Source organism: Pan troglodytes, chromosome 13 (assembly GCF_028858775.2).
Source record: "Pan troglodytes isolate AG18354 chromosome 13, NHGRI_mPanTro3-v2.0_pri, whole genome shotgun sequence".
In the NCBI taxonomy this organism is placed as follows: Eukaryota; Metazoa; Chordata; class Mammalia; order Primates; family Hominidae; genus Pan; species Pan troglodytes.
This window is the reverse complement of record NC_072411.2, coordinates 74,418,147-75,571,579: the sequence shown is the minus strand read 5'-3', so window position 1 is coordinate 75,571,579 and position 1,153,433 is coordinate 74,418,147. Positions and strand designations below refer to the sequence as shown.

At 40.8% G+C, this 1,153,433-nt stretch overlaps 6 protein-coding genes, 4 long non-coding RNA genes, 1 other non-coding gene and 4 pseudogenes across 77 annotated transcripts in view; 7 read left to right on the top strand and 8 right to left on the bottom strand.

The window, feature by feature from the left end:
* The first annotated feature begins 37,098 nt into the window (after positions 1 to 37,098).
* On the top strand, positions 37,099 to 37,617 carry LOC459748 (peptidyl-prolyl cis-trans isomerase A-like). Its single transcript, XM_054679951.2, has one exon. It carries the CDS (start codon positions 37,099 to 37,101, stop codon positions 37,594 to 37,596), a length of 498 nt encoding a protein of 165 aa, XP_054535926.1. The 3' UTR covers positions 37,597 to 37,617.
* Positions 37,618 to 45,028: 7,411 nt separating this feature from the next.
* LOC100614952 (protein chibby homolog 1-like) lies at positions 45,029 to 45,434 on the top strand (annotated as a pseudogene).
* A 45,926-nt stretch (positions 45,435 to 91,360) lies between these two features.
* Positions 91,361 to 92,029, top strand: LOC737915 (jupiter microtubule associated homolog 1-like; annotated as a pseudogene).
* A 60,984-nt stretch (positions 92,030 to 153,013) lies between these two features.
* Positions 153,014 to 167,111, bottom strand: CDCA7 (cell division cycle associated 7). Of its 2 annotated transcripts, XM_016950057.4 has the most exons (10): positions 166,937 to 167,111; positions 163,082 to 163,207; positions 162,428 to 162,664; positions 158,452 to 158,688; positions 158,019 to 158,096; positions 156,925 to 157,119; positions 156,320 to 156,460; positions 155,479 to 155,628; positions 154,628 to 154,764; positions 153,014 to 154,280 (listed from the first exon to the last, which is right to left on the bottom strand). In XM_016950057.4, the coding sequence occupies exons 1-10, from the start codon at positions 166,955 to 166,957 to the stop codon at positions 154,250 to 154,252; spliced, it is 1,353 nt and encodes a 450-aa protein (XP_016805546.1). In that variant the 5' UTR covers positions 166,958 to 167,111; the 3' UTR covers positions 153,014 to 154,249. The 2 variants fall into 2 exon arrangements, with proteins under 2 accessions (XP_016805546.1, XP_016805547.1); XM_016950058.3 differs by lacking the exon at positions 162,428 to 162,664 and having other exon boundaries at positions 166,937 to 167,103.
* A 16,212-nt stretch (positions 167,112 to 183,323) lies between these two features.
* LOC134807991 (cytochrome c oxidase subunit 7B, mitochondrial-like) lies at positions 183,324 to 183,743 on the top strand (annotated as a pseudogene).
* Positions 183,744 to 222,871: 39,128 nt separating this feature from the next.
* LOC737806 (small ribosomal subunit protein uS5-like) lies at positions 222,872 to 223,757 on the bottom strand (annotated as a pseudogene).
* A 14,973-nt stretch (positions 223,758 to 238,730) lies between these two features.
* Positions 238,731 to 323,498, top strand: LOC129143420 (uncharacterized). The gene is made up of 7 exons (XR_008546843.2): positions 238,731 to 239,102; positions 248,981 to 249,088; positions 304,669 to 304,791; positions 306,029 to 306,245; positions 307,730 to 307,847; positions 312,857 to 312,968; positions 321,750 to 323,498. It is a non-coding gene; the product is annotated as an uncharacterized LOC129143420 (long non-coding RNA).
* On the bottom strand, positions 253,071 to 444,892 carry MAP3K20 (mitogen-activated protein kinase kinase kinase 20). Of its 5 annotated transcripts, none has more exons than XM_003309428.7 (20): positions 444,576 to 444,892; positions 429,395 to 429,587; positions 350,705 to 350,792; positions 337,629 to 337,730; positions 332,958 to 333,023; positions 329,662 to 329,690; positions 329,408 to 329,545; positions 322,462 to 322,548; positions 316,662 to 316,736; positions 310,673 to 310,779; positions 303,261 to 303,396; positions 290,764 to 290,808; positions 288,274 to 288,304; positions 288,037 to 288,176; positions 282,075 to 282,137; positions 281,012 to 281,104; positions 261,778 to 261,894; positions 259,459 to 259,533; positions 256,704 to 256,854; positions 253,071 to 254,549 (listed from the first exon to the last, which is right to left on the bottom strand). In XM_003309428.7, exons 2-20 carry the CDS (start codon positions 429,551 to 429,553, stop codon positions 253,849 to 253,851), a joined length of 2,403 nt encoding a protein of 800 aa, XP_003309476.3. In that variant the 5' UTR covers positions 429,554 to 429,587; positions 444,576 to 444,892; the 3' UTR covers positions 253,071 to 253,848. The 5 variants fall into 5 exon arrangements, with proteins under 5 accessions (XP_003309476.3, XP_016805540.2, XP_016805541.2 ...); XM_016950051.4 differs by lacking the exon at positions 444,576 to 444,892 and adding an exon at positions 429,755 to 429,844; XM_016950052.4 differs by lacking the exons at positions 350,705 to 350,792; positions 429,395 to 429,587; positions 444,576 to 444,892 and adding an exon at positions 348,030 to 348,117.
* A 22,965-nt stretch (positions 444,893 to 467,857) lies between these two features.
* On the bottom strand, positions 467,858 to 788,011 carry RAPGEF4 (Rap guanine nucleotide exchange factor 4). Of its 8 annotated transcripts, none has more exons than XM_009443773.5 (31): positions 787,995 to 788,011; positions 728,146 to 728,288; positions 724,963 to 725,051; positions 708,162 to 708,308; positions 602,654 to 602,726; positions 598,164 to 598,183; positions 559,670 to 559,723; positions 559,255 to 559,361; positions 554,806 to 554,927; positions 553,044 to 553,227; positions 536,880 to 536,964; positions 534,968 to 535,028; positions 532,175 to 532,251; positions 531,609 to 531,755; positions 529,514 to 529,629; positions 523,895 to 523,983; positions 519,109 to 519,187; positions 505,805 to 505,955; positions 503,991 to 504,079; positions 503,224 to 503,254; positions 502,924 to 503,002; positions 501,630 to 501,776; positions 499,717 to 499,814; positions 494,057 to 494,182; positions 493,496 to 493,674; positions 490,507 to 490,597; positions 486,793 to 486,843; positions 484,531 to 484,618; positions 484,051 to 484,115; positions 472,097 to 472,151; positions 467,858 to 469,110 (listed from the first exon to the last, which is right to left on the bottom strand). In XM_009443773.5, the coding sequence occupies exons 5-31, from the start codon at positions 602,709 to 602,711 to the stop codon at positions 468,983 to 468,985; spliced, it is 2,577 nt and encodes an 858-aa protein (XP_009442048.3). In that variant the 5' UTR covers positions 602,712 to 602,726; positions 708,162 to 708,308; positions 724,963 to 725,051; positions 728,146 to 728,288; positions 787,995 to 788,011; the 3' UTR covers positions 467,858 to 468,982. The 8 variants fall into 8 exon arrangements, with proteins under 8 accessions (XP_009442048.3, XP_009442049.3, XP_016805535.2 ...); XM_009443774.4 differs by lacking the exon at positions 787,995 to 788,011 and adding an exon at positions 787,352 to 787,556; XM_016950046.4 differs by lacking the exons at positions 559,670 to 559,723; positions 787,995 to 788,011 and adding an exon at positions 787,352 to 787,555.
* Positions 788,012 to 788,019: 8 nt separating this feature from the next.
* On the top strand, positions 788,020 to 798,645 carry LOC107973830 (uncharacterized). Its single transcript, XR_001716319.4, has 3 exons — positions 788,020 to 788,105; positions 788,987 to 789,115; positions 795,981 to 798,645. It is a non-coding gene; the product is annotated as an uncharacterized LOC107973830 (long non-coding RNA).
* PDK1 (pyruvate dehydrogenase kinase 1) lies at positions 798,611 to 967,757 on the bottom strand. 50 transcript variants are annotated; one of them, XR_008546831.2, is made up of 18 exons: positions 967,030 to 967,749; positions 964,521 to 964,662; positions 961,077 to 961,148; positions 960,573 to 960,632; positions 958,684 to 958,868; positions 958,298 to 958,393; positions 956,439 to 956,516; positions 954,560 to 954,636; positions 952,553 to 952,651; positions 936,951 to 937,061; positions 930,199 to 930,312; positions 927,217 to 927,411; positions 899,319 to 899,435; positions 898,328 to 898,401; positions 897,246 to 897,290; positions 896,855 to 896,950; positions 896,183 to 896,539; positions 895,432 to 895,638 (listed from the first exon to the last, which is right to left on the bottom strand). XR_008546831.2 is itself a non-coding variant. In XM_009443766.5 (12 exons), the coding sequence occupies exons 1-12, from the start codon at positions 967,223 to 967,225 to the stop codon at positions 927,271 to 927,273; spliced, it is 1,386 nt and encodes a 461-aa protein (XP_009442041.1). In that variant the 5' UTR covers positions 967,226 to 967,749; the 3' UTR covers positions 924,410 to 927,270. The 50 variants fall into 50 exon arrangements, 3 of the variants coding, with proteins under 3 accessions (XP_009442041.1, XP_001147224.2, XP_515910.3); XR_010150149.1 differs by lacking the exons at positions 896,183 to 896,539; positions 896,855 to 896,950 and adding an exon at positions 917,393 to 917,434 and having other exon boundaries at positions 967,657 to 967,751; XR_008546823.2 differs by lacking the exons at positions 896,183 to 896,539; positions 896,855 to 896,950 and adding an exon at positions 917,393 to 917,434.
* On the bottom strand, positions 832,012 to 832,115 carry LOC112208508 (small nucleolar RNA U13). Its single transcript, XR_002942985.1, has one exon. It is a non-coding gene; the product is annotated as a small nucleolar RNA U13 (small nucleolar RNA).
* A 47,385-nt stretch (positions 967,758 to 1,015,142) lies between the features above and the next one.
* On the bottom strand, positions 1,015,143 to 1,095,319 carry ITGA6 (integrin subunit alpha 6). Of its 6 annotated transcripts, none has more exons than XM_003309416.6 (26): positions 1,094,703 to 1,095,087; positions 1,055,635 to 1,055,759; positions 1,053,733 to 1,053,812; positions 1,051,923 to 1,052,178; positions 1,050,184 to 1,050,315; positions 1,047,024 to 1,047,234; positions 1,046,171 to 1,046,364; positions 1,045,607 to 1,045,695; positions 1,044,782 to 1,044,900; positions 1,041,552 to 1,041,650; positions 1,041,240 to 1,041,301; positions 1,036,373 to 1,036,533; positions 1,036,051 to 1,036,194; positions 1,034,180 to 1,034,295; positions 1,033,865 to 1,034,054; positions 1,033,689 to 1,033,772; positions 1,033,512 to 1,033,591; positions 1,033,281 to 1,033,358; positions 1,033,091 to 1,033,193; positions 1,031,663 to 1,031,836; positions 1,030,197 to 1,030,295; positions 1,029,988 to 1,030,098; positions 1,029,796 to 1,029,894; positions 1,023,234 to 1,023,359; positions 1,019,438 to 1,019,567; positions 1,015,143 to 1,017,244 (listed from the first exon to the last, which is right to left on the bottom strand). In XM_003309416.6, exons 1-25 carry the CDS (start codon positions 1,094,882 to 1,094,884, stop codon positions 1,019,460 to 1,019,462), a joined length of 3,222 nt encoding a protein of 1,073 aa, XP_003309464.1. In that variant the 5' UTR covers positions 1,094,885 to 1,095,087; the 3' UTR covers positions 1,015,143 to 1,017,244; positions 1,019,438 to 1,019,459. The 6 variants fall into 6 exon arrangements, with proteins under 6 accessions (XP_003309464.1, XP_054535922.1, XP_016805530.1 ...); XM_054679947.2 differs by lacking the exon at positions 1,019,438 to 1,019,567 and adding an exon at positions 1,048,402 to 1,048,518 and having other exon boundaries at positions 1,094,703 to 1,094,987; XM_016950041.4 differs by lacking the exons at positions 1,019,438 to 1,019,567; positions 1,094,703 to 1,095,087 and adding an exon at positions 1,095,203 to 1,095,319.
* LOC104005263 (uncharacterized) lies at positions 1,017,367 to 1,030,247 on the top strand. Its single transcript, XR_002942835.3, has 4 exons — positions 1,017,367 to 1,017,495; positions 1,025,104 to 1,025,198; positions 1,025,813 to 1,025,954; positions 1,027,241 to 1,030,247. It is a non-coding gene; the product is annotated as an uncharacterized LOC104005263 (long non-coding RNA).
* Positions 1,095,320 to 1,152,326: 57,007 nt separating the features above from the next.
* LOC107973828 (uncharacterized) overlaps positions 1,152,327 to 1,153,433 on the bottom strand; it is a 257,209-nt gene continuing 256,102 nt past the window's right edge. Inside the window, exon 5 of the long non-coding RNA XR_001716302.3 lies at positions 1,152,327 to 1,152,424. This is a non-coding gene — a long non-coding RNA (uncharacterized LOC107973828). The remainder of the gene's footprint in view (positions 1,152,425 to 1,153,433) is intronic.

The window sequence follows — 1,153,433 nt, the reverse complement described above, 5'->3', positions numbered from 1 at the left end:
AGTAAACAGATGAAATCAAACAAACATAAGAGTAAAGGCAGGAAAATAAAATAAATATAGGGTAAGGTTAGTATATAAAATGGTTTTATAATATCCTATGCAGTTGCTATAGGTGGACAACAAATTTGTCTCTGACCTTCTAAATTAGCCAAAGCATGTCTCTGAAAGATTCACAAAGTTCAACGGACTTAAAAAAACAGCAAAAAAGGGGAGATCAAGACCATCCTGGCTAACACAGTGAAACCCCTGTCTCTACTAAAAACACAAAAAATTAGCTAAGCATGGTGGCAGGCGCCTGTAGTCCCAGCTACTCGGGAGGCTGAGGCAGGAGAATGGCTTGAACCCAGGAGCGGAGCTTGCAGTGAGCCGAGATCGCACCACTGCACTCCAGCCTGGGCGACAGAGTGAGACTCGTCTCAAAAAAATAGAAAAAAAAGGTAGAAAAGGAAAGAAACAAACAAAAATGGTTGCTTGGAAAGAACAGTTTTCCTGAGAAAATTTTTTCCTGTAGTGATTTATGAAGGGGAAACGGAGTGTTCCCAAGAGCAAATTTTGGGAACCATGTCAATGCAGCTGACAGTATAACCTCAGAGCACTTTTCAGCAAAAGCAGTTCCAGGGGAGGAATTGAAACTCTCCGAGCTCTTTAATTATCTGCCTTGGTCCAACCAGGCAATTTACAATGTCTATTTAGATGTCGGGACTGTATGTAACTTTAGGGAATCTTCTGCTGATATAGTTTGTACCACAGGGCTTTTAATAGAACAGAGTAATTGGAGATTTTATTCTCTAGCAATAATCTGAGGTGTAGATATTCACTGTGTCTGATTAAGGGCAAAGTCATACACATTGACAATTAGAGCAAGGCAAAGAGATGACATCATCTCATAAAGTTTAAAAAAAAAAAAAAAAGACCAATGCCTAACAGACACTGTCTAGTGTCTGCTCTGAAGAGACCGGAGAATCTCCACCCTAACATATAAACATAGGGGCAATCGAGGCCTCGCTGACATAAATAAAGCACGAGCATGGGCAGTACGTTTGCCAGAAGAGCTCCAATTCTAACAAGTACAGCTGTACTTATGGAGTGCCTGCTTTGGGTTCTATACAGAGAAGTATTAGGCATGACTCTTGACTTCACAGTTTAGAGGGACAATTCCATATTCATAAAATAATTCTAGAGGTCAACTGTTGTACAGACTAACAGAAAAGTATATAAAGACAATTTTTTTCAACAAGGTAAATCCTATCCATCTTCAAGCCTCATCTCAGAGACTCCCTCCTCCATAAAACATTTCTGCATCCAAGATAACCTTTCCTTCAGAAAGCCCCACAGTGCTCTGTGGCTCTCCCTACTCACCCTTTATCCTGCGGAGACACGGTGAGTACCATCTCCTTCACCTGCCCATCAGCTGTTCCTTCAGGGCATTACCCTACCTCAGTCCACAGTGACCTATTTAGTCATGTGGCTTTGGAAGGGCTAAGTGCCTCCCCACCCAGCCACGCACTCCAGGAGTGGAGTGGTCAGGTAAAGCTGGCCTCGCCAAACTGAGCACTTTATCCTGTCTCCCAAGCCAGACCAATCAGAGGGCTTCCTAAATTCCTACATTTATTCTTCTACTGGGACTGCAAGCTGTAAGGATGCTATCTGTCCATGGGCATCTTGTATTCATGGACCACCTATGAGGAAAGCAAACTTGAGAGATAGAGACACATGCAGATGGATTTGATTATCTGAACACCTGGACTATTCAGTTAGTTCCACGGGTTCTCTCTACCCTCCTATATTCCAACATTCCTGAGGAATGACACACTATTATCAAACAATCGTTAACTCCAGGAGGAAGGAGACATAGGGGAGCACATATATGGACATGTGAGAGGGTAGGGGCAATGTTGACTCTAATGCCCACAGCCCCCACCACATATTATGACCAAGTAGCAAAATGGCAACAGGATTTATATTTGTAGGTCTCTTCCCATCTCTGGCTGTCATGTGAAACTGTTTATATTTCTTTATCTAACATTTATTAAGTTCCATGTCAATTAAATAATCCTGTATTAGTTGATCCTACCTACGAACTAAATAGACATCATTTGAGTAACCAAGTGATGGAGAACAGATGATATGTTTGAATATGAGATAGTTTCCTTGTCTAAAGACTCTGTTCTTTGTAACTGCTATACCCCCCACAGCAGGACTGACTTGTTCCAGGTAATCTATATTTATCAATAGAGTACTAACATTGTAAAAATAAGGGAATTATACTCCAGTGACAGAGCTAAATATTGTGTCACTATATGAAGCAAATGGCATTGTTAGTCATTTCCTCAGATATGATTTGCTTTATAAAAGCTGCATTTCAAGGCATTGGAACTCAGCAGGGATTCTTTGTCAACAATCTGCCATTTCTAGCTAAATTAAGTAATCATCTGGCTACTATATTTAGAAAGCGTGTGCAGGCTACAGAATGTATAGAGAGCTCTAAATGGTGCGTTTATCTTCAGGGGACACCATTGCATAGGAGCAGAGTAGTATCTGCTTTTAAGAGAAAATGGGCTTTCTATTAGAACCACAGAACTATAGGAACACTTTAAAGAAGTTACTTACGCCTCCCAGAAGATCCAGGTGTGATCCGGTTGCCTCTGAAAATAATGTGGAATCATTTTCAGTTTTTCTTGAGAGCTCTGTTAATTTTAAATTCTCTCTCCTTTCTGCCCCTAACTTAAGCAAAAGTTTTTAAAGAGCCTCTCTTGAGACTGTTTTAGAACTCCTTCTATAGAAGGCACTCTATGCTCTCATTTATTTTTTGTTGTTTTACAATTTCTACTTTATTTTAGATTCAGGGGGTAGAGGAATTTTTATTATTTTAAACCATTACAGTGGCTTTGGAAATAGTGATGGCAGCTCCTGTTTATTGTGAACCTTCTATGTCCTCGGAATAATAGGCAATTTAAAAATATTACTTCCTTAAGTAAATAATATGAAATTATATGTGTGTATGTGTGTGGCCTATTTTGCACTGTTTCATAAATTAGGAAACCAATGCTCAGGATATAAGAAACTTGCCAAATATCTCATAGCAAGTAAGAAACACAGCTGGGCCTGGCTCCTTCTGAGGCTACACTACCACACCATGGCTGCCTCCTAAATAATTAAACTTTCCACTGCATTTGCCCTACCTACGTTACTCATGTCCTCAACCCCTGAATCTTCAAAGTCCTCTCACTTTTTATCTCCTGATGCCTACGGAAAAGGACTAAAATATAACAACTGCTTTCAGGAGATGTCCTGAGTCCTCTGAAAAAGATAAATGGCCCACGAAAATTTAATGAAAAGAATGGCAGATTATGTGAATACTAGCATTGTAAAAATAAGGCAATTATGCTCCAGTGACTGAGCTAAATTGCATGTTACTCTATGAAGCAAATGGCAGGTGCTTTGAGACCACTCGCCTGCCCACTGTCTAATTTCCAGTAGGTCTGCCCTGATTCACTGAGTCCTGTCACTCCTGAGGATGTGTTTAGTTTCAGGCCTGGGCTCTAGGCCGCTACTGTGGAAAAAAGACCACAGGACTTTGCTGTTTCTAAGAACTACTTGCAAGAAAGACTGAGAAGAGTGCCGGCAGCAAGGGCCGAGCCTGAGGACCACCGCATGTCAAGTTTACACAGACTTCCAGGCTTTCATTTATGCCTGAGATCTGCTCTATGGTCAGCAGGAGGAATGTGCCTCATGACACTCCCTTAGAGAGATGAGATGCTGGAAACTCCGCAGGGGTGGGGAAATTGAACTTGGTAGGCATAAGCTAGCAACTTCAAAAAGCTATTTGAAAGAAGTACTGATAATACACAACATATTTGTCTAGGAAATAAGTAGGACCTCTAAAGCCAATAAAATGTTTGTCCAGGGGAGTAAAACATTAGCCATATCTTCTAGATATCTGTCTGCCATTCATTCCTAATTCATTTATTTTTATTTATTTATTTTTTTGAGACAGAGTTTTGCTCTTCTTGCCCAGGCTGGAGTGCAATAGTACGATCTCGGCTCACTGCAACCACCACCTCCCAGGTTCAAGAGATTCTCCTGCCTCAGCCTCCCAAGTAGCTGGGATTACAGGCATGTGCCACCACACCCGGCTAATCTTTTTTTTTTTTTTTGTATTTTTATTAGAGACAAGGTTTTGCCACGTCGGCCAGGATGGTCTCGAACTCCTGACCTCAGGTGATCCACCCACCTTGGCCTCCCGAAGTGCTGGGATTACAGGTGTGAGCCATCTCGCCTGACTACACTCCTAATTTAATTCCCTTGTGGTCAGAGAACATACTCTTTATGACTTCAGTTCTTTTAAATGGATTGATGCTGGTTTTATGGTTCCAACACATTATATATCTTGGTGAATTTTCCATGTTCAGTTGAAAAGAGTGTATAGTCTGCTATTGTTGGATAGAATGCTCTATATGTCCATTTGATCAAATTGCTTTATAGTGTTGTTCTAGTGGTCTGTATCATTACTGATTTTCCATCTACCTTTCTGTCAATTACTGAGAAGGAACTGTTGAAATGTTCAACAATAACTGTGATTGTCTTTTTTCTTTTTTGTTCTGTCTGTTTCTGCTTCACGTATTTTTAAACTGTTACTGGGGACACATGCTTATAGAAGTTTATGTTTTCTTGATAGACTGTTTCCTTAATCATCATAAAGTACCCCTTTTTATCTCTAGAAATATTCTTTGTCCTGAAATCTACTTTGTCTAATGTTAAAATAGCCACCTGCCATTCTTGTGACTAACTTTTTAAGATTATGTCTTTTTCTATCATTTACCTTTTAACATATCTTTACAGTCAAAGTGGTTTTCTTATAGAAACCATATTGTTAATTTTTAAATTCAGCCTGACAATCTCTGGTTTTTAAGTGGAGTGTTCAAATCATTTAATTATTCATATCCTGTGAAGGAAACACAAAAAATAGAAAAATGTCCTTTATATTTACTCATATATTTACCCCTTCTAGTACTCTTTATCCCTTTATGTAATCCAAGTTTCCATCTGGTAAAGTTTTCCTTCTGCCTGAAGAATGTCCTTCAACATTCCTTATAGTAAATGTCCATTAGCAATAAATTCCCTCAGTTCTTGTGTGAAAGAGTTTTATTTTGCATTAAATGTTGAAGGATATTTTTGCTGGATATAAAATTCTAAGTTTATAGTTGTTGCTCTTGTTTTACCCAGCACCTTAGAGATGCCATTCTACCTTCTTCTGGCTTATATATTTTCTGGAAAGAAGTCCTTGGATAGTCTTAGTTTCTGTTCATTTTATGTAACATCTTTTATCTCTGTCTGCTTTTAAGATTTTCTCTTAATCACTCATTTTAAAGAATTTTATTATGATATGGTTTGTGGTGTGTGTGTATGTACATGTTTCTCCTGCTTGAAGTTCATTGAGTTTCTTTTATTTAAAGGTTCATGATTTTCACCAAATTTGGAATTTTCAGCCATTATTTCTTCATATATACTAGTGTTTCCTTCTTTTCTCTCCTCTTGTTTTGAGACTCAAATTACATGTATGATAAATCACTTAATATCTCACAAGTCACTGTTGTTCTGCTTGGGTTTTTTTTTTTTTTTTTTTTTTTTTTGAGATGGAGTCTCACTCTGTCACCCAGGCTGGAGTGCAGTGCTGTGATCTCAGCTCACTGCAAGCTCCGCCTCCCGGGTTCACACCATTCTCCTGCCTCAGCCTCCTGAGTAGCTGGGACTACAGGTGCCCGCCACCATGCCCAGCTAATTTTTTGTATTTTTTTAGTAGAGACGGGGTTTCATCGTGTTAGCCAGGATGGTCTCGATCTTCTGACCTCGTGATCTGCCCACCTCAGCTTCCCAAAGTGCTGGGATTACAGGTGTGAGCTGCCACACCCAGCCTGCTTTGGGTTTTTTCAGTGATTTTTCTCTCTGTACTTCATTTTGTATAAATTCTATTTTTATGTCTTCAAGTTCAATTATCTTTTCTTCTTCAGTGCCTGATCTTTTGTTAATTTCATCCAGTAAATTTTTCTTTTTTTTTTTCAAATATTGTATTTATGATCTCTAGAAATTCCATTTGGTTCTTTTTAGCTTCCATTTTTCTCATTATGTTCATGCTTTTCTTTAACTACATGGGCGTATTTATAACTGCTGTTTTAACATCCTTTACTGGTAGTTCTACCTATTGAACAAGCCTGTATCTATTGACTGATTTTTCTCCTGGTTGTGGGTTACATCTTCCCATTTTGTGGCATGTCTAGTGACTTTTTAACATTATATTCTAAACATTATGAATGTTGTGGATGTCTAGAAACTTTCAGCCTCCTCAATCTCCCTGAAAGCCTTCTCCTTAATTCATCAAGACCATTATACTCTGCTTGGGATTCTCTTTCCTGCACAGTTGTCTGGAAATTGCCTCCAAACAGAAACCAAGGTGACAGTGGGACTTACCTTATTTGTCTCCCTTCTCTCAGGAATCACAGCCCTGAGCTGCCTCTGTCTAATGTCTGGAAATGGTTGTTTCATAAACTTTGCCAGTTTGCTAGTTGTTTGTGGTAGAAAAGTAAATCTGATCCCTATGACACCATTCTGGAAGGAAACAGAAGGCAGTAAGGAATATTTTCAATTTGAAAGTTATCTCAACATTTCCCAAATATATTTGGCCATGAAGCACTTCTTACAGAATACCTATTAATATATTTAGCAATTATTATTCCTTGAAATACATCTTGGAAAACTTTGCTTTAGGAGCACGATCTTAAAAATAGATCAAGGAATATGTAAGCTATTAGAGAGAACAATTGTATGGGCTTAGCACATTTCTAATATAGTTGTTTTTCTACAAATGATTCATCTTGCCAATAAGTTTGGTTTAGTTTATTCTTTGGATTTATAATTTTAATTATTGATTTATGCTTAGTTTCTACTTATAGTTAAGTATCTTATATTGATTGAATAATTTAGTTATAAGGGGAAACGATGCTGCAAAATTTCTCCCAATATTTAGGCACCAAATTAATATAATTAGCAGATTTTTCATTCAATACTCTAAGCCTCCAGTTAATTGACTAGCAGGAATTTTGTAATTTTTATGTCTCCTCCATGATTATGTTAAAGAATAATCAGGGATGTTTGCATCGGTGACCAAATGGTTCCAGACCTCACCAGTTGGTAGGTCACATTATTTTTCCCTGGGAGGAATGTGAAACACGATGTTACATACAATCACAGCTACTACCTCTAACTCCAGGTGTCTGAAGTCTCCATGACACCCAGAGCTCAGTACTGGGCTACAGGCTAATTTCCTTTTCAGACCTCAGATCCTTCCCCACTGCCTTCCCTTTGTCACATTTTCAACATTGCATTAACAACATTTTTTAAGTTAAAAAAATACAATTCAAAAACAAAGAAAGAATTCTTTTGAGGTCAGGCAGAATCTCAGGATACAGATGAGGAGAGGCTGGGACATGATTTGCTAAAGCCATTGGAAACCTTTGGTCAATTTAATACATGTTAGGCATGTAGATGTACAATATAAAGTATTTTGGGGAAGTTTTCTTGATAGCTGATCTCCTCCAATTATGTGAGAACCAGCAGAATGCAATCAGGCCAGCACCTCAGGGGATACTTCTGCAATCCCTAGCCAGAAGCCCTTGATACCTTTTTTAAGAAAAATTTTTATATCTGAGATGTATTAATTGATACACTGCCTTATAGAAGTTTCGAAGGTTAGATCCATTCAAAATACCAAATATTAACTATGAATTAACTTCTCAAGCTAAAATTACTCCAGCTGCGATGTGACTTATAGAAGGGATGAAAAGGGAAACAGAGGACAGAGGAAAACAATTTCATAAACAAGGTTAGATCAATGAAATGAATCAAGAAACAATGACTTAAGGAGGGGTGTAAGACAGTGAAATCAGATTCAAGATGGATTTAAATATATGTGAGTAAGTACATGTGTATGCGAAAATACAGAGCTAACATAATCTGAGTATTTCCATGAGAAAAAAAAAACTAAACAAAATAAAAACACTTCCCCATTTAACTAATAACCTTATGTTTCCCAATTTTTTCTAAACTTGAAAAACTTCTGCAGTTGCAGGTAGAATGAGACACTGGCACACATAAATAGTTCCAAAAACATCTATAAACTCTTCATGAATCCATCATCTCTCCATGTGTATTTTTGTAAGCCTATTTTTATCAGATGTAGGTGCCTAGAGCCTAGTAAGTATTTCATGAATATCTGTTGAATGTATGAATGGATGTTCTGATGATAATAATACAGTGTACTGTGTAACTATAAATCAAAGCATGCTTTATTGGTTACATAGGTCTCAGGTGTCTTTGACCGTTAAAAACTCCTACTATGCAATATTGCCACTTTCCTTAGAAAATCTGAAAGAATAGATCACCTATGCTTCAAAATAAAAGTATGATATAATTTACCAGGGGTTAATCAGTGTGTATAACCTATTGCTTCTTATATTCAACCTTAATTCTGACAAAAGCATTGCTTTTTGCCCACCCAGGTGTATGTGATTTGAGACCAGTAATCTTTGACATGTGGGACACATGTAAAAACCAATCTTTGGTTTAGAACTGTAGCTGCTTTTAATAGAACCTATTATTTGTGGTTTTGCCTCATTGTATCGTGGGCTACATAATGCCTTTGTCCAATGTTTGTCATCTAATCTCCAGCTTCCATTTATTATGCTGCTTTTTACTTTTTCTTTTACCATTTTCCACAATTCAATATTTAATAGCTGAACTACCGAGCACAATCATGTGCCTCAGTGGGGTGCGTACAGAAAGCCTTCCCATCTGATACCAACTGCCTTGCTGAATCGTGACTGTGTATGCCTCTCCCTTGACACCTTCTTCCCATGTGTCCTCTGAGCAAAGGTGTGATGCCCACCATTCACAGAGCTCCCTGATGATCAGTCAGTATAAATGTTGCCTGTTTTATATGTGTTGATGAAACTACAACAGACACCAATTCCAAAAGGCACTACTAAGCTTATAGGATCCTTCCTGCACCTGTTGGATGAACTGATTCAGTGTTTCTGATAAAATATTGATCAATTATGGAGTTGTTTTGGATAACCAATGTCAATGATTCTACCACTGCTCAATAATCACAGAACTTGTAATAATGCAAATGTTGGGATCCTATTCCCAGAGATTCTAACAGGCTGTATATGTAGCCCAGAAATCTGAATTTTAATAACACTTTCAGGATACAGGTGATGCCTTGATTACATGTTGAGAAACACTGATCTATACAACCTCAGAAGATAATAAGTAAGGGGGCTATATTATCTGTAACCTTTGGGATATATTATCTGTAAATTCCATTTTTTAAAAGTCCACTTTGCATTTTACAAATGAGTAAACAAGATATTACACTAATTTTTGTCAACAGATATCAATAACTGAATAAAGCATCATTTCAACTTAGCTAGCTGACATTATGTCTAGTTCAACTTTGAGATACCAAAGAGAATCGCCAGCACATTTACGTGATGGTTTGACCTTGATAAAATACTATATAGCACTGACAGCGTGTCCCAGAATAAGACAACTTGTTCTAGCTAAGACAGGAGACACCTGAGCAGAGAAAGAAATTGATTTGTTTTCTTATCAACAAAATCTGGAATTTTGTCCCATTTTATTTGTACCTAAAACATAATCATCAAAACTTCACTGAATCTGTCAAATATTAGACAAAGATACACTTGACCTGGAGTGAAGTATCACGAATTTTTAAACATTTAACTCCTAGTGTGTATTAGTGTGAAACTAAGTTGAGCAGAACCCATTAATGTCACAGTGATCGGTTACCAATGGAAATAAATAATTCATGATGAAGGGAATTAGTCTAATTAGCAGGCAGTTTGAGTCCTTTGATAAAACCCAGCTCTAATTCCGTGAAGGGCAGGAAGTGCTGTCATCAGTCAGCCCTGAAAAGATTAGCATCTATTATGAATGAGGTTCGACACCCTAGCGAAGTCATGTGTGTCCTGGAGACAAACTTAATATGTTCCAGAATGGGACACAGTTTGTCTCACCAACACATCACGGTTCCTACCAAGCTGTTGTATGTAATAACAAGCAAAGATCAGCGCTCTGTCCTATCATTCGCTCCCCTGTCCATCATTCTGACAACTGTGCAAATACATTTTCCATGCAAAGCAGGGAATGTGCCCTGAATACTTGTAAAATTGCACAAGATGTCAAAGAAAATATGTGTTACTTTCTCACTCACCAAAACAAACACACAGAACCAAATGTCAGTCCTGAAACTGACGGTTTCAAACATGGTGGGCAATATAGTATGTCAGGCTTGGTGTATACACATTTCATTTTAAAAACTGTTGTCAGCTCTCCCAGGAAATTTGCTTTCCTACTTATCTTTCTCCAGATATTGAAGTTACAAGATCAATCATAGGCTTCCAGCTTCTGTAACTGCAGATACATGGCGATGAGGATCCTAAGCAAAGTAACTTCTGGAATTCCAAACTAATATATAAGGGAAATAAGAAAAAGTTGTTTTGTTTTTCTTTACAGCACATAAATGCCTTAGCTTATTGGGATGTCTCAGCTCTAGGAAGATTTATAGTTTCTGAATCATATCTGGCCTGGTGTATCTAAAAGATGTTGACTGTTCCACACTGTGCAAGCCCCACATTATTTTGCAGCCCACAAGCTGACGCAGCATCAGCTGTGTTTCCATTTTTACTTATGAGCCTTTTGAAATTACATGTTTCCATTTTGCAATTTGATGTAATAATGAAGAAACTCCAAATTTGTAAGTTATTGTATTGCTTGTTTTTATTGTGTAAAATTAATTGCTTCATTTATTTATGTCATTAAGAAGGGGGTACCATTTTGCACATTTTATCATTTGCTGTAATAATTAACATGCCAATAACACCACGGAAGCCTTGGAAACAGGATGGATCATGCCCGAATGTCTGAACAGCATATAACATGGCAACCCTGGTAGGTTAGAAGGGCTGCTTTTCAAAAGTGTAGTGAGGAATGTAACATCACCTCAGTATTGCTCAAGTCAAATAATGTATAGAAACAAATCTCTGAAATTAACATGTTTTACTTGGGAAGAAAGAATTGCAATTTGGAGCACACATGCAGACTGGGAAGTCTTTGGTAGGTCTGAAGAACAAAGAGAAGGTTAGAGGTTTAATAAAAAGGAGAAATATTATGTATGGGTCTTCAGGAAAGTTCATTGACACTAGCAAGATTTCGGGGAGCTGGCAAGCTCTTATTGGTGAACGGTAGTGGTCAGCAAAACTAGTCTTAGATTGCAGCAGGTAGTTTCAGTAGCCCTGAGATAAAACTGGTTTCAGGTTACAGCAAGCAGTTTCAGCAGTCAGACTTGCAGAGAAGTACATTGTTGGAGCAATAGTATGCGTCCTGAGTGCTTTCCTTCCTGGCCTTGCAACTCTGTTTTAGTTGGGTACAATAAGAATGAGTAGTACAGTTCTCAAAAGTTGTAATCCAGCTGTCCAAAAACAGTTGAACCAACCATTAATATTGTAGACTTACACGGACTGCACAAACTTGATGAATTTATTTAGATTTGAAAAGATATCATGGTAAATACAGTCAGCCCTCCATATCTATGGGTTTCACATCGATGGATTCAACCAACAACGATTGAAAGAAGTTGAAAAACAAATTGTGTCTGCACTGAACATTTACAGATTTTTTTCTTGTTATTATTTCCTAAATAATACAGTATTACAACTATTTACATAGCAATATGTAAATACTATTTACGTAGTATTACTACGTATATTTCAAGTAATCTAGAGATGATTTAAAGTACAATCATGCATGGCTTACTGAAAGGGATATGTTCTGAGAAATGAGTCCTTAGGCAATTTCCTCATTGTGCAAACATCATAGAGTGTATTTACACAAACCTAGATAGTATAGCCTACTACACACCTCGGCTGTACCTGTATGGTACAGCCTATTGCTTCTAGGTTATAAACCCATACAGCATGTTATTGTACTGAATACTGAAGGCAACTCTAACACAATGGTAAGTATTTGTGTATCTAAACATACCTAAACATAGAAAAGGTACAATAAAAATAGTATTACGATTTTATGGGATCACCATTGTATATGTAATTTGTCATTGACTGAAATGTCATTATGTCATGTGTGACTGTATACAGACAATATGCATAGGTTGTATGCAAATACTATGCCATTTTATATCAGGAAGTTGAAGGTCCTTGAATTTTGATATACAAAGGAGGTTCTGGAACCAATCCCTCACAGATGCTGAGGGATGACTGTATTTAGTACAGATTCTTTAAAACCAGCAGTTACTAATAGTTACTAATAGGGGTTCAATATTGGCTATCTCCTCTATCTCCTTTTTCCAACATATCTATAAACTAGAAAGCTGAATCAAAATCTCATAGGTTTTTATGTGTTCAGCATTAGACCAGGGTTTCTAGGGAGAATGGAAAATCTTTACACATCTGCAAAATATTTAGCGTTTAGTGTATACCAGTTATGCATGACCAGTTCCGTACATGTACATCACAGGGACTATGCATGCCCCTTAGCTGTCTGCACATCTTCTCATCCTCCTGCCAGGCTCAAGCAGACAGACGGCGACATAGCTGGTGTTGAATGAACACTGACTGAATGAATGAAACTACTAACCATAGTGGAGTCACCCAATTAAGTGCTTCTCTATATTCTTAGTCTGAGAAGATGGCAAAATAAACCACAGACTGACAAAAATACACACATATCTTAGAACATCCTGTTGCCCAAAGTCTTGTGATATTGTAGTGGTGAGTCCTTTTAGCTCCAAGAGCTGATGATCAGAAGCCTGTTTTTGAGTCCTGGATGCAGAGTCTTGTTCCAAAAGCTTTTTTCAGCTGAGCCTGACTCTCAAGATTCCTTTAGGGTCTAGCTGGGACCTTTGACTCCTCAGAGAAGAAAAACCTTTCAAACAAAACCCTAACCACTTTCAAATGTCCTTGCATGGAGACCCATAAAACACTGAAAGTATTTTGAGGGCAATTTTTTTCCAGAATCCAGAACATTAATCTAAGTCTAACATTTCCTTAGAATTCAGCTCTCTCTATCTGGGTGATATTTAAGACAATACTGTGTAATACCATACAGACCATACCATATCTTTGAACCATACCAGTTCAAAGATCATGGAGAAGTTGGCTACTTGAATCCAGTAAAAATCACTAATTTAGATTAATTGGAGAGATTCTGTCTGAAGTAAAAAATTGTGAAATGCAGAATATTTTTAAAATTCAGAGTTTTATTCCTTTCAGATAGTATATACTACTCTGAATGGGCTACAAGAATTCTGAGAGTACCTGCAATAAGAAGTGAAAAAGCCCACACAAATGAAACTTGGGCACAATTTCTTTAAAAAATATAAAGTATCCTTTAATTGTCTTCTTAGGTATATTTCTATTTTACTTAGGTAGTTATTCTTTATGAGAAAAAAGTTTATTTCAGTTCTAATACCAGAGAAACTACTACCAATTATGAACAACTGAAGCCCAAATTGATCTGTTTTTAATTTTATCTCCCACTTCTCTCTTTCTATATTCTATTTTGTCCCCATTAAGAAGTTTTGAATTTCCTTTATTTTACTAAAGGAGATTCCAAAGTACTGAATGCATATAATAGGTTTTCATCAGCAATGCAAGATGGAATGAGATTTTCAGAACTAATAATTTTCATTATGTTATATGATAACAGATTGAGATAACTGCCTCCTCACTATCAATTTCCCTCTTTTTTCTTGCCCACATAAATCCTATTTTGTTTGGTAGTTAAACAAACAAATAACAACAAAAAAAGCAATAAAACAACAACAAAAAACCAAAAAACTCCTTCTTGCTGCTTGCTTGCAGCCAGAGGCAGCTATCTGAAATCATGGCCAGCGGGAGTTTCTAGCCGGCAGCTCTGGAAAGGATATTTGCAAGAGCTCAGTGGTTTTTTTCTTTTCATCCTTTGCCCTTTGCCTAGGCTGCAAAGATGCTGCCTGGAGTTCTAGAGCCCATCTGGCAATGCTGAAGACAAAAGCCACAGATTAAAAAATGGCTGAGTGGAAATTCAGTTAGGGAGTGGGGCAATCAGGACAACAGCCCTGAACTGGATTTCTCTTTGGATTCCCTGCTACATGAGGAAAACAAAACCTCTATTTTGCAGAAGCAGTTGTTTGGCTGGGTTTTCTTCTATTTGTAACTAAACCTACATCCTAAACTGACATAACTACATTCATTCAACCAGCCATGATCAAGCTGGGTTCCAATGACTCCTAGAGCAGTGCTTCTCAAACTTTCAGGTGCATAAAAATCACCTGGGAATTTATGAAAATGCAGATTCTTATCCAGTAGAACTTGGGTGGGGCCTGAGAGCCTGCATTTCTAAAATCCCCAGTGAGGCCAATTCTGCTGGTCCATGGACCACTCTGAGTCTCAAGGTTCTAGAGGATATAAAAATTGAATGCAAATTTCATCCATATGTGTTTTGTTTTGTGTGTGTGTGTGTGTGTGTGTGTGTCTGTGTCTGTGTGTAGGAAAGGGCCCATTGTTTTCATCAGATTCTCACAGGGGCGTGCAAACAAAAAGATTTAAAACAGATATTGTATGGGATTAATTGACAAAAAAATAAAAGGGCCAAGATGACCACTGGAGTCAATTTCCCATCCCTGAGGGTCTTTGGGGGAAGAGAGCAGATAAGCAGTGAATCACCTATCCTCTGTTTGCCTCCACTCCCAACTCAGCTTCATTCTTCATCCTTCCTTACCCTTCTCTAGGCCCTGGACTGAGGGCCCATGAACTGTATCACTTGGACTTTCTTATCAGCTGGCTCTGGTTGGTTTTGACCAATGGAGGCACCAGCAGGGGATCAAAGGCCTGGGGAAGAAAGAGGTGGGGTTTTTCTCCCCGACTTCCTTCCTGCTTTGGGTCATGTCTGTGGTGCTAATTCTGTCCCTCCGTGACTACAGCTCCTCTGGGCAGCTCCTCACTTCACTCTGCTAATGATATCCTACTCTTGCCTCTTCAGCCCAAGGAGTAGTTCCTGCTGTGGCCAGTTTCTGAGAGCCTCCATATCCCTTGCCTGTCCACAGCTCTGAGGGAGTCCTTCATATAAGTCTCTTCACCTTGACTATCTGGCGCAGATTCGACCTCCTGTGGGCCCCTGACTGATGTGCACAGCAACTGTTTTCTGCCCCACCAGACCAGTGGCCACCTACCAGTACTCGGCTTGGAATTCTTTTCTAGAGCTCCTGTTTTGTCATCAGTGGGCCCTGTCTTTGGCTTGCTAGGATCCTAGTGGGTTGAGCTGGGAAGTGAGCAGCAGTGCCCACCTGCCACTGCTCAGGGACTCAGTCAGCCCGACCGCCTCCCTCCACCACAATCCTAACACCCATAAGTCTAAAAACAAATTACCCAGACTGCTTAGCAGAGTATCAAGGTTCCTTGCCAGACTCGTTTTCAACTTCCATCCATGTCCTGCCTCGATTTGCAATGGCTTGGGTGACATTCCCCTTATACGTCTTACTATTTCAAGCCTTTAAACCTTTTTACTTGCTGTTCCTTTTTCCCAGAAGAGACCTCTCACTCTTTAGTTACCCATAAAATTCTCACTTGTACTTTAAAATTCTGCCCAAATGTCACTCCCAAAGACAGGTAGTTTAGCCATCCTCTCCATCCTCTGTGCTTTGAGAACACTCTACACATGTTTCCTTCTGCCCGTTGTTCAGTGTATTGTAATGTTTGTTTCTAGGTCTCTCTTCTCCATTTGACTGAATATGCTGAGGACATGGACAACAGCTTATTCAACTCTGTCTCCCCAAGGTGTGCACATATCAGTGCCCTTTAAATATGGGAGGAGGGAAGGGGTACAGAGAGATAGGGGGACCTTGGAAAAGTTTGCAGGTATTTGATCAGCCTGTCTCCTCCCTGGGAAGCTACAGTGGCAGCACCCCACCCTCCATCTTCCAAGAGTCTTTCTAGTTACATTAAATTTCTATGTGCCTTAAAACAATAGAAAGGGCTAAGACTAAATCCAAAATAGTCACATAAACAAGACTGACTCTTAGGGCAACATGTTGCTCAGTGGTGAAAAATACAATACAAGGTATGATTAAATGCTCAAACATGTATAACATTTACCTGGAAATTCATCAAATGACCTATGGTGGTTCTTTGTTGTTTCCACAATAATTGTCTTTTAGCTTAGCATAATATTTATTCTTGGTGAGTTCCCTGACTTATAAAATACAAATAGATGAGAAGAGGAAAAACTATGGGTGTCTTATAGAAATTCATTTAGTATTCATAATGGTGCCCTAAAAAATAGCCAGAGAGGATGAAATAGCTTCAATAATTGCCATCTTCTCTCCCTCCCTGCCAATAACCCAGAGGCTTTATCCTTGCTTTGCATACTTCCATGATTGACCCATATGCACTGTCTTTATGAGCCAAACATGAAAACTCTAATATTCATCTGCCTCATTCTGTATCTCTTTTGTTTCTCCCCCTGCTTCATCTCCCCAGCAAAATCTCCAACAACAATAAAGCAATGTGTTGCCACAGCTAAGGACATGCCAAGCAATGTTCACAGCTAAAGCTGCATTACTTACAGCGGAAGCTTTTGTTCATCTTTATAAAGTGTGTGTAAGGGCCCCTAGTGATTCGGACCCCACTGGTTATTAATTATGTTGTTTTGTATCATTCTCCCTGTTGTGCACAGCAATGTAAGTGACATCTGTCTCAAAGCTAACTGTCAATATCTTCTTTAGAACCTCTGTGTTAATCCTGCTGCCTTTGCTGGTGGGCAAGTGTCAGAGTCCCCAAATTGCCACTCCCTAGAATGTCTTACCAGGATTGCTAACTTTTCTATAGAGCACAAACCATACTCAAACTTTAGAGTTTTGTGACTCAATAATGGTGTCTGTTGGCTTAAGTATGATCTTGGAGGAACACTAACTTCCATTTTTCTCCTTCTGAGAACAATTAAAAGAGGAAGAGGTAGCAGTTACTTTCCAATTCTCAAACACCCTCATTTACAGCCTCTTTTACCAATTCAGTTCCAAGAGCATCTTGTCCTGTCACCCAAGGAATTTTTAACTCTTACCATTTAGAAATAATCTTACTTTGATGTTATGATTATGCTAGAGGAGAAAACTTTTTCTGTCATTCTAAATACAGAATGGAATGAATTATGCAAAGAAATTTATTTGGACTCTGAAAGAGTCCTGTCATCCAGGCTTACATACTCATTAGGAGCTATTGAAAGAGAGGAATGAGAAAAAGGTGTGCTTTTGTTCTCTCTTTGGTTGTTTCTCACATGGTCTCATTATTTTGAATTGGACCGGGTATGGCAGTGGCTGCTAACTGTCCTCCAAAATCACTTTTACCTTTCTCTCTCAAAGATGTAGAACTTCTGGTTTTTGATGGGCTCATGGCCACTTAGAAAAAAAGACTACATTTCCCATCCTCTCTTACAGGTAAAGATGTACATGTGTGTAAGTAGGATATGAGTGGAATCAATTAACACGATTTATAGACTGTGCCCTTAAAAAGAAGGAGCATGTCCTTCCCTTCTACCTCCCATTGGCTGCATGTGGTAGACGCCATCTTAGGACATGCCCACAAGGGTAACACACTGTGAAAGGTGGAACAGTAATATATTAATAGAAGATGCCTGGGCCCCTGCCTTATCTGTAATACTCTTCAGGTGCCACAGTGCTTGGGATCTCTCTATTAGGGATCAAGGTTACACTTCCTAGCTTACCAACAATCACCCTCATTCCCAGCTGCCCTTCCTGCTAACTTCCTGGCTACTAATGGAAAAATAGGACCTTACATCAAAATTTTAAAATTTCTTTCTAATATTTTACGTTTTGAGAAACTTACATCAGGGTGAAGTTAGTTATGCCCATTTTATGGATAAGGAAACTAAGACAAAGTGAATTACTCTCAGAGTTGGTATTGCCATGAATTTGGGAGGTAGAAGGATCCAGAGGTCAAGGCCCTCAGGATCCAAGTAGCAAGACCCATAAGACACAGGATTTCAAGTAGTGAGGGGCCCCATAAATGCAATGTTTTTTCACAGTGGCATATGTCCTAAAGGCCCTTCAGTAGGCAGGAGATTTCTGGGGCCAGGTGTCAGAGGCGTGTGAACCAGAGCAGCTCCATCTTGAATAGGAGCTGGGCAAAATGAGGCTGACACCTACTGGGCTGCATTCCCAGATGGTTAAGGCATTCTAAGTCACAGGATGAGATGGGAAGTCAGCACAAGATACAGGTCATAAAGACCTTGCTGATAAAACAGCTTGCAGTAAAGAAGCCAGCTAAAACCCACAGAAACCAAAAATGGCCATGAGAGTGACTTCTGATTGAGGACACTCAACTGCTCTACTCACTGCTATCTCCCAGCAGTGCCATGACAGTTTACAAATGCCATGGTAACGTCAGTAATTTACCCTATATAGTCTACAAAGGGGAGACATGAATAATCCACCCTTGTTTAGCATATAATCAAGAAATAACCATACAAATCGGCAACAAGCAGCCCGCGAGACTGCTCTGCCTATGGAATAGCAATCTTTTTATTCCTTTACTTTCTTAATAAACTTGCTTTTGCTCTGCAGTGCAGACTCATCCTGAATTATTTCTTGCATGAGATCTAAGAACCCTCTCTTGGGGTCTGGATCGGGACCCCTTTCCTGTAACACTGGTACTGGCTATTTTCTCACTGACCACTGCTGAAGGTCCTAGAGATTGCCCCTCAGAATCCTCCATCACCTGCCTTCCTCTAGCAAGTGCTCAATGCCATCGCCCTGGCCTCAGTGCATCACATGCCTCTGAGTCACTGCTGTCGGGGAAGGCAGTAGCATCAGTCCAACGGCCACCATTCCCGATAAACAGTTGGCGGCAGCAGGACTGTTCTGCCTGCTTCTGACTGAATGTTCACTATACCTTCCATAGTTAAACTGAAGTCATTTTGCCTGTTTCCCATGCCAGATACCATTCGTGCCCTCCCTGAAATGAGGTGTCAGTGAGAACTTGGCCCATGATCTGCCTTTTTCAACTTAATGATCAAACAAGCAGAAAGCTGAATGCCCCCATGAGCCAAAAGGTGCTTGTGGTTAGGAGTTCATGCCTGCAGATTTCACCAATGAGAAACATCAAACACTTTTCTGTCCTTGAGGGAAGTTGTAAAGTTTGACTTTGGAGTCTCCCATAGCACATTTCCACCCTAGGGCCTCTTGTCTAGCCTTCCTTCTCCATTAGGTGGTCAACTGCCTTTTGATGCTCCTGAAGAGTAGAATAGTCTGACAAAGCATAGAGCCTTGCACAGAGCTAGTACTCAAGAAGCCTGGGTTACCTGGATAAACTAATTCAAATAAAGTGTTAGTGAATGCATACGTTAGCCTTGAAAACATTTGTAATCTTTTTAAAGTATCCAAACCCAAGAGTAATAACAGTAATAGTAAAAATTCAGGGCCTGTGGTAACTAAGTGGAGGGAATCTTTTTGGCTTAGCTGGAGGAGGGAAGGTAGGAAAGTAGCACATGTGAATCGCTTGTTCAAATGCAGATTTTCATTCAATGGGTCTAAGGATTTGGCCTAGATTCTGCATTTCTAACAAACTTTCAGGTGATGTCCATGCTGCCGGTCCACAGACCCTGCTTTGAGTAGCAAGGACCAGAGTGTTGTCATGACATACCATACTGGCAATGACCTATCTGTTGATCCACTTCTCAGGGCAACAGCAGAAACACAGATATGCTTCTGGCCAATATCTACGCTTAAATGAGTTCTCACATTTTGCTCCTCCTCTGGAAGCCAAAAGTGAGTAATAAATTATTATTATTATTAGGGTGTGGGGAGAATCTTCTTAGCAGATTAGACTTTTCAGTTGTTTCAGGAATCCTCCACTTGTTTGAGATGCTCCAAATTACTGTGTGTATGGCCTGAAAAACTGGCCATCTGTCTGGGTAGTTTGGCATTAAAAGTCTGAAGGGACTCAGGTCAGAAACATCAAGTTTAGATCAGAAACCCTGTGTTGCAGATTTCCCAGAAAACAGTCTCTGAGATGGAGATCAGCAAGCAGGATCTTTAATACAGAGTGCTCTTGGGACCAACCCCTGTGGTGGGAGGGGAAGAAGTAGGATTGGGCAGAAGGAGACACTGAGCTACGATGCAGGCATAGGGAAGTCCTTAGTGACCAGGAGCCCTGAAGACAAATGGCCCTTTAGAGTTGTTCCAAGTGTAGCCAGGGGATGAGACCTTTCTATCTTTGTGTTGATCAGTCATTGAATGCAGGCTGACCTTGGAAAGGACATGACCTTGAGCAAGGCAGCCTTCTTCTGCAGAGGACTGACAGTTGGGGCTGCCCAGTAGCTGGTAGAATAAGTTCTTTATTTCTAAAGAGGGGATCTGGGTATTGCATAACTTTGCCTACAACAAACTGCCCTCCAGGGGCTCCCAAGGATCTAAAGAAAGACTTTACCTGGTCTTCAGAGCTAGAAACCTATAACAGACAGTATCAATTTTTTTTAAGTGAAAGCAAGTTTATTAAGAAAGTATAGGAATAAAGAATGGCTACTCCATAGGCAGAGCAGCCCCAAGGGCTGCTGGTTGCCCATTTTTATGGTATTTCTTGATTGTATGCTAAACAAGGGGTGGATTATTCATGCCTTCCCTTTTTGAACCATATAGGGTTACTTCCTGACATTGACATGGCATTTGTAAACTGCCATGGTGCTGATGGGAGTATAGCACTGAGGACAACCAGAGGTTACTGTTTTCACCATCTTGGTTTTGGTGAGCTTTGGTGGCTTCTTTCCTGCAAGCTGTTTTATCAGCAAGGTATTTAAGAATTCTGTCTTGTGCCGACCTCCTGTCTTGTCTTGTGACTTAGAAGGCCTAACCATCTGGGAATGCAGCCCAGCAGGTCTCGGCCTCATTTTACCTAACCCCTATTCAAGGTGGAGTCACTTTTGTTCAAACGCTCTGACATTTCCCCCCTCCCTTTTATAAGAGAACCCTTAATCCTAAGGGTTGCAGAGGAATGAAGATCCATCTTCTGTAACTTTTTCATAATGAATAGGAGTGATGATATTCCTGCCTAACTATTAGGGTCTCTTGTAATTAGGACAGAGAGGAGTTCAGTCAGAAAGCATCAGTATGGTGAGTGCCATTCACAGTTCTTGAGTTCCAAAAGAAGGTGATATCTGGAAGATTAATAAGTGTTCAATTTAAGAGATCACTGAGGTGAGATCCTCCTGCATTGCTACACAAAGAATACCATAGCAATATACTCCACAACAGTAAAGCAAAATAAATAAAATTATTCCAAGTAATAAGAAGGCTTTCCCTGAATGGGTAATTGTTAGAAACCAAGCTGATATGGAGTTGCTAGCTGAGTCCAATATGTGCCCAGAATTAGAATATTGATCCAGATTTTTACATTACCCATCCCTCTTGTTTCTTCTGAGCTGCAGTCAGCGATCACTGATTGGTTTACATGAATAAGCAGTCAGTCTAAATTGTAGAAAAAAAACTTAAAAACAACTGATGAGTCTAAAATTTAGTAACGAGTGTACCATAGTTTTTGAAACATAATTTTTTCCTCCCTCCAGTTTCCCATTTTTACTAAAGACAAGTCATGGTAAGACTGTTTTGTTTGCAAAAGGAAGCCTTAGTCTTACACTTGGCTTGATTATTTGTATAAAGTGCAGCAAGAACAATTATTTTTCATATAAACTATTTTCAAACTGGCTTTGATGAAACTCTGTTCCTTAGAAGGAATTTCAGATAAGACTTTTTAAAGCTGAGCCCTGCTATGGGTTTGTACCCTCAAATACCTATGAGTTGAGTAAAATTCCTCTCCTCTTGAGATCCCAAGAAAACTTGGGTCTTCTGGGCCTGTCAGAAAGTGACATTCTTTACTACCATAGGTCAGGAACCCTGTACAGAGACTGTGTAGACAAGGTATGAGGCCAGTTTTCCAAAGGGGCTTTTATTGGCTTCAGAAGTCAAATTTGATCCTTTAAAGGAAAGCATACCATTCCAGTCAAAGCCTTGGTAAAATAACCAGTTTCTCCAATTGTGCAAAAGAAAACAGTCTTATTACACTTATGCAAATAACTATGTTGCCATAAGTTAAAAATACTCACAAACAGTTTCCAAATTCTGGAGAAATCAGGTAGAAAGAAACAAATATGCTCTAAATTTTGTTCACAGGAGTCTAATTTACTCAATTATTAAAGCTGTAAATAGCTCAAAAGAAAAGTTTTCTTGACTCTAAAAGAACAAAGCAAAGGATCAGCAACATTTTAAGTAAAGTTAAAAAGATTACTTTAGTCTTCTATTAGTTCAGTCCATGCAGTTTACTCCTGTTCTGTTTGATATTCATGAACATTCCAGCTCTCCATGAGAGTTCTGAAAGTTTTTTCCTTATTCTAACGTCACAATCTCCAAAGTCACCAAAAACCCGCATTTAAGAGCATCTGTCAAAGTCTTGTAGCTGATTATAAACCAAGTTTTGAAGAGGATTAAAACAAGACAACAATTGTCTGTAGATGATAAAAACTCTTAGGACAGTCACTATTAAAACCACAATTGATAACAAAATTTGGTTACTTCTGTGGCATACAAAATTTTGCATAAAAATTATAGTTAATAATAACATACACTATGTCATATCAGGATTATAGGAGATTTCCATAATTTTAGAACACATACCAATAACGTATTTATACAAATATAGCCCAAAGAAAGCCAAACACCATTTCACATTTGACAATGCTTCCTGTATGATTTTAATATCAAATAAGCCAAATTTCACCTTTACATTAGTATACTATTAATGTTAAATCTAATTTTAATAAAATCTTATAGACAAATCTGTTCAATTTAATCAGTATGACCATAAGATAAGATTTTCACAAACCTTCTACACTTTTACAATTTTTGTTAAAGAGCAGAGCAGTGCTCTTAGAAAATCCTGTTGTGTGTGTGTGTGTGTGTTTTTTTTTTGAGATGGAGTCTTGCTCTGTTGCCTAGGCTGGAGGGCAGTGGCACAATCTCAGCTTACTGCAAGCTCCGCCTCCTGGGTTCATGCCATTCTCCTGCCTCAGCCTCCTGAGTAGCTGGGACTACAGGCGCCCGCCACCACGCCAGGCTAATTTTTTATATTTTTATTAGAGACGGGGTTTCACCATGTTAGCCAGGATAGTCTCTAACTCCTGACCTCGATCCACCCACCTCGGCCTCCCAAAGTGCTGGGATTACAGGCATGAGCCACCGTGCACAGCCAAACTTGTTGTGCTTTTAATGTTCAGTTTACAGAAAAACTGAATAATACCCATTTACTTTTAGCCAATATGTTCACATAGAATTTTTTTTTACGAGATTAACCCTTCAAAAGCCCTTTCCAACTTACTCAAACTTTTAGCTTTTTCCTAACTTAAAACAATCCTTTAACCCTCTAAACTTAGGCAAGAAATCCACATTCCCATGACTTCTTATAATCTTTTACCAAAAACATATTTCACTGTCCTTATACAGCTTGCATGTAGAACAGTTTTTATTTCCCAAAGATTACTTAAGTCACATGAACTAAAAGGAATTACATCTTTTACTTTTCTGACAAAATATGGTCTTTGAGCACTTATTATTTTAAAACCAATTAAAGCTTTTTTATATCATACACACAACACATAAAAATACACAGAGAGACAGAAGATAAACGACTCATTCCCTAAGCCAGGAATTGAACCCTGAGCCCAGGCCACCAATGTCACGGCAGAGACCAAGAGAAAGTACTGCCACGTGGTTACATGGTCAAGCTTCCAAGGACATGACAACCAATTTGCTGGGCTGTCTTGAACGGTGGGCTCATGGGGTGCTAAGCCTATGTTCTATCTGAGTACATGGATCCTAAGCCCATGTACTTCTCTTTTGACAGAGCAATACAGAAAGACACACAAAGTACACCCAATTCACTGCAGTTTATGACTAGCCTCACAAATCCTTTTTCCATTAATCAAAACTTTACAGAGGAGATAGTGATTTTTACCATTCATTCAACTAGTTTGCACAGAGACATGAGAGAAAGAGAGAGAGAGAGAGAAACCAGAAGTCTTACTGGTAAGAAATTCTTACCCTTGGCCGGGTGCGATGGCTCATGCCTGTAATCTCAGCACTTTGGGAGGCCAAGGCGGGTGGATCACGAGATCCATCCTGACCAACATGGTGAAACCCTGCCTCTACTAAAAAATGATAATAATAATAATAATAATAATAATACAAAAATTAGCTGGGCATGGTGGCAAGCACCTGTAATCCCAGCTACTTGGGAGGCTGAGGCAGGAGAATCACTTGAACCCAGAGGCAGAAGTGGCAAGTGAGCCAAGATTGTGCCACTGCACTCCAGCCTGGGTGACAGAGCAAGACTCCATCTCAAAAAAAAAAAGAAAAGAAATGAAAAGAAAAGAAATTCTTACCCTTTTGCCAGCATGATGGGTTTCTGGGTTTCCTTTACCTGAACGGCCCTAGTGACCCAGCTGGCTGCACCACAGCTCTCGGGGCCAAGTCACAACACAAAGGAAAATTATCCCTTTCCATCCTGGCTGGAGCAAAATACATGTGACAAAACATAGACATTAGCTACTCTGCTTAGGACCCAATATCAAACTGGCAAGGCTCAAACTTGCCCCCGGTTCGGCCCTGTCTTTGTTAATCCAATCTCCCACCAGTTTCAACTTGTGGTCTCTGGGCAAGATGGTCACCCTGATTAACAGAAAAGGTAGGAAAGAGAAAGAGAGAGAGAAAAGCATTGCCTGCAGCAGGGTGGGGAAGGCAAGCAGCTCACGGAGACCAGAGAAAGGGCCAACCATCCCAGCGACACTGAAAAGCTCAGGCAGCCACTTGTCAGTCACAAAGGGATCTTTTTCAGTAGCCACATCAGCTCTCAAGTTTTCGTTTGGGGAGAAAAACTCTCCATGTCCCATGATCCTGTACATGCCTAATCCTGTCACCCATAGCCGTCAGCAAAGCGTGCAGGGCAGATTAATCCAAAGAGAATAGCAGTTTACATCCCATACTGCCAAACTTGTTCTTAGCCGATAAGGACTTTACTGAGAGGGGCATCTAATCCCCTCAATCTTAGGAAGGACTCTAACCTTCCTAAGTTGAGCCTTGAACCCAAGTTCCGTCAAGCATCCTAGACTTTTATTAAGTGGGGTCTTTAACCCACTCTGTCTTAGGAGTAGCTCAAACCTCCTTAAGTTGGGCCTCTAACCCAATCCCATCCTTTTCTTGGGTAAATGCACCCCACTTACCCAAAGTCAGCCAACTGGTGCATGCAGATGATTTTCCTTTGGGTTGGGGGTCTCCTCAGTATCGTCCCTTTGGGGTTCACCAGAAAGATGTTACCGGACTCCGCCACTTATCCAAAGTTAGCTTTTGGCTCGGGGATTTCCTCAGTATTGTCCCTTCCCTGGTCACGAGAAAGATGTTACTGGAAAGAAGTCCCAATCCAGACCCCAACGCAGGGTTCTTGAATCTCTCACAAGAAAGAATTCCAGGAGAATCCGTACAGTAAAGTGAAAGCAAGTTTATTAAGAAAGTAAAGGAATAAAGAATGGCTACTCCATAGGCAGAACAGCCAGACGTCATCAATTTTTGAACAGCAAATGACCACTCCTCTTCTTCCTTGTTTCCAAAATCTCCATTTTATCCACCTTTTGTCAAGCAGCCATGTACTTCAGGGAGTAGAGAGGGCAGGCTTTAGCCTGCCATTCATGGTGGTCTCATTCTCCTTATAGTGGTGGTTTGGACATGGTTAAAGGACACAATTCTGGCCATTGAGACTTGAGGGGAAGTCTGCTGTGAGTTTCTAAGAATGCGTTTCTACTCTTAAGAATATAAGAGAATGTTCCTTCTTCTGTCTCTTCCTTTGATCAGTGTTATTATGTCTACATGTGATGGCTGGAACTGCAGCAGCCATCCTGCAACCATGAAGTAATATGCCTAAAGACAAAAACCACAGAACATAAAGACAGAAAGAACCTGAATCTTTGATGATTTCACTGAGCCACTGAACCCTGGAACTGCTTTTTCTGAACATCTCATTAAGTGAAGTAATAAATATCCTTACTTTTTAACCACTCAATTTTTTTATTACATGAAACTGAAACATCTTAACACGTTCAATGCACAATCAGTCCTATTAAATGAATAACTGAACAAATTGATGCCAAAGAGCTCAACCACATCATGAGAGACAGAAAGGCACAGGCTTCTTCATTTTATAGTTTCATTTTATTCTATAGGGATTTGGAGCAAAGGGGTATAAGGGAAGAAAAAGAAACTGAAAGAGCACTGGAACTTAGGACAGAAGGAATCTGGTTATTTATAGTAGGGATGGATTTAGAAAGTCCTTACAAACACACATGAAAAAAGTATGCCCAAACTGCAGTCCAGGTGCTCTGGTGGGGGTGGGGGTGCTGATGGAAGATATGAATCACACCTCAAGAAAGCAGAGCAACAATAAAACCTCATCTGGTAATGATGCACACTTAATGTGGATTGTATCTTAGAAACTGCCCCCCATTTGACAGTTATAGCCCTCATGCCAGTTACTTTGTCTTTCATTCTTTAATTAAACAGGATTCCTTTTCTTGGGTTTGGAGCTTGCAAGAACTCCATCTTTTGACTAATTCACCTTCAAATGAGTGCCATGTCTTGATGTATTACTGTGATAGGCTGTACCACACATGTAATCCATCATAGTAGTTAGCTGTTGCTGGGCTTCCAGGATAGAGAAACTGAGCCAGATGTTGTTCTGACACATTGGAGTAATGCATCAACCAAGCCTAGGTCTCCGACGATCTATTACCCCAAGATGGCTCTGGCCAGAATAGAGACAATCCTAGGGCACATGGAGCATTGTGCAGGCTTGACAGAGACCTACTCAGGGCTGAGAAAGACTTTAACACTGAGTGGTTTGAAATATATATTGGTTTTCCAGACCCAGTTCAGCAGGTTTAATAAGGGGGTACAGAATCATGCACATGTATTGCTGTCATTGATCAAACTCAGGACATCAATTTCTTACTAATGTATTTCTGAAAAATCAAATCCATCCCCAACAGCATTTTATGTATCTTAATCTTTACTGTTGATGACTAGAATTGTCTTTACACAAATCTTTCAAGTCAGCAAATGATATAGGCCACAGTCCATCATCAGGGCCCCCAGTTGAGTATGTGTAAATAAGAACTGTTTAAATATTCACTGCTGAGAATTTGCTGAAACCATGTACTTCCAGTTTGCTTTTTGTTGCTCAAGTGAACACTTTCACTAGTGTCTACATTGCCTTGGCACAGAAGAGCATAAATGAAGTTACCTAAAGCACTGAAAAAAATACATAGGAAAGTATAACTATCCCTCATTCAGGTGCTCCCATTTATCCAGCCTTTCCAGGACTTACATGTCTGAAGAGGGAATTGACCCAGAAAATGAGAAGATTTGAAAATGAGATATGAAAAGAGTTCTTAATTCTCAGATACCTGTCTACCTCATTTATCAAGAGACCAAGTGTTTATAAGCAATTCCACAGTTTCTCCAGCATCTTTCAGAAGCCACAAGTCTAGTGAAAGCATTTCCCTGGCTGTGACTCCAATGGCACGAAATGGACCCTTTTGTACCTAAATCTCCCCATCGGCAACATGAGAAATTATTCACAACTGTAGTGAAAAAAAAGATAGGACTTCCTAGAATTGCATGGGTGGGGAGGCAGCACAGGCAATCAAATCTTTTTGGCGACATACCAATCCTGTATATCTTAACAACAAAATTTTAATTTTGCATAAATAGGAGAGTTAGCCAAATAGTAAAGAAAAGTTTGATTCAGGAATCCTTCATTCTTCGCTACACTCTATATAGCCAAAAAAAATCATGATTAATATTTCCATAAATAAAACATCCCCAAATAATATTGTTGGCACTTCAATGGAATTAAAATGGTTATCAGCAATTTCTTATTAGGTTCATTCTCCCTGTCCCTGCCAGTTGAATTAAGGTCTCCCTTTTTATGTAGGCACAGAATGATCACTGTTCTTACATCTCCATCATGAAATGAGCATGGGATTTCAGAGGCATTTATCTTTAGGAAAGCAATGAAGGCTTTATCTAGATATGGATATAGTAGGGAGGGTGACCAATTTGTCCCACTTTGCTTGAGAGTTTCCTAGTTTTAGCACTGCATTCTCTTGTCCTGGAAATCCCTCGGTCCTGGGCAAACTAGGACGTTCGGTCACCCTAGCAGTAGGTCCTTAGGAACTCACACTTGGGGGCAGTGTAACTAAGCCAAAAACCAGGCCATTCTGTCTAACCCCTAGACTTCTATTTCCTCCTGTGCAAATAGAAATAAAATGCAATGTGGTGAAAGATACAATCGGAACTAGGTTAAGCAATGGGTTTGTAATAGGTGCACCTTTTCACAAAGGGCCTTCACATAGATTCCAAGAGAGAAAAGAAAGGGATGTAACATTTATTAAGCAGCTATTTTAGTCACTTTACCTATCACATTCATATAATTCTTACCACCCCCAAAATAAGTGCTATTAATAATATGTTTTACAAAGCAGTTTACTGAGACTCAGAGAGGCCTGAGGTCATATAAGTAATGAGTGAGTGGAGAATTAGAGATTTCAGCAAAGGCCTTCCTATTCCTTAGCACAGCTTTGGAAGTAGACAGAAGCCAGGCCAAGTCACTCACACCTGTAATCTCAACAGTTTCAGAGCTAAGGCAGGAGGATCGCTTGAGACCAGGAGTTTGAGACCAGCCTGGGTAACATGGGGAGACCCCATCTCTACAAAAAATTAAAAATTAGCCAGGCATGGTGGCACACCCCTGTAGTCCCAGCTATTCAGGAGGCTGAGGCAGGAGAATCACTTGAGCCCAGGGGTGTTGAGGCTGCAGTGAGCTATGATTGGGCCACCGCACTCCAGCCTGGGCAACAGATGGAGACCCTGTCTTAAAACAAAAAACAAACTAACAAAAAAGAAGTAGACAGACATAGTATAATTACAGAAAGAGTCCTGCCCAAAATAGACTACTCGACTGCCTGTAATTCTCTCCTCATAAAATGTGTTTTCTTTCATCCAGAATATGTTAATAGGCTTCAGTTAAAAGGCAAAAGTTCCTTGTAGGAAACTTTTTCCTTGTAGGGAATTTGAAGGGGTTGAAAGTATTATAAGGTAACATTTTTCTTGTTGGCTAATCTTATAGATGTTAAATGACAGCCAGCTGAAAGCAGGATGCTGCAGAGGAGCCTCCTGTGGATGGAGTGTTGAAATGCAAGCAGAGGGCCTCAAAGATAGATGAAACCAATACTGAATGCTCTTCTTTTATATATAATCAAAGGCACAGACTAGGGTCTTGCAATAGAATTCTGGTTATATTAGGTTGGTGCGAAAGGTATTGCGGTTTTTGCCATTACTTTCAATGGCAGACACCGCCATTACTTTTGCACCAACCTTAGTTCTGCACCCAACCTCTGAGTGGCGTTGGCATCCTGGGTTCCTCAACCACAACCTGAGGGAGTTGGACCAAACAATGGTTCTGAACATTCCATTCCAGTCTAAAGCTGTAGACTTCTAGAGCAATGTGGTAGGTTTCTCAGAGTGCTTTCTCAGAGGCCAATATTCTATTTCTCACCTTGACCTTCAGGATACACACAGGATTTGCAGTCTCCTCATTAACCCCAGAAGCTGCAGAGTGACAGAGTGGAAAGAACATGGGGTTTGGAGTCAGATCTGGGTTGAGATCCTTGCTCTACCATTTGAAGCTGTAACTTTGGGCAAGTTTCCTGACCTCTTTTTTTAAATCATGTTACGCTCACCTAAAAAATAGCAATGAACCAACCAACTGGTAGTTGTGTTGGGAGCATTAAATGAAGAAGCACATGCATAACCCAAATGACAATGGCAAAAGGCCGTGCAGCCATTTCACTATGAACTGCCCCTCACATAGGACTTCCCATTTATTTCCAGCACCCCAGCGGCAGCCTCACCTAGGTGCAGAAACAAGCCCCAAGACGGCCCTTCACCTTGGCTTCCCTCTCTGGCCTCCACAGTGATGTCCCAGTTGCCCATCACTGTGCTGTCATGGTCAATGGCTGTCACCAATCCTTCTAATCCTTCCACTCTAACAACAGAGGAAGGGAAATTGTCCCTCGGCTGCACCTTCTGACCTTTCCTAGCTCTACCAATTTCCTTTCCACGGTTAGAACACAGTTCATGAGAACAGATGAACTTGTCTCCTGCATAAAAATACTGGAGATCCCATCTCATGTAAAAATTACCTTCAATTTAATACTAACCATTCCACTGGAGTCGTCAAATTCCTAGAAACAGAAAGTAGGATGGTGGTTGCCAGGGACTGTGGGGAGAGGAGAATGGGGAGTTGTTATATATAATAGGTACCAAGTTTTATTTTGGGAAAAAACTGGCCGGGCATGGTGGCTCATGCCTGTAATCCCAGCACTTTGGGAGGCCGAGGCAGGTGGATCACAAGGTCAGGAGATCGAGATCATCCTGGCTAACATGGTGAAACCCTGTCTCTACTAAAAATACAAAAAATTAGCCAGGCATGGTGGCGCATGCCTGTATTCTCAGCTACTTGGGAGGCTGGGGCAGAACCACAAAACATTTCGGAGGGGGTTGGTAGTGATGGCCACACGGTAATGTGAATGTATTTAATGCCATTGAACTGCATACTTAAATATGGTTAAAATGATAAATTTTATGTTTTGTATATTTTACCACCAAAAACAATGAAAAATTAACTTATCACAGAAAGACCATAGGTGTTTCCTGAGACTCACTCCCGGATTTCATTTCAATGAACAGCCAGGCCAACTCTGAACCCTAAGGGAGAAGCATAGAAGCAAGCAAAGAACAGTTCTGGCTCTGGAGGAGCCTAAAATCTGGTGCAGAGAGCTCACTTGCTTGTAAAATAGTGAAGAGAGTCCATGCAGGGAAAGCTGAGCCCACGCCCTGGGATTGTGTGGTGTTTCCAGTACTGCACTCAGACTTAGCAACCGTCTCGTGTAGGTTTCATGGGAAAATGGTTTCTCCATCACAGCACAAAGAGGCCCTTGGTGCTTCCTTATGATTCTGTTCAGAAAACGATACAGAAAATTAGTCAACTATTAATTAATCATGAGGTTAAGGCACTGGCATCAAACTGCCTAGGTTAAAATGCCAGCTGTGTGATCCGGAGCCATCAACTTGATCTCTCTGTGCCTCAGTCTTCCCATGTTTGAAATGGGAAAAATAAGTATAGTACCTACCTCTATGATCCTTGCATGAAGCAGGTGAAGTGACCAGGTCCCACTTAGCACCTGATGAGTACTCAATAAATATCACTGGGTATTATTCCTGGCTGTGCCACCATGCCCCATTCCAAGTTAAGATCAAATTAAACTTGAAGTTTAAGGTTATATGTCTGCCTTCTTAAGTTTCTTTTTTTTTCTTGGACTGTCAAACTTTCTCCCTGAACAGTGGTTTTTCCAGACTTACCAATCAAAAGACTTTACACTCTTCATGATTACTTTGAAAATTTCCTTAGAAAATCTCTTTTTATCCATCCAAAGAAATTTTGACATACAAAGAGTAACATTAATATGTAAATTAGCATACAGAAAAATTCATTTTGGTGCCTCCGAGGCAGTATTTTTATAAATACAGAAACATAATTATGCATCCTCTAGAGGACTAAAAATAATTATACAAATTTACAACAAAGCCCAAGGCTGTGTTTCCTTTTAACTGACTGTTTTTAATATCATTTAAATCTTGTTAGAACTTAATTACCAAATCTCTCTTGTAATAATTCAGGTGGAAGATATAAAGTCTAAACTTGCCATTCAGAAAACAGAACCTCATCAGACAAACAAAGACATTTAGGCACTGATTGCCCGAATAGGACAACGGAAGAAATTCTGTCAGGATGGAGCCATGTTGGGCACTGAGACAAAGAGGCCCTCTGAGAAAAAAACATTAATATTCATATATGAGCCATGTTAATTATTTTAATCTATAATTTCTTGGAAGCACATATTATTATCATTGTGGATTATAAACCAAATTAACCATTTCTCCCTCTTTTATTTGCCATATTTTCCTTGTCTTTTTCAAATTAAGGTCAATATAATTTCAGGGCAACATTCTTTTCATAACAATTTAATTACTCCTTCAAAAGTCTGTCTAGAATATGTGTGCGTGTGTGGGTGTGTGTTTCATATCTAAAGATCAGCTTATGTTAATGTGGAAAAGAACAACGAACAAAGTCAGGAGCTAGCGTCCAATGTATACTCCGTTTTAAAGACAATAATTTATTGGCACTTAGAAAAAATGGGCTCCTTATTATGAAATAAAAGGCACAAGAAACTTGAACATTTGACATTTGAACACATTTTCTTTTCTTTTCTGTTTTGTTTTGTTGTTGTTGTTGTTGTTGTTGTTGTAACAGCCTCTCACTCTGTTGCCCTGGCTGGAGTGCAGTGGTGCAATCACAGTTCACTGCAGCCCTGACCTCCTGGACCCAATCAATCCTCCTGCCTCAGCCTCCCCAGTAGCTGGAAACAAACACATTTCATTTACCACTAGTTAATAATATTATCTAAGACTTTTATAGCTCCCTGGAAAATTAATTAGTCAATGTATGCTATAAAGACTAATAATTTGTTCATATGCGGTATCTCTAACGTAGGTTGTTATCCATTATAGCAAAACCTGACCAATTAATTTTTCAAGGATCAGTTCCATATATGAAATGTCTATACAAAGTCACAATTCATTCTAGTCACTACAAAATATCAGTCAATTCAGTGAAAAAATTGTTATTCAAAATGATTGTTTGAGTTATTGAATCTCATTTTCAACATTTATTTTGGTTTTGTGTAAGCATATAAATGTACATACATTTGTGCTTATGATACATGGATTTTTTTTCCCATTTCAACGGCTTTAATCCCATGGAAAGATATATAATTCCACAATTATTTATATGTAATATACTTGATATGTGTGTGGGTAAAGGCCTTGCTCTTGCTTCTTGTCTTCAAGGACTTTTTAAAATACCTCCTTTGGGCTAGGCTCAGTGGCTCATGCCTGTAATCCCAGCACTTTGGGAGGCCAAGGTGGGCAGATCACCTGAGGTCAGGAGTTCAAGACCAGGCTGGCCAACATGGTGAAACCCCATCTCTACTAAAAATGCAAAAATTAGCCAGGCATGGTGGCAGGTGCCTGTAATTCCAGCTACTCAGGAGGCTGAGGCAAGAGAATCGCTTGAACCTTCAAGGCAGAGGTTGCAGCGAGTCGAGATCATGCCACTGCACTCCATCATGGGCAAGAGAGTGAAACCCTGTCTCAAAAAAATAAAATAAAATATCTCCTTTGAATGAATCCAAAGGAAGTATCACTTTGACAGAGAGACCCGGAATGAAGCCTCCAATGGAATGGGTAGATTTTTCTATTTTAACTCATCTTCTTTCACTGATGTGTGATTCTTTGAAAAGTCCTCCCTCTTATACCATATTCTCCTTTTAACATAAAATTACATCATTACCTCCATTCAAGCAATATTTAAGCCATTTATGATTTGGGAAATTCCAATCTTGCAGTGCTTAAATTTCCAAGTCATGCTCTTGGCTGCCATTTGTAACTGGTCCGACTGGGATCCAAAATAAGTAAATAGACCTGTACAGATTTCATATCTGGAGGAGGGTCTAATGAGCAATAAGGGGAAGCAAAAAGATTGGATCAGTCCCCATGGAAGCTCTAAGCATTGCATAGAAATAAGTGTGGGATGATAACTGAAGAGATTCAAGCACATGAGTTTCCTCTCATCTCTTTTTGTTAGTGATGGCAGAGTGTTACTCAAAATCAGAAGACTAAATATATTGCCTTGGCTGCTAAAAATGAAAATACCTAAAAACTCTTTCTGCAGATACTACACACAAGCCTTATAGCCTGTGACCATCTTTCGTCTTGGCCAGTATGAGAAATCATCCATGATATCTGCCCATTGTACATGTCTATTGCATTTGCCAGCTAATGTTTAGTAACTAGGGCTGTTTGTTCTTCTCAAAAATTTGAACTTTCTCCATTTGTGTTTACCTTCACATCCAAACTCGAACAACTCTGCTCTGAGTTAATTCCCCAATTTCATTATGGCCACACTGGGGAAGGGGAGAGGAATCTGTGTACAAACCACCAGACAGAAAACAATGGGAACAGGCAGCAATCCAAGAGCTTTGGCATGATTTGCAAGAGAAAACCAGCTCTGATTAATGCTATCAAAATGCTTGTCTTTCCTGTGATTGATATTCCATCCCCTTGTTACAATTATTGATGCTGGTGACCACTATTATGAGAGTCTTTTTATAGTTTGCTGTTTTGGAGGGAGGTTGCATGGACTTCACCAGAACATTTGCACACCTGCCTCAATTTAACCTAAAACCCATTATTTTGCAAACAAAGCATATAAACCCAACATAGCAGTCATTGTTTCCCATATTCTGCTATTAAAACACTCCTGCTCATGGTAAGGAGTAGATCTCCTGCTGGCCTACTATAGGAATAGTGTGTAAAAAGCAGCGTGGAGGGTAGGATGCACCATTTGAAGGTTCTTTGGCATATGAAACCTGGCAAACCAAAGACATCATTTGAAATGGTATTGTGTGCCCTGGGGTGGTGACATTACAGCAGGCTGAAATCAGCAGGTATTAAGTTTTATGAATTGCTGATCTTCAGGAGTAAGTGATAAAACAGTCACAAGTATCTAAAAATGCCCTTGCCCTGAAGAGCTTGCCCTGGATACCACAAATGTGCCTAGAAACACTATGCACCTCTGTGCATGGGGTTTGTTTGTTTGTTTGTTTGTTTGTTGTGAGACAGAGTCTCACTCTGTCACCCATGCTGGAGTGCAGTGGCGGGATCTCACTGCAATCTCTACCTCTCAGGTTCAAGTGATTCTCCCAATTCAGCTTCCCGAGTACATGGGGTTTTTTTTATAAATTTGATATGAAATGTAAACAGGTTCATTTTCACTCTCAGATTATCCCATTATTCTGGTTAAAATAATTACCAGCCTAACCTTTGTGTTCCTTCCCATTTAAACTTGACTGAACTAACAACTTTTCCTAGTTTCCTGCCTCTGATTCTTACAGGATTGGAAATTTTGGTCTTCCTGTCTCCCCAGGGCAATATTTTAAGTTATAGAAGCCAGAAAACCATAAAGAGAGAAATAAAGTACATTTTACAAGTGCTTTTCCAGTGAAACTCAAATCATTTTTCTTGTAATACATAGGTTTAGTAAGGACGTTTAAAGGAACTGTTATTTTAAAAGGAAGACATTTTTAAAAATAAATCTATATACCTTCCAAAAGACTTACTTTCTCTAAAGGGTATTTTTGTTAAATAGTAGTTAATACAAGTGCACAGGATTAAGCTCCCTGCTATATAGCCAGGACTTAGAATTGTGCCCAGTATATAGTAGACGTTCAACAGTACTTGAATGAATTAATGAATGGAACTGACAGAAATAAGCCTTTGTAGAGGAATGTTCTATAGAAGTTTTTGCCAGTTTGGATTGGTCACTATGGGCAGTCAAATCTTGATGAAAATAGATAAGTGAGGTGCACTTAGTCTAGATATCTATCTGTACCAATATCAGATGTGGTTTTCTCTTTCTACTTTTTAGTATGAGATTTTTTAACATATAAAAAGTTAGAAGAAGAATTATAGTTCAAAAGATGGCAATCATATTTGCTTTGTCTCTGTGTGTGTACAACTTCACAGTAATCTACAAACATCTGACACTTTGCCTCTAAATACTTCAGCATTTATCTCTTAAGTGCAAGAATACATGATGATAGTTCTTTAACGAAAATTTAAGAAAACAAAATTAAAGAATAGGATTGTTGGGGAATGACTGATACAATATATAAGAACTCTAAGTCACCAAATTTTGAGCCTAAGTGAATACAGCAAGGCTGAATGGTGGGATTCTGCTCACTGTTCCCAGTTTCCTACAAATGGAAATCCTAAGCTTCTGTGAAATAATCTTGTCTGATTCCCACCCAAGGCCTCTAACATATCTGTCATTTAGGCTCACGTGAAGTGCTCTTATGCACCCTTTACTGCTCTCAGCCCTCAAAGCTTCCTTGTACCATGGCCCTCATTAGGATTTGAAGGAAATTTTCAGTCTCTGACTGCAATAGCTTCAAGTCCTAGTAAAGGACAGTCTGCTTATCAACTGTATTTATAACATAAGATTTGCTCTAATGTTCTCTACCGTACATCGCTGCCAGTTACTTATAGCTAGGAAAGACTTTTTTCCCACTGTTACAGGCTTAGAGCTTTCCCCTCTCTCTCTAAGCATTCTCTCTGAATGTGTATGTTCTATATTTTGCACGGAAAAGGAGCTCCCAGAGTGAGATCTCAGCTGAAATGGATGCTCTATGATGCTGAATAGAAATATTATCTTTCACATAATGAGCACCTCCATGCCCAAACTCCCCATTCCCCATCTCATTAGGGCAGCCAAGAGCCTTAGACTTTAACCATTGTTCTCCCTATGTTATTTGAGCTGCATCATATATATGCGTGTTCTCAACAACATGGATGTCAGCACAACAAATATGGGCTATATTTAATTCGGATTACTCTGTGTAGACTGGAGCTACTGTTTGCATTTTGACTCAGATGTTGAATAGTTACATACCAATTCATTGAAGACCTGTGTCCAAGGTTATTTTCTACTACCAATGGATTTGGAGAAATGTATGTTTCTCCATAGCATACCTCCCTAACTTGTCTGGGAATTTATCTGGAAAATGAATGTGGGAAACAGTAGTAGCAAGGTTGAGGGAACAGGACTCCACTTTATTCCATAAACATTCACTGAGTGCTTTGCAGATGCTGCCGTCGGGAGCTCTGTATTACCAGCCATGGTCAACCCCACCGTGTTCTTCCACATCTCTGTCGACGGTGAGTCCTTGGGCCGCATCTCTTTTGAGCTGTTTGCAGACAAGTTTCCAAAGACAGCAGAAAACTTTTGTGCTCTGAATACTGGAGAGAAAGGATTTGGTTACAAGGGGTGCTGCTTTCACAGAATTATTCCAGGGTTTATGTGTCAGGGTGGTGACTTCACACACCATAATGGCACTGGTGGCAAGTCAATCTACAGGGAGAAAGTTGATGATGACAACTTCATCCTGAAGCATACAGGTCCTGGCATATTGTCCATGGCAAATGCTGGACCCAACACAAATGGTTCCCAGTTTTTCATCTGCACTGCCAAGTCTGAGTGGTTGGATAGCAAGCATGTGGTCTTTGGCAAGGTGAAAGAAGGCATGAATATTGTGGAGGCCATGGAGCACTTTGGGTCCAGGAATGGCAAGACCAGCAAGAAGGTCACCATTCCTGACTTTGGACAACTCGAATAAGTTTGACTTGTGTTTTATCTTAACCACTGGACCATTCCTTCTGCAGCTCAGGAGAGCAGCCCTCCACCCCATCTGCTCGCAGTATTCTAGAATCTTTGTGCTCTCGCTGCAGTTCCCTTTGGGTTCCATGTTTTCCTTGTTCCTTTCCATGCCTAGTTAGATGGCAGAGTTAAGTTTGTGATTATGAAATGAAAACTAAATAAGAAACAAACAAAAAAAACGATTCACTTCCAGGCACTACTGTAGGCACTGGAGAGAGAAAGATGAATCCTTGTCCCCAAAACTCCATAGTTAGTAGAAGACACTAATTTCTTAAGTTGGTTTACTCCAAGTCATTAAGCTATTTAGTCTACTTGAAGATGCAATAAATTATTAAATTAGTAAATTAATTACAATTTTACTATCTGGCAGCCCTTGGGTTAAATGTTTAGATGCATTATCGCCCTATCAGCATTCAAGTCCACAAAGATCTCAGACGCCAGAATCTAAACAGATACACTGTACTGTTTTCCACTTTCTTGCTTGATAAAAAAGAGACAATTTTGCCTGAAATAAACCCCGTGAATTTGAGGTCATGAAGCCCGTACTTATACCAATTGACTCTTTCAAGTTGGGAACTCTCTACAAGGCATATTTCTCTTTCCACAGGTGTCAGATGAAGGTTGGGCAGTTGGTAATTTGGCCACATGATAGTGTGGGTTTGTGTGTGGATACATGTGTGTCTATGTTTCAGTATGAATCACAGTGATTCTGGTTCTCTTAAAAAGCAAAAAGTAAGTGAATGACACAAGCACATTATTTATGTGGAATATTTATATCCACATATCCCATATAAGGGTAGATTTGGGTCAGACAAGGCTTTCTGTAGCTGTCCTGACTTTTTACTTCATGCTGTAACTTCCATGTTCCCACAGGCTATCAGTGAGAGGAACATGTGGAATACCACTCACCCACTGAGAAAAGACCACCTGAGATGCTCATTTTATTGCAGGACATGAATGTTCACTGAAGAACCCTTGTAGTTGGTCATGTCAGCTTCTAATTCTTATCATAAGGCTCCAAGACCAAGCCAAGAATCAAAATAATACAGCCGGTTTTAATTCATGGGACAACTAACGATTGGCTGAAATAAGATCCCATTTCCAGTGCCAAATGCTGCCAGGACCACACTAATTCCTAGCACAGTGCCTGCCACTTACTTAACATATAAATATGAGAAGGGGCTGGGGGTTGACTAGAAAGATCATCAACCTTGGGGCAGACAAATCAAAGTTCAAATCCTAACTTACTTCTTAGTAGTGTATGACCTTAAACAAGTTATCTCATTTTGGTGACCCCAGCTGTGAGGTACTACTATGTTATTCTACTTTATCTATATTCCCCCAACATAATCCTGTCCCTCAATAAATACACTTTGATGGAAAAAATAGATGCTTACTACTGATTGATTGGTTGCCAATTCAATCAACAATCAATGATATTATGCCAGTTAATGGTAACTGTAAGAATTTTGGAAGCATCTTTATCATTTCCATATTTGTCCCTACTAATAATCTTATTTATAGTATCAAAATCTCTCTTAAGAAGCCAAGAAAAGTGCAAATATCAACCTGTTTTATACAATTTTTAAATGGATTCAGAGAAGTGATGTCACTTAGTCAAGTTGCTATAAAGTGATTAACCCTAGAGTGAATAACGAGTTTCTTATTCTGAGTTAAAATCCTGTGCTCTCTCCTTAGTTTGTACCAAGACATTGCAGATTCTACTTTCACTTCCTGCTGACTCAAGTAACTTCAAGACATAGGATGTGAGAGGTGAAAAGGACCTCAGGTGAAATGACTGAGGTCTACAGAGGATGAGTGACCTGGCTCAGGTCACAAGTGAGGTAAGGAAAATAGTCAGAACTGGGTCCTACCTCCTAACTGCCAGGCCAGAGGCCCTTCTGAAAACCCACATGATGAAAACAGAGAAGGACCCCTTTGCCCTTCATGAGCAATAGAGTCCTATAGCCACAGTGAACGAGGCTTGAAAATGAAAGTAAATGGAAAGAAATGGAAAAGAAGCAACTCTTGGCCATCCCAACCTTTTGTTGTCAAATAAGCCTGTAGAATCTCCCTGCTCAGTAGACCCTTGATGGGGATAAGACAGACGCAGAAGCCCAGGGCAGCTCTACTTTACTGGCCAACAGTTACCATGAAAACTAAAGAGTGGTCTGGCCATTTCCGGAAGGTTGTAAAATGCGCACCTCTTTCTTTCTCCAGGTTTCCCTGAATATCTCTTCTTTTTATCAGCAAAAGTTTGGTTCATATTTGTCAACACTTATTAGGATAGTCAGTGGGTGGGGACAAAAAGCAATTCATCCGTCTTTGGCCTAGTTGCAGATAAACTTCTCTCAGTCTATGGCCTAGTTGCTGATAAATTTCCCTCAACCTTGATGACTATAGCAATATTATAATTAGCTATCATAGAGAGATTTACTCTACTCTCCACCACCCTACCCATGGGGTGTGACCAGCCTCAAGAGGGTCTTCAATCATCTTGTCTTCCTCCTGCCATGACGTCTCCAGCCTCAGGCTAGATCAGCTGCCTGGAGATCTTGCCCCTTACTGCTCTGGACTAATCTCAAATACCTCATACCAATACCAGCCATTTGTGGCTGCTTCCCGCTACCCACCCTCCCAACACACACTTTAGCCTGGGTCACCAGCAGATCATCCCTCAACAGACAGGTATTGTCTAATCTAACACAAACCCTCCTCTCTTCCCAAGCTTTTCCAGGGCACCCTTAGGAACTCACTGATCGGCAAACTTTCCTACACCTTTTTCCACTTCTAAATGTATCTTCCTATGAGATCCTGTCATTTACAACAACATGATGGAACTGGAGGACATTATGTTAAGCAAAATAAACCAGGCACAGAAAGACAAACTTCACATGTCCTTACTCATTCATGGGAGCTAAAACTTAAAACAATTGAACACAGGGAGACAGAATGATGGTTACAGAGGCTGGGAAGTATAGCGGAGCAGGGAAGTGGGGATGGTTAATGAGTACAAAAATGTTAGATAGAATGAATAAGGTCTAGGATTTGATAACTACAGTCAACAATAATTTATCGTACATTTTAAAATAGCTAAAAGAGTATAATTGGATTGTTTATAACACAGAGAAATGATAAATGCTTGAGGGATGGATACCCCATTTACTCTGATGTGATTATTATGCATTACATGCTTATATCAAAATATCTCATGTACCCCATAAATATATACACCTACTAAGTACCCATAAAATTTTAAAATAAAAAAATTTAAAATAAAAATAAATTTAAAAATAAATGTATCTTCCTGCCCAGGGAAGCCAGGCTGTCCTCTGAGGATTCTACTTCCAGCAGCCCTCTCAGCTAAAGACTGCCTCTCCTCTTCCCCATGCACCTGAAGGCTGGGAGAGGGGTAAATGCTCATCTGGTGCCCCCTTGTAACTTCTCAAATGTCTGATCTTCTCCTTCAAAAACCCCAGCTTTTTTGAAGCCAATCACCAAACTATGCAGCCTCACAAGCCTCTCATTGCTGTGTGCTGGCTGCCTCCTGGTTCATGGAGTCATGGGTGATGTCAGCTTATGACTTACTGCCATAAGCCCCATCATTGACTTTGGACTCAACCAACATCCTGAGACTCACCTCCTTGTCCTCCTTTGCTCCAATGACCTTTTCCTCCAGCCCACCTCAGCCATTCACTCACATGGTCGTTGGTCTAGGTCTAGCAAAATATCATCTTCAAAATAGTGTTCCACTATTTCGCTAGACCTAGACCATGTGAAACCTAGACCCTGCCCTTGCCAATAACTGCAGCCTTTGGCTCCCAGACACCATGTTCTCCTTGTTCATCTCCCTGACCTCCTCGCTCATCTCCCTGACCTCTGAACATTGGTATGCCTCTTGTATTGTTGGCCTTTTCTCTCCTCTATTCACACACATTCCTGTAAAGATCTCATGCAGTCTCATGGCTTAAGATGAGTTTCAAATTTTTTTATCTTCAGTATAAAATAGAACTGAACTAGAGCTCAGAACCCTGAATTCTAGTCTCATACAGCCAACTGCTTATTCCACACCTCTGCTTTTAAGTCTAAAAGGAATCTCAACCCTGACATGAACAAAACCAAAACCTGATTTGAAACCAAATCTAACTACCCCTCAGTTTTCTCTACCTGAGTAAATATTTATTCCAACCTTCCAGTTGCTTAGGACAAAGTTCTTAGACTCTCCCTTATCTCCTCTCTGCTTCATGTCCCACTTCCAGCCCATTGGCAAACACTTCTTCTTCTTCCTTCACAACACATCCAAATTCTGGCCAGATTCTCTTCTCCATCGCCAGCACTACTAGCCAGGTGTAGGTCACTATCTGCTTTCACCTGGATTATTGCAAGAGCTTCCCAGCTGGCCTCCCTCCCTCGATCTTGTCCCTTCTCTGTCTCCTCTCAACAGAGCAGGCATAGTGTTCCTTCTAAGAGTATGTCTCATCTCTGTTCCAAACCCTCCAGTGGCTTCCCATCTTACACAAGGTAAAAGCCAAATCTTTGCAATGACCTGCAAAGCCCTCCTCAAGCTGGCACATGCTCCATGCAATCTGATCCCTTCCCCCCATCATGTCTCTGACCTCCTCTCTTACTACTCTTCCCTTGCAGAGAGTATGAGCCCTCTGAGATACCCAGGGCACCTCGCTTTAGCCACAGACCTACCTTGCATCTGTTGTCATTCTGCCTGGACTGCACTTCCTGAGATATCTGTATGTCAATTCCAGTCCCTTCCTTCCAACCTTTGCTCAAATATCCAGCCCAGGCTGGAGTGCAATGGAGCGATCTCAGCTCACTGCAACCTCCACATCCCGGGTTCAAGCAATTCTCCTGCCTCAGCCTCCCGAGTAGCTGGGGTTACAGGTGCACGCTGCCATGCCTGGCTAACTTTTTTTGTATTTAGTAGAGATGGGTTTTCACCATGTTGCCTAGGCTGGTCTCAAACACCTGAGCTCAGGCAATCCGCCCACCTCGGCCTTCCAAACTGCTGTGATTACAGGCGTGAGCCACGGCATCCGGCCGTCTATTGTACATTTTATTCTATTTCCTGATTTATAAAGTCCATTTATCCAAATCTGCTTTCCAGAGCTTTATTTTTCTGAACCTTTATTTGAAGGTTTATTTATATTTTTACGCTTTAGCTTTTTACTTTTATTTTTTAATATGCATATCGAGAGTTAGAAATTTTCTCTCAGGTCTGCAACCAAATCTAATGTTATTTGATATTATACGGAACCTGTCTTTTTTTATTTTTTTATTGTGGTAAGAACACTTAACATGAAATCTACGCTATTAACAAATTTTAAATATACAATGTAATAATGCTAACCACAGGCACAATGTTGTACAGCAGATCTCTCAGTCTTGATCACCTTGCATAATGGCAGCTACACCCATTGAATAGAAACTCTCCATTTCTCCCTCTCCCCACTCCAAGTCTTCTTCAACTCAACTAATCGCTTACTGTACCCCCATACCCAAGCGGCTAAATGTTGCTGGAGAAAAATCACACAACCAAGGCTATCAGGACCCATTTCAAATTTATGACCAAAAATCTTCAGTGAGCACTCAACACTATCTGACAACTAAACTTCCCTAGTAAATTCATTAACCTACTCCCAAGATGACTATTACACACTTTCTCCTCAGTCCTCAAATCTCCAACATCTCCTCCCACTCAACTTCAGCCGAAGACTTTGTCGTATATTTCATGCAGAAATATAGATGCAATCATGTGAAAACCATTTCAGCTTCCCACCTTCATTCCACAAGCTTATTCATATCTGTAGTCACATGCTCTGGTAAACTTGTGCCCTATTTCCCAGCTTGCTCTCCTTCTCATGAGCTGGGCTCCTGAAACAGTTTCTTCTTTTCTGTATCATCTATTCCTTCCTAAACTAAATCTTTAAGCACTAGCTCCTCCAGCAATTTTTTTATAAGTCTCTTTTCTGGCTACACTTTTTTCTTTAGTGATTCCAAAAGCCCCCATGTCTTCAAATATCATCCAAATGTTGATGATGCCCAACTTCATTTTACTAGTCCAGATCTCTTTCCTGAGGTTTAGATTTGCATGTATAAATACATCTTTATTACATCTCTGTACGTTTAATAGGTGTCTTAAATTAATACAGCTGAAACTGAGCTATTGATCTTCTCTATCAAAAAAAATCATTCCTAAATTATTTTCCTATCCTAGTACCACCATACACCCAATTTCTCAGATCAAAACCAGAGTCATCTCCTTGGATTTCTTTCTCTCGACTCTGCATTCAACCCCACAGCAAGTCCTGTCAGCATGACCTTCAAAATTTATCCTGAATCCAGACTCTTCTCGTCATCTCCACTGCAAATTCTTCAGTCTACACCATCGTCTTCTCTCCCTTGGACCACCAGAAGAGCAACAAACAAGAAAAATGAGTTAAATATATAGTATGTTTCATAGTGATAAGAGCTAAGGAGAAAAAGTAAAGCAAGGAGTCGGGGTAGAAAGTGTTGGATTGAAGGGGTTGAAATTTGAGCCAGTGCAGCTATGGGAGTCTCAGGCTTTAAGATGGGAATATGCCTGCTCATTCAAGCACCAGTAGAAGACACGTGTGGCTGGAACAGTTAAAGGGTGGGAGAGGCAGGAGATGAGCTCAGAATGGTCATGAATGACAGGGGTGTGGGGCAGCCCTGTGGCCAGGACACACAGAGCCTGGTAGGTCACGGAAGGGACTTGGGCTTTCACTTTGAGTGAGGTGGGGAGCCATTGAAAAGTTTTGAACGGAGAAATGGCTTACTTTCAACGGGAGCATTCTGCCGTGGTGTTGAGAATAGATTACAGACAGCAAAGGTGCAAGTGGGGGGTGAGTTGAAAATAATTTATTACAGAAAGTAATCTAGTAATTGCAGTATTGCTATAATGTATTCTACAGTAATCCAGGTGAGAAACGTGGCTTTGACCAAGATGGTGGCAGTGGGGTAGGGTGTAGTGAAAAGTTTCAGAATTTTGGAGATATATATATTAGTTCTTATATATATAATAGCTCTTATCACTCTGATATATATATACACACATACATAAACATAATCTTCAGTTAGGGCTAGGAAGAGTTGCTGAGAGACCACAAGTGGGTGTGAGAGTAAGAGAAGAGTCAACAACAATGTCTCCAGCATTTCTGGAGACCTTTTGTCTTCACTTCGCTTATTCCCAATTAATAATTAGAATAATCCATGAGGAAGGCTGGCAGGCTATGGTCACAGTGGGTGATGGGGACCTGGATGGGGTCCTTGCAGGAAGTCTTGAGGTATGCTTGGACCCTGGCTTCTGGGATATGTCAGGAGAAGGGAGCATTGGCTTTTCCATCATCAAGCCAAAGATGCCCCTCTTTGGGGGTATCTTTAGTCCCAAGGAGATGCCTCCTTGGAAGTCTGCTTCTCTCTCCAACCTGCATTCCTTTGATCGGTCAACCCAGGAGGTGGAGCTGGGCCTGGACTATGGAATTCCCACTATGAACCTGGAAAATGTTCATAAAACAAAAACAAACATGAAGCCAGAAGTTTGAAAATGGCCGGTGGATAGCAGAGACAGGGATTAGTGGAGGTGTGGACCGGAGGGAGGCCCAGTGCCTTCACAGGCAGAACTAGCAACTGGAGGAAGAGAACAGTCTCTTGCAGCTGAAAGTGGACATTCTGCTGGACATGTTTTCAGAGACCACTGCTAAATCCCTTTTAATGGAGAAGGAAATGGATGCATGGAAGAGTGTCAGCCAGAGGAGAAAATGAAGACCCTAAAGACATGCGTTAGGAGAGCAGGGAGAAAGCCACTGATCAGGGGAGTAGATGTGGCTAAGCAGGGTTTTTTTATTTGTTTTGTTTTGGTTTTTTTTTTTTTTTTTTTTTGCTGGGGGGTAGGGGTTGTTTGTTTTTTAGCAGACAAGCGGATTAGGTCCTGGGAGACAGTATCTTATAATGTAGCCAATAGGCACTGATACCCTTGGCTTGGCAATAAGATGGTGAAATTTAATGGAGGAAACCAGGCCTCCAGGCCAGGGCAGTAACCAGAAAGTCACTCCAGATGCACTGCTAGGGATGCCAGCCTGTAAAGAAAACCTCAGGGAGATCTGGGGGTGATGATAAGCCTTGGGGTGCCCTCACACATGTAAGCATGCAAATGTCCATGTCCCAGAATCACCGTGTTGGACAGACACCATCAGGAGAAGCAGCTGGAGCTCATCATCTCATCCCCTTTAGTGTTTGGGGCACTACGCCAGTTCAAAAGAGCCCGTATTAGGGCTGCTTGGATGAGTGGCTCTCTTGGTTCTCTGCCCCTCTGACCACTCTCCCTGTCTTTACAGAGTACTTGTTCCCCACATCCACAACCTCCTCGGCTTCCGCTTCCCAACAGCATGCACCAACCTTCCACAGCAACACTGTATTTTGTGCTACTTCCTGTTCACACTACTTCTTTTTCATTAAATGATTGATGTTAAAATTATTTTTAAGTCCATGAAAATGAAGTCTCGTGTTTCTTTGAGTCAGTTTCAGAATTTCTCTAGAAATGTCTTTCTTAGGAATGTCACCAGTCAATCCTCCAGTAGTAAGAAGGACACCCTCTCTAAGGAAATAGCCATTAAAATCAGTGACTCTGGAGCATTTTGTTGAGCAATGCTGTTTCTCCAACATTTGAATTGCTTTCATCAATTCCCATCTGAGTTCTTTTTAGCTTACATCAGTGATCTTTTAGGCTTCCTTATGATCAAAGGAGAGGCTTCCCAACAAAATGCAAATCTTACTACCCAAGACACATGGCAAGGTGTGTGAGAAGAGAAGTATGGAGAACCTGTAGAAGCACTGGAAGCCACTTTGTCACCTCTGCTCAGATAAATATACCTACAGAAGTCACTTCAGCAATTGGACCCTAAGCAGCCTCCAGTAGAAGCACAAGCACTGCTCTGGAATTCAGTCACCTGGAGTCTCAGGAAAAGCACCCACCTGCCCCGTGACTATGGACAACCACTACGCTTTAGTGCTCCCATTCCTAAATCTCTTAAAGAAAATATTAGATGGTTCTTGAGGTTGCTTCCAACACTGATATTCTATATTGCAGATACAATCTAGCTAGATTTTATGAATGCAGTGGGGTAGAAAGTCAACACTATCAAGTTTTCTCTCCTCCCATCTTATCCAGAGATTTGTATTCTATGAGCAGAGCACTAAAGACAGTCACAAATAGATAGAATTCACCCAAACTCTTATGCCAAATCTTCTCTTACCCTACTGATGTCTTTCAGCAAAAAAGGCATGAATATTGTCGGGCCAAAACTTTAGACTTAAGGGACTGGTGCTGCTAAAAGTCTGACATGGCCTTATAAACTTCTCTTTCTCATTTTTCTTGTATTTTTTGACTAATCCATTCAGATTTCCTTAATATATCTTCAATGAGTATATAACACTTTTTTAAAGGCCATGTTTGACTTTATACCTGGCCCCTTTATTATTGTATTAGCTATTTGTTGCTGTGTAAGAAAATACCCCAAACTTAGTGGATTAAGAAAACAATTGCTTATAAGTTCACAGTTTCTCTGGGTCAGAAATTCATGAGGTCATGGTCAAGATGTTGGCCGAGGATGCAGTCTCATGTGAGGGTTTAACTGGGGTTCCTTCACATGGCTGTTGACAAGAGGCCTGGGTTCCCCACCAAAGGCACCTCTCATTAGGCAGCTTGAGTGTCCTCACAGCATGGCCAGCTTTCCCAGAACACAAGAAATCTAAGAAAAAGCAAAGAAGAATCAATAGTATTGCCTTTTATAACCTAGCTTTAAAGATCACATGCTGCCATTTATACCTTGTTCCATTCATTAGAAGCAAGTTGCTAAGCCCAGCTGCATTCAAGGGGAGGGAAATAAGGCTCTATCTTTTAAGGGAATGTCAAAGAACTTGTGAACGTGTTTTAAACCAACAGATTATAAATATTTTTTAAATACTCAGAGGAGTATTTTTAGAACTAGAAGTAGTTCTAGGTTCAACTAAAACCTCAGGCAGCCATGAGTAAACTTTAGAACTAGAAGAAAGCATTAGAGAGTGTACATTATGGCCCCATGGGAAAATGTAAAAGTAACCAAAGGCAGTATTGAGTCTAATGAAAACATAGTATCCTAGGAAGAGCTCACTTGTAGATGTGACAGCCCTAAGCTTCAAACTTGGCCTCCCATTTCTAATTGTGTGAGCACTTAATTTCACCATACCTCAGTTTCCTCATCTATAAAATGGGAGGATTAATACTTATTTTATAAGGTGTTGTAAAGATTAAATGCAATATTTTATAGAAAGTTACTAGCACAAAATCTGTCACATAGTAGGTGCCCAATAAATCTTAGTTTTCTTCCCAATTTACTTGCTCTGCTAACAGGTGGCAGAGCTAGAACCAAGGTGCTAATACCCAGATCTGTGCCCTTTCTAGTACATATTGTTGAGTTACTTGTCATTTTTCTTATTTGGATATTACCTGGATGTCTTTTATTAGCCCTCTTGTTAAATAACTTATATTGATCATTAAGATTTTCATTTCTCCACATGCTCTTAATATGTCCTTTAAAGAAGAATCTGCCAGTGTGATTTGTAAATTGGTGAAACAACGTAATAGGGAGAGTGGGGGCACTACCATATCAAGGAACTGGTATATACCCCCAACAAATCCAGTAGCCAGAGTCAAAGTAAACAGACCCATATGTCCATATGCCAAGCAAGAAGCTTCTACTGTGAACACCCAGCAGGACAAATTAAACCTCAGCCAGCCAGGAGTTACCCTCCATTGAGTTGGGAGCTGGACAGCTTGGTGAACAAGGTGTTCCTCTCCGGCTTCCTCTTGTGGAGATTTTAGCTTTAACTCTTTGTTAACCTCTCTGCTTACCTATATGAGTATGATGCCACTCTCCCAACACTCTGACCCATTTTACTAGGTTACTATTTGTAGTCCTTGGAAGAGCTCTGAAAGTTTCACTAAACCCTCTGCACTTCCTTTTCTGACTATATGATAGCCCTCGATGCCTTGTTAATCTTGATAAGGAACTAATCCCCACACCCTGAAAATCATTCTTAGGCAAAGGAAACCATCTGAAGAACCCAGAGACTATCCCAAAATTTTTGCACAAAACCACCCACAGCTGTTTTGAGATAAGTGACAGCATTTAATTTCATGAGGAAAGCAAAAGAATGTTCTGTTACAGACTTTGCAGATTGCCTTTGCAGGGGTAGTTGCGCTTTTCGCTACTAACCATCCATTCTCCTTTGAGGCCCTCACTCAGCCAACTAAACAGCTACTGCATGAGAATCACAGAAAGACCTTCCCTGACTACCCCAGCTAAAGCACTCTTTTTCCACACCCCACCTGATCCCCTGGCGTTTTACTCCATAACATCTATCACTCTCTGAAATGTTCTTGTGCATGGTGTATGTGGTTAGTTACTTGTTCACTGCCTCTCTCCCGACTAAACTCTAAATGATACAAATGTAGCCACCCTCTCTCTCTTATTATCCATAGCATGCAGAAAAATCCACCTAAAATATAATTTGATCAGTGGATGAATAAATGAACACATAATAGCTAAATATATTAACTGTTTTACAGTATTATCAGTGCTTTTTATTTAATCTTCAAAATAACTTGATAAGTACTATTATTATTCCCATTTTATAGAGGAGGAAAGTGAGCTCCAGAGAAGTTAAGTTACTTGCTCAAAGTCACCATTCCAACAAGAAAAGGAACTAGACTTTGAACCCAGACATCATGCTCAATCTATAAAGGGGTCCCTTCAATACTCACCCTCTTTTCAGCCTAGCTCTGAACAATTTGAGAAATAAAACAAAAGAACAATAATGGGGATGGAAATGTTATCTTTATAATTGATGGAGGCCAAGTTGGAAGACATTGAGTATTAGGCCTTTCAGGAAAGTAGACGTTAACATTTAACTCCAGATCTGGCAGTCCTGTGCTCTCAGCCCTGGGAAGCAGTACAGAGGGGTCCTGCCGGAGGGGCTTACATCAATGAGGGAGCAGAGCAACATGCCCGAAAGGAAAGAAGGAACCAAGCAAGCCCAGCTATTCTTCTCAAATTGGCCAATCAAATAAGCCATCCCACCTCTCTAGGGCAGAGTTGGTAAAAGGGCACAGGGAGGTCACAAGTTACATTCTCTGAGTTCCCTTCACAGGAAGAAAATGAAAGGATTGGGGAGATCACATCATTCTAAGAATGCCTCATGAGTATGGGGGGAAGAAGGGGTGCATGCACACCCACATGCATATGCAAAGGCATAACCAGCACTGCACATCCCACAGAGTGCCCTGTACACCATTTTTGCAGACTTCAGCTTTAAACCAAAGTCGGGACAATTGTCTCAACACTGACTGATATTACACAGCTAACTCTGCCATGGGTGATTTGTTGCCTCTGATGCCCAGACAAATACAATTGGAGCAGAATTTAAATACATGCCGTTTCTGTAGTCTCTGGAGCACTGATTTTAAATAAGGCTATAAAGGAACTCTGGGCTGGGGGAGGGGGCAGGAAGAAAAGGTAAAGTAAAAATTTTTAAATGTGAGTGTGAGACCATCTGAGATGCCTAACCCCAGTGGAACCACCCCACCTAGTAGCCCAAGGAGCAGGGATGAACTGTCTCTTCTGAGTCCTGCCCAAATTCCAGACCCACAGAGGCGAGAACCATAAAATGGTGGCTACTTTGAGCCAGTGATTTGGGGGTAGTTTGTTACACAGCAATAGATAACTGATACAGGGGCAAATAGATGCAGTATTCTGTGCATTTTATTTGATTATGAAATTTTTCTCCATAAGACTATTCTACCTAACAGATTCTTGGAAATGCTGATCTAAGTAGTTAACATGATGGACATGTCTAAATCACAGTGAGACAACTTCTTAATAAGTGATTGCTGTGGCCTCAGAAATTTCCTTTTTAAAAGGTCTGTTAGTCTTTCATTATCTGCCATTAGTTTCAAACACAATTTTTACAAGTTATTCATTCATTCAACAGATACTTGTTGAGTGCTAGAGCGGATCATGTTTTCCGAAGCTAGCGAGAGCAATACCTCCCATCCCACACAGCCTGTGTCCAGTGTGACCTTGACACTCCTCTGTCAAGTGGAGGGGTCTGTGTCCCTTTTCTGAGAATCAGAGAGAGTGTGACTTCCTGAACAAGAGAGTACTGTGAAACAAATGTTGTGTGACTTCTGAAGCTACATCATTAAAATGCCAAGCACTTTGTCTTGCTATCTTGAGACACTTGCTCTTGGAGCCCAGCTGCCGTGTCATGAGGAAGCCCAGCTGGCCCATGTGGAGAGATCATGTGGAAGGATCACAGGTAGGTATCTTGGCTGACAGTCCAACTGAGGCTCTGACCAATAGCCAACACCAATCAACAAACACATAGGTGGATGCCATCCAGTGGGCACCTCTGGGTATTCCAATAGCTAGTTAATGTGTGAATATTCTGGCTGACAGTCCAGCTAAAGCCTCAACCAACAGCCAGCATCACCCAGTCGTGTGAATGAAGACACCATTAGATGATTGCAGCCCTTAGACATCTGGTCACACCTGGCTTCTTCTCAAATATCATGGAGGCCCCAGATATCATGGAATGGAAACAAACCATTCCTGCTGTGTCAAATATCTAATTCATAGAATCCATAAATAAAATGGCTAGGTTTTGGAGGGGTTTGTTAATGCAACAATAGCAGCTGCGACTAGTAGGAATGTGCCCACTGTGTGTAAGGCACTGGGATCGATGAGGTGGAGAGTAGAAAGATATTTAAGACCTCAGAAATGTATTGTTTTAAGTCTATACTTTTTGTTTTTTGTTTTTTTTTTTTTTTGAGGCAGAGTCTCATTCTGTCATCAGGCTGAAGTGCAGTGGCGCACTGTCAGCTCACTGCAACCCCTCCTCCTCTCGGGTTCAAGTGATTCTCCTGCCTCACCCTCCTGAGTAGCTGGGACTACAGGCACATACCACCATGCCCAGCTAACTTTTTTTTTGTATTTTTGGTAGAGACAGCGTTTTACTATGTTGGCCAGGATGTCTCGATCTCCTGACCTTGTGATCTGCCCACCTCAGCCTCCCAAAGTGCTGGGATTACAGGCGTGAGCCACTGCACCCGTCCTAATTCTGTACTTTTACCTATCCAATTTCACCATCCTTCTTATGTCAACTTAAATGTTTCCTCCTCTAGAAAGTTTACCTCATATGCCATTCACTTTCAGACTTCTGAAGTTCTCCTACTGTGGCTTGTAACACCTAGGCCTACCACATCATAGCTTCAGCAAGTTTTTCCTTTGACTGACTCTCCTTGTCTATTTTCTTCTGATCCACAGTAGACTGCAGGCTTCTGGAGGATAGACATTGTCCCTACTGTCCCTTGTTTCCTATGATAATTCTCAGCAACTAGCTCAAATCTGATACATTTGCTGAAAATATTCCATGTATTTGTTGGGGAAAAAATGAAGGCACTATACAATAGGTAAATAAATCAGTCTGCTTTGTTTTTCCTCAACTGTCTTCCTATAGATACGCAGATGAATATTATTTTCTCTCAAAAACAAGAATATATATTTTTAAATGATATACTCTACACTTTATAGCTAGTCCTATCTCTCTCACTTCCAGCTTCATGCAGCCTATATGCCAATCATATCAAACTCTTTGCCCTCTATCCATGGCCTTGGCCTTGTGCCTTCTCTTCCATTACTAGGAATTCTCCTCTTTCCTCTATCTGAAGAACTCCTATCCTTTTTTCAAGGTGCAACTTATATTATCTCCTTTGTGAAAATGTCTACAAATGTTAAGAACAGGATTCATTGTTATCTTCTGTCCGCCTATAGCATGTTTTATTTACCTCTGTTACTGTAATATATTCATTGTAATTATTTGTGTAGATTTGATTTTTATATCCAATTTCCCACTCTGTCTGTTCCACACTCCCATGGACTCCGCCTGTAACCCCCAGTGGATGAAGGACTTCAGATGCACTCTGTTTTTAGGCTACACTGTTGAGCTCCTCTAGGTCAAGACATTTTAGGAGACTACTTTTAATGTTGGTCTTATTTTAGTCCCTTGAGCATAAGTCTCAGGAAGGAGGCAAAAAAGAAAAGCTGCATGATGAACTCCAATTTTTCCCTTTTAGAAAAGCTCTAGCCAGGTGCAGTGGCTCGTGTCTCTAATTCCAGCACTTTGGGAGGCCAAGGTAGGCAGATCGTTTGAGCCCAAGAATTCGAGACCAGCCTGGGCAACATGGTGAAACCCTGTCTCTACAAAAATTAGCATGGCATGGTGGTGCACACCTGTAATCCCAGCTACTCAGGAGTCTGAAGCAGGAGAATCACTTGAGCCTAGGAAGCTGAGGCAGCAGTGAGCCAAAATCATACCACTGCACTCCAGCCTGGGCTGCTTTCACAGAATGAGACCCTGTCTCAAAAAAAGAAAAAGAAAAAAAAAAAGTTCAATGACATTGGTCTGGGCAATGATGTTTTGGTTTTTTGTTTTGTTTTGTTTTTTAAAATAGAGCCTCACTCTGTTGCCTGGGCTGGAGTGCAGTGGTGTGATCTCGGCTCACTTCAACCTCTGCCTCTCAACTTCAAGTGATTCTCGTGCCTCAGCCACCAAGTAGCTGGGATTACAGGCGTGCGAGACCAGGCCCAGCTAATTTTTGTATTTTTAGTAGAGATGGAGTTTCACCGTGTTGGCCAGGCTGGTCTCAAACTGCTGGCTTCAAGTGATCCACCTGCCTCGGCCTCCCAAAGTGCTGGGATTACAAAAGTGAGCCACCGCACCCAGCCTATTTTTTTTTATATGACTTCAAAAGCATGGGTAACAAAAGTGAAAATAAATAAATGGGATTGTATCAAACTAAAATTCTTCTGCACAATCAAGAAAACAGTCAACAGAGTGAAAAGACAACCTATAGAATGGGGGAAAATATTTTCAAACTACGCATCTGATAAAAACTGATATGGTTTGTCTCTGTGTCCCTACCCAAACCTCATCTTGTAACTCCCATAATTCCCACATGTTGTGGGAGGGACCGAGTGGGAGATGATTGAATCATGGCAGTGGGTCTTTCCCATGCTGTTCTTGTGGTAACGAATGGGTCTCACAAGATCTGACGGTTTTAAAAATGGGAGTTTCTCTGCACAAGCTCTCTCTTTGCCTGCTGCCATCCACGTAAGATGTAACTTGCTCCTCCTTGCCTTCTGCCATGATTGTGAGGTCTCCCCAGCCACGTGGAACCGTAAGTCCAGTAAACCTCTTTCTTTTGTAAATTGCCCAGTCTTGCTGGCAATTGCTGATAAAGTATGTCTTTATCAGCAGCATGAAAATGGACTAATACAAAAACTTAATATCCAAAATATATAAGGAACTCAAACAAATAAATAGCAAGAAACTGAATAACTCAATTAAAAAATGGGTAAAGGAGAACAGACAATTCTCAAAAGACACATAAATTGATGAAGGTCTAAGAAAAAATGTTCGACGTGACTAATCATCAGCAAAATGCAAATTGAAGCCACAATAACATATCACCTCACACCTGTTAGAATGGCTATTATCAAAAAGATAAAAGATTTGGCAAGGATGTGAAGAAAAAAGAAACCTCACACACTGTTGATAGGAATGTAAGTTAATGCAGCCATTATGGGAAACAGTATGGAGGTTCCTCAAAAAATTCAAAATACAACTACTATGTGATCCAGTGATCGCACTACTGGGAATGTATTCAAAGGATATGAAATCAGTATCTCCAAGAGATACCTGCACCCTCATATTTATTGCAGCATTATTCACAATAGCCAAGATATGAAATTAACCTCAATGTTCAACAGTGGATGAATAAAGAAAATGTAGCATTTATGTACAATGAAATACTATTTGACCTTAAAAAAATAAGGAAGTTTCATGCCGTTTCAAGGGAGTAGTTAAAAAAATAAATAACAAAATAAAATAAGGAAGGCCTGACATTTGCATCAACACAGATGAACTGTGAGGACGTTTTTTTAGGTGAACTAGGCCATGAGCAGAAAGGCCAATACTGCATGATCTCACTTATACGTGGAATCTAAAAAACTCAAACTCAGGCCGGGCACATTTCCAGGCCCTGAGAGGACACAGAGGCCTGAAACCCTTTTCTGCATGGCCCGCAGCAGTTTAGACCTGTGTCAAGAGCTGGCAGAACTGGAATGTCTTGCAACTGGGATGTAGGGGAGAGGTGTTGGTCAGAGGATGCAAAATTTCAGTTAGATAGGAGGAATATGTTCAAGAGATCTATTGTGCAACATGGTAACTGTAGTTCATAACAATGTATTATATTCTTGAAAATGCAGAGAGTGCATTTTAAGTGTTCTCACCACAAAATGGTAAGTATGTGAGGTAACGCATGCTAATAGCTTGAGTTAACCATTCCACAATGTATACATATTTTAAAATATCATGTTGTACATAATCTATAAAATTTTTATTTGTCAATTAAAAATTTTTTAATTATCCTTTTTCCACAGAATATCCTTCTATCCTCTTGTAAGTGATTACCCTACCTCCAAGCAATTCCCTCCCTCCATGCTAGGATCCACACAGCTTAAGTCTGTGTTTGAGATCTTCAGCACACTTTTGGTACTTCTGTCCTCCACAGTGAGTCTATTTGCTCCTCGAGGGCCAAAACCTTGTCTTCCGTGTCCACATACCTATCTGAGCACTGCCATTGTACATGACCTAATAGGAGCTCAGTGGCTGAATAAATGATTGATGGTTTATAATACTTTTCAAAGGGCTTCTAGCTATTATTGTTATGCAATCAAATGGTTTTGACTCACAATTTTTAAATAAGAATAAAGACTAGAGTGATTTATACATGATCTTGGGATTGCTTGAAAATATCACATAGCATGCTTATTTTCTTCACCAGAAATGGATTTAGATTATACACATATGCTTATTATCCCCATTGTTGTGATATATGCATAATTGCTCTCCTCCAAGAATATTTAATCACAGTGGGTGCAACTTTAAATAATATTACTTAATATATTAGAAATCCAACATCCATCAAAATAATGTGGCACTGCCTTATTTATGAGGTACTGGTCTACAGCTATAGAAATGATATCAGATAGCAACAAAAAGGATAGATTTGACTTCTCATAGAACTCTCCCCAAAACAGAAGCCTGACCTTAGCTCAGTACACTTTATGTTTGGTATTAAACTGATAACATTTCATCGGCAGCACATACACAAGACACAATGCTATAGCTTGCATAACACAGGATTTGACGTCCCTTTATCTCATCAGAGTTAGATTGAATCTTTTTATTCACCTTAGTGAAGTTCATTGGAATGCAATAAGTAAATTCTTTTTTCTGTAGTGTTACACAATGTGGATAGTGTCTTAAATATATAATTTAAAATAAGTCTCTAATATTTTCTACACTCACTTGGATGTGATGTAGGAGAGAAGGAAAAATTTGCTCTTGGGTGTGGTATAGTTTCTATGATTAAATGCTTTATTCATACTCATATGTCAATCTATTAGTGTGCTGTTAATTCAAATGTTACTATGATGTATTTTATCCCCATTAGCACATTCATCACAGGTGGATGTGAAACTTAGACAAAGGTGTATGTTCTCATTAATGATGAGCAGCCTATTCATCTTACTGGAATGTAATTAATGTTAGTTACAATCCTTAATTTTTCACTGTTTGTCATGATGCGTATTTAGCATTTCTCTTGTCCTTTATCAACCAGCTCCTTCTTATCACACAGCTAATTCAAAAAGACATATATTTAACTAAATCTGGTGCTTCATTTTAAAAGTATTTTACTGTCTATGTTTCTCAATGTTTGTGGCAGTTTCCAAACAGTGGGACTTCATATTGGATGCAAAAGTGCAAAAACAATATTAAGGGGATGATTTGGTTCATCTTTCTTTTAATGTATGGGATTAACATAATTCATTTGCTGAATTAAATAAAAAGACTTTCCAAAGATGCATTTATATTCTGCAGTACAGCATCAACTGAATAGAATAGTCTTTTAGGTTACAGCAAAGAAAGAGCATGTTAAAAAAAGTACATGCATTGCCATGTATTACACAGATGCATAAATACATACATATATCTAGTGTTCTTTCTGTCTGTTGTTTTTATTAAAAGTGTTTTATATATGATAACTCATTTAATCTCATAATAATCCCTATGAGGTCATAGTCCTATGATTATTTCCATTTTACAACTGAGGTAACAGAAAGACAGAGAGGTTAAGTAACTTGCCCAAAACCGCATAGCTAGTGAGTGTGTGGATCCAGGCCCAGGGAGCCTGACTCCAGAGCTCGTGGACTTAATTCTGCCATGCTGCCTCTCGTATTTATAACTCCTAATGAACTTCATCATTTAATGGTAGTACATTAAATATGCATGAAGTCTAAGCTAGGATTCTGATTTTACTTACATTCAATGATCTTTTTATCATTTTGCTTTAATTTTACTCTAATGACATAAATGTGTTGAGCGAAATATCGATACGCTATTTGCAAAACAATAAACTTTAAGCCCTTTGAGGTCAAAGAAGACATTTTACGTGACTTTATCCTCCCTGTATCTACACGTGTATATAAATACAATACACATACGGTTGATTTCAAGCTACGTTACATCTCCAAGTTGCAAAGCCAGCGATAAAGCAAGCCAGAAAACCATACCTGTAGGTGAATATTTCTCACAGAGAGAGGCCACTCTGCCTCTGAGAGGGCTGTTGTCCTTCCCACTGGGAGTTTTGAAACCACTTAGGGACAGCAACCATTAATAGGCATTTTAACCAATAAATAAATTTTTTAAATTTAGGGTTCAAAGGAAAATGAGATAAATTCAGCCTCACACAGATTACAATTGTGAGGCTATGCTAATCATGTATCTTAAAGGTTTTCAAATGAAATTCAAGCATTTGGCTGTGTCTCTTCTACTCCAAATATCTGTTTAAAATTCAGTATTGAATTGGTGTTGAAATGGGTATGATATTTCTTAACATTTCTTACTCCACACTCAGGTTTTCAGAAACTGTAACTCTCTTTACTTTTCTGCAACTGAACTGAGTATCTGTCTCAATAGAAACTCAAGTCTCCCTTCTGTCCTCTAAAGGAAAATGTTTTTCAATTCATAGAAACATAGTCAGATCAGAGCTTGCCTAATGGATTCATGGTAAATTTGGTCAACGTAGAGTCTCCCCTTCACCCAGATGAGGCATGTCATCTATGCTCCCTCCCATTGGGGGAGGCCTCGGGTCCTCAGCCTCCATCTGTCCACCGGGCATCTTCAGAATTGTAGGGATCCTGCCTGATTCTTTGCTGTCCTCATCTCTTCTTGCTGGTACCCACCAGCATGGTGATGTTCCCATCTGGCCTCCAGCCATGGCACTCAGCCTGTACCTGTGACTGCCTTCCCCTACACCAGTTGTAAGACATCCCAGTTCTGACAGCTCTTGACACAGGTCTAAACTGCTGCAGGCCACGCAGGAAAAGGTTTCAGGCCTCTGTGTCCTCTCAGGGCCTGAAAATGCTCCGGGAGGTGGCCTCAGCCCCAGCTGCCCGCACGCAGCACAGGAGTAAGAGGCCGCCGTGGCTACACTCCCAGCTCCGCACTGCCTTGCAGGCCAGGCAAGTAGAGCTGCTAACTTACCTAAGGGTCTGTCACCTGCGTGTACGGGACACAGGCACAGCGTAGAACCCCTGTGGGAGAGACGGTCACTAACTTCTAACTATTTTGATCTTCTTTAACTCTTGGGGGAATACAGTTGGTAGCAGAGAGGCTGCTTCTACCCTATCGTGTATTCTACCAAATAGTTCCTGTCTCATACATGAACCCGAGTTTAGATCTTCATGAAACCTTCACCCCCACTCCATCACTTCCTAGGGCCAAAAAACCGCCTCCTACCTAACGGCATAAATGGGTGTGAGAAAACTGCAGGGGAAAACGCTGTTCTGTTATCCCTGTCACAGTGCCGCAGGGAAAGCAGCAACCGGATCTTTAATTGAGTGTGTCGCTGAGCTCTTCGAGTCTAGAAAACAGCCAGGAAGTGGATTCTTTGTGCTTTCTTGTGTTTATTAGCCGTCCCAGTGCACTGGCTTCTTCTCCTTAAAACAGCCTTCTGCCTTTACTTCTCTATTCAATTTGTTTTCCAGTTTCCCAATGCTGATGTTTGTTCAAACCTACAGAAAGAATATGAACTACTCCCCTACACCAGGTCATGCCCGGCCGAAGTGACAGAAAACCCTTTAGAAAGTACATCAAGAAACTGTAGTGATCTACTGTAATTTTCTTGAGTTTAAATGCAATTTGGGGGCTGGGCGCGGTGGCTCCCACCTGTAATCCCAGCACTTTGGGAGGCTGAGGTGGGCAGATCACCTGAGGTCAGGAGTTCGAGACTAGCCTGGCCAACATGGTGAAACCCTGTCTCTACTAAAAACACAAAAATTAGCCTGGCCTAGTGGTAGGCGCCTGCAATCCCAGCTATTCAGGAGGCTGAGGCAGGAGAATCTCTTGAAAACAGGAGGTAGAGGCTGCAGGGAGCCGAGATCCCACCACCGCACTCCAGCCTGGGCGACAGAGCAAGACAGTCTCAAAAAATAAATAAATAAATAAATGCAATTCGGGTGTAACCACTGCCATGCTGTGTACATTTTAAATGAAAAAGATATTTTAGTAAATATCTTTGTGGCCAAACATAAATTATTTCAAACCACACCCACATTTAACTGTTCTCTGTTCTCTCTCTCTAGCACCCTTGAATACTGTGAATCAGAGAGCACTAAGAATTGTCTCACTCATAAATAAAGATTGAGCACCTCTTGTCTTAAAATAACTGATTGTCTGCCCATAAAGCCATATAACCCCACACATATACCATCGCAGGTTACCATGAGTTCATGAGATGAATCAAAGACCACCAGAGAAAGTTGCTAGTTGTCCGTCTTACAGTGTCTGCTTTGTTATATGTGGACTTTGCTTTTTTCTTCTTTACTTAACGTTCAACGTAAACTTCTCATTCGCTGGAAAATTATTCACAGCACATCAATAAAGGCAATGAGAGTCTTAGTGTTTTTATTTTATAGGCATTATATAAGCCATCTGATGTACAGCCCAAGGGACTGAAAAGTGGAAATTATTTTTATCTCTATTTTAAGCAAAAACAAAAAGTGGGGTGGAGGGGCAGGCACCTATTGGTTGACTCTCCTTTCTGACCTCAGGTCAGGAGGCTGTCAGGCTAGAAACACAGATCTCCCTGCTACCAGTGTGTGCCTTTGAAGTTGTTCCCCTCCTGACTCACAGTGCAAAAGGGTGCGCCAGCCTGTGTACCAGCTCCAAGGTGTGATACTACCTGTTCTTGTTTAATTCACCCTCACCTGGAGGTTAACTAGCCTGATGGCGGCAGTGTGAGATCGTGAGAGCCACAGACCATGCCGTCCGGACAGCTGCTCCCTGAAAGGAAGTGGTGTCCCTCCTCTGGCTTCCTGCCATTCCCAGGGTGACCCATGTGCAGCAGTGGTGGTCTGCTGATGTTGCTGCCAGGCAGATTTAGGTGAATCAATCTCTCTGCATGGAGCTTTAAACCAGTGTGTATGTGCTACACACCGAGCCCTTTCTTCCCCTGTCCCAGAAGAGGCTTCTCTGTTGGAACGAGGCTCTAAGCTTTGTACAATCAAAAGCCTTTGATTAAATCGGACCCAGTCCTTCTACTTGCCATGGCATTGTGTGACCCGGGAAAGCAGCAGGGCTACAAAACAGCCCAATCTGTCACTAGGTGGGCTGACCAAAGCAGGGCTAAACACACGGTTGATTTCAAGCTATGTTACATCTCCAAGTTGCAAAGCCAGCGATAAAGCAAGCCAGAAAAGCATACCCGTAGGTGAATATTTCTCACAGACAGAGGCCACTCTGCCTCAGAGAGGCTGTTGTCCTTCCCACTGGGAGTTTTTAAGCCACTTAGGGACAGCAACCATTTGAACAGAAAATTGTTCCTGTTTCTAAATGATTTTTAGAAAGAAAGAAAGAAAGAAAGAAAGAAAGAAAGAAAGAAAGAAAGAAAAGAAAGAAAGAAAGGGAGAAAAGAATCTCTCAGGAAAGATACTGCTTTTCTGACATCTAATCCATAATATACACATATGGTGACACACAAAAAAAGGCCAGTTTATAAGAATTAACTTAAAGAGGTATCTGCTCACTCTGCTCTTCACTAGCCGCTGGTGTCACCCCGCACACTCTTTTTGTCCAACAGTAGTGTGTATCCGCTCCCCTGGCCTCTCAGCCCAGACAGAACTCAGGGGAGCTCCAGCTTACACCTCTCTTTGCCAGAACTCCACCTAACCCACCTCCTAAGAGCCAGAATGAGACATGTGGGTTTCCTGGGTCATGACTTGGGACCACTTTAAGTCAATATCCTTTAAAGAATCACTCAGCATTCATATAGTGAAAAAAAGAGAGAGCTGCATAGGAGAAGCGCATAAGAGGACACTGTGACAGTCCTTTGCATAACACCAAAGCCTTGAACTTAGCTGGCCTCCCCTTCTCGGGGGCACTTTGTTCACCACTTGTGGTTAACTCAAGCATGCTCTTCGCACCAGAGAGTTCTCCAAACCTTTCCCCCACCCTAAAGGGTACATCAACAGATTCCTTCCAGCAGGACACATTATTCTCCATGAAATGCATCCTAAATACAATTGACTCCATCCCTTCCATTTCTACTCTGTTTAAAAAGTCCTTAAAAGTGGATGTCTCCAGGACCACCTGCCCAGTTCAACCCTCATTCCAATTCTAATGTTCTATCTTACCTCAGCTCTGAATAGAGCTGAGATCTGACCTGGGGTGGATTCCATGGGGAAGAACTGAGGGATCCAAGCAGTAACAATTGAGGAGCAAGTAAGGAGAGGACACTAGTATCAGAAGCAAAGAGCATTAACAAGGTGAGGAGCCACCTACACCCTGCACCTCTCTTGGGGCTGGGATAAGGGTTACGGTCACTGGAGGGCTCTGAGGTAGTCTTGCCCCCTAAGACTCCCTGAATCACCTTTGCCACACAGACAGCCCCACTCCCTCCCCAGGATGAGAGTCACTCACCCACCCACATAAGTCTGGTCTTTGCAACAAATGAAAGGATGTATATTCACTTGAGCTCAAGTTTCATCATTTCTTGAACCCCTTGGTGTTAGAGTTCCATTTTTTTTTAATGTCGACATTTGAATATTAGTATGTATTATCGAGAGCTATAAAATCAGGAAGGATAATAGGACATCCTTATTGACACAGGGTGTGTCTGAGGGCATATTTGCAGTGAAGATTAATTTCTAACACATTTTCTTATAGGCGGCTGCTCAGTGTCACCAACCACTGGCTAATTCATTAATATTATTCAGCGAAAAACATTTCTTCCATTTCATTTGTTAATAAATTTATTTTCATTTTCATGGAAATCAGTCCCTTCCAAGTTCATTTAAGAGGAATATTTCATAACTTTCTAGTGTGGGAAGTATTTTTATTTAAATATTTGCAATAACTAAATGGAGGACTTAAACCTCTCATCTTTAAAGGTATTTTCCTTGTGGTTCGTGAATGCTTTGTGGTTATAAAAGATTGTGAAACTATTAAACATGACACAGAAAATTAAACAAAAAGGAAATTAATTTCAGTTACATTGGCTCCATTGGTATTATTTATTATAAATCAATTAAATAGTAGGAATTTATTTTTACATTTGAAAATGTATAAGCTTATCATCTGCCTCATACAGAAAGAAATAAATGTCTGGAATAATAACATCAGTATGGGAAATCGTGTTGCAAAATTTTTAATTATATGCAACTATTATTGAGTTTTTCTTAGTAAAAATAAATAAAAGGTCAAAAAAAAGGTGGATTTCGTAGTGTGAAATGTTTCTAAGAGAAGTATTTGATGGAGTGTTTCATGACATCTTACTGCCCTGATAATGCAGCATTTGGGAACCATGGGTACTATGGAATCATGCCATTTCTACTTTGTAGTTTTCATTCATTTTTATACCCAATAGAAGAAGCAACATTTGTGTATGCCTGAGACTTGAATGATCGGGTCTTTGTCTTATTTTTTAGAAAAGAAGTCTTTTCCCCTATCTATTTCTAATGTATTTTGTTTATTTATTTTAGAGACAAGGTCTTGCTCTGTCACTCAGGCTGGAATGCAGTGGTGCTATCTTGGTTCACTACAGACTTGACCTCCTGGGCTCCTGCCTCGGCCTCCCAAGTAGCTGGGACTATAGGTGCACATCATCACACCTGGCCAATTTTTTAAAAATTTTCTGTAGAGACGGCGGGGTCTCGCTATGTTGCCCAGGCTGGTTGGACTCCAGGCCTCAAGTGATCCTCCCACATCAGCCTCTCAAAGTTCTGAGATTACAGGCGCGAGCCACTGCACCCAGCCCTAATGTATTTTGGATGTAAATCATTTTGTTATTACATATGAATTCATTTTGTATGTACTCAAAGTACATGAGAGAGGAAAAAGAAGCAATGCCTTACAATCAGCGCGTCACCGCGCAGTGGCCACCTGCAGTGGTGAAGTAAAGGGGCGTGCAGGAAGCTGAATCCCAGGTCAAAACCAAGCCTTGGTCCAGCCTGAACAGAATCACTTTCAAAATATCTTGGCATTAGTCAACCTGTCTTCTAGAAATACTTGTATATAATAATGAGAAAATGTTCATCGTGATTATTTTCAGTAGCATAGTACAGCCAAGCCCTCAAAAAGAGGAAGTTTTCATTGGTAAGGCATTTCATTTAAACATTGAAATCTGGTGTAATGTGAAGTATGAAATAAGTTTTGAAAGGAAGCTGATGATTAAGAAGAAATGCAGTGGGCATTTAATAACTGGAGGAACCACGAGATAATTAACTGGCATGCATAAAGATTCATGCTTTATACCAAAATTTTAATTTTGCACATAAATGTGCCTGATGTAGGCAGCATTTAATCACCTAGCTGACAGGAGTAACTACTTTCATTTAACCTTGACTGAAGATCATGAATTCTAACAGGTTTAATTGGATACATCATTTAACAGAATGAACAGAGCAAATTTTTCTCAATTCATAGGTTCTGATTGACATGCACCAGCAATAAGGCGTTGCACAATTACAGCTGCTCTGCATTCCTGCCCTGGGCAGCAATTGCCATAGTGATGTGACACCACTGGATCACTGTGGCACGGGAACGATACTGAATCTCCCCTTGTTTTGAAAAGGGCAATGCTTTAAAAAAGAAAGAAAAAAAAGGAAAGAAAGAAGGAAGGAAAAAAAAGAGGGGGGGGGCTGGAAAAGAAAGGGGCTTAGACTCTTAATTTTTTTTCATATTAATCACATTGATGTGCACATCCTGTAAGGGAAGGGGTATGTCTTGTTATCAGCCACATGGAAAAATGGGGGAATAATGGCATTATCTTTCATCTGTTTAGCACAGTTTTTTTCAGAGTGTCAAAAAAGTCTATAGTTACACGAAACAGACTCAAAAAAGAGGGCCTAAAAGCAAATCATGCGAGCTTGAAATCTCCAATCCTTCTAAAGAAACTGCAGTGTGATGTGGGCTCACGGCGCTACTCTCTAGGCTGGGAAAGCTGCTGCTGCTGCCTTTACCGGGAGTGTGGGCATCTCTGCCACCAGAGTTCAACTCTCCCCGGGGGACACAGACCCTGGGCGTAAATGAGGGTAGAAGACAGGATTCAAAATGATCCTCTTTCTCTCTCTTCCTTTGCTTCACTTACAAAAACCCAAATGAATCGAGGAGGATGAAAAACAAGAGAAAGTGATTTTCCAAAATAAAATGATAAACCTTTCTGTAAAAGGTTTATAACCTATAAAATGAACAATATCCAACCTCAGGAAACTGCTCATGGGGCTAAATCCTATATTTCTTGGCCAATCTCAAATACCTCAAATATCTTTATAAATATTCTAGAAAGAATCAGAAAATTTAGATCTCAAGAAACACTCTGCAAGTTCTGTTAGTTTCAGATGTGGGAAAAAAATGTTAAAATACTTATTTTAAAAGACTTTCCTCTACAAATCAAACATGAATAGTTACTAGAATTCTGGCACTCTTAATTAAAATAAAATGTAAAAAACATTAACAGTTACTATTGTTTCTTCTTTTTTTATTTTTTGTGGAGATGGGGGTCTCAACACATTGCCTCCCCTCAGCCCCCTGAAGTGCTGAGATTTCAGGTATGAGCCACCGCGCCTGGCCCACTGTTGTTTCTTTTGTTGTTGTTGTTGTTGTTGAGACGGAGTCTCCGTCTGTCGCCCAGGCTGGAGTGCAGTGGCACAATCTCGGCTCACTGCAGGCTCCGCCTACCGGGTTCACGCCATTCTCCTGCCTCAGCCTCCTGAGTAGCTGGGACTACAGGCGCCCGCCACCACGCCCGGCTAATTTTTGTATTTTTAGTGGAGACAGGATTTCACCGTGTTAGCCAGGATGGTCTCGATCTCCTGCGCCTCGGCCTCCCAAAGTGCTGGGATTACAGGCGTGAGCCACCGCACCCAGCCCCACTGTTGTTTCTTTGCTTTCCACTCTTTACCCTTGGTCAACAAACCTGTTCAATTATCAAAATCCTCCACTCCTGCAGGCTTGGTGTTTGCACCCTCTGCCTCTCTCCCCATGTGACTGTCAGTAAACACTGATTTGCTCATATGTTGCCCTTTTACTCATCATCTCCTCCTCACGCCACCCCTGCAATACTACCCAGACTGGGGGCCCCTTGACCACGGACACTACATCCTACGTGTCCATATCCCCCCTTCCCAGAGGGGTGCCTCACGGCTAACCCTGAGGGCCACAGTTATTCAGTGAGTGGGAATGGGGGGAGGGCGGACGCTCAGAGTAGAGAATCAGAAGCTCCTGCTCTTCCTCACCTGTCTTTCCCTTCCCCTCACCTAGTCTTTCTGCCTTCCCTCTCCCTTTTTTCTTTCTTTCTGTCTCTCTTCTAAGCCTTGCAAATATTCATTCACTCAGCAGAGGTTTACTCTGCATCTGCTACGTGGCCAGGCCTGGTGCTGAGCACAGGGGCCTCCAAGATGCCTAAGACAAAGCTTCCCTCCCACAGGAGTCCCACGGGGAAGACGGGGGAGAAGCATGTCATGACAGCGTAATGCTGTTTGTACTGTACTGATGAGCAACAAGGCTGTACCACTCAGCAGAGGGTGGAGATGTGACGACCTCTGCCTGGGGTTCCGGGAAGCTTTTGCGAAGGAGGGGGCATACTCAAATGAGGAGCTACTTTGGAAGCCTGGAAAGTTAAATAGAGAAAACGGCATTTGCAAGATTCTCGGGTGTGAACTAGCATGACTTAGGTTCGGTATGGAAAGTAATTCTGCGAAGCAGGGGTAGAGGCAGGGTAGGAAAGAGGGGGAGTGAAGCTGGAGGGGTAGACAGGAGCCAGCCCGCAGAGGTCCCAGGGTGGCCAGCCAAGGCGTCCGCGCTCTCCCAGAGAGGCCAGGGAAGGTGGAAGAGGGCTGGCTGGAGGACTGGCCTGTGTTTTGGTAGTGTAATCCCGATCGCTGGTGTGAGGAACGGATTTGAATGAGAAAAGAATAGCGAGAGTCTAGAAAGGGATTTCAGATTTCAGCGGCTCCTGCACAAGCCCTCCCCCTCCCCTCTCTTCTGTGGCCATCCCACCCCCTTACATTCCTGAATTCCTGTGTTCTTTCTTTCCTTTCTCTTTTCCATTCCCACCTTTTCCCTTTCCCTCCAAAATAAACTCAAATAATCTTCCAAAGAATTTTTGAACAAAAATCTTTGAAATTTGGTAACAGTCAGTAAAGAGGTTCAAGTCTCCAGAGCATCCTGCAGTTCCAGCGAGTTCCCTGCTCTTCTCCGTTCCCACCGAGGAGAGGATAGGAGGGAATGGCCCAGCAGGAAGGACTTCGGTTAGAGACTAGGAAGACAGTTGAAGAAACATCTGGGCCGGGCCGGGTGCTGTGGCTCACGCCTGTAATCCCAGCTGTTTGGGAGGCCGTGGCAGGTGGATCATGAGGTCAAGAGATCGAGACTATCCTGGCCAACATGGTGAAACCCCATCTCTACTAAAAATACAAAAAATTAGCTGGGCGTGGTGGCACGCAGCTGTAGTCCCAACTACTCAGGAGGCTGAGGCAGGAGGATCGCTTGAACCTGGGAGGTGGAGGTTGCAGTGAGCCGAGATCACACCACTACACTCCAGCCTGGGCAACAGAGCAAGACTCCATCTCAAAAAAAAGAAAGAAAGAAAGAAAGAAACATCTGGGCCCAGTCTTCCCTAAGGGCTACGGAGCCATGGAGACTGCTGAGGAGACTCCTGTCCCCTGCCCCCAGCATGGGGTCCCCATGGGCTTCCAGGGCACCTGCGCTGAAGCCAGGACCCTCATCCACATAGTGCCTGCCCTTGGTGCTCTCCCTTCCTCCTGACCCCAAATATCAGGTGCCCTGCACACTGGCCCACCTTAGTTGCCGAACGAGGTGTCACCCTGGTAAGGTTTGGATCTGGGTCCCCACCCAAATCTCATGTTCGATTGTAATCCCCAGAGTTGGAAGTGAGGCCTCATGGGAGGAGACTGGATCACAGGGTGGATCCTTCATAATGGTTTAGCACCATCCCCCCTTGGTACTGCCTAGTGAGTGAGTTCTCATGAGATCCGGTTGTTAAAAAGTATATGGCACCTCTCTCCCCACACCTCTTCCTCTGGCTGCGTAAGATGTGCCTGCTTCTCCTTTGCCTTCTGCCATGATTGAAAGTTTCCCGTGGCCTCCCCAGAAACCATCATGCCTCCTGTACAGCCTGCAGAACCGTGAGCCACCTAAACCTCTTTTCTTTATAAATTACCCAGTCTCAGGTATTTCTTTACAGCAATGCAAGAACAGATGAATACACTGCTGACAGTGAGGCAGTAAGAATCGAAGCCCCGTTCTCTGGCAGGACACCCACTGCAACCAATTCCAAGAGGAATGGGGACCACTGTCCCTTCAGGTCCATTATTCCAGGGAGGATTGAAATAAAAGCCTGGCTCACTACACTCTCCTCCCCTCTTCCCAGGAACAAATTATCTGGGCTTCTCGGTCCCTCGGGTTCAGTACGGCCCCAGTGAGCCATGAATCCCTTGATACTGATATTCTTTTCCCTCATGTACACATCAACCCACCCCTTCACTGAATTGTGAGGGTGTGAGGTCAGGGGCCAACTTATCCATCTTTTTACCATCCTCCCCTTCAGGTTTATAGCACTGTGTCCAGCTCTTGGTAGCTGTTAGGGGTTGAATTATGTTCCCTCAAAATTCTGTGTTGAAGTCCTAACCTGTAGTACCTCAAAATGTAACAGTATTTGTAGATAGGGTTTATATAGACCTTTACATTTTAGCAGAAGTTAAAATGAGGTCCTTGGGATGAGCCCTGATCCGATATGACTGGTGTCCTTATGAAAAGGGGGAATTTTGAGACAGACACGCGCACTGTCTCTCTAAGGAGAACGCCTCGTGAAGACGAAGGCAGAGGTCAGGGTGATGCTTCTACAAGTCAAGCAACAGCAATGCTTGTCAGCAAACCCCCATCGGCTCGGAAGAGGCCTGGAGCAGATCCTCCCTCACGGGCCTCGAAAGGAACCAGCTCTGCCGACACCTTGATCTTGGACTTCAAACCTTCCAGAACCGTGAGACAATTAGGTCTCTGCTGTTGAAGCTGCCCAGTTTGTGGTACTTTGTTATGGCAGCCTTGCAGAGGAATACAGCAGCCTATTTGTCTAATAGATTGTTTAATCAGAAGGTTCTAGAAGGAGAAGGATGTTCTTCTTGATGAAAGATTGCCCACCTTGCCAGATGTGCTGCCATCAGTGCAGTTTGAAGACATATTAAATAGACTTTGCGGTATCTGGTCTTTCATCCTAATTTGTTTTAATGGTCTAGATCAGTTCTGCGGGGGCACAACTAAGAGCCAGCTGTTTGGGGAGAAGGGAGGGGTGTAGAAACTGCGGAGGGTTGGAGGGGGACTTGTTAACTGCTTGAGGAATTTTAAGTGGTGGCTAGATCAGGGCCAGCCTAAAAAATAATTCTACACGCCCAAGGAATACTGACTTAATTTCTTTCCTCAGTTCCGTAAGCAATTATTTCCCGTTTCCTATCAGGTACTTGGCCTCAGTTTCCCTAGATATAAAAGAGACTGATGGGGCCCAGGTGTGGTGCCTCACACCTGTAATCCCAGCACTTTGGGAGGCCAAGGCAGGAGGATCGCTTGAGCCCAGGAGTTTGAGACTAGCCTGGGTAACATAGGAAGGATTCATCTCTACAAGAAATGAAAAAATTAGCCAGGCATGGTGGCATGTGCCTGTAGTCTCAGCTACTCTGGAGGCTGAGGTGGGAGGATCGCTTGAGCCTGGGAGGTTGAGGCTGTGATGAGCTGAGATTGTGCCACTGTACTCCAGCCTGGGTGACCCAGTGAGACCCCATCTCAAAAAATAATGAATAAATAATAAAAAACAGTCTGTTTTATCTATTATGACAGCTCAGTAGTCCCCAAAGGGACTTTGAGATGCTCATATTAAGTTGCATATCTGGGGAGAGTTATCATCATTTTTACTATCATTTCCAGTGTTAAATGTTTTTCATTAAAATATCATGAGCAAAATTATACATAATGCTGTGTCTACAAATGCCTTCCCAATATGCTGTGTGAGCATAAACAGTTTTCTTTCTTCATAGAAGTTCTTTACAAATGTTAAATGAGCAGATGATTTGTTGAAAGAGAGCAGTAAGTTAGAAACAAGCACACAAGGAAAAAGAAATGTTCTTTTTTTATTTTTTATTTTTTTTGAGACAATGTTTAGCCCTGTCACCCAGGCTGGAGTGCAGTGATGTGATCACAGCTCACTGCAACCTCAAACTCCTGGGCTCCAAGCGATCCTCCACCTAGCTGAAACCTCAGGTGCCCACCACCACGCCCAGCTAATTTTTAAAATTTTTTTGTAGAGACAGGGTCTCCCTTTGTTGCCCAGGCTTGCTTTGAACTCCTGGCCTCAAGCAATCCTCCCACCTTGGCCTCCCAAAGAGCTGGGATTACAGGCATGAGCCACCGTGCCCAGCCAAAAAAAAAAAAAATTGTTCTTTTGCTATTTGAAAAATGATTCTTCCTAAACACGGCTTTTCTTTTCCAATTCTTCCTCTTCTCACCATCCCCCTCTACCAAAGAAACAGCCAACTCTCTTGAACACATGTACACTCACAACCTTCATTTCCCTACCCATTCTTTCCACTTATCCCTGGTGAGCTCCACCGCCACTGCAACTGGCTCAATTAGAGCCCCATCTCCTTGGCCCCCTTTCCCCATCACACCCCCAGCAGGAAGTTCTGCTGCCACACGCTGCCCCAGCTCCCCAGCCCTGGCTCCCTCCCTCTGAGCAGTCAATACACCAATACACCGCAGCTCTTCAAATCTCACCTTAAAAGCTTCCCCTACATTTCATCTTGGCGGCAGCTCTCAATGCAAAATGTTTTGGGACACTTTGTATTAAGTGTGTTATTGGCACTAATGGTACATAAAAATCAATTGTATTAAATCTTCATGACTTCAGGTAATTTGTCTGGGAAAATGACATTCTCCATTTCCCCCTAGGATTTTGAATTTGTCTGTATGTTCTTTTTCCCACCTCGGTGCTGTTTTGAACAAACAACAAAAATTACATAAACTGTCGAATATCCTTTTCTTCCATTTTCCCTACTGCACCTTCTCATTGTGTGAATTGGCACAGTCTCCTGAACGCAATTGTGTTTACTTCTGGGCATACTGTATAATTTAAGTTTCTGCAATATAAAATAAGTCTGTGGCGATATTTTTACTTGTTCCGACAATGTCCAAAGTTGTCTCTCACTGTTTTTATTTAAAGGAACTAGACACAAACCTGGCTGCTTTAACCACGGCCTCTGGGAGAGCTACAGCTGAGAAAATCCGCTGTCAGGAAGAAGTGAATAGAACTAACAAGACTATTGAGCGCGCCAACAGATTAGTGAAAGGTCTGGAGGTGAGGTCCTACAGGGCAGACTAATGAAGCAGGCTGCAGAAAGCACTCCTTTGTTATACACTACTGATCTGGCAATAACAGCAGCACTTAGCAAAGAGCCTGATGAGCTGAAAAAATTATGTCATTATCATTCATTTTTTTCATAATAGAAACATGTTTTTGACCTTTACATTTTCTTACATTTTACCATGCTGCGGCCTGTATTAACTGTAAGATTACCTAGTGACTAGCATATTCACGAAACCCTAAAGGAAAGGGAACAGCCGCTCTTTCCTGAGTATTGACAAATAAAGTTGATGCAATAAAAAAAAGCAAAGACTTTATTTGGAACAATTAGACAATGCTAATGACAGAGCCCTAGGTTGGTTTTCCACGAAGCGCAATGCAATTTGTCCGACTTAGTTAAGGAATATGATAATGCCCTAATTATCTGTCTAAGATGTGCCCTGGATATTACAGAGGAGACAAAGGATAAAGAGTGGCAAACCATGAATTATCCGAAATAATCCATATTGTTAAAGGTTGGCTCCTGAGAAAGTCTGGTCACTGGCAGCTTTCTCATTTGCCATTCATCTATTGTTAATTTCATCTTTTGTATATATTCAAATTTTTTCCCTGGGTTAACATGTGTTGGGAGAATGTCTCTTCTTGTTCCCTGCCATTGTAGGAGGCATGTTTTTTTGCAACCAGCAGCTTTCCATGCCTTTCTTTTATTTTGGTAACTGGACGTAGAGTGGGCCAAGAAAGCATCAACCCACTGCTAATTAAACAGATTTATACAACTGGATATTGTTAGGAGAATTTAAAATATAAATTGATGAGTGCTTGTTTGGTGCCATTTGAAGTAAAAACTGAAAGGATTTATGGGCTGAGAAGAAAAAGTCTCAGTGTCTCAGATGAAAGCCGGAAAATTTAATGAATTTAAATGTATCCCACCAGGGTGGCCATATTTCTTCTCACTGTGAGACACTGATCCCTCTCAAATTAATGGAAGCAAATTACTATCTTAATCTGACAAATCTATCACTGTTTTATCAAATCAGTTTGCTGGCTCTCAAATAGATTGGGGGAAATAGTAGAGGAGTATCAATGGACTTCTTTCAAAAGAGTCGTGGGCACCCAATACTCTAAAAGACCGTCCTGAGCTCTGCTGTCTTAGACTCACTTCCTCAGACAGAGGTCTTTATGCAAAAATACCTGTAGGAACAAACTCTAGGCAATACCACACTCGAAGCCTAGAGAGGGCTGGCCCTCTGCCAGCATTTTCTGTCTGTTGCTCTACCTTTTCCGACATAATGAATCTGTGGCCTCCAGAGAACATTTACGAGGACTGTGAACACAGGACGCCTGTGGGGAGACCTGGCTCTCCTGAGCAGCTTTCACTTTATATGCGGGCTCCTTTGCAAGCCAGACCCCATGCAGCCTGTTGAGAAACCACATTGCCATAACTAACCCGTCAAGTAAATTCTACCACCCCATGGTGGAAATGCTCAATGTGTCTACTCCAAACCTTCTTTGTGGAAATACTTGTGCCATTTATTTGGAGGCATCCTATAGCAAACCAAAGAGTTGGGGATTCTGTAGCCATGTGGAAATGCATGTGCTTCTGTACTTACTTCCATGATGACAGAAGCCAACCACATAAGTGTCACAGAAACACTGCCATCTCTGCTTCTCTGGCAAACTGGACAATTAAGGCTTATTTCCTACAAGTATGTCTTTCTTTCTTAAGTTGTGTGTTCTTAGTACTTAAAAATGTTTTGATAGTTAGCCCATTAAATATTGCCATTCTGGAGGTGGAATTTGCTTTAAAATGTTTCTTTTCCCTTTTTTTCTTTCTTTTTTTTTTTTTTTTTTTTTTGCTTCTGCTCTGTTCATATACTCTTTCATATTTTCTTTCCTTCTAGTTTTTCTTCTTTTCTTCAATACACTCTCCTTCCTGCCTCTTTTGGAAAAATCTTCCTGTCTTCTTGTCCTTCCTTCCTTCCCTCTTTTCCTTTCTCATTTCATTCTGTTTTTCTTTCTAGTATTTTTTCTACTGCATTTTTCTGAGTTAAGAGTAAATCTAATTACTACGATTTTTTTTAAAGATAACTATTTTAAAGCAAACTATTAATTGTTTCTGTAAAAAAAAATGGTCTGTTACAATAAGTTCTGTGTTTACAGTTTAAAATTTATTTTGGAATAATCAGTGTCTGCAATTGTAAGTTCTGTTCATTTCTCTCTCTTTGGTATTGTACTAATAGCCACTTCATTATCATTTTAAATAATTCTTTGGTATAATTCATTATTAAATGTTGTTATGAGAATTGTTTTCTCCAAGACTATTTTATTACCATCATGAAATTCATTTAATTAGTATGCTTGTAAAATTAGTACAAATTTTAAAAATAAAATGTAGAGATGTTACTAAGACTCGTTGCTTTAAAATACACTGCTGTCTTTTGGAGGGAAATCTCAGAACATGAATAAAAACATTAAGAGTATATATGTTCTTCAATCCAGGAATCCCATTGCTAGGACTTTATCCTAAGGAAATACAAATATGGCAAGCATTCACCACTAGAATATTTGTTACAGCACTGTTTATAATAGCTATAAAGTAGAAATAATCTCAATGGCCCAAAACTGAATACTGGCTAAAAAAGTTAGGGTCATCCATTATATAAATTATCATACACCTGTTAAAAATTATATTGTAGGCCGGGCACGGTGGCTCACGCCTGCAATCCCAGCACTTTGGGAGGCCGAGGTGGGCGGATCACGAGATCAGGAGATCGAGACCATCCTGGCTAACACGGTGAAACCCCGTCTCTACTAAAAAATACAAAAAAATTAGCCGGGCACGGTGGCAGACGCCTGTAGTCCCAGCTACTTGGGAGGCTGAGGCAGGAGAATGGCGTCAACCCGGCAGGCGGAGCTTGCAGTGAGCCGAGATCCCGCCACTGCACTCCAGCCTGGGTGACAGAGCGAGACTCCGTCTCAAAAAAAGAAAAAGAAAAAAAAAAAATATATATATATATATATATATATAGTAGAAGAATATTTTTCATCATATGAGAAAATGTTTTGAGGATATTTTGAAGTAAATAAAACAGGTTACAAAATAAGATACATGTTGTGATCTCAGTTTAGTAGTACATTGCCTCTCACCTCCAAATCTACTTTCATGACCTGTTTTGCTTTCATAGGCTGGACCCTTCAAGCATTTTTTCCTTTGCAGCGAGAATGAGGTTTAGCTTGTCGGTAGAGGGCGCAGGAGAGACATTGCAGGAGGAAGACGCTACCCCACTAGCCCCGCCCAAGGTTCCCGGACGTCCGTTGTTTTTCTACTTGCTCCTAGCGCACCACTGCCAGAAGCCTCTGCCCCTGCCACACACCCAGAGCATGCAGTTTCTCTGCAAGTTCTGAGAGAGCCCCAGCCGGTGACCCCCAACAGAGACACCACTCACCCCGGGCCTCTATCTGTCCTGCCAACAAGCTGACTCTTTGTGCCCTGGCTGTCTCTGAGGACCTGCCCTGCAGACATATGTTCCCCCCTTTCCCTGCAACCATGCACCAGTTCTGTCTCAGGCAGCCAGGAGAGCTCCACCATTCAATGGAGCTGAGACTCTCTTTTCCCTCACTGTCTGAATCCGTCGTGGGGAAAAGGACCTCCTTCAAAGTGGTTCCTCCCGATTTTCATCCTCAGCCCTAGGATATTGTTTAGAGCATTGTTTTCACCTTCCTAGTTAGGCCTACGTTATAGTTAACAGTTATTTATAATAAATTTTCCCTGTTCAAATTACTGTGTGGTTTCTGTCTCCTGATTGGCCTATGACTAATAAACATGTTTATGTAGAAGAGAGGAAAAAAAAGACTGAAACAAAAAGCCAAAACGTTAACAGTGGTTAACTCTGGGTAGTATAATTAGAGGTTGTTTTTATTCTGGCCTTTGTGATTTGCAATATTTTCCATAATATTTTGTAAAGAGCTTTTATTTCATTTATTTATTTTAGTTTCTATTTCTAAGACTATTGTGCTACATATTTACCTGTGTAGCAAACCTGCATATTCTGCACATGTGTCCCGGAACTTAAAGTAAAATAAAATAAGATTATTGTGCTAGCAAAAGTTGAGTCTTGATAGTATATGTTGTTGCTACAAAATTCAGATTCAAAACCAAAATGATCGTGTTAGTTTGTCTTTTCAGTGAGCAAATTGGGTGAAGCTTGCCTGACAGTGGGACCACACAGAGCCGTGTAATTCCTACTAAGAACTGGCCTCTATACAGGGATCACCCACTCTCAGCTCCCTGAACCTTGGGTTTTAATGTCTGAACTCTGGTTTTAAAGTCAGCCTTTTAAAAAAATTTTTTTCTTATTTAACTGAAATTGCTGATCTCTGTATCATTCCAATTTTTATATATGTGCTGCCAAAGTGAGCACTAAAGTCACCCTTTTAATGCAAAAGTATTAAGAACTGTTTTTGTAAATAGTATGGCGATTTTTTTATTTTTATTTTTATTTTTGAGACAAGGTCTCACTCTGTCACCCAGGCTAGAGTGCAGTGGCATGATCACAGTTCACGGCAGCATCAACCTCCCAGGCTCAGGTGATCCTCCCACCTCAGCCTTCCTAGTAGCTGGGACTAGAGCTACAGCCACAGCCACACGCCACCATGCCCAGCTAATTTTTTGTGTGTGTGCGGAGATGGAGTTTTGCCATATTGCCCAGGCTGATCTCAAACTCTTGGGCTCAACTGATCCACCTGCCTTGGCCTCTCAAAGTCCTAGGATTACAGTTGTTAGCCACAAAACCCAGACCAATGATTTTTAAGAGTACTATATTCATCTTGAAAAATACATCATGCAATGTTATTGCAGCCTTCTGCTTTTTAGAGAGATGTTTCTATACAAATAGCAAATTGGCTTGTTGCTGTTTCAGCAGAAGTACCACTAATGTAAGAAGGAAGCCATGGTAGGCAAAATTCAAAGATAGCTTTCCAGATACTCAGCCTGCAGTACACACTCCTTCTCCCAGTTATTCAGTCAAACACTGCCATGAAAGGATTTTTGCAAATGTAATTAAGGTCCCAAGCCAGTTGACCTTAAGATAGGAAGATTATCCCAGCGGGCCTGACATAATTATATGAGCCCTTTAAAAGTAGAGGATTTTCTCTGGCTAGTTGCAAAAAAGGATCAAGTCAGGTTGAGAGCACAAGGGGGGATTCAACTTCACCATGTGTGAATTTTGAAGATGCAGGAAGCCAAGTGGTGGGGAATGTGGGCAGTCTCCAGGAGGTGAAAGCAGCCCCAAGCTGACAGCCAGAAAGGGAACAGGGACCTCAGTCCTGCAGCCACAAGGAACAGAATTCTGCCAACAATCTGAAAGAGACTGGAAGCCCAGGCCTCCAGATTAGAATACAGTGACTAAAAAGCAAACATTGGATCTAGCTGGATGCCACTTATTTTCCAGTGTTCAGTGACACAGACTATAAGCCCCTTGAAGGTACAACATATTCCTTGGGATTATGACCCTTAATTCCCATACATCCATATGGTTGTCCTTGTTGAATAACCCTTCCCCACTACCAACACACACAGTGTTCTGGATTAGGGATTAATATTCTGGATTACAGAGTCTGTGGATTAGTGGTTGGCCGTACTAGATTGCTTTTCTTCCCTTGATGATATGTTTACAAAGAGTGACTTCATGGTAAGCAAAGACTTGAGAAATGACTAGTACTTCTTATATTTTGGTTATGGTTCTGAAATGGAATCATCTCTTATTCAGTAATAGGTCTCTGTTTTCTAACATTCTTTTACCTCTATTTCCTGCTCCCCTACCCCTTCCACCTTTCTCATAGTCCTTTTTGCCCTTATCTTCCTAATATAATCTCTCTAATCTGGTTACTTTTTGCTTTTATTATCATTATTTTTTTATGTGTGTAGCCATTTGTTCCACTTTCTTTTTTATTTTTGGTCAGTTGTGCAAGGGTATAAGGAAATAAGAGGTGTAAACAAGTTATTGGAAACTTTAAGTGATTTTTCTTATCAGCTTTCCAGTCCTCAATAACAGTTTGAAATCTGGTTTGAGATCACTTTAAATGATTTCTACAAGTAATGAGAGGAGAGCTAAGCTCTTAATAGAGGGTAAAGAATTTGGAAAGTCCTTAAGAGAAGTTTGTCACTTTGAATTTATATGATGTCACCAAAGTAAAAAGCAAAATTGCTCCCCTGGGACAGGAGTTGCCATGGGACCTCCCACCCACCAGCCGGGCTTTCTCTGCTCTCTGAGCGAGTTGCTTTTATGCCAGTTTCCTAATAGGTATTAATCCTGGTCCACTAATTCCGAATAACTCTACAAACAGTTATTTCTCTAGTTTCCTATAGCCATGTCAACAATAAGGCAAAATAACACTTTATTTCCCTTTGGATAGCTGACTGGGGATTGAATTACAGAAGACGTGAAATCAGTGAAACTCCTTGAGATGATCAAGTTGGAAGGGCAGTGATGCATGCTTTCTCTGTTGACAAGACTGACATTGTAAGTTTGAAAAGTCTTTATTGCTATTTCAATCTGTGCTCACCAAGAAGGAAAATGATTTGAAAATCGAGTTGAAAATTCAGCTAGGAGATGAGTTCTTCATCTGCCTTTCCTCTGTGCAAGGTAATTTCCTTGGGAGCACTTTCCCACTGGAGAAACTGGAAACAGCCCAGGGCAGTCATACAAGTCAGAATGAAGGTTAAACCCACAGGACATCTACTTGATGAGTGCTATGGGTTGAATTGTGTCCCCAAAAATGCGTACATTGAGGGAACTACCAGTACTTGAGAATGAGGTCGTATTTGGATCTAAGGTCATTGCTGATGGAATGAGTTAAGATGAGCTCACGTTGGAGGAAGGTGGGCCCCTAATCCAATATGACCAATAAGGTGTGCTTAGAAAAAGGGCAATTTTGGGCACAGAGACAGACACACTGGGAGAAGGCGATGTGAAGATTGAAGTCATGCTGCCAAGACAAGGGGCTACCAGAAGCTAGGACAGAGGACCGAACGATCCTTCCCAGGACCTTCACAGGAAGCAAGGCTCTGCCCACACCTTGAATCCAGACTTCTGCTGGTCTAACCCACCCAGTTTGTGGCACTTTGTTATGGCATCTTGTTTCCTCGGAAATGGATATGGTTATGATTCTCCCTTCCTTGCTGTTAACTGAGTGCTCTTGGCAAGCACTGCATCCCCATGACCCTTAGACCCATTGTGAAAATGACAGGGGGTTTGAAGCAGGGGCAATGAGCAGGGTCGCACAAGGCCTTCCGACCCAGGAGCAAACCAGAGATGTCTGCATGGTACTGCCCCAATTCACTCTGCAAAGTCCAGAAACGAGGTCCCTTGCCATACCCATTTCACCGTGGTAGCCAAACCAAAGAGCTGCTGCCCCCACAATTATGACCTAATGTTCCATTCTACTGAACATGGACAGGGACGCAAAGAGGCCATAACAGAATTTGTCTGGAGATGGTTAGTTGCTGTAAGTGTATTGTGTGCATATCTTTTTAAATGATGAAACTGCCCACTGAAAAGTGAGGATTTCACTCTTCTCCAGCATACAATATAAAAGAGCAAACACCTTAACCCTACTTTCCACACTATACATTTCTTGCAGTTGCCCAAATATAGCTTCTCGCATGCATTTTGGAGAAATCTGTTATTTTTAGCAACCCACCATTTTGAGTCACTAGTATGAAATTAGCCGGATTTTCTTTTTCTTTCTGCTCAAAGGTCTTTGTGGTGATATAATCAAATTAACTCATTTAAAAGTCGGCTGTGGGCCAGGCGCGGTGGCTCACACCTGTAACCCCAGCATTTCGGAAGGCAGAGGTGGACGGATCACCTGAGGTCAGGAGTTTGAGACCAGCCTGGTCAGCATGCTGAAACCCCGTCTCTACTAAAAGTACAAAAATTAGCCGGGCATGGTGGTGGGCACCTGTAATCCCAGCTACTCAGAAGGCTGAGGCAGGAGAATCTCTTGAACCCTGGAGGCAGAGGTTGCAGTAAGCTGAGATCATGCCACTGCACTTCAGCCGTGGTGACAGAGCTGGACTCTGTCTCAAAAAAAAAAAAAAAAAAGTCTACTGTGTACTTTATATATATTTTTCCTGATATTGAAGCTGGTGGGTATTGTAGTTGGCTATAGTATCAATTTGTTTAATTTTATTCTATAAACATGGAATTAAAGTCACTAAATCTTAGCATGCAGTTTTATGCAAATATATACAAAGTATATGCAAGTGATGCCCATTGTACCTGCAGGGATCCCATCCTTACATTTCAAGACACAGGCTCTGTATTTTAGAGGGAAGTATGCTCCTTGGGAGATATAGACGGAAGTATAGCTTGCCTCTTCACCATTAACATCAGATTTGAACATGGAAACAAATCAGCTTCTATTATTATTCTGCTCTTGGTTTTTCACAGAACATTCTCCATACTTCAGACTCCCAAAGGAAAGAGTGGGTGGAGCAGAGATGGAAGGGGTCGTGTGCTTATGTTGAGATTTCAGGTTTCTCCAACTCTTGTCCTCCCTGAATTCATTTCACCTCATCCTCCAGTTTCCAGTATGAAGGAGTAACAAATATATGAAGTAAAATCAGAGTACCTTTAGCAAAATGCAAAATGGACTCTTCATAGGAACAAAAGATAAAATTGCTAATAAAGGAGTAGTGTATGTTTAAGATGTATGATAATCCTAATACTTGCGTGAGAAAAGAAAAAAAATTTAAGCATGATTGTGGGCTGGGCACAGTGGCTCATGCCTGTAATCCCAACACTTTGAGAGGCCGAGGTGGGAGGATCACTTGAGCCCAGAAGTTCAAGACCAGCCTGGGAAACAAAGTGAGACCCTGTCTCTACAAAAAATCAAAAATTAGCCAGGCATGGTGGTGCACGCTTGTAGTCCCAGCCACTGGGAGGCTGAGGAGGAAGGATTACCTGAGCCCAGAGATCAAGGCTGCAGTGAGTTGATATTGCACCACTGCAATCCTGCCTGAGAGACAGAGCAAGACCCTGTTTCTAAAATACAAAAACAAAACCAAAAACATGTAAACGTGATTGTGCAGCTTCTTACCCATCCCAGTTTCTCCAGATTGTTCTTCCTTGAACATTCTGCTATTTCTCGAGGACCACCCAAATATCTGCCCCCAGGAACCTCTCCAAGGAGCCGCAGCCTTATTTTGTGTTCCCCAGTCTTCACTAGGGGCCTCCACAGGCCCAGAGACAATAGAAGAGAATGTGTGGATGAATTAGAGAAACTCCTTTTCCCACTGCAGCAAAAGCAATTCAAAGAGCATGCCCTTCTGGCAGTGGGGCACACACATCATCTTTCTAGACAACAGACAGCACGTTATGCTTTCAAAACCATCCCAGCTAGAATACCCGAGTCTGTTTTTAAAAAAAATGATCTGTGGGAAATGGAAGTACCTTTGCAAAATGTGAGCAGAGGGGCATCCTAGTTTGAATGCAAGATTATCTTCTTGACTCAAACCTTAGCTGGGAATATTTGATTGGGAAGGAGTTTTGTTTCCAGCTGGATGTGATTGATTGAAGATTTGTCTGGGACGTATTGGCTACTGTCACCTAGGCATGATTTCACCTTGTCATTTGGGGATTTCTGAATGCATAAAGTCCCCTAGAGACTCAAGCAGTGGGTCCTAATGTGTATGTAAAAATCCAGAAAAATACAGTGCTGTCTATTTCCTTGCTTTATGATTCATCAGGGCAGATTGAAATAGTTAATGCTCCCCTAAAACTGAGCAATATACTCTGGCCTCACAAGTAGAATCAAGGCCAATAAACTGTAACAAAGCATAATATTCAGGACATACATATAACTCCACTCAAGGATAATGTTCTACGCATAACTCATGCAGTTAGCTCCAATCAATCCTCCTCCAGTGAACATACAGTGCTAATAGGTCTACTGTGGCCTTTAAATTTCCACCCACATTTTGATGCATACATTCTTTAGAAAGCACAAATTATTAATCAGAGTAGCCTCTTTTGTGCTTCTGTTATTTGTACCCAGAATCATCTGGAATACAAAATAAGAGGAATAAAAGTCAGAGGTCAAATGATACCCAGTTTGCCATATAAAACTGAGAGTAAAGAGGGAAAGTTGTTTTTCGTTTTGTTTTGTTGTTTAAAGCAACATAAAACTTTTGTCCCTATTTCTAGCACTCTGTTCTGGTTTCTACCTTATGGCTGCCTGTTGCTGGCATATCACGTGAAATTAGCTATATCAGGCATTTGAAGGTGAAGAGCTGATTTTACAGCTCATTGAAGTTCTAAAGGATGCATTGCACTTAATTAAGATAGTTCTTTACATGGGGTTGAAAAATATTTACAATGTGTCCCAGGCTATCAACAGGTAAAGTTAACCAAGTAACTGGAAAAAGAACTCTTGCCTCCAGATAATAATGGAGCAGCCAAAATTTTACAGACTGTTTTACTCTAACACACACACACACACATACTACACATACAAATTCTTCTGCTTAAAAAAAAAAGTGATAGCGTGCAAAGAAACATAGACAAGGAAAAGTAGTATTTTTAAAGCACAGCAAGTGTCCAATTAAAGTTGATTTAAGATGCACCATCAAATGAATTTAATTGCAGGGAAGAGATTACCAACTAGGAACGGAGGCTGCATGCTCTAGAAGGTGGAATGTGGGTATGGGACGCAGGTGGCTTTTCGCATTATCTGGACACCTCTCTGCCATGGAATGGCCTCCTCAATACATGCTTCGGGCCCTAATTCACCCATCTGATCAACTAGAACAACGGTTCCCATACACCCTTTAGCTTTGACATTGAAGAATTTTGAGATGATTCTATAAGTGAAAACATGAATAAGAAATTTGCTGTGACTCTCTGAAAAGGAAGGAAAAATGTTAGTGGCTGTGGTTTTAGAAAGATTTGAGAAAAGTCCTACTTCATGGCAGGGAAATAATAATGATATCTAGAAATAAAGACCCACAGCCTCTTATCTGAATTCCTTTGCACCAGATGGGTTTCAGAATTCAGAAATGTCAGGAATTTAGAATTATAACCCAGTACATATGTCATATATTACATAATGTCCCCATTGTAGTCTGGGCAGCAATCCACAATCAAACATTCACATTTCTGCAGCTAAATATATAGATGTTTATATTAAATGGGATAAAGAAAAATGATCAGTGGCCTCATATTAGGTCATGCCATGTTTGGCTGCCAAGGGAGTTATGCAATAACTTCCAGTTTTTAGAATTTTTTTTTATTCCAGAATAGTGGCTAAGAGGTTGTACATCTGTTCTCCCCTTTTCAATGCAGCATCGCACACAAATTTCATGAGCATCTGTCAGTGATGCACTAAAACTAGTAAAAAGCAGGCGATAATGTCCCCATATGACAATGTGGGCCTAAGGGTTCAAAAGGTGAAATGATTTGCCCCAAGGTCTTACAGTTGGTTCTTGGTAAAGTGGGTACCAAGGGTGGGTTTAACAGAGATGGTCTAATAGTGAAAATGTGCAACAAAATATCACTCCAACACTGTCATCAAGGTCCAGCTTTGTAGGGAGAGGTAATAACCTCATCATCCCCATCCCCCGTTCATTGCCATTCCCATTAATACCTACCCTCACGAAGATCCAATTATCTGTCTTATAGTAAATTCCATGTATCTTCTTATATGTGCAGAAAAGATTTATTAAGTACTTCTTTTAAAAGGTACAAATTGTTTCAATTACCTTTTAGATAATCTTTCTCTTTTTTATAATTTCTAAATTGAAGAGCGTAGAAGGCAGATATCTCCCTTATTCTTGCACTGAATGCCAGGCTCCTACTTCAGCTAGACTGCTAAAAACTGAGAGGAAAGGAGACAGGATATAATGTGACAAGAATAAGACAAAACCTAGGAGAATAAATATCAAATATCTGTGGGACCCTCCTTCCCACAGAGTGCAGTATGTGAAGGGCAGGGTGTAGGGGGCCAGAGAGTCACTTTACAGTGTAGAAACCTGACCAAACACTTCCTCAGCCATGTGGCCAAGGTCAGCATTAACAGTGACGGATTCTGTTGATAGGATGTGCCCTAGAAATGATGCCATGAGAATGCACTTCACCTCTGCGGTGCCCACTCCCCCACCAAAAACCCACAACCCCAGGCTAATCATGAGGAAGATTTTTTTCTTTTTTTGAGGAGCATTCTGCAAAATACCTGACCAGTGCTCCTTATAACTATTCAGGTTATCAAGAAACAAGGAACATCTGAGAAACTGTCATCGTCTAGAGGAGCCTAAGGAGATATATGACTAGAGGTAATGTAGTATCTTGGATGAGATCCCAGAACAGAAAAGGGGCATTAAGTAAAAACTAAGGAAATCTGAAGAAAGTATGGACTTTAGTTAATAATAATGGACCTGGGCCAGGCGTGATGGCTCACGTGTATAATTCCAGCTCTTCGGGAGGCCAAGGTGGGAGAGTCACTTGAGCCCAGGAATTTGTGACCAGCCTGGGCAATGCAGGGAGATCCTGTCTCTAAAAAAAAAAATTTAATTAGCTGCGCATGGTGGTGTGCACCTGTGGTTCCAGCTACTCAAGAGGCTGAGGTGGGAGGATAGCTTGAGCCCAGGAGGTTGAGGTTGCAATGAGTTATGACTGCACCACTGCACTCCAGCTTGGGTGACAGAGTGAAACCCTACTTAAAAAGAAATAATAATAACAATAATGTATCTGTACTGGTTCATTCATTGTAACTAATGTACCATACTAATGTAAGAAGTTGTTAGTAGAGGAAAGTGGTGAGAGGTATAAGAGAGCTCTGTATTATTTTTGCAACTATTTTGCAAATCTAAAACTATTCTAAAATTTAAAACTTTATTTAAATAATCACTTTTCCTAATATGCCAAATGTATATAATTAAACAATAAAATGTAAAATGTTTCCATTTTAGGGCATGAAATAACTTACACAACTTACAACTTACACAAAATCAAAATTGTGTTGTTGTTGTTGTTGTTGCTGCTGCTGTTGCTGTTTTGAGACAGGGTCTTGCTTCATCACCCAGGCTGGAGTGCATTATCTCGGCTCACTGCAGCCTCAACCTCCTGGGCTCAGGTGCTCCTCCTGCCTCAGCCTCCTGAGTAGCTGGGACCACAGGCATGCACCGCCACCGCAGCTAATTTTTTAAATTATTTGCAGAGACAAAGTCTCACTATGTTGCCCAGGCTGATCTCAAACTCCTGGGCTCAAGTGATGGTCTCCCCTTAGGGATCCTCCCACCTCAGCCTTCCAAAGCACTGGGATTACAGGCATGAGCCACCATGCCCAGCCAAAAAGACTATTCTAGTAGAAAATATTCTTCATCATCTGTAATTTATCAATCTGAATTTCTAGAAATATTCATTCATTATTATTTTCCATTTTCCTATTTAAAATTTGGACAAATAAATCTGTAGAACTTAGAATGATACAGGATTTTGTTCATCTTCATGTATTCAGTTTGCAGATGTAATTCATGTAATAGCGGGAAGAGCTGGTGCCTCTGAATTCTCTGCCCAGCAGGTTGCCAGGCATCTGGAACCTCTGCTGCTGAGGACATTACTGGTGCACTTGGCATCCCTTCTTTTAGCTCAGACAGAGCATGTGTGGCCTTAGTTTCAGCATTATCCTGGCGGGCTACAACATCCAATATTTAATCCAATTCAAGACACACCTCCCCAAACCACATTTAATTTACTTTTTAAAGGGATCAAGAATATTTTTTAAGCTACAATATTTTTAAGTCAAAATAAAGCTTCCAGAGGTCATCTCTTCCTATCTCCCTAGACACATCCTAAGATAGTAGACCCCTCTCCCTCAATAGGGGATTGTGATTAGTCAGACCCAAAATAGAGTTGTATAGGGTTGGATTATGTCATCTGGTTTCTCTAAGGTCAGATGTCATAACCCCCTGCTTTCTAAAGGGATTGCTGGGTATTGGCTCATCGACTGATTCAGAAAGAACCCGGTGCTTCTGATGCAGAGTGTCCTCAGACATCTAATCACTGTGGATGGGAGGATTAGGTTTATAAAGAAGACCAACCCGGTCTTTTGTGGATTAGCAGCTGGGGGACCATGGATGTCTTCCTTGTCTGGCATGTTTGGACTTCTCTAAAATGCAGACAGACCCTGGGCCCCTCCTCCTCTGAAGCCCCCTCATGAATGTATTGGGGAACTTCAGGCTTTCCCTTTTTTGGGAGAAATGGAGCTTGCAGCTGGAAAGCTCTTTGCATGACCAGATGGCGCTCCTGTATGCCTTGTCATGCCATTAAAGTTGCTAAAGTGAGGGTGACATGTTAGAAACGTATCATGAACAATGAGGGGAATCGTGCCCCGTCCCCTCTGATGCTTTGAAAGGTTAGATCTTTCTGGACAAGACGGACAACGTTAACTCTCCTGTCTCTTAGTTTGGCAGGATTAGGGAAAGGATAAAGAGATTATAATTTTAATGGAAGACATTTTTGCCCAGACAGAAGTCTCCAAAGTAGAATCAGCCTTCCCCTGTACCCACTACTCTGCTTCACAGCCCTTGAATTAGTGGCATGGGAAGTCAACATACAGACAAGAGCAAATCACTGAATTCCACGGGGAAATAAATACTCCCAGCACCCTATGATAAATTGCAACTAGATCAGAGCCTCCTGAGTCCCTCACTGCCTCCCTTCTACCTTCAGCCCTTCTGTGCTCTGTGAAATCCCATTTCTCCCCAAGGGCCTGCTGTAATACCCTCTCTTCTATGCAGGCGTCATTTATCTTAATCTACCCCATATTCTCTGGTTGAGAAATTCATAAGTACTTCTGGGCTCTTCTCCATTCCCAATATCACCTTACTACATCTTATCACATTGCTTTACAATGATTTGTTTTCATTGGTTTCATTCTCCAGCAGTCTGGGAACTCCTGGTCATATGCATCTTTGTATTCTCAGTGCCTAACTTGTACCTGGCAGACAGCAGGTGTTCAATAACATCTGTTGAATAGATGAATGAATGAGCAGTAGGGGTAGCAATTGTGTGTAAAGTCCAGGATTATGACTGTCATATGGTTTAGGGAAGGGTAGCCCCTCCCCCAGCCTCAGAAAATGAGTTATGATTGTTCTAAGGCTTCAATCTTCCAATTACCTTTTACCCGTGATTGAATTAGAAGGAGGCAGGTATGCATTTCTTGTCTATGAAACATAAAGGAAGCCTCTAGAAGGTTCCAAAGAAGGCTTTTGCTTTCCTCATAAGAACAAAAACATATGATGTCCCCTTTTCTACATCTTGGCTGGAGCATCTTTCTATTCGCAGTGCCTAGTTTATTATCTGGCACATAGCAGGTGTTCAGAAAATATTTGATGAAAGAAAAAATGAATGAATAAGTACCAGGGACAACTGTAGGTAAAGCCCTGGCACTACCTTGAATGTGGATGTGATGGCTGGTGCTGCAGGAGCCATCTTGCCACCAAGAAGGAAAGGCTGAGACTCCTAGATATATATGGGGCTGCTGAAGCAACATCCAGACCCTGTCTATCTCCAGACTTCTTCTTATATAAGAAAAGCAAACACCTGTGGATTTAAATCACCATTTTAAATCACCCCTATTGATTTAGAAACCAATACAGAGGTCATATTCTTTTCATTATTGCCTCTTTACCACCTACTGTGTTCAGCCACACCTCTCCTATGGTATGTCTTCATAGTATTATAAGAGTTCACAGTCCCATAGGGAAGAAAACTGGAGATTTTCTAGGCCTATAAATTTCTGCATTAAGTCTTTTGGTGTGACCTGATTGTTCATAAATATATCTGAGGCTGGGCGCAATGGTTCACGCCTGTAATCCCAGAACTTTGGGAGGCCGAGGTGGGCAGATCACCTGAGGTCAGGAGTTCGAGGCCAGCCTGGCCAACATGGCGAAACTCTGTCTCTACTAAAAATATAAAAATTACCCAGGCATGGTGGCGTGTGCCTGTAATCCCAGCTACTCAGGAGGCTGAGACAGGAGAATCGCTTGAACCCAGGAGACAGAGGTTGCAATGAGCCAAGATTGTGCCATTGCACTCCAGTCTGGGCAACAAGAGCAAAACTCCATATCAAAAATAAATAAATAAATGTAACAGAGGAATGCAAGTAAAAAATTATAATGCAATGTGTTACGTGTTATATTGGAGATTTTGATAAGGTGCTCCAGGAGCACACACATAGAAAATAACTACTACCAATACTGAGCAATCTGAAGTGTGTTGCGTTCTCTCTTTTCAGCAACTGGGAAATTCCCACCCTCTAATCTTCCGCCACCTCCTGTTTCCTTCTGGCAATGGAGTCTAAACTCCCTTGTTCAGACTAGGTCTCTGTCACTGGCAAGTTTTAGAAATAAAACCACTAAGGAAATGACAAGTAACTACAATAAAGTCTTTGTTGTTCTCTTTCTTTACAGATTAGTTTTGTACATTCAAGACAAAAAACATTAATTCTTCTTCAAGTTGACTATATAATAGTAGATCAAAATGTTTGTGTGAACAATGAGTTTACTCTAGGGGAAATCTATTCACTGACTGTCCTACAACCTTTCTGTCTCTTTCTTCCCCACAACAGTTCTTCATCTTTAATCCCACCCCAAACAAGGCTGTAGATGGAACTCATCAACATCGTGACAGAGAAGGTCAATAATCTGATTGATGAGTTATCCATTTGACTCTCAGTCTTGTCCATTGTAGTCTCCTAAGATGAATATATCTCATTCAGCTTTTCTGGTAGGTGTCTTCTTTTCCCACATCTTAAAATAAAACACTTGTGTATGCATGTGTGTACATTTTGAGAGCACATGTATTAGAGTAAACTGGGACTCTACACCCTAACTTTTCAGTTAGCATAGATAGGTTCTCTTGCATTACTTCTGCATTCACATTTCTTGAAGATAAGTCATTCTACAGATCTCCAAAAGGTTAAAGAAAGGCATCGGCAGTTAGAAACAGCACTTTGGGTAGCATATGCCTTCTTGATATAGAATTAACTTGAGCTATACGGCAAAACAAGTACCTTTCACCAAGAAAGAAAGTTTATGGAAAAAATAGAAGATTCATCAACTAAGAATGATGGATGATTGCAGAAATACTGAAGCAGGTATTAAATATTAACATTTGTAACATGACAATGTCTGTATTTTTATATTTTGCATAAATGAATCATTGACTACTAATATATTACTCTGTGTAATTATTCCCAGAAACCAGACGTCACACTATTGCCTCACCAAAAAAAACTGAAATCTTCTCAAGTCTGAATAGTGACAGAGTTGTCCCTCAAAAAGCTTATGGAGAATCTATTTTTTAATGCAGTAAATGCAGAACACTTCCCACATTCCCCTTGTGGAAGTTGAGAACAGGCTGTAACTTTTGAGTGTTTGGAAGTAGCAGAAGTGGATTAAACCCCAGGGACTGGAACTGCAGGCAGGACTGCTCTCAGCATCTGAAGTAATAGGAAAGAGAGGGGAAAACTCCCTAACGGACATGTACAGAAATTAACGGATCTTGCCTGAACCTCTCAAGTTGAGAAAGAATGGAGCGAGCGAAAGAACAAGGAAGGAAAGCAGAGACCATAGAGGATGCAGTAGGCCATGCTGCATGGGCTCACAGGGCAAAACCATCTGGAATAGAACAGATTGTTTCAGGCTGCAAATGCTGCCAGGTCACAGAATTTCTGGGATTTCTCTCTATCCCCTTGGGCAGGCTAGAAATATAATTCTAAGCATACTCATAGTAATTATTTTTATCTTTGGGTTGTAAACTAAGTGTCCTTAACCAAGGAAGGCAAATGGGTCTTTATCCATCCAATCTTGACTAGAATTTTAGAAGAGTAATTCTCTGTGGAGGAGAGAGAGAGTTAAATGGTCAGAAAGTTTAAGAAACACATAATATCATCCCCTTCTCAGAGACATATAATGTACAGAGCCAAATAAAGTCCTTTAGGCCTATTTGAGTTGAAAAACATCTTGTTATCTCAGTAGTTTTCATATTAATTTGAGTCACAGAACCTTTTTTGGCTTGCATTTGGGAAATCATTGCTATAGTGTAGTGGGAGATAAGCCTCTTGTCTAGCCCTGCCGGTACCCACTTCCAGACCCATCACTCAGAGATGTGCAAATGTATAGCATGTTCTCCTCTTTCTGGGAAAGACCAGAATGCAAATGATTCTAACTGGGAAGTTAAGTGTCTTTTTCAGCAATGTCAGTTGGGTAAGGCTTTTAATGGGACCTATGCTTCTGCAAATTAGGTTTTCCTTAGGAAAAATGTTCCCTTACTAAATCTGGGTTTAGACAACACAGACTCCAGACAGGCCCTGTTGTCCTCTCTGGAAGTGCCCTCACACTGGAAGACTAGGATTGCCGAATCCCAACCTTGACCCTTTGACAAAAAATCCCAACCTGAGCAACTAACCCAAACTTTGGGAAATATATGACATCAAACCATTGAATTCTAGCATCTTTTAGATGACAAAGAGGAAAGTTCCAGGGATGGGGCTCTGCTAAAAGAAATAAATGTAACTCAAGTAACCATAATCTTGGGAAGAGAGCAATTCTTATGCAGGGAATGAGGAGGCAAATCTGGTTGAAGAATCTTTTCATTTCTCTTGATCTGTAAAAGATGGGGTCTGGACCCCAGGGCGGGAAACATAACCGTGCTACGTGTAAGGGGAAGAATGGCTGCTGACAGTCTAGAAAGAATGGTACTTAGGTGGGTATCCCTGTGATGATGGAGAGCCAGATGCTGAGAGCAGTCCTGCCTGCAGTTCCGGTCCCTGGGGTTTAATCCACTTCTGCTACTCCCAAACCCTCAAAAATTACAGCCTGTTATCAACTTCCACAGGGGGACTGTGGGAAGTGTCTGTGTCCACCACATTCAGGAGGAAGCAGGACAAAGAGGGACAGAGCCGGACACCGGCTGCGACAGGGGGAAGAGCAGGGTTGTGGTCCAGGACTGGACAACTGGATCAGGCAATAAACAAGCAGGAGACAGATGTGGAAATTACAAGGCTGGACGGACAACATGGGGTCTCAAATGAGTGTGATATGAACACCAGAGTGATGAATTGGGAACATTTGGGATATATCAACATTGCTCATCTATTTTTCTTTCCTTTTTTTTTTTTTGAGATGGAATTTTGCTCTAGTTGCCCATGCTGGAGTGCAACGGTACGACCTCGGCTCACTGCTGCCTCCGCCTCCCAGGTTCAAGTGATTCTCCTGCCTCAGCCTCCAGAGTAGCTGGGATTACAGGCGCCCGCCACCACACCTGGCTAATTTTTGTATTTTTAGTAGAGATGGGGTTTCACCATGTTGGCCAGATTGGTCTCAAACTCCTGACCTCAGGTAATCCACCTGCCTTGGCCTCCCAAAATGCTGAGATTATAGGAGTGAGCCACCATGCCCAGCCCCTCGTCTATTTTTCTGTTGAATAAGAAAATAGAAACGGCTCTAAGAAAATATCATCTTGACAGAAATGTCTATTAATAGTCTTCATGGCCAAGAATGACAATACAAATAGTAGTGATCAACGTATAAAGGACAGTCCTTTACCCCCACGTATACTTGGAGCCAACTGCCTTTATTATGTCAGTGTTGATAAGGAATCGTTGCCTTGTTTCTCAGAGCCGTTTTGAAGTAAGCATGCTGTACACTTTGTGATTGGTCCCCTCCACTTCAGTTGGCAGTCCTCTATGCCTTCTCAATCACAGGGGATTAAAGAAGCAAACATTTTAAAAAACCAGAATGAAAGATGTTCCCCAGTAGTTCCAGAGATTTATTTTCTCTTCTTTACAAAAGAAGATATTCTAGAAGATAAAGCCCAGAAGGTCCTCAGGTCTGGCAGAAAAGTGTTCTCCTGTTCAAATATAAACCTACTATAGATTCTCTGTCTTTTAAATTAACATTATAATTTAACTGTCTTATGTACAGAGCAGTAGTGAAATAGCCGACCAAACTGAACTTGATACTAGATATCATGACTCATTAAAGAAAAAATGCAAGTAACTCTGTAAAATTGTGTAAACACAATTTAAAACTAGCTGGGGCCAAGGGAAAGGCAACAAGGCAAAACCAAGCAGTGTTAACATTTAGGACACCGTGAATATTAACTCAGAGTCTGCTACTCACTGGGGAGATGTGTGGGCCAATTTGCTTAAATTCAGAGCTAAAAACACCTTTTTAAAATGTCAAACATGCATAGGATATAAAGAAAAAGAACAAGGTGGAGGCAATTAGCAAAAATAGAAAATTGGGGAAGTGAAATTTTGGCATTTGTATTTTGATCTCATGCAGAGATAAGTGGAGCTGTGAGTCAACTGGGCACAGGGACTTCGTGTCCAAGGCTTGCCTCACATGGTTGTGCTACAGAAGCTTCCATGCGGGGCATGTATGTGGTCAGCTTCTGATGGTATTGGCTGCCTGACTCACCAGCAAGGGACCTAACTGAATAGCCATGGTGTCCCATATTTAAAAAGCCGTACAGAAGAGATTATGTTTGAAGCCCACTAACCATGCCGTTTTTGACCTAGGATGAGTTATTTACATCTTAGGTAGTAATAAGTATCATTTCGAAATAGCATTTAAAGAGACATAATAAACATATTCCAAATAGCATTTGAAAAGCTAACGTGGGCAGGAGACTCCCCCAGCGGGGGCCAGTCTGTGGGGTATGGAGCCTCCCTGTGCCCCTCGGTCCGACCTTGTCAGCATTCTGCTTCCACGCCAGCCTAACTTGCTCCTCTGCGCCATGACCACCACCACCACCTTCAAGGGTGTCAACCCCAACAGCAGGAATATCTCCCGGGTTTTGCGGCTGCCGGGTGGTGGATCCAATTTTTCATTGGGTTTTGATGAACCAACAGAACAACCTGTGAGAAAGAACAAAATGTCCTCTAATATCTTTGGGACACCTGAAGAAAATCCACCTTCTTGGGCCACATTGGCAGGTGCCAAGTCTAGAGGTGGCGGAGAAGACTTGGAGTCATCTGGACTGCAGGGAAGGAACGCTTCTGAAGCAAACTCTGTAGATTCTTAGATCTGAAGGAAGAAGATGACATTCATGAAAATGTGGACACAGACTTGCAAGGCAGCCTGGGGCCGAGGGAAGAGAAGCCTGCGCCTGCTGCACCTGTGCTGAGCCCTGCGGCCCCGGCCCCAGCACCATCCATAGGAAATCCCCCTGGTGGCAAGTGCAGCCTCATCCTGGGTTAACTCTGCTCTGACCATCCTGAACTTGGTTGTTTTGTTTGTTTCTCCCATGCTTGTGAACTGCACTACTTGAGCCTGACTGTACATCTTTTGAATTTATTTCATTAAAAAGGAAGCACTTTTAAAAAATAAATAAAATAAATAAAAAGACAAAATGTCAACTACATGGTTTCTATGCTATCCCTGTGAAGACCTCTAAAGGTTTTTCTACTTTTCCTCGCTTTAAAAAGCTTTTCCTGTGTCTTTGTTTCTCAATGATTTCAAGATGGTCTTGAAACCACAAAATATGTAACTCGGAGGAAGGATCAGGGTAAAGGGCTGGAGGATTCCATTCGCTGAAGTCTGTCGATGTTACCTATTGATGGAATAATGGCTATGAGGAAAGCTATAAAAGCAGCCCAGATTGAAGGCTATGGGGAACAGTGTTTGTCAGGACATGTCAAAAGATTTTAAAATGTAGATTCCATTCTAAGAATTTATCCTAAGAAAGCAAAGATGGATTACACAAAGGTCTAGCAAGGAGGCTCGCAGCAGCACAGTTCATAATTATAAATGTTGGATGCACCCAGAAGCTCCAGCACTAGGGAATTGGGAAAATAAATGGCAGTACATTCAGACCAGAAAACAATCTGTCAGCATGAAAAATAAATTTGGAGAAACGTCCATATCAGCAAAAGAGAGCTGTTCACAATATATTCTTAAGAGAATCCCTATGTAGAAACCTATGTAGATAACCTGAATTAAAGCAATTAGAGAAACCTAAATGTGAGAACAGAGAGTTTATTCAAAAACATCTAACTCCGTTTCTTTCAGGCACTGTGCTGAGCACCCTAGGGGCTGCAAAGATGAAGAAAATATAGTAGTTGTCCTCAAAAAAGCACATAGTCTCCATGGAAAAGAATGACTAAAATGCCAGGTAGAAAGCAGCTAATGCCATAAATGGTGTGTGTGTGTGTGTGTGTGTGTGTGTGTCTGTGTGACAGAGAGAGAGAGACAGAGACAGAGACAGAGACAGAGAGACAGAGACAGAGAGACAAACAGATTAAGATCAAGGAAGCAGTTTGGGGAAACACTTATACCAGTAAGAACGACTGTGCTGAGAGAAAATGGCTAAGGAGAGGCAGTGTGGCTATGAATGACCCCAGGGAATGGAGCCCCAGTCCCTTCTGGGAAGTTTGGAGGGAAAAGTGAGAACTCAAGAGCAAATCAGGGAAAGCCCAGTCTTCCCTGCTATGTCTAACTTGCCATGGCAAGGTTGGGTGTCTCTGTGGATTGAGGTGCTTTGCCACCACATAATGCCCAAGTTTGGAGTTCCCCAAGCTGGCATCCTAAGCCTCAGAGGAAACACTACTCTTTTTTTTTTTTTGAGATGGAATCTCACTCTGTCACCCAGGCTGGAGTGTGCAGTGGCACAATCTCAGCTCACTGCAACCTCTACCTCCCAGCTCAAGAGATCCTCCTGCCTCAGCCTCCCAAATAGCTGGGATTATAGGCACACATCACCATGCCTGGCTAATTTTTGTATTTTGTAGTAGAGACGGGGTTTCACCATGTTGGCCAGGCTGGTCTCGAACTCCTGACGTCAGGTGATCCGCCCGCCTTGGCCTCCCAAAGTGCTGGGTTTACAGGCGTGAGCCACCACTCCAGGCTGAAACACTACTCTCATGCACCCTGAACAAATCAGAGAAAGCTGATAGTCACCAAGTGTCCTGTGCAGACTTGAACCAACTCTGCATCACCCTGTAGCGACTCCAGAGTAGTTCCAGGGGAATTCACTTTCCCCAGGCCTTTTCAGAACCCCTCCAAAGCCCCAGAATTGATTCAGTCCCCAGAGAGTCTCTGGGCTTTTGACATCTTTATTAAAGGATTGACATACAGAGGCACCCACTTAATGGTAATGATACTTTTCCATCCATCTATCAGTTTATCCTTTCATCCAACAAACACATACTAAGCATCTACATGCCCAACTTAGAGAATATGAATAAGAATAAGAACCAATTTCTACCTTTTTGGTGGGGACAAATGGTTAAACCAGCAAGTACACTAAGGATTACTAGTACCATGAGAGAAGCAGAACTGAAGTGTTATGTGGGAACGAAGGAAGGAAGGAGGAGGAGTCAGGTCGGTAGCTCATGCCTGTAAATTCTAGCACTTTGGGAAGCCAAGAAAGGCAGCTCACTTGAGCTCATGAGTTTGAGACCAGCCTGGCCAACACGGTGAAACCCCATCTCTACTAAAATACAAAAATTAGCCGGGGATGGTGGTGGGCGCCTGTAACCCCAGCTACTTGGGAGGCTGAGGCATGAGAATCACTTGAACCCAGGAGGAGAAGGTTGCAGCGAGCCGAGATCACACCACTGCACTCCAGCATGGATGACACAGAGAGACCCTGTATCAAACAAGAAAAAAAAAAGAAAACATTTCATGGAAGAAGTAATCTTCCAAAGATGGGCAGGTAGAAGACATGGGGATGCTCACTTGAACCCTCTGGGTCTTCCCAAATATAGTTGCCATGACTCAATGTTTAATAGTCATGACTGGAATCTGACCTGACCTACTTGACCTAGGTAAGGAAAAAATTGGAATGTACTGACCTAAGTCCCTGAAGAGCAGGAGCGTGACTGAGACACCTGGAGCCGGGGACTCGGACTCTCTCCGACTCTCTTGTCTCTGCCTCTCTCTGTGGATCGGCTTTCTTCTCCCCTAATCACGGCTTGGTTTTCTCACAGAAGTCAGACGTGGCTGCTACAGCTACAGGCTTATATCTGCCAGCTTTTCCTCAAGAGAAAAACGTTTTCTCCCCGCAGGTTTAGTTTTTGAAATCCCAGGGGAGTGATTGGTGTGTTCTGAGTCATGCATTAGACACATGTCACTGTGGCCAGAACAGGGGCTCCCATGATTAGCTCAGCTTGGCCAGGGGCCTAGCTTTGGATCAAACACTTTGTACAGACAAGTGGGGTCATGTAAAATACAAATTACCCATTTGGTTCACATTGGGTAGCAAGAACAGCTCCCCCAAATAAAGGGAGTGTTATTCCCAGAAAGTAGGAGGAGTACCAGAAACAGAAAACAATAAATATCTACCATATCAGGACACCGCCAAACCATTCCTAGTTTCCAGGTGTCAACAGAATCTTCTGGCCCAGGGTTCACATGACAGTAGCAAAGCTGAAACTACAAGCCTGGCTATGTGAGCCAGCTTCTAACCAGATTCAGGTGGTGCAAGTCCCTTCATGTCTGGTGGGGAGTCACAGCCAGCTGGATCAGCACTGAAGTAGGCCAAAGAACAAAACTGTGGGCAGAAAGGAATGCTGAACTCCTGCCAGGGCAGAGCACCTGGAATGTCCATATCTTCAAGGCTACAGTCAAGGTCATTAACTGTGACTGAGCCTACAGAGGGTGGGCTAGAGGGTTGCAGAGAGAGCTCAAGTTCACAAAAGCAATAAGGGTCTTGCGGGATTTGGATGTAGGGAGAGAGAAGTGTGTTACAAGTGTCAGCAGAAATGACAACTGAAATTGAAGCACAGTTTGAGTGGCAAATATTAACTCCCTATTCCCTATTCTACCCAAACAGATGGAGGCTTTTATTGTGTCCCTTTTTGATGCCATTCCTCATAATTCCTCATTTCCTCTTCCCCACTTTGGGGTTGTAATAGATCACTGATAGCTATCCATCCCCCAACATATTTTACTTGCTTTTCTCATTTACTCTCTGTGTTCCCCACTAGATTGTAACCTCCATGAGAGCAGGGATTTTGCCTGTTCTGTTCATTTCTGAATCCCCCAAAATAATGTCTATCATTGAATAGGCACTTAATAATATCTGTGAAATCAATTTGCTGAGGACTGAATTCCCAAGAAAGAGATACAATCTCCTAAGGGAATTGCTATCTGTGAGGGACAGAATGTCCCCCCACTCTTTATGCCGTCTTCCACAGGTAGGAAGCTGCCCAACAGAACACTCCTGGGCTCCTCTCCACTTCATTTCCCCCAAACTCCAGCCCCGCCATGGGAAGGTGCAGCAATGTACACAATGATGTGTTTAAGACAAAGAATCGGGCCTTCTTCGGTCACCCTCAGGCACAAGCTGCCCACAGGAAGCCACCTCCGCTCTGCTCCTGCCTTCCATGCTCTCCATGCTGAGGGCTATGGTCCGGCACTGCCATGGCTGGGGGCAGAGGAACTTCCATCAAATTCCTGCAGATATAGGTCCTATTCGCAGGATCAGCTGGCTCACTAGCAAAGGTGATATTTCAATCCTACACTTGCCTCTTTTTTGTTGTTGTTGTTTTGAGACAGAAACTCACTCTGTTGCCCAGGCCGGAGTATAGTGGTACAATCTTGGCTCACTCCAACCTCTGCCTCCTGGGTTCAAGTGATCCTCCCACCTCAGCCTCCCTAGTAGCTGGAACTACAGGCATATGCCACCACATTCAGCTAACTTTTGTATTTTTTATAGAGACATGGTTTCACCATGTTGCCCAGGCTGGTCTCGAACTCCTAACCTCAAGTGATCCACCCGCATTGGCCTCCCAAATTGCTGGGATTACAGGCGTGAGCCACCCCACTCAGCCTGAATCAAAACTATTTATCTGTTCCTGCTGAGTTCAAGCACCACCTACTCATGCCGTAATTAGTAAAAATGAGCTTGTTACAAAGTAGCATACAGCACTACCCAAATTACCTTCTGCTGCAGGTCACATTCCCTGGGAAACAGACCCTAAGATGATGAGATTTGCATGTGGAAGGTTTCTACCGGGAGTGGTTAGGAGGATCTTCTCAGAAGCAGGCACCTGTGAGGGAGCTGGGGCAGGACAGACAGGCAGGGAGAGGAGGCGCTGAACTATGATGTAGATGCAGTCTCAGCCAATTATACAGGGAGCTCTGAACTGCCTGGGGCTGCCTTTTATCCTTCTTCCTTCCAGGACCAGCCATTGATGGGGGCTGCCTCCGGAGAGGAGTGTGGCCTTGGCCAAGGGTAATTCCCCTTCCAGGTCCTGAAGGGGCATCTGTGAGGTCACCTCAGAGTGGATTCACACACCATCCTTCCGTTATATGATGCTGGGTATAACAACAACAAAAACATTTTGCCTGTGATATCACCTGTATAATAATAATTTGCCTGTATAATAACAACAAAAACCTTTTGCCTGTGTATTTTGCCTAGGGGAGAGGGGTTGGTAAGGGAATGTTTTGATGTTAGGCCTGTAAAGGGAGAAGTGACAGCAAAGACACCACCCAAGTGAAATCACGTGCACTGGAATTCAGGTTAGGCAAGCAGAATGCCCCTTCCCACTAAACTGGCTCAGTAGGTGCCAATCCCTTGAATCAGTTTCTAGATTCCCCCTCCCTCTCTTTGAAGAAAAGTGGAGAAGGATTAACTGGCTAGTGGGCATTCCTTGCCCCAGAGAAGATTTGGCTGTCTTCACACATAACATCAACTACAATGGCTTCTTTTCTCCAATGCATGTCATAAGAGTAATGATTTTCAGCCAGGCGCAGTGGCTCATGCCTGTAATCCCAGCTCTCTGGGAGGCCGAGGCTGGTGGATCATGAGGTCAAGAGATCAAGACCATCCTGGCCAACAGGGTGAAACCCCGTCTCTAATAAAAATACAAAAATTAACTGGACGTGGTGGCATGTGCCTGTAATCCCAGCTACTCAGGAGGCTGAGGCAGGAGAATCGTTTGAACCAGGGAGTCAGAGGTTGCAGGGAGCCGAGATCGCGCCACTGCACTCCAGCCTGGTGACAGAGCGAGACTCCGTCTCAAAAAAAAAAAAAAAAGAGTAATACTTTTCATTCTGATTTTCCCCTCTCTGTGCCAATGTAAGATGCTATTTTTCAGACCTAATGTGCTCAAAGAACAGGGACTCATGTCTAAGGAGAAAGCTGCTATATATCATGGTACATTTGGAAGAGCAGCACATTGGAGCCAGGCCCCACCGCTCATCTTCACAAATTCTAAAACCTCAAGCAAGTCTCTTAACTCAATGGAGCCTCGGTTACCTGACCTGCCCAGTGAGCTTTAACACACTACCTGCCTCCAAGCAGGAGCAGCTCAAGTTCTACCATTTTTATTGATCATTTCTTCAAGCAATAAATTAACTGCATCCTGCCAAAAATGACTTCCCAGTGGTGAGGATGCATGGATCTCGCTTTCTTTCTCACCCACAAAGTATTTGGCAGTCACCATCAGACCAGAAGTTTCTTTGCTTTCCTTGCAGGCTTTTGAAAGAAGGAAATAATTTCACCCCCAACAAAATGAGACCCTGTAGACAGGTCACTTAGAGACAACTATATACTGGCTGGCTGCCCTGACATTCTCTGGCACAAAATGCATAGTGAGCCTGTTATATATTTGCATCCTTGTGGCTTTTCTGGTGTGTGCATGCCTGGAGCACAATCTATGGCCTCAGTCAGTATATGGGATGTGTATGAGAGAGAGACATCTCAGCTTTTGGTTGGCTCTCTCATCCTTGCCCGGAGTGTGACTCTATGAATCTCTTTGTTTTTTTAGATAGAGTCTCACTCTGTTGCCCATGGTGGAGTGCAGTGCAGTGGCGCAGTCTCGGCTCACTGCAACCTCTGCTTCCCAGGTTCAAGTGATTCTCCTGCCTCAGCCTCCTGAGTAGCTGGGACTACAGGTGTGTGCCATCATGCTCTGCTGGTTTTTGTATTTTTCGTAGAGACAGGATTTCACCATGTTGGCCAGATTGGTCTTGAACTCCTGATGTCAGGTGATCTGCCTGCCTCGGCCCCCCAAAGTGCTGGGATTACAGGCATGAGCCACTGCGCCTGGCGACTGTATGACTCTCTTACCCACAGCTTCGTATCATCTTTGTACCTTTCTGGTTTAAGTTGTCAAAATCAAAGATAATGGGTACACAAGAAGAAAATGAAAAATGTGAATATGTAAAACATTAAAGGCAACATCAACAATATATTAATTTGATGATTTCTTGTGATTTAACCATGTGAAGATATTGGTATAAACAAATCGTGAGCCAAACTTTATTGTGGCTCTATTTTTTCTTCTGATAGTAAAGACTATTGATGTATAATAACCAGATTTACAATATTAAATTTTTAAAAAGACATTTGGATGATTTAGAGGGTTCTCTTAGAAGTGTATTTACAAAACAAAACAAAAGAAAAAAAAACTAAGCCAGAGTAAACCTATCAAAATGTACTATCTGGGAAAAGAAAGAAAAAAACTGAAATTAATTGAACTTATATTTTTTCTGACTTTACGCTTGATACTTTATATTTTATCTTATTTAATCCTTACGTAATCCAGTGTATGTAGGTATTATTATCCCCATAAGAAAGATGAAGCCTATATTAGAGCCTAAATAATTTGTTCATAATCTCCCTATTAAAAAAAGAAGAGCTGACCAGGCGCAGTGGCTCACGACTGTAATCCCAGCACTTTGGGAGGCCAAGGCAGGCAGATCACGAGAACAGGAGATAGAGACCACCCTGGCCAACATGAAGAAACCCTGTCTCTAATAAAAATACAAAAATTAGCTGAGCATGGTGGTGCGTGCCTGTAATCTCAGCTACTTGGGAGGCTGAGGCAGGAGAATCACTTGAACCAGTGAGTCGGAGGTTGCAGTGAGCCAAGATCGGACCACTGCACTCCAGGCTGGCAACAGACTGAGACTGTCTCAATAATACATAAATAAAAAATAAAATAAAATAAAATAAAAACAGAAGAACTGGAATTCAATGTCTTTAAGTTCAATATCCATCTCTTATTAGATTTTGAACAAATGGCCATATGATTATTGTAGTAAAAACAAAGATTATGATATTAACCTCGAAGAATTTGTGACCACAGGTAACCAAACAAATCATCAACTCAAGTAACACTCTAAGACAGTGTTTCCCAGAGTAGCTGATAGAACATCAGTCTTTGTGAATGCTCCATGTTTTAAAAAAATGTTTCTAAGGACAAATATGATTTGGGAAATGCTGCTTTTTATAGCCCCCTCTTGAAGATTCATGATGTTCACCACCTAATTAAAGGCTTGGAGAAAGAGCTCTCTTGCATCCAGTGGCACTAGCATTCCCAGGAGCAATACTTTAGGACACCCTGCTCTAAGGCACTGTCTGGTCAAGTCCAGCTGCAGAAATAAAACAGACAGCTCTGCTGGGGTTTAGAAGAGGGTTTGACAGCACTGTGAGCTCATGGGATGGGGAGAAGTTTTCTGTTGGAACTGAAAGTTTATCTAGGCCTGAGGGCCTAGAGAGGAAGAGGATACGTGAGGCGAAAGGTCTGCTCGTGGCACAGAAGGGTAGCAGCATGGCTGGAGCCAAGGATGATTTGTGGGAGACAGTTGGAGGAAATGAGGTGAGGTGATTGGAGTTGGAGCCTGGATGGCTTGCCATGCAGATCAGAGAAGATGGAATACACCCTATAATAGCTACCAACAATACTGGACAAGGACATGAGGCTCCACAGCTTTATCTCCTGTGCTATCTCACATTATCACAAAAATGGGCCAACCAGAGAGGAGGGAATTGAGGGATTCGAGCTTTGTACCTGGGCTCCCTCCTTCCTGTCTCCCTTGTGTGATGGCTCACACCCATAATTCCAGCACTTTAGGAGGCCAAGGTGGGTGGATCACCTGAGGTCAGGAGTTCAAGACCAGCCTGGCCAACATGATGAAACCCCATCTCTACTAAAAATACAAAAATTAGCCAGGTGTGGTGGTGCACTCCTGTAGTCCCAGCTACTCAGGAGGCTGAGGCATGAGAAACGCTTGAATGCTGGAGGTGGATGTTGCAGTGAGCTGAGATAGAGCCACTGCACTCCACCCTGGGCAACAGAGCGAGACTCCATCTCCAAAAAAAAAAAAAAGCATTTTGTAGGGAGATTAATGTGGTTGTCATGCCAAGGATGGAACCAAATGTGGAGACAGAAAGCAGGAAAAGTGATGAGAACCCTCTGACAGTTACACAGATAGGAAGTAATGAGAGCCCAGAAGCGGCTCTGGGGAAGGAAAGGAAAGAGCAGGTGCATGTGAGAGTTGCAAATAATGATCCACACAATTCAGCAAATGCCCAGAAATGGTGAAACAATCAATGATAATTCACATGCTTTGAAACTGGGAATTCAGACAATGACGTTCCCATGAATGTGAAGAAGTGCTGAAAGTATTATTGATCATTAACAGTTGCTGAGGTCTTACTATTGTCAGCACCGTTCTAACCACTTACATTAATCACTTATTTAAAATTCCCAAACCCATACATGAGAACTTTTATTACTTCCATTTTCTAGATGAAGAAACCAAGGCACAAAGGAATGGGTTACTTTCCCAGGGTTACAAATTTAACAAATACCAAAAGTGAGAAGGGATGGATCCAGTTCAGAGAGAAGGAAAAAAGAGACGATGGGTTTGATCTTCGACTCTTTGGCTTAATGCAATGACAGGTGATCCAAATGGCCACGTAGTGTAGAGAGAGACCTCACAAAACAGGTAGAAACTGAGGACTAGGCAGACAATGGTCTGGTTTGCTAGGGACTGTGGGTTTCAGTCCTGAGAGCCCTGCACTGGGAAATCCCGCAGTCCCAGGAAAATTGGGACAGTTGGTCATCCTAGGCAAGTGAGAACGTAGACTGTAAATCTTTTGCACAGAAACTAGAGCATCAGCCAGGGAGCACGTTGGTTCTTCCAAGATGGGTAGGAAGGAGGGTGGAAACTGTCCCTTGGGAAACTCCCACAACCAGGAAGCCGGCTGAGGAAAGCAGCACTCATGGCTGCAGAAAGAGTCTCCAGACCATGCAGTGCCTAAATCCAGGATAGAAAAGAGTCTCAGGAAGAACTGGTGTCAGCAAGATGTCAAATGCTGCAGAGGTCAGAGGAAAAAAACACAAAAAAGAAGCCATTTACCATTGGCCACGGCAAGAACATTCTAGGACTTCAAGAGTAAAAGATTGGTAAATAACACATTATCTAATAATCTCATTTAATTAGTATTTCATTATCTATTCACTATAGTGCTGTGGACATCAGCATTTTACAGACGAGGAAACTGGGATTCAGAGAGCTGAATGAGCGGGAGGCTCTCCTCCACTGTCTGTTGTGGCAGAGCTGGGAACCACGAGGATGAGGAGAGTGGACGCAGGCAGGGGAATGCCTGCTAAGGGTATGAAGTCAAGGGAAGGAAGCCAGAATAGAGAAAAAGAGGGAAAAGGCCAAGGGGAAGAGGCATTAGTTGAGACAGAAAGGGCTTCCAAGAGGTGCAGGAAGGCTGTGAGGTAGGAGGAAATTGGTTGGTTTGCCCTAATGAGACAAATGGGCAGCTCTTCATCTCAGACTGGACAAAAATGAAGGCTAATCAGAGGGAAAGAACACCCCTGAGGGAGGACAAGGTAAAGGTGGGAACTTATTCTGGTTGGCCTCAATCTAATTGTCAAAGGAGGAGGTGATATGGTTTGGCTGTGTTCCCACCCAAATCTTATCTTGAATTGTAGCTCCCATAATTTCCACATGTTGTGGGAGGGACCTGGTGGGAGACACATGAATCATGGGGGCGGTTTCCCCCATACTGTTCTCATGGTAGTGAATAAGTCTCACGAGATCTGATGGTTTTATAAGGGGAAACCTCTTTCACTTGGCTCTCATTCTTTCTTGCTGCCACCATGTAAGACGTGCCTTTCGCTTTCCACCATGATTGTGAGGCCTCCCTAACCACGTGGAACTGTGAGTCCATTAAACCTCTTTTTCTTTATAAATTACCCAGTCTCAGGTATGTCTTTATCAGCAGTGTGAAAATGGACTAATACAAGAGGTGAAATAGTCCCCTGGGATGTCAGCGAATAGGGCAGCAGGCGGCTCCAGAAGTCAGGAATACCTTCTGTGAGACACAGCAAGAGTAACACAGACATTGCCCCTCTGAAGATGAACAGCAGGAACTCCCCTCACTAGCAATGCTCCTCAGGCCAGCTTGGGTGGAATGAATGATGGAACCTGCTTTTCCAAACTTCCAGAAAAGGAAAAGAAGTCTGGGGATATATGAATCACCCCAAGAGGTGACCCTAGGCTCCTAAAGCACCCTGAGCCTGCCTGTACCGCTCACTTACACTCCGAATTGGTATCCCTGGCTAGCCTGATAACTAATCTGTGTCCCCACTATGTGATAAACTCCTGGAGGAAGGGACTTTGTCTTAGTTGACCTGGTAGCCATAATGTGTTGTGCTGTGTCTGCAACATGGTAATTACGCAATAAATGTCTGATATAGAGAAAAGGTTAAGATGGTGAGGTGAGCTGACCATGAAGTCAAGATTGGATAAAGAATCTGAGATGACCAGGAGGAGATTCATGAGCTGGATGAAAGGAGAGGGTTCATGGTGCTGAGGAAGTTAAAACTGTGCTGGAACCAGCTCACATCAGCTCACAAGAGTCAATTTTGCACATTTCTTCCTAACTCTATGTCAGTGAAATCACACTGGTAGCTTAAAATCAGCAATGGTGGGAATATTTACATCATGGGAATCGACAAATGCTACATATCAGAGCTTCTTTTTTCTGAAGAGGTGGTTGATAAGTTACCAACACACCATTGAATAACACCCAGATTTCATACAGGTAGGACAGCAGAAGTGATGATTCAGACGTTGTGTACAATGAAAGAGACTGTTGCATAAGACAATAGCTCCAGGTTTCCTCTGCAGAGGCCATACTTCCCAAAAAAGGCACCCAGAGCCAAAGCACATGCCTCCTTCATTTTTAAGAGCAAGGAGTTCCTGTTTTACTGTCAGAAGCATTCTGGTTTTACTGTCTTTTCCGCTTCTGTTTATTATTATGACAACTGGAATATATACAGATGAGGAATAAAAGCAGGCAATATAAAGATGAATTGGTTTAGGATCACCTTTAATTCTCTGAGAAATTGGTTTTGGCCTTAACTTTTGCAAGGGAAGAAAAACGAGAGAATAATGTTCTGCTCTAAAGAATGTGCATATCCACAGATCAGAGGAAAAAGAGACGACTGCTTATCTCCTGTTGTCCCAGTAGAGCATGAGATAAAGTATTAATACTTTAAGAGAAACATCTGATCCCTGTCTGTGTTTAAGTGCTGTAACCTGTTGGCAGGAACAGTTGAAGACTATCTACACTTCTTTCCCCAAAATGGACAATACTCCAAGGTTTTTGCCCCACAGCCCACCTCACTCAATATAACTCTATCTCAGTCATGCACACTAGCATGGACTCAGAATTCAAAAGAAATTAAAGCAGATCTAGAAAAAGTCAACATGTGGAAAATGCAGAGTTTAATGAAAATTCGCAACCTTTCCCAGGGACCACCTTCTGTCTGATAAATGAAGCCTATTCCTTTAGTGAGTGTAAGCTTTACATTGCCGAGGCCAACGGCATTTTGTGGGAAGTTATAGGAGTTTTATGCTTATAGATTTTTTGTGTTGGGATATCCAACAACAACAACAAAAAATGTTTGTGTTGGGATTTTTTGGTGTTGTGTTATACTCTGTGTTGGGACAGCAGCATACTGAGGAATGCAGGTCCAGGGGTTCAACCATGTGTTTGCGTCAGGCCTGGCTGTTGTGATTTTCCACTAAAGTTGTTCTGTACACATATTTCATATGCAGATAATTTTGGGTGAAAAAATAAAAGCTCCATTCAACAAAAGAATGTTTATGCTCAAGAGTGTAAAAGAGAAATTATTAATCAAGAAGTATACAATATCAAAACAAGGCAACTTGGTGCATTAATCAAAGAAAAAGTTTGAGTATGACAAATAGTTCAACTTCTAATATTTCTTAAAATCTACACAGCAATTTCAATTTAAAATGAACATTCTAATGCCATGTATGGTGGCTCACGCCTATAATCTCAGCACTTAGGGAGGCCAAGGCAAGAGGATTGCTTGAGCACGGGGGTTCAAGACCAACCAGGGCAACATAGTGAGACTATCTCTAGAAAAAATAAAAAATTAGCCAGGCATGGTGGTGCCCACCTGCAGTCCCAGCTAGTTGGAAGGCTGAGGTGGGAGGATGGCTTAAATCCAGGAGGTCAACCATGCAGTTAGCTGTGATCATACCACTGTACTCCAGTCTGGATGACACAGCAAGACCCTGTTTCAATAAAACATAAAATAAACAAAATAAAATAGACATTCTGAAATTTTTCCTTCCACTAATTTAATTCATTTTTAAACACACAGTAAAAATTTCCCAGGAGAATATGGAATGGGATAAAATAATTATATCAGATTTAAATTTAGCGCTTTAAAGAAAACCATTGTCTAGCATTAATCCATGACATTTGAAGTTTAAAATCTAACATTTCTTTACTGAACTTCTGTAATTTGATGCCTCAGCAATTTGCAGTATGCATAGAATGTATTATAATGCTAGAATAGTACAACCAAGTTTGAACTTAAAGTATCTAATTTAGTCATTCATATTCTCTACTAAGGTGTTTAAATGTTCAATGAGCCCTTAGAGAAAATAATGAATAAGTTTAACAGCAACTTATATTCCAAGATATTAAGGGTACTTCAGGTAAATAATATTAAATTTTCTGTCAGACAGGTGAAGACTGTAGTTAAGGGATGTGCCAAGGCTCTCCAATAAAGTTTGGATAAAAACATGTACATGCAATGACGATTAGTAGTCCCAACTTTTATATACCTATTCAAAACAGTAAACTTTTCTTAAATGGTGGTTTGAAGATGAAATTCAAAATGTCACTAACTTTATTTTTTAATTCCACTTTTCACAATGTAGTCTAAAAAAATTATTAAAATAGAAAAAGCTTCATGCTTAAAGATGTTGACCTCAGCGTTATTTATCATTGGAATGTTATACTAAAATGTCCAACAATAGCAGAATGAGAATGTAAAGTGTATCAGCTTCACACAATGCTATGTGGTCCTTTCTGCATTTCAGAGTCTTGTCACTGGAAGACACCACAGCCCAGTGTGAAGATCACAGTATCTGGATCATATCTTCCGGAAATTTTTTTTTTTTTTTTTTTTTTTTTTTTTTTTTTTTTTTTTTTTGAGATGGAGTTTCACTCTTTTCACCCAGGCTGGAGTGCAATTGCATGATCTCAGCTCACTGCAACCTCTGACTCCCAGGGTCAAGCGATTCTCCTGCCTCAGCCTCCCGAGTAGTTGGGATTACAGGCATGCGCCAACACGCCCTGCTAATTTTTGTATTTTTAGTAGAGACGGGGTTTCACCATGTTGCCCAGGCTGGTCTCGAACTCCTGACCTCAGGTGATCCACCCGCTTCGGCTTCCCAAAGTGCTGGGATTACAGGTGTGAGCCACCTGCCCTGCCAAGAATTTTTTTTTCTTCTTCTTTTTAAGATGGAGTCTAGTTCTGTCGCCAGGCTGGAGTGCGGTGGCGCAATGTCAGCTCACTGCAACCTCCGCCTCCTGGGGTCAAGCGATTCTCCTGCCTCAGCCTCCTGAGTAGCCGGGACTACAGGCGCCCGCCGCCACGCCCGGCTAATTTTTTGTATTTTAGTAGAGACGGGGTTTCACCGTGTTGCCCAGGCTGGTCTTGAACTCCTGAGCTCGGGCAGTCCACCCGCCTCGGCCTCCCAAAGTGGTAGGATTACAGGCGTGAGCCCCCGCACCCGGCCCAGAATATTTTTAAAAGCTGAAGACGGGATTTTCTTTTTTGAGACAGCAAAAGGTGACTTTTTGATGTCTACAACTGATCTCCTATGATTCATCCCCACCTTGTTAGTTTTGGAAGTATGATCAAATAAGTCTACATAGTTAAGAGAATGCCTGGAAATTTTGCCAAAATGTCACTATATTATAAAGTTGTCTGTATGGCTGACTAGAGAAAAGAGAATACGGCAAGAAATAGTAAATTTCCTGTTCTTGAATTGTTTATGCTCTCGTTAGGCTTGCACACTAGAAAAATTTTTGAAAACATAATTTAAGGGTACTTTAAAATACAGTATAAATGAAGTGCATAAACACTGAGAGGCTGGAGCACAAAGGATAATCGAAGTCAGGTGGCCCTAATCAAGGCCGGCGCACTGGCGCTGGCGACGGGTCCGGCCCCGTGTGCACGGGCCGCAGGGTTTCTGTAAAGTTTTAAGGGGGCGAACAAAATACAGTTGCTGATCCAGTCGGTGACATATTTGCTCACTTCATAATCTGCTTCCTACATAAGCTGTTGCTGAATGGAAAACAAATGCAAGCACATCAAGTCTGGGAACAGATGGTGCTTCTGTAAGATGAAGAAAACAGGAGGGCCGGCGGACAGCAAGTTTTAAAAAGCTCGCTTTCTTCCCCTTCCCCCTCGGCTGCCTGGCTTCCTCCGCAGCCCCCTCCTGTTAGCCCCATCTTTCTCTTCAGCTCCTCCCACCTTTGTTAGGATGAAAGATGCTGTAGGTTAGAGAGATAGAAGACGATCCTTAATCTCAAATCCCCTTTGTGCGTTTTAGTAGAGCTCTTGTCTCCCAAAGTAAAATAAAGAGGCCAAGGCCCCTGTAAAATGGCAGCGAGGCCGCGCACAAAGAGTGCGGGGCATATGGTGACCTTCCTTTCTCCGAGATGGGTTGAGCCTCAGTTGTCATGCTGGGGGGTTGTTCTTAAATATCATTTGGATGCTATTGTTTGTCTGAGGCCCGGAAAAAAATGTGACTGTCTTGCTGAGCTGGAGGGAAGAAGAATCTAAAAAGGATTTATGGAAATGTCTGGAAATTTTGCCAAAATGTCAGTGTGCTAATTGTCTGCTGAATTACATCCGAGGCAGCTCCATCTCTATGCATGGGTTTGGACGTGTACACGTACTCTCTTGTTATTCTTTGGTCCTTCTTGCCTTGTTTTGAATCAGGATTCTATGGCACCACAGTAAAACTGGTGTGGTGTGCGTTACAGGGAAAGTGGCAAGCTATGATGACAATAACCACGTAAATCAGATTTTCCCGGGCAGTTCCCATTTCAAACATTCTGCTTCTGTAGGTCTATTAGTGCACTCCTACTCATCAGACCATATGTCACCCAGGTTTTCAATTCTGAAAATAAATCACTTGTTTATGATGAAATACGTGCATAGTGGGCATGAATAAATGTTGGGAAAGAAAGAAAAAAAGGAAGGAAGGAGGGAAGAGAAAGAGACAAGGAGGGAAGAAGGGAGGAAGGAAGAAAGGAAAAACAAAGAAAGACATGAATGAATGAATGAATGAATGAATGTTTGTACTCTGCAGATGATGTAAGAAAGCTTAGGCTTTTGTTATAACTTTGCCATTTGCCATTAGTCATGTGGCAGCTGGCCAAAAAAAGTAACCTCTGGGTCTTTGGTTTCTTCATCTAGAAAGTGTTGAGACAAATCTAATTTCTTTCTGAGATCCATCCAGATCCAACAAATCTATATTCTAATGAAAGAGGGCTTTATCTGAGACTTAAGATTTTTTTCTTGGTTCCTGGTCTGATGGCTTAGTTGTGACTAATCAAATTTACCAGTCCTCTAAGCAAATATGGACAATGACATGTAAGTTTCTTTATCCCATGGTAGGGGGGGAAGCCCATGACTAGAAGTTACTGAAAGCACAATCTTCAAGGGGTATTAGGGAAGGGACTATATGCAGAAAGGCAGTTGCTTAGGTTTACTGCATTTCTCTTTTTTTTTTTTTTTTTTTTTTTTTTGAGACGGTGTCTCGTTCTGTCGCCCAGACTGGAGTGCAGTGGTGTGATCTCAGCTCACTGCAACCCCTACCTCCTGGGTTCAAGCAATTCTTCTGCCTCGGCCTCCCCAGTAGCTGGGATTACAGGCGTGTGCCACCACACCTGGCTAATTTTCGTAATTTTAGTAGAGACAGGGTTTCACCATATTGGCCAGGCTGGTCTCAAACTCCTACCCTGGTGCTCCACCCACCTCGGCCTCCCAAAGTGCTGGGATTACAGGTGTGACCCATCTCACCCAGCCTACTCCATTTCTTGAAGGCAAATAAGAGTATTCGCTTTAGGGTTGAGGGGATACCAAGGTGCAAAGGCAAAAATTAAAGACAACTTAGTTAAGAATTGGAAAAAGTGATTTGAGAATAATATGCTAAGTGAACCAAAAGATAAAAAGTGAAATATGAGCAATTTGGGGCTTGCACAGGGCTGTTTTCTAATAAAGACAAGACATCTGAACTCGTAGCCAAAGAAAGAATGCCTTATAGTTAACTGCATGCACTCAAAATGTGGTCCAAGTTGCAAGAGAAGACATGAGGAGTACTTTTGCAAATAATTTTTATTCTAATATTTAATTTTGCTGGAAAGTCTTGTAATCTAACACAATAGTTAAGTAAAAGCTGGTCGAAATAATGAAATGCATTTCTTCCTAGCGCATGGGTGCTGAGGAGCCCTCATGGCAGAGACAGGGGTGAGAAATCCCAGACAAAAGCTCCAGGTCAACGCGCCCCAGCCACGTCAGAGCCAGCAGCTCCTGCCCTCAGCATAAAATTGGTCCCCAGAGCAGGCTGTAGGAGAGTTCCCTGAGGTGGAAGGAGAAAAAGAAAAGGAGACTGGGGGAATGAGCTCTGTGTATGAGCATGTTCAGGGGATGGGAGCAAGAGAGGGGTTTACATCTCCTGGGAAGGCCCAGGGTACTAGGATACTGCAGCAAGACACCAACAATGGGCAAGTCATGTGTGCTATTCACTACGTTAACAACACAATTAACTTTTTAGTTGCATTTTCGTTAACTTATTCTATTTTTAGTCAATGCTTTTTATTGATCAGTTGGCAAACAAGTTTTTATAAGTGATTGTTTTTAAAAGCATTGATCATAAAGGAAAGAAAAAGAATGAGAAAGAAAAAGGAAGGAAGGACGGCTATGTGCTGCAACACTTCGGTACCCTTATGTTAAAAAAAAAAAAGGTCTTTTTATTTCCTAAGTCCAGGCTCAGAGGATGATCTCTTACTAAAATTCTAGCCTGTGGTCCTGGCCAAGAGAGTAAACTGCTAGTCACCAGGACATAATTCTGCACCTGTCTTTAGTATCTGTTGAAGTTCCTAGAGCAGCATCCAGGGATAAAAACAAATGACCAAGTTTTTGTATAGCACCGAAGCAAGGACACCAAATAGTCACTCTGATACCCTCTGCTCTCCAATCCCTGCGCCTCACGAGGCCCCTCCTTGCAAAGAACAGCTCAACGAAAGGAAATAGAATGCTTTTTAAAAATACAGGCTACCCACGTTAGACTTTGCACAGTTTTACTAGCTCTGCCGCTGACCTACAGATCTAACAACGGCAATAACATCTGTCACCTATTGAGCACTTCCAGATAGTGTTCTAAGCATTTACATACAGTTACACATTTAATCCTTACAGCAACTCTATTAGGAAGTTGCTAAATATTAGTCCCCACTTTGCAGATGAAATTGAGGAAAATGAGGTTAAGTGAGGTGCCCAGGCCACGTGACCAGGATCAGCCCACAGGCCTCTGCTTCCAGCATCTGCCTTCTCAATCTGTACACTGTGTGATGTTGAAAGCTTTTGCTGGAATTAAGCCTCCTTATTTTAGGTTATCTTCTTCCTGTTAAACCACATACAATACTTCTGCTTTTATTTATTCAATAAAATCTGGAATCAGAATCAGGTAAAAAACATATATACAGAGAGAAACAGTAGTTCAAAGAAATTCAAGTCTGAGAAAGCTTTGGAAACATTTTTCATGTTAAAGGATTTTCGGCAAAAATGTAAGTGTTTTTAACCTCTTCTCCCATATGTTTAAAACAGAAGGCTTTCATTAGAGCAAGTCATTGCACTAAGATGCAAACATTTAAAAAAAAAAAAAAGTGAAAATGACCCAGAGCCATTGCCTTGGAAAGAATAATAAGTAGGGGTCGGGCATGGTGGCTCATGCCTGTAACCCCAGCACTTTGGGAGGTGGAGGCAGACCGATCACAAGGTCAAGAGATCAAGACCATCCTGTCCAACACGGTGAAACCCAGTCTTTATTAAAAATACAAAAATTAGCTGGGTGTGGTGGCGGGCATCTGTAGTGCCAGCTACTTGGGAGGCTGAGGCAGAAGAATCGTTTGAACTCAGGAGGTGGAGGTTGCAGTGAGCCAAGATTGCACCACTGCACACTCCAGCCTGGTGACAGAGCGAGACTCCGTCTCAAAAAAAAAAAAAAGGATAATAAGTAGGACCACTAGGACCACTGATGTAAGCACACTTAAGAATCTCAAACAAGTTTTTGGATTTAGTTTGTATATTTTCTACATATACCTCTAATCAACAGGGATAGCCACTGTTAGCATTTTGAAGCATTTCTTCCAAAAAGTGTTACTATTTCTAACCACAAGCACAACAATATTGCTTACATAATTTAACTCTTAGGCTATGAGTGTTTGTTTTTTGGGGGTTTGGTTTTGAGGATTTTTGTGCCTTATAAATAGCCCTCATAGACTTGGGAGAAAGTGATGGCATTAATATGTAAAAAGAATAATATCTCTGGTTTAGATTTTACCATTTCTCATCCACAGAATGCACTTCTGCAGCACCAGAAGAACTTGTCAGGCAAATAGCTAGATTCGAGTTAGAAACAAACCAAAAATCCAATCAAATTAGTTTTGAGATCATGATTGAGGTCACGATAATGAACAAAAGAAATTAACCGTTGGCCAGGCATGGTGGCTTACGCCTGTAATCCCAGCACTTTAGCAGGCAGAGGCGGGCGGACAGCTTGAGCCCGGGAGTTCAAGACCAGTCTGGGCAACATAGTAAAACCCTGTCTCTACTAAAAATACAAAAAATTAGCCAGGAGTGGTGGTGTACTACCCAATTACTCAGGAGGCTGAGGTGAGAGGATCACTTAAGGAGTGAGACTCTCTAAAAAAAAAAGAAGAAAAAAAGAAAAGAAAGAAAGAAATTAACTATTGGAAATGTCTAAGTTTTAAGATTTTAACCCAATCTTTGACCCTGTAGATATACAGCTTAATTTGATTATTTCCTTTCCTGAGTTTATTTAATGGGCTTGGTATGATAGAAAGGATACCAAAGTTACAGTGGGTTTGTAACTTTGCAGGTGGTATGATATAATCATGGTTCTTAACCTGGCCGTCTGTTAGAATCCCTGGGTGAGTTTCTAAAAAAATACTAATGCCCTGTCCCCAGCCCAGAACAATGACTTCAGAGTCTCTGGCTGTGGAGCTGAGGCAATGATGTATTTTTAACTCCAGATGATACTATTGTGTAGTTTGAGATGCACCGGTACAAACAAACAGCTCAAGTTTCTGAGTCAGCCGGTGCTGGGTTCAGATAGTGGCCCTGCCCTTGATTAATTGTGCAAATTTGAGTGTTGTTTCCTCATCTGGAAATGGGAGATGGTAATACCTACTTCACAAGGTAATTGTAACTATTAAATGAAAAAAATGTTTGGAGAATGCTTGGGAAATAGTGGCCACTCGTTCATGCCAGGTCCTCCCCTTTATATCTTTCATGTTTTGTGTGCTCTAAAACAAATCTAGTTTTGCTAAATTATTTCAAGAAAGTCGCTCAGATATTCAATGTCTTTTCATTCTGCCCCAAGAAATTGAGTTTTCAAAAACTGTGGGATTGCTGGCTAGGCAGCTCACAGGTAGCATTGTGGAACAACAAGCAAAGTCTGAGCATCGCTTTAGGGAGCAATGCGTCCATCTTCAATAATACTGTCACATGCCACGCCATGAAAGGAATAGAAAGGTCTCGCTATTGTCTGTATCTGATCAGATTTAACGTTTAGATTCCACCCTCGATGCAGCCAAAGCATGCCTGAAAATGTTCCTCATTCGTGACTCACTAAATAATAAGGATGCTGATTTCCACTTGCAATAGTACCCTACAAAGTGGCATGTAATGGGAATCTGACACAGGAATTTTCTTTGAAATAAGATATATAATGTGATCTTAAGACCACAACAGATCTCATCTTAATGACGTTGAGAAACCCCATGAGCTTCATCAGGAGACGCAGAAGAAGTGAACATTTTGCAAGCTGGTATTGCTGGATTAATCTCAGAGGTGGTTGTTGCTGGCCTTGCAACAGCAGCCTATGCTCTTTCCTGCTAGCCTGGCCCAGTAGTGTGGGGAGTTAAGGACGGAGCCCCTCTTTAGATGTGCTCTTCTGCCATCTTTAATTCCAGTCTTAAGCCACAAGACTTCCTGGCCCATTCAGCATTCTGGAAACAAATTGTGTTGACTTCTATCTTCCCTCCAGGAAGAAAGAAAGAACTATTTTTACTTTTATTATCATATTTCAATGGCCTAAGCTAAATGCAGTACTATTCTCTCTTTCTTCCTTCAAGTTCATTATTTTGCCATGAAATGATATATATGCTTTGGGGTTTAAGTTTGGAAAAAGTCAGTAAAAGCATACAATGTATCTATCCTTGGGTCAAAGACAAGAAACTTTAGCACAAACAGCCATGGCAACTGCATCAAAAGAAATCCACTGGATTATACTTCAAATAAGTCCACATTTTTCGTTACATCTGTGGTGCATTGCAGGACTGAAATCTGTAGCTTTTCAACATAATATGTGTCTAGATCAAACAGTATTAAATAATCATTAAAATCTGCTTTGTCCTTCTTGAAGATCTGTTCATAGCTTCACATTGTGCTATGTGTATTAATGGAACATTGGATATTATATAAAATGTGAATTGCAACTGTCTTGTGTGGTAGACAGTTTACTAAAGTATTATCCAGAACACATGCTATCTGATTTACTAACTTATTATCCATTAAAAAATCCCTGGGTAAATAAATGTGTAACTAAAAGAATTGTTACTCTGTATAATCAGATGAATAGATACAAACAGGGAAGATTGCTGTCATTATGTTGTATATTGTGCTAAACAGATGCACATGATTTTTTTCAAATAGTGCACATATCAAACTGCTTCCTTCCGTCTGGGCTTTGCTTTTATCAATAAGATTTTCATATTCCAAATCAATTGTTGTTCTGAGAAGGCTATTCCTCTCCCCACTTCTCCTTCTCCCACCCTCTTGCCCTCCCACTGCCCCAAATCTTTCAGTCAAGGGGCTTGGCCCAGAAGAGAAATGACTAGAAACACCAGGCCTATTCCGTGTGACTGAGCACTAGGTCTGCCCTTACTCTAAAGAATATATCGTGTCCCAGGGCCCATTGGAAACTCAAGTCAAATCACAGTGAGTGGAAACTGAGTCCTTGGAAGGTTGCCAGCTGCCACAGATAAACTGTTCCCACAGCAGTGGGCCACACTGCATCAGTATCACTTGTGTTTTGGATTCTTCGATAGATGACAGGGTGGAACTGCACTAAGCCACCCATTCTTCATTCATTCTCCCATTGGCACACACACCTATTATGGAATTGGCAGGATTTCTAAGAGCAGGCAGCAGTCATGGGCAGAGATGATAATCAACCTTTCCTTCCATCCATCCCCTCATCCCATCCCACCCAGCCAGTCAGCCACAGCAGAAACCTTGTTAGGTACCTATGGTGTCAGGCAGCATGCCAGGATAGGGAGGGGAAGGGCTTCCAAATAGTTTAGAGTCCAGTAGCAGAGACTTGTCAGCAAGGCACCAATTATAATAGAGGATAATAAACGGTTCCAGGCTCGTGTGTCAGATGCTTTTGGAGCACAAAGTAGGGCATCTGACCCAACTACTTCACTAATATAATCAAGGGCCGGGAGCTGTGGCTCATGCTTGTAATCCCGGCACTTTGGGAGGCCAAGGAAGGAGGATCACTTGAGCCCAGGAGTTCAAGCCCTGGGCAACATAGCAAGACTCTCTCTCTCTATTTTAAAAATAAAAACAAAAATAAAATAAAATAAAATAATAAAAAAAACTAATAGCTGGAATCAAGGAAGGAGGTAACCACTGAACTGAAAAAGGAAGCGGGGGGTGTCAGATAAATTTCAGAGTTTTGGTTTGGCAAAATGGATTAAAAAGTGGTGGCATTTATGAAGATAAACAATTAGGGAGGATGCGGTATCTGCCATATCCTCGGTCCTTCCTAAGAAATTTGCTTCTACGAAACTCTTTTTTCTAAACAGCTTTATTGAGATATGATTCACTTACCATGCACTGCTTCTATGTTGGTGTACAAGTCAATGGCTTTTAGAATAGAGTTTTAGCACAGAGTCGTGCAACCTTCATCACAATCAATTTTAAAACATTTCATCACCCCAAAAGGAAATTCCATACCCATTAACTGTCATGCCCCAATCCCCCACCCCCACCCACAGCCCTAAGCAATCACTAATCTACTTTATATAGAGATGTGCCTTTATATATAGTTCTGGGCAGTTCATATCAATGGAATCACACAATATGTGGTCTTTTACGACTGGCTTATTTCACTTAGCATAGGGCAGTTGGGTGATTAAAACATTCTTGAAAAAGGCAGCCAAGTGTCCTACCTTTGGCCACAGTGACAGATTGGATCAGTGGGCCCTTGAGGGTAGCCAGCCCACAGGCTGGTCAAGAACCAATGAGGAGGTATGGCATGAAAATATGTGCCAGAAAATCATATTCTCTCCAATTTGAACCACAAAAATACTGAGAGAATGAGGCAGCATTCAGTAGGATCTAAAACTGGCATGGACATTCCATGAGCTAGAGTTGGCTTGTGAGGCGTCAAGGCATGCACGAGTTATGCAGAAGTGGAAATATGAGTAAGATGAGAACGAGGAAACAAGTTAGCAGAGTTGTCAGGTAAAGAAACAATGCACATCCCAGGCATGGACCAGCCACTCAGAAGCAAGTGTCAAGTGGGATAGCTGAGTTAGGTTAGCGACACATGCAAAAGCCACCCTGATTCCTGCTCTTAACATCCAAGAGTTGCTCTGGGCTCTCACTTTTCCTGACCCATTACAGTTTCTCTTCCCCTGGGGCCTGGTTTTGGTTTTTGCTTTTTCAGCTTTAACTAGGTTCTCCCACCTATGTATCCTTACAATAAAACCAACATTATTCGAAGTGATTCAAACGAGCTTAACATGAAAAGCAGCTAAGTGGGATGAGGGAATAATGAATTCAGTACAAGACGTGCTAAGTATGAGGTATGGGACTCCAGGCTGAGTAGGTGTTGGGATATATATGCACCTATAGCAGGGGAGTTGGTAATGCGAATGGCATTTGCAAGGCTTTGATGTAGACAGAACTCATAGATACAGTATCATGAAGGGGAAAGACAGAAAGATGCTTACAAAAGATGTTTCCTTTGTAAGAGGGGCAGCCAGAGTGGTGGCTGAAGAACCAGGAGGTAGTGGTTGGGGACCAAAGCCACAACCCTAGTCTCATTATGCACCAACCTAGATGCCAGCAACTCTTGCAATGGAACAGCTTGGTCTTCATTACTTCCCCTACCTGCTGAGGAGAGCAGACTAATTTCCTCATTCTCAGCTTTGATTTCCATTTAACTCAATGAACGTTCACCTAGGACTGACTTATGCAAAACACTATGCTATGAGGAATACCAAGGGGTGGGGTGGGGTGGTGATTACATCCCTAGACTCAAGGAAAAGGAGAGAAAGACCTACTGTTTCTTGTAAGCTTAACTTGCATCAATCTGGCACCATGTGAGACACATGGTTATCTTGCTTAAACCTCTCAACAACCAAGGCAGAAACTGAATAATCATGGGCTTGAAACAGACAAAACTTGGCTTCAATCTGAGCATCAGTTAGTGATGGTGAAACCTTGCTCTAAGCTCCATTGCAGAGGGTTGTTTGAGTATTAAATGAGATAATATGAGTACAATTCCTCATACATAGTAAGTGCTGGATACACTGGAGCTGTGATTTATTATAATTATTATTGGTAGTAGTATCCACTTGCTTATGAGGAATAGACCTGGCTTTAGTTTCAGGTGTTCGGACTGACTACTTTTCCACTACATCATATTACAGTCTATGAGAATAAAGGATGTCTACTCCAATAACCACAATTCAAGGCAAAACAGGGCAGGGACAAGTCAGAAGAACTGGTGGGTTCCAGCCCTGCCACCTCTTCTGCACTCACTGTGCAAGTCATCTGATCCCTGCCTCTCCACCACTCCCCTGACTTCACATGGTTGTTTTACAGCTCGACTGACACTGTGCATGAAAGCATTTTGTAGACTGTGAAAACGTGTGCAAAGGTTACAATTTGTTGGGGAAAACCAGCCAAGTTAGGCTTTATGAAACACTTTTGGGTATTCCAGATGAATTTTTCATATAAGTATGCTCTCGGGAGGTGGCCCACTGTAAACACTTACCAGCCCCAAGTTACTTAGGCAAGATGCTTGTGGCGGGGAATACCTAGATCAGACTCCAGGACAGGTGGAGGCAGAGCCTCAGTTGGGGGAGGATGCCAGTAGGAGAGGCGTAGGAAGGACAGAGACAAAGTCCACACCCACGTCGGTAATTTCCCTGCAGGCCTCTCTGAAAAAGCCCAGACACCACAGCTCCACAAATCCTCCCCTGGGCCACCTAGGGTGTTAGTGTCATCTGTGGCTACATCGACTGACTGAAGCCCTCGTAATTAGCCACAAACTAGTAAAACAGAAAGCCAGGAAAAAAGACCACATCAATGGAAGTTGCCTTTGGAGATGAATTCAGACCACCCAGAAAGCCACTCAGTTCTGCTGAGTTTACCAAATCTTAATGCACAACATTATCAATAACAAATAGTGAGAAGTAAACACCAAATCTGACCCTCTAATTCTGAAACAAACAGAAACCAACTAGAACAAAGACAGTAGACATTAGGGATAGTTGCCAGGGCACCTACAGCACGGCATACACTATTGGCTGAAAAACACATTGTATTACCTCGAGGTGCAGAGACATGTAGTCTGAAGGATTGTCCAGAGTCTGTTGTTTGTTGATCTGATTTGGTGAATTGTGTTTATAGAAGCACCAAGAGCAAGTAAAAGATTGTTAGGACGCAGCCCTTGCTCTCTTGAAGCTTACATCTTAGACATTCATTTGAAACCACAGCAACCAAGAAGTATATAATCACTGCTCAATTGTGTAACCCCAACTATAACAATTTAGAATTTGGCAGATATTAGTGAAGGCTGGAAATATCAGGGAAGCCTCCATAGAGGAGCCAGAACTTAGCTGCAGCTTGGAAAAGAGGACTTTCCACTTGATGGGAATAAATACCTGGCACATAGTAGGTGCTCAATCAATGTTTGTTGGATAAACATTGCTGAGAAAGTGCATGCAGCTGGGCATGAGCAAGGTGGTTGGGTGGCCGGTCATGCCATACTGCAAAGCCACACTGCCTTATCTTCCTTCTGATGCATCTGATCAGCACCCCCAAGGAAAGGCAGTTAAGGTGATTCTGTTTCCTTTTGCCATTTCTATTCCCAAGTGAAGGAGAGGTAGAGATCTGGGGGGAAAGAAGACACGCCCTTTTAGCACAGAGGACCTGATCACCCTCGCCACTGTCCTTTATAGCAATTTAGAAATAAACCTTCAGGTGTACACTTTACAACTTGGACCATGCCATTAATGTCAGTCTCAACTATAATACCACCGTCATGCACTCTGGCTCCTGCTATTCCTCAGAAAAGACTGTAAATCCTTGCAATCTGTAGAATCCCCATTAAAGCTCTGAATAAATGTCCTCAACAATTAAAATTCATTCATTACATGAATTTTTTTAAACTCGCAGTCTTGCATATAAATAGCAAAGGGAATGCTGTATGCAGCTAGTCCATAGATTAAGCAAAGCAGACAGATAAAGATATACAAGTAGCCACAGGACTGGTGTGAATTGTGATTTATAAGCCAAATAGGAAGAGAGGGGAATAGTGCCTCCTCTGGTCATAAGATTTTGTTCATTTTGTCTATTTGTAGACAAAAGTCTACAACCTACTTTCAACATAAATGTGTGATCCATTTCTGTCTCCAGGAGCACAAATTTTAGGTATATTCGGACATCCGTCCTTCCCCTTTCAGCCAGGAGCCATGCAGATGTGTAGGAATGGAGGAGTCATCATTTTACAGAAGAGGAAACTGAGGTTCAGAGAGGCTACGTGATGTCAAAAATCATAGCTGCAGGCCTGGCGCAGTGGCTCACGCCTGTAATCCAAGCACTTTGGGAGGCTGAGGGGGGCGGAACACCTGAGGTTAGGAGTTCGAGACCAGCCTGGCCAACATGGTGAAACCCCATCTCTACTAAAAATACAAAAATTAGCCAGGTGTGGTGGTGGGTTCTTATAATGCCAGCTACTAAGGAGGCTGAGGCAGGAGAATCGCTTGAACCTGGGAAGCGGACGTTGCAGTGAGCCGAGATTGCATTACTGCACTCTAGCCTGGGCAACAAGAGCGAAATTCCATCTTAAAAAAAAAATCATAGCAGACGTTAGGATCAGAACCGATCTACAGGAATGCAGAAGTTTCTTCACCCCTAGAACTTTGCTCTTTTATGCATACTCAGTATTTCTCAAGGTATGTTCCACAAGACACAAGTGCCTAGAACATAGGTGCTTTGTGGAAAGGAAAAGACAAAATGTCATGGTCGTCATGGTCAGATAAGTTTTGGAAGTGCTGGATCAGACAAATTTAAGTGGGCTTTTTCATTTGTTTGTTTGGACTGTAGAACTTATAGGACTTGTAACAAGATTTCTTTCCACAAAAGTTGGGGGAGTGGGGAATGCACAGATAATGCCTACAGCCTTTCTCAGACTCTGACATCAGAACACTTTTTACCCCATGAAATAAATACCTGGGAGCCCCTTAGGGTCCAGCAACCTTTCACACAACGTAGCTTAGAAAATGCTGTGCCGAGCCCCTCTTTCTCAGCTATTTCATGGGCTGGAATGGCATTTGTCCACATTTTGTGGGGCTTCCTTGTCTCTCTGCAGATGCTTCTGAGCCAAGTCCAGAAGACGTGGGAAGTGGGGTCTCTTGGCACTGATGTAGCTACAGCATAAAGGTATTGTGTTTCTCCTTCCTAGGCACCCAAAGTGAGAGCAGCAGGGCGCAGCAGTGCCCAGAGCTGACTGATGGCATCAGGAAATCTAGCTCATCCCAACCACAGGCAGTTTTTAAAATCGGGGTTGTGGCTCCCCCTGCTAAAGGTATCCTCACAGGATGTCATATCAGAGCTCAGCCCCCGAGTGAGAAACAGTTATGCCTAGGGGTATGGAAGGGAAAAAGAGGAGGAAACGGGGGCTTTAATTTCCATCCCTGACTTTTTCCCGGCTGCCTTTGTAAGACTTTGATCACCTGCTCCTAAAATGCCTCTTCAGCTGTGTTTCTACAGAGGTGTTAACTGCTTTCCTCACCGGGGACTGTGCAAAGGGAGACCTCTGTTTCTGGTTCAGCGACATTACCCACGGACCTTGTTACCAACCTTGGCGACCAGAGAACGCTGATCTCCAAAGGTCTAGACCCGGTGAAACAGCGTTTGGTGGCCACTGACCGGTTTCCAGAGTCAGAGCTCCCCCTGCTGGAATCCAAAGCACGTCGTAACCCTGTCTGGACGTATTTTATTCCACAAGACCGTGCAGCCCTGATTGAGTGAACTTTCCACCAGCCACTTTATCCTCATACACAGGCATTTTCCGAGGAGGACTTGAGCCGACATCAGTGTTTGGCCATTCGCGGTTCTCGCTTCCTCTTGGTTATTTCCCCTTCGCTGAAATATATTCTAGTTTTCCCAGCCCAGATCTAATTGGATTCCTCCGGGCTGGGAATTTAGGTTTGGGAGATTTCCCAAATTAAACCATGAAGTTTATCACTAATATAATTACATTTCTCAAATACCAGACCTTTTGCATTGCTCATCTAGATGGGGGAAAGGAAGAAAGGAAAAAGTGAGGGAGGGAGGGAGAGAGGGAGGGAGGGAGGGAGGGAAGGAAGGAAGGAGGGAAGGAGGGAAGGAGGAACAGTGAGTCCTGCTTTTCTATCATGGGATAATAACACGTCTAAAAAAAGTGTTTCCCTTAATTGGGACCCAGGGGACGGAGAGTAGAAAAATACCTCCAGAAAGTCCCCCTTCGGAGTGGGGTCTAGAGCACAGATGTTGGGAATCAGGTTTCACTCTGCTCCAACAGCTCAGCCTTTCCTTGCCATAAGGACCCTGCGCTGTCTGCCGAGGAAAACAATGAACAGTAAACCTTTGCTCATTTCTAGCTTCATCTTCAGAGACCAGATTCTCCAGGATTCCTGTGGCTGAGTAATTTCATGTCCCTTGATTTGGGGAATTCCTCCTAGGTAAAGCTTTAATAGACACCATTCTATTTGAAATCGCAAGTACTGTGCATCTTTTCATTTGCTAAAGGAGAAGAAGAAAGGAAAGAAGGAAGGAGTAGAACCCAGTCAGTGTGAAATGTGTATCTCTCCTGTGGGACAGCGGCAAGGTTTTCTGCTGGTTTTCTAGATCAAACGAGGACTGCTTATGAACTACTGGCACAGAATTTCGAGGCTCTTTATGACTTAGAATTAGGGAGCATGTTGGCTGTGTTTTCGTCCTCTAAAGGTGGAATGTGTGGCCATTTTGGGGCACCTTGAAAATAAAAAATGGAAAGATACCAAATGCAAAAGCCTAAATAAAGTCATACCTCCTTCAACTCAGTAAATAATTATTCAGATTTACAAAAATGAATAAATAAGGGAGCAAATCTTCATTTTACAGAAGTATGCATACACCATGAGATTCCTTTACATTCCAAGTTCCCCTGATGCATAAAACATATGACTAGATTTACAAAAACTTGATTTACACAATTTTTTAGGAAAACAACTTTGCAGAAAGATTAGGTATGATTAGATGCTAGAAGAGCTCTTCTCTCAAGGGAAAACAAATGAGCTTAGCTAACGGGAGATGGTGGAGTTAATAACCAAAAAATTCTTCATGCCATTTGAAAGAGTTGATTTCAATATTGTGAGGTTCTTAAAGATTTCTTAGGCAACTCCAAATGACTGCTTACAGGCATGGGAACAGAACTCCTGGAAGGGACTGCGGCAGGAAATGGGCAGTGTTCAACCCTTTCTGAACTCAAGGGTTCCAGAAGAGAGCCCGTGAGGCCAAATGTGTCAGCTAGGAAATGATAGGGTCTGCCCCCTGTAGGGCAAAGGGAACCTGTACGTTGTCCTTGAAGGACTGACATATTCCTCTCTCCTTCTAAACGCCAGTCCTTCCACTTCTATGAGGATAAATACTGGAGAAAGGAGAGAAGAGGAGGGGAGGGGAAGGAGAAAGGGAGGAGAGGGAAACCTGTGTGGCATTGAGGGCGTTTGGCTGAAGCTAAAAGAAGAAACCTAATTCTAAATGAATACATTTGTTCCAGAGAGGTCTAAGAAGACTCTCGGAGCCTTGCAGCCTGGAGCTGGATTTTCCTTTGAAGCCCTGCCATGCAAAGGGCAAACAAATGACCATGTAGATGATGCAGATGAGGGTTTCTCATGTATTTCTCCCTGAATGGTCGAAGACGCTTCACTTTAAAATTCAAACTCAGAATAATTAGCCATTCTAACCTTTAAAAAAAAAAAGAGTTCACATGCATACTCTTTTCTAATAAATAAATACTGCCCTGCACCATTTTGAAATGTCTAGGAATTTCCGTCATATTGTGGTCTAATCTCTGATTTGGTTTTAGCCTTCTGATCTGCAGGAGAATCGGAGCTATGCGAATCCACATCCAGGTTCCTTTCTCACCCTTTTATTCTCCCACGGCAGCATTTGGAGATGGCTGGAGAAGGAGGTGTTCTCTTTCTCTCCCCTCTCTCTCTCATAGACGCAAAGCCACAACAATGTTGAAAATCTGTGCAGACGTCCACTTCTGTTAGCTTCCATTTCTGTGCATGCTACAGTATTTGTTTATGATTTTGCACCCGTTCTGGTGATGCAGCACATTTACAGCTCATGAATATTTGATACTGAATTAAACAATTTGTCATTCTATTACATAAAGAGCACAATTTAGTTCAGAGCAAACCATTTGAAAGAGAACTCATTATTATGATACCACGATTTTATTTTATTTTATTGTAGTGTTTTGATTGTTAAATAGACAATACATGTCTTTCTCTCTCTCTTTTAATTTTTTTTTTGTCTAAAAGATGAAACCCTGCCTTTTACTTTGCAAACTACATTACTTATTTTCATTTAAATAAGGGAAAGTATTTTTCTAAAATATTAAATTGTTTAACATGGGCCCCTTTAGAAAAAAAAGGACCATGTTTGTATTTAATAACAATTCAGCTAAAAGACAGTTCAGAGACTCATCAGCAGCCCAGTTTGCTTGTTTGTCAATGAAGGATCTGTGATCGTGTTCTGTGCAAGTTGTTTTAATAATATGGATTCGTCTAAATGAATCTACGCAGGCACGGACACATTAGAAATGTTGGGTCTTTACCAACATAATCATTGGTTTGTGCATCTGATCAGGGCATCTACTGGGAGCAATGATGAAAATAACTAGGGTTTTGTTAGGAGAGCTAGACAGGCTACTGGTTCTTCTGCTCCCCACTCTGTTTTGTGGTGTTCTCTATCCCAGATTTCCAGAGCTGACCTCGGGGCAGGGATGAAATACTGCCTCAGGAGGGCCTGGCCCTGCGTGCCCTGTACCCTAAGGTACAGACTGAATTCCTGCCAAGGACAGGGGCAGCTTGTTCTCTACCCTGGGCCGCTTGTTCTATATCAGTGGCAAGAAGACATCACCACATGGCCAGCAGTAAATACACGGAGGTGCTCAGAGGGTTCGTAAGTGTGCAGAGATGGAAAATTGTTCACAAGTGACAAAGCACATATGTTATTCTGTATGGTCATCAACTTCACTCAACATCTCTATTTTCTTGTTTGATTTTTCTTTTCCCTTTAATTTGACCAAAGCAAAGCAGGAAATGGCTTTAGAGCTTTAAAATAAAAATAAAATTAGCCAAGAAAACAAGTCAAAATACTTAAGCCACCCCTTGTAAAGATTTTTTCCTTCATTTTTGATAATTTATAAGACTTAGCCATATAAGAAATTATGTTTAAGATAAAGAACCAGTTCTCAATGTATCATTATAAGGTGTAACTATCCCCAAATATTTTTATTTCTTCATTTTCTTCCCTACAAGAATGTTTGTTGTTACTTTCCAAAAGCCAAATTGCTTTATAAAGGTCCATTGTAATGTTCCTCACACCTAATATTTGCTGATTCACATTCTTTTTTTTCTTATTTATTATTATTATTTTTTTTTTTTTTGAGACAGAGCCTTGCTCTGTCGCCCAGGCTGGAGTGCAGGGGCACGATCTCAGCTCACTGGAGCCTCTGCCTCCCGGGTTCAAGCGATTCTCCTGCCTCAGTCTCCCGAGTAGCTGGGATTACAGGTGCATGCCACCATGCCTGGCTAATTTTTGAATTTTTAGCAGAGACGGGGTTTCACCACGTTGGCCAGGCTGGTCTCGAACTCCTGACCTCAGGTGATCCGCCTGCCTTGGCCTCCCAAAGTGCTGGGATTACAGGCATGAGCCACCGTGCCCAGCTGATTCACATTCTTATATTGAGGGTGGATTTTTTTATATATAATCCAAATGCTTCCTTTGATGTATAATTTAGATGAAACCATATTAAGATTTAACCAGGGAAAATAGACCCCTGCATTCTACTTTACCATATAAAACACTAAAAACATTTAGAATTCCTCTGCTGTCTCTTACTGCATGATATTCTTTAAAAACTGACAAAAACATATGTTCTGTATCTGATATTACTCCTAGAATGGCAAATGGTTTGCAGTAATTTTTGTTAACCATTTAAAAATATAGAAGAAAGGCAATACTAGTCAAATTATGCTTTCTCTTCAATAATCAGTTTAAGCCAAAAGGTACTACACATGTGTTTGTGATTATTTTCTCCATAATTAAGTTTATATCATAATATCCTTGTGCATCTGAATTGGTCAAATACAATGGTCACAATTTGTGTTTTAATATTCGTTGCCTGTTATTGACCAGAAGGCAACTAACTCTAAGATATATTTTATTTTTAAAGATTAAAAGTAACAAAAGCTAGAGTCACAGAGTTGGTTAAAATGAAGTGCTGTGTCTGCACGCTTGGACTGTATTTTTTGTTTGTTCGGTTGGTGGGTCAGTTTTGATAACTTGAGGACCTGGTGTCCTCAAATGTAAAGTAAAGGAGTTGGAATACATAATCTCCAGGTTTCTTTCCATTCTGTTTCCATTAAGGATGGGTTTATAAAACAAAGCTTGGCTTTTTAGGGTAAAATGATTTAAGGTAAGGCCTCTACGTGGTGTCATCAGCCACCTGGTGTCACTGTCAGATCACCTGGTGGATGCTGCTAACCTTGGAAATTTTGGGAAGGACTCTGTTCTCTGGGTTTTGTTTGTTTTGATGCTATTGTTTCAGGTTTTTGCTCAAGTAATATGATTTCTCTCCTTGGCCTTCTTATTGTTTGTTCTCACTCTCCCCACTCCCACCCTCGCCCCCCTCCACACACACACATACATTCTCCCTCTTCTTTCCTTCCAGTGTCCCTGATTCCTCTGTCTAGCTTGATTGCCTGCCACCCATTTTCTCTCCACTCCTTGCAAAACTTTTCTTCTTTGACTGCTCACTTTGCCATTCCCCTCAACTACTTGTTTCTAAATCACTTTAGATCTCACTTTCTGTTTACCAAGTCTGAAAATAATAAATAATAAATACAGGCCACTTTAGATCTAGGCTTTCTTAAACATTTTTTGGTTTGCCTCAATAATCCTAGGGGTTAGAGGGCCCCATAACCTGTAATGTAATCCAGACACTCTCTAGGGTAAAAAAAGGGTTGGATTTTATCCAAAAATCGTGGTTGTCTACAGGCATGAATTGAAAGAAGATCAATTGAGAGGAAACAGCATGACGTACGTTCTCTAGGGAATCCATGGATCCAAGAAGCCTTCAGAAGATAAATATTGGCCCCAGGGAGAAGGAGCCAGTTTCTCTCCTGGAGGTCACCTAAATGTGGAGGGAAACACCCCTATATCTGGCCTCCTCCATAGGCCAGGTGAGGGCTTCCCAATGTCTTGGAAAGCACCAAGTTGGTGAGTGGCATAACCTGATCATGTCATTCCCACTGATCAACAAAGACACACTAGTGGAATTTGTCTTCCTGTTTCTTGTAGCCCTCCCATCATCAATTGGGAGTGAGTGAAAGAGTCACCTCAGCCTCCCATCCAGTCGTCCTTAAGGGAACAGCTTTAAATGCAATGCAAATAGACCAGGCGCGGTGGCTCATGCCTGTAATCCCAGCACTTTGGGAGGCTGAGGCGAGCAGATCACCTGAGGTCAAGAGTTCAAGACCAACCTGGCCAACATGACAAAACCCCATCTCTACTAAAAATACAAAATTAGCCAGACATGGTGGTGTATACCTGTAATCGCAGCTACTCGGGAGGCTGAGGCAGGAGAATCGCTTGAACCCAAGAGGCGGAGGTTGCTGTGAGCTGAGATCACTCCATTGCACTCCAGCCTGGGCAACAAGAGCAAAACTCAAGAAAAGAAAAAAGAAAAGAAAAGAGAAAATGCAAACCACACAGGGATTAAAGGATAACCACTCCAAGATTCAAACTGCTTTAAGTCTCAGGAGAAAGTATGACATTGAAAAAATATAGAAAAATAGGTCATGAAAAGAATGTAATAGTAGAGGCCAGTATCCACAGAGTAGGAAGAAACACTGATAAATTAGAAAGGCTTCCCGGTGTTATTACTGGTTTTTTATATTGACCATGTTTTCTACCGACACCAACATGTGGACAGAATGTGATACCCGCCAACTAGTCAATGCTCTTATGGCTGACAGCACACAAAGCTCAGAAGAGTCTTTCTTTTCCATCCCTGCCAGTGCCTGGCTTTTCAGTACAACTCAGGCCAAAGGAGACGTCCCTGCCTGCTAGACAGGGTCTGGTTTGCCATGAGCCAGAGACTTCCCGGTAGCACTCGGGGGCTGGGAATGCTGTGAAAATGCAGGGTCAGGCAGGAAAAAAGTAGGTGCTCCCTGTTAAAGCAAACTAAATGTGGCCTGAGAAGGACTCCGTACTTCTATATTTGAGCCCTTGTGGATGAACTGCAACCTAACTTAATAGGTAGATGAGATTGAAAACCTAATTTAGGAGTCTGCACCAGTAACAATCGCTAAGTCTTAGCCAATCCCAGCAGACATACTTCAACCAGTCACACACCGCTGAGTGTTCAAACTGTGTTCAAATAAGGCAAACCCCAACCTGTAACCAGTCCAGCTGTCTCTGTAGCTCACCTCCGATTTCTGTATGTCACTTCCCGTTTTTTGTCTATAAATTTGTTCTGACCACGAGGCATCCCTGGAGTCTCTCTGAATCTCCTGTGATTCTGGGGGCTGCCTGATTCACAAATCGTTCGTTGCTCAATTAAACTTCGTAATTCGGCTGAAGTTTTTCTTTTAACATCCTTGAAGGTGCCAGTGAACTTTAGCAATCCGTCAAAGTACTTTTCATCTCCAAGTCCAACCTGTTCACCGCACATCGACTTCCACATATATTAGCTTGGGAAGCAAGCCTGCCAAGATGACCTGAAAACACTGGAAATTGGTGCCATCCCTGCAATTAATGAGGGGTGACAGTGGCTGCAGTTGTGGGTAAATCCTCTCTGGCGGACAATTTCCTATTTGGATACACTCAAGTTCACCCTGTTTGTTTCTGAATCATAATAAACTCCCTCTGTGAATTTCATATACAAACCCCTGTTCTTGGGGCTATGCCAGACCCAGAGCCCACTCTGGATTTCATGGAGGAGAAAGATGTACCTAAGGTTTGCTCCACATCACGGCGTGTCTTCTTTCGCATGCTCTCGGTGGTCGTGTTAAAGCAACTAGAGGAAAGGGTAGGACATGGAGTACTTAAGATTTCCCTTGAAGCTGTTGGCAACACTGGTTGGAGAACTTCTGCTGTTCTCCAACCAGTGCTTATGCTGCAGGCAATTTTGTTGTTCAGAAGCGCTCACCTTTTTAAAATAAACAAGCCTCATCAATTGTGGGAGCCGAGGTTTTCTTTGCACTTCACGATTTAGCTACCTTATGTGTTTTTATGGCAACCTCCCTCCCACCCCCACCCCACCATTTATCACATCATCTTATCACAGTCTCTTTGGGAGACGCAAATAGCACACTAATGTTTCCTTTTGTTAGGGTGAGTTGTCAATCTCCTCAGAAAGGGAACAACTACAGACAGCTCTTTCTTTTGATAATCTTCCTGACACTTGCCAGAGACTGGCTTATCCATCACACAGAACCTGGCTCCGTGGAGAGGCACATGCCAACAGTCAATCAGTATGGATGTCACTTTGTGTCCATCAAGAAAATATGTAATGTGAACTGTCGTGTATTTTGTTCCAGTAAATAGCCTTCCTTTCTCCCTAAATCTTCTCTGTTTTTTTGTGGGCTGACAGTACAAACACAACACACGCAGCTCTGCTCTTTGACTAAGCAAGTCTGAAAGCTGTCCTCTCTGCGCTGTTTTGAGTTTACTGACGTACTCTTGTTTTTGCTGACAAAGGAAGGGGAGAAAGCACGTAGAGCCTCAAATGCCCTAAGTTTGGATCAAGAGCACCTTGTTAGAATTAGGAATGCTGGATTTGGTGTGAACTTGGTGCTGAGTTACATCATCAGCCATAAGCTTCCAGCCACTGGAAATCTTCCCATAGACAACAGTCCTCACTTCCCAGATGCAGAGCAAGCCAGAGAACCTGTAGGAGAAAACCAGGAATATAGAGCCAGAAACATACAATGAACTCATTTCTCCAAACAAGTTTGGGTAAATCAGCCAAGTCCAGGCCCCCAAATTGTTCTTGGAACCTTTTCCTTTCCATCTGAAAGAAGAAGGAGATCCTGTAGGGAAAGAGGTTGGAAGAGGCTGGGGTGGAAAAAGGAAAGAGGTTTTATATGGACGTTTGTGTTCTGTTAGGCAGGCCATGCACTGGCTGTGGATTGCCGCCTTCCTTCTTTTCTGGGAATAGAAATGGGTAAAAGCCATCATCAACCAACAATTATGATTGTCTCCAAGATCTCTCTAAGTAAGATCTCTGGCTAGAATTATAACTGGATCTCAGACAAAATTAGATTCAATATCTAGGTTTTTAATGGAAAAATCTGTAGAAAGCCAGATATCTGATAGAAAATGGTTAATAAATTATAGAGAGCCAAACTATGGAATCCTTGGCTGCTACTCAAGAATGAGATGGATCTTTGTGTTCTGCCACAGAGAAGTGTCTACCAGGGAGTGAAAATGGCCTTTTGCATTACACTATGGACAACGCAACCCACCTTTTATTTCAAAAGCACGATACAAATGCCAATTATTAATCACTATCCCTGGGGTAATAAGACTGTGAGAGAGAAAATTTTATTTTCACTTTTTAGATTTGAATTTTTAAAAACAAGTGTTTATTTGCTTGGGTTTTTCTTTTAAGCCAATAGGAAAGATATACTTAGGTTCACTCACACATAATCTCCTGGCCAGGAAGGGTTTTAGGAGAAAAACTTTATGCACTTTCATTGCTTTAGAGAAGAGGGTGTATTTTCTTTTTCTGGGCATGTGTTAGGATGAAAAAAAAGAACAAAATCCACATTTAAAAAGCTCCCAAGCTGACTTCACTCTCCATGGCTGAGAAAATTAAGATTTTGGTGTGCTCTGCCAACGCAAGTGAATTGAATAGAATTTGTTTAAATGGAAGAGAAACTGGTGCTTCTAGGCCTCCCACAAAGATCTAGGGATCCCATGACAAAGAAATAATAATCCCTGGGGCTTCTAGATTAAAAAGAATTCTGTAGAGTCGATGTAAACAAACATCCTAATAAAAACCCGTTTCACTTTAAACACATATCTCTGAGAATTATTTTTACTTGTCTTTTTGACTGAAAATAAAAGATGTCTTTAAAAAATAAATTAAATAACTGACCAGGAAAATAAACCCCTGATTTGAAAATTCAGCAAACGTGCCAACCCACAGCACTGGAGTTTTGTGACAGAGAATCTAACTCCTGATAGAAAGCATGGCGTATCACACAAAAACCCTAGGGGCTGGGGCTGGGAAACAAGGGCAGTGATATTCATGGATTACAGTGGAAGGAAATTCGTGTGTGCATTCATGGGCGTGCTTTCCACTCAAGTGGAAGGGGTGACATTACAACAACTTCACTCAGAGGACTGGAGCCAGAGACATTTTTTCCCCCTATAAATTGAAAGAATTGAATGGTCTGTGGAAGAAATTCTCCAACAACTAGAAATGAAATCTGGTGAGAATTTCTTTAATGACTTTTAAAACTATATGACATGCTGTGTGGATGCTAACATACTTTACATCTCCTGCTCCAAGGCTGGGCTGGATTGGGACCACTAGAATAACAATAACAACATAGAATGTATGTACACAGGCATGCATGCATGCACACGTGTGCACAGGCACACACACATTCACACACTGTCCTTTAGCATGAGCCACAAGATGAATATATGCTAGGGAAAGAAATGGAACAAAAAGAGATGGACAATATAAAATGTAGAAGCATTAATACTCATAGTTAATAACAGTAAAATAGGATTACAAAGCCTTTGGAATAAATCCATTCATAGATGTCACCCTAATGGCAATTTAAAAACATAATCACAAAGTAACAATGCTAAAATGTTCATTAGCAGGAAAGTAGTTTACAAATTATGCCATACTCAACAATAGGATGCAGTCATTCAAAGTGATGGTTTCGTTTTATATTTATTGACAGAAAGATAATATATAAAGTGATAATTATATAATTTATATATTTATACATCACATAAATGTGACATTTTATTATATTATGTAGTAATACTGTACAAAATTTTATTTCATAAATATTATATAATAAAAATTTATTTAAAGTGAGAGGATCAGATTGTAATACCGTATGAGTAGTTTGATTCATTTTTGTTAAAATGTGTGATATACATAAAATAAAGTATAAAAGTTAAATATAGAGAGAACAATGTATGCAAATACTATATATAGCTATATATATATATATATATATATATGGCATGAAAACAGGGTCTGGAGGCAGGGAACATAAGGCTGATTCACCCTTCAGCTATGACAGCAAATATCCTCTCCACAATAAACAACTTTGTAACTTGACTTCATCCTCCTCATTTACATAGGGTGTACCCCAAGTAGCCAATGGAATCCTCTAGAGGGTATTTAAATTCCCCAACATTCTGTAACGGGGCCCTTGAGCCCCTATGCTTGGGTCCACTCCACACACTGTGGAGTGTACTTTCATTTTCAGTAAACCTCTTCATTCCTTCCTTGCTTTGTGTGTTTTGTTCAATTCTTTTTTCAAGACGCCAAGAACCCAGACACCCTCGACCGGTGACAAAAGGATAAGCCTGAAATCAGAACGTGATTCCCTCTAGGGGAGAGACTTCTTTTGTTGTTCTTGTTGTTTTTGCTTTTGTTTGTTTGCTTGTTTGTTTGTTTGAAACAGGGTCTCGCTGTGTTGCCCAGGCTGGAGTGCAGTGGCACAATTTCAGCTCACTGCAGCCTCGACCTCCCAGGCTCCAGCCATCCCTGCACCTCAGCCTCCTGAGTACCTGGGATGACAGGCATGTGCCACCACATCTGGCTAATTTTTGTATTTTTGGTAGAAACAACATTTCACCATGTTTCCCAGGCTGGTCTCGCACTCCTAAGCTCAAGTGATCCTCTCGCCTCAGCCTTCCAAAGTGCTAGGATTATGGGCATAAGCCACCATGGCCGGCCATGGGGGAGAGACTTCTGAGTGGATATTTCTAAGAACAGACACAACAGAGTTTGCTAGAGTACACGAAATGTTTTGATCTAGGGGGTGGTGACATGGGTATACATAATTTTTAGGATTTTTTAAATGTTGAGATGTTCACTTATGATTTATGCATCTTTCTTTATGTACATTTACCTCAATTTTTTTTTTTAAAAAGCACAGGACCAAGATGTTAAGAATGCTATCTTTGAAAGACATGATTGGTTTTTCTTTTTCTTAGTCTTTTATATTCTGAAAAAAAGAATAAAGCAATTGTTTAGAAAAAAAATAAAGCCATAAAGACCAGGATCGTGGTGACTTTTCCTAATCAACATAGAATTTCCCTCTGCCAGACTCTTTTCTTGGTTTATGGTAGATATATAATATCCATAACATGTTTTCCATACATTCTAAACATTTTCCCCAATGCCAACAAAATCAACAGTTTTCACTCTGTGGTTAAAAGGCATAAGGAACATGGAGACCTCATCCTCCTGCCTCATTAGGAAAATATCCAACCAAAAGAGGTCAGAAACCAGAGCAGTGCCCAGCCCGGGAGGGAAGTGAATGCGAGACGGGATGAAGGAAGCCCCGGCTCCGATTCCTGCAGCTCTGGCCTAGAAGTTGAAGGGCTCCGTTGAGGTGTGTTGCTGTGTACGTGCCAGGTTATGTTTATTTCATGTTCTGAATGATTCCTTTTTAACCTACCAAGTATTTATAGCCCATAGAAACTCAGAGATGAAAGTTTTTCCAATGTGCAAAAGCCACAAATGACAAAATCTTGTTAGAGTGGCCAAAGCCAGGAGGGCTCTCAAGCCCGTGTGTGTGTCCATCCGTCTGAAGCCCCGTTCATTACGACTGAGCTTTTCTGGGCTGGTCCTCAGAGGAGAATGGGTGACCCTAGGAAACCATTGCCACCACTGTGTTGTGAGCTGAAGGAGAGCCATTGAACACAAACAAAAAGAATGCTTCAAGGACACATTGCAACACAATCAGAACCATGCCACTGGCTCTGATGGCTAGAGGTGACAGCAGGAGTGACACAATTAGGGACAGGAGTGGTTCAATTTAGGGGGAAAAAACCCACAGAAGTATGCGGTCCGTGGGACAAAAAGGCTGAGTTCTAAAGTCCCCCCAGTAAGCAGCTTCCACAAAGAGCTGACCATGTGCATGGAGCAGGCTCTGCAGATGGCTCTTTCAGCCACACTCAGACCTGGCACTGTAAAAGGAGCTCGGGGGCAGCAGGCTTGAAGGCCAGGGAGAGTGGAGCTGCGTGAGAATGTGCATGTGCCCTCTCGTACCAGAGACAGTCCGGACCAGACAAAGCCCCACCTGGCAGGACTGGTGAGTCTCCACCCTGTGTCTGCTCTCTTCCTGCTTCTTCCCTCTTCTCCCCTCCCCAGCACTCCCTGGCTTATGCATTTTGAAGTGATAAGCCAGTTTAGAATTCCCACATCTCATTTGTTCAGCCATTTTGGTTACAAAGCTCAGTCAACCCACCGGTGAATGCTTTGCCTCCAGATGAAAATTCTCAGAAAATAAGAGCTTGTGATCTTCTGGAAGTATAGGTGGGAAAAAGCTGTGTCATACCTAGCAGGAATACCAATGATGTACCCTCCACTCCCAATGACAATGACTCACATCCAGAATAACTAGGGGAAGAGATAGATGAAGACAAGTGGAATAAAATATGTGTTTTCACTAAATCGTTTTCATGGAATACCAGGCCCAGGTTAATCCTTTATCAATATGTTCACAACCCACCCACGAAAAATGAATCTCAACCAGCCTTTGCTATGCTGCTGAGGTAGGAGAGATGAGGAAACTCCCAAACTGCATCTTACCATGCTGCTCTTGAGTGTGGAGAAATAGAGGTCACGGGTCACGCGGAGCTGACTCCACAGACTCTAAACACCTAAGTATTTGACTTCTGCGAGGGCTCTGAGTACAAATGTTTAAGTTGCTGTTCTTGCGGAAGACTTTCCTCCTTCAAATACGAGTGTAATTTGCAGTAACGTTAGTGAGAGGAATGTACTTGCATCTTTTGGAAAAGACAAAGCCTGTAAATCCTATCCATTTTAGGAAATAGACTTTCTGTAATAGTAGGCACAAGAGCAGTCTGCCTTGAAAAAAATACAGACTTCAAATTTACCACCTTGCAGGCACTCAAAAAAGAATTTGTATTGAATTCCCGGCTTCTGAGTATGGTTGTACAGTTTGTGAATGGAGCAAGCCCCAGAGGCACTTCTCTAACTGTCACGTGCAATCTAATCTACAGTATGAAGACACATTGCTTGATGCTGACAAAGTAAATGAATGTTTACAGTGGGATATTGTTATCCTGAGTCAATGTAAGTACTCGCTCTCCTGTTTTCTTCTGCATCCTAACTCAGGTAACATGACAGTGCCATGCCTTGACATACCTGTGCCTTCGCCTGCTGTATCCCCCCAAAGCCCACCTACCATAGAACAAGCACTTGGGTGTCTTCAAACTGCCACATGCAATAAGCTCCCCAGCCTGCCTCCCTGTAACCATGATGATTGTTTTCATGTATGGGATTTCTACTATGGGCCAGGGCCTGTGCTGAGGGCTTGACCAATGATATTATTTAGTCCCTGACAACTCAGAGAGGTAAACTGGCCCAAACTCAAACTCAGGTCTGTCTGACCCCAGCGGCCACATTCCCCACATAGTGACTGTGGTGCTCCTGCTTCCTTCCAGACCCTCTGACCTTCCTTCAGTTCACAGGGGCTCTAAGCCTCTGCTTCCATTGCTTCAAATGCTCTTTCCCATCCTAACTCCCTCTCACTCTTTGAGATTTCACTTCAGTATCACTCCCTCAAAATAAGTTAGCCTCCCCTCTTCTGCTTTCCTTCAGAGCACTTATGTCGTAGGGACTCACAGTATTGTTTCGTACATGTCCTTGTTCAGTGTCTGCAACGCTGCCTTTCCTGCCTTACAAAGGCAAGGCTGGGCCTGCTACATGGACATAGGGCCTGGCACAGTGCCTGGCACGTAGTAGGGCTTATTGACATCTAATAAATGCATGAATGAATTAATTAATTAATGGTCAATGAGGGCGTAAGCAAGGCAGACACTGCAGCTTCCACTGCATCCTCATCAAACAGCTTCTAGTTTAGCTGCATGTGATTCTAATTGTGAAGAAAACTCGCAATTGACATTTATGCCTTCCTTTAAAAACCATTTTCTATGCACCTATTAGGGTGCAAACACTTCAATCAGCCTCCCTGAGGAGCCCCCAGCCTCCCTTCTGCTCTGCTGTTCCCAACACAGCACTCAGCTGGCCACCTCCTAACCTCTCTGTCCAAAGAGGGCTTCCTGACCTCCCCGGGTGATGAAATTCTGGCCTGACACCCCACAGTGTAGAGTCATCCCTCCCAGATTCTCCTGGGTAAAATGCAAGGCTGCTCACCGTTTTTAATGTTAATGTGACTCCATCCCACCACTAAGTACAATATTATTCATTAGTTTCGTGTACAATGATCATATTATAGTGATATAATACACTGTGACAATCTTGATACTTTAGTCTGACAAGCCAACAAACCTGACAATCTCATTTTAAGGCATCTGCAATTTAAAGAAAAAAATGTACACTCTAATGTCATTGTGCCCTCCCCATGAGAGGAGGGGTTGGACCCACTTGGAGTACGACATTCTGAGATGCTGTCAGAATTCTTAAAATTAAACAAAAATCCTCTTGGTGTTACAAGTGTGAAGACAATAGCAGCCACTACCTGAATAGACAGCTGTCACTCCAGACGACAGCCTGCCCACTATTGAGAGACACTTTTCAGGGGAGGGCTATGCTGAGGCTTCAGAGGGTGTTTCGGCTGGTTCCCAGATTCCAGCTGCCCATGGGGTGGGAGGCTGTAACCTGGTTTAGCTAGTCCCTCATCAGCAGGCCATGGCTCTATGTCTAGGGAACAAAGGCTACCGGGGATGAATCGACATAGCCCTGCTATGTGGTAAGGCTGCTATTTACCGTCCATATTAATCCAGAAAACTGCACAACAATGCCGTATCCAGCCATACTTCCCTAAGATTTAATGTTTCCATTTAACTCTGCTAACTCTAAAAACTGTGCCTGCCCTCAGATCAGATTTTCTGGCTTTTTTATATATAGCTCCTCAATCAAAATTAATTACTTGCGTCCAAAAAAAAAAAAAAAAAAAACTTAGCTCCCTGCTGTAAATAAAAGAGCAAAATTCTAGCCAGTTCTGATCCTTCAGAGCAGGAGGTGAGAAACCCCCAGGAGCTTGTAAAAACCATCAACTGTGCTTGCATTAGAGCAGGCGCCAGGCTCTGCGGCTGGTTTTGAAAGAGCTGAGCAGAACCTGCACCTCGGCGGTCAGAGTCAAGGCCTCAGACTTGAAGGGCGGCGTGTGCCTGGAATCATTTCCCAGCCTTAATAAGAAGCCCTGTCCTTCCCAGGCGTCAGATGAGTGCTCCTCTGTGACCCCAGCACGCCAGCAACACCAAGTCGCTGAGACGATGCTCACCTTTGGGGAAAAGAATGCTGTAATCTTGATCCTGCTCCGACGGCTGCAGGAATCCCCCTGGTTGTGTGTCCTCAGTCTTTTTTTCTTGTTTGCTTTTGTGGTCTGGGTACACTGATCCTTCCCTGCTTGGGTGAGAGAGCAGCGCGGGCCGCAGGGCTCCCTCCCTCGCCTCCTCATCTGGGTAGCAGGCTTTTTCAACCCCCAGTCCTTCTTCACAGGTAGGAAGCACATCACAACTCATTAGTAATTTACTGCTACAGTAATTTTTATAATTACTGCCAGGAGGCCTCATTAAATTTGATCTAATGAATAAATATTGTATTTTTCAACGTGATTACCAGAACAGCTTAAGCTGAGTGCCATAAACAATTATTTTCCTCACTACTCAGGATGTCGGTGACTATTGATTTTTATTTCATAAAGAATTTACTGTAGTAATACCAATATAAATGACTTCGGGAATAGGCAACATCCCCCGTGGCAATTCGCAAGCAGCATCTAGCCCCAGAAACAGCCCATGGGGAGGGTTGGGAGTGGAAAGGAAAGAAAGATCTGAGCAGAATCAGGGTCTGCTGAGTGCGTGTGGCCAAGGATGAAGCTGGTTAAGGACGGGCTGGTGCTGCCCCGGCTTCCCATTCTGAGCCTGTGATTTCTGACCCCTGGGTGGCGAGTTCCCAGGCTGAACAATAAAGCTGACAGTTGATTTTTGCATTTTATAAAATCAAGTCCATAAGCTCAGTTGGAAATTTCTAAAGTAAAACACGAAAACCAGGCTATCACAGAGGAGACTCATATCAGCCCCTACTTATGCATCTGTTTCTTCACTTCCACTAGGTATCTTGTGCTTTCCTGCTTTTCCTTTTTTTGGTTTTGTTTCTTATTTTATGTAATAGAATTTCTCATTTTAACTGGTGGGATGGGTATTTCCCTACCTCTTCTGTTTTTATTTTTTATTTATTTATTTATTTATTTATTTTGAGATGGAGTCTCGCTGTCACCCAGGCTGGAGTGCAGTGGCACAATCTTGGCTCACTGCAACCTCTAACTCCCAGTTTCAAGCGATTCTCCTGCCTCAGCCTCCCAAGTCACTGGGATTACAGGCACGCGCCACCACATCTGGCTATTTTTGTATTTTTAGTAGAGACAGGGTTTCACCATGTTGGTCAAGTTGGTCTCAAACTCCTGACCTCAGGTGATCCGCCCTCCTCGACTTCCCAAAGTGCTGGGATTACAGGTGTGAGCCACCATGCCCGGCCTGTTTTTCATTCTTCGTAATGCCCCAACCTCTTCAGACTGTGAAGAGGCATGTGAGACGTTGTCAAGATGCTTCTGATTTTGGTTTCTCTCCCTCTAGCCACAGCAGCATTGTGCTTGCTACCACGGGGCACCGTCATTCCCTGGCTCGCCGCTCTTGTCACCTCTTTCACCCCTAGAGCTGTGGGCCTCAACCCTGGCTGCATGTTAGAATCATGAAGGAACTTTTAAAACCTGCTAATACCCAGGCCCTGCCTCAGAGATTCTGATTTAATTAATCTGGGGCAGGGCTGGGTTATAACTGTTCTTTTTGGAGCTCACCGGATGATTCTAATGTGGAGCCAAGGTCTAAAACCCCTGCTCTAGAAGGTAATGGATGAAGTCAGAGGCCAGCTAGATGGGATAGGAGGAGCCAGACCTCCAGCCCCTTCAGACCTCCAAAATGCCCTAGGCATAGCTGCTATGGACTCAGTTGTGTCCTCCCAAAACTCATACATTGATTTCTAATCCCTTGTACGTCAGAATGTATTTGGAGACAGGGCCTTTAGAGAGGCAATTAAGGTAAAATGAGACCATATGGGTGGGATCTAATCCAATAGGACAGATGTCCTTATACAAAAGATTAGGACACAGGTACTGAGAGACGACATGAAGGACACAAGACACCATCGACAAGCCAAGAAGGAAGGCCTCAGAAGAAACCCACCCTACCAACATCTTGATCTCAAACTTGTACACCCCAGACTGTGAGAAAATAAATTCCAGTTGTTTCTGCCACCTAATCTGTGGCACTTTGTTATAGCAGCCCTGGCAAACTAACACTGTGGTCTTCACAGACGGGATGAGAGAAGCCAGTGGCTACAGCCGAGATGCTGGAGATGGAGCTTCACATTCTGGGTCTGTGTGCACCTGTTATACTGGTTACCTATTGCTGCGTATCAAATTACCTCAAAACTTAGTGGCATAAAGCAACCCTTTTTCATTCTCGTGGATTCTATGGGTCAGGAATTTGGACAGGACGTAATAGGGACAATCTGTCTCCGTTCTACAACATCCGAGGCCTCAGCTGGAAGACTGGAAGGATGAAGGTGCCTCAACAGCTGAGTCTAAAATCTTCTGAAGGCATATTTTCTCACATGTCTGATGATCGATGCCAGGGGCTGGCTTGGGGCCCTAGTTGGAGCTATTAGCCAGAATACCTGCATGTGGCCTTTGTTCAGAGCCTGGGCTTCCTCACAACATGGCGGTCGGGTTCTTCACAGAAAGACATGTTCGGCCTTTTTAAATCCAGTCTTGCAAGTCACACCGTGACATTTCCACCATATTCTAGTCTTCGAGGAAGTCACAAAGGCTTGCCCAGGTTGAGTGAGAGGAAATGGATGCCATAGCAAGGGGAATGACGGCGTTCAGAAAAGCAAGCCCACAGCAAGGGGGAAAGCAGGTGGGACCAGTGATATTGTTGTGGCCATTTTTGGGAAAATGCAATCTGCCATACTCGGACATTTTTCTTTTTTTTTTTTTGAGATGGAGTCTCTCTCTGTCGCCCAGGCTGCAGTGCAGTGGTGCAATCTTGGCTCACTGCAACCTCCGCTTCCTGGGTTCAAATGATTCTCCTGCCTTGGCCTCCAGAGTAGCTGGGATTACAGGCACGTGCCACTACGCCCAGCTAATTTTTTATATTTTTAGTAGAGATGGGGTTTCACCCTGTTGGCTAGGCCGATCTCAAACTCCTGATCTCAGGTGATCTGCCCACCTTGGCCTCCCAAAGTGCTGGGATTACAGGCCTGAGACATCGCACCTGGCCCTATGTGGACATTTTTCTTAACCTCTTTGAACTTGCATATTCTCATCCTTAAAATGGAATAATGTAAACTTGGTTGTTGAAAGGATTAAAATGGCAAATCTAGAGCACAGTGCCTGGCACCTAGTAAGTGCTCAGAAAATTCTAGTTACTCTTCCTATCTGGCATAAGCATGCTTATTCTGGCCAGGCCTTGAGGGATGATCACAAGCCTCAGAGTACCCTGAAGCTGCTCCCACCTGCCTAGAATCCTAGCATCCACTTCCATCCCCTTCGTCTCTCATACTCACCCTCTTCAGACAGACCCAGTACAGTGCCCCCTTGCTTAAAACTTACCTCCACCACCTCCCGAGGGCTCCCTTTGCCTCAGTGCCTTCCCACCAGTCACCCAAGAATAAGAACCTGGTACTCCCCAGTCACCATTAACTAATTCAGTCGTTTGATGCTTCAGCATTCTCAGGAGTATCTTCTTGCATAAAAAAGAAGAAAAGATAATGTTCAGGGCAAAAAACTAATTTGAAAAAAGCAAGTTGCAAAACAGTGTCTCCAATATGCCCCCTTCCCTCACCTTTTTTTTTTTTTTTTTTTTTTTTTAGAAAGGTCTTGCTCTGTCATCCAGGTTGGAGTGCAATGGCAAACAGGTCACTGCAACCTTGAACTCCTGGGCTCAGGCAATCCTCCCACCTCAGCCTCCCAAGTAGCTAGGACTACAGGTGTGTGCCACCACATTTGGCTAGTATCTTTTATTTTTGTAGAGACAGGGTCTTGCTATGCTGCTCAGGTTGGTCTCAGACTCCTGGCCTCAAGTGATCATCTCGCCTTAGCCCTCGTCAGCCTCCCAAAGCGCTGGGATTACAGGCGTGAGCCACCACACTTGGCCCATTTTTGTTAAGCAAAAAAATGTATATATACCCAGACACAGAAAACAGAATATGTTAAAATGTTAAAAATGTTTATTATCTCAGGCGGCAAGATTAGAGTTACCTTTATTTTCTTCTTTATGCTTTCAAGCATTTCCCACATTTTCTACAATAAACACAGATTAACTTTGTAATCAGAAAAAAAAAACAAAGTAGTTTTTTTGAGACCCTGTATCAAAAAAAATAAAAATAAAAAAGAATGGAGAGATCCTGCCCAGGCATGGTAGGTCACGCCTGTAATCCCAGCACTTTGCAAGGCCGAGGCAGGTAGATCACCTGAGGTTAGGAGTTGGAGACCAGCCTGGCCAACATGGTGAAACCCCATCTCTCCTAAAAATACAAAAATTAGCTGGGGTGGTGGCATGCACTGTGGTGGTAATCCCAGCCACTCAGGAGGCTGAGGCACAAGAATTGCTTAAACCCTGGAGGCAGAGGTTGCAGTGAGCCAAGATCACATCACTGCACTCCAGCCTGGGTGATGGAGTGAGACTGTCTCAAAAAATAAAAAGAAAAATAGAGAGATCCCCAAAAGACTTTGAGAAAAATACAAGTCACTTGTTAAAAAAAAAAAAAAAAGATTATCACCAGCAAAGACCTCTGTGAGGGAACAAAACTACAAAAATCTGAAGAGAAATTTGACTTCGTATTCTCTTTCCAATCAAACTAATAACTAAGTTTGAACACAATAATTTTCAACGTGTGCAATGACTTACCTCTTAACCTGGCCGATTTAATTGCCTGAGGATGTACCCTGGTACAATTAGAATGGAAACTAAGGGAGGGAAAAATGTGGGTTGCAAGAAATGATGGAACTTGCTCTTCTTAGGAAGACAGCTTTGTAGCAAAACAGGGGAGTAATTTAGTGGCTTCAAGAGAAGAATGAAGAGGGATCCAAGCAATAAGTAGAATAAAAAAGAAGAAAGATTAAATATGTGATAAAGTGTGTATTTCATTTTCCTTTCAAGAATAAAGGCAATCTAAAAACCTAGGAGAAAATTTGACATGTCTATAAGAAAGTTAAGAAAATAAAATGTGGGATAATTTTAAATAATCACTGGAGTATAAGAACAGACAATCCAATTGATGGTGGCACTGAGAATATTCTCCTTTGAGAGGCTGGCCACAGGTTGTCATCAAGAACTGAAGGGAAGGCAATGTAATAATAATGTATCACACCAGGCACGGTGCCTCAGGCCCGTAATTCCAGCACTTTGGGAGGCCAAGGCAGGAGGATAACTTGAGGTCAGACGTTTGAGACAAGCCTGGCCAACATGGCAAAACCTCGTTTCTAACAAAAAATACAAAAATTAGTCAGGTGTTGTGGCATGCACCTGTAGTCCCAGCTACTTGGGAGGCAGAGGTGAGAGAATCACCTGAACCCGGGAGGCAGAGGTTGCAGTGAGGCAAGATCACACCACTGCACTCCAGCCTCGGCGACAGAGTGAGACCATCTCTAAAAAGAAAAAAAAACCCAAACATATCACTCACAACTGTAGTAAAGGATGCTATATCATCTTATTAATGTACACTGTTTATTTTTTCTCAACCTTTTGAACAATCCTATAGACAAGGTTCAGAAGACATTTTTAGATCAAAAGGTAAATATTATCAGCCTTGATTATGCAAAAATAAAAGGAGAGTTACCAGGGTTAGTAGCAGAAGTGAGGAAAAGAGGTCAGGAAGTCAGTGAGTAAATCAAAGTTTACACATCAAGAAATATCAGGAAAGAATTACTAGTTGAGATATGCAGGTTATTCCTCAAAAGTTATAAAAACTGAAGTTAAAAGTGGTTGCTCCCTGGAAAATAGGGCTGGGGTTCTGGAGAGGTGGAGAAAGGAGCTGTTGCTTTTTATTGTAAATCCTTCAGAGCTATTTGATTGTTTTAGCCAAATATTATGATTTAAATGTTTGTTCCCTCCAAAACTCATGTTGAAACTTAATCCCCAATGTGGCAGTGTTGAGAGTTTGGATCTTTAAATAGTGATGAGGTTATGAGGGTTCTGCCCTCGATAATGAATTAATCTATTCATTGATTAATGTGTAAGTGAAGTAACGGGTTAATGGTTTATCATGGGAGTGGGTCAGTGGCTTTACAAGGGGAGGAAGAGAGACCTGAGCTAGCAAGCTCAGCCTCCTCTCCACATGACACTCTGTGCCACCTTGGGACTCTGCGCAGAGTGCCCCCCAGCAAGAAGATCGTCACCAGATATGGGCCCTCAAACTTGGACTTCTCAGCCTCCATAACTATAAGAAATAAATTCCTTTTCTTTATAAATTACCCAGTTTCAGGTATTGTAAGCAACAGACAATGGACGAAGATACCAAGTCCATGTTATTACTTTAATTTTAAAAAAGAAAAATAATCCATGAAAGACATGCCACAAGTAGCTGTCCGAATAAATATAAAGAAATTACTATTACTTCTAATAATGCATTTAAACTAATGTTTCCTAAAAGTAAGTCATTATCACATAATTTAGATGTGAAACAAAGGGTGGAGGGATAAAAGTTATATGTAGCATATAATCTTTTTTTTTTCTTTGAGACAGAGTCTTGTTCTGTTGCCCAGGCTGGAGTGCAGTGGCGCTATCTCAACTCACCGCAGCCTCCGCCTCCCGGGTTCAAGCAATTCTCGTGCCTCAGCTTCCAAGTAGTTGGGATTACAGGCATGCCCCACCAAGCCTGGGTAATTTTTGTATATTTAGTAGAGACAGCGTTTTGCCGTGTTGGCCAGGCTGGTTTTGAACTCCTGACTTCAAGTGATCTGCCTGCCTCAGCCTCCCAAAGTGCTGGGATTAGAAGTGTGGGCCACTGTGCCCGGCCATATAATCTTAATAATACTCAGGTTCAGTACCCACGAATAACCCAATTCTTAACTGCAGTTACTTGTAAGTGGAAGGATTATGGGTGATTTTAATTATGACATTCCAATTTTCTATAATAAGTAATTAAAAGATAATTTTTGTTTTTGAGACAGAGTCTCACTCCGTCACCCAGGCTGGAGTGCAGTGGTGCCATCAACTCACTGTAACCTCAAATTCCTTGGCTCAAGGGATCCTGCCTCAGCCTCTTGAGTAGCTGAAATTATAAGGCATGCACCACCACACCTGGCTAATTTTTAAATTTTTTGTAGAGATGGGGTCTTGCTATGTTGCCCAGGCTGCTCCTGAACTCCTGGTCTCAAGCAATCCTCTTGCCTCAGCCTCCCAAAGTGCAAAATATACTTTTATAACCATCAAAAGATATTGAGCAAAATAATATTATTAATAATAATTTAAAATATAATAAACATAGGCTTATTTCCCATATCCCTCTTTATGTCTGCCTTGACATTTTAACATCTTCAAATGAAGTGCTATCTATGGTTAATTTAAAAGTGGGAACTGGCCGGGTGCAGTGGCTCACACCTGTATCCTGTAATCCCAGCACTTTGGGAGGCTGAGGCAGACGGATCACAAGGTCAGGAGATCGAGACTATCCTGGCTAACACGGTGAAACCCCATCTCTACTAAAAATACAAAAAATTAACCGGGCGTGGTGGCGGGCGCCTGTAGTCCCAGCTACTCAGGAGGCTGAGGCAGGAGAATGGCGTGAATCCTGGAGGCGGAGCTTGCAGTGAGCCGAGATCGTGCCATTGCACTCCAGCCTGGGTGACAGAGAGAGCCTCCATTTCAAAAAAAAAAAAAAAAGTGGGAACTTCTTGTTAATAAGGTAGTGTTGAATCCTCATATCAAGATGGGGTGAGACTAAGTAGGGTTGTAATATCCTTCAGCATTTAGAAAGACTGAGTGAGGATCAGAGAGTGACTGATAAACTCAGAGAATTAGCAAAAGTCCTCAAGAATGCACCGATGGGAAAGCAGTTCCCTTAAAAATAACAGTAACATCGATATACAAAAATGAGTTGTGTTTCTATTTACAAGCAATGAATGATCTGAGAATGAAATTAAGATAACAATTTGGCTGGACACAGTGGCTCACGTCTGTAATCCCAGCACTTTGGGAGGCCAAGACAAGTGGATGGCCTGAGGTCAGGAGTTCGAGACCAGCCTGGCCAACATGGTGAAAGCTCCTCTCTACCAAAAATACAAAAAAAATTAGTTGGGCATGGTGGTACGTGCCTGTAGTCCCAGCTACACGGGGAGGCTGAGGCAGGAGAATTGCTTGAACCCAGGATGTGGAGGTTGCTGTGAGCCAAGATCATGCTGCTGCACTCCAGCCTGGGCCGAGACTCCTTTCTCAGGAAAAAAAAAAAAAAAATTCCAGGCTGGGTGTGTAGTGGTTCTTGCCTTTAATCCCAGCACTTTGGGAGGCCAAAATAGGTGGACTGTTGGAGACCAAGAGATCGACAGCAGCCTGGGCAACATAGCGAGACCCTGCCTCTACACAACATTTATTTCTAAATAAAATTTTAAAAGAAAAAAGAAAACAATTTCAGCTACAATAGTATCAAAAAGAATAAAATACTTAGGAACAAATTTAACCAGGGATATGGACAAAGGAAACTAAAGCATTGTTGAAAGAAATTAAAGAAGCCCTAAATAAATGGAAAGACATCTCATGTTCACAGATTGGAAAATTTAATATTGTTAAAATGGCAATATTCCCCCAAGTTGAACTATGATTCAGTATAATCCCAATCAAAATTCCAACTTCCATGTTTGCAGAAATGGACAAGTGATACTTTAATTCACATCAAGTTGCAAAGGACCCCAAATAGCCAAAACAATATTGAAAAAGAACAAAGTTAGAGGGATCACATTTCCCAATTTCACAACTTACCTATAAAACTACAGTTTTGTGGCCAGGCGCGGTGGCTCACGCCTGTAATCCCAGCACTTCGGGAGGCCGAGGCAGGCAGATTACGAGGTCAAGAGATCAAGACCATCCTGGCCAACATGATGAAACCCTGTCTCTACTAAAAATACAAAATTAGCTGGGCATGGCGGCACGCACCTATAGTCCCAGCTACTTGGAAGGCTGAGGCAGGAGAATCGCTCGAACCCTGGAGGCAGGGGTTGCAGTAAGCCGAGATCGCGTCACTGCACTCCAGCCTGGCGACAGAGCAAGACTCTGTCTCAAACAAACAAAAAAACTAGTTTTGTAATCAACACAGTGTGGGACTGGCATAAGAACATAAAGATCAATGGAATAGAATTGGGAGTCCAGTGATACACTCATATATTGGTGGTCAACTGATTTTCAACAAGGGTGCCAAGAGCATTCAATGGGGGAAAGAATAGTCTTTTCAACAAATGGTGCTGGGATATTCAATATTCATATGCAAAAGAATGAAGGTAGATCCCTAGCTCACACTGCATACAAAAGTTAACTTGAAATGGATTGTAGACCTAAATGTAAGAGTTAAAACTATAAAACTCTTAGAAGAAAAGATAGGGGTAAATCTTCATGACATTGGATTTGGCAGTGGATTCTTAGATATAATACCAAAAGAACAAGCAGCAAAAAAAAAAAAAAAAAGATAAATTGGATTTCATTAAAATTTTTGTGCATCAGAGAACACAATCAAGCCAGTGAAAAGACAGTCTGGCAGTTCCTCAAACAATTAAAAACAGTTACCATATGACCCAGCAATTCTACTCCTGGATATATACTTAAGCGAAATGAAAATATATGTGCATACAGAAACTTGGACATGTTTATATCAGCATTATTCATAATCCCCAAAAAGTAGAAGCAACCCAAATGCTCATCAGTTGGGCAAATGACAATGTGATATTCCCACACAACGGAATATTATTTGGCCATAAAAAGAAATGAAGTACTCATACACGCTATAAGATGGATAACATTGAAAACACTATGCGCCACATGAAAGAGGTCAGCCACAAAAGTCCACATACTTTATGATTCTATTCATATGAAAGTCCGAAATAGGGGAAGCTATACAGACAGAAAGTATTAACAGGTCGGTGGTTGCTTAGACCTAGGGGAAGCAGGGATGAGAGGTAGGGATAATAGCTAAAAGATACAGGGTTTCTTCCTGAGGTGCTGAAAATGTTCTAAAGTTGACAGTAGTGATGGTTGTACATATCTGTGGATATGCTAAAAACCATTGATTGTATTCTTTAATGGAGCATTTCAAATGTTTGTATGGTATGTGAATTATATCTCTATAAAGCTGTTAAAAATAAAAGTGGAAAATCCACAGAAATGGGAGAAAATAATTGCAAATCACATATCTGCTAAAGATCTAATATCCAGAATATATTAAGAACTCTTAAACTCAAAACAAAAAGAAAAGAAACCAATTTAAAATGGGCAAAGGGTCTGAACACAGTAGCTCACGCCTGTAATCCCAGTGCTTTGGGAGGCCAAGTGGGAGGATCGCTTGAGCCCAAGAGTTTGAGGCTGCAGTCAGCTATGCTCATGCCACTGTACTCCAGCCTGGGTGACAGAGCAAGACCCTGTCTCTTAAATAAACAAATAAATAAAATGGGCAAAGGGCTGAAGTAGACTTTTTTCCAAAGATAATCTAATGGCCAACAAGTACATAAAAGTATGCTCTACATCATCTGTCATTAAGGAATGGAATCCAAAATCACAATGAGATACCATTTCATGCCTACTAGGATGTCTATAAAACAAACACACAAACCAGAAAATAACAAGTGTTGGCAAGGACGTGGAGAAACTGGAGCCCTCACACATTACTAGTGGAAATGTAAAATGGTGCAGCCACTAAGAAAAAGTTTGGTAGCTCCTCAGAAAGTTAAACATACAATTACCATATGATTCAGTGATTCCACTCCTAGGTATATACCAAAGAGTACTGAAATTAGGTGTTCAAACTAAAATGTGTAAGTGAAATGTTCATAGCCGCACTATTCACACTAGCCAAAAGGTGAAAACAACCAAAATGTCCACCAACTGATATATGGATAAATTGTGGTATATCCATACAATGGAATATTTGGGCATGAAGAGGAATAAAATGATGATACATACAACATGGATGAATCTTATCTATTAATTTTTTTTTTTAACACGGAGTCTCGCTCTTGTAACCCAGGCTGGAGTGCCATGGTGCAGTCTAGGCTCGCTAGAACCTCTGCCTCCTGAGTTCCAGCGATTCTCATGCCTCAGCCTCCCAAGTAGCTGGGATTACAGGCACCTGCCACCATGCCTGGTTAATTTTTATATTTTTAGTAGAGATGGGGTTTCACCATGTTGACCAGGCTGGTCTGAAACTCCTGACTCAATTGATCCACCTGCCTCGGCCTCCCAAAGTGCTGGGAGTACAGGCATGAGCCACTGCACCCGGCCTAACATGAATGAATTAGTAAGTGAAAGGACCCTGCTTGGTGTCGTAGCTCATGCTTGTAATTCCCAGCTACCTGGGAGGCTGAGGTGACATGATTGCTTAAGTCCAGGAGTTCCAGGATGCAGTGAGCTGTGATCACACACTGCTGCACTCAACCCTGAGTGACACAGTAAGACCCTGTCTGTTTAGAAAAACAAAAAAGCCAGATACAAAAAGCAACATACTGTATGTTTCCAAATGTCCAGCATATAAGCAAATCCAGAGACAGAAAGCAATAGGTTCTCATGGGTTGGAGAGAGGAAAAAAAGGAGTGACTTTTTAATGGGTACGAGGTTTCTTCTGGGAGTGATGAAAATGTTCTAGTGTTACATAGTGATGATGGTTGCACAACATTGTGAATGTACTGGAAGCCACCTAGTTGTATACTTTGAAAGGGTTAAAGTGGTAAATTTTATGTTATGTGAATTTTACTACAATTTTTTAAACGTTGGCGGAAAAAAAGCAACAAAAAGCTGAACAATAGGCAGAACCTAGCAAGCTTGATATTGAATTGTTTCCAAACCCAGTTCTCTGATCAAGCAAAGTTGCAATAGAACTTTTCCCTTACCAGGGGCAGCTCTCTAGCTGAGTCCCAAATCCTGCCTTGCTAAAATCAATTAATAGAGTTCTTGGTGTCTGCCCTAATCATCATGCACAGAAAAAATTTGGTTAATATCCTTTTCTCCCTCCCCAACACTGAAAAATAAGATAAATAGAATCTATCTCCATAATTTTACTTACTCATTTAGTTCAGTAGCATCTGTTTATCATGATTTACAAGAATTTGGCTGGCAATGAGAGTTGCAGAAAGCATTTGCATAAAGGAATTTTATTTACATATTTTTCCTCCTTAAGCACTAGGGTACTCGAAATGGTCACATCTTGGAAATTCAGGCAAGTGCCAGTGATTACCAGTTTAAAAAAAAAAAAAAAAAAACAGGCCATGCATGGTGGCTCACGGCTGTAATCCCAGCACTTTGGGAAGCTGAGGGCAGGTGGATCACCTGAGGTCAGGAGTTCAAGACCAGCCTGGCCAACATGGGGCGAAACCCTGTGTCTACTAAAAATACAAAAATTAGCCAGGTGTCGTGGCGGGCGCCTGTAATCCCAGCTACTCGGGAGGCTGAGGCAGGAGAATCACTTGAACCTGGGAGGCGGAGGTTGCAGTGAGCCGAGATTGTGCCACTGTACTCCAGCCTGGGACAAAGCGAGACTCCATCTCAAAAAAACACAGTGGATGGTCACTAAGCAGTGAAAAACATTTATAGCTATTCAATTTAGAAGACAAACTTAAGGATTAGTCTATTAAAGTATGGAAAACCAAATAAAAATAAAACTGAAATACTGGTTCCTGTTGATATGGCTTGCCTACTAAGTGTGTGAGGAGAGAAAATTTTACTTTTTTTTTTTTTTTTTTGAGACTGAGTCTGGCTGTTGCCCAGGCTGGAGAGCAGTGGCACAATCTCTGCTCATGGCAACTTCTGCCTCCCAGGTTCAAACGATTCTCCTGCTTCTCCTGCCTCAGCCTCCCGAGTAGCTGGGATTACAGGTACATACCACCACACCTGTCTAATTTTTGTATTTTTAGTAGAGACTGGGTTGGGTTTCACCATTTTGGCCAGGCTGGTCTCAAACTCCTGACCTCAAGTGATTCGCCCACCTTGGCCTCCCAAAGTTCTGGGATTACAGGTGTGAGCCACTGAGCCCGGCTGAAATTTGACTTTCCTAGCATAAGCCCACAGAATAGTCTGTCCTTGGGCATTTGAGTAGAACAGAAAACAATTATCTACAATATTTTTTTTCCTCTGAAACTCTAAAGCTTAATTCCATGTTCGTACTTATGAGTACTGATTATAACTTCAGAATTCTTTTTTTTTTCTTTTGAGTCAGAGTCTCGCTCTCTTGCTGAGGATGGAGTGCAATGGCACGATCTTGGCTCACTGCAGCCTCCACCTCCCAGGTTCAAGCAATCCTTGAGCCTCAGCCTCCCAAGTAGCTGAGATTACAGGTGTGCCACCAGGCCTGGCTAATTTTTGTATTTTTAGTAGAGATGGGGTTTCACCATGTTGGCCAGGCTGGTCTCAAACTCATGACCTCAGGTGATCCACCCCCCTCGGCCTCTCAAAGTGCTGGGATTACAGGCATGAGCCACTGCTCCTGGCCAGAATTCTTTGTATAATAAAATTATGTTTATCTCCCATATATATAGTTAAGTGAAAAAGGCAGGGTAAAAAGAGTATGTAGTAAGTAGTATGCTACCATTTATCTGAAAGGCAATAGGAGGCTAAAAATTATATATATATATAATGTTTACATTTTAAAAATCAAGGCCTAATTTTTTATTTTTTGTAGAGACAGGGTCTCACTATGTTGCCCAGGATGGTTTTGAACTCCTGGGCTCAAGCAATCCTCCCGCCTCAGCTTCCCAAAGTGCTGGGATTATAGGTATGAGCCAACCGCGCCCAGCCTAATTATACTGAAGCCATATTATGTGTACTATAATTCTGTGTTACTATATAATTATGTAATTATAATTTTATATTACATATTAATTTGATATTATATATTTTAACATATAACTATATTATATAATTTAAATATACAATTTTATATTCTATATTATATGTATTATACTATATACATATTATAATTCTGAAGCCATATGTATACATAGCCACATTATTTTTACATATAAATACCAATATGTATATGTATGCATGTGTATACATGTATATATACACAAATATACTAACAATTAATAGATATAAAAGAAATGTTTTGAAAACAAAGCACTTGGGAGAAATGGCTGACTCCAGGCTTAGGGTAGAGAATGTGTAAGAGTGAGCCTGTAACATTGGATCTTACCAGAAAACAAAAGAAGCCACCAAAAACCACACTGGGGCCAAATTTTAATGCTAATAGTTGCATATGTAGTGTAAGTGCTACCATACAAAACAAAATACAGATTAGAAAAAAACAAAATGCTCATGGCTTTCAGCTTTGAGTGGTATCTCTTTTGTTCCTTGCTCCTTCCCTCAAACGCTTACATCACCTGGATGTTATAACAGATAAAGGACTTTCTCTGGAATGTGCCAGTTCCTCTGCAACCAGGAGTCCATCCCTTACAGTCCCAGTCAGATTGCTGGCTCTTTATTTCCACCCCAAGCTCTAGTCCCTCTTCCGTTGTCTCACAGGAACGGCTCCTAGAAAGTTTTCTTGCCCCCTGCTTTTCCTCCTCCTTCCCCAACCTTGTAGTTATCTAAGGAGTCCTCTCCACCCACAGGATTCCCATGCCCTTCAGTTAAAACCTCGGGGGTTTCTAACATCCATGTAGGATCATCCAAAGCCCTGGTTTCCTACTGTCCCACTGCCTCATTCCTTCTGAACCTGCTCTCCACCCATCTTCGCCCCCAGTGCAACCCCCTGATCCACACAAACGCTCAGACCCCTTCCAGCCCTGCCAGCCTCCCTGTTCAGCAGGGTTTCTACAGTAAGCCACATCAGCCAGGCTGGACCCAGCACCCAAGATGCCCTTGTTCTCCCTGCCAGAACCTTATCAACAACCCGCTCTTCTTTGACTCCTAAGGCAAAGTCAGCTTAAAGAGGGAAAAAAAGAATAAAGTCCTCTCTCTGGTGTTTGGCCTAGCTTTGCCTCTTTGGAGCTGTGTGATACTGGGCATTTTTCTCAACTTATCTGGATTTACTTCCCCATTCTTTCAGACATCTAATGGATGTGAGGTTAGCATTAACATAAAACCTCCTATTCCCCTCAGGACTGAGTACCTAATACTGTCCCCATACTCCCATCTTCTCCTAAAGCACTGAGACCTCTAGTTCCATTCTCCCAGTGACCTCATTTCCTTCCTGGGGCAATCAGAAGTCCCCTCTCACTTTCTTCTAAAAGCAAAATGAAACAAAAACAAAACCTTCCAGCAAAACCCTCTAACTGCAGCCTTTGCCCTTCATTGTGAAAGCCTTTTTAGTTCGTATTTCATTTCTTAACTCCTAAGTAAGAATCAAAACGTAAATACCATCTCTACCTCAGAAAACTCTACCTCAGGTTGAAGAAACAAATATGAAAGCAGTTCCTGGGGCACAGCCACCCTAACACCATTTTTTGCAGCTAGCTGTGAAAACCGGAGTTCTCTCCACTCAGGATGGCCTGTGGAGCTCTGCAGTGGGCCCCGTGGGCTCCCACAGTCAAGGCTGAGGCTGAGCAACTGACCTAAGGCTCCTTATTATAAAATGGGATCATCACAAAACCCAGGAGCTCACCCATGTTTTAAAATGTCTGGTGATGGGAAAATGCCAATTCGTTTTTTTCCCTTCATTCCTGCGGAGAACATTATTTTTGGGTTTTCATCTTAGTTCCCCCATTAGATTGTAAATCCTTTAAGGATAAGGCATCCAAATCAACTGTTATAGTTAATTTTTAATGAAAACCACCATTAGTTCTACTTCCTATTAAAACATGGTATCACCTGAACTTTTCCAAATAAGCATCAATTTATATGAACCCTAAACATTTAAGCTTCCCAATTACATATCCAATAAGGTTGGATTATAATTTGGGTTAAGATCCAAAAAGTTTACAAAAACAAAGTTACTGATTTCTTTTGGATCTACACAGAATACCAGTTGTACAATTTCACTTAGCTTGTTCTTCTCCCCAGATGAGCATGGGGTAAACATGGCTTCTCAAATAACTCTAGAGCAGACACAATAAACTTTTTCTGTAAAGTGCCAGGTTGTAAATATCTTAGGTTTTGTGAACCATATTGTCTCTGCTTATTTAACAACCCTTTCCAAATGGAAAAAAAAATACTTAGTTCATATGCCATATGAATAAAGTCTGCAGCAGCATGTAGCCCACAGGCTGTAGTTTGCCAATCCCTGGTCTAAAGAATTGGACAGCCGGTGTGGTGGTGGCTCTTGCCTGTGACTTTGGGAGGCCAAGGCAGGAGGATCTCTTGAGCCCAGGAGTTTGAAACCAGCCTGAGCAACATAGCAAGACCTGTCTCTACAAAAAATAAAAAAAGAATTGGGCTATGAGAGCTTTTAGACCATGCCTTTTTTGTTGATTCTCACAGTCCTGGAACAAGCCTCAAGGCACAGCATGCATTTAATATATGTTTGAATGGTTGATAAAAGTAAGCCAGGTATTGCAAAGCACATCATAAAGGAAAAGAAAACACTACAAAACTTCATGGGCACATATTGTTTTCTATCAGGCACTGTGGTTGTCTCCGCCCGTTTTCTGATCACAGGTATTAGTCCTGTCACCTAGTGAGGTCCTTTCAAACAAGCTGACCTTAGAACTTCAGAAACTTCAGTCAAAAGGGAGACTTTTTTAGAAAAGGTGGAAATGGACTTTTATTTAAATATGAGGAAAAAATTAGAATTAAGTACAGTAAGATTATTTTTAAAAAAGCAGACAAGTTAGAACAAACATTTTATTATTAAAATAAACTTTTGTATAAAAGCATTACAGATCAAAAGCTGTATTTACACTTATCGATTCAAGGTCCAATTATGCATCAAACATTGAATGGCACAGCAATGGTTTACATATGCAAGTAAATTGGACATACAAACACTTAGATTCCACCTCTACCAAATACCTTGATTAATGCAAAGAGGAGGGGGAATACTGACACAGGAAACCTGCCCAGAAACTAGACTGGCAGAGATGTCAGGTTAACAAACTGCTAAAAGTTACATCTCCAAAAAGGCACTTATCATTGTTATAAAAGTGCTTAAAAGCTAAACTTGAACCTTGTGCCTGGTTTATAAATTTACAAGAAACTGCAAAGAACCACAGACTAGTTTTTAATATCAAGTTTCCATACAAAATTGTCCAAGAATTTATTTGCAATACCTTACGTGTGAACTGAAATAAACTTTGCAAACTACAATTATACTAAAGTTTTATACTGAAAATTCAAATCAGCTTACTCATAATCTCCAGATAGCTCTTCCATCATTATTTTAAGTATTACATTGCCCACCAACCTTTGAATTATGATTGTGTAAGCTGGACGCACCACTTACCCTTCGGGCAGAAGAAATTAGGAGAAATTAAGTCTCAACTGTGACAACAACTTGTAACATAAGCGCAATACATGGGGTTGAGAGACATCAATCTGCAATAATTACCTAATTTTTCCACATGGTTTTAAGACTTTTGTGCCTTGATTCTATTAAAAATTTCAACTAGTATGAATGCTAAATCATACTCGTTTTTGTGTAAACAAGTTAGAAGGCTCTTCTCTGAAATTCAATAGATCTAGTTAGTTAATACTATTATTGTGTTTCCAAGTGCTTAGGTTTTATGAGGGCTATTTCAACACCAAGTAAATAAAATATGCTTTCATAAAACTGTAATTTAAAAGAAATTCAGAAACTAAGCGGTTGGAGAGGAGCATTGGAAATAGAGGGGGATGCTATGAGATGGGGGTTGGGAGCAGAGAAGAAACTGCAGGAGGGCAAAGTGTAACTAGCAATATACCTTCTGTGATGCTCCAGAAACACATGTCTGCTAAGATTAACTTGATTGGAGTTTCTTATGAAACAGGATGATCATCAGGATTTTTAACTCAGGTTTCAGTGAAAAAATTGGAAACTTTTACAAGAAAGATTTGAGAAGTAGAAGGCAGGCAGCAAATTTTCCAGATATTATGCTTGCATTTCAAATTCCTGTTTCAGGCTGTGAAAAACAAAAGGAAATGTGTCAGGACATAGTTTTCAACCAAAGAATTCTCTTTTGAAAGCCTAATTCATTTTTAAAACCATTTTTATTGAGTTATAACATCACTATGGTCAAGTGTACGCATCTTCAAGTATATTACCTGACTTTTTCATACACACCCACCCACCCGGGTTACCACCACCTAAGTGAAGACAGAAAACGTTCCCATCCCTTCCAGTGTGCCCCGTTCCAGTCAGTCTCCACCCCGCCAGAGATAACCACTCTTCTGACATCTATCATCTTTTCATTAAGATATAAATGAATATAAAATTCAGATGTGGAAGAGAAAAAAAAACACCCACTACCTTTTCAAGTAGGCATGCACATTCCCAAAGCCATGATATTTGGCTAAATACACAAGGACCCCAGTCGCACACCGTCCATCTCGCTGCCGGCAGAAACTGCAGTTGCAGATTCCTCGACAAGGCGGGCAATGCCAGTTCTGAAGGAGGATTGTCAAACAGCACAATTAAGTTAAACCTTACCTCCCCCACCAACTTATCTACATTACATTTAACCCCTTCATGGTTAAAAATTTATATGATTAATATGCATTAGTCATGCCTAATGTTTCCTAATGCCTAATGCTTCCTTCCAGGAGTGGAAGTTACAAGCAGCTACCAGGGATAAATGGAGCAGCAACTTCCCAGGGACAGTTCAGACCCGAGTATCGTAGAAGCAGCTCATGCCTATGCAGCACCATCCCTCTAAATTCATTTGTGTTCTGAATTAAGAGCACCCTGGGCCGGGAGTGGTGGCTCACACCTGTAATCCCAGCACTTCAGGAGGCCGAGGCGGGTGGATCACGAGGTCAAGAGATCTTGTACCACCACACCATCCTGGCCAACGTGGTGAAACCCTGTCTCTACTAAAAATACAAAAATTAGCTAGGTGAGGTGGCACGTGCCTGTAGTCCCAGCTACTTGGGAGGCTGAGGCAGGAGAATCACTTGAACTCAGGAGGAGGAGGTTGCAGTGAGCTGAGATCGCGCCACTGCACTGCAACCTGGCGACAGAATGAGACTCCATCTTAAAAAAAAAGAAGAGCACCCCATAATAGAAAGGGCTCCACCCCTTCACCAATGCCTTTTTCTGGCCTCATCACAGTTTGTGGCTGACCTTCAAGCCCACAGGACCAACCCCTGGCAGGCACCTACCGGATCCAGCAGAGCATCCCTGACCTCTTCACCATAACGGTTTCGAAGGCAGGGGCCACAGAACTGGCCTCGAACGCCCCAGCAGTCTGGGTTTCTGCAGTTTGTTTTGGTATCAATAGTCTTCTGACGGCACTGATGACAAGTAGAGCCCTACAAATAAGCCATTAAGAAAAAAAACAAAAAAAAAACACTGTTTTTCAACAGAGGAAATGGCATATTTACAGAATGTCCCTCTTCGTAGTATAGGCTTACATTTTGTCTATGAATCTCTACATACACATGTATATGCCAGGGTATGAAAAATAACTCAACCAGGTGCAGTGGCTCACACCTGTAACCCCAGCATTCCGGGAGACTGAGGACAGTGGATCGCTTGAGCCAAGGAGTTCAAGACCAGCCTGGGCGATATGGCAAAACCCCATCTCCACTAAAAATATAAAAATTAGCCTGGTGTGGTAAAACCACTTTCCCTTTAAGAAAAGGTCTCATTAAAAAATAACCTACCCAAATCCACTTTTATCTTTGGTGTACCACCACACTCCAGCACCTAGCTATGTATACACACATAATAGATATGCAATAAATATATGTTGAATGAATTGATTTCTAAATTAGGAGAAAAGATTTACCATGACTACAGACTTACTAAGCAGATAATTCCACTGTGAAAGAGGGCTAAATCCCAGGGATACTGTAAAACTTTTCCTTCCTTGTGTGAAAAAAACATATAGGTACAGATTTCACATGCTAGGCCCTTTAGAACCTGGGCAACACTTAGGGACAGAAGCTCTCTTCCTCTCACAGATGTTTACATTCTCAGGTGTAATTTAGAGGCTCTCACCAGTGAACGGTTATATATCTTCTCTCGAGAATTGCTGCAGACGTTCTCCAACTCTTCCTCTGTAATTTCTTCCACTGGGCGAATTATATGCGGAAGGGTCACGGATGATCTGGAGCGACGGCTTCTGGGCAGGTCATCTTCCTGCATTACAAGGAATACAAAACACAGAACTTCAAAACTGAAAAACTGAAAGAGATTCAAAACTGAAAAAACAGAGATTCAAATATGAAACACAGAGATTCAAAACTGGCTCTCCCCAGCTTTGAATCTCAGACACTTGACTTGTAATTTCTTCACACAAACTTCAACCTGGAAATCTCTCCTAGAGCTTATGGTAGGGGAACAGGCCATACGCCTACTGTAGCCTAACTGGACATTTTGGAAGCGATGCCTACAATTAAGAAGAGATGAAGAAAACCCAATTCTCGCCTGCTAATGAAATTACCAGGTAAGCTTATGTGACGTTTACAATTCTGAATGGTTAGAGGAAAACATTTATTATGGATCGCCTGGTGTTAAGGATGTGTGTGTACCTGTGCTGTGTATGATGCCAGGCCTACCGAAGATGAGAATCAGAAGAGCAAGTACCAATGCGGAGAACTCACATTCATGTAGCCATCCATGGTCTTCCTCTTTCTCACCAACATGTACTTATCCTCTTCCTCCTCCTCCTCCATGGGTAGAGCATCAAGGGACCCGAGGATCCGGGACCTTGACCTGGTAAGAGGACGAGCTCTCCGTTCAGGGTTTCTCCTGGAAGCAACACCCGGGAATGTACGCCTTCGCGGTCTCCTTGATTGCTAAACAAAGCACGCATAAGGGAATCCATTTATTCCATAATAAAAAGAAGTAGTACTTTGGGGAATTCATAGCTTCTCCTTAAGGATGTTTTAAGTAAAGAGAGCTCTATTTTTTCTTTTTCTTTGTCCTTTGCATAATGCATGGCAAAATGAGCCTAAAACCTATATGGCCATCTTAATTTTGCTTTTGTAATACCAAGCCCAGTTTCTTTCAACTTGAGAGATGAGCTATTTATTCTTTTACTTAATGAAGATGTAAGAAATGATCTTCTGTTCTAAAAAAAAAAATTTTCTCTGATGTCTCTTGACCCTGTAGAAACACATTCAGTTTCTACACTGCAAAATAGAGGGATATCTGTATGGCTTCCCTCTTTCCATCTTTCCTTTCCTCAGGGAAAGCCAGGAAAAAGAAATCTTTTCTATCACAGCAGACACACCAAATCTCCCTAAATCGTACCAGCTTAATTCCTCAGAATGCAATTGTGTATGATACCAAGCTACAACTTGATAAGAAATTGTGATTTTCTTCTTTTATTTTCATTCTCCAATTTTAAAAACATCTATTGCACATCTACCATGTAGGAGGAATGTGCTCACACTGGAGAACAGAAAAAAGTTTTCAATCTTCATTACCTGCCCATGAGGGGCTTAGTCTAGCTGGGAAGGAAAGAAAGAACCAATCAAAAGGAGTTTAGTGCCACAGGAGCACAGCAAGGAGAGACCAAACTGCCCAGGATTCAAGGAGGATCATCCAGAGATCTGTCAGGGGGTTTCCTCTAGGTCCCCTTCGTTTGTCTAGAAGGCCACACAAATAAAGAAATTAGATTTTTAAATACAACACAGATCGACCTTAGGTGTGCCCAAAACACTACTGTATATAAACAAGAACTGGTACTTACTGAGTCGGAGCCTGGGAGGGGATGTCTTCCACGGAACGAGCCAGGGAAGCTTTCTAATTCAGACATGAGTTTTGCAAGCTAAAAAGGGAGGAAATTAAACTGATATCATTGGCTTAGAATAACTGTCGAAAATGAGCAACTAACTTCTGGAAAATACTCAAGTACATCTCATGGTTTTATATTTGATAGTAAGCTGACACATTCAAAGTTTCTGATTTCCCCCATACACTTAACCAGGCCTTTAACAGATTTTAAAAAAGTAGTTCAGGGAAAGAAACACATTTTGAGGCACACATTGAAGACTTCACAGGTAAACAAAAATAACTTTTTATTCATGTAACAGAAAAAAATAACTTTTGCGTGATGGAACAGATTTAAGTAATGAGTCGCTTAGAGAGGAAAAATTAATTCTAACACAAAGTCAGATACCTACCATTGCTTTGTTCTGCTTTATATTTAAAGCCCTTTTCTCCAAAAAATTCATTCCACTTTCATCTTCTGAATCGGAGTTGGAATCAGTCACAGAATTCTCTGAGGGCTGGGGGGACTCTGCTTTTTTGTTGGTTGCTCCCCTGGTACTTCGCGCTGGAAACTTCATCGCCACCCTGAGAGGTCCAGAGTGCCTGCACTGGCTGCGGGTCCTACAGCCTTCCCGAACTGACTGCAGCCTCTAATCACAACAATTGAGTCATTAGGACTTGATCAGCAGACAAGCTGCATCAGTATAACTACAAAGTCCCTTTTCAATGAGACACTTGCATGAAATGAATTTTAACTGAACATTGATACCTCTGGGTAACAAAATCAGGAACCACAAAGAGTACAACAATCAACAGAGTGCAGTTTAATTCCATGTAGCTATCTGGACCACACTGTTATAAGCTATTTTCATAGTCCCTAGGCCTGTGGTTCTGAGCCTTTTTTTTAAATGTTAAAATTCCTACCACCTGCTTTTCATTTCTTTAGAAACAGATCTTTATGTATTTTAAAAGAATTCTGACAAGAACAAATGTGTTCTCCTGGCTGGGTGCAGTGGCTCACATCTGTAATCCCAGCACTTTGGGAGGCTGAGGCGGGTGAATCACTTGAGCCTAGGAGTTCGAGACCAGCCTGGGCAACATGGTGAAACCCCGTCTCTGCAAAAAAAAAAATACAAAAATTAGCTGGGCATGGTGGCGCATGCCTGTGGTCCCAGCTACTTGGAAGGCTGAGGTGGGTGGATGGCTTGAGCCCAGGTGGCAGAGGCTCAGTGAGCCGTGTTCGTGCCACTGTATGCCAGGGCTGGGTTACGGAGCCAGACCCTGTCTTGAAAAAAAAAAAAGGGAAAAAAATGTGTTCCCCTATAAATATGGCTTCAATGTTTATGGCAATATTAAATTATATTAACAGATCTCAATTCTCTACTTTAAAAAATATATAATATAATATACATAAGATTTATCATTTTAACCATTTCTAAGTATACAAGTCAATGGCATTAAATACATGCACATTGTTGTGCAGCCATCACCACCATCCATCTCCAGAATGTTTTCATCTTCTCCAACTAAAACTCCATCCATACCCATTAAACAGTAATTCCTCATTCCCTCTTTCCCTCCGCCCCTGGCAACCATCATCCTATTTTCTGTCTATACATTTGACTTCTCTAGGTACTTCTCTAATCTACTTTTAGAAGTTCAAAATGAAAATATTTCCAGATTCCAAAAGTAATATAGGTTTTCATCATTAAAAATTTATCCAAATTAGCCATAGGGTAATGTAAATCAAAATCACAATGAGAGGCTGGGTGCGGTAGCTCATGCCTATAATTCCAGCACTTTGGAAGGCCGGGGCAGGCGGATCACCTGACGTCAGGAGTTTGACACCAGTCTGGCCAACGTGGTGAAATCCCGTTTCTACTAAAAATACAAAAATTAGCCAGGCACAGTGGCACATGCCTGTAATCCCAGCTACTTGGGAGGCTGAGGCAAGAGAATCGCTTGAACCCAGGAAGCGGAGGTTGCAGTGAGCAGAGATCACTGAGATCACACCACTGCACTCCAGCCTGGGCTACAGAGCAAGACTCCGTCTCCGAAAAATAAAAATAAAAATAAAACACAAAACATAGTGAGACACCACTTCATAGTAGAGCTAAAAAGCAAAAGAAGGCTGGGTATGGTGGCTCACATCTGTAATCCCAGCTCTTTGGGAGGTTGAGATGGGCAGATCACCTGAGGTCAGGAGTTCGAGACCAGTCTGGCCAAGATGGCAAAACCCTGTCTCTACTAAAAATATAAAAAATTAGCCAGGTGTGGTGGCACATGCCTGTAGTCCCAGCTACTCGGATGCTGAGACACAAGAATCGCTTGAACCCAGGAGGCGGAGGTTGTGGTGAGCCAAAATTATGCCACTGTACGCCAGCCTGGGTGACAGAGTGAGACTCTGTCTCAAAAAAAAAAAAAAGCAAAAGGAAAATAAAAAAAAGTATTAGCAAAAATTTGGAGAAACTGTAACCCTCACACACTGCTGGTAGGAATGTAAACTGGTGTAGCCACTTTGTCTATTTCTCAAAAGGTTAAACAGTTACTACATGACCCACAATTCTATTCCTATGTATATACCTAAGAGTATACACAAAAACTACACAAAAACTTGTACATGAATGTTCACAGTAGCATTATTCATAATAGCCAAAAAAGTGCAAACAACCCACTTATCCATCAACTGATGAATGGGTAAATCAAATGTGGTTGATTCACACAACAGAATATTCTGCAATAAAATGAAGAACTAACACATGCCACAACATAAATAAACCTTGACATCATTATCCTAAGTGAAAGAAGCCAGTCACAAAAGACCACATATCATGATTCAATTTTTATGAAATATCCACAACGGGCTAATCTATGACGACAGAAAGCAGACTGATGGTTGCCAGGAGCTGGGGGTGTTGGGAAAGAATAGGGAGTGACTGTTAATGGGTACAGAGTCAATTTTTGGGGTCATAAAGTTATTCCAAAATTGACTATGGTAATGGTTGCAGGTTAAAAAAAAAAAAGAGAGAGAAGAAAAAAATCACCCATAAATCCCAGAATTTCACCCATAAAGACTCAGTTTTAACATTAAAATATTTATCAAGGCCAGCAAGGTGGCTCTTGGCTGTAATCCCAGCACTTTTGGAGGCCGAGACAGGAGGATTGCTTGGGCCTAGGAGTTCGAGACCAGCCTGAGCAACAAAGTGAGCCCACATCTCTATAAAAAATTTTTAAAAGTTCCCAGGTATGGTGGTACACGCCTGTAGTCTCAGCTACTGGGTAGGCTGAGGGAGAATCGCTTAAGCCCAGGAGGTGGAGGCTGCAGTGAGCCATGATCACACCAGTGCACTCCAGCCTGGTTGACAGTGCAAGACCCTGTCTCAAAAAAGTCTTACATGCCCACAAACAGCTTTTTGTACTTTTAGTGTCCATGGATTGAGAGAGTCCAAAACAACAAAAACCTTTCATGAGTTCCTAACAATTATAATGAATTGGCATTTTATTAATCATGACAGTATCTTCAAAGAACTGAAACACTGCCCAGAAATTATTCAGGTTATTGACAATGTTTGTGTCACATCCAGATCTGCAGACTGGACCCCCTGCAACAAACTCCAGTATGCACTGATTTGGACCAAAACACTCCTTGGCCAGGCACTGCCACTTGTATCAATGTTACTCAAACCATGATCCTCAGGCAGTGGATCCATGTCAGACCAGTGAGTTGAAGAGCATGCACTTGATTATCAGTGAATGCACTGCTTCCTTTGTCAAGAAAGTCTTTGGAACAGGAAAATGTGTGCAGAATTAAGCAGTATGCTCAGAAGAGTGGGACCGAGGCACAGCACAACAGTGGCAGCGGCAGTTAAAGGAAGGTAGCGTGCATAGGAAAAGCCAACCAAGGAGCAAAAGTAGCAGCAGGAAGGGCCCTCAATGTCATTATCTGCAATGGAGCTCCTGCACATAAGTTATCACAGGTTTTCAAGATGCAGCCACAGATCTACTATGAGACCAACATTTATCAAAGGTCTGCTCTATGACAGGCACTAGGCTGGGCACTTGAACTTAAATGCAAATGTAGATAATATTTAGAACTAGTGTGCTTCCTGATTAGGCTGGATTTTTGTGGTAACGAAAATCTGGAGATTGGCCAATTTTATCTTACCAGTTTCCAAATTTTCAGAGCCTACAAAATGTTCATGATTTGTAAGTCCAACTACATTAGTAAACACTGCTTTAAGACATGAAGAAAATACTAAAAATTTTTAAAAGGTCAACAAAGTCTGCTGGCACGACTAAAATCAAAATCATAAGAAAAAATTTTAAAAAAATATGTCATGCCTCTAAATGTATCTTACTTCTTGAAACTGGTGAAATTCTCAAACTCACCATTCCATCTTGTATCTCACTCTCTGAGAAACCGCAAAATGATTCATCGTCAGAGTCGGCATGAAAAATACCGGCCAGTTCGTTAGTGACATCTGGCCTTGGTTTCTGTAAAAATCCACAATGGTCTAATACATCTTGCACCTCACTTTCTGAAAAGCCGCAGAAAGATTCATTATCAGAGTCCTCATAAAAAACATTTGCCAGTTCTTCACTGATATCTGACCTGAATTTAGGTTTCTGTAAAATAAATAAATAAATGTGGTTGTGCATTTTTTTTCTTTTTCAAGAACCAATTTTCCATAAACCGTGCAGAGAGCAAATCACATTTACAAGTGCACTACAAGAGAACAGCTTTTGTTACAAAGAAAAATGGTTCAGAGGTTTACAAATGATTTCTGAGTTGTTATGGCAAATCATCATGCATGTTAGGTTAGGCGACATTTCAAAAGGATAGAATAAGTAGCTAATCTACCTCCAACAATTACTACCTAGAACCACAGCAAAAAGTGAAATGAAATTATAGTGCATACTGTATTTTCATAACGGCTGTATAGAAATGTAGGCAAAAAGCAAGCAGTTTTAATCACGCACAAAGCATCTGGGGCATTTTGAGCACTGCAGACTCAATTCTGTTTATTCTCAGGCAGCACTTACCGTGTTTGCAAAATTATCAGAAGCAAAGCTGTCACAACTGTCATCAGAGGATGACGAGGTTTCCATGGAAATCAACTTCACATATCTGAATTTCTTTAAGTTCTTCTTTACTCTGAGATCTTTCTGCTGCAAATGGAAATAGCAATCCTATTAAGCGTGATGCTTACTTTATTTAACTAAAGACATCATTTTTTTTTAGTTTAGTAGGTTCAAACAGCACAGAGTAGATATGTCCATTTATCATACCCTACATAGAAAAGAAAGTTTGTTAACTGCTACAAAAATTTTTTTCTTTCTTTTTTTTGTAAGAAGCAGGATCTCGCTCTGTCTTCCAGGCTAAAGTGCAGTGCTGAGATCATAGCTTACTACAACCTGGAACTCCTGAGCTCAAGCAAGCCTCCTGCCTCAGCCTCCTGAGTAGACAGGACTACATGCATGTGCCACCATGCCCAGCTAACTTATTTTATTTCTTTTTAGAAATGGGGTCTTGCTATGTTGCCCAGGTTGGTCTCAAACTCCTGGGCTCAAGCGATCCTCCCACCGGAGCCTCCCAAAGGGCTTGGATTACAGGCATTAGCTACTGTATCTGGACCCAAAAATCTTTAAAACCAGGTCAAATTCTTTTTTTTTTTTTTTTTGAGACGGAGTCTCGCTGTGTCGCCCAGGCTGGAGTGCAGTGGCGCGATCTCGGCTCACTGCAAGCTCTGCCTCATGGATTCACGCCATTCTCCTGCCTCAGCCTCCAGAGTAGCTGGGATTACAGGCGCCCGCCACCACGCCCGGTTAATTTTTTGTATTTTTAGTAGAGACGGGGTTTCACCGTGTTAGCCAGAATGGTCTCAATCTCCTGACCTCGTGATCCGCCTGCCTCGGCCTCCCAAAGTGCTGGGATTACAGGCGTGAGCCACCGCGCCCGGCCAAAACCAGGTCAAATTCTAAGAAGGGATCCCTTTGCAGGAAAATTGTAAAGACATTTATCAATTTATTCAAACATCTGTAGAGCTACCTCTCAACCCACCTTTATGAGCCCCTAATCTTTAGCTCTTAGCATTATACTGAGCCCCACAGGAGATTTTAATGCTAAACTCCTAAAATCCAACCTGTTTTTTTAAAAAAATTAAACTGTACTTCTAAAAGGAAATTTCAAAAGTACAAAAGGGGAGAAAGATTTTTCTCCCTCAGCCAAAATCAAGCTAATGAGGTATTTTTATGTAAGCTTTGGGCTATGTACTGTGATGCTAATTTCACAAACTACAAAAACTGGGCAGGACCTCTACTTCAAGATGGCAGGCTTCCAAGCAGGCCCCTTTCCAATCAAGAGGGCTATCGTGATTTCCACAGAAGTCCTTACAAAGCAAATACATCAAACGCTTCAACAAATGGTACAAGGAGCCAAGTTAAAGATCAAATAGCACTCCAAATGCAGGTGGGATACCGGATTCCATTTTAGCACTCTATTACTTGAGGCTGTCATTCAGTTCTTGTTGCTGTCCCTTTGCTATACAAGACTTAAGTTTTTAAAAGTCCTTTTATAAAGTGCAAATTACTTATATAGAAATGCTTCATTCATTCATAAATACTGAACAGCCTGGCACTGCTCTCAGAAAATGCAATTGGCATCTATCTTGTATAAAAAAAGGATAGTGGTTTGTCATTTCTTAATATTTAACAAGATTTCTTAAGTGTTGCATTAGGTCCTGTGTTTTTATTCCTTAAATGGGGCCATGGAATAGCAGAAGTGATTCCTTATACTGAAAACTTTGAAAGGGCAAGCTCTGGTATAGATTCTACAAAATATGCTAAGATGTAAGATGTCAGGTGACCAGAACATTCTTGCCCTCCTTCTTGGCCTAACATTACGCATTTCAGTCTCTTGCAGATAAAGTTATTTTCATGATGATGGCACTCCCAACATCCCTATACCCCTAAGTAAACTCCGTTCAATCATCTTAGGAAGTTTTTGTCTTTTGCCCTCTTAACAAGGCAGGACAATGTGTAAAAGGTAGAGCTACTAAATATAAAGGTTAGGTGTATGCTTAGGGGGGTGGCTCACACCTGTAATCTCAGCGCTTTGGGAAGCCAAGGTGGGAGGATCACTTGAGCCCACGAGTTCGAGACCAGCGTGGGGAATATGGTGAAACCCCGTCTCTACTAAAAACACAAAAATCAGCCGGATGTGGCGGTGCGTACATGTAATCCCAGTTACTTGGGAGGCTGAGGTGGGAAGACTGCTTGAGCCCGGTAGGCTGCAGTGAGCCGTGACTGTGCCACTGCACTCCAGCCTGGGACACAATGAATGTTGGGAGCTGAAAAGGATCTCAGATCCCATTTTCCAGATGAGGATATTCAAGGCCCCAGGAAGGTGTAATAGACTGCAAGATCACAGGGGCAGGAAGGAGAACTCAAGTCTGCCATCTTCTTAAGCAGCAGTGTTCATCGCATTACTGCAGGAATTACCACCCTTTACTCATCAATCTACCTGCAAGCAGTCAGAGGCCCCAGACAGCCTCAAAGGCGGCATTCTATTGGAAGCTGTCCGAGAAATACACGCTGAGCTTTAACAAGTCAGCACAAGCCAAGAGTTATCTACCAGGCAAACGTATCTTTGGAGGAAAAGCCACAAAAAAGCAGCAAGGCAAATAGTCAAGACGGAGATGAACTTCTTTGGCAGGTAAGTAATAACTAATACCATTTATAGTAGGTGTTTTTCGTGCCAGGCACTATGTTAAGTACACTTTCACGTCAGGTTTAATTCATTGCAACAAAGGTGCTATCGTTATTCTCACTTAGCCAATGAGGAAACTGAGGCTCAGGAAGGCGAAATGGATTACTCAAGTCCCATGGTGGCTCAGATTTGAACCCAGGCATGTCAGGTTCCAAGACCAGCTACACATGGTTTTCTTCATCCGGAAAGCCAATGCCCAGCTCCACCGGGGCGGCGACTCAGCTCTGAAACCACGCCCCATCGCACCCACCCCCGCGAACCTGTCCTCCCCCGCGTGGGTCCCTAACCCCTGATATTTAAACATGTCATTGTCTTCCGTTTCACCAAACCCCCACTCTCCTACCCTCTCCAGGAGCCCGATCCTACGTTCTGGCTTCCGTTAGAGCAAAAAGTAACGTTCCACTCAGAGCAACGTCCTGCAGCTAAGAGTAAGGCTGGGGGGTTGGGGGTTGGGGTGGAGGAAGTAGGAAACGAGCAAATGGTCGGCGAACGGTTTGGCCCACCAAGCCCTTTAAATGCACTTAACCACCGCCCGGGACTACGGTCGCTTCACACTGCGTGCGCAACCCAAGTTCTAGGAGACCGATTCGCAAGACCTTAAACCTCAAACGCGCTGGCCCTCAGCGGTTAGAAGCGGACGCGTCTCTTGCCGGGCGGGGTGCGCGCCCAAGGGCCACCCACTGAGCGCGGGTATACACGCGGCGAGCCACGCACTGGCTCCGAGTTGTGTGCGGGAAAGGGCTGGGCCGCTGCGGGACAACCTCCCAGGGGGCAGGCAGGCTGGCTCTGCCTGGCAGGCACAATCGGGACCGGCCAGCGCTCCCGGCCGCTGTCCGGCCTTTGGCGGACGCACGTGCCTAGGGCTTTCCAGCGCTGCTAGCCATCCTGCAAACGACTCAAGTCTCCACGCCGCCCGCACTTCGGGTGCGCACGCCACGCAGGAACGTCCCCATGGCCCTCAGTTATCCCAGGTGCACAAAATCAGGGGCTTGCCCAAGCGGGCAACGCCCAGGCAGGCCACCAGTTGATAAGGCAGCGCTAGGCTGCGGAGTTGGAGAGGGTCGGCCCGCGCCCGCCTGCGTCCAGCACCCACCGCGCCCGCCCCTCGGGTTCGCCCGCCCAGCCCTCACCGGCACGCGGCGAGCGTCCATGCTGGTGGCGGGTGCCCAGATCGGCGCTTGGAGCGGGGAGAGCGGAGCAGCCGCGCGGTCAGCGGTCCCACAGCAGGAGGAGCAGCAGCAGCGCGGCCGGCAGGCTGGGCGCGCCGACCCGGGCCCGGAGGGGCGGGGCTCGGGCTGTCTTTCCCGCGTTGGGACACAGGTCCTGCAAGCTGTGGTAACGGCCAGACATGGCGCAAGACTAGATGGCCCCCTGGAAAAAACATGACCCCCCTATATATTCTGACCTCAAAGGATAGCCTTGGGCATTCCTAAAATCCGCTTTGAGAAAGGGGCGCTTTAGGGGCTACGGGGACCACTCTCCTTGTGCAGCTGCGCGGTCCTGAGCGAGTGGCGCGAAAATGGTTCGTATTGCCCCGGGGTTAGCTGGCTGATTTGCATGAATTTTCGTGGTGGCGGAGGAAAAGTGGAGTCTGGGGGGTAAAGGAGAGCAGCGTGAGGGTGGCGCGGGTCACGCACCATGGCGTTTAGCACTTTCATTGCTGCGTGCGGTTTACAAGATTTAAAAAATCATAGAATCCAGCACGAACTCCACCCTTCATAATCTAGTTCACCGCCCCTGGATGTAGCACCTCTTATCTGGGAACCACACCATTATCTGAAGCAATAAAATGAGTTAAATCCTGATCTTTCTTTCCAAAAAGCACAGGAAGCCGACTTGTTTTACATTCGACTTGTGGTTTTCAAAGTAGAAGAAAAGCCGCAGCAGCTTGATGAAGACGTCTATAGTATAGTTAACCTTTAACGATTATCTGTTGGGGATTGAAACTAAAGATTGAACAATTGTGGCTTGATGATCTTCTCTGTCTTCAGAATTGAGAACTACCCTGAGTCAGTGCGAACGAGAAAACTTTTCATTGCCCTTTTAACCAAACTTGGCATTACAACGAAAAAATGAAATAAAGCGAGGCTTTTTGTGTGCGTGAAGAGCAAAAAACTTGCTTCTAGAAGAAAAAGTAAATTTAGTTTCTTTAGAAGACACTAATTATACTCAACATTTAAAACAAGCGCTTGAAATGAAAACATTCGCATTTCCCCCTCATTTCAAAACTTTTCTCTGGGGAATAATTAATTCCTTTGCAGTAAGAGAGTGCATGGACATACAGTGTTCCTCTCTTGGTGTACTGAATACAAAAACTGTGAGCAAGTAAATAATGCCCGAGGACAATGGATTGGAAGGAGTCTTCCAGCCTTTCTTAAGTATACCTACCCAGTAATCACTCTGCCACTGTGCAAGGGACAAAGAGCTCAAGGTCTAGAAGGTGAGTGCCAGGGGGAGAGGCTATCGGTGGGTGGTGAAATTACGGAATTACAGGGCCCTCAGTAAGTATTTGTTGAATGAATAAACATTTGGGAATATAATTTTGTGCCACTAAAGCTAAATATATGAAAATTCGGAATTACTAGATCCATGAAGCAGGGGAAGATTAAGTCACTTTGCCTGTGAAAGGTTCTGATAGGGAAACTTTTAGTCTTCCTGGGAGCACAAGAAAATAATTTGGTGTATGTGTTTTTTAAGGATAAGATCTCTGGTCTATTCGTCTTTTTAGTAATCAGGAAAATGCAAATTAAAACAAGTGTCACTGGAAAGGGGTCCCGATCTAGACCCCAAGAGAGGGTTCTTGGATCTTGCACAAGAAAGAATTCAGGGCAAGTCCGTAAAGTGAAAAAGCAAGTTCATTAAGAAAGTAAAGGAATAAAAGAATGGCTACACCATAGACAGAGCAGCCCGAGGGCTGCTGGTTGCCCATTTTTATGGTTATTTCTTGATTGTATGCTAAACAAGGGGTGGATTATTCATGCCTCCCCTTTTTAGGCCATATAGGGTAGCTTCCTGATGTTGCCGTGGCATTTGTAAACTGTCATGGCGCTGGTGGGAGTGTAGCAGTGAAGACAACCAGAGGTCACTCTCCTCGCCATCTTGGTTTTGGCTGGCTTCTTTACTGCAGCCTGTTTTATCAGCAAGGTCTTTATGACCTGTGTTGTGTGCTGACCTCCTACCTCTTCCTGTAACATAGAATGCCCTAACCTCCTGGGAATGCAGCCCAGCAGGTCTCAAGGCTTATTTTGCCCAGCTCCTATTCAAGATGGAGTTGCTCTAGTTCAAATGCCTCTGACACAGGAGATACAATTTCACTCAGACTGGCAAAATTTAAAGCGCCTGATAAGACCAGATATTGTTAAGAATATGAGAAACTCCCACAATGATGTTAGTAGTGTAAATTTTTAACTTTGCAGAGCAATTTGGGAATAGAGGCGTACCTCATTTTATTGCACTATGCTTAAAATTAAAGGTTTGTGGCAACCCTAAGTATAGCAAGCCTATCAGTGCCATTTTTCCAAAAGCGCATGCTCATTTAGTGTCTCTGTGTAACGTTTTGGTAATTCTTGCAATATTTCACCTTTTTCATTATTTTTATATCCATAATGGTGATCTGCAATCAGTAATCTTTGCTATTACTGTTGCAATAATTTTGGAGAGTCACAAATTGTACCCATATAAGATGGCAGACTTCATCAATAAATGTTGTATGTGTTCTGATTGCTCCACTGACCAACCATCCTGTCTCTCTATCCTCATGCCCCCCTATTCACTGAGATAGAACAATATTGAAATTAGGCCAGTTAATAACTCCACAATGGTCTCTAAGTATCGAAATGAAAAGAAGAGTCACATATCTCTCACTTTAAATCAAAAGCTAGAAATGATTACACTTAGTGAGGAAGGCATGTTGAAAGCCGAGATAAGAAGAAAGCTAGACGTCTTGTGCCAAACAGCCAAGTTGTGAATGCAAAGGAAAAGTTCCTGAAGGAAATTAAAAGTGCTACTCCAAAGAACACACGAACGATAAGAAAGCAAAACAGCCTTATTGCTGATACGGAGAAAATTTAAGTGGTCTGGAGAGAAGATCAAACCAGCCACAACATTCCCTTAAGCTAAAACCTAATCTACAGTAAAGCCCTAACTCTCTTCAAACTCTGTGAAGGCTGAGAGAGATGAGGAAACTGCAGAAGAAAAGTTGAAAGCTAGCAGAGGTCAATTCACAAAGTTTAAGATTCACAAGGTTTAAGAGAAAAAGCCATCTCTATTACATGAAAGTACAAGGTGAAGTAGCAAATTATTCAGAAGACCTAGCTAAGATAATTGATGAAGGTGGCTACACTAAACAAAAGATATTCAAAGTAAACAAAACAGCTTTCTGTTGGAAGAAGATGCCATCCAGGACTTTCATAGCTAGAGAGAAGTCAATGTCTGGCTTTAAAGCTTCAAAGGACAGGCTGACTCTCTTGTTAGGGATGAATGCAGCTGGTAACCTTAAATTGAAGCCATTGATCATTTACCATTCCACATTCTTAATTCCTTAAGAATTATGCGACACCTATTCTGCCTGTGTTCTATAAACAGAACAACAAAGCCTGAATGAGAGCACATCTGTTTACAGCGTAGTTTGCTGAATATTTTAAGCCCACTCTTGAGACCAGCTCGGAAGAAAAGATTCTTTTCAAAATATTACTGCTCATTGACAGTGCCCCTATTCACCCAAGAGCTCTAATGGAGATTGATGAATGTTTTCATGCCTGGTAACACAGCATCCATTCTGCAGTCTGTGGACCAGGGAGTAATTTTGACTTTAAAGTCTTATTATTTAAGAAATACATTTCATGGCTGGGCACGGTGGCTCATGCCTGTAATCCCAACACTTTGGGAGGCTGAGATGGGCAGATCATGAGGTCAGGAGATGGAGCAAGTAAATAATGCCTGAGGACATGGGCATCCTGGCTAATATGGTGAAACCTTGTCTCCACTAAAAATACAAAAAATTAGCAGGGTGTGGTGGTAGGCGCCTGTAGTCCCAGCTACTCGGGAGGCTGAGGCAGGAGAATGGCGTGAACCCAGAAGGCAGAGCTCGCAGCAAGCCGAGATTGCACCACTGCACTGCAGCCTGGGCAACAGAGTGAGACTCTGTCTCAAAAAAAAAAAAAAAAAAGAAATACATTTCATAAGTCTATAGCTGCCATAGATAGTGATTCCTCTGATGGATCTGAACAGAGTCCATTGAAAACCTTCTGAAAAGGATTCATCATTCTACATACTATTAAGAAATTTGTGATTCCAGGAGTTTACATTCTAGTAGGAGAGCAGAAGTAAACAACAACAAAAAAAATAGTTTCAGGTGTGCTAACTTCCGTGAAGAAAAATAAAAGCAAGGTGAAAGCTAAAGACAGGACAAGGGGAGAGAAAATGAAAGAGGTACAAATTTAAATAAGAGAAACAGAAAAGGCTTCTCTGAGAAGGTGACACCTGAGGAGGAACATGAACAAAGTCAGGAAGGAAGCTACAGGAAGAAGAGGAAAGTGCTGGTTTCAGGCACAGTACACAGCTGGCCCAAAGGCTGTAAGGCAGTGCGCAGCAAGGCACACTACAGAAAGCCAGGCAAAGAGGGAGACAGCCCAGATCATGTGGGACCTTCTTGGCCATGGGAAGAACTTTGGATTTATTCCAGATATGATGGGAAGTCATTGAAGGATTCTGAGAAAAAGAAAGACCCAATCCGACCCCATGAACTGTGTGGGTCGTAAACTGAAGGAGAGCCAAGAGTGAAAGCCGGGAGACCTATGGGCTCCTGGAGAAGAAAATGATGGCTTGGACTGGGATAGTTGTGGGGTCAGATGAAGTCAGATTTAAGATATATGATTATTATAAAAGTTAGAGCTAACTGGACTTGAGGGATGGATGGTTCATTCATATTAGCATTATGTATCATAGTAAAATACTGCAGTCAACCTGCCCCTCAGAAGGGAAATGGATACATGAACAGTGGTGTATTTGTACAATGGAATCTGAACAGTAGTTCAAATTAATGGCATAGCTTACTGGCATCATTGTAGAGAAATCTTAACAGTGTTCAATGAAAAAGCAAATAGTAAAAGTGTCTGTAAAGTGTACCCTTTATGCAAATTTTAGAAACACAAAACATACCTAAGTTGGGAGAGTATAAAAACCTAGACAAGCAGAATAGCACAGAAGTTAACTTAAGGTGGAAAAGATGGAGGAAAGAGGCAAGGGTGGGTCCTTTGATTCTATTATTAATGCTTTCTTCTTTTCTTTTTCTTTTTTTTTTTTTTTTAAAAGGCTGGGTCTTGCTATGTTGCCCAGGCTGGAGTGCAGTGGTGTGATCATAGCACATTACAGCCTCCAACTCCTGGCCTCAAGTGATCCTCCCACTTCAGCCTCCCACATAGCTGGGACTATGGGTGTACACAACTGCACTCAGCTATCATTAATGCTGTTAAATTAAGTTTAGCCTAAAGCCGCCTCCTTACATATTTTAAGTTCAGCCTAAAGGCTTCTCCATACACAATGAACTGTAACCCAACTGGGTGTATAAACAGACTAACTTACTCTTGTACCAACCACCATGTTTTGGCCAGTCAAGGGTGACCAACTGTTCAAGCTGTGTTCAAATAAGGCAAACCCTGAGCTGTAACCAATCCAGCTGTTTGTGTAATTCACTTCTGTTTTCTGTACCTCACTTTTTCTGTCCATAAATCTTTTTCCACCATGCAGCTGCTCTGGAGCCTCTCTGAACCTACTCTGGTTCAGGGGATCCCCGATTTGCAAACATTCTTTGCTCCATTAAACTGCTAAATTTAATTTGTCTAAGGTCAGTGCTTTAACAGTGCTTTCTTGAAAAATAAAAACCATGGGAAGCAAATATGGCAAATTGTTAAATGTGACAAATGCCAGTGATTAGTACATGGGTGTCTTTTACATGTTTACTTTCTGTGCTTTTTTTTTCTTTTTTTTTTTTAATCTGAAACATTTAATAATTTTAAAATGTTTAAGTTTTGGAGAGTTTGTTCTGCCAATCAATATCAATATATTTATTGTGTTAAATATACAGTTCCTTTACAGGGTCCTATAAATAGGAATGCAAGTTTGTCGTGCAATTTTAGATGCCTCATAAAGGTTTTAAGTCACTGTATTAATCACACACTGGTAAATATTTTCATTTTAAATGAAAGACACAAAATGAATAAGCATGGAAAATCAGTGTCCAGGGAAAGATGATGGCACAGGCCACAGCAAAAGGTAAAAGGAAATGACATTTTATAAGTACATACTTACACAGACACTACTTGATATGAGGGCTGTTAATACAACAGGTACTCAGTAAATACTTATTATATTTATAAGTATTATTTGTATAATTTAATTTAATTATTTTTTAAGTTCCAGGGTAAATGTGCAGGATGTGATGTGCAGGTTTGTTACATAGGAAAATCTGTGCCATGGGTGGTTTGCTGCACCTAGCAACCCATCACCTAAGTATTAAGTCCTGCATGCATTAGCTATTTTTCCAGCTAAAGTGGTTGTAGGTGGAATTTTATTTTATTTTTACATTTTTTCTTTTTTGAGACAGGGTCTCACTCTCACTCAGGCTGGAGTGCAGTGCTCAAGCCATGGCTCACTGCAGCCTCAACTTCCTGGGCTCCAGCAATCCACCTACATCAGCCTCCCAAGTAGCTGGGGCCACAGATGTAGGCCACCACATCTGGCTAATTTTTCTATTTTTTGTAGAGATGGGGGTTTCGTCATGTTGCTCAGACTGGTCTCGAACTCCTGGGCTCAAGCAATCCGCCTGCCCTGGCCCCTCAAAGTGCTGGGATTACAAGCATGAGCCACCATCCCCAGCCCTGGAATTTTAAATCTTCAAAATATTCTAAAATATCAATCTCTTGTTAAAGAGCTTTGAATTCCCTGGGCTACTACAAACCTTAAGAATTCTGCGTTTCTCTATACCTTTTATTCACCTTGCACAAAGAATTCCATTTCCTATTATTAAGTTTGAAACTTGACTGTGAGGTTCAGAGCACTTACATAATGAGGTAAGTTAAACTTCAACTCAGAATGATTGGTTTTCGGACAAAGAATGCAACCGCTAATAGCATGTATCATTTTTAGATGAGATTTAGAAACAATGCTAATGTTTCATGTGCTGCTCTCGGTCCCATGCACCCATCTCTCAGGCGGTGTAACGTGAACCCAAGCGCCCCTGTAACCCAGAGACCTTCAATAGACCAGATACCCCTGGAGACAAAGGGCTGGAGCAATTTCACTGTGTTTGTGGATATAGACAGTTTGCAGTCTGTAAGGTCACAAATCTCTGTTTTAAATAACCCCTAATTACAGATTTACCTCTCCAGTGCCTGCTTTCAGGATGCATAAAGGCAATATAGCTAAAAGGCCTAACATTAGGCTTCAATTGTCAAAAGCTGCTCTGTTGGAGGGCCCAGCCCATTATCACCCTGGCTGTTTGGTTCACAAATGCTGGCTCTCCAAGCCATATTGGTATGTTTGTTTTTCATTGTATGTCAACACTGTTTTAAGTAGATCAGTTTGCTGACATCTGACACCTGATTAGGAAAAGGAATATGGAAAAATGAGTGCAAATCTGACCTTTTTTTGGCAAGAAGAAATATTTGTTTTTCCGTGGATGAACATTGTCTATTGTGAAATATATTAACTGCTAGTGTTAAAACATCATTAAACACTTTGCACAAGGGAAAGTCAAGCTTTGATTACTGAATCAGTCAGTTCCAACACTATGGAAGCTGAATTACAGCCAAAACCTAACTCAGCTTACTTCTTACCATCCACAGTTTCCCTGTCACTTGTTCACCTTTCCATAATTTCTTTTTTCCATTTGGCAAAGTTTTTGTCTGTTTTTATGTAAGAATTTTTCATTGTTTTTAATTTGATCATTTTTTTCTCTGGAAACACCCATAAAAGGTGTTAAATGTCTCTGTTCATCACATAGGCAACTTATTCTAAATTGTCCTAGTTGTGAATTATATAAATCATTTATGTCTTCTTCAGATCTGTTCCTTTCAAGCAACTCTTTGGAAAGAGAATTGCTGCAGAGAGAAGAACTTTATTAACTAAAAGGAGACTTAGGGCTCATTTGTAGGTGGTTTAATTTCTGAAGTAAACCAATGCAAGATATTGGTAGGGGGTCCCAGGGAAGAGGCTAATCTGCACATTGTCCTATCAACCTAGAATTCAAAATTAGTCCCCCAGCAGGCCTCAAAAGTTAAACACAGGGCCAGGCCCAGTGGCTCACGCCTGTAATCCCAACACTTTGGGAGGCTGAGGTGGGTGGATCACCTGAGGTCAAGAGTTCCAGACCATCCTGGCCAACATGGTGAAACCCCATCTCTACTAAAAATACAAAGAATTAGCTGGGCGTGGTGGCAGGCATCTGTAATCCAAGCTACTCAGGAGGCTGAGGCAAGAGAACCACTTAAACCCAGAAGGCAGAGGTTGCAATGAGCTGAGATAGCACCACTACACTCCAAGTCCAACCTTGGAGACAGAGCGAGACCCTGTCTAAAAAAAATAAAATAAAATAATAAAATAAAATTTTGATCCTTTGAACATGGATAAAACTTAAAAATATTATGCTGAGTGAAATAAGCCAAGCACAAAAGGATAAATATTGCCTTATTTCACTCATATGAGGTACTTGGAATAGGCAAATTCATAGAAACAGGCCAGGCACAGTGGCTCACGCCTGTAATCCTGGCACTCAGCCTGGGAGGCTGAGGTGGGTGGATTACTTGAGGTCAGTTGCCCCGAAGAAGAACCAGCACTGAGACAAAGGATTTCTCAGCAAGGCAAATTTACTTTGGCAGAAGGGTGCTGCCTGTGTCAGTCACGATCACAAGAGCACACAGAACAAAGTAGAGTAGGGATTTTTATTCCTAATGCAGATTCTACCTCTGTGTCTTTCCCCCATTGGCTGGGGTTGGACTGCACAGTCTAAACTAGTCCTGATTGGCGAAATATTCAAACTTTCTTAGATAAGGTAGGTGCGTAATAGAGGAGAGAGGGAGAGGAGGAAGCAGTCACTTCTGGGGGACTAAAAAGCTAACCTATTCCCACATAAGGAAAGGAATGTGGACTGGGGCTTATCATATCTAGGCATATTTAGACAGGTTAATGCCCAGCAAAAGCGGGGGTGGGGGGGTACTTGGAATTTAGAGAATAAAGAATGGGGGAACTTGGCAAACTGTTTGAAGAGGAACCTAGCTGTATCTAACATCAGGAGTTTGAGACCAGCCTGGCCAACATGGTGAAACTCTGTCTCTACTAAAAATATGAAAAAATTAGCTGGGCATGGTGGTGCATGCCTATAGTTCCAGCTGCTCCAGAGGCTGAGGCATGAGAACTGCTTGAACCCAGGAAGTGGAGATTGTAGTGAGCTGAGATCACACCACTGCACTCCAGCCCGGGCGACAGAGCAAGACAGTCTCAAAAAAAAAAAAAAAAAAAAAAAAAAAAATCATAGAAACAGAAAGTAGAATACCTGTTACCTGGGACTGGGTGGAAAGTGAATGGGAAATTATTGCTTAATGGATACAAAGTTTCTGTTTGAGATGCTGAAAAAGTTCTGGAAATGGTGATATGTTTGCACAGCACTGAATATACTTAATGTCACTGAATTGTACACTTTAATTTAATTTAATTTTTTTTTTCTCAAGATGGAGTCTTGCTCTCTCGCCCAGGCTGGAGTGCAGTGGCACAATCTCAGCTCACTGCAACCTCCACCTCCCAGGTTCAAGCAATTCTCCCGCTTCAGCCTCCCAAGTAGCTGGGATTACAGGTGCGCACCACCACACCTGACTAATTTTTGTATTTTTAATAGAGACAGGGTTTCACCATGTTGGTCAGGCTAGTCTCAAACTCCTGACCTGATCCACCCACCTCGGCCTCCCAAAGTGCTGGGATTACAGGTGTGAGCCACCATGCCTGGTCTGAATTGTATACTTTAGAATGGTTAACATCTACTATGTACCCATAAAAATTAAAAAATTAAAAAGTAAAAAGAAGTGTTTAATAAGAATGGTTAAAATGGTAAGTTATATGTTCTGTGAGGGGTTTTTATTGTTTTTTGTTTTTTGGGGTTTTTTTTTTGAGATGGAGTCTCACTCTGTTGCCCAGGCTGGAATGCAATGGTGGGATCTCTGCTCACTGCAACCTCCGCCTCCTGGGTTCAAGCGATTCTCCTGCCTCAACCTCCCGAGTAGCTGGGATTATAGGCTCGCATAACCACACCCTGCTAATTTTTGCTTTTTCAGTAGAGACGGGTTTCACTGCGTTGGTCAGGCTTGTCTCAAACTCCTAACCTCAAGTGATCCACCCCCCTCAGCCTCCAAAAGTGCTGGGATTACAGGCGTGAGCCACCATGCCCAGTCTGTTCTGTTTTGTATGTTTTATCACATTTTTTTTAAATAAAAGCCTACCAGAAATCTTGATTCCATGAGGTTTCTTTTTTTTTCTTTTTCTTTTTTTTTTTGAGACGGAGTTTTGCTCTTGTTGCCCAGGCTAGAGTGCAGTGGTGCAATCTCGGCTCTCTGCAACCTCCGCCTCCCAGGTTCAAGCGATTCTCCTGTCTCAGCCTTCCAAGTAGCTGGGATTACAGGCACCTGCCACCACGCCCAGCTAATTTTTTGTATTTTTAATAGAGACGGGGTTTCATCATGTTGGCCAGGCTTGTCTTGAACTCCTGACCTCAGGTGATCCACCCGTCTCAGCGTCCCAAAGTGCTAGGATTACAGGTGTGAGCCACCATGCCTGGCCTTTTTTTTTTTTTTTTTTTTCTCGAGACAGGTTCTAGCTCTGTCACCCAGGCTAGAGTGCACTGGTGCAATCTTGGCTCACTGCAACCTCCACCTCCTGGGTTGAAGTGATTCTCCTGCCTCAGCCTCGCGAGTAGGAAGGACTACAAGCATGTGCCTCCCGAGTAGCAAGGACTACAAGCATGTCATCCCAGGCATGAGCCACCACACCTTGCAGATTCCATGAGGTTTCATGGGGTCAGGTTAAAGGTGTTGAGAACAAAGAGGAGAACCACATTCTCATGCCAGCCACTCCCAGCTTTCCAGAGAGGAGAAGAGATTACTGTTGGAAATATGACAGAATTATTAATAAGGTATAAAGAAATCATAGTTCACATCTCCTTTTTGTTTTAATAGTGTGTAAAGATTGCAATTTTTTTTTTTTTTGAGACAGAGTCTTGCTCTGTCACCCAGACTGGAGTGCAGTGGCGCGATGTTGGCTCACTGCAACCTCTGCCTCCTGGGTTCAAGTTATTCTCCTGCCTCAGCCTCCTGAGTAGCTGATACTACAGGCATGTGCCACCACACCTAGCTAATTTTTTGTATTTTTAGTAGAGATGGGGTTTCACCGTGTTAGCCAGGATGGTCCCGATCTCTTGATCTCGTGATCTGCCCACCTCGGCCTCCCAAAGTGCTGGGGTTACAGGCGTGAGCCACTGCACCTGGCCAAGATTGCAATTTTTTAAAATAATGATAAAAATGTTTCACTATTATGACACATAATCTCTATACCCACAAAGATGTATTCACTTCTTGGGCCATCAGGAAGAAATGTGATGAAAACATTCAGAATTGTCAACTAGCCCACATGCACAGAGATCCGGCCCTGGGAGAACTAGCATCCCTGTCCCTTGGTGGGTGTCACCTAGCATGAGGGAAACAAGCTATAGGATACTCAGGCTGAGTTAGGTTCCTCCTGGAACACCTAGGAATATCTGGCCCAAAGAAAGAGGGTTTGTTTGTTTGTTTGTTTCATACGGAGTCCCACTCTGTCACCCAGGCTGGAGTGCAGTGGCGAGATCTCAGCTCACTGCAACCTCCGCCCCCCAGGTTCAAGCAATTCTCCTGCCTAGCCTCCCAAGTAGCTGGGATTACAGTGGCATGATCTCAGCTCACTGCAACCTCTGCCTCCTGGGTTCAAGCGTTTCTCCTGCCTCAGCCTCCCGAGTAGCTGTGATTACAGGTGCCTGCCACCACATCCGGCTAATTTTTTGTATTTTTAGTAGAAACAGGGCTTCGCCATGTTGGCCAGATTGGTCTCGAACTCCTGACCTCAGGTGATCCACCGGCCTTGGCCTCCCAAAGTGCTGGGATTACAGGCATGAGCCACCGCGCCTGGCCTGAAAGGTTTTGAAGTGGCACACAATGATCTACTCAAATGGTCTCCCAATGGGCTGGGTGGAACTTGTCCCTCCTGGGGTTGTAACTAAGAATGGACTGCTCCCTTGGGGATTAAATGAAACAATTGTAAAAATGGGGAGAAGGCTTTTTCTATCTCAGCAAGACTAGAAACTGCAATTACAAGTGTCATCAAACAGACTCTCATTGATGACGGAGGGCGTGATGAGGTGACATGAGTAATAACAGCAAGGCACTTTGCCCATGAGGACCACCAGGCAGTGGAGCAGAAAAGAGGCACTAACAGGTGTCACAGGGACAATCTAACGGCAAGCAAGGACATCACAGGCGCCTCTTGAGCTAGAATTTGAAAGGCTTAAGGAGTTTGGGTTTCATCCTGAAGGCAATAGGGTTATGAACAAAGAAACAATATAATACAATTTGCATTTTAGAAAAATAACTTTGGCAGCCAGGGAAGACTGTCCTGTAAGAAGGCAAGGCTGGATGCTGGGAAAACAGTTAGAAAGCGATTCCAACAATCTAGACAAGAAATGATGAGGGCCTAAATTAACATTCTTTGGATGGTATTAAAGGGAGGGGAGAGCATGAAACTGGTCATAAGAGATACTAAGAAAGTCAGAGGGAACAAGAATATAAGCAGTGGGAGAAAAGTACAAAATGGCACAATTAACAGAGATTTAGAGTGGTGTCATAAAAGAAAGAGAATCTCACTCATGTCCTCGAGAAACAAGCCAATGAACTACATTCCTAATGCCACATGAGTTTGGAGATATATTTTTAAAAATGTGTGAAAAATTGAAAACCATGTATGTGATTCCAATAATCAAATCAAAGTTAGAGGTAAAAGTACAACATTGGTCTTCAATTGGAATGATATAATTACTAGGGTGATAAAGTATAAGAAAGACCCCATGTTAGTGGATTTACTCTGTCTGTACTATTCACTCTGTGCCCAGTGCTTTGCTAACATAAAATCACTTAAGGCAGGAGAAAACAGGATCTAGTTTTCTAGGGGCAAGACTCATAGTGAGCTGAGCTCATCCCTACAATACTTTAATTCCTATAAATTTATTTATTTTTATTTTATTATTATTATTTTTTGAGATGGAGTTTCGCTCTCGTTGCTCAGGCTGGAGGGCAGTGCCCCAATCTCGGCTCACCACAACCTCGGCCTCCCAGGTTCAAGTGATTCTCCTGCCTCAGCCTCTGGAATAGCTGGGACTACAGGCGCCTGCCACCACGCCCGGCTAATTTTTTGTATTTTTAGTAGAGACGGGGTTTCACCATGTTAGCCAGGATGGTCTCAATTTCCTGACCTCGAGATCCACCCTTCTCGGCCTCCCAAAGTGCTGGGATTACAGACGTGAGCCACTGCGCCCAGCCTAGTAATTTATTTTTTAAATTTCCTCATTCATTGAATGGATATTTGATATACTTTACTCTTTTTTTTTTTTTGAGATGGAGTCTCAGTCTGTCTCCCACTCTGGAATGCAATGGCACAATCTCAGCTCACTGCAACCTCCACCTCCCGGGTTCAAGCAATTCTCCTGCCTCAGCCTCCCGAGTAGCTGGGATTACAGGCGTCCACCACCACGCCCAGCTAATTTTTGTATTTTTAGTAGAGACTGGGTTTCACCATGTTGGTCAGGCTGGTCTCGAACTCCTGACCTCAGGTGATCCACCTGCCTCAGCCTCCCAAAGTGCTGGGATTACAGGTGTCAGCCACCACACCCAACTACTTTACTCTTTAATTAATATACTTCAATACATATTTAAATAATAAATATTTAAATAATATATCAGCAATGTTGATATAAGTACCATTTAGTCCATAGCTTATATGGCAAGAAGGAATTGGAGCAGAACTTGAGATATAATGGACGTTGTGAAGAGGTTATGTACTCTGAGACTGAAAAGCATACTTTAATATTGCCCCATGATATCATCTCTAGATACAGTAGCTGGCTATGATTTTAGGAGACTTTTTTCTTTCTTTCTTTCTTTCTTTTTTTTTTTTTTTTTTTTGAGACACAGTTTCACTCTGTCGCCCAGGCTGGAGTGCAGTGGCATAATCTCGGCTCACAGCAACCTCTGCCTCCCAGGTTCAAGCGATTCTCCTGCCTCAGCTTCTCAAGTAGCTGGGACTACAGGCATGTGCCACCATGCCCGGTTAATTTTTGTATTTTTACTAGAGACTAAGTTTTGCCATGTTGCCCAGGCTGGTCTCGAACTCCCAACCTCAAGTGATCTGCCCACCTCAGCCTCCCAAAGTGCTGGGATTACAAGCATGAGTGACCACACCCAGCCTAGGAGCTTTTTTCTTTTGGAACAGGCATGTGAGCTTATAATTACAAAAGTATATTTGAATTATATTGGCCTAGGGCTACTTTGGAACTGTAGAATGAGAAAACATATGTGTTTATCAGACTTGATAATAATAGCTAAAATATATTGAGCACTGCATTCATTCCAGAGATGTACTCATTTTATCCTAATGCCAATTTGTGAGGTAGCCTTGGATTATTACTTAGGAATAAGTACACTGAGACACAGAGAGATTAATTTGCCGAAGTTCATAAAACGTGATAAGTGGCAGAGCTACTTTTCTAGCTCAGGTGAAGTCTACATTCTTTACCATTGTACTGAGCGGGACAGCATCTGAATACCCATCCCTGGCAGCTTAAGCACTGCGTTTGACACCATGTGATACTGCTCCCCTACTTCCAGTCACCAAAGATTGGACGCCTGATGACATAGGGACTGCTGATTCAGAAACACACATGCATGACGTGAACTAAGCCAGTCATTTTCCTTCTCTTGGCTTCATTAATCGCTTCTAATACTAAGAGATAATGCTGGTCAATGGTAAGATTAAAGGTAAAACCATGCCCTGGTTTTACCGCAGACCAAAGCCTGCTGTGAGCAGGCTTTATGAGGAAGCAGAAAAGACACAATGGCCAGCGAGGAGGCTGGGCTGCTTAGGGCAGCATTAAGAACTACTCAAGGCTGGGCGCGGTGGCTCACGCCTGTAATCCCAACACTTTGGGAGGTCGAGGCGGGCGGATCACGAGGTCAGGAGATCGAGACCATCCTGGCTAACACAGTGAAACCCCGTCTCCACTAAAAAAAAAAAATACAAAAAAATTAGCCCGGCACCTGTAGTCCCAGCTACCCCGGGGGGCTGAGGCAGGAGAATGGCGGGAACCCGGGAGGCGGAGTTTGCAGTGAGCCGAGATAGCGCCACAGCACTCCAGCCTGGGCGACAGAGCGAGACTCCGTCTCAAAAAAAAAAAAAAGAACTACTCAAAACTTGGAAAAATTAGGAACTGTAGAACCTGATTCCATCAGTCATGAATCCTAGTTGGAAATTGGTAAGGCCTAGCTATTCTAGTTGTCTTTCAGAGTGAGGGTTTGAAAGATCTCCTCTAGTTTGTCATCAGTGTTATGAGGGCATCTCTAGCATTCCCTGCCACGCTGTTTGTGTTTGGACCTCTCTTTTTCAGGTGAGAGACTGGAAGCCTGGCTGTGGTGTTATGTGAGTTTCCTAGGGCTGCCATAGCAAATTCCTGTCAACTTAGTGGCTTAAACAACAGCAATTTATTCTCTCAGAGTTCTGGAAAACAGAAATCTGAAGTCGAGGTGTTGGCAAGGCTGTGCTCCCTCCACAGGCTCTAGGAGAGATTCCACTTCCTTTTCCAGCTTCTGTGGCTGACCAAATGCCTTGAATGGTGGCTGCGTACTCCAGTTTCTGCCTCTGTATTCACAGGGCCTTCTCCTCTGTGTCTGTGTCTTCTCCTCCTGTGTCTCTTATAAGGACATCTGTCATTGGATTTGGGGCCCACCTTGGTAATACAGGATGATCTCATCTCAGGGTCCTTAATTTAATTAATCTGCAAAAACCCCTTCTCCAAATAAGGCCACATTCACAGCGGCTCGGCATTAAGACATGGACATATATTTTGAGGGGCTGCCATTCCACCTATTCCAGGTCCTGGGTGTGGTGTGGTGCCACTGTTTTTCTAAAAGCCTAAGGAAAGACAAAGGAGAGTAATACACTTTCAGTTTTCGGTCAGTGTTTCTTTTGTTTAATGAACTCTATGGGTTGGGCCCATGCAATTCCAGAAGGATTGCTAGAGAAAGTATCAGCCCACAATATTCTGCATGTTTTATGTCTGAAGCATGGGGAAAACCTTTACAAACAATTCGATTAACTCTTCCCACAGTTAACTTTGGGGACTCCCAGAAGATAAAATAATAAGAAAAAAAGCTGAAATCCTGCCATTTGACCAGTGAACGTTCCTGATCTAGTGGACTTAGAAACCTTCCCGAGGGACCTGATGCAAATTTGCACCAAAGCAGCAGCTGCATTTCCACAGTTCTAGCTTCACCTTCACAATGTTTACCTTGCTCAAAAAGGCACTAAGTCATCTCCAAGTTTGAAGCACCCAGCGAACAACAGCAAGGCAGAGCCACCAGAAGCATACACCTGATTTTCATGACAAACACGGTAACGCTGTATGAGCTAGTGAAACCACTTTCTGTATTGCTGTACGGATATGTATAGCAACACAAACTGGAATAGAATGGAACATGTCCCCTGTTGGCAGAGTCACCCCAAAGGAATGGAGAGATAAGTAGGCATCCCAGCTGGTATAATACTGAATTGTTCAGAAAACAACTCATAAATGATGCCAAGTGAAAGCACTGTGTACCCATTAAAACATTACATTATTGAAGAAGTAATGTTTTGAAGAGTGAACTCTTCAAAAAAAAAAAAATTCTTACCTAGGATCACAAACTGGTGTTGACTAGGAGACAGTTCAGGTTACAGATAAAACAGAGATCTACCCAAGATAACTCAAGTAAAAGATACATGGGGAACAACAAAGAGACTCATGCAAACCCAGAATCAAATATTAGGCTGTAACAGCTCTGGGCCATGTGGGGAATGGGGTTTGGATTTGTAGCATCTCCAGGATTTCATGGATCTTCACCTGCTTTTCCACCCATAACATGACTGGCCTATACACCACTGTGTGTTTCTGTCTCTTGATGTCAAATATAATTTTCAGAAATTTGGAAACATAATTCTTATAGTTTGCTAAGTTTTGTACACAACTGGTTAATGTCCCACAGGAACATGAAACCATCTTTTTCAGAATTATCTTCTCTATTAACAGAAAAGAAAGTTATCACATCTTATCCATTTTACACAATTATAGAATGTCTAGCTTCTAATCAATTCTGTAAACAAAGTCCATTTCCCTAGAGAGTTAGGTGACGCTTAAGTCAAAGCTTTGGCGTGACACTAAAAATTCACACAATCAAAAAAAATTTCATAGAATCATATCGTTGCTTTATTTCTAAGTTTTGCATAATTCTCCTAAACATTCCCCCTTTTGATCAAAAGTAATCTTTAAGCATCCTTATTGGATAGTCAGCAAATCTAGAGCCATGTGGTGTTGATCAGCTACTAAGACCAGAATATTAAATTTTGCCTAGAGATTAAAAAATCTATAGTTTCATCTTCAATAGCTTCCATGGATTCAGAGATGATTTCTGTGGCTATTTACTCATCCATTTCAAAGCTAGGAAACCAAAACCAGAGAATTCAGCTCTACGAAGTTTTACCTGCAGTACCTTGTAAATGTACAGACAGGATCACCTGGGACTTTTGTCTGAACTCTTCTTTATTCTAGGCCTTGTTGTCTGATGCCATTTTCATAAACGTTGATTATTTTTCTTTGCCACCATGTTTTTCCCTCCTTATAACCTGTCTTCTGACAGAGCCCCTTCAGTCTTTAAACTTATTTCTACCATCCTGCCCCTGGCTTCTATCTTGTAATGAATTCCCCTTTTCTGTTTAAGCCAGCTTGAGTGGGTTTCTATTGCTTATAATTGAGTCTGAACCAATTCAATCACCTAATCCTACAGCCTAGGGTAACCAAACGTCAACTCAGACTTTGGTGGGACCCACATTACCCTTGGAACTGAAAGATCTAAACTAAAATTAATGTTTGTCTGACATTTTGATTAGGAAGAAACTATCAAAGGTAAAATTTGAGTTAAGTCTTGAAAAATCAGGCAGTTATTTATTTTTTTAAAAAAGTACTTGTACAAAAAAAGTATTTGTGGGGACTTCCACTTCTGAGAAGATAGAACAGACATATTTTTTTCCCTATTTCTCCTACTAATTACGACTAAAAACCCTGGATACTATATATACCTGGATACAAACATAAGGAGACTCCAAAAGATAGAAAGAAGAAAGCAGACCAACAAGGTACAGTGGAACCTGAGAACCCACACACGGGGGATTTCCTTTGATTTCCTTTTTGCCCCACGATCCCAGACTTGAAGTGGAGGAAGCCAGCAACCCATATTGTCAGTGATTCCAGAACAAAAGAGCCCCAAAAAAAGTCTATTCTCTCCAGCCAAAAGACCAAGAAAGATGTAGCCAAATGAGACAAGAATTTTAGACGATACCCACTCTACTCCATCCAAACACCATAGAAAACAATTGTGGCCCCATCTCTACCCCCATTAGCAAAAGTCAAGAAGCCTAAACTTCCACTCAGCAGATAGCATAACAAGGTATCCCAACACACAATCCCAAAGGGCTGGTGTCAGAGAGGGACAAGCAGAGAGCTGAGAGCTTCATCTCTGCTGGCCAGTAACAGGGACCCTCCCCTCCCCATGGTGTCAGTGGAGACCATATGGGGAGCCTGGACTTCCAGCCCCTTCCAACACTAATGAGGCACCCTTTGCCATTCCTGCCAGGGTGGTATCAGAGGGTCTAGTGAAGAGTCAGAACTTTGACCACTGTCTAGCAGTAATTAGGTCACTCCCACCAAGGTGTCCGTGGAGACCACATAGGGAACTGAGGCAGAAGGAGCCTGCTCCCCTCAGGTCTCAATGGTGGCCAAGTAGAGAACATGGACTTGTACCTCAGCCAGTCATAAAGAGGCAGCATCATCACACATATCTCCCCTACCAGAGTAGTGTCAGAAAAAGCCAACTAAAACAAAAAGTTTAGATAAAATCCAGAGTCTCAGAACATAATACAAAATGTCTAGGTTCCAGTGGAAAAGTACTCATCATACCAAAAACTAGAAAGATCTCTGTCTTAGCTTAGGCTGCCATAACAAAATACCATAGACTGGGTAGGTTAAATAACAGGAATTTATTTCTCACAATTCTGGAGACTGGAAGTCCAAGATTAGGGTGCCAGCAGGTCAGTGTCTAGTGAGGATCTTCTCCTTGGATTGCTGTGTCCTCACATGGCCTTTCTTTGGTGCACAAGGGTGGAGAGAGGGAGAGAGGAAGCAAGCTGTCTAATGTCTCTTCTTTTACAAGTGCCAGTCCCATAATAAGAATTCCACACTTATGACACCCCAAAGTCCCCATCTCCCAAGCATTATCACACTGGGGCTTAGGACTTCAACATATAAATTTGTTGGGAACACAGTTTGGTCCATAGCAACCTCAAACCAGTGAAAAAAGACAATCAATATGTGCCAACACCAAAATGAGAGAGATATTAGCATTATTTCACAAAATTTTAAAGCAGCCATGATAAAAAATATTTCAGCCAGACATGGTGGCATGCACCTGAAGTCCCAGCTACTTGGGAGGCTGAGGTAGGAGATCTGCTTGAGCCCAGGAGTTCAAGACCAGCCTGGGCAACATAGTGAGAACCCCTCTCAAAAAACAAAACAGTTGGCCAGGTGCAGTGGCTCATGCCTGTAATCCCAGCACTGGTGCAGGCCAAGGTGGGAGGGCTGCTTGAGCCCAGGAGTTCAAGACCAGTTTTGGCAACATAGAAAGACCTTGTCTCTACAAACGATTAAAAAATTAGCTGGGTATAGTAGTGCATGCCTATGGTCCCAGCTATTGGGGAGGCTGAGGTGGGAGGACTGCTTCAGCCTGGACAGTTGAGGCTGTGGTGAGCTATCATGCCACTGCACTCCAGCCTAGACAAGAGAGAAAGACCTCATCTCGAAGAAGAGGAAGAAGAAGAAGAAGGAGAAGGAGAAGGAGGAGGAGGACGATGACCCAAACTGAAATCTTAAAGTTTAAAAATACAGTAACTGAAATTAACAGCAGAAAGGAGTGAACTTGAAGATAACGCAATAGAAATTAACCTGAATAGCAGAGAGAACAAAGCCTAAAAAGAAAGAAAGAAAGAAAGTCAAACAGGGACCTGTGGGTTATAATAAAGTATCTAATATTAGTATCATTAGAATCCTATAAGCAGAAGCAAAAGATAATTGAGAAAGTACTCAACAAAATAATGGCTAAAAACTTTCCAAATGTGTCAAGGGACATAAATTAATAGATTTAAGAAGCCGGGCATGGCTGGGCATCTTGGCCCATGCCTGTAATTCCAGTGCTTTGGGAGGCCAAGGCAGGAGGAGCACTTGAGGCCAGGAGTTCAAGACCAGCCTGGGCAACATAGTGAGGCCCAGTCTCAAAAAATCAAAAAACGGCATGATGGCACATGCTTGTAGTCCCAGTTACTTGGGAAACTGAGGCAGAAGGATCACTTAAGCCCAGGAGTTTGAGGCTATAGTGAACTATGATTGTACCATTGCATTCCAGCCTAGGCAAAATGTGAGACTCTGTCTCTAAAAAAATAAAATAAGGTAAGACAAGATTAAACTTAAAAAATTAAATATGTTTTTTAAAAAGCTTAACAAACCCCAAAAAGGATAAACTCAAAAAAACATACCAAGGATCAGGGATGGTGGCTCATGCTCATAATCCCAGCACTTTTGGAGACTGAGGCAGGAAAATCACTTGATCCCAGGAGTTTGAGACCAGCCTGGGCAACATAAAGAGACTCTGTCTGTAAAAAACAAACAAACAAACCATACCAAGATATATAATAATTAAACTAAAGACAAAGAAAAATCTTGAAAGCAGCCAGAGTAAAATAATACCTTATCAATAAGGGAAACAATTAAAATGATAGTGTACTTCTTATCAGAAAGCATGGAGATCAGAAGGAACTGGCACAATATTTTTTCAGTGCTAAAAAAGAAAACTATTGATATGGTTTGGGTGGGGACACAGCCAAACCATATCATCTTGAATTCCCACATGTTGTGGGAGGCACCTGATGGGAGGTAATTGAATCATGGGGGCAAATCTTTCCCGTGCTGTTCTCATGATAGTGAATAAGTCTCACAACACTAGATGGTTTTAAAAAGAGGAATTCCCCTGCACAAGCTTTCTCTCTTTGCCTGCTGCCATCCATGTTAAGACGTGACTTGCTCCTCCTTGCCTTCTGCCATGATTGTGAGGCTTCCTCAGCCACGTGGAACTGTAAGTCCAATTAAACCTCATTATTTTGTAAATTGTCCAGTGTCAGGTATATCTTTATCAGCAGTGTGAAAATGGACTAATACAACTGTCAACTCAGAACTTTATACCCAGCAGAACTATATCTTTCAGAAACAAAGAAGAAACCAAAACATTCTCTGATTAAAAAAAAAAAAAAAAACTAGAAAAATTTGTGGTTAACAGACCTATTCTCAAAGAATGGCTAAAAAAAGTTCTCTAAACAGAAGGGAAATGACAAAAGAGGAAAGTATGAGACATCAGGAAGGAAAAAATAACATATTAAGGAAAAGTATGGATAAATAATGCCTTTTCTTCTCTTAAGTTTTGTAAATTATGTTTGATGATTGAAGCAAAATTTACAATGGCTGATGTAGTTCCAAATGTATGCAAAGGATATACTTAAGACAATTATATTACAAGCAGGGGAGGGCAAAGGGATGTAAAGATTTAAGGTTTTATACTGTACTTGAACTACTAAAATGAAAACACTAGTAGACTGTGATAAGTTATGTATTCATAATGTAATATCTAAAGCAAACACTTAAAAAGCTACACAAAGAGATACATTCAAAAATACATTAGACAAATCAAAATGGAATTCTAAAAAATGTTCAAGCAACCCACAGGAAGGCACATAAATAGAGAAATGAACAAAAAGAAAAGAGAAAAACAGAAAATGAAATAATAAAATGGCAGACACATTTTTTTCTCAGCCGTTTGGCTAGATCAAGTGTTAAATGGAAGACCTAATCCATTATTTTTAATTAATTAATTAATTTTTTTGAGACAGCATCTCTCTCTCTGTGTTGCCCAGACTGGAGTGCAGTAGTGTGATCGCAGCTCACTGCAGCCTCAACTTCCTGGGCTCAAGCAATCCTTCCACCTCAGCCTCCAACATAGCTGGACCACAGGTGTGCACCTCCATATCCAGCTAATTTTTTATTTTTTGTAGAGATGGGGTCTCACTATGTTGCCTAGACTGGTCTGGAACTCCTAGGCTCAAGCAATCCTCCTGCCTCAGCCTCCCAAAGTGCTGGGATTACAGGTGTGAGCCACTGCACCTGGCCACACTAAATCTTTAGCATATTAAGAATTACATTAATATAAGTGGTCTAAATATACCAACTAAAGGACAGAGATTGCAGAGTGGATTTTAAAAAAATATGACCCAACTATATGCCATCTATAAGAAATGTATTTCATATATAATAATGTTGGATGAAAAAGATATTATACAAGCATTAATTTTAAAAAGTAAGAGTGCTATATCAGTATCAGATAAAGCAGAACTCAGAGTAAAGAAAATTAACAAAGACGGAGAGGGACATTTTATAATGGCAAATCAGTCACTCTACCAATAAAACACAGTAACCTTTTTTGTTTAGACAAGGTCTCACTCTGTCGCCCAGGCTAGAGTTCAGTGGCATGATCTCAACTCACTACAACATCCACCTTCCATGCTCAAGTGATCTTCCCACCTCAGCCTCCCAAGTAGCTGGGAGCACAGGCATGTGCCACCATGCCCAGCTAATTTTTGTATTTTGTGTAGAAACAGGGTTTTGCCATATTGCTCATGCTGGTCTTGAACCCCTGAGCTCGAGTGATTCACCTGCCTTGGCCTCCCAAATTGCTGAGATTACCCATGTGAGCCACCATGCCCGGCAAAATATGATAATCTTAAATATGTATATGGCTAAGAATAGAGCTGCAAAATGTGAGAAACAAAAACTGATAGAATTAAAGGAGAAATAAATACATCCGTAATTATAGCTGGAGACTTCAACACTCCTCTCAACAAGTCATAAAACAAGTAGACAGAAAACAAAGATATGGAAGAACTCAACATCACCAGCCAATAAGAGCTAAGTAACTTTTATAGAATACCTCACTGAATAACAACATTATACACTCTCTTTTCAAGTGCTCAGCAAACATAAGCAGATACATCATATCATAGGTCAGAGCAACAATCCCTAAGACATTTAAAAGAATGTACATCACACAGAATGTGTTCTCTTACCATGATGAAATCAAACTAAAAATGAATAACATAAAACTAAGAGGAAAATCTTCCAACACTTGGAAACTAAACAACACACCTCTAAATAATCCTTAAAAAGGAAGTACCAAGGGAAATTAGAAAATACACAATACTTAATGAAAATAAAAATACAACATATTAAAATGTGCCAGACACTCCCTGTTGATAGGGAAATTCATAACCTAAATGCATATATTAGGAAAGAGAATAACTATCAAATCAGTAATTAAAGCTGCCAACTCAAGAACTCTGAGAAATAAGGGCAAACAAAACCAAAAATATCCAGAAGAAAAGAACAATGATTCAAGTATAAATCAATGAAATTTAAAACAGGAAACCAATAAAGGAAATCAATGAAAGGAAGAGCTGGGTCTTCAAAAAGATCAATAAAATTGACAAATCTCTTTTTAGACTGACAAAGGAAAAAGAGAATACACAATTGCCAATATCATGAGTGAAGCAGGGGATATTACTACAGACTCTGCAGACAACACAAGGAAAATAAGGAAATACTATTAACAAACCTGACAGACAAAAATTTGGCAACTTAGATAAAGTGGACCAATTTATCAAAAAACACAAATTGCCACAGCTCACCAAACATGAAATCAATAGTTTGAATAGTTCTATAACTATTAATAAAATTGAAGACGTAATTTTAAAATTTTCCCCAAAAGTCATAACCAGGCCTGGATAGTTTAGAGAAATTCTACCAAAAAATTAAAGAAGAATTAACACCAATTCTATACAATCACTTCCAGAAAATAGAAAAGGAAGAGACACCTCCCAACTTATTTGATAAGTATTACTATAATGCCAAAAGCAGAAAAAGACAATACAAAACCCAGCAAACTACAGATCAATATTCAAAGAGGGAAACTTTCTAACTTGATAAAGACCATCTACAGAAAACCCACAGCTAGCACTTCACCTAATGGTAAAAGACTGAATCCTACTCTGTACAATTGGGAAAAGGCAAGGTTGTCCATTCTTCATTCTAATTACTTCTATTTAATACAGTACTGGAAGTCTAGCCAGTGCAATAAGGCAAGAAAAAGAAAGAAAAGCCATACAGGTCAAAAAGGAAGAAATAAAATTGTTTCTATTTGCAGATGACATGATTATTTATGTATAAAGTCTCAAGAAATCTACAAAAAAACCCCAAAACCTTTCTAGAATGAATATTTACAGCAAGATTGCAGGAAACAAGTTAATATAAAAAATCAATTGTATTTCTATATATTAACAATGAGCACATGGACATTGAAATGAAAAATACATTACTGGCCAGTGTGGTGGCTCATGCCTGTAATCCCAGCACATTGGGAGGCTGAGGTGGCAGGATCACCTGAGTTCAAGGCTGCAGTGAGCTATAATCACACCATCACTCTCCAGCTTGGGCGAAAGAATGAGACCCTGACTCCTAAAAATAAATAAATAAAAATACATTATCATTCACAATAGTACCAATAAAAAAGAAATAGGTGTAAATCTAACAAAACGTGTACAGGACTTACATGTTGAAAACTACACAATGTTGTTGAGAGAAATTGAAAAATATATAAACAAATGAAAAGAAATACTGTGTTATTGAGTTAGAGATCTGATACACTAAAGATATCAGTTCTCAAATTGATATACAGTTTAATACAATTCCTAGCCAAATACCAGCAAAGTTTTTGAAGGTATAGAAAATAAAAAGCAGGCCAGGTGCGGTTGCTTAAGCCGGTAATCCCAGCACTTTGGGAGGCCAAGTCAGGTAGATCACATGAGGTCAGGTGCCAAGACCAGCCTGGGCAACATAGTGAAACCCTGCCTCTACTGAAAATACAAAATTAGCCTGGCGTGCTGGCACACACCTGTAGTCCCAGCTACTCAGGAGACTGAGGCAGGAGAATCGCTTGAACCTGGGAGGCAGAGGTTGCAGTGAGCTGAGATCACAGCACTGCACTCCAGCCTGGGTGACAGAAGGAGACTCTGTATCAAAACAAAACAAAAAAAAAAAAAAAAGGAAGGAAGGTGGGAGGGAGGGAAGGAAGGAAGGGAGGGAAGAAAGGAAAGTAGAGTAGCTAAAACAATTTGTAAAAAGAATAAATGGGGCTGGGCCTGGTGGCTCAAGCCTATAAGCCCAGCACTTTGGGAAGCTGAGGCGAGTGGATCACTTGAGGACAGGAGTTCAAGACCAGCCTGGCCAAAATGGTAAAACCCCATCTCTACTAAAAATACAGAAAATTAGCCAGATGTGGTGGCACGTCTGTAATCCCAGCTTGTTTGGAGGCTGAGTCAGGTGAATCACTGGAACCTAGGAGGTAGAGGTTGCAGTAAACCGAGATCACAGCCACTGTACTCCAGCCTGAGAGAAACAGCAAGACTCTGTCTCAAAAACAAACAAACAAAAAGAATAAATGGAGAGAAATTGGTCTATCCAATTTTAAAACTTACCATATAGCTATAGTAATCAGAATCAGAGTGTGATATGGTGAAGGGATAGACACATACATCAATGGAATTTCTGTTGAGAACCCTAAAATAGACCACCACAAATATACCTAACTGATATTTGACAAAGCTGCAAAAGCAATTCAATAAAGGAAAGATAGCCTTTTCAACAAGCAGTGCTGGAGAATTGTGCATCCATAAGCAAAAAAAAAAAAAAAAAATGAACCTCAACCCACTTTTCATACCTTATACAAAAATGACCTCCAAATGGATTATGAATTTGACTGTAAAATGTAAAACTATAAAACTTTTAGAAATAAACATAGGAGAAAATCTTCAGGACCTAAGCTAGGTAGAGAGTTCTTAGACTTGACATTAAATCATAATTCATAAAAGAAAAATTGATAAATTTGACTTCATCAAAATTAAAATCATTACACACTGCTAAAGATCCTGTTATAAGTTTGAAAAGACAAGCTACAGTTTGCAAGAAAGTATTTGCAAATTGCATATCAGAGAAAGGGCTAGTATCTAGAAAGTATAAAGAGCTCTCAAAACTCAACAGTGACAAAGTAAACAATCCATCAGGGCATGGTGGCTCATGCCTATAATCTCAGCACTTTCAGAGGCCTAGAGAGGTAGCTCACTTGAGCTCAGGAGTTCGAGACCAGCCTGGGCAATATGGTGAAACCCCATCTCTACAAAAAATATAAAAATTATCCGGGTATGGTGGACTGTGCCTGTAGTCGCAGCTACTCAGGAGGCTGAGGTTGTTGCAGGAACCAAGGAACTGGAGAAACCAATGGGTGGAACAGGAGGATTCTATTTAGGTGCACTGGCCCAGCAGATTTGCATCCAAAAGGCTGAGCCCCAAACAAAGACTTGGCTTGACTTTTATACATGCATCAGTGGTGCAAAATGCAGTGGTGCGAAAGCAGGTTTATAGAAGCAGAATAAAGGCAGTTTATTAAACAGCAACAGGCTCATAACTCAGGCTTTCATGTGATTCTTGCTATGCGGGCCAGGTGGCTGTTATCTAGGCTTGCTGAAGATGCCCGCACAATCTTATCTTGTGTCCTTCCCTATGGCACCCAGATGGCTACAGTCTAAGCTTTCTCAAGCTTGCTCAAAACTTGCAGTGCAGGATACAATTGCATGGAGTGGGGAGGGATTCAAGGGGGAAACTGTTCATACCGCAGGAAAGGAAGAAAGTTTGTTTTTTTTCTTCTTGCATCTTCTGCTTCAAGGTAAGAGGATTGCTTGAGCCTGGGAGGCAGAGGTTGCAGTGAGCTGAGATCATGCCACTGTAGTCCAGGATGGGCAACAGAGTGAGATCTTGTCTCAAAAAAAAAACAACAAAAAAGTAAACAATCCAATCAGAACAAGTGCAACACATGAAGAGACACTCCACAAAAAACAAGATGTACAGATAGTAAGTAAGCACACGAAAAGATCTTTGGTATCATTAGCTATTAGGGAAATGTACATTAAAACCACAATGAGATATCACTACACACCTATCATAATGGTTAAAATTAAAAATAGCAACACTGCCAAATGCTGGTGAGGATGTAGAGAAACTGGATCACTTATACATTGCTGATAGGCATAGAAAATGAGACAGTTACTCTGGAAAACATTTTAACAGTTTCCTAAGAAACAAAGCACGACACTACCATATGACTTAGTCACAGAGATTTCCCTGCAATAAATCTCACCAGACCCATTAGAAGAGACTGGCTGCCCAAAAAACAGCAAACAGCAAAAGTATGCTTTCAAAGGGGAAGCCATTGCAAAAAAAAAAAAAAGAAAAGAAAATGGCCTTAAGAGAAAAACCAAGAGAAAAACAGGGAATTGCAAACTTGTGTTCACACAAAAACCTGTACATGAGTTTTCATAGCAGCTTTATTCCTAATAGTCAAAAATTGAAGGAAAAAATGCCCTCAAATATCTCTCAATAGATGAATGGTTAAACAAACCATGATACATCCATACCTTGGAATACTACTCAGAAATGAAAAGGAACAAACTACTGATACATACAATAATGCATTACGAGAATTATATTGAGTGAAAAAAAAAAACCAATTCCAAAAGGTTACGTGCTGTATCATTTCATTTATGTAACATTCTTTTTGCTGTTGTTATTTTAAGACAGGGTGTCATTCTATCGCCCAGGCTGGAGTGTGGTGGTGTGATCATGGTTCACTTCAGCCTTGACCTCCTGGGCTCAAGCAGTCTTCCTGCCTCAACCCCCAAGTAACTGAGACTACAGATGTGCACCACCATGCCTGGTTAATTTTATATTTTTTGTAGAGATAGGGTCTCACTATGTTGCCTGGGCTGGTCTTGAACTTCTGGTGTCAACAATCCTCCCACCTCAGACTCCCAAAGTGCTCGGATTACAGGTGTAGGCCACCATGCCTGACCCTATAATATTCTTGAAATGGAAATATTATAGAAATTGAGATGAGACTAGTGGTTGCCAGGAGTTAAGGAAGGCACAGAGGCAGCAGGAAAGTGGACATGGTTATAAAAAGGCAACATGACAGATCCTTGTGGTGATGGAAATATTCTGTGTCTTCACTGTATCAATGTCAATATCCTGGTTGTGAATAGTTTTGCAAAATGTTACCACTGGGGAAAACTGGGTAAAGGGTACATGGGACCTCTATTACTTGTTACAATTACACATAAATCTATAATTTCCTCAATATAAAAAGTTTAATTTAAAATTGAGGCTAAGCATAAAAACACTGAACAGTTGTCTATTAAAGCCTAAAGATTCTGCCTATAAAACAGCCCAATTTTATTTTTGCAAAGACAAATTAAATCAATATCATAAGAAGGAAAAAAACTTGTGAGATTCTGCTTCAGAAATGGTGTAGTAACTCCTGTGGGGCCACACTCCTGGACAAGATCTAAAAAACAATTACCTGAAGGCACTTGAAGGTGACTAAAAGCAGGTGGGAACTGCAGAGAAGGCTGTAGTTGGAAGAAGGGAATGGCTTTTCACTTGAAGGTAGTCCTTAGTCCATACCAGACAGATTGGCTAAAACTTCAATTGAAATTTGCAGTCTTGGCCAGGCATAGTGGCTCACGCCCGTAATCCCAGCACTTTGGGAGGCTGAGGCGGGCAGATCACCTGAGGTCAGGAGTTCGAGACCAGCCTGGCCATGGTGAAACCCCATCTCTACTAAAAATACAAAAACTTGCTGGGCGTGGTGGTGCGCGCCCATAATCCCAGCTACTTGGGAGGCTGAGGCAAGAGAGTCGCTTGAACACTGGAGGCAGAGGTTGCAGTGAGCCAAGATTGTGGCATTGCTCTCCAGCCTGGGCAACAAGAGCCAAACTCCGTCTCAAAAAAAAAAAAAAAAAAAAAAAAATTAGCCGGGGGTGGTGGCAGGCACCTGTAATCCCAGCTACTCGGGAGGCTGAGGCAGGAGAATTGCTTGAACCTGGGAGGCAGAGGTTGCAGTGAGCCAAGATCACACCATTGCACTGCAGCCTGGGAGACAAGAGCAAGACTTCATCTCAAAAAAAAAGAAAGAAAAGAAATTTCCAGTCATACTGGCTTGAAGAAACAGATTGACAGAGTTCAAAGTGGCCACTGCAACTGGAAACTGAGGGAAAAACCTCAGAAAGGAGACAGTGACAGAGGAGTGACCTCCAATTCTGCAAAAAACCCTGCATGTAAGAATTCTGCACATAACAGTGGCTCCCCTGGAGAGAGTGAGAAGCCCCAGGGGCATAGGGTGCCACCTTTTACATTTCAGCTGGACAGCAAGGTGAGTGGGCACAGTGGCTGCTCACCCCTCTGCCACAGTCACAGTATTACAGGCCAAGCAGGGAGACATCATGGCTCAAAGAATCTTGTCAAAGAATCTTGATGTTTTTACTCTAAATTTTAAAAAATGCAATATTTTTACTTAATACTTTAAGCATATGTGACACTTTGGTTTTATCCTCCCTTCATAATGCTTTTTCTCTTAAGGCCTTTTTTTTTTTTTTTTTTTTTTTTTTTTTCAATGCCTTCCCCTTTGAAAGCATACTTTTGCTGTTTGCTGTGTTTTGGGCAGCCAGTCTCTTCTGATGGGTCTGGTGTCTCTAGCTGCATGTATGGCCTCAGGAGAGTAAAGATCTGGGTCTGGGTTTAGGGTGTGTTGGAGCCAGAATCACAGATCACAGCTTTGTGAGGGTGGACAGAGCCCTGGCAGTTCTGGCTTACAGCCAAGGTGCTGGGCATACAGGCACCCATTAAAAAGTGGGTACATTTGGAAAAAAAGAAAGAAAAGAATTCTGCACATAAACTCTGCTCAAATCTCTGGCTGATCTCTAAGCCACATATACAGAACATATCCAAAGAGTTCAGCCATGGATAAAAGAGCTAAACAAAGATTTCAGCTGCTGCCAACTGCAAGGAAGTTTGAGTTTAGAGTCTGAGGCAGGACTAATTAACTTCCTGTTAAAACAATCAAGACTATTTGATAGAATAGAACAGAATCTGAAATCTCTACAATGTATAATTTACAATGTCATGAATAAAATCAAAAATTACTAGACTTAGGAAGAAAAAGAAATTGTAGCTCATAAGCAATCATTGCAGGCTGACCAGAAGATTTCACATATACTGAGTTAGCAAAGATTTTTAAGATGGCTATTAAAACTATGTTCAAGAGCATAAAGGACAATATCCTATAATTAATAAACAAATAGGACATATCAACACAGAAATCACAAGTATTTTAAAAAATCAAACAGAAATTCTAGAGCTGAGGCTGGGCATGGTGGCTCATGCCTATAATCCCAGCCCAGCACTTTGGGAGGTGAAGGAGGAAAGATCACTTCTATGAAAGAAGGAAAGGAAGGGGAAGGGGAAGGGGAAGGGGAAGGAGAAGGAAATTCTAGAGCTAAAAAATAAAGAACCAAAACAAAATATTTAATGGATGGTCTTAATAGAAGACTAGAGAGGTTATAAGAATAAGTGAACATAAAGACAGATCATTAGAAATTATCAAATTTCAAGAACAGAGAGAAAAAAGATTGGGAAGTGGGAAAAGAAAGACAATAGAAATGGGGCTTAGTGACCTAAGGGACAATATAAACATTTCTAACATATGACTAATTAGAGTCCTGGGAGGAAGGAATGGAATAGAAAAAACATTTGTGGGCTGGGCACGGTGGCTCACGCCTGTAATCCTAGCACTTTGGGAGGCCGAGGCAGGTGGATCACAAGGTCAGGAGATCGAGACCATCCTGGCTAACACAGTGAAACCGTGTCTCTACTAAAAATACAAAAAAGTAGCCGGGTGTGGTGGTGGGCGCCTGTAGTCCCAGCTACACGGGAGGCTGAGGCAGGAGAATGGCGTGAACCCAGGAGGTGGAGCTTGCAGTGAGCCGAGATCGAGCCACTGCACTCCAGCCTGGGCGACAGAGCAAGACTCTCCGTCTCAAAAAAAAAAAACAAAAAAAAAAAGAAAAAACATCTGTGGAAATAACAGCTGAAAAACTTTCAAGTTTGTAGATTCAAGAAGCTCAGTGAACCCCAAGCAGAACAAATACCAAGTAAACCACATCTATAGTGTCTTTGTAAATTTTCTAAAAAGCAAGGATGAGAGAAAAATCTTAAAAACAATTTTTAAAAATCAATACATTATAAACAGCAAATTACAATACAAATGACCACTGACTTCTCATCAAAAGTATTTGTTATTTAAGTGTTTCAAAGTCAGTGTCTTAGCTGTAATTCAACTTTAGTATACCACCAGCCAAAAAAAAAAAAATGCAGTTGGACATGTGTCCATGATGCCAAGCCCTTTACATAATTATTGGGAATTTATTATTTGGTCACATCCTTCAAAATAGATCAAAGAGCAAGTTACTCCATAGTAAACTGACAAAAACCTAGTTGCTTAAGAAAATAAAACTGTGCCTTCAATATATAAATAAGTATTAGCACCAGGTTGTCATATCAGCCCTTGAAAGGCCAGGGTAGAAAGGATTGGTAGCAGAGAGTTTGGAAAAAAGATAGCTGATTAAATTGGATTATCATCCTGATGTCCCCTTCTTCTAATCTTTAGCCAATGCTTTCTCCCTGGGGGTTTATTTTCTTTATATTCTTTGGATAACAGAAGTGTTAGTTTTCAGGTGATATTGACCTGATCCAGGACTAGAGTCAGATGACTTAAAAGAAAATTTTGTAAGTCTCTTCAGGATCAAGATCAATGATTAAAAAAAAAAAAAGAAAGGTAACAATAGAGATTTCTGAAATTGAAGAAGTTTTCATCAGAGACATTCAAACAAATGAACTTACAGAGCTATTTTAAAGCTATCTTCACAATGGTTAGAAATAGAAAGCAAAAAATCAAATATAAAACATAAATCAGAAGTGGAATTGAGCATGTTATAGTGAATCTTACAAAATTTAACAACCTATAAGGATAAAAACATCTCAGGGGACCAAAGATAGAACCTCTTAGAATGGCTGTATTCTCAACAACCTTTCACATTAAAGTTGTAAAACCTGATTCTAACAATGGCACTGGACTGAAGGTGTTAAGCTTTTGAATTCTCAAATCTGTATTTCTTATCCTGTCTTTTCTTCCTGACTCTAGATTGCCATTCACCACCGTCTCATGGTCAGAGGAGGTATGTTACTGAGCACTATTTTCCTAACTTCAGTCATTCCAGCACTGTTGTCTCATGTTTCGCCATAAGTGTACAATCCTTGTACTATTATTTATTAGTTTTCTTTAAGTTGACTCACATTTTTTACTTGTGTGTAATTGAAAATCATAGCTGCAATGAGAAAAGCAGTGCAATTAGCATCAATAAAATTATAGAGAAATAAATGTAATATAAAACATAATTAGGTTCTAATTAGATGTTGTTGTCTTCCAAAGTCTGACACCTGTTCTGTCTTAGATAAAACAAAAACTATCCAATGTTAAATAACATTAATATCAGACTGAGCCTTTCTCCTTGATACAATTGGAAAGATTTTTACAGGATTAAATGAAAACTGACAACATAAAAAAGAAGAGAGGGAGAAGAGAAAAGTGAGCAGATCCAAAGTTACACTCAAGTATCAACAGAAAAAAATTCTAATATACTATTAAAGAGAATGGAGGCATGACTAGAATTGGATAGTTAAAAAAAAAAAATCTATTCCTTGAGTTATGCTCCGTCTTCACCTCCATGTTCCCTTTGATTATTCTTTGAATAGAGAATATCATATTTGCAATGATAGGAAGTAAATTAAAATAATCAAAACAGTGGCACTTATAAAATTCTGCAAAATGCAATAAAAGGTGCTTATATTTGGTAGAAATTCTTCTGAATAAGTTTGATTTTTTTGTTTGTCTCACAATGTACAAAATCTAATTTTCTCTAAGTGGAATTAACTATATTTATTGTGCTTTCAGATAAGTTTAATATTTCCTTTTACATTTTGAATAAGGTATATAACCATTGCAGGCTAATAAGGTTAAACTAACAACTGCTGGCAAAATTTAAACAATCAATTGACTTTAGATTGATGTTTATTCTACATAAAAAATTTAAAAGTCATTTTATAAAGGTTATTCAACAAGAGAATTAAATGAAATATATCAAGATTTTATTTTATTTTATTTTATTTTATTTGAGATGGAGTCTCACTCTGTCATCCAGGCTGCAGTGCAGTGGCGCGATCTTGGCTCACTGCAAGCTCCACCTCCTGGGTTCATGCCATTCTTCTGCCTCAGCCTCCTGAGTATCTGGGACCACAGGTGCCTGCCACCAGGCCCAGCTAACTTTTTGTATTTTTAGCAGATGGTCTCGATCTCCTGACCTCGTGATCCACCTCCCTCGGCCTCCCAAAGTGCTGGGATTACAGGCCTGAGCCACCGTACCCGGCCTAAGATTTTATTTTATTAAATATAATCTACCGAGAGGGAGGGAGAGGGGGAGAGAGAGAGAGAGAGAGAGAACGAACATAAAACAAGTTCTTTCCAAAAGTTTACTGTAGCATATAGGGTGAAATGGAGAATTGTAATTGTTTTAAAATCTGAAACTATTATTGTATTGTTCTAGTATAATGCTATTTTAAGATGAAATCCCAATTAAAATATACTGTTATTGTCTCATTATAAAAAGAGAGAGAGAACTGAGGGTTCTGGTGTTGATAACATCAGAGTAGCTAGTACTACGATAACTCTCCCACAGAAAACAATGATAAATCCTGGACAAAATGTGACCAACTATTTTAAGGCACTGGAGAGGGACCAAAAGCAGGCAGAAATTAGAAGGGATTTCAAAGTTAAATGAGGGGAACCATACTAATTTGATTGGATCTACATTTATCCATATTTTCCTATATTTTTACAGCATGGGGCAGTTAGAACTCAAGTAGAAATATGCAGTCTTATTTGCTGGAGGTGTCAAAGACCGGGATTTCAGAGCTGCAAGAGTGGCTAGAAATCTAAAGTGAAATCTGAGAAAAAAGCCATGAAAGAGGGAGTCCCCAAATCTGCATATAAACTCCTATCAACTAGTTGGCTGACCCTCCAACCTGTGCATGTGCAGAGATTATTTCAAGGGGCCCACTGGAAAGCAATAGTTGAAAGGATGAGAGAACTGAGCAGATATGTCAGCTACTATCTACTGCAGGAGAGAAGGAGTTTGAGCGCTGCATAGTTAAGAGACTCAGTAAACACCTTGGTCTTTGAATAGGCTCACACTGAAAAATCATAAAATCAAGACTTCACAAGGTTAAGGTGATCTGCCAGGAACCTAATTGTCTGCAGAACAAATATCAACACTCTTCAGAGAAATCTAACAGAAATCAGAGTCTCTACAAAGTATCATCCAGGATGTCCATTATAAATATGAAATTACTAGACATGTGGAAAAACAGGAAAATTTGACACAGACTCAAGAAAAAAAATTGTGACATAAAAATATACCCTAAGATGACTCAGATGTAATTGGTAGACAAGGATTTTAAAGTAGCTATTATATGTAGTTTCAAGAACTTAAAAGATAGTCATAGTGAGTAGACAGATGGGGAGTATCAACAGAGAAATGAAAACTATAAGAAAAAATAAATTGGAAATTCTAAAATAAAAGGTACAATTGCTGTAATAAACAATGTACAGGGTGAGCTGACAAAGAGATTGCATATAGTCAAATGAGGACTAAACTCTGATTTTTATTTTGCCCAAATTCCTGTCTAAGGGGTCAGGAGAGTCATGCCCTACAAACCATAAATTCTCATCAGATGGGTTTTATTTAACCCTATAGATCATGATTTATTTTCCAACCTGACTCCGGCATAACATTACGAGACAAGGTGGCCAGGTGCAGTGGCTCACACCTGTAATCCCAGCACTTGGGGAGGCCGAAGCGGGTGGATCACCTGAGGTCAGGAGTTCGAGACCAGCCTGGCCAACATGGCGAAACCCCGTCTCTACTAAAAATACTAAAATTGCTGGGCCTGGTGGCACATGCCTGTAGTCCCAGCTACTTGGGAGGCTGAGGCAGGAGAATCATCTGAACCCAGGAGGCAGAGGTTGCACAGGGAGCCAAGATCGCACCACTGCACTCCAGCCTGGGCAACAGAGTAAGACTCCTTCTCAAAAAAATTAATAATAATTATGAGATGAGGAATAAAATCCAAATATTTTACCCCAAAACATGTTTCTTTGCCATATTTTGAAATGGCCCTGCGAAGCTGTTCTGCATGGGGGAAAATTTGCACCTGTAATGAATCTCTATTAACGTAGTTAGATCTTTTTCTTTCAGACCCTCCCAATCCTAAAGAGATTAACTAAGATCTGAATAGGAAACATTTGTCATCTATTGTCCCTAAAGGCAGCCACTATAAGACTTTAAAAGAACTTTCGTCTTTACAATCTTTATCTTAACCTGAACATTCCCTTTCTATCAATCCCAGGTCTTTAGACAAACACAACCAATTGTCAACCAGAAAACATTTAAATTCACCTGTAGCCTGGAAGACCCCCTGCTTTGAGTTGTCTCGCCTTTCTGGACCAAACCAATGTATTTCTTAAATGTATTTGATTGATGTCTCATGCCTCTCTAAAATGTATAAAACCAAACTGCACCCCGACCACTTTGGGAACATGTTCTCAGGACCTCCTGAGGGTGCTGTCACAGGCCATGGTCACTTGTATTTGGCTCAAAATAAATCTCTTCAAATATTTTACAGTTTGACTCTTTTCATCAACACAAAGAAGGAGTCAGAACTTTAAGACAGATCAGTATAAATTATCCAATCTGAGGAAAAGAGAAAAATCAATTTTAAAAATAAAACAAATACTCAGTGACATATGAGACAATATCAAACAGACTAAAATACATGTAATTGACATCCAAGGAGAAAAAACTCAGAGAACAAATGAGTCAGAAAAGAATTTGAATAAATAAAATAGTCTCCCTCCTTATCCTTGGAGGATATGTTCCAAGACCCCCAGTAGTACCTAAAACCATGAATAGTACCTGCTATGGTTTGAATATGTTTTCCAAAGTTCATATGTTAGAACCTTAATCCCCTGTGCAGCAGTCTTGAGAGGTGGGTCATTAAGGAAGTAATTAGGTTGTGAGAGCTCTGCTCTCATAAATAAATAGTGCAGGAGTGGGAGTGGGATCCTGATAGAAAGAAGAAGTTTGGCCTGATTTTCTCTCTCGCTTGCTCGCCATGTGATGCCTTCCACCTTGGAATGACTTTGTCAGATGCCAATGCCATGCTCTTGGACTTTCCAGCCTCCAGAACCATGAGCCAAATAAACTTCTGTTCCTTATAAATTACCCAGTCTGTGGTATTCTGTGATAGCAGCAGAAAATGAACTAAGACAGTACTTAATGCTACATATACACTCTTTTTCCTATACATAAATACCTATGATAAAGTTGAATGTATAAATTAAACACATTACTCTTGTACTTTAGGCTCATTATTAAGTCAAATAAGGACTACCTGAATATAAGCACTGCAATATCATGATAACAGATCTGATAACCAAGACAGCTAGTAGTAGGTAATATATATATTGTGGATATGCTTGACAAAAGGATGATTCATTTCTCAGGCAGAATGGAGTGAGATGGTGCAAAATTTCATCATGCCTCTGAGAATGGCATGCAATTTAAAACTTATACTGTTTATTTCTGAAATTTCCCATTTAATATTTCCAATCTTAGTTGACTGCAGGTAGCTGAAACTGTGGAAAGTGGAACTGCAGAGAAGAAGGGACAATGGTAATGGCTGAAATTTTGCCAAATTTAGTGAGAAATATCACTTTACAGATATACAAAGCTCAGCAAACCCAAGCAGAATAAACACAAAGAAAACCACACTTAATCACAGTATAGTCAAACTACTGAAATCAAAGAGAAAAAGAATGTCTTTCTTTCTTTTTTTTTGAGACGGAGTCTTGCTCTGTCACTCAGGCTGGAGTGCAGTGGCTCAATCTCAGCTCACTGCAACCTCCGCCTCCTGGAGTCAAGCAATTCTCCTGCCTCAGCCTCCCGAGTAGCTGGGATTACAGGTGCACGCCACCATGCCCAGCTAATTTTTGTATTTTTAGTAGTGACAGGGTTTCACCATGTTGGCCAGGCTAGTCTCAAACTCCTGATCTCAGGTGATCTGCCCACCTCGGCCTCCCAAAGTGCTGAGATTACAGGTGTGAGCCACTGCGTCCAGCTGAGAAAAAGAATTTCTTGAAAGCAGCCAGAGAGAAAGAAAAACATATTACATACAGGGGAACAACGTTAAGAAGGACTGCCAGCTTCTCATCTGAAGCAATGGAGGCCAGAAGGTGATGAAACAACATCTTTAAAAACACTAGGGGAAAAAATCTCTGCCAAAAACTCAATATGGAGTGAAGGTATCATAAAAAATGGGGCATAAGGTAAGACGTTTTGAAATATCAGGGTGATAAAACTCATAAACAGTAGACATATAGTACAAAAAAACAGTTTAGCTGAAAGAAATGACATTATATGAAATTTGGATCTACTGAGTGGAAGAAAGAGCATAAGAAATGATAAATGTGCAGATAAATAGAAAGGGCTAACTTTTTTCTTTCATTCTTTCTTTCTTTAGAGACAAAGTCTCACTCTGTCACCCAGGCTGGAGTACAGTGGTGCCATTATAGCTCACTGTAGCCTTGAACTTCTTAGATCAAGTGATTCTCCTGCCTCTGCCTCCCAAATAGCTGGGACTTCTGGCACATACCACCAGGCCTGGCTATTTTTTTTTTTTTATTTTGTAGAGACAGGGTCTGGCTGTGTTGCCCAGGCTGGTCTCAAACTACTGGCCTCAAGTGATCCTCTTTTCTCAGCCTACCAAAGGGCTGGGATTATAGGCATGAGCCACCATACCCTGACTTTTTTTCTTTCTTAATTTCTTTTAGAAAGCAGCTGATTGCTGAAAGCAAATAATATTGTATTATGGGATTTTAACATAATATAAAACCTATAAAAAGTATATATGACAACAATAACAAAAATAATGAGGAAAGTAAACAAAATTATACTATTACCAGGTTCTCAATTTTATGTGAAGTGGTACAATATTAACTCAGAATGTACTAATAAATTAAGAATCCATATTGTAATCCCTAAAGCAAGTATGAAAATAATACAAGAGGTATAGTTAAAAAGCCAATCGAGCAACTAAGATTGAGTACTAAAAATATTTGACTTACCAAAAATAAGGATGGGAAGGAGAAACAAAGAAACAAAAAATATTTGAGACAATTGGAAAACAAAGAACAAAACAGTAGAATTTAATTCAACATACTGATAATTATATCAGATGTAAATGTATTAAACACATCAATTAAAAGGCTGTGACTATAGACTGAATCAAAAAGGAAGACCCAGGCCAGGCACAGTGGCTCACGCCTGTAATCCCAGCACTTTCAGAGGCCAAGGCGGTGTGGATCACCTGAGGTCAGGAGTTTGAGACCAGCCTGGTCAACACGGTAAAACCCCGTCTCTACTAAAAATACAAAAATTAGCCAGATGTGGTGGTGTGTGCCTGTAGTCCCAGCTACTCAGGAGGCTGAGTCAGGAGAACTGCTTGAACCCGGGAGGTGGAGGTCACAGTGAGCTGAGATCGTACCACTCCGCTCCAGCCTGGGTGACAGAGTGAGACTCTATCTCAGAAAAAAAGGAAGACCCACTGTGTGCTGTCTAAAAGAGGCCCACTTTAAATGGAAAGGCATAGGTTGAAAATAAAAGGATAAGGAAAGATATACCAGATAGACAGTAAGTATAAAAAAGTAAGAGAGGCTATATTAATGCCAGACAAATTAAGCTTCAAAACCAGAAAGTATTATCAGAAACAAACAGACACATTTTATAATGATAAAAGGATTAAGTCACCAGGAAGATCTTTCAGTCCTAAATGGCAATATAGAGCCCTGTCTCTACAAAAAATTTTAAAATTAGCCAAGTGTAGTGGTGCACACCTATAGTTGAAGCTGCTTGGGAGGCTGAGGTAGGAGGATTATATGAACCCAGAATTCAAGGCTGCACTGAGCCATGATCACGCCACTGCACTCCAGCCTGGGCAAGAGAGTGAGACCCTGTCTCAAAAAAAAGTAAACAAACAAACAGAATTTGAAGAATTTGAAAATCACAATCAAGAAACTTTAATTACTCAATTGATATTTATAACACATTTCACCCAGTAACTATAGAATAGCAAAATATGCATTATTTTCAAGTGCAAATGGAACATTCATCTAGATATACCATACCATGTGTTAGGTCAGAAATAAATCTTAATAAATTTCAAAAGAAATTCTAATTGTGCATATTTCTTAACCACAGGGAATTAAGTTAGAAATCAATACCATTAAGATATCTAGAAAAGTCTCAAATATTTGGAAATTAAACAGCACACAATTAAATAATCCATGAGTCATAAATTATAAGGGGAAAAATATTTTGTACTGAATGATGATAAAAGTACATTAGAGCGCCTGGTGCGGTGGTTCACGCCTGTAATCCCAGCACTTTGGGAGGCTGAGGTGGGAGGATAACCTGAGGTCAGGAGTTTGAGACGAGCCTGGCCAACATGGTGAAACCCCATCTCTACTAAAAATACAAAAATTAGCCGGGTGTGGTGGTGGGTGCCTGTAAGTCAAGGAGAATCACTTGAACTGGGGAGGTGGAGGTTGCAGTGAGCCAAGATTGTGCCATTGCACTCCAGCCTGGGAGACACAGTGAGACTCCGTCTCAAAAAAAGAAAGAAAGAAAGAAAGAAAAACAGTACATTAGAAAAGGCAAAATGAAACAGTGGTGATAAAAATCAGAATAGTGATTGCCTACAGAATATGGGGATTAAGTGAAAGATGGCACGAGGGATGACGTTCTTGAATTAGCAAAGATGTGACTTTAACTGTTTTTGAGGATAGACTGTCTGAACCAAAGGCAGTGATGCCACTGTGTGCTATGAGTGCCATTACTATAATTATTATTATTATTATTTTTTTTTGAGACGAAGTCTCGCTCTTTTCTCCCAGGCTGGAGTGCAAAGGCAAATGGCATGATCTCGGCTCACTGCAACCTCCACCTCCCGGGTTCAAGCCATTCTCCTGCCTCAGCCTCCCAAGTAGCTGGGATTACAGGCGCCTGCCACCACATCTGGCTAATTTTTGTATTTTTAGTAGAGACGGGAGTTCACCATGTTGGCCAGGCTGGTCTCGAACTCCTGACTGCAGGTGATCTGCCCACCTCGGCCTCCCAAACTGCTGGGAGTACAGGCGTGAGCCACCGTGCCCAGCCTATTACTACCATTATATGTCTCCAGCCAAGACTTTTCCTCTGAATGCCAAATTCATATGTTTAATAAGCAACTTGATGTCACTTTGAATGTAACATATCAATAATGGGACTGTTGATTCCCTCCTTACATCTACTTGTCTCCAAATCTTTTCCACTGCAATAAATGGCATTATCATTTACCCAGTTGCTTAAGCCAAAAACCTAAGCATTATTCTTAATTTCTCTCTGCATTTTTTTTTTTTTTTGAGACCGAGTCTCACTCTGTCGCCCAGGCTGAAGTGCGGTGGCGCGATCTCGGATTACTGCAAGCTCCGCCTCCCAGGTTCACACCATTCTCCTGCCTCAGCCTCCCGAGTAGCTGGGACTACAGGCACCCACCACCACCCCTGGCTAATTTTTTGTATTTTTAGTAGAGACAGGGTTTCACCGTGTTAGCCAGGATGGTCTTGATTTCCTGACCTCGTGATCCACCTGCCTTGGCCTGCCAAAATGCTGAGATTACAGGTGTGAGCCACCGTGCTCGGCCAATTTCTCTCTGTTTCTTATGTTTCACATCTAATCTGTCACCAAATACTGTTGATTCTGCTTCTAAGGTACAGTAGTTCCTCCTTATCCTCAGTTTTGCTTTCCACAGTCTTAGTTACCCACAGTTAACCTCAATTTGAAAATATTAAATAGAAAATTCCAGAAAGAAACAATTTATACGTTTTTTTTTGGCCTGGCAATAAATATTTTAATTTTTGTTTCATTTTTATGATGACAAATAATTTTCAAGTTTATTTCCTTGCTTATTTGTTTAAATAGAAAGCTAAACTACAAACAGGTACAATCAAGACATTGTATCTCACATTTACACTCCCATCAGATCCTCTTCCAATTCACTGACCACTGACCAGGCTAGTGGGGGGTGGGGAGGAAGGCTTTTTTAGGTAGCCCCATCGTGAGGCCTGGGGTGGGGCTGGGGGGAATCAAAAAGGAGGACAGGCTCTCATACCTGTTTCCATTCACACTTACCTGGGACCAGGGTGGGCAGGAGACACCAGGTCATGGCTCCTGAGCCCTGGTCCCTTGGACTGAAGGGACAGTGAGTGAGAATCGTCTAAATTGTGTGCCATTCTGAGTAGCATAAGAAAGTCTTGTGCTGTCTCACTCCATCCCACCCAGCACATGAATCATCCTTGGATGCATATATATTTTGCTATGTATGCTACCCACCTGTGAGCCACTTAGTAGCCATCTCAGTTATCAGATCAATCATCAGGTCAACTGGATGTATTGTAGTACTTGTGTTCAAGTAACTCTTCTTTACTTGATAATGGCTCCAAAGTGCAAGAGTAGTGGTGCTGACATATTACTATAATAGTTCTATTTTATTGTTTGTTAATCTTGTTAATCACTTACTATGCCTAATTTATAATTAAACTTTATTATAGGCATGTCTTTAAAAAAAGCATATATAGAGTTTGATATTATCTGCATTTGCAGGTATCCACTGAGGAACTTGGAATGTATCCCCTGAGGATGAGGAAGTACTATGAATATGGCAAATCCATCTACTTCTTTTCTCTGCTACTATCATTCTAGTGTAAACCACCATTATCACTCTGAGTGCTCCACTGACTTCATAAGCCAGAGCAGATTTTTAGAAAAGTAACTTGGTTTGTGTCACGTTCCTGTTCAAAAAGTCCTTTATCAGGTTTCCATTGCCCCAGGTACTACGTGATCTGGCCTCTGCCCACCTCCCCCATCTCATACCAATGCACCACCTGATTAATGTGGTCGGCACAGGAACATCTCAAAACTACCTTGAGGCCTTTGTGCATGCTATTCTGTCTGCGTGAAATGATCTTTGTGCTCTGATTCTTTCTTAGCCTTAAGTCTTTCTAAGTTTAAATGTTACCTCCCTTAGGTCCTATATTATTTTCAGAGTGGTCTCCCCTAAATCCTATTATATTCTACCTCAGTGCTATGGTTTGAATGTGTTCTCCAAAGTTCATGTGTTGGAAACTTAATCCCCAATGCAGTAGTGTTGAGAGGTGGGACCTTTAAGAAGTGATTAGGTCATGAGAGCTCCACCCTCACACATGGATTAATGGTGATATTGCAGGAGTGGGTTATTTACTGTGGGAGTGGGCTCTGGATAAAAGGATGAGTTTGGTCTCCTTTTATCTCTTGCTCTCTCTTGCTCTCTCTTACTCTGTGATGCCTTTTACCGTGTTATGCAACAAGAATGCTCCCAGCGGATACGGCCCCTTAATCTTGGACTTCCCAGCTTCCAGGACTGTGAGCCAAATAAATTTATGTTCATTATAAATTACCCAGTCTCAGGTATTCTGTTATAACAAAACAAAGTGGGCCAGGTGTGGTGGCTCATGCCTTTAATCCCAGCCCTTTGGGAGGCCAAGCTGAGAGGATCACTTGAGCCCAGGAGTTCAAGACCGGCCTGGGCAATGTAGTGAGACCCTGTCTCTGAAAAAATCCAAACAAAACCAAAACGGACTGAGACACTCTGCGTTTCTATTTATTTTCACCACAGTTCCTTTCAGAATCTGAAATTTTTATAGTTATATGTTTATAACATTTCGCCTACAGTACCCAACACACACAGACACAGAGAGAGACACACACACACCCCTACCTAGAATGTAAACTCCAGAAAAGCAAAGACCCTGTCTGTCTAATTCATAGCTGTCATCTTTGTGTGGTGGCCTGTATATCCTAAATGTTTAATGAGTTCAGTTAAGGAACACCAGGGGATGCCAAGACAGCCAACTGAGAGTTTCCTGGTTGTACTATTTGTAACACTCTCCTTTTCGTTAAAACCTACTAAGTGCTCTTTTGATTTAGTAAAAAAAAAAAAAATGCTGGGTTTGTTACTCTCGTTTTTGACAGCTATAAAAAGGAGAAATTAATCCACACAATCTCACACATTCTGGGAGGAAAAATAAACTTCTGGACTAGGCCTCTCAAGGCTCTTAGAGACGGAGAGAGAAACAAAGATGGACAAAGAACAAAGGAGATGGACTAAGAAGCTAAATCATCTCCCTGCCTCTTGTCTCACTCCCACCACCACAACCCACCCACCCACCCAACCCAACCTCTCCCTGGCCTTGATTACACACATGTGACTGTATAGTTCCCCTGTTTGCAATTCCTCAATGACTTTCCATCAAATATTGAATACAAACTCATGATTTTCAGCCCAGGCCATTTATTAATCTTTATTTCTTTGTTCTTGCCAGTGACTCAGCCTGCTTTTCTTTTCTTCTTAAAATTCCACCATCCATAATCCTCTATTGCTTCAATTTCTTTTCTTGCTTTCCCAAGGCTGGCTATGGAATGGGTCACATTTCCCGAGCAACCCATGTAGGGTAGATGTAGGGGATCGAAAAATGCTACTCCAAAATGTGTCATTTTGACATAAAGATTGTTTTGAGCAGGAAACAAATGAGAATCAACCGATATGAAACCGCCATTGCAAAATTGTAGCTGAGGCAATGAAAGAGATCTGACCTAACCAACTCATCTGGCTTCTAACCTCCAAGCTGTCCTTGTTCATTCCTCGGTATAAGCTGAATCAATAATAAGAGAATAAATTAGTTTATGGTTTAAAACAAAGATGATAAAAGCCCTTTCCCAAAACAAACCTCTTTCTTGCCCGGGGACTAGACTGCCTTTGTAGGACTAACAAATTAGCTGCAAGAATAGAAATTATGGTTTAGGAGTCATGCAGCTGGAGGCTACAAGATTCCAATCCTCCCTAAACTGCTTTTAAGATCAGTCCTTGAGATATTTTGCAGACCCTGCACTTGATGGGTCAGCTGGGACCACCCAGATCGATGAACTGGCTCATCTGATCTTGTGGCCCCCACCCAGGAACTGACTCAGCACAAGAGGACAGCTTCAATTCCCTATGATTTTATCTCCTACCTACCTAATCAATCAGCACTCCTGGCTCACTGTCTGCTCCCCCCGCCAACCCCCCCCAACCCCAGCCCACACACACACACCCACCAAATTGTCCTTAAAACTCTGATCCCCAGCCGGGCGCAGTGGCTCATGACTGTAATCCCAACACTTTGGGAGGCTGAGGCGCGCAGATCACTTGAGGTCAGGAGTTCGACACCAGCCTGGCAAACATGGTGAAACCCCCTCTCTACTAAAAATATAAAAAAATCAGCTGGGAGTGGTGACACATGCCTGTAATCCCAGCTACTCAGGAGGCTGAGGCAGGAGAATTCTTTGAACCCAGGAGGTGAAGGTTGCAGTAAGCCAAGATTGTGCCACTGCACTCTAGCCTGGGTGACAGAGCAAGAGTCTGTCAAAAAAGAAAAAATAAAAAACTTCTGATCCCCAAATACTGGGGAGTCTGATTTGAGTAATAATAAAACTCTGGTCTCCTGAACAGCCAGCTCTGCATGAATTACTCTTTCTCTATCGCAATTCCCGTCTTGAGAAATCAGCTCTGTCTAGGCAGCAGGCAAGGTGAACCCACTGGGCGGTTATGAAATGGGAGAGTTCCCTTGTAGCAGGACGAGCCACAGACAAAACTCCTCAGACACCGAGTTAAAGAAGGAAGGGGTTTATTCGGCCGGGGGCATCGGCAAGACTCCTGTCTCAAGAACCGAGCTCCCCGAGTGAGCAATTCCTGCCCCTTTTAAGGGCTCACAACTCTAAGGGGGTGTGGGTGAGAGGGTCGTGATCGATTGAGCAAGCAGGGGGTACGTGACTGGGGGCTGCATGCACCGGTAAGTAGATCGGAACAAAACAGGATAGGGATTTTCACAGAGCTTTTCTATACAATGTCTGGAATACTATAGATAACATAACCGATTAGGTCAGGGGTCAATCTTAACTACCAGGCCCAGGGTGTGGCGCCGGGCTGTCTGCTTGTGGATTTCATTTCTGCCTTTTAGTTTTTACTTTTTCTTTCTTTGGAGGCAGAAATTGGGCATAAGACAATATGAGAGGTGGTATCCTCCCTTACCCTGATCCCCTCACAGGACTTGTGACAGGGGTGTGGCTTATTTGCTTGGCTGCCACACACACTCAAACCCCTTACGGGATGGGGGGCATGCAGACAGGCAGGTGCAGGAGCCAGGGCAAGCACTTTTGGGCTCCGGCCCCATGGTAGTGTCTAGAGCTATGTTACAATTAATGCTTTTTTAGCAGTTACTATCCACAGATGACTGTTAAACCAGCTCAATGGAGAGTCAGAGTGACAGCCTTTTACATCCTGCCACCTTGGTATCTGGGGCCTTGTCCAGTGTCCAGGAAAAATCAGGTCACTCGGACTTGAAGGATGGTGAATGCAAGGATTTTACTGAGTGATGGAGGTGGCTTTCAGTGGGATGGATGGGGATCTGGAAAGAGAATGGAGTGGGAAGATGATCTTCCCCTGGAGTTCAGCTGTCCCCCCACCAATCTCTTCTCCAACTGTCCCCAGCCAAACTCCTCTTGACATTCAGATGCTCTTTCTCTTCTCCTCTTCTCTGCTACGCTGCTCTGCCACTCTTCTGGTCTTCTGTACCTGCTCGTGGAGCTTGGGATTTATATAAGCACAGGATAGGGGCGTAGTGAGCCATAGTGGTCTTGGAAAAGGCAACATTTGAACTGAAAAGAGGAATGTCTGTTCCCATTTAGGGCCATGGGTTTCCAGGCTTGAGGGTGGGGCCTTTGCTGGGGAACTGCCCTCTTCTACCCAGTATTTCCCTGCCTCCTGTCCATATCAGTTACAGAGGCTGAAAGAAGCCTTTTGGACTTTTACTTATCTGACCAAAAGCAGACACTTCTGAAAATGAGGATTTCCATAAATCCCCTCTCCCAGGGAGGTTTTAAGACATTGTGTCACTCACAGACAATTGTTGTCTTGTTTAATATTATTCAGTTTTATGGCCATGAAGACCACAGAGAGTTGATGCTAAAATGGATCTGCAGAAACAAACCTTGCCCCATCAGTTTCCCCCATGTATTTGCCTTCTCGCAATTTGTCACCCCTGGAAACTCCAAGTCCTTTTCTTTTGTCTTGGTACTTCTGTAACCACCCAGTGGGTCCACCTTCCTGCTGCCTGGACACAGCCAATTTCTCAAGACATGGAAATTGCAATAGAGAAAGAGTAATTCATGCAGAGCTGGCTGTGTGGAAGATCACAGTGTTATTATTACCCAAATCAGTCTCCCCTCACAGGACTTGTGACAGGGGTGTGGCTTATTTGCTTGGCTGCCACACACTCAGCCCCTGGCTAACTCCTCTTCACACAAAGTAGGCTAGAAACAGCAGCCAAAGAGAAACAATAGGTACTTTTGTCTTGAGTGGGTGATTTGCATTTTGACAACTTCCTTCCAAGGAAATGCCTATCTCAAACAGCTTTTGCTTCAAAAAAGGAACGTGTTCTGAGACGGCTTTTTTTTTTTAATTGACAAATTGCAGCCTGGCCAACGTAGCGAAGCTCCATCTCTACTAAAAATAAAAAGTTAGCCGGGCGTGGTGGTGCACGCCTATAGTCCCAGCTCTCGGGAGGCTGACGCATGAGAATTGCTTGAACCCGGGAGGTAGAGGTTGCAGGGAGCCAAGATCGTGCCACTGCACTCCAGCCTGGGTGACAAGAGCCAGATCTTGTGTCAAAAAAAAAAAATTGTAATTGTACTTATTCATGGGGTAACATTTGATGTTTTGACACATATATCTGTTGTCTAATGATCAAATCAGGATATTTAGCTTATCTATCACCTCATGCATTCACATTTCTTTGTGGTGAGAGCACTCAAAAGCCTGAGCAGGCATTTTTAAATCACTCTTTTTAGACTTAGGGGATGCTTTCCCAAGCTCCCTTAAAGAGTGTTTTGTCTCCTAGACTGTTCTGGCTCCAGTCACTAAGACTCTTGAAAACAGGGACCGAGTATTCCGATGCCTAGCACAAGAATGATGGAGTGTTGATTCTGAGCACAAACTCTGACCTGGGGTGGCTGCATGGGGCACTGAGAGTGGTTGTGATTCTGGAAGGTGGAAGAGCACAGCAGCCACCTAGCAGCTTCTGCTTGATAGGAATTACTTATGGTCACAAATGTGCATTTGTCTTGTCCTGGTGAGCCTTCATCCTCACTGAGAACCATTTAGGTTTCTTATGTACCATAACAATTCTGCAGACTTTAGGCTTTCCTGCAAGAACTCTTGTTATCCTCCAGGCCTCTAGCAAAATGGCCTTCACTGCAGCTTTCATCACCTGTATCTTTGTAAGGCCCAGCCCCTAATTGAGATGGCCTGGGGAACTCCAGGGTCTCTAGGTGACACCCATCAGCTCCCCACACCTCACCCACCATGAATGAGAAGACAGGTCATGAATTCTCCTAGTGCTTTATGGCTCAGTTCAGTTCATCAGTCTCTCATTTTCAGGCAAAAGCCTTCTGAAGCTCCCACTGCCTCTGCCTTCAATTCCACATCCCTTTGCATTGATCTCATTCATCAACCAGCAGATTACCAGGGATTTGTCATTATCCTCAAGAATGTTACAGCCCGTGCAAATGACCCATCCAACAACTTGCCTTCAGACTTCCTTAATGTGATTCTAAAGATTCTAAAGATGGCCAAATTCCTGTCACACCTGAGAACAGCTCCATTTGCATAATGGTCAACTCTAATGACACCACTCAACGTCAATCTCCTGGCCCTCTGCCTCACTTCCTCGAGGGCTGCTTTACAGTTAAAGAAAACCTACCTCTCTCCAACTACTAGCCCTTTACTCTCTGTGCTGCTGTGCCATTCCCCCACAACCTCTACCCAGGCCTTCTCTGGCAGCTGAGAGCTGTTGGAAAAAAATTACATGACAATGAAGGCTAATATTACACTCAATTTATGATGTCTAATTTAGGCTGGATTCTCAATTCTTCTATTCAGCGCTTTATAGGATTTCAGATCAGTTCTGTCCAAAGACAAAATTACAGCAAGTTTAGTTAAAGATCTAATTGGCTTTTATTTGTGATTCATGAATCAAGGCAGGTTCCATTCTATAAAACAGAATGAGAGCTCCCACTGGGCAATGGCAGAACAGCCAGTTTTGTAAGGTGGGAACAAGGAAGGAAACAGAACAATTAAAAAAAAAAAGCTGATTGGTTAACTTCAGGTTACTTTTTTGTAAAGATTAAGGCAAAGAGGACCTCCTGAATATGCTGATTCAGTTAGGCTGGAATGTCCTGTTTCCAGGGTAAAAAACCGTTTTCGAATCTACCTGCTACCTTGGTTTCAGTTTGATTATGTGACATTTAGCATGAGTGACTCCATTTTGGTGTGGTCTGGTCTGTTGAGGCCTAGTGCAGAAGCCTAGTCCAAAACAATGGGTTCTCATAATTTTTGTGTACCAGTTCCTTACTTAAATCCTGCTGAGGCTTATCCAAACCATTCACTCCTTTCATCATGTATTTGCCCCCTCCTGCTTCTCTTTTGGCCAGGGATCCCACCTCCTACTCTGATAGGAAATAAAGGTACAATTTCCCACCTAGGTTCCACCTACAAACACCTCTGCAGTTTCATGTATTCTTAACTCCAACCTGTTCCCATGCCTGGATCCGGGAACAATAGCTTCAGCAAAGGTTTTGGAATTTGTTAATAATGTAAATTATCATTGGACTCACCCCAGACTTGCTCTGGGGATGGACCTGCAGACTGTTATAAGAGGCCCTCCAGGTGATGCTGGGGCAGCTGTTTGAGACTGGTGTAGGCCTCCTCCTCTGAGGACTTCCTTGTTCTTCTTTCATCTGTCTTCATTTTCTCTCCTGTTTCACATAATATTTCCCCTTCTGGAAAATTTATCCGAAAGAAATAACTGAAAGGAAAATAAATCTTGGGGCCCCAGAACCACTAAGGTAAAGGGAAAAAGTCAAGGTGGGAACTGCTTAGAGCAAACCGGCCTCCCATTCTATTCAAAGTCTTCCCTCTGCTCACTGAGATAGATGCATATCTGATTGCCTTCTTTGGAAAGGCTAATCAGAAACTCAAAAGAATGCAACCATTTTTCTCTCACCTACCTGTGACCTGGAAGCCTCCCTCCCTGCTTCAAGTTGTCCTACCTTTCTGGACAGAACCAATGTACTTCTTACACATATTGATTGATGTCTCGTGTCTCCCTAAAATGTATAAAACCAAGCTGTGGCCTGACCACAGTGGGCACATGTCATCAGTGTCAGGCCTCTGAGCCCAAGCTAAGCCTTCATATCCCCTGTAACCTGCACGTACACATCCAGATGGCTGGTTCCTGCCTTAACTGATGACATTCCACCACAAAAGAAGTGAAAATGGCCTGTTCCTGCCTTAACTGATGATATTGTCTTGTGAAATTCTTTTTCCTGGCTCATCCTGGCTCAAAAAGCTCCCCTACTGAGCACCTTGTGACCCCCACTCCTGCCCGCCAGAGAACAACCCCCCTTTTTCCTTTACCTACCCAAATCTTATAAAACGGCCCCACCCCTATCTCCCTTTGCTGACTCTTTTCGGACTCAGCCCGCCTGCAACCAGGTGAAATAAACAGCTTTATTGCTCACACAAAGCCTGGTGGTGGTCTCTTCACACGGACGCGCATGAAAATCAGGTCCTCCTGAGGCTGTGTCACAGGTGCACCTCCTCAACCGTGGCAAAATAAACTTTCTAAATTAACTGAGACCTGTCTCAGATATTCAGGGTTCACATAACCTAAAATGAGGACACAGTTTTCTACTTACACAAAGATGTTTATTACAGTATTATTTATAACTGGGAAAAACTAGAAAGAAGCCCAATGTCCATGAAATTATTAAGAAAGGACAATGATGGCTGGGCATGCACCTGTAGTCCCAGCTACTTGGGAGGCCAGGGCGGGAGGATGGCTTGAGCTCAGGAGTTTAAGGATGCAGTGAGCTATGATCATACCACTGTACTCTGCCTGGGCAACAAGCCAGACCCTGTTCCCCTTCAAAAGAAAAAAAAGGACAATGGACTATAAGTAGCAACTGAAATGATGTTATTAGTGTAAACCAAAAATAAAATTTGAAGGCCCCCCAACCATCTGAATGGACTTCCTCCTCAACCAGGGCTCTTGAAATGTAACCTGAGAGACTGTTTCAGGCTATGATGTGAAGTAGGGGATCAAACATGCCTCATTATACCTCTCCAGCATTAAACTCAACATAGACTTTAAGTCTGAAAAGAAACACTTTGCAACCTATTCTCTCTGAAGCTTGCTAGCTAAAAGCTTCATCTGCATGATAAAACTTTGGTCTCCACAACTGTTTTTTTTTTTTTTTTTTTTTTTTTGAGATGGAGTCTTGCTCTGTTGCCCAGGCTAGAGTGCAGTGGTGTGATCTTGGCTCACTGCCAGCTCCGCCTCCCGGGTTCACGCCATTCTCCTGCCTCTGCCTCCTGAGTAGCTGGGACTGCAGGCGCCCGCGACCACACCCAGCTAATTTTTTGTATTTTTAGTAGAGATGGGGTTTCACTGTGTTAGCCAGTATGGTCTCGATATCCTGACCTTGTGATCTGCCTGCCTCAGCCTCCCAAAGTGCTGGGATTACAGGCGTGAGCCACCACACCTGGCCTTTTTTTTTTTTTTCTTTTGAGACAGAGTTTCACTCTGTTGCCCAGGCTGGAGTGCAGTGGTGCAATCTCGGCTCACTGCAACCTCTGCCTCCTGGGTTCAAGCAATTCTCCTGCCTCAGCCTCCCAAGTAGCTGGGATTACAGGCATGCACCACCACGCCTGGCTAATTTTTGTACTTTTAGTAGAGACGGAGTTTCACCATGTTGGCCAGCCTGATCTCGAACTCCTGACCTTGGGTGATCTGCCTGCCTCGGCTTCCCAAAATGCTGGGATTACAGGCGTGAGCCACTGTGCCCAGCCTCCACATCTTATCACAACCCAGACATTCCTGTCTATTGATTCCAGGTCTTGAGACAAACTCAATTGTCAATCAGAAAATGTTTAAATTTACCTATAACCTGGAAGCCCTCCACCCTGCTTCGAATTGTCCCACCTTTCTGAACCAAACCAATGTATTTCTTAAATGTATTTGATTGACGCCTCATGCCTCCCTAAAATGTATAAAACCAAGCTGTACACTGACCTTAGGCACATGTTCTCAGGACCTCCTGGGGGCTGTGTTATGGGCCATGGTCACTCATATTTGGCTTAGAATAAATCTCTTCAAATATTTTACAGAGTTTGACTCTTTTGGTCAACATTACGTTTTTAATCACACAGGGAAATGATTATACTACAATACTAAATAAAAATTTTTTAAAGGAAATATAAAATTGTGCATAAAGGCTGCTTTAAGGCCGGGCACAGTGGCTCACACTTGTAATCCCAGAACTTTGGGAGGCCGAGGCAGGTGGATCACAAGGTCAAGAGATCAAGACTATCCTGGCCAACATGGTGAAACCTTGTCTCTACAAAAAATACAAAAATTAGCTGGGTGTGGTGGCGCATGCCTGTAGTCCCAGTTACTCAGGAGGCTGAGGCAGGAGAATCACTTGAACCTGGGAGACGGAGGTTGCAGTGAGCCGAGATTGCACCACTGCACTTCAGCCTGGTGACAGAATGAGACTCCATCTCAAAAAAAGAGGCTGGTTTAAAATGTTGGTTTTAATACCAGCAGTTAGCTATGTTCCATCTCAAACCCCTCTAAAACCACAGTAACAGGAGTTTCCCTTGTTATTTTTTAATTTCTTAATTTTTGATAGCCATAGGGGTGTTGCTATGTTTTACAGGCTGGTATCAAACTCCAGGCCTCAAGTGATCCTCCAGCCTCGGCCTCCCAGAGTACTGGGATTACAGGCAGGAACCACTGCATCCAGCCTATTTGTTTCTAAAGTAGAAAAGCACAAGAGCAATGAGGGTAGGAGAGGAGACAATAATGAGAGGTGAAGCCAGCTGGACTTTCTGGGATGAGTGGGGACTTGGAGAACTTTTCTGTCTAGCTAAAGGATTGTAAATGCACCAACCAGCACTCTGTAAAAATGCACCAATCAGCACTCTGTGTCCAGTTAAAGGATTGTAAATGCACCACTCAGCACTCTGTGTCTAGCTAAAGGATTGTAAACTCACCAATCAGCACCAATCACTCTGTAAAATGGACCAATCAGCACTCTGTAAAATGGACCAATCAGCAGGATGTGGGCGGGGCCAAATAAGGGAATAAAAGCTGGCCACTACAGCCAGCAGTGGCAACCCGCTCAGGTCCCCTTCCACGCTGTGGAAGCTTTGTTCTTTTGCTCTTCACAATAAATCTTGCTGCTGCTCACTCTTTGGGTCCACATTGCCTTTATGAGCTGTAACACTCACCGTGAGGGTCCGTGGCTTCATTCCTCAAGTCAGCGAGATCACAAACCCACCAGGAGGAACAAATAACTCCAGACACACCACCTTTAAGAGCTGTAACACTCACTGCGAAGGTCTGCAGCTTCACTCCTGAAGTCAGCAAGACCACGAACCTACTGGAAGGAAGAAACTCCGGACACATCCGAACATCTGAAGGAACAAATTACAGACAAACCATCTTTAAGAGCTGTAACACTCACCGTGAAGGTCCACGGCTTCATTCCTGAAGTCAGCAAGACCAAGAACCCACCAGAAGGAATAAATTCCGGACACAATAACACCAGCATTTTAGGAGCTGGAAGATGGTAGAATGGCAAGCAACTTCAGATGAATTCCCTAGCCAGCAGTGAGGAAATATTCACTAACAGAGCAGAATCCCCCCTGCAGGAATTCGCAACATTGTGTATCTTTCCGAGTAGTGGCACAGGTGAGTTACAAAGAGAAGGAATGTTTGAAATTAGGTTTGTTTTTTTGAGACAGGGTCATGCTCTGTCGCCCAGGCTGGAGTGCAGTGGTGCGATCTTGGCTCATTGCAGCCTCTGCCTCCGGGGCTCAAGCAATCCTCCCATCTCAGCCTCCTGAGATGCATGCCACCATATTTATGCATAAAATATTGTATATTTTATAGAGAGGGAACTTCACCACATTGTTCAGGCTAGTGAGAGAGTAGAAAGGAAGAAACTGGTCAGGCAGTTAGGGTGGGTCCTCGGTTGAATTCTTTAAACAAAAGAACAGCCTGCAGGTACAGATAAGGGAACTTGCATAGAGGGGCTTGCCTAAGACGTGCCCACAGCTGAACAGATAAGAAAGGCTACACAGGTGACTTTCCCAGTCATGCCTGCAATGGAAAATTCCATCCCCTGACTCATGCACAGTAAGGGGAACAAAGCAATATGGAATAGCAAGGTAAGAGCCCACATGCACACTAGGAGGACGGGGTGGAGCTAGCATAAATTTGCATCTTATGCAAATAAGACACCTAGTCCTCTTCAGTTTCTTATAAAAGCCTTTGCATTTAACTGTAAAAATGGCAACCCTCTTCCAGGCTCCCTCTCCACAGCAGAGAGCTTTCTTCTTTCACTTATTAAACTTTTGCTCCAACTTCACCGTTTGTGTCCAGGCTCCTTAATTTTCCTGGTTGTGAAACAAAGAAATGCAGGTGATACCCGGCAATGAGAAACTGCTACATTGCGGTGCATTGGCAAAACTGTAACATTTCAGTGCATTGGCAGGGAAAGGAAACATTGGAAAGTTGAGTAGGAGGGACCTCCGATTCTTCATTTTTGTTTGGGGGCTTCTTGCCCTCAGTTTTTTTAATTAAACAAAACACTGCGCCATTCAGCCAGTTAAAAGCTTCTAGAGTGGCTGCCATCCTTACAAGACTCAGGGGACAGGCTTGCTGGAGAGGACTTTCTCAATCCCCTATCGCCCTCACATGGTGGGAATGTTGGCTCTGTTCCAATCCAGTTTCCTTTGGAAGGAGGTCCTGGGGCAACTGAAGGCATCTGGCCAAGGCTATATAGGCCCCTGGACAACCTCTGGCCCCTGGACTACCTCTGGCCCCCAACAGCCCATCAGGGTGTCAGCATCAGGACTTCCAGACTTTTCTATTGAATTTCTTTCTTCTCTTTTCACAGCTATCATATCTCCTATCCCTTCTTTATGTACTACGTTGAGGGATTTTTTATAGCCTGGGAGATAATCTTGTTGGGTACAGTTAGCAGGTGCCTTGGTAACCAAGAATGTAAATTTTAAAAAATTGCTGCTTCTGTGATTTCCTTGAGATGGGGGGATTTCAAGATTTCAGTCTAAACTTTCACCTAGTAAGGGCCTTTTTGTCCCCCAGTGATAGGCGTTCCTGGCACTGTATGTGCGGATATTTCACCCCGAGTGAATACCCTCTGCTCCATTTTTTTTTTCCCCATGTAAGAGCTCAGCATTCCCCAGTGAATTTAAGCAGTTCCTCTATGACAAGTTAATTTTTTCCTGCTAGTAGGCATGTTGTGGGGACATCCTATTAAGCCCCAAACTTCTCTTTCTAACATCTGCTTGGAAAGAATTTGGAGTCAGAGTTTTTTCCTGACATTTTAAGCACTCCAGTGCTACCTAGTGGGGTGGGATTCTTCTCCATGGGGAGCCTTGTCAGTCCTTCCAGAACCTCTAGTTCCCTGATTCCTTTCCCTCTTACGTCCCTCTCTCAGTGATCAGGCCCCATGCCCTATTTGTAAGCAAAAAATCTCCCCTTTCAGCAGCTGGGAGGAAGCCATCCTGGCAAGACAGATTTTAGCCTCAGTGCTATCCCTATCAGAGGGAGGACAGCCATTCAATTCTTACATTATTTTGAGACATCTGTTCTGCATTCAGCTACATTGGCATCTAAGTGAGAAACGGATCTTATGTTTAGAAGTCAATTGGTCCCATTCTCTAGGAATTCATAACTTTGCCCAGGCAGTAGTAACAGAATGTATGGATAGAGTTAAGACACTCCCTCCATTAAAGGGTCTTGCCCAAATTCAACTATTGTGCAATCTCTCCTGGGCCCCTGGGGTACCCTGAGAGCCTTATGGGTCATGTGGGTCTGGGAAACCAGCAGGGTGGAGAGCTACGGCCTCATACAGGTAAACATGACTACTCTTGCCGACTGGCTCCTCTAGATCCATGGGCGAAGGTTATGCTTGCATCCATGGGTGGCATCTATGATGGTTGCTGGGACCCTGAGGAGATGGGATGAAAGAGGAGAAGTGGGGCACTCTTTCTATCTTTCTCTCCACTCTGGGTCACTCTGAAAGGAGGAGGAAGACTAATGGACACCTTCTCCTCCCCTCTTTTCTTTTTTTCTTTCAGGCTCAATTCACTTTATTTTTCTTGTATAAAAACCCTATGTTGTAGCCATAGCTGGAGCCTGGGTCCTCTGCATGGAGACTCTGGTGTGGGTCTTGATGGTGTGGTCAGTGAATTCCTGATAGGGAGACTTGGTTAATACAGTCTCCTTCCAGGGTCGGGGGTCAGGTAGCTGTAGGTCTTAGAGATGGCATCAAAGGTGGCCTTGGCAAAGTTGCCCAGGGTGGCAGTGCAGCCCCTGGCTGAGGTGTAGCAGTCATCGATACCAGTCATCATGAGTAGCTTCTTGGGCACAGGGGCCAAGACAATGCCAGTGCCCCTGGGCACAGAAATGAGGCACACCAGCACAGAGCCACAGCAGCCTGCCACCTTGCAAGGGATGGTGTGGGGCTTGCTGATTTTGTTCCCCCAGTAGCCTCTGCACGTAGGGACAATGGAGAGCTTGGCCAGGATGATAGCCCCACAGATGGCAGCAGCCACCTCCTTGGAGCACTTAATACCCAGACTGATGTGGCCATTGTAGTCCCCAGTGGCAACAAACGCCTTGAACCTGGTACACTGGCTGGTATGGGTCTGCTTCTGCACCAGCATAATTTTCAAAACCTCGTCCTTGAGAGAGGACGAGGTTTTGAAAAAGTCAAATGATCTCAGATTCCTTGATGGGCAGGGAGAAGAGATAGATCTCCTCCAGGGACTTGATCTTGATGTCCTTGACCAGGTGGCCCAGCTTGGTGATGGTCATCCACTCCTTATACTCGGCCTTGCCTCCACGAACTCCACGGCCTTGGCCCTGGCCCTGTCCACAGCCACAACCCTGGTGCCGGATGCCACTACCAAAGCCTCTGCGGAAGCCACCACGGTTCCCCATCCTAGGGCCCCCGGGGCCTCTGGCCCCCTACTCCTGCACCAGCATCATCTGCCATTTGGTGTTTTCTTGGAGAAGTTCCTTCTCTCTTTTCTAGATGGGCAACAACCCATCTTCAAGCCTGCACTCCCCTTGAGCATAGCCTATATGTAACCTGGTGTAACCTCAGATCCTGAAGTTCGCTTTGGGCACGCCCTAACTCATATATAGAGATCTTCCAACTATTTAACCCAACTATTTAAACTCTCCTGGAAGGACGTTATGTTACTCTTAAATCAAACTCTAACTGCTGCTGAGAAACACACAGCCCTACAGGTAGCAGAGAAATTTGGAGATGAATAACATATTTCCTCTAGCCATTCAAGAAAGAAAGCCAGTCAAAAGGGGAAACAGAGTGAGAAAGAGGCAAAATCCCCATTCTCAGTAGGAAGAGAGGCAGTGCCCCTTGAAACCTCTAATTGGAACACTAGTGATCCCATAGATGAGTGGAAAAGAAAACACTTTCAGATGTGTATATTAGAGGGCTTACAGAGGACCAGAGCCAAACCCCTCAACTACTCTAAGCTATCCATGATACATCAAAAGCTAGATGAAAATCCCTCAGCCTTTTTAGAAAGGCTGAGAGAAGCCTTGGTAAAACACACCTATCTCCTAATTCAATTGAGGGACAGCAAATCTTGAAAGACAGATTTACTCAGGTGGCCCCTGGTATCAGAAGGAAGCTGCAGAAACAGGCTACTGGATCACATAGCACCAAAGAAAACCTCCTAAGGGTACCCACCTTGGTCTTTTATAATAGGGACCAAGAGGAGGCCCAGGAAAAGGAGAGGAAACACAAGAAAAAGGCAGAGAGAGGGATACCTTGAAATGGAATGCAGGCCTGGGACTCCATAAGCCTGCTGTTCCAGCCAGCCTGGTAAGTTGGTCAGTAAAAAATTTTGCTGCAGGCCTCCATCTTGTTTTATATCCTTGGGACCGTGACCTTGTGACGTGGTGGTACTTTGTTTTGGCCTCTGCTGTTTTACAATGGTGGCCTGAGTTCAATCCTGACTTGAGGAATGAGCACTTTTGGGTTAATATCTGTGTGACTTTTGCCATTTCCTGATTCTCTTCTCCTCTATGAACAACATTTACCTTTTTTCTTAAATCTTCATTTCCCTGAGTTATCTTTAAAGGTTCTATATTTTGTAAGAACTGCTTACCCCACTTTGAAAACACCTCATACACTTGTGGTTAAATCATAATCTTAATTGAGGCTTGTTGTTTTCACCTGTGAGGTTACTTCTGGTAAAGCTCAAAAGCCAGAAATACTAACCACTTGGTGTGGCTAAAGTTGGATAACAAGGGATTTAAAAGGATTTTCTTAAAGAGTGCTCAGTTTAATTAAAAGTGGATATCTAAGTTATACGTATATTTAAAAGGCCTTTGTTTTTCTCTTCTTGGATCTTGTTTTTCTGGAAAAGGGTTTTTTTCAGTCACCTGAATTCTTTTTCTCCATTTTGTCTTGCCACTGTTTTTTTGTTTGTTTGTTTGTTTTTGTTTGTTTGTCTTTTGAGATACAATCTCACTCTGTCACCTAGGCTGCAGTGCAGTAGCATGATCTCAGCTCACTGCAACCTCCGCTTCCCTGGTTCAAGCAATTCTCCTGCCTCAGCCTCCTGAGTAGCTGGGATTACAGGCACTCACCACCACACCCAGCTGATTTTTGTATTTTTAGTAGAGGTGAGGTTTTACCATGTTGGCCAGGCTGGTCTTGAACTCCTGACCTCAGGTGATCTGCCCACCTCGGCCTCCCAAGGTGCTGGTATTACAGGCATGAGCCACTGCAACCAGCTTCTTACCACTCTTAATGCACACCTCAGAGGCCCCAAGATAACTTCTGGTGGCCTGGGACTCCTTGGGAAAAACAGAAAAGGTGCCATAGATTCCATTTTGGGAGAAACCTTTGTTTTCCTCCTGGAGCCGAGGAATTAGAGGCAAATAGATCCCTCTCAAAATCTGTTTCTGTCCTCCAGCTATGCCTGTTTATTAGGCCCTAAAAACTGCATGTTTTCCTAGCCCTGCTCTTAAAGGGGGCCACCCGGAGGCCAATAATCCAATTTAAAAATTGGCAAATGAATATCTTATAACTACTAGATCTGCTTGTGTTTTTTGGTGTAGTTATATGTGTGTTGCATGTGATGTCTACAAAAAGAGCTGTAATTAATTGGCTTAAAGAAAAATAAGTGTTTAGTTCAAATTTTTTTTTAAATAAAAAGTAAAAGCTGTAATGCTTCTTGGTTCACAGAACTTTAATCTTTGAGAAACAAAAACAGTCTTAAGGATTATTGGCAAAATACAAATGTGTTCAAAATGTAAATAGATGGTCTAAATTATGCAAGTCAGATACTAGGTTCAGATTCTATCTAGTACATCATTAAAATAATTTACCAGGTTTCACATTAAAATTTAAAATTGCTAAGAGTTACCATTATAACATGTAATTGAGACTACTGAAAATAGATTTACATGCAAGATGTGTAAAAATAGTAAAATGTGTTTTTTAGTAAAAGATTACAAGAAGGCATGGAAATATATATTTGCCTAGGGTTAAGGGATTGTTTTGAATCAGATAAGATAAAGCTGAAGGTTTAAACAAGTTGTGGAGATACTGTAGAAATTCTATGTGGACATCAGCTAAAGTTAAAAGGCTATTATTAAATTTTTCTGTAAATTAAGCATTGAAATAAAAGCCCAACAAGGTTTTCTTTTTTTCTTTTCTTTTTTCTTTTTTTTTTTTTTGAGACAGAGTCTCGCTTTGTCGCCCAGGCTGGAGTACAGTGGCGCAATCTTGGCTCACTGCAAGATCCGCCTCCTGGTTCACGCCATTCTCCTGCCTCAGCCTCCCAAGTAGCTGGGACTATAGGCGGCCCCCACCATGCCTGGCTAATTTTTTGTGTTTTTAGTAGAGACGGGGTTTCACCATGTTAGCCAGGATGGTCTCAATCTCCTGACCTCGTGATCCACCTGCCTCGGCCTCCCAAAGTGCTGGGATTACAGGTGTGAGCCACTGCGCCCAGGCTTCTTTTTTCTTTTTGAGATGGAGTCTCGCTCTTTTGCCCAGGCTGGAGTGCAGTGGCACAATCTTGGCTCACTGGAACCTCTGCCTCCCAGGTTCAAGCGATTCTCTTGCCTCAGCCTCCTGAGTAGCTAGGACTACAGGCGCCCGCCACCATGCTCAGCTATTTTTTTGTATTTTTAGTAGAGACAGGGTTTCACCATGTTGGCCAGGATGGTCTTGATCTCTTGACCTCATGATCCACCTGACTTGGCCTCCTAAAGTGCTGGGATTACAGGCCTGAGCCACCATGCCAGGCCAAGTTTTTTTAAGAAGCTAATCTGCTCTGGGCCGGGCATCTCAGAAAAAAAAAAGAAGATAATTTGCTCTTTAGCAAAGTTTGTAAAGGGTTATAAAAAGTTTATAAGAGTCTCACCTCATGGTTAAACTGATTAAGATTAGATGAAATTGTCTGTAAGTTTTCATTTAAAAAATGGGGTTAACATTAATAAACTAATGCAAGGGTGAAATTTGGCTTTGAACAGGATTTTCATGTAATAGTAAAGGCTAGTGAAACGTTTTTGCCTTTTAAAATTTTTGAGTCATTATTTTGGCAAATAAATAACTTATAGTAATCTGGAATTCTATTTCATAACATCAAGTGTTTTAAATCTCTAACCTATTTAAGAGGCTTCTCAAAATCAGTTTTGGGAATTTTGTCAATTTTGAATTTCAGTTTCAGAATTGTCTTTCCTGACCCCTAGCTTTTGGATGCTACAGAGGGCCTCTGAAGCATCCAGAAGAGAGGTAAACAGGGTTATCTAACATGTTTAGGTATGTGGGGTTTCCAAAATGATGTTTAATCTTCTTCAGGTTATATTTTAGTGAATAATATTAATATACATTCAAAAATTGTACAGGATTTCAAAAATTCTAATGTCTGAGTGTATACCATCAATCATAATTAAGGTTTTTATGTTAAGTTATTGTAAACCACAGAAATAACCAAATTTCTTTGTCAATTGTGTTCTTGACTGTAACTACCCAGGACATTTCATCATTCATAGATAATTGTTATCTTACTTTAATCCTCTTCAAAGATTGGTTCATAATCAGCTATAGGACTTTGACAGGTGCCCTCAAATGCAAGTTTCTAATCAGTTTGTAGATTATGACATTGAAATAAAGGAAAAGTGCTCAGGACCCATGAAGAGCTGAAATGTTCATGAATATCAAGCAAAACAATAGTTAAAAAAACGGGCTTTTTAAAGTTTTTGCTCAAAATGTTGCTGATCCTTGTTTTTTTTTTCAGAGTCAAGGAAACTTATCTTAAGCTATTTACAGCCTTTCGTAATTACATAAGGCATACTCCTGTAAACAAAATTTGGAGGATGCTTGCTTCTTTCTGCCTGGCTTCTCCAGAATTTGGAAACTGTGAGTATTCTTAACTTATGGCAGTATAGTTGTTTGCCTCAGTGCAATAACAATCTATTTTCTTTTACAACAGGACACAATTGCAGAAACTAGTTGTTTTACTAAGGCTTTGACTGGAAGGATATGCTTCCCTTTAAGAAATCAAGCTTGGCTTACAGAGCCAATAAAAGCCCCTTGGGGAAACTGGCTTCATACCTTGTCTATACAGTCCCTGTACAGGGTTCCTAACCTGTGGTGAGTAAAGAATGTCACTTTCTAACAGGCCCAGGAACCCCATATTCTTGGGACCTTAAGAAGAGAAGAATTCACCTAACTCATAGGTATTTGAGGGTAAAAACCCATGGCTGGGCTTGGTGTTAAAAAGTCCTATCTGAAATCCACAGGTCTCATCAAAGCCAATTTAAAAAGCCTGTGTAAAAATAATTATTCTTATTGCACCTTATGTAAATAATCAGACCAAGTATAAAACTAAAGTTTCTATCATGATTTGTTTTTAACAAAAATGAGGACTGGAAAGAGAAAAATTATGTTTCAAAACTTCTTACATGTTTGTCATTAAATTCTAATTTCATTAGTTGCTTTAAAGTTCTTGCCTACATTTTAGACTAAGCCTGCTTATTCATGTAAACCAACCAGCATCTCAGAAGAAACAAAAAGGGATGGTTAATGTAAAAATCTGGATCAATATTTTAGTTCTGGTTAATTATCGTGCAAATCCTGCATGGTGATGGGAGTAAATAAGGTGTCCATTACTCAGAGATTTCTTTGTTTGGGAAAATAAAACTAAGGAAGTTAACCAAAGCCGAGCCCCATTCACCTAAATCTTAGAAGCATAACTATAGCCACTACTTATCTGGGCGTGTTGGCAGCCTTGGGATTTTTAAGCTGTTGTTACCTTGCCCCCACCTTGTTTCATTTTAATAGATGTCCTGTGATAACCCAAATTGTTTCTTCTTACCTAAAGGCTATCAAGCTCCAAATGGTAATGCAAATGAAATCACACATGGACACGCCTTTCTTCCAAGGACTCTCAGACCAGCCCTAGGAGGAATCATAGCTGCTGTTCCCCACACAAAGCTACTCTGTAGCAGCAAGTAGCCGGAAGGCTCATCGCCCCATCTCCCTAACAGCACTTAGGGTCTCCACTCCTGAGGGGGTGGAAAATGAAAGAGTAGAAAGGAAGAAACTGATTAGGCAGGCAGTTAGGTGGGTCCTCAGTTGAATTATTTCAAACAGAAGAACAGCCTGCAAGCACAGATAAGGGAACCTGCATAGGAGGGCTTGCCTAAGATATGCCCACAGCCACACAGATAAGAAAGCCTACACAGGTGACTTGCCTGGACACGCCTGCAATGGAAAATTCTGTCCCCTGACACATGCACGGTAAGGGGAACAAAGCAATATGGAGTGACTCAAGCTAAGGACCTACATGCACACTAGGAGGATAGGGTGGAGCTAGCAGAATTTTGTGCCTTATGCAAATGAGATGCCAAGGCCTCATCAGTTTCTTATAAAAGCCTTTACATTCAACTGTTAAAATGGCTATCCTCTTCTGGACCCCCCTCCATGGCAGAGAGCTTTCTTTTTTTGCTTATTAAACGTTCACTCCAACCTCATCCTTTGTGACCACGCTTCTTAAATTTCTTGGTCATGAGAGAAAAAACTCGAGTGATACCTCACAACGAGAGACTACTACATTGTGGTGCATTGGTGAAACTGTAAAACTTGTCTTGAACTCCTGCACTCAAGTGATCTGCCTGCCTTGGCCTTCTAATGTGCTAGGGTTACAGGTGTGAACCACCATGTTTGGCCTGAAATTAGTTTTTTTTTTTTTTTTTTCTGAGATGGAGTCTCTCTCTGTCTCCCCGGCCGAAGTGCAGTGGCGCGATCTTGGCTCACTGCAAGCTCTGTCTCCTGGGTACACACCATTCTCCTGCCTCAGCCTCCCAAGTAGCTGGGACTACAGGCGCCAGCCACCACACCCGCCTAATTTTTTGTATTTTTAGTAGAGACGGGGTTTCACCATGTTAGTCAGGATGGTCTCGATCTTAGGACCTCGTGATCCTCCCGCCTCCCCTCCCAAAGTGCTGGGATTACAGGTGAGAGCCTCCGCGCCTGGCCCTGAAATTAGTTTTAAGGAGGAGGTGGAGCCCCAAGTCCCTCCTGCTCTGCAGCTGCTGAGTGGCTGCCCCTCAATCACAAGACTAGAGGTCTGTCATCTTTACAAGATAAGATAAGGGTCTCTGAAGTGAGGGACTTGACACTTGAAAAGAGGTGATTAATGACAGTTCACTTTTCAAATATCAAAGCTCCAGCTTCTACCCAGTTTGGCTTCCAGACTTCTAGCCACCAGGCAAGTATTTTCCAGACAGGAAAAAGGGAAAAGTATCTTTTGGGTACTTCTCTGATAATTCCAAGAGAGGGATCTGATCTGCGATTCCTCAGGAAAACAGGCCCTCTCTCTAGAGGTGACCACACATTACTGAGTCATGAAATAAATTTAGTATATTGTGTCCATACAGTAGAAAAAAAAGTATCAGATTATATCACAATAATAAAGGGAAGTATTGAAGTGTTGTGAAAAAAGTATGGTGAAGCTTTTCTAAGATGCACGCACACACATTCACATACCCAGGGTTATCATGTAAAATACATTTCTTACTGTTGACTTGATCAAAACGTTTTGAAAGCCACTGCTCTGTGGTGAGATAAAAATTGATAAGCCACATTCATATGTTATGAGCTTCCATCAGCTTCTCTTTCTCAGTCTAAAAGATGACATTGGAGGATTGCATGGAATATAAAAAACAAAAACAGAAAAAAAAACCACAAAAAAATGGAGAAAAAGCAACATGGAGAAAACAGAGACTCCGGGGCGGGGGGTGGGGGGGGGGGAAGGCAGGGCTCAATGGCTCACGCCTGTAATCCCAGCATTTTGGGAGGCTGAAGGGGGTGGATACCTGATGTCAGGAGTTGGAGACCAGCCTGGCCAACATGGTGAAACCCAGTCTCTACTAAAAATACAAAAATTAGCCAGGCATGGTGGTAGGCATCTGTAATCCCAGCTATTCAGGAGGCTGAGGCAGGAGAATCGCTTGAACCCAGGAGGCAGAGGTTGCAGTGAGCTGAGATGGCACCATTGCACTCCAGCCTGGGCAACAAGAGCAAAACTCAATCTCAAAAAAATATTCAAAAAAGAAAAGAGACTGCAGCTGGGCGTCGTGGCGTATGCCTGTAATTCCAGCACTTTAGGATACTGAGGCAGGAGGATTGCTTGAGCCCAGGAGCTCAAGACCAGCCTGGACCACATGGCAAGACCCCATCTGTATTTAAAAAAAAAAAAAAGGGCCAGGCGCAGTGGTTCATACCTATAATCCCAGCACTTTGGGAGGCCGAGGCGGGCAGATCACAAGGTCAGTAGATCGAGACCATCTGGCAAACATGGTGAAACCCCATCTCTACTAAAAATACAAAAATTAGCTGGGTTTGGTGGCTCACGCCTGTAGTCCCAGCTACTTGGGAGGCTGAGGCAGGAGAATCGCTTGAACTCGGGAGGCGGAGGTTGCAGTGATCTGCCACTGCACTCCAGATTGGCAACAGAGCAAGAACATGTCTCAAAAAAAAAAAAAAAAAAAAAAAAAAAAGACTGCCTCCATATGCTCAGAGATAAGATTATATTAAACAAGAATATTAAAGAAGGACTATTCAGAAAACAACAAAAGAAAAGCTTTTCAAAATAAAAAATAAAATTGTGGAAATGAAAACTGCAATAGAAGAGTTGGAAGACAGATGTAGGGAAATCTTGATCACTTCTGTATCCATTTCTAGCACCATACTCTTTACAAATGAAACCACAATGAAAGATTTGTTAAATGACTAAATAGACTAATAACTGTAACACAGAGAGGGTAAGTCATCTGCCCAAGGTCACACAGATAATTTTCAGAGCTAGGAATGGAAACCAGGTCACCTGGCTAAGAAATCTCTCTAACATCCTAGAATAATGCAATCAATGTATCAAAATGCTTAAATGTATTTTACATGATTAAGCACATGTTTTGTTTGCATTTTGATATGTGGTAGTGAGAAAAGAGTGGGCTGAACTGAGTGTGGCATTCATGGTTTTATCCTGAATCATCATCACTTCAGTCATGTCGATAGTGTCAGGGGCTCTGTGCCTGTCTTAGTCAGTGGCCTATAAACAACAGAAACTTATTTCTCGGAATCTGGGAGGCTGGAAGTCCAAGGTCAGGTGCCAGCATGGTTGGGTTCTGGTGAGTACCCTCTTCAGTATTATATCCTCTCATGGAAGAAACAGGGCAAGAGAGCCCTCTGGGGTTCCTTTTTTTTTTTTTTTTTGGAGATGGAGTCTCGCTCTGTTGCCCAGGCTGGAATGCAGTGGTATGATCTTGGCTCACTGCAACCTCCGCCTCCTGGGTTCAAGCAATTCTCCTGCCTCAGCCTCCCAAGTAGCTGGGATTACAGGCGCATGCCACCACACCCCGCTAATTTTTTGTATTTTAGTAGGGACGAGATTTCACCGTGTTGCCCAGGCTGGTCTCAAACTCCCGAGCTCAGGCAATCTGCTCGCCTTGGCCTCCCTAAGTGCTGGGATTACAGGCCTGGCACCAATCCCATTCATGAGGTAGCCACCCTTATGACCTAATTAGTTCCCAAAGGCCCCATCTCCTAACACCATCACATTGGAGGTTAGGATTTCAACATATGAGTTTTGGGGGTGCCACAAACATTGAGTCTGTTAGTACCTATGATTTTTGTGGCATTATTGGATATTCAAAGGATATTATCAATGACTCTGCTGAAGAGAGAGATACTGTGTAGTGAGAAAAGACCAATCTACAGAAGCCAACTATTTTAACGCTTGATTACGTATTCTGTATTAAAATAAAATGTTAGGATATAAACGTTGGACCATGAGTTTAACAGAATTTTTGAGAAAAAAAAAAAAAAAAACCAAACTCTTTGTGAGCCTGAATACTCAGAAAAGCCCGGAAAGTCATTCGGGTGGTGTTGCCTATGCTGGTAAACTCCTAAAGAAGAGGCAGATGGACATTTGGCTGTTCCTGCAGTTTTCAGTTAGAAGATTCTGGTCCTTTCCAGCTGGGTCTAACATCAGGCCTATTCTGTTTTTCCACACAAGATGTTTACACATAGTTAAATATAATCTCTGCAGACTGTTATTAACTTTAGACATATAAAACTCCTCCTACATAACCTCCAACCTGTCACAAGCAAGGGTGTGATTCTTGGAGCTCTAGAAGTTTATTATAATAAAAAATTAGAGCTCACGCCTGTAATCCCAGCACTTTGGGAGACTGAGGTGGGGAGATCACTTAAGGCTGGGAGCCTGAGACCAGCTTGGGCAACATAAGGAGACCCCATCCCTACAAAATTTAAAAATTAGCTGGGCATGGTGACGTATGCCTGTAGTCCCAGCTACTTGGGATGCTGAGTGGAGAGGATCACTTGAGCCCAGGAATTTGAGGTTGCAGTGAGCTGAGATCGCACCATTGCACTCCAGCCTGGGCAACAGAGCAAGACTCTGTCTCCAAAACAAACAAACAAAATGGATAAAAAATTAAAGAGAATTCTTCCACATTGTATGTTGCCCATTACAAAAGATTTCTGCTGATCTCTATCTTCTTCAGGGGAGCATGGCGATTTTCTTTCAATTTATTGCTATGACATGTCAGGAGGTCTTTCTAGCTCAGATTTTTTTCCCTCTCTATTACCAAATAAAGCAATTTGTCTTATTTTGGATCAGAATAATAATGGTAATTAGGTCATAAGGCATATTGCTGTGGAAGTAAAAATTCGGTGGAGTATCTTTGAAGCACATTACCAGGATACTTTGGAGTTGGGTTTGTGGAAAACATAAGCTTAAATTAAGGTAAAGTTTTGATCCTCAGCAGTACTGCTTGAACCTGATAACAAAACTGTCACTGAATGCCAGTGCACACAGAGGTCCTTGTTTTGAGTGACTGCACACAGGAGGAAGGGGAGGAACAATGATCTGAAAACTTTGTGGGGTTCAATCAGCTCAGCAAGTTTCTAGCTAATGGACAGGGAATCATTTTGATGTGTCCCCTGCAGAGTTGGCTTCTGTTGGTCTTCCTCAAGTACTTCCCTATACGTGGGGACATCTACTGGGGGTGGCTGGAATAAAGAAGAAGAAACCCAAGATTAAAAAATAATAAGGGACTCTGCATTCAAACACATCTGAGAGGACTGAAACTCGATTGGGTATGGAATCAACTAGTTATTACTCTAGTTTATGGGAAACCCCCAAACCAAGTTTCTCTATGAGACAGAATAATGTTCTGCCACTCAACTTCCAGTAACGACGGTCATGCAGAAATCACCTTAGAGATTGTCTATCTATGGCCTGTACTCTTGCCTATGACATTGGCATGCATACGTAGTGATTTTCTAACAATGGGTATCATGAAACAGAATCACTCATGTAGGCAGTCTGCCATTCTGATGGACTGATGGAGTTGCAAATGTTAAGTGGAGTGTATTTCACTTTTATAATAATAATAATAGCCACTTACTATATGATGAGCTTTCACTGGTCTAAGAAATTTACCTCATGAGATAGGATAGGTACTATTATTATCTTATACTGTTGAGGAAACCGAAACATAGTAGGGTTAAAGTGGTGAGTTGGAGCAGGCTGATTTGAGAGACCTTGGGCTCTAGCCCAAAGAGTTTTAGATATGGACTTAGAAGACAATTGTAAACAAAAAAAAAAAAAAAGAGAGAAAGAAGAAGAAAAGCAGGTGTCTTGAAGAGTCTCGAAATGAACACTGCCCAAGGAGTATTTTATTGACTTAATTATTTAGAGAGGGAAAAGGTCTTTAAGAATATGGGTGGTTTATAAATTAGAAGTGTAAGCAGGACAGAAGCTAAATTATTCAGGAATTAGCAGTAGTATTTATGATTTGGTAGTCATTTAATCAGCTGCTAAATGACTATAAGCAGCTGAACTAAATATAGGTTTTAGTTATTTAAAATTGAAAGGGTATTGTCTTAAGAGATACACATTTTTTTTTTTTTGAAACAGAGTTTTGTCTTGTTGCCCAGGCTGGAGTGCAATGGCGTGATCTTGGCTCACTGCAACCTCCACCTCCCAGGTTCAAGCGATTCTCCTGCCTCAGCCTACTGAACTGCCTTGGTCTCCTAAAGTGCTGGGATTACAGGCATGAGCCACCACGCTTGGCCAATACAGACATCTTAATCATTTCAACAGCAAATGAGTGCAGGCTGTTCCTTTTCTCGGGCAAGGCTGTGTGAAACGAAAGTCTGCCTTCCTGTGTTTTTTCTTTTTTTCTTTTTTGTTGGGACAAGGTCTCACTATGTTGCCCAGGCTGGTCTCAAACTCCTGGGCTCAAGGAATCCTCCCACCTCAACCTCCCAAAGTGTTGGGATTACAGGCATGAGCCACCATACCCGGCCCTTTTTTTGAGATGTTAACACTTAACGTCTCAGGTGGGGGAATGGGCAAGAACCTCTTGCTGTTTGACCCACAGAGAAGAATTATTAGAGTGGCTTCTGTGGGTTGAAAGCTCACACTTGCGAGACACTTTGTTCAGAGTTTTACACTCATTGTCCCTAACACTCATAACTCTCCTGTGAAGTAAATATCCTTGTCCCCATTTCACAGATTGGGAAAGTATGTCCTACTCCATACAGCTCCTAAGTGATGTGTTAAAATGTAGGGTTGCCTTAATCTCAAAGATGAAATTGTCAGCTCACATCTGATAGAACAAAAACTCAGAGGGTTTTTTTTACTAGCAGTGGTACAGATTTGTGCTAGGGCTTATTGGATACCCCCTTGAAAATGCCTGGCTAGAATTAGGGGTGCTGACAACAAAGACTCTCATGGATAACTGTTGTGATTCCTTCAGAGGGTAGGGAGATACCAAAAGAATCCACTGGGCCAAGGAGGTAGAAAGCTCTCTTTTGAAGGTTTATCTAAATATATTAGATTATAATATTAACAGAAATATAGTTAATTTTTTTATTTTTATTTTTTGTAGAGATAGGGTCTCATTACATTGCCTAGGCTGGTCTGGAATTCTTGGCCTAAAGCGATCCTCCTGTCTCAGCCTCCGAAAGTGTTGGGATTACAGGTGTGAGCCACCACATCCAGCCAGAAATACATTTTTTAACTGAAAAAAGACAAGCAATTCATGCTCATTTTTGACATATTAGACAAATAGGCAAAACAAGAAAAAATACACAGCTGCTCTCTCACCACCCAGAGATAAACAAAATTAATATTCTATTGTATATCCTTCCAGACTTTTGTTTTCACACTCACACACACACTTTTTTTTTTTTAACTTGACTAAAAAGTAATAATGTAATAATATCAGATTGGAATCTTGGGGATCCATTAAAAATTTACAGAATTTTATTCAATTTACTAAGTCACCATAGTGTTTAATGTTTACGAACATGTAAACTTGTACAACTAAGTCCCTGACATACAATCCTTTTACAGTAGCCAAAGCCTGAAGACAATAGGTATATTTATTTTGGGAGTAAGCTTACTAGATTATAATATTTTAAGGAATTTTAATATTGATCCACTACAAACACAGTTATTACCCATAAGGCAATTTTTTTTTTTTTTTGAGATGGAGTCCAGCTCTGTCACCTAGGGTGGAGTGCAGTGGCATGATCTCAGCTCACTGCAAGCTCCGCATAAGGCAATTTAAAAACAAAACAGAAAAGGGTTGGGGAGAATGGTTTAAACAAAGATGATTAACAAAAAGAGCAAAGCAAAAATGCTTGTTTTGCTAGTGAAAGCTGGTTTAGAGCCTTACTATTTCTGTCTCAGGCCTGACCATTTTATTTTGAATTTTAAGATATAATAATATGCTAGTAACAACAACATCAAATACCATAATAACAGCTACGTTATGATGACAAGAGCCAGGTGAATGGAGCACTTTACATAGATACACTTTATTCTTTTAAAGATACTTATCTTACTTTTATTTTGGAGCAAATCTAAAATAATTAGTGAATTATTAGTGAAACAATTAGTAAGCATAGTGAAATAATTACTGAGTATTCTTCTTTCTCAGGTAAGGAGAAGATAAAATATCACCAGAACAAACTTAAAAAAAAAAAAAAAAGCTTGGCATGGCGGCTTATGCCTGTAATCCCAGCATTTTGGCAGGCCAAAGCGGGCAGATTGCTTGAGTTCAGGAATTTGCGACAAGCCTGGGCAACATGGTGAAACCGTGTCTCTATAAAAAATACAAAAATTAACTGAGCGTAGTGGTGCCTGCCTGTAGCTCCAGCTACTTGGGAGGCTGAGGTGACAGGATTGCTTGAGCTCAGGAGGTTGAGGCTTGAGCCTGGGAGGCTGAGGCTTGAGCCCGGGAGGCTGAGGCTGCAGTGAGCTGTGAAGGCGAGAGGTGACAGTGTGCTGGCAGCCCTTGCACCCCTCGCTTGCGGTGCCTCCTGGGCCTCGGTGCCCACTCTGGCTGTGCTTGAGGGGCCCTTCAGCCCACCACTGCACTGTGGGAGCCCCTCTCTGGGCTGGCCAAGGCCGGAGCCGGCTCTCTGAGCTTGCGGGGAGGTGTGGAGGGAGAGGCGTGGGTGGGAACTGGGGCTGCATCCAGCACTTGCGGGCCAGCGTGAGTTCTGGGTGGGCGTGGGCTCAGTGGGCCCCGCACTCGGAGCAGTCGGCCGCGCTGCCGGCCCCGGGCAGTGAGGGGCTTAGCACCCGGGCCAGCAGCTGCGGAGGGTGTGCCAGGTCCCCCAGTAGTGCCAGCTCACCGGGGCTGCGCTGGAATTCTTGTCGGGCCTCAGCTGCCTCTGCATGGGGCAGGGCTCGGGACCTGCAGCCCACCATGCCTGAGCCTCCCTGCTGCCGTGGGCTCCTACGCAGCCCGAGCCTCCCAGACGAACACCGCCCCCTGCTCCACAGCCCCCGGTCCCATCGACTGCCCAAGGGCTGTGGAGTGCGGGTGCACGGTGCGGGACTGGTGGGCAGCTCCACCTGTGGCCCCTGTGCGAGATCCACTAGGTGAAGCCAGCTGGACTCCTGAGTCTAGTAGGGATTTGGAGAACCTTTATGTCTAGCTAAGGGATTGTGGATGCACCAATCAGCACTCTGTATCTAGCTCAAGGTTTGTGGATGCACCAATCAGCACTCTATATCTATCTAATCTGGTGGGGACTTGGACAATCTTTATATCTAGCTAAGGTATTTTAAATACACCAATCAGCACTCTGTGTCTAGCTCAATGTTTGTAAACACACCAATCAGCACCCTGTGTCTAGCTCAAGGTTTGTAAATGCACCAATCAGTGCTCTGTGTCTAGCTAATCTAGGGTGGACTTGGAGAACTTTTGTGTCTAGCTCAGGGACTGTAAAACGCACCAAGCAATACCCTGTCAAAACGGACCAATCAGCTTTCTGTAAAACAGACCAGTCAGCTCTCTGTAAAATGGACCAATCAGCAGGACGTGGGTGGGGCCAGATGAGGGAATAAAAGCAGGCTGCCCTCCCCCAGCCGTCAGTGGCAACTTGGTCGGGTCTGCTTCCACGCTGTGGAGGCTTTGTTTTTTACTCTTTGCAGTAAATCTTGCTGCTGCTCACTCTTTGGGTCCGCACTGCTTTTGTGAGCTGTAACACTCACGGAGAAGGTCTGCAGCTTCATTTCTGAGCCAGCGAGACCACCAGCCCGCCAGGAGGAAGAAACGCCAAACACAGCTGAACATCAGAAGGAACAAACTCCTAACACGCCGCCTTTAAGAACTGTAACACCTCGAGGGTCCGCGGCTTCATTCTTGAAGTCGCAGAGACCAAGAACCCACCAATTCCGGACACAAATGCATCATTGCACTCCAGCCTGGGTGACAGAGTGAAACCCTGTCTCAAAAATAAGTAAGTAAATAAAAATAAAAATAAAATAGTGCCCCCCACCCCTGCCAAAGACCCTAATTTTGTCAGAGAAGCTATTCACTATGGTAAAGGAGCCAGTACTTTTCAGTGGTGGGTCTGACAACCAGCTGAGCTAATGTTGGCTTCTCCTTACCTTCAACCCAGTTCTGACTCTGTTAAAGGTCAAACTCTGCAAGTGCAGAAAGGATTGGGATTATTTTCCTTTCCTTGTCTATTAATGGTAATGTTTTGGTTTCCACATGCTGCAGCAAACTCAGGAATAGCAATTTTAAGAAGAGTGTGTGTGCCAGTTATGATTGGTTTTCTTTGTTGTCTTTGTTCTTAATCATTTCTTTTAAAATTGGAATCAGGTTGGACGCGGTGGTTCACACCTGTAATCCCAGCACTTTGGAAGGCCAAGGTGGGTGGATCATTTGAGGTCAGGAGTTACAGACTAGCCTGGCCAACATGGCAAAACCCCGATTCTACTAAAAATACAAAAATCAGTCAGGCATGGTGGCAGGCCCCTGTAGTCCCAACTACTCGGAAGGCTGAGGGATGAGAATCGCTTGAACCAGGGAGGTGAAGGTTGCAGTGAGCTGAGATCACGCCACTGTACTCCAGCGTGGGCGACAGAGCGAGACTCGGTCTCAAAACCAAACCAAACAAAAAACTAGAATCAATGTTTAGTCAGTCACTCTTTCCAGCATTGATACAACACCAACTTTTTAGGGAGCTCAGAACGAGTGTATCTTTTACCTAGGCTTTATTTAGTAAAATAGCTTGTTAATAAAACTTGAGATATCCATCCCACTATAACAGAGTGATTGGTAGCAGGGCTGGGGGGAATAGCTATCTTTTGAGAAATTCTCTTTTAAGATATGTATTAGGGGAAATGTTCCTGTCTTTATAAAACACAAACTAATGGAGTTCGTGCTAATTTCCCACTCAGGGAAGCCAAGTGCTGTCTTTTTGTAGCAGCAGGACCTAGCACAGTCTGATTACGGCCCTGCAGGTTGAATAGAATGCTCATTTTTATCTTTCTATAGCTATAAATGGAATCAGTCTTGCAAGGATGATGTACACGGGACCACAGTGATCTGGATAAAAGACTAAACTTTGGTTCTTCTGCATTAAAATTTGGACAGCACTCTTAGATTTTTCTAATACCACCAGGGAAATCTTTTCACCTCTGTAGAACAGAGATAACGGTGTTCAACTAAGGTGGTAATGTTGCCTGTTATGGGGGCCAGCCTCTGTGCTCGGCTGTGAAGCGCTATATAAAGAAAAAGGTTTGTTACATTTGATGGTTTTCCTGTTTGCTTGAGAAACCTGTCACGGTAGAAATAATGGATTGAGGGGAGAACAGGAAGGGTGTTTTCTTTCAGGGAACTTGGCTGAGGAAAACAGAACTCATAGCAGAACACTACAAAACACAAAGGTTTCCACTCGCATGTAAACTGTCTTTTACTGAGAACCAAATTGTCACAGTCACAATAGCAAGCAAAATGAACTGTCTTTAAGGACAACAAAAAGCTCTCAAGATAACGACGGACAAGTATCATTAATTCGTGATCCCAATAATAGGCACAATGGCCTAATTCAGGTTGAAAGTGCACACCCTTCAGGAACACCGGCAGCCATTCAGCTTGAAAAGCCGCCTAGCTCGAGAAACTTCAAGACGAAGACATGGGAAAAACAAAATTGCAAAGAAAACAAAAATAAAGACAATCCAGGATTTGCGGAGTCTAATTAAACATCGCACAAGATCATGTTTTTAAAGCACTTGGCACAGAGTTAGCTATATAGTTAAATTTATTATTACTACTGAGAACTGAGGAAAGAAAAAAGGCAGGAAAAAGAAATGAGAAAGTGATGACAGTTAGGTAATCCGGGCAGGCAGGTGTTTAAAGGCTCTGGGAGTGGAGTTGAGAGAATACAGGTCTAAAACTCCAGTTCTGACTCTGTCTCCACCTTGCGTGGTCTTGGGCACTTGAGTTTACTACCACTTAACAGAGGATCTAACATTCTGGGCACTTGGGATGAAGAAGTTACAGTCCCTGTCTTAAGTATTAGTTCACAGGGTTGTTTACCGTGCCTATCTTGATCATCTTACTGGTCACTTTCTGATGTCTTTTTCCTGTTTTTTTCTTCTCTCCCATTTTCAGTAGTAGTAGTAATTGTAACTATGATTTAATTGTAGCTTATTTTAGGCCCTGTGGCTACCATCTAAAACTCAGTAGGGTTGACTTAAATCAGCATTTCTCAAACTTGAGTAATGTATGGCATCCTTTTAAAGGAAAAGAATTATGAGATTCTCCTAGGGTTACTCAATTACTTTGGTTATGATGTTACTTAAAAGAAAACCACCACTCCAAAAAGCAGAAACCTCTTTCCTGAGAGTTGTCATTCAACTATATACATCTCTCACAGACTTACAAACTGAATATAAACAAAATCAAACTTAATAGCATTAATTGGATATGAAATGGGATGTTTTTTAGAGCAAAATTGTTGTTCCCATCATGAATACGGTGTCTTCACCTACTCAATTCTGTCATCGTTTTTCTGTGTTCCAATTACTGGGAAACCAAACTACTACATGCAGTGAGCTTTGGCATAAATGCATTTCATGTGTGTTTAAAATTTCCCCTTGTATTTTTAGCCCACCAAGAGTAATATTAATACTATTTGGCATTAAGAAAAACCCAGACTCACTTAATAATTTGCATGGCAGTGTATAGTTTTGAGGTGGCCACATGGATGCTCCAGAATACATTCATACTAATTTTTTAGATTGTTCTGGAAATACGAACACAAAACTTTAAAACATTTCTTACAGAATGTGTGACCTTTAGAACACGTCTGATCTCAGTTTAAGGAACACTGAACTAAGTGATCCCTAAAATTCTACAAACTGTATTTCTTATTTTATTTTATTTTTTTTCCTTTGAGACAGAGTCTTGCTTTGTTATCCAGGCTGCAGTGCAGAGCATGATCCTGACTGACTGCAATCTCTGCCTCCTGGGTGCAAGCAATTCTCATACCTCAGCCTCCCAAGAAGCTGGTATTTCAGGCACGTGCCACCATGCATGGCTAATTTTGTATTTTTAGTAGAGATGCAGTTTTGCCACGTTGGCCAGGCTGGTCTCGAACTCCTGGCCTCAAGCAATCCACCCGCCTTGGCCTGCCAAAGTGCTGGGATTACAGGTATGAGCTACCGTCCCTGGCCTAATTCTTACTCTTAAAAAGAGTCTTAGCCAGGCATGGTGGCACACGCCTGTAATCCCGGCTACTTGGGAGGCTGAAGCAGGACAATTGCTGAAACCCGGGAGGTGGAGGCTGCAGTGAGTCAAGATTGTGCTGCAGCACTCCAGCCTGGATGACAGAGCAAGACTCCATCTCAAAAAAAAAAAATAATAATAATAATTCTGTTGGCCAGGCACGGTGGCTCATGCCTGTAATCCCAGCACTTTGGGAGGCCAAGGCAGGTGGATTACTTGAGCCCAGGAGTTCAAGACCAGCCTGGGCAACATGGCAAAACCCTGTCTCTACAAAAAAACACAAAAATTAGCCAGGTTTAGTGGTGAGTGCTTGTAGTCCTAACTACTGGGGAGACTGAGGTGGGAAGATAGCTTGAGTTTGGGAGGTTGAGGCTGCAGTGAGCCATTATGGCACCACTGCACTCCAGCCTGGGTGACAGAGTGAGATCCTGTATGGAAAAAAAAAAAAAGTCTGTCCTCAATGATAACTTACACATAGTAGGTACTCAGTTTAATACTGGTTTAAATTGATTACACTTTGGTATATAAAATTATCTGATCCGATCTTTCTTAAAAAGCAGAGATTTTTATCTGCATAATTTTCCTGGTACAGTTCTTATAAGTGCCACATAAAAATAGACATTAAATTCAGCAAATTTGTCGAAATATGCCCTTGTAGCAAACTGTGTAAATTAATCACTAGAGAATAACAATGTGCTGAAAAGGTTATGCCCTTACTCTGTTCTAAGAGAAATTATTGCACCTGCAGGCCCTTGTAGCCTAAATAGCCATGCTTTATATCATTTGCTATTCTCGTACTCTGCTCTTTATGGGCCACAGCTGACAAGACCAGGAATGGACACCTACCCAACATAGGGTCTGCTGAGCAACCCGCAACCTCTGTGGTCTGTTTAAAAAATATGAGCTGGGCCAAATAGACTCTCTTGGCACTTTGAAACAAGAAATATGGAAGGCTTGAAGGTTTTACTGGTTAAAGGTGGGAGCTGCAGCTAAAAGTTCAGGAACTAGCAGCAAGGATGGGAAGCCTGTGGCTGCAAGCTGAAGGAGGGAGAGCAGTGAAGATCAGATGGTGGTGGCATGGAAAGCAGCAGCTCTGTGGGGGTAGTGGAATCACATTAATGGCAGAGCACAAGGGCAAGGATCTGCCGCTAGAGCCACCTTACATTCTGAACCATCTCCAGCTCCAGTCTTTATGGGGTTCTACCCTATTACAGTTCCATTTCTTGGACTGCCTTGGGCAAATAGCTAATTTCTCTATGTCTCAGTTTCCTCAACTGTAAAATGGGGATGATAATAGACTCTACCTCATTGGGTTGGTGTGAAGATTAAATGAGGAAAGGTTTTAGAGCCAGGCTTGGCACATACATAATGAATACTCAATAAATGTTAACTCTAATCATAATCATTCTTTCCATGATATGTTTTATACTACGCTACAGAAAATTCAATTGTGTTTGAACTAGATAGAATGAGACTGTTTCTTACAGAGAAACCTCATTAAAACAAGCAGGTGAAGCTGGGTGTGGCAGCTCATGCCTGTAATTCCAGCACTTTGGGAGGCCAAGGTGGAAGGATCACTTGCATCCAGGAGTTTGAGACCCCAGCCTGGGCAACCTCTCATCTCTACAAAAAATAAAAAAAAAATTAGCCAGGTGTAGTGGTGTGTACCTGTAGTCTCAGCTCCACAGGAGGCTGAGGAAGGGGGATCGCTGGAATCTGGGAGGTCAAGGCTGTAATCAATTCTGATTGCACCACTGCACTCAGCCTGGGTGACAGACTGAAATCCTGTCTCGAAAAACCCAACATAACCAAGCAGATATTGTTGATTTCCTTTTGAGTTTCCTTGGAACTTCATCTGTATTGGTAAAGAAGAATGGGACTTCTGAAAATTGCCGAATGTCTTAGTCAGTTTGAGCTGTTTTAACAAATTACCATAGACTGGGTGTCTTGTCTCAACACAAATTTATTTCTCACAGTTCTGGAGGCTGGGAAGTCAGATCAGGCATGATTGGGTTCTGGTTAGGGCCCTCTTCTGGGTTGCAGGCTGCCATCTTCTTGCTGTATCCTCATGTAGGAGAGGAGAGGAGGGAAGGGGAGAGGAGAGTAAGGGAGAGGAGAGTAAGGGAGAGGAACGAAGCTCTCTCATCTCTCATGACTCTCCTTATGGGATACTAATTCCATCATGAGGGCGCCACCCTCGTAAGCTGATTACTCCAAAAGCCCCTGATATGGTTTGGCTCGGTGTCCCCACCCAAATCTCATCTCGAATTGTTATCCCCACATGTCAGGGGAGGGACTGGGTGAGAGGTGATTGGATCGTGGGGATGGTTTCTCCCATGCTGTTCTCATGATAGTGAGTGAGTTCTCAAGAGAGCTGATGGTTTTAAAGTGTGGCACTTCCTCATTCTTGCTTACATTCCCTCCTGCTGCTTTGTGAAGAAGGTGCCTGCTTCCCCGTTGCCTTCTGCCATGATTTTAAGTTTCCTGAGACTTCCTAGCCATGCTTCCTGTTAAGCCTGCAGAACTCTGAGCCAATTAAACCTCTTTCCTTTATAATTACCCAGTCTCAGGTAGTGCTTTATAGCAGTGTGAGAATGGACCAATACAGGCCCCATCTTCAAATACTGTCACATTGGAGATTAGGGTTTTAACATAGGAATTTGTGGGAGGACAAACATCCAGTTCATAACAACCATCTGGTGTTGGATTAATAGAGCTCTTATTTTTGGTAAACTTATTTTGAGCCTTTGATAAAATAAGATAGTGATTTGCTAAAATGGCTCAAATTTAAGGAAAGGTCATCATTGAGTATGTTATATTAAATGCAGGAGCTAGTGATTGTTAGACATTTTTAAGACAAAAACAAAGAATAATAGAGTAGGCTAAGTCCCGAGAACTTCAGGTTCAGAGCCTCAGGTCCCTCAGGCAAGGATGAAGTGCAAACAGGGGAAGGGGGAGTGGAGAGTGGAGAGGAATGCAGAAGGAACCAAAGAACGGCAAAGGAGTGGGGAACAAATTATTCCTGTTCCACAAAATAAATGCTTTTTCTTTTACCATTTTATGTTTCAATTTCTTTCTTTCCAAGTTTCCAGTTAGGTCAATAGGGAAATAATTCTCCTTACCTCTGAGACTTGTTCCTGAATTAACAATGGAAACCAGAGAGAATGCAAGGCTGATACCTAACACCCAGTGGGTGTCAGCTAATGTTTGCTTGACTGAATTGAGCATTAAAACTTATTTTAAAGACGACTTTGTTAGAAATATTTATTCCATAAAACACATAATCTCTCTATAGCACCATGAAATCCGGAGGAAACCAACACAGGCCTGGTGAAGGAAAGAAGAAATGTAATTGCCTTAATGTCTTGCTTTTAGAAGCATTTACTCATCTACTAATTCATGAAGACTCTTCCCGCTGTTTATGGAGACCCAAGAAAATTCAACTGTACCATAACAAAAGCATTAACTTACAGCTGATGGACCTCATGAACACTATTTTTACTGGAGATTAAACATTTCACAAGGCATAAGCTTCAATGAGAACAGAGAAGAGCCAGAGCTGGGTAGCCTTGAGCTCTGCCTTTGCCCATAGCTGGCTGAGTGATGGGGCAGGTGCTTCAGAACCCCACAGGCTTTGGTTTCTTTATCTGCAAAATGAGCACATTGAACTTCTGTAAATGGTCTTCAAGATGCCTTCCTGCTCTAACACTCAGTTGAACTATGCTCAGGTCCAGATTTTAGGTTGGGAAAACGTGAAACAAGCAGAAACAGCAAAGCTTAGAAAAGAAGACACCAAATTACAATGGGGAGGCCAGAGATTTAACTGGTGCCTGTGGTTGCAAGCCTATGAGATGACAGCCCCTGCCCTCAATAATTCTCACTTCCTGGTGTTTGTACCCTTGTGCAGTCCTCCCACATTGAGGTCCACGTGGGGAGGAGCTGATGCCTCCTAAGAACACCAGCACACTCTTGAGAGGACCATCTTGGAAGCAGATTCTCCAGCCCCAGTCAAGCCTTCAGATGAATGTGGCTCCAGTCAGTGTCTTGATTGACACTTAATTAGAAACCCAACCCAGAACCAGCCAGCTAAGCCACTCCTGAATTCCTGACCCACAAGAACTGTGAGATAGTAAATGCTTGTTCTTATTTTAAACCACTAAGTTCTGGGGTGATTTGTTACATAGTATTACATAGCTATTATGCTGTCTGTAAGAAAAATATAGTTGTTCTTGTTGAGTGTTTATATAACATGCATTGATTTTTTTTCACCTTCTTTTTATTTATTTATTTATTTATTTATTTTGTGATGGAGTTTTGCTCTTGTTGCCCAGGCTGAAGTGCAATGGTGCGATCTCGGCTCACTGCCACCTCTGCCTCCCTGGTTCAAGTGTTTTTCCTGCCTCAGCCTCCAGAGTAGTGGGGATTACAGGCACCCACCACCATGACTGACTAATTTTTGTATTTTTAGTAGAGACAGGGTTTTACCATGTTGGCCAGGCTGGTCTCAAACTTCTGATCTCAGGTGATCCACCTGCCTCAGCGTCCCAAAGTGCTGGGATTACAAGTGTGAGCCACCGCCCCGGCCTCACCTTCCTTCTTTAATTTAGTCATTCATCCGAAAATTTATTGAAAACTTACTCTGAGCCAAGTGATAGAAATTCAGTAATAAAGTTTCCTACCTTCAAGAAGCTTATAATCTGGGAAGCTGGGGGTTGAGTGGGTGGTAGTCAACTATAAATGCCTATAACAGATGCCCCTTGTATTCTTGCTTTAACATCGCATTTTCTGTTTCTGCCAGTGTTTTGAGTACATAAGCTTTGGCTGTGACTTCAGTGGTTGAAGAGAATGCTCATCAGTTACTGCTACATTATTGTTTTTACTTTTAATAAGAGTGATCAATACCATCAGCTCCCCCTTTAAATGCTAATGAATGCTTTAACACAGCAGATGCAGACATACAGTACACTGCAGATTAAAATTAGGCACAAAATTAAATTGCTTACACATAGCAAAGGAGCCAGTTTGGACATCTTGATAATCAGCCACTACCAGCTGACAAATCTTGAATTGTCCCCGCACCAACACAAAGCATCCTCCAGTCTCAGCCAGAAGAGGCATCATCTGGCAACTAATGAGGGTGCTGGTGTCTTTGGGTAAGAGAAAGGAAAGGAAAACTGCCAGGTCAGACTTTCAGTAAAGCTTTGTGTACTTTTAGAAGCAGTCACAGCAGGACTGTAGAGGGCACTAGGATCAGAAACAATTCATATTCATTAAAAAGAACTTTGGGCCTCTGAAAAGGAAAGCCAAATAGTGAGATTGTATGAATGTCCAAAAGGACATTCACACGACTGTGTGTGAATTTCACACATATCTATGTGCGAATTTCACACTAATCGGGAAATTAAATTGACATAATGACATTCATTCCATGAAATGCTTTCTTGACAAAAACATCTCTCAATATTTATATAATTCAGATCAAAATATTTTATCTATAAGTAGAGTCACACACGACTATTTGTGAACATACATAATATTTCTATTCTTTTTTATTCCTATGACAGGTGTTTATTGAGAACTTGCATTTATAGTGCTATGCTAGGTGTCAAAATTCAAAATGGAAAATGAGCACAGTTCACTATGATACAAGGGGCTTCTTAGGAAAAATAGACTGGCCCTTCCCTTGGGGTCTTTGGCTACCCAGAATCTGCTCTCAGTAATACACTCCAAATCTTAATCAATGTCTCAGAGTTGTACTTAGGGGCCAACTCACGTTAGCAAAGCTCACAGGAGAGTGATGTATAAAATTAGAATGGTAATTATTTCAACATTAGACCTAACTCCTAGCTGGATTGGAGACTTCTGTTAAGGTCACTTAATGAACAAGAAATTAGAACAAGAATTTAGATGATTTGATGTGTGTTAGCCTGATTAATAAGTTAATTAATCCATTCAGCAAATAGAGTATCAACTATGTATTGGAGAAAGATTATCAACTATGTATTGGAGATACACAGGGGATCAAGATAGGCACAATCCTGCTTTCATGAAGCCGATAGTCCAGTGAGGCATATAGAGGAGCAAATCTTGGGAGATTTATTACAATAGAGGGGGATAAATATGATTGAGTAACCAAAAGTTGCTATGTGAGTCACAAGGGCGGGCCTAACTCAGACACGGGGATCTGGAAAGGTTTCCCGGAGATGGTAATGTCTCAGCAGAGAGCTGAAAGGTGACTTAAGCAGACAATACAGGGGCAGCTGGATCGGGGGTAGGGGGAGAGAAGGAGTACAAAGTTTTGAAGACAAAGGAGGGTTTGGCAGCTAATTCAGTGTGGCTGCTGTGTGATGTGTGGTTGCTTCACTGTGGGGATGATGCAAAAGAGGTTCAGAGGAGCGGGGTTATAGCACCATCTCGACACCAGGTACATATTTCTCAGGCTGAATGGATTCTCACATCACTTTGGGAGGGATTATGCTGGACAATATTATCTAGTTTACAGGGCCACTACCTGAGATTGGGCAGGTCGTGCCCTGCATGAAAGTCTTGCTTGCCCAGTATGGCTAACCTTTTCCTTTGTGGATTGCGTTCTTCTAGGCTTCCATTGACGACCAGCTTTGGCTGTTCCAACTCACCACAGCCTCTGAAAGACCCATGCTCTCTTTGGATTGCTTGGTACCTGCAGCACGTTTCCATGCCTGGGAGGTATTGTAACCATTTCATCAATTAATTCTCAGAGCTTAGTCTTATTTCCCTTATTGTCAAGTTCTTGGGCAGCACTGCACTGTACTCACAGAGCACCTGCAAGGGAGTGGGTTTGTCAGGGTGAAGTAACGCTGCAAGAGAGTGTGTGATAAAGGGCCTTGGAGAGGAGCAGAATGGAGAAGTGGCTGGAGCTGTTGGGGAGGTCTCCAGGGAGGCAGGACTTCAGCAGGACCCTGAAAGCTGAGTAAGTTTCATCAGGGTGGTGGTAGGCAAGGAGTTTCTCTGGTAGATTTGAGTAATGGGACATTGGTTATAGAAACTGAATCTTGATTTTAGTGTTGAATGAACTATGAGGTTATAAATCTTCTTCATTCTGTAACTCTGTTGGTTCGGTCATGCATTATTTGGTCAGCTGGTACACTAAAGCCTTGACAGTTTTGACCCTCCATTTGGCACTTTTTCCACTTTAGCAATCTCATAAGCCAGTTCCAATAACAGCAAATAGTAAGAAGCTGAGTCCAGGTCTTTCGCTCTAATTTCCCCAGGGCACCCCAGCTTCACTGTAGTTTCTCAGATCCAATGATGGCAAGAGAGCTGATACACCTCCTAAGTGCAGTCTCTATAATTTAAAATTTCAGGGAGGTTACATCCTGAACAAGGTGGCACAGCTACATCATGACATCTTAAAATTGAGTAGTTTCTGAGAACCAGAGTTGTAGAAGCATAGCACATCTGTACCAACTTGTTGAAGTGAAAGGATAAATTGTAGAGAAGGTACTTAAAAAGCTTATCAAATATAAAATATTTTGGTACAACTGAATTGGAAAAGTTGCAGTTAAGTCAGAATGCCTTGAGGTGTATCCAGGATGTTTTGACCCTGCCATTTTGAACTATTGGAGATTCTGACCCTACTGTTTTGATCCTGGAGACATTTTGACTTTACTTATACATAAAACATTTTGATCGGAATTATATAAATATTGAGAAATGTTTTTGTCAAGAAAGCATTTCATGGAATGAATGTCATGTCAATTTAATTTCCTGATTGGTTTCCTATCCAACATAATGCTGTTTCCCATTTGTGTATTATTTTTTTGAGACAAGTTCCCACTCTGTCACCCAGGCTGGAGTGCAGTGGCATGATCTTGGCTCACTACAGCCTTAGCCTCCTGGGCTTAAGAGCTCCTCCCATCTCAGCCTTCCCAGTAGCTGGGACTGCAGACATGTGCCAGCACACCTCGAAAATTTTTGTATATTTTGTAGACACAGGGTCTTATTATGTTGCTCATGTTTCAAACTCCTGGGCTTATGGGATCCTCCTGCCTCAGCCTCCCAACGTGCTGGGATAACAGGTGTGAGCCACTGCACCTGGCCAAATTTTTTATTGTACTGATTTTTTCCCATGGAATCAATTATTTTCAATTTTAATTTTACAATGAAGATTTGCATATCAATTTTTTGTTGTTATTCATACTGCACATTACCAATTATAGCTTCTGCCACTGTGAGTTTTCGTTTATAGTTACTGTTTCTTACCTAATTTTCCCAGGTCAGATTTTACTGTTCTGAATTTTACTGTAAATAGTTTTAAATATTATACTTTTTATTTTTATGAGCTATATTCATTATAAATTGGCTGAAAACAATTGCTAATTGTATTTCTTTCAGAAGTAGTCCTTGATTAAAAAAAAAATCTCCAGTTCTCCTAGACAGATTTGGGATTATCCAGTTATTCAGCCTAGGTCCATGGTATTGCTAATGTGGTGACTGTGCAAGGAGCTAAACATCCTGCTTTGTCTGGGCCTTGCCTGGACTAAAGACTGCCTCGATGGTAGCAACCAGTGTAGACTTGGCACTTCCAAACTAGCTCTGAAGCCTATTTAGGGAAAATCTCCACATTTAGAGGTTCCCTGTCCAAGATATACTCTTTCGATTTGTTTCTACTATAATTTTTTTCTCCTAATCCTAGAATAATATCCCTTTCCTTTTTATTTTCTTCTTCTTTTTTTTTGTTCTTAACCACCTCACTCCTTGCAACTAATAGTTTCTCATTGTTGGCTACTAATTTATTTTTATGGGGAAAAAAAAGTCCTGTTAATCCCTGCTTTGCTCTTGACTTACATTGATCTTTCAACCTGGCAAGTGACTTTTGGTGAATAAGCATTATTAGGAAAAGAAAAAAATAGAGAGAACATCCAACTTATTATTTCTTTACAGTCAAGAAGCAGACTGCAGATGTTCTTACTCTGATTTTGACTGGGAGCATTGATGCTGACAAGTATTTTTCCATGAGATATTACAAAGTGGTCAGTTTTGTGGGCTGGTGGAATAACCTCTTTGCAGTCACTGACTGCACTAAATAGGGCTGAGATCATTGAGTTATTTTATTACCAGCTTGGATTCCCTACCCCATAACCGAAGAAAGCAAGATGGAAGAAAGTGGCATGAAACTAGCAACGATCTGCATAGTGCCTTTTAAACTAGACTCTTCAGCAATTCCCCAGAATGCAAATTTTGTTTCACAATTAAGGCCATACTTTGTGTTCCTTTCAGAGTGACTCGGTCAAGACTGTTCATCTATTTATCCAAAAATTCTGATCACAGAAAATATTTTATTGCTTATTTAGAAACAGCATGATATTAAGATAGCATATTTTGCATTAGTCTACTTTAAATTTAAATGAAGGACAAAAAGCAAAAATAATTGAAAACAGGCTGTGCTTGATAGCTTCATGAGAAAGAATCATGGTGGAGCTGAAAACCTTAGAAGTTGGTTACACATGATGGAAAAGAGGCCCTCACTAACTGATTACACCATTCCCATTGCTTTTGCTTGTAAATACATTTGGCACCCAATAAAACTTTATAAAATCAAGTTGTTGAATCAATGTTTAGGTGATGACAACTTCCCTTGTAAATGTCATTTCCTATAATTTTGACTTTAGTATTGATTGATTGATTGATTGAGACAGGGTCTTGGTCTGTTGCCCAGACTGCAGTGTAGTCACGTCTCACTACAGCCTTGACCTGCCAGGCTCAAGTGATCTTCCTGCCTCAGTCTCCTGAGTGGCTGGGACTACAAGCAAATGCCACCATGCTCAACTAATTTTTGTATTTTTTTGTAGAGATGGTGTCTCCCTATCTGACCCAGATAGGCTGGTGACCCAGGCTGGTCTTGAACTCCTGGGCTCAAGCAATCCTCCTGCCTCAGTCTCCCAAAGTGTTGGGATTACAGGCGTGAGCCACCATGCCCCACCCACCTTGACTTTAATGCTACCGAAATACAGTTTTCCCCACCAGGCCTCAAGTAATGTATCACACACAGCAGGGGAGCTACCCTGAGAACAAATGCATGTACTCTGATGACCAGCTTCTTTTAAAAAAGAATTCAAACCCACAGAATTAGAAGAGTGTCCTCTGGATTTCTACAGAGCACTGAGTCTATGTAGGGCTTAGTGAATGCTAAACAGGGTTAGTGAATGCTGAACAGAATCTCAGAATATTGAAAGTAACATTTATTGATTTGACATATAATAAGTTTGTTGCTACCTGACTTTTTGGTTTGTAAAACATGAAGCATTTCACAAGTTGGATCCCACCATTTCTGCCCTAAGCTGCAGACAGTCTCCTTGCACCCCCACCGGTTTACCTCTTTGCCCGCAGCTGCTCAGAGCTGTCTTGCTGCAAGGCTGATATTTACTGTCTTACTCCAACAAGGATGTTGGTAATTTTAAATTTCTCTGGCTTTTAGCTTGTGATGTTATTGTCTTGCTCTGTGTCTGTTTTCTTTTAGATTTTAGATTTCTGACATCCCAAGAGGCCTTTATGGAGTGATGTTTTATCCTCTTTGCTCCTTTGGTGAAATTTAGAAAATAGTATTTGAAAGCAGTCCCTGGGAACTTAGGAAGAGAAAGAACCACAAATCTAGGCAATTTAAATCTTTGGTTTCTGATAAATCATAATGAATGAGATATGCATCATATTCAACATTAAATTCAGTAACTTTTTTTATTACTGAAAAATGACAAGCCAGATCAGTTCAACTCTGACCATCATACAGACACAAATATCTTACTAAAATAAATACTAAATACTAACCAGCAGGGCTGAGCCAAGGATGAGATGAGTGAGGTACCTGCCTTGGGCACAAAATTTAAGGGGACATCCAAAAAAAAAGAGGGGGAAAGAAAAGAAAAAAGAAGCAACAAAAAACCTCAAACCAAAAAACTCGATAATCAAGCTAAATGATATTTTAATGCAATATTTAAAAAAATAAAACAAAAGCAAAAATTATGATGAACAAAATATCAAAATGTTAAAGACAAGATCAGTAACAGTGCCTTGCCAGGCCATATTGCAGCCTCAGCCAAAAGGAAAAATCAGTAACATTCATCTTATCTTTTCCTAAAAATTTGATTTTTTGGTTGACCTCATTTTCCTTCCCCTTGTCCTGGCCCTGCTAACCAGAATATCAGTGGTTAGGGTAAAAAGATGGCATAACCTTTCCTCTAAAAATGTTCACTCAAGGCAGAAAATATGTGTAGTGATTTTCAAGCCTAGTTATGATCACTGGGTGACCAATATCCATAATTTTGGCCCTGGTTTGGCTATAGTCTCAATTAGAAGGTATTTCCCAATCCAAAAACTGGAAGCGTTGTCTTTTCGTTAATTCAATCTGAAGGGATCATATTATCAAAAACCATTACATTTCTTTTTTTTTTTTTTTTAACCTGCTTAGAAAAGCTATGTAGTTCAATTCATCAAAAGTTTCTCCATCCACGGTGGTCCCCTCTGGCTCTCTCTTTATTGGTTTTGGCGGGAGATGGCCTGTGGGGCTTTTTCCGGTATTCCACTTTTGTCCAGCCCCCTTCGCTGACTTTGCTCTCCTCTTCACTGGCTCTTGAGTCAGTCTCAGGGTGCAAAGGCATCCCTGGTATGGTGTTGGGTTGGTGGAGGTCCCTGGGGCTTCTCTTGAAGTCAGGCGACTGGTGAAGATTGAGTGCTGACTGAGAAACCCTGTAGAACTTTCCAGGGTATCTTCCTCTTGAAGGAGTGGAATGCTGACTCTTTCCACTGTATCTTCCTCTAGGAGAAGAATTGAGTGATATACTACCACGTCCATATTTGTTCCTGCTTCTGTCTGAGTATCGACCCCTCTCTGAAGAGGTGTCAGTATTGCCACTGGAAAAGCCACTGTCCCTAGAGTTGAGATGTAGGGAAGAGAAGTTTTTGGTCAGTCCATACTGAGTAGGAGAAGAGCTTCTGGACTGGTTCACAGGTGTAATCTGTTGATACTTAATGGGCACCTGGGTCCGTCTCACAGCAGCAGCGTAGGAATCCTGGCCATCAAAGTGTGAGAAGAATGGTGACCCCAGAATAGGATTGCTCTGGGAACGCTGTAAAGAAGTGTTGGATGCAATCTGCCGCATCCTCAGAGTATCTAACCACTGGCAATCAGCACCTGCGGGAGAAATGGAAATGAGCATGTTTTAAGCCACACTAAAGCTGCGTGTCTAATTCATACGCCTGTCTTAGGATAATTCAGGGCTGTTTGGGATGCTCTAAGCTTTACCATTCATAGAAATTCTAGGCTACGTATAAGGACATTTCCTTTATTACAAATACTTTAAAAAATAAGGACATTTACACTTATTCAGTATATGCTATGTGCTTGGCATTGTTCCATGGGCTTTACTTACACTATCTCATTTAATCCTCTCAGTAATCTTCTTAGGTAAACACTAATAGTTTTATTCTATAAATGAGGAAGCTTGAGAGGTCAAATGACTTGCCCAAGATCACTCAGTCAATAATACCAAGTCCTTCTGCATCTAAATCCCATCTTCTTCCTACATAGTTGTGTTGTTACTTCTAGAAAGTATGTTCAGGTGGCAGGGGCATGTTTAGTAAACAAAAGGTTTGTTTTGCAACCTGCATTTTTAAAACCTCAAGGACCCTAAATGCAGATAAGAGAAATGAGGTTCCGAAGGTTGAGACAGCTAGAGATTGTTTGGAAGAAAGACCGTTCGTGTGTCCGCAGGAGAGATCCTGAGGCTCAGGAATAAGAAGTATTTTCAGCATAAAAAAATGAAGCTGCATTGGCAAATAGGAAGAAGTTAAGGTAAAAGAAAATGGTGAATTAACAAGAACCATTTAGTAAGCTGTATTTCAGTGAATAAGCAAGTTCCTCACACCTGAGATCTTTTCTGTTTTCCCCCGAGCCTGAACAACGTTACCCATGTTCTAGAGTTCCTGGGTGGTCCTTCCAGCCTCAGCTTCCTCAGCTACTCCACCCCCTGCTCATGCAGATAGCGCGCGTGGAGAGTATCAGAGCATGCACATGTCTCTGTCTCCTCACTGCCTGGGCACAGGTGACCCCGAGCTCTGAAGTGAGTGACTTGTCCAGACAATTCCAGAGACTCCTCCCAGGCTTCAGTCCATCACAATGCCTTCTTTTGTTGTTGTTATTGTGTGTATGTGTGTATTTTATTGTGGTAAAAACCACATTTTCCATCTTAGCCATTTTTAAGCCTCTAGTTCAGTAGTGTTAGTATATTCACATTGTTGCGCAGATCTCTGTAATTGTTTCATCTTGCAACACTGAAACTCTATACCCACTAATCTCTACCTTCCTCTTTCTCCATTTCCCCTCCCTTCTCCCCTGCCCCCTGACCGCCACTTGTTAACTGTCTTCTACTTCCTGTTTCTGTGACTTTGACTACTTCAGATACTTCACATGAGCAGTAGCATACAGAATCACAATGCCTTCTTTCCTCGCCTTGACTTGTCTGGAATTTTGGCTTCCAATAGAACCCTGATTTTGCTCCGTCTCCATCCCCCTCCATGTAGCCACGTGATCAGGAGAGTTGACTGCATTCTGGCTCCAGGGATCGACTTTAATTAGTTTAAGTCAGATGTGCTCATGCTACGTTTAGGAACGGACAGGTTGCTCCATTCTGGCCAAAGCAGAATTGCTGACGGGTAGTCTGTTGGGGGTTTCTAGAAAAGTTTTCCTTACTCCTATATATAAGAACAGGTAGGGACCTAACCCGTTATTTCCTCTGGGCATTGTGATATCTTTGTGTGATGACTGTAAACAGGAGAGGAGCCGAGGGCAAAGGCAGCCTATTGAGCATGGCAGTGCAGAAAGAAGGGAAGGTTCATTCCACTCTCTGAATATGGTTGAGCCAGCTTATCTTACTGCACCTGGAGCCTGCCCTACCTCTGGGCTTCTTGTTATGGAAGATAATACATTTTATTACAGTTTAAATCAGTGGCTTAAGGACTTTAGAGTTGTTCTTAATCACTGGGAAGGCTCCTTAAAATGCAGACTGCAGCTCCTATCCCCAGAGTTCTGATTCAGTAAGTCTGGGTTTGGGCCTGAGCATCTGGATTTCTAGCAAGTTCACAGGTGATCCCGATGCTCCTGGTCCTGGGGCCACACTTGGGGAATTATTGGAGTAAGCCAGTTGCAACTGGGTTTTCTGCTACTCGAAGCTCAAAGATAGATCTTAACTGATTGAGGTGGTATCCTCTGAGTCTTTAGATCATCTGGAAATGTCATAATTAAGTTTCTGGAATCTAGCACACATCTAATACGGGAACACTAACTTACTTGAGTCGGACCTGCTTCCAGGGTTGCCGTCTGAATTGGTGAATAATGTCTGAATGGCAAGTTGGACTGCTTTCACTTCATCCTGAGGTTTTGTTCTACTCCACTGAATCGAATGGACATGTTTAGTGCTTTTTGGAGTTCTAACATCACTCTGGTAAAACAAACAAAAAAGACAAAAAAAAGACAAATAGAAACATATGACCAAATAGACACACATACATAAAATGGGAAAGAAAGTCATCCAGGTTATTATATCACTTCAGTTTCACCTCTTAGAACACTATCATAATGCACTAGGAAAATATTCTGAACAGTTGGCCCAAATATGCTAATTCAATGAAAAGAAAAATTTTAACCACTTTATTTCTTAGTGGGTTATAGCACTTATTCCTTAATGGATTATAACATAAATTTCTTAGTAAACTATAGTAGCTAAAAAATATGGTTGTCTTTTCCCAGAATTTATTATATTTGACAAATCTCAACTTACCTCTTTGTTTAATAAGAAATAAAAAATTACATCTTGTATTTATAGTACTTGATGACAGCTATTTTGTTGAATAAATGAAAATCTGACCACCATGTTTGCCTAAGACTGAATTTGGATCATCAAGGAAACTGAGTGAAGGTGGTGGGGTGAATTACCTGCACGGAGGGGAAAGGGTCTCAGATGCAAAAGTGAGACAGGATCAAGAAGTAAGAAATGGGGACCAGGAAAAGGAGAGGACACTAGGTCAAGACACATTACTTTCTTGTTCTGAAATCTCCCTCCTCACTAGCTGTCACCAATCAGTGTCAATTAAAGAGTCTCCAGGATTCAATATGGTTAGGGAAATCTGTTTTAAAAAACTCTGAAGTGAAAAACCCAGACAAAAGTGGCATATCATCATGGGGTCTGAAAAAGGAGGAGGAGGGAGAGAGAAGAAGAAAAAGAGAACTGGGTGTGCTGTCTCCAAAACTGTCTAAGGCAGGCAGAGGTAGAATCTGGTTGTTCTAATTGTCCGATTACTAACAAGAGGGCTTTTCCTGGGTAGTGAGGACCAGTTAACAGGCTGTAGAGTAGTCTAGTTTCCAAGTTCCTCAAGACCAACCAGCCTCTTTTGTTTGGGTTTTGCACCTTGCAAGCAATGCTTTGACAAGTAATATAACTTCTCAGATGCCTCATCCCTGACAACCTGTGCACCCCAGCAGGTGAGGATAAATAACTGCTGTAAAACTTTTTGGCTTCCAGCCTGGATAAGTGGACTGGCCAGAGTTCGTATTGCTTTTCTTTTCTTTTTTTTTTCTTTTTTGAGACAGTTTTGCTCTTGTCTTCTGGGCTGGAGTGCAATGGCGCAATCTCAGCTCACCACAACTTCTGCATCCAGGGTTCAAGCGATTCTCCTGCCTCAGCCTCCTGAGTAGCTGGGATTACAGGCATGCACCACCATGCCCAGCTAATTTTTGTATTATTAGTAGAGATGACGTTTTACCATGTTGGCCAGGCTAGTCTCGAACTCCTGACCTCAGGTGATCCACCCGCCTTGGCCTCCCAAAGTGCTGGGATTACAGGCTTGAGCCACCGTGCCTGGCCCAGGGTTTGTATTTCTAATATTGAAAAGCCAAATCCTGGCAGCCCAGGAAACCATCAAAATGCCACACTCACAGAGTCCTCTTTGAGGTGGACTTCATCTTACTGCAGCCACTGGGAGCTAACAGGGTAGCCAGGGAAGCGCAGAAAGTGTTTTTTATAGTCAGAAAACATGGAATTGACTTCAACAATTCTGTCAGTGAGGACCTCACACCTCAAGACTTCCTTTCATCTCTCTCAGCCTATTTTTCCTATCTGCAAAATGAGGATAATAATATCTTTCAGTATTTTTTTTTTTTTTTCTGGAGACAGGGGTCTCACTGTCTCACCCAGGCTGGAGTGCAGTGGTGTGATCTCGGCTCACTGCAGCCTCAACCTCCTGGGCTCAAGCAATCCCCCGACCTCAACCTCCCGAGTAGCTGGGACCATAGTCATGTGCCACCACACCTGGCTACTTTTTGTATTTTTTGTAGAGATAGGGTTTCATAATGCTGCCCAGGCTGGTCTCAAACTCTTGGGCTCAAGTGATCTGCCCACCTCAGCCTCCCAAAGTACTGAGATTACAGGTGTGAGCCACTGCGTCTGGACGATATTTTTCAGTATTGATTTACATGAAGTTAGTGTGATCAAACTGGTGTAAGCACCTCTAATAGTGCCTGGTTCATGGTAGATCCTTAATAAATGTTTCTTGAATGAATGAATTGATGAATGAATGAAATGCATGTTCCTTTGGTGGTGGGTGCACACTAATATTTCCAGGTGTGCCAAGATTGTACTATAACTGGTGCCTTCCACCCACTCCCACCGGGTCTACGTACCTTGTAAGGTGTATGTCCTACCAGCCACGAAGATCTTGTTGATTTAAAAAAAATTAGTATTAACTATTAGTATCCCCAATACCAAACATCTTACATGGTATACAGAAGGTGTTCAATCCATAACTAATGAATGACTGAAGTACTACCTCAGTCTCTATCTGGGTAAGTTTATCCTGTTCTCTTTTCTTCCCAACACGTTGTGAGAGAAATTATATTGATCTTCCTATGTTCATGTTGGTTGGTTTACTCCCAATAAATTATATGCTCTGGGTATATCTCCCAATAAATTATATGCTCTGAGATAACAGATAAATTTATATTCATTAACTGATGGTGAGGCCACCAGCCTCTTGCCCCCAGAGCTTACCTCATATGTGACAGTGCACTCCACAGTCTGATTTTTTGCTATTCCTACAATCCACTTCTCCATTACAAATGGTGGCTGAAAAACAAAAGTTAGGATGGTGTAGTACCATAACACAGTCTGCTCTACTATAGTATGTTTCTTTGAGGCCGGTTGTGCCATACACAATTAGCAAATAGGAGCATAATATCAGATTATCACGAAAGCCTTGTTGGTTCTCATGTGATCACTCACAACATGCTAATGTTTGAAGTTTTGCTTTTCATAAGACATCCTTTCGTATATTTGTAAACAGCTAGTCATGGCCTCCCACAATCTTCTTTTCCGATATAACATTTGCTATCACTCAATCCTATCATTAGGGTATTAATTCTTGCTAAAGTTTGAAGCATCAGTTGGAAAACTTTCCAACAATTAAGAGAAATCCATAGCAATATGAGAAGACCCAGAAGTGCTTTCCTTGAGTAAAGCCGTGGCTGGTTTAGTGGCTTCAACAATCGCTCTGCTTTCCATGACATCACACTATCCAGCAAAGCTGCACATACACATGAAGAAACCATGGTTATGTTTTCCCACTATATTAAAACAAAGGATTAGTGAGGAAGCCTGTAGCTTTGATCCTATTTTAATTATGATAAAAACAGCCTCAGAAATAAGCTGTACTCTCCTGCCATCCCCCTTTCACTTCAGGTTTAAGGCTGCAAAGGAATGACTGGCTGTGAGCTGGGTTCAAAGAAAATGTGATAGAGATTTAGCTGGGCTAGGTTTTCTTTGAGACTGAGTCTCACTCTGTCGCCCAGGCTGGAGTGCAGTGGTGCGATCTTGGCTCACTGCAACCTCTTCCTCCTGGGTTCAAGTGATTCTCAAGGCTGAGCCTCTCAAGTAGCTGGGATTACAGGAGCACGCCACCATACCTGGCTCATTTTTTTGTATTTTTCGTAGAGATGGGGTTTCACCATGTTGTCTAGGCTGGTCTCCAACTCCTGGCCTCAAGTGATCTGCTCACCTCAGCCTCCCAAAGGGCAGGGATTACAGGTGTGAGCCACTGCACCCAGCCTGGGCTAGTTTTTTGTTGTTGCTGTCGTTTGTTGGTTTTAAATTAGGATTGTTATTGTTTCGGTTGATGTTTAAAAATTCTATAACTTTTGATTGGTCTGTCCCAGTTCTAGTTTTCCTATAAGCCTGTTAATGTTGCTGTGTGATTTTGTATGTATGGCATGATAGCAGAAACACTTATATTCAGTTTTACAACTCCGTGGCATGGGTGGGGAAGAAAGAAAATATCTTTCCAGTCTTCAAGACAACATACTGTGTCCTGACAAAATAAAAAGGTAAAACCAAGTGACAACCCTTACAGATAAATAATGCCATGGAAATAACTCCTGGATGCACAGTGGAATCCAATAATGAATATCAAATCAATCTGCTTGATGTCCACTTGCAAATTAAAAGGACTTGGTGGTTTAGCACTCTGATGTGCACTCTAATGCAGGTCTTTGAAGAACCATTTTAGTTCCCTATTTGTGTTTGTATCTGGGTCCTTTGCTACAAGCCCCACTTTCTTCACTGAAACCAAAGACCTGGTGAATAGTGTATTACAGTTAATGGATTATGTGAGGTTATGGTGACTGTCCTGTTGACTTCATGGTTATTTACCTGAAGTTGTTGACCTTCTACAATTGAAGTCTCATATGTATTGTTCTAGTATGACTGGGACAGAATTGAATTTTTTTCCATTTTGAGGAGCAAGCTAAGCATTTCCGCAAGTCTTTCTTGTTTTCATCAGCATGCTTCCATCAACATGCTTCCACCATTGACCCTGGAGTAGTAACATGTTCTCTGGCCACTCCAGGAATTCATAGGTGTGAACTTAAGGAAGCCATTAAGACTTCACTGTGTGCCTCATAATTAACCTCATCTCAGTCCTTCAGGAAATTGACCTCAACCAAGAAAGTCATTCTCCGTGAAAAGTTTTCCAAAGTTTAAATACTCAAAATTTGAAGTAAATATTTTCATCGTTCACATTTTCCTTCCTTTAATAAATGGCAGAGTAAGCATAAAGAAATAATAGACAAAAAAAATTAAAAAAATTAAACGATACCTTTTTGCAGTGCTTTTTAGTTCACACAGCATAAGTAGAATTTTAACAAAAACCTATTATGATCTCAGTCTGCTAAATAAAATGTGCCTTTCAACAGCCAGCTCGAGGCTGAGCTGATGTGAGCATGGACAAGCACAAAAGCACACTGCTGGGGTATTTTAATGTCTTTGTTTGATATCTGTGAATTCAAAAGAGCTTTTAAGCCGTAAATAGAACCCTACCTTTGTCATCTTTAAAATCTCCGCATCAGGTAGGTTACTGTTGAATGTCACATCTTTTATGTAGGTTATTGCAATTTCATCCCCATCCATCTCCATATACATTTTCCACTTACAATCCTGGAATTAAAAACAAAATTACAGAATTTGAGAAAGTGAAACAATTTTTTTTTTAGTCTCAATATTTCCTAACACGCAAAATATTCTAAATGAAGTATTATTGGAGTGGCTTTTTTTTTCCTTTTTCAATAAAAGGACATGAAATTAGATTCCTATGTATATCTAAATAAGCCCCAGTTAGTGCAGCCTTGAGACATAATGTATCAGTGTTAAGTGTTCTATTATAGGAGTTACAAACTCAAAATCCCGAAGGGACTAGGCAGATAATAAAAAGGAGTAAAGCCAGGCAGTTTCCTTATAAAGCTTTAAGTGGCAACCTTTTAAAATAGACCCATTTAATTTACATATTAAACATTGTAGGAACATTTTCTCATTGCCACAAAGAAATGTGGGTTTTCTACCTTTCTTGAAACATAAGGCCCTCTTGATCCACCTTTAATTTTCCTAGATTGATAATGATGTGGGTTCAAGAAACTCTCACTTTCCTCTTAATACGAAAGAAAACAACAGTGCAAATGTGATGATATATGATAACGGACAACTAGGGAGTTATGGGGTGGGTGAGGGACTCTGGGAAACCAAAGAACAGTTCCCCTAAAGGCACAGCTACTTCGTGGCTTCTGTTGATTGTTCCCATGTGGAAATATGAGCCCAGTTTTGCTAGGTCCTTTAATATTTCATGAACAGCTGAGAATTAGGATCCTTATGTAAAACTCTAGATTTTTAAACGATAGTATGTTAAATTTTTAATAAAATCACCATATAATGAAAAAGTGCTTTACATCATTCGTTACCAGGAAAATGCAAATTAAATCCACAATGAGGTACCACTATACACCCATCAGAATGGCTAAGACTGATAACATCAAATGTTGGCTAAGATTTAGAGTTACTGGAACTCTCATATTAATATTAATACATTGTTGGTGGGAATGTAAATGGTACAATTGCTTCAGAAAAATTTTGGTAATTTATTATAAAACCAAATATATGCCTATTCTATGACCCAGAAATTCTACTCCTAGGTATTTACCCAAGAGAAAAGAAAAAAGACTTGTCTAGATATGTTCTTAGCAGCTTTATCATGTTGACTGGGAAACTTGAAACAAGCCAAGTGTCCATCAAAATGAGAATGGATAAACTGTGATATATGCAAAGAATGGAATACTACTTAGCAATACAAAGGAAGACATTATTGATGCATGCAACAATTTGGATAAATCTCAAAAACATTATAGTGAGTGAAAGAACCACACAGAAAAAAAGAACAACCTAATGATTCCATTTATGTGATATTCTAGAACAGACAAAACTAATTAATGGTAGAAAAATTCAGAAGGGTGCTTGCTTCAGCAGATGGGGACTTACAAGGGGTATGAGGAAACTTTCTGGGGGTAGCAGTGCTCTATTGATAGAGGTTTGGGTTACATAGGTACATGCATTGGTCAAAACTTAGTGAATATATATTTTAAATCTGTGTATTTCTCTTTTTAATTAATTTTATAGTGATTACTAAAACAATTTTTTTGAGACAGGGTCTTGCTCTGTCACCCAGGCTGGAGTATGGTAGCATGATCTCTGCTCACTGCAGTCTTGACCTCCCAAGCTCAAGCGATTCTCCCACCTCAGTCTCCTAAGTAGCTGGGACCACAAGCACGTGCCATCATGCTCAGCTAATATTTTCTTATTTTTAATTTTTTGTAGAGCTAGGGTTTCACTGTGTTGTTGCTCAAGCTGGTCTCAAATTCCTGGGCTCAAGTGATCCTCCCACTTCAGCCTCCCAAAGTGCTGGGATTACAGGTGTAAGCCACTGCACCTGAACTGCATTTCTTATTCTAGCACACTGAAATATTTAGGAGGAAGTATACTGATGTCTGCAAATTAATTTGAAATGTATCAAAAAATAAAGATTGATGGATGGCTAGAGGGAGGGGTAGATGGATAAGCCAAGTATAGTAAAATGTTAATGGTTGAATGGGGGCTAGGAGGGTTCACTGTAAAATTCTTTCAACTTTGCTGTATAAATAATTTAATAATAATAACGTTTGGGGATAAACAAGGAAAATAAATTCATGTCTTTGTACCAAATTTGACCCCTGGACCATAAATGCACATTCTCTCTATCTGTCTGTCTGTCTATCTATCTATTTTTTAAATTTCTTTTTTAGAGATAGTGTCTCGCTATGTTGCCCAAGATGGTCTTGAACGCTTGGCCTCAAGCAGTCCTCCCACCTCAGCCTCCCAAGTAGCTGGGATAGAGGCATGAGCCACTGCTCCTGGCTGTGTGTTTTTTGAAGCATGAAGAATCCTGAGGATTAAGGCTAATGTACCAAGCACCTCACATGCTGAAAATGCCCTCATAAATAAGAGTGGACCTGGAATGTTTCCTAGAGCAAGCTCAGACATAATTCATATGGAAAGACATCCACAAAGAGGCTGTTGAAAGCCTGTTGGCTTCAACAGGAAGCTGGAGGTGCCTGATGTTTTAGGAAAGCCTCTAGATGAATCGCAAACCAAGCAGGGCCCATGTCTGACCCTCTTTGGCCAGCCACATTCACAAGATGGAAAGCCAATTAGTGAAGGAAAAGGTCTATTCAATAAAATGAAAACCTGGTTCTTGGCTAACATAAGTCAAATTAGTTTCTCCGAATTGACAAATCTCTCAGTATTTCTTTGTTTTGGAGCCACTGCTACCCAGGCAACGTGGGTCCTGAGGTAAGTGGGCAGGATAATGACTGTTTGGTGTCATGATTGCTCTTCTCTGAAATAGCAAGAACCTCCTCAAGGCAGCAGCTGGGATAAAAAGCCTTAGAAGAGATGAGTTTACTTAGTTCAGTTTCTTTTGCCCGTCAAGTTTGGGAATTAAGTTAGTCAAAAGCACAGTCAAAAGACCTTGAACTGTATGAAAACGCCTGAACTTCCCCTGCTTCACTCTCATCTCCTAACCAGGGAGCTCTCCCATGACTTCAAGCTAGAAATCAGACCCTCCTCTGCACACTGTCAGAACGGCTCTGTGTGAAGAAGCGGCTGACAGGAGGAGAACTCAAATTTGTGGAGTGCTTACTATGCTCTAGGCATGTTGCTGGGCACTTACACCATGCTGTTTTATTGGATATCCATCAGAACCCTGAAAGTCAGGACTATTTTCCCTTTAGACGAATGAGAAAAATGAGGCTCAGAAAGATTAAAGAACTTTCCTAGGGTTTCATGACCAATACGTGGTTGACATCAGCACAAGGCTGCGTGACTCCAAAGCTGGAGGAGATACTAATGGGGACAGACAAGCGGGAGAGGTGGCAGGTGAACCTGCTGGATGGTTTTGTTGAGCTCCATAAATGGGTCCAGCCATGGACAACAGGCAGGTGGAAGAAGGACCAGAGATTTCGTTGATACAACCAAGAAAGCTAGTGGCCATCATCCTCCCTGCAGCAACTGCTTCCCTGCTCCCCAAAGTCCAACTTTTGGAGAAACACTGATACAAATAATAGGGTTAGAGACCTTTTATTTTTAAATTCTCTTTTTCCCTTCTACTAAAGAAAGGCTTTTACCTGAACCATAAAAGAAGGTAGCTACAGAAGGAATAAAACTATAATCAAGGAAGTCATAAGACAAGGAGGGCATCATTCATTTCACTAAAAAGTAGGTTCTGCTTGTTACAAAGCTGGGTAAGAGAGAAAGAGAATATGCTGCAACATGCAGTGCCCATGTAAATCATTAAGTTAATCTGACAATGGCCTGACCTAACTCCAGGTATCTTCAGGGCATCTATGATGTCATCGTTGCCTAGTTAACAAAAGTAATCCACAAATAAAGTAATGGAATTCCTTATATTCTGCTCAGTTTCAAATTAGCCTAAGGTATCCTTAATGTTTTTGCCATCTTGTGAGTCATAAATTGTCAGTGAGGATTGTCCACAACTCTGGGATTCAAATGGTTATTGAATTGGACTGGACACACTGCAGACATTGAGATGCCATGTAACGAGTACTTAACTGATCAACCCCTGAAAAGGCTATCATTACAAATAAAATGAATTAAGTCATCAATAACATCACTAAAAATAACAATTCCACAAGTTTATGAGCCTAATATAGGATTTTACTTACATATCTGCAACCTTTTCAGTACCTTGGCTGTGGCAGGGACCAGGTAATGGGCACAGTGGACTCTGATTTTTTTTTTTTTTTTTTTGAGACGGTGTCTCACTCTGTTGCCCAGGCTGGAGTGCAGTGGCACAATCTTGGCTCACTGCAAGCTCCACCCCCTGGGTTCACACCATTCTCCTGCCTCAGCCTTCAGATTCAGAGTAGCTGGGACTACAGGCGCCCACCACCACGCCCAGCTAATTTTTTGTGTTTTTTTTTTTTGTATTTTTAGGAGAGACGGGGTTTCACCATGTTAGCCAGGATGGTCTCGATCTCCTAACCTCATGATCTGCCTGCCTCGGCCTCCCAAAGTGCTGGGATTACAGGCGTGAGCCACTTTGCCCGGCCTAGTGGACTCTGATTTTAAAACCATTCACTTTGACCAGGGTAAGATTTTTTTTTTTTTTTTTTTTTCTGACACAGGTTCTTACTCTGTCACCCAGGCTGGAGGGCAGTGGTGCAATCTCAGCTCACTGCAGCATCGATTTCCAGGGCTCAAGCGATCTTCCCACATCAGCCTCCCAGGTAGCTGGGACCACAGGCGTGTGTCACCATGCCCGGCTAATTTTGCCTTTATTCTTTGTAGAGATGAAGTCTCACTATGTTGTCCAGGCTGGTCTGGAACTCCTGGGCTCAAGTGGTCCTCCTGCCTCAGCCTCACAAATTGCTGGGATTATAGGCATGAGCAACTGCACCTGGCCCATGTAAACTACTGATTTTGGCTTGAGGTGAGTGATAGAAATGTGGGCACTGACTTTTGAATTAGAAATATTCAAGGGTCACTTTGAATGTCTGTGAACAACTCAAAAGCAAACATCTCTCTATTCTGAGGTCCTATGGGAACTGCAAAGTACTCCTTTTTCAAAACCATCTCACCCTGGTAGTCTGAAATGCTCCTGTTATTCACTCCTCTTATTAAGGTGTTGATGATTCCTATTAAAATGGAAACAGTATGGAAAAAAACTGTACATTAAGTCATTACTAGTGGGACATTGTGGGGCAAGGTGGGGCAAGATCACAAGTTTAAAGTTTGATTACCTGGGCCTGAATTCCAGTTTTGTCCCTTTTCCTCCCAACCATAGCCAACTTATGTAACCTTTCTGAACCTCAGCATTCTTTACTCAGAAGTGGATTGTTGTGTCATGTGAAGATTAAGATAATGTAAATGCAGTTCCCAGCATTGTGCCAGAACCGAATTAGGAGCTCAAAAAGGAATAATTATCATTATTACCAATATGGTCACCAACACAGCTCCAATTAGCTGGTTTGTCATCTAGCAGCCATAAAAGGGAATGGGACCGAGAACAAGGTAGCTTTGATGGGCAGGAAGGTGTAAAGAGTGGGCTAGAAGAGGGACCCTGCTGGAGTGGGCAGGCTGGGTCAGCGCGTCTCACTTGGGCAGGAGTCTGGGCGTGCAGGGGGCTGTGAATCATTTGGGTACCAGGGAGTGATCAGAGATGAAAAAGAGAAGATGCAGCCAAGCAGCAACATAACAATGGCCAGTTTCATGAAATGAATCAAAGAAGGAATAAATTCGTATCTTCTTACATAGATGGATCATATAACACCAATTCTGACCTTCCCTGCTTCCACATATCCTGATTCAGCACTACTAAGAAGCAGCACCAGATGTCTGGAGGTATTGTGTATGATTGACAGCCAGAGAGCATTATCTTGGATGAGGAAACCAAAGCACAGAGAGATGAGGTAATTTGACTGAGGTCACACAGGTAGCAAGTGGTGGGGCACAAGTGCTTGACGGGCATTTGCAGGGAGTGCTAATTACTCTTCAGCAGGAAAAGGGAACTAGCCCAGGAGCGGAGGTGGGCACTGGGAAGTGCTTTTGCTAGGATTTCGAGTAGCAAAAAGTAGTTACCCGGAACTTTCCACTAGCTAGAAAATCTGCCTCTCAATGCAAATCTACAGGAAACAAATGGAATTTTGTTGAGGCGAGGGGAATGTGTGTGTTTGACATGAATGAAAAATACAACAATTCTGGTGGGTGCCCAGAATATGCATGTTTATCTGCTGAAATACCTGGGTAATTTTAGGAGCACATGTGTGGCTAATGGAGGATGAGAAAGCATTCTATCTGAACTGCTTCAGGATCACCAAGTGAAAAACTTTTCTGAATTAAGACTACTGGCCAACTAAAACAGAAACTCTTACACTGTGAAGATAAAATCCTAAACAACACTCAGTTGATGCTAAATTAAGTATCTCTTTGTGAGAAATCACTATTACACTCTCTGCAAGCTGTTTAAATTTTTTTAGAGTTCCAAGCTAGTACAAGTGATGCCAAACATCACAGACAAGTGATCTCCCCCAAGGAAGAAAAAAGGGAATGAAGAAAATGGGGGAAGAGGTGAGGGAATAAAAAGAAATAAGACAGAGGTAAATTTTCCAAATAGGAAAAGAGATTAAAAGGTAGCACAAAAAACTAGAGTTTAAAGTTCTGGGCAATTCGCAGACAATAATCTCAATCTCTCTCTCTCTCTATTTTTCCCTATCAAAATTTAATTGCATGTATCAACATTATAGATAAAACCATTAAACAATCAAGACCAAGATCATTCAGGATATTTCAGAAAGAAACAGACTCCCAAAATTAGCCTTTCAGGCTTTTATAGATCACCTTTACCTGATGTTACAGACATTTAAACAATTTTAAGTGTATTTTCTTATTGAGGTATAATTTGCATATAATAAAATGCACAGATTTTTAATTGTACAGTTCAGTACATTTTGACAATAGTATATATCTGTGTAACCACCAGAATAAGCAAGGTATTTACGGTACCCCAGAACCTTCCCTCGTGCCTATTCCCAAACAAGCTGCCTGCGTAACCAGGACACTGTTCCAGCTTCTATCACCATAGATTAAATTTGACTGTTCTGGAATATCACAAAGTTAGAATTTTACAGCAGGTACTTGTATGTTGTTTTTGAGATTTATCTATGTTAATTAATCCTCGCAGCCTTACCCTGTTATAGAGAGCACTGCCCCCATTTTACAGATGAGGAGACTGAGGCTCAGAAAATGGGGAGATTTGTAGCCAGGTCATTTGGCTTTGTAGGATAGGAATTCAAGTCCACGCATGCCAAATCTAAGCTGAGAGGTTAATTTTCAAAATCCACCACCAGCCCCCAAAACCATGAATGGAGAAAAAGTAAAATCAACCAAGAATGCTCAGGGTTTCAGCAAAAAAGGCCTGTCTTGAGGAAGCAATTTAAAATATAAAATACAGAGGTCAGAATAAACTTTTTAAGATTCAAGGGAAGACTGGAAGAGCCACAAGAGTCACAACTGACTGTTGTGGCATCTATGAAGTAATGCAAGATGAAATAAGAATACGATAAAAATTTTGTTCATGCTGGTATTAAAAGTAGTAAGATGTTGACAATTTAGGCCTCTGAAGGCTCCTTTATATGCGTTGCTATTATCTAGCTCAGCTGCTGAAACCTGCAGTTTTAAAGGCAGGAGAGTGGAACATCCCGTGATAGCACCTGGGTTATTTATCATTAAGTATAACCCTGCTACACTATATTTTATTATGCTGCCTTTAAAAAAAGATAATACAAGTATGGTTAATTTGCTTCTCTTCTTTATCTATACAGTGTCATGACCCACCATGGCTTTGTCCCATGAGATTTGTTTTTTTTAACCAAAAAGAAATCCACAAGAAACTCTCCCTAAAAATTCCATTAATAACCTCTTTCAGCGCGTATAGGTTGCAGGGTCTGGAACTAAGAATGTTTTAATCTCTTCAGCAAAACAATGTCTCATAATGATGTACAGGACTATTGCTGTACTGATGAAGAATCATACATAATTCAGCACCTTTCACTTGGCACCACTGTGATATCCTCATTAGCCGTGGCTCACAGTGTCTGTCAGATGGTGTCCATGCGAACGCAGGCATTATATTGTCTTTGAGATGTGCAGCTGCTTCCATGACACTGCCAGTATATAAAAACATGACGCCAGTTTGTTTTATTTAGTGCTAAACCTTCCAGTTTGTAAAAACAAGGCTGACACAGAGCCTGACATGAGGCAGTGAAAATAATTAGCTCTCATTTTCTCAGCCTCCTATTTCCTTCTCCCTGCTGTGTTCTCTTTCCACTAAACCACCACATGTCAGTCGAAATGGGAGGCAATTAGTGGGCTCATTTCAGTCCCCACAACTGTGCTGAAAAGAAAGTATTTATGATGGCACAATGAACAGCTGAAAGATTAAATAACATTTGCCTTTTGAAAAGAAAATGACTTCTAGCTAAATGGGCAATTTTTGATTATTCTCAAACAAGCTTAGAGTAGTTGGTTTTTAAAATACAAGAAAGGAAAATGAGTCATTTTTAGGTGAAAGAATCAAATAAAACTTGACACAGTAATGCAAATAACTGATGTTTTATTGCAAAATATGTAAATGCGTTATACCCTTAACAATGGCTTGTGTCTAAGGTCAGGGCAGATTGGTGCCAAGTAGACACCGGTGGAGATAAGGTTGTTATATTGCCTTTTGGGGGGTTGTTATTTGAGTTATGTATGAAAAAGGGGCTTTAAGGATGATGTTAAAATAAAGTGAAACAAATCAAGTGAGACATACTTTCATATGATGCATTACACACTTGACTGTCTAAAATGGTTCAGATGTTAGTTGACATGTTTGGAAAGGGCTTTTTTCCCCTTAACTGTATTTGAAATTGGAAAGTACTAGGTCTTCATGATGGAAAAAAATAATAGTAAGTCTTGCTATTGATTTCTGAATAATTAATCTATTCTATGTCAGAGTGGGTTTCTTAACAAATATAGAAGTTGATCTCGCTTGCCTAAGCACTGCTTTAACATTTTTAAATACTGGGAAATCTACTGCAAATAAAGTTTTATCCAGGATCCTCAAAATATAAAAACAGCTGTTCTACCTCCTAAGTTCTTCTCCTCCCACCCCATGACTTTAGGGGTGACTCGAAGAAATATGATTTTCAAAGAAACACTAAGCTAGTTAGTAGGCATTGTTTATCAGTTGAGCTATTATCGATTCAAATCCTAATGTCCAGGATTGATATGGTTGTCCTACATCCTTGATTTTCCAACATAGTGCTTTTTAATTTTACTTCAAATAGTCTGTGTCTTTTATAGTTGATTATTCTCAACACCTAATTTTTGGTTTAGAAAACAGAAGCCACTGTGAGTACTGAGGTCTCTCGCTGCAGAACTTGCAGTGATCCTCAGAAGCTTTTGAAAACTTTCTTCTAAAAGCAAAGATCTCTCTCCTATAGACAACTGTGCCTGTCATCAAGGAGTCACAACTATGACTGTTTCCACGTTTTTTAAAGACAGTCACAAATTTACATTTTGTTTTTCTGTTTCCAAACTATATTCTTACTTTTTACAAAATTGAATCCCAATTTTTGATGTATGCATTATGGTCAGTATGAGACAATATGACAAAATGAGACAATGGTGATCCAGAGACCTGAGCCAACTGACAATGGATTCATTAGGAGACTGGAGCTCTCTTTGAGTTAAAGACACTTATTATTATAGTTGGTAACCAGCAATAATGTGCTTGTAATTTATTTGAGCCTATGTTTTATCATGTACATCACTATTTTAAAAGGAATTCGTAATCTTGATTAAGAAGACTAAGAGAGACCCAATAGTGTGCTGGAGCCAGCTCTCATGAGCTGATTGCTTACAGCCATTCCCAACTTCAAATCCAGTGATGCCAGATTGGTAACTTGAAATCGGCCATAGTGGGAATTTTTCACACCATGGAGATCTACACATGCTACAAACCAGGGCTTTCTCCCATTGTTAGACACTTCCTGGCATGCTAGCGTGTATGCAGGACTGTCAATCCATTCAGCAGGTATGCACTGAGCACCTCGCCTAGTTCTGCTCTAGCTCTCTAGCTCTATAGGTGGCTGTCCAACCCATTTGACAAAGTACATTGCCACACTCTGTAATTAGAAATCAGCAGTGACTTATGCAGTTGTAAAATTCTGAACTGCATTTGCTTCTTTGCTCAATTAAAACTTGTGTTTCTTTCTCATTTTTAAAAAACCACTTTATTGAGATATGACTGATATATGAAAAGCTCTACCTATTTAATGTATATAACCTGATGAGTTTGGAGATACATATATAAGACAGAGTAGGGACGGGGCTCAACCCTACCCTCCCAACTAGTATATTTTTTTCCATACATCCTCACTGACCGTGAGAACTTGTAAACTGTGTGACGAAACTGAGAAGCAGCATTCCACCATCAATCTCTAGGGAGTTAACCCTGTCACCCGCATGCACACAAAACCAAGAAAATGACCCATCCTAACCTCTTGCCTCATTATACTACTAAAATCCCCGCCCCAGGAGCTTATCTGCCATTTTTTGATCATGCGATGCATGTATTAACATGATTTCTCACTTCGCCTGCACACTCTGCTCTGTCCTGCACATGTAATGACTTTTGCTTACCTCATGCTTATTCATGTCACCCTTCTTAAAACACTGCAAGACCTGCCCTCAGAGAGCCAGTCAGAGAACTCTTGCTCCCATGCTGTCTCCCTTGGGCTTGAGCACAGGCCCCAGTAAAGCCTTGTCTGGGAAACTTTCTCACCCTCATGTTAATTTCTGTTGCATGAGAACTCAAGAACAGGTAGGTAACGTATGCACCTATGAGACCATCACCACAACCTATGCCATAAACATTTATCTATCACCTCCAAAAGTTTCCTCCTGCCCTCTTATTTATTGTTATTATTTTTATAAGAATGCTTAACATGAGATCAAATTTGCAAATTTTAAGTATATAACAACCTGCTGTTAATTGTAGATACTATGCTGTACAGTAGATCTCTAGAACTTATTCATCTTAGATACTTAGGCACACAAATTCATGTGTGCATACATGTATGTTTTTCTCTCAAAAAATAGTTGATCATGGAAATAAACTTCCTACACTTAATTTTTAATAAACGCAAGATATATCAAAGTAAAGTGCTGCTTTCTGCTCTTCTGAAATTTCCAAAAAGTGTTGGCTTTATACTTACAAAATCCTTTTCTTTGTGCCCTGTTATTTTATTCATGTTTATCTATCCATTTATAAAGATTGCACAATAGGGAAAAAAAAAAGCCCTATTTAACAGTTTTTGATATTTATAGTGCTCTGAGAAAGGGCCTGGAGATTCATCTAAGTTTATTAAAAGCAACATTTTATAAGCAATGTAATAAGGACTTAAAAGCACAATACAAGTGGGAAGCATTTGTAAAAAGCCGAATTTTTAACCTATAGATGACATGGCTGGAAAAGCAGAACTATTGATTGAATTTCTTCCACTGCGGAGTGGGAGAAGAGGCCAGGTGTTAACAATGGCAAGGGTGGAAGGCAGGAGAGGGAGTTGGCTGGGCAGGAAAGTCCTCTATTGATAAGCTTCCACTTTGTGGGCATCAGTAATTCTGCTTCTACCTCTTCCAAAGGTTCCTCTCATTTACTCTTCCTGCTTTTCTTGCCCCTTTGAAATAGGAAATTGGAAGTGATGGTCATCTGGGAAGCAGTGGCTCCAGTCTGGAAGCCTGGTCTTTATTTAAGGACCCACTCATAGGTAGCCGGCGTGTTCGGAGAGTTGGGAGGGGCAGCGTGCTGTTTCCGTTACTTTTCCCCTAACCTCAGTCTCTTATCTATGTCAGGTTATCAGTTTAGACCCATGGGAACCCAGCTTCAATCAGGTTTCCTTTGCCTTATTGGGGAGAGGAGGAAATAAGGACGCAAGGAACAAAGTCTGTGACGGTTGAGCATTTGTAAGGAATGGACGACTCCCCAAAGAGTTCCTTCCTAATTCTGCTTTTGAATTTTTATGACACACGAAGTCTCAAAAAGATCTTGGTGAGAAAACTGCTGGGTGATTTGATAGTTTATCTCTTGGCAATTTGAGAATCAGTATTCCTGCATGGTGAGCTGATAAGAGATATAATAATAAAATCTAGGCAGCCGAATATTTTAATAAAAAGGGGTGGTTGCCACCCTGGGGAGCGCATGAAGTCGCCTGAGATTCTGGAAGCCGCTTTCCTTTTGTGCCAAGTCAAAGGCCTTAGGTTGTAAAACACAGGGCACTTTGATTGCAAAAACAAAAATAGTGGTAATGTAGAATTAACTGACCCCCAAATGCCTTTTCATTACCAATATCCTTATTTTGGAGGACAATGGTATCTTCCAAAATGAGGCAGTGTGACACAGTAGTTAGACCCTTAGACTGAATTTGCCCCTTACTAGGTTGGAGCCTCTGGTGAGGAGTTTCACCTCTGTGCCTCAGTTTCCTCGTGAAGAGGATGATACAGAGATAATGTTCCCTGTCATGTGGAGTTGAAACAATTACACAAATACGCCCTTTGCAAAGTGCTCACCAGAAGTACGAAGGAATAATAATTATCCCTAGCATGGGAAACATTCAAGCAGAGAAAGACACAATTTCTGCCAGTTTGATTGTCGTAACTTCCAGGTTGTCTCCACATATGATGTCATCTAAATTAGTATTATTATTTGAGATGAGTCTTGCTCTGTTGCCCAGGCTGGAGTGCAGTGGTGCGATCCTGGCTCACTGCAACCTTGCCTCCTGGGTTTAAGCGATTCTTCTGCCCCAGCCTCCTAAGTAGCTGGGACTACAGGCGCAGGCCACCACACCCAGCTAATTTTTATACTTTTAGTAGAGATGGGGTTTCACCATGTTGGCCAGGCTGGCCTCGAACTCCTAACCTCAAGTGATCTGCCCGTCTTGGCCTCCCAAAGTGCTGGGATTACAGGCATGAGCCACTGTGTCTGGTCTATGTCATTTAAATTAATAATTAACTTTACTATTTAGGAGCAGGTCAAGTAAATGGGGGTAAAACCTGTTTCGCTTATTAATTTAAATTGCCAGTGAAGCCTTTGGTCTAATCATGATGTTTTCCCTGCTAGGTTGTTTCAGAAAAAGCACATTTCACTTGTGGGAGAATTCTTGTAAGCATCAGTGGGGCTGGAGCCTGGTCAGGTCCTGGCTCTTTGGAGGGATGTGGCTGTGAAGACTAAGCGCATGGGCAAGATGGCCCTGCAGCCACTCCTGATTATGATAGCAGGGCAGGCACTCAAACACAGATCACCTTCCAGGGTTCTGCAGATCAACCTCGCTTTGTGCCATCATCCATCTGCTTGTAAAATGAAGCTAAGAGAAATAACTTAATCTGAATTCTTAGGACAAAGGTGGACAGGGTTTTTCCTTTACCTATTTGTGTATAAGGTAATATTTTCCTGGCTTGCTCTTAGTAGGCTTCAAGTTGTGGAAATGACATAATTTTAAGGGGTAGTTAGTGGGTGGTCCTTCTCAAATGCAAAGGGAAAATGTAGCTACTATTTTCATGATAAAGTCACTGTCATACCTTATTCTCAATGGCTGCCATTACAACACATTTTTCATTTTACTTATAAAAGAAAAGGTGAAATCCAGCAAATGCCTCTGCTATGCTCCTAGGTTGGAGAGAACTTGCAAAGCTCCAATTTTCTCTTGGAAAGCTTATTCCGGTCATGGAGGTGGGGGTGGACTTAAAGGCTTCACCTTTCCCATGAAGAGGGGTTTCTGAGAACTTGGTTAATTGGGATGTGGAGGAAGCCTTTTTTTCTTGGGTTCTATCTTTAAGGCCCAAGGCAACAAGGTTTTCGTGTGGGGAACTGAAATTTCAATTCAAAGCACATTAATCAGAAAATATTTCATAATGCTGAGACATAGGCTGGCATAGCTGGTATAATTTAGAACAGGACAGTAATTTATTCTAGGACTGTTTTATATAGGTTTACAGATGGCTTAAATGCTGTGGGTCAGGTGTGAGATCTAGCACATATTTACTACAAAGACAATAATAAAGATGTAATTTCTGGTCTTAGCTCTGTCCTTGCCTCATCCCAGGCAAGTCATACACTTTCTCTTGTTATCTCTTTCTGAATCAGCAACGATGATACTATGAGTTATGCATCTCACCCAAATGCTAACGGGATAAAGGAGATGACATTTATTGAATACCTGAGCTCTTTAGAAATGTATTATCTAAGCAAAAGCTTTAAGCATTATATTCAGGAAATTATTCTGCAACTGCCCACCAACCTCTTCAAGCCCCAATAAAATACTCATGGTTCCAAAAAAGCTTTTCCTGGTGAACCTCACCCATTCCAGTCACTTCTTTATACTTTTAGCACCTTAGCATCATATTCACATTGTATATTTCACTTTTGATCCACCACTTTATAACATCATCTCTCTAGTTGCCCACACTAGAAACCTCAGCACCCTCCTGGGCCCTCCCTCCCACTTGCTGCGTCTCCAGCTAGTGACACAATCTAATTCCGTTTCAGTGTGTCCTGGGACCCATGGCACTGTCACAGGCTCAGCGCTTTGACATTTTTCACCTGGTTGTCTGCACTGCCCACTCACAGATCTTTCTCACTCTAGCCTGGCGGCCCCTTTCCAATTCATCCTTCTCTGTGCTTCTGAAAGATCTGTTAAAAACATAAATCTGGGCCGGGCGCAGTGGCTCACGCCTGTAATCCCAGCACTTTGGGAGGCCGAGGCGGGCGGATCACGAGGTCGGGAGATCGAGACCATCCTGGCTAACACGGTGAAACCCCGTCTCTACTAAAAATACAAAAGATTAGCCCGGCGTGGTGGCGGGAGGCTGTAGTTGTAGTCCCAGCTACTCGGGAGGCTGAGGCAGGAAAATGGCGTGAACCCGGGAGGCGGAGCTTGCAGTGAGCCGAGATAGCGCCACTGCACTCTGGCCTGGGCGACAGAGCGAGATTCCGTCTCAAAAAAACAAACAAAAAAACATAAATCTGATCCTATCTGCTCTCTTCTTAAAATCCTTAAAACTCCTTGGCTTAGCACATAAGACAGTGCTTTTTCTGGTCGCCAGCCCCCTTTCTGGGCACTCCCTTTGGCATCCCCCTGTTCCATGGTAAGTCTTTCTAGAGGGAGGATGCTTGAGTTGAGTCGTGAAGTCCCCTCAAAATTATTCCAAGAAAGAGCTCCCTGTGTTTTCCTGGCTTCACGCTTTTGAGCTTTTGCACACATGGTTTCTTCTGCCTTCAAAGTCCTCTCCTTACCTAGTCATTCTTAGTGGCTTTAACATTTGAGCTTAAGCAACACTTCTACCAAGAAGACTTCAAGGACCCTCCCTCACCCCTTTCCCATCTGTTGTAGATCCTCATCCAGTGAACTCCCGTGGAACCACGTAAATGGCTTTGTAAAAACTCATCATTCTGTACCATAGCGTTTTGTGGATTTTGTCTATTGCTTATGACAAGCTGTAGGTTCTGTAAAGGCTGGGATTGTACTTTTTGATTTTGTATCAAAATCTAGCATCTACCTTAGAGCCAGGCACAAAGTAGGTCCTCAGTAAATGCCTGCCAAATGAATAGATAAAATTATTACTCTGGGCTGGGCGCGGTGGCTCATGCCTGTAATCCCAGCACTTTGGGAGGTCGAGCCGGGTGGATCACGAGGTCAGGAGCTCGAGACCAGCCTGACCAACATGGTGAAACCCTGTCTGTACTGAAAATACAAAAATTAGCCGGGTGTGGTGGTGTGCCCCTATAATCCCAGCTACTCAGGAGGCTGAGGCAGGAGAATTGCTTGAACCCGGGAGGCGGAGGTTGCAGTGAGCCGAGATTGCACCACTGCACTCCAGCCTGGGCAACAGAGTGAGACTCTGTCTTTAAAAAAAAAAAAATTACTCTGGATGAGTGACCAAGGAACAGCAGAGGATCAAAACCTGCAGCACTGCAGCAACTTTAGGGCTTGTAGATAATCTATGACTCAAGAAGTCTACATCATTATTACCAAAAACAGACCATTGTATTCAGTTTCAAATATTATCCATAGCTCCTTATTTTTACTAAAAAATAGATTTTTCAGTTTTCCATATTAATAAATTATTTCTTTTTTAATTGAAAATATTTTCTTGGCCAGGCGCAGTTGCTCACGCCTGTAATCCCAGCACTTTGGGAGGCCAAGGTGGGCGGATCACCTGAGGTCGGGAGTTTGAGACCAGCCTGGCCAACATGGAGAAACCCTGTCTCTACTAAAAATACAAAATTAGCTGGGTGTGGTGCACGCGACTGTAATCCCAGGTACTTCTGAGGCAGGAGAATCACTTGAACCAGGGAGTCGGAGGTTGCAGTGAGCCGAGATCGTGCCATTGTACTCCATCCTGGGCAACAAGAGCAAAACTCCGTCTCAAAAAAAAAAAAAAAAAAAAAAAAAAAAAATTTTTCTTGGTTGAGATCTCTCTTCACAAGTCTTTTCCAAGGAAATTTTTTCTCTCTTCTTTTACCACCTACAAGCCATAACAAAGCTTAAAGATAACTCATAAATTCAATGTCATGGAATCAAGAAAACCAGAAAAGGCAATTGAAATGTGCAATTTGTTTACCATCAGATGAGCTTAGGGGTGGCCACAGCTGCAGAATCTCAGGGTTAGAAGTGCTTCTGATACTGTTGGAGACAGAAGAACTTACTTTCCTGTCCCCTTTCTGTAGCTCCTTCTAACAACAGGAATGAATAGACAGTGATCCATTCACAGAGAGAAAACTATTCTTATGTAAGAAACCTGGATCCAGAGCAGCTCTCACTCAACCAAAGTCTGTGGCCGAAACAAGGGAGGTAAAGATTTTCATTCAGCAGGTAAAGAGATAACTGCAGTGGTGCAGGCAAGACACATTCTTGCATAGATGTCTAGAAAGGGCATCTTTAAAAAAAAAACTTAATGTTTTTGGGTATATACTAGGTGTATATATTTTGGGGGTACATGTGATTTTTTTTTTTTTTTTTTTTTTGAGATGATGTCTCACTCTTGCCCAGGCTAGAGTGCAGTGGCACAGTTTTGGCTCACTGCAGGCTTGACCTCCTGAGCTCAAGTGATCCTTCCCACTTTAGCCTTTCCAAGTAGCCAGGACTACAGGCTTACACCACTACACCCAGCTACTTTTTGTATTTTTTGTAGCGATGGGATTCCACCGTGTTGCCCAGGCTGGTCTCGAACTCCTAGGCTCAAGCGATCCACCAGCCTCAGCCTCCCAAAGTGCTGGGACTACAGGTGTGATTCACTGCGCCCAGTCTTTGTGATGCTTTGATACAAGCATATAATATGTAATAATCACATTAGGATAACTGAGGGCATCCATTACCTCATTTCTTTGTGTTACGGACATCCCAGTTCCACTCTTTTAATTATTTAAAAACATATAATTATTGTTGACTGTAGTCACCCCGTTGTGCTATCAAATAATAGATCTTATTCATTCTGTCTATGTTTTCACCCATTAACCATCCCAGCATCCTCTTGCTCTCCCCTGCTATGCTTCCAAGCCTCTGGTAATCATCATTCTACTATCTCCATGAGTTCAAGTGTTTTAATTTTTAGCTTCCGTCTTTCTGCGACTGGCTTATTTCACTTAACATAATATCCTCCGGTTCCATCCATATTGTTGCAAATGACAAGATTTCATTCTATTTGGGAACAGTATGCCATTGTGTATATGTACCATGTTTTCTTTATTCATCTGTTGATGGGCACTTAGGTTTGCTTCCAAATGTTGGATTTTGTGCACAGTGCTGCAATAAACATAGGAGTACAGATATCTCTTCAATACATTGATTTCCATTCTTTTGGTTATATACCTAGAATGGGATTGCTGGATCATTTACATTCCCACCAACAGTGTACGAAGGTTCTCCTTTCTCCACATCCTCACCAGCATTCGTTATCGCCTGTCTTTTGGATATAAGCCATTCTAAGTGGGGTGAGATGATATCTCATTGTGGTTTTGATTTGCATTTCTCTCATAATTAGTGACGCTGAGCCATTTTCCATATACCTGTTGGCCATTTGTATGTCTTCTTTTGAGAAATCCCTATGCAGATCTTTTGCCCATTTTTAACTGGATTATTAGAAAAAGCATCTTTGGAAGGCCCAGGAAAAACTCAACCCCTCACAACAATTTCCAATCATTCCCAGGCACTGGTTCCCAGGAATGGCCTGGAGCAAGCATGGTTTCACTCAGGAAAGGCCAGGGCCAGCTGAGCCTACCAGAGCAATCGGTAGGCTCACACAGCTTGTGAGCTGTATTTATAAGGTCCCTTGGCTTCCCTCAAGGGAAGGCTTCCACATTATGAGTAGTTAAGAACTTGGGTTCTGAGACCAGAGCAACCTGCATTCAAATCTTTATTCTGCTATTTGCTAGCCATGTAACCCTTGGGCAAGTTATTTAACCTGTCCGAGCCTCAGTTTCCTCATTTGCAAAATGGGGGAAAGTAGTTTTCACACTTCAGTACTGTATGCCTGGTACACAATAAGTGGTCAGTTAACAGAAGTTATCATTATTATCATTAGCTATTTATAGTAATCAAAAGTAACACAAACCTACTATAATTCTAATTCACAGGCTACCTAGGCCAAATAATTTTTCCAGACTTTCAAAATGACATAAACTGAGAGGCTTATTGAAGAAGTGTTGCTCAAATGCCCTGCCACCCTATTTAGAGCTGATAATTTGGGTCTCCACATGGCCTACAGTTTCATTCTTAGTTTTTATTCTCGGTATTATAAAGCTGCTTTCTCTTATGAATCAGCAGGAAGCTGTGACATGAGTGGTATACACAGTCTGGTATCCACGGCCCCCCTTCCCTGTCCATGCTTTACTGTGAGTTATCCTGATGTTTGGGTGGCCTCACATGGGCGTCTTCAGCTGACTGAGAAAGTAAGATTCCTAGACTGGATTACAGAGGCAGCTGGCAGCCTTTCAGCTAAATTCTATTTTATAAAGTCTATAAATTTACTCAAAATCCAGTTACCAGCTGGTAGGGGGTGTATAAAACCATGGAGTTACGGAAGAGAAAAAAGAGTAGTTCGATTGAGATTTATCCAAAGGATTTAAAATGTGATTTACCTGTGGGCCAGTTCCTGGTTTCAAGTGAAAACCAAAAACCAGTTCCAGGTTCACTATTTTTTCCTCGTTTTCTTCAGGTTCACCTCCTGAGTCCTAAAACAGGAAACCAAGCACCAATTATTCTAGATGTTGTTTTTACTTTTCATGTAAAGAAGATGATATCTTGGCACTAGTTTTTTTTTTTTTTTTCTATTCTAATCTATTAACTTTTGGTTATTTTGGATTAAGCTACAAATTCTAATTACATCAACCAACAGAAATGACATATTATGCCTTTCAGGACTTTGCCAAATGATTTATTTCATGCAGTTCAAATTGAATGTCACTGTCTTACATTTATCACAGTGCATCTTGCATTGTGCAATTTTACCCTAGAAATGCACTTAGCACCTCGAGATGCATTGTGAGATTTCAACTTTAGAGGTTCACAATACCCAGGGCATTTACAAGCTATTCCCAAAGAGGGATTACGCAGTGGATGGAGGATGCAAATGTGGATGGAGGATGAAGCAGAGGAACAAAACGAGTCTTTGAGGGCTTAGAGATGAAAAACTATAGCTGTTAGTGAATAAGTAAAGTTCTGTGTATGAATTGCAAGTATTTGCTGATTTTAAACGAAGTATGCCATATTCCTTTAAACTAGATGCGAAATGTTAAGTATACTAATATGTTATTCAAATAGTAAACCTCCCATCCCCTATGAAAGTTGATGATCGAGCGCTCCAGGGTATGAATTCTCTCAGTGACTTACATGTTGAAAAGTATCCAGGGCCAGGTGGGAGGCCACAGGACCTCACCTACAATGTTGGCACTTACAACTCCTAGCCACTAAAGTAAGGTGTGTTGTTCTTATCATGAACGAATTGTTAATATTTCAACTTGTGGGGAACAAGGGTGTTCAATTTATACACATCCCTTGCTTCAAAGGGCCTTTTGTTAGACAGATATGATGAAATTTCACTTCAAACAACCATTACCGACATTGGCAAATTTAGGTGTGGATGCAGCAGGTGCATGTGTCAATAAAGGTAGCATTAGTGTCGGTAAGAAAAACCTTACTTACCTTAATTAGTGGTGGGAAGTGAAACAAATTTATGTAATCATGGGTTAATTTCTCAATGGCTGACTGTAAAAAAAATCATATGACTTTATTAATGATCCAATAATACCAAGAGAAGATTAAAATCATGGGGTACAAACAAAAACATTCCTTATTTACCTAGTTCATAAAATATCTTGGGGGCATTTATATCCAACGTCTATTTAGAATAAATCTCATTGTCCAAAGCAGTGTAGGTGGTTTGTAATTATTTAAAGGACCAGAAATTTTTAAAAATTATTTTTTATTTTGGAGACCAGGTCTCATTCTGTCATGCAGGCTGGAGTGCAGTAATGCTATCATAACTCACCACAGCCTTGAACTCCTGAGCTCAAGAGATTCTTCCATCTCAGCCTCCCAAGTGGCTGGGACTCAGGCACACACCACCACACCCAGCTAATTTATTTTATTTTTTGTAGAGATGGGGTCTTACTCTGTTGCCCAGGCTGGTCTTGAAATCTTGGCCTCCTGCCTTGGCCTCTCAAAGTGCTCAGATTACAGGGATGAGGCCAAGAAAGAAGACATTTTAAAGATGTTGAACCTCAGACTAAGCAATAAATAAAACAATTTTTCAAACGCCGGCAGAGTATAGTACTGAGAAGTGGATGTTCTATTGTACAGAATGCAGGTGCCACTCTGAATAACAGTGAGCAAAGCAGCACGGCACATAACACCAGACTTTCAGGAAGGCTAGAATCTCACTAAAAGGTTGATTGCATTATAAGAACATTTCTTTGGATATGTGTCCAACATCCCCTCTGCCAATGAAACACAAATCTGAAAGGAAAGGAAGACAATTTAAATGATGATTTTTTGGATACTCAGCAGGCACAGTTCAGATTTTCTAAGAACTGATTGCAGAGAGAGTAAAAAAGTACCAACCTGAGAAAATTAGATGCATTTTATTTTAAAGCAAAAGAAAAACTGTTGACAGCTGACAATGTAATGAACACTTATTGGGTGTTCAGTCCTACTTCTTACACTCTACTCCTCCACACGAGGGCTTGCAGGCTCAGAGAAGAAGGGAGCCATGGTCAGGCTTAAAGGGAGGGACAAACACAAAGGAAAAGAATGGGTGGGGGCCGCGTGCGGTGGCTCACATCTGTAATCTCAGCACTTTGGGATGCTGAGGTGGGCGGATCATGAGGTCAGAAGTTCGAGACCAGCCTGACCAACATGGTGAAGCCCTGTCTCTACTAAAAATACAAAAATTAGCCAGGTGTGGTGTAGCCTGCGCCTATAATTCCAGCTACTCAGGAGGCTGAGGCAGGAGAATCGCTTGAATCCGGGAGGCGGAGGTTGCAGTGAGCCAAGATCGCACCACTGCACTTCAGCCTGGGCGGCACAGTGAGACTCCAGCTCAAAAAAAAAAAAAAAAAAGGTGGATATACTGCTCCACTGTCCAGTTTGATCACCTACCATTTAAGGACTGAGACTCTTGGAGAAAGTACACAACAATTGTGCCTTCCTCAGTGAAAGCGCAAAGAATAAAGGATGCATTCTTACCATCAGGCTGTGTGTGAGAAACACTTCTGACAAGGACCAGGAGGACTCCTCCAGTGTGGAGCTACTCATCCCCAAAGGCCCAGCTTGGAGCATTACTTATCTTAATTGAGTCTGTGCAGGGCCCTCCTAGAGTAAGTGCACATGACCCTTTCCCTTTATCTTTCCCTCTCATATAAACTTGTTGGAAATCCCCATGCTCTGGCTGAGTTTAGTGGTCACCTGTTGGCTGAGCCCCCACTGGGTAGCCATTCTTACATACAGCCCCAGCCTTGGCAGTAAGGGGGAGGGGTCCGCATTCCACACTTTGGAGACTGCCCCTCTGTGAATGACTGTCTTTAGAATGACTGAGTGCAGACTCACTCAGGAGTTTGAGGGCAGTGTTAGGTCCCCCAACAGATGCAGGCTACTCCTTCATTTGGAGCTCTGGGCAGACCCTCTGCAGAGGTCATAAAAAGAGGACATTACACTGACTCCACTCTAGTGGGTCAAATAATTTTTTTTTTTTACTTTTAAGTGGCTGCTTCCAACAGGGCTTTTTCTCTCTGCATGTTCCTTGGCTTCTCTGCAAGCTTAGACCCCTGTCCCCTGTCCCTGCCTTTTTTTTTTTTTTTTTAGACAGGGTCTCACTCTATTGCCCAGGCTGTAGTGCAGTGGTGCAATCATAGTTCATGGCAGCCTCAACCTCTTGGGCTCAAGCGATCCTCCCACCTCAACCTCCCAGGTAGCTGGGACCACCACAGGCGTGCACCACATGCCTGGCTAGTTTTTGCATTTTTTGCAGAGGCAAGGTTTCGCCATGTTGCCCAGCCTGGTCTTGAACTCCTGGTTTCAAGTGAGTTGCCCACCTTGACCTCCCAAAGTGCTGGGATTGCAGGCTTGAGCCACGGTGCCTGGCCCTGAGACCCTTTCGACCACCGATTCTATCTTAAAGCTTTTCCAACGTTTGACTTTTGTAACAGCATTCTCTCCTTATTTCCTACTTTGTGGACAGATATTCCTGTCTTCCTCTTCACTTTCCTGGCCACACACATCCTTTCTGCCAAAGACAGAAAGCTTCCTAGCTGGAAGAAGACTACTCTTGGGCAGGGTGTAGAGGTGCCTGTGCTTTCCTTTGCTTTATTATTATTTTTTAATGAGGTCAAATTCACATACCACAAAATTAACCATTTTAAAGTGGGCAATTGAATGGCATTTAGCACATTCACGATGTTGTGCAACCAGTACCTCTATCTAGTTCCAAAACATTTTCATCACCCCCAAAGGGGGCTCTACTCCCATTAGGCAGTCAAGAACCCTTGCCTCCTCCCCCTAGCAGCTGGCAATCACTGATTGCTTTCTGTCTCTCTGGATTCGCCTATTCAGGATGTCTCATACAATATGTGACCTTTGTGTCTGGCTTCTTTCATTTAGCATCATGTTCAAGGCTCATCCATGCTGCCGCACATATCAGTGTGGAGTCCTAATAAGTAAGCAACAACGAGGAGGGGGTCCCAGGTGGGGGATAACAGTTGTTCTGAGAGACGGCTAATCACAGACAATCACAACAACCTGTTCCCAAATACCTCATTCTGCAAGTAACTCCAGCAGCATGACCTTGTCTGCACACCCTATCTGCACGTAGCCCCTCCAGTATGATCCCATAAAACTTCCCTCAAGCCCCTGCCTCTTGGCAGACAGCCCCTTCTCTGCTGTGCTGCCCATTGCACCCTTGCAACGCATCTTCATACTTTCTCTAATAAATCTGCCTTTCTTTACCTACGACTGTCTTGGTAAATTCTTTTACTGCCTGCGACAGCGGCCCCAGCCAGTCTGTCCACAACAATCAATACTTCATTGTGCTTTCCTTCTTGAGCCTGAGAACAGCCCTCTTACCTGTGACATCTTCCCCTTCTCTCCATTCGCATTTTTGCTACACTGCAGTGCTTATTATTCTCCACATTTATACCCTCCTGTTTTTTCAAAACCCAGCCTTGCCTTTTTAATACATTTTGAAACTTCCAGAAGCAAAGTGTAAACATGTCAATTCTCAATACTCCCGACAGCTGGTCAAATTCCAGCTCTTTCCCCCCAGCCTGAAGTTGTAAGCTGTCCAGGATCTGGCCCCACCTTCCTTCCACTTCAGGTGCCATGCGTTCTACTCATCACCCGTGTTCTGCAGACGGAGCTGCTTATGCTACTTAGGTCGGGACTCGTCTTTTCTGTTCCTCCACATTCTCTTCCATTTCTCTTAACTCTTTGTTCTCTCTGTCTAGATTAATGTTCCTTCCTTTCCTGGTCTACATTCCAAAATCTGTCATTCCTCCAAGATCCGGCTCAAGGGCCACCCAGTCTGTGAAGTTTACCCTCTCCATCTCCCACCATGGCCTCTCCCAAGTCCGGGTAATGAATTGGTCCTTTCCTCCCAATTGCCAAGGAGATGCTGTGTGCACGTTTAATCTTTTCTCTGAGATGTAAATTCCTTAACCACAGGTTTCTTTGAATCTTCATAGGCCCAGTCTCACAATTAGTAGACATTCACTGAATTTTTTGAACAATAAACAGTAAGTCTGGACTTCGCTTGCCTAAATGATACCGCTCAGCATGAAAGGGGTACTTAGGTTATCCAGGGCCACCCTTGGAAAGATGTAAATCACTGAGGGCTTCTGGTGAGATATCCCAGCTCACCACCCTTCCTCCGAACTGATCCTTAAGGAATACTGGGCCTTTTCAAAGATGGCAGGTGGGAAGGGGAGGTGGGAGCATCTTATTTGGCATCTGCCAAATAGGACAAGATTTACAAAATTTCTTTTTTGGAGCTCTGAAACATCTCTGTACTGCAGAAAATACTTTTTCCTACTGTGGCCCACCTAAGCCAGCATAGCTTTTAGGATGGACTTGCCCACACCCAGAGGCTGGGATTACATTCTTTGCCAGCCTTTGGGAAATATGCTATGCATGAGTTTTCCTGCCCTTCCTCTAAGAGGGAGAAGACAGCAAGGTCCTCTTTCTGTTGTGGAAGTGGTCTCTGGTGGGTGAGTGCCAAGCTGTTACTGTTACGCAAAGGGTGCTGAGAGTCTGTAAGGATGTTTCTTCCTGGACCTAGGGTCCACAGAATGAAATGAATGGGCTCTCTTTGGGCCTTAATGGAGATTTCTCTAGAAAGGTCAGTGTGGGTAGCTCTGAGGTAGGGACTAGTTGGCGTGTTGGTAGAGCCTTTGTGAAGGTGTGGATTTGGACAGGAGGCTGCCTTTTCTAAATTTTCTCCTTTATTCTGTTTCTCTTCTTTCTAACCTATACACACTCGTCCATCTACCCACACCGGAATGGGGGGTGGGTTTGGGGAGCAAACCTGATTTTATTCTAAGATCTCTCTTGAAACAAGATTAGTCACAATGACCACACAGATGCCAGCAATTCTTACTCAGTTTAAGTTGCTAAATTGAAAAAACAAAAACAAACAAAAAACAACCATGACCACGACCACCACAACGAACACAGAGGTTTAGCTTTGAAACTACTTAACAGTTAAGTTTTGGGGGAAATGTTAGAACTTCCTGAGTAAGTGGGGATTAAAACACATACATGGTGGTGTCTGTTCCAGGTCATAATGACAAAAATTACAAATGCCTTTAGGTTACTGCATTGGCTTAGGTTTCCCTTTGGCCATGCAGAAATTCTGGGGTCCTTAGGGATTCCTGATGGATTTTTGTCCTCTCTAGAATTAAACTGAGTCACCTCCTGCTATTCTGGGTGGATGGCTGTTTTCCAGGCACCACACTGCCTTTGTGGTATTTCTTACAGCTGTCATTTACCATTATCGCATAAGCAGTATCTGTTTTCTCCACCAGATTAGAGACTTCCTGAGGGCAGGGGGGTGATATTCAGGTTATCTCCCTGTGACTCCTACTACACCATGTATGCACCTTTTTGCTGTTTGGATTATGAGGAAGGAATAGGGGTGCCTGGGGGCAGCTGCTGATTATCAACTTGTGTAAGCATTTCAGCACAGTAATGACCAGCATAGCACTGTTTCCATCTGCAGCCCCTAACACGTGATCTGCTGCATAGTAGGTGCTCAATAAAGATTTGTTGATGGAGGCCAGGCCTGGTGGCTCACGCCTGTAATCCCAGCACTTTGGGAGGCTGAGGCAGGTGGATCATTTGAGGTCAGGAGTTGGAGACCAGCCAGGAAAACATGGTGAAGCCCCATCTCTACTAAAAATACAAAAATTAGCTGGGTGTGGTGGCACGCTTCTGTAATCCCAGCTACTTGGGAGGCTGAGGCAGGAGAATCGCTTGAACCCAGGAGGCGGAGGGTGCAACGAGCCAAGATTGTGCCTTTGCACTCCAGCCTGGGCAACAGAGCAAGACTCTGCCTCAAAAAAAACCAAACAAACAAAAAAAGGGTTTGCTGATGGAATGTTGTCCCTTTCTCAGGTACCTTGAAGTGAATGATATGCCCCTTGGAGACAATGCCCATGTCTTTCAGGTCTTCTTCCTCCAGCAGCAGCAGCCGCTTCCCTGTAATGTTGTTTTCTTTAAACAAGCTTGCATATACACTCATCTCTGCTGAAGAGTCACCTGAAGGAAGTGATTAGAAAGCAGAATAAAGTTAGATGAAATCACATCCAAAACAAAGTTAACTCCATGACTGAAGAAGGTAACTTATTCCACTTGCCTTTTCTGACGAGCTGCTGAACCCAACAATACTGTGAAAGAGAGGACACATACGGTTTTGAAGATTCACACATGGTCAGTGGCCAGTCTTCACAGTAAACATAGAGTTTTCAATAGATCAAAATAACTTTAATTCCTGGCTCAACCACAAAGGTAAAATAGAAGACTTTCTCTTTGTAGTTTTAAAACCTCAAGCTTTCAAATGGGAGATATCCCTCTCTTCGGGGGTCTTGGACAGTTAAAAGACCGTTGGTTTTCCTCCTTCTTTGGGAGATATTTTTAAATCCTTTCAAGAGGGTTCTTACTTATAGTGATTTTTCCATTTATGTGCCAGTGGTCCCCTGGATTGCTGAGGGGCACCAGTTTACTCAGGAATTGTATGAGTTCCAGGGACCACACAGCAGTGGACAGAGCAACAGACAGAAGGAATCTTTTGTTCTAGGCCAGGTCATGAAGTAGCCACGTGGCCCCAGCCAAGTCAAAGTGTGGAGCTTCCTATGTAGAATGAGGAGATTGGACCCAGTGACCCTTAGTCCCTGTATATCACAGGGTCTGGGTTTACTGGTGGCCTCTCACAGTACCTTAGTGAGGAGAGAAGGATGGGAGGCCAGACTCAGTCCCTGTGATTCTCTGGGGAGCCCTCAACTCTGGAATTTTATTTAAGTGGCCTGGAAGCCACTCAGCCTCAGAGCAAAGACTAAAAATAGCTGTTAGAACTCAGTGATTTTTCAAAATTTTCTTTTCAAATGACAGGGGAAACTTTGCAGCTAGGGATAAAGAGATTATATCCAGGCTTGTGAATAAAGGAGACCCTGAGTCCTCTTTCCTTGTTAAGCAAGGCTGGCAGGAAAGTGAGACTCACTGGGGCTCAGTGAATGGGAAAAAATAGTGGCAACTGGTGCCAAGTTTCCTTACCCTACGGAAGCCAAAGAGGTTAGCTAATGTTGAAAGCAGGTGCACTTCAAAAGAATACAAAGGGCAGAGAGGGAAATGCCTGGGCCCAAAACCAGGTTGAGCTAGGTAAACAGATCTTTTGAGGAGTTTCCAGTAGCTAGTCTGCACTTTGTGGCACCTGGTCTGTTCCCTGGGCTGGAGCCCAAACCCACTAAGGCTGGCATTACATCTTTTGTTTTTTTCACTTTCATTTAGTGATACCCTGAGCTTGTTAAATAGACCTGGATAGCATAAGTCCCTGAGTTTTATAGAACTTAAAAAAATTTTTTTTTTTTGAGATGAAGCCTTGCTCTGTTGCCCAGGCTGGAATACAGTGGTGTGATCTCAGCTCACTGCAACCTCCACCTTCCATGTTCAAGCGATTCTCTTGCCTCAGTCTCCCAAGTAGCTGGGATTATAGGCATGTGCCACCACACCTGGCTGATTTTTGTATTTTTAGTAGAGATGGGGTTTCACCATGTTGGCCAGGCTGGTCTCGAACTCCTGACCTCAAGTGATCCTCCTGCCTCAGCCTCCCAAAGTGCTGGGATTACAGGCCACCGTGCCCAACCTAGTCTCTGAGTTTTCACATCAGGAATTTTCATACCTGTTTTGTCACTAAAAAAATAGATATGGTGATGTAACAGACTAAGTTGGATTGTTTCTCAGGGTTTCTATCAAGAATGCAGAGTGCAGGACTTCTTTTGGACTTCAACAGTCTGAGTGCAGCCTCTCAAAAGCACAGGGCTTCTCTGGCTAAAGCTACAGAGAATGTCTGGGCGTGCTTGTGTCTATTCCCACTTGGGAGGCCAGAATAAGGCTGGCAAATATGATGCCTCACTTTCAAACAGGCCTGAGGTGGAAGGAAAGCCAGTTCAGCGGTGTACCAGCCCAGCACTGCCTTGACCAGATCCTCCTCTACCATGGCTCGAGGCCACCCCTGTTCTTGTAAAAAGATTTAAGATCACTTTTTTTTCAAGTATGTTCATTTGTTTTCCCGAGCTGCCACTTTAATTTCCTCATGGGTATTTGTTACTGTATTCTGGAATACTTTCAGAGCAATTTAGGAAGGTAGAACCCACTTAGAAGATTTGCAGAGATACTTGCTTTACTCTTGAGGCTTTATTTTCAATCATTATTGCATTAAAAACAGAAAAAAAGGCCAGGCGCAGTGGCTCACACCTATAATCCCAGCACTTTGGGAGGCCGAGGCGGGCACATCACTTGAGGTCAGGAGTTCGAGACCAGCCTGGCCAACATGGTGAAACGCCATCTCTACTAAAAATACAAAAATTAGCCAGGCATGCTGGTGGGAACCTATAGTCTTAGCTACTCAGGAGGCTGAGGCAGGAGAATCGCTTGAACCTCAGGAGGTGGAGGTTGCAGTGAGCTGAGATCGCACCACTGCACTCCAGCCTGGGAGACAGAGCGAGAAAAGAATTTGTCAACTTCTCCTAGTTAGACTTTCCTAAGGCCCAATCTCTTCCCCTAAAAACTTAGGGAAAAATTTATGAAATACCTGCTCAAGTCAAATAAGGCATGAATACAAAGAGCTTACCACATCGTCTTCTGTCCATGCACCAATCTCAAAGGAAGGCAGCAGCTGCATGGGAAATATGCATGAAATGAAAAAAAAAAAGTAATATTATCATTGTCTTTTTGGTTCATCCTCTTGTCTCACTCTTTCAGCTCTCAGCTGCTGCTCTGGCTTGGTTCCTCCTGCAGGTTGGGTTGAATGGAAAACAGTTTTCCTGACCTTAAGAGGCAGTTCTCAGTGCTCCAGTAATGTTCACCAATCTCTCAGTAACAATTCATGTACTTTGGGAGCTGTTTCATATTCCTTTGTTGGTACCTGGTTTTTACATCCCACAATCAGGCCTCAGCAGTCAAGGAATTTCTGACATTTTCTCAGAGACCTAGAGTCTTCCTCAGAGTCTCAGCCAACATGAGGACTGTTGGATTATTAATGAAAATTCCAAAGCAACCACTTAGTAACCAGATCATGTATTATGCCTATTCTCAAGGGGGAATTTCTAAGTGTTTAAAGATCTCATTTGCACAATATTTTAAAAACCAAATGTTAGCACCCACGGATGAAGAAGGACATGGGAAATTGGTACGGTCCTAAGAAACCCAGGCTGCAGAGTTGCTCTAACTAAAACAGATTAAAATACCTCCCTGTGAGGTTCACAAGTACAAATGAAGATGCCTCCAGAGGACTTCGGCCTGCACCATTTTCAGAGCCAAAGAACTAATTACTGTCTTCAATATATGCCCCATGGCCATCTAAATAATAAATGCTTACATAATTTTTAGAAGTCTGTGTGTCCTATAAGTCAAATTAGAGTTTGGTACAGCTATTAGCTTTAAATAGCCTAACTTGCCCCCCAAAAATGAATTGCTTATGAGATAATATGGCAAAACGTCACTCATCTTCTGTTACAAATATTTTCTTGTGAGTGAGTTTCAAAAAAAAGAAGTTGAGTTTGGTGGCTTTTACTGTTAGTATAAAAATCATAGGGTAGGTGAGTTAACCTTTCTAACTTACAGGTATTTTGTACCCACATGCTCAAAATTCTGCTAGGAAAGGCACAGCCCCTGCCTTCAAGGAGCTTTCAATTTAACTGGGGCTAATACAGTTATAAATTATACCTGGGGGAGTCCAAGGTCACCTGAATCTCGGTTTACTTAATGCCTAACATAGTGCCTGGCATACGGTATCTGGTAAATTTTTGTTGAGTCATTTTAAAGAATGAATAAAATTAAAGGGTGCATTTACTGGAATGCTAAGTTCTCTGGTATAGAGTTCAATGTCTATGGGTATACCATAGACGGATGTATTCACAAAGGGATTCATAAAATAAGATGGGAGAATGGAGGGCAGCACGGCTTGAGCTGGGTCCTGTAGGGCAAGAAGAGAGGTGATTCCGGGTAAAGAGAAGCAACAAGGCAAAACCTGGCATGGCGGGAGAGGGAGGGACAGGAGGGAAGGATGGGAATGGAAGGCAGTGAGTTCATGTTGGAGGAAAAAGGGTAAATGAGGCAGACAGGGTGGGAAGGCAAGCGGAAAAACCCACTAGCTGAAATGGATATGAATGTTTAGGTTTGAGTATTTATAGACAAGTTGTCAGGACATAAAGTACACACTGAAATCGATCCTGTTCTGCGTATACTCTGCTACCTGCATGTGCTTCCCTTCCCTCCAGGGTTGCCCTTGCCTCCTCGGAAACACTTGAGGTGGGTAGGAGTCATCACACACATTCACTTGCTTTAATAATGGGGAAAGGAGAAAGACTTGAGGAACAGAATCTAAAGCTGAACTGGATCAAAGAAAAATAGGTGACAATTTTGTCTCTTCACAGGGCAGCTGGACACAGCTGCAGAATCATGCCATTCCCTTCTCCCATCACAGAAGCAAATGTGAAATACGAAACTTTTTTGGTTCGTTCAAGAAACAACAGTCTGAGTTACAGAAATACTTTCCTGCATCAAGGCTCACCTTTATAGAAATTGAGTTGGGGGGAGGGGATGTGTAGTGTTATTTTTATAAAATTCCTAAATGTTGTACTAAACAAAATTGAGAAAGTATTTTTTTGAATAGAATAGAAGTTGTAAATGAAATAACTAATCACAACCAGAATCTTTGGTTTTAATGTTGAAAGGAGAGGGGGTTGGTTGCACACTGAGGATGGTTCTCCAATACGATGCCTAGGGAAACGCACTGGCTTCAGCTGGACGCTCACTCCAGCAGGATTCTTTGCACAATGCTAGCAAAGATCAGTGAGAGGAAGGCTGGAGCCAGGCACTGCTTCATGACGGTTTGAATTTGGCAAGACGGGGGATAAGAGTTAATGATCTCCAGCCACAGAGTGGCTTACCATTTCCTTTATGTTTTCTGTACCTTGTTAACATATCAGTGTATCTGCTGTAGGATGAGTTCTAAGCCTTTCTTTCTTTAGGGAATAAAAAAAAAATCCACCCCATGACTGTCCCATCACTTTACAAATTTATTATTTACACTCCCACTGACTTTAGGAGAGAAAAGCTAACACTTGTGTGCATGTGTGTGACAACGATTCCTTCAAAGGATGTTGGGAATCCAATCTAACAGGGATCTTATAGACACAGCAACACATAACAAAGGGATTTACTGTCAAAACGTTTATTGCAAAATGGAGTCTTAGAACAAAGGAAAGCAAAGAAAAGTTCACATCAAAATGAAATGTATGACACCAACTTGGATTTCTGAATACACTGTGGACTTTGTGCTGGAATATCAAATTCCAACTATAAAATCAGTAACTGAAATAGTCTTACCACACGAGTAAAATTTAATCTTCCATACAAACATTATACAAGATATTTGGCATAGGACTTGCTCAGAATAACATTGCAATAGAAGAATTGAGAAAAAGTTTTTGTTAAAAAAACAATAAAGTGATAATGCCATCTATTCAAAGCTCACACTCAAAGAATATAAATATTTTCTATTATTTAGTACAAAAATTTTAAGAGTGCAAAAGCAATATGTGCAGTGTATCATATCTGACATTAAAAGACATACTATTCTGCACACAATATAAAATAATTAATGTAGGTGCTTGGAACTCTAGTTTTGAAGTAAATAATCACATGCCAGAAAGCTCCTCACAGGCAACAGAGTGCAAACAAAGGTGGAGTCTGAGAAAACACGGCTAGTCTTCTAGATTTCCTGATGGATACTCATTTTTCATCATAGAAATGCTGTATCTAGAGCTGTCAGGCTATGCTACAATCGAGAGGAGAGAATAGATTTTTATGTCTGGCGATGCTTAACACCTAAACAGGAAAACAGTCTTACTCAAAAGCAGCAAAAGGTGCCTGATTATAGAAAATTTATGCTCTGTTATATATATGGTATGATGAAACTCTGCTACTTTCAACAGGCTGCAATAAGTCTAGTACAATAATTTTTTAAAGTATTAATATTTAACTCAGAATAAGTTTTAAAACTGTCTTTCATAAAACTCTTACCATTCCAATGAAAACTCTGAAAAATAAAGTTGTACGCACAGTAATTCCGGGAGGTCATTCTGGATCACTCCTAAACCCTCCCCCGACCCCTAATTCCTTGATTTTTAATGGGGATCAAGTTTGACTACCTTAGCTAGTGTTTAAAAGTCTAACAAATTCACTGCGCGTTAAAAATCACTGGTTAAAAACCCACCCTCAACATTTCCAGAGCACCAAAAACAGTGAGCTGTAGGCTTTCAACGTCTTTTCACTGGTTATGTAAAATAGTAAAATATAATTTTGCTTTCAAAAATGAGTAGAAAAAGGAGGCTTTAAATTAACCTATAGAATTGTAGCTATCTCAATGAGTTTTTTTTTCTTTTTCTTTTTTTTTAATTGTGGAATCAGTGTAATGGGAAAGTGACCTGCCCTGGTGCATTTGGCTGTTTCATCAAGTTGCCACCAGCATTTCTAAGGAGAAAGAAACCATTTTTAGGGAAATGGTGATTTAAGATAAAGCCACGAAACTCACAAAATTCAGGTCGTATGCTGCTGTAATTCTAAAAATACATTTTGTTTTGACTTGGGTAATTTTGTTCAGGAGAAAAATAATTAGAGACGAAACTCTAAAGCTTCTGGATTTGATAAGTTTGTCAGTGGGGAAGGGACAATGCTACTGGGTTTTGTTTTGTTTTGTTTTGTTTTTTGAGATGAAGTCTCACTCTGTCATCCAGGCTGGAGTGTAGTGGTGCAATCTCAGCTCACTGCAACCTCTGCCTCCCGGGTTCAAGTGATTCTCCTGCCTCAGCCTCCCTAGTAGCTGGGGTTACTGGCATGTGACACCACACCCAGCCAATTTTTGTATTTTTAGTAGCAACAGGGTTTCACCATGTTGGCCAGGCTGGTCTCGAACCCCTGACATCAGGTGATCCGCCCACCTTGGCCTCCCAAAGTGCTGGGATTACAGGCGTGAGCCACCGCGCCCTGCCCCTTTTGGATGGAAGACTTTACTGAGCACACTGTCCCTGGCATTCATAATGTTACTATTCCTGGCACTGGGCAGCAAATGCCACCCCAGTTGCTGTGACAACCAAAAATGTGCCCTAGCCCCAACACTCTCAGACACCATTCGGTGACAGCACTGCCCCAGCTGAGAATGACTAGGAGGGTCTCATCAAATTCTACAAGATAACTTTATGAATTAAGAAAAAAAGATGAAAGGTGAGACATTTTCAGTTGCATGTCTCTGATAATTATTCCCACAACTGAGAGATTCAATTATCATTTTGAATGTTTACATTTCTCACTGTTTCTTTTAACCTTCTCTAAATGTACATTTTTGTAAATCAAGTAATTGGAACTAAATCCAACACTGATAATTGCCATTTCAAACACTGATCTGAAAAGTGAATTAGAAGCTGTACAATATCGTCATTAGAAATTCTGCATATGGCTAATAAATATTCCTTTTAAAATTAATAGAGTCTAAAGTCTTCCAAATGATCTTTACAGATAGAGTGGGACACTATAAAATTCTGATTATATGATTTAGATTTTAGGGATGTTTTAACATTTTCAAACCACTAGAAGGACATTGGGAACAGAAAGTAATAGAGCCAACGTCACGTGGTAATGATCAATAGTCCAGTTCTAGGAGGAGAACAATTTTAAGCTCTTCACTGAGGCCAATTCTGCTGTATTCTAATTCCTTGTAGGTTCTTGGTGGTAGAGTAATGAGCTATGACCATCTCTGGAATACTGGTGAGGAAAATGGCAGCAGTAAAGAAATGAGGAAAATATTACCTAATTAATGATAAAGTTAGGTCCAGTACAGAGTCCTGTTATTTTTCTCTTTGGCCCTATTTGGCTGCTTTTATTAATGCATCAGAACTTTATGTATAATCATATGGATTTATATGTAAATTAAGAAAAAATGTCCATTTCATTCAGTTCATATGTTCTAAACGTATTGCTGATCATTCTTAAATGAGACTCAAGGTTTACATTCTTACATAAAGTGCAGGGATCCCGAAGTTAGCCCCAAAGATCCCCTTGCCTTTTTCAGCCTTGCTCAAATGTTACCTTATCAGTGGGGCCTTTCCTGACCACACTTTAAAAACCTCAACACCCACCCATGGGCCTTGTCCTCCTTCCCGGCTTCATTTTTTGGCATATACTTATCAAATGTGAACATATGATGCATTTGCTTTATTTATCATCAATCTTCACTCACTGGCATGTAAGCTCTGTGAGTGCAAAGATTTTCATGTAGCTATATTCCAGAACAGTGTCTGGCACAGAGAAGGAGCTCTATGAATATGTGTTGAATGAATGACTATCTTTGCCTTGTAAACCCCATGCTATTGGCTCTCTCTTCAGGTGGCTGACCACTGCACCCCAGGGCATGCTGGAAAGACAGGAGTCCCAAGCCCTCCCTTCTGCTCCACTCCAAGCTTTTCTGCTTGGGTGCATTGACTCAAGTCAGGTAGTACTTCTCTATGTCTGAGCACAGACAGGCTGTGTTCATGTATTTGCACATATGTGTGAATAGACAGAGAAACTAGTAGCATGGGTATGTGGGGGAATCCATCTTTTAGGGAGAGATTTATCTACTGTTTTTGTGTTTGGTCTCACCTCAGACCAGGTTAAGCTGGCCAGGGCTCATAGTTTTCAAAGAGCAACAGAAAAAATCTGTTTAGCTTACATTCTAAGCATGTTCTCTTTATCTTTCCTGAAAGCTATCCACTTTTAATTTCATCTCATACTACAGAGAAAATATTATTTGAAACTGATAGTTTTCCAGAAGGTTACTGAAATCACTTATTTTTCAGTGTCTTCACTGGCACCATTCATAGTAGCTAACATTAGCCACTTTCCGTGGGCCTGGCGCTGTGTTACAGTGCTTTACGTATATTCTTTCTTTTAATCCGCACAATGATCCTTTCAAGTAGGTACTGTTGTTATTCCCACGCTGAAGATCAGCAAACAGACGCACAAAGATAAAATAATTTTCCCAAGGTTGTCAAGCAACTGAGCCCAGGATTCTGAGTGACAGTCAGACTCTGATCCCTTTCTTCATCACTATGCCACCTAGACTGCTGTACACCTCACACCCAGAACTTTCTACTAGTTATTTCTCCCCAAATGAAGCTGGCACAGCATACTGATCATTATGTGGTATTTTTCACCTCTCAAGGGGCATTAGAAACATGTCATGCTTCAAATTCCAAGAGGCTTTTAATGATCAAATATAGTTAGAAATACTGTTAGATCATATCTATGATGATGTCCTTTCTTTAAACTTCCATAAAAAGACCCACCAAAAATATTTTGGTTTAACAGTCAAATAATGACACTCCTTTCTAATTTAGTTTGAAAAAAGTCTTAGTTCTTTTGCCTCATATATATAATTCAAAGTGTTTTATAATTTAAACAAGCTTTGACAAATAGGTGATAACATTCTGAGAATATCCTTGGCTAGCCAGGTTTTCAGAGCAGTGCCTGTATCTACTTCTAAAACACCAACATTATTAAGCAGGGTTAAAACAAAAAACAACCCTGGTAGGCTAAACTTGATATGGAAAGGACCTGTGCTTTTGCCTAAGTGAGGATAACTTATCTTTACTATTTCTTTTATAATATTTAATTTCCTCTTTAAAATAGCTGAGCATATGCTTAGAATCCTGGATTATTATGCCCCTCTAAAAAACAAACCACCACGCATACCCCACTTGCTGGAAAATACAGGAGAGGCATGAACTCACCCCCCTGGAAGCATCCCCTTAAGACCACCTCTTTCTCTTTGTATAAAGCACAAGCACAGCCTTAAATGACAGTGTGTTGTTAAGAAGCTTCCATGGCCAGCAGTGGTATGAAAGTTTGCAACATCTGCTGTTGGTTTCAAATCAGGGTATTTTTCCTTCAAATACATTACTGAGAACACTGCTCAGGCTCTACTTTGAGCAGCTGTGCTCTTTAGTACTAAAAATTCTCAGCACTTAGGTATTTCTGAAGAGCATTTTGTTATAACCTTCTTAGATCATCTCAGTATTGTTGTTGTTGGATTTTGTACTATCAATTCTTTCTTTTTTTTTGTTTTTTGAGACAGGATCTTGTTCTCTTGCCCAGGCTAGAGTGCAGTGGTGCCATCGTGGCTCACTGCAGCCCTGACTGATTGCTAGGTCTCAAGCAATCCTCCTGCCTTGGCCTCCCAAGTATCTGGGACTACAGGTGTGTGCTACCATGCCAGCTAGTTTTTTAATTATTAGTAGAGACGAGGTCTTACTATGTTGCTCAGGCCAACCATTTCTGATATTACAGTGTATTGCTATAAGAAAAAAAAAGTATGTCACAGAATTACTACGTGTCAAAGAACAATTAGGAGTTAAGAGTGTTCAAAATGTAAGTTTTTAAAAATGATTTGAATAAAGGAAATAAAGTCAAATACAAACTAAAAAGTATTCATTAAAAGAAAAAGCCAGAATGTCACAACTTTAAAAGTCCTATATTGTATATAGGATCACAAATTTCTATAATCAGGCACCACATTTGCTGATTCATAAATATACTTCTTTGGCTTAATTCTCCCCCCATTTTTCTGTAAGCAAAAATAAATCAAAAGTAGAATTGATAAGAAATTACGGTCATGTAAATGTGATTGGCCTAAAAATGCAGTGCTTGGCTTTCTGCCTCCTTACTGTTTTTGTACAGACTGAGATAAACAAGTTACTTTTGTGTTTTCCAAACATTTGTGATTTTATTACTTTGCTTTCTGCTTTCATTCACTATTATCCATGTCATTATCCTCCTCCTCACCGTCATCATCATCATCATCGTCACCTTCTGACAAGTCAAAATCACTGAACCCCAGAGCCATGTTGACTTTCTTCCCCCTTCTCTTAGATGTGGTTTTGGAAGAATTCTGCTTGGCTTGCATGTTTATCTGCATCCCAGAATGCATCACAGCTCCTGCTTTGTTCATTGAGAAGATATCCCCAAAGCCCATCAGCATCATGGCCTGCAGACTTGGGTTCATGCCATGGCCCTCCCCGTTACTTGTTGCTGTGATCTGACATGACATCTCTGCACTGTTTGACTCCTCTGTTTTAGATTCAAAGTAAGACTCCTCAGACATTCTTGCAGCAAGAGGCAAGAGAAGCTATCAAAAGGGAAGAAAGGACAGAAGTAAAAAGAGAAATTAGGACCAATTTAAATCAGGAAAATAGATACCACAAAATTAGTTGGCACTACACAGGAGGTAAATGATTAGTGAAATAAATGAATGTAGGGAATTATGTGAGAATTTATTTAATGGCAGATTTGGCTCCAGCATATTTGCCATAATTTATGAATGACAGGATAAATCACAACCAAAAGTTTGCAAAGCACCACAGCAAGCCAAATTTCAAATGGAAAAGAAGTTGCAAGTTTTAAGCCCTCATTTTGCTTAAAACAAAATAGTTTCTAGGATTTATCTTGACTTTTCCCAATTTCACTTTCATATGGAAACATTTAGTTGACCATTATATTTTAAAAAAAATAAATTAAGCAGAGATTAAATCTCAAATGAAAAATTAAGAAACTTTGTACCCAAAAGAAAAGCTTAGAGGAAGCACAAAAAACAGTTCAGCAGTCTATACAGTTCTAGGGAAATGTGGGTTATTAACTCCCTTTTTATCTGGATTAGTACTCTGAATATACACTAAAAATTAGTCTAGAATTCACTTGCTTCCACTTATTTATTTATTGTAGCCAGAACTGATGTAATACTATTTATTCAAATTATTAAATAATTCACTTGTGAACAAATTCTAGATTCTGTCTCACATTTAAGTTAGACTAAGTATGTAAACACATGAAAACTGGGAAGAAAGGAAAATAGTGTTAATTTAGATTGTTCTAATACGCGCTAATATTCAAGTTTTCTTCTTTCAACAGAACTTTTTTCTAAGATGTCACCACTCACAGTGGTCACAGACATTATCTTCTACTTTACGTAATTATTTTGAACAGCCAACTTATTCCCATAAATGTTTGGGCATATCCATTTCAGGGGTAAAACTGTTAGCACATGAAAAATGTTACTGCCTCTTCTTTTGAGAAACAAGCAAATCAAGGCTTATGTTTTTGGCATAGTTTCAATATGGATACATTTATGATAAATAATGTACAAATAATATACTGGGATGACCTCTATATTCTGGTACCTAATATTCAGGATCAGTTTCCTTTTTTTTTTTTTTTTTTTTTTTTTGAGACAGAGTCTAGCACTGTTGCCCAGGCTGGAGTGCAGTGGCACTATCTCAGCTCACTGCAACCTCTGCCTTCCAGGTTCAAGCGATTCTCCTGCCTCAGCCTCCCAAATAGCTGGGATTACAGGCGCCCGCCACCACGCCCAGCTAATTTTTTGTATTTTTAGTAGAGATGGGGTTTCACTATGCTGTCCAGGCTGGTCTTGAACGCCTGACCTCGTGATCCACCCACCTCAGCCTCCCAAAGTGCTGGGTTTACAGGTGTGAGCCACTGCGCCCGGCCTCAATTTCCTAATTTTTAAAGTGAAGTTGGAGCTGAGTTTTTGAAAAGTAGCTTGTTCTTTTGGGAAAAACCCTCCTGGAGTTGTTAGTTCAATAACTTTAATTTCATATAATTCAACTGAAAGGTATCCATTATATGGAAGAAAACAATTGCTTTAGATCTTTAAACATTGGAAACAGGATGTTATTTCCCTTGCAGTCAAACTTCTCAGCTTCTGAAATTCGTTTTCAATTGTTAGATATTCTCAGGAACTCTTTGTGGCTCATTGTATTATTTTGAGGGTCCTTCCTCACATGAGGTTTGACTCTAAAGATCTCTATAAATGTTTCTCAGATAAGCCTATATTCTTAAAATAAATAAAAAGTTTACATCAAGCTTCAACTATAATTAGAAAATAAGCATCCATGTTTATGCATAAAGGACTAATCTCCCCAAATATCCTTAACTAATGTTTTAGTTTTAGGAAAGAAAATAGTGCCCTTGAAATTAATTCGATGATACAATTTTTTATGAAGTTACATAAATGTTAAACTTACATAATTAAGATGAGGCCACCTACAGGAAAGCTAAACCTCCAGCCACTTCCTTTTTTAAATGTTTATTTCATCTTTCTCTAAGAAATCTCAGTTAAAGCTAAACAGAAACTGATGTGAGGACAAAAGAAAATACCTACTTACAAAATATCTGAACATAAACTTTCTTTCCTTCAGAAATACCAGCTCTAAGCAGAAGACACATTAAAAGCAAGTACTGTAAAGAAAGAAAACTTATCTCCCATAAGGAAAAAAGAAGAAAATCTCATTGAGATTGTGCTGCAGGCTGTCCATTGTTAGATGGTAGCCCTCAGAGCAGTTCCTTCACAGAAAGTTTTGTGGGGTTAAAAACTCAAGCAGGCAACCTACCGAGCACACAGAGCTTTATTGTAGAGCACTTTATTACGCAACTATGTTACCAAGAGCAATAATGTGTGCAAGGCAGCCCATTTCTTAGCAAAACTGATGCCAATAAACTAAAGAAAGGTTCTGAAGCATATATGAATGGGTAAAGTTTTTTCTTACAATACTACATTTAGAAAGAGTCAAGCCATGCAATGCTTTACAGCTTTAGATTTCAATGCATTTTAAAGCAAAACAAAACCTCGCAGACTTCAGAAGCTGTGCTCTAGGGACAAGGTCACATTTTTGCTCCTGTCCCTCATGAGCTCTGGGAGAAGCACTGCTCCTGTGCAGATCCCTAGAGAGAGGCTTTCAGAGGCTGCCTGCTGCCACTCAGCCAGAACAGGAAACTTCCCTCATCGTCTTTCTCACAAGCCAAGTTAAATTCACAGATAAAATGTGGCACTTTTAAAATGTTCCATGATAGTGTTAGGGATAGCAATTCAATTCATTTTGGAATTCCCTGGAGAACCAAAGTCCTTTTTTTCCAAGTTGAATCTGATAATAAACATTTAGCTTCATGGTATTTTCCCTTTTTGGATATCAGGTTGCTTCTCCACACAAGTTGGGAAGGAGACAAACTATTTTATTCTTTAGACACTGGAAAATACTTTGCAATTGGGCTCTGGCTGCTTAATGAAGATTAAGACTTTTAAAGATAGGAAAGCTTTTTGAAGATCACAAAACGAGCGGCATTTCAGTATTTTTTGGCATCACCATAGCAACTATCAAAAATGAATTTGAAATATATGTTTACTTTTAATCTACCATTACGTGGGTAATTTTAAGTGAACAAATATTGCCCATTAAAAACCCTGGGGAAAAAAACAATTATAAATTTATACTTAATTCCTGAAAATGTTATGCCATTTAAAATAGGAAAGAATGCTGAAATTTGATTAGACTTGAATAATATATCAGCATGTAAGCTCAAGGTTAGTGTATAACCAGTGAAATGCTTAAAAATAATTTTTATATTCCTCTAAATACAAGACTTGGGAGAAAACAAGATACTGCCTAGGTGTAATAAATACTGAAAGCTTGTCCAGAGAGAATCTTTTTCCAATATTTTGCTGCCCATGATCATAACACTAAATTGAGTACGAAATATTAATGCTTCTCATTTGCATGTCATCATGGTTAGCTCCATTTTAGAAGGAAAACATGGTTAAGTTCTGACACATCAAAGACTCTGTTAGTCAGTGAGCTGCTGGAGTTACAGTTATTAATGACTGAGTGACTAGAAGGAGTTAATCAGCACCGAGGTGCATGTTCTGAGACTGAGCAGATGGTGTGAAAATACATCGGATTTTATTATTGTAATTCTAATATACAAACACACTGACAGAATAACAGTTCTTAAGGAAGGAGCCAGAAATAGGATAAGCTTTTCTTTTAAATCTCTGGCATTTTATTAATTGAAATTAGGTATGAACGCTGCTTGAGTCCACACGCGGGCCCTTTAATACACGGGCGCGAGGCAGGAAATGAGGAGGGGGCGGCGGGAGGCAGGGGAAGAGGTGCCATGCTGCCATGCTCAGCCGCGCAGCCTAGAGCCGCATGTGGAAAGACGGCGAAGGGGGAGGGTACTCACCGGGGTGTTGGACTGCTCTGTCAGCTTTTGCTCCCACATCTTTAAACGTCTTTCTCGTTCTTTAAGCTCCTGCTCCTTAAAGCTGAGATCACGCTCTAGTTTCTTTAGCCTCTCAAGAGTTGCCTCAATTTCGCACCTGCACGGGGATAGCTGGTGTAAGTCTCAACTTTACTTAAGAGACATCAAGCGCTTAGTGGGTCCATCAGAATGCTAATCAAAGTAAAAGACACATGCTGGTGCTTTAAAATCAACCAGGAAACTGCCGAAGGAGAAGGAATCTTTCATGTCCTTAAATATCAAAGGTAGTTTCTAGCTTGGAAAAATAAGCTCCAAATATTTCAACAAAGTGTTGAAGGGCCACTGGGGTGCAGCATAACCTATGGAGCTGGTGTCCTGGTACAGCCATTTAGTAAATGCTTACATTTATCTAGCTTTTTACAGTTCGTAAGTGATGTTATATATGATCTCATCTTATTCCCATAACGGTCCCAAGAAACAGGTATTAATCTCATAGTATAGGTGGGAAAATGATATTCAGGTTAGGTGGTCAACAACACACCATCAGTAAGTGGTTGAGATGACACTTTAGGCTACACATTGGCTGAGTAACCCAAGCAATCAATTGACTAACCTGTCTCAGTTTCCTTGGTTGAAAGGGGTGGTGGTTATAGTACATTAGGGTTCTCCTACCTGCCTGATCCTTAGACTTACATAGGCAACTTGTTTTTTTAAAAAAAACACGCCAGAACCCAGCAAAACATGGATTTCTAGGACCCTTCCTTAGAGCTCATGAGTCAGTAGGCCTGGGTGGGACCCTGGAATTTTCATTATTTTATAAAAGACCCGAGTAATTTTTACAATCAAGCAAGTGTAGAAAACCCTGGGCCAGATGAACGCTAAGGTTCCTTTTAATTCTAATAATTTTTAAAGGAAGTTATCCCCTTTGTGCCTATAGGCCAACCAACCTCACCACTTGGAACCATGTGCCATGTTACAGAAATCTGTTCTTCACAGAAAGTGGAACTGGTACCATGGCTCAGCACAAATGTTTTTCTCCTTTAGGGCTGTTGCAATGTTTAAGTCTAAATCTATGTTTTGAAAACTGGAAGCTCTTTCCCTTGAGTTTCTGAAAAGCCTTTAAGTAAGCCACAATACTGAGAGAATGAGGGAGAGGGAGAGGGAAGTCAAGGCTAGAGAAGGCACTGGAGAGAAGGATGCAGAAGATGGGAACTGGGTGACTATTGCAGAATAGCTGCTGGGTGCTGCCAGCTACTGCTTCCAGGTGCCACTGAGGCAATCCTGTGTTGTGATGGCATAATCATGATTGAGACGCTGACTATGGAAGGTAGAAGCCCCCACATCTAAGTTAATGAATATATGTAACCAAAGTCTGCCTTTTTCTTTCTAGGGAGAATAAGAGTAAGTGAACAGTTTACTCTTACTGGAACATTCCAATGCTCTTACAGATAATAACTAAGTGAATGAAAACAAAAAGTTCAGGCATTCACTGGCAAAATCCAACTCTGAACAGGTATGGAGGTGGGTCTGGATTTGGCTCAACATTTCACTTCCCTACTCGTCTGAAATGCACCTCAGAGCAAGGGAGGCAGCAATCAGGTGTAAGTAGCTTCTGCTGCACTGCCCACAAATATCAACAGCCTGTGCCTTTTACTGGTGCCATCTGAAAAATCATAAAAGGCTATAAGTCCCATTACTGTCCCTAAAGAAGGCAGTGAATCAGCAATCTTTCAGAATTATGACTGTACCATAAAATCCAAATTTTATCCCTGATATTTCTGACAAAAATATTATGCCTATGCACGTAAACAAAGTTTTTATTTTTCAATGGAGGACTGAGGGGAAAAAAACGTGAAAAACCTTAGGGTAAATTTTTGTCACAAAAAAAGAAAAGAGTGAGCCATCTTCAGTCACTGAGGCGGTCAGAAGGCAGCAAGGAGGTGATGGAGCTGGGTGCCCTCAGTGTGCGATGGCAGAGGCCTGGGGACAGCATCTACACAGCGCTTCTGCCGACCCAGTCCCCACACCCCTGCCAGTGAGACAGATATCACTGATGTTCTTTTAGACCAGGGTAAATGGCCACTACATTCTATTTCACTTGTAATTTAAGCCAAAGATGCATCTCAAGTTCCAGCTTTGAGAGCCTACTGCGATTTTGAGCACTTCCAGAAAACAGATCAAGAGTTAAATGGACGGAAAGCTGTGACACAGAAACAAACACCGAGTAAATCTCCTTCCTCAATCTCTCTCTCAGGCTCAGCTTTCCAACAGCACTCCCAACACTGCAGAGTCAAATCGTGTGTGAGGTTATATGCCATTAGAGATGTAACCCCAACCCGGAGATGACAAAAAAAACAGCTGCTCCCTTGGTTTTTTTTGGTGCATTGTTTTGCATCAAATGCATTTGTTGATATATTTATATAAACTTCTTGTTCTAAAAATATAGTTTAAATGTCTTAGTTGATGAAAATTATGGTCTTCTTGTAAGTCAAATCCAATCAAGGTCACTGTCAACTAGTATCAATTTTCCATATGCCAAAAACAGGCAATGAACTGTAATTATCTTCTTTCATCAGACAGAAACTTACTTTGAAATAAAAGGTCAATTTGTAAAAAGAGTGATATAGAATATATATTACATGATAAATGTATAATCTGTTTATTAAATGTGTTATATATTACATGATTTGTGCTAACATTGCACAAATTGCAAAGGTTACATTTTTGATCTCTGGTTTTTTGTTTTTAAGAACGCACGTCATGGTGAGAGTACTTTGGTCACCACGGGAAACACAACCAACCAAGTGTTTTGCCAAGAGACACAGATCAGAACGCGCATCACAACACTGCATGGCTCATTCAGTGCAGGTTGCCACAGGTCTACAGTCACATGGTTAATGAAAATCCAAAACAGGACCAACAGGATGACACCTTTTCTGTTCTTAATGCTCATTGCCATTATTGCTAGTAAGTCAATGGGAGGAGAAATAAGCTGAAGATCTGATGACTGAGGAAAAGTCTGACACTAGATTTTGTTCCTATCATTTATTAGGTCAAAGGAAAGAACACAGTTTATGTGGTTTTTAATAATGTAGTTTTAAAAAGAATTTCAGAATAACCATTCAGTTTTCTAAAAATACAAGTTGCATCTGGTCTATATGTAGAGGAAGCTCTGCCAGAAAATAATCATTTGCCAGAAACACCACAGCAGGATTGGAATCAGGCTGCACTGTGATCACGGTGACTCTAATTTACTAAAACACTCTTTGGACACTAGTCATGTGGTTTCAGACACTAGATAAAAGTTGGGGGGAAAGGGGAGTAGTCTGAATGTGTTGTCTTTTGAAATGTTGAGATTATCTGATAAAAACATATAATTCTTTTCAGCAGTTTACATATTGAGTTAGACACCTTAATAACCTAAAATGATCATGCCCTGTAATATTTCTCTTAGCTAAAAAGGAATTCAGTCAAGTGAATATTGCATGCTAATAAGAAGACAGCACGACAACGGCCACAAGTCTAGTAACCGCACTGTACAGCATGGGTGCAAGGGCAGGCCTGTGCTACCAGACCACCTGGGTTCTGTTACTGTATTCTGTACTGGGTTCTGTTCTCAGTTCTGTATGATTTTGAGCAAGTTACTCAATTTACCTTTGCATCTGTGATATAATTTAGGGTTGCTATGGGGATTAAAAAAGAAAATCTAAATGAAGTACAAGCATCTGGTAAGAACCTAATAAGTGACAACTGTGTTTATTATTAAAATTACTATTACAGTCCTGTTTTTAACCAATTGCCTGCTTCAGTGAAAACAGCTCTACTGCTTCTCAAACTGTGGTTTACTGGTTCAGGTCAAGATATATATTCTCTCTCCAGCTCTCAGAACAGGATTAACAGTTCCTGAAAGATGAGGAGGGCCCCTTAGGCAACTGTATGCCTTTTACTAAAATACTTCACTGTCTTGTATCTCCTTTTCCCCCCGTTCTCAATCATCAATTTTATTTCCCTCACTTTCATCTTCAAGCATTTTAAAAATTGAATTTATCATCCAACTAGTCCATGTTTAATGTGGAAGAAGTAGGGAATAAAGATACACAAATTAAAAACACTCTCTATAATCCCATTACCCAGTGATAACACTGACTTTTTGATACTTTTCTCTGTGTACATATACACAATAATATATATTTATTTTATAAAAAATAGAAACATTCTAAACAAACTAGACTGTAGGGTCTACTTTGAAATCATTTATCAGATCTGTGATTTTAGGAATGACCATATTCTGTATATGGAGTTACCATCATTTTAAATTTATTTTAATTCTCTGTTTATTGCACTTTATACCATTTCTGGTTTACCCTTTTCAGTGATGTTTTGCTGAATAAGTGTCCCTACATTTTTGCACAGCCTTCTCATTTCTTTTCTTTCTTTTTTTTTTTGAGTAGGATCTCACTCTGTAGCCCAGGATGGAGTGTCGTGGCCAGATCTCGGCTCAATGCAGCTTTGACCTCCCCAGCTCAAGTGATCCTCCCACCTCAGCCTCCCGAGTAACTGGGACCACAGGTTAGAGTCACAATGCCCAGCTAATTTTTAAATTGTGAGTAGAGATGAGGTCTACGTTGCTCAGGCTAGTCTTGAACTTCTGGGCTCAAGCAATCTTTCACCTCGGCCTCCCAAAGTGTTGGGATTACAGGTGTGAGCTACCACGCCTGGCCTTGTTGACATACTTTAAAAGACTCCCTATCTTGATATTAAAATCTTACTAATCCCTTCGGTAATAGATCAAATAGCATTTTCTCCAAAATCCTTTTACTATGTCCTTGGACTAGATCAGATTTCATAGCTGTATGCTCTCAGACATCTAGTATATTTCTCTGTCATAATACTTGTCAAAATAGAAATGCGATAGTTTTGAATATATTTAATAGTTTAACATTGGACACTTGGGCTGGAGAGCTCCACATGCCCTGGGACTCTTGTGCTCATCGCTACAGCCCAGTACCCGAATGGCAACAGTCGTTCTCACACCAGCAGAAGTTCAATGAATGGATAATGAATGAATGAACATAAGAAGTACTTTTGTCATGGCAAACATACATATTTATATTCTCTTGTATAATATCACAATCTCTTTTTATATTATTACCACCATGGTAATTTTCTCTCTTGCTTCCCCAAATATTTACGGAGCAAATGCTGTGTTCAAGGCACATTTTGATGCTGTGAGTGATGAACAAACGTGATTGTCTGCCTCTCTTATATTTCAGCCCGTGAGACACACATTAAACAACTAACTGCCGAATTACTTCTTTTTTTTTGAGACGGAGTCTTGCTGTATCGCCCAGGCTGGAGTGCAGTGGCGCGATCTCAGCTCTCTGCAACCTCTGCCTCCCGGGTTCATGCCATTCTCCTGCCTCAGCCTCCCAAGTAGCTGGGACTACAGGCACCCGCCACCATGCCTGGCTAATGTTTTGTATTTTTAGTAGAGATGGGGTTTCACCGTGTTAGCCAGTATGGTCTCGATCTCCTGACGTGATCCACCTGCCTTGGCCTACCAAAGTGCTGGGATTACAGGCGTGAGCCACTGTGCCTGGCCCGAATTACTTCTTAATTCCAATAACAGCAAAGCCTATGAAGGAGATGCTCTCAGAGCACATAAAGTGGAACCTGATCTGGGGTCAGGAAGTGTTTCCCTGCAGACGTGTTATTCAACTGCTATGTGAATGCTGAACAGGAGTTAAGGTGGGGTGTGACGGCAGGCGTGGTACACAGCTGAAATGGGATAAGCTTCAAAGAGAGGAAACTGCTTGTAAAGATCCTGAACAGGGGAGAAATACGCATCTGTTGAGGGACTGAAAGCCAGAAATTAAGGGGAGCATGATCTTCTTAAGCTGACACTGGTGAGGCCACAGTAAGGAGGGTCTGGTGAGTCTTCTTAAGTATTCTGGTCCTTTTCATTTCTTGAGAATGATTCTTGCTCTGTCACCAGGCTGGGCTTGAACTCCTGGGCTCAAGTAATCCACCAGCCTTGGCCTCCTGAAGTGCTGGGATCACAGGCATGAGCCACTGTGCCAAGTATTCTGGTCTTTGTCTTAAGAGTAATGGGAACTCATATATGGATTTTAAAGGAGAATGATCTGATGACATGTATACTGATCTCTTACTGCAAAAAAATATTACTTAAATGTTTTGTTTTGTTAATTATCTCAGCCCAGAAAAAAGTCCCTTATACCTAGACTTGAGCTCACTGTATAATTTTTGTATCCCTAAATAAAAATTCATTTCCCTCACTAGCCCTAGATAGATATTTCAAAGGAATAAAAATAAATAAGGTTATTGTAAAACAACAAACAGAAAGCCCAAAGAAGTATCTAGTAACAGGAGTAAACAACGCAGTAATTTTCAAAGTGCATGCAGTATTCATTTGGCATCAGCAGATGGCGTAAGGCGTCATGTTACTGCCCACGGCTATCAGGAGCAGAGATGAAGTTACCTAAATCTCCGCTGAGTCAGGGGGGGGAATAATGTCAGCTTCCAAACATGCTATTTATAGTCATGCATCATGTGACCTGGCTCAAATGTTTCATCCTGGGTTTACTCTTCCACTCATGCAATACAATTTTCTCATTACTAAATTTATTTAACAAGCTTTAATAGGATTTATGATATCAAGTTTTCTTTTAAGAGTATTTTTGATGTCTCCCTATCCCCCTTCACTAGCAGACACACACTGCTCAGCGAATTTCAAGGTAAACAGTATTCTTGTTTCTTACACAACAGAGGACAAAGCTTCCTAACAAAGTAAACACAGAGAAATGTCTGGTAACCATCTTTTGTCTCAGAAGACAGGATTTCAATTTTTTTTTTTTTTGAGACGGAGTTTCACTCTTGTCGCTCAGGCTGGAGTGCAATGGCATGATCTCGGCTCACTGCAACCTCTGCCTCCAGGTTCAAGTGATTCTCCTGCCTCAGCCTCCTGAGTAGCTGGGATTACAGGCATGTGCCACCACACCTGGCTAATTTTTTGTATTTTTAGTAGAGACAGGGTTTCTCCATGTTGGTCAAGGTGGTCTCAAACTCCTGACCTCAGGTGATCTGCCTGCCTTGGCCTCCCAAAGAGCTGGGATTACAGGCGTGAGCCACCGCGACCGGCCTCAATATTCTTTTCAAATACTTACACAAGGCAACAAGCTTGGAGAAACACTATTTCTTGCTTATGAAATGCAGGACTTATAAGAGTTCCAAAATCATAAAAAAAACCTTTTCTTTTTCCCTAAGCTATGGTCAGAAATCAGGACTATCATTCAGATCTCTGGTTCACTTCTTCATTGAGACGAGTGATGGTCTTTGAAAGCCAGACGCTGTGGCCTGCTGTTGGGGCTACCCACCTCCACTCCGCCTTGTTGTGTAGGAATGAGTTACACTTGTCAGGAAGGCTCGTGTCATTTGACATGGACTCCAGGATTGAAATGATTTGCTTGAATGATGGCCGTTTCTGAAGAAGAGAAAATAAGTAATCATTCGCTGGGACTTAGGAGATATTTAAGAGAAAACGTAGATACTACAAGCATAGTAATAAACTCAACCCACCATAACAAAACATGATACAATGTCCTGATGTAGTTATTTTACAATCATCAGATCACTCAGGTTTAGGGAGCTCTATTCTTTATTTTCGGTGAACTATTCACAAGGAGAGATTCAGATGCTGTTCTCTATCATGTGGCCTAAGGTTGGGATAATTCATGTTTTTTGTCCAGGAAGAGAGAAAACTAATTCTCTCTTTTAGTTATGATTAAGAACTCCTAAAAGGAAACAGTGAAGTCCTTTAAAAATCTCCGTGATAAAGCCAGTAAAAAGTTAACAGTAGACTGTGTGTGGTGGGATGTTAGTGTTCACTGTAAAATTCTTTCCACTTTTATGTTTGAACATTTTTATGATAAAGCGTTGGGGGGAAATCTACCTATCAATCTATTGGAACTAATAAAATTTTCCAAATTGGTTTGTCAGAAAAAAAAATTCAGGTACTATGCTGATTACCTGGGTGAGGAAATAATCTGTACTCCAAACCTCCATGACACACAATTTACCTATATAACAAACGTGGCCATGTGCCCCTGAACCTAAAAGTAAAGTAAAAACAAGAAAAAACCCCAATTTTAAAGCCATCATAACTTCACTGTTCTCAATATTTATTTTCTGTTATAATTAGCTTTAGTGCTAAGACACTGTAAGGTACTGTTCACTAGAAATGAGCAGTGGTTAAGTGTGTTTCTTGAGCTGGCAGTAACTATTCTAGTCTATCTCTTTAGACTCTAGCCAAGGTTGAGACAAAAGGTTAAAACAAAAAGAGAAAGATAATAAAAAGGATGATGCACATTCTCTCTTCATCATGCCTCGTAATTACGCCATTACTGAACAAATTATAGTTGCAGCAATTAAAACATGCATTTTAATTTAAGAGCACAAAAACAAGAAGAAACAATGTTGAGGTGGCTTGCTCTCAGGATTTAAGTGCTTCCTACATTACTAAGAAAAGCAATTTTTCCATTTCTCAGAAATATAAAAACCTAGGATATATAATGAGTTCTGCCATTATTATTCTCTTTCAAGGGCCCTTGTGTGCATGTGTGTGCCTGTGTCTTTCCTTGAAGAGGGCATACATAGATAAATGTTACTGATATATATTAAGCCTTCTAATAAGCAAAGAGGAAAATGCCCTAAGTAGGAAGCTTGAAAAATGTTCTATTTATCTTCTTTAACTTTGTCCTCCTCTTAATTTCTCCCAGCATGTATCGGGTTTTAAAATGATTTTTTTTTTTTTTTAAGACAGAGTCTTGCTCTGTTGCCCAGGCTGGAATGCAGTGGTGTGATCATAGCTCACTGCAGCCTCGACCACCTGGGCTCACCAATTGTCCTGCCTCAGCCTCCCAAGTAGCGGGGACTAAAGGTGTTTGCCACCATGGCCAGCTAATTTTTTAGTTTTTTATACAGAGGGGTCTCGCCATCTTGCCCAAGCTGGTCTCAAACTCCTTGTCCCAAGTGATCTTCCTGCCTCAGCCTCCTAAAGTGATGGGATTACAGGCATGAGCCACTGTGCCTGGCCTGAAAAATGTTTTAATCATTTGCATAAGAACTAATTATATAATAAAGGATTTTCATTTTGCAAGGAAAAGCAGCAGGAAGAGCTAATGAATTTTTAAAGAATAATTTCCCTACATTTAATCATTCTTAAAATAAGGTGAAACTCTTCTGTAATTGGATGACCAGCATCCCTAGAAAAGATTTAATTTTATAGTCAGAACCTACTCTTGGATAGAGGTTATCAAAGTGAACATTTAAGAGGTGATAACAATATAGATTTTTGTGGTAATAATATTCTATGAGTATTCTGGTTACAGAATACAACACTTTGTCTAGGATCTTATATAAATTCCTCTGAAGCGGATTAGGTTCCTTTTAGGCATCACATAGGATTTGCTTATTCAAAAAAAAAAAAAAAAAAAAAAACTGGGACCATTTGTGAAGCATCTACATACATTATTTCTCTATTTGTTATCTTCATTTTATAGGTAAGGACCACAAGTCTCAGAAGAGTAGGAAGTGCCCAGCATCACACAGGAAGCAAGTTACAGAACCAAGGGCTCTGTTCGTAAACTCTTCAACATCTTTTATCACATAAGGGTAAGATACTACTTCCTATTGAACTTATGACTTCAACTTACTATTATTATTTTTGGAGACGGCGTCTTGCTCCATTGCCCAGGCAGGAGTGCAGTGGTGCAATCTCGGCTCAGTGCAACCTCTGCCTCCCAGGTTCAAGTGATTCTCCTGTCTCAGACTCCCAAGTAGCTGGGACTACAGGAACGCGCCACCATGCCCAGCTAATCTTTTGTATTTTAGTAGAGACGGGGTTTCACTGTGTTGCCTGGCTGGTGTCCAACTCCTGAGCTCAGGCAATCTGCCTGTCTTGGCCTCCCAAAGTGCTAGGATTACAGACGTGAGCCACTGCACCAGACCAACCTATTTTTTTCCCTATTTAGAAATGTCATTTTAGGACCTGAACCAATACCCACCTTTCCTTTTTTTCTCCTTCTCTTCAATAAAATATTTTGAGCACCTGTTGTAAGCCACTAGAAGGACTTGACATTTACCTAATATCAGCTTTCTCTTGCATACATCACCACCCCGCCCCCGACCCTCATTGCAAAAGAACAGCAGTTCTATAGGTGGGCTGAATATTTTAATCTAGATGTTAATACTCTAAAAATTTAAGGACTTAAAAAAAAAAAAAAAGAAAGTACTTTAACTATTGCTCTACATATGTGCATAGGACTGGCACTAACTTCTGGTTGAATTGCTACGTATTTCTAGCCAGAAAATGGATGTACCACTCAGGAAATTTACTGTGGTCTGGCTACTTCAGGCAACAACAAATTTGGCATCCACTTTCCAAATTGATGTAATGTGCAATAGGCAAATACATGTAACAATTACCTCTACACCCTTATAAAGCTTGCCGTCCATCTAGGAAGAAAATATGTCTTTAAAAATACAGCTGTACCAGGTAAGGCCCAGACTGTGGTTTAGGAAAAGTGCTAAGCCTGGGGTGGGATAAATAGAATAACCAAGGAAGACTTGATGATGAAGTATTCAGAAGAGAAAGAAAAGAAGGAAGAGAACTTGTTTGGGAATGAAAGTATGTAAGGTGTGTCTAGAGGAGATCAGCAGTGGGAGAGTTGGAAATGTGGGCCGTGGCCAGGTATATAACCAAATCAAATACAGGGGACATGTCACTGTTTAATCAGAATAAAATGACATGAATTTAGAAAATAAAAATCAATCTTAAACTTCCTTTATACTTCATGTGGCTGGAATGCAAGATTTCTTTGGTCCTAAAGAAGGGTTAGCTTACTACATTTAAAGACATGCCAGCTGCACAGCTTCAAGACTGGGCCTAATGTTCTTGTTGTGTAAGGTGGATGTACCATAAATGTACATTCTTAGAATTTTAATTAATGTGGTACTGAGTGCTCAATTAAGAAACTCAAAATTTGCTTTGCATACTGAAATATAATCACAATTATAGAGATCTAGTTGCAATAATCAAATTCAATGCAAATAATTTCAGGCAAAATTTCTATTTATGTATCAGAGAGAAACATATGTCCAAAATGACTTCTACATCACAATGGACATATAACTAGTAAGAAGGGTAGGGAAGGGGTAGTATGATACCATTTTAACAGTATAAAATAAATGTTTTAAAGCAAGCTTGAAAATACGTGCTTATAGTTTCTACTGAATTAGTTGCAAAGTGTAGGCATTTCTCTTAATGCTTAAAAATCCCCATTCTACAAAATCATGTACTAAAAATTATAGGATCTAAACAGGAGTAGGGCAGACCATTCAAAAACCATGCAACTGTGTCATCAAATACTAATAAAAAGAACAACAATCCTAAATAAAATACTAACACAGTTTAAAAAGATTATTCTTTAGTAAAAATAATACTAGGAATATCTAGGACTCTACTTAAAAAAAAGGGTAAGGGAAGTCTAAAGACCAGGAGTGAAAGCAAAGATTTTGCAACATGTACGCAGCACAGTTTGTTGCTGGGAGAACCAACAACAAATTCTTCCAAGTTTAAGCCAAGCCAAGCCAAGAAGGAGCACGTGGAGTGAACAGGCTTCATAGCACTGGTCCCTTGCTGCCTTGTTGGCTGCATTATTACACTTTGTGCTCAGTGCAGAACAATGTGTTGGGAAACATTATGAACCATCAACATGAATTCTGTGTTATACTAACATAGTCCCCAGTCTCCATTCTCACCAATTGCTTCTGAGTTATTCCCATTAAAGAAACATATTGTAGAAGAACAGAGTATATTTTATGGCCATTCTTCTTGGGGGTCAGATTGGAACAGGGTTTACATTCAGTAAGAAATTTGATTCTTTAGTCTTTCTTTTTAGTCTGTTTAAAAGATCAGTTTTAATACCTCTATTTCCACAAAAAACTGGACAAATTTAAACTATAAAATTTTTGTTCCTTTCTTGAGTGTAACTGCTCTCTTATTCTAATCTTTAATCTGTGAGAATATTTTTTATTTTTTATTTATTTTTATTATTTATTTATTTATTTGGTTTTTTTTTTGAGACAGAGTCTCGCTCTGTCACCCAGGCTGGAGTGCAGTGGCACAATCTTGGCTCACTGCAAGCTCCGCCTCCCGGGTTCATGCCATTCTCCTGCCTCAGCCTCCCAAGTAGCTGGGACTACAGGTGCCCGCCACCACGCCCGGCTAATTTTTTGTATTTTTAGTAGAGGTGGGGTTTCACTGTGTTAGCCAGGATGGTCTCGATCTCCTGACCTCATGATCCGCCTGCCTCTGCCTCCCAAAGTGCTGGGATTACAGGCGTGAGCCACCGCACCCAGCCTATTTTTTAACTCATTATGGAAAATTCCAAAATATACAAAAGTAGAGATAACAATATAATGAACCTCTATATATTATCACTCAGCTTCAAAAATTATCATGGCCAATCCATTTTAATCTATACCATCATCCATTTCCCTTCACTTTGTTTTGAAGCAAATCCAAGACTAGCCTATCATTTCATCTGTAAACATTTCCATATGTATGCGAGAGTCTTTTAAAATGATCTTTGCAGGGAAAGGATATGGGCCATTCATGGTCAAATGTGATAACCACATGAAAGCCTAAGCTTTGGAATTTCTCCAACTCTATTGTGGAGCTCAAAAACATCACTGAAGCTGGACAGGCAGTACATATCAAGATGCTCTAGAAGTGCTACTTTTGTCTGCTCTTTGGCTAGAAAAGCAAAATAGTGCAGTGGTTAAGAGCAGGGACTGTGCCAGACCTAGTTCATGTCCAGCCCTACTACCTACTAGCTGTGTGGCCTTGAGCTCATGATGTAACCTCTGTATGTCTTGGTTCTTCATCTGTTAAATGAGGATAATTGAAGCATCTATTTCATAGAGATATTCTGAGGAATAAATGAGTTAACATACATAAAGTGTTTGGAACAGTGCCTGGCATATTCTAAGTACTGTGTCTTAGCCATCTCAATAGCATATAGGTGCAATAGTTATTACTAAAAATTAAAAACAAAATAATAAAATTATTTATACTGAATTCAGAATGTCAAAGCGTGCTATGAGAATGAGTTAATAATGAGTCTCTAGAGATCAAGATTAAGCAGATGTCAACAGAAAACCTTAACAGTCAATCTGGGGCTCATAGGAGCATCAATCCAGCTTTGCTTTGTAATGAATTTTATTACCGTAAGTTTTAAAAACTGAAAGCCAAACAAGAGAAATTTCAGAATTCTAAACAATAACAAAAATACATATGTATACCTTGGCATCAGCTTCCCAACACTGATGTAACAGTTCAGCAAAACTTCTGGGGCAACTGCTTGGAATGGTTAATCTCTACAATAGAGAGAGGGGAAACAAAACAAAACAAAACACAGGGATTTATTCATTAATGTCAGCAAACACCGTATCTGAAGGGTCATAATAGAGTTAATTTAAGAACATAAGGCATGAAATTTAAAGCTTCCATTGATTAATATGTGACAAGTGACAATTTATGTTTAGATCTGTAATCTCTGAAGACTCATACTTTTTCTTGAAAGGGAACTGTAGTGAACGGAGAAGTCAGGTTCAGTACAACTAATGCAACAAAACATAAAATATCTAAACAGAACTACAGTAGGAGGGGGCAAGTTGGAACTTAAATATTAAATATAAAACCATATGTCACTGTATGTTTATAGGCAACTTGCGATATATGTAAATAGGCCAGGTAACTAGAAACCAGTTTAGCTTTGGCAGTAGGTATACAACTCTGAAAACATCTGAGCACAGATCACAGAGATAATTTTAAAAACTCTGCATTTCTCAGTGGTAAATAAGACATTCTGAACGTATGACTGATTACGGCTTTGTTTTGGTCAAACCCATATACTTTAAGGACCCGATACAACAAAAATTATAATGTGAGGATGGTCCTGTTCTAACATCCTACAGTGGTGCTTCTCATAGAACTTGTGGTGCCTCTATTCCACAGAAGCATTTTGTGTTTGTTTTAGAGACTGGTGGGTTGCAACCGACTTTTAAGTATAACAGGTCAGGAATGCTAGACAATTCAATATACCATACTATCCTGCATAACCAGGAACTCCCCTGTATCCCACAAAATTTCAAATGCCCCATTTACATTCATGTAAGTAAAACAAGCAAACAATGAAGTTTATAATTTTCTGGGCCTAGAATCTAACTCTAACTTACAAATAAACACAAAGTATTCTTTTGAACAGTTTTAAGATACACTGAACGCTGCAGAATGCATCTACCAAATAAAATAAATCAAAGGCTTATTGATTCTTGCACGATTCATAACTTTATCATGATCTCTGACATAACAACAACAGTGCTACTCCCAGTACTGGAGTCGTTAATACAATAACAACAACAGTGCTACTCCCAGTACTGGAGTCGTTAATACAACCCAACTCCATCCGGGTGCATTTGTAGCTGCTGAGTTCTATTTATCCCCTAAAACTGTTCCAAAATCTCCTCTGGTGTGGTCATGCTTGAGCATTTGTACACTGGAAAACATCTTTCATTTATTTCTCTTTTATATTACAGTTACAGCATTATGTTAACTTACAATATAATGTGTGTAGGTAGTTGTGTTACCTTTGAATTTCACCTCAAGGGAGTGTAAGGGGTTGTTAACATAGTTGTTATAAAATGAGCATTGGGTGTGATGGAGTTGAGAACTGCTGTAATAAGTATTAAGACTTATTCCACAGTTTTGTTTGCCAAAGAAGTTTTGCAAATAAAAAACTTAAAACTGAACTTGGCTGGATTTGGGGGAGGCTATGAGAAGCTAGAAACATAGTTGCCTTGACAAGAAAACTGACAACCTGTATTCTGAATTACAGATAATCCTAAAATCAAAACAAAGTTGAAAAACAAAACAACTCTCTCCAAACTAAAGGCCATGCTAAGCACTTTCAAACTTCTAGTCCTGTGATTTCACAGAATAGGACAAGATGTATTAAACTGTACTATTATTTTACTGTAAACTGCAGACCTTTTGATGAAGGTTAAAAAAAATTCAGGTGTTTACTTTTTTAAATATAAAATGGTTGGGGGCTGGGAATTAATAAAAGTAGACTATAATTCCAATTATGCACTTGAATGTACTCTGTAACTAAAAATAATGAGTTTTCGTCAAGGGTAACATTTTTCAGTACAACTTTGTCTCAACATTTTCCTGAGAACTGAATGTGAGCTGGCTGAATATGGAGGATGATCATTTCGGTGATCTTTTCTTACTGAAAAACTGTTTAGATACCACATCGAAGTCATTACACAAGGAAACACAATTATTTTAAATAATCTGACATGGCCAAATATCAGTTAAATCTAGACTCAGACACTTTATGCAGTGGATTATTTTGGTGCGTTAAAAAGTACTTTAAAATAGAATTCAAAGTATTTAAGTCCTGATTACATAACTGTGGGCATTCCTAATACATGAAAACATTCTGAAATAACCAGATCTTAGCACCAGGTTTGCAATACTACTTAAAACTTAAATATTTTTAAATAAAAGTTTCAAATTAAAATATTTCCCAATCACTAAATTAGGCATGACATTTTAAAAAGAGCATATTCATTTTTGCACCATTTTCTACATAAGATGTAAAATTTTTTTTAAGTCAAGTTTTTATCTTTTTCTAAAGTATAGTCAAGAACAGTGGATTAAGTGTTATGAAGATTTCTGTTAGTCAAATAGTTTTGTTATTTAGAACAAACACATATGTAAGAATTTAAGTATTTATAAAAATAGAAATTATGCTACCAGAACATTCTGAATGATCACTGATTGAGTACCATGGAAATGACAAAAGCAAATATATCTATCTGTTCCATTTAAAAAATTTATGAGTAATGCCCTCTTAATTTCGTGCCTTCTATAAAGGTTCATTGTTTACTTTGTAAAGTTTAGCAGTGCTTTATGAATCTAGTTTTAATAGGATTTAATATTAGAAATATGACTGTTTAAACATCTTATTTTATTATTAAGGGATTAGAAGCAAAGATCTTCAGATATAATTTTTAGAAAGTATTGATTTTTCTATAGATGCAAAAAGTAATCTTAAATGGTGAAAATGAATAAGGTCTATTGTCTGGGTAAGAGTAATGCGCCAATCTCAATTCCCTGGTCTTGACAGTATACTACAGACATGTAAGATTTCACCAGTGAGGGAAGCTGGGTGAAGAGTACACAAATTTCTTTAGTTTTTGTTAATTTAAAAAACTTTTTTGGCCGGGCACGTTGGCTCATGCCTGTAATCCCAGCACTTTGGGAGGCCGAGGCAGGTGGATCACTTGAGGTCAGGAGTTCAAGACCAGCCTGGCCAATATGGTGAAACCCCATTTCTACTAAAAATAAAAAAACTTTTTTGAGTCAGGGTGTCACTCTGTCACCCAGGCTGGAGTGCAGGGGTGTGATAATGGTGGCAGCCTTGACCTCCCGGACTCAAGGGATCCTCCTACCTCAGTCTCCCCAGTAGATGGGACTACAGGTATGCACAACCACACCCAGCTAATTTTTTGATTCTTTGTAATATTTTTGCAAACTCCTGTGAATCTATAATTATTTGAAAATAAAAAGTTAAAAAAAAGACAACTCTAATACTTGGATATAGATATTATAGATGACTAGATAACATTGAAAATGTCTTCCTGAACACTTGAACATGTCTTTCTTTATTTAAATGAGGCCTGTTAAAAATACGACTTTCTCTTTTCAACCCATAACCCAAAATATTCAATAGTAAAAATACAGTAAAAGAATTAGAAGTTGAAGGGATTTTGTAAATTATGTTTAAGTCAAAGCCTCAATTTTGTTATGAAATGAAATAAACCCTTGTGAATTATCTTTATGCTATGTCAACAGAATTTATTTTGGAAATGGATACCTCCATTTGTGAGGTGAAATGAAGATACCTTCTTAAATGATGATGTTGAAACTTACATTGAAACTTAATTTCCATATTTTTGACAAATAAATATTGTACAGAATGAGAATAGCAGATAAATATCCTTGTAATACCCAATTTTACTGAAGTTCATTAGAAAGTTGAGAAAATGTATTTCACCATGTAGGCTTTTTTCAACTAACTATTATATTTAATGAATACAGTGTGGGAAGTATTTGAGTAGTCTTCATCAGTTATTAGCTGATCATCAGAACATATCATGAATAAAATAGTAAACTCTACTTTCTGGGATCTCTGGGGAGAAAAAAGACTGCTTCTGCATGTATAATGTTGAAGAGGTTCTGAAGGTTATTCATGGGTGATTCCAATCCTCAAGTCAACTATCCAGGCAGCTTCTAAATTCATTTTTTTCTTCAGCTTTAAAAATCCTTCACGGATACTCCAATGTTTTAAAAAGTGCTTTAAATTTATATCTATTCTGCCACCCTTTAGATATTATTTAAAAATATTAATTATTCTGTCTTATACATATTTGGAGGGTCCAGTTAGCTAAAAAAACAAAAACAAAACGAAAAAAAAAAAAAACAACCTTTCTCCTAGTTTATCTTGGAATAGTGCAGAGGGAAAAGATTACACTGAATGTTTTGGTTCCAGAGTCTACACAAGGTCAGTAATTTTCTTTGCTTTCATTTGTAAACCCAGAACCAGATCTCTAACCATCTTACTGGCGAAAGAAATACAACAGAAACAAGTGTTTCCTCATATGACGACAATATCAGTCATCCTGTGTGTAAGATCTTATTTAATAGCACATGAGGAATTACTATCACTTTTAATTAAAACAGAACAGCTCCTGTGAAACAATGAGTAAGGCACATTCTTGCATATAACTCCTTTTCATTTCTTAAATTGGCAGCTCTTTCCCATCAGTTTCAGCTATCATCAACATTTCATCCACTCCCAATGAATCAGGAGGAAAAATTATATGGTAACTCTGGATTATGTGATCTAAAAGATGGAAACTTGGTTTCTCCTAGTCAATAGCAGCTTTTTGATTAATCTAGTTTGTTCCTGCATTCACCTGGGAAGCAGATGAATCTAATTCTTTTAGAGCATTAAAAGGGAATCTTTTTATATATTCACCTTTTTGCAAATTATTTTATTCTAAGGTTGCAGTCTTACCCTTTGTGGAGAGCACAGATCAGATTTGGAAATGAAGAAGTTTTGTGAAATAAAGTAGTTTTGCATTGCAAAGACAACTGCTTGCTTCCATTACATGATCTAAGTTCTCATAATACCTTGATATTGGATGCTTCATCCTTATGCTGAGAATTTCCATGGCTGTGCGTTTCAGTCACAATTTTAAACCTTTCAAAATGTAGTTGCTCTCTTTGATATGAATGTACCATGTTCTCTGATGTAGGCTCATAGGTCCAACTAACTGAAAGCCTCAATTTGTGGGAAGAAGAGAAGCGAGGCTGGGGACACAGCACAAACGGTGTTTACGCCACTGAAGTTCTTTTGAAATGGAAAGGCTCTGCATGAAGAAGCGAACAGTTATGCCACTGCCTCGCCAATTCCAGTGAGGAGCTCATCTTCAATGTAGTGTTCAACGTAGGTGGCAAAACTGTAATTTTTCCCTTTTTTGAAACTATTTTTTCTTCTTTTATTTTTGAAATTCTCATCTAAGCGACAGTTTCTTGTACTATAGTGACTCCTGCTGGGAGAGGTAAGTTGAAGTAGCTGAAGGTCTCTTACAGATATATCAACTCCCGGCCAGTAAAAAAGATGTCCTAAACGCAGGAGATGGAGTTAAACTGTTCCCCTACCTTGGACGCAATGGCTTCTTTCATCACTAAGAACAAACCCCTAGGTTTTACAATTGAGACTGAGAAACTAGTACAGTACTTGTACAATTTTTGATCTACAGCATCACGACGTGAAGCTGCAACAATTAGATGTAAAGGGTCCATTCATGAGGAATAACATCACTTTGACCCTTTGTGTTAGCTCCTACTGCTAATCTTTCCATAAGCGTGAACTTACTTTCAATTTGAAGAAGATGAAAAAGTCTTTTGCAAAACCCCAATACTGTTTTCTGATCTATGTACCTGAATGGAGAAACGTAGTCTTACCTCGTTTTTTTCCACTACAAGCCAAGCTACTTGTAATCCTTCCAAACCTTTAAAGGGGACCTCCCTTGTTAGCATCTCCCAGAGAACCTGGAACAAAAAGAAAATGGAATTTTTATTCTTGTACTTTATATTTTTTGGTACATATTACTGAAACTTTATCTAACATGTAATTGTATCTAATTACCAGACACAACCAACCCCAACTGTAGAAACTTGGGCAAAACAATTAAGCACACAACTTCTTCCATATATTAAATACTTTTTACGTTCTTTTTTATAAAGAAAAAACCTGGTTTAGAAATTAGGACATCTAGAGCCAGACTTAAAATTTTATGAAACCAATGGGCCTGACTGATTTAATGTCATCTCATAAATTATCAGAATTTTTATGTTCTCACAAATTAGATTGTGTATTTTGTTAGTTAAAACTCTTTCTACCTTCAATTTCTGATACATTTGTCTAGGAAATAATAACTGGGAATTCAACAATATTTTAAAAGGTTCAATAATGGTCTCATCAAAAATAACTGAGCCCCAAATCCAAATCACTGGCTAACCTACCTACCCCACAATGGTAGATACTTGCAAAATTGTAATATTTAGATTTTACATGTTACATTTTAGATTTTGGAGAAATCTCCCGCAAAATGAGTCGGTCTAAGGGATCTATTTTCATCTACCTACAATATAATCTATTATACCATACTCTAAGATGTAATAAACACTTTCTATACATATAAGCTGACTACGTGAAAGTGAGCTTATGTGTGTGTTCATCTTTGTGCAGTTCTTGAGATCAGTATGATTATTAAATCTGAGTGGAATGCCCAAAGAAAGCAAATTGATGCTAGGAATACTGCTGATTTTGGGTTCTCTTGAAACACTGAGTAATGGAGATTTGTATACTATGTTACTTTTCCCTGTTTATACAAATGGAGTTCAAAAATGTGAGTCTACCAATACTCTGTAAAGTGCAAAAACAATTCTAGTTTTATCAGTAATAGTCCTAATAATAAAAACCACCACCGCTTATTGAGTACTTATTATATTCCAGATGCCCTTTTCATATATTACCATGATTAATAGCAATCCTACTGGATACATCTTACCCTTATTTTATAGGTGAGGTAACTATTTAAAAAGTTAAAAAAAAAAACTTGCCCAAAGACAGTCGGTTATCCAGTGACAGAGCCAGACTATGAACCTGCTGGCTCACCCCAAAGGTCAGGCTCTTGACTCCTTTTAATGTGAGTGAAGGGAAAGTGACAGTACTAGAGAGAATGCGACAGGCCCCGTCTTAGGTATGGCGCCCTGGGAGAAGCAGGAAGAGAACCAGTGGCTTCGACTCAGATTTCCCTTGTTTTAAAAACAAAAGCTCATTTCTAATAGGAACGTAGATGGAGCACACATACTCTAGTCAAGCAAATCATAGAAACCTTTCACTCCATATCCACTATTTCCTCAGCCAGTGCTCAGTCTCATTTCAACCATAACACAGTAAATGAATTCTGGCTAATACGAAGATAATTAGCAGGAAAATCAGGGAAATTGGCAGATGCTGCTCAAGCAGGAGAAAAAAAATTCACTGAAGCCTCTTTGGGCTTTTAATCAAGTGTGTAAGGTACTCCTTTAGAGGAGCTACTGAATAATTCTATTTGAGTCACACAAGTGATTAGGAAAAGGTAAGGGGCATCCCACAAGGGGACAATTCTAGTGAACACCACACGTAAAGGAAGGGTGACAGAACAGGTATGCAATCACCCTGACCTACACAGGGAGGGAGGCTGGGCAGCAAGAGGGCTGAGCAGGAAATGGAGCCCCTCATTTGGCTGCAATTACCACTCCACAGGGGGCTAGGGCTGGGGAGGGGAAAAGATATGAAGGGCAAGTAAATTAATGGATGTGGCATTCCTAAGGAGAATGGGAACAGGGAGTTAGCCTCCAATAAATCAAACGCTCCAGACCCCCAAACGCACAGATGAGCAGTGCCTCTTCTGAGTTTGGCCTGCAGGTATGATACACGCCATGTACATGTGTGCACACATGCACAGACTGAATTTTGTGAAGTAAATTGCAAATCCAAGAGTTTGGGGGGACAACACCAGAAAAACATTTACGTCATTCTTGATTCCAAAATATTCTGCTGGAAAATGTCCAAAATCTAATAAAATTTAAGTTATATTTCTCTGAGAGCTCTAACCATGAAAAATATAAAGAAAAAAATAAGCCAATTTCATTTGACTCCCTCTGTGTCTCTGAAGAGCTACTACAGCTGAGGGAGTTACTTGATGGATGTAAAAGTGTCTGAGGTGGCGTCATTAGCTGCTATGTCCTGAAGCCCAAATGAGGTCTTTAGTTTAATTCCAGTATCAGCATATCTCATGATTTCCTTTTATTCCCTGGATTTGGGGATGTATCAAAAAGCAGGTGGTATAAGATAGGACATCAGCTTTTTTTTTTTCACACTAAACAAAAATCACATTTGGCATACAAAAGTAACTTTACTGAGGAAGTCACTTGGAGGTCTAAAAATATATTAAATGATGCCTAAAAATACCAGTTATGAGGATTCAGGCCAAATATTATTGTGATCGTTCACCTTAAAAATATTTTCCGACTCATTTTATATTGAGACGTCCTCACATTTAAACTGTGCTCACAAGGAAAATTTATGTTTTCAGTTTACAGAATAGACACTTGGAAAAGACTACGTACTTTTTCTGCCCTTTCTTTTCCAAACAATAGAAAGCCATTACCTGAGCCCAGCTTGTTCTGGAACAGTGCTCACAGACAAGCCAGGCAGCCATGCTGTCTCTTAAGCCACTATGTTTTCAAGGCGGGTTTTGGCTGAGAAGCTTCTAAGAAGGTAATCCTTTCTGCATTGTCATTAGAATACCTTTTTTTTTTTTTTTTTAAAGAGAGGCTAGGCCTTGTGTTCTCAGAAGGCTTATTCTTTCAGTGATTTTTGCTTTTCTTTTTTTGTGGATAACATACTAAACACTCTTCCAGGTTCAGTCCTCCAAGAGTTCTCATAAGAGGGTAAAAAAATCTCATTTCTTATAAAATGGAGGGAAACAATAGCCTCCCTAGCAAAGTTTACCAGCTTAAGAGCAAGGATCATAAAATCCACTTCTGGCATTCACAGCACATTTATTTTAAGGCAGTACAAGGTTAGTGAGTCTTGCCATTTGTTAAGAAGCAACAAAGGTTTATCAACCTGGGGAGGGCTGGTGGTTTTGGGAGTAGTAGGGGCTAAATTCTTACAGCAGTCTAAAAAATTAGAAAAACAAAAAGCAAAAATATATTGCAGTTTTTTGGGTGGATTTAAAAAAAAAACCTTTTTTTAATGGTCTTATTCATCTGTATGTGACTGCTGTGTGTAGAGGGGGTTTCAATGAACAGAACAGACTCCCAATGAACAATGGGATATTTAATGCAAATAAATGCTCCTACTGACAAAGGAGTCTTGGCTACTCACCTATTTTTGAAAAGACATAAAACATTCAAAATAACCACATTTTGAATTAAAATAGGTATCATTTTCCAAGTTTATGGACCACAAACTTCTAAAACTAACATGGTCCCAACCTTAACAATATCCTCACCTGCTCTTTTCTATAACATCTACTTTGAACACATAATGCTTTCTTCATTAAAAAAATACCTGTGGTTGTTTAAATAAAAAGTCGCTGGAAAGCATACCTCGTATTTTTTCTCTCATTAATGGTGTTTATTTAGAACAAACAGAATGAGAAGAGGTCAGAATTAAATATGAGGTTGGTGCAAAAGTAATTGCAGTTTTTGCCATTACTTTTAAATGGCAAAACTTCAATTACTTTTGCATCAACCTATACAGTCCTGAGTTCTTGTTTATAATTAAATTAGCATCTGTACACTTTTCTGAATGGAATTCTGCTGACACAACATTCTGTGAGGCAAACCAGCATTCCAAGCAAATGCTGTCTTCAAGACTCACACAGCAGAAGCTGTTTTAAAACAGACTCACTCACTGAAATGGCATTTTCTGTTTCCACCAGGTAAGGGAAGGCTCTAGCATGAATGCAGAATTGATATTCCACATCACATGATGGGGTGGACAGGTTCTGCAGAGCAACATCCAGTGTGTAAATACAGAGCAACACTGGAAATGCTCAGTGGCTGGTGGTCGAGTTTGTTTCAGTAAGTGAAATTACTCCATAGGATGGTTTGTTAAGCATTTGTTAAATCCCTCCAAAACCAAACCAAACTAAGCAAAGGTAGGGTCAGCACACAAGTAGAGAGAAAAGCTAATCCACAAAGAGACGTGTTCAAGCCCTTCTACTGAAATGTGGTGCATAGTTTCTTAAGTGAAAAGATTTTTAATAAAAAACACTGAAAATGTGCAGCTCCAGAAAGGTTGACTCAAACTATGTTTAAGAAATGGGGTCAATGTGGAATGTATGAAGAGATTTTAAAATGATACAGGAAAAAAATCCCAAGCTCTGCAAACAGAAGTCACTCTTAACATCTTTTATAGTTTATGTGTGAAAAGGAATTTGTGCTTGGCTACTGGTACTAAGATTGTACTTCATCTCAGGAAAAGCAGAGGGGGGCATTTCACACCAAAGCCCTGGCAACTGTAAGGCTTTGAAAGAAGGCAGCATAAAGTTTGTTTTCATATATGAAATAATATTGAGGCTAAAAGTTCAATCTATGTATAGTTGTGTCTTAAGGTCAAAAATTTTTGAGATAAGGAAATTCAAACACTTGGGGAGAATTTTAAAAGTAAAAGCACTGTATGTGTGTGGACTCATAAGTGCAAAAATGAACCTCAAAAGTCTTCTAGTTCATATAAATGTGACAAACAATTTAAAAGCTGTAACAGTCTACAATAACTATAACCAACATACATATATACCTAACACCAACAAACATGTTTATATACATTTATATACACGTGCACATGAAAGGAGTGGGAGCAGTGGGCTCCTGGTGAGCCACTCTGAACGGTCAAGCCACGTTCCTAAACCACGCTGCTCATCTTCCCAAGCCCTCTTGTTCCAGGGAGGTGCCTGCAACGATGGCCTGCTGCAGAATACAGAGTGGCTTTTTCATGTTTGATGGGTTGTAAGAAACAAAAAGCCAACTATGACATCTATGAAGACTATGCAACAGAGACTGTAAGTGGCCCTCAAAGCCAAAAATATATATTATCTGGTCCTTTCTAGAAAAAGTTTGCTTGTTCCTATTTCAACAGGACAAAACGAGAGGCCGTTCCCAACAAGCAGGCTAAGAAAAATTTAAATTACTCTCAGGTGGTGTGTGCCTCAATAAATAAACGTTTGGTTATAAATGAAGGAATGCACTTTCACAAGAGAAAACAATCTTACAAAGAGTCTTAAATTGCTACAAATACCCCATTGTCAGAATATCCCACAGATGAATGTATGATAGTTAGAATGTAGTAACATTTGACATAGGAGACTAGTTTTATAAGCTAGTCTCCTCTGAAACTTATGTTTTGTTCTTTTTTTCAATGAGAAATATTTGATCACTGTCTGTAATAGCTTATAGTCTTCATTCTTAAGAAACCAGAATCAAGGGATATCAGGTATTGATTTTTTTTCTTTTTTTGGATATCAGGTATTAAGCCTGATGTTACTCTTGCCTTCTGACCTTTAAAATTCTAGCCTTCGGTCAAAAACATACTTCATTCTTGAAATGATTTTTTCAATAGCTAACAAAATTAATCTTTATTAATTTGGTATACATAGGATGTGTTATGATTTACAAAAAGCTAGTCACTGAAACAAGTCCAAAACCTGTGAAGCCAGCATTAAATACCTAGAGACCGAATAAAGAAAACAAAACAAAACAAAACAGGTCTGACAACGTGAATCTCCTCTTGTGTCATTGGCTACCACCTGCAGTAAGAAAACACAGAGGTTCAGGACGAAGAGACATGCTGATTTGGACCTAAAACAGGCTGCTTCTTTACCCATTACTATGAAAATGCCCTTTTAGGAAGTAATAGTATAAACAGCAGGGCAGTATAATAGTATAAATAGCAGGGCAGTATGAGATGTAAAGACAGGGAATTCCAAAACTATTTTGGACTTTTTAAAGAATACGTAACATTTTAGGGAAAAGTTTATCCTCAACAAAAGGCAACAAATGAATTCCTTCCTCCAGCAAAGAACTCTCCCACTCCACTTCCTTCTCTCTGATAATGCAGGTATAACCTATTCCTCAGGAAATGGCCCATCTCCAAATTCCTCCTCCAGGAGCTTCTGCTCCTTAACGGATTCATTCCTGTGGTCTCTTCCTTGAGCACTCCACCCCCTCATTAGTCTATTCTCTATGTGGCTCTGCTGTGATTCTTATGTAATGCCTTAGAGTCACGCTTCAGATAGTCACTGCTACTCTAAGACTGGCAGCAGACACGGACAAGGTCATCTGGTAAGTGCTAAGTACATTTTCTTTTGGACTTTTAGAAACCGATGAATCAGTTTAATAGTTGAGACTCAAAAGTTTCCTGGTAATTAACTCGCTTGGCAGATCTATTGGTGATTTTATACTGTTTAAGCAATCCATTACAATGAAGTCCTGTTCCAAATGATCCACATTTCCATTGAAATTACAGAGAGAGTCCACAGTCACATTACCACCCTGTAAAAAATCATTCTCACAGGCAAAGTGGAGCCCAACACTATCTCGGATTCCATTTAATTTGTTTCTTGGAAGTGGTGTTGGTTTCTTCTCAACACAGGACAAAATAACTCCGATGATTAAAAATGATTAAACATTTTGGCAACTAGGAAGCGTTCTCCAATGGTGCTGCTTTAGGCATTCCACCAGCAGTACAGTCTCAAATAAAAATAAAACCATGTTAAACTGTCTCTCTCTTCTTTTGAGTGTTTGCTTTTTGTATTTCCTTTAGTAAACAAGAAATGAGAAATGAACTCACCACACCATAGGAATATGTGTCACAAGTTTCTGACACAGGGAGACTTTGGATAACTTCTGGAGCCATCCATGGGAAAGTTCCAACCAAGGACATGTGTGTTGTATGGTTATGGAACCGAGAGGCACCAAAGTCACAGATCTGAGAAAACAGGAATCAGTGTCAACTTTCTACTTATTGGCTAATTAAGGGATTATCAGTTACAAAAATCTACATCTGAAATTAACAATTTTTTTAAGTAAAAGAAATAGTCCTACCTTCAATACTCCATCAGCAGCTATAACAACTAAAAAAAGAAAAAAGGATAAATTATGACAATCATCTAATTTGTTTGAGCTGTCTTCTACTGAAAAAAACCATAAACTTCTATTTCTGTCTTCAATATGGGATTATGAAAGGTGAAATCAATGTATTTACAGCATTGAGGATTTTGCAAAAGGGGGCTGACATTAAAACAAAAACTTAATTCCATTAGGTACTGATTAAAAAGGCTTCTGAGACACTTGTTTTATCCAAATGCAGTACTATCCAGTAAGAACGGCACAAATTAGTAGTAGTTAGGAGAACCAAATTTTTACCTGGGTTCTGCCCATGTACTGCCAATGTGATACTGAGGTAGTCATTAGCTTTACTACTTCATATTATATATATGGTTTCCTCCCAACTGAGTGATTTTTGTTAAAGGTGGAGAGAATATTCATTCATTCACTTGTTCATACATTCATTCATTTAATAAATATTTGCTGAGGCTACTGTGGGTAACGCCATGTATAATGCTGTGGAACAGGACTGTAAGCAAGTCTGCCACTGTCTTTGCTCTCAGGGGGTTTATATTCTTATCAGAGAGACAATTAAATAAACATCTACAACAAACTGGGATAGATTCCATGATGAGAGAAACAATACTATAGAGCCAAAGAACAATGATATCTGTGTCGAGGGAGGTCAGATGAAGTTTCCTGTAAGAAATGATGCTTATGCTAAAACCTGAAAAACACAGGAGTTAACCAGAAAGAGGAGAGCTGAGGGAAGAAAGTAGTTTCCTAGGCAGAAGAGAGAGCCTATGCAAAAACTCAGGAGCAGACAAAAAACGTATGGCAATTTTGGAAGGTAGGTGCCAGGTCAAGAAGAGAAAGAGAAAGCCAATGAACAATTTTGTGTGGAGGAATGAAATGAGCAAAGGTGCAGAGGGGAGACTATGTCAGAGAAGAATAGACCTGGAGGCAAGGGCATCACTTGGCACTCAAGGTTTTGTGGTCCAGGAGACAGATGAGGACATCTGTACTAAGGCAGTGGCAAAGGACAGGAGAAAAGTTGACCGAGTCAAAAAATATTTAGGATGTAGGATCACCTAGGCTTAATGAATGGCTGGATACTGGGGGAGAAGGAAGCGAACTCAAGGATAAAATCAGATAAAGCAGCAATACAGATTCATGGTTAGAACAGGAGCTCTGGCTTTAAACTGTAACTACTATTTATCTCATTTCTGGCTTGGGCAAACAGTATTGCCACTCAGTAAAAGAAATGCAGGGATGATTTTTCGGGGTTAGGGAGAAAATGAAAAGATTAATTTGGACATAATATATTTTAGTGTCTTAAAAAATATCTATGTGGATGTGTCTAATCAGCAGATAGAAAAATAGTTTTGAAGTTGAGATCTGTTTTTTGAGTTAATATGTAAATAGGGCTTTTATGGGAGTGCAAGAATCAGAGCATAAGAGGAGATGAGTCCAAGGATAAAGTTCTGAAGAACTGTTTCAGATGTTTCTTTTGTAAACCGTGCAGTGCCTTGAACATGATAGATGATCAATACTTACTAGTTACTGATGATTTTACCAAGGAGGGAAAATGATCTTTGTATGATCTAATATTTGAAAATAGCCTCAGGGTAAACCTGGTACTATAAGTAATAAGCTACAAACTTTTACAAATAGAAATGTAAATATTAATTTTATATTCAGCTTTCTCATTATAAGATTAACAAGTGCTCACTAGAAAAACTGCCATTATAAAAATACATAACATAGAAAGTGAAACTCTGGTTACCTTTCCAAGGGAAAAAGAATTACTATAAGTTAGGTCTATATTCTTTCAATATCAGTGTATGTGTGTTCCTATTTAGTAACTATAATACATATAACTGTAACTTTTTAAAATGGGGACATTCTCCATTGTTATATAGTCTTCATAATGATAGCAGGGATAAATCCATAATTTAGTTAATCATTCCTCTTTTGTAGAAGATTTAAGATATACTGAAGTCAAATAACATAGTTAAATTGAAATTCTGAGCATGAACTGAAAATTTACAAATTCATAAAACTCTGATCTTTTCTACTACAGCCTAGATTATTTCCTAATGACTTCCTGTTAGCTGACCATATATCAAAAGTGCTTAGTTCCAAGAAGCTTAAGTCTAAGAAGAACCAAAGAATACATGATAACCTAGAAGAGGAAAGGACAATCAGACAGGGTTAAATTGGTGGTCCAACCAGGACTACTGATAAGTGGAAGGTGCTGATAACTTCCCTCCCCGCCCCCATCCCTTCACCCCCTGCTAAACACACACACACTCACACACACAAACCTCACAGTCCTGAGGCACGTGCAAGGGTACCTGATTGATTCATTCCCTGGTTCTCTTCCACTACTTGTCATCACCACCCATTCTAAGGATCACACTATTAGCATATACTCATTTTAATTAAAGATCTCCTAAAAATAGATAGTTCTCTTCCTCCTTACTGAGAAGGAGCATTTAGAAAGCATGTAAATAATTAATTGATGGGAGGGTATTCAGAAAAGTGGCAAACTCTGATGTTTACTTTAGCTAGTGCTATAACGCTACTGCCTTTCTCAGATAACTCTGAAGTGATGTAACAGAAGAAGCATTCTGTTACCACTCCTACTTGAAGGTAATGTCTAATCCTGCAAGTTATTTTAAAATGCTCACCCTCCAAATTATAAGATACAGGGCCATAAATAAGCTTTAGAAAGTACAGAAGAAGAGAAGGAAGAAAAAGAGAGCCTTTACTTTCCAAACTTCCAAACATGTGGCTCATTTCTGGGCACTACTCCAGGTAATACAGGCATGACTGGCATCAACAATTCACACCACGCAATTCAGATGCAACAAGAACAAAATTCAAAATTGATAGTGCACAAAGCCACCTAAAAATAGAAGACTAAAAATATATGACTGCATACTTTGACACAGCAGTATCTCTTTTAGAAAATGATTCTAGGGAAATAATTAGGGATGTCTTGAAAAATTTGGCTGAAATATTAAGCCCAACATTTCTTATCAGAGAAAAAATGTAAACAATTCAAATGTCCACATTCTGGGCTATATTTATACAGTGAAATACTATGCAGCTTCTTCAAATAATATTGAGATTTTTGTTATTTATTGACAGTAGAAAGGCTTCCATGGTATCAGCAGTGAGTCCCATAGTAGGTTACAAAAGATATGTAAAAGAATGATGCTCATTTCTACATGCAAGTGTATGTAATTTGTAATAAAATAGGTAAAATAAAAACATAACTACATTACCGTTTCTTGACTTGAGGTCTCTGTGAATCACCTTGACAGGAGCCTCCATATGTAAATAATGCATTCCTTTTCACACAAGAAGAAATAAAGGCCTATTAATATTTTTCAACATTACATCAGTATTACCTTTCATAGTTTTTCAAAGAACTCAAGAGCAGAAACTAATTCACATGTCTTATTCTTCCATGACTGATAAAATGAAAACAGAATATGTCTACATTAGTAACATGTATATGTGAAGTCAAATTTATAAGCTTTAATCTCTTAGAGGTTGGAATTTGACTGTGGGTAAATCTAGCTTCTTACAATACCTAATAAGGACACCTTAATTTTCTGCAGTCTGCATGAAAATAGCACAGTAACCACTGAAAGGAGGGCTCCACGACTAAGGTATTCCGCTACCAACTACCTTCTAAATCTGCCAAAGTTCTGAGTAAAATTTGTGGTTTTCATCTGGTTGTCTGCAGGTACCCAACTGCAGATTCTGATGTCCAGTTACCAAAGTTCTGGATGTCTATGGTTACCTGGCTGCAGCTTGGCTTTTTCTCAGTACCCATTCCAACAAGACCTGGGAGTGGATGTGGGGTAGTGGTGGGGAGAACTGGGAGGACTGATTAGTTACGGTTGGTAAATAATTTTATGATCTTCAGATAAAAAAGTATACAGTAGTTACAAAGTATTTCATTCCTTTTACAAGGATAAATCTTTGAGATAATCTGTATTTCAACATACTCCAAAATTCTTTCCATCATATTTATAGAGCTTTATTATTTTGAATATAAAATTATACTTTAAAGACACATTTTATGGTTACCACTTTAGTAGTTTTTGACTCTTTCTGTATTTACGTATTGTCTACCCCTTTAGAATAAAAAAAGGATGATTTTCTACTAAAATATATCCTCTTTATTTCTCAAGTTGTTTTTTCTAACTAATGGCAGAAATAGCCTCCCCCTCACCTCCAAATCAAATAGGCTTCTTTTTAAAATGAACAATGCATTGAAAATAATTTAATAAGAGGCTTTGGCTTTTTAAAGCATATAGAGAGGTTAATTTTTAAATCTTTATTCTTCTACTATTTTAATTATGATATATTGAAGAATCATGAAAGGACAAAGAAAATTTAAACTCTTGCCTTTTAATGATATCACTGAATGATATCACTGAAGAGTCAAGTTAACACAAGTATTAGTAATTATGTGATCTTAAATAAGATGTAACTGGGAAAAGGAAATTTCTCTTCTGATAAGAAGTTCTACATCCCTCAAACTGCAAAAATTCAATAGTTACAACTTGGGTAGCATTTAATAATCTATATGACTGGATTTCATAGTTACCTCTCTCTTGCTTTAGAATCAAATTCCTTAATAATTTTTCAGGTAGAATCTGTATAATTACTATTACTGGTAGAGATAGTTTCTACACTTGCTGACAAGTAAGGATTTCAAAAAACAAGACTCAAATACAAAAGCTTTAAATATAGGCACTTTCCTTCCTCATGGAAGATTATAAGAAAAAAGTACCATAAAGTATTAGTGTACGATGCATAGTATACATTTAAATACTATTTCATATAAACAATAGTCATCACACACACATAAAATTCTATTTAATGTTTTTGTAGATCCATCTATAATTCTGCCTTATATTTATTGCAAACAATTAAGAAGGCTGAAAAATACTTTCATCAGGTGTACATTCAGGGTTTCCTTAAAAAAAGAATTGGCAGGTGTAACTGAGGAGACTTTTGGGGAGAACTGGAATGAGTGGTGACCATTTTGAAACTGGATTGGAGTTTATCTGCTTTAATTGTTCCTTTTAAGCATTGCTGATTAGCTTGCAGCAATTTCAGATATACTTGCTGGTCCACCCTCCATTATTCTCACATCTAGAAAGAAGAGAATCTTTTTTTGCGAGAAGATATTGTCTCAACAGCAATGATGCTGAGCAATGCCTATTTTAAAATGCATGAATCAACCTTTGCTTAAAATATTCATTTTCTGATTTCTCAACATATCATTGCTCCAGTGGATTCAATCATAGGTTAAACTGAAAGGTACATAGCTGAATTTGAAACAGAATCAACAAAAATCAAGCCTTCCTACTTAATCTCTTAAATTCTTAAGTTCTACACCCAGCTTATCAGAGAAAGCTGAAGTCATTCCTAAAGCCTTGATTTTTTTTTTTTATGGGCCATCTTATAGAATTTTTAAATGTTAAGTATTACTTGCGTCCATAAACCTACAAGCCTCTTCCCTGCCTCACTCTTCTCACCTGAGGTCAAACACATTAGCCAGACAGGCAAAAGGGATTTTATTAATCTGCAGTTTTGGACACCATCAGTGGGTCCAATCCCATTCTCTCCTTCCCTTTTTTTTATTTTTATTTTTTTGAGACAGAGTCTCACTCAGTCGCCCAGGCTGGAGTGCAATGGCCCAATCTTGGCTCACCGCAGCCTCCGCCTCCCAGGTTCAAGTGATTCTCCTGCCTTAGCCTCCTGAGTAGCTGGGATTACAGGCATGCGCCACCACGCCTGGCTAAATTTGTATTTTTAGTAGAAACAGGGTTTCTCCATGTTGGTCAGGCTGGTTTTGAACTTCTGACCTCAGGTGATCCACCTTCCTCGGCTTCCCAAAGTGCTAGGATTATAGGCGTGAGCCACCGCGCCTGGCCTCTCCTTCCTTATTTTTAACTCTGGTACCAGTTTGCTACCTAATTTTTTTTTTTTTTTTCTAGACTGAGTCTCACTCTGGCTGGAGTGCAGTGGCTTGATGTTGGCTCACTGCAAACCTCTGGGGTTTGAGCGATTCTCTTGCCTCAGCCTCCCAAGGAGCTGGGACTATAGGCGAGTAGTGCACCACCATGCCCAGCTAATTTTTTGTATTTTTAGTAGAGACAGGGTTTCGCCTTGTTGGCCAGGCTGATCTCAAATTCCTGGCCTCAAGTGATCCACCCGCCTCAGACTCCCAAAGTGCTGGGATTATAGGCATGAGCCACTGCACCAGGCCCAGTTTGCTACCTAATTCGATTCCTTCTCTTCCTTGCCCTTCTGATGCAGAGCACTAGCACTCTTGAGAAAACACCAAGAATGACTCAGCTGATGTGGAGCCAAGTGACTTATCCCTCAGTCGGGATGATGTGGCATGTGGTTAAGGGGGTGCAGGGAGAAGAGTTTCCCAGGCTGGGAATCAGGGATGCTTAAGTAGAGCACAGCAGGAAGCAGAGTGACTGATGTTAGCTGTTTTGTTTGCTGTCTATCTATTCTAAGTGCCAATAAAGTAATAACATGGGTGTAACTGGCCGAGCACCCTAAATGCAAATGTGTGTAAGGTGATGTGCTGTAAGTTAAGTACTACCTATATATGCATTTACATTATTTAAGGGTATTTCCACAATGCTCAGGCAGCCTCCAATAAAGGCACATCACCTTGCTTACAGAGAGCTGGTCCTTGTGTTCTACTGACATACAGAGAAGTCACTATGATATTACATGAAAATATCTTTAAGAATATGAAAGTTTAAGCATGATTTGAGATGCCCGATGCATCAATACACAATTAAGCAAATTAACATAAAGTCTCAGGTACACCACCCTAAACACAGAGCTTATTATTTTTATAATGTAATGAGGCATCATTCAGCAGCAGCATCTAGCATGAAACTCAAAAAAAATTTTTTTCACTTTCCCTATTTGAAGAATTTGGTAGGTGTTGATGAAACTTAAAATAGACAATTCCCCAAAGGAAAGACTGCTACTTTTGGAAGTCACACAGTGAAATCAACGTATGAGTTGCTCCCCTTACTGAGTGCTAAATCACATTATATTTGCTTTGTAAAGAGATGCTTGTAGAGAATGGAGTAGTAAAATGTAGAGGAGTTAATTGCCCCAGGAAAATTCAGACACACTTTGTAGGGGTTGCTAGAATACAAATATAACTATCGGTGTTCATTATTTAGATGAAGTTGTTTCCAAAGCAACTCTGACAGTTATAAATAAAGCCCAGAAATGTTCAGTTAGGAAAATGGAAAAAAAAAGATAAAAATAAATGAAGTTTGAATTGCTTTAGAAAGCATTCATCTATGCAAGAATGTATGAGAAAAAAGACTGGGCACCTTGTTTAGGGGTTTGGTGTATTAAAAATATTTAATTCCAACAGCGATGCCTAAGTAAGTTTACATTAAATGTAAAATAAAATCTGAATTGCTTTTACATGGCAGGACAAATAAAAATTTTTTTTGCAAGTGGTTTCTATTTTTAGCATATTATGTATACAAAATGAGTAGAACTAATCCTACAATAAATCATGTTTTCTGGATACTAAGTAGAGACTTTCAGAACAACAGAACTATGATTTTTCCATTTAATGTGTCAAGAAAGCTAGTCAATTATAATATCACAAAACATGACAAACATGTCTGCCCTGAAGCTACAACTAGATTTCGTGGATAGAAATAAAGTAGAGTCTTAAGAGGAAGAGAAAAGGAATTCAGGAGTGGAAAGGCAATGACCTAAAATATTATCTGTACCATCAGCTGTGGAATTCTTACTACTTTTGGTCTGGAAAAAGAACATCTAAAGACAGAATAAAACATTTTCTGATGTTAAGTCCCCATTTCAGGAGGGGAAAATGCACCCCACCAATTCTATAAGAATATACCAAATATTATTACCTTTGGCTACATCAGTGGCCCAGGTCATAATGTGATCCATATCCATCTCCTCACTTCTGTTACTGTTAATGTAATCATAGAGTGATCCCAGAGAAGCATATTCTATTTTAAAAGGAAAGATAAGCATATAATTAAAATCAAGATACATTTCAGAAATAAGACTTTATATTTTCATTGAGAAAATACATTAAAGAATTTAACAAAAGACATCAAAAATATATAAAAAATTGTTCCATGGTGTGGTTTCTAAAAGTTAATGTCATCCAGAAAAATATCTGTCAAACAAAAGACAGTAACATACGATGAATAGTAAACTTCAGTTGAGAATCAAAAGCCATTTAGCTGGAACTGAGAAACCCAAAGAGGTGTTGGAAGAATAAATTTGAAACAAAGGTATGTATATAAATAGGTATTTCTTTAAAAGTTGTTATTCTTATGAGATAGATATTAAATGCATAAATCAGACAGCTTAATGACAGTGTAAACAAATCAATTGTTGTCACATAAGGACTTAGAAGAGCTCTCAAAATTTAAGCACAAAAGGTCAAAAAAGTGAGAAAAATCCTTTAAAAATGAAGTATAAACTACATACCACAAACTCACCTGCAATAAGTATATTATTGGATGATTTTTAGTAAGTTCATAAAGTTGGGCAACCACCACCACAATCCAGTCTTAGAACCTTTCCATCACTACAGATAGTTCTCTTGTGCCAGTTTGCAGTTAATCATCACTCTCACACCAGCCCTACAATCTGCTTTTTCTCTCTACCAGTGTGCCTTTTCTGGATAGTTCATATAAACAGAATCATACAAATTGTTCCTTGTGTCTGACATCATTCCCTTAGCATAATGTCTTTATTTCTTTGTTTCTTTCTGGAGTCAGGGTCTCGTTCTTTTGCCCAGGTTGGAGTGCAGTGGTGTGATCACAGCTTACTGCAGCCTTGATCTCGGCTCACTGTGGCCTCCACCTCCCAGGCTCAAGCAATCCTCCCACCTCAGCCTCCCAAGTAGCTGGGACTACAGGCACATACCACCATGCTGAGGCTGATTTTTTTTTTTTTTTTTTTTCGGTAGAGATGAGGTCTTGCTGTGTTGCTTAGGGTAATCTCAAACTTCTGAGCTCAAGCAATCCCACCTGTCTCAGCCTCCCAAAGTGCTGGGATTACAGGCTTGAGCCACTGCGCCTGGCCGCATAATGTTTTCAAAGTTCACTCAAGTGGTAAGCGTATAAGAAGACTTCAATTCTGTTTTATTGCCGAATACTATTCTGTTGTATGGATATACTACATTTGGTTTATTCAGTCCCCAGTTGATAGATATTTGGATTGTTCCCAGTTTTTGGCTATTATGAATAATGCTCCTATGAACATTTGTGTACATGTCTATGTGTGTAAATATGTTAATTTTTCTTGGGTAGATTTCAGGGACTGATATTGCAGGTCCATATGGTAAGTTTATGTCTAACTTTTAAAGAAACTATCAATCTGTTTTCCAAAGAGGCTCTACCATTTTATATTCCTGCCAGCAATGTATGAGGGTTTCAGTTTCTCCACATCCTCACCAACATTTGATATTGTCTTTTTTTTTTTTCTGAGAAAGGGGTCTTGCTATGGTGCCTTGGCTAGTCTCAAACTTCAAACTCCTGTTGTCAAACAGTCCTTCCCTGCCATCCTCTGCCTCACAAGTAGCTGGGATTACAGGTGCATGTGACTGTGCCCAGCAGTATTGTCTGTTTTTTTGATTATGGCCATTGTAGTGGGTATAACACTAGTGGTATCTCACAGTGCTTTTAATTTGCATTTCCCTAGTGACTAACAAAGTTGGGCATCTTTTTATGTGCCTATTAGCCCCTTTTATATATTCTTAAGCAAAATATCTATTCAAATCTTTTGTCCATTTTTACACCGGGTTGTTTTATTGAGTTCTAATAATTTTTTTTAGTTCTAGATACAAGTCCTTTGTCATATATATGATTTGCAAATATTTTTTCCCAGTTTGTCATTTGTCTTTTCATTCTCTTAAGATCATGTTTCAAAGAGCAGAAATTGTTAATTTTTATAAATTCCAATTTCTCAATTTTTCTATTATGGCTGTGCTTTTGGTATCATTTCTAAGAACTCTTTGCTTAACCCCAAAGCATGAAGATTTTCTCCTATTTTTCTTTTGAGAGTTTATAGTTTAACCCTTATACTTAGGCTTATGATCCATTTTGAGTTCATTTCATTTTTATGTATGGTCTGAGGTGTGGCTCTAATTTTTTTTTTTTTTTTTTGGCATATGGATTTATTTTTGAGACAAGGTCTCACTCTGTTGCCCAGGCTTGAGTGCAGTGGCACACTCTTGGCTCCCTGCAGCCTCAACCTCCTGGGCTCAAGCAATCCTCCCACCTCAGCCTCTCTAGTAGCTGGGACTACAGGTGCACATCACCACGCTGGCTAATTTTTGTTTGTATTTTTTGTACAGATGGGATTTTGTCATGTTGCTCAGGCTGGTCTTGAACTCCTGGGCTCAAGCGATCCTCTCACCTCAGCCTTCTACAGTGCTGGAATTACAGGCGTGAGCCACCACACCTGGCCCTGGCATATCAACTTCTAATTGTCTCAGCAATCAAAGACTGTCTTGGCATCTTTGTTGAAAATCCATTGCCAATCAATGTGAGGCTTTTTCCCTAGAATTTTAATTGTGTTCCTTTGGTCTATATCCCTGTAGATATTGTGCCAATATTGTATTATGTTGATTACTACAGATTTATAAGTTTTGAAATGAGGCAGTCTAAGTCCTCAAAGTTAGTTCTTTCTCAAAATTGGTTTGGCTATTTCTAGGTCTTTTGCATTACCATGTAAATTTTAGGATTGGCTTGTTAATTTCTAAAAAAAAGTCTGCTGGGATTTGGATAGGAATTGTGTGGAATTTATAGATCATTTTGGGGAGAACTGCCCTCTTGACAACACTGAATCTTCTAAACCATAAATATGTAAATGTCTATTTGTTTAGATCTTTAATTTTCTCAGCAATTTTTGTACTTTTCATTGTACAAGTCTTATACTTATTTTGTTAAATTTATACCCAACTATTTTATTCTTTTTGATGCTACTGTAAATGGAATTCTTTCTTAATTTAATTTTTAGGTTGTTCACTCTCAGTATATAGAAATACAATAGATTTTTAAATGCTGATCTTGCATCCTGTGACCCTTCTAAACATGTTTGTTAAGTTTTAGTAGCTTTTGTGTGTGTGTGTGTGTGTGTGTGTGTGTGTGTGTGTGCATTCCTTAGGATTTTCTACCTATAGGTTGTCAGATAAGATAGTTTTATTTCTTCCTTTCCAATCTGGATGCCTATTACTTCTTTCTTGCCTGATCACACTGGCTAAAACCTTCAGTACAATGTTGAATAGATGTCAGAGTAGAACTTCTTTGCCTTGTTCCCAGTCTTGGGGAGAAAACATTCAGCTTTTCACCGTGGAATAAGATATTAGCTGTGGGTTTTTGTAGATGCTCTTTATCAGGTTGGAAAAATTCCCTTTTATTCCTAGTCTGTTGAGATTTCTTTTTTTAAACTTTTTTTTTTTTTGAGATGGAGTCTCACTCTGTCACCCAGGCTGGAGTGCAGTGGTGCAAACTCGACTCACTGCAAGCTCCGCCTCCAGGTTCACACCATTCTCCTGCCTCAGCCTCCTGAGAAGCTGGGACTATAGGCACCTGCCACCATGCCCAGCTAATTTTTTGTGTTTTTAGTAGAGACGGGGTTTCACTGTGTCAGCCAGGATGGTCTCAATCTCCTGACCTTGTGATCCGCCCACCTCGGCCTCCCAAAGTGCTGGGATTACAGGTGTGAGCCACCGTGCCCGGCCGATATTTCTTATTATCAGTGAGTGTTGTCTGTCAAATGCTTTTTCTGAATCTTGAAATGATCATATAGGGTTTTTATCTTCTATTCTATGATTTTATTGTTTATTATGGTACCTTACATTGACTGATTTCAGATGTTAAGCCAACCTTCCATTTCTGGGACAAATTCTAATTGGAATTTATAATCTTCTTTATGGGTGGCTGGATTCAGTATGCTAATATGATTAAGAATTTTTACATCTATATTCATGAAGAATATTGGTCTGTCGCTTTCTTATGTCTCTGTATGACTTTGGTATCAGAATAATACTGCTTGTTCATATAGAATATTGGCATCTATTTTCTGAAAGAGTATGGGAAGAATTGATGTTATCTCTTCTATAAACATTTTATAGAATTCACCAGTGAAATCATCTTGGCCTGGGATTTTCTTTATGGAAATATTTAAAATTACTAATTCAATTATTATTATTTTTTGAAACAGTCTTGCTCTGTTGCCCAGGCTGGAGTGCAGTTGCATGATCTTAGCTCACAGCAGCCTCCGCCTCCTGGGTTCAAGCAATTCTCATGCCTCAGCCTCCTGAGTAGCTGGGACTATAGGGGTGTGCCACCACGCCTGGCTAATTTTTGTATTTTTAGTAGAGATGGGGTTTCGCTATGATGGCCAGGCTGGTCTCAAACTCCTGGCCTCAAGTGATCTGCCTGCCTTGGCCTCCGCAAGTGCTAAGATTACAGGCTGGAGCCACTGCGCCCAGCCTAATTCAATTTTTAAATTATAGGTCTATTCAGATCTTCTGTTTTGATAATTTGTATCTTTTAAGAAAATTGTTCACTGCATCTAAATTATCTAATTTATTGGCATAAATACTGTCATAACATTTCTTTATAATCCTTATAAACTTCTGCAGGAGCCATAGCACTGCTCTTTCTTTCATTCCTGATTTTGCTAATCTTTATCTTCTCTTTTTTCTTGATCAATCTAGTTAAAGGCTTGTCAAATTTATTAATCTTTTCAAAGACTAAACTTTCAGTCTAGTCTTTAGATTAATAAATCCTTTAGTCTTTGGAAAGATTAACAAATCTAATAAACTGATTTTTGCTATTGCTTTTCTGTTTTCTGTTTTATTGAGCTCTGTTCTAATCTTTATTATTTCCTTTCATTGACTCACTTTGGTTTTAATTGGTCCTTCTTTCTGTAGTTTCTTCAGGTTGAGGCTCAGGTTATCCACTTCAGACTTTTCTTCTTTTTGATATAGGCGTTGAAAGCTATACATTTCCTTCTAAATAGTGCCTTATCTGCATTCTATAATTTTAATATTCTATAATTTTGATATGTTACATTTTCATTTTCTTTCACTCCAAAATATTTAAAAATCTACTTTGATTTCTGGACGGGTGTGGTGGCTCACGCCTGTAATCCCAACACTTTGGGAGGCTGAGGCAGGTGGATCACCTGAGGTCAGGAGTTCCAAACCAGCCTGGCCAACATGGTGAAACCCCATCTTTACTAAAAATACAAAAAATCAGCTGGGCATGGTGGCTACTCGGGAGGCCGAGGCAGGAGAATCGCTTGAACCTGGGAGGTGGAGGTTGCAGTGAGCCGAGATGATGGCGCCACTACACTCCAGCCTGGGTGACAGAATGAGACTTCATCCCAAAAAAAAAAAAAAAAAAAAAAAATCTATTGTGATTTCTTCTTTGACCCAGTAGGTATTTAGCTGTGTGTTGCCTAATTTCCAAAATTTGGGAATTTTCCAGATTTCCTTTTGTTGTTAATTTCAATTTTAATTGCATTGTGATTAGAAAACACATTGTATGGTATCAGTCCTCTTAGATGAACTGAGATTTATTTTATGGCCTCCCTTATGATGTATTCTGGAGAATGTTCCATGTGTACTTGAAAAAATATGTATTCTTTACATGTGAGTTAGGTAGAGTTGGCTGAGAGTGTTCTTCAAGTCTTCTATATCCCATTTTATTTTCTGTCTAGCTGTTCTATCAATTATTGAGAGTGGAATACTGAAATCAGTTACTGGTGAATTGCCTATTTCTCCTTTTAATTCAGTTAGTTTTGCTTCACTACTTTGAGACCTGTTTTAGGTGTGTATACATTTCCAATTGCTATGTCTTTCTGATGTCTTGATCCTTTTATCATTTTGAAATGGTTCTATTTATCTCAAGTAATATTTCTTATCTTTGCTGTATTTTGTCTGAAATTTAATATAGTTACTCCAGCTCTCTGGTGCTTACTGTCTGCATGGCATATCTTTTTCTATCTTCTTACTTTTAACCTATTTGTATCTTTGAATCTACGATATGTCTCTTGTAGAGAGTACATAATTGGATCTTGTTATTTTTTAATCTGATCTGACAATCTCTGCCTTTTGATTGAAGTGTTTAGAACATCTACATATAATGTGATTATTGATACAGCTGGGTTTACATTTGCCATGTTTTCTTCATGTCCCCTGTCCTTCTCAGTCTCCTGTTCCTCCTTTATTGTCCTCTTTTGCAATAAAAAATTTTAATCTATCATTTAAATCCTTGATTGATTTTTATTATATTTATTGAATGACTTTCTTAGCAGTAGTTCAAGGGATCATAAAATGTATCTTAATTTAACACAATCTACCTCAGTTTAATACTAATCTAATTACAATAAAATATAGAAGATTTTCTCCAATATAACTCCATTCCCTCCCTTATCCTTTATGCTATTGTTGTGATATATTAATATATCTACATACATTTTAAAGTTAACAAAAGTGAACAAAAACGTATTGCTTTATACAATGTTATGTTTTTATTTTTATTCATCATTATCTTTATTTTAAAGGTAGAAAAACCATAAGTTGAATGGTAATAAAAAACAAAAATAAAAGTAGGAAAACTGAGGCATTTCATGAAAAGTGAAATCCATTGTACAATGCATAATATAGTCAAAGATCTTGAAATTAAATTGGTGTCTTAACTATTATTTCTTACCTTTAACCAATAAACATTATTTTTCTTTAAAGGAGATAAAAAGATTATTCATTAAATATAGTGAAAATAAACATCATTAATTAAACACTATATCTCGCTAACCTCTTTACATCCATTAACACTCTGTAGTAAAAATAATACTGGTTTTTGCTGTGGCTTCATATTTCTTTAAAATATTAACTAAAATAGATTTCTGATTTGGGAAACATGATAACCAGTGCCATTTGGTCTTAAAAAGAATTGTATCTTAATCACCAAGACAAGACAGCAAGAAAACAATGACATGGTCACTTGAAGATTCTCTCAGTCTACTCTTCACCATCTAGTCAAACACCCATAAATTAATTCCAGCAAAACGCCTAAGAAATTCATCGATCAACCTCCAAAGCACATCAGAGAAAGTGCTAATATAGTGAACAGTAAAAACAACAATGGCAGCAGAACATCTTATTTAAACTTTTGAGATGATAAAACAGTAGAGAACTGGGAACTCTTTGGAATTTTTTTCTTGTTTTGGTTAAGAAGATCATTAATACTTTATAAACTTCATACATATGGCCCACTGTAAGGTTTAAAGAATAAAAGGTTTAATAGAATAAGCAAGAGAATGCCATAAAACCCTTGAAATAAGAAACACTGCTAACTTTTACAAACACAAAGTTCCTCACGTTTCAATCAAGTTTAGTCAGCCCTCATTATTCATAAGGACAAGTAGGCCAGTTTACAGACAAGCGGCACCCTACGAATGGCTCTTAGGCATGACACAGTTCTTAAGATAAATATGTTTACACTTGGAACAGTCATGTGGATATTATAAAGATGGCAACTGCAATCCTGTAAAACTATACCTAAGAAAAGAATGAGTCAACTTATATTCAGATACTTCTAAAATCCCTCATATTTTAAGATGCTCTCTCCATTAATTTATTTGAACAACAAAATACTGTTTGGGGAAAAATATATAAGTCTGAGATGACCTCAATCAAAGCTAGTTTTTCAAAGCTTATAAAGGTCACCTATATGAATAAGACAAAAGAGAGGGAGGGAAGTAGGGAGGGGCAACAAAATTTAACACAGAGCAATTATTCCTGGAACTATGAACTCTCAATTCCAACTGCGGGATGTCACTGAAAACAAGTCTTCTAAAGATCACTTTGAAAAGCTGTCAGTTATGACTACAAATATAGCATATGGGACTAAAATATTCAACAATCCTAATGTTATGCCATTGGGTGCTTGTAGCTTGAGATAAATATCCAGAGATAGTATAATACAGAGATTTCCCCAAAGCATGATATTTCAAACATCTTACACTACAGTGAAGACATTGTACTCCAAAAACCATGTTAACTTTAAAAAGTCATTCTAATGATGATGAAGACATGGAATACCATTTGACCCAGCAATCCCATTACTGGGTATATACCCAAAGGATTATAAATCATTCTACTATAAAGACACACACACACATATGTTTATTGCGGCACTATTCACAATAACAATGACTTGGAACCAACCCAAATGCCCATCAATGATAGACTGGATAAAGAAAATGTGGCACATATACAACATGGAATACTATGCAGCCATAAAAAAGGATGAGTTCATGTCCTTTGCAGGGACATGGATGAAACTGAAACCATCATTCTCAGCAAACTAACACAGGAACAGAAAACCAAACACCACATGTTCTCACTCATAAGTGCGAGTTGAACAATGAGAACACATGGACACAGGGAGGGGAACATCACACACCAGGGCCTGTCGGGGGCGTTTATTTAATGCTAGGGGAGGGAGAGCATTAGGAAAAATACCTAATGTAGATGACAGGTTGATGCGTGCAGCAAACCACCATGGCACATGTATACCTATGTAACAAACCTGCACATTCTGCACATGTATCCCAGAATTTAAAGTATAATAAAAAGATACATGATTAAATAAAAGTTTTATGACTTTGAAGTTGCAAGAAAGGCAACATTATTACCTTTATTTCATATAAAATGTCATCTTTAGGTACGTGGATAGCTAAACTAACATATTAACTATTTTAAATAAGCATTTAATTCTTTCATCCTTTTGGTTTTCCCATTGGAAATTGTGGACTCACTATATACACATATAGTTACATGCTTTTCAAACCACTTCTCCGTAGAAAGTAGTTTACTGGATTTTAGTATAAAGTATTTGTTTCATTTTTTTTGAAGTCATTAAGAACCACATTAAGCAAAAATTTCCTTTTCATTTATAAGATGATTCTTCCCTTTGAGTTTTACGGTGATAATAGCTGGCTTTGAAAAATGTAAACATAATATCAGTATTGTTGAACTGTTGAAACGAATACCATTACCACGAAATCTCTTTGTAATAAAATGTCACCAAGACCAAGCTTCATTTAAATTATAACTAATAGAATAAATTTACGCAAATGTCTGAAATGTGTTATAACAAAATGTGACACTTGTCTCTAATTGACTAATAAAAAAAGACTAGCACAATATCAAAACATGCAAATTAGATGTATCTGTGCTTAAAATAAATCAAGATCAAGTTAAGGGAAATGAGATTGGGCACTTAAAAATTAGTATGTTTTCCTTGGCTGGGTTTAATGAGAATTTGGGCCTGCTGAGAAATCATGCAGAACTAGTCTCCTCTCTTAGACGAGTAATAGAGGCTAACGCAGAACAGGTAACTTAAGAGATCAGCCCCTGAGAACAAAGCAATTTCCAGGCATCTGGGATCCTAAATCACTTCTCACCGGAACCCTGGCACCCAGTCTGCCACCCTTTCTTTACTCTTAGATTACCAGATACTTTGGGTGTGGGTTCCTCTCCAATCTGGCTTGCTACAAAAGAGCTACATGGTCTGGTATCCAGCAACTCCTTCCTTCATCTCCCAGGAGCTCCCCCTGCCCTCACGTATTTATGTTTTACACAGACACACACACACACACACACACACACACACAGAAATAAAAGAATGGGAGTAGTACAGAATGAAGAGGTTTCCAAAGATCAAAGAAAAGATGATCCAGGCTGGGCGCGGTGGCTCACACCTGTAATCCCAGCCCTTTGGGAGGCTGAGGCAGGCGGATCATGAGGTCAAGAGACTATCCTGCCCAACATGGTGAAACCCCGTCTCTACTAAAAATACAAAAATTAGCTGGGCATGGTGGCGCACGCCTGTAGTCCCAGCTATTCAGGAGGCTGAGGCAAGAGAATTGCTTGAACCCAGGAGGTGGAGGTTGCAGTAAGCCTAGGTTGCACCACTGCACTCAGCCTGGCGACACAGCAAGACTCCGTCTCAAAAAAAAAAAAAAAAAAAGAAAAGAAAAGATGATCCATTATTGTATCTTTTCTTTTGGCTTTGGACTCTGAGTTTCTTGTCACCCCATTTCTTTGTAGATCTGGGAGAAAGATGTTCATTTCCCTTCCAAGGGAAATAAATTGGCAGCTGCCTCTTAGTCTCTTCCTTGGCTCCCCTGATAAGCAGGTTTTATATGTCTATGATAAAAAAGTTTCAGCAAACACACATGCACAAGTATACACACACATACACACTCACCCAGAGATCATGTATTCTAGTCCCTTCATTCACATGAGAAAACTGAGACAGAGAGAGATCATCAGTGACCCATCTATGAAGCTCTGGCAGAATCAAGACAAGATCTCACATGTCACAATTCCCATTCCATTGCTCATTCCATTCCACCACTCTAATAAATCATTCTTTCAAGTTCTCAGCATGAATGACAACAGCTGCCTGCTGCAACAACCTTTTCTATTAAAAAAAACAAAAAACTACCTCAAATTGAATGGATTCAAGCCATCCAAGCTTCCTCCTTCAGAGCCTCCACTATTTGATAAATATGATAAGGTTCACAGAGGGGTATCTGGCTGGGGCTGGGTGATCAAGGTCAGTTTTCCCGCCTATCTTTGTTTCTCTCTTAACTGCCTCATACTAAGACTTATTTGTGCTCATTTCCAGTGGCAGAGTAAGTGTCGTCATCACTAATACCATGTGATTTCTTCACTCCCAAACTGGACTCAGTTGTCGTATTTTCTACTACCCATGCACAGAGCATAGCTGTACAAGGTAGGTTGAAAGGCTCACATAAACAAGCACTTAGTTAATTAAAACTAACATCTCTAGGAACAAAGATAATCATATCAAATCAATACATTCAAAACATTAAAACTCACCTAACAGGTCTCTTTAATAATCAATCTCATAGGTCAATAAGAGAGCTATAAATATACAATCTACTACTGCCTCATAATCTGAAACTTGTGTTGTTTTAATTCTTTAGGTTTAATGTTAACTAAACAATGTAAAGCCAGTTGCTTACTTACTGGCTCTACAGGGAAAGAGATATAGATCCATAAAAAACTAATCAATTTAACTGAAGAATTTGGGTAGGTGCAAGTATGAGTAGAGAATGCTAAAGGGATGAATGAAATAAAGGATTGACTAGTCTGATACAAATACTGAATGAAAGAAAACTTCCGGGATTCTTTCTCCCTCTTTCAGATGAGATGACCTAGCGGAAATATGCTGGCTAAGAATGTTTGATATCTTCCTACTGAGAGTAAACTCTTGGAGAAAGAATTTCATATCACCACTCACGTTCCCTTTTCTATCCTTCACCCTCACCTCAAGAAACTAGAAAACTTCATGAATAGCTCATTAGTTGGCCAAAAATATTTTCAAAAAGCATTAAACATCAAGAGTATATAATAAGAAACAGAGTTTCTAGTCTCTTGAGAGTATCACACTTTTTTAGGGAGGAATAACATCAGCCACAAACGAGGATCAGAACACTGGATTCAGATTTAAAAAGTAAATATGACTAGTAAAAAGAAGTAGATACAATGGACATGGAAAAAAGGAGCCACACGGTATATGGGTCAGAGAAAGGTTTAACTTTAAATCAGAAATCTGACTTAAAATGTGAGGTATGGTTCCCCCTCAACCAACAATATAACCCATTCTTGGGTATTCACATTTATAAGAAATATAGACTCAAGATAAAAATTGCTACATGCCCCATTTCAGTCACAAATCTAAAGACAGTGAATTGGGGATAAAAGTCCCTCCACTTAAGAACTTAGGTTAAAATGCTACTAAGAGTAAAAGCATGTTAAACTACCTGCCGCCAGAAGATGGTATAACAGCAACCATGTCTCTCTGAGTTTAAGAACCAGTCAGCTCACAGCCTTCCAGAACCTAGCTTGCATAGAAGAGGAGCTTCTGTGGAGAATCAGCCTGAGAAATTTATACCGCTTTGGTTCTACCACTAGCTAGGTGACCATGGAAAAGTTGCTTAAGTTAGAGACGTAGTTTCTTACTAGTAAAATAGGAATTATTTTATTGATCTCATAGGATTACTCTAAGTATTAGATGAGATAATTTATAGAAAGTACTTAATACAATCCTTTTTATTGAGGGTGTTTTGTTGTTATTTTCTATAAAGACAATCCAGGTTCTCACCTCTACCGAGAAGATGTGGCTAATACTTAAAGGTTTTCTTGTTTGACTTTGTTTTAATCAAAGATTTGCCAAGATAAAGATCAAAGTTATTTGTTGTAAAACCGATTATAGACCTACAAGCTATTCAGTGGATTATACAAATATGAGCATAAAGTATTAAAGATATGTGTCTTTCTGCATTTTCATGTGGCAAAACTTTCTATGTGCTGCTTTTTAGAATGCGTATTTCTGTCAGTTATAAACTGCTGCTCCAAATTATGTGATAATTTAGATCAAGGTCATTACCAACTTAGTTGACCAAACCTGAAAAATATTGTTCTTATGTCAGAGACCTTGAAGAAAGAATGCTCTAATGGGATTAAAATGCCTTGCAAAGAATTACAACATGAATAGCTCAAGAAATCTTAATTTATAAAAGGTCACAGAGTTACAAAAAACATGTTTCATTTCAGCTAATTAAATGAAATTTTAGTTAAACGGCACCTTGAAATATTGGTATTGCAGCTGCGAGTGCATTTAAATAGCATTTACGCAGATATAATTAGCACAATTAAACATGGGTAGAAGTGGAAACACTATTCTTAATTATATTGATATAATCAGTTTTATTAATGCTTTATAGCAACAAAAGTGACATCTGACAGTAACACACAATTCATAACTGAGCCTAATATTAAGCATTTTAGCATATTAAGGAATCTAAAGCTAGGTAATTGGAAAAAGAAAGAAGTCAAACACTGAATTCTTACCTGTGACAATGCCATAGTTGGGAGGTTCAAGAATTACTCCATAAAACTGGATGATGTTTCTGTGACTGAGGACACTGAGTATTTCTGCCTGTACAAAAAATAAAATGCAAAGTTGCATAACATTTCACATTTATAATAGTCAAATAAAACAGGCTTCCTACTCATTTTTTTTTGAGTTAGGGTCTTGCTGTGTTGTCCAGGCTAGAGTACAGTGGTGTGATCTTGGCTCACTGCAGCCTTGGCCTCCTGGGCTCAAGTAATTCTCCTGCCTCAGCCTCCCAAGTAGCTGGGACTACAGGCACACACCACTACACTCGGCTAATTAATTTTTTTTTTTTTTTTAAGAGATGGGGTCTATGTTGTCCAGGCTGATCTCGAACTCTTGGGCTCAAGCAATCCTCCCACCTTGGCCTCCGAAAGTGCTGGGATTACAGGTGTGAGCTACCATGCCCGGCCTTAGTTTTCTTTTATGTACATTTACAAAGGTATATATGTGCCCAACAAATATGTGATTCTGCTAAAGTTGTCTTTCTTGAAAGTTGAAACATTTCTACTGAAGCTTTCTGAAAATTTAAAAAGAAAATGGGGTTGAAGAAGCGATAAAAGAGGCGCTTGCTAGCAAGCCCACCTGACTGATAATGGAGGAGAATGACTGAAGAGATACCCCATTTATTTACAGTGAAGGTCCTCTTCCTAATAGTCCAATATATATATTTTGCAAAATGTCTGTTCTGAAGGGCTACAGCCAGACTGAACTTCTGTTGGTTAGATGAGTCAATAATAAGTGGGTATTCAGGTAATACCCACTTATTTATCTAATCATTTATGCAAAATATATTATTGTTCTCCTTCTGTATGCAAGGTACTATAAACATATAAAGGTAGATTCTTGACCTTCAGTGGTGATTTGATAGGAGGCTGTATTTATACATTTTGAAACGTGTTAAATACTAGAAAGTGGTACTGAAGAGTGACATGGTAAAAATAAGTTGTATTTATTAAACTTAATTTTTAAAACAAAAAAACAGATACTATAATATATATCTGCTAATGTCAATAGAAAGATGATCTCTTCATAAATCATATATTCATCAATATTTTATGACTTTTATGGAGATAAAATATGGCTAATCAAGAATTATAAATGAGGTATAAAATCACGTAAGTTAAATATAGAAAATATTCAGTATTTTTCAATGAAAGGCATATTACTGGCAGTAAGTAGACTGGAGATTTATAAGTCCCCACCCCAGAAAGAGGATCATCAAGAAGAATGTCAGCAGTTAATGAAAATGGAGACACTTTGGTCAGAAAGGGACTCCCCTTTGGGAATGTGTAAACTATGAATTAGTGTTATTTGCTAATCAGTTTTTTTATAGGATAAGAGTTGGGATTTCATTAAAAACAGCTGCGAAACTGGTTTTGAAGGTGGTGTAACTAGGTGGAAAACAAGTTTGAGGGTCGGCATAGGGTCAATATGAAATTGAGATAAAGAATATCATTGATTGCATGAGACGCTTATCAAGCTTGATTTGACAGTGTTTTCTTATAGTAATACATGTGTCAAAGGGGGCTATCGCTGCTTAATCAAACAATTCCTTAATACTTATTGAGTGCCTCGTGTGTATAGAGGGGTCTGTGTTCATCAAGCAACCTTCTTCTCATAGTTTAGTTTCTCAAGTAGGAAGAAGATGTATTATTTGTGCAACACAACTATTCATCCACATGGCAACCCTACTTCTTACTATAATAATAAATAATAATAAATAAAGTTTATTTATTATTATTAGAAATAAAGTTTATTTATTATTATTAGAAATAATAAATAAAGTTTTTTGTAAAAATAGAATGTATGTGCAGTTTGGAAATCACAAAGCCCCCATTTTAAGTGGTAGGACCAATTGTTTGTGAATAAAGCATTAAAGTTCAATGTGAGTAAAGCAATAGAGTTAATGTTTGAACCAGTATTTGTCAAACTGAGGCAGTGTTATCCTTCGGCATATTCTTTGGGGCACCTGAATTTTGTGATCATTAAAGATTTTTCTATCAATAAAGAATAAATACAAGTATATTCTGAATCCTTGGATGACCACTTTACAATGCAGCATGATGGGATTTTCAGTGTGCCAGCTAGTTTCCATGTTTATATTTAAGATATTGCCAAGTGATATCTTGAGGAGATAGGATTGATCATTTCAGGTGCCGGTAAGCATGTCTAACAGCTGTTAGGCTGGCAAATGCTAATGTCAAAATAACAATCATTATCCTCTATCCCCTTGTTGTGCTCATATTTTTTGCAAAAAAATTTGCAGTTTTATTTCCAAGTAAATGACATTTTCATGAAATAAGATTTTAGGTTCTTATATAATAAACTAAGAATCTGATTTAACATAATAAAAACAACATGTTATTTTAGAGTGCTGTACTGATTTCATGGAAATGGGCCAACAGTAAACAGAGGCAGACTGAATAAGTAAGTGATATGTTTGTAATAAATGAAGGTCAAATGACATCATGATGTCAGCAATTCAAATAAGCTCCAATAAAAACAAGTGTGAGGTTAACCAAATTATTAAAACCTGTGTTGTTGCAATCACCCTCTGACAGCAAGCAGATATACTCTCTGGATTTTGCCTTTATAGGCACCTGCTTGCAAGAGCTCATTAAAAAAAAAACTGTTGGCCGGGCGCAGTGGCTCACGCCTGTAATCCCAGCACTTTGGGAGGCCGAGGCGGGTGGATCACGAGGTCAGGAGGTCGAGACCATCCTGGCTAATACGGCGAGACCCCGTCTCTACTAAAAATACAAAAAAAAATTAGCCGGGCGTGGTAGCGGGCGCCTGTAGTCCCAGCTACTCGGGAGGTTGAGGCAAGAGAATGGCGTGAACCCGGGAGGCGGAGCTTGCAGTGAGCCAAGATAGCGCCACTGCAGTCCAGCCTGGGCGAAAGAGCGAGACTCCGTCTCAAAAAAAAAAAAAAAAAAAAAAAAAAAACTGTTGCAATAAATGTGTAGTAAATAATTTCTCACTGAATTGCTGTTTTTCCTTTGTTTTCCAGATTTATATTCTGGGATAATCTAGCAAATGAGCTGTGCATCAAAATAATGGATTAGTGGTTTAAAAATGTGTTCACTGTTAAAAGGAAAACATGAAAATGATGAAAGCTAAAATAATGGTCCACCATACAAAAGTATATCTTTTTACACTATTAAAACCAACATAAGCCATTTATTTTCAGTAAATATAATTGGATAACAATCGTTAATTTAAACTGTATTGATTTTATTTTTGTTTAATTGAAAAATTGGTTTTGAATTTACCTGTGTATGAGAGTTATAAGGAGTTAATTCTTAGTTTTATGTTTATGTATATTTAAGTTACACAGAAATAATTTCAGTCAACATGTGAAATCTGGAAGACTAAAATTTTCTATATAAAAGATCTACACATTTCTCAGTGTGCAAAATGCTTTTCTAGGGAGTCAAACAGATACTTGGACCCAATGTCCAAAGCAGCATTATTCACAATAAACAAAAGGTAAAAACAACCAAAGTGTTTATCAACTGACAGATAAAATGTGAGGCTATATATAAAAACAATGAAACATTATTTCTGCTGTAAATAGGAATTAAGTTTGGATATGCACTGCATCATGAATGGGCCTTGAAAATATTACGCTAAGTAAAATATGCCAGGCACAAAAGGGCAGATACTGTATGATTCTACTTATATGAACTATCTTGAACAGACACATTCAGCAATAAAGAAAGCAGATTAGAGGTTGTAACCAGGGGCTGATGGGAGGAGAAAATGAGGAGTTAATGCTTAATGGGTACAGCGTTTCTGTTTGGGGTGATGAAAATTTTTGTAAACAGTGGTGATGGGTGCACACCACTGTGACTACAATAAATGCCACTGGCCAGGCACGGGGACTCATGCCTGTAATCCTAGCATTTTGGGAGGCTGAGGCAGGAGAAGAGAAGCACTTGAACTCAGGAGTTTGAGATCAGCTTGGGCAACATAGTGAGACCTTGTCTCTACTAAAAATAAAAAGTTAGCCAGGTGTGGTGGCACATGCCTGTGGTCCCAGCTACTCAGGAGGCTGAGGCAGTAGGATGGCTTGAGCCCAGGAGGTCAAAGCTGCAGTGAGTTGTGACTGTGCCACTGCATTCCAGCCTGGGCAACAGAGTGAGACCCTGTCTAAATAAACAAGTAAATCCACTGAATTATACACTTAATTACGCTGAAATAGCAAATTTTATGCTATGCATATTTTACCACAATAAAAAAGTTTAAAAAATGGTATTCTAAATTTTTGCAGAGATGAGTGATCAGAGTCTATGTATTCAATAGTCATCTTAAAGTTATACAAACTACGGTCTAAGTATCCATAAGATAAACATGTAATTTTCCAAACTAGGACTTGGAGGATCTAAGAAAAGACTGGGACAGACTGCAACAATATATATACATTTTTAGACAGAGTCTCACTCTGTCGCCCAGGCTGGAGTACAGTGGTGCAGTGGTGCAATCTCCACTCACTGCAACATCTGCATCCCAGGTTCAAGCAATTCTCCTGCCTCAGCCTCCTGAGTACCTGGAATTACAGGCACGCACCACCACACCCAGCTAATTTTTGTATTTTTTTTTTTCAGTAGAGACAGGGTTTCACCATGTTGGCCAGGCTGGTCTCGAACTCCTGATCTCAGATGATCCACCTGCCTTGGCCTCCCAAAGTGCCAATTTTAACTCAGGCTCTAAGATTCTCCATAAAATAAAGGGCCCCAATCTGAGATATAAACGGAGGAATCAAGGTCTATTCATAAAAATGTCTAATAGTCATGTCCTATTAGGGTACCAAAATGTCTCTACAGATTATTGTTTGCCTGCTCTTACTGTTTCCAGCTGGGGCCAGTTCCTTTCTCCTTTCCTCTTTCCTTTATCAGAAAAATTACAGAAGTTTTAGTTTGTTGATTAACCTGGGAGGTCGTGAGTATTTTGTTGTTAGTTTTATCGGCATTTCTATAAGTTTACAGGGGAAAACGAGCCATTAGCTCAGTTTGCCATGTTTCCAGACATCGACTAACACACAGGTTCCAAATGACTGATTCAGAGATATTAAAAGAAGTTAAATATCACAGTTTTAATTATCTTCCTTTGAAGTATTTCCAACAGTTAAAAAATATCTCCATCTTCAGAAGGACTCTTTTCCTTCAATTCAAAACTTTTTTTCAACCTAATCCCAAATTTTATTTTGTTTATTTAATTTTGGAGAGCTGCCATAGACTCCTTAAAAGATTCTGTGTCTTTAAAGCTTGTTTTGCAAACATCGACAAATGGGACTAATTAAACTGAAGAGCTTGTGCACAGCAAAAGAAACTGTCAACAGAGTAAACAGTCTACAGAATGGGAGAAAATATTTGCAAACTATGCATCTCACACAGGTCTAATGTCCAGAATCTATAAGGAACTTAAAAAAGTTTACAAGCAAAAAACAACCCCATTAAAAAGTAGGCAAAGAACATGCACAGACACTTTTCAAAAGAAGACATACATGCGGCCAACAAGCATATGGAAAAATGCCCAACATCTCTAATCATTAGAGAAATGGAAATCAAAACCACAATGAGATACCATCTCACACCAGTTAGAATGGCTATTATTAAAAAATCCCAGCACTTTGGGAGGCCAAGGCGGGCAGATCACGAGGGCAGGAGTTCGAGACCAGCCTGGCCAACATGGTGAAAACCTGTTTCTGCTGAAAATACAACAATTAGCTGGGCATGGTGGCACACACCTGTAATCCCAGCTACTCCAGAGGCTGAGGCAGGAGAATCGTTTAAACCTGGGAGGCGGAGGTTGCAGTGAGCTGAGATTGCACCACTGCACTCCAGCCTTGCGACAGAGCTAGACTCCGTTTCAGGAAAAAAAAAAAAAAAGTCAAGAAATAACAGATGCTGGTAAAGTTGTACAGAAAAGGGAATGCTCATACACTGCTGGTGGGAATGTAAATTAGTTTAGCCATTATGAAAGGCAGTTTGGAGATTTCTCAAAGAACTTAAAACAGAACTAGCATTCAATCCAGCAATTCTATTACTTATATTCCATACTTACATTCCATTACTGGGTAATGGAATATAATGGGGGAAACCCAAGGGAATATAAATCATTCTACCATAAAGACACATGTTCGTCACAGCACTATTCACAATAGCAAAGACATGGAATCAACCTAAATGCCCATCAAAGGTAGACTGGATAAAGAAAATGTGGTACATACATACCATGGAATACTATGCAGCCATAAAAAAGAACAAGATCATGTCCTTTGCAGAAACATGGATGGAGCTAGGAATACTATGCAGCCATAAAGAACAAGATTGTGTCATTTGCAGTAACATGGATGGAGCTAGGAATATTATGCAGCCATAAAAAAGAACAAGATTATGTCCTTTGCAGAAACATGGATGGAGCTGGAGGCCATTATCCTAAGTGAGCAAAGGCAGGAACAGAAAACCAGATACAACATATTCTCACTTAAAAGTAGGAGCTAAACACTAAGTACACATGGACACAAAGTAGGAAACAATAGACACAGGGGTCTACTTGAAGGTGGAGGGTGGGAGGAGGGTGAGGATTGAAAAACTACCTATAGGGTACTATGCTTATTACCTGGGTGATAAAATAATCTGTACAACTAACTGCCCATGACACACAATTTACCCATGTTACAAACCTGCACATGTACCCCTAAACCTAAAAGTTAAAAAGCTTGTTTTACACCTTTTGTATTCCATTTATGTACTCTATATGTATTTGTGATAAATATTGTAAAAATAAAATTGAGTTCACTTATTTTTGTGAAAGAAAGCAAAGATACCAACAACAACCTGTTGATGGGTATAGAATGAAAGCAATCGTTTATGAAGCCCCACATCATAAGGCTGGCAGGTTCCACTTACATCTTATACTCAGAACAGGCTTTTCTCTCTGATTGTCAACAGCTACTTCCCTCCACCTAGCAGCAAGATTGTGTCTCAGCGGGGTCCATGCTTCTGCATGTGATGTGGCACTGACACAAGGTACACTTCTTTTGCCCATGAATGTCAATTACTCCTTCAAGTCCTCTAGTGTGTGTGGTATTTAAGCATATAACTACTCCACGGACCCTGATCTCTAAGGTCCTCACCAATTTTTTTTTTTTTTTTTGGAGACGGAGTTTCATTCTTGTCGCCCAGGCTGGAGTGCAATGGCGCAATCTTGACTCACTGCAACCTCCGCCTCCTGGGTTCAAGCGATTCTCCTGCCTCAGCCTCCTGAGTAGCTGGGATTACAGGCGCCTACCACCACACCCGGCTAATTTTTGTATTTTTAGTAGAGATGAGGTTTCACCATGCTGGCCAGGCTGGTCTCAAACTCCTGACCTCAGGTGAGCCGCCCGCCTCAGCCTCCAAAAGTGCTGGGATTACAGGTGTGAGCCACCATGCCCAGCCGGTCCTCATCAATTGTAGGAGTCTATCATTTCATCAGAGTGTGGCAGTAAGAGAAAGAAGAGTGGTTCATCCAATCACTCAGCTGAAGCCATCTCCTCACTGCACTCTACATCCAAGGTCCAAGGCTCTCTCCAAAAACTGCATCTCCAAAATGCCAATATGATCCAGGGTCACTATATTCCCCCAAAGTTCAAGAATATAGGAGATGATCCTACATATTTTAAAAATAAAAATTATGTGTATAGAAAAAAGGCAAGGAAGAAAGAAAACATTATTGTGGTCATCTATTTCTAAGTGGCAGAAAGAATAGGGATTGTAATTTTTTTTGTTTCCCAAATTCTTTACAATAAGTCTATGTAATTTTTATAATCAGAAAAAGCAGTACAGGCATGTTATATGTAATATATATAAGAACATATGACTATGAAATTTAAAATATTTATTTGCATGGAAAGATTCTCCCTAGGATTGGGTCAGGAAAAAGTGAAGCTCTTTCCTTACCTTCCCAGGACTACGGTAGGCATATAAAAACTCATTTAGTTAACCACTGACCTGTGATTTTCTCCCGATACGGCTCTGGAACAAACCAGGGTTCATTCAGGTTACTCTTACAGAAGGCCATAGGTTCTGAGAAGCTATGAGACTAAAGATGTGGATACTGGAAATCACGTGGGCTCTAGATGGACTTCAACCTACTCGGTATGCATGTGGTTCAGCATTTTATTACATAATGCTCCTCTCCCTTCTTGTGTCTGCTCCTATGGTCTGCTACCCTTTAGAAGAGCCTTTCCTACTTTGCTCCTCTTATAAAATATCTAGTATAATACCACATGAGTGAGAAAAGTCAGATACCCTATATATAGGAAGCACTAACATTTAAAGGATGAATGAACAGTATTTGATGATAATGATATTCAGTGTGTTTAAATAATTATGGAGAGCCTATGTTAGCAAATGTTAACCCTGAACCGTACCGTGAGAAGAGTAAAATGCCGGGAGGTATGAATTTGCTTCAGTATTCATTCTGCTCTTTTACATGCTTAAGGGTTACTTAGGGTACATTTCATAAGAGTAACAGTCAATCAATTATATAATTGCAGTAGGAAGCACAGTTCAGAGTTATGTTCACTAGTTCATTGTGGATTTAAACTTCAAGAATGAGGATTTGGACAGCTGCACTTTGCCTCTTTGTAGGCACTGTTGCCCAAGGCAATTACATGAGCACAATTTCTTGAGAATCCTTTGCTGCTTTGCATTCTTCAAGCATGCCCTTGCCTTTGCATTGTACTTTTTCTTTGCCGTGTACTTAAATGTAGGGTTTTAGGATTAAGCAAGGATGAAAGGCTTACTTAACCTTAAACCCTCTATTTCCAATTTTCTACCCAATACATTTTGCCATGTATTTCCAAAGTCACCTCTACAGATGAGCCAGCCTTTTGCCAAGTCCACATTCAATACCCATTATTTGACCTGAAAGCTACGGTAGGTGCTTCTTTGCTGTGTGCTGACAGATGGACCCCTGGTACTCAGTAGTGGGGCCACATTGCACACAAGCTCCATTCCTAGGCCAGGGCCAGTATCATAAATATCCACAACAAATGAACCAGGGTCTCCTCAGTGCAGCATACCTCTTATCTTTATCACTACAGAGTCCAGAACTATTGTACTTGGCAGCAGAATGTGAACGCAAGGAGAAATTATTGATTTAGAAACTCCTAAAACAGTATTTACAAATCTATAACGTCAAAACAGCTAGATCTTTCAGGAAAGATGTAGGGAGAACTTCCCTTGCCTGCTAATTGTTTCAGGCTCTGATTATAAAGAAAACGAAGGAGAGTTTTCAATCTCAGTTATCAAAAGTATAAAAGGTTCATGATCCCAGGATCTTGACTGAGTCAAAAACGAAACAAAATGCTGCTTAATTCAGTGCATTTTTACCCCAAGAGTATCATAACCGGGGCTTTTTTTAAATAAAAATAAAAAACTTCATTCTTACCTGTATGACAAGATGGAAAACCAGCCTTTCTACGTCTAAAACTGCTGTGCTACAACTTTAAAAGCAGGCTTGGAGGATTTTCAATCCTGTATATAATCACCAGAGAGTTATACACAGGTCATGCCCTTTGAGTCACTTTGGGCTTAACAAGACCCATTCAGTCACAGTCACATAAAAAGCAGCAAACTTCACAATTCCATAGGTTCTTTTTCAAATGATGCTCTTTAGTATTCAGGGCAATAAAGAAGGATAAATGAACTGAATTCAAACCCATAATAGAATACATCCTATATTCTGAATGATGTTTGACATCATGAAGACTTTTCTTTGGAAGAAAAACAGTTACAAATGCTATGAAAAAAAAAATACACCAGTCATTTCCCCACTCTTCTTAAGCAACTGAGATGGAGTCACCAGTGTTGGGAAGTCTCCTATTGCTCAATGGTATTCCTGGTGTGATGCAGCCGACTCACTGTGTGCAGTCACTTGGGAGGAGCCTGGGCTTCCCTCCAGGGATCTAGAGCTGCTCTCTAGTTAAGTACATACCCAACTAAGGGCAGACTCACCTGGCAGGATAGGAGGGTGGCAAAAACTGGATGAAACAGAGTGAAGATTTAAGACCAGGGATTCAAGAGCTATTTCCAAATCACAAAAAGGCAAAGAGATTTTACATTCTTTGTGTTCACACCAGAATGTCACTGATAACATGAAAAAGTAAGGCCAGGTGTGGTGGCTCACCTCTGCAGTCCCAGCACTTTGGGAGGCCAAGGCAGGCAGATAACTTGAGCTCAGGAGTTCAAGACCAGTCTGGGCAACATAGTGAGACCCTATCTCTACAAAAAATGCAGAAATTAGCCAGGCGTAGTGGCATGTGCCTGTAGTCCCAGCTACTCAGGAGACTGAGGTGGGAGGATCACTTGCACCTAGGAGGTCCAGGCTGCAGTGAGCTGAGACCATGCCACTGCACTCCAGCCTGGGCAACAAAGATCCAGGAAAAAAAAAAAAAAAAAAAAAGGAAGGAAGGAAAGAAAAGAAAAGGAAAGGAAGGAAAGGAAAGAAAGAAAGAGTAAAATACATTGAAACAACCCGTACTCAGTTTGGGTGACAAAAACACAGACAAGAATTCAGTCGGCTTTCTGTCAAACAACTTATGCAACTTGGTCGAAGCAATCATACGGAAATTATCCCCAAAGAAAATCCCCAAACAAGGCTTCAAATTGGAACTAATGAAGGATTAGGCATCTAAGAAATTGAATAGCAATATAACTTAATCAAACATTGGACTAGGTGAGTAAAAATTTAATTCTGTTCCAAAATGGATGGCCCTAAAGCGACCTGGTCACTCTGGGCCTTTTTTCCTTCCTACAAAATGACTTGGTTGCACAAAATTGTCATTCAGATCCCTTCATGCTTTACATTTCTATCCATTTTTGTGAAAAAATTAATGTATTATTAACAGCACACAGAGTAGGTGCTCAATAAATATGTGACAAATGGATTGGAGGTAATTAACCATGTTGTATTAGGACAGCCTCTGGAGTCACATAGGCTTCATTACAACGTTGGCTCTGCCACTTATCAGTGAGGTGACTTTGAGGAAGTTATTTAAACCTGAGACTCAGTTTTCTCATCTGTAAAAGGCAGACAGTAATCCTACTCCAGTGCCCAGCAAATGCCAGGTTGCTCCACCAATGCTAAGTCCTTTCTCTAACATCTTTCTCCTTCCTTTATAATCAATGATCATTCAGAAGCAAGTCAAGCTTATGAGTAAATTCCTATGTCTTCCATCAATGGATTCCATTTACATATTTTGCTTGTTTTAATTAGCCTCATGTAGTGATTATATTCGACTGTCCTTGTTTACTTATGTTTTTACCTAAATATAGCACTTTGACATTTCCAAAGCATTTATCTTACTTGACTCTCAAAAATGAGATATTGTATTGTATTTAAGTGTTGAGAAAATTGGGTCTTTGATTTGATTTTCTCAAGCTTACTTGCCTAGTAAATGTAATAAAGTCTGATGCCAGGTCACCTGCCTCTGCCTCTTTTTATATATTCTCCTCCCCCTTACTCCCTTTAAAAAAAGTCCAGTAAAATCATAGGTCCTTCTAAACATTTTTTATTAAAGCTTTCCCCTGCTCAAAGAGATTTCAACTTGCAGACTCTATAATACTAGCTAACATGTATTGAGTACCTACTGTGAGCTAGGCCAAAAACTTCCTGTAGATTGAACCCTTACATTCTCACAGCAAACATGAGTTAGGGCTTACTATTAATCACCCTTTCACAGGGGAAGAAACCTGGGCAAGGAGAAACTTTAAAACTTGCCCGAGGGTACAAGAAATGGCAAAGCCAGGTTTTTAGTACAAGTAGTATGATCTCAAAGCCCTGCTTATCATCAGTAAACCATACCACTCCACTTCACAAACCTAATTTGAATACAGAATAAAATGAACAAGGAAAAATTAACTGGTCTAGAAAGTTCCAAAGCTCCCTTTAGTTACAGAAGCGTGAGAAACAACGCATCAGCTTCCTCTTAGGGCCTGAGCTGCTGTCCCCACTATAAGATTTCCAAGTCTTCCTGACACTCAACTGTGCAGAATCAGGTCAAGAACCAAGATCTAACTCCCTACAGGCACTAGGCCATCAGGCCAACCAGCATCAACCAATTTTATAGCTAATAAAACCAGTTAATTGCACAGCAGGAGGCACTCTCTCTATGCAAAAATTACATGGTTAGAAATTTTGAGCGACTCTCACAATCTGATTAGCTAAGTGCTTTATAATATTACTCTCCAGTGAAACAGAATTTGATTATTTACATCCCATAAGAGAAATGTTTGCCATATTTATTATGGAAATCTACAAAATCATTTAAAAGAATTTAGCAAATTTTAAAAGAGTCTGAAAGTCCTTTAACATCTTTTAGACTCCAATTAGACAGTGTCTTGAACACTTGGATTCTTCAGCTACATTAATGATTTTACTATTTTGGGGTTCTGTCAGCACAAACAGTAACTAAAGGCATATGGGTGATAGCTGGCAGATATTTTTAGTTTTATTAATTGCAAAAAAAAAAAAAAGGTACCAAACCCTAACTAATACATAGTAAAGATAATCTGGAATCATAGAATATTAAGAATGGAAGGGATTTGAAGTCTTTCAGTCTTTTTCTTTCTAGTCCTCAACTACAAGCCCACTTTAAGGCAACTCCACTCTTAAAGGCAAAAGATCACTTCTCCCCTAATGGCTTGATGAACAGATCGCCTCCATTTGAATGAACTGTCTCATACTTAATAACCATGACTCCAGCCACCATCTTTCCTTTCGCTAACAAAGGAGTCAAAAGGGACACCCATATTTTCACCTGCACAGGGGTTGGTGCCCCTAACCCCTGCATTGTTCAAGGGTTGACTGTATTTTATAGTGTATCTCAAATTGCAGTCTTTAAAAGAAGATTCCAGGGGTCCACAGATTCACAGATCCTTGATGGCCCATGAAACCAAAACTCAAAGAAACACTGGCCTAATCAAAGGGTTACCTCTTGGTTTCCCATCTGTACATACAAATACTATTTCCTTGACTTTTTCTACGCCAGGAACTTTCACCAGCATTCTACTTTAGCTCCTTATGACCATCTCTTAGGTAATGGTACCAACAGTGGTCTGTTAGGAACCAGGTCGCACAGCAGGAGGTGAGCAGCTGGCGAGCGAGCATTCCCGCCTGAGCTCCGCCTCCTGTCAGATCAGAGGCAGCATTAGATTCTCAGAGGAGCACAAACCCTATTGTAAACTGCACATTCAAGGGATCTAGGTTGCACGGTCTTTATGAGAATCTAATGCCTGATGATCTGAGGTGAAACAGTTTTATCCTGAAACCATCCCCCACCACCGCCCCATCTGTGGAAAAACTGTCTTCCACAAAACCAGTCCCTGATGCCAAAAAGGTTGGGGACTGCTGTCTTAGACCCTTTCATTACCCAGCCACCTCACTTAGAAACCCTTCTCTGACCTCAATCTCTTATGCTTACTCCCGTGAAATCAGCTCTTCGGTTGACCAGGTTGAGGCTTCTAGTCCCTCAATTCCTTTCTAATAAATGGGGTTCTACTAAAAGAAACAGAGATCCAAAATAACAGTGCTTTAAACAAGATAGAGTTTTATAACAAATCAGTCTTGAAATAACAAAATGTCTCAAAACACGAAGGCTGCAAGAATCCCAATATGGCAGCTCAACAATTCATTATTCTACCATCCTTAGCAATGGCTTACATCCTCGAGGTTGTGTGGTGGTCCCAGTGTAACCCCTGAAGTTCCAAACCGTTAAATTTACATTCCAGGCAGCAAGAAGGAAAGTACACCAGGGTGTCCTCTTAGGTCAGCTTCTTTTAGAGAGCTTTCTCAGCAATCTCATCTAGAAAGTTCTGCCTATATCTCATAAATGAGTTCTATTTTCAGGAAGGGCTGGGAAATGTAGTTTTAAGCTGGGTATAGTGGCACATCTAACAATACAGGAATCCTAAGGAAGATGAGGAGAATATTACTGTGTAAGCAGCTAATAATTAATGCCATATCTATCAAGCTATCAGAGATCAAGGTTCCGTTTAATGGAAGAGTCGCTAGGGTACCACAACAACATTTTGCACTCCTTGGTCAAATAATCCCAAAACATACTTGCCAAAACCCTAAAGTTCCAGTCCCCATGCTACCAATCTCTAAGTATGGAAAAAAATCCAATAATTACCTTTCTATGCCCCTCAGTACTTTCAGATAAGCTTTTCTGACAGATCTGTACTGAAACAGTTAACATGGTGTAGTTATGATCTGTACATTTATTGAAAGCTAAAGGATGAAAGCAATCATTTTGAGTATCTCCAGTTAGTTTCCTCTTTCACTCTCCATTCAACATTCACCCAACAAATATTTATGAAGTATATATGATGTGCCAGGCACTATTTTTTGGCGCTAAGGACAGTGGTGAACAAGACAGCAAAACCTTTTTCCTCATGGAGCCTACTATCTAGCTGGAAAAGACGGACAATAATGATATCAAGAAATATACAAGATAATTTTCATGAGTAAGCTACAACACACCTCAGCTCTTCTCATGTCTTCTAGTACTCTTGCTTTTTCATCCTCAATAGATTACTATGAATACTCTCACATTAGGGAAACTATGAATACTCTCACATTAGGGAAACTGGTAGAACTCAGCACTCCTACCTTACACCTACGCCTTTCTTTCTGTCTCAGAGAAAAATGTACCCCTCCCCTTCCCCAGATTTTACCTCCCCCTCTTCTCTCAGGATATCGCTCTCCATCGATATTCTTTCTGAAATATTCCATCTCTTTCTAGTTCCATCCTCTAGGCCTAAGAAAATGTTTTTCATCTCTCCAAAAAACAACTTTTCTTGACCCTTCCCTCCTTCTCAAACTACTTTCCTGAACACCAAAACTTCCTGAAATAATACTTTACACCACGTTCCATTTCCTCACTTTCTATTGGCACCCTAATCCCATTATATTTGGTTGGATTTCTATAGTAATGCTAAAGTTTCCCTAAGTAACTTGGAATTCTGATCTTTTCTTTCAAGTATCCTATATAGGTTATAGTCTGAGTTTTAACATTAAATGTAACCATGCCTCTCCTTAACATTCTGATATTGTCCTTAGTATCTACATTATTTTATATATTGATACGAATTAAAACAAGGATGGCAGAGTGCATCAGAGTGCTGGAAGTCAAATAAAAAGAAATAAACTCCTGCTATCAAGGGCTTACCCACTATCATGGGAAAAATAAAAGTACCTATTAACAAGATGCCACGTAACAACCATCAGAAGTACAAAACACGTGAAGGATCTGTATTAAAATTAGGGAAGTTGGGAGGTAATGGACAGTGTCAACTAGACCATGAAGAATGGATTAGGCTGGGCACGGTGGCTCATGCCTATAATACCAGCACTTTGGGAGGCTGAGGCAGGTGGATCACCTGAGGTCAGGAGTTCAAGACCAGCCTGGCCAACACAGTGAAACCCCATCTCTACTAAAAATACAAAAATTAGCGAGGTATGGTGGCACATGCCTATAGTCCAAACTACTCGGGAGGCTGAGGCAAGAGAATTGCTTGAACCTGGGAAGCAGAGGTTGCAGTGAGCCGAGATCATGCCACTGCACTTCAGCCTGGGCAACAGAAAAAGATCCCATCTCAAAAAAAAGAGAATGGATTCCATTTGGGTTCATAGCTGGGACGGGGTGCATGCCTGAGAAACGGCAGCACTTTAGTTTGGCTGGAATGTGGTGTAGTGATAGGGTAACAGGCAGGTAATGGAATTGCTAACACACAGCAGTGTGACTGCTAACATATGCCAAGCTGATATTTATGTCAAATTTCGGTGGGAGTGACTCCTAAAAAGCAAGAAAACAAACAGTCGACTCTCTGTATCTGTGGGCTCCATATCCGTGGATTCAACCGACTACAGACCTAAAATATTGGAAAAAATTTAAAGATAACAATACAACGATAAAAAATAATACAAGTAAAAATATGTGATAAGAATTACTTACAGAGCATTTACATTGTAATAGGTATTATGAGTAATCTAGAGATGATTTATCAGGAGGATACGTGTAGGTTCTGTGCAAATACTACATCATTTTATACAAAGGACTTAGGCATCCACAGATTTTGGTATCTAGGAAATCCTAGGACAAATCTTCTGCAGATACCGTGAAATGACTAATTCTTAGGTTTACTTCAAAGAAATCTTCCAGGATCAGCAAGGCCTACAGAGGTAAAAGAATCACTACTTTCCCATAAGTTAGAACTTCAAGGTCATCTGCTCCAGTTGTCTAATGAAGTAACCCTCTTAGTAATATTCTAAGAAACAGGCATCCTACTGACTGAACACTTCCAGTGACAGATGAACACCAGGGAAACAGTGATGCATTGTTGGAAATTTGGAAATGATCAACCTACTAAATGGGTGTCAGCAGAGACATGTCAAGTCATCCTAAAGTGAAAGACCCTTTCAGGCCATGAGGATGGAGAATAACTTGATAGAAAGTTTTAACATATTTAATAAAATTGTGTGAGTATTCAGAGGTAGTCATGGACAGTCAGTTACAAAGACTTAGAGAAAAGTTAAAGAGATGATAAGCCCTAACAGGGGAGGGGTGAAAATGGGAGGCGTAACAACTTCTCCAGTAAGGTGGGCCTCCTGTTGAAGGGTAGGTAAATCGATTATCAGCTGAATGTGGTATCAGAACATATTCAAATCCTATTACTAACTGCTCTTGCTCTGAATTCATATTCATAAAGCAATCTTTTATAAGTTTGTTTCCCATACACCTTATCTAAAAATAGAAAATTTAGAGATTAGCAATATGGTTTAATTATTTAGTCTCAATCAAATTATATGTGATTTAGCATCCCTGAGAGTCCATTCAACTCTGAACTCTTAAGATTAAATTTCCAAATGCATAAATCAGAAGCCACTTCAACAGGGACCTATTTGGGCAGCCACCAGCATTCCCTAGAGTGTGCCTTCACTATATTCTTGGGAGCCTCAAATCTCCTAAAGTAGGAAACTATTTTTCAAAATAGCCTATTCTACTTCTACTATGTCAAATTACTAGAGTTGACCTACGTAACTTGTGGTGCAAGTCTTGATCTTGCTTGCTGTATCTATTTCAGCTCAGATTTTTATCTCCTTATTTCTAAATACCGTCTCACCCCAAATTCTAGTTTTTCTCTTTGCTTGAAGATTCAGCGGGGTGTCCTTAATCTGACTGTCACTCTACTTAACACCTTACTATCTTTGAGCAGAAAGGTTTTTTTAAAAGGGCTCCTTTAAGAGCATTCGATAAGTGGTACTTAACAACACTGTAACTGGTCCATTCTTCCATGCCTGTTGACTGAAGCAGTGTTTGTGTAACAAATACCATTTATTTCATGCAACAAAGCTTAGAACCTAGGGGAGATCAGAGACAACAGGCTTCAATCTGTATTCTGAGTTCTCCAGGTAGAACTCTTCCCATGTAACAGCCTATAATCATCACTAAAAGTCCCAGACAAAATAATCCGAGATTTTCTGAATACTGCTTATCAACTAAATATGACCTTCAAGAGACAAGAATCGTTCTGCATGTAAACAAATATAAACCTGGTGATGACTGATGCAATATACCAATCTACATCAGAGCAACATTCTGGCAGCCTGAGACATTTATTAACAAAATACACAGAAGGTCATTGCTGAACTGAGCTGAGATGTAGTGGTCCAACAGTGAGCCCAGAGATGAAGAAAATAAATTAGAACATCAACATGTTTTCCAGGAGATAAAAAATCATGGGCTATGAAGCATGAGAGTATAGACCCTGTTAAGAGCCTATAGAAAGGTATATAAAATTTGAGACAGATGAGGCAGACCACATAGTTTATTATAATTATTTTGCAATGAATGAATGTAATAACTGTGGAGTTTCAGAAGTTGTAAGCTGAGTACAATCTGACTCATACATTACAATAGCTGACACCTATGGAGCATTTCCTGTGTATCAACACTGGCTCATCACTTTACATACATTAACTCATTTAGTCCATAGGAGAAATACTGTTATTCCAGTGTGTCACTAAGAAAGTAAGGAACAGAGAGGTTAAGTAACTTGGTTATATAGCTGAGAAGCAGTGAAGCCAAAATTCAAACGAGGCAATCTGGCTGCAAAGCCTATGAATTCAATCATGACATAGGAATATAAATTCTCAAAATCACATAGATGTACATGCCTGCACATTTCGATAATATTACATATAAATAAACACCTATTACTAGACATATGCCTAGGCCTTTGTATACAGTAAATGTTCTAACATATTTAGTAATAGTTGATTTGAGTATGGAAGCAACTTTAAGATCACAATCAAGACACCTGCATTCTAGGCTGGCTTCTGATACTGAATGACTGTGTGACTTGGGGCGTCAGCTTATCTACTGATAAAATGTCAAAATGTGGAAGTAAAAGGGACAGATGGAATGATCTAGTCTCTTCAAGTCTAACATTCTGACTTAAATCTAATTTAACTGGTATAGGGTGGGGCTCAGGCATGGGTGCTTCTTAGAAGCTTCCCAGCTTCCAAGGTGAGTCTAATATGTAGCCAGGATTCTCTGAGTAACTGTCAGAGGGTTTTCCACAACAGCTGTTTCATTTTACATTCCCCTCAGAAGGGTTTGTGGGTTCTAACTTCTCTACACCCTTGCCAACACTTGTTATTGTCTAATAACAAGTGAGTGGTTCTGTGGCAAGCTAAACTGTAGCCTAGTTGCCTTGGAGTCTGAAAACCCTGGAGCTAAATTTCAGCTCTATCATGTATGAGCTGTGTGGTCTTCCAGGTCTCTCAATTAAGTGTGTTCTTTATATGTAAAATAAAACCAGTATCCACTTAACACAGTTACAAGGACCAAACTCCCATGTAAAGTACATGCTAGGCACATGGTTTTCCTCAATAAATGTTAGCTGCTAGAAATTGTACCTACATTAAAACAATTTTTTTTGGTCGGGTGTGGTGGCTCACGCCTGTAATCTCAGCACTTTGGGAGGTCAAGGCGGGCGGATCACAAGGTCGAGTTCAAGACCAGCCTGACCAACACGGTGAAACCCCGTCTCTGCTAAAAATATGACAATTAGCTGGGTGTGGTGGTGTGTGCCTGTAATCCCAGCTACCCAGGAGGCTGAAGCAGGAGAATTGCTCGAACCCGGGAGGCACAGGTTGCAGTGAGCCGAGATCACCCATTGCACTCCAGCCTGGGTGACAGGACAAGACTGTCTCAAAGAAAAAAAATTTTTTTAAGGATATGCAGAACTGAACTCGGATACACAGAACATCAGCCTGAACAATCAATTGCTGGAAAACAGATCCACAGACTGACAGCAATAGCACTCTCTCTTTTATGAGAGAAGAGGCTGAAACAACTCTGTGTAGGACACTGACCACAAATCAAAGAGAATCTAGAGAATAGAGCGTTGGAAAAGTGTTAGAACACATGTCATCCTGCATAGTCAGGTCAGGCCACAACTGGCAAAAGAATCTAAATCCAAAGACCAAGATATACTGAGATGACCACAAGCTGTTAGTAAGCCTTGTTCTGCAAGCTTCCAAATAAATCTCTTAAGTCACCCTGCTATTTTAAAAAATAAATTGCCATGTTGACAGAAATTGAACATCACTTCTCTTTTCCACTTACAGGATATGGAATCTGGCGTACCATCTTTAGACTCACAATCACCACATTTGCAGAACAAATCTGAATTTGATGGGGGCAATTCTTGTGATTCTATTTTCTGTCCATTCACAGATTTCTGTGTCAGAGATCACAGAAGACACCACTACACTACTATTCTTTTTCAAAACTACTGCCTTTGGGCATTAGCCATCATTCATCATATCTTCTCTATACACTCCCTAAATGAGATTTCAACAGTTGTACTGGTTTAATCAAATGGGCCCCAAAATATGTACTGTATTCTCCATTCAAATATGGAAGTAAATAGTCACTTGAAGTCAACAGGAAACATATTTTTGAGTTATTTTTCCAGTAGTGAGCATGAATGGCAATGATCTCTTAACTGTAAAATGAAAGCATCACCTCTCAACCCTCGAAAGGCTGTGGGGAGGATGCGCGGAGATGACGTAGGCAGAAAGCAGTGCATTCTTCCTAAGGCAGGACTCCTCAGTACTCAGCACTCAGGTAGGAATGCAAGGACTCCAGTTTAGGTCCTGGTCTTTTACCACCTCCCCCCTGTGCTATTGAGCAAGGTTCTCAGCCTTTCCAAACAGTACAAATCTGGGGAATGAGGATAATGAGACTTGCATTGACTAGATCATAAGGGTTTTTTTTTTTAAAAAATAAACTTTTTTATTTTGGAGTAATTTTAGATTCAGAGAAAAATATAGGAGTGTTCCCATATACCCCTCACCCATTGTTAACATCTTATGTTACTATATATAGTACGTAACTATTAACTAAGCTCCAGACTTTGGATTTCACCATTTTCTCCACTAATGTCCTCTCTGCATTTCAGGATCCAACCCAAGGTGCCACACTGCATTTAGTTGTCATGTCTCTTTAGTCTACTCTGGTCTCATATTCACAGGGTTTTTATAAGAATCAAATAAATACAAGAACACTTTGTACAGTGAAAAGTACCATGAGAATACACTTTACTATTCTTATGCATTAAATGAGTACATCCATGTAAAGCACCAGGAAAACTGCCTGTCACATATTAAGCTCCAAATATTGATTTCAGCACTATCATTATAAATATTTCTACCTATCCTACATTGTGATCAATTCTATACGTCTACAACAGATGTCTGGGGTTCAAAATTCCTTCTATGACCACAGATTTTATTTTCAGTGTAGGAAGTCAGCTTTATAGAATTAGCCCTTGACCAGATTTTTGTAAACACCTGGCTCAATCTGGGAGAGCAGGAAACAGAAGAAGAGGCAGAGTGAAGGCAGAGGTATTAATGGAACCTCAGGATCCACTTAGGTTTCCCTTCATCATCGAACATCAATCTCACACCTCAGAGCTATACAGTCAAAGAAGTGAAGAACTCTGCCAAATTTGGCAAACCACGAAATTCAGTAAGGGACATTCCATAGAGATCAGCAAAGTAACAAATACCCACACATTTCCTGTTAAACAATCTGCACACCGCTTCCAGGCATCGTCAGGAGGTTGGAGCGACCTGGGGTGGAAGGAGGCAGGGAAGGGATGCTTTTCTTTATCCCTCAGTGGACCAGCTGGTTAACTCTGCCCCTTTCTTGTCTTTCCTGCTGTCCTAGATTTAGCAAGGTGTTTATGAAGGTCTGCTCAAGGGCCAATTCTATAAAGCATGACCAGGACCCATTCTACTCACACCACTCATCCTAAGGATATCAGGAGATAGTGGAATAAATTCCAAGTCCCTTTCGAATAGTAAAATAAAGAACATGTTCTGGCACTTAACCTAGACTGAAAGCCATGAAACAGCCTACCTCTCATAGCATAAAATTTTACCAGAAAGTGGTAACAAGAAGGTTTTCTAACCCAAGAGCAAGGGAGAATACTAAGAGATTTCAGTACAGAGGCCAAAAACATGTCCACTTAAGGGTATGTTTGTTAAACCCATTAAAATTATGTAATGTTAGCCAACAAAGACAGACGAGAACTGGTGTGAGTGGGGACAGGGGAGGATAAAGGGGCAGAGAGTTGGGTAGAGGCATAAGAAACAGTGTATTCCTTCCATCTTGTAGGATTAACTTCAGAAAAACCATACTAACAAAAATCCAGAAAATTTATTTTTGAGTCTTTCTGTGAGGCCACTTATGGATAATGCTTCTCGGTCAAAGTCAGATTTTCAGAGAGGTCAGGATATAAGCATATTAACAAACAAAATCAGACAACTTTTTTAAAAATCCTTTTTGGGGCCAGTTACAGACAATGCTTCTTGGCCAAATTCATATTTTAAAAAGGCTGGAGTGGCCGGGCACGGTGGCTCATGCCTGTAATCCCAGCACTTTGGGAGGCTGAGGTGGGTGGATCACGAGATCAAGAAATCAAGACCATCCTGGCCAACATGGTGAAACCCTGTCTCTACTAAAAATACAAAAATTAGCCGGGCGTGGTGGCAGGCGCCTGTAGTCCCAGCTACTCAGGAGGCCGAGGCAGGAGAATCACTTGAACCCGGGAGGCGGAGGTTGCAGTGAGCCGAGATCATGCCACTGCACTCCAGCCTGGCAACAGAGTGACACTCCGTCTCAAAAAAAGAAAAAAAAGGCTGGAGTTTGTTGGTATACTATTTTGAGTCAAAATTAAAAACAGTATACCCTGTGGCAGATGCTGCTGGTTGCATCCTATTTTGTTTAGAATAGCAATATGCACCCCCAAAATTTCATTTCCCAACCCCACTTGAAGCTAAATGTGGCCATATGACATATCCTGGCTAATAAGATGTAAGAAGTTATTATCTACATACAAAAAAATAAAGTTAGGTCCCTTCCTCAAAACAGACAAAAAATGAATCACACACATGAATGTATGAGCTAAAACTATAAAACTCTTAAAAGAAATTTAGAAGTAAATCTTCATGACCTTAGGCAAAGCCCTCTTAGATATGACAACAAAAGCACAAGCAACGAAAGTTAAACTGAATGCCCCCAAAATGAAGAGCGTTAGTACTTCAATAGATATTATCAAGAAAGTGAAAAGACAACCCACAGAATAGGGCAATAAATATTCATAAATCATACACCTGATAAGGGACTAGTATGTGGAATATATACAAATTCTTACAACTCAATAACAAAAAGATAAATAATTGAATTAAAAATAGGCCAAGAATCCAAATAAGTATCCAAAGAAGATATCTACAAATGGCCACTAAGTATAAGGAAAGATGCTGACCGTCATTATTCATTAGGGAAATGCAAATCAAAACCAGAACTAGAAACCACTTCACACCCACTAGGATGGTTATAATTAAAAAGATAGAGAATAACAAGTGTTGGCAAGGGTGTAGAGAAGTTAGAACCCACATACCCTTCTGGGAGGAGTGTAAAATGTAACAGTTGCTGTGGAAAACCCTCTGACAGTTACTTAAAGAATTAAAGAGTTACCATGTGACTCATCACTTCTACTCTTAGGTATATATACTCAAGAGAATTGAGAATACACGTCCACAAAAATCTTGTATACAAAGACCACATGGTTTTAAATTCTATTTACATGAAATGTCCAGAATAGGCAGATCTCTGGAGACAGAAAGTAGACGAGTGGGTGTCTTGGGTTGGGGACTTGAGGAGAACTGGGAAATGATGCTTAATGAATATGGATTTCTTTTGGAGGTGATAAAAATATTCTAAAAGTGATTGTGGTGATGATTTCATAACCGTGAATATATTATAAAACACTTAACTGTACATGTTACATGGATGAATTACATGGTATATGAATTACACTTCAATTCACCTTCGGTATTACATATATGAATAAAATAGTGTGCATGTACACTGTATATGTGCATGTATGCATGTATACAAACACACACATTTGGTTATTGACTGGCGCTTCTGGAGAATCCCTCTAAAAGGCAACAGACTTGACTGGCTTGTTCCTTTGCCTTAAAAAAAAAAAAAACAACAAAAACCTGAAACTTTTTTGTTTCTTCTAACTGAGGTAAAATTTATGTATAATAAAATACACAGACCTTAAGTGAATAAGGTAGAGTCTTGAAAATATATGCACCTATGTATGACCTTAATCAAGATACAGAATGTTTCCATCTTTCCATGTGTCTACCCTTCAGTACCCAACCCTCATGGGCTCTGTTCTGCTTTCACCATCAGAGATAATTTTGCCTTTTATTGAACTTCACGTGAGTGGAATCATGATGTAGTCTTTTTTGCTCAACATTTTGTTTTTGAGATATATATATATATATCAGTAGTTCATTCTTTTTATTGCTAATTAGTATTCCATTTTATCAACAGTCTTTATCTATTTTCCTGTTAATATTTGAGTTGTTCTCAATTGTTGGCTATTATAAACAGCTGCTACAAATATTCTTATACTAGTCTTTTTTGGATATATGTTTTCATTCTACTTGGGTAAACACCTATAAGTTGAATTGCTGACTCATAGGGTAGGTGTTTAATTTTTGAAGAAACAGCAAAGAGCATCCCAAAGAGGTGACACCATTTCACACTCCCCCCAAAAACATATGAGAATGTGCTGACTCACATTCTCACCAACACTGGGTGTTTTGGGTTTTTTAAATTTTAGCCTTTCTAGTCTGGGTGAAATGGGTCTCACTGTGGTTTTCATTTGATATCCTTAACCACTGTCATTGAACACTTTCACACATGCTTATTGATTATTCATATAACTTTCTGTGAGATGACTATTCTAATCCTCTACCTATTTTTGAAAATCGTTATCTTTTTAATATTGACTTGCAGGAGTTCTTTAAATATTCTGAAAGCAAGTGCTTTGACAGATATATCTCATTATAAACATGCTCTCCCAGTCAGTGGATTGCATCTTTGTTTTTCAAACAATTTCTTTATGTAAGCACAGAGTTTGGATTTGATGAAGCTCTAGTTACCAATTTTTTTTTCTTTTTTTTTTTTTGAGACGGAGTCTTGCTCTGTCACCCAGGCTGGAATTTTATTTTTAGTACCTGTTATGGTTTGTCTAAGGAATATCTGGCTATCAAAGGTCATAAGAGATTACCTTTGCTTTCTTATAGAAGTACTATAGTTTTCGCTTTTACATTTAGGTTTACCCTGGATCTTGAATTAATTTTTGCATTTGGTATAAAGAAGTCAAGGTTCCCTTTTTTTCATATGCATATCCTACTCCTCCAGAACTATTTATTAAAAAGATTTTTCTTTTCTGCATTTAATTACATTGGCATGTTTGTTAAAACTCAATGGATTATAATATGTCTGGGTCTAAATATGAAATTCTGTTGCATCTATATTTTTGTCTTTATACCAATACTATACTGTTTTGATTACCAGAGCTTTGGATTAAGTCTTGAAATCAGGTAATGTGAATCCTCCAATTTGATTTTTCTACAAATCAATTTTTGGAGGAAAGTAACATTTTAATACTGAGTCTTACAACTGGACTTATGGAAAACGCGTGTCTCTCCATTTATTTAGGTCTTTTTTGTTTGAGATAGGGTCTTGCTCTGTCACCCAAGCCAGAGTGCAGTGGCGAGATCATGGCTCACTGTAGCTTTGAACTCCCAGGCTCAATGAATCTTCCCACCTCAGCCTCCCCAGTAGCTGTGATTACAGGTGCATGCCCCCCACTCCCAGCTACTTTTTGTATTTCTTTTCTCTTTTTTTTCTCTTCTCTTCTCTTCTCTTTCTTTCTTTCTTTTTTTTTCTTTTTTTTTGAGACGGAGTATCCCTCTGTTGCCCAGGCTGGAGTGCAGTGGCGTGACCTCGGCTCACTGCAAGCTCCACCTCCCAGGTTCACACCATTCTCCTGCCTCAGCCTCCCAAGTAGCTGGGACTACAGGTGCCCACCACCACGCCCAGCTAATTTTTTGTATTTTTAGTAGAGATGGGGTTTCACTGTGTTAGCCTGGATGGTCTTGATCTCGTGACCTTGTGATCTGCCCACCTTGGCCTCCCAAAGTGCTGGGATTACAGGCGTGAGCCACCACACCCGGCCTTCTTTCTTTCTTTTCTTTTCTTTTCCTTTCTTTATTTTTATTTTTTTTGGAGAGACAGGGTTTCACCACGTTGCACAGGCTGGTCTTGAATACCCAGGCTCGTGTGATCTGCCTGCCTTGGCCTCCCTAAGTGGTGGGATTATAGGCATGATTATACATGCCTATAATTTAGGTCTTTTAAAGTTTCTCTCAGAAATGTCTTGTAGTTTCCAGCATAGAGGTTTTGTATGTCTTTTGATGAATTTATTTCCATGTATTTTTTGTGTTTAATGCTAATGTAAATAAATTTTTTTTACATTGTCTTTAAAATCTTTGCTGCTAGTATATAGAAATATAATAAACTTGTTTCCTGTAACTTTGTTAAATAAATTGATCAGTCCTAGTATTTGTTTTGTAGATTTTAAAAAATTTTTTTATGTAAACAATCATTTAATCTGCAAATAAAGACAGTTTTACTTCTTCCTCTCCAATCTTAATGCCTTTTGTTTCTTTCTCTTGTCTTACTGCACTGACCAGGATCTCTACAGAACAGTGAACAGAAATCATGAGAGCAGATATCCTTGTCTTACTTCTAATCTTAGGGAGAAAAACATTCAATATTTCCCCGTTGAGTTAAAATGTTAGGTGTAGGTTTTTTGGCAGATCCCTTTAAAAGACTGAAAATTATAAAAACTTATTTTATGATCTATCCTGGAGAACACTCCATGTGCACCTGCAGATAATGTATATTTTGTAGTTGTTAAGTATAATGTCTCAGTTGCTTAAGGGGGGATATTTAAAATTTACAAATGTAATTGTGAATTTGTCTATTTCTTTTTCTAGTTCTATCAGTTTTGCTTCATGTATTTTGAAGCTCTGTTATTAGGATAAATATTCATTTATGATTGTTACATCTTTTAAGAAACTGACTTTTTAAATCATCATTATTAAATCATTTTATCTTTAGTAATACTTTTGGTTCCTGAAGTCCATACTGTGTCTGATATTAATAGAGCCACTACACCTTTATTATGCTTTCTATTTGCATACCTCTTTTCCCATTTCATGTTTTTACTTTCAACAGATCTGTGTCTTATATTTAAAATACACCTCTTGTAGATAGCATATAGTTGGGTCTTGTTTTATTTTTTTGTTTTTTGTTTGTTTCTTTTTGAGACAGGTTCTAGCTCTGCTGTCCAGGCTGGAGTGCGATGGTGTGATCACAGCTCACTGCAGCCTTGAACTCCTGGGCTCAAGTGATCCTCCTGCCCTGGCCTCCCAAATTGCTGGGATTACAGGTGTGAGCCACTGTGCCTGGCTGGATCTTGCTTTTTCATCCAGCCTAGCAATCTCTGCCATTTAATTGGGGTGCTTAATTCATTTATACTTAATGTACTTATGTATATTACTGGGCTTAAGTTTACTATCTTGGTTTTTAAAAATTCGTTCTATTTGTTTTTTGTTCCCCTGTTTTTCCTTTCCTGTCTTTGTTTTAACAATTTTTTTCTTAGTATATCATTTTCATTCATTCATTGGCTTTTTAGCTATACCTCTTTTGTTTTGTTTTTTTGTGGGGGTAGGTAGTGGTTGCTCTAAGAATTCAACATATATCTTTGCCACAGTCTACTTAGATTTAATTTTGTGCTACACATAAAATGTAAGATGCTTGCTCACTTCCCCATCCTTTGTGTCATTGTGATATATATATATTACTTTTTTTTTTTTTTTTTTTGAGACGGAGTCTCGCTCTGTTGCCCAGGCTGGAGTGCAGTGGCACGATCTCAGCTCACTGCAACCTCCACCTCCTGGGTTCATGCCATTCTCCTGCCTCAGCCTCTTGGGTAGGTGGGACTACAGGCACCCACCACCATGCCGGGCTTATTTTTGGTATTTTCAGTAGAGTCAGGGTTTTACCGTGTTAGCCAGGATGGTCTCGATCTCCTGACCTCATGATCCACCCGCCTCGGCCTCCCAAAGTGCTGGGATATAGGCGTGAGCCACTACGCCCAGCCATGTGTTATATATTTTAACGTACATACATTATACAACCCATAATATAACACTGCAACTTTCCTTTTAGCTGTTGTCTTTTGAAGAAATTAAAAGAATTTTTTAAATGATCATTTGTATTTACCCTAATATTAACCATAACTAAATCTGCTGGCAATAAATTATCTCAGCTTTCATTTATCTAAAAATGTCTATTTCATCTTCAGTTTTGAAGACTATTTTAAGTGGGTATTGATCTCTAAAATGGCAGTTATCTTTTTTCTTTTGGCATATTACAGGTCATTCCACTGTCATTTGGCCTCCATTGTTTCTAGTGAGAAGTAACTGGTATTGCTTCCTTTATGTAATGTGTCTTTTTTTTCTGGCTGTTTTTGACATTTCTCTTTTCATCAGTGATTTTTAGCAGTTTAACTGTGATGTGACTGAGTGTGGTGTTTTTGGTTTTCATTTTTAATTTATCCTGCTTGGGGTTTTCTGAGCTTGCTGGAACTGTAAGTGTATGGTTTTCATCAAAGTTGGGGCACTTGAAGTCATCATTTCTTCACATATTTTTCTATCCATCCCCTCTCTCTCTCTCCTTTCTTTCTGTGATTCCATTAATGTATATTAGATTGACATTGTCTCATGTGTAACTGTTCAATTTTTTAAATTTTTTTTGTTTGGTCTTGAGATTTGATAAATTATATTAATCTGTCTTCACATATACTGACCTTTTCTTTTGCCTTCCTCAATGTGCTGTTAAGCCCCATCAGTACAATTTACATTTAAAGAGACTGTAGTTTTACAGTTCTAGAATTTTTAGTTTCCATCTTCCTGCTGAATTACTGATTCTGCTCTCTCATTCTAACCATGGTTTCCTTTAAGTTCTTGAACATGTTTATAAAAGCTGCTTTGTAGTCTTTTGTCTGCTAATTACAACTTCACATGTCTAATATGTTTTACTTCACATGTCTAGTTTTTCTAATAATACTACACGAGAATATAATTTAGTATAAAAAGTAAACGTGAAGTAAACAAATACTATTTAAATACAAAATAAAAAAGTTATTAAAAGGAATGTGGTAGCTCTACATGTAGTCACATAAAAAAGTGCCTCAGTATACTAAGTTCAAAAAGTAAGTTGCGAGGTGATTTACAACTTACACATTGGGACACCTTTTTATGATATATATACATATAAAATATCATAATCTAGTTTTTTTAAGTTTTTACTTTGAGATAATTATAGATACACATGCAATTATAAGAAATAATACAGAGAGAACCTATATATTTTTCAACCAGTTTCTCCCAATAGAAATCGACATTTACACAATCCACCAACTTTATTCAGATTTCACCAGTTTTATATGCACTCGTGTGTGTGTGTGTATATGTTTAGTTCCACATAATTTTGTCATACACGTACATTCAAGTGATTCCTACCACAGTCAAGATACAGGACAATTTCATCACAAGGTTCCCTCATGCCACCCTCTTCACATGATCCATTTTTATGGGGGGAATAGTATTAGCGATAGTTATAAATACAGAGAAAAAAATACATCTGGGCTGGATGCAGTGGCTCACACCTGTAATCCCAGCACTTTGGGAGGCCAAAGCGGGTGGATCACCTGAGGTTGGGAGTTCGCGAACAACCTGACCAAAATGGAGAAACCCCATCTCTACTAAAAATTCAAAATTAGCCGGGTGTGGTGGTGCATGCCTCTAATCCCAGCTACTTGGGAGGCTGAGGCAGAAGAATCGCTTGAATTCAGGAGGCAGAGAGGTTGCGGTGAGCTGAGATTGTGCCCCTGCATACCAGCCTGGACAACAAGAGTGAAACTCCATCTCAAAAAAAAAAATCTGCAAAGTTACTCACAAACTAATGATTTTAAAGTATAGGATTGTGGCTGGGCGTGGTGGCTCATGCCTGTAATCCCAGCACTTTGGGAGGCTGAGGTGGGTGGATCACGAGGTCATGAGTTTGAGACCAGCCTGGCCAACATGGCAAAATCCCGTCTCTACTAAAAATACAAAAATTAGCTAGGCATGGTGGCACGCGCCTGTAATTCCAGCTACTCGGGAGGCTGAGGCAGGGGAATCGCTTGAACCCGGGAGGCGGAGGTTGCAGTGAGCTGAGATTGCGCCATTGCACTCCTGCCTGGGCAACAAGAGTGAAACTCCATCTAATAAATAAATAAATAAATAAATAAATAAATAAATAAATAAATAAATAAATAAAATAAAGTATAGGATTGCAGGGAAGGAAAACTGCTTTTTTACTTTGCATACTGCTGAAATTTCTCGTTTTACACTGAACATGTATTACTTTTTTAACATAAAAATTTAAAATCTAGGAAGTAAATATAACATGGAAATATGTGGGTGTAAGTATAGCAGGGTCACAGTAAACAAATGGCTAAGAATAGAAACTTTAAAAAGAAACATGATACTGAGTGTGTAAAATAAAATATTTAGGAATCTACTTTTCGTTTACTAACTATATCCATATTGGTTCCTTTACTTAAGTAAGCACTGGTCATTTTTTATTTTTGGAAGAGATTCCACCAAGCAAGAAAAAGAACTTAAAAATTCACAGAAAACTAAAAAGCTAAAATAAACGAAGTTATTTTACTTATAAGTAAGATAACAATCAGGGGGAAAGTAGGCACCTAATAAATGTCATTTTGTAAGAGTTTTCTGAAGAGTATAATTTTAATGTTGTTTTAAAAATCATATTACAGCATTACATTGATCCTTTTATCCTTGGTCCAAACAAGCACTGTTAGACAGCATATGGTATAGACTCAGAATAACTCAGAGAAGAACCTTCTAATAGTCAGTTTCCCAAAGATAAAAGGGACTGGCCCAGGAGGCTACTGAGTTCTCCTTCATAAGCAATCAGAATTCAAACAGGAGGTAAATGCCCATTTGTGGCAGTAATGTTTCGGAGGACATTAAGGCATCGGAAATATGGTCAATTAAAGTCCTTTCCAAAGCTGAGATTCTATTATGAGTAGAGCACACACTGGGTCCAAAGCCAGAAAAACCTCAGATTAAGCACTGTACTTCTCCAGTGTGCTTCTGGGAATCATACACACTTGCTTCATCATTTGCAAGGAAATAATGTAAGTAACAGTGCTTTACAAATGGCAAAGCACTGAGTAATATTATATACTATCATTTGAGGATACCGAGTTCAAACGTTAACAAAAGTTACTTAAGCCAGCCATTAAGCAGAACTTCTGAATGGTGAAGATGATTGAACCCACTTCCAGACAGCCTGTGGACTTTTAAAAACAGATACAGAATTCGCAGTGTCTGAAATGACTTAGCTACAATCTTGATCTAGAACAGCAATTCATGTGGTACTATGGCCCTAGCTGACAGAAGTACCAGATGAAGAAGGAAAACAAAATGACCTTTTGGTGCTAATGTTAAAGTGTTATCAAATAAATGGCTATCATTCAGGAATATCAAACCTTCTCTCTTGTCACAAGCATCCAGTAGGCAGTTGAGTATCATTTAAAAAGCAACAGACACAGAAGGAACCTAACAGGGTGTAAGAGCTCCAAACCAGCAAACCAAAGACCTGGGCCCTTGAACTGAATCTGTTGCTACTGAACATCACCTATCTGAACTTCAAATTACTGACTGTTAAAATGAGGGCTTGGGGCTGCTGGACTAAAATAGCTATTAAAATTTCAGCTTGTGTATTGTATTCGATTTCTAAGAGAACAGAACTTCTCACAATTATGTGAAAACCCACCTGTTAAGCAAAAAACCTACACCACAGTGTCAATCCTTCATCATCTTTCAAATCTTCCCCATATTACAATGCTATGACTGTGTACAAAATATCCAAACCCTGACACATCCATAATTAGGAGTTCAAAACACACAAAATAGAAAAAGTGCATATTTCATAATCATGGACACTTTCAGATTTTAAACATCCCTTTAAAATCACAAATATTTGCCAGGCACGGTAGCTCACGCCTGTAATCCCAGCACTTTGGGAGGCCGAGGCGGGCGAAACACGAGGTCAGGAATTCAAGATCACTTTGGCTAACATAATGAAACCCCGTCTCTACTGAAAATACAAAAAAAATTAGCTGGGTCGGGTGGCGGGCGCCTGTAGTCCCAGCTACTTGGGAAGCTGAGGCAGGAGAATTGCTTGAACCTGTGAGGCGGAGGTTGCAGTGAGCCGAGATCACGCCACTGCACACTCCAGCCTAGGCGACACAGCGAGATCCTGTCTCAAAAAAGAACAAAAAAATCACAAATATTTATTAATCTACGTGTCTTTTCAAATAAGCTACTTACCTGGAATAAATGAGGATGGTTAAAGTAGAAAGAAATTGCTAGGTAATTGTTCAAGTAGATTTTTGTGGCTTGTATGGTTGAGGATCACTTTTACTTTCTGTTACTTAAATGTTGATGCCCACGTGTCAACAGCACTAGTATTAGGAAATTTTATGTGGGTTACAATTAAAGCCAGTACTTTAAAAACTGTAAAAATAAAATGTCCTTCCATTTCTGCTCATAGATTCCCTTTTCTTTTTTGGGACACACAGATTCTCAAAAGAATATTTTATAAAATACAATAAGAGCAACATACCTATTCACAGGAAAAAGGAAAAAAAGAGAGGGAGAGAAAAGAGACAAAATAAAACATGCACACTTTTTACTCATATGTAATTACATACTAGACAATTTCTCTTACTTTAAAATTACTCAACCAGAAAAAAAAAAATCTTCTCAAGCTGACATTTAAATTAAAATGGATGCTTCTGTCTTCTGCATTCATACTTATACTTGCCTTCCCAAACAGAGAACATAGGGTATTTATAATTCTCTTCTGTACACATCTACACTACACCGTATCTCTCAGTAACAAGGTGACTACCAAGGTACAAAAGATCTAATAAGCCATAATCACTATTATTCTTTAGTCCAGGTGTTTTGGCAGATTCCTAGTCTAGATCCTGACAGTAAATGGGGAATTTTGCGTATATAAATTTTACGGTAAGTCATTGTGACATTTAACCATTTTTAAACAGATTAAAGAGCTTAATCAAATCTAACGCTTTAACACTCGCCAGCTACAAACACACAGGAAAGCATGTTTTCCCACGTAAAGTTCACAAACACAGCCATCAATCCTTTTTAGGTCAGGAGAGAAATTGAGAAGACCAATCTTCCAAAAATTTTCATCGCTACTCTCCCTAAAAAGTGGTGCTTCTTGCAAGAAAAGGATAGAACAAAGATCTTAATGTTGCAGGTTTGAAAGACAACCACATCAAAACCAGGTATAGTGGTCCTAACCTAAGCAGCTGGCAAACTGCAGGATGGATGTGGGCACTCTTCTGCCTAATAAAATCTGAATCAAACACTTTGCATCTGATTCTCTATGTGAGCTTTTATGCAAACTTCTAAAGTGCAAGGAATCCTGGGGTGGAAGAGCTATTCTGAGAGATTTCACATAGTTCATGTAATTAGGGAAACCACTTCCTTTGATTGTGAGTGTTCAAAACAGCTGAATTTCTCCTATCAAAGGCACTCTGTGATTTGGGTCACCTCTTTTACGTTCTCTTTCATGTTCCTCAGGATGAGAGGTGAAGCCGGAGAGCACATTATTTAGGGGAAAAAAGATCTTGCTTTTTGTTTTAGGGATTGAACTTGCACTATTCAAAAGATTGTCATTTAGAATCTTCCTTTCTTTCTCACCCTCTGCTTCTTTCCTTCTCTATCGAGGCTCTTCAGGCACTGCAGAGAACACAATCCAAAATGCCAATTTAAAGCTGATGGAAAACTGTCAGATTGTGTGTAAAAGAATTCTAATTTTCATGTTTGGGTTTAAAACATAATTAGAGCTGTAATCTGCAGGCTCTTGATCTCCATATTATGCATTTTCTGTTGTTATGACAGTGACTAAGTCAAAAAGAGGGAAAGAAACATGAACGAACAGGAAAAAGGAGCCCCACACCCCAAAAATCACATTCCTCCGTGCCATCAGCAAATGCTGTAAAAAGAAACTGCCACTCTATTCTTTCCCTATATTCCTGGGGTATCCTTTTTCCCTAAAAGTGGAACACAGGCTATTCAACAAGGTGGCACATGCTGCTTTTGTTACAGCTAATTTTAGCATTGATGTTGTTAAGGTATTCAGTACAACTTATTCTACAACACCTTGGTCAGTGTAGCACACAGGTTTGTCAATGAATATCTAAACTAAAAAGCGGTGAAAAATAATTCACTATTTACCAACCACTTAGATGCTCACATTTCTACTGAGTGTTTAAAGCAAGTCTAATAATCTATATGCTACAATCCCTAAGATTTTAGTTAATTTACATTCAGTTAATTAAAATTATACATGGTTAATAAAAACTGGTGATACTAAGTTGTCACTCATATCAAGGAAAAGGGTTTTGAAGCATATGAAAAAATGTGATAAAATTGTCTAGAGTGATAATGATATCTCCTGCATTCATTATATTTGACATTTACAATTCAGAGAAATATAACTGGGCAGAAATTATCCCCATTTTATAAGTGCAGAAACCTAGTCCCAGAGAGGCTGGCTGATTTCCCAAACAGCAAAGGAGGAAAAGATCTAAAACTTTAAACACAGAAGAATAGGGTATGATCTCCTTCATTCAGGATTCTAAAATCTTCCCATCACAGTTTGAAAATCACATTAACTTTTCTGGCAAATATATCACATTTTAACTCATAATAAGCCCCAAATATAAAATGTCCTTCTGTTAAGCCACATCTTCCTCATCATCTATCAATCCTTAGCTTTCCAGAGTCTCCATGCAGGACTTTCATTTCCGTCTGTTAACCCACTGCTCTAATCTGTTGAAATCTTTTCAGGTTCTTATTCTTATTGCACCTTTTAACATGTCAATTACTCTTCCGACTGTTACAGGAACTCAGAGTGAATCAGATGCTACCTAAATTATTAATGGAAGTATTGAATAGGACATTGAATAAAATTATTTAACTCTACAAGAATTAAATGCTCTTTATGTACTTGTAAAAGTGTTTACAAATCGCCTAATTTGTATACGGAAACTTTTTTTCAATATTTTTATTTCAGGACCAGATAAACTTTGCCATCCAATTAGTAATACATCCTCTTTGCTTCTATCAGAATTATAACCCCTAGTATATTTTGTAGCCAAAATGTATCGAACACTTACTATATGCCAAGCATTGTCCTGAGGCAGGTCCTGTTATCCTCACTTTAGAAATGAGGAGACTAAGGCACAAATATGTTAAAGAACTTGCCTGAGGACTAAGCTAGTCACGTGGCTGAGCTAGGGATTTCAACATGGGTCTGACGCCAGAATCCACACTTTAAACCACTTCCTCTGTTCTGAAGATATTCACAAGTTTCTTTCTCCCAGTTTGACTGTAAGATCCCTGTGGGTCTCCAACTTCCAGCACAGTTCTGACATATATTAAGCATAATAAGGATGGAAAGGGCTCTGTAGCCTAAATAAAATAAAAGTAAAAAGAGCATCATAGCTGCCTGGAAATATCTGAAGGCTGCCACATGGAGGAAGTATCAGTTCCAATGTATGCAGCTCCAGAGGACAGTACTAAAACCAATGGGCAGCGTTAAAGTAAAGCAACTTCTAACTAAAACCAACTAAGTCAGCAGTAATGAGCTGGGGGCAGTGGCTCACGCCTGTAATCCCAGCACTTTGGGAGGAGGACAAAACGGGCGGATCACTTGAGGTCAGGAGTTTAAGATCAGCCTGGCCAACATGGCGAAACCCCGTCTCTGAAAAAAAAAAAAAAAAATATATATATATATATATATATATATGTATAGACACACACACATACACACACACACACAATTTAGCCAGGAGTGGTGGCATGCGCCTGTGGTTCTAGCTACTAGAGAGGCTGAGCTGGAGAACTGCTTGAACCTGGGAGTTGGAGGTTGCAGTAAGCCAGTAAGCCAAGATCACGCCACGGCACTCCAGTCTGGAGGACAGAGCGAGATTCTGTCTCAAAAAAAAAAAAAAAAAAGATAGCTATTGAAAACAAGGAGGGTGTCTTAATATAAGATTCCTACCACCAGAGGTATTTAAAATATGCAGATTACCAGATGATGTAGAAAATAATCCCATACTGAGAATCTCTGGTTAGGGTAAATCAGTGGTTCTAAAACCCCAGTCCACTGACCTGCTACATCAGGCATGAATGTTTTTGTTTTTTGGTTTTTTTTTTTTTTTGAGATGGAATATCACTCTGTCACCCAGGCTGGAGGGCAGTGGTGTGATCTCGGCTCACTGCAAGCTCCGCCTCCCGGGTTCCCGCCATTCTTCTGCCTCAGCCTCCCAAGTAGCTGGGACTACAGGTGCCTGCCACCATGCCCGGCTAATTTTTTGGATTTTTTTTTTTAGTAGAGATGGGGTTTCACCATGTTAGCCAGGATGGTCTCAATCTCCTGACCTCGTGATCCGCCCACATGAATGTTTAAAAGAAAAAAATTTAAAATGCACACACACACAGGAGCCTAGGATCTACCCTGGAACTACTGAATCAGAGTCCTTGTTGTGGGCTATGTGTGTTTTAACAAGCCCACCACGTCATTTTGAAGCACAGCCAAAATTAGAAAGGTTGGTCTTGTGAGTTCCTGTTCAACTTAAACATACTATAATGTTATACGGCATACCTTCATATTCTCTGAAGGTATGCTCTGTAACTCTCTGAAGGTATGCTCTCAACTATCTCTTAATTTATGATTGTATTTAAAATTCTAATGTATGACAGATGCCACAGTCCCTGAATGACTCTCACTCTCTAAATCAAACTCTGGCATCTACTCTCATTTCACTGGGTCCTTTCAGTTACAGTTATTGTGAGAAAGCTTCTTCCAAGAACTTAGTGTTAATTTGGAAACTGTAGTTTCCAAACTGTGCATCGTCTCTACGTGTTACCCAATCTGCTTTCAGAGCTTATACACTTTTTATCACCATGGATAAAAACACTGATACAAGCTTCTTTAGGTAAAGGACTCAGATGTTTACATTGCTTTGCTACTAAACTATCTTCTAAAATTTTGGAATTAAATAAAAATACACATTCTTCACCATACTTCCCATTTTAAAATATGTAAAATTTAGGAAACTATTTAGAAAGATGACTCCCTAAATTTTATATATCTCTATCACCAACTTAAGTAGAGAAACATTGAAGGACTGTGTAGGAGTGAGCCACATTTTTAAATCAATAAATACTTTTGAGTACCTACTGTATGTAAAGTACTGTTGAGGGCATGGAAGTGGAAAAGAGAAACGCTCAGGATACATTTCTAACATTTATTTAATACTATGTGCTAGGCACTGTGCTAAACACTTCTTGTGTGTTCTCTTTTAATTCCCTTAACAAGCTACCAAGGTTAACTTCATTTTGCAGATGAAGAAAGAGATTTAGTGGTTGTGTAATGGACCCTGGGTCACAAAGCTAACAAGTGGTACAGCTGAGATGGATTCAAATTCAACAACCACTTCTGAGCCTGCACTCCTAGTCACTACACTATACTGAACCCATCCCTTTAACACCACACTACATATCTGACAGGGGAGGGGAAAAGCTTACAAAAAGCAACTGAAGACAAATGCTTGGCAGAGGTGGAAAACAGAGAAAAACTTTAACTCTCCTGGGTGGAGGCAAGGAGGGGCTAGGGCTTTGAAGGAAGGGTGTTTTAATGACAAGAAGCGCCTGAGGGGCAGGGAAGGGGTAGAAATGCATTTCAGCTGGAGTCCGAAAAAGCACACTGCTCATTCGGAGAGGATTCTTCCCTCTCTTGAAGCTGATACACAGCCTACATGGGGTGCAAGGGGTGGGGAGTCAGCCGGAGGAGAAGATGAAAGCTTTGTTGAGGGTGACTTTTGTAAAGGGACTAAATGCCATATTAAGGATTAGAATTTTTCTGTAGGTAATGGAGAACCAACAAAAGTTTCTCCATTTTTGTGCAGAAATGACATGATCTGATCTGTTTTTTCTTCTTTTTAAATTTGAGGTCCATACGACAGATGAACAGAAAGGGGGAATAACCAGAGGCTGAAAGGAGTGATAAGTACGACTTGAATTAAGGGAAGGAGAGATGGGGACAAGAAAGCATCAATTCAAAAATATCTATGATCAACAAAACCTACATGACTGAGAATACAGCTAAACACTCATTTCCTCAGGGAGTTCCCTGACTTTCCATTCCAGGGACCTTGTTTTTGATAAGAGATGAGAATTTATCTGGGGAGAGTTAGGGATGAAATTAGGAATGTCTCTAGAAAATCAAAGAATCAGACACTCGGTCCTGGTTGCAAACCATGAAATCACACCAAACCAGTTAGCTGCCAACCTTGCCTCTGCTTCTATCACATCACATTTATTCTTAAAACTTGCTCCTTTCTGAAATCTTTGCTTTGTCATCAACCCCAAGGCAACCTGAGGTTCACAATACTGAGTGCACCTGAGCAGACCCTTAGAGAACTTGCCTCCTACCATTCCACTGCCATCTTTCTATATTTCTACACATGATTTTCTGAATTTTATTCAGCTTTTATTAAAATACTTTCTTCTGCAAATATCTAATATACCACATAATTTCCTAGCTGAAATAAAGAACCCTGCCTAGCCCTTTGGCTTACAGACAATATAAAATAACTGTTATTAATTGGTACTCATTTTCAAACATGTTTTCATTTGACAATTTCAAAAACAACTACTTGTATATATGACTGGTTTCATGGTTCCTATCTCTGGGCAGTTTATTTTTCACTCCACCTCAAAATGAAATCGTTGAATTCCTAAGCAACTCTTTCCCCATCTCCATCACACTGGGTATCCATGGCAACATGTCCTGAAGAACTGGTACACTGTGGCATTTCATTGTTTAATGGAGCACCTAATGTCAATTACTGTACATGTAACTTTATATGTGTGTATATTACTTAAGCTCCTTTGTATTCTATAAGGCATATATGACAGTCTCTAATTCCCTGGAGACAATGCACTATCCCCTCTAGTGGGTAAAAGCCACAGCAGAAAAACAAAATGAGAGTATGCACAGGATGATTTAAGATCCTTGGGCTGCCTCTGTTGCTGCGATTTTTCACCAAGTTAGAAGACACAGCCAAGAGTTTTTATCGAGGCAGACAAAAACTGTGCAAATGCCATTACTCCATGAGGTAATTACAATCCCTAATAAATAGCATGCACATTGTTTTCAAAGGGGCTGATAGACAAGTCACAATCTGTTCTTAGAAGCATCTTACTTGTTTTAGTCATAGCCACGTTTTGATAGAATTTTGATAGATCCTAAAACCTTGTCACATTCTGAATCCTGGTGCAGTTAAAGTTGTTGTTTTGCACTTACATGGCATAAAACAATCATCAGCAAGAATTCCCACTGTCTCACTGCTGGTCTCATTTTATCTACTAGACAGTGTCCTGAGAACAGAATCGCAAAGTCTGTTCCATATAGAACACTTTCACAGCTCAGTGCTCAGCACCGTCCCAGACTGATCACACCCTAGCATGTTGGTTCTCTGTTAACCAGCATACTTTGGACAGGATCCAACACATTCTCATATCATATTTAATTCTGCACTTTAGTGAACGTGCATTTAAAATCTAAAACTGGAAAGATTTCAATCTTTCTATTTTTTAACTCTCATTTTACAGATGAAGACATCAGAGAGGGAAGCAACTAATTCCAGAGTCTAGGATAAAAATATGAGTATCCCTGTCTCCTTGATAGCATAAAAATACTGACATATTCTCATTACCCTTTTTGTTCCTGATTTTTGAGAATAATAAACATTAATGAATATTATCTCAGGGCAGTTCTTCATTAAGCAAACCTATATTGTCTATAAGGTGCTTTATTTAAAAAAATGGACATTTTTCCATGTCAGTAAATATGGGTCTAGACAATTGTTTTCCATACTAGCTTAATTTTCGTTGAATGAAAATACCAACATTTATTTGCCCAGTTTTTTACTGTTGAAAATTTAGGTTGTTTCAAATGTTTCATGATAATAAAAACACTTAAGTGAACATCTCTGCACATTCATCAGATGCACTTGTTTGACCATAACCTTAGGATATATTCTGAGTTGTGAAATGCCGAGGTCAAAAGTAAGCACATTTTGACGCATAATGCAATTCTGCACTTTGGAAATATATCAACTTATGTTGCCTCAATTTTAGAGGTTCCTTAAACAAATTTAGAGAGTGTTGATTTCCCAAGTCCTTACTAATAGTGAGTATCTGCATTCATTTTTATCTTTATCAACAGTAAATCCTCTACCCTTTTGCGAAATGTCTCTTCATGTCCTTTTTCTATTTTTGTAATAGTATGTTTGGCCCCAAGTTCTTGACTCCACTTAAGTGAGCTTCAATTATAATTTCTGATTATGCATAATTTTAGAAAAGGCAATTCCAACTTGATTTTAATAGGTCAAGTATAGATAAAACATCTGGTAAAGTTTCATTTCTAAATACCTCCATATCGCTTAATGAAAGCACTTATGAAAGCACAAATGCAACAGTTACAAACACAAGACCTATCTAGTCAGACCAGGACTCAGATCCCAGCTCTGCTCCTATTTGCTGCATGATCTTTGGCAATTATTGAATTCTCTATGTCTCAGTTTCTTCAGATGTAAAACAGTGATAATGCTGTTGTATTCATGGATTGTAAGATGCATGTTTCTTTTGGTATCATTGACACTGGGGCTGTATTACAACTGGTGGCATCTTACAGTTTCCATTGGCAGCATTTTTTCTTAGTGGTGCATAATATTTTAAACCAAAGGCATCTTAGATTTGATGAGCTATGATAGTGCTTACCTCACAGGATTGTGGTAAGAATGAAATGAAATAATGCATGCAAGAGCTTAGCATAGTAAATACTCCAAAAAACTGTTAGTAAGTATTCATATAGTGTTACATATTTCTACAACTTTGATTTAAATGTTTAAGATTTCTAAAATTGGCTGGGCGCGGTGGCTCACCAGCACTTTGGGAAGCCGAGGAGGGCAGATCACGAGGTCACGAGATTGAGACCATCCTGGCCAACATGGTGAAACCTTGTCTCTACTAAAAATAAAAAAATAAATCAGCTAGGCATGGTGGCGGGCACCTGTAATCTCAGCTACTCGGGAGGCTGAGGCAGGACAATCGCTTGAACCCAGGAGGCAGAGGCACAGTGAGCCGAGATTGCGCCATTGCACTCTAGCCTGGGCAACAAGAGTAAAACTCTGCCTCAAAAAAAAAAAAAAAAAAGAAAGAAAAGATTTCTAAAATTGATCTGAAGAATGTTTTTGGTTCCTTGAAGGAGCATATTTCATATAAAATAGTTGAAATTTTTTAATTTTAAAATTACCACAGGAAAAACAGGTTCTTATTTAATGTAATTTAAAGGGAATCTAGTTTGAACAGGAAGTGATTATTTTGCACTTTCAGGAAAGAATCAGCTCAACAATGTACTAAAATCATGAGATCAAGCAAAGTCTCCAAACAGCTAAAGGAGAATTAATGCAAAGAACAGCATGGAAACTTTTCATTAAAGTCAATTTAGGCTGGACTCACTGGCTCAAACCTGTAATCCCAGCACTTTGGGGGCCTGAGGCGAGTGGATCACTTGAGGTCAGAAGTTTGAGACCAGCCTGGCCAACATGGCGAAACCTCCTCTCTACTAAAAATACAAAAATTAGCTGGGCTGGTGGTGCGCGCCTGTAGTCCCAGCTACTCAGGAGGCTGAGGCACGAGAATCACTTGAAACCAGGAGGCAGAGGCTGCAGTGAGCCGACATCATGCCACTGAACTCCAGCCTGAGCAACAGAGCGAGACTCTATCTGAAATAAATAAATAAATAAATAAATAAATAAGTCAACTTAACTATAATGTTTTCCATATGCTGCTGTGATTGGATCTTTTACAGATGCATAAACTCAAATCAATGTCATTTCTTGGAAACTGCAATTAGAAAACTATCATTGGAAATACTGGAGAAGGCATGAAGGAGGAGGAGTGTGAGATGAACCTTGTGTCAGAGGAAAATAAATTATTGAAATCATTTCAAGAATTTTCATAATCTTTTGCATCAACATGAAATTGTACTCGGTGTGGAAAGGCTTCAACTGGTATGAGATATGAGAAAAAAATAGGTATGGTTCATTTGACAGAGGGACAGTTGAAATAATGTGTGTGTGCATGGCAGGTACGAAGGTCTAGATTCTACCACTTACTAACTATATGACTTTGGGCATGTATGTTCACTTCTCTCCATCTCTTCACCTGCGTCCTGGCAATAATTCCTAACCCACTGGGGTGTTACCTATGCACACAGGGCACTCAGCCCAATGCCTGACAAATGGGGAAGAGTTCAATAAGGGATTGCAGGTATTCTTATTATTGGTTGATATGCATGAATTATGGGGCAGCCTTTATGTCTTACTTTTTTTTTTTTGTCCTAACATAGGATAAATTTTACTGATGTATTCCCAACCAACATATGCATTTTTGGAGTTAGTACCTTATTTCCAATTCCCACACCCATCTCACTTGAGAATTAGGCAATTTTTTAAAAGGCTTCTCCAAGAAAGAAGAAAGGTTCGGTTTATTTACTGTAAATGTAATATATTTTAACTTTTTCTCCTATCTTATACCAGTTGTTTCCCATATCTTTTTTCTCTGCCAAAAACTCTTCAAAATGAAAACGTGCTTGTTGTAAGCTGGGATCTTAAATTTGAAAGATGCTGCTAATTCTAAAGATCGACTTTTTAACAGAATCTTCAAAAAGCAAAATTTCTGTTTCTGAATAATTTATAAAGTTATTTTTCTTCTATCTTTCCTTCATTATGAATAGCAGAGTAAGTCTTAAGAGAAGGGCAGAGCAGTAAATCCTTAATTACATTATTTAAATATTCACAGAATTCTTAAATGAAGAGGAAATGGAGTGGGCCAATGGGAACCAACTTCTGCAGACTTTGCAGTCAGTATCTACACATCCATCTTTTCATTCTTTCTTAGATTCACTGTAATTAGAAATGGTCACTGGGTGGTCTCCTTCAATGGAAATTTGCTTTTTTCTTCCTTGTTGTATTTATTTTGTGATCAGAATCCTAATGTTATTGAATGGTCATAATGCTAGTCCCTACTTCCTATTGTATGTTTGAAGAAAACCACAATACCAACTCAGATGGGATTGTGGTTTGGTGGGGAACTTAAATGTCCATTCTAAAACCACATGGCCAGCACAGAAGTTAAGAACATTCACAGGCTGTATTTCAATTTCTAAAATCCAGGGAACACACACCTTCTTGATGTTGCAGAAATCAATGTCAGAGTTAAACGTGTGGATGCTGCCTACAGAATGTCTGGCTTGCTTTTCGAAGCAAGCTTTATTGCCTAGAATAGTCTGTAAGAGCATTCTGCAGTCCAAGCAGTTCTCACTCCCCTTCCCTCTAGACTGCTAATAAAAATAGGAAATGCATATTCTCTTTGTAAAGAAACATTCATCAGCTGGGCACGGTGGCTCACGCCTGTAATCCCAGCACTTTGGGAGGCCGAGGTGGGTGGATCACCTGAGGTCAGGAGTTTGAGACCAGCCTGGCCAACATGGTGAAACCCCATCTCTACTAAAAATATGAAAATTAGCCAGGTGTGATGGTGCATGCCTGTAGTCCCAGCTACTTGGGAGGCTGAGGCATGAGAATCGCTTGAACCTGGGAGGTGGAGGTTGCAGTTAGCAGAGATCACACCACTGCATTCCAGCCTGGGTGACAGAGTGAGACTCTGTCTCAAAAACAAAAACAAAAAGAAAGAAAACGAAAAAAGAAAAATTCATCGTTACTTTGTTACCTTGAAACCACCCTTACCCCAGTATCACCACTAGAATACCACAGAATCATCTCTTTCTTGCCCAATGTCAGACATTCTTTTCTCTGCTGCAACTATATAATATGAAACTCTAAAATACTCTAATTTATATAAATCCTATATAAGTGCCACAGGCAAAAACATTACACAAAGTATTTTAAAAATATATATATTTAGAGACAATGCCTCATCCTTTGGATTAAACATGTTATAGTCCCATAAAGAAATTTAATTATATTGCTTGAAAGCATTTGTTTTTAATCATTCTAGTGGTATAATTTTTCTGCTCACTTATAATGTACAGATTACTGCAAAACAGAATGGAAGAGTATATATCATTCAATTAAAAAATTAAAAGGGGCCAGGCGCAGTGGCTCACACCTGTAATCCCAGCACTTTGGGAGGCCGAGGCAGGTGGATCACGAGGTCAGGAGATCGAGACCATCCTGGCTAACACAGTGAAACCCCATCTCTACTAAAAATACAAAAAATTAGCCGGGCGTGGTGGCAGGCATCTGTAGTCCCAGCTACTCCGGAGACTGAGGCAGGAGAATGGCATGAACCCAGGAGGCGGAGCTTGCAGTGAGCTGAGATCGCGCCACTGCACTCCAGCCTGGGCGACAGAGTGAGACTCCATCTCAAAAATAAATAAATAAATAAAAGGAAATAAAGAAAAGAAAGCCTACTGAGAAAACTCTTCTCAGGAATAAAATTTATCTTCCCTTCCAATCCCCAGGGTACTGACATTTTTAGTGTTTGACAAGAAATGCTAGTACATTCAATAAAGTAAAGTTTTATTTAAAAAAAAAAAACACATCTAACATTTAACTTCACTTCCTATTTTCAAACTGTGAGGTGGAGACTGCTAAGCAGAAAAACACAAGTAAGTAAGGTTGCTCTAAGGATAATCTGAGATCCTTATTTTGCTGTGATGAGCCTGCTCACCAACCTAAAAAGCTGTAAAACAATATACATTCTTTAGGTGTAGTCCAGGATTCACTGATATACAGTAATGCTCTGAAGACTGAAATACGTACACAAGAACATATTACATAGTTAAAGTGCTTTCTTTTAGAAGATAAGAGATTCTATAAGGGATATATTTAATGGTGGATTCAACATACCTATCTTCCTTAAAATAGGGAAGACAAAATGGTATACCCATTCCTTCTCAGAATGACTAGTACTCTATAAAATGTGCAAGTTGTGGATTAACTGCCTCTCAGTTCCACATCCACACCTTACCCTCCTATGTGGTACTTGAGCTGGACCCTGTAAAAACATCTCTCTTTTGTCAGTTGGTAAAATTTTTATTTTCCTTTTCTTTATTTTCTTTAGAGACAGGGTCTCACTGTCCCCCAGGCTGGAGTGCAATGGTGCAATCATAGCTCACTATAGCCTGGAACTCCTGGGATCAAGTGATCCTCCTGCCTCAGACTCCCAAAATGCTGGAATTACAAGTGTGAGCCACCATGCCCAACCAGTTGTTGCAACTTTAAGCTTTCTTAATAGAGGCATGGAAGGGTCGTAGCAGAGGAAGGAGCATCTTTCTTGTTTGTTGCTGCTTTTTCTTCCTCTTGACAGTCTGGCTGCCAGCAGAGTGCAGGAGATCCAGTTGAGCTCACCCTTCAGCAAGTTTCCTGGACACCCCAGCAGCTGGATTCCTGTGAACAAGTTCTGGCATGTCACACCCTAATGGGCAGTTTCCTGCTCACCAGCTCTGGCCACAGGCAACCCAGAACTTCTCATGGAACAATTCCAACCTGTGGCACTACATCAAGCCTCACCAGCACCCTAATAGGTGGCTTCTTGTGAACCAGCTCCCACCCATGGAACCCCAACCAACCCCCACCGCCCCATCATCCATTTGCAGCTGCAGCCTTTGCAATGAGGTCTCAGTCACAGCCCGGGGAGCGGGCCCTCTTCCAATCTGCTCCTTCCTTGGATGCACTTCATCAGGCCTGGAGCTAGTAGCTGTTCTCTGCCTTTGCTATCCCCATATACTTTAGAGTCTCTTTTACCCCGTTCAGTAGTCAACCACCTTTTACTAGGCAATAGTTCTCTATACTAATTTTCCTAAATGAGCTCTAATACAGAGTTGGTACCAAGTGTGGTTCCTGGTTACAGACCCTCAAAAATATTAATAGAACTTTGGGATTAGTATGGTCATGAGCTTTGACTGGAGGACAGCACCAATCCTTGTCAATGGGATATGGGATGCTGGTAATCCATGGCATAAAGTCCCATCAAAATTAACTAAGCTATCACCTGTGATTAACTGCAATGAAGTGCCAACAGAAACAAGGTCTGGGAGTCAAAGAGGCTGCTGTCCTTGACTGCTATGGCAGTAATGATGAATATAAAGATTGTAGGGTACAATGAATTCTTTTGAGTGCAATGAAGCATCTACCAAAAGAAAATAAGTTTAGGTGTTTTTAACCCCCAGCCCAAGTCTAAGAACCAGACAGCTTCCACACTAGCTCTAAAAAAATATTTTATTTCCTGTAGTCACAGAGCTACTATTTCCAGAAATTAAAAAAAAATGTACTGGGTGTGTTGCTGAATTACAACATCAGTTGAATTTACAACCACAGTCTCTCATGTGAAAGTTAGGGTACTGATTAAAAAAGAATGGGACCTGAAACCTGGAAAGGGGAACATCTGGTTGAATTCAAGATGAAACAAACAATTTCAAGCCCTAAAGAAACTCTGAGGTTCCCTTGACCATGGAAGTTGCTTGCCCTCTTATGTCTCAAGAGACTAGCTTTCTTTTTCTGGAAAACTTTTGCTGAGTAGCCTCACCTGGAGTAGATGTCTTTATAAGGGGATGCTCATTCTCCTCAAGATCTCTCATAACCACTCAGTTCCTAAATCTCAACATGCTTCACAGTACACAGCATCACCCAGAAGGAAATGGCTTACAGACTCAAAAACCTGCAAGACCCTTGTTAATATATAGTGGCAGAACCCTGGGAATATGTGTGGGGGTAGGTACCCATGGTGTTAGATAAAGAACGCTGGGAAATATACAGCACATCAGGCTGCTTTCATGGATATAGACGCACCTAACTAGAGTTTTTGGACTGAATGTGAATGTGTTAGCTCATGAAGCCAGAAGTCTCTGAGAGCTTACTTGGTTGGTTGACTGAAACTTGTAATGAGGTTGAAATGCCAGAACTTCCCTGGCATGATATGGAGGATGGAATCCAAAGGTTTAAGGAGATAGGAATGTAGTGGATTTATCATGTGTGAACTACTTACCCAACCACCTCAACTACATCTCCTGAAAAGGACCAGAGACACTCCTTGCACTAAGACATTGAAAAATACATAAGTGAGGGGAGCGCTGCATCTCTGAAAAACTCTGTAGTTATTTTCCTTTGTAGACCAGTAAGACCACAGGAGATGTCACGACTGAGATGAGCTTCCTGGTTTCTTTGGAGATGGTGGGATACAGGAGGAGCAGAAAAAGTAGCAGCATTGAGTGCCAAAGACAAGATCGGTGCATTTACTATCAAAGGGATCAGGGACATATTAATCAAAATGCTTTGGCCCACAGGAATCTCTGGTGGTAGCTAATTTATCCTGCAGTCCCTAGGAATGAAATCAGTATGCAGTTTACTACAATACTGTATAATCTATATAACAACAACAACAACAAAACGTAGGTCCAGTGGCCATTACGTCACCACAATGGAGAGTCACAGAATCACACCCAGTTCTAGGCCTAGAACAGTGTATTGACCCATAACCCTTTGAAGGGAAGGCCAGGTTTCCTTCAAAAATAACCCTGCAGTGCTGCCACAGGCATATACCATAAATCCTCCTCCAAGCCTTCACCAAAGAGGCCTGCTGCCATTACTAGATGGACAGTGCACAGGGGGAAAGAACATACTCAGATATTTCAGGGATTACTAAACACTAGCTCTGAATCAACACCAAGTTTCCCCACAAGTTGACTAAGAAAGAAAAAACACGGGCTCAATTTATAAAGGGTTCTGCATGATACATTGGTACCAGCTGAATGAAAGTCTATGTCCACAGCTTACATCCCCAGTTAGGGGTGACCACCAAAGAACAGCTTTTAAGGAAAATCCTCCCAGAGGGAAAAACTTTGACAATACATTTGGTGATTCACTTTGTCTGTAATCAGAAATGGCCAGAAATAAGAGTTTACATTAATTCACAGGTGATTGCTTATAGTTTATCTGAATGATCAGGGACTTGAATAGAAGAAGATTGTAAGATTGGTGACAAAGAATTTGAAGGAAGAGGATGTGACGGACCTCTCACATTGGGCAGAGACCTCAATAATCAAATGAATACAATTATATGCTCTGCGGATGTCATTCAGCCTCCTTCCCAGCCACCCCAAGGCTTACTCAATGGGGCCATGAACAAAGTGGCCATGATGGCAAGGATGGAGACTAAATGTGGGCTTAGTAACATGGACTTCCCCTTATCAAGGCTGAACTGTCTGTTGCTACTGCTGAGTATCTAATCTGCCAACATGGAGATAGACACTGAGCCCCTGACAGTCCCCCATTCCCAGGAGGTGATGGTGGCGGGTGGGCGGGTGGGGGGGGGGGGCATCCATGCTGAATGGAATAGACACGTATCCTAGATAAGAATTTGTTCTCCAGCTGGGCGCGGTGGCTCACGACTGTAATCCCAGCACTTTGGGAGGCCAAGGCGGGCGGATCACGAGGTCAGGAGATTGAGACCATCCTGGCTCACACGGTGAAACCCCGTCTCTACTAAAAATACAAAAAAATTAGCCATGCGTGGTGGTGGGCGCCTGTAGTCCCAGCTACTTGGGAGGCTGAGGCAGGAGAATGGCGTGAACCCGGGAGGCGGAGCTTACAGTGAGCCGAGATTGCCTGCTGCACTCCAGCCTGGGCGACAGAGCAAGAGTCCGTCTCAAAAACAAAAAGAATTTGCTTTCCCTGCCTGTAATGTTTCCGACAATATCTTCATCAGTTGCCTCATGGAATGCCTTATTCACCACTATAGTTTTCCATACTGCATTGCTTCCGACAAAGGAAACCACTTCACAGCAAGGGAATGAAGCAATGGGCTCATAAGCATGGAATTGAGTAGTCTCACCCCATATCCCTCCAATCAGAAGCAGCTCACCTAATAGAAATGTGTAATGACTCACTGGAAAATTCAGTTATGGCATCAAATGAGAGACAACACCCTGAAAGCATTTCTGATTTACAGGATGAAGTAAGAATATGCCTTGAATCATGGACCACTGGCAACCCTGTAACAGAATACATGGATTTGGTAATCAAGGAATAGAAGTGAGAGTGACTCCTGGCTGGGTGCAGTGGCTCACGCCTGTAATCCCAGCACTTTGGGAGGCCGAGGCGGGTGGATCACGAGGTCAGGAGATCGAGACCATCCTGGCCAACACAGTGAAACATGTCTCTACTAAAATACAAAAAAATTTAGCCGGCCATGGTGGCACGCACCTGTAGTCCCAGCTACTCAGGAGGCTGAGGCAGGGGAATTGCTTGAACCCGGGAAGCGGAGGTTGCAGTGAGCCGAGATCATGCCACTGCACTCCAGCCTAGGCAACAGAGAGAGACTCCATCTCAAAAAAAAAAAAAAAAAAAAAAAAGAAGTGAGAGTGACTCCTATCACTGTTATACCTAATAACTCACAGAATTAATGATCCCCACCACAGTACCCCTGAGCTCTGTTAGTTTGGAGATCTTAGTCCCCAGGGATGGAATGCTTTCACCTTATTGCATGTGGGGACATAATAATTATTCCATTTAATTGGGATACGAGACTGCCACTGGCTATTCTAGGTTCTGAACCAACAAGCAGAAAAAGAGGATACTCTACTGACTGGAGTGATTAATCCCAATTACCAAGGGAATATTGGGTTGTTGCTAAACAATGGGGGCAAGGAGGTCTATGTCTGAAACCCAGGGGGGTCATGGGGTGACTCCTAGTGCTCCTATGCCCAAGAATAGAGGTTCATGAAACAATATGACAATCAATAAAAGGCAGGACTGCTGAGGACTCAGAACCTTCAGGAATGAAAGTTCAGGTCACCCCATCAGGTAAAGCTGCCCAGCCAGCTAAGGTTTTGGCTAAATGAAAAAAATATATATAGAATGACACGTGGAGAAGGAAGTCAGAGATCATGACTAGTTACAGAAATGCGGACTATAGCAGCTTTGGGGATTTTCCCTTTGTTCTTTTTTTAAGAGATAATTGTATTACATTGAAACCATTTTCTTTTAAAAAAGAAAGAAAGAGGAGAGAAGGCAGGAAGGCAGGGAGGGAGGGGGCTTTGCTTGTTCTTTGTGTATATGTGTAGATACTTGTGTATATTAATTATTTCTCTCTGATCTCTCCTTCTTCCGCTTGTTATTTTATATACAAATTGTTAGAGGCTAACTTTATGATTTAGTCTTTAGGTAACAGAATATTCAGTGTACTATAATGAAATCTGAGAAGAAATTAATAAAGCAGGCAATGGACACAGTGACTGTTGGGACTGCATCTCATTTGGGGGAAAGGGTGAGAACTTCTTCACTTGTACAAAGGGCAGCTGACCTTCATCATAGGTGAAAAAATAGAACTGTTTCATTATTACATGGAAGTTCAAGTGCGTGTAGATGGTGTATGTAGAAGCTGAGTAGCCAAAGAGATGAACTGTGCCAGTTAACAATTTATTGCCTCTCAGCACCACCAAATCCATCGTGTTTTGTGCTGCCTCGTGATACTGGAGCTAGGCCCTGTAAATACTTTTCCTCTGCCAGCTGGCACAATGTTAACCTGTGTCAATACAGTGCACTGGAGGGACCACTGCAAAGGCCTAGTGGAGGAAGAGACCTGTTTCCTATATGCTTTTCCTTCCTCCAGTGGCGATGATGGCCAGCAGCATGTACAAAGCCCAGTGGTACTGACCCTCAAGTGGGTTCCACTGGCCACCAGCCAGAAGACTCTTGTGGGCCAGCTTTAGCCTCCCAGCACCCCAGCAGGTGGCTTCCTGCACACCAGCTCTGCCCCACGACACACTCGAGATCGTCACTGGACCCCCAGCAGATGGCTTCTTGTAAACCAGTTCCAGCCTGTGACACCACCCAGTCGGCTGCAAACACACCTTCTCCAATAAGGGCTAATTTCCAGCCTGAGTGGGGCCCTCCTCCAAGTCTGTTCCTCCCTTAAGTGCTCTCCCTCAGTGCTAGAGGTAGCAGCTGTTCCCTATGTTTGCTAGTCCTATATTCTTTAGAGTCTTTTAAAAGTTAACTATCTTTCACTAGTTAACAATTTTAATACTGAAGTTTCCCTATTCAAATTACTGGTGTGGTTTCTGACTCTGATTGATACAATCTACTGTTTTCATACTGAAGCATCTACTATATCATGGTATTATCCATTTGACAGAATATACAATTGACAAACTGTACACTTCTAAAACTTAATTATAGCTACTTCTAGAACCATTAATTTGATAACATTTTAAGAAAATGACAGGATAAAGTTGTAATTCCTCGAGTGAAAGAAGACAGTTATAAATCAAGTTCAACATACAAGATGATGTAAATACAAAAAATGATGGTTACCTATCATGATTATTACTAACTTCCAAGTTAAATCTGGCCATTAAGGAATCTCTCACCTTCAAAGAATTCAGGAAATCTCCTTGCCAAATACATTCTCTAATCCATGCTTTACTTTATGCCGTAAGATCATGGTACTCAGAACAAGGCCTTGTGAACACCAAAGGTGGAGAATGTGTGGGTGTGCTTGTGTATCTACACACAGGCTTGTAGCTCCAAGTGCTCATGTTCTCAGGCATCAAAATTAGATGCACAGTCACCCCCCCAAAAAACCAAAACATAGAATATTTATATGTTACAGTTTTTACCTGCTGCCTTTCTAAATTGTTCCCCTACCACAAACTTATAACAAAGACAAAAATCTAGAAATAATTTCAAAAAATTAATTCAGGTCCATAAACTCCGTGGGTTAGGTCTTGCTCCCTGAACTAGATCCATTAATGTTAGTGACTAAATTCACATCTCATTCTTTCTGACACATCTATTTACAGTAGGATTTTTATCTTCTTAAATATAAACAATACAACAAACTAAGAAAATAACCTAACGTGATTGGAGGAAAAGGGAATTACAAAGAGAAAAGAGATGAAACGTAATTAATCTTAAGGTCTACCAAATGGCTGAATTTCTCTTTTTGTAAAATGATGGAAGCAATAACAGCTGGCTCAGGTAGTATGCTTTCAGGTCCAGAATTTTCTAATTACAACTGTATAAAGAACAGAAAACCCCTTGGGGGTAAGTCTCCTGCCATACCAGAGATTTAGACACTGTACTCACATCTTTCCTTTTGCCATCCCCCTCAAGCATCTATCACCCCCTTCCCATCATCCTAACTTTGATGAATGATAGGCAGGAAAGAATGACATCATGAATTCATCATGAGTGAATGACATCATCTGACACAGGGAAGGCCTATATATAACTTAGGAGGAAAAAGGAGAGTGTCTCTGTGCTAAGTGCCAGAAGTGATTAACAAAAATTTCCGTAGCCAAAAATGATTTTTATGCTTGCCTTATTCAGATGCATTTTCTAGATGAGTACTCCTTCAGAGTATCCTCACATTTGTTCTATTCTATACTGTGTAATCATGAAAATTACTAATCGATTCTTTTCGTGCAATTAAAAATAAAATTCAATATAATTTTATTAGAAAAAAAATAGGCCAGGCGTGGTGGCTTGTGCCTGTAATCCCAACAATTTGGGAGGTCAAGGCAGGAATATCAGTCGAGCCCAGGAGTTTGAGACCAGCCTGGGCAACATAAGGAGACTCCTTACCAATAAAAAATAAGTAAAATTAGCCAGGCGTGATGGTGCACATTTGTGGTCCCAGCTATTCAGGAGGCTGAGGTAGCAAGATCTCATGAACCCAGGAGGTTGAGGCTGCACTGAGCTGTGATTGTGCCACTGCACTCCAGCCTGGGCAACAGAGTGAGATGGTGTCTCAAAAATAATAATAAATAAATGAGGAAGTTTAAAACTACATATCCCTGCTTCAAAAAAGAAACTCTTCAGGCATTCTTAAGAGACTCACCTTAAACACTCCTCATTCTTTCAGATTTGCTTTATGGATAAAATTTAAAAATACCAATTCTTTTTTATTTAATTGATTGCATTGTTAAATGCTAATTAAAATTATACACTACATGACATAAAATGATAAAACAGAACTGATCTTTCCTAACTCTTTTAGAACTGATACCTCCAAATAAGCCTTGCCTTCACCAATGAAGTCCCCATCAATGAAATCCCCATTGCTGCCACCATTCAAGAACAATGATCCAGTTTGCTTCTTTTTCAAAGGAGCTAGGAATCTGGATTTATGTAAAATCATACGATTTTTAAATGTTCACAATGAATTCACAATATTTACTGTTCAGAGACTGGGTGAGATAGATTATAGGCAAAGAAGGGAAGCGCAGGCATGCCATTTTGAAGGTTCTAAGCTTCTACCAATAAGTAGCTGAAGGGAAGTGTAGCTGAAGGTAATCAAGGAGGTCATGGTAGAAAGAAGTCTGCAGTCGGCTCAGAGGTTATTAGGGTGGATAGCAAATTCACTTGATGATGGTTAGAAGCAGGATGCAGATGGTAACCAAGGCAGGTGATAAAGACACGCAAGGTGGGATTGTTTGCCAGATGAAGAAATGAGCCTGCGGCCAAAGCAATTTAAGTAGTCTTGGGGAAAAACAAAGTCAGTGATGAGGGGTGGCAGCAAATGAAAAAATGAAACTAATGTTTCTGTGGCTAATGAACTGATTCAGTCAAAGATAACATACTCATTTTGATTTAGAAGTTGTATAAAATCAGCTTTAGGGAACGCAGGGAGATGCTGGCCAAAGGACATGAGATTTTGGTTAGGAGGAATAAGTTCAAGAGATCTATTGCACATCGTGGTGATACAGTTTGTAATAATATATTGTATACTTGAAAATTGCTAAGAGAGTATATTTTAAGTGTTCTCACCAACAGATCTATCGTAAGTATGTGGGATAAAGCATATGTTAAATAGCTTGATTCAGCCATTCCAAACATCATGTTGTACAGCATGAATATATACCATTTTACTTGTCAATTCAAAATATATAATAGGCCAGGCACAATGTCTCACACCTGTAATCCCAGCTCTTTGGGAGGCTGAGATGGGAGGATTGCTTGAGCTCAGGAGTTAGTGAGACTGGCCTGGGAAACATGGCAAAACCCTTTCTCTACAATTTTTTTTTTTTTAATTAGACTCTTTCCTGCTCTGCCCTGGTAAGACATGCTTGCTTCCCCTTCGCCTTTCTGCCATTGCAAGTTTCTTGACACCTCCCAGCCATGTTTCTGGTTAAGCCTGCAGAACTGGGCCAAAATTAATACTAATAAGAAGCAAAGCACAGACCAAAGCTAAGAACCCTCACAGAGTCCACTGCATCCCCCGCCACCTCCACCAGAACAGGCGCTGGGATCCACAGCTGAGAGACCTATAGGCGGTTCACATCACAGGACTCTGTGCAGACAACCCCCAGTACCAGCCTGGAGCCTGGTAGACTTGCTGAGTGGCTAGACCCAGAAGACGGACAACAATCACTGCAGTTCGGCTCACAGGAAGCCACATCCATAGGAAAAGGGGGAGAGTACTACATCAAGAGAACACCTCATGGGACAAAATAATCTAAACAACAGCCTTCAGCCCTAGACCTTCCCTCTGACAGAGGCTACCCAAATGAGAAGGAACCAGAAACCCAACTCTGGTAATATAAGAAAACAAGGCTCTTCAACACCCCCCAAAAAATCACACTAGCCACCAACAATACAACCAAATCAAAAAGAAATCCCTTATTTACCTGAAAAAGAATTAAGGACGTTAGTTATTAAATAGCTAATCAGGGAAGGACCAGAGAAAGGCGATACCCAATGCAAGGAAATCCAAACTATGATACAAGAAGTGAAGGGAGAAATATTCAAGAAAATAGATAAAGAAAAAACAATTAAAAATTCAGGAAATTTTGGACACACTTTTAGAAATTTGAAATGCTCTGGAAACTCTCAGCAATAGAATCAAACAAGTAGAAGATAGAAATTCAGAGCTCGAAGACAAGGTCTTCCAATTAACCCAATCCAACAAAGACAAAGAAAAAAGAATAAGAAAATATGAACAAACCCTCCAAGAAGTCTGGGATTATGCTGAATGACCAAACCTTAGAATAATTGGTGTTCCTGGGGAAGAAGAGAATTCTAAAAGCTTGGAAAACATATTTGGGGGAATAATCGAGGAAAACTTCCTTTGCCTTGCTAGAGACCTAGACATTCAAATACAAGAAGCACAAAGAACATCTGGGAAATTCACTGCAAAAAGATCTTCGCCTAGGCGCTCTGTCATCAGGTTATCCAAAGTTAAGACGAAGGAAAGAATCTTAAGAACTGTCCGACAGAAGCACTAGGTAACCTATAAAGGAATACCTATCAGATTAACAGCAGATTTCTCAGCAGAAACCCTACAAGCTAGAAGAAGAGATTGGGGCCCTATCTTTGGCCTCCTTAAACAAAACAATTATCAGCCAAGAATTTTGTATCGAGTGAAGCTAAGCACATGTATGAAGGAAAGATACATCTTTTTCAGACAAACAAATTCTGAGATAATTTGCCATTACCAAGCCACCACTACAAGAACTGCTAAAAGGAGCTGTAAATCTCGAAACAAATCCTAGAAACGCATCAAGACAGAACCTCTTTAAAGCATAAATCACACAGGACCTATAAAACAAAAATACAAATTAAAAAGCAAAAACAAAAAAACCAAAGTACACAGGCAACAAAGGGCATGATTCATGCAATAGTACCTCACACTTCAATACTAACGCTGAATGAATGTAAATGGCCTAAATGCTCCACTTAAAAGACACAGAACTGCAGAATGGATAAGAACTCACCAACCAACCATCTGCTGTCTTCAGGAGACTCACCTAGCCCATAAGTACTCACATAAAGTAAAGGCGTGGAAAAAGACATTTCATGTAAATGGACACCAAAAGCAAGCAGGGGTAGCTATTCTAATATCAGACAAAACAAACTTTAAAGCAACAGCAGTTAAAAGAGACAAAGAGGGACATTAGATAATGGTAAAAGGCCTTGTCCAATAGGAAAATATCACAATTCTAAACATATATGCACCTAACACTGGAGCACCCAAATTTATAAAACAAATACTAATAGACCTAAGAAATGAGACAGACAGCTACACAATAATAGTGGGGGACTTCAATACTCCACCGACAGCACTAGACAGGTCATCAAGACAGAAAGTCAACAAAGAGACAATGGATTTACACTACACCTCAGAACAAATGGAATTAACAGATATATACGGAATATTTCATCCAACAGCCCCAAAATACATATTCTATTCAACAGTGTATGGAACTTTCTCCAAGACAGACCATATGATAGGCCATAAAACCAACCTCAATAAACTTAAGAAAACTGAAATTATATCAAGCACTCTCTCAGACCACAGTGGAATAAAACTAGAAATCAACTCCAAAAAGGACCTTCAAAACCATGCAAATACATGGAAATTAAATAAGCTGCTCCTGAATAAGCACTAGGTCAAAAATGAAATCAAGATGGCAATTAAAAAATTTTTCAAACTGAATGACAATGATGACACAACCTACCAAAACCTTTAGGATACAGCAAAGGCAGTGCTAAGAGGAAAGTTCATAGCCCTAAATGCCTACATCAAAGACTGAACGAGCACAAACTGACATTCTAAGGTCACACCTCAAGGAACTAGAGAAGCAAGAACAAACCAAACCCAAACCTAGCAGAAGAAAGGAAATAACCAAGATCAGAGCAGAACCAAATGAAATTGAAACAAAAAAAAATACAAAAGATAAATGAACCAAAAAGCTGGTCCTTTGAAAAGATAAATAAAATTGATAGACCATTGGCAAGATTAACCAAGCAAAGAAGAGAAAAAAATCCAAATAACCCCACTAAGAAACAAAACAGGAGCTATTACAACTGACATCATTTAAATACAAAAGATCATTCAAGGCTACTATGAACACCTTTACTCACGTAAACTAGAAAGAGATAGATAAATTCCTGGAAAAATACAACCCTCCTAGCTTAGATACCCTGAACAGACCAATAACTAGCAGAGAGATTGAAATGGTAATTTAAAAATCATCAACAAAAAAAAAGTCCAGGACCAGACGGATTCACAGCAGAATTCTACCAGACATTCAAAGAATTGGTACCAATCCTTTTGACCACTATTCCACAAGACAGAGAAAGAAGGAACCCTCCCTAATTCATTCTATGAAGCCAGCATCACCCTAATACCAAAACCAGGAAAGAATATAACCAAAAAAGAAAACTACAGACTGATATCCTTGATGAACATAGATGCTAAAATCCTTAACGAAATACTTGCTAAAAAAAATCCAACAACATATCAAAAAGATAATCTACCATGATCAAGTGGATTTCATAACAGGGATACAGGAATGGTTTAACATACACAAGTCAATAAATGTGATACACCACATAAACAGAATTAAAGAAAAAAGTGACATGGTCGTTTCAATAGATGCAGAAAAAGCATTCAACAAAATCCAGCATTGCTTTATGATTAAAACTCTCAGCAAAATCAGCATACAAGGGACATACTTGTATGTAATGTAATAAAAAGCCATCTATGACAAAACCACAGCCAACATAATTTTGAATGGGGAAAAGTTGAAAGCATTCTCTCTGAGAACTGGAACAAGACAAGAATGCCCACTCTTGCCACTCCTCTTCAAAATAGTGCTGTAAGTCCTAGCCATATCAATCAGACAAGAGAAAGAAATAAAGGGCATCCAAATCAGTGAAGAGGAAGTCAAACTGTCACTGTTTGCTGATGATATGATTGTTTACCTTGAAAACCCTAAGGACTCCTCCAGAAAGCTCCTAGAACTGACAAAAGATTCAGCAAAGTTTCCAAATACAAGATTAATATACACAAATCAGTAGCTCTTCTATACACCAACAGTGACCAAGCAGAGAATCAAATCAAGAACTCAACCCCTTTTACAATAGCTGCAAATAAAATACTTAGGAATATACCTAACGAAGGAGTCAAAAGCCCTCTATAAGGAAAACTACAAATCACTGCCGAAAGAAATCATAGATGACACGAACAAATGGAAACACATCCCATGCTCACGGATGGGTAGAATCAATATTGTGAAAATGACCATAATGCCAAAAGCAATCTACAAATTCAATGCAATCCCCATCAAAATACAACCGTCATTCTTCACAGAATTAGAAAAAACAATTCTAAAATTCACATGAAACCAAAAAAGAGCATGCATAGCTAAGCCAAAAGAATAAATCTGGAGGCATCACACTACCTGATTTCAAACTATACAATAAAGCCATAGTCACCAAAACAGCGTGATACTGGTCCAAAAATAGGCACATAGACCAATGGAACAGAATAGAGGACCCAGAAATAAATCCAAATACTTACAGCCAACTGATTGTCAACAAAGCAAACAAAAACATAAAGTGGGGAAAGGACACCCTTTTCAACAAATGGTGCTGGGATAATTGGCTAGCCACATGTAGGAGAATGAAACTGGATCCTCATCTCTCACCTTATATAAAAATCAACTGAACATGGATTAAGGACTTAAACCTAAGACCTGAAACTATAAAAATTCTAGAAGGTAACATTGGAAAAACCCTTCTAGACATTGGCTTAGGCAAGGATTTCATGACCAAGAACCCAAAAGCAAATGCAATAAAAACAAAGATGAATAGTTGGGACTTAATTAAACTAAAGAGCTTTTGCACGGCAAAAGGAACAGTCAGCAGAGTAAACAGACCACCCCCAGAGTGGGAGAAAATCTTCACAATCTATACATCTCACAAAGGACTAATATCCAGAATCTACAACAAACTCACATCAATAAGAAAAAAACAATCCCATCAAAAAGTGGGCTAAGGACATGAATAGACAATTCTCAAAAGAAGATATACAAATGGCCAACAACCATATGAAAACATGCTCAACATCACTAATGATCAGGGAAATGCAAATCAAAACCACAGTGTGATATCACCTCACTCCTGCAAGAATGGCCATAATCAAAAAAATCAAAAAACAATAGATGCTGGCATGGATGTGGTGAACAGGGAACACTTCCACACTGCTGGTAGGAATGTAAACTAGTACAGCCGCTATGGAAAACAGTGTGGAGATTCCTTAAAGAACTAAAAGTAGAACTACCATTTGATCCAGCAATCCCACTACTGGGAATCTACCCAAAGGAAAAGAAGTCATTATTTGAAAAAGATACTTACACACGCATGTTTATAGCAGCATTGGGTCAAAAACAATTGCAAAATCATGGAACCAACCCAAATGCCCATCAATCAACGAGTGGATAAAGAAACTGTGGTCTCTATATATGATGGAATACTACACAGCCATAAAAAGCAATGAATTAACAGCATTTGCAGTGATCTGGATGAGACTGGAGGAGACTATTATTCTAAGTGAAGTAACTCAGGAATGGAAAACCAAACATCATATATTCTCACTGATATGTGGGAGCTAAGCTATGAGGACGCAAATGCATAAGAATGATGCAATGGGCTTTGGGGATTTGGGGGAAAGAGTAGGGGCGGGGCAAGGGATAGAAGACTACAAATATGGTGCAGTGTATACTGCTCTGGTAATGAGGCACCCAAATCTCACAAATCACCACTAAAGAACTTGCTCATGTAACCAAATACCACCTGTACCCCCAATAACTTATGGAAAAAAAAATTTTTTTAATTAGCCAGGCATGGTGGCACGTGCCTATAGTCCCAGCTACTCAGGAAGCTAAGGTGGAAGGAACATCTGAGCCCAGGAGGTCAGGGCTGCAGTGAGCCATGATCACACCACTGCACTCCAGCCTGAGTGACAAAGCAAGATCCTGTCTCAAAAAAAAAAAAAAAAAAAGAAAAAATATATATATGTATAACATATATATATTTTATTATTTATATATATCAAGTTGTATTAAAATAACTGTTTCTGTTTAAAGTTAAAAAGATAATTTTACTTATTTCCTACTTATTACTAACTTGACTTAATAATATCTTAAAAGGAGGAGGATCATTAAACATTCCTTTGGGGGAGACCAATACATCACGTCCCATCCCCCAACTAGGTTGCCTAATCTACTAGGAAGGATGAGAAAGACATTTCTCATCTGCAACTGCATCAAATGGGAACCCAAACTGAAAGACGGTTTTCATTTTTAAAAAAATTACAAGCCTTAAAATATGTTTCTGGAAACGTATCATATTAGCATTTTATGATTGTAGACAATTCAGCTATGTGAATTGAAAGAATTCTACAAACGGGCTCAACAAGAAAAGTGAGAAATTTAGGAAAACTTTTTGTTTGTAGACACAAATAGCGGGCCCTTCTACCTGGCGCCAGTGCCCTTCCAGAGAGCAGAGAAGGTCACCATACACTCTCTTTTCTAAACTCTCCTCTGAATGAAAGAGTTAATGGGGAATCTATCTCCCTCTCTCTGCAGACCCTGCTAAGATAAACAGGTGTGAAATACTTCTTTCTTTATACACAGTTCTTAAAAAGGAAAATTTCTTCTTACTCAACTTGACAAATATCTGTGGGTAGACATTCCAGAGCCTTTATGGGTTTACTAAAACAAACAGAAAAAAAAAACCACCATAATAAACGGAAAGACATATTTCAAATACCACCCAAGCATTGGTTTCATGTACTGGTGACAAGTATTGGTTTTCACCTACAGAGCATATACAGATTTCTCCCCTTTATAATCACCAGATGTGGAGAGAGCTATAAACAAAGGCAAAACCCTAAAGCATTATTGCTTAGTAACCAAAAGTTTTATTTGTATTCTTACAGAATACTAAAGGAAGGTGCCTAGTGCCCAGATAAATTCAAGTTACATTTAACTTAAAATGTCTGCAGTATTTCTTCAGCTACCAATTACGACCTGGAGAAACTCTGAAGTAGAATTAATGTTTACTTTATATCACGTATCTGCTGAGCTTCATGATAGCAAATAAATTCGGAGAAAGAAAAAAGAGAAGTAAGGAGATTAAAATTCTGGGCCATCAATGACATTCTAGGAGGGTTGAAGCAGAAAATATCAAAAGCATATGAGTGTACTTTCAAGGTACTTTGCATGATTGAAAACTCAACAGAGGGGTGAACTGCCAATCTGTACAAAACACACCAATTATAAAGATTTTTTACTGTCTCTGTCCCACAAGTAAGATTCCATGCCTTTGGTTAGTTTTGTTGTTTTGTTCTGATTATAAAAATAGAATGTGCTCACTGTTGCTGATTTGCATTGCCATACACAACTCTTAATACATATGCACATGCACTTTTCCAATTTTTGCTTACAACAAATTCCTAAAAGTGAGGATGATAGGTCGAAGCCATTTCATTTTAAAACTTCTGTCAATCTTTCAAACTGTCTTCTGGAAGGCTTACCATTTTAGACTTCCACCAAGAAAGTGTTATGCCCATCATTCCATTCCCTCACCAGCTATAAGTGTTTCAGTCCTTCTCATTTCTACCAATCTTATATATGGAACAATACCTCCAAATTATTCTATGATGCAATCATAATGAGCTGATATAACAATGATTCCTAAGTGAGAGATCTCAATTTCCAGAGGACAAGGAAGGGGACAGGACATGTGTAATTAAAAAGAGATTTTTAAAAATCCCAGTTTATGCCGGGCGCGGTGGCTCACGCCTATAATCCCAGCACTTTGGGAGGCCGAGGCGGGCGGATCACCTGAGGTCAGGAGTTCGAGACCAGCCTGACCAACATGGAGAAACCCATCTCTACTAAAAATACAAAATTAGCCAGGCATGGTGACACATGCCTGTAATCCCGGCTGCTCCGGAGGCTGAGGCAGGAGAATCGCTTGAACCTGGGAGGCAGAAGTTGCGGTGAGCTGAGATCACGCCATTGCACTGCAGCCTGGGCAACAACAGCAAAACTCCATCTCAAAAAAAAATAAAAAAAATAAAAATCCCAGTTTATAACACAAAATATAGTAAGTAAATGACAAAATATTGTTGTCTGGTGAGAAAATTTTTTTAAAAAGGATGAGAAACCACCATAGAGAACAAAGATTTTTTAAGTTTGGGAAACATTATACTCTAGGATGATGTAAATAGCTAGTTATCTATAAGTCTTAAAAAAGCAAGTTATGCTGAAATAGTGCTAACAAGCCACAGGGGAGAGGAGAAATCTCGAATATGTTCCGACTGTCTGCTGCTGAAATCATAGCACTAACCGCCACAGGTAACACGCACTGAGAGCTGAGTAGGAGCCAGGCACTGTACTTACCCAGATTACCTCATGTGGTCCTCACAATAGCCTTATGAAGTGGACTCTATTATTATCTGCATTTTATAAAAAAGGAAACTAAGGCTTGGTGCAGTCACTTTCCCATAAATCTAATAAGTAGTGGAGAAAGCATCTGAATCTACACCTGTCTGACGCTAAAGCCCAGGCTCTTAAACACGAAGCCATATTGCTTCCTAGGAATTAAATGCCTCCATTTGCAGTACAAGGCAGAAGATGTTATTTAAAACATATATTTTATTTTAAAACATGTAAATAGGCGAGTCCTGAATACTCCAGGACTAGGCTCTGGGTGCCCTTATCCCTGTGCAGGTCAGCACAAGACAACCGGCTCCGGCTGCCCCCTCACCTCTCATGCCAATTCCTACAGGACCGCATGTATTCTAGCTGGATCCTCCTCCCATCTCTTCTCAACTCCTGAAACCCTTGCACAAAGCCCCTCTATCCTGAACCTCTTCTCTAAACCTTCCCTTGCCTCCTCTGTCCAGAGCCTGGCCCTCCCCGGCAGCCCTCGCAATAGCTGCTGTTCTGTCTCTTGGCCCTTGCTCTGCAGAGCTTGGTGGGGAGCCCCTCATTACCACCTCCAGACAGTACTCTTTCCTACCACCTCCCAAAAGCTGAATCTTCTGTCATGAGATTGCATCATTCATGAGCCTTCATTGTTGCCATCATGTACCAATCCCTAGTTCACTCCCCTGTTTCTTAATGATTTTAGCCCCAGCTCACTGTCACTTTGTCCGATTACTATTCCTGTCTGGATGTGGGAATTTTCATGCACTTACAAGACCCTCAGACACCTGTTCTTTCAAGTCTTTGAACTCTTCCCCTGCAACAGTCTAGTCCTTCACCCTGCCGCAGTCACAAATTCCTTTGGTCATGACTTAGGAATTACCCATAACTGCACCTCTCTACAATCCAAAATCCAGGCCCCCTACTTGCTGACCACCACTTCCTGTATTTCCAGCTTCCTGCCTCCAGCACCTGAACTCCAGTAATCCCTTGACCTATCATTACCTGTTCCTATACCTTATGAGTGTCACACCCTTCCCTGAAGTCTTCCCTCCTTACTTAGCCTAAATTCCAGGCCAAATCACAGAATCCTTCCCCTGCAACCATCCTCAGCATCATGGTTCTACTTTTCCTTCACTGTACTCAGGAAAACCACAACCCTGAAGAAATCCAATTCTCTGTTTACTCCACTCTTGCAACTGTTGAACTGAATATGGCTGAAGAAAACACACAACCTGATTGCTTCTCAGCAACCATACTACATTTCCCTAGTTCAGTGGTTCTCAATTTTTTCAATGTAGACATTAATCATTCCAGCACCAATTCTAGAAAAGGTTACCCTTTTCCTCACTTAACTGCCTTGGCATCTTTGTCAAAAATCTACTGACCAAATATATGTGAGCCTAATTCTGGACTCTCTGTTCGGTTCCACTAGTCTATCTACACACAAATACCACACTATCTTGACTACTGTAGCTTTATGGTAAGCCATCAAATAAGTTTGTAGTACAAGTTCTCCATCATTACTGTTCGTTTTCATTTTTCATTACTCCAGGTCCTCTTCACTGCCATATGCTTTACAATCTGCTTATCAATTTCTACAAAAAATTTAAAAAACTGGGTGTGTTATGATTTGGGATTATATTAAATCTTCAAATCAATTTTGGGGGAACTGACATCTGAATAAAAATATTCTGACCCATAAATGTAGGATATATTTCTTTTTTAAATGTATTCACTAATTTCTCACAGCAATGTCTTATAGTTTTCAGTGTAAAGATCTTACACAGACTTTTGTTAAATTTATCCTTCAGCATTTCATTTTTCTATAAATAGAACTTTGTTTTAAAAATTATAGTACATAACATAAAACTTACCAATTAAACCATTTTAAGTGCATAATTCAGGGGCGTTAATTACACTCACACTGTTGTGCAACTCTCATCATTATTCATTACCAGAATTTTTCCATCATCCCAAACAAAAATTCTATACCTATCAAACAATAATTCCCCACTCTCTCTCTCCCAGCCCCTGGTAATCTCTATTCTACTTTTTGTCTCTGAATATTGCCTATTCTAGGTACCTCATATAAGTGGAATTGTACAATATTGGTCCTTTTGTGTTAGGCCTATTTTTACTTAGCATACGTTTTCAAGATTCATCAATATTGTAGCATGGGTCAGAATTGTATTCCTTCTTAAGGTTGAATAATAAATATTGTTTATCTGTTCATCTGTTGATGGACATTTAGGTTGCTTCCAAGTATTTCATATTTTTATTGCATTGTAAATGGTATTTAGATGGCAGATTCTAATTGTTCATTGTTTGTATCAAAAAAGAACTCGACCTGCTCACAAACCTGCTCCTCTCTTGATTTCCCTTGCCCCCACGCACATCTTTCCATCTCCTCAGTGCAAAACCTCTGAGACGTCCTTGATTATTTTCACAGCCCATGGCCAATCAGTGAGCAAATCTGGCCAATCTGGTTAACTCTACCCCAAATTCAACCACTTCTCACTGCCTCCACTGCAACCTTCCTAGCCCCAGACACAAGCATCTCTCACTGAGATTACTGTAATAGAGCCATAACTGGTCCCCTGTCTCTGTCCCATGTAATCTCTTTTCAACAGTCTCCAGAGTGGTCATGTGAAAATGTAAGTCAAACCATTTCACGTCACTATTCAAAAGCATTCAACTGCTCACCATTTCCTTCCAATTTAGGTCGGAGGCTCTTATAATTGCCTACAAGGTCCAAGACCACTTGGCCTCATTGCCTCTCTGGCCCAACCTCTTGTTTCTCCTCCCTCACACACTCCACTCCAGCTACGATGGCCCCCTTGCTATTTCTCCAATACAACAGGCATGCTCCCACCTGCCATGGGCCTGTATCTGGAATGTTTTATCCCCCATGCATGGTTCCCTCCCTTAATTCCTTCAAGTTTTTACTCAGTGTCACCTTCTTAGTGAGGCCTACCCTGACCAACTCATTGAAATTTGAACCCTAGCTCCTCTGGCACTCCTGATCTCCCTTACTCTGCCCTATTTTCCCCTTATATTAATTAAAATAAACTTTTTATTCTGGAATAATTCTAGGTTCACAGAAAGGTTGCAAAGATGGTACAGATAGTTCTTCTTGCCCTGTTTGCCCCCCATGTTAACATGCTGCATCACCAGGGTATATTTGTCAAAGCTAAGAAGCCAACATTGATACATGACTATGAACTAAACTCCAGGCTTTATTGACATTTCACTATTTTTTCCACCAACATCTTTTTTTTTCTGTTCTAGAATCCAATTCAGGATACCACACTGTGTATATTCATCACATTTCCTTATCTCTTGTGGTCTGTGACAGTTTCTCAGTCTTTCCTTGTTTCCCAAAACCTCAAAGTCTTGAGGAGCACTGGGGCCAGGTATTTTGTAGACTGTCCATCAGCTTTGGTTTGCCTGATATTTTCCTCATGACTAGACTGGGGTTATGGTTTTAGGGGAAGAAAACCTCAGGGGTAAAATGCTTTTCTCACCAAATCATATGTGGGATACACGTTATCAACCTGACTAATTACTAGTGTTGTTAGCCCTCATCACTTGGTTAAGGAGGCATCTGTCAGGTTAGCCCACTGTAAAGTTACTAACTATTCCTTTTCTATACTTGAATCTTTGGAAATGAATCACTAAATTCAGCCCCTAGCCCTGGCAGGTATAGGTCTTATATTTTCTAATGTGTTGACATACCATTTATTTTCTTATTCCCCACATTTGAAGGTAAACTCTAAAAAACATGAATCCTTGTATCTTTTATTTACCAGTGTAGTTCCAGTATCTAGAATAGTACCTAGCATGTAATAAATACTCAATATTTGTTGGATGGCTGAATTACAGAAAAGAAAGTTACCTCAGAATCTGTTCAGGTCACAGTTTCCTAGTGTCAAGTATGCACCTCCCCACCTAGAAAAATATGTGCTCAGGAAACAAATCAGGTATGTTTTGTACTTCAAGGTATTATTCACATGTAGAGTTACCTCTTTCAGTGGTATCTGCAGTTCTATTATGGGAAACAGCCTTAAAGAATAAAGTTACAAGATAAAATTGGAAGTGTTAGCAGTAGGCTTGAATAGAGAATCTATGCGAAGTGCTTAGAATAGTAGCTGTAAATAACAGAAACTAAAGAAATGTTAATTTTTTTCTATTTCCTCACCTTACATTTAGGTGAGAGAGATTTCGGAGATACAGAGGGCCTTCCTGGAACTTCAAAACATGCTTACTTTATCTGCTAATAATCTTAAATCCTTTTTGAAACAAGGCCAGAGTATAAACTTTTTAACACTCCATACTCCCAAGTCCATTTAATATTAATTAATTTGATCTCTTCCTAAAATCTGCTCTTGGTCTGGTCAACACTTGAGGTCAGTATATCCAGAATCAGGATTTCCCACAGAGCCTCACTGGTCTGAGAGAGGTGTCCTGGCCTTACTACAATCCCTAGGCTTCTTTGCACATAAGGTTTTTCCCATAGAAGAATGCAAGCCACACTTAGAGGCCTAGGCTTTACTGTGTAGTTAAGAAGACATCCTGAGGTTTTAGGGAGAAAAAGTCCCTCGCTTTCACAACTTTAAAGATTTGTTCAGCAGCGGATGCTCACTAAACTTTGTATTATATTTTAAAATAGCCACCAAGTGATTAAAATAAAAATGAGTATATATTTCTTTTTCTTTTCTTTTTTTTCTTTTTGAGATGGAGTTTTGCTCTTGCGGCCCAGGCTAGATTGCAATGGTGCGATCTCGGCTCACTGCAACCTCTAATTCCTGGGTTCAAGCGATTCTCCTCCCTCAGCCTCCCGAGTATCTGGGATTACAGGCACCAGCTAATTTTTGTATTTTTAGTAGAGACGGGGTTTTGGCCAGGCTGGTCTCGAACTCCTGACCTCAGGTGATCTGCCCACCTATGAGTATACGTTTCTTAAGGTAGATTCTATGTTCCAATAATGGAAGCAATTCAGTTTCCGACTAACGGAAGCACTGCTTGGCATGTTTTTAAAATGTCGTGAGATCAGCTGATTTTGTACATTACTTGCTGAATACAATCTCTGGAAAGCAGAGCTGCCATACAGTCTCCTCCCTCTTTAACAAACATTTTCATACTTACCAGTGCTGCTTCTCTAATGCACCTAATTCTGCCAAGCATTATTTTCTTGAAGAACAGTATCAGGGATAAGAGTCATATTTTCAAGTCATTAAAATTCTGGCAGTCTCATTTCATTTAGGACACCTTAATTTTTCTCAGGTCATGAATCAGTGAACATCTGATATTAGCAGGGCTAAGAAAAAGCATCTTGGATTCCTTTTTGGGAAATATGTTCAAAAGCAAACCAGATAAGAACCACGGCCAGGAAAACATCCTTTCTAGCTGCTATAGAACAGAACCCTTCATTCAAAGACAAAGTAATTTATTAAGAACTCAAAAAGTCAGCCAAACATGGAGAAGAAAAGGCTATAAAGTAGGGTAGGAATGGCAAGCTGTATTCTTTTCTGAAGATTCATTAACAGTGAAACCTTTCTGTAAATCTTACAAAGAAGAGAAAGTTGAGATGTGATCATTATGTTTATTATTCTTTTCATTTATATCCTATCCATTATTGACTGCTTATTGTGGACCAGGTACTGTGTAGAGTCCAGAAAGTACAAAGATCAATAAGGTACAGATGCCATCCTCTAGAAGCTGATACATGGAAGAAGGTAAGATTTGTTGTATATGGCCCCGGAGGCAGGGACCAGGAACAATGGCTGGAAGTTACATTATAAAGGACTTTCTAAGAAGCTGTTCCAAACTAGAGCAGACTGCATCTCATATGTCATCAATGGCAGTGTTCAAACAGAAACTGGATGTCCTAACCGGGAGTATGAGTCAAGCATCAGTGAAAAAAAATTGATAACATGGCCTCTATTCTTGGGTAATTTCATGTCAGTGACTTCCCATGTTCACTACAGAACAGAGAAGAAAATTCTAGGTACTTTTTAAATATTCAAGTGAGATAATTCTATTTTTGAAGACTAAGAACCAGTCATATCAATTTCGAAACTATCTGAAATACTTACGGGCTGCTTTTTCTCTCCTCCAATTTTTCAATTTCTCAATTCTCTATATTAGGCTTTGAGTTTCTCAGGAATTGAATTCATGCTGTATACTATTTTTCTTCTAATAGCAAGAGCCTAGCTTTGTATAACATCAGCTACTCAGGCTGTAACATTTTTACTGAAATACGTTAATTGGTTTTACTTCAGCATAATATTTCCAGCATGGCTATAGAACAAATATTAACTAACTGAAATGTTTATTGCTCAATATGCTGAGATCAATAATACTTTAATGAAAAGGTGAAATAACAGTTGCAATGTTTCTCATAAGGCAAACTGAAATTAACCTCCATGTACAGGTAAATATATTATCTAACAAAGCTTTGAAAGGATTTTTTAAAATTTTAAAGACTAAGTAGCAAACATAAGAAGGATTAGGGGCTTTGGCTTGCAAATAAAACATTTTTATGGTCACACTAATCATCTAAAAAAAATCAGTGGTGTTTGTCTTAATGTAACTACATTTCACATAACATGGTAGGAACATTATTTATAATTCAGGTAATTTTCCAAATTCCTCTAGGTCCTAGGAGAAGCCTTTCTGGTGGCTCTTCCTCACTGACCTCTCTCCTAAGGTTTGAGTTATCTTCAGACATATCAGTAATACATGTTACTCATTTAATACATTTATTTGCTCAACATGTGTCCAATTTCCTCTATCACCTTTATAGCAGTTCACCTTGGAGTGTCTTAGATTACAAGCTCCCAGTAACAGAAATGTCTGGTAGAAAAGAGCAGAGTGATGGATGGCTATTCAACATATACTTCTGGATGATGACTATGTTCATTATCAAATAAAATGATCCATTATTTTAAATTGCTTACTCTCTAATTCAAAATGATGATTTATATACGTAGCACAATGTTAAAGCACTGCACAGTGACACGTTTAAAATTCCTTAAGCAGAAATGGCATGCCAGTCTAAAAGGCACAAAAGCAAGGGCATTTATAAAAACCAGACATCAGGAACCCTACAGCAAGGGCAATACCTAAGAGTTTGTTACTATGTAGGTGAATGCAAGTGTGTTACTGTACTTACAGTGACATGGTAAAGACACGAGTTCTACCCTCTTCACAGCTCAAAGCAGAGTAAATGAAGAAAATGTAGGTATGTCAATACAAGATACATTTCCTAGATGAACAAAAATGAGAGGTATGTCCACTGCGACACAATACCAGGTATCAAGGAACAAATACTTCAATGTTCACTGGGAGCAAAGCACAATGGCAGGTGTTGTGAGGCTGGCAAGGAAGACCCAAGTGAACGATGCTGTTTATATTAGGCAGGCTGCTTAACTTCCCTGAGCCTTAGTTTCCATCAAATGCAGATTATAATCTTATAAAGTGACTGTGAAGAAGAAGAGGGCAATGGTGTAAAGCCCTTCACCAAATTCAGGCTCACAGTGGTAGCAGTACTTGGTAGAGTGATGATGACTAGTCTAGTGACAGCATCAGCTACAAAGACAGTCCTGCTCTCAGAAAGCTCACGACAGGACATCAAATGCACCACACATGTGCTTGCCCACTGTATTCACCCTGAGCCTTGCCAGGCTGCCTTTGCTGCTAACTGTATATGTGGCATCTGATCCCTTCTCAGCATGAGGCCTAGATATCAACTAATTAACATTTTCACAAAAGATGACATCTAGCTGCTGTTCTGACTGTGGGGTACAGTTGTGAAGATGCGAGTGATCGTTAACAGTTATCCAAGTCTTCCTATGAGTCAAGCACTCTTCTACATACATTTCACATATATGATCTCATTCAATCCTCTCAACAACTCTTATGATGTGGGTACTATCATTAGCCCTGCTTTTCAGATGAGAAGACATAGCATGTTCACATGAAAACTTAGGTGGCAATTTCTCACTGGAATGCAGAGTCACAGGCAGTTTTAACCATAGGTCAAATTAGTACTATGGGTATGATGTGGTATAAATTCAGAAGAGAAAGAGAAAATATGCTTGTATGACTGAGAATGCTTCACAGAGAAGGAAATAATTACAGCTGAAGAATGAGTAGGATCTGCCCAGACAGGGAAGACAAAGGTATTACAAGTGAAGGAAAGAATGTGAACAAGGTTACAAAAATTAAAAAAGTAATGCAGAAGAACAGTTGGACAGGAGTGGAGAGATCCTGTCACAAAATAAAGACAAAATAAAACAGCTGAGTGAGAGGGCTTGCACCTGTTAATCTCAGCCACTTGGGAGACTGAGCTGGGAGGATGGCTTGAGCCCAGGAGTTCGAGGCTAGAGTGAGCTCACTATATTCCAGCCTGGGGGACAGAGGGAGACCCTGTCTCAAAAAAACAAAACAAAACAAAACACAAAACACAAAACAAACAAACAAAAACAACAGAAGGAAGGAAGGAAGAAAAAAAAAAAGGCTGGAAAGTCAGATTAGCACCACTATGAGAAGGGGCTGGAATTTGAAAGTATTGGCCTGAGGTTTCATATACATTTGCCATTCCTAAGTCAGCCTTCAGTTTATTATGTGCATAGGTGGTCATCTACAATGGGTGAAGTTAAGAGCCTAAAGGCCTCTAAGAGCAAAAACCTCTCCGCCACTTTTTGACAAGGTACCCAAAATTCCAAACTGAAGTTATACTGTCTATATTTAGCATATGATTGGCTAAGTACAATAAAAGTAGTGGTTCTCAAACTCTAGGGGACATCAGAAACAACTAGAAAGCTGGTTAAAACACAGATTGCTGGGCGCTACCTCCCAGTTTCTGACTCATTTGGTGTGGGGTGAGGCCCAAGAATTTGTATTTCTAACAAATTCTCAGGTGATGCTTAATGCTGCTGGTCCAGGGACCACACTTTGAGAGAACCACTGACCTAAAAGGATAAAATCCAGAATGAACAAATTCTAACTGGGGAGAGAAAAATTTTATATGAGATTATTTAATAACTCACAAAGGGACTCCTGAGTGAAGGGGAAGAGACTAGGCATGTGGAGATGCTATAACCAATATTCTTCAGCCATAAAAGGGTACATTTGAAAGTACGGGTTGAGTATCTTTTCCAAAATGGCTGGGACCAGAAGTATTTGGATTTTATCAGATTTTGGAATATTTGCATATATACAATGAGATATCTTGGGGATGGGACCCAAGGCTAAACATGAAATCAATTTATGTTTCATCTATATCTTATACCTGGAGGCAATTTTATACAATACTTTAAATAATGCTGGGCATGAAACAAAGTTTAGACTGCGACCTGTTACATGAGGTCAGGTGTGAAATTTTCCACTTGTGTTGTCACATCAGCACTCAAAAAGTTTGTGATTTTGGAGCTTTTTGAATTTCAGATTTTCAGATTAGGGATACTCAACTTGCACCAAATTAAAATGTTAGCTCTGGTATAGTTAACAAAGCTCTCTCCATGCTTAAAAATACCAGTGGCCACTCTTGAGCACCGCTTTGGACGAGTTATTATAGAAACTATGCCAGAACTCAATAGCAATTGTCAAATATCTAAGATAATTAATTTTTATTTGTATTGGTCCCATCGATATACTTAAATATTGAGGGGATTTACAAAGAAAGTAAATGTGGCATTATTCTTCTTTAATGTGTTTGGGTCGGGGGAAATATTTAAAATAGCACTTACAATTAAAACAAATTTAAAGAATTTATTAATAAAAAGTTAGCAACAGAACTGCATAGAAAAGAAGAAGGGTCTCCCTCCCATGAGCTAATAAAGTGATAACATTTAACTAGCCTTCCATAAATCACTAAACAATATCATATTGATTAACTGAGTATAATAAAAGCTTTTTATTTTTTGCTCTTGGTTCTCTGTCAATTTCAAGATTATATTTCCTATTTCACACAGGTATTTTCCCCTTTATATAAAAATTATTGATAGTTCCTGTTATTATAACCAGTTTGACATGTTGATCTTCTCTCCTTATCTATAAATATTTATAACGTGGAATAAATTTGAAACTTGAATTTATCTGGCTTCCGACATTTCTAAAGCAGTGAAATTTGGTAGGATGCTTTTTCTTTTAAAATAAGGGTAGTGGTGTCTTACAAAAGCCAAGACAGATGAAGAAAAGGCCTTACATATTACCTCTTAAGGATTCTGCTTCCTTTTGATTCAATTGAGTATCAACAGATTTCAAGTTAACATAAAGGCTGTCAGGTTCCCATCTCTTCCAGACAGAAAAAAAAATACTATGTACAGACATATCTTGTTCAATTTATTATCAAATATACACAAGAGTACAAATAAGTTGCTGTGATTAATTGTGTTTTGTTTTTGTTTTTGTATTGATTTTGAGACAGAGTCTCACTCTGTAGCCCAGGCTGGAGTGCACTGGCACCATCTTGGCTCACTACAACCTCTGCCTCCCGGGTTCAAGCAATTCTCCTGCCTCAGCCTCCCGAGTAGCTGGAACTACAGGCGCCCGCCACCATGCCTGGCTAATTTTTGTATTTTTAGTAGAGACGGGGTTTCGATCTCTTGACCTCGTGATCCGCCCGCCTCGGCCTCCCAAATTGTTGGGATTACAGGTGTGAGCCACTGCGCTAGGCCAATTAATTGTTTTCAAAAGTTAACATTCAAGCTGATGAACTCTTTGTCATGTTGGGAGTGTTCTCCTCTGGGCAGCAGCTGTAAATAGGACATTGCAGTCACAATGTCTTTCTGTACCACTTCTACTTGTCCCTTAAATTTCTGCCTAAGCAGTTCAATTTGATCCCAGCTCATCTGGAATTCATCAAAAAGATACAATAGTGGCTTCCTTTCTTACCTTTGGTGTATATGCTTAAGATCATATGATTTTCTCCTATTGCAAACACTATTTAAAACAGAAATAAATAGTACACTGTAAGTAAATCTGCAAATAATGTAAACAAGCTAAACTGAGGTCTTGCACTACTATGGAAAAGCGATATGAAAGTAAACATTAAACACTCTACAGCCACATATTGAGAGTGGAAAATTAGTGTTGTGTGATATGCTAAGGAGGTTTACAAAACTCAATTCACTAGATTGGCCGGGTGCAGTGGCTCACGCCTGTAATCCCAGCACTTTGGGAGGCCGAGGTGGGTGGAGCACGAGGTCAGGAGATCGAGACCATCCTGGCTAACACGGTGAAACCCCATTTCTACTAAACTACAAAAAATTACCCAGGCGTGGTGGCACATGCCTGTAGACCCAGCTACTCAGGAGGCTGAGGCAGGAGAATCGCTTGAACTCGGGAGGCAAAGGTTGCAGTGAGCAGAGATTGCACCACTGCGCTCCAGCCTGGGCAAAAGAGCGAGACTCTGTGTCAAAAAAAAAAAAAAGAGAGTGACATAGATTGCCACAGCTACACTTTTTTAAATTGAATTTTTCTGATTATAAAAGTAAATGTGTGGGTCATGTGGTATTTACATTTCTCAAAACTTGAGGTAAATTTTACCCCAGAAGAAAACAAAACTGCAAACACATACTGAACTCTAGTAACAATATACACGATGAAGTGTTTAAGGAGAAGCACACTGATGCCTGCAACTTATTTGAAATGTATCAAAATGAATTAATGAATGGAAGGGTAGATAGCTGCATACACATCTTATAATGCAAGTATTTATATTAATGATAGGCACTAGATGGTAGGTATGCAAATATTTACTACAAAACCTTTTCACCTTTTCTTTATGTTTGAAATTTTTCACGATAAAATGTTGCGGGGAAAAGAAATGTAAAATCATCATAGGAAAATATGAAAAACAAGGTACAGTATAAGAAAAATAAAAGCACCATACAGACACAAAACCTATACCTGGGATCATATTGTATATAAAGTTTTGTAACTTCCTTTCGCCACTTAGCACTATACAATGAGCATTTTCCTTGCTTTCTAAATGTTCTTCCAAATGGAAGAGAAATCAATTATATAGCTGCAACGTAATTTGTAATTTCCAATTCTTCCTTGTTATACATCTGAGAAGAATCCTATAATTATATCCATCTTTCTGCACATCTCTGATTATTAAGTCCCAGAGCAAGATTCCTGGCCCAAAGAAGTAAACATTTTAAGATTCTTGATACATTTTGCTAAACTCTTCTCCAGAAAGGTTTACCAATTTACATTCCTAATAGCAGTGTATCACAGATGTAGCTAACCAGAGCCACGAGTTTACACTTCAAATAAAATGCTTTCATGAATAAAATTTCTCTGTAACCATAATTTCTGTCAAAAAGACAATGTTCTTTTTAAAAAAGCCTAAAGTAAACAATCCTAGTACCCAAATCTTGGTTCCTAAATAATATACTCCAAAATCAGGTATACTGACTCAGGGCTTCTCAAAAACATGGCTGACTCCAGGAATGAGACAGGAACTAGATGAGCCTAGTACATCTTTTTGTGCCTGAAGTAAGAAAATCATAAAAAAATGACAGCAACATACCAAAAGGACACAAGAGCCAGCTGGAAAGAGCTCTTACTTGCTAAATTTGGGATAGTTTAAGCATGAAAATGAATAACACTAATGGATTATAACATTCTGAATTCCAAAAAGTCTTTAAGTATACGATCAAACAATAAATACATGAATGAATGGTTGACTAAAGGAAGAAAGGAAAAAATAAGAAGGGCAAACTCACTTATGCTAGAACTTTTTACTTTCTGCACAGTAAACTGTTATAGTACTATTTGATCCAAACAAGAATCATCAATAGATGCTAAAAACATTAGTAAATGTTTGCTGAGGAAAGATATTTACTTAGCTTCAAAGTATCTACCAATAGCTTAATTATTAATTACAAAGGAAAAATAGGTATTTTCTTGTACTGTGGAGAAATTGGGTAAACCCCTCTTAACTAAGCATTCAAAACTAACATCATCAATAATGAGACTAACCAACATCACAAGACACCCATTAAGACACACCAAGGACACACAACCTATGTAGTTTTCCCGCCAAAACTACATAAACTCTGACTAGGCTGGGGGCTGGGGAGGAAATCACATAAACCCCAAATGAGGGACATTATACAAAACACTTATCCTATACTTTTCCAAAATGTCTACGTCTTAAAAGACAGAGAAAGGCAGAGAAACTGTTCCAGATTAAGCTGGGCTAAACAGACATGTCGATTATATGCAATATATGATCCTGGATTGGATCCTGGGTTGGAAAAATTGCCATCAAAAGCTCGCATTGCAAAAGTTGGCAAAATGTGAATATAGACTGTGTAACAAGTAACATTATTGTTATCATTGTTACATTTTTTGAATTTGTTAATTGTACTGTGGTTGTGTTTTGGGAGATGCTGAAGTATTTAGGGATAAAGGTACATGGCATCTGTAATGTACTCTCATCGTTCAGCAAAAATCATACAATATATATGAATACATATAAATCAATAATATATAGAGAAAAAGCAAATGTAAAATGTTACTAAATGGTGAGTGTAGGGGAAGAATAAAACATACTAGAGTTCGTAGTAGTATTCTTTTAATTGTTCTCTAGGTTAAAAAAAAATTTTTTTTTATTATACTTTAAGTTTTAGGGTACATGTGCACATTGTGCAGGTTACATATGTATACACGTGCCATGCTGCTGTGCTGCACCCACTAACTCGTCATCTAGCATTAGGTATATCTCCTAGTGCTATCCCTCCCCCCTCCCCCCACCCCACAACAGTCCCCAGAGTGTGATATTCCCCTTCCTGTGTCCATGTGATCTCATTGTTCAATTCCCACCTATGAGTGAGAATATGTGGTGTTTGGTTTTTTGTTCTTGCAATAGTTTACTGAGAATGATGATTTCCAATTTCATCCTTGTCCCTACAAAGGACATGAACTCATCATTTTTATGGCTGCATAGTATTCCATGGTGTATATGTGCCACATTTTCTTAATCCAGTCTATCATTGTTGGACATTTGGGTTGGTTCCAAGTCTTTGCTATTGTGAATAATGCTGCAATAAACATACGTGTGCATGTGTCTTTATAGCAGCATGATTTATAGTCCTTTGGGTATATAAAAATTTTTTTAAATAAAGTTTTAAAGAACTACAGAGATTTTAAGTAAATACAGTCTTTCTTTTTTGTTTTTAAATAAAGTAGTATTATACCCACTAAAACAGAGAAAAGTAGTACATACTCACTACACTAGAGGTCTGCAAATAAAGTGAAAGTAAATAGTCTTCCTTTCTCCTCTCACATAAACAAAGTTAGAGTTTGGTATATATTTTCTCTACATTTTGCTAAGTTTATAGAACATATATTTAGTCTAATATTAAGTCATTCTTAAAGAGTCACATGAAATGAGCTGCGAACATTTTATTAAGTGTTCCATTGCTTCTAAAACTCATTGGCAAAAAACAACCAAGTGACATGGAACTGGATCTATAAATTTGGAAAAAATCCAGGGCTTATTACCTTTATCTTATCACTTAGAAAACACCTAGCCAGAAGCCAACACACATTTCATAAAGCATAACAATTATTTACATAAGAAATGTATATTTCCTTGCTAGTAACTGTCAACTCCTCGCCATAACTTTTTAGGTCTTAAACTCATGTTGTTCCAGTACAAATAGGGGTTCTTTGCCATAATTTACTGTGTCTCTTTATCACTCATAATCACTGACTAAGCCCCAAAGCAAAAGTGGAGGTTTTGTTTTTCCTACCTACAGGTTTATGAGTTATGCTCTTACAGTTTACTGGAATCAACTCAATTTCTGAATTACCTACATTCATGTTAAATACCTGCACGAAAGCAGGATTTGGCAGTTTCCAATTCCTGCTTTCACTCCTGCACTTTCCTATGTCATTTTCCTGGCTCTCCCAAGAATAGAAGAAAAGGTATTATGTAGGTATCCTTGGGGAGGGGGGAGTGGAGTGAATGGGTTACAATTAATATTTTCCTATCAAAATCTGTTTCATGTCTCATAAAATCTTTTTCACATCGAACAATCATATAAGAACATGTTCCTTTTACTAAAGTTGTACAATCTAAAGCTAAAATATTAGCATATTATATAAATAACTGACTATAAATGGATGGAGCAGGTTTAGTTTTCTCTTCGTACCTGGTCAATTAGAGGTTTCAGAGTCAAAAACTAAAGAACAGGGGTTCTAGCCTCCTGGATTTCATTTGCCCCTCCTGGGGCAGCTTAATACATTTCGCAAAGCTCTATTTCCCAATCCATAAAATGGGGACAATAATGCTTCCTATAAAGGACTTAAAGAATTGATCAGCTAAAAGGGCTAGGTTCAGTCCAAGGTAAGACATGGATTTATTACTTGGCTACTATTAAAAATTTTTATTGATCGAGAAATGGGGGAAAGGGAAAGTGACTTTCTCATACCCAGTACCTTTCTGTTTTGTGTACGGATGGGCTTTAAAAGCTCTCCTTTCTTAATGTCTTCCAAAAACCTATAGATTCCCCAAGGCAGAGATCTCTCAGTCCTTCTAACCTGGCTTCAACAATTGGAAACACAGCTGGTGATCACACAATTACACAGCACCGCTGGGAGGAAACTCACAAAGTGCTACCATTTGGGTTTCCTTCTCTAATCAATTGCTATGGTTCACTGGCAGCAGTTAGTGAAAAAAATGAAATCATTCAGGGAGATTAAAGGATATTTATGGGAAAGTTCACTTTAAAAAGATATTGAACAATAATTTGCCAAAACAGGGCGTAAATAGAAATGACCAAAACCAGCTCCAGAGGGTCGCTACTGAAGTTATCAATGCTGCTGAGTCCCTGCAGGTCAGCTCTGTAATTACTTTTATTCTCATGGTACCAAACTGAATGTGACAACCATGTTATATCTCATTCCTGAGAAGGATGACAGTTCTAAGAGCTCTGAGCTCAACTAGGACCAGCACAAATCCCAGGCTCTGAAAGCCAAGACCCTTTTCTGATTTTACTAGGAGGACAGCTCTCTGTCTGGCACCTATTAATTCTATATAATACAAAGACCATCACTGTTAGCCTTAAGTAGAGGTGAAATCCAAGAAACAGGTACTGCATATTTCAGTTAAAAAAAACAGTGTCTTATCTTTTAAAAGACAACTGCTGATGACCAGAAGTTCAAGCAGAGAAAATGGAAACGGTATAAAAACTTCACACATTACTCTTTACCGACCCCTCTTGGCTGCCCAGGGAAGAGAAAAGCTTGAACCCTGGGAAGGTCTAAAATCTCACCTCTGCCTCCAGGAGAGCTCAGAGAACATTCGGTCTTTCATGCCCTGGAAAGAAATCCTCTTACTTCAGCTGACCCCTAGTAGAACTCAACCCTAAAGCACACGCTGCAATAATTTCTATTTATGGGGCTCCCAGAATGGAAATTGGGAAACGGCCTCGTGGATCAGTCCCAAAGGCCTTGCTAGGTCCCTTGCAGCCCTGTGACCCTCTAACTCGAGGTTGAAAAAGCTTACATAAATGGTATCGTGACTGTTTCTGTCAGCTGGAAAAGACCTTACCTCTTTCTCTATTTTGAGGAGCTTCTTTACAGCGACCTCCTTGTCCTGTGATATCCATTTGGCTCGATAAACACTCCCAAAACTTCCTCCACCGCAGTTTTCAAAAAACTGCAAGTCATCAAATTTAATTTGCACAAAGGAGGCACCGAGAGACGACATCTCATAATGACAAAGTATTATACTTCCACAAAATCTGCAGAAAGAAAGAAAAAGAAAAGCTGAATTACAAATATATTAGGCTAAATCCTCTGAATCCTACTTTAGATAATATATCATGAACGAGTCCTGTGAAACTTCCAGAAAGTCACGGTGACTTAGGAAGAAGAAAAGCAAGATTATAAACAAATCGAAAACACTCACCCTGGCAGCCCACGCAAAATTCAACAACAACCTGCCCAGACTTTGAAACACAGCTGCCCACAGAGAAATGGCTCAGATATCCCTCAGACAAAACCTGCAGCAGCACTTCCTACTCATCCCAAGGAGCTCTGCCGAAAGGCTACTGTGTCACCAGGTCTCCTCTCAGGAAGCCCTGACAGACGGGAAGCACGCTTTCCACAGCAAGCTTGCATAGCTCCCCTGGCATCTGAGGCATGCCACCTCTCCACGCTGCACTCACTTCACACAAAATATACACAACCTAAGCCACCGAGCATCCTGGTACACAGACAGCCAAACGGCTGCAAACTGAACACACAATAAACGGTTAGACTCCAAAAACAAACTTTCAGGTTAGGGATGACAGAACAGCTGGACTGTTTGCCAGAAGTGGCTCTCTGGACTGTATACTGTAACAAAACTTAAAGAGTAGAAAAAATTTGCCCTTGATTACAATATATTAAGTCATCGAAAGAATACTGCCAAGGACGTTAAAAAATATTATGCTTGTTTCCAAAGAAACGTATTACCCCCCCAGAGATTATTTTAGTGATCTTTCCTACAGTCTAAGGAGTTTTACTATTCTCCAGGTAAGTGGCCATTGTTAACACCCTATGCCAAACCATAGATTAGTGAGACTTACAAACACAAAAACTGGACTAAAATTGGGTTAAAATTTTGAACCTACATAAAATGCTTAAAAATAGTGGATAAAAAAGTTTGTGTACTATTTTATCCCATGTGTACTATTTTATGTGGTTTATACTATTCTTGCAAAAAGTATAAACCAAAACCTTAAGAGGGACAAATCTATATTTCTAGGACATTCTACAAAACATCTGGCCTAGGCTCCTTGTAATTATGAATGTCATGAAAGTTTTTGTTTGTTTTTTGCAGAAAAACTTCTAGCATAAGGAAAACTCAAACACAATAACTAGGCTGGGTGTGGTGGCTCACGCCTGTAATCCCAGTACTTTGGGAGGCCGAGGCAGGTGGATCTCTTGAGGTCAGGAGTTCGAGACCAGCCTGGCCAACATGGCAAAACCCTAAGCATACAAAAATTAGCCAGGTGTGGTGGCAGACACCTGTAATTCCAGCTACTTGGGAGGCTGAGACATGAGAATTCCCTGAACCCAGGAGGTGGAGGTTGCAGTGAGCTGAGATAGTGCCACTGCACTCCAGCCTCGGCAACAGAGCGAGACTCCATCTCAAAAAAAAAAAGAGAAACACGATGACTACATATAATTTATGATCACTGGATTCTGGATAAAAAAATCTATAGAAAATATTATTGGGATATTAGAGAAATCTAAATATTAACTATAAATTAGATGATATTATTTTATCCATGACAAATAATGGTATTTTTGTTTTATAGATGGATGTCCTTGGATGTATTGCTTGGGAAATGCATGTAGCCATTTTAAAGTATGATGTCTATAATTTACTTTAAAATGGTTCAGTCCTCATCCCTGTCCCCCGACACACACACTCAAAAAAGTACATAGGAATAGAGAGAGGGAGAGAGAAAGCAAGTGTGCCAAAACGTTAAGAACTGGCACATCTAGGTGACAGGTATCTGGACATTTTACTACTCTTTCCATTCTTCTGTGAGTTTTTTTTTTTTTTTAAATAAAAAGGTAGAAGGGGTTGGTTTGTATCCATATAAACTGGCAACATTTCTCCACAAAAAGCCTGGGGCTCTGCTGAGTGAAGTGCACAGGCAGCTCAAAGATCTTAGCACGCAGCTGGCTAGCCATCCCATTTCAGGAAAATCAGGTCACTGAAGAATGCTGATTTCTCACATGAAGTCAAACGCTGCTCTACTTTGGGGAGAAGGCGAGAAAGAGGAAGGGTTATTTGTTCATCCTCTAAAGTTTAGAAGATACACTCCACATAAAAATATGAGTGAGGGAAAGATCATAGTATCCAAATATAGTCTATAAACATATGTGAATCAACAGTTTACATTACCAACTTTTTTGTAATTCCTATTTAGTTAAACATGGAAAAGAACAAAATTTGGATAAAATTCAGGAATGTTGCCAAGGGTAGGTATATAGAGTATGCAAGCTAAAAAGTTTGTTCAACCAAACGTCAAACACCATTTGCAAGGTTCCCTCAGCATTACAGACACTAGGTTTACATTTTTGTTAATTATTTTTATAAAAGCATTAAAATGAAATTGAACTACAAAGCTTATCATAAAAAATAGAAGTTTCCTGTCTCCCCATTCCCCATACCCAATTCCCACCCTCTAGACGCAACTAATTTCAACTCCTTTAGCATTTTCTTCTGGCACTGAACTCTGTATTTCGAAAGAATGTGCTTATATTACTATTTCTTGATTTTCCATTTTAGATATTATCTATTAACTTCTGTGGAAGACAAGAATTTAGTTCTCATATATCACTCTCTACCTCCATGCATACAAGCATGGCATACTTGCCCAAACCTCCCAGCTTCCAACCGTACTGTAACATTTGGTTAAGTCAATAGTCAGTGTTTACAGTAATCCAACAAAGTAAACATTATTCCCAGCAGTGCCATGTAGGATTCAATAATTACATTTCCTTTCTTGGATAACGTTTGGATTCTCTTAGAGTTATTAGTTGCCCTGTTTTTGCTTTTTTGTTGTTGTTTGCTTAGCTTTTTACACTCCTAACACATTCCCCTCATTAATCTCTCCCACGAGCTGCAAAACTCCTCTCAATAAAATTAAAACAGGTAATTTCTCTCTTTTTTTTTTTTTACTCTTTCGTTCTATTGTTTTTAGAGACACTCCTTCTAGGCCCTTCATCCTGATTCAGTCTGGCTGGAATGGTTGCTCTCTAGGCCTGACTTGGACTGGGACTCCTGTTGGCTACCATCCTAAGAATTTCCTTCACCTTTTTCCTCTGTGAGAACCTTGTCTTTGCATTTCCCATCTTCCCTTTCTTGGTTTATTCCCTTGTTTTGACGACACATATCTCCCATTAGCTACCTGAAAAGAACACACAGAATAGAATTTTTTGAGAATCTGTATATCTTAAAATGTCTTGATTGGTAGCCTGGTTGGGCATACAATTCTAGGTAGGAAATGATTTTCCATATACTTTTGAAAGTATTACTTTATTTTCTCCTAGTTTCTAATGTGGCTACTGAGCAGTCTGATGTTACTGATTATTAACCATTTTTATATTATTTTTTCCTCTCTGAAAGATTTTAGGATCCTCTATTGATCCCAGGAATCCTGAATTTTAATAGGATATGTTTAGGAATGAGTCTTTTTCATTCATTGGTAGGACACTCAGTGAACTCTTTCTATCTGTAACTCATGTATTCTAATTCCAAGAAAGTTTCTTGTGTTATTCATTTACCACTTATAGCCACTTTGACTTCATGTCGTCTCATTTCCCATACACACATGAGGAACTGCCTGCACTTCCCAATATACACTGACCTCTCACATCTCCACATTTCTACACAGGCTAGTGTCTCTGCTTCAAATACTTTTCTCTGCACAGCAAACTCCTATCCCTGACCACCTCTTTTGAGTCTCCTGAGCACACCTGAATTCTCCCTCTCATGTGCCACAGCACCTTTCTTTACCCATTTATCTTTCCCACTTAATTCCCACCAGACTATAAATTCCCTAAAGTCAAAACTCAGTTCTGTTTACATCTGGATCCTCAGCACCTACTACACAGCCAAGTACACAGTTAGGCAGCTTTTCCATTAAAAAAGCATTTGTTGAATAAGTGAGTAAATAGTTTCTGGTTATTCTTCCATTATACCTTTTGTAGCTGGAAAGGTTTCAACCAAGTCATGTAAAACTTAAGGTGTGTAATTTTTACAAGTGCCCCGGAGGGTTCTGAAGCAAATCCTGATTTGGAAACTGCTGCCTAGGCTTCTTCGGAGAGTGTATTTGGGACTTTCAGTACTGGGTCCCTCTGAATCCCAGGGTCAGGGAAGAAGGAGGAGTAGAGAAATCCTTTCCAAAACAAAGGTAGAGGTCTGAAGCAGGATGAGATCAGTATGAATTCATGTAAGCCTTATGCTGCAGAACAAGCCCAGGGAATGTGGATGAACTGAGGTAGGATCAGTCACAACTGACACTGACCTAAGGGTGCCAGAAAAAGGCTGACCTTTGAGAAGCACACTTCTCCAGGATTTCACCACTTGACAGGAGGCAACTAGCCAGGTTCTTCACAGAATCACTGCTATTTTGTGATACACCATGCCACTTTGGGAACTGGCTAGTTGTGAATGGAACTATCCAATTACTTGAATGTTTTATTGAAACCATAAAAAATTAAGTTCCATCTGAATACCGAATAAACTAGTAATCTAGGGTATATCAGTACAGGTTTAACTCCAGTGAGCTTGGCAAAGCATCATGGATGTAGCTGAAAAACTTGGTTGAGATTTCCACTCCCATATACATGAAAGTTAAACCATATATATATTTTTTTTCCCCTTGAGTTTTCTCTCCTTTAAGAATCATTTTTCTAAGGGGATCAATTTATGACAAGAAGAATGAAAAATCTGAGTGCTAGTTATTTATATTTAAAGCGTATTGGGGAAGACTGCTACTTGATAAAATTATGTTCTAATTTTTCAAATGTATTCTCCACTGAATGAATATACCAGAATTTAATAAAAAGTCATCTATATAAATTTATTTACAGGGTATATCAAATCAAATCCAACGTTTTCATCTCACTGTATTAAAAGAATTGTTTTGGCCAGGCATGGTGGCTCACGCCTGTAGTCCCAGCACTTTGGGAAGCCGAGATGGGTGGATCACTTGAGGTCAGGAGTTCAAGACCAGCCTGGTCAACATGGCAAAACCCCATCTCTACTAAAAATGCAAAAATTAGCCAGGCATGGTGGCATGCATCTGTAATCCCAGCTACCTGGGAGGTTGAGGCAGGAGAATTGCTCGAACCGTAGAGGCAGAGGTTACTGTGAGCCAAGATCACGCCACTGCACTCCAGCCTGGACAACAGAGCAAGGCTCTATCTCAAAAAAAAAAAAAAAAAAAAAAAAAAAGAATTGCTTTTACACAAAAAAGGCAATTTTGCTCCATGCAACAATGTTCAGTTTTAGTTCTGTGGCATTCTAACTGTTGTTTTATAAACTCTCAAAGCTGTTTTAAATGTTAAGTATCTACCATACAATACTGAAGGGTAAGTTAGAGCAGAAATGTCACAAAAATCAAAGTAAAATAAGGCATCACAACTCTGTAAATGTTGAAAATCAATAATTTGGTGGTTGAATCCAATCATTTCACTACTTGAGTAGAATGTCAAAAAATTTTTAATTTAAAATTTTCCTTAAATTAAAATTCAAAAACATTTAACTATTAACCAAATTGCTGAAAGCATATATAGCAGCATCACCTAATTATGAAAAGTTGGAACATAAGAAGGTAGGAAATCTTAAAGAATTATTTTACTTTTTAAAGTTTTCAATCTTCTAGTCCAAAAAAATAGACTTAAGTTTCTCTATTCACAGACCTATTTTGCTTCTTGATTTTTCAGATCCATGTTGACCTCAAATAAGTCATTTACCTTTTCACTGTTACTTTTGCCCCAAATTAAAAACAAAAATGACCCCACTACAGTTCTAATGTTAAAAAGCAAGGTTTTAGAATTAGATTGATAGGAGTTTGAACTCTCCCTCCACCTCTCGGTAACTTTAACAAATCACTTTTTCTCAGACTGTGGCATTTCCAGATGCATAAATAAAAAATTTCAAATCTTTTCCATTCAATGTCACAAAACTGATAGCCCCAAAGTTATCAAGTTTGCATAGTATTTGACTTCATTGATACATCTCACTTCCAAATAAGAGATATTTCAACAGGGAAGTAGCATGATTCAGGGTAAAGACCCCTACTAGAGAGATCTATGAGCAGATCTGTTATTAGCTACTTGGGCAAGGCACTGTGTCTCTCTGACCTCACTGTTCTCACTGGCAATAATACCAGTGCTGTGAAAGTGCATACGTGAGCACAGTGCCTAGTATATGGTATACATGCAATTAATGGAAATTATGGTTTTCTCATTATTTTAATAACCCTTGATATCATATTTAGCCATCTATTCCTTCAGTTTTTATGGTCAGGTATGCTCTCCTCAATAGCTTTCCTCTCCCCATTTTCAGAATTGTTTTATATTATATCTCTTAGTTTTGTAGAGCAATTATTAACAAATAAAGGTGCTATTGATCCCTAAATCCTTTCCCTCTCTTTGCCTATTTTCTAATTCTTTCTCATTCCTCTGTTTAACTGCCGTTTTTGGTTTTGGTCATTTCTGAAAGATCTTATTAGTAAGTAATTATAATTTCTTTTAAGCTTTTTTCATAATGTATTTAAATTGCTAAAACACAATACTTTTCTCTTGTTTTGCACTTTTTGGACATTAGCATTGCTAAGATCTATTTATTCAATGATAGCACTCACTTTGGTAGGGTGCTGGAGCATCCCCTCCTTCCCCAGTGACCACGGTCTTCTTTCAGACATTATCTGCTGCACAGTCAATTGGACGTCTAACCCAAGAAAACTTAACCTGCTTATCCAATACCTGCAAGTGATGATTTTTTTAAAAAAATTAAATCTACTTTGGCCGGGCACAGTGGCTCACACCTGCAATCCCAGCATTTTGGGAAGCGGAGGTTGGAGGATCACTTGAGCTCAGCTGGGGCAACATAGGGAGATCTCATTTCTAAAAGTTAAAATAAAAATCTACTTTATGAAAGGATTAACTTTACTAGAAAAAAGGTCTTTGAACTTTCTCTGGATGTTTCTATCTTGTGGTTTTATATGGGCCTATATTTCTGAATTTAGATCCTTCCTCTTTTCCTGTCCCTAATTCATACTTTCCTTTCCCCCTTCTTCAAAAAGTAAGGTTGCCAGTTTACTTTTTATACAATATAGGAAGAAAAACTTACTTGTTTTATCATGACCTGGATGTGACAAAAAAGATACTCTTTGAAAAGAGCTTTCAATATTCAGCAAATTATTTTGCCAAACTTGCTGCCTTGATATTTATGCTAGTATTATTTCAGCCTCTTTAACATAGATCAGTGAATAAATTAATAATATGTGCTTTATCATCATGTGTATAAAAAGACCACCACTTGGAATCACTGTTCTGCAATTTTTTTCCCCTGAGTCTTATCTTCAAAAAAATGAGGAAAGCTCTGGTTCAGTGTATTTGTCCGTAACACCAAGGTCAAAGATTCAAAGATTCTATTCCTCAACAGGACTGCTGTTCTACTATTTTTTTTTAATCACTAAAAAAGATAAAAGCTGGCTGGGTACAGTGGTTCACACCTGTAATCCCAGCACTCTGCAAGGCTGAGGCAGGAGGATCGCTTGAGCCCAGGAGGTCGAGGCTGCAGTGAGCTATGATTACGCCACTGCACTCCAGCCTGGGCGACAGTGAGACTCTGTCTCAAAAAAAAAAAAATAAAAAATAAAAAAATAAAAGTTGCAAGACTAGGTATATGAACAGAACCAACTCGTACTGTGTCTACCAGATATTTCCTTTCTTCCTCCAAGGCTGCTCCTAGAAAAATAGTGTATCTTATACAGAGTAGGTTGGGTTCAGTAAATAGGACTTCAGGTATAGATATCTGAGAGAACCCAACTTTAAATAAGAATCTAAAAAGCAGAATAGCCATTGTTTCATGTTTTCCCCCTTCTCTATCTTTACCATATAAGTAATGTAACTCTCTAGTTAGAGCAATGGTAAGAATAAAAATAAGCTAAACATTCTTATTGAAATATTAAAGTAATTTAGTAGTGAGGCATTCTTATTGAAATAATTAAAGTAATTTAATAAAAGTCAACTTCCACAACACACTTCCTTACCAAAAGTATTGTTACCAGAAGTAAAAGATGGGAGGCACAGGAATGTAGCTGGTGGGAGCACTTAACGCCACAGAAATGCTGCGTGGAAACATGTCTGTGCTCAAACAGAAGCCCAACAAGGAAACATGAAGTGGATACAACCTACGGCCACGGCATGGGCCGCTGCGTGGGCTTGTTGTGTTGAGTAACTGGGAGCTTCTTGCAGCATGAGGAAGAGAATGGGGCCAGAGTTGAATAAAGTGAGGGTGCACGGAGAGGGGAGATTTCTAGGGCTTGGCCAGAAGAGGAATTCACAGGTGTCAGGACTGGGGATGAGGAGAAAGCCATAGCCTATGAGTAAACAAGGGTCACTTCAGTTCGCTACCTCCCACCTATCCTGCCCCCACCCTAGGTCTTGCTGCTACTCAGCCCTTGTTTGTACCCCAAATCGTTTTCTGTCAAATAGAAAGTATCAGACCATCCTGGCTGCTGACAGACAGGTACAACTTTGGACTGAGTGCCTGGAATGAATACTCCCTGAGAAGGGTGAATGCAAGAGTTAAAACATGGTAACCTCAATGTAAGATGAAGGGTGAAAGGAATGGGGATGGTAAAACTAGGGAAGACTAAGACCTTATATTATGTTTTGATGATCAAGAGGCAAGGCTATCTGTGGATGAAAGTTACAGAAAGAATTCCTGGTTCTTTGGGAGGCCAAAGTGGGAGTATCGCTTGAGGTCAGGCATTTAAGACCAACTTGGGCAGCATAGTGAGATCCCATCTCTACAAAAAATAAATAAATAAAAATTAGCCAGGTGTGGTGGTTCATGCCTGTAGTCCCTGCTACTCAAGAGACTGAGGCGGGAGGATAGCTTGGGCCCAGGAGTTCAAGGTTGCCATAAGCTATGATTATGCCACTGCACAAAGTGAGACCCTGTCTCCAAAAAAAAAAAAAAAAAAGGATTCCTGGTTTAGAGTTGGCCAACAAGAAAATCTGCCACCCTCTTTAGTAGTGAGTGACCCATCACCAAGAGCGTTCAATGGGATGTGCGGTGTAGAGTGGGAGTGGGAGACTCTTGCATCAGCTAAGAGGGCAGAATGAAACCACTTTAAGACCCACTCCAACCCTGTGAGTTGATGACTAATCTACTATAGACGGTCTCCCTCCTTTTCTGAGGGAAGCAGTCATGAACCCGATACCAAACATCATGGAGAAGCACAGTGAACCACATCAGTGATGGAAATAAAGGAAATGATTTGGCCATCTTCTTCAATTTCTCCTCCCAAACTGGGTGAGAAGCTAAGAGCCACATTCCAGGTTTCTATCCTAAAACTTTCCTCTTCCTTCCCCCCAATTCCCAAAGCAAAGAGATCTCTTTGACTTGAAAGTCATAGTATAACCACCTAACATCAAAACTCTTTGGATGATGATCTACCCCTATTCTTTTATCAGCAAAATGGAATTGCACTACCCCATGCAGTATTGGGCTGCAGAGCTTAATGGTGCAGGACTCTTTATCAGGACCAATCCCATGTTCCTCGTGTGCTTATTCCCATACGTGGTATTACACAGTACTGTGCAGAAGGTGATATGAATAAACAGCTGTCCTACAGCATCAATTTCACTTTAACACTATGGGGAGTAAGCCAGGCAAGGTGGCACATACCCTCAGCCCCAGCTACAGGGAAAGTTCAGGTGGGAGGATTGCTAGAGCACAGGAGTTCAAGGCCAGCCTGGACAACATAGCAAGACTCTGTTTCTTAAAAAAAAAAAAAAAAAAAAAAAAAGATTTGTCTTTTTTTAAAATATGTGTCTGTATCGATTTGTTCAATTTAAGTAAAACAATGTAGGACAGAAGAGAATGCAAAATCCACATAAATTTTTAAGATTAAATATAAAATTTTAAAGCAAGTACTGGCTTGCATTGGGGTATCTGTGGCTATATGGACAAATTCTTGAAGGAAAACATTCATTTATCCCCACAATAGAGTACTTTGGTAGAAAAGTTTAATAAGTAAAGATTTATTACATGACGTGCAGACAGCAATTCTTTCCTTTTCTTTTTGGTTTTCTTAAATGGAAGCCTGGAGATGAGTCCAGAACGAAGGGTATTGGGGCCTTGCTCAAAATTAGCTATAAAAATGGTTCCAAGTGGTTCTAAAGCACACTTTAGAAACGCTTATACTCAAAGCAGGAGAGTAGTTATGAAAACCTACATACCCACTACATAAGTATAACTTGGGAACAGGACAGGGTACCAAAGGCAAGCCTTAGCTGGAAGAGCTGAGTGCTATGGTAGGAATGCTCCCACCAAAATTCATGTTGAAACTTAATTACTTAATTGCTAATGTAACAGTACTGGGAAGCAGAACCTTTAAGAGGTGATTAGGTCATAAATGGATTCTCACTATTATCCTGGGAGTAGGTTAATTATCTCAGGAGTTCACTTTTTCTCTTTGTCTTTCATGGCTTGCTTTTGCCTTCCACCCTTCCACAATGGGTGATTCTCACCAGATGCCAGAGCCATGCACCTGGACTTCCCAGGCTCCAGAACCATGAGCCAAATAAATTACCCTTGTTCCTTGTAAATTACCCAGGCTGTGATAGACTGCTCTAGCAGCAGAAAACAGACTAGGACAGTGGGCAAGCAGCTCTGTGTATGACTTGAGAGATGTAGTAAAACATCCTTCTTTACCACATTGATACAGTGGCTGAAATTTCAGGCACTGTTACAAGCATTTCTATGTGCTTTCTCATAAAGTCATGCACCACATAACTATGTTTTAGTCAACAATGGACTGCATATATAACAGCGATCCCATAAGATTGTAATAAAGCTGAAAAATTCCTATTGCTGAGTGATGGCACAGTTTCCTAACATCATAGCACAATGCATTACTCATGTGTTTGTGGTGATGCTGGTGTAAACAAACTTATTACGCTGCCAGCTGTATAAAGGTACAGCACATACAATTATGTACAGTGCACAATGCTTGATAAGGATAATGACTGTGTTACTCATTTATGTATTTACTATACTTTTTATTCTCATTTTAGAGCATACTCTTTCCACTTTAAAAAAAAAAAAAAAAAGAAAGTTAACTGAGGCAGGTCCTTCAGGAGGTGTCCAGAAGAAGGCATTGTTATCATAGGAGATGGGGAGATGACAGCTCCATATACATTACTGCCCCTGAAGACCTTCCAGTGAGCCAAGATGTGGAGGTAGAAAACAGTGATATTGACGATCCTAACCCCATGTGGGGCTAGGCTGATGTGTGTGTTTCTGTCTTAGTTTTTAACAAAGTTTAAGGAGCAAAACAAATTTTTTTTTAATTTAAAAATAGAAAAAAAATCTTACAGAATAAGGATATAAAGAATTTTTGTATAGCTGTACAATGTGTTTGTGTTTTAAGCTAAGTGTTATTTCAAAAGACTCAAAAAGTTAAAAAAAAGTTTAAAGTTTATAAAACGAAAAAGTTACAGCAAGCTAAGGTTAATTTATTATTGAAGAAAAATGTTTAAATAAATCTAGTAGAGCCTAAGTGTACAGTGTTTATAAAGTCTACAGTAGGGTACAGTGATGTCCTGGGCCTTCACATTCCCTCACCACTCACTCACTGACTTGCCCCAAACAACTTCCAGTCCTGCAACCTCCATTCATGGTAAATGCCCTATACAGGTGTACCATTTTTTATCTTTGATACTGTATATTTTATACTGTATTTTTACTGTGCCTTTTCTATTTTTCGATAGAAATACTTATTACTGTGTTACAACTGCCTATTCAGTACAGTAGCATGCTACATAGTTCTGTAGCCTAGGAGCAACGGGCTATCTCACACAGCCTAGGTGTGTAGTAGGCTATAGCATCTAGGTTTGTGTAGGTGCACGCTGCGGTATTTACACAACTACAACATCACCTAACAACACAGTTCTCTCAGAACGTATCCCCATCATTAATGGACACATGACTGTACTTATCCTTAGGAAGCAGGTACTACTGTCCCTAACTTACATGAGTGAGAAAACTGAGGATCAGGGGTATGAAAGTAGCTCAAGCCAACTACCTTACAGGTGACACAACTTGTGTCAAATTCAGGCCTGACTCCAAAGTCATATCATTGTTTTCTACCATATCGTGTCTTTTTGTTAATAACATTCTGCCTCCTCCTTCTAATTTGCCTTTTGTTTTCCCTATTTAAACTAACTCTTTTCTTATTACAGTAATTACTGGATTGCTTACCATCCACCTAAAGTTCAATTTGAGGCTTTAATTTCCTATTACAATTGAAGACACTGGGGTTAGGGTGTCAAATGTGGGGCTGCTTTGTTCTCACAGATTCTTCTACTGTGCTGGGATTACTTAACAGCTATTAGGATGATGCTTCAGCATCCGTAGGACGGTCTGACATAAAAGCACCCATGTATCAGTCAAATCAATCTAAGCTCTAGCATTCATAGTCCTCTTCCCTTACCAGGTACAATTTTCTGGTCACAGCTGGAACTCTTTATTTGTGTCTAGTGGGGTGAAGTTAATAGCTACCAAAAAACTAGCCTAAATCTTCCTTGCAGTAAGACCAAAAGGTGCTTTAACTGTTCCTACTACATTTAGATAGACAAGATACTCACCCTGTCAATCTGTCCTGGGTAGAATAAAATGGAAAACAAGTGATCTAAATTCATTTTTATTTCCAACATCTCAGGATACAGACATAGGGCTATCTTATTCCAAGAAGTACTATATCCCCACAAACATCTTTTTCCAGTTTAAAAAAAAACAAAAACAAAAAAACCATTGATTCTCTCCTCTCTTCTGAATCTACCAATTTCTAAAATAAACTGTCCATTTTGCTCTGTCACTCCACACTAATAGCTTCACCTTACATCTGACTTCTTTTCAGGAAAAGTTTTCAGTGTTTTCTCTGATGATTCGATTATTCACTCCACGCCCCCACATACCTATTTATAATTTTGTAGCCCTATCAAAGTCAGTTTCACTGCTCATTCCAGATAGGCTCTGAGCCAATATATTGCCAATAACACTCACTCTTGTGCTAAGTTAAAATACACAGTGCAACTTGCCAAGTTTCCTTATTTGGCAAGAAGGCCCCTTAGTTCCCAAGATCTTTGACCATCCATTTTTAGATCCAAGTCCGCGTGTTTAATATTTGGATATTTTTTTTCTCTCTTTTACTGTGTCCTTATATATTCCCTAAAAGATTAAGAAAAACGGATCAATCATCTATTTGCTTTTTTAGACAACGGAGAAAGTCCTTGCAATTGCATCATGGTCATTTACTCTGGAATTATTATCACTAAATTTTTTTATTTAAACAATATTTTGTAGTTAAAAAACTCCCCAAATAATCTCAAAAAGTTATAGTAGGAATTAAATTGTGATAGATTAAAATAAACAGTGCAGTGGTCCAAAAGACCATTTTTCTTTATCTTAATTCTCTTTTCCCAAACTAAATTCGTATTCATTTACAATCTCCTAAATCTCTCACTATAGTAGCAGGAATTTAAAACAAAGACTCTACAAATGACCATAACCATAATTAAAATGCAGCCATCACTTTTTTTTTTTTTTTTTTTTGGAAAATCGAAAAACAAGTGAAATTTCACTGTGGAGATAGGCCTACTACAAAGAGGACATTAACTAGCCTTGAATCACTTGTTTATTTTTGTCTTTAAACGTGTTTGGAGGTTTGGATCCACTAAATCCTAGCTGTTCATTTCAACGAAGGTCGAGGAAGCAAGAAGGCTCTTCTAAAACAGCTTCGGAGTTAAAGAAGGAATACAGTTTTCAACAATCTTAAGTCAAACATCCTCAAATTCACTCTGTAAGACGATTCTCACACACCAGTATTAATGAGAGCTGCTTACTGTACCATACTTGGAATGGGCCTCTAAATTGTGTTGCTTTCATTATTACAGAAACTAACAAAAATAGTAATTAAGTTCCCCATAAACAGTACTTATGCGCGATCTCAAAGCGCATCAGAAACATAACATTTTCAGCGATCTAACAGAGATAACTTTTTTTTAAATTTTTTTAGGCAATCGGATGTCATCTAGCCAGTCCTGAATTAAAGTTTTCTGAAAGCTGTCATGGGCAAGCGAGGCCAGACGAGGCGACGGCCTGGGTAAGCACTTCTGGGCCTGGTGCAGGTCTGGGAGCCCACAAAAAGCCGCTGCCTGAGGGTCACCAAAGGAGACATCCCCGGCTCCGGTGGGAGGAAAGGGGGAAGCCCGAGAGGGCGGGCGCTTCATGCTGCCCAAGCCCGGGGCAGGAAGGGCGGGGAGCGGTGGCTCTGTATACATTTACGCATGTTTTTAAAACTAATCTTTAGTGTTCATTGTTCCTGCTGGTTATTCGCATGGCCTAATTGTGTGAGGAAAACAGAATGAAGGAAAATGGATGGGAAGCAACACCGCTCGCGGCCGAGTTCTTAGAAAAGCAGAAGTTCGTCGTCCCTCCTCGCACGCACAGCGAGTGCTGGGAAGTGGCCTGCACCCTACCCTGATTTGGGGGCCTCGCGGTTCGCCTCCCGACAGTGCCCCAGTCACCCGCTGCTTGGCCGGCTCTGCTGCTCGCGGAGCCCCTGCCCGTGCCGCACGCCCGGGGCCGCTCCGGCCTGCGCCCCGCGCCTCCAGGCGCCAACTTCTCCATGGGACTGGCCCGAACTCTCCCGAACCGCACTTGGCGGCGCCGCGGCCAAGGTCCCGCGAGGACTTCCCGGGCGCCGCGAACGCTCGCTCGCTCGCCCGCCCGCTCGCTCCGGCAGCCGCCGCCGGGCGGGCCCTGGGTCGGGGAGGGGAGCCCCGAGGAGCCTCCCGAGGCCGCCTAGACTCCCGGGCTCCGGCGGAGCCTCAGCCCCGAGACGCGGGGACGACTCGCGAGCGCGGCGGGCCTCGCCCCCTCCCTCCCCGCCCTCCGCGGGCTCCAGCCTGACCCCTACCTGGCTCCCGGGCGGGGCGTGAGCAGCAGCCGGGGGCGCGGAGGCCCCGCGCGCGACGAGGGCGGCGGGGGTTGGGACGACAGCGGCCCGCGCGGCTCCCACGCTTCCGCCGCAGTTAGGAGTTGAACATTCCGCCTCTCTGCACGGCGCCAATGAGGAAGACAGTCACGGCAACAGCACCACCTACCTCCCGGCGCGGAACGGCTGGGCCGCCCTCCCCTCACACGCGCGGGCGAGCGGGGCGTGGGGAAGGCGCTCGGGCCTCCCTGGCCTGCGCCCGGGGGGCACCATCCGCCCCGCGCCCCGGCACCCGCCGAGGCCCCCAGACACACCTGCCTTGCTGTGGGGGGAGGGCCGTGGGGGTGTTCCCCCTGGCCCCCAGCACCTTAACTCATCTTTTTGACAAATTAACACCACCTGCTACTCCTTCAACTCAGTCTTCAACAAACAGGCGCTGGGGACGCAAAGAAATAGAAGCTGTTTTGTGCCCCGCAAGAGTTAATTCTCTAGTTGGGAAAGGCACAAACGTAGAGATTTCTGGGAACATAGGTCTGAAGGCTGCCTCTCTAGAAAGATCAGTAGGTACCTCTGGAATTTTGAGGAGGGGCCGTGGTCTGCTGCTCTAGTTGCTAATTTTAACAGAGCAGAATTCAGAAGAGGAGCCAGAGTCCGTTACAGGCCTAAGCCAAAGGTGGAGGTGGGCGTTGGGAAGAAAAGAAATTTCTGATTGGGGAGGATGGTTCTGTGAAGGAAAAGTGAGAGGAGGTTGCAAGGGCATGGGCAACATTATTCAGGATTTTGAATTTGAATTTTATTATCCATGGACACTGGGAGCTGTGAAAAATTAGAATCAAAGGGGTGAAATGGGTGTTTGTGTTTCTGTTTAAATGGTAATTTTGAGAGAGTAGTCCACAGTAGTTGTAGGTTGGGTTGCTAGGATGGAACCAGGATGAGTGGTAGATATTGTCACCACCCGGTTGTGGGATCATGAGGACCTGAGTTAGGATGTAGGAAATGGAATTAAAAAGAAGAAATGGGCTGGGCATGGTGCCTGTAATCCCAGCACTTTGGGAGGCCAAGCTGAGAGGATTGCTTGAGACCTGGCTGGGTAACACAGTGAGACCTCATCTCCAAAAAAAATCAGAAAAGTAGCCTGGTGTGGTGGCATACATCTATAGTCCCAGCTACTCGGGAGGCTGAGGTGGGAGAATCGCTTGAGCTGGGGAAGTTGAGGCTAAAGTGAACCACAATCGCGCCACTGCACTCCAGCCTGGATGAAAGTGAGACTCTGTCTCAAAAAAAAAAAAAAAAAAAAAAAAAAAAAAGAAGAAGAAGAAGAAATGGAATTGAGAGAAATATTAAACGTTTCAGCAAGAGGCCACAGAAATTGGTAACCCACAAGATTTAGAAGAGAAGAGGAAGAGAGATGATGCCAAGATCTCAGACCTGGATGACTGGAAGAATGATGGTGTCATTGACAAAAATAGGAATACGTGAAAGGGAAGCTGGCTTCATGTTGAGTTTGAGGTCATAGGAGTAAAAACAGGTAGAGATGCAGCAACTGAAATATGAAACTGAAATTCAGAAAAGAGGTCAAGAGTGAAATAGAAAATTTGTAAGTCATTCAATAGGTTAAAGGTATGAAAGTTGAGGGATGAATGAGTAGAGGTTAAAAAACAATTTATTAGTCTGATTAATTTGCCCTTTGATAAGGACTGGAGATTTTAGCATTAATAAATTTTATTTTGGTAACTGAGAAATTAGAATTGATGAAAATTGCCATGCTAAAAAAATTTATAATGCAGGTCTAATAAAATAATTCAAATAATTCCATCCTATCCATTCAAGGAAAAACTAAGGCTCTTTAGCATAGACCCCAGGCATAGGAAGACTCCAGTCATTTTACCTTACCTTCAGAGGCACTTGTTTGTTTTGGAAAGGACCCTAGACTGAGAGTCAGAGAACCTGACTTCTGGTCTTAGAGCTACCAGTTATCAGCTAGAGTGCTTTGCAGGATAGGCCACAGTTTCCTCCTCTGTAAAATAAGAGGGACTAATTAGAAGTTAGTTACAGGTTCCAGCTTTAAAACCATGAATGTATTGCTTTAAATTTGGAACACATGGCTTAAGAGCATCAATATTTTTAGCCACATTGCCCTTGCTTCCCATCCCTTTGCCTTCATTCTGTTTTCCTCACATAATTAGGCCAAGAGAATAACCAGCAGGAACAATGAACACTAAAGATTAGTTTCAGAAACATGCTTAAATGATAATCTAGTAGACATTTTCTTGTCTTCTCAAATAGGTTGCAAGCCCTTTGAGGTCACATCTTATATTGTTTGGTATCTGCATATGTATTGTCCATAGCTGAAATAAATATATAATGATTGTATGATAAACTGATTGCCTCAAGTTTGGTTTTTCTTTTGTCAAGCTGCCTGTTTCCTATTGATTATACTGATCTTTTTAGGCCCCAGACCTAATAAATATGGTCTAGTATGTATTCTCAACACTGACTGCTTTTTTGAACTTTCAAATCTTTTTTGAATTGGTTAATGTTCACCAGGCAGAGTTTAGGTTTACCTGTGTGAAAAGCAAAAACAAAAGAGACCTAGTCAAACCTCTCTTATCAAACCTGCCTATTCCTTTACTTCAAATGTTTCCACACTAAAAATAGATGTACTCTTAGCAGTGGGGTGGCTTGGAAGTCCTTAGCACCCTCTTATATCCAAGAACATTCTCCAAAATAAACATGCAATCTAAGTTGAAAAATATAAATATAGCTTAAGGAAAAACTTTCCTATCCCCCTATTCAATGGGACTGTTTCTTCTAAGCCCCTCTTCAAATAGATATTCTGAAACTGCCACTAGCTATCAGTGGATGAGAAAAGTGCAGACATAAATTCTACGAATGGCAGAAGGAATGGCAACTTAAAAGGAAGAAAGCGGTCTTTATCCTCCCCTCCTCTTATAGTGGTAAGAGTTATGGCACAAGCTGGCACCCAGGGGCATTTTCTCTAGCCGTCTTAGTTTTCCATCTTAAATTGTGAATAGTCTATGCCTGGATCATAGCTAAGAATTACCCAACTTTTATGCAAAGACCAAGGCTTTACTTCCTGTACAACTCTGAATCCCTGGGAAATTAAGGTATATAATCAAACATCCTTTAAGTCATTTAACCATTGCCTTAAAATCATAAATGAAGCCCAGATCATTGTTGAGTTTAGTTTTTACATCTAACTTGAGGATCAAAGAGATTTACAGGAATATGCAGGATATCGAGTTTATTTAGGCACCCTGGGACCTGAAAGGAGCGGTGTGGCAAGAAGACATATTGAAGACTTTTACAAAATGTATTCAACAGGCATTTACTGACTGCCAGGCACTGTGCAGAGCTTTATGATTATAGCAGTGAACAAGCATGGTCCCCTCTCTCACAGAGTTTTCGGAGTGCAATGGAAGAGCCAGCAAAGACACAAGCAATTACACTGTGGTATGCTCTTAAAGGGGCAAAGGTTGGGGCTTACAGCAGGGTACCTAGCATAGTTTTGAGAGGTCAATGAAGGCTTCCAAATCAAAGAAGCTCGAAGTTAATACAAGAAGAAATGAAGAGGATTTGCTGGACAAAAAGGAGGGAAAGGTATTCCAGGCAAAGGGAACAAGTGCAATGGCCTGAGAGCATTTAGCAAGTTCAAAGAATAAGTTCTTTATGTATCTGAGTAAAGACATCACCAGCAGGGAGTAATAGCCCTCATAGTAGTGGTAACAGTAATAGCAGAAGCAATAATAATAATAGATGGTTAATATTTACTGAATAGTCATACGCCATGCACTGAATTAAGAGTTTTACACAGACGTCTTCCCATTTAGTCTTCACAATAACCCTAGCAGGTAGTTTTAAGTCATCATCCCATGCTATGGGGCCAGAAAAAGTCTTGGAAAAGTTGGGCAACTTGCCTTCCCTCAGGGAGCAAAAGGTAGACTTTAGGCTTGTTTTTTCAAATCAAGCAGTTCTCAAACTTTTTGGTCTCAGGACTCCGTTACACTCTAAAAAAGTCATTGAGGATGCCAAATAGCTTTTAAGTGAGTCATATCTATCAAATTTATTATATTAGAAATTAAAGCTGGGCATGGTGGCTCACGGCTGTAATCTCAGCACTTTGGGAGGCTGAGGCAGGTTGATCACAAGGTCAGGAGTTCGAGACCAGCCTGGCCAACATGGTTAAACCCCGTCTCTACTAAAAATACAAAAATTAGCTGGGCCTAGTGGCGGGTGCCTGTAATCCCAGCTACTCGGGAGGCTGAAGCAGGAGAATTGCTTGAAGCAGGACTTGGGAGGCAGAGGTTGCAATGAACTGAGATGGTGCCACTGCACTCCAGCCTGGGCTACAGGGCAAGACTCCGTCTCAAAAAAAAAAAAATTAGAAATTAATCCATTTAAAAATAATAAGCCAATAAGCCTACCTATGTTAACATAAATAACATTTTAGTGAAAAATAACCATTGCCCCAGATTTTTAAAAACTGAAAGAATACTATTGTTTTACATTTTTGCAAATCTCTTTAACATTTAGCTTAGTAGACAAAAGTTGGATTCTAATATCTGCTTCTGAATTTAATCTATTCCAATATCATACTACACATATCCTCTGGGAAATTCCACTGTACACTCATGAGAGAGTGTCAATATTTTTATGAAGAGTTCTGACCTTGCAAACCCCACAAGGGGTCCCCAGGCTGCATTTTGAGAACTGATATTTTAGAGTCTGAAGGGAGTTGGTTGCCTTGTTCTCTGCTTCAAGACGCAGCATAACAGGGCAGCTGCATCAAGCAGGGAAGAGAGCACTTTGCTAAATGGCAGAAAATCTGGGATGTGGTGCCAGCCCTGTCCTTAAACAACTGTCCCCTCCTCGGGACCATACTACCTGATGGTCATGTGGGATGATAAAGTCCTACATATCTGAGTCTTGAGTCCTAGTCACTGCTCATTCTTTACTATTGTTTGCCATGCTACTTTTCTTTAAAATGCTATATCTAAACTTTGACTGAATCATAACTGAGTTTGTCACATCCATTCAGCATTGAGCCTTCTATTCTTTTATTTTGAGACAGAGTCTCACTCTGTCACCCAGGCTGAAGTGTAGTGGCATGATCTTGGCTCACTGCAACCTCCGCCTCCTGGGTTCAAGCGATTCTCCTGCCTCAGCCTCCTGAGTAGCGGGGATCACAAGTGCAAGCCACCACGCCTGGCTAATTTTTGTATTTTTAGTAGAGACGAGGTTTCACCATGTTAGTCAGGCTGGTCTCAAACTCCTTACCTCATGATCCACCTGCCTCAGCCTCTCAAAGTGCTGGGATTACAGGCGTGAGCCACTGCACCTGGCCAAGTCTTGCTATTCTTTCTACTCACTCTTAACTCTACTTTATTGCAAGAAACTCATATACCTCTTCCCAAAGATGTAACAATTGATGTAATTTTCTGACAGAATCCTGGAGTTACTTATTATGAAGTGGTATTATTAAGTGAAGGGCTGGTAATGACTTTGAATATGAACACTGGGATTCACTGAATCCCAGCATGGGTTCACTGAAATCAAGATGTGTCTAGTTTTTGCTACTGGTATCAGAGGAGGTCAGTGTGGATCTGATTTCAGTGAAACATTTGACAAAGTTTCTCAGGATGGCTTTAGAAATCAGAAGGAAATTTTAACTGATGACAACACAATACAGTGAATTTCTATTAGAATGAAAACTGAGCCACAAGTGCTGATGAATGGATCAGTGCTCTGGTGGAGAAGGGTTTCTAATGGTATGTTGCTGGACTGTCTTCTTTATTCTGCCCTGTTGAACATTTCAACAACTTGGATGAAGACCCAGGAAGCTTGCATATCTAATTAAGGACTAACATGAATTTAGAAGGAATAGCTAATAAATTAGGTAGAAGAATCCTATCAAAACCCAAAAACCTTTGCTTAAAACCTTTATTGACGCCTTACTGCCTAACATGTTAGTCCAAGCTCTTTAGGGTGCATTCAGAATCCTCCATTAGTAACCCAAAGTTAAAACCCCAAATCCTCCATTATCTAACCCAAACATCTTCCATCATCATGGGCCTCATGACAAATAGAACCATTCATTTTCCAATTTCCATGCTTTCCTTCTAATTACTTTCTTCTAGCACCTCTGCTGTCTTCAAGGCCCAGGTAAAATGTTCCCTTTCTCGAAAGCCTTTTCCAATCCTCTGTTAAGAAGTAATCTTGGGAGGCCAAGGCAGGAGGAGCACGTGAGCTCAGGAGCCTGGGTGGCATACTGAGATCTCGCCTCCACAAAAAAAATTTAAAAATTAGCCAGGCATGGTGGCAGGTACCTGTAGTACCAACTACTTGGGTGGCTGAGGTGGGAGGATCGCTTGAACCCATGTGGTTGAGGCTACAATGAGCCATGATCAAGCCACTGCACTCCAGCCTGAGTGACAGAGCAAGACCCTGTCTCAAAAAAAAGAAGTAATCATTTCCCCCTTGGAATCTTAGAATACTTTTGTTTATCTTTTGGGTTTTGCCCCATATTATGATTATTTACATGCTGTTGTTCCTTTTCTTCATGATCTTTAAAGGGAAGATCCACATATATTATTATTTCTGTGCAAACCCACCACAACTGACATAAACATTGCTTGCAATCACTCAGTAAATATTTATTTAATGAAAAACCGAATAAAAGAAAGTGAATTCCTAATTGAATTATGATTCAAGAAACTACTTTTAACTATGTCAGGGAGTTTATTTGTAGAGAAGTATGGAAACTAACGCCACATGAACACTGATTCTGTGTTAAGCATTTTATCAGAAGTTATGCAAATACATCACTTAATTATTTAATTTATTTAATCTATAAAAGAAGAACTGCAGACTCAGAGATGCTAAGTAATTTGCTGAATATCACATAGCTAATATGTGGTAAAGTCAGGATATAGATACGCCTTGATCTATCTGAGTCTATAGCCCGTATTGTTTTTATTGTACTGTGTTTCAAGGGAAATATACTTTTAGATGTTTTTGATAAAGAAATGGGCTATAAGAAGCACCTGGTCAGTCTCTACAATTATTTCTCAAAGGGGCCAGCCGTTGCTAAAAATTGGAAAAAAAGTGGCATATTTTATAATATGTATCATAAGACCTTTGTACACATCAGAGGCAATTGCATGTATTCCATGTCTTAGCACATGCCATCAAGTAATGTTTTTCTGAAAGATTTTAGTTTTTGGTCTAACTTATTAAAACAAAATTTACTAACTAAATAGCATAGAAGCAAAGGGCTGATACCCATTTAGATAAGATGATACAAGAGTTTTAAGGTTTTAAGTGCATGATTTCTCACTACTTTATCATAATTAATGGTTCAAGAATAGTCTCAGATCTCTATAAAGAATATCTTCCTATATACAAATCCTCAAACACTACACAAGTGTTCAAGAAGGAGAATACCCAGGTGGAAAAAGTCCGTGCATGGGCCCAGCTCCAATTCTTCCACCATTGTCCCCTCCCAACATCTTCCCCTACACCTTGGAACCTGCCTACACCAGTTCTCATGCTCATTGTCACACCTGGCAACCAAGAATACACTGCTTCCATCCCAAGTGCCGGGGTGGCAGCCTGTATTCAAAAAAACATTACTGAAATCTAAAGAAAAGCATACATAATATAACTACATAAAAATAAAGTTTTATAAACCTAGTCAAGTTTCTAAAATTGAGGCTTCTACTTTAAAAGATCCAATAAGCAGGGATGAACTTTCATCCCCAGGTGGCTATATCTCAGGTGAGCTGGTAAACATTACAGATACGTTGCTACTTTCTTACAGTCCTCGGAGCTTCCCCTAGACACATCTTGCTGTTTTCCTGGATAAACCAAATTCTCAGACTCAAACTTCTGGAAATTCTGAGAAACCCAACTATAACCCCATATGTCATTCAGCTATACCACCAATTTCTTTAATTTAGGCATGTGCAATAGGGCAGGAGAACTCTTCTATCTGTTGATTTCTGGAAAAGCAATAATTATATTTCATAAGGTAATTATTAGATCCATTTAATCATCACTCATAAATATTCAAGTGACATAACCATCTTTTATATAAAATTTTCAGATATCTGTAGATTTCTCATGGTCTTTTTCATTATATACCTGATTAGATGATACTAATACATAATCATCTGCCTCCCATAGTAATCCCTTTCTTTTCTATATGCATTTTTAACTGATATGCCTGATCTGTGTTTTCTTCATTTCTCTTGCTACCAAAAGTCTACAGCTAAGCAACATACTTCCTCTGGACTGCCTGGAGGAAGAGTGGGAAGTAAGGGAATGACTACTGCTTCCCAGGATCTGGGCTAGGACCTCCCAGATGTGGATTTAACAACTTGTTATAATCAGAAAATCCTGGTCAAATTTCAAAGTCACTTTTCTGGCCACACTTCTTTTGTATTATTCTTTCTCGTGTTGAAATTTCTCTAACTGATATTTTTATAAATTCAACCTTCTTTCTTTTTTCGTTTCTTTTTTTTGTCACTGTTGGTTCTTCCTTAACTTTTCAGGGTCCAATTGTATTAAGCCCCTGTCTGCGTTGTTGTTTGTAACACCTTCCAATTTAGCAGCATCTGCAGATTTCATTAACATGCTATTTACTCCTTCTTCCAGATCATTAATAAATGCTATTTCTTATGTATTAAATTTTGCGGTCGAATAGATTTAATTTGCTGTTATAATTTCAATGCATGTTTTCTAAAGACACAATGCAGTTAAGAATGGTCTTAACATAGGCTTAAATCCATACCCAGTTTATAGTTATTTTACTATTATGCAATCCATTTGTGTTCTCTAATCAGCACTGTTGTGAGCTCCATTGAAGCCATAATCTATTGATTTTCTCGTCCCTCTCTTTCAATACAGTCATCATCTTGGCTTTAAGTGCACAGCAATAGCAGAGTTGGAACTATTGTTGTAGTACTCTAATCCACAGCTATTTATCAAAGGAAATTAAGACTTTTTTCCTCAGTGGATATTCTTCCACTGATTTAAGAAATGCCGTACATTAAAAAATTTATTTTATAACCATAACATTTTATTTTCCTATGCATAGTATCAATGTTCTAAAAAGAAATAGATTCTAGATCTTTTTTATAAACAAGTAAAGGTAATACATACAATTGATATAAATATATGTTTTATATACTTATATAAAATATATTTGATATTTTATATATTTACATATATAAAATAGGGATGTGTGTGCATGCATTTTATATATATATATATATATATATATATATATATATATAAAATTATTTTTTGAGTCAGGGACTTGCCCTGTTGCCTAGGCTGGAGTGCAGTGGCACAGGCACAAACACCACTCACTATAGCCTTGACCTTCTGGGTTCAAGTGATCCTCCTGCTGCAACCATCTGAATAGCTAGGACCACAGGCATGCACCACCATACCCAGCTAATTCTTAAATTATTTATAGGGACGGGGTCTTGCCATGTTGCCCCGGCTGGTCTCGAACTCCCGGGTTCAAGCAATGCTCCTGCCTCAGCCTCCCAAAGTGTTGGGATTACAGGCCACTGAGCCTGGCTTGGATATACATATTTAAATACATCTGCTCACTGACTCCCTGACTTCTACAGACTCTGGGGTGACATTGCTTTTACAATAGAATTAGACATGTCACCTTCAAATCAGAGAATGAGGTTTATTAAGCCTTTTTTTGCCTGGGTCACACACCCTCCTCCTTATCAAAACTTCTGTAGTGCGAGTTTACATTCTCAATAGGATGAGCCTTCCCACATGCCACTTACTGCGATTCTTATGTTCGCATATAACAGTTCCAAATAATTATATGTGAGATTAGTCTTCACATTTCTATGTAATATTTCCAGGAAATATTTTCTCTTCTTTCAATCTTTCTTCCTTTTTTTCTCTAGTGTTCTCTGGATATGACCCCATGGTAATCTTTTCTTTTCCATCTTGAGAAATGAATTTAACGTCTCAAACTCAGCTTCCGCTGCTGTGAATTGTCCCTTATAGCTTTCCGATCCATCTCAAAGTGTTGTTGTCAAGTTCAAATGAGGTAATTTATGTAAAAGTATTTCATAAGTTTTAAAAGCAAATAAAAGGCATTATTTTTATTGAAACATAGTAAAGGCAAACATATATAGTTTTCACCGAGAAATACAAGCTGGATTTCCAGATGATTTTCCATGTTGAACTTTTGGTAAATGTCCCTTTTTTTGGTAAATGTGAAAAGACATGCTCTCCTTTCATATTTGGCTGTCAATGCAATTGATTTCTGAATCAAGGAATTGAGTAACAAAATGTCTGTAGTTTAGAATGTTCCTAACTATACAGCATACAATTTTACATCCAAGATTGTTAAATAATTCCACAGTAGAGCTTTGAGTTAAGAAAAGATGACACACAATAAAACTAAAATTTGTTTTCCTATGGAAAACTCTTTTTCACTTTTTGTTGTTGTTGTTGTTTGTTTGTTTGTTTGTTTGAGACAGGATCTCAGTCGGCCATCCAGGCTGGAGTGCAGTGGCACCATCTCAGCTCACTGCAACCTCTGCCTCCTGGGTTCAAGTGATTCTCGTTCCTTAGCCTCCTGAGTAGCTGGGATTATAGGCATGCATCACTACACCCGGCTAATTTTTGCATTTTTAGCAGAGACAGGGTTTTGCCATGTTAGCCATGCAGGTCTCAAACTCCTGGCCTCAAGTGCTCCACCTGCCTCCACCTTCCAAAGTGCTGGGATTACAGGCCACTGCGCCCAATCTCTTTTTCACTTTTAAAAATTGTTTTTGAAATCTTAAAGAGTGGAACTTTTGTTGAAAACATTAATTTGGTTATTTATTAGTTTAATTTTCCATTCAGGGTAATTCATCTTATATACATTTTGGAGGTTCCATGAGAGTTGATTCTCAAGAAAGACACTTGACTAGAAGCTATTCTCACTAATTCATCCTCCTGACACATAACACTCTTTTCATTACCAGTCATGTTTTATGATAATTCTCCCCACTTTCAACTTTTTCTTTAGAAATAGCCTTAGTCTATGATAATGATAAAGTTCTTGCCGTTGTTGTTTTCCTAGTGGAGAGAGAAAATTGAACACAGGTAGGTACATGGTAGGAAGTGGTAGGTAGGTAGTATTTGGTTATGGCACCCCAAGCTGACTAATACAGGAGTACTTTAATGGAAAGAATGTTCTATCAGAAAGAAGTGGAGAGCAGGGCTATTTATCTAGTGTGTTCATGTAACTGTAAACCCTTCACACACACACACACACACACACGCACATGCATATAAACACATTTTTGCCTCAACTATTTAAGTATTTTAATCAAAATTCTTTTTACTAGCAGATGTCAGGGAAAAAATAAAAGTGTTGAAATAACTGGATAATTGCCTAAGTTTTTCACTTTGTTAACATAGAGCAAACCTTCCCAGCCCACTGTGGAAAACATTTCAAAATAATTATAAGTCAGATATACAAAATTGTACTGAATTATTTCAGTTGAGTAATCAAAATTCAGCCTCGCTTAGCCAGCCTCCATCTGTCTCGACAACCAGTTTATCTGGATTATTTTACTATGCAAATTAGTTACATAAACCCCTCCAAGAAGTTCCAGTGTGTCAGATCACACATCTTAATAGCCATGAACAACATTTCCAGTCTCTGGAGGAAGTTGCCTTAGACATATCTTTAGATGATTCAGATCCTGATGGACCTGGACACTACAAGTTTCAAGGTCGACATCTTGTTACAGAACAAAGTTCATAGGTATTCTTAAAGCCCTGGGCCCCTCATCTCCTCACTCGCCTTATCTGTAAATGTGTATATAGATGGAGACCAAATTCAAGCTGTCACCCTTCCCCAGACTCATAGACAAATCAGGGTGGACCTTCAGTAGTCTTAGTAGAAGAGAACTTAATAGCTTGATGAATCCCTTGGGATAAATGCTAATTAGGACTTTCAAGTGTCTAAAACTCAAAGATTAGGGCTCTGAAGACGATGTAGCATAGGGACTAAGAACATGGATCTATCGCCGGGCGCGGTGGCTCGTGCCTGTAATCCTAGCACTTTGGGAGGCCAAGGTGGGCGGATCACCTGAGGTCAGGAGTTCGAGACCAGCCTGACCAACATGGAGAAACCCTGTCTCTACTAAAAAAAAAAAAAAAAAATTAGCCAGGCGTGGTGGCGCATGCCTGTAATCCCAGCTACTCAGGAGGCTGAGGCAGGAGAATTGCTTGAACCTGGGAGGCGGAGGTTGCTGTGAGCCGAGATCGTGCCGTTGCACTCCAGCCTGGGCAACAAGAGCAAAACTCTGTCTCAAAAAAAAAAAAAGAACATGGTTCTATCTGAAGTGATAGGACTCACATAGAGCTGGATAGAGGCCTGGGTCTGCGGCTTATGAGCTCTGTAACTTTGGGGATTTTACTTAGCCTCTCTGAGCCTCAGTTTCTTAATCTGTAAAATGAGGATAGTACTCAGGTTTTCGTTTGGATTAAATAAGTCTACATATGAACAGCCCTTAAAAACAGGACCTGGCCCAGAGTTGGGTGTTCAGTAATTCTAGCTATTATTATTGTTATTATTAGTTGCATTTCGTATGCTGAATATTTGCTGTTATTATTATTGTTGTTGTTGCTATTCAATTACCTGAATTATTTGTTTTTTTCCAGAGTTAGTTTTTCTCTTTATTTTTGTTTTTTTATTTTTATGGTACTAGTTTTCTCAGAGATCTCTGGTGATTGTTATTGTTTACATGTAAGAATGAAGAATTATGTTGGTTATTTTAGTTAGCTGGCATGGATTATCTCCACTATTGTGAAGTAGATTTTTCAGCCATAGGGTGCTTTCCTGAATAGGAAAACTCAATGAGAATCTTTAGTACATGATGGGACAAGTTGATCAGCAGGCTTATTGTAGGGTAATGTATTCATAATTGGCTCAGCCTGTGTGGTTGAGTCAGTGCCAGCATGCCTTGGAGTTTTTCTGTCTTATTTCGTGAAGTTATAACCCATATGGCTAATGAAAAAATGTGAGAGATTATATTGGAGGTGATTTTTTTTTTTTTTTTTTTTTTTTTTTGAGACAGAGTCTTTCTCTGTCGCCCAGGCTGGAGTGCAATGGCGCCATCTTGGCTCACTGCAAGCTCCGCCTCCTGGGTTCACACCATTCTCCTGCCTCAGCCTCCCAAGTAGTTGGGACTACAGGCGCCCGCCACCACGCCCGGCTAATTTTTTGTATTTTTAGTAGAGACGGGGTTTCACCGTGTTAGCCAGGATGGTCTTGATCTCCTGACCTCGTGATCCGCCAGTCTCGGCCTCCGAAAGTGCTGGGATTACAGGCGTGAGCCAACCCACCGGCCTATTGGAGGTGATTTTTTAAAGTGGCAGGAAGTGTATCTTGCTGAGTATTTAAATGCAAATTTTTGCCAATGCTCGAGAGGTGTTTAAAGAAATGTTCGGTTATCAAGAAGATAAAAATCAGGCCGGGCGTGGTGGCTCATGCCTGTAATCCCAGCATTTTGGGAAGCCGAGACAGGTGGATCAGTTGAGGTCAGGAGTTCGAAACCAGCCTGGGAAACATGGTGAAACCCCGTCTCTACATATATATATATGTAATTTACACATATATGTAATTTTTATATATGTAATTTACATATATATGTAATTTACATATATATGTAACTTACATATATGTAAGTTACATATATATGTAACTTACACATATGCAATTTACATATATATGTAACTTACACATATATATGTAAATTAGCTGGGCCTGGTGGCGCACACCTGCAATCCCAGCTACTCTGGAGGCTGAGGCAGGAGAATCGCTTGAACCTGGGAGGCGGAGATTGGGGTGAGCTGAGATCGCGCCATTGCACTCCAGCCCGGACAACAAGAGCAAAACTCTGTCTCAAAGAAAAAATAAAATAAAATAAAATAAAATAAATAAATTATATATATATACACACACACACACATATATATATGCAGCCTCTAAGGATTTTTTTTTTTAAGTAGCTGGGAAAAAATACTATCCCCTAAGCTTATTACAACTTAGAGGATATGAAGAGAAAGGAAGGGTAATGTTAACGTGTATGCTGTGAATTTGTCTCCAGGTGGAATGGCAGTGACTTATTAGGCTCCCATTTCCATGAATGGATCCTCGGCTAAGTGTGCTTGGATACAGCACAGCTAGAGGAGGCTTTGAAGTTTCGGTCTTCCTTTCTTTTTCTCTCCTACCAGGCTCTGAAATGCATTAGGTTGGTGCAAAAGTAATTGCGGGTTTTGCCATTACTTCCAAAGGCAAAACCCACAATTCCTTTTGCACCAACCTAAAAAGGAAACATATTTACTGCTCCTGATGTGAATTATGACATTCATCCTGAGGAGGTAGAAGGAGCTTTTGCCAGTTTGGTTTTATTTTTATATATACTTATTTTTATTTTGTTTGTTTTTTTCAGGCAGGGTCTCACTCTGTCACCCAGGCTGGAGTGCAGTGGCAAGGTCATAGCTCGCTGTAACTTCAAACTCCTGGGCTCAAGCAATCCTCCCACTTCAACCTCCCAAATAGCTAGGACTATAGGTGCTTGCCACCAGGCCAGCTAATTTTTTAATTTTTTGTAGAGATAGGGTCTCCCTACGTTGCCCAGGCTGGTCTCAAAGTCCTGGTCTTAAGTAACCTTTCCTCCTCAGCCTCCCAAAGTGCTGGGATTACAGGCACCAGCCACTGCACCAGGCCCAGTTTTGGTTTTAAATAAGACTATTTAACCTATTTTATATCATAACAGTTTTTGTTATTCCTATTTTTTTTCCTTGATAGTATCATTCTAAAGATAAGGGATCTTGGTAACAGGAGAGTCTTCTGTTTGCTTAGTACAAACAATATCTTCATCCTTAGCCCAAGTAGAGATTTTCAAGTTTGGAGTCAGAAGCTATGAGAAGATTAAAGTGGTCTGCATAAAAAAGAAAACATGACTTAGGGTCCCCAAGAATGATCTGCAAACTAGAGAGGGTGGAGAGAATTGGGAATAGAAAAAGGAGACCATGTGACTGGCAGCAGAGGAGAAAGAGCTCCAGACAAGATATATCCAATGAGGACTTGTTAAAATGAAATATTCTTGGGTTCTATAATGAAACCCCCTTGCCTCTGTTTTCTTCATAATATTCAGTAAATACACGGAGTTCAAGAATGCTTTGATTTCAGTGGAGTCAATTTCTAATGAAATAAACTACAGAGAATAATATGAAAACACATATGGGCCAATCATACGTATTTTAAGAGATAAACCATTTCAAATACAACTGAAGCCACTTCTTGTATATGAGTGAATCTCTTATGGTGAATACAAAGAAATGTTATGTCCTGAGTAAAGTCTTCCCATAACTGATATATGGCATATGATTTGTGGGATATTTATGAAGGGATTCATATACATACATACACACTTTTATTTTAAAGATAAAAGTTTAGAAAAAAATACTCCAAATCACTTTCCTAAAAACCTCACTTACTATATTTTGGCAAAATTAATCTCATGCTTTGGTTCTTGAACTCCTATCTGTTATTTTTATTTTGCAGCATCAAAAGCCTGAATAATCAGTCCTCTTGGGGACGAGAAGCTAGGCAGACAGTGAGCCTCATAGCTAACAACATATGCCTTGGAATCAGATGTACTTGGTTTGAGATCCCAACCTCTTTCATAATCTAAGTATGTGACCTCGGGCAAGATATTTCATTTCTCTCAGTGTTTCCTCATCAGTAAATAGTGAAACTATTCATTTCTTAGGTATTTAGAATAAAATGCTTTCTGTATGTAACTGGCACATAGTGGGTGTTCAATAAATGCCAGAAGAACTGGCAGACAAAAAGCATTGATTACTGAACCAGTAAATAGCCCAGAAAATTCTCTTCCAAAGTCCACATTCAGAAAACTTTGTACTAAAAATCTGTGTTCCTTGGTGACCTTGCTTTTCTTCTAATTTAAAAAACAAGTACAGGACTTCCTCTATTTTTCTCCTAGCAACCATCTCATCGTGCTCAAAAGATTTCCATGCCCCGTGCTACAGACTTTCTTCAGTTGCTGCAAAGATGTTTTTTTCTAATGCATAAATGAACTCTGCACAATAAGCCTATAATACAACTGAGTATCACAGTTATTCCCATAATCCCCTCCACCCACGACTGTTTCAATGTTGACTTAATGTTATTCATTTGCTTGTGTTGTTATTGGAAACAAATTCTTAATTAAAATGGCCCAGCATCACCTGGCTCACGTAGAGTGCCACAAGCAATAATCCCTAATGTAATGTACACTTTGGCTTATACCTACAATTTAATTTCTGAAGCCAGAAATATAAATGGATTTTTATAATGGCTTCTGAGTATTAGGTGGGGGAAGATTAGGACTGCTAATGAAGAGCTACTTTCTTAGGAGGCATCTCGTAACAATGCATAATTGTTTCTAGGTGAGATAGACTGAGCATGTAAATGAACACCCAGGTTAGGCTAAAATCTAATTTCTGGCGTGACCTATGTCTGTATGACTTGTGTTATATTTTGGCTTAGTTTCTAGTCTACTCTTTCGATATATGAACATTTTATCTGTTGTTAAGGAGCATGAGTCTTTTATTCTATTTTCACTTCTCCTTTCTTTTATTCAGTAATTTGAAATGTTTTCTATTCTGCTGCAAATAACTTTTCAGTTGTGCCTATATAAAAATGTGGTATCTTGGTACAATTATTGCAGCAAAAACTTTGCAAAACTGGTGTAACCCAAGTTTGGAATACAAAGGACAGGCATCTGACAGAACTCGTAAACTGCCCCTCTAGCCCAAATCAATTTCAATGACTTAAAGCCACCATATAACTTTCTCTCCTTTTTCATCCTTTCATAATTGGTTTGGCTGAACTCTCAGGCATCCTTCAATGTTCTAAAGCACCTCTTTCTGTGGCCTCTCATTATAGCAGAGAGGCAGGAAAGGCACTAATATTTCTTGAGCACCAAGCACTCAGTATGCCAGACACTTTCTACAGCTTCACTCATTTAGGACTCCCCCCAGCTTTTGTGAGGCAGGCGTTGTCATTCCCATTGGCAGATGTAGAAAATGAAGCTCAAAGAGATAAAATACCAAAGTTCACAGCTGAGGGCTATCACATTACAACAGTGTAGGCCACGGCACACACAACAGGAAGCCTGGTTGAGGAGGAGCTCTCTGTGAGGCAGTACCAATGGAGAGAAGGGTTGACTCTTGCCTAATACACACAAAGTTGCTGTCTATACTGGAGGTGGCCCTGATTGAGTCAAACCCAGGTCTGCCTGATCTTCAAGCTGGTTATCTTTCTGCTGGTCCTGCTGCTTCCCCAAGAGCTAATAGAGTCACCCTGGAGAAGCACTTTCAACAGCTGGCTGCACCACGCCTGAAAAACTCTCCCTAAACAAGAACAGTGGACCTTCCAGCCACTCCCCTTATGTGCTACCCTCACTCTAGTAGATGGTTTGTGAAAATGGCAACAGCTTTCCCCTCCTTATATTCACAACTTTGATGATATGACTTGGTTGTGCCAGACATCAAGAGAGAGAATTGTTTCTCCACTCTTTGACTCTTGGCTATCCTCTTGACCACTTTGGTCAGCAAAGTGCTGCAGAAGTCATAGTGTCCTCTTGGAGCACCAGTTCTGACCTGGGCCTCCAGAGCTCTTGCTTATCCTCTTGCTTCCTGGGAACACTTCCCAGCCAACAAGTGATGAAACCCAGGATAGCTGGTTGGAGAGTGAGAGACTATATGGAACAGAGACAAGTCATTCCTTCTGAGGCCATCCTAGACCAGCTGACCACAGATGCATGCCTGAGTCCAGCCCTGATCTGCTAAGTCTGGCTCAGATGGCAGAACTGTCCAGTTAACCCATCAACTCATGGTTCATGGTCGTTGATTGAAAGCTTGTGGTTTTAAGTCACTAAAATTTGGAGTAGTTTATTATACAGTGTGATGGCTAATTTTGTCAAGTTGGAGGGTGTTTTTAGATGAGATTAACATTTAAATTGGTGAGCTGTGGCTAAAGCAGACTGCTCTCCATAATGCAGACGGGTCTCATCTAATCCATTAAAGGCACCTGAATAGAACAAAATGACTGGCCTCCATCAGCAAGAGAAAATGCTCCAGCAGACTCTGCCTTTGGACTTTATCTGCACCACCAGCCTTCCTGGGTCTCCACTTGCCGGCCTTCAAACTGGAACTGCACCATCAGCTTTCCTGGGTCTCCAGGCTGCCAGTCCACATGGTGCATTTTGGACTTGCCAGTCTGCATAATCATGTAAGCCAATCCCTTATAATCTCCCTTAAAGCTCATTCTATTGGTTCTATTTCTCTGGATAACCCGAATACACACAGCAATTGATAAACTCACTGATATCACTGAACAACCTCTTTCTTTATTCTTCTAAAGTTACCACAGCTTGGCTAGTGCAGAACACGTTCCCCAAGAGCTTCTGTGTCTCCTTACCTCAAGCGCTTCTCCCTGCTGGGGAGACTGAATCATCAGTCTGTCCCTCTGTCCTAAAGTGTCAGGACTCCTTCCTGAAATCATCGATTCTCCTCCATTCCTGACAGGTCCTTGATGTTATCACCTGGAGACTTTTGCCACCTGTCTCTGGCTAAGGAAATAGATGGAGACCTGATGCAGCTTTTCCAGTCCTCTTTTTGTCTCAGGTGCTGCAAAAACCTGTTCTGAAGAGGTTTACACCAACTTTTGCTCTCATGTTTCTCTTGTACTGGTCCTCCGATTGTAGAATTCCACTCTTCCTGAGTTTTCTCTGGCTAGGAAGAGTCAGAACCCTCCCAGAGGAGGATGCAGGAAGAAGACTGGGATGGAATCAGGCAGCTCTCACATGCCCTGGCTCTAGGCTCTCTTTCTTCCTCAAATCTGGAGGGAAATGTCAGAGCCCATGAGCCCATAGTGCCTTGTGTTTACTTCCCTTTAGAGCAGGGCTTTGGCCCCGATCCTTCCAAGGTTGAATTGTCCCAGGAACAAAGATCCTGGCTTCCTGTAGCAGCATCCTTGACCTTCCCTAGCTGCCTGAAAAGCACATGCAAAGGAGCCCTAGCAAAGCGACCACATTTCCCATTCCCACGCCCTTATTCTCTGGGGGTTAGAAACATTCCCTTCACTCCTCCCATCCTGCAGTGTAAGACCACAGGCAGCAGGAATGTGGTGTATCAACCCACAGGGCAGCAAGGATGGACAGAGGTTCTGGGGCTGTGATTGTCTCGTGAGCTGCCCTGGCTTGACAGATGGGACACTGGCAAATGAAGCCTCCCTGCTCCTTGCTTGGATACCCACATACTGAGCCCTGGGTCCCCTGTCCACTCCTTCTCTCAACAGCTGTGCCATACATTGGCAGCTTCGGAGATGACGCAGGTAATTACGAGCTATGTCCAATGTAGCCCATTAAATGGTACAGCCACTGTAGAAGACAGTATGGCAGTTCCTAAAAAAATTAAACGGAATTGCTATACGATTCAGCAATCCTACTTCTTAGTATATACCCCAAAGAATTGAGAAGTTGGGACTTGAACAGGTGAATGGACAAACAAAATGTAGAATCGACATAAAATGGAATTCTATTCAGCCTTAAAAAGGAAGGAAATTCTGGTACATGCTACAATTTGGATGAACCTTGAAAACATTAAGCTGAGTGAAACAACCCAGACACAAAGGACAAATATTGTATGATTCCACCTATATGAAGTCCCGAAAAAGGCAAATTCATAGAGATAAAAGAATAGTGGTTACCAAGGGCTGGAGGAAAGGAAAAATGGGGAGTTAATGTTTGATGGGCACAGAAGTTCAGTTTGGAATGTTGAAAAAGTTTTGGAGATAGATAGCAGCAACGGCTGTACGACAAGGTGAATGTACTAAATGCCACTGAATTATTTGCTCAAAAAGGCTTTAAGTAGTAAATTGTATGTTGTATATCTTTTACCAAAATAAAAAATTAAAAAGTGGCCCAGTGTGGACTTAGTCAGGAGAAGGGATGATGTTTGTCTGTATGGGTGTCTGGGTCCACTACTGCTTTTGAATGCTTGCATTCTCCACAGCTCCCTCTGCTCTACCTTTAAGCCTTCATAATAAAGTAACTAAGGAATTAGAGATGGCCCTTACCAAGTGTCCTGGGCAGTGTGGTACACAGAAAGCAGTGGCCCTGCCGTTCGAGGGCTCACCATTGGAAATGCAACGCCCTGCCTCAAGCTCTTCAATGACTTCCTACTCAAAGGTCTGCATAGGCCTTACATGCTCTGAGCCCTTCTTAGCTCTCCAGCACATCTGGAAATGCTGTCTCCTTCGATCTCCATTAGCCACAGTGAGCTTGCTGTCCCTTACTGCCAATGTTACTTTCTGCTTAGAACACATTCTCCTCCTCTGTCTTAGCCAGCACTCACATCTTTCAGAGCTCAGCTCAACTGTCACTTTCACAGGGAACACTTCCTTGCCTCCGATCAGGTTAAATTCCCTTATTACATGCTCTTGCAACACCATATCCTTCCTTGGAAGCATTCTTTTTTTTTTTTTTTTTTTTTTTGAGACAGAGTCTCACTCTGTTGCCAGGCTGGAGTGCAATGGCGTGACCTCAGCTCACTGCAACCTCCACCTCCCAGGTTCAAGTGATTCTCCTGCCTCAGCCTCCCAAGTAGCTGGGACTACAGGCGTGAACCACCATGCCCAGCTAATTTTTGTATTTCTGGTAGAGACGGGGTTTCACCACATCTCTTGAATGGTCTTGATCTCTTGACCTCATGATCCACTCGCCTCGGCCTCCCAAAGTGCTGGGATTACAGGCGTGAGCCACTGCGCCCAGCAGGAAGCATTTTTATATTTATTTGTTCACATCATTATTTGGTTACCTCTGTGTCCTCCACTGAATGATAAGCCCCAGGAGAACAGGGACCTTCTCTAGTTGTCCTCACCATTGAATTCTGTGTCCACAGAGGGCACTCAGTAAGCACTTCAATCATTATTTTCTATGAATGAAAATGAATGAATGAATGAATAGAAAAGTGACTAACAATACCTAAGTTAAAGGCTTTTTTCCAGTTTAGAAGTAAGGGATAAGGTAACTGTTCATCTAATACCACAATTTTCAATGTAGGACAGATTAAGATTACTCTAAAGCAAGAGATGTAATGCATTCTAGATTGACAGTAAAAGGAAAGCTATTCGAGGTAGGGGTTCATTTTACCACACTGCATATTCCAGGCTGACTTTTTTTATTATTATTCAGAGCACAATTTGAAACTAAAATGACACTCTGTTTAATTTTCTCACACTGGTAGTCATTGATCTGCATTCATATCTTCAGAGGAAATGCCACTGAATTCAGGAGGAATATATTTAACCTGCATGGTATTCAAAAATTGCCGGAAGAGCTTAGCTCCCATAAACTATGCCAGTGACCTTGCTAAATAGGTATGTTAAACACTCAAATGTATAATTTTCTACAGGCGCTTTTGGTAAAAACATTCTTCTTTTTCACATCTTCCAGCAAACCTCATTATCCTTCTTGTGACCCTGTAGGCATCTCATTTTCTTTTGGCTTGTTTGCAAGTTTTAAAGTATTAACTGCATCTCCTGCCTCAGGAAGGGTTGCTTGGCTACTACTCTACATTTTTAGAGTGCGAATTCTATTATTTTACCACTGCTACCTTCAAGAATGGAGTTTAATGCATTTTCAAAGAAGCTAGAAATAATTAAAAATGTCTTATCTTTATTAAGTACAGTAAGTTATTCTCATGTGGAAGAACAAGGGGAACATACATGGGGAATATGTATCAATTTTGAATAATGTTGAAACTATATTAAAATAAGATCATAAGTTGGCATTCACCATGGAATTGGGGAAAAGTGCTGCTGTATATAGAATGCTAGCTTTCAGTAAAGTAGGAATAAAGACAAGCAAAACAAGAGCAAGGATGCCCCAGGAACGGGCTCCCAGCTTCATTCATCATCTTTGTAAATTATCTAGAAAAGAAACTATAAAGGATATCTAAAGGAAAATATATAAAAGTGGAACCTTTGCAGCTGACACTGAGGTCTATCAGATAGTGAAATACTGAACGATAATGATTTCAAGAAGATTTATTCAGTGACCTTCTTTTATTGTCTAGTAAATCCCAGGCACTGCACTTGCCTCCAGAGGCAGGTGTAATACCGCAGAAAACACCACCTCTGGTTCTGGGGACCTTGAAATTTTATATGAATGAACACAGAGAGGCATTCTTGCCTGCTTTGGCATTTCTCAAAGTGGACTTTAATTGTGGGATGTTAAAAGGGATTACAATAGGACTTCTCAGAGCCTTCAATGTGTGAGTGAATACTGGGAATCATTTCTATGAATGGGGTATATTATGCAGTGGTCCCCACATTTATTTGAAGATAGAATCTTGGTTTTGTTTTTGGCTTTGTATGTGTGTGTTTGTTTTTGGAGGGACAATATGTGAACTTGTGAGACTAGAATAGGCTGGAACACGCTCTGGAAAATGCTGACTTATTAAAAAAATAGAGGCTTGTCTGGAATTTAAAGAATTTTGGATATCTCTTCATCAAATATTTGCTAAGTACTTAAATCACTGAGAAATGGCATGAGGCCCCACACAAGGGAGCTCTAAAATCCAGTGCCCCTTCAGAGCAGCAATGCTCCTAATTGCCGAAAAGTGAACACAACAGACAAATGTCTGTCAACTGATAAATGGATAAACAAAATGTAGTCTATTTATAGAATGGAATATTACATGGCCATAAAAATAAATGAAGTACTGGTACAAGCTATAATATGGTCAACCTTGAAAACATTATGCTAAGTGAAAGAAACCAGACGCAAAAGGCCTCATACTGTATGATTCCACTCATATGAAACATCCAGAGTAAATCTGAAGACAAAGAAAGCAGATTCGTGGTTGCCAGAGGTTGGAGGGAGAGGAGAAGAAGTGACTGCTAATGAGTTCAGGGTTTCTTTTAGGGATGAGGAGAATGTTCTGAAGTTAGATACTGATGATGGTTATCTATACAACTTCGTAAATATACTAAAAATCACTGGATTCTGCACTTTAAAAGAATGAATTTTATAATATGTGTATTTTGTGTCATTAAAAGATCCAATACCCCACCATACCAAATGGTTATCCCTTTTATATTATAGGAATTGAGATGAACACAATCATTTCTTGTCAACAATTATATTTAGTGAAGATACTAGATGTTATTTACAGAAGATATACATACATACAATTCCTACACATTAAATGTAGTCTAATTGTGAAAACAGGAAAAAATGTACTTCAAAATTACATACTAAATAAAATAAATAAAAAGTAATTATTTGGCACAATATCTATTATGTAGCAAATAAATAACTCTATACCATTGATTGAATGAACTATTTACAATCTTTGAAAGTGCAAAACAATTGCTGAAAATTAAGATATTTGTAATAACATTTAAGTCCAGAAAATATGTTTTCATCAGGTACAATAAATTTGTAGCCAATAGTACAGGTTTTTAATGCCCAGGAAAATATTTCAATTTTGAAAAATGTTTTATGCATATTGTGCTCTTCTGAAATGTTATTTTCTACTTTAATGCTGGCAAATTTAAGAACCTTGGCATTTCTTAGTGGAATTCTTATGTATATAATCCTGATTTGTAAATTTTGAAAAGTTACATTGTAAACATAAATATTATTCTATATATCATTCAGAAATTACAGACCAGTCCTCCCTAAATTACATAAACAGCCATAATGTTTCATAATAATGTGGTCAGGTTCTATTCCTTCAGAGGTAAGACAATGAAGATGGAAGAATACAACCTATAATTTGGACTTCTATAGATTCCTCAACACCTTCCCGAAACCCCAGGCTCCAAATCAAGATGTTGAGTTAAAATTTTATCCAAATCTATCCCATTTGTAGCACATCTCATCCCATAAACACTCAGAAAAAAATGTCAGGGGCTTGCTAGTTCTCTTGACAAGGCTATTTCTACCAAACTCTTCACGTGGGCCTTATTCGACACTTCAGCAAAGAAGATGGCACAAGTGGAAATGAAACAGGGTAACCACAAACTGGGGATTCCTAAGCTAGAGTGTGTAAGCTTTAGGCAAGTCAAATAATTCCTTCTCTTGCTAGGTAGCTGGTAAGCTGAATGCAGCCCTGAGGTGTCTCAGGATGTGCTTTTGCTTGTTTTGTAGAATTCTCTAGTGGCAATACAGTCAGTAGTAGCATAAATGGCATTTTTGAAAGACTGTGGACTGGAGACAAACTGCTGCTTTGGGCATTTGAAATGTCTATGGTCGACGAGGCTCTAATCTGTGTGACATCTGTGATAAAGTTCTCTGGTTGTCAATCACATTTAATTGCCGTACATAACTCCGGACATCCTGATGGTTCTTATTAGCTTGAGCTGCATCAGGATCTGTTGAAAGAGGAAAGGGCAGAATTGGCATTGTGTAATATATGTATATAAGATACAATCTTACTTCTCCAATTATTTATTACATTTATCGTAGGTTCCTGGGTTCCCTCAAGACCTTTCAACACACCACAATCATTGAAACGTTTCCACTTGGTTGTTCCATCTCCTCCTTCCTACCCTCCAATTTTCTTTTCTTCCCTGGAATCACCTCTTTTGATCATTCTCCTTTGAATTGCACGTTGTAAAAAAAAAAAAATGGCACCAAATTAAAAGGGAAGCATGTGTCTGATAGCCCCTGGGTATAGATTAAAATTGTTTCCCTTTCCAGAGGTCTCTGTGTCTCACACTCTGTGTCTCTGCCTCCTTTGATCCAGATGAAGACTAATGTCAAAAGACAGTTTTTATTAGCCCCTCACAAAAGCGCTTAACATCTGGGCCAAACTGAAGCAAGCCAGTGAGACTACAGAGTCCTGCCTCCCCTCTTTACTTGCATACAGTATACAGCATTACTATACCGACTGTATGTTCTTAGAGACTGTCCATATTCAGAAAAAACCCAACTCACAGGCTGAAGTTATGACTTCTGCTAGACGTTTGATTCTTTGATGCTATCTGCTCTGAAAACTCAGCTACCATTCTATTCTGATGCACATCCCAAGCATGTGAGCAACTGAGGTTAACCAATTTCATGAAGATCAGGGCTGAATGATGAGCCAATGCACTCAGCCCTCGCAGGGAACATGCATGAATAAGGAAAGCCAGACTAGAAGGTGGTGAACTGGAAACACAGGTCCCTCCGGAAGTGATGACCTGGCTTCTGCATGTTGCTGCCACGGGGAATCTGTGCCTAGAGTTGCCAGATCTTCCTTTTTTTTTTTTTTTTTTTGTTAAGAAATGGGAAATCTGGATTTCTTCTTCATGAATTCTCCCTATTTTAAAATGGTGACATTATTTCAAAATAAAAGGGAAAAAAATGCTCTCTTTAGACCCAACACCTCTGTGGGCCACCTCCATTTCATGCATCACTGGGTAGGGCCTCTGGTCTAAGGGGACACCCGGAGTGGCAGAGCCAGACCCTGGCTCCTGACCGGGGTTTCCACCACAGTACACTGCCTTCTGCAGTCTGGCTGCTCCTGCTAGATCCACACAGCACTCCCAAAGACAATTAGAATGCCATCTGCACAAGGGGTGAAGGGGAGTGTTGCAGGTCTGAAGGCAGAAAAGCAGAGAGAAGACATACATGCCCCTGCCCCCTGTGAGAAGAAACTCATCAGTATAATTATCACATAGAAATAATACCACAGCGAACTGCAGAGCACATTGTGTTTAATTTCCTCTGCTTCTCACTGGCAGTGTACTCTACATGTACAATATACTGTAATTACATTGTACACATTCCCACAGTGTTTGTGAATCTATTCCTATAGCTTTATCTATAGATTGTTGACTTCGGAGCTGAGCAGCTGTTGTTTACCAGCAGTTACTGATAACTTCAACAAATGCAGTGGAGTTTTTTCTTTTTAAATACATTTTCCCCTTGGCTTCTCTAGGAGGAGACATAGAAGAATGCAAGATTTACTTCCAAAGAAGCTCATAGAACAAAGCGTATTATTTTATGGTTCTTGAGCCTCACTGAAAACCTTCTTAAGGCTATAAACCCCCTCAGGCACACACGATCTGGCATATAATTTCAGGGTCCCCTTTTATCCCCGCTGCTGGATTTGGGATTATAAACTCCGGTTATAACTGGTGTCACTTATCTATTCTTGTTTTCACTTGTACAACTGCTTTATGATCACATCTTTAAACACAAAGTAAATTAATAGATGAAAACACATGAGACACTTTAATTCTGGCTGGATCCACATAAGAATAGTTGATGATATGCAAGACTATTCACATTTTGGAAGTCAGAGAAGGCACAGTCATTTGAATCAGTGGCTCCCCAAATCAATGTCATTTTTCTTTTATTTTTCCTCCCTATTCATTAAAAAATGAACATTTAGTAGTTCTGGTGTCCCATGTTAGCAAATCTGGCCATGAGCCAGTCCTGCTCTAGGAAGAACAAACAACTGACTAATAAAACAAGAACATCATAGTCTCTTAGCACTGGGTTTATTGGAGGAGACGGTACTGGTAGCCTCAGATTCATGTCTATGTCATAGTATCATATTGAGTTAATGAGATAAATTTCTTCAAGTGACTCATACAATGAGCTTAGCAAAAACCTTTAGTGTTCACCTTCTCATTTCCAGACCAGATTGAGGGAGCCAAAGCTCCACCCCCACCACCAAAGTCCCAGCCCAGAAGAAACAGTAGCACTGGTCTAGTATGCCCACCTGGTGCTATGATGCAACTTAACTCCCAACAGACTAAAATTGTTATTTATTATTAGTAATTTTTTTATATTAAAGTATTATACCAGTTCTTGTGACAGATGTTCAGATTTTAAAAGAGCACCTCAAATTCATGTGGGAATACTAGAAATATAATATGAAATCCTGTTTTTGGACCTTTTACGAATGTGCTATAAACATTAATGCATTCTTGCAACACCCTGAAAGACAATAAATATTATCTTTCCTGGTTTATAATTGACTGAACTGAGTCATCAAGGGCTGATGTGAATTTCTCAACATGGAGCAATGAGTCATAAAGAGAGTTGGTTTGAGGCAGGATTTGTTGGCAGTCGTACTTTAGTTGTCTCCAGCTGCACTGGATAGAGCAAATTAAATCTCTTTAAATTCATTCACAAAATAATATTCCTATGGTTATTTTCTAGTTTCACAACAATGTAAATATGTTCTAGTTTAAAACAGCAAAAAAAATCTTTAAACTCAAGGCCCCTATCTCATGGAATTCATGGTCCAAAGTGTCTCTGACACAGTCAGATATTTCCCAGGCTCCAAGGGTGTCTCAATGGCCTCATTAAGAAGACCTTAATCACCAACATCTACATTGTAAGAGGTGGCAGCAGTTAACTTACTGAAGGGTTGGCTCCTGTAGTATCTCACTGTTCTGGCCGTATTTGCAATCATGCGCTAAAAGGAATACAGAAAAAAGAAAGATAGAAATTCAAGTAAGCGTAGAGTACAATCCAAAAAGGAAAACAAACCATTTCTGCAATACTTGGTACCATGAGAAGTGACATGTTCTGAGATGTTGACTATCTGAAGGCAACTAGCTGATGTATAACTTGTTTAATTATTTCAAAGGGGTACCCACATACATACAAGGCATTTTCAGGTAAGGAATATTAATGGCATAACTCTCATAATTGTTGGCATGTTCCCCATGATGTAAAAAACATCTATCATGCCTGAGACTGTACATTAGTGCTTTTTCACCATCCTTTCTTGAGGTTGCCATGAATTTGTAAGAGAATCTGTAACTATCCTAGATGTGGAGAAGGGTTAGCTTATCAAGTTCCTCACAGTAAATAAGACTCACTAATGAGGTATGAGATTTTATTGACTGAACAGCAAGTCAAAATATTCTACATTTACATTTTTGCTACACACTCTGTATTACTGACCTCTCTAATCTTCCAGCAAAAGTTTGCATTTTAATGTTAATCCTGATGATTTGATTCCCTTTCCCTCCCTTCTTCCTCCTTTCTGATTATAACACTAACATATACACATCTTAGAAATTCAGAAAATAGGCCAGGCGCAGTGGCTCACGCCTGTAATCCCAGCACTTTGGGAGGCCGAGGCGGGTGGATCACGAGGTCAGGAGATCGAGACCATCCTGGCTAACACGGTGAAACCCCCTCTCTACTAAAAATACAAAAAATTAGCCGGGCGTGGTGGCGGGCGCCTGTAGTCCCAGCTACTTGGGAGGCTGAGGCAGAAGAATGGCGTGAACCTGGGAGGTGGAGCTTGCAGTGAGCCGAGATCGCGCCACTGCACTCCAGCCTGGGCGACAGAGTGAGACTCCGTCTCAAGAAAAAGAAAAAAAAAAAAGAAATTCAGAAAATACAGAAAATGTTAAGAGCAAAGTAAAAATCACTTAGAATATTACTTCACAGAGTAATCTTGTTAATATTTTGGCATATAGCCTTCTTATATTTAAAAATATATAAAAACATGTTTTTCAAAAAATTTGAATTCATATAGTACATACATATTTTATTTTGATTTGAAATTTTTCACATTGCATTGTGACTATTTTCCATGCCATTTGCATTTTAAAACATTTTTTAAAAAGCATGTATTCAACCAAATGGACAGATTATAATTTATTTGACCTTTTAAAATTTGGTCACTAAGCGATCATCTTAATTTCTTTGTAAAGTTTTGGTTGCAATAAAGACTTAAAAGGGAATCTTTTGTGCTGAGCTCAATTAAAAACAAAAGAAAAGAGAAAAGAAAATGGACAGAAACAGAAACTCCTATCCCCTGGGGAAAAACACTGATGAGACCTACGCTCCATTTCTTAGCCAGAATGTCACGGTATTTGAACAATAGCTGGCACTCCTGGTCACTATGTATGTTTCAGGACACCTTACTGCTCAGGCTCTAAAGGGGTTCCTGTGGAGATAACAGATTAATTACAACACTAGCAGAAAATTGATAAGGCTCCACCCAGGGAAAGAGACTCCCCGATCTCTGAGCAGCTATGTAATTCTAGTCAACCCTTTCCTCTCTCACGGACCCTTGGCTTGCCAAAGTATAAGAAAATGACTTTGAGAAAGCTTACACAGTGTAAAAAAAAATCATAGATGAGTCAAGGCCTTACAAATATATTATCTGCAAGCATCATAATACCTCACTGAATACTACTGCTTTGAGGACTCTAGCAAGCCTGAAGTGACATGTACCTGCATTGGATAATTTCGCACACAAAGAGGCAATTGGAAAAGTTAGAACTTCACTTCATCAAAGATCGTAAAAAGTGACACATCCATCTGTTGATCAGCATGAGAAACATATCACAAATCCCTCCCAGAAAATGTAACGTACAATGTATAATTAGCCCTTGATATATGGAGCCGTGAAATAAATAGTAACTATGATAACTTCCCTGCTAATTTACTTTTAAGTTGTTTTTTCACTTCTCTAAAGGCTTTGCATCTGAAGGGCACAAGTATATTCCATGTAGAATTATTGTAATTCTTCAGATATTGAATGGAGTGTAATTACCGAAAACCCTGGGAAATGCTGCCAGTATGCCCCTCTGAAGAATAAAAAAACAATTAGCAGGGGTCAGAAACCTCTTCCTATACCATTTTGTAGGGAGTAATTGTTCTGCTTTTTAGTTTTGAAAGCTAAAACATTTCATTCTGACTTTGGTTTTATGCTACTCTTTAAAGCTATACTCTGAGACTTCATAATTTTTAGCTCATTATGTAGTTTAAAATGTGAGAACAATTGTTTAAATCAGTAATTTCCAGCCCTGAAGTTCATTCTACCTTTCTAAATCTTTGATTAATTTTAACAATGGTTTTAATTTTGACGTATCCTTTTTAATTGTTCTCAAAGATAACTTCAGTTTAACTTCGAAATCCAAATCTGGCTTTACAACGAGGTCCATTCTTTTCCTTTGTGAGGTCCGGACAATAATGTTTAATGGTGTGAACCCACAGTTATGATGTGTGAATCTAACTAGCATTCCTGGTCAATGCATAGTTACAAATGCTTTCACAAGGCCAAAGAAGGGTTAACTTAATATTTTAACTTCACCTCCTTTTGCACCCATTAACACATGTAATATTAAGCAGTTACTGACAACTACACCCAACTACAAGGCACTCTCCTGAGTTGCTGAAAGAGACTTCAGGAGTCACCTCCTTGAACCATCTCCAGAGTGCATAATGCTTTTTCTACAGCCTGCCTATAAACAGTGGCTCTCCCACTGTTTGAATGCATCCAGCAATGAGTAACTCATTACCTCCAAAAATAGCCTCTTTCATTGTTAGACATCTCTGATTATTAAAACTTATCATTTTGAGTTAAAGTCTTTCTCCTTTTACTTTTCGCTCATTTATCCTTGGAGCTCATAATGCATTTGCATAAGACTCCCACGGGCACCATGACAGTTTACAAATGCCACGGCAATGACCCAACAGCAAACACGTTTAATTTCTTTTTAACAGGACAAGTCTTCAAATACTTGAATATAACTGTTATGGATATCTTCACACTCCCAGATCTTTTCTTGTTCAGCCTAAATATTCTCAATTTCTTCAACAATTCTTCATAAGACAGTTTTGGTTCTCTTCCAAACCGTCTCTAGTATGGTGCCCTAGACTAAACAAATTGTAAAGTGCAGAGAAATTATGATCTTTCTTCTTTCCTTGATCTAGATGACGCTATACTGGGCCTACAGTTAAAAAGAAGTCATGCCACTGACATCTGTTGAAGTATTCATGAATTAAACCTCTCAGCCTCCTTTGCTGAGCTGCTGTGTGGATGCAGCTTTCTGCTCTGTGCATGTACAGTTGATTTCTTGGACCAGAGTGGAGGATTTTAAAAACTAAAACCATCTAGTTAGAGTCTATCTTTCCACAAACTTCAGCCTATGTTATTTTTGACGGTAGACAGCTGTTTATTCATTGGTGCTCGCAGTCTAGCCTGGCAGAAACGAAGGTTAAAGAGATATAGGGTTCATTATCCAACTGCTGCAGCAGGGGTGAAACCAAAAATTACACCCTACGCTTCATGGTCCTGCCAGAGCAGGTTGGCCTGCCTGGAGCTGGCCAGGCAACTTTCTATAATGCCAGGCCGGGGGGGAGTGTCTGACTAGTCTAAAGCACAGATTCTCATCTTTTTTTCCCCAGTAGCCAGCCTGAGGTTTATGACACATTCCCATGAGCAAATAGCTCATTAAGACAGCAACTGGTAATTCAGGAGTAAATGTGGGGCAAACATGCCCCACATTAGAGCGCCTCCTTTAGAAGGCGCTCCGGATCCGTGTAGGGGAACAAATTGAACCCCCTTGTCGCCACGCTTAAACTGATGTTTCTTGGGACTAATCCTAAGTACAGGTCTTCGGAGCTTATGTGCAAAAATGAATATGTTCCTACAGTTCGTGGCCTACAGGGCTTAGAGATGGGCCCAACTGAAAGCTGGTGAATTCCCCTCAGGACATGCACTTGAGGAGGGAAGTGCAGAAAGGAAAAACGATGTGGTGAGTGAAGAACTCTGTGACTATGTCACGCGTTTATTTTTCTTTAGAGCTGAAAACAGAGGGGCACAGAAGTAGATGTCCTTCCTGGGGCCTGCGTTGCAGAGTGGAGGTAGAAGATCAGCAGGATTTGTTTTCCCAGCCTTGGTCACCACCCTGCTGATGTAGCAAAGAAACCAGCCCAAACCAGCTAGGACTAGGAATTATAATGCATTTGCATAAGACAACACCGCTCCCCCACCCCCACCCCCCAGCGCCATGACAGTTTACAAATGCCACGGCAATGACCGGGAAGCTACCTTAGATGGTTCCAGGAACTCCTGGCCCCTTTTCCAGAAAGTTTGTGAAAAACCCGCTCCTTAGTTAGCATGTAACTAGAGTAGGTATAAATAGAGCCGGCCAGCACTCTGTGAGTGCTACTCTGTGCTACCCTGCCTATGAGACAGCGCTGCTCGGTCTACAGAGCACCTGTTTTCCTGTATACTGTTCCTCTCATGAACTTGCTGTCTTTCATTGTCAGCTCGCTCTTAAATTCCTTCCTTAGGAAAGCCAAGAACTGTCTCCAGCTGAGCCCCAATTTAGGGGTCAGCCTGCATCAGAGTGACCAGTACAAAGACAGCATCCAGAGGAAGGGGTGACCACTGTCTGCACCTTGGCCTGGTACAAACCAGAGGCTCTGAGGCCAGCATCCCAAACACAAATTTCCCTCAAGCTCTGATGCAGGGAATTTCCCTTGAGTCCGCTGAGGTGTCAGAGGTACCTTGTTCTCAGACTGGGCCTTTGGGGCCTGGCTCTTGGCAGGCGTCACCCTTCTGTGGTGTCCTCCCCTCAGGAGCAGGCCAGCCAAGTTCCACTTTCACTCCTATAAAGACATGACGTAGCCTACCAGGACTTTGTGGCTGCCCCCACCTTCCTAGCCAGCTTGCACTGACTCTTGTGCCCTAGTCCAAGTTCCCCCTTTGCTCTCCCACTGCGGAAGAGAAGACTTCATTCTTCAAGTTCTGACCGGCAGGCCCTCCAGGCCACGCCACCTCATTGGTACCACTCTAGGACCTCCCACTCCCAGACAGCGGCCACAATAGCCTTCCTCTTAGCCTATTATTCTGCCTCTGCTCAGATCCCTCAGGAAGCGGCTCCTCACCGTCAGGCCTCTTCTAAATGCCTGCCCTCAACAGTTTTAATCTTCCTTCTGTTGCCCCTTAAGATCTTTACCGTCCTTGCTCTTAATGTTTGCCAGATTGCTTTTTCTTACATTTCTGCCTCTACCGATTTGATTCTGTCTCCAGACCTATGCCTATCAAATATAGGACCTTTGTTAATTACTCCTTGCTTAGCATGTGTAAAACCACATTTACACCATTTGATTATTTCACTCAGACCTCCACATATTTGGGACAAGAATTTTTTTTTCACAAGATCCAGAAATACACAGTGTCTCACCTAACAAAGATTGTGCCTGTGATAGCAACCAAATGGCCAGGCACAGTGAGGACCAGAGATAAAAGGGAATTGAAGCTGAACTAGCCTTCACTGTGTGCATCATTGAGGAGGAGCCCTGAGTCCGGTCTCCCTGCAGATCTTTAGTATCCAAGAGGTGTATGACATGCAGATACGCATGTGTAACACATGCATGATGCTTACGGTATGTGGTATATATGATGACCATGGGAGAAGACAGTTCAGGTGCCTTTCCAGGCACGTGTAGAGCATGTATACCTCTATGTACTCAGGGAGGGACACTGGAGGACAGACACAGCACCACAGGGAGGAGGGGGGACAGAATAATGTCTGGTTAGGAACAGAGGCTAAGGGAAAGTCATCTTTTATAATGTCTCAGTTATGCAAAACGCTTTGGGACATTTTGGTTAATCCAATTTTCTTTCCCTTTTTTTTTTTTGATTTGGAGTCTTACTCTATTGCCCAGGTTGGAGTGCAGTGGCACGATCTCGGCTCACTGCAACCTCTGCCACCTGGGTTCAAGCAATTCTCCTGCCTCAGCCTCCTGAATAGCTGGGATTACAGGCGCCCGCCACCACGCCTGGCTAATTTTTGTATTTTTAGTAGAGATGGGGTTTTACCAGGCTGGTCTTGAACTCCTGACCCCATGATCCACCCGCCTCAGTCTCCCAAAGTGCTGGGATTACAGGCGTGAGCCACTGTGCCCGGTCGATTCAACCAATTTTCTAATAAAATAGAAGACACTTTTGGATTTATTACATAAAATATTTGAAAAATGCTTTCGTGCACTAAGCCCAACACTGAAACATTACATTTTATTCAGCAAGTACTTCTTGCATACTTACGATGTGCCAGACATTTTTATGGGTGCTGGGGAAATAATGCGTCATATATTTTTATGGTGCTGGAGAAATATCAGTGAACAAAACAGATACCTGGGCCAGGGCACTTACATTCTGGTAGGGAAGACATTGAAGAGGCAGGAAGATAATCCCAGGCTGTGAAACCCCTATCAAGGCAAGGTTGTGTTGGAGAGTGCTGGGTGTGGCAGAACGGTGTTACACGGAGGTCAGGCACAGTTAGCACCACAGGGAGGAGGGGAGATCAGGGAAGATGTGTGATCTTCTTCCCTTCCCACAAGGGTGGTTAGGGAAGACTATTTGGAGGAGGGGACCTGTGAGCTGAGGCCTGACTGACGAGGAACCAGACAGCAGACGACTAGGGGAAGACAATTTCAGGCAAAGGTAACAGCTAGTACAAAAAACCCTGAGGCCAAAAGGAGAAGAAGGCAGGTCAGTCTCACCAACTTGGACTGGATACAGAAAAGACAAAGTGTCAGATGAGGCTGGACAGGTGCTTAGGGCTAGTCTAGATCTTCTGATATTATGTCACTGCATATAATGTGGTTTTATTTTCCATTGATAAAACTGCATGAAGTTTTCTTTCCTGCATTTTGCTTTCTGACATCTTTTATTACTATTGTGACCTAGTTTTTATATCTTATGTGGATTTTTAATATTTCATGTGTTTATGTTTTCTCTTCCCAACTGCAGGTAATCTCCTAAAGGCCCAGGGTTACTTTCTAGATGTTTATATTTCTTAGTAAATTCTTTTGCCTGGACACTCCACACGTTATGTTGTTTTGAAGCATACCCTTTGGAAATCTGCATTTAGCCTGGCCTGGGAAATCTATACAAAGATGTAAACTCTCAAAGTACTCCCATAGATTTCTTTTGTGTTGGAGAGCTCTGGGAATAGGGTGGACTTGAACACGTAGATTTTTACTTAGAGATTCTTTTTTTCCATAGATTGAGGTAACAAGTGAAGTGCTCTCTCCATGAATCTTATAATAATATTATTGGTGATAGAAAACATATTGTTGCTAATTATGTAATGACATGCTTAGTGATACAAAAATAAAAGGATTCAAAACATTTCTCTTCCTTAATGAATTAGCTTCTGTAATGTTTACAGAAGTATAAAAGTTTGCCCTATGCTTCTCATTCCAAATAAAATGACTACCTTGAAAATCATATTTATAAATAAATATACCTAAATATGGGTATGTCTGAAATAGAACCAATCTCTTATCAGCATGCTTTATGCAGCCTGGGATAGTGGCAGGTGGCCAGCATATTATCCTCTAATCCATTGCTAGTCTACCTCCTAAATGTTATAAATATTCATGTATGCCATAGAACTAGGAAGGACTTTATTCAATCATTTTTTTGAATATTCCTTTATGTTCCCCCCAAATAAAAGAATGTCTGCTTTTTTTGGCATCAGGATTAGGGTGTGAATTCTCTTTTGTTCATACCCATAAATCCTGAAAACCAATAAGCAACAAATTCTCTAATCCTTATTTCATACCTCAAGGGTGAAGATGTAGGAGATTGGTTCTATTGCAGAGAAATGTTTTGAATGAAGATGTACAAAATAAAAACACTTAGAGTTGGCATGGTGGTTTGCTGTGACTGTACAATGCTGCCACCAAGAAAAGGTATCTGTATTCCTGGCTACCCTGGTGACCTCGGCCCCTGGCAGGGGCTCCATCTGGGGACCCAGCCCACCAGCCCCACAGAGGCTGCCAGCTCTGCTCAGCACCTGGGCCTTGATCATGGATGACTGGGAAGTGGCATTGACATCAACCTGAAAAGGAAAATGTAGCCTTTCCCAAGACCCACAGTAATAACAGCAGCCACTGATGGTAGTGGTGGTGATATGGGGGTAGGGGTGGGTTAGTTTATGGAGAGAAAATTTTGGAAACCTGGCAACATGCACCTTGCTTAGAAAACATAATCAAATCATTTTGAAATTTCATTTAATTTTCTGGTAACATCTAACTTGTGGAAGGACAATTCTTTTTTTTTTTTTTGAGACGGAGTCTTGCTCTTGTCATCCAGGCTGGAGTGCAGTGGTGTGATCTCGGCTCACTGCAATCTCTGCCTCCTAGGTTCAAGCGATTCTCCTACCTCAGCCTCCCAAGTAGCTGGGATTACTGGTGCCCACCATCAACCTGGCTAATTTTTGTATTTTTAGAGAGGTGGAGTTTCACCATGTTGGCCAGGCTGGTCTTGAACTCCTGACCTCAGGCGATCTGCCCAACTCAGCCTCCCAAAGTGCTGGGATTACAGACATGAGCCACCACACCCAGCTGGAGGGCCAATTCTAAAATCAAACTTTCTTATGGTAGAATTTCTCACATGAGATAAAATGTACCATGTGGCTGGAACAGAGAACTTACAGTACTCTTTTGATATCCTTTCTTCCCTTCTCTTTCATATGAATAAAACTCCTTAACTTTCAGTGGGATATATGAATACTTCAAATAAGGGCTTCATGTTTTAGCCTTCCTTTCATGGGACTAGGTTTCTGAGCAACAAAATATGAGGCAAGTGGTGAGTGTAACTTCTTCCCTATCTTTAAAAGGGATGAAGCATGCCTTCACCTTCTCCTTTCCCTTTCCCTGTGGTTGGAGTGTGGAGGTGGAGGTTGCCATCTTGAACCAAGTGGATGTAAAATTGGCAAGAGAGAAGCCTGGGGCCTCGATCGCATCCTGTAGCAGGTCTACCATACCTGCTTGAACTTTTTTTTTTTTTCTTTGAGACAGAGTCTCGCTGTCTCCCAGGCTGGAGCACAGTGGTGCAATCTCAGCTCACTGTAAGCTCCGCCCCCTGGGTTCATGCCATTCTCCTGCCTCAGCTTCCCGAGTAGCTGGGACTACAGGTGCCCGCCACCACGCCCGGCTAATTTTTTTTTTGTATTTTTAGTAGAGACGGGGTTTCACTGTGTTTGTCAGGATGGTCTCGATCTCCTGACCTCGTGATCCACCTGCCTCGGCCTCCCAAAGTGCTGGGATTACAGGCGTGAGCCACCACACCTGGCCTGCTTGAACTTTTAAGTGAGAAAGAAATAAGCTGATCTTGCTTATGCCATCATTAATTTAGGTTTCCATTAATGAAGCTGAACTGCTTGCTATCGTAGCTATTCATTGCTTTTCAGCAAAAGTGGACTCTGTGAGAGCAAGATGGGAAGGATCTCTTTCCTTAGTGCTAGGCATGGAGGAATCCACTGCTCTGGGTATGAAGTGCAGAAATGGGGAGAGGAATGGCACTCTCCTAGTATCCACTGAATGTGACCTTGACTTTTCCTTGCAGGTTACGGATGGGACACCAAGATCTCAAAACTCAGATGAAACAACTTTTATCTACCCCAACAGATGGCTGGCTTTGCATACCTTGCTGTTCTTATTTGTTCAGTTTAGTTAACTTTGGCCATCAAAACTTACTTTAAAAAATTTATTTTATTTTATGTTCCAGGATACATGTGCAGAATGTGCAGGTTTGTTACGTAGGTATACATGTGCCATTCTGGTTTGCTGCACCTATCAACCCGTCTAGGTTTTAAGCCCTGCATGCACTAGGTATTTGTCCTAATGCTCTCCCTCCCCTTGCTCCCCAACCTCCGACAGGCCCTGGTGTGTGATGTTCCCCTCCCTGTGTCCATGTGTTCTTATTGTTCAACTCCCACTTATGAGTGAGAACATGTGGTGTTTGGTTTTCTGTTCCTCTGTTTGCTGAGAATGATAGCCATCAAAACTTCTAAAGCTCAGTAAACTCTTTAGGAAACCCTGACTTCTACATCTCTGTGCACATGTATATTTTATAATTAAATGGGTGGCTTAGCCAATCCTCAGTTTGCATTTCTGCATAAGTAATCCAGAAGTTTCTTTACGCATTTGCCAAATCTTTCATTTCTGGAAAACAGGTTTTCTTTCTGGGAAGTCAGAGGAATTGTTTAATTATCCATACTAATAAGTTAGCAAAGAATGTTGTCTACTTTGATCAATTATTAAATTGACACAGGAGTAAGATGTTCATACCCTGCCTTTGGTGTGAGGGGTGGGAAGGAAGACTGCTGAGGACATACTTGCCATCTAGTACAAAGAGTCTTTGAGGAGTGTGTACTCGTGTTACTTTCTAAGAAGCTTAAGACATAGTGCCCAGCAATAGCTGCACTTGACCAGACTGGGCTTTGCAATAAGCGCATTCCCCGGGCTGAATGCTGCAGATCCTTACAGGCTGACTGCAGGGTGTTTCAGATTCTCCTGGAGTCACACGTGCCAGCTTGATTTCAAGAAACAACTAGAATAACAGTTTTCTGATAAGAAGTCTATAGCACTTTATGGCTTACATAATCCAGAGATAGATGGGCTGGGCATGATTCCCATTTTCTGTTGGGGAAACTGACTCACAGAGAAGTTAAGGGACAAGTATAAAGTGATGAAACTGTGTACTGAACCTCATGTCTCCCAGACTCCAGGTCCCCGGCTTTTCCCACAGCGCCACATTCACACTGCAATTCATGACCAGGCAAATGCTCACCCACAGAGAGATTAAGCACTCCAACACTCCATCCACCAGGTTGCAGCCAAAGGATTCAGAAGACAATGATCATTCCATCAGCATGCACTATGCAGCTAAAGAAAGGTTTTGGCATGCTCTGCTTTATTGTTTCACAGAAGATAAGAAAATAAACTGCAAAGTAACTTAAGCCAGATAACCCTGCTTTCCCCCCCGCTAGGAGTAAGGACTAGGAGGAGGGTGGCTAGAAAATACTGAATATGTGCCAGTTCCACATCTGTTGTGAAAAAAATTTTCTAGGCCAGGCGCAGTGGCTGATGCCTGTAATCCCAGCACCTAGGGAGGCTGAGGCAGGAAGAGCGCTTGAACCCAGGAGTTTGAGGCTGTAGTGAGCTATGATCACAACACTGCACTTTAGCCAGGGTGACAATGAGAGACCCTGTCTCCAACAATAAATAAATATATAAAAATGTTAAAAACAAGATTAAAAACTTTTTATTATAAAGATTTTCATGTTCCTTCTCTGAACTTGAGCGAACTTTATTGGGATAAGCAATACACATTTAGATTAGTCCTCTATAATAAAGGCGTAGAATTGCCTTTTACCTACGGGCACTAAAGTCAGGCTTGGCAGATAAACCTTTCAAAGGCATCCTGGGGCAGTCTAGCTCCACAAACCTTATAGCAAAACAACAACATGGAAGTCACTCAGGAACATTTGTGCATTTCAGCAACAGGCTGCCAAGGAAGAAACACACGGCATAAAAGCCAGCTGCTGCTGTGAACCACCACACAAATACTATTCAATTTCACAAAAGAGAACTGACAGAATAGAATAGGTAGCCAATTTGAACCAAATATTTCAAAACTCCTTTATGTGTAACTACCTTTTTAGCAGGGCAGCATATATGGAAATTATTTCCTTTATTAGAAAAAATGCAAATTTTATTTTAAAAACACATTGTGGTTAAGGTTATAATACTGCACATACCATTTTTTCAAAGTTTACTAGATTGTCAATGAACGTCTTGTTCCCCTCATGAGTAAATGTCATATCTGTAAAGAAATAAAAGCCACATTCTAATCACTAATGGAAATATGTCATACTAAGAAAGCACAATAGCACCATTAGATTATGCTGGCAGATTTGCATAACACTACAGTTGAAAAAAGCTGTTAATAGTTCCTTTAATGCTAGGTGTTTAACTTTTTAAATCACTTCACCTGAGAGTAGTAAAATTTTTAAACTAATCTTCTGTTTCACTAACAAGTTTTCCAAATCATGAATCTCTGCTCCTCCAGTCATCTTTCTGACCCTTTCTGAACAGTCAGGACTGAGAGGAGATGACAAAGAAGGCAGAAGGATGGGATCGATCATTCTTCCCTAAGTAATCAATCTTATCAAGGTATTGTTCATTTCCCTCCCCAAATACTCATCACCTGCTTGGCCTGTGCATCTTATTAGGATTACCTTTAATGAGCAAAGGCATGAAGGGGATGAGAGGAGGTTCCAGCTTAGCTACTGTCAGCCTGTAGGCCCTGTGGTTCCTTGAAGGGTCCTTAGGAGAGAAAAAGAGATGATGGTAATGACTGGTGACAGATACACCACCCTTTGTTACCTCCTAATACACCTGCCTTTCACCCCACAATCAGGTACAGTTGACCTTTGAACAACACAGGTTTGAATTGTGTGGGTCACTTATACATGGCTTTTCTTCTGCCTCTGCCATCCCTGACACTGTAAGACCAACAACCCCTTCTCCTCCTCCTGAGCCTACTCAACAAGAAGAGGACAAGGATGAAGACCTTTATGATGATACACTTCCCTTTAATGAACAGTCAGTACATTTTCTCTTCCTTATAATTGTCTTATCATTTTTTCTCTAACTTACATTATTGTAAGAATATCGTACATAATAATACATATAACATATAAAATATGTGTTAATTGACTTTATGTTATCAGTAAGGCCTCTAGTCAACAGTAGGCTATTAGTGGTTAAATTTGGGGAAAGTCAAAAGTTATGCTTGGGCTGGGCATGATGGCTCATGCCTATAATCCCAGCACTTTTGGAGGCCAAGGCAGGAGTATCGCTGGATCCTAGGAGTTCATGACCAGCTTGGGTAAAATAGTGAGACCCCAAGTGAGACCCCTATTTTTTTTTTTTTTTGGAGACAGAGTCTCACTCTGTCACCCAGGCTGGAGTGCAGTGGCGCGATCTCAGCTCACTGCAAGCTCTGCCTCCCGAGTTCACGCCATTCTCCTGCCTCAGCCTCCCGAGTAGCTGGGACTACAGGTGCTTGCCACCAGGCCTGGCTAATTTTTTTGTATTTTTTTAGTAGAGACGGGGTTTCACCATGTTAGCCAGAATGGTCTTGATCTCGTGACCTCGTGATCTGCTCGCCTCGGCCTCCCAAAGTGCTGGGATTAGAGGTGTGAGCCACCGTGCCTGGCCGAGACCCCTGTTTTTTAAAAAATAAAAAATTATTTGGGAGGCTATTTGGAAGGCTGAGGTCGGGGGATTGCTTGATCTCAAGAGGTCAAGGCTGCAATGAGTCATGATTGCACCACTGCACTCCAGCCTTGGTGACAGAGTGAGACCCAGACTCAAAATAATAATAATAATAAAAAGTTATACTCAATATTTCTACTGCATGGGGGTGGAGGAGGTGTCAGTGCCCCAACCCCTGAGTTATTCAAGGCTCAACTGTATTTCTGAATCAAATATAGCTACAAAAGAAAGGTAGACTTAGTTAAACAAATTGATTTGTATTTGTGTGTGTGTGTGTGTGTGTGTGTGTGTGTGTGTGTGTGTGTGTGTGTTGAGACGGGGTCGCACTCTGTCACCCAGGCTGGAGTGCAGTGGCCCAGTCACTACTCACTGTAGCCGCCACCTCCTGGCTAAAGCGATCTTCCCATCTCCGCCTCCTGAGTAGCTGGGACCACAGGTGCAGGCCACCACATCTGGCTAATTTTTGTATTTTTTGTAGAGACGGGGTTTCGTCATGTTGGCCAGGCTGGTCTCGAATTCCTGACCTCAAGTAATCCACCTTTCCTGGCCTCCCAAAGTGCTGGGATTACAGGTATGAACCACTGCGCCTGGCCTGATTTGTGTTTTAAAATAACTTCACTTATGTCATAAAAAATTTGGAGTTTTCTTTTCCCTTTCTTGTTTGAAAAAGAGATTTGCATACAGGGGCCAAGGGGAGATATTTCCTATGAAAGCAAAAATGAAACCTCTACTGCAAGATTCCCTTTTTCCTGAAGCCCCATCTTCTTCCTGGGTGTCTGGCTCACTCACTCTCTGCCCTGCACAGCCGATCCCTGTCCCGATTTGCCCTCTGAAACCTGCCTATCACTCCCGGCGAGCCCAACTCACTCCTTTTCTGTCTAACACCTCCAGCCAACGGGGAAAAATAATCTTGGCAAGCCAAGGAAAATGCAGCTTCCAACCCATAGCCAACCTGAGCTGGATGGAGAGGACCCTATTACACTGCTTTTCTTAGTTATACAAATTGACCTTATGTGGGACATAAGTCCTCTTTAAGTTAGTTCCTGAGGGTGCCATTCATTCGTCAGACATGCTTGTTTTAGCAGCACTAAAAGGGATCATAAACTTCTTAAAGTCATACAAGGACAGATAAAATTTCCAAAATGAGAACTTCAATTCAGCTAATCAGAAATTGGATTAATGTAGACAGTGAACAGAATAAAGAAGCCACTGTCACTTACCATTAAACTTTCAAACTCTGCATAGAACTTCTTGAACTTGCTTGGCAGTTTCTGTTAATGAAATGAAAATGCCACACGCATATGTCAGATTCAATATCTAGATATGTATCATGGGTTACCATTTCTAGGGGAAATATATTTCCATTGGCTCTTAATCAAACATCTCTGAGACAGGCCAGACTGTAATCTGTCTTGCCATTTGAGAATAATCTTCCAGAATATAGAGAACTTGCCTTTTAAATGTCTTTAACCTAACTGAACCAAAAGTAACTATGAATGCTTTGGTGTTACTGCTTTTATAATGTTTTCTGAACTAGAAGATCTATAAAGAGGACTGCATTCCCTAGACTAGAAGAGTCTGAATATACCTCCCCCCACACTTTTTAAAACTCTCTGATTCCCACAATCAGGAATTTAGATTACAGAATATTAGCAATAAAAGAGCTTATGAAACTATCTCTTTCAACCCTCCTCCTCCCTTATAAGGTAAACTACATGAGAATATGAATTTTTATTTGTTTTGTTTACTGATATTTTTCTCAGTGCCTAAAAAAGTACTGGGTACATAGTACTCCCTAAATATTCATTTGAATAGATTGAGCCTGTGTTTTACAGATGGAAAAAATTAAGTCTCACAGTTTCAATGACTGGCCCAGAGTCACACAGCTGCTTCTCATTAGAGCCTGTAATTCACATCCCCTGCCTCCTTTCCTGCTGTCTCGTCTCTCACATGTGCCATGCTTTTCTACATGAGCATTTATTTCTCCCACATGCCTTCCTATAATACAAAATTGGATAGTTCTATCAATTTACTGATTTCTCATGTTTTTATTTCGGCAAATGATTCAACACCACTTACTGCACCCACATATCTACACCAATAGATCAATACTGAATCATCTTCCAATTTATTGGTTCCTACTTTGCTTAGTTCCTGAGTCTTCAGTAAAGCTGAACCTTTCATTTCTCTCTCCTGACAGGGCTAAGCCAAGATAGAGCTGTGTGATACGTTTCCCATCCCAGGACTAGGAACTCATCAACCAACCCCTGGGTCTCAGAGACTCCTGGGTCATCTGGGAGGAGGCTTTGAACAGTGAAGCCTGACTTCAACAGTTGATTCACCAATTGGGCCTCTGCAATCCACAGAATGGCTCTTCTTGGCTCTTTCTCTTTCCTATCTCAATCAGTTTGTCATATTCCCATTTAAACATCTGTAAAACCCCGATTTTGTTTCTAAAAACTAGTCCCTGTATATCCTCCAAACTCATTTTTCTGGCATTTCAAGTTAGGGTTCAGGAAGACTTGATGCCCTCACTTAGGGGAGACTATTCAAAGGGCTGAAAGCTGGGATGGGCATCAAGGGATGCCAGGATCTCACCCCACACAGAGTATCCAGATCACCAAGTTATGCAAAAACATTGACTTACTGAATTTAGTCCAGTTAAAAAAATAAGAGTGGATTATGTTTTTGGCAAGACCTCTGTCATCTGTTCTCTTTCTTTACTTAGCTTTCTTTTAGGTCAAAGACAGTAGGGCACAGGGTAATAAAAAATGTTTCTTTCATTCTTAATACTATTATTTATCCACCCCCCCATGCTTCTAGAGCAGTGTTTTCAATAGGGCCATCCTGCCAATCCAGGAGGCATTTGGTAATGTGTGCAGACATTTTTTTGTTGTCACAGCCGGGGTGGGGCATGGTAACAGGTGCTTCCAGCATCTGGTGGGGAGAGGCCAGGGATGCTCCTAATTGTCCTGCAACAGAGAAGATGTCTCCACGACCAAGAACTGTTCTGCTCCAGATGTCACCAGTGCTGAGGCTGAGAGAGTGTGTGTGCTCCAGGTAATTCTCATTTGCTTCATCTCAGCTTGATCTTCCCCCTCAGTTTTGAACCCTTCCCTTTATTGTGTGCTCTGGCTTTCTTTTCTATTTTATTCCGTGGCTGTTCCACACGTGTCCCCTAGTTCCATGAGGCCAGGCAGCATTTCTCACACTGCTCTTGTGGTCACTGTGGTGCTCAATGGAGTTGCATGGGAGGCTTTTGGGAGGTTTTCTCGGCAAGTGCAGGTACATAAACTAGAATCAAAGGTGCTTAGGAATGAAATCTCCCATACAGAATTATATAATTATACTTCACCTTAAAAAACAAAGGCTTATAAATGATGAAAGGATAATTTCCTCTTTTCAGCAACATTCAGTGCTGAAAACAGAAGCTCATAGACTCACAGAACTCCCATCCCTAGTGAAACCAAAGGACTGGCCAGTTAGCTATCTCCTTTTGCTGCCTGCACCCTCTTCAGCAGCCTCCTACTTTTTTATTTAGACTGGGAAAGAGGGTTCAGAGAGTGTTTCCCACATGCTTTGTTCTTATTGTCTGGCTGATCTGTGGTACCCACACCTGGCCTCCTTGGACCCTTTGAGGCTTTATGGTTTTTTAAAATGTCCCCAACCAACTAATTTGGACTCTGTGGCAGGGGGATTAGAAGCTGGAAGCTGACTGGGGAAGGCAGACTCTTTGCAGGAGGACCCTAGGTCTCCAGCAATCCCAAGAGCCTTGGACTATAAGACGAGGGAGTTGCATTATGGCTTTGTGCTTAGATCTCTTGGCAGCACGAGCTCCGTCCTTTTACTAGCTGGAAGATGATATAGCTGCATGGCACGCAGGCCTCACCAATTCCCTCATTCCTATATTCAGGGGATGAGCTGCTGTGTGCTGCATCTGCCTGGAATTTTAAGAGAAACCCAAGACAGAAGGACTTGTGAGGACCTGCCCTACAAACAATGGAAACATTTAGGAGGGACGGAAAAAGAAAATCATTGCAAGAAGGACATGGGGAAGAAAATAATTTCAGAAAAGCATTTAGAGATGCAAACAGCTGCCTTTAAGCACCATTGCAAGTTGGGTCTCTAATATATACTCCTTGCCCTCTTTCTGTGTCCCACTTACACACAATTTTTTATTTTTAGCATGAGTCTATTTCTGTATGTATGTTCTATTAGAGATTAGTATTTCTTCAACTATATGCCACGTGTAAGAGGTCAAGCACATTTTGAGTACAAAGCTAATAATAAATGAAGATGTTTTCTAGCTTGAATACCCAACTCTCGACAAACCATTCATTATATTTGCTACAGAAACTCACAACACACCTGCCTCACTTTTGCCCCAAACTGAATATTAGCCAACTGTTGTTCCTCTCCGTGGAGAGAAGTCTGCCAGGTGGTGAGGCGACACTTAGTACTCAACTGCTGCAAACAGTTGGCTTCCTGGCTCTTCCTTCCAGAAGCAAAATGAGTACTTGGATAAAAATGGATCTTCTGTCCTCTTTCAATTAAAGATAAGGTTTATGGCAAAAGCAACAAGCAGACATTTCAGAAAACAATACAATCTATGAGCAAACTTATGAAGTCATTCCCAGCAATGTGGGTCCTTCATGTTATACTTAGGAACTGGACTTATTTTTATTTACATTGCATATATCAAGAAGTAGACATCTCCTCATCTCCCCCACTCTCCATACACAAAAGGACAATATCTTTTAAAAATTCTCCCTCTGAGGCAACTGGAAAAAGGAGACAGGTCACCTCCCTCCAAGTGTCCCACCTTTCCCATTGTTATACTAGTGCGAGTGATATTTCTATTAAAAAGCTCACTGGTGAGCCTGTGTTTTTATTCCTAAGGCAAAAGTCACAGCTGGATCCTAGCTGAAGCTTACCTCCCACGTTAGTGCCAAGCGGCTCACAGCAACGTTACTTAGTCCCATGACGATGGCAAAAAAGGAATTCAGATTTTTATACTCCTTACAGCTGAAACACAGGAGATGCGTGTTTGAGTAAAATGTTACTTCTGTGTGAGATAAAAAAAATTAGAGTTCTATTTTCTGATAGTCATTAATATTTGTCAGGGCTCATTTATGAGAACAGGCAATGATAGATTTAATGTACTGTAAAAGTTCCACTTGGGTGACCATGTTCTGCTGTTTGATTTCTCACTGTGTTTTTAGAAAGTTGAAGACGTTAGCCATTGAGGTTTGGGATCTGAGAAGGAACTTAAAGACAGCTACCTTAGGGGTTGTTATTATAATCCCAAACTTGCTAAAAGCCTTGTTGGACCGAGAGGGAAATATCTCATGGGGTAAGAAAAAAAGTGAAATGTCCTTGGAGATTTCTAGACCTTTAGCCTGAAGGTGGATACCCTCCTCTGGCAGCTTGAGAGGGCACTAAGGGAGTCTCACAGCTGCAGCCACCATGGCTTCTACCTGCCATGCAAATGCTACTTGTTTGTTGAAAAATATCAACTTATAAGGTGTGATCTCTATAGGCTGGGCACTCAATCTCAAGGAATTTTAAAGCTGAGAAGTAACCTAAACAACTGACCAAGAAATAACCTTCTCTGTGTTTTACTGACATCAATGAAGCTGATCATTTTGAATCTGTACTTACGCCATTATTAGCTTTTATGAATATATGTTTGGGAATGAGACATGGAAAAAAACAGAAATTCTTATTAGAATGGTGATGTTTAATACAGGTACTTGGTTTAACCATTTTTTAGAAAGAGGAACCCCAAACTTCTTCATACCAGGTCCCTGAAAAGGGAAAGAATTCATTTTGCAATAAGCATAAATCCTTCATCCTGAATCAATATGGTTATCGAAATTGACTATATCATAATGAAATCCTGTTTGGATTAATATTTTTGAAAAAGACTAAATTGTTGCATTTGCTACCCATTGCAAAGGTAGCAAAGAGTAATTCTTGAATTGTCTGTGTGGAGATGGAGAACATATTTCAGAGAAGCTAGTGTGTATGGTCCCACTGGTGAGAAAGCAAGTGAGGCCTTTGGTGTGCTGGGACAATGGGTCTGAGTTCAGGAGCTGAAGGTTATTTAGAAGACACCTGGGGCTAAAGGCAGGTACAATTGCATCTATGTGTTTGCCTTTGTCCTTTATGTGATCTTGAAAGAACAAATGCAGGGCTGTAGACCTGCCTTTCTAGTCACTGCCTTGTTATCAGCTAACTTTATTACCCTATGGAAGTCATGAAATTTCTCTATGCCTCCACGAATGTAAACAGAGGAATAAGAACATCTGCTTCCACCAACTTCACACAGTTCTGGGCAGGCAAAGAGCTTAAAACAAATATGTTGAAGTTCTCTAAAAATATAAAGTAAAACAGATGCTACTGTCACGAGGTTTCAACCTCATTCTTGTAGATCTCGGATTTAAAAAGTCTACAGTCTTCTTCAGCTGGGCTGTGTAAATAGCTTCTCTATAGGACGGCAAACGTAGCACAGGGCTTAATAATGGTTAAATAACATAAACTAATTTATACTGAAGGCCAAGTCCACCTACTCGTTCACATAAACAGAAGGGAGAGGGATAAGAAAAGCAAAAACATGAAAAAAAAAAAAAGTCCTGGGTGTTCTGAAAGGCTCTCCCATGTTGCCTCTGTAAAATAACAGGATCAGGCCCCAAAAGATTTTCTGGCTCCCCACATTTGTGTGCAGATTGCCTCTCTCTTCTTGTTGCACTGGGCACTGCCAGGCTAAGGTGAAGAGAGAGAGCGTGCTTCTTCTAACGGGAAAGCACATCTTGTCATAGTTTCCATAATCAGCTCATTCCAAATACGTGAAGGCATTTGTCCCTTGCCATAAGGCTGTGCAGACTACCAGGGAAGTGGCTATACGCTGAACCAGAAATTCACAGGCACCATTTTACCAAGCCTTTCTTAAAATAGCCAGCTTTGCCATATTAACAGATAGCAGCTTTTGAATCCAAGGGATTTGGTATTCTATTGAACCCTCAAGTTGTTGGCAAATAATTCCAGGCATCTGGCAAACTGATATCTATAAAATGTCAAGCAGCCTTTACTTCTTTGTTTAGCCCAGGAAATCAAACTCCATGTTTGATTTTGGGTCAAGAAAATTGTCTAGCTGGGGTCACTTGTGCTCTCAGCCTTCCTGTGTGCTAGAGCTCCCTGCATTTAGAAAGGAAAGAAGTCTCACAGCCATAGGCCACATTTAGCATTTTATTTTTAGCACTGTGGTGATACCAAAAACATGGAAGTAAACAGGAGGTTGTCAGGCATATCTAAATAGCAGGAGAAGATTAAATTCATGTCAGTGAGAACTCTAACTGGCCCCTGTAGTAAAAAAATTGTTTCCCATGAAGTGCTGTTTAATAGAATATTTATAAGATAGATGCTTCTTTTTCTGATGTTTGTAGTGATGATTTTCATGTACCAGGTTAGCTTGCATGCATTTTACCGATTTAATTCTGTCTGGGCTGGACGTGCTGCTGTACATGCATGCTGCACTGCCCTCTACTGGTGAGAATGTGTCATGCTGGACATTGACTTCAAGATCTTTTCAACTGAACTTTCGAAGTATAAGGGAACTTGGTTTACGGAAGGAATTTTAAACTAAAGGAGGCAAAACCGTCTGAGTAGAAAGCAAAGAGCAAAGAGAGGTCACAACTTCGACTCCAGCATCAGTGCTGTAAAGAAGTTAATTTATCTATTGATGTTAAATGCTACAAAATATAGAAGGGATCCATTACAAGAGTTTGGTTATTCCTAAGACCCTGTGTTTGGCCCTCTAGCAGTTCCCAGATCCTGCTTTTCTTTTTAAGGTGTAGTCTAAGAAAACAAAATGAAAACACAGCTCAACATTTTTTTTTCTCTTTCCAAGCTAAATATACTTACTGGGCTGCTATCTTAATAAATTTTTTTAATAGCTGAACACGCTTGCTGAGCTGAGAACAAAGGCAGATCTCAGTGACGACCCAAAACTGAATTTCATTAAATCTCCTCAGGAACAAATCCAAGTTTGCTGTGGTCTTTTTAAAATTATGCCTTCCAAATGTGTGATAGATTAGCTCCAGCTAGAAAATAAAGGAAAACAATTTTGCTTATTTTTTTTTAAATCAAAACACCAGCTAGGTTTCTCTATTTGTCAAGACAGTGTTTTACTGGTCAGCAAATGTGAATTCAATCAGACTTGAAGGGCTTCCATGAGGCTTGTTAAATATATAAATATAAACTAGGTTTTACTGGCTTAATATACACAGGAAGACATGGCATACTGTAAAGATTTTTCTTTAATACTCAAAGGCTTTATAGCATGCTTTATTTATAAGCTCAGTATGCAAAATAGGTCATGTGGTTTCCATATTGTAGCACATATTAGCACTTACAAACTAAGCAATGCCAGCAGCCTTTATCCTTGCTATCTCAGCTACTAACACATCTGATCCTGCATCTTACCTCATGCACGCAGTTGAAGAGTTCCCAATCATAAATTGTCATCTGGTATGCTAAATCTTTGGAGCTCATCAGTTCAAAAGTTCCCACTGTTCCAACAGTTGGGCCTTCCTGTTCTGGTAAGGGAGTCTATGAATAATAATGCAAAAATATATCAGAAACTCAACACAGACAAGTATTTAGCACTAAAAGCTTTCAGGAGTTTCTGAGGGGAAAGGATTCTGGAGATGGACGCTTTCAGGAATATCTGGAAACTCTGAGGAGAGATGCCTCTGCTCGCAACGCTAGTTGCTTTAGTGTCGTCTGTAAGTCACCAATCATCATTATCATCAATTCCACTGACTGAAAAATGTGAACCGCGGCAAATAAGATTCAGTGAAGAGTGACCTGCAGAGGTTCTCTTCTCTTACACTCAGGCCTGGGAGTTCCCTGGAAACTCTTCTTTTCCCTGGTAAAAATGGAAGAAGTCCTGGGAGACCTTTTTTCTCCTATTTCTCACTGAAGCTGCTGTAAAGCAGGTAATGGCATGGCAGTTTGGGACATTCATCCACAGTGCTACTTCCTGCTGCCGGTGGCCATGGTAACACTGCTGCCTCTCCATCTCTTGGGACACACTGCCTGGGGTCATGAGGGAATGGAAAGCTCTGTGAACTGAGGTTACACATGATGTCTGATTCCTCTATTCTTGGGCAGATGTTGAGCTGAGGATGTTATTCGCATGGTCATGGTGTTTTGGGCTAGACATTAGAAAGCCAACGTCTGCTACTTTCTGGAAGACCCCTCATTAAAGTTTCCATCTGACTTGCTTATCTCAGTTTTATTTTATGAGAAATGATCTACAGTGTTTTTACTTAGTGAGATGAATGATATGCATATATAGGAAGCACATGTATAATGCAATAGATTTATATATAAATAGGCAACACACACATTACAAAGTTCCAAAAGTCACAAAAGTGGCTGGCACAGTGGCTCACGCCTGTAATCCCAGCACTCTGGGAGGCCAAGGCGGGTGGATCACCTGAGGTCAGTAGTTCAAGACAAGCCTGGCCAACATGGCGAAACCCTGTCTCTACTGAAAATACAAAAATTAGCTGGGCGTAGTGGCATGTACCTGTAGTGCTAGCTACTCGGGAGGCTGAGGCAGGAGAATCGCTTAAACCCAGGAGGCAGAGGTTGCAGTGAGCCGAGATCGTGCCACTGCACCACAGCCTGGGCGACAGAATGAGACTCCATCTCCAAAAAAATAAAATAAAATAAAAAATAAAAACAAAATGATGCTAACTATATTTAGATACTATCCATGTCAGAAGTCCTAATATTATACAAGTTCCATCATCATTTTCATCATCATCACTGTATTCTACAAACTCCCACTGCATTCTGGGCACTAGAGAAATTACATGTTCTGCAGGTAGACGGTCCTTGCATTTGGAAGTTTACAGTCTAAGAGAGGACCAAGCAAGGTTACAGTTGAAGGGAATCAACCCTGTCTGGCCCATACAGCACTCCACAGAGGCAGCATCTGCTGCTGGTCCTTATTTGCAGGTATAAAGGGACAGAAGCAACAACACACGTGACACCCAGGTACAGAGATAAACAGGAGGGGAACATGAATGAATTTTTGGGAAGTTATTGGGTATTTGGAATGAATGTGTGGTCTGAACAGGATCTTGAAGAAGCTGGGCTTTAAAAGACGAAGCAGACAAGCTTGGGCAGGTGAGAATAGCAAGGTTTTCCCTGAGCATCCAGGATGGTCCCTTGGGGTGGAAGGATGGCAACAAGGGCATGAAGATGGGGAAGCTGTCATGAAACTTGCCTGGCAGGAGCAGAGAGCACAGGGGGTCCCCATGGACAGTGTGAACAGTTAGTAGCACATCTTCGTGTACCAGATTAGGAGTTTGTGTTTTGTAATAGACTAGATAATAGACCAGGTTAGTGTCAGCTTTAGAGAGCAAGTGACTCTGAATATAAACCCTACTCTAACTGCGTAGACTTGGATTGATTCACTAATCTCTTGAGTGTCTGTTTCCAGCTCTGGTAAATTGGGGTCATGATACCTATCCCTAGGCTTGTTAAGAGAACTGGATAGGAATGATTTCAGTGAATCATGTAAATACAGTGCCTGGCACAAAAGAGGTCCCCTCCCCCAAATCAGTTCACTTTCTAGAAGTGCTGCAGCAATGCAAATACACAGAAAAGTGTGATCAGTACAACACCTGGATGTAGGAGCGAAATACTGTTGCTCCCAATTTACTCTACACAGGGGACAGAGGACAGGGAAGAAAAGTGATTCCAAAGTTTTAAATCTTAGGGAACTGAACCGAAGCTGATGGGCAAGTAGCATATGGAAACAAATGAGGAGAATGATTTCAACCAGGGTAGGTCCTAGGTAAAAAAAAGTTGGGGAAGCTTATACATTTTAGGGGTTACGACTGCCTCTCAGAGGATCAAACTGGCCCTGCACATTCTTCCTTCCCTCTTGCAGCTGCTGTGAACACAGCCCCTCTGCTGCTCTGCGGAGCTGCCCCTCCTACGTTATTCCTGCTGTTCGCTCTCTCCTCAGGATTGGAGATACCCAGTACACCTTGCTCCTTCTTTTACTTGAGGCTTTATAACTTTACATAAGGGGGATAAGTTTACCTAACAACACAGGGAAGAGTCTAATATTAAGAAATATGCAAAGTTCTTTTAGTCGTGGATGCTGGTCTATCACTCCTGCAACCCTTTTGAGAGTAACGGAAAGCTCTATTGAGTCTCAACTTTTCTTTCAGTGGGCAGGGCTCACCAAGTCTCTCTCCCGGCATAGGGCAGGTTGACCCCTTCCATGAGCCACGGAAGAGGCAATCTGAGCAGCAAAAGGTGCTTCTCCCTTAGAAGTGGGGAATATAAATGCTCACCCTGGACCCCAGAGGAAGCGCCTCCTTGGGCCATTTTCTTGTACATAGCCCTACGGAAATGTCCTACAGATAAGGCATAGCAGAGCTTATGTGGAGCCTGCATTGCACAGACAGATCTGAAAGCTGCTTACACACAGACACAGAACTCCCATGAATTTTCTCCCCACGGTTTTTGAGCCATGATTTCTTTGCTAAGGCTGGAGAGGGGTAATTGGGAGAGTAGCATTGTTATCCTCCCATTTTCCAGATGAGGAGACTAAGACATAAAAGGGATGTGTGGATTGTCAGTGACAAAGAGATGGCGAAGGTAAGCTACCCGGAGCATCTTCCTTTCCTCGTGCGCCCACACCCTCTGTGTCTAGCTCTGCTATGGCCCTTGCTGCACTGCATTCTCACTGGTCACATGCGGGGGTGCCTCACTACACTGTTTGCTCACTGAGGTACAAGGACCATGATGGTTTTGTCTTCAAGACCATTTTAGAGCCAGAACCATCTACAACGCCTCCGATGATGTGGTAAGTACTAAATAAAAGTCTGAGGAACCAGTGAATGGAAAAAAGTAGAATCACATTATATACTACAATGGAGTTTTATAGGAATTTGCTCTGTACTGATATTTATACTTAAATAAAATGTGAAGAGTAAAGTTTCAGAATCTGAACCCTTAACCACTAGGCTAACTCGCCAGCACTCTGCTAATTCTATTATAGACCACACAATTTAAGGCTAACATTGAACACTAAGACTTGTTCTATTCCAGGCTGCTTGTGTTAGTCTCATCTCTCTGGCTTTAGCGTAACTGCGGTAAGGGCAGAAGCTCTGGGGCACTTGGTTTAGTGTCGCACAGAAGCCAGCACAGCCCCAAGCACAGAGCAGACCCTGAAGAAGCGTGTGTGGATGGATCAGAGAGTGTGGCCAACATTCTCTACTGCAGGGTCATCCTCTGTGCGACTCCTCCTCGATGGGCTGTCCTCAAAGGGAATCTTTAGAAAGCCAGAGAAGGAGCTCACTGTCCACAGTTATGTGAGGCAGGTAAGGTTTGGCCACTCACAGCACAATGAATGGCAGAGCGCTGATAGGGAAGAAGTTCATGCCCAGGGTACTCAATGCAGAGGACATTCCTTCCAACGACAGAGGCCTTAAAACAGAGGACGAGCAAGGACTAAGAACTTGGAAGGCTGCAGGACTGTGTGCCAACAAACAGAGGTTTAGAAAGTTAGTATCTGCCCCACAGGGAGCTGAAGACAGTCTGCACTCCCTGTGTCTGCGCCATGTCATTTGGCACTGCGGCCAAGAACCCTCTGGCAAGAGAGTCCCCAGCACCCGTGCAGTAACATGTCACATAGCACCTTTAATGGGGCTGCGCTGAACTGGCTTTTTATGGCTTTCCTTTCCAGGAGAGGGCAGCACGACTCATTTATGACATTTTTTCCCCCAATCCTTCAGTATTGAGAAATATTTATTTAGAAAGCAATGAATGTAGATGACTAAAAAAATATACGGAAAGGCGGGGGGCAGACTCAGATCTTATAAGGCTGGTGGTTGAGGAAACGTGAGCGTGCTTATGGGCTGTGATGGATGAGGGATTAGCAGGAAAACTAATGCCACATTTGCTAAGTTCCTCTCCAAGTGAATTCAAAATATGGTAAAAATCCACCTATCCTCACTGGAGCACACAAAATGGTACTCTCTAAAACAAAAAATCAGGATTATGATGAGCCTGAAACAACCTCTAAAAAGTCCAAGGAAGAGAATCTTGATATCTATAAGAGCTGATCTGATCAAACTTGAAACCTACTCATGCATCCCTTATGTAAACTCTCTCCCTAAAATTGGATGCAGTTTACCTCTAGCTCTTGTCTTGTGCCTTTATTTTCTTTTCTTTTTTTTTGAGGCGGAGTCTCGCTCTGTTGCCCAGGCTGGAGTGCAGTGGCGCCATCTTGGCTCACTGCAAGCTCCGCCTCCCGGGTTCACGCCATTCTCCTGCCTCAGCCTCCTGAGTAGCTGGGACTACAGGCGCCCACCACCACGCTCGGTCTTGTGCATTTCTTAAAGGAGAAACCCCGTGTATCCAAAGACTGAAGAAACCAGTTTCTCTACCCTCTGAATTGGCCCTCTAGGCTTTCTAAGATATGTTACTAGCTACTCACCTACATACCAAATTCTGGTAGGATAAATAGAAATGGACGCTACCACCTACTTAAAAGAGAGCAGGCTACTCAGTTATTAGTGTGGTCCTATTAGTCCTTTCTTCACAGAAAGATCTGTCTGTATGCTGGGTAACAAGTGTTTCTGGAGACTTAGGGAAGGGTCTGGCCTTTGCCTTTTTCTGCATAAGGTAGAGAAAGTGCTTTTGGGGAACAGCATTTCTCTTAGATCAGATGGTGGCTTTGCCATAATGCAAAGGAGCCTGATAAATAGTGATATCTTGCTTTAGAAAAATTATTTCCATCCTGGTGTAAGTATTCAGATTCTTAATATTTAAACTGGGGACATACCAATGAGGCGAATTACAACAAAGAGTTCTGAAAGCTGAATTATGCCCTAATAGTGGTGCTACTTGGCTAATTTTCACAAAAGAAAATCAAAACCCCTGAGCATCTCAAATGAACACCCGAGGCTTACCTAATAGACTGCAGAAAAAGAAAAAGCTAAGTACCATTCAAGATTTTTTAGCCACTGGGTTCAGTGTGACTGCAAAATTAGGCTCCAGACAAGTTTTTCTGATTGCAATGCTGCTCTGAGCAGGCCATCCACACCTACCAGTGAATCGAATTGCTCTCGCGGGCAAGCAAACAGGCGTCCATTAATGGTGAGCGTCGTAAATACTGAAACATCATTAGGTTTGAGCACCACCTTTTCTGTGAACATAAAAAGCATGAGATTGCCTATTAAATACATCTGAGATTTGCTGCACTGCCCTAATCACACCAACAAATTGCCAGCTTGGTGAATTACCGGAACACTCAGAGTGACTGCATAAAATAGAGTACTGAAGGGATCCATGGAATAAAAAAGACAGCATTCATGCAGCCCTGCGCCACTCAGGATGCCATCAGAAATGGCCACAAAAAGGAATAGAGATGCCAGAGGGTCAATTCACCCAGTTTTGTGCTGCAACCATAATTACTGAGCACATAAAACCCGCACTTGCTATTTATCTCACAAGTTATGTTTCCAGATGGTAATCACACCCAGGACTTTGGACATAGAAAGATCACTTTTTAAAAACTTTGGAGGTTTCTGAGACCTCACATGATTTTAGATGCAAAATTTACTATTGTTTTTTCACTTATTCCCTAATTTGCAGGGCAATAGAATTAACTAGATTAAGCCTCCTCCTACATTAAAAAAATTAGTTCTTCAGATGAGAACATGTCAAAAAAATTAAAAAATTAGTTCATTTAATAAACATTTATTTTGTATTTACTGCATGCCAGAAACTGCTCCAGGCACTGGGGAGACAGAAGGGAACAATACAGAAAAAAAAAACCCACTCCAAAAAGCATTACATCATAGTGGGAGATGCCAACAATAAAGAAAAGAAATAGATTAGAGAGTGAGAAGGCAAGGAGAAAAAAATATCGCAGGGGTGGGGTCTAGGAAGCTTGTGTAAGGGGAAGAAGTTAACATTTTAGAAAGGGAATGAAGCAAATGAAGGAGGGAGCTTCAGTGAGACACTGACATTTGGGTAAAGACTGAAAGAAAGTGAGGGTGAGACCTGGGATATCTATGGGAAGGTGACAAGGGGTCAGGGAGGGCAGACATCCTGGGCCTTGTGCAACTGGAGCAGAAATGGAAGGGAGATCTTAACATCCAACATGCATTTAAAAATCCTCCATCAGTGGAATCATTCACCTTAAAACATGACAGAAATGGCTCACCTGTTCCTGAAGGATTCCGCCAAATGGCTGTCAAATCATGACTGCAGAAATGAACCTCACTGTTGCTTCCTCTAGTCTCTCACTACGATATGTGGTCATTCCTAAAACTCTTGCCAGCATGAACTGTAATTGTTTTAACTTACCGTCTACCTCCTCCCTGGCCTGGGAACAACCTGGGGACGTGAGCTGTGTCTAACTCATTCTTTCCTTCATAGCCACACTGTGGCCAGTAAATATGTGATGAACGAATAAATGACATTTCAAAAATGCACCATGTAATCAAGGACAGTGAAAGGAACTGTAATCCCGTGGAGGAAAAATATTCCTCATTTCATTTGAGCCAGGCTCCTAGCCTCTCTACTGAGTAAGGAGAAAAACCATCATCAGCTTCAAAGAACTAGCTTCTGACCACTTCCAACTTTGGACTTGTAGAAACCCATGGCCTTGAGCTTGTCCAGCTAGATTTCCTCTTGGGGCCCATATTTTTCAGGGCTCCAAGGCCTAAAACTTTTTTGAATAGAGTTTGAATTGAAAGAACTCCAGGCCAACATCTACACGACAGTCCTCAGTTCCAGTCACCTTTCTGATTTAGAGTGGGTACCTACAAGATAGGGGACATTAAAAACCCAACCCACCTCTACCCATACTGTTTCTGCTATTAGTGGAAGCATACATAAGCACCAGTTCATCCTCTGGGTGAGCCTCACATGACCACGCTAACTCCTTACATAGTTTCTGCTTGGATGGAATGTCCCATTTTGCAGAGCCTAAAATATGAATTAAGGCTGTTACCTCCTCCGGAACTCATCTTGACTATGATCAGGCCCTCCCCGGAGCCCAGCTTGTCGGCAACTGCACTGATGACTTCCTTCACCGAGGTGGCCACTGGCACCCGAATGGTTGTGTAGGTGTGGTCCATGCAATAGACCTTAAACAGAACTATCCAAAGGCAGTAACAAGGTAGTAAATCAGTCTTAAGAGTTTTCAATAAAACTATAGTTATGAAAAATGTTTAGGCATCCTCTCCAATTTGCATCATTTTGCCATTTTTATTACTGTATTTATTCATACTCATTTACCCCTATTCCTGCCCCTTCTAAACTGCTTACCTTAGCATTGGTCTAAGAATAGGTGCACATATGGTTGCCAAGTCCAATTAAAAGAACAAGAGATATTGGTGAAAACCCCACAAAGAGGTCATGGGAAAAAATTGAGAGTATCTTCAGGCTGATGTTCAGGGTCTGAAGTGCTATACTGTAGGCAATTCACAGATCACTGCTACCCTGTGTGGCAGTGGGGAGACACCATTCACCTCTCTGCACACAGGAGGGCTTCCGCCTGGGCCATGAGCACGTGCTGACACTCCTGCTCACTTGCTTCAGTGGCTTGTGTGCTTTGGGGCCAGGCCATGTAAGCTCGGATGCTATTTAGCTCAGCAGACTTAGATCAGCAGATCTGGATATGGCACCCAGAGGCTCAACTCTGAACACAAAAATCCTGGGAGCAATTCCCATTATTATATTATAATTCCTGGGTTTAGAGGCAGTCCTAAATGACAAGATTTATTTATAGCTTTAAATGAAATTTTTATCATTATTATTGCGACTATTTTTGGTTGTGATTCTTTGGAGAATCTTAACCAAACAAAAGCCAAAATCTTGATCTTCCTGATGTAAAGCCTCCCTGCTCAGGGCTGGGCTCAGGGCCAGAGCATTGTCCCTGGGCAGGATGCTGGTGATCCATTGTCTCCTTGGCACCCACTAGGCGCCAGCTACCTTCCCACCAGCTTTTCCCAGGGGTGGGCAATCCTGACAACCAGGCCCTGAGATCATCTTCATTTCCTCCAAGGAAAGGGGTTAAGCAGGGAGAGGCCAAATCAGGGAAAGGTAGACAGGCATCTCAGCTTCAGGCACAAGAGTTTAAGGACATAAATAATCGGGCCACCAAAGGGCACCTCCAAGCAAACCATCTGGAGGGCAACAGGGCATCTTCAAAAGAAGCTATTCTGTGGGTCCAAGGTGATGCTTACCATTATCCTGACTAAATAATCTATACAACTACAAGTTAGTTGGAAGAGGGTTCTCACCTTCATCAGAGCCGCGGATAGGCTGGCGCTTCTGGGCTCTCTCATCGCCCGTATTGAACTGTTGCAAAAGAACCTTGTGCTGTAAAAACAACCACAGCAAGTGCCATAAGGGACAGTGACCAATGCATGCTAGCATCTCAGAGAAGACACATCTGAGAAGCAAGCAGAGTCAAGAAATGAAGACAATATATTTCACGTCTACAAAAAAGAAATCACTTTTATGTATACTGCAATATAATATTTCTGGGGAATTGTAATTCTACAGGACACAGACAGAGAATGCAAGTTCATGCCACCTACCTTCTTTTGCGGTGCCTTTGCATCTTCTGAGCTACGAGAAGTAGAGAAAGCACATTATTTAATACCATTGCTACTATTAAATTGCCTTATTTGTATATAACTAATCTTATGTTAGAAAATGAAATCACAATCACAGAATCCTTTCAGGAGACAATATGAGCTTCCTCATTTTAATAGTAATAGATCAAAGCAGAAGGGTAGACAGCAAAGATATCAGCTCTTGTCACAGGCAGATTCCTGGCAGAACCGATGTTCAAAGCCAGGATTTCTAGCTTTCAAAGTCTATCTAGCAGCACACTCACTCTCTGATACTGCATTTAATCTATAGTTCAAGTAATAGCATGTGAAAACCTTCTGGTTCATTGAGAGGACACAAATATTCACCACCAACAGCTTTGGCAGCAGTTAGTGAATTTTCCATATAAGTAATTGCCCTCAAACTTTCTTTAAATGCCGCTGGCCATTTTATTGCCAGATTCACTGCCTTGAACCTAAGGGACCCAGGTTTATTGAGTTGGACTCCACCCAGGAGGATCTTTTCTTTCCCAGGCTATCTTTTGGCAGCCCTCTAGCACAGAATGAACAGAATCTCAGTCCTTCTGTTCCTCTGGCCTTACTGTACCACCTATGCCCTCAGCCCAGTCTGCTTAAATCAAATCAAGCGGGGCATGGCTATGGAAAGACCAGCTTTAACCTTTCTTGTGGGCAAAGGACTTTTTGAGATTTACTTGATGAAAGCACACCCCCAAAGTCAAGCCCTTCCTTACATTTGCTTGACAATCTTCTCCAACTCTGGCAGTTGCTCCTTGAGGGCAGCAATCATCCGGGCATCATCTGATACAGATACATAAAACTCCTGTAATTGGCAAAAGTCACAGGCTTTTAACAAGAACTGCAAAAGGCACATGATTCTGTCAAGAGCAATAAAGATGTGTCCCTATGTCATCTGCTTCACCAGCATCTCCAGACCATGGCTTCATGGACTGGAGGAAGAACAAAGAAGAAAATGTTACACTATGTCTAAGTTCAAAATTGGCCATGAGAAAAAATTTTGGAAATAGATAGTGGCAATCAATGACTGCACGGATATCAGAAATGAAATGAATGCCACTGAACTATACACCTAAAAATGGTTACAATGGGAAAATTTATATTAGATATCTATTTTACAACAATAAAAATTCAATTCAAAGTAAATTGCAGGTGAACTGTTTATATGATATTTATATGAAAGCCAATGTTTTGAAATGGGTCATTTTGGAGTCCACAAAAGAGTGCTTTTTTTAGTTCATTTTTCTCAGGGGAATTTTAATGTTCGTTTTCACATTATTTTGGTACGTATTGTTTATTTACTAGGTGTCACTCATTCTGGGTCATGGTTGGTGGTAAGATGCAGCATGGTCTTCAGCACTGTAGCGAATTTATGCTGAGTTTGTGCCACCAACTCAGGACTCTCTGATGCCCTTCTGGGAACTGTCCTGACCCTGCAGCTGTAGGTGTGCCTGCTCTGCAGCAGAAGGTGAGAACCATGGCAGTGCCAGCTTCACCACCACTTTAGTTCATCTACAAAATGGTCCTGTACTCAGTGGGTAGAGGCCATGAGTCAATGTATGACCCCAAGCTACCGCCATTCCTCGCATTTTCAAAATACTTCATTCCTCAGCTTGGAGGGATGCTCTCGGTCCATCTTTCCTCACTGCCTCGCCCCTCTGGCTGTGAAATGATATGAATAGAAAGGAGAGATGGTGTATGTTTCTTTTGGATAATTTATAATTTTAGAACACAGACTGAAAAAGTTTGAAACGGAAGTAACATTGCCTTTTGCCTGAACAGAAGTCAGGTCTTCATCCAAATTTTGGAGGGGAGAGCGACTAATTGAGCTTAAATGTCAGGATCAGTGCTGTAATTTGGGGCTAGAGCTACGGGAAGGAACGGGGAAGTGCAGCTTTCAACAGTGTTTATGAACCACTTTCACAGCCTACCATTTCCGGTTCTAGCAATTCCTAAATAAATGATCTGCTCCACTCCACTCAAAAATATCTACCATTTGATCTAGTAATCCCATTTCTAGGAAGGTAATCAAGGACAGAATCACTTGCACAAGACTTTTTACCGTACTATTATTCTAGGAAGGTGAAAACTGGAAGTGATGTGAACACTCAACAATAAGGGAACACATAAACATATCTGTGACATGGCTACTCAATGGTCATTAGAAATTTTTTTGATTACTTCAGGAGATGTAAATAAATTTTTATTATAAGGACTGTACTGACAGAAAAATCCTTATATCAAATAAATGGAAAAAGCCTGCAGAATGATGGGTGCTACGTGACTACAAGATAAAACATACAAAGAAAAAGAGACTAGATGAAAATGCTACCCATTATGGAGTCAGAATGGCAGAATAATGGGTAAATTTTTTCCTTACTTTTTCTGTAGTTCCTTTCTGACGAATGAATGTGTTCACAAAGTCTAGCATTTGCAATTACAGTCTCTCCAGGGAAGCTGCTGAGCCTATAAGTAGGTCCCTGTATTGCAGGACAACAGTGTATTCTTGGAAGAGATGACCCCTGCCTACCTCCAGGAAGGCCATAGACACGTCATCCTCTTGCAGGAGGTCTCCATACATGGCAGCCCACTGTAGAACCAGGCGGATGACTCGCCTCTTATTGTTGAGGGCATAATCCATTTTCTCCTGTTCTGTACCTTGTGAAGGCTGTGCGTGGTAGGTGCCGAGGAGTCAAGGAAGAAATCGAGCCATTTCACACTCATTTCACATGCTACTTTCAAAGGTAAAGAGTGACAGATCCCAGCTTCAGAAAGGCAGGCTTTTAGATGGATAGAATTCCTCCCCTAGGCCCTCATGAAAAACCCCACAGAAAGTGTCTGTGCCGAATGCATGCAATTCCTTGTTTACTCCTGCTGACTCTGGCCTGATAGTTGCCCAAGGGATTAGACTTTCACAGACTCCTCCTGGACTTGGTGTGGACAAGGATTCTTGTATCTAGCTCTAGCTGTCATTCTCTGCCAGGATCTGCCTTGCCCTTTGCTACTCTGGGTGGTAATGTTTCTTGCCATTGCTTCTCTCTGGGTGCGTTTCCACCCGTTGTTGGTTTCCAAAATTCTTCCCGAATCTCTGTAATCCCCTTTGTTACATGCATTTCAGTAAAACCCTTCCAAGTGGGCATCTAGTCCTGCTGGGACCATCCATGGCTGATACAAAGAGTGCATGGGTGGGCAAGAGAGGCTGGAGGTAGATAAACTTACCCAGAGGTAGGAAGAGGAAAGGCTCCTGCTGTACCAATTCTCTGGTGAGGGCCTCAGACACACTTTTTACACCACACCTTCTTCTCTTGTGTAGAACCATGACTGACCTTACTGGCTCTTTGCACATTTATGGCTACCATCTTAATTGTAAGCACCTTGAGGCTTGGGATGATGGTCATTTGTCCTGTATTCTACACTATGCCTAGGATACTGACTTTCACCCAGAAACTGTATTTATTCATTAATGCAACAAGTACTGATTGAGGGTCTCCTATGTGCCAAGAGTAAAGGTCCCTGGTCCATTCTTGTATGCACTACAGGAGGCACAACATCACAGGTAATCAAGAAATATTTTAGGTTAGACACACCATTCCTTTTTCAATGATTTATAGTTCATATTATAGATAATTAGTTCATAAAACAACTTACTCTTCACAATTTACAATATAACTTGCACACAAAGTACTTCAGTTCAACTCCACTTTATAGCCTTGTGATGAAAGTGTCGCTCCATTTCTAAAAGTGAACAAACTGAAACTAAAGAAGCATAAATGGCCAGGATTACAGAGTGAGAGTGCAGAGGTTGCGAATGTAAGACTCCTGATGCCAACTAGTGTTCTTCCCATTACCCAACGCCCCCATTCCTCACAGCGAGCTACAAGACTGGCCCTGTCTTAGCTTCCTACCTTGCCTTGAAAGACGTAGAAAACTGGCTTGTGACAGTGCTGTGCTTGAGAGCTAAACCAGTAAAGAGCCTTGTCTAAAAGGACTATAAATAATCATGATCAAGGTAAATGACAGAACTTTAAAGCAAAGGTTTACTGCATGTAAATGGGTTGTAAAATGGCTTTCATAAATTGAGCACAAGATTCATAAAAAAGAAAATTGCTCAACCTGTATTGCTACAATCCTCTCTCAGCTCACAATAAAGAAAGGAAGAAAGATCGCTTTATGTGAAAATTATTTCTTTTCTGATTAACTCTTTGGTCTCTTGCTTGCATGCATTTATAACTGAGTTTTTCTTTCCAAAGAGTTGCAATGCTGGACATTATATTTTATGACCATTTTTTAATGGCACGTAGGAGCACAGTCAGATGCATGGTAGGTACCAAATAGGAAAGTCTTAACTGATTGAAAAATATGTACTGGTTCACCCAAGAGTGGGAGGATCTGGGTTCAAGTCCTCTAGCTGCCACCATTTAGCTATGTGATATTGTGTAAGTCACTTAGCCACTGTAGACTTCCATTTACTCTCCATGAAATGAGGAGGTGAGAAGAAATCATTTCCAAATTCTCTTTCAGCTACCGCATTTAATAACGCTAAGGCAAGGTGAACCGAAGGAGAATCAGATAGGTGCCACAAACTAACATAATGAAAATACAATGCTACCTTGCCATTGTGCTTTCTTTGGTTTAGTTTTATGGTAACTTGTGTTTGTGCAGAAACTTGGATGACATCAGGCTTTGGCAGGTGCTATCTTTTTCATTTCCATGGCATAGGAGCCAAATGGAGAAAGTAAGAATGGCCAAGGTGGGGAGTAGGGGTGTGGGCTGAGGAACGCCAACCCCTATAAATGTAAGAGTCAGTGGAGATTCTGAATTCTGAGTACGGTATGTGTCAAAGCTCCCATTAGGCTGGGCTCGCTCCCTAGACTGCTGTCCCAAATATCCTGATGCCACTATGGACCATGCATGTTCCTCACCGGGTACCTGAGGCTAGGCTTCTTCCCTCTAGCCCCTCTTCTAAGTCTAAGTGATAGTGCCTGTGAAAGACAACCTTTCTGATGGCCTTGTACTGTGAAAAATGAGCAAATTTAATTCTCTCTCAGATCATGCCAATTTAAAAGAATGTCACACTGTGCCCTAAGTTACTCTATAAACTACGATCTTAAAAATATTTCACTACACATGCAACATGAGCATATTTTGAATCACTCAAAGATGGAAACAGCATAGAGAGGAAAGGGAAGCTTTTACTGAGCTGGTAGTAATAGAGTGGTGAACACTTAGCCTCAATTTAGAAAAATAACCCCAAGATAGGACAATTAAGGTGCTAATGTGGTTTTTTTTTTTTTGAGACGGAGTCTGCTAATGTGGTTTTTAAGAAATAAATATATTTTCAAATGAATTAATATGCTTTTCAGAGAAAATACATCAAAATGCTTTACAAGTACTTAGGCAAAGAAACTGTTCAAATTGATCCAATTGATTTACTAATTATTAATTAACAGACTACTTTGAGTAAAGCACCATGCTAGGTTCTGGTGATACAATGGGCACAGTCCTATTCATCTGAAATATTACATTGGACAACATGTTGGAAAGGAGGTATTCACATGTGTAAGAGAGAAAGGAGGAGTCGGGGGAGAGAGAGAGAGAGGAAAGATTCTTTCCTACTTGTTATGATAACATGTGTATAGAGCTTTACAATTCATAAAATAACTCAATATTCTTATGCTATCAAATGATGCTTTCTACAAACCTGAGGAGGAAATATTTACCGGTGAGGAAAAGGAGATTCAGAGAGAAGAGATCTGGCCAAGGTTGTTGAGTGAATAAATGGCAGGGCTTGCAAATTCAGACAGGGCTCTTTCCACTATTCCCACCCCCACTATCCTAACCAGCAGCTATAGCAACTAGACCTTAGTGCTTGGGTTCATGAAATTATTAAGAATAAATGCATCTAGAAAGCAAAAAGCCTAATGGGAAAGAGATTCCGTGTGTGTGTGTGTGTGTGTGTGTGTGTGTGTGTGTGTGTGTGCGCGCGCGCGCGCGCGCTGAAGTTCCAAGGTTCCCGCAGCTGATTCAGCATGTTTAGTCACCAGGGCTGAGCACCCCTTGTCTTTGATGAAGAACCCCACAGCCTCTAGGGAGATAGAATTGACCAAATCTGGAGGGACTGGGAAAGGCTTTCTCCCTTTTCTCATGAAAGTTCAGTATTTTTACCCCTGGGAAAATAAAAGGAAGCGCTGACTTATTTCACAAAGTCTCATTTGTCCCCTCATGGATGTTTATTTACTAAAGTGAGGGTGGGGGTGATACTTCTTTTATAGCTGAATCCAGGCATTGCTAAAGGATTCTGCTCCTCCAGAGGCAACACTTAGGGTTCCCTTTCTGAAATGTCTGTTGAATCAGGTTCTTAAGAAACACAGAGAGAACTTTGTATACAATTGATTATACCTGAAATGGTTACAGATCAGACGCTGACGTTTCTATTCATTCCCATAACAATCTCCCCAGGCTTTTAGAAAGTTTGTAATTTTTAGATTTTATTTAACTCCTACAAAAAAGGTAGGAAGGGGGAAAAACTATATTCCCTTCAGGTAGCAGCCAAAGAATAAAGAATATCCTACTAGTTCCCTTGTCTCAATATGATGTCAAAAGTGCAATCTAAAAAGAGTAACATTTCAAATACAGCATGTTCATAAATTCAGACACATCAGGAAGGTTGAAGAAGCCGTCTCTGGCTAAAATTGGAATAATGCATGATCAAGAAGTGCTTTTATTGAATAAGGCCATGACTCATGATATGACAGTTGGGTCCAGGAAAGAAGCAATATGGCTGCCTGAACTCATAGGGAAAGAGATGCAGAAAGACAACATGGCTCCTATATCTCATAAAGTTCTAGTTTTTTAAAAGTCTGTAAGGCAATCTAAAATTACTTACTGAATTAGTATTTTAAACACCATTAAGGAAAGGCCATATAATTTAAGTGGCCAAACTTATCACTGACACATTTGAGTTGATTTCAGGTAAGTCATGGAATCACAGGATCTCTGTTTCAAGAGCCCTTTGATTACATTTCCTTCAACTCCATCACCTTAGAGGTAAGAAAACTAAGGCAGAATGAGTTTAAGTGATTTTTCCAAATTTATCAAAGGAATTCTTGGAACTAGAACTCAGTTCTCTTATTTTCCTCCCCAGTACTCTTTTTACCTATGTTGTTGTGTTTTGTCTGATGTTAACATTACTTTCTTTATGCAAACATAGATTATACAGCAGAGTCAGATGACTTCAAAGTTTGTTGGGAAATAGGAAAATCCATCTGAGATGTAGAAATTGATCCCCCAAATCCTGATAACAAAGCACATGCAGAAAATCAAGAGTTAACTATTACAGCCTTCATAATCTGATAGAGAGGCACAGAAATCGTTAATACCTGAACGAGATCCCATCTGCTATAGTTTAATACCTGTCAATTAGGAAAGCAGTGGCTCACTGCGACTGAGCAGACACTGTTAAATCTGATCATTCAAATTCCAACTTGAAGTTTTGCTTACACAGTTGAGTATCTCTTTTCCCAAAGGCTTGGGACCAGAAGTGGTTTTGGATTTCAGATTTTTTTTTTTGGATTTTGGAATGTTTGCATTATACCTACTGGTATAAGAGCTAAAAAAACTTCGAATTTTGGAGCATTTTGGATTTTGGATTTTCAGATTAGGAATACTTAAACTGTAATAAAGTATTTCTCACCATCTGGAAGTATTAAATCAAAATCCTTAACAGAAGGAACGAGGTCGTAAACTCACTGTTAATTTCTGCACTTTCTAGCTAAAGACTGGGCACACAAAAGCCTTCAATATTTTTTTATCAACTGATTACAGATAATTTATTTGCACTGTTTGGAATGCTGTATCTAATGCACTTTTCTAAAAAAACAAAAAACCTTTAAAACTATCACAGCTATTTAAGAGCCTTTAATTAAGTTACCCGGAATCCCATCTTGTCAAGATGTCAAATACAGATCAGAGGTACATTCTAAATAAATTCATAAAGAATTTAATTGTAAAATATCTGGTACATCTTTTAAATAGAATCTTTCAGTTATTGAGTATTTAATCTACAGGATGACAAACTTTCATAGTGACTAAATCTTCTCGGAACTGAACCATCTCCTTCAGCATTGTGTACATGTGACTGAGAGCAGATTGGATCTGTTTGCAGTGAGGTTTTAGGGCTGAGAATCAGAAGAGGTGAAGGCCACAGTGTAGGCTACAGTTTTTCTACCCTGCCAACATCAGGCTTAATATTCCATTGAGTCATTTTCCTCATGCCGGCTCTGCCGTTCAAACACTGTAATTATTTCATATATTTTTACCTAGTTATTATCTTACTCACCACAGGCACCTGTAATTTTTCTGTACTTTTTTTTAACTGCTCATTTACTTATTCTTAATTCAGCTAATAATGGTTCCATGTATTAAAATTATCATGGGGAAAGTAAGTGAAAACCTCCCAGGATGTAGAGGCAGCAGATTCATTACAGCCTACAACAGGGAATAAAATATTATGTATACTTTTTGCAGTAAGTACATGCTAATTATGCAGCTATTTATAAAACACTTAACAACATTCAAACTGATACTCTTCAATGTTGTTGTTTTTTAAAACCCTGCTTTGCATACAAGATCTCTGCTTGCAGCTGAAACAAACTTTGGGGGTCATCTGCCCACTGACAAGACAAAGCTTTTGTATATTCTTTATAACATGCCATATTCCTCTCCTGATGGTATAATAATAATAGCAACATATATATGGGACTTTAAGGTTTATAACGTATGTTCACACACATAACCTCATTTGATTTTCACAACAACCTGGTAAAGTGGGTAGGGCAAGTATAATGTATTAGTCCATTCTCACACTGCTGTAAAGAACTGCTCAACTCTAGGATAATTTATAAAGGAAAGAGTTCCACAGGGCTGGGGAGGCCTCAGGAAACTTACAATCATGGTGGAAGGGGAACCATCATGTCCTTCACATGGCACCAAGAAGGAGAAGTGCCAAGTGAAGGTGGGAAATGCCCCTTATAAAACCATCAGATCTCATGAGAACTCACTCACTATCATGAGAACAGCATGGGGGGGGCCACACCTGATCTAATCACCTCCCACACAGTTCTGTCCCCAACACATGGGGATTAAAATTCAGATTACAATTCGAGATGAGATTTGGGTGGGGACATAGAGCCAGACCGTATCATATAATTACCCCTATTTTACAGAAGGGGCTTGGAAAGGTTAAGCATAATTGCTGAGTAATATAGCTTATAGGACACAGGTCTTAAACACAGGTCTTTTTACTTCAGAGCTTTTGCTTTTTTTTACTATAATCTGGGCTTCTTGTCTTTGTGGAGCAGCCTGACATTCTGACCACTGGGTCTATTTCTTCCTTCATATGGCATGTTCATAAAATGCAAGTTCTGAAATTACACTACTTAGGTCCCATCCTGGCTTCCCTACTTATATAAAAACTGTATGATCTTTGGTAAGTTAATTGACCATTTAGAGCCTTGGTTTCCTCATCAGTAAACTTCATAAGATTGCTGTCAAGGATGAAATGAGATAATACAGGTAAAACATGTATCTGAAACATATTAAGTATTCAGTAAATCTTAGCCACCAATGTTATTACTGATTCTTCTCTGGAAGTCATTTAAAATATTTTCAATGGACTGTTGTGGAATTTTTCATAAGACCTGGCATTTCTGGGTTTAAGTCTGTGATGTTACTCCTATCCACACAGGCTGCTCTTTTGTTTGTGTGTACCTATTAACTTTGAGCTCATAGGAGCGCCTTCTGTACCATCAATTTCTTTACATATCTCCCATTTTCTTGCTCAGAATATTTTTCCCACTGATTTTCAGAATCCTCTGTGTTTTTAGAAGTCTCTAGTTCCTGGCTATTCTCCTTTTAAGTCTCAAGCCAAGGGCTTGTACTCATAGCACAGCAGTTAGGACGTACCCTAATGCAATACACTGCTTGGGTTCAAATCTTGTTCTAACATTTACTAGCTATGTAGCTAGGGGCCAATTATCTAGCTGCTCAAGCTCACTTTCCCTATTGTGAAAAACAAGACTAAAAGAGTACATAGTGTTGATATGAGGCCGAGAACATGTATATGAAATATTTTTTAGCATATCTGATAAGACAGTCATTTTTTTCCCAAGAAGCATATCATGTTCATAACATCACCAAACAAAGTCTTCCTCATGGAAACAAACTCAAATTGCATATCTGCAGAAGCAAATTCCTCTGACGGTGACATATGGATCAAACACTTTTCAGAATCAAATGGGGACTATGATGACAAAATCTGGTTTCAACAAAATTTAAGTTGAAAGTTTTTCTTAGAAATCTAAAAAATGTTCCTAAAAACTTGGCTTCATTTAAAGAATATGAACCTGCTGCTATTATGTGAATCTTTCATCAAAAAGAAAAGCAGATTTTGATAAATGTTCCACTTATAAAACCCAAGTCAACTTACAAAGAGAACATCTCCAGATCAATTTCACAAAGATTTTTATGACAGGGACCCTAATTTTTCAGTGAGGGAAGCTGTTGTGTTTGCTTCTATACAGGGATGAAACACAGAAAAGGTGGATTTAGCTAAAACTTAGTGGCAAATCCATGTTCTATATTTTTTTCTTCTTAATTCAAGAAACTAAACTCATTATTTCCAGGCCAAAAGCACAAAATTTGTGTTGAATACTAAGCTAAAGAAAATTAGTATACTAACAAAAAAAATCTGTCCAAAATTATTGCTGTTTTAAAATTTCTGTAAGTTTAAATATCAGCCATTCATACTTAAGATTCTTTTAGCTGCAGTAAGAATCTGTCCTAAACAACAAACACCTACATTCATTGACATAAAAAGATAATCTATTGGCAGAGTAAGCTTCAGGACCAGTCAAATGCTAATGATGTTATCACAGACCCCTGTTTTTCCTTTCTCCTCATTTCAGCTTTATCTTGGGGTTCATTCCCATCATGGTTGTAAGATAGCTGCTGCTGGCAATTGGAGTTATAGGCTTCCTGTTTTTTTCTCCTAAATGTTAAAAAGGTTTTCACCCAAAAGCCCAGGAAGCCTCTCTTTGAATTCCATTGGCCCAGTCTAGCTTGGGTCTGGCGTTGCAGAACCAGTCTTTGGCAAGTGAGGCTAATTACTACGAGTGGCTAGAATGACCGAGTAATAAGGCATGAATGTTGGCAAATCAACCACAGTGTCCATTACATCAGTGCTACATGGACTTCCTCCAAATGTCTACCAGTATATGCAGGATCTCAGGCAGTTATTAGACCTCCCTGTACCTTGATTTCTCCTATATGTGAAATGAAATAAATACCAGGTGTGGTGGCTCATGCCTGTAATCCCAGCACTTTGGGAGGCCAAGGCAGGCAGATCACGAGGTCAAGAGGTGGAGGCCATCCTGGCCAACATGGTGAAACTCCATCTCTACTAAAAATAAAAAAATTAGCTGGGTGTGGTGGTGCGTGCCTGTAGTTCCAGCTACTCGGGAGGCTGAGGCAGGAGAATTGCTTGAACCCAGGAGGCGGAGGTTGCAGTGAGCCAAGATTGCGATACTACACTCCAGCCTGGTGACAGAGCAAGACTCTGTCTCAAAAAAAAAAAAAACAAAAACACAAAACAACAACAACAACAACAAAAATAATATACCAGACTTTTTTGCTTTACATTTGGAGAAGTGGTGTTGGAAAGATAAAGTAAATAATGTGAAAATACTCTGAATCAAAGAGAGTTATTAAAATTCAAAATAGTATTGACTTCGTTGTGATCACTTACTAAACTGAAGGCTAGCCTGGAGTTGTACAAACAAGAATATGGCAGAGTTTAATCACAAAGCACTAAATTGAGACAATAGGAGAGTAATTTGGGAATACACATCAGAAGCATTAACATACTACATATTCTTTGCCTATTTTTAGGAATTTAAAGTGTGTACATTTTCATATACATGAGCAAAGATTTAGCTGGAAGGATGCCGATTCACTCCATTGTGTTTGTTATAGCAAAAAAAAAAAAAAAGAAAAAAACCGTGGAAATAATCTAAATATCCAATAGGTAGAGGCTGAGAAAATAATTATGACATATCTATTAATATAATAGTCATTAAAAATGATAATGTGTCTTTCTCACATATCTTTGCCCCCTTGTTGCCCAGTACTCTATGTGACACATTTCCAGTAGTCAGTAAATGTTTATGGAAATATCTAGAAGAAAAAAAAGATGATGTAGTTTTATCTATATATATATTAGTTTGGAAAGATATTCACAATATACCACCAAGTGAAAAACAGCATATTACCAAAAAGCACATGTAACATTATTTAATTTATATAAAATCTTATGAACATAAAAATGTATATATAAATTCTAAAATTTTAAAAACAAATTTATTAATGGTGGTGAGATGCCAGGTGAACTTTGCTCTCTTCTCCTTTTGTGGTAATTAAAATTTTTTGTAATGAGAATGTTTTATTTTTAAGGATGACAACTATCTATATTTAGAAAAATGGCACAGAAAAATAATGACATAAAAAGATAGTCACAAAATATTGCTTAATTAAAAGGTATACAAAATTATTTACAGTATGATCCCATTCTTACATTTAAAAACATGTATCTATATGTATAGAAAAAAAGACTGGAAGGATATACACAAAATGGTTAGCAATAGTACACCTGAGAGGTTATAGGGTTATATACAGGTGGTTTTAATTTTCTTTTGAAGACTAAAGGAAAATTGAACTCAATTTTAAATGCAGATTTAAAAAAGGATTAAAGAACCTGGAGATGAAAAGTATAGAAATTGAACAAATATGATTTTCAAACTCATTATAAAGTACTTGTATTCATCGGGTCAAATCATGTCCAAACTGTGTCTAATGAATAGAGAGTCTCTCTCATTAGCACATAAAAGGCCTGATATATTAATGTTCAGCAGAGTTCTACTATCTTTCTCCATGGTAAAAGCAAAACTGGAAGAGACACACAATGTGGGTTAAGAACAGAAATACATGTCAGTAGCTCAAGGCTCAAATCTTTTCTCTGCTAGTAATTACCTTTCTCTGAGCAATTCATAATTTTTCATTATTCTAGTTTATTGATTTAGAAAAATAGCAGTAAAAATACTGACTTCTTCATAGGGCTGCTATGAAAAGTTCCAGATGTTAAGCACTTTAAAAATACTCCACTAAAGCAACTGACTAATGAAACATAATTAAGTATTTTACTATCCCTAATATCCCACATTAAAAACATAGGGGTTAAACCACTTGTTCAAGTTTGCATTATACATCCCTGTTGCTTGCAGGTGTGCTGTTAAGCAGTTTATGATGCAATATAGTGTCTTGAAATGTTCTTAAACTCTAATTAAAGGTTACAGAATCATTAAAATTTAAACAAGCTTTCAAATAAATAAGTTGTGAAGAGAGAGAGAGAAAAAAAAAAGGCAAACTCCAGGTTTGGAATCATCTGGAGAACTCAGCTACTTGCCCTGGGCAAGCCACTCCTTTTTTGTTTTTTTGTGGGGGCTGGGGGTAACTTCAGGACCCTGATTTGTAACACAAAGCTAATACTAACCCAATAGAATCCTGCCAGGATAGAGTGGTATAATATTGGTCAATGCTCTTAGCATGCACCTGACACAGACAGAGCTGATTCAAAATAGAACAGTGAAGAGAATCTAAGTTCCCACAGGGCCAGATATGAGCCAGGTGGTCTGAGGGACCTAGATAATACAGATCATACCCAGTCATCCTGGATTCCCCCGTCTACAGACAAAAGAAGTCAGATCTGACGTCACAGCTCTTCCACGCCTGTTTGCTTTCTTGTCTTCCCCTCTCCCTGCCCGCCAGTATCATTTTTCCCCCTCCTCCCTACCTGGGCATGGAACGGACCTTCTCTCCAGAGCGCTATTTTAAAAAGAGAAGTTAGTGATTTGAATGTTCTCAGTCAACTCTTGAAGGGGAACAGGCTAATACACGAAGAAGTTAGAATCTGAAAAAAAAAAAAGACAAGCGCAGTGTTTGGGGCTTGGAGTTGTAAAGATGCCAGGCCTTGGCCCACTGAACTCGCTGACTCGCCCTTGAGTTTTGTTTGCCTTAGGCTTATCTGCTAAAAAAAACCAAGTCTAAACTCAATGGTGGATTTTATTTTTCCTTCCAGCAAATCTCAAAGGTCCATAATGATTAGTGCGTATGGAGTTAAAAGAGCACAGACATCCTGAATTTGTTCATTTTACTTGAGAAAAATTGAGTATGTGCCAGAAAAAATACATAATGTATGAAAGTCTCATTAAGCCATCATTACTCGGTAAAACAGTTTCCAGGCAAATAAACACACAAATCTCCCTCTTGAAGCTGCCTCTGAGTTGCACCTTCAACTCAGATCTCCTGTCCTCATACATTGTTTACTTCAAAGAGAATTATGAGTGAACAAGAAAATGAGAATCAGGTAGGGTAATTATAATCTTGAATGAGGAAAACATGCCAACATTCATTGAATTCCCCCCCGCCCCCCCAAAAAAAAAGAAAGAATAAAAGAGTCATTCTCCTTCAATATTATTTAACTGCTCAAAAGGGCCAAAGTGATTTGGGGTCTAAATTTTTGTTGTTCTAAAAATAAAACAAAATCTTAGAATATACTTTCACATGCTCCCAAAATTGAGTGTGAAGCTTATTAATAATACCCACTTCTTTTATTCCACTCCCATTTTCTGAGAATGTTTGCTCTGTGCTACATACCAGCATCAACTGGGCCATTCCAAACACTGTTGAAAAGCTGTCCCAAATAAACTTGGCCTTCAAGCTATAGAGAGGAATTGTCACTGGAATTTCAAATTTTGGGTCTTTAAGTCAGTAAGATGATAATAAAAGGGAGTAACAAAGAAAGAAATTTTGGTATCTAGAGGAGAGGATGGACGAGGATGAATGGGAAAAGAAAGTTATCCTACAGTGATAACTTGTATTTATCTCAGCAGGTTAGCAATTTAATACCATAGCTCGGAGGAGGAACACAAGCCGACCACAGTCCACCCTGCCAGGGAACAGTCTGTCTCTGAGGTTAGGGAACCATTCCTGCTAATACTCCCAGGTTCTTCTCCATAACCCTTTCTAGCCTGCCTCCCAGGCAATGGATTTTTTTTTTTTTTTTTTTTTTTTTTGCCAGCATCACCTTCCTGTGGTAAGCTGGTTCACACTTCTCTGCACAGATAATGGTACAGTTTGGATGTTTGTCCCTGCCCATATCTCATGTTGAAATGTAATCCTCAATGTTGGAGGTGGGCCTGGTGGGAGGTGTTTGGGTCATGGGGGTGGATCCCTCGTGTCTTGGTGCTGTCCTTGAGATAGTGAATTCTCATGAGATCTGGTCGTTTAAAAGTGTTTGCCACCTCCCCCACCTCGCTCCTGCTCCCCCTTCACCTTCAGCCACAATTGTAAGTTTCCCAAGTCCTCCCCAGAAACAGAGGCTGGCACGATACTTCCTAGCAGAACTGCCAGTCAATTATACCTCTTTTCTTATAAATTATCCAGCCTCAGGTATTTCTTTATAGCAATGAAAGAATGGCCCAATACAGGTAACAAGGAGGAAATCCTTAAACATGGCACAGCAGACCTCTGCCAGGCAGAGCTAGAGTCTGTACAGGGGAAAACTGTGGGAAATGTGGGAAAACACATTTCAATGTGATGAGGGTGGAATGCACAACTCTGCCTGGGCCATGACTTACCTGCAGAAGATGAGATAAGAATGGCCCTTGATAAGGGGGGTTGTCTTCGAGGCAATAGGGACTTACAATCACAATAAAAGGATATTGGGCCACCAGTGCTGGGCAAAGCTGGGTATTTGGCATAAAAACACAGTGCATCATAATAAAGTCATTTAAAACAGAATCTGGAAGGGGAAAAAAACAGAAAAGGAAATTAGGTTCTTGTGGAAATCTTTAGGAAAGCAAGAGTATCCATTCACTTGTTCTTAGTTATTGGTTCTAACACATTGGTTTGGGGCATGAGTTTACTTTACACGGAAGCACTTCATGTAAATAATGGTGTTGACAGAGATTGGGATGAAAATCAGTTTCTTATGACAATGGACAAAAAGTATAATATTTTAAAGAGAGACAGCCTTGTACAAACGGCACTGGGTACCTTAGCCACCAAAGATTTTAAAATCTGTGTACTTAAAGGGTCACATGTGGGCAGTACCATACATGCAGAATGAAGACATGGTCGTTTCTTTGTCTATACCATATTTGTTTTTTCAAAATCCTTTCTCTTTTATGTCTTTTTCACCTCCTATTTCCAAAAGAAGCAATGAAAGGTAGGAGGACAATAGAATTACAGAATCAGGACGTGGTAAGAGCAGAGAATTGGTGAGGGGAGAAAGAAGCAGCAAAAAAAAAAAAAAAAAAAAGAAAAGAAAAGAAAGAAAGAAAACAAGATTAAGACTGTGAGCAGCAACTAGAGCAAAACAAAGGCTAACAAAACAGAAGCTGGTGGATTCAAATGGTGACTGTCCTATATGTGAAACTATTTTGTAGGTAAGGAAGCAGGGGGTTGGCAAGGGAAGTAAGGCAGGTCCCCCAAATAAGCTTCATTTACTTCGTCATTGAATTTGATGCTGGTTCTTCATTGCAGACAACATGCCCTGGCTAGCCAGATGGGAAAGCTCATGAAGGCAAACCTAAAAACCTCAGGACTACGCCCATCAGAATTTGGAACCCAAGATGCCATGACATTTCCCGGAAAACATGAAATACACTGTCTGAGATTCTGACGCTCATCTTAAATGGAAAATGGTGAGAAATACGTACATTTTAATGCTATAAATTAGATTGCCAAATGTTGTCCATGTTTTTAATGAACTTTTATTTGTGAAGTCTGAGTCAGTTACTAAAGTTTTAACCATTATACATAGTCATTTAAATATAACTGATGAGTGTAATACCAAGCTGTCACAACTCAATGTCACCAGGTCTTCAGTCCCGTTATACTGAGCCAGAGAAGAAGCAGAGAAGGTGCCAGACAGAGGCTGCAAGAAACTATTTTTTTTAATGTACCAAAGGATTTTGGCTTGCCTGAGCTTAACATCTAGCACCATCTTGATATGTTTTATATATTCCTGAGAATAGAGGAGGTAATACTTGCTTATATGTACCCAGGAGGCTGTACTATCCGGTAGTTTAAAGTTTGCTAAAGCAGAGACTTGACTTGGGTGCTCCAAGGCTGGGGAGGGAGTCAGTTAACATGGCCAACCACTCAGCTCACATTTCAGTGTGGCTTTCCGGCTCTCTCCTCACATGTAGCAACTCTTCTGTCTGGCACCTTCTCTGCTTCTCAGTATAATGAGACTGAAGGTGACTGGTGACACTCAGTGATGACAGCTTGGGATTACACTCATCACTTATATTTAAATGAGAATAATGGTTAAACATTTAGTCACTGATTCAAACTTTGCCAATGTAAGTTCATCAAAAACATGAACACTGGAAATCTAATTTATAGGTTAAAATTTGCTTAAGAACTAATTTAAAACATCACTTCCTACTAGAAGACAATTTACCAAGTCACTCCATGACTAATGCTGGTTTTAAAAGTAAAAATATAAGAACTAATAGGTCTCAGGTAGAAAACAGATTTTTGGTAAATTAAGAGAGTGTAATGTCAAATTCAGCAGTGTGCATTTTTATGATGTAAACAACTTTCACGGTAACTCTGACCTTTCTTACTGTACTGTAAATCTATAACTGCCAAAGGTCTCCTACTCTGGTATATCCACAAATTTCGTGGACCTACCCTAGGATTATTTAGTGTCCAGGAGGGAGGCACATTTGTATTTCTGATTTATGAGAAAGATACTGGTTTGTTCTTTATCTCCAAGGCATAAACATTACTTGTAGGAAAAAAATATCAGGAAAAACTGCAGGAAATGAAGTTCAATATTAAATTATGATGTTAGCCTAGTCTCTACCATCAAAAATGGAAGGGTCAAGAATCACATCCCACACGCCAGCCTTAGAATACACTGATTTCTAGGCTTTAATTTTTTTGATGAAGAAGGAATAATCAGGCTACTCTTGGCACACTGCCCATGGGTTAGCCCTGCTCTGCAAGGAACAGTAATTAAAAAAACAAAACTAAACAAAAGAAGCAGAAGCAGCAGCAATAATCCAATCTCCATCTCTTTTAGAGGTGACTTGAAAGGAAGGCTATACTTGCCCTTCATGGGTGGTAAAGATCTTATAGCTCGTTCCTTAGATGCCACAGTCTCTAATGTACCAGAATATATATTTTTTTGAGTCAATACATACTTTAGGTAAGATGCTGATTCTTGCATTATGCAATCACACATTCTGGGCAAACAGTTAATCAGAGGGAAAAAATCAGCTGCATTTTTTCCTGACCCATGGTCCTGGAAATTTGGTTTATTTGAGGTTACATATGGCTCTTGGTAGCTATCCTCACATAACCGGTTCTTCAACAGTTTCTCTATAATAAATATGGAGTAACTTTTCTCCAGCATAGTTCTTATCATGTTCTTCTTGCTCAGACATCTTCAACCACTTCCCAGTGCTTGGCTCTACCTTTTTGTTGTTGTTGCGCAAGCTGGAGTGCAGTGGCATGATCATAGCTCACTGTAGCCTCAAACTCCTGGGATCCAGTGATCCTCCCGCCTTGGCCCCCAAAGTGCTGGGATTACAGGCGTGAGCCACTGCACCCAGCCGGCTTTACATTTAAGACTCTCTAAGATCTATACCCCAATTCTTAAACCTTTCCTTCATTTTCCAACTTACGTATACAATAGTCCAGTAAAAATCCGACCACTCACTCTTCCCTGTCTATTTCTAGGTCAGTGCTAATATTATCCCTTAGTATGGATGGCTTTGTCCCTATCTCTAATTACTGGTTACCAGCCTCCTTCAGGGCCACTCTATATTTTCCATGATACTTTTCTAGATCCCTCACCTAGTCAGTGTCCCTGAAGCACTAACCACATTCTGCCTTATATTCAAGTTATGTGCACATTCCTTTATATCTTCTAACAGATCATAAGCTTCCTGAAGGCAGGAGAATGATTCCTTGTTCACATTGCCTAGTCCAAAGCATCTAGCTTAGTGTCTGCCCAACAAGATACTCAACAAATATTGACCTGAGAATAATTGGCCTGGAGCCAGTGATCCTGATGATTATATCTACTATACCCTAATTAATTTGCTACATAAAAAACCTCAGGTAATCTATGTATAAAATGAGAAACTGGAATGAGAAGATAAAATAAGAATTCAGTGGTAAAATACCTTTAGGAGGTATATAATAATAATAATGATATCTTCAACTTGAGTATATAGCAAAGGTCAATTATGGAAATGGATTTTGAACTAAGTTTTTGAGATAAATCTCTGAACTTCTTTTAGTGAGAAAGGCTCTTCTATGGAGCTCAATGTGCTTAAAATATTAACCCACAACATTATTCTGAGAGACAGGCAGTAGCATAGGATTAAAAAAAAAACCACGTTGCGTGTGGGCTGTTTCAAAGTCATATACAAGATGGTAACCAAAGTGGAACACAATTTTATAACTCTGAACACTTAGTTCACTGGTGAGATTTGTTTTATTCACCCTAGAATTTCTGTGTCTTAGGTAACAAGACTGACTCACTGTAAGCAGATGTTATGTGTTGAATTGTATCCCCCCAAAAAGATATGTTGAAGAACTAACCTCCAGTATCTCAGAATATAATCGTCTTTGGAAATAGGGTCTTTGCAGATGTGGTCAAGTTAAGGTGAGGTCCTTAATGAGGGCCTTAATCCAATATGACTGCCATCCTTATAAAAAGGGGTAACCTTGGACCCAGAGACAGACAGGCACAGAGGGAAGGCTATGTGAAGAGTCACAGGGAGAATGCTGTGTGAACATGAGGGCAGCGATCCGGATGATGCATCTACAAGCCAAAGGATGCCAAAGACAGCCTGCAAACCACAGGAGGCTAGGAGAGAGGCATGGAACAGATTCTCCTTCACAGCCTTCAAAAGGAACCAACCCAAATATCACCTTCAGCTAGGATTTCTAGCCTCTAGAACTGTAAGACAATATAATTTTGTTGCTTGAGCTACCCAGTTGGTGGTAGTTCATTAGGGCAACCCTAGCAAACGAATGGTGGCATTTAGTTATATTCTAGAGCAGCTGGACTCTACAACAACTGCAGAGAGAAGTATCTTACTCCCAACTGGAGCAAGGCTGTACCTTTTATGTAGGCAGCTTCAAATCCTTTGTGGGAATAGGTAGGATGTATGATAAGCCCAATAGATGCCTATAGAAGGTGGGATTTGAATAACTTAAGAGAGAGATGCCTAGGGAAGATGAGGCATAGTATGTAGAAATGAGGCTGAGTAATTTCTAGAGAACAGTCAGGATTGGGGAGGGAAGAGGACAGTCAGAAGGACTGTTCCCAGTCAGGTCACACAGAGATACTTTTCAAATATCAATACACGGAATCCCCTTCCCAAACTGCTTTCGCTATACACACTGCAAATGAATTCAGGACTTTTAAACAATGCTATGCATGGATTTAATGGACATGCAAACGGTTCTATGTGTATACCTGTTGCTTCATTTAAAGTTGCCTCAAGGCGTATTGTTTCTAGAAAATGCTCTAAAATTTTTTCAGGTGTTCCTGACATCACAGTATACCTGGATAAGAAACAAAAATGCCATTAGTTTTTCAAAAGTGGGCAAATCATTAAAAAAACTTTTACTTATCTAAGTTTTTTTTTTTTTTAATTTGAGATCCCAGGGAACCATATACCTTTCATGGTAAGAGAGACCACACACTTTGTCAAAGTCACACAAGAAGACAAAACAAACAAACAAACAAACAGAAAACCCACAAAGTGAAGTCGTTACTACAAACACTGTTCTTTTTTCCCTATATGGAAATAAGGTAAACTTCTTGAAGAGCAGCTTTAGTAGGCTGGGAACTGAGAAACTTCAGTCTTTTTTCCAAAGGAGAATAAAAAGGAACATGTAAAACCCAGGGCAGTTCAGGTCAGGCAGGGGGAGCTGGTGAGGGGAAGTGAGAGTAAGCTAGGTTATCCATATATGGGTTACTCATAGCAAAACTTCTTCCCACACTGGATTCCCCTGCCTATTTCTGGAATGCTCTGTCTTTCCCAACTGTACACTGGTATGTGCTTTGGAAATTCAGCTAATAATAAAACGAGAGAAAGCAAACAAAACCCCATAACACTGATGAGCAAAGAAACAAACCCCAGTAGCATCATGAATGGGAAATAAATCAGCAGCAGAAAATCCTTATAATTTATTTCAATGCCAGATATAAATTACTGGGGGTTATATTAGACATTATTTCAGAAGATCTTTCCATGGTGTTCTTCAATTAACACAGGAGGATTTATTTTTTAAGTTGCATGTGAACTGTTTCAAAATCATACTCAAGACAGTGACAAAACACTACTATGTGGGAGCTGTAGACAAAATACATTCAGATGATCTGGGTGCTTCTCTTCCAAAACTCAGGCTTTGCTTTTCTGCTTGGAATTTCACTTAAAAATAACAGGCAAGTAGGGGCCAGGTGCAGTGGCTCACGTCTGTAATCCTAGCACTTTGGGAGGCTGAGGCGGGCGGATTGCCTGAGCTCAGAAGTTCGCGACCAGCCTGGGCAACACGGTGAAGCCCCGTCTCTACTAAAATACAAAAAATTAGCTGGGCGTGGTGGCACATGCCTGTAGTCCCAGCTAGTTAGCAGGCTGAGGCAGGAGAATTGCTTGAACCTGGGAGGCGGAGGTTGCAGTGAGCGGAGATCACGCCACTGCACTCCTGCCTCGGTGACAGCAAGACTCCATCTCAAAATACAAACACACACACACACACACACACAAACAGGCAAGTAAAAACAACAATGAAAATAAAATTGTCTAATGTTCAGAAAGCAGTGAGAATTCAGCTCTGGTTTCCTTGCCTGTTTGAGACTTTTGAGGTGTGTTGAGATCCCAAGAGTAACTCTAACATATTGTTAAATCTCAGGATCTTAACCCATGGCCTGAGGGAGTGATGTGCAGACATTTTAACATATGTGCATGTGAAAACGGTGAGGGAAGCACCCCTGGTATTGAATGAGGTGGCCAATGCAGTCTATCTGGAAGGCAGCTGTTAGCTAAAACTATAGCGCACAAGACCAAAAGGAAGCTAAACAGTTAAGTCTTTGAGGAAACCTGGCTTTGGAGCCTAGAGGAGGAGAGAAGGGGAATAGAAAAAAAAAATAGTCTACTTTCATCTCAAAAGTCTGACCCCTTTCTCAAAAGAGATAAGGTAGAAGACAATGGTTTTTCCTCTTGTGGGCAATGCGTATTTGAGGAAAGAAGAGGGCATATTTATAAATGACTTTCAATATTGAAATAGAGAATATTGCTCAATTCATTCAGTAATTCCTGAAATATATGATTCTTTGATAGCACTCACCAGATGAGCTGGAAGAAGAGTAGCGTTGGCCACATTAATCAGGAAACGGGGTTAGAGAGAGCAACATCTGTCGAAATGTTTACTATGCCCTAGACAGCTAGGTGGGCACTGAATAAGGTCGTCCTGTTTACTCCTGCTAGTTAAATATTATCTTCATTCTGCAGATGGAGAGACCGCTCAGGACGGGGAGGCATCATGCCTCAGGTCACAGAGTTAGTAAATGGGAGACCTCTGACATGAGCCAGGTGTGTCTGGCTTCAGAGAACAAGCATGAGTTTCATGGCACTTTTCTGCTTGTACAGCAAGACGCTCCACATGGAGACCAGGTCTAGCTACCTGGAGCTTTTTCAGAACAGGAAATTCTCCATGTAATTAACAACCTTCCTCTAAAGAGGGCTTGTTCAGTTTGTTTCTGAAAACGAGTTTTATTTCAATAGGAGTATATGTACATTCCATAACATGAAAACTGAATGGGGGGAAAACCAGTCTGTTACTTCGCGTGGCACCAGGCAGCGGCTGCTGGGAAGTTGCAAGCTCTATAGCTAGCCGTGTGACTCATACATCAGTTTGTAAAATGTGTCCCCTTGTCAAAAGTTTAATTCTACTAGAAGGTTGGCTTCACATTCTGGTATTCTTTGTTTGGACATCCTTTAGCTAGGGCATTATGGCTGGTCAAAAGTAATAGAGATCTGAGAGGCAAGCCAGATGCCTGATCACCTCTCTAGAAAGTGGCCTCTCTAAGCTCTGCCCACCTGGCCAGTCGGAGACCCCCAGGATCTTTCTTTTGCTACCAAAGACTTCCTCTCGTGGTACAGTTGCCGTGGCCACCTTACCCCAGCTTCTCTTCACAGCTCCACAGAAGGCTATTAGGTGCTGACCTTCCCTTAGGGTGGGGGACTCCAAGACGGAGGGGCCAGGAGCTTCTGGCCAGACACAGCCCTCTGGGTTCTTGGGGTTCTGGGTTTGGCTGAAACATCACGTGACGGCTTTGTTTCCCACTCTCCACTGCCAGGCACCTACTGCTTGGCCTCTGTTTAAAATGAGGTCAGGACCACTTGAAGACCACACAGCATGACCCTTTTCGGTTTATTTCATGAAAGAGCGACTCTAGTCCAAGTTAAAAGCAAACTCCAATTGGTTACATTATGTAAGCTATGAAGTTTTAAACCTCTGACATAAAATATTTTTCTGCAAATGAGGACACTACAATCTGTTCCTAGAATAGAGAAGGGTGTGGAGAAGGGGACCTGAAAGAGACTGTCTTCCTGCACACAGGATGGAGTTGAGCAATGAGAAAACAGTCTAAGATAAAAGCAACACAGTAACGAAAACAGGAATATGCATTTCAAATTCTTTCTTACTAAACCCGCATAACCACACAGCAGAAAGACATGCGAAACAGTAAACGACTAAGGGCTCCATGGAATTTATCCTTCATGGCAAATATTGTCTTATTATTGACATTTTTAATATCACACTCAGAGTTGAGATGCTTAGGTAGAGTCAGGAGGTTTTGAAAGTTAAAAATGTGCACATAAACTATTCTGGATTTTTCAGGGAAAAAAATGAACCAGAAAAATAACATTATTAGCAGCACCAACATGGTGACCCTTTTTGAGCTCAAAAAGGATAATTTCTGAGGAGAGGCCCTACAGCTTCCTAAATTTTAAGTCCATCCATACACATGGTTGATGCCACATTTTTGAAGTCCGGAATATCAGCCCCAAATTTATTTACATGCCCCCTCCCCTTCAACTCTGGTCTCATTTGGGAAAGCTCAACATGGAAAATGACCCCTTGAGAGAGCAGCTTTTCATTCTTCAGGGAAATGATTATGTGTGGTGCATTAATTTGTACTCACTGATATTTCTTAAATGGCTCATTGTGAACATGCATAAGTTTTTGAATTGCGGAAGAAATTTGGATTGGAATACAGGACACAAATAAGGAGATATAATAAGAAAATCAGATCAGGCCTAAAATAATAAAACATACGGTCTCTTCTTTTCCATTCCTTTTAGTTTGATTTCATAAGAAACCTATATTTGGAGAACACCCTGAATGAAAGCCATTGTAACAGGCAAATGCTTTTGATCATTCCCCAATGACATGAAGAAGTCAAGCAAGGGGACCTCCAGGGAACCTCTTGATCAGATGTTTCTAGGTTAAGGAGAATTCTCAAGGCTTGCCTTTTCAGTAAGCATAATTTTCCCGGGACATCTGAAGCATTAGTTTAAAATACAGATAAAACACCAGGTATTTAAGGGAACCAAAGAAAATCACTAGAAGCAGTCCCAACCTTCACATAAAAAAATGTTTTCATTCTTATCCTCCTTAGTGGACTGGAAGGACAACTGTTAAAAACATTTGGGCAAGAACAATTTCAAGAACAGACAGTAGAAAACAATAAATAATGAGGAAATTTCTATGGTAATTTTATAGTTTTGTAAGTGAAAGGTAGTTTTTTTACATAGTCCTTTTGATGTCAGTTCTTTCGATATGGAGTGGTTTGCAATATTTACTAAACAGTGTTGAGTATGTAGTCTTATCTACTATATTTTGTTATAGTAAGCTGGCAGGTGGAAGGGGGATAGGCATGTGAAAACTGGTCAAGCTGGACTTGAATCCAAGCTCTGCCATTACAAGCTTTGAGACCTTGCGCAAGTAACTTGTGGCTCTGAGCCTAAATTTCTCCATCTTTTAAAAGGTGTTGTAATATGATAAGAATCCTATAAAATCTGCAAAATATACTATGGCTATTTAATAATATTATCTTTTTTCCTGCCCTCTTTGCAAATATGTTGATTCACCCAAATGAAAATGTCTGGGCCTTAGACTTTTAGTCTAAACAATAAAAATTAATCATTTATGGTGAATGCCTTGATAAAGGAAACACCTTGCTTATTTGGCAAACAAAGGAAAATTACTTGAGATGCATTCTCCTTCAACATATTATTGGGCAACATTTCTTTAGCTACAGAATTGGTGTTTTTATTACACTAAGATTGAAAATTAATCTCCATTTTAAAAACTAGATTCTGCAATTTTCTGTAATTTCTTAGAGCCACATTTTCTATTCTGTCTTACCACTCAAATGTTGGTACATTTGATGCAGTCTTATGTAGTAAGTTGCAGCAAAAGCTGGAACTGAACATCGGTATGCTGAAAAAGACTCAAGTTAAACAGGACATCTGAGAAATGTGAAGCTAATGGCCTTTTGACATTAGCAGGAATAAGTATGAATGAGGCCAAATGGATGCTTCTGGGCTGCAATCAATAGACTGTTTTATATTTGAAGTCTGGGTTTCCATCAAAGACGCTCATTCTGATAACAAGAGGAAAACACTTCACGCGAAATCCTGCATACGAAATTCAAATACCAAAAGTTGTCATCACCCAGGGGCCTTCATATCCTTTGAGCTGCCTGGCATTGCTATTCCCATTGTTCTCTCACACGCCTTCTGTTCCACAGCTATTACAGTTGAACACTGTATACAAAGAGTGGTTTTTAGAGTAAAGGAATATTCTCTCCCGAATTACTCTAGGCAGCACCCGGCTCAATGCTGTGCCAGAAATGGATACATTATACTCCACAAGATGTGTGATTAGTCAATAGAGAGGAAAAAAGTCACATACACTGCCATCTTCCACAGAAAAGGAGAGCATGCTATTGTAGAAATGATGATACCATGTGAAAAGGTTAATCATAGTCTGGCAATTACAGTGTTGGATGCAAACATACTTTTGCTGAGGCTGTGAGTTTCCTTGATTAGAAGCTCTGTTCCCTGCTGGGACCTTCTCCAGCACCAAGACATCTTGGTCATGTTCTTTAAGTCTGACTGTATTCGCCTCCACGTCCTGCAAATACAAATTACACCACATACAGATGCTGCCGCTTACTCAGACAATGAAAAAATTTTCAAATGCTTCAGAAACTCATTTGGTGCTTGTCATGCTAATTGTTGCGTCTACAAATTAAGTCATTTTCAAAGTCAAGGGCTGGAACGGTCAGAGAGAGGACCAGATGAGGTTTGAGGCATGTGTTTTTAAGACTGCTTTTACCCTAGCTTCAGAAAAACAGCAGAATAAAGCATAGCGTGGTTATGCTCTGAGAAACCTTTGGGAGAAGGAAGCAGAGCAGGAAGGTGGGGAGCAAAGGCATTTATTAGTTATAAAAATATGTGGTAAATAGCAAGCAGCTTCAGCAAAGTTCTTTTTCTTCTAAGTGTATTTAGTTTCCTTAGGAGTGGGGCACCTTTTCTCTTTAATCAAAAGACTGCTTTGTTTTGTTTTGTTTTTTTTTAAGAAAAATCTGTTTGAAATGTGTTAAAAACTATTTTTGGTTATTTTAAGTGATTTTATAAATTACATCAATGATAATGGTCCTAATCTGATTCGTTCAAAGAATGTTTTGGCTGAATGTAAACTCCTTGTGTGTAAACTTGAAGGAGTTAGTACAGTTTACCTTTAAATTTCAATATCATTGTAAATAGTTAGTTTAAAAATTTTAACATGCTTTTCCTCAACATTTGGCCCCCATTTAAAAAGAGGTCAGATAAGAACCAACTCAAATTCCATCTGGTATTTTTTTAATATATCGTTCAAGGGTATACATTTTAGCCTTTGTTTTCTTTTCTTTTTTTTTTTTTTTTTTTTTTTTGCATTAAGACCATGCCTTCCTAAGACAAACTTAGTTGTCAGAAATTTTGCCACCAAAGGCAAATGCTTAAGGCCATGTAGGGATTGATGTCCAGACACAAGGGCAGGAGCATGACATTGTAAATCATCATTAAGTAACGGGAATATACCCCAAAGCACAAAAGCTACATTTAGGACTTCAGGAGGGGATAGAGATGCTAAGGCTGCAAGAGGGACAGAAGGGACCCTGCTCTGTGGGTCAGCAGTGAAAGAAAGAGGGGCAGTGTGACCCTAGAAAGAACAGCCTCCTGAGTGAACTCAAGCTAGGGCGGGAAGGACCACAGGCCACCTGAGAAGCCAGGGGTGGTGGGACATCGTCACCATCCCTAAAAGTCCATGACCAGGCCTCAAGCAGCCAAAGCAGAGTCATCCCTCCCAGGGACAAGGGACCGCATGCTGGGGAGAGACCAGAGACCATTTTTTTCTAAACATCACCCACACTCACAAATTCCTTAATATGCTTAGAGTAGGCTCATCTGCAGAGCCAACTTTTAAGTGCAATTGCACAGTTCCCTCTACTACCCCAGTTATTCACCTGCCTGCCAATGTCAGAAATTCCTTTAGTTTGTAACAATTTGAGATAAAGCCCTTGAAAATGAAAATGCTTGGTTGGAGTAACCATGATAGATGTTAATTCTCAGTAAAATGTAATCACTCAATAAATCAAGGGAATGTATGATGATATGAGACAGGCTCAGATTTGGGAGGAGAAGGAGGTGGAAACTAGGAAGGTCTAGGAAAGAGAAAGACAAGGGGCAGAGGCGGCTGCCACTGTGTTGGAGAGTGGGATGGGAAGGACACAAAGAAGGATGCCCAGGATGTCAGAGAGAAACTTCTCAGACTGACATTTTGCCAAGGCAATTCCTATTTATCGTCAATTCTCATGGACCAGTGCAGGGATGCATAGAGGGACTGGGTCCAGCATAGCATCCTGCATTTGCAGCTTTACTGGAATACAACCTCTGGATCCCAGAATGCATACCAACACATTAAATATAACCGGTTTGTAACAAAGGCCCTTTGTGCCTAGAGCACTCATTCATCACAGGACTACTCAATTAAGACTATGCTCAAAGCTTTGCTTATTTAGTTAAAGAAAAAATGGGCTGTCTCTCAGCCACACTTTGCTTTGGACTCACCCTCAGGATCCGGTTGAAATCCTCCTTGTCTACTCTTAAGAAATGGCAGTTATCTTCTCGTAAGACGATAGAGGCAGCTCGTGGGGCATCATTCACTAGTGCTAACTTGCCGAAGTCATCTCCTTCATGCAGGGTGCAGACCACACCCTGGATAGAGTAGAACACACAGATGAAGAAGATCCCTGAAATAGAGCAAACACCCAACACCTCCTGCCACAAGACCCCCAGCCCCTAAAACATTGTAGATAAATGGGCTGTACCTAGCGATGCCAAAGGGGATTACATAATTACATTATGATGTTCACTTTGCTTTCACTGAGTAATATGGTCTGTGGCTTAACTTAAATGTACACACTTTAATCCGTCAGGAGACAAACCCCAGAAAGTACAATACAACTTTAAGTATAATAACTGAGGTAACTTATGATTAAAGATACAATAATGTCTTTTCTACATCTAGGAGCAATGTTGTTGCAAATTTAATTGTGGCACTACATTGCTAATACTTAGAGCCACACTAGTAAGTGGAGCATAATAAAGTTTCAAAAAGAAAAAGATATATATACCTTGCCGTAAATGACTACATTCACTGATCCTTTTAGAATAATGTACCAGGAGGTACCTTCTTCCCCCTGGTTAAACACTAGACACAAAAAGATGAAAAGACTTATGATAAGAATAGAAGCACATCAATATAAATTACAGCTTATCAAATCATCACTTTAAGTCCCCAGAAAATATGCATACGTAAAATTCGAGAAACATCACTGGCAAATATTAACTTGTTCAGGTGGCACACTATCTCCTTTTCTATAGAATACAAAAGAAAGAGAAACACTGCATTCCTTGCTATGCCCTAAAACATAGGTTTTTAGTAGATATCAATTTATCAGCAATCTGTTTCTTAAAGCCATACACATTTCTTCCACAATTCATTAAAACTTATCCCATAGAAAAATGGCTCTAAAATGTAATCTGACAAGTAATGTGATGTTTAAAAACATGCAAATCAGCACTATATATTGTTTACAGATACATACCTACACACACTTGTCCCTTCGTATCCATGGGGAATTGGTGCCAGGACCTCCCAAGGATATCAAAATCCACAGATGCTCAAGCCCCTGATATAAAGTGGTGTATTTCCATATAGTCTACACACAGCCTCTTGTATACTTTAAGTCATTTCCAGATTACTTATAATAGCTAATACAATGTAAATCCTATGTAAATAGTTGTTATACTGTATTATTTAAGGAATAATAACAAGAAAAAAGTCTGTACATGTTCAGTAGAGACACAGCCATCCGCTTTCTTTTTTTTGGAATATTTTTGATCTTCAGTGGGTTGAATTCGTAAATGTGGAACACATAGATGTAGAGGACTGACTGTATTTTTAAAAAAGTGAGTTGGAATGATCACCACTACATTCAGGGTAGGAGTTACCTTGGGGTAGGAAAGATGAGAATGGGATCAATGAGGGTACAAAGGGTCTTCAAGTGTAGTTGTATAATTTATTTTTTATTTTTTATTTTTTGAGACAGGGTCTCACTCTGTCACCTAGGCTGGAGTGCAGTGGCGTGATCACGGCTCACTGCAGCCTTGACCTCCTGGGCCTAAGAGATCCTTCCACCTCAGCCTCCTGAGTAGCTGGGACTGTAGGTATGCACCAATCCACCTTGCTAATTTTTACAGACAGGGTTTCGCCATGTTCTCCAGGCTGATCTCGAACTCCTGGACTCAAGGAATCCACCTGCCTCGGCCACCCAAAGTGTTGGGATTACAGACATGAGCCACTGCACCCAGCGTGTATAATTTAATTCTTTAGAAAATATGAAAAAAGGCTGGGTGCAGTGGCTCACGCCTGTAATCCAACACTTTGGGAGGCCACGGCGGGCAGATCACTTGAACTCAGGAGTTTGAGACCAGCCTGCCAACAAGGTGAAACTCCGCCTCTATTAAAAATACAAAAAAAAAAAAAAAAAAAAAATTAGCTGGGCTTGGTGGCACACGCCTGTAATCCCAACTACTTGGGAGGCTGAGGCAGGAGAATTGCTTGAACCTGGGAGATGGAGGTTGCAGTGAGCCAAGGTTGTGCCACTGCACTCCAGCCTGGGTGATAGAGCAAGACTCTGTCTCAAAAAAAAAAAAAAAGAAAATATGAAAAAAATGGCATGTTATTATCTGACAAAGATTAAGAAGGTAATTGTAATATACTCTATTTTTTGTTTAAAATATTTAACTATTTCATAATAAAATGAAAACAATTAGCAAGTTTGAATGAAAAGAATAAAAGAAAATAAAAAAGAATAAGTCATTAGCAACAATTAAGATAAAAATATTAAAGTAAGCCTTGAACATTTGAAGAAGTTACATTCTTACTAAAATAGATATCAATGTCAGAAATAGCATTTTTGATGACTGAAAGTAAAAAAACCACATTTACAATTAATGTTTCCTGCTTATTTGACTCATACAATGTAGCCTGAAGAAAGAGCAAGATTTTCCAAACTGTCTCTAAAGAGTTAACAGGTGTCCATGCAAAAAGTGTTCTATGTGTCATTAGGCTCAGGAAGTATCGGTTTAAACATGGTGATCATTTCTCCTTATTGCAGAACTTCTGAGAACACATTAGCATGCTGCTGTGTCCTGTGATTCTGCAAGAGAGATTGGAGAGGCATTTCCTGACCTTAGTAGATCACTAACCCTGTTTGTTCCAGCCAGATTTTTGTAGGAGTAGTAAGGAATGCCAGCTTATATAATATTGTTCACATCTATTCACATCAAATTTCCTTTTCTTGCTTCCAAATATGATCACAGAACTAAACTACAACTTGGATTTTGGTGAGATACTATAGATTAACACTGCATACGTATTTGAAGCAAAGAAATTCTCTCCAGCTTGGAGCTTAAAGTGGAAGTGAGAGAAGAAAAATAAAGTAGGATGGTTTAAATATCATTCTAACTAACAACCTCAAGAGATCGATTAGTTCTTCTAAAGCTATGAACGAAATGAGGTCACTGGGAAAAGGTACTGCCTCAGGCCCTTCCTGAAGGGCAGTGACTTCATCCCACCCTCTTTAAACACTGTGGTGAGTCAGGAGGGTAGGGAGCCAGTGAGACTCAGGCTGGCACCCACAACACTTGCTGGTACTAGAAAACCACGATACTTCAGAATAATTGACATGTGCTGGAAATAATCACAGGTCCAGAAAAACGAAAGTACCACAGGACACCCTGCCAAGTCACCAAGCCAGACCCGGGGCCAAGAAGTGAGGTGTTAGCAGCCTGGCTTCCCGTGGCATGTGCTTGCAAGGATGCTGGCCAGGCACAAGGTTCCAGTATAGCTTTTCACTTACACACAGTCCCTCCTTTGGCGTGAGACTCAAAAATGAGAACACCTGCTAACTCTCGTTTCACCTAGAAGAAAAACAGAAGAAACATGCAAAGGCCACATTTCCAGGTCTGGGTGGAAAAGGGTCATGCTCTTTCTGGGGGCACAATGCAAACTCTCCCGGGGCTTCCCATGCAGTCATCTCTCACCTCTCTTGCTGCTGCTCTCATCTAAAATCACTTCTACTCGATTTGCTGCTAGGCTTTTAAAGCTTGTAGCTCTTTTTATAGAATAGCTTATAGCTAATTCATACCAGGCAACCTCCTTAGAGACTGTTTCAAACATGGTCCCACCTGCATTAACTAGCCCACTTGCCTGCCTGTCTTTGGCTGTGGGTGAGAAGGGGAGACCATGTACAACATCATATGATTCTGTTGCTACTAGTGACTCTTGCTTGCATTACATATAATGCATCATGGCAAACATGTTGGAAAATGCTATGTCTTGAAGCTGAATAATGAAGCCTAAATGAACGAACACATTTATATTCTTAGTTAAAATTCCAAATTATTCCTAGCTAGCTAAAATTCACATTTAAAAAAAAATTCCAAATTACGGTCCCAAATCATGGCTCTATCTTCCTAAGAACCCAGTAACTTGAGATTTTTCTATGCCTGGGTACCTGGGGTTTGAGGTAGAAGACAAGACTACCGACAATCCTCTCAATTCCACTGAGACCAGGGAAGTCGGATCGGGGCATGCTGGGTCCCTGGAGCACAGGCAGGGAAAGGGGTCCTTCCTTACTTCCCTCTACATCATGAGCTCATGGAGCCTCAGCTTTCTGCCCTGTATATATGAGGGCTTCCCAGGTGAGGCTCCCAGGCACTACATCTATGCCCTGTGGAGAGTAAGGATGGCAAGGGCAGTGGTAGGTAGGTGGGAGGCTGGGCTGGACCACTTCCCTGGGGAGTCCACATAGGTGAGCAAGTCTCCAGACCCTCAGTGGTGCCAGAGGTGGGAGATATGTGAAGGAGGTTTGTCTAGGTTGAAGGGGAGAGGGGACTTGAAGCCCTCTTGCTTGGAGCTATGGCAAATGCCTCGCTGCTCTCAACAGAGACCTGAACTTATCCCCAACAGCAGGGACTGGCAGGTACTGCTACTGTGAGGTAGCAGAACACCACTTTTAGTGAGCTAGGAATGAAAACAAACTAGGCATCTAGATATTTCTTAGGGACTCAGTATATACTCTGTGAAAGTTGAAACCACTTCATTCTTCTTAACTTATTAGCGTGTAGGACATGTGTGTTTCCTAAAAATCATATTCTTATGGGAGGAGGTGTTTCTATCCCTATTCAGTGGCAAAAAATTTCTGTCTCCTAAATACTCTAATCAGGTAAAAGTTCAGAATCAGATACAGCCACTGGGTCATTTTTTATTAGTGGGTGGTGTTATTTTCACTAATACATCTGAGCTGATGCTCTCTTGAACTTTCTGCTTCCATTCTCAAGAAGGCAGCAAACCCTGGTGGAGTTGGCCCCATAAGCCAAGACAGGTCATCTAGGTTTCCCTCTATCCACCTTCTGGCAGCATACCATGGCAGGATTCAGAGTCCCTCCCAGGCCTGGCTCTCTTATCTGAGTGTGCAGGTTCCAAAATTCATATTCACAGGGATGAAGCCCATGTTCCAACCCTACTCACATGGGGCTGCTCTGGGGTTTAGGGCACATGGGCAACTACCAATAATAGGACAAAATTTGATTCCTTTCAGTGATTGTTCTTGGGTATAACTTCCTCAGCATCTCGTAAGAGAGTAGAGGTGATTTATGAGGTGAAAATCAGACATTCTTTCCCCCCACAACACCGTAATACTCTCCTCTGTCCTAACAGTGCATTTATTGCAAAGTGCTCCAACCATGCTAAACTAAGAGACAACTTACTGTGGTAGAAAGATGGGATAAGGCTTTAATATGAAGAAGCTCCTCATAGATAATCTCTAGGTCATCCACAGTCCTCTGGCCAGGTCTACAAAGATAAAAAAAAAAAAAGGAATATGGAAAAAGGGCATCACTAGGGCCTCAAACATGGAAACGGATCCAGGCATCAGTAACATGCTCAGGGATTTCTTCTGCACAAGAAGATATTGGCGGAGGGAGAGGTTGCACCAGTATAATCCCTAAAGGGATTTTTGAAATAAATGTGTTCCTTGATGAAAGGATATGGGAGAAAACCAAAGTCCACAGGATCCCTTCTCTTCTGATCTCAGAGGGAAGAGCATCTCCACTCACATGGTAGTTGGCCAACTCATCTCTCACTTTGTAGATGATTGAGCTAAAAAACTGCTTTTCATTACCACCTTAATCAGTAATGGCAAAACTTGTCTTTTAACACCACTAGAAACAATTGGTATAATCAACTTGACAACTGATCTAAATTCCTTGAGATCCTGTGTACTATCTTAGCCTAGCAGAATAATAATGCCACTGTCACTATTATTTGGGGTTATAAAATGTATTTTTTCCGAAGGACTCAAATATAGGATGTATGCAGACTCAACATTTTCTTTTCTAGCCCTGAGGAGATAAGGGCATGAGATGAAGAGAAGGCAAATGGTAGCATCTGCGATTAGTAAGAGAAGGCAAGAAGGGAGGTATATTCCACATTCCCAAACTCTTGTTACAAAAACCACCACTGCCCACCAGACAGTAATCAGTTTATGTAAAGCATTTTTATTCTAAAATTTATTATAAAACTGGTATCCAATAACATGCCTTCAAGGACTCAGTATATAATCTGTGAAAGTTGAAACCACTTCCTTCTTCTTCTTGAATTATTAGAATTATGTAGGACATGTGTAGGGTATGGGGGTGTTGTGGACATTTTTGGCACTGGAAGACTGAATAGATTCCTAATCACTTTTCGTATCTATAATTATTCTGAAATCATTCATAGTGTTTATATTAATGGTAGGAGATACAACTGGTCAGCAACTTGAATTTTTTGTTGCTTTCTGCAAAATAAAGAATCCTAACTAATATGTTTTTGAAACTTGAAAACAAACTAATGGGTTATTAATCCTGAGAGTTCTAGGGAGTCAACTGAGAGACAATCTATATATTGATGGATAGGCGGCATTTACTCTCAGCTAATTGCTGCAGTTATGAATATTATCTATTACATAACCATCCGTCTATTTTGTGCATTTTGTCCTAAAATTTTAACAATTTATGGTATTATCCAATATTACTGTAATTATTACTAATTAAACATTAAACCCTTGATGAGCTACTGATGATGTACCATCATGACATTATCATTTATAAGGTGTTCCCTGGTCAAAGAAATTTGAGGAGTATTGGTGTACTAAACACAGCACTAGATTTAGGGTCTGAAAATCAAGTTTAAAGTCAGTGCAACCACTCACCAGCCATGTGACATCAAAGTCTTAGTCTCATATGAAAACTGGGGACAATATCTTTCTGAGAGAGATGTGAGAGCTAACAGAAGCAGCAACCATAAAGGTGTCTACATATTTATTTGTGTAAGTGAAAAAAACCCAGCAAAGTGATATTCAAAACTCAGACCTTTGCAGAAGCAGTTAAACAAACTTACAAATAAACTATGACATTTGGTCTACTAGAGTACATCTGAAACTTAGCTGATTATTAGATAAGTACTCTTAGTAATCAAAACTGAATTATGAATATTCTAAAATAGTTAATTGGATTAAATAACTTTGCAACCATATTCTAACACGGGGAAGATGACAGATTTAGTGGAGTCTAATTGGAGGAAGAAAACTCTGCATACTTTGCACAGTACCTTCCCAAGAACAGCTTTAACATGAACAAAAGAATATTATAACGTTCTCTTCTGGAATCAACAGGGGCTATCTTCCTAATCCTGACTGTATAAAGACAGATACTAAATCCATGACCCGGGAGATGCTAGCCAGGTTCACCTCCTGCTAAAGGTCACCACTGAGGGACACAACTGCACACCAATCTCGTGCTTATGGTGGAACCCAGAAAGTATGGGACCCATAAAGACGCTGAAGAAAAGCCGTGGCCACAGGGGCTCTAAAGGAGCCAGGCCTTCTCGGCCAGAGCCCTCATCTACTACTTGACTTGGACATGGGGATTTTGAAACTGCGACCCTTGGGGATTTAAAAGTCAATCGAGTCACCTTCATCCATCTACTACTATAGAGGCAGCTAATGCGAAAGTCTCAAGGTAGGCGTAATAGGATTATGGATCTTCAGCACAAGGAGCAGCCCTGCTGTTCTTGCTACTTGACATCAGCAGCAAATAACACGGAACCCTCCTAGAAGCTTGGCTAAAAAAGAAAGCAGTCACCAAGTCTCATTCGCACCTCCATGGGGTGGGCTGTTACGGTGAGAGGAGAAAAGCTCAGCTGGGAAAAGAAAGGCTTAGAATTCCGCTCTAAAATCTGGACATATTCAAAGTTGTAATTTTGGGAGCAGATCTCTATGAGGTTAGGAAAAGTGTTTATATAATATAAATATGAGATCTGTATTACTCATCTTTTATGGATTTCTTTTTTAAAAATGCTGTCCTGCCTGGGTGTGCTGGAACACACCTGTAGTCCCAGCACTTTGGGGGACCGAGGCAGGAGGATCACTTCAGGTCAGTTTGAGACCAGCCTGGGCAACAGAGTGAGACCCCACTTCTACACACACATACATAATGATGCCTGTTGGATCTACACATCTCAACATATTAATAATATTGCATCTGAGATTTGAAACAGGATGAAGAACTGTCAGACCCTCAATAACATATACTGAAAATTTGATATCATGGTTCAAGGCTGACCTTTGAGCCGTAACAGCTAGTCTTAGGACCTGCACAAACTGTAGAAGAAGAGAGGTAAAGATGGCAGAATTCCAGCTCCTTTTGAACCATGCTCACTTTAACTGCTGCCCTCCACCACTAAGCATGCCTGAAGCTCTCTCCTCTCTCCATGCTCCTCCCCCTTGGCTCCCTTCCTGCTTTATTGAACATTTCTTCTCAATGTCTTTTTGGTTTGTTGTTCTTTTGTCCATCCCTTGTATTGTGTTCAGCCCCCAAGGCTTTGTTCTACCTTCTCTCCCTGGGAAAAACCCTCAACTTCCATCTAGATAATGACAAGACCTAAATCTTGTTCTCCAAACAGCCCTCTTTCCTGAGTTCCAAGGGCTTCCTGGCCATCTCTTCCTAGATAACTCACAAGGACCACCAGCTTAATCTATCTAGAAGTGCTCCCTCTTCGTCACACAACGCTCCTGGAAACCAGATCTTAACTTCCTTCTCTAGACTCATCTATCTCCCCTCTCTTCACATCTTCCCTGATAGCTACACTCTCTCTCCAGCTATCCCAGGCATCTCTCCATTCCTCGAACACACTAAGCTTTTTCATGCCTGCAGGACTTTTTGCATGCTCTTCTCTTTGCTTAAAATACTTTTGTTCTGCCTCAAGTCCAGCTCAATGTCATCTTTCCTAAGTGAAACTGGCTCTCTAACCTTTCTTGCCCAGGCTGGAGTGCAGTAGTGTGATCTTGGCTCACTGCAAGCTCTGCCCCCCGAGTTTAAGGATTCTCCTGCCTCAGCCTCCTGAGTAGCTGGGATTACAGGCACATGCCACCACGTCTGGCTAATTTTTGTATTTTTTGGTAGAGACGGGGTTTCACCATATTGGCCAGGCTGGTCTCTTAACTTCTGACCTCAGGTGATCCACCCGCCTTGGCCTCCCAAAGTGCTGGGATTACAGGCATCAGACACCATGCTAGGCCACTCTCTAACATTTATTCCTCCGTGGCACATGGTCTTACTGCTATGGTAATTACAACATACTGTCACGAATGTTATTTGCTTAAATATCCATAAATCTAGCCTGTTCTTCTCAAGAGAAGCAGTATCTGGTAGTGCAAAGGCACTAGATTGGAAGCAGAAACTGAATTTGAGATCTAAATCATGAACTTCCTCGTTGCTCAACTGATCTAATGACTTGTTTCTGCATCTGTAAAATGAGAATAATACATGGGATTGTTACAAAGGTCAAATAAGGTAATATACATGAAGCTTTGTATATACTGAAAATATAGGACAAATGTAGGGTGGTATTGTTATCAGGGTGGGTGTTTAATATGGCTCATCGGATGAGTGAACACACGAGTTCTCATGATTCATGCTGAATTTAGGGTCTGCCCAAGGGAGATGGCAGTGGTGCTATGGAGCAGTTCTTTTGTGTCCTGAGGGAGATGTGTCCTTATTCTCTGTTGTCCTTCCCACTGAGGTTAAGCAAGGCAAGGCATCCACGGCACAACTCACTTTTGGTACAGGACACATTTATTTCATGGCAAATAGTTAATTATTAATAGAGGGAGGAGATGTGAAAATGATGGGCCTCACCTCTTACTCCAAATTCTGTAAAATGATAGAAAAGGTCTACTTTTCTTAGGATTACAGATTTACTCAACTGTTTGTGAAAAATAAATTCCCATCTTAGACCAGCTAAAGATACTCAGTACCTATGTTGAGATCAGCGGGAGTTTAAATGGAAGTCCACTCAGGACCAACAAGCAGCACCTTGCTAATGTCTTCATTTTAGCCAGATTTTTGTCTGCCATGCTAAAGGTTTGGCAGAAAAGATATTTTAACATGCAAAATGACATTGGAAAACAAATGAGCAACACCACCACCACAAACGATGAACTATCAGCAGACCAGAAAGTTTTAGGAATTCCTGGATAATAGAGAGCAGACGAGAAAAGAATGTCTGAGAAACAAGACTGGAAGCAGCTGCAGCTCAACCCTCACAGAAGAAAACCATCACAGGAGTAAGACAGCATCACTGATAAGACAGCTCTGCGTCAATCAGCCCAGAGGGCAGGAGAGGGCGGTGTTAGCGGGGTTGATCAAAAGGCCCACCACTTGGTCAGGCCCCTACCCTTCCATGCCTGTCACACTCAGTAGTGGACAGGGGCAGATTTACTGCCAGGCAAGACCTTGAGACCTGCTCTCTAAGACAGACGCCCCAGGAGGACTGAGGGTGAGCACTGGAGCCTGGGAGAAGCAGAACAGAGGGTGTGAAAACCCCAGGCTCTTCCAGGTGACACAGTAGGAAAAGGAGGCAGCTCTCCCAGGAAGAGCAGGGAAGGACTCTGTTCCCAGGAAATCCTTGCTATTTTGGCAACTAGTGAGAGGAAAGGGGATGGTGTGAGCCTGACTGCTCCCCAGGTACCTCTACCAAAGCAAAGCCTGCCAAGAAAACTGCCTCCTTGCAGGGACAGCCCCCAGCATTTCCAGGGGAAGCTCTGTGGGGGTGTGACCACTACATCTGCACAGAAGCCCATGTGGGCAGCCTGCTTTACCTCCTGGTCTTTCATTCATTAACAACCCACACAGAGAAAGAGAGGCTTCCATGGGGACTCCCGGATGCCTCAGAGAGGTCCACAACAGCTGTTCGGGACTAAAGGGAGCAAAGCCTAAAAACAGTTTAGTTTCTGAATCCTAAACAACATTCAAGCTGCAAAGAAAAAAAGAGAAGCACGACAAGAACAAAACCCCAACCCTGTGGTCTGAGGTGGTCACAATAATCACACAGCAAGCAACTATCATTTGGCAATCCACCCAGGCAGCAAAGAACTTTTTGGTCCTGTTTACAGCCAATGTTTTAATGATGTGAGAGAAGTCAGGACTGCCAGGTGTGAAGAGACTTACTTTAAAAAATGAGTATATTCACAGCTAGCAAAGCAACAAAAGCACTCATGAGAGATTTGCTGTGAGCTAGGACACTGTCCCTCAGGGGCCTCAACATGTCATTAGGATTGAAAGTTGAGGTGAGTCCCAGGGAGGAGGCCAGGTGGAGCAAAAGTCAGTCTGGTCAACCTGTGCCCACCAAAGTGCATCAAAATGGAGCCCCCTCCGACCCTAGGGGGGGCTCAGTGTTCGTGGCAGCAGTAACAGAAACCAGCCCAGCCTCTCGGAGGCTGCTGGCTCGGAGCTGCTGTGCCATCTAGTGTCTCAGAAAAGGCTCACCTCTCTACTCTCACATCAGACAAAGGTTCTCCCCCGATCCACCCCACTCCTCAAAGAGCACCTGATCACATCTAAAACTGAGCGTTCCCCACCACAATCACTGAACAAAGTCGCATTTTAAAAGCAGGTTTCTCTTGGCAAACAGTGGCATTAAGCACCTTTCCTGCTTTGGTCTTTACGGGGGTGACAGGGGAAAAAAAATGGAGAAGAGATCCTGTAAATCAGCCCCCAGACTGTTCAAACAGTAATGAAAGGGTCCCAAGGACTGAAGGCAATCTGGCTTTCAAGAGTAAAGGGAACACTGTGCCCGAGCAGGAGGAGAGAACTCCCATGCACCTTCATAAGAGTAACCTACAAGGCTGGGGAAGTGAATTGACTCTCTGGCTGCTCTGAGTGGCAGCCGGTGAATGTACCTGGTCTTTACTTGTCCTTCTCCAGATGACACAGGGAGAGATATTAGGCATCCCTGCTTCTTTACAAATCTGCGTGGTGCCACATTGATGTGGATTTGTCGGATCCCGCTGTGGAAAGGCCTAGTTTCTGCAGGGGATGCATTCTGGCAGCAATGTCTAGTTACAGACAAGATAATAAATGGGGATGGATAGGGAAGCAGTTTATACATTAAAGGATGGGAGGGCTCAGGTGATATTGGAAGCTACTGGTAAATACAGTTTTATCAAGGAATTTATCAAGGTCAGAGACAGAGCTTCTCAGTTATTGGAACATGGATAAAATGAGGGATTCACCCAGCCATCAAGCAGCACATTGGCATGGCCCATAGTAAAATATGCAGGTAAGAAGGCAAATATCCCAGTCCTCTAGACCTGTCACCTAGCAGACCTTGGTACAAGGGGAAAACACCCGGAGAAATCAACATTATAAATATCTACATAAGCCATGGTCAAGCTTCGAGGTTTCTAAAAAAAATGCTCTATTTTTTTGTGTGTGTGGGGTGGGGGATGCTTTATTTTTGATGCAACGCTTCATCTCAATCCACCTGATTCTCTAACTTTTAAGTCCTTTCTCAAACTTGGACCATTTTCCCACACTGTTAAGATCTTAAGATCTCGCTTCTTCCACTTCCCTTAAAGGAAAGTTTAGTGCAGTTTTGCACTTCCTTGTCTAGCAAAACCAGCAAAGCATGTTTTTTCTTTGCCTCACCTCTCAGGACCCCTGCTTCTTAAGTGTCAGAGACATTCCAGGAACCTGGTGACTGCACATTTAAAGTGTCCTACCCAGCTCCGACTGCTCAGCTCCCTGCCATGCCACCACCCCCTCACCTTATCTTTAACCCCAAAAAGGACATTTTAAGTTCCCTTTCTAGTCCTAATAGCAGAGCTTGTGTACACAGGGATCCTTTTCTGCTTTGTGAAGTTAGAAATGAATACAGTCTATAACTGCAATAAAGGGCAAAAGCTTTATGAATATTTGTGAGAAATGAAGTCATCCCTGTCAGGACATGGGATAAGGGTTCCATAATTCATGGCTTCTGAGTGCTAAGTGTTTTTAGGACAATGTGTTTTGATCACATTTAGAAACTGTATATGCCCAGCATTCTTCCAGCAAAAGTGTTTACTACAAGGACACTCAAGAGTTTAACATTAAATCTTTTAAAAGGTACAAGTACAAATATTTTCCTTTAAAACACCTAAGCAACAAGCTGAGAAGAACAAATAAATTTGGATGGAGTCAGATAGTATAACTGCTTGCCTTTGAGGATGAAATATACATATGAGATAGAAAATGCAAATGTTTTTTGAGAAGGTGCTACATGAATGCATTGTTACTTCTTCCTTGCAAAATGTCAATTCTTAATTAATCAGGGACATAGATTATCCATATTTTGTGGTTATTTCACTGCTTATTCAGTAAATTCACTAGTGAGGACACACTTGAGGCAACCTAGGAGAGAGGAAATAATATTGTCAATGAAAGAAAAAAAGAAGAAATAAAATTGGACTTGGAGTAAGATTTGGATCAGTTCCTGGTTCAGCCACGTATACTGCTGTGTGATGTTGAGAAAGGCACTTGGTGTTGACTAAGCTCAATTTCTTTGTCAGGACATAGTGGATTATCATGAGCCATACTTAATTCACAGAGCTTTTTAGTGGTTCAAAGAGGGGACGGATGTGAGACCACTATATAAACTATACAGTGGTATTCAAATATTAGTGATTAAGTTTTGTTTGTGGTTCTGGCTAGAGGGTTGCTGTGGAGTAAATTGACTCTTTCCAGAGCTGTGGGTTTTCAGTGTTTTTTATGTGATCTTTAGACTAAATTTTCCAGCAAGTCTTCAAAGGAGCTGTGAAGAGAGGCAGATTAATTATAAGTTGGGTGCTGGATTTGGCAAATAAAAATATTGCATGAAATATACTTGTATCAGAACATTGTTTGTTATTCATCTGAAATTCCAATTTAACCAGGCATCCTGTATTTAACCTGGCAACCCTAATCATATGGCAATTAAAACTATAAAGCACTTCATTTCTGTGCAATCAGTTTGACAATGGATTGTAAAACTTTAGACCCATATGGCCCGTTGGATTCTGCTCCTGACAATACATAGTAAAACTCAGGACATAAGACAAAAATAAAAGAATTATAGGTTCCAGAAGCATGTAACTCCCTCAGGAAAGAATAATCTTCATCATCATTTTAACCCATTATGGATTAGTAGCACGCCTGGGAATCTGCCATACTAGAGGACTTTTTTTCCACAGTAGATGGTGAACTCCATTCTGGTCTATATGGTAATAATTTAATGAAATTACATTAGTCTGTAATAATAATTTTATTTTTTTGAGATGGAGTCTTACTCTGTTGCCCAGGCTGGAGAGCAGTGAGATGATCACGGCTCACTGCAGCCTCCACTTTCTAAGCTCAGGTGATTCTCCCACCTCAGCCTCCTGATAGCTGGGATTACAGGCATGCACCATTACGCCTGGCTGATTTTTGTATTTTTTGTAGAGATGGGTTTTCGCCATGTTGCCCGGGCTGGTCTTGAACTCCTGGGTTCAAGTGATCTGGGTGCCTCAGCCTCCCAAAGTGTTAGTACTATAGGTATGAACCACCACACCCAGCCTTGTAAGAATTATTTTAAATTGGATTTCCATGACACCTTTCCTTTCCAATGCTCAAAGCATAAACCCATGAGTCCATTCTGAAGCCCCTTTGGACGATGGCAGGTTATGGTAGTGCACAGTAAAGAGCACAGGCTCAAGAGTCAGGCAGATCTGAGTTGAATCCTGAGTCTAGTGCTTTGTGGATAACCATAGGCAAGTGACTCAGCCTAAGCCTCTGTCTCCTTGTCCATAAAATGGGAGTAATGTTAAATAACTACCTCAGAGTTTTGTTGAAGGAATTGAATTAAGTAATTGTTTAGCACAGTGTCTAGCACACAGATGCTCGATAAATGGTGGCTATAGTTAAATTCAGTTGGCACTTGTGTTTTCATTTCCAATCTATTGTGAAGTAGGGAGAGGGCAAGCAGGTATTATTGAATTCCTTTTATACCTTAAGAGACTTGTAATCTGAAGATGTTAGATGATATAATGATAAACTGGTAAGAATAGAACCCAGAGCTCTTGTGCTCAGTAGTATTTTCACTTCATTTACAAGACTCTTGGGTCAAATGCACGTATCTCAAAGGCTGTCATTTCAAACTATAACAAACATAATCTCATAAAACTCAGTATCTGGCTTTCTGTCTTTAGTTGGCCCCTCCAGTCTGTTCTCTGGAGATAGCAGAGAAACCAACCTACTACAAATCTGATCACACCACACCTCTCTCTAAAACTCTTCAGTGGTGCCCCATATGACTATAAAATAATACCCAACGTACACAGAGGGCATGGCAGATGCCCCCACTGACATCAGCCTAACTCTCCAGCTGCATCTCCTAGTGCTCCTGTCCGGTCACTCCCTTGGTGTGAAACAGTTTACAGTTCCCTGCGGGAACTTTCCCAGCATCTTTCTGCCCCACCTGTGCCCCTATCCGGCTAGGAGCTCTTCCTTTGTTCTGGGAAGAAGAGTATTAAAATATTATTTTTTTGCTGCTCTTAAGAAGAAAGGTGCTGGGCCCAGTGGCTCATGCCTATAATCCCAATACTTTGGGAGGCTGAGGTGGGAGGATCGCTTGAGTCTGGGAGTTCAAGACCAGCCTAGGCAATATAATGAGACCTTGTCTCTATAAAAAACTTAAAAATTAGCTGAGCATGGTGGCATGCACCTGTAGTCCCAACTACTTGGGAGGCTGAGGTGGGAGCACCACTTGAGCTCAGGAGGTGGAGATTGCAGTGAACTGAGATCACCCCACTGCACTCCAGCCTGGGTGACAGAGTGAGACCCTGTCTCAAAAAAAGAAAAAAAAAGGGGCTTGAAAAACAACCTAAACATCCAACGATCACAAACTGAATGCATTAAAGAACATTCAGAGAATACACCTATTTAAAAGCTCCATCCTTAAAGGATATTTAACTTTAAGAGAGAATGCTGTGATATGTTATTAAGTGTATAAAGTTAGGAATTAAAAAATAACTAAAGGGATAGGCACCAAAATGTTAACAGTAATTAACTGAGACATGTGATTGCAGGTATTTTTCTTCTTTTTTAACTCTTGTCAGTGGTTTCCAAATTTTCTCCAATAAAGAGATCGACTTTAGCAATAAAAAGTCATTAAAACCTTGAGGCAATCTTAAACTCTAAACTGTAGATGAGCAGCTAAGTTCATCCTCCCCTCTCCTGAATCTTAATCATAAAGGTAGCAATCCAATGGTTGGTTTCAGGCCATGTGGATATGAGGAATAAGAATAAACTGCTTTCATGGGGAGAGGGAGAGAAATGACCTACTTAATGCAATCATTTATTCAGGTAAATTCTACAAGCTTTCACTTGTGACGCCAAAATCTTTCCAGTAAAGACCAAGGTGAAGGTCGCCATGCAGTGAAGGAAGGATTCGCCGTGACTGTCTTACTTCAGAAGCCTAGGTTCTTTCGGTCGTGCTTTTCTTTTCATCTGATTAACATTTGAGATGAACTTCGTAACTGTGGACATTCTCTTGACACATCCCAGCAGAAATCAAAACCCTAACCACCACCAATTTTAGGCTTGCTAATCTGGAATCCCCTGAAGAAACAAATCCCTCTATAATTACCAGGATTTTAAATTCCACACCCTGGAAAAGAGTTTAGACAAATAAAGATCCTATTAAAACAGGCACTGCTAATTAAGACACAATACACAGGCTCTCACGCGCCCTCTAGAGCAAGTGTGTGGAATCGAACAGCAGCGGGGTAGTCTCCACACAGCCTCTGCGGGACAGCCTTGCATTAGGGCAGCCAATTAAGGGATAAACAATACCCTTCCCACCCCCACCCGCAGTATTTTGCCTTTATGTCATTTAATCCACCTTAAATTGTTGCCTTTCAACTTTACGCCCTATAGCATATGTTTGATATGAAGCCAATATATCTCACATTTCCATATTTCTTAATGCCTTAGCAGAGTATGGGCAATGAGAAAACAAACAAAAAAAACCATTTCCAGGACCTTTGAACATGCTCTCAGTTTTCAGGAGCAAGGTGCTCAGATGGTCTCTTCAAGACAACAATGATACTGGCAATTCTTGACCAACGAAGCTTGTTTTCTTTCCGTTTAAGTAAAATTAAATAGTAACTCCAAAGATTATTAGCAGATCAAAAAAAAAATGGGGTATGTGTGTACGTGCATGTAGAGTTGGACTGTCTGTCTCCTAAAATTAGATTCCTTACTTTTCACTTTCCCATCTCTCAGAGCTCTTATTCCAGCAGAAAGAGTCAAAAGAAGAAATTGCCAGCCCAATTCCAATGTTTTCAAAGTTTCAAAAAACCTAGGGAGATGGGAAAAATCCCAAGGGCAACTGAAATATTTATTTATCACATAAAATAAACGAACTCAAGTTTCTGTGTTTCTGACCCAGTTGGAAGATTCCCCAACTTCTAACAATTCTCTTATATATACATATATTTCTCTCTGCTCGGGCCCAAATGACTTTTCTCTTTCTCAACTTACTTAGGCTTCTACTGTTAGGCATTTTCAGAACTGCAGACCTAAATTTTGATTTGGGAAACAGTGTCTACTTAATTGTCCTCCCAACTTTAGGCTGGTCTCTGATAGACCATCCTGAACATTGGAGCCTATGTCTCACTTTACTTGGAAGGAGTGGTTGGAAGGCTTGTACAGCAGAGCGTCCTGTCTCCTTGAAGCCTCTTTTTTATCCACAGTTGGCCTCAAGTTTACAATACTCTGTTTACCTAGTCACTCCAGATCCTTTTACTCATATTTCTCTAACCAAAGTACCTGCTCAAAGAAAGCCAAAATGCACATTTCTACTGGTAAGAGTACCCATTATATCTACTTGCTATAGGGCAACCTCTTGTTTTTAGATTTATAAACAAAGCAAAATCAAAACAATAAGCTTGGAGAGCTCATTCAGTGTTTGATGGCCCTGTCTCAGAGCTACAACAACAGCACCGTCAAACTGTCATTGTTCTGTAGCACTTGCCCCCAAATGCCATCCAGGTCTGCACCTGCGAAACCAGGACGGGCATTGTGAGTCACTCTGTCTGCCACCACATAAAAAGCTAATTTCACATGCAGAGTGTATGTGTTTTTTTTCAATACCAATAGCAACAAGAGTGTGCCAAAAAATTTCCCCTGAAGCTCTATTCTGTTTTTTAAACTACAGAACATTCTTTCATAGTTTGACAGTTAAAATGCTGCAGTTAATGTAATAAACAGAGAATTTTTCTAAGTAGCCTGTCAAAACAAGTGACACTTTTTTTTTTTTTTGCTAGCAAGTCTCAGATTCAGAACAATAGGAAGTACCTTTCAAAGCAACATCTTCATTATACAATCAAATTCTCAAAGTAATCTTCTCATCAAAGAATATTGTGTTATTTCTTTCCCAGTAATTATCAGAGTTCTGCAACCTCTCTGGCAGTGGTGACTATTATAAAATGCAGCCGTGCTGAGTTTAAAAGTTGGGGGTCCTGCCCTGGTCAGTATGAAGCCAATGCATCTCATGCCTCCACATTTCTTAATGACTTAGCACTTTCGGCAGTAGAAAGTCAACATTTCCAGGACCTCTGAACATGCCCTCAGTTTCCAGGAGCGAAGTGCTTGGTTGGTCCCTTCAAGGACAGTAGTGATACTGGCAATTCTTGATCAACTAAGCTTGTTTTCTTTCCACTTAAATAAAGTAGTAGCTCCAAAGATTATTAGCAGATCAAAAAAAAAAAAAAAAAAAAAGGGTGTGTGTGTGTGTGTATGTACATGTAGAGTTGGAATATCTGTCTCCCAAAATTAGATTCCTTATTTTTCACTTTCCCATCTCTCGGGAGCTGTTATTTCAGCAGAAAGAAAACTGAAGAGTTCCAGAAGTGCCAGCCCAATTCCAACGTTTGCAAAGTTTCAAAAAACCTAAGAAGATGGGAAAATCCCAAGGCCACCTGAAATCATGTATCTTGGAATATTTGTAAAACCTGTACTTTAACAACTAGCGATAGAATGGAAGAGTGTCAGTTTTGGAATGTAATATTCTGTGAAGAATCTGGGCTGCCAGGGATCATGCAATTCAGTGGTGTATGGAAAATAAAAGGAAGCACAAGCAGCGACTCCCATTTCTCCCAAGGTGACTCATGAAAACAAGCTCTCACGTCTCTTGAGAAGGGTAAATCAAACAATTAGCATGAATGTTCCTAGCATACAGCAGGCACTCAATTGATGATTGTTGGATCTTAATCTAATTTGGGGATTCCTCTCCCATTGAATTATAAACTCCCCAAGGGCAGGAGCCATTTTATTACTTTTTTCTTTCAATGTCTTTGGTAGATGCTCAAAAACATTTGTGAATCAGATGGCATTTTTGCCTCCCTTGAAGCAAGTAAGAGCTGAGGGAACATTAGCTGGGACTGTGTATTCACACTTCCATTCATTCATTCATTCATTCACTCACTCAGCAAAGGTTTACTGATGGCTTATGTGGTGTAATGCACAGAGCTAGGGATATGGCCTTACTAAGTTCCACACCAGGTTAAACCCTCCTCCACATTAGGCTGTGCCAACACACACTACATCTTCCTCCATAGCATGTAATGCAGCTGTGATTAAATGATTGCTTGCATAAGTAGTTGCTTAATCCTCTGCCCTAGACAGAAAACTCCAAGGAGGAGAAGCCTTCTTGTTCAATGTTTACCTTAATGCCTTAGCACCTAACATAGTATCTAGAACAATGTAGGTGCTCAATAAACGAACAAATGTAGTAAAATGAGATCTGTCTTTGCCTTTAAGAAACTCATAGTTGACTGCAATATTTCTCCACACGGGCATTGTTCTCAGGACAGCTCTTTATTGTGTTGGGTTCCTAGGTACTGCAGTGTGTTTGGCAGCCCTTGGTCCTAGCCACTGCCCAGTGAGTGCTAGCAGTGGGCCCCCTCCTGTGCTTTGACAACAGCCCTTAGGGGGCTGTCCCACCTTGATTCAGAACCACTGCATATGTTGGCTTGGATGCAGGTGGCAGCAAGGAGGACAGCAAAAAGGGGATGGACCCAGGAAATGATGGGGAAATATGCAGGAGGGACAGTGGGACAAGAGGGGACAAGAAAGAAAACATGGCTTAAAATGGTGGTATTCATCTGAGTTCCCCAGGCCCCAGGGATTCTCTTGTGCCCCCTCAGCCATGCTCTCCTATGATCCTTCAGGGCAGAGAAAGCATACATTGGCTGGGCAGGCTTCTTGGACCCCACTCCTGCTTATGTCAGTGAAGCTCTAGCTTTGTTTGATATTTTGGATTTTCCTGTTCATCTTTTTATGTGAAGAAAGGGTTTTGAGGCTTACAGAGCTGAAGAGTGTGGTTCTAGAGTTAAGGATGATGGTATCTGCTGGGATGAGGGGAGGCCTTTGAAACACATGGTGTGGGAGAGTCAGACCCATGAGAAAGTTTTGACAAAGGGGACAACCCTGAGTAAGGGCAAGTCAAAGAATCCTGGGGAAAGGAAATTAAAGTGCCTTCAGAGAGGCTACTGTGGGTTGGTCTGAGGGGCAGCCTCTGGGGAGGCTGGCCTGAGGGACACCTCACTCTTGGAAAGCACCCAGCAGACACCCAGGACATGTAACATGTAATGCCCTTGTCTAATACAAGACTAATACACCAAGGTCGGCCAAACATGACTCAGAGCTGACATCCACAGCTGGCCGACGCTGGCTGTGGGGCAGAGGGCGTCTTCATTTCCAGCCGAAAAACACAAGCCTGTGTGGTGGTTTTGGATGCAAGGGCCAAGTCACCGCTTACTGAAAAGGTTTCCCTGAGGATCAGGACCACATGTATGCTTCTTTATATGCCCCATAGCAATTAGTGGAGTGCCCTGCATCAAACGGGGGCTTAATAATACATTCTTCCTGAGTGGATCTGATTAAACATTTCAGAGTCCACAACTGCAGGTGGTGGCCTGCTCCTGAAGGTAAGGTGGGTTCAGCTGAGACAGAAGGGAGAGACTGCCTCAGTGGCTCAATGGGGGCCTTGACAGGGGTAATGCAGTTGTGGTGTGCTCAGAAGAATGAGCTTTAAGCTGAAGAACAGAAGCCTCAGAGGTGAGTAAGAGCATGTGCTGAATGAGTGAAGGAACAAATGAATGCAGGCCTAGGCATGAAGGCTATGGTCCTGATGACCTCTGTCCTGTTGCATTAGGGAGATAGGTGCTGCCACAGGCTGGCATAGAAACAGAGCAGTTTCTGTTTGTCATTGACCAAAGGTCATTTAATATGGGGACTCAGTTTTGACAGCCGGAGCCAACTACTGACAACCTCTACAGCTTTAACTCATGCAAATGGAAAATGGAGCCATCTGGATCAAACACAAAAATTAAAATAACAGAGACAAGCACTGCTGTGGCACCCTTCAGCTGCTCCCTTTTGTTCCATGGGGGATGGCCAGGGCTTTTGAGAGCAGCCTTGTGTCTCTCCTCATGGTACGTCTACGCACTAGGCGGCCTCGGGACCTGGAGGGGTGAGCCACGAGCTCTCACTCACGGTTTGCGGAGGATCATCCTCATGTGGGCGTCGGGGCCCATCTGTGACAGTAGCAGCATGGTGTCCTGGAGCTCCTCATCACACTCCTTCTTCTCCTCCTCAGTAGGCAAAGGGGCATCCTCGTGCTCGTCATCCAGAAATCGATAGAATAAATATTTGTCTTGGAAATGGTGCTCCTGGTCCACTATGGGAAACATGGAAGCACGTGTCAGCTGCAGCACCTCGGCCTCACAGCTCCGTTTACTAGAAACAAATGCAGAGTGTCAGGCAGGAGGGCCAAGTGGCAGCAAAGCCGGGAGCCTCCTCGCCCTTCTCACTCTGCCCTGCCCAGACTGTGCAGCTGGAAGACATGACCTCGGGGCTGCAGTCATGCACACCACAGCCCTCTCTGACCCACCCATCTCCTCGGCCTCTGTGGGACTCCCTTTGAGGACCTGCCAGCATTTCTCAGATGAACACTTTGACCTGCAGAAATCGTCTTCCTGATATTTTCTAGGATGTGGGACCTGTGTCCCAAACAGGAAAGGAACCAACTGCCAGGTCATGTTCTGTCACAGCTTTGGAAAGTACAGGCTTTGAAAACAATCTGCCTTGTCAGGATCAGAATTTATGTTATTCTTTCTATATGTACTGTTTATCAACTGTACTGTCTGCACTCTGGAAAAAAATGTTAGTATAAAATTAGTTGTCTGAACAAAGCTGACCAGACCAGGTTTCTAGATCATATACTGCTAGAAGGATTTTGTGGTAAATTTCTTCCAAATCTGATGTCTTAAAGTTTTTTCCTCTTGTTCCTTTAAACAGGATTTAAATCTTGGTAGGACAAAGACAATGAACGTGGCTCAGAATCCCTCATGTACATGTCTTAGAGCCTTGAGCCCCTTTTCAGGATGGAGCATCAATACTCTCAAAAGGTAAAGACAAGCAGTAGATCCCTTGCTGCTCAAAGGGTGATTCCTGGAGGAGTAGCAGCAGCAGCATCTGGGAACTTGTTGGAAATACAGACTCTTGAGTCCATTCCAGACGAGCTACATCAGAATCTGCACTTTAACAAGAGTCCCAGGTGACATGTATGCACATTAAAGTATGAGAAACGCTGGCAAAACCATTACTAGATTCCCAGGTGTTGGTAAATGAAATGAATGTTTTTAATATTTTGTCTGTTTGGAAGTGTCTTAAACAAATGGCATAAGAGTTTGGCCAGAGTTACACACCAGTCCTGAAGAGCTACTCTGTTCAATTATTGCCCCTGCAGTTATCAAGAGCCACAATTGCAGAGCACATTCTTGATTTTAAATATGGTCATCCTGTGGGTATACAAATTGGCTCTCCCAGACAGCGGCACAGTTAAAAGGCAGCTTCCGAATTCATTACTTACTTTCATGTCATCAGCCCAGCCACACACTTCACTGCTCTTCATTCTGCCCCTGCATCAGGATTGCTATGCACTGCTCAGAGTATAATCACACTATCAATGAACCGTGAATGCAAACTAATAAACATAATTGGAACTGATGCACTCGGGCTGCAATTTCATTTTCCTTTCATACATTCTTCCAAGTTAGGAAGGTACAATGGTGGAACATAGCAATCAATAGCATCTACTTGCTGCATTTGTATTGCTAAATGAAGATGCTAGCTCTGCAGGTCCCTAAAGGGATCGTAATTCTTTCTTGCCCATTCAAGAGTTCAGCAACTACTTACCCAGGGAAATGCACTTAGCATTTCTTGAGAGGTTTCCAGGGACTGGGGCTCATCTTACCGTGGTTGAGAACACCATCTTCTAACAGGACTTGCCACATGCCAACAGCTTGAGTCCGGGAGTGAACACATGGTGTCTGCTGCATCATCCAGTCCACCAGCTCAGTTCCCACACAGCATTGTCTAAGGAGAGGTGAGACATAAAGGGTGGGGAAGTCACCCCTTTTCAGATAGAGGATGGGAGATGGCTTTTGAGAGGAAAACCTACCAAAGGGCTTAATGGTCTCCTACCAGAAGAGGTCTCATGGCAAACAAAGCACCACACGTGGTAGCTTCAGGTTCTCAAATGCTAATACAAGCCAAAAAAGCCACTCAGCTCATGAGAGAACTTTAAAGCAAGGCTGGTTAAATGAAAGCATTACAACTTGTAGCACCAGGGGAGACCAGGGGGCCCCTAGAGGGGGAGATTGTCTGGCAAGCTAATCAGAGGAACAGAAACTCTGTCCTAGTGAGCCGGTCCCAGAAAATCTCAGTGCAAGATGGAGGCAAAGCGAAATACATACTGACTCTCTCCACCTGAGTCTCGTGCCGAATGAGTTAATGTTTATGAGGCACTCAGAGGTGCTATGAAAGGCACCGTATAAGTGCAAAATTATATAGCACTTTATATTTTCAAGTAATACTACTGATCTTCCTTGGAGGGGTGTTGGGAGAAACAAGCAATTAGCGATGCAAATCTCTTTGAAAAAGTTCTGTGTAATGAGCATTAGCACTTCTCCAGAGCCTGTCATCTGAAGAGCTCCACATGCTTTCTGGCTTCCTGTATATTCACACATTAGTCCCCAAGATGCCCTTCTGTGGTGAGTTGGTCTGGATAAGCAAACTGCATACATTAGTTAGGAAATGCATAAGTATATACACTCACATATTTGGGAATACCGAAATTCCCCATGGGGTGAGAGAAGGGGGCAGGTATCCACAACATGATGGTTCAAGAGAGGAAATAGAATCTGAAGTCCTAGTGATGGCTCAATCCCAAGGGATGATGGAACAAGGCAGGGAGTCACAGAGCAGCCGGCTGCCTGCAGCTGGGACTGAATCACTGGTGGCCTCCCCTCTCATGCTAAGGACAGCACCACCTCTGGGGCATGGGCTAGGGAGCTCCTCTCTAGTTGACATTGGAGGAGACTCATGGTTCTGTGCCACTTTGGGAACAATCTTGAAGTGGCGGGAGACATGAGATACAGAACTAGGTCTGCTACTTAGCTATATGACTTTGGCCACATGGTTTCAACTCTCTGGTTCTCACTTTCTTTGCCGTAAAAAAAAAAAAAAAACCAGGAGGAGCAAATGATGGCCTCTAAAGCCTTTTCCAGTTGTAATAATTTTAATCCTAGACCTCTGAAATCTATCAGAGGAATTGTGGGATTCCTTGATTTGGGGTTGACCCTGACTTCAGAATATTTCACAGGGAGGGTGTACTGAGAAGGCCATTATATTTCCAGGACTGCCCTTATTACAGTCTATACCCACATATTAGAGCTTCAGTAGGCACAGTCACCTACTTATAAATCATTCTGAACCAAACATAAGACCTTCCATTATATTTCTTTCCTAATTTGAGAATTGATTAATCGTAAAAATCATGTAAAAATACATAAAATCAATTTCATTTGGCTTTTAATTCAGTGATTACCTTTACAAAAAAAGAGTACACAGACTCGAGATGATCCCAGAGCATCTGATGAGTCCTTACAAAGGGTTTAAGAATCTTGCAGTCAGAATACTGAACAAAGACACACAGTTGTGCTACTTGTAGCTGATGGAATCACAGGTATCCTTTCCATTAATGATCCCTAGACGATTTAGAATTGACAGCAGACCACTAGTATAGTTATTTTGGGGGGTTATGCTGCACCAGGAGAGGCTTCAGCCCCTGAATACTGTGGCAATAATATAATGGAGTGAGAAGCAGGAGGGAGAGAGAGGATGGAACGGGAAAGTATAAGATCTGGGACAAGGAACTCAGACTGTCCTGCAGAAAAAACAAATCATGCTTCTGGCTTCCAGTTGAGTCCTGTGGTTATTCCCAATAGGTCATTAATTTGTGTCACAGGGCATGGAACAGACATAACACCTATATTTCAGGGGTTTAAAATCTTAGTACAATGGAGCACGAAAGAGATTATGGTTTCTAACTTCTAGTTTCCATTATCTATCATCAAACATGACTTATTTTAATAAATTTTCCCTAATGCAAGTCAATACTTGGCAAAGCACAATCACATCTTAAATTATGGAAAAAAGTAATACAATTTTGAAAAGAAAAAGTTCCTTTAACCATATGAGATCTTTGAGATCCCCTGAATGAATTTAAAAGGTTGAACTCTCTCTGAAGACATATGACACATTGATTTATTTACTTTAACCTTTACTTTTCTTAAAATTATAGCAGTATGTAGGGGGCCTGATATAGTTTGGCTTTGTGTCCCCCACAAATCTCATCTCAAATTGTAATTTCCATGTTTCAGGGGAAGGGCCTGGTGGGAGGTGATTGGATCACGGGGGCAAATTTTCCCCTTTTGCTTTTCTTGTGATAGTGAGTGAGTTCTCATGAGATCTGATCATTTAATAGTGTGTGGCACCACCCCCTTCTCTCTCTCCTGCTCTGCCATGGTATGATGTGCCTGCTTCCCCTTTGCCCTCTGCCATGATTGTAGGTTTCCTGAGGCCTCTTAGTCATGCTTCCTGTTAAGCCTGTGGAACTGTGAGTCAATGAAACCATTTTTCTTCAAAAATTACCCAGTCTCAGATAGTTCTTTATAGCAGTGTGAAAACAGACTAATACAGGTCCACAGACTAGAAAAGGAATCAACTTCTGGTGTTGGAGAACAGGACTTACAAATGTAAACATCCAAAATAGTAGTTAGTTAATATCAACATAAAAAGGGCTAAGTAATCAATCTGTCCTAAGAGATGGAATGTATCTTAAGCGGAATATGCTACTGATGAGACTAAGGCACTTTCTCAAGTCCCATCTCATTTCCAAAATTCTGTCAACAAGAGGCCAATCTAAATGTAACACACTGTCAATTTTGGTCTTGTAACATATTCATGCCAAATGCAAGCAGAAGAGTATTAGTTTGCATGGAGTATAGAAAAAATAATCAGAAGAGGAAGAATTTGCAATATATTTTTTCTATCTCTGTCCTTGAGTAGGTTTGCTTTAAGGTGAACCCTGTAGATACTAGATCTAGATCACATTCAGCTAACATTTACTGAGCACTTATTTATGCTCAAATTCCTGAACCAGAACCTTTGTAGATTCTATCATAGTTGGTAGAAGATATGCATCCTTCACGGTAACTTTGAAATTTGCATTCTAGTTTTTCAGTGTGTCTTATGAATTTGGTTCCTGTGAATCAAATGGGTTTTGACTCATGCCAATGCTGATGGGTTCTGAGGTCATGTCTAGGCTAAATGGGAAAGAGAGTCTCACTGATTGCTGAAAGAGGGCAGTCATGTCTGAGCCCTGGGTTTGGGAAGACAGAGTGAAGGCCTGTGTGCCACATATTGGCAATTCTAGTTCCTCAACACTTGCTGAATTGATCAAAAGTTGCTGAATTCTGAAAATCAAAAGTTAGGGATTAGACTCGAGTTCTTAACTGGCCCACCATGGTTCAGTCATCCCAGAAGGTTCAGCTAACCATGAAATCTCTGCCTTTATCTCTGTCATTTCTTAACTCCAGTGACAACTATAATTAGGAATCCATATTCTATATGAATATATATGTGATACAGAGTTGTGTATCCTACTGTATGCATGCTACGATGGAATCCTACATTAGAAAACAAGCTCTGTAAAGGACTTTGCATATTTTGTTCACTGCTGTATTCTTAGAGCTTGAAACACAATAGTGCCTGGCACACAGTAAGTGCTAAACTTGTGAATAAATCAATGACTGACTGAATGAAATGATCACTGAATCTGGAAATCAACCAAACTTGGTTTAAATCCTGGCCCTGCCACTCACTAGACTTGTGATTTGGACAAGCAAAACTAATTTCTCCAAGCCTCAGTTTTGTTATCTGAAAAATGGTCTACATGTCTAGCAGTGTTATGTGAATGAAATGAGCTAATATATCAAAAGGGACCTGGTACAGGTCTTTGAGTATAAATAAGTGTGCAGTCAATGTTGGTTGAATGTGATCTAAATCTAGTAGGCTTCCTAAAAGTCACTAGCAAAAAGAAATTACAAAAATTTTCTTCTCTTTGTTCATCACAACTAAACCAATATCCAAGCAACTTAGTTTAGGAGGTGCTAGGAATATTAAGGATAATTAAACAACTGCAGTTAAGCCGAGATGTAAGACAAGCCTAACCTTCCAGAACCTGAAGGCATTACAAAATGGGCTGCGCCCACATGGAAAACAGGGAGAAGCATTTTTGTTCCATTTTCACTAAACATGAATATGAGTGGGGCACAGCCTTTAGAATTAGCACACATACCTGTATGTCTTTAGGTGGTATTTTCTATCTCTTATCATGTGAGGTGCTCGAGAGAGAATGGCATTTCGTAAAATTTTTCCAGCTCTGAGGATCTTCTCTGAAGGGACCTGGATTGTAATCAGGTGGAAGGAGGGGAGGAGATAGAAGTGTTTATAGAAGGAAAACAAACCAAACAAATCCTGAAACCACTTTCCAATCTGACTCTGGCTTGGAAAACATAACTCACTCAGTGCTTTATTTTGTTCACTTGTGGGATATGTCACTGGTTTATGTTGAGAACTGAAACACTGAATATTTCCTGTCTCTAGAAAATGTATCAGAGGCTTCCTGATGTGATCCCCTGACATATGGACCACCTCCAGAGGTACTTAAGAAGCTAGCTCAATGGCTCATCAACCCACCTACATCCCATTACCTTGGTAATGGTGTTAGCAGGACGAAGAGGAACGTGAGGTTCAATGAGAGGTGTCTGAAAAATAAAATGTTAAAGCAAAAGAAAATTAAACAAAAAGTTCACTGAAGAAAATTATGGGTTGGGGGATAATAAGAAACATCCATTTTTTATAAAACTCAAAATATAATTTAAAAAAATAAGAGATAAATTCTGCCTAAAGAACTTGAATGCATAGGCATTCAAAGGGCAAAATTAGACCATTCAATTTGCCAACATTTAAATATAAATTATTAAAAATGAAAAAACCAAATAGATAGGAATGATTAGATGTTTGTAGGCTTCATGAGAAGAGAAAATAAATATCTATTCAGAGCCTAACAAACATCAGAGCAGAGGAAAAAGCAAAACAAGATAAACATAAATGGAGATTAAAATGACCTGTCTCCGGGGGTGGGAAGAAAGTATTGATATGGGATGGAAATGAGCTATTTCGTCTCTCTCTTGTGTAGTTAAGATTCTTTTTCTGCAATTTGTATTTTTAGAAATAAAGTTTTAATTTTTAAATGCGACTTCTTGGCGGTTCTATGCACTCAAGCTCCTAGAGCCCACTGAGGCAGTTAGTACACTTCTCTTTCTTCTACTAAGTAGAAGAAAGTGTACAGAGTTCAGGATTCTGTGGCTGTCAGATCAGCTCTAGGCTCTAGAGAAAGTGCATATGATTATCTACATTCTAGTTTTTAAATAGATGGGGTCTTGCTCTGTTGCCCAGGCTGGAGTGCAGTGGTGTGATCCTAGCTCACTGCAGCTTCAAAGCCTTGAACTCCCAGGCTCAAGAGATTCTCCCACCTCAGCTTCCCAAGCACCTAGGACTACAGGCTTGCACCACCATACCCGGTTAATTTTATTCTGTAGAGATGAGGTCTCGATATGTTGCCCAGGCTGGTCTCGAACTCCTGGCCTCAAGGGACCCTCCTGCCTTGGCCTCCCAAAGTGCTGGGATTATAGGCATGAGCCACAGCACCTGGCCTATTAACAACATTCTTCAGATGGAGGTATTGAATGTAATCCCAGAAAAATTACTTCCACACAGCTACACATTAAGCCCTCTAGTCTTACGGAAACCCCTTCGTTTTCTTGCTCTGAAATAATCTGGTAATGATATTCCAAACGGTGGAGAAAAATGTTTCCAGTCAAGGGGAGTGACAGAACCCCCAATACAATGCCATTTATGCCACTTCCAGAAGGTAAGAAAAGATGGGAGATTTATTTCTTATGAGATTGTGGTAGGCAGAATAATACTCCCCCTGATAAAAAAAAAAAAAAAGTTTATGTCCTCATCCCTAGAACCTTCAAACATGTCAGGTTACACGGCAAAAGGGACTCCAAAAATATGATTAAGTTAAGCATCAAACCAAGGAGATCATCCTGGTGTTTCTAGCTGGGCCAAAGGTAATCATAAGGGGGCTTAAAAGATGGAAGAGGGAAGCAGAGAAGTCAGAACTGGCTTTGAAGATTAAAGAGGCCAAAGGCCAAGGAATGAGAGCAGCCTCCAGAAGATGGAAAAGGAGAAAAACAAACAAAAGAGATTTCCCCTACAACTTCCAGATGAACGCAGCCCTGCTGACGCCTTATTGTGAGCCCAGTGAGACCCATTTCAGACTTCTAAACAATAGCACTGTTAGGTTATTAAGGTGTTTTTTAACCGCTGCATTTGTGGTAATTTGTTATAGCAGTCATGGAAAACTGATGTAGAGATTATTACGCTTTGTACTAAAAACCCTACTGTTTGCAAATAGAAGCCATTACAGTGAAAATAAATTGATAAGTTTTCCCTCTAGTCCTAATAAAAAATGAGGTAAATAAAGGCCAATATATAATATTGTATGTAGCTAAATACAAATATACATGCATAAATATATACCTTTTTAAATTAACAATAAGTTTCAAGTGGGTTGATGCTTTTGATTTATAATAGAATTAAGGAAAAAGAGAAAAGAATACTAAACTTTAAGATAACAGCATAGATAAGATACAGATGTATTTAGAATGGCTGAAATCTCACTGAACTAACTTATTTAAACATTTTCATCACCTCGCTGGCATCTAGCAGACTTTTTTCCCCTCTTGAAATCACTGTAGCACAGATGTCAAGCAATATTATAGTATTTTAACAGCATACTGTTTACAACCAGCACAGATCAAGAAGTATCACTCTAGTCCAATTCAACGGTTGCTTTAAACAGGGACTGATTTTGCCCTGAAATAGTCCATGCTCCGTTATGGCAGACCTACTGATGTGACTATGAGCTCACAGAGTCCCTGTACTTGCACCTAACACCTCAAAGAAGACAAGAATTCTTTGATAGTATATCGCCCAGAGAAGTGTTCAAACATGTGAGACCATCATACACTGGGACCCTGAAAACGTGCAGTTAAAACACGCTACATATTTCTAAGTTGTGAGTTCCCAGGTTCTTGAGCCTCTCACCTCTTTTCATTACACAGGTTGGTTTACAGTCTAGGACTGCACCTGACTGTATCAAATTGTAAAGACCTCTGGTTTCTTGAAAATAATAGTAGAAATCCATTTCTTCTTCTTGTCTTAGAGGAAAGAGGTACAGATAGGTGTGGTCTAGAGTAGATGGGTATGGGATTTGTTTCTGAGCTCAACTTTTCTTTCCAATGAAAAACCTACTTTCCTTTGCAGTGATCTTTGAGAGGCTGCCAGAACAAAGGTCAAGAAGATGCTCATGCTTCTGGACTGGTGATAAGTGTTTATTCTTTGGTAGGTGCAATGAAACATTATTTGAAGATTGCATGTTTTAATTTGTTTCTAAAGCAATGGCTATATTTTAACAAAATGCTAACAAGTGGTCCCTAGGCTACTTTATTTTGTTGGACAGCTCCCTTTCTGGTTCCTTGGAACCCTGAAAAGAAAGTGTTACTAAAGCAAAGAAGTATCAAGCTTCAACCAGAACTTTTTCTTTGATTTGCAACTTCTAAAGAGGTAAATGTACACAAGGTTGTCTTTTAGCTAGTAATCCTAGTACCAGTTCCAGGACCAAGAGGGTATTTCATCTGTTGAAAGGCAGAATTCTCAGATCCTTCTCCGGCTCAAAGATTTTAGGTTTAGGGGCAACATGATGAATGAAGGATGCCTTGAGGAGGGGATGGTCCCTTTATTTAAATAAAACCTCCAAGGAACACATGCAGGGGAAAGCAGGGAAGGTTTTATTTTGAGGGAATAGGAATTTGTCTTTGAAAGGGACACTGTATTCAGTTAGGCAATATACCACATCCTCAGAACTATGTGGGTACTTAGAAGCCAAATGCTCTGAGACAGAGGGCAAGCCTGACAGGCAGGCCATGTCCCTGGAAATAGTCACTGGCCAATGCCTGTTCAGAGACCCCTGCATTACAAGTGTAACTTTATTGCCTTTGTGTCAGATTATTTACTTCCTTTTTGGTTTCCCTTGGTTTTCAAGTAAAGTTTCTTTTGAGAATTTTACCTTAGCTGCACTGTAGAAAAATAAGAGAAAGAATGTCATTTTAAGAATTCTTAGGTTAAACAGGAGAAGGAAAGACAAAAGCATGGTGATATTTGTGAGAAACAAAGAAAGCAAGCCAGCTCTAGAGGCAGGTTTATACATGCTGTGCACACATGCTCCTTTACATGTATCTCCTTGCTATATTCTGACTCCCATTGTTTATGGAGACAGCTAAGACCAGAGACACCTAGGGACTTGCCTGTGCTCACACAGCCAATAACTGGAATTGCTTAGAGTAGACTCCAGGTCTATTTCACTCCAGTGTCTCCACTGCAGGTACAATGACCCCATCCACCTGCAGTTTTCTTCTAGAGACATCTTGGCCCACCCTTTGGAAGAGTCTGTGTTCTGTTTGATTCAAGTTATTGAGAAAATTGCATCCAAGCTCTTCTAGGTCATCAGGTATCAGACTTGATCTGATGAATTTCCAGCAATAAATATTCACAGTGACCTACTGAGATTACATATGAGCACCCTGCATCATGCTTGGTCTGAATTAACTTTTTGAAAAGCAACTTTGTGGGCCAGGCGCAGTGGCTCACGCCTGTAATCCCGGCACTTTGGGAGGCTGAGGCGGGCAGATCACGAGGTCAGGAGATCGAGACCAACCTGGGTAACACGGTGAAACCCCGTCTCTACTAAAAATACAAAAAAATTAGCCGGGCGTGGTGGCGGGCACCTGTAGTCCCAGCTACTTGGGAGGCTGAGGCAGGAGAATGGCGTGAACCCGGGAGGCGGAGGTTGCAGTGAGCTGAGATCGTGCCACTGCACTCCAGCCTGGGCGACAGAGCGAGATTCCATCTCAAAAAAAAAAAAAAAAAAAAAAAAAAAGAAACTTTGTAACAATAAAACAACATTTAGCATTGAGGAACTGTCCTATCAGGGCTAAGACAAATATACCAGGGAGAGGAGTAGCAGTCCAGTGCAGCCAGGAGATGGAAACCATTCAGTGTATTTACCACAAGGGAATTTAATGCGGGAAGTGTTGCACCAGGGGAGGAAAATTTCAGAAGCCAAATAGATCACTGTGAGAGGTAGTCCCAATATTGGCAAAGCAGGAGGCCCTCAAGCAAAGGGACAGAGGGAGAAGGAAGCATGACCAGGGCCTGAGCCAGGTGTCCTGCTGGGAGCTGGAACCCTGGAGGGTGTCCCAGAACCCTAGAGGTATGGCCACTGCTAGAGATGCCTCGGGGCCACTGCTGAGAGGGAGGCAAGAACTTCCCGCATCCGATCTCTCTCCAGCCAGAAGTCAGAGAAACATGGAAAAGAATTTCATTTTATAAATGATTAGGTTAAATGGAAGAGGGAAAGAAGCAGCACTGCAGTATCCGTGAGAGTCAAAGAAAGAAAACCAGCCCAAAGGCGGAACCAAAGGGCAAAGAGTTGATCCGAGAGCAGCGGCCCCAGGACCCATACAGAAGAAGTCGCAGTGGCCACAGGGCTGGGCAGGGCTGCCACAGCTGCCACCCAGCCCTCTCACTCGCTCCCTACACCATATCCTCCCGGATACTCTTCCTGCTGAGCGCTAGGCTAGGCAGGAGGACAGCGGGACGGCACAGAGTAGGGGCTGCATTTGGCCTGCTCGGTTTGCTTCCTAGAGCCCCATGTTTGGCCCTATAGCCAGAAAATACGTATCACAAATGAGCCCCGAAAGGCATGGACCCCTCTCCAGTGAAATTTTCTAGATTTTGACACATCAATCATGTGTTGATAAAAATTCTTCCTCCCTACCTGAGCATGAAAGAATCCAAATGGGGCTGTGACAATGTGATCCTAAAACCGCGAGGCAGGGGGGACAGATAAAGGCAGAGGCATTCAGCTTTCTTTCTGCTTTTCTTGGCTTTCTCCACGAAAGACTTCCCTCAGGACTGACTGTAATTGATTTTTGTTTGTTTCTGGAAAGGGGATGCTCTTTCTACTGCCTTGTATTATGTTCATATTACTACTGAAAAGGAGAAACAGAGACGGAAAATATTCCTTTTGGCACCAGAGCCAATACATAAATACTAATCAGGTGAATGAAAAATATGAATTTAGCCTCCATTACAAGATGCACAATAACTCCCCAGTAGATTATAATGAGGTATAAGGCACTGTAACAGGCCTCACGAAAGACCATATTCAGACCCTTTTGAAAGGGGGTAATTCTTTTTCCTCAAGTGCTTGCTCAAAGAAGCCTTTTGCAAAGCACAGCATTTTAAACCAAGAGACAAGAATGACAAGCAAGATTGGGACACAACTCCTGCCAAACCAGTGTGGTAAAAAGTCAGGCAAGTCCACATCCAATCTGATTCAAGGATTTAATGAAGGTCTGCTGTGTGCAGAGCAGTGTGCGAGGCTAAAGAAGGAGACTCTGATAAGGTACCTGGCCAAAATGGGCTCTTGGTCTTGTTGAAAAAGCCAAACTTCTATGGGTTAAACAATTACAAGATAATATGAATCTAATAAATGCTGCAACATTTTGGATTTCAAATCCCCCTTTTCTTATTTCAGCTGAGGACATTTCTAGGAGGTAGAGAGCAGTATTCAGTTTTTTAGTGAAAATGATATACTTTTAGGAGCTATATTCCCTTGCTTTGGCATTTTGGAATAATATAACTAAGATCTTTGAAATGTATGTCTCATTCTTGTAATAGTTATCATCAATGTCATCACTCTTTGGGGCCGCCCAGATGAAATTAAAATAAGGACCAAGTCAGACTCATAGGCAGATTTCACTACTCTGAATTAACTCTGTAATTTTTTCCATTTGTGAAATAATGGAAAAATCATCTAGAGACTTCTTTGGCTTCCATTTGAAGGCTTCTTTTTCCTCCCCAAGTCTTTTCCCCTAAGTTCAAAATTGGCTTAGAGATTTCCAGTTTCAGCTTTTCTCTTGTAAAGAGCTTGAAAGTTGTCACTTATGGCCAAGAAAAAAGTGAAAATAATGATTGCTCTTGGGCTCCTCAGAGAATTGAGGTTGCAAAGCAAACTGCCACCCAGAAATCTGGAGAGACAGGAAAATCCAGAGTCCTGATTGAGAGATTCGCTCACCTGGAAACCACAAACTGGTAAGAATACTTAAATGGTAGTTCTGATTAATTGCTGGAGGCTGAATGCAGATTAGCTTGACAGTGAGAAACTCCTGGGGATGGGGCATTTTCAGCTGGGCACCCACACTATGTGAGTTTTACCTACTTCAACCCCACCAGTTTTACCTACTTCAGCTCCTCATGAAGAGCCAAAAAAGGGTCTCCTTGTGGCTCTGGCAAGGAGAAGGAAAGCATCATCATTGTGAAATACACCCAGAGCATTCACCATAATAAAGGCAGACTCTCTAGGGAAAAGACTTTAGGAGTGTCTTATCTCATGGGGTAAGGTTCTCTGACTGTAGCCACTCTAGCCCACCAGTTGTCTCCTAAAGGGAAAAATTTGTCTTGACCAGTCAAAAGAATAAATGTCTTTTCTCTCTCCTTCATACACTAGTAGCAGAGAAGTGCAAGTAAAGACAGGTGGGATGGGAGACGCAGATCTCACCCTCACACCCCCACCCCACCGAATGCTGGGACCACCAGTCCAGGCTCCTCAGGGATTCAGCTCCAACAAGAGCTGAACATTTAAAACATGTACATGACTAATCTTTAATAGCTGAAATAACATTTTAAGGGCCCAAAGTGACAAAACATTTATGGATTAAGACTGAGGTGTTTTTATGGTTGCTAAGTACCAGAGAGAACACAGTTAATAGTGGTCAGTGGGGGAAGGGGATTATTTCATGTGTATATTTCACTGAGTTGAAATATACTCTCTCTCTGTCTGTCTCTCTCTAGAGAGTTATTTGGTTGGTTTTACATATATTATAACAAATAACTGAGATTATATATTACATATATAAATATATAACAGTTATTTTTTATATTTATTATATAACATACTTATATATAATTCTCTCTATACATATATAGAGATCATGATATATCTATATATAGAGATATATAGAGAGAACTATTATATATAGAATTATATATAGAGAACTATTACATATAAAATAAATAATAGATATAATATATAATAGATATAAAAGATTGTATATTATATAAATGTAAAATATCTATAATAGATAGCTATTATATACATATTTTTTAAGTGGCTCATAAATCAGGGGCACTGAAGCCTACAGTGTGGTCTCAGGCTGCAGTCTGACTATTTGTATCTGACTGTAAGAAGAGACTGAAGAATACAGAAGACTGCATGGTGAGTCTGTAAAACCGGACGAAGGAAGCGCTTCCAGGAAACAGGCTGCCTGGACCCCACCTGTCAACTGGTCTGGAGTACTGCTCTTAGCAGGTGCTAGCAAATGGTTCAAGTTTTTCCGCAACATACCCTAACACAGTGCTGCAAGATGGCATGTTTTTAGAATGATTCTGTCAAACCCTAACTTACAATGTAAGATTGTTTCTGAATTCTTCTAGTGGAGAGAGGCAGCTTCAATTAGATAGTAATCTTTCTTTTAACATACAGGATCTTCTGAGTGTTTGCTTTCTAGGAGGTATATCTATATCTGTTAGACACTTCTAAGTCAGATATTTAGAGGCAAAAAATAAAATGGTAACTTTAGAGAGGTCCCTGTTCTTACCAGTAAGAATGGTTCTCTTTTAGATCTTACAAAGTAGTTCATTTTTTCCTTACAAATTGGCTTGATCGAGCCTAGATTTTCTTATAATGGCAATACCAACATATTACTATGAAATCCGCATTTGAGTAGTAGAAGCTAAGAGATGTACACAAGCCAACCATAATATTCCACAGAAGCCACTGCCCATTACGGTGTGTCTCCCCTTACAACTGTGACTTCTATGGAAACATAAACTCTGAAAAACAGTCTTCAACCACTGTTCCCTCCTCCTTTTACAAATCTAAGCCTTGGCCTCATCATTCACCCTTGTTTCCAATACGAGAAATTCTGACAACAAAGTCCAAACCTGGGAATAGTGTGTTGAGTGCTTTTTGGAAATAAAACGAATGTTAAGATTTTGAAGACATGGTTCAATTCTTACAACTTTCATGGACTGGCACTTATTACAAAAGGGCTGGAACACTATGACATTTCCCTTTATAATCTCTAATTTTAAAAAAATAGCCTGGTGTGGTGGCACATGCCTGCAGTCCTAGCTACTTGAGAGACTGAAGCAGGAGGATCACTTGAGCCCAGTAGTTTGAGGTTGCAGTGAGCTATGATTGTGTAAATTACCATGCCTGGCAGGAATTTTGATTTAAATTAAAAATTTTAAATTCTGTTCCTAAATTTCATTAGCTACATTTCAAGTGCTCCATAGCCACTTGTGCCTTATCCAAGCCTTGGTTATCCCTTGTCTAGAGATCATGATCCTGTCCTAGAAGGTGTGTATGCTTCCATCCCCTGCCATCCCTGCCCCAACATCATCAACCCCATAGCCGGATGATCCTATAAAAACATAGATCAGATCATGTTGCCCCAAATCCTCCAATGGCTTCTCTTCCCACTCCCAGTGAAAGCCAAACTCTATAGTGTACAGTGTAACTGTCTGGCTCCTTGCAACCTCTGATCTTATCTCTGCTCTCTAGCCCTCTGCTCAGGCCACACCCTCTCTTCCTTTTGCCTGGATGCACTCTTCCCAGACAGCCCCACGGCTCACACGGCTTCTTTCAGGTCTCTGCTCAAACACACCTTCTCGGAGAGGCCTGCTCTGTCCATTCTATAGGATGTCGTATCCCTGCCCCATATCTGGCACTCTTTACCCCTCTCGCTATAGCATTTATCACACTGGATATTCTATGTTCGTTTCTTACCTGTTTACTGTACTGAAATGTTAGCTGCATGAAGACAAGAACCTTGTTTTGCTCACTGTTCTACCCCAGCTCTTGGCATACAGAACTACTCAAGGATTTATTGAATGAATGGAAGAATTTCTTCATTGATTCATTTATTCTAGCTGACTTCATTGTAGGTGCCCAAAGAGAAAACTGAGAGTAACTTATGTGTTCAGGTATATGAAGGGATGTTGGGAGCAAATTGATTGGGTGTTTCCACTGCACTGTGGTGTGAAGAATCAGATTCAATGAGTTGCAATTGAGTAGAAACTTACTGACAGAGAGGAATACTAAGTAATTCCCCTCTTCCTAGTCCTTTGTTTTTTTAAACGGACTGGGTTTTGTGTCTGATAAAATGATGCACAAAATCAGTGCTTTGCAAATTTTAATGACTGCATGAAGCCCATGGGGATCTCATTAAAATGCATATTTTGGTTATGTTGGTCTGAGATGTTACCTAAGATTCTTCATTTCTGCCAAGTGATGTTGATGCTGCTGGTGTGGGAACCACACTTTGAGCATCAAAGAATTGGATGAGTATCAGTAGAACCCTATGGATCCATAACTTCATAATCCTTACTAACATGTGAGCATTTCTAAAGATTGGATCTAGTCAATATAATCATAAGGTCATCATTCTAACAACATTTATGTTATCTAAATAAGCCAATATGTTTTCCAGTTAAAGGAATTATTGTGCAATCACACTTGTCTTTATTTTTGGAATACTCAAGTACCTGACAGGAAAATCAAATACTTATAATTTATTAAAGAAAATGCATTTGGCCTTTAGGAGTATTTGAATAATATACTTAATATTCACAAATAACACACTTCAAACTTTCTAAATTACAAATAAACTATCTCAACCAAATTCATTATATAAACATTTCATAAGAATAGATAAAAACACAAGAATAGATAAAAACACAACATAATCCTTACATTACACTCCTAAGAGAATCAGGAAAAAAACACACTCCATTTTTATGAAATTTAATAATAATTTATGAAATTAGTATTGGAAAATGTTTACATGTGAATTTAAATCTCAATAGCGTGATTTCAGTATTTGCTGAATGGATCAATCCTTATCCTTATTCTAACTACTTGAGGCAGAACAGGGTCACCTTGGCCAAGCCCCACGGCCCCCGCCACTGGGTACCACTGAGACTCCCAAAGTGCACACATTGGACCCCAGAAACCCAGCCCCTCCCCTACCGCCCTCATCAAGGAATTGGATTCTGTAAAGGATGGCAGAGTTTGGGTCACAAGCTTCGGCTTTAATTGTGTTCAGGAAGGCCAGATTTCTAAAGTTTGAAAAATCCCAATCAAAGTTAGCATTCTCTCCCCACCAGAAAAGCAGAAGAAATGGCTACTAACCTGGGATGTTAAAACCTAAGTATAGAGAACAAATTTATAAATATTACAAGCATGCATATTTACAGTGTATAACATCTAACAAGATTACAGCTATCTCAGATACCCTGATAGAAAGGCAAGTTTCCATTTCTCAAAACTTTGGAAGTATTTTCTGAAGCCCATTGGGCATACAGTAGATACATCCTTAAAACTATGTCACAGTAACAAACTTACAATAACACCCTATAAATAATAACATATAATGATTTACCATGTTATGTAATTCTAGTTTGAATAAAAATACCTGTGCAAACATCAGTTTATTTCATGGACATTTGAGAATGTCATCTGTTGTGCTCATCTGATTTGTCAGAGTTCAAAGGACACTATTCTGGTAAATGATACTAAGTTAATTATAATCCTAGGTTTGGGTTACAAGATGTTTAAAAATGAGATTGGCTCAATTAGAGACACACCTACTGAAACAATCTGAGAAGCTATAGAAACTGCTTTAAAAAATATAGCACACTACAGGTGACTTTTCTCATCCTTGGTCTTTGAAGATTCATAATCAATGCATCAGATGAAACAACTGAAAGGGAGATTAGTGATCGGGTTAGGGTATTCCTGATTTTCTTGATTTTGAGGGATCTATGGGATATATTTCCGCCAGACACCAGTCATATCCTGAGTGCACCCTCAGGACCTTTCTGCATTTCCTGAATCTCCATTACAGTAAATATTTCATTGCTTATACCACAGTTATTGATATATCTGTTTCTCCAAGTACTACATGAAGTCCTTAAAAAATTGTGTCTTTGTTATCTCAGAATCCCTGCGGTGCTTTGTGCATACAGATTGTTCATTAAATATTTATTTGATTAATATGTAGAGAAATCTCTGAGTAGTTTTTAGCTGGAAGTGGCATGAAAAGAATTTTTCCTCTTTTCATTTCTGAAATTCCAGTTTTGCTCTTCATGGTTAGATATGAAAAGGCTAAGTTTACTGGATGTTGGAAATTAATTTGTGAACTATTTTACTTTTGCTTTTTCCTGCCTAGGAATAACATTTCCCTTCAGTTCAAATCTGCACTAAGGTATTTTAGGTTGGACAGAAGATATATTAATTTCCTTCTTTTTAAAAACTTTTAAGTTCAGGTGTACATATGCAGGTTTGTTATATAGGTAAACTTGTGTCATGGGAGTTTGTTGTACAGAATATTTAATCACCCAGGTATTAAGCCGAGTACCCATTAGTTATTGTTCCTGATCCTCTCCCTCCTCCTACCCTCTACCCTACAATAGGCCCCAGTGTGTGTTGTGCCTCTCTGTGGGTCCATGTGTTCTCACCATTTAGCTTCCACTCAAAGTGAGAGCATGCAGTATTAGGTTTTCTGTTCCTGCATTAGTTTGCTAAGGATGATGGCCTCCAGCTCCATCCATGTTCCTGCAAAAGACAGGATCTCATTCTTTTTTATGGCTGCATAGTATTCCATGGGAAAACACATTAATTTCAAGTGGACACCTTTATATTTCCTTTAGATCAAGGAAGTTCTAGAAAACAGACTGTCTTGGAGCCTGAAAACATACTTCTCCACCATCTTGACTTCCTCTTATTTTTCCCTAGATAGACACAAAACCAGTTTTGAGGCTTCGTTGTTTTGATAAGTATTTCTGACTGTTTTTGGGACACTTCTAAGAATTACCTAGAAGTTATGGTATGCACATACATATATCTAAAATTGTGCTTATAATTTCAGAGGTAAATGGACTTCTGGAAGTCCATATATAGAACATAAACCTGAACAAGTACATTCCTAACACCTCAGAAATCTACTGCCACATAAAAGCCCAACAAAAATATTGTACATACATTCACTAAAAGACATATACTAAAATGTTCAGAGCAGTGCTATTCACCATAGCCCACCACCAACAGAATGAACAATACATCATGTAGTCCCATAATGGAATGAGAGAAAACAATTCACACCTGCATGCAACAATGTGGATAAATCTCACAAACCGAATGCTGAATGAGAGAAGCTGGATACAAAAGGTATACACCAGATGATTTCACTGATATAAAGCATAAAAACAGATTACTATACCCTTGGAAGGCAGGATAGTGGGGAGTGGCTAGAAGGAAACATGAGGTAGGCTTCTGGGGTGGTGGTGACATTCTGTTTCTTGATCTAAATGCTGTTTATATGACTGCATTTGTGAAAATGTACTGACCTAAATGATGTGTGCACTTTTTTTTACATGTATATTCTATGTATATATATTCTTTAATGAAAACTCAGAAGAAAAAGCTTGATTTAGAACTTCTTATCAAAAAAAATTTAAGAAAGTACTTACCAACCCTCTCTTATACAGATGAGTCGTACAAAAAAGTAAAGGAAACCTTGGAATTTTGAAGTTTATAAAAACATTTGAGTAGCACTTACTCATATGTAATCCTGATCTACAGCCCAACATGCAGCAATTTTCCTTTAGGAATGACTCGAAGGAAAAAAGAGAATGCATATATGTTTGTATGCATGAAAGACACCCAGAAAAAAAATGTTACCACCACCGACCTCCACAGAGGGGAGTCTTCAGCAGGAGGTTACCGGGCTAGACAGTGAGCCTAGCAGAGCATGCAGCATTTTTAGTAATATTCATTCCTTCAGCGATTCTGGAAATGTCCAAGAATACTGATTGCAAATGTCAACTATCTACTACTACGTAAAACACCACCAACACCCTCAGAAGTATGTAAACACAGGAAAAATCAAAACAAAAAAAGTATTGAAGTCCATATGTTATTAAATGTTTTACAGCTATTTTATTTAAATACTAGCTGTACCTGCCAAAGCATATATTTTCCTAGCAGATCATGGAATAAAATATTAATGTATCCTATTTATTCACATATTTCATTGCAAATATAACATGATCACATTCTTCCTAGATTTAACACTTAGGAAGCCCAATGATTTGAGTCTTAACAACAGACAGTTGTCAATAGACAACCAGAGGCTTCTGGAGGTACAAGCTGAATGTCAAGTCTCAGAAATTTTCACAAATACTTTTAGGCAATGTATTAAATTCAGAATAAGTGAAGCACATTTAATGATACATGTTGCAGAATCTCTACAGTTGACTTTTTAAGTTAAGGTAATGAACAGTCAGAAAAATGCATACAGTTTTATAGGCAGTCGTTACCCACTTGTCACCTGTCAGTGTCAGCACTGATAAATCAGCAGGTGGGGCTTCCCAAGGTCAGAGGGATGCCCATGCCTCCTCTGTTGGCTGGCCCAAAATGATGAAAGGCACAGCCGGTGGAACCGTTTTACATATACACAAGTATTTTATAGAGTCAGAAGGTTTGTGTTGGCGGAAGAAGGGAAGAGCAACAGTTGTCCAGGGTGGTTCAAGGAATCTTCCCAGAGGAGGTGGGATTTGAACAGCGTCTTTAGGATGAACAGGGCTTGATAGTGAGAGAGCAGATGGAATTGCAGGCTGGAGCCAAAGTCACACAGACGGGAGTTTAAGGCATTGTGAGTCCCCTAGTCTGGCTGTAGCCTACAGCTGGAGTTGGGAGGAGGTGAGAGAAAGTGTAGGAAGACAGTATATGTGATGATAAAAATTCACCATTGTTAAGAATAGATACAGAGAATCAGATTATCAATTGTAGTAAAGGCATATACTCAGGTATAGGTTTCTACCTTTTCCTATTTTTCCATTACATATAATGCATGCTTATTGGAAAGTATAAAAAAGTTTAATCTTCCAAAACGAACCAGTCAAAGATAATTGTGTTAATATTTTGGAATATTAATATTCAGCCCCTGTTTCTAAGTGTGGGTTTTGTTTTATTTTTAACTGAAGTGTAATCATACTCTATATAAAATTTTGTATCTTTCCTTTTTACATAATGCTAAATCATAAGCAATTTTACATGTTGCTATAAACTCTTTGTAACCATCAAAATTCCTTTAAATGTATACAGCATAATTTAACATTTTTTTTTTTTGGTCAATGTGCCTTTAAGTTTTTAATGATTTGCTAGTAGTATTAATATGCTATAAACTTAGGCCAAAAGTTCCCCTTACCCACTCATATTTGGAATTATCTTCTCAGAATCAATTCCCTGAAGTAGAAAACCCAGGCCAGGGATTATGGTTCCAAATGCATATTGTCAAATTGTGAAGCTTGCATTGAAGGTAACTTTGGATGAGATATTTCTTCTGAATAAACTCTTAGAAAAGTGGTCTATCTTTGGCCACTTGAACATAGCCAGTGTCTTTATTAAGACTAATACATATTAATGTGGAAGAAATAGATCAATTAAGACAAAAATGTCCAAGAGAAAAACACAAATAGATTCTCTTAATATTTAAATGCATGCTATGTAAACTGCCTTAGGCCATTATTTTAATAGCACAGAAACTCCCAGTTGGGACAGGTAAAATAATTACCATGAAAAAAAGGTCTTTGTCCTACACTTTGAATTAAAAATAATGCACTCGATTGACTTTTGTATAGTCCTCTGCATGTGAGCGTATTTATCTGTATTGATTGAAAATTGTAAAAGACTTTTTTCTACCTCAAACAATCTAGTAGGCAAAAGCTACAATAAACATAATTTTAGTACAAATACAGGACAAGAATATACAAACAAATAATTCTGATAACCTTTAAGGACTCAGAAACCTGAGGGCAGTAGTATATTTGATCTAGGTTTGGCAAAATTCCTGGAATAGCAAAAACCTATTGATGTTTTCAAGAAACCTTTTAAGCCTTTGCAAGGCTCATCAAAACAACATGATCAAAGTCCTAAAAGCATACCATATAAAATATGGAAGCAAATCAGAAAAGTAGCATACTACATAAAATATCAAGTTCATTTCAGATCAGGTTCATAAACCAGGTTCCCTAAACATAGTTTTGTTTTCTTTTATCATCAAGTTGCCCTAGTACAGATGATGGTTTCAATTAGATATGCCAACAGTATTCTAAAAGGCCAAAGAAATAAGTAGCATGATATATTAAGTTCTAAAATTTGATTTCACTCATATTTTCCTCCCTTCCCCTTCCTGTATTTTTCTAATTTCCAAGAATGTGTATAAGAAGAAAAAAAAAAACCCACAATAATGAGCTGATGGAGGCTCACGCATACTTTAGAAACCTGGCATTTCTACCTGGAGGTCACAGTTTTTTTATTCAAAGTAACTTGAAAGGTTTAGACATACTTGCAACATCTGCAAGTACAATGAGAAGGAATCAAATATTATTGTGTTCTTTTATTGACTAGGAACTTAAACTGTGGACATAATTTTTTTTGGAAGTACAATGAGGATTGCAGCTCACCCTCAGGACAGATTTTCACAGTATCTCTTCGAGAAAGGGGAAATGTTCAGCTGAAGATGACACAGCTACAACAGCCTCTTGATTAAAGCTTTCAGTCAGACTGGGGTTAATCACTCTAAGATCAGCCTGTTTTGAGAGAAATCTCCAAGTATCTCAATCCCATCTGCTTCCCTTATGTGAGGCTCCAGATTCTGGAAGTGTTGGGTTTTGCAGCCATGAAACAGAAACAGCCGAAGTGTGGGAAGGTAGTCAGTCATGACTCGCTGTGCTAGGACACAGGCTCACCCTGGGCACTTGCCCAAGATAATAAGAGGACTCCACTGCTTACCTGTTTTCTTGCCTCTATCTCTACCTAACATGGAAACACGACAAATCTCTGCTTTCTGCCCCTTAGGACTTTCAAAATGGTGGGCTGCATTTTAAAGCAAATCTCTTCCAAACAAAGACAGAACTTTCAATACATGACTGTCTTATCGCATAAACCTAAAAGGATTATTGAGACCTGTCAGTTTCCTTCTTTTTTTCTACAGTGAGGCTCCTCCCAGGATGCAGACTGGCAGCCTGCATTTACCAAGGGTGCATTTACCAAGAACAGAAGGAAGGAAGGAGCAGAGGGCAGCCTAAGATGTTCCCGTGTTTTTGGCTAGAAGTGAGGAAAACCTGTTCCATGTGATTTAATATCTATGTATTAAGTGTTTTTATTTTAAAATTTCATAAGTAAAATGCCTTAGGTGATTGACTGTTTGCAAATACCATAAATAATTGATCTATTATTATCTGGTAATATCATTGCTTTTTCTTACTCAAGTAGCCATTTGGAGAACTATTTCTCCCTAATTATCATTAGGAGGTTAACCTCAGTGATCTTACCATATTTTTAAAGAAGAAGCATGTGGGAACCTTTATGAAGATATAGAACAGAGAAAACTCTGAGAGGATGTGGTTCATGCAACAACTGTTCTCAGGTTATGAAAGCAAACGCATATGCAAGCAAAAACAGCGGGTGAAAGGCAAGACAGTGAAAGGGTTTTCTTGTCTGATTTTGGGTTGTGGGGTAGGAGTAAAGCCATTCCATTCTTATCTCATTTGTTTAGGGTGCTTCAGCACAGGAATCCAGAGGCAGGGATGCCCAAGATTTGAAGTATGTTCTGAAGACAAAGGAAGGTTTGTGGATTTCTCCTATAAGAGACTATTCCAGGCTCAGGCAAGGGTAAGAACAAACATTTATCAAATGCTGTGTGCCAAGTGAGTCACGTCAGTTATCTTATTGAATACTAACAACAACCCTTTGATGAGCTCCCATTACTCCCATTTCACAGATGAGGAAACTGGCAGCTCTGGGATAGGAACTCTCTGGTTAACCACTTGCACTACTGTCTGCTGCCCTCTGAGGAAAGAGTCCTTGCTTACCTTCCCCTTAAAGTAAAGGCAATTCTCTAAAAAGAGCCATTCTGATCATGTCATTTTTCTAGTTAGACACAGTGCCTCCCCATTCTTCTAGGAACAAATCCAAACTCCTTACCACTGCTTCAAGGTCTCTTCAGAACATCACCTCTGCCTGCCTCTCCAGCCTCAGTGGCTCCCTTCTTCCTTTTTAGCTTCTCAAATATGCCAAACGCTTTTGTTTTGGAGGTTTTGCCCAATCTGTTCCCTCTGCCTAAAACGTGTGTTCCCCTCCCTTTTCCTGACTTCCCCATCCTTCAAGCCACACCAAAATGTACCTTCCTCAGACAGTTCTTCCCAAGCCCTCTAATACACACTTCTGAAGCTGCAATGTCCAGTGCAGTGGCCGCCAGCCAGATGTGACCACTGAGCCCTTGAAACACAGTGAGTCTGAAGTGAGATGTAAGCATGCAAACACATGCCCAAGTATGAAGATGGAGAACAAGAAGCAGCATGCAAAATATGTCAGTAACATGTTTTATTAATATATTGGTTATATGTTGAAATGAGAACATTTTGGATGTGTTAGGTTAAATAAAAATACGTTATTAAAATTAATTTCACCTGTTTACTTTTTAAAAATGTAGCAACTAGAAAATTTTAAATTACACATGTATCTTGCATCCTATTTTTGCTGGACCATGCTGTGACAGAGCATTCTGCACTTCCCTTTGGTAACACACATTACAGTTATAATTACTTGGTTACTGAATTTTTTTTTTTTTTTTACCAGACTCTAAGATCTAAGCAGGAGGACCATGTTTGTCTGATTCCCCTGGTACTCCAGTGTTGAGGCACCTGGCATATAGCGTGGCTAAATGGAGTTGTTGAAACAATAAAGGCTCATTAAAGGTGGACATCCGTTAGGAAAAGGGGAGCAGCAAAATGCTGTCTCCCTTAGCAAAATATGAACATGGCCCTTTAATCTTAGAGAGGAAGAAAGCAGATGGTGGTTCTGAATTTGAGCTAAGATAATTTAAAAATATATTACCAGAAGTTTTTGAGATCTATTGCAGAACATGGTGACTCCTGTTAATATTAGGTAATTGTGGTGCAAAAGTAATTGCAGTTTTTGTTATTACTTTTAAAGGCAAAAACCGCAATTACTTTTGCACCAACCTATTGTATATTTCAAGATTGCTGAGTAAATTTCAAATGTCTCATCAAAAAAGGATATGTTAATTAGCTTGATTTAATCATTCCACATTGTATACATATATCAAAATATCACATCATACTCCATAAATATCTGTAATTATTATTTGTCAGTTAAACTCTCTGAAAACTGCAAAGCACCATTAAAAGAATATATGACCAGAGATGTAAATGAGGGGAATCAATTTTATCTTGTTTATAACAAAAAAATACTTGTTGAGAGCATACTATGTTTCAGGTACTGTGCTGTGTGAACTTTATATGCGTGTTCTTATTTAATCCTCAGGACAAAGTGAGGAAGTCGATTCTATTATTATCAACCCATTTTTCGGATGATGAATCTGAGTCTTAGTTTAAGTAACTTGCTCAAGCCCACATAGCTAAGAAGTGGCAGGGCCAGCATTGAGCTCAAGCAGTCAGCTTGCAGTCTCCTTGCTGGTTTACTCCTACGATGCACTGCCGTAATACAGTTTCCTCAGAAAGTGTAAAGAGAAATCTCTGCCCATAAACACAGGTTCTACCCTAACTCCCCTAATCACTGATTTTTCAAAAGCCTTAATAATGATAAGAAAAAAAGCATTTTATCAAGTGCTTACTTTTTGTCAGATGTGGCAATAAGAACTTTCCATGGATTATGCTATTTATTTTTCACAATAACTTCGTGAAGTGAATATTTTTCATCTTTATCGTGAAAATAATAAAACTAAAGAATAGTGAAATTAGAAACAATCAAAATATACATTATACAAATGGTTAAAATAAATGACGCTGCACCAGAATTAAGGACTATTTTGCCACCATTACAAATAATGCTTCGTGGAAGACTTAAGAAATATGGTAAAAATTATTACATTAAAAACCTAATAGCAAGGGTATTCTTTCTCACCATTCCTATTGACTATCATACCGGAAGTCCTACCTTGTGCAACGAGACAAGAGAAATAAAGAAAAAGCACACAGATTGGGAGGAAGAAATCAATCTGTCTTTACTTGCAGATGACATGATTGTCTACGTAGAAAATTCCAAAGAACTCCTGGAACTAATATGTAAGTATAAGGTCATAGGATACAAGGTCATGTACAAAATACCAATTGTTTTCCCACATATCAGCAATGAACAACTGGAATTTGAAATAATAAAATACCTCTTAGAACATCATCCTTCCAAAATAAAGTACTTTGTATTAATCTAACAAAACATGTACAGGGCATATATAGAGACAACTACAAAATACTGATGAAGAAAATCAGTGAACATCTAAATAGAGACATATTCCATGTTCATAAATTATCAGACTCAATACTGTTAAGATGTCAGTTCTTCTCAGCTTGATCTATAGATCCAATGAATCCCAATCGAAATCCCAGGAATCTATTCTGTAGATATATAGACAAACTGATTCTACAATTACTGGAAAGGTAGAGGACCTAGACAGAATAGTGTATTAGGCTGTTCTTGCATTGCTATAAAGAAATACCTGATACTGGGTAATTTACAAGAAAAGAGGTTGAATTGGCTCATGGTTCTGAAGGCTGTACAGGAAACATAACGGCATCTACTTATGGGGAGGCCTCAGGGAGCTTTTACTCATGGTGGAAGGTGAAGTGGGAGTAGGCACTTCACATGGAAAAAGCAGGAACAAGGGACAGAGAGTTGTGGGGAGGTGCCACACTTTTAAATGACCTGATCTCATGAGAACTCACTATCACCAAGACAGCACCAACCCATGAAGAATCTGCCCCCATGATCCAATCACCTCCTACCAGACCTCACCTCCAGCATTGGGATTACAATTCAACATGAGATTTGGGCAAGGACAAACATCCAAACTATATCAAATAGTCAACACAACACAGAAGAAAAAAGTGGAGGACTCATGCTACCTAATTTCAATAATAATATATATTCTCATAGTAGGAATTCTTGATATGATGTGATGAAAACAGTAGAACTCGGTGGTCTTCTCCCCAAAACCCATAATCCTAGTCTAATCTTGAGAAAAACATTAGACAAATTCTAAGTGAGGGACATTCTACAAAATGCCTGACCAGTATCTCTTAAAACTGTCATAGTTACCAAAAACTAGGAAAGTCTGAGAATTATAATAAAGCTAGCAATTAAGACAGTGAAATATTGGTGAATGAACAGACATGTAGATGAATGGAACAGAATATGAAGTCCAAAAATAGACCCACATAAACATAGTCAACTGATCTTTTACAAAGGAACAAAGACAATTCAATGGAGAGAAGACAGTCTTTTCAAGAAATGGAGCTGGAAAAACTGGATGGCCCATATGCTAAAAAAAATGAATCTACACACAGACCTTATGCCTTATACACACACCTGTACCTCAGAAATGATTATAAACCTAAATGTAAAACACAAAACTATAAAACTTCTAGAAGAAAATACAGGGGAAAATCTAAATGACATTTAGTTTGATGATAAGTTAGATACAACAACAAAAGCATAATCCATGAAAGAAAAAAAATGAATGTTGGACTAGACTGAAATTAAAAACTTCTTCTCTACTAAGTACACTGTTAAGATGAAAAGCAAAACCACAGACTGGACTGCAAAACTCATATCTGATATAGGACTTGTATCTAAAATATGCAAAGAATTCTCCAAACAATAAGAAAAGAACCAAATTTTTAAAATGGGCAAAAGACACCTCAACAAAGAAGACAGATGGCAAACAGCATATGAAAAGATACTCAATATCATCTGTCATTAGGGAAATGGAAATTAAAAACAAGAATGAGATACCACTACATATCTATTGGAATGGCTTTAAAAAACTGACAATACCAAGCTGGCAAGGATGCAGAACAAAGGAACTCTCATTCACTGCTAGTGGGAAAACAAAATGGTACAACCACTTTGGAAGACAGTTTGGCAGTTTCTTACAAAGCTAAATATAGTGTTACCACACAATCTAGCAATTGTGCTCCTAAGAATTACCCAACTGATTCGAAAACTTATGTCCACACAAAATCTGCCCACAAATATTCATAACAGTTTTACTCATAATTGCCAAAAAATGAAAGCAGCCAAGATGTCCTTCAAGAGAAGAATAAATAAATAAACCGTAGTACATTTATATAATGGAACACTATTCAGTGATAAAGGAAATAAACTATCAAGCAATGCAAGGACATTGAATCTTAAGTGCATATTGCTAAGTGAAAGGCTACATGCCGCATGATGTCATTTATATGACAGGTTGGAAAAGGCAAAACTTTATCGAGAGTAAACAAATTGTGGTTTCTATGGCTTCAGACATGGAAGAAGATTAAATAGGTAAAGCACAAGGAATTGTTTAGGGCAGTAAAACTATTCTGTATGATACTGTAATGGTGCATACATGGCACTATACATCGTCAAAACTCATATAACTTTACAGCACAAGGAGTAAAACTTAATATACGCAAATTCTAAAAATCATTTAGAAGGTTAGGGTATCCCACGATGGAATGCATACTGTGACAAAATAATTTGACTGTATAATAAATGTATGAAATAACTTCAATGAAGGGAGTGGCAGAGCAGAGGCAGGTGAGGAAGGTGCTGACTTAAGAAATGAGTGGAGCGTGAGATACTGAAGGCAAGGACACTGCACACAGTGCTCTATTCTACTTGAAAACATTTGTTTCCCATGGGGGCCCAGGCAAACAGTTTAAACCACTGTAAATGTATATGTGAATTAGACAGTTAAATAAATAGGTGGCAGATGGTACAAGCCAAATTTCTCACTGTTGGGAGTGGGAGGTTACAAAGAGGCAAGGAGAAAGGACTAGAATGATCCATGTGGTAATGGATTAGAGTTGGAGGAATCAGTATGAAGTCATGCTTAGCCAAACATAGATACAGATGGTTGTCTCTCTCTGTGTGTGTGTGTGTGTGTGTGTGTGTGTGTGTATGTACTTACAGATATGTGTACATGCACAGGTTAGGATGCACACATGTATTTCCTTGCTATCTCAGATGACAGGGCTTAAGATATCCTAGTAGCAACAGCACACCTAGCACCAAGATCTTGCTAACACCATTCTTTCATCAAAGGAACCAAGAATCCTTGGCAAAATGGCTGACTCTGGGACTAGAGCCGAGAATATATATGCAACTAGTTGTGCCACAGGTAAGGCAGTGCTCCATAAAACAAAATAAAACAAAGCATAGTGATGGGAGTGTGTCAAAGGAATACAGGAGCCAAGGGAAAGAGCTCCCAGTGGCCAAAGCTGGAACAATTTGAGCAATAAAATTAATATGGTAGTATTGGATTATAACCCAAAGTATAAAATAAATATCCATGAGTGCATAGTGATATAAAAAAAATGACAGAATAAACCAATCAACATGGGAAAGGAGACAAATCCCCCTCACAGAGGAATTCCAAACAATGTAGCTATTCTGCTATCAAGAAGCTGGAGCCTAGCTCCTTGCTCCTTAAGTGTGGGCTGTGTGCACGATGACTTCCTTCCAAAGAGTTCAGTATGGAAAGCGGGGCAGGAGTTGTGGGAGAGTGACTTTACAGTGGAGAAACTTGCAGACACTACCTCAGCCAGATGATCAAGGTCAACATCAACAGTGATAAGTCATACTAATAGTATATATTCTTGATATGATGTGATGAAAATACGGTCTTCCCCAAACCCCTAGCCCCAGTCTAATATTGAGAAAAACATTAGACAAATCCCAATAGAGGGACATCCTACCAAATACCCGACCTATATCCCTTAAAACTGTCAGTCATCCAAAACAAGGAAAGTCTGAGAAACGGATAGCCAAAAGGAGCCTAAGGAGACATGGCGACTGAATGTGAGGTGGTGTCCTGGATAGAATTTTCGAATAGAAAAATGATGTTAGGTAAAAATGAGGGAAATCTAAATAAACTACGGACTTTTTTTTTTCTTTAAGAGACAGGGTCTTGCTCTGCTGCCCAGGCTGGAGTACAGTGGCATAATCATAACTCACAGCAGCCTCAAATTCCTGGGCTCGAGCGATCCTCCTACCTTAGTCTCCCAAGAAGGTAGGACTGCAAGCAGGTACCACCATGCCTGACTAATTAAAAAAGACTTTTTTTTTTTTTTTGCAGAGAGAGGAGTCTCACTGTGTTGCCCAGTCTGGTCTTGAACTCTTGGTCTCAAGTGATCCTCCTACTTTGGCCTCCCAAAGTGCTGGGATTACAAGTGTGAGCTACCACATCCAGCCTTAAACTATGGACTTTAGTTGGTGATAATGAATCAATATTTGTTCATTAAGAAAATACTCTTATAAATAAAGACAAATTAAAGATTCTCTCAGATGAGAAAAAATTTAGAATTTGTAGCCATCACAACTGCTTTAAAAGAATTGCTTTAGAAAGTTCTTCAGGCAGAAGAGAAATGATACCAGAGGAAAACTAGGAACATCAGGAATGAAGGAAGAGCAACAGCAATATAACAAAAATAATTCCAGTAATGGGACAGGGATGGTATGAAAAGTAACTTTGACAAGGTACAAATAGCTATTTAAAAAATATTATTGCAAAAAAAAACCCAATAAAAATGTATTGCAGAGGAAATTCATTCTACATTACGGTTGAGACAATATTAACTAATTTTAAAAATCCTTTAAAAAATTTAATTGAAAAAGGAAGAATATGAAACTATATATACAGTGTAAACTAAATTTTGTTTCTATTTGTATACATTTTCCTATATGTTAACTATATAAACACACAGAGCTCTGGGAGGTAGCATTTACAGAAGTTTTTTTGGGCGGGGGATGGAGTCTCACTTATTGTCCAGGCTGGAGTACAGTGGTTCAATCTCAGCTCGCTACAACCTCTGCCTCCCGGGTTCAAGTGATTCTTCTGCCTCAGCCTTCAGAGTAGCTGGGACTACAGGCACACACGCCATGCCCGGCTAGTTTTTTGTACTTTAGTAGAGACAGATTTCACTGTGTTGCCCAGGCTGGTCTTGAACTCCTGAGCTCAGGCAACCCACCCACCTCGGCCTCCCAAAGTGCTAGGATTACAGGCATGAGGAAGATTTTTAAAAACACTTATTTTTCCAAATATTCAACATAAGTATTATATTTATGATCAGAAAGAGATAACCATTATTTTTTAAAATCCACCATCTTGCCAGACTTCATTTTAGACTCTTGGCAGAAACACCTCCTTTTAGGCACAAAGTATAAATATCAGTGACTTATCTGAATGTAAATTTGGCTCACAGACTTTAAAGACTTGAAAATGTAGATTAAAAAGGAAGAATTCCTGTAATATTCTAGGAAAAATGAGATTGCTTATGTCATGTACTGTTGGAGCATCCACATCTAAGTAGCTCAAAAGACTTAAGATCAAACCTTGTTAATCTCCACATCATATATGTTAAGAAGACGGTGCAAAAGAAAATTTGATTCTGATTGAATGGAATGCATGGACTTTCTAAAGCACAATGCTCACTGCAATCACAGCTACTGCAAAATGTGATGTCAACATTATTTTCATAAGTGCATCTGTCCAACTTCTTCATAAACAAGGCATGAAGACTAGCCCGAAATGAGATATTGATTGTATTATGATGTTATTTGAGTACATCAATCAAAGGGGGCAGGGTTTTTTTGGCAGTCAGCGGAATGCACATCACTGGCGAGAAGCAATGAACAGCTCTCACTTCCCATCATTCCTCCTCCTTCTGGGCACAGACCTCCCCATCAACAGAGCTGTGTATCCCACCTACACTGGCTCAGAGTGGGGATAGGGGAGCCATGTGACCCACCATAGGCCAGCCAGAGTCCTTCCCCTATGCTCCCTCATTGTGGCTGCTGGGGAGGAACCAGGAGCTGTTGGTTGCCATGTTTCTAGGCTGGGGAAGAAGCAATAAGAGGTAGAACCCTCGGCTCCCATCAGCCCAAGGCCGGCTCCACTGTGAGCCCCCAATTTCCTCTCTTGTTTGGTTTTTTTGAGACAGGGTCTGGCTCTGTCACCCAGGCTGGAGTGTTATGGTACCATCTTGGCTCACTGCAGCCTCTGCCCTTCAGGCTCAAGCCATCCTACCACCACAGTCCCCTAAGTAGCTGGGACTACAGGTGCGTGCCACCATACCTGGTTAATTTTTGTATTTTTTGTAGTGACAGGGCCTCACCACGTTGCCCAGGATGGTCTTGAACTCCTAGGCTCAAGTGATCCTCCCACCTTGGCCTCCCAAAGTGCTGGGATTGCAGGTGAGAGCTACCACCCCCGGCCTCTTGTTTGCTTTCGAGGTGGCTTGATCCAGGTTTCTGCCACCTGTAACTTAGAAGTCTGGAGTTATATAGTAACCTAATAATTCTGTAGCCTTGTGAAGAGGGAGAATGTTGGGGTAGGGGGTGAATAATGAAACTTTTTTTTTTTACTGCAACCATAACAGATGAAATGAAACACTGTTGTCTCAGAAATCCTTCCGGTTCAGGTGACAAGGCTCTTAGAGTGTGTATTTTGGTATTTTGGTACTTAACTCCAATCTCTCTCAGTACCACATTCTGAAATAATTATCTGTTTACCTAACTCTCTCCCCCATTAGGTGGTTTGCTCTTTGAAATCAATAATTCATTGCATTGGACTTTTTGGACTTTGTATCTCCAGAGCCTACATGGCACACAGTAGGAACTTAATAAATGTTAGTTAATATAAAAAGGATTAAATAGGGCTGGGCGCGGTGGCTCACACCTGTAATCCCAGCACTTTGGGAGGCTGAGGCAGGTGGATCGCCTGAGGTCAGGAGTTCGAGACCAGCCTGACCAACATGGTGAAACCCAGTCTCTACTAAAAAATACAAAAATTAGCTGGGCATGGTGGTAGGTGCCTGTAATCCCAGCTACTTGGGAGGCTGAGGCAGGTGAATTGCTTGAACCTGGGAGGTGGAGGTTGCAGTGAGCCGAGATTGCGCCATTGCACTCCAGCCTGGGTGACAGAGCAAGACACTGTCGCAAAAAAAAAAAAAAAAAAAAAAAAAAAAAAAAGGATTAAATAAAATATAGTTATTTTTTCTACTATTACAAAATTACCTCACTCCTTCAAACTTTATTAATTAGAAATTTGTGACTAGGCTAGAAAAATTAATTTACTCAAGGAAAAAGGGGATTATTAACCCATTTAGTAGTGTAAGAAACTGTAAAAAGAATGATTAAACTAATTAAGAGAATAAATTGTTTCAAGCAGGCCATAGCCATTTAAAGTCACCTATTGATATAGAAATAATTTGTGAACTAAGTTACAAATAACATCCCTCTACCTATTCATTAAATTAGGTCCCTGAGAATGTCTATTAAATAATGCTTTGTTAGCCTGGTTCACTTAGCTGTTTTTACTTGAAATATTACATAAATCAACCTTTTATTAATTTAAAAGGTGAAACCTGAAAGCATATACAGAGTTAACTTATAAATGTAAATGATCTTAAATCTATAACATATAATAGAGGGCCAAAACAAACCTGATAAAATTCTTGCTGATTTATGTCTCACTATTTCATTTCTTTCAGACACATTTTAATTTCATTCATGCCCCGGGCATGTCCTACTCAGTGCAAATCCCTATCATCTATCTCATTATCACTCTCTAGTCTAATGTTTATCATTATTAGCTATTGACTGCACCCAGGTACAGTGCAAAATCTAATTACACTTCATTCTTGGATACTGCCCAGTACAGTGACCTTCAAACCAGGTCTCCAAACTCACTCTACTCTCATCCTTCCCTCCCTCAGTTGATGGCAGTTGCATCCTTCCACGTGTTCAAGCCAAAACCCTTGAAGTCACCCTTGAGTACCTTCTCTCTTACCTCGTATTTAATCCATCAGAAAATCCTATGGACTCTATTTCCAAAATCCATCTAGAATGCAACACTTTCCACCCCTCCACTGCAACTCCACCATCATCTCTAGCTTTCCATGAAGTACACATGAGTTTCCTGGGATTCAAAGAATTTAGTAACACTGTTACTTAAAACTACTTCCATCCCCAGCTTCCTGTTTTTGTGAATGAGTTTTCCCAGTGCTTGCATACATAAAAACCAAGAAGAAGAATGAAACTGCTATTTCCTAAAGGTGCATGAATTGACTTTTTAGAATAATTCATTTTTTAAAACACTTGCCAAAGTCACCCAGTGATGCATTTCTAATAGTAATTTACTTTAATGTTTAATATTTTTGTACAGAAATTTATAAAATACTTATTTTGTTTTGATGATCATATATATCTACTTATTGTCATAACTCAATCTAGAAGAAAAATTATAACAAAGACCCATGGTCACAAGAGATTTTAAAACACGAATATTTAAATGTAAGTACATATTTTTGATACATGTTCAGTATGAGGGTGATCCATAAGAGACTTTCAATCACAAACATACATTACAACGTGAAGCTGCCATACTGACCCTGGGCAGCTCATATTTGGACAGTTAACATGAGTAAAAAAAAATCTATTTAAGATGCTGTTGTGTTTGAGTCTTTGTTATTATAGCTGAATCTGGATGACAAAGTCGTCTGGCCTGGAAAACAATATGTTACAGTAGAATAAAATTCTACAGAGGAAATAAAATGGGAATATGACTTAAACAACAAAAGGAAATAATATAACATTGTAACTATTAAAAAGCTTGTTCACATATTTTTTTAAGTGGTGAGCAACAAATTATTTTTCACAATGCCTGGTCTAATATACTGTATGCATTCCATAAAAACTTGCTGATTAATAAAGCCATTCCTTGAGAAAATTTGTTTAACTTACAGGACTGGAACTCAATTATTCTGTATGGACTTGCAGACCAGACCATGCTGCATTTAGCAAAGTCAAATATCAACAATATGTGAGAATGGAAGACTATATATGTGCACATATGAATGGATGAATGAGCGAATGAGCTGGTTATTTTGGTGGTTTCCAAGTACTAGGAATCTTACAAACGAAAATAACATTTACTACTAATATTTCCACTTTTCATCCAAATATCTTGTGCCATGTAACTAAAACTTGAAGGTTACACATGCATGAACACTGGAATGACCACCAGAGGGAGCCCACGTGTTTTTCTGAATATGCGAAACACCAAATTGAGAAAAAGGAAGAAAACACACACAAAATATAAAGCTGGGGGTGGGCGCATGGGGGTGGGGGTGGGGGGCGCATGGGAGTCGGGGGGTGCGAGGAGTGGCGGGAAGGGGAAAGGGAAGCATTACCTGTTTCAGTTATTTAAGAGACTATATTATTGAATGACAGAACCATTTACGCATCTATGTTACAAATCCTTTTACTAGGCAGCTGTACACTGCAATGCTTTGACACTTATAAAAGGAGAATTGGTTAAACGTAAGATTTAAAAAATCTCACATAACCTAAAACTAGCAGGTCCTGGGTGGGCTGCTGTGATAACATCCATGACTCTCCCCTGTGCCCCAAACAAGCCAGCTGCCTTCTCCAGCTTATCTTTGTGTTCCTGCTCTCACTCTCTATTCCGGTTCATCTTTGTGGTTAACTTTGGAGGAAGGTTTGGGTGTGGCTTCCTCACTTTGTTTGGGATTGGGCTATCAAATTACAGCACCAGAGGAGCACTTGGTGTGACTTGGGAATTTCTGATTCTCCTGTCTGAGCCAAGTTTATAAGGACGGTAAGATGAATGACTTTCCATTTGTTGTCCTGAAGTCTTCCCAGAACTGAGAATTGAACCAAGTGCTAACAGGAAGCAAGAGCACCTCTCTAAGGCTTTCCAGGCCCAATCTCCACTTACACCAGAACCCACAGGCCTGCCTCAGAGAGCTCCCCGCAAGCTAGAAAAATATCCTGGGACTGAGGCTATAGAAACAGGATGTGATCTTATCTAGAATTACGCTCCATGTAAACTGAATAGAATGTTTTCTATTTGAGATCAGTGTCGAGTTTTGGAATCCCCTCCCACCTGTCCAGTCCCCCCGCCCCCCAGCGCCACCCCCCCCCCCCCCGCCCCCGGCCTGGCTTGATCTTACTAATCCTTTTATTGTGGTAAGTCAGATCACCATTATACCAGTGAGGAAACTGAAGCTCCTGGAAATGAGTGACTTGTTCAGTGTCACTGGCTATTAAGTGTCAGGGATGGGAACTGGCAAACATGCGCTTCTAGGGACATGGATTGTAACAATGAATGAGTATTGAACCCCGTCATACTAATGTCTTTGGAGACAGAAAGAAAATTATTGTCTTCCTTTTCCCTCAAACTACAATTGAGTGAAAAGCATGACAGAAGTGAATTCAATGACTTAGCCCTTGTTTTACCCAGAATTTTCATGGTATGTTTTCCCAAGTTTCTTTTATGTCTGGATGGGGTGATCATAAATCATGTATGCAAATAAATTAGCACAAACAAATTGAATTCCACAGGCTTAGGTACTGGGCTGAATGCTGCTAAATTTAACATGCTTATTAATGCCTTGAATATGGAATCAAATCAAAAACATTCTTATCAAATTTAACAATGATACCCAATTGAGTGGGGGTGGCTGGCAGTTAGGAGAGCTAGTTTGAAATTTAAAATGACCTTGACAAACAGAAAAGGAAAAAGAGGGCAAAATTCAATAGAAAGCTTTGCAAAGTAATTCATTCAAAAGAGGGGGGCAAACAAAGAGAACAACAGAAATGAGGGAGTATTGATTGGGTAATTATAACGGAAAAGGAGCTGGAGGTCAGAGTGAACAATAGCCTCCAAACTCAAGCTAGTTCTGTATTTTAAAAAAGAAGGCATGATTTTGAGAAGTAAAATAGGGGGAAACTCAAGCTAATTCCCCCTCCAGACTCAAAATAGATCAAGCTCTTTGAGGAGGGGTGAGGAAGGTGTCTTGTTGGGACACTAGAATGCCTATGGCTTGGAAGCCAGGTTTTTATAACTTTGAAAGGGATCCTTAGAAAGAAGAGTGCCCAAAATAATTCAGAAGAGAAAATTCGGGTACTCTTTTCCTGTGTTCATGCAATGCTATCAGCCTGGCATATTGTTTTCCTTCCCCCTGGGTAGCACCCACCCAGACATTGCCTCCTCTGTGGGGCTACTTTGAACCCTTTCCCTTCTTCTTAACAAGAACTTCACAGTCCCGCTATGTGTCTCCACAAAGCAGATACTAGAGGCCAGCACTGGCTAAGTCCTTGGCATACATTATCTCATTAATACTCTTGAACACCTCCCTGGGCAAGATGCTACTATTATTCTCCTTCTGTAGATGAGGAAACAAATGAGTAAGGCAGTTAAGTAACTTGTTCATGTTCCCATGTTAGAAATTGGCAGAGCTGGGAGTTTAACTGAAACCCTAAGAGCTCCTAAATCCCTGTCCTGAGGCCACACTACCCTGATGACATGAGCACCCACAATACTTCACTGTTCTTATTTGTTCACGTGTGCTTCTGTCTAGGCTGCAGTGCCATATTTTCATAGTCCTATATGACGGCCTGAGATTGATCAATAAATGTTCATTAAATTGAAGATTTTCAAGCAAGCAGTGGTATATTCCAGGGGTGTTTCTGAGTCATTCTTTGGCTGAAGGGAAATAGAAAAGAAAACTAAATTAAACTAAAAAGGATTTAGACATTTATAAAAACTGGCAATAGGAATTCTGAACAATTCTGGACCATATTAGTAAAGGTGATTTGACCATTTTCTTTTCTGAAAATTTTAAAGAATTGAAATTGCTATATACATATTTATACATGTACAAATACATATGTATGTGTCTATATATATTATGTGTATATGTATATATATGTGCATTTATCTGTCATCTGTCTTCAATGTAATGTCATCTAAAGGTAAAGAGGGTGACTACGGAATATTTAATATCTGTGGACTTAGGGAACCTACCTGACACAGAATTCTTGGTAGAAGAGAATCTAAACCCTAAATGACATGTCAACACTAGATTAATTTATCCAATCTGAGAATACTATAATTTTTTCTGCTAACCATAAGACATATTTTGCAAATAATTTGTTCTCAGTTTCTCAAAACAATAAAAATTCAAACACATCAAACATAAGGGATACTATCTATTTTATTCTCACAGTTAATTGAGATAACATGCTAGCAGCCCAAAGTAACTGGTGATGATGATAATTGCCTTCAGTACAGGAGAAAATATCTCTGAAGACAGCAATATACTCTCCCACAGCTTGGAAGCAGCAGCTGTGTACATTACTAATAACATGACATCACACTCCTCCCTCCCTGCTGACAGTGGAACAATTCTGAGCTGCATCTCAAGGCTGTGAAATGTTTTAGGTGAGAGCAAGAAGAAGCTGTTGGCCAAAGAGAAACTCATTTCTTTTATTATTATTATTAAACTATCGAACATTACACAGGTTATCTGGGATAGCTTGCCAAATCAAATTCTGATGACTGAAGATGGAGGGAGCATATTCAAAGCAGGGCCGTGCAGTATATCTCAGCTGCAACCCTAGAAAATCGTCAGCATGGCGGCAGCATTAAAAAGTTCTATTTCATAAGAGAGATTTTAAAAATTGCAAAGAAACCAAACATAGAATATTAAAACAACCACCAAATGTAATTCACAGTATTACAAAAATAATTCTAAAATATAGCAATGAATCATCACCCCAATACATCTCCTTTCACCAACAAACTCACGGCAAGCAGGTCCTAGGAACAATGTCCAGGACATTCAAAAGCAACCAACACACGGTATAACTGACAACAGAAGGATCAGAGTTCTAGAGTATTACCTACATTTCCTATTTACCATTTAGATGGATGACAACTACACGTCATCCTAAAAATGCAATTAGCTTACCACTTCAGAAGCTAGAGAGAGAGATGGTATGGCTAGCTTTTGTAAGAGTTGAGGAACAGATGGAATAAAAAGCAGAAAGAAATTCAGCAAGGACAGTCTGCCCCATAAAATGCATAACTCACAAGTACAAAAACAAACATTTCCTCAGAGACTGGAGAGCTGAAGTTGTTCTTGGCACCTTCAACATGAAGTCACGGTGTTTTCTAGAAGGTGGGGCAAAATAAGTCCTGGCTCGGGGGTTACGCTTTCTAATAGGCCAGCTAATGAAAGGAGTATTTACACACTACACAGCTCACAGGATTGGGCCAGCAGCACTGCTAATCTAATCTTCATTTGGGTGATAAGCAATGTGTCCTTCAAAATCAGGACAAGATGGCTCAAGATTTTCAAAGCTTCAGCATTTTGTGGTTTCACTCTCCTATTAGAGTTTTGTACCCTGGCCAGTTACACGTGAGTTTCAGAATGGTAATGGCACTAGTGAGGCCACTGGTACCCTAGAGCAGAGGGACACAACTGCTAGGGGAACACCGGTGACACTGGCCAAGGTGTCTTCATAGGTTCAGCCTGGATCAATCATGTAAAGCAGGGTTTTAAAAACTGTGTTCCACAGAAAACAGTTTGAATTCAGTCGGTCCTCGAAAGGTGGAGTTGAAAGGGTTTATACAGCCTTATGGAATTATCTCTGATTGTTGGTTTTTTTCTTTTTTTTTAGAGACAAGGTCTCACTCTGTCACCCAGGCTGGAGTGCAGTGGTACGATCCTGGCTCCCTGTAGCCTCAACTCCTGGGCTTAAGCAATCCTTTTGCCTCAGCCTCTCAAGTAGTTAGGATTACCAGCATGAGCCATCAATTATCTGAATTTTTAATGTTTTAAGTTTGTATGAGGATACATAATTTCTTATTTCTTTATCTGGCCCAGAATTTCATTGTCTTAGCCAGTCTGTAGTGATAAAATGTTGTCATATAATAGGTGGAAAATATTCTAATTTGTTCTCTCTAACCTTAAAAAAGAGCAACAATAAAGATAAATAAATGTTATTGTATTCCCTAAAAATTCCCCAAATTCCTAACCTTTTGACCCTCACAGTCAAAAGGTTCTTATTATTCTACTGCCCTTCCCTTAAGGAGAATTTCCACAAACTGTGAAACTTATTTCCTTACTAGTTGCCATTTGAAACCTTACATCTTTATAATAATTTCTAAAACTTATTCTTCATATAAATGACCCATAGTTTTTAAAGTTTGAGAAACTCCTGCTTTAAGTAATCTCCTTAAGATGAGACTTGCCAAGTGGTTTGAGATGATCTCCAGGCTGGGTCATTACTAATTACTAGCACGAATTCTTCTAGCACTTGGGAAACAACTTTGAGCTCCACATTGATGGTGATTTATAGCGAGAAAGCATTCTTCAGTATTTAGCAAAAAGCTTATTAATCATACTATCAATACTATAACTGCCTAAAAAATGAGGACCTCGGGCTGGACGCGGTAGCTCACACTTGTAATCCCAGCACTTTGAGAGGCTGAGTCGGGCAGATCACAAGGTCAAGAGATCGAGACCATCCTGACCAACATGGTGAAACCTTGTCTCTACTAAAAATACAAAAATTAGCTGGGTATGGTGGCACGCGCCTGTAGTCCCAGCTACTCAGGAGGCTAAGGCAGGAGAGTCACTTGAACCCAGGAAGCAGAGGTTGCAGTGAGCTGAGATTGCACCACTGCACTCCAGCCTGGCGACAGAGCGAGACTCCGTCTTGAAAAACAAACAAACAAACAAACAAACAAACAAACAAAAACCTCACAAAAAATGAGGACCCCAGATGATCCTCTGGGAAACAAGATGTTTATAAATTAGGAAATGAGATTATGTTGTAATATCTCCATGAGTCTACTTCTCCAGCTCCTTCCACACTAAAGTAAAGTATTACCTTCTAAAACTAGGAAACCCCATAGCAGTTGCCCTTTCAGAAGTATGGAGCACAATAAGCAACACAATCTGCATAAGTAGCCAAAAATTAAAGACAGGGTCATTATTCCAAAGGGCAACTGTAACATTCAGCATTCAACATTCAAGCTTTCTTATCATTGTGATTTTTAACTTCAGTGTTAAACATGGTCAGTCAGGTATAGCACATATAAAAGACAGAAACAAATACAACTTTAATAGATCAAAGAGAATTCCTTTAACAATCACAACCCTATCAAAATAATCAACTTGCTTTATTGGCTCCATGGTTTTGCTTCCTTCCTTCTTTCCTTCTTTCCTTCCTGTCTGCCTGCCTGACTTCCCTCCTTCCCTCCCTCCCTCCTTCCGTCCTTTCTTTCCCTTCCTTCCTTCCTCCCTTCCCTCCCTCTGTCCCCCCTCCCCCTCCCCCTCCTTCCTTCCCTCCCTCCTCTTTCTTTTTTACTCTCTTTCTTCTTTCTTTCCTTTCTTTTCTTTCTCCTTCTCTCTTTCTTTCCTTCCTTTCCTTCCTTCCTTCCTTCCTTCCTTTCTTTCTTTCTTTCTCTCTCTCTTTCTTTCTTTCTTCCTTTCTCTGTTTCCCTCTTTCTCTCTTTCTCTTTCTTCTCACTCGGTTGCCCAGGATGGATTGTCTAGTGATACAATTATGGCTCACTGTAGCCTCAACTTCCCAGGCTCAACTGATCTTCCTGGGACTACAGGTGTGCACCACCACATTCAGCATGTGTGTATGTGTGTGTGTGTGTGTGTGTGTGTGTGTGTGTGTGTGTGTACAGACAGAGTCTCACTATGTGTCCTGGCTGCGTGGTTGTTTTTCTAACATTTTTCTTGATATTTTGTAGGTTCCAGCATCCTGTATTATCTCACATTAAATGATGTCTCCATCAATTATAATAAATAGTAGACAAAATAATCCAGCAAGTAGCTGCCCATCCATTTATTCCTACAAAGGTGCAATATATGAAAAGGAATTTATTTTTGTGCAAGGTAAGCCTGAGTCTGAGAATAAAATGTAGCTGGCAAGGCAGCCACAAACAGCACTTGTTGATGTGTGCATATTTTATTAAAAGTTAAACATGGTGGCTGGGTGTGGTGGCTCACACCCGTAATCTCATCACTTTGGAAGGCCGAGGTGGGCAGATCATGAGGTCAGGAGATCAAGACCATCCTGGCTAACATCATGAAACCCTGTCTCTACTAAAAATAGAAAAAATTAGCCAGGCATGGTGGTGGGTGCCTGTAGTCCCAGCTACTCAGGAGGCTGAGGCAGGAGAATGGCGTGAGCCGGGAGGCGGAGCTTGCAGTGAGCTGAGATCATGCCACTGCGGAGCTTGCAGTGAGCCAAGATCATGCCATTGCACTCCAGCCTGGGCGACAGAATGAGACTCTGTCTCAAAAACAAAAACCAAAACAAAACAGTTAAACATGGTGATTAACAAAATGATGAGAAGCTGGGAAGGAGAATTTTTTTTTCTACAAATAATCTGTTTGGACACTGAAACAATAGTCTAAATGATTTTATTTCAGTCCACAGGCATATTATTGTTATTTTGAAACATAAGGGGAATATAATATTGCCCAGCATGTAGTTAAAGAAGCTGAAGGATAAAAGAAATCATCATAATACAACTTGTCTCCTACGAAATAAACATTTTCAATTAACACCACTTTAAGGCTCTTAAGCTTCTTTTTATCTTTCTAGCGCTTCAACTTTGCTCATGAATGTCTTTCATTTCATTTGCTGTACTTTGACTGATGGCATTGGAGAGCTTTCCTAATAACACATGGTGATGATACATCTACTCTATTTGCTAATAGAGAATTAAAGTGTGGTTCTCTGTTTGCTATAGAATCTGACCTACAATAGCCTAGACAAATACAAATAAACATATACTACTACTAGTATTAGGGAGATGGCCTGGCCAGTTCCCCAGATCTTTCAGAACAACATGCTAACAGTTCATTGTATCTGACAAGCTCATTGTTCTGCAAACTTTAAATTCCTATTTTGTCACAAAGTGAGCTACATGATGACAGTTGTTAGCCCTCTGCTTAGAGCCCTGTGCCTGTTGTTCCACTGCAGGGGGATCCCGCCTAAAGGTCACTGGGTGCCCAAGAGCGACCACTTCCTTTTGAAGCCTAGAACATTTCAGCCCTCCCAGGGCTTGGACATTCTGTGTGAGCTCCCCACATCACTGATAGTCTCTTGATGAGGAAGGACAAGGCCTTTCTGTCTTCTTTATTTGGCAAATGATTTGTGTATTATTTGTTGTAGGATGGATAATTTGGGACATCCATGTCCAAAATGGTGGCAAGATCAGTTTGTTCCTTTAGAATCGTTATGAGCCTGATTTTCTAGAGCTTGACTCAACATACAAAGATTTTTTTTAAAGTTTTTAAAATATCAATAGCAAGGTTCACTGAAGAAGGGGCAGCCATAAAAGGCAAAAGGACAGTTAATTTATTAAAGGGTAGGACATTTTTCAGAGGTGAAGAGTAGCTAGAAAATGATACAAGACTTGAGAAAATACTAACCACATTAATAGTCCCAATGTTTACTGAGCCTACCTACTCTACTTGTCTGTGCTTTCTCCACAGAATATCTCATTCAATATTCATAATTTCCTTTTAAGGTAACATCCACATTTTAAAGAAGAGATGAGGATGTTTAGACAAATCCAGTAGCTTGGGCAAGACCACACAGCTAGGAACTGAAATCCTTTGCCAGACCAAGCGAAGTAAATTTTGGTGTAACATTTGAAGTGACACTGCTAGGTCTTAAACCCAAGTCTGGCCAGGTGTGGTGGCTCATGCCTGTAATCCCAGCACTTTGGGAGGCCCAGGCTGATAGATCACTTGAGGTCAGGAGTTCGAGACCAGCCTGGCCAACATGGTAAAACCCCATCTCTACTAAAAATAAAAAATTGGCTGGGTGTGGTGGTGCATGCCTGTAATCCCAGCTATTCGGCAGGCTGAGGCAGGAGAATCACTTGAATCCGGGAGGCAGAGGTTGCAGTGAGCTGAGATTGCACCACTGCACTCCAGCCTGGGTGGCAGAGTGAGACTCCATCACAAAAAAACAAAAACCAAAATCAACCCCCACCTCCCAAGTTTGTAGTCCTATAGCAGTGGGCTAGAATTCCCAACCAGTCCTTTTAAAACTAATACTATGAAAAGAGGAAGAGCTAAAGCAAGCCAGAGACTGATATCTGAGAACGGATATGGAAATAATCTAAATTGAATTCAGAGAGTATATCTTCCCACAGACATGGGACCGAAAGCAGAGAAAGGCAAGGGTGACAATCCTGTAACATTGCCACTTGGATATAGCAATCAAAGGACACAATTATAAGGTGACACATCTGAAAGCCAACCAAGCACTGCTCCCAATCAATCACTGCATACTCCTATCGTTAACCCTTCCATGTTGTTGTCTAAATTTAGATGTTAGTTAATAGAATGAATACTATTATTATTTGCATGCAAAGGTATGCCACTAAACCATGACCACTCTTGGAATGCTTGCTATTTCTTGGTGAAATCTTTGTCCTAAACCTTCTACTCTTTCACAGAAAGAATACAGTTTTACAGAAACAATTATAGCAATTAATCATTTTCAGTTTCCAAAGAGAAATGTTAACACTAGTGCACTTGTATATAATTAGACAAATTCATCAACTGACCCTGAATTTCATAGTTTGTATTCCTGCTAAGGAAAAACAACTAGTTTTCTATATGCTATTAGGCTAATGATTTGTTTGACTGCCATGTATGCATCATCAGAAAAAGAAAACACTTAGCAATTGTAGCATTTGCCCCTAGAATAACCTTTCTTCAGACTGGTTAAAATCAGGGACATGTGACGACCGTGTCAGAGCAATCAATCTTCTCCGCTTTCTATTTCAAAGTGACTTGCCAAAGATGCCAGAATGAGATTAGAAAAATATTTATTGCTCTGTTGAATGTGGGTCAAGAGCTCTCTTTGTTGGTAGGGTTACCATGATTATTTTTTACCTTATAACAATTTTTAGAAGATAGGCAGAGAGAGTAGCTACTCACGTTCTCCTTGTCAGGAATCCCTAAAGGAGGAAAAAGAGACAGAGAGAGGCCATGAATTGTATAATCAACCGGTAAAGTGGAATTGAAATTTTGCTGAACCAAACCAAGTAAAATTTCAGTGTTTTCAATTTGCATTTCCGTGAAAACTTACATAATGCTGCTTAGAAATATAAAAACTTATATAATGCTGCTTAAATAAATCAATGAATCAGGAGCAGGGCCATGTGCCCAGACACCAAAACCCAGGCTTATTTTGCTTCTACCATATGGTTTACTTTCACAGAGGTAAATACCCATCACTGATTCATTCTCACCATGAAAACAACTAATTCCACTGATTTAGGCACCAGAACACTCGGAATTTTGGAAAGGCACATCAACTCCTAAGTTTCACATGCTGTGATTTTACTTTGCAAACCACTCCACTCGGCTCTAGTGATTTGAAGCTGGGGCAAGTAGCACATGAAAGACATTGGAAAACAACTTCCATTGTGAGCAAAGCAAATTCCTGCTATCTCCAAGCCAAGTCTGAGCACAGCAGAGGCTGTTTCCAGGGGTATCTCAGTGTTCTGAGCTAGAAGGCTAATGACTCATCCATTTGCTCATTTGTCATTGATTTACAAACATTTCATGAGTATCTACTACAGGCAGTCCTATTCCTTTTTACCTCCTTCAGGCTTCTCCCCTGGTAAGGGTGGCCACACTCGGAGGTTCACTGCCCCAGCAGAGCTTAATGTCTCCAGTACAGCAGGCACAAGTGACCTTATACAGAGGAGACAGAAGCATAGGTCATTTTTACATGTGGTTTGCACCTATCTTCAAACTAGCGGAGCAGTATGAGGTGGTTTGCAACAAAAAAAATACAATAATCCAAATTCTGAGTAAACAGGACATTTTGTTTTTACACAAGGAGCTACACAGGATTTACAGTATCAGCATTAAAAGAACTGAGTGCTGGCTGGATGCAGTGGCTCACACCTGTAGTCCCAGAACTTTGGGAGGCTGAAGCAGGTGGATCTCTTGAGCCCAGGAGCTCGAGAGCAGCCTGGCCAACAAGGTGAAGCCTGTCTCTACAAAAAACTAGCTGGGCATGGTGGTGCATGCCTGTAGCTACTTGGGAGGACCGCCTGAACCAGGTTGGTTAAGGCTATAGTGAGCAATGATCATGTCACTGCACTCCAGCCTGGGTGACAGAGTGAGACCCTGACTAAAAAAAAACAAAACAAAGACAAAAACAAAAAAGCAAAAAACCTGAGTGCTCATCCTAGTAGGCAGTAGTACAGAATGCAGGAGGGGTGAGGATGAAAGAGACTTTGGAAACATTCCCTAATTGAAGCTTTGATCCACACCTGGGACCACACAAGACATAAAAACGCAGTCAGAAAAGAGGCAGAGAAGAGCTATTCTCTGAAAGAGAGTATTAACAGGCTCGCTATCACTTCCCAGGTCTGTCAGAAAGAGGAAGGATGGCCTCAGGTCAGCACTCTGAAGCTCATCCCAAATCATCCATTCATCCATCCGCCTATCCATCATCCATCTGAAAGAACTAGGGTTGATTGTATGAGGTTATGGGATATAACAGAAGCTTACTTTCTAGCAGGTTCAATAAGATAAATACACAGTTGCACAAATCACCATATATGAGTAGCTGGAAATTAGGGTATCTGTAGAGAAATGACACTGAAAAGGTGATTTGAGGCCACACAGGAACTTGACAGTTGGGCTAAGACATTAATAGTCTTGGAATTTCACCTTCCATGGCAGGCAATGGATGATCATTGAAAGGTTTCAAGCAGCAGAGTGATATGATCAGGAGAAAGGAGGGAAGGAGACTGTCTAACATTAAAAGACGTTTAAGACATAACACCAGATGACCATAGCATGGCCCTTGACTGAAGTCCAGTTTGAGCAATCAGCAATAAAGACATTCGGTTGGGAACATTTGAATATGGATTGGGTGGTGGATGTTATTAAAGAAAATCATGCCAGCTATTAGGTGTAATTGTGGTGCTCTGGTTACACATGAAAAAGTCCTTATTTTCAAAAATGCCTGGTGACATATTTGGAATGACGTGTATATGTGATTGTGATTAGAAGAAAAAAAATGGCAAAAATAATATTAAAATGCATATTAATTTACTACTAAGAAATATATTGAAGTATTAAAATATTGACATCAGTTAAATGAAAGTGATGAAAATAAGGGTGTTAACTGTATCATTCTCTCCACTTTCTGTATGTTTGAAAATTTTCATAATAAAAAGTAAAAAATGTCTTGGGGAAATCAGGCCTAGACTAGACCAAGGGTGAGATAGTGAAGGTTCACAGCCAGTTGACTCATCTCTGCCCTAAAATCCAAAGAGATGAGGCCCAAGGCCAGGTGGCTGCAGAGGGAACTGAAAGGAAGACTGTGAACATGCAAAGGAAGGGCGCTGGGCCCGGGCAAGCAGGGGTGATGGCGAGAGAAAGGAGGAGTCCAAAATGGCTGAGGTTTGGAGCCCAGCACAAGAGGAGAACAACGGAATTGTCAGAAACCGGCCTCTCCAGAGGAGGGGCTGGTTTTGCGGGAATCAGAATGTGTTCCCTTATCAACATTTTGAGTTTGAGAGGCCAGCAGGACAACCAGGTAGAAAAAGAACCTGAGGTCACCTGGAAACTTAGGCTGCCCCTGGAAGGATCAAACAGAGGTGTTGGTTTGGGAAGCGTTTGTATCAGTTGCAGGAAAGGATGCCATGGAAGAGGGGAGAGTGAGTATGGAGAAGGAAAGAGAAAAGAAGCCATGGCTAAACTCTTCCGTAAGCGGGGGAAGAGGTACCTATGGAAGAGACCAAAATGTGAGTGGCCAGAGAGAGAGAGGAGGAAGCCAGGATAACACAGTGGCGCCCCGGGAGCCAAGGCGGAATGGAGTCTGGACGTGGGCAACGGGAATGATCAGGTCTGGTTATTGGTTGGTCACTGGTAACTTTAGAGTGGTTTATTCAAGAAGTATGGGGCAAAATCCAGACTTTGAGGGGTCGAAGAGTGACTGGAGGTGAGGAAATAGCCAATGCCATTTGGGAGCTTTTTACATGCCTGGCACCCTTTGAAACACTTAACATACTTTGATTCACTTGATCTTCACAACAACCCTCTGAGGAAACCGAGGCACAGAGAGACTACGTGCCTTGCCAGATGTCAGCTAGGAGACAGCATTGCTGGGATTGCAACTCAGGTGCTTTAATTAGCCAGCCATCCCTGGCTCAGCCAGGAGAGAAAGAAAGCAAGAACAAGAGAGGAAAGGAAGGATGAACCTGTCCCTCCCACCCTCCTCCTCTGCAGGAAAGCAGAAGGCAAATGGGGAGACAGGGCAGAGGCTGCATAGAAATCGTGAAATGAGGGGAGGAAAATGAGGATGTTCACTCAGGATTGCGGTCAAGCAGGGAGAGAGATCTCTTGCAGTGAGTGACTGGTCAGCGAGGGAGGGTGGGAATTCTAGGATCCAGGAAGAGGATCTGAAGGGTGGCTGGCTGTGGCTCTGAAGATGCAGGGACTACCTGCTGCACCACTGGGTCTGCTGGCTGAAGCACTATAGCTCCAAAGACTCCAGGACCTGGAATCTTGTTATATGTGTACACACAAGAGCTTCCTAAGGAGACTCACAGATGCAATGGTAACGAACGCTAACCGTGTTTCCGACATGCATGAACAGATCAAAAGACTCAGGGGACATACGGGTTTCTTTGAGTCTAGTGGGTCCCCACTAGAGAAGAATACCACAGAGAAAAACTTCGTTTCTTTGCTGACCAGCCAGAGACTGGTCTCTCATAAAAGGCCTGGATGTTTTAAATTAAAAATATTTAATATGTACAACACACTGTTTTGATATACATATACCTAGTGAAATGACTACTGCAGTTAAGCAAATTAACCTATCTGTCACCTTCCATAGTCACTTTGTGTGTGTGTGTGTGTGTGTGTGTGTGTGTGTGTGTGTGTGTGTGGTAAGAGCATCTAAAGTTCACAAAGGCCTGGAATTGGAAGAGGCCATGATTTAGAAGATTAAATAAATGACTCACCCCACTTCTCCTCTTCATCAATAGAGTAAAAAAAAAAAAAAAAAAAAAAAAAAAAAAAAAAAGCAAGAGGTGGGGCTCTCAGGTATCCAGCTGGGACTGAAACAAATACAGTTCGTGCATCCCTTCTTTAAAAGGGCACAGAAAGAACACTGGATTTCACTATAAGATGAAGATATTTTGGGAAAGTATTCTATGCATGCCAAAGTTCCAGCTGGCACCAGAGCATACCTCTCTCTATCAGCTAAGACCACAGACTAATACTATATTAACCATTTCTTTAAAAATATCTCCAGTGTGAGCTGGCAGGTTTGTTTATCCACAAAAGAGTCTGGAGACTTACTCTGACAAGCTGGTGTAGGACATATTTTTTGTCACATGAAAACACATACCACACGACAAATTTTTAGATACAAAATGTTCACATTTTCCACTTACTGTCATTGTTAGAGCCCGTTTCCATAACACCATAAGGAGGAGCCAGAAGTCCTGCCATATACTGTCGATATTTCTGAAAGACAAGATTGTAAACTCAACACACAGATATTTACTTGCTTTGAGCATTCATTTATTTACATGTTAAAAAGCAGAAATGCTGGGTGTCAGGAAGCATCTGAGCCTTGTATTTATAGAGCCATGAAACGTGTTCTCCGGGGTCTCTGGTCTGAAATAAAGATGTTGTGTTCTAAACAGGTCTTCCTGAATAAGACTGAATGTGCCCGGGGGCAGGGGTTCTATCTCCGCCAGTTCATTTATATATTTGTGGCTGCCTGAATTGTGTGGGATATTTAGCACCCCCTGCACCCCTCCCCAACCCCACAAACACAAGCTCAGCTTTTTGTAGAGGGAAAAGGCACTCGAGCTTTATAGATGCAGATACAAATAAATGTGCTGCCTACTTAATAGGTGAATGGCACTGAATCAGCTTCTTTCAAAGCAAAAAGAAACGCATCTTGAGAAAAATGTCTTTTTTGAAAGAAGCTGATTCGCTTCCATTTACCTACTTCCTTTTACATCGTACACCTGCCTGTTTATGTGACCTCCAAAGAACTTTTGCTATGTGTCAAATAAAATAGTTTAGCTTAATTTAGAACTATTTGGATTCCCCTGAATTTATCTGCCTGACTTTTGGTCCAAGCTTGCTCTAAAACCTGGCACTTAGCATAAGGTATTAGCCCCAGGAGTCTGTGCTGTTTAGGAGGGATAAGGCTTGGTGAGAATAAAGCCATCTAGAGCATCCAACTAGAGAGGAGTGACATTTATAAAGAATGGAAAATGAATATTAGCCACCCTCTCTTCTCAGGTCATAAATACAATCTCCTCCCCTTTCAGAATGGAAGCTGGGCAATTTTATTTATTGCATGGTGTCATGTATATTTATGGTTTATAATTACGATGACACATACATGTGAAATAGCATCAAAAGAATCAACACTCCATAGTGTGCTTGTGGGTTGCACAAACGTCAGCAGAAAAGACTTCATCTGTAGCAATGGGCAGCTGGCAGCACGCAGTATTGGGGCAACCATCTGGCCCATTTGGTAGATTTGAATGGCGTTTGTAATGTGACATTGATGCTTTCTCAAAAGAGCCTTCTTCTAGTCAAGATGTAACTAGCTTTTTAAAAATTCTTTTTTTCTTCTCATTCTGAGGCAACTATACCAACACCTGCATGCAAACATTAAAACCATGATTTCCTCAGCCTCTGAGCTAAGTGATCACTCAGACATACCCACAGGACCAATATATCACCCTGCATTCCTGATATTTCCTTAGATAATTTCCTAATTCTGATTCTCTTCTTTCTTATGAGACACCATCTACTCTTCTTCTTCTTCATGAGACAGCATTCACTAAGCAGCACATTTCTGGGCTTCATATTATGCTGGACTGTAAACAAAACAGGCCCAGAGAGAGCAGATGAGGACTGGTTATGTTGTAAGGTTTCGTGACTCCTGATTACCATTATCAACTCCCTAACAGGCTCCTAAAAGAAATACTTCCTGTTAAATTGAAGGGGCCATTTCACTTTGCTTAAAAATATTGTCTTGGATGTGATGGGTGTTCTTTGCCTCAGGCACCTTAATGTCAATCCCCATGAGCTCCACAGAAGCACCTTCCTGATCCCTGAATGAATGGGACTTCATCTTCCTTCAGGCCCCATAGCACCTGGTCTGTTGCTGTCTTGTGGAGCACACCATCAGGGTCGCTGCTAGTGGGAACAGAAACTAGAGCAGCCCTGTGGGCAGGAGAGTGTGGGCTGGATTTCAGGACTTGTGCATATTGAGCATCTACTATGTACAGTGTCTCAAGATGGGCTTACAGCACAGAACAAGTAAACAAGGTCCTGTGCACTTGTGAAATGTCCATTTTCTTCAACACAGGGAACTATGTCTTGCACATAATACAAACTTCGTACTTATCTGTTGACTCTCTAAATTTTTCTAGAAAATTTCAACAGATACAGAAATAGAATACCACATACTCCACATTCAACTTCAATAATTATTAACTCATGACCAATACTATTTCATCTACACATTTATCCACTTACCCCTTCTAGAATTATTTTGAAGCAAATCTCAGATATCTTTTTTTTTTTTTTTTGAGACAGGGTCTCACTCTGTTGCCCAGGCTGGAGTGCAGTTGAGCAATCTCGGCTCACTGCAACCTCTGCCTCCCCAGTTCAAGAAATTCTCCAGCCTCAGCCTCCAGAGTAGCTGGGACAGGACCACAGACACACACCACCATGCCTGGCTAATTTATTTTTTGGAGAAACAGGGTTTCGTCATGTTGTCTAGGCTGGTGTCGAACTTCTGAGCTCAAAGCAATCCACCCGCCTCGGCCTCCCAAAGTGCTGGGATTACAGGCTTGAGCCACCATGCCTGGTCAGATATCATATCATTTAATCCATAATTATTTCAGCAGGAATTTCTAAAAGATAAAGACTCCTTTTTCCCAAAATAAAACCACAATACCATTATCACAGCTAAAAAATGTAATATATCCATAATATCCAGTTGATGGTCAAACTTTGTAATTGTTTCATTCATGTCATTGCTGAATTGAATTTTAAAATAATTCATTTAATAAGACAATATGGGTTCCAGCATAATAGCTTTTAGTATAGTGAAGATTACCAAATTAGGGTTGAAATATTTATACTTGTAAATTAAAAGTCAGTCCTTAAAATTGATGGGGCACTTTTTAATAAACATTCACTAAACCTGGGAGATTCATTCTTATGTAGCACCCTGCAGAATGCTCTATATTAATTAGGATAAAAACAGCTAACTAGAATAAAACCTGTATCAGAAAATTGGGATTTCTAAATTATTTGCATATAGCTTGATCTTTGGGCAGCATTTCATCTTCCAAGCACAAATTTAAAAAGCAGTTCAGGTAGATAGAGCTCCCTCTCCCCTCCCCCCTCCCCCCTCTCCCCTCTCCCCTCTCCCCTCTTTCCACGGTCTCCCTCTGATGCCGAGCCGAAGCTGGACGGTACTGCTGCCATCTCAGCTCACTGCAACCTCCCTGCCCGATTCTCCTGCCTCAGCCTGCCGAGTGCCTGCGATTGCAGGCGTGCGCCGCCACGCCTGACTGGTTTTCGTATTTTTTTGGTGGAGACGGGGTTTCGATGTGTCGGCTGGGCTGGTCTCCAGCTCCTAACCGCGAGTGATCCGCCAGCCTCGGCCTCCCGAGGTGCCGGGATTGCAGACGGAGTCTCGTTAACTCAGTGCTCAATGGCGCCCAGGCTGGAGTGCAGTGGCGTGATCTCGGCTCGCTACAACCACCTCCCAGCCGCCTGCCTTGGCCTCCCTAAGTGCCGAGATTGCAGCCTCTGCCTGGCAGCCACCCCGTCTGGGAAGTGAGGAGCGTCTCCGCCTGACTGCCCATCGTCTGGGATGTGAGGAGCCCCTCTGCCTGGCTGCCAAGTCTGGAAAGTGAGGAGCGTCTCTGCCCGGCTGCCATCCCATCTAGGAAGTGAGGAGCGCCTCTTCCCGGCCGCCATCACATCTGGGAAGTGAGGAGCGTCTCTGCCCGGCCGCCCATCGTCTGAGATGTGGGGAGCACCTCTGCCCTGCCGCCCCGTCCGGGATGTGAGGAGTGTCTCTGCCCGGCCGCCCTGTCTGAGAAGTGAGGAGACCCTCTGCCTGGCAACCGCCCCGTCTGAGAAGTGAGGAGCCCCTCCGCCCGGCAGCCACCCCGTCTGAGAAGTGAGGAGCGTCCTCCCTCCTCGTCTGGGAGGGAGGTGGGGGGGTCAGCCCCCCGCCCGGCCAGCCGCCCCGTCCGGGAGGTGAGGGGCACCTCTGCCCGGCCGCCCCTACCGGGAAGTGAGGAGCCCCTCTGCCCGGCCAGCCGCCTCGTCCGGGAGGGAGGTGGGGGGGTCAGCCCCCCGCCTGGCCAGCCGCCCCGTCCGGGAGGCGAGGGGTGCCTCTGCCCGGCCGCCCCTACTGGGAAGTGAGGAGCCCCTCTGCCCGGCCAGCCGCCCCGTCCGGGAGGGAGGTGGGGGGGTCAGCCCCCCTCCCGGCCAGCCGCCCCGTCCGGGAGGGAGGTGGGGGGGTCAGCCCCCCGCCCGGCCAGCCGCCCCGTCCGGGAGGGAGGTGGGGGGGTCAGCCCCCCGCCCGGCCAGCCGCCCCGTCCGGGAGGGAGGTGGGGGGGTCAGTCCCCCGCCCGGCCAGCCGCCCCGTCCGGGAGGGAGGTGGGGGGTCAGCCCCCCGCCCGGCCAGCCGCCCCGTCCGGGAGGGAGGTGGGGGGGTCAGCCCCCCGCCCGGCCAGCCGCCCCGTCCGGGAGGGAGGTGGGGGGATCAGCCCCCCGCCCGGCCAGCCGCCCTGTCCGGGAGGTGAGGGGCGCCTCTGCCCGGCCGCCCCTACCGGGAAGTGAGGAGCCCCTCTGCCCGGCCAGCCGCCCCCTCCGGGAGGGAGGTTGGGGGGTCAGCCCCCCGCCGGGCCAGCCGCCCCGTCGGGGAAGTGAGGGGCGCCTCTGCCCGGCCGCCCCTACTGGGAAGTGAGGAGCCCCTCTGCCCGGCCAGCCGCCCCGTCCGGGAGGGAGGTGGGGGGTCAGCCCCCCGCCCGGCCAGCCGCCCCGTCCGGGAGGGAGGTGGGGGGGGTCAGCCCCCCGCCCGGCCAGCCGCCCCGTCCGGGAGGTGAGGGGCGCCTCTGCCCGGCCGCCCCTACTGGGAAGTGAGGAGCTCCTCTGCCCGGCCACCACCCCATCTGGGAGGTGTACTCAACAGCTCATTGAGAACGGGCCATGAAGACAATGGCGGTTTTGTGGAATAGAAAGGGGGGAAAGGTGGGGAAAAGATTGAGAAATCGGATGGTTGCTGTGTCTGTGTAGAAAGAGGTAGACATGGGAGACTTTTCATTTTGTTCTGTACTAAGAAAAATTCTTCTGCCTTGGGATCCTGTTGATCTGTGACCTTACCCCCAACCCTGTGCTCTCTGAAACATGTGCTGTGTCCACTCAGGGTTGAATGGATTAAGGGCGGTACAAGATGTGCTTTGTTAAACAGATGCTTGAAGGCAGCATGTTCGTTAAGAGTCATCACCACTCCTTAATCTCAAGTACCCAGGGACACAAACACTGCGGAAGGCCGCAGGGTCCTCTGCCTAGGAAAACCAGAGAACTTTGTTCACTTGTTTATCTGCTGACCTTCCCTCCACTATTGTCCTGTGACCCTGCCAAATCCCCCTCTGCGAGAAACACCCAAGAATGATCAATAAAAAAGAAAAAAAAAAAAAAAAGACTACTTTAAAAAAATAAATAAATAAAATAAAATAAAATAAAAAGCAGTTCATAAAAGAAAATACCATATGAAAAGATGCAGAACCTCACTCATAACAGAAAGGTACATAAAAACTACAGCGCAATGTAATTTTTTAATCTGTCGGAACTGGCAAAGTTCCAAAAAGTTTGCTAATACACTATTGGTGAGAATGAAGCAAACATGTTATCTCAGATATTGCTTATAGCAGTGTAAAATGATACAACCTCAGAGGCAGGCAATTTGGAAATATCTGTGTAATTCTTTTTCTTTTTCTTTCTCCCTCTTTCTTTCTTTCTATATTTCTTTCTTTTTCTTTCTCTCTCTTTCTCTTTTCTTCCTCTCTCCTTTCCTCCCTCCCTCCTTCCCTTCCTCCCTCCCTCTCTTCCTCCATATTCAGTGGCCAGTGACTAGATCTATCAAATTTTAAAATGCATATTTCCAGCAGGGCGTGGTGGCTCAGGCTTGTAATACCAGTTACTTGGGAGGGTGAGGCAGGAGAATCGCTTGAACCAGAAGGCGGAAGTTGCAGTGAACCAAGATCGTGCCATTGCACTCCAACCTGGGCAACTGAGCAACTGAGTGAAACTCTGTCTCCAAAAAAAAAAAAAAAAAAAATGCATATTTCCTTTGACTGAGCTAGGAACCTCCCTCAGAGGGCAGATGCAGAGTCTCCTGAAATACCTGAATACATACGCAAACACATGTGCTTGTATGTAATAGTAAACCAAACAACAACAAAACAGGAAATTACTCAAATGTCCATTAGTAGAGGACACTGGGTTACTTTCTGAGAAGATGATGGGTTATTTCTTGATAAATAGATGCTGTTGGAATAGTATGACGCCATGACAAAGAATGAAGCGGCACTACTTATATACAGATATGGAATGATCTATTGCTTTTAAATTTAAAAAGCAAACTACAGCATGGTGTATATACCATTTTGTGGGAATAAAAGATGTTCGCGTGTGTGAATATACATAAAGATCTGTAAATGTGTAGCTATCTACAAGAAAGTAGTAACCAGGATTGTCTCTGGAAAAGAGATCTGGGTGGCTGAGGGTCAAGCAGGAGAGAGACTTAGTTTTCACTATTCATTCTTTAGAACTTTTGACTTTTATTCCATGGGACTCAAGAACGGTTAATGTTCTTCTCTATTTTACATGTATTATTAAACTCTCTAATAGATTTCAAATGAAATGGAAGAAAGGATTCTACCAGTAAGACATCAAGCAAACAAACAAAGCAAAAAACCATACAAACAATCAAAACAAAAAAAAATTTTAAAGGAAGGAGTTAGAGAAAATAAGAGCTTATATATGAGTGCTCTGGTCAACTCTCCCAGCTGACTCCAGCCTTGGAGTCATTCCAACCCAGGAGCCAACACATGAGTGAAGAAGCCTCCAGATAATTCTAGCTCCCAGCTAGCCAAGTCACCTCCAGCCACTCAAGTCACTTTTGTCATTCAAGTATTCCCAGATGAGGCTCCAGACAAGTTATTCCCCACAGCATCCTGTTCAAATTTCTGACCCACAGAAACCTGTGAGCATAATGAAGTGATGGTTGGCAAATGCTGTTAAGTTTGGCATGGTTTGTTACACAGCAATAGATAACTGAAGCAGAATTTGATACCTGAAAGTGAGGTGGTGGTACAACAAAACCTAAGATGTGTGGCATGAATTTTGGGAGGAAGCCTGATGGGGCTGGCGGAGATTTGATGACAGTTTCAAGAAGAGTGAGGGCTGGGCGCGGTGGCTCATGCCTGTAATCCCAGCACTTTGGGAGGCTGAGGCAGGTGGATCGCCTGAGGTCAGGAGTTGGAGACCAGCTTGGCCCAACATGGTGAAACCCCATCTCTATTAACAATACAAAAATGAGCCAGGCATGGTGGTGGGCGCCTGTAATCCCAGATAGTTGAGAGGCTGAGGCAGGAGAATTGCTTGAACCCAGGAGGTGGAGGTTGCAATGAGCCGAGATTGTGCCACTGCACTCCATCCTGGGCGACAGACAAACACTCCATCTCAAAAAAAAAAAAAAAAAAAAAGAGTGAGGGAGACATTAATGGAAGATGGAAGACACTCACACTCACCCTTGTTTTGCAGTGGTGGAAAGTTGAGCAAAACTGATGCCTGCAGGAATGTGGAAAATGAAAAGTGCCCCTGAGAAACTGATGGATCTAGCCAAAGAGGCTTCTAGGAAAAACACCCGTGGCAGCTCCCTTCTCTTAGCTGTATATTTTAAGGTGCATACACAGATGAGCTAACAAAGGAGTCATTTAGTTTGTATTCAGAATTTAGAGTAAATATAAATTAGGGTCTAGGACTTGCAGAGTTCAAAAATAAAGCTATTTCTAACCACTCTCAATAAAATATTTTCAAAGTTAGAAAGGGCCTCATGACAAACATCAAATATAGGGCATTGGCAGGAAAACAAAGCCTCAGAGTAAGGAGGCCAACTGTGCAACTGTAAAACCCTGCTTTAAGACTTCAGAAAGATTTAAGGTGGTGCTTCACAGATTGTTTTAGATACGCAAAGGACTTTTTAAAAGAATCTTAAGGATGCTATATCACAGTAACCACGAAAAGGTTCAAAGTAGGAAAAGGCTTATGCAAAGATGCACATGGGTATGGTTTTGTCTAATGAAATGGATGATAAATTGATACATAAGAAACCTATTAAGATTTTCAACAAATTACACTATCCTGGGCTGTAAGAAACAGAGACAGTAACTAATAAAAAGAATCCTTTGGACCCTTCAAGTTCTATGAGCAGGAAGCAGGCTGAGAACTACTCAGCTACAACACAGACTACGTTTTATGAAAAGAGAACATGATTCAGAAGGTAGAACTAAAAACCCAGAAGGCAGAATCAGACTGGGTGTGGTGGCCCACACCTGTAATCCCAGCACTTTGGGAGGCAGAGGTGGGAGGATTGCTTGAGGCCAGGAGTTCGAGACCAGCCTGGGAAACATAGCCAGACCTCATCTCTACAACAAATTAAAATATTAGCCAGGCCTGGTGGCGTGTACCTGTAATCCGGGCTACTGGGGAGGCTGAGGTGGGAGGATCACATGGGCCCAGGAGTTCCAGGCTACAATGAGCTGTGATCACTGCACTCTAGCCTGAGTGACAGAGCAAAAATCCTGTCTCTTAAGAAAAAAAAAAAAAGGCTTAGCACAGTGGTTCATGTCTGTAATCCCAACATTTTGGGAGGCCGAAGCAGGCAGATCACTTGAGGTCAGGAGTTTGAGACCTGCCTGGCCAACATGGTGAAACCTCGTCTCTACTAAAAATACAGAAATTAGCTGGGTGTGGTGGTGCACGCCTATAATTCCAGCTACTCGGGAGGCTGAGGCAGGAGAATCCCTTGAACCCGGGAGGTGGAGGTTACAGTGAGCTGAGGTTGCACCACTGTACTCCAGACTAGGTGACGGAGTGAGACTCTGTCTCCAAAAAAACAAAAAAGGCAGAAAAGCCAGGAGCCACAGAAAACAACTCCCGGAAAGTAGAATTGGACCTTAATCAAGGACCTGATGCCATTTGCCCAGCTGGACTTCAGAATTGCTACAGATTGGTAACTTATGTGCCACATATTCCAACTTTTCCCCCTTGTTAAGTGAGAATGTCTGCTGCAGTTTCCCTATCCCCTATACCCATTGTTTGCTGGGTGTGGGGGACACGTAACTTGTCTCTTTCATTCATAGGTCTGAGATTGAGAAGAAGCATCATCAGGGAACTGTACCTAAGAAACAGCATTCAAGGTGCCTCATCCACATCCAGATCTGATTTAGCTGATGGGATCCTGGACTTTGAGTTGACGCCATAACAGGAACAACTCTGGGAGTCTCAAGAAAGGACAGAGTGCATTTCGGATGTGGGAGGGGTTGTGAACTGTCGTGGCCAGACAGTGGACTGAGGCAGCCTGCCTTTTCTAAAGATGAATATAACACTATCTCTCACCCCATACGCTTTCCTGAAAGGTGATGCTCTCTTTCCTTCATCAGTAGGGACCATCTAGTTCCCTTCCTTTTGAACTTGGGCTGACCTGTGTGATTCTGTTGTAACCAATAGGATGCAGCGGATGTGATGTTGTGTGACTTCCCAGGTTAGGTCAGAAGAAGCCTTGCAGCTTCTCCTTGGTCTCCAGGAACACTTGGTCTTGAAATGCTCTCTCCTGGGGTGCTGCCTCTCAGCAGCCATCTGCCACACTGTGAGAAGCTAAGCTGCATGGGGAGACCACACCGAAGTGCTCTGCTCCACAGTCCAACTGAGGCCAGCCTCTGAAGCCTCCAAATGATTCCAGCCCCCAGGTGCTCAGATCAACTCCAGCCATTCAAGTCTCCCCTACTGAGGCCAAGACAGTGTGGAGCACAGACAAGGCATCCCTTTGTGCCCTTTTCAGATTCCTCGGGGAATCCATACATATAATAGAATGGTGGTTGCTTCATGACACTACATTTGGTGTGTTTGGTTAGACAATAGATAAAAGGAATAGTAGAGACTAAACATATGCAATTGGAAGATCTGGCTTCTACAATGAATAAGCAGGGCTGGAAGATCACCTTGGGAGTTAATGAGCCACATTCAACAGGGAAGCTGTAGAGTTTATAGCCCTCAAAGTGGTGTGCAGACACTATTTGTGTTCATGGGGTGCAATGGAGAAACTGTCTAGAGGTTATTGGAGAGGATTGGGGCATAAGGATTCTAGGTTTTCAAGGTGACAACTGCTAAACCAGATGGCACCATGTCTATGTGGCCTAAAATAGATGAGAGCCAATGGTACAATTTTGGGAGCCCAAGCCTGAAGCGCTCTTTGCTGAGCAAACACTGAGGCCATGGAATCACCCACTGTGTCTGTCTGGCAAGGGGCTGGACTGATGGGGCTGGTCTGCAGCCAAATCACAGAGCACGCATGGCACCTGGCAGCAAGGGTCATGCCCACAGTGGCATGAGCAGACAGTCCTCTCTCTTTGATTGTCCCATGCAGCGGTGGGGTAATTCCCTTCCGCTGTAAAATCCTCCTGAGGTAGAGGGATTTGGGGAGTTAGACACTGGGTAGTCTTCTAGTAGGCCTTATTGGTGTTTAGCTGATGAATTGAAAAAAATAAAAGAGAGATGACCATATCAGTAATGCTAGGTTGTGGAGCAGTTCATATCTTTATAGAACTTTAATAGTCACTTCAAGTTCTCTGAAAATCAAAATGAAACTTAAGGGGATTGCCAAGCCTGTGTTCAATAAGGCCCACACATATAAGTCAGCACAAGTCAGCTTAAACCTGGGGTCAGCAGTGGTTCAGAGGTGACTCGGCAGGTCTTTATGTGGCCCCCACATGCCCTCCACACTCCGGCTGTGGAGGTGTGTGGTGGCCTGGCTGAGCTCTTGGACAATGTCCTCTCTGGGGCCCTGGTGCACTTCCCCCTGTAAACCCTTTCCCTGGATCCCAACACACTCTGACACCTTAACAACATCAATGACCTCACCCTGTCGTTTTTCAAATTGCTATATGCACTTGGGAAAGAGCTATGTCTTTGGCTCAAGTACTACAATGATAGAGAGTTAGCAGAGATAAATCAATAGTCAGGTGAAGAACAGAGTAGAACACTGAATCGGTGCTTTGAGGTGGAGAAGGGAATGGTGAGCTCTAGTGTTACTCCAAAACTCTTGCATGGTGGCCTTGAGGATGCATGCCTCAATCAACACTTGGGAGGGCTCAGGCTTTTGTTACAGAGTATCCTGCTCATGTCCAGAGAAGCTTCTACAAGGCCCTTCCGAGAGGTGGGGTGGCTTGTGCAGCAGGTCACCAGTCTGGATTGAGTTCTGTCTCTGAGGCCCAGGGCACCAGTCTCACTCCTGACACTGAGGCCACCCTGCCATGGTGCTAATACACGTGGGAGGCCCCTATCAGGAGGACTCATGCACACTCCCTGTCCAAACCCTCCAGGACCCCTCCAGGACCTCTAAAGGCAGTTAGGAAATCAGTTCTTCAAATGACAAGAAAACCTCAAGGACTTTCAAGGGTCTTAGAAGCACTTGGCCGGCTTGGCTCCTTACTGCTAATCAGTTGGGTCATTGCAGACAAGTCCCTCAAGCTCTCTGGCTTCAGTCTCCCCATCAGTAAAATGAGTGCTTTGGATTAGATCCATTCTGTAGAATCTGTACTCCCTGGAGTACCCTCAGCCGAGGGCACACCACACAAGCATGGCCTTCAGCCCCAGTGATCACTAGAGTGTCTTTATTTTCTGTTTCATAAATTAAAGTTCCAAGAATAGTTTCATTTGAAAAATGACTTTGGATCCTAAAAAATAAGAGTTTACAAACCACAAGATTAGATCATCTCTAAACTTCCAGCCAGACAAGATGTCACTCAAAGATCTACATGAAGCATCAACAAAGACCAATTTAGGATTTGTCTACGAAGTGTTAGGGACTCTACCCTCTGTTAAGATGACTTCTATGGTTGTGGGTTGGCCAAGTGACAGTTTTCACCTTAACGGAAAGGTTTATCAACAAAACTGGTACCAAGAATTTAACTGAGATGCATCACAGTGCAGTGCTGACCTTCACAACCGAGGTGTGCAGACACCCGGTGTGGGACCCAGCAGAGCAGAAAGGGATGTGAGAAGAATAAACAGGAGCTCTTCCTGGAGCTCAAATTTTATTCTATGTCAAGTAGTTTAAAGGATTATTTTTATACTTTTATATTATGGAGTAGAAAGCTAAATTTGCATAAATTTTAAAGATTAAAGCATGAGACTTCAAAGAAATTCTGATCTGGCTGCTGGCTACTTCTAGCTACAAAGGGTATAGACCCCAGGCATTATGTATTGATTTCCTCTGCATTTGGGAGCTTCAGTGGAAAAAGCCAAGAACCTCTGATGTTAGGGAAAGTGTGCAGACATTTAAATCACACAAGACTGGGGTCTTAATTCCGATTCCACTACATGCTACTTGTGTGAACGTGGGTCAGTTACTTACCTCAGTCTCTTGGGTAAGGAAACTGGGATAACAGCACCATCTTTCAGGACCATTGTGAGGATGAGAAATAAAATCTATAACAGTTCCCTGCACATATCACGCACTTAGTAAATGGTTCTGGATAGTAGTAGTAATAATAATAATAATAATAATGGTAGTTGTAACAATAAACCAAGGATTAAGTGAACCCCAGTATATCTGATGACATTTTCCAACCAGATAGTCTCCAGCTTTGAGAAAGAATATTTTCTGCATTACAGCTTCACATCACTGAGGCTGTTGATATGCATACAATGACCCACAACACACCTACTGATCATCTGCTAAATGGACCTGTGGGAAAATAAGAATTCAAATAATAGACTTTCTTAAATAATTTTATAATGTACCACCTGTTTTTCACCCACATGGTAAAATAGTTCAAGAAGAAAGCAACAAGTTCCAAAGTGATGGAGAAACGAAGAGCACCAGAGAGAAAGCCCAGAAATAACCTAACAAACACAAGCAAAGCCTTTCTGCCCTCTGAGCTGTTTGTTACTAAGAGACTCCTTTAAAAAAATTAACCTGTCAATTACAATTGGCCAGTTTTTAGAGCAAAGTAAGTGCCTGTGGCTCAGAATAGAGGGAAGAGGGAAGGCAGAAAGAAGGGATGGGAAGGGACAGAAGTCCTCAGGCCAGTGAGGCTAGATGCCTGTCCCCAGACTGAGTTGCAAATGTATTATTATACTGACTAATACAATATTAGTATACAGACTATACTAATATTTTCTAATATGAAACAAAAGATGACAGTCTTAGAAAGGTTGAAACCTGGTCTACCTCACAGCCAATCAATTGTCTCCATCAAGAGCACTGAGGAATTCTGGCTGGAAGGCTGGCAGAGCAACCACCAGACTGGGGAAGGGGTGGTGGGGGTAAACCCAGCTCTGCTGAACAAGCCTTGAGCCCTGGCCTGGGGCTGCTCCTGCCTGGGGCAGGGAGCCCCTTTTTATAATGTGCATGAAGTCTCCATATGGCCTAGAGGTAGCCCAGGAGCTGGCATACAAAAGTTGGGTGGCATCTCCTGAAGGAGGAGACATTATAGAGGCATGTCACTTTCTGAGACTCAGTTTACAAAGCAAGATGCAGAGAAGAAAGGAAGGCTGGCAGCTTGAACTGAGCTGAGCCATCTGACAAGTGAAGACAGGGTCCTGGCAGGCAGAACTCCCTACTGTGGAGGTCAGGGCCTTCCTGGCACTCTGTGAGGCCTTTTCTGGGTGTTCTCCAAGCTGCTGTCCACTGCCAAGGAGGAGCCTCCACCAGGCAGGCCAGAGTGGCATGCAACTGCTGGCACCCAGCGGCTACCACATTCCCACCCGGATGCTGCCTGAGCTTTGGGCACACCCCTTCCCACAACTGTCCCCTTGCTTTCCCCCTCCTCCTGGGCTATCATCAGGCTGTAGGGAAAGCATCAGAAGCTCCCTGGGGATATGTCTGAAACCCCTTGGCTGGGATAATCAGCACCAGAAAAGCATTAAAAACAGGAAGCCACAGGGATAATTGACAGGCATTGCTGCAAACACCTGGGGTGGGGGTGTGCTCAGAATAGGGACAGAATAAGGAGAGGCAGCGTCCAGGATTGGGAAAGAATAACACAGGACTGTTCTGGGGATGTGGGGATGTGTCTCATCATAAGGTCCCATTCATTATGTTCCACTAGGTTCTCCCAATATACTAAAGCTGAGATCATAAACTGTCATGACAAAGAACAGGTCATCTGTACTTTCTCTGAAAGCCTCATGATTAGACAGTAGAATAGCTTAGAAGAGTGACATAATGTTTAGACCCTTTTCTTCTGTTTCTTGCCCAGAGTTCTTTCACAACCTCTAGATGATATGAAAATGGACACAACACATGGCTCCAAAATCCCAGAGTACTACAGAATTCTTAAACCCATGCATGGTAGATAAGAAGGCAAAAAGCAAAGCAGTTATAAATGGAAGCCTGCAAGCAGAAGCTTTCTGTTTACCTGTTTAAAGCCACATGCACTGCCCTTCCCACAACAGATCACTAGCTGGACTGAGTTGACCTCTTAAGGCAAGTTATTCTGTTTCCTTGTTCCTGGATTCCTAGAGCATCCGCATAATGGGGCACAAATAAGTTCGAAGCCCTTTCAGTGATACCTAATTACATCCTTTGGCCCTTTTATAGACATTTCTACGTGGAAGCAAAATTCTGCTTGTCAATTTATGACCATTTTTAATTCATGGCCAACCTGCTGAGAGCAGTGGTCTGGAGTGCAAGAATCACAACTTTAGCTCTAGTAGAAGATGCTTTCCAAACCTGAATCACATAAGAGCCCCTGACTAAAGCCCAACTGGGATGACACTACAAGCGAGCAGATAAAGTTGTGGACAAAGCCCCCTGTTAGAGATGCTCTCTCCTCCTGGCCTGTGACAGTTCAAGATTCTGACCCACACGTGTAGGGAGCCTCAAGTACTCTCAAGTGAAAGCAGAATTATTACCTGTGAAGAATAATAGTTTAGCCAAGTCTCAGTCATAGAAGGCAGTCAGATTAATCCTGCAGCAACAGCAGAATAAATCCACACTCATTTAGTCAGTCAACAAATATTGACTGCATGCCTGCTGGGGGATGACAGAGGAGTTATCGTGGACCCCTCCCAGGCCTTGCAGGCTAGTGAGGACAGCTACCAACACATGAGAGTACAAATACCTGGATTCGCACAATGACGCTAGATGCCGGAAAGGAAAAAAAGTACAGGGTGCATTGAAAACCTGTTCGGGTGGGGAGGAGAGGGCAAATTCAGATTTGGGAGCCAGAGAAATGATATTGAATCTGAGGCTGAGGAGGCTTGGGGGATAGGGGAAGCAAGAAAGGAGAAAGGGAGCAGGTCGAGTGTTAAGGGACAAAGAAGGCCAGTAGGGTGGAGAATAAGGGCAAGGGGAATTGGGGAAGACAGGAGGGTAGTGAGGCCTCAGCACACAGGGGCCAGGACAGGGAAGGCCTTGCAGGTCACGGTAAGAATTTTAACCATCATCCTCATGTGACAGGAAGCATTCTAAGTAGAGAGGTGACAAGAACAGATGGGTGTTTTTAAAAGATCGCCCTGCCTGCTGCTTGGAGGAGGGTTTCGTTGGGAAAACAAGGAAGGTATTAGGTGCTGAAGGGGAGGACAGGCCTAGATGTGGCACCTCAAGGAGGCTGGAAATGGGGAAAAGAGGGAGGAAAGAGAGAGGGAAGTGGTGTATCGGGTAGAGAAAATTAAAGACACTTCACTCCTAAAAGCAGAGGTGAAATGATCTGCAACTATTTATTGCTAATAATATTAAAGCCCCTGATTTCTTGCTGAAGCACACTCAACCCATTTGTGCCTTTCATATGACTAAAAGGTTCAGAGATTTCAGGGGCTCACTGGTATGAGTGTAATTTTAGTTAGTGCACACTTTGTATATTTGAGTAATTAATCAACCATAAGCTTCTCTTACGGAAGCTCAAGTTGAGAGCAAGACACACACAGTAGGTCAATGCTACTTAATTGAAAGTCGTAAAACAATTTGCTCTAGCAATGTTATTGCATAGTAAATCCTTACCTCTCATCACACTAAGTCTGAATCTACTACAGTCCAGCGAACATATAAATGGGACTAAGAACAGTGAAAAACATAGCCATTGCCTCCTTGTTCACAGAGAAACAGTTGACTGACAACATTTTATTCAACCATATTAGTCTTCAAGGGGTGATGAATATTACTATAATTATTCTGAATTAAAACTCACATGAAGCCCAGCTCTTATAAAATTAACAATAATGTCAGTAATAGAAATCATGGAAACATGGAAGTTACAAAAAAGTGCCTACATATTAGTCAGACAGATTTAGGATGCACTGATCATTTAAAAACCTAAAATAAAGGATCATTTCACAGAAAGTAATAGCCCATGACTGTCGACCCTTTTGAGCAAACTACCATCATCTTGTTTTTGCTTTCTCGCCCTGCAGTGCACTGCTCCAAGGGTGGCATGCCAGGTAGAGGGGATTGAGTGAAGATTTATGGGGCAGGAAGACTGCCGGCTCAGAGACACCTGGGCTTCCCACTGCAGAGGCATCCCTTCTGGCTTTGTCCCTCAACATGTGAAGCCACTGGGGCAGAGGCACTTTGCATTCCTCAGTTTATTTTCTGACCAATTTTCTCAGGAAGCATTCATATATAACTCACCTGTCTTAAGTCTGATCCTACCCAGTAACCCCCGGGGGCATACAGTATCCATAGGGTCTCTTAGCTTTTGCCATATCCATGCACATTGGTCACTAAAATGTAAACTACAGAAGAACAGTGACTTCTGTCTGTTTTCTACACTCACTGGCCCAGAACATGCTACTTCTTAGCTTCAGGCATTCTTCATCTTTAGAAACTTTTTTTTTTTTTTTTTGAGATGGAGTTTCACTCTTGTCGCCCAGGCTGGAATGCAGTGGCACAATCTCAGCTCACTGCAACCTCCTCCTCCCAGGTTCAAGCGATTCTCCTGCCTCAGCCTTCTGAGTAGCTGGGATTACAGGTGACTGCTACCACGCCCGGCTTCTTCTTTTTTTTTTTTTTTTGAGATGAAGTCTCACTCTGTCCCCCAGTCTGGAGTGCAGTGGCGCAATCTCCGCTCACTGCAAGCTCCTCCTCCCAGGTTCACGCCGTTCTCCTGCCTCAGCCTCCTGAGTAGCTGGGACTACAGGTGCCCGCTACCATGCCCAGCTAATCTTTGTATTTTTAGTAGAGATGAGGTTTCACCATGTTGATCAGGCTGATCTCGATCTCCTGACCTCAGGTGATCCACCCATCTTGGCCTCCCAAAGTGTTGAGATTACAGGCTTGAGCCACCGCACCTGGCCGAGACTTTGTACTTCAATTCCTTCTAAACTCCGCCAGCTTTTCTGCCCACACATGTTGTTTGCAGTGACTTTCTTCATTCCCCTCCATTATGATTTTTTCTATTATTGCTGCTCCAAGTTCCCATGAACAACCTGAAAACATCCTTGTCAATCTAAGCCAATATATACTTACTGCATATATGTAGTAGGAATAACCGTAATACAGCTCTGTGTGGTTTTGGAAGTCTCTGTTTATGGTGGAATTTTGCACCCCTTGAGTCATTTGAGTGGATCCTAGTTTCTGTCATCTCTCCACTCCAGAAAATCTCAACTCTGTTTTCTCTGCAGGGTATGTTCTTATGGGTCTCACCCAGGCCCATACTTTATATCATCAAATAACAGATTAGGCCCTACATTTCCCCAGCATAAAGGCTAGGAGGTGTCAATAATGAAAGTGGTGCTTTAGCTATTCTGCAAAATAGTGTGGAAGAGAATATTAGGGTGCCACATGTTTGAAGGGGTGGGGCATGAGAGACAGCAGGGCTGAGAGAGTTGGGAAGATATAAGCTTAAAGATCCAGGCATCGAGACCAGCCTGGCCAACATGGTGAAAGCCCGTCTCTACAAAAAATACAAAAATTAACTGACTGTAGTGGGGCATGCCTGTAGTCCCAGCTACTCAGGAGGCTGAGGTGGGAGGATCACTTGAGCTCAAGAGGTCGAGGCTGCAGTGAGCCGAGGTCATGCCGTTGCACTCCAGCCTGGGCGAGAGTGAGACCCTGTCTCAAATAAATAAAGAAATTAATAAATACATAATGAAGATCCAGGAAGACCTGGGCTCCAATCCCAGCTCTACAAATCTCCACTGCTGTTAACAAGACTTGTGAGCCCTTACACAACCTGGCCTCTGCCTTCCCTCCAGCCTCAGCCCCCACTCGCCTCCCCTATTCATTCCTTTCCAGCCACTCTGCCCTCTTTCAGGTCCTTCAACACACGAAGTTTTCCTCCTGAAGCCTCCTGCTGCCTGGAATGTACTTCTGCCACTTGCCCTTGCCAATTTCTCCTCACCTGAGCTTAAATATAACCTCCTCAGCGTGGCCTTCCCCAACCCCCAGTCCTCATGACTCCCCCAGTTATTCTCTCCCTCAGCAACATGTCTCTGTCATTGGCATGCCCAGGTAACGTGTCATTATGCCCCGCATCTGAGTGTGGAGTGGCTCAATGCTTTTTCTCCTCTGTTAACCACAGACTAATGGAGGGCAGGACGGCATCTATTTTCTCTCAGTGCATACCCAGACCCTAGAACACTTGCCTGGGACATGGGAAGAAGCTCTCAGGGAATAGTTGTTGAGTGAAAGAATCACTGATTGAATTTCTCAACCACTCTGAGGTTCAGATTCCACAATAATAAAGCAGAAAATTACCATGGCACCCCTCATGGTTGATGGAAGGACTGAATGAGATAACTCAAGTAAAGCTCCTCACAACACAGGCACACAATAAATATTAGTTCCCATTTCCTCTACTTCATCATTGTTTCTCAGATTGATTCTGCCAAAGGGCACATTTTCATTCAAAAAACAGATGCTTGAAAGAAAAATCAGCCTAATGCATGAAGACCTACAAACATAATGTTAGTGATTTGGAGATAGGATGAAAGAAGCCACTTAAAATCATATGCTGTACATGGTCAAATCTCTCTGTGATGTTCTTTATGAATAAGCTTCTTGCTTTAAGAGAAGGGACAGGGGAAGCATGATGATCACTTGATACCAATAAAAACAAAACCTAAATTTAATTCATCAAAATCTAGGGATACTAATCAATTTTGTATTTTAAAAGGAAGTACAGAGGAATAGAGTGCCCAGTCTGTGCTCTCGGAATTAGTGCCAAAATATACTCATTGGTGAAAATTTAGTTTTAAGAAACCCATGTGTGGCCCACTTATGATTTCGGTTTTATTCTCAAAAATGAGATAGCACTGTAAATACTTAATTCCAAGGTAAACAGATATAAAGCATGTCACTCAGAAAATTCCTTTGATCTCTCTGATGACTTTATCTAATTGGTATCATTATGTTGTAACTCCACTTCCAATTGTATTTCTGTAAACTTGGCTAAAGCTCCCATGTAATATATTTGAAAAAAAAAATAATGTATGTGTTTTCTCTTTCAACACTGTGGGAAGAAAAAAAGAACCTTAATTACATTTTAAATGAAAACTTCAATCATTGACAGTTTAAAAATAATAGAACAGAAATCATAAAACATTATGGACGGTGTTTGAGTATTATTATTGGTGTTAAAAGGAACCAGTTTTGCTGATTTTGACAACCGTCTTATGGTTATATAAGAAAATGTCCTTGCTCTAAGGAAACATGCCCTCAAGTATTTGGGGGCAAAAGAGTACAATGTCTTAAATCAATCAGAAAAATATAGGAGAGAAAGGGAGATTGGTGCTAATGGGGCAAAATGTAAACAATTGGCAGAATTTGGGAAAAATTCTAGGTAAGTCCTTTGTGTTATTCCTGCAACTTTGCTAGATATATTTAAAATTATATCAAAACTAAAAATTGGCCAGGCACAGTGGCTCATGCCTGTAATCTCAACACTTCAGGAGGCTGAGGTAGGGGGATTGTTTGAGGCCAGGAGTTCGAGACCCACCTGGACAACATGGCAAGACCCATCTCTACAAAAAATTAAAAAATTAGCCAAGTGTGGTAGCACATGCCTGTAGTCCCAGCTACTCGGGCAGCTGAGGTGGGAGCATCCCTTGAACCCAGGAGTTGGAAGTTAGGGTAAGCTATGATCACACCACTGCACTCCACACTGGGTGACAGAGCAAGAGCTTGTCTCTAAACAACAATAACAGCAACCAAAACCTAAAAATTATCCAAAAATGGAAAGGAGTCAGAGTTGCAGCTTTAAATGATTGCTCTTACTGCATTTATTCTGTCCATCTGTCTTCCTCAACTCAATTCCAGGCTCTGCTGTCCTCCATTCTGCCTCTGCCTCTCGAGTGAGTCCTCTTCGGAGTGGGGAACTCCGTCCCCACTGTCAGGGAAGGTCTAGAGCTATCCCTGGGTGCCCATGTGTCCAGTTATCTGGCATGAGGGGAGGAGGAGTCCAAGGGTGGAAGGAAGGGCTGCATCTCAGGGCAACAAAGCCACAGCGTTCCCTAATCCACCTCACGTGCTTGGCCTTTTTCCTTGATAAGCATGTCTGTTCCCTTGCTGGGATGGAGCTCGGCCCTACATGCGGTCCACAGCCTGCCTTCTCCTTGCCATACCTACATACAGGATACCTCTTGTCCTGCATACCTCTAGTTCTAGCCTGAAATGCAGCCCACCCTTTACAGCTGACCCAGAGCCTTGATGCTATCAGCTGTCCGATTTTTTGTTCTTTCACTGTTGCTAAATCTCTTCTGCAGGTGCCACCCAGCAGAAAAATGGATCCTCCTGGCCTCAATGCCATCATAAGTCAAGTCTGAATTTGCTGGCCTCCTGTGGCACTGTCATTTGGATCACTGGCCACTGTCCTCAGGGGTCAGCCTTACAGCTTCTGTAACTAGGTTTTCTGGGAAGCACATTCTGGCTTCCTTGTATTCTCCACACTGGACTTCCCTGAGGCCCAAGGACACCATATATCCAACCTTTAATGTTAACACAAGCCAAGAGTCTCACTTTCCAATGTAGATTAATCTTTGATCACACACTAAAACAGATTTCTGCTGCAAACACTTTCCTATGCAGATTAATCTTTGGTCATGCACTAAAACAGATTTCTGCTGCAATCTAGAAACCCAACTTCAAATGCCAATTTTCCCTTCAGAAAACAGCTACACTGGGCTTTCTTATAAATTATCTCTATAGTACTAGAAGAAGAAAAACGACCTTTCTACCAACCAACCTTTTTACCAGCCAACATAAAATCTAAACAATATGATACAGGTGTGCCATGCTTATGAAAACCCAAAGTATAAAACATGAAAGTGTGTTTTTCAGTATTTGTAACATACAGATATTCTTGATTTTATTGCAGATTTAAATAAAATGCTTGGTGTTTTAAAAATAACACTGCATTTTGCCCACATCAATATATACATAGCTTTTAAGCAACATAATTGAATACAGTGAGGTATATTTAAATTGGGGGAAAACAAAGATAATCTGCAGGAAAGAAAACCTGAGGGAGTGGAGGAGTGCCTTTTAAAAACTTCCTTAGAAGTTCTGCAGGGAGAGACATCATTGCCAGCCACTTTCTCACCTAAACACGTGGCACACAGCTAATCTGGACAAAAAGGACTCTCCTCCCTTCCACGACAGTGTCAGAAGCTGAAAGTGACACCTTTCAGGACAGATGTGTGGCGGCCCATAGGGAGGGCAACCAGGTGAGGGACTCTGAACTTGGACCCAGGACCCAGGGGAATCTCTCCTGAACCTCCCTACCCACCTGTCCCTCCAGGACATTCTTGTTTGTCTTCTATACCCTCCTCCAGGTGCAAGTGAGCAGGTCCGGCCAGCCCACATCCCAAGGAGCTAGACACCTGCCCAATGCCTGTTCATCTCACCCATGGGTGTCAGGGATTTGCAATGACGGAAGATGTTGCCCAGAGGAGCTTGTCCCAGTGGGTCCACAGAGTGAGGTGGGTCAGAGAAAAGGTATTAGGAGAAAATGGTGGGGGACAAAAAAGCAAGCACCTGAGCTACTCAACTGGAGTAAAGAGAAGACGGTCTGGCAATGCTGAGTGGGAGGTGGGGTATCCAGCGAGCAGGCGGGATTCTTTCACAGGGAACAGGATTCAACAGCTACCTTCTCAACTCTTCTGTTCCCACTCCAGCCTCTCCTTCCTCCAGCCTGCACATCATATCATGTGGATATCTACCATGATCTCTACCTCCCTTTCAGAGCTTTAGCTTCTGCTTTGAGGATCTTCCATCTGGATGTTTGACTTCTAAATCCCCCAACCTCCTGTACAGAAATCCACCTGGTCCCACATCCCTCTTTTTAACTCGGATCCACTTTGGTCACTGGCTCTCCTGCTACTGCCACCCCAGAGTCCCCACACAGCTGTGCTTAGCCTGCAGCCTGCAACCCACCCCAGTGATGTTGTGAAATTACACAGTCTCTCCTCCGCCAGCCCAGTCACCAGGGAACTTCTTACCCCTAACCTTGTTCCACTGTCAGCCAGGCATCTCATCTGGAGCTTGTGCGAAAGTGCTTTACAAACTATAAAGTACAGTACATGTGATGAGTATTAAATGTAGTTGCTGTGCCGTGAAGCTAAGACATGAAGTGAAAAAGGCAATTCCAAAGATAAGAACTCTCTGGCTGATGTTTGCTCTATAAAATAAATAAAATAAAACAAAATAAAATAGATGAAAACTCCCATTCAAAAGCATCCTAGAGTCTGGGCATGGTGGCTCATGCCTGTAATCCCAGCACTTTGGGAGGCTGAGGTGAGAGGATCCTTTGAGGCCAGGAGTTCGAGAATAGCCTGGGCAACAAAGCAAGACTCTGTCTCTACAAAAAAAATTTAAAAAATTAGTCAGGTATGGTGGCATATGCCTGTAGTCCTAGCTACTTGGGAGGATGAGGCAGGATGATTGCTTGAGCCTGGGAGGTCAAGGCTGCCGTAAGCCATGATTACCCCACTGCACTCTGGTCCGGGTGACAGAGCGAGACCCTGTCTCTCTCTCTCTCTATATATATATTTTTAAAAAACCCCAAAAACCCAGCATCCTAGAGAATGATCACCTTCATTTCACTGAATTAATTCACCCAAATCTGAGTCTCAGGAGAGTACTAACTGGGATGTGGGGTGTCTTTTTGGAATAATAAAAATGGTCTAAAACTGGTTGTGGTGGCTGCACACATACTGAAAAAGCTGCAGAATTATACAACATAAATGGGTGAATTGTATGCAATGTGAATTACACTTCAATGAAGCTGTTAAAAAAAGAGAAAACACTGAGTGGACTTCAGGATGTGGGCCTAACTTGCCCCATGTATTCTCCTGGTTGTCAGAGGGAGGGATCAGAAAAAGATGCAGGAAAGCCATTTTCCAGAAATTCTGGGCAGCTTCTGGTGAAGCATATATGCTGATTTTACCCACACGGAGCCCAAATCTGACCATCCCTCCCTAGGCCGCTCACCGCACAGGAACACTGCATGCCAAGAGAACTGGCATGTGTCGATTTCTCAGCACCTATAGCATGCAGAGTTATGCTTACTTTTCTCAGCATTTGATTTTTCCAAACAAAAGGAGAAACCAAGCACACAAAACCCAACAGTGAACTGATGAACAACTTTGCATATATATAGAATTTCCAGGCAATAAAGCATGCTCTCCAACAAGCTTGTCTTTGTTTGGAGGAAAATTATGCTTTGCTTTTTCACAATGCCCTCTGCCAAGCCCAATGTGCCCTTCTAATTTAAATCAGTCTTTCAATAGTATGATCCTTCCAAAAGAAACTAATTTTCACTACGCTCATTCAGGGAACTTAACCAAAACTGGATTTTTTTGGGGGGGGTGGGATGGTGTTGGTGGCAAACCCACATAATAAGGTTTTCTGCTTTGTCACAATCCTAAGATTAATCATTTTCTAAATATCTATAAATACTATTTTGATTATATAAATAGCTTTAAATAGCTGTTTATGAAAAACTCTGTATACAAAGGAATATGCTTAATACAAAATGTGAGTAAGAGAATTAAACACAACTTGCAGTTATATTCTAACCTGTAGATTATAAATCAGTGTGCCATATGATGTATCCTGAAAATTATCTTATCTCAACAGAGGATAAAAAGCCGATTAAAATAAATCTTCTTGTAAATTCTAAAACGCTTCATTCACTGGGTAATTTTATTCTGTCCTATCTCAATAAGGACATTTCAAATCAAAGACCTGAAAAGGAAGGTTAATACATCTTGATGGTTTCAGTAGCTTCCGTTTTCTTATTCTATGTTAAATTCCTCAAATGTGTGTGAAGTTTGGCAGTTCATGTAATCTGGCATAAGAATGGAAGATTGTAAAGAAATGTTTAAAATGTTGACTTCTCAGACAACGTCTTTATGATCTCTCTTTTTCACTGCTCGTTTATTTCACAGAAAAGCCTCCATTTTCACTATAATTTTCCCAAATAAAGCTGTTATGGAAGAGGATGCCAGGGCAATGGGAATGTAAAGAATCAGATCAAAAGTGGGTTAATTTCTAAACTGTTGTAATAATATAGCTCATCCTATCAATTCATAATCTAGGTAAACCAATCATTCTGCATGGTTTAGGGGCAAATTCTGGTTTGTTTGTCTGTCTGTTTGTTTTGAGAAAGTGTTCTTTTTACCCCTCCTCTCCCAATTCCTTTTTCCCCATATACAAAAATAAGATACTCATCTCTGAGTGCCCTTGGTGACCTGAACACATACTTTTGGGACAAATTATGTCAACACAAAATTCGAGATTGGCAGTCTCAGAGAACCACATTAGAAGTAGATTACTTCTATGTAAAATATTGTATATAAAATTAAATCATTTTGGCAATAACTAAATTCAAAGAAAATCTTGAACAATAACTAAGGAAATAAGCCTTTTTGGGGGCATGTTCATGTAAATGACAAATCAACAAATGCAGTTTATTTCAGGGAAAGTGTGTGTCTATGATCTTTCCCCAAAGTAGAGAGTTGAGGGAAAAGCATTCGGCCCTCAGGTGAGGAGACTGCAAGGGTAGAAAAAGGTCTACGACTCCTTGGAGATACTCACTGGCTCTATTTTCCAGCAGTTACCAATGACAAGTTCCAAAAAGCCAAACTTTTAATTAAATCCTATGGACAAGTAGGATGCCACATGCCTTTCAAAAAATCCAAACCCACCGGAATGGCTCTGAACAGGACACGGAATCAAGGATAAGTACTAAAAGCAGAATCCAGCTGTTGTCTCTAAAAGATTAAAAACAAAGATAAACGAAAAACATGAAAGCGAAGTGGCTGTCGGGCTGCTGCCAAAGGAGCACTTAAAACAGACCCAGAAAGTAACAACAAATCGCTCCCCACCTTCCCTCACACACCAGAAACTATAGAGAGCTCTCTAAAGAAAATTCAAAAATCAGTTCTTCTGCTTGGCATTCTTTGAAGAGGCTCGATGCACATAGTATCAATTGGGCAACAAACATGCAGAAAGTTCAAGACAGTTCAAGTCCAATTCTGCAATAATTACTACGCAATGTTCACTGCCCAAAAGTTAAAGGCCAAAATAGAGTATGCATGTGCATGTTTAAGTATGAATGTTTTTAGAAGGTTAGTACAAACTGGAATAAGAAAACAGATGGGAAGACACTGATACCATTCCTTTGAGTTTCTCTGAAATGCACCCTCAGAGCAAAGCCAGACTTTGGCACCCACTTTTCACCAAGTCACAGATCAGCTTTCTATTCTCATTAAATCCTCATTCATGCAGTCAGTCTAAATTTCCTATTCAGACTGAAATGAATGTTCCATTATTTTCCTACTTCTCTGGTCAGAGTCACTTATGCTCGTTTCCAAAATAAATCTTCATTTTTCACAAAATAATTCTTCTACTCTCTCCCACTAAATCCTTTTCCTAAGAATAAAAAGAGAAGGAAATCAGAAAGAAAAGTGTAACAGTGAGAGTTAGAATTTTATAAAGCTTAGTCCCGATTTTAGAAATGAAAGGGAGTTTAAAATTTGGAAGCCATCACAGGAAAGCAATCTTGCATAGCGCAAAGGGAATCTCTGGCCAGTGGTATACTATTGAGAGCATACAATTGTTTCTACAGGACAGCGTCCATGATGAAGCTGTTAATGAACTGAAAAAGTCCTAAGCAGAGATCTGAATAGGGAAACCACTAGACTCTAAGGTTCTCTACCAGCCACTCCATGCCAAACAGGCAGTGAGCATGCTCCTTAGAGCAAAAGAAGGTGGTGGTGCAGTGGCCTGTAGGGAGAAGGCTATGGATTATGCAGAACTCAACACTGTGACTGGTCTTACCCATGATGTGTGCACTGCACACACAGAGACATCTGCTCTGATTCTTTACATCTTTAAATTCAAGAATGAAGAAGTCTTTGTATAGAAAAATGAATTAAAATAGGGGCTTTCCAGTAGCATCTTTACCAAAGATTTGGGCAGAATTTTCTGCTAGCTTGGACATAACCAATCAGACTGTGGCATTGTAAACATCAATAATGCAATGAAAGTGGCCAAGACTGGAAGTGCATTTGGAAACAGATGCACACTGGTAGTGGCAGGAGGTCAGACAGAGATGCCTGAGGCAGGATGGGAGATCAACTGCAGTCTGGACCTTTCTCTGGCTCAATGAATCGAGTTTCAGTAAAGGTGCTTTAGATTTATATTACTTCAAGAATTGCAGGCATTCCTGGAGCCCTTTCTTCTAAAGAAGACAAAGAAAGTTAAGATTTGCTGTGAATAAATGCTTCATAAAAAATTTGATAGTGACTAATATCTTATACACCTGAGGCTCTAACTAAAACAAAAAATTGACTTCATAAAACATGAAAATAAAGTTAGTATAGTATATTTTTTGAAAGCCTAGAATCCTGAATCAAAAGTCTTGTGCTCAACTCCCATGATTCGGGGCAGCCATCTGGGGGTCGATGCACTTTATAAAGTGCAAACTTTACGGGGAATGGGGTTGTTACTGTGCCCATGATGTTTCAGCAATGCTCCTTGTCTCTTCACTGACTTTCACACAGGACATGTGGTGGCCGCTTTCATCTCCTGATTCTAAGTTAGCCTCCAACTGGGCCCCAGCTGCTTGCAGTTCTCTCCCAGGACGGGGCTGTCTGTGCCTCCCTGCCTTTGCCCAGGCATCCTCCCATCTAATGTGTTTCCTCTCTCTGCCCCACTGGCTCTCATCCACTTATCCTGTACAACTCCTCGCTGTGGACCCACAGCTGACCATTTCCACGGGATCTTCGTTGTACTCTGGGGGGATTTCTAGCATCGTTTCTCTTTAACAGACTAAATGCTTTCATTCTAGCATCAGCCTGTAGCATGGTGCCCGACAGAAGGGGGCTTTTGGAAATGTTTACTGCATAGATCAATACATAATGAGATGCCATAAATATAAGGGAAACTTTTCAATGTAAAGAATATCTCTAATTTTTTGATTTTCTCTTTTACTTATCAGTTTAAAGACCTTTGCCCCAAGGAATGCCACAGTTGGACCAATGCATGCAGAAGTCTGCCATATATGCATGCTAGCCTGGCCAAAACTGTATCCTATTCACTTTAGGGGCATCTCTTAGTCTGAACTCTTCTGAAAGCAGAACGTGAAAGCAGAGCCTAAATGCGGCTCATTTGGGAGATGACCAATCCCAGGAAGCAGGAGTGAAAGTCAGGACAAGTGAGACAGGGAAGGAAGGAAAGAAAGCAGGCTGTGTTAAGGAGCTAGCTATCCCACTGGGGACCCTTGTTGAATGCATTTCAGAATTGTGCCTCCAAAGGACAGGAATCTGGGACACATATCTGCAGACTGCAATCCCCTGTTATCTGAGGTGAACCTTCAGAAGCACTAACTCCCTCTGCCCCCATAAAACTTCTCAACGATCTGGAGTTTAGGCTGTGCAAGCTGTTGTGGGTTAGGAAACAGTCCTGAGCCAGAAAGGCTGAGAGACTGGGAATAACTAGGGAGGGGTGTTGATGTGCACAGGGACTGTCTGTCACAGTGGCAGCTGAAATGGAAGGTTGGCCAGGGCACATATTCAACTATTGATAAGGAAACGGCAGTGGAGTCAATGGTTAAGGTTTTGCATCATATATATGCAGCTAAGTAAAAACCTGATTCCAAAACATAATCCATTAATCGATGAAAAGAAAGTGCTTAATAGGGAGCATGAGGATGTCCTAGCTGGACCTCAGGGACAGAGTTCTCAGGGGAACGGGCAAGCGTCTGCCAGTGGATGCTCAGGAATATCCAAGACTGCTCCACCCCTCACATCCGCCCTGCTCCTACCCTCTCCCCTTACTGCCACCCCACCATTCACAGGGCAAAGGGCTGAGAACTGCCATTCATCCATTTTCATTCACTGTGACTTCCTTCCACCATTGGTCTTCATGGTCATTTTATAAAAAATGGGTGAAGGAAGCAGTAAAGAGAAAAGGAGGGGGACTTGCTGACCTGAGTATGTTCAATCATTCAAAGACAGCTCTTCTTCCCCTCTCTTGGGCTTTGATAATGGAAAAGAATTCCCATATAATATGTTGGGGGAACCCACTACCAATGACAGCAAATGTGCATTAGTCAGCTTTCAAGTATATTTGTATTTATACTTGAAAGCTTCTTGTATTTATGTCATCAGAATTTTCTTTGTCAATTGGAATAAAGGCAGACCGAGTCCCATTCTGTCACTGTTTTTACACCTGACCCTCTGTACTCCACTGTTTATTTGAAAAGGACGTCAGGCACCCGCCCATCCTTCCATGCTGCACGTGCACCCATCCATGTCCCCTTCCATCTGCCTCTGATCCCACCACGCAGAACCACTGTCAATGAATTTGACTCTTTGTTTCTTGGAATCAGTCACACTTTTCCAACATGAACCTTTTAGCTCAATACCAGCCCAGAATTTTGAGATAAACAGATGTCATGACAGAGGAAAAGGGCCATAAAGGAAATTAAAGCTGGCTTCTATAGAAAACGTCTTTTTAAAAGGAGAAGGAGAAGGAAAAGGAGACAAATATACATTGAGAGATTGAGTTAAATCAGAAGACATCAGGGACACATACCTGAAACTTAATATCTGACAGATATCATAGAGTAATGTTTGTTAAGATCAGGTAAGAATCACCCATGAAACTCATGAAGGGAAGAAAGATAAAATCAGGGCTGGCTTCATGGGTGTGAGATCTGTGCAGTCACACAGAACCGCATGTTCAGAAGGGTCAGCGCTTGGTTTAATACTGTGCTGTTACCATCTTGAAATTCCTTTTTTTTTTCCTTAAAGCCAAAGTCTCACTCTCTTGCCCAGACTGGAGTAGAGTGGCATGATCTCAGCTCACTGCAACCTCCACCTCCCAGGTTCAAGCGATTCTCATGCCTCAGCCTCCCACGTAGCTGGGACTACAGGTATGTGCCATCGCACCTGGCTAATTTTTTGTATTTTTAGTAGAGACGGGGTTTCGCCATGTTGGCCAGGCTGGTCTCGAACTCCTGGCCTCAAGTGATCTGCCCACCTAGGCCTCCCAAAGTGCTAGGATTACAGGCATGAGCCACCACACCTGATCTGTTAATAATTTTTTAACGAAAGTCCCCATGTTTTCATTTTGCACTGAATTCCCACATATTATGTATCCAGTGAAAGAATAGAAATTATTTGACAAGATCTTTCCTTCACAGTCTAGGAAATAGCAAGAAATGGTTTGCAGGGGTATTCTCAATGGTTCCCTCCCTGCTTCTTGCAGATTGATGTGAAGCTGTCTGTCTTGGTTTGAAGATGCTAGGAACTACAGCCTATAGACACATTGGACAGACGAGAGAAACGTAACCTGGTTGATTAGCACCAAGAGGAGGAAGTCTTAACAGATGAAGTTCTAAATGGATGAGATTCTAAGCCCCCTTCACTGGTTTATTTATTTGCAGAAGTGGAGAAATAATACCTCCCCAAATAACCAATGATTACTCTTCAAAAGAAGTTCACTTACATAAAGCCTAACTTCCTTGCGAAGAAAACTCTTTGAGTCTCCTGTAATGTAGCCCAATTAGAAATCTATTCTCCTGAAAAAAAGGGCAGAGGAGGCAACAAAAGGTCACCCAATAGTCCCCAAGGACAACTGTGGAAATGGCTGTCGCCAGTCATCAAAGTCCTGACTCTAAGCCCCGGCTCCTATCAGTCATCAACTTCCTCTCCTTAAATAGAGCCACTACAAATGTTACCATCAGTCTTCCTCAGACGAAATCAGGCATCTGGCGTCAGAACCTCAGCTGCCAAAATAAAAACCCTCTAAATTATTTTCGGTTCACATTGGACCTTCCTTCCTTACATGTTCTAAATTCACTGTTTACTATTAAGATGTCTGGTCAAGTCTTGCCTTCAGTCTGCAGGCATTGGCCCAAGTGGCATTTGAGCTTGACAACTGTAAAATATTGAAGCATGCATCTTTCTTCTATGGCTACAGAAATAAACCCAGCACATCACAAAACATTCCCAGACGCTGGTAGATAAAACCCCAGGAATAGAGAGCAACTCACAGTCTTGCATACTGGAGTAAGTTTCCTTTGCAAAATCTGCTAAGAGAAGCCACATATGGTCCAGGAGTTTAAATACTGACATTGACTAGAATCTTACAAAATATCTATCTATATTTTTAAAATTTTCCTTGCTGATTGACATTTGAAAGTAACAAATCAGATTAGTGATGCAGTGGGTAGCGTGTGTGTGTGTGTGTCTGTATTCTCACAGTGAATGAGAAAGAATGAATGGTGCATATATATGCATATATACATATATATACATATATATTTGATTAAAGCCTGTCCTTGCGTATTAACATGTCCCCTTGTAAAACCTCATTCTATGAGTGGGAATTACTAGAAGAAATGACCTCTGTGGGAGAAGAGGCATTTGTTATTTGGACACCATCCTAAATGCAAAGTAGTTCTATGAACAGATAGCAAATGCTGCCCATGTTTCTAGCAACCGTACGTAAATTGGTCTCTCAACAATTGAAATCTGTTTGTAAGCAAATACGACTCTTTGTTGACATTATTACTATGTATAAGTATTATTGTCAAAGCCTGAACAATGAAAATCCAGTAAAAGTGGTTTTCTTTTTTTATAAAACATGCCAAAAGGATGTTAAAAGCCCATTAACTTGAAAGGCGACAGTGTCATGTGATCTCTTTCAGCTCTTTAGTAAGGAAAAAAAAATGAGTGCCACACTCTTAAAACATAATTTCATAAGTATTAAAAGAGAGGTTCTAGTTTGTAAGTTCTCATTCAAATATGATCTTTGAGATGATAAATATGATTTTCCTACTATTTAAAATTAGATCTAAACTGCCTATCAATCTCAGAAATTGTTCGTCAGCACTCACGGTTGTCTTTCCTCTTCTCTGTGTCTTTCCCTCGGTGAAGAGGTGTCTAGGAAGTCAATTAAAGTTCACCTTTATTACCCTATAAGTGGTTACCAGCCCCAGGAAGATGGACAACTGGGCTCTCTGCCAGGTCAAATTCTCCCCATTAGGCAATTGGAGAGCATGAAGCATCCAGCAGTTAACTGGCTCTAGCAACATGAAATCACCATCACTCAGATAAATATGAGAAACTCTTGAAAAATGCTGCTTTCTGTATTGAATTCAATCTTTCATGAAAAAGGAGACAATTATTAATTCGATCATAACAAGCCACGTCACCAAGCTGATATTGCAAAGGCCATTATGGATTCAAAGCAGCTTTTTAAAAGGATTCGTATTTTCATAGAAGGTAAAGACAGTATTTGGGGCTGAGAATTATCCTTATTATTCAAAGGGAAAACTTGAGGTAGATAGAAAATCAACTTATTGGTCCACAAATGAAAGACAGAGCTAACGCTAAACTTTTCTAATCTGCTTCCTACTTACTATTAGAAGTTGGTCCACCAACAAATAATCCATTTCTTCCACTGTGGAAAGAAGTATTAACAATCTTACTAATAACTCTCCAATTAACATGCTGTGTCTAGTTCATCCCCACTGAAAAGCCTCTGTTGATGGTGTCGCACATGGAAAGGGCAACAGACTGAGATACAGGAGAGCTGGGCATCATGTCCCCCGTCTTCTTGGTCAAGGCTCCTGTTCAGCCTCGGCTTTTTTCCCCCATCTGGGAGGTGAAAGAACAGGGAAAAAGTAGAACAAAAATAATTCCTAAATACTTTACAGTTAAACCTTCTATAATTTCTCCAACTGCTGCATGTGTTTCTCATTACCCCCACACTCTTTTCTGTGCACTGGTTAATAATATTCAACACCCCCAGTTATTAATCAGTGACTTCTTGAGCATCTACTTGGTTCCAGGCTCCTGGACGGATGCACGGAAGATGCAGAATTAAATAAAGATATGGAACCCATCCTCTACAGCTCATACTCTAGTAGGAGATAAACACAAGAATGTGAATTATGATACTAATAACAATGATAAGGGCTTTAATATATATCTGGACAAAGTGCTGTGGGAGCCTAGAAGAGGAAAAAATACATTTTGAGGAATTCAGAAGTCTCACAAAGAAGATGAAAAAAACCAACCAGGGCCTCACTAGCTTGTAGCAGAAGTTTCTAAGTAGGAAAGGGGAGAGTGGCCTTTAGGCAGAGGGAACAGTATGTGCAAAGGCTCAGATGCACGAAAAGGTTCGGCAAGCAGAGGAACTGTGAGAAGAGACAGGAATTGCCAGATACAGAAGGCTTCCTGCAGCAGCGATCAGCAAAGGTTTTCTGTCAAGGACCAGTGAGTAAATCTTGGGCTTTGTAGCCCATACAGTATTGGTTGCAGCTACTCACCTCTGCCATTATAACACTAAAGCAAGCATAAACGATATATGAATAAACGAGTGTGGCTGTGTTCCAATAAAAGTTTATTTACAAACCCAGGCAGTAGTCTGGTTTCACAACCCCTGCCCTAGAGCATAACAGGAGATAAGATTATAAGCACACCTTGGAAATCAGATTAGAGAAGTTCCTATAGGCATTACAGAGATGCTTAGAAAAATGTTAAATTTTTTTTAAGTAAATGAGTGAGATGATAAAATGTGTATGCTTAAAATGGTAACAGCAGCATAGAATATGGATATTTTCATATCCTGTATCATTAAATTTAAAGCTATTATCTTTCTTTACTTCACTATACCCTGATTTTTCTTTTTTTTCTTTTCTTTTTTTTTTTTTTTTTTTTGAGATGGAGGCTCACTTTGTTGCCCAAGCTGGAATGCAGTGGTGTGATCTCGGCTCACTGCAACCTCTGACTCACAGGTTCAAGTGATTCTCCTGCCTCACCGTCCCAAGTAGCTGGGATTACAGGCATGTGTCACCACACCCAGCTAATTTTGTATTTTTAGTAGAGACAGGGTTTCACCATGTTGGCCAGGTTGGTGTCAAACTCCTGACTTCAGGTGATCCACCCGCCTTGGCCTCCCAAAGTGCTGGGATTACAGGCAAGAGCCACCGCGCCCGGCCAATTTTTCAAATTAAATAGCTATGGCATGCTTTCCCACGTAAAAGTGGAAGTGAGAATCTTTTCAAACAAGCAAGAGTCTGGAAAACACTTTGCATAGGGCATCATGTCCCACTTGGTCTGAAACAAATGGGGAAGAAAAAAAAATAGTAAAATCTCCATCTCTTTAGAAAGAGCATTGCCAAAAAAAAAAAGGCATTGCCTAGTGAACATGACAGTAGAGGTGGGAATCTCACTTCCGTGTGATAAAGAGCTAAAAGAAGGGGGTACCACACGCTCCAGGTCTGGAAATGTTCCCTTGCTGTGAACAGTACTGCCCCAAGAACACATAAAATTCTCAAGACAAGGGACAAATCAAGAGGGAAGAAATGCATTCATGGAAACTTTGTTTCAAGTCAGACATATTTATACTATGTCTACTTTGTGTCAGGAACTATGCCGAGTGCTGGGTTCTTTCTAATAGTGAGCAGGAGACTCTTCTTTCAGAGTTCACAGTCTAGGGGAAGAGTCTGCAAGCTTTTTTGTAAAGGTCTACATGGTAAACATTCTAGACTTTGTGAGCCATGTGGTCTCTTGCAGATACTCAACTCTGTGGTTATATCATGAAAGCAGCCATAGATAATATGTAAATAAATGGATGTGCCTGTGTTCTAATAAAAGTGTAGTTGTTGGCAGATCCCTGGTCTAGAGAAAGAGATGTTAAACATGCAATGGAAAATGAGCTACATCATTGCAAATACGCCAAGCTCTAGGAAGGAAAAGCATAGGCTACTCCAGATCGATGGGCTGGACTAAGCCTCAAAGATCTTAGGAGCTGGTAAACAAAAGAGTGCAAATAAACAAGTCCCACAGAGGAAAGGTGGTGCAGAAGAGCCAGGCGTGAAGGCAGCTTGCAGGGAAAGGAAGGGAGAGAAGTCCCAGTGGCTGCACTGGTCTCAGACATACTGAAGTGCAGCAGCAGCCATGGCACTCAGGGCACCGAGATGCATTAGGGATCTGGGACTCCATTCCTAGGCAAGAGGAAACCATGAAAGGTTCTGGCACTTGGTTAATTTGCATTTCTAACAGATTCAGGGTGTTGGTGGCAAGATGCCACACAGGGTGATATGGTTTGACTCTGTGTCCCCACCTAAATCTCATCTTGAATTGTTCTCCCATAATTCCTATGTGTTGTGGGAGGGGCCCAGTGAGAGATAATTGAATCATGGGGGCGGTTTCTCCCATACTGTTCTCGTGGTAGTGAATAAGTCTCATGAGAGCTGATAGTTTTGTAAGCGGAAACCCCTTTCATTTGGCTCTCATTTTCTCTCTTGCCGCCGCCATATAAGAAGTGCCTTTTGCCTTCTGCCATGATTATGAGGCCTTCCCAGCCACGTGGAACTGTAAGTCCAATAAACCACTTCTTTTGTAAATTGCCCAGTCTCAGGTATGTCTTTATCAGCAGCATGAAATGGACTAATACACAGGGCGACCAGCTGGCAACCTAAACCAGTAGTTCAGGGAACAATTCTGTCTCAGCTTAAGTTCCCCAGACAGACCCAGAGACCAGGTCTTGGGAGGCAATCTCAGGAGGCATAGATAAAGGAGGAGGAAAGTGAGGCAGGGAGGAGGAAAGTGAGGCAGGGAGAAGGAAAAGCCAATACCGCCATGGGCAACTGGGGCTCTGTCCTGCTGGGGACCCACTGGGGAACTGTGTGGAACACACTGTAACGCTGACCCACAGAGGGATGCAGAAGCTGGGGCATTCAGCCCTCATGGTCAAACGCACCAGGGAGCATCAGATCCCTGAAGTGTCTGTGCTGGCTTGTTGGGCTGTGGATATCCCCCAGCATTGAAGAAAACCCTCAGATGAAGTAGAGATATACTGATACTTGAAATGGGAGGCCTTCAGGGGACAGGGGGCAGTCCACTGTGGCTACTGACAAACCCAGGCATAGGCCAAGGGTATACGGAGAGGGGCAACAATAGCGTTTGCTACAAGTAATCTTTCTGTTTCATCAGAAAGTAAATAAATCAAGGCAAATGCAAATGATTTTCAAGCACTGTCAGAACTTCCTAAATTTCCCCCTTTTATGATCAAAGACAAAACTCTGCTAAACTGAAGTATGTTGCATATGTATTTTTTCGGAAAAAAGTAATACCATATCACAGGGACCATGTTCAAAATATCTCACGATTTAAACAGCATGGGCACCGATCATTCAGAACAGACCTTTAAAACTCTTTTGGGGCACACAAGTGTGGACCAGCTGAATAACAGCCCTATCATTCTTCTCAAAATGCTCAGAGGGTATGGTAGGGATGGAACAGGTGTGGCATTAATACAAGCACAGAATTCCCACATATGAGGCAACGCTTTGGAATCTCCAGCTGGTTCAAGCACGCACTATGCTGACAAGTAGTATGAGAAGCCTGGAGGTGATCTCAGATAAGTTTCTTCAAGCAAAACTGAATCTTCTGGCAAATTCAGTACTGATGTTGCAAATGTTAGTCCAAACAGGGATAGAGGCTCCAGTGTAGGAACACTACTGACTGCAAACACAAGTTTCCTAATCAATCTACCTCCCTGCTGTAAATAGGGAATAAAAGTGTTGGTTATCCAAATTACAGTCCAAGGTCAACATGATATTAAGGACTTGTATCTGAAGGTAAAATATTTCAGACCATTTTCATGGCTTCCAACTTGAAAACACTGCTGTAGGAGAAGCCTCCCAGCAAGGAACTACCTCATACATTTTAACAGTTCACTGTTGGCTCCCTGGTCCTGGGGTGGAGGTGCAGGGGTATAGTAGAATTTAAACACTGTCATCAGAGGTCACTGTTGTAGCAAAATTGCTGTGGCAACAGTTTAGTTACCGGAAGAAGCCTAATCAATGAAGACAAAAATTGGTGTGATACCATAGCTGCTGTCCCAACTCCATGAGGCCAATTATTTCACTGACCGTAGATATAATTTCTCCCCTTCTCTCCTCCAAAATAACTTTTATATATGGTTTGTTCTTTTCACTAACCTAAATGCAAGGTAAGGAAGGACTCAATGCTCTTGCCTTCTTCCAAACCATATTTTGCATCTCATCTTCACACTGCTTGAAGTCAGATTTGGGTTGGGCTTTCTGTGGTCCCAAGGACCACACAAGTTGATTCTGTGGCTTAAGTCCTCTCCCAGACACTGCCAACTGAAGCGGGCTTCCAACCAAACCCACCTTTCCTGAAAACATCTTCTAGGAGAGAAAAACATCTTCTGGGTAAAACTTCACCAGGTATTTACCTAGCAGAATTTTTAAAAATGTCAGGTCCTATTTTCCTTCCTCTATTAACGTTTGACCATGAATTGGTCTTTTCTTCAAGAGTCTTCATCAAACTCCAATATGAATGTTTTTGACCACTTGTCAGAAGTATGCTAGGGTTTGAATGTCCAAAGTTCAATTGGAGTTGGAGGCTTAATCCCCAATGCAACAGTGTTGGGAGGTGGGGCCTAATGGGAGGTGTTTAGGTCATGAGGGCTCCACCTCATGAATGGATTAATCCTGATTGTAAAAGGAGCTTGAGGCTGTGAGTTGGATCTCCTGCCCTCTCTTGCAAGCATGCTCTGTTGCTCTTCTGCCTTTTGCCATGAGATGATACAGCAAGAAGGCCCTCCATAGCTGCAAGCCCTTCCACCTTGGACTTCTCAGCCTCTAGAACTGTAAGAGAGAAATCTCTGTTCTTTATAAATTACCCAGTCTCATATATTCTGTTATAGCAGCACAAAACAGACTAAGACAAAGTCTAGCCCTAAGGTAAAATTCACTCCTTTTTTTTTTTTTTTAACACATATTAAACACGTTGCTTTAAACTGGCCTAGTCCTGTCTTCTGACCATGTTCCTGCTCATCTGCTCCCCTACTCTGACTCCATGCTTCCAAATCAGTGGATAATTGGAAATCAACAAATTTAAAATTTAATGACAAAACATGAGTAAATGCAACAATTGGACTTGAAGCAACTAAAAGCAGGAAAACAGTCTGATGCTTCAAGTAGCCAGGACTTCAGAATTCTTGGATCTAGCATGTCTTCCTAACAGCAGTTAGGATGGTGATAATGGTGATGAAGATGATGATGATGATGATAATGATAATGTTTGCTAGCACCTTATGATCTGTAAAGCACTTTCACATGTTATCTCATTTGAGCTTTTTTCAACTTTACATTATAGCTAGAACAGACACTATCCTCACTTTCATCAATGAAGAAACTGAGTCTCAGAGATGAAATGACCTGCTAATGATGAAATGACAATGCTAAGTGACTCACACAGGTAAAAGTCCAGATATAAACACAGACCTTGAGTTTCTGAATTCCATATGCTTCCCTCATAACACACAGCCTCCTCCTCCTCCTATGATAGCTTCTCATAGTGCATTTTGAACTTCTTTGTGGTTTAAATTCAGCTTCCATGTCTTTTAGATTCTTGCATTTTAGTCCTGGGTGTCTCTAAAGTTCCTGTACTCCATTAAACAACAGAGTTAAACAGGCCCTGAGTGGGGCCCATTAAGTGTGTAATGAAGACAAAATTGGATCCAAACTCAAGGTCTCAACATGGTCAGCTGGCCCCAGAGGACACAGGACTGCAAAGAGGAATTCATTTCAGGCAGATACCCCTTGAGGTCTAAAGAGAGGAGGAAGTAAATATGGAAGCGGGGGAAAAGGTATCAGATACATTTCAAATTGAGTAAAAGTTTACTAACTAATCACAAGGCATTTCATGCTGGGAACACAGGACAGATGGTTAGTACAGAAATAATTTAATCTGAAAAAGTTAATATGAGTTTAGAAGAAAAATGTTGGATTTACTTAATTATCAACAGTCCCCTGTTAACATGAACACACCACATATATATTTTAATGCTTTCCCATCTGTATGTCTAAAAGAGCTTATTGTTAAATCTATTAGAAAAAGGGATTTCCAACTCCCAGCTCACTAAGCCCCATAGGGTGGCATTTTTAAGAGCCTGTCCCCCTACCTTACTCCATCATCCCTCAGAGAGTAGCTTCACAACAGTTTTAGAAAATGTTTAAAATGAAAAGAGTCATTTAAAGGCCACTGATGAATTATCTGATAAGGCATACCAAAGTAGTCTCTCAATACAGATCCTTAGAAGTACAATTTAAAAAACTACAAACGTGTTGGAGTAATACCATTTCTAACAACAAAATGTTAGCACTTTCACTGATATTAACAGACTATCTTATTTAAGCCTTGCTGACAACTGAGTGCCCATCTTATTTTCCTTGTTAGAGAAGATGAAACTGAGCTCACACAGCAACTAACTAGCAGATCCAAGACCTGAACCTAATGTCCTTCCCCACAGTGCAGGCTGCTTCCTTCTATCCGAGGAAGTGCTAAAACTTCTAGCTCAGTCCATGGCATTATGTTGAATTCAAGTTAAAACTGTAGAATAGAAAATAGAATAAAACTTTTTTGCATATGCTAAAACTTTGTCTGTCTTAAATACATCAAATATTGGCATTAAATAGGAAAGAATTCAACCAATGTGGAAATCATAAAAAGCATTCGCCTTATTCATTAGAGAGCTCAGTAAGAGCCTCATCAAGCCACTCTTATTTCTACACAATTATAACATACTTGGTAGTCTGATTCCCAAGAGCACAGTATATTAGAAAAAAGAAAAACAGTCAAAGAAAGTACTAAAAGCTGGCCATGGAGCTTAGTAAGAATTGAAAGTTGACCATTAATAAATGTAAGGCAGAAGAACTCAAAAATCAGAATAGTTGGGAAGTGTGACACCTACACATACCTCCACAAGCGTGGGCAGTATTTCTGTGTTGTGCACAGGACGATAATTACTGCTTATGACAATGTTCCTGAGTTAAAATGGAGATGCTCATTATATTGTTTCAGGAAATAGAAGCCATTTTTAAAAGATAATACACAAAGTTGGTTAAATAAGAAAAACTCAGTTTTTAAAGGGGTATTCAAAAAACTTGACCAACTAGAATGACATGTCTTGAAGGTTCTAGACAACAATCACTAAGAGTGAACAACAAATGAATTTATGTGCCATTCCCACTGTTAAAGCTTTGCGTTCACTATCTCTTGAATCCTAGCAACCAGCCTGTGAGGTAGATTGATTTTGGTATCTCCATTTTACAGAGGAGGAAACTGAGGCACAAGCAGGTTAAAGAACTTGCCAAGTCACTGGCTAGTAAGTGGAAATGCCAGGATTTGAACATAAGCTATTAACTCCAAAGCCTAAACATTGAGCCAACTAGCCATATAGCTAAGTTTTAATTGTACCAGTTTTTAATTATCGTGCTTCTATACATTTCCCTTATATCCAACCACAGGAAAGCCCAGGTTTTCAAAAGTTCACTTATAAGACAGTTCTTCAAAATCTAGACTTTTTATCCTTTATTCGACAGTCATTTCTTGAGCATTTCCTGTATACCAGGCACTGTATTGAGCTCTGGGAATACAGAAATGAACAAAGACAGAGTAAAGAAGAAGACTGACATGTAAACAATGAATTACTGCAATGTGTACCTATAGAAGTTCAGGAAGGTGTCAGGGAGATGCAATGCTATGCCTGCTGGTTAGGAGCCTAGAGAAGCACGTTTTATAGAGCGTGAGCTCTATTGAATCTAATGATAGCTGTGAGCCCCAGGCCTCCTGAGCTCCCCAGAGCGCGGAGCTCTGAGTCCACCAGAGCTCTGGGGCATCAGGGAAGTGAGGTAGACAGTGGGACCTGAGTAACATTTTATGTTTAATGATGGACTCTGGTTCCAGTCAGCAAGTGGGCATGTGATTCCCCCACCCCTTCAGTCTGCAGGTAAGTCGCTGTCTCAGCTAGCTGTTTGTGATGGCCACCTCATTTGCAGGCTATGCAGGTATGCTTCCCGAAAAGTGTACGGAAAAAAGCCTGTCATGTTCCATTATATAAATGGACCAACCACTACCAAAATAAAAAGGAAAAGCTTTTGTTGTACCACCCACCTTTGGTTTCCCGAACAGTCTCTTTGGGAGGCAATTCAGAGTACTTTTCCCAGAAAGCTAAGTTGCAACTTTCCTATTTTTATATATGCTTAACAAATTATACAAGTAATCCATTTTTTGGAGACAGGGTCACACTCTGTCACCCAGCTGGAGTACAGTGGTATGATCACGGCTCACTGCAGCCTTGACCTTCTAGGTTCAAGTGATCCTCCCACCTCAGCCTCTGAGTAGCTTGGACTACAGGTGCACACCACCATACCTGGCTAATTTTTTGTGTTTTTTTGTAGAGACAGGGTCTTGCCATGTTGCCCAAGCTGGTATCAAACTACTGGACTCAAGTGATCTGCTCGTCTCGGCCTCCCAAAGTAATTCATCCTTATTGTAATAGAGATGTAATAAAATATCAAAGGTCAGAAGTATGTAGAGTAAAAAATTAAAAGTCCTGCTTCGTCACTCCACCCCAATTCCTCTCTTTGCTGCACTGTCAACAGTTTGGTATATAGTATTACATGACTTTATCTGTGTATTTATGTACATATCTAAGTATATATACAAAGCTATGGCTTTAGGTTTATTTTTTAAATGAATGGAATCATAATCATATGTATTGTCCCTGCAGCTTCCTGCTTGGGCATTAGCAGTATGTCTTGGAGATATTTCCATAACAGTATATACAGATCTCTCAGTTTTTTAAACAGCTTATAGTATTTCAAGTTAAGCATGAATTATGATTTACTTAACTAGTCCTTTACTGATGGACATTTAGAGTTTTTCCAGTAGTTTGCTATAGCAAACAATACTACAAAAAACAGGCCCTTATATAATATCTTTATGAACATGCGCAAGCATTTCCAAAGGAGAGATATCTAGACTTAGGAGTATTTGGCCAAATGGTGTGTGCATTTAAAATTTTGATAAATACTGCCTGTCAACTGCAAAATGTAACTAATATTTGCAGCCCCACCTGCAGAGTACAAGAGTACTTGTTTCCCCACAGCTTTCCCATCACTGCATATTTATTGATTACTTCCATCACTGCCAATCTGGTGAGTGAAAAAGCATATCTAATTGTCTCCATTTACGTCTTTATGACTACTAGTGATATTTACATAATTATTGACCAAAAGAAGAAATATATTTCTTTCTTTGTGAATTGCCTATACACATTGTTGCCCATTTTTTCTAGCTAGTGGACTTTCCTTGTCAATTGATAAAATATTTTGAGTTCTTTACTTTAGCAGGGAATGTAATATATAAGACTTCTCATCCAGGTGTTGTTTCTAAATCCATCTGTCTACTTTACCTGCCTTCATTCTCTAAAAGAATAAAGTTCTGATGGCTCTCAGTGAAATATGCTGTCCCTTTCCTGAGCTTCTTCCCGACAATTTTTAACAAACTTGGATTTTTTTAAACAGGAATAACTACAGAAATAATCACACACTGCAATCTGGACAGCTGCCATCTGCCCCAAGCTGTAGTTATAGTCCTTCCTAGAAATGAACAGACTCTCCTAGAAATAAGACTGTCACAGAGAATCCTTCTGGATACAAACTCACATGGACATCAGAATATTTTGAGGTAAGGTACAAGGTTAGAATGTGAATGGGTCCATCAACAATTGGGTGAGTGGGAAAAAGAGAGAAGAGAATGATTAGGGAAGGTAACCTTGTCAATAGAAAATGTGGTCAGAAGGACCTACACAGAAATGATGGAGGAAGAATAACCACAGCATCACTTCCCCCATCTCTAGTTCCGCTTTACCACCTCTCTAACCTTACGCTGTTTTTCACACCAGGTGGGTGTAGAATTAATTCATTTGAAGTGCAGATTCTAATGCAAAGAGCACAACTTAAGTAACTTGTTCTAACAGATTCAAAACCTGCCTCCCACAGCAAATTAGTAATGCTGGCTGAGTCACGGAGGGGTCACAGACAAAGTTTCTTAGAGTTTATTTGCCTCTATTCTTAGCAATCATCTTAGAGTGAAAGAACAAAACATACTGAGGATCTATTCATATTGCAGACTTCCAGTATGTTTAAAATTATACAGCACCATCTTTCCAATAGCTAGGAGAGTCACTGCTTTCCAAAGGTATGGAGAAGACAGAAGGTCCCTCATCCATCACGCACTCCAGGGGCATCAGGGTAGCCATGAAGAAAGAGCTTCAGGCCAGCACTTGGCTGGGTGCTTTCCAGAATACAGGCAGCAAGCGCAGAAGGAAGGGGTCTTTTATCTGAGAGGCCGGTCTAGGGTGTGTGAAAGACTTGGGTTACAGCTGGTGCCGCAGCCCAGCAAAGTGAGAAAAGCAAGGTTTAGTTCCAGCAGAGAACAGCTCATCATCCAGGTCTTCAACTGGACTTTAAACTCATTTCTTTTCTTTTTTTTTTTTATACTTTAAGTTCTGAGATACATGTGCAAAACTTACGGTTTGTTACATAGGTATACAAGTGCCATGGTGGTTTGTATGCATGGTGGTTTGCTGCACCCATCAACCCATCATCTACATGAGGTATTTCTCCTAATGCTATCCCTCCCCTGGTCCCCCACCCTCTGACAGGACCCAATGTGTGATGTTCCCCTCCCTGTGTCCATATGTTCTCATTGTTCAACTCCCACTTATGAGTGAGAACATGTGGGGTGTTTGGTTTTCTGTTCCTGTGTTAGTTTGCTGAGAATGATGGATTTCCAGCTTCATCCATGTCCCTGCAAAGGACATGAACTCATCCTTTTTTATGGCTGCATAGTATTCCATGGTGTATATATGCCCCATATTCTTTATCCAATCTATCATTGATGGGCATTTGGGTTTGTTCCAAGTCTTTGCTATTGTGAATAGTGCTGCAAAAATGATAAAGGGGATATCAGAGAATACTATAAACACCTCTACGCAAATAAACTAGAAAATCTAGAAGAAATGGATAAATTCCTCGACACATACAACCTCCCAAGACTAAACCAGGAAGAAGTTGAATCCCTGAATAGACCAATAACACGCTCTGAAATTAAGGCAATAATTAATAGCCTACCAACCAAAAAATGTCCAGGTCCAGACTGATTCACAGCCAAATTCTACCATACAAGGAGGAGCTGGTACCATTCCTTCTGAAACTATTCCAATCAATAGAAAAAGAGGGAATCTTCCCTAACTCATTTTATGAGGCCAGCATCATCCTGATACCAAAGCCCGGCAGAGACACAACAAAACAATAGAATTTTAGACCAATATCCCTGATGAACATTGATGCAAAAATCCTCAATAAAATACTGGCAAACCGAATCCAGCAGCACATCAAAAAGCTTATCCACCATGATCAAGTGGGCTTCATCCCTGGGATGCAAGGCTGGTTCAACACATGCAAATCAATAAATGTAATCCAGCATATAAACAGAACCAAAGACAAAAACCACATGATTATCTCAATAGATGCAGAAAAGGCCTTTAACAAAATTCAACAGCCCTTCATGCTAAAAACTCTCAATAAATTAGGTATTGATGGGACATATCTCAAAATAATAAGAGCTATTTATGACAAACCCACAGCGAATATCATACTGAATGGGCAAAAACTGGAAGCATTCCCTTTGAAAACTGGCACAAGACAGGGATGCCCTCTCTCACCACTCCTATTCAACATAGTGTTGGAAGTTCTGGCCAGGGCAATCAGGCAGGAGAAAGAAATAAAGGGTATTCAATTAGGAAAGGAGGAAGTCAAATTGTCCCTGTTTGCAGATGACTTGATTGTATATTTAGAAAACCCCATCGTCTCAGCTCAAAATCTCCTTAAGCTGATAATAAGCAACTTCAGCAAAGTCTCAGGATACAAAATCAATGTGCAAAAATCACAAGCATTCTTATACACCAATAACAGACAAGCAGAGAGCCAAATCATGAGTGAACTCACATTCACAATTGCTTCAAAGAGAATAAAATACCTAGGAATCCAGCTTACAAGGGATGTGAAGGACCTCTTCAAGGAGAACTACAAACCACTGCTCAATGAAAATAAAGAGGACACAAACAAATGGAAGAACATTCCATGCTCATGGATAGGAAGAATCAAGATCGTGAAAATGGCCATACTGCCCAAGGTAATTTATAGATTCAATGCCATCCCCATCAAGCTACCAATGACTTTCTTCACTGAATTGGAAAAAAGTACTTTAAAGTTCATATGGAAACAAAAAATAGCCCACATTGCCAAGACAATCCTAAGCAAAAAGAACAAAGCGGGAGGCATCATGCTACCTGACTTCAAACTATACTAGAAGGCTACAGTAACCAAAACAGCATGGTACTGGTACCAAAACAGAGATATAGAACAATGGAACAGAACAGAGCCCTCCAAAATAATACCACACATCTACAATCATCTGATTTTTGACAAACCTGACAAAAACAAGCAATGGGGAAAGGATTCCCTATTTAATAAATGGTGCTGGGAAAACTGGCTAGCCATATGTAGAAAGCTGAAACTGGATCCCTTCCTTACACCTTACACAAAAATTAATTCAAGATGGATTAAAGACTTAAATGTTAGACCTAAAACCATAAAAACCCTAGAAGAAAACCTAGGCAATACCATTCAGGACATAGGCATGGGCAAGGACTTCATGTCTAAAACACCAAAAGCGATGGCAACAAAAGCCAAAATTGACAAATGGGATCTAATTAAACTAAAGAGCTTCTGCACAGCAAAAGAAACTACCATCAGGGTCAACAGGCAACCTACAGAATGGGAGAAAATTTTTGCAATCTACTCATCTGACAAAGGGCTAATATCCAGAATCTACAAAGAACTCAAACAAATTTACAAGAAAAAAACAAACAACCCCATCAAAAAGTGGGCAAAGGATATGAACAGACACTTCTCAAAAGAAGACATTTAATGCAGCCAACAGACACATGAAAAAACGCTCATCATCACTGGCCATCAGAGAAATGCAAATCAAAACTGCAATGAGATACCATCTCACACCAGTTAGAATGGCGATCATTAAAAAGTTAGGAAACAACAGGTGCTGGAGAGGATGTGGAGAAATAGGAACACTTTTACACTGTTGGTGGGACTGTAGACTGGTTCAACCATTGTGGAAGACAGTGTGGCGATTCCTCAGGGATCTAGAACTAGAAATACCATTTGACCCAGCCATCCCATTACTGGGTATATACCCGAAGGATTATAAATCATGCTGCTATAAAGACACATGCACATGTATGTTTATTGCGGCACTATTCACAATAGCAAAGACCTGGAACCAACCCAAATGTCCAACAATAATAGACTAGATTAAGAAAATGTGGCACATATACACCATGGAATACTATATAGCCATAAAAAGGATGAGTTCATGTGCTTTGTAGGGACATGGATGAAGCTGGAAATCATCATTCTCAGCAAACTATCGCAAGGACAAAAAACCAAACATCGCATGTTCTCACTCATAGGCGGGAATTGAACAATGAGAACACTTGGACACAGGAAGGGGAACATTACACACTGGGGCCTGTTGTGGGATGGGGGGAGGGGGGAGGGATGGCATTAGGAGATATACCTAATGTAAATGACGAGTTAATGGGTGCAGCACACCAACATGGCACATGTATACATATGTAACAAACCTGCACATTGTGCACATGTATCCTAGAACTTAAAGTATAATTTTAAAAAAATACACGTGCACGTGTCTTTATAATAGAATGATTTATAATCCTTTGGGTATATACCCAGTAATGGGATTGCTGGGTCAAATGGTATTTCTGGTTCTAGATCCTTGAGGAATTACCACACTGTCTTCCACAATGGTTGAACTAATTTATACTCCCACCAACAGTGTAAAAGTGTTCCTATTTCTCCACATCCTCTCCAGCATCTATTGTGTCCTGACTTTCTAATGATTGCCATTCTAACTGGTGTGAGACGGTATCTCATTGTGGTTTTTATGTGCAGTTCTCTAATGACCAGTGGTGATGAGCTTTTTTTCATATGTTTGTTGGCCGCATAAATGTCTTCTTTTGAGAAGTGCCTGTTCATGTCCTTTGCCCACTTTTTGATGAGGTTGTTTGTTTTCTTCTTGTAAATTTGTTTGAGATCTTTGTAGATTCTGGATATTAGCCCTTTATCAGATGGATAGATTGCAAAAATGTTCTCCTATTCCGTAGGTTGTCTGTTCACTCTGATGATATTCCTTTTGCTGTGCAGAAGCTCTCTAGTTTAATTAGAACCCATTTGTCAGTTCTGGCTTTTGTTGCCATTGCTTTTGGTGTTTTAGTCATGAAATTTTTATCCATGCCTATGTCCTGATAAACTCATTTCTTTAAAGTCAATGGCAACAACAAGGAAATCTTTACCTAAATCATTGCATTTGTACATATCTCTAGTTTGTGCTAAATGATTATGAGTTATTGTTGAATTAGGAAAGAGGGTAGCAGCTGAAGGACCAAGGAGGAAAGACCTAGAGTTGCTCTTGTATCCTTTGTAAGATATACAATCTAAAGACTATGCCAAGGTTATAATATGGATGACAGTTAAAATGTGTTGGCTTTCAGAGTATTCTCTAATACATTAACTTTAATTTTATTGTAATCTTAATTGTACATGGATACTATACCTAGCAGCATCCCTCTGAACAAGGTTCCCTGAGAAACATGAGAACATTTCCAGACAAGACGTAAAACTGGATGAATCTTGAGGAAGGTTCTTAGGAGTCTCCCAATGCCTAGTCTTGAATATCAGCCATCTCTGCTTTGTCTGGCTGTATTGAGAACGCAATTATAGACACATTGTATTCACTGTGAGAAAATTATTGGACTTTGTATTCAATGATTTACACTCTGTCCTCCAAAGTTGCATCTTCAATTAAGGAGTCTGATTCCCTCTCCTAAGCTGGTGGCATGTTATAACAATCGATTGCATTTGACTAATGCACCCAAGTAAGGGGTATTCAATAAATGGTTCCGGTCAGTCTGAACTCTTCACAGACATAGAAAGCCTGAAGTGAGAGGGGATTTGTAACACCACTACTGCTTGTGAAGCTGGAAGAAAAAGCAGGAATCTGCTGGTATTAGGTCATTCTCTCACTGCTATAAAGAACTATCTGAGACTGGGTAATTTATGAAGAAAATAAGTTTAATAGACTCACAGTTCCATAGACAGTACAGGAAACATGGCTAGGAGGCCTTGGGAAACTTACAATCAAGGAGAAAGGTGAAGGGGAAGCAGGCATGTCTTACCATGGTGGAGCAGGAAAGAGAGAGAGGGAGCAAGGGGGGAAGTGCCACATATTTTTAAACCATCAGATCTCGTGAGAACTCACTCACCATCATGAGAACAGCAAGGGAGAAATCCGCCCCCATGATCCAATCACCTCCCACCAGGCCCTTCCCCCAACAAGTAGGGATTACAATTCAACATGAGATTTGGGTGGGGACACAGGGCCAAACCATGTCACTGTTCAACTTTTCATCCTCTCAGATGAGATGTCAAAAACACAACATACAACTACCCTGGGCTTGGCAACTAGCAGACTACCCAGTTGGATTGAAGGATGCCTTATCCTAAAAGTTGTAAATTATGAAAATAGGCATAACAATGCTGCAAAGATTATTCACCAGGAGTCAGTCATATATCTTAAAAAGGAATAATAGTACGTCACAGATAAGCCTCTGAAGAGTTTTGTTAACCAGTGCTAAAAGAACTAGTAAAGAACCATTAACAACTAACAAATGCATTTGATAGAAACAACAAAGTGGAAACAATACAATATATACCTTAAAGAAAAACAGCTCCAGAGAATAAAGCAAATTTGGAAACTGAAGTATGATTTAGAAACTAAATATAGGTCTTTCAATTATCCAGTTTTCTCAGAAAGTAGGTTTGTTTTTAGATATGCTATTATCTCTTAATCCCACATCAAAGGCAGATGATACATCATGGGAAGGATTCTGGACCTAACATCAGACTTGAAGCTGGGCACAGCTACTTCCTTGCTGTGTGACTCCAAGCAAGTTGGTTAACTTCTCTGAGCCTCAGTTTTGTTATTCATAAAATTAGAAACAGGAAAATAACCAACTGCCACCCAGAACTACTGGGAGGATTAAACAGCCATGTAAAAGTGAATTGGAAAGTGTCTTGAAAATAGCAGCTTCTCACTGCATTTTTTTTTAATCTGAAGGACTTACCCTAATTTAATATATACTTCCTTTGGCTGGTCATTTGCTTATTTCGATAATGCTGTCATCTCAAAATACTGTTGTAACTCTTTTAGAATTACCTTCAGTGCAAAAAAAAAAAAAAAGTCTGCTGTTTTGGGTCAAAATGGATAATATCCCTTTTAGTGAGGTCTATGAAATGGGAATCTTATTTCCATTTTACAGCTGAAGGCCCTGGCAAAGAGAGGTTAAGTGATTTACTCAAGGATATAAAATGTGTCAGAGGCTGAGATAAATCATCCAGATTTTGTGCCTTGCCCTCCACTACCCTCCATCTAACCCTGGGCTCTGTAAGCCATTTCTGTGAGTTCTTGAAAGGAAATCTCCTATGATTGTCACATATCCCTTGAGTCAGCTTTCTCACTGCAGAAAGCAGGCCGATACCAATCAAAACACTCTGCCAAGGGCCTCCACACCTCAAAAATCAGTGCAAGTCTAAGGCAAGTTAATTCAAAAGTTTTCCCTTTGAGCAACACACTAAATCCATTCTGAATTCACCTGAACAAGAAAGCCTCGTGCCTCTAGTTCCTGCCTGATTAGCAGGATTTCAGATATGATACAGTCTAGTTTGATAATGATGGAACAACCCTATGAGGAGAAGAAACTGCCTCTTTTTTTCCCCTAGAAAATATAGGTCTCTGAATTAAAAGCAGTGGACCACTGGAAAAGCCACATTTAAACAGACTATCTGAGACTTAAGGCAGGCAAGTGGTGTTTATTTTTCTTAATTCTAATAGAAATAAATATACAAGTTTTATACCAAAATTTAGAATTCAGTTAAAGGTGCTATACCTCTTTTCACAACATTTCAAAAGTTTTAATCAAAGCCAAAATATTCCCAAGCTACTGATTCTCCTAGCAAAATCCATAGTCTGTATTTAGTTATACGGCTCTGCATAGGAATTTTAATAAATTTAAATCTCAATTTATAGATAGGAAAAAATTATAAAGTCATATTTGAAATAGGAAACAAGCATAAAGATAAGTAATCTCACCTGGCTATATCCATGCACACAGCAGCATATCTCTCGTAATAGTCATGGTCAAACTGAAACATCCCACCGTGACTGAAGCCATTACCACCTATAATTAATTCCATGGGTTCCAGAACTTTGTTACTGAAGCCATAGCCCCAGTCTGGGGTTTATCTGCAAGGCTGTGGCTTCTCAGAACCAGGAATAGGAAAACAAATCCTGATATAAACTGACACAGGCCACGGCTACTTAAGAGGGATAAAAAGCTTAAAGATTGAGCTGGCATTTTTTCCCTCTCTCATGAAGCATAAAGGTCTCCACAAGTTTAGTTGGGTCCTCATTCAAAAAAGACATGATGGATAGCTTCTCAGAACTGGGAACTGGCCTACCAAGATATATATCATAGAATAGAATAGAACAGAATAGAATTGGATAGATTGATTGACTGGCTGATCATATGCATATATACATCATACAGTATAGTGTACCGGGTCATGTATTCCTACTATGGGTTACAATAAAAGAGGCTTGAAAAGTAGTGCAACAGGGACACCCTATCTCCCCCTAATTGGGTGAGCTGCAGGTGAAAGCAGCAGTATCCACACAGTGGTAACAGCAGAGGGAAGTGAGTTAATAGGAAGGCAGCGGGACTCAGGAATGAGGAGATGACTCAGGGGTGCTGCAGCACACCCAGGTTACCAGTTTGTCAGGATTGCTCCTAGTTTGAAATGCCCACTCCCTGGGAGTGGAGTTCACCCATAGGATCATAGGATGTCCCCAGCTATTAAGCACCTATGATTTCCAGTGCATTTGTCTCCATGAAGGATGTCAATAATAGTATCTGCAGCCCATATGAAAAGACACTTTACCTCTACATTTTATATTTTACATTGTCTGAGCTCAGATTTCTGGACTTCCTTTTAGATATGACATACAATCCCTGCCCTCCAAATGCCTATGTCAGACAGAGCAGATAAACAAACACACATTCAATAACAGAAATATACTTATATTAAGGCTGAACATACAAAATCACCATTTTTGTAGGTCAAAAGTAGAGTCAAATATCAGCAATATTGTATGGTTGTGCATAATAAAAATCATCAAAATGCAGTGAGGGGTGGATGGCTAAGAGGCTGAGCTGACAAACACCCCCATCCCATATCCCATACACAGCTACATGGGTGAAACATCTAAATATTAGAAAACAATTTTCCATCTATAGTTCTCAAGACACAAAATTTACCATTAACTCCATGCAAGATGTTGGACTTCCTGTGCTTTCTAATATACAGCATAAAATTACCCACGGGGAAAGGACTTTTAGCAAAGAGATTTTTCAATATTTTAACTTCAGATGTTCAAAATTATTCCTTAAAAAGCACGTATTAATTTTTTTAAAAACCCAAAACAATAACACAATAACTAAGAATTTATCAAGGGCTCTGGTTTGTTTTTTTTCATGATAAACTTTCTATTTTAATAGAGCTGGATTGTTTATGAAGGACTTTCCTGTGTTATCTCATTGAGGTCCCCTAATAACTCCATGAAGTAAGGGTTAGTCTTCACATTTTACAGATAGGGAAATGAATCATTCTAGAGATTCACTTAGAATGGGGGGAAATTCAGTTTTGTTCTTTAATGTAAACTTTGTTTTCAGATCAAATTCTAGTTGGCTCCAGATACCAAAACTACAAACACTTATTGAGATCCTACAAGATGCCAGGCCCACTTTGGGAGGCCAAGGCGGGAGGACGGCTTGAGCCCAGGAATTTGAGACCAGTCTTCTCTCTCTTGCTCCAGCTCTCATCAGTGACATGCCTGCTCCCCCTTCACCTTCCACCATGATTGGAAGCTTCCTGAGGCCCTCACCAGGAGCAGATGCCAGCACCATGCTTCCTGTACAGGCCGCAGAACTGTGAGCCCAAATAAACCTCATATCTTTACAAATTACCCAGTCTGAGGTATTCTTTCACAGCAATGCAAATGGACTAACACACATGTTCCCCTTTTAGAAGAAGAAAAACTGTAGAAACCCACTTAATTAAGATGAAGCTAGAACTATGATTCTGTCCTCTGAATTAATAAGTACTGTCAGGTTCAGACAGATAGCTGCTTCCATTGTTTGAATTTATCTGCAAGAGACATACCTTTAAAGAAGGCATAGGCACCATTCACAGGAGAGAGCTGTACACATGGCTCTTTCCTCCCACTCCCCAATACAAAGATTCCTTCCCCTCTGTCTCCCTTCCCCATTACATTTTCTCTTATTAAAACATAGAATGAAAAAGTAGAGACAGTCTGTGCTATATAAGAGCATGTTATGCAGTCTGCTCTAATTCTACAAAATGAAATATAGGACTCATACTTTCCAGAAGCATTAGGATGTCAAAACAAATTTAGAGTTCTCTGTGAATTTCAAATGAACCTTGAAGCAAAGGTCTTTCTTTCAGTTAAATATTATCATTAAGGATATGAGTTGGGTGAATATTGATCAAAAACATTTAATTCATGCTTTTATTATTTCTGAGATTGATTACTGGGATGCTTGTTTTGTTAGGTGGTTCAATAATCTCTTCATGTGATTCCAATCTGTTCAAAATGCAATTGCATGCCTGGATGATAAGAGTCCAGCAACTGAAGCATGTCACACCTTCTTCCATTTCTCTGTCATTGACTAACAGTTAAATTTTGGATTAATTTAACTATGACATGATTTGAATTTATGAAATGTTTTACTTTCTTCATCTCTGGAAGGTTCAAATATATTCCATATTCTTCTACAAAAAAGTGGCTTTAAAGAAGTTAAAAAGGTAATATAAAAATTTATTTTCCTGATCCAAATCATCAGACTTCTTCTCTGTCACAAGAAACTTTTCCAAAATGTAATTAGGGCTCAAAGGTTCAAAATAGTTTCTTAAACATTAACTCCTTTACCTATGTAGATTGGCCTGGATGGACATTAGCTTGTGCCTATTTAATCAGGATGAAATTGGACAAGGCCAGTGGATTTAGTTCTATCTTTCACCACATTTTAATTATGAATGCCCAACAAATAGCCATACCCTCAATCATAAATCCATTTACTCATGAAGTGTTGAAAAATTAGATGGAGTCTTCCAACCATTACTAGTTTCAACATGAGATAGATACATTTCAGATGATAAGGAATCTGTTCAGATAAGCAAAGGAGTATTCTCTTGGACCTTCATGTTCAAGGGTCAAGAGTCTCTTCTCTTGAATGATTCCTCTCACCAACTCAATTCCCTTTTCCATTCCTCTGTAGGTTAAAATATTTAAAAGTTTGTATCTCATTGCCCCTATGAGATCATTCAGTTACCCCAAGGACAGTAAAAGAACTGAAGGAAACAAAGAAGCCAACTGCTTGTCTAAATAGATTTATTTATCCAAAATACAGACAAAGGTTTTTTTTTATTTTTAATAAGCAGTTTTTGGCTGGGCACAGTGGCTCACACCTGTAATCCCAGCACTTTGGGAGGCCGAGGTGGGTGGATCACCTGAGGTCAGGAGTTCAAGACCAGCCTGGCCAACATGGCAAAACCCCATCTCCATTAAAAATAAAAAGAATTAGCTGTGTGTGGTGGCGGGCGCCTGCAATCCCAGCTACTAGGGAGACTGAGACACAAGAATCGCTTAAACCCAGGAAGAAAAGCAGAGGTTGCAGTGAGCCAAGATCACGCCACTGCACTCCAGCCTGGCAGCCTGGCAGCCTGGGTGACAGCAAGGCTCTGTCTCAAGAAAAAAAAAAAAAAAAGCAGTTTTGAGATAGAAAAGACTTTCGCATTCCAAAATTTTGGCTTAATTAGAGGGACAAATTCTATAAAGTTTACACTATAAACACTAGACTATCGAAGAATGTAAGAAGATTTTAAAGTCTGTATTTCAGCCCCAAAGGAGATCAATACAACAAAATTGGTGGTGGTAGTGATAGAACATGTTTGAGAGAGGTTTTTTGTAACAGAAGGGTAATTCAGCAAATTATTGGTTTGGGCCAGAAAAACAGGCCCACCCTCAGACTGCACCATTTTGGGGTTAAAATCCAAGTTGAGTTTGGAGTTCTGTTCTCCAAGCAGAAGGGATCTGTATCCTGCCTCCCAAAGTGAGGCCTGATCTAAGCATGGGAGTCAATAGTATGTATGTATTAACGGAAGCCACAGCAATGAATAGCATCTCCCCATTTCTCCCAAAGTCAGAAGAGTGCCCCTGAATACGACTTATATTTTAATAGTGTATAAAGAAAGATAAGCCTACAGAGACTAAGGAATAGGAGAGCACTAAAAAGCTGCAAGAAAATAATATTTCAAGAAGGGAAAGGAATCCACAATGTCAAATGCTATAGAAAAATTAAGGACTGAGGCTCTCTTTCACATTCAGAACAAGCAGGCAGGGGATGACTTTAGCTAGCCAGCTTTCTGTGGAGTGGCTGGGTTAGAATTTTAATCACAGTGGATTGAGGAGTGTCCGGGAAGGGAAGAAATGGATACAACAAATAGACAATTCCATGACAAAGATTGGCTATAAAAGGGGAGATAGAGTAGATAAAGGGGTGCAAGGGGAAGATGAAGGTTTTGTTTTGTCTTGTTCTCTTTTAAATTGGAATGGTTGGAGCCCATGTACACTCAGATGAGAAGGATCCACTGGGGATGAAAAGGTGAAAGATATAAGAAATGGAGGAAATTATGCATAAAGTAAGCATCCCAAGAGGATGAGAGTGAATGGGGTCCAGGACACAGATGAAGGGGTCACGGGAGGAAAAACCTCTTCTATCTTAACCTGAGGGACTAGAAATGGATTTGTACAAATGGACTATATATATGTATGTGTATATATATACACACATATAAAAATATATATATACACACACACATATATATAATTGCCAGTATTTGCAATGCCTCCCTCCCTTCACTCGGAAGGAGGATAACCTGCTTATTCAACCATCTATGACTCATCCTGATGGAGGTAAGAGGAATGGGTGGTGGGGGGAGTGGCCAACACCAAGACAGGCTAGTGTGCTCTACCCATGCAGGAATAAGAAAAGGCAGGCCAGGGTAAGAAGGCAAGGCAGATGAGTGTGGCAGCTGGTGAAGAAACAGAGGAAGAGGGCAGAGGGCAAGAAGAAACGAACTGCCACCAGGAGGAGCCAGACTTTGGGAAGAAAGACATGTAAAGACGATTTTTAGGAAATCTAGCTATATATTTTAAGACTAGTGCCCTTTTTGGTCTTGGCTGACTCCTCAAGAAACTTTCAGTAAAGACCTCCTTAGCCTTCCAAGGCTTCCTGGAGTTACACTTGATTTCACTGTGTTGAACTGTCCACAAGGCAGTTGGTTTTATTTGGACTACACAGGTAATTGATTTGTTGGCAGGAAGCTGAAATCTTGCATGGTAAGAGGTGAGGCTGTTTGCAAAAAGTGACCAAGGAGGTGGTTTGGTCAAGGATTTGAGGAGAGTAGAAATCTTCAAATAGGTGTTGGGGAGAAGGGTAGAAATGCATTAGGAGAATATATAAGGATGGCTCAGTTGTGCCGAGGGGTCCAGTGAGGTTGGCGGCGATGGATGTGCCACAGAAGCCATGTGGAAAGTGGTGTGGTTTTCTCTGGCACTGCTCAGCAGCCTGGCTGGAGGCAAGAGAAAGCCTACAACTGGACTGAGGAAGGGTTGGTATTGGACCTGGTAGGTGACAAGGGCAGGCACAGACCTGCTTCATTCATTTCCAAGTATCCAGTACGACAATGTCCAAAGCACAGGAGTCACTCCATAAATCTTTTGGATTTTGTTTTTGTTTTGTTTGTTTTTGAGACAGAGTCTAACTCCATGGCCCAGGCTAGAGTACAGTGGCATGATCTAGGCTCACTGCAACCTCTGTCTCCCAGGTTCAAGCAATTCTCTGGCCTCAGCTTCCTGAGTAGCTGGGACTACAGTCACGTGCCACCATGCCTGGCTAATTTTTGGCATTTTTTGTAGAGACAGGGTTTTGCCATGTTGGCCAGGCTAGTCTCGAACTCCTAGCCTCAAGTGATCCACCCACCTCAGCCTCCCAAAGTGCAGGGATTACAGGCGTGAGCCGCTGTGCCCGGCCAATAACTCCTTACTGAATGAATGATTGGGAGAACCAGTAATATGGACAAGAGGGTGATTGAAATGATAGGCCATGGTATCCAAACTGAACAGGGAAGGAAGTGAAGACAAGGGGGACCTAAATCGGGGGACGTACACTGGAGGTTCCTCAGGTCTACCCAGTCAAGAGCCGAATCCCAGACTCAAGAGACAACTTCTCTGAGGCTGAAGCACCCCCTGGTGGCTGATCCAGGGAGCCATGAAGCCCAATGTTCTTTCCCCTCAAGAGCAAAATGCACACCTTTTTGTGTTCCTCCTTCAATGTCCAGTGCTCCCTTCATTGCCCTTTGACCTCCTTCTCACTCATACTTTAAACCTGCTGTTTTTCCTCTCAACTTTTGCCCCAGCTACCTCAGGTATCTCTCTCACTACCCGCCTTTTTCTCTCATCCTCATTTGTGAAAACAACCCAAATCATGGCAGATATGGGTAAAGGTAGAACCCATGATATGCCTGAAATAAGGACAGGAAAATCCTACTTTTCATAATGAAAGAAGTCAATGTCTCAAAGTCAGTGAAGGCAGACACAAATTTTAAAAGAGTCACAACCCATACATATCATCTTGTAGTTAACCCTGAACACTAGCATTCAAAATATTTTCTATCCTGGTGATTATTGCTTCTATTATGCTTTAATTATTGCTTACTGCTTATATAGTCATTGCTTAATATTGCTTATATATGCTTTAATTATTAACATGAGAAGTGGTTTTGCTATTAATTTTTATTGCAATTGTATGTGACTTTGACCCTAGGGTGGGTTGGGTAGACTTTTGAAAAGGAGCCTAAATATGTTTACAACATCGCTCCTATAAAGGGCTTGCAAATGAACTTGTGGAAAACAACCTTTTTGCCAGTTGGGGGTTTGGTATAATTTTGATTCTTGCTTGAATTTCCTTAAAAATCACAATAAGTTATTTAGGGAATAACAGTTGCCAAACTTTCTGACAAATCATAATGAATGGTTATGTTCTGAAAGGTCAACTAGCCATCTTTTGGCTCCCATTTCCTCTTTAAAACTGAGCTATTTTGAGAATTTCCATTCCTCGTGCTCTTTTTTCTTCCCAACCCTGACACTATTTGTATCCCCTCAGTGGCATTTTTTAACTCAGGAAAACTTAAATAAGTTCCAAGATTGCAGAAGAGCCTTATTATTTGATGATTGTGGGTCTTGTCTGGGAAAAACTCCAAACATAGATTTGCCATTTTAAGCAATTCCTTTGAATTCTCATTCTATTGTCAGCAATAGCTCTATGTTATTGGTTTATTATTGATTTTTCCCTTTCCCTTTACATAAGTTAACTAGAGCACTCCAATTTCCTCTTCTCTCTTGCTTTTCTTAGTTTATAAGTCCCTGAAATATTGTATTGTTCTAGCTTTTTGATTTTTAGAGAACACACACACACATTAGACTTTGCCATAATCATAAACCCATCATTTTTTCACTCCTCACTATGATTCTTTCTTCTTTGTCACCCTATTTTAATACAATCTGCTGCCATATTCTGTCATGTTCCCTTTTGAAACATATTTCAGATTCATCTTTTCCCCCTCATTCCCACGGGCACCATCCTGTCTCAGGTCATATTCTTATCAAAGGTACTGTTCCACCCTTCTAGCCAGCTTTCCTGCCATCCTACTCAGTCCCCCACCTCCCCTGTGCTCCACTGCACACTCAGTCCACAGGGTAAATGATACTACTATATCCTGTGAGGGCAGGAGAGCACCTCCTAACACCCAGGTACATCTCTTCTCTTAATTCCTGTATGATGAATGTTACTTTCTTCATTTCACAAAGGAGGAAACTTCCTCTCCCAAGAGATTAGGTATTTTGTCCCAAACCACCTAACTTGCAAGTGTTCAAGTCACTAGCCCTCAAATCTGAAGAGGGAGGGTGATCTGTGTTGCAACAGAAAAATTAAGCATCTCCATAACAAGGATTTAATATTTAATACCTTTAAAGTCAAGGAACTAGACAGACTTGCCGTTATCATATCAAGGGCAATAGTTTTCAAGAGATGGGATTTATAAGAGAAATGTATAAATCCAAGTGTCTGCTCTCAAAGAGTTTTTAATCTAGTTGGTTACAGCATGTATCTAGAACATGCTAGATACACAGCAAATGCTAAATAAACACTTGCTGAATTTGGGACCAGAGAATGGAAGGTGAGCCCTTGCTGCTGTCTCTGCTCAGCTTGCCACTAATTGTACTATTTAGTCATAGGATGCTTCTTAATATAAAATGCTCTCTCTGACACTTCCTTCTGACCCGGTCCCAAAGAATATCAGAACAATACACTGTTAAGAAAAAAGGCACTGAGATTACTGGGCTGCCTTCCAAACTGCAGGGGCCAATTTATTTTTTCCTAACTACAAGATAATTATTGCTGGATATTATTATGGGATTTTTCCATATGTCCTTTAGTTAGGACAGTGATGACCGAATGCTGCCTTTTAATGTACTCTGATCTCCTGCCAGCTTACCTCATTCTACCACTTTGTCTTTGGTTTTTATTTTTGTGATTATTCAAACTTCCCATCGCCTAATCAATACCTCATTTGGCCATTGCCGCTGTTGACAACACACTTCGACAAAGACTCTTTGAAAAGGGTCTTTTTTGCTGGCAGTGGGCTCATTTAAAGCAAGTTCTTGCTACGTGCATCATTTTGGCAAACAAGGACAAGTTCAAGGAAATTAGAGGCCAAACTTGACAGAGCACTGGGTGCAGCTGCTGGCCCAGCTGTGCAGTGATTCTCAACTGGTCCATTACCTCCAAAACTCAACTATTCAGCACAGCTTCCCTAGTCCAGCACTCCTGTCGGTCTAATATATTTGGCAACAGCCATTATTTCAGAAATGAATGCTCATGTGTATTTATAGAAAATCACATGCCTGCTCTATCAACAATTAAACAGATTAAGATTCAGCAGACATATTCCTCTAATTAGGACAAGATGGAAGACATAGTGTATAGAACCCTGCAGTTTGGTCAAGGTTTATTCTTTCCTAACAAGACTGCCATACTACATTTCATCAGTCAAACACCTAGGCTCGCCAGGGACACCATCTTCCTGGTATAGCATTCACTTCCTGTGTCTGCCCCATGGAATTTTCAGTCAGGGGATTCTATTTGCAACTGGCACTTCAAGATACCCCCTTTTCCCTCCCTCTAACCACACTATAGGATCAATGGACTGTTTTAAGGCTTGTTTTGAAATAGCATGTGGACAGCATCATGTGGTCACTAATTTCATTCAGTTACACCCTTCCCCTGAGCCTCAGTGTATGCTGTATGCTCACACTTAAGTAGTGTCTCCTCTGAACAAAAGCCTGATCACACTGTCTGGGCCATAAATTCCATCTTGCTTCGCTCTTGCCCATGCATTATTTAAGCAATCTTCTCGGTGAGCCGGCATGAGAATTTCCCTCAGAGCAACAATCAGCAGGCGCTTTAAGCCCTGTTCTAACGGGAAATGTAGGATATCTCAGAGAGTTCCACCCATTCATAGTCTCGATAATGAAATATGATAATCTAATTTGGTAAAAATAAACTGTGAAATCAGAGATTTGAGGCAAAAACTTTAAAGATGCAATTCAGACTGGCAATCAATGCTCATTCAGTTTCTGTACCATCTCAGCTTTCTCCTTGTGCAGATGCTTAAGTGATGCTAAATTAAATAATTGACAAATTTTTAAAACTGCTGAAAATTACCATCTGTACTTAATTTTGGAATATAAAAAGGTCCATAGAAAACACCCTTTATGATTATTTTGTCTAATAACAGATATGAAACAATACAAACATCCCAGTCATAAAATATAATGCGTTTCTAGCAGGCTGGCTTTACATATTTAAACATAGTTTTTCAAAACAAAAGACCACAGGAGGAGTGAAATGCTGGGTGACAAATACATTTTTTAAAAAAACAATTGCCAAATAACTGAGTTTTTCATTTCAAATCTACTCCTCTAACCCTTCACTTCCCCGTAAAACAAAACCAAAAAAAAACAAACAAACAAACAAAAAAAACCCCCAAATAAACAAAACTCACGCACAGGCTTCCTGCAGACAGTTATGACAACCATTACTTTTTTTTACATTTCTCTCCTGGATAAACACTGGGTTAAACTGTTCTCTGTTAAGAACTTTATTAGGTTGATATTACATTTACACAAAATGAAGTCTACTTCTGTAAATAAACATGCTTGAGGCTTCCATGAAAACACAGAGAAGAGAAACAAGCTCCCTGTATATGTGAACACACTGCTAAATACATGGATAAAACAAGCTGAAACTTACACCAGACACTTCTCCCAGGTCCACCACGGCAGGAGCCCTAGGGGTACATTCTAGTTTTTTTTAAATCCATGTTCTCCTCTTCTCACTGATGGGACTACTCAGGCACATGGTCAAGTTGCAATCAGCTTCTCCCTTAGTGATGTATGAGAGCTGGACTGATTTATCTTGGCTTTTCTGCAGCATATTAGCACTAATGTTTCTGCGTATGCATCCTACCTTTCTTTAGCCGTAGCCCCGGCTTTATCATTGGTAATCTAAATTAAAGAGCCAGTGAACAGAGCAGGGTTGTTGTCCCCCACCCCTCCCTGTTTTCCATGAAACAATTGCCAGGCAGTCACTCCCGGACAAGGATTCCACTGTTTATTCTACCGAGCCTCCTCTTCAATATTCCATTGAGACTGGAAGTCAGAGTTGCAAAAGGATAGGTCCAGCGAGACTGTCTTAGTTCAAAGGTATATTTATGATTTATGCTCGAAAACAGTAGATGGCCTCAGGAAATACTAGAGAGAGCTGTCATTTACCAGTTTTTCACCCCAGAATTCAGAATCGACACTATTTATAAAAACAGAGCAACTTGATACTTCACCTTACTGCCCAGGGTGCACTTTACCTTCAGGGCACTCTTTCTGAGAAATCTCTTCCTTTTTCCACCAATATTTGTTTTATATACACATGCTTAAATGTTTATTTTAATGAGCTATATTGAGCTATGACTTAGCAAGTTCCATACAAGAAGAATAAAATGCTATAAAAATTTGGGCAGATCCATCAAACAAATCATTATTAACCTTGTTGCAACCTGCTATCAACAAACAGCAGCTGAAGCAGGAGCTAAAGGCTGTATTTAATTCATGAGCTGTCAATTCCTTTCTTTAAAACATGTTTAAAATTTTCTCAACCTCCACAAATGTTTGGGAAGAGGAAATATATCAGAGTACATTTTCATATGAAAGTTTTTAATATCTTGAAAATGTTGCTGCCTTAGCAGCACCTCAATGCTTTTTAAACTCAGATTTACAATGATTACTGAAGTAATATTAGGTTTATTTTCTCATTTTATTCAGCAAGACTTAAACAACTGTTAAGCAACAGAGTTTGATGGATAACAAAGCATACCAAGTTTCATCTCTATTTTTGTGTATTTTGTTAAGGGAATACATGATCATTTTCATAATTTTAAACATGTTATTGCATTTTAAATTTTGCTTATTAAAATTAACAAATTTAACACACCCATTTTCATGTAGGCATAAAATACAGACTTGTCATTTTAAATAGCTTTATATATTCATTTCCCTAATCCTAATGACATCTGCATTTCTTCAATTTTTCATTATAAAATAAAATGTCTCATCAGAAATGCTAAATACTCACATTTCAGGTTCTTCCCCAACCGCACCCCCCAAAAACAGAAAAAGGCAATCTCAAACTTTATGCTTCTCAGCGTTTTTCAAAATTTCAGTCAGGAGAAATAACTTGAGAGGGCTGGTTAGAGACTATTCAGGGTATCAGTTCTTCTTAGATTATATCACTTGGGTAAACTTTAAAAACATATATTGATTTCTGTGCTCTAAAACTTGGTTATACTTAACTGCTCCACAAACATCCAGATAAATTATTTTAAAAATTTAAATCTGGGCTTGTCACTCGGCTGCTTAAAACTCTGCATAGCTTCCCGTTACTCTTAGGATGAAAGCCAAAATCTTTATCATGGCCTTCAATGACTCAGTTTTATTTCACTGGGAAGATAAGCCCACCTTCCCAGAACTGACTGGCTGGCATTCAGAACCATCAATCAATCAAGTATTGAGTCCCTGCTCTTTATGGGCCGGTCACTGGAGTATGGTATCCGAGCACTGGTTTGGGATGCTGAGAGAATTCCAGGAGCACATACACATGCCTTCTCCTTCAGTTTGAAAGTAACATACATGAACAAGATTTTACTACTCTACAAATCAGCTTATGAACTATGACAAAATCAAAAAGAGCAAGCCAGACTTTGAAAATACATCATAAAGATAAAATCAAGGGGTAAGAGGAATATGATGAAATTAATAATTTGGTGAATGTTAATTCAAACTGACTTAGGCTAGTTGAGAAAAAGGGAAACAGTCAAGAAGGAGCATAAACTCAAAAACAAGAATTGCTCAAGCCTGGTCTTGTTGTTAGGCTTTGAAAGTCATGACTCACATCAGCTAAATTACATTTTTAAAAGTTTACTATTTATCCATAACTGTGGTTCTGAGTGTTTTCAACAAATAACTCATATATGTTCATTACATTACTGTGGATATTACCTTCCTCTAAAAGTTCTCTTTATTTTAGTCACTAAAAGAATCACATAATAAACTTCACCAGTTTCCTTTTTTTTTTTTTTTTTTTTTTGAGACAGGGTCTTGCTCTGTCAGTCAGGCTGGAGTACAGCCGTAGGTCATGGCTTGCTGCAGCCTCAGACTCTCCAGGGCTCAAGTGATCTTCGCCACCTCAGTCTCCCAGGTATCTGGGACTGCAGGCACGCCACCACACCCAGCTAATTTTTGTACTTTTTGTACACATGGGGTTTTGCCATGTTTCGCAGGCTGGTCTCAAACTCCTGGGCTCAAGTGATCCTCCCACCTCAGCCTCCCAAAGGGCTGGGATTATGGACATGACACCTGGCCTATTTCACCAGTTTCTATGTAAGATGGCCCAAGCCAAGATCACAGGACTCTGAAAATAGGGATTTTCATAACTAAAGATCTACTTTGTAGTTAACCAAGAGCTCATGATCCTTGAATGCAACTTGTATATAAACTCATGTCTCAAATAATGTATACACCGAAAGACATATGAAGTATCCACTGAGTAATGAGATCTTGGGATGAGTCTGGTGCATAAGGAATTGACACCATAAGGCCCCATAAGTTCCAGAATATTTTGTAGACTTCCTTCCATTGTCCTGAAAATTCACACCATTAAAAGCTCCCATTGGAAGAAATCCTAAGACTTGGATTTGCCTGTCTTCAAATCATAGTTCTGCCACTTACCAGCTGTATGACCTTGGGCAAAGTACTAAGACTCGCTCTCTGTGTGTGTGTGTGTGTGTGTGTGTGTGTGTGTGTGTGTGCGCGTATTTTAAATTCACCTGTAAAGTGGGATAATAGAGTTCTGCTTCTGGTCACGAAAGTAATTCAATTCAGGCCAGCTCTCCCACAGATAACAATTATAAGTCCTGGATAAAATATTTAAAAACAATAATAAAATTATCTGAAGGCAGTGGAGAATGACTGAGAACAGGCAGAAATAAAGGCGGGCGGGGGGTGGGTGCTGACACTTAGAAGAATGGCACTTGATAAATTACCCAATTTTTATAACTTTTCATCTAAGGACAAGGCCCAGTCAGTTCCACAGTGTGGCCAGAGTCAGATAAAAGCCTGTAGTCTTCCTGGTTGAGAAACCAGAGGACAGAGTTCAGGGAAATGATAGCAGCTAGAAAATAAAGGAGGAAATCCTAGAGAGAAGACAGCCACAGAGGGAAAGCCCCAGATTGACTACATGAGATCTGACCAAATCTCTGACTGATCCCAGTACTATACATATGTGAAGCGGACTCCAAGCCACTCAGTTAAGGAGAAAGAACTGAACAGAGATGTCTGCTGCTGTCTCAGGGAAGACGAAATTGGAATTTGAGTTTTGCCAAGTTAACTGCCTACAAAAACAGAAAATCAATACTCTTTAAAGGCATATGACAGTATTCAGAATCTCTGTAATATATCACTCACAATGTCCAGAGTACAGTCCAAAATTACTACACATGCAAAGACACACAAAAAAATAACCCATCCTCAAAAGAAACCAACCAAAAGAGACCAACTCTGAGATAATTCAGATATTAGAATTAACAAAGACTTTAAAGCAGCTATTATAACTAAGTGCTCAAGGACATAAAAGAAATCTCAGCAGAGAAGTACAAGTTATTAAAAAGTACCAAGTGAAAATTCTAGAACTAAAAAACACAGTATCTGAAAAAAATTCACTGAATTGACCCAACAACAGATTGGAAAAATAATAATAAAACGTGTCAGTGAACTTAAGGATAGAACAATAGAAATTAACCAATCTGAAGAACAGAGAAAATTCTTTTTAACGAAGAAGGCCTTAGGGATCAATGGGATATAACAGTATATGTATAACTGGAATTCCAGAAGGACAAGAAGACAGAGAATAGACAGAAAAAATATTTAAAGAAATAATAACTCAAATTTCCCAAAATTTGGTTAAAAAACGATATAAACTTAAAAATTCAAGATTCTCAGAAAACCCCAAACCAGATTAATAAAAAACAAAACAAAATAAAGACCCATGCCAAGGCACATCGTATTCAAACTATTAAAATTCAAAGATAAAGAGAGAAACTTAAAAGCAACCAGGGGGAAAATGGCATACTATGTATAGGAGAAAACTATATTAGTAGTAACTTTCCATCAAAATTCACAGAGAATAGAAGATAATGGAATGACATCATTAAAATACCAACAGGAAAACAACACTTGTCAAGCTAGAATTCTATTTGTCAAGCTAGAATTCTATATCCAACAAAAATATTCTTCAACATTGGAGGCCAATGAAGACATTTTCAGAAAAACAAAACCTAAGACACTTAATCTCCAGCAGACCTGCATTACTTGAAACATTGAAGAAAGCTCTCCAGAATGAAGGTAAAAGACACCAGATGGTTAGCCAGATCTATAGGAAGGAAAGAAGATCACTGGAAATGTCAATATGTGGGGAAATATGAAAAACAGACAGACACACACATACTTTAAAAATATTACTTAAAAATATTACTTGTATTACAGGCAACCATTGAAATAAAAATTCTAACACTGTATTTTGGAGTTTATAACACAGATAGGTATAATATCATCAACAATAACATAAAGCATTGGGGGGGCAATAAATGGAATTATACCATTTCCAGGTTCAGTATTTGACATGAAGCAGTACAATATGCATTCTAAGTGGAATGTGAAAAGTTAATAGATGTGGTAATCCCCAGAGCAACCATTAAAAATTAATGCAAAGAGATACAATTGAAAAGCCAATGGAAAAATTAAAATGGAATTTGTGGCAGCCATGATGGTGCCTACTTCTAGAAGTAAAAGATCTACTTCTAGAAGGATCTCCCTTCTAGAAGAAACTTGCCAATCAGCTGTGAAGAGTACAGCTAGCTGACAGCATCCAACTGCAGTGATTTTTAGATCTACTGTGAGTGAATCAAAGCTATGTTCTTTAAAGTTAGTCAATGATAAGCATGGTAGGGAGGGCCATCATTTCTGCCCAATGCAAAACTTGTTTACAAGAAATTTTTGCATTAATACTCTCCATCGGGCTTGCAGAGACATTCTCAAAACTGTGCTGCAGTCTGAGGCTCTTTCTCTTTCATCCTCATTCCTTCTGCCCCTTTCACAGGTAACAAACTCTCTCTTTCACCTCTTTATTTTTGTTGGCCTTGCATCCAATAAAGCTCTTGTACTTATAACTCAATCTTGGTATCTGCTTCCTAGGGAACCAAACTAATGTAGAATTCTATAAAAAAATTAATTAATCCAAAATAAGGCAAGAAAGGAAGAGAGAGGAATAAAAAAGCATATGGAACAACAACAACAACAAAAATAGCAAAATGGTAAACCTAAATCCAATCATATGAATAACTACATTAAATGTAAATGGACTAAACACTCCAATTAAAAACAGAAATTGTCAGAATGGATAAAAAAAGCAAAATTCATCTATATGTTCTTTATACCTTTTATATACAAAGAAACAGATAGTTAGAAAATAAAAGCTTGGAAAAATATACACCATGAAAACAGAAAGCATAAGAAAACCACAGTAACTATATTAATATCCTATGAATTAGATTTGAAGGCAATAGAGTATCACCAGACAAAAGAGATGAATTTTATAATGATAAAAAGGGTAATTCACCTAAAAGAAATAAAAATAATAAATGCATACATGCCTAATAACAAAATGTTAAAAAGCAAAAAATTAAAAAAATTATTGAAGAAAAAGACAAATACTTGGAGATTCTAATACCGTTCTCTCAATAATAGTTAGAATAAGATGAAAAAATCAGTGGGGACATATAAGACCTGAACATCACTACCAACTACATTGACCTAATTGACATTTAAAAAATACTACACCCAACAGCTGCAGAATGCACATTCTTTTCAAGTGTGCATGATAGATTTACCAAGATAGGAATACCTTGGTAAATATAAAGAAATCTCAACAGCGAAATATAAGTTATTAAAAGGTACTGAGCGAAAACCCTAGTGTGCTATAAATAAGTCTAAACAAATTTCAAAAGACTGAAATCCTAAAAAATATGTTTTCGGACCACAATTTAATTAAACCAAAAATCAATACCAACAAGATATGTAGGAAACAAAATATTTGGAAACTGACAACACAGTTCTAAAGAACCCATGGGCCAAAGAAGAAATCATAGGGGAAATGCACAGTATTTTGAACTGAATGATAATGAAAATGTAACATATCAAAATTTGTAGAAAACAAAGCAATGCTTAGAGGAAATTTATAGCTTTAAATGTTTATAGTAGAAAGGAAGAAAGGTATAAAAGCAATGACCCAAGTTTCCATCTTTAGAAGCTAGAAAAAAAAAGAACAAATTAAACCCAAAGTAAAGAGAAGGAACGAAGGAATTTTTTTAAGTCAGAAATCAATGAAATAGAACACAGAAAGTCAACAAAAACATTAAAAATAAACAAAAGTTGGTTCTTTGCAGTGTATCTGCAAATCCTGATACACTGAAAAGATGATAACTATAATAAACAACTCTATGTCAATACATTTGAATGCTTAGATAAAACAGACAAGTTCCTTCAAGAATACAATTTACCAAAATTGACACAAGATGAAATTAAAAATCTTTAATAGTGCCATATCTATTAAAGCAATTGAATGTGTTATCAAAATCCTCATAAAGAAAACTCTAGTACAAATGGTTTCATGGTATTCTATCAAATATTTATGGAAAAAATAATATCAATCCTACATGACTTCTTCAGAAAATGAAGGAGGATGGGACAATCCCCAACCATTTTATGAAGCCAGCATAATCCTGATACCAAAATCTAATAAAAATACTGTAAGAAAAAAATTGCTATGAACATAGACACAAACATCCTTAACAATTACAGCAAATATCAGCAAATCAAAGCTAGCAATACATATCAATAAAAAGGACAATCATTCTTTTTACATAATAGAGTTTTTACATAACAAGTAGAGTTTATTTCAGGAATGTAACACTGTTTTAACATTAAAAAATCAACCCATGTAATGCACCATATCACTAGAATAAAAGAGAACAAACATGTGGCTCTTACTAATATGTTCAGAAACAGCATTTGACAACATTTAATATCAATGTGTGATTTTAAAAAAAAATCTCATCAAATTAAAAATAAAAAGATATGTATTTAATATACAGTTAAAAATAATATTTAATGATGAAATATTGAATGATTTTCCCCTAAGATCAATGACAAGGAAAGGATGTCCATTATCACCACTTCTATTCACCCCTGTGCTGGTGGTCCTTGCCAGTGTGATAAGGCAGGAAAAATAAGTCAGAGGCATAAAGATTAGAAAGAAAGAAGTAAGATTCCCATTATTTGCAGATAACATGATTTTTTGTATAGAAGAATCACAAGGAAGTTGAAACAGGGTAACACTAGTAATACCTACCTCATATAGTTGTTAGAAGGATTAAATGAGTTTAAATTTGATGTGTTTAAAACTCTACCTGATACAAGTAAGCACTATATAAGAGTTAAGTAAAGTTAAACAAATCTAAATATAAAATCTGAGAAGGGTTACGTATCGGATCAACTTATTGACAATTCATCAAAATTGACAATTCATTAGCTTAAGAAGCCTTAAGGAAGATAACCTGAAAGAATAAGGAAGGTTATCTTCATCCTGGGGCTCATGTTATGAAAACGTTCACGGAAAGTAACACTGGGATGCCTAGAATATGACCAGTCCTCACTGACATTCCTAAAATAGAAAGATGAAATGTGCTACAATGTGGTGACACTGTCTGCAGAGTTACTGCTTTCATATATGATCTAATATGTCTATACAGTTACACAAACAAATCCAGGCATTATTTTTAATGAGCACATAACTTGTTGTGATCTATAAATATTCATGGCAAAATATCCATGAAAGACATTGAAGTAAAAAGTCAGTTTGCATAATCATATTTACAGCATAATTCAATTTTTAAAAACTTTTATTTTAGTTTCAGGGGTATATGTACAAGTTTGTTCTATAGATAAATTGCAAGTCTCGGGAGTTTGATGTATATATTATTTCATCACTCAGGTAATAAGCATGGTACCCAACAGGTACTTTTTTAATCTTCACCTTCTTGCCACCCTCCTACCCTCCACCTTTAAGTAGGCCCTGGTGTCTATTGTTCCCTTCTTTGTGTCCATGTGTTCTCATTGTTTAGCTCCCACTTATAAGTGAGAACATGGCAGTATTTGGTTTTCTGTTCCTGTGTTAGTTCACTTAGGATAATGACCTCCAGTTCCAACCATGTTGCTGCAAAGAACACTATCTCATTCTTTTTTATGGCTGTGTAGTATTCCATGGTGTATATGTACCACATTTTCTTTTTCCAGTCTATCATTGATGGGCATTTAAGTTGATTCCATGTCTTTGCTATTGTGAATAGTGCTGCGATGAACATACATGTGCATGTGTCTTTATAGTCGCTCGATACTTGACTAAATAGGCCTAACGGACAGCTACAGAACTCTCCACCCCAAAACAACAGAACATACATTCTTCTCATCTGCACATGGCATATACTCTAATATTGACCACACAATCGGCCATAAAACAATGCTTAGCAAACTCAAAAAAACAAATCATACCAACCACACTCTTAGACCACAGTGCAATAACAATAGAAATCAATACCAAGAAGATCACTCAAAACCATAAAATTACATGGAAATTAACCCGCTTCTGAATGAGTTTTGAGTAAACAATGAAATTAAAGCAGAAATCAAGAAATTCTTTGACACTATCAAGAACAAAGATACAACATACCAGAATCTGTAGGACACAGCTAAAGCTGTGTTAAGAGGAAAGTTTATAGTGCTAAACACTCGTAACAAAATGTTAGAAAGATCTCAGATTAACAACCTAACACCACACCTTAAGGAACTAGAAAAGCAAGAGTGAACCAACCCCAAAGCTAGCATAAGACAAGAAATAACCAAAATCAGGGCTGAACTGAATGAAAATAAGATGCAAAAAACCATACAAAAGATCCCTGAAACCAGAAATTGGTTCTTTGAAAGAATTAATAAGATAGATAGACTGCTAGTTAGACCAATAAGGAAAAAAAGAGAGAAGATCCAAATAATTCAATTTTTAAAGCAACAAAAGAGGTACGTACATAATAATTACATTGATGTGTCCATAGAAAAATGTCTGGAAGTACACAGATAAAAGTGTTAATAGTAGATAGTTCTGGCTAGTGGGAGTGGAGAAAATTTTTCTTTACTTTATATCTTTTGCATATTGTTTGCATTTTAAATAATATCTGTTAATTTTTTTTTTTTTTGAGACAGAGTCTCGCTCTGTGGCCCAGGCTGGAGTGCAGTGGCATGATCTTGGCTCACTGCAAGCTCCGCCTCCCGGGTTCATGCCATTCTCCTGCCTCAGCCTCCCAAGTAGCTGGGACTACAGGTGCCCGCCACCATGCCCGGCTAATTTTTTAATATTTTTAGTAGAGATGGGGTTTCACCGTGTTAGCCAGGATGGTCTTGATCTCCTGACCTCGTGATCCACCCACCTCGGCCTCCCAAAGTGCTAGGATTACAGGCATGAGCCACCACGCCTGGCCTGATATTTTTACTTTTTAATTTAAAAATGTTACAAACCTAACTAAAGCAAAAAAATTGACATTTAAAAGTAATGATTTTTTTTCTGAGTCAAATAAGATGAAAAGAATTTTTCCTTTGTTTCCTTTAAACAAAGGTAAATTTTTATTTTAGACATCAAGATCATATTCCAGATGCTTTTATCTTTAAGAGTCTCAGCATCCCCACGCCCTCCACTCCAAGTAGGAAATAGAAGAAAACATGGGTCAGGTCAAATTAAAGGGTCAGTCTATCCTTAGCTACACAGGCTCATCAAAACTAAGAGCACGAAGAGGGCAAAGGTCTTGATTCCCCTGTGAGCCTGTCTGCTTACTTCTAACTCTTGCCTTCTGACTGCACCATGACTCCAGGAACTGGTTTCCCCAACTCCTATCTGTGGATCCATGGAGACCAGTAGAGAGGCACATGGACCAAGGACAATCCATCACCATTGAAAGCACAGCATTTTAGTAAGAATAACCTTAGATAATGTTTAATTCATCTACAGACAAGCAATTTTCAGGTAAGGAAACTGGAGTCCAGAAAAATGAAGCAACTTGCCCAAGGGCGCACAGTCACTAAGAGATCTTAGAGGTCTAAGCAGGTCTCCCAAGCATCAAGATAGTGTCTTTTCCATTATGACTGAGAAAGGACAGAAAAGGGCATGTCCTATTAATAATGTTGGACCAGTGGCTGTGCCTCCGTGTACAAAGATAGTACATTAGGATGCAGGCTAAACAAGGCCCTGAAGAGAGCAATCTTCCTGACTTTCTCATACTGCCCCAAATCGTAGTGCAAACATAAAAAACTGGCTCTGTTATTCTTTTACTTTCATTACTGATATTCCATATGATATATACTTTCTCTACAAACAATCCCTGAGAAAAAAGATAATTTTCCCTATTTGAGATTTGCCTTCTGGCCACATCATTCAGAGATGCTTTTAGTATGTAACTAACACTAATAAAGGGCTCCTATTAGAATGTTTTCTGCATTTTGTTTACAGGAAATAGGAAAGCTGGAGATATTTAAACTAATGCAATGTGTTCTATTATGTTCTGTCATATTGTTTTTTATAGTGAGAACTATAAATCAGTTTGTAAGGTTTCGGCAGTAAACCAATGATTAAGCTCTGGAATTACATAAAATCAATAAATCAGAGACTGACTGAATCAAGTTGTCTGGCAAACTTGTCCAGACCATAAAGAAATCCCTCATACCTCTCTGCTAAAAAAAAAAAAAAAAAGAAAAGCTCCCAGAGAACAGCCATTATCTTATCTATTTATCAATATAAGTTTTCTAAAGCCCTCTGCTATAGATGGTTATTTATTAACACTGATTAATGGTTATAATACACTCAGAATTATAAAAATGGTCACCTTTAGTCAACATCACCTTTTTTTTCACTAATTGAGCCTTCTAACTTATTGTAAGCTCCTCTGATGCATTAGAAATATGATTCAATTACATACACCCTTGAATTTGCAGGAAGATATCTTGGTACCTGCATTCCTTATAAGAAGCTGAAGTGAGTGCTGAGAGGCAGGCCTCTTGCTGGACTCGAAGGCTGCTCACACATGCTATATTCCCACCCCTCCCCCAGATACTTCCTTGCTAATGATTTTCTAACACTGAAGCTTTGTAAAACTTTGATCTTTTGTGAAAACTCTGTAAGATGATAAAAATCTTCCAGCTGAACAAACAGACTAGGGCGGAAAGACCACCCCCTTAGCAAAGACCATCCCCTTAGCATTTGCCCTGACTCCACCCCAGTGTTTCATTAAAGTGGTATCTTTCAAAATATGCAGATGACACAGTAACACTTTGAACAAACAAACGAATTATGTGAGCCTCTACAGGCAATTTACTCAAGGTAATTAAGAATGCTAAACCAAACAAATTATCATTTTAAATGGCAAGTAAGTTTTAATTAAACTTAATTTCTATACTAAAAATGAAACTACCAGCTCAACAGAAGGGATCTAGTGTGAATTAACAGGCAAAGCATCAAGAACGGGCTGGCGGGGGAAGAATGTATACCTTGACTTTTGATTCACAAGATTAGAACCAGGTGTCACTGCACTGTCATTGGACACTGGCTCAGGGAGAAGTGCCCTGCGCGTGAGTTTAGAATTTATAGAACATATTTGGGGTGTCTCAAGCATGAGTACATTTTAAGTGGTAAAATTGCTAATCAATAACAGAATCAACTAAAACCCAAGGTAGTTTCTTTCCAACTAGACTCTCAATCTTTGTCTTCCATTATGAAAAGGAACCCAGCAAGCTACTGCCCACCCCAGAGATTAAGAGTCCTTCTGTAAGGAGTTGGGAGATGTGGAGATCCCTAGTAGAATGTCAACAGAGTATGATATGACCACCACTCATGAAATAATTGTGTATGATGGACCACATCCACGGGCCCCAATCAATAACCATGAAAATAAACATGAGAAAGACCACCAGAGTTGTCCCAAGATGACAAGGCTAACACATGGTCCTATTAAAGTAGATTACGCCTTCAGAATAAATAATCTTAAAAATAATTATAGTCTCTTAAAAGTTTCACGTAATCTCTGAAACTAAACTACGTCCCTGCCCTTTTACATGTTTTGTCCCAATAAGGTAATGGGACTCTGATTAGACTCCAGCCACCAGTACTGGCCACCAATAAAGCCCTCAAAGAACCACCTGCTTTCTTCTCCACGTGAAACACCTTGCCTGCTTCAGCATTCAGGGTCTTCCCACTTCCACCTTCAGCCCAGTGTCCCACAGGAATACACACGATGCGTCCTGTCCCCTTCAGTCCCGGCTTTCTGGTCAGGTGAGATGTCCCAGGGCAGGAGCCAAGGAGGAGGCTGAGAGCATGAGCCAGGCGGTGGCAGGGTGGAACGGGAGGAGCCTGAGCACAGGCTGGGGAAGCCATGCTGTCACCACCTCTGGCATCTGGGTACAGTCACCCTGCCACGCAAGACCATTTTCATATTGTTTCCCTAAATAGTCTGCTCTCAGGGTGACCCTAGGAGCACTATTAAGATATTTGTGACAGTGTTAAGAAGTCTGTGTCAAGCTTGTGTTCCAGGAAGCAGTGAGAACTTCAGATTGCTGTATTTTCTCTTCTGTACCTGTGCCTGCAGTCTAAAGAGGCAACCCTGCAACCGCTAACTCTGGAACTAGAGAAGGAAGAACACTGCCCCTAGAAACGAAGAGACCAGAAGAGGCCCATATGTCCCCAATTCTTATATTTGCTCCTGATTCTTGCCAGAATGGTATTCAATCATCCATTAATTCATCAAACAACCACTGGGCACCTTCTACATGCCAGGCACTGTACTAAGCTCCATTCCATCCTCAGGTTGCTCACATTCCAAAGGGAGGAGAGACATGCAAACAGGCAATTCCAAAAACACGTGCTGGAAACTCATGATGGAATGGCAGTGCCTGGGAGGAGCACAGAGCATCTGTGGAGGGGCATAGTCAGGGGAGCAGACTGAAAAACCTGCCTGTGACCAAACATCAGTCCCAACAGAATGTGTCTGCTCCTGTGACCCACCAGCATAGGGGCTGGGCTGGGCCTTGTGTGAGAAGTGCTCTGTCTCCTACAGTAAAGCAGAAATCTCAAGAATGCAGGACCATATTCCCAGTGTCTAGCACAGAGCGTGGTTCACCATGAGGGCTATTCAACAAACATCTGTTGAGTAAATGCATGATCTAAGAACTCAGATCTGCCACTGGGACTTTTTTTTGGCCAGAATCTGGGAGAGGGAAGATCTTAGAAGTCACCTAATTAACCCAACCCCCTAGACTTCACAGACTAGAAACTTCTTTAAAAATGTTTGCAGGTGAATAGATAAAATGTGGTATATCCAGTCAATGAAATACTATTCAGCAATTTTTAAAAAGAACTCCTGACACATGCTCCATCATGGATGAATCCCCAAAACCTTATGCTCAGGGAAAGGAGCCAGATGCAAGACGACATGTCATATGATTTCACTTCTATGAAATGTCCAGAAAAGGCTAATTGATAGAGACTGAAAGTAGGCCACTGGTTGCTTGGGACTGAGGGTAGAACAGGATTAACTATAAATAGGCATGAGAGATCTGATTGGAAGGATAAAACTGCTCTAAAACTAGATTATGACAGTGGTTACACCATCTGGTAAAGATACTAAAAATCATTGAATTACATTTGAAATGCATGAAGTTTATGATATATAAACTACACCTCAATAAGGTGGTTTAAAAAGATTTGCAAAGGGAGTCATAAGCTACAGGTTTGTCCTCCTGCTGCGGTGAGGAGGGTTTGCTATGTTGTTGAAAACAACAAAGACAGGAGCCTAGATTTGAAAAGACCCTCCGTCTCTTAATTCCCAACCCCAGTGTCTTCCATTCCCCTGAGCTACTGTGCTGTCCTGAAAAGCCTACTTATAGACAGGAACCAGATGAATTGGCAGGGACTGGAGAAGTGAGAAATAGGGAGTGACCGCTAACGGGTGTAAGCTTTCCTTAATGGGGTGATGAAAAACTTCTGAAACTAGACAGTAGTGATGGTTGCACCACATTGTGAATGAACTTAATGCCACTGAATTGTATATCTAAAATGGTTAAAATGGTAAATGTCACGTTATGTGCATCTTAACCACAATTTTTTATTAAAAGTCTACTTGTAAATAGGCCATGCTTCAGGAACATTTTCACATTTCCTTTCCATCTGCCAATTCCATTCCCCAGTACCACAGAGGGGCCAGCTGCTGTCCCAGCTACATCATGTCAGGATGTCTTAGTCCAGGTGACAGCACAGCTCTAAGCAATTTTTTTGCTGCCTTCTATCACCTTCCCCTTGGTTGGCAAACATCAGACATTAATTAAATACAAAAAAAAAATCTGGGTTTGGTTTGCATTTTAATCCTGCCCACTTGAAACTGGCTGGCATCATTCAAAACAACACATGCAGGGCCATTCTCTGAACTGTCAGGCATCTCATTAGGCGTTGCTTCCTGGCTCCCTGAAAGCATAAGAGGCGATGACTTCTCCTGTAATGTGGTTAGCCATGGCATATTATGAAACACTTGCTGCTCAGGCAGAAATACTATAGGTCCATGAAGCTCAAGGACTCCCTGTCCCCACATAACTCAAAGAAGCTCCAGCTTGGCCTGAAATCACTTCCACATGATCCCTATTGCAAATGCCCTAGGTCACTACAGTCAGTGACACTTCCTGGAGTACTTCTTTTCATCAATACCATTTGTATTACTATTCCCAACAGAAAATCTGTAATGTGGGCTAAAATTCTCTTTCCTTCTTCCCAATAAGAAGATGGATTCCATTTGTATATAGTAAGTTGCCCAAGGATACCAATTTATTTAGGGGCAGGAACCAGGGTCTGAACATGCTTTGCATTCATATACATATTTGCTCAATGTTGTACATTGAAAGTTAGGATTATCAGCTATAAAATATTTTCCACATCGTAGATGACATTAAACTGAAACTATCACTTTTGAGTGGCTTACAATATGTCTGCTATTGAATGAACTAAAAAAAAAACAAAAACACAGGCCTTAGGTTTCCATTTGTGAAATAAAATTTGGAGAACAAGTACAAAATGTCAAATGTCTCAAAGAAGTCCTCTGAGGAAATTCTTCTTTACTGCCAGCCAAAAATCACAGGGACACACTGTGGCTGACTTTTTTAATTGTGTTTTTTTAGTTGCTGGATAATTTTCTGACCATTAAAGACAATCACAGCCAAGTCTAACAATAAAAGTAATTGAATCTCATGCTTGAGAGTATACAGCCCATTCACTGTAAGGAGGAGAGGAAGGAGACAAATGAGAGGATGCAAGAGGTCCTGAAGTCATTTTCTCTCCTGAAAAGCAGAGCCTGCCTGCACAGGAGAAAAGCCCAAGATGGAAGTACATCTTTATTTCCCGAGTGCCTCACTTTCCAGGGCCCATTCTCCCAAGTGGCACCTGAAAGCCACCAGAGGCCGAAGAGGCTTAACCCTGGACTCTGCCCAAAGTCTCTGCCCAAAGTCTCACAGGTCCAGCTCAGCACATCGAGATGAGGTTTCCAAGAGAGGGCAGGGTGAGGCCATGACCATTCTGCCCTTGGGAGATTGTGCTTGTTCCAAGTCCCCAAGTCTGGACACGGACAGAGTACACAGACTTACCTGGCAGTGTATACTGATCAACCCGTAAAATACAGCCTAATGTGGAGTACTTATATGTCAATTGCAAATGCCAAATCAAAGATTCAGCTTCTTCTTTATGTAAACTGCTTCTATGTAAAGCAAATAACACTGTCTCTGCCTTCAAAGGATTTGCAATTTAACGGCAAAAATACCAGCACCTGTCAGAGATAAGATAGCCAACCAGAAAAAGAACTGGTGTCAGAAACAGATCTACTTCTGTGAACAATTCCTGTGTACAGCTTTTCAGATGGAGTTGGTGCTCACTGAGAAGGCCTTTACAGATTGGTCTTTACAGATAACAGATCCTAGCGTACGCCTTGGGTAAACTACTTAATTTTCCAAGTAACGCTATTCTCATCCATGAAATTATGATTCAGATCTAGAATCTCAAAATCAAATACATAATATGTATGCAATGAAATACATGAATATTCACACTAAGTGGGATGAATAGAGACTATAAACAGCTTTATGTCTATTCAATACCTGTTCAGGTCAGGTTTTGCTGACAAAAGAGCTCACAAGAACTTTTCATCTTTTGAAACAGTTTAGGTTTCAAAGTGGTAGTAAGGGACTGTGAGGCTTGTAGTAATATCCCAAAGGACTACTCTAAAGGCAAAATAAAATAACTATATAATCACATTTTGAAGAAAATCTTAATTTTGTAAATGCACTTAAATCAATTATGTCCTTTATCTGTTCAGAACTCACTGTGGGAGCTCAGGAAACACTAATTATCCAAGTGTGCATGCTTTGACTTGCCCCTGGCAAATTCTGTTGGAAAACTACTGCCCATCTCTTTAAGGATAGAGCCTATATTATTACTTAGCTCATAACAGTGACATTATCACTGTCCTATTTTCCCCTTTTCCTCTTATCCAAGTATTTTGAACATCGTATTATTCCTGGTAATTTCTCTCTTTCCTGTCACTTTTTTCCAGTCTCTATTTGTACTCCATGCAAGGCCTTATCTTGGCATATCTAGACTACTGTAATAAACTCCCAGTTAATGACACCACCTCCAACGATCCTGCACACTCCAACCAGATCATTCTAGTTCATCATCACTGTGATTACATCAAAAACTTGAAAGCATCACCAGTGTCAGCAGGACTAAATCCAGATTCCTTAGCTTAGACTCCCACCCATTTTCCAAGCTCCACCCAACATGATTATCCAGACACCTGCAACTGCACCACCTCTGCAATCTCACTCCTATCATTCCACGGCCTGTGGGGCAGACTATGTTTTCCCAAATGGCCACAACAGTATCTCCCCTCCCACATGCTCATCCTACAGTGTGACTTGAAGATGTTAAAAGCAAGGCCTATGTTCCCTCCCCTTGCATCTGGGTGCACTTGTGACTATGACGAAAGTGGCAGTGAATGACTTCCAAGGCAGGTCATAAAATTGAAGAAGCTTCTGCCTGGTTCTCTTGGGACACTGGCTCTTGTCACAAAGCCTCTTGCTGGGAGGAAGCCAGGCAGTCACATGGAACAGCCGTATGTAGGTGCTCTGGTCAACAGCCACAGCTCCTGTCAGCATCAACCAACACATGTGCCAGGAGCGATCCTTCGGGTGATGCCAGCCTCCTGTGTGTTGCCCCAGGTGATGCCCAGTGGAACAGAAGCAAGCTGTTCTCTGTCTCATCCCCCAACCCAATCCAAATGGCAAATTCAGGAGAAAATTAAGAGGTGTTGTTGCTTCAAGGCACTACATTTGGGATTGTCTGTTATATAACAATAGATAACTAGAATAGACTAAAATACCTTCCCCTTCTTTTTGGCCTTCTGCAATCCAATCCACCTGTCAAAGCCCAGTCAGTATAGACTTCACCTCCTTCATGAAGTTCACCTCAAAGTAATTTTTGTCTCTCTTTCTAGCTTGAAGCTTGAATAGCACTCAATAAAGACCTGCCATTGAATGCATATTAATATCATTGTGCCCTCCAAATTGAACCAAAATTTCCTTGAGAGAAAAGACCATGCTGTGTCTTCTTAAGAACCCTTTCCCCACATCTCTCAGAATATCTTACACATAACAGATGGTCTATATATACTTGCTGGATGAATAATTTTCTAGCCTCCCGAGTAAAATGCACAGTAGGTCCTGAATAAAGGATACACACTATGGCAGGTGTTTACTAGAAAAGAAAATATAATAGGAGAATGAGGGACAATAAAAATAATTTTTCAATGGAAGATAAGGTAGTTGTAGGAAATTCACACTTTTCAAGTTTTTTAACTGCCTTTTAACTGCTTTTAAATTTATGTTCGTGTGTGTGTGTAGTGTGTGTGTAGTGTGTGTGTGTGTGTGTGTGTGTGTTATTCAGCCAACATGTAGATTTGGATGTCTGTTTGGGGAATTGTTCCCTCACTAATAATTAAATCCTAAACGGCCATTTTGAGAAGTGGCAGTAACCATCCACATTCTATAATCTTGTAATTACTCAAGTGTAATGAGAATATAGGAGTATTTAGAAATAGGCAGAGTGTTTCTTGTAAATTCCATCTGTATCAGTACTTCATAAAATGGAGGTCATGTACCCTAGACAGCTGTCATTGGATAAGCTTCATGAAGTTCATGTCCAAAATTATATCCAAAATTGTAAGTGTGTGTGTGCATTGTCTCAATCTGTTTGTATTGCCATAAAGGAATACCTGAGGCTGTGTAGTTTATAAAGAAGAGGTCTGTTTGGCTCATGGATCTGTTGGCTGTACAAGAAGCATGGCACCAACATCTGCTTCCAGCGAGGGGGCTGCCTTCACTCATGGCGGAAGATAAAGGGGAGCTGAAATGTATAACGATTACTTGGCAAGAAAGGAAGAAAGGGGGAAGGAGGAGGTGCTAGGCTCTTTTCAAGAACCAGTTCTTGAGGGAAGTAAGAGTGAGAACTCACTCACTTCTTGGAGTGGCACAAAGCCATTCATGAGGGATCTGCCCCCACCAGCCAAACACCTTCCACAGGCCCCACCTCCAACAGTGAGATCAAATTCCAACATGAGACTCTGTGGAGCCCAACAAACTATATCCAAACCATAGCATGCATTTTTCTGGGGAGAGGGTCTATCACTTTCATCAGGATCTCAAAATAGTTTTGGACACTGTTAATTCAAGGCTTTCCCTTATCACATTAGCTTTTAAGCCCCATTCAGACATAGTGCTATGGCGTCAGCCCTGGGCCAGTAAGAGGAAAACCAAGGCTGGTCCTGGCTCTGCCAATGCCCAGCATGGTGGCCTTAGGGAAACAGTTGAAAGCTCTCTGGACCTGTTTCTGCTCTTCAGTTCATAGGCAATGAGTGATCTCTAAGACCCCTAGAGCTAACAAGACATCCCAAGACAATTTCCCTGAAAAAGGACCTGCTAAGGAAGAAGAGGGCAGCTTCACTTGATGCTTTTGGATTCTTCCCTATAAAAGAAGTATAATATTCACCTTAAATAAATCCATATCTAACTGCTAACAATTACTACCTTAATAAATATTAACTGGGTGCTCACGATGTGACAGTCAGCAGTGATGAACTTTTCATGCGGTCGCCTAAGACTTGGCTTTTACTGAGTAGCTCGCCCCAACACTGCAAATAACTCTAGCAGGTAAAGTAGACAGTAAAAGTATCAACAACTAAGAGAATGGCACAGAGGACCAAAGAACAAGTGGTTGATCACCCAATGGGTAGAATAGGCGTTGTGCAGATGTTGAAGTGGAAACATAGTACTCTGCTACGATAACCAGGTTGATCTGGCTAATCTGTCCTGTTGGGTCAGGGCTCACTCCTTCTTCGCCTTCCAGAATTGCATGATCAGTTAAGAGAATAGTTTTCCTTCCTGGAGGAAAGATTTGGAAGTAGCTGCACTCTGGCTCAGAACCTCTAAACCAGCTCTGACAGGAATAGAGAGCCATAAACAAACAAAAAGCAAGCGAACACAGATCCTTAATGGAAGAGAAGCGATATAATGAATAATTTGGACCCAGGGATGCTCTGACCATAATTCTTCACATGCTCAAAGGTTTCAATGGAGGAAGTAAGATTTTATAAAAGCTTTGAATTAGAGATGAAACACAAGACAAAGTACTAAAGAGAAAAGAGGCTTTTAGCACTTAAGAGAACAGAAAATATGATATTGATCATTTCACTTCTTGATCCATACATGTTCCTCTTAATGTTAGCAACTTTTATATTGATACTCTGCCTTTCATATGCATATGACTTACCTCTTGAATTAGTACCTCCGTACGCCCAATGCCCGGGAATTTTTTTGTATCTCCTTTGTGTAATGATGTGCCACTACTAAATACTCAGTAAATATACTATGAATGAATAAAGGTAGCTTCTCCCTAAAGCTTAAGATGATGATAAAGCTGTCAGAGGTATGTGAACCAGAACAACTCCATCTTAAATAGGAACTGGGTAAAAGGAGGCTGAAACCTACCGGGCTGCATTCCCAGATGCTTAAGGCATTCTAACTCATAGGATGAGATAGGAGGTCAGCACAGAATACAGGTCATAAAGGCCTTGTTGATAAAACAGGTTGCAGTTAAGGAGCTGGCCAAAACCCACCAATACCAAATAATGACGAGACTGACCTCTGGGCATCCTCACTGTTACACTCCCACCAGCGCCATGACAGTATACAAATGCCATAGCAATGTCAGGAAGTTACCCTATATGGCCTAAAAAGGGAAGGCATGAATAATCCACCCCTTCTTTAGTATCTCATTAAGAAATAACCATAAATATGGGCAAACAGCAGCCCTCAGGGCTGCTCTGTCTACGGACTAGCCATTCTTTTATTCCTTTACTTTCTTAATAACATTGTTTTCACTTTGCACTGCAGACTCGCCCTGAATTCTTTCTTGTGTGAGATCCAAGAACCCTCTCTTGGCGTTCTTGGACCCCCTTTCCTACAGGACCCCTTTCCTGTAACAAAGCCAATGACCTGGCTTTATAAGGAAGCTGAACACTTTCTTCTAACTCACCATAATTAATATTCACGATGTATTTATTTCATTAAAAGTAAAAATATAAATGGAGGTCCTGAGTGTGTTGCTGATCTTTTAGGGGAGGGGTCATGGAGACCTACACCAGAAGAAAGCTGTTCCCTGTTTGGTGATGGGGATCAAAGGATGCATGGGAAGAAGAACTTGCTTATTGCCCAAACTTAGAAACTAGCTAAATTAATTTGTGCTTCTTAAGAAAAAAATAAGTGCAGTAAAGAACAACATATGGTTCAAATAAATAGGTTTTGGTTTTCTCTAACACGTTTCATGCAAGTTTTCCTCCCATCCTCCCCTATGACTGTGTTTGGTGTATCACGTATATGTAAGATCACACTTTAGATAAATTTGCACATGTGTAAACTAAATTCCTAGAGAAGAGAAAATATTTGGGGTACACGATATCTTTAAATTTTACCAAAAACATTTATACAAAGTTTTCTGGAATCTCCTCCATACCAAGAGATCCTACAATAGTTTTTAAAACCCATATCTAGGTGATAAAAGAGATCTAAAATTGAACTAATCACCAGCATGCTTAGAAAGCCTTTAAATTTATTTGAGATATTAACTTTCTACCGTGCATGAGATTTCCTCAAAGCTGCTTCTGGATTCTTTCCTTTTAGTCATAAATCAAATATCCAAAAGCTGGCTTATTTAATATTATCTTACTTCATTTTCTCTAAGTTAATCACTTTAGAACTAAACCAAATTGCAGGGATAACAAAGGCGGATTTCCCAGTGTGTTCTGGTGTGTGTGATCATGGTGGTATAATGGCCCATGACCATGACTCTGATCTTTCTATGAAGTGTACTGAAGTTAAAATGGGGAAGATATTTTTGAGGAGGATATTCTTTCATGTCATGATATCCACAGAGAAATAAACATGTTTCATTTTTTAGGATATCAAAGGGAAGACCCCCCAACAGGTCACTTCTTGTAGGAAATGATATGTAGCAATGTGAGAGACTAAAGTGAGAACAGTAGCCTTAGCCTTCTGGTACTCTTTTGCCTCAGCCTTCTGGTATTCTTCTGGTATTCTAAGAGGGTGCTCTTTTCCAAAGTATCTCTTGATTGTTCACCTCAGGGTCTCATAAGAAGCATGACCAACACAGTAGGCACTTCATATTTGTTGGATTTAACTTAAGGTTGTAGATTTCCATTTTTTCCTAAGTGTTGGTGAGAATGGAATACTACACCATATTTGAGCTATTGTTCTCCAAGTGAATATAAGCATTTTTCTTGGCTGGGCAGAGTGGCTCACACCTGTGATCTCAGCACTTTGGGAGGCTGAGGTGGAAGGATCACTTGAGGATGGGAGTTTGAGACCAGCCTGAGCAACATAGTGAGATCCCATTACTACCAAAATAAATTTAGCCAGGCAAGGCGGTGCACACCTGTAGTCCCAGCTAATCAGGAGGCTGAGGTGGGATTGAACCCAGGAGTTCAAGACCACAGTGAGCTACAATTACACCACTGCACTCCAGCCTGGGCAACAGAGTGAGATAATAGAAAAAGAGTACCTTTCTATTATAACATACACTCCATTAAAGAAGGTTGAAACTGCATTTGTTTGTTTATTTACTTGTTTATTGGTTTGTTTGGTTTGTTGGTTGGCTGGTTCATCACTGATAATGCTTGATCATAGGATGGTAAGAGAGAAAAATGGTGTGGTACAAATCACAAGTTTTGAAGTCAGACAGAGCGAGTTTAAATCCTAACTCTTTCACTTTACTAGCCATACAACCCTGGGCAAGCTCCTTAATCTCTCCAAGTCTCCATTTTCTTACTTATAAAATGGGATAATCACCCCCACCGGCCAATGTTGTTAGGAGGATTCAATAAGACAATGTATATAAGATGGCTACTTAGCATAATGACAAGCCCATAGCAAGCATTAGTCATATAGCTATTTTTATGTTTATAATTGCCTCAAAAGCCCATAGTTAGGATTCAGCAAAATGTATACACACACACACCCAACATGGTTCTTGACATACACAGTAATAAATGGTAATGCTCATGTTCTGTAAGAACACAATTTAAAATGCAATACGAGCCATTCTCCTTACATACCCCAGGGAGCTTTCTCACATGACTGTGCTCCTGGCCACATTTCTATGTGCCATTATAGCACATACCTAGGTCTATCTCAGACATATATCAAACACTTCACAAATCCCTCACTCTGAATAAACTCTAACAATGTTTCTCAATTGCCAGAAATCACAAAAATAGAAATAAACATCAGAATTCAGATCTGCAATGAGAATTCTGGTAAACAGGAGTACTTTGATGTGGCACTTTGGGTTGTTGAAAGCACTAAATGACTAGTGTTGAGGATGCTAGCCACGAGCTATTTCCAGCCCTCGTTGTATTTCCTGGCTTTACCTGGATGGGATGTGTGCTGAAAGCAGATTTGTTACACATGCCATACAAATAATTATGGCCTGACTGGTCTCCTGTGTCACATCCTCAAGTCTCTTCTCATGACTCATCATTCAGCTGGAAAGCAGGAAGTGCTCCATTTGGGGGAGGAAGTCAAAAGGACGCCACACCTCAGGACAATACCCTTCTTACCTAAGCAGTGTTATTATTCTACCAGGCAACACCCAAACAGAGCGTGTTTAATCACATGGACAGAATGGGAGATCAGGGCTATGAGGTTGCTCTAGGATATCACAACTGAGACGTCACACACCACAGAGCTACAACGAAGTTGAGTTCTGGTGGTGCCAAAGGCATCACACCTTTAACCTCAAAGCACAGAGTCTTTGAGGCATTTGCTTCTTCTGGCATTTCTCCTGGAAAATTGCCATAGACATGTGGAGGCAGAAGAGGGTGTGTTTTGCATGTATTTATGCAGGCATATGTGTCCATACATGAGAGATTTTTGGCATTCAAAGGAAGCTACCATGAAGATTTTGGCTGCCAAAATTGTTAGCTATTGTTTTTTCACTAATTTGCATCTAAAAAAATAAGCCTGAGATTATACCAAGATGTGACATCTTTTATGGAGTGGAAGGTATATTTCCATTTCAACAAGTTAGATTTACCTCACTTTTCACTTCTATTCAGAAAGTCTGGAGTAATCACAACTATCACCCTCATTCAAAGTCAGGAACAAAAAGCCAGAAAGAGATTGGAAGAATGATACTCAATCTCACCCTCTTTCCAGCCCTAGACCCACATTCTAATTTAGAAGCCTTAGAGGAATGGAATGCTCGCTAGTCTTAGTTCTTTCTGGATCTCAATCTTCCCTTGCCACTGAGAATTTGATTTCTGAATTGGAAATGTACACTGGTTAAGAGATTGTTGTTATTTGAAAATTGTATATTTTTTAGCAAGTCATAATCATATATTTAAGGTATGTATCAATAAGGATAAATAATTTTATTATCATAAGTATCAAGAATGTATTCTAATGATTTATATTCATAAAACATATTTAAGTTAATATCAGGTTATATATTTCTAAAATTGTTATCATTTAATGAAATTCTTTCACTCAGTGTTTATTCATGTGCTAGGCATGCCACCACCACACAAGCTATATTTTATTATCTCACTTTACAGGTGAGAAAACTGAGGTACAAACTTCTGGTCCAGTATCACACTGCCAAAGAGCAGTAAAATCTCATTTTGATACCATGCCCATGTGCTTTCCACTGTAGAAACTGTCTCTTCTATTTATTAATGAGCATGCATATTGTTGGATATGTTTGCAGCTTGGTCAACAGTTTAGAAATAATGTTTTATAAAGATTTAAATCACTAACAACACACCAGTAATCCAATAGCCACTTATACACATCCTTTAATTGATCTGAACACAATTAGCAACTGCATATCTGTCCTCTAAGACACCAAAATGAATGTGGCATCTGTTTCACATATCAAAGCTGCTAGGTGACACCACTATGAGCACTCACAACTCACTTCTTCACGGTCTATTTACTCTTGCTTAGACGCATATCATTTCCCAACCTTTAGCAGAGAAAAGGCACCAGGAGCAGAGGAAAGAGAGCAGTTTGATCTCAGTGAGAAGGGACGGCTGGCAACTTAGAGCAACTCTGTAACGTACTGGTGTCAGCTAGTGGGGGGCAAAAACTCCTACATAGCTCAGAAGCCTCAGAGGGCGCCAGTCAACTGAAGTACGGAATAGGAGCATAAGCTGATAAGGATGACATTGCCATTATGCCACAGGAAAACAAAATGTAATATTTCACCTAAGAAAAAAATCAAAGAAAGAGAACAGAATTTAATAAAAAAATTCTTTCAAGACTATTTCGATGTTTAAAGGAGAAAGAATGTGTGTAGAAAAGAGATTTCCCTTTATTGAAACCCAATCTTTTGTAGAGGTTCTCATTTTTCAAAGTGGTTAAAAGTCATTTGTTTGGTTCAGATTTCTGATTTTTTCAGATTTTGGAATATTTGCAGAATGTTTACCCCTAATCTGAAAACCTGAAATCCCAAATGTTCCAATTAGAAGAAGAAGAAGAAAAAAAAGCAGTTGCTTGGGATTTTATAAACAAATAAACAAATTTATTTACAATGGGATTATTTCTTGTTGAGAGAGTTTTCAGAGCGCGCAGAAAAGTAGCTTTATCTTCCTGTTTACTAGCACCAGTCACCACAATTGTAGCATTATCTCCAAATCAAGTTTTATGAAGAGTAGTTCTCTTCCTCTGCCTTTATAATATGTACCCCATCTTGGACACTCCTTTCAATCTCTCTTCCCTGAGTTTTTTGAAGCTGCCTCTGCTATTTTCCACACATGATTATATCCCATTTTACTAGAACCACTGAAGGCCAATACATTGAGCACTGGGATGATAAGATTGAGGCACAAAAGTGGAATTACTTTGTTTTTGCATTCAGTGTTCCTTAGCTTCAACTCTACTAGAAACTCCCATTGAAAGTATCTGGTGTGTAAAGAGAAATAGAGACCATGCGGCCAATGGCTAAGCCATTGATCCAGCCAAGAAAAACAGCACGTGATAGAATTTCAAAATGCCTTCTTCCTCTGAGTTTCCCCCAAATAGATAAGGCTGAATAAGTGCTGGGAATTGCGTCTTGGAGCCAACAGATCCAAGAACTAACTAATTTGGAATTAGCTTCCTGAAGTAGCATCTCCCCAGTAGAAAAAGGATAAAAACATCAAACAGATAAAATAAAATAATTTCCAGGAGAAGCAGTAGACAATAAAATGATTTTTTAAAAGTTTTGCTTCAATAGTGATACTGTATGTCCTTAGGGATGTGTAACTGGGGCATAGTTCACAGGAAGAAATTACAGGGAAAAAAATTAATGAGTGAAATGTCTTGAGGAAAAAACTCATAAAGGAAATGCTTCTCCAGTCCTAAGCGCCTAGTCACAACATGTATCTGGAACAAAACCCTGGAAAAGATATTTTAATGCATATGGCAAAAGGGGCATGTTTCTTTAATTTACAAAGTGTTCTTATAATCTCATAAACTGTAGATACAACCCAATAGAGTACTGAACAAAAGATGTGAACCAGCCATTCACAGACCAAAAACAGTACAACTGCCAAGAAATATTTAAAAGATGCTTAACCTCACTCGTGATTAGGGAAATACAAAGCGAAGTAATAAAAATTTTCAAAGTTTGAAATTACTCAGGTTAAAGAACTGAAAAAACAAGTATACTCCTACACTGTTGTGGAGAGTGAAAATTGCTTCAGACTTTCTAGAGTGTAACTAGAAAATATTTATCAAATTTTAAGTTTTGTATAACATCCATAAAATGCGTTCTTCCCCTTAGTTTCCCCCAAACAGATACTATGTAAATAGTTACCATATCATATTGTTTAGGGAATAATGACAAAAAAAAAACACAAAACCCCAAACCTCTGTACATGTTCAGTGCCATAACTTTTTTGGATTTTCTTTTTTTTTTTTTTTTTTCGAGACGGAGTCTCGCTCTGTCGCCCAGGCTGGAGTGCAATGGCGTGATCTCGGCTCATTGCAACCTCCACCTCTCAGGTTCAAGTGATTCTCCTGCCTCAGCCTCCTGAGTAGCTGGGATTACAGGCGTGTGTTACCACCCCCAGCTAATTTTTGTGTTTTTAGTAAAGACAGGGTTTCGCCATGTTGGCCAGGCTAGTCTTGAACTCCTGACCTCAGGTGATCCGCCCACCTTGGCTGGGATCACAGGCGTGAGCCACCGCGCCCAACTGGCATATTTTTTTGAAATCTGGGGTTAGTTGAATCCATGGATGTGTAACCCATGGATACCAAGAGCCAATTCTATTAGCCAACCATTAGTCTGAAAATAATGACATTAAAGTAAAGGAAAGATAGGGCAACCTATACTTCTTTTTCCTTTTAGTCCTTCCTTACTGTGAGTAAGCTGAAGATAGTCAGTGTTGGTTAGAATGTGCATGCATCAAGAAGCAAAATAAAAACAGTTGAATCAGTTTTGTGCAAAGTTTCCACTGCCCTAGTAAGAATGAAATATATACACATGTCCGAGCTAGGAAGTTCAAATTATGTAGTTTGGGTCATTCTGCATGTAAGTTAAATGGTCTTATATTTGCATTTAAAACTGGTATTGCACCACAGATAAACAAATTTATGCTAATAATTTAAAATTTGGGTTTTTCTTTACTTAGAACATTAAATGGCAAAGAACAAAATGAGGAGTTGAGATAGAGAACGCAGAAAAAGTTAATATTTTTTCCTCTGAGGAGAACAAGAGATCCCATATTTTTATTTCGCACTGGGCCCCACAAATTATGTAGTTAGCCTTGTCTGTACTGTTTGAACTTTGTGTACATATGCCCTATTTTTGTATATTAAAAATAGGTGTCTTTTTACCTGCCCCACTCACTCCTTTACTTTATGAGCTTTATGCTACCTCTTACCTCAGACGATCATAGATCTGTTTATTAATTTCTAAAAAAAATTCAAAAACTGGTAAGATCCAGAGGGAACCGGCAACCAAAAGACAACAGGTGCCCAAATGAAGAAACACTTTTAATAAACAAAGGCAATATTTCACACTATTATTCCTGCTCTCCTTTCCTTCTGTGGGTAAACACTGTCCCTGATTTATAGCTCTGTAACCATAGTCAGCACAATGAAATTAAGCAAGAATAATATGCCAGATTAAAACACCCAAACCCAATTTTACGAACTCAATATATGGCAGCTGCACTGTCAACATAAATATTTATTCTCTCAAAGGACATGGATGCAAGGTCATCTACCCCACAAGGGATGCTTGCCTTGATGAGTGCACACACATCAACTCAGAAAATGTAGATCAGTAGAGGTAATTTACAGGGATAACGTCTTCGAAAATTAGTAGAAAAAGAATTTCTCTCGTGGCATTTACTAGCATGGTACCAATTTGATATCCCATAGTCTTAATAGAGACTAACATCTCTATTAAAATTGAAGGAGGTAACCTCTTTTGCTTTTAATATTATTAACCATATGCATTACTTCAAATTTCCAACAAATGTATTAGTTCTTAATAACTAAAAATTCAATATGATTATACTGCAATGATTCTTACATACTTAAAGTTTTCTATCTGGGCCAGGCACGGTGGCTCACGCCTGTAATTCCAACACTTTGGGCAGCTGAGGTGGGTGGATCACCTGAGATCAGGGGTTCGAGACCAGCCTGGCCAACATGGTGAAACTCCATCTCTACTAAAAATACAAAAATTAGCCGGGCATGGTGGCAGGCACCTGTAATCCCAGCTACTCAGGAGGCTGAGGCGGGAGAATTGCTTGAACCCGGGAGGCAAAGGTTGCAGTGAGCCAAGATTGCGCCACTGCACTCCAGATTGGGCAACAAGAGCAAAACTCTGTCTCAAAAAAAAAAAAAGTTTTCTATCTGAAACAGTCACATTTTGTGAAAATATTCTCAGATTTAAAACATCAGACGGTGCTAATAGGGGTTCAAGGTGTTGGAGTTTAGTGAAATAATCAAATAAATGGAACAAGTAAATGAAAACTCTGGTAGGTATTTTAGAGTCAATTTGTGTGAAAATTTTGACTCAAAATGCCTTGACAGTTTCAGTAATTTTAAAAATTGATTTTTCTTTTTCAGGAGGTTGAGAAGAGGAGTCAAATGTACATTTTGGAAGTCTTGCCCAGCAACCTATTAAAGAGAACATTCTTCATAAAATATTCTACAGAGAAGCCCATAACAGTGATTGCTTCTGGTGAAGAGATCTGGTGGTTGGGGCAGGGGAGGGTGAGAAGCATACTTTTCGATATATACCCTGTTGTACTTTTGGAATTTTGTACCACATGTATGTATTACCTAGTTTCAATAAATTAAATAATTTCTTTAAAATAAAAATAATAACAACAACAAATTAGCCAGGTGTGGTGGCACGTGCCTATAGTCCTGGCTACACAGGAGGCTAAGGTGGGAGGATCTTTAGAGCCCAGGAGGTCAAGGCTACAGCGAGCCGTGATTGCACCACTGCACTATAGCCTGGGTGACAGAGAGAGACTCTGTCTCAAATGAATAAATAAACAAACAAACAGGATTCTTGTTTTGCGTGATGGGTTGTGTTATGACTACTTTTTGAAAGTATCATTGTCTGAAGTTGTCCAGTTAGCTTTATAGGCATTTTTAAATGTGGACAGTTTTGGGGAGATATGGAACTGAGGATACAAAACCACACATCTGTGAAAAACTCCTGCGGTAGCTCAATCAGTTTGGAACTAGGTACAAAATGTCCAAATGATGTCAGCTATTTAAAAGGGCAATGAATCAACAAATTAGAAATATTTATTTTGAAATGGGCTTTGAAATACTCTTTCGGCAAAGTATTTCTGTTTTGATCTCTGGAACTTAGCATTTTTCCCTAATAATTTCTTCTTCACTACAAAAAGAGTCAAAGCCTTAAAGCTTGATGACAAGTACTTTTCTATTTCCACTCTCACCATCACAAATTCTACAAAGATATGTTACACTGGGAATAAATGTTCTCCCACATAAAGAAGAAATAAGCTACATAATCTGGTCTATATTCTTTTAATTCCACAGAAAATGGTTCTTAATCTTTTGGTAGATAACAGACCCTTATCCAATTAGAATGAAAGCTGATAATATGTTAATCATAATTTATATGTGTGCATCCATTAATATATGTATTATATATGGAATATAAAAATGCACACACATATAAAAATTTCAAAAATGTCAAAGCTGGTCCTTGAACTCCTCAGGGCTCAAGAATCCCAGGTAAAAAGCACCTGTTGTGAATCATCCCTCTTTGCTGACCCTCCAAACGCAGACCTACCTGCCAGAGGACTAAATGAGTTATTATATTATATATAATATATATATAAATGAGTTATTATATTACTAAAAGGCAAAAGGCTCACATTCGACCTAATCCTACATTTTTCCTAAACAAACTTAGAGCTCTTTTCATTCCAAAAGCTCCCATCACTGAATTCTTGATACTTAAATTATCTTCTTCAGACTAAGCTGATAATAATTTACCACTAAAGAGTCAATCTACATAAAAAGATAAGAATAGTTTCTGGCACTTAGTTGGTGGTCACTAAAATTCATCTGTTATCATTACTTACGTATTATTCACATACAGAGACCCGCCTTGCAAATGTAAAATCCAAGTGACCACGATGTTTTCGAATCAGATCTGGCCCTCAGCCAGTTCATACCGGGGATGCCTCACATGGATGAGCTCAGGGGCTCACCTTCCTTCTGCATGAGGTCAGAGAAGACTTCCCCAAGTGCCAGGGTAACACACACATGAAAAAGAGTGATGTGGAGTGTTTAGGCTTTCTGCTACTCAAGAACCCTGGCCTGACAGCCAAGGTGAGCTCTTGCCACGCCAGTATCAGCAGAACTCCTGCTGAAAGTGCGAGGCACTGACTGAGAAAGACCTGCAGGCCTCTAGTCCAGGAGAAACTAAATGGATCTCCTGAGTGTGTCTAGTTCCCACTGGATCAGTTTTGAAGCAACATACGGCCTCTTGCTCCAGGGCCTCTCAGCCCCAGGCCCTCGTAGCCCAGGTCTCTTGGAGGGGCCGCAGCACTCTGGCCTCCACTTTCCCTAAATCAGCAATTGGAGATGTTGTGGTCCTGATCCCTGTTCCCTGAGCTGATCTCAGGTTCAACACCAACCTGTCTTTCCTAGAGTCACTTTCTCTTTGATCATCTGGATCGTCATCTCCTCAGGAGGAAACTCAGCCTCCTTGCAGCCTTTCCTTCACAGAAAGATCTGATTTTAAAAATAAACTGCTGAGAGGTAACAAATGTGTGAACGGGCTGCCATGATTCCCTCCTGATGTGATTTGCCTGAACTGGGAGGCGTCGTCTTGAAGACATGGGAGGAGACAGCATTTGAGCTGGGTCTTGGGGTAGGTAGAGAAGGAAGGTGACTGTAGGCAAAGGGCCCCTTCAGCAAAGAGACCAGGAAGACCCAGGCAGGAGCAGTAGTTAGTGGGCCTGAAGTTGGAGTCTGCTACCCCTAGCAAGACTTTCACCAAGAGTTTGACCTTCAGTTCTCTTGGTTAACATGTCTGGGTGTCTTATGTGTTTCTGCACCAAGAGAGCAAGCAAGCACACAGCTAGGAGATGTGAGATGGGTCAAGGAGGAGCCGAAGGATGTCAAAACCCTGTTCTGTCCTCAAGAAAGGCCAGGAGGCTCCAAAGGGCTTCTCCTTCCACAAGGAGAGTCTGAGGATGAGAGAAGATTGTCCCTCACACTGGGGGGCTGTTATGACCCCTCCTCTGTGTGAAGATATGTCACATCAGAAAGACTTGTATACTTTGCCTGGGTCTGGTGGCATCTTCCTGTCTGTCACATTTCTGTCGGCCTTACGAATGCAACGCCCATGGAGTGAGGGACTTGGTCTGGAAACCCTTTTCACTCTCCTTGGCAATTACTTTCTCTATTCCTTCCACCTCTAGCTCCTGTATGCACCCCTGTTGTACCTTTTATCTCACTTTAATATTTATTTTCTTATATTTATCTCCATTAAGTTGCAAGATCCTTGACGGCCACAAGTTGTTCATTTCTGCAACCCCAGTGCCTAGCATCGTAACTGGCATTTAGTGAATGCTTGACTAATGCTTGCAGATATGACTGAGGTTAATTAAAAAAAAAAGTGTGCATCAATTAATAGAGGCACTACAACTAGAAAAGGATGTAGGGGCAGATTTAGAAAGCTGAGCATGCCAGGGCAGCTAGTTTGAACTTTAATCCTTGGGCAGCAGCGAGAGCTGAGTTAGATGTCTGAGCACCTGGAGTGAGGGATTTGAACCCCTGCTCTGTCTATGCATCCAATCATCATCACCACCCACATCTACTGGGTTTGTTCTTAGAGCTAGGGGGTTGATTACATTATATCATTTCTTCCTCTCAGCAACCATTTATGGTACGGTTATTTTGACCCCCATTTGACAAATGAGGGAAGAGATTTAGGGATATTATGTACCTTGCCTGAGGACACAGAACTGGCAAGAAGCAAGGCCAGGACTGTCACTATGTCCTGGTCAATTCCAGTCCATGGTCTTTAAGCTCTGTACTGCCTCACTTATGCTGCTGAGGCTTGAGGACAGAGAAGGGAGGTCACTGAGAATGGTGGGATGGAATTGAAAAGGAAGAGGTTAATGTAAAGGAAGAGGTTATATGACTGATTATAACGGGAGGCCAACTAGGACAAGGAGAGGCAGAGAGAAAGCGAACCTGAAATACTGAAGGGTAAAGTCAGATGTTTCAGACCTAGGTGAGGTCTGGAGAAGGGACTTGGATAAGGGAGAAGGAAATATAAAGTAACAAGCAGAAAACAAGAAAGGGAATTCAGGGGAGATGGATTCCCAACTGTGCTAAAATATATTAATGTCTCTAAAAATGGATTAACAGAGCCGGGACTCAGCTGTTTAGAGTATTATACACGTGCTTGCAACTGTTATTATCAGGAATTCACCGAAGGCTTTTAATTTATTAATTTTCATTTAGTAATGATCACTTTATTAATAAGGTACAATTTGCTATGTATGATGAAACTTTTTGGTGAGGAAGGAAAGAAAATGTGGATGGAGAGAGTGTGACTAGCAGCACAGTTTTAAGAGAACTAAAACACTAACATTTAAAACACTATTTTAAAACTTCATACTTTTTTTTTTTTTTTTGAGAAAGGGTCTTGCTCTGTCACCCAGGCTGGAGTGCAGTGGCATGATCACGGCTCACTGCAGCCTCAAGCTCCCAGGGCTTACGTGATCCTCCCACCTCAGCCTCCCATGGCTACAGGCACATGCTTCCACACTGGGCTCATTTTTTGTGTGTGTTTCTTGTAGAGACTGGGTTTCACCATGTTGTCCAGGCTGATCTCAAACTCCTAGGCTCAAGAAATCTGCTCGCATCACCCTCCCAAAGTGCTGGGATTACAGGCATGAGTCACCGAGCCCAGCTTTATAACTTTTTAAATAAGTGAATGCCTTTCAAGGTGTTGTTCACAAAGTGGTGTATGTCCCTGGGAACAGGTGTATCTCTACTAAATACAATATCTGATCATTTTACTATCTTATCCCATTTTTAAGTTCTATGTGCTTTTAATAGGAATTGTATATAGTGAAAGTTATTATAGAGCTTTTTTCCTTTTTTAGAATATTTGCATTTGGCAATTCTATAAACTTTAAACAAAGCTAAGCATAGGCAAAAAAAAACACCCTCCAAACAGATAAACTAAAACCCATAACAAATAGCAAAGGCCTAAAAATGAAAAACTGTTTCATTAAAACTTATTGGTAAGAGTTTCAGTACTTTCTCCACAACTATTAAAGAGGTAGACACAGTATTGGACAGTGGAAAAAAGAAGGCAGATATGGATGCACACAAAAAAAGAGAACTCGCTTCTCTAACCTCAGAAAAGATCACAATTCTACTGGATAGTTTCACTCAGACCAAAGCTTAAAGCATGTTTGCGGGAGGGCATGGCATGGAGGCAAAAGAAAGCAAAAGACCAGAGCCTTCCACAGTCAAATCGCTGGGATCTTCACAGACACCCAACGGCTAGAGGAGTGGAAGGGATGACCATAGATCATGCTGCAAATATCCAGAAAAGAAATCTTCACAAAATTTTGTTACAGATCACAAAATAAGGTTTACACAGAGGTTATAGGAAACAATTAGAGGCAAGATATGGATTTGTAAGAATATTTAATAAATTTTTGAAGCAAATGAGAGAAGTGACAAAAAATTTTTAAAACTTCAATCAATTCATGCAGCCAACACCATTGGGTAAAAGACATTATTACTTACATCATGTTATTTTACAAATCCACTGTAAATGAAGGTAAGATAATATCTTTATAAAACTAATTTTAATTTTTTAAATCATGAATATAGCCAGGTTTATGGTGGATTTAATGAATTTAAAAGGTATGTACTTTAAATATTATGAAACATGAAAAGTAAACAGATCAAGATTAAATATTTGCAGAAATTCTAAGAGGGTTAATGTCTCAATCATATAAAGCATTCACATAAATTGGTAAATAAATGCCAATGTATTTAATTCATATGAATAACATGTCCCAAAAGAGGACATGTTACATTGGGTATTTATAATCAGTAAAAAAAAAAGAGATAATAAAACCTCAAGCATCCCAGTAATCACAGAAACACAATTGCAATAGCAATGCCTATTATATTGGACACACATAGAGCCAGTCACTAACTTATGATGGGTCAACTTAGAATTGTTCAAATTTACAATGGTGCAAAAGCAAAAAGCATTCAGTGGAAACTATACTTCAAGTAGCCATACAACCATTCTGATTTTCACTTTTAGTACAGTATTCAATGAATTATATGAGATATTCAACACTTTATTATAAAATAGGCTTTGTGTTAGATGATTTGGCCAACTGTAGGCTAATGTAAGTGTTCTGAGCACATTTAAGGTGGGATAGGCTAAGCTATGGTGTTCAGTAGCTTAGGTGTATTAAATGCATTACTGACACGATATTTTCAACTTACAATGGGTTTATCTAGATGCTTCCCCATCATAAGTCGAGGAGCATCTGTATATATAATGGTCACGATGGCCAAGGCCAGAAGCAATAGGCATGCTCAAATACTGTTGGTGGCAGAATAAAAGCTACTGAAAATAAATGTGATCATATTTATCAAGAGTCATAAGTTTTCACATTCTTCAAACTAGTGATTCTTTTCCCGGGAATTTATTGTAGGTAAGTAATTCTTACAGTATAGTCTGGGGATAGTTGAGAGCCTCCCACGATTCCTATGGGATCCAAGAATTCAGAACTTCATTCACAGTAACAGTAAAATTATTACCTGTCTTCTTTACTCGCATTCTCTCATAGGCGTACAGTGAAATTTCCCAGGAGCTACAAATTGTGAAAGACACCATTGCTCAGACTGTTAAGAGAAGGCGCATTTGTGGGATGGTGGAATTCGGGGATGATCTTGCACCTTATTCTCACTCTTCCAATAACCATTCCACATAGGCAACCTCTAAATCATAAAGCCTTGAACAAACCCCACAGATTCTGACTCTAAAGTACTGACTGCCATTATTACATAAATCTGCTAGAAACTCTAATTTGGAAGTAGAATGTCTATAGAAGAGAAGGACAAATTACACTAGGAAATTCAACACAGACTTGTAAGGAACAAACATTATTCAATCATAGCATCTCAGCACAGGGCAAGGACACCGGCCAGGTGTATGCAGAAGTAAGCACAAAGGGGAATGGTGAATTACCAAAACCCACTGCTGAAGGGGTTCTCAGCCCTGGCTGTCCAGAGACTCATCTGAGGAGCTTTCAGAAGCTACTGATGAAGCTCTATCTTCTAGAGATTTTGGCTTCATCAGTCTATCAAAAGTCCCGGCATGGAAATCTTTTAAAAAGCTTCCCAGATACTTCTAACGTGAAACCAGTTTTAAGAACTACAACTACAAATGATGAAAGTTACCAAAAAGTTCTTCTTCCCTTCCAAATAATATATTTTGATACAATATGAACTACTGCCCTATATTTTATTCTTTCCATTCACAGAATTTGTGGCTCTCCCTTCTTTAATTTGCAAACCAAAAAGGGAGGGGGACACTAGATTTTTCAACTCATAAGGCACATAAGAATCAATCAACATTAACTGTGACCACTCCTGTCAGCAAGGCAGGATTTAAGTAAAGGTATCTCTATTTTACAATAAGTGGCCTAGGAAGCTGGAGAGCTTTGCAAAATGTCATCCAGCAAAGTTGGGTTAAACCAAGAATAGACCAGAATCTCAGGCCAGACCATTCAACCACATCAACAACCTTTGGAAGATTTGTCTTGCATTTATTGGTTTGGGCTAGACAGCTCAAAACATTGAGGTCAGTGAGATCAAACAGGGGCAAGACTGCAGGAATTTGGAGAAGCGAACTTAGTGACAGGATTTCTGCTGCTTCATCCTGTGTGTCAGACCCTCTGCCCCAGTAACTGTGCCCTAACCTCTCACAGCAGCCCAGAGACGACTCAGGAGTGGAATTTGGCCCCACGAGAGCAGGAAAGTCCCATGACCACAGGGCTTTCTACACATAAAGAGCTTAACAGTATCCCCCAGTCCTCACCACGAGTTCCTTCTGAAAGTCTCAAGTTCTTAAAGCTTTCCCAACTAGAACTGCCTTTGCCTGGGGGAACCCGTTAAACCCCAGAGCGGATTTCTCCAGATGATGGCTGAACAACAAAAAACAAACCCAGACATTTGGAATCACAACACATGACAGGCTGAGTTCTCACCACGCCTGCCCAGGGGCCCAGCAAAGGAGAAGAACCCAGAGTGCCACACAACACAACCACAGAGTGAAGAAGCCCAGCCCCTTTTCTGTGGACTCAGTCCCTCGGGACAAGGCTGCCTCAAATGCTATCATTTGGTTAACTGTCCCCAATCCTTTAGGGATGCTGAAAAACAGCCTTGCTACCCACATAAGAATTCAGAAGCAGATCTCTTTGTCCTTGGATGAAATGAGGCCCTTGGTGGAAATGGATCTCTTCTTGCTCTGCCCCTGTCCTTTAGCACGCTGGATCTTTCTTAGAGTATTTTTCAGTTTGTCTCATATTTGTGTCTATGATTGTCTTTTCCACTAGATTGTAAACCACAGAAAGGCAGACAGAGGGCATTTTGCACCTCCACCTGGTGGGAAACAAGTATGTTTGCTGAATATGACAGAAGCTTCTTAGAGATGAAATGTTTAACGTGGCATCAATTCTGTTGAGGTGAGCAGCTATTGAGAAGGGCAGGCTGCTCAGTAGCTTAGCTGAGTGGGTGAGGAGACCCAGTGTAAGAGAACAGTGCAGGGGAGAGAGTCGGGGTGAGGTGTCAACAGAGTCCTGGCTAGTGCACGGCCAAGGGAAGCATTTCGGAAACTAGTTTAACAGCAGCTCCTCAAAGACCTGAGTATTCACTCTACACTCCTGAAATGAACACCCAAAGTAGCGCCAGCTCAGAGAAAGCAACTACTGGTTATAGCACCCTACCGGCAGGCCCACCATACAGCATCTGGGCATTCCTGGCATTTGCCAGCCAAGCCTTGATCTGCTCAGACCCCTGATCATCTTCTGAGAAACATTGAAATCATTGCTTGGGGAGCAGGTAGAACCCTTAGTTATCAATAATGTAACAGAATGCCTATAAACAGCAAGGACTTCATTGAGTCTGAGAGCTACAGGCAAAATACCTTCCAGGGGCCTGGAGGGTGAAATACCATCACCCACAATCTGTTTCCTTGGACAAAATTCATTTTTAATATGTGACATTCAAATATGTCACTAGAAAAATACATGTATGTAATTTCACTGTGATAAATGTTACTCTGCCTAGTTATGAACAACTACCTTTATTTATCTTCTAGAAACATATTTAAGATCATCAGGCTAAATAAACACGCTTCACTAGCAGAAAGATGAGCCACCACTCACCCCCTGGCCCCACACACACCACAAACAAAGATGAAATCAAATTATGTCCCTGCCATGGTACATATTTGGGTCTGGTGGAACATAATTAGAAAAGCCAGAGATGTTTTTGAGCATAATTCCAAAATGCAAACAGTAACATGTAGTATTTCCCCACTCTCCCACCCTTCACTAAAAAATAAAAAGATTCATTCTGACCTTGTAGAGCATACGTCCTTCTTTTTCGGTCTCTCAAAGTTCTCAGACATCCAGTGAGTATCTATCCTTTATTTGATCAGCAAAATGTACCTTCATTGCCGTTCATTCCCTGTTCGTGTCTACTACTGAGTGGATCTCAGTCCACAGAAAGGAAACCGGTGCTGATGGTTCTCCAGGAAAGCTCAGGCAGTCTAAGGCAATAAGAAAACACTTCCTTTTTTTTTTTTTTTTTTTTAACTTTAGTTAGCTCCTAATAACTTCACTCCCTTCCTTTCTGGATTTGAATCATTTTGCCACTCCATGGAAAAGCTTGAAGACACAGGAATGAGACCCTGGTGCAGACATAAGTCCAAGTCATCGAAGCAGGCTTCCGCTTGGTTTAAAAGAATCAGAACTGTGAGGAGAGAGACAAGAGAACCAGCCAACAGGATGTGTGTGGCTGGAGTTCCTGGCATGAAGTCTTGGCTTTCATGTTTATTTTTGGATATATTTTTCTTAGTCCTTTGATGCAAATTTCTGGCCTGAGAAGTAACCCTACAGTACAAGCTCCAAAGTTGCCAAAAGTAAGCTCGGGCTCCTGACTTGGGAGAATGCAGGCCCCTTGGCTTGGAGGCTCTGGTTGCTCCTGATGAGGGTATGGGTCTCGGTCCCCGTGCATTATCAGGCAGGCAAGGGGCTGCCTTGTCTGTAGGTGGGCCGGGCAGTCCTAACTCAATACCCAAGCCCATTAAATATAAACCTGAAAAGCCTACCATTAATGCAAAAGTGAAACAACCTGAAATTGTTAGTATGGTGGATAAAGCCATACAATTTACCTGAGAACTTCTGGGATATCTGTGTTCTGAGATATTAATTTTTAAGTATTTGGCTTTCATTTTTCTGACAGCTACAGACAGATAGAAACATCAAGCCTATTGGAGCAAGAGCAGATGCCTCTGGAAGGTATATTATTCTAACAGCGTTTTTAAAGCACCTCAGCAAAGACTAAGCTGCTGTTGCTTCAAACAATCCTTATTCTCACTGTGGCTTGAAAGATTTTAATGGAAAAGGGATTTTCCCCTATTTACTCTAAAAAAAAGTCAGTAAATGGAAGTAACTAAAAAGCTTTTCAGTTCCACAACTGCCAACATATCTGGTAGAATCTTATAGAAAAATAAACATTCTGAAAATTAGGGAATAGAGACAGTCATAAACATATTTCTTCAACAGCATTCATTATCCTGATTAATATCTCTATTTACTAATTACTTTCTTTTCTTAAGACAGAAACGTGCACTTTCTTATTTTTACCACTCAGTTTTGTATCTCATAAAGCATGAAATACATTTTCAGTCAGTTAACAATGTTTACTGAGGCCACAGACACATTTGAGCAGTAAATCTAATGTGCCAATCATTATATCCAAGCAACGGCTCTCCATGACACGTTTTGCCCTGGTTGGAATAAAATCACAATAGCATGTCAAGAGGCTCCCAGATAACAATCACAGCTAAGAAACCACTTTTATAGTGACACAGGTCAGACTACAAATTTAAAACATTGCTTTTATTTTTAATGGCTCTGTAATTTTATTATTGTCTTTAATTTTTTAAGAACATATTCATAAATATGTGTTATTATTTTGAATATGCTCAAACATGGCTCATGGCAACAGGGAAATTTTTCCAGAATGGTGTTCATGCAATTGAACTACAGGTAAAGAGGTGGTAACCACTAGTTCAAGGGCCTCTCAGAAGCATCTTTCATGGATTTAACCAAGAGCACCTCTCTAATCTACTTTCCTGAATACAGTGGACTCATCACCTCATTCAATTTCATGTATTTGAAATATTCCATGTAAAGATGTCAAAACATGCCACAAACCTGAAATCATCCTCATACAAACACAACATCAGACAGAAAGTCAAGAAGAAAACCCAACAAAACCTTCACTGTTTTGTTCTAGCCATTGGAAACCCTCTTATACTATCTGTGCTGAGCAGAAATTCATGGACTTGGATAATAGATCAGTTTTTATTTATTCCAAGAGCTACTATCAATCATAAAATACCCATAATCTTAGATCAACTATTAATATAATAACTGCTTTAAACTCCCAAACTTACAGTTAACTGCTTTGCCATTTAACTTCCTTACTGAGGGTAGAAAATGCCACTAGTGTCAAAGAGTTTAAATTGTAAATTATAATTGTCTCAAGAACTAAAAATGGTATTCTAAGACTTTTAAATTCATTTTCTTCTGTATGTAATTCAGAAACATACTGTCTCCAATATTTATCTCTCCCCATCTCTGCCTCCCTCCTGAAATGGTACTGGAAAATGAGATGTTTTATACCCTGGTTAATATTTTTTATTAAGTTCTAATATTAAAGGGGTGTAAATGGAGAGAGGCATTATTTACCAACTCTGAACAAACTTAACATAATTCATTTAAACTAAGAAAATAAGACCTGACTTTAAGATAGAGCAACCCAGCACCCTCAGATCTGACCAAAATTGGAAATTGAAATAGGGAAAAGGAGAAGGAAACCAGGTCATTTTCATTAGGAAAGATGTAGGGTACAAAAGAAAAAAAAGTGCCAAGCTGCCACCTCAGTTATATCTTAGGGAATATTTATTTTATTTGATATATTTATAGAGACTATTGAGGAAATGCTTCTAATCACATTCATGATGATGATTTTTAAAAAATACTCTGAGTGTTGCCTATATGACTTACAGCAGAATAGACAATATAAAGCAAGAGGTATTGGGCATAGAATTAAATAGGATTTCAAAACCTTACGTGTGGTTCTCTGAGGGCATACCTGAGGAAGCCTAGAAAACTTGCTGTTGACCTGGAAAAGAAAAGGAATTCCCTAGCTTTGTGCTACCATTACAGTCCCAAGTGTAAGATATAGAGTATTTGCTCAGCCTATTAAAGGACTACTTTTTGACTGTGCTACCTGTTAGTGATTAGGGACCATAATTTTCCCTTAGCAGCAACTCAGAATCCTGATGGGAGTGTTCTAGCCTGCAGCTCCTGTAAGTGACAGTAAGAGTACCTACAAGGAGACAAAGCCCAACATAAGAGCGCCTGCCATGAAATGAGCCCACCAGGACATTCCTCAAAAGTAAACACTCAAATGAGATGAACATGCACATTTAGACCCAGGGTCTCTGATTCAGGGTCTCTAATTTTGACTATTTGGAACCTGTCACCGAACATTGAACTCTGAGCACCTTAGCTCCCTGATGGTGGAGGCCTTATCCAGTTGACCTTGCTGCTGCTTTCTTTTTATATTTGCATGATATATATTTTAGTGTTTTTTCTCTTTTTTAAAATTTCAATAGGTTTTTGGGGAATGGGTGGCATTTGGTTACATGAATAAGTTTTTTAGTGGTGACTTCTGAGATTTTCGTGCATCCATCACCTGAGTAGTGTACTCTGTACCCAATGGTAGTCTTTTATCCTTCACCCCTCTCTCCCCTTTCCCCCAAGTCCCCAAAGTCCATTGTGTCATTCTTACGCCTTTGCATCCTCATAGCTTAGCTCGCACGTATGAGTGAGAACATATGATGTTTGGTTTTTCTATTCCTGAGTTACTTCACTTAGGATAATGGTCTCCAATTCCACCCAGATTGCTGTGAATGCCATGATTTTGTTCCTTTTTATGGCTGAGTAGTATTCCATGGTGTGTGTGTATATATATATATAATTCATATAATATACATTATATATAATTGTAATATATATATTATATATATATAATTGTGATATATATATATATATATCACAATTTCTTTATCCACTCATTGAATGATGGGCATTTGAGTTGGTTCCATATTTTTGCAATCATGAATTGTGCTGCTATAAACATGCATGTGCAAGTATCTTTTTTGTATAATGACTTATTTTCATCTGGGTAGATACCCAGAGTTGGCATTGCTGGATCAAATGGTAGTTCTATTTTTGTTCATTAAGGAATCTCCACACTGTTTTCCATAGTGGTTGCACTAGTTTACATTCCCACCATCTGATGCCTTCTTTCTGCACTCTTACTGTTCAGTGATGATTCAGGAGTTGGCCTGAATCCTGAATACGTAATTCTTCCCCGTATAGCTCTTCCCTTTTGATATTTGGGTGATCTAGCTGACTTAGGCTTCAGCTGACAGTATGAGCTTGGGTTTAAATTTTACTAACAGATATCAGCACAAGATGGATTTTACCAGAACAAGGATGGATTAATTTTACTAAACCTATTATCTGACATATCAAGGAATAGGCGTTCTGGTTATCAAATATTTTGCAAGCAGATTAGCGCTATATATGCCATGTATAGATCATCAACATTCAAATCATGCACCTAAAGTTATTTAATGATATATTATGCTCTGAGATTCTGTGATTTTTATTTTCTGTCTCCTCTGAGCGGAATAGAAGCCCCTAGCCTGAGAGCAGAAGCATATATATTTGTATATATGTATAAACATACGAACATCTGACTATATCCACATACATACATATACATATACCTAACACATGGGAGATACTCTGTATATTATGAATAAATGAATAGACAATAAACAGAATTCAATCTTTTTTATTCAGAAGGTACTTTAGAATTGTGTAATTTTTTAGGATTATCATGTACTGCATGTGCACAAGTGTGCCCATTAATGAAGTCCTCATTAACAGATTGCTAGATAATGGGGTTTATTGCATTTTCAGTTTAGACAATTAAAACATTGATTGAGCATCTAATTCACACTCTACACTTAGTTGCATGAACAGGCAAATATAATGAAACATCTGACTATCTCTTACTCACTATGAGATTTCAGTCCCCACCCTGTAAAAGAGGTCAGACTAAAAACTATCCACTCCTGTCAATTCCAAATGGCTCTCTGAATGTCGTCCCCAGTACACTTATGCCACTGGCAAGGGAGATCACAAATCATGCTCTGAGGTTACAGGGGAAGAGTTGGACCCACTGAACTGCAAAACATGTGGCAAGGTTTTAGATAGCAAGGACAGCCCTCCATATCAATGTCTCTATTAAATATTTTTCCTCTAAGGGAAAGAACTGTGGAAAACAGTCCTAAAAGGTACTCTGATACAACCTAACCAAGGGATCAAACGTAGCATCAACAGAGCAATATCCTCAGCATCACTTTTCACATTTTCTTGCCAAAAATGTTTGACTTGATCTAATCAAACCTTTAGCCTAATTTCCATTTATAGGAAACCTTGGGATAGAAGTGCAAAAAAAGATACCATGAAAAAAACAATCAGACAAATCTTGAATTTGGGAGAAACTGACCTGGCCTTTTTAAAAAGTCAATGCCATGATGGGGCAGGGGGAAAGTAAGAGAGAGAAGGGGGAGAGAGGGAGAGAGGAGGGAGAGAGAGAGAGAGAGAGAGAGAGAGACTTAGATATAACAATCAAATGTAAGACATGGCTCGTTATTGGAGCCTGGTTTGAAACAAAGCTATAAAAGGTATTTATGAGACAATTAAGGACATTTGAAATATAGACTGGGTATTAGATAATATTAGGATATTATTGTTTTATAGGTGAGATAATGGCATTAGGGTATGTAACAGGATATTCTAAGTTTTTTGAGATATATGCTGAATATTTAGGGTGATATGTTATATGTCTATCATTTACGATAAAGTAGTTCACCAAAAAAAAAAAAAACAAACAAAGCTGAAGCAAATATGGCTCTACATTAACAATTTCTGAGTTCAGTGGGGGTGAATGGGTGTTCATTGTACTATACTTTTTGATTTTTCTGTCTGTTTGAAATTTTTTTAAATAATAAGTTTGTTCTAATGTTCACAGGTAGCAACCTCTTAGAAACTTCCTTCTCAGCACTAAGGGCTCCTAAATAAAATAAATCTTTAAAATATTTCCACAAACCATCCTCTCTCAGCAATTTGAGTAAGTCATCAGAGACAAAAGTGGTTATAATGACACACATCACAGTTAGAAATCATTTTTGTTCTGAAAACCAGTTTTCCAAACTCCCCTTTTGAAAAAGACTTTTCAGTTTACCTTTTAAAATGAAAGATCCAAAAAGTGGCTTATTTGCCTCAAGCTTGGTCCCTTTTAATTGACAGAAAATCTCTCCACATACACCTCATGCAAACCTACTTTCAATTTTCCTTCCTAAAACTAGCTTTTGTCTCTGAACTTTACAGAACGGTTGGAGCTCTTTAATACTTTCTAAGAGAAATATTTCAAACAAGTAACCTCACAATTTATTCACTACTGCCAAGAATAAAAGTAACAGGTTTCACCACCAAGGCCTTCCAAGGCTTTGCATGACTTTTAAGGCAAAGCATCACTCATTCACCTGCAGGTTGGCTCCCTTAATGCATCTGCCATTTGTTTGGCTCTGGAGGAAACTATTTGATTACACAAAATTCTTTTTAGATCAAGTTTAAAATCTTAGCCACACTGGGACCAGTGGCAAAGCCTGCAGCCTGATGGTTTAACACTTGGACATACTGAGCTAAGGACAAAGACAAGGAGCAGGTTAAAATCAGAGGCTTAAAGAACTGAAAAGAACGAGTGTAAAAGATGCAAGGCTTAGCTGGGCCTTTATAAGTGCTCTATTTGCCATGACTGCATATCAGATGATTTATTCCTCATACTTCTTGTAAATGAGTGCAATACTTTAAGGGGCTCTGGTAAGCATTGATAAATGCAAAAGCCACTAGGACCAGTTGCATCCATTCACTGCTGTGCCACCTATGCATTTTGAAGTTGGCAAGTAACCAGACATCTTTATGTACCTCCATTTCTCATATCTTATTATAGGGCGCATCATTTTTAAAAGCATTTAAATGAAGCAGATGTTAACCCCATTCATTCCACTTTCCCAGGGAACATGTCAATGATGATTTTTAAAATGCAAAAGAAAATGTCAAAGTATTTTGTTCCCTGGTTAAGAATACATCTGTGGAAAAGAAGGGAGAAAATACATAAAACACTCTATGGTCATTCAATAAATAATTATAAGGTATGTCAAACTACAGAAAATTGAGCAAGCACTAAATTAAACAAAAAAAAGGATGTCTTGTGTCAAAATGGCTTTTTCACTCACTCATTTCAAAAACAAGTTTTGAAAATTAAATTCCATCTACCAGCTCAGAACAGAACACATTAAGGCTTGACTGTAATGCCATTATCCATGTGGCAGCTCCCTTTCTTTTCTGAAACTGCATTAATTGACAAAGAAGCCTTAGGGCTCACCTCCCATAGTGCCTTGAAGTCCTTCTGCTCGATGCGGAGCAGTTCACTGCTCTCCCTGGTAACGATGGTTGCATGGCGGGGTGTGTTGTCCAGAATGGACTCTCCAAAGGCCGTCCCAATTCCCAGGGTACAGATGGTCACAGCATCCTGAGGATCCCAAAAAACTAGTCATTAGAAAATTAAACATCTAATGGGTAGGTGTTTTCTTTTCTTTAACTGAAGTATAATTTGTACAAGGCAAAACACCCAATTTAACTGCATAGTTCAACAAGTCTTGACAAATATATATACCGGAGTAATTACCAACCAGATCAAGACAGAACATTTCTATGAACCCCAAAAGGCCCCTCGTGCCCCTTTCCAGGCAAGACACTCAGATAACTTGTTCTGATTTCTGTCATGAAAGAATTTTGCCTGTTTTAGAACTTCATGTAAAAGAAGTCAGACGATATTCTCCGGTTTGTGCCTAGCTTCTTTTTTGCTCAACATAATGTCTGTAAGATTCATCCATGTTGTTGCATGGATCCATAGATTCTTCCTTTTATTCATGAGTAGTTTCCCATAACATGGGTGTGCTTCAATTTGCTTATCATCCTCCTGCTGGTGGACATTTGGGTTGTTTCTACTTTGAGGATATTATGAATAAAGCTGCCAGCAGGAATCTTACCTTTTTATACAACTACTATCTGTTTTCAGAAAAGAGGAGAAATCTATCGAAGCTGAGCTCAGTTTTTTTTTTTTAAGTTAGAGAGTGCAGTTACAATATTTAAATAAGAAACTGGCACTGTCTGTCTTGACAAGATGAGGAAACTGAGGGTCAGAGTGGTGGATCTACACAGCCCCAGTTCACACAGTTGATAAGCAGTGTGGCCAGATTCTAACCAAATCTGACTATAAGTTTACAAGATTTTTGTATCATGCTGCCTCCTGCAGCCACAACAGAGTAAAAACAGCATCCGATGAAGTACGGTGTGACTAGCTTATAAAATGTCATGAATCGATGATTTAAAAGTTTCTTAAGGTGTACGAAAAAAAGTAATTTCCTCTCTGCATGCAACACTGGTGATAATGTTTGGATTTAATCCTAACTAGTTTCAAATAATGCAAATAGCCACTCAAAATCACCTGGACATTAATTTTGTAAGGCATTATAAACTAACGGAGACACACAAGGGTAATCCTCTGAGTTAGAAAGCCCAGTTTTCCTTTCATGCATCTAATATACGATAATAGGCAAATGTTATTAAGATCAAGTTAGTGACTCTGTAATCACATTACTAAGACAAATGCCCATAAGGATCCAGTTCCTTCAACCATAGCAAATTGCTTCTGCACAGATATTACCATATAAAATTATGTTAGGGAAAATAAAATCAATATCTCAGAAAAGAATAAAAGATCAGGGAAGAAGTTAAGAAAAGCCTGCTAATAAATTTTGCAGAAAGGCAACTGCAAACAAATTCACTCAAAAATATCCCCAGAACTGAAATATCAATAGTCAATGAGTTAGGTCTCTCTGAGCAATTTTTAAATGCTAGTAAAAACACAAGATAGATTATGATAAATCACAGACTTTCACAATTCTCTGGAATAGCAGGTTCCCTGAAGTTCCCACTAGCCTATTTCATTTTTCTATCACCTGAACCCTTCGGAAAGAATTCTTTTGCCTAATTTTTACTTTCCAGCACGTCTTAAAAACCTGAAATGGACCCTAAGTAATACCACTGACATCATCCACATATTTTACATATATATGGTTATTTGCGAAGCATAATGCAAAAGAACTAGGATGCTCTCAGTTATTCCTGAGCTAGCTGTACAGTTTATGGATTAATCAGTCTTCCTTATCACCTCCCATCCCTGACACGAGTAGTTTGTCACCAAACAGTACACAAGGAAATACAGAGGCTGGGAGACACACGTGAACCTGTCTTTCGCCAATAATCAACTCTTGTAATAAAGACACAAGATTGGATTTCTTCTTGGATTTTCCCAGGAGATTTCAACCTGACTCATGCCTTTATCACATACAACAAAATTTCATCACGGTAGTGCTGCCAACTGTACTCCTTGGTGTATTTCTGTGTCAGGACCACCTCTGTAAGGGGAAAACCATGCCAGTGAGTACCCAGCTGCAGTCATCAGCTCAAGCACTCTGGGCTTGTTTCAGGAATCAATTCTTCTACCAGAATTAAGTATGGGATCAGTCCTTTCCAGATCTTCTCTTTCACACTGCGTCCACTCAAATTTAAGGACAAGGAGTCACAAATTACAAGATATGATCTTAAAAGTAGGACTGGAAAACCTCACCTGAAAGGAGTATGGTTTGCAAGTTCAAACTTTCAGCAGATTCAGAGTATTTTTTAGGACAAATATACTTAGAAATCTGAATGAATTTGGGAGGTATGGTTGGGCATTGGGATAATTGGGCACAGAGAAATAGAAGGTGCCAAGAAGAACATTTTCACCCTAAAGACTATTCACTATCTTTACAGTCTATGGGTGCTAGCCCTTATTTACATTTAAATCACAGGCAGGGCCTTGCAATGTGCTGCAAGAGTAATTTTCAAATAAAGAAATTGACATCCAAATGTTCTCTCACTTAGCAGAACCAATATATGTTGCTCAGCACGTATGATGAAAGGTAGATTAAGAATGGACAGGATGAATATGAGTGGATGTAGAAGAAGCACTCTTAGATATCCACACTAACATCTAACCAGATCTCCATGGGTCAGGATTCCAAGTCTGAAACCCTGTAGATGGGCTTAATGCCTGCCTTCGCCTGCTGCTGAAAGTGTCTGTTTCTGGATGTAACATAACCATTTCTTTTACGCTTATACATACTGCTCATGTCTCAATACTTATTTAATAGGGACTATTCAAAAGAGCACTTTTATTAATTTTCTGCTCATTTGCAGATTAATATTTAGCGAGGCCATCTGAAAGAAGATGTTTACAGTAACACAGAGACTGATGAAAGCAATCAGCACCTATGCAGAGAACATGAAATGGTAACAGTGAAGGAATGTCCTATTTTGTGATAAGATTGCACTTTGTTTTGAGAACTTTCAAAAGGGAAGTAAAGATTTAAAAACCTGACTTCAATATGTGACGGTGGTTTAGCAGATGCTGCTGGAGCCCTGCCAGATTCTGCACTCACCCCTGATGTCATCTGTAGCTTTCTGGATGGCTCTGTGCAGTGTGCCACCTCGAGCATCTGCACCCTTGCTCTGCCTGAGGGCAGAGTGCTAGGCAGTTAATGCCTTAAAGGGGCAACCATTGCCATGACAGTGGTAGGACATGAGAGTGGGAAGATAAACACCCCAGCTTCCTTGCCCTTCACAGTTTCTTAGCAGGCCCCCTGAAGGAGTGAGTCCAGTTGCCTACAGTGGAAATGCTCTTATTAGAACACTTTGATAGGCTTTCCTTCCTTCTTTGTCTAATTTTCCCATTCTGTTATCATATTTCCCAAGATCATCTCTAAAAAACCACTTGTAGCCAAATCCTTTTCTCCAGGTCTGCTTCTGGGGAAACCGAAAACAAGGAGGTGGGTGAGCCAAGATGGCCGTGGGTCCTAAATTGCACTGAGACCTCTGGGGAGGTACTGGACCAAACCAGCATTCCCAAAGAGACTTCTGTAATAAGGACAGAGGCCAGAGTGTCACTTACCACTTGCATCAGACACACTGTAAGGGCAGTATGTTTTGGGTGACACATGGGAAGACTTCATTCTGTTAGGAAAACATACTGGGTTACCTGAGATCAATTCTGCTAGATAACAAGGGCTGATGGGAACACACACATAAAATCGCCTCTGGCATATCACCAACACGCCATCTGGCTTTTTCCTCCAATCTGATCCAGCTATCTCATCTCTCAGTCCACTGGATCACTCCTTCTCCTCCTTCTAAAACACAGACCTCCTTACTTAATTATCCACCCATCCTTAGTCCCATTGTGCAGCAGCATGCATGTTGATCTGCATGTGTGTGAGTGGGAACTGGGCCACACACTGGCCAAGTGTCTCAGTGACGATGCCTCATTTATTCCTCACAACAGGTGAATGAGATAATGTATTTAAACTGCTTTGCATAGTGCCTGACTTAAAACAAATGCTTAATAAATTGCAGACACTCTTACTAACACGATCCAGCAATATCAGTAGTACTATTGCTATTTTATAGGTTGAGCAAATCAGGCTCAAGGATATTCAGTGACTTGCCCAAGACGATGGCTAGTAAGTAGAAGAGCTGAGATCAGAAACTAGTCAGTCTAATGATCTACTCACGTACTTCTTAGATTGTCCTAGTTAGTATAAGTACCTCTTAGCCAAGGTTCAGTTGGAAAATCTGTTAAGGTACCAATTTAATTTATATTGATTCTTATTTCAGTCAGCCAATCTGTGTATTTATTGAATACCAAATAAGTCAAAATCACTAGGAAAATATAAAACATTTGGCATTGCTCCTCTTCTAATCTTCCAATTCCAATATTGAGATCCACTTGATCCTCCTTAGAGGATCAAATCCATCCCAGGCAATCCTCTTATTCATTAGGGGAAATTTAAACAATCACAAACAGGTAATTAAGAATTGAATTGAATCACTCATTCCTGTTATACCAGCACTTGGTGGAGGGGAGGTGAGGGGCTTGCTTGAAGCCAGGAATTTAAGACCAGCCTGGGCAACATAGTGAGAACCCCATCTCTAAAAAATAAATTAAAAATTAGCCAGCCATATTGGTGTTTGCCTATGGTCCCAGCTACTCAAGAGGGTGAGGCAGGAGGATCCCTCAATTCCAGGAGCTCAAAGTTACAGTAGGCTATGATCCCACCATTGCACTCCAGCCTGGGAGTCACAGCAAGACTCTGTCTCTAAAAAAATAAAATAAAATCGGCATTTCTGCTTTTCCCACTCTGATCCTGTGTCCCAGTTCTAATAACTGAGTTCTGACCCTGGTTGGAGAAACTGAGTTTCTGTCTTTCAGAGTCTCTGCCTTGATAACCTGCTGGGTACCCTAATTCTTCTCAAAGTGACAGTATCCTGTCTTGACAGCCCTTCCTGGGTCCCAGTTCCTCTCTGGCAGTCCTTCTGTGGCCAGACTTCTTAGGCAGCCTGCCCACTGCCCATCTCCACCACTGGGCCTGCTTTTGACTCCCTCCCATCAGCAGGCCAAGTCTCATCATGCTACCCCTGGTTAGACCAGCCTTGGCCCCTCCCCACACTAACCTGGGGGCTGTGTCACACCACCTTCCTGCTTCCTCTGCCCCTCCTGCCCAGTGCTGCCTGAACATGCCCTCGAGATATTTCCCACCTCCATCATGGATGCCCCCCAGATTCCAGGTTCTTCTCCTTTACCCAGCCAGGCACCAGCTGAAGTTAAGTCATGAGCACTGTCTTGGCACAGTGTTTTCAGTGGGATATGCAGGGTCCAGTTAACTTCATTCATAAAAGCTGGCATTAGGTAAGTTAATAAAGATGTCGATGAAGCCGCCCATGCTGGAAGGCAGGGCATCAGGCAAAGGACTCCCACGTGGAGGCTACCCATGGTCAGAACACTCAATGCTCAGCAGGGAAAATCCCCTGGAAGCAGCAGAGTGGAAAAGCCACGGGCCTTGGTAGACTTAATTCAAAACTTATCTCTGCCAATGACTGACCTGTGGGCTTTGGGCAAAATGCTCCCCAGAGCCTCAGTATCTTCATTTGTAAAATGGGCACAATCTTACTTGTAATATCATTAGCAGTATTAAATCAAAATAAAGTAATACACAGAGTCCATTATAGTGCTGTATAGTTTCTGGCACATAACAGGTGCTCCATAAATAATGGAAATTATTGTTTCTAACTTAGTCACAAACATGTATGGGTTATCCATATTTCTAAAAAGCAAAGCAGTTTTTTTCTATCATTTAAATAATAGAGAATCTCTATATTCATTTTGTTAATCTTCAACTAATGATGGCTTTCAACACTTAAATTCCAAGTTTCTCTGTCCCCTAGTCTGGATGTCAAGTGGATTGAATGATCTGCAAAACACTTCAGCTCTCTGGGGGAGCTCGTATTCAAAGGAACCCTTCTGACAAACCGTGCTGTAAATCAAAGAATCCTTTTGTACTGCAACTAATCACCTCTTAATTTATCTGCTTTGTACGTCTGAGTTATGTACACTGGGTTTTCTTAAAGCAGACATTCTCATATGAGGCGTTTTATTTGTTTCACTGTAAATATAGTAAACAGTATGGAAATGGGAATGGTGTTAAGAAAGCCGATGGTTATGTGTCACTGATAACTAAGACTGGTATTCAAGCTAAGGCACTTGTGCCTTGCAAATAAATAATGTCTATAAGCATCAGCTGAAATCCAACTTACACAAGTTATAGGTATTCTGATGGAATTTAAAATAGCTAACAATCAATTAAACAGACATAAGAATTCTCTGTGGTAAGTACATCAAGATTTTCTAAAAATTGTACTGTAATTTCAAGGGCTATCGGATCATCTTATTATGCACATTTAACTCACTTCCATATTCATGGCTCAAGAAGAGTTCATTGTCTCATGGCAAATTTATTGTTTTGGACATATACTGAGTTAACACCAAGGGAAAAATAATTGGTCCTTTAAATGTGTGGAGACAGAAACATATTTTTTTCTTTCTTAGAGAATGAGGTCTTGCTATGTTGCCCAGGCTGGACTGCAGTGGCTATTCACAGGTGTGAACATAAATTCTAACAAGGCAAATATTTTTATAAGTTTTATTTTAGGCCTACAGGCAATATTTGCCATTAAGTTTCACAGCACCTGGGATTATTTCACGAACTTGAATTTAGTGCTGGAATTTACTGGGTGCTCCAAGTCATCTTAAGTAATAAAATTAAATGGAACCCAATCTCTTAATTTGTCAAGATGTTAGATTGTATGTGCTGCAGAAGCATTTCCTGCCAAATCAAGAGGGCAAAATACTTCTCAGGCAAATGTGTTTTCTAACAAACTGCAAAGACAAGGTCTGTTACTTTTAGAACACATCCCTGGAATCAGCATGTTCAATAAAGCTTAACAAGATCAGGCAAGCCGGCCGCAGGAAGGTTTGATGAGAATGGACTAGCATTAGCATTCTGGTAACTGAATCAGGGAGGCCAGCCTCATTTCAGTGGAGAGCCAGTCTGTCCAGCATTGTGACGCAGTTTTGCATCCAACCACCCAAACAAAGAATTACAGGGCAAAAAAACTAAATGCAGGATGCAGGATGCTCAATAAACTCCCAATCAGCTCCTAACAAATAGCCTGACCTGAGCATAGACAAGTAGGAGGAGATTACAAACAACTGCTGTGGACTTGGCACCTTTCACGTTTTATGGGCTCAATAAATGTGCTCAGAAAAAAAATGTTTCCAATGATGGCAGTGTTCTCTGTTTGAAAATAACGGAGTGAAATGAGTGAATAGAAGAATCAGAGAGGCAAAGAGAGAAAGACAGACAAAGGTAGAGAGATCCTCATTACAACGAAACACACATGTTCTTCAAATTTTGTAAACAAAAATGCAATGCTTAAAAACATTTGTTACTGTAGAAGGAAAAAAGAGAAGGCAAATAAAAGCATATTATTTTACTTTAGGGAGAAAACTAGTATGAGATTTTTTTCTGAAATTGAGCTAAAATGTGCCAGATAATTTCACAGTGATAGATGAGGGGATGAAATTAAGTGATGACCAAGGCCAAGTGTAGCCCGGATTCTCTGATCCATGAAATGGCTGAACAATATTGTTAAACTTCTACGTTTCAAATCCCAAGTACATTTCCTGCGTTTTCTATTCTGGCACTGCCCTCTTGTGATAAAACAACAGCATTGCAGTCATTGCAACCAACTTTTCTTGAAATGGTAATTTCAAAAAGCACAGACCCTCTGCCTCTATCCCAGGCTTTGTACTAAGTGCTTTACATACATCAGCTCATTTAAGATAAGAGCTATTATCCCCAATTTACAAGTAAGCTAACTGTGCATACCCACAGCCAATTAAGTGGCAATAGAATTTCAAAGGAGCTCTGAATTTAACCACCGTGGGTTCCATTGGGTAAATACTAATGCTTTCAATAGGCATCTGTGATAGAGATGTAAAGGTTTTAAAGAATTAATAAACCATCCATTTTCTATCTTGCAATATAAACTTTATTCTGTCAGCAGCCATTTGAAATTCTTCTTTCCTATGACTGGAAAAGCCTTTTTACTTTTTGAGAGGTAAAGATTAATTTAAAATCTTATATATATCTAGGATTTTGATACTTACTATGCCAAAAAAGCCCCTCACTTAAAAAATCTGCAGAGAAAAACAGGACCTTCTCTCTCCCTTTCTCTCTGTCTCTGAAGTAAACACACACACACACACACACACACAGCCGGATAATATCTGATACAATGAGATTTATAACCCTATTTATTGTTTTTAAGCTTGTTATTTATTGCTTATAACTTGTCCCAATGTTCATCTCTAACCCTAAATCGATTAAAATATTACTGAGAAAAAATACACCCATAGTATTATTCATTCTAGTGGGAAGGCAAAATATCTGACTTTTAGCCCTATGTAACTTTTAAGTTACACAGGCACCAAGACAGGAGAGGATCTTGTGCAGACAAGTACAGCAGTGGGGATCTGGAGGTGGATGTGTCCTGGTTAGGCTCAGGCAAGAGACTGAAGGTGGGGACAGATATTATTGGCGAAATGGAAGGATTAATCCTTGATAGAGGCCAAGTGGATGTTCCCAGTGGAAATCTACGTGAACATGTCAGCCAGGTTGGGACACCTTAGGAGGATGAAGTGGTCTGTGGGCAGGTCCCCTTCTTGGTGCTCTTTTCCTTGGGTTAAGATGAAGAATGGCTAAGGCAGGAAGGGTGTCTGAGAAGCTGGGAGAGATGCCTCTGACAATTACGCATAGTGGTAAGAGTGTTGCAGTAGGTTTCATTTTATAGAGTAGTGAAATAAATATAATTTATAGAAAGATAATTACAAGGATTTGTCAGCCTTTAAAAGTTCCTGAAAGTAATAGGAGCAGAATAATCTATGCATTTCCTACAATTCTTAGGACAAACACGTTTTCAAGGCAGTAACAAAAGAAATGAAAGCAATGCAGCCCCAGCTCCTAAGGGAGGGTCTCCGAGAGGCAGACAGAGTCCACCGTCCCTCCCGTCCAGGGACCATTGTCTCCCCTCCAGTCTCTTGAAGCCTTGAATTAGGGAAACTTGACTGAGAGGAAAACAAAGAGAAGAAGCAACATGTGGTCCTGGGGCCTGCCTGGAAAGGGCCTGACTGTGAGAGGGGAAAGCAGTGGGTTCCCCTGCTCAGCAGGAATCCATGCCACTATCTGATGCTTCCTGGGCCCAGAGAAGACCCATGGGGTAAGGCCCAGTCAGCCTGCAACTCACGCCTCCTACAATGGCCAACTTCTGGCCATTCTGGTGGGTGGGCTGACCAGGGGTGACACTGGAAGGTGAGCCATTCCAGTCCTGCAGCCCGATAGCTTTTTTCTCCATCCTCCCTTCCTAAGAGAGGGCCTGAAGTGTACATCAGCACTCATCGAAATGTCTGTAGTTAATACTTCTCTGAAATGTAGAATCATGACTTTTTTAAATATATAATTTTAGGCTTCAGCAATCCAGGGGCAAAAAAGGATCCCCATCACCCCTCTCCACCCTACTACGGACACTGGAGGAGCTTGTGAGCAGGTGCCCTTGGGAGCAGATGGCTTGCAGGCTTTGCAGATTCCCCAGGGAATGACTGCACGCACTGCCTAAAGCACAGGAGAGCAGAGGCAGAATGCTGGATGGGCTCAGGAGGCCAGGTCCTCCCCGTTCCCAGGCTCACCACTGCGTCATCCTGAACAGCCACTCAGGCATCAGGCACTAAGCAAGAAACAGCATAGCTGTTTCCCAAACAGGGCAGGCTCAAACCAAAGAAAGTTCCTGAAATGATCTGTAAATGAACAGTTACTACTACATGCTCTGGGTATATTGCTGATGAAAAATAAGTAGGACCCTCAACCCAGTATTCAAAAAATTCAGGAAGAATTTGCTAAACCAATTACACAGAAGAAGCTGTGTGTTTTTTAACCTAGACAGTAAAAAATATAAGGGAATGACAAGAAGGGAGAAAAAGTAATATTAACTTGAAACAGGAAGGCAATATGAATTTGAGTCAAATAGAATAGTTACACCCCATGTATTCTTGAAATTTATATACAGATATATCTTTCTACCACCATATGCAAGAAAGAGGTTGATTTTTTTTTCAGAAAAAATTCCATCAAATCACTCATACTGATACAGTTTGGCTGTGTCCCCACCCAAATCTCATCTTGAATTGTAACTCCCACAATTCCCACATGTCATGGGAGGAACTGGTGGAAGGAAATTGAATTATGGGGGCAGGTCTTTTCTGCACTGTTCTCATGATAGTCTCACATGGACATGAGGAACTTGTTGGGAACTGGAGCAAAGGTGGCTCTTGTTATGTTTTAGCAAAGACACTGGTGGCATTTTATCCCTACCCTAGAGATTTGTGGAACTTTGAACTTGAGAGAGATGATTTAGGGTTTCTGGCAGAAGAAATTTCTATGCAGCAAAGCATTCAAGAGGTGACTTGGGTGCCATTAAAGGCATTCAGTTTTATAAGGGAGGCAGAGCATAAATGTTTGGAAAATTTGCAGCCTGACTATGTGATAGAAAATAAAATCCCATTTTCTGAGAAGAAATTCAAGCCAGCTACAGAAATTTGCATAAGTAACAGGGAGCCAAATGTACTCCCCAAGACAATGGGGAAAATGTCTCTAGGACATGTCAGAGATCTTCATGGTGGCCCCTCCCATCACAGGCCCAGAGGCCTAGGAGGAAAAAATGGTTTCATGGGCCAAGCCCAGGGCACTGGTGCTATGTGCAGCCTAGGAACCTGGTGCCCTGCATCCTAGCCACTCCAGCCATGACCAAAAGGGGCCAAGGTACAGCTCAGGCCATGGCTTCAGAGGGTGCAAGCCCCAAGCCTTGGCAGCTTCCATGTGGTGTTGAGCCTGCAGGTGTACAGAAGTCAAGAATTGAGGTTTGGGAACCTCTGCCTAGATTTCAGAGGATGTATGGAAATGCATGGATGTCCAGGCAGAAGTTTGCTGCAGGGCTTTCATGGAGAACGTCTGCTAGGGCAGTGCGGAAGGGAAATGTGGGGTCAGAGCCCCCACACAGAGTCCCTACTGGGGAACCACCTAGTGGAGCTGTGAAAACAGCTGGTATCCTCCAGATACCAGAATGGTAGATCCACCAATAGCTTGCACCATGCACCTGGAAAAGCTGCATACACTCAATGCCAGCCCATGAAAGCAACCAGAAGGGAGGCTATACTCTGCAAAGCCATAGGGACCAAGCTGCCCAAGACGATGGGAACACGCCTTCCACCTCTTGCGTCAGCATGACCTGAATATGAGACATAGAGTCAAAGGAGATCATTTTGGAGCTTTAAGATTTGACTGCCCTGCTGGATTTCAGACTTGCATGGGGCCTGTAGCCTTTGTTTTGGCCAATTTCTCCCATTTGGAATGGCTGTATTTAACCAATGCCTGTACCCCCATTGTATCCAGGAAGTAACTAAGTTGCTTTTAATTTTACATGCTCATAGGCAGAAGGGACTTGCCTTGTCTCAGATAAGACATTGGACTGTGGACTTTTGAGTTAATGCTGAGATGAATTAAGACTTTGGGAGACTGTTAGGAAGGCATGATTGGTTTTGAAAGGTGAGGACATGAGATTTGGTAGTGGCCAGGGATGGAATTATATGGTTTGGCTGTGTCCTCACCTAAATCTCATCTTGAATTATAACTCCCACAATTCCCATGTGTTGCAGGAAGAACCTGGTGGAAGGTAATTGAATTATGGGGGTGGGTCTTTCCTGTACCGTTCTCTGATAGTGAATGAATCTCACAAGATCTGACAGTTTTAAAGATGGGATTTTCCCTGCACAAGCTCTCTTTGCCTGCTGCCATCCATGTAAGATGTGACTTGCTCATCCTTGCCTTCTGCCATGATTGTGAGGTCTCTCTAGCCATGTGGAACTATAAGTCCAATAAACTTATTTCTTTTGTAAATTGCCCAGTCTCAGGTATGTCTTTCTGAGCAGCATGAAAATGGACTAATATACATACCTAATAAATGTATAGCATAAAATACTATTGCAGAATCTGGGAAAGGTGGTCTCCCTCATGTATTCCCATTTCCATTAGTAGCATCACTGTCCACCTCTTCACCCAAGTCAGGAGCCTCCCTTTCTCTCTACACCTCCACATCCCATCACCGTCAGTTCTAACCATTTTGTCTCCATCTTGTACACAGTGTAGTTCACTTTCCCTCCCTATCACCTACACTTATCTACCCCACCCTCTAATCCAGATGCCCTTTGGAGGGAGGGCCACACCCCTTTCACTGTGCATCACCAGATCAAAGAGAGGGTGGGAGGAGGATTGCCTCCAACAGCACCTGGGCAGTGGGCTTAGAGGGGAGGGCTGTGGGGCTCAGAGCTGTATCGGACACCCAGGTGGGAGTTGGAGAAGCTGCAAGGGGAAAGCTCCTCCCTGCATTCCTTATTCCTTAATGGCTGGCTCAGCTCCCCACCTCTCTTCCTTCCCCTTCTGGTCCTTCTGGTTGGCACCTATACAACCACAATGGGCAAGCATTGAGCCCCAGAATCACAAAGAACTGGCCCAGATACCCAGCAGCTTTATGACCTTGGGCAAGCTGTTGAATATCTAGCCTCTAAAATGAGACAAACCACAGCACTAAGGGGAGGGCAGTGTGGTGAGTGCTGGTGGGATAATGCTTGTGACACACTGGGCACATAGCCTCCTGTCATAGGCGCCCATTGCCAGCAGCCACTCCCGCTCTTCTTCCATCATCCTGGCTCACACCCCACTGAGGGTCTGAAACCTAGTGCTAAGTTTGGGAATTTGTCACTACATCCCTCTGGCTCTCAGATGAGAAAGCAGACATGCAGGGCAGCAAGGAGCAGGCTGGCAAGAAACTCTGCCCCGTCCTCCCTGAAAGACTTGACTCTGTGCCATCACCTCTTTTCTCTTTCCTCAGTTTTCTTTTAGACTGTGTAACTTTTCCTCCTTCACTTTTATCATCCTCCTCACACCTCTGTTCATGAGTGCGCCCAGCAGAAGAACATGCAATTTGGAGGATGTCAGACCTGAATTCAAATCTCAGTTTGCCCACGTACACGTGTGTGGCCCTGGGAAAGCTGCACCTATGTCACTGAGCCTTGTTTTCAAGCCTTTGGTAAAACAGGACACAAATGCCTAAAGATTAATTCAGTTAATGTCCATGGAACCCCTCACACGAGCCACACAAGGAAGGCACTTAGCAATGATCTTTTCTGGTCTCTAGGGGTAGGAATTCTAGGTCTCTCCTTGCTCCTTACCCACGGCCTTCACCCAACCCCATTTCCCTCCTCATTGGGGTCTATTATGGTTAATTGTATGTGTCAACTTGGCTAGACTATAATGGCCAGTAGTTTGGTTAAATACTAATGTAGATGTTGCTGTAAGGATATTTTTTAGATGTGATTAACCTTTACAATCAGTAGACCTTAAAGTAGATTACCCTCCATGATGTGCGTGTACCTCATCTACTCACTTGAAGGCCTCAGAGCAAATAGGTTTCCCTTGAGGTTTCTTGAGGAATTCTGCTTCTGCCAATAACTCTTACCTGAATCTCCAGCCTGCCAGCTCTAGACTTCAGACCTGCCAGCCCCCACAATCATGTGAGCCAGTTCCTAAAAACAAACCTGTCTCTCTCTCTCTCTATCTCTATCTCTTAGTGATTCTGTTTCTCTGAAGAACCCTGACTTGTATGGGGCACTACTCTGTCATGATAAACAATCCCCCTGATTTACCACATTGTTAGTGGGCAGAGACCCAGAGCCCATCACAAGGCCAGCATGGGTAGATATGGCAGTTTTGTTTCTCCCTTGCAAGCATCTTGGTATGGAAGGGGGCTCTGCCATCTTGGTCATTCTCCTTAGCTTCTTTCTCCCATGTGGCTGGACCATGTCCTACCTTCAGAACTGGCTGGAAAGCTGGGCCCTGTTTATCTCAGGCTGTACTCTAGAGGGCTAGAGGGTGTAGGAGTCAATGAGCTTTCTCTTCCTTTCATTTTAGTGATACAAATCCATCCAGAAAACTCTGGTTGAACATTGTGGGATGAAATACATAAAGGAAGTAGTAAGCCGGCTTTGGTATTAAATTAACTCATTCCTAACAACTAAAAGAAGACCGAGCCCAGCTTCGGTAAGTTCTCTGCATTGGTTTTGAGGTCAAAATTACAAGTAAATCTAAAATTAAAAGTTTAGTTAAAATTGTTGAATCTGTAGCTAATAACCCTGCTATTATGGGTTATTATAGCATGGCTAGGATGCCATGGTGAGAGATAACTGGTTAAGGGCAATATTCCCGAAACCCCTGGCCAGATACTATTTTAATACCATCAAAATCTCGGCCAGCTTTCACATCTGGTGTGTCAGCACATAAGAGCTGGTGTTATGTATCATCCCCTTAGGCACATCTGCTCTTCCTTTTCTGATTCTCCTTCTCTCTCCTTCTCGAGATTTCCTCTTCTTTCTTTTCTCCTCCTTAATTCTCATCTTGCTTCCCTTTCCTCTCTTTTGTCACATTTCTCTTTTCAGCTTCTCCACTCTCTCCATTATCACTCATTCAGGAACCACTCGAGCTGCAGGAGGAACTGAGCAGAATGATCCTGTGTAGGCCCTGTCCCCAGGGAACATCTATGCAGGTAAAACCTGGGGAAACGAAGTACCAGGAGCAGCTCTGAGCAAAAAAGCCCAGAGAGTCCCCACCAGGACAGCATCCACAGGTAGGAGATATGCAGAAAGAAGGACATGGGGTAATCTGAAAGGATGACAAAAGGCAGGGAGAGAGGGAAGTTGCATGTTGCCTCATGTTTCTTAAGAGTCAAATGGTGGAGAGCAGTGGCGAAGAGCATCTGTTCAGGTGCCTGACTGCTTGGGTTTTAATCTTGGTTTCTCTAATTTCTAGATACAATACTCGAGGTAAGTTATTTAACCACTCGGGGACTTCGTTTTCTCATCTGTAAAATGAGAACAGTAATACGACCTACCTCATGGTTGACTTGAGGATTAAAGAAGTAAATAAATACCTGTTAAGTGCTTGGAACACTGCCAAGTAAATATCCAAGAAGGACTGGATAAATTACATATGGATAAATATCTTGATTATATAGGATATGGCAAATATCCAAGAAATGCTAGCTGTTCTCCTTCCCATTCGAAACTGAGGCCGCTTACAAGAATCAAAACCCACCTCTCACCTTGACTCTCTCTGAAATCCAAGAGAAAGCCAGCCCTGTGAGAGACAGCAAGAGGAAAAGTACCATCAAAGTTGGGAAGCACAGGTTCCAGGCTGTGTCTAATGGAATTTTCATGCACTGATGCACAGAAAGAGTATGCTATGGATTACACAGGATTTGGACACTGGCCTGAGAATTTAACCCTCCATTACAATGGGTATCACCCAGGAAACTACATCGCAAATTCCAAATGCACACCTTACCAGCAATCTTTTGGGATACCACTCCATTTTTAAGATGGTGACTGCCCACAACTTCAATACACATACAAGTTCCTAAAAAATTTAAACCTCAAATTTGGTGTGTCATAAATGTTTCTCACATTTGAAGTGTGCTACCTATGAAAAAGCCTCCAAAACATTGCCTTAAATATGACACTTGGCAGAAGGTTATTTGTCCCTTTAAATAATTCTTTAATTTTTTTGGACAATTCTTTCAGATTTCACAATTAACTGATTCTCTTCCTTCAGTTTTTTTCTGAATCCTGAATATGTGGAAATAAGACTTGGAACATTTTCATAGTGATACCTGATGGTGGCCTTTTATGGGTCATACTTTTCAGACTCGAGATTCTTGGCTCTAAACAGTGAGGTTGTGTACATTTTGGCCACTTGTCTTAATGACAGAGCAAGAGTCACTGCAGATGTGAAAGAAGGCCCTGGGTTCGACTTTAAATATTCATATATTTTTTCTTTTTTTAATATTCTTTCTTTCTTTTTTAATTTTGTTTTTGTTTTTTTAATATTCATAAATCTTGTGAACAGAAAAAAGAATGAGTTTCATCTACTAGGATGCCAAACTCCTCAGAGGTGACTAATGAAAATAAAGCCAGTGCTGTACTTTAGAGGGAAAATAATATTATTAGCCTTCCACATTTGAAAAGACAAGGCAGAGAAATAGAGATTTCAGGGGGACTGCATCAGCCACATATCCCCTGCATCACAAGATCTCCTACAAGGCCGATGAGGGGATCACTTCTAGGACAAAGAAAATTCAAGATACAAAGATGGAGAAAGGATCCAAGAGGAAACATAGGAAGACTTCTTCTCCTTCCCCTTCACTCACATTTCACCCTATACAGCAATTTGTGTCACACTGAAATTGCTTGCATTTCCAAATAGACCTCAAGCTCCTAGAAAGCAGCCCCAATGTGTTCTTGCATTTCATGTTTTGACACCTGGCACCATACTCAAATCAGGGAAGACATTCAATAGGTGTTTGTTGAGTAACTTAATAAAGGAATCCAACAAACAGTGCTGAACTCCTTATTGTGGGAAAGAGGAAATGGACTTGAAAATGTAATTTTAATGGCATAAAAGACATAGGGATAATAAGTCTTTAAAAAAAATAAATCCTACTTTCAAAAAAATAGACCATATTACCTGGTGACTGCTGGTCTCAGATACTTTAACATCCAAAGACCCTGCCAGGACAGCATACCAGTTTGTTCCAATATCACCCTGGCGAAATACTGGGAAAAAAAAAATTGTGATATAAATATAACAGATACAACTTGGTTTTACTATATGATCTGCCAGTTTTTCACTGGTCCAAGCATGTCTTGGACCTAACTGAGCTTACCACCCTTCCCCTATCTGTTGCCCACAGGAACATAACATGTTTTTCTTTACCTCATCTGTCAACAAAGCTATATCCTATTTATTCAATATTCTGTGAAGTGGAACCTTATTAAAGAGAACTCTATCATACTTACAGAGCTGTAATAAAGATGATAACTTTAAATGTTATAAGATCCTTTGAATTTAAGAAGAATTGGCTGATATTTCCCAAGACTATATTAAAAGCAATGTGTTTTCTAGACTAGCACCTCTCCTTTTAAGGTGACCAATGATTGATTTAAAAAACCAAAATCTGCTTTGTTTAAAAATTTTAACTACTATATTATCATTGTCCATATTCTTATTCTTTTTATAAATTCACTGCTTTTAAGCATTTAGAAATGATCCTCATCAGAAATTTTTGAACCTGATCTTGCTCTAAGTTTGTCCTCTCAGAGAGAAAATATTTAGGTATTTAGATAGAACCATACTTCCCATATCATATTAAGACCAAGTTTGGGAAAGTAATTCCAAAACACTGGTTCAAAAATCTCATGCAAATCAACTGTCCTTTTAAATATCCTAACTAAATAACTAGATGAAGTGATTTGATATTTTAAAATCCTCTTCACAGTTAAAGTCAGAGGTCAAGTAACTCAATGAAAAATCACATGACAGTTCGTGGGACAACTGAGTCCTGGCAAGGCGAGTGCTTACTGGAGAAGAGCAAGCTTCTGGGAACCATAATTAATGATGACAAGCTGCTCTGACCTTCCGGACTAGGACATGCTGTGAAAAGGCAAAGAACAACAATGACATTCTACCAAATGCAATGACAAGCTTAAGATGGGGTTGATGAGTTTATAGCTGGTCTCTCCAGTAACTCTGCTGCTCCAAATCTTTATAAGTGATTCATTTTAGAGTTAGGGTTTTGTCTTTCATGAAATTCTTGGCCCCAAAAGACGTTATTATTTGTCAATCAAATTCATGTTACACGTTAGGAGATTCATTGTGAAAATGGCTTTTAAAAACATAAAATAGTCTTATTGCCAAAAGAATAAAGTTTCTGATATCAGTTTAGAAAGCTGGTTGAAAATAATATGTATGAATAATTCTTTTCTTAACAGAAATGTAACTATGAGCTGGGTGCGGTGGCTCATGCCTATAATCCCAACACTTTGGGAAGCCACGGCGGGAGGATTGCTTGAGACCAGGAGTTCAAGACCAGCCTGGGCAACATAGCTGACCTGGTCTTTACCACAATTAAAGAAAGTAGCTGGTTCAAAAATCTCATGCAAACCAACTGTCCTTTTAAATATCCTAACTAAATAACTAGATGGAGTGACTTGATATTTTAAAATCCTCTTCACACTTGAAGTCAGAGGTCAAGTAACTCAATGAAAAATCACATGACGGCTCGTGGGACAACCGAGTCCTGGCAAGGCTAGTGCTTATTGGAGAAGAGCAAGCTTCTGGGAACCATAATTAATGATGACATGGTGGCATATGCCTGTAGTCCTAGCTACTTAGGAGGTTGAGGTGGGCAGATGGCTTGAGCCTAGGAGTTCAAGGTTGTAGTGAGTCATGATTGCACCACTGCACTCCAGCCTAGAGTAGCACAGAGTGCAATGGCGCAATCTCGGTTCACTGCAACCTCTGCCTCCTGGGTTCAAGCAATTCTCCTGCCTCAGCCTCCTGAGTAGCTGGGACTATAGGTGCCTGCCACCACGCACGGCTAATTGTTTGTATTTTTAGTAGAGACAGGGTTTCACCGTGTTAACCAGGATGGTCTCAATCTCCTGACCTATTGATCCACCCACCTCAGCCTCCCAAAGTGCTGGGATTACAAGCGTGAGCCACTGTGCCTGGCCCACAAAATATTAATGGTAGAAACTGTAGGTGATTTTTATTTTGTTGACTTTCTAAATTTTCTACAATAACGTTGTGACTCACCCTGTTGCTTTCCCACCCAGAAACACTCATGCCCTCTTGTCTAACTGAACCCAGGTTTTAGACAAGTTTCCACCCTCATCCATAGGCCTAGGTGTTAGCTCCACTAGGGCAATCATGATTGGTCTAAATCAGTCCTGGTGATCCCATTATTTTTGCAAGTGATTGGTTTAGACTTAGGCATGTGATGCATTTCTGGCCAATGAGTCAATACAAGAAGTCTGCTGGGAGACTTCTAAAACAGAGACCCAGAAAGAAATAGTCCTTCAGCAGGATGTTTTTATATCAGTAAATAATGCATCCAACAGCTGTAGCTGTCAGAACAATCTGGGACAAGTCTAAGGACAAAGCCCAACACCTCAGAATGCATACAAAAACAAAAAATACAGGAAGGACCTGAAGCCTTAATAATTTCACTGAGTCACTTCACTAACCAACCCTGAAGTCATTCTACCTCAGGACTTCTTCTGTATAAGTAATTGATTTTTTTTCTTCTTGTATAAGTCATTGAATATTCCAATTAGTTGAAAGGGAGTTTTCTGTGAGTGCAGCATAAAGTGTTCCAACAGAAGAACTATTACTTCTTTAATGAAAAAATACTTTTTAAAAAATCCAACTGTTACTCTATCTCCCTGCCCCTTATTCACACGTGGAATAGATGATATTACTGGCATTAATTCAAAACATTACTATCAGCACTAGTTAAGAGAACTTTTATCTTAATATCCTATTGGCCACATATTTCTTGGATTAGAGAAGACAATTATGTGAATTTCTAAAGATATAGCTAAATGTGTGAAACATTACATCCCTCCAACTCCATCTAGAAAGTTGGTTGCCTTGGAAGAACCATTTACGTTCTGTGAACAAAGGAGTTAGGGAAACACCTACATGCAACTGAATAAACAGACTAGAGGGAAATGTCACCTTAACACTTTTGGTTGAAGCTCAAATATTTAGCACATAAATACTCCATTTGCTATTTATCTCCATAAAGTAACCACAAATCAGCATAAACCATACATGGAAATATACTACGAGAGTTGCATTTCTTACATGTTATTCCCTTTTCCAGATTCTCATAATAACCACATAAGCAAATCTGATGAAGGAGATTTGGGTGAAATTTCTCAAAAGCTTTAACTTCTTTCAGTCGAGTGAAGATTATATCCACATCTTCACTGGATCGCTCCAGTGGTCTGTATAGGGAGAAAAGGCACAAAAGCTATGTCAGTAAAGATTTATCTCAAAGTGAATCAACAGGCCTCATTTTAATTATATTCAAATTTACCCAAATATCCCACTTGTGAATATTTCATTGCAAATATTTATCCACCCCCTTATAGGTATTTCTGGGCTAATACAGACATTTCTGGAGCTTTACCAACTATTCGCCTTAAATCACTACTATTGCAGATGCTACAGCAGGAGTCAACCTCAGAGTGCTAAGTTCAAGGTGATACTCTGGTATAACACTTAATCCCTTAGAAGCACAAGATACATGAAAATGCAGATTCTACTAAAAAATGAAGTCACAAACACAAATGCCTGCAGGGGCCAATGAGATAAAGGAAGTGGGTAGAAAGAGCAAGATATAAGGGGAAAAAATCTCTAAGAAAACAACACTGAAATCACAAAGACAAATGAGAAGTGACAGCCTCAGTGTTGGTGATTCTCCAGGGAATGGTGGGCATCAGGGTGAACTGCAAACGGGACTGTCCGCAGGGAGCAGCTCTTATTTGGCTGTTCTCCTTCTTCTTAGTTTTCTGTGTAAATGTGAGCCCAGATGTTGTCAAATCTTCCCATTGTTCAAGGTAAATCTAGGTGTGTGGACATTTGTCTGCTTTTTTCTTTTTTCTTTTTCTTTTTTTTTTTTTGAGATGGAGTTTCACTTTTGTTGCCCAGGCTGGACTGCAATGGCATGATCTTGGCTCACTGCAATCTCTGCCTCCTGGGTTCAAGCGAATACAGCCGCCCGCTACTACATCCAACTAATTTTTTGTATTTTTAGTAGAGATGGGGTTTCACTATGTTGGCCAGGCTGGCCTTGAACTCCCGACCTCAGGTGATCCACCCACCTCAGCCTCCCAAAGTGCTGGGATTATAGGCTCACTTTGTCACCCAGGCCGTGTGCAGTGACGCAATCTTGGCTCACTGCAGCCTTGACCTCCAGGGCTTAAGTGATCCTGCCACTTCAACCTTCCAAGTAGCTGGGATTACAGGTGCACTCCCCCATGTCCAGCTAATTTTTTGTACTGGCGGGGTTTCGTCATATTGCCCAGGCTGGTCTCAAACTCCTGGGCTCAAGCAATCCTCCCGCCTCAGCCTCCCAAAGTGCTAGGATTACAGGCATGAGCCACCATGCCCAGTCTGTTCATATTTCTTGAACACTGTGTGGGCCACACACATAAAAAAAATCTCTGGAATAGATGCAACCTGCTGACTGCCATTTCATAACCTCTGGATTAAGATAAATCAAAGAACCAAACAAAAATAAGACAGTTTTACACACTACATAAACTATTTTTTTCTTTTCTTTGAGCAATTTTCCAAGTCTGTTCCTTCCATGTGCTTTGCAGGAACCCACTGCTGTTCTTGATAGATATTTCACATTATATAGAAACTATCATGTGTTCCCCAGAGCATTCTGGGATCAGAGGAAACGAACTGGATGAGGATGTGAAAGAGACAAGTAATGTTCACCAAATAGCCATGTGCTCCCATGAATATACTAGCCTCCTTTGTAGTTATGTTGGGGCTGGACTGAGAACAAAACTAGCATATATTTATTCTGAGGTGAGACTGATAAGAGCTGGGGGCCTCTCTTCTTCAGGAACAACTTTGAAGGGTGTTATGGGTTGAACTGTGTCTCCTCAAAAGATACATCAGGGACCTGATACTCAGCACCTGTGCATGTAATCTTCTTTGGAAATAAGGTCTTGTAGATGCAATCAAATTAAGATGAGGTCACACTGGATTATGGTTGGCCCTAATCTAATAACTAGCACCCTTAGAAAAAGAGGGGAATTTGGACAGAGAGACACCAGGAAAACAGCCATTTGGAGGTGGTGACAGAGACTGGAGTGATGCATCCACCAGCAAGGAATGCCAAAGATTGCTGGCAACCTGCAAAAGCTAGAAAGAGACAAGAAGGATTGTTCCCTAGAGCCTTCAGAGAAGACATGTGCCTCCCACACCTTGATTCTGGACTTCCAGCCTTCAGAACCCTGAGAGAAAAAAGTGTTTGTTGTTTTAAACCATTCAGTTTGTGGTATCTTGTTCCAGCAGCCCTAGGAAACTAAGACAGGAGGCATGTGTTTTACATGCCATAGCCACAAGATGGAGAAGAATGTACAACCCACAAAATATTCTGTGTAAGTGGCAGGTACATTATCAGAGCATCACCCAGCATTACCCAGACTAATACAGAAGTCAAGACTAGCTAGGCCAGAGTTCAAGGGACTTGGGACATTGTCAGAAGACAGATTCCATCATGAGAGATGAACATTTTCAGAGGACATGAGTAGATGATCTGTCACTAAGTGGAAGACCTAAGATACAGGCTTTCCTGAGCTTAGTTTAAAAGCTCTTCATCTTGCTCAATTTTCACCCCATCACACTTTTAGGCCCAAGAAAACTAGATTCAAAGAACATGCCCACAACCTCCCTGGCCTCCCAACAAACCCCTACTAGAAGGGTTTGGATTCTGCTTCCTGGGGAAGAGGAAGGGAAATCCTGATGTGTGTGTGCCCAGTCTCTGAGATGACAGCATGCCTGAAAGCACTGAGAGATGTGCAGGCTTGACTTGGAGAAATACAACACATCAGTATCAGTGCCTCTTCCTCCTATTACCCCTTCAGAAGGGCTTTCTAAACTCCTTACCAGAAACTATGTCCTCAAAGTTAAGGGGCTTTGGAACAGAGACTAGGACTTCAGCAGTTAATAAGGTGGTATGGACAATGGTGCAGATAACTTTCAGTCTTTGTGTGTCTGGGGGGCAGCAAGGACAGCAGCAGCTGGCAGAGGCGCCCCTACTGGGGGATCCCAGAGAGTAAAGCACACTTCCCGGGAGGCAGAGCTGGTGCTGGTGCCAGCAGGGAGTCGGGTTGCGGCCACAGAAGCACTGGTAGCAGCCACAGGCCCAAAGCAATGGCAGCATGCAAGTGACTGTGGGAGGAATCATAAGAACTAGATGAGCTAGAAACTGACTGGACATTGATATGGCAGATTCTACTTAGCTACATAGGAAAAGAGACAAACAGAGATTAGAATCCATCTTCCACAAAGAAAGAAAGAGCATGCCTTTTTGTTTATTCTCACCAGAGCATCTCCCACATTAGGAGTGTAGACTAGGGCAGCTAAAAAGATTTTTAGCCTGACACTCAAGAGAAAATAGTAGAAGAAAAATGTAGGTACTTCTATACAGTCCAAAACAAGCACAGAAGAACTTCAAGCTTCAGAACCAGATTGTTAAATGACAAAAGACACTCGGAAAGACAAAATTAATTTGAGATAACTGGGAGAAGAATGAAATCTCTTCTCCTGATATTTTTGTGTGCCCCCAAATTAGGCCCTAACGATGTCATTCTTGTTTAATATTTAAGCCTCAGAAACAATGAAAAGCAACCTTCTATCTGTCATTAATTTTATTGGGTACTTCATGGAGTGGGGAAAATTTCATTTGGCTATTAACAGACACCTTTACTATTCGATCTCTGGAAACTACCACCAGTGATAATCCTTTTGTGAATCTCTAATTTCATAATGCAATGTATATTCTCACCTCTCTAGAGGTCATGTCTGGGACCTCCTTTATCGATCCTACAGTGCCCGAAACAGGGCCAACCATACAAAAAGTCCTTGCATGTAATCTTCTACAGCGACCTCAAACTGAACTTATCTTCTCTCCCACATCTGCTACTGCACCTGCCCCCCTTATTTCCATGCATGGAGTAGACTCACCCTCTGCTATGGTCTAAATAGCATAGAGGTGAGCCTACTCCTTCTGCTATTTGGTCCCTCAAAACTCATGGGTCAGAAATTTAATCACCAGTGCAACAATGTTGGGAGGTGGAGTTTAAGGAAAAGTGCTTAGGTCATGAGGGCTCTGCCTTCATGCAGTATCTGTGGATTAATGAGTGGATTAATGCTGCCATAAAAAAGGCTTGCAGGAGTAGGCCCACCCCTTTCTACCTTCCACCATGTGAGGACACAACAAGAAGACTCTGACCAGATAGATGCTGGCACCTTGATACTGGACTTCCCAGCCTCCAGAACTGTGAGAAATAAATTTCTGTTCTTTTTGAATTACCCAGTCTCCAGTATTCTGTGATAGCAGCACAAAACAGACCAAGACACTCTCCCTCACCACATCCCGGTGATTTTACCTGTGAATGTCTCTCAAATTCATCCCTCCATTAATCCTTATGCCACTCTCTCATTGAGCGTGGATAAAGGGCATATGAAGCACAAAGCACATGTTGAGACATGAATCTGAACAGCATGGCAGTCCTATCCTAGGAGGGTTCTGTCTAATAATCAGCAGAAGCATTTTAAGCAGGGTAGTGGCATGCTTGGATATGCATTTTGGAAAGATCACCTTGACTGTGACTAGTAGCAGATGGGAGACAGTCAAGATCAACAGCCAAGAGGAAGTTAGGAAGTTCTTGCAGTATATCAAAATGATGATGTGGTTTCTCTAATTATAGCTCGCTCTAGGCTCCTTTCTTCTCCCTTCATAACGATGAACAGCTGGTCCCCAAGCAAAAGCTCCAAGTACAGAGAATTGATTTTCTTTAGCCTGGCATCTAATATCCAGGGCCTTTTTTAAAAAATGACTTTTTAAAAACTTCCATTTTTAAAACATGTTCAAACAACAACAAAAGAATCATTTACAACCTCTACAACTTGGTATTCTAAAAAATTAATATCTAATTAAGAAATAGCCTAAGGACTTGAATAGACGTTTCTCCAAAGAAGACATACAAATGGCCAACGGATATGAAAAGGTGCTCATTGTCACTAATCATCAGGGAAATGCAAATCAAAGCCATAATGAGATATTACCTTACATCTATCAAGATGGCTATTATAAAAAAAAATGGTGGTGAGGATGTGAGGAAACTGGAACCTTTGCACACTGTTGGTCAGTATCTAAAATGGTGTGGCTGCTATGAAAATCAGTTTAGAGATTCCTCAAAAAGTTAAAAATAGAACTACCATTCATCCAGCAATCTCACTTCTGGGTATTTATCTGAAAGAATTGAAATCAGGATCTTGAAGAGATATTCACACTTCCATGTTCATTTCAGCATTATTCACAGTAGCCAAGATACAGAAACAACCTAAATGCCTATCAGTAGATAAATGGATAAAGAAAATAATACATATATACACACAATGGAGTATTATTTACCCCTGAAAATGAAGGACATTCTGCAATCTGTGACAACATGCATGAACCTTGAAGACATTCTGCTAAGCGAAATAAACCAGTCTTGGACAAATACCGCATATTTCCACTTATGAGGTTTCTAAAATAGTCAAATTCATAGAATAAAAGACTGGAATGGTGGCTACCAGGGACTGGAGTGAAAGGGAAATGAAGAGTTATTATCAGCTGACCGAGAGTTTCAGTCAAGAAAGATGAATAAGCTCTAGAGATCTGCTGTATAACACTGTACTTATACCCAACAAAAATATATCCTACACTTAAAAATTGGTTCAGAGGGTAGATCTCATAGTAAGTGTTCTTAACACAATAAAATAAAAAATTTAAAAAGAATCATTTGTAAACAAATACACTGTAGAACACAGGATTATAAAGTGGCCCCCTGTGACCCACACCATGTATAATCCTTTTGAGGCTGGGTGGGAGCTCCACTTTGCTTTTAGCCAATAGAATATGGCAAAGTGAAGAGAGATCACTCCCATGATTATGTTATGTTGTATGGCAAAGGTGAAGAGATTTTGCAGATGTAATTATGGCCCAGAATTAGTTGACTTTGTTAATCAAAAGTGAGGTTTTCCTGGTTGAGCCTGACCTAATCAAGTGAGATATTTAAACAAGAATGGAAGGAGTGAGAGGTTCTTTTGCTGGCACTGATGAAGACAGCTGCCCTGGTTGCCTGAGGGCCTCTGAGAGGGCCATGTGGCAAGAAATGTGGGCAGTTACTGACTGACAGCCAGCAAGAAAACAAGGACCTCAGGCTTACCACCGCAAGAACTGAATTCTGCCAAAAATGATGTGAGCTTCAAAGAGGTCAACTGAGCTCCAGAAAGAAGCACCTCTTATTTATTTATTTATTTATTTTATTTTATTTTATTTATTTATTTATTTTTTAGATAGAGTCTCACTCTGTCACCCAGGCTGGATTGCTGTGGCATGATTATGGCTCACTGAAGCCTCGACCCCCTGGGTTCAAGTGATCCTTCCACCTCAGCATCCCAAGTAGCTGGGACTACAGGTGTGCATCACCTGCTCTTCTAATTTTTTTATTTTTTATTTTTTTTGTAGAGACAGGGTCTCGCCTTGTTGCCCAGGGTGGTCTTGAACTCCTAGGCTCAACCAATCCTCCTGCTTCGGTCTCCCAAAGTGCTGCAATTACATGTGAGCCACCACGCTTGGCCAGGAGCACCTTGATTTCAGCCTTTAATACTCTGAACAGAGGATCCAGACAAGCTGTGCCTAGACACCTGCCACATGAAAACAGACAGATAATACATGTATGCTTTTTTAAGCAGCTAAGTTCATCATAATTTGTTACACAGCAACAGAAAACTAACACAAAGTTATTTTCTCACACTGACTAATTTCCTTATGGCCCAGCTTAGATTTCACTCCCTTCTTGGAGCTTTTCCTTACAACGTTTTCTCTTCTCTGAAATCCAATTGATAACATCTCTTTTTGGCATCTAACCCCATTATTTATTATTTCATGTTTCATGCATGTAAATTTTTTCTTGGAGAGACCTTCTGCTATGGTCTAAATGTTGTGTCCTAAGTCCCCAAAATTTATATGTTAAAATCCTAACCCTTAAAGTGATGGTATTAGGAGGTGGAGCCTTTGGGAGGTGATTAGACCGTAAGGGCAGAGCCCTCATGAATGGGATTAGTGCTATTATAAGAGACCCCAGAGACTAGCTCTCCATTCTGTCATGTGAAGACACAGAAAAAGGTGCTGTCTATGAGTTAGAGAGCAGCCCTCACCAGACACCAAATCTACCAGCATCTTGATCTTGGACTTCCTAGCCTCTAGAACTATGAGAAATAAATTCCAGTTGTTATAAGCCACCTAGTCTAACGTACTTTGTTAGCCAGGGCATGGTGGCTCACACCTGTAATTCCAGCATTTTGGGAGGCCAAGGTGGGAGGGTTGCTTGAGCCCAGCAGTTCAAGACCACCCTGGGCAATATGGCAAAACTACATTTCTACAAAAAATTTAAAAATGAGCCAAGCATTTTGGTGCATGCCTGTGTTCTCAGCTACTCAGGAGGTTGAGACAGGAGGATTGCTGGAGCCCAGGAGGTTGAGGCTGCAATGAGCCATGATCATGCCACTGCACTCCAACCTGGGTGACAAAGTGAAGCCCTGTCTCAATAAATAAATAAATAAATAAATAAATAAATAAATAAATAAATAAAGCACTTTGTTTTAGCAGCCCAAACAGTCACCTTCATTTATCTATTCATTCATCCAATAAATACTAGTTGGGTCTTATTTCTTATTAACCCTCGAATCACTATGTATTCCTGTTTTGTTTTTTTCTTCTTCTCATGGTTCCTCAGCTCTTCCAAGATGAATTTAACAGTCATCAAAAACTTTCTGACAGCAAGTTAGACAGAGGACAACCCATCTAAGTTAGCAAAAGGCTAAAACTAAAAATATTTCTGATGACATAAAATTATTTTAAGTTCTATATAAATCATAATGGTAATAATGCCTATTAGCAGTATCAAAAAAGACCATTTTATTAGAATGTATTGATAATCTTAAAAGGAATAGGGTTTTTTAATTTTTTAATTTTTATTTTTTGAGACAGAGTCTCACTCTGTCCCCCAGGCTGCAGCGCAAGGGCATAATCTTGGCTCACCGCAACCTCTACCTCCCAGGTTTAAGCAATTCTCCTGCCTCAGCCTCCCAAGTAGCTGGGATTACAGGTGCCTGCCACCACACCTGGCTAATTTTTTTGTATTTTTAGTAGAGATGGGGTTTCACCACGTTGGCCAGGCTGGTCTTGAACTCCTGACCTCAGGTGATCCACCCACCTTGGCCTCCCAAAGTGCTAGGATTACAGATGTGGGCCACTGCTTCAAGCCAGGAATAGGGTTTTAAAGTTAAGTTTATTTTATTTTTTTAGAGATGGCGGTCTTGCTATGTTGTCTGGGCTAGAGGACAGTGGCCATACACAGGCATGATTATAGTGAACCAAAGCCTCAAACTCCTAACCTCAAGCAATCCTCCTGCATTAGACTCTCACGAAGCTGGGACTACAGGTACATGCCACCACATCCAGCTAATTTTGAAAATTTTTTGTAGAGATAAGGTCTCTCTATATTTCCCAGGCTGGTCTCGAACTTCTGGCCTCAAGCAGTCTTCCCACTTTGGCCTCCCAAAGCTCTGAGTCAATTCTTAATTACCACCTGGCCTATAAATAAGTGTTAAAACCATTCTTTTTTCTTTCAGGAGACATAGACACCAGAGAAATTTATGAAATCTATGACATTTTAAATGGCTCTCCATTCACCGAACACATCCTTTCATGAATGCTCATTCATTTTATTTATTCACTCAGTAAACTATACTGCTTTACTACTATACATTAGGCACCTTAATCTGGAAGTATAAAGATGAGCAAAATGCCAACAGTATCCACGAGGAGCTCACAATCTAGTGGCAAATGGAATCAACCAAAATTAGAATATAGTATAATAAGGACTGTAATACGAGTACCAACAAGGTTCAGGGCTGGACCTTGTTTTACTACACACGGTAGTTGAATATGGAAACTATCAAAGTCAGGCATCCAGGCAATAGCAAAGGTTCTGGATTCCGGGTGCTTTCCACCTGCATTATGCAATGTGGACATCTACTGTGCTCTTAAATTTTAATTCAGTCAACTCTGGATTATCTAGGAACTAATTAGCCAGTTTCTGAGTTAGCTGGAGCACAAAATAAGAACACAAAGGCATTTGTGGGAAAGAACACACAATAACCATAAATCAGTAAGAAACATTGTCCCCTCGATGACTTCCGTTGCTTGGCTATCTGACAGTCAATATTTGCAAACCCTTTACCGTGGAGAGTGCCCACCTCCTTCATCAATCAGCTGAGTAGACCCCTTAGTGGCAACTTCTGCCACAGCTTCTGGGGACCTCTTGGGACAGCAGATTCCAACACCCAACACACCTGAGGGGTGCAGGAAGAAGAAGTGGAGAGAAAGGGGGAGGGAGGCAGAACTGCTCTCTGCCCAGTGCCTTCCCATAATTATAAACAAAAAGCTTGGCCAAGAAATGGACCACATTAGCAGACTATGATAACACTGTCATCTTATAGGAATGTATATAATGCTCAACTACCTCAATATGTTTTTTAAATTTTCAGATGTCTTTGGAAAATCAGTAAATGTATTTCAAAACATTGAGTGTAATGTTCACTTAATATATATGCATTAGAATGACTTTAAGGTTCAGTTTGACTCTTATTTTTAAGAGTAATTTAGCATTGCAAAGAGCTGCTCATCTCCTCCAGTGAAGAACTGTCAAATCTGAGATAATGCATATGAGCTTTATCAATTACAAAAGGCTACAGAAGCTATTTCTAGTACCACCGTCGTCATCATCATTATTAGCCACCAAGACATTTTTTTAAAAGTATCTCAAGAAAGCAATAAATAAAGTGCTTAAAAACATATACTAAAATTTTTCCATGCCTTTTAGAGGTTTTATGGATAGGTGTGCATTGTGTTTTTTCTCTATAACAACAGTTGAGATCTTAAATACTATGTACTCTACAATCTCAATCTTTTTATAACACTATTAGCTTTTCAAAGGGCCTTGACACTTACTGAAAATTTTGATCATTGCAGCCCTGTTAGATAAAACAGGTATTAAGAATTCCATTTTGGCTGGGCACAGTGGCTCACGCCTGTAATCCCAGCATTTTGGGAAGCCAAGGCGGGCAGATCACCTGAGGTCAAGAGTTCAAGACCAGCCTGACCAACATGGCAAAACCCCATCTCTACTAAAAATACAAAATTAGCCGGGTGTGGTGGCACATGCCTGTAATCCCAGCTACTCGGGAGGCTGAGGCAGGAGAAACGCTTGAACCTGGGAGGTGGAGGTTGTGGTGAGCTGAGGTTGCACCATTGCACTCCAGCCTGGGCAACAAGAGCAAAACTCCGTCACAAAAAAAAAAAAAAAATAGAATCTCATTTTACACACATTTAGACACAGAAGTTAGGTGACTATTAGTATGCTAAAATCATGTATTTATAATGTCAGTGATGACATGGATATAGCAAAAGTCTTTGAAACTCAAGATGTTTACCACTTATGTTATTATTTTAATTATATGATTATTAACCACTTAGAATACTGAAATGTTTACTCTTTCGTAATTACAAGTTTTTCCAACAATGTCAACAAAATTCAGAAAGGTGTTGAAAATGCACTCAATCTGCAAGTATTTACTGAGTATGAAGACTGTACTTTCAGGGATTTTTTTTTTTTTTTTAAGAGTTTTGCTCTGTTGCCCAGGCTGGAGTGCAGTGGCATGATCTTGGCACACTGCAAGCTCTGCTTCCTAGGTTCAAGCCATTCTCTTGCCTCAGCCTCCTGAGTAGCTGGGACTACAGGGGCCTGCCACACCATGCCCGGCTAATTTTTTGTATTTTTAGTGGAGATGGGGTTTCAATGTGTTAGCCAAGATGGTCTCGATCTCCAGACCTCATGATCCGCCTGCCTCGGCTTCCCAAAGTGCTGGGATTACAGGCGTGAGCCACCGCTCCAGGCTCAGGGATCATTTCTATAGTTCGTTACTGAGTATCATCTGTATGACAGGCGAATAAAGTACTCGGGTGATATAAAGATCATGGTCCCTGCACACACAAAGTTAAAAATGGGTAAGAGAGATACAGAGATACGTACATCTACAGCAAGTATCAAGGTGAAATGTGGTAAGTAGCACAATGGAAATGGGAAAGAAGAGAATGGGAATCCAGGAGAGAAAGAGACTTCACGTACAGATGAAATTTCTAAAAAGACTTCATGAAGGCATTACTGTAAAATCTCCTTAAACTCAGTTTCTTCTCATTTCTTTTTTTATGACTACAGCACCAACATTGTTTGGTCATTTCATCCGAAAACTTTGGTGCATCACTGTGGCCCCTCTCCCTAGAGATCTGCTCTCCTAACTCCTTTCCCTGTGAGTTTCCTACTCACACACCCACTCCCACCACACACACACACTCACACATACACACAAGCACATACACACACACACAGATACCCATATACATACCCACATAAACATGCCTACAGAGATACATACATACACACACGCAAGCACCTCCTCAAGGCAATCAACTGCCCAAGTTCTCTCTCGGCTGAGGCTCTTGACTTTGTCAGTATTCAAGGTGACTCTCAGGAAAAAACCCCTTTGAAGGAGCCTGAGATCCCAGGGACCATTGCAGTTTTTCACTCACAGCTGAGATTGATCATCAGTCAGACAGGGCACACCAAGACCCCTGTGACCCTTTGGAAACATGGCCTGCACAGCCGCCACTAGGGAGCAAAGCCGGTGGAGTCTGTGAATTCCTGGCATAATGCCTCCTTGTTTAGCAGTCATACCCTCTTGCTTTTGTCTCTGTGAAAGAATGAAGAGGAAACTGCTCCCTCAAGATCCCAAATGAGATAAGAAAGTTGTGACTGGAGGTCACTGCAGACCACAATTTTGCCCTTAAGCAAAGCAATAAAAAGGTCCAAATACTTCCACCTCCCCGACCACTCTGTCCTCACTCTGTCCTCGGCCGATGGATGAATAAGATGCCACATCTGAGGCTCAGGGCTATTCAGAGAGTTGAAAAACCCCATCATTAGGCAGAGGGCCAGACCAGGCCTGCTAATATCTAAAGAATGTTTAGCCCTGCATTTGTAAGTGAAGAGAGAGAGGAAAATTTTTTGAACAGATCTACAGTGTTGCAATTTGTCTTGTTACAATTAAAATGCAATGTGAAATCAAAGTACAGCCTTGTCCAATTTTAACAGACCCTTTTCAAAAACCTCTGACTGTTCCTGAGCATCTAGCCTCAGTAGAGGATCATCAGGCTTGGCAAAGGCTCTCCACCACACACCCTCAGCCTCAGGTCACCAGACCCCAGCCAAACGGGGATGCTTATTGGATCCCAAACAGCACATAAAATAGAAGTCTACCATAATGGTCCCTCTGAAATACACTTGCCCTACTAGCATTAAGTTAAAAAATAATTTCATTTGGCTCCTTAAAATTTAGAACAACTTCTGGGATGACTCAGATAACCGAGGCTTCTTTAAAATGCTTTCCGGATGGGTTTCAACTGATGGCTTTTTTTTCCTCTGTGTAATTTTCACCATAGTAAGCAAAGGCTCTCAAAAATCATTTCATAGTACTTAGTGCTACACTCAAATTTGAGATGACTCTGTTAAAAAATTGCCACTGTTGCCCCTAAATAGTAGGAGAGCCCACGGAGGGCTTTGGGTTGAAAGAGTTAGAGAAGGGGACTCTCTTGAGTCAGGTCCTTCTGACAGTCTTCTCTTAGCTCTCTCTATTCCTGGGTAACTAGAGGGAGACCCTTCGAAGAGAAAGAACATGGAAAAAAGGAAGCACACTGAGCATGGGGGGAGGGGAAGCGACTAAGAACTTTACCTGGAACAGTGATTCTCTGCCTTTTATCCCTCCCAGCCCACCTGAGGCACAGCATGCACAGCCAGGACTAGCAACACAGGGAACACATTTTTAACAGGGAAGGTTTGAAAAAGACTTTCTCCAACTGAATCAGCTGGTTAGGAAGCTCTAGCTTTAAGAAAGAAGTAGTTTATGAGTTAATGATGAGTTTATGAGTTACTTATTAGTTATTTGTACATCTTGTCCCAGCTATTCATGGAACATCCCTTGCATCTTGCCACCTCCCCAGGTGTTCACCAGTACCTGCTGCTGGTGCCCACCCTGGTGACAACTTGAAGAACCCACAGAATAAGTAGGTGAAGGTGTGAAGTCGGGGACTTGAATTGAGAGGAGTACAGCTGGCCCTCCATATCTGTGGGTTCTGCATCTGAGGAATCAACCAACCACAAATTGAAAATATTTTGAATAAATAAATAAAAAACAATACAATACAAAATAGTACAAATTTTAAAACTACACTGTATAACAACTATTTGCATCCTGTTTACATTGTATTAAGTAATCTACAGAGGGTATGTGTAGGTTATATATTAGGTGTTGTATTAGGTTGTGTGTGTGTGTGTGTGCGTGCGTAGGTAGGTAGGTTATGTAACACAAATACTACACCATTTTATATCAGGGTCTCGAGCGTCTGCAGATTTTGGTATCCAAGTGGGGTCCTGGAACAAATCCTCCCATGGGTACCCCAGGACGACTGTACATAAATGCAGCATTGGAAATTTAAGAATGTTTATCAGAAGTCCTGTTGTTGGCATGGTGGCTCATACCTGTAATTCCAGTACTTTGGGAGGCCAAGGCAGGAAGATCGCTTGAGGCCAGGAGTTAGAGACCAGCCTGGCCAATAAAGCAAGACCTCATCTCTGCTAAAAATTAAAACTCCTAGGTTCAAATGATCCACCCTCCTTGGCCTCCCAAAGTGCTGGGATTACAGATGTGAGTCACCACACCCTGCCCTTGTGAGCCACCATGCCTGGCCCTTCCCTGTCTTATTCTTCTGACTGAAGTGTCTGTTTCTGGCTTCTGGCTGGAGGCTACACTTCCCAGCCTGCCAGAAGGGCCACCTAGCAGGCTACAACTCTTTTTGAGAAGTAAAATTTTCCTTTCTAAATTTATGAATATTGTTATTCTTCAGTTGACACTTCCTTTGAATAAAGTCTGCCTTACCATCAATAACAAAAATTATTGTTAAATAACTTTTATTTAACAATACTATATTCAAATAGTACTAAAATACTGTTGAGTTTCAATGCACAATTGAGTGACAAGCCTTCTCATTTTTTCCCTAAGATGTCTTTGGTTGTTAGAAGAATGTACCCTATGAAAGAATAGCCTCAATTTCAATAGATGTTATGAATATGAAAGAAGTGAAATGTTTTTAATGTGTAAAGATACACAGTAAATAGATGTAAATATAAATTCAGTGGAGGGCAATTTGATGGTGTATATCAAAATTACAATATTTTAATACAATAATTACAGTTATAAGACTTCTGCAGATATTCTTGCACATGTGTAAAATTATGTATGCACTAGAATATAAAATACATTTATATGTGGATATAAATAATGATAAATCCACACAGTGAAATGGTACCACACAATGAAATGGTATGCAAAGAAAAAATGAGATAGCGCTATCAATCCAAGGTATTGAAGAGCAGCAGAATATTCCACTCCAAAATATGCCATATGGTTATTTTGAGCTAAAGGCAACTGAGAAGCGGAACCAAAAAAAAAGCTCTCTGCCCTCCCGCTATTTGCCTAAAAAGAAGACATAAATTTACAAAGGTGTCTCTCCTTCCCTCTCTAACAGAAAGAACAAAAACTAATCACTGGAAATGACTTTAGATCCTTATCAGCCTGGAGAAGATACCAGAGGACTCTACATAACAAACTTTGCTAACTAGCCTTTATCACAATTAGTTTCCCATAGATTTGCCTTCCCACAATTTGCTGTCCCTAGAGACTCAAGGTCCTCTTCCTTTGTCTCGTCTAAAATGTATTATCCTTCTCTAAAATGTATTCTTCTTTGTTAAAGATGCTATAGGGAGCCTGGAGTTCTAAGCCACCTGTTGAAGAATTACTCAGTCCCTGGGTATCTCCCATGTGTATATGAAATACATGTTAATAAACTTCTGTTTGTTTTTTTTCTTGTTAATCAATCTTTTGCTACAGGGGCCCCAGTTAAGAACTCAGAGGTGTACAGGGAAAATTTTTCCTTCCCTAGAGTACCATTCAGTAAAAAGCAGGGTTTAGGTGTGTAACATGCCGTCATTTATTAATAAAAAAGTGGCAGAGGGAAGAATATATACATGTATTTATAAATGCATGTAAGAAGTTGGACCAAAAATTGAAAACTGGCATTAGTGGTTATTCTATGGCGTGACTAGGTGACTAGAATACAAGAGAGGGAGATTTAATTTTTGCTGTTTACCAGAAGAAATATACACACAAATATTACATTAAAATATTTCCAGAATGCTGTCACTTCTCACCACTTCAAGACTTCCTGCCCTGGTCTAAGCCACCATCATTTCTTCCCCAGACTATGGCACTGATCTCCTAGCAGCAATCCCTGCTTCCACCCTTGCCCTCTTGGAGTCTATTTATTATCCTTGGAGGATCCAGAGTGATACTTTTAATATTTAAGCAGGTTCACAGCATGTCCTGCTCAAAACTCTCCAGTGGCTCCCTGTTTAGCTCAGAGTAAAAACCAAAGTTTCCACATCACCTGGCCCCCATGTCCCACCTCAGTCACCCATTTCCCTTGGAACCTCGTCTCCTACTATCCTCCTCTTACTCCCACTTCTCCAAACACACTCGTGTCTTGGCTGCACCTTGATGGCCTCTGCCCCACCTTCAAGCCCTTGCAACAACTATTCCTTCTGCCAGGGATACTATTTCCCCAGATATCTGCCCAGCTCATGCCCTTGCCTACTGTAAGGCAGAGCAAAACTCTCCTTCCTAATGAAGTCTACCCTCCCGTCGCATTTAAAACCACAGTCCTCTCAACAGCACCCTTACCCTGCATTGCTTTATTCCAAGCACGTAACAGCTTCTAACATAATATTTATGGTAATAATTTATTGATTGATTTATTTTGGCTATTGTCTCCACTAGAACGTAAGCTCCATAAAAGCAGGGATTCTTTTTTAATAACAATTGTATCTCCAGTACCGAGAACAATGTTGGGAATATAGTAGATACCCAACAAACATTGCTGAAATAAATATACTTTTATACCTTTTTTATTTGTACATGAGAATGTATAATCATGAAAAGTTAACGGCACTTCAGAGAAAATTAAATTACTTTTTTGTTAAGAAAATTTTTGATGTTCTCTACCATACTTACCAAAATCAGTAATAATAACTCCTCAGAATACCAGTGTTCTCAATAAAATAAATAAGCAATTATTCATTTTTTAATGAATATTGGTAGTGATTTTTTTAAATGAATAACAGCTTATTTATACACCAGGACTTCCTGTGAGATCCCTTTCACTTTTTCTCCTGTGAGCCCATGCTAATTTTCCTGAGTGATTAAGTAAACCTAAATATTCAAAAATGTGGTATTACACTATTTATGTACTAAGTCTCTTCTGAAGGTATAAACCATATAATAAATGAAAATAATACAGTTCTAAAGCTATATTCCAGAATCAGGAGGACAGGCACCATTCCTTTTTAGAGAGATGCACTCAAAGAAATCCCTTAAACTAGGCCCAAATTCAAAATGGTTCTAAACCATTTTCACACCAGCAACTACAAGGTTTATTATTCCTGTGCAGAGATAATCAGGCCACTCCTTTGGTCACTAATCTCTCCTGCCCCACAATACTTGGATATAAGTATATTTAAATGGGGAGGGGGGTGCTTAATTTTAGCTTAATTGATAATTAACAGACAGAAATAGAAAAGTGGGTATGTAGATACATTGGAGAAGACAGGTCTCTAGATTAGTAATCAGATTATAAAAGTTTAGATGTTCAGTCCCCATAAGGAACTAGAACTCATGCAGGAGGCAAAAATAACAGAGGCATTCTGGGGCTTCCGGGAAAGAACCCAAGACAGAACAGAACAAAGAAGTTAGCAAATCAAGGTAGGCATCACCCAGGAGCCAAGGATTTTAAACTAGAACTAATTTCATCAGCTCACTAACCTGTTATTGAACCACGCATACTAGCCAACAGTCAAAGAAAGTCCTACAGGTGTCTTTACTTCACTAACAAGATAAAATCTACATCTGATGCTTTAGATTGGTCACCTAAGCACTATGTAGAATTGTGATTTTTAATATAAGAAATTTTTATTTATTAGAAAATTATATTATATCACTATAAAAGGGAAAGAACTTCCACTTCTGGCTGTAATGGAGTAACTGGCAGAAAACTAACCTCCTTCACCCACAGAAAACAATTATAAAATTGAACAAAATATAGGAAGTGACTGCTTTCAGACACTGGACAATAAATACACAGTAGTGTGATCCCAGGAAGAAGGGAAACACACAAAAAAGATCTGTCTACACAATCGCCTTGATATTTTGCCTGGAAACACTTTCTGGAACACAGGCAGAGAGGGAGAACTCAAACAGAGCATGGCAGTCTCACGGGGCTGGGGAGGCAGCAATCAGAATTCAGGGATGCTGAAGTAGCTGGAATGTGCAGTGACGTGAGTCAGAGGGAAAGTTGTTCATAGAAAGAGATCTAAAGTTTAGCATGGGGGGGGGTCTTCTTAAGTTATTAGCTGCACATGTGTAGACCAATACTCACGGAGAGATGTGGCAGACAATAGGTCCCAGACAGTGTGAGCTGAGTGGACATTCCAGAGGTCACACAGTGCTGAGAGATACAGCACTTCTAACCAGTCAGAGTACACAGGCTGATTTATTTTGATTATTGTCTCCACTAGAACATAAGCTCCATAAAAGCAGGGTTTTTTTTTTGTAATAACTATTGTATCTCCAGTACCGAGAACAATGTCTGGATTATAGTAGATACCCAATAAACATTGTTGAAAGAATAAATATACTGTTTATACCTTTTTTATTTGTTATTTTGCCTAGAAACACTTTCTGGAACACAGGCAGAGAGGGAGGCTGCCTGGATCACCCTGGACATTCAGCTGAGTCTCCAAAAATGCTACTGTAGCCCAAGAGCTAGACCTATTCTAATAAAGCTTAAAAATAAGCCAAACAGAATCAAGCTGATTGGCCAGGACATTAACTGCCTAGGAAAATGGAAGCTGATCTTTTTTAAAAAAAGAAACACAATCCAGACTCTCAATAGCATAGCATCCACAGTATCTAGCATACAAATATAAATTACTATAGATGCAAAGAAATAGGAAGATGTGACCCATAACCAGAAAAATAATCAGTAAAAACAGAGTCAGAGATTACAGAAATGTTGAAATAGCAAACCAGAACTTTAAAACAACTATAATAAATATGTTTAAAGATTGAAAAGATTATCATAACGCATGAACAGATAGGGAATATCAGTAGTGAAGTAAATATATTTTTAAAAAGCAAATGGAAATTCTAAAACTTAAAAATACAAAATATGAAAAAAATTCACTGTATGGACTTAATAGTAGATTGGGCACTGCAGAAAAAAAAGGATAACTGAACCTCAAGGCAGGCAATAGAAATTATCTGAAGTAAAGCACAGAGAAAAGAAAAGGATTAAAAACAGTAATAACAATTAGAGACTCAATAGCCTCGGAGACAATACTGAGAGTTTAATCCACATATGATGAAAGTCCCAGAAGAAGAAGAGAGACAAAATGGAGGGGAAAAAATTTAAAGAAATAATGGATGAAAATTTTCCAGTTAAAAAGGCAGTAAATACGCCCAAAAGTCTAAAATATTATAAAGTAAAATTTAAGCATTCTAAGTATGGTAGATTAAAGATGGCCACAAATGCTTTGTCATCATCTCCATTAAGAGGTGGGATTTATTTCCCCTCCTTGTTAATCTAGGCTGGCCCTGTGACCACCAGAAAGTGATGGAAGTGATACTATTTGTCTTGTGTTTAGCACTACCACTATCAAGCCTACTACCCTGAACAAGTTGCTTAACCTCCCTGAGCCTTGACTTTCTCATATCCAATAGAGTGATGTGGGACTCAATTTTCTGAGATTCTATCCAGATTTAGAAAAATCTATGTTCTAAGAGGAGTTACATATTAAACCAATAAATAAAAATAAATCAGGATGACATGTCAAAGTGTAAATCTGTAAGTACTTGGCTGCTAAGAATATGAATATCTTAGTCAAAATGTATATGAACCTTACAGATCTATTGCTAAGTCAAAATACACTTAGGATTCTGGCTAGAATAATGTACTCTTCATGGCTCTGACTTATAAACTAAAGATTATATAGAAGTAATAGGGTCCTATAGCTAAAGAGTATTAGTAAACCAAAGATGATTTAAGGCACCTTAGGATATAGTCAAATCCCTTTCCTTTCACAGTGCTTAGGCTTTCCCCCCAACAACCCTCAGTCTTAAAGAGTGAATAGACTTAAATAAATCTGAGGTAGCTAGTAGAAAAAATATCTATAATTTTTTATAAACTTTTGTTAGACAAAAACCTTTTGTCATACCCACTGAGTCTAATATACCTCATTTTCATAGTTCCAAAACTACAAATGCCAAAAAAAGCCAGATGCCTTGAATTTCATTCTTTTTGGAAACAGCTTCCGGTACACCCTTCAGTGTGGAAAATGGCAAGAGCAGTCCTCACCATCACAAATTTCCAATATGCCTCACTGCATAGAATGAAAAGCCCCAGGCAGCATGATTTGTGCCAAGGACATATGGCAGGGATTATGATTAGTTAGGGATGAAGATTCAATTTGACAGTCTTTCTTTTTAGTGTTAGTCATTTCGGTTTTCATAGAGATCAGAATTAATAGATCAGGCCAGGTAGGCTAGTGTATAGAATGCTGATTTAATAAAAAGAAAGATAACCATATGTATAATTTCAGGCAAGGTTTGAATGATTGCATTTAATTATAACTGCCAGGAATTGTGACTACCTGGGCAATAAGAAACCTAGAGACGGGGCTCCCAAAGGGCCAGCAAATGGCCAAAGCTGGTTGCAGAAAGGAGTCTTGTTATAGTCATGTATGGTCCATTTAGCAATAGGATACTGTAACTACCCACCCATGCCAAAGATATAGCTCTGGCCTGGGAGATTATAACAGGCTTCCTAAATGCCTAAAGCTGGTCCATCTTCTCTATCCCTCCTATGAAGGAAAGGAAGCCATGCCTCAGAACCAACAGGAATCGAATGCCCACACTTATCCCAGTCCCAAGTCTCTGAGCAAGCAAAACAGGAAGCATCTTCATCCCACAGTTTTTCTTCACCAAAGCAGAGATAAACAGCATCAGAATTTTGAATTGCAGTCTCTAATTTCTTTCATTCAACAATACTGGTACATGTCTAGCATGTACAAGCACAATGAAAAGTTATTTGAGAATTACAAGGAAGAACCAGACCTTGAATCTGCCCTAAAACAGCTTCTGATCTATTAGGGGATCTAAGACATACATCTACATGATGGCAATGCAAGGATAAAAGCAGTCATATGGGTCTATAAAAGATACACAGAGGTCTGTAGAAAAACTCCTAGAAGTTCAGAGCTATATGAGATAAGAGTGAGTAGAGAAGGCTTCATAGAGAGCCCCTTTCTTCCAATGCTCAGCTTTCCACAGCATTTTAGCTGATATTTTAACTAGGTCATGGAGAATGGACAGAAATTGCAAAAGTACAAACAGAGGTTAAAATGTTTCCAGACAGCAAAATAATAAAGCTTGAGTAAAGGCATGGGGGTAGGAAATGACAGGCCAGGAACAGCCAGTAGTTCCAATGGTTTGGAGTTCTAGTGGTTCTGAGAAACAAGATTGGGACCCAATTGGGGCAGCATTTGAATGCCAGCCAGTCAGGCACAGACTTTATTCTGCTAACCATGGGAAGGCCACCAGAGATATTTAAAAATCAGAAAATCAGAAAAAATCAGAGCCATCATTTTCAAAAATTAGTCTTCTAGCAGGGAATGAACTGAAGAAGAAAGGGGCAAAAGGTATGGAAAGTAATTAGGACAGAGCTTTTAGGGCTCCATATGTCATGCTTTTCACAATAACATGCAGAATCCACATCCTCATTTAGGTGTGATAATATCATTACTCTCTTCTCTCTCCAATGTCTACTTAGAAGTAGCGCAACAGTAAGTCTTTTTTCTGGAGATGGTCATGGCTTATACCTGTAGTCCCGGTGAAATTAATAATAGTGCCCCCATTCACTCTCAAAAGTATTCTGGTTTGGACAATAAATTATGTATACAACTTACTTAGAAATAATCCTTCTTCTTCCACTTCTCTGCAGATCCTCTCCTAGATACCAGGGATTCAGAGCCAATTCATACCATTTGCAGCCCCCTCCCCTCACTCACTATATGATGATTATGTGATCAGTTTCTTTCCTTCCCCAGGATATCAGGTGATCACATTTGTTTTGTTTTGTTTTGTTTTGTTTTGTTTTTTTGGCTTTAGAGCTTCTGTTGCCTTTTTTCTCCAGCTCCAAGTCAGTGGGTCAGAGCAGGATGAAATTCTGATTGAAAAGGTTTAGGCTGTTGGGTAGGATGGTCCGTGTGGGGGCAGTGTGGGGCAGGGAGGCAGTGTGGGGTGGGGAGGGAAGTCTGGAATAGGAGATAGAGGCTCTCAAGTCTGAGAAGAGGGAGGAGGACAAGGTTTCTCCAGAGAGCCATGGATGAGTAAGATTCCAGACCTTTGTCTTTTCTCATCTGCAAATGCTAGTGGGTGTGTGAAGATGATGATGAAAGGGTACATGTTAGCAGCAAAACGAAAAATGTGACTTTACTGCATGAAAGTAGCACTAATTATAGTCATTTATTAGAACATCATATGAACCATTTGTCCCTAATTACAGTGCTGTCCAAGAACGAATATGTAAATCATAAAAGATGCCAGATCATTTTTATTGTGGCTGTATTTGATTGTAATAGTAAACTCTTTAAATGTGTTCATAATTATAGTTTGTTACACATGTGGCATGATTATTTGTTTACAACACTAACTCCTTCTATTATTAATAATAAATCATATTATCCAGTAAAAGATCTGGATTTTTCAGATACTTATGAACTTGTGTAAGAAGGAAAATGCCCAGCCAACAGGAATCATCTTTAAAAACCAATGTAAATGTACAAAAAGTGGCACTGCATTTCTGGGTGGGCCAAGATTAGTTAATGAAAGAGAATAATCCAGTCATTCACATGGAAGTGGACCTAATGAGTTTTAATCAAAGAAAGGGATCAAAGAGTGATTACTGACATCTCCTGGAAGACCTGTGTGCTAAGCAGATTCAGAAAGCACGTGCTTGTGATTCACTGTTAGTAACCCTGGGTTTAGAACATAACTAGGACAAGTAAATAAAGAGCACAAAAGTTTGATAAGGAAATAAACTTCTGTCTTCCCCCAGACTGTGAGCAGCCTTAGCACAGCAACCACATCTGACGCACAGCACCTGGTACCAAAGCACACGCTTGGTTATTCACCTACTCGTTCAACAAACGCACTGAGGATTTAATGAATCATCGGTCCTTAAACAAACTCATTTCATTTTAAAATAATGTTTTAGCTGGGTGCGGTGGCTCATGCCTGTAATCCCAGCACTTTGGGAGGCTGAGGCAGGCGGATCACTTGAGGCCAGGAGTTTGAGACCAGCCTGGCCAACGTGGTGAAGCCCCATTTCTACTGAAAATACAAAAATTAGCCAGGCCTGGTGGCAGGCGCCTGTAATCCCAGGTACTCGGGAGGCTGAGGCAGGAGAATTCCTTTATCTGGGAGGCAGAGGCTGCAGTGAGCCAAGATTGCACCACTGCACTCCAGCCTGGATGACAGAGCAAGACTCCATCTCAATAAAATAATTAAATAAAATAATAAAATAATATAAATAATAAAATAATATAAAAAACATAAAATAACATTTTATTCTGTTTGAACTACATTCATTTTATTCTCTGAGTTCAAAAATTATCTTTGAGACAGAGTCTTACTTTGTTGCCAGGCTGGAGTACAGTGGCCAGATCATGGCTCACTGCAGTGTCCATCTCCTGGACTCAAGTGATCCTCCCACCTCAGCCTCCCGAGTAGCTGAGACTACAGGCGTATGCCACCACACCCAGCTAATTTTCGTATTTTTTGTAGAGACAGGGTTTCACCATGTTTCCCAAGCTGGTCTCAAACTCTTTGGGCTCAAGTGATCATCCTGCCTCAGCCTCCCGAAGTGTTGGGATTATAGACATGTTGCCACCATGCCCAGCCAACAGTTATTACTTTCTACTGGATGGAAAGCTTTTTATTTTTCCTTGAGCAACAGACATTTTTCTTTAAAGATCAAATGTGGGCTTTTATTTAGCTGCATTGAAGGCTGGTTTATTGTTCACAATATAACCACTTCATATCATTGTTTAGAGTTTACTTACTTGCAGATGCACATGAACATTTCTAATATAACATTAAAAATAATTTTAAAGCCAGGAACGGTGGTGTACATCTGTAATACTAGCTACTCAGGAAGCCGAGGTGGGAGGACTGCTTGTGCCCAGGAGTTTGTGACAAGCCTGGGCAATATAGTGAGACCTTTTTCTCATACCAAAAAAAAAAAATAAAAAGAATTTAAAAATAACACTTATGAGAGTTTGTCTTTTCCTAATTACAGAAATGCATTTCGGGGAAAATATTAGGGGAAAAATCACAATTACAATCTCTCAAATAACCTCAATATGCTATATATTTTTTCTATCTTTTTCTAGCAAGCTAGCTAGCTAAAAATCTAAAACTCGCTTTATTTAAAAAAAAAAAAAACAGTACTGCTTTGGTCCAAGTGTTTGTATCCCCACCCCCAAATTCATATGTTGAAATCCTAACCCCCAAGGCGATGGTATTAGGTGGTAGGGCTTTGGGAGGAGTCCTCATGAGTGGGACTACCGTTCTTATAAAAGAAGCCCAAGGGGGCTTGTTCTCCCCTTCCACAGCAAGAGGGCACCACCTATGAATCAGAGACCAGGCCCTGACCAAATCTGCTGGCACCTTGAGCTTGGACTTCCCAGCCTCCAGAACTGTGGGCAATAAATTTATTTTTTAAATAATTTATTGTTTACAATAAATATATTAAAATTTATTAAAATAATTTAAATAATTTATTATTTATAAATGACCAGCCTATGTACTTTGTTATAACAACCTGAACAGACTAAGACAAGGGCCAAGCTATATTCTGCAACAACTGAAAGTATTACATTACAGCCTAGAACAGTGCCTCCCATCCTTTTTTTAAGTCATGATGGACTCACAGAAAATTACATTTGCATGGCACACTAGGGTAAACTGATCCATGTCCCCAAGCCACCTTTTGAAGCTCAGGCCATCCAAAGGCTGCAGAATCAGTCCCTTAGGTATACCAATACCGCATATTAGTTGGGAAGTTCTGGCCTAAAGAACCAGTTCTGTAAGTGTGTCTGTTCAGGAACCAACCAGGGAAGATTATTTCCTAATCCATGGGGATAATAGATGGCAATTCTTTCCATTTAACACTCATCTAGTGCCTATTGCATGCCACCATAATACATGCTGTGGCTGCAATGTGAACAGGATTTACTCCCTCTCCTCAAGGTATGTACATTCGAATAAGAAAGATATTAGGTAAACAACTATATCACAACCTAGCAAGCACTATGTTTTGGGAAATAACAGTAAAATAGCAGATGGCATTTATTGTGTTTTCATTAGGGCCCATCGATGTACTCACTTTACATATATGAACTCATTTAATCCTCACAATAGCCTTAAAAGGTAGGTATTATATTATCACCCTGCTGATGGGGAAACTGAGCTTGGGGTGTTGGGAACTTCCCCTAAATCTCCATAGGCAGTGGGGTTGCCCAGCCTGGAACTCAGAGCATTTGACTGCTCTCTTCACCACCATATTTTTGATCAGGGCCACCCACAGATGTGTGACTGCCCCAGGCAGGCAGATAATCGGGGTCCACTTCAAACATTCTCTGACTGTTGGTTCAATATTTATTTAGCAGAGTAGCTGACCAGAGGAGAAGGACCAGCCAGTGGCAGCTCTCAGGTATTCTTATACTTCCTCAAGCAGTTTAGCATACTCTGTCAACAAACAAAAGTGGGTATGCATGCATACACCACCAAATACATCAGCAAAAACTAACCCTGCATTTAATTAGTCTCACCCTCTTTAGAAGGGTGTTAGACTATATGTGGTTCATCATGATCACCTTTTTATCCACCCTTGGATCCCTTCAAGGGATACTCCATCCCTAAACAGTATTTTTGTGTGAAGAGTTCTGGTAAGCCTAGGGTTGCCAGATTTTGCAAATACAAATATTGGACACCCACTTATATTTGAATTTCAGATAAATGAATTTCAGTTTTTTAATGTAAGTATGTCCCATTGTAATAATTGGAACATACTTATATTTTAAAATTATTTGTCATTTATCTGAAATTCAAACTCAGTTGGACATCATATATTTTGTCTGGGAACCTAGATAAGCTCAATTTTCTCCATATCTTATTTCTGTTGGTATTGTTGGGGTTCAGAAAGCAATACCCCAAAATATGCTGCTTTGAACTTCAAACTGAGAGCACCTGGGGAGCAGCAAATGCAGGGAAGGGCTTTCCCTGAACTCCCCCTATCTAATTAAAGGCCAGATCCTCCAGAAGATATTCAACTGTATGAATCTCTTTCCCAGATGTCTTGTCAACCAGGGGAAATTGATGCATACCCCAGGAAGGAAGACAGGGGTGGATATCACACCCAGAGCTCAGACAGACTTTGTCCCAGGCTACTGTCTGTTCTTCAGGCCCATTCATTTCCCCCAGAATCTTTTAATCTTCCTCTAAAATTGTCTACATCCCCCACTTGCCTCTCCCCTATGAAGAGGGTGTCTAAGCTTCAACCATCTGGCCTTCCTTTGAGTTTCATACTTTTCATGACTCCCATGCATACACACGTAATAAATATGTATGCCTTTTCTGCTGTCTACTGTCAAGTTTATTCCAGAGATCAAACCTTCAAGGAAGGAAAATTCCTTTTACCCTGACAATGATTTAGAACCTCTTTAAGACGGATGCCCCAAGACAACTGCCCTGAAGTTTCACAGCTTAACCTAGGTCTAGTTCTCCCCCTTCCACCATATCATGATTTGCTCCACATTCACACATAATGAAAGGGAAATGGTGATCCCACGTCCTTGCCCCACACCACCATGTTGGTGCTTCTGTGGGTGGCATGCTCGTCGTCTCATGATGGTATTCAGTTCTCTGTGAGAGTACAAGGAGAGCTGTGAAATGCAGAGGAAACATCTACCTGAAGCAACAATTTTACTGAAATAGTTTGAGATGAAAGATTTTGCATTCTTGAGTTTTTAAAAGAATTTGTCACAACAATATGCAGCAGTCTTTTGGTTTTCCATCTTGGCCAATGTCGAGCTTTTCATGGAAACCAGTAGGCCACAGATATTTTAATGTGCAATAAGGGACTGTAATCTTTGGTACTTTGGAGTTATATGGGAATCCCCAGAATCAGCACCATGGTGCAGAAACAGTGAGGAATGTCTTTGGCAGAACTGATTATGCTAATGATGTCACCGGCACCTACAACTGGCACTCTTCTGCCTGAGTACTCACGCCAGGAAGTGTGATTTCTTGATGAATCCACAGCTTTTTTTTCTTTCTTTCTTTTTTTTTTTTTTACTTTTGGTTGCAAAAATTCTACTGGCTCCCATAAACTAGTGCAGCTTCCTATTGGAATTGTTCAAAAATGTGATAAATCAAATATTTGTTTACAAACACAGGACTATAAATAGCTTCATTTTCTGTTGTACTGAACGTCCCTATAACATAAAACCAAGCAAAATTAAGGTTTTTTGGTAGACATATTTTTCCTCTTCACATTTTAAAATGGCAATACATTTCTTGCATGAATGATTGTCTGCTGGTCCATACATCCTCTCAATGGCCTTGAGCTCCCTCCTTGACTTTAATAACTCTCAAGATTTCACCTGGTAGAGATTGGGAACTGTCTGCACAAGCAGTGTATACATTTTGTCCCAGTCAATAAAAAGTCATGCCTCAAAACATGAATCAGGCCAGGCGCAGTGGCTCATGCCTGTAATCCTAGCACTTTGGGAGGCTGAGGCGGGCAGATCACTTGAGGTCAGGAGTTCGAGACCAGCCTGGCCAACATGGCGAAACCCCGTCTCTACTAAAAATAAAAAAAATGAGCTGGGCACGGTGGCAGGCGCCTGTAATCCCAGCTACTCGGGAGACTGAGGTTGCAGTCAGCCGAGATTGTGCCACTGCACTCCAGCCTGGGCAACATGGGGAGACTGTGTCTCAAAAAAACAGAAACAAACAAAAAAACCATGAATCACTATAGACTCTGGAACCTAGTGTCATCTTTTAAGCTTTCCACAATAAACTCAAGAGAAGATGCTGGCAGGGCCATTTCACAGACAGTTATTTGGAGGTACACACAAAGGTAGGCTCTAAAAAGCATATGGATCCTTATTTCTAAAGTTTTGAAAATAAAAAAAGAAATATAACCACTTGGTGTCTTTGTTTTCCAAGAAAGCAGAAAGAAAAAATTATTTCCTAGGCTTCCATCTTTAGGTTATTTTTCTTTAGTGGGCTATGTTCAATCTCAGCACAATCTCATTTTCCTCATAGATTCAACTGTCCATGCATATGTTTATATGTTTTTTTAAAACAGAGTATTTAGGCCGGGCTCAGTGCCTCATGCCTGTAATCCCAGCACTTTGGGAGGCCGAGGCAGGTGGATCATTTGAGGTCAGGAGTTCGAGACCAGCCTGACCAACATGGAGAAACCCTGTCTATACTAAAAATACAAAAATTAGCCGGGCATGGTGGCGCATGCCTGTAATCCCAGCTACTCGGGAGGCTGAGGCAGGAGAATCGCCTGAACCCAGGAGGCGGAGGTTGTGGTGAGCCAAGATCGTGCCATTGCACTCCAGCCTGGGCAACAAGAGCAAAACTCCGTCTCAAAAAAAAAAAAAAATAGAGTGTTTATCTTTGTTTATATGTTTATTTAAAATAGAGAGTTTATCTTCACAACCCAAACCTTATTGTATCTTGGATGACCTATGACTGTATATAAAAAACTATGACTTTTACAACACATCAAAAAGCCAATTAGGCACATTTTAAAAGAAAGTTCTCAGAATTTGTTGAGCTGAAAACAGCCAACTTGACTAGAAGTGAGACAATCAAAAACAAAACCATACAAGAAAATGCTGCAATTGCTTGTAGCTTTCCTTGCACACAGTTTCAGAATCGTCTTGGATAAATGAATTGTGTATATGCACGCAATGGAATACTACTCAGAAATGAAAAGGTATGAGTTGTTGATACATTCAACAACATCAATAGATCTCAAAACAATTACAGAAAAGAGCATCTATTAAACGATTCCATTTATAATAAACTCTAGAAAATGCAAGCTAATCTGTAGCAACAAAAGCACATCCACTGTTGGTTTTGATGAAGAAAGGCGACGGGAGGGGCTGGAGGCAGGGAACATAACGAGGCCCCAGGGGACTTAGGGGTGATGGGTATGTGTGCTATCTCGATTGTGGTGATGGCTTCACAAGTGTATACATAAGTCAAAATGTACCAAATTGTGTAATTTTTTTTTTTTTGAGACAGAGTCTCACTCCATCACCCAGGCCGGAGTACAGTGACTCCCTGCAACCTCCACCTCTGGGGTTCAAGCAATTCTCATGCCTCAGCCTCCCGAGTAGCTGGGACTATGGGCGCGTGCCAGCATGCCTGGCTAATTTTAGTATTTTTAGTAGAGACGGGGTTTCGCTGTATTGGCTAGGCTGGTCTCGAACTCCCGGCCTCAAGGGATCTGCCCGTCTTGGCCTCCCAAAGTGCCAGCATTACAGGTGTGAGCCACAGTGCCCGGCCCCAAATTGTATAATTTATAATGTATAATTTTATAATCTAGATATGTGTACTTTATTGTATCATGGTCTACCTCAATAAAGCTGTTTGATAAATACATAAATAAAAGTAAAAATTCAGTGCCTCAACTGAACTTAAAAAAAAAAATAGGATATCATAAATCTGCAAGATATCTTGTTTAATTAGGTATGATAAGCCCATTTTTAAGGGACAAGAACTCTAATTCACATGTGACACTGAAACATAAAATGGCTTTCAACACCACAGTCCAGGAAAAACCCCACCTTCTGCAAATTGGGCTTCACACAGAGAACAGCCCAGGGTTCAGAAGTGACAGCTACTTCATGTCCTCCCCTGAGCCCACAATCCAGAACCCAAAGTCTAAAGATACAGGGAAAGTCCCTTTGCAATATGCAGATTCTCTGCACACACCCAGAGCCCATTCAGCTGGGCCTCCCACTTCCACCTCCCAACAGTGGCAGCCAGAACCGATGAGAGGGGAACCCAGCACCAGCAGCAGAGATGAGTATCTCCATGTTCTCTGGTTGGTTTTGCTGGATGTACCCATATCTGATGTTCCTAAGGTCATAGGAAAATATGAGGAAATCGTTGGCCATGGCTGGATCCAGGCTTACATACACATAAAACTTCAGCATCCCACAGTACATACTCAGCACAGGCATAGTCGTGATCTCAGACACCAGCATCCCCAGGACCATGTTGATCTGGATCCTCTGTGTGTGAGAGATGGCAAGACACTAGGGACAAGTAAAAAGACCATCCTGGCTCTTTCTCTCTTGGGATAGATGAAGCAGAAGTTGGGTTCATGGAATATTAGACACAGGTCTTCAAAATAGTTTAGGAAAATGGAACAGGTAGATTCTTTTCTGAGTTTTCCTGTTATTGTCTGTACTGGGTTGAACAGTGTCACCCCTACCCTCCAAAGTCATGCCAACTGGAACTCAGAACGTAACCTTATTTGGAAAGTGGGTCTTTGCAGATGTAATTCGTTAAGAAGAGATCACATGGAACTAGCGTTCTCCCTAAATCCAATATGACCAGTGTCCTTCTGAGAAAAGGAGAGGACACACAGAAACAGACACGGAGGCAAGACAACCATGCTATGATGGAGGCAGCAATTGGAGTGATGCATCTACAAGCCAGGGAATGCCAAGCAACCATCAGAGGCTAGGAAGAGGCAAGGAAGTCTTCTTCTCTAAAGTCTCCAGAAGAAACACTGTCCTGACAACGCCTTCATTTCAGATTTCTAGCCTCCAGAACTGTTAGACAATACATTCCTATTCTTTAAGCCACCCAGTTTGTGGTACTTTGTTTTGGCAGTTGTAGGAAACTAATACATGGTCCCATAGAAATTCACCTTCCCAGGGCAAATTCTCAGGCCCATGTTCAGTGCTGGCTCCAACTCTCATAAGGCTGACCAAATTGCCCAGTGCTTCTCCCATAAAACTGAAAAGCACTCTGGACAGACAAAAAGTCTTTTGTCAATCTCCATCACCAAGAAGGCAGGCACCTTAGATACTGTGTAGACACGTCATAAGGGTATGGCTCCCAAAGTAGTTCCCACAAAAGGGGCAAGTCATTGCCTTCCAGAGTTCAGGCATGGATGCTCTTTAATTAAGATTCTCTCCACGGGCATCCAAACTGAAGAGTCCCAGCTGTATCTCAGGGGATCTGGACTCACTGCTACCCTTTTATTGGGACAAGTGAGATCACATCTTCCACCCACATCCTGCCGAGCCCATCTCACCTACACTCCTTCGACTACATTTCCATTGAAAAGTCAAACAAAATAAAAGCAGGAAATGCACTCACCTATGGTAGGACTCCAGGATTTTGGGATGGTACCTCTGCAAGTTCCATGTCAATTCAAACAGCAAATAAAATTTTACCTGGCACCTACTTTGTGTAAGAATCATGTAAGGAGATAAGGCATGTTTAATGGCGAACAAGAAAGACTTGAATCATGAAATGCCAGTACTACTTTCTTTCCTTTTTTTTTTTTTTTTGAGACAGGGTCTCGTTTTGTCACCCAGGCTGGAGCGCAGTGCGTGATCATGGTTCAATGCAACCTCAATCTCCTGAGCTCAAGCGATCCTGCCACTTCAGTCTCCTGAGTAGCTGGGACCACAGGCATGCACCACCATGCTTGGCTAATTTTTTTTTATTTTTGTAGAGACAAGAGTCTCCCTGTGTTTGCCCAAGTTGGTTCCAAACTCCTGGGTTCGAGTGATCCTCCCATCTCGGTCTCCCACAGTGTTGTGATTACAGGTGTGAGCCATGGTGTCTGGCCGATAGTATTACTTTTTATAGGTTAAGTAGTATTTCCTTTCATTTGCATACAGAGTCCCTTTCTTAGCATAATCAGAAAATACCAAAAAAAGGAAATATGAATATGTATACATTTACAATTTTGTAACATACATCAACATACAAATATTTCAAAAATGGACAAACTAGATAATATTTTCATTGCATTAAACTGGAAAAGTCAACATTATTTATAACAAATTCCTTCAAAAGTTTGCCTGTACTATCTAGCCAGAGAAATCTGCAGGTCATTTTTTCCTAATCCATATATCACTAAGTCGAAATGATTAATTCACAATTCATGTACATGTTCCTGGCTACATGGGGGCTTCTTGAAACCAGGAAATAAATCATCTGGATGAGATGATAATCAAAAGGTACTGTGTACATAAGACCCCCTGATGTTCTCTCACCTACTCCTGTTTATTGCTTTCATGCCACCTCCTCTGGGGAAATCTGATCTGATCTCCCCTGTGTATGTTTTCAAAGTCTGATCTGATTTCTCATAGCACATATGAAAATTACATTAAACACCCCTCTGTTCAGTGTCCGTGTTCCAGGTAATTTCTATAATGGCAAGGACTGTCCCCTTCTAAGGACTGAGCCCCGGCATCAGGGTCACATGTAGCACATTGTTCAATATATGACAAATAGGCAACACATAAAGGCTTTATAAAAATTCTTTTGAATATTATTTCCTTATTCCTGTATGACTCAAGACAAGGAAAGTGGCTGTATGATAAAATGATGGTGAAGAAGAGGGTGTACTTAGATTGAGGAAGGCATCAGAGGAAAGTAGGTTCTGGGATTTGAGAGCTTCATATTCTGCCAGAGTTTCTTCAACAGACTGGCTCATCAAGTTAGAAAAAGATTTACTGTGCCATCCACACAATCATACCAGGCTCTCATCTTGGAGATCTTAGTTTCAAAAAATAAGTTAAATAAGCCTTTCCTTCTTTAATAACTAGAAGGCATCACTGACATTCACCACTCAATTCTCATAACAGCACACTGGCCTTCATGGTCACACAGGTTTATTATTATCTCATTGTGTATCCCACAGTCACTCAGAGCAGAGGCCTTGCAAGTCCACAATCAGTGTTTTATCATTGGCCCCACTCGCCACTTCCCTATGTGTATATCAGCTAAGATAGCAGGTCCACGTAAATGCAAAGATGTTCACTCCCCAGGTTACACCATGTGATTCCTATCTATGACCTTGTGTTAGGCAGCGACATTGTCCAAATACAAGGCTGGGATATATGAAGTCTGAAGCCAGGGAGATAAAAGTTGTTGTTCACCAGCCAGGTGTGTCCACTGTTGGCCACCTCTTCTTCTGTCCCCTGCCTCTAACTGGGGACAAATGCAGCCCCAATCCCAGACAGAAGGCCTCTTATAGACAAGCTCAGCCTTTGGGGTTCCAAAAAATTAATAATTATCAGGTGAAGAGGCAGAGTGAGAATAAAGACTGAGTATAAGTGATGCCCTTGATCAAAGAAATGTTTTCCAACCACTTTTGGGACTCCATAAAGAGCATAGATCTCAGTGATAAATATGTGATTCTCCTCGCAGTCTGGCAAAAGAAACAGTGGAGGCCAGGGTGGGGCAGTCTATATCTCAGGAAGAGATCTTGCATGTGGGGTGGCTGGATTACTGGAGAGGGAGGAATGCTGGATAGAAGTCAGGAAGCAGAAGGAGCTGTACATGCTCACCAACTAACATCGTTCTTGTATACCAAGTGGGTAATTTAAGAATATTATTGAGGGGCTTTTAAAATATGGAATTCTGGTGCATAGAAGAAAGCAGCATGTTTGTTTTTTGTTTGTTTGTTTGTTTGAGACGGAGTCTCACTCATGGCTGGAGTGCCATGGCACGATCTCGGCTCACTGCAACCTCCGCCTCTTGGGTTCAAGTAATTCTCCTGCCTCAGCCTCCCAAGTAGCTTGGATTACAGGTGCTCGTTACCACCCTTGGCTAATTTTTGTACTTTAGGGACGGGTTTTACCATGTTGGCCAGGCTGGTCTTGAACTCGTGACCTTGTGATCCACCCACCTCGGCCTCCCAAAGTGCTGGGATTACAGGCATGAGCCACCATGCCAGGCCGAAAGCAGCATGTTTTTTTAAGGATAGTGGAAACAGGAGGGCACTTGCATTGAGAGTTACCCATTCTAGCACCCACTGATCTCCTTGTACATTTCTGTTTTGCAAGTTATGCAACTTTAATTCAATCTCCTTTCTCCTGTGCTTCATATGTTTACTCTTTCCATGTTCCTTCTTTCTCCCTGATATTCCAAGATTCCTTCTTTTCTCATTTCCTTTCTGTTTCAGGAACTTCTTTTAGTAATTCTTCTTGGCTAGGACTACTAGTCACAACTCCTCTTAGTTTTTCTTCATCTAGAGACAGCTTGGTTCCCCCTTCATTCCTGAAGGATATTTTCACTGGGTATAGAATTCTGGGTTGACAATTCTTTTTTTTTCCACATTTGAAAAATGTTCCACTTCAGGCCGGGTAGGGTGGCTCACACCTGTAATCCCAGCACGTTGGGAGGCTGAGGTGGGCAGATCACCTGAGGTCAGGAGTTGAGACTCTGTCTCAAACATTTTCCTAACCAACATGGAGAAACCCTGTCTGTACTAAAAATACAAAATTAGCCAGGCGTGGTGGCGGGCACTCAGGAGTAATCCCAGCTACTCAGGAGGCTGAGCCAGGAGAATCGCTTGAACCCAGGGAGCAGAGGTTGCAGTGAGCTGAGATTGTGCCATTGCACTCCAGCCTGGGCAACAAGAGTGAAACTCCGTCTAAAACAAAAAAAAAGAAAAAAAAAATTAAAAAAAAAAAAAGAAAGAAAAATGTTCCACTTCATTCTGGGCTCCATGGATTCTGATGAGAAAAGCCCCTGTCATTCTCATTGTTTTTCCCCTATAGGTAAGGTGTCCTTTCTCTCTTGCTGCTTTTAAGTATGTTTTCTTTATGTTTAGTTTTCAGTAGTTTGGTTATGTGTCTTGGTGTGGATTTCTTTGAGTTTTCATATTTAGGATTTTCTCCTTCTAGGATTCCAAAGATAATGAATGTTAGATCTTACCACTGTTATTTTTTATTCAGCCCATCTTCTCTTTGTTGTTCAAATTGGGTAACTTATATTGTTCTATCTTCAAGTTCACTATTTCTTTCCTCTCTCTTCTCCATTCTGTTGTCAAACCATCCATTCACTTTTTTTTTTTTTTTTTTTTGAGATGGAGTCTTGCTCTGTTGCCCAGGGTGGAGTGCAGTGGCGTGATCTCAGCTCACTGCAAGCTCTGCCTCCCGGGTTCATGCCATTCTCCTGCCTCAGCCTCCCAAGTAGCTGGGACTACAGGCACCCGCCACCACGCCTGGCTAATTTTTTGTATTTTGAGTAGAGACAGGGTTTCACCATGTTAGCCAGGATGGTCTCGATCTCCTGACCTCGTGATCCACCTACCTCGGCCTCCCAAAGTGCTGGGATTACAGGCGTGAGCCACCACGCCCAGCCTCCATTCACTTTTAAATTTCAGTTATTGTATTTTTCAGTTCTAAAATTTCCACTTCTTTCTTCTTTATTTCTTGTATTTCTTTGCTAAGGCTTTCTATTCTTTGCTTAAACATTCTGTTTTTTCATATGCTCTGTGTTCATAATTGCTCAGTGGAGTATTTTTATGATGATGCCTTTAAAATCTAGGAGTAAAGAGCTGCTTCATCACAACCAAGCAAGGATGGATGATTAGGCTCCTCATTTGGTCTTTGCTGATGGGGGTGGAGGTAAGCTTGTGGTTTCTTCTGTGGTGTTTGCATAGTAGAGCAGTTATCTGAAAGTTTTCTATTTCTCTGGGCTTCTATTTTCCTTGTTTTATGGCTACAAAGAGTAGGCTTTTCTTGTGGCATTTTTTTGTCTGTGCCCATTGGTGTTTCTGGGTAGCTGTCAACATCCAGCCTGGGATACATGAGGCAAAGAGAAAACTCAAGGAATTCACCACTGTGTCCTTCAGATAGACAGGGCCCAAGCCAGTCTGCCTTTTCTCTCTGCCTTTTAGAGTCTTTCTTTGTTTGTTTATATATAACTTCCAGGGTTTAGAATTGTACTTAGTAGGAAGAATTGAATCCACTCCATCTTGTCCAGAATGAGAAATCTATAGTTGTCTTTTTGGCAGCAGTTTTGCTTATTGGTAAACTGGGTAGTTACAATGTCACAACTGCCATATGTATCAAAAGCAAGTATGCACAAACCAGAAACTCATTTACAGAGGCATACCATCTCCTAAGAGGATATGTTTCCAGGGACATGGCAACCAATGAACCATATGTTGTTTATTTGGTAATCACTTGACAACTCTGGCTTTATTGATAATATCACTTCTGAGTTTCACAGCGGCTCACATGCCTCAGCTGTGATCATTTGCTTCCTTGCTGTTCAGTATTTATCACAGTGATGTTGACTCTCTGTTCTTTTCCCATCTGTTATGGAGAAATAACACCCTAATTTCATAATTGCATCCATGTCATCCTCCCCCTTGCCCTCTGCAACTCCATGCCTTGATTTTTCTTCTTCCTTTACTTTCCCACTTACCTGCATTCTCATTGAATGATCTCACTCTAACCTGGGTCACAGGCTATGCATTTGCCCTGCACTTTGTATGCAAGATCTTTTATTTTTGTTTTTAGTACTGCCAGCTTTTTCACAATACCATTTGAAGACCTGCCACAGAGTCTGCAATCAGCCCAACTGCCAACCACACTGGAAAAATAGACCTACTAGCCATATCACCTGTAAGAAATAAAACTTCAAATGCAACCCCAGATTTTGGTCTTTCTTCTTCCTGATGTTTTGTCAACATGACACAATCTGTCTGAATATTTGAAAACATCTTTACTTGCCTTTCAAAACACGGTTGACATTCCCTTTATCTTCTTCCTGCTTCATTGGTCAATCCCATGCAGCTTCTTTGCTAGTTACTCTCTTTCCTTCTGAACTCCTCTCTTTCAATGCTCATTTTTTTGGTATTCTCCCATCTCATGGCTTTAAGTGTCATCTATGTATTAATGATCCCCAAATGTATATCTCCAGCTCAGACCTCTCTCCCAAACTCCAGAGGCATATATCCAATTTCATACTTAACATCTCGAATTGAATGTCTAATAGGTATCTCAAACCCAACATGTCCAAAATTGAACTCCCCCTCTTATCTACAGCCTTCCGCATCATAACAGATGACCCACAGTCCTCCAAATGACCCAGCCCAAAATGCTTAGAATTATCCTTGACTCTTCTTTCCCATACACTTCCACATTCAATTCATAAGCATGTCCTATTGGTTCTACCTCCAAAATGTATCCTACTGCTTCTCATTATCTTCACTGCTGTTCCCCTGATCCAAGCCACCATCAGCTTTTACCTAGATTACTGAAATAGCTTCCTCATAGCTCTCCCTTCTTCCACCATTGTCCCCCTTCCCCCAGCATCTTCTCAATGTTGCAGTCATAGTGATCTTTTTAAAATGTAAGCCAGATTATATCATTCCTCTGTTAAAAAACTTTCATGGCTCCTATTTCACTCAGAGTAAAACCCAAGATCTTTATAACAGCTGTCAAGTTCCTATGTGATCTGCCCTCATTCTCTGTCTCACTTCCTCTCCTACCCTTTCCCTTGTTCACTTCACCCTGGCCACAACATCCTTACCATCCCTCAAACAACCTACACATGCACCCACACCAGAGCCTTTGCACTGGTTGTTCCCATTGCCAGGAATTCTTATCCTAAACATATGCTTGGTTAAACTCCTCTGCCTCTTTGCTCAAATCACTTTCCCAGTGAACCCTATTCTGCCCACCCTATTTAATATTACAGTCTTCACCCACTGGCACTCCTGATTTTTCACTGGGCTCTATTTGTTTTTTGGGGTTTTTTCTTCCATAATACATACTGCCTTCAAACAGAAGATATAATTTATTTATTATGTTTACGGTTTATTATCTATTTCCTTTGTTAGAATGTAAGCTCCATGAGAGCAAGAGTCTTTTGTTTTGTTCAATTATAAACTCTAAGCACCTAGAAGGTGTTTCTTTGGCACTCAATAAATATTTGTTAAATGCAGGAATTAATCTCATTACAGTAATGCCTCAACTATTCAGAGGATATTTATATGGAAATCTCAGTTATTAAAACAATCACTGGAGTGAGATCATGTAGCAAGCAAGTTTACAAAGGATTTGTAAAACCAAAATCAAGGCCCCAAATACCAAAAATTCTGACATTCATACACTTAATTCAGAGGAGAAATACCCAGAAGGCAAATACATGCACTTGTATTATACATACAGCTCCAATAAATTTAGTTACCTGGATTCGAAATCCAAAGGATTAAAAGCAATATATTATGTTTGTGCAAGGGAAGAAGATAGGATGGAAACCTAAAGGGCAAGCAAGGAGTGACAGCTTCTCAGTAGTAGGGAAGAGACAAATAAAACAAAAGCAAACAGAACTTTAAAAACAGCACTGGGGGCATCTGGTATTAAAACAGATAATCCACATACTTCAAAATCATAAATCACAGAGGTACACAGGGTGCTAATTTATGTTCAATATACTGAGCCTTAATCATCAAATAAAAGAAAAATGAAACTCAGTATGCTTTAGAAAAGCAGTCACATTAAATATTCTGCCAGAGTTACTAAATAATGGCAAGTTTAGAGGATTAATTGGGATAAACTTGTATGAAATTAACTTCTCTATGATGCTGGATTACTGAAGACTCACTGAAAATAGCTACACTGTTTGGCTTTCAGCCATTTGTTTATTGCTGCAAATCCACAAATTAATCTTGTGTTCCAAAACAGAGCACATTCCAATCAACTCTAAGATCTCAGCAGGTTTTCAGAACTCTGGGTAAATTGAGGTTCTTACAATTTCAAAACCATGTACAGAAAATTCTCAGTTGGCCAAAATGCTTGGGAAATGGTCCATCCCCGATAGGTGCATTAGGATTAGGGTTAGGTTAGAAGGCACACATCTGGAAAATATTACTTCAAAGAGTCACCAGGCAGATATATAACTCTGTGAGTTTCACTCTGATTTCCTTTGAGTTAAGGCTTTTACTTCACTAGGAATTCTTTATTTGAACTACAGTCATTTCTGCAAGGGATAGCACATTAAATTCTTTAACACGTTAGCTCAGATTACTTTATTAAAGGTTAGGAAATTTGGGACTGCAAGGTCCTGAACAAATAGATGCAAGGTGCAGTGCCCTACCATCCTGTGGCCACCTCCAGGTGTGGGAAACAAGGTGTCTGTCCTACTTCTTCTATTTAAGAGATTAGCCTACAAGAGAAGTACAAGACAGGGCTGAGGAAGAAGTCAAGAGGACTCCTGTCCAAGGAGTCTAGACACAAAAGGGAGACTAGACACAATCAACTAGGGATATGACAGGTATAGCAGAATAGGTATGGCAGATTATGTGGGTTGAAAATGGCCCCTGGAGGCTCACCCACAGTGGTGAGGGCCATGTGAAAGCTAAGAGTGGGAGCTGACTGTCATCCTATCAGCCCCAGGGCATTTGAGGTATCCAAAGCGATGCGCAAAGGCTAGGCAGTGCAGTAAGGCAGCAGACGGCCATGGGAAAGGGCACTGGAGCACACAGGCACCTTTCCATTTTGCTTAAGGTCCCTCCTAAACTCAGAATTAAGGCCAGCCTTCTTTGGTGTTAAAATTCTTTCTAAACTGGACTGGCCAACTTTACTGTCCTAGTAAATACTATCTACCAAACAATATTTGAACCTTAATCAGTTATCAGCAGAGACCTATAGAAATAGATGAGTGATATGAAGTAGGGTTGGAACTATCATATCCTAAGATATACACTGCTCATTTTTTTAAAAAACTAGTTTTTATTGACAGGAGATGGGTAGGCATGGCTACAAAGGGCTGGAGAGAGGGAGTCTTGGAGAGATTGAGCAGTTCTGCATCTTGAGTGTGGTGGTAGTTACATGAGTCTACAAGTGATGAAATTACATAGAACTACACACACATGTGTGCACTTGAATGCACATAGAATTGGTAAAGCCTGAATAAATTCTGTGGACTTTACTGATGCCAATTTCCTAGTTTTGACATTGTACTGTAGTATGGTTATGTAAGAGTTACCCTTGGCGGTAGATTACATGGGACCTCCCTGTACATGTTTTTGCAACTTCCTGTGACTCTATAAGTATTTAAAAATAAATAGTTTTTAGGCCAGGCACAGTAGCTCACGCCTGTAATCCCAGCACTTTGGGAGGCCGAGGTGGGCAGATCACCTGAGGTCAGGAGTTCGAGACAAACCTGGCCAACACAGAGAAACCCTGTCTCTACTAAAAATACAAAAATAGTAGCTGGGCATGGTGGTGCACACCTGTAATCCCAGCTACTTGGGAGGCTGAGGCAGGAGAATCGCTTGAACTGAGAGGCAGAGGTTGCAGTGAGCCGAGACTGCACCACTGCACTCCAGCCTGGGCAACAAGAATGCAACTTCATCTCAAATAAATAAATAAATAAACCTTTTTTAAAAGATAATTTTTAAATTATTGTTATTAGCTCAATTTGTGTTACTTTTCTATCTAAAATCTCAAGGGGCTGAATTTAGTAAGATTTTAATTATGTCACTAAACCATTCCTCTTTGGTCATTTAATCCTACCTAAAGGGATTAATGTTAGATGTTTATGGGTCCTGAGTTAAAGAGTTTCTGTACGGGGCCAGTAGAATATGAACCTCAACTTCTCATCAAAAGTCTGCTTTCTTCACCATAATGTAGCCCGGCATCAGCAAGCACATCCCAGAGTATTCCTCAGTGTTCTACGGCCACATATCATTTTGTCTTTATGGTGATGTCCAGAGATAAGAGGATTTTTTTTTTTGAGATGGAGTCTCACTCTGTCACACAGGCTGGAGTGCAGCGGTGTGATCTTGGCTCACTGCAAACTCTGCCTCCTGGGTTCACGCCATTCTCCTGCCTCAGCTGGGACTACAGGTGCCTGCCACCACGCCCAGCTAATTTTTTGTATTTTTTAGTAGAGACGGGGTTTCACCGTGTTAGCCAGGATGGTCTCCATCTCCTGACCTCGTGATCTGCCCGCCTCGGCCTCCCAAAGTGCTGGGATTACAGGCATGAGCCACCGTGCCTGGCCTGAGGATTTTTTAAAAAAGCTTTAACTTGACATTTCCAAATTTTTTCTCATAAGCCCTTTTTTCCTTGCCCTATCTACTAATATTCCAAGGAACACACTTGAAACACTTACAGTGGAAAATGACTGGGGTTCCAATTCCCCAGTGGTCCCTAGCACTTAGCAGCTATGTGACCCTAGACGAGTAATTTAACTTTTCCAGACCTCAAATTCCTTATTTCTAAAATATCAATAATAGCTTCTTACTGTCTTTATGAAAAGTAATTTAAAAATATGTTAAAAACCTTAAATCTCTTAACTTACATTAACTAATTTTAGTTCTATAGATATCTCTCCATCCTAAGGAAGTATCTAAAACACAAGAAATTTTTAATATAAAACATTATTCCATTATTTATAACAGCAACAATCATTTTCAAATGTCTTAGTTGTCCAACAATAAGGAAAAACTTAAGCCACATGATCTGTATGATTTCAGCCAATACGAATTATATTTATAAAGAACTGTTAATAACCTGGGAAATGATCATCCTATAAAGTTCATTTTAAAAGGTATAAAGTCATAAAGTTCAAGCTCAAACACATTAAAAAACACTCACACACAAAAAAATACTGCAGGAAAATACGCTAAAAATGTTAAGACCTGTTATTCCTGGTGATAGAGTTTATAGAAATAAATTAATAATTATAAGCCAGAAATTATTTTATTTGGTCCAATTACAACATAGTTTAAATCACAGTCTGTAACTTTTCACAAGCTCCTGCCACTTTCCTCCTGGGAAGGATAAAGATATGTCAACACATGTTAATTGGTAACACTCTCAGAAAGAAGCTGGTGTGTATATGTGGGCGGTGTGTGTCGGGTGTGTGTGTGTGTATATGTGTGTGTACATACACTGTCACGTCTCAGATGCAATCTAGCAGCAACCCTCACAAACCGAAAGAGGAAGGGATGTGCTGGTAGCAATTATGTCACATGTCACTCATTTTAAGAAGAGTCATAGTGCCGTCTCAGATATCTGGTTTAGCATCTAAACATTAGTAAGCTTTAAAAAAAAAAGTTTTCCTTTTCCCCTATAATTTCCCTTATTACTAATTTGTTATTTTCTAAATTTTTTCATTCACTACAATATCAATCCTATGAAATCAAAGCCCTATCAATGAAGTTTCTTTCCTATATAATGATATGAATAAATAGAATTCAGTACATAAAATCAATTGTATACCTGTGTTGCTTTTCCCAATTCAAAAGAAATATACTCAAATATATTCTATTTGTAGAGGTATTCTTATGTGGCAGAATTTGACCACAAAACTCTTTATAGGCAGATAAAAATCAATTGTAGGTAAATTAAAAAAAAAAAAGAAAATCAAGGTTTTAGTTCAACTAAAATGGAAAGAAGAACAGTTTTCTTTTAAATAATTTTCCAGTTTTTAAAAAATCATTCCATTTGGTTGTTTTTATTTTATTATTGTTCACTCTCCCTTCTCATCAATACCTACACTATTTCCCTAAAGGTGATGAATCATATATACATTTTAAAATTATTTCAGTTTTGCAAATCAACCACTTTATGATATTTCATATAACTCAAAACAATACTAGGGCTAAGTAATGTCCATTTTTTATTCCTGTAAGTTCCTCCGAGAAGCAGTTTCATTGCTCATTTCTCCTGTGGATATTTAGGATTAGAACTTCCAGTCACAGAGACAAAAATATATTAATCATCTGAACACCAAGGGCTCTTTAAAATTAGAATTGCTTTGACATCCATGACCTGTTAAATGTTGAATTCTAAAATGAACATCTAAAGTTGTTAAGATAAATATCCAGTGAAGTGCTGAAAAGGTAAGAAGCAAAGCAACAGAGATAATGTAAAATTCAATTGAGGAACAGATAAGGTTCATTCACAAGCTGATAATGTACAGCTACAGCGCAAGGAGATAAAAGAGCACAATAAAATTATATTCTATTCACATTCAACCAGTTGGACATCCAGATTTGGCTATGCCTTATAGATGAAGCTGCCTGATTATGGTTCTCCTGGTATGTTCTATAGCTGCACACTTTGTATCAATAGAAGGCATTTATTTATGATCTGATGATTTACATAATTAAACAAGGACGCCTAATCTAGGTTTTTAAATTATTTTTGGTAAATAGAATGTAAAACCTGGACACTAACTAGATAGTTCTAACTCTACAACCTAGACTTTCAAATACCATCAGGGAATATTTATAAGTCTAATGTACATATGGTGCCCTAACATCACAACAGAGACTTACTATTCTCAAGTTACCTTCAGTTTTTGACATGAAAAACTTTTAAAACATACTGCTATATCACTGAATTTATCTATGAATAAAATATGATAAAAATTCAATACAAAAGCATTATCAAAAGGCAGATGGTGGAATAACAGCAAAGAAATCCTTCAGATGAGAAATTGTTGGAATTTCTAGGTATCCAGGACCACTTTCCTGCTCTAGCACATTTGCCTTCGAGGCCTGGCTAAGACACTGATCCAACAGAGGTACCAGACAAATTCATCACTAGTGAAACTAAACTGGTTAAATATGAAAACCAAAATTCCATGGGTAGGATGGGAATGAGGACACCACCATGCTGTAGTCATCAGCATCCATGATCAAAAGCACGCAAACAGTATCTTTACAACTCCATTTAAATGATAGTACCTTTCCTGGTCTGAATGGTACTTATCAGTTCTCTAGGTGTAGCTTTCTTTTTCCTGAATATTATTATCAGAAAAAACTAAAGTGAAACATATTTTTCACATCTTTAAGTCATAATAACATTTAAAGGATAAACCAAAATTCCAAAAGGACTTCATCTATCCCTTTCATTGTTTTGTGAAGCTACTTGTCTATTACTTCAACAAAAGCAGTTAGTAGTCTATGGGTACTTTCCCAAAAAAAGGCCTTGTTACCAAACAAAAGGACAGTGCTGCATTGATTCAGCCTGTGTTTGCACCACAGGCACTAACCAGCCTGACCTCTGTTCTCTAAAATACCTCATCCACCTATTTAGTAAAGTCTGGATTACACTGATCTAAATTCAAACTAAGTGACCTCTCAGTTCATTCAAGGTCTTTGGTCAAATATCACTTCTACAGAAAGACCTCTCTGACCACCCTCTCTAAAATAACACTACCCCTCAGTCTCTTCCCCTTTTCTCTCCTTGATTTTCCTTCACTGCTCTTATCACTGCCTGACACAGTAGTACAGTTTTGTCTGTATTTGTTTACCGTCTGTTCCTCTACCTCCATATTCTCTTACCTTTGGCTTCATAGCATTTATTACCATCTAACTTCTCCTATTCTATCACCACTGTATTCCCTACCAGCTAGAACAGCATCTAGAACATACTAGGTACCCCATAAATCGTTTTTTGAAGACTGAATGAATGAATGAATGTCTTCCCACCTAGTATTTCAATTCGTGAAGTCAGGGCCTTTGACAGTTTTTCTCACTAATGTATACCCAGCAAGAGTGACTGGCACATGGTAAGCAGATAGTAAAATCTCTAAATGAATGAGTGAATGACAGTAGGAAAGTAAATTACTACAATCAGATCCTTTTCCTACAACACATTTGGGTGGGGGAAGATGGAAGACAGTATGAGGCAGGTGGAAGAGTGATAAAAGGAATGGCAAGGGGCACTGAATATGGAACTTTTCTATATTCCAAGTTTCTTTAAAGAGTCGATAAAGAAAACATGTAAAATTCAAGAACCCAGCTTTTGCTGTAACATGTCCAATAAATAACTAATGACTGCACAGCAAAACAATCAATACAATAAAAAATTCAACCGATAAAATGGGAGAAAATATTTGCAAATGATATATCTGATAAAGGGTTAATATTCAAAATACATAAGGAACCTATATAATTTGATACCAAAAAAACAAGTAATCTGACTTTTTTAACGGGCAAAACACCTGAATAGACATTTTTCCAAAGAAGACAAACAAATGGTGAACAGGTGTATGAAAAGGTGCCCAACATTACTAATCATCAGAGAAATGCAAATCAAAACTACAGTGAAAAACAACGTCACACCTGTTAGAATGGCTATTACCAGAAAGACATAAAATAACAAGTGTCATTGAGGACATGGAGAAAAGGGAACCTCTGTGCACTGTTGGTGGGAATGTGATATGGTTTGGCTGTGTCCTCACCCAAATCTCATCTTGAATTGTAGCTCCCATAATCCCTGTGTTGCGGGAGGGGACCTGGCAGGAGATAATTGAATCATGGGAGCAGTTTCCCCCATAATGTTCTTGTGGTAGTGGATAAGTCTCACAACATCTGATGGTTTTATAAAGGGAAAAAAACGCTTCTGCTTGGTTCTAATTCTCTCTCTTGCCTGCCGCCAATGTAAGAGGTGCCTTTCACCTTCTGCCATGATTGTGAGGCCTCCCCAGCCACGTGGAATTGTGAGTCCATTAAACCTTTTTTTCTTTATAAATTAACCAGTCTCGGATATGTCTTTATCAGCAGCATAAACAGAGACTAATACAGTAAATTGGTACCAGGAGAGTGGGGTGCTGCTGAAAAGATACCTGAAAATGTGGAAGTGACTTTGGAACTGGGTAACAGGCAGAAGTTGGAATCGTTTGGAGGGCTCAGAAGAAGACAGGAAAATGTGGGAAAGTTTGGAACTCCCTAGTGACTTGTTGAATGGCTTTGACCAAAATGTTGATAATGATATAAACAATGAAATCCAGGCTGATGTGGTCTCAGAAGGAGACGAGGAACTTGTTGGGAACTGGAGTAAAGGTGACTCTTGCTATATTTTAGCAAAGAAACTGGCAGCATTTTGCCCATGCCCTAGAGATTTGTGGAACTTTGAATTTGAGAGGGATATTTAGGGTATCTAGCAGAAGAAATTTCAAAGTGGCAAAGCACTCAAGAAATGACTTGGGGGGATTAAAAACATTCAGTTTTAAAAGGGAAACAGCATAAAAGTTCGGGAAATTCGCAGCCCGATGATGCAATAGAAAAGAAAAGCCCATTTTCTGAGGAGAAATTCATGCTGGCTACAGAAATTTGCATAAGTAATGAGGAGCCAAATGTTAGTCAGCAAGACAATGGAGAAAAATGTCTCCAGGGCACATCAGAGACTTTTGCAGCAGCCTCTCCCATCAATGGCCTGGAGGCCTAGGAGGAAAAAGTGGTTTCGTGGGCTGGGCCCAGGGCACCCCTGCTGTGTGCGGCCTAGGGACTTGGTGCCCTTCGTCCCAGCTGTCCCAGCTGCTCTATCCATGGCTAAAAGGGGCCGAGGTACAGCTTAGGCCAAAGCTTCAGAGGGTGCAAGCCCCCAGCCTTGGCAGCTTCCACATGGTGTTGAGCCTATAGGTGTTCAGAAGTCAAGAACTGAGGTTTGGAAACTTCCTCCTAGATTTTGGAGGATGTATGGAAATGCCTGGATGTCCAGGCAGAAGCTTGCTGCAGGGGCAGGGCCCTCATGGAGAACCCCTGCTAGGGCAATGCAGAAGGGAAATGTGGGATTGAAGCCCCCACTCAGAGTCGCTACTGGGTCACTGCCTAGCAGAGCTGTGAGAAGAGGGCCACTGTCCTCCAAACCCTAGAATGGTAGATCCACCAACAGCTTGCACTATGTGCCTGGAAAAGCCACAGACACTCAACATCAGCCCCTGAAAGCAGCTGGGAAGGAGGCTGTACCCTGCAAAGCCACAGGGGCCAGGCTGCCCAAGACCACGGGGACCCACCTCTTGCATCAGCGTGACCTGGATGTGAGATGTGGAGTCAATGGAGATCATTTTGGAGTCTTAAGATTTGACTCCCCCACTGGATTTTGGACTTGCATGCAGCCTGTGGCTCCTTTGTTTTGGCCAATTTCTCCCATTTGGAATGGCAGTATTTACCCAATACCTGTAACCCCATTGTATCTAGGAAGTAACTAACTTGCTTTTGATTTTACAGCCTCATAGGCAGAAGGGACTTGCCTTGTCTCAGATGAGACTTTGGACTGTGGACTTTTCAGTTAATGCTGAAATGAGTTAACACTGGGGAACAGTTGGGAAGGCATGATTGATTTTGAAATGTGAGGACATGAGATTTGGGAGAGGCTGGGGCAGAATGATATGGTTTGGCTGTGTCCCCACCCAAATCTATCTTGAATTGTAGCTCCCATAATTCCCTTGTGTTGTGGGAGGGGACCCGGTGGGAGATAACTGAATCATGGGGGCAGCTTCCCCAGTTCTGTTCTTGTGGTAGTGGATAAGTCTCATGAGATCTGATGGTATTATAAAGGGAAACCCCTTTTGCTTGGTTCTCATTCTCTCCCTTGCCTGCCACTAATGTAAGACATGCCTTTCACCTTCTGCCATGATTATAAGGCCTCCCCAGACACATGGAACTATGAGTCCATTAAACCTCTTTTTCTTCATAAATTACCCCATCTCAGGTATGTCTTTCTCAGCAGCATGAAAACAGACTAATACAGAATGTAAATTAGTATGTTATTGAACACTTATGGAGGTTCCTCAAAATTAAGATTAGAACTACTTTACGATGCAGCAAGCCCATGTCTGGGTACATATTCAAAGGAAATGAAATGAGTATCTTGAAGAGATATCTGCATTTCTCTGTTTATTGCAGCATTATTCACAATAACCAAGAAAGAAAACAACCTAAATGTCTGTTGACAGATTAATGGAAAAAGAAAATGTGGTGTATATATATACAATGAATATTATTATATTATTCAGTCTTAAAAATAAAGGAAACCTTAGTATTTGTGACAACATGGATGAACCTAAAGGACAGTATGCTAAGTGAAACAAGCCAGGCACAGAAAGACAAATACTGCATGATCTTACTTACATATAGAATCTAAAATATTCAAACTCCTAGAAGCAGAGAGTAGAAGATGGTTGCCGGGAACTGAAGGGAAGAGGAAATGGGGAGATATTGGTCAAGGGGTACAAAGTTTCAGTTATGGGAGATAAATAAATTCTGGGCTGGACACAGTGGCTCCTGCCTGTAATCCCAGCACTTTGGCAGGCCAAGGTAGGAGGACTGCTTAAGCCCAGGGGTTTGAGCAGCCTGGGCAATACAGCAAGACCATGTCTCTACTAAAAATAAAAAATCTTCCAGGCATGGTGGTAGGTGCCTATAGTCCCAGCTACTTGGGAAGCCAAGGCAGAGGGATCGCTTGAGCCAGGAATTCAAAGCTACACTTAGCTATGATTGTGCCACTGCACTCTAGCCTGGGTGACAGAGTGAGATCCTATCTCAAAAAATAAAATTAAAATTAAAATTAAAAGATGAATACGTTCAGGAGATCTAATATACAACAATGTGAACACAGTTAACAATACTGTATTTCAAACTGCAATTTGCTAAGAGAGTAGATCTTAAGTGTTCTCACCACACACACATACCAGGTAACTATATGAGGTGATGAATATGTTAATTAGCTTGATTGTGGCAATTATTTCACAATGTATACATACACCAAAGCAACAAGTCATACATCTTAAAGTTATACGATTTTTACTTGTCAATTGTGCCTCAGTGAAGATGAAAAATTAATGACTAGAAGAATAAGGCTGTTCTGACGCTGCCCCAAACACAAGGGAAAACATTAATGCCTTCATCTAGGGTATAAACAGAATTGAAATTTCACATAATACCAAGAATCAAGTTACTAAGTTGTGAGTAATATCTGCTTCTCATCAAAGATCTTTTCTATTTGTTTTCAACATCTCAACTATTAAGTCTTTTCTAAGGGCCTATAAAAATTATTTCTCCATTTAATTAAGGGGGGGCTTCTTGAACTTTTCACCAATTTATAAGTAATATTTCTGGCCAGGCACAGTGGCTCAAGCCTGTAATGCCAGCACTTTGGGAGGCCGAGGTGGGCAGATCACCTGAGGTCAGGAGTTCAAGATCAGCCTGGCCAACATGGTGAAACCCTGTCTCTACTAAAAATAAAAAATTAGCCAGCCATGGTGGCAGACATCTGTAACCCCAGCTACTAGGGAGGCTGGGGCAGGAGAATCGCTTGAACCCGGGAGGCAGAGTTTGCAGTGAGCTGAGATCATGCCACTGCACTCCAGCCTGGGCGACAGAGTAAGACTCTGTCTCAAAAAAAAAAAAAAAAAAAAAGAAAAAAGTAATATTTCTATACAGCAAGTCATCCATTTTGATATGCTTACATTGTACAATCAATTTTATTCAATAAAAGTGTTTTTAGAAAATTATTTCACTCACGGATAAGCATTTTAAGATTACTCCAATGCAATTAACATATGTCCCTTGGTTTCCACAGTTGCAATTAGAGGGGCTATGTTCTGTAGCATTACCTGTGGGCTCTTGACCACCATTTGTCTATTTGTTAGAGTGGCACCAATATTCCTCTTTGAGAATACACCCGTGCCCCCACATCCTCACAGAGAAGAGACGGAACACCATTAAGGCACACATTCTTGTTTGGCTACCAAATTATACATGAAATGAAATAAAGCAATGGAATATAAAGGTCAAATGATAGCCAAACGAGAATGTAATTTTCCCCCAGTTTGGCTGACACCAAAGTCTTATTACTCTTCATTCAGCCAACAACACAGAATAGAATGATTCCAGGTATCTATTGGAAAATATTACTTCAAAGTCATTGCAACTCAATCATAATCATTATTAACGGCTCAAATGTGAAAAAACAATATTTATAGTGGATTTCCAGTAAGAAACACAATCCATCTATTTCTAAAATATACTAAAATCTTTCCTTGGATTAAATCAGATCACCTGAAAACTGTATATTATATTGGCCCCCTCGCAGAATTACCCTTTCTTAATGTTTCTTTAGAATTATGCTGTATTTAAAGAGCCTGTGAAACTCACTGCTGAATCACTGTTGGAATGTTGTTGAGGATATTGTTCACCACATTGCAAAGTATACTCTTGAGGCTGAGGGAGTCAAGAGGTCCCAGTATCAGCTTGATTAATTGTTCTTCTCCAGCAGAAATAGTTTAAGTTTACAAATACTGAATAAAAAAAACCTGTGCTTCCTTCTTTGTGTTGAAAATGAGAAATTGAAGCTAAAATGCTTATATTAGTAAAGAAGAAAGGTTAAAATTAAGCAACTAAGTTTCCACTTTAAGAAGCCAGAAAAAGAAGAATAAGTTAAACCCAAAGTAAGGAGAAAAAAGGAAAAAAAAAAGAGCAAAAATCAATAAATTTCTCAAAGAACACAGTAAATCAACTAAAAGTTGTTTCTTTTAAAATATTAACAAAATTGGGAAGCTCCTAGTAAGAATGAATTTTTAAAAAAAGACACAAATTACCAATATGGGATACAAAGGACAGAACAACACTACATATCCTAATGGCATTAAAAGGATTATAAGGAATACTATGAACAACTCTATGTCAATAAATTTGATAACTTAGATGAAATGGACAAACTCCTTGAAATAACTATAAAAACTGACATGAAAAGAAAATCTGAATAGTCCTCTATTACAGTTTGAATTTGTCATTAAAAAGCTTTTCATATAGAAAACTCCTGGCCCAGATGATATCTATAAGACATTTGTAAAATAAATAGCATTGATCTTATATAAGTTCATTTAAAAATAGAGGGAAAAAAACAGGAAAAAAGGAAATGTTTCTTAATTCACTTGATGAAGCCAGAATAATCCTGATACTAAAATAAGAAAAGAAAGTTATAGGCTAATATCCCTCATGAATTGACATGAAAGTAGCATTAACGAAATATTAGTAAGTTGAATAAAGTAATATATAAAAAGTATAATGCATGTTGACAAAGTAGTATCTATTCTAGGAAGGCAAGGTTGGCTTAACATTTGAAATTCAGTCAATGTAAATTCACTATAGTTACAGAATAAAACAGAAAAATAATATAATCATCTCAACAATTTCAGAAAAGGGAATTTGCTAAAAAAAAAAAAAAACAACAACAACTACATGAAAGACAACTAATGTGGCAAAATAGCAAACTATTTTTTATAAGATCATAACCAAAACAAGAGCATCCATTCTCACCCCTTCTATTCAATTTTGTCCTGGCATTCCTGGAAAATGCAATAAGGCAAGAAAAATAAATAATAGAAGACATAAAAATCAGAGAGAATAAGTAAAACTACCAGTATTCACATTCAAGATTGTCTACAGGGAAAATCCCAATAAATCTATAAAGTAACTACTAGAACCAAATAACTTGCCCAAAATTACACCATCAATAAAATTAAAACTGGGGTTTGAGCCTATACAGTCTGACTCCTAAATTTTTAACCTCTACACTACATTTTCTCTCTAGAGATGACCACGCAACGTTTGCATTAGCTCACACACCTCAACACAGCCATTACTGTAGGCACTGGGAATCTCATTTGAAGATGTGAAAACAGAGATTCAAAAAGATTAATAACTTGGCCAAGATCACATAGCTAGAGGGTAGAGGTGACAGAATTTGAATCCAGGTCTGGCTGATCCTAAGACAAAGCTGATTTGACTATATCATGTTTTCCAGACTGGAAACAGAAAACGGGGAGATCCAGATGCTAAGGCCCTGAAAGAAAAGTGGAATAAAAGTCAAGACAATTAGTGACTGGTTAGATGTGGAAAAGAACATAGGAAAGGGAAAATGCAGATAACTTCAAAGTTCTGAGAATGAGGAAGTCATGATATCATAAATAAAATAGTAAAGCAAGAAGGAGAAACTAATGGGGAGCAGGGCTAAAAAAGATGAGGTCAACTTTAGACAAGTATCAATCTGTTAGGTTAGAGATCATTTTGATGGCGAATGATAGAACACCAAACAAAGAATGCTTTAGAGAAATAGGGCTTTTTTCTTCACAAAACAAAAATCTGAAGGTGGGTAACTACTGATCTGGGTTCAGCAGGTGGACAAAGTCAGAACTGGGGGCTCTGTGTTTCTCTGGGCACTTGCTCCTGGGATTACAAGATGGCTGCCACAGGCCCAGGCCTCGGGTAGTAACTCCAGGCAGGAAGAAGAGAGGAAGGGGAAATCAAATACACGGGTAAAGCAAGAGCTTCCCTGGAAGCCTCCTGTAGACTTCTGCTATGTCTCATTGGCCAGACAGTGTCACATGGACACCTCACCTGAAGGAAGATTGGGAAAATAAGTATGTTGTTTTTCCAGCCTCTATAGCAGAGGTAGGTGAAGGAAAACAATGTCTGCCCCACAAAATATTAATGGGATATTCATGTGGGAATATCCAACAGACAAAAATACATCTGGTCTAGAAGATAAGCCACAGATACAGAGTTTAAGGAATCTGCGCAGTTACAGCAAAGGAAACAGATAGGTGCGCCAAGAAAGAGCTGGCATGGAGAGAAAAGAGAGTAGTGGCAGCACTTTGTTTTTCTTCTGGGGCAGGGGAAGCAAGCGGGTGCACAGGGATGCAGCTGAGTCAACACGCCAGGATTGTCCGCCTCCGCTCGTCAGCCAGATTGTTTTCTGTCAGATGTTCAGCTGGATCTCTCGCTGTCTCCCTCCCCACCCAGTTCTTTCCATCCTCTTTCTCTTTCCTCAGTCTCTCAGTACTCCTAGGGCAATCTCTCCCTCATCTGTGACGTGAAAGTACTGGAGGAAAAACCCACTCTCATTGACCACTGTTGAGGATGCACAAACGTGATTTTATTCTGACTGAAGAAAAACTAGCTGCATGGGGTGTGAGGAGGTGGTACAGGACAATAAGCAGCTACGATGAGAGGGCCATAAAATCTTCTAAGCTCATGGGAAATTCCAACAAAAGGTATCTGCCAGTCCCACCTCACAGGAGGGGCCAGAAATCCATTTGAGAGAACTCCAACTAAGACAAAGAGGCTGGATTTGCTTTGCTAAGCACCACTTTTCCTCTGAAGACTCTTTCCAGCTCCCAGGCTGCATGCAGGAGACCAGGCAGCAGGGTCAAGGGTGTGGACTGAGCACACCAATCCTACATGTATCCCCAGTCTGAGGGAGTGCAGGTCTGGCTAAACTTTCCTTTCCTAATAGATTAAAGCAAGTAAAATCAGCATGACAGAATTTAACCCTAATTACATATGAGGTTGTATTGTTCTCAAATTACTCCAAATATATATGTCATGTGCTCCCATGTATTTGAGGCCACAGTGAAATGTCTCCCAATAAATTGCAAATAGATAATTCCCAAGCATTAAACTTTAAAAACAATATATTGCTAACATTATGAAAAGAGATCACTTGACATTATATACCTCATTATGGAAATATATAACACTTCTGTGATGCATTCTTACCAAAAAGTCAAACTCTAGACCCAAATACCAATTTACAGGAAATACAGGGGACAAAGGAACATGTTTTAAAAAACTGCATGGAGGTACAATGAAAATTCAGACTGAAAAAAACAACAACAACCCAGTTTCTTCAAGAAATGTATTACAAGGAAGAAAAAGAGAGAAAGAGAGAACCCAGACCTATAGACATATCAATTAAATGCAACTTATTTGGCTCTTGATACAAACACACTGCAAAAAAGAAAGTTATGAGGTAAATGGGGACATTTGAACACTGACTGAATAATTGATTATATTAGAGAACTAATGTCAAGTTGTTTAATGTGTATGGTATTGTTTTCTTTATAAAAAGTCACTACCTTTTAGAGACATATACTAAAATATTTACAGATGAAATACGTGGGATTTGCTTGAAAATAATCCTGGGGGGAGTGGGGAGTGCGTGAGGGTATAAACAAAACAAGGTTGGCTGTAAGTTGATGATGTTGGAGCCGGGGAAGGGGTGGCACAGAAGATCATACTGGCTGGGCACAGTGGCTTAAGCCTATAGTCCCAGCACTTTGGGGGGCCAAGGTGGGAAGATCACTTCAGCCCAGCAGTTTGAGACCAGCCTGGGCAACATAGGGAGACTCCATCTCTATAAAAAATTTTAAAAATTAGCCAGGCATGGAGATACACATCTGTGGTCCCAGCTACTCAGGAAGCTGAGGCAGGAGGATCGTTTGAACCCAGGAGGTCAAGGATGCAGTGAGTTGTGATCAAACCACTGCCTTCCAGCCTGGGTGACAGAGTGACCCTGTCTAAAAACACACACACACACAAACAAAAAGAATTAAGAATCATACTGCTATTTCTTCTTTTTGTATATTTTGATTTTTTCCACAATAAAAAGATGTTAGTTTTTTTTTCAAAGGTGGGTGAGGATTTAAGGAGGAAGAATAGATTAGATTAGAGCTATGCAGTGTCATTTTTAAAAAAGTATTCACATTAGCCAAAAAACATAGAAGAAGCAACAAAGGCAGATGTGGATGGTGTCACCCACGCCCTTCCACAGCAAAGGGCCCAGTGCCAGGGCCTTTTTGGGTTACAGAGGCCATCATCCCTGAGGAGAAGGATGCCTGTGGCCATCTTGCCCTGGGCCCATTAGCACCTTCTCTAGTCAGGGCACTGCACTGAAGCTGAAGATAAAATGATGAATAAAATATAGGGACTAAAGTCAAGTGATGTGAAAAGAGAAGTAAGCAGGCCATTACAATGGAATCGGACTTGTGCTATGTTATTACAGAGTGGGACCAAAGTGTGCTGTGAGAGCACAGGTAATGGTGATCTGACTGGAAAAGGTGGCAGCCACGCTGTCCTGGACGATTCCCAGAACTGCCTTCTCATTATCATCCAATTCCCAGGCTCTGTTGCTCTAGGAAGAGGATGTACTCCTGTACAGGCCAGAAGACGTAAGCATCCTGACCTCCTGGCAGCTTGGCTTCTCATTGTAAATGCAGAAAACGGACTTCTGAGAATAATTGGATTTCCCATATGGCTTACTTAGAGGAAGAATACATTAGCCAAAGGACGTGAGTGTCCACTTCTCTGATGTGACAGATCTTATTGTCAAATTAATAAACTGTCTTTCTGGCTTTTAGAGTCTCTGAGAGTCTGGTACCTGTGTATCTGTCGCTGAAAGATACATTAATTTTTGATGTGCTAACAAGTCAGTATTCTGAGATTGCAAGACCAGCCTGAGCCCTGGAGGATGTACCGGGGTAATGTCATCCCTTGGGACATGGCTAGTAGATACTAGCCTCCTCCAGGGACCCCTTTCTGCTCTGTGTGCTTCTTTGATCCTCTGCATTTCTCAAGGGTGGACCCATGTCTGATGCTTCTTTGATATCTGAGTTATCTTCTCTCACCATGTGTGCTACAAAGCATTTTGGTTCTTAACAAATTTGTTTCTTGATTTCTTTCACTCGAATTCAACCTAATCAAAATAGCTAAAATAACATCTATTTGGGGGCAAGTCAGATGGAAACTGTCCATGGAGTATTTTTAAACTGAAACACGAATACTTAAAAAAAATTCATCTGCTGCCTTTGAAAGATCACAACCTTTTGAATAACCATGTTAACTTCATCATCTGCTTTGGCTGTGACAGCCAGTGTTCCTCAAATAAGCCAATCAACTGAGAAGCTTTCTCCAACCTATACTTCTAATTAAAGAACAAGAAACCAAACACTGTGAACTCCTTTCCAAATGAAAACGATTTCTTTCATCTCCAGTGGTTTCACTGTCAATCACTTAGATAGGTTCTTTCATCTATAACAAAAGATGGCAAACTTTTTCTGTAAAGGTCCACATAGTAAATATTTCAAGCTCTGTGGGCCCACAGTCTCCATTGCAGCTACTCAACTCTGCCACTGCAGCGGGAAAGCGCTGTAGACAATATGTAACCAAATGAGCATGGCTATGTTCCAATAAAACTTTGTTTGTAGACACTGAAATTTGAATTTCATCTAAATTTCATGGGTCACAAAATACTACTCTTCTTTTGATTTATTTCCAACCATTCAGGAATGTGAAAACCATTCTTAGCCCACGAGACATACGGGCAAGCTGTCAGATCTGGCCCACAGGCCATAGTTTGTCAATGCCTGTCCCATCATGATGAATGCCAGCAATGAGTCGCTATACTACATGAATGTGTATGGTCCCTGTCCCTTCATAATACTCCTTTACCAACCCTGAGAACTAGGACTTATAAGTGGATCTGAAGTTCACAGTTGGCAAATTTAAAATCTTACGGGAAAAATATTTTCATTAAAATTAAACAATGGGCCGGGTGTGGTGGCTCACACCTGTATTCCCAGCACTTTGGGAGGCCAAGGCGAGCGGATCAGCTGAGGTCAGGAGTTCAAGACCAGCCTTGCCAACACGGTGAAACCCTGTCTCTATAAAAATACAAAAATTAGGCAGGCATGGTGGTGTGTGCCTGTAATCCCAGCTACTCGGGAGGCTGAGACACGAGAATTACTTGAAAGCAGGAGGGGGAGGTTGCAGTGAGTCAAGATCGCACCGTTGCACTCCAGCCTGGGTGACAGAGTGAGACTCCATCTCAAAAAAAAAAAAAACAAAAACAAAAACAAAAACAAAAAAACTTAAACAATGGTCAGCACACTTAAAAAAAAAAAGAAAGGACATTTTACCTATCTTAAGTCCCAAATAGTGGGAACTATGTAATTTGTTCCTAGTTGCCATCCCCTCAGAAAAAAATGGTAAGATCCCTGAGATAGTGGTGAGCTTGTTTTACTCTAACAATACATCTGCTGAGACTTTTTTCAATGTTGGTTTATCCATCCAAATGTTCAATGTCCTGTCTTTCTGGTTTTAAGATTAGTATTTGTAGACCCTCATCTCCTCAGTCCCACCATAGTCCAAGATGGTGGATGATTGATACATAAAAAGCTATAGATTTTGTTTCTTTAATCTAATCTACACATCTACAACACTTGCAACACCCTTCCCCACTTGCAAGTATTGTCCTGTCTATGATAGCTTTCTAGGCATTCCTAACAAACACTTTAAGGCTCTATTTTCCTTGTGTTTTGTTTCACTTCAAATTTCATTGCATACTTCTTTACGACTGCAGACTTTCTCTTTTAACTCTCTTTTTATTTCCAGTCCCAGGGTTTCTCTTTTTTTCACCATCCACAACAGTTGTCACTTGAATGAGGCATATATTTGAACTATGTTTCCCAGTTACGTCCTTTTCCCAGTTGAAAGGTCCCAGCATCATATTCCCAAGTGAACCCACATGGGTTCATTGTACTTTCTCTTTTGTGCAGGGTTGAAAATGTCCATAATAAAAAAGATTTTATAAAAATAGAGCATACATTCCTATACTCTAGATTTGGTCACAAGAGGAATTTGTGGTTGGGAAGAAATTAGCATATTCATATGCCACACCACTCCCTGGCATGCCCTCCCTATTCTGTGCCTGGTAAAATTGTTCTCAGCCTCTGAGTTCTAGGCAGGACACCTATGGAAGCATCTCGATAACTCTCTCATCTGCATTCCCAAAGCACTTTATACATCTCCATTAAAGCGCTTACTATTGCATTGTGGTTAGCTGTTTATAGAGCCGTCCCACCACCAATCTCCCCTACCCTCTAAGCCTATAAGCAACTCTCATATTTTGTTGCATCCCCAGTGCCCAGCACAGTGCCTGGAAAAGAAGATCAAGATAGCATTTAAAAGAGGATCAAGATAGCATTTCACAGTGCCTGGAAAAGAGGATCAAGATAGCATTTCTCAGAAACATTGAGGGCAGTGTCTCCACTAAACAGGTGTTTCAAGGGGCTTCCCTAGCCAACTTCCATAAACACTCTCAACCTTTCTCCTTTCCTAAAAAAAATAAATAAATAAACAATCTAAGTAAAAACACAACTTCAAAACAAGTCCCCCCATGGCCTTCATACAATGAGATTGCTGCCCTAAACTGTTCCTCATTGGAATTAATTCTGGCATGAACACTGCAGAACATGCAAAGTTCTTTTAATACCACAAAACAAAAAGCCTACATGGCACTCACAGTTTTCAAACTATTTCACCTTTTTTTTCTCCTTCCATTTGTCCACTTATCCCTGATAGTCCTATCCTCATTTTTCAGACACTCAAGGAAGTAAAAGTGACATGTCCAATATCAGAACTGGTAACAGCTCTGTGCCTAAAACCCTTAACTTATTGATCTGTCCACTCATCTGACTCTTCTGATGCTAGGCTCAGTATCTGTGAAGGGGTTTGTTTTTTTTTTTTCCTAGATTTTTTTCCCATTATGAATGGTGGCATTAAATGGGGGCACCATGCTCTAAAAAATCCATTTCAAGCAAAATCATTTAGGCAGATACACATTATGAAAAGAGAGAGTCGAATATGTCCCACTTGTGTTAGTATTGCTCTATGATTTTGCCATAAGTACTTCTTATTGACTAACGGGTTTCCAGTGAATTACCGACTGTTCAAAAAATGCCATGCCATGCATTTCTACACATAGAAATATGTTATCTATTATCTAAAAATTTTGCTCATAAGGAAGCACTACTATTTATAGGTTAAGTGCAAGATCTTGAATCCCATATAATTCCTTTTTCCTGAACTATTAAATTTAGATACTTATCACATTAACAACCTCTATACTTTAAATACTCTTAGTTCTTCTACATAATCCTGTGTGATTTAACTATTACTTTAATTCTCTTACTATTTATTGCATGCAACTCTTCTAATATTAGTACATATCATTTTAGACATAAATAGGGCACTGCCTGCCAAAAAATCTTGCTACTGAGTGGTAATTGAAAGTCAAGATTATTTCTCAGATATATTAAGCTTTTCAAATGAACTACATTTAGCTTTTCTCAAATTACTTAATATTTTTCAACAAAGGCCTATAATAGAGTATGCAAAGCACGTCACACTTAAGATTTTCAAGTTTGATCTGGTTACGAATCTGTTAATTGAAAATTTTTCAATATGGCAGAGCACAAAATATTTCACACAAATGCAAATAGAGATGTCATGCAGATAGCTGCAAGACGTGCATCATTGCCCTTCTGCATCAAACTCCGAAATTCAGAGGCAGTTCACTCTGCAAGATTTCTTGCTCAGTTCTTAAAAGTTCAGATGCATCACCTTTTAATCAGGGTAATAAGCTATAATTGCTAACATACTGTGTAATGTTTACTGCTAAACCTGCAATCTGGACAAACAGAAAATTATGCTGTCAGAGCCTGGAAACAACTGCAATCCACTGTTAACACACACATCCTCCTTAGAGAGAGCTGTCGTCGGGAGTTACATGCTTTATGGTTTTAATTTTTTTTAGCGTAAAGATCTTTTCCCGAGAAGCAGGTATTAAGACGAAAGCAGCCTCCCAAATGACCTTCTCTAACACAGACCTTGAGCGAGCGACTGCGGGGGCAGAGAGCTGTGAATTTCAGCAAGGGATTCGACAGCTCCACCGGGTCCCTCACACTTTGCTTTCAAGAACAAAAAAAGAATGTTACTCTGCACCTGCCGGTGCCCCCACCCCTCTTTAAAACTTCATACCCCGCAAGGTCTGAATAGCCGGAAAGGGTATGCATCGATTCTTCTGTCCCGTGATGCCAAGAGAAAATAAACCCCCACCCAGGAGCGGAGCCTGGGGTCGCGGCGGGGCAGGGGGTTGGAGAGGTGGGTGCTCTCTCCCCTTACTGCGCTGCATTTGCTCCACCACGTGTAATAATCTCATGCCGCTGGCACCCCACGAGAGGCGGGGATCCTTGTCCTCCTGTCTCCCGGACAAGGACCTCAACCCCTTCCCCCGCTCGGGGACCCCGGCCACCCGCAGCCCGGCCGCGCTGCGCCCAGGTGCGGAGCTGCGGTGGTCTCGGGGCCCAGGCAGCACCGCAGAGCTCGGCCCCCGGCTGCGGCCCCCGGCCGAGCTACCTTTTATCCAGGCAGGCGATCCACTCGGCAGAGGAGGAAGAATGGGCAGCGTGCGCAGCGACCATGTTGAGCGGCGGCGCGCGGTGTCCCTGGCTGCGGCGACCTCCCGCGCTCGCTCTGCCTGCGCCTCCGCCCCCGCCTCGTCCGCCGCGCGGACCCCGCTCCTCCCGGCCGCCTGGCGACCAGCGCGGCTGCGACAGGCCCGCCCTCCCCGCGGGCTCCCGCGGCCTGGGGCGGTGGGGAGAGGGAGGGGACCCGGGGGGCGGGACGCGGGCGCGGGGAGGGCCGAGTCGCCCGCCCGCCCGCCGCTGCACTGCGGCGCCCGTGGGTGGGGATTCTGCCCCGGGGTGGGGACCCCGCGGTCCCGCTGCTGGGGGACACTGGGGGTGGCGACCCCGGTGGCCGGCCACCTGCGACAGGTGGCCGCTGCGTCCCTCGGAGACTGGGGCCCCACCCTCACCCCGGGGCCTCTGAGGCGGGGCGGGAGGGCAGGCGCCGAGGCGGAGTGGGGAGAGGGCTGCCAGTGTCTATATATTTTTCATACAGCAAATGCTACTAAAATGGCTGCTGCCTCTCTGTTTCCTTAGAAACCCATGAGTCTTCCTCAGCAGCTGTCGAAACTTGCCGGCGGTTGCTTTCTCACCTTTGCTGTCTCCCCTTCAGAAAAGGCTGGAGGGGAGGGCGAGGAAGGCTTGGCGTGGGGACGCCCGTCGAGCCTCTCAGTGAGGAATGAGAGGCCAGCTTCTCCTGCGGGGTGAGGAAGGGCTGGGCGCAATGGGGGGCAGTGCGGGCAGGGCTGGGGGGCAGGGAGGGAGGAGGCCGGTGGGCCCGATGTGGTCTGAGGTGGTGACAGGCTGAAGTCACTGGCCTTGAACCCTGGGCCTGTCTGGGCTTCCATCACCTGCATGGTGAAGAAAACACAGTTGAGAATGGGGAGTAGCCGGGCCACAGCAGAACTGAAGTTTTAGGATGCAGGCCGAGACCCCGGACTCGCAGGTGAACTTGTATGGCTGGCCCCCTTGCTGTTCTTCCTCTGGCTGGAGTGTTGAATGGGTGGTGATAACGGCCTGTCTCTTGTAGATGTTCACACAAATGTCATGTCTACAAGTTATTCAGTTACACTCTGCCAAGAACCAAATTACACGCCAATGGTTGTTTAGGAATTTGCGGACAAGTTAAATGTTTTGGACTATTACCAAGCACTGTTTTGATATTTATGGCACTACATTTGGGGCCAGACAATGGGGGAAAGGGACATAGCATTGCTTTCTTCTACTGTTCCCTGCCTCCTCCCCCCACCAAACCTCCTATCCAACGCTGCTCAGGGGAGAGTCAAGGGGACTGGAGAGAAGGAAAGAGCAAGTGCTTTCTGGGATGCTTTGATCCTAATAAAACAATTATTACCATGATATAAAAGCCTCCAAAAATGTGCCATTTCCCTCTGCTGGATAGCCAGGATCTAGTTTCAGACCTGCCACAGTGTTCCCACAGCAACTCCTCCCTCCCTGCTCAGGGCTTTTCCCCCAGTTAACCTTCATTCTGTTAATTTCTATCATGTTTATGGTAATATTTAAAATAATATACTATAGAAAGATTAACCAAAGGTATTTATGTTGTGGCTTTTTTACTATACAGGTATGAAGGAGGAACTGTATCTCCTATATATATTAAGTTTCATTTATAAAGACATCAGAGAGCACCTGAGAATGTTTCAAGGTCACCAAAAGCTTTCTGAAAATGCCTTTCTGCAAAGAAGGTTTCCAGGTAAGGAGCTAGAGGAGAAAGGAGCTGCACATCACCTGTCATCACACAGAGGCTCAGAGTTGCCATAGCTTTGGTTATGATACTAATAATAGTCGCCATTTATTGAACATCCACTGAGTGTTAGACCCTGTGCAGTACTCCTTACATGTGTGATCCCATTTAATCTTCAGAACACTCTATGAGGCAGAGCCAGAAAGACACTACTCCACAAACAGCAATAAATATCCTTGAAAATGTAGTGAAATATTGAAAATGATATGTATCAGTACTTTCAGGGAGAGTGTTAATTGGATTGGAAGGAAGACACTGATGAGCTGCTGGGAGTGAGAGTGAGACCCTCGAGGAGTCCACAGTGCATTTTAAGGAGTGTAGCTCTGATGAACTGCAAGGCCTTTGTTTTGCTGTGTGGGGGCCCTGCCTTTTCTCTAAAGAGAAGTTGAAGACTTATTTAAAGAACATCCTTTCGAAGGAGAACCAACAATCACTAGCTTGTCCAGAGCATGCTCATGTCTTCATCCAGCCCTGGAGGTAGGTACAAGTAACTCCAAGATACTCACTAAGACACTGAACTCAGGAAGGGTCCATAACCCAGCTACAGGAGATGGGGCCCCGGAGTGGAATTTGGGTCTGTCTGATTCCAAACCCTTGCACATCAGTGATGGTGTCCCTGTTTCTGCCAATAGAATGGGAGTATAGGGCATGTCTACAATGACTGTCCAGAGGGTAAGAACAAAATAGTTATAAATCAGTTTTTTAATGTAAAAATAGAGAAATGTGTGAGGAATTAAAAAATAGAGATCCTTAAAACATCAGGAATAGCTTTACTGTCCTATAGATTATCTTGTGATCTGAAAGGGATTTGATCGCTGGTCAAGAACTACAGGAGTAAAGGAAACTCTGTTGATAATTAGTTATTATAGTATTAAGAGGAAGAAAACAGGCTTTTGCTTGGATTGGATGGGAAAGGCAAAGAACCAAAGAATATTTATTCATTTCCCTCTCTTTAAAAGAACATAATATATGTCAGTCCCAAAAGAGCATATGTTGTATGATCCTATTTATGTGAAACTTCCAGAAAAAGCGAATCTATAGAGATGGAAAATAGATTAGGGATTGCCTAAGGCTGGGAGGTGGGAATAAGGGATGACTGCAGATGGGCCTGAGAAATCTTCTAGAAATGATCTAAAATTGAACTGTGGTGATGGATACACAACTCTATAAATTCAATAACAATCATCAAATGGTATAGTTAAAATGAGTGAATTTTACAGTATGCAAATTATCTCAATAAAAATGTTAAGTAAATAAAATATTAATAAACCTATATGGAGAGGAAAAATAATATGATTGATCTTTTGGGGGGAAACAGAGAAAAGTATAGGAGAAAAAGTAAAAATTGTCCATAATTCCATAACCTAGAGGTAATACTGTTAATATTTTAGCGCATTTAATTCTAAACTTTTCTATTATAAAAAGATACAATCAAGCCCAAGCACAGTGGCTCACATCTGTAGTCCCAACAATTTGGGAGGCCAAGGCAGGAGGATTGCTTGAGGCCTGGAGTTCAAGACCAGCCAGGGCAACATAGTGAGACCCCCCCATCTCTACAAAAATTAAAAAAAAATTAAAAATTAGAAGTGATATGATCATACATGTACCCACAAACACATACATATAACTAGCTATGTGTATGTATATGTGTGCATATATGTATGTGTATAGATACATGTATTCAAACAGACTTGAAAGCATTAATAGTTTACAGGCTACTTTTTCTATTGGAATGGAAAAATGCTTTACTTTCCTTAAAAAATCCTTAAACATTTTTTCCTGGCCACCAAATATTCTAGTGTACAGTTATAATTTACTTACACTATCTTTTGAGACTTGTTTTTTCACTTGGAAAAGGTATTATCTGTTTAATCTCCTTCCTATAGTTTAGTGAATTCTTTCTCTACTAGAGAACTAAGATCTCTACTGAAGATCTCCATGAGACAAGGATGAGACAAGACCAATATCTGTTAATGCTATGTAGATCCTCGAATGAGTTGCTAAAATGTCTGATTTCCATTTTGTTCATCTGAGCAGAGGTTCAAAGTTAGGAATTTGAAGGCAGGCAGCCAAGTTCAAATTGCAGCCATATCTTCTACTAAATGTTTGGCCTTAAATTAACTACTTAGCCTAAGACTCCGTTTCATCATCTGTAGAGTGGAGAAATTAATAGTATTATATATGAATTTGGTATTTGTAAGATATTTAGCATAAGTGCCAAGCACATAGTGAGTGTTCAATAACTCTTAGCTATTATTCTCCATATGGTGCAAATAATACTAGGTGCTCTCTGCATTTCACAGGGACCTGGTGGTGATAAGCTGTCGAGATCACTTATGCTAAAGGGCTTTGACATCTATAAATTGCAAGTTTTGGCTATAAAGGATATGAGGGATGGGTCTCCTGAGAAACCCATAGAAATTCTCCAGGAAATTCTATCATAGATTGGGCATTCACTCATATCCGTATATGGGGGAAAATCTGATTCACCATGTTTTAGGTACCTCATTGGAAGGTAGGTTATAAAAACACATCTATCACTCCTGCTGGTGATATAACCAATTCAATGAAGACGCAGTATTCCTTCGGTGAAATCATAAAAGCAATTTTAATGTTTTATCTCACTGTCCTTTTAAACTTGCTCAGTGAAGGCAATTCTACCCCTGCCACTGGATATAGCTTGTTTGGTCACTTATAGGTAATAGAAAGTACCAGATTCTTTCTATTAGAATGCCCAAACCAATATATCACTACATATTTCAATCTTCATTTCAAAGAAAAGAATTCTGCCCTCCTCCCCAACCTACAGCTGGTCACAGGCAGGTCTCAGCCTTTAGGAGAGAAGACGTGGTCAGTTTCTCCTTTCCTTCCTCATCCCAGACCACCATGAAAGCTGCTGGTTTTGACCCTTCCAGAATCAGAGTAGGGAAGGGAAGAGAGAAAAGAAGGGGCAAGAAAGTTCTTACTTTACTGGGACAGTTGTAAGATGGCATTGTCTTTTCCAAACCTGGCTAATGTCAAACCTGCTCTTTATCTTGTGGGTGCCTTCATTTTTTCTTAGGTGCCCCTGCTGCTGGGCCCCCCACATAAGCAAGTGTCACTGGATTTCCTGAGTCCCCTCCAAATTTCCTCCCTCTGTAGGACTCCCAATTTATCTTCCACCCACACCCCAGCTGTCTTCTTGAGCAGGATTTAAAGGGGCTCCAGGATCGTTCTCTTCTGTGTGTCCCACATTTGGTCCATAGGGACACTCGACACCTATTTTGCTCTAATAAACTCAGAGTGCAGACCAATCCTACCAACAGTGCAGCCTCTTCACTCGCCAAAGAGGCTCACCAATCCCTCTCTCTTGATCTGTAGGTTTCCAGGGCTGGAGTCAGACAACAATCCCCTATGCTCCCAACTTACAGGTTCTCTGAGTGGCCCACATGGAGAGGAAAAAATAGTATGAGAAATATTACTTTTCAAGACTTTCCATGACTAAAACAAGAAAATACTCCTGTTTTAGTCATGGTTCTCCAGAGAAATAGAACCAATGGATTATATATCTGTAACTATGTCTATATCTGTATCTATAAAAGGAGACTTATTATGAGGAATTGGCTCCCACAATTATGGAAGCTGAGAAGTCCTACCATATGCCATCTGCAAGATGGAAACCCAAGAAAGCGGTGTAATTCAGTCTGAATCCAAAAGCCTGAAAACTAAGGAAGCTGCTAAAAATCCCAATCCAAGAGCAGAAGACGAGATGTCCCCATGCTAGCAGTAAGGCAGGAAAAAAGGGGCAAATTTCTCTTTTTGTTCTGTTCAGGCCCCCCAACTAATGGGATGCTGCCTCCTTGAGGAGGGCAATCTACTGAGTCCACTGATTGAAATGCTGATCACATCCAGAAAAACCCTCACAAACACACAAAGAAACAGTGTTTAATCTGGGGACCCGTTGGTCCACTCAAGGTGGCACATAAAATTAACCATTACAACTCCTCACAAAATCTTCCTTTAATTTCTCCTTCGTAGGCACTATTTCCCCCTTCAGGTGAGAAGTTTTAGACCCATGAAACTGGTCTTTAGTATTTTGATTGAAAGTTTGCATCTTGGCATCTCACTTTGGAATTTCATAGCTATTCTATTTTGGTGCCTGACGTGAAACTTGCAATTTAACATCTGTGACTTGGGCTAGTGAAAACTGAATCAAGTCAACTTCCTTCCACACCTTCAACATTAATTCCTACTCAACCAAGACAATTGCCTTTTCTACGCAAAGTGATTCGCCTGGGACTTGGGAGGAATACCATACTCATTAGGGAAGTACAGCTCTTACAGTCTCTTGAGCTTTCTAAAAAAGAAATGCGTAATTAAAAATATCTGATCAGGAGAGTCCCAATTTGTGGGTAACAATAAAAAGGTTGTGGTTTGTTTTAAAACTGATTTGTCCATTTAGGGGAATATATTTGGATCAAGATCTTAAAGCGATAATAAGGGGAGACAGGAAAGTGGCTAAAATTTTATTTACGATAACACTTTTTTTAGACTTTACTGCTAAAGCAAAAGTCACAAATGACCCACATTTAGGACCTCAATATTTTCAGTACTAAATTAAGTATTGAGGAAAGAAAAGAACTTTCATCTGAGGATTGTGAGCCCTTACAAATTGTTAGGCCCAGAGAGGCATTAAAATGAGATCACAGTTGTGCCCTATTACCCACTCTGAGCTATGTATTTATCTCCTGCAACTGCTTAGCTATTGTCACAGTAGCTATAAATTAACCTAATAATGCCACACCAGACACTATAACCCACACCCTATAGCTTACCAACGCATAGCCAATCACTAATCAGTGTTAAGTCTGTAAACCAATGAGAATTCCTGACAAACAACTTTGTATCAGCCCACTCACTGTTTTCCTTTCTTACCTTTAAAAGTCTGCCTGTAGGCCCTTTGCAGTGGCTCACTCCTGTAATCCCAGCACTTAGGGAGGCCAAGGCAGGTGGGTTGCTTGAGGCCAGGAGTTCAAGACCAGCCTGGGCAACATGGCGAAACCCCGTGTCTGCAAAAAATACAAAAATCAACCAGGCATGGTGGCACTCGCCTATAGTCCCAGCTACTTGGCGGGGCTAAGGTGGGAAGATCACTTGAACCTGGGAGGTTGAGGCTGCAGTAAGCTGAGATTGCACCACTGCACTGCAGCCTGGGTGACAAAGTGAGACCCTGTTTAAAAAGGAAAAAAGGAAAATAAAAAAAAAGATAAATAAAAGTCCGCCTGTAACTGCTACTAATCAGAGGGTCTATTCAGGGCAGCATGCATCTATGCTCCTGGGCTGCAATCTTCAAACTCCCGGCCCAAATAAACTCCTACTTACATTAACTCTGCCTCAGTTCCTTTCTTTTGGATCGACAGTATTATTACATTTCTTTGTGACTTTTAGAAGCAGAGTTTTTCTTTTGTTTTGGTTTTGTATTTCTATCATTATGGCATGTAAAAGTAAATTAAATTAGAAAGGAATTAGCTATTTAGTTTTAACTGTACTTTAGATATATCCAACTTCAGGGCACTAGAATTAAGGCAAACAAGTAAATATAAGCGCAAGAAAAAAAATGGTTTGAACTTGTCTAGTGACTATCTTCCAATCTCCAGCTTTGTAAAAGACTAAGGTAAAGTTCTGTTTTGTACTCCCTGTGCTCTTCAGGTAACTTCATAGGTAAGGGCAGTTATAGTTCCTCGTTTTACAGAAAGGTAAATTATCCAGTCAGGAGGCAAAGTTAAAATGAACTCTCTTAATTTAAAAAACATTCAGAGTTAAAATTTGTGACTTAGTTATTAATGGAAGCAAGTCTTAAGGGAAAAGAAAAATCTTTTGTCCTGGAAGTAATTGCATCTGGTTGAGAAGCATACTGACCTCTATAAAGAAAATGGTAGTTATTAGTGTTAGTTCCTGTAACATACGAACTCCCTGCCTCCTGGGAGGCAATAGGCTAGGAAAGAGCTTGAACACTCCACCTCGCCCCCTTCCCAGAAGGGACAATTCCTTACAAAGCCAGAATGGTGAAAGTCAGCAATCCACAAATCACTCAGGTCCAAAGTGGGTTCAGCACTCCACCTATGCCACAGTCTTCCTCACCAAAACGAAGCCTGCACTTTCTCACCAAAACAAAGGGAGAGGGTTACATATGCCACTTTCTCAAGCTCAGTTGGTAAAGTTGCAGTAATTAACTTTGGTACATAATTTGCAGTGAGGAAAATGTCACCATGTCACAGCTTTAGTCTTAGCCTTATTTTCTAGTGGTGGAGTATATTTATTTTGGTGAAATAACAAGCTGCCATTGCTTTTTATTATTGTACGAAAGACACAGAGTACATTATTCAACTCAGAAAATCTCTACCTGTGTTATACTCATTTTTCACACTAATAGAGAAAATTACCACAAATGAATTTTGAATGAATTATGGTCACCCAGTGTTTGTTACAATTTCCTTTTCATCAGTAATCCAATATGGTCTCCTACATATTTCAATAAATGGATGACTTTATATAGTGAATTCCACAGAGAAAATAGCACAGGAAAGAGAGAATGTGACTAAAAATCATATTGATTATATTGAACCAAGAGCATGTTGACTTGAAGGAAGTAAAATGGAGAATTGTCATTTAAAGTGAGACATATTAAATCTTGACTGGGCAATAAATAATAAGGAGCTGAGCTCTTTCGCTTAGGTGACACTAATTTTCACCTTAAAAATATGATAGTGCCACAGCTAGTAATGAAGATATATTTATTGGCATTTTGGGACTAAAAGTACTAGTTTGGTTCCAGAGATAGAAGATAACTCAGGAAGCTTAGAAGAGGTCAGCCTGGGAAGACAGGATTCTTTCTCCCCACCCGTGACTCTGCAGGAAGCAATACCCTCCCCTCTGGGCAAGGTCGACCCTCCAAGTCTAGATGAGAAGAGTTCCCTCTGTCTGCTCTTTCCTCTGCCTGATGACCCAGAGGCTTTGCAGCTGTGATCCTGGCAGCCCCTGGCCGCCTCAGGGAGCTGCAGAATTCAAACCCTGGAAATGGAGCTCTGCTTGCAGCTGCACCTGGGGCCTGACCTGCTTAGGACAGGCCTGTCTGGACCTAAGAGAACCCCACTGCCACCCACTCAGCTACTCCCTAACAGACTGCAGAGACCAAGTCTTTTTCATTTATTTATATCCATTGATTTCTCGAGTCATTGAAACTCAATATTTGCTGAGCACCTACAATGTGCCAGGCACTGTGATAGGCACTGAAGAAAGGGCAAAGGACGAGCAGATAAATTTCCTACTTGCAGGGAACAACGTGGTAGTGAGTAAAATGAGACATTGCAAATAAACACATAAATATATAATATGTCAACTGGCAATAATTGATGCGAAGAATGATTAAGCAAAACAAGGAAATGCAGAGACAGGGAAGGAGCATCTATCTGGTATGAAGTAGTCAGAGAAGGCCTCTCTGGTCAGATGACATTTGGGCAGAACCTGGGGCCTGTCTCAGCACCACCTGTTCCTTCCTCGGCCACTTGCTCCCTGCAGCCACCACAAGCCCCTGTGGTTTTCCTGCCTGAGGCTCACCAGCCACAGGCCTAGAATATCTGGCTTCTCTCCCCACGTCCAAACTCAGCTGAAATGCCAAACTGCAGGACCTTGTTTCCTGAGCAACTGCCAATGGGTCTGAATGATGCAACTCGGAAAGGAAGAGGATTTCATTCCCCCTGAATGGACTTTGCACCAGTGGGAGACAGGAAACAGGAGATTGGAGGATACTGGGCAGCTGAACTGCCTCACCCTTTCCCCCTGCCCTGTCTGGTGCACAATTTCTCCACACAGCCTGCTGTGTGTGGCCAAGCCTGTGCGCTGACTGAGTGTTATGGGTTGAACTATGTTCCTCAGAAAGATGTGTCGAAGTCCTAACCCCCAGTAACTGTGAATGTGGCTTTATAGTATTTGGAAACAGGGTCTTTGCTGATGCAATCAAGTTAAGATGAAGTCATTAAGAGGGTGGGGGCCTAATCCAATCTCTTGTCCTTAGAAGGAGAAAGAGACACATCAGGGGAAGATGGTGAGGTGACAATGGAGGCAGAGATTGGAGCAATGCATCTAAATGCTAGGCAACACCACATAGAGCTGCAAACACCAAGGCTAGAAGAGGCAGGGAAGGAGCCTTCCCCTACAGGTTTCAGAGGGAGCATGGCCTCACCATACCTTTACTTCAGACTTCTAGCATCCAGAACTGTGACACAACACATTTCTCTTGTTCTGAGTGACAACAGTGTGTGGTGTGTTATTACAGCTGCTCTAGAAACTAACATATCGAGCAGCCAGCTGTGTGGGATTGTACCTCCCAAGTAACCCTCTAAGACTTAACCTTTGCCCAGGGCTCTGTCTCTAGAGAACTGTGACAATGATAGGTAGACCTGAATAAAGCGAAGGATGATATCTGCAGGGATATTTGAGGACAGGGAGTGCTGACAAGGGAGGAGCCAGTGCAAAGGCCCCGAGGTGGCAGTATGCTTGGTGTGTTGGAGGAGGAGGAAGGTGGCCAGGCTGTTTGGGGAGTGAATAAGGGGAAGAGTGCTCAGAGGAGAAGTCAGAGAAGGGGCCAAAGACATGTTCTCTAGGGCCAGAAAGGCCTTTGGATCTTTTCGACATTATCTTCTTGACATGTAATTTATATAGTAGTAAAATGAACAAAATGGGTGACTATTTTGTGAATTTTTTAGATACATAAAACCATGTGATCACTATCCAGATCAAATGTTGAACATTTCCATCACCCCAGAGAGTTCACTCCTGCTACCTTCCAGTCAATACAACTTACCAATCCTGAGGCAATCAGTACTCTCTCTTTTATCATCATAAATTTGTTTTAACCTGTTCCTTAATGGCATATAAATGAAACTACATAGCATGCTTTTGCTCAAAATAGTGCTTGTGAGGTTCATCCAGGTTGCTGTATGTATACTTCAATTATTATTATTGCTGAGTAGTATTCCATTGCCTGGATATATCACAAATTATTTATCCATTATTCTGCTGAATATTTGAGTTATTTGCAGTTTAGGCCTATAATAAATGAAGCCGTTAGGAACATTTATGTGTTCCTCTTATTTTGGTTGTATGCAATCATTTCTCTTGGTATAAACCTAGCAGTGTATTTTCTGGGTCAACTGGCTTAGGTTTAGGTTAACTGTATTCGTTTATACCATTTTATACTCCCGTCAGCAATATATGAGTTCCAGGTATTCTGCATCCTCACCAACACTTGGAGTCTTTCTGGTAGGTGTGTAGTGGCATTGCATTGTGCTTTCAATATGCCTTTTTCTGCTGACTAATGCACTCCTTTTTATATGCCTATTATTCACATATCTCCTTTTATGAAGTAGGTATTCAAGTCTTTTGTTCACATTTTATGTTTTTGTTATGGCCACATCTCACTTCCAGAATCTGTATTGGTTATCTATCGTAGCATTAAAAAAGTACTCTAAAGCTTGACAGCTAAAAACAACAAACATTCATTCTCTCACACAGTCTCTGCAGGTCAGGAACCTGGGTGCAGCTTCATGGGGTGGTTCTGGCTCAGGGTCTCAGGTTGCATTTGAGCTGCCGTCTGAGGTTACAGCCCTACCTATCAAAGCTGAACCAGAGCCAGACTCCATGTCTAAACTCACTTATGTGAGCTTCAGTGTGAGAAATGTATGAATTTTGTTTGATGAAATATTGAAAAGCTTAACAACTTCCTCCTACTCTCATTGGCCTCTTGGTGCCCAGTATCTGAGTCTGAAAAATCTCATCTATAGGAATCAATGGCAGCAAAGACAGAACCAAGGTCCCACGGCTATCAGGGAGGTTGGCAGATGAGTGAGGAAAAAGGGGTGTCAGCAACCTAAAAATATTCAGGCTCACAGAAATATAACTGTTTGAAATGACTCACTTTTATTAAGATCCTGCCATCTCACTTACCAGCTTAAAAAAAAATAGATCACAGCAGAATGTTTCAAATTCTCCATAAATGGCCATTTGATCCAGCAACCTACCTGTGGAAATTTATGCCAAGATTAGAATCTACAAAACACATACAGAGATGCACATTGAAGTATTATTTATTAGGAATCTAAATTGTGGAATCATTAAAGAGAATACATATTTCCTCAAAAGAATACCACGGTGTTATTAAAAGTAGTCATTATGAGTGGTTAGGATATAATATAATATTACAGGAAATTCTTAGGATATACCATCAAGTAGAAAAACTTTTCTTCCCAGCTTTTCAATGTGAAAATGTTTAAACCTACAGGAAAGTTGTAAGGCCAGAACAATAAATGCTTGTATAGCCTTCATCTAGATTCTCCAACAGTGACCACAGTTGCCACATCTCTTTAAGTGTAATGCTCATCCTTTGAGAGTAAGTGCAGACATTTTGATACCATGCTCTAAGTACTACAACACCTATCTAAAATTGTAGAAGGAAACTCTTCTACGATTTTCACACTCAAAACATTTAACACTGATATAAAGTTTATATTCAAATTTCTCCAAAAGATTTAAAACTATCTCTTTGGCTTGTGTTATCCAGGACTCAATGGAGGATTGAGCATTGCATTTAGTTGTTGTGCCTCTTTAGTTTTTTTTGATCTAAAACAATCCCTCAACCATTTTTAAAAATTATTTCATGACATTGACATTTTTAAAAGACTCTGGAACAGTCATTTTACAGAATATCCTTCAATTTGGATGTGTCTGTTTCCTCAAGATTAGAAATTACATGAACTTCTTGGCTAACTTCTCCATTTTATTTTGTGTTCAAAATATATTACTCTTTCCCATGTCCTGTGAAAATAAAAAATCTCTAATGTGTTTGTGAAAAAGATTAAGCTAAGATTTTGTTTGGATGCAGTGTGATTTGGACTTAGGTGTGTGTATCTGAACTTCATCCTTTGTCATCAAAAGAATAGTATAATAACTAAGAACATGTAGCTTAAGAAATCCAGGCACTTGAGAGCCACTGTAAGTAAACTCTAATTCCCACAGCAGAAAGAAGGGGTCTGTCTGCTTTTTAACCACCAAAAGTTTATCTATATCAGGACTGTTTCCTATTCTTTGTTTCTTTCTATTTGCCAGACCAGTCTATAAGCTAGTAAGGAGTTCATCGGTTCATCAGAATAGACTTCAAGACACTAGATCACAATCCCAACAATTAAAATCATCTGCTTTGCCACTGCTCAGATGGAAGCAGTATGTGTGCCTTCAAAAATGTTTTACTAGAAATTTTGAGTCCTGAAAATACCTGATTTCTAAACTAAACAAGCAGAATCTAGGCAGAGGGATGTCTAAATTTCATTTATAACTTAGCCGATTAAGGCTGCCAATAAATCATACCAACTTATATAAGTAACAGCCATGGTAAGGATATTGCCTTAATGGTAAGTGCCTCTTACTTGAGATTTACAAATCTGGGTACTATTTCTAGGAACAGCCTACTGAATGCATCCAAGAGCTTGGCTTAAGTCCCAGGGATGACGAAGTTCTTTGAACCCATGCCATCACCCCTACCTCACCTGCCATGATAGTTATTGCCAATTAATCACAGTGTTCTTTTCTATTAGCCTGGACACTGCCTCAGACAATTTCCCAACACAGCACTACAAGCAGTCACTAATAATAATTTGGAGTCAATACATCAGATGAAATCTTTATCACCCTTGGAAAATATATTTTTCTGAATCTCATCTAGTTTTTAGCTTCTCAACTTCATCTACACATGAATGGTGAGGCTGTAGAAGTCTGTTTCTTGTGAATGACCTACAGATAACTGGCAAGCCTGGTAAAATCTCATATCAGAGCAGGTTGGCCAGGTGATTTGACTAGGGAAGGAAAGGATAAGATTAGTTAGGGTTGGCCATTTGCCAGGACAATTGACCTCAATATCTCTAAGAGCTGGAACACAAAGTTGATGTCTTGCTCATGAAATAATCCAAGTTGACTCCAGGCTTGGGAGATGGGAGTGTATGAGTTCCATTCTGCACAGTCATTAGGGATTCGGACCAATAGAGGCTCTGCCTTCTTAAACACCTGACTTCCCACATCACTGTGGGCATTTGCATCCACCTGGTGGTAAGGGAAGGAGCATGGAGGAATGCCACGTGAGTGGCTTTTACAGGGGAAGCCTGAAAGTGGCTCACATCAATTCTGCAATTTTATATTTGCTAGAACACAGTTACATGGCAGTAGCTAACGGTAAGGCAAGCTATAAAGTGTAGTTCATGGAAGAGCCAACTGTTCCCAATGGCATTCTACTATAGAAGAGAGCATAAATGTTTGGTGGCCAGCCAGCCACCTCTGCCCACAAAGAGAGGCTCTTCTGGGAAACTCCAAGCCTTCTTGTAGGACAAGAAAATGATGACAGCACTTGAGTGCACATAGCAATACGCCAGACACAATATTGCCTGGCCTTTTCCTAGCTGGTCTATGACTCAGCCAAATGTGAAGATGAAATTTTGGATAGTGAAAATTATTAACCCTTCCATGCATTACTGGGAAAAATCTGCAAAATTTTAATCTCTAGAATAACTTTAAAGATACAATGGAGGCCAGGCACGGTGGCTGACACCTATAATCCCAGCACTTTGGGAGGCTGAGGTGGGCAGATTACCTGAGGTCAGGAGTTCGAGACCAGCCTGGCCAACATGGTGAAACCCCGTCTCTGCTAAAAATATAAAAATTAGCCAGGCCTGGTGGCACATGCCTGTAATCCCAGCTACCTGGGAGAGTGAGGCAGAATTGCTTGAGCCTGAGAGATGGAGGTTGCAGTGAGCTGAGATCATGCCACTGCACTCCAGCCTGGCCAACAGAATGAGACTGTGTCTCAAAACAACAACAAAAAGATACAATGGGAGTTCTACTTCTACCTAGGATGTAGAAAGCAAACAAAAACACCTTTTCCACCCTAGAAATAAGAAAAACTACAGATAAAATACAAACTCATAATTTTTCTTGAACCCATCAGATAGTTAAGGCCATAGGGCAACTAGGTAGCTTGAAATCCAAGGCGTCTCTAAGAATACAGGGTACAAGCTCTGTCTCACCTTCGGCAGAACACAGGAAGAAGAGATACCGGTTGCCATCAAACAAGTAGGAAGGATTTGCTAAAATTTCTAACAAATTGCAGAAGTCTGACTGTGAACTAGTGTGACAGTACAGGTTTGTCTGGGAGCCACAGACAGAGAAGCAGTTCACACTTACAAGATCTTCTTCACAGATTTCCATTTGGTGCTCATGAGAAAGACTGGGTGAGGGTGGGGGACCAGAGGGAGTCTTCCTTGGTGGTGCAGGCCTGGAGGAGGGGAGTGCAGTTGCTGAAGGAAAGTCACAAAGCCCTCCTTAGATGCTTTCTCAAGGAACAAAAGCCTCTAGCCTTGGGGGAAGAACCAGAAACTTCATATCTCCAAGACTAGATGAAAACCCATTACAGCTAGAGAAAGAGAAAACAAAACAAAACAAAACAAAACCTTGTCGTTATTGGAAGAGCAAGGAACAGTCCTGGGCTCAGGATCCTACACCATTACTAATAGAAGTCTCCTACTACTGGGCAGGTACAGGGAAGTCCCATAGAAGATTTGCCAAAGATGCAAGGCAGTTTGGCTGCCTTGAAAAGGAGAAGTAGGATCACACAGGAACAAAACAACTGAGCTTGCAATACTGGGTAACAAGCAATAGCAGTCCACTCCTTGGGAAGATAGATCCCTTTTGTGGTGCTACAACACAGGAAAGGCTGAAAGCTGGGGGTAGAGCAGCAACATTGAGAAAATCTCAGCCAGGCGCAGTAGCTCACGCCTGTAAACCCAGAACTTTGGGAGGCCGAGGTGGGCGGATTACTTGAAGTCGGGAATTCAAGACTAGCCTGGCCAACACGGTGAAACCTCGCCTCTACTAAAAATACAAAAATTAGCCCAGTGTGGTGGCGCATGCCTGTAATCCCAGCTATTTGGGAGGCTGAGGCATGAGAATCACTTGAATCCAGGAGGCAGAGGTTGCAGTGAGCTGAGATTGTACCACTGCACACCAGCCTGGGGGACAAAGCAAGACTCTGTCTCAAAAAAAAAAAAAAAAAAAAGAGAGAGAGAGAGAAAAGCTCTTTGACACCCAAGCAGCAACAAAACCTGCTCAACTGCTAACTAGATAAACTCAACCCCTATACAAATAGCCTAGCAGAAGAAGAGACATGCTCATTTCCAATCATATATATTGTTTGTTTCAGCCTCTGCTGTCCTGCAAACAATGTCTGGTATTCAGTCAAAAATAATAAGACAATAAGATAGGTAAAGTAACCCACTGTCCTGAGATGAAGTGATCAACAGAACAAAACTCAGAGATGATTCAGATGCTGGAACTATCACACAAGCCATTTGAAATAACCATTAGTAATATGTTAAAGGCTCTAAATGGAGAAGGCAGACAATGTGCATGAACCAATATGGAATTTCAGCAGAGAGATGAAAACTGTAAGAAAACATATATTGGAAACTGGAAATAAACATATATTGGAAACTGGAAATAAAGCAAGATGGGAACAAAGATAAACAAAGATTTCTTATGTATGACACCAAATAAAAACCCACTGAGACATCACTACATACCTAACAGAATGTTTAAACTTAAAAAGACCAGCTGAACCACATGATGACCAGGATGTGGAGCACTGGAACCATCATACATTGCTAATGAAAATATGAAATAATACAGCCACTTCAGAATATAGTTGGTAAGTTTTTTTTAATAAAGCTAAACATACAGTATGATCTAGCTATCCTCTCTTAACCATTTACCAAAGAGAAATAAAAACCTATTTTCAACCAAAAACCTGTACACGACTATTTATAGTGACTATTCATAACCTCCAAATGCTGGAAACAACCCAATTGTCTTTCAGCTGGTGAATGGATAAAGCGTAGTACATCTATGCAATGGAGTACTACTCAGCAGTAAAAGCATGAACTGCTGTCACATGCAGCAACTTGGATAAATCTCTAATGTATTATGCTAAATGAGAGGAAAAAGACTAGAGGAGCTATATAATGATCTAATTTTTAGTACCTTCTAGAAAAGGCCAGATTATAAAGACAGTAAATAGATCAGAGCTTGCTAAGAACTGGGGTAGAGGTTTTGTCTAAAAAAAACCAATTTTGGGGGTGATGGAACTGTTCAATATCTTGAATGTAGTGGTAGTTGTACAACTTTATGCTTTTGTCCAAACTCATAGAACTGTACATTTAGAAAGGTGATTTTTAAAATATATAAACATATACTTCACAAAAATAATAAGTAAACACATAAAAAGATATAATAAATAAAGACAGGGACTCTGGCTTCCTGACTTTTTCAATCCTCTATTATATTGCCTTACAAGAAGATGATGCTTATGGTCTATTGTATTTTGGCCCAGAACATCCCCTACCCTTTCCTAGGGCCTTCCCCATGAGACCTTGCCTTATCACCCCAAACGGAATCACTCCAGAAAATACAAACTCACTCAACATATTCTGTTTGCTAAAACAAATTCTATAAGCCTACAATATACTACATCACATTTGATTTAAAGTGTATTTAACATCAAAGACAAATTACTCTGAATGCTATATTAAAAGAACTAACTTTTTCTAAAATATATCTTACAGATCTCAATTTTTGTGAGCCACATCTAATCAATCTCTGATCATTTCAATAACATGCATATTTTTATATCTACATGAAAATGAAAATTGTAACAAAATACGGTTTCATTTTTTATGGAAGTTTTTTACTTTGCCTTCCTTTCATAATTTTGGATTTCCCCAGTTTACGATGCTAAAGGGCAGTGAGAACATCTCTTCATTTCACTCGCTTCATTACTTCCTTCCATGAGTGTGGAATTTTACCTGTCTCAAACTAACCTGTTACCTAAAACTAAAGGCTGATTTCTCTTTTTAGAAAATACCATTTCAAATGGAATTTTTATGATTACAAATTTTACATTCTTATATTCAAATTTTTCAGCAAATTACATTCCATGTGACAAATTCCTGGTTTCTTTTACTTTTCCATTATGAATCATCTCAAAAAAAGATCAGCAGATTTCATTTACCCTTCCCCAGGAAAAGCAGGACATTCCTCTCTTCAATCTGGTAGCTCTCAGCTCTATTGGAATAACACCCTTTTTATAAAACAAATGTTTTGTAATGTTTCCTTTGCTATCTTAAAATGAAGTGTCTTACACATTACCGGATGTCTAACACCCTTAGCTCCCACCTACTAGAGGCCAGTGAGCTCCATTAATCATTTTGACAACCAAAAAAAGCCCCTCACATAGCTCTAGGTTGTCCTTGGATAGGAGGAGAGTGGAACCACCACCATCAAGAACTACCAATTTAGGGCATATTTCCTTAATGGCAAAGCAATGTTCTACTTCAAAATACTAATAGGCTTGGAATAAAGAACAATTTATTTGGGAGGTGAGGCAGGAGAATCGCTTGAACCCAGGAGGCAGTGAGCCGACATTACGCCACTGCACTCCAGCCTGGGCAACAGAGCAAGACTCTGTCTCAGAAAAAGAAAATTAGGCCAACTTAATCAGGTATTTTAGTAACAAGTATTTTAGCCAAGTATATAGTTTAAGTAACAGGTTTAATAGGAAGCGTAGTAACTAAAGGTAGTTTATTAGTTTATCTGTTACTACACAACCAATTACCCCAACATTTAGCAGTTTAAAACAACAAGCGTTTATTATTTCACTGTTTCTGAGGGTCAGGAATCTGGAAGCAGTTTAGCCCGGTTGTTCTGGCTCGAGGTCATCCATGAGGTTGCAGTCAAGCCAGGCTGCAGCCATCTCAAGATCCATCTGGAGCTTGAGGCTCTGCTTCACTCACATGCACACAGGTTTAGTTCAGCCATATATGGGTCTCTCACAACATGGTTTCCCCTAGAGTGAGCAATGAGAGAAAAGCCGTAAGCAGTTCTTTGATAATGTAGTCTTGGATGTGAGATACCATCATTTCTGCCATATTCCATTGGCCAACCCTGGTACAATGTAGGAGGGACTCCACAGGCTGTGAATAACAGGAAGTGCAGATCACTGGGTGCCATCTTGGAGGCTGTTTACCCCAGGTAGGAATCTCTACATTTCTAAATAAATACAAGTACTCCAATCCACATTCAGGTTTTAATTTTATTGGACTGTAAGGGATTACTTCACAGAACTGAGAGAAACAGAAAACATTGATGAAGTTTTGTTCCAATTAAATAGAAACTGTTTCTTAGCAACATGAAAATATCATTTTAGTGATCTGAGGCTCAGAATCACAGTTTTTCAATGTCTATTTTTACCTCTGTATTTTAGATTTATTCAACTGCTGAATGTGAATAAAATTCCATTTAGCAATATCACAGGTAGAAGTAAATCTGAAAAACACAATATTTGAACAAATACATATATATTAATTTTAGCAATAAGAAAATAAATTATTTATTAAGCCAGAAAATTAGGCCAACTTAGGCCTGGCACAGTGGCTCACCCCTATAATCTCAGCACTTTGGGAGGCTGAGGCGGGCGGATCCCCTGAGGTCAGGAGTTTGAGACCAACCTGACCAACATGGTAAAACTCCATCTCTACTACAAATACAAAAATGAGCCAGGTGTGGTGGCACGTGCCTGTAATCCCAGCTATTCGGGAGGTGAGGCAGGAGAATCGCTTGAACTCAGGAGGTAGTGAGCCAAGATTACACCACCGCACTCCAGCCTGGGCAACAGAGCAAGACTGTCTCAAAAAAAGAAAAAAAAAGAAAATTAGGCCAACTTAATCAGGTATTTTAGTAACAAGTATTTTAGCCAAGTATATAGAAATGGTGTAGGTTGAGAAATATGAAGGTGAATGTGTAGTCCAAGTAAACACTTAAAAAAATCAAAACCCTATTTCTGACATAGTTTTGCCTTCATATTATTAATGAGTATGCCTTCTACACATCCATCTTGATAACATTTTCAAAATCTCAAAGGCAGGACATCAACTTTGTTCATTTTTGCTAATGGATTGAAGTTTCTGAAAAACATATAAATCCTTTATAAATCTGTGGCAATTTTTCAAAGGAGGATAAAAATCATTATAATCTAATGAAATGTTCTCTGGTTCCCTAAGAATTATTAATCACAATTATGATACTCCAGATTGTGACCTGTATGTTTACTAAATACCTTAGGAAAACAGCATGATAGTTTTATTTATTTCTTTTCTAGATCACTAAAAAGAATGCTTATTTGAACTCTAGCCCTTCAAAGTATCTTAAAACAAAATTTAACATTAAGATGAGTATGACCTTGTTTGAATGTTTCCATTACATTTTGATTCTTATTATACTACTTTCTCGGGAGGCAGTTCACAGGTAACAATTTTCATTTTTTTCCTTATGGACATAAACTTTCACTCAAAGGTGGAAGAGCACTCATCTCCCATCATGTGTTCTTTGCCTGTGTCCCACCGGCTGTTCACTGTCCATTCTGTGAGGTTGCATTCCCATGAGGCGGGCAGTTGTCACATAACAACTCAAGCTTCTGTGAACGGTCTCTCACAGAACAGCCTGATGAACCTCCTAGGCAGGCTTTGTGTCGCTGGGCTTTCTAAAAAATTTAAGTAAACTTGAAATACATAGTGGTGGGCCTCAAAAGTCTCCACTATGGTCTTCAAACTGGAATTTGTGTGGGAGCTTTCAAAAGGGTATGTAATCTTGGATGGTTTTAAGGGACTCACTTTGCAGAGCCTCAACTTCCATAGGCTTAAATCTGAGCTGTCTGAGAACTTGGGCAAGGCATAATGCTCCATCTCTTCCCAGTTCCTCATTCCCAGTCACCTTGACCCAACTTCTTAAAGTAAAGGCAAACCTCTCACCCATCAGGAATCCTGCTATGGGGTCTTGGCCTGGGGTGTCAGTGCCTACAGGGAAGCTGCCTTGATCAAAACACTGGTTTGTGTCTCTGCTAAGTGATTTCAAGAAAAAAGGAATACAAATTCCCCCAGTTATTCCTGCTGGTCAACATTACATTTTCAAGTATCCAGAACATATATTAGAAATGAGTTAGTGTTGTATATTTTCTTGTACATTTATTCAGACTCATAGGGAAATTCTGTAAATAACTATTCCATAAAGATAATTAGATATAGAAAATCTATATTCGTTTTTCATTTGGGTGCATTTTCTGTTTGCTCTTATCGGCTTTTATCAGTTTATTCTATCCTATAGTGTACTTATTTAGAGGTATAGTAGCTGAACAAAATTGGATGGTGGATTCTACTATAAATAGTCATTAATACAACTTCTATAAGCCATACACATAAAAATGGCCAATAATTGCTTTTTGCTGTCAATTACCACAGTATCCAGTCACATTCTAGCAATAAGTAATACATATCTATTGACATATAACCTAATTTAAAAAGGAAAAAAGCTCCATTCATCTCATTAAGAGATATAGTTCTAGTAACATTTTACTTGTTATCTTTATTGATTATCAAATTTAATAATACATTTATTTGTTATATTTAATTGTATATTAATAACTGTGATAACAAAATCTAGAAGAAAATTTTACCACTCAGCTTTATCAATAAAGAAAACATACATTTTAATTTCAACATAGGCATATTTTTGATACAGAAAAGTATGGTAATATAATTAATTCTAAAAAAACTTTCAAATATAAAGAAAAAATTTTGTGGGTAAAGTTAAATGGAAATACAAGGTCAAGGGAAAACAGGAACAATGTAAATTTTCCTAATGTTAGAAGAGAGGTTGTTCATATATTTTTAAAGTTAAGATAGAGCATATAAAACTGTTCTGGTATTTAATATTGTATATGTTGAAAAGAGTGATGTCATAGGTTTTTGTTAAAAAGTGTCAATATTTATAATTATATCTTTTGTTACTATTTAAATTTATGAGAAAAATTTCAGATGTTAACATAAAAATGTGTGAGAAGGCACATTGTTTTTCAAAACTATTTTAAGGAGTACGCTAGCAACAAAAAGTACTACTCTAGTACCAGTGTTTTGTTCCCAGATCTACTGTAAAATCAGGCATTTATTTCCATTTCCTCATCTGTCGTCTTTTCTCCAAATATAAAATGGGTATGATAACTTTCCTTGTGGCCAGAGGTGTCTGTGCAGCTCTTGTGAGGAAAAAACTTGTGTAATAGTGATGGCAGCAGTGGCCTATCTGGAAAGGCTGCTGAAAAGACACTAGCTGCAGCCAGGGCTGTGCGCTCCGTGGAGCCGGGGGAGCCGGGAACAGACGGGATCCACACCCCCTTCCCAGTTGAAGGGGCGGGAACCTTGCCCTCCCGGACACAGCTGCAGCCACCCAGCTGCAGGACCTGGGCATCCCTGTGCTTCTGGAGGCCCAGGAAGTCCCCCTGTCCGCACAGGCACAGAAGTGCCTGCCCGCGTTGCCTGGCCTCTCCCTGCTCCCAGCACCCACTCCAATTTCAAAGCAAAGTTGTGACCAAGCCCAGGTGCTGTCACAACCGGGCTGGGTGTGCACATGCTCAGGACAGTGCTGACACGCCAGCCCCCTGCCTCCTCGGCCCCCTCCAGACTTTGGGCACCAACAAGTATGAGAGAGTGGCCAAGGGGGCACTGTGGGCAGCTCGGCATGGGCCTGGAGGCATCCCTCAGCTCGAACAGCCTGGGCACCATGAACAGTGGCAGGGGGCAGACAGGCTCCTGGGCAGAAAGGAGCTAGTCCCCCATAAAACCCCACCTGAAGCCTGGGGACCAGGCTGCCAGTTCCACGGACTGGAGTGAAAACTTACAGTACTTTTTCCAAGCCCACACATGGCTGCTCATGGACCAATCAGCACATAAGTCCTCCTCTCTGAAGCCCATAAAATCCCGGACTTGGACAGATGGCAGGACGACCTCCCTGCAGAGCGGAGCTACCCACCATGAGTCTCCTCTCCACTGAGAGCTGTACACTCTGTACAACCTACCTGTGGATAGGAGCTACCCACTCCAGGTACTCCAGGTCTCCTCTCCACTGAGGACTGCAGAGACATCAGAAAGACCAGCCTGCAGATAGGAGCTACCCACACCAGGTCTCCTCTCTGCTGATGGCTACAGAGACATTCAGACAGCCTGCCTGCAGAAAGGAGCTACCCACTTTGGGTCTCCTGAGAGCTGAACTGCTGCTCAATAAAGCACCTCTTCACCTTGCTCACCCTGCAGTTATCTGCGTACCTCATTCTTCCTGGATGTGGGACAAGAACTTGGGACCTGCTGAATGCTGGGACTGAAAGAGCTGTAACACAAACAGGCCCAAAACACACCCTCCACCCCTGCTTGCCACATTGTGGGCAACAAGGAGAGAAGAGCTGCAGCTCTTTGGGAAGCCCAGATCTAGGAGTTCCCCAAGCCATGGCTGTGACACCCTCTTTGGGGCTCTGTGGTTCCTGGTATCTCCAAGCTTCAGGTGCCACTGCATTCCCAGGTGTCCACAGTGGAAGCCGCTTGCAGTACACCTGGTCCAGCCACAGCCTAGCAGGAAGCCAGGACTCATGCCGGCACCTGGAACTGCCCACCCCACCGCAGCTAGCATGCCTGGCTGTGTGCAGTGGCTGGACCCCGTGCTCGCTCACACACCCCTCACCGCCCTGTGCCTAGCTTGCCCTTGGCAGCCATGGGATCGGAGCCAGTAACGAAAGCCAAGTGAAGCCTGCCAGGCCAAGAGAGCAGAAAGAGCCCAGCGGCCCAAGCAAAACTCAGGCAAAGGTGCCGACAGCCACAGAGGTTCCTGGCTGGTGAAGTGACAACCTAAGGATCCCATGACAACAATAATAGTAAAAGCCACATTATATGTTAAATTACTTGTGAACTATTGCAGGTTAGAAATAAAAGTACTCACTTATCTTGTTCTTTTTATATTTGTTACAATTTATTACAGGGGAAACTGAAAACCCATGGGTTCTAACAAAACAGACAATTCAGAATCTTAGAGGTTTAAGACAATAGTTTCTAACCTAGTCTTTTAAACCTATAACCTTAACAGTCTTAATATGACTCTATATGCAAATAAATGTAAATATATATACATTATATATGTAAATATATGTACTAATATATATGTAACATCTTTTAACAACAACAAAAATATAAGACAGATAAGAACATATTCCTAAATGTTCTATAATCTCTTCCTCTCCTTTTGAGCAAAGGGAACTCTTTTTTTTTTTTTTTTTTTTTGTGAGCTAGGTTCTCACTCTGTTGCCCTGGCTGGAATGCAATGGTACAATTACAGCTCACTGCAGCCTCAACCTTTCGGGCTCAAGTGATCCTCTCACCTTATCCTCCCGAGTAGCTGGGACGAGAGGCCTGCACCACCATGCCTGGCTAATTTTTTAATTTTTATGTAGAGACAGCATTTCACTATGTTGCCTGCCCAGACTGGTCTCGAGTTCCTGGACTCAAGGGATTCACCAGCCTCTGCCTCCCAAAGTTCTGGGATTACAGGTGTAAGCCACTGTACCCAGCCATAGAGAGCTGTCTTGACAGCCTTCTATAAATTTATAGATGCACAATTTGCCTGCATCCAAATTCCTATTCTCATTACCATGTGATAACTTTGGTTGCTTCCATTAAGGAATGGAAATATATTAGTTTATTCACACATTTAACCATTATTTATTAAGCATTTCCTGTGGACTTAAACTGCTTGTACCAAACTGCTGGGCAAAGAATTGTTACTTTATTTGGAAATGTAAACTGTGAGGGTGGAAGGTAGGGACAGAGTGGAAGAGGAGAATTAATGCACTATCTCTGAACTAAAACAGTTTGGAAGCAGATCTGAAAGTTCTGGAAAGACACTGACACACTATGGCTCTTTCTGTTGGTCACAAGAGACATCTTTATGTCACTATTAATGCTAAACATTTCTAGAAGTAAATTGTCCAGCCAGTGAGGACAATTGCTGGAATGGAACAAGAGAAGAAAATGTCAGGGGAAATTTGGCATAGTCAAAATTCCAATCTAGGCTTAAAGAGGATGCTCTCTAAGCTCTCATTTACAACCTAGGAAAAATTTTAGTTTTGCAGTGAAAGTTGGCATAGCCACCCGTTGGACTAAATAACTTCCAATGTGCTTTCCAATAATAGGCTTGTATCAGGTTACACTCAGAGCACAGAATCACATTAAGAGAATTTAGTTACATGATGTAATTGTTTAGTGGCATGAGAGCCTTCTCCACAATGTGGATATAATGACTCACTCGACTGAGAATTAGAGCATACTTGCTTTTGCATGGGAATGCTTTGCTTCCTCTAGGGTGGCAGCAAAGGGGTAGAGCTGAAAAGAATAAAAGGTTGAGAACTACCTATCTGTAGCTTGACAGTCTGACAATTTCACTGATCTCTGGCACCTCCAGCAGAGGGCAGGCCGGTATAGAGAAAAGAAGGAAAACATGAATTTCTTAATTTCCTTTACAGCCAGTCCTTGCTTTGCCCAGTAGTGCAGGACCATAAAAAGGACTGTGCATGCCTAAACCATGCAAAACAATCTTCATAACTTTCCTGACCTTTAATAATTGTTGTCAAAACATTAAAACTTTGTACATGTATAAGGAAATGTCGAAACATTAAAACTTATACATGTATAAGGAAATGAAAAAATACTAAAACTAGCATGTTATTTAGCACTTTGTAATTTAAAATATAAGAAACATTGGAATGAAAGTGTTTTATTTCTTTGTGAAAAATATATTAAGAGTACTTTGAATTATGCTTTCAGTCTTCTTGTTGCAGAACTCATGGTAGGAAACAAGCATCTTTCACATGTCTCAGCTGATTGTCATACTCCTTTCTGAATTTGGATCAGCTTCCAACACGTTACCCTTTGCATTTTGGATGTGGTGAAGTATCTCTAAGAGTGCCTTTACCGTGAAAGTTTTTTCCAGCATCGCTTCCTCTGGCACACCTTCATCCATTTCCTCACAGCCACTTTCGTCACTTACGTCATGAGTTCACCTGCACTAAGTTCCCCTGGCTGCATACCCAGAATCTCTCCAGTGGTAGCAGGGTCAACATTCCCAGGGTCAGCGATTTCCTCTATAACTTCATTATGTTCACTTCAAATTTCATTTGCAGTATTATCACTTTTTTTTTCTTTACTGCAATTTCGTCTTTGTTGGCAAACTGTCTTTTTCAGTTATTCATTTTTGTAAAATGTCATGTGGGTTTATCACTGAGCGATAAGAAGACCATACTACCATTGCTGTCCATCACTGAATTGAATAACAGATGCACCGTGACCCATCAGGAACAGACTGGAAGAAGTGATGTGATCAGTTGCTGATCATTGATGCATATCTGTTATTTACATAGTGACTTGTGAACTAAGAGCTAGCAGCAAAGTTGGCACTTTATGCAATTTCTCACAGTTAGTATACCATGGTAACTGAAATTTGAATTGTGCCGTTGGGTGACTGCTGTTATTTAACTGAACGGTGGTAACTGAAATTGGTACACAATGTAACCATTCGAGCAAGGACTACCTGTATTTTCCACATCCACCCTCACAAAGAATGTATGAAAAGTTTGCTGAAATTAAGCAAGAATTAGCTTCAAGACTGACAGCAAACTTATTTGGGATGAGCGTTGCCTTTCCTTTTCCCTAACAGAACTAACTTCATTTCTTTTTTCAACAAAACATATTGATGGGTCATTTGGTAGGTGGACTCACTTAGCACTCAGGGATGACTTTGATGAAATACAAGAATATATATTTCTCTGAATAAGAAAAATAAGATGTTTGAGTTTTTGAAATAGTGAGGGGCTGAGGAACTGAGAGGAGCTGAAATAGCTGAAAGCAAGTTGTGAGGAGAGATGGTCCCACAAGACGAGAGGCTAGGACTCCAGGAGAAAAGATGGTTTAGGGTGGTGGTGGTAGTAGATGTATTGTTTTATCCATCTACTGTTTTTTAAATACCCTTAACTATTTTCCAATTAATTTTTATTTTATGACATCATTATAACTGCAAAGGTTTAAAAACATAGTGCTAAATGGCTACAAAAAAAAGAAAGAGAGAGAAACAACAAATCTCTTTATCAGCTGTCTTTTTGTCCCATCTCTGACTGCAGCTATCAATTACAGGTTGAGCATACCTAATCTGAAAATCCAAAGTGCAAAATGTTCCAAAATCTGAAACTTGCTGAACACCAACATGATGCCACAGACGGAAAGTTCCATACCTGACCTCATGCGATGGGTCCCAGTCAAAACACAGGTGGACAACACTAGTTTATTCAGCATTCCCAAGGGAAAAATGAAATTACCTTCAGCCTATATGTATAAGGTGAATATGAAACATAAATAAATTTTGTGTTTAGACTTGGGTCCCATCCCTAGGGTTTTTCATATTATATATATGTACAAATACTTTGAAATCAAAAAAATCTGAAGTCCAAAACACTTCTGATCCCAAGCCTTTCAGATAAGGAATACTCAACCTGTATCAATTATTTTGGCTGTTTTTCCCAGGATTTATTTCCATATTTCCCAATGATATATATATACTGCTATTTCTTAATTTATCTTTTTTGTCATTATTTCATGAGAAACTATTAAAATAGTTGATGATTTAACTCTCTTAAACCAAGCCACACATGTGCTTGCACACTTCTCTTGCTACTATCCTCCCCCTACAGTTAAAGCAATTATATTATTATGACAATTTAAATATCAACAAAAACCAAGTTTTTGTTTTCCTTAGAGTTACTAACAACCATAGTTTTAATTTAATTATCTATCACTAAATCCTGTTGGCAATTTTTCTTTTTTTTTTTTCACTCTGTCGCCCAGGCTGGACTGCAGTGGCACAATTATTGCTCATTGCAGCCTCTACCACCCAGGCTCAGGTGATCCTCCCACCTCAGCCTCCCAAATAGCTGGGACTACAGGTGCACTATGCCCAGCTAATTTTTTGTAGAGACAGGGTTTCACCATGTTTCCCAGGCTGGTCTTGAACTCCTGGACTCAAGCAATCTACTCACCTCGACCTCTAAAACTGCTGAGATACAGGTGTGAGCCACCACGCCTGGCTGGTCATTTTTCTAAATGGTTTTATCCTCCATGTATTCCCCACTCCCTAAGCACTCTGTTTCCCTCCTCCACAGTTCTTATATACTGGTTGGAGAATTGTCATAGTTAGCATAATGTGGATTTGTAAATTCCATTTTTCTGTGGAAACTTTAGAACTTTAAGCAAACATTTCTATTTTCTAACAAATGAAGATCCCTACAACAAATGTGTGGTCCCTAGTTATAAGTCAATGGTTTTCAGAAAATAACTATTAACACACAATTCTCAAGACCTTTGTTTCTGGGAAGATGGAGTAGACATACTTTTCCCTATTCCTCCCTCTATGTATAACCCAAAACCTTGAACATTATATATAAAACGAACATAAGATTCTGAAAGGTGGAGTGAAGAAGACAGACTGGTCAGGGACCTCAGGACCCAGGGAATGACACAGCTGTGAGTTCCCGGGTTTTGCTTTAGTCTTGTATATCCCAGACCTGGAGCTGTCGAAGCTGGCAGCCTGGAAGCACCAAGGAGTCCCGTGCAGACAATAAATGCCCAACAAACCTCTGCTCTCTAGCCAGAGGACTAGGAAAGGGGTACCCTGGCAAATCAGAAAACTTTCAGACGATTTCCACTCTAGCCTAGTCAAACATCCTAGACAAACTGTGGTCCCACTCCCGCCCATGCCAGCCCAAGTCTGCTGGGGAGCCTAGACTTCCAACCACACCAGGCTGTAATGACAAAGTGCCCCAACCTTCCTCCCGCTCCCAGGGTGGAATCTGAGGAGACCAAGTACGGATCAGGACTTTCATCCCTGACAGGTGATAAGGAAGTCCCCACACCCTGTGGTAGCAGTGGAGACCACATAGGGAACCCAGACTTGGACTCACATCCAGAAAAACAAAGCCTCCCTACCCTTCCCTGCTGATGGGGTATCAGAGGAGGCCTACCAGAGAGTCAGAACTTCTGCCCGTGCCCAGTGGAAACAAGGCCACCTCCCACCCCCATGGTGTCAATGGAGGCCACAAAGGAAGCGGTAACTCCCTCCTAGCTGGTGGTGTCAGTGGAGGCGGAGTGGGGAGCTGGAACTCCCACCTCACCCAGCAGGAACGAGGAGACCCTCCCCCTGGATGATGTGGATGAAAGCTGAGAGGGAAGCCTGGAATGTTACCCTCACTGGCCAGTAATGGAGTGGCTTTCCTCCCCACCTGCCCTGTCAAAGAGGTACCAAAAGACTGCTAAGACAGAAAGCTCAAATAAGCGCCAGAGGCACAAATAGAATGCCCAAAAAGGATGAGAAAAGACAATGGAAGCCCAGCGTGGGTGCTCACATCTATAATCCCAGCACTTTGGGAGGCTGAGGCGGGCAGATCACTTGAGCCCAGAAGTTTGAGACCAGCCTGGGCAACATAGTGAGACCCTGTCCCTATAAAAACACAAACACCAATTAGCCAGGCATGGTGGCACATGCCCATGGTCCCAGCTACTCTGCATACTGAAGTGGGAGGATCACCTAAGCCTGGCAAGGTCAAGGCTGCAGTGAGCCGAGATTGTGCCTCTGCACTCCGGCCTGGGCAACAGAGCTAGACCCTGTCTCAAAGAAAAAAAAAAAAAGACAATTGACAGACACCAACACCAAGATCAGGATGACAGAGATGTTGGAATTGTCTGACAAAGATTTTAAAGTAATCATCATAAAAATGTTACAATAAGCAATTACAAACACACTAGAAACAAATCTCCAATAATTCCTCTGAGTGAAAAAAAAAAGGCAATCCTAAAAGGTTTTACACTGTAGCCTTGTATCAATTCTATTGAAAGGACATCTTGAAATAACAAAATTGTAGAAATGGAGGACAGATTCACAGTTGCAAAAGGTTAAGTAGTAAGGAGGGACAAGGGTGTGGATATTACCAAGCCACATGAGAGATCTTTGTGATAACAGAAATGTTCTTTATCTTGACTGTGTCAACCTTAATATCCTGGTTGTGATAACTGACATACTATAGATCTTACCACTGGGGGAAACTGGGTAAAGGGCGAGCGGGGTCTCTCTGTATTATTTCTTACAACTGCATGAGAATCTACAGCCTTCTTCCTCTCAAAGTAAAACATGTATTTGAAAACCTCACAATTCTCAATACTACAAGTAAGTTCTGTGCCCTTTTCTGTAAACAGATTTAGAAACTCAACTTTACAAAGGCAAAATACAGAATAAGTATATTTAACTTAAACTATAGAGCAACTGTTTTGTAAATATTCTTTATTCTTCCTTTTAAAACAGAGGGTAATGGTTAATCCCATCCTTAACATTTGCAAAGTTACTTGTATAAATAGTTTTTTCATTCAATATTTCTTATTAAGCATGATTAAAACTGACAGTCTGATACAACCATCATTTAAATTGAGTGAAGATTAACTCTAAGTATTAGAGGCTTATGACAATTTTACTCCACATCACAACTGAGTACAAGCCTGAGTCAAACTGAGTAATAGATCTTTCAGAAAGCCTGGATTATGGTAAAGCGAAACATACAGTGGCAGGACCTGCACTTAGGTGACAGTAATAAGATAGGGCAGAATAGAGAGAGTTTCACTCAAAGATTCCCAGGGTTGGGCAAACACCAGAGATTTGTGCAGACTTAAAATGTCAAGAATTAATGATGCAAAAGGCTGGACACTCAGAAATTCCTATAGGAATCATTCTGTAAGAAGATCAATCTATAGGAAGAAAGGGACTGTTGGACCTTAAATGTTTTAGCAAAATTTTCAAGGCAAATCCTTGGACTTTGGATACTTTTTGGGTATTTTTGAAGGATACATCCTTACAGTTAGACTTGCATTAAATTTTGTACATTTTTTTGTACATTTTATACAAAATTTAATAGATATGGATAAATCTGCCCGCTCAAAGTGTATCAACCATTAACTCACAACATTATATGAGATGGTCAGTTTCCTCACTGCCTATTTAAATATTCACATTTTAATCTTTCTTTTCTGATTACTGAGTCCTATAAAGTTTTCCACCTTTTTTGCTGGCCTTTGTTTTCTCTGTTTGTTAGAAGCAGATCCTGGCATTTGTGTTCTTCTTTGAGCTTGTAGAACTGATGTGATTTCCAATTCTTCGTATTTGGTTGATATTGGGACTCCATAACTTTTTACCTCAAGAGTACGGGGAAAAGTTTCTAGAACTTCCTTGTTCAATCCTGGCTACAGTTCTATGTGACCATTTCTTCACTCAGCCTCCCAAAGTGGGAGACAGATGAGGGAGGACGTCTGTCTACACAGGGTTGTAATTTTATACACATATATGGCTTTTGGTTGTTTCCCCATACCTTATCAGGTGGGTACGTGCTAAAATAAAGCACATAAGCATCTGGGTTTTTGTGATGCTGAGCATGGCATTTTTAAAGACTGTGGTGCTTTGGATGTGGGCTCAAGAGTATACCCTGGCTCTCACACTCTGTAGAACTTGTCGAAATTGATCCTTCCTTAATACTGCCCTCTTGTGGGCTCTCCTGAAAATACTACTTCCCTTTACAGAGATTGTAAACCTTGGCATTCCCTGTGATTCTCAATGTACCCCTTAAGCCGCCCTGTATTCTGAGAAGAAATGAGAATGTAATCCCTTTCACCCCAACTCAGTCATTCTGACACATGGACCCCAACTGTCACAAAACCCTGACTGAAAACAGCCCCTTTTCATACTGTCAGCTGCCCTTCTTTCACTAGAAGACAGAGTCCCTGGGAGCCCTGTGGGAAGGAGACACCACTTCGCTGTGGGAAGTCTCACCATCGCTGTCGTGCCAGGAGCCGTTGGAGTGTCCCCTTCTCTAAAGCCATGTCAAGCACAGTAAGAATAAACAGAGGGGAAGTGGAACCATGAGAACATGCTCTTAAACCCTATTTTACAGTATTCCTTTGTTAAATGAAATGAAAGCAATTACAAGAGAAAAAGTAGGCCGGGCACGGTGGCTCACACGTGTAATCCCAGCACTTTGGGAGGCTGAGGCGGGTGGATCACTTGAGGTCAGGAGTTCGAGACCAGCCTAGCTAACATAGTGAAACCCTGTCTCTACTAAAAATACAAAAAATTAGCCGGGTGTGGTGGCACGTGCCTGTAATCCCAGGTACTCAGGAGGATGAGGCAGGAGAATCACTTGAACTTGGGAGGTAGAGGTTGTGGTGAGCTGAGATCGCACAACTGCACGCCAGCCTGGCTGGGTGATAGAGCGAGACTCTATCAAAAAAAAAAAAAAAAAAGAAAGAAAGAAAAAGAAAAAAAGGAAAAAGAAAGAGTGACGAAAACTTACATAAAAACACAAAGTGTGAGGAGTTAGAAGTCAGTAAAAGATCTTTAAATACCATCCTATCTAAGATGACTTCCTGGCTTCCCTCAGCTAAAATTAATTTCTCCCTCTCCCATATTTTCTTTGATTTTTTATTTTAATTTTAGCACCTGCTTATTATTGTGGGGTTGGGTCAGAATGACTTATGATAGCAGATTGTGAGTCTCTGAAGGACAGGGACTCAAGGCTTTGAACCTGTCAGGTGTCTTATGGTATTTAATTAAATGAGATAGGAAAATGATATAAAAATGGCTTTGATGGAAACAATCTAGGTATGTTTTCTGTGGCTGCAGTAACAAATTACTAGAAACTCGGTGGCTTAAAAACCACAAAAATATATTATCTCACAGTCCTGGGGGCCAGAGGTCCAAAATCAGTATCACTGGGCTGAAATCAAGGTGTCGACTGTATTGTACTCCTTCAAAGGATTTAGAGGAGAATCTGTTGCTTGACTCTTTCAACTCAACTCCCAGTGGTTGCCGGCTTCCCTTGCCTTGTGGCTGCAGCACTCTCACCTTCGCCTCTGTCTTCATACTGCCTTCTCCTCTGCATGTGTGTGCAAAATCTCCCTCTGTTTCTCTCTCATAAGGACGCTTGGGATGGCATTCAGGTCACACCCAAGTAATCTGGCATAGTCTTCCCCATCTCAGGCTCCTTGATTTAATCACACATGCAAAAATATTTTTTTTCCTTATAAGGTAACATTTAAAGTTTCCAGGGATTAGGAACTGATATTTTGGGGGGACACACTTTTCATCTCACTACAGTCTACAGTGAGATGGAATAAACCATAAAATCAGCGTACACAGAAAAGGTATTGCCAAGAGAATATGGGCAGGGTACCAGTGGTTTTGCCCTCAATCATGGTGATCTAGATAATTCCAACTATCCATCCTAGTGAGAGCAGCTAGTAAAGCTGAATACAATTTTTTTAAAAATCTGTTTGCATTCAAATCAGTGAAAGATTATAGGGCCAAAATCCAAAAGAAGGAGGAAACCTAGAGAGATGAGCCCAGCATTTTTGGCTGCTTTGCTCTTGGAAGCACCTGCCAATTAAAAAAAAAAAAAAAAAAAAAAAAAAAAAGGCAGTTAGGAGGCAGAGAAGCTGAGCAGAGCTTTTGGTAGATTAATGGGGTAAGCGAGACAATTGTAGTTCAGGGTCTAACAATGAAAGAGGCCCTGGCAAATCCCTCTGTCTTTTTTTTTTTTTTTTTTTTTTTAACAAAGTCTCGCTCTGTTGCCCAGGCTGGAGTGCAATGGCACGATCTCGGCTCACTACAACCTCCACCTCCCGGTTTCAAGCAATTCTTCTGCCCCAGCCTCCCGAGTAGCTGGGATTACAGGCATCCGCCATCATGCACCGCTAATTTTTTGTATTTTTGTAGAGACGGGGTTTCACCATCTTGGCCAGGCTGGTCTTGAATTCCTGACCTCAGGTAATCTGCCCGCCTCGGCCTCCCAAAGTGCTGGGATTACAGGCATGAACCACTGCGCCCGGCCATCCCTCTGTCTTTAGGTTGGAACCCACAAGCAATGCACCCTAGGAACAGAGGTGAATTAAAATAAGCCAGTCGTCTTTGAGTCATCCCAGTCCTTCACTTAAATCAAATTCACTTGTATTACCAGCGCCCCTAACCTAGTCCTTGGCCTTAAGCACATGTAAATCCTTTTTGGAGGAAGATAACATATCCAGTGAAAATATTTTCAAAATTAAGAAGAAATAGTAACATTGTCAACAAATCAACACTAAGAATATTGTCACCAGAAGATATATACTAAACGCAATACTAAAGGGAATCCTTCAGGCAAAGTGTATTCGGCTAAAACAGACATATGTAAGTACATCTAAATGAACTGTCTCTTAAAATAATAAGCATTTCTAGAGGTAAAAAGGAACATCTCATAATAATAAAGAGCTCAATTCACCAAGAACATAGAACTATTCTAAATGTGCATGTATCTAATGATAGACTCAAAATATGTAAAGCAAAATTAACAGAACTAGAAGTAGAAATAGAACCCTCATGTTCCAAAAAAAAAAAAAAACAGGATAAACTAGTTAGCAGCTCTTTTGGACTCACAGACTCTGGAAAGAGAAAACCACAGACTGCTCCAACAAGTAGCCTTACCCATGTACCAAACAAGTTATCCTGGGTACCTGGGCTTACAAATCTTCACCAGTTCTTGCCCAGATTCTAACTCTGACTCCTGCATCAACCATCCAACGAGTAACTCCACTCCAACAAACTTTATAAAACCCAAATACTCAGGCGACTCAGGGAATTCATTTGACTGATTCATTTGGACAGTTGCCCATTGTCTGAGAAGTTTTCATTAAGCTCAGCTTGTTGTTTTTAATCAAAACATAGTATCTGTTTTTATCAAGACAACCTTTTGTGATGACTTTGACACACAAATGTGGATAGAAATATCAGAAGAAACAACAATAACAGAGCAGATAGTGCTTGTGTCTGGGAAGCAGAATTTGGAGGGTGAGGAAGATGGAACAAGTGGCCGATTTTGTTGTTGTTGTCATAAGCCATGACTTCTAACACTATGTGCATCTATTACTTTGTACAAATAAAAATTAAATTAAGAAAAAGAGCTCTCCCTCTCCCTCCTCTCCCTCCTCTCCCTCCTCTCCTCCCTCTCCCTCTCCCCTTTGCACGGTCTCCCTCTGATGCCAAGCTGAGGCTGGACTGTACTGCCGCCATCTGGACTCACTGCAACCTCCCTGCCTGATTCTCCTGCCTCAGCATGCGGAGTGCCTGTGATTGCAGGCGCGCTGCCATGCCTGACTGGTTTTTATATTTTTTGGTGGAGACGGGTTTTCGCCATGTTGGCCGGGCTGGTCTCCAGCTCCTGACCGCGAGTGATCTGCCAGCCTCGGCCTCCCGAGGTGCCGGGATTGCAGAGGAGTCTTGCTCACTCAGTGCTCAATGTTGCCCAGGCTGGAGTGCAGTGGCGTGATCTCGGCCCGTTACAACCTCCACCTCCCAGCCGCCTGCCTTAGCCTCCCAAAGTGCCGAGATTGCAGCCTCTACCCGGCCGCCACCCCATCTAAGAAGTGAGGAGCATCTCTGCCCGGTCGCCCATCGTCTGGGATGTGAGGAGCCCCTCTGCCCGGCCGCCCAGTCTGGGAAGTGAGGAGCGCCTCTTCCCAGCCGTCATCCTGTCTAGGAAGTGAGGAGCGTCTCTGCCCGGCCGCCCATCGTCTGGGATGTGGGGAGCACCTCTGCCTGGCCGCGACCCCGTCTGGGAACTGAGGATTGTCTCTGCCCCGCCGCCACCACGTCTGGGAGGTGAGGAGTGTCTCTGACCGGCTGCCCCGTCTGAGAAGTGAGGAGCCCCTCCGCCCAGCAGCCGCCCCGTCTGGGAAGTGAGGAGCGTCTCCACCTGGCAGCCGCCCCGTCCAGGAGGTGGGGGGCAGCCCCCGCCCGGCCAGCCGCCCAGTCTGGGAGGTGGGGGGCGCCTCTGCCCGGCTGCCCCGTCTGGGAAGTGAGGAGCCCCTCTGCCGGGCCGCCACCCCGTCTGGGAGGTGTACCCAACAGCTCATTGAGAACGGGCCATGATGACGATGGCGGTTTTGTCGAATAGAAAGCGGGGAAGTGTGGGGAAAAGAAAGAGAGATCAGATTGTTACTGTGTCTGTGTGGAAAGAAGTAGACATAGGAGACTCCATTTTGTTCTGTACTAAGAAAAATTCTTCTGCCTTGGGATGCTGTTAATCTATGGCCTTGCCCCCAACCCCGTGCTCTCTGAAACATGTGCTGTGTCCACTAAGGGTTAAATGGATTAAGGGCGGTGCAAGATGTGCTTTGTTAAACAGATGCTTGAAGGCAGCATGCTTGTTAAGAGTCATCACCACTCCCTAATCTGAGGTACCCAGGGACACAAACACTGCGGAAGGCGGCAGGGCCCTCTGCCTAGGAAAACCAGAGACCTTTGTTCACATGTTTATCTGCTGACCTTCCCTCCACTGTTGTCCTGTGACCCTGCCAAATCCCCCTCTACGAGAAACACCCAAGAATGATCAATAAATACTAAAAAAAAATAATAATTAAAAAATAAAAAAAAGAAAAAGAAAAAAAGCACATTTAGTTCTTCTGAAATAGAGCAATAATTTTCAGTTAAATTGGTAAATATTTGTGGAGCATCTATTCTGTGCCAAGTGCTATGCTAGACAGCAGGAAAAGAAACCTGAAAAGACTGAAGTCTAGCCTGAAAATCGGTCGCAATTACCTGAGTCCCACAGAGACTGAGTGGTCTCATGGAATAACAATCCAGTGCACTACTTTTAACTTTTACAATCTGAACAGTTAAAAAAAAAAAAAAAAGTCAGATGAGGTCTGTACTCAAAATCAGGTGTCTTCAAAAAAAATATGAACGATTCAGTTGACTACTTGCAGGAACGGAAGAGTTTGTTTCCAAGCACAAACTAACTTACAGCTCAGCTTCACTGAGAAGCTCTAGTTTTACTCAGTTGAGGTTTCCTGATAATTATTCTCTTGATAAGGAATATGTTTTCCATGCCATTTATTATGTTTTTGCTGTGCTCAAATGCTGCAAATTTTTATTCTCTCATAGAAAATAGCACATTCATCTCGCCATAAAAAATAGCGTAATTAAATTTCTAGCCACCCAGTTGTAGCAACTAGAAATGAAAGTTTGCTATTATTATGGCTATTATAATTCTTTAATATTTGACTAACAATAGATTCTGGGGACATGAGACATATGTTAATGTACTTTTGAAATATTTTAAATGCTGCTTAAATATTAAAACATGCATTCTTCACATAAAATACCAAACGTATAGGGGAGATTTTGAGTCAAGGCACTCTCCTTAAATCTCACCCCCCTTTGCATCTCTGGCATCAGCTTCTCTTACTCTAATGGTTCTCATCCTAGCAGCACATAAAAATCACCTGAGGAGCTTCTAAGAAACAAAAAAGACCAGTACCTGAGACTCTCCTGCAAGAGATTCTCATTTACTTGGTCTTGGGAGGCCCTGGGCATGCGTGTTGTTTAATACCTCCTCACGTGGTTCTAATGTGTAGTCAAGGTTGAGGACCATTGCCTAAAACAGTAGTTCTCAGTGTGGTTCCTAGACCAGCAGCTTCAGCGTCACCTGGGAATTTGTTACCCATGTGAATGCTGAGGCTTCCCACAGCCCTCCAGAATCAGAAGTTCTAGGGGTGGAGCCCAGTCACCTCTGTTTTAACAAGCCCTTCCGATAGCTGTGGTGCACACTCAAGTTCCAACCATTAGGCTTAAAAGAATATAACAGGAATTTTCAAGAGAATGCAGTTAACACATGACAGGGAATATAGGTAGGCGGACTTTCTTCCTGAGGGGTAGGAGGCTCTGTAGTAGTTTGGGTGGAAGACCAGACGTTGCTGAGGAAGGTGATTTTCTTTTATGATCAGCTTACCCAGGATGAGTCATACCATGGTGAAGTGAGTCACACTTACAAACCAGCCCAAACTTATGCTATATTTTCTTGCATGAGAAGAGGGAGATTCTTGGTGGAGAGAAAGGAAGGGGCAGGAAAATGCTCAGAAGTCTAGAGAGCATGAAAATTAGAAACTCTAAATATTTGGTAGAACAAAGTGGGGGATGATTCATGCATACCTCCATGTAGATACACAAAACCAGAATGCAAAATTAAACTGGTTTTAGGAAGTATTTCATCTCGCCCTCTAGGCTGATGCTGATGACTTTTATCTCTGCCATAAAAATTACATAGTAGACTGGGATTTCTTTCAGGAAGATGGGTGGCCATCTCATTGTGGGATTGTACTTCAGAATAAACAAATGCTGACATTTGGATCATTTTCTAGGGTTTCTAGTTTTCCAGTGAGATGCTTCTGACAGTTGCCATGGTAAATCCCTATGGACACCATTTTAAATTCTCCTCATTGGCAAGTAGCATATGGTGAGGATACACTGCAATTTTTGCTAAAACCATAGCTGTGGTAATGTATAATATAAATGAGATACACAGTTCACCTTCTGTTGATCTGGGCCAGTATCTTCAGAATGGGGAAGTTTCTTCCATCTTCTGAGACAAGGATTACACATATTTGAAAATACGGGTAATTGAAATATTACACATATTTATTGAAAGATTAATGTCACACTAATTGTTTTTAAGAAGATTATCAATCTTGGGGAGAACCACACGTAATTATTGGGGTTAATTAACATCTCTAAAATCTCTGAGGACTGTATTTTAACTGGAGACATTCTGAGCTCAGCTTGGATCATAGAGCATCACTGCTCAGCACGTGTATTCTAAAGATAAGGAAGGCAGTTGCCCCATCCATCCTGATTAATATGGCCAGTGGTATACTTGGTGTAATCAACAGCCACATAAGAAATACACTTCTTGAAATGTCAGAGGCTTGATAAAGCTGGATATTTACATGTGAAAATAATGGCAGGAACCTATCTGGATACTTTACCAGCAAATTTAAAATTAAACGTGCCATTTATTATTTGCTATCCCCTGTCGTATGTCTCTGGGAGTGTACAAACAGGGTCAATTACAGATCTTGGGGAACTGGTCACAGAATTATTTCTTGACTTAGTGATTTTTGCCCAGTGGGTTTTGCAGTTGGAATTGGCAAATGAGAGAACTAGATTTTCTTAAGGCAGCAAATGGGTAGCATTCACACAAAGGAGCCCTCTCTATTTGGGGTAATGTCATTGCAAGGATAAGTTGGGAAATATGCTCTCAAACATCTTCCGTTACAAATTCACCAGTTTTACAAGCAGAAGTGGATTTATATTAATAAGTAAGTGCTTTTACTAAGGAAACTTAAACTAATTGGGATAGAAGCAGAGTAATAAATTAGAATATAGTATATAACTTGTGAATGTTGGTTGATTGGCACAAATATTACCACTTTTTACCTCTCCTTTATATATTACTGATATTCAAAGGTGTGTAACACTTTAGAATAATTTCATACACTACAAGGATCCTATAAGATCATGAATAAGTAGTCTTGTGGAAGATATTGAGAAACTTCATAGGATTCCTTATAAAAGATGTTAACTGGAAAAATTTTAGCAATGCAGAAATATAAAGCAATAAAATTAAATTTACTCTTTCCATAGAAATTGGAAGAATGTGACAGAGTCACAGTGTATAAAGAGAAAATAAGCTATCAATTAGGATATTATTAAATCCTAATATGTCAGTGATCCTATGTCATCATACTAACGCATATTATGATCATTATACACTTTCCTCAACAATCAACTTCTCAGATTATGAGAGCAGCTAAATCAAAATGGCCCACTGTCAAAGATGTTCTATAGCCTTTCATCAACACTTTATAGGCTGTTATATAGGATTCTACCTCACTAAAAAATTAAAATTAGGAGATGTTAAAAACAGGAGTTGGGTAGTGCATGAACTATATATTGCCACAGAGTTATTGGCCTAAAACAAAACAATTTATTACCTCATTGCTTTTTTGAGTGAGGAGTTCAGGCATAGCTTAGCTGGGTTCTCTGCTTAGGGTCTCACAAGTCAGTAATCAAGGTGCCAGCCAAGCTGTGCCCTTATCTGGAGGCTCAACTGGGGAAGAATGCTCTCCTAAGCTTTTTTTTTTTTTTTTTTTTTTTTTTTGAGACAGAGTTTCGCTCTTGTCGCCCAGGCTGGAGTGCAATGGTGAGATCTTGGCTCACTGCAACCTCTGCCTCCTGTGTTCAAGGAATTCTCCTGCCTCAGCCCTCTGAGTAGCTGGGATTACAGGCACCTATCACCACACCCAGCTAATTTTTGTATTTTTAGTAGAGACGGGGTTTCACCATGTTGGCCAGCCTGGTCACAAACTTCTGACCTCAGCTGATCCACTCGTCTCAGCCTCCCAAAGTGCTGGGATTACAGGCATAAGCCACCACACCCAGCTTCTTCTAAGCTTACTCAGGTTATTGGCAGAATTCATTTCTTTGTAGCTGTAGGACTGAGGGCCCTAGCTTTTTGCTGCCTGGAGGACATCCTCAGCAACCAGGCTATCTGCAGTTCTTCTGAGCCCCCTGTCATTCCTAGAGGCCACCTGCAGTTCCTTGCCACCTGTCTTTTCCCAACATAAGCATTTCATCAAGCCAGCAAGGAGAGTCTCTAGAGCAGTCTCCTAGTAAGATGGAGGTTTATATAATGCAACATAATTCCAGGAGTGGCATCTATCACCTTTGCCATATACTATTGGTTGGGAGCAAGTCCCAGATCCCATCCATGCTCAAGGAGAGGGGCTTACATAAAGGTTTGAACACTGGAAAGCAGGATATGTGGGAGAGTTTAGAGTCTGTCCACCACAGGTAATTTATTTAGCCTGCTTGAGTTTCATTTTCCCCTTCTGCTAAATGGGAATTGTAATCTCTACCCTATAGACTGTTGTCTATGTTGTGTGCATGACAAGAGGGCAGAACACAGGACCTGGTGTGGAGTAGGTCCTCAATATATGAGTTAAGTCTTATGTCTCGCTCTCTTCCCTCCCTTTCCCTTATAGTGTGATAGAGCACAGTATGGCATCCATGGGTTCTTAGAAACTGTGACTTTAAGCAAAATAACATATAATAAAACCAATTTCATCATAGGCTAGTTGATATAAACAAGAGTTAAGTTCCTATGGCATATTTCTGGTCACAAAAACATCGCTAAACTTTTTTTGTTTTGTTTTTTGAGACAGGGTTTCACTCTGTCACCCAGACTGGAGTGCAGTGGCATCATATAGGCTCACTGCAGCCTCTGACTCCTGGGTTCAAGTGATTCTCCCACCTCGGCCTCCCAAGTAGCTGGGACTACAGGTGCACACCACAATGCCCGGCTAATTTTTATATTTTTTAGTAGGGATGGGGTTTCACCATGTTGGCCAGGCTGGTCTCGAACTCCTGACCTCAAGTGATCCACCCACCTTGGTCCACCAAAGTGCTGGGATTACAGGTCTGAGCCACCGTGCCCGGCCTACCAAACTTCTACATAAAGACTAAAACACTTCTAATATTAAACACTGAAACAAATGAGAGCTATGTATACATTTAAGAAAGATTAATAAAAACAAGTAAGATAATTATTTACCCAATCATTCCAGTTCAGGACCAAGGGTGGCCAGAGTCTATCCCTGCAGTTCACGGTGCAAGGTGGGAATCAACCCTGGACAAGATGACATTCCATCACAGGGCGCACTCATAGCCACACTCACTCAGACTGGAATGACTTAGACACACCAATTCACCAAACTAGCACATCCTTGAGATGTAGGAAGAAACTTGAATGCCTGGAGAATGCCCACACAGACAGGGAGAGTCTGTGCAAACTCCACACAGACAGTGGTTCTGGCAGGAATTGATTTTTTTCTCATCAATGTTATAATGAAACGATGTTGAATGCTATTTGAGGACCTGCTGTATTTCTTTTATTTTCTATTTTCCATTCTTTTTTAGCTCTGTGAAGAAATAAGATTCTAATGGCTTCTGTAAAAACAAAAGGAATGCTACACTCTTAAATGCTTGGGTAGTCTCTTGTGTAACCACATGGACATTGCATTAGGGCAGTGCAAGAGCCTTACTTAAAGGAAGTATGAAATGCAGTTCTCTTCCCTCAATGCTATGGATCCTAACGTCTTTACTCTGGAGACTGGGAATTCATTTCCTACGGTGAAAGGTGAGGAAAGAGAAAGAGTAGCTTTCTGCCCTCCCTGTCTCCCAGCCCCATGCCTCTCTGCTATGGTCACCACACGGAGGTGGGACACCCCACACATACACCAAACATTTTTTCGGATATCCTGACTACACAGGAAGCAAAAGGGTATGAGGAGGTTTACTTCTTACATAATGAGGCTTGCTGGGGACAGCACAGTAGGCTCCCAAGAAGGTCTGAAAATGGATCTTGAGGGAGAGCCAGGAGGGGAGAGCAGCCTTGGCCTTTATTGTACTTAGGGAGTGGGCTGGGCTAGGGGTTCCTGCATAAGACAAGAGGACTGTGTGGATTGAGCTTCCTATGGGCACCAAGTGAGGGGAATGTGGGCTTTCTTCTCAGCTTGCTCAGATGTGGAGCAAGAGGGGAAGAGGAAGAGGTGTGGCTCCGGAGCTGTCAGCAGTCAAAATAGAGTCCGATTCTTTATTACAGCTTCAAGGCATAGAAAAGCAAAAACAGGTTTGTCCTCTCCCCAACTCTGACCCCATCCGTTTTGCCATTTGGACTTAAATGGAGCTACTCTAATGCCATAGAAACAAACAAAAAAAAAAAATCAAACACTCATATAGCATCAGGTACCAGGTACCTTGTAAGCATTTTACATATACCAAATCATTTAATTTTCACAACAACCCTATGAAGTAGGTATGCTAACATTATTACCACTTTACAGAGAAGAAAACAAAAGCATAGTCAAGTATCTTGCCCAGGGTCACCCACCCAGTAAATGGCAAAGCCAGAATTCCAGCTTAGGCAATACCACTCAAGCAGATTCTCCTCACCACTCCCACACTGTGGACTTTTCTGCACGGAGCTGCTGCAGTGACTCATGAGTTTATGAGCCAATGGCTTCCAGCCAGTGTGCCATCAACACTTCCCAGGGCATATGGACATTCTGACTCACGTGTAAAATGTATTTTTCCTATCACCACAGTGATGTGTCAGATGGGGCTGAGCTAGCCACGGGCACAGGAGGTGAGAGCAGAACTTGGTGCAAGGGAAGAGGCTCACTGTGGGGTGAGCTGGTCCTCCAGGAGGGTCCAGATTTGACTGAAGCATAAATCTGGTCAGGTAGACACCTCTGTCAAACACCACCCAGTGGGTGCTAAAGGGTGACTTGGAAAACAGAGTGATTACTGTGGATGCTTTTGCAAATTCTGTGAAGCTGTAACTGCAGAACCAACCCAATCTGGTTGAACTTTGTGTAATAAAATGGTGAGTTGGTTTTCAGTTGCCATGGGTGCAAGTTACATAACCTGATTATCCCCAGGTGAACCAAGTGTGCAACCATAGGTGGCCCTAAGTGCTCTGACCAAGGAATATGGGTACCAAATTAAATGCAGATACCACATGGCATGATCCAACCAGATCACGCCCTGGCATCACCTCATGGCAAGATCCAGCCAGATCACAGCTCCCAGCATCACCTCATTGCAAGATCCAATCACTGCATGCCTCAATACCCTCTCCCTATAAGACCTGCCCTAACCCCCAACTTGGGGAGACAGATTTGAGGCAGACTCCTGTCTCTTTGCTCAGCAGCTTGTAATAAACTCTTCTCTCTACAAAAGCCTGGTGCTTCAGTGTTTGGCCTTCCATGGCGCATGGGCAAATTGACCCAGTTTGGTTCAGTAACAGGCTATTACACTTAAGGAGTGTGATTCTTGCAGACATATTTAGTGGCTTAAGTGAACAGCAAAAAGTTCTAAACTTTGAAAATACATGACAAACATACAAAGTTTGTAAACTACTATTATATAATCCCAGAGCCACCAGTACCTTGTATTTGAGCCTTAAAAAATTTTTAGTTTTATGGTATATTTCCTCATCAATACCAAAATACGTAATTTATATATGGTATAAAGAATAATAAAACCAATTTTCATGCTCTCAGTGCCAGGAAATCTGTGTACTTATCCCTGGATGCATCCCTCTCCACTGCACCAAAGGTTACATAATTCTGAATGCCTATATTGGTTGCCATCAAGCATGGGCAGGCTGATTATGAAGTGTCACTGATGCCTTTTCAAGTGCTCCAATGGAGGATTCTTGGCCAAAGGGGAGAAATCCAGCTTTCTGTTTAAAAAATACACCAAGGTTCTTACAAGACTAAACATACTCTTACTATACCATCCAATTCCTTGGTATTTACCCAAAGGAGTTGGAAACTTATGTCCACACAAAAACTACACATGGATGTTTATAGCAGCTTTGTTCATAATTGCCAAAACTTATAAGTAACCAAGATGTCCTTCAGTAGATGAATGAATACATAAACTGTGGTACATCCAGACAATGGAATATTATTCAGTGCTAAAGAGAAATGAGCCATCAAGCCATGAGCGGACATGGAGGAACTTCAAATGCCTCTTACTGAGTGAAAGAAACCAGTCTGAAAAGACTAAATATTGTACAATTCCAACTATATGACATTCTGCAAAAGGCAAAACTATGAAGATAGCAAAACGATCAGTGGTTGCCAGGGGTTAGGAGAGAGGGAGGGATGAATAGGCAGAGCACAGAGGATTTTTAGGGCAGTGAATCTACTCTGTAATGATTCTATAATGGTGAATACATGTCATTATACATTTGTCCCAGCCCTTAGAATGTACAAAACCAACGGGAACTCTAATGTAAATTATGGATTTTGAGTGCTATGTATATTTCTTCATGTCAGATGGGAAATGTGCCAATGTCCTAACAAGGTTTGGGGGCGGCACATCCCACACATGCACGTGAACACCAAATCATCATGCTTATGAACTACAAACGGATCGCTTCAGGACGATATTGATGTGTCAATGTAGTCTTATCAATTGTAACGAATGTACCCCTATGCCGTGGGATGTTGACAATTGGGAAGGCTATGCATATATGGGGGCAGAAAGTATATTGGAAGTCCCTTTACCTTTTGCTCAATATTTCTGAGAGCCTAAAAGTGCTCTAAAAGCTAGTCTGCTTTTAAAAATAAACACAAAAACCAAGGGTAACTTCACCAGTGTCTTTTTGAGAGGTGAAGCCAGCTGGACTTCCTGGGTTGAGTGGGGACTAGGAGAACTTTTATTTATTTATTTTTATTATTATACTTTAAGATCTAGGGTACATGTGCACAACGTGTGGGTTTGATACCTAGGTATACATGTGCCATCTTGGTTTGCTGTACCCATCAACTCATCATTTACATTAAGGATTTCTCCTATCCCTCCCCCAGCTCCCCACCCCCGCAACAGGCCCCAGTGTGTGATGTTCCCCACCCTGTGCCCAAGTGATCTCATTGTTCAATTCCCATCTATGAGTGAGAACATGCAGTGTTTGGTTTTCTGTCCTTGTGACAGTTTGCTGAGAATGATGGTTTCCAGCTTCATCCATGTCCCTGCAAAGGACATGAACTCATCCTTTTTCATGGCTGCATAGTATTCCATGGTGTATATGTGCCACATTTGCTTAATCCAGTCTATCATTGATGGACATTTGGGTTGGTTCCAAGTCTTTGCTATTGTGAACAGTGCCGCAATAAACAAACATGTGCATGTGTCTTTATAGTAGCATGATTTATAACCCTTTGGGTATATACCCAGTAATGGGATTGCTGGGTCAAGTGGTAATTCTAGTTCTAGATCCTTGAGGAATTGCCACACTGTCTTCCACAATGGTTGAACTAATTTACACTTCCACCAACAGTGTAAAAGTGTTCCAATTTCTCTACATTCTCTCCTGCATCTGTTGTTTCCTGACTTTTTGATGATTGCCATTCTAACTGGTGTGAGATGGTATCTCATTGTGGTTTTGATTTGCATTTCTCTGATGACCAGTGACGATGAGCATTTTTTCATGTGTCTGTTGGCTGCATAGATGTCTTCTTTTGAGAAGTGTCTTTTCATATCCTTTGCCCACTTTTTGATGCGGTTGTTTTTTTCTTGTAATTTTGTTTGAATTCTTTGTATATTCTGGATATTAGCCCTTTGTCAGATGGGTAGATTGCAAACATTTTCTCCCATTCTGTAGGTTGCCTGTTCACTCTGATGGTAGTTTCTTTTGCTGTGCAGAAGCTCTTTAGTTTAATTATACCCCATTTCTCTATTTTGGCTTTTGTTGCCATTGCTTTTGGTGTTTTAGTCATGAGGTCTTTGCCCATGCCTATGTCCTGAATGGTACTCTCCAGGTTTTCTTCTAGGGTTTTTATGGTTTTAGGTCTAACATTTAAGTCTTTAATCCATCTTGAATTAATTTTTGTATAAGTTGTAAGGAAGGGATCCAGTTTCAGCTTTCTACATATGGCTAGCCAGTTTTCCTAGCACCATTTATGAAATAGAGAATCCTTTGCCCATTTCTTGTTTTTGTCAGGTTTGTCAAAGATCAGAGGGTTGTAGATGTGTGGTGTTTTTTTCTGGGCCTCTGTTCTGTTCCATTGGTCTATATCTCTGTTTTGGTACCAGTACCATGCTGTTTTGGTTACTGTGGCCTTGTAGTGCAGTTTGAAATCAGGTAGCATGATCCCTCCAGCTTTGTTCTTTTTGCTTAGGATTGTCTTGGCAATGCAAGGTCTTTTTTGTTTCCATATGAACTTTAAAGTAGTTTTTTCCAATTCTGTGAAGAAAGTCATTGGTAGCTTGATAGGGATGGCATTAAATCTATAAATTACTTTGGCCAATATGGCCATTTTCTCGATATTGAGTCTTCCTATCCATGAGCATGGAATATTCTTCCATTTGTTTGTGTCCTGTTTTATTTCCTTGAGCAGTGGTTTGTAGTTCTCCTTGAAGAGGGGACTTGGAGAACTTTTCTTACAAGAGGTTTGTAAAATGCTCCAATCAGTGCTCTGTAAAAATGCACCAATCGGTGCTCTGTAGCTAGCTAGAGGTTTGTAAAATGGACCAATCAGCACACTGTAAAATGGACCAATCGGCACTCTGTAAAATGGACCAATCAGCGCTCTGTAAAATGGACCAATCAGCAGGACATGGGTGGGGACAAATACGGGAATAAAAGCTGGCCACTCTAGCCAGCAGTGGCAACACACTCGGGTCCCTTTCCATGCTGTGGAAGCTTTGTTCTTTCACTCTTCAAAATAAATCTTGCTGCTGCTCACTCTTTGGGTCCGGGCCACCTTTAAGAGCTGTAACACTCACCGTGAAGGTCTGTGGCTTCGTTCTTGAAGTCAGCGAGACCATGAACCCACTGGAAGGAACCAACTCTGGACACACCTTCAGCAGAAGATGCTGTGGGGAAGAGAGTTGACTGACAGCCTCTGGCTGCCATGTGGGATTCAACACAGTGTTCACACTGAGGCCAAGCTTACTCTGGGTTGCACTCAGCCAGTGAATGGCCTAGGTAGGGGTGCTAGGGGGAGTGCACTGAGGCTAATTTTCTCCCTATTTTCCTTCCTTCTCTCCTTTCCCAGATATTAGACCTGCAAATGGTCTAAAGACTCTTCTGCCTCTTCCTGCTCCCTCCTCCTTTATCCTTCATAGGCATTTTGAATGCCTCTTGCATATCAAATCCCACTTTGGGGTCTGCTCCTCAGAGGATGCAAACTTGCTACCAGGAGTGGTCCAAGACAAGAGTCAGTAAGATGGGGCTTGGGACTGGTTCACGCACCACCCAGCTGGCAAGGAGGACCCAGTCATGAGGGAAACATCAGGCACAATAATCCCTGGCACAAGGTAGTTAACCTAATTGCTAAGGATTTCAACATTGGTGCTCTGGGATCCCACACAAAGAGCATCTGACCAGTGCTCTTACTACACAGTGCAGGAGGTATGGGAGTGGGATCACACACATCCATCCATACATATCACATACTTCTGGCACAATCCAGAAGGAGCTGCTTCACGAAAGACTGCAACAGCCTACTGAAGGATTAGCTGGAATGCTCAGAGGTCATACTCTGCAAGGATAGGTGCTATCCTGTCCTACATGTTTTAAATAGAGGACTCTATGGCAGTGTGGCCTCTCAAGGAAAAATATATGTGTCTGGGAACCAAGGCTGAAAGCAAAAGTAGTCCCAATTGCCATCATTCTTAATTGACCTACTGTCGGATTATGTGCTTCTTGTCCCCACAATTCTGGGCTTTGCAGGGTAGGAGGTCCTTGCTCCCAAAAGGGGATCCCTGTGCAGGGGGACTTGGTAAGGCTTCCACTGAACTGCAAGCTATGGCTGCTGCCACCTCACTTGGAAGTCTTTGTGTTCAGTGGGCAGCAGGCAAGAAGAGGAGTCCCCATCTTGTCAGGGGCAACTGACTCCCATTAGCAAGAGAAGGTCAGGCTGATTTTACACAATGCAGGCAGAGAGGAATATGTGTGAACCCAAATGATCCACCGGGACACCTCCTGCTATTCTCTTGCCCAGTTGTAACTGTGGACTTTATAGCAACCCCAGCCTGAGAAAGATATGATAAACCAAGCGCTCAGACCCCTCGGAATGAAGGTTTGGGAAACACCACCATGTAATCCACCATGCCTTGATGAGGTGATAGCTGAAGTTGGGGGGTAGGGATTTAGAATGGATAATGGGGAAAAAGAGGATGAGTATGAAGTGTGACCCTGAGACCAATTACAGAAACAGGAGCTATAGTTCATCCTTCTAACTTCCCTCTTCTAATATTCCCAGGAAAACTTGGAGGATGCCCTAAAAATGTAAAAAGATAGGACACATATTCAGAGAAGTATTTGTGATGCATTTAACAACAAAGGAGTATAATCCAGAATATGTTTAAAAAAAAAAAAACTTCTTAAATAAATGATAATTTCATAGGAAAATGAGGAAAGACAGGAATTAGTATTTTACAGAGAAGAAACAATATAGACAATAAACATATAAAAAGATAATCAACCTCATTAGTAATTGGCCTGATTCCAATTAAAATCAAATAAAATATATTTGGGAAGGAGGCAGGAAATAGAGTTCATTAAATTGTATGTTTCTCTTTACAAATTCTACATATTACTATATAATATATTGTTAGTTTACATGGGATTATTGTTTCAAAACAAGCTTAAATACTTCTTATGAATGAGCTCAACCATACAAAAAGTGCTTATATTCCTAAAAATTGTTATATAAAACAGTAGTGCATATGTTATTCTCTTCCTAAAAAATTAGGTGTGATTTTTAAAGATGATATCAAAGACAGATGGTATGTGATTAAGTTCATTTTAGTTGTCTAATAATAGTAATCTTATTTGGATCATGATAGATAGCAGATAGGTAGATATATAGATAGATAGACACATAGATGGATTTAGATCAAGATGTGTCCGGAATTGGTTCTTTCTGGTGTGTTCCTGGTCTCACCGACTTCAAGAATGAAGCTGCAGACCTTTGCAGTGAGTGTTACAGCTCTTAAAGGTGGCACAGCTGATTTATTGTGAGCAGCAGTGAGCAGCAGCAAGATTTATTGTGAAGAGCAAAAGAACAAAGCTTCCACAGCGTAGAAAGTGACCCAAGCAGGTTGCTGCTGCAGGCTGGGGTGGCCAGCTTTTATTCCCTTATTTGTCCCCGCCCATGTCCTGCTGATTGGTCCATTTTACAGAGCACTGATTGGTTCATTTTACAGTGTGCTGATTGGTCCATTTTACAAACCTCTAGCTAGCTACAGAGCGCTAATTGGTGTTTTTACAGAGCACTGATTGGTGCATTTTACAAACCTCTAGCTAGTTACAAAGCGCCGATTGGTGCATTTTTACAGAGCACTGATTGGTGCATTTTACAAACCTCTTGTAAGAAAAGTTCTCCAAGTCCCCGCCTTGACCCAGGAAGTCCAGCTGGCTTCACTTCTCAAAGGGAGATCTTAGCAGTGTAGCTCTATGGCTGTCACAGGTGCTGGGCGGTGTTTCTAGGGCCACGATTCCTGTTGATATCCTTTGAGAGACTTTACTAAAGAGTGAAATTCCTTTTTTATGATATTTTGGCCTACTTAGACTCTGTTTCTTTAAATGAAATAGCACTTCAGTGGTGAAACTACATCATACAAGTCTTCAGTGGTTAAATTTAAATATCCAGCACTTAACACAGCTCCTGGAATTTTGTAGAAACCCTGTAAATTTTGTTTGAGGTTGATTTCTCAGGAGCATAGGATGTATGTTGAACAAAATTGGAAATGTGAGTGCAAAACAGGAATTTAAACTGGATTTCATAGGCATTGGAGACAACAAAGATTTTTTTGAGCAGCAATACGATGCTGAAAATAGCCACGTGCAGCTGTCTGTTCAGCATCGAATGAGGTGGTATGGAATTTTGGAGGTAATTTGATAGAAACAAAAAGTCACCTAAGATCATTAGAACCCCAAAGTGCTGATTTATCATGAACAATACAACATGTATCGGGTGCATTTATCAGGTTCTGTGCTAAGTGCTGATTTGGCATATTTGCAATGATCAATTATAGTATGCAATGCTAAACACTCACATTTTATTAATGTGGTATCTTATTGTTTAACTTAGCAAATCCCAGTGAGGAAAATAATAATTTTCATTTTACAAATGAGGAAAATGAGGCTTAGAATATTTATGTGACTTACCCAAAGTGAGGCTGTGTCTTAGTCTACTGGTTTATTCATTCATTCAGCAAATGATATTTCTTTGTGCACAGCTGGTGAAGTATGTAGAAATCAGAACATGCAGAGCCTTGAAGGCCAGCCTCAGGATTTTAATCCAGGAGAAAGGGAAAATATGGAAGTGAGATGATAAGATTTCTATTTTAAAAGCTCCCACTGCCTCCATTGTGGTCTATGACTAGAGGAGGGCTTCAGGGACTGTTTTGAAGAGGCCAGTCAGGAACCTATTGGAGTGGCTTAGGTGAGTAGAGCTGTTGTATTAGTCCGTTTTCACACTGCTATAAAGAAATACCTGAGATTGGGTAATTTATGCAGGAAAGGGGTTTAAATGACTCACAGTTCCACATGGCAGGGGAGGCCTTGGGAAACTTACAATCACGGCAGAAAGTGAAGGGGAAGCAAGTGCCTTCTTTACAATGTGGCAGGAGAGAGAGAAGTGAGGGAGGAACTTCCAAACACTTATAAAACCATCAGATCTCATGAGAACTCATTCACTATCACAAGAACGGCATGAGGGAAAGCGCCCCATCACCTCCCTCCCTTGACATGTGGGATTACAGGTCCCTCTCTCAACATGTGGGAATTACAATTCAAGATGAGATTTGGATAGGGACATGGAGCCAAACCATATCAGCTGTGGAGGGGAGTAGACAAATTTGAGAGATATTTAGGAGGCCAAAATCGACAGCAATTGGTGAATGACTGGACATGGGGTGAAGGGGAGGAAGGTTTTAAAAATAACTAGCAGATTCTGGCATGAGCAACTGAGTAGATAATAATGTCCTTGCTGAGACTGAAGACACAAGTAAAGGACCAGGTTTGGAGAGAAAGTTTATACTCAGAGTCAGCCCCTTGATCCCAGCTTGATTAAAGTCACTGGGGCACTGATCCCAAGGCCACTTAAGAGGACTGACTCATCTCCAGCTTGGTTTACTGGTCTTGTAAATACCTACAAAGTTTTTATGTTCTCCCCAAAATCTAGCCCCCTTCCTGTCACCAGTTCCTTTTCTATTCTTTATTTTATCTTACTTTATTTTATTTTGAGATGGGGTCTTACTCTGTTGCCCAGGCTGGAGTGCAGTGGCACAATCTCAGCTCACTGCAATCTCCACCTCCCAGGCTTAAGCAATCCTCCCACCTCAGTGCCCTAAGTAGTTGGGACCATAGGCATGCATCACCACACCTGGCTAATTTTTTGTAGAGACCGGGTTTCACCATGTTGCTCAGGCTGGTCTCAAACTCCTGAGCTCAAGCAATCCACCTGCCTGGGCCTCCCAAAGTGCTGGATTACAGGCATAAGCCACTGCACCCAGCCCAGTTCCTTCTCTAAAATAGAAATGATTATCACCATTGCTCAAAAAATATATTTCTCTCCTCCCTATCAAAAAATAGAACCCAAATATTTCCCAACTTACCATTTCTGCTGCCAGGGTATTCTCAGCTATAAAAATCTCCTTCCTGGCCCTCTGTTATGCCTCCAGGGTTGCTCTCATCATAATGTCTCTAGTTTATATGTATTTCTCCTGCTTCTAAAAGGCAAAGAACCATTCCAGTCTTCCTCTGGGCTGCAGGCCCTGAACATCTAAGTATAACAGGTCAGTGTTTCCCAGCACACCACTCTCTTGGTTTTCATTCTTTCTCACTGGTTGCTCCCATTCAGTCACTTTTGCTGGTTTCTCCCTATTTTCCCAACCTCTTAAAGATGAAGTCATCTAGGCCTCAATCTTTTGACCTATTTTGTAACTTTACTCATCCCCACAGTAGTCCCAATCTAATTCCATGATTTTAAATATAATCCATGCATTACTCACTCCAAATTAACATCCCTGGGAAGACATCTTCCTAAACTACAAATGTATATATCCATGTATCTATTCAACATCTTCACTTGGAGATGAATTAACATCTCAAATTTAACACACCCCACTCTTGCACCTGTTCTGCTCAAGTGAGATGCCTGCTCCCCCTTCACCTTCTGCCATGACTGGAAGCTTCCTGAGGCCTCCCCAGAAGCTGAGCAGATGCCAGTGCCATGCTTCCTGTACAGCCTGCAGAACTGTTAGCCAATTAAAACTCATTTCTTTATAAGTTGTTTTTTTTTTTTTTTGACGGAGTTTCGCTCTGTCGCCCAGGCTGTAGTGCAGTGGTGTGATCTCAGCTCACTGCAAGCTCCGCCTCCTGGGTTGATGCCATTCTCCTGCCTCAGCCTCCCAAGTAGCTGGGACTATAGGCGCCTGCCACCACGCCTGGCTAATTTTTTTGTATTTTTAGTAGAGACAGGGTTTCACTGTGTTCGCCAGGATGGTCTCAATCTCCTGACCTCGTGATCCGCCTGCCTCGGCCTCCCAAAGTGCTGGGATTACAGGTGTGAGCCCCCATGCCCAGCCTCTTTATACGTTTTTTAAAAAGCACACAACCCAAACCTCACTCCAAGTAGACCCTTTCAAGCCTGTTCCATCACCTCACTTCCTCAGCCTTATAAGGTATCAGCACAAAAACCATAAAGTCAAACAGCTCTCCTTTTTTGTCATGAAAGTCTATGGGCTCTACCTTCAAAATATATTCATGGTCCAGCCTCTTTATTTTGTGTTACTCCACTGCTAATGCCTTTTTCCAGGCCACCACCATTTCTTACCTAGACTATTACAACAGCCTCCCCATTAATCTTCTAAATTTCACTCTTGGCCTTTGTCTTAGTTAGGGTAGGCTAGATTTCCACAACAAAAGTACCTCCAAATCTCAGTAGTTTCAAGAACAAGAAATTTATTCCTTTCTTATGTAACAGTCTGGGCTGGGTTCAGGTCTGCAAAGCAGCTCTCCACCACACACTCATTCCTTTCTCAGCCAATGGCCACTCTACTGTCTTCTAGTCACATGACCACACCTGCATGCAGAGGAGGACAGGAAATGTGGTCCCTGGTTAGCCAGCTGCTTCCACTGACAACTCTCCACTGTGGAGGAAGGAGGGTGGATTTTGGCAGTCTGCTGGCCATCTCCGCCACACTCCCTATGGATCATTCTCACTGCAGTGGCCAGACTTTGAAACACATATCAGATCAGGTCACTCATCTGCCCACAGACTTCCAGGGCTCTCCATTTCACCTTCAGAAAAAACCCTGAGAGGGGCTTCCATGTCCCAGTACCATCTGAGCCTTCATCATTTTGCTGATGTCCTCTCCTATTCTCCCCCTGCTCTCTCTACTATAGCCACACAGCCTCCTTGTTGTTCCTCAGATATGCTGGCCATGGTCCCACCTCAGGGTCTCTATATGACTGGAATCTCTTCTTCCAGATACTGGCAGAATTGACTTCCTTATCACTTTCAAGCCTTTGCTCAAATGTCAGCTTTCAATAAGGCCTACATCGACTTGCTCATTTAAAATTGTAATTCCTGGCTGGGCGTGGTGGCTCACGCCTTTAATCCCCAGCACTTTGGAAGGCCGAGGTGGGCAGATCACTGGAGGTCAGTGGTTCAAGACCAGCCTGGCCAACATGGTGAAATCCTGTCTCTACTAAAAATACAAAAATTAGCCGGGTGTGGTGGCAGGTGCCTGTAGTCCCAGCTATCAGGAGTTTGAGGCTTGAGAATCGCTTGAACCTGGGAGATGGAAGTTGCAGTGAGCAGAGATCGTACCACTCCACTCCAGTCTGGGCAACAGACTGAGACTCCATAAAAAATAATAATAATAACTAATAAATAAAATTGCAATTCCCCACCTTGCCCACTCACACTCCTCATGCCCATTACCCTGATTTTCCTTTTGTATACCATTAATCACCTCTGAACATGTATAATTTACTTATTTATTATGTACATTGTCTATCTTCCGCAACTAGAACATCATGTCTACTTTACATACTGTTGTTTCCACAGCACTTAGAATAATGTCTGGCCCCATAATAGGTGCTCAATGAATATTTGTTGAATGAAGGAATGACAGAAGCTGAGAGAAGTACTCAATGCACATAGGTGCTGATAACTCATTTTCTATCTCATGGTTAGGAACGACTGCCTCTCAGCTGCATGCCAAGTCTCACAAGGGAATTAGAAAAGAGAACACTAATTAACTGGCACAAGTCTATCCCCACTGCAAAAACAAAATTCAAAATTAAATAATAAAATAAAGCTCCATAATGTGCATGTCCACTATTAGTGATCAGAATTATCAACTTCACTGGGACTGGGGCGGCATTATGTAATAATACGGATTTTGTCCCTGGTTCAGAGCATCGCTTAACTTCTTTTCACTCCTTTCCTCTGTGGGCACAACTTTCGTTCCCAATAAATTAAATACAGTGCCTAGTTTAAATGATTGCTACCAAACTGTTCCCAAAGAGAAAGAAAAGCTCTCAGAGTTATTACAGTCCAAAACAAGAGAGATCACAATATCCAGGCAGCACACAACAGCTCAGAAATAAGCCAGATGTACTAAGCCTGTTGCCAGGTGAAAGATGGAGTATAGTTTCTTGCCATAATTTATACTTCCCCTGAGTTGCTTCACAGGCTAAGGAATGAGCCAACAGTCACTAAAAAGAAAGAGAAGTGTCAAAGCCTGATGGCAATCCCAGGTTTTTCCTTTGTCTAATTGGCCCAGGCCCTCTGTAGCTGCTTTTGAGATCTGCCTTAAGCTCTCTGTTGCCTGTAAGCTGTCACAATACCCATTGTCTTATTCCCTTTGGACTAGAGAGCTTTGACCAGTTGCCAAATTCAGAATTTATTGTTGGAGTCAAGTTTTCAATGAGTGCACATTGTTTCCAGACAGGTTCCTGTAGATATAAAGTAAAAAAGAATAGGGCCAGCCACGATAGCACACATCTGTAATCCCAGCACTTTGGGAGGCTGAGGGAGAGAAGTGCTTGAAGCCTGGAGTTCAAGACCAGCCTGGTCAACATAGCTAGACCCCGTCTCTACCACAAAAATAAATAAATAAATAAATAAAAATTAGTGGGCATGGTGGTGCATGCCTGTACCCTCAGCTATTCCAAAGGCTGAGGTGAGAGGATCACTTGAGCCCAGGAGTTCAAGGCTGCAGTGAGCTATGATCATGCTACTGCACTCCAGCCTAGGCAGCAGAGTGAGACCTTGTCTCTATTTAAAAAAGAAAAGAAAAGAAAGAAAGAAAGGATAGTACAATTCATTTATTCAGTAAATATTGATTGAGCATCCACTATGCCCAAATACTGAACCTAGGGCATTCAATGATGAACAAAATAGAATGGCCCCTTCCCAGAGCTTGCAATTCAGGAAAAATTCTGGCAAGTAAACAATTACTAATATGCAATTGTGATAAAGACTGTGACAGAGCGTGCAAGGAAGAAGCACCTGGCTGGAATTTGGTATATTAGGGGTTGAACTTGGGGGTCAAGAAAAGTTTTACAATATAACTCTACTAAGAAAAATGGACCTGATGTAAGTTTTCTCTTAAGCATTGAGGGGAAAATGGTTTCAAATTAAGAAGGCTGGTTTTGGTATTTCTTGTGTCTCTGAAATAGGGTCTTGTGTCTGTTTTGACAGATAATTCTACTTAAAGAAATAAAAAATAAAAAACCTAAGTTTAGGTGTGCTCTAAATGAAGAGGCTAAAAAAAACCCAAAACCCTAAGGTTAGAGATTTAAGCTGTGTTCGACCTGGTTTCCAATAGCTAGATCTGCTGAGTTATTACCTTCTTTTCTTTCTTGTTTCTGTTTTGCTTCCATTCTTTTTTTTTCTTTCTCTCCCCATTTTTTTCCATTATAACTTCAATTTAGAGGACACATGTTAATATACAATAAGCTACAATTTCACAATCTATTGGTCCTATTTTACTGCAAATACTCTGAACAAGTTGTTCACCCTATGATGGTCATCACTGATCCAAACCCTCCTCGAAACTATAGTATATTAGGCTATAAAAATGTTTTCCAAAAGAAAATGCTTCCAGTTCTTTCTTTCTTCAAGACTTCATGACTTCATCTTGTTGCTCAAATAACAATGAAAAATAAAATATTCTTTTGTTATTGTTGTTGTTGTTAAGAGACAGAGTCTTGTCCTGTTGCCCAGGCTGGATGACAATAGTGGCATCATAGCTCACTGCAGCCTCAAACTCCTGGGCTTAAGTGATCCTCCTGCCACAGCTTCCCAAGCAGCTGGGAATACAAGTGCATGTCACCACACCTGACCAATCTTTAAAAAAAAATTTAGAGACAGGGTCTCACTATGCTGCCCAGGCTAGTCTTGAACTCCTGGCTTCAAGCAATCATCCCATCTCAGGCTTCCAAGTCATTGGATTTATAGGCATGAGTCATCATGCTTGGCTTAAAATTTTCTTTGAGAATAAAAATTTAGGGAAGTTTCAAACTAATGAGCATCAAGTCAGCAGTAAAAAACATACCATTATCCCTAAAGGCACACATTACAGGCTATATTTCTGAATGTTCAATTATTATTGCTTTAGGTACCATTGTCTTAAAGAAATCTCTGCGAGAGAGTCAACATCATACACTCTAAGCTCTAGAGCTATATTTTGTAAAAACAAAAAAGGTTTCCCTGCTTCACTTTGCCTGCAGGACCCCCTTCTGATGAACTCCACTCAGGGTAAGCCTGGTAAGCCATTACACCTGTACTTGGAAATATCATCTGATAAACCTGGTTTCTCAAAGGTTTTTCTGCCTTTGAAAATGCTACTGAATGTTGCTTTTATTCATTAACAAATAACTAATAAGCATCTACTTTGTGCCAAGGCCCTATTTCAGAGACAAAGAGGACCTAGTACTTATTCTCCCTCCAGTGGCACCTTTCTTAAATTGGGGAAAGAATCAAATACATAGTATAGGAAGTAAGTATTCCAGGAGTCCTTCTATATGGCCTCTTGCTATAAAAGGAACATTTTGGTTTATATCAAAAAGCATTAGGCAATGTTAATCTAATCTGTTCTAAAAAGTCAACTTTCAAGTTTATTTTAATATAATGCATAAGCATTATTTTAAATCAAATAGTACTAATAGACTCTGTTAAAAACCAACAGTCTCCTGTCTTACTCTCTCCAACCATCAATCCCACTCCCTAGAGACTGCCACTTCCAACTGAATTACCTGTCTCATCTGGCATTTACCTCTACATTTAAAATAATATGCCTGTAATTTGGGTGACCATACATCTAGTTTGCCCATCAATTCCAATTTGTACCTGTTGTCTCAGAATAATTATAGCCAGTGGTCCCTTCACTCTCAGAAGTGTCTCTATGTGATTCATTACAGGATCGATAGACTTCCCTTTGTGGTTGAGCCCTCTGACTCCCTTTCTTTTTTTTTTTTTTTTTCTTTTTTTTTGAGACGGAGTCTCCCTCTGTCACCCAGGCTGGAGTGCAGTGGTGCAATCTTGGCTCACTGCAACCTCCGTCTCCCGGGTTCAAGGGATTCTCCTGACTCAGCCTCCTGAGTAGCTGGAATTTACAGGCGCCCACCACCACACCCGGCTAATTTTTGTATTTTTAGTACAGACAGGGTTTCACCATGTTGGCCAGGCTGGTCTCGAACTCCTGACCTAAGGTGATCCGCCTGCCTTGGCCTCCCAAAGTGCTGGGATTACAGGCGTGAGCTACCGCACCCGGCCTAATTTCCCTTTTATTCATCCTCCCAATGTAGCTATATAGTTTTGGATTAAATCCATAATCAATATTTACCTTATTTTGACCATCTAAGTATTATTCACTGCTAAGCCAAATAACTTCACTGTGATGTTTTCATTCTTGTATAAACTTTTGTTTTCTCTGAAGTTAACAACTGCCTCTTTTTAAGATGTTTAATTATTTGTGTACTTTTATTTTTCCCAAAATGCTTTAACAGAGCTGTGAAATGTCTAGGCAATAATTTTCCCAAGTGCTCAAACACTTCCAATTGTTATTTTCCCTTAACAGCCTTGTTCCTGGAGCCCTCTTCCTCTGGCTGCAATCCAGAGCAAGTTGCTGTCTGGACTTGTTGAAAAGCTGTTGTCCTGAGACTTCTCTTCAAATTCTAAGGAAAAATTTACTTTTTCTCAGGATTCTAAACCCAATCAAATAATCAAGTGTAAAGGCAAAATAGATACAAAATGTATCTTGCAAATACTCTAGGAAGTTACTGGAAGAAAGGCTTCAGCAAATAAAGGAAGTATATGAAGAAAGAAAGAAGCATGGCACATTGCTACCTTAACTAATAAAAATCTCTGAACTTTCTGGTCCCGTCTGAGGAAGCAAAAATGCTACTTGCTGCAAAAACGACACCATTTATCACACTGCAACAAAAGAAATGTATAGGCATACCTTGGGGATATGTGAGTTTGATTCCAGACTACTTCAATAAAATGAATACTGCAATAAAGTCACACAATTTTTTTTGTTTCGCAGTGCATATAAAAGTTATATTTACTTTATACTGTAGTCTGTTAAGTATGGAGTAGCATTATGTATTTAAAAAACACTATACATACCTTAATTTTAAAATATTTTATTGCTAAAAAATGCTGACAACTGTCTGAGCCTTCAGTGAGTTGTAATCTTTTTGCTGGTGGATGGTCTTGCCTCAATATTGGTGGCTGCTGACTGATCAGGATGGTGTTGCTGAAGGATGGGGTGGCTATGGCAAATTCTTAAAACAAAACAACAATGAAGTTTGCCACATCGATTCAATCTTCCTTTCACAAAAGATTTCTCTGTATTATGAGATGCTGTTTCATAGCATTTGGCCCACAATATAACTTCTTTCAAAATTGGAGCCAATCCTCTCAAAACCTGCTGCTGCTTTATCAACTAAGTTTATGTAATATTCTAAATCCTTTTTTATCATTTCTACAGTGTTCACAGCATCTTCCTCAGGAGTAAAGTCCATCTCAAGAAACCACTTTCTTTGCTTATCCTTAAGAAGTAACTCACCATCTGTTCAAGTTTTATCATGAGATTGTAGCAATTCAGTCACATTAGGCTTCATTTCTAATTCTATTCCCTTTCTATTTCTATCACATCTATAGTTATCTCCTTTATTGAAGTCTTAAATCCCTTAAAGTCATCCATGAAGGTTGGGCTCAACACCCAAACTCCTGTTCATGTTGATATTTTGACCTCCTCCCATGAATCACTAACGTTCTTAACGGCACCTAGAATAGTGAATCCTTTCCAGAAGGTTTTCTATTTACTTTGCCCAGATACAGCACAGGAATCACTATCTATAGCAGCTACAGCCTTACAAAATGTATTTCTCAAATAAGACTGGAGAGTCAAAGTTACTCCTGAATCCATGGACTGCAGAATGGATGTTGTGTTAGCAGGCATGAAAATCATGTTAAACTCCTTGTACATCTCCCTTAGAGCCCTTGAGTGACTAGGTGCACTGTCAATCAGTAGTAATATTTTGAAAGAACTATTTTTTTCTGAGCAGTAGATCTCAACAGTGGGCTTAAAATATTCAGTTAACCATGATATAAACAGATGTGCTGTCATCTGAGCATTGTTGTTCTACTTATAAAGCACGAGCAGAAGAGATTTAGCATAATTTTTAAGGGCCCTAGGATTTTCAGAATAATATGTGAGACTTGGCTTCAACTTAAAGTCACCAGCTGTGTTAACCCTTCACAAGAGAGTCAGCCTGTCCTTTGGAGCCTTGAAGCCATTGGCTTCTTCTCTCTAATTCTGAAAGTTTTAGATGGCATCTTCTTCCAATAGAAGGCTGTTTTTTCTAAATTGAAAATTTGTTGTTTAGTGTAGCCACCTTCATCAATGATCTTAACTGGATCTTCTGGATAGCTTGTTGCAGCTTCTCCCTCAGCACTGCTGCTTCACCTTGCACTTTTATGTTATAGAGATGGCTTCTTTCCCTAAACCTCATGGACCCACCTCTAGCAGCTTCAAACTTTTCTGCTGTAGCTTCCTCACCTCTCTCAGCCTTGATAGAATTGAAGAGAGTTAGGGCCTTGCTCTGGATTAGACTTTGGCTGAAGGGAATGTTACGGCTGGTTTGATAATCTCTCCAGAACACTCAAACCTTCTCCATATCAGCAATAAGGATGCTTCACTTTCTTATCATTCTAGTGCTCACTAGAGTAGCATTTGTAGTTTCGTTCAGCAATTTTTCTTTTGCATTCACAATTTGGCTGTTTGGTGCAAGGGACCTAGCTTTTGGCCAGTCTTGGCTTCCAACATGCCCTCCTCAGCAAGCTTAATCAGTTCTAGCTTTTGATTAAAGTGAGAGAGGTGAGATCTTCCTTTCACTTGAACACTTAGAGGCCACTATAGGGTTATTAATTGGCCCAATTTCAATATTGTTCTGTCTCAGGGAATGGGGAGGCCGAGGAGAGAGAGAGAGAGAGAGAGAGAGAGAGAAGACAAGAAGCAGCCAGTGAGTGGAGCTGTCTGAGCACACACATTTATCAATCAAGTTTGCCATCTGCTATGAGCGTGCTTCGTGGTTCCCCAATTACTATAGTAACATGAAAGACCACTGATCACAGATCATTATCACACATCATCATCACACAGATAAAATAATGGTGGCAAATGTGAAATATTGTGAGAATTACCAAAATGTGACAAAGCGAGCACATGCTGTTGGAAAAATGGAACTGGGCCCGCGAAGTCCCCGCCTGCTGTCCCCGCAAGGTGGCGCCTTGGACGCGTGCACACAGCCCGGGAGAGGCTCAGGAAGCCCAGGGCCCGGCCCGGCAGCCTGCAGCCCGAGGGCTTCGCCCCTCCCGAAGGCCCTGAGCTCCATTCTAGGCGTTCAGACGGGACAAGGGCGGTGGAAGATGAAATGAGAACCAGAGTTTGACAAAGAACTGGCAAAATAAAAGAAAACTCACACAGGACTTAGGAAGAGAGAAAATCTTCATCGGGAAGTTCTGATGGAAAGGAACCTGCATCCACAGTGCTGACGACTTCTGCAGAGGGGAGCGTCCTGAGGAGGAGGCGGACACAATTGCCTGTGGTGCCACACTAAAGACGTCCCAAGACACATGCTGCCACCTGGCATTCAACCCAGACTCCCAGTACATTTAAGAAGCATAGTCGTGGCCAGAAAATCAGACTCTGGAAGTGGCTCTGCATTTCTGGGATCCTCCGGCTGAAGGAGGATGTGATTTGCCAAGATATCCACCCGGCTGACCTCAAATTCGCAGAGAGCAGCCCCGAGCCCCAGCCAAGCTCACAGGACGACTTTGAAACGTGCCCTGGCACCCATCAAAGTTACACGCGTGGACTGCGGAGTGCAGGACGAATTTGATTTGAAGTTTCGCTGAACCCTTGAGAGACTTCTGGGTCATAAGCTAACTGTGCCACCTGCGGCCACCAAAAGAAACAGCTCCTCCCAGGTCTGGTGGAAGGCTGATCAGGTGCCAAGCACGTGTGCGCACTTGCACCTGGGGGCTTCTTTGTTGCTAGTTCATCATCTCACAATAAATTGTTAGTCAAGCCTTATTTTCTTAAGGAACATTAATTTCATGTATAGTGAGTGTATTTTGCATGTTTTAAATTGTAAATGGGGCTAAATCCAAGGAAGCTCAAACTTAACACAGGCTTGTGGCAAACTTTGCTTTAATCCCCTACCATGCTCCAAGGTAAACTGACAAGTATACTGAAATGGATTTTCCACAAGTATTTTAAGTTGCCACTTGTCAGATGGGTTGTTTTGGATTTAACCATGTAATTCATGGGACCAACTGAGAGTAATCTTTCTTTACAGGTGTCTGGCAAAGCAGTGTCAAGAGTCAGACACCTTTACTATCTTTATGGAAACTTAATTTTTGGCCTTTTATCAATATGTCAGACAGGGCTCTGAACAAACATGTTAAATTGAGCTGTTAAACTGATGGGTTTTATGGAAGTTTACATTCTTCATTTGGTACCTGTGTTACAGTAGGTAGCTAGTCAGGCATGAGCAGGACAGGAGAGGGCCCTCCCCCGGCACACACACCAGGAATGTCAGGTGACCATCACGTGATGCTCAGGGAGGTTGTTAACTGTCTCTCTAAAATAATAATTAGTCATAGCCAGGGCCAGGGAAAGGCAGTTTCCCAATAGATAGAAAAACCTGAGCCTAGTGATCAGCAGCTTCCTGATAAGATCCCAGGAGTTGGGCGATTGGGCTCAAGCATGTTTATTAAGGGACAAGATGGTGGAATTTAACTGGTATATGACCTCCAAGGGACATTCAACTAGTAAGGGAAGAATGCCTCAACTGAACATGCGTACAACTCCAATAAACACAGTGCACATGCTCACCTCCCAAGTGCTGGCAGGCCACTGTGCATGTGGACAACACACCCCAAGGGAAGAATCAGGTGAGAAGAGATGCAAGACCCGGGAAGTATGCCAACATAGAAAATCCCAAGTCAAAGGTCAAACAGCGCACTTAATCTCTCCAGTTGCCCACTTGGCCTTCTTCCAAGTATACTTTACTTCCTTTTATTCTTGTGCTAAATCTTGATAATAAATTTCACTCCCACTCTAAAACTTGCCTCAGTCTCTCCTTCTGCCTCATGCCCCTCAGTCGAATTATTTCTTCTGAGGAGGCAGGAATTGAGGCTGCTGAAGACCCATATGGATTTGCCGCTGGTAACATGCTTTGATGCTGTATGACTTGGGTATGTTCTGCTGCTAACATTTGTAAATAGAGCTAGGTGCATTCTTTATCTATAATACTCCAAGATTTAATGCAGCAGAGCGACTTATAAAGAACACTTTTTAACAATCAGTGGGTTTACCACATAAAATTGCTGTAAATTATAATGTGTACAGATTTTTTGTTCAAATATTCCTTTGTAAACTTAATATTAAGACTGTTATGTTTCTACTGCTTTTTATTCAATGATATTGCAAAAATACAAAGAAAAGCATCTTCTTTTTTTTAAAAAAAAAAGAAAGAAAAATGATACTGATGGACTTGCTCAATGAAGAGTTGCCACAAATCTTCAACTTGTAAAAAATGCAATATCTGTGAAGGGTAATAAAGCAAAGCACAATTAAACGAGGTGTGCTTGGATAGGGAGGTCTCAGCAGCCTTTTGGGGTCATTATTTAAAAATCACAAATCCTCAATAATTATGGGAATGTGCTTGACATTTAGACTGTGAAGAGAACAAATGGTGAAATAAACAAATTTACTTAGCAAGGAGTGGAGGAAGGAAGGTATGTCATCTAGAGAACTGGTGATTCATGGATAAAAATACAATCACTGAACACATAAAGGAGAGCTATGACTTAGCAAGAGAGTTTGTTCTGATGTATGGTGCTAATTTCAAACTTTAAACAGCTTGAAAAGGGAGGAGAATGACTAAAATGAGAGGCTCAACTGATTCAGAGATAAAGAATATAAAATCAATAGTTCTGGGAAGGATCTACATTTGTCTTCCTCTCTGCAGACCTACAAACATTGCAAGAATACTTTTTGTCTCTTTCAAAGTCAAGTACGCTCTCCTTACCAAGATTCCCATTTCTACCAACTCATGGTGCTTATCTTTCCGGAGGTTTCCCATATAAATAGTAAGAGAAAAACGGCAGCTGACTTTCTCTCTCCTATCCAATTAATTTGTTCACTCATGAAATAAATATTTATTGAGAATTCATCTTTCTCCAAATTTTTATCTTGTTTTCCCTTCTCTGAAATGTATTTCACTTTTTACTGTGTTACCTGTCTTCACTTTCGTTGTAACTTGCTAGGGATATCCTAAGGGCAATGATAAACTATTATTCTAAGACAGAAACATTGCCTCTTCTCTTTCTCTTCTGCATTCATGTTTCACCATAGACACACAGATAAAAAGAGATGTAATTACCCCTTATGACTCACATGTGCTCAGATTTATTGGTTTATTACATTATCAGTGTGTGCTATATCAAGAATAGTCATTATATCAAATACAATCATTTAGACAGTAATTTACAAAGAAACTTCACAACCTATAGTTCAAGTTATTTTTACAACAACCAAAAAAGAAAAAACCAATAGAGGGAAGAAGTATTATAATCCTCTGAGGGAGCAACTGAGGCCTAAATATATTAAGAGCTTAAAAAAAAAGCATTAACTTACAGATACATTCCAATCTATTTTGGTTATTTTAGCTTGAAAATTCCTAAAGAATAAAAAATTTATCTTTGAATGATATATATATTATTTATTCATATAATTATCAGATATCAATTATTCATAGTTATAACATAATTATTTATAGTAGTGATATATAAAGGTGACAAAATCTTACGGGTCTTAGTGGTTGATGAGAAAGAAAACCAAATTTGTTCAAGGTCTTTAGATTTAACAAAGACTAGGATGATGCAAAACAAGTAACTGCAAAATAAACTTATCCTACAATATATGATAAAGAAAAGATACTCAGAACAACAGTTGCAAAGACAAGCTATTAAGTTGTGCTTTAAAAAAAAAAAAAGACACCCAAAACACGGCAGGGAATTAGATTTTTTATCATCCTTCCTATAAAGATAAGTCATTTTGCAGGAACATCTACATCATAAAAAATCAAAACATCTCTATGGATCAAAGTCAACACGTTAGCATTTTGTAGTTCCTGAGGCAATGTAAGAAGTATAACTATTAACAAAGTTCATCCAATTGGATGACAGACTCAAATAACTCACCTTGGGAGGGACGTTCGTGCCTTTTATCTCAAGACCTGAATCATAGACTATCAATCCCTCTTATAACCTTCAAGAGCTTGAGAGGTTAGCCTGAGAAAGAATAGAAATATAAATGAAGAAAATTTAAAAATAAATACACCATACAAATACTTTTATAACCAAGTGAACCGATCAGTTTTGCAATCATTGCAATATTGATTTCATTTTTTTTAGTGTTTAAGACATTTAAGAAAACCTTAATTTTTTTAATGCCTATTTCTTTGAGTATTTACTTAATGCTCAAGGGAAATTTTGTATGAGGAAAAAAATGTTCACTATTTGTACTTCGTCTAAAATCAAATTTATAAACCTTCAGGCAATTGACATTCTCCAAATATTCACACATTACTAAGATAACATTAATTAAAACTTCATAAATTTAGCAAACTAAATTTCCATGTGTAAACATCGACAGTAAACTTAACATTTTCTCACTCAGCTGAAAGTTCAAGTATAGTATGTTAGATTTCATAAATTAAATGATAATTGTTAATATTTTTGCAGGTAGTTCAAATTATGGAAATGTTCCTTTTGAGCAACACTGGAGATCCTAGAATATGAAAATTTTAGGTCATGGTTATTTTTCTTTAAAATCTGTGTAAAATTTACAAATTTAAGCAATTTTTAGCTGGGCACAGTGGCATGAGCCTTTAGTTCCAGCTGCCCGGAAGGCTAACGTGGGAGAATCACTTGAGCCCAGGAGTTGAAGGCTGCGGTGAGGTCCGATTGTGCCACTGCACTGTAGCCTGGTTGAGAAAGCAAGACCCTGTCTCTAAATAATTTTTTTTTTTTAAATCTAAGCCTTGGCAATGAAATAAAAAAAAAACTCAACAAATGGGATTGCATAAAACTAAAAAGCTGCTTCACAACAAAAGAAACAATAGAGCAAAGAGGCAACCCACAGATGGAGAAAATATTTGCAAATGATACATTAGATAAGGTGTTAATATCCAAAATACACAAGGAACTCAAACTACTCAAAAACAAGAAAACAAAGACTCCAATTTTAAAATGGGCAAGAGACTCAACCAGATGTCTCTCGAAAGACGTGCAAATGGCCAACAGATAAATTAAAAAATGCTCAACATCTCTAATCATCAGAGAAATGCAAATAACACACAATGAGATATCATTTCACATCTACTAAATTTGCTATTACCAAAACAAGTGTTGGTAAGGACGTGGAGAGAAAGAAGCTCTGATACACTGGTATTGTAAATTAGTACAGCCATTTTGGACAACAATATGGAGGTTCCTCAAAAAACTAAAAATAAAACCACCGTATGATCCAGCAAGCCCACTAGTGGGTATATACTCAAAGGAATTGAAATCAGTATGCTGAAGAGATGTCTGCACTCCCATGTTTATTGCAGCATTTTTTACAATAGCTAAGACATGAAAACAACCTGAGCATCCAACAATCAATGTATAGATTTTGTAAATGTGTTATATATACACGATGGAATACTATTCAGCTTTTAAAAATCAGGAAATTTGGCCGGGCGCGGTGTCTCACGCCTGTAATCCCAGCACTGTGGGAGGCCAAGGCGGGCGGATCACAAGGTCAGGAGATCGAGACCACGGTGAAACCCCGCCTCTGCTAAAAATACAAAAAGTTAGCCGGGCGTAGTGGCAGGCGCCTGTAGTCCCAGCTACTTGGGAGGCTGAGGCAGGAGAATGGCGTGAACCCGGGAGGCGGAGCTTGCAGTGAGCCGAGATCATGCCACTGCACTCCAGCCTGGGCGACAGAGCGAGACTCCGTCTCAAAAAAAAAAAAAAAAAAATCAGGAAATTCTGTCATTTGAAGCAGCATGGATGAAGCTAGGGGACATTATGTTAAGTAAGCCAGGCACAGGGAGACAAATATTGTATGAGTTTACTCCATCTCTCTCTCTCTCTCTCTCTCTCTATATGTGTGTGTGTGTGTACGTACATACATATATATGTGTGTGTACATATACATACATATATATGTGTGTGTGTATATATACATACATATATATGTGTGTGTATATATACATACATATATATGTGTGTGTATATATACATTTTATATATATACACATACATATGTGTGTGTACATATATATAAAATATATATATATTTAATATATATAAAATAAAATGACATTTCTTCCTTCTGCTGGAAATACAAATGACAATAGCCTGACTGGTGGCCAGTCAATAAAAGAGTCATCATCATGGCTGGTTGACAACTGATGGCAGCTACAGAGCACCCATCCAAAGAGGCCATAATTTCCTATGAGGTGAGAGTAGATGAGAGATTCAAACAATCGTTAAAGTAACATTTCAGACACATACCCAAGCTCCTATCCATAGCTAAGCAGCAAGAGTAGGCCACTTGAGTTCAAAATTAAATCATAAAGGGTATATATGGTTTAGGTCGAGAAAAATAATAATCATAGAACTGAATCACAAGATTTATGGTTCACAGATCATTACTGGGGGTTTTTTGTTCTAGGAAGTAGAGATATAAGTGGCTCATCTGGGAACGAATAAAGATATGACCTTGAAGGTTGCTTTGGGTCTCTTAAACTTTGTTTCATTGCCAAAAAAAAAAAAATAAAGAAAGAAACCATCAACTCAGGGTGTTGGGATTTTCCTAATTGTTGCTGGTTTGCAGTTATTACTGATGCCTCCAAGACTACCAGATTTTTAGATTCACTGAGGCTTGCTATGATTCATATTTGGGAAGGAATTCAATGAGACATTGCAAGTCCAGAAAACAGAAGTGGAGAAAACTCTTCCTGGAGCTTCTCTCAAATTTCCCAGAGTCAATCCTTTAAATAGGCTCCTGATTTTAGACCAGAAGTGAGACAATTATTACCTAACGTTTATTATTGAGACTTTCTCAAGAGCAGCTGCATAGACTTTTGCTCTGGCAAAACATAATCTTACTGGATAACAATGCATTTGGAAGCAAGAAGCCTAAGATCAATTCCCGGTTTTGCCACTGATTAACTGTGCTGTCATTGGTGGCATTTAGTTTCTTATTGAAAGACTCTATAGCATTCATTAAGCTTTATTTATTGAGGACCCACATGGCAGAGAGCCCAAAACCAGAAGCTGTGTTAGTATGTGATGGTGATGTAAATTGTAATATGTGTACTTAGTAGAGAGCACTACAGAATACAGAATTACCTTATGAATTAGCTTATATCTGACAAGAATGTTTTATCAGATGGTCTTTACAAGAAACTGAGGTCATTGCAGTAATATTTGCGAAAACCATGCTTTTCTAGTTTCTGAATTTGAAGCTTTCCCATCCAGGGAGTTGCTGACCTGGAGGATTTGTCCTTCCCAGGGTTAGCTAATTTCCAGAGATAGCAAATGTTTGCACCTTTCATATGCAAACCAACTAATTCAGAGCCTACATTACCAATCACCTTCTTTATTTGGTTCTTATACTCTGTGAAACTGTATCCCTCTCCTAATCACCCCTGGGCCAGGTACCAGGCAACTAGGGACAGCCCCATTGCCCCAGACCTTGCTGAAATTATTCAAAATAGTTCATTCTAAACCTGCTCACTCTGTCTTGCCGGTTCTTTCTGCAGACAACCACAATAAAGGCCCTTTCCCACATTTCCCTCTCATTCCCTCTGCTTTCTGACCACCCCAGTCCTACTTCCCTAGAGGTCCGGCTTCTGTTTTCTAGGAATATGTGAGTATTAAAAATGTCTTCCTTTTTCTAGTTCCCTTGAAAGGGTGAAAGGGTGAGAGTGGGTGAGAGATGAGAGACTACCTAATGAGTACGATGTACATTACTTGAATGATGGTTACACGAAAAGCCCAGACTTCACTACTACATAATATATCCAAGTAACAAAACTGTACCCCTTACATTTATACAAATAAAAAATTAAAAAATTAAAATTTCTTTCTTCACAACAAAACTTTCTGTGTCTGCGTAGGATATAATAAATTCCTCTTCAAAGGTTTTAGCCAGTAAATTGTTAAGTACAATGAGTTCTGAGATCCTCTCCAAAGAACTAATGTATCAGTATGTTCAGCTCTCTTGTTCTTTGTTCTTCATTTTAAACTTCCTCATTCTTTATGTCTCTTGCCCCTAGTTTCAGTAAATAACCCCCTCCTAGCCTCTATCACCTGCTCTGACCTTAGTCACCCCGGTCACCTGCTCTGACCTTAGTCATCTTTGTCACCTGCTCTGTTCTTAGTCACCCTGAGTCACCTGTTCTGTAATCATCCTTCCCACCAAACTAGTCACCCTGCCACTCCAGCTCGTACCCCTGCTCTTTTTAAAATAGCCAATCAGAATTAGCTTAGACTGTGTGGTCCAACCCTAGCCAATAGGGGAACGACATAGCAGTAGGGGCTACCTGCGTCAGGGATAAGAACCCCTTCCCCTCCCTTGTTCAGGTGTGCTCTCGCCATTGCTCCATCCACGAGATACACCCTTCTACAGAAGTAAAATTGCCTTGCTGAGAAAATTAAATTTATGTTTGAGTGCTATTTCTTTTGTGGCACTGAAAATTTATTTCCAACATCTGTATAGACTACTGGAGAAAGATACCTACAGGAATGTCTTCTCTGTACTCCTCTATTGATGTAAATCTTGAGCCTTTTAACATACAACTGAGACATAAGGAATAGCATGTGTAGTATGTTAGTGGGACCCTAGACAAGTTGAGCTGTGGAAATGATAATCTTGTCAATGCAAAGGAGGAAATGCCTCAGTAAATCAAAGTATTGATCATATATACAGCCCTCAATAGAGACCTAAAACATTGGGCCTTAATTAAGAAAGAGGTTTATATTTCTTACATTACCAGAAATCTGGGAAGAGGAAATCCAGAGCTGACCCAGCTCCTCAAATATGCAGGCTCCTACTATTTTTCTGTTCCATCATCCTTAGCTTTTGGCTTTCATGCTTATGGCCACAAAATAACTGCTGCTTCTCCAGGTGTTATGTCCGAGTGATCCAGGAAGAAAAATGAGGGAAGGAAAAGGGCAAAGAGCTTTGCTAGCTCAGTCTGACCATTTCCATAGACACTCAGACTTTTCCACAAACCCCACCCCATCGATTTCTGCTTATGTCTGTTTGACCAAACTGTGCTACTTGGTCACAGGAGCCTAGAAATTAGATTTTAAAATGCCAACGCTGCATATCTGATTCTTCCTGTGCAAACTGGGGTTTTGTTATCAAGGAAGAATGAGAGAGAAAAGGAATCTGGTAGGCAAATTGCACTTCTGCTACAATTTTTAACAAAAGTGAGGTTAAGGGGCTTCAGGGTAGGCTCAGGCAACAGCAACAGCATAGCCACCTGCCTCTTCATGGATCCAAACAAAGGACAAAAAGTGAATTTATATGCAAGCCACACCTTCAGCATAACCTAAAGACAGAATGTCCAGACTTCAAAATAATAGTGAATAGAAAGAGAATAATAAAACCTCAGAACACAATTTCTCATTCCCTCACCACACCCTAGCCCTTAGGGCAAACAAAAGCAAACCCAGAGAGCTGCAGGGAAGGCAAAATAGGGAAGCTTGTGAAGGATCCTGAGTTTGATTTAACACTAGAAAGTCTAGGTCCACCCTAGTCTGAGATCAGAGCATGGACTTCAGGAAGGAACTTGGAAGTCTGGGCAATTTAAAGGGGGCAATCATTGAAACCCAAAAGTTCTGAGAAAGAACAAAAGAAACAAAAAAGAAAAGAAAAAAAAAAAAAAACATTCTTTGGCACTAGGTGGGAAGAGTTAAAAAAGAAAAGATGGAAATTTTAGGTTCCTTCAAGAAAAAAGGGAAACATAAAAGCAGAGGATTCACAACTCTCTCTATCCCAGCAAATCAAACCAAAATATCCTGCCAAAGACCTGGACTTTGCAATACCAACATAAGATGATGCCATTAAACCAAAAAGTTTGAAAACATCTTCATACCATAAAAATTAACAAATGGAAAATGAAGTCCATATGCAGCTATAACAAAAGCCAGGAAATGGAATTTCGATTATATCAACTGAGAAAAATTCTCCTCTGATAAAACGAGAATAGGCTAAAATTAAAAGTTAACAGAATAGACTCAAATTAAAAGTTAGTAAGAGGCATTGAAGAAAAGCAGGCAAACTATGAGGAGAATAAGAAAGGCATAAGTGAAGAAGGAGAAAGGGCCAGAAGAAGAGTAGCAGACATGGAAGACAGGCCAGTAATAATAATAATAATTTCTGTGTTATCAGAGTTCCTGAAGAAGAAAAAACAGAACAATGAGACAGAGCCAATATCTAAAACTATAATTCAAGATAACTTTATAGAGTGGGAAAAGACCTATGTCTACACATTTCTAGAGATCACTGAGTAATGGGAAAAATTTACCCAGAAGGATCATACTCCAAGGCGGAACCTAGTAAAACTATTAGATTTCAAAAAAGAAAGAAAGAATGAATGAATGAAACTCTCAAGCCTCCAGGAAAAAAGATCAAATAACTTACAAAGGTAAAAGAATTAGACTGGCATCAGACATTTCAAAACCAACATATAAAGCAAGGCAATGCTTTTTTTTTTTTTTTTTTTTTTGAGGCAGAGTTTTGCTCTCGTTGTCCAGGTTGGAGTGCAATGGCACGATCTCGGCTCTTTGCAACCTCTGCCTCCTGGGTTCAAGCAATTCTCCCGCCTCAGCCTCCCGAGTAGCTGGGATTACAGGTGCGTGCCACCATGCCCGGCTAATTTTGTATTTTTAGCAGAGACAGGGTTTCTCCATGTTGGCCAGGCTGGTCTCGAACTCCCTACCTCAGATTATCTGCCCTCCTCGGCCTCCCAAAGTGCTGGGATTACAGGCGTGAGCCACCGCGCCTGGCAAGGCAATGCTTTTAAAAAGCTTACTAACCTCATTCCTACGAGAGGTTAAAAAAAAAAAAAAAGCCACATATGGTGGCATAACCCTGTGTGTGGTCCCAGCTATTTAGGAGGCTGAAGTAGGAATGTTGCAGAACTTTTCCTTAGTTCAGCTAAAGATGGGGTCCTTGTCTATCCTATGGCCATGAAGATTTAGGTTCACAGACAGTTTGAAGGGTGAGTAAGACAGGGTTTTACTGGGTTAAAAGGAAGAAAAGGGGGAAACAGGGACTCTCACTAGGCCAGAGTCCCAGCTAGAGCGCTTCCTGCCCAGCATTTGAATCCCAGATTCCACCCAAGAAGCGGAGGGGCCAGGCTCCTCCCTGCTGCAAATGCAGTGAACTTCCGAGGCTCCACCTCAGTGGGCAGGCTGGTTGGAGTTTCTCCAGGACCCCCTCCCACCTGGCTGTCACAGGAGGATCGCTTGAGCCTGGGAGGTGGAGGCTGCAGTGAGCTGTGATTTGACACTGCACTCTAGCCCCTAGGTCACAGAGTGAGACTCTGTCTCAAGAAAATTCATTACTTTGGTCTCCAAAGACATCCATCCTTTTTGGCTCTAACTTACCACAACCCCACATGGCAATCTGCACAACTGTGTGGGCTAAATTAGGTCCCCTGCAAAATTCATATGTTCAAGTCCTATCAAAATGTGACTGTATTTGGAAAAGGAATCTTTCAAGGCCAATTAAGTTAAAATGAGGAGGCCATTAGGATGGGCCTTAATCCAATATGATTGGATTAAGAAGAATAGATAAGGACATAGACACAGACGAACGACCATGTGAAGACAGAGGGAGAAGCTGGTCATCTACAAGTCCAGGACAGAAGAAACCAGAAACCTGGAAGAAACCAGCCTGTTGATACTTTGACCTCAGACTCCTAGCCTTTAGAATGGTGAGGAAATAAATTTCTGCTGTTGAAACCACCTGGTCTGTGATACTGTGTTGTTAACCCTGGCAAACTAATACACCAACCCTTCCTCTTTCCTTCTTACATTCAGCAAATATGCATTGAATATGTCCCCACATCAGGCACTGGGCCACAGGTTGAAGCTAGAGGGATGAACTTGCAGACACAGTCCCTGCCCACATGGAGCTTCCAGTTTACCAGGGGAGGTCTTTTAAAGACTTCGTATAGGACTGGGATGGCATTCCCTAAAGAAAGAAAAGGAGAAAAGAGGGGGAAAAGGCCTAGTCATGCATGTACCTTTTTTCTAGAAATTTCTCTTAAGGAAAAAAAAGGATGTATTATTTAGCTGCAAAGAAGTGCTTTGTAGGGTTGTCTTTTTTATCTGTCACTTGTTTGTTTTATTTATTTATTTTCCTAAGGTTGTATTTTTAATTGCCACAAATTGGGAATGATCCAAATGTTCAATCATTGAGGACTGGTGAAATAAGTTATAATCAGTACAACAGCCTTCTATGGAATAATTACAAATCTGAATAACATGGAAAGATGCTCTCCAAATGCTCTTTTACACACACACACACACACGATTTTAAAAAGTCTTCCCTTTATAGCTATAATTCAATATTTGTTTAAAAATACGTATATGCATATGAGTCATGTTATCTCTTGGTGGAGAAATTACAGGAGCTTTTTACTTTATTTTTGCTTATCGATACATTTTTAAGATTTTGTACAATAAACAAAAGCTCCCTCTCATCCACAGAGGGCAGTGCTGGCTTATCAGAACTGAATTTTTAGAGTGAATTGTGGCCTCCTGACAGCTGTTTGCTGGTAAATATCTTATAATTGTATCTTTGAGTGTAGTTCCACCATGAGTTTTGGTTGATGTTTTCATTTACTTTAATGAGTAAGGCAAAAGAAAGATAATGAAAATGTATGTTGGAACTTCACTCATTCACCAATGATGTGAGTGACTTCCTTGTACTGAATCAAATAATAGTTTTTGAAAACTAGAATATTCTCTTAGTGTTTGTACTATTCACATTGTAACAACTACAGACACATGTTTAATCTGCATTAACATTTTTCTTCCACACCTTTGTAAAAAATAATTTCAACTTTTATTTTAGACTCAGAGTGTACAAATGCAGGTTTGTTACATGGGCATGTTGCCTGATGCTTAGGTTTGAGATATGAATGATCCTGTCACACAGGTGGTGAGCATAGTACCCTATAGGTAGTTTATCAGCCCTGCCCCTCTCCCTCTCTCTCCCTTCTCATAGTCCCTATTGTTTATTGTTCCCATCTTTATGTCCATGTGTAACTCATGTCTAGCTCCCAATTACAAGTTACATGCGGTATTGGTTTTCTGTTCTTGCATTGATTTGCCTAGGATAATGAACTCCAGCTGCATCCATGTTGCTGCAAAGGACATAATTTCATTCTTTTTATGATTACATAGCATTCCATGGTTCAACCATTTCTTAAGTCTACACAATCAAAAAAATAATAAATCAAGCCCTGGCTTTCAATATTTGTAATTCTATGATGTAAAAACTCCAACCGCAGCTGATTTCATGGCTTACATCACTGAATGTGGAGTTGGGCAGGACGTGTAGCAGTACATGATTATGTGGTATTTCCCCCAGACAGGCACCAAATAACCTCAAGAACAGCAGCAAAGTGTGGTAAGACAATTAGGAATGGATGGTTTTTGAGTATTTATTACCTTTGTTTTCAATATATAATTTTTATATAATTTATAAAATAATGGCATATAATTTAAGCTTAAATAATGGCTGTGTTTGACCACCAGGTTGCAAAATTCCTAAACTGTAACAGTCAGCTCTCACAAGACAGCTCCTGCACCCCTCTGCCTGGAGGTCTACTGGGAGAGGGTAGAGCCTACTGTAAGCACAGCTACATTCAACTGAAAACCATAAGCCCCAACCCTAGCTGCTGATCAGAATGAACATTCCTGATGAAATGTCAATTTCACTTCCTCACCTTGTAGGTCCCTCATCTTGTAGGGTCACATCATCATCACACCCATACCAACCCCCCAACGTCAGTATGAATCTCATTTTTGTCTTTTTTTGTATACCATTATCAAGCTTATTTATATCACTACCATCTACAAAGCTCATGAAAGCAAAGAATATTTATTCTTGTCCTTCTTCCCTTGCCAGACAGGTAAGTCCAGAGCTGGAACTCTGGCTTGGGCTTATTTAGAGCAACAGGGCAGAGACCCTGAACCTGCAGGGAATGGAACAAAAGAGAACTGAAGAAAGTGCCTGGACAAAGAGAGGCTCGAGCAGGAATCCACAGGAAACCCAAAGTGTCCACAGATTTGAAGTTGAGGACCTGCTTCGACCAGGGCTGCCCCCACCAAGCAGAAGTGTCCTTGAGGCTGTCACATATAAGCAGTGTAAATAAAATTTCAAGGGAGATGTTAGCCCATTAAAAGAACAATATGATTAAGGAGGTCACAATTATCATTCAGAGACAAGCAAAATAAGGGAAAGCAATTTGGCCGGGCACTGCGGCTCACACCTGTAATCTTAGCACTTTGGGAGGCTGAGGCAGGTGGATTGCCTGAGCTCAGGAGTGCGAGACCAGCCTGGGCAACACGGTGAAACCTGTCTCTGCTAAAATACAAAAACATTAGCAGGGTGTGGTGGAGTGCACCTGCAGTCCCAGCTACTAGGGAGGCTGAGGCAGGAGAATTGCTTGAACCCAGGAGGCAGAGGTTGCAGTGAGCCGAGATCATGCCACTGCCCTCTAGCCTGGGTGATAAAGCAAGGCTCCATCTCCAAAAAAAAAAAAAAAAAAAAAAAAAGAGAGAGAGAGAGAAAGCAATGTTACATAGATCCATACACTGACATGTTAATTACAAACCATCCCCTTTAATCTGTTCAGACATTAGTAAGCAATCCTGGAATCTCTGATCCATGGAACCCTGGGCCTGGGGTCAGTCCCTCTCTTGCTCTCACCCTGCACCTTTCTCTATTTTCTCTGGTTGCCTAAGCTGGTTACCAGACTCCTCAATTAGCAGAACCCCCATGCAGCATCAGAACATCCTCTGCATCTCATTCCCTCACGTTCCTGCTAGATGGCAACTTAGATCATTAGATTCGCCAAATCTAATGATTCAGCTGGTCAAATGCAGCTAAAGCGTGTGTGGTTTGAAAGTGTTCCCTTCCCAGAAAAGGTGCTGCTCCTTAACAAAAAGCCTTCAATAACTTATTCCAAAGGGATTGATTACAGATATATTTTAGACAGTCAGGCAGGGCTTGGGGTAGGAGACATTTGGAGCCAGGAGAGCCTGTTAAAGTACCCTACATTGCCCTGTTTGAAACTAATAGAATTGTATTCATGTTGAGGTCATCTCTTTTCAGAATTTACTGAATGGATGCTTTCCTCACGACTGATTCAAAATTATGAGTTTTTAGTGTACTTTAAAACATTGGTTCCCTTAGCATGTAGGTTAATGTAGGGGAGGCAAAATTTTACCTCACCCTCTTAGAGATTTTTTCGGTTGTGGGGTGCTGAGAATTAAATTGACATAAGACAGATCAACAGAAGAAAAGCATACAAATTTATTTAATCCATGTTTTATGTGGCACAGGAGCCCTCATAAGAAAATGAAGACCCAAAGATGCAGTTAGGGTTGAACACTTATATACTGAATGGAACAAAGAGTAGTAAATTATGAATATGTGAGAAAGCAAAGGGCCTTGGGCTAGGGTAGTTACTTGGGTGAAACGGCCAGGAAGATAAGGGTTAGTGAAATTAGATTTGTGCTATAGTTTGGATGTGGTTTTATCAGGGGAACCCCCCCCCCCCATATTTCAACATGATATTTTGTCTAAGTGTTGGCGGTCTGAGAAAGAGAAAGAGTATAAAGAGAGGAATTTTACAGCTTGGCTGCTAAGGGGTGACGTCACATAGTGGTAGGACTGTGATGCCCACCTGAGCCACAAAACCAGCAGGTTTTTATTAAGGACTTCAAAAGGGGAGGAGGTGTACAAACAGGGAGTAGGTCACAGAGATCACATGCATCATAGGGCAAAAAGGAGAACAAAGATCACATGCTTCTGAGGCCAATAAAGATCACAAGGCAAAGGGCAAAGCAAAGATCACAAGGCAAAGTGGCGAAATCAAAAACTCCTGATAAGGGTCTATGTTCAGCTGTGCACATATTGTCTTGATAAACATCTTAAACAACAGAAAACAGGGTTCGAGAGCAGAGAACCGGTCTGACCTCAAATTTACCAGGGAGCAGTTTTTTCCCCACCCTAATAAGCCTGAGGGTACTGCAGGAGACCAGGGCATATTTCAGTCCTTATCTTGACTGCATAAGACAGATACTCTCAGAGCGGCCATTTATAGACCTCCCCCCAGGAATGCAATTCTTTTCCTAGGGTCTTAATATTCCTTGCTAGGAAAAGAATTTAGTGATATCTCTCCTACTTGCATGTCCGTTTATAGGCTCTCTGCAAGAAGAAAAATATGGCTCTTTTTGCCCAACCCTGCAGGCAGTGAGACCTTATGGTTGTCCTCCCTTGTTCCCTAAAAATTGCTGTTATTCTGTTCTTTTTCAAGGTGCACTGATTTCATATTGTTCAAACACACATGTTTTACAATCAATTTGTACAGTTAACACAATCATCACAGTGATCCTGAGGTGATATACATCCTCAGCTTATGAAGATAACAGGATTAAGAGATTAAAGTAACACAGGCGTAAGAAATTTATTATAAGAGTATTATCAGGGAAGTGATAAATGTCCATGAAATCTTCACAATTTATGTTCCTCTGCTGTGGCTCCAGCCGGTCCCTCCATTCGGGGTCCCTGACTTCCTGAAACATGGTTTGATTTCACCAAATCTCATGTTGAAATTTGGTCCCCAGTGTTGGAGGTGGAGCCTAATGGGAGGTGTTTTCATCACAGGGATAGGTCTCTTATAGATAGATTAATGCCCTCCCTGGGAGGTGGTGGGGTGGTGTGAGTTAGTTCTCACTCGATTAGTATCCACAAGAGCTGATCATTAGAAGGAGCCAGGCACTTTCCCCTTCTCTCTTGCTTCCTCTCTCCCCATGTGATCTCTGCACATGCCAGTTCCCCTTCACCTTCCACCACGAGTGGAAGCAGCCTGAGGGCCTCACCAGAAGAAGATGCCGGCATGATGTTTCTTGCACAGTCTGCAGAATCAAGAGCCAAATAAACCTCTCTCCTTATAAATTACCCAGCTTCAGGCATTCCTTTATAGCAACTCAGAATGTGCTAAGACTGTACAGATTTCCTTCAGCCTTAACTTCTTATCCTTGAAGATAAGAATAATGCTTTCCTTCTGGCATAGGGAGAGCATCTTTCACATGGGAATTTCATCTCCTGCTTTTAAGAAACTGAAGAAAGGTCAGAGTGATCTTCTTGCACCTGCTATTGTTCAAGTGCCTTTAACTTAAAATAGTCAATATGCCAGAGCAAGATATTTTGGGGTATCATGATTTTAACTCCTTCAGTAATTGTAAGAAATCTATGAGTCCATAAGTGTATCAGATTTTATCTGTAAATTAATATTAAATAATACAACCTGCACATAATAAAAACCACAAGTTAAAAAATATAAGCATCATTTAAAGGCAGTATCAAAACACTTCTGGTTTCTGGTTCAATATGAAAAGAGCTTGGAAGTCATCATTCTCATCCTCACAACAAGAAATAAGCTGAACAAACCAAAAATCAACAGTTCTTCTGACCAGGCACGGTGGCTCATGCCTGTAATTCCAGCACTTTGGGAGGCTAAGGTGTGGAAGTCACTTGAGCCCAGGAGTTTAAGATCAGCCTAGGCAACATAGTGAGACCCCATCTCCATTTAACAATAATAATAAATAATAAAAATAACAAAACAAAACAATTCTTCTTAGATCCATCAGATAATTGAGGTCACAGGGCAAACCACCTCCCAGAAAATTTGCAAGACAGGAGGATGTAGAGAATCACAACTTACCAAGAACAGAAGCCCAGTAATAAAACGCCAGCACTGGAGGCAATACCAGTAGGAACACAAACTGTAATTGACAAATTGCTGGAGCCTCAACGTGAATGAGCTTGGGAGTTAAAAACTCTGGGTGAACCCAGTCTTAGGAGGGCCCCCACACTTGTCTTGAGTCTTACTTCCAAGAGTCTCATCAAACTCTCAGGTGAACGTCAGAGAAAAACTTCCCCTCATGTGTGGGTGGGGGAATTACTTTTTTTAAATTTTATCTTTTAATTTTTATTTATTTATTATTTTGAGGCCAGGTTATGAGACTATTTTTGTATTTTTGGTAAAGACAGGATTTTGCCATGTTGCCCAATAAGGCTGTTCTTGAACTCCTGGCCTCAAGAAGTGATCCTCCTGCCTCAGCCTCCCAAAGTGCTGGGATTACAGGCATGAGCCATCACATACAGCCACATGGGGGAACTATTTTGCAATATACTAGAGGCTTTGTTTTCTTTAACAAAAGCTTGCCTTCCAGAGAAACTATTTTACCAGGGCCTAACCTAATTGGGTTTTGCCAGAGCCTAATCAACCTGGGGAAGAAAAATACTCAACTCCAATCCTCTAGGCTCCTCTAAGGGAGGAGCATGGGGGAGACCTGAGAAGCACTTGTAAAGGTCACAGCCCAGGGACACGGGCTCACCACAAGCTGAGACTTAATCATAGGACTGTAGAATGTGTCCCCCACCCCACACCTCACTACCACATCAATCAGGCTCCTATAAGATAACAAGGGTTTACAGCTAAAAACAATGTTGAATGTATAGTAGCTTATTGCTCTGTATTTTCATAATGTGGGATTCCACCACTATCATATGGAGGCTCAGTAAATCGTTTTAGTGTAAAAAATACTTAGAGATTCTGAAACCACTGTTCTAAAATAAAGCTACCTAATTGTACTTGAGGATAATGTCAGGTCTTAAAGAGAGAAAAATGGAAACAATCTGTAGTGAATTTAGTGCAGATAATAAAGCTTCATATACAAATAAGGTGATGTTTATGGAGGACAAACTATAAAGATCCAAGGAAAGATGACTCATCTTTATTGAATATCTCTCATGTTTAAAGTGTTTGTGTCTTCGAAGAAACCAAGCTTCATGCTAGATTTGAGTCAAAAACAAGCGAAAGTCACTTCTTTACATTCAAGTTCATGTGTGACCCGCTTCTCCCAGGATGCTGGACAAGAGTTTGGGATACAGAGAGCTGTCACACTGGCACTCTGCCCTTACAGAAAGGCAGAGGGTCCACTCAGCTGGCCAACACTCAAGCCATCCGTGGACAGCAAGGCTAAAAGGGCACACTGTAACACACGCCCACTTGGGCTCCTGCACTTGTCCAGCTGCCTGCTCCCCATCCCATAAGGGGTTGAAGGGATGGTGACCAAACAGACAAGCCACACCCCTGTCAAACATCAGGCAAAGGGGTTCAGGGAACTCTCCCGTTTCACCACCATGCTGCTTCCAGAATGACCAAGAAATGATCCAAGAGCTTAGAAGATATGGCTTAGCACTTTTTCACCTTCTTACCTGAAAAGAAAGTTAAATAAAATGTAAGCCTGGCCATGTGAATGTGAAATAACCAAAGGAGTGGAATGAGCTCTTTCTATTAGTGGGATTAGCAAAAGGTTCCTAAAAGGGGTCACTGGAAGTGAATCAGCAAGACCTGGAATGATGAATGTGTGACTAAAAACCACGATTTGTTCAACACTGGGAAATGTGAACAATGCTGCCTAAGGAGTTTGTATTCAATAAAATGCTCTCTAAAGAAATAGTTTTAAAGCTGGTCCTCGGGACAGATGATCACCTTAAAGCAGAGCCCATGGGCCTCATCCAGACCACAAAATGGGAGAAGGGCTTTGCCAGGCTGCAGAAGCCTGCTGACTCCAGCCACCACGTGGGCAGGGCTGCAGGCTGGATAGCGGGGGAGCTCCAAAAGGTGGGTCAGGAGCTACAGAAGTTCCCCTTATCATCAAAAATCCAGGATATTCTGACTGTGGAGTCTTTGAAGACTACCATGCTTGTTTTTGTCCATCTATGGGGTAGTGGCTTGGGGAAAGGGGATGACAAGGCAGTACTGAGTATAGCTGACAAAATCCCAATCCCCTGCAGCTCACAGGCTTTCGTGCTTGTATTGTCTTCTCTGCCCGCTACTAGGTAACCTCTCGGGTGAAACCGTCCTTGCAGCTTATCCATAGCCAGGTAGGGAGGCCGTAGACTTGCTTAGGCAACTGGGTTTTCCACGAGGCAGAGTGCACTGACATTAAAAAAATTTTTTTTATTACTATACTTTAAGTTCTAGGGTACATGTGCACAACACGCACATTTGTTACATATGTATACATGTGCCATGTTGGTGTGCTGCACTCATTAACTTGTCATTTACATTAGGTATACCTCCTAATGCTATCCCTCCCCCAGCCCCCCACCCCACGACAGGCCCCGGCGTGTGATGTTCCCCACCCTATGTCCAAGTGTTCTCATTGTTCAATTCCCACCTATGAGTGAGAACATGCAGTGTTTGGTTTTCTGTCCTTGTGATAGTTTGCTCAGAATGATGGTTTCTAGCTTCATCCATGTCCCTACAAAGGACATGAACTCATCCTTTTTAAATGCTGCATAGTATTCTACATGCCACATTTTCTTAATCCAGTCTATCACTGATGGACATTTGGGTTGGTTCCAAGTCTTTGCTATTGTGAATAGTGCTGCAATAAACATACGTGTGCATGTGTCTTTATAGCAGCAAGATTTATAATCCTTTGGGTATATGCCCAGTAAAGGGATGGCTGGGTCAAATGGTATTTCTAGTTCTAGATCCTTGAGGAATTGCCACACTGTCTTCCACAATGGTTGAACTAGTTTACAGTCCCACCAACAGTGTAAAAGCATTCCTATTTCTCCACACCCTCTCCAGCATCTGTTGTTTCCTGACTTTTTAATGATTGCCATTCTAACTGGTGTGAGATGGTATCTCATTATGGTTTTGATTTGCATTCTCTGATGGCCAGTAATGAGCATTTTTTCATGTGTCTATTGGCTGCATAAATGTTTTCTTTTGAGAAGTGTCTGTTCATATCCTTTGCCCACTTTTTGATGGGGTTGTTTTTTCTTGTAAATTTGTTTAAGTTCTTTGTGATTCTGGATATTACCCTTTGTCAGATGGGTAGATTGTAAAAATTTTCTCCCGTTCTGTAGGTTGCCTGTTCACTCTTATGGTAGTTTCTTTCACTGTGCAGAAGCTGTTTAGTTTAATTAGATCCCATTTCTCAATTTTGGCTTTTATTGCCATTGCTTTTGGTGTTTTAGTCAGGAAGTCCTTGCCCATGCCTATGTCCTGAATGGTATTGCCTAAGTTTTCTTCTAGGGTTTTTATGGTTTTAGGTCTAACATTTAAGTCTTTAATCCATCTTGAATTAATTTTTTTTTTTTTTTGAGATGGAGTCTCGCTCTTGTTGCCTAGGCAGGAGTGCAGTGGCACGATCTTGGCTTACTGCAACCTCCACTTCCCAGGTTCAAGCAATTTTCATTACTTAGCTGCCCAAGTAGCAGGGATTACAGGTGCCCATGACCACGCCCGGCTGACATTTGTATTTTTAGTAGAGATGGAGTTTCACCATGTTGGCCAGGCTGGTCTCAAACTCCTTACCTCAGGTGATCCACGCACCTCAGCCTCCCAAAGTGCTGGGATTACAGGCATGAGCCACTGTGCCTGGTGAATTAATTTTTGTATTAGACGTAAGGAAGGGATCCAGTTTCAGCTTTCTACGTATGGCTAGCCAGTTTTCCCAGCACCATTTATTAAATAGGGAATCCTTTCCCTATTCCTTGTTTTTGTCAGGTTTGTGAAAGATCAGATGGTTGTAGATGTGTGGTATTATTTCTGAGGGCTCTGTTCTGTTCCATTGGTCTATATCTCTGTTTTGGTACCAGTACCATGCTGTTTTGGTTACCATAGCCTTGTAGTATAGTTTGAAGTCAGGTAGCATGATGCCTCCAGTTTTGTTCTTTTGGCTTAGGATTGTCTTGGCAATGCGGGCTCTTTTTTGGTTCCATATGAACTTTAAAGTAGTTTTTTCCAATTCTGTGAAGAAAGTTACTGGTAGCTTGATGGGGATGCCATTGAATCTATAAATTACCTTGGGCAGTATGGCCATTTTCACAATCTTGATTGTTCCTATCCATGAGCATGGAATGTCCTTCCATTTGTTTGTGTGCTCTTTTATTTCATTGAGCAGTGGTTTGTAGTTCTCCTTGAAGAGGTCCTTCACATCCCTTGTAAGTTGGATTCCTAGGTATTTTATTCTCTTTGAAGCAATTGTGAATAGGAGTTCACTCATGATTTGGCTCTCTGTTTGTCTGTTATTGGTGTATAGGAATGCTTGTGATTTTTGCACATTGATTTTGTATCCTGAGACTTTGCTGAAGTTGCTTATCAGCTTAAGGAGATTTTGGGCTGAGACGATGAGGTTTTCTAAATGTACAATCACGTCATCTGCAAACAGGGACAATTTGACTTCCTCTTTTCCTAATTGAATACCCTTTATTTCCTTCTCCTGCCTGATTGCCCTGGCCAGAACTTCCAACACTATGTTGAACAGGAGTGGTGAGAGAGGGCATCCCTGTCTTGTGCCAGTTTTCAAAGGGAATGCTTCCAGTTTTTGCCCATTCAGTATGATATTGGCTGTGGGTTTGTCATAAATAGCTCTTATTATTTTGAGATACATCCTATCAGTTCCTAGTTTATTGAGAGTTTTTAGCATGAAGGGCTGTTGAATTTTCTCAAAGGCCTTTTCTGCATCTATTGAGATAATCATGTGGTTTTTGTCTTTGGTTCTGTTTATATGATGGATTACTTTCATTGATTTGTGTATGCTGAACCAGCCTTGCATCCCAGGGATGAAGCCAACTTGGTCGTGGTGGATAAGCTTTTTGATATGCTGCTGGATTCGGTTTGCCAGTATTTTACTGAGGATTTTTGCATCGATGTTCATCAGGGATATTGGTCTAAAATTATCTTTTTTTGTTGTGTCTCTGCCAGGCTTTGGTATCAGGATGTTGCTGGCCTCATAAAATGAATTAGGGAGGATTCCCTCTTTTTCTATTGATTGGAATAGTTTCAGAAGGAATGGTACCAGCTCTTCCTCATACCACTGGTAGAATTCGGCTGTGAATCTGTCTGGTCTTGGACTTTTTTTGGTTGGTAGGCTATTAATTATTGCCTCAATTTCAGAACCTGTTATTGGTCTATTCAGAGATTCAACTTCTTCCTGGTTTAGTCTTGGGAGGGTATATGTGTCCAGGAATTTATCCATTGCTTCTAGATTTACTAGTTTATTTGCGTAGAGGTGTTTATAGTATTCTCTGATGGTAGTTTGTATTTCTGTGGGATCGGTGGTGATATCCCCTTTATCATTTTTTATTGCATCTATTTGATTCTTCTCTCTTTTCTTCTTTATTAGTCTTGCTAGCAGTCTATCAATTTTGTTGATCTTTTCAAAAAACCAGCTCCTGGATTCATTGATTTTTTGAAGGGTTTTTTGTGTCTCTATCTCCAGTTCTGCTCTGATCTTAGTTATTTCTTGCCTTCTGCTAGCTTTTGAATGTGTTTGCTCTTACTTCTCTAGTTCTTTTAATTATGATGTTAGGGTGTCAATTTTAGATCTTTCCTACTTTCTCTTGTGGGCATTTAGTGCTATAAATTTTCCTCTACAAACTGCTTTAAATGTGTCCCAGAGATTCTGATATGTTGTGTCTTTGTTCTCATTGGTTTCAAAGAACATCTTTATTTATGCCTTCATTTCGTTATGTACCCAGTAGTCATTCAGGAGCAGGTTGTTCAGTTTCCATGTAGTTGAGCAGTTTTGAGTGAGTTTCTTAATCCTGAGTTCTAGTTTGATTGCACTGTGGTCTGAGAGACAGTTTGTTACAATTTCTGTTCTTTTACATTTGCTGAGGAGTGCTTTATTTCCAACTATGTGGTCAGTTTTGGAATAAGTGTGATGTGGTGCTGAGAAGAATGAATATTCTGTTGATTTGGGGTGGAGAGTTCTGTAGATGTTTATTAGGTCCACTTGGTGCAGAGCTGAATTCAATTCCTGGATATCCTTGTTAACTTTCTGTCTCATTGATCTGTCTAATGTTGACAGTGGGGTGTTAAAGTCTCCCATTATTATTGTGTGGGAGTCTAAGTCTCTTTGTAGGTCTCTAAGGACTTGCTTTATGAATCTGGGTGCTCCCGTATTGGGTGCATATTTATTTAGGATAGTTAGCTGTTCTTGTTGAATTGATCCCTTTACCATCATGTAATGGCCTTGTCTCTTTTGATCTTTGTTGGTTTAAAGTCTGTTTTATCAGAGACTAGGATTGCAACCCCTGCTTTTTTTTGTTTTCCATTTGCTTGGTAGATCTTCCTCCATCCCTTTATTTTGAGCCTATGTGTGTCTCTGCACATGAGATGGGTCTCCTGAATATAGCACACTAATGGATTTTGACTCTTTATCCAATTTGCCAGTCTGTGTCTTTTAATTGGGGCATTTAGCCCATTTACATTTAAGGTTAATATCATTATGTGTGAATATGATCCTGTCATTATGATGTTAGCTGGTTATTTTGCTCGTTAGTTGATGCAGTTTCTTGCTAGCATTGATGGTCTTTACAAGTTGGCATGTTTTTGCAGTGGTTGGTACTGGTTGTTCCTTTCCATATTTAGTGCTTCCTTCAGGAGCTCTTGCAAGGCAGGCCTGGTGGTGACAAAATCTCTCAGCATTTGTTTGTCTGTAAAGGATTTTATTTCTCCTTATGAAGCTTAATTTGGCTGGATATGAAATTCTCGGTTGAAAATTCTTTTCTTTAAGAATGTTGAATATTGGCCCCCACTCTCTTCTGGCTTGTAGAGTTTCTGCCAAGAGATCAGCTGTTAGTCTGATGGGCTTCCCTTTGTGGGTAACCTGACCTTTCTCTCTGGCTTCCCTTAACATTTTTTCCTTCATTTCAACTTTGGTGAATCTGACAATGATGTGTCTTGGAGTTGCTCTTCTCAAGGAGTATCTTTGTGGCGTTCTCTGTATGTCCTAAATTTGAATGTTGGCCTGCCTCACTAGGTTGTGGAAGTTCTCCTGGATAATATCCTGAAGAGTGTTTTCCAACTTGGTTCCATTCTCCCCATCACTTTCAGGTACACCAATCAGACGTAAATTTGGTCTTTTCACATAGTCCCATATTTCTTGGAGGCTTTGTTCATTTCTTTTTACTCTGTGTTCTCTAAACTTCTGTTCTCGCTTCATTTCATTCATTTGATCTTCAATCACTGATACCCTTTCTTCCACTTGATCAAATCGGCTACTGAAGCTTGTGCATGCGTCACGTAGTTCTCATGCCATGGTTTCCAGCTCCATCAGGTCATTTAAGGACTTCTCTACTCTCTTTATTCTAGTTAGCCATTCATCTAAGTTTTTTTTCAAGGTTTTTAGCTTCTTTGTGATGGGTTCGAACATCCTCCTTTAGCTCGGAGAAGTTTGTTATTACCGATCATCTGAAGCCTTCTTCTCTCAACTTGTCAAAGTCATTCTCCGTCCAGCTTTGTTCCACTGCTGGCGAGAAGCTATGTTCTTTTGGAGGAGAAGAGGCACTCTGATTTTTAGAATTTTCAGCTTTTCTGCTCTGGTTTCTCCCCATCTTTTTGGTTTTATCTACCTTTGGTCTTTGATGATGGTGATGTACAGATGGGGTTTTGGTGTGGAAGTCCTTTCTGTTAGTTTTCCTTCTAACAGTCAGCACCCTCAGCTGCAGGTCTGTTGGAGTTTGCTGGAGGTCCACTCCAGGCCCTGTTTGCCTGGGTATCACCAGCGGAAGCTGCAGAACAGCAAATATTGCAGAACGGCAGATGTTGCTGCCTGATCCTTCCTCTGGAAGCTTCGTCTCAGAGGGGCATCCAGCTGTATGAGGTGGCAGTCAGCCCCTACTGGGAGGTGTCTCCCAGTTAGGCTACTTGGGGGTCAGGGACCCACTTGAGGAGGCAGTCTGTCCATTCTCAGATCTCAAATTCCGTGCTGGGAGAACCACTACTCTCTTCAAAGCTGTCAGACAGGGATGTTTAAGTCTGTAGAAGTTTCTGCTGCCTTTTGTTCAGCTATGCCCTGCCCCCAGAGGTGGAGTCTACAGAGGCAGGCAGGCCTCCTTAAGCTGTGGTGGGTTTCATCCAGTTCGAGCTTCCCGGCAGCTTTGTTTACCTACTCAAGCCTCAGCAATGGAAGACGCCCCTCCCCCAGCCTCGCTGTGGCCTTGTAGTTCAATCTCAGACTGCTGTGCTAGCAGTGAGAGAGGCTCCATGGGCATGGGACCCTCCGAGCCAGGTGCGGGATATAATCTCCTGGTGCATCATTTGCTAAGGCCATTGGAAAAGCGCAGTATTAGGATGGGAGTGTCCTGATTTTCCAGGTACTGTCTGTCATGGCTTCCCTTTGCTAGGAAAGGGAATTCCCTGACCCCTTGTGCTTCCCAGGTGAGGCGATGCCCCGCTCTACTCTGTGGGCTGCACCCTCTGTCTGACAAGCCACAGTGAGATGAACCCAGTACCTCAGTTGGAAATGCAGAAATCATCCGTCTTCTGCATCGCTCACGCTGGAAGCTGCAGACTGGAGCTGTTCCTATTCGGCCATCTTGGAACCTCCCTCCTCTATTCAACATTTAAAATTTTTCTGTTTTGAGATAAACTTACAGAAAAGATGCAAAACTAAGAGTTACTAATATATATCTTTCACTGACCTTCCCTTAAGGTGAACATCTTACCGTCTAACCATAGGACAATTAGTAAAACCTGGAAATTAACACTGTTACAATACTGTTAACTAAACTGTGGAATTTATTTAAATTTTATCGGGTTTCCTACTAATATCCTTTTTCTGGTCCAGAATCCAAGTCAGCTTCCCACGTTGCATGCAGTTTTCATTTCTTCTTAGTCTTCTTCAATCCATGACAGTTTCTAAATTTTTCTTTGTCATTCATGACTTTGAAACTTTTGAAGGTTACTGTTCAGTACCTCAATTTAGGTTTGCCTGGCATTTTCTCATGATTAGATCAAAATAAAACATTTCTGGCACGAATATTACAAAGTGGTGTGACCTTCCTTCTTGGTGCATCACGTCAGTGGGTACGTGAGAATATGTCTTATTATTGGTGATATTCAGCTTAATTCTTGGTAAAGGTGGTGTCTGCTGCGTTTCTTTGTTGTGAAGTTACAGTACTTCCCTTAGAAACTAACAAATATCTTGTGGTAAAGACTTTGAAACTCTGCAACTATTCTGTTTCTCATCAAATTTTTACCTACTAATTTTAGCATCCATCAATGGATCTTGCCTGCAACGATTATTACGATAGAGCTTGCTTCATAGTGAGTTTCCAGTTTCTGCATTCCTTTTACATTTATTAATTGGAATTCCTTAAGGATGAATTGTCTCTTTTCTTTCCTTTATTTTTTACTCATTCATTCAATTATTTATTTATGTAAGCATGGACTCATGGATATTTAACTTTTTTCTGAGGGCTATAATGAAATGCTATCATTGCTTCTTTTAGTCCTTGAATTAGCACTACTTTGGCCATAAGTTGCCTCCTGTGTCCTTTTGACATGCCGCCATTATTTTTTGAGCAGTTTCTTACTTGCATTTTACAGCTTCTCTCTTTTCAGCATATGCTCCTCAATGTGGTAGCCTCAAAGTCCCATCTGTCCTGACCAAGAAGCTGGCTTACCAAGAGTGATCACCACAAGGGTCCCTCAACTTCACAGTGTATCCGATCCATCATATTCCCTGCGCCCCCTCCTGAGACTCTGATTTAGCAAGTCTGATGTGGGCTTATATCTAGATTCTGTAAATAAACACACAAAAAACTCATTAGGTGCTGATTCTGAAGCTCGTCCGTGTTTGGAAATCACCATCCTCCTTCATGGGCTATGGCAGTATGCTCCTTATTGGCCTCTAAATTGTGCTACTCAAAGTGTGATCCATGTACCAGCAGCATGAGCATCACCTGGGAACACGTTAGGCTGGGCATGGTGGTTCACTCCTGTAATCCCAACACTTTGGGAGGTCAAGGTGGGTGGATCACCTGAGGTCAGGAGTTTGAGACCAGCCTGAGCAACATGGTGAAACCCCGTCTCTACTAAAAATACAAAATCAGCCAGACATGGTGGCACATGCCTATAATCCCAGCTACTTGGGAGGCTGAGGCAGAAGAATTGCTTGAACCTGGGAGGCAGAGGTTATAGTGAGCTGAGATCACGCCATTGCACTCCAGCCTGGGTAACATGAGCAAAACTCTATCTCAAAAAAAAAAAAAAGGAAATGCAAGGTTTGGGTCTCTCTGACTTGAAGCAAAAATCTCTGGGGACAGAGCCTAAGAATCAACATTTTAATGAGCTCTTTAGGGAATTCTTATGCATGCTAGTCTGAGGAGCACTGAAATGAGCTATATTGTAATTACTAAAAATCACAGGCAGGCTAACAAAATTCATCCCTCCAGTCTAAACTCTACCTGAAGCAACTGCATCAAGTTGACCGCTTTTTTTTGCCTTCGATGTGTTTATCTAAAGATTCCCATAATTCAACATTCTCCTTTTCTTGAGTATCATCCAAACAGTTCCAAACAGATTACTTGGTGCCTCTATGAGGCTGTCAAATTAGAAAGAAAAAAAGGGGATTTTTGTTTGCAAAGAGTAATATAAATATTCCACCACAGAGCACCATTTCCTTTTTCATTTCTAGCGTCCTTCTCTCAGATGAAACAATGCCAAAAAATTGAAACAAAACAAAAATAGCAAATATGTTAATTAAGTTGTCATCTAATTTAAACTCCTTTTGTATGAGAATCACTCTTCAACAGACATATATAAGAAGTCATTTTTTCTGTTGTGTCTTAATCTATTTTGCATATTATTATCTATCCACAGCAAACCCTTCAGTAAATTATAATAATCCAGTTGGGGCAGTGCACACTGTGCAATTATGCTATCTTATTCAGTATTTTAAAAGGTGTTATTTGCGTCATTGTTAAAGGTACATGTTTATAAAGAGAAGAAAATATAGAAATGAGTATTTTGGCTAAGTTTACCCACAGTAGCCTGACTCAATCAACCACTCAGTGAAATGTTTTAAAAATCAGGTTTTTGGTATGACATCTGACCAGTCATATACATTATTTTATTACTGCATGATCAAACTGATTTATTCAATCTTGTATCCAACAAACATCCTTTCTGCCAGGTACTGTGCTGAATCTAGGGGAAATAAAGATGAATAAAAGAGTCTAACAGAGATGGAGAAGGTTGCAGTGACCACTGCTCCAGTCTCTATGGCTATGATGACAACACGCTACTTGTCCTGTCCTCTAGACACAGTCTAAGTCGTTTTTCTCTTGGAGCACCATAGGCACAACCATCCTCTTTCAGTAGTGGCGTTATACAGTGCCTCAAATAGATGTAAACATGTATTAAGAGCACAACAAAGCAACAGTTTTAGGCCAGGCACAGTGGCTTGCACCTGTAATCCCAGCATTTTAGGAGGCCAAGGCAGGTGGATCACTTGAGGTCAGGAGTTCAAGACCAGCCTGGCCAAAATGGTGAAACCCTGTCTCTACTAAAAATACAGAAATTAGCCGGGCGTGGTGGCAAGCGCCTGTAGTTCCAACAACTCCAGGAGAACCGCTTGAACCCGGGAGGCAGAGGTTGCAGTGAGCCGAGATCGTGCCACTGCACTCCAGCCTGGGCCACAGAATGAGACTCTATCTCAAAAAAAAAAAAAGCCTACTTTGTACTGTGTACATTGCTAAGCCTTTTAAATGTTTATCCAATGTCATCAGTGCAGTGCTGGTAAATGGATTTCTGGGGGAAAGGGCACGATATGTACTTTTTGCTGATTTCTGTAGTGTAAATACTCTCATCACAGCTAATTTCAAGATACCCAGTGTTTAAAAATTGGCTTATAAAATCCTGAAAATTTAACCATTGAGTCTCCCCTGGTATGAGCTAGTTCCAGCACACCACCGAATGTAATCCTCACAACAAGCCTATGTACTGGGTATTAGTATTAGTACTGTCATAGTAATGTTATCTGTATTTTACAGATAAGAAAACCAAGGGCATAAAGAAGTTAAGTAATTTGTTTAGGGTCATACAGCAAATAGCAAAGTTAGGATGTAAACCTGGGCTCTGTGAGGCTAAAGCTAGTATTATACTGACTGACATCACACTCCTTATGTGTAATAAGTATGGAATAAGATGAAAAGTTATTAAAATTCTCATTTGCATTTTCCAGATGATTCGAAAGCAGTCCTTCACATTGGAAAAGGAAGCCATTGCTTCTTTGGCTGTGAGACTTTCTCAAGTTCAAGTTGCATTTATCCTGCGGCTCAGAGCTAACCCATTCATTGAAGAGTTTGCTTTTCACTTTAAACTGTGCTTATTATCCATATACGCAAACATTTTCCACAAGGACTAATAGTAATCACAACTCTCATTTATTGAGTACTTGAAATGTGCTAGGCACTCTATACTCTGTGTGTTTCATTTTATTCAATCCTCACAACCACCCTGTAAAGTAGGCACTATTACCATTCCCATATTACACACAGGAAACTAAGGCACAGAGGAGGCTTTAAAAAGGCCCAAGCCACACAACTAATGACCATCAGAGCCAAGATTTAAGCCCCAGGCATATGTTTTTAGAGCCTGAACTATTTAACTATTATGTTATCCTAGTCAGTCCTGAAACACTACAGACAGAGGTGCTGGCTGATTTTATGTCGCAGCAGCCCAACTCCTTGTTATATTCCTTGAAGTTTTTTTCTGGTACATTTTTAAAGTCTCTCTCCCTGTCCTGTCCCTGGTCATCTCTCCTTTCTTACCTACAGCAGGTGTTTGCTGTGGCCAGAAGAGCTGGATGCCTCCTCATGCCCTCGGGGCATCTCCAAGTCTGCTTTGCTGTACACCTGTCATGCCCTTTGATGTTAACCATTCTCCGAAGATGGCACTCATAGAACTCAGTAATGGGAACTGAAGCTTCAAGTTTCATATAATGGGGGAACACATGAGTCACTGTGGGTGGCTAGCCCACCCTTGACATTTGTGGGGCCTGGGGGCAAGAATGCTAACGGAGGCCCACATACCATTTGTCTAAATATTTAGAATTATAAATCAAGCTATTAAACTGTTAAATCAAATGTACTCTGTTCTTCATAACGCTTTAGGGAGCCAGGCTGGAATTTAGAATTATTGAACTCCTCAGAGTTTCTCACAGTGGGGCAGGGAGAACTGGCCCTTAACCAAAGGCCTGTCCCATTTTCTCCCCACCCTCAGCTCTGTCCTTGCACACATGAATGTGGACATTCCAGCCCATACATCCAAGCTAGGTCCCCCTTCCCAACAAGCAGCTGCCCCTTGGCCACCCCTTGAGTCTAGGGGTGCACACACTGGAGATGTGGCCTGTCCCCAGGAAGATAGACCTAAGGAGGAGGCCTGCTTAGGCCTGGATGTGCACTCCAGGTATTTGGGCAGGAGATTCCAGGGCCCAGGGGCTAGAAGAGATGCCTTGAGGCTAAAAGAGAACTCAGCACAGCCCTCGGAAGCACAGGGCTCACGGCCACACCCCACTCCTGCAGATCTAGGCTTGGGACTGATGGTGAGTATGCTCTTCCTGGAGTACAACTTTGAACGTGTGGGCATTAAGTTTGAATGACTCAAGTATTTGACAAACGGATGAAAGGAGGTGAGGTAGTAACCTAATATTTATAAAACTGCCACCATTATGAGGTGACAGCTACATGGCAATGGCTAACAGTCACCTTTTCAGCCCCAATGTCCATAACACCAATGTGAGAGCTAATGCAATATCACCATTTGGCTAATGGCTTATAACAAACATGACATTCCAAAAAGAACTACCGTTTAATTGAAGGGAAGATTCCCAGCGCTTTCCTATGTACAATCAGAGTTACTGAGTGCTACCTCCTTCCAAAGCTCCTCTTGAATAGGCAAATTTTGGGATAATCTTATTTTAGTTCACTGAGTATGAAAACAGATGATGTCCTAAGAGAAAAGGTTTGACACTTAAATTTCCTAACTCTCACCAGAGAAGAAGAAGGAGGAGAAGGAGAAAGAGGAGAAAAAGAAGGAAGAGGAGGAGGAGTGGGAGGAGGAGGAGGAGTGGGAGGAGGAGGAGGAGAAGGAGGAGAAGGAAGAGGAAGAGGAGGAGAAAGAGAAGAAGAAGGAGGAGGAGGAGGAGGAGGAGTGGGAGGAGGAGGAGAAGGAAGAGGAAGAGGAGAAGAAAGCCAGTACCTTGGCACAAAGTGCCTGAGGGAGGGAGCCCAAGATCATGGGACACACTTGAGGATGGGACCGGCCACCCTGTCAGGAAGTCTCTATGAACACACTAGGCCCAGCTCATTCTCTCGCTGGCTCAAAGCTCTCAAACTTCCTAGCACATCAGACTCACCTGGAGGGCTTGTTAAAAGGCAACAGAGCCATTGGGTCCCACGCTGAGTTTGTGATTCAGTAGGTCTGGGGTGGGGTCCCAGATCCTGCAATTTAGCAAGTTCCCAGGAGATGCCGATGTTGTTAGTCTGGGGACACCACTTTGAAAACCTCTGCCTTAGGGTTTTCACAGCCACTCCTACACCATACTCACAGCTCAGCTTCCTCTATAACTGTGCCCCCACCACCTTCCTAATTACATAATTGATATTCCATCTTCACACCAAGTACCCACACAAGAGATTAAACTCAACAGTGTAAGCCATTTGCACAACAAAAAAGAAAAAGCACATGCAGTCTCAAGGTATTGGTAAATTCCAAAAGTCTTAACGTTAATAACATATCCTTTTTTTCCTACAATCAAACAAACAACACCATAGACGCTCCATTCTGCTCTGTATTCTTCCCCAACAGCAGTGCTGATGGGGGATGTTTTGTGGAAATCTAATCTCCAAAAATACTGACTTTCATAATTGGCCTAAACCACTCAAACTCAAACATCTCTAACTTTCTTTTGGATTTGTTAATTATGACGTTATTGTTGGAGCTTAGAAAATAATACCCCAAATGAAAGGCTCGCCAGCAGCCTCAGAACAAAGATTTTCTCTGCTCTTCTGCCCTCCCATCTCTCAGTCCCATTCTCTCCCAAGGCCAGCCATAGAAGCTAGAATTCTTCTTCCCCAAGGCAGGTTGTAGAAACCAGAATACGTTTTCCCAAAAGCCAGCCATAAAACCTAAAAATATTACTCTAATTTTTCCTCCGCCTTTTTGTATAAAAACTGGCCATAAATAAATGATCTGGGACAGGGTGTGGTGGCTCATGCCTGTAATGGAAGGCCAACACTTTGGAAGGCCGAGGCAGGCAGATCACCTGAGGTCAGGAGTTTGAGACCAGCCTGGCCAACATTGTGAAACCCCATCTGTACTAAAAAGTCAAAAAAATTAGCCGGGTGTGGTGGCGGGCGCCTGTAGTCCCAGCTACTCGGGAGGCTGAGGCAGGATAACAGTGTGAACCTGGGAGGCAGAGCTTGCAGTGAGCCGAGATTGTGCCACTGCACTCTAGCCTGGGCGACAGTGCAAGACTCCGTCTCAAAAAAAAAAAAAAAAAATGGACAAGTTACCAGATGTGGCACCTTACACCTCTAATCCCAGCACTTTGGGAGGCCGAGGTGGGAAGATCACTTGAAGCCAGGAGTTTGGGATTAAGCCTGGGCAACATAGAAAGACCCCGTCTCCACAAAAAGGAAAAAAGAATTAGCCAGGTGTGGTGGTGATTCGTGCCTATAGTACCAGCAACTTGGGAGGCTAAGGTGAGAGGATTGCTTGAGCCCAGGAAGTTGAGGCTACAGTGAGTTATGATGCCACTACATTACAGCCTGGGAAACAGAGCAAGACTGTCTCAAAAGAAGAAAGAAGAAAGAGAGAGAAAGAGAGAGGAAGGAAGGGAGGGAGGGAGGGAGGGATGGAAAGAGAGAGAGAGACAAGGAAAGAAAGAAAGAAAGAGAGAGACAGAAAGAGAAAGAAAAAGAAAAGAAAGAAAAGAAAAAGAAAGAAAGAAACAGAAAGAGAGAAACAGAGAAAGAGAAAAGAAGGGAGGGAAGGAAGGAAGGAAGGGAGGGAAGGAAGGAGGGAGGGAGGGACAGCTTCCCCTGTATATTTGGATTTTCATTCTCAAGGCTACTGTGTATCCATGTGAAATAAATTTGCATGCCCTTTCTCCTATTAATCAATTAGCCTCATGTCAGTGATTTTCAGCAAACCTTTAGAGGGCCCTTGGTCCCTACATTATCTAAACTCTTCCTGTTTCTATTTTTAACATATTATCACCTCTAACAAAAGCAGGTTACCTCTCCTTGTAAAAGACTATTGCCTCATTGTGGTTGGCTGTGAGCAGGCCACATGCTCCAAGCACATCCCTGTGTTATTTAAGCAAAACACCCTGAACAAACCAAGGAAGCAAACAGCTGCCAGCTATTACATTTCCAAACAATTGTTTGGGTCTGTAAACATACTATCTATCAATCAAACCATATATATATATTTTTCTCTCAGTCTTTGTCTGAGGGTTCTGTGTAGCCATTTGCCTTTGCTGACCTCATCTGCCAATGAGCAGGCTGAGTTCTCAGGCAGTTTTGGTTGGGTATTGCTTTTCAGGACCAGGAAGGAGGGCCCAAAGTTAGACGTAGTGTCTAAACTCACATCAAACCTAAATATACACTTATGAATAAATATAAGACATCTTCTCCAGTGAGTCTCAATTTCTGTTCACAGTAGATACTGTCCATAACTTAACCGTACTAAAATGTTTACATTCTCCAGTAAGTATCCTTCTATCCCTTGTCAAGGGGAAAATCAAACAGGATAAAGTTTAAAGACAAAAAAAATTTCCTGGCAGTAGTCCATGGCCTCTATCACATTGTCCATTTGGAATATTTCTTCGGCTTTATGGTTTGTCCACTGATTTCCATAATCCAGTCCTATCTCCTTGGTCCATATCCTCACATTTGTTTCACCTTCCACCTAGTCATCTGTTGCTGAGGCAAATGTCACTGCTGACTCAGTCAGTGTTGATTACTATGCCCTGTCTACGCAGACTAAAACCACAATGATTGTGCTCATTCTTTACATGTCTCCCCTAAAGCCCACATAAAGGTTGGAGTCCCTTAGGGCAAAAGTGTGATGACAGCATTAGATTCCCTCACCCATTTTGCTGATTTTTTTTGTTTGTTTGTTTTTGGAGAGCGAGAACCCATGCCCAAAAGATGGCACTAATCCCTTCATGAAGATGGATCCCTCATGACCCAACGTCCCTTAAAAATACCACCATTTCTCAAAACTGTTACACTGCAGACCAAGCCTCAAAATGAGTTTTGGTGGGGGCAACCATATTCAAACCATAGCATATAGCATATTTAAGTTAGCATCACTTATTTTGGGAATGAAAATAATTCTACATAATTTACTGAACAAAAATCATAGCATATTTTGTGGTTTTATGTTAGGTGCTTTTAATCGCAAAGAATAGAGAACTCTGGTTGTCTCCAATTAGGGAAGTCTATTATAAATCATCTTGTAGTAATAAGGAAACGGAGACCTCAGACACATGGCTAAGACACACGGGAACCTAGAAAAATCAAGTGCCCAAACTTCACAGGAAGAACAGGGACTCCATTAGCCAGACCCTTTGGAGAGTGAGCACACAGGTCATTCAGGATATAGGTGGCTCCTGAATTCTTGTAACTGTGTAGCTCCCTCCACGGCTGGCTACATAGTGTTTAAGGCCACTGCAAAATGAAAATGTGAACCCTTTTGCTCCAAAAGCAGGAAAAATTTACCATTAAAGATACTTGGCTAGGCATGGTGGCTCATGTCTGTAATCCGGCTTTTGGAGCAAAAGGCCTCACATTTTGGGAGGCTGAAGTGAAAGGATCACTTGAACTCCGGAGTTTGAGACCAGTCTGCACGGCATAGTGAGACCTTGTCTCTATTTTAAAAAATAAAATTTTTTTAAAAAGGTACTAAAATGTTTTTTCTTTTCTTCTGCAGTTTCTCTCTCACCTTGTCGTGACGTTTTTACATGCTATTTGATGCCATTCCAAGTTATAATTATAGATTATCAGCATTTTTACCTTCATCTTGATATGGTGTGATGCCATTTTTAAATGCAAATATAAGAACGTTTAATTTATATGTGGAATCATTAAAATTCCAAACCTTTAGCTAGACACAGAGTGCTGATTGGTGTGTTTACAATCCTTTAGCTAGACACAAAAGTTCTCCAAGTCTCCTACCCAATTAGCTAGACACAGAGCATTGATTGGTGCATTTACAAACCTTTAGCTAGACACAGAGCACTGATTGGTGCATTCACAATCCTTTAGCTAGACAGAAAAGTTCTCCAAGTCCCCACCCGACCCAGAAGCGCAGCCAGCTTCACCTCTCAATAAGATTTAAGTATAGATATTTCCTAGTTTTATGCTACATATTATACTGAATATGAGCTCTTTAACGGATAAAGACCATTATATAGATTTTACCTATATGATTCCACCAAAGAAATAATATTTTCTACACGTTAATATTTCAGTGGAAATTCAGTTAATAATTTTCAAAAACAGTTTCTTCCTCCCACTGACTTCATAGGAAGGAGGATTTTATGTCTTTGGAAATGTATGTCAGCAAGAAGATAAAATGGCAGTTAAGGGTTCATTTTAATTTGTTTTCTTCACTTGTTTATTTTTGGCTTTGTAGTAACGAGTGGCATCACCTAAGACACTTCATTCATGATAATAAAATGTCGTTTTCTTCATGAGTTACTTTTTAAAATAAAAGTGCCATCTCTGACCATGGCAGCAGTCCATGGTGTTTCTTTCTTGGGCCCATACTTGGGCAGGTTGGTTGATCACCAGTTGCTTGCATGACTGTTTCTATCCAAGTAGCAATTATGAAAATCAACCAAACATAAAGGAATTTATTTATTTAACTTAATATTGGTTTTTATCAGCTTTCTCCCTACTCCATTTAAAAAAAAATAAATGCAGGCTGGGCGCAGTGGCTCACACCTGTAATCCCAGAACTTTGGGAGGCTGAGGGTGGATCACCTGAGGTCAGGAGTTTGAGACCAGCTTGGCCAACATGGTGAAACGCCATCTCTACTAAAAATACAAGAAAATTAGCTGGGCGTGGTGGTGTGCGCCTGTAGTCCCAGCTGCTCGGGAGGCTGAGGCATGAGAATTGCTTGAACCTGGGCGGTGGAGGTTGCAGTGAGCCAAGATTGCACCACTACACTCTAGCCTGGACGACAGAGCGAGACTCCATCTCAATAAAATAAAAAAATAAGAAGATAAATGCAGCCTATTGATGTAGAAGTAGAAAAGAGAGCAGATCAGAATGAAAGTACTAAGTTATGTGTTTACCTAATCAAATCAACTAAATTATGGTGACTTAAATGTAAATCTACAGAAAAGTGGATTAAAATGGGAGAAAAACAAAAATTATTGATTATACTATTTCTAAATATCCTAAGGATGATAAAGAATTCTGTAGACCAAAGAGTCCCAACATTTATTTATCCTTGATAAAAGAATAATTTTAAATGGGTTAAGGTGTATCAGGTACGGGGCCAACTGAGGCTGTTTGGTAGGCATTAAAGAAATATCCAGTGAAGAGAAATAGGCAGAATAAGTGACCTCTGTGGATGTTTAGTGGGGAGCATGTGAAATGTTCTAACTGAGCAGTGAAGGGTCCTTCATCAGAAAATGTGTTCCAGAACAGAGCACCAAACTGCCAGCGTCAGGGAGCTGCTCCAGAACAGGTCAAAGTGGGAACTAAGGAATACTTGGAAACATGAACCATTTTTTAAAAGTTATCTACAAAGCTGCCTTATACAGAAATCACTTGAGTCAGTTCTAATGCAGATTCATTAACCCGTTCTAGACTCTTCTTTCTCATAAGTGTTATTGAAATCCTGCAATAACATAAACAGTTATATAAACAGCTTATGTATTATAAACTGAGCCAGGGATTCTGGGGAACTTAAGTTCTGGAGTAGGAAGGAGACTTACTGTTTACCCTTTGGTACGGTTTGAGTTTTTTTCTATGCGCTTTTTTATTGTTTGCATTGGAGGGAGGAGGGTAGTAGACTGACATCGTCTGGATGTTTGTCCCTTCCAAGCCTCATGTTAAAATGTGATCCCCAGTGATGGAGGTGGGGCCTGGTGGGAGATGTATGGACCATCGGGTAGATCCCTCATGAATGTCTTGGTGCCATCCTTATGGTAATGAATGAGTTCTTGCTTTTTTTTTTTTTTGAGACGGAGTCTTGCTCTGTCGCCCAGGCTGGAGGGCAGTGGCGTGATCTCAGCTCACTGCAACCTCCACCTCCCAGGTTCAAGCGATTCTCCTGTCTCAACCTCCTGAGTAGCTGGGATTGCAGGTGCCCACCACCATGCCCAGCTAATTTTTGTATTTTTAGTAGAGATGGGGGTTTCACCATGTTGACCAGGCTGGTCTCAAACTCCTGACCTCAGGTGATCCACCCACCTCAGCCTCCCAAAGTGCTGGAATTACAGGCATGAGCCACCGCGCCCGGCTGAGTTCTTGCTCTTTAAGTCACCTCGAGAATATGATTGTTTAAAAGAGCCTGGCACCTTCCTCCCCCTCTCTCTCCCGCCCTCTCTCACCATGTAATGTGGGCTCCCTTCGTCTTCCTCCGGGAGTGAAAGCAGGCTGAGGCCCTCACTAGAAGCAGATGCTAGTGCCATACTTCCTGTACAGCCTGAAGAACCATGAGCCAAATAAACCCCCTTTCTTTATAAATTGCCCAGCCTCTGGCATTCCTTTATAGCAAAGCAAAACAGATGAAGACATAGACCTTCTGTAGATACGTCTCATTTGTGTTCACAGGATTCTAATTTGTGGAGGTGACTGTGTGCTGACATGGAGAGGCCAAGGCCACTGGAAGAAGAATTTCTTACATTTCCCAAGAGAAGAGGCAAAACCACGCCATGTGGGGCCACAAGGGAAACATCAGTTTTGGTTAGGAGGCAGAAAGGAGCCAGAGGAGAGCCTAGGTCACAGCTTTTACTGGGTTTCCACAGGAAAACCAAGGCAAGGTACGGGAAGCAGTTTAAGATTGGCTAGTATGAATAATTCTGGTGGGCTTTGAGCTATTGGGGTGGTGCCTGGTTGACCAGTGACAGCCCCTGGAATGATGTGGGGAAGAGGAAATACTGGGTTGGTGTGTGAGGTTAAAGAGAGCAGTTGGCTTGCATATGAAAGGCATACTCCCAAGTCATTTGTTCACTATGTTTAGGAATTAGCCCCGGGGGGAGGGGGAGGGCAGCAGTCTCTCCCGGGGTCTGTAAGGCCCCCAAATGCCGAGCATCAAGAATACAAAAAACAGAAAAATAGTTAATACAGGGTGCGGTGGCTCACACCTGTAATCCCGGCACTTTGGGAGGCCAAGGAAGGTAAATCACTTGAGGCCAGCAGTTTGAGACTAGTCTGGCTAACATGGCAAAAACTCATCTCTACTAGAAATACAAAAATTAGCCAGGTGTGGTGGCAGGCGCCTGTAATGCCAGCTACTCGGGAGGTGGAGGCAGGAGAATCACTTGAACCCGGGAGGGGGAGGTTACACTGAGCCAAGATCGCACCATTGCGCTCCAGCCGGGGCAACAGAGCAAGACTCTGTCTCATCCCCCAGCCCCCCAAAAAAGTTAATACAATTGGCCGTGTGATAAATAGATGCCAGACAAATACAGAATCTAAGAAAGCATGGTAAGAATAAGATTATAGGAATGAAATACATTTTTATATAAATTTTACTGTGAAATAAATATGCAGTCATGTAAATCCTACTGCTTCTATAGTTTATAGAAACATATATAGGGTATAAGTGTTCAGACAAATACTAGATTTATGTATTGAACAATGCAGTGATATTGTAGACTTAAACACATATAGTGAGATTTCACTATTTCTGATGAAACAGTTATGCAAGTCTACATTTTAGGTTGTGCTTGATTTGAGGGGGAAAAGCAGGGAGTATTTTAAACAATTAGTTTTCAATGGAATAAAGAATGTTGACATTCTGATAAGAGTTCCTTCATGAAATGCAATTACAATGACTGTTCATTATAATGCACTAATACACTGCAGTTACTTCATATAAAGAGGGTAAAGTTTCCTTAGAGTTTTTATAAATTATGTATTTTCTTTTTGAAAATAAAAAACCTTATCTTTTTTTTTTTTTTTTTTTTTTGCATTTTAAGAATAGATTGCCTTAATCAAGAGATTAGAAGGTAGGATTGAGGAATTCTTTGTACCTGAACATGAAAAAGGAAACATGTTCAAAGTTCACTGCAGCAATGATTGTAATAACAAATGAGTGGAAATAATCCAAAAGTCTCTCAGTAAAGGAATTTATAAAATACTATCCAGACGTTAAAATAAGTAGATTACGGCTGGAAATGGTGGCTCACGCCTGTCATCCCAGCACTTTGGAAGGCCAAGGCAGGCAGATCACTTAAGGTCAGGAGTTTGAGACCAGCTTAGTCAACATGGTGAAACCCTGTCTCTACTAAAAATACAAAAATTAGCTAGGCATGATGGTGCGCACCTGTAATCCCAGCTGCTCAGGAGGCTGAGGCAGGGGAATCACTTGAACCCGAGAGGCAGAGCTTCCAGTGAGCTGAGATTGCGCCATTGCACTCCAGCCTGGGCAACAGAGCGAGACTCAGTCTCCAAAATAATAATAATAATAATAATAATAATAATAAATAATAATAATAATAAAATAAATAGATTACATCTATATCTTCTAACACAGCAAGAACTAAAAAACATAATGTTGAATGAAAATTGCACAAATATCATAGACTTGGCCAGGTGCGTCGGCTCACGCCTGTAATCCCAGCACTTTGGGAGGCTGAGGCGGGCAGATAACCTGAGCTCTCAGGAGTTCGAGACCAGCCTGGCCAACATAGTGAAACCCCATCTCTACTAAATATACAAAAATTAGCCAGGCCTGGTGGAGTGTGCCTGTAATCACAGCTACTTGGGAGACTGAAGCAGGAGAATTGCTTGAACCCAGGAGGTGGAGGTTGCAGTGAGCCGAGATCGTGCCACTGCACTCTAGTCTGGACAAGAGAGCAAGGCTCCGTCTCAAAAAAAAAAAAAAAAAAAAAAAAAAAATCATAGACTAAAGATATCATACAGGCAAAATTTTAAAATCCATAAAACAATACTGGGAGGGTGAGATATGAGAAAGGAAAAAGAGAAGTAGGAAATTTTCATTGGTCATAATAATTTTATTAATAAAATTAATTAAGCTAATACATAAAATAAAAACTTTATTATATTTTTACTAAAAAGAAGAAAATTGAATTGAAGCAAATATAAAATGTCAATATTTGTTCATCTGCAAGGCTGGCTTATGGGAGTTTGTTACATATTGTACTTTTCAAAAAACTTTAATTAAAAAAACTACAAGCAAAACAAAAAAATAGATTGGCTTTATCTACAAAAAATGTAGGAATGCTCTTAGCATTATAAATTATTAGAATCAGCAGTGCATACAGTAATTTGGAAAGTTAATAAGCATTTCTAGAAAATGATCAGTTCTGATTTTGATCAATTGGAAGTGTCAAGAAAATGGACTAAAAAAAAAAAAAAAGAAAGAAAGAAAATCAACAAATACAAAATATCAAATAGGGCCAGGCTCATTGGTTCACACTTGTAATCCCAGGGCTTTGGAAGGTCACGGCAGGAGGATCACTTGAGACCAGGAATTTAAGACCAGCCTGGACAACATAGTGAGACCCTATCTCTAAAATAAAAATTTTTTTTTTAATTAGCCAAGCATGGTGGTGCATGCCTATAGTCCCAGCTACTTGGGAGGCTGAGACAGGAGGATCGCTTGAGCCCAGGAGTGTGAGGCTGGAGTGAGTTATGATTGCTCCACTGCATTCCAGCCTGGGCAACAGGGTGAGACTTTGTCTCTAAAAAGGAAAAAATATTAAATAAAAATGTATACTATATTTCTTTGAATCAAAACCATCTATGTTCCTTTTTTTTTGAGACGGAATCTCATTCTGTCGCCCAGGCTGGAGTGCAGTGGTGCAATCTCAGCTTACTGCAACCTCCGGCCTCCCGGGCTCAAGCAATTCTCCTGCCTCAGCCTCCCGAGTAACTGGGACTACAGGTGCGCGCCACCACACCTGGCTAATTTTTCTATTTTTAGAAGAGATGGGTTTTCACCATGTTGGCCAGGATGGTCTCGATCTCCTAACCTCGTGATCTGCCCACCTCGGCCTCCCAAAGTACTGGGATTACAGGCGTGAGCCACTGTGCCCGGCCAAAACCATCTATGTTCTAATGCATCATTATTTTGCGTACCACAAAGGAGACAGGTGGAGGGAACACTGCCAACTGCCAACAATGACTATTAGATGTCATTAATCTAAAGATGAATCCACATTGCAGACATGTTCAAATGTAAAGCAAAACAAAACAAAGTACATATTAGAACTGGCAAAATGCAATAAGCATTTTGTACTGGATCTTCCATCACAAATTAGCCCAACAAAGCATGCACTGGATCTTTACCAAAAAAACTCACTAAAATTCTTTCATGAAGGAAGATCTAAATAAATGGAGTAATACACTGTATCTGCAGTTGGGATGACTTATTATTGTAAAGAGTTCCCTTTTTCCTATATTAATCTATAAATTTAATGCAATTCCAGTCAAAATTCCAAGGGAAGGTTTTTGTTGTTGTTGTTGTTGTTTTTTTTTTTTTTTTTTTAGACAGAGTCTCACTCTATCACCCAGGCTGGAGTGGAGTGCAATGATGCAATCTCAGCTCACTGCAACCTCCGCCTCCTGGGTTCAAGTGATTCTCCTGCCTCAGCCTCCCTATAGCTAGGATTACAGGCTGCCATGCCCAGCTAATTTTTTTATTTTTAGTAGACGGGGTTTCACCATGTTGGCCAGGCTGGTCTTGAACTCCTTACCCCAGACGATCCACCTGCCTCGGCCTTCCAAAGTGCTGGGATTACAGGTGTGAGCCACCACATCCGGCCACAAGGGAAGGTTTTTAAAAGACCTGAATACTTTATTCTAAAGTTTATATAGAAAAATTAAAGTCTAAGTAAAGCAATTTCAGAAAAGAAGGGAAAAGGTAGGCTGTGTCAGAAGTGTATTCGTATACCAATATCACAAAGCCCTAATATAAGAGTTGCATAGACAAGGGATGATTTAACTCATGCTACAGGCTAAGAGACAGTTGGGTTGATATTGACAGCTAAACAATGCTACCAGTCATAGAGGTTCTTTGAGTTTTCCTGTCCTTATATCCTTAGGATATATACCTTTGTCCCCAGGTATGTTACCTCAGAATATTGTCTACATTCTAGGCAAGAAAAGAAGGAAAGGGAGCAGAGAAGAATGACTTTCTGTGAGATCTTTTTACTCAGGAAACAAAAATCACCCTAGGGAATTTTGTCTCCATCTCATTATTTATAACCTTACCACATGGCTAACCTCTGCTGCAAGGGTCTGAGAAAATGAATATTTTGGCTGAGTATATATATTGCTGTCCCAAACAAAACTGGGAGGCCAGTCCACAATGGTGGATGTTAAGTGCACATGCATAAGCAGAGAAGGTTGGTTCTGTTAGTGAGAATGAAAGACAATGAATACTGAATCATAATTAGGAGAATCTGCTTTAAGAGAGGACTGCGTCTTCTAGTAAACAACACAACAATCAGTACACATCTGGCACAAGCCAAACAAACTAATTGTGGAATAGAATGACATAGGATGGGATGGGATGGAATGAAATAGAAAAGAATAGAAAACTCAAAATAGACACGTTTATATGGTAATTTGTTATTTGATAGAGGTGGCCCCACAAAACAGCAAGAAAGGGGTACATCGTTTAACAGATGGCATTTGGAAAATTGGCTCATTGTATATAGAAAAATAAAGCTGAAACTTTGTCACCCTATATATAAAGATGACTTCCAAATGGATCAAAGACCTAAATGTGAAAGGTAAAGCTATGAAGTGAACATAGAATATGTAGAAGAATATTTTTTGAGTACCTGGGGATGGAGAAGGACTTCTTAAGGTTCCATGAGAGGGTGGCTGAGCACAGTGGCTCATTGCCTATAATCCCAACACTTTGGGAAGCCAAGGTGGGAGGATCGCTTGAGGTCAGGAGTTCAAAATCAGCCTGGCCAACATGGCAAAACCCCATCTCTACCAAAAAATAAAAAATTAGCCAGATACGGGGGTATGCACCTGTAGTCCCAGCTACTCATGAGGCTGAGGCACGAGAATTGCTTGAACCTGGGAGGTGGAGGTTGCAGTGAACCGAGATCGCGCCACTGTACTCCAGCCTGAAAGACAGAATGAGGCCCTGTCTCAAAAAAAAAAAAAAAAAAAAAAAAATTCCATGAGAGGGTAAAAAATAGGTGGATATGACCATATGAATATTAAGGATCATTATTCAATGAAGGACATGGTAGATAAGACTCACAATTGGATGATCACTTGGGAGAAGATAGAGCTTTCTGTGATGATGAAATGTTTTCTGTCTGTACTCTCCAATATGGTAGTCATTATCCACACTGGGTTACCAAGCACTTGAAATGGGGATAGTGCAACTGAACAACTGAATTTTTAGTTTTAATTCATTTAAATTTAAATAGCCATCTGTGGCTAGTGGTTACCATATGGAGCAGTGCAGAACTAGGGTAATTTGAAGTACTCTAGCAGATCAATAAGAAAAAAATACAAGATTGTCCAATATAAAAATAGGTCAAGAATATAAATAGGTTTACAGAGGGGAAGCCCAAGTACATAGTTTTTAGGAAAAGATCCAAAATCACAAGTAAATAAGCAAAATACAAATTAAAACCATAAGATAGTATTGCTAAAATTGGAAAGTCATATGATCCCAAGTGTTAGTAAGGATGTGGGGAAGAGCAACCCTCATTTACTGCTGAAGGTTGGGGAGTAGTAGGCTTGTGCAGCCATTTTGGAATGAAGTATTTATATATCAAATGATCAATCAATCCTTCTCACCTTCCTTAGAACAACTCACACACAGATTGTTGAGGAGGTGAATGTGAAACTGAATACTTCCCTTGACCTCCTCACAGGACTAGCCAAAGGGTTGGCTCGTTTACTCAGCCCACAGCTTTCAAACCTTCACGGGACGGGGAGCATGCAGGTGACAGGGTACAGAGGCCAGGATGAGCACTTCTGGCCAATCGGCAGGAGCAGAACTCCATGCAGGCCTGCAGCAGCACCTACGGGTTGCCTGTGACTCCTGATGCCCCAGAGGGAGTGTTACAGTGTGTTCTCTTAGCTTTGCTGTCTGCAGACGGCTAAATGTTTCATAGCTCAGTGTGACAGTCCTCTGTATCCCAAGCTCTTGTTTGGTGTCCAGGAAGAATCAGGTCACACGAACAAATTGAAGGGTGGTGAGTGTGGAGGATTTTATTGAGTGGTGGCAGTGGCTCTCAGCGGGATAGGGGGCTGGAAAGGGGATGGTTTGGGAAGATGGTCTTCCCCTGGAGTTCGGTCTTCCCCGGCTGAACTCTTCTCTGAGATCTCACTGTCAAACCATCCCTCTGAAGTCAAGCTGCTTCTCTCTGATGTCCGGCTACTTCTTCTCTTCTTCCTTTTTCTGCCACTCTGCCACTCCACCAGTGGGGCCTGTGGGGTTTTTACGGGTACAGGATGGGGGGGTGGGAAGGGACAGGATGGTTTTGGAAAAGGCAACATTCGGGCAGGAAAACAGGAATGCATGTTCTCACTTTGGGCCATGGGTCTAGGCTTGAGGGTGTGGCCCTCGCCGGGGACCACCCTCTTCTACCCAGTATTTCCCTGCCTCCTGTCCATATCACATGTACAAAGATGAAAGGCGCCCATCACATTTTTTTTTTGAGCCGGGGTCTTGCTCTGTTGCCCAGGCTATAGGTACAGTGGTATGATGAAGGCTCACTGCAGCCTCAACCTCCTCAAGGCTCCAGCAATCTTTCCACCTTAGACTCCTGAGTACCTGGGACCACAGGCATGCACTAACACACTTGGCTAATTTATTTTTTATTTTTATGTTTGGTAGTGATTGTGTCTCCCTATGTTGCCCAGGATGGTCTTGAACTCCTGGGCTCAAGAAGTCCTCCCAACTCAGTCTCCCAAAGTGCTGGGATTACAGGCATGAGCCACCATGGCCCACAACATTAAGACAGTAGAGATTTAGAGGCAATGTAAGTTTATCGTGGGTGGGAATGGAGATGTTAAATCTGATGGAGGTATACTATGGAATACTCTGTTACAGTCAGAAATAATGAACCAGAGTTACATACAACAACATGAAGAGGGCTGGGAAGTCTAGTATTAGGTGAGAAGGGTAAGAAATAGAGTGAGATGTGATAGTATGATCCTATGAACACGGGTTTCCAAAATCAACTCACCCAGAAATAGTTATATATTATTCAAAGATGTTTATATAACCAAGGCCATATATCAAACACATTACTCTTGCTTGGTACCTACTGACAATTTTGCACCATGAAGTAGAGGGTGAAAGGGAAGTGGGGGGCAGGGATCAGGGGGAAAAAGAGAAAAGGCTACTGCAACAGGAGTGATGATTATATACCATAAAGGAAAAGAAAGAATTATCTTAACCCTCAAACCTGTTATAGAACTGAAATGGGTTCTACTAGCCCGGCACCGTGAGACCAGATATCCACATGGTGGTTTGCAGCACAAGAAAGTGTTTTATTGGCTGGGCGCCAAGCAAGGAGGCTCAGGTAGCTAAGCTAACGCTTAAACCTTGACCTTCCCTATGACTAGCAGGTAAGGGTTTGTAAAGCAGGGGTAAATTTCAGGAAAGCAGAAGCTATAGGCAAAATAATAAATCAATGATTTATGGTCAAAACCATAAATCAAGGTTACACATTGGTTTTGGCCTTAAACTACAGGATATCTTGAAGCAGGGGCTTATAGGTCATAGACAGATTCAAAGACTTTCTGATTTGCAATTGGTTTGAGGAGGTTTAATAATTTGGGGTCAGCAGAAAAGAATGTTAGGTCCAGCTCATGGGTGTGACTTTCTCCACGCCCCGCGGGAAGAAATTTAGAACAAAAGATGGTGGTCAGAGTTCAGGTCCCAGATCTCACTTATCTGAGGTCTACGTGCAAGTGGATGTGCAAGCAGATCTGTTTGGTGAGGGTTCGGTTTCTGAAAAACAATTTGGAGACATATGTTACAATGTTATCTTTGGTTTGTATATGGGAACCAAATATCCCTTGATTCTAGCTTCCTTGGCTCTTGCTTTAGGCTACCTTCTTGCGTATCAAGTTGCTTATTTACTTCTCAGGGCTAACTAGGTGCATGGAACTTGAAGGAACTCAAGATTTTCCTTAATTTCCATGCTTCGGGGGGGCCCACAGGCCTCTAAGGAGGTCCTTACTCCACCTCACATCTGATGTCCAAGGGAAGAGAGAACAAAATATGGTCCAGTATGTGAATTTCCTAGATCTTTTAAGGACTATGTATGGCTTTCTTGATACTGTGCATATTTTTTGAGCTAAATAGAAGCATGTTCTGTGTTCTGCTGCCTCTTTTATGTCAGTGCTTGCTTTAAACATAAGCATGTTTATAATTCATCATATTGGGCTCTGCTCATTTCTATAAACTCTACCAGCTGCTGTTGCTTTGGCACAACAGAGTATTTTATGTTCCACTGAAGTATTTCCCCGACGAACATAATGCTTTATGAAACCTGTATTGCAGAAAATGTCTGAATGTTGAATTGAAACCATGAGAACTGAAGAGTGAATGGGCCAAGATCAGAGCTTGTGACAATCCACAGGTGGCCCTGGATGCAGGTTTAGATACTATTCTTTCAGACAGTGTTCTCAGCCGTGTGCATCATTCAATCCTCCACATCTGAAATGATTTGCATAACCATGTTGCTGGGCCTGGGACAAAATTCCTATGGCAGTGTTGAAGCTTTTTCAGATTCTCATTCTCTCCCCTCTTTTTTTCTCTATCTTTTAGAATTCTGCAAGAATGGATTTGTGTGGGGTTTTCTTTTCTGTAGAAATTGATGTTGTATGTCTTTCATAAGTGTTCAGAGCTGAGAAAGAAAGGGATTGGATACTGTTGTATTTTACTGTGCCTTCTATAAGACATTTCAACAATCTCTGTAAATTAGTTTATCTTGTTTTTTATTGATTTCTTAAATAAATTAATTATCTATCCCAAAAGAAGGTGTGACATTAATTTCTTTTCTTTTTTTTTTTAAGTGCAGTGGCATGATCATAGCTCACTGCAGCCTCAACCACCAGGTTCAAGCAATCCTCCCACCTCAGCCTACTGAGAAGCTGGGACTGCAGGAATGCACTACCACACTGGGCTAATTTTTTTATTTTTAGTAGAGACAGGGTCTCACCATGTTGTCCAGGCTGGTCTGAAACCCCTGGGCTCAAGTGATCCTCCTGCCTTGGACTCCCAAAGTGTTGGGATTACAGGTGTGAGCCACTGCGCCCTGCAACACATTAATTTCAAAACTATATCTTTAAAATAATGCATATTGTGTCTATATGGATTGCCAAACTACAGGGACAAGAACAGTTATTTCATTTCATTCCTTATAAAGCTTCCCTCTTCTCCGAAATAACTATGCTGGCAATACCAGTATGTCAACAGAAATTTTAGGTATATAAATTCCTTTTTATTTATCACCCCCATTATTACTAATGTCACTCTACCTTCAAAAGCAAAATCAAATTGAAAAGTAGCACATATCTGACTTAGGCTATTGAAAACTTTTAACTACTTACATTTCAGATAATAAATGAGCCTCAGCAACTAATCACACTCAGAATCTGAAAAATAAATAAACTTAGTTTCTTAACTATAAATTATTTTGCCCCAAGCCAAAGATATTTTTATCTTCCAGAGATATTATAATCTCCCAAGCCAAGGAAAGAAAAAAATGTTAGAAAGAATCAAATACATGACTGCATTTTGAAAGATTTTTAGGAAATGTTTTTACCTGCTGCAGACTAACTACCTTTAGACATCAGTTACTACACTTGCATGGGAGGAGGATCTTTGTGATGTTTATGTTTATTTTCTCTTTGTCACTTATTCATTCATGTCATTAAGCATATATATGTACATATGATATATATGACATAGATACGTATACATAAAATATACCTATATATTTTTTGCTATGTGCCAGGCATTGTTCGAGGCCCTGGGATTGCAACGCCCAAGAGTCTTTATACCTCAAATCCAGAGAGGGGAAACAGACAAGCAATGTAAATAAGGTGTCATAAGTGCTCCATTAAGACAAATAGAAAGTACTATGGGAGCTCATAGCAGAGGCACCAGATTAGGATTAGACCAGACTAAATGTTCAAGGCAGGCTTACTGGATAAAGGGATATTTACACAGAGCCCCAAAAGATGAGACAGATTCAGTCCTTGGAAAACAACGGCTGAAGAAAAATACGTTCCAAGCATAGAGAGGTATAGCAGGGACTAGCAGGAGATATGGATGAAGGGAGAAAGTTACAAACAGATGCATGATATGATTAGATGAACATTCCAGGAACATCACTCTGCCTGGAGAAAGGACACACAGGACAATTACATCTGTCAGGAAACCAAACAAAGGCTGAAATACAATAATGCAGTAAGGATAGAAAGAGAATTTACATAAAAGGCAAATTCACAGGTCAATTAACTGTCAGAGTGGGGATGGGGAGAGTGGTTGATCACAGCCCTTGAATTTTAGACATACTAGTGAACAATCATATGGTGGGCTACTGTATTAGTCAGAATCATTGATGCTAACAGCTGTTATGACTCAAAATCTCAGTGGCTTAGCACAACAAAATGTTTATTTCTGTCACCTCACAGTCCAAAGCTGAGCTGGGAGAAGGTGGGTTCTGCTCCACACAGTCATTCATATCTCCATGTTTTCTCCCTGGATTCAAGCATTCAAAAGACATTATCAGGCTTTTGTCCCCTCCGCTCCCTGGCTTTTTTTTTTTTTTTTTTTTTTTTTGAGATGGAGTTTCACTCTTGTTGCCCAGACTGGAGTGCAATGGTGCGATCTCGGCTCACTGCAACCTCTGCCTCCTGGGTTCAAGTGATTCTCCTGCCTCACCCTCCCGAGTAGCTGGGATTACAGGTGCACAACACCACGCCCAGCTAATTTTCAAACAGAGACAAGGTTTCTGTTGGTCAGGCTGGTCTTGAACTCCTGACCTCAGGTGATCCGCCCACCTCGGCCTCCCAAAGTGCTGGGATTAGGGGCATGAGCCACCGCGTCTGGCCCTGCCCCTTCCTTCTTATTCTCAGCTCTGCCTTCCTCTCCATTGGTTTACCCCCAGGGAAGCTCTCTCCTTATGGTGGCAAGGATGGGACCCCAGCATCTCCACTCAAATGATCTCTAGTGCAGCAGTTCCCAACCTTTTTGGCACCAGGGACTGGTTTCATGGAAGACAATTTTTCCATGGATGGTGTTTGGGGGATGGTTTGGGGATGAAACTGTTCCACCTCAGATCATCAGGCATTAGATTTTCCTAAGGAACATGCAACCTAGATCCCTCATATGCGCAGTTCACAATGGGGTTCACCCTTCTATGAGAAGTTAATGTCACCACTGAACTGATAGGAGGCAGAGCTTAGGCAGTAACACTCACTTGCCTGCTGCTCACCTCCTGCTGTGCAGCTGGGTTCCTTACAGGCCACAGACTGGTACCTGTATGGGGCCCCAGGGGCTGGGGAACTCCTGCTCTAGTGTATCATCTCCGGAGATAAGCTTTCCCCAACCATTCTCTAAGCATCTCTAATAATCCCTGCAAAAGGATTCCGGACTTCCTTGGGTCAGATAACCACCTAGGGCCAGTCATAGTCCAAGTGGATGAAGAACGTGATTGGCCAGCCTGAGTCACACCCCAGAGGCAGAGGAGATCTGATGATTGGTAGCTCCATCAGATGTGGGAGGAGGAGTTCCTGAGAGGAACAGAGAAAGAAAGGCTCTAATACCAGAAGGCAGGGGTAAGTAGCTGCAAAAACAACAGCCATCACCAAAGCTATATAAGTTTTAATTTCCCATCAAATTTTGGTTTAGGATCTTAGCAGAACTGAAGGGTAGAAAACCAACCTATGGAATTTTAAGTTAGGAGTGCCCAACGAGCAACCTGCTCTGCTCTCATGCTATGAAGTATGATGACTAAACATTTCCATTGTGTAAGTCTAGAATGTCACATTTTTTTTCATATCTGTATGTTCATTGGTGTTTTATCTTTGAAACAACATGGTTTTACTCCAGTCTTTAGCCTGTACTGAGGTTTATGGGTCTCCTGGAGAAAAGCTAAGTTTAGTGTAAAATTTGTTCTGTCTTCAATCACAAGGGAAAAACAATCTGCCCTAGCAAACCCTGTGGGAATATGATTTATGAGTGCGTGCTTAGGTGTTTTATTACTACATATCATAACTTTTATTAGTGCTTCTATTAATATTGCCAGTCATGAGCGATAAAATTGACTCTGAGTGCATCCACAGGCTTTTATAAACCTCTTTCTGAATCACTGGTTTTTCTGTAAAACATAAAACATTTTGGTAAAAAACAAAAAGTGGCAATTCACTTGGTTTTGGCTTAGCACTTGCATTTTCTAGGAGTGGAATCATAGCTGCTCAGAACTGTGGGAGCTCTCAGAAGTCATCTGACCTCATTCTCTATTTCTCTGTCAGTGGAGGGTAGGCACTCTGTACACTTAGTGGAACGAATGAATCTCCACTATGGCATCACACTGCTATTAAGCTTATTACCTCACAACAGCCCAGGTTTTCATGTGATTGTTTTATTTTGTTTTTGAGACAAATTCTTTTTTTTTTTTTTTTTAAACAGAGTCTCACTCTGTCACCCAGGCTGGAGTGCAGTGGCATGATCTCTGCTCACTGCAACCTCCACCTCCTGGGTTCAAGCAATTCTCCTGCCTCAGCCTCCCAAGTAGCTGGGATTACAGGCATGCACCATCACGCTGTACTAGCCAGGGTTCTCTAGAGGGACAGAACTAATAGGAGATCTATCTATCTATCTAAATATTTATAATATATATATCTCCTACTATATATAAACATAAACATATATCATATTACATATAATATATAAACATATACATTACATATAATATATAAACATATCTCACATAATATGAGATATAAACATATCTCACATAATATATGAGATATAAACATATCTCACATAATATATGAGATATAAACATATCTCACATAATATATGAGATATAAACATATCTCACATAATATATGAGATATAAACATATCTCACATAATATATGAGATATAAACATATCTCACATAATATATGAGATATAAACATATCTCACATAATATATGAGATATAAACATATCTCACATAATATATGAGATATAAACATATCTCACATAATATATGAGATATAAACATATCTCACATAATATATGAGATATAAACATATCTCACATAATATATGAGATATAAACATATCTCACATGAGATATAAACATCTCACATAATATATGATATAAACATATCTCACATAATGAGATATAAACATCTCACATAATATATGAGATATAAACATATCTCACATATGAGATATAAACATCTCACATATGAGATATAAACATATCTCACATATGAGATATAAACATATATACGAGAAAGGAACATACAACATGAGCTATAAACATACATCATATGAGCTATAAACATACATCATATGAGATATAAACATATACCACATATATGAGATATAAACATATATCATATATGAGATATAAACATATATCATATATATGAGATATAAACATATATCATATATATGAGATATAAACATATATCATATATATGAGATATAAACATATATCATATATATGAGATATAAACATATATCATATATATGAGATATAAACATATATCATATATATGAGATATAAACATATATCATATATATGAGATATAAACATATATCATATATATGAGATATAAACATATATCATATATATGAGATATAAACATATATCATATATATGAGATAAACATATCAGAGATATAAACATATATGACATATGAGATATAAACATATAACATGTTTGATATATAAACATATATGATATAAAAACATAAACATATATCATATATGATATATAAACATATGATATATAAACATATATGATATATAAACATATATCATATATAATATAAATATATAAACATATATATAATATATATATAAAAAAGAAGAGTTTATTAAGTATTAACTCGCATGATCACAAGGTCCCACAACAGGCCATCTGCAAGCTGAGGGGCAAGGAAAGCCAGTCCGAGTCCCAAAACTGAAGAACCTGGTGTCCGATGTTCAAGGGCAGGAAGCATCCAGCACGGGAGAAAGATGTAGGCTGAGAGGCTAAGCCAATCTAGTCTTTTCACGTTTTTCTGCCTGCTTTATATTCTAGCCACACTGACAGCTGATTAGATGGTGCCCACCCAGATTAAGTGTGGGTCTGCCTTTCCCAGCCCACTGACTCAAATGTTAATCTCCTTTGGCAACACCCTCTCACAGACACACCCAGGATCAATACTTGCATCCTTCAATCCAATCAAGTTGACAGTCAGTATTAACCACCACGCATGCCCAGTGAATTTCTGTATTTTTAGTAGAGATGGGGTTTTGCCATGTTGGCCAGGCTGGTCTTGAACCCCTGGCTTCAAGTGATCCATCTGCCTTGGCTTCCCAAAGTGCTGGGATAACAGGAGTGAGCCACTGTGCCCAGCCGACATGTTCTAATCATCAGAAATTTGTTCTTTTTTTTCCTTTGAGCCTGTATTAGGCCATTCTTGCATTACCAAAAAGAAGTACCTAGACTCGGTAGTTTCTAAATAAGAGATGTAATTGGCTCACGGTTCTGCAGGCTGTACAGGAAGCACTGTGGCATCTGCTTCTGGGGAGGCCTCAGAAAACTTTTACTTATGGTGGAAGGCAAAGGGAGAGCAGGCACTTCACATGGTGAAAGCAAGAACAAGAGTGTGAGGTGGGGAGTGCCACACACTTTTAAATGACAAGATCTTGCGAGAACTCACTATCATGAAGACAGCACCAAGGGGATGGTGTTACACTATTCATAAGAAATCCAGCCCATGATCCAGTCACCTCCCACTAAGTCCCACTTCCAATACTGGGGATTATAATTCAACATGAGATTTGAGTGGGGGAGACAGAGCGAAACCGTATCAGAGCCCCACAGAATGAGCCTGCATAGGATGACGGGTCTCATTTTCAGATTACCCTAGGTTCCCTGAGGCTTTTCTCCTCCAGGCTTCATATCCTCAGTTCTGTCCAACTTCCCTCACATGCCATCGTTTCCACCGTCCCCTCTATCTTGATCACTTTACTGTGGCCATGTTTCAGTCCTCTTTGGGCAAGGTTGTTCACTGTATTATAAATCTACCTGTGCTTCTGTCTTCTGGTTCCCATTCTTAAATCTTATTCATGATATTTTAGGGGACTGTCCAGTTATTTGCTGAAGTCCAGATACCTATTTCAACAGCCTTTGTCTGACCAAGACAAACTATCAAAAAAATAAATGAGTTTTGCTTTGCTTGTTTGAGACAGGGCCTCACTCTGTCATCCAGACTGGAGTACAGTGATGTGATCTTGGCTCACCACAACCTCCGCCTACCAGGCTCAAGCAATTCTCCTGCCTCAGCCTCCTGAGTAGCTAGGATTACAGGTGCACGCCACTACCACCTGGCTAATTTTTGTATTTTTAGTAGAGATGGGGTTTTGCCATGTTGGCCAGGCTGGTCTCGAACTCCTGACCTCAAATGATCCACCTATCTGGGCCTCCCAAAGTGCTGGGATTACAGGTGTGAGCCACCTGCCCAGCCTGAGATCAGTTTTGTCTGGAATGTTCTTCATGTAAAACATTAAGGTTGCCAATCTATAATTTGCAGCATCCTCTTTCTTCCTTCTTTAATTGAAATTGAGACTCTTCCCTGACTTTGATCATCTGATCCTTTTCCCTTTTTCATGAGCCATCAAAGGCTATTATAAGCTTTCATGGATCTTATCACAGATCCTGTCAATATCCTTGGGTGTAATTGTGGCTGGATAATATTTTGAGATATTACCTGAGAAATCCTTCTCTGAATTTTTTACTTTTTGCCTTTTATTCATTTAGTCAATGCATTCATTGCCTCAGGGAAAGACTGTTACAGCAGAAAACCAAAGAAAGAGCTTCTAAAATTTCTGAAGCTTATGCTTTTAGATTAAAAAAAAAAAAAAGCTAGGCCTAGAGATAACGTAAGCACAAAAATTTAATGGGGGAAAATGAGTTACGGGCAGTGTCTGCTTTTCCTGGTCCTCTGCTTCCCTTCAGCTCCACCCCTGGTCCACTGAGCTATGGAAATTTGTTCAGACTATGGGAAGACAGAGGAGAAATACTCAAGACAGTTGGAAATCCAAGAACAGGAGAGAATGTGGGCATCCCTGGTGAATAAGGCAAGGCTTGAGGGTTTTCTCCTGCCCAGGAGCAGAATGAGTGCAAATGTCCACATGATGTATCCCAGCAGCCCAAGACAACCTCACAAGGCCCTGCTCTCCCCAATGCAGTGGGGGGCAGGGGGTGGCAGAATGATTTCCTGTAAGCCTGAGGGTAGCATACAAGTGGTGAAAGTCATGCAAAGATGAGGACTTAAAACAGAAATGTATGAGTACTAGGAAGAAAAACCTGCATTACTTCTTACAGCGGATACTGCAGCACTTCATCCAGAGTTGCTCTATAGGGTCGATGCATCTAACTCCAAGCTGCTGGGGATATTAGCTGCAGACCATAATTTCTTTACCCAAAGTCACACCCTTCCCAGTACTCACTGATGCAGGAATAAAATGGCCCACTTCTCCAGCCTCAATGTGGGACAACTCTGAAGAGCCATCCCCAACTCTGGAACTCCCAGAAGGATCAGCTGGGACCTCAGCTGCAGCCACACTGTAGGAAAGCTTCTTATTTGGTCAGTCCTACCTGCCCCAACTCCTTCCAGCTGTATTTTCTAAGAACTCTCCCGAACAAATTTTCTCAGCTCTCCTTAATTTTGTTGCCAGGGAATTCATCAAAGATATCTGCTCACCTGAGACAATAGCTTGAAGATTTCATAATTCTGCTCCAAACATAACTTTTCCAGGTGCAGAGATAAATTATTTTAGAGAATCATGGTTTGCACTATTATTCTTTTCTTCTTTATTCATCTTTGGCTTCAGTTCTCACACAGCAATTTTACTTCTACTCTTTCCTACCAGATGATGATTATTAAAGTGAAGCAAAGTAGGAATGGAATGTTTTAATCTTTATTGCTTGTTGCCATCATTGTCCAAACATTGGACCAATGTATCCTGGCCATCTACTTTTGGGTAAACTAAAAAAGACCTCTTGTTTTCGTCTTTAGCATTTTTCAAAATATCTCATTCTAAAATTTTAACTTTTCTTTTTCAATCTTATACACTTGAATAGTTTTATATCTTAAGATGAATGACGACTTCAGGGTCCTAAGCCAGTTTACAAAAGCCTCCTTTGTATAATAAGTCCTACCTACATAGTCTACCATCTCACTATAGAATGTAGGGGTAGTTGGATCCTTTTATTTTATTTGCAGACTTGGAAGCTTCCACTAAAACTGACAGAGTCTCATTTACTGTCCTGTTACATTGCAATAACCTAAATAACTGTGATCAAATGAGTGTTTAAATCATATCTATTACAATGGAAAACTATATAACCCCTAAATGTGTTGAGGGTGATTTATGGGTTCTAACATGAAATATGTTTTGTAAGTAAAGGAATAGGTTATTGCTGAATAGTTTTCAGCAAACAGGTTTTTTAAAAATAAAGTTATGTGTTTAATGTGTATAAATATATGTATGTTTGCATATACATAGAAAATGTTAGGAATAATGCACAAAAATATTCACAGTCATTATATCTGGGGCATGGAATTATAGAAGTTCAGAGGTTCAGAGGATGCTATGGTTTGAATGTTTGTTCCCCTCTTAACTCATGTGTTGGAAGCTTAATCCCCAATGCAACAGCACTGGGAGATGGGGCTTAATGGGAGGTGTTTAGGTCATGAGGGATCGCCCTCATGAATAGGTTAATGCCATTAGAAAAATGGCCTGCAGGAGTTGGTTTGCTGTCTCGGTCTTCTGCCATATGAGGATATGATGGTCCTCCCCTCAGATGACACAGTGTTCTAGGTGCCATCTTGGAAGCAGAGAGACCAGGCCCTAACCTGCCAGTGGCTTGCTCTTGGACTTTCATCCTCCAGAACTGAGAGAGAATAAATTTTCATTCTCTATAGATTACTCAGTCTGAATCTTCTGTCATAGCAGCACAAAACAGACTAGAGGGGAATATTTTTTATTTAATATAAATTATTTCATTTAATAAGAATTATCTCTTTAATAAAACATTTAATAATTTTATCGATTTAATTTTCTTAAGTATTATTTGAATTTTAAAATAACTGGCCAGGCGTGGTGGGTCATGCCTGTAATCTTAGCACTTTGGGAGGCCAAGGTGGGCAGATGACTTGAGGTCAGGAGTTTGAAACCAGCCTGGCCAACATGGTGAAAATCCATCCATACTGAAAATACAAAAAAAATTAGCCATGTGTGGTGGCAGATGCCTGTAATCCTAGCCACTCAGGACGCTGAAGCAGGAGAATCGCTTGAACCCAGGAGGTGGAGGTTGCAGTGAGCCGAGATCACGCCACTGCACTCCAGCCTGGGTGACAGAGTGAGACTCTGTCCAAAAATAAATAAAATAACCAATCATTATTTTTATAAATTACAAAGACAGAAAAAGAACATCTTATTGGGAAAGTACACTGTATGCCATGTTCTGCTTTTGTTTTGAAGTTGACTTTCCAAGACGCTACCCTGAAAGAAAATATGCATTCTACGGTCAGTCCTACTACTAGCCAATTTAGATGCAGAAGTAGGCTATTCAAGAGGGAGCATTATTTTATTGCTTTTAAAATTAACCTAATAATTTAAAAATATTTCTAAATTAAAAAATAACCCATCACATATAAGTAAATTATGTAGCATAATATGAACCTCTATGAACCTATTTCTCACAAAACCTTCAATTTGAATGAATACCATTCATTCACCTATGTGCTTTTCCCTATTCCATCCATGCAACCATTAGCCTGAATTTTGCATTTATCATCCCCTCACCTTTCAAAAAATGTAGGTTTTCATATGCCTGAGCATTGTTTTGTTCGTGTTGGTTTTTTTAGTTTATGGCGATATCATGCAGTATCAGTCTGTTGGGAGTTCTTTTCCACTCAAAATTGTGTTCCTAAGATTCATCCATGTGTGTAGCTATAGTTCATTAACTGCTGTATTTCGCTGGATAAATATATCAAAACTTACTTATTTCACATCATTGGGTTTTGAGAGTATTTCCAGTTGTTTTTAGCATTCCAAATATGTGCAAATTTTCCTAGAATGTACGTCTAGGGGTAGAGTTTTAGGTCACAAGTTATTTCAATGTGTAACTTTACAAAAAAACTGCTAAATTGGTTTTGAAAGTGATTTTATAAATTTACACATGCATTATAATGTATGAGAGTTCACAATGATTCATATTCTCACATTTGGCTTTGTTAGATCTTTAGTCTAAGGGATATAAAATAGAACCTCAATGTGGTCTTAATTTGTACTTCCTTGATTACTAAGCAGGTTCAGCACCTACTTACATGAGATTTGGCTGGCTGGCTTTCTTCTATAAAGTGCCTGTTCGTAGCTGTGTCCCCAAAGTGCCTCTTCCGTTGTAGGCACTCCCTAAATGTTTGCTGAATAAATGTAGCATGTAGCAAAGTAAGACTTAGGATATGGACTTGCTAATTTAAGAAAGATGTTCTTTTTTACCGGGCACCACAAGCTCTACTTCCCTAACCTTGTAATTTAATAAGTCTCATTATATAGCCAATTTAGTTAACTGACCAATAACTGATTCTTTTGCATAATTGATTTGTTTCAAAAAGTGTTCACGGAATTATTGTAAAGATGATTTTGCATAAGATATTACTTACCCTTGGTGAAGCAGTATTTTGCTTCTATTAATTAATTTTTTTTTTTTTTGAGACAGAGTTTCGCTCTTATTGCCCAGGCTGGAGTGCAATGGTGCAATCTCGGCTCACTGCAACCTCTGCCTCCCAAGTTCAAGCGATTCTCCTGCCTCAGCCTCCCGAGTGGCTGGAATTACAGGCACGCACCACCACACCTGGCTAATTTTGTATTTTCAGTAGAGAAGGGGTTTCTCCATGTTGGTCAGGCTGGTCTTGAACTCCTCACCTCAGGTGATCCATCTGCCTCGGCCTCCCAAAGTGCTGGGATTACAGGCATAAACCACCATGCCTGGCCTCTATCATTTAATTTTAATGGCAGTAGAGAAGTTCTAAATTTTGTTCTAGTGACTGAACAACTCAAACAGTGCTGCTGTTTTCAGAGTACTGAGCATTTTCTTCAGAAAAACATGAAATATTGAATCCAACGTTGGCAGTGATGCAAGATTTCTCTCAGCCCCTTTGCCAGACTCCCAGCAGGGGCACCCTGTCTACTTGGCCTGCTGTGCTCAACCCCTTGCGGCAGGGAGCACATCAGTAAACAAGTGTGGGATCCAGGCGGCCACTCCACCGACACAGGAGCAAACTCCGTGCAGGGTCTGCAGCCAGACCAGGCAAAGTTATGTCCAAGAAAAAGTGTAAACAGCTATTCCTGACTGCTCATCACTGTTGTGTACTAATACTTAACAGATATGTCATGAGGCATCAAATTTATGAAAAATTAATACAACTTAAAATTCAGAAAAATGTTATCTGTTAATTTTTATGAAATCTTTTTGTGTTTCTGAATTAGAAATAGATTATTGTTACAGGATCTCTGGGGTGTCAATTTTTCTGGCCAGAAACCTCTAGGGCCATGGTGCCTGAATTCTTGTCCTCCATCCAGGGAAGAATGAGGTATGCAAACAAGTGAAGGGTGAAGAAGAGTTTTATTGTGTTAGAACAGCTCAGAGGAGTGGGTGGCTCCTCTCTGTAGGCAATTATCCCATTGGGTGTTCAGCTCTCAGCTGAGAGAAGGCCCTGGAAAGAGTGGCTCCTCTCTGCAGGCAAGTCATTCAGATGTCTGCAGGTCTCTGAAGCTCTCAGCAGAGGGCAGCTCCTCTCTGCTAACAGTTTCTCTCTGCAGGTGGTCGCCCATCATCTCCAGTTATCAGTAGAGTACTCCTCTCTGCAGCTGGTCATCCCGTCATCCTCTGCCCTGCTCTGGCTGAGCCCAGGGCTTTTATGGACCTCAGAGAGGAGGAAGTACATGCTGATTGGTCCATAGGCAGCCATGAGCAGCACGGAAGAGCATGAGTCCCCACTCCTGTTGGAGGGACTGGCAGCCACTGGCAGCCTGGTCCCCAGTCTTCAGGACCTCCCTGGCTGGAAGGTGGGGACTTACTGGGGACTCACCCCTTCCATTCAGGACTCTGTCTGAACAGGTACCCCTGAACCTGCAGGGATGGGGGTTGGGGGGGTCCTTCCTGGGACCCCTGAGGGCACAGGCTGCAGAGATTCCCAGGTTCTACACCTGGGAGGGCGGTCGCGGCTGCACCCGCGAGCTCCCACCCCATCAACTTGGAAGGGGCAGGGCTCCTGCTTGTCCACAGCTCCTGCCTGCTTCCTGGAGCAGGAGACCCAGATCTGCGGCTGTGGGTGCGGCAGCTGCAGCTGCACCCAGGAGGGCAGATCCTGCCTGTTCCTGGCTCCCCCAAAAACACAGGGAAGCTTGGATCCACAGCTGCACTTTGAGGAGCCCAGGAGGGCGGGGCTCCTGCCTGCTCCGTAGAGCAGGAGGGTCTACAGCTGCGGTTTGGGTGGCTGCAGCAGCACTGGGAGTTCCTGTCCCAACTCAGAAGGAGAAGGGCTCCCCCTGGCTCCATGGAATATGCAGCCCCAGCCACACTTCCCTGCTGGCATCATTATTACACATTTTTAAGTGGGTAGGTATTCCACAGAAATATGTTTTTAAAACCATCCTTCAGATAGTCCAGATAGGAGACTATCTGATAGGGAATAAATTAAAAAGTCAAAGGTGGGCATGGTGGTACACCTGTAATCTCAGATACTCTGGAGGCTGAGGTGGGAGGATTATTTGAGCTCTGGTGTTTGACGCTGCAGTGAGCCATCACTGTGCCACTGCACTCCAGCCTGGGTGACAGTGAGACTCCATCTCTTAAAAAAAAAAAAAAGGAATTAGCAGCAAAAAAGGTCAAACAAGGATAAGGATTTTACTATTTGTCTTCTCCAGCATTTCTTCTAAAGTCATGGAGTGTACTGCTCAATTTCCCCTCAAGAAAGAATGTACAGTTTAGCTGTAAAGAATGCAAATTAGCTGATAAGCTCCAACTGTCAGTTCCTTCAGGCTGTGTGCTTCAGCTTTCAATGCAAGGCCACACCCCTAGGGAAGTCCCTGCCAATGACTGAGCAGGGCCAGGGTACCAGCCATTTCTGCCCTTAGTGGGTGTCCTCATGGGCAGTCTTCGCTCCTGAGCTCCTCCTGTTAGTCAAGACTCAGTTCTGCATCATGGTCTGAGGTTCTCTATGCCCAGTACTGCTTCCTCCACAATTCATTTCTAAATTGTTTCGTTACCCTCCAATAAACCTTTTACATTCCTGTCTCAGCATCTGCTTCCCAGAGTACCCAAATGACACAACTTTTCTGTAGCAAAGGCTTTAATTAAAACACTAGCTGGGCCAGGTGCGGTGGCTCATGCCCGTAATCCCAGCACTTTGGGAGGCGAGGTGGGCGGATCACCTGAGGTCATGAGTTCAAGACCAGCCTGGCCAACATGGTGAAACCCCGTCTCTACTAAAAACACAAAAATTAGCCAGGTGTGGTGGCATGCCTCTGTAATCCCAGCTACTAGAGGAAGGAGAAATGCTTGAACCCAGGAGGCAGAGGTTGCAGTGGGCTGAGATCACGCCATTGCACTCCAGCCTGGACAATTAACAGTGAAACTCCGTCTCAAAAAAAAAAAAACACTACTGGTAGCATTTTCTTTCACTGACATGCATGTACAGCATGTATTTGGCTAAATACACAGAAAAACTATTAGTACATTTTAAAATTGAATTTTGGATAGAGTGGTGACTGGACTTAAGAGAACACAGTGTTCCTATCACCTTCGACCATGGGTTTGAGAAATTTATGCTTAGCTTGAAAATGTTTAAAAAAAAACAAACCTTCTAATCAATGTAAAAAACCTCTTGACATTGTTAGTTTATGACAGTGATACTAATTACTAACATATATTCAGTATTATATGCAGGAAATGTGCTAAGCATTGTACATACATTAGCTCACTTAGTTCTAGAGGCTTATGTCTAAACAATATTAACTCAGGAATTAGTTAATTGCTCTTAAGAGTTTCAGCTTTAGCCAGGAAGTGCATTAGCGTTGGATCTGGGAATTGCTATCTTGGCTGTATAATGAAAATATTCATTCAAATGTTAATGTATAACGGTGGATCTTGGGAAGAGAAATGGTCTTTACTAGCTTAGGCCAATAAAGTGTGTACCATAGGAGTAATTATGAATTTTCCAACTGCATTATACATTTAGAGAAATACTCTTCTCTGTGAGAAAACAACTTTTAAAATTGTGGCTTTGATAATTATGATATGGTAAATATGTTTGATTTATTCCATTTCTAGCCATGTATTTATTTTGAATTCTGACTCACTGATTTACAAGAGGAGATATGAAAAAGTATTATTCTTACATCAGGGAGTATCAAAGATGGGAAAAGGTGCCTGAGGGCAGTCAGCACTATCAGATCCCAACGTGGGGACCACTGGCTATTTTGAATAGATGTGAATTTTGTCAAATGCTTCTTCTATGTCAATTGATATTATCGTATGATTTCTCTTCTTCAGCCTGTTTCTATGATTACACTAATTGATTTTTGAATCTTGAACCATCCTTACTTAGATGGGATAAATCACATTTGGTCATGACACGTACTTCTTGTTATACATTATTGGATTTAACATTTTGGGGGGAGTTTTGCCTCTAAGTTCATGAGAAAGATTAATCTGTAGTTTTCTTTTTTGTATTGTGTTTGGTTTTGGCATCACGGTAAAACTAGTCTTATGAGTTGGGAAGTGTTTCCCTCCTGTTCTATTTTCCGGAAAAGATTGTGTAAAACCAACATTAATTTTTTTTTACATACTTAATGTATGAAACTGGTAATTTTTTTTAAATGTTTGATAGAATTCTTCAGTGACACCTAGTGGGTCTGGAGATTCCTTTTTTGAAGTTTTAAAATTACAAATTCAATTTATTTAGTGGTTAAAGGACTATGCACATTATTTCATCCTGGTTGATTTCTGGTACTTTTGAGGTTTTTGCTCCTGGTTTTATTTAAGGAAAAGATGAAAACAGTCAATGAGAGAATCACATAAAATATGAAGTTCTTACTAGTAATTTGAGAAGTTGAGAGAATGCAAAGTATTTTATACTCAGGATTTGACTATCAACTTGTTCATGAATCTAAACCATTGCTGAATGTGATGTTGAGGATTTTTTCCCTTCTGTAGCCCTAAGTCTCTGATTTTATTGGCTTTATATGCTACCAAAACCCCAAGATCCAAACAAATATTTCACTTAAAAATCACACATAAATTCTACAAAATAAAAACCTTCCTTTGCCACTGAAATAACACTTTAGATACACGTTTGCTATTTTTACAGCTGTATTAATCAAATTAGGAAAACAGAAATTAAGAATTTTAAATAGAGGCTGGGTGCAGTGGCTCACGCCTGTAATCCCAGCCACTATGGGAGGCCGAGGAGGGTGGATCACCTGAGGTCAGGAGTTTGAGACCAGCCTGGCCAACATGGTGAAACCCCATCTGTACTGAAAATACAAAAATTAGCCGGGCGTGATGACAGGCGCCTGTAATCTCAGCTACTTGGGAGGCTAAGACAGGAGAATTGCTTGAATCTGGGAGGCAGAGGTTGCAGTGAGCTGAGACTGCACCACTGCACTCCAGCCTGGGCAAGAGAGTGAGATTCCATCTTAAAGAAAAAAGAAAAAAATTAAATAGAGATAATTTGATGTAGGAAATTGATTACACAGATAATACAAAACTGAAAAACCAAAAGGTAATTGTGAGGTAACCCAAAGATTAATAACTACAGGAAAATAATTTTTCAGTCCCACCCAGGACTGGAGAACAAAAGAAAAGATGCGGTGTTTCAAAAACCTAGGCACAGGGAGGAGCCCCCCCACCATGGTGGCTGGTGCTGGCCCTGCAAAGAGATCCGGTGTGCCCATGCTCAGAGCTCTGAGAGGCATTGTAGGGGCAGGCAGTGCCTAAACATACTGGATACCTATTTTTCAAATAGTGACTGTAGAGCAAGAGGGGTGATTCATGCAGTAGATACATTTTGGAGAAGATAAACCAAGAAAAGCCACTGTTGAGTGGACATAAACCTGAAATCCTATATTATAGAATTCACAGCAAAGGATATACTAGATGAACAAGACATAATTCAGCTAGAATATTACAGATTAAAAGTGAATGCTGGCTTGGTGCAGAGGCTCATGCCTGTAATCCCAGCACCTTGGGAGGCTGAGGCAGGCAGATCACTTGAGGTCAGGAGTTTGAGACCAGCCAGACCAACATGGGGAAACCCTGTCTCTACTAAAAATACAAAAATTAGCCAGGTGTGGTGGTGGGCACTTGTAGTCCCAGCTACTCGGGAGGCTGAGGCACGAGAATCATTTGAACCTAGGAGGCGGAGGTTGCAGTGAGCTGAGATCACACCACTGCACTCCAGCCTGGTAACAGAAAGAGACTCCATCTCAAAAAAAAAAGACAAAACAAAAAAAGTAGTGAATGCTTTTTCTGTAGTTGTCAACAATTACAGGTTTAGCATAGGGCCCATCTACTGCATTTGCCAGATGGATAATTGAGTTTACTTTTGGGACAATACTGCAAGTACAAACAGCAGGATAATCATGCGTTCTAATGATGATGTTCACTTAAGGAAACATGCATGTCCGTTTTAGAAACTAGTGTCCGCATTTCCTTCCTCAGAGCATTTCCTTCCACTTCTTTGGGTTGTTTGGACTCTAATAATTTCTTCTGTGTGGTCTTTATTTTATTGAGTGCAGTGGATAGCTTTGTGCTTGCAGCAGTAATACTCCGATTGCAATAAATCAAATTCACTTCACTTAGAATGCACCTGAGAAAAGTTAATCAAAAAAGCATAAAATCTTATTTTCTTTATAGTAAGTAAAATTTCAGATTGTGTTTAATATGATACTTAACAGGAAGAAGTCCAGTTGTTTACACTGATGAGGAGGAAAAGCTGTCTTTTACCTTAATTAAATGTACCTGACCAAGGTACAGCAGCACTCCCCTTTCTAAGACAAACCAGACAATCTCCAATTAGAATGTGCCCAATTTCCACTTAAGAATCATTTTCTGGAAGTTGAGTGTCCTTGTCATAGATAGCATTCACACAGAACACCATCCTAACTTTCTCTTTGAATTGGAATCAAGTGCTGCTATCTGCTGATTGGAAACTAAAAGTGCATTTAGGGTGCTATTTCAAAAGTGTCCATTATTAACTGTCTCCTTAGAAAATAAAGCTTCTAAGTCAAGCATATTTTTAGTTTTGCATAATGTAGTAAGTTTATCTTCATTGATTTGGGACTTTATAATGATTTTCCATTATAGAAATTCAGAATTATACAATTTAATGTGGTTTATGAAAATATCCAATTACCAACGTCCTGAGTGGCTGTTAAATGACAGGGGAAAGACAAGACAAATTCAATTCCAGGACCTACAAAAGCCCATCTGTGGATGGTGGATGTCTTAGTCTTTTCCATTTCAGTGCCTTTCATAATGCTTAGTATGCAGTAGGCACTCAAAAAATACATGTTCAGTGAATGAACAATCATACAGTGGGTAGCTTTGAATTTTTTCTCAGAGGGTCTGGGTGGCTCACACAAAAATGAGTGACATATGATGCAGGAGAACATGAAGGATTTTAATCAAACAGAAGAAAATGGAATAAGGAAAGAGATACGATTCAAAAAAATAAAAGATAGTTTGGAGGTGATAAAATGGCCATTGGTAAATCCATGGATTTGGTTTCACACAGACTTACAGCAGAGTGAATGATAAACAGTTGTACAATTTAACATGATGGAAATTTAAAATTTCTTGCATAATAACTGGAGGTTCTTTCATATCCCCGTTAATACTAACTTCTTCTGAGTTTATGGACATTGCAAATAACATTAGCCAAAATACCCCAGAATCTTGGGGGTGGAAGAGTAAACTAGCTATATAATCACCTAGAATCGGAAGGAAAATGTTATAAACTAAAATGACCTTTCTTTCCTTCTGTATGTTTATTTTTCTTTAATCAATGCCCAAGTAGCTGACTCCTCTTGCTATATATTTCCATTTCCTAAATAGACTTTAGTACCAGCAATATCATTACCATCCCATTTCTTTTCTCCTATCTCACTCTATATGTTTGTTATATTTAGATTGTAAATTCCCCACAGGGTATGATGGTCTTGAGTTTACAGCCTTCTCTTCTACTTACCTTTTTGCATCAAGAGTCTCAATGTCAGTCAAGTATTAACTAAAACTGTTATTAATAAACTTTATTATTCAGATTTTTACCTTTTACTACAAAAACTGCACACTATCTGATACTGCCTGGATAACTACAGTCTAACACTGAAACACAGCTCCTTTTAAAAATATCATTTCTAGATCACTGCCCAGGAAATGTCTTGGAGTGTAAGTATACACTGAGTATGGTGTACTGCTCTGAACTGGAAACTGTAGGTTCCAGATGCCAGTTATCAACACTACTCTGCTCCTAAAGTTCCCCTATCCCCTGCTCCTTTTCCTTCCCCTGCTGCCTTCTGGTCCTTGCATCCTTGCTGCTGCTGAGCCTGTTCCCCTAGGACCGACTCTGCTACAACCAGATACAGGGTCAGCCTCCACTCTGAGTTTGGCCAACCTCCTTCCTAGTACCATTGTTTTGGGTTCACCATCACAATACCATCCCACTCCATTCTACTAGTTAGAAAGAACACAGAGCTTGGCATGATGCAACAACCTGTAGCTGTAGTGGTTGCTAAAGCAATGAGAGTTGGCTTGTCTCAGGGTAACAGCAAGTCTTATTTTGGTTTGAGTCAGGCCCTGGAGTGGCAAAACAACTGGAGACATGTTGAAGCCATCATCCTTGGCTGGTTCAAACTACATCTTAGAGAACAGAAGGAGTTTTAGAAAGAACTGTATATGAAACTTAGCCAATTATATTTTCACAATTGTTTGATTCTATATTAAAAAAAAAATCAAAGCACTTACTATTTCAAATTTTTGTTTTAGAAGCAACCTCGCTCTGTCACCCAGGCTGGAGTGCAGCAGCACAATCATAGCTCACTGCAGCCTGCAACTCCTAGGTTCAAGAAATTCTATCACACCTCAGCCTCTGGAGTAGTTGGGATTATAGGCGTGAGCCACCATGCTTGGCTATTTTGGATTTTAATTTTGGACTCAAAATGTAAGCATGTTGATGTTAGTCTTTGGCTGGTTTAAAACATTCCTTTGAAGACAATATGCCTGAGAGCTAATTTAGACACAAACTGTTTCTAAAGGCTTACTCTTTTATATTTCCACCCTTATATAATCATACCACTGTAGAGAAAGATCCCAGGAATAAGACCCCAAAGCATGCTACAAAAGTGGCATGATAGAGAAACTACCACTGTTTAATGGGTGCAAGGTTTCCTTTTAGGGTGATAAAAATGTTTTGGAACTAGACAGAGGTGGTGATTGCACATTGTGGATGTACTGAATGCCACTGAATTACACTTTAAAATGGTTAGTTGTAGGTCATGTGAACTTCAACATGAAAAAGGTTTTGTTTTTTTTTTTAAAAAAAGGAAAGAAAAAATAAACTACCACCATTCTCTCTGCTACCACAGAGCACTAAAATCTAGGAATTTGACTTTACTGCAGCCATTAACACCAGCACCGATGCCACTTCTGTATCAGGAACTTAACCTGACAACCATGAAAGGTCCTCTGAAAGCCAGATGATACATATGGCAAAACTCATGACAGCATATGGACAACTGCACAGAACTTGTGCTTCATGTTGCTAAGTGCAGATGTTTCTAATTACCAAAGTTACTGTCTGCCTCCTAGCAGCAAGAGAGACTTGAGGAAGTAAGGTTCATAACATGGAGGTTCACTAAAGTATAGAAAGGCCATTCAAAAGGTTGTGAGCTTCCACAAAAATGGTAAGTATTCATTACATCCTCCTAGCCTTCTGTGGATGCCAAGAGTTTGATTAAGTTCTAAGAGAGAGGAGATCTTCTTTACCTTCCAGAGGATGCAGGCAAATTGGCTTTGCTAAAGCACCCAATGTCTGCTTATGATCACTATACTCTTATCAATACTTTCCAGGTCTCCAGAATTAGGACAGTCATTTGTTGTTAAATTAGCTGTATATTTCTCCCAGCGATCATATTCTCATGAAGCCTGATCAACGACTGACCCATTTAGTCATAGGACTATGCTATCCAAGAGAGGACCCAGTGATGCCACCATTGAAGGTATCTATGAAATTAAATGGTTTTATATCTATAATAGTACAGAGTTTTATGATCACGCAAAGTATGTATAAAATCTGGCTCATGGAGTTTGGGAAGAATAGTGATTGGACTGCAGAAATTATAGCATCTATCAGGTTTGGGGGAGGTGGAGTTGTGGGGGTAGTAGTTAGTGAATATCAGCACACTGACCTTTTCAAACAGGTGGTAAATGTCTTTCCACAGATCCTGCCCCTATGTTGGTCAGAGAGAAGCAAAGTAGGTGAATTATTTTCCATTAATTAATATTAGCATAAATGGGGCAAACATGAAAATGAAAATCTAAAGAAACCCATTCAGTACAGCTTTCATGAGCTCAGTGCCGACTCAAGATTTACAGAGAGGCTGAGCACGGTGGTTCATGCCTGCTATCCCAACACTTTGGGAGGCCAAGGCAGGAGGATCACTTGAGCTCAGGAGTTCGAGACCAGCCCGGCCAACACGGTGAAACCCCGTCTCTACTAAAAATACAAAAATTAGCTGGGCATGGTGGCAGGCACCTGTAGTCCCAGCTACTTGGAGGCTGAGGCAGGAGAATCACTTGAACCCAGGAAGCAGACGTTGCACTGAGCTGAGATCACGCCACTACAGTCTGGCCTGGGCAAGAGCAAGACTCTGCCTCCAAAAAAAAAAAAAAATTACAGTGTAGACCAAACCTGGACAGTCTAGTTAGCTCCACTCACATATCTTTAAGCTCAGAGGCTCTTGAACGCCTATGTGTCCCACCCAGAGGCCTCCAGTGTCCTTGACTGTTCATAGTGGAATAGAAGGAGGCATTATGGTATTTGGTTCTATCTCTTGTGCCTCCTGTTGACTGGATCCTCACTTAGAAATAAAAGACTGACACAACCCAATGGATGGGCTGGGGTAAGATGCCAAGGAGAGTAATATAGGTGTGTCACTAACTAAATGGGCCAACCAAGCCCTGTGCCTCCTTCTTAAAATGGGGAGTCTATAGAGGGAAAAGTTTTCTCTGAGAGCCTCAGGAATGTTAAGCCTGGCATCTACAAATGTATCTTTGGGGCTGAGATCTTGAATCTTATACTTGCTTAATAAGCCATTTACTGCCTGCCATTTGGAAGATAAGAAAGAAAAGGGCATCAGAGATCAATGCCCCTAATGATACTTGGATAAGAACATACCCAATATAAAGCTCCAAAATAATCTCGAAACTAGAAAAGTAGTCTGGCCACATCATATTGTGGCACAAAACAGTAACACTCAAGCAGCCCTGGACCGGGCCAGTGAAATTTTACTGCTGACCCTTCCAAGTCTAAATGGAGAGGGCTAGACAAGAGGGCAAAGTCAAGTTCATGGTGTTGCCATTGGACATACTGCCATTTACTCAATTATGGACACCACATCAAAGACCAAGTGGATAAGGTGGAACTATGTTACTTAGCTATCTCTAGTCCTCAGTAAAACTCCAGAGGCCATGATTTTTTTGAACTGGAGATTCAAACGTGAAATGTATTAGCAATGAACACTGGAAAGGAAAAATGTTTTTTAAAAAAAATTTGTAAGTTAAAAAAAAAAGCAAATACTTAGATTTAAGTCTAACAAAATATGCGCGGAATCTGTAAGCTGAAAACTACAAAATAACAATGAAAGAAATCAAAGGCAATCTATGTAAAGGAAGATATATGCTATGTCTGGCTGGGTACGGTGACTCATGCCTATAAATCCCAGCACTTTGGGAGGCCAAGGCAGGTGGATCCCTTGAGGTGGCGACACCCTGTCTCTGCTAAAAATACGAAAATTAGTCAGGCGTGATGGCGCTTGCCTGTAATCCCAGCTACTGGGGAGGCTGAGGCAGGAGAATTGCTTCAACTCAGGAGGCAGAGGTTGCAGTGAGCCAAGATCATGCTACTGAACTCCAGCCTGGGTGATCTCAGAGCAAGACTCTGTCCTCACCCCCCGCAAAAAAGATATACACCATGTTCATAAAATGAAAAGCTATTGTTAAATTCTCCTCAAATTGGTCTAGAAATTTAACACATCACAATCCAAATCTCAGAATTTTTTTAGATATTGATGTTAATATCCTTGCCCATCAGTAGTGACAGAAGCATCGATCTTACCAGCCAAATATAAATGGACTCTCCTTTGTTAAACCCTCAGCAGTCACCCATACAGGACATTCATGTATTAGATTATGTGAAATGACTATAGTCATCTGCTAAATTAATGCAGAACATTAATAATGAAGTTTTATCAGGGCCTTCCATTCACAGGCATAAGAGGTCTTACCAACTGACTTTGATGTTACCTGCCTGGATCTAACCCTGGAGACTAGATCCACATCGACATTCACCAGAGAAAATCACTTGGACCTTGCTCTTTAAGGGGCCACACTAAGTCCTATCTACCCCCCACCACTGCCATAAAGTGCCAGAGCTTTCGGTCTTGGGTCCATGCTTCCCACTGCCAGAGACTTCACTTATTGCCTGGAGCAGACAACATTAGTGAAGCTCTCATTAACCACTCAAGTTCGCTGTCGTCTTCCATGACCTTCCCCATGAAATGGATACAAAGATAAGCATTACACATGAGTATCACTTCCTTGCATTAGCCAATTATCAGGATTTCCACTAGTTATATGTTCACTGGGTAAGATCCCTAAAATTCAGATTTCACAAAGATTAACTAATGGGTTTTCGATCTCGAGGTCATGGACACATCCACCAAGTACCCTGGATATCAGGAATAGATCCTTCTTATCTTTTTTAAGTACTCTAAGAATCAGATTACCAGATCTGTCTCGCCATTTGCTCTGTAACTGGTCTCGTCTTTCCAGCTGGCCCTTTGGGCTGCTAAAAGCAGTTTATCTCACAACCTTTAGTCCTTTGCTACTCAAAGTATGGCTCACAGACCAGCAGCATTAATATCACCAGGAAACTTGTTAGAAATGCAGAATCTCAGGCCCCACTCCAGATCTGCTGAACCAGTCTGCATTTGCTCAAGATCTCCAGGTGATTCGCATCAGGAGCATTGCTTACAAAGATTTAACCTTACTTTCCATTGGTTAAGTGAGTCCTTATCAAGCCAACCCTGATCCAAGAGCAACAATCAAGTTCAGCTGTGCACCACAGCAAATGAGGTATCACCTGATGGTTCTTAATTGGTGGTTGTTCCTATTTGTTGCTTTTGTTGGTCACTGAGAGTTGGTTTTAAGATGAAAGGGACCTTTTTCTCCAAAGGAAGATTTGCCACACCAAAGCAGGAAAGGCAATGGTTTACCAAACAAAAAAACCCTAGGCCCTTTTATAAGTCTAATGTTTACCCAAACACAGAAACATAAGATGTTTCTTTCCTCTATGCTCCAAAATAGTAGGTCAGAGTTAGAAAGGAGAATCCATAGGCAGGTAACTTTTTGTTAACACCTTGCAAATGGTGATACTTGCAACGCCTGGCAAATGGTGACGACTTTGACATATTACTCAACAAATTTTCCATGGCAGGCCCATGGATCCAACCTCATAGACAATTCCAGTATGTCTGTCTTACATCTGACACTATACAAGGTTTATTGTAACATCCACTAATGGCTTATATAAGTGAGTTAAGCAGTTTTAATTACAACTATCCCCCAAAGAAACTGAATTTCCTGTTTCTGTTGATGTGATCATATAGTTTTTCTCCTTTAATCTGTAGTTAGGTAAATTACATATTTTTATTAAAACATCCTCCTGTTCCTGGGAAAGATTCTCCTTTTGCTCATGATACAATATTTTATGCACTGCTACATTCAATGTGCCAATATTTCATCAGCAATTTTCTTGTTCATAAACAAGATTGGTCTATTAATATTTCACAGTCTTTGCTCAAGTGTAGCTTTGAGATTTTACTTTCTGAAATGGGTTGGGTAGCTTTCTCTCATTTCAAAGTTTCTATAAGACAGGAATTATCAGTTTCTTGATGTTTTGGTAACATTCATCTTTCAAAAATTGTCTTTTGGCAAGGTGGACTTGTGATTACTGATTCCATTTCCTTAGTGGTTGTTTTAAATTGTCAAAATCTTAGATGGATCTTCTACTGTTTTCCTAGAAATATATCCATTTCTTCTCCACTTACAAAATTTTTATCATAAAGTTAATGGTATTCTTATGATTATTTTAAATCTCTATTGGTAGTTATGTCCTTTAAAAAAAAAATCTAAATACTGTTTATTTGGGCCTTTTCCTTTCCTGACTGGAGGTTTATCTGAAGGGTCCCTTCTGCTGCAGCCTGCAAAGCCTCCATCAAGGGACACCCACTAGCTGGTTGCTGCCACAGCTGTGGCTTTACCTACCCCAGCTAACCCAGCGAGTATTAGTCCATCCCCACACTGCTATAAAGAACTGCCCGAGACGGGGTAATTTATAATAAAAAGGACTGACTCACAGTTCCGCAAGGCTGCAGAAGCCTCCAGAAACTCACAATCATGGTGGAAGGCACCTCTTCACAGGGCAGCAGGAAGAATGAATGCAGGAGGAACTACCAAATACTTATAAAACCATCAGATCTCATGGGAACTATCACGAGAACAGCATGGGAGAAACCACCCCCATGATCCAATTACTTTCATCTGGTCTCTCCCTTAACATGTGGAGATTATAATTCAAGATGAGATTTGTGCGGTGGGGCCAGAAAGCCTAACCATTATCAGTGTGTTTGCTTGTTTACTTCTATTTTAAACTTTAAAATAAACCCGTAACTTTAGCAGTGCTGTTTTGCTACTCCTCTTAAATTCTCTCATTTTCTTGTGTATTTCATCCTTTTGCTAGTTTTGCACTGGTTACTACTCAGTTTCTTTGTTGTACTGAGTCATTTAAGTATCATTTTGAGAATGGAAAAAAAATGTTATTAAGTTCATTATTCCTTATGTATTTACTGAGCATACAATTGTTATAGAAGGCAGAAAGAATTTAGGTAGACAGGGTAAAGCGAGTCCCCGGCAGAAAACTTTTCCTTTAACAAACAGCAGCTCAAATATAGCTCTCTTTTTGACCTCATGCAGTTAACCCCAGTAAAACAGTGGCCCTTAATAAGCACATTCCTTTCCCTTTAGGGGCACTAAGATAAGGAAGCTAAAAGCAGACTGGGGGGATGCCTGCAGCTGCAAGATGTATGGGAACAGACAGAGAAACTCTCCCTTCCAGATAAGCTGGACAAAGAAACATAGACTAAGAGTCTAAGAGCCTATGTGGTCAAGGAATGGGATAAGAGCTGATAAAAAGCTATGCTCTGTACAGATAGCACACCTGGTCCCAACTAAAGCGTCCTCGGACCCTAGGAGGATAAGACATCCCCTCCTCATGAGCCCCATCCTCACTAGGCCATTTATAAAAACCCTGACATTTTTACTACAACTTGGCAACCTGCTCGGAACCCCTCTCTGTAACAGAGCTGTTCTTTCCTTTTGCCTATTAAACTCCTGCTCCAAACTGTGTGTGTCTGCGACCTCGATCTCCTTGGCCATGAGACCAAGAACCTTGGTATTTACCCCAGACAACGAGGCTGCTTCACAATTACAGGTGCCTACTACATACTGGGCATTATGGAGATACTGAGAGTAAAGAGATGAAAAGAAATAGTTCATATTAAACCAGATATGTTTACACTGTAATACAGACATATTTTTCTCTGTCCCATCCTATTTTATAGTTATATAATCATATGGTCTCCATTTCTGGAGTACAGTTTTGGACAAATAATTTCATACCATACTGTATTTTCATGCAATACTGTAACTGTAGAACTCTATATTAAGTATTTTCATGTAGTACTATAACTGTCACATTCTGAATCCCATAATGAGAGACATCTAAGTACAAAACCATGGCAAGAATACTGTGGCTTTTTATACTTGAGTCAAACTTAAAAATGTCCTGGCCTCATAAACTGTTTCCAAAAAAAACCTTCTCAGCATTTTTAACTTATAAGTAGATGGCAACATTTTAATCAAAACAACAAAATTTCTGATATTATCTGTGACAAATGCAGGAAATGTACTTCCACTCTCAAAAAATAACCCTTGAATGAACACAACTCTCACGTGGAAGTTTATTTTACTGGGGTGAAACTCAGTATTTTTGCTAAATAATTGCTAATTTAACAAAGTAAAAGACAGCTGTCACAATTCCCAACATAAACAACAGCTTTTCCAAGTCAACCAAAAAGAGTAGAGTTTTGCACCAAAAACTGACAATCTTGTCTTTTGCTATTAAAAACCTATGGTTAGCAATTGCTAAAGAACTGTGGAGACTCTAGAAAGAGGGGGGTGGTACATATGTTCAATTCTTTTTTCCAAACATGTCAATAGAACAGAAGGTACAGTAGTTTATGAATGCCAGAACTAAGCAAACTAGTGGTTTGCTTTTTTTAACATGCAAAAAATTCTTCACACAGTATTAATTATATTATTTTTCAAGTGCATTGGGTTTGACTGTAAGAAAATTAATTATTGGGACCAGAAATTAATAAGACATGATTAAAAGTTCCTCCAGCAAAAGTCATGTTTGCAAATTACCTAACTCAACCCTGATTACCCATATGTAGAAACTTCACACTTACATCACAATTAAAGACATAAACTGAAATTAGTTGGCTGATTTTTGGCTTCCTCTGATTAGTCATTCACAGAGCAACAGCGGGACCTTAAAACTAACAGTTTCCCCAGCTATTTACCTCTGGAGTTCTGTTACGGAACTTGTTGGCTTCAACAATGAAGGGAAATTGTGCTGCCTATATCCCATCAATTAAAAATAGGATAGGAATTTATTTTTGACTATAGTAGTTCTGCCATTCAATTGGTACAAGCAGAGGGTAATGCTGGTTAAATTAAGACTTTTTTTTTTTTTTTACAGTTATACTGTGGAAAGTTATTCAAATTTCAAATTTATTTACAGTGTTTGAAAAGCACACAACAGAAGATCTTCATTTATGCAACAAGTCAATCATCTGCAGTATGTATGGAAAATAAAAATCTAAGGTAAGTCAAACATACAAACTCTACCTCTTGCTTTCTCCATTAGAATATACACATTGGAAATCTAAGTTCCAAACAGTTCCTCTCTACTGAAGATAGTGAAATTTAGTGCAAGCCCCCTAATTACCAATTTTTTGGATGCTTACAAAATGTTGAGCCTTGATGGCGGAAGAGGATTCTATTTAAAAGAGATGACTATATTTTTAAAAGGCTAAATTGACTCAGTTTATTTTCAAAAGAAGGGTTGATCCATGTTTTCAGTTTATTGCCATACAGAAAACATTGTATAAAATAATATGGTAGACTTCTACTTCAACATATTCACGTAAAAACATCACAGTGCAAGAAAGTGATCATAATTAAGCATGAAGACATCAAAAGCCAGCCAGTATTTTAACTACAGAGCAGAATATTCTTGCTGTCCCTTCCTAGAAAATGTTGGCACATTCATTAACTGCTCAGGTTACAAAAATCACTTCGTGTCCACTTCCTGTCCTTCAATATATTTTCATAACTACACTGTGTTACATTAATGCTGGTGGACAAATTAGCTCCTATAAAATCTAAAAACCTTTCAGGTAGCACAATGATTTAAAACCAACTAGGAAAAAGCTCTCCCAGAATATTTTTGTATGTAATATTCTGTCCATTACCACAATAACAGAGTAAAAAGCTGTTTTACCTTAAAAATAAGCTAAAGGAAGATAATTTCATTTTTCCTTTAAAACATTTCTTAGCTTTTAAATAGAGAGAAAAAGTTTAAATTTTCTTGGGGGAGGAGAATATTTCATAAGTAAAAACATCAAATGTTGTACAAATGTTTCATTTAGGAAACAAATACTTAGATTCAAAGGATTCTAAAACATTTCAACATTATAAGAAAACTGTAATTTAAAGCTAAAAAATTGTAATACATCGAACTAATATAAATTACTCATTAACATGTTCTATTGTTTTTCACAAAATCCATAATTAAGGAATAGTGGGTTAGGTGAGACATTTTCCCCAACATTTGGTCAGATTAGCTAAGCAGCTCTGGGCAAAGGATGTCTCCTCTGAATCAGGATCTTGGCCTCTTAAATGAGGGCACTGGACTAACTGCCCATTCACATCCCTCTAATCTACACATTTATCACAACTGTTCATCTTATATAATCCTTCCAAGGATGAAGTGTTTCAACTCAATGTATTTTCCAGACAAAGCTCCCCTGTTTAAGTGGCAAAACTCTTCTTTAAACTTTAAAATTTTTACTTTAAAATGTTATTTCCAATATTATTTCCTGCCACCTTAGAAGATGTTGAGGGATAACTAACAACACAGTCTCTAAATGACACAGTCTCCTGGACTTGCCAGCTGATGACAGGATCTGCAGATACGTCTCAGGCTCTGCTCCAATTCTGAGCAACTCTGGGCCACACTGAGTGAGAAAGAGAATGATACCACCTACACTGTATCGCTTTATTTCAAAGACCAGTAGAGTTATAATATATCAAAGTATTTGTAAAGTACAAATTACCATACAAATGCAAAGGACTGCTGTAATAAACCTAAGCAAACTTTTCCCTGATAATGAAATCTGGATAGTTTTAGAAAATATATGTTGTTTGTCAAGACTTGTGCAATAGGCCATGTGTGGTGGCTCACGCCTGTAATCCCAGCACTTTCAGAGACTCAGGCAGGAGGATTTCTTGAGCTCAGGAGTTCAACACTAGCCTGGGAACATACTGAGACCTCATCTCCACAAGAAATCAAAAAATTAGCCGGGTGTGGTAGTGCACAACTGTAGTTCCAGCTATATGGGAGGCTGAGGTGGAAGGATTACTTGAGCCCAGAAGATTGAAGCTGCAGTGAGCCTTGACCATGCCACTGTACTCCATCCTGGGCAAAAGAGCGAGACCCTGTCTTGGAAAAAAAAAAGAAAAAAGAAAAAAAGACATGTGCAATGATGGCTCTGATGCTTTGGTTACGTGGCATTTTGTTCTTCTGCTTCTAATTATGCTTCTAATTGCACCAGGTGTGGGATTCAGTTTCTGTCTCCTTGAGTCTATAAATCTGACTTTAAATAGGTGGAAACCAAAACCTACAGATGTTACTTTAGCAAATGCTGTGTCATCACTGTTTACTTTGAAAGAGTGGTTCCCAACCTAGGGTAGGCATCAGACTTACCTTGGAAGCATTTTAAAAAGTGAGATTTCTAGGCTCTAGCCCTAGGGATTCTGATTCAGTGTATCTGGAGTAGGATGCAGAAAAGCTCTATTTTTTTCCAAAAGCTTTCTAGGTAATCTCAACAAGCAATCAGTTCAGTTTTGGAGACATATTACTTTGCCCTCAATTTCTTCTCTATTTTAGTAGCTGCTAGTTTGTTTGTTTGTTTTCAGTATAAAAATTTCCCCTTGCATTAATCAGAAGTACACTTAGAACAGATGGCCCATGATTTTGGCATAGATCCACAGAGAGCTAGTCATTACACTTCTTTACAATAAAATTTAAAAATGATAAATTAACCTCAGAGCTAAGACAATGCATGTAGACGCCGAAGGGTGGCTGGTTCTGTGATTACAGGGCAACTGTTTTCTGCTTTACTTGTAGTCAAGTCACTGATAAACATGAAGACCATATTACAGCTGTCACTACCGAATAAAAGATGGCAGAACTCCTCCAAATAACAGGAAGATGGCGAACCAGCTAATCACTATCATTTAGAAAATGTTTCTAGCAAACATAAATGAAAGTATTTCTTAAAAAAAAAAAAACTAGTTTCCTATAGAAACCCGAAGATTTCCACACTTCTGAAGTCTACCACAAAGTGAAAAGTTGCCCAAAACTACAGTTGTTTAAAAATATGTTCAATTAACTGTGAAAATGTAAGTGTAAAATAGGTGCAATTTCATCCTTTAGGAGGTTTAACGGGCACAAATGGAATTCAGTTTCCATTTATTCTACTCAAATAGTTTTGTGAAAACGATAAATAAAGTACTTGGTATAATATAGTTCTGAACACCATACCTTCCAAATTTAATACAAAAGCCACATTTGGATTTTCCGATGTCCCACGTGTGTCTAGGCACTGCGGAACGTCGTCATGTCTTTGGGTTCTCTGCTGGGGACGCACCAGTCATCAGCCTCGTGGTTGGTGTTGTAATGCTTCCAGGCAGCTTTGTTATACACTGGGAGTCTTTCTATTGAGTCTGTTGACAGAGCCTGAAAAAGAAAAACCTAAGACCTATTAAGTCTGGCATTTTTTAGAATTCATTATGTGAGAAAATAGACAATGGCAAAAAGGTTATGACAAATTAAATAATATTCTATTAGTATCTTATTAATCCTTATACCACCTAAATATACTTTTAAATGGTATGTATATTTGAAACGTGTTATTTATGAAATCTATGGCACTGACTGATGTGCAGGTTGACTGAGTTTGTTGCTTACAGTAATTCCCCAGCCATCCTGGAAGCTGCTGGACTGAAATTTTACACAAAACATGACCCAGATCAGAGTTGGCTAACTGAAGAAGTTGGTTAAATGTAAAAGCATACAAATCGATATATGTATCTTAATGTATGTACATAAATTTAATGAACTCTATTTTAATTATTTACTAGAAGAAATAGTGTTCTTTTCAGCATAGTCACTGTGCTTTAAAAAAAACTCATCACAAGCCAGGCACGGTGGCTTATGCCTATAATCCCAGTGCTTTGGGAGGCTTACAAAGGAAGATTGCTTGAGCCCAGGAGTTGGAGACCAGCCTGGGCAACATAGCAAGATCCTGTCTCTACAAAAAATAAAAATATCAGCTGGACATGGTGGCACATGGGTGTAGTCCTAACTACTTGGGAGACTGAGAGAGGAGGATCACTTGAAGCCCAGGGGTTCAAGGCTGTAGTGAATTATGATTGTACCACTGCACTCCGGCCTGGCAACAAAGCAAGACATTGTCTCTATAAATACATAAAAATTTAAAAACTCATTATAACATTATTAATAAATAGAAATCTATGTCTAAGGCATCTTAGCTTTTTCGTGAACATTTATTGGCCCTGGGTTTGAATCCGTGTCTTCTCCAGCCTCCAATTTCAGTCACTGTGCACAAGATTTCTGCATCATGCATGATTTCAGTTTTCCATATATTATTACCAGTAATTCTCCATTGTATTTCAGCTTCCTATAAGTCACTGGAACCTGAGATAAACTACATTTCTAGTTATCTTCTTCAAGTTAGGATTTTTCAGTAGTATTTCCATCCCAGGCCAAAGGCATTTCCTAAGATGCAGAACATCCTGAACCAGAAAATCTCATTCTGATAATGCTAAAGTCTTTGATGTTGACAATTTTAATGATTCTCTAAGACTTCTTATCTTCTATTTTCCCTAAGGTAGAACAAAAAACCTTTCACCTCCATATTTCTCTAAATATTCCAGAATTTCTTGATCTACAGGCTAGATCAAGCTTGTCCAATCCACAGCCCACAGGCTGCATGCGGCCCAGGATGGCTTTGAATGAAGCTCAACACATTTGTAAACTTTCTTAAAACATTATGAGATTTTTTTGTGTGCAATCTTTTTTAAGCTCATCAGCTATCATTAGTGTATTTTATGTGTGGCACAGGACAGCTGTTCTTCCACTGTGGCCCAGGGAAGCCATAAGATTGGACACTCCTGGGCTAGATCAAAATGTTACATTTTGTCATAAAAACATTGCACTGGGCCAGGTGTGGTGGCTCATGCCTGTAATCCCAGCACTTTGGGAGGCCAAGGCAAGCGGATCACCTGAGGTCAAGAGTTCGAGATCAGCCTAGCCAGTGTGGTCAAACCCCATCTCTACTAAAAATACAAAATTAGTCAGGCGCCTGTAATCCCAGGTATTCGGGAGGCTGAGGCAGGAGAACAGCTTGAACCCGGGAGGCGGAGGTTGCAGTGAGCCGAGATCATGCCATTGCACTCCAGCTTACGTGACACAGAGCGAGACTCCGTCTCAAAAAAAAAAAAAAAGAAAAACATTGCATTGATGTTGCCCTTTTCCCTCGCAATTGACATGGTTAAAAAAACAAAAAATACCATCTAGAAAGAATTTAGTCTTTTCAGATATTTTTTCCAATATAAATTCTTCAACATTTCCTATAAAATAGATGCCATCTAGTGGCCAGAACAAGAAACTAGAGTCACTAAATCAGGCATAAACAGCCACCAGTTAGCCGAAGAAGGGGAATGATGGAACCTAGTGTTTTTCCAACCATGTAAAATGTGTGGAACCCTCCTTAATGCATTGAACACTCCAGGCAAGCAGACTAAGTGCTTCTGTGTCCATTAGGTAAGCTATATGCTTACCAAGAGTCACTTGCGCTTGTTCCCAAATCTGTTTGTACAATTCTGTCATGATAATTACAAAATTTATTACATAAGCAAAGAATAAAAAGGGGAATGTTTCCTTGAAAACTAAGATGAATGTTTTGGAAAGACTCATGAAGGAAAGTCACATAAAACTTGCTGTCAAATCAGTCAGGAGGTATCTGTAAAGGACTGCATAAAAGTCCAAAAAGAGTATGCACTTGTTGGTTTAAAGAAACTAAAATGATGCACTGTCAGTACAGCTTTTGCAAAAAAGACAATGTGACACTCCAATCTGCAGACCCATATACAAAGAAAAAGCCTTGGCAGTACATCAAAAGTTTGGCGTATCAATGTCCATTCATGTGTTTCATGTTAAAATTAAACTTGTATGATATATAACTTATGATTCTCTAACCCAATTTTTTTCCTATTAATAGACAGAGTCCTAATCACTCCAGGATACAAATCTCTTTCCCCATAGTTTTAGGGGATCATCTATCAAAATGGGTGAGATCCCAGGCAAAAAACCATAGTTTTTTTCTATTTAAACAGCATGTGGTAGAGTTAAATTTCATTACAGTTAAGTATGGACATCTGTTCTTATCATCAAAAGAAATATTAAATCAAGAAGACTACAGCTATTACCTACAGCTATTACCTTAATGTAGATAACTGCATCTGTCCCGTAACCCTCTAGGGAATACAGCTTCAGGTCTCCTTGGAAGTATTGTGCGTAAAGACGTGATATGGGCAATCCATAACCAAAACCAGCCTGTTTGATGAGAAAAACAAAATTCTATTCAGAAAGACACACACTGAAATACTTTTCTAATTAAGATAGATGCCATTGAGTACCACGGGGCTATCAGAGCCCGCATCTGAGAGATGCATTATATTTAATATAATTAATATTTAAGCATTGACAATGATTAAGCTGAGGTTTACTTGAGTACTGTATCAGCTGACTTCCCTCTGGTCATTTAAAACTCTTTATTCTTTCTATAAAATGACTTGTGGTTGGTCTCGAAAAAGCATATTGCTTTTCCTTGCTGGCCTGCTCGGTCGTATTGTGTCCGGAATTGGTTCCTTCCAGTGGGTTCTTGGTCTGCGGACTTCTCCAGGAGAGGGGAGAAGAGCAGCATAAGCAGCTGGCAGAGGCAGGGAAAGACCAGCAGAAAGGAAAGAGAGAAAGAGACAGAAAGTCAGAGAGAGAGACAGAGGAAGAGAGAGACAAAGAGGGAGTCAGAGAGAAAGAAAGAAAGAGACAAAGTCAGAGACAGAGAGAGGAAGAGACAGGGACAAAGAGGGAGTCAGAGAGAGAGAGAAAGAGAGACACAGAAAGTCAGAGAGAAGAAGAGACAAAGAGGAGTCAGAAAGAGAGAGGCAAAGAAGTCAAAGAGAAAGAGAGATAGAAGTAGTAAAGAAAAAACAGTGTACCCTACTCTTTCAAAAGCCAGGGTAAATTTAAAACCTATAACTGATAATTGAAGGTCTTCTCTGTAACCCTATAACACTCCAATACCACCTTGTTGTCAGTGTAAACAAGGGCATAGCCCGGAAGCACTGAGACCACTGACAACCCGTAGCTTTCCTATCAAAAATCCTTAACCCAGCAGGTTTCCTAACAGGGGATCTAAATCTGAAGGTCCGACCAGACACAGGAGGAACTCCCTTCAGGACAGGACAATAGATGTTTCCTCCCAGGCGATTAAGGGAAAAAGACACAATGGGTATTCAGTAAGTAATAAGGAAACTCTTGTAGAAGCAGAGTTAGGAAAATTGCCTAATAATTGGTCTGCTCAAATATGCAAGCTGTTTGCACTCAGCCAAACCTTAAAGTACTTACAGAATCAGGAAGGAGCCATCTATACCAATTTTAAGTTAATATGGACTGAACGAGGTCTTATTAATAGCAAGGAATAATTGAAATTCCAAACTTACAAGGTTTTCAACAAAAGTAAAGTTTGCTAAAAGTTAACAGTGTAACATTTATTATCTTAACTTCTAATCCTATGGAAATCAGACCCTATCAGTGCCCCTCAAAGCTCAAGTCCATCAGCGCAGGGCCATACAACTAATACCCCTACTTACAGAGTTAGAAATGGCCACTGCTACAGGAACCGGAACGGCCAGTTTATCTACTTCATTATCCTACCACCAAACACTCTCAAAGGATTTCTTAGACAGTTTGCAAGAAATAACGAAATCTATCCTTACTCTACAATCCCAAATAGACTCTTTGGCAGCAGTGACTCTCCAAAACCGCCGAGGCCTAAACCTCCTCACTGCTGAGAATGGAGGACTCTGCACCTTCTTAGGAGAAGAATGTTGTTTTTACACTAACCAGTCAGGGATAGTATGAGATGCCACCCGGCGTTTACAGGAAAAGTCTTCCGAAATCAGACAACACCTTTCAAACTCTTATACCAACCTCTGGAGTTGGGCAACATGGCTTCTCCCCTTTCTAGGTCCTGTGACAGCCATCTTGCTATTACTCACCTTCAGACCCTGTATTTTTAACCTCCTTGTCAAATTTGTTTCCTCTAGAATCAAGGCCATCAAGCTATAGATGGTCTTACAAATGGAATCCCAAATGAACTCAACTAACAACTTCTATCAAGGACCCCTGGACTGACCCGCTGGCCCTTTCACTGGCCTAAAGAGTTCCCCTCTGGAGGACACTACAACTGCAGGGCCCCTTCTTTGCCCCTATCCAGCAGGAAGTAGCTACAGCGGTCATCGCCCAATTCCCAACAACAGTTGGGGTATCCTGTTTAGAGGGGGGATGGAGAGGTGAAGCCAGTTGGGCTTCTGGGTCGGGTGGGGACTTGGAGAACTTTTCTGTCTAGCTAAAGGATTGTAAACGCACCAATCAGCACTCTGTGTCTAGCTAAAGGTTTGTAAACACACCAATCAGCACTCTGTAAAAACGCACCAATCAGCGCTCTGTGTCTAGCGAAAGGTTTGTAAACACACCAATCAGCACTCTGTAAAAACGCACCAATCAGCACTCTGTAAAATGGACCAATCAGCAGGACATGGGTGGGGCCAAATAAGGGAATAAAAGCTGGCCACCCCAGCCAGCAGTGGCAACCCGCTCGGGTCCCCTTCCACACTGCGGAAACTTTGTTCTTTCACTCTTCACAATAAATCTTACTGCTGCTCACTCTTTGGGTCTGCACTACCTTTATGAGCCGTAACACTCACCACGAAGGTCTGCAGCTTCACTCCTGAAGTCAGCGAGACCATGAACCCACCAGGAGGAACAAACAACTCCAGACACGCCACCTTTAAGAGCTGTAACACTCACTGCGAAGGTCTGTGGCTTCACTCCTGAGGTCAAGCAAGACCACAAACCCACCGAAGGAAGAAACTCTGGACACATCTAAACATCTGAAGGAACAAACTCCAGACACACCATCTTTAAAAACTGTAACACTCACCATGAGGGTCCGCAGCTTCATTCTCAAAGTCAGCAAGACCAAGAACCTACCAGAAGAAACCAATTCTGGACATGGTATCTCAATACTGCTCTTGGCAATATCATATAAAATGTGTTATCTCTTTTAGGAGCAAGAGTAGAAAATGGCTTGTTGCAGCCTAACAGATATATCTCATGACTTCATATCATAAATTTCCAGCCACGTTCTGAGCCTGGAGATATCTCTAATATAGATCTACTTTCTTAATTCTCACTGACGGGTCACTTTTCCACTTAAAAATCTTCAAAACATACCAGCACTCCCACCACCCCTACCCCACTGTCTTAGAAATCAAAACCTAAGCTTCTAAAAAGAGCTTTCTAGACCTGGTAAGATCAGGTCTCTGCCTCCCACTTTCCAGTCCAGCACAACTACACCTCTTGCTCTTAAGTTCCTTAAACATATCATTCCGTGTCTGTTCATTTTGGTCCCAGTATCCAGAATAGCCTCTTTATCTGGATAAATCCTACCAATTCCTTAATACAAAACAAAACATCTGGATAAATGGGAAAATGGTTTTTATTACCAAGTCATATGTTTGATGACATTCCATATAGCATGCTAACTATGAGCTTGTATGGACTCAAGAATCAGAGTGCTATTCACAAACCCAGGCTCCAGCTTTACCTAACTCTACCAACTATAACTTAACTTTTCTACCTGGAGTCTCTGTTTGCCCGTACAAATCAACTATTCCATTTCCACACCTCCCTGCCCTGGGAGGCTAACCTGGATTGTCACTGGATTCCCATGCCCTCTGCTTACAGCATGTCTTGGAAAACCCAGCAGGAGTTCAGAGGAAGTCAAGGCGGGTATTTACTCCCCTGGTTCCTTCCCTGAGGTTGCCTTGGGCAGGCCGGGCCCCTGGAGAGTAAGCAGCTACTCTGCAGCTTTCCCTTCCTCTGGGTTCTGCTAACTTTGCCTTCTCCTCATCCCTCATGATTCAAGGTGGTGATAGCTTTGCTGCTGCTAGCCCTGGGTTCCTGTGCTATCTTTACCTACACCTATGTAATTAGTTTCTTTGTAAAAAGGCCTTCTTTCATAATTTGAGTGAGCTACCTCTTTCCTCTTGTGACTCTGAGCGATACATTAACTGGTCTTAGAAGTGGCCCCAAGAAAACTGTATGAGCAGGTGGTTCAGGCTCCCACGATACCTGACCTACTTTACCACGTGCTCTCTCTTGACCATACTTATGGGCTGACTCATAGGGCTTCCCCTATAACCAGTTAACAGGGAAGAAAAACAACATGGGCCTAGTCCACTGGTGGATCTACCCCATGTGCTATCACCATCTGAAAGTAGGCTGCCGTTTTCCTACTACAATCCCTCTCAAGGTTGGAGGGCAGACCTGAAAGACAGCAGTGAAAGTAAACCCTTCCAGCATGGGCAGTGGCAAAACAAGTGGCTGGCTTGTTAAGGACCTGGAAAGAACAAAACTGAGTGAAGGATGAGAAGGAGGTCTGGAAGAGAGATGTGTGGATGTTCCTCTCTGGACTTACAGTGTGAAGATAGCCTATCCATGCAAAGACCCACAAGAAGGTATCCACAGGGAGGAAGCCCTCCGTAACCAGGTAGACAAGAAAGCCACTCCTGTGGGCATCAGCTGGCCTTTCTCCAGCTACCCTACTGCCTGCTGACTGGGACCATCTACAAAGCGATGTCAGCAGAAAGGAGGATCTGCAAGAAATTAGTAACAGTCTTAGCCTTGTTAAGGGCATGTAGATGTATGGAGGAGCCTGTTCCAGGTCAAGCCTCCTATTTTCTTAAAAATTCACATACATTTTACATCCTAAAATAACAGACACTTACATGGCATTTACCATGAGCCAGGCACCATAAAGAGCATTTTTACATATATCAACTCACTTAATTCTCACAATAACTCCATTTTTCTAAGTGGGGAATCTGTGGCATCCAGAGGTCAATAATTTTCCCAAGGCTGCACATCTAAGATGCAGCAGTATCAGAAACAGAACCAAAGAGTTTAGATCCAGAGTCTGGACTAGCTCACTATGCCGCTCTCCACAAAAATTCTACAATATTCGTTTACTACAAAAACAGCAGCTCCCTTCTATCCCTCTACTTTTTAGGATAAAACTAGACTTGTAAAAAGATGCTCATGTTTATCATTTGACATTGTCTGTCTGCCCCTTGACATATGGATGCCAACTCCTGGAGGGCATGTATCTGAATTGGAGAAGGACATTACTAGAGCAAGCATTTCAACTATAGTACAGCTGCAGCCATAGCATTTGTGCTATGCATCAGGCAAAACTGAGAGGTGAAACCGGCTGGACTGGGCTTCTGGGTCGGGTGGGGACTTGGAGAACTTTTCTGTCTAGCTAAAGGATCGTAAACATACCAATCAGCACTCTGTGTCTAGCTAAAGGATTGTAAATGCACCAATTGGCGCTCTTCGTCTAGCTAATCGGGTGGGGACTTGGAGAACTTTTGTATCTAGCTAAAGGATTGTAAATGCACCAATCAGCACTCTGTGTCTAGCTAGCTAAAGGTCTGTAAACACACCAATCGGCACTCTGTAAAAACACACCAATCAGCTCTCTGTAAAATGGACCAATCAGCTCTCTATAAAATAGACCAATCAGCAGGATGTGGGTGGGGCCAGATAAGTGAATAAAAGCAGGCCCCCAGAGCCAGCAGCGGCAAGCCACTCTGGTCCCCTTCCAGGCTGTAGAAGCTTTGTTCTTTTGCTCTTCACAATAAATCTTGCTGCTGCTCACTCTTTGGGTCCACACTACCTTTATGAGCTGTAACACTCACCGTGAAGGTCTGCAGCTTCACTCCTGAAGCCACCGAGACCACGAACCCACCCAGAAGAACAAACAACTCTGGACTTGCCACCTTCATGAGCTGCAACACTCACCACAAAGGTCTGCGGCTTCACTCCTGAAGCCAGCAAGACCACGAACCCACTGAGAGGAACAAACAACTCCAGACGCCCTGCCTTTATGAGCTGTAACACCCACCGTGAAGGTCTGCAGCTTCACTCCTGAAGCCAGCGAAACCAGGAACTCACCGGGAGGAAGAAACTCCAGACACATCTGAACATCTGAAGTAACTCTGGATACACCATCTTTAAGAACTGTAACACTGCGAGGGTCCGCGGCTTCATTCTTGAAGTCAGCAAGACCAAAAACCCACCAATTCCGGACACAAAACTATCAGAATAAAGTCCTAGTTACTTCCTAGGAAGGGGTCTAAAATAGATCTATCTTGTACTATACCCCCATCATGTTACAGCATAACTCTACTGGAAATGTCAGAGAAGTTTCCAAGCCTAGAAGAATAGAGTTCTTCTAGAATTGCAGACAAAATTTTGGCAACATACTTTTTGTGGGGGAGTTAGAACATAAAGATAAGGATGGAGTCAATTCAAAAGTTGATCCTATTAAACCTGAAAATAGGTGGAACTAAGATTAACAAAACACCATCAAAGCAATTATAATTTAGGCCTTCAGGTTGGTGATTGAACAGATTAGAATTTTAGTCTTATTTTTCAGTCTAGGATATGAGATCATTCTAATGACAAGTACTTGAGAAAAAAGTCAACACTAAAAAGTAATTCAGTGTTGACCAAACACTACTAAAACCAGTAATTTATTCCCCACATTAGAAATAATGTGGTTAACCATATTTCAAAATATGGTTTTACACAGGAAAACTACTGCTATATCACGATCAAACTTTGTAACAAGAACTCCAAATCTCTGTCTCGTGCCCATTTCAGTTGGAAAAAAAAAAAAGTATTCTGAAGGCTGTTTAAATTTAGGGGAAAGTGTGCATTTCTAAGAGCTTCTTTCTTCCTTGTGGAGTACCCTACATGACGGCTTAACTTACTTATTTGGCACCTACAGCATGTGGAAGGCAATTCACAGAAACACACTTCATTATTTCTTGATAACATACCAGAGGCACCGCGCGGGAGGTCTCAACACGAGGTCTTGGTGCAGTTGAATACATGTAGTTGAAAAGTCTGTCAATTTTCCTCAAAGGAACGCCACCTCCTCGGTCACTCATCTAAGGTAAGAAAAGGATTGTGCTCTATGCCCAAATCCTCAAAACAGCAAAATATCAACACATACTCATAGCATCACAGTTTAACTGCTGGTGGGAGAGCGCTTTTTTTTTTTTTTTTTTTTTTTGAGACAGAGTCTCGCTTTGTCGCCCAGGCTGGAGTGCAGTGGTGCGACCTCAGCTCACTGCAACCTCTGCTTCCCGGGTTCATGCCATTCTCCTGCCTCAGCCTCCCGAGTAACTGGGACTACAGGCGCCCGCCACCATGCCGGGCTAATTTTTTTTAGTAGAGGCGGGGGTTTCACCATGTTAGCCAGGATGGTCTCGTTCTCCTGACCTCATGATCTGCCTGTCTTGGCCTCCCAAAGTGCTGGGATTACAGGCATGAGCCACCGCACCCAGCCTGAGTGCTGCTTTTGAAAATGAATACAACACAATCCAAGTTGCCAATATAAGCATTTCCCTCGCTGTTGAACCCAACCCAACTCCTCTAATATGTGAAACTCTAATACATAAACTCCATCATAATACTGCTGTGGCTTTGTATATTTCCGGGAGTCTCATTAACAGTGCATTATAGCACAGAACTGGGCACAAGTTAACCCTATCTTGTATGTAACTATAAATCTGTTACTCCTTTCTGGTGGGCAGCATGGTGACTAGAAGCAAATTAAACATGCACACCTGTAATCCCAGCACTTTGGAAGGCAGAGATGGGTGAATCACTTGAGGTCAGGAGTTCAAGACCAGTTTGGCCGACACAGCGAAACCCCATCTCTACTAAAAATATAACAATTAGCCAGGTGTGGTGGCACATGCCTGTAGTCCTAGCTACTTGGGAGGCTGAGGCAGAACAATTGCTTGAACCCAGGAGATGGAGGTCACAGTGAGCCGAGATCGTACCACTGCACTCCAGCATGGGTGACAGAGCAAGACTCCTTCTCAAAAAAAAAAAAAAAATTAAAAATGCATGTACTAGGCTGGGCATGGTGATTCACGCTTGTGATCTCAACACTTTGGGTGACTGAGACAAGAGAATCACTTGAAGCCAGGAGTTTGAGATCAGCCTGCACAACAGACTAAGACCCCATCGCTACAAAAAATTTTCTAAAATTAGCTGGGCATGGTGGCATACAACTGTGATCCCAGCTACTTGGGAGGCTGAGGAAGGAGTATCACTTGAGCCCAGGAGGTGGAGGCTATAGTGAGGTATGATGGCACCACTGTACTCCAGCCTGAGTGACAGAGGGAGCCACTGTCTCTAAATTAAGAAAACAAAAACAAACAAAAAAAGAAAAGCATATATTGGGTGGGTCTGGTGGCTCACACATATAATCCCAACACTTTGGGAGGCCATAACAGGGGGATCACTTGGGCCCAGCAGTTCCAGACCAGCCTGGGCAGTATACTGAGACTCCGTTTGTACAAAAAAAAAACAAAAAACTTTAAAATTACCCAGATATGGCAGTGCATGCCTGTAATCCCCAACTACTTGGGAGGCTGAGGCAGGAGGATCACTTCAGCCCAGGAGTTCGAGGCTGTAGTGAGCTATGATCTCACCACTGTACTCCAACCTGGGTGACAGAATAAAACCCTGCCTCTATTTAAAAAAAAAAAAAAAAAAAAAAGAGCATGTACCTTTCACACAACAATGTCACTTCCAGAAATTTATCCTGAGAAAATAAGCAGAAAAGCATGCAAAGTATATATGAGAACATCCATCACAGCTCTATGCAGAATACCTAAAAGTAAACAACCTAAATAGGGGATTAGTTAAGTAAAAGAAAGTACATTCTAAAATAGAATATTGTTAACCATTAATTAGATATTATATAGAACTCCATATACTGGCATAAGAGATAGTTAAGCAGCAAAAAAAACCAACCAACAAACAAAAAAAAACAGTTACAAAGAAGCATTTATAATACTCTGCAAAAATTCTATTATAAAAAGGTCTGAAATGATATCTAATTTTATTGTCTGTAGAATGAGTAATTTTCTCTTCTTGTTTGGGGTTTTCAGTTTCTGAATTTTCTTCACAATTACTTTAACAGGAAAAAAACAGTATAATTTTCATTTTCAGGGAGAAAAAGACAGAACCGCTACTTTGTATTTCCATCTCCAGCAATTTTACAGCCTAGAACCCCAGAAAACTTTCTGATATGTTCGTAAGGCATGTAGGTCTTTACATTTTCATATCATTTTTCAACTCAAACAGTATGGCAAATCAAATTTAGTAATTTATTTACATATAATTTTTCTTTTCCTTCAAAGTTAACATGGACTTATTTTCCTAGCTACTATCCAGCTTATATTCTAATCTACTACAGCCATTTTCCTTTGTCACAGAACCTGGATTTTACTGCCTATAACAATATAGTTGTCATACACAAACAAATCTGCTTTTAATTTATGTATATATAGATTAAAATAGTACTGAATAATATGTATTAAAAGTCAATAGGCTGAATGGCTTATAGTTGAGTTTTTATATATTTAAAAATTTTTACAGTATATATATATTACCTTTATAATGGTAATTATGTAGATATTTTGATTTTTATAACTAAAAAAATCTGCCTTGAAATACCATTGAAAGATGTGCCTCGAATACATCTAAAATTAAGTAATTACACTATCAATAATAAAGTATACAAGGACTTTATTAGGAACTTGTGGCTGGGTGTGGTGGCTTACACCTATAAACCCAGCACTTTGGGAGGCTAAGGCAGGCGAATCACTTGAGGTCAGCAGTTCGAGACCAGCCTGGCCAACATGGCAAAACCCTGTCTCTACTAAAAATACAAAAATTAGTCAGGCGTCATGGTGCACGCCTGTAATCTCAGCTACTCGGGAGGCTGAAGCACAAGAATCTCTTGAATCCAGGAGGAGGTTGCAGTGAGCCAAGGTTGCACCACTGCACTCTAGCCTGGGTGACAGAGCGAGACTCTGCTCAGTAAAAAAACAAACAAACAAAAAAAAACCCAGAAAACTTTTATGCAGCATTATGCTTGAAATTGCTCTTGGCCCTGTAAAGTAATTTATTTTAGTAAGATGAATAAAGAGCTCTGGGTATTTTGAGAAATCCATCAATTTGTTAATTACTCATCCTTTAATTCAATGCTCTGCTGCACATTTGCTAGTAACATAAATAGGAAGTATGTGTATTCTATAAATACATGAAGGGAGTAAAGAACATATTAGAATAGATACTAAGATAAAAAGGTAGACTTGAGTAAATATTTCCTGGTTTTCCTTAACCTTTTGGCCACGGAGACTGTAACAACAACCTAGCAAGTACAAAATAAGAAGTCATTTCCAGCCTCAGGCTGCATGGGAAAATAAGAGGGGATAAGCAGACAGGACAGAGAGGATGTGAGAAGCATCATCTTGCTAGAGGTAAAGGGCAAACTAAGCCACAGGAATAGAGTTAGAAACTACAGTCAAAGTAGTACTTTGCTTTGCAGCCAACAATACAATAAACTGGAGCCAGTGGATTTTAAAGTAGGCAAGAGTTTCCAAAAGAGCAGTAATAGATTATTGGAGGATCCAAGTTCTTCAGGAAAAGGGAGGGAGGGAATAATGGAGAGACAGATATTTAGTCTGTATATATTCAAGGCAAGAAGAATGGTACCTTTGATGACAAATGTATTGAAAGAGAGATGTGAAAACTAACATGAAACCTTATTAAGATAATGAGATAAGTAATGTCAACAGGAAGGCCAAGGAAGAGAAGTTTGCCAATTATTTTTAAAGTTTTCTCTTCAGTGCACAAAAGCACCACTTGTCAATGTCATCTAACCAAGAGCTGCCATCCCTAACTTCCTATTCCCAGTAACACTAGGCTCCCTAGGTTAATTCATGTGAACTCCAGGCCCAGATGAAATGAACCACTATTGACTAGATGACAGCTCTAAAGCCAGGACAGTCCCTGTATTCACCCAGAGTTCCTAAAGTTTCTTAGCCAACAGCGTTTTCACTGTTAAGTCTGTAAAATCATCAACAGTAAATGAACCAAGACATTTAAGTTTTAATTTAAATGACATGTAGGCCACGCGCTGTGGCTCATACCTGTAATCCCAGCACTTTGGGAGGCTGAGGTGGTCAGATCACTTGAGGTCAGGAGTTCCAAGACCAGCCTGGCCAACATGGTGAAACTCTGTCTCTACTAAAAATACAAAAATTAGTCAGGTATGGTGGCGCGTGCCTGTAATCCCCGCTACTCGGGAGGCTGAGACAGGAGAATTGCTTGAACCCGGGAAAGAGAGGTCACGGTGAGCCGAGATTCTGCCACTGCATTCCAGCCTGGGTGACAGAATAACACTCCATCTATAAAAACACACACACACACACAAAAGACATGTGGCTATAACACATAGGTTATTTATAGATTATATACTAAACACAGAATTGAAAGAGCAGCTAGGGCTGTAAGACAGAAACAACTTTTGTATAGGATTTTTAGCAGAAGGATAAAAGGTAAAAAATGTCAATAATTTGAACAAGCTAAAAAAAATGGGGAAGAAACAAAACCAAGCCTTGATTCTAAAAGTCTAGGGTAAGTAATGGGGATCAAAGCTCGGCTGAAGAAAAAGCAAGAATTCAACATGTAAAGAGAGGCTGCAAGAGGAGATGCCTTCATGTGACCTTGGATGTGAGGAGCAGAATCAACAGGTGAAGGCAGAGCCTAATACAGACAGGACTTCTAGAACAGTCTTTTTGAGACCTTTACAAGCCTTTCTATTTTATTTTAAACAGCTTTATTCAAATATAATTAACATAGCAGGCTTCTAGAACACTCTTTTTTGAGACCATTACAAGCCTATTTGATTTTAAACAGCTTTATTCAGATATAATTTACATAGCAGGCTGGACACAGTGGCTCATGCCTGTAATCCCAGCACTTTGGGAGGCAGAGGCAGACGGATCACTTGAGGTCAGCAGCTTGAGACCAGCCTGGCCAACAAGGTGAAACCCCATCTCTACTAAAAATACAAGAATTAGCCAGGTGTGGTAGCAGGCGCCTGTAGTCCCAGCTACTAGGGACTGAGGCAGGAGAATCGCTTGAACCTGGGAGGCGGAGCTTGCAGGGAGCTGAGATCATGCCACCGCACTCCAGCCTGGGCAACTGAGGGAGACTCCATCTCAAAAAAGATAAAAATAATTTATATACCATATAATTAATGCACTTAAAGTATATAATTGAATGGTTTTTAATATATTCATAGATATGTGCAACCATTACCACCGTCAATTTTAGAATTTTTCATCACCTCCAAAAGAAACCCTAGCTCCTTTAGTGGTCATATCCCTAGGCAACCACTAATCTACTTTCTGTCCCTATGTATTTGCCTATTCTGGACATTTCATGTAAATAAAATCATATAATATGTGGCCTTTTGTGATTGGCTTCTTTCACTTGGCATAATGTCTTCAATGTTACAACAACCAGTTTGTAGCATTTATCAGTATTTCATTCCTTTTGTGGCCAAATAATATTCCACTGTATGGACATACCACATTTTGTTTATCCATTCATTAGCTGATAGATATTTGGGCTGTTTCTACCTGGACACTATTGTGAATAGTGCCACTATGAGTATTTGTGTGTAAGGTTTTGCCTAAATATTCTCAATCCTTTGAGGTATAGACATAGGAGTGGGATTGCTGGGTCATTATGAATTTTTCTTTACATCATAAAGACAGATTCCTGAGGTTAAGCCCATCCACCAGCACAGAAGTAATCTCTTCTGAGAGTCTAAGAACTCAGTAAACCTTGATCTATGCAATGACGGATAATAGCAATAGAAAGCAGCTGCAGACCAAAATGCTAAATAAAGCACTTCTAATAGAAGCAGAAAAAGGTACAAGAAAGAACATGCTGCAGCACAACTTAAGCCCCAAACCAGAAGACCAATGGGTCTTTTCTTGACTGTAAACCTTAACGGGCAAGTAGCTGACACACAACTAACCAAAAAATAGACACATTAGCATCTGAGCTAAAAAAAAAAAAAAACAAAAAAAAAAAGTGATACATTCATATTGTTTTTACAGCAAACAGATGGCATTGCCATTTATTGACTTTTTTGTGCCTATCTCTTTAAAATGAACAAACGAGAGAGAAACGGACAAAAGGAAACTCAGGAAACGGACAATGCAGGGTGCAGAGGCAAATTAATTAAAAAAAAACACGATAATATCCTTAGAGCAGTAAAATAAAACTAGAGCAGAATTCTAAAAAGGGATTAATTTTAAAAATAAGGATTCTTGGAAATTTGTAAGATAATGGAAATAAAAGTTCAATAGAAGGGCTGGGAATCTGAAGTCAAGGAAATCTCACAGAATAGAATAAAAAGTTGAAGCGATAAAAAACAGGGAGTGATGTCATGAAGTCCAACATCCTCTTAATATGACTATCAGAAAGAGACTAAACACACAGTGAAAAGGAAAATATCAATAAAATAATGGGAAGTTCAAAGACCACAGCCCAATAAGTAAGAAAAGGCCCACACCAAGTCACATCACTGAAACTTCAGAACACAGCTTAAAAAAAAGAAAAAAAAAAAGTTAAAAACTCTAGTTAAACAAAAGTAGACACCTAAAACTGGTCACATAAGAAGGAAGAGGAATTGTAATAAACGTTGTCTTCTCAAAAAGAACAGCAGGAGTGACATCAGCAAAAATAGAAGAGAAAGAACCTGCAAAAGTCTCTCCTCTATCAAAGCACCAAAAAAAAAAAAAAAAGAAAGAGCGGGGGAGGGGGGTGCAAAAATCATTTAGAATCTACTTTGACAGAATTCTGGAAATTAACTAAAGGCATGCAGCAATCCGGGGAGCATTTATTCAAGTAAAACAACTGAATCCGTATAAGAACAGTAAGCATTTTAACTTGCTCCCATCTGCTCCCCCTCCCTCCAATCAATATGCAATCAGAGTGAAACCAGCAGCCTGGTAGCTGCTGGGAAGACTGTATTTATTTGACCTGACTCTGAGCTCCCCAGTACAAAAGTCTTGCACCCCACCCCCATCCCTGGAAACATCTGTCAAAAACAATTAGAAGTAACTGATTAATTTGAGGGCTGCAGAAGAAACTGGACAACAGCTAGGGCAAACAATAAGGCTAACCAAAAAGCTTAACAGGAAGGTCTAGGGAATCAGATAGCCATAGGGGCTTTGAAAAACTCAGCTATCTCCTGGGAATCTGGAAGGCCATACTCATGCCCAGGGTCATGCTCAGGAAAGACACTGAGAAGGCCCTAAGCTCTATGCGAGCAGGACCTAAAGGTTAAGGCACAGTTGTCAACTGCTTGGCTGTGTTGAAAATATTTTCCTAAACACTTCTATGCACACACAGAGTCCCTTGGCAAGGACCTAAAGGTTAAGGCACAGTTGTTAACTGCCTGGCTGAGTGTTGAAGATATTCTCCTAAACACTTCTATACACACACAGAGTCCCTTGGCAAAGACTGGGAAACTTACTGATTCCAGGTATTTGAGGAAATCTCAGTCCAGTCATTAGCTGACCACTAAGCTAAATGAGCAGAGACTTCAGAGGCCACACACAACAAAGAATTCAAACTTAAAAGAATTAACTCCAAAAAAAAAAAATTACAAAACAACAACAAAGACAGCCTTGGGGAGACGGCAGTATCTGATCTGCAGAGCTGTCAAAATATATTATTTTAAATGTCCAGTTTTCTACAAAAATAACAAGATATGAAAAAAACAAAAAAGTATTGCCCATACACAGGCAAGGAAAAGTCAGTCAATAAACTATACCTGAGTCAGTAAACTCACACTCCGTAAACAAACACTAAAGAACTAAAGTATGAGGATGTCTCAAAATAGAAAATTTTAAACGATACAACAATAAAATATAGGGCAATAAAATGATATGCATCAACATTTAGCAAAGGTGAAAAAAACAGGGTAGATATTATATAAGAGAACTAAGTTGAAATTCTGGAATTGAGAAGTACAATAAATGAAATGAAAAATAAACGAAATGAAAATTTCACTAGAGGGGTTCAACAGCATATTTGAGCATGTGAAAGAAAAGAATCAGTGAGAGTGAAGACAGGTCAATTGAAATTATCCAGTCTGAGAAACAGAGAAATGACTCATCACATATGTGCAATATTCAATAAGATTGTAACAGCTGATTTCTCATCCAAACCATGGAGGCTGGAAGGCAGTGAGATAACATATTCCAAAGTGCTGAAAGAAAAAGACTATCAACAAGAATTCTATAACCAGCAAAACTATCCTTCAAAAATGAAGGAGAAATTAAGACATTTCCAGATAAGCAAAAACTGAGAGAGATGATCACTGACAGACATGGGCTATCAAGAAATACCAAAGGGAATCCTTCAGGCTGAAACAAAAGGATACTAGACAAAACATTGAATCCATGTTTAGAAATAAACAGTGCCAGTAAAAGTTATTACAAAAGTAAATCTAAAGGAAAATATGAGTATATTTTTTGTTTGTAACTCTTTTTGTGTCCTATCTGATTTAAAAGACAATTGAATAGAACAATAATTATAAATCTCTGTAGACAGGCACACAATGTACAAAAATGTATGTTATATGACAATAACAGCACAAAGGATGGGTGGGGAGGGGAAAAGGCCTATTTAGGAGAAAAGTCAGTGTATACTATTGAAAGCAAATTGGTATTAATGTGAACTAGATTATAAATTAAGGTGTTAATTGTAATCCCCAGGATAATTACTTAAAAAACTCAAAGAAATATAGTAACAAAAACAAGAACGAAATTAAAATGATATAATACAAAATATCATTTTAACAAAAGACAGTGATAATGGAGAAATAATAAAAAATGATATGACATATATTGAAGACAAAACGGCAAACATAAACCAAAATTACTGTTAATTACATTAATAGTAATTATATTAAATTTAATTGATCTGAACATTCCAATTAAAAGGTGGACATTGGCAGAATGGTTTTAAATTCTAACTATATGCTATAAAGAGACACATTTTAGACTGAAAGGCACAAAGAGGTTTAAACTAAAAGTCTGGAAAGTTACACTATGAAAACAGAAACAAAAAGAGTTGGGATGGTTACACTAACTTCAAACAAAATATACTTTTAAACAAAAACTGTTATAAGAGACAAAATAGTACATTTTTTAATGATATAAGGTTAATACACAAAAAAGAGATAATAATTAAAAACATATATGTACTCAACAGAGCTCCAAAATACATGAAGCAAAACTGATAGAACTGAAGGGCGAAATAGACAATTCAACAATAATTGGAGACGACTTCAATACTCCACTTTCAACAATGGATATAACAATTACAAGATCAACAAGGAAAGACAAGCTTGTACAACACTGCAAACCAACTAAACCTAATAGCTATCTGTAGAACATTCAACAGCAGCAGAATGCACGCTTTTCTCAAGTACACATGGAACATTCTCCAAGATAGACCCTATGTTAGGCCATAAAACAAATCTCAATAGATGTATACTTGAAATCATACAAAGTATGTTTCCAATCACAACAGAATGAAATTTAAATGATTAAGAGAACACATGGGAAATTCACAAGTATGTGGCAATTAAACAACACAATCCTATTAACCAATGGAAAAAATCCAAAAGGAAACTAGAAAATACTTTGAGATGAATGAAAATGAAAACAAAACATTAAAAACTTGTAAGATAGACAAAGCAGTGCTTAAAGTAAAATTATAGTTGTAAAATGTCTCAAATGAATAACCAAAACTTCCACCTTAAGAAACTAGAAAAACAGGAGCAAAGTAACACCACAGCAAGCAGAAGGAAGGAAATTATAATAAAGCCTAGAGTGTAATTAATGAAATACAGAATAGAAAAATGGAGAAAATCAATGAAATAAAAAATTGATTCTTTAGAAAGATTAACAAAATTGATAAATATTTAGCTATATTGACCAAGAAAAAAAAAGAAGACTCAAATTTATAAAACCAGGAATGAAAGTGGGGACATCACTACCAATCTTACAAAAATAAAAAGGATTATTAGGGAATACTATGAACAATTGTGTGTAATAATTAGATAACCTAAATGAAATGGACAAATTCCTATAAAAACACAAACTATAGGCTGGGCGTGGTGGCTCATGCCTGTAATCCCAGAACTTTGGGAGGCTGAGGCAGGCGGATCACGAGGTCAGGAGATCGAGACCATCCTAGCTAACACAGTGAAACCCCATCTCTACTAAAAATACAAAAATTAGCCAGGCATGGTGGCGGGTGCCTGTAGTCCTAGCTACTCGGGAGGCTGAGGCAGGAGAATGGCGTGAACTTGGGAGGCGGAGCTTGTAGTGAGCCAAGATCCTGCCACTGCACTCCAGCCTGGGCGACAGAGCAAGACTCTGTCTCAAAAAACAAACAAAAAAACACACACAAACTATAGACACAGCTCAGGAGCTCAGGAAGAAATGGACAATCTAAATAGATATCAAATGTATTGTTTATATTTATTTATTTAATTATTATTATTTGAGACAGAGTCTTGATCTGTCACCCAGGCTAGAAAGCAATGGCACAATCTTAGCTTACTGCAACCTCTGCCTCCCGGATTCAAGTGATTCTCCTGTCTCAGCTTCTCGAGTAGCTGGGATTACAGGCACACACCACCGTGCCTGGCTAATTTTTGTATTTTTAGTAGAGATGGAGTTTTGCCATGTTGGCCAGGCTAGTCTCAAACTCCTGACCTCAGGTGATCCACCTGCCTCGGCTTCCCGAAGTGCTGAGATTACAAGCGTTAAGCCACTGTGCCTGGCCTATTATTTATATTTATAAATAGCTATCCATAAATATGAATATATAACAAATAGAGATTGAACTAGTAATCAAAAGTCTTTCCACAAAGACAAGCTCAGGCCCAGAAGTCTTCACTGTTGTGTTCTACCAAACACTGAAAGAATTAATACCAATCCTTCAAAAACTCTTCCAAAATGTAGAAAGCTCATTCTATAAGGCCAGTGTCATCCTGATACTAAAACCAAACACATCACAAGAAACTACAGACCAATAAACATACCTTATGAACATCAACGTAAAAATCCTCAACAAAACAACATAAACCATAAAAAAATTGAGACTTATCCCAACAATGCAAGGTTGGTTTGATATAGAAAAAGCAATGTAATACACTACTTAATAGAACAAAGAACAAACCACACAATCATTTCAATCTTCACAGAAAAAGCACTTGACAAAATTGAACATCCTTTCATGATAAAAACACTCAAACTAAGAATACAGGCAAATTTCCTCAATCTGATAAAGGGTATCTATGAAAAAAATCAGAGCTAACATCATACTTAATAGTGAAAGACAAGAAGTTCTCCCCCTTAGTATCAGAAAAAAAGACAAGGATGTCTCCTGTCAGCACTTCTATTCAACATTGTACTAGAGGTTCTAGCCACACTTACATCTTTTTGCAGAGACATGATCATTTATATAGAAAATTCTAAGTAATCCACAAAAATGTACTAGCACTAATAAAGACATTTGGCAAGGATGCAGGATACAAGATCAGTACAAAAAAATCAGTTATATTCCTATCCACTAGCAATAAGCAATCCAAAAAATGGAATTAAGAGAACAATTCCATTACAATAGCATCAAAAATAATAAAATACTTAGGAATAAATTTAAAAGTCCAAGACTTGTACACTAAAAACCACAAAACATTATTGAAAGAAAGCAAAGAAGACCTATAAAGATGCCCTGTGTTGTAAGTGTAAAGATATCTTGTGTTCATGAATTAGAAGAGTTAATATTGTTAACTCTAAGATGGCAACACTTCCCAAATGATGCCCATCAAAATTCTAGCTGGCATTGTTTTTTTGCAGAAATTGACAAGCTGATCCTAAAACCCATGGAAATGCAAGAACCCATAACAGCCAAAATAATCTTGAAAAAGAAGTTGTAGGACTCACACTTGCAAATTTCAAAACTTAAAGCTACAATCATTGAGACAGGCATTAAGTACTTGCATAACGAGAGATATATACATCAATGAAATAGAACTGAGAATCCAGAAATAAACCCCATACATTTATGAGCAATTGATTTTTGACAAGGGTGACAGGGCAATTGAATGGGGAAAGAATAGGTTTTTCACAAATGGTACTGGGACAACTGGATATCCACATGCAAAAGAATGAAGATGAACCTCTACCTCAAACCATGTACAAAACTTAACTCAAAATGGATCGAAGACCTAAATATAAAAGCTAAAACTATAAAACTCTTAGAAACATAGGCATAAGTCGTCAAGACTTTGGAGTAGGCAATGGTTTCTTAGACATAAAACTGAAATAACATGCAATGTGAAAAAAAAATTGAAAATTTTCAAAACTAAAAACTTTGGCTGGGTGTGGTGGCTCACACCTGTAATCCCAGCACTGTGGGAGGCCAAGGTGGGAGGACTGCTTAAGTTCAGGAGTTCAAGACCAGCCTGGGCAACAAAGCAAGACCCCGTCTCTATTTAAAAAAGCAAAAAACAAAAAAACACAACTTTGTACTTCAAAGGATACTATCAAGAAAGTGAAAAGAACCCACGGAATGGGAGAATATACTTGCAAATCATACATCTCATCAGGGACTAGTAACCCCTATATACATATATATATATTTAGAGAGAGTGTATATATATATATACACACACATAGTATACACACAAATAGAATATATATAGGGTGTATATATATACACACACATATATGTATATATGTGTATATATACACATATATATGTATATATGTATATGTGTGTGTATATATATACACACACATAGAATCCCTATATATATATACACATATACATAAGAGAGAGAACCCTTACAACTCAACAATAAAAGACAGCCAATTTTAAAACTGAAAAAAGGATCTTAATCTACATTTCTTCAAAGATACACAAATGGCCAATCAGCAAATGAAAAGATGTTCAACATCATAGTCATTAGACAAATGCAAATAAAAACCACACTGAGATACCACTTCACACTCACAATAATGTCTACAATAAAAAAGACAGACTACAATTGTTGACAAGGACGAGGTAAAACAGGAACCTTCACACATTGTTGATGACAATGCAAAATGGTGCAGGTCCTTTGGAAAACAGTTTGGCAGTTTCTCAAGTTAAACAGAGTTTCCTATGATTCAGCAGTTCAATTCCTAGGTATATACATAAGATAACTGAAACACATGTTCACACAATAATTTGTACACAAACATTCATAGCCGTATTATTTATAATAACCAAAAAATAGAAACAAACCAAATGTCTATCAACTGATGAATGGATAACCCAAAGGTGTTATATCCATATAACAGAATATCATTTGGTCATAAAAAGGAATGAAGTACAAATGCATACTATAACATTATACTAAGTGAAAGAAGTCAGTAACAAAAGACCACATACTGCATGATTAAATTTATATAAAATGCCCAGAAAGAGAAATACACAAACAGAAAATAGATTAGTGGTTGCCAAGGGCTAGAAGAGAGAAAAACGGGAAGTGACTTCATAGGTACAGTGTATTTTCCTTTTTTTCTTTTTTTCAGATGGAGTCTCAATCTGTCACCCAGGCTGGAGTGCAGTGGTGCGATCTTGGCTCACCGCACCCTCTGCTGCTGGGTTCAAGCGATTCTCATGCCTCAGCCTCCTGAATAGCTGGGATTACAGGCGCCTGCCACCACACCCAGCTAATTTTTTGTATTTTTTGTAGAGATGGGGTTTCACCATGTTGGCCAGGCTGGTCTTAAACGCCTTACCTCAGGCAATCTGCCCAACTTGGCCTCCCAAAGTGCTGGGATTACAGGCATGAGCTGCTGTGCCTGACGGAGTACTTGGGTTTTTTCTTAGGACTGACGAAAATGTTCTAAAATGAGACAGCGGCAATACTTGAATAACCTTATGAATTCCACTGAATTGTACCTTTTTTAAAAAAGGAACAATGGATGCCTTCAAAATTTTGCAAGATGATTATTCTCAGCTTCAAATTTCATATACAAACTTAAATATTGGGATAATAGTATAGGGAAACTGGCCCTTGGGCTAGGGGAGGGGAGGGGAGCAGGTGCTCTATTAAAGAGAGCTAACTCCTCAACTACTATAACAGAAAGGTAATATTTACTGTTTAAAATGTAAACATTAGGCCAGGTGCAGTAGCTCATGCCTGTAATCCCAGCACTTCGGGAGGCCGAGGCAGGCGGATAACACGAGGTCAGGAGTTCGAGACCAGCCTGGCCAATATGGTGAAACCCTGTCTCTACTAAAATACAAAAAATTAGCTAGGCGTGGTGGCGGGTGCCTGTTATCCCAGCTACTTGGGAGGCTGAGGCAGGTGAATCACTTGAACTCAGGAGGCAGAGGTTGCAGTGGGCGAGATCACACTACCGCATTCCACCCTGGGGCAACACAGCAAGACTCCATCTCAAAAAAAAAAAAAAAAAAGTAAACAAAGACTAAGAATCTCTGAGTAATGAGGCCTACAAAGGGCCAGGAACTGACACATTTGAATTTTTATAGTCTCTGCATTTATTACTTTAATATAAATTTTTAAATGATTATTAAAAAAGAAAAACACTATCATACTCTTAAACTGGAGCCATGCACAGTGGCTCACACCTGTAATACTAGTGCTTTGGGAGGCCAAGGTGGGAGGATCACTTGAGGCCAGGTGTTTTGAGATCAGCCTGGGCAACAAAGTGAGACCTAGTCTCTACCCACCAAAAAATTCTTTTAATTAGCCAGGCTTGCATGCCTGCAGCCTGCAGTCCCAGTTACTCTGGAAGCTATGGGAGGAGGATTGCTTGAGCCCAGGAGTTCAAGGTCACAGTGAGTGATGATCACACCACTGCACTCCAGCCTGGGTGACAGAAAACAATTTTTAATAAAATGTAAAAGAAGAAACTGGGCCACCTGAACAATGTAATAGAAAAGGCCTAGCACTGGGGACAGAAGACTGGATATCATGTCCCATAGCATTTCTGCCCTGTGTGATCCTGAGCTAACCACTGTGTCTTAGTCTCCACACCTGTAAAAGTGAGGATAAAATTACCTACGTCATGAGAATCAAATGAAACCAGTAGATTAGAAAGCACTGTTTTAAAATTTTTAAAATTATATATTAAATACTATCTCCATAATACTGCAACTACCCAAATAATTTAGATCTTACTTATCAAAGAGATATTAATGATAAATTGTCTGTCTCCAAGATTTATTTTAACTTGAATCACCTCGACGGGGGACCTGCATAGAAAAGACTCAAGGGATAACTATAATCCACCAGCTCAATGAAGCAATGTGCTTATTATCTATTACAGACAAGATTCTTTTCCCCTGAGAGTAGATTATGTCTTTTAGAAATTATGCGTATGGTTACCTTTGCATGTCTGTTCATCAATTACAAAAAAAAAAAAAAAAAAAAACCATTAAACACATTTACCTTCACAGTCAAATCCTCATTACCCAGCGTAACATGAACTTGAATAGGGGGGTAAACACCTCTGTTGGCATGGTGTTCCATAGTGGCTCTCATTGCATTCTGAAATACATTAGGGTTGTATTAAAAATACAGCTTTTTAGAAAAGAGAAAGTGTAATTTTCAAGTACATATGCACTATTTGAAGTTTTTAAATTTGATGGAAATATGCCAAAGAATCACAATTCTTATAACCACATTTAAAGTTTTTTTTTTAATGGAGTCAATTTGGGGGGGATTTGAAGGATATTCTGACCTAAAGATTCCAACTAAATTTTGCTTATTTTCCAAAGTCAGACTTCAAAACACTTTTAACTAGTTACATTAAAGCAGAAAACTCTGTTCAAACACTTTTATAATTTTAGTAAATGATGGGCAAAACATTTTTGAAAATGTAGTTTCAGCTATATTTTTAGAACTATTTAAAAAACTGTCATAAATTTCTTTAAAGGAAAGCAATTTTTTTCATATAGTAGTAACAGCAATGGTCGTATTTGATGGAACAATGAATCCCTTTATCTCTAGTTTGAAATTAAGGGTATTGACATTGTAAAGCTGCTTTGACTAATTTCTAAAGGAAATAGGGTACACAGTGCCAACATATCAGAAGCCTTAAACAATATCATGACATTCAGCATTGCAGTAGAAAATGATATAAACTAGATGTAACTAAAAAGGCATCCGAATTTGGAAGTAAGAGTGTGTGGCCCTGGCACAGCAATTGCGATTGAGTCCTCTTATGGAGGAGATTCCATCATTTCCACCAAAGGCAGTTTAAGATTAGGTTCCAGGTGAAAGCCATTATTACTGACATTATGTACAATATAATACGGAATGCCTCAATCATAGGGCACAAGATCTTTATGCCACTGGAATTTCAAGGAAAAAATTCGTGTTAATGCTTGAAGTGCCCATCACTACTTGTTTAACTACTTGGATAAAAAGATTTTGGGGCTAGGTGCAGTGGTTTATGCCTGTAATCCCAACACTCTGGGGCAGGACTGCTTGAGGCCAGGAGTTCAAGGACAGCCTGGGTAACAGAGTGAGACCTCAACTCTACAAAAAATAAAATAAATATTTTAAAAAAGATTTTGTAAGGTATTAAATACATTTTTGCTGTCTTGGAAGAAAGAACATTCTGCTGCTGTTCTAAGATATTCGGTCAGTTTTTCTGTGTTTCAGTGCACTTTTCCTTTACATTATCAGATTGAAAGCCACCCCCTCTTTCCTCTAGTTTGCTGCTGGCTGATGAAACAGAACTGAAGAGAGACTACAAGCTTCTGATAGAGGGCAATCATTTTCACCCACCAGGACCTGTGCCCCTCACTCCTCACCCATTTTCTTGTCAACCAGCAAGTATCATTGGTGGGGAAAAAAGATACTCTCAATATTAGTAGCATAATTTGTTTTCAAAATTTGTTGTAAAGAGCAAAGATTACAGCAGAAACCCTGTAAGTCAATATAAATGACCTCCCCCTCCCAAGAAAAGCCAGACCAAAAAAAGAATTCTGGTCCTTTGAGGGTAGCAAGTTGAGAATCACTCTTCTAAATATTGTTTTATAAAAACATAAAGATAACTCTATTGAGCACCTATATGTAATACGTTGTCACTGTACTGGACACTTAGTATGTTATTCCCAATAGCCATAAACAATCCTGGACAGTATTCTTGTTTTACAGAAAAGGAAACTGAGGCTCAGAGAGGTTGAGTGACTTGCCCAAGGTCACACACATATTAAGTGCCATAATTGGGATTCAAACCCAGGTCTTTCTGACTCCATAGTCTGAGCTCACCACTACATGGAGATGTCTCCCTGTGTTGATAAAAAGCTGATCTCCAGCAATGTGATATGATACTGACATGAAATGGCACTTCTTAATAGGAGAACCTAGTGGAATATTTGGCTTTCAGAGCAGATTCCTAACCTCAGAAAAGTACTGGTAAAGGTTATGTAATACTATTTTACAAACCTTGAAAAGTTCAAACACCATGTGATAGAGATGGGATGGTACATAAACCACTTGTATTGGCTGTCCTGGTGATTTTGCTACAGAGCAGAAGAGAAAAATATGAAAGTACAGAGAGATGTGCTTAAAGCATTTTTAAGAATAAACTGTGTAGTAATGAAAAGAAAACATTAACTACGGAGGACAGTATTATCTGGGGGAGAACTGCCACACCATTTCTTCAATGTATTAGTGTTTGAACCCATACCCACAAATATTTACAACTGATGATGACAAGAGTCCTGTGGTCACTTCTCACAATCTTGCATAACAATCGAACCAACCCATGCGCCCATTTTTCTCTAGGATGGTAAAGTCTTTTTAAAGATCGCTTAACTTTTGGGTAGGAATTTTACTTTCCAAACAGAGAAGTGTTAAAGTCTTTAAATTCCACAGTCCAATTCACATGCATACATTCTTCTTCTTCTTTTTTTTTTTTTTTTTTTGAGACGGAGTCTTGCTCTGTTGCCCAGACTGGAGTGCAGTGGCACGATCTTGGCTCACTGCAACCTCCACTTCCCAGGTTCAAGCAATTCTCCTGCCTCAGTCTCCCGAGTAGCTGGGATTACAGGCGCCAACCACCACGCCTGGCTGATTTTTCTTTTAGTAGAGACGGGTTTCACCATATTGGCCAGGCTTGTCTCGAACTCCTGACCTTGGGAGCCGCCCGCCTCGGCCTCCCAAAGTGCTGGGATTATAGACGTGAGCCACTGCGCCCAGCCCATACATTCTTTAAGCCAGTTTCAAAATGTTTCACCTGGGTGGAATATTGTTTTATTTCAGGCATTTCGATGGATATAAAGCTGAATAAAAAATATGAGCTAGCATCGAGTTCTCGAGACGGTAATTAATTCTACATTTAAACACTTAATAGGAGCCCCACTGGGGGTGGTGATAGGGGTGTGTATAAAACAGACATTTAGTAGAACAAATGATTAAGACTCATGATATCTTAGAATTCTAATTCAACCAATAAATCAGACCTTCCTCTGAATAAACTCCCCCTTGGGAACAAAAATGGGACATCTGGAAATTGCTCACAGCAGTTCAGGTTTGCAAACTATCACTTACTTGTACACTGTGATTGTTATTTACCAAATGCTATGCTACCATCGTGGCTCAGAAGAGTTAATATGGCTTTAAAAAACCACCAAGCAATGCTGTTTTCAATTGCATAACTTCACTGCTCTCTCACTCTAAGGTCCAGAATACGGCTTAGTAAAAGCCTATTTTGTTTTATTCTTCCCACACCTTCTTAAAGTGTCATCTTAGGAAATGCTTTTCTCTGTCAAACTACCATGCTTTCAGGAAAAAGAGACTCATCAATCCCTCTTCAAGGCATCTAAACCTTTTTTGTCCAAAAGGCACTAATCAGGGTTAAAAGAAAACCATCAGAGACAAACAGATTCTCAAATAGATGAGCATCTTTCTTTCCTCTTTTATAACCCCAGTCTATGTCCTCAACAACAGAAAATTATTTACAACTCAGGAAGTAGAAAAAGGGTAAGTCTTACATTATTGAAGTGCATGTAAAAGTCAAATGTAACTTTCTTGGTATCATTTTCTTTCTATGACTAAACAGAAAATAAAAAATAAGCAAAGAATCAAAGTTATCAATTAAAAATAAAGAAAATGAGGCACAAAAAGCCAAATCTTTTCATAAAGAATCTGACTAAATTACATATATGTTTATAGATATATTTTTTACATGATTACTATCCTTTAGCCTTCATATCCAATGAAGTTGATGAAAAAGTCATCTTCCATTAAAACATTTAAATTCTTATCCCTTATCAAGTAACCAAAGCACTAATTATTGAGAAAAAGACAACATCAGGCTTACCATTTAGTTCTTCAAGTTCTAGTTCGGGAGAGTTAATATAATACAAATCACACAGACGCCTAGCATTTTCATAGCCATCTAGTGTGAATCAAAACAAAACAAAAAAGGATTTAATAAATATACTTCTCTTTCACGCATTAAGATGGCAATAGTATTGACAAATCAAAGTCTTAAACTCTCTACAGAAGAAAATATACTTTGATAGTTTGGTGAAAGTCTGCTTTTTTTTTTTTTTTGGTAGAGACATGGTCTCCCTATATTGCTCAGGTTTGTCTCCAACTCCCAGGCTCAAGCCATCCTCCTGCCTTGGTGCTAGGATTACAGGCATGAACCACTGCCCCCAACCAGGGAAAGCCTTTCCTTTTTTTTTTCCTTTGAGACGGAGTCTCGATCAACCAGGCTGGAGTGCGGTGGCGCTATCTCGGCTCACTGCAGCCTCCACCTCCCTGGTTCAAGCGATTCTCCTGCCTCAGCCTCCCAAGTAGCTGGGACTACGTAGGCACGGGTCACCACGCCCAGCTAATTTTTGTATTTTCAGTACAGAGGGGGTTTCACCATGTTGGCCAGGCTGGTCTCGAACTCCTGACCTCAGGTGATCCACCCGCCTCAGCCTCCCAAAGTGCTGGGATTATAGGCATAAGCCGCTGTGCCTGGCCCAGGGAAAGTCTAAGTGTGACATGACAAAGCTGAATAGCCATAAACAATGAATGACAAATATAACTACAAAAAAAATGTAAAAGTCTATATGCTAAAAAGACACCAACAATGTAAAAAAGAAAAATAACAGGCTGGAGAAAATAATTGCCATCTATGTAACAAAACTTAAGAGTTGGTTAGGAAACACTCTTATCCATTGTTTGAAACCTTTTTGGAGATACCAAAATTTTATATGCATTTAAATGTTTTTAATTCTAGGAATCTCACCTCTAAAATACTAGCAAAAGTGAGCATGTATTTAAGGATGTTCACAGCAGTACTGCTGGTATTGGTGGTAGCAGAAAAAAATTAAAACAACCTAAGTGTGCATGAACAGGAGAATTAATTAACACATACTGATACATTCCATAGAGCCATTCAAAACCTTGGAGCATATCCAGATGTACTGAACAGCAAGATGTCTGTAAACTTGTAGAAAAAAACATAGAGCACCCCATTTTCTAAAAACAACAATGTAAGACCAACATCAATTGTGTATGTGTACAAGTGGTATAAATAGAAAAAAGTGTGAAATGATTCAAACCAAATTGTTATGAATCACTGCTCATAGTGTAAGAATTAGAAACAGGGCAGTAGGGACTTCAATTCTTTTTTAAGTGAAAGATACCCTCAGCTGGGCTCGGTGGCTCACGCCTGTAATCCCAGCTCTTTGGGAGGCCGAGGCAGGCAGGCAGGCAGGCAGGCAGGCATTCCAGACCAGCCTGGCCAACATGGTAAAACCCTGTCTGCACTAAAGATACAAAAATTAGCCAGGCGTAGTGTTGAGCATCTGTAATCCCAGCTACTGGGGAGGCTGAGGCAAGACAATCGCTTGAACTCAGGAGGCAGAGGCTGCAGTGAGCTGAGATCCCACCACTGCACTCCAGCCTGGGCAACAGAGTGAGACTCTGTCTCAAACAAAACAAAACAAAACAAAAAAGATATCCTCTATAGTATCACCAAACTTTGCCTAACAAATAATTCTATCAATAAAATAGTCATCCTATACATAATGCACAAATAATACTATAAGGTTATTTTCAAACCCATGCATTTGTGCCTACCATTTTATCTCATGATACAAATAGATGTTTTAATAGTAAGAAATAACAATAATTTTGATTTTTGTATCTTTTTTTGCAAGGGGAAATGTCAGTATTTACCTTTAATAACTTCAACTACATTGCAGTTTGGATTTATGCTTCCAATGTGTTTTCGATGAGATGGACTTCCTTTGCCTTTTCCACCAAACAATAAAGCTATCCAAAAAGGAAAAAAACCAACAAAATAAGCTAAACCACCTAATGCTCTTTTCCAAATCTGGATACTGTTTAAATTGTACCAAACAGAACAAATATTTTCCTTTAGGATAAACATAGTATTTTACATTCAATAAAAACACCTTTCTTGATGGCAGTCTATTTATTTTTCTTAATTAGCCAAAAGGTAAAACTAAATTTCCTACCTAAACGGAAGTTTCCTAAATAAATTTAAAATATGCCAACACATCTCATTTAGCTTCTTCTCTTGACTCATGAGGGACACTTACAGTGCTGATTGAGTAACATTCTAATTGAAATGCGACTCATGTAGAATCGATCCAAAAAGTACTGAACATTCTGGCTGGTGACAGGATCCACCCCAAAGCTCTCCTTGTATTCAATCACACCCTGGGCCATTGTGGGAATGACATCATTGTGTCGGTTTCTGATCCGTATCACAGTATCTGTAAAGCTAAACAAACCCATCTGTCAAAACAGCCAAATATTTTGACAAGTAAACTTAATACAAAAATATAAGTTTAACCAACTATGCTAGACAAAAAATCCCCAATTTAATAAAAGGAAAATCGGTTCATGTTTTCCTATACTTATTTAAATGTATTTCAGATCATAAAATATACCAAATCTATGAAAGTATACGGACCTCCAAAATAAAACTTTCAAGATTTAATTCTTTTCTTGGCTTCCTAAGAGTAAGGCTGCCACAAAACATAATCCAAAAAATGTTAATGGTTTTAACTGTTATCAACTAAGGTCATCTGAGCACTGGCTAAGAGGATGGTATTCCAGAGACATTCTGCATAGGAGAAGACAAAGCACTTGCCTCTAGAGAACACCTGCTCTGCTCTGCAAGGAATCAAGATGAATGAGCCAATAAAGCCTGCCTGTTTTGGACCTATTCCCTAGGGTTCAAAGAGAGAAGGAAACACTTAGGACAGTAAAACAGAAAAGAATTCTCATTTCACTCATCCTATGAGTTTATAAAATGGGAGAGGAAAAGTAAACAATTATATTAAAAGACTAATCTTCAAATCATCTAGTCTTCCTATCTCTGTCACTTAGAAGACACTGCATGGTTAAATAACTAAATAAAAGAGAAAATAAGTCCTTTTTTTTTTTTTGAGATGGAATTTTGCTCTTGTTGCCCAGGCTGGAGAGCAATGGCGCAATCTCGGCTCACTGCAACCTCCACCTCCCGAGTTCAAGTGATTCTACTGCCTCAGCCTTCCTGAGTAGCTGGGATTATAGGCATGTACCATCACGCCTGGCTAATTTTGTATTTTTAGTAGAGACAGGGTTTCTCCATGTTGGTCAGGCTGGTCTCGAACTCCCGACCTCAGACGATCCGCCCGCCTCGGCCTCCCAAAGTGCTGGGATTACAGGCGTGAGCCACCGTGCCCGGCCCAAGAAGTCTTAATTATGCAGTAATGAAACCAATTTTCTAACATAACCCATCTGAATTTACACTTCCAAATGAGTGCTTTCCTATTCAAAGTCATCATCCTGAGTACTATTAACTTATTCCAATGATGTTTCCACTGCTTAAAACATTTTTGGAATTCCTAGTTAGTAATGCGCTTCAAAACAAGACTGTTAAACTAAAATACAAACAACAAAACTCTTCAAAAACAACAAACAACTCATCATTCTAGTCACTCCTTTATTATTTTCTTTCTGCTTCAAAGAAACACAAATCTGTATTATTCTGCTTGACTACTTATTTTCCACAGCTCTGAATGACTGTTTTCAGAAGGCTCTATAACATAATGTTTACTTTTAAAGTAAGACTGCTTGGATTCTACCATTTGCTAACTATGTAACCTTAAACTACTTACCCTCTTTGTGCACAAACAGCATTATTTCAATGAATTGTTTTAAAGATTAAAAAACATCATTCATGTAAAGTCTGCTCAATACCTAAGCAAGGAGTAAACTCCTGCTGAAGTTATTTTCAGATTAAAATCATGTTTAAAAAAATGAAGTGTTACTGTTCACTTTAAAGACAGTCCAAAAAACATGTGTAACTAACTGAGGACAAGAGATGGTCATTACATTCTCAGTACCCTTCACTGCAATAAGCAGGTAGCTGCATAAGGCAAATACTTTGGTTTACCAATTCTGGTATATGGGTTATTAACATTGTCATATTACTTACATCATCTTGCAGGCCATACAGCATAAACTAGAGACCTGCAACCATGTTCTTCTAGGCCTTCTGTGTTTTAAAAAATGTTTTAATTAGTTACCAATCTTTCAAAAGTGAGAGATTTTACATTACAAATCTAGACTTGTAGCTTTAAAATCAGAAAACAATCAGATGATATGGGCAGTATTTTCATATGGCAAAGATCAGCTGGGGCTGAAGGTGGTTGTCCATTAGAAGGAGCATGCACCCTCCAGGTGAACAGTCCAACTGGCACTGAGGCCACACCTACATTTCCACTGATCATCACACCTGAACTTTGTCTTTTGTTAAAGAGGAACACGAAGCATTTTTTATGCCTAGTCAAATTTGCTGATTGTTATTTGTCCTGCCTGTATGGGCTGCTACAGTCACATATATCACATGTTCTAAAGTAGTAGAAACGTAAAAGTTAATCAATTTCCCCCAAGTGACCTAATAATAGGTTTAAGAATAGGGTCAAAATAGTGAACTTACTCATAAATAGCTTTAGCATCCTCAGCACTTTTGTCCTTAAAATCAAGAAGCTCCTGAAGACTCTGGATATACCTAAAATGCAGATCAATAGGATAAGTTCGTTCTTTTATATTCTGAAAGTTCAATATCATGAAAATTAGCTCAAAAGCTATTTTTAGCATTTTATAATTTTTAATTTAGAATACTGCTATAAATTATGGTTGAAGTAGAATTTTTACACCCATGCACATTCAAGCAAAGTGCTGGGAATGAATGGTAGAAGGTGCACATTTTCTCCTAAAAGCATAGGTCAAATTTAAGAATTTTAAGATTTTCCACGTTCTACATTCTAAAATGGCTTTTAATTTTTTTTTAATTTACCACTGTACATTACAGTATATATACTGATTATGCTGAGATCTGTCACCAGTAACTATGTGATCTTGGGCAAATGATTTAATTTGTCTTATAATCAGTAAAAGGAGGACAGACTCTCTTGCTCTAAGACTGTATCTTAAATATCTGTGCTTTAAAACCTTAATTTTACATATTTATGTCCAACTAACAAGTATTTATTGAAAGCCTATAATCTACTACATGGTTCTTTTAAACTGAACAAAAAACACAAAAGTCATAAAAATGTACATTTTAAATTTATCTAACAATTCGAAGTATCAAAGCATCTGTTAAGGAATGAGCAAAATATAGAAGGCCAAATGATTTTCTGATGGTCTTGCAGGCAAGTACAATGGCACTGCGGGGCCAGAGCTAAAAATAACTTGCTACCACTGAATTACTTTCTTCGACAGTGTAAGGGATCTGCTCCATTTGGCTGTAAGCACTTTATCTGCAACTGTCCTAACTTAGCAGGCATCTAGGAGCAATGGAAGTGCTTTAAAAACCTGTAATTCCATCTGTTGGTTTGGAAAGCTGTTTCTGACAAGCAATATGTCTCACTGCATTCCAAAGTTAAGGGATTCTGATAGCAGCTGCTGCTTTGCTTTAACCCTTAATTTCCTCTTAATTGGCAAGAACAACTACGCTCTCCATCCAAGAGATATTTGAGTACCTACAACAGGCACCTATCAGACTTCATGACTGATAAGCTTCAAAAAGCAGCATACTCTACTTCTAATGAAGAATTTTTTAAAAACAGGAAAAATCTTCCATGGAATATTATATTTTCTCCATTATATCCCATCATAATTACTAAACAAATGCTTCCCATTTAATCCACACTTATAACTATTCCATACTTGGACTAGATAGCATCTGATTATCATATATATAGCAGTCATATTTTGCTTTTTTAAATTGCGATTAGATCAACTTCTCCCATACACTATAATGCTTACAAAAAGAAAACTTGAATCTCCATGAATCATAACTGGGAAATGCCCTGCAGCTAAACCTTTTCCATTTAAGACTTAACTCTGGGCAACTCATTTGTTTGAAGCATACAGTGCTTAAAAGAACAACACTTTTAAATCAGTAACATTAATGAAGGCTGTATATAGGTGGCTCCATGAGTGTATACCCTTAACATCTCTACTTATCTTTGGGAAGAGATCACACTTTTTCTACACAATTCCAAAAACTTCTAATTGTTTTAAAACAGAAAAATAAACGTTTTAACTTTTGTAATTTATAAAAAGATACCCTTCAATAAACACAGTTTATTAAAAATACATATACCCTTTCATATATTTCATCATTCTGACTATAGCACGGTATAGCAGAGATGGACAAATGGGGGTTTGAATCCCAACTCCACTATCAATGGTACTGCCTTACGCAAAAGATTTAACCTTTATGTGCCTCAGCATCCTCATCTGTACAGAGTTAACCTGCCAGGTGCGGTGGCTCATGTCTGTAATACCAACACTTTGTGAAGCCAAGGTGAGAGGACTGCTTGAGCCCAGGAGTTCACAACCTGCCTGGGCAAAAAAGTGAGACCCCCATCTCTACAAAAAAATAAAAGAATTGGTCAGGTATGGTGGCGCATGGCTGTGGTCCCAGCTGCTCGGGAGGCAGCTGCCTTAGCAGGAGAATCTCTTGACCCCAGGAGGTCAAGACTGCAGTGAGCCATGATCACACTACTGCACTCTAGCCTGGGTGATGGAGACCCTGTCTCTAAAAAGAAAATAAATTAATTTTAAAAATAATAAACAGGCTAGACACAATGGCTCATGCCCATAATCCCTGCACTTTGAGAGGCCCAGGTGGGCAAATACCTTGACCTCGGGAGTTTGAGGCCAGCCTAGGCAACATGGAAAAACCCCATCTCTGCTAAAAAATACAAAAATTAGCTGGGTGTGGCATGCACTTGTGGTCCCAGCTACTCAGGATGCCGAGGTGGGAGGATCACCTGAGCCAGGGAGGTAGAGGTTGCAGTGAGCTGAGCTGTGATCACCACTGCACTCCAACCTGGGTGACAGAGTAAGAACCTGTCTCAAAAAAATAAGTAGGCCAGGAGCGGTGGCTCATGCCTGTAATCCCAGCACTTTGGGAAGCCAAGGTGGGAGGATCACCTGAGGTCAGGAGCTTGAGACCAGCCTGGCCAACATGGTGAAACCTCTATTTCTACTAAAAATACAAAAATTAGCCAGGCATGGTGGCAGGTGCCTGTAATCCCAGCTACTCTGGAGGCTGAGGCAGGAGAATCACTTGAACCCAGGAGGCAGAGGTTGCAGTGAGCCAAGATCATGCCATTGCACTCCAGCCTGGGCAACAGAGCAAGATTCCATTTCAAAAACAAAAAGTAAATAAAAATAATAACAATGAATAAAATGGAGAGAATCATACCCACTGTGCAAGGTTGTTGAAGGGATTAAAGGCAATATACATAAATACCCAGTCATCAACAAATTGCAGACATTTTTTCTTATAATATCCTTGAAGATATACTAACATAAATCCTAAATTTAGCATCTGTATTTCAGTGCAGTTTTGACTGGCTTTCTCAAAATCAAGAAGTTGTGGAGTCCACGATTCAGGGCACAAGCCCAAATACATTGCCCCCACCTGCCCCCAGCCAAAAAAAGAATACTGCTACTACCTTAAGACTCTGGTCGGGCACGGTGGCTCACGTCTGTAATCCCAGCACTTTGGGAGGCCAAGGTGGGTGGATCACGAGGTCAGGAGACCGAGATCATCCTGGCCAACATGGTGAAACCCTGTCTCTACTAAAAATACAAAAATTAGCTGGGCGTGGTGGCACATGCCTGTAATCCCAGTTACTCGGGAGGCTGAGGCAGGAGAATCGCCTGAACCCGGGAGGCGGAGCTTGCAGTGAGGCGAGATCGCGCCACTGCACTCCAGCCTGGGCGACAGAGCAAGACTCCGTCTCAAACAAAACAAAACAAAACAAAAAAGATTCCACCAAAGAGTAAAAAAAGCATTTGCTGTAACCTTGAATAAAGTCCACAACTCCATCAAATTGCAAACACAAGATGAGAATCTTACCAGCTTTGTACCAATTGAACGGATGGTGTCCTGAGAAGATTATCTGGAAGGAGACTTATTTCTTTCATTATATTTGCCAGTCTGACAGGCAACTCTTGCCGCAGAAACATAAATGAGGTCTTTTCACAAGCATTCACTGATCCTGAAACCAAACATGATGGGTAAAGCAGTAAGTAAAAGCCATAAGGAAACAGAAGGCAAGAGGCAGAGAGAAATAGAGAGGAAGTTATCTGGCAAGGCCAGAGGGATAGAATCACCACGATGGGGCAGGGAATAGGAGGCAAAGATAGACCTGCCTGTGGGAGGCGAGGGATGAGATAACCCAGTCTCCAGAGTTATGACCTTCCAATAACTGACATTCCAATGGCTCTGTACAGCAATTACGATACTCTTGTTTCCCTAATTTGCATCCTTAAAGTAATCACCCATTTTAGAAGTTAGGTAACCTGAGCATGTCTGAGCAAGGCTTTATAAAATTAACAGCAGAACCTGGAAAAGTCTATCCTGTACACCCCGTTGCTGCTATCATTTAGAAAATCTGTTATCTAACTCTAGGTTTAAAAACAGTAAGTGCCTGTCTAAGAAACAGAAACTTTAAGCTGGTCCGAATGCAGTGGTATTTACAACTAATTGATCACAACCGGTTACAGATTTCTTTGTTCCTTCTCCACTCCCACTGCTTAACTTGACCAGCCTTAAAAAAATAAATTAAAAACAGGAGGCCAGGCACAGTGGTTCACGCCTATAATCCCAGCACTTTGCGAGGCCGAGGCTTGAGGACTGTTTCAGCCCAGCGGTTCAGGACCAGCCTGGGCAACACAATGAGACCTCACATATACAGAAAATAAAAAATAGCCGGGCGTGGTGGTGCTTGCCGGTAGTTCTAGGCTTGGGAGGCTCAGGCTGAAATTTGAGGTGAGCTATGATAGCACCACTGCACTCCAGCCTGGGTGACAGAGTAAAACCCTGTCTCAAAAGAAAGAGGAAAATTTTGATGTTTGCATAGGAAGACTCACGGATTCCATATAGAAGCACTAATGCTAATTACCATAAGCAAAGATTAAGTGCAGTCCGGGCATGGTGGCTCACACCTATCATCACTTTGGGAGGCCGAGGTGGGAGGATGGCTTGAGCCCAGGAGTTTGAGACCAGCCTGGGCAACATAGTGAGACCCCATTTCTTTTTTTAAAAATATATATATACACACATATACACACACACACACACACACACACACACACGGGAAAAAAGAGTAAGTGCAGAGGAAAGTTTTCAAGCAACAGAAAGCAAAATTCACCACTGCCTGTTTGCACCATCTTCAAGTAGGTCCTATTCAATTGTCTGGTTACTGAAAGTCTCCTGACCCCTCCACACTCCCATATCAGGATCCCATATCACTCCCTAAGTAGAATCGTTGTAGAATGTCCTTTGGCAAACAGCTCCATTTAAAATTAAACTAAAAGGTCTTATTATTCCAGTAATGCATTTTAAACTTACTATTCTTGCTGCTTTAGAAGAGAAAACGTTAGCAAAAACTAGATTGTCAACAGTAGAAATTAAGGTACTAAAGGAAAACAGGTTGTAAAAGTTTTATGGCATACTTATGAATACCACCAAATTTGCCCCTTCCTCGAACTAGGGTCATTTTAAAGTAAAAACAAAAACCTAAGGCTTTGAGCCAAAAATTATGCCACTATAAACCACAGTTTTAAGACAAAGTTGCCAACCATGCAGGTATCGTTCAATGCAGAAGTCACAATGCAGAAGATAACCTTTGTACTCAAATTTTATGAATTCATTAAGGTTTTCCCTTTTCCCCTCATCGCCTTCACATGGGAAGTGGGATGTAAAAGTTAAAATGCCTAACTATGCAATTCCTTCTGCAATTTGTTGAACAGCTTCTAGAGAAAACCAAGATAATGTGGTAAATAAACTTCACAGCATCTTGTCCTCATGCACTCAACACGTGCCCAAGACTTACTTGCTGATGATGAAATGTGCTGTTGGTGCCAACAGTTTTAAGCCACTGGCAAGGAAAACATTCTAAGAAACCTTGGGCCAGTTATAATCTGCCTTCCCTATTATCACGCCAATTCTATGCAATCATCATATGCAAAACTGGGCATTCATCATCACTGCACGGAATCCAAACGCGATTCTCGGGGGTGCCCACGCTCGGCCTCCCACCCGGGTCCGACTCCTTGGAAGGGGCCTGGCCTAGCGCGCACCTGCACACGTGCGCCGGGAGGCGGGAGGTCGTCCCGCGGCCCAGCTGGTTTGTTTTCAACAATACGGTCAAAGCCACACGCCCACCGTTATTTACGCCGCCAGCCAGCGCCGGCACTTCGGAGGGAGGAAGGAAGCACCTAAGGCGCTGGGGGCGGAAACGCTGAGGAGGAGGGGTGCGCCTCAGGCGAGAGCTGGCCGGCGCCGACCCGGCCTGGGGCAGCGGCCGCAGCTCCCCGCCCGGGACCGCGCAAAAAGGCCCAAGGTCCCGGGCCGCACTCACCGAAGTCCAGGAACTGCTTCATGGAGAGCGGGGACGGCGAGAAGCGCGCGTAGAAGTCCACCTGGCCCGGAACGCCGCGCTCGGACGCCGGGCTGGAGCCCGAGTCCGAGCTGAAGCTGCGGCTGGAGCCGGCGGCGCGCAGCCCCGGGCCCGGGCCGGCAAAGGCGGCTCCGCGAAGCAGCCGCGCCAGCCTCATGCCGAGTCCCGCTAGAGAAGCCACAGCCAGTGCGCCAGGTTTCCCCGCGCCTCTGCCGAGTGGTACGTGAGGGACGTGGCGGGCAGCAGGGGCGGGGACCGGCTGTCACCGGCGCGGCCCCCACCCTCCTAGCCGGAGCCCGGCCCCCTGCGCCGCTGGGCGGGACGCGGAGCGGGAAGGAGGCGGGGAGAGAAAAGGGGCGGGCGCTCGCGGGGCCCGCCCCCTCGCTGGAGTCCCGCCCAGCCTCCCGAGGAAGGAGATGCGGAGCGCGCGCCAGGCCGCAGCCGCCGCCCAGATCCCGCCCCAGCCGGCGAGGTGTGGGGTGAGCGTGTCGGCCGTCCCCGTACACGTCGGGTGATGGGACTGGGGACACTAAGAGGCGAGGCGGTATGGAGCGTCCCCTTCCCGCACCCTTTTGAAACAAATCCCACCTTCCTGCTTCCTCTGCCCTCCCAATCTCAGCCAAAAGGATCAAGGACAGGGCGGCGTTCCGCTTGCACACACCGCGGTGTCGTGCTGCGAGCGCGTTCCAGAAACGCTCCTCTGTGACGCAAGCCACGCATTTTCCAGGGTCAGAGAGCTTCAGGAGTCCCCGCTTGCCAAACAGTAGTACGTAAATACGAATGCTGAACACTGGGACGTGTGGCCCTAAATAGTATCACTGCGACGGCGGCCCCGGGAGAAGAGATGTACTGCCATGTACTGGCTGTGTGCCTTTGAGTGAGCTGTTTAACCTCTCTGAGCCTCCGTCTCTTTACCTGAAAAAGGAGCATATTATCTGTTTCAGTTGCTGTGACATGGGTAGTAGAGCTATCTGTGTTAGCACAATGCCGGGGACATACCAGATAATAAATGGGATTTATTTTTACCATTATTGCTTTTTAAAATTATTTCATTATTAAGATTTTATCAGAACCACTAATCTGCATTTTCCCTGAAGCACATTTTACCAAAAGTTTGAGAGAAAACGGTTTTTGGCGGTTTTATAACTATTTGATGTATTCGAGTATCAGCAGTTCTCCCACACTGACTGTTGGTTTTAGAAAGTGTAACGGGTACATAGTTTTGTGAACCCCGAAAGTTTGAGACAAGTCTCAGTTAATGTATAAAGTTTATCTTGACAAGGTTGAGGACGCGTGCTCGTGACACAGCCTCAGGAAGTCCTGAGAACACGTGCCCACGGGGTGAACAGCTTGGTTTTATACAGGGAGACAGGAGACCTCAATCTATATGCAAGAAGTACATTGGTTCCTGCCGGAAAGGTGGGACAACTTGAAGCAGGGAGGAAGGCTTCCAGGTTATAAGTAGGTGAGAGACAAATGGTTGCAGTCTTTGGAGTTTCTGATAAGCCTTTCCCAAGGAAGCAATCAGATATGCATCTGTCTCAGCAGAGGGATGACTTTGAATAGAATGGGAGGCAGGTTTGCCTTGAGCAGTTCCCAGCTTGAATTTTCCCTTTAGCTCAGTGATTTTGTGGCCCGTGATATTTTCCTTTCACATATCAGTGAATCTTCTTCGCATTATGTTTTTCTGGACAACCACATGTGGATACCGTATGGGACATTATTCTTTTGGCCAGACAGCTTTGTCAAACCTGGTATCAGTATGCGCATCTGGAGTGCCCATCTCTTTCTTGGCAAATTTCCAGATATCTTTGCTGAGTGCCCGAGGGGCACACTTCTTGAAGTCCGTTTCAATGGGATGTGCTTGGGAATGTTGATGGTGTCACCACCTCATTGATGGCTGAATGGCCCCCTTCTTCTTCCCACCCTTCTTCTGCGGGACCTAAGTTGGAAAGAAGAAAACAATTTTAAGTTGAATATTACACATTCTTAAAATAGTCCCTCAAACATTTCCACAGCTCTACCCCAGCCTCTCAGGTTGCCTCCTCCTTTCTAATCTCCTTCCTTCTAGATTATTCCCTGAGCTCCAAAGTCTTGTCACTTTATCATGCACAGCATTATTCAGCTCCCTCAATCCCTGTTTGCAATTTTGCTGCTTTCTGCCTGAGCATGTCAAGATGCTTAGCTGAACATTAATTTGCGTGAAAGTACAAAGGCCCAGCAGAAACCTTGAGACTATTTTAGCAAGATTTTTTTCCCTCAGGAAGGAATCAACTGTTGTATAAAGTGCTTTTTCCTTTCTCCAAAGTATATTCACCATGCTTCAACCAATATACAGAGAATGTGCATATAAAAGTACATATTAAATGGTGTCAACTTTTGCTTCTTAGTCAAAGACTTAGAGTCCAGTAACTGGAGAGAACCTTTGAGGACTTTAGTAAACAGCTGTATTACTTCTCTGTTGTTATGGTCTGAATGTGTCCCCGAAAATTTCTATGTTGAAACTTAATTATCAATGTGATAGTATTAAGAGGTGGAGCCTTTAGGAGAGAATTAAGTCATGAGGGCAGAGCCTTATAAAAGGGCCTGAGGGGGTGAGTCAGTTCCTACCATCTCTTCTACCATGTGAGTGAAACTGCCTTTGAAAAATTATAACAGTGAGAAAATTTTGACAGTGAAAGAGATCTGACCTAACCAACTCCATCTTGCTTCTCACTTCCAAGCTGCCCTTGTTTATTCCTGGGCATAGGCCAAACTAACTTTGGGAGGAATTTAGATTACAAACTTTGAAACAAAGATGATAACAGCTCCTCCATGAAACAAATCCCCAGCTTTCCTGGGGACCAGACCACCTTTGTTAAACTAACAGATTAGGCAGGGCACAATGGCTCACGCCTGTAATCCCAGCACTTTGGGAGGCCAAAATGGGAGGATTGTGTAAGTCCAGGAGTTCGAGACCAGCCTGGGCAACATAGACCTTGTCTCTACAAAAAATGAACAAAATTAGCTGGGCATGGTGGCACTTGCCTGCAGTGCTTCGTGGGGAGCATCACTTGAGCCCAGGAGGTGTAGTTTGCAGTGAGCCAAGATCCTGCCACTGCATTTCTGCCTGTGTGACAGAGCGAGACCTTGTCTCAAAAAATAAGTAAACTAACAAATTAACTAGAAGATTAGAAATTATAGCTCAGGAGTCATGCAGCCAGAGTCCACAAGATCACCAACCTCCACAATTGCTCCTATAGATAACATTGCTATTATAAAACCTAACATTGGTGTTTGAGTTATTTTTCAAATCCTGAATTCCAGTGGACCAGCTGGAACCACACAGATAAGTAAAATGACTCATCTGGTCTTGTGGCCCCCCTCCAGAAACTGACTTAGCATAAGATGACAGCTTCGACTCCCTATAATTTTATTCCTGACCCAGCCAATCAGCATTCCCCATTCTATAGCCTGCTGTCTGCCAAACTATAAAAAAACCCTAGCCTCTGAATTTTCAGGAGGTTAATTTGAGTAGTAATAAAACTCATCTTCTGTTTAGCCAGCTCCACATGCACTAAACTCTTTGTCTTGATAAATTGGCTCTATCTGGTCAGCAGGCAAGAAAAACCTATTGGATGGTTACATGAGGACACAGCAAGAAAGCCCTTATGAGACACTGAGTTCTGGCATCTTGATCTTGAACTTCACAGCCTCTAGAACTGTAAGAAAACTAATTTCTGTCATGTATAAATTACCCAGACTGTATTTTGTTACAGCACCACTAACAGACTAAGACACACATGTAGATATAAAGTGTAATCATACTGTAAGCTTCTATAAAAAAATTTTTACATAGCAGACATGAGCCAGCCCCTGTAAATTCACTGAGAATTTGTGATCCATGTTGGACTGATGTGACTGAAAGGAATGGAAAAAGCAATAGAAAACAAGCTAGACTGTGTCACCTTGTCCCCAGTACCCTCTGGCTTCATGAGGTTCAGAAGACAAAAGGAAAGAAAAGTCATGATATTTTTTCCCCCTGCTTCTTTTCTTCCAAGCTATAATTTGTGTTCCTCTAAGTGTGGCCACAGCTTCCTACCCTTGTCCAATATCCATGGAGATAGTACTAATTTTTCTCTGTTGCTGATTGGGTGCTCACCAGCCCTGGAGGTTTAATTCTGCCCACACTCCTGTAAATAGTCCCTTCATTAATTAATTAATCAATTTCCCTTTTGAGTGTGCTATCATTTCCTGCCCTAGAACCCTTTTTGATGTGCTGGAAAGATAATTTTCAAAAAAGGTAAAATAATGACTCTCACGCAGCTATAAAATGAACATGTGTCAAAAATTTTATTTAATACATTAATTAAATGAGGGAACCAGTAAAGATATTATAGCCAGTTCAAAGGAGAAGTGAAAAAACAGGAATTCAGAAAAATTTGCAAAGGCTGTAAAACTGGCTCTTTCCTTGGGAATCAGGGAGGGTTGCCCTTCTACCTGACAGAATTTATTTGCACATGTATAGGTAAGAATTATGTGCGTTGTTACCATTTATCTGCAATTTACAGAGTTGTAAAATAGCTCAAAGACAGTGAATTGGAATCAGATACCCTGAAAAGTTGTGCTCTAAACAATACGTAATATTCCACTGAAGCATAATTTTTCTCCATATACATTTGCCTTCTTTCTTTAAAGGGTACTTTGATTCAGGTAATTACTTGTGTAGTGATATGAGGGCATCCTATTCACCAGGATTTATTTAGCAAAAACATAGTTTTTATCTGGAGTAAGTGCTTTGAAATGCTGATGGAGTGGAAGGAGAGATCTGTAGGGAAGGCTCAGAACAGCTTTACAGGAAGCAAGGAGAGGAATTCACTTTGTAGAGCAAAGGGGAAGGGGAGGAGGCAGAAGATTGCAAAGACTGTTCACAATGTGAGCACTCCTTATAACCCAAACCTTCAGTAAAGTTTGCAAAAAAAGAGAGATTATTGGATACTGAAGCTTTTATGTGTTGTGCTTTTGTGAAAATTGGAGGAAAGGATGAATTTTTGTATGAGAGTTTATGGCAATGGAGATAGACTTTGCACACAAAGAGTCTGAGTGGTGGTGGCGTGGGGGGGACTATAAATGAGACTATGAGCCTCAAGAATTTACAGACATGGACAGGGAGAACTCTAGACTTTCACAAACTGAGACTGGTAATGTTAAAAGATAAATTTGGGCACATTAAAAGTTTTAAAAATTTATTTGAACTGTTGATTTAAAAAAAAGACTCAAACTCTTTAAAATATTTTAAGAGATTTATTCTGAGCCAAATGTGAGTGACCAAGGCCTGAGGCACAGTCTCAAGAGGTCCTGAAAACATGTGCCCAAGGTGGTTGGGTCATAGCTTGATTGTATACAGTTTTAGGGGAACAGAAGTTGTAGGCAGACATCACTCAGTACATGTAAAGCGTACACTGCTTTGGTCTGAAAAGGCAGGACAACTTTAAGACATAATATAGGGGGATTGGGAAACTTGTGGCAGGAGGGGGCTTCCAGGTTATAGGGAGAGTCAAAGATTTTCTGACTGGCAATTGGTTGAAAGAGTTAAGTTACTATCTCAAGACCTAGGATCAATTGAAAGGAGTGTCTGGATTAAGACAAGGGGTTGTGGAGACCAAGATTCTTATTACACAGATAAAGGCCCCACATAGCAGGCTTCAGAGAGAACAGATAGTAAATGTCTCTTATCAGACCTAAAAAGGTGTCAGACCTTAAAAGGAAAAACCTGGAAAGGGAAGGGGATCCTCTACAGAATATAGATTTTCCCCAGAAGAAATAGCTTTGCAGGGCTAGTTCAAAATATGTCAAAAAAATATGTTTTGGAGTAAAACACTTCAGTTTATTTCAGGACCTGCTATCTGTCATGTGATGCTACTGAGGAGTAAATTCTGATTTTTTTATCTTGCCCAAATTCCTATCTAAGAGTTCTGGGGAGTCATGCCCTACAAACCATAAATTCTCATCAGATGGGTTTTATTTAACCCTATATATCGAGACTTACTTTTCACCCTGACTCTGGAATAACATTACATGACAAGGAAGAAAAGCAAAATATTTTACCCCAAAACATGTTTCTTTGCCATATCTTGAAATGGCCCTGCAAATCTGTCTTTTGTGGGGGAAAATTTGCATCAGTAAAGAATCTCTATTAACATAGCTAGATCTTTTACTTCCAGGCCCTCCCAATCCTAAAAAGATTAACTTAAAGTCTAGCACCTTTTAAAGATCTGAATAGGAAACGTTTGTCATCTGTTGTCTCTGAGGGCAGCCACAATAAAACTTCAAAAGAACCTTGGTCTCCACAATCCTTTATCTTAACCTGAACATTTCCTTTCTGTGATCTCAGGTCTTTAGATAAACTCAACCAATTGTAAATCAGAAAATGTTTAAATTTACCTATAGCCTGGAAGCCCCAACTTTGAATTGTCCTACCTTTCAGGACTAAACCAATGTATTTCTTAAATGTATTTGATTGATGTCTCATGCCTCCCTAAAATGTATAAAACCAAACTGTGCCCCAATCACCTTGGGCACATGTTCTGAGGACCTCCTGAGAGCTGTGTCATGGGGCCATGGTCACTCATATTTGGCTCGGAATAAATCTCTTCAAATATTTTACAGAGTTTGGGAGTCCTCGGCCTCCCAAAGTTCTGGGATTACAGACGTGAGCCACCGTGCCCAACCTTGTAAATGTTTCTTATCAGACTTTAAAAAGGTGCCAGAGTTAGTTAATACCCTTCTGAATCAGGGAAAGTACTTGGAAAGGGAAGAGGATTCTCTGTAGAATGTAGATTTTCCCCACAAGAGACAGCTTTGCAGGGCCATTTCAAAATATGTCAAGAAATATATTTTGGGATAAAATCTTTAGTTTCTTGCAGAACCTGCTCCTTGTCATGTTGGTATCTTAGGCTACAAACACTCTGTTTTGTCAGACATAAAATCTCTATGTTAATGTTAATGCTGGTCAGCTGTACCTAAATTCCAGAAGGGAGGACAGAATAATGAGACATGTCTGACCCCGCCTTCCCATCATGGCCTGAACTAGTTTCTCAGGTTAACTTTGGAATGCTCTTGGCCAAAAGGAGGGGTCCATTCAGTTGGTTGGAGGGTTTAGAATATATATATTTTTTGAGACAGAGTCTCACTCTGTTGCTCAGGCTGAAGTGTAGTGGCATGATCTCAGCTCACTGCAACCTCCGCCTCTTGGGTTGAAGTGATTCTCCAACCTCAGCCTCCCGAGTAGCTGTGATTACAAGTATGTGCCACCACACCTGGCTAATTTTTGTAATTTTAGTAGAGATGAGGTTTCACCCTGTTGGTCAGGCTGGTCTTGAACTACTGACCTCAAATGATTTGCCCACCTCGCCTCCCAAAGTGGTGGGATTACAGGCCTGAGCCACCACCCCAGCCGAATTTTATTTTTGGTTTACAAGGGAGAAGCTCATTGGGTAAACCAACTAAGGAGGGGCAGAATAACCAAATACTTATTTTATTTTGTTAATCCTTTCAGAGGTGCAATGGTTTTCACTCACGTCTGTGTGAAGACACCACCAAACAGGCTTTGTGTGAGCAATAAAGCTTTTAATCACCTGGGTGCAGGCGGGCTGAGTCCGAAAGGAGAGTCAGCAAGGGGATATAAGGATGGGGCCATTTTATAAGATTTGGGTAGGTAAAGTAAAATTATAGTCAAAGGGGGGTTGTTCTCTGATTGGCAGGAGTGGGGTTCACAGGGTACTCATTGGGGGAGCTTTTGAGCCAGGATGAGCCAGGAGAAGGAATTTCACAAGACAATGTCATCAGTTAAGGCAGGAAGAGGCCGTTTTCACTTCTTTTGTGGTGGAATGTCATCAGTTAAGGCAGGAACCGGCCATCTGGATGTGTACTTGCAGGTCACAGGGGATATGATGGCTTAGCTTGGGCTCAGAGGCCTGACATTTGTGTTGACAGATTTTTACTTTGTATTTGCCAGGCCTCTTTCAGACTCAAGCACAAAAAACTCAGTTCAAACGTCTTTAAATAACTGGAGGCTATATTGTCTGATGTTGATGCAGGATTTTTCTCGGTCACTTTGCCAGCTGGAGACCTCTGGCTGGTGATGCCCCCACCCAGGCTTTGGTGGGGCACACTACCTGCCCCTAGGAGGTGGCCTGCCCCTCAACCCACCCAGGCTGGGTCCCAGCCCCCCTGTGTTATAGCTCGTACCCACATACAGCGGTCCCTGAGTTCTTGTCCTGTGTCCAAGAAGAATGCGCGTACTCTGACAATTGAAGGGTGAGGAGGGCGGAAAAGAATTGTGTTGAGCAAGAGAAGAGCTCTCAATAGAGGCAGGACATGGGGGTGGTCCCCCACTTGAAGTTGGGCGGTTTCTTTCCCAGTGTGGCTGAGTCCAGGGCTTTTATGGGCTCAGAATAGGGGAGTACTTGCTGATTGGTTTGTGAATATGCAAAAAAGATTAAAACACAGGCATGAATCAAAGGTGGGCATGACTGTAAAAAACCCATTAGGGAAGGGGTAGGTGTATGTAAAGTAGGTGAAGGGTAGGGGTAAATCAGAGGAAAGCATGCCAAACTGGAAGACAGGTTCTTAATCTGGTTCATGGATTTGACTTGTAACTTGGTTCTCAGGCTTTAAATTGTCTTTGGCTTGGAGGTGGGGTTTCACCAGGTACCTGTCCCTGTCTGCCTAGGCATTTTTCTGCCTCCTGCTGCTATCCATTCCCCTCTCTGAGGAGGTACATCTAACTGCCATTAGAATAGAAATGAAGACTGAACTTAACTGCTTCCTGCTGACAGGGGCCGCTGTTTTGGGAAGACGGCAGTCAGATCTCCCTCAGAGGCCTATTTAAGGGTCCCCGGTAAAAGGGAGCCATTGTCTGAAGCTGCGGTTGCATTACAGTTTGGAGTTTGATAGCCTGAAGGCAAGAAGAGACATATTAGAAGACATATGTCAGGCCAGGCACGGTGGCCCATGCCTGTAATCCAAACACTTTGGGAGCCCGAGACAGGCGGATCGTAAGGTCAGGTGTTTGAGACCAGTCTGGCCAACATGGTGAAACCCTGTCTTGGCCAGGCGCGGTGGCTCACGCCTGTAATCCCAGCACTTTGGGAGGCCGAGGCAGGCAGATCACGAGGTCAGGAGATCGAGACCATCCTGGCTGACATGGTGAAACCCTGTCTCTACTAAAAATACAAAAAATCAGCCAGGCGTGGTTGTGGGTGCCTGTAGTCCCAGCTACTCGGGAGGCTGAGGCAAGAGAATGGCGTGAACCTGGGAGGTAGAGCTTGCAGTGAGCCAAAATCACGCCACTGCACTCCAGCCTGGGCGACAGAGCAAGACTCCATCTCAAAAACAAACAAAAAAAGAAATCCCATCTCTACTAAAAATACAAAAAATTAGCTGGGCGTGGTGGCATGTGCCTGTAATCCCAGCTACTTAGGAGGCTGAGGCAGGAGAATTGCTTGAACTCAGGAGGCGGAGGTTGCAGTGAGATGAAATTGTGCCATCGCACTCCAGCCTGGGTGACAGAGCAAGCAAGACTCCATCTTGAAAAAAAAAAAAAAAGAAAAAAAGAGGACATGTATCAAAACAAAACAAAAGAGGGGGGATAAGGGCAGCTCCAAAATCCTGAGGCTGCTGACATGCCCAGATAACTGGGGGCTATGGTTATGCCTGGTAAGATTTGGGTGCATGGGACTAGCTTTGGTTAGCTCCTTTGGTCTTATTTTCCCAAAAACGAAACTGCTGGGTTATAGACACCCTATTTACTCCTGTCACCTGGCAGGACTTGCAGAATGATTGCCCAGAACTTAAAAATTGTTTCAGATTTTTACATTACCCATCCCTTTTGTCTATTCTGAACTGCAGCCAGAGATCACTGGTTAGTTCACAGGAATAAACAGGGTTAGTCTAAAATGCAGACAAAAACTTAAAAACTACTAATAATGAGACTAGAATATAATGACAAGTGTATGATAAGTTTTGAAACATAATTGCTCTCTCTCCAGTCCTCATTTTTGTTAAAACAAATCATGATAGGACTGAACTGTTTGCAAAACTGAGTTTAGTTTCATACTTGGCCTGATTATTTGCATAAAGTGCAGCAAGAATAATTATTTTCACATAGGCTTTTAAAAATTGGCTCTGATGAAACCCTGTTCTCTAAGGAATCTCAGTTGAGACTTTTTAAAGCCCAGCCCAGCCATGGGTTTGTACTCTTAAATACCTATGAATTGGGTACATTTCTCTCTTCTTGAGGGCCCAAGATGACTTGGGGCTCCTAGCCCTGTTAGAAAGTGACATTTCTAACTCACCAAACCTGTACAGAGATTGTGTAGACAAGGCATGAGGCAAGCTTTCCTAAGGGAAAACTTGCAAGTTTTATTGCCTCTGCAAGTCAAGCTTGATTCCCTAGAGGGAACCACACCCTTTTAGTAAAAGCCTTGGTAAAAGAACCAGTTTCTCCAATTGCATCTTGTTGCAAAAGAAAATGGATTCTTATTGTGCTTATGCAGAACATTATATTGCTATAAGTTAAGAATATTTGCATCTAACCTCCAAATTTTGGAGAAACCAGGCAGAGAGAAACAAATATGCTCCAGATTTTGTTCGCAGGAGTATACCTTACTCAGTTGTTAAAAGTTGTAAATAGCTGAAAATAAAAGTTTTCCTGGCTTTGAAAAACAAAAGGTTCAGCAACATTTTAAGCAAAAAATTAAAAAGGATTACTTCAGTTTTCTATCAGTTCAGTCCATTTTGTTAACTCTTATTCTGCAATTCAGCTCTTCATGAATCCTATATTGTTTTCCTCTATTCCAATGTCACAATCTCCCAAGTTATCAGAAACCTTTATTTAAGAGCACATGACAAAGTCCTATAGCTGATTATAAACCATCTTTTGAAAAGGATCAAAACAAGACAACAGTTGTCTCTGAATAACAAAATGTCCAGGGTAGTTACAGTCAAAAACAGGATTAACAAAGAAATTTGGTTATTATTGTGGTTTACAATAACTTAACATAGTAACTCTAATTATGATTGGTAGCATATACTCAAACATTAGAATTTTAGAAATCCAATACAATTTTGGAACATATTTTAATATGATATACTAAAATATAACCTGAAGAAGTTAAACATAATTTTTATTTTGACAATGCTGTGTAACTAAACATGTCAGATAATCCTGTTTATTTCTCTTTTGGATGCTTCAGGGGCCCTCTGTAGCAGCCAAAAGTTGGGAGTCAGGAAAGAGAATTTTGAAGTTGAAGTTTGATTTTGGGAAGCCTATCAAATATGTTAAAGATTTAGAACACTTGATATTATGAAATAGAATTCCAGGTTATCATAAATCATTTATTTACCTAAAATGATGGCTCAAAATTTTTTTAATGTTATATATCTTTATTTCTTTAATCATACGATCCATTCTTTTTTTATTATTATTATACTTTAAGTTCTGGGGTACATATGCACAACATGCAGGTTTGTTACATATGTGTACATGTCCCATATTGGTTTGCTGCACCCATCAATTCGTCATTTGCATTAGGTATTTCTCCTAATGCTATCCCTCCCCAAGCCCTCCACCCCTCAACAGGCCTCAGTGTGTGATGTTCCCCTCCCTGTGTCCATGTATTCTCATTGTTCAAATCCCACTTATGAGTGAGAACATGCGGTGTTTGGTTTTCTCTTCTTGTGTTACTTTGCTGAGAATGATGGTTTCCAGTTTCATCCATGTCCCTGCAAAGGACATGAACTCATCCTTTATTATGGCTGCATAGTATTCCATGACGTATATGTGCCACATTTTCTTTACCTAGTCTATAATTGATGGGCATTTGGGTTGATTCCAAGTCCTTGCCATTGTGAATAGTGCTGGGCCCAAGCTGAGCTGCTGTCAGTATCCAAAGGGTCCAGTCTGGTGATCTGAAGAACAACAACAGGAGACTCTGGACAGCAGAAAAGGTCCATCCCTGATCTAGGTTCTGAGGGCCTGCCATGAGCCTTTCCATCTTAGTTCAAATTTCTCCTTTCACTGTGAGAGTTACCTGAAGCTCAGCATCTGTGATGGTCTAGGGGGCTTCTGAGGTGATTGGGCAGTGTCAGTCTTCAGCCACTAAGCCAAGAAGATCTGGGAAGGAGTCAGTCAGAGAGCCAGGGGCTCTGGGAGTGGCTGCCAGGTGAGTTGAACTGTCCGATTTTCAGTGGGGTCCTGCACAGATTGGACGCAGCTTAGGAGGAATTCCGGGCTGTGGGCATTCCTTGGCCTGGTGGCCAGATTTCTGGCACTTGTAGCAAGCTTCTGGGGGAGGCGGGCCTGAAGGAATGCCTGGCCACTGTGGTTTAGGCATTTGGAAGTTTTTGTGTGCTGGAGATGTGGCTGATGTTTGTCTCACAGTGGAGGCAAGGAATTGCAACTCCGAAATATGTTGCTACTTGGCTGCCTCTACTCTATTATTGTACACCTTGAAGGCGAGGTTAATTAAGTCCTGTTGTGGGGTTTGAGGGCTGGAATTTAATTTTTGGAGTTTTATTTAATGTTGGGAGCAAATTGGATGATAAAATGTATATTGAGAATAAGACGGCCTTTTGACCTTTTAGGGTCTAGGCTGTAAAGCGTCTCAGGGTTGCTGCTAAATGAGCTGTGAACTGGGCTGGGTTTTTATATCTGTTGAAAAAGAGCCTAAATGCTCTCTGATTTGGGATAAAGAAAAAGGAGGATTAACCTTGATTGTGCCTTTAGCTCCAGCCACCTTTTTAAGAGGAAATTGCTGGGCAGGTTGGGGAGGGCTAGTCTCGGAACGAAACTGTAAGCCGGACCTGGTGTGAGGAGGGGAGGTGATAAAAAGGATTATAGGGTGGAGGTGCAGAGGCTGAGGAAGAATTGGGACCTAGCTCAGCCTGGCGAGGAGGGGAGAGGTCAGATGGGTCTGTAGAAAAGGAATATTGGAAAGACTCAGTGATGCTTGTGGTTGGGACTAAGGGGACAGGTGGGAGAGAAAGAAGGAAGATTTGGGACAAGTTGCATTGGGAACAGAAACTAGGGAGGGACCGATGTGTAAAAGAATGCCTGGACGTCAGGGACCTCAGACCGTTTGCCTATTTTACGACAAGAATTATTTAGATCTCATAGGATGGAAAAATTGAAAGTGCTATTTTCTCGGTATTTGGAACCACTGTTGAGTTTGTATTGGGTCAAGTGGCATTGCAGAAGGAAATAAGGCATTTAGGTTTTAGGTCAGGTGTTTGTTGAAGAGGTTTTAGGTTTTTAAGAACACAGGCTAAGGGAGAAGAAGGGGGAATGGAGGGTGGAAGCTTGCCCATAGTGAAGGAGGCAAGCCCAGAGAAAAGAGAGAGTAGAGACACGGAGAGAAGGAGTTGGGGGTTCTTGACCCCCAGAAAAGCAGAGAAGGGGTAAAGACACAGAGAGACGGGGTCACGGGGTTCTTGCCCCCTAGAAAAGCAGTACTTGCCGCTAAGGATGAAGGAGAAGGGGTTGAGGGGTTCTTGCCCCCTAGAAAAGTGGTACTTGCTGCTAAGGGTGAAGGAGAAGGGGTTGGGGGGTTCTTGCCCGCCAGAAAAGTGGAGAAGGGGTAGAGACACGGAGAGAAGGGGTTGGGGGGTTCTTGCCCCCCAGAAAAGCGGTACTTGCTGCTAAGGGTGACGGACCAAGGCAGGCATCCCTGCATGGTCAGACACCTCTGAAACTTAGGTGAATAATCAGGCAGGCGTCCCTGTGTGATTAAACACCAAGGGAAGACTGTCTTCCCCAGTCCTTGACTGGCGCTGGAGTTTTGGGTCCACGGATAAAACGTGTCTCCATCTCTACCAGAAAAGGAAAGGAACTGAAATTAAGAGAAGGGAGAGATTGAAGTGTGGTGCCAAGATTTAAAGGAGAAAGAGGTTGAGGGATAGTGAGAGAGGTCGTAGAAGAGAGTAAAAAAGGCCACTTACTGGATTTAAAATTGGTGAGATGTTCCTTGGGCTAGTTGGTCTGGGGACCAGAGGTTGTAAGTGGATCTTTCTCACAGAACAAAGAGCAGGAGGACAGGGGATTGATCTCCCAAGGGAGGTCCCCCTATCTGAGTCATGGCACCAAATTTCACTCACGTCCATGTGAAGAGACCACCAAACAGGCTTTGTGTGAGCAATAAAGCTTTTTAATCACCTGGGTGCAGGCGGGCTGAGTCCAAAAAGAGAGTCAGCCCAAAAATTTTTTTAAAAAGCAAAAACCTTTACTCATTTAGAGGGAAGACTTAGGTTTCCAAACAGTCTGTCTCTTGTATCTCCCTTCCTTTTTTTTCAGTAGCTTATTTGCAAGGCAAACAAAAGTCTTTCATTATCCTTTAATTATATTACATGAAAATCTTGTTTAAGAGAGAGAAAGCCAAATTCCACCCTTACATTAGTCTACTATTAATGTCAGCCTTAATTTTTAAAAAATGAAACCTTATAGGCTGGGGGTGGTGCCTCACACCTGTAATCTCAGCACTTTGGGAGACAAAGGCAGGGGATCATTTGAGACCAGGAGTTCGAGAACAGCCTGGCCAACATGGACAGACCTTGTCTCTATTAAAAATGCAAAAATTAACTGGGCCTGGTGGTACCCACCTGTAATCCGAGCTACTCAGGAATCTGAGACAGGAGAATCGCTTGAACCCAGTAGGCGGAGGTTGCAGTGAGATTGTACCACAGCACTCCAGCCTGGGTAGTGACAGAGTGAGACTCTGCCTCAAAAACAACAACAACAAAAAATGTTATAGATAATTCTATCAAATCTTAACCTGTTCATCTGTCAGGTGGGATTCTTATAAACCATTTTTTTTTTTTTTGAGACAGAGTCTCGATCTGTTGCCCAGGCTGGAGTGCGGTGGCATGATCTCAGCTCACTACAACCTCCGCCTCCCTGGTTCAAGCAGTTCTTCTGCCTCAGCCTCTTGAGTAGCTGGGATTACAGGCACCCACCACCATACTTGGCTAATTTTTGTATTTTTAGTAGAGATGGGGTTTCGCTGTGTTGGCCAGGCTGGTCTCGAACTCCTGACATGGAGTTGGGCTATCTGACCACCTCAGCCTCCCAAAGTGCTGGGATTACAGGCATGAACCACTGCGCCCATCCTCTTATAAGCCTTTTATAACTCTTTACACATTTTTGTTAAAGAGCAGATCAGTGCCTTTAGAAAACCTTGTTTTCCTTTTATTCCCATGTTCTATTTGTGGAAAAACCAAATAATACTCTTGAATTTAGTCAATACATTTACACACAAGATTTCTTTTACAAAGTTAATTTTTACAGACCTTCCACAACTTGTTCAAACCTTTAATTTAAAACAATCCTTTAACCCTCTAGGCAAAAATTTACATTCCCATGCCTTCTTATAATCTTTTACTAAAAAGAAATTTTACTTTTCTCACACACCTTCCATGTAAATCTATTTTCAGTAGCCTCCGTTACATGTTATAATGGTAACTCTTAGATATTTTTAGTGTTAATGTAAAACCTGGTTAGTTATTTTAATTATGTACTAGGCACAGGTAAGGTGTCTTTCCAGCATAGTTAGGGGTATGGTTAAATCCATATGTCCCCAGGCCTTAAACTGTAAAGCAGGCAAGTCTTAACAACTTTCAAAAGCCAAAGAAGCAGTTTTTGACCTTAAAGTATTTAGTAATCCAAGTATTTGACCTGCATAATTTAGACCACATATTTACATTTTGAAGACATTTGTCATATAACCTTTAAGACTTTTTTTATTTCTCAAAGATTAAAGTCACATGAACTAAAAGGGATTACAGCTTCTATTTTTTCTTTAAAAATATTTGATCTAAGTGCTTATTTTTACTTAATCCAATTAATTGGAGCTCTTTTTTATATAAACATCACACACATATTACATGCATAACTACACAGACAGAAGAAGATCCACTAGTTATAAGATTTTTTTTTTTTTTTTGAGACACAGTCTTGCTGTGTCGCTCAGGCTGGGGAGCAGTGATGTGATCTCAGCTCACTGCAAACTCCACCTCCTGAGTTCAAGTGATTCTCCTGCCTCAGCCTTCTGAGTAGCTGAGATTACAGGCACCCACCACCATGTCTAGCTAATTTTTCTATTTTTAGTAGAGATGGGGTTTCACCGTGTTGGCCAGGGTGGTCTCAGACTCCTGGCCTCAGGTGATCCACCCACCTCAGCCTCTGAAAGTTCCAGGATTACAGGTGTCAGCCACCTGGCCCTGACAGATTTTTCACTTGCCAATCTCCTAATTGGGTTACTGGACCCGGGGTGGAGCTCTTCAAAAAACGGGTAGGAAAACATGCCGTTTCTAGGGCCTAATAAGTAGGTACAGCTTGAAGACAAAAACAGATTTTGAGAGGGATCTGTCTGACTTTAATTATTAGTTAGAGTTCCCTGAGGAAGACAGATTTTTCCCAAAATGGGTTCTGTGGTGCCTTCTCTGTTTTTCCCAAGGAATCCCAGGCTATCAGAAATTATCTTAGGCTTCTCATGTGTGCATTAAGAGTGAAAAAAAAATTAAGTCAACTGAGAAGACAAAAACCTTTTTCCAACCAAACAAGATCCAAGAAGAGAAAAAAAAGACATAAAGGTGTTTTAAATATACCTATAGCTAGGATATCCAATTTTTTTTTGTTTCAGACAGAGTCTCACTCTGTTGCTCAGGCTGGAGTGCAGTGGCACAATCTCAGCTCACTGCAACTTCTACCTCTTGGGTTCAAATAATTCTCATGCCTCAGCCTCCCAAGTAGCTGACATTACAGGTGCATGCCACCATGCCCAGCTAATTTTTTGTGTTTGTAGTAGAGACAGGATTTTGACATGTTGGCCAGGCTGGTCTTAAACTCCTGAGCTCATGCAATCTACCCGCCTCGGCTTCCCAAAGTGCTAGGATTACAGACGTGAGCCACCACACCCAGCCTCTCCACTTTTAATATAAGCTGACTTTTAACCATGGTGCTCTTTTAAAAAATATTTTCAAATCCCTTATTACTTGAGTTGGTCAAGCAGCCAATATTTCTGGCTTTTGAACTTTACCAAAAGCAACCTCACAGGCGAAACTAACAAACCTCAACTAAGGTTATGACTTAACCACAAGTATTATGAATTATTTTCAAAGAGATGTTAAGCAGTTTTTTAAAAATCTAGAATCTCTAAATGTGGCTCACAGAAAGGAAGATTTAAAAAAGGAAGCTAGAAGTTGTGGATGGATGAGAACAGAATAAGTCAATGTAAAAGTTACACAGATAGGGCCAGGCGCGATGGCTCATGCCTGTAATCCTAGCACTTTGGGAGGCTGAGGCGGGTGGATCACAAGGTGAGGAGATCGAGACCATCCTGGATAACACAGTGAAACCCCATCTGTACTAAAAATACAAAAAATAAGCCGAGCGTGGTGGTGGACTCCTGTAGTCCCAGCTACTCGGGAGGCTGAGGCAGGAGAATGGCGTGAACCCGGGAGGCGGAGCTTGCAGTGAGCCGAGATCATGCCACTGCACTCCAGCCTGGGTGACAGAGTGAGACTCTGTCTCAAAAAGAAAAAAAAAAAAGTCACACAGATATTAACCAGAAAGTACTCATTCCCTAAGGCAGGACTGAACCTGGGATGCCACTGGAAAATGGCAGAGAGCAAGAGAAAATACTTCCATGTGGTTACAAGGTTAAGCTCCCAGGGATGTAAAACAAGATGGAGACCTCATCCAGTGTTGTTTTGTTTTTGTTTTTGTTTTTCTTCTGAGACCTGTAGCAAAGTTTGTAACTATCCAGTTTTCTGGCCTGCTTGAACAGCAGGCTTATGGGATCCTAAGCCCAGGTTTTGTTCTAAGGTATTCCACCTTATGACAGAACTATACAGAAAGAAACAATGTATACCAGATTAGCTACAGGTTAAGACTAGCCTCACAAATCTTTTTTTCCATTAATCAAATCTTTACAGATTATATAAACATTGATTTTTTTTTCTTTTTCTTTTTCTTTTCTTTTTACCATTCATTCATCCTGTTTTTACAGAGAGAGGGATGCTGGAAGTGTCACTGGTAAGAACTTTTTTTTACCCTTCTGCCGGCATGTCAGATTTCTGAGTTCCCTTCCCCTGAGCTATGGAGTCCTATCTGGAGTCCTGTGAAGGGGAAGCAGACAGAGAGGTTATCTACATACTGTAGACGTTGTCCCTCCTCAAGAGATTTTTCGGTTAGAGCTGTAATTTCTTCCTGGTTCATTTTTAGGCCAAACAGTTTAAGGTTTCGGGAAATTATACTTATCCCAGTTTGGGGATACATGTGAATGGGAGGTTCCTGTGGTATGGAGACACGATTAACCATCCACAAAGGGAGGACAGACAAGGACACAGAAAAAAGGCTTTTTTTTTTTTTCAAAGGAGTTCCAATGATTCAGGATGCACTGGAGAGAAGTACAGACTGAAAATGGTTTTTACCCATCTGGAAAGAGGGGAAAAAGGCATCCCTTAATTTCTCTTTCCAGCAAGTACCCAGGGTACATGCGGGAGAGGAAAAAAAATGCATCCCCTTTTTTCTTCCATCCTTGTATCCCCACGTTTCACCAACCTTGACAGGTGCTGCCCATGGGTCCCAATATGGCCTTCACCCATGTAGCAGGGAAGCCTAGAGGGTAGGAATATCTGCACTGGCCTGTCCTCTTGCTGTTGGTAACCTTCGAGTCCCCTAGACCTCGTTTATGCCTTGGATACACACATAACCTTCCATGAAGCTGGGGGGAGGTGCCTAATTGGCAGGAATTAGTCGTACTTGCCTGTGCTGTGCCCCTAGACTTCTGCTGTTGTCTGATCTAAGACCTAATTTTCTTTTCTGGGGCTTCAACCCGAAGGTTGGAATTGAGTTTGGGACAACAAAGTGCCCCGGGAGGGTGCATGGACTCATTAAATTGACTCCCATGTGGACCTTGCAAAACTGCAGTCAGTGACTGGCAGTGGCAGCCTGGGCCATTCCTCCATTGTTTCTCTGCCATTGTTTCTCTGCAGACTGCTAAGGTGAAGCTGTGGAACCACATCTTTCTCTAACAAGGGAGAGAAAGGGAGTCCCAAGATTTGGGGATGTGGCCCAGTAAGGTGCCTCCCAAAAAAAACCTCTCGCATAGGAAAGCTCTCTGTATTTGCAGGTCTGTGTTAACTCCTGACATGGTGAAACAAAAAAAAAAAAAAAACAGATTAAGTCAAGGAAAGGGTAGGCACCTGGAGGAAAAAGCCTCTTGCTCTTATGCAAATGAGTTCCTTCAATGGGGGAAAAAAACCTCTTAATCACTGCCTCCTCGCTGCCTCCAAGAATAGATGGAAACCACATTGTTCTGAATTACATTTTTATGACTGGGCCACGTGCCCATCCTACCCAGTAATATCTCTGTAGTTTGCAACAGCACCCTTAATATTATAAAAGAAGAGATAGGAGCCATTACAATCCATGAAAGAAAGAAGGGAAATGCCACAGCAAAGTCTTGGTTGACACCCTAACAGTTGGTTGGGAACTGGAGCTGGTCTGGGAACTTCAGGCAACATCAAGGTTTGCCCTTGGCTGGATGCCTTCAGTTGCCCCAGGACCTTATTCTGATCCCCGATGATGGCCAGACCTTTGTGAAGGGAAATAAAGCCAGAATTCCCTACACCCGAGTGCAACAGAGCAGGGGTGAGTGTGGCAGGTTCCTCCCCAGCATTGCTCTGTAGCTGTACCATTTGCCCTTAATTGGCTAATCAGAGGATTGGTGCTTCATCTGCCTTCAGAAGAAAGTCTGAGGATGAGAAGCCTTGGGAAAAAGTGAAGCATCATAGGTCCACATTTACTAACCCTTCTGATGATCCTGGATGAGCTCCCAGAAAATGATGCAGGATTTTTCTCAGTCATTTTGCCAGCAGGGACCTCTTATTGGTGAGCCCCCCCCTCCACCCAGGCCTCGTTTGGGCATACTACCTGCTGCAGGAGGTGACCTGCCCCCTCAGCGCACCCGGTCTGCACCTGACTTGCACATATGGCTGTTATAGCTCATACCTGCATTTGGTGGTTCCCGAGTTCTTGTTCTGCATTGAAGAAGAATGAGGATATTCTGACAATTGAAGGGTGAGGAGGGTGTAGAAGAATTGTACTGAGCAACATAATGGCTGTCAGTGCAGAGGGGATGCAGGGGTGGTACCCCACCCCAAATTGGGTGGTTTCTCTCCCAATGTGGCTGAGTCTGGGGCTTTTATGGGCTCAGAATAGGGGAGTGCATGCTGATTGTTTTGTGAGTATGCAGAAAGTTCAAAACAAAGGCATCACTCAAAGGTGTGCATGGCTGTGTAAAAAACCAATTGGGGAAGGGTAGGTATATGTAAAATAGGTGAAGGTTGGTGATCAGAGGCCAGTGCACCAAGTGGGAAGACAGGTTCTCAATCCAGTCTGTGGGTTTGACTTGTGGCTTGGCTTTCAGGCTTTAAACTGTCTTTGGCATGATGGTGGGGTTTCCCCGCAACCCACCCCATCTCCCTAGGCATTTATCTGACTCCTGTGCTATCAGTGTCACTGGAAATTCTTCAGTTATGTTGGACCTAAAGCACCAGAATGTGTACTGCCCTCACTTTGCTTCCTTTCCTTATTTCAGCTCTGCTTTCCTTGGTGTCTGCTTTCCTCATAATGACGGATGGACAGAGTAGCACCAGGCTTCAGTAGTCCTAGCTGAGCAAAACCTTGGTAGTGAGCACTTCTTTCCAAGTCAGTTTTGAAAAGCGCCAGGATAGTCTCTGTTTGGCTGGGGTTGGACCATGTTTCCACTCCTGGAAACTGGGAATGAGTAGAGAGGCAGCTCACACACACACACACACACACACACACACACAAACACACACACACACACTGCATCACAGGATGTTAGGCAAATAAAAACCATACCCATTCATCACCAATTTTGATATTCTGCACACTGGAAATACTTTCTTTTATTGTACTTACACATTTCTACTAACTGAAGATTTTTAAATTTTTCTGGAATTTGTTGGTGGGATTTAATAAACACATTCAATTCATGAAATGTGACATTCTTTAAAACTTGAAGAATAATGATTCTTTACACTTTACTTTTATTCCTCTCATTTCCTGATTGCTTCTTTTGATGGGAGTTCCCAGACTCCAGGAACAAAAGACAGATTAACAAGAGTAAAACACACGGAAGTTTATTAACACATACATCTTCTATATACATGGGAGATAATCCAGAGAAATGGGTAAATCTCTAGGAGGTGACTTTCACTTCAGGCTTAAATACTATGGTTTTCTGAATTAAATCAATGGTGTGGAGGAGACTCAATTATGACGTAATGGCCAGGAAAATCCTGGTAAACAAGAGCAAGGTTTGTTGTGTAGATTTATGCCAATGCCTTCTTCATTGATTAGTTTCTAGTGATTTTAGAATGCAGAGAGGAAGCCATCCTTAAAAATGGCGATTTCCTTCACAGATGTATAATTTCTCTTACAAAAGGGTAACATCTCTGTTTTCAGAGCTTCCCTTGTTTCTGCTGTTTTGCAAAATAATCAGCTCAAAATAATCTTTATGCTAACAAGGTAAATTTAGAGTGCTGTATTCTCCTACAGTCATATTTTCAGGTGGTATGTCCTGAACCCTGTCTCTTTTATTATTTATTTATTTATTTATTTATTTATTTATTTATTTATTTTTTGAAACGGAGTCTCGCTCTGTTGCCCAGGCTGGAGTGCAGTGGTGCGATCTCGGCTTACTGCAACCTCCGCCTCCCAGGTTCAAGTGATTCTGCTGCCTCAGCATCCTGACTAGCTGGGACTACAGGCATGCACCACCACACCCTGCTAATTTTTGTACTTTTAGTAGAGAAGGGCTTTTACCATATTGGCCAGGCTGGTCTTGAACTCCTGACCTCATGATCTGCCTGCCTCCCAATGTGCTGGGATTACAGGCGTGAGCCACTCGGCCTGACCCCATTTATTATTTTTTAGTTAAGTAATGTACACGCATATTTTCACCCTTCTTAGAGATTTAGAAAAAAGAAGAAACAGAATTCACTGTGATATGAACTTATTGGACATATCTTGAATAATCAAGTTGATCTTAAAAGCAGTAAAAATACTTTGAATTCAGAATTAGCTGGAAGAAGGCAACATTACCTTTTGTCTACATATTTTCTCTTTCAATTTCCCAGATCTTATAACATTTTCTTTGGGTGGATGGCCATATCGGTCAGAGTTTGATGCATAAAATAGAAACCACTGTAGATATTATTGGCATGAAGAGATTTAATTAAGGAGATTGATTAAATGTAAACAAAATAGACTAAAATGGTCTCTAGGCTGTACCACTGAGAATCATTTCTAAAATAATAACCCAGCTAGGGAGTTCTGAGGCAGTCACTGGAAATTGCCAACTGAAAATGATTAAGTTAAAACTGCATTTGCAAAAATGAGAGTGGGCAGTGGCTCACGCCTGTTATCCCAGCACTTTGGGAGGCTGAGGTGGGCAGATCACTTGAAGTCAGGAGTTCAACACCAGCCTTCTCAACATGGTGAAACCTTATCTCTAAAAAAAATACAAAAATTAGCCAGGCTTGGTGGTGCATGCTTGTAATCCCAGCTACTTGGGAGGCTGATGCAGGAGAATCACTTGAACCCAGGAGACGGAGGTTGCAGTGAGCTGAGATCACACCACTGCATTCCAGCCTAGGTGATAGAGTAAGACTCTGTCTCAAATTAAAAAAAAAAAAAATTATGAGAGTGAAAGGGATCTAACATAACCAATTCCATTTTACCTTTAACCTCCAAGCCACCCTTGTTCATTCCTGGGCGTAGGCTGAGATAACTACAGGAGGAATTTAGTTTATAGTTTAACTTTGAAACAAAGATGATAATAGAGCTTTCTCTAAAGAAATCTCCTTCTTGCCTGGGAACCAGACCATCTTTGTAAGACTAACAAATTAGCCACAAGGTTAGGTTTAGGAGTTATGTAGCTAGAGGCCACAAGATTCCTGACTTCCACAATTGCTCCTAGAAATAACATCAGTATTTGTAAAAGTGTTCAAGATATTTTTGAAACCCTGTATTCTGATGCATCAGCTGGCACCAACCAGATCAGTAATCTGGTTAAACCAGTTCTATGATCCCACCCAGGAACAGGATGGCAAGAACCCACCTGGAACCTCCTATGATTTTATCTCTAACCCATCTAATCAGCCCTCCCACTCCTTAACTCCCTATCCACCAAATTATCCTTAAACACTCCATCTCTGAATTTTGGGGGAGACTGATTTGAGTAATAAAACAATTCTCCCCTTTAGCCAGCTCTGTGTGCATTAAACTCTTTCCTTAATCGATTCCCTTGTCTTGATAAATTGTCTTTATGTGGGCAGTGGGCAAGGAGAATCCACTGTTCAGTTACAAATCTAGGGGATCGTCTGGGATAGCTCTTGTGGACATCTGTTTATGGTTTGGCAGTCCCTCACCAGTTTCAGGTCCACAGGCCAATCGAAGTGGCTGCTTAGTTCTCTTGGACTAAGGGCTGCCTCTGGTGCTGTCTCTGCCGGCAGGCTGCTGCCAACCCAGAGTGCAAGGATCTAATTGCAATGGAGACATAGTTCCTCAAAGACATCTTATAACCTGGTTTGGTGAGTATTCCAGGTGCTGCCAAAACCTTCTTTGTTCTCCTGATCTACTGACCTCTCTAGATTTACCTGTGTCCCCATCACAGGGACTAGCCAGCTCTTCCTGGAATTGTAAGAAGAGTCTCAGTTTGTGGCAATCTCTCCCCAGCTGGATGAAGAATAAGGAACATGTTTGAAGAAATGCTCTTCTGGTTTGAAATCTGGTCTGGAATTGTGGTTTGGAAAGCCTTCTCTTTGTCATTACTTTGTTGTATATTTACATATATGGAGGGGATCCCTGAAGGAATTGCTGAGAGAAGTCCAGCAGGCCTAACTCAGGGTGACCGTTGCTCTTCCATCTTGCCCAGAGGTTTTTATCCTTAGAAAACCCAGGTTTACACTCAACTACATGGAAACTGAACAACCTGCTCCTGAATGACTACTGGGTACATAACGAAATGGAGGCAGAAATAAAGATGTTCTTTGAAACCAGTGAGTACAAAGACACATACCACAATCTCTGGGACATACCACAATCTCTGGGACACATTTAAAGCAGTGTGTAGAGGGAAATTTATAGCACTAAATGCCCACAAGAGAAGAGAGTAAAGATATGAAATTGACACCCTAACATCACAATTAAAAGAACTAGAGAAGCCAGAGCAAACACATTCAAAAGCTAGCAGAAGGCAAGAAATAACTAAGATCAGAGTAGAACTGAAGGAGATAGAGACACAAAAAACCCTTCAAAAAATCAATAAATCCAGGAGCTGGTTTTTTGAAAAGATCAACAAAATTGATAGACCTCTAGCAAGACGATTAAAGAAGAAAAGAGAGAAGAATCAAATAGATACAATAAAAAATGATAAAGGGGATATCACCACCGATCCCACAGAAATACAAACTACCATCAGAGAATACTGTAAACATCTCTACGCAAATAAACTAGAACATCTAGAAGAAATGGATAAATTCCTGGACACATACACCCTCCCAAGACTAACCCAGGAAGAAGTTGAATCCCTGAATAGACCAATAACAGGCTCTGAAATTGAGGCAATAATTAATAGCCTACCAACCAAAAAAAGTCCAGGACCAGATGGATTCACAGCCGAATTCTACCAGTGGTATGAGAAAGAGCTGGTACCATTCCTTCTGAAACTATTCCAGTCAATAGAAAAAGAGGGAATCCTCCCTGATTCATTTTATGAGGCCAGCATCATCCTGATACCAAAGCCTGGCAGAGACACAACAAAAAAAGAGAATTTTAGACCAATATCCCTGATGAACATTGATGCAAAAATCCCCAATAAGATACTGGAAAACTGAATCCAGCAGCATATCAAAGAGCTTATCCACCATGATCAAGTGGGCTTCATCCCTGGGATGCAAGGCTGGTTCAACATACGCAAATCAATAAACGTAATCCAGCATATAAACATAACCAAAGACAAAAACCACATGATCATCTCAATAGATGCAGAAAAGGCCTTTGACAAAATTCAACAGCCCTTCATGCTAAAAACTCTCAGTAAACTAGGTATTGATGGGACATATTTCAAAATATTAAGAGCTATTTATGACAAACCCACAGCCAATATCATACTGAATGGGCAAAAACTGGAAGCATTCCCTTTGAAAACTGACACAAGACAGGGATGCCCTCTCTCACCACTCCTATTCAACATAGTGTTGGAAGTTCTGGCCAGGGCAGTCAGACAGTAGAAAGAAATAAAGGGTATTCAATTAGGAAAAGAGGAAGTCAAGTTGTCCCTGTTTGCAGATGACATGATTGTATATCTAGAAAACCCCATCATCTCAGCCCAAAATCTCCTTAAGCTGATAAACAACTTCAGCAAAGTCTCAGGATACAAAATCAATGTGCAAAAATCACAAGTATTTTTATACACCAATAACAGACAAACAGAGAGCCAAATCAGGAGTGAACTTCCATTTACAATTGCTTCAAAGAGAATAAAATACCTAGGAATCCAACTTACAAGGGATGTGAAGGACCTCTTCAAGGAGAACTACAAACCACTGCTCAACGAAATAAAAGTGGACACAAAGAAATGGAAGAACATTCCATGCTCATGGATAGGAAGAATCAATATCATGAAAATGGCCATACTGCCCAAGGTAATTTATAGATTCAATGCCATCATCCCCATCAAGCTACCAATGACTTTCTTCACAGAATTGGAAAAAACTACTTTAAACTTCATATGGAACCAAAAAAGAGCCCGCATTGCCAAGACAATCCTAAGCCAAAAGAACAAAGCTGGAGGCATCACGCTACCTGACTTCAAACTATACTACAAGGCTGCAGTAACCAAAACAGCATGGTACTGGTACCAAAACAGAGATATAGACCAATGGAACAGAACAGAGCCCTCAGAAATAATACCACACATCTACAACCATCTGATCTTTGACAAACCTGACAAAAACAACAATGGGAAAGGATTCCCTATTTAATAAATGGTGCTGGGAAAACCGGCTAGCCATATGTAGAAAGCTGAAACTGGATCCCTTCCTTACACCTTATACAAAAATTAATTCAAGATGGATTAAAGACTTAAATGATAGATCTAAAACCATAAAAAACCCTAGAAGAAAACGTAGGCAATACCATTCAGGACATAGGCATGGGCAAGGACTTCATGTCTAAAACACCAAAAGCAATGGCAACAAAAGCTAAAATAGACATATGGGATCTAATTAAACTAAAGAGCTTCTGCACAGCAAAAGAAACTACCATCAGAGTGAACAGTCAACCTACAGAATGGGAGAAAATTTTTGCAATCTACTCATCTCACAAAGGGCTAATATCCAGAATCTACAAAGAACTCAAACAAATTTACAAGAAAACAAGCAACCCCATCAAAAAGTGGGCGAAGGATGTGAAAAGACACTTCTCAAAAGAAGACATTTATGCAGCCTAAAGACACATGAAAAAATGCTCCTCATCACTGGCCATCAGAGAAATGCAAATCAAAACCACAGTGAGATACCATCTCACACCAGTTAGAATGGCGATCATTAAAAAGTCAGGAAACGACAGGTGCTGGAGAAGATGTGGAGAAATAAGAACAGTTTTACACTGTTGGTGGGACTAGAAACTAATTCAACCATTGTGGAAGACAGTGTGGCGATTCCTCAAGGATCTAGAACTAGAAATACCATTTGACCCAGCCATCCCGTTACTGGGCATATACCCAAAGGATTATAAATCATGCTGCTATAAAGACACAGGCACATGTATGTTTATTGTGGCACTATTCACAATAGCAAAGACTTGGAACTAACCCAAATTTCCATCAATGATAGACTAGATTAAGAAACTGTGGCACATATACACCATGGAATACTATGCAGCCATAAAAAAGGATGAGTTCATGTCCTTTGTAGGGACATGGATGAAGCTGGAAACCATCATTCTCAGCAAACTATCACAAGGACAAAAAACCAAAGACCACATGTTCTCACTAATAGGTGGGAATTGAAGAATGAGAACACTTGGACACAGGAAGGGGAACATCACACACCAGGGCCTGTCGTGAGGCGGGGGGAGTGGGGAGGGAAAGCATTAGGAGATATACCTAATGTAAATGACAAGTTAATGGGTGCAGCACACCAACATGGTGCATGTCTACATATGTAACAAACCTGCACATTTTGTACATGTACCCTAGAACTTAAAAGTATTAAAAAAAACAAACCCAGGTTTAGGATTTATGTAGCTAGAGGACACACACACACACACACACACACACACACACACACGCAAAAGAGAGTGAAAAGGATCTAACATAACCAACTCCATCTTACCTTTAACCTCCAAGCCACCTTTGTTCATTCCTGGGCATAGGCTGAGATAACTATAGAAGGAATTTATAGTTTAGCTTTGAAACAAAGATGATATAGTGCTTTCCCTAAATCTCCTTCTTACCTGGGAATCAGACCGGCTTTGTAATACTAACAAATTGAATTCTTGGTCAGAGGTCATCCCTCCCCACCTTGAGTGGATCAAAGATGATAGGGGCCAATGGGGTCAAATTTTAGTCTTGCCAGGTCAATATTTGGGCCCTGGCAAAGAAACTAACGTCTGTGTACTGTTCTGTGTGTATTCTCTGCCTTTCTGGGAATCTAAAATTTATTTTTGCAGAGTTTCTTTCAACCTGTCCTGTCCGTAGATAGGTGTGGGTGGTGGGGTGGTAGCTGCTTTGCTTTGACTGTGGCCCCCACCTTGGTTGCGCCCGCCCTCTTATGGCTACTGCTGGACAGTGAAGAGGTTTCCATAGTGAGATCAAGAGTGGGAACACATGTTCCAGAATCCACTTTGGGAGGGTGGTTATAAGGTGCTATGTGGCAGTTGGGGGAATACCTCAATCCTTCTTGAATGCCTGCAGCTGCTGTTAATATGCTGTTTTATAGTGGGGGAACCAGCCCCCAATATTTCAATGTAGGTCCTTTCTGTTTTCCCTAAGTATCGGCCGGTCTGAGAAATAAAGAGAAAGAGTACAAAGAGAGAAATTTTACAGCTAGGCCTCCGGGGGTGACATCACATATTGGCAGGTTCCGTGATGCCCTGTGAGCCGCAAAACCAGCATGTTTTTATTAGGAATTTCAAAAGGGGAGAGGGGTACGAGCAGGGAGTAAGTCACAAAGATCACATGCTTCAAAGGGCAATAAAAGATCACAAGGGCAGAGAGGCAGAGCAAGATCACAAGGCCAGGGCGAAATTAGAATTACTGATAAGGTTCCATGTCCCACTAGGCATGCATTGTCATGGTAAACATCTTAACAGGAAACAGGGTTTGAGAGCTGACAACCTGTCTGACTAGAATTCACCAGGCTGGAATTTCCTAATCCTAGCAAGCCTGAGGGCACTGCGGAAGACCAGGGCATATTTCATTCCTTGTCTTCAACTGCATATGGCAGACACTCCCAGAGTGGCAGTCCGTAGACCTCCCCTGGGAATGCAGTCCTTTCCCTGGGTTACTCCTTGCTGGGAAAACAATTCAGTGATATTTCTCCTATTTGCTTTCTGTAATAAGAAAAATATGACTCTGTTCTGCCCAGCCCCGCAGGCAGTCAGACCTTATGGTTATCTCCCTTGTTCCCTGAAAATCGCTGTTATCCTGTTCCTTTTCAGGGTGCCCAGATTTCATATTGTTCAAATACACATGTTTTACAAACAATTTGTACAGATAACGCAATCATCACAGGGTCCTGAGGCAACATACATCCTCAGTTTACAAAAATGATAGGATTAAGAGATTAAAGTAAAGACAGGTATAGGAAATTACAAGAGTATTGATTGAGGAAGTGAAAAATGTCCATGAAATTTTCACAATTTATGTTCAGAGATTGCCGTAAAGACAGGCGTAAGAAATTATAAAAGTATTAATTTGGGGAACTAATAAATGTCCTTGAAATCTTGACAATTTATGTTCTTCTGCCGTGGCTTCAGCCGGTCCCTCCATTTGGGGTCCCAGACTTCCTGCAACAGGGAAATACCTCAATCCGTCTTGTATGCCTGCACCTGCTCTTAATGTGCTGTTTTCTTTGACCCATGGGAAAGCCATCAAGTTCACCCTCTGGCATATTGGGCTTCCTGTCAGGCCAAGAAAATGGAAAACTTGTTTTTGGCTTGATCTGATGGATGGGGTGTCCCTGCAAACCACTGGAGGCTCTTATTTGAAGATTGGAGACAAAGTTGTGATAAAAACACAGAAGTGTGGGGACCCAAATGTCTGCTATACTGGTGGAGAGCCCATTGGCATGTATCCTCGAGAAGTGGAAATTTTGGGGATATTACCCACTGACCCATAAGCAGTTTGTTTTCTCTGTAACACAACTTGGCCATAGTTTCCTGTGGGATTAAGAATGCATGATGGCCTTGTCAGGGTTCTGTTTGTCACCACAGAATCTTGGAGTTAGATTTGTATTGTAAAGGGAAAGAGAAATGGGATGGGACCTCCTATGTAAGTGTTTCATGGCACTTAGGCAAAATAAACCAATGCAGTAAAGGTGTAAGGTCGTGGCCCAACTAACTGGCAGTAGAAAAAAGCCTGTTTTTTTGAGTCACATGAAAAAGATGATGACATTTTGATTGCTAGGTTAAATGAGCCCTCAGTTCCTCCTCCTACCTATGGCGGCTGGGGCTGCTCTATGAGCACCTGAGCTGGGGTCCCCATCTTCCCTGATCTCCCCATCTTCTCTGATCTCCCCACCTTTGCAGGAATAGAAGCCAGGAGCAATAGGAATGGTCTACCCCCACACCTCTGACAGGAAACCAAATTCGGCCAGAGTGCCCCTCTAGCTCAGGGAAGGCAATTCCCTCTTCAGCAGATTCCTATAGGGGAGCATTGATGCTGTCACAGGTCAGCCAATGGGGCTTATCTGGGTCTACTCTCCATTTCCACCTTCAATTAGTTTAGTTGGAAAAATAACGTACCCACGTACTTGGAGAATCTGAGGAGGATGGAAGATTTGTTCTTGATATTTGCAACCCAGTCATGCCTTGGGCAGATGTACAAAATTTCCTTTGCATTTTATTGACCTCAGAGGAGCAGAGAATGGTCCTAGGGAAGGCCAGAGAAGAGGTTGGTCTCATGCACGAGGTCCCAGGTAACCTGGTAAGAATGGCTGCACAGGTGGCTGTACCCACCTTAGACCAGGAGTGGAACATAAATGGAGAAGGCTTTATCAAGATTTAGTCTTACCAAGACTGCAGCTGTATTCTGGCTGGCCTCTGCAAAGTAGTGCTGAAACAGAAAGGTGTTTTGTTTTGTTTTGTTTTGTTTTGTTTTGTTTTGTTTGAGACAGTCTTGCTCTGTTGCCCAGGGTGGAGTACAATGACACAATCTTAGCTTACTACAACCTCCGCCTCCTGGGTTTAAGTGATTCTCCTGCCTCAGCCTCCTGAGTAAGTGGGATTACAGGCATGTACCACCTCGCCTGGCTAATTTTTTGTATTTTTAGTAGAGACAGGGTTTCACCATGTTGGCCAGGCTGGTCTTGAACTCCTGACCTCAGGTGATCCACCTGCCTCAGCATCCCAAAATGCTGGGATTACAGGTGTAAGCCACTGCGCCCAGCCTAGAAAGGTCTTAATAAGTTTCAGGAAGTTAGGCAGAAACCTAATGAGAGCCCCTCAGAGTTCTTGGAATGGGTGTTTAAAGTGGGTAGGTGGTATACAGACATGATCTAGAAGTACCAACAGATGGTAAATATGACCTTTATCAGCCAAAGTGCCCCCGGCATTTGGAGAAAGTTGGAGAAGATGGATGGGACTCTGCGTATGTCCCTGTTCCAGTTAATGGAGATTGCCTTTAGAGCGTTTGCCAGTGTAGATAACTTTTTAAAAGGAACAATGAAAGGTGAAACATCAGGCTAACCTTCTGGCTGTGGCTCTGACTCGAGAGGCCCCAGGACCACAGCGTGAATCTCGTTCAGATGCTCCATCCCAGGTAGGACCCCTACTGAGCCCCAGACCAACAAAGGGTGACACCCCACTGTAGGTCCCAAGCAGTGCACTTATTGCAAGCTAATAGGCTGCTGGAGGAAAGACTATCCACATTGTAAAAAGAACAGTGTTAAGGAAAACCCACTCCCTGTTCACCAGATGCCTGAAATAGCCAAGAGGTCTGAGGTTAAAGATACCTAGGATAAGGACCAGGAATGATGGGGCCCTGGGGTTCCTCCTGACCCAAGCAACACCCTCCATATTCCCACATAGAGTCCCAGGTCATGATGACAGTGGGAAATCAACTTTTGGACTTTTGGTGGACACTGAGTCTAGTTATTTGGTGATAAATACCTGGCTGTCTAAACTGTTCAGAAACTGTTAAAGTGACCAGGGTCTTGGGAGAAACCTTAACGAGACCATCCTTCAACCCTTAGAATATCAGCTGGGCCAACCCACCTGAAGCACAGCTTCTTATATATGCCTGAATGCCCCATTCCTCTGCTGTGACATGACCTCATAACTAAAGTAAATGCCAAAGTTACTTTCAGCCCAGTATGAGTAAATATTTTAGTACCATCCAGAACAAGCCTATGCCCTGCAGGTTGCTGTGGAAGCATGGGCAGATAGGAGACCAGGAAGGGCCAGAACAGCCATCCAGTACAAGTGAAGGTACAGGTAAGAACAACGTAGCCATGCTTGAAACAATACCTGTTAAGCCAACAAGCGAGAAGGGACATCCAACCTCTGCTGTGTGCTTTCCTTCAGTTTGGACTCATTAGGCCTTGCTAGTCCTCATGTAACATGCCTATTCTGCTGGTTCAGAAGCCTGGGACTAAGAAACATAGATTTGTTCAGGACTTGAGGGCTATCAATCAATGGTAAAAGATATCTACTTGGTGGCCCCCGATCCCTATACTTTACTCACATCCCCAAATGGTGAACTCAGTTGGTTCACAGTCTTAGATTTAAAAGATGCCTTATTTTACATCCCCCTGAGCCCTGAGTCACAAGAACTGTTTGCTTTTAAATGGGAAGACCTAGATACTAAAGCACAGTAAAAGTATTGTTGGACAGTTCTCCCTCAGGGGTTTAAAAACTCCCCTGCCATCTTTGGGGAAATTCTTGCTAAAGACCTCCCAGACTTGCAATTAAAGAATGGGACTCTATTGCAGTATGCTGATGACATCTTAATTGCCAGTACCACACAGGGGTTGTCTGACCAAAACACTATATTGAATCTAAGTTTTCTGGCTGAACTAGGGTACAAGGTATCCAAGAAAAAGGCTCTGATTTCTCGGCCTGCAGTAGTATCTTGGGTTCGAGCTCTCCCAAGGGCAGAAGAACCTGGTTCCTGACCAGCAGGACGCCTTCACCAGGGCAGACAGACCAACCACCTGGCAACAGTTGTGAGATTTCTTAGTTATGGCCAAATTTTCCTGGATATGGATTTCTAATTTTGGACTTATTGCCAAGCCTCTATACAATGCTTTGTGGGGAGGAGATAATGAACCCCTAGAATGGACTGGAGACTGATAGAGGACCTTCCTTGATATCAAAGGAAAACTGCTGACTGCCCCAGCACTTTGATCTCTTTGTGCTGGAGAGACAAGAATAAGCCTAGGAGTGTTAACTCAGGACCTAGGAAATATTAAAAGACCCATTGCTTGTTTCTCAAAGCAATTGGACATTGTTACAAAAGGATGATCTCCTTGCATTTGGGCTGTTGCTGCCACTTGTGACCTTCTCCAGGAAGCAGAAAAGTTTACATCAGGCCAGCCAACCACAGTGCACCCAACCCACTGTGTACTCCCCTTGCTGGAACAGAATGGAGGATACTGGCTGACCTCTGGGAGACTCTGCAGGTATCAGGTCATCCTTTCAGACAACTCAAATGTAATGCTGAAGGCCATCTCTACTCTAAATCCTGCCCCCTCCTTCATCAAATGCCATCTGAACTTGCGCACAATTATCTACAAACAGTTGAATTAGTTCATTCCTGCTGGCCAGACCTGACAGACGTAACCGTAGACAGCCCAGACCTAGAGATGTTCACTGACAGGAACAGCTTTATGGGCCAGGGACAATAGAAAGCCAGGTGTGTGGTGGTAACCCACTGACAGACTATAGAAGCCAGAGCATTGCCCTCCAGAACATTAGCACTGAAAACGGTGCTCAGAGCCCTCATTGGAACCCTCCATCTAGATAACAGAGCACAAGTGGCCATGTACACAGACTCTAGATAGGCTTTCTCTGTTTTTCATGCTCATGGGGCCATCTGGAAGAAAATGGGACTACTAACCTCTGATAATTAAAAACAAACAAAACATGCTAGAGAAACTCTAGTCCTATTAAATGCCATTTTAGCCCACAGGAAGTAACTATAATACATTGCCTTGGGCACCAGCAGACAGATAGTTTGGTGGCAAAGGACAATATTGCATAGATGAGGCCATGAAGAAAATAGTAAGGATAAAGTCCCCAAAATGCTATTGATACCTTTGCTACCTAAAACAGATTGTGGCCCTGAGCCTTCCATATACTCAGATGAGTACCTAAAAAGAGCATTCAATTGGGGTTTTGACCCCAATCAGAGGACTCATGATGGATGGATATACAATGAGAGAGAAACAATTCTGGCACCGGCATATTTTAGGAATGACATTGTTGAATGTATTCATGACTCCACCCAGTGTGGTAGGGATGCCACCCTCCAATGGATACAAAAATATGTTGCTGGTTCACATATAAACAGGACCATTCGGAAGGTTATAGAAAAATGTCTCTTCTGTGCCCAGAACAACCCAAAAACTAGCCCTCCCCACTTAACACAGGAGTTCAGACCGGGGGTGAAGGAACAACAGAGAACTGGCAAATTGATTTTATTATGATGTCAAGGATAGCAGGTAACTTGAAATACCTACTCTTGTTTGTGGATACCTTGGGTTGAGGCTTTTCTTTGTTGGACAAAAAGACCTTCTGAAGCATTAAGGCCTTAATAAAAGAAATCATTCCTTGGTTTGGAACACTGGTTTTCATCTAGAGTGACAGTGATGCAGCCTTCATGACCCACGTCTCACAGGGTATTTCTTAAGCCCTCAGTATAACTTAGAACCTACATGTAACCTGGAGGTCGCAGTCCATAGAGTCCATAAGATTCCTGACTTCCGCAGTTGCTCCTAGAGATAACATCACTGTTGTAAAACCTAATACTGGTGTTTGAGATATTTTTGAGACCCCGCATTCTGGTGCACCAGCTGTTGTCACGCAGACCAGTAATCTGGTTCAAGCAGTTCTATGATCCCATCCAGGAACAGAAGACAGCAAGAAGAACCTGCTTCAACCGACTATGATTTCATCTCTGACCCAACCAATTAGCACTCTCCACTCTCTAATCCCCTTCCCATCAAATTATCCTTTAAAAACTCCAGAAGTCTTCAAATTTTTGGAGAGACTAATTTGAATAATGACTCTGATCTCCCCTTTAGTTGACAGGACATGTGCAGGGGTCTGTCCTTCAGACACTGATCCACCAACGGATGAATAAAGTACACTGACACACAGATATGCTGCTTTGCCAGTCCAGCTGCGCATACTGGCCACTTACAGACTCCAAGCAGAGTGCTGTAAACAGATGCGACTGCGGCCTCTATCAGTCAGATAGACTTGCATTTATTCAGTAAAGATTAATTGACAAAGGTCGTGAGTAAACACCACTAGAGGGTAATTGACATTGTGGACCTCCTGAGTAGAAAGCAATTAAGCACCCAGGGTAAATCAAAGATTAGTCTTGGGACCAGATGAGTAAACAAGCTAGTTAGATAAACTCTCCATATTGCTTTGTTTCTACTCTAATTTAAGGGGACAAGGCTGCCTTCAGCCAAGTTTATTACTGGAGCTTACGCAAACCCCTCAGGCCTTCCAAGAAGGTTTGTGTCTCATAATTTTCCCCACCATCCTGACTGAACCCCCACATCTCCTCTTTTTTTGTTTTCTGCATCAGGTCTTTTTGATTGGAGAGTGTACATGTATGTAGCAACAGGTTTGTCAGGTGTGGCGGTCATTGCTCTTATTCTGGCTTTGCATCCTAGAATTAGCAAATAGCATAATACAATCATGAGTACAATTAGCAACATTCTTTCCAGTCAAAGAGTGACCCCCAGGAGTGGGGTTCTAACCAGGAGAGATGATCTTGCACACCCTTCTATATGGGTGTTTGTTGGGTGTGTAGATCTATGGTGTGAAGGGATTCTAAAATTTTAGTTTTAAGTTACTTTATGTCTGCTGTTAAATTGTCATGAAAGGTTCCCCAGAGGTGTTGTTTTACCTCATCCCAACTATGTATTGATTGATTCCAAGGTAGAGAAGTGACACAGATATGTTTATGCCCCAGTCACAGTTTAATTGCTTTTGGAATGCCAGTGCATCTTGTCACTCCCCCACATACTCTAAGGCAGCCTCAAGGGCTCACAGTCATGCAAGAATCTTTTGATCCATATGTTGCTATAAGAGAAGATCATTAGACACATTTTGGCCAGATTATCTACAAAGCTAGCTGTTTATATTGACTCAGTAATAGATGCAACAGCAATGCTAGCAGTTGCCAGGATGACTAGGCTGAGATTATAAAGGCCATAAGTGTAACTGTGAATCTTTTGTGTCTGACCTGGGACAGAGCACATTCTAAGGTGGCAAGGGCAGAGGAACCTTGCCAATCCTGTCAAATTGACTGGTAGAAATGTCTCAGATTGTCTCCTTAATACCATGACACTAGTGATTTTTAAATTAGATATATTGTGGTGAGTGATATATGAGGCAAACCAAGCCTATCCCTGCACCTGGGTCACAAACTTGGAGTTTTGGGGTATAATGGAAATGTTAGTTCCCATAAGGAAAACATATGGATTAGTAGTGCAAATCAGGCACTGATCAGTGTGATTATGAATAAAGGTTATAGTATAGTTGCAATGGGAATTATGATATGTCCCACGTTAGGTGTTAAGGGAGGTGCTGAGATGTCCCAGGCACCATAAGGTGCCTTGGGTTGGCATGGACTTTACTTGGGGTCTGGGATATCCTATCCCCGCATTGGCCCAAAATATAGGGGAACAAGACATGGCTATGAAACTGTGATTGATGCTGTGATGGACGAAGACATTAGTAAGGCTGCCCAGCAATCGGCCGTGGGGACTTCAGTCTAAGATGTTATAATTGCCTAACTGGAGGCTATGGGCTTGTTTCCCATGACAGACATCCCAGCTAAAGTGGAATCCATTACTTTTCTGGCTTTGTTCTTTAGCACAGGAAGGAATGTTTGGGAAAGCAGCATTGATTGCAATGCCTGGTTTGAGGCTACCTGTAGCTAAGAATGTTAAGGCATTTCCTTTGCCATGATGTAGCCATACTTGTTTTTGGGCAGGTACACAGTAAGGGTTAGAACCTTTATAACTTATACACAGTGGGAGGATAGTGGAGTGTTATGTAGTGTTATTTGGCACTTTAGTCCAATGTGTGTGATTATTGAGGGACTCCACTGGGGTTAAATCTATCCCTCCTAGCCAAGCAGTCACGTTATTAAAGGCTGGGAAGGGAGTGTCTGCCAAGGTAACTGGGCAAAAGAAAGGTGGGTCTAAGATAATGAGCCCAAAAGAGTGTAGCAGGTACCAGTTGCGAACAAAGTGAGAGCATAAAAGGGATTAATACCCTACGTGAGTTGCAATGTACAACAGAAAACATAGCAAGAAACAAATTATCTGGAGTAAATGCTGTCTGTGTCCAGAGCAGGATTTGTTCAGCCTCCTGAGTTGTCTTCTTCAGCATCCCCCAGGTAACATCTGGGGCTTGTGTCATCCACGGAAGCCGCATCTTCTGGGTCTGTGGGTCTTGTAGGGTTAACTCCTTCATTTCTGGTACCGGGTTGGGTCCTAGCCATGCCATGGTATGGTTTGATGTGTCATGCTGGAATCCAAAGAGGACCTGAGGGGGTGTGAACACAAGCATACCCTCTTCCCCATGTTAATAATTCATTTGGACCACACCATACATTACTGTTTACATCTTTCCATCAAACTGCAGGTTTTATGCCTTGAGAGGTTTTAGCAAAGTGCTTTTCTACAGCTGATTGAAATTTGTCATCTAAATTTAAAAAATTAAGGGTAAATAAGGCTTGTGCCTATAGTGTTGCAGGGTCTTTTACCCATACTCCTTCTTTCCTGTTTTTTTTGAGCATATTTTTTAAGAGTGGGCACGTTCTATTGCTTGTCCTTGGGGGTCATATGGGATCCCTGTGGAATGTTGGATATTCCACATTGTGACAAAATTGTTGAAATTGTGAGCTGGTATAAGCGGGACCATTATCCATTTTAATTTTTGTGGGCCATCCCATAAATGCAAAAGTTAAAAGACGATGTTTAATGACATATCGAGTAGACTCTCCCAGAAGGGCATGTGCACTAATTAAATGGGTGTTGGTATCAATGGATACACGTACATATCTCAGTTTTCCAAATTCAGGGATGTGTGTAACATCTGTTTGCCATAACTGATTAGGTTCTAGTCCTCTAGGGTTAATACCTGTGGAAGGAGGGGATGTGCCTGTGAGCTGGCAGTCTGGGCATTGTAGGATAATTTGTTTAGCCAGCCTTTGTGTATGTTGAAATTGTTTAGATAAGTTTCCCTAATTTTGGTGGAAAAATTGATGCAATTGGGTGGCTTGGTCAAGCAGTGATGTCATAACCTGAAGATCTGCTTGTTCATTGCCATAAGCCAATGAGTCAGGCAGAGAGCTGTGGGCTCGAATGTGTGTAATAAAAATAGGTTGTGTATGTTGATCTAGCAATTGCTGAAGTTGGAGAAAAAAAGCACACAAGGCTGGCTCCAGAGTGGACTTAATTAAAGTTGTTTCAAGATTTTGTAGCAAATATACTGAGTAAGCCAAGTCACTTACAATATTTGTGGGCTGAGTGGAAAAAGTTTCCAAGGCCAGTATCAGAGCCCCAATCGCAGCTCTCTGATTGCTAGTAAACCCAGATCAAGTGATTGAATTGTGTAGTCTCCCCCAGACTGCTGCTTTTCCATGTTTACCAGACCTATCAGTAAACAGTGTTAAAGCATTAGGTATGGGGGAGTGAACTGTTTTTGTAGGTAAGATTACCTGCGTATGAGGTAAGAAATGAAGGAGTTTATCAGCAGGAAGCATGTGCTCTATTTGTCCTGTATAATCAGAGAAAACTATTTGCAGATCTATCGATAAGAGCAATACTGATTCGCATTGCTTTTTGCTTAAAGGAATCCTGATGACTTCAGGGTCATAACCTAGCAACTGATTGCATCTTTTGTGGCCTGAATAGATGACTTTAGTAATTAACTGAATATACGGAGATAGTGTTTTAGTCCTAGTATGTGAGCAAAAACCCATTCTAGGAAGTGTAGCCCTGGGGTCATCTGTCCTATTAACCCTGTAGGGGGGTGTTTGGTGGGAAAAATAAACAACTGAATTGAATACCATGGATCAATGCAATCTAGCTGCCTCTGAGAGATGGCATGCTCTATTTCCTCAGTTTCCCTTTTTCCTTCAGGGGTTAAATATCTGGGAGAATCCAGGGCTGGATTACCCTTTAAGATAGAAAACAGATTTTGTAGTTTATCAGTAGGAATCCTCAAAGTGGGGTGGAGCTAGGTAATATCACCCAATTTCTGAGAATCATTTAAGGTGTATACGTTGCTAGTATTTAATTTAACCTTTTGAGATCTTGCTGACCAGGAAGTTAGTATGTACCCAAGATATTTCCAAGGAGAGGATATTTGTACTTTCTTACGTGCAATCAGTAGACCTCTTAGCTCTGTATTCTTTATGACAGAAGAATATAAATTTAAAAGTATTGGCTCCGTTGGGGCTGCTAGTAGAATATCATCCATAAAATGAATAATCTTGCAATCAGGAAATTCTTTTGTACTAGGGACCAAAGCTTGATTTCCATGATATTGACACATGGTAGGACTGTTTAGCATTCCTTGAGGAAGCACTTTCCAATGAAATCAACAAGCTGGCTTTTCATTATTGATAGCTGGTATTGTAAGCGCAAATTTTTCTCTGTCCTGTTCTGCTAGAGGAATTGTATAAAAAACTTTTAAGTCAATAATGATTATAGGCCAATCTTGAGGAATCACCACGGGGGAGGAGTGGCCCTGTTGAAGGGGTCCCATAGGCTGTAAAGTAGCATTAATAGCATGTTAAGTCATGCAAAAGTCTTCATTTCCCAGACTTTTTGGGAATGACGAAAATGGGCGAACTCCAAGGGCTGTTAGTAGAATATTATCCATAAAATGAATAACCTTGTAATCAGGAAGTTTTTTTGTTTTTGTTTTTGTTTTTGTTTTCTACTGGGGAGTAAAGTTTGCTTTAACTGCTCCTTAACTAACTCATGGGCCATTTGTAATTTCTCTCCCTTTAGAGGTTACAGTTTTACTTAAATTGGATTTGGAGAGAGTTAGGGGTAAGAGAGAGATAACAGTGCCCATTATCAGAAAGAGGTTTTTCAAATTATTAAATTTTACTTAAATCTTAGCATAGAATTATAATTTGGGATGTCTCTTGTCTACAAGGAGCACATGAAATTTTGCCGTGGGCCACCTGCAGAGCTGGAGAGCTAAGCAGACTGGTCCTGGGATGGCAGCTGCATTGCGCTTGCAAAAGCGCTGCTTTTTTCTGTGCCGCTTTTCACCTGTGCCACTTCCTACCCCCGCTGCCCAGTGGCTGTTGCCCACTGGGCCGACTTTCCCACATGCGCCTCCTGCCTCTCTCTAACAGGCTAACTTCCGAGCACTGGGCCTGGCTGTTTGTTGCCGCTGCCCCCGTGTGGACAGAGTTCCCGGGAGCACTTGCTGGCTTTGGTTTCCCGAACTTCCTCTCTGCCAAGTCTCTCCTTCTGCTTACTGCTGGCTTGGCCACCTGGCTTTGGCCTCTAATGCTTTTTTTAACAACTCTTTAGGTACCTGATTGCCTTGCTGATTTTGCATTATTGGGCAGGCTAAGAGCTCCCCTTTTAATGCTGCCTAAGACAGGGTTTCATAGCTGTAGTGTATCTCTTGTTTTGTTTTTTTTTTCTTATCTATTGGAGGAGGTGGCTCAGGCACAACCTCTGTTTCCTCTTTGTTATTTTGGCCCGGTAATATCAGGGCTGAGGGAAGAGGAGGCGATAAGATAGGTGATGGTTCCTCCTCCTTCCCCTTTTTAGGCTCTTCTGTGTATAACGGAACTAGGGCTGCTCTAATTAAAGCCCATAGCATTAAAAGCTATTACTGGGACACATTGCCCTTGTGCATAACGTTGTTTAATATTTCTCCCCACTTGTTCCCAGACCTCTACATCTAGCGGTCCTTCTTCTGGGAACCATGGATTAAGTGAGACAACAGTTTGCATTGGGTCTCTTAATTGAGCCTGCAAAACTGATGCTCCCCTAGCCTTAAGTAACTGTTTCAACACTTTTATATACTGTCTTTGTTGAACTGATAACTGTTGTCCCATGATGAAATCTCAGCCTGAACAATCCCCCACCCCCCCAAACTTGGTAATCCCAAGCAGGCACCAATGACTCACTGTTTTACTAACTTGACCGCCAGTCCTCTCCACCTTCATTTCTGGGGGTCCATCGCGCTCCCTTCACAGTGATCCCCACACAGGGCACCAGCTGCGGAGTCTGTCCCACAGACCCTGACCCAACAACGGATGAATAAAGTACACTGACACACAGATATGCTGCTTTGCCAGTCCAGCTGAGCATCCAGGCTGCTTACAGACTACAAGCAGAGTGCTGTAAACAGTAGCGACTGCGGCCTTGATCAGTCAGTGAGACTTGCATTTATTCAGTAAAGGTTAATTGACAAAGGTCGTGAGTAAACACCACTAGAGGGTAGTTGACATTGTGTACCTCCTGAGTAGAAATCAGTTAAGCACCCACAGTAAATCAAAGGTTAGTCTTAGGACCACGTGAGTAAACAAGCTAGTTAGATAAACTCCGCACATTCCTTTGTTTCTACTTTAATTTACTTAACTAAGGGGACAAGGCTGCCTTCAGCCAAGTTTATTACTGGAGCTTATGCATCTCCCCCAGGCCTTCCAAGAAGGTTTGCGTCTTATAATTTTCCCCACCATCCTGACTGAATCCCCAGAGGCATGTATTAAACTCTTTCTCTATTGCAATCCCCTGTCTTGATAAATTGGCTCTATCTGGGCAGTAGGCAAGGAGAACCCATTGGTTGGTTACAAAGTTTATAAATTTGGAAAGGAGAGCTTTATTTTTCATAAAAGTTTGCAGCTGGCAGGGTGACCATTCTGACACTGGGAAGGATAGCCTCTGGCCAGGAGCTAGAAACAGATACTTTGAGGGAGGGGCAAAGGGAACAGGAGTCTATGCTGAACAGAGTGGCCAGCAATAGGAATCATGAATATTTACAAAAGGAGAAATGTGCATATATGCAATGGGGCTTCATGCCCCTTCATGAGTCACATGTACACTAGCCAGAGCCACTCTGTGGTCAGTTGTCTCTTATTAGGAAGAAATGCTGGTCAATTGTTGTGTCAAAACCCCAAAAGGGAGATGCAGCATCCCTTAAACTCAGGTTTTCAAAATTACTCTGGGGTCCCTGTGGCAAAGAGGGGGTCCATTTATTTGGTTGGGGGGCTTAGGATTTCATTTTTATTTTTCAAAATAGGGTTGAAGGCAAATACTTGAAGTTGCAATCGAAGGTCAAGAAAATGGAATCAAGAGGTCACAATCCTTCTTTGATGATGGCTTAGAAAGCTGGAAGACACTCAACATTGAATCCTGGGGCTCTGTGCCATGCTTGCTAGGAGAAACAGCCACCATGAGTCCATCTTTCGGATCTCAAGTGAACAGGTATGCAAGTCATAGAATTAAATTTATTTCAGCCGTGTACGGTGGCTCACTCTTGTAATCCCAGCACTTTGGGAGGCTGAGGCAGGCAGATCACTTGAGGTCAGGAGTTTGAGACCAGTTTGGCCAACATGCTGAAACCCCCATCTCTACTAAAAATATAAAGGTAGCTGTGCATGGTGGTGGGTGCCTGTAATTGCAGCTACTTGCTACTTGGGAGGCTGAGGTGAGAGAATCACTTGAACTCAGGAGGTGGAGGTTGCAGTGAGCCAAGATTGCACCACTACACTCCAGCCTGGGCTATGGCGTGAGACCCTGTCTCTAAATAAATAAATAAAAATAAAAAATTCATATGTACAACCCTAGCTGCAAGGGAGTCTGGGAAGGCATTTTTAGCACCTCAGCCCTTCCAACTAGAAAAAGTATGGAATAGAGCAAGCCAGTCCACAGATATGTATCACAGTGGCTTAGGAGTTTTATTAATTTATGTGTGTGTGTTTTCTGGCATGAGTACTTGGCTTGTTTGTGGTAGGCACAGGCAAAGAAACACTGAATTGCTGCTTGAGAAAGGAAATGTCAAATTGCAAAAGTTTCTCTTTAAGTCAGCCTGAACCTGTTCAATGTGTTTGTTTCATTACTGATTTAGATAAGTCTTTATAACCAGATCAACATGTCACTGCTTCTGTGGGTCAGCTACTAGAACTGGCACATTGTTTCCCATTCTGTTGTAATGCTATTCACTGTCATGGGATTTTCCTTCTCACAGGGCAGGAATCTTAAAAGCATGGCCTGTAAGAGTAGCCTACAACAAATGTCAGCTATCCTGTCAAGACGGTGAAAGCTATATATTTAGATAAACAGACTTAACTGCACCCCAGTTGGTCCTTATCCACACATTTGAGGATGTTAGGGGTTTGGGAGTTGTGTAGAAAGACACAAGACAGTGTAAGCCTAGGTTATAATCTTATTCCTTATACCATTATACCTTATACCATTTTACAGGTGAAGGAATTAAGGCATCAGGCATTTAAACTTGCCCAGGTCATACAGTAAAAAGTGACACAATAGGGACTTGAATAAAGACTGGCTCTAGAGACCCTTGACACCCAAAGAGTAATCCATAGATCAGTAGTATTGCAGCACCTGGAGCTTGTTAGAAATGTAGACTCTCAGGCTGTTTCCTAGACTGTTTAAATCAGAACCTGAATCAACAAGATCCTCAGGTGAGTCTTAGGCATGTTAAATTTTGAGAAAGACTGCTCTTAACTTCTCTAATTGAGATTTCCTGACCACCAGTGGCTTCCTCAGGTAAGAACCCCAGAACTTCAGTTCCATCAGCAATTTGAGGACACCTTGGCATCAGGCAGTCCCCCAGTCTTCCTAAGGAAGAATGCATGTATATGTATGTTTTTTGCCTTTACATAGTCTTTCAGTCCATGCATTATTGTGACATGTGGGAGGCAGGAGTTTTCAAATTTGTTCTTCCAGTGACAAACTCCGTTCTAACACACATGGTGTAACTCAGGTGCAAGATGAGCTCTGTGAGCATTTCCTCTTCTGCACAGCAGTAAAGGTAATAAGCAGTAAAACTGTGGCTTGCCTTCCCACTAAAGGAAACCAAAGAAATCGATGGTGTGTAAAGAACTCTGAGAAAAGGTTCAAAAAGAGAATCTGCTCTTTTCACACTCTTCCATGTCAGGGGGGAGAAAAACACAAAGATTCAATACCTAGCGATCTCAAGATGCTTTGTTGATTATCTTAACAGGTCATCTTTCTGACCCCAACCAAAGACTGCATTATGGTCACTGTATTAAGGGTTGAGACAGAATTTAACATAGAAATAAGGTCACTCTTGTCGTTGTTCAGAATGATCTATGTTGATAAGGACTTTAAGAGGTTCATTGTATTTTTTTTTGTAGTTATAACACCCACTAGTAAGACTTAAGTTGGTGGACACTGAAGAATGAGGAGACAAAAGGTTCCTGTGACAATAAAAATAAACCGTGTCTCCCCATCTGTGAAATGAGGAAGTAGAACTAGATTTCCATGCTTCCTTCCCCTTTTAACATTTTATGGTTCTATATAATAAACAAGGGTAAGTATAAAAGTAACTAGTAAGCACTTCCAGATGGTCCAATTTTCTCTTTACAAGAACCTCTGGGCTGGGTGCGGTGGCTCACACCTGTAATCCCAGCACTTTGGGATGCCGAAGCAGGGGTGGATCATCTGAGGTCAGGAGTTCAACACCAGCCTGGCCAACATGGCGAAACCCCATCTCTAGTAAAAATACAAAAAATTAGCCATGCATGGTGGCGGGCGCCTATAATCCCAGCTGCTTGGGAGGCTGATACAGGAGAATCGCTTGAACCCAGAAGGCAGAGGTTGCACTGAGCCAAGATCGTGCCATTGCACTCCAGCCTGGGCAGCAAGAGTAAAATTCCGTCTCGATGGAGCCAGACTCCATCTCAAAAAAAAAAAAAAAAAAAAAAAAAAAAGAACCTCTGAGCGAGCACTATAACCAGTCTTATTTTACAGGCCAAGAAACTGGGCACAGAGATATCCGTAACTCACCCAAGGTTATGTTCTAAGAGGAGAAGCTAATTCACACCTGAAGCGTGGCTCCAGAGACATGCCCTTATGCACTGCTCAGCTGCCTCCCTGCCTATAGCAAATGCACCTCTAGCTTCTCAGCTCCTGTTACTGGTGCAGTGGAAGTACCACAAACAGGAACGAGGCATTCCACACAGTGAGCATATTATTTTGATAAATATTCACAACATCCAATAATCTCTAAAGCAGTTCTCAATCCTGGCTGCACTTTACGAGTCAGCTGGGGAGCTTTAAGCAGCGCTAATTCCTGGGTCTCACTCAGATTCTCATGTAGTCAGTGTGGCAGATTGTCCAGCCATCAGGATTTTAATAAATATATTTCTTTGGTGATTTAAATGTGTAGACCTGCTTAAGAATGACTCTAAATTTTCTGGGAATGGGATTGTTCTGGGGGCAAGTTCTGCCCATAAAGGTTCAGGTATTAACTTTTTTTTTTTTTTTTGAGACAGAGTTTTGCTTTTGTTGCCCAGGCTGGACTGCAGTGGCGCAGTCTTGGCTCACTGCAACCTCTGCCTCCCAGTTCAAGCGATTCTCCTGCCTCAGCGTCCCAAGTAGCTGGGATTATAGCCATGTGCCACCACCACACCCGGCTCATTTTTTGTATTTAGTAGAAACGGGGTTTCACCATGTCAGTCAGGCTAGTCTCGAACTCCTGACCTTATGTGATCTGCCTGCCTCGGCCTCCCAAAGTCTTGGGATTACAGGCGTGAGCCTCCACGCCTGGCCAGGTATAGGATTTATGTGTCAATCATTGATATCTTAGGGTTTTAAATTCTGCTACCTATAAAAAGTGAATTCACTTATGCTTGTCAATACCATCTGTAGTTTCAGATAAGCTTCCTATAAAAGGTCAGAGCCAGTGTCTTACGTATATCCCCAGAGCCTAATTTAACATCCCTAAACATCTGTTTACTTCCAACTGGAAAATAATTATTAAATCACATCCCTCTCACAATGACAGGATCTTAACAGAACACTCACTTAAATCCACTTACTGATTGTTGGTGAACTGAAAACTTAAATTGCTAGGCTTTGAGATAACAATGGTAGCACATTCTGACCCTGTAATTTCTTGAGATTTTTGGCACGTTTTAGAAGGCTGAAGAGTAAGAAATTTATCTGACCTCTCCTAGCAGGGAACTGTTTCCATGACCCCAGCACAGGCAGCATAACTGAGAGATGCCTCCAGGGCAAGAGAAGATTGAGGCACTTATGCTTTGCTGACTGCTACAAAAATTGCACTTGACCACTTGACTCCCTCAACTCTGGTGTAATCATCAACCATTACCTGGTTAGTTTTGCCCTTTGTGGTGCCTGGTCCACCCTTGCACTGGGCCACACCAGTTTCCTTCCTCTGGTTTGTGTTTTACAGTTCATTTACCCTGAGTCAAGAGGATTTGGCTATGAATCCCCTCATGATTTTCCTCCTAGATGAGGTCTGTTGGTAGCACCTCCACAGACCTGGTCTCAGCTCCTAGTGTACAGCTCTCCCACCTTCAACAGCTGGATGAGATGCCTTTTGGAGCTGGCAAAACCTGTTTAAGGTACAGGAGAGAAAAAGAACTTGCTATTAACCGTAATCAGAAACTACGGGAAGAACAGATGCCCACTAGCATGCAATAGCCACTCTTGAAATCATTCTTAAGTTCATTTTCTTCACCTCTTTGACCCTCGCCTTTTCCTCATTCCAAGGGGTTGGTCCCTGTCCTTTGGTCTTAAGGAACTGCCTTTAATCACTTACTTTATGCTCCCCAAATTGATCAAACAACTCTTCCACATTTCTGTTTTCTCAGCCCTGTGGATGTACTTATGTGGAACCCAACCACTGACAGCGTCTCTTTCCCTCCTTGAAAACAAAAGTCTCTCAATCCCGGCTTGTCTTCCCACATTGTCCTTTTGTGGGATAGTGTACTGGAGACCAGTTTCTCATTAAGATGTTTTCATTTAGAGTAGAAGGCTTGATCTTATCCTTACTTCCCTGATTTGGACAATTTTTGAGACAGGATCTCACTCTGTTGCCCAGGCCAGAGTGCAGTGGCATGATCATAGATAGCTCACTGCAGCCTCAAACTCCTAGGCTCAAGCAATCTTCCCACCACAGCCTCCCGAGTAGCAAGGACTACAGGTGCACACCACCACACCTGGCTAATTTTTAAATTTTTTGTAGAGATTGGGTTTTGCCATGTTGCCCAAGCTGATCTCAACTTGTGGTCTCAAGGATCCTCAGCCTCCCAGAGTGCTGGGATTACAGGCATGAGCCACCATGGCTGGCAGTCTGGACAATCTTTAAAGCATTCCCCACCGATATCAACACCACATGCTAGAATATTCTCAGCCACAAGGGAAAAGCGTAAACCATGACTATGCACAACACACTGAATTTGCAGCAACTAATTTACAACCAATAATGAAGTATCAATGTTTGCAGTGATTCCTCTGTGAATCCAAATAGATCCAAGGATAACCCTGTAATAATTCCACAATCGCTGGTAGACGTTCCTGTAATTTTTGAGAGGGAGGGGAAGTGTTGGAATCACAGGCACTACGACTGGATGGGCCATGACTTACAGTCTGTGTTATTTATGCCATAGCCCTAGTCAAACCACAGCTACTGATAGGCTCTATGAGGTTATGATGATTACATATTATTGTAGTGATTTAATCTGGGTATATCTGATATGTGAACTGAGGCTAAAAAGGTTCACAGCCACTGGCCCAAATCATTAAGTGCCAATCAATCACATATTTCTTTGGGTGGTAACACCTGTTTGATCTTCAAAGAACCAAGAAGGCCAAGATTTTATGTAATGCCAAGTATAGTGGAGAGCTATTACCTAATATATTAGACATTTATTCAGGCCAGGGCACACTACATTGTCTAGGCATTTTATATATATATATATATTTTTTTATTTTCTTGTATTAGGTTGTGATAATCCAGCTAGAGAAGTTTCATAAAACTCAAATCTAAAATCTTTTGCTGAAGAAAATATTTTCTGACTAGTTGATTCTGCCACACACGTCACAGCTAGCCTGCTCCCACATCCAAAACAAACATATTCTAAGAAGGAAGCAGCTTAGCTGTCAGAATTTTTTTTAATGCCAGGTTATCATTGCTAAGCAATTCCCTATCCTTACAAGGACAGGCAGTGAAGAGGAAGATTCAATCCAAAGACAATTCCCAATTTGTAGGTTGTTAAATACCTGTAGGTTTCTTTTAATCATAAAGAAGGAAAATGAAAGACTTGAGGATCACCTACATAGAGCGAAAACAGAAAAAACCCTGAATCCCATTGCTTTGGCACTAATATCTTTCTTTGGCTGATCTGAGATTACATGAGACACCAAAAATCAAAAATACAAACACTGAACTTTGGGTCTGATGAAATAGATAATTCAGGTTGTCATTTATAATTTTAGAGTTTGCTTCACATATACAATGCTGTGTTACGAAACAATGAACACTTTTATAAAAAATTTATTTCACACTTTTATACAAATATCCACAGGTAATTTCTAATCATGAAATAATTTTACAATGCTAGTTAGTACAAAAATGTATCAAATGCAAACAGACCAGTGACTTGACTTGAGATGACATTTTTAACAACCGTAAATCTAAACACCATAACATCTTTGTTTCTTTGTTGAACCACCCTCCCAACACCCTTTTCAGGACATTCATCTTTTTTTTAGTAACACAGGTCTAAAAACACTGTCAAAGTATCAGCTCCTTAGCAATCTAAACACATTAGGGACACAAGTTCCCCAAGCAAGAAACTGAGACTTTAAACACTGTTATAACCTGTTTTGCAGAAATTCTTGTAAACAAAATATATTTTGTGAATAAGAATTCCAAAGTACAACCAAAACAACGTCCTTAGTATCTTAAGGTTTAAGATTTCCGAAAAGAAACAAGCCCCCCCAAAACAACAGTGGCACTACAAACTGTGTTCTATTCTTTCAAAACACAGACACTGCTTATACTATATCCAAAACAAATTAGCACCTGTTTGCTGTTGCTCCCCATATAACTTAACATTGTGAAGCATGGTAATTAAAAAAAATCAGCTTTCATATCTATTCAGTCTCTGTTGAATGTATAGAGTAATAATTCCACCCCCTGCCATTTTTACAATTAAAACACAATTTAAAGTTCTTGTTAAATTAGCCCCAAAGTAATTTTTGGGAATACAGATAGGGGAGGAAACAAAACAAAAAATAGAACATCGACTCACTGATTAACTGTTTTGGTAGCAGATTCAGTAGTCTTATACTGGATCAGTTTGGATCCACCATAGGCATTCACCATTTCTTTCAAGTCCTGAATATACAGTATTTGCAGCAGTGAGTAAACCGCACTAGAGTTCAGTGAATAAACCCATTTTCTCCAAGAATTCCTGAATGTTACAGTATGAAATCCAGAAACATTACGCAGGCTTCTAAACTAAAAAATATCCAATGCCTGAAATAATTAAACATCTTTACAGTTATAATTCTATTTCTTAAACCTTTTGGGTTGTGGGGTGGAGGCTGTCATGAAGGAGAGGTTATAATTTATAGATAAGTTATTAAAACAACTCTCTCTGGTACATTTATAAAGATTTTCTTTTTGCAGTAAATAATTTAGGTCAAAGTGATGACCTCCCATGCTCTAATTCTGATTGATTAAACCAACCTGAAGGGTAAACTGGAGACTCTTTGGCCTGTTAGTCAATAACAAAATGGTTTGTAAAGAAAAGAAAAAATAAATACCATATACAAATAAGTATAACTAGCATTCAAGTCTGTTGCACCTGTGTGTTTTAGTGAAAGGGAGAATGAAACTTGTATGCATTTGACGTGAGCAGGTATTCACACAGCTAGGAAACAGGAAAAGATGGTAGGATGGCAACATCACCTTCTATTGCACATTTAGTTTAAGACAGCACTTTCCGTTGAAACACAACTACCCCAATGGCATAGTCTTGTGATGTGGGACAGCTAACGTGATGGATGTCTGCGCAGCAGGCCCGAGGTTAGGACGGCCACTCTGTTAGTGCAGGTGAGTGTAGGTGCCTCCTCAGCTACACTATCTGGAGGATGTCACCTGAGTGCAACTGGGCAGGCCCTTCCCCAACACATGATGTAAGTCAGCCACGCCAAAAACAAAGGCAACCCAGAAAGTTAAATTAAGGCAGTTAAAGAAAAATCCATTCCAACAGTTTTAAATTTGGCTGTGCAAAACAGGAGCCTTAGGCTACGTAACAATATCCACAGTTAAAACTGTAGGTTCGTACTGTGTGTAGTCACTCTGAAATCAGTCCTCAGGGATTGAGCAGGCTTTTAAATCCAAATTGAATTTCTGAGTTGGAAAAAGCAGTTTGGGTACTGTGAAGCTTTTTTTTTTAGGCCCCCCCTATGAGTAGCTTTCATTTTCGTTCCACTTTGTGATCCACTGTTTTTTATCAAGGTTATCAATATACTTTTCATCTTTGATCTCTCGCTCTTCTTTCCGGATCCTTACAGCATGGTATCGGGGAACACTGTCATCGTACCTAGAGCGTTTAAAGAATCCACACTAGAGAAGAGGGAAAGAGAAAGAGAAACAAATTAATCTCACAAAGAAGCAAGTACACTAAATGGGAATGTCTAAGCTTTCTGTTCAGCTATATCTACCTCTGGACTAAGGGGAAAAAGACATGGTTTTCTTTTAAGAAAGAACCAAGAGGTTGAAATGAAAGAAGAGCCAGTGGGGATCAACGGAAGAGAACAGCTGTAAAACTGGAAAAAAAGTCCATTTTCATCTTCTCTTTACATTTTATAACAAAGGTAGGCTACCTCTTTACTAACAATTTAAGAGTTTATGAAAACAGTGCTTCCATATTTAAAAATAATCACATTATATGTAAAATATCTGATTATCAGATTAGATTAAGAATAACTTTTAAAAGGCATAAACCAAAGATTATTTCATGCCCCTTTCCCACTAATAAAATGCAAATCATGTCACAAGTATTTTACAAATTACTATTTGAATATGCCAGTGTTCCAACAGGTCAACTTTATAATCTTTTTCTCTCCTCTGAGGCTGTAGTACACATATCACTTCTCTCATTAGCCAGGAGGTCATTTATGTTGCCTGGATTTGCTATTGTGCTTCTAATTAAGCTATTTCATTAATAAATCACATAGTAACTGTTTCCTGCAATAAAAATCATGTGCTGCATAGGACTTGAGAAGTGCATCACTACACTGAATTTCAGAGCACTCCCTAATTTCTCTTCTTTTGCAAAAATACATTTACCTTTAAACTGTTAATGTGTGTGTGTTTATATATATATATATATAATTCATTTAAATAGTCAATCTGATCCAAAGTATATTTTTACTGAGAATATATCTGAAAAAATTTGAATTGAGATTAAATTTTTAAATGAAATATATTTACTTTTTTTAAAAAAAGGGGTTTTCAACTTTAAAATGCAGTTTAGAAGAATGAGGATATTAATAGAACGGTTAATGTGTTTATTGTGTGGCGTCAATAGTAACAGGACATTTGTGTTGAATGATGTTATGTTATAAAAATGCCATGGAGCAAGATAAAATTATATGCATAGTTATCACTAAATCAATAGGCAAAATGGACCAAGATGTTTTGTTCCAGGTCATTTCTACATGGATTCATTTATTATTCTGTGCAAAAAAAAGAAAAAAAAGCCAAAGTACCTATCTATTACAAAATATGACTGCTGTCTACCCCATTTAAACAAAGAGGGAAATTAAGGGTAATATGTAAAGCTGAATGGCAATGTTGTGATTCACTGTGATAGTGCCATGGAAAGGATTACAGGAGTAATTCTGTCCTCTCATGCCCACATAAATGGTGAAAGGGATCACTAGCAATTCCTATTTCCATGTATTTCCAAATAAGAGAAACTTGAATTTAAAATCAACTGAGATCCAAGGTTGGATAAAATCTCTGGATACATGAAATATGGTCAAACTCCATCACAACACATTGCAATAAAAACTGTTCAGGGTATTTTTTGTACTAGAATTTTGTAGATGGAAGGTAACTTTGGTAAGGGATCATCTTCTGAAGTTGGCCATAAAAGCCCATCATGCTGATAATCAGTTTGTTGTAATGGTCTTTGACCTGTAGGAGATATGCAGGAAATGGAAGTTGCATGCTTAGCTAGCATAAAACGATTCCTGAGCGACAGTAAAAAGCATTCCAAGCCTTCCCCATCACTTTATAGCAAAGAGAACAAAAAGATGACAGTGAGGAAGCCTCACCAAGAGAAACACAACATTTCCAACATGCAACAGGTTAATTAGGCGGTCGACACAGCTTCTATCTGTGGAAAATTCCAAAATGGACAAGAAATCTAGAATGATTTCTTATGCATCTTTGAATTCCCTAGTGGAATGCTACATACCGAATTAATAACACATTGCAAACTGGGCTACTATGGAGGGCTAAAAGTCTCTTTGTGTGTGTACAAATATTGCAAATTTTCTTCATTGCTGTGGTAGATATTTAACAAGAACATAAAATAACTCACCTGCAACGAAAGACTGTGCATTAAAAAGAACAAAAACTGAGCTTTCAAGTGAAATAAAGTAAAACAAATCCAAGCAAGGCAAGCCAGTGTGGACATTTGGAAACATCTGTTAATGGGACACACATAGCAAGCTGTTGTTCTTAAAGTTAGCCACCACAACCATAGCGGGTCCCACAGCTAGCAATTAAAAAACATTGATCAATTACCAATTACAGAAGTAGATCAATACTATGCATCAGAAGTAAGCCTCTCTTTATCAGATGGCTGAGCATGGATCTCAGCCTTGTGATATGTGGCATCATAATGATCTTTCTTATTTCTCTTGAAGAAACCACACTACAAGGAAGCAAGGTATTTAGTCAATTTTACAGTTTTGTGTATAAGAGCCAAACAACAGAACATCTCAAATTTTAATCTGCTTTCTACTAGTGGCTTGTTTACAAACAGACCACTTTCAGTCAACCAACAGTGAACAGCCACTGCATTGTTTCGTTGTCATGTTCAATACACCCTTCACCATACATCTCTGGTCAAATATTTATATGGATAACACTAGTCAGCTCATTGATTTTTCTCTTTGTAACAGAAATCTTGTGGACAAAAATCATTCTAATAGGGAAAACGTATATACATTGCTGATTGTAGCTTTGGGTAGTTTCTTCCTGCAGGAGAATATGAACTCCAAAAGAGGCAAAAGATTGACTTCGGCGGTTTATTGAGACAAAGGTTAGAAAATAAATTCTCTAAATAAAAGCACAAATCCAAATAAAATATAGATATACTATGGGTATTTTTCTGCCTTTTACAGTAAATTTTATGGAACAAATGCCATTTACTTGAGGCCTTTGGATCTGTGGGGTGAATCACAATACAAATTCGAATACACCATCGTGAAAGAATGATTGCTGTCATTTTCCCAAACTCTGAGCACCATAAAACCCTTAAATGGTAGGGACCCAATGCTCCTCAGGTTAGGTCACTCTAAATGAGTATAAAAGTATAATTCCACTTTCTACTATAATTTCCTTCGTTCAGTGATAGAGAACTTTTCCTATTTACTTTTATCTAGTTCATAAGGCCATGGAACTGTCTTTTATAAAATTTAACCTGGTCACATAAAATCTCCGGAAAAACTCTGATTCCTAGTCCAGCAACTCATGAAGGTAAAAGCCTAGATTCACTTTGTACAATATATGGGAGCTGCTGGCTCCGTGAGGCTATTCAGATTGAAATTAATTTAAATTACATTTAAAACTCTATGCCTCAAGTGAACCAGCCATATTCCATGTGCCTAACAGCCACACATGACTAATGGCTACCATACTGGATGGTGCAGCTCCAGAACATTTCCATCAGTATAGAGTTTTGTTGGGCAGCTTTCAATAATATGTGCTAGTAAATAGGGTGGGAAGAAGAATAAACCAGGAACCAAGAAGCCTGGTCCTGCCTCCAACCTGGCAACATTCTTTCTTTTTTTTGAGACGGAGTCTCACTCTGTTGCCCAGGCAGGAGTGCAGTGGCACGATCTTGGCTCACTGCAAGCTGCACCTCCCAGGTTCACACCATTCTCCTGCCTCAGCCTCCCTAGTAGCTGGGACTACAGGTGCCCGCCACCATGCCCAGCTAATTTTTTGTATATTTAGTAGACGTGGGGTTTCACCACGTTAGCCAGGATGGTCTCCATCTCCTGACGTCGTGATCCACCCGCCACAAAGTGCTGTAATCCACCAGCCTCCCAAAGTGCTGGGATTACAGGCGTGAGCCACCGCGCCCAGCCGGCAACATTCTTAATATCCCTGGTCATAAGCATCTTTTTTAGCAAAATGAAGGTGATTTAGACCAGCCCAAGGGACTTTTTTTTTTTTCACCTGCAAACAAAATCCTGTACAGAATCCTGATATTTAAAATAGATACAATCTGAACTACTGTGGTTGAAGTAGGGATCTTCGTCCTGCCTAGTTTAGCTTTGCCCTCTACATGGATATACAAAATCCAATTTAAGGGCCATTGAACTGTAGTTCTGACCCTAAAATCCTATGACTTTAACATATTAAATAATTCAGTTGAATAAAAGTATAAAGTAATAAAAATGCTTCTCATGTGGGGTTGTATAAGTTGTATTTTAGAGTCCCCTTGACAGCCTGGACACTTCAGAGCTTCAAAAAACAAAAACAAAATAAAAACTCCCAAAATAATGAAATCATCTAATAATCCAATCAACTTATTTAACAGACGAGGCAAACAGAGGCCCCAGGGAGATGGAATGATTTGACCAAGATTATATACAGCTTAGGTTTCTAACTTTAAATCCACTGCTGTCTCACCCTCATTAAAGGCTGCCAATGCTCTGAAAAAGACCATCCTTATGACCTCTTCCAGAAAACACAACATCATCCTCAAATATCAAACCCCAACTTTAGTTTTTGATATCAAAATAATTTTCGAGGCCAGGTGCAATGGCTCACATCTGTAATTACAACAATTTGGAAGGCCAAGGCAGGAGGATTGCTTGAGCCCAGGAGTTGAAGACCAGCCTGGGCAACACAGCAAGGCCTCATCTTTATGAAAAAAAATTTAAAAACTAGCTAGATGTGGTGGCACGTAGTCCCAGCTACTCAGGAGGCCGAGGTGGGAGGATTGCTTGAGCCCGGGAGGTCAAGGCTGCAGTGAACCATGATCACACCACTGCAATCCAGCCTGGGTGACAGAGCGAGAGACCCAGTCTCAAAAAAAATTTTTTTTTTCTTCAAGGCATCTCCTTGAAAAAATGTTTTATATTGACTGGCTATGTTTGCCAGAGGAACCTACTGCCCGAGGTAAACATTAGAGGTAAAACTGGCTAAAACTCCATACCAGGAGGAGTTCTGTCATGAGCTTCAATCCCATGTCTAGAAGACATCAGAAAATTATCTCAAATTGGCAAAAGTCAGTCAAAAAAAATAAAGCAAAAACAGATGCTCAATATTTGCAAGTAAGACTATCTTAAACCCTTATGTATTATATTTTTGGATCCAGTGAAAAGAAAAGGATAGTCTGATCCTAGGGGGTTGATGGTTCATACAGAACCCTCCAGACCAGACATGTTTGAGAATCCAAAATTTTTGTCCTTTAAAATGAGTAATGCACTGCATACCTAATGCTACTATAATCAAAATGTTAGTATTTCTGCAGTGAAATTAATCATAAAGGATAAAGACTTTGAAGTAGCCTCTCTTCACATCACGTCAGGTTTTATTGCCAAATAAGTCATTATATACTTCAAGGTTTCAGAGCTTTTTGGAATGGCAGATAAGGGACTGTAAGCCTCTATCACTCACGGAATAATCTAAAATTTTTAGGTTGTAATCTTTGGGCAATAAGAGTTTGTAATCCATCTCATACGCAGTTTTTCATAATGTAGACTCTTCACTGGTCGAATCAGGGAAAGATATTACATTTTATTTACAGTCAAAGGGCCAAATTCTAATGAGGAACATCATATTGAACCTAGACCTTCCTTATGTTTGATACACGCTATAGTGACCCCCTTGAGATAGAGTTATTCATTCATGTCATACTCTTCTATTCCGAATCTAGCTGTAAGCATAACCGACACCAATGGCTGCTATGAACATTCTTCACAGAAACTGAAATTAGCAGGGATACACATTCAGATTATTACTACACCCTAACAATTTGGCTTAGATCCAGACTTCAATCTCAGGTGAAGAAAATGCTAAAGTAATAAAATCTAAATCTGTTATTTGCTAAACATGCTAAATTATGTGTGAGACAAATGAAGAAACTTATTGTGTACAAATAATATACTTTAAATACAAAATATTCGGTAAATATACAGGTGTTCATGGTAAAATTTTCCTCAAATTTGCTATGTCAAAAGAGTTTCATAATGTTAGAAAAAAGGAAGCAATGAAAAAGAAAACATACTATCAGTGCTGATTCCCATTTTTTAAAACATGAAATAAAGTTTGTTATGAAATTCAAATGCCAGATATGACTTACCTTCCATAGTATAAACACTAATAAAGCAAGCATCAAGATCCCAGCGAGAATAGCCACTAGGATGATCCACCAAGGTACTCCCGAATACTGAGCTACAGTCTTTGAGGGAAACACAGTCACTCGAACCTACAGGGCAGAAAAGAAAGCAGCATTACTAAATACAGCGGCAAGAGTTCACACCAGGAGTTTATGGTTCTAATTCTGCTTTTGAATATATTTTGGACAATGCAGCCTGTGAATGGATGAGATGACTTTCTGATGCAAGATCCTTTCTCTTAACAGAATATTGCTTCAAGAGACATTCCTTGAAGATCTTTCCCCAGAATCTTGAAAATGCTGGGTTGTATTCTGACAAAGTGGTTACTTCTTTGTTAATTTATCTTAAAAAAAATTTGTTATCAACACAAGTAAACTGTATAATGAACCCTTATGTATTCATCATCCTGTTCCAGCAATTATCAATATACAGCCAGTCTGTGTATCTAAACAAATTGCTCTCAAAAAGATACCCAGTTAAATAGACCTAACAGCCAGTCTGTTCTATCTATCTAACCTGGTATCTTTTTGAGAACAATCATACTTTTTTTTTTTTTTTGGAGACAGGGTCTCACTCTGTTGCCCAGGTTGGAGTGCAAGTGGTGTGACCATGGTCACTGCAGCCTCAACCTCCCAGGCTCAAGTGATCCTCCCACCTCAGCTGCCTCCCAAGTAGCTGGGACTACAGGCACATGCCACCACTCACAGCTAATCTTTTAAAAAATTTTTTTGTTGAGACAGGGTCTATGTTGTTCACAAAGTGCTGGCTTCAGGTGATCTTCCTGCTTTGACCTCCCAAAGTGTGGGGATCATAAGTATGAGCCACCTCACCTGGCCTATACTTTCTTTTAATTAATTTTCAGCAATGGAAAGAAAAGGGCCAGTTTAGGCAAAAGTAGCCAACATTCCTCATTCAGACTTTAAAGATGTTGTGAAATACAAAAATAGGGATAGGGCTGTATAACTGATGGACACCATTTTACCTTTTTCTTAGGATATCACACTAAAGACCCTCATAAACAATAACATTTCCTGAAATGGCTTGGTGCCATCTTCTACAAAAAGGTATACGAACAAACTAGACCCTGGACCCACTCAGAGGCAGCTTAGCGCTTAAGTTGCTCCTGCTGCTGAGAAGCTTAAACTCTAAACATAGGATAGTTTGCAAATATCAATTAAATAGAAATGGTGTTTACTCAGAAACCTAAAAAGCTGCTTCTGGCAATTCCAACAACTCAGTTACATGGGTTTAGAATGCAAATGAACTTTTGTGATACCAGGAACTATTTTTCAAAGCATGCTAAAGACCTGGTGATTATTGTGAACATGATTTTGTAAACTACACTGATTAGAGATCCACTGGTTTGAAGTTTCTGATATTTGTGAATTAAGAGAATGTAAAGTAAAGGGAAACAAAACTCAGGGGGAGCATTTAACTTCTGAGAAGTGTTTTCAGTCAAATATTCTATGTCCATATTGAACCCTGGATGCTGCTATGTCTACACTGTGCTTCAATACTTCTATGCGGTGGTGTTTCTCTTTAAAAAAATCTCTCATCAAAGTACTTCCCTTTCCACTTCTAGGAAACAGTTTCTCAACCTCACCTGACTTACAAAAAATACTTAAAAGCAGTAAAACTGCTTTTCTTTAAACATTCAATAGACAGCAATCACATCTTGAGATTTAGCCAATTATACTGATGGTAACAGGCAGGCATAAAACACCTTTATCAGCCACCATGTTTCCTGTTATGCTCTAAATGAGGTTTTCTATAAGCTCTGAGCCCCAAGGTGGCCTCGTGGCTCACTTCCCCTCTCCTTCCCTCCCCTGACAGGGAAGAGATTACTGCGTTCAGCACAGGGACATCTACAAAGAAGGGAAGAAGAAACAGGGACAGACCAGTGAAGCAATAGAATAGTTACGTGGTTGGTAAGCTGACTACAATGAAACAAACCAAATAGATGATTTCAATTAGCCTAAACTGTATCTTGTTTAACTTTGTTGCCCTATTATCTAACACAAGGAAGGTATACAGTGTATCCTTAGGGCAAGGTGGTCATGTGGAAGGGCCATCCTCATTTGTAAGAAAAAGTTCCAGTAAATCTGGAAGTGGAGAGTGGAAACTGGTCTTCGGCAAGGAGAATCAGCTTTATTATAATGATACTGTGCACAAGTGTCTTTAAAACAGCGGACAGTAGGGGAAAGCCACCCCCATAAATGGTTGGGATCCAATATTGTTAACAATTGAGCAAAGTAATTTTTGATTTTGCAGCCTGGAGTGGCAGGGTGGATGGGAATCCAGCTGAAGCTCTAAGCCCCAGGCCTGGCACCATTCAAACCAGAACTTCCACATATTGTTAACTCACTGGGCATCAAAGACTGAGGACCAAAGTCAGGGACTGGGTTGGCTACACATTTAAAGGGCAGATGTGCTCTGTGGTTCTGGAGGGCGAGAGGCCAGTTGGGAAGATTTTATTGGTTGTTTGCTTAAACTGTCAACTGAAGGTGTTTTTGTTTTTTTGTTTTTGTTTCTGGTATGACAGTCATTGTCCAGCTGGGATTGAGAACAAGGGGAAGCTGGCCATAGAGCCAGATGACCAAAGATGGAAGACAAAGGGTGGGCTGTGATTCCCAGAGCTCCAAGCCTTGTTCTGTCTTGTCACACCAACTGTTACTGATGAACAGGTGAGTAGAAACTACTGTAGAGCTTTACAACTCCAAAAATAATTTCTTACCTTTGGTTTCATTACAGTGTAGTTATTTCCATGGGGATGACGCACACCTGTGAAACTCATCCACTATGTGCCCATAAGGGGAAGAGGGATATAAGCTCTGTTGATGCATTAAATTCCATTACCAGTGAGCAGTGCTGAGACTACATTAGCTTGTCAACTGCCAAAATACCTTCTCTAAATTACCCTGTAATGTACCACCCACTGTTCTCATTGAACTTCATTCAGTACAGGAAGTCACCCAATGAAGGGATTTTCGTATCTTTTACAAAATTATCTATTAAGGACATCATCCACTCTTGGTGTTTATCATATAACAGGCCATCTTATAAAAGGATCCGTATCTTAAGTTGTTCTCTGAATTTTAAGTTGTTCTCTGAATTTAGAGCCAAAAGGGAAAATCTTATTCCCCTGAAGAATTATGCATTTTTTTGGTCATTTTAAAAAAATTTTTGACAGCCAGGAAGCTTGGATACTCTCTACTTGCTTCCTTAGGGATAAATGGGGACAATATAAATACAACCAATAAACAATCCCCCTGGCTAATTTGACAGTGTTTTCCTGGTTCTGTCTCCTACAGCATGACATTCTTAACAGCTGACACTGTATCTTACCGAACTTTGCATCTCTAACATTTAGCACAGGGAAGGCATACATGTGTCTTTCATAGGTGTTTATTAACAAGATGGATTTAATTTAACTGATGCTAAAATATAGCATGGCTTACCTGGCTCAATTATGTGACTTCTGCTCTCCCTGACTTCATTATAATAGTATCCTAATTTAGAAGTGTTTTTTATTGTTTGTTTTGAGACAGGGTCTCACTCTGTTGTCCTGGCTGGAGTGTAGTGGCACAATCTTGGCTCACTGCAGCCTCGACTTCCTGAGCTGAGGTGATCCTCTCAGCTCAGCCTCCCAAGTAGCTGGGAATACAGGCATGTGCCACCCCACCTGGCTAATTTTTGTATTTTTTTGTAGAGATGGGGTTTTGCTATGTTACCCAGGCTGGTCTCTAACTCCTGGGCTCAAGCAATCCGCCTGCCTTGGCCTCCCAAAGTTTAACTGTGTTTTATTAAAAGATGAACACAAAGCTCTTGAAATTGGTTGGGTTATAAGAAACAAAAAAGTTTTTTTGCTTTTTTAAGCCAAATTAAGCTTAGATCTTCAAGCCCAGGAAAACTACAGCTTAAACTACTCAAGAAATGTACAGATATGACATCTGAGCTTATTGTATTTCAGAAATCACAGAAAACAGAAAAGGTGTCAGAAGACTAGAGGTTAAGAAAATGTCTCAGTTTTCAAAAGACATGGGTTCTAGATATGAGACCAGTAACCCATTCACAAATCTACCAATTTGTGAAGACATCAATTCCCATTGGGAGGCATGAGTTCTCCAAGCTCTAAGAACATAAAATGCCCAAGAGAACCTCACTTTCATTTGTGACCCAGTCATTAGACTGGACACCAGGGCCCCCAGAGTTCCATCATCTTCCAGAAGAAGACAGCACTTGAAGAGGAGACATCAGACCCAAGGTCTGGTCTCAGCTCTACTTGCTGGTCGGGTGACCCTGAGGGGGAGATACCTTTCCTTGGATTCAGTTTTCTTATCTCAATTTGAGATTTGGGGACTTTAAGGGGGACCAAGTGCCACAGAGTCAAAGAACAGAAGCCCTGAAGTCAGACAATTACAGGTTTCAATCGAGGGTCTCAAATTATATCCCCTCTCTGAGTCTGCTTCCTTGTTTGTAAAATGAGTACAATGTTTACCCTTGGCATTCTTCTGAAGTTTAAATGATAGAGTATAAAGTATCTAGTAAGCTGTAGACATTTTATTAAGGCTTCATTAATGTTAGTCCCTTCCCTCTAAAGTGTTCTCTGTCTAGCTCTGAAATCTCAGTGATTTTCAGAGTTGCTGATTTACAGTTATAGAAAGCTATACCTGCTGCCTTTATAGATGCAGAGAAAGGATCCTTAGGGAAGGTGTGGTTTATTTGAAAGTCCCTTATGATGCCTGTTGATATGTCCTGGAGAGACCGGGACAGTGCTGGTTGATACCACTTATCGCAGCAGCTTGCCCAGTACAGCATTTGTCTCAGGCAAATGTATCCTGGGGCTGGGTGCAGTGGCTCACACCTATAATCCCAGCATTTTGGGAGGCTGAGGCAGGCGGATTGCTTGAGTCCAGGAGTTAAAGACCAGCCTGGGCAACATGGTGAGACTCTGGCTATACAAGAAAAACTGAAAAATTAGCTGGGTGTGGTGGCATGCCTGTGGTCCCAGCTACTCAGGAGGTGAGACAGGAGGATTGCTTGAGCTCAGGCATTCAAGGCTGCAGTGAGCTGTGTTTGCGCCACTGCACTCCAGCCTGGGTAACAGAGCAAGACTCCATCTCAAAAAACTAAATAAAAACAAAAATGTATTCTTGCTTGGATAATAAATCGTAAGGACTGCTATATTTCAGAAAACAGAATGATTAGGGAGGCTCCCTGAATTTTCAGCTAGCTAAATGACTGAAGCCAGAACATTTCCATAAGTAGACTGGCAGATTAACTAAGAACAGTAATTTGCAGTATTTCTTTCTCCAGTCTCTTTTGCAAAACATTCCCATTCATTATTCCCACCATGACATGCAGTCATTCTGCCTCGAGATCTTTATACAAGTCCCTGTGGGTTCTAGACTCCCACAGGGAACCCCTCACTATTGGTTCACTACAAGGTTCTACACCTAGTCCTATTCAACATATTTGTCATTACCTGGATGAAGACATAGAGAACATGCTTCTCAGTTTTTAAAACTTTCAGGGATAGAAAGTTGAGAAAGCAAATGATGAAGCAAGATTCAAAATTACTTTGCAAACTGAAACAATGGACCCAAAGCAAATCACATAAAATGTAAGGATACGCTTAAAGGCATACATTTAGATTTTTACAAATAGCTCAAGGACAGGATACTGGAAACACAGCTTGACAACAAATTCTGATGAAAACACCTGGAAGTTTCGGTAGAACACTAACACAAAAATAGCAGCTGCTAGAAATTCAAACATGCTGCTCAGCAATGGTTTGAAAAAGCAAATTTTAGGCAGGTCTGACAGAAGTGTGGTGCCGAGATGCTGAGAGGTAAAGGCCCCAGGGTAAGTGGGACCAAGCAGACCCCACCTCAGCTGCTCTGTCCACGTGGGAATCAAATTGCCCAGGAAGGGAGAGGCCAGGAGCCAGTTCAGCTGTGCCCAATGTGACGCATAACTCAAGAGCTGGGTGCGTAAGCTCTGAGAAGAATAAGAAACATCCAAGGAGGCATGACCATTTCCTTCAATTATTTGAGAGGCTGCTACATGGCCAAGAGAGAGAACTTATTTTAGACTTGTTTGAGGGGCATAACCAGGGACTTACAAGGTTCAGTTCAGGAGTCAGCTATGAAGAGATCTTTTTTAATAATTACAGCTGGTCAAGGGATGGGCCATCACTGGGGCATTACACCAATGGCTGCAGCATTAGAGATGGTAGAAGACACAGGTTTCTAGAGGGCTGTGAGGTGCACCCATTCTCTGAATTGAGCCAGTAGTTCTCAAACCTACCATGGGCACTGCTGAACTGGATGACCCTAGATTTACTTCTTTTTTTCAATGATTCTATTAAAATACAGCTTGCAGTGCCAGTACCTTAAGACAGTTTTCTCCATAACGGGGCTATGAGGGAAATGAGCACCAAAGCACATGACTTCAGGACATGAGTGTGGGGTACAGGGAAAAGAGACATGTTCTGAACCTGAATGAAGCTGGGGAACCTCTCACCTGAGTGCCTGCATTTGGCAGCCTGATATTTTCGGCAGCAGCAGTCACATCAATGAAGGCTCGCATGAGAATGTCCAAGTAGTTCAGTTTGGAATATTCCTGTTTGGAGACAGTGAATGCATTAGGGAAGTGAAAAGTGTCCTAGGCAAAGGCAAATTACTTCCATGGGACAGCCTCAAGCCAAGGTCATACCTCCAGAAATGTGCTGTTCCATAACCTCGAGCGCAAAATAAGAGACGCCTTGCTGTCCAGCCCCCGCAGTGGGCATCTGATGTTCACACAGTTCACGTTCACGCTACAGTTCTAGAGAGAAAAAGAAGAACGGTCATCAAAAGACATTGTTCTGAAGAAATCCTTCCCCTCATCCTCTCAAATATTCACAGCTCTTGAAAAATACTTACAAGAGTCTGGTATTTTCTTTCAGCAAATAAAGAAAATTTTCTGTTATCATCTATCTGTTTTTCAGTAATTTCCCGTTTCTTTCTTGAGTTGTGAGACTCCTGAAAAAAATTGTATCCAAAATAGTTCCAATTTATGTAATACTTTGTCACTACCATAACAAGCTTCTTGAGCATATCCTCCCAAACAGTGCCAGATTCACATAATCAACAATATTTGCCTCTCTCCTGCCAAAGGCACAGAAGTAAGTGTAAAACCAGCAAGTATTATCACTCTAAATTCAAGTTTATTGATTTACTCATAGGACTAAGTAATTCATACCCACTCTGACCTTAAAACTCAGAGAAAGAGAAATATGCTTTCTTTGTTCCTCTGTATCCCCACCAAACTGCGGGCATACTGAGATCAGAGATCAAATCTTATTCCTGTATCCCTAGCCTCCAGCTCTGTTCCTAAAACATGGTAGTCAGCACATCTTGAAGGAATAAGTGACACTGAAGAACTGAGAAAGAAGCAAAAAGACCCATTATATAGCTCATTCAGAGCAGAGCAATGAAAACTAAGCCATACAAGAACTTTTAAAATTGCATTTTCCTTATAGCAAAGATTAGTAATAACCGATTATCTTGATTTTTAACATTGATGAGTAGAAGATCATGCTATAAGCCACCAACTCTGATCACTGATCATACCCAGTCACCTTAGACTTTAAAATAAAAGAAACAAACATGCAAACCTTCATCAAACTGGAACACAAATGATAGGCCAGTTATCTAAGCATGGAGCAGTATAGAGAGAGGGGTTAACAGTACAGGCTTTGACATCAGGCAGAGCAGGGCTTGTATGTGGAATCTGTCTCTTAACACCTGAGTGACTGAGAGAGTTACTTGCTCTCTGAATCTTAATGTCCTCATCTGTGAAATGGTGAGGATAATGAGACTCCCTCATAGGACCATCCAGAGAATGAAATGAGAAAATGAAAACAAAATGCTTAGCATAGTTCCTGAGACACAATGAGTACACAATAAATAATTACTATTTTAAAAATGAGCATAAAAAGCTTTCAAGGTTACTTGCTAAGATGCCATTATCTTTTCCAATGAGTTTGGTTCTACTTGGAGTGAACACTGGCTGGCCCCTGGATAATAGCAGCTACCATTACCCCAGGAGCATCCCCCAGTTCTCCTTATTATGTAACATACTGGGTCATGATGAAACATCAGAAAATACCATTTGCCTCAGCAAGCACTGAATGACTCTGCCTTATGTACTATAATGGTCATTAACCAGCAAAAATGCCTCAGCCTTCCTCAGTTACCCAACTAGAAAAGAGAAATTGTGACAAACCAAAGAGAAAGTCAACCTGCCAGAATATGCCACTTTCCTAAGAACAGTAATGATTTTCCCCTAACAAGTTAGTTTCTCTAATTTGCATTTATGGAGACATTAGATAAATCTACCAACATACCGTTAGGTTCAGGGAGTTTATCTCCTTTTGTGGCTCACAAGTTACCTTTTCCAATCCTTTGGATTCTACTTTCACCAAATAAAGCAACCATTTCCCATTGCTAATTTCTTTTGGCCACTGAATGTTCAAGGTTGCTGTGCCGAGGTTTGTAAGAGGTTTACCTAAGTTTATTACCTGTTAGAAAATAATACATATTATCTCAGTCTAATCTTCTCAATGTAAATTTAAGTAGCAGCTCCTATTACCAAGAGAAAGAAGCTAAAATATCTAACGTAATCCTATAATAAAAGCACAGGCTCCAAAAATGGACTATAGATAGGGCATTCAAAATAAAGACTTGTGCCTAAAGATTTTTGTAAATAAAAACAAAAAGGTCAAAGGACAACTGATAGCTAACTCGTTCTAGGAACAACTGCTGTATGCAACAGAATCAGCAGTGTAGATATACTATGTTCTCAACATATGCCCAGGGAAAATCATGTGTGAATTTGTGAACTGCCCTGTAACCACCCTGCTTGGCCAATGACAAGGCCTGGGCCAAGGCAGTGTACCAACAACCTGCTTCTGGAAAACCCCATCCACTGCAAAAATGAAGCTGCCTCTGTCCCAGAGGAGATTCTGCAAAACCATTATTAGGACAGCCATGAATCTGAGAGTCCAAGCTGGGAACAGAGTGACGTCCTGCGGCAGAAGCCAAACACAGGAGGTAAGAGCGCTCTTGGTGTTGAGACTGTTCCAGAACCCAAAGACTTCTTTTCCAGCTGCACCTGCATAGAGATCATAACCACCACCACCACCTACCCCAGCTGTGTCTATAATGCTAAGAGACACACAGAGGAGAATTCAGCCTCTTCATTCTGCCAGAATCAGGTGGGCCCATGCTTGCCATTTGAGGCTTTCACCACAGTGGTCACTATGCCTTCAGGAATGTGATTTCAGCCACAGACCTAAACCCATGTGTGAGTTACGAACAGACTCCGTACCCTATGTTTATGTTTATTCAACAGGACAGAGAGTCACTGTGATTGCCTACTTTGAAATGGTGCAGAGCCAATCACTGCCTTTCCTACAGGCATATACCAAATCTACATTCACCACAAAAACTGGGCTTGTGAAAGGTAGGCATACATTAATATTCTTTCAACCACAAGCAGTAAGAAAGATGACCTTATAAAGGAGGAAGGGATAAATCATAACGCATTCTAAACTGAACTGGATTCTGAACAGTGACAATTGTTCTCCATCCTGGAGGATACAATTTTTACTATAAGCCAGTATGTTCTTTAAAAGCTGGCAAACTAATTTTTAACTCATGATTTACTTATAATGCTTATTAATATTGCTGATTTATTAAAATGACATACTCAAGACCATACCTAGTATATGTCAGCTTTTGGTATAATGAAAAGACCAACTGCTCCAACTTACCCTGAATTCATACTCTATTAAACTTCCCACTTCATCTTCAGATTTCATAGCTTGCTCGCCAACAACTGTACCTCCAAAATACACCTGGGAAGGTTTAGCGACTCTGTCAAATTAAAAAACACCAGTTTTAATGAGGATTGTAAATGGTTCTTTCAAACATTGATTTGTTATGCTAAACACAAACACTTACCCCGAGACCGATAAAAGCAGTTCAATAACCACTTTTGCTTTAGCTGTAATTGGAGCCAAATTATCTTGATTGCTTGTTCTGAAAATGAAAAGGAAACAATAGGGTTGTATTTTACCAGTCAGTTTTCTCACTACAATTAGACTTCTTTTATGAGGTAGATCAGGGCCAATTCATTGACTGCCCATATTTTCATGAAATAATACTGAATGGAGAGGTTGATGTAACTCTTACGTTTCTAACTTCAGATTAATATCCAGATCTGGGGTGTCAAAGGTGACTTCAGTTGTACTTAAAACCAAATAAAAAGTGACCTAAAAAAACATAAATAGCTGTTAACACAGGCCATGCATACAGACACTGCAATGGTATTTAAAACAGTAAAATACAGTATATGAAGGCATCACCTACATTTGAATTTCTTTTAAAAGGATTTCCGAGCTCACAGTCAGCTTGCGAGCCATTCTGGTTGGCAACACAACTCAACTGTTTCTCCTGTAAAAGAAACGCGCTAGGTCACAATCCACTCATTTGCCACACAGTGTTGATTTTTTTTCCCCTCTCAGCTGGTCTCTAACAATACTTACAGGGAAAGCCCTCAGTTCTCTATATGCAGAATATGTTAAAGTGTCTGGAAACGTTGCAATCAGTTTAGCCTCATGGGCGTCATCGCCATCTTTTGTGGGATTCCTTGGGTTGGAAGGGCTGTTTGTCACTGTTATTTCTAAAGCAATATCCTTCTGATCTTTTAGAACTAGTTCTGGTACACCTTTTTGACTATTAAAAATAAGAAAACAAGAACAAAAAGGCAAAGTCCTCAATACGTTTCCAGTAAACTTTCTTAACACAAAGCCACCATGAAGCCAGAATCATTTTTGCTAGTGCTACACAACAATTCTTACATTGGTAAATAAGTAAATTTGTCTTGATTTCCTTCTCGGGTGCAAAATTTATATTCTAGTTCAAGGTTGCTGTTACATACATTGTCGTCTCCACATCCCTCTTTTAAGAAGTGAACCTGTAGGAAAACGAAAACTATTGTCAATTTACACCATTCAGGACTCAGGAAGGCATCGATGTAGGTGACTGGCTATTCCACACAGTTCATTTCCCTGTGTGACAATTACCAATGCAGAATTCAAGCTTTAAATGTACTTTGCCACACATCAAATTTCCATTCTGTCCTTTAGTAAAATTGTGTTTGAAGAACACTTTGACCAGGGCATGGAGGCAGTGTGGTATAGAAGAGTGTGACCCAGCAGCCACACAGATTTGGGTTTGAAACCCAGCTCTACCCCTTACTTAGCTAGCAAGTCACTTAATCTTTCAGAGTCCAAGTTTCATCATAGGTAACGTGGAAATACCACCATTCTAACTTTATAGGGCTACTATAAGAAGTATCAATAATAATGATGATGCCAACGATTATAATACTCGATTTACATATCTTAACTCATTTAATCCTCACAACAGGCCTCTAAAAAGATACTATTATTATGATCTCCATTGTAGAGATGACGAAACAGAGAGCTTAAGGTCAGGTAAGCAAACAGCATACTAGCACCATGCTAATGGGTTCTTGATAATCACACCGATAAATAGAAAATCATCTCTAGCGATGGAGCTGGGAATGTACACAAGTAATATTAACATGATAATAACAAAAGTACATAAAAGTATACAGAAATATAAGGAACTATATTTGGTGACAAAAATGATTGACAATATGCAGATGTAAGCATCAGCTCCTGAGACAGTGAGGACTCACTTCTGCAAAGCTGCCTCAGTAAGGCACCAGTACCAGCAGCCCCTAGTGGACAGACACTCATCATCAATTAGATTTTTTTTTTTTTTTTTTTTTTGGAGATAGAGTCTTACTCTTTTTGCCCAGGCTGGAGTGCAGTGGTGCCATCTCGGCTCACTGCAACTCCACCTCCTGGCTTTGAGGGATTCTCCTGCCTCAGCCTCCTGAGTAGCTGTGATTACAGGCATGCTCCATCATACCCGCTAACTTTTGTATTTTCACTAGAGACGGGGTTTCACCATGTTGGCCAGGCTGGTCTCAAACTCCTAACCTCAAGTGACCTGCCCGCCTCGGCCTCCCGAAGTTCTGGGATTACAGGCATGAGCCACCACACCCGTTCATCATCAATTAGATTTTGAAAGCAAGAACATAATGCCAAATCAAGCTGTCATAGCTGCCTGGGCTAACCTTGCACCTTAACCATCCTAAACCCCTAGCAAACAGACCCCACCTCATATGAGGTATCCCGCAGGCCATCTAATACGCATTTTTCTTCCAAAGATGACTTAGGCTATATTAGGCACTAAATGACTACTGTATGCTAATAATACTTTTTTGCTTTGCTGAATTTTGATATTCCTTGATTTTAATGTTCTGACTAGCAACACACTGCTTTCTACATTTCAGTATTCTCAATGGTAAGTAAAACACAATGTATTTTTCTTTCTATGTACAGCTAAAGGAGAAACAGTGTTAGAATATAAGCTCTACCATTTATAGTCTCGATAGGTTATAATGGCCAAAAATGAAGAAGGAAAATACACTCTGGCCCCAAATTGTATTTCATGTTTTTATGTTTATTGCTAATTTGGGAAACAAGTCTTCTCTAACTTTGCGTACATTAAAAACATATTAACACAAAAGAATGGCCTTTAAAGCAAATCACTAGTTCTATTCCCTTCAAAGACATTTGATTTAGCATCATAAATGGCAAAAAACTTTGGCAAAATGAAAGTCAGAGAGACTTACATCAATATGAGCTGTCTTGGGTTCATCTGAATTCAGAATTGGAAGAACTTCTGGAAGTGAATTCACTCGCCTACGAGAGCTTGGCTCTTGGATCTCCACTGAGGCAGTTATGGGAATGGGACGCAGTTTATCTCTGATATTATCCTGCATGAAAAGCATGCAGTCAGAGTTAAGTGGGGTATACATGCTATTGGGGAATTCCAAAACAATGATTTTGTATTGATTAAGAGGTTGCTAGAATAAATTTCAGAAATCTGTATATCACCATATAACCTTTTTCTGTCCTCTTCATAAAACAGATATGACCATCTGCAGCCCTCACCTGTAGCCACAGGGTTTCCTCCATGCACACTTTCTGTTTCTGCCTCTTCAGAGTTAGTTCTTGAGTATATTTGGGCTCAGAACCTTGGTTTCGAAACTGAACTCTTGAGGATAGCCCAGATTTTCTTCTTTCTTTTTCAGCTTCAAGTGTGCCCACAATTGCTAGATAAAATTAAAATCATATTAGCGTAAGTGCATTCATGCACAATCCAGCCACAAGCATGTTGAACTCCTTTTAAGATTTTAATTCCTTGTAGAAAACATTGCCATTGTTTCTCTTCATATTTCCTGGTAATATGCATTTGCACAATTGTGATGGTTCAAATCAAGCTGTCTTTTCCTTCCTTTTGCTGTTAACAATGTTTCAAAGTTAAATTTTCATTGTGCCACCTGGGGGAGCTCAAGAATAAGTTAAAACCTTTCAGCAGCAGCAGTTATTAAGAATCAGTTTCTGGCTGAAGTTCATGAACCTACAAAATACTAACGATAAGCAGAGGAACCCAACACTCCCCCGAGCACCTAAACTGATTTTCTCCCTTTAAACCAGTCAATGCTTATTCAAGTGGCCTCGTGCCTTTGCCATCTGGGAAAGGTCTCTAGAACAGCCAGCATCTCCTGAGGGCCTGTGAGGATGCAGAACCTCAGGCCCAGTCACACCTACGGAAGCAGAATCTGCTTTATTAATAACAGCATCACCAGATTATTCTTATACATATTAAAGTTTTAAGAAGCACTGATAAAGGATAGTTGTCTAAACAGAGGAATAATATATTTTAGAGATGGAGAAGTCTTTCGACAGTAGGATGAGACCTTTACCTTAACAAATAAAAAAGAGGACGGGCACAGTGAATTCTGCCTGGCATCCCAGCACTCTGGGAGGCCAAGGTGGATGGATCACCCGAAATCAGGAGTTTGAGACCAGCCTGACCAACATGGTGAAATCCTGTCTCTACTAAAAATACAAAAATTAGCTGGGCTTGGTGGCGCACGCCTGTAATCCCAGCTACTCGGGAGGCTGAGGCAGGAGAATCGCTTGAACCCAGGAGGCAGAGGTTACAGTGAGCTGAATTCATGCCATTGCACTCCAGCCTGGGCAACAAGAGCAAAACTTTCTCAAAAAAATAATAATAAAGATAAAAAAGAATTACAAGGTAAATTATATATTTTTGAGTGGATGGAGGGCCTGTCGGTCAGCATAATATAGCTCTCACAACCAAACTGCCTACCTTGCACTGGGCTAGAAGGCACAGCCTGTTCTTGATAACCTACACTAATGGAACCTGGAGGGAAGCTAGGATGTGGATGATCAGAATCTCATTTTTTTACTTCAGAACGCATTCTTTGTTGGTTCAGTAGATGTGGCTGCTAACTTTGTTTTTCATGGGCCAATACTTAAATTACTTACATTCATTAAGCAGTCACTAACCATCAAAAGGGAAAGCAAACCAAAGTGTGCAGAGGGCTGGAGAAGGCAATCTCCAGGACAAAAATCTGCTACAGAAAACACAGAAAATGAATAACTCACATTCTAATATTCACTTTAGAGTTGGAAGAGACCTTTTCTGGGGAGGCTTGGGGTCATACTGAGAGGGACAGAAGCAGCACCAGCTTCTGAGTCTCTATCACAAACACAAAAGGCGATTGCTTTCTACAGGGTCTTAGATGCCCAGGTCTCACTTGCCTCCTAACCACCGCAGGAGTCACTCCTTCCCTCAGCCAGCTGTCTTTCCCTTCTTTTCCCTTCCACCTCCCAGCAGTGTTGGCCTGCTTGGCTAAGCCCTCCCTTCCCCTTCAGATTTCAGCTTGGACCTCACCTCCTCCAGGAAGCCTGTCCTGGCCTCTCCTCGCGATCCTACAGTATTCCATCTCTCCAGTCTCTACATTTAGGCCCACTACGCTGTGATTTCCTGATTGTCTCCCACAGTGGGGCAAAGCCGAGGACAAGGATCACATCAGTCTTATTCCCCACCACAGTCCCCAGCAACTAGCACAACACCTGATAGACATATGATTTATAGAACAGATGAACAGAAGCGGCAATAACTGGTTCCCCACTTGCACACACACGCGCACACACACACGATGTGACATTCTTATGCTGAATGTGAGCTATTCAGAACAAAATTTAGAAACACTGACAGTTTCAATAGTAATTTTTGTGTCCATCTGGAGAATTCTTAAATGTCACAGCTGCCAAATGGAATGCTCCCCCATTTTAGCCCTCTGCAGCCTTGACATCATCCATTTATAAGTGACCTGCTAGCTTCACAATGAACCAGATAAAGGCTCACACGCTGAGTGCCCCTCACAGCAAAAGTATGGGAGGTGTGGGTGCAGGAAAACCGTTTATCTGCCAAATTCACTCTAACCTTCCCTAACCCTCCAGACAGTCCACATCATCTTAAAATCTTTGCAGGCCACCTTTGCTAACTGCTTGAGGGGCAAGCCAAGTAGAACACTCATTACGGCTCAATTATAGATATCTATATGTATGGAACACCACATCTGAGGACTGCTGAGCTAAAATAGCCCAGTCAAACAATAAGCTCACATTCTTGGCTACTGGGAGAAGATTTTAGATGTATTAACTTATGTAGCTTTGTAGAAGTTCTGTCTTAGTTCATTTAGAATTTACTGTGGAAGTAAAAGCAATGAAAGCAAATGTTCTTTGAATGTCTTCAAAGGAAAGTTCCACCCATAAAAGGCCATCCATAAACACTTCGTTAATGGAGTAGCTACATAACATAAAAGTAATACACATGGCATCAAATGCTGTGCTACAGCTAGGAGAAAGTCTGTATTTTATATAGGTGATTAATTTGGGGGAAGTCAAGGAGTGCTCTGATGATATTTCACATCTACAGTCAAACTGAGAGTGGTTTGAAAAAATGGCCATCAGAACAGAATAAAAATGTTTCCCCTTTTTCTCTGGCTGCCTAGTCAAAGAATCACTGTTTTCTCCTTGTCTCTCTAATTCATTCCAAACACTGGCAAAGGGCCCATTATCCAAGTGGGCTAGTGTAAGGTATGGCATTTGGGTAAAAATAACACAAATGATACTGAAAGGATGATAGATCCTGAAGAGTCACAGTATACATTTTCTTGTCATTAAAAGCCACACAAAGAATTGCTTTCTACACTCGACAAAATGCCGGCTGCATCAAAAAGCAAAGCAAAAGGCCACAGCTCCCCCTGTGCACGAAGTCATAATCCATCCACTCTAAGAATGCTTCGTGCAAGGTCTGCAGGTCCCATGGAGAGACCACACAGCAGGAGACGACCCCACAGAAGGGGAGACGGAGAAACCACCTGCAGACAGCTGGAAATCTGGAAAGATGAAGGCTAACTGAGCTTATGACACTGAGAATCAGGTGAAGGGGGACTTAAAAAAAATTAAAGACAGTACATTTATTTAAACTGTCCCTTTTCATAATTCACTGAACTTTATCACAGGTCAGTATCTTCATTCTGTTGTCTTAGTGGATACATTCATTAGTGTTATATAAAACTTCATATAAAGTTAAAGAAGAATTAGAGTACAACTAAGAACAGAGCCGTGACGTGTGAGAGGATTCACCATTGCAAACCCTAGTCCTTATGTGGCTATTTTTTCCTGTTTCAAGCAACAACTTTAGGTTATTTGAATTAGGTTACATTCTGGAATATTATAAGGGACATCTTTTTAAATAAAGAAAACTACTACTTTAGATAACAGGGAGAACACTTCAGAGGACTCATTACCTCATAGTATCGTAAAGGCTGACAACCATATGAAAGGACAGAATGACCTTGTTCTTCACAAAGTGTCCCTTGGTGGCAGATACAGTACACTAGAATCCCAAACTGCCAGGACCATGGCCGGACCCGGGTTGAGAATTTCCTCATTCTTTTCACTTCCTCTTTGCAGAAAAGATTTTCTTGGAATTCCTATGCCCCTGGCCTTGACTCTGGAGCCAGGGGTCAGGTGACTCACAGCTGAAGAAGTGTGGCTGCTGTTAAAACATGCCAGAGGAGAGCTTACTACGGCCACTATTGTTAAGAGTATCATTAACAGTGTCAAAATTCTTGTCAAAAATCCTGTGTTGCCCCATAAATATATACACCTACTATGTATCCACAAAAATTTAAAAAAATCTTATTTTGAATTACAAAAAAAGGAAGCAGAACAGTATCTAATAAATGACAAACTGCTTTTCATGTCTTCTCAGTTGATCTCCAGCACAACTGTATGCACTAATGACTACTAGGCGTTGTTCTGAACGGATAGGAAAACAAACTCAAATGTTAAGGGACTTGCCCTGTGGGTCAGTCAGTATCAAAGCTGAAACCAGGAGCAGAGACCAGGTCTCTGACCTCTCAGGGCCGGCCTGCAAATTCCCTAGGGGCCTGCTCTTGGGAACACAGGGCAGGTGTTCCGGGAGGGAGGGGGCGTGGGGAAGAGAAGGCAGCCTGGCAGCGACTCTGTGCTGTGCTCTGGCTCCTGCTGTTGCCCTTTCACAACCACCAGCCACCACCCACCACCTCACAACCACCCACCACCTCACAACCACAAAATCAATTTTCCACACTGCTTTTCAAAGACAGAAATGGAGGAAATGGTTGTGGTAGCAAATAAGTACTTTTCCAAGCCATTCTGTCCTAAACCATCTGCTCTGGAAAACTCAAATGGCGACCAAGTGGAGTTTTTTTCCTCCCTCACTGTGCTGTGCCCTCCTGATTAAAAGGGAGACAAAACATACACTTAATTCTTTACACCAGAATTGGCAGACCCATGTTGGCCACTGCAGTTTTATTTTTCTGTGATTTATGCAGAAGTTTCAACCTGGCAGACAGAAAGTAGACATATTTTAAAGGTACTAGGTACTTACATATTGAAGGATTATAACCAGCGGGGTTAGCAGTATATTCAAAACAGGATTTAACCTGGAGGCTGAATAAAATCAAACACATATTTCTTAAAAGATCCATTATTGCAGTGGAAAAAACCCAACATGTTCCCTAGCTCTCCAATCCCCCCACTGCCCATTGATGATCAACATGTTATAAAAACACTTGACAGACCCTCTTCCCTTTGCCCAGCACTCCTGTCATCTTCCCTGTGGCTCCTCAGGACAATAGAGTCATCATGAAGTGGAGGTGGGAAACTGAGGGGGATCCCACCAAGACAGAGGGACGCTCACCATATCCCACTAGGCGCCCCACACGCTGTTTTCTGGCGGAGGTCAATTCTGTTAGGAGTTACTGTGATGGTTTTCTGAATATTAATCACAGGCCGGGATCTGAAGACAAAAGGAGTGAAAAACAAGCTCAGCCTCTTGTTACCTTGAATGTGAGACTAATTCACATACTAGACAGCATCCTTAGCTGCCCAGCACAGCTTAAAAACACAGGAAAAAAAATACACGTGACGTTTTCCCCCATTGCTGAAGAAAATAAATGTTAAGATATAAATGTATACAATGCAGAGCCTCATTATACAATATTTGTTTTAAAACGTACACACTTATGAGTACATGTGCAACATGTAGGGGTTTGAGTTTTAAAGTAAATATTTTGTCTCCATTCCCACCCGAACACCCAAGTAGCCTTGTATGTTCTTCCAGACATATCAGTTAAAATTATCTAAAATTAAATATTAAAATATATGTATAATTTCAACTAAATGGGAACTTAATTGCCATTGTTCTGTATGTGGCTTTTTCTCCTTCATTTCAGAGGTCTTGTCCTGTATATACACATAGATCTAGTTCACTGTTTTTCACACCTGATGGCATTACACTGTATCAGTGTAACATCCTTTATTTAACCAGTACCTAATCGGTAGACATTCACATTGTTGAGCTTTCTGCTTTCACAAACATCATCTATGCACACACTTGAGTTTATCTGTGGGATAAATTCCCAGCAGCAGAATTTTGGAGTCAAAGAATATGTGCATTTTTAATTACAAGTAGTCTTGCCAACATACCCTCTGGAAGAATTACACCAACAAACACCTAATACCTGAGATGCTCATGATCAGCGTGTCTACAGTATGTGAATTAATACAGGCAATCCCAAACTTGGGAGTCTCCATTGTACAAACACTTGCCCTTCTCTTCAGCCTCCCTCGGAGTCTCCCACCCACAACCTTCAGTCTTTGCCTTCCTATTGCCAGGATTGACAACTTTTCTACCCCACGATATCTCTGCAAGCAAAAACTTAAACTTTTAACCTTCTTCCCACCTCTGCGCTGCCTACTGCAACCCCGCAAACACTTGAGAAGCTGGAATCCAATTCCACGCCCTACTCTGGTTCACCATCTGAAAACATCTTTTCGTATGTTTTGGCTGCCCTGCTCCCAGCAGCCACAGGGGTCTCCACGGGTCTGTGGCCCAACCGCTGCCACAGGCACAAGAAATGCAGGTATGCGGTGGGTTGAGGGGTATGAGTGGGTGAGGAGGCCCACCTCCATTGCTCCCCACCAGAACTCAGAGGGCCTGGGGTTTCATTACCACGTGGATTCAGTTAGGCTGACTCTGATGGGCTTGTGGTAAACCCAGCCATTCTGGAGAACAGTGTTTCTACAAGAAAATGCATTCCAAATCCCAAACAGCTAGCTCAAACTTCTGGAATCAATCTGTTGGTAGGCTAGAGCACAAGTCCATTCACGGTGAAGGTAGGGTCCAATAAAGGGTCAAATACTGCCCACATTCCCTGTTTTTCTATTTTCCTTTATTGTTTACCATTCTATTTTTATTTTACATTTAGACAGCTGCTAGGTTCTAAGATACTAACTAGATACATTCTTAAGTTTTGAGAGCATATTTAAAAGGCACAGTTGCCACAGATACAGTATTTTACATACTGTAGAATTTTAACAGACATTTCTGCCTAGAACATATTTTGTTTTTTAAACATACAACACACAATTTTGAGGGCAAAATATACATGAATTATGAAAACTATGTCTTTTAACATAGAAAATAAGTCTTATTAGTTTGGCTGCCTCATGTTTAAAATTGGTGTTTATTTACTAACTACCCTGAAGTGCTAGTACAATTTAGTAGAAAAAATGCACAGGATTCAAGTCAGGAAGATTTAGGTGCTACATTCTGTCTCTCAGGCTCCAGCCTTAAAAGCTCAAGCCAAGTCCTGGGCCTCAGTTTCCTCATTTGTAAAATAAGGGGAAGTTACTCCTCTTCTTATCAAAGGGTTGTTGAATTCTACTTTCACACTATCTGCAAGTAAAGAGGGAACAAGTGTACAGGGTTGACAGTCAACCTACTTATGAGGACAGGAAAGTAAGGATATTAAAATATCAGTTACACATAGACAGGGGCAAACATTTAACTGACTAAAGTTAGGTCATCTATTGTATTGACAAGGAGAGATAGCCCAAGATTAAATAAAAACCAGATTAGACAGCAGAAGTTACAGTGTAGCCTTTTGATGATACCCTAAAAGTAGAGAAATGCGCACAAGTTTTGTGGAAGATGGGAATAATGTACTGGATTTTCTATAATTCTATATTATTAACTTTTAAAAAAATAAATCTGCTACTTTTTGAAAATTAAAAAACAAACCAAAAAAAGCCTCCAATTTTTAATGGTGATTTCCAGCAGTGATGAAAGCGCTGGTTAAAGGGAGACTCAAACACCACGGATGGGAAATGTCGCACCATTTCGGGAGGTCATCTTGGCGAAACCGAATCAAAAGTCTTGAAGCACATATATCAATTTCACATCCAGGAATTTATAATAAGGAAATAATCAAGGATATAAACAAAAGTAAGAATGTTTTCCACAGCTTTTTATATCATGGGGGCAAAAAAAAAAATTGTGAAGCAACGTAACCATCCAGTGAGAGCAAGGCAGTTGGTTAAATAAGCTCTGAACCTGTCAGAAGATGCCTCACAGACAGTTGTTAACTTCATTTTGGAAAAGTACTCGGTGACATAGGAAAAGTCTACTATGTATCCTAAAGAGACAAGAGCAGGTTACAAAATTATGCACAATTATGGTCTTAATTTTGTTAAATATACATGGTCCAATCACAGAAAATAAAAGAATAGAAATCAAGATCTTGGAGTTTAATAATGCATGGTGAATTATAGGGGGTTTCCTTCTGTATGTTCTTTGTACTTTCACATTTTATATGTGTTTTGTTTTTTCATCATCAAAATTAAGGTTTTAAAAATATATGAAGTAAAAATTCTAACTTGGATCTATGTTTTCCTCAGATACTTTAAAAGATTTTAGAAAATAGGTTTTTATTACATTGTCTACTACCTTCAAAAGAAAAAGAAATAGCTTCACAATTCATATAAACCTTTGAAGTATAGGTATGACAAATTTCAGTCCAAAAGGTCAACATTTTAGTATAACCTGATTATAGAACATGCTTAACACTAAAATCATAGATAACAGACCTGAAAATAGTTACTGAATCTGAGAGGGAACCAACAGCAACATCAGGGTAGGAATTTCGATCAAGGTCCATGTTTCCAGCAATTGAATATCCAAAATAAGGTGATATACCCTTGAGAACCTGAAATACACAGGGCATCCGAATGGACATTAGGTTATCACCATAAGCTTCTTAACAATGCTTTGAAAAAGACACACAAGTTTCTTTTGAACTGAAATTTGAGAGTTCACTTATAAGTAAATTATATTATATACAAGTCATAAATTTCTATATGATCTAACACTTCATACATTTCATTTCATAAAAGTCATCCGATTTACATAGTATCTCAAAGCAGAAAAGAGCCCATTTCTGATGAGCTTGTTTATTGTATTAAGTCAATCAGGCCATTTCAAACCAAATCTCCCTACCTTCCCTACAAGTGTTATTTTTCTCAAAAGACATTTTTAATTTTTGGTGTCTACATTCTCCATGTAGCTACAGTCATTTATTTTGTTTGACCAATTTCATCTCTATTTAGTATGCTACTAAAGAGAATATATCGTATTTCCTCTCTTAATGCCGTCAGGGTAGAATAACATTCTTTTGCTTTGGATTACCTTGATTCCTAACTTATCTAAGAAATTTTACAATTAGAACAAGCAAGTCATTACATTTATATATTTATTTTGAAGGTATCTTCTAGTAATACATTTTTTAAAAATTTATACTATTGTGGACTTGTAAATAAAATAAGATTTGTGTGAAAAGTCACTTAAACCTAAATATTTTATTATAGGGCAAAAAATTGAGACTCTAGCTGTAGAAATCCCGGTTATCTGGTTACCTGTGTTGGTTTGGTATTTATTCCATTTGCAGATCCATGATAGATAAAAACCTTTCCCAAGTCATCATACGGAGCTCCAACTGCAATATCTGTTGACAACATCACATTTTAACATTTTAACAAACGCTTTAGAAACACTCCAGTAAAATGTTTTAAAGTAAGATGACACAAGCACTATTATTTATCTGTTTGGCTTTTTTGGGTTTTTTTTTTTGTTTTTTTTGAGATGGAGTTTCGCTCCTGTTGCCCAGGCTGGAGTGCAATGGCGCAATCTTGGCTCACCGCAACCACTGCCTCCCGGGTTCAAGCAATTCTCCTGCCTCAGCTTTCCAAAGCTGGGAGTAGCTGGTATTACAGGCATGTGCCACCACACCCAGTTAATTTGTATTTTTAGTTTCTCCATGTTGGTCAGGCTGGTCTCGAACTCCCGACCTCAGGTGATCCGCCCACCTCAGCCTCCCAAAGTGCTGGGATTACAGGCGTGAGCCACTATGCCCAGCAGCGCTATTATTTAAACAATCAAATAATCTATAAATCATAGCCATTTCATAATCTATTATCTACCTGGGTAGCCATCTTGATTAATATCTCCAATATTTTTTACTGCAATGCCAAACATAGAATCTTTGGTTCCATTAAGACGAATTGGCTTCACATTATTCCATCTGCCTTGCTGGTTCATGTAGACATACACTGCACCTCCAACTTCTCCATCTCTATCAAAATACTGTGGGGCTCCAATAACTATATCTTGCCACCTAAAAACATAATGAGGGGAAAGAGCCGTGAACCAACAGTTAACATACCAGCAACACCAGTCTAGGTACTAAGGATACAAAGACATATAACAGAAAGGCCCTCAACTCCAGAATTTATGACTCAATTATAACATTTTTTAAAAACCAAGGTAGCCTATAATAAACGCCCCAAGAAAAATACTAAGGGTAAGAACTCAAAGCCAATTTCTCAAGTTAGAACCATAGTACAGCAGGACTCCCATTAAGACCTCACTGTTCTAACCCCCCCAACTGGCACCAACAGCCACATATCTGTTTTTTACTTTATCACCAATCCCTATTTTCAACGGGAGCTGATGCTCCATCAGCCCCATATGAAACCACAGAACAGAATCATGCAAGTGTTTTCTGAGTTAATTTTTTTCAAATTTTAATTCTCATAGACTCATGATCCCAACAAGTAAAAACTGAAAATCAAAAATATAATCCTATACGCTGGGGAGGGATATGAATGTCTGTCTGCTGCCATCATAGAAATGATAAAGATAGGCTGGTAAAAATGCGGCAATAAAAATATTCTTTACATCAATGAACCTGAAAGGACGGCTCTTCTCCAGTCGTATAGAAGCTAGTCAAAGCAGAAATGATTTGCAGCATAATATAACCTGAGGCTTTCTCACCCATCCTTGTTGAGGTCCACCACCGCCACATCATAGCCAAATGAAGAGGCCAGACCTTCTCCATCGAATATGTGCTCAGGGAGGAGATGTGCAGACTTCATGTCTCTCTTTAGCAAAACCACGGCTCCACTGTGATTGGCTCTGGGAGCACCAGATACAAAAGTGATCTCATCTTTAGAAACAATACCTTTCCCTGAGTCCAAAGAAAAACCTAGAAAAACAAAATATATAGAGCCCCTCACATCAATCCATATATTTTAGGCCTATGACATTGGTAACTCCATCATTACCTCTTCCTCTGGCTTCCCACCCCTCTTCTCTCCTCTTGACCCTCCCACCAGCTATCACATTCGTAATATGAGTGACAGAGTTCAGATCTGACACAAGGACAAAGTCCTGGGGCTAGCTAATTTACTGCTTTCTATGGATATTAAGACTTTTAACTAAAAGCACCTATGTATAACTTGAATTTTGAAGTATTCATACATCTTAAGAATCAATTTGCACCCTATTTTAATATTGGAACTATGGTAAAAGGAGATCAAGCTAGATACTGAATTGTCCAGGAATAATTTGGTTATGTTACATCAAATACACAGAGAATATATAACCTGACTGGAAGCATAATTGAGTGCATGTTACAGGGTTCTGCTATAATTTAATGACCAGTATTTTTACAGGAATAAAATAAAATTGAAGAAAAAGTAATTAAGCTTGGTAAGAGGCATCAACTCTTTGGTAATCAGACAAAAACAAATGCTAACATCATTAATACACCATAGATAGCATTTCATTGTTTTGGACCAACTTAGTTCTCAGACACAAACATGCAGACAAAACAATGACTGATGATACATGGTATTTGAGAACCTAGTATAAACAACAGAGGTGAGGAAGTTGTCATTGGTATCAGTTATATACTTGTTCAGAGGGCAGAAAATATTAGGACACCCCCATTATAAAGCATCAGGTAGGATGTCAGATTACAAATAACAGATCTGGTGAAAAGCAAATAGAAGTGCCCATATCAAAACCATTCAAATTAAGTAAATGTTTCTATAGAAAGGTGAGGCAGATGCAGAATAATATAAGCTCACCCCCTTTATTGGGTTTTACTTATGAAAAGCTTCACCACTACCGTTGCAGTTCTCAAATTGTGAAGTGAATTGAAAAACATGAGCCACCAGATTAGAGGGCAATATGGAGTCCAGCTCTTACAACCATCTGGCCACAGAGCCCCAACCATGGCATGCTTTTTGTGTGTGCTTCAATGGAAACAAAATAGGGCATAAAAAGATTTATGCTCTGTATGGATCAAAAAAAAAAATTTAATGACCACAACCAAGACAATTTATTTGTCGTCGCAGAGGTCACAAACCTAGGTAGCTATTCATCATCACATCAGGGAATGTGTCAGGCTGCTCCCGGGGAGGCCGTGTTTTATAAACAAACTGATCAGGATCTGTATAGGAAACGCTGGTCAAAAACAGCAGGCCTGTACGCATGCACGGGACGGAAGAAATTGAAGAAAAAGTAATTATGCTTGGTAAGAGGCAGGACAGCCACTGCTGTTCTCGCTGGATGAGGAGGCCACCACTGCATCCGGCAAGCTGCTCTCATTGCCAGCTTCCAAAACCTCAAGCAGATCGTTTTGTTCCCCCAAACCCTCTGATCTTTTGAAGTGACAGATTCCACACAGTACAGACAAACCGAATGTAACAATATGAATTTGATTTCTTTCTCAGGCATTCACTTTTGAGGAAATCCATTCTAAAAGTGGCAAATGTGTTTGAGAAAAAATGCTTCATATTTTCAAATGTTCTGACAGCAAGTAAATTTATAAAATCCACAGCCATCCATCTTAAAGACCAAAGTATTGGTTTCTTGGCCAGTGCAATTACAATCAAGTATTTTAATCATAAGTAATCCCTAAATAAAACATTCTGAGGTAGGGTCCTGCTCTGTTGCCCAGACTGGAGGGCAGTGCTGCAATCACAGCTTACTGCAACCTCAACCTCCCAGGCTCAAATGATTCTCCTACCTCAGGCTCCTGAGTAGCTGGGACTACAGATGTGTACCACCACGCCTGGCTAATATTTTTGTATTTTTAGTAGAGAAGGGGTTTTGCTGCATTGGCCAGGCTGGTCTTGAATTCCTGGCCTCAAGTAATCCGCCTGCCTCAGCCTCCCAAAGTGTTGGGATTACAGGCGTGAGCCACCAGGCCCGGCCTGAACAACTTATTAGTGCGTGTTTACTAGCACATTGCTTGAAATTATTCATGTATCTCTACCTGTTTTTTCGTTTTTTACTTTCCATTCTTCCAGTAATATCCTAACATCTGGGTACTTTTCTTCACTTTTTTTTTTTTTTAAACAGGTTACTATTTGGGTTTAGACTTTTTTTTACATTTTTTCCAAGAAATGCACAGTAATTATTCTTTATGTCAACTCATACCAAGAATTAAAGCTTTTAAAAGCCTTTGTGTAATTACCATAATGTACATGAATAACTTAGGACACCCATTAGTCATGCAAACAAGCCTTAGGAGTTAAGAATTGGCCCTTAGACACAGTCTGGGTGCCCTGAAAGCCGTTTTAGCAGTCCTGCTCAACCTCCGCTGGGAAGCTTTTATCCATCTGTGGGGCCCTGTGACATGGGGTCCCAATCCAGAAGCAGGGCTAATCCTTGGAGAACCACAATCACAGAGGGAGGACCTGGAGGTCTTGACTTGCCACTTAAGAGTAACTTTATTAAATGCAGTTCTTAAGAGTATCTCTGGAAGGAGGCACTGAACAAAGATCTCAGCTTACTGTGAACACCCATGCATGTTTTCATGGCTGCATGAGCGGCCTGTTTCAGGTTACGGAGGCTGCCATTAGCTCAAGAGACAGACTTCTGAGCAGGAGGGAGGACGGATGATTTTAGGTGATAATAGGTTTCTTCCCCCTTTGAGGGAGCCCCAGTCAGAAGGAAAGGATCCCAGGCATCAGTCGGGTTAACGCCTCTAGATCACCAAGCTTATCAAATTCCAGCAAAAGTGGCCCGGCCCCACCTGGCCTCTTCTCAGCCTAGAAGTCCAGGGGCCATAGGCCCTGCGAGGGAGTTTCACACAAGGTAGCTGAGAAGGTGGGCAAAGGCAGCCATCTGTGCCTGCTCCTACCTAAGTAACTGTTAGCAGGAACAGGAACGAGACTTTCATCATGCTCAGTCTCTCCACCAACTTCATAAGGCCCATCTTCAAAGATGTTCATGTCAAAAAAAGTGTTATTCTTTTGCTCTACACGAACAATCCCTAAAGGAATGAAATGGTAAAAACAACAAAAAAATGAAGATGAAACAAAAGAAAATAAATGGTTCCTAATAAACATCCCCCATGCTATCACTAGTTACAGGAAAAAAAATTTGGAGGAAAAAAAGGAAGGACAGAGATGACTTTTATGGTTGTAAAATACATTTGTGTAAATTTTTATGGGAAAGAAATTTGTTTGAGTCATTAAAAAATGTCCCATGCGTTTTCATGAACTATCTTTATAATGCCATGAAACTAGATGAAAAATGGAAGGTTTGCTTAGTTAACAAAATCTACAGAGAACCAATTTTTAAATGACATGAACTTGATATATATATTTTACATTCTCTGTAATCCTGCCTCAATTTGTCTTTTTTTTGCAGTGTAAAAGTGAGACATATTGATCTTTTCTTTAGATCACTTTAACCAAGATTTCATCTTTTAAAAATTCTTACAATTAGTAATTTAAAACATAAGATTTCATATAGTAAGCCCAAATCACTATATGGCTTTAAATGGCGACATTTTAGGTCAGGGTTTATAAAGCAGGTAAACCATATTTTCCATGAATTAAAATATACATAATTGGTGGATATTTTTGTTTTGTTTTACTATATATAGTATTTATTCATGCTAAAATAAAACTAAATTCAACATGTTATTTCAGTTAGGTCAAAATAACCTGGGAAATACTGTACATGAAGATTCTGTTGGGGTGGAGGTGGGGGCAAAGGGAAATTATCCTTGAAGATTGCACACAGAGAAAGGTGTTCAAGAGTCATTTAGAACCACAATTAAAACAAATTGTTGAATGGAAAAGGGACCATTTTCCTAAGTTTTCCCTGATGAGTGAAAGTGTTATGTGACTTATATTAATAAATTTCTCAAAAATGGCTTATTTCCAAATCAGATGCAGTTCTCTTCATCATGGATGAGAGTTAGGTTGTCTTTTATGATATAGCATTTTCTATACATACACAGTCAAAAAATGTGGGCCATTTTCCTCTTTACCTCTCTACATCTCCATTTACTCACATCACAATAATCAAACGACTTTTCCTCACATATCTGAAATTATACCTCAAAATTCCCCAATTCGTCTGTAATCTGCCCTTCTAACTCTACTGAATTATTAGCAAAGCATGGCCTTTGAAAATAACATATACAGAGAGAAATGTCCATATTAATACTCTGTTATTAATGTCCATGTTAACACACTGTTATTTGTATATACCATTATTTAATCCTCCTAAGTTTTCAGATCACTAACTTAAAATTAACACTTCCAGCTTCATGAGCCACACAAATCTAAAACAGCAAAAAATACTAATGTTAATTATTATATTCCTGCTAAAAAAAAGTTAACTACCTGAATTAAAGTAAAGTACTGGTAGAGGGGAAAAGAATGTCAACACCAAAACATACATTCCACTATTATTAGCTTTTAAAAATCATATCATTTAGAGATTTTTTTAAATCCTACCCAACTTTTATAATATACGAATGTCTTCTAACACATTTTAGCTCAAAATGTACTAAATCATGGTACTAAATCATATTACAGAAATTAGGGAAACTAATCTCTATTTCTATAAATACAAAGGTCATACCTTTCCAGTTATAAGTACCCGGAGCTCCAAATACAATGTAATGAAAGTCTTTAGTAAAAGTAGCTGCTACACCTTGCTGGCAAGAGCCAAATTTCTCATGGCCTCTCAATCGCCCATCACAAAAGCTCCAATCTCCCCCATCCATATCGTCTTCAATCCTGAGATTCTGACTCAGGACATAACACCGCCCAAAGATGTCTCGGGATTCCTGCTTCGTATTAACATGCTGCCTTTTTTCATATCGGTGAGCACATGTCTGCAAGCAGATGGAAGAAAGTAGCCCATTCTTGTCTATAAACCTTGTTTTAAAAAAATTACATATGAATAAAATGGTCAATACAGAGGTTAATTCTAAAGAGGATGATTAAGCATGTCCTCATCTTGGGACTGGATCCCAGACCAGCAAATATTCCCCAAAGTGGCACTAAGGAGACCATTATGAAGACATATAGAAACTAGAATGTGCCTTATTCTCACTCAGAATAATCCTCCAATCCAAAATTGAATGACAATTTGTATCCATAGGCAATTTCTTTGTAAATTTACCTGTCACATAAACAAAGAGAAACACCTTATTTCATTTTCTTAATTCAAATTGGCTCTTAGTGGCTGTATAAACCTTCAGAACATCAGTGTGAAAGTGGGTAATTATGTTCTAGAGGAGAGAAATCATGGACCTGTTTTCATAGGAATCAAACAAACACAGCTAAAACAAAGACATTTCCTTTTCCCCACACTATTTCCTTGTAATCAGTCCTAACTTACACCCTGAGCTCTGAGATTATTTCCCAAAATATGCCTACTTTTAAAAGGCAGAGAGAATTACAAGGCCAGAAGAGAGAGAAATAATCTCTATAATTTCTACAGGGTATGAATGGCTACCCTCCATGTAAACACAGCCTAAAAATATAATATCAAACCAATTTTCCATAAATGTCATTCCTTAAATATCAAAACTCAATGTTCACTAAATTTTTTTTCTCAAAATTCGGTATAAATTTCGTTACAGCAACCAGATTTTGAAGGAGACAAAAAGATCATATTCTAACCAGGAAGGCCTTGCCATGACCATCTAGCCCAATCCACCTAACAAACCCTCTTTTCTTTGCTATCCCTTCTATTTGAAAAAACTCAGAATAAATAACATGAGGTTAAAACTACCTGGTTATTACTTTCTAAGACCATGCCCATATTTTTACTAACTTATCTATAAAGCTATAAAATTCCAAGGACAGAAATGATGTCTAGTTTTGTTTTGAATACCATCTAGAGTTTGAGGAATATTTAGTAAAGGTTCTTTAATAAGTTATTTAAATCTGAAAGTTCTAAAGAAAAGTAGGTTGTGTGATTGCTTCTAAGTATATCAGGAATCACAGGAGAAATAAGGCTTTGATTACTTGATTACTTCTTTTTTTTTTTTTTTTGAGATGGAGTTTTGCTCTTGCAACCTCCACCTCCCAGGTTCAAGCGATTCTCCTGTCTCAGTCTCCCAAGTAGCTGGGATTACAGGCGCATGCCACTACGCCCAGCTAATTTTTGTATTTTTAGTAGAGATGGGGTTTCATCATATTGGTCAGGCTGGTCTCAAACCCCTGACCTCAGGTGATCTGCCCGCCTTGGCCTCACAAAGTGTTGAGATTACAGGCATAAGCCACCACGCCCAGTCTGATTTCTTTTTGACATCCATTCCTGCTTTAAAGCAGTAAGTTCCCTAGAATGTATGCTCCCTGCTGTCCCCTGCTGTAAGCCTGGTGCTGGCACATAACCAGCAGTCCAACAGTATAGGATGAACATGTGTCTCTACACTTACCACGACCTTGCCCCCTGGACCTTGGCTCTGGACGGTGACCCCCATCCACTGATCTTCCTTGCTTTCTGACGTGGGGTCAGCTGTAGAAAGGAGCACAGTTAGCCTTCCAAGTGACTGCACATGCTAGAAACCATCACTGAACAAAAATACAAGCAACTGTTTCCAAGTGGCCTTGACTCTGAGTCTAGCTACTCAATAAATTCAGTTACTCAATCCAGAAAAATTACTTGTCATCTCAAGGAAACAGAGATGTGGTTTTTGGAATCTTTCAAAAATTTGAAACATAAAGTACTTAGCTCTATATAGTTGCCTATTTTGTCCAACAATACCCTTTGCCATCTCTTGATACCTAGGGTCCTGAATGCAGAAGGTAAGTGAAACTGTAAGACTAAGGGAGCCCTCCAAAATACATCTCTTAAGGCAACAATGTAAAATCTAGTATTCCAAACTGCAGCTACCATCCAAACTAACAAAAAAAATGGGTACTTCTCTATATAGTCCCCAATTTTTTTATTTAACAGCATTAAATGTTCTTTTCTTTACTGGAGATGGGAGAAAAAGACTCAGATTTACTTTAGGATCTTGTAGCTGACAATGTATCAATGCCAAACAGGACAGTTACTGTTAGTCAGAGAGACGGGGACCACAACCACCACCAGGCGCTCATTTCAGTATCAATTTAAACCCACTGTGTGACCTATATCCAAATTTTGCACTCCTCCATAAGTAGCAATACAGACACAAGTTTTAATCTTGAATCATTACAAAAACATGAAACTAAACAACTTTAGACAGAAGGAAAAATGCCAAAATGTTAAAAAATAAGTCTAGATACTGAGATTGCCAGTGGGTTTTTTTATTCTTCATAGGTCTGTGTATTTTACCAGCTTCTTAAAATTAACACATATTAGTTTCTAATAAAAGAACACATGTTATTTCTTTTCTTGAGATGGTATCTTGCTCTGTCACCCAGGCTGGAGTGTAGTGGCACGATTTTGGCTCACTGCAGCCTCTGCCTCCCAGGTTCAAACAATTCTCACGCCTCAGCCTCCTAAGTAGCTAGGACTACAGGCGTACACCACCATGCCCGGCTAATTTTTGTATTTTTAGTAGAGATGGGGTTTCACCATGTTGGCCAGGCTGGTCTTGAACTCCTGACCTCAAATGATCCACCCAACTCGGCCTCCCAAAATGCTAGGATTACAGGTGTGAGCCACCGCCGCCTGGCCAACAAATGTTATTTCTAAAAGATGAAGAAGCAAGAGAAGAACATAGACACGAATCTGCAAATCTACTTAGACCGAACATATCAAACGAGGTTTGGCTAGAGCTTCTCAGTACACTAACTGCTCTGCTTAACCTACAAGAAGCCAGGTACATTGGATGTCAACATGCCTACCTCATGGTATCTTCTACCTATCCAGAGCCCTTAACAAAACAAGTCTCTATCTGAGACAGGAGGGAAAACTTTATCTCTGTTAGCCAGCTCTCATTCCAAAGGGGTCTCATATTTAAAACTGTCTTTCTCCCAAATATTTTAACAGCATGTGAGAACTTTTGGCTGATGAATACAAGATACGCTCATTCATTCTCTTCATTGCTATGAAATCAGTTTTTCCACAACCTCCTGCAGAACCTCAACACATCACTAGGTGGCAACATGCCTACACCATATCGGTTTAGAAACCACGGTTAGGAGGAGCAGCAAAACACGCGGCATCCCAGTATGATTCAGAAGTAAAGTAAGTAAATATTTTCAGGGCAAATAAAAAACAGTCGAGTCTGATGCAATTAAAAGAGGTCCTCTCTACAAGAATAAATGTTTGTCCCCACTCTCCTCCCTCATGGAAACAGTACAGGCAAGCTGCCGGAGTGAACGCTGAGTGAGGGAAAGGAACGCACCATCGTTATCAAATTCGATCCGCGTGCATGGCCCCCGGGCGGTGATGTCGCAGCTGTACAGCCCTCCCGTTCTGTTGGCTCTCTGCAGTGGAAGCGCTTCTGCCCGCGGGGCCCCCACGAGCAACCTGTTGATGAAACAGAGACAATTTGGAGATTTGAATTTAATATACGTTTAACAGTTAAATCAGTCAGAACTAGGAGATAGTGGGATTATTCTTTGTCTAGGAGTCCACTAATTCTTCAACAGCTTAGGCAGTGAGTGAGAACAAATGTAGAGTCCTATGGCTTGTTCCTGCAAAACGCACAAACACAACTAAACAGGGGAAGCCAAAGAGGGGATACCAAAACGAGGAAAACAGGCCTGTCTCTCATAGTATCAGCATTTCTTGCTGGGTATGATCTGGTGTTTAAAAGACACCCTCTTCATAGAATACAACCTCTAAGCCCCTATGATGCCAGGGATATCATATGAAACTCAAGAGAAGAAACCAAATACTTGCGACAATGGAAGGAAAAAATGGCCACACTAAATGTAATAAGCAATAATATGTCAGTTTCTAACACTGTGCCTTCCTGAGGTAGTTTTCAAGGGTAATTCTGACTATATCTTAGATTTTCAGTTTATATACTAATTGAGAGAACCTAACGGTAAGTAAGATACAACTCGACTGAATTATTCACTTGCAGCCTTGGCCTCTTTCCAATTCTTTTTTTTTTCCCTCCAGTTTTATTAGGGTAGAATGGACAAATAAAAAGCAGATATATCTGAGGTGTACAAGTTGATGTTTGTTCTTCCAAGTCAGTTCTTCCTTGCACTTTTGTCACATTACAAGAGTTCGTCCTCTCTCATCCTATCAGTCTCCCACAAAGGATTCAGGGACAACTGGTGTAGCTCCACTTATGTACTAGGCACTGTAATATTCCTTCTTCCCCCCGGCCGAGTGTTTTTATCTCCTATAAGGAGGCCCCCAGTCCAAATCCACAGTCCTTAAAATTTCACCATCTCACAGCTGGACAGGCTCTTTAGAGATCCAACGACCTTGCTGCTAGGTCTCTTTTGCTAACACCTTTACTCACCATCGGGTTTACAATCTTTGAGGCCTGGCTGACTCATGGAACAACTAGGACAAGAAACAAAGACAAAGAACACACACCTGACTGGACAGAGATAAACCAAGAGCTGACAGTTTTGGAAACAAGGCTGGAGCTGAGGAAAAGGACTGGGAACACGAACCTGTACAAACAACAAATTCTTACAACAGAAAACAAGCCACTCCTGGCCGTCAAGAAACCCACCAATCTCAGAAGCAAAAGCAAAACAAATGAAAATACAAACCAAATAGTCTCTATTACCTTCATGCCTGTTGGGTCCCAATAAAGGAATAATTCCAATAAAGGATTCAACATATTTTTTTAAAACCAATATCATGCAGCAGGTGCCACGGGAGGCAAGTGTACCTGGAAAGCAGGGAGGGGGGCCAGATGATGCCCAGACAGAGAAGGAGGGGTGGCTCATGGATAACACATAGCCCCAGCACTGTCCTTCCTCCCAGATCCCTGGACAGTCACAGTCAGCCCCCACCTCCAAACCCACCCTACATTTGAAGGAACAAAACAGCACACACGAAGGTACAGAACTGATACACAGACTTAAATTAGGAACTGGAGCAGTGTCCTTGGTGCCTGAACCTTCTTGACAGAGGACAGAGGCAAGGCCGGGGCCACAAGGGTCCCCACAGGTCTGCTCCACTCCTATTCCAGTGATGTCCCTGATCCCAGGAATGCCAACAAACAAGTACCTGGGAGGTGAACTGGCCTAGACTATAAGGTGAATGTGTTAAATTACTGTACTTGGCAGATGTCAGAGGTGGAGTCATGTGGTGGGTGCTGGAAGGGATAAGTGGGGTGCCAGGATCAGAGGCCCAGAACCCCAGGACTTTCACACTGGAAGCCCCTGAGAGAGACCAGTCCTCCAGTTTTACAGATAAAGAAACAGAGGCCTTGAGGAGCTTAATTACTCATCCCCCAAGATCTCACAGCTAGTGGGTGGCCATGACAAAAATTATCTTGGTGCAATGTTGTCTCCATTTCTTTACAAAGCTGCTTAGGAAGTAAAACCCAGGATTTCAAGTTTACAATCTAGTTGAAAGGGCAAAACTTACACAAATAAAACATCACAACCAAAACTGTTCTGTATGCTGATAAAGTTAAGATAATAGAGCCAAGTAGAGGGGAAGGAAGAAAAGCATTATCGCAGTTGGGTGGAGTGAAGGCTGGGTAAGAGATTTCCTGTAAAGGTAACCACCAGCAAAGAGAAGCCTAGAAAAAGCAGCACAGGAGTCCCATTGTCTTAACTGTGTGTCTTCCTAACCACTTCCTCTTCTCACCCACACCCAAGGTGGCTACTAAGTTACCTAAGGCAGGCACAGGGCTTATTTCCTGTTTATCCCATTCCCACATTCGTTCACCTATTCACTCAACAAACGCTGATTAAGAGCCTCCTAGGATGAATAAGGAATTGCCCCCACTCCTCAATCTCTGGCCTGGGGAAGCCTGATCCGTGAACAGGTCATGAGGTCATGAAACCACAGGGAGCTAGAGGCAATGAGAGGATGGAACAGAGTGCTGTGGGCACCAGCACCTGCTGGAGAGGAAGGGAGGATGTCACTAAGAGATGACAGCGGGACTGGAGGTGGCCAGGTAAGGAACACAGCATATGCAAAGGCTGCAAGGGAAGGAGCCAGAGAAAAGGGAGAAGAGGGACACAATGGGTGACAAGAAGGGGTCGAGGATCAGCAGCCTGGTCAGCAGCGCTAAGCCTGGTCAGCAGCGCTAAAGGACGAAGGGTCAGAGATCCTCTGAGCCCCAGGCTTCTGTAGCCTGCTGTGTCCTGCAGGGTACAGCTGCTTTTGGGTGTCCTGTGGTTTAAAAAGCTGTGGAGGTTGTCCCATTTACATGCCCAGTCCCTCAGAGTGGGTTGGCTTCCCTCAGCCTCTATCTGCCACTTGTTCTCCACTCTCTGTAACTAATATGTGTGGGACAAAGAACAGGCATTTAACTCGAATTTGTTGGCTGGTTACAGGGGGTGTGGTGACAAAATTTCACAAATGCCCACACCAAGCTCTTGCAGAAGAGGTCCTCGTGTCTTACATGCGGCGGCTACTGCAGATGACAGCAGACCACACGGCAGGATGGGGGCAGCAGGCTGGTTTGGGGAAAAAGGACAACAGATTCGAAAAGAGACCTGCAAACAACAAGAGAAATGTATCCACAGAGAATAACGTTAGCTGTTGCACCGCCTCTGGGCGAGCTCAGCCTGCACGTGGTCCTGGCACTGTCCTTCCTCCACCTCAGGTGGTCCCACAGGGGATGCAGGAAGCAGGGGTGTTCCACCGCCCCTTGCAAATCCCCTGGGCAGCCGCGGGAGGAAGAGCTGACACCCAGCAGCAGAGGGCGCCCCTGCCCCAGTTGCGCCCGGTCTCCTGGGACCCACCGCGATAAGGTGGCAGAACCCATCACCGAAAGGTAAGGTAAAGCTACACCTTGATGAGAGAACACAGTAACCCCAACCACATTCAGCAACTGGAGGCGCCTTCATCCTCAAGGTAAAGCTGCCCTCCCTGGTTTGGGAAACAAGCAAAGGCTCTTAATTCTGCCTGGAACCAGCTTTAAAGGCAGGAGATCACAGCCCATTAGCTGAGGCTGTGCCTAGCAGGAACAATAAATAAGGTAAATAGAGCTGTGTCCAAACAATGACAGCAGAGAACAACCTATCTACTTCCTAATCTAGGTCATTTAGGGTCTGGGTGCTGGTCTAAGCTGTTCAGGACATGGTTGGCTCCTGAGCTAGCAGAGTGGGTACAGGTCCAGGAGGGACAGTCTACACCTAGGAGGACCCTCAGCCCACACAAAATCCAATTTATGCTCAAATTCCAGCTTTCTTCCCTTTCCCTCCAAGGCCCTTAAACGCCAAAAACTGGGCCCAGGCCACCCAGATGGTTCAGTGTGAAAAGCAGGTACTCTCTGGGCACTACCAGGATGCTCACAGCAACTCCTAGGACCAGGGCAGCTGCAGCACTCATTACTGACCATCCCAGTACGTTTGAAGGAGGAAAGAGCTATGTGACAACTCGACCTTCAGAGCCACAGGGACCAAGGGATATGAGTTAGGGCCTTTGTAGGGAGGTGATAGAAATCAACAGAGCAGAGCCTGAGAGGTCTATTCCCATATGAGGTCAAGGCAAGAAAAACTAAACAAAGGGCAAGAATCTGGGTGTGAACTAAGATCATTTCAAAACCGGCCAGTGGACAATGACCTCCACTGAATTTTAAAGCTGCACCGAAATAAAAACTGCCTTGGGATTTCAGCATATCAGAAACCCACACTTAAAAGGCAAAACTCAAAACCACAATATCATCTTTAACGATAAGAAATAAACACTGAGATACTAAAATGGAATGTAAAAATCTAACGATATAAGTATAACAGTAACTGGGAATATGATATAAATTCAGGTCTTTGGAGTCTAATCAGAGCTCTGGGCACAGAGACTCAGGACTCACTATCATGCTATGAACACAAGGTTATTTCAAAATTCTTCAAGTAAGCCACATCCGTTTCATATATTCAAGTTCTCCCCCAAAGAGAGCTGGTATACTTTTGCATAAATACTTCATATCAAAAGTTCTAAACACTGGGACACTTTTAAAACTCCAAGAACAATGGCAGCTTTGCTTCACTGTCTTTGGCAATAATTCATTTCCTCAAGGATTAAAGATTCTGCCCCTAGCTATGCAAGCTGGTCAGAGGAAACATGAAATATTGCACCATTAGAACAAGAACACTATCATTGCTTAATTTAAAACACAGCCTGCTTAGTTTGTCCAAATTAAGACCTAAAAAGTTAGAAAGTAGCATTACTGTGGCAATTGTGTCACCTCTACATTTAACCCATTTTCAAACTCAGGATTTAATTTTTGCTAAAGTAATAAGTACAAATGATAGGAAATCAAAAAATAAAAGACTTAACGGTAGAAAGCAACAGATTCCAAACTCATCCCAAGCCCCACACTCTGGACAAACCTCTTACTTTTCATTCTGGGTTTACTTCTCCATAATTCTGGATTATTATATATGTATTGATTTATCAGCTTTAGGCAATAACTGTTGGCCCCATAATATGAAAAGGAAAGAACAAACTGCTTGCCACTTCCCATCCTATGTTTAATAACTAGATTTAGTTCCTCTATTTGCTACTCTGAGTTTTAAAGATTTAAACCTCTATTTTCCCTTCAACTTTTGACAGAAATCTTGATTCCCTAGTTAGTGAGACAAAGCTATGAGCACTTGGATTCTTCCTTCCAAACTTTCCTCTTAGTTTCTCCATGTCTTGCTATCTACCAGCTACACCTTTACACTTACAGGACCTATTACCACTTACATTTTGCCTTTTAACCACAATTCAGTCATCTATTCTTTTACATAGCCAAATAAGTATTATTCAGTGCTGAACCAAACTGTATTCTGATTTTCCTTTTTCTGTCTGGGAGCAGTATCAGAAGCCCTTGGCCTCAAAAGAAACTGTTCCTAGCATTAAGGTCAAACAGACTTGCTATTCTTACATTCTATCAATTGCTTTGTGTACTTCACATTTGGACCATGACTCTTGCTTTCCTTGGCTTTTCTCATTGTCTTTCTTTTTTCTTCTATTGTTCACCTTTATCCAAGCCTCAATCTTCTCTAAGCTCCCAAGCCATACCCGCGTTAAATCAGGATCTCATCTTGGCTCACACTCCCTTCTCAGAGCCCCTGGACCTTTCTGCAGCAACGTAGACCTGATGTTCGGCCGGGCCTGCTACACAGGATCATGCTGGAACAGCCCTTCATGGCTATCCTGGGGTAACTGGATTTGATCTGGGATCTGATGTTCCCCCTTGTTTGAATTACTTTCTTAAATACTGTCCTAATAGCATATGACAGGTAAACTGAGTGACTCTGCATATACAAAAATGTCTTTATGCTGCTCTCACTCTTGATAGTTTGGGTGTAGAACTCCAGGTTGAAAAACATTTTCTTCAGAACCTTGATGGCACTGCTGTAATTAATTCTAGTATCCAGTGTTGCCAGTGGAAATTCTGGTGTTAGTCTGATTCTCAAAAGGGTAACTTTTTTTTTTTTGAGACAGTCTCCCTCTGTTGCCCAGGCTGGAGTGCAGTGGCATGATCTCCGCCTACTGCAACCTTTGCCTCCCGGGTTCAAGTGCTTCTCATGCCTCAGCCACCCAAGTAGCTGGGATTACAGGCATGTGCCATCACGCCTGGCTACTTTTTGTACTTTTATTAGAGATGGGGTTTTGCCATGTTGACCAGGCTGGTCTTGAACTCCTGGCCTCAAGGGATCCACCTACCTCGAGGCCCCGGCTACCTCAGTCCCCCAAAGTGCGTGAACCACCGTGCTCCACCACGTTCTCTACTTTACCCAAGGCATTCTGAACAGCATGATGGTGAGCCTATGTGGGACCTCTTTCACTCCACAGACTTAGGACATGAATTTCCTGGAAACTCTTTTTATTGTGTGTGGATCGTTTCATTTGTATGTTTTCTGTCCTCTTTCTGAAACCTCTGTTAACTAGTAAGGTGGTGAACCTCCTGGGTTAATCTACCCTTTCTCTCATTTTCCCTCCTTCTCTGTGGTTCTGAGATTTTTCAACTGTATTTTCTGGTATTTATACTGACATTTTTAATTTCAGTAGTCACATTTGCAGTCTTCAAGAGCTCTTTGTTCTGACTGTGCCTTTTACATAACAGATCCTAATCTTATTCTGTGGGTTTAACATGTTCCCAAAATTCTAAGCATTTTGCCTAGAAGTTTTCCTACAGTTCTTTGTGTTCCTGGATTATCTGTTTCTTGTAGTTTTTCTGTTGGTTTACTTCGGCCATTGCCTTTTATGCTGCTAGCTCTCATCACATGCCTGATAATCCCTGTTCTCTTTTGTTCTGATGTTGTATAAAAAGGTCCATTTCTGGCTCGCTCTCACCCTGAGCAGGAATTCTGAAAGGGAGTCCTGGGTGGGGCTGCTGACTCCAGGGATTCGCTTTAGGCTGAGTGGGTAGCCAGCTAGTTACCAGACTGCAAACCACTCTTCAAGTGCCAGAATGAGGACAGCTTAATTCTTGGGGTCCCAGCATTCACACTAGAAGCCCTAGTTTTAGGGATTTTTTTATTTTTAGTGTCATGACTTGGCCTAATCTACTTCTATAAAGACTTCATTCTTGGCCGGGTGCGGTGGCTCACGCCTGTAATCCCAGCTATCTGGGAGGCTGAGACATAAGAATTGCCTGCACCCCGGAGATGGAGGTTTCAGGAGCCGAGATTGTACTACTGCACTCCAGCCTGAGTGACAGAGAAAGATGGTCTCAAAAAAAAAAAAAAAAAAGAATTCATTATTTTTGTGCATTGTAATCAATTTAAGTTCTGTAAAACATGTACATGTCAACATTCCCCTATCTGCCTGTCCCCAGAAAGTGCTATGGGTTTGGTATTTTCCCCACAGCCAGGGTGTGAAGTGCCAGCAGCCCCTACTCCAGACAGAGGTAGGGAATGATGGAATCACCTGGTCTCTGTGGACCCCTGTGTGGTCCTTCACTTCCAGACCCACTCCTCTCTCCTAGTCCCTGCTTTACCTGATCACTCTTGGTTGGGGGGCGGGGAGGGGCACATGATGAACTCTAGACTTGGCTCCTTCCCCTGCTAAGGTCATAAGTCCAGATCCCATCTGCTTTCCGCTTCTTCATAATCTCTGAACTATTAGGGAGCCTTGAGGAGCCAGGAAGCAAAACCATATACCTAGTTTGCCATCTGGAACCACAAGTCAAAATACAATCATTTCTTGCATCAGATTTTCATCCCAGCCTAGTTTCCCCCACAGTTTGAAGGGGGATGACTTTCCCCAGCTGTTACCACAATGTCTCTCTTATCATGACTACCACTCCTCACATACTATGTATGCCTAAATAAATGAATATAACGGGGAAAAACATTCCAAACTTTTTTTTGGCTAACATATATATTTAAGCTTTATGAATGCAGATGAAAGTCAACTGACATTTGATCGTTTCAATTTATACAAACATTTAAAATCACACATACTAAACATTCATTTAAAAATAATTTTATTTGTATTTCATCAAGCAATTTTAATCAAACTCTGTATGTTTCTTTGATATTACTTCATCAGAGAGCAATGCCTAACCCAGTTTTCTAGAACATTTCCAGGATGTTTTAAAGTTTGTAACATCCAGTACTTGCAATTACGATGCTAAATCCTGAGGAATGAGTATTGAATGTGAACTAAATTTCTTTGCTTCCTTTTTTTTTTTTTTTTTTTTTGGAGACAGAATCTCGCTCTGTCACCCAGGCTGAAGTGCAGTGTTGTGATCTCGGCTCACTTCAACCTCCACCTCCCAAGGTTCAATCGATTCTCCTGCTTCAGCCTCCTCAGTAGCTCGCACTACAGGTGCCCGCCACCATGCCTGGCTAATTTTTGTATTTTTAGTAGAAATGGGGTTTCACCATGTTGGCCAGGCTGGTCTTGAACTCCTGACCTCAAGTGATCTCCCCACCTCAACCTCCCAAAGTGTTAGGATTATAGGTGTGAGCCACCACAGTGACCTGCCTCCTTCTTTAAATTATTTATTTTTATTTAAAACCAAAGTTAACCTCTATAGCATTCACAACTAAAATGGATTGAGGTCCTTTTAGATTAGCCAAGGTGTTTAGAACAGATGACTGTGTCATTCCAAAATAAAGTAGTCAGAAGGGCAGCTCTCATAAGAGAACAATTTTGTAATGTTCAAATACAAGGAGAATAATTTTGGGGTAAAAATAAATATTGCTTTGTATTTGGATTATAAAGAAAACACCTATTCTAGACCCCTACATCAGAGAGCTGTCTATGCTATGGGCACAGACATATGCTAGCAAGGGCACCTGGGACAATCCCTCTCTTCCTGGGGGTGCTGAGGCCCTTCCACACACAGGCTATGTTGTACTTAGCCATTTTGGGTCATCAGACCATCCAATGGAATGGTTAACGCTTCTAGCCTTAGCTAGGCTGGCCATATGTCCAGGTTTCCCCAGGACAGTCCTGGATCATACCTGTTGTCTAAAAATTGAACATTCACTCCACTCCCTTTCATTAAACGTGTCCTAGTTTGGAAGACGAATGATATGGTCACCCCAGGCTCGGACAGAAAGCTGGCAAAGAAACCTGACTGATGCAGCAGCTTGAATTCAACAGCACCACGCTTCAAATCTCAACAGTGCGGCTGCATCTGGCCCTGGTATGGTTTCACAGGCACAGGTGAGTTATTTTGGTCTGGGAAGCCATATGGCCAGTCTCCACATGATCAGGATACCTGAGGGTAAGCTCATCTGGTCAAAGCTCACTGGCCTTATAAGAGTCCCTCTCCTTTCCCGCAGCTTGACCCTCCAGGTATCCACTGACAGAAGTACTCTCTCTCCTCTGGCTCCAGGGGGAAGTGCCTGCTCTCTAAGGGCCAGTGATTAACAGGGAATGTCCACACCCTCTACCACTTCCTGGCTGCCCTCAGCAAACCTGGTGGCCTGCCTCGACTGCTTAGTCTTTACTCTCCTCCTTTAGTTAAGGGTCCCCCCACTTCCCTGCCTTCCCCACCTGGTGAAGAAAAGCAGAGGAGGCGTTAAAGCTTGTTTGTGCGTTTATCCAAACCCTGTGCCTCTGCCTCTGTAAACTCTTCTCCCTTTAAACAAGAAATCAATCTACCAGACTAACACCTCATATCAGGCTTTCTAGCCTATATGCATGTTGGTGTGTGTGTACTTTAAGTTATAAAAAAAACTATTTTCCTTATTTTGGTGACTGATTTGGAGATCTAAAAAGACATCTGAGAACTCTGTACTCACAACAGGTTCTATCCAGCAGTAATGAGCTATGCTTCAGCAACTATTATTGTATTCAGTTTGTCCCATTTTATCAGTCCCAAAGAATCATTTCAGAATAACCTGGAAGGAAACTATTTCAGTATATATATGTTTTCCTACAAGTAGTTAAGATAAGGAAGGGACTTCTTTTTCAGGGAAAAGTCACTGCTGTTCACAACTATTTAGCAGCAGCTGCAGTCAGGGTTGGTGTCTGGATGTGAAATTCACACTCTTGCTGGCCCTTCTCCATGGGGCAGGGCTGAGAGGCATCTAGAATGAAACTTGGTGAGGGCACACATCTTACCATTTTCACCCAGCAGTTATCCCAAGCTTTGAGAGCAAGGTCTGGCACGTGGCAGGCCCTCAGTAAGTATTTACTGAGCAATATTTACCTGGAGGCATTATTAGTAAGAGCCACTCTCCACTGCTCTGTGAGCAGCAAAGCAAGCACCAGAGGTCGTCACTGCCAAGTGACTTGGTGGTAACACCCACCTATGCAATGAGACGTTGAGTTGGGTAGGCAGGATGTTTTCTATTGCTGCTTTAACAAATGGCCGCAAACTTAGTGGCTTAAAACACAGTTATTATAATAGCCTTCATCTTATCTTACTATCTCACAGTTCCTTAGGGCCACAGGCCAACCCAGGTCTCACTTGGCTGCATTCCTTCCTAAAGGTTCTAGGGGAGGATCTGTTTCCTTGCCCTTTCCAGCTTTTTTTTAACTTTTATTTTTGGTTTGGGGGTACACATGCAGGTTTGTTATGCAGCACAACTCGTGTCACCGGGGTTTGCTGTACAGATTATTTCGTCACTCAGGTACTAAGCCTAGTGCCCAACAGGAAAACTTTCCCTGACTCATGGTTCCTTCTTTCATCTGTAAAGCCAGCGGGCGAGCATCTTCAAGTCTCCCTCTTCCACATTACAAGAACCACTGGGCCCATTTGGATAATCCAGGATACTTCCCTGATTTTAACATCAGTTGATAAGCAACCTTGATTCCTTCTGCAACCTAATGCCCCTTTGCCATTTAACCTAATGTAGCAGCAGGTCTGGAGGGTCAGGACATAGGCTTCTTTGTGAATAGCATCCTGCCATCCACAGCAGGAAATCCAAACAGCCTCTTATTCACATTCAGTTGTGCTCAGACACCAAGAACTCAGATCCTAACAATGGCTTAGGTAAAAGTATTTCAGGTTAGGTATTTCCAAAGGGCACGTTCTGGGTTAACCCTCTCCATCACTCTCTACTCTTTGAACTGCAGTGGGCTTCTTTCACAACCCTCTAACCACCACCACTCTCCTGGCTCAGGACCTTTGCACAGTTTCTTCTCTCCTCCAGGCATCCTCCTACTCACCCCTTCATGTCTCTGCTTAAAAACCTTCCCCGAGGCAGGTGGATCACGAGGTCAGGAGATTGAGACCATCCTGGCCAACATAGTGAAACCCCATCTCTACTAAAAATACAAAAATCAGGTGGGCACGGTGGCACGCACCTGTAGTCCTAGCTACTCGGGAGGCTGAGGCAGGAGAATCACTTGAACTCAGGAGGCAGAGGTTGCAGTGAGCCGAGATGGCACCACCGCACTCCAGCCTGGGCAAGAGTGAGACTCCATCTCAAAAAAAAAAACAAAACAAAACAAAAAAAAAAACTTCCCACTTTCCAGGCTAGTTCAGGTCCCATCTCTTATAATTATCATTTGCCTTTCCTGCACAGCAGTGGCCACAGTTAGTGATTATACGACTGTGTGTGAGACCATTTGCTCACTGTCCTTCTCCCTCCCCAGAAGGTCAGCTCCATGGGGGCAGGGGCCACACCTGTCCTCGTCACTGTTGCATCACCTAGCATCCAGCTCAGTGCCTAGCACTTACAGGACACTCAATGGTTATTTGTAATGAACAAGCCGGGTAATTTACACAATTAAAAGACAAACTCCAGTATTAATAATTCCAACACAGCAGACTTAAAACTTTGAGAAACCTTAAACCATTTCTAAAGTAAATCCTCTAAAGGTGGAAGAAAGTAGGGAATATCCCTGTCAATGCCCCTGCCCAGGAAAGTATCTTGGATTATCCAGATGGGCCCCATGCAATCATCCTTCAGCCCAATACCAGTAAGCCACATGCTCCTTCGAAGGCTCTAGTTCTTAAAAACAAACACAAAAAACCTTTGTATTCCATGTATACTGTGATTTTCTTTCTGAGACAGGGTTTTGCTCTGTTGCCCAGGCTGGAGGGCAGTGCGTAATCGTGGCTCACTGCAACCACCTCCTGGGCTCAAGCAATCCTCCCACCTCAGCCCAAGTAGCTGGGACTACAGGTGTGTGTCACCACACCTGGCTAATATTTTGTATTTTTAGTAGAGACGGGGTTCTACAGTGTTGCTCAGGCTGGTCTCGAACTCCTGAGCTTAAGCGATCCTCCTGCCTCGGCCTCCGGAAGTGCTGGGATTACAGGTATGAGCCACTGCGCCCAGCCCTGTACTGTGATTTAAAAAAAAAAAAAAATTGTGTAACAGATTATAATTAACATAGCATTGTTTTAAACAAAAAGTTTTGTCTGCAAATCTTCCAGTAAAAGTGATGCAGAAATGCCAGCTGCCAGGCTGAGAACACGACCTTTCACTCTCCACTCTTTCATTCAGCAAACATTTCCTGAGCTCCTTGCTAAGTGACTGCTCTGCCCTATGCTGTGACGGGGCCCACCTCCCTGCCTTAACTAGACTTATTAAAGGAGGCAGTGATTCTAATTTCCAGCAATTCCTACTGAGTAATCCATTTATAAGAGCTGCAAAGGAAAGAGGGCTCTCAAAATCAAATGCTTACTAACAGCTTAGCCTTACAGCAGTTTACTCCAAATACCCACACCACATTTGGGAAACCAAAGCTAGGGCTGAGGAGTTTCAAAAGGCAACTCCAGTTAATGCAAATGCCCTTATCTGTAACTTATCAGGTTACAAACGCCAAAATGAGTCCATTAATATGGGTTTTGAGAGAACACTTAGGAAACTTCAACTTGGCAGATGAAGCTTGAACTTTGTTTCTAATTTTATACTTGCAGAACTAACAGCACTAGCAATTTTGAATGTTGGTAACTGGTTTTTGGATTCCCCACATGGCTACTTATAGATGAGAAAATGCAGGAGAATCACCCTATTCCTATTGATGGGGTCACCACCTGGAGCTGGTCCACCAGGCTCTTTGTTTGCACTCCCACACTGTGCAAATGCTGCCCATTCTCCAAAAAGCATGTGCCCAGCCCCCAATCCCCTCTATATCTCAGCTGAAGCATCACCTCCATTAATGAAGCCTAGTACTTTCCTGCCTCGTGTGTTGCTTTGTTGCTGCTCACACCTTTAGACAAGACTTGCTGCCACTGACTCCCACCAGTCCCTGTTCCCTGGAAGAAATCAAGGAAGCCCACCTTGATCTCATTTGAGCTCCTAATTTTACAGAAATAGGGACAAAGGTTCAAAGGGAGCCTCACAGGTCGCATGGTCAACTATGCAACCTGCATTTAAGGCCTCTGGTAATCAAAGCAATGAACCACCTATAAAGAACTGGAAGGTTGAGGGAAGCCAGAGAAAGAAAACGGACTACATTCCACCTCTTTCTAAATCAAATTCCAAAACCATATTTCATTACAACATCTACAAGAAATCCCTAAAATGTCAAGTTCCTTCACAATCTTAATAGGTAAAATTACCAAAGTAAAAATGAAGGGAGGAAAAGACAATAGAGAAGATAATATACATATCTTTAAGTACCATGTGATTTCAAAAAGAACAGATTTTTGAATCATAAAAGTAGATACTAGAACAGTACACCACCACTCCCCTCTGTCCCTCGGATTATTAGGAGTTTGCAGGAGCTCGCAGCAGACAGTGAAAGTGGCCACCTTCAGGCAAAACACAAACATAAGGGTCGATCACCAACTTGATTAATGTTAGCAGTGAGAATAAACACCAGGGGCTCCTCTTTACTGCTGGAGCTTCAAATGGTAACACTAGGAGGGTACCGTGCAGAGAGCCCTAATTTTGTGCAGAGAGCCCTTTCTAATTTTTTCTTCCCCTAACTGAAAATGTACCACTGCCCGTATATTCTGCAAGGTTAGAAGCTATCCACTATGATCATTCCTATCTTGCCCTCAACGAGAAATTTTTTTTTTTTTTTTTTTAGGCAGTCTCGTTCTGTCGCCCAGGCTAGAGTGCAGTGGTGTGATCACAGCCCACTGCAACCTCCACCTCCCAGGCTCAAGCAATCTTCCCACCTCAGCCTCCCTAGTAGCTAGGACTACAGGCACATGCCACTACACCTGGCTAATTTTTCTATTTTTTGTAGAGATGGAGTTTTGCTATGTTGCCCAGCTGGTCTCAAACTCCTGAGCTCAAGCAATTCTCCTGCCTTGGCCTCCCAAAGTGCTGGGATTATAGGCATGAGCCACCACACCTGGCCAACAAGAAATTTAAATTGTGGGCTCACTGCTCTGATTTAAGAGCAGAGATCTAAGTGTCTCTGTGACTTCCCACATCCAGTTCACTTTTGGCCCTCTAATTCGATTCAGTTGGGAACTAGACCAAACAGTGGGAGGAAGGACAGCAAGGTAGATGGATGTACAAGTCAGTCGATACTTGCCAGTTTCTCCTCGGGTTTGCTGGTTGCTCCTCTCTTCCACCAGCTCTTAGACCTTTTCCTCATCTCTAGCTGCGCTCTCATCCTGTGGCTGGAAACACCATCCATTCACTGATAACTCTCAGAACACCTCTTTTCAGCCCCAGCCTCTCTCCTAACTCCATACTCAGATATTCAATTGCCTAGTAAACATTTCCACTTAACATCTCGTATTTAATACATTCAAAATAGAACTCAGCTTCTCCCCCAGCCAGGCTTTCCATAAGCATTCCCTTTTTTTTTTTTTTTTTTTTTTAAGAGTCTCGCTCTGTTGCCCAGGCTGAAGTGCAGTGGTGCGATCTCGGCTCACTGCAACCTCTGCCTCCTGGGATCAAGTGATTCTCCTGCCTCAGCCTCCCGAGTAGCTGGGATTACAGGTGCCCACCACCACACCAGGCTAATTTTTGTATTTTTAGTAGAGACAGGGTTTCACCATGTTGGCCAGTCTTGTCTTGAACTCCTGACCTCAACTGATCTACCAGCCTTGGCCTCCCAAAGTGCTGGGATTACACCACCGTGCTCGGCCTCCTTCCCTATCTTTATTTAAAAATTTTTTTCTTTTGAGACAGAGTCTCACTCTGTCACCCAGGCTGGAGTGCAGTGGTGCAATCTTGGCTTCCTGCACCCTCCGCCTCCCAGGTTGAAGTGATTCTCATGCCTCAGCCTCCCAAGAAGCTGGAATTACAGGAATGCGCCTCCACGTCCAGCTAATTTTTGTGTGTGTATATATATACACACACACAAAATATATATATTTATATATACAAGATAAATATATTTATATTTATTTAAATTTATATAATTTATATATAATATAAATATATATTTGTATATAATATAAATATATATTTGTATATAAGTGTATAAATATATTTGTATATAAGTGTATAAATATATTTGTATATAAGTGTATAAATATATTTGTATATAAGTGTATAAATATATTTGTATATAAGTGTATAAATATATTTGTATATAAGTGTATAAATATATTTGTATATAAGTGTATAAATATATTTGTATATAAGTGTATAAATATATTTGTATATAAGTGTATAAATATATTTGTATATAAGTGTATAAATATATTTGTATATTATATAAATACATAAAATATATTTTTATATAAATACATAACATATTTATATATAAATACATATATTTATATATAAATACATAAAATATATTTATATATAAATACATAAATATATGTGTATACATTTATATATAAATACATAAATATATGTGTATACATTTATATATAAATACATAAATATATGTGTATACATTTATATATAAATACATAAACATATGTGTATACATTTATATATAAATACATAAACATATGTGTATACATTTATATATAAATACATAAACATATGTGTATACATTTATATATAAATACATAAACATATGTGTATACATTTATATATAAATACATAAACATATGTGTATACATTTATATATAAATACATAAATATATGTGTATATATTTTATATATTTATATATATATATATATACACACACACACAAAAAAATATATATATATATTTAGTAGAGATGGGGTTCTGCCATGTTGGCCAGGCTGGTCTCAAACTCCTGGCTTCAAGTGATCCACCTGCCTCAGCCTCCCAAAGTGCTGGGATTACCGGCTTGAGCCACCATGCCTGGCCCCCTTCTCTATCTTACTAAATGTACACCATCTACCCAGGTGCTCAGGCCAGAAACCTAGAAATTGTCACTGATTCTTCACTTGCCCTTATATCCCACGTCCAATGCATCAGTAAAGTCTACAGGCTCTACCTCCACATTTTACTCTGACCACTTCTCAGTAGTTCCTTTCCAGTATTCTCACTGCTAACTTTAATCCAGTTTGTGATCAACCCTTTCATTTGTGTTTTGCCTCAAGGTGGCCACTTTCACTGCCTGCTCTGAGCTCCTGCAAACTCCTAAAACAAAGGCTTGAGTCACCATCACATCATACCTGAACAACTATAGCATCATTCTAACTGGTTTGCTTCTACTCTTGTTCCACCCCAGCCCGTCCTCCACATCTGTTCTTTGCAACTGCTGTTCTTTGCACATCTCAGGTCATATCACATCATTCCTCTGCTTACAGCCCTCCAGTGGGTTCCGATGGGCAATGGAATGAAATCTGAATTCCTGCCACATTCTATAAGGCCCATGGTGAGTGGCCCTTTCTCTGCCTCTCCAGCTGCATCCTCTAAAGGTGTGCACTCCTGCCACACTGACTCCATTTCTGTCCTTTGAACATAGCAGCCTCATTTCCATCTCAGAGTAACCGCAGTCGCTTCCTTTGGTTCCAAACACTCTTGACTCAGATCTTCTTCGCTGGTTGCATCCTTCACATTCCTCAGGGCTAACTCCGCCATCCCCTTCTCTCTCTCTTTTTTTTTTTTTTTTTTTTGGAGAGGAAGTTTCACTCTCATTGCCCAGGCTGGAGTGCAGTAGCATGATTTCGGCTCACTGCAACCTCTGCCTCCCGGGTTCAAGCAATTCTCCCACCTCAGCCTCCCAAGTAGCCTGGATTACAGGCATGTGCCACCACACCGGGCTAATTTCGTATTTTTAGTAGAGACGGGGTTTCTCCATGCTGGTCAGGCTGGTCTCAAACTCCCAACCTCCCAAAGTGCTGGGATTATAGGCGTGAACCACCGCACCCAGCCAACCATCCCCTTTCTCACAGAGGCCCTTCCTTGAACATCCTAGCTACCAGCTCTCTCTAAATCACCCCTACATTCACCTGATGTAATAATCTTCACAATCTTCATCAGTACCTGAGATCGTGAAAGTCAGCTGTCCATCTTTCCTCCCCTAGAATGCTGTTAGCTCCATGGGCACAGGGACTCTTCTTCTGTTCCCTGAATACAACATCTGGAGCAGTAGCTGGTATATCCTTGGCATTCAATAAATGTGATGAATACAACCTTAGGTAGATATTATTCATGCATCCCAATATTTTTCTTCGCCAAAAAATAGCAAACGAACTACTCACATTTGTAGGACATTCTATAATTACCAAATCCTTCACATATACTTTTATTCAAATATCTCAGCAATTGGGGGGTAAGTATCTTCATTCTAGAAAATAAAAATCTGAGGCTCAGACATTCCCTGACATGGGTAGGGCTTCCAGCCCAGTGCCCTTCCCGCTGTGCAGCATTCTTCCCACCACAATTGGGAGCCCTCCTCCTCCATCTAGCCACACCCTGGCCATCCACCAGGAGCTGCCCCTCCTCCTCTCACTTCCCAGGCACACAAGGACTTTGACGCCTTTGCTCACATTTTCCTGCCACCTTGCCCCCAACCCCATAAACACTGTCAATTACCAAGCTCCAGCTCCAGGCCCTACCTACGATTTTGCCTTCAAGACCCCTAACTCAAGTTTCATCATCTCCAAGGGCAAGTACTTCTCCCAATTTCACTTTACTAGGCTATAAACTCCTTGAGGGCAGGAAGCAGATCCTGCTTTTTTTTGTAACCTTAAGGGTGTTTGGAGAAGAAAAACCAAACCCTATTTTTAAATTATACTTACTGGATAATCCAGTTGGGCAAGTGTGAGCTAAAATTCACAGTGGAACAAATCCAGCCTGGAATTTTCATGTTTACACAGAAAGTTGGTTAAAAGGCTGAGGCTCTCTTTTAACTATAAACTACAACTCCACATTCAAAAGACCAGATTTCTAATAACCTTCTAAGAAATCACAAACATAGCCTACTTTCAAAGGAGGCAAACAAGCTATTATTAATAATGCCCCAACAGCTATCATCTCCTATGCTCTCATATTAGGTACTCTGCCTAATAATATGAGACACTATAAGAGACAATAATATAAGAGACACTATTGCCATTACCCATTTTACAAATGTGGACACAAATTGAGAAGACAAGTAACTTGTCCAAGGTCACACAGCTGGTAAGTGACAAACCAGGAGTTGTGCCTAGCACTCCCGGGCTCCCAGATCTTGCTCTAAACCACTACTCCAAGAGTCTCCTTTCTGCTTGATTTGATGACATCACTACACTCCAGTTTACTCATTAAAAAAAATCTATTACAAGAGCATGGTCAGTTATAATTAACGTCTATTAAGTACTTTGAGATCTGTGCTAAAGGCAAAATTAAAGGCAAAGAATACCTGTTACCTTTAACTGGAGCACAAGACCAGCAATTTTATCCTGGCCTTCCCAAAATTTCACAAGATGCCTTCTTTCCTGCCTCCTTGAAAGAGCATGCTAGAACTAAACCCATTTTCTAGTGAATATGATGCTCATGTGACATTTGCGCCTGAGGGTTCTAGTTCTTAACCTGACTCAGTGCACTTTACTATGGGTGTGTCTCATTAAGAGCAAGGGAGCTCATGCAATAAAGGAACATCCAAAGCAGAACGTGTTTTTAACATCCACAACTTTCAACTCCTTCAGCTCAAAGTCTTTACCATGTACCGGGGGAAAAAATGTGAAATCACAACCCTCAATTTCAACTATTTAAATGGAATATGCTAATAAGAGTGGTCAGATCAGGAAAATGGAGGAGGAGACAGGAAAAGAATTCTGGAATTCTGGTTCCATCCCTAGGATCTATTTTTGGTGTGACCTTGGTCCACCAACACTTGCTTCTTATCTCCCAACATAAGAATTTCAATAACCTCAAGGAAAAAAGAATAACATTAGCAACAACATAAAAATCACAAAAGCAACTGGCCTGCATTTAAAATGATCAAGAATTCCACTTCAACAGAAATTTATAAGTACAGAAATAAATATACAACTAGCCCATTTTAAAATAAAATTGGGGCTGGGTGTGGTGACTCACACCTGTAATCGTAGCACTTTGGTAGGCTGAGGTGGGCGAATCACTTGAGATCAGGAGTTCGAGGCCAGCCTAGTCAACATGGTAAAACCTCGTCTCTACTAAAAATACAAAAATTAGCTGGGCGTAGTGGTGGACGCCTGCAATCCCAGCTACTTGGGAGGCTGAGGCATGAGAATAGCTTGAACCTGGGAGGCGGAGATCACACCACTGCACTCCAGTCTGGACGACAGAGTGAGACTCCATCTCACAAAATAAAAAATAAATAAATAAAAATAAAAATAAAATTTGGCTAGGCGTGGTGCCTCACACCTATAATCCCAGCACTTTGGGAGGCTCAGGCAGGGAGATCACTTGAGGTCAGGAGTTTGAGACCAACCTGGCTCACATGGCGAAACCCCGTCTCTACTAAAAATACAAAAATTAGCTGGGCACGGTGGTGCACACCTGTAATCCCAGCTACTTCAGAGGCCAAGGCACAAGAATCGCTTGAACCTGGGTGGTGGAGGTTGCACTAAGCCAAGATTGCACCACTGCACTCCAGCCTGGGCAACAGAGTGAGACTCTGTCTCAAAAAAATTAAAAATAAAATTAAATTAGGTGAAAAGTTTTCAGCTGAGCAAGCAATTCATACCACTAAGACATCTCTTAAAGAGCCACAATAAAACACTGTCTACTGCAGCAAGGAAAAATGAAAGTCCAAGTTCTGATAATTGTCTCCAAGCAATCCTGTTCTTTCAGTTTCACAAGGCAGCTGCCAGATCTTGTCAAATGTGGCATTTAATCATTTCCTGTGCTTCTGAATTACCAGATACCCGACTTATCAGTTGCCAAATGACATTTGTGATTTGGAGTCCAATCTCTAGTGAGTTTTCCTTTCAAGAAACCAAGTCTAGGAAACTGTACACACTGGATTGTGAGCTCACCATTTCCATCCCTGACCTTTGCACAGTGCTTGGCACATAGTAGATGCTTAGTAAATTTCTGTTATGGGAATAAAGTTTTATCATTAATTCATCACTTTTAATAATTTTAAATTCTAGCATGTTGTGACCAAGCAGGTTTTTCTATTTCAAGTGTACCAAGCATAAATATTATCAGTGTTAACTCAAAAAATAAGATTCATTTCTTAAAACCTATTATCAAATAGTTCATCTGCAAAGGAAAAAGCGACTTTAAATTCCATCATTTTTCAATAAAATATTTTCAATAAAAAACAAGAAGAGAAAAGGTAGACTTAATGAGCTTACACCTGGTGGGCCACCATACCCATTTTACTACTCCAATAGTTTAGGAAATACAAATTTTTCAAAGCTTTGAAAAGGAAATTAATATGGTCACAGTTTATTTTCTAAATGAGATAAATGAAACAACAGGCTTAGTAGCTCTGCCAGAGAGTGCTGGCTGTCACCCAACATCAGTTCTCCTCTTTCCCATAGTAAAAGACTTTTTAGCTGGGCATAAGGCCACCCTGAATAACTACTACTCAACTGAACCTCCCTCTTTAGCTGGATGTGCCACACAACTCAGTTCTGCTGAATAGGACGTGTGACAAAGCATCACACTGCTGCTTCCAATAATTTTCCTTAGAAGATGGCATGCATGTGCCTTTGGCTCTGTTCTTTGCTCCTTTCTTCAGCTGCCTGGAATGTAGGTGCCACCACCTTGAATTGGAGGTTGAGGTTGAGGCTCCTCAACCTCAACTTGGAGGCTCCTCAACTTGGAGGTTGAGGCTCCAATGGTGGAGCAACAAGAGAGCAAGTCCTGGGTCCCAACACCTCAGACCAGCTACCCAGATTTTTAGAGGCCAGGAAGACAAAGACAAAGCAAAAAGCAAAACCAAAAGAGGTCTTTCAGGCTTTTTTTTTTCTTTCTTTTTTTTTTTTTAAAAGACGGAGTCTCACTCTGTCGCCCAGACTGGAGTGCAGTGGTGCGATCTCAGCTCACTGCAAGCTCCGCCTCCTGGGTTCAGGCCATTCTCCTGCCTCAGCCTCCCGAGTAGCTGGGACTACAGGCGCCCACCACCACGCCCGGCTAATTTTTTGTATTTTTTGTAGAGACGGGGTTTCACCGTGTTAGCCAGGATGGTCTCGATCTCCTGACCTCGTGATGCACCCGCCTCGGTCTCCCAAAGTGCTGGGATTACAGGCGTGAGCCACCATGCCCAGCCCTTTTTTTTTTTTTAAAAAAAAAAAAAAGAAAAGAAAAAGACAACAGATTTAGAAATAGGATACTAAGAACAACAAAGGCAATTTACAAAGTATAAATACCAGCCGGGCACAGTGGCTCATGCCTGTAATCTCAGCAGTTTGGGAGGCTGAGGCAGGCAGTCACTTGAGGTAAGAAGTTCAAACCAGCCTGGCCAACATAGCAAAACCCTGTCTCTACTAAAAATACAAAAAAATTAGCCAGGCATGGTGGTGGGCACCTGTAGTCCCAGCTACTCGGGAGGCTGAGACAGAAGAATCACTTGAACCTGAGAGGCAGAGGTTGCAGTAAGCCAAGAGCCCGCCACTGCACTCCAGCCTGGGTGACAGCAAGACTCTCTCTCAAAACAAAACAAAACAAAACAAAACCTACAGAAATCAAGTTATATGCCTAAATGCTTACATTGTTTAATACTCCATTCCTGCACTTAGAGATTTAAGAATATTTAGGGACCAGTATGGCTTGGGAACCAATTAACGAGCACAGATGGTGGCCATAGCACGGGAGCTACAATCCAGGGGCTCCTCGCTTATGAGGGCATTTCCCCTTTATTGCTGGGTTGTGGGGGGAAATATGTGGCGATTAGGGGGGTTCCTATGTGAAAACTGGCCGGGGAAGTAGAGAAAGAAACTCAGGGGGGTTTGGGGCAAAGCTATTTACAGGTTGAGTATCATTTTTCTGAAATGCTTGGGACTACAAGTGTTTTGGGTTTTTGGGTTTTTTTGGCGGGGGGCGGGGGCGGGGATTTTGGAATATTTGCATTAATACTTACTGAGCATCCCAAATCTAAAAATCCAAAATCCGAAATGCTCCAATGAATGTTTCTCCTGCATGTCATGTTGGCAGGCACTCAAAAACACTCAAAAAGTTTCCAGCTTTGGAGCATTTCAGATTTTGGTTGTTCATATTTGGGATACTCAACCTGTACCAACCAGAATGAAAGTTATTTCAATATTTTACCAACTAATACTTCTTTGTGTATACTGAATCAGTCCTACTTGGACTTGCTATTGCTGAGATAATATAGTGTATGCCTGTATCAGCTACTACCTCCAGAAAGCTTACATCTTCTTTTCTGCTCCATAACAAACTGGCAGACCAAAACCATAATTAGAAATATCAAGGAAGTTACAAGAATGGTGGGTTCAAGTCCTGGCAGTACCACCCGTTAGCTGAGTATCACTATGGATTATCTGTGAAATTGTTCTATCTAAATGTTCTCATAGGGTGTTGCAAGGATCAAATGAAACGATGGGCCAGGCATGGTGGCTCACTCCTGTAATCCCAGAATTTTGGGGGCCAAGGTGGGAGGATCACTTGAGCCCAGGAATTTGAGACCAGCCTGAACAACATGGTGAAACCTCATATTTACAAAAAATACAAAGATTAGCCAGGCGTCGTGGTGCATGCCTGTAGTCCCAGGTACTCGGGAGGCCGAGGTGGGAGGATCACCTGAGCCCAGGAGGTTGAGGCTGCAGTAACCCGTGAGTGCACCACTCGTACTCCAGCCTGGGCAAAAGCGTGAGACCCTGCCTCAAAAAAGAAAAAAGAAATAACATCAAGTAACTTTGTAAACTCAACACAGTAATGAAACATGAAACACTATACGCAATCTTACACATTCCAACAAGCCATTCTAATTTTAACACATACATTTTAACAAGCATAAAGTATAGCTAGGACACAAACATTGAAGCCTTCAGGGATCCAACAGCTTGGGCATAAGGCTGACAACTCTATTGTTGACATGACTCTACTAAACCCACTGATAGCGTAGCCTGTGGTCCTATCAGATGGTTAGGATAGAAAGGAATGAGGGCAGCCACTCCTCCAGAATCAGCCATGGCCATTAAAACAACAACGCCGGCCAGGCCACTCTGCACTAGGAATTAATTAATTCACCTTAAATTAATCCATTTAAGGTGAAATGAGGGAAGCATAAAGTTCTTCACTGCAGCACTGCTTTTAACAGCGAAGGATTAGAAATTATCTGAATACCCAGACTGGTTAAATAAATCATAGTTCATCCTCGAAACTGAGTATTAGGCAGAGATTAAAAATAATAAGGAAGCTCTTTATTTATAAGATTGAACAGGCATTAAAACATACCAAGAGAAAAAGAGCAAGGTGCAGAAGAATCTACATGGCAAATGAGTAAAAAAAATCTATGTACATATTTGCTTGTAAATGTATAGGTAGCTCTGAAAGATTCACAGTAAGCTGGTAAAACAATGGTTGCCTCCAGGAAGAATACGATGCCTAGAGATCAAGGGTGGGAGGCTGACTTTCATTCCATCTTCGTAGTTTTAATATTTGTACCATGTGACTGTACTACCTATTCAAAAATAAATTAAAAATGAAATTTTAAAAATGGAGGTCAGTCCATGGACACGGGGGTCACTGAAAATCTTGCAGAGAAAATGATGGAGATAGTGAGGTTAAAAAAAAAAAAATCAGCGCCCACAAGTCATGAAGCAAACCTTATAATTGCATAAAACAAGCTCACACATGCTCTCTTTATGTAGGCAGTTGCTGGCAAAGAGTCAAAGATTGATTTTTACAGCCCGTTCCAGAGGCATGACAACACATCAGTAAAGCAAGCTCACAAACACGTACCTACTGTGCGCCAGGCACTGTGCTGGCAACTGGGGCATTACAATGAAGAGTGAATGTAAGGCAGAGGGCAAACTACATGGAAGAAAAGAGGTGCAACAGCTGAAAAAGTAGATAAGCTTTCCTAGGGAGTCCCACAGTCAAGTGAGCTGCAGCATAAAATGAATGACATCAGAGACAGGAACTCTAACCTTCCCTATAAACATCCATGGCACTGACAGCATTCAGGGGAACCTTTCAGCTATGAAAATACACCCAACAAGAACTCCTCACCCTTCGTCTATCCTCCTTTCAGAAAGGACTGAATCTGTCCTTTCTAGGGGAGTCCCAACATTCAGACTGAAAGCACTGTAAAGTGCTGTTTATAAATAGCTGCAGGGTCCAAATGCTTTAGTCCTGGATGCCGTGGGCACTCCTCAACCTGCCTGGGGCAATCACTTCCTACCGGGAGGAGCTGGGTTTACCCAAGCAGAGTGAGTCAGTGGCCTGAGTCAGGCACCTCGCCTTTCATCTAATCTAAAGCAATGAATGAGGGGTGTGGCGGTAACCAGGACTCCTTATTCAGAAACATGACGCAGGGGTTGGTGACAAACATGGGGAACACACAGCTGCTTCTGGATTTGTGGCCACAGGCAAATCTGAGCCTAGTTTCTAATGGAGAAATGTTTATCATCTGAGCAACTCAGGATGGTACCTCTCTATGATGAGAAAGAGATTTGGACAAGTTTGATGGGACACGAACCGACGTACTTAAGCTTCTGGTGGCATTTTATAAAAACAGACACATTAGCTAGCTGGACCTCTGCTTAGGGGTGAGGGCGGGATGGGGTTCTAGTGGGAAATGAAGCAGAAACAACTCAGGACAAGAAGGGAATTGTAGGCACAGCTCTGTCTGTAGCTGGCTGCAGGACTATGACAAATCCTAGGTCTCCATTTCTTGTTCTATGAAATGAGGATGGTGGTCTACCTTTCCAGGCCATTCCCCAAGTTCCTTCCCAACTTCTACAAGTGGAAAATAGTTTCAATTGTAAAGAAATTCACAAAAACATTGGGTATTACTAGAATGTGTCTACTCTCGTTCACAGATGAAAACACCTGTGTCTTATGCACTGAGGTTTGTTTTTTTTTTTTTTTTTTAAGAGACAGAGTCTCCACTCTGTTACCCAGGCTGGAGTGCAGTGACACAATCATAGCTCACTCTCACCTTGAGTTCCTAGGCTCAGGCCTTCCTCCCACCTCAGCCTTCCAAAGTGCTGGGATCACTGGCATGAGCCACCATGCCTGAGTTTAGATTTATTTTAAAGCATATTTTTAAGAGTTACAAGTGTCAGGCTCTGTTAAAGCTCTAGGCAAACACAGATAAATCAGACCCAAACCCCTGCCTTCAGTGGCCTCACAGTTCAGGACCCTCAGTAAGCTTTTATTCTGACAGCTAATAGATAGATAATATTTATTAGTTTCTATTCTGATAGCTCCCAAATAACTTATTAGAAATCTCATCATGAAAACATCAGTAAGAAAAAAGAGAGCCTATTAAACTCAACAGGATGAGAGCAACGGAGAAATTAGTCATTACCAACTCAAGAATCTAGAGCTGCTCCCAGGTAATAGATTAACATGGGTCTAAAGGAAGCAGGGTGGGGAGCAGGGATTAGTGAACAAGGAAAGTATTTGCAAGACAAGCTAAAGATGACCTTAATACAAAGGACAGCTGTTAGTCCAATTGGTGTTCCCTGAACAAACAGGCACTTCCTTTCAAACTTCAAGCCACAAATCAAGCCTCAGCTTCAATCAGAACACAGAATGCAACTGAAACCACTCTTGGTTTCATCTTAAAGCTACCAAGAGTTAAGGAGTACTAACAACATATAAATGACAAGCTAATATAGCCAGGCATTTTATTAGTTGCAATTTTCTGTTACTCAATTAAAAACTTAAATTACTTGGTTTCTCAAAGGCTATTGGTGCCAGGTATACAACTGCTGAATTCAACTCATAGCAGTCCTTAATCAGATTGGAAAAACACATAATAAGCTATGAGACTAAATTTCAACTTGTACCATAAATATGTTAAACTTTAAATTTCATTGCCACTAATACACATTAGAATATAGTACTAAATGATACAGCACAATCATATATTGAGTTAAAGTTTGTTTAGCTTATCAATACTTTATGGCCTCATAATATGAAACAACATCATTTCTGGGCAAGAAATGATGTGAATATACTTAACAATACTGAATCATACACTTTAAAATGGTTAAAATAAATTTTATGTTATGTATATTTTACCACAATTTTTTTTTCAAAGTACCAGCATGTAAAAGATCATTCTAAAGAAATGTTTACCCTGGTTCCTGTTCTCTAAAAGCCTTTAATGTATTTGGGGAATCAAAGAGTTCAACAAATACCTACTGAATATCCATTTCTATGTATTAGATTTGAACCAAAACTGAACAAGATGTCAGCCTTGTTCTTAAGAAGCTCACAAACCAACAGGACTCATATCCATCAGGCATACATTTATAGGGTGCCTTCCATATGCACGGGATTTAGCAAGGCCAGGAGGGCAAACAGGTGCTGTCTTATTTGCAAACACCCACACAACAGTGAAGGCTGACCAATGTTGACCTGAAGAATTCTGAGACTCCACTGAAAAAATGTGCTATGGTCATTTGGAGTGCCCTAGTAAGCAGGGGAAGGGGTGACAGTGGCTGTATTTTCTATCTCTCCCAGCCCACTATGTAGGGGACATTTAAAAACCCAAGATACTGTTCTATTAAGGGCAAGATTTATGTGGCACAAGTTTAACTCCAAGAATGGGCTATTTCACCAAACGGAAGATGTGTATGGCATACCATCAGGTGGACTGGGCACTGGGCAGCTAGGTTTCAGGGCCCACATTACCACTGACTAGCTGTCACTTGACTTTTCTGGGTCTCAGTCTTCCTTCTAGAGAGAAAAGGTTGAGCTGGTCAATGCTTCCCAGCCATTTTCACAAAAGCACTGAATGACAGAGGCAGGTGAACATGTACAGAGGCATAGTGCAAAGCAACCACCAAAAGCTTCCAATGTCTTCGAAGACTTGTGTTTTATATAAGTACACACTTCATTCCGTACTATAATGAAGCTTTTATACCACCACCATGCCACCTCAGGAAGATGTTTCATATCTGATTTGCAGCACACCAGGGGAATGTATGCTCAAGTCCTGATGACTCACACTTTTGCAAAATTCTAAAGATATTCTATTTCCTTTTGAACTCAGATTTCCCTCAAGGTCTATACCAATAATCTTGAAAGAAGAGATTGAAAAACGACAGTATTTTAGAACCCAAAGTGCTGATTGAGCCTCATTTTCTACACTCCTGACAATTCAACAAGGCCATTCATCATTTTTTATTCAATATATGCACTGAGACGCTGGATGCATTGACTAGGATTACAAAGACAAATCAACCAGGCCAGCAGGAACAGGAAGCACAGCCTTGGCTCTCCTGCTGCGTTCTCGGAGCTGGCTTCCACCCTGTATCACACACACCCAGTCAACGCCCTCCTGTCCACTCAGTCTGCAGGATACACCAGGACTGTGCCATCCAAGGCACTACCCAATTCTAGAGCTGCAGACCCACATGGGAAGAGCTCTCTCCACACCTAAAATGAGTCTTGTAAGAACTCAAAATAAAAAGTCGTGGTTCTCTGTAGCTCAAATATAGCACAAAGGTCTACAGATTGCCAAAGAGTTTTGACATGCTGCCATCTTCTCTTCCTTCTTCCAAGTCCCATATTTCCCCTTCCTGTCTTCATCAAAACAATGTGTACTTCATGGCGGCCTGTGGACTGCCCTCCAGTTGTAGTCTTCCACAGGGAAACTTAACCTTTGACCTGGCCCCCAAAGGGTAACCTCTGCTGTCCACCAGACTGAAAAGATAAGAGAGCTACAAAAACTCCCCAGTGTGAAGGAATTATGTTCATATTTTACTTTAAGGGACCCTAACAGTAAAGGCTGATGTTGATTGGATATGACGGGCACCCTGCTAAGTGCTTTATCCTCACCTTTAATGTTCACAACCCTCTGAGGTAGGTGCTATTAGTACCTTCATTTGACCAATGAAGATAAGTAATTTGTCCAACGTCAAAATCAATAGAATGTAAAGGAGCTGGGATTCAAATCCACATCCATCTGCCTCAGTGAAGTTCTTACTCCTAATGAGGCAAACTTTTACACAACTACTTAGGGCTAATGACTTATTATTATTCACTGAGAAATTAGAAGCAATGGAAAAACCCCATGCCCTTCCACCAGGATAATTAGCCACCTACCTGCATCTGTGCCCCCTCATCCGACCTTTCTTCCTCATAACTGTGATGAGCTACCCTTGCTCCAGTCATCAGGCCACCTCCCCCACAGTACGTCCTCTCACCTACTCAGTTGGTGAGGTCACACCAACAGTTCTCCCCTCTCTTGCATTAACTTTTCCTTTTTGACTGAATCATCTTCATCAAACCAGCTCACTATAATCTTCTCCCATCTTAAACAAAACGAAACAAAAACCCACTATTTCCCCTTACAGTTGTTGCCATGGCTCTGCTCCCCTCTACAGCAAAACCCCTCAAGAGTTCCTATGGTCTCCAATTCCTTCTCTCCTGTTCTCTCACAAACTCACTCCAATTAGGCATTGCTCCCACTCCTCCCCATCAGTGCTCTCACAAGGTCACCAGTGGCTTCTACATTGCCAATCTAGCGATCAAATCTCAGTAAGTGTCATTTGATATAACTGATCTTTCACTTCCTCTTTGAAACCCCATCATGTGGTTTCCAGGACCACACACTCCCTCCCTCTCCTCCTGCCATGGGTGTCAGTCTCCAGGGCTCTCCCTAACCTCCATGTGTAAGAACACCATAGGGCTCAGGCCTCCATCCCCGTCCTTGGTGCCCTCATCAGTTCATCATTCTAAACACAACCTAGAGGCTCCTCTACTTGCATCACCAATCAAACCTTTCCAACTGAACTTCAGGCTTTTAAATTCAATTTTTTTAATTGACTCAGCTGCTTACTCAACTGCCTAAATAACTCACTTGGCTGTCTAGACACTCCAAACCTGACATATCTAAAACCATACTCCTGCCCTGCCCCCAAAATCTATTCCTCTCACATCTCTCCCCAAACCATAATACAACTCCATCCTTCCAGCTGCTCAGGTCAAAAACTTTGGACACATTCTTCTCTACTCTGTCTGTCCCAACTGATACCTAGTCCCCAGGAAATCCTGTTGACTCTACTTTCAAGACATATCCAGAATCCAAGCACTTTTTACTATCTTCATTGCTGCCACATTGGTCCAAATCACCATCTCTTATCTGTTTATTACAGGAGCCTCCTAGTCAGTATCATTACTTCTATCTTTGTCCTCATACAGTCTACTCTCAAGGCAGCAGGCCAGAGAAATCCATTTAAAATCCAAGTGAGGACATGTCCTACTCTTCTCAGAACCTACAAATGCTCCCCATCTCATTCATGAGTAAAAGCCAGTCATTCGATGATCCATAAGGCCCTATACAATCTGCCTCCAAGGAGACTCACTGCTTTGCCTGAACATGCTTCTGCCTCAGGACCTTTGTGTTTGCCATTCTCTCTGCCAGGAATGCAGCTTCACCTTCTCAGCAAAGTCTTCCCAGGCAGCCCTACTGCTGACCACTTCCCTCCCCATCTGCACTCCCTGTTCCCTCTCTACTTTATATTTTTGCAGATCACATCAACCATTCTCCCCTCTCTTGCATTAACACTTCTGCATTAATTATTACTATCTAACATAATACACCTTTTTGTTTATGGTTTGTCTCCCCGATCAGAACATAGGCAGGGATTTTGTCTATTTTGTTTGCTGCTGTAGCCCCAGCACTAGAAAAGTGCCAAATACATAGTAAATACTCAGTGAATATCTGTTGAATGAACAATTTCTATAGGAAAACCCCAAAAAGCTGGCCACAGTTTCTCTGGCAGGTCCAGACCATATTCCCTGCATGTTCGAATAAAGACAAAAATCCCTATTTCTTTTGGGTTAAAACATGTACACACACACAGAGAAATAAATGAGCTTACAGAGCTTACATATTCTATGATATTGAAAAACTTTCTCAGCTGGCTTCTGGCATGGCTGCTAAGCTTGGGCAGAGGTATCATTGTCTCTCAGAGCTTACCTCCCAGATCATCCTGAATGAGGATCCTCACAATGCCTCTCCACATTCCTACAACCCCTTCTCAGTTAACCTCTGTAGCAGCCCTTTCTAAATATAGGGCAAGCCTTAGAAGGTGCTTTTCTTTCTAAGCTGGCTTATCTGATACAGTATCTGAAATGGGTTTCCCATGCTCTTGGCATTAAAACACTTCTCTAGTCTGGGATTCCCGAAAGTCCTCCCTCAGCCTTGGCACCATCTAATTCAATAGGTGTCTCCTTCAGCCTTCCCCAAGGCCACTGTCCTTGAGCCTCTAAAAGGCCCAGCAGTGCCCAGACCCATCTCTCTTTGCACTTGTAAATTCATGGAGGTCTTCTTCATTCATCACCCAGGTCTTTAAGCCACCTCTCAACTTTTTCAAAGTATCGTCTTAAGTCGGCACCTGGGCCTAGTCTCACCAGCAGTAACGAGGACTCACTGGCAAATATTAATAATATCCCTTTCCTAAAATTATGTCTCTGCATGTCCACTTGATCATTTCTGAGCCTCTTTGAACTCTTCCTTTTTTTGAAAACTCTTGGGGCTGGGCATGGTGGCTCACGCTTGTAATCCCAACATTTTGGGAGGCCAAGCCAGGCTGATTGCCTGAATCCAGGAGTTCGAGACCAGCCTGGCCAACATGGTAACATTCTGACTCTACTAAAAACACAAAAAAATTGCTGGGTGTGGTGCTGCACACTTGCAGTCCCAGCTACTCGGGAGGCAGAGGTGGGAGGATTGCCTAAGCCCAAGGAGGTCAAGGCTGCAGTGAGCTGAAATCGCATCGCTACACTCCAGCCTGGGCAAACAGAGTGAGACTCTGTCTCAAAAAAAAAAAAAGAAAAGAAAAGAAAAGAAAAAGAAACAAAACTCTTGGGTTTTGTGTCGCAAAAAAAAGAAAAGAAAAGAAAAAGAAACAAAACTCTTGGGTTTTGTGTCGCGGCAAAGCTGGATTCCTTAGGTCCAATCAACAGGTTCTCAGCACCTTTGATTGGAAAACAATGGCCTTTTTCCTACCTATCTCTAATCTCTCTGGAGCCTTGTAGAATTGTAAACATTTCCATTTCACAACTTTTATTGTTTCGATACCTTTGTTCTAAGGGAAATACATAATCACACTGCCAGTAAGAGGCCATCACCCACAAGATATATCAGGGGAATGGGGCCTAGGGAGGATTTCTTACTACCCTCAGCAAGAAGGAAGGAGAACAGAACAACTCCAAACTCTCAGTGCTGCTGAATGGGGCATCCCTACCAGAGGCCAACCATTCCACCCCTTGGCTGTGATTCACTTGGATAAGGATCCTCTCGTTAACTTTACATCACAATGCTTTATCATAATGGCAGCATATCCTGAAGAGAAGGGCTCCTGATTCTGCAAGGACAAAGGAGTTATTTGGCTCAGGAAGGCTTAGGTTCAGTGACATTCTGCCCTCTGGGTCTGAAATGTTTATTATCATTTGCATCATACACACACACACCACACACACACACACACACTTAAAACCACCTCAGTACAAATGAATTTCCTTTTCAAAATGAAGAAACCACAGTGACATTGATATCACCGAGCAAAGCAAACAGAGCTCTTGGGTAAAGAGGCATCACTGGGTGCTTCCTTACTCTTCAACTAACCAGTGTGCCCTTTTCAAATTATTGCAAAGTTTATTTTTATTTCTATACTCCCAGGCTTAGAAAGCATGTTTCTCTCAAAGGCTTTTCTTATACTATATCTGAAATGGCTTTTCAAAAAGTAAGTTTCAGATTGTATGACATGCAAAATATACTAGCCGCTTGGCAAATAAACATGCAAGCAGATACCCACGGCTCCATGTCATGAGTTTTTGCCCTTTGTAACGTGCATTTAGTGGTACTTCCTCCCATTCCCCCTAATTCAGAACAGTCTTCTTTACCATTTAATTGGTTTTAGAGACTTAGTTTTCTAAACAGTCTTTCTGCCAATTTAGGATGAGATGAAGCGACAGTGGGATCCAACGTTGGAATCTGGCATGGGGCTGAACTGGGGAGGGTCTGCTGCCACACTGCGGCCTGCAAACAGTCTTCTACAAACATGCCAACCTCGGAATCGGTACGCTGGTTTGAGATCGTCTTGCCTTGTTTATCTAACCAGAAAAGCCAGATAGCAGATTTGATGGTGGTTATCAAACCCTGTTATTAGTTGACAGGGACCTGCACTGGTGAGAGGCCCATCTACCTGCCCCAGTTCAGGGCTAATTAACAATTAGCCTCTTAACTTAGTTCCAAGAGATCAGTGTTTGCAAATCTAAATGCCAGTTTAACACACCTGTGAAGGAAACACTACTTCCATATTTGCCCACATACTTTCCAACCTTAGGCAGTTTTGTCATCAATAATCCACAAGCTCCCTCCTAGCAAACATTAGTGCCAAGCAAAAAACTAAGAAAAATAAATCATTTTCAAACCTGCCCTGGGTGTTGTGCAAGTTATCCAGCCTCCTAGGGATGGAGGTGTGGGGGTGCTTTCAAGGTCATAGAGGTCTAAGAAGGCCTGGAAACCAGACAGGTGGTATTCCTTAGCAGTAAGCCCAACCTATAACTGCACCACCCACCCTCCACGGGTATCCAGCTCGCAGTCACTGCCCCGTCGTGTCTATGCACCCATCTGTCCACTCATCTCTGAACACTGAGACCTCACTGGGATTTACCTATGGCTTAGTAGCTACGAAGGGCTGCTAAGTAGAAGGCATGGCTCTTCTGAGATGCACTTTTCAACTGGAGAATGGAATGGAAGAAAGGGAGAATGTGATGAAAACCAAACCTTTAAACGTGATGAAAACCAAACCTAAAAGGAGAAAGCACATACACAGCACAGGCCGGGAAGCAGGGAAGATGCAGATTGAAGACCAAGTTTGCTAGACATGCCGCCGCCACTGCACCTCTTACAGCCTTGGTTTCCTCATCTATTTAACAAACACAAAATGCTCACTCTGGACCAGGACTATTCTAATGTGTGAGGATACTAGCTTCACAGCTGAAGGCAGGAAGGCCTAGGAAGGTTAGGAATCCTGCACAAAATCATAGCTAGTCAATGGCAGAAAAGGGTTTGATCCTACCTGGCTCTAGGCTCTGCTCTTAGTCACTACATTACACTCTGCCTTCTGTGTAAAGGAGAAAAGCTAGTCTGACTCAAACGAAGAAGACTTTAAGAACAGCTTCTTGGAGCACACTTACGGAAACTGACGTAACAGATCTAGGCTGGGCTGAGAATCACACTTTTATAAAAGGTTGCCCAAGTAGTTACCCTGAAGACCAGCCAGGTTTCAGAACCCCTAAGCTTCCTTCCGGATATAAAGTTATTTGATTCCAGAGTTGTACCCAAGCCCAGAAAGGGAAGATGGGCATTGGGGGCTGAGACTACGTCCACTTCCCACTGCTGCAGTACGTAATCTTTACCATCCTCCCAGGAGCCAGCGGGGGTGCTACACAGATCCCCAGATCCCATGCTATGGCTCCTAGGCTCACCCCCGGAGCAGGTAAGCAGCCTTCCCACCATCCTACCGAAAGAGTTAAATATATCCAAGATTCTCTTACTATCCTTGAAGAAATAAACCTACCGCTATCAATTCACAAGTGACTTCACACATGTACTGCACACTTCCATTTGACCCCCACACCCCTGTCAAGTTGCTTTCAGAAAGATCTCTATTCCACAGTCATCCTTCTCTATCCAGCCTCATAACAACCAACCACCTCAGCAAGTCCCGAGTACCCACTGCAGTGTAGATCAGCCTGTATTTCTGGGGTTAGGTTCTAAAGTCTGCCTTTAGGGCAAAAGCCAGGTGAAATTTAAAAACACTCATGAAAATCCCTTAGCTGGAACCCCCCGCCTTTGAAAAATCAAAAACCAAGAATTAACTTCTTGTGCGTTTCTTTGCTAAGCTTACAGCTTCCGTTTCCTCAGAGGCAGAAGACACCAAGTCCTGAGCAAGGAAGGGCAAAGGGTTAAAGAAAGGGATTTCTCCCTCTCTCCACCCTCAGCAGGGAGAGTTGATGTCACAGGTTAAACTGAGTGTATAATATCAGACTCTATTGTATTTGCAAGGCATATGCTAGGTGCTAGCAGGCAAAGAAATGAATGTAAGACCCCTGCCCTCACACAACTTACAATCCAGTTGGGAGAGATTAGATCATGTCCTAAAGATAGTGGATCACAGTTTAGCACAAAACATCAGAATTGTCAGACACAATGTGCTACAGACATCCAAAGGAGTTAAAGACATTGCTTTAGTGTAGGATGAGGAAATTTTAAACTGGTTCTTAAGCTATGATTATATTCTTAAAATGGGCTGATTCAGCACTAAATCAGTGTTTCAGGCACAATTGACCCTGTCATCTAAGCTTACGACAGTATTTTCTGTTTTGTCTCACCGTCCCTCTTGAAAATACCAAATAATTCACTGGCCTCACTGTCCACAGTAATATGTTGAGCCGAGGTCTTCAGGGAACCATGCGTCATAATTCTGGTACTATTTGGTTATGAAAGCTTAAATTAAATCTCAATATATTGTTATGATAAGAGAGTCTATATAACTGAGAACACAGAATAACCACTTCTTTATAATAAAGGAATCCTTTTATATAAGCATTTAACCTGACTTCCCCAACAAATTATTTATACCATATAAATACTCTGACCCTTTTTTTCCCCCAACACTGTCATTACTTGGTCTCACACCAGCCTGTGTTAAAATTAAACTTGCCTATTTCTGCTTTCTTGCAGAGTCCTAAGACTTCCTGTAAGTCTCGCTGCCCGTTTTGGCTTTTTCTCTACTCTTAGCATTCAAGGTGACCCAGCAATCCCTGGAAGATGGCCCTGGGCCACATGGCACTCCGAGTGAATAAATGCAAGGAAGCAAGTGCTTAGGTACACATCCTGAATACAGCTCTGATTCTTGGCTAGCTATAGCCACACTTCACTGGGCTTTTTCAGAAGGGAATGGGGTGGAGACAGGCAAAGAAGGACGGACCCAGAACTTGTTCCAAGGCCAGCTGGAATAGAGTCAATAGTAAGAGTCCAGGCACCAATATTTAAATAGATAGCCCTGACCTATGCATATGGGAAGCAGTTTGATAAATCAGCACAATATAGTACACTTCCAAAATTCAGACGCTTGCCGATTTCTCTAGGTCTGAAGAACATTTCTGGCTTTTCCATTTAAAAATGGCATGAGCATGGGTCAGAGATTCAAATCCACATTCTGTTAAGATTCTGCTCAAGCTGAACTTTCAGCTTCAGTTTCTTCATCTGTAAAAAGAGGCAGTTGGACTAGACGATCTCTAGTTCAGAAAATACGATTTTAAGAGATGGAACATGACAAGTCTGAGAAAAGTCAAGAACAAACCTAGTAAGGGTCAGAACAGAACAGACCGCGGGCCTGGAGCATTTCTGGAAGACAGTGGTGGTCAGAGAGAGAGACCCCATAAAGAAGAAAATGAGGGTTGGCAGAAATCCAAAATGACTTCATGAGACTATCTCTTATAGATCTCCTTCTTCTAGGTTCTTCCCTGTGATCATATATAGATCCATCTCTTCCCAGAAGAGCTAAGAGTGATGATTCATAGGCTGGATATACCCACAGTCATCATCACCTACCTTCCACCTCTGGGAATGACTCAATCTTAACTACCTAAGAGAAATTAAAGAGTCCAAGGTGCTCAGACCCTGACCTCAGTCACTCGGCGGACCAACTTGGCTGACCATTGAGTAATCTTTTGGAGTCTGAAACTTCTTTAATACACAGCCTGAAAACCTGGATGAAGTTTATGGTATCTACTTCAATTTTATAGTCTCCAAAGCTTTAGGAACACCCGACATGTTTTGGGGCTCTCTGACACAATATTATTCTGTCAAAGTCATAACTGGAGTTTAAAATGTGACTGAATAGTTAAAGGCACTATAGAAAATTCAAACTACAAAAATGTATGATAGGTCTTCTATGATCGTGCATTTATCTGACCGTCCCATGCATCTGATATTTTACTTCTCCTTCCTCAAAGTCCCCTGTTCATTAAACTCACTTTTGTTATAAGTCTAATTAAGACCTATTAAAGTTAAGTTGCTTTGAACATGGGTTTCATAAATATGACTGAGTTTAAAATATCATTACCCAAAAACAACCACCTTTGGCTTTACTCTCAGGCAATCTTAGAATCACAGAATGTTTAAGACACCTTGTAAGGTACCTGACACACAGTAGGTACACAATTACTGCTTTTTAAATGATCATTAACAGCTACCATTTAGTCAGCAAGTACCCATGCCAGGCAGGCATTAAGCACTTTGCATATTATCTCTTAATCCTCATAATAACCCCAGTAAGCAGTAACATCTCCATTTTACAGATAAAGAAATTAAAGCTCAAAGTAAATTAACAGCTGCTAATAAAAGCCCGAGAAGGAATCTCAGCTTAGGTCTCTCTCCCACCAGGTCCCTGAAAGACCCCCACTGAGTTTTTCCATAGAGTTTAGGAAGCTGGTCCAGAAGTTTTCTCAGTCTTACTGGCTCTGCCATTTACACCCACATTCTTTACTGTCAAAGGTTGACAACTGACCTGTGCTATGGCCTGTGTGTGCTGGTTCTCCTGGGAAGACCAATGCTATTCCTGAAGCTGGAATAAAGCTTTACAAAAGCATGGAGGTGGGCAGCACGTGACATAAACCACAGCCTCTTTAAAGTGTGGTCACTGCCTTTGGACTCTAGGAAACATACAATCTCCTTATACGGGGCCTCTCCCCTCTGTCAGCTGCTAAGAAGAGCTTTTCTAGAAGGCATCAGACCCCACTGCAGGCTTATCCTTACCTCGGGAGGAGTTGCCTCAGCTCTAATACCAGAGAAGCCCAGCAGCAGTAACAAGTTTTAGCAAGCATGCTGCTAACCTTCACGACACAGATTCCTGGCAAAGTCACGTTTCGCAAATCTCCACTGCCAGGATATTTCTTGTCCCAGTACTTTCCCTTCACACTTTTTGCTTGAACAAGTATTTCAAGGAAGCCACCGGTTTCAGTGGGGCTCTGGTGCAGAGAGAGAATGCCCAGGAGAATGAATTCCCTCTGCTGGCCCACAATCATTTCTGCACTAACAAGCTCAAATTCTACACACCAAGTATTCCGAGACAATAAACGTCATCTATTAACTGAGTTAACAGGAACCTTTCATTTCAGATTTACAGCTTAACAACAATTATTTCTGAGAGAAAGCAGAGTATAAGCAGCTGGCCAGGCATATAGACTCAGACCACCCTCCTAGAGCCTCCCCACCCCCAGCTAATTTCTGTGCTTCACCTAGCAGGTGTTATCAGGAAAAAAAAAAAAAAAAAAAAAAACTGACTAAAATTCAGGGGCTGCAACATTCACGAATTCCAAAGTTGTTAACCGCTGAAATCAAGAGGTTTCCTCCAGTTCTAAAATCCCATTCGCCTCTCCTAAACACAAAATCTCTTCACTGTGGCTGCACTTTGCTTTCTCCGGTCTGTTGGTCCTGGAAGGTCCTTAGTTCAACTCAAGGCCTGGGTGGGGAGGGGAGACCTTTTGTTGCTACAGCCTATTTTTCAGTAGCACAGATCAAGAATGCAACCCCATAGCGATTAAGGCGACTAAGCGCCAAAATACCCTCTCCGGCTTAAATAGCCGATCATGTGGGAACCAAACACTGTTTAAGAAATAAAAGGAGAGGCCAGTAGTGCCGGTCTCCTCTTTCTCCTGGGAGGTTTACCGCTACGGTGGGGGGTTGTCCCTTACAAACCTTGTTTGCAAAGTCCAGGCTCAGATCGGACATTTTGCTTTAACCCCTTGGCTGTGCCCGCCCAACGCAGGAGCCGAGCGGGTCTCGGGTGCGGCCGAGTACTTTGGGGGCTGGGCACATCACTCAGACTTGTTTTCTCAGCTGATCTAGTCCAGCGAACAGGTGTTTGGTTAATTCCCGCCCCCACCCCCATCTTTTTTTTTTTTTTTCCAAAGGCATGTAAAAGTATCTCCTAAGGAGCGCCCCCGCCTTGCTGGGAAAGTCATGCAGGACACATGGAAAGTGGCTTTCCAACTTGTGCGGGGCGCGCCAGTCTGCGGGGGAGACGGGGTGCACCGTGAGTTTGGGAAAGGCCTAGACCATCCTGGAACTACGCTCCCTGCAAACCCACAGCAGCGCTGCGGTGACCCTGAACGCCACCCCAGCCCCAAACACACACGTGAAGCTCAGCAAAGCGTGCCACCTGCCGGGGTCCCAGCAAACATGCCCGGAGGGAAGAACCGGCGGAAAGCACTTTGTTTAAAACAGAAAAAAAAGTAAACTCTCCCGGGGCCCAGCCTAGCCCTCGGGTTCTCCTCCTTCTCGAGCTGAATGGAGGGAGGCGCCGCGCGGGGCGGGTCAGGGCGGGGAGCCGAGCGCGCTGGGCGCTGGGTGCGCCTCGGCCGGCCCGGGCGCGACCCACGGGCCAACTACTCCCCGGGGCCGGCGGGAACAGGGCGCGCCCTCGCCTCAACTCGCGCGCAGGCCGGCGCCCCGGTGGGGGTGGGAAGGGTCCGGGAACTCACAGCCGCTTGTCCTCGGGCTGCAGTTGCCAGTGCATGGCCAACGAGAAGCCGAAGAGGCTCCCGGGGTCTCCATATTTCCGGATCACGTTGTCCTCCCGAGTGTCCAAGTTGAAGGCTGCGCCAAGCCGGGACAGGAGCCCCGCCGACAGGTAGAGCAAGCACAGCTGCCCCGCGGCGGCCATGGGCGGACGCACGGGGAGGGGAGCGGGGACCTGCAGCGGCCGCCCTGCGCTCCGGGCTGGGTCCGAGGCTGCCGCGCTGCTGCTACCGCAGCCACCTTCGCCTCCTCTCGCCGCTGCGCCCGGCCCCACCCCCGGGACGGGTCGCGCTCTCCGTCCGGCCGCTCCCCCTCGCGGGCAGCTCGCGACCGCTGAATGAGCCCGTTGTTCTCTGGAGACTCGCAGGCGTTTTATCAAGTGACGAGGACGCCGGCCCCGCCCCTCCCCACCCTCTCGCCCCTCCTTGCGCGCCCGCGGCCCGGCGCACCGCCCGCACCTTACCCGCCGGCTCTGGCGTCTCCAGCGGCCCGGTACCTGCCCGGAAGCCACGACGTGGGAGCCCCGGAGGCGAGCTCGCGGCGATGCAGCCCCACTGCGCCGCCCTCTGTGGACAGAATTGTGGTTGCCGAGTAGCACAGAGCGAGGGAGACTTTACTACCCGTTATAAAGAGAAGTGCAGGTGATGCACCGGGCCTCATGGCCTGAGCAGCCTGTTCTTGCAGATGTGGGCCCACGTGCAGATGCATACGTCATTCATTCATTTCTACAGGTGTTTATGGAGCGCTTAAGGCGTGCCCAACACTTGGGGACTACAGCTGTGTAGACTGTTCTGGGTCCTCAAACACCTAACAACCCTCAAAAATGATCACAGCGCACACCTTGATAGTGCTGTATAATGTACACAACCCAGCCATTACCTCAATTCATCCTAACAGCCCTATGAGGTAGGTGTTTCTTTTTGCAGATCAGAAAACCGAAGTTCCGCCTTGTCCCCAGATCACCTAGGATTTTGCCCAGGTGACCAGGAGAGCTTGTGGAAGAAGTCACGCAAGTCAAGGATGGGTTGTTTAAAGTGGCGCCAGGAGCTCAGGCGACGATGCCGTTCTTTCCTAGCCCCGGACTTTCAGAACTAGTTGTGGGGAGAACTGCTGGGCCAAGAGACAGCTCCGAGTTCTGTGTAGGTGGCATGAAGGCTCCTGCCTCCAGGACATGAGGCGGGGCTCCAGTGAGGTGTTGGCCCTAGGGGCAACCTTATCCTGCAGGGGTTCTTAACCCGAGGAGAGATAATTAATTCAAGAGTACTGGGAACTTGGATGAGAAAAAATTTACATCTTAATTTTCACCAACCTCTGACATTTAGCACGTTTTGCCATTATGAACGTAGACAACAAAGTACAGTAGCAGTAGGATAAGTATTTATGACTTAGTAATCACTAGAAACCATAGGTTTTTACATCACATCACAGTTGTTGCAAGTATCTCAAATAACAGTAATTAGACAATCAGCCAGATATTATATGTCAATAATGAAGCATATATATTGCTCTAGCACAAATTTTTAAAAACATTTTGTTAGCTACATTTCAATATTATTGGCTTTTTTTGTAACCTCTTGTGGTTTCTTTTATGTATTTAAAACCCTTATTCTGAGAAGAACCCCTTGGTTTTCAGCAGCCTGCCAAAGGGGTCCCATGGCATGAAAAGGTTGGGACGTGCTGGCCTGAAGCCTTCTGGAATGCCTTGGGGAGCCGTCTTTGGAATCTGACATCCCTGCATTGGAAATACAAGCAGGGTGCAGCCCCAGGAAAGAGCAGGAGCTATGTGTGCATAGGGGTAGGGGTGGCCTCTTCTTCACCTCAAGGAGTATTCAAGAGAACAGCATGTGCCACTCAGAAAAGCTGCGTGAACATCATCAAGGGTCCCCACAGGTGGTAGCAGCTGTCAGAGTAAGTCCGTCAGTATATTAGGGGTGTGTACCACTTCCTTTCCAATCAGTAACTCCAGTCAATTATAGTCCAAAGTGGGGTGCAGTGGTTTAAATTCAGTAGATGATTTTGGAGAGCACACAGTTTTAACAAATATATCTTGATAAGGTTGAGAAACTATTGGAGACAATCTAGTAAACTAAGAAGTATTTGCAACGTGATTTTTCATGCAAATAAGTTGCAAGTTAGCCTTTTCCCTTTGTGTAAAATATGTACTATTCCAGAGAGATGGGGTCCAGACTATTATAGCCATAATATAATGAACCTCACTGCAGAGTGTACTCAGCCAGGAGCTGGTGATTTGGCTGTAATGGTTGCTGAAATATTCTGAATTGGTTGATAAAAGCTGCTGCCCTTAGTTCCTCACAGGCAACCATCCCTGCCCTGCCCATTTTCCTAGGACTAAGCAACTTCCTCACAACCTAGCAAATGAAAGTTTAAGCCCTTAAGCCCTGATGCAGCAAGGGCTCCCTCTGCTTGGATATCCCCATGTCACACCAGCTGTTAACTATTCTGAATATCACCCCTTGCTTCTAAGAGTAATTCTGTGGACCATTCATTCCTGTCTTCCCAAGATGTGTTTAGTGGATGATGTATGAATGGCCAGAGTTATTTACTTTATCCCAAACACAGATTGTGCTCAAATTGAAATTCTAAATAATATTAAATTTAAATATCACAACTACATGTATAGCACTACTGAAGCAAATTATGCTTGTGTGGGAAGAGGTTCAGATAAAGAAAAACAAGGCTGGGAGTCTTGTTCTGGAATATGTCAAGTGCCCATCGCAAATGGAAAACTTATTAGCTCAGTGCTCCTACCTGCCACCTGTCTCCTACCTACTTGAAATTGAGTCAAACTCTCACTCTCAACATAGATGCCAAAGATACTTGAAGTTGAGTCAAACCCTCACTCTTGACATAATTTATTTGAAGATTGTCAGCTCCTTCTGACTATAACCATCAAGTTTTGGCCAGGCACAGTGGCTCACGCCTATAATCCTGGCACTTTGGGAGGCGAGGTGGGAGGATCACCTGAGGTCAGGGGTTCGAGACCAGCCTGGCCAAAATGGTGAGACTCCCCCCCACCCAACCCCACCACCCCGTCTCTACTAAAAATACAAAAATTAGCTGGGTCTAATGATGGGCACCTCTAATCCCAGCTACTCGGGAGGCCAAGGCTCAAGACTCACTTGAAATGGGGAGACAGAGGTTGCAGTAAGCCAAGATTGCACCACTGCACTCCAGACTAGGTGACAGAGCAAGACTCTGACTCAAAAAAAAAAAGAATCAAGTTTTGTGACTCAGTTGTTATTTCCATTGTAAAACAGAGTTGGGTGTTTTACAAAAGTGTCTTACAAAAAGGAGGTTTAGAGGTCATTCTGGATCCACTGAGGACACATCAATCTCTGGGGCCAAAGGAATAAAAGAATTCAGAGCCCTAAAAATTAAAGACCTGGGGAGGGAGTACACAGTTTTAATGGGGAAAACAAAATCTGGGACAGGAAGATACTTGTCTGGAACCAAAGGGAGAGAGATAGCTTGGTGATAAAGGTGTGCTGAGTATATAGGGCATGGGGCATGTGTGTGTGTGTGCTAGCACACATGCCTATGAAAACAAGACATGCACAGTGCAAGAAGGGCCCTACAAATCCAGTTAACTGGCAGAACCGTGTCTAAAAAAAAAAAGGGCCGATTAGAAAACGAAATAACACATCACAGAAGAAACTTCTATAAACTGAACATTTTTAATTAAAAGGCAGTGAAAGCTATGCATAGATGCATTTGCTCAGGTGAGAGCTTTTGAATTCTTATGTTTTACCAGTACACTTTTCAAAATAAAATTATTTATTTGTACTATATCCCACCCTCTGTAGAAGAGCTTTCAAAATAATTTTAGAATATTGGTCATTTATGGAGAAGTCTGAAGAATCCATGTCATACCTAATATATTTTCCATTCCCTGAGACCTACTTTAATCATTTTGTTATCATGTTCACTGTTATATTGACTTCATCATCACTAACAGCAGAGAATATATTTGCTTTTTTCATGCAACATAAAAACTAGTTATTAGGCCGGACGTGGTGGCTCATGCCTGTAATCCCAGCACTTCTGGAGGCTGAGGCAGGCAGATCACCTGAAGTCAGGAGTTCGAGACCAGCCTGGCCAACTTGGCAAAACCCCATCTCTACTAAAAATACAAAAATGAGCCGGGCGTGGTGGAGGTGCCGTAATTTCAGCTACTCAGGATGCTGAGGCAGGAGAATCGCTTGAACCCAGGAGGCAGAGGTTGCATTGAGCCGAGATTGCACCACTGCACTCCAGCCTGGGCAACAGAGCAACACTCCGTCTCAAGAAACTAGTTATTGAAAACATCTCTTTATTCTCTTTCTGTGGTTACATTATCCCAACAGTTTTACATATTTCCTGGAGCCCTTTAATGTGAGGCCATCCATGAGAGTGGGTAGCACATGGTCTCTGGAACCCAAGTTCCTTATTTCGGATCCTGCCTCTGCTCCACGCTAGCCACAAGGCCATTTAATCTCTCCATGTCTCAGTTTTCCCAGCTGTAAACTGGAAATAACAACATGTCATCTACCCCTCAGTAGTTGCTTTCTCTTAAGGATTAGTAGAGTTGATGTTATCTAAAGCACTTAGAATGTTGCATCAAAACCAGAGCTCCCACCTGTGTACAGTCTTTCAAGATACGGCTTTTATGAGCTATGCATTGACCACAATATACTTATAGTTTCGTGAACTAAACTTAATAAACTGTTCTGACTAGGGATTCTACTATTCAATGGCAGATTTTTTGTTCCAGAGAAAGAAACAGAGTTTTCCCATACTGTTTTTTTATTTGTCTTTTTATATTAGTGTTCAGAGTTTTCTCTTCTACACTGAAACTTAATGCTTTTGTGTTTAAAAAAAAAAGTGACATTTTATTCGCTCTAAGTCACAGACCATTTAATAGGGGCAAACCTGCCTTTGGTTGGGATCAGGAGACTCCATACTGCCAGCTGTTCCTTATTTTAACACCTAGATCTATTTTGAAGTAAATTGCATTTGAATGTTTCTGATTCACTTACAATGAGCTCATTAAAATGTAGAGTGTTTCACGTTGCCATTTTAGGTGGGCAAACTTTTTTCAAGTTTGTTTTGAGGGAATTTTTCTAAGCCAGGAAGCCATATTTTGCCAGCCAGAAATAAACTCCAACCTTAAATGAATCAAGTTAAATCTAAAACTGAGTCATAAGGCTGGGGTGAAATCCCCACCTGACAAATTTGGTTTTCCATCCCCACCTTCATTAGAAACAAACATGAAGCTATGTACGTCTCATGCCACACGCAATGCACTCTTGAAAGACCAAACATGGGGTAGACATTTTAAAATTAAGTTCTTTAAAGAAAAAAATTCATTGCTTTCTATAAAAATATCTCCTGTGGGGGGGTGGGGGGAAGGCTGATTTTGAGTTAGGACTTAAGCCAGTGATCTGTGGAGTGTATCAGGTGAGATTAAGGCAAACACTCATGGAAGGCAGCTTAGCCTCACCTTCTTCCCGGCTGAGGGCCTGGAGCAAGTTACCCAACTTCTTTAGGACTCAATTTTTTTTTTTTTTTTTTTTTAGAGTGAATCTCGCTCTGTCGCCCAGGCTGGAGTGCAGTGGTGCAATCTCAGCTCACTGCAACCTCCGCCTCCCGGGTTCAAGCGATTCTCCTGCCTCAGCCTCCTAAGCAGCTGGGATTACAGGTGCGTGCCACCATGCCCAGCTAATTTTTGTATTTTTAGTAGAGACGGGGTTTCACCATGTTTGTCAGGCTGGTCTCGAAATCCCGACCTCGTGATCTGCCCACCTTGGCCTCCCAAAGTGCTGGGATTACAGGCGTGAGCCACCTCCCCTGGCCTAGGACTCAATTTTCTAATCTGTAAAATAGCCAGAATTCTTACCTCATCAGGTTGTTATAAGGATTAAGTGAGATTATATAAGTGAGGTATATAGTACAATGTCTACTATTAAATGCACGCTGAAATAAAATAGTAGCTGTGAAAATGTAGGTGAAGAAAGCATACTAGAAAATAAAACGAGAGGACTTCAAATAATGGAGATTAAACATAGGGAGAGGCAATATGCAAATGAGGTCACTTGTGCCCCATATTTGCATCATTTAAATGGTCAGCATAAACCATTCCTTATCGTTATAGCTTGGCAAATATAGTCATCCCTCGGTATACACAAGGGATTGGTTCCAGGACCCCTGCACATAACCAAAATCCATGCATACTCAAATCCTGATGTCAGCCCTGAAAATCCGCATATAGACAAAGTCGGTCCTCTGCATTCACCGGGTTCACATCCCGCAAATACTGTATTTTCAATCTGAGAGGTTTTTTTAAAAAAAATCCATGTGTAAGTGGGCCCCTGTGGTTCAAACCCATGTTGTTAAAGAGCCATCTATAATCTCTGTCATATGATAGTTTCCTGGTGCCAAGGTCTGCATAGAAACAAGTTTGTGCTTCACTCTGGGTCTGAACCATTTCTGTCTTTTGCCAGGATTTGGAGAAGTAACAGTGGGTCCCAAACTCTGTGTCCGCCGGAACTTCAGAAGAGACAAACAGTTCAGACGACAAGCTAGCTAGGAGGCCTGGGGGGAATAAAGAGACAAAAGCACAGGGACATTACTGAACACGTCCTTATCACAACCTGCTCAGCCAAGGAGAAAGTTAGCACTATGAATTATCCACAATCACAGCCAACTTATCATTATTTTGTTTGGAGCTTTATCTTCTTGAATACATCTTGCTGCTAATATTAAAGCAGCTTATACTACTTAAAATAAGCTGACAGGATAGTTATGAGGACATGTCACTTGTTAGGGAAATCAAATCTTGAACTTTAAAATTTCTTCAACATTTTTGAATCTGGAAAGCAAGTCATTGGAAGGTGAAAAGTAGTCACTATATTTAACAGGTCCCTTCTTATGGCACATTAACAAAACATTTGAAGCAATGCAATAAATTCTGCCCTGTGAACACACTACTCTATAGAACAAATAACAAAGAAAGGAGGAAAAAAACGTAGAAATCTGAACCACCTAATAGCCAAGAATGTCCCTATTGCAATGGCTTTGTTGTCCCAGATCACATGCCCAAAAGTGAAGGGCCAAACGTTTCTGCATTATACAACGTATTTCTGAACTTTCCCTGGTGAAAAAGGAGAAAAATGGGTTCACAGATACTTATATCACATTTCATGTTCAAAAATCTTTTCAACCCTAAAGTCTGCATCTCCACAAAGCAAAAGCCAGTGTCCTAATTTTATGTCTGGAGACACTAAAGCAGGGACTTTTCCTAAAAAGAATGTCAGTCTCTCTGACCAAATTAAAATTTGGGATTTCCCGACTTCTGATTTCATAACCCAGACTACTCCATTGAACCCTTCTTCAGCCTTGGCAGAGAAATTCTCCATGGAGACCAAATCTCCTGCTTCCCAAACAAGGAACTGTAGCAGTTTGTACCGTGTGATCTTCAGCCAATGTGTTTTCTGGCGGGGAAAAAAACACCAGTAACACGTTGTCAGTTAGGTTGGGATGTTCAGGCATAAACACATGCTACTTGTTCATCCTGCTTACAGAAGGATGCAAAGCACAGAAAGGCTACTTAGGGGGATTTGTGCCCCCACTTAATCCAATAAGCCACAGTGAATTTTTTCAGCCTTGGGCCCTACTAGGAAATAGAGCCTCCAATCCATTGCCCCAGAAGTTTACTTTCCCCAAGTAGCCAACCCACCCCTGGTTGCTGTTGGTTACAGAAACAGTTGGGTAAATGCCACATTGGTTGAAAAGGAGGTAAGAGTATGGGAGACAGTCACCTCTTTGATTTTGGAGGGCTTTTAGAATTTCCTAATTTATACTCTGTAAATAACCAAAATACATCTATTTCTCTGAGACTTTCTTTATGTGCTCACTACAGTCAGCTAGCAATGTCTCTAGTGCTTATAAACAGTTCTCATCTGTATTTCTAAAATAATTCAAATGCAGGGAAAATAATTTGAGAGTTATGTGTATTTTGAAAATATACTCCAAAGTTGAAACCTTTTCAAATGTTAATCAAAAGGATTTATAGCTATAGATTATACTCCAGCCATCAGCCACTTATGTAACAGTGAAACAGCAAAAGAACTAACATAGCAAACTCCATTTTTGTTTAAGGAGCCTTTAGCCTGCACGTAAGCTAGGATAATTTTGGAGCACTGAGAAAATATGCAAAAACAACAATCATGTAGTTTTTGCAATGAACTCTGGGATTAAAGGGAAAGTATGTAAACAATTAACTATGTTTTGTTAAAGATTTATAGGAGTGTTGTGACCTGACCAAGGACAGAGTTGTTCCCAACCTCCTCAGACCCTCATTGGCGTCCAGATGTCTGCGGTCGTTGGTCACCTCTTGATCCCAACCCTCTCTTCTTCCCTCTGTCTTTAACATAAAAAGAGCCTGAAATTTGTACTGTCTTAATATGGTACTTTAGAATGCTAGTCCACCATCTTCTTTGTTTACTGGATCTCCGAATAAACCTGCTTTTCCTCCCACCAACTCTTGCCTCTCAAGTTTTGGCTTTTGGGCAGCAAGTAGCAGAATCTAGGTTTGGTTACACTTACGATAAATTCAAAGAGGAAGGTGGGCATTAAGTAGACACTCTTTCCATCTGCCCCAGCTCTCCCTTCCTAGTCAACAGTCTGCATATCCCTTTCTCTTATCTCACATTGAGGGACACTGTGATTTATTTGCCTACATAGATGCCTACTATTAAATCCTTAGTTCCTTCAGAGTAGGGACCATGCGTTGGTCATTTTTCTATCCCTGATGCCAAACACTTTGGTACAGAAGCTACCAAAAAATCACTATGTTACCAAAGGGTTTTTACCAATCATCATTTTTATGCCAAAAGGCTTCTTTGAAGTTGAAAGGATTTTTTTGTTGTTGTTGTTATTGTTTTATTTTTAGAAAATGTGTCATCCTTGTGTTACATTCTTAAAATGGAGCATACCCATCAGTGTACTTTATCCAAAGGGTACATGCTGTCTACCCAGATGAGTAATTCTCATGGAAATGAAAAACTGCATCAAGTCAGCTGATCAGCAAGGCACCATTTTGGACTCAAGGTCTCTGGTGCTATAATGCTGTCTACAATCCAAAGATATTGAGGAAAAAGTTAAGATGAGCTGCATAATCTAGAATGGAAATTCCTAGAGCAGGACTTTGGGGCGGTTGGAGGGAAAATGGGGAGAGAAGTGTAGATTGGAAAGGGGGCCATGATGACTGCAAATTGAGAAGCCCCTTGAACAAAGCAGCAGGGTTCTGGGAGGGGTAGATTCCATAAATTGGAAAATGTATTTGATTCACTCTTTGGTCTACTGTGCCAAGATACTCATAAAGCTACCATCTTCAATGTGTCCCATCCTTTAGTCACCATACAAAGACATGGTGACATGAACTAGAAAGGAAATGGTTGAGATGATAGACTTCTCTAACCATTTCTCCCTCCACTGCCCAACCCACCCAATGGTAAATAACTGGGTCAGTCTCTGCACCCTGCCCTCTCCCTATTCCAACTGTACATATCCAGATGGTAAGAGGCTCAATGCCAGCAAGGTCTTCTCAGGAAAATATTTGGGAGAAGGCATGCATTGAGTATCATAGCAGACATGGCTAAGGTTTATGAGCTTGAAGAATACTACGAATGTGCCTTTTCATTGCAATGAAAATGAAAAGACTGAAGGAAATGGCCTCTGTTCACACCTGCAAGGATGATATGGTATCCTTCAAAGCCACAACTATAGTGTACATAGAATTCTGGAGACATCGGAGGTATGTGAAGGAGTATGGTTGTAGTATGAGATGGCAGACCATGATGCAAGGAATGGGAAGAAGCATTCAATGTGTGAGTCCCAGAATTTAATACTTATGGGCTGTGTTGTTTTACCTAAACATCAATTTTCTCTGTGATTTATTCAAGCTTGACAGTAAGAGTTATCCATTTGAAAGCTAGGTTATTACTCCCAGTCATATATTCCATTTAATGGATCTCTCAAGTGTTAATGAATATTATTAAGTACTGAGTTCATGATAGAATTAAAAGCCATGGGCCAGGCGCAGTGGCTCACATCTGTAATCCCAGCACTTTGGGAGGCTGAGGCAGGCAGATCACTTGAGGTCAGGAGTTTGAGACCAGCCTGGCCAACATGGTGAAACCCCATCTCTACTAAAAATACAAAAAATTAGCCAGGCGTGGTGGTAGGCACCTGTAATCCCAGCTACTTGGGAGGCTGAGGCATGACAATTGCTTGAACCCAGGAGGTAGAAGTTGCAGTCAGCCGAGATCGCACCACTGCACTCCAGCCTGGGTGACAGAGTGAGAGTCTGTCTCAAAAAAAAAAAAAAAAAAAAAAAAAAGAAGTAAAAGCCATGTTGGTGGGGAGAAGAGCACCGACAAAACCAAATTTAGAGCCTATGTTCTAAGAGAAACCAAGCCTGGCAGAGAATATGGCATCTTTTGAATAGGGAATATGCCTTTTTTAAAAAAATTTGGGTTTCTTTTCTAAAGAATATTTTTTTCTATTTTCTTTTCCATTTTTGGGTAAGATATGTGAAAAATGACTTGATATAGAATACTGAATTATTTTTCTAAGGTCAAAAGAAAGTGTTTGAGGCAGATTCAAGATGGCTACAGATTTTTTTTGATACTCCTCTCATTAAGAAGTGGGGTCTATTTCCCTTTCCCTTGAATCTGAACTGGACTTAGTGACTTTCTTGACCAATAGAAATTAGCAGACATGATGACCTGGGAATTTCAGGACTGAAATATAAGAAATCTTATGTCTTATTCCTAGGACTCTTGGGAACTCATTATTGAACCTTAAGCCACTATGTAAGAAGCCTAGCTTCCATGGTGGAGTGAATATGAGGCCACATGGAAAGGGAGAGGTCCAACTGAGCCCATCCTTCTAGCTGTCCAGGCCAAGACTGTGGAAGTAAAGCTATCTTGGAATCTACAAACCTGCCTACCCACCAGCTGAATAACCGAGTATCCCCAGCTGACACTAAATGGAGCAGAAGAACCACCCAGCCAAGCCCTACCTGAATCACAGACTCACAGAATTAAGAGGTATTTATAAAATGGTTGTTGCTTCAAGCCACTAAGTTTTAAGGCAGTCTGTGATGAAGCAATGGATGGTGTAAAATTCCCACAAGGGACTCTTCTGATGGTGGGTGTCAGCTTCTATTCAGAAGCTGACCACTTCCTCTGCCATTGTCACAGTGGGAGCAAGTCTGCAGTGCTAGGCCAGGGTCTACAAAGTGATTGAGTCATGCTTTTTGAGAAGTGAGATCAGTTATACTGGCTAAAAAGGGACTAAAAAGAGTTTTGGGGGTGATGACTTTATGGCTCCATGACTAATTCCCAACCACTCAATAATAGGTCCAAGGCATGTGCCACTGGGATAGGTTTTACACACTTCCCCCAAGCCTCTGGTTTAGGGTGGGGATAGGAGATAGCTAGAAACAAAAGCAGCTCTGTCTGACATCGTGTGGTTGGTGATCGCTTCCATGGATCCACACGGTGCTCCCTGGCCCACTTCATCTTTATTTTAAAGAGTCTTTTCCAATCCTTAGTTCTTATTGGTGTTAAACATACCTATGATCACAAAGAATTTGAAAACGGCACTGTAGAGTTTCTGGTAGGCAGGAGGGCAAGTCCCAAAGTGTCAATTCAATGTGGAGTCTACGAACTCCAATACAAGGGAGGCTTTCTACAAACTTAAAAGATCTTCTACCAAAGTCTCTTAGCCTCCCTCTTCATTAAAGATTTTGTGTTTTCCCCCCTCTCCAGCTCTAGTTTCATTTTGTGAAAAGGTTCACTGCCTTATGTGCCATGAGCAGACAGGCTTATCGAATGAACTGTAAATCTAATCAGTTTGCCACAGGGGTTTCATGGGAGCCATGTAAACAATAGCTGGAGTTGTGTTAAGCTTCAGTGACTCCAACTGATTCCCAGTTTGGTTCATTTGTGAAGAACAGTTGGAGATACAAAGCCAAGCCCATTAATTTCTAAAGAGCAATTCTAAGAGAGGAATGAGCTGTCAATCCCCAGAAGGTTTTCACTCCAAGCTCTAACTACAGGATTTTATTTACGGCATAACGTTTGTCTTCCAGTTACTGTTTCCTTCCATTTCTCCAATATTCTGTATTTCTAAGGAGATCCTGGCAACTCTTATTGAAATTGGAATCCTGTGGAGGAATTGAGCAGAGAACTTCTCCAAGTTCCTATGGTCTCTAAAATAGTGATCAAAGTATGGTCTTGGATCCCCCACCTGTGTTCTCTTTAAAATGTAATTGTGCCCTATGTTACTTCTGACAAACGGACTTAATTAGTTTCAGTTCTAGTTCTCATTCAATACTTTTACAGAAACACATTTTTGATTTGAATTTCACTCTCAAGACTATAAAGTTTATATAGTTATACTGCTGAAGTCACACCAGTTTTTAATCTCCTAAATTCACACATACTTAGTTTCCAGATGGAAAAATGAATATTCACCACAGCTCTATTAGGAATGCCAATTTCCCATCAGTCCCTAGCATTGGGCAATGCAGTTATAATACTGTGTTAATTTCAGACATCTTCTGGTCCTCCGAGCCTTGTATTTACATACTAGCTGAAACTGCAAGTGGAAATGAATGGAGCTGATGATATTTGCCTTATCCTAATTTTTCTGTGAGGAGGAGAAAAACACTTGTGCTTCAAATAAGCAGATGTGAAAACACTTCTCACTAATCAAAATGTTTACCACTAGGTTATGAGAGGCTGCCTGTTTACAGGCAGTGAACCTGATATGTATACTTAGTAATATAAGTCTATTTAGTTTGACAAAACCTTAGAGCAGAATTTTTGCAGCTTAGTTCAGGATGATCACTAGCAATGCCAAACTTCATTTTTTATTGAACTTGGATCCAAGAAGGCCTGCTGTGTCTATTTCAGTATAGACTCTCATACCAATATATTTATGCTTCAAGTCACTACACCCAGAAGTGATGCAGTGGGGGAAATGCAAAGAACAACATCACTGTAAGATTCACAGAATGATCTTTGTAAAATATTTTATATTGACTTAAGGAAACTTTCATTGGAATTAATTAAATTAAGTCTCTAATATTCTGGAAGACAGTAAAAATCAAGCAGTTGTTCTCAATTTGATCCCGGCAGTTGGAAATATTCATAATAGGAAATTCATGAAATAATACATATGAAGATGACAGAAAATTACCAATGTGATTCTGTAAAGAGCTTGGCATAGCAACTTGTCTAATTTCTTTCTATAATAAAATTATGGCCACATAGACTGATAGAAAGCGACTAGGAAATCCATCTGTATTTTCGCATGTTCTCGATCATATGTGGAAGCTAAAAAAGAGTTGATCTCATAGAAGTAAAAAGCAGAACAGAGGTGACTGAAGGCTCGGAAAAGTAGGGGGAAGGCAGCCATAGGGAGAGATTTTTAAAGGATACAAAATTACAGCTAGATAGGAGGAATAAATGCTGGTGTTCTATATCAGTGTAGGATGTCTACAATCAATAACATATAGATTCAAACAGCTAGAAAGAGGATATTAAATGTTCCCAAAGCAAAGAAGTGATGTCTGACATGATGAATATGGTAATTACCCTATACCATGATACATTATATGTATTGAAACATGTCTGTTATATGTACAATTATTGTCAATTTAAAAAAATAAAATTTTAAAAATGGCTTAATAAAAAGACCACTGTGATTGTAAAATTCACAGAACTCCGCCTGAAACTAGCTTAAGCTATATAGTTGGTATTCAACAAAAGGTTATGGAATTAATTGTGACAATGTAACTATTCTGTGGAGTATTTACCTTGTAGTAGATACTGTTCAAAACATCTTAGGTTGATTAATTCTTTAAATCCTCACAATAGCCTGTCTCACAAATACTCTTAGCGGTGCCATTTTATATACAAGAAAAGTGAAGAGCAGCGGGGTCACAAAAGCCCCCCACACCATACAGCTCAGAAGTGTTGAAGCCAGGACTTGATCCCAGGCAGGCTGGCTCCAGAGCCTGTGCAAGCAACCCCCACTCCCAACTGCTTCCCAGAACCTGGGACTCTATAGGTTACCCATCAAGAAAAAGTATACTCTTTGACTTTATTTTGGTATGAGTTACAGTTTTGGCTTATGGATTGAACTCAAAAGGTAGTAGTGTTCAATGGGACAGTTTCCACCTGGGATATTCAGAAGAAACTCCCATGGGGTTCATTTTTACAATCAATCTTATTTAATATCAGTATTTATTAGGTGGATAAAAAGCATTAGAATATATGCCCCCAATTTTTATATGACAATAAATTTAGTAGAATTGTTAATATTCTGGGAGATAATGAAAATTCCCTCTCAGAAAGTGGGGAGAATAGTTCTATGAAAACTATTCGGTTCACTTAAGATGTACCAGATATTTATCAATCACAATGCTTGATCAGTTGCTCCCAGCTGCATGTTCTTTGAATGACAATTTCACATGCCCAGCATGAAGAGGGACATAGGTGAACACCTGACATAAGGTGCTGGGTCACTCTTGAGCCTCAGTCACTCCACAGGCTGGAATGAAAAAAATGAGCTGGTCCTATCAAATCCTCACTCTTGGGAATTTGCTTTGGAAGACAGAATGACCCAGTTGGCAACCAGAACTTAAGTTGGAAAGTTACGATGTGGGGAAAGGAGAAGAGAGATCACTGTGGCCAAGTGCATGTGCAAGCCAAGGCCACAGAGAACAGGAGCTTTGAGGGAGCAGAGCAAGGTGGTCACTTTAGAGAGATGAATGAGATAGAAATGCAGAATGAAAGAGAATAGGGGAACGGGAGGAGACACACATGAATGAACATGAGAGGCCAGACAGTGGCCCTGTGCCAAGCTGCCAAGATTTCTGGTGGTGCTTGGTTCCATTGTAGCCCACAAGGACCCTTACGACAAGCCCCATGGCCTTAGATAACTCAAGAGGGTCTTTGTTCCTTGTGAAGAGAAAAACCTGATGCAAAAAGTAGATGAATAAAAATGGTTAACTTTTGGGCAGAATCCTCCCACCCAAAAATAAGTTAAGGAAATATTAATGTGGAAAAAGAAAAATGACCTAAAATTAAGAATAATCTACCTATGTGGAAGCATTGTTTTAAAAAACCAATATAATGTTGGCCTATATGAAAATGAATGCATTATATAAATCATGGTTTTCAAAGAGCTAAGGGTTTTGTTTTTGCTCTTTTAAAATCAGATCTTACATAGCACACCATCTCATCTTAGTCATCCTTTTAAGAAAAGACATACGGCTTCTGACAAGGGTTCCAATAATAATCAAAATTATTAAGGTATGACTTATAAGTAAAGCCACAGGGAGTTTGTGCTATGTGGTCTAGAGAGAAGAAAGCTAATGGTGATTTCTTTTTTATCTTTAAGAGTATTGGCTGAGGTGTGAGGATTGCTTGAGCCCAGGTGTTCAAGACCAGCCTGAGCAACACAGTGAGACCTTGTCTCTACAAAACATAAAAATAAAAAAATTAGCTGGGCATGATGGCACTTCCCTGTAGTCCCAACTACTTGGGAGGCTGAGGTGGGAGGAAGGATTGCTTGAGCTGGCGAGGTCAAGGCTGCAGTGAGCCAAGATTATGCCCCTGCACTCCAGCCGGGGCAACAGAGCAAGACTCCGTCTCTTTATAAAAAAACAAAAACAAAAACAAAAACAAAGAATATGGAAGAAGCTGGGCATGGTATCTCACATCAGTAATCCCAGCACTTTGGGAGGTCAAGGCAGGAGGATCACTGAGCTCAGGAGTTCAAGACCAGCCTGGACAACATAGTAAGACTCTGTCTCTACAAAATAAATAATAAACAAACAAACAAACAAACTGGGTGTGGTGGCATGCTCCTGTAGCCCCAGCTACTCAGGAGGCTGAGGTGGGAGGGTTGCTTGAGCCTGGGAAGTTGAGGCAGCAGTGACCCATGATCATACCATTAAACTCCAGCTTGGGCAAGATCCTCTCTCTCTCTCAAAAAACAAAAAACAAAAAACAAACTATATATATATATGTATACACACACATATATATACATATGTATGTGTGTATATATATGCATACACCCACATATATACATATGTATACACACATACACACACGTGTGTGTGTATATATGTATACACATATATGTGTGTGTATATATGTATACACATATGTCTGTATATATGTATACACATATGTGTATACATATGTATGTGTATGTATACACACATGTATGTGTGTATACATGCGTATGTATACACGCATGTGTGTATACATGCGTATGTATACACGCATGTATGTGTGTGTATATGGTTTTAATCACTGATCACAATTATCTCTTTTATTCATAGAAGTAAGACTGAGCTTTGCTCAAAGCTTTTCTGTCATATATGAGGGGGAATCTGTTGACAGCCTGCAAAAGAAGACCCAGAACTTCTTAGTCCTGGAGATAGACATCCAGGAAAGAATTTAGAAACACCTGGGAGTCTTGGATGGTTGGCAGATAGGGCTCAGTTGGGTTTTTTTGTCTGTGGATCTGAGCTGCAGATAGGAAAATACACGACATCCATCCATGAGTGCCATGGGAAGTCATGAGTCAGATAAGAAGGAAGAACTGGAGATTAGACAAAACAAGGAGAAAGAAAAAAGCAAAGAAGGGAAGGCTGTCAGAGGAGGTGTTCAAGTTAGCGTTCACTTTCAGGATGATGTCTGAAGGCCACTCTGACCTCTCTTATTTTGTACAATGTAGTATGTAACAGGCTGGTCATCATCAAATCACATCCATGCTTGAAAGTGACTCAAGTTGAGCCTGACATATAGAGTGACCAGGAGTTTGGGCACTTCATGTGCAGTTTCCCTTCCCCACTCTCCACAAGACCTCCTTGGGACAGATTCCATACCTGAGGGAATCAGGTCAAGACCAAGTGAGTCATCAGCTTACTTCAGGAACCCACCTGCTGGCTCCAGAGTGGCCCCGTCAGAGCAGGAATGGCTTGGCCAGAAGAACATCACCGAGGGTGCCACCCTCTACCAACTCTGCCCCTGAGCTAGGAGTAATTTAAAGGAAAATGGGTGACATGGCCCTTATTTCTAAGGTGCTGCGCTAATGAAGAGAAACTTGAAGGCAGACTTGTCTCCATGTGGGAGCATGGAGTACAAGATCTTAATCCCAAATACATACTTGTTTCATGAGAAACCCTGAGCCCTCCATGTCTCTTGGTCCTCCCTCTCCCATACTTATAAAGCTGGTTGGGCTGACTTTTCTTTGACTGACATGTCATACACATATAACATACAACATAGACCTATATGACTACATATATGACTATGACCGAGTTGCTATGTTTACTTGAAGTTGGGCTTTTTAAAAAACAACGAGGTTGGGCATGGTGGCTTATGCTTATAATCCCAGTACTTTGGGAGTCTAAGGCAGGAGGACTGCTTGGGACCAGGAGTTTGAGATCAGCCCTGGAAATTTAGTGAGACCCTGACTCTACCACAAAAATAAATTAAAAAAATAAAAAAATTAGCTGAGCAGAGTGGCATGCACCTGTAGTCCCAGCTACTCAGGAGGCTGAGGCAGGAGGATCCCTTAAGCGCAGGAGTTCAAGGTTACAGTGAGCTATGATCACCCCATTGTACTCCAGTCTGGGTGACAGAGCAAGACCCTGTCTCAATCCATCAATCAATAAGGACAAGAAAGGAACTATACGGTACTCACTACTCAAAAATCTTGGTTTAGGAACCACTTCAGAGGTCATAAGGATTTTTGTGCCAAAAGAGACCTTAGAGATCATGTAAAATTCAGTCTTCTCCTATGTATAGAGTTAAGGAAACTGAGACCCATAAAGGGTAAGGGGCAGAGCCAGGCCCAGCTTGTGAGTCTCCCTAATCCTAACAAGTACTTTCCCCAGAAAACCAGATTAAAATGAGAGTGGCATGTTCTTCTTCTCAACATCGCAACACACTAGGATTCATAGGGTTCTGCAGTGGCATACAAATCATGCAGTTGTAGAACAAACACTTGGCAGAGGCTGAGGCAATTTCATGGCTTCCACTGAGGCTGGATCCTCTGCCTTAATGGGGCACAGTAATCACCAGTCACTGCCACCAAGGTTCCATACAAGGGCTTGCAATCTGCCTGGTTTCACACCATTTCTCAAACCAGAGGTCTGGATGAGAAGAGACTGAGAAAAATCACCCCTCCTGCTGTAGGAAGAGGCTCTACCCTAAATTACGTTGGTTTATTTCCACAAGTTCCTCCTAAAGTCAATCAGATCAAATCAACTTATTCTAATATTGCCTTGAATCATGCTTGCTTGTGACATCAGTGTGAATCCAGGTTAATTTTTCATATGTGAATGAAATTATTCTAAATAAAAACTGTTTTTAAACAGTTAAAGTATGAGTCACATGCTCAGTATTAAACAAAGAAACTTAGACAATAGAAGTGTATAAAACAGAAAGTGACATTTTCCACCCTGTCCAGTGCCCCTCCCTTGAGATAATCATTGTTAACAGTTTGGTTTACATCCTCCCTTTTATGCCCGTAGGAACATGTTTATAAGTATTTGGCTTTCAAACCTTGACTAATGTTTAAAAGCTCCTTATTAAAGATCATAAGTCAAACTTCCTATTAATAATGCATTAAGCTCACTTTTGGGGTCCTAAAAACAAAAATAGTAAGTGCAGAATGAAAGCAACCTGATTTTCTGTGACTACTTTTGGCAGGTTACCTCAAACAGGCAAACAAGTCAAATCTGGTAATTTAAAAACAGGACTCCAGCCCTGACCATAGTTAATAAGAACTATAAAACCAAATTATTTTCCAGTGCTATTCTGTGGAGTTGAAGAAAAGTCTCAAGCCTAGGAAAGTTCGATTTAATCCTAAATGTTATCTTATTTACCACTCATAATGAATCTACTTGGCACAGTCTGGTGCTCTGGTTATTTCCTTTGGTTACAATAGTAACTATGGCTAGGGTGCTATTCCCCTGATGTTTGGGGAGGTGGTTATAAGTTGGTCTGATTTGAAGGACAAGTCTCTCTAGTCTCCCTATGACTAAAGCAAGTCCACACCCAGATACCTGAGGGTTGTGTCTCTACATGCCACAGCTGAGGCAATGTAACCTCAGGTGCTATTTATCTGAAGGGCTTCCAAGGCTGCTGAGCTCCTGGCAGCTGTTCAAGAAGGGACACCTGCATTTGGGAAAGAATAGTAGCTTCCCATGGCAAGCATTCACCGCTTGTGGACCTATAATTAGAAGGGGATAACATCTTGCAAGCTGACTGCTTGTTCTCATGGTCTCAGAAAAGCGATTAGTTTCCATTTCATCCCTTGTAGCTGAATAGGACACAGGGAGTCAGGTACAGGGAGTGCCTGTTTAGCACAAGTGCCTGATGAGGCTCCCTGCATTGTGGTCTGGGATGCCTTGTCCTGGTTAGCCAGAGGAAGACAAAAGGTACAGCTTAAATAGTGTCAGAGCAAGCCAAGGCTGAGCAATTTTTGTCATTGCCCCTCACTTTCCCTCTCAGGCACAATTTTGACCTCGAACCTAAATTTCACCATAACTTTCTCTATGCCCCTGGAGTGCTGTTTTCTGCCTCAACTTATTCATCTGCAGAATAGGCTTAGCAGTGCCCATCTCTAAAGGAGGATCAGCCAGTCCATGCCAAAGATGGGTGTTGAAAATATAGATCAATGTCACAAAGTCTCACTTATAATAATCACAAAATACTACCCAATTTCTTCTGTTACCCTGGAATTTTTTTTTACATCAATTACTACTTGAAGTAAGCTGGGGTAATGTTTTCTCAAACTGAGATTCACAAGTTCTGAGATAATTTTTTAAATTCGGGGCTTTTCTTTGGATTATGATCTAAGAAAAGTCATATCAGAGTGTTCTGGCCCATCAGGCTGACCATCTTGTAACTAAATACTGGCTTGAGTTCATTATCTGTGTTTGTGTTTCCAAGAGAACTGGTGCTAAACTTTCAATGTCGTATGCAACACTGTACACAACATCGTACACAAGACAATGTACTAAATTTATTGGACAATCAACATAGTCGATCAATGGATAAAAACAAATATAAGAGCTAAAAATAACAGTGATAGGAACAATTAAGCCTCAAATAATGGCTCATCATATTCCAGATCAAAAGCATCAACCAGTTAGTGAAGCATGAAACAACCAAATACATCTTCCTCCTATTCAATCTAACACCAGCAATTTGGTTTCCATAAAATATCATTTATCACATTTTAAAAATATTCCTCATTTGAATTTCACTGATTTTTACAATTATGGATATTTAATTGATAAATGTATTTTACCATTATACTTGTTTAAGGGTCAAAAACCTAAGAAGCATATAACTAGTTTTGTTTGATGGTAATGAAGTAATGTTACTTAAAAAAATAATTTGAGTCATCACTTGGGCTAATAATTTTTTCCATGAAAAGCTGTATATAAACTAACCAAATCTGAGAAATACTGAACGAGGGCATTAGCTGGGTCTTGGTGCTCTTATTAAAGAGAAAATCTCATTCTAATGTTACCTATTAGAAAAGAATTTTGTCAGTAACTTTCCAGCAGAGATTTAAAGCTAGTAGATCTTCCTAATATGATTCAAAGTCTTCTTTTAAAATGTGCACGCCACCACACCCAGCTAATTTTTGTATTTTTAGTAGAGACTGGGTTTCACCATGTTGGCCAGGCTGGTCTTGAACTCCTGACCTCAAGTGATCCACCCACCTCAGCCTCCCAAAGTGCTGGGATTGCAGGCATGAACCACTGCGCCTCGCCCTTACATGAATTTTTTTTCAGAAGGGTATTAGAACATTTTTGTCAGGTTTTCTCCAAAACCCTATTGGTTTTTTTTTTATTAGGAATGTGTTGGAAATTGGAGCTTAATTTGGGGGACTGACTTATTAATAATATATCTTTTTTTTTTTTTCAGACAGAGTCTCGTTCTGTTGTCTTGGCTACAGTGCAGTGGTATGGTCACAGCTTGCTGCAGCCTTGACCTCCCAGGCTCAGGTCCTTCCACCTCAGCCTCCCAAGTACCTAGGATGACAGGCACATACATACCACCATGCACAGCTAATTCTTAAATTATTTTTGTAAAGGCAGGGTTCTACTTTCTAACACTATCACACTGGGGATTAGGTTCCAACATATGAGTTTGTGGGGGACAAACATTCAGACCATAGCACTATCTATATCTTATGGTGTGTGTGTCTTATTGTGAATGGAATCTATATTTTTATTATAATTTCTGTTTATTGCTTGCATACAGGAACAGCATTGATTTGCATAATTATTTTGTAATTGATTCCTCTGATTAGGTCTGATAATTGCTTCCATTCTTTTTCATCTGAATACCATTAATGGCAGATGCCATTTTAAGTCATGCTATTAACTCAAAAAATATTTAAATCTCTTATTTTGTGCAAATGAAACCACCATGAGATACCATCAGAATGGCAAGTATTAAAAAGTCAAAAAATAACAGATGCTGCAGAGAAAAGGAAACACTTATACACTGTTGATGAGAATGCAAACTAGTTCATCCACTGTTGAAAGCAGTTTGGGGATTTCTCAAAGAACTTAAAGCAGAACTACCATTCTACCCAGCAATCCCATGACTGGGTATAACCAGAGGAAGATAATCCATTCTATCAAAAAGACACGCGCATTTGCATCTTCATCACAGCGCTATTCACAATAGCCAAGATACGGAATCAACCTAAGTGCCCATCAGCGCTGGATCGGATAAAGAAAATGTGGTATATAGACACCATGGAATACTATGCAGCCATAAAAAAGTGAAATCATGTCCTTTCCAGCAACATGGATGTGACAGGAGGCCATTATCCTAAGCAAATTAATGCAAGAACAGAAAATCAAATACCATATATTCTCACTTACAAGTGGGAGCTAAACACTGATTACACATAGACATAAAGATGGGAACGGTAGACATGGGACTACTAGATGAGACAGGGAGGGAATGGGGAATGGGCTGAAAAACTACCTATTGGGTATTACGCCTACTACCTGGGCGACAGGACCATCTGTATCCCAAATGTCAGCATCACAACAATATATCCATGTAACAATTCTGCACGTGTGCCCCCGAATCAAAAATTCTAAAAATAATAAATAAATACCTCATTTTGGTCATGTTTGCATTGAATTCCTTAATATCATATTTGTTGTAATATAAATAAATTTACGGACACTATTTTATTAATAAAATTGATACTCCAGTGTGATGTGTCGTGCATATTTCCCAGTATGTTCATCCCAATTTGACAAACATAGTTTTTCAGTTACTTCCTCTGGTTTAGACAGTCTTCTAACAGATGGTCTAATTTTTAAATAAGGATTATTTTATCTCCATTAAATATTTATATCTCATAAAATAATATTTTGTTACAAAACAGTTCTTAATTAGTATGCTATGCTTTATTTAGTCAGATGCCTTACATTGCCTCTTAGTTTACTGATAACACTGAATAATAGCACACTGTTGCATATTTCCAAACAGTGACAGGTCAGAAGTAAGAATCTGGTTGCTAATCTGCTGTGCTTGCGCCGTGTCAGACTCTGGCTTTTGAGCAGCAGAATCTTGGCATTTTTGGTCTGCTTGCTCACTGTTTTGGCCGAAGGAAATGAGTTGGATGAGTGCCCTTCTTTTTTATTCAGAGATGCCATAGATTAATTTTAAAGGCTTTCTTTCATCTACATAACAGAATGGGTTCAGATAGCCTTTTAAGCTATTATCTGCAGTTCAGAACTTTGTGCTGGAAAGTCATACTGGTTATACAAAAGGGGTCTGTTAGAAACACTGAACAATGAGAGTTTGACATTTTTCTCCTTCTGCCTCCAGAAAAGAACCAAAGCAACTATTTTATTGCATTTATGTATTTCATAAAAGAATGTGGGGGTTATATTTATATGCCAGCAAACTTCATGAAAATGACAAAACGGTGGAGCTTGCATCAGGGGACACTGATTAATAACTCATTCCCATTGAGTTGCTTGAAAGAAAGTGGCAGCAAATTATTCCATGTGTTCTACTAGACATTCAAACTCCATACTTGTTAAAATGTGAAAAAATAAGTAGTAGTGCCTAATCTAGGATGAAACCTAGCCTTATTTTGTAGGAGTAGAGCTGGAAAGGGGGAAAATAGTAAATAGCATGCAATACATTTTGAATTTTGGCTGATAGTAGGCCATGTATACACATATTTTAAACAAAAATTAAATTAAAAAAAAATTTTTTTGCCCTGCCACATAAGTGCTTCTCAATTACAGTTTCTTCTGTTTCCCCTCTTGACTTCATTGATTTTGTGTGAGCCTGCATGTGTGCACATTCTTTGAATATAAATTGCTTTAATTAAAAACCACCTGAGCCACAGAGTTCACTCTGGTTCAGGAAATTCAATTCTCAGCTTGGCGGGGTGAAGATTTAGTAGAAATGATTTTACATCCTGGTTGCCCTTCCAAAGGAGCTGTGACTTTTCCAGGACAATCTCTTCTTTGAACCCAACATGAAAACACATTAGTGCTCTTTTCAGAACAAAGAAATATACATAGGAAATAAAGACATTGTTTTATCAAAGCCTCATCTTCTACTCTGACGTAAACTGGCTGGGAAAGAAAGTGTCTCCTTCCGAGAGGAAAGTGGTTCAAGTCTGTTTTCTCCATACTCAGAAATCTTACTCACTTGCAATTATAAAAAAGTAGATGCGAGCTTTCCCATTTTCTCTTCTCTAGCATGTTGTCCCGATCTTCCTCAGTTTGTCCAGCACAGGTTGTGAGCCCACTGCCACTCAGTGAATGTGAATTACTGACTGGATAGCCAGGCTTGGTCTGTGCTCTTTTATCTGAATGGCAGCTGACACATTATTCATCAGATTTATTTGAGCTGGCTTTGCCTCCTTCTAGGATGAGGAGGAGCACTGTTGTCAGAATCCAGGCTGCTCAGAACACAGAAGAGAGCAACAACCCCTATCTTGCAGCCTGTCTCTACATGCAAGGCCTCCACCCTGGGCCCCAAAGACAGCCTGGCTGAGACCAGTTCAGGGTACATTTGTCTTGGGTATTCCGCCTACTCCATCCATATCCTCTGACACACATGGCGTGTCTGTGGTGGCCCCCTGGCTTGCCACTGCATGTAGCCAAGAGCCAGCTTCCTTCTGTCTACTTCAGAGCTCACTCATGGCCCCAGACAATCCCTCTCCACCCATAGACTCAATCGTGAGTGTGCAGTGACAAGGCCCTTGCTGCATCCCATTGCCTCTGGGAGTCTTTCCAGTACCCCCTTTCAGGGCTCCCTCTGGCTTCTTCTCGCTTCTGGATTCTCCACCTACAAGTGTGGACTTGATGCAGACCTACCACTGCCCTCATTGATGGATCCCAAATCCAGCCCCATTCCCTTGTATTACCCGTCTGAGGTCTGAGAATCCCAGCTCACTGAAAGGCTTGGGCACTCTCCACAAGGTGCCTAATAAAGACATATCCCAGGATATGATAGGACTGTGGGACCGACAAAATGCCCAGATTGTGCTCATTGTCTCTGAGTTTATTCTCCTCCTAATATGAAGAGTAACAGAAGTCTAGTTGTGCAACTAAACAGTCTGGTACCCGAGGACGTTTAAGGAATATCTAAACCAAGTGTTGACAAAAGTCACATTAAACAAGCCAAGCACTCCAGAAGATACAAACAAAAAGGTATATAATAATGTGCCACTCTGAGTAAAGAGACATACGTTTAAAAATATTTTTTCTACACTTATTTAGCACCTTCTATATATGCCAGGCATTGTACTATGGGCCAGATAACAGAAATGAATAAAGACCACTTGGTTAGCACAAGGAACTTTACAATGCAATGGGGAAAATGAGACACACAAACAAATAGCAATGATGCAGTAATGGATGTGTGCCGGGAACAGCAGGGACTGCAGCAGAGTAAGAGGCTCTGAGTGGAGGCAGTGGGTTACCCCCCAAACATTTATCCTAGGCTTATTAAGCTCTGATACTAGGAATAAAGTCCCTATTTTCAAGGGGCTCACCTGTTACTAGGAGAGAAAGATAAACAAACAGGTGCATGCCAAACAGCATGATAATGAGCAAACAGGGATATATATGGGATGCAGTGGAACTCAGAGGAGGGGCTCTAACCATAGGTAATACTCAAGATCTTTAACTCACCAATCGGAAATGACTCCAGCAGTAAACAATTGACTCTATAAATGGCTGCACTGTCTTATTAGGAAAAAACCCTGTCCCAGCCCAGACTGGATGGCCCAGGAGCTTCCTGGAGGAAGTGAGGCCTGATTAGCCACTTGAAGGACAAGTAGAAATAGACCAGGCAAGGGCATTTTAGAGAGAGATAACAGTAAATGCAAATGCTTGGTGGTGTGAGAACAGAGAACCAGCATTCCTTCCCTAAACACCCCCAGTGAGCACCCAGACCACATGCACCTGGGGGTTCTCAGAAGCAGGCCTTGTGGAACAAGGCAGCTCACTCAAGTCATTAGAAGTGACATTTGAAGATGGTCAAGATTCAAAACAACACACACACACGCATCCACCCATGCATGCCTGTATGCACACAGCACACACGTGATACTGCTGTTAATAACCAGAAGCCCAGGATCCACCCTGGATAATGAAGATCAACCACTGAGCCAAGGATGAAAAGGGAGAGACTGGCAAATCAAGAAAAGCAGATCAATATGGAGGGAAACATAAAAGAACAGGCCTGAAAAAATTTCCCCCAGAGAAAAAAAGATTAAGGTCAAACTATAAAACTGCTCTAATTATAAATCTACTTAGTGGCTTAAGTGAACATACATTAATAAGACAAAATGCAAAGCTGAAAATTAAATGGAAAATAAGCAAATGTAACAAATACAATGTCTGATGTAAGAAAGTAGGAGGCAGCTGGGCGCAGTGGCTCATGCTTGTAATCCCAGTACTTTGGGAGGCCGAGGCAGGTGGATCACTTGAGGTCAGGAGTTCGAGACCAGCCTGGCTAACATGGTGAAACCCTGTCTCTACCAAACATAAAAAATATTAGGCAGGCATGGTGGCATGTGCCTGTAGTCCCAGCTGAGGTACAAGAATCACTGGAACCCAGGAGGCGGAAGTTTCAGTGAGCCGAGATCACGCCGCTGCACTCCAGCCTGGGCGACAGAACAAGACCCTGTCTCCAAAAACAAACAAGAAATGTAAGGCATTTGTAGTTTCTGCCTGCCCAGAACCCACTCTATTCTTCTGTAAGGGAGACCTCCTTTCTCTTGAGGGGCTCAGGCCCTACAGTTCAGCTGGAGCTAACCCTTACCTCTCCTCTGCCACAGGTGTGGGAATAGGACTTGGGCCTGTTCAAGGTGGCCCATTACCTCTAGTTCCAGTGATGGGTTCACACGTGAGCATATGATTTAGTCCTCTCCCAGGACTTTCCTGGTGGACTTATTGTGAAGAAGCTCTTCCTCAGTGGGAGTTGCTAAGCAGGTTGCATGTGAGCCCCAGAATGCTTGAAACCATCTTCACCAGTGGTGGGAGGTGAAGCTTGATTACATCATTTCGACTCCTGGAGCAGCTATCCATCCTGGACTTTTCTGGTATTTGAGCTAATTCCCACTTTTACTTAAGCTAATTTGAGTTGGATTCTGTCACTTGAACCCCAAAAGGTCCTGATTAATTGAAGAAAACTTTCAATCACTAAAATAATGGTTTCAAGTGACAGGCACTCTGGCCCAAAACTGACTTTCCTAAATGGCCAGACCCTACATACATTGAACACTCATAAATGGAAATATAGGAAGAGAGAGCTAGATAGCATTCACAGAATGCATTTGGTTCTGATTTGTTAAAGAATTACTGGTACAAAAAGTTTAGGCCAGCAAAAAAGCACCATAATAAGGTGTCTCCCAAAAACATTTTGCATATGTCGGAAATACTACCCAATTGATTCCTTCACTTCATAAACGTTCATTGAGCAGGTCTAGACTGGGCACTGCTAGGGAGAAACAGGGTAAGACAACATCCCTTCATAGAGAAACTCACAGTCCTGTGGGAGGCAGACATTGGAGCAGATGCACCAGCAGAGGAAGGGCGGTAATCCAGGAGAGATGAAGTGCTATAGGAGGCCACAGGCAGGCAAACAGTTTTCTTACATCAGAAGTAAAAACAATCCTTCCATTGCAGTGGAGAATAGATCCACAGAGACCTACTCACCTATCACATTTCACTTGGACATATTCATTGAGCTGATGAAGATTCCCTCAAGCTTTGAGACGTTTCTCCCCTTGAGAGTGGAAGAAAGGAAACCTACACTTGTTGAGTTCCTAACCTGCGCCAGGCACTGTTAATTTATCTGTGGCAACTCAGAAGTAATGATGCATCATCGTATTATACAAATACCAAGGCCTTGATCTGCTCTGAAACCATTAAAAAAAAACACCAATTCAACAACTAAATCTAATCTGACAGTGCTGGTGATTGAAACACTGTTGACTTCATCAAAATATAAGGGGGTACCAAAAACATCAGAAAGCAAGAGAATATTTTAATGCAAAATTCCAGCATGAACAAAATATCAAAATGTTAAACAAAGACATGATCAGATCCAGCCCTGCAATTGCATGCCTTGTCCTCACTTGCCTCACCCTAATTTGGACCCTGATCCCCAGCCACATCACCCGGCTCTATGCACCTTATAAGGGTTGTCACCTGCCTTCCTGTTCATAAACAGCAAAACAATCCTTAAAATGGACGTGGCTCTCGTGCCCATGTTTGGGGACACCAGGATAACTCTCGTGCCCATGTTTGGGGACACCAGGATAACGTAAAGCCAGAAAGTTTGCCTAATCCCTGCAGATGGACAGCCACCCGCTTGGGGAAAGGAGGAAAGCTAGTGTGAGTGATGAAGCCCTGTCCTCACTGTTGAGGTAGGGAGAGGGGTTGGGTAAATGGTGAGGGGAGTGCCTGCCCTGTAAAGAGACCTTGTTCATCAGGGTTCTTAAAAACAACATCAAACCCTCTCAATCCTGATGGAATTAGCCAGATACCCTCAGGGCTTCTGAAGACACCAGTAATGAAATGCACACCACCTGTCCTATTTCCCTTCTGTGTGGTTTGAATGTTTGATTCCTCCCACTCTTGTTGAAATTTAGCTGCCATTGTGACAGTATTCAGAGATGGGACCTTTTTTTTTTTTTGAGACGGAGTCTCACTCTGTCGCCCAGGCTGGAGTGCAGTGGCACAATCTTGGTCCACTACAACCTCTGCCTCCCAGGTTCAAGCAATTCTGCCTCAGCCTTCTGAGTAGCTGGGACTACAGGCGCCTGCCACCACTCCTGGCTAATTTTTTGTATTTTTAGTAAAGACGGGGTTTCACCATGTTAGCCAGGATGGTCTCAATCTCCCGACCTTGTGATCCGCCCGCCTCAGCCTCCTAAAGTTTTGGGATTACAGGCGTGAGCCATCGCGCCCAGCCCAGAGGTGGGACCTTTTAGAGGTGATTAGGTCATGAGGGCTCTTCCCTCTTGAATGGGTTAAAGCTGTTATCTTGGGAGTGGGTTCCTTATAGAAGGATGGGTTCAGATTTGTGTTGAATGGGGAAGCATTCCATTCATTATCTACACTAAAATAATTAAAATAGCTAACATTTATGTGCCACACACAACACCGGTTTATGTTTTCTCATTTAATGGTATTTTTTTAAAAAATGGTGAAGTTCAAAGAAAGTTACAGGAAATATATATATTCTGTTAATTAAGAACTAATTTTTAATTCATTTATTATTTAACAAATACTTATGGATGGATAAACGAACCTACAAGCTTTATTACTTCTACATATTTAGGGCATCATGGGATTACTTCATGTTATCTTAGAAGACTTTGGAGTTTTACTTATAAGAAAGAAAATTTACTTAACCAATAATTTGATTATACTAATAAAAATTAACTCGGGCTCTGAACATGAAATTAAATGTACTCCCCCTACTGAGAACTGAAAACCATGCATCCGATTTCAGAGCCAGCTAGGAAGTACTGGCTGGATTCCACCTCTGGGAGGTGGAAGTTCTCCAGAATGGCCTGGGAGGGGCAGTTCTCTGGGTAGGTATCCCTTGCTATTTATCTAGTGCCCTTTTAGCATGTGCAGTAAGCAGCTGTTGACTTGACTGGACTCCCCCCACCCCATTCCCATGTCCTTCCCAGGTGTGCTGGGACAGGTCACCTCTGGCTGTCATTGAGCCTGGGGGAAGAAGGAGGGAGAGAGAAACAAAGCACAACAAAAATTCTCAAATGAGCTAGAAAAAATGAATTATCTATCTCACTAAGCCAAAGGGGATCTATTTAATACACCAAGGCTACAACTAGGAGGCTACAATTTCTTCCCAATTAGCCTTTTGTTTCTGCCAAGTCTCCACAAAATAAAAGAATTGACATCTATGCAGAATCAAGTCACTTGGAAATAGTCCCCTAATATTCCAATAATTGTAATTAGTTTCCCACATCTATTATTTGAAGACTATTGACCTTAGTTAAAGAATAATTTGCCAGATTGTAAAAATGTTGTTGCTAGAATGGACCACAGATATCTAGTCATGAGAAATCTGAGGCCCAGACAAATTAACTGAACTATCCCAAATCACACAGCAAGGTAGTAGCATAATACTCTAGAAGACCATAGCTAAGCTCTGGACTCCTAGAGGGCCTTTGATGGAAGCTGTCTTGTGTATGTTATGTTCTTGCCTTCATCCATGCAATGAACGACAGTGTTTACATTTGTGAAGATTTTCTACATGTTAATGAGCGTGCAGGGGTGTGTGTATGTGTTTTCTTGGCAAAGCACATGTCTGTTTAACTGTCAGCTCAGGACCCTATTGTGTTTAAGATTCTTTGATTTCAGGGAGAACTGCCCTGAGGCTCCCAAGAGCTCTACACCCACTCCCTGGGACTCCTCACACACACTGCTGTGGAAGGTCTGCCTGGAAGCCTCCCAGGGCAAGTCCTCCCAAGGGAAGGGAAGAGGATACCACCCAAAGAGCTCCAAGTGCACATCTGTTCCCAGGCCCTGGCAGAAACCATCGCTGGAATTTAGCAAGAAGCCTGCAGAATCATTACTATTGCTCTGGGGCTGACAGTTGTTAAGGACTCGTTAGGGAGTGTCAGTTTTCCACAGGCAACTGCATTTCTGAGAAAAGGGCCTGAACTCGGACTAAAAAAATGCTAGCAGCTATTTCTATTTCAAGAGAACAAGTTGTTGAACCTAAGTGGCAAAGGAATTCACAAACCCCTTTATCTCCCACTTCTGGCATGTTCCATCCACTCTGAACTAAGATGTGGGTCTGAACTATAAAACAAGCACTTGATGAACCTCTGCCTTCACCTCCGCCTCCGCTCCCCTCCTCCAAAACCCATGCTGAAAACAGTCAGCAGCCTTAGGAGTTCTTCACAGTCAAGGAGGAAGTTGGGAAGACAGGTTGGAAAGCTGAGGCCAGCCAATGATGGCACATGCTCAGATGCCCATTTATCCCCTGTGTGAGAATGCCAGTAAATGAACAGAGGCTGGTGCTTTAGAAGAAAGGAAAGAGGCAACAAATACCATCCCTGCCCTTAAGGAGCATAGGATCTGAAGCAAGAGCTAACCCCTTGGAAACAAAGACCGAAATAAGACTGAGCACTACACATGATTCAGAGAGGGCATCTTTCAGCACAGAGTTTAGGGAGCAGAGAGGTCACTGAAAGCCGGAGTATTGCCCACAGCCTCCCTCTCTTCAGGCCCTCTGTAGATGCTGTGCTCTTGGAGTCTGTCCCAGCCTTCCTGTTGAGTCTGACTGCTCTCCTAGATCAGTGGTTCCTGAGAACCCACTTTAGACTCTCTCAGTCGCTGTGATGGATATCCAACTTGAATGAGCTTAATTCAGCAGGTCTCCATCTTGGCAGTGCATTCAAATCACCGGGGGAGCTTTAAAACCTACCTATGCCCAAGTCCTATCCCAGACCCAGACCAATTGAATCCAGTTCCCCAGGTGAGAGACCCTGACATCAGATCCTAATGGCAGTCAGGTTGAGAACCACTGGTTTAAGCAACAAAGGACAATTTGCAAACTCACAGAGGAAAACCACAAGAAGGTGGAGCTGTCCTTAGGGACAACTAGAACCAGGACATTGAACCAGTCAAGATCCTCTCTGTTCCTCTGTTCCCCTTTTCTTGCATATCTGTTGCATCTTCTCTCCTTGAGATGGGAATCATTACTAGTAGTGGCTCTGGCTTACCCTTTAGCAGCTAGAGGATAGAGCTTTGCTTCTCAGTTCTGTATTGACCATCCCCTACCCACCCCTCCACCTTTTTTTTTCTCTAAAAACAACTCTGATTGGCCTTCCAGGGGTCATGTCCCCACCCCTTGGCCCATGTTGAGAGGTTTTCATTGGTCCAGCTTGACTCACGATTGTGTTCCTACCCCTGGGGAGGGGTGCTGGGGAGACTATCATAGATCCTTGCTAGTCAAAGTGTGGTCTATGGACCAACTCTCTGGGCATCGCCTAGAAGTTTGTTAAAAAATGGAAACTCCCAGGTGCCATCAGACCTGCTGATTGAGCATTTGCCTTCTAACAAGATCCCTAGGTGATTTGTATGCACATGAAGCCCTGAGAAGGACCACCCTAATGCTCTGGTATCGCTTTCTCAGGTTGATGAAGGTAGAGGTATTCCTTTCTCTTGGTTTCATGCTAAAGCCTCAGAAGAAGGATGCCGCCACTCCTCTACAGCTTCTGACAGCAGCAGTACCAACACCAGGTCATTCTAGCCTGGTTGGCAAGAAACCCAGTCAAGCGCCCCACACCATTCCTTCTTCTCTTTCTCAAAACCTGGCTCTGGATGAGGTCTGTGGTTTTGCTGCAGTAGTTGATAGGGAAGAGGATGTGGTTCTCTGGGCCAAGTAGGGTCCAGCAGCTGGTGCTTATCAGCCATGCTCTGTGATACACACAGATGTGTCCACGCCTACCTTCCTGGCCGAGGACGTGTGGGAACTCAGAGCTTCCCCTGGGAATGAATGACAGAGCAAGGAAGTGACAAGGCTGATGTAGGTGTGATGGCATCCTGCCCAGCATCTTGATAGTCAGCTGGGTCGGGGGATTTGCCTCTGAAACCTGGAAGCACGTGGGAAGTACAAATATATAATCTGGGCATCTGGCCACTCAGTTTAGTGATGCTCTAGGTCCTTCCTGGAGGATACCATTTTCAAGTTCAATGTACTCCCTAGGCCCCAAGCTCTATCTTCTGTGTCAACCCATTTTTTCCCTTACCTTTCCCTTCCCCTGTCCATTTGCTTTCCCACTCAAACAGGAAAAGGTGAAAATTAGTGGGCACTCAATAATTATTGTTAGAAGAAATAGATGAATAAATAAACAAATGGTTTTGCATTTTTGGAAGAAGGAGAATTGAGCTTTATTTTCATCTGCTTGGATGGATAAATAGCTTTACTTCTGGGAAGTGACACAGAATTACCGCCTATAAATCATCGCCTTTGTTTAGATCTCTCCCACATCTCTACCCTCCACAAACAAGAAATCCTATGCGTTTGTACAAGAGAGCCTCAATTTTTATTTTTTTATTTTTTATTTTTCTTTTCTTTTTTTATTATTATTATACTTTAAGTTTTAGGGTACCTGTGCACAATGTGCAGGTTAGTTACATATGTATACATTTGTCATGCTAGTGTGCTGCACCCATTAACTCATCATTTAGCATTAGGAATATCTCCTAAAGCTATCCCTCCCCCTTCCCCCCACCCAGAGCCTCAATTTTTAAATTCTCCCTCATGTGGGCTTCAGGAAGAGCCTGACTTTTGGTCTCAGTGGCTTCTGACCAGCATTGCCTCCAAAGAATGAAGAGAATATCCCCCCAATTGTTTGGGTATTTTCATCCCAAGATGAAATCTACTCCTATCCTCTTGTTCCATATCAGAATTAGAACTTTAGAACGTGTCTGCTGGAGAACTGGCCTAACCACTTCATTTTATAGAGGAGGCAACTGAACCTAGAGAAAGGGAATAGATCTGTCTGAGGCCACACAACTAGTAAGAGCCAGTTGTCTGTGTAGACCACAGGTTTCCTGAGTTTGGATCCAGTTCATTCTCCTTTCATGCCACAGTGTAGCCTGTTGACCACGCTGCTATCAGAACTCGCCTCAGCAGCAGTGGTGATGCCATTTTCCTGTGGCTAGAAGGACGGCCGATTAAAGGACCTCAGTCAGCACCCTCCTCTAACGGGAGCCTGGGGGAGGGCGCACCAGGTAGGATTCCAGCAGCCAGTTCCACACCAGCCCCAGAGTCACAGACCTGTTTTTCCAAAAGTCCATTTATTTCTGTCTCCTTTACCCAGCCCAAACAGCAATGGAGAGGATTTTGCTCAAACTTTCCAAAATAACTTCCCTTTGGGCTGAGACCAAGCATGTGTAGCTTCAGGCCAAGGAATATTGAGAAGTTTATGAGCCACTAAAAATAGACAGTTACAACAGAAACTTCCTCTTACTTCTGCCATTTTCTCTGCTGGCTACACAAACACAGAGGCAGACTCCCTGATCATGGAGGGTGGAAAAAAGCATCCCATGCTCCAAGCTATGGTGTGATCAGATGGGAAATATGTTTAAGGAAGAACATTGCCATTTCAAGAACGAGTCTGAACCCAATATTACAACTGGAAAGGAGAGGACCCATTGGTGCATCCTCTGGCCCTGAATTCTTTCTCTCACAGCCAAAGAAGGGCAGAGGCAGGAGCAATGGCAGCACTAGAGACAATAGGCAAACCCACGGTAGGCCTCTGCCCATTTGTAGCCTCTCATCTGTGGTTGGAATGGAAGCCAGGTTTAATCATGGTGTCAGTTCTAAAATATTCCAGAACAATTCCAACAGGGCAAATGATGTCTTTAAGATATGTTTGAGCTGGTTATGCAGTCTATCCCTTGCCTTCTCTTTGGACTACATCTGTACCTGGCTGCTTTGAAGATTCTAGTTCACTTTATTCACTTTACAGAGTCCAGAAAACAGCCAAATTAAGAATTTTCATTAGGTCCCAAAGTTCCTGGTTTCTAGCCAGCCACATACCAGTAATCCCTGAACTAGACTGCATGGAAGTAAAGGCTGTAACGTATAGGCTTGTGTTAGTCCAGTGTCCACTAAGCCTGTACGGTGCTCTACGTTGCAATGGGATGGAATAATAGAATCCCACCAAGAATGGAAATCAGCTCACATGCTTAAGAGAAAGCAGTTGCATGTTTAGTTCATTCTGCAGCAAATGACTTTCATGGCCTCAGTCTGTATAGAGATGACATAAAACATCTGAAATTATACAAAGGAATAAAGAATAACAGAGGTCCAGAGAAGAGAAGGCATATCTTTCCCATCTACCACATCCAGAAGGCTGAGTGGGGCCCTGATGTGATTCTCAGGATTCCAGTTCTCCCCCAAAGGAATAATTTAATGTTGTACCAAGTGTTTTCTGTGCATTTCTTGTCCTTAACCTCTGTTTTATATACTCGGCACTGAACAGTGACCCATCATAAGATAGCACCATTCTTCCTTTTTTTTTTTTTTTTTTAGACAGGGTCTCGCTCTGTCGCCCAGTGGCGTGATCTTGGCTCACTGAAATCTCCACCTCTGGGGTTCAAGTGATTCTTGTGCCTCAGCCTCCTGAGTAGCTGGGATTACAGGCACACGCTACCACACCCAGCTAATTTTTGTATTTTTAGTAGAGACAGGGTTTTGCCATGTTGTCCAGTCTGGTCTTGAACTCCTGGCCTCAAGTGATCTGCCCGCCTTGGCCTCCCAAAGTGCTAGGATTACAGGCGTGTGCCAATGCGCCTTGCCCATTCTCCCTATTTTTAAAGGCTCCCAGAGGGGAAAACCAGAACATTTTTTTTTTTCTGGCCATCTTAATGTTTTAACAGCTCTTTAGAGAAAAAAAAAAAACATCCTTATTCCTGACCCAAATCTCTTGTGCTGGGATTTAAAACCATTTCTTCTTGTTTGGTTCTTAGTAGAGATAGGAAACACCTGGAGCCCTTCCTGTGTTTATTGTACATGGTGTCTTGGGTTTCTCATTTTATTCTTTTTTTACTTCCTTATCCATCTCTCATGAGTCCCCTCGAAATTCTTCATCTTCCTCTCTCATTATGAAGTCCTAAAGGAGCCACAGTGCTTGGGACAGGACACCAGTGCCCACAATATAAATATATATGTATCTTATATAGTAAACATATGTATATATATGTATGCACGTGTATATATATAGATGGTCTCTGACTTGTAATGGCTTAACTTATAATATTTCAACTTTATGATGGTGCAAAACCATTGCAATTTCAACAAAATATACAGTGTTCAATAAATTACATGGGAATTCAATACTTTATTCTAACATAGGCTTTGTGTTAGATGATTTCACCCAATTACAGGCTAATGTAAGTATCCTGAACATGTTTAAGGTAGGCTAGCCTAAACTATAATGTGCAATAGGTTAGGTGTATTAAATGCATTTTCAACTGATAAACTCATTGTAAGGTGAAAATATTGTAAGTCAAAAAAGTATTCAATACACCTAGCCTACCAAATATCATAGCTTAGCTTTTTAAACCTTTTAAAAAAGATGTTCATATGCACCAGCTCATTTAAACCTTAAAACTGCCATTCTGTGAGATGGCCAAGGAGCCATTATTACTTTCATTTTATAGCTGAGAAAACTCATGGAGTTGAAGTGAATTGCCCAGAGTCCTAATCTAAACCTAGTAAGCAGCTGGACAAGGAGCCAAACTCAAGCCATCTGATTCCCAGTGCAGGGCCTTCTTCATGACACCGTCTCATCTTTTATGTGTCAATCTTGCATTGTAGGACTGTACACCAGGCCCCTGTCCATCTAGACCCAACCCCCCCATCCCCTTGTTTTTCCTCTGCACCCTGTTCACACTTACATCAGAGCACATCAAACATCCCATTCCACTTATCTTTTACTTCTGGAGGGCAAAGACAACAGCCTACTTATAGATTTCTCCTGCTTTACAGAGTGGTTTAGTCCTTTGTAGGTGCTCAACAGATGTTATGAATGAATGACAAAAGCATCATAGGGAGGCATAGAGATGGTGTTTATGCTATCAAATCTACTACTATGAGGCAAATAAGCTTAATTAAATAAAAGGGACAATTACACAACTGCTTTAGAGCATTAAATGAAGCTTCCACCTTGATAATTTTTATAAAATGAGCTTCCTTAGTCACAGCATATTATATAGCATTATAATATCCAAGTTATAATCATGTATTGCCATGGTTATATTAAAAATCAGGCCGGGCGAGGTGGCTCACGCCTGTAATTCTAGCACTTTGGGAGGCCGAAGTGGGCGGATTACCTGAGGTTGGGAGTTCAAGACCAGCCTGGCCAACATGGTGAAACCTCGTCTCTACTAAATATACAAAAAATTAGCCGAGTGCGGTGGTGTGCACCTGTAATCCCCGCTACTCTGGAGGCTGAGGCAGGAGAATCGCTTGTGCCTGGGAGGCAGAGGTTGCGGTGAGCTGAGATCACGCCACTGCACTCCAGCCTGGGCTACAGAGTGAGACTTCATCTCAAAAAACAAAAAAGCAAAAAATTAAAAATCTATATAACACCAATGTTAAATATTAAATCAACCATTTTTCACTTCAAATCTAGGAAATTATTTCTCCTGTCAATGGTAGTCTCATTCTTCACAGTAAAGTGACTCCTCCTTTTTTTCCCAGGACATTTCCAAACAGTAGATGTCTAATATCACTGACTACATGGCAAGTATTTATTGCTCACATTGTTGGGTCATATTTTTATTCCTAACTTCCCACAGAAAAGCTACATAGGGTAAGCCAGCTTAACATTTATACCGCATAGCCATTCCTTTTGTCCCATAAAAAATAACAGATTAGAAAGTCCAACCTCTGTTTAGAGAGAGTGGCTTGGCTTTTAACTTCTTTATGGCTTGAGATAACTTAAAGTTTAGATATTTAAAACTAAACATTGAATCTATAGTTCACATTGAAAAACACAGTTTTAACCCAAGGACTTCCTATACCTGGGAAATTTCTGTTCCCTGTGCCATCCTGTAAAATGGTCTTTTTCTCTGCTTGGGGGGAGAATTTGCATTCAGTGATGCATAATTAGCAAATTAGGAGCCAGCAATGAATCAATAACAATGTCTTCTCACAAAGTCTTAAGGACCAAGTATTTATAATATTTACATTTTCTTGCTATTTTATTTCACTGTGAAAACTGAAGAGAAATAGTAGTGTTGATGTTATTACTAAAGTACCATTATGAGATTAAAAGAAAAAAGGCAAAGGCTGAGTGTTTCTGTAATTATTTATGGCTTGTTATCTAAGATCAATTTTTTTTAGATCCTCCAAAGGAGAAGGGAAGCCGTTGTTTCCTGTACACAAAACTTGCTTTGTCACAATCAACAATTTGGAGACCATAATAAGCAGTATAGGACTTATGATTTCTCCACCAGAAAGGACGGCTTTCTAAAGACTTTGAACTGAGCTCTTTGTAAAGATCCAAAGTTCCCTTGCTGGCAGCCATTGTAGTGCTCAATGGCACACAAGGGGATGAAACTTTTGGCATTTTCAATTCTGGTGGAAGTTCAGCACTTGATTTAGACAAATCGGGCCTCAGGCTTGCTAGGGCTCAGGAGTCTGGAAAGTTGATGAGTATATGCAGACTGCTGGAAAGCAAATGGACAGGTGAGCTGTCAGGATCCAATGTCCAGTCTTTTAGGCTAGGTCATGTGGTTGGGGTCAAAGTTCAGCAGTGCAGAAAGGACAGGAGAAAAATGTGATACCCGCATTGGGTTTGAAGTTCAGAGTTTGGGAGGCACCACCCAGATCCAGAGCACTGGTTGAAGGATGTGAAACTGACAGAGTGGAGTGGGCAGGAATGTAGGCTTGACCTCAGCTTGCTTCTTCAGGCTTCTCTTCACCAAACCTGCCAGCCATATTGAACCACTTGCCACTTTTCTGAATGAGCTAAATTTTCTTTGCCTTGTTTCCGGGGCTTTCCACATGCTGCTACCTCTGCCTGAAAGGTACACAATTGTTCTACACACACTCAGGAATCACCTTTTTTTTTTTTTTTTTTTTTTTTTTGAGACGGAGTCTCGCTCTTGTTGCCCAGGCAGGAGTGCAATGGCGTGATCTCGGCTCACTGCAACCTCTGCCTCCCGAGTTCAAGCAATTCTCCTGCCTCAGCCTCCCGAGTAGCTGGAATTACAGGCATGTGCCACCATGCCTGGCTAATTTTGTATTTTTAGTAGAGACGGGGTTTCTCCATGTTGGTCAGGTTGGTCTTGAACTCCTGACCTCAGGTGATCCTCCTGCCTTGGCCTCCCAAAGTGCTGGGATTACAGGTATGAGCCACTGCGCCCAGCCAGGAATCACTTTTTATGGAAAGCCTTTCCTAATCCATGCCACACCCCCAAGACTAAATTAGGCGCCCCTCCCCTAGAATCCCCATGGTCTCCATAGACATACTGCCACAGTACCATTTAATATAAAACCTTCATAGCGTTTCAACCACTTTTCTTATTAATGAAGCACTTTCTTCAAAAGAAATCTTACTCAGAACCCAACGCAAAAGAGCAGGTGCTTTGACAAAGTGGAGGAGGGTGACCAAGGCCCTGCCTACTTGGCCACATTGTTTACCCAAGGAAGTTACCCCTGAGAAACTTTAAGAAAAGGCTAAAGGGGCTCAGAAAATGCTTTTAAAATCCTAGGCCTAATATATATGCTTGCTTATATTAAAATACATAAAATACAGGCATGCTTTATTCAAAGCTGTCCCATGAAGTACTTATTTATATTGAAGTACTTATTTATATCAACACTTTTAGCTGATATAGTTTTGAATTTGTATGGCATGGACACTGAGTAATCAGAAATCCACCAACTATTAATAAGCGTGGCTGTCCAGTGCATACCAGAAGAACATATGCAAACTTTTATTCACTAAAAATCCACTATTAGTGTGTATTTTATCCAGGCTGCAAGCCACTGGCACATCAGCTACATTACTCCAAGTTGGACAACGATGTTTTTAATCCAATGTGGACTTTCTTCCTGCCCATTATTTTACATTATGATGAATACCCATTATAGTCGATAAAGTGTGAAGGATGGAGTCAAACCTTCCCGAAGAAGCAATGGAAGTGACATACATAGAATCTGGAATGCAAATGTTAGGGTGCCTTCTATCATCTCCAAAGACGTGGCTAAGAAAAGAGTAAGTCTCATGATGAGCAGGTAACTAGGGATTGGTAGGCATCATGGATATCCTGGTAACCTACGAGGGTTAATCCACAGGTGAGCGAATGGGAGTTGGAAAGAATGAAAGCATGTTTGCTAGGGCACCAAAACTGGGACATAGCTCCAAAATGTCTCTGCTAGAGTGACTCTGTACCCTCACCACTTCAATTAGAGTCCCCATGTCCAGAAGACATCTACTGTATGTCCACCCCAGCTCAGATACCTTGGGTATATGCATGTACACATAACCCTGGGAGAATGTCAATTCATTTCTTAAGTTTACTTGGGAGAAGAACCCGGGGTATGCACCATAGAAGTGAAAATAAAATGTTTTACTGTAAACTTTTCATATGATGTTAATTTTATATGCTCATATATAAAATCACCAGCTTTTTTGTCTGCCTCACCGATTAAACTGTAAGTTTCTTGAGGATAGAAACAATGTCCGATCCATCTCAGTATCTCTGACCCAAATACAACACCTGGTATGTAGTAGGTAATAAATGGATGGATGGATGGATGGATGAAGGGATAGATGGAAGGGTAGATGGATAAACGGATAGATCTCAGCAGACAAGCAGTTTTAGCACCAAAGAGATTATAATAGCAGGTTCCTGGGCCTAAACAAAGAGCCCTGGGAAAGAAGAAATCCATAGAATCTAACTGCAGAGCGACTGGGAGGCAACAGCAGAAGAGCATAGTGGCAAGACTGAACCCTACATAAGAAGATCTCTCCCTGCCTAGAGCTAGAGCTGGACACAGTCCAGAGCCTAGGGTCCTCCCAGAGACTTGGAAGAAAATGCAGCTCCATTGTGCACAGTAAGATTTCCAGGAAAGTCAATAGAGGGACATACGAAGCCTGATGCTTCGTGCTTGTAAGATACTTATCTGTCTCTGACTTGAGTGGCTTTCTCAGGCCAGAGAAAGAAAATGAACATTATGAAAGGGCTTTAATTGGCCTGGACAGTGCTGATAGTAACATAAGTTACCATGGTAGCTAATGCACACACTTCCCTCTCAATAAATAATACCTCCTTATCTGCTTTGTAAAGAAAGAATTAATGAAAGAAGAAGAAAAGAAAGCAAAGCTACACCTCCTGCAAAAGATGCCCATTTCTTTCTGCTGTTACTTTTGGGGATTCTAGCTGTTGGTTGAGAAGCTGCCACGTGATTATTTGGATCTCAAAGAGCAAACAACCCTTACTTAATAACACATGCTGTAAAAGCTGTGCAAGGGAATATCTTAGTCTCTGACTGCTGTGAGGTGGAGGGCATTTTGAAGCACCGGAGGGAATTGGGAGACTTATTCAGAGTCCATTCATGACAACGTTTGTAGTAATTATGGAAGAAGAAATGGAAGCACGAAAGGCTATTTGAAATGGTTCTCTCTTTAAAATTGAAAGGATGATCTTACAATATTTTAGGATGACATTATGTGTAGATGCTTTTACAACTTCTTTGGTAGAAACGATCTGGAATCGGAGCCCAACTAGAGATTAAAGGGCTTGGGGTGAGAGGGGGTATGAACTTACTTCTTTGTTTCATTGGTTCAGCTCCAGCCTTTCTCCTTCACAGAAATCAGATGCAGGAAAAAACCCTCTGAGATCATCTTATGGATGCCCTGCAGGGTCAGCGCCAGTCTATTTTTTGTGTATCTGAGTGAAGTGCTTTATTCAGGCAATTTTGAGAAGATTTAAGTAATGCAGCTCCCACCACTTTCTCTGGCAAATTTTAGTATTCACAGCCTTGAGCAAAGGTTTGGTTTTATTATTATTATTTTTTTTCATAAAATGGCAGGCAGATAATGGCTGGCCGTTACTTTCAGGCCAACAACCTGCAGAATATTCTGTTGGTAGAAATGCCACGAGTAATAGGGGCCTTTGTAAGAGCAGGCTTCCAAGACGCCTCGGCATCAGGGGTGCGTCCAGGGTTTTGTGGAATAGTAGAAAATTTCATTTTCTCCCTTTTCAAACTTTTCTTTGTATACTGGAGGGAACCATCAAGTGCTGCAAGCCCACACTCTTCTTCTAGGGAAAAGACCCCCCCACCCCCCTGCTAAGGGACAGGTCTAGGAAGACAATGTACAGACTGGTGAGTGTCTTTATTTAATTTTTTTCTCACTCTGTCACCCAGGCTGGAGTGCAGTGGTGTGATCTCGGCTCACTGCAACCTCCGCCTCCCAGATTCAAGCAATTCTCCTACCTCAGCCTCCCTAGTAGCTGGGATTACAGGCATGTGCCACCACGCCTGGCTAATTTTTGTATTTTTAGTAGAGACGGGGTTTCACCATATTGGCCAGGCTGGTCTCAAACTCCTGACCTTGTGATCTGCCCACCTCTGCCTCCCAAAGTGCTGGGATTATAGGCATGAGCCACTGTGCCCAGCCCTGGTGAGTGTCTTTGCATGAAATCCAGAAGATTGTTAGTGTTTAAACCAGGCCCGTCATTGTGGAGTTTGAACATATAAGAGCACTGATTCATTGGCAATGAGCAGCGAGAGTCCACAGATGAACCAAAGCCACGAGTAAGCAGAAGCCATGGCTCTCCCTGAGTGAAGGGCCAGCTGAACACGCCGACACAGAGCAAAGGCACAGGGGATGAAACACAATGCAAGGCACTGGGCGGATGCTGGGAAAAGCCAAGAAAAGATGAAAAGAGCTCAGTCACCATAATGGTGGGGATACAAAATTGTCACTGTGAGGGAGCAACAAAGTAAGCCCTGGAGAAGACTTAGATCATTCCAACTCCTGAACTCTACTCTCTCTTCTGTGGGTAGCTGGTGTCCTCCATCCTGGGCTCTTGTGGGATCCCCATTTTCTGCCGTGTCTGTTTTTACAACATGTACTGTTACTCGAGGCAACCTGAGAGAATCTCCAGGCCCTCAGAGTGTGATGAACCAGCCCTTTACCCCAGAGCCCGCACTACAAACTCAGTCATCACACGAATGGACTTGGCCCAAATGAAGAAGCACCAAGAGTATAAAAGAAATGTCTAGGGGGCAATGTGTAAGGCATGAAGTACAGTTTTGAAGGCCAAGTTCCAAACGTCATTCACGAGCCTTCTTTTGGTTATCGGCCACTATTCAGGAACTAGAATAACATGGCAGATGTTTAATATGCAGCAAAGCCATGAAGAGGGTCCCTCCCACATGGGCATATCTCGGCCTTCAGAGACTTTCGCCCTTGCCACTCAGCCAGCTGCATGACTGAGTCGAAGCCAGCTAGGGAGGCAGGTGGGGTGGGGGCGGGGTTGTGGGCTTTCACTGTCCTTGTCACCTCTCCCCCTTCAGGCTGCCAGATGGGAACCCACAGACCTAGTATGCCAGCGGGACAGTCCCCAGGGTGAACAGGGCCCCTGGAGTTGTACAACACAATAGCCCTGCTTGGTGGCCCTTCGGGAGGCCCAGTGGCAAGGATGCCTGTGCCCTCAGCAGCTGCAGACCCTGAGCCTTCCCCTTCCCCAACCCCTCTGTACCATTCTTGTGTACCATTCTTGTGTGTGTACCATTCTTGCTGTGCTTCCAAGAGAAAGCCCAACTTGTTCATTTTCAAACACCAAATCATCCTGCTCACCCCGATTCCCCACTCCCACGACCCCCCCCTTTGCTGTGACACGAGAGGGACCTAAATCAATAGCATGAGCAGACAGCGACTCTCAGCCACTAACAAACATGTCGACCTAAAGGGAAGGAGCTGAGGCAAAATTAATATAAGCAGTTTATTTGAGCCAAACTTAAGGTTTGCAACTTGGGAGCATAGATTCAATTGCCCTCAATATACACACGATTACAAGTGGATTTTTAAAGGCAAAGGAGGGGACTGGGAGTGGGCTGATACAAAGCTATTGTCAGGAATTCTCATGGTTTATAGAAGTGACATTGATTACTGATTGGCTATAGACTGTTAAGCTATAGGGTGTGGGTTTAGTGTCTGGTGTGGCACTATTAGGTGAATTTATAGTTACTTGTGGCAATAATAAGCAGTTTCAGGAGATAAATACATAGCTCAGAGTGGGTAGTGGAACATAATTGCTGTCTCATTTTAACATCTTTCTGAACCTGATAATTTAAAAGGACTCACATTCCTCAGATAAAAGTTCTTTTATGGCCGGGCATGGTGGCTCACGCCCGTAATCCCAGTACTTTGGGAGGCCGAGGCGGGCGGATCACGAGGTCAGGAGATCAAGACCATCCTGGCGAACACGGTGAAACCCCGTCTCTACTAAAAATACAAAAAATTAGGCGGGCGAGGTGGCAGGCGCCTGTAGTCCCAGCTACTCGGGAGGCTGAGGCAGGAGAATGGCATGAACCCGGAAGGCGGAGCTTGCAGTGAGCGGAGATCGCGCCACTGCTCTCCAGCCTGGGCGACAGAGCGGGACTCCGTCTCCAGAAAAAAAAAAAAAAAAAAGCTCTTTTATTTTCTCAAATGGTAACTCTTCTTCCTTCTGAGTAAAGAGATGTGACTAATGTGAGGCGGGGCTTCCGAGGGAGGGACCAGGGGCAGCTATTTGGTCCTCCTTTGCTCCTTCTTCCTCTGCTCCTCCCTGGTTTGCTCTTTGATCAAAAGAAGCAGCCGGTACTAAGGAAGGAAAGCCAGTACAGAGCAAGTCACATCTATCATTCAAGTTTCCTTACACTAACTCACCACCAAAAGAAACCGTAAAGTGGGAGAAATAGGATGACTTCGAAAGCAAAAATGCAACTTACTAGCGTATTTGATTATATGCAGTCACAAACTAAGGAAAGGTCATTGGTTTGTTAGTTTTTTTTTTTAAGTTCCAAATATTGTACTTGTAAAGTACACTCTTTTTGTAGGAAGTGGCTGGCCCAATGCCATTACTGGGTATATACTCAAAGGAATATACAAAGTTCTATTATAAAGACACATGCACATGTATGTTCATTGCGGCACTATTCACAATAGCAAAGAGATGGAATCAACCTAAATGCTCACCAGTGGTAGACTGGATAAAGAAAATATAGTACATATATGCCATGGAATACTGTGTAGCCATAAAAAAGAATGAGATCATGTCCTTTGCAGGGACATGGATGGAGCTGGAGGCCATCATCCTTAGCAAACTAACGCAGGAACAGAAAACCAAATACCACATGTCCCCACTTACAAGTGGGAGCTACCTGATGAGAACACACGGACACATAGAGGGGAACAATACACACTGGGGCCTACTAGAAGGTAGAGGGTGGGAAAAGGGAGAGATCAGAAAAATAACTATTGAGTACTAGGCTTAGTATCTGGGTGACAAAATGATCTGTACAACAAACTCCTAAGACATGAATTTACCTATATGACAAACCTGCACATGTACCGTTGAACCTAAAATAAAAGTTAAAAAAAAAAACCCAAAGAACAGTTATATAAGTTTTCTGGAATTTGTGGCCAAAAAAGTAGTTGTAGTGTTGCAGGAAAGGGGTCCTGATCCCAACTCCAAGAGAGCGTTCTTGGATCTCATGCAAGAAAGAATTCAGGGCACGTCTGTAAAGTGAAAGCAAGTTTATTAAGAAAGTAAAGAAATAAAAGAACGACTACTCCACAGACAGAGCAGCCCCAAGGGCTGCTGGTTGCCTGTTTTTTTCTTTTTTTTTGAGACAGAGTCTCGCTCTGTTGTGCAGGCTGAGTGCAGTGGTGCCATCTCGGCTCACTGTAACCTCCACCTCCCAGGTTGAAGCGATTCTCCTGCCTCAGCCTCCCCAGTAGCTGGGACTACAGGTGTGTCCCACCATGCCTAGCTAATTTTTGTATTCTTGGTACAGATGGGGTTTCACCATGTTAGTCAGGTTGGTCTTGAACTACTGATCTCAGGCAATCCACCCACTTTGGCTTCCCAAAGTGCTGGAATTACAGGCGTGAGCCTGGTTGCCTATTTTTGTTTTGTTTTGAGACGGAGTCTCACTCTGTCGCCCAGGCTGGAGTGCAGTGGTGCAATCTCAGCTCACTGCAACCTCCGCCTCCTGGGTTCAAGCGATTCTCCTGCCTCAGCCTCCCCAGTAGCTGGGACTACAGGCACCTGCCACCACACCTGGCTAATTTTTGTATTTTTAGTAGAGATGGAGTTTCACCATGCTGGCCAGGATTGTCTCGATCTGTTGACCTCATGATCAACGCCCCCCCTTCTCGACCTCCCAAACTGCTGAGATTATAGGTGTGAGCCACCGCTCCAGGCCGCCTATTTTTATGGTTATTTCTTGATGCTATGCTAAACAAGGGGTGGATTATTCACGCCTCCCCTTTTTAGGCCATATAGGGTAACCTCTTGATGTTGCCATAGCATTTGTAAACTGTCATGGTGATGGTGAGAGTGTAGCAGTGAGGACCACCAGAGGTCACTCTCGTGGCCATCTTGGTTTTGGTGGGTTTTAGCCAGCTTCTTTACTGCAACCTGTTTTATCAGCAAGGTCTTTATGACCTGTATCTTGTGCTGCCTCCTGTCTTATCCTGTGACTTAGAATGTCTTAACTGTCCGGGAATTCAGCCCAGTAGGTCTCAGCCTCATTTTGCCCAGCTCCTATTCAAGATGGAGCTGCTCTGGTTCACATGCCTTTGACAGTAGCAAAAAGCAGTCCCCTCTCATTTCAATCCCATTGTTGTTCTTTTTTTCTGAGTTTTTAATTCCTTAAATCTCGATGCATAGCTTTTGTTCCCTAAATGTGGTTATGAGTTCAAGATGGCCCACTGCTCAGACCTTCCTTAAGTGTGGAGGCTTTCTGTTGGCTGTGGACTACCCCAGAGTTATCCCTGACAGGCAAACACTCATAGGCCACTGTGTCAGCCAGCTATGGGTGCCTGTCTAGAAGGCCACTCACAGGCAAGATGCAGATGGATGAAGGCACACAGACCTGCTTCCTCAAAAGATGCATTTTTTCAGTTTGTTTTTGATTAACACATCCTTCTTCCCACCCCTGACACCAGGGTAGATTCATCAAAATCTATGGAAATGTCCGTAGGTTGCAGGAAGGTCCCCTGATTCTGAAACACAGGGCTGGAGAGAAGGCACAGTATTCCAACGGAATAATTCACAGAACCACTGGCGGAGAGTAAAGGAATTCTTGGCTTTATCTGGGTTCCCCTCCCCCCACTTCATTCAACATTTTAAAATACTTTCACCTGCTTCAGTGAAGGCACAGCTAGGGAACTTGTTGACTACCACGTGCTGTTATTTTAGTTAATATCCTTCTCCCCAGAGCTGAGCTTGTTTGCAGGAGGGCTTTGCAATGCGTGGCTTTCTTTCCATCCTGATAAGCTTCATTTCCAAGCTGGTGGCTCTCCGAAATTCTTTTGCAAAACAGAGCCTCAGATCTCTCCCTCCTTCCTGGTTCTATGGGGATTCTATATGAGAATTTAGAACAAGGCTCAGCATTCACCAGAATCGCCTGGGCTTCTTTTCTCTCCTGCGATTGCTATGTTAATGAATCTGTTGGATGTCGCTGTGACCTACAAGCTCCTACCCAGCGGGAGAGCCCTGCATCTAAACTGCTGATATGTCACACTAAGAAAGGAAAAGAGGCCCTGCCTGGCCAGGCAGAGGGGCAAGGGGGTTTGGGAAGCCTTCCAAGACTCAGATCATTGTGTAGAGATGTAAAAGATCACAACTCTCCTTGTTATTACTGGTGATAAATGGCTGGGCAGGCAGATCTGCACCACAAGAATTGCTGAAATTGAGGAAACCTTGTGGAATGAACAAGCAATTGAGGAGGAAGTGAGAGGCCGATGGCAGTGTGACCTTAGTGGCAGAAAAGCCATATGTCATGTTGCTGTAACAATTTATGGCAAATATTTCTCTGTCTGGGGTTTGCCTTTAAATAGAAATCACAAATGATGCAAGCTCAGGGTCATCACCTCCAAGTGCAAAGTCCTGCCAGTGGAGAAAGCTGCATGGAAGGGTTTCACAGGTTTGGGGAACTTTTGGCATGAAAGAGCCCAGCTCTTTGAGTTTGAGTTTCATCTACTCTTTTTTTAAGGATGAGTGGATATGTGAAAGTTGCAGTTGGAAATGAGCAGCTTCTCATAGGCTTTTAACAAACTCAGGGTTTGTTAAAACAAGGATGAGGTGGCTCATCCCTGTGTCTGAATTCTCAGCAGCTCAGATCCCTGGCTTGTTTCTTGGGGATCCCATCCATGAGGACTGACATGGTTTGGCTGTGTCCCCATTTAAATCTCATCTTGTAGTTCCCATAATCCCCACATGTAGTGGGAGGGACCTGGTGGGAGGTAATTGAATCATGGTGACAGTTTCCCCCATGCTATTCTCATGATAATGAGTAAGTTCTCACGAGATCTGATGGTTTTATTTATTTCTTTTTGAGACAGAGTCTCACTCTGTTGCCCAGGCTGGAGTGCAGTGGCGTGATCTCGGCTCACTGCAAGCTCCACCTCCTGCATTCATGCCATTCTCCTGCCTCAGCCTCCCGAGTAGCTGGGAATACAAGCACCCGCCACCACACCCAGCTAATTTTCTGTATTTTTTTTAGTAGAGATGGGGTTTCACTGTGTTAGCCAGGGTTGTCTCGATCTCCTGACCTCGTGATCCACCTGCCTTGGCCTCCCAAAGTGCTGGGATTACAGGCATGAGCCACCGCGCCTGGCCGGTCTGACGGTTTTATAAGGGGCTTCCCCCTTCACTTGGCTCACATTCTTCTCTCTCCTGCGGCCTTGTGAAGAAGGACATGTTTGCTTCCTCTTCAACCATGATCGTAAGTTTCCTGAGGCCTCCCCAGCTGTGTGGAACTTCGAGTCAATTAAAACTCTTTCCTTTATAAATTACCCAGTCTCAGGTTATGTCCTTACAGCAGCATAAGAATGGACTAATACAAGGACCTTCACGAGTATCTCAGGCCTAGCAATGTCCACTAGTCTGGACAAAGGCATGCATGGCTGTGGAGACCCTCTGGCACCATGTCAGCCACACACATTTCTTAGTTTCATCTCTGTTACTTCACAGACAATGCTGGAAAAGTACAATAGATGACTGGGTTGAGTTACCTCTCTACAACACAGGGAAGAAAATGCTCAAGGCCATAGGAAACTAGGCAGACATTCCAGAAATAGGATGTCCAGGGATTCAAAGACAATGCCATCATGGGGACTGGCCATAGGGAGCGCTTGATCCAGGAATGGGCAGAAAGTAGTGCCATTCGGTACCCCAGCTGGTGAAAGGAACAGCCATCCTTTGGCTTCCACCTGGGGAACCACCTGGAGACCCCTGGTGTTGGGTTACCACCTTCAAACTGCAGTTCTGTCTGCCCCTCCCCTGCATCACTCAGGAACTTGCCTCTCCATCCTCTGGACCTCATGGTAAATGCATACCCTTGCATTTCCTCTGGGACAATTGTCTCTTATATAGTTTGAGCCCAGGGAAGGCCTTGGCTTGGTCATCACAGCTTACATACCATATTCTTCTTCCCCCACTCCTCATACCCCCAGTCAAATAAGGTGATTTTGATGGTTACCAGGTAGCTCGTGAGGCCAAGATATTCCATTCACCAGGGCTTGAGGTGAGTCAATAGGGAAACACAGAATCTACTGTATTGTTAAGCAAACACTCTCTTTATGGGTATTTGGCCCAAACAAGCTCTGTTATGTAGAGCACACTGATAGAATTGAAAATGTAAAATGTTAAAAACTTAGCATCAAGAAACAGTGGCTCAAAATAAACATGGAGATGAAAAATCACAGACATAGGTCATCATTAGAAAGGACAATACAGTGTTCTTAAAGCAGAGATCCAGAAAAATATCTGTTAAAATGCAAAACATAATCAGAAACAAACTCTAATATCAGGACTTATACAAATATATACACAAGCTGGGAGCGGTGGCTCATGCCTGTAATCCCAGCACTTTGGGAGGATGAGGTAGGCAGATCATGAGGTCAGGAGTTCGAGACCAGCCTGGCCAACATAGTGAAACCCCATCTCTACTAAAAATACAAAAATTAGTTGGGCATGGTGGTACATGCCTGTAGTCCCAGCTACTCAGGAGACTGAGGCAGGAGAATCACTTGAACCGAGGAGGCAGAGGTTGTGGTGAGCCAAGATCACGCCACTGCACTCCAGCCTAGGCAACAGAGCGAGACTTAGTCTAAAAATATATATATATGTGTGTGTGTGTGTGTGTGTATATACACACACACACACACAAGTGTAGGTCTGTCATGTGTATGTGCATTTGTACATGTGTGGGAGAGGGAGAAGGAGAGAGAGACCAAGAGCTTGAGCAAGCAGTGGAGGTGGGGAAAGATCTCTTGGTCACCATCTGTCCTCCATTTCCTAATTCTGAGAAGCAAAGAAATGGCCAAGATTAAAATTTTAGGTTACAGGGGACCTCTGGGATATTAGAGGCAAGGCATCAGAGCAGCTAATGGAAATTCTTGCTACTTTCACATGACACCATGTGATTTGCCTTTATGTGGGGCCCTGGTTACTGAGCCCCCTCTCTTCTTCCCTATCACTCCCTCCCTTCCTCTAGCCTTCTGATCACTGCTCATAGCAGTGCAGATCTCTCTGCAGACATAGTACTATCTTAGGGAATTATCCGCAAGGAATCCTGTGTACCTAGTTTGTTTTATTGGCTAGCAAGTAGATGCATTATTTCCTAGTCAACAGGCAGGGCAGAACAGTGTAGGGCCAGGATGCAAGGCTACATTAGCAAAGGCAGCTGTTTGGACCACAGTCTTCTCAGGCAAAGTAGCAGAGAGGAGTGACTGATGTCAGCTTCCACCAACACTGAGAATTCTACATTGAGCTGGAACCAGGATCTCGGGACAGTGGCTCTAGATAGTATCTGAGGCAGCAGGATGTCATGCTTGCGAGCACCTTCCTGGAATTCTGCTCTACTGCCCAAGTAGAAACCTAATCATTTCAGGAACCAAGCACTTTCTTCTTATAGGAAAATATAGTCTTCTCAAAGCAATGTTTGCCTGTCCTCCATACTGCATTTTAGCTATCAGGTGTAGAAAATTCTTCAGGGTGCCCGAGTTTGAATGCCTCACCTTTGCCACTCAAGGTGTGGCTGCTTTTGGGACCTCCAAAATTCTTCCAGCAAGTTCATAGGATAATATGGAGACCAAAAACATAAAAAGGAAAATCCTGGGGCTCAAAGAAGAGGGAATTCATCTTTTCATGCTCTCTTTTTATGAGTGCTCTTATTAAGAATATGCTAAGGCTGATACATATCTTTCAGGCATTTGGCCAAGATGCCAAGACATTTTAAGTTTGACTAGAAGGAGACTTACGCTTTCCAAATTGCTACCTTGACAAATGTTTCTATTTTATCCCCTGGATAGATTTAATTCATTTACTTATTGCCCTGAAAGATTCAAGCTTAAAGATATTTAATTATGTCTAACCTTTCTCCCATTAAGTAGATTAAAAGTCTAAAGCATTGGCTGCCCCCACCCCCACCAACACCGTATGGCTGGTCTGTTAGATATGCATGTTCAATCGGAGCTTGCAAAAAGAAAGATATTACATCAGCCTTATAACAGTATGTATTCAATATTTGATTCTATTTTAAGCTTACACTTGGCTTAATTGTACTAAGCAAGGAAATAATATTACAGTGACGCCACTGAATTAATAAATATATTTCTGTTAGTGAGAAAGGCCAAAAGAGTCATCCAATGTAAATTTATCCTTGGCTACTGAGTGATTACTGTTTCAAGGACTTGGGAAATTGGCAAGACTTCTGGTTCTGTGCCGGAAGTGCTCTTAACTGTGGTCTTAAAATAGGGAAAAAACACTACACCTAAGAAAGTAGGTACAGGTTTCTTATTTGGGTGAGGCCCCTCACAATAAGGAATTCCTTAAAGGGAGATTGGGGAGAAATCTAAGTACTGTATGTCTAGTAATGTCATTACTTACTGCAAAAGGGAGACAGATAAATATCTTGGTAAGAAACTCTAATTGTGAATGATGCACATACTACAATATTTCAATGCATGACAGCATTTTCCTTGATATGTTGTGCTGAGATATATGGTAAAGGTGACACCACCTGTATTTTAAAAAATTGAAGAAATCTATCCTGGGGCAGTGTGTGTGTGTGTGTACGTCTGTGTGTGTCCATGCACATTTACACACATGTGTGCACATGCAGTGGTATGCTGGTAAATGTTTAACAACCAACTCTGTGGAATAAAAAGGCCAGGTTTGTAGTGCTTGCCAATACCCATGATGTAAATACTCCCATAATGGCCACGGTAAAATTATCTTCCTTAATGGAACACTGATCATGCAAAATAAAGTCTAAACATCTTAACATGGCCCATGACATTCTTAACCTTGACTCCAACCCCACTGCCTACCAAACCCACCTTGCACCCTGGTACTCCAGCCAAATTTTTTGTTGCTTCCCAAACACACTGAGATTTTTCTCATTGCTGTGCTTCTGCTTAGGATGTTCCTCCTTTCTGGAATAGTTGATCCTCTTTTCTGGGCATGAAAAATTCTAAAACTTTCTTAAAGACACAGCTTAAATGTCACCATGAAGACTTCCTGAAATTCTTCATAGAAGGAACTCCCTCTCCTTTAATAAGCACATTAATAGTACTTTTATATACCTTTATTGTCGCAATTATTACAACTTAGAAGAATAACTTCTATGTTAGCTTCCCCACTAAACTGTGAGCTTCTTCAGAAAAAAGGAGTTTTATACATACCATTATATCTTTATATGTACTATTATCTTACACATTATTTGGTACATTTTAGGCACAAGTCATTTTGTTTTTTGAATGAATGGTCAAATAACTTATAGCAGATATTCTTTAAGCACTTATTATGTACTAAGCACTTTACATGGACTATTTTGTTTAATTCTCTCCAGAGTCCAATGAGGTAGATGCTGTTACTGCAATTTCCCCATGAGGAAACTAAGGCTTAGAGATATGAGTCACACTCAAAGGTCACACAGAAAACAGTGGTGGGACCAGGATTTGACCCAGGACGTCTGACTTCGGCTCTTATATTTATACTAACTCCCTCCCTGATTGAAAATCTCCTTTTGCTCCAGATATTCAGTGAATCCTTTCTGGCTGTCTGGAATTAGGGATCTACACAGCCAGCTCTTATTCTGGAAGCCATCTGGGTATCCCATGGAAATTCAACCCACAATCTTAGTTATGCCTTTTGAACTTGGAAAGAAGACCTGCCTAACCCCATCTCAGAAATATTTGGATGTAGGGGAAAAAGGATTCCTCATCCCCAGGATGAAACCCTTTGGGAGAGCTCATTTCTGTCCTTCCAGGGTGGAGCTTTAAGATTTAAAGAGCAAGGCTTAATTAGAGTATTTCCTGGCTGAGTAAATATTAAACTTAAACTCAGCTCTGCCTTTGGCTAGCGAGTCTCAGTTTGAGGCTTGGCTTCCATGTTTCCTCCTGAGTTCCTCATAGAGGAATAGGGGTGGGGAATGAAGTCAAGGAAAGACTGTGGTCTAGGGAACAGAGTGACCTAAGGAGTGCTGATGAGGCAGAGACTGAGTCAACCTGTGCTGCAGATCTGTTACTAAACCCCAAACACACAGTTACTCTTTCCAACAGGTTAAATATTAATCTGTGTCACTGTTCCTTCCGTTGGTCATTAATTAGACTTTGTTTAATACAGTAATTCTGAGATCCACCTGCCAGAAAGGCTACCTTGGGCAAAGCAAGGGCTTTTCCACATTCTAAGAGGCCAGATCCATGGTAGTCACAAAGGAAGGACTCCATACTTCTATGAGGGGATGAAACGTCACTAGAATTAATCCTGTTTTTCTCATTTTAACTGGAACACTGACCAGAGGACCAAAATAAAAAGTGCAACCTGGATACCAACCCAGTCCATTGCCCTTAGCTCCCACAAAGCAGTCGGACTTTCCAGGGACCTGTACAGTGGGGACTGGGGGCAGGACGAGCTAACCAGGCACTTTTTCGGTGTTGCTGTTTTGTAAGAGCTGTTGTATGAACTGATTTGGATCAGCTGTGGGTTCTAAACGGGTAGAAGCTGTGAAAAGTAGAGAGTAGGAGACTGAACTCACGGACACCATCCCAGGCACAGCTGGTCAAGGAGATTGGCACCTACGGCACTTAGCAGAGAGTGAGCCATCCAACCAGTGTCTATCCACTCTTCTAGGAATGGAACCCTAGTTTTACCCTAGTGAACCACCTTCTCCCCTTGGTTGGGACCATCAATCAAGGTGCCTTGCCCAGTCCCAGCTAAGGAGAAGGTCTCTGACCCAAGCGAGACTATTCAGGTATCTGAATGTTTAGCCAAGTGATAAAATGACTGTTGGAGTTGATTTGGTAAGATATCACTCATCAGTTCTGCTTAGAACACATCTTCCTCTTCTACTCAAACTTCACGATTCCCGTCTGTCCTAATTGTTCAACTTTCCTTTTGATTCTGTGAGTTACCCCACAGCCATCAAGTTCATGCCTTTTATATTTGAATTAGCATTTGTTTCTGTTGCTTGACATCCGAAAACCATAACTCATATACTTTGTTGTGTTTATGAGTATGTGTTTAAATATCATCCTCCTTCTACACACACTAAATATTTTTCACTACTGTTTCCCTGCCTATAGTCCACCCATTGGACAAAGTTTGGAAAATATTTTTTAAAATTCAGACCTAGAGAATAGATGAATATAGGGAATAATCAGTTAAACACAAATTGGTGCCAATCAATTAAATCTGATTGCTTTCCGTCGCCAAGAGGGAATAAGAGTTTCATTTGGGCAAAAAGGAGGGAAGTCACTGAGATGCTTGGGGGCCTTGGGGAAAAGGAGCAAGCCTGGGTAGGGTCTAGATAAAGCAGCTTGTGAGCACTGCTGCCTGGAGGGGGGTCCAGGAAGAAAAAGACATGAAGAAAAGAAGGTGGAAGGCAAATGCCTTCTTTCTCCTTCTTCCTCCTCCCAGTCCCTGAGTCCTAGCAGCCAGAAATCAGGTTAGGACTATCAGGATAAGAGGGTAGCTTCAATGTAGGCTACACAAGTGTTTGTGGGAAGGCTCGGGACTCTAATGGTCACTTTAATATTGTTTCTATGGCAACATGTTTTTCTACTATCAGGAAAATAACACATCTTCTAGACCTATAATTTTCTAAATGTTCTGCACTCCTGAGATTCCACTCGTTATTTCTGGCATCACTAGTCTATCTGGAAGTCTTGGCATTCTTAACAGCCATTTGTCTGTTGTCTTCCTAAATATTAATATGAACTATTTATATATTGATATCCCTAGAAGGCAGGGATTATCAAAGCTCTGGCCAAATTTGTTTTTGGATCAAGTTGGATAAATCCCAAATCATTCTAGTTAGCAGATACTTCAACACATATAAACACACTAATTATTATATAATGATACCCAGTAAGCAAGGGAAGCTATGAGATCAGTTATAGATAAGCAAAACGTACATAAAAATTTGTCCATCAAGAAATTTCTGGGCAATTTTACATTCAAATTTATATAGATTCATGTTTACATATTACTGGAGTCTCCAGCTGTGGCTTTTATTTAGTTCTGGAACACAGATAATAGTCTTAATAGGTCAATTTATGAGCTTTTCAAAGAAACAGTTTCCCAGATCAGACAATACAGATAGCTCTGTCATAGCCACCCCTCATCAGTCATCCATATGAAGATGAAAATGATGTACAGTCAGGACCAGACCTGTCCTGTTAATTAGGTTTCCTGGTTTGTCTTACAGAGTGATCTTCCCAGCATGGCTCTAGGCAATGCTACCTGGGGGTAAGGAGAACAGAAATTCCATTCCTCTCTGACTCACTCACTGCAAAGTCTTGGATAACTAACTCAGGTATCCAGGGCTTTACTTACTTGAGGGATAAGATGGGGATGAGGAAATAAGGATACCAAGTACACGCATAATTTGGAGGAATGAAGGAGAGATTAGTGACAATATCTGCAAAGGATTACAAGAAGCCACAAATACCCTCTTTTTGGCAGAGGTATTTATAATCATAAATGTAAATATACTTTACTTTATGTTTTATCCTTTTCTACAAAATCTTCTTTCGACAGACAATTGAGACTTTACTCAAAAGACAGATGATTGAGACTTTAACACCCACATGTTATCAATTCAAAGACACACATACTGTACCGTCTCTGAAATACTCTGTCACCCAGGTTGGAGTGCAGTGGCACAATCACTGCAGCCTCGACCTCCCAGGCTCAAGTGATCCTCCCAACTGAGCCTCCCAAGTAGTTGGGACCATAGGTTCACATCACTATGTTTGGTTGCTATTTTCATTATTTTTTTGTAGAGGCAGGATCTCCCTATGTTGCCCGGGCTGGTCTCAAACTCCTGGGCTCAAAGGATCCTCCCACCTTGGCCTCCCAAAGTGCTCAGATTATAGGCTTGAACCACCACACCAAGCCCCATGTCTTAAAATTGTTATTTTCACGTTACTGAACTAGGGATGCACTTTACAATTCATGGGGGATTTTTTTGGTTTTTTTGGGGTTTTTTTTTTTTTGAGACTGAGTTTCATTCTTGTTGCCCAGGCTGGAGTGCAATGGTGCAGTCTTGGCTCACTGCAACCTTCACTTCCTGGGTCCAAGCGATTTTCCTGCCTCAGCCTCCTGAGTAGCTGGGATTACAGGCATCCGCCACCATGCTCAGCTAATTTTTGTATTAAGACATCTTAAATTTAATGACAAACAGCATTTCTTCCTTCACATACACAGACTTACCTCCTTTGGCCAACTGGCTTACAGAAAGGATTGTGATGACTACTGACTTTGGAGCCCTGAATGTTTGCAAAAGGTTGACACACTTAGAGGCAATGGCAGCACCCCCAAATCAGCAAGGCAGACCCATTTCAAACACAGCTTGATTCGTGTTCTGATAGGGGGACACACAAGATTCTATGAGACCACCTAGTTCAGATGTGGGGTGGGGAAGGGTGGTCAGGAAGACTTCTGGGAGGAAGTGATATCTTAACTGACACTGAAAGAAAGGGTTGATATTATCTAGCACAATACTACCCAAAGTGTCTTTGAAATCTATTTGAAGCCACCTTTGCAATGATTATGACAGTGAGAGAAATCCAGCATAGCTGACTCAATCTTGCTGCTAGCCTCAAAGGCTGGCTCTCCTTGTTCATTCCTGGGCATAGGCTAAGCTAGCCATGGGAAGAATTTAGTTTATAGTTTAACTTTGAAGAAAGGATGATAATAGTCCCTCCCTAAAACTGACTTCCTCCTTGTTTAGGGACTGAAACCACCTTTGTAGGAGTAATGAAAGGCCACAAGATTAGGCTAATGAGAGATGCCTGAATTCTGCTAAAATATAGGCATAGTTAAACAATAACCAACCATTGTTTCCCAGCTTGCTTTTCTATAATCCCTTACTGCTCAGGAGTCACGTGGCCAGAATTCACAAGATTTGTGACTTCCCCCATTGCCTCTATAGATAATATCACTATTGTAGAACCTAAGATTGGTCTTTTGAGGTGTTTTTCAGACTTTTGCTTTTTTGTGACTGATTGACTTTACCTGGACCTGAGACTGATAACTAAATTTTTCCCATGGTCCTGTGGCTCCCACCCAGAAGCTAATTCAGCATACAAGGACCATTTTCCACACTCATAATTTCATCCCCAATCAGTCAGCAGAACCCATTCCCCAGCCCTCTGTCTACCAAATTATTCATAAAAATCCTAGCCTCTGAGTTCTCAGGGAGGCTGATTGAGTAATAAGCTCCCAACTTTCCAGCTGGCTAGCTTTGAATTTATTACATTCTTTCTTTACTGCAATACTTCTGTCTCAGTGAATTGGCTTTTCTGTGCAGCAGGCAAGAAAAATCTGTCAAGTGCTTACATATTTGTTACCAGTCTACTGCAAGATAAGTACAGAAAGTGGCAGTTTAGAAACCTTGATAACATTATACATATATAACAAATTCACACATATAACAAATAAGTAATTTTATGTTTATTGAATCTAATAATTTAAAAATTGGGAATGTACTTTATATACCTGTTTTACATATTTTATTTTCCCAGGTCATTAATTTTATTGCATTTTACAAAAGTAAGTCAGATTGGTTGAGCCCAGGAGTCCAAGACCAGCCTGGGCAATATGGCAAAACCCTGCCTCTACAAAAACAATACAAAAATTAGCCAGGCCTGGTGGCACGTACCTGTAGTTGTAACTACTCAGGAGGCTGAGGCAGGAGAATCGCATGAGCCCAGGAAGCAGAGGTTGCAGTGAACCAAGATCACGCCACCACACTCCAGCCTGAGTGAGAGAACGAGACCCTGTCTCAAAAAAAAGTTGTTTACATTATACTCTAGTCTAGTAAGTATGCAATAGCATTTTGTCTAAAAAACGTACACATTTTAATTTAAAATACTTTATTGCTAAGAAGTGCTAACAATCATCTGAGCCTTCAGTGAATCATAATGTTTTTGCTGGTGGAGGGTCTTACCTCAATGTTGATGGCTGCTGACTGATCAGAGTGGTGGTTGCTGAAAACTGGGGTGGATGTGGCAATTTCTTAAAATCAGATAACAATGAAGTTTGCCACATTGACTGACTCTTCCTTCCATGAAAGATTTATCTGTAGCATGCAATGTTGTTTGATAGCATTTTGCCCATAGTAGAACTTCTTTGAAAATTGGAATCAATTCTATCAAACCCTGGAGCTATTTTATTAACTAAGTTTATGTAATATTCTAAATCCTTTGTTGTCATCTCGACAATGCATTCACAGCATTTTCACCAGGAATAGATTATTATCAAGAAACCAACTTTCTTTGTTCATCCATAAGAAACAACTCTTCAGTTGTTAAAGTTTTATCATGAGATTGCAGCGATTTCATCACATCTTCAGGGTCCCTTTCTAATTCAAATTCTCTTGCTATTTCTACCACATCTGTAGTTATTTTCTCCACTGAAGTCTTGAACCCCCCTCAGCCATCTATCAGGGTTGGAATCAACTTCTTCCAAACTCCTATTAATGCTGATATTTTGACTTTCCATGCATCATGAATGCTCTTAATTGCATCTAGAACTGTAAATCCTCTCCAGAATGTTTTTAATTTACTTTGCCCAGATATATCAGAGAAATGTCTATGACAGCTATAGCCTTACAAAATGTATTTCTTGAGTAATAAGTCAAATTATCTCCTTGATCCACGGTCCATGGAATGGATGTTGTGTTAGCAGGCATTAAAACAACATTAATCTCCTTGTACGTATCCATTAAGCTCTTGGGTGACTAGGTAAAGTGTCAGTGAGCAGTAAT

Bases quoted from the DNA above. Each gene is read 5' to 3' on its own strand.
- CDCA7 (XM_016950057.4), bottom strand. From the start codon at position 166,957: ATGGACGCTCGCCGCGTGCCG. The intron at 162,665-163,081 runs GTAAGTGCTGCC...TTTATTTTACAG, and splicing joins CTGATAATTTTGCAAACACG to AAACCTAAATTCAGGTCAGA. The intron at 158,097-158,451 runs GTAGGTATCTGA...CTCCCTTTTTAG, and splicing joins TAAAGCAGAACAAAGCAATG to CTTGCAAAACTCATGTCTGA.
- LOC459748 (XM_054679951.2), top strand. From the start codon at position 37,099: ATGGTCAACCCCACCGTGTTCTTCCACATCTCTGTCGACGGTGAGTCC.
- ITGA6 (XM_054679947.2), bottom strand. From the start codon at position 1,094,884: ATGGCCGCCGCGGGGCAGCTGTGCTTGCTCTACCTGTCGGCGGGGCTC. The intron at 1,055,760-1,094,702 runs GTGAGTTCCCGG...TTTCATCAACAG, and splicing joins CAGCCCGAGGACAAGCGGCT to GTTGCTCGTGGGGGCCCCGC. The intron at 1,041,651-1,044,781 runs GTCTGTTATCTA...TTTTGTCTTCAG, and splicing joins GATTCAGTAACTATTTTCAG to ATCCCGGCCTGTGATTAATA.
- RAPGEF4 (XM_009443774.4), bottom strand. From the start codon at position 787,416: ATGGTCGCTGCGCACGCTGCCCATTCTTCCTCCTCTGCCGAGTGGATC. The intron at 602,727-708,161 runs GTGAGCCCTAAG...CTTGTCTTTCAG, and splicing joins ACTTCAAGGCACTATGGGAG to AAATATCGACAGTATATGGC. The intron at 484,116-484,530 runs GTAATCCTAATA...ATTTCTTTACAG, and splicing joins CATGCCTTTGCTCATTAAAG to ATATGACATTTACTCATGAG.
- PDK1 (XM_009443766.5), bottom strand. From the start codon at position 967,225: ATGAGGCTGGCGCGGCTGCTTCGCGGAGCCGCCTTTGCCGGCCCGGGC. The intron at 964,663-967,029 runs GTGAGTGCGGCC...GTTTGGTTTCAG, and splicing joins GAAGCAGTTCCTGGACTTCG to GATCAGTGAATGCTTGTGAA. The intron at 956,517-958,297 runs GTAAATACTGAC...GATTCACACTAG, and splicing joins TGTAGTTGAAGTTATTAAAG to ATGGCTATGAAAATGCTAGG.
- MAP3K20 (XM_003309428.7), bottom strand. From the start codon at position 429,553: ATGTCGTCTCTCGGTGCCTCCTTTGTGCAAATTAAATTTGATGACTTG. The intron at 290,809-303,260 runs GTGAGTACCCTC...TTTCCCATGCAG, and splicing joins CAGAGCAGTCCAACACCCCG to CTGCTGCCTTCCTTTGAGAT. The intron at 254,550-256,703 runs GTAAGTTAGTGT...TTTCTCCCGCAG, and splicing joins TGGAAGCAGGTCCGACTCAA to GTGCTGATTGCCAGTGGTTA.